The sequence below is a fragment of the Lissotriton helveticus genome, chromosome 9 (genome assembly GCF_964261635.1).
Source record: "Lissotriton helveticus chromosome 9, aLisHel1.1, whole genome shotgun sequence".
In the NCBI taxonomy this organism is placed as follows: domain Eukaryota; kingdom Metazoa; phylum Chordata; class Amphibia; order Caudata; family Salamandridae; genus Lissotriton; species Lissotriton helveticus.
In genome coordinates, this window is record NC_136070.1 from 810,375,163 (window position 1) to 811,528,595 (window position 1,153,433).

The 1,153,433-nt window shown below is 46.1% G+C and overlaps 1 protein-coding gene and 2 long non-coding RNA genes across 22 annotated transcripts; 2 read left to right on the forward strand and 1 right to left on the reverse strand.

Annotated features, from left to right (window-relative positions):
• Positions 1–154,241: 154,241 nt before the first annotated feature.
• On the reverse strand, positions 154,242–893,696 carry CLASRP (CLK4 associating serine/arginine rich protein). 20 transcript variants are annotated; one of them, XM_078660958.1, is made up of 26 exons: positions 893,580–893,679; positions 886,313–886,341; positions 829,425–829,526; positions 814,951–815,031; positions 775,024–775,155; positions 759,576–759,673; positions 747,579–747,680; positions 741,851–741,930; positions 729,328–729,412; positions 720,434–720,576; positions 691,109–691,205; positions 617,884–617,962; positions 603,210–603,283; positions 568,006–568,047; positions 512,263–512,493; positions 469,403–469,651; positions 464,750–464,932; positions 408,241–408,280; positions 405,263–405,323; positions 405,119–405,177; positions 375,197–375,243; positions 375,029–375,111; positions 319,918–320,034; positions 193,728–193,752; positions 163,394–163,477; positions 154,242–156,740 (listed from the first exon to the last, which is right to left on the reverse strand). In XM_078660958.1, the coding sequence occupies exons 5-26, from the start codon at positions 775,120–775,122 to the stop codon at positions 156,704–156,706; spliced, it is 2,115 nt and encodes a 704-aa protein (XP_078517084.1). In that variant the 5' UTR covers positions 775,123–775,155; positions 814,951–815,031; positions 829,425–829,526; positions 886,313–886,341; positions 893,580–893,679; the 3' UTR covers positions 154,242–156,703. The 20 variants fall into 20 exon arrangements, with proteins under 20 accessions (XP_078517084.1, XP_078517078.1, XP_078517076.1 ...); XM_078660952.1 differs by having other exon boundaries at positions 775,024–775,151; positions 829,309–829,526; XM_078660950.1 differs by having other exon boundaries at positions 829,300–829,526.
• On the forward strand, positions 893,641–941,530 carry LOC144781894 (uncharacterized). The gene is made up of 3 exons (XR_013601081.1): positions 893,641–893,663; positions 935,956–936,071; positions 941,413–941,530. It is a non-coding gene; the product is annotated as an uncharacterized LOC144781894 (long non-coding RNA).
• Positions 941,524–947,611, forward strand: LOC144781893 (uncharacterized). The gene is made up of 2 exons (XR_013601080.1): positions 941,524–941,662; positions 947,383–947,611. It is a non-coding gene; the product is annotated as an uncharacterized LOC144781893 (long non-coding RNA).
• Positions 947,612–1,153,433: the final 205,822 nt, after the last annotated feature.

Here is a 1,153,433-nt window from a genome sequence, read left to right on the forward strand (position 1 = left end):
GATGCAGGGGGGCTGAACTTCGGTGCTGGAGCTGCTCAGGGTCGGGGCTTCTCTTACCCCAAAGCACTCGGTCGAGGGTCACTTGGTGGTCGTGCTGGACAAGCGTCGTGCAGTTCTGAAGATGGCCGGTCCCTCGAGGTCTCGTCACACCCACGGATCACAGCTGGGCTGATGATGTAGGTTGAGGTCAGAGGTGCCAGGGAAGCCTGTTCTCGTCGTGCTGGAGCAGTCTTGATCCGAAGGAGAGACTGGCAACAAACCGCGATGCTTGGTTGGTGCCTGCTGCTGCAGGGTGACTACTCCTTAGTCACAAGGGAGAATCTTGGGAAGAAGTCTTGAGTTCCTTTCGTGGAAAGTAGTTTCAGGATTCAAAGATGATCTGATCTGGAAGGGGGCCAGGTCCTACCTTTATCCTGCAAAAAGGGGCTGGCACGCGACTAAGTCCTGCCCTATGGGTGGGACCAGGAGGGGGGTGGTTACACTCCTCTCCTTTGGCGGGCTTTCCCCAGGCCAGGGGCTGGAGTGCCCCTGGAACTGGTTTCAGCCGGCCTATGCACAGTGAGCACCGGGGTGCCACTTGCAGTCACCTTCCTCTAAAGCCCTGCCTACCTAGGATACACAAAATCCTATCTGGGACGGTGCTGGCACCGCCCCTGGCAGGAAACCCTTTGTCCTTGCCTCCTGGGCTGGGAGGACTCCCAGCAGCAGGAGGGCAGACTTGTGTCTCGGTGGCAGCATCCATTTTGTGGAGCTAAGGCTCTGTCTGACTTTAACCGGGGTTACAGGTTACATACATGTCGTGTCCCTCTAGAAGGGTGGAATGCTAACCCCGTCGCCAGAATTGGCGAGGGGTTAGTATTCCAATTCGTATGACACCTTACTCGACATGTTTTGATAAAGCGATACCAGAGTTGGCATATAACCGCGAGGATTATAATGCACTTAAGAGTATATGGTATGCGATATCATGGAAACGGCTAAGGGATGGGTCCCGAAAGCCGCAGACAGGCTCAGCTCATGCCAGAGCACCATCTCACACGATTCCAAGCACTCTGCCTTCAGGATTGTTAAGGCCTGCCATAGGAGTGACTGATAGGAGATCTGTGTGCCCATTTAGGTTTAGATATAGGAATACTATATCTAAAGCAAAGGGTGATTACACCACTTTGCCCCAGCTGTCAAGCAGCCAGTTGTGTCTGATTTAGTTAGTCAGCCCAGGGGTGGCATAATACATGCTGCAGCCCCTGGGAGACTTCTGGGTGCACCTCAGCCCTGAGTACAGGGACTTGAGAGGGCCCAGTGCCAATTCAGTACCTGGGTACAATTTGGAGTAGAGAGAACAGCTAGGCTGTGGGTCTGATTAGCAGGCCCACAGCCAGGGAAAGTCGTAAACCAGTGAAGCAAAAAGCAAAAATCTGGGTGATCATAGGATTGCAGACCCTACTCTCCTACACTCGGTCCCTCTCTATAAGTCCAAAACTAACTTTGTATCCACAAAGCACGCACACCACCAGAGGGTTCTACTTCCCACTAAGGGATCTTCTCCCTGTGTCCGTTAGAGTCTCACAGGTAGACTCCTATCGTTCATCAAAAAGAACCAACTTGTAGATTCCAGTAGTACAACCGCGGCCCTTAACTCAGTCTTTCTTTCTGAACAGAGCTATTTAACACAATGTTGCTAGCTCTCAGCGGGTTCAGTCCAGTGTCTCGCTCAGTACCCCAGTGATTCTATCTGATATTCCGCAACTCAGGTCTCTGTCTAGCTCCTACCATTGGGAGCTGGGGTACCGCGCTGTTTTCGGGGCCGCAGGTCGTAGTTACAACGGCCAGGTTGCTCCTGGTCAGAAAACAATTCTGCTGCAAGGGTATCCGATGCATTCGAAACCTGCGATGCCCTGGGAACAACAGCCTCTGTTGGTTGAGCTGTCGCACTTTCCACAGTGGGCAACACCTCGCTTGGTTGCCCTATTTCTTGAGCATCCGAAAAGGGCACAAAGCTTTTATTTAGCTCTCCTTCCTGACTCGGAATTCCGTCTCGATTCCTGAGGTTAAATGGTAAGGGCAGCGGGAGACGTTTCAAATGACTAACATGGATCCAGTGCTTTCTTCCATGCACTTTAACTGCCGTTCTGGTCACCAAGATGATTTGATACGGCTCGGACCACCTCAGCTCCAGGCTTGATTTCCGTTGAAAATTCCTCACCATCACCCACTGGCCGTGCTCCAAGCGGTGTCCAAGACCCTCTGGTAGCAGCTGCAGTGTGTCCGATACCTGTTGATGAATGGAACGCAGATCTTTAGTCAAAGCGTACAAATAGTCTGTCATCAATGGGTAATCAACATCTCTAAAGGATCGGGGTCTGGGGACTCCCCACACATTAGCAGGCCGACCAAAGATCACCTCATAAGGAGATAATTCAGTTCTAGTATGGGGGGTTGTTCTTAGGGACAGTAAGGCCAATGGGAGAGCATCAGGCCACTTCAATCCAGTACTCTCACAGATCTTGGCCATTTTTTGTTTTAATGTTCCGTTATATTTCTCAACCAATCCAGCCGACTGAGGATGCCTAGCGGCGTGGAATTTTTGCTTGATCTGCAACCCTTCACACACACTCTGAACTAGCAAGGCATTAAAATGAGGCCCGTTGTCGGACCAAACAATGCGAGGCAAACAATATCGGGGCAGATATTCCTTAATCAAAGCTTTTGCAGTAGCAACTGCAGTGGCTTCCTTGGTGGGGTAGGCTTCAACCCATTTACTAAAAGCACATACCACCACCAATACATACTTTAGGTTATTCACTCTTTCCATTTGTATATAATCAATTTGTATTACCTCAAAGGGCAAGGATGGCGGGGCAAAACTTCCACTCAAAACAGATTCTCTACCTCCGGGATTATAGCGCAAACACACCGGACAGTATTTCACTATGTGTGCTGCAGTTTTAGGAATATTTGGGTTGTTCCATACTGGGTCTAACACAGCGCAAATACCTTTCGCGCCTATGTGGGCCGGGCCATGGGCCATTGTCACTACAGCATACACCAGTGCATTGGGCAGTAACCATCGCTGTTTCTCAGAAAGATCTATCCAACAATCATTGTTATCTAATTTTCCTACTTCCTGTTCCCATCTCTGTACTTCATCTAGCGTGGCTTCTTTCTGTAATTCTTTCACACTTTCAATAGTATTATCAAACAAGGATGTTTCTGCCACCCATCGAGCCGATGTACTAGGGAACATAGGATTCGTTCTAGTCTGGGCTGTTTCTTTCGCTATTGAATCAGCCAAGGTTTTCCCTTTCCAGTAGAATCAACAACTTTCTTGTGGGCGCTACACTTAATAATGGCCACTTTCTCTGGTAAAGTTAGGGCAAATAACAATGGATCAATCAAGGGACCATGCTGGATTTTCTGACCATGTGTAGTAAAGAAACCCCTTTCCCTCCACAGCCTCCCAAAGCTATGGGCCACGCCAAAGGCGTTCTGGCTGTCCGTAAAAATGTTCACCCTCAATCCTTCACTCAACTCGCATGCTCTTAACAAGGCTATTAGTTCAGCTGCTTGAGCCGAGTGGTGAGAAATCCTTGCTGTTTCTACCACAGTCATCAGTGTCGTGATTGCATAGGCAGCTGTCGCAGTGCCTTCTGGTAACTTAAAACAAGAACCATCCACATACAACTCCCCTTGGGGTTCAGATAAAGGGGTGTCAGAGAGATCTTCACGCCCCTTTGTTTCTTCTTCTGTTCTAAATATACAATCATGGACGTCCTCCTTCACATCATTCGAAGGAAGGGGCAGCAATGTGGCTGGGTTCAAAGTGGCACATCTTTTGATCGTGATATGGGGTGCAAACAGAGTCAATTCATATCCTGTTAATCTGGCACTCGTAAGGTGCTGGGTCTTAGTTCTATTCAAAAGGATATCCACAGCATGCGGTACCATGACTGTGAGATCCGTATTCAGGACTATTCCCTCTGATTGCCGGATGGCCATCGCAACTGCAGCAGTGGCCCTCAGGCAACTCGGGAGGGCTCGAGCAACAGTATCCAAGACTGATGAAAAGAAAGCGCAGGGTCTCTGCTTTCCGCCAAAACATTGTGTTAATACTGACAGTGAGCAACCGTCCACCTCGTGCACAAAAAGTACAAGCATTGGAAATGCAATAGGTCTCGCAGCATTAGAGTTAGTGCTTTTAGAATTGTTTATGGGTTTTTGTGTAAATCTTTAGCATTTTTGTTTCCTGTAGCCAATGCTAAAGAATTAAAAAAAAAAGCCATAAACATTTCTAAAAGCTCTAACTCAAATGCTCCGAGACCTATTGCACTGTGTGAGGGTGAGGGGTTGAGGGTGAGTGAGGGTGAGTGAGGGTGAGGGTGGGTGAGGGTGAGTGAGGGTGAGTGAGGGGTTGAGGGTGAGTGAGGGTGAGGGGTTGAGGGTGAGTGAGAGCGAGGGTGAGTGAGGGTGAGTGAGGGTGAGTGAGAGTGAGGGTGAGTGAGGGTGAGAGTGAGTGAGGGTGAGGGTGAGTGAGGGTGAGTGAGGGTGAGGGTGAGGGTGGGTGAGGGTGAGTGAGGGTGAGGGTGAGTGAGGGTGGGTGAGGGTGAGTGAGGGTGAGGGTGAGTGAGGGTGGGTGAGGGTGAGTGAGGGTGAGGGTGAGTGAGGGTGAGGGGTTGATGTTGAGGGGTTGAGGGTGAGAGGGTGAGTGAGGGGTTGAGGGTGAGTGAGGGTGAGGGTGAGTTAGGGTGAGGGGTTGAGGGTGAGTGAGGGTGAGGGGTTGAGGGTGACGTGAGAGGATAAACATGAGGGGCCCCTCCGCTCTACAATGTGAGCTCCCTTGGCCGGGGTCTGTGAGGCGAGGGGGAGGGGAGAGGATGAATTTGAGGGGCCCCTCCGCTCTATACTGGGAGCTCCCTTGGCTGGGGTCTGTGGGGCGAGGGGGACGTGAGAGGGTGAACATGCGCAGCGCCTCGATCACCTCTCCTGCATTAACAAAAGCTGCAAGAACGCGTGGAACCGGCTGCTGCAGCCTCCAGTGCTGACAGCACGCTACATAAATAAAGCATTAGCCGGTGAAAGTGAGAAAGGCCATACAAACGACGCGGCTGGAACACAAGCTCCTGAGAAGGCGGGAGATCGGGTTTCACCAGTGGGCCCAACGCGTTCCATGGGAGCTGCAATCAAACGTGGGAAGCATCGAGCCGAAGGGATAATGAACCTGGCAGCACACGAGCTGCGCGGCGACAGCGGCGGCGCTGGGACTCGAGAGGTGGAAAGTACGGGAGCGCCTTCTATTTAATAAACTTGAAATCTAAACTGAGGAATGGTAACGGCTGGTCACCGACGGGACAGCTGGGCCTGCTCAGGATAGGTGTCAGCTGTTTACTCGAAGCCGGGAACACTCCGACATATATAATAAACAAAGGGACAAAATCATTATCCGACAAGAAAGATGTGTCCGTTCTTAAAGTCGCCAAAGCATAACACCATTAATATTCTCACCGGAAGAGGTCGGGGTATCGAGCAATACTGCTGCTTGCTACCGCTAACATTTTGTTTGCTTTCTAGCGGCAGGCAGGCAGGGGAGGAGAGGAGGAGGGGGGAGGAGAGTAGGGGAGGCACGGCCTAGCGGCCGTGCAATCAAGTAGTGAGGGGGCAGAGCTGGGGGAGGCTGTGGAAGAGAGTAGGCAAGGCGACACGGCGGGAGGGGGCGGAGCGGGTAAACAAAGACGGACATGCACGCGCCCGTGACTTTTAAGGTCAATGCGCATGCGCATAAGCTTAATGCGCATGCGCATTGACCTTAAAAGTCACGGGCACTGCAAGGAATCGCCACGATTCCTTGCAGTGTGGATAAAGAGTGGATAACTCGCAATACTCTCGCCTTGCTCGATGCGCATGCGCATCGACAGGCGAGACCTAAAAAAAGGCTTCCGGTAATCTGGAGTACCTAGAACAGGTGCAGAGCAAAGAGCAGACTTTAAAGAATCAAAGGCTTCTTGACATTCATCCGTCCAGGGTAGGGGTTCATGCACATCTTTGGTTGTCAGATACAACAAGGGTTTAGAGAGGAGTGAATAGTTAGGAATCCACTGGCGACAGTAAGAGGTTATGCCAAGAAAAGCACGAACATCACGTTGAGTACAAGGAACAGACATGTTAGTAATTACAGATATTCGCTCGGGGGTCAATCGCCTCCCCGCTTTCGACAGTAAGTGGCCAAGGTAAGTCACTTCCTGTCGACAATACTGACATTTAGAAAGGGATACTTTATTCCCTTTGTGAGCCAAATGATGCAACAATTTAACTGTGGCCTCCTTACAACCTTCTTCCGTATCGGAGGCCACCAGGATATCATCCACATACTGGATGATGGAATTTCCTGGGGGCAAACTTAATTCATCGAGTACAGTCTTTAAGGCTTGGCTATAAATACTGGGACTCTCTGTATAGCCTTGGGGTGCACATGTAAATCTAAAGCTTCGGCCAGCCAATGAGAATCCGAAGACATGTCTGCTATCAGGGTGAATTGGAATGCTAAAGAATGCGTTCTTCAAATCTATGACTGAGAAATACTGAGCCGTAGGGGGAATCATTGTCAAAATTGCAGTAATGTCAGGCACCACTGGACATTGCAGGACTACAATTTTGCTCACCTCTCTAAGGTCAATCACAAAACGATATGTATCTTTATAATCCGGGGCACCATCAATTGGGGTTTTCTTCAAGATCGGCAAAATCGGACTATTACAGACATTGGCAGCTGTTTCTTCTACCACCCCTCTTTTAATGAGGTCACGAATAATGAGCAGCAAGGCCTGTTCACCTTCTGGTGAAATTTTATACTGCGGAATGCGAGGCAGCTGGGCATTAGGTTTCAAAGTTGTTGACACGGGAGCTATTCTTAACAGGCCAACATCAGTGTCCCCGTGGCCCATAATGTAAAAGGGATAGTAGAGAATTCAGGAGGGAGATTCTCATTTTTAGCAAAATACTGGGTTGCATTTAAAGGGGGTTTTTGCATTGTCAAGTAGACACCATCAGGGGAACAATAAATACGCGCATTTAACCTTTTCAAGATGTCTAGTCCTAAAAGATTTTCTCCACAATTGGAGGTCAAAAGAAAAGGTGATTGTATAGAAATGGGACCCACAGTGAAAGGCAGAGGCTTAGATACGGGGCTTACCACAGGTATTCCAGAGAATCCCACCAAGACATTATTTTGGCCAGACAGAGCAGCCCCTGGGACCAAAGTATGGGCAACCAAACTATTCATTGCCCCAGTATCCAATAGAAATTTTCCTGGCGCTCCCAACAGTTCTCCTTTAACATAAGGTCCCTCTTAGTCAACTGGTACTGTAATATGGCCCCCGCTCTGTCCTTGGCTATCTCATGCATAGTCTTGTCCGTCATACTCACCATCCCCGTAAGTCTCATTGTACTACTGTCGATTCTGGGGATTGTCAAAATAATTCTTCCGAGAGTCCTCATGTTGCATTTCTTCTCGTCGCATACTATTCCTGTCTATATTTCCTCGACCTCTTCCTCGTCCTCTAATAGGACCATTTCTGGCTCGCAACAGAGGGCAATCTGCCCTCCAATGCCCTTCCTGTTTACAATATGAGCATTGATTTGTGCCAATGTTCGGGGGTCCTCCTCTACCCCTCCCCGTCATTGCACCCCTCTGGAATGAACCCCGTAGTTCTCGTCCTGTATTCTGTCCTCTACTAACTTGTTGCAACAGAACTCTAGTCTTTAAATCCTTAGTCTTCTTTTCTGACTTTTCTTTGCTCTCATTTTCTCGATGTTCATAATATTGAGCCATACTAAGAATTACTGACGGGGCAGCTGTAGTCCATGTGCTCTCAGCTGCTTGGAGACGGGACATAACTTCAGGGAGCAAGTTTGTAACAAACCTATTCACAAACAACCGTATCCCACCTTCCGTGGATAGGTCCTGCCCACTAAAGTCAATAAAGACTTTCTCAAATCTGGTAAAGAAATCTGACACACTTTCATCCTTCTTCTGTTTACAGGCCGTCAATTTGTCCCAATCAACTTTTCTAGGAGGGAGGAGAGTTTTCATATACGTAATGATTTTATCTGGTACTGCTAGTACCTCGTCCCTAGGTTTCTCTCCAGGCTTCCGCTCCTTGTCCCAAGCTTTTAATTGGTCCCATGTCCCTCCTAATTCGGGAACATTGTCCGTGTCATGTATTTGTCTCCAAATGTCTACCGGGATCAAAAGACCAAAAAATAGCTCTATATCTGGTATTGTCATAATAGCAGAATTGGCGGCCTCGGCTAATTCCTTATAGTAGGCAGTGGGATTCTTACAGGGGTCGGGGAGCTGAGCTTTTAGAGTGAGAACCTCGCTTCATTTCCAAGGAGTATAAACCCATTGTTCCTGAAGCCTGGCATCATCGCGAGCCCTAATTACTACATTATTAACATCTTTTAACTCGGGCACCTCGGGAAAAAAGAGTGGATGTACTTCTCTCATAGGGTGCTGTGCTCCCCAATCAGCACACTTTCGGTGCATGCGTTCACGATAATGTACCAGAGTTTCTACATTCTGATATACCTCATCAGCCTGTAATTGGAATTTATGGGCTCGATCTCTTATATCACGCAGTATCTGAGGAGGAAATCCTTCCTCAAAACACTGTTCCCATAGTGAAATCAATCAAATCGCCATATTCTCCAAAGCCAGTTGCTGTGCAACCGGTTCAAAATCTTTCATGGTACTCCAAATGTCTTCCAAGGTGTAAATAGCATTTCGCATCCACTGGGATGCCTGAATCACTATAGCTTTTCTTTCTTCCACACCCATCAGCGACCTCGTATATACTCGCTGATCGCTTGGATCAGACCTGAGGCGCTTGGGCGTGGTATCCAGGCAAGCCGTATATTGGGTATCTATAGCAGTCTGAATTGGAGGGGAGAGAAATACAGGGTGCGAAGAAGAAGGAACAGCCACATCCAGCTGTAAAGATATCAAGGGTGAGGTAGTCTGTCGGAGAGTGGGAGGGGGATGTAACGCACTCCGTACTAACCCGTCAGCAGGGGCTGTGGCAACCGTTCCTGCCGGCGCTCTAACAGCCGACGCTGCTCCAGGTTGATCCGCCCGTACCAAAGGTATGGCGGGATATAAGCCCGGAGGGGCATAAGGAGAAGGTGGTCTGGCTTCTAATAAATCCTCTAATTCGTCTCCAGTATCAGGTCGGGATACATAACTTTTGACCGTTTCTAAACGGAACTGTCTATCCATTTGCACAATATTTTCCTCCACCTTTGCTTTATCATAAGCTACAGCTTTCTGCGTAACCGTCTGTCCCGACTTAAGTTTTCCTAATTTCTCTTCCCTTATCCGTCGTCGTTTTGCCTCCTTCAACCATAGGTTCAAAGAGTCAAACATCGACTGGCGGCTTTTCTTCATAAATAGCTTATTCTGGATATAATTGATCTTTTTCTCATCAAACGACCCCGTTAGAGGCCATTGCAAATCTGAATTATCTTTTGTATATTTGTGCCAGAGCGAGTTAAATAAAATCGGTTGGAGACCGTGTTTCACATACATATCAAAACTGGGGCTGCCTTCGGGAGGGGCAGGCTGTCTTTCTTCCAACCTTGCGCTTCGCCGACAGCAGCAACCAAAACATATTTTACTAAAACAAGGCATTTTAATAATATTTACTCGATTCTACTCACATACTCCAAAACCCATTCACTATCGGACGCGTCCTTCTCACCACTCACACTCTCATATTTCTTCCACACTAAAGAGCTGTAAAGTATCACAAGGCTGTTACCAGTTCTATGCAAATGACATCTTCAAAATACGAACAGAGCCCGTCGACTCCTGTTCGGAGAACCAACAAAATTCAACAAAAAAGGAACAGTCACCAGATTGTTCTGAGATCACCTGAAAGGCGAACCACGAACCCTCTTACAGGCCATCCCATGGTCCTGTTCTGGTTGGGCCGGGCGTCTGGGCACGTAGCTCCAGAACCCTAGCTTACCCAGTTGCTCCCAGGGCTTTCCCGAAGAGGATTCGGCCGAGCGAGTAACGCCGTACTCCGCTAAGGCACCAGGTGTAGTCTCAAGATTTCACCAAACAAGTCCGTGAGGTATCCGCCCGCGCAGCCCCTTCGCCGCCATGGTGGATCCCCAGATTCCCTTGTGTTCCGGCTTCCCCGGCCACCTTCAAAAGCAGTTAACCGCTATCAAAGAAACACTTCTTCCGAGTATTTCATATCTAATACAATCAAAGTTCACTCACCTGGTGCACTCCCGACTCCTAAACAGACCGGCAGTCTGTTCTTTTCTCTCGGGTTAAGCCCGTAGGACTCCGGCGTAGGTCTTCAGCAGCTGGGAGGGATACTGGGCTCCAGAGTGGAAATACTTGTTTTCGTACCACAAACGGGTGTCTCAAATCAGGATCCTATTTCTGTCCACCCATTCGGCAAGAACTCCTCCCTGTCCCTCTTACTCCTGTTTACAGGAGGGGACGACCCTATCGCAGAGTCCCGGCGGAGTCGCCAACTGAAGGAACCAATAATATTATACTAACGGACTATACTTACCTATAGCCCATATATCTTATCCATAAATAATAGGTCAGTCGGCAATGGAGAAGGTTCAATCGTTTATTCCATAATACAAACCCTGACAGGGGAGCCTCAGTCTACACGACCCTCAGAGGTGCGCAGAGGAGACTGACTTCACACAAGTAATACAAGCATATATACGTTTCACACATAGCACAATGTCACCTTAGAAGGAAAGATACAGTTTGTCAGAGGGCCAACAGGAAGACCGATATAAGTCACAATTGATTGGTGGTTGCTCGGCCTAAGCTATTCCGAGGGCAGGTCAGTAGGGTGCCTCCCTTTCTATCTGAAGCTTGGGGAGGACAAGAACAGGCTCTACTAGAATGTGCGCATCCCACTAAAAGGACAGGTGTGACCTTGAGTTTCCCTGAGCTACAAACTAACGAGTGGAGCAGACAGCTAAGTCTGCCATCATGGTTTCGTACAGAAAGCCTAATCACGTGATTTCAGGGAAACAGTACTAGACACGGAGAAACGAAAGAGCATGGCTCCGGTCACGCCAATAGGCTTGAGCAAACAGAAAATGAATCGTTTCTAACTATATTAATACGATGTGAATAATGCAAAGCTAACATACGATTATAAGGTTATATTGTATATACTAGGCCAACTTACATGTATCTATTGTATTTATATCCCATCACAGGGGGTGGGGTAGTAGGTTATTTTCTCCATGTTGGTCACAGGCCTTTCTGAACATGGCAAAATACACAAGGCTTCTGGTGCTCTGCTGGGGATTTCTGCAGGACTTAAATTGGGGAACTCCTTTCTCAGAAGAACAGCTAATCTGTTCTGGAGAAAACAGCTGAAACAAATAGTGAAGTAAACAATATCACGATTTCTGAGATAGTTTGATTAAAACTAGAGCTCAAAATTTGCATCTGGTATTAGCAACACTGACAAGGCAAACAACATCTCAAAGAGGGCTTATGGTCTATAAAAGTGTGGTGCTCCACAAGCCACTAAATTGAACATATGGAAACTAAAGAGAACACTTTGGTTGAAAGTAGATTTCTGCAGGCCTGTATTATAGGTTTGAAATCAGGAGACTTAGAGAACCTATAATAAACTACATGCAGGAAATGTGCCCTTTCTGCAGGGTCACCCCAGATTTTTCACCTTTTGCTGGACCCTATATTTTTGCTGGCATTAGAACGTTATGCACTTTACCCATTCTAAACAATGATAAAGTGCCTGTGCTCCCCTTTCAATATGGTGAATTTAGCAAAACCCCAATTGGCATAGTTTATTTACCAATAAGCCCCTAGTGTATGGTACAAAGTCTTTCTGGCGCTTGTAAGTCAAATGTCATTAGTGTACTGCAGTACCTATTGTGTATCCCACTACAGTGAGAGCGCAAGCATGACCGCAGGCCTACCATTTTTACCCTGGTGTTGTAGTTTTAAACTTCAAATTCGAACAGTCCAAATAACCCCATTTGTCAGGTCAAACCCTTCCTTTAAATATTTGTAAGTTACCCCTATGTATGCCTTATATCCCATAAAGCAAGGTGCAAGCTATTTAAAAACAGGATCTCTAGGAATTTAATGTGAAAAATTACGAAAAGCTATTTTCATTATAGGAAGGTTGGTTGTTCCATAGGAAAACGGTGGGTTACATTATTACATTTAATAATTCTAATGTTGATTAGGAAACTGCTAGAAAATTAATGAAAGAACTATTTTAATAGTTATTAAAATCTAATTCAATGGTTAAGTTAGACTTTTGATAAATATTAATGAAAAGGTACTTTTAGAGAGTTACCTTTCCCCTGCCTAAAGCCTCTAGAGCCCCATTTGTATTTGCTCTTCCACTTCTGCAAGCCAGTAATTATATTTGAATAGGTATGAATATGTGTTCCCAGGAACAAAAAATAAGCTGGATTGAATGGGTGGAGATGTCACGCTGAACATGACAGAATATGCAAGATGGAGCTGTGAGCATCCCTTTTGACATTTTAGTGTTAAATCCTGCAAGACAAGTCTGCAGTGATTTTATAAATAACTTTTGAGGTGCACTTCAAAGAGTGGAAACAGAATGTCAAGTCAATTCTTGTGTATTGACTGTCTAGTTGATGGAAATTCCTTCTTTTGTTTACAAGACTTCTATCTCTGGGTCTATTGTGGATACAATGACTGCCCCAAACTGGATTTTAGTGTTAGATATCGGAAGACACTAGGATTACCATAGTATACTCTCCCCACACTCACAGCACTCAGAACCCAAGTTTACTGTGGTCAAAGACTTCCTCTATCTTGAAAATGTCCAAAGAGGGTGGTGTATGCCCCAATAACTTTTACCCTATTGGTAAGAGCTTGCCCAGGAATCATTCTCACCCACTAGCTAATGCTAGGCAAAAATGTGGAATCTCCAGGTACTCACTTCAGAACAGTCCTAGACCTGAGGAATATCAGAAGAGGACAGAACACTCCTAGACCTAAGGAAGGTCAGAAGAGGATTAAACATATTTTCTGTGAACTAGGAACAGCCCTGAAAGGACTGGACATGTCATTTAATTTCCTCCAGACAAGGTAGTAGACTCAAAGGCCATAAGCCTAATCCCCTGTTAAAACTACAGGGACACAACAAACTACAAGAGGCCTTTTCTTGTAACTAGCATGCTGACCCGTGGCAATTGGACCTGGACTGGAACCTGCCTGTCACACTGTGAGGCTCTACGTGCCTCCCCTGAGGTCCTCAGGCATTAGATGTTTTACTCCTGTGGTGGATTGAGACTTAAAGGACTATAGTTAGCAGGTAAAATCTTGAACAAGATGAATCCGGTTGTTGATTCTTTCAGCATCAAATTGCACAAACGTCCCGATCAAATGCGACCATTGACTTGTAATGGCACTTCATGCCTTTCCCGCTAGTCCTGCTTAAAGCTTTAAAACTTCTTATATTCAGTTTCCCGTATTGGACTTTTTACTTTTTGTTTATTAAATTTTACTTTTCTAATTCTGCATGGGATTTTTGTTGTGGTGCATTTGACCATGATTACTGTTTAAATATGATGATAATACTTTACACATTGCCCTAAGTTAAGCCAGTCTGCTCTGCGCCATAACTACCGGTGGGTTGAGGTCAGGTTAATTTAGTAAAACACACAAGATGATGGACGGAATGTTGCACAATGGCAAAACATTCACCCCCAGTCACAGATCTGGGTTTAATCCATTGTTATTTTGCTCACCAAGCCACCCCAGTTCAGACAGGGCCATATGCAAATCAGTCTTGACCCTGTGCCTCATGGGAACAGTCCAGCCCGAACTGCCAAGCCAAGTCTTTCCTGGACCAGCATCAAGCATCCTAGGACCGGTCTCTGGCTATCAGCCATCTTCAGCCAGATCTCTGTACTGGGGTGAATGTATGACATTGATCTGCATTCTGTTCATCAATTGTTGTTTTGCATTTGTCACCCCGAGTGGGATGGGTATGCTCAGACGTGAGTCCCATGCTCTCCACACCACTGGGGTCAAGCTATCCTGGCTGAAGACAGCTGATAGCCAGAAACCGGTCCTAGAATGCTTGATTCCGGTCCAGGAAAGACATTGCTTGGCAGTTCGGGCTGGACTGTTCTCATGAGGCACAGGGTCAAGGCTGATTTGTATATGGCCATGTCTGAACTGGGGTGGTGTGGAGTGCAAAAAAACGACGGATTTAGGCCCAGATCTCTGTACTGGGGTGAATGTATGACATTGATCTGCATTCTGTCCATCAATTGTTGTTTTGCATTTGTCACCCCGAGTGGGATGGGTATGCTCAGACGTGAGTCCCATGCTCTCCACACCACTGGGGTCAAGCTATCCTGGCTGAAGACAGCTGATAGCCAGAAACCGGTCCTAGAATGCTTGATTCCGGTCCAGGAAAGACATTGCTTGGCAGTTCGGGCTGGACTGTTCCCATGAGGCACAGGGTCAAGGCTGATTTGCATATGGCCATGTCTGAACTAGGGTGGTGTGGAGTGCAAAAAAACAATGGATTTAGGCCCAGATCTCTGTACTGGGGTGAATGTATGACATTGATCTGCATTCTGTCCATCAATTGTTGTTCTGCATTTGTCACCCCGAGTGGGATGGGTATGCTCAGACATGAGTCCCAAGCTCTCCACACCACTGGAGTCAAGCTATCCTGGCTGAAGACGGCTGATAGCCAGAAACCGGTCCTAGGATGCTTGATTCCGGTCCAGGAAAGACATGGCTTGGCAGTTCGGGCTGGACTGTTCCCATGAGGCACAGGGTCAAGGCTGATTTGCATATGGCCATGTCTGAACTGGGGTGGCGTGGAGTGCAAAAAAATGATGGATTTAGGCCCAGATCTCTGTACTGGGGTGAATGTATGACATTGATCTGCATTCTGTCCATCAATTGTTGTTTTGCAGGTTAATTTAGTATCTTTTAGGGTTCACCATGACAAGGGTTGAGATTATTCCATGAGGTGGGCAGTTATCCACCTGAATTAATAATCCAATTTAGGCGAAACAGAAGAAAATTGTGCCTAAAAAACTGGTGCAGATCAAAATTCTGATGCTCAATTTGAATTATGGACAGAAAATTAGACATTTATCAATCAAACATTTTTGACAAACTTTCAAATAAGATCATAATGTGCATCCTCTTCATCAAAAATGGTAATAAATGGAGTATTGTCCAAAAGTATAACTTCCTTTAAACTTAAAGCACTGAAATGAAATGAATCTTTATTCAGATGCGATCACAGCCAGAAAAGATAAAATCATGATACAAAATACATTCTTTGTAATTTCATAAATAGTTCAAAATAAAAACGTCTGCCCTGCCTAGGGTAGATATGGACTCCTCCACATACAATATCCAAGGAATTTTAAGTGCATGATCTAATGTCAAACAATCTGAAATGATCTAGCGGTTTAGCTCAGAATCCTCCCTGAACCATATCTTCACCCAACACAACAGGGGCCTCACTGCCACCAGATCGGCAATATAGTTTACTCCAAGTTCTTCATGAGGAAGTACTCGGGTGACATTTATAATTCATCTCAAAAACTAATTTTGGGCAAGCTGTAACTTATGCACTAAGGTGTACCCCATACTTCACTTCTGTATAAACCTTAGAAATACATTTGGACTAATATAACTTTAAAAGCATGCTTAGCGATCATGATCCCAATTTATGGGCATAGCTGGCAATGGCCCCTATGGATTTGTTCATATCACCCAACTTTCCCTCAATTAACGGTTTCCAATTCAGGTTTGCATGAAACAAAGGAGTCAATTAGGATAGCGGACGTACAAAGTCCGTCCGCCATCCTGTCAGAGGACGGGACCGCCCGCCACAGGGGCGGAGGTCCCGTGCCTCGAATTAGGATGCACCCGCCACAGTGGCGGGTGCATCCCGCATTTTTAACATTGCGGCGGACGGTGCTGAAAATGCATGTTGTGCGTTTCAAAGAACATGACAGGCACCGCGCGGTGCCTGCCATGTTGTATTTTGAAACGCAGGGGAGTACCATAGGTACCTCCCATGTGTACCTCCACCCCCCTTCACCCTGGGGGCCCGCAACGGGCCCCCAAAGCAAAGACCGTATGCCTTTTTGTGGCGGCATTGCCGCAACGGAAAGGCATTGCCCACAGCACATCCTAATATGGCTGGCGGTGTCTGATAGACACCACCACCATATTAGACCTTTTCTTTCCCGTCCGCCGCGGTCCCATCCGCCATTGTAATATGGCGGGGGGAAATAGGTGGCGGACAGGCACAGATGGCGGCCGGATCGCCACCGCCTGCATGCCGGTGGCGATCCGTCCGCCATCCTAATCGGCCCCTAAGTTCCCAGATAAGAAAAAGCCAGAACCTTAAAGGTTTTTGGACCTAGTCGACCGAGGGCCAACTTCCAAAACATAAGCTTTAGTAAAGTTTACCATCAGGTCCAATCAGTACTGAAATAGACACAAGCTGTGGTTTGGCAAGACGGCAGCTAGAGGCTGGCGTTGTTCAGATGCAGTGGTGCATATTGGATATCAGCAGCTGATTCTTTCAGAGGCCGGGTTGAGTCATTAATATTTTGGTATTAGCCGTTACTGATGGGGCTCCTGTACTTACCAGGTTGGCCAAATTGGCTATACTTACCCTCTACCCAGATTCTAGGGGCATCTTGGGGCACTGTGGCATTTTTACATTCCTTTTCTCTGCCTCTGCTCAGTGGAGTTTCTCTCCCCCACTTTGCGCTCTGTGATGATTTTCATGGCATTCTTTGACTGCTGGGGGTAGGGGTCAGTTGCCTCCTTGTGTGTCTCTCTGGTGGAATGGTGGAGCCCAGGGGGGCTCACCAGACTACTCAAGGGGCTAGTTCAAAGGCTCCACGTTGACCTTCTGGTGCCTGCGCAGCTGCTGTACAGCGGGAACTGCTGTTTGCAGAGGACCATACTCCTGAGGCATGAACCGGGAGCAACGCAAACCGCAGCTTGAATAATCGCGCTGATATTTTTTAATTGTGCACTTTACTGTGTGGGGGCTCAATTGTTTTAAATCTTCCTGTGTTACGTTTTCTTACCTCGCTCTGCATCTTTAGATCCTCGGGACGCATTGATCAGGATAGGGGAGGGAGTGTGGTTGCCATCTTGTGTTAGGAGACGAGGTCGCAGACTAGTGTTTGCTGACTCGCCTGCTTCCGGGGCCACCATAAAAGACGTCAATCAGGTGCCCGCGCATTACCATACTCCTGAGGCGTGAGCCGGGAGCAACGCAACGCAAACCGCAGCTTGAATAATCACGCTGATATTTTTTAATTGTGCACTTTACTGTGTGGGGGCTCAATTGTTTTAAATGTTCCTGTGTTACGTTTTCTTACCTCGCTCTGCATCTTTAGATCCTCGGGGATGCTTTGATTGGGATAGGGGAGGGAGTGTGGTTGCCATCTTGTGTGAGGAGACGAGGTCGCAGACTAGTGTTTGCTGACTCGCCTGCCTCCGGGGCCACCATAAATGATGGTAGGCAAGCCCGTCTGCACCCGTCCGCGCCGGGTCGTCGCCGGTTGCCGGGATCCCTGCCTCTACCGTTTTAAACCGCATTTCTTATGCGCGAGATGAGCTTTTGGCACAGGAGGTCAAGTGTCCTTCTTTTGTCTGGGACCCAAGTGACGAGGCTTTTCAGTGTACACATTGTGCCTGCCACTTCCAGGCCACGGACTCGCACATCCATTTGGGAGAGGGCACAGTCTTAAAGTTCCTGAGCCTGAACTGTATATCCCTTGCCAAACACCATGGTGAGGTTTTTGATCTTTTAATAGAAGAAGCCCCAGATGTTTTATTTTTAACTGAGACATGGCTTACATCGGACTCGGTGGCTGAATCCTCGTTGGCCCTTCCTTCAGGATACAGGCTGTATAGCATTCATAGGGAGTCAGGCAGAGGGGGGGCATTGCAATCATTGCCAGGGAAGTTTACAACTGCTCTCTCAATAAAGAAAGCATTGTAGGCTGCGAAAGCGCCCTAATCAAGATCACATTGAACTATAATTTCATCCTGACTAGCTTCCTCATCTACCGCCCGCCAGGTCTATCTGGTCCCTTTAGAGACGACTTGCTCAATAAAGTGGCGCATTTCGCATGTAAAATGGCTAATTTCACCATTCTTGGGGACCTCAATCTTCATCTTGATAATTGCAAGACGGCTGAGATTGCTAGCTTCTTGGCAGATTTGGAGGCCCATCAGCTGACCCAACTGGTGCAAACTGGCACTCATCTGGCCGGTCACCTATTGGATCCCATCTTTACATATTTAAGCTCTTGCACAGCCTCTTCGCCCATCCCACATTCTTGGACCGACCATGTTTTGGTCCCCTTTACCCTGTGACTCTTAGTCAAAGGGGCTGTAACTTGTCCTGTTCCCATTCTAAAGCGGCCCTGGCACAAGCTCGACTCGGGCCGCTTCTCGTCTTGGCTGTCTAGTCACAGGCCTCAGGTGACACAGGATATGGAGACGGCGAATTCCGGCTTCAATGAGTGGGTATCCTCAGGACTGGATAACTGCATTCCGGCAAGGTTGGGAGGGAAATTTCGCGGACCGTCAAACTCCCTAGTCGCGGCCAGAAAGGTTTGCAAGCAGCTGGAACGCATATGGAGGCGCTCGTATGATCTGACGGCAAAAAGGAAATATCGTGCCACGATTCAGCATTACCATAAGCTTATACAGCAAGCTCGTGCCAAGTTTGTGGCCGATAAAATCCTGACTAGCACCAACCCTGTTAAAACCATCTTTGCTGTTCTAAAGAGCATGAAAAGCGGAGGGGCTATGGTGACCTCTGTGATCTCGTCAAACAAACAGTGTACTGAGCTGGCCTTGCACTTTGTGAACAAGGTTGATAAGATCTACCTGGGGTTACCCACCCCCATCCCGCCACTGGCGGGGGAGGACTTGGGGATTCTGGGATCAATGGGGATGAATACCTTGTCCTTTCGTCCTCCATTGACTCAGTCTGAGTTTGAGGTTCTCTGCTCTAAGATTAAATCCGGTTCGCCAGCGGACCCACTGACGCCTGCTCACTTCCGCCAATTCCATCCGCTTCTTGCTCCGCTGAACTTCAATCTGGTCAACCTTTCCTTGACCTCAGCGTCTGCCCCCAGGGCTTGGAAACATGCCAAGGTTATTCCCTTGCTCAAAAAACCCTCGCTGGACCCCGCTGAGCCAGCTAATTACCGTCCAGTCTCCCAATTGCCTTTCCTGGCTAAGGTGACTGAATCGCATGTGAATGCCACACTTTCCAGGTTTGTGGAGCAGAATGACATCTTCGACTTATCCCAACATGGTTTCAGGGCCCGGCACAGCACTGAGTCTGCGTTATCGGTTGTCACGGAGACATTCCTTGTGAGGCACGTAGGTTACCTACCTTGTTGAAATCGGCGAAACTAGTAAGTTTCCAAGCTGAGTTAACCCTCCCACTGCCCCTCGAAGCCTGAGAGACCCGCAATAGGAGTCTCTTTTTCTTCTCGCCTATTTTAGGTTTGAGTTTGTGCCTATTGCCGATTTTTGCAATTAGGCTTCAGGAATCTATGATTGGGTGCACGTTAGTGTGTGTAGACCGTCCAATTTCCTTTTTCTGGTCCTGATGAAAACCTGGGATTGATCTCGCATAGGTTGAAACATGTAGACCATCCACATAGACACTTACGGTCATAATCACCCACCAGTATCTTCTCACTATTTTTAATATTGTCCAGTTGCTTATGAATAAAGTTTTTTCAATAAAGTTATACCAGGACAATTTTTAACATCACTCTTCCCTTTTTTTGCACCAATCACTCAAACAAAACAGCTCCACTGTAGTTCAGGTGTCGCAGCACACCCTGGTGACACTCAGTCATCAGGGTGGACCCCAATGATGAAGCATGTCACCAACCAGGTTGGTGAGTGAGGGTTTTTTTAACAAAGGGTAATACTCCTTTGGTTCTAAACACATCCCATTCAGAATCTTCCTTAGATTCCTATGGTGATACTCCATTTTTGTTATATTTATACCTTAGTCCAGGGGACTTGGAGTGTATCCCTTTCACATATGTGAAATAAATCCCTTACTCTCTCCCTTGTTTATACAGACCATCTGGGCCAACCTGGACGTTGGAGACTCGGCGGCCTTGGTCCTGTTGGACTTAAGTGCCGCTTTCGACACTGTCTCCCATGCAATACTTTTGCAACGCCTACAGGAAATTGGCATTAGAAACCTGGCCTTGGAGTGGCTTCGGTCTTTCTTGAAAGAGAGGTCCTTCCAAGTCCATGTCTCACCTTTCCAGTCACAGGAGTTTGCTCTGCGCCAGGGTGTACCGCAGGGTTCAGTGTTAAGTCCCCTATTGTTCAACATTTATGTCCAACCTTTGGCTGTGCTGGCGAGGGATAGGGGCTTGGCACTGGTATCTTACGCTGATGAAACCCAGCTGGTGATTGCTTTCTCCAAAAAAAACGTCACAAACCTGTTGAAGTTTAAGGAGGATCTTGCTGTGATTGCGGACTGGATGGCAGCGAACTGCTTGCAGTTGAACGCTGGCAAGTCCGAGATCCTGCTGTTTGGGAAAGATCGGGGGCCGTGGTCCAAGAGTTATTGGCCCGACCAGCTGAAACCTGCCCCCTTGCCCATCGACACAGTGAAAAATCTTGGCATCTGGTTCGACAGTGAACTAACATTTGACGCCCAATCTAAAGCTGTGGCTGGGATGTGTTTTGGTGTCCTGAGGGGCTTGAAACCGCTGTTGGGCTTTTTCCCCCGAAAGTCCGCCAACTCATCCTCCAGGCGACCATTTTGTCAAGATTGGATTATGGGAACTGCCTATATTTAGGCGCAAACAAGGCTTGATGCTTGATTCCGGTCTGGGAAAGATATGGCTGCTGTAGTTCGGACTGGACTGTTCCCATGGGGCAACAGGGTCAGAGCTGATTTGCATAAAGCCATTATCTGACCCAGGGTGGTGTGGAGTGCAAAAAAACGATGGATTTGGGCCCAGATCTTTTGACTGGGGGAGTGTGTGACATTGATCCACATTCAGTCCATCACTTGTTGTTTTTTGCAATTGCCGCCCTAAGTGCGCTGGGGATGCCCAGACGTGGGTCCCAGGCACTCCACACCACTTGGAGTCAAGCTAGCCGGGCTGAAGAGAGGTGTTACCTCGAAACCGGTCCGGTCCTCGGATGCTTGATTCCGGTCTGGGAAAGATATGGCTGCTGTAGTTCGGACTGGACTGTTCCCATGGGGCAACAGGGTCAGAGCTGATTTGCATAAAGCCATTATCTGACCCAGGGTGGTGTGGAGTGCAAAAAAACGATGGATTTGGGCCCAGATCTTTTGACTGGGGGAGTGTGTGACATTGATCCACATTCAGTCCATCACTTGTTGTTTTTTGCAATTGCCGCCCTAAGTGCGCTGGGGATGCCCAGACGTGGGTCCCAGGCACTCCACACCACTTGGAGTCAAGCTAGCCGGGCTGAAGAGAGGTGTTACCTCGAAACCGGTCCGGTCCTCGGATGCTTGATTCCGGTCTGGGAAAGATATGGCTGCTGTAGTTCGGACTGGACTGTTCCCATGGGGCAACAGGGTCAGAGCTGATTTGCATAAAGCCATTATCTGACCCAGGGTGGTGTGGAGTGCAAAAAAACGATGGATTTGGGCCCAGATCTTTTGACTGGGGGAGTGTGTGACATTGATCCACATTCAGTCCATCACTTGTTGTTTTTTGCAATTGCCGCCCTAAGTGCGCTGGGGATGCCCAGACGTGGGTCCCAGGCACTCCACACCACTTGGAGTCAAGCTAGCCGGGCTGAAGAGAGGTGTTACCTCGAAACCGGTCCGGTCCTCGGATGCTTGATTCCGGTCTGGGAAAGATATGGCTGCTGTAGTTCGGACTGGACTGTTCCCATGGGGCAACAGGGTCAGAGCTGATTTGCATAAAGCCATTATCTGACCCAGGGTGGTGTGGAGTGCAAAAAAACGATGGATTTGGGCCCAGATCTTTTGACTGGGGGAGTGTGTGACATTGATCCACATTCAGTCCATCACTTGTTGTTTTTTGCAATTGCCGCCCTAAGTGCGCTGGGGATGCCCAGACGTGGGTCCCAGGCACTCCACACCACTTGGAGTCAAGCTAGCCGGGCTGAAGAGAGGTGTTACCTCGAAACCGGTCCGGTCCTCGGATGCTTGATTCCGGTCTGGGAAAGATATGGCTGCTGTAGTTCGGACTGGACTGTTCCCATGGGGCAACAGGGTCAGAGCTGATTTGCATAAAGCCATTATCTGACCCAGGGTGGTGTGGAGTGCAAAAAAACGATGGATTTGGGCCCAGATCTTTTGACTGGGGGAGTGTGTGACATTGATCCACATTCAGTCCATCACTTGTTGTTTTTTGCAATTGCCGCCCTAAGTGCGCTGGGGATGCCCAGACGTGGGTCCCAGGCACTCCACACCACTTGGAGTCAAGCTAGCCGGGCTGAAGAGAGGTGTTACCTCGAAACCGGTCCGGTCCTCGGATGCTTGATTCCGGTCTGGGAAAGATATGGCTGCTGTAGTTCGGACTGGACTGTTCCCATGGGGCAACAGGGTCAGAGCTGATTTGCATAAAGCCATTATCTGACCCAGGGTGGTGTGGAGTGCAAAAAAACGATGGATTTGGGCCCAGATCTTTTGACTGGGGGAGTGTGTGACATTGATCCACATTCAGTCCATCACTTGTTGTTTTTTGCAATTGCCGCCCTAAGTGCGCTGGGGATGCCCAGACGTGGGTCCCAGGCACTCCACACCACTTGGAGTCAAGCTAGCCGGGCTGAAGAGAGGTGTTACCTCGAAACCGGTCCGGTCCTCGGATGCTTGATTCCGGTCTGGGAAAGATATGGCTGCTGTAGTTCGGACTGGACTGTTCCCATGGGGCAACAGGGTCAGAGCTGATTTGCATAAAGCCATTATCTGACCCAGGGTGGTGTGGAGTGCAAAAAAACGATGGATTTGGGCCCAGATCTTTTGACTGGGGGAGTGTGTGACATTGATCCACATTCAGTCCATCACTTGTTGTTTTTTGCAATTGCCGCCCTAAGTGCGCTGGGGATGCCCAGACGTGGGTCCCAGGCACTCCACACCACTTGGAGTCAAGCTAGCCGGGCTGAAGAGAGGTGTTACCTCGAAACCGGTCCGGTCCTCGGATGCTTGATTCCGGTCTGGGAAAGATATGGCTGCTGTAGTTCGGACTGGACTGTTCCCATGGGGCAACAGGGTCAGAGCTGATTTGCATAAAGCCATTATCTGACCCAGGGTGGTGTGGAGTGCAAAAAAACGATGGATTTGGGCCCAGATCTTTTGACTGGGGGAGTGTGTGACATTGATCCACATTCAGTCCATCACTTGTTGTTTTTTGCAATTGCCGCCCTAAGTGCGCTGGGGATGCCCAGACGTGGGTCCCAGGCACTCCACACCACTTGGAGTCAAGCTAGCCGGGCTGAAGAGAGGTGTTACCTCGAAACCGGTCCGGTCCTCGGATGCTTGATTCCGGTCTGGGAAAGATATGGCTGCTGTAGTTCGGACTGGACTGTTCCCATGGGGCAACAGGGTCAGAGCTGATTTGCATAAAGCCATTATCTGACCCAGGGTGGTGTGGAGTGCAAAAAAACAATGGATTTGGGCCCAGATCTTTTGACTGGGGGAGTGTGTGACATTGATCCACATTCAGTCCATCACTTGTTGTTTTTTGCAATTGCCGCCCTAAGTGCGCTGGGGATGCCCAGACGTGGGTCCCAGGCACTCCACACCACTTGGAGTCAAGCTAGCCGGGCTGAAGAGAGGTGTTACCTCGAAACCGGTCCGGTCCTCGGATGCTTGATTCCGGTCTGGGAAAGATATGGCTGCTGTAGTTCGGACTGGACTGTTCCCATGGGGCAACAGGGTCAGAGCTGATTTGCATAAAGCCATTATCTGACCCAGGGTGGTGTGGAGTGCAAAAAAACGATGGATTTGGGCCCAGATCTTTTGACTGGGGGAGTGTGTGACATTGATCCACATTCAGTCCATCACTTGTTGTTTTTTGCAATTGCCGCCCTAAGTGCGCTGGGGATGCCCAGACGTGGGTCCCAGGCACTCCACACCACTTGGAGTCAAGCTAGCCGGGCTGAAGAGAGGTGTTACCTCGAAACCGGTCCGGTCCTCGGATGCTTGATTCCGGTCTGGGAAAGATATGGCTGCTGTAGTTCGGACTGGACTGTTCCCATGGGGCAACAGGGTCAGAGCTGATTTGCATAAAGCCATTATCTGACCCAGGGTGGTGTGGAGTGCAAAAAAACGATGGATTTGGGCCCAGATCTTTTGACTGGGGGAGTGTGTGACATTGATCCACATTCAGTCCATCACTTGTTGTTTTTTGCAATTGCCGCCCTAAGTGCGCTGGGGATGCCCAGACGTGGGTCCCAGGCACTCCACACCACTTGGAGTCAAGCTAGCCGGGCTGAAGAGAGGTGTTACCTCGAAACCGGTCCGGTCCTCGGATGCTTGATTCCGGTCTGGGAAAGATATGGCTGCTGTAGTTCGGACTGGACTGTTCCCATGGGGCAATAGGGTCAGAGCTGATTTGCATAAAGCCATTATCTGACCCAGGGTGGTGTGGAGTGCAAAAAAACGATGGATTTGGGCCCAGATCTTTTGACTGGGGGAGTGTGTGACATTGATCCACATTCAGTCCATCACTTGTTGTTTTTTGCAATTGCCGCCCTAAGTGCGCTGGGGATGCCCAGACGTGGGTCCCAGGCACTCCACACCACTTGGAGTCAAGCTAGCCGGGCTGAAGAGAGGTGTTACCTCGAAACCGGTCCGGTCCTCGGATGCTTGATTCCGGTCTGGGAAAGATATGGCTGCTGTAGTTCGGACTGGACTGTTCCCATGGGGCAACAGGGTCAGAGCTGATTTGCATAAAGCCATTATCTGACCCAGGGTGGTGTGGAGTGCAAAAAAACGATGGATTTGGGCCCAGATCTTTTGACTGGGGGAGTGTGTGACATTGATCCACATTCAGTCCATCACTTGTTGTTTTTTGCAATTGCCGCCCTAAGTGCGCTGGGGATGCCCAGACGTGGGTCCCAGGCACTCCACACCACTTGGAGTCAAGCTAGCCGGGCTGAAGAGAGGTGTTACCTCGAAACCGGTCCGGTCCTCGGATGCTTGATTCCGGTCTGGGAAAGATATGGCTGCTGTAGTTCGGACTGGACTGTTCCCATGGGGCAACAGGGTCAGAGCTGATTTGCATAAAGCCATTATCTGACCCAGGGTGGTGTGGAGTGCAAAAAAACGATGGATTTGGGCCCAGATCTTTTGACTGGGGGAGTGTGTGACATTGATCCACATTCAGTCCATCACTTGTTGTTTTTTGCAATTGCCGCCCTAAGTGCGCTGGGGATGCCCAGACGTGGGTCCCAGGCACTCCACACCACTTGGAGTCAAGCTAGCCGGGCTGAAGAGAGGTGTTACCTCGAAACCGGTCCGGTCCTCGGATGCTTGATTCCGGTCTGGGAAAGATATGGCTGCTGTAGTTCGGACTGGACTGTTCCCATGGGGCAACAGGGTCAGAGCTGATTTGCATAAAGCCATTATCTGACCCAGGGTGGTGTGGAGTGCAAAAAAACGATGGATTTGGGCCCAGATCTTTTGACTGGGGGAGTGTGTGACATTGATCCACATTCAGTCCATCACTTGTTGTTTTTTGCAATTGCCGCCCTAAGTGCGCTGGGGATGCCCAGACGTGGGTCCCAGGCACTCCACACCACTTGGAGTCAAGCTAGCCGGGCTGAAGAGAGGTGTTACCTCGAAACCGGTCCGGTCCTCGGATGCTTGATTCCGGTCTGGGAAAGATATGGCTGCTGTAGTTCGGACTGGACTGTTCCCATGGGGCAACAGGGTCAGAGCTGATTTGCATAAAGCCATTATCTGACCCAGGGTGGTGTGGAGTGCAAAAAAACGATGGATTTGGGCCCAGATCTTTTGACTGGGGGAGTGTGTGACATTGATCCACATTCAGTCCATCACTTGTTGTTTTTTGCAATTGCCGCCCTAAGTGCGCTGGGGATGCCCAGACGTGGGTCCCAGGCACTCCACACCACTTGGAGTCAAGCTAGCCGGGCTGAAGAGAGGTGTTACCTCGAAACCGGTCCGGTCCTCGGATGCTTGATTCCGGTCTGGGAAAGATATGGCTGCTGTAGTTCGGACTGGACTGTTCCCATGGGGCAACAGGGTCAGAGCTGATTTGCATAAAGCCATTATCTGACCCAGGGTGGTGTGGAGTGCAAAAAAACGATGGATTTGGGCCCAGATCTTTTGACTGGGGGAGTGTGTGACATTGATCCACATTCAGTCCATCACTTGTTGTTTTTTGCAATTGCCGCCCTAAGTGCGCTGGGGATGCCCAGACGTGGGTCCCAGGCACTCCACACCACTTGGAGTCAAGCTAGCCGGGCTGAAGAGAGGTGTTACCTCGAAACCGGTCCGGTCCTCGGATGCTTGATTCCGGTCTGGGAAAGATATGGCTGCTGTAGTTCGGACTGGACTGTTCCCATGGGGCAACAGGGTCAGAGCTGATTTGCATAAAGCCATTATCTGACCCAGGGTGGTGTGGAGTGCAAAAAAACGATGGATTTGGGCCCAGATCTTTTGACTGGGGGAGTGTGTGACATTGATCCACATTCAGTCCATCACTTGTTGTTTTTTGCAATTGCCGCCCTAAGTGCGCTGGGGATGCCCAGACGTGGGTCCCAGGCACTCCACACCACTTGGAGTCAAGCTAGCCGGGCTGAAGAGAGGTGTTACCTCGAAACCGGTCCGGTCCTCGGATGCTTGATTCCGGTCTGGGAAAGATATGGCTGCTGTAGTTCGGACTGGACTGTTCCCATGGGGCAACAGGGTCAGAGCTGATTTGCATAAAGCCATTATCTGACCCAGGGTGGTGTGGAGTGCAAAAAAACGATGGATTTGGGCCCAGATCTTTTGACTGGGGGAGTGTGTGACATTGATCCACATTCAGTCCATCACTTGTTGTTTTTTGCAATTGCCGCCCTAAGTGCGCTGGGGATGCCCAGACGTGGGTCCCAGGCACTCCACACCACTTGGAGTCAAGCTAGCCGGGCTGAAGAGAGGTGTTACCTCGAAACCGGTCCGGTCCTCGGATGCTTGATTCCGGTCTGGGAAAGATATGGCTGCTGTAGTTCGGACTGGACTGTTCCCATGGGGCAACAGGGTCAGAGCTGATTTGCATAAAGCCATTATCTGACCCAGGGTGGTGTGGAGTGCAAAAAAACGATGGATTTGGGCCCAGATCTTTTGACTGGGGGAGTGTGTGACATTGATCCACATTCAGTCCATCACTTGTTGTTTTTTGCAAACAAGGCTAGGGTCAAGCGTCTGCAGAGGGCACAGAACACTGCTGCCCGCATGCTGATGGCCCTCCCGTACACCTGTTCGGTCTCCCATGTTCTGCAGAAGCTTCATTGGCTGCCGATAGAAAAGCGTATCCAATTTAAGACGCTTTGTTTGGCGCATAAGATCTTAACACCGAAGGCACCGGCTGGCTTGAGGGGACTGCTGCAGTTCTATACACCCCGCCGTCCTTTAAGATCTGCCACCTTAGCACTGGCATGCACCCCGCGTGTTTGGAAAGCCAGAGCTGGTGGCCGTTCCTTCCGCTGCCTAGCTGCGCAACTGTGGAACTCGCTCCCTGGGTCCATCAGAGCAACTCGAAATCATTTTGCGTTCCGGAAGGCCATTAAGACCTGGCTTTTTCCGGCCTAATAGCTGTTTGTCTCGGTTTCGTGTCTGGGAGTTGTTGGTCTGCGCTGGGGCAGCCATGCGCAATATAAATCTAACAAATAAAAAAATAAAATAAATACAATAAAATAGACGCTCCTCTGGTGACAGGCTCACAATGAGAGAGGTGGATGCTTCAGAGAGATTGACTCAGGCTGGCAGGAATGGCAAAAGTGAAAGCAACCAAGCACCAGCACAGGTAACATCTGCTGAATTAAAACTCAGTGCAGATATGAGTGACAGTTCTAACCGGTATCCGAGCAGTCTGGCTGAGACATCCTTTCTGTTTCCTCTAAAACTACTGTCTTTGCAGTGTACCAGTATCACGTCCCAGAGAACTGTGAAGGCATTTTTTTCAGTTTAACAAGCGCAATCTAAATCAACCTCTTCAATCACTATCTGTGTCGGGATCTGTCAATTAAGTGCGTTATTTTAATTGGTCACATCCTTCCCGATGACTTTTTAATGGACTCTGCAGTGAATAATCTTGATTTGAGCAATTCTGTTAAAAGGAAAGAAAAATATTTTCAGTTAGTTAAATGTTGTATACCTGTATCAGAGCTTGATTCTACACAGGCCTCACAAGATTCAACTTTAAAAGGGGCTCTAACTTCATAGAACTCTTTATAACTTTTGCAGTTTGCCATTGCGCCATCTTTGTAAGTATTTTTTGCAAAAAGGGAGTGTGGCCCATTCGGACAGGAGTGGGGTACGGGCCCAAATACTTTGTGAAAAGAGCAAAGGAACCCACACTTCATAGTATTTCACACCATTTTGATTCGGGATGAAAAAAGATAAACAAAGCTTAATATGTTTATCTTGGCGATTAGTTACGCCGTTTTATTCATCAATTCTATCAACAGTAGATATCACTCCAGTCAAGAGAAGTGTCAATGTCTTGAACGTACTGACCGTACACGTACAACATGAAGTTCAAATCAAAAATTGCGTGATTGCACAATAATTTGACGTAACATACATATAAATTGTGAAAACATATAACCAATAAACAATATTCAAAAAACATGTGGTTTCATTTCAAATGAAAGGGGAATTTTTCAATGTATCATTTCATGACATTATCATGCGATATTTAGAAATATTTGACCAAAATGAAGCCTTTCAATGAGCTTCCACACAACAAAACGACCTCTCGGTAGAAATGTTAGCAGGCTTAATGTTCCTAACAGTTTTAACTATTTCTCAAAAACTTAGGACTTGATCCTGTCCGCCAGAATCAAGTCCTAAGTTTTTGAGAAATAGTTAAAACTGTTAGGAACATTAAGCCTGCTAACATTTCTACCGAGAGGTCGTTTTGTTGTGTGGAAGCTCATTGAAAGGCTTCATTTTGGTCAAATATTTCTAAATATCGCATGATAATGTCATGAAATGATACATTGAAAAATTCCCCTTTCATTTGAAATGAAACCACATGTTTTTTGAATATTGTTTATTGGTTATATGTTTTCACAATTTATATGTATGTTACGTCAAATTATTGTGCAATCACGCAATTTTTGATTTGAACTTCATGTTGTACGTGTACGGTCAGTACGTTCAAGACATTGACACTTCTCTTGACTGGAGTGATATCTACTGTTGATAGAATTGATGAATAAAACGGCGTAACTAATCGCCAAGATAAACATATTAAGCTTTGTTTATCTTTTTTCATCCCAAATCAAAATGGTGTGAAATACTATGAAGTGTGGGTTCCTTTGCTCTTTTCACAAAATCTTTGTAAGTATGTCACGAGACACAAGTTTCACTAAAGGCTTTTTTTCCACTTTCATATGGCTCTGAGATTGAGAGTGTGAACTCCTCTTCAGGCTCAGAATCGGAGGGCAAGATTGAGCGAGACAAAGAGAGGGACAAAGAGCATAGCAGAGACTTAACTCAGTTGAAAACTAGCAGCTGTCTAACTAAATCAGTTTCAAGGACCAGAGGAGAGGAAGACGGAAGCATTCTAGAAAGATGGTTGGATCTGACCTCTGACGAACAATCTAGATGCTCAGATCTATGCTTCAGGGAAGCTGGATCAAACACGTCTAAGGAATTATCATGAGATCCTTAGGGGTTTTAGCTTACTCCTACCAATACTACAGTTCTCCTCCAGTCCTCTCCAAAATAATCCCCACAGCTGATCATGACCGATGGTGATGTTTCCCCCATACCAATTCAAGCCTCAACAAATGAACATAATGGTAGTGCTTCTTCCAAATTGCCCTTGGCAGTCTGTAATGCACCAATGATGGCTTCTATATATGATCTGATTCAGTTTCACAGGGAAGAATATAAAAAAGATTCAATGGCCTTGAAAATCTCTCACCTTAAAACGCAGGTTGTTCTTCAAAAGATGGCCCAAAATAAGGCTATAATCCAGAGACACCTCAATAAAATGGAATCTTGCTCTGCAAACTTGATGTGCTAGTTCAGGCTACTCAATCACAGCTGGAGGTACATGAAGGCCAACTCAGGATATGACATCTAAAATGGAGGACGTGGAAAATCAAATTTGACAAAATAATCTTCAGGTCCTTGGGATTCCAGAAGAAAATGAGGGCGATTATGCAAAAGCATACGCTGTCAAACTGTTTAAAGAAGCATTTCCACAGTTTGATGATTAGAATATGGTCTGTTTGATCCAGAGAGCACATCGAGTTCCATTTCATATGGGTGGCAAGCGCAGAACAGTGTAATATCCATGAGCAAATATTGTATATGTGGGTAACTTCATATTTTGATCACTTACTTTTCAAACTGCCCATCCCTGTGATAGCATGCTGGGTTGAATTCTTTGTAAGGTATTACTTCCGTCATGAGACTGTCAAATGCATATGGCAGCTTTGTAAATGTGTACCTTCCTTTCAAAAGGCAGGAGCCACAGTCGCACTTTTGGAGCCAGCTAATCTGCGTATTAACCACATGGGTAGAACTTCTTTTTTACAGGCTCCTATTTAGGTGAAGGATTTGTTTAGCCAACTGCATCTAAAAGACGGGCTTCCTAGCTAGTTGTTGTGCCCAAACATTGTAATAATGTTGTGCTTTAGTTGGTGTTTATGAGGAATAGGCTTCTTCTCCTGAGTGATGAATAATGCATCTTAGTTAGATGATACATCTGCCAGTTAATATATTAGGTGCCTCAGAAACATATTTGTAGTAATAGTCAGCATGTCTAGGATTTGTGGATCTTTGGAACTAATGCTTTTTACTGATCGTTGTTACTGTCATTTATGTTTGAATGAGGGTTTCGCTCCAACTCTTGTCAATGCTATATTTTTATAAGCCATTTATTGTTGCTGTATTTAGGTGGGCACTGTTTACGCTGATGGCTGGAAGCTCTAATTACATTTGTGCTTGTGAGTGTTTTTGTAATAGGATTTTTTAGGTCCTTATTATACTGAATTTGGACAGGAATGGATGGAAGTAGATGATGGGTTGTATGGTCGAGGAGTTGTATTTTTTGCGGTTCGCTGGCGTGGGCTGTACAGAGAGGCTGCTTGTGGTGAGTTTTGTGGGTTGTGTCACATGTGCAAAGCAGGAGACAATGAAAAATGTGGAATTATCAAATGCTTGAGACAATTGTGGCATCATACATATCAGTGTCTTATTCCCTATGGCTAAGTCACTTCAAATGGGGTGCCAAGATCTACACATACTTAGCTGGAAAATTCATGGGATCAGATCAATGAAATATATCAGAGAGGAGCGTAGCAAACTCAAACTGCAATTACTCTGTCTTCACAAGCCTCATCTCACTAAGTTAGAAGTGCAAGAAGATTATGTTCATAAAGGCCCCTCATAAAAAAAAAACACATTAGGCTCTGGAACGCACTGGCTACCGAGGGCAACCCAAAGGTAATTCTGGTGAATTGGTACACACCGATGCTTTAGAGTCTGGGTGTAGCTTGATTTGGGAGTAAGCACTTCTCAAGCCCAGTTTGGGAAAGTACTTACCACCAGATGACATCAAAATCATCTCATTGATATCTGCCGCCACCTCACCTCCATCCTCCATCTCCACTCTTCATCTTCCTGTACCGGCCGCCAGCAGAAGGAAGCACCCAGGCACACAGGCTCCCCATAGCCAATTACAATGCTGCAATGCAGTGTTGTGATTGGTCTGAGTGCCTTGGATCGTCTGTCAGACTGGAACAGGAAGTCTGTGCATGTTCCTGACCAGGCTGAGTAATGCAGCCAGGTAGGAACATGCAAAGTGCGAATGAACTGTTTGGTCGCAGGTAGGAACATGCAAAGTGCGAATGAACTGTTTGGTCGGCCCAAGAGGGCCGGCCAAACGGTTCATGCGCATTTAGGGAGTGCACACCACTCCTTCCCTCCTCTGGCCATCCCCACCTCGCCCTGCCCCAGCAATGACTGTAATAGGGAAAATAAAATGATAATAACTATATGTTTTTATCATTTTATTTTTCCTTTTGAGCAGTGGGGCGACGCTCCTCAGCCTTAGTGGAGGAGCCACCACTGGGTTCTATAACCCCATTTTTCACATTTGATACAAGAATTCTTTTACTTCTCCCTTGATAGGCATGAGGATACTTCTCACAGTATCGTCAAGATGAATTTGTTCACATATCCTTTTGTTTCTCCTAACTTTTCAAACTCTTTCAAATTTCTTTAAAACTTCATCTAGGCCTTCACCTTCTGCAGTCGTCAACTGGTCCCTAGACCTTTGGTTAACCACGATGTGCAAGTCATACTATGTATTCAACCTAGTATGGGCGGCCCTGAGTCCGAAACATACACTTTTCTTGTAATTTGATTCTTTTTTAATATGATTTTTCCACCATGAACCCTATGGGGCATATTTACAAAGAGCTCGCGCCACCGCATCATTTTTTTGACTGCCTCACACTGCTCCATATTTTCAAACTGACGCATTGGACCCAATGCTTCAGTTTGTAGAGGCCTGCATTACTTTTACCTGCGCCAGGTATAATGTATACAGGGTAGTAGTTCCCACGTTAAAAGACACGTAGAACTGACGCCGTGAAATGTACAACTTTTCACTGTGTCACTCTACTACTTGACTGTGTCAAAATCCCAATGTCTTCTCAAACCAGGCGAAAGGACTGATGCACGGCTTTTAACATGGGACTTGCCTCTGTGTTCTGATGCATTGCTGGAGTTGCGTCAGTCTTACGACCTACTCCAGCAATGCTTCACTTTAGTACCAAAATATGTGTCAGAATTTCGGACACATCCCTGAATCCTTGCGCCATGGAGCACTGTATTGTATATACAGCGCATCCATAGCGTTGTTAGAGCATTTGAGGCAGGCGCAAGAAATATTATGCGCAGATGCATCAGTTCTTGTAAATATGCCCCTATGACTTCAATACCAGCTCCTTGGTAACCTTTCAAATTTATATATTTTGGTTCTAATTTGTCATTCGACTACGTGATGACAAAGAAGTCTTTCTGTATTACTGTTTCTAGTGACCATGAATCCACCATCAGTGTTACTTCCTTGTCTATGATCTCAACTCTAGGTTTTGGTTGATTCTTTGATCTTAGAGGACTCACACTGTTATCATCATTATCAGTGCTGTGATTCACATTGAGTACCTTGAGAGTATCATAATTGTTTCCTCCACAGCCACAACTCGCCCTCTACGCAACTCTCTTCATCCTCTCGCAAAATACCCCTTTTTTCTAGAATTCCAGAATTCCTTGCCCACCACATAGCAATTCTTGAAATCACATGAATGCATGTTGCTTCTATATTTGTGACAAGGTCTTATTACCGTTCTCATAACACCCCCATTTGCTACCGTTGACTTAAAGTGGTAGTTCTTACTGACACTGGGAAAAGTGCCCTTTCCCACGGTGTTTATGTCCTCTAGCTATTCAACTATTGCTGCCAAATCCACTGATTTTTTAAAATGTCTAATCATTGCATCTCCTTCATCCACTTCAGAGAATTTTAAATCACTTTAGGAATGTTGATGGCTTTCTTTAGAGACATATATCAAGAATATTGTATGTAATTTGTAAGCAGAAGGGATACCCATGACAAAATATGGCTCTAACAATGGAAGTATTTTTGACATATGGAAGCACCCATAGGAGTTTTTTTTTAATGGGATCAACACATGGGACAGTCAGATTTCAGTGGATTTGCAAACCAAGAAAGGACTTGAATATTTAATGACTGTCTTGTCAGAGCGTATGGTTTTTAGCACCTTATGTGAAAATTGTTATTTAAAATCCAGTAATAAAGCACATTTTTCAAAATGTTCTCACGGCGAGAAATCCACCTCCCCAATCACCCTGTCCCCACCAGAAGATGTCAGACTAACTAATTCATTTTGCTCACTTACCACAACTAAGGCAAATGTTTCCTTGACATATCATGTGGGCACCGTAATATAGAGGATGGATCTAAAATAGACAGTTATCTGTATTGTGATCTTAATCATGGAGTTGTCATGGAAATTCAGCGTTCAGTTAATTATTGTGATGTCATCAGGGTTAAAGTCATGTGGCAACACTTCCTGGGAAGATTCAGGGCAAACAGATCATATGATGTCACTTCCTGCGACAACTTTTATGTCAAAGGGTGTATGATGTCAATTCTGTTACCCCAGGCATTTTGGTTAATCGATGCCCCAAGAAGCAGTGAGGCTTGAATTGCAATTTGGACGCAAGTGAGAGCATGAGGCGTGTGTCCGCTCCAACAGCATGCTCAAGGCGAAGCAACACGGCTTGAATTGTAGTAGGGAAAACAAATTAGCAGACTTCACTACTGCATGGTGTTAGGCGTAAGTAAGTTTAAGCATATTTTAAATACTTCCTTTCCTATGCTTTGGCGAAAAGCAATAAAGGAGTAGATGGCGACAAGCTAATAATGTGTAGTTTTTCTAATTTTATAAAATACTAGCTTTCAGAAACAGGTTTTGGGGTAAAGGAACAGCATTCATTTTCTTAAGGATTTGAAAGTAAAAGTCTTTGGTTGAGGAAATATTGACAGCATACTTTTTATGCTTAGATTGAAAGCGCAGTCATCAGGGTTGTCCCATTGGTGGTGTCCTTGTCCAGCTGGTCGCCATAAAATTGATTGTAGTAAAAACTCCTTGGCAAGTTCCTCGAGAACAGGATGAGGTTTACTTGTAACAACCCAGTTTCATCTGTTGAGGTCAGGCAGCACAGCTTAACTGTTCACAGATATTCCAATATAAATCCACATATGAGCTGGTTGACAACATTCCCTGGAATGCTAAAGGGTGTAAGCATTCCTTAAAGATAAAGTTGCTGCAATATATCTGGCTCATGAGGCTGGGCCCAGTCTCAAGTGCCTCAGATGTCTTCCTGTTCTACCATCAACAGCATGAAATGGGATACAGGTGATGGAGCAAGGTTGAGCACGTAAAGCGACTTGCTTGTACTCAACCCTCTCGAAATAATTTGTAACATACTAATTAACATGTTTCGTCTTACTAATATTGCACCACACGACATTTCTAGTATCTAAGGGAAGCTCGCCTATGTGCTTATACTAACGAGTAACTTCAGTGACTTAATATGGCCGCCGCAACGCGGGATCTGTAATGCGCATGCGTCTGCACACTCATGTGACATGGCGTATTCTCTCTGCTTGGTGGGAAATTCTTGCTTCTGCGCACTAGAACTAAGATGGCTACTCTGTGTGTTAACGTGCTAACACTTGCACTATTGCTTTTACTAAGATGTTCTTTCTGTTTAATAACTAATGCCATAGTTAAAATAAAATAATGGGAATAGAGTAGAGATAAATGGTATACAGTGCATTCATTTAGTTCTTGTTCTAAAACTGTTTCTCTTCTACTTTGCATGTATCATACTTTGGGCCTGACATGTACTTCTGAACTCCATCTTTGGAGGAACTGCGCCTGTGCAGAGAAGCTCAAATCCCTGAATCACTGACATTGAAACCCGGCCAAGTCTTGACTGTCTAGAAGATGCGCCTGGGAGAATGACCTCTCAACCCCACAAGAGGAAGCTGGACTGTACAAATTAAAATACAATGTTATTGATATTGATACATTCACTGCCGGGTGGAATAAAAGTGCATGGGAAAATAAAATTATGGGCGGGAATGCCAATTTCCATATTGAAGTAGATGATCTCATAACTGGTATGGTGTGATGACCTCTCCTCGTCTTTTGACCAATCAAATTGCGGGAATACACGAATTTGCAACACCGGGGGTGGTACACTGCCCTGGAAAATGGTATATCTAAGGTAGGCTTAGCTAGTTAGATTGTCCGACTTGTCCGAATAGGTGACCTGTCACTGACCCAACGCACTCAATAGGCGATCGAGAGCAGAGGTGCTGGCGGAGCACTCTGTCAGAAGATTCGATAACCCAATCGGGGTTCTGGGAAGGAGTTCGATAACCCAATCGGGGTCCGACTGGTTAGCTGTAGAGAGGGGTTTGACGCTGGCATTGCACTTTAGCTGTGGGTGCCTGTCCTGACCTGCGGTGGTCTTATTCTGATCCAATTTGGTCCGTACCTGTCCTGATTATGGTCTGCACCTGTTCTGTCCGGATATATGACGGTACCACGCGTACTTTTACAACGCGTACCGTTACAACGCTACTTTTACCACGCAAGTCGTTACAACGACTTGCGTGGAGGGGCGCTGGATAGTAAATTTTTTAATTTACTATTCCAACTCCAGTCCCCGTGGACTCTAGGTAAAGGAGTTGGATAGTAAATTAATCTATTTACTATCCTGGAGCGCCCCCCAGCGCAAGTCGTTGTATCGACTTGCGTGGTAAAAGTAGCGTGGTAACGGTACCGCGTTGTAAAAAATGCGTGGTTACCGTTGTATACCGTTCTGTCCTGTTGGCACCTGAACTATCGGGGGTCCTGTCCTTTATCCCAGCCTGTGGCCAGGGTTGGTCTTCACACCATTCTATGTAACTATAAATTAATGTGGGTATGTCATTGTACTGTTTCCCGTTTCTTACCCTTCCCATGTTTCAATGCTTAAAGAAAGTCTCGTAATATTTTCACATCATCTTGCTTTAATCATATTCTTTCTAATTGAACAAGCTTTGATTAAGTTGGTATGGACTCTGACATTTAAGAATTTACATAAATAAAGTGTTTAAACCTTTCCAGAGTCTGTGGTTATTTTATAAATGAAATGTTGTTTTATTGCCTATTATTCTAACACCTTTGATCCCTTAGGACTCTAGGTATCGGTGACTAGGATTGGTAAGTCAAATGGTAAAGGTCCTAAATGGTTAATTAAATCCTGGTTGAGCGTAGGTTTACCTGTTCAAAGTGTGTATGTTTTATGGGCCTAGGTGAGTATGGTAAAATCCCGAGCAGGTGAGCCCGCGCTCTATCACAGGGATCATGTTAGTCAGGGTTCCAAACTATGTGGATGTCAGTGTGGTGCAGGAAACAGAAACTGGGGCCTCTATTCTTGTTTCTCAGCTTTCCTTCCTGCATTCCTCTCTCCGCATCAGGCCCTTTCCATCCTTACTTGTTACAGCCCTATAGGTAGGTATGTATTGCAGTATATTAAATTGGCTGCTATACATCTCACTGCTGCACTAGACTTATCTTTTGACCGTGCTCGGCAACAATATGCTGGTCAATATTCAAATGTAAACTGCAGTGACCAGGTAAATACAAAAATGCAGGTGTAAAATGTCCCTGTATTCTCTGTGGACCTATGTGAACAAATACTAATTAAACATTCATGTGCGATGTACCACTCCCAGTGCGCGAGGCCAGTGGCATGGAAAATACACTTTGCAGGTCACTAATAAGATTCGGTTTCAAGTTTCTCTGATGTTGTCTGTCTGAGAGAAAGACAGACTTCCCCTTTCGGCCTCCTGCTGCCTTTCTTATCTGCCCTCACCCTCACCCTCTCCCGCCCTCCCAGCTAATGTCCATTCCGCCTCCTCCCCGCCTCTTGTAATGAGATCCCCGCTCCCTCGTGATATTGATTAAGCAGAAGCTGAGAGGTGAAGGGATCATCTCCCCACAAGATACAGCGCTGCCACCCTTTCCTGGGAATGTCCCTGGGTCTGCTCTCTGCGTGCCCCGGCCTCGCAGTCAGCCTGTTTGTCTCGGACCTGCTGCCCAGGGGCAGCTCTCTCCCCAGGGGTCAGGGCATACCAGTACGATCGTATTTCCCACGATCCTTAGAGGGTTTAAGGTTCATGCCTGACAGGGCAAACAGGGCTGGATATGAGGTCAATAGAGGGGGTGGTGTTCAGAGTTCACCGTCACAGCCACAGACGGGAGGCAGGATATGACGCAGAACGAGGCATCTTTACATACAGCTCACAAGGCTTTTCAGCTGGGCCTCAAGCGACGCAACGTAAGTTACGTAACTCTTCTACCTTCATCGAACGTGAAGGCGTTCGAGGCCGTCTCTGCTGTGTTTGGAACCTCCAACCTGCTGTGTACACACAGGTCTGCACTCTGCATACCACAGAGGCGTTCGTACCACAGAGCCATCACCAAGTTCAGTACTCGTGCTCAGTCATATATTTTACTACAATGCAAATCTGTTGAACACTGATCTCTTGTGCAGCAAGGGTAACTAGCCCCACCCAACTATAGTACTGGGATAGTAAACTCTGCACATGCGTTCTGTTTTACAAAGGGTCACAAGACATCTGAAGATACTAAGTCCTCAATCACCCTTATTAGTGGAGTCGTTTTAGCACTTTTCTAAATGTCACTACTGCCCGTCGACAGAGGGAGCAGCTCGGGTGTGCTGGGCAAAGCTGAAAGTCTGATGAATTAGTCCATCGGACATAAGGCATGAAATACTGTTCAGACAGGGTTCATGGAGTCACATAGTAGGATTGTGTGTCAAACCTGGAGGCAAGGCTCATTTGGGTTTCTTGATCATAATATACATAATATTCACCAGCAGAGTATTGTAGTTAGTAATTAGTTCATTTTTCCATGCCATGACATCCATGCATCACATTACCCTCCTCTTTATGCCCATATGTCTGCCCACACTTCTATGTCCAAACACCCGTCTATTCTCACTCATCTATCCATGCACTCGTCTGTTTATTCCGACCCTCCCATCATAACACATTCATCCACCCTCCACAGACACGTGCCCATATCTACACATCTATTAGCCCATCCCCAAGCAGTCATCCTCCAAGCAGAAACCTACTCATACTCACACCAATACCTTCATCCATCAATACTCAAAAAATAATTAACAAATGTACCCACACTCACCCCGGCCCCCCGTTACTCCCACTAGCTGTGGGGACCGTGTTTTACTGGTAATCACAGTGACGTGAGTTAAGCGCAGGTGTAGTCATTAAATTCCCACAGATACCATACCCGTTTTCAGGTAGGTGATATACCTCATGTCCCTCAGGTGCGGTTACCTACCCTGCGGCCTTCGGCGAGATCCAGGGGAGTCAGCCAGGACTTGGGAGAAGATTGATTACTGTTCTTTTAAACTGGGGCAGGAAAGAGTGTGGGGGGGCAACAAGTGGCATTTCAAGGCAGGAGCATCAATTCTAATATCAGGTGGGAGGGCACTATACAAAAGTTCCTGGAGTATGAGTAGCACCAGGTCGGCGAAGACTGCCTTGGCGGAAGTGCGGCCCCCGGCCAAGCAATAGATAGGGGGGTTAGTGAGAGTACTGAACATTTTCGGTGGTGTCCATGCAGGACGTTGTGGCGCCAGTGTCGGAAATGTGGGCCGTGACAATTGTGGACGTACACGGCAGTGATGCGAGAAACATTTTCGACATTGGAATATATACATTTGAATGTATTTTTTTTTTTTAAATGTATGTATTAAGCACTGGAACTTGAATGCTAGATACCCCGAGGCTCCTCTCATTTCGAGGACTCTATGTCCCTGAAATTACCTACTCTATAGTACTCGGCCTGACACCCTCACAGAACAGAGTGACATGCATAGACAGGTCTGTCATGTAACAGACTCTGCTTTAGACCTACTCGCTTTTCAAACATACTTATATTTTATTTTATTTTTAAAGTTTTATAAAGCGCTAGCTTGACCCGTAGGTATCAGAGCGCTTTACATACACACAGTAAACAGCAGAAGGACATTACATTACATAGTAGGCCGGCAGTAAGGAAGCAAACCACAGAAAAAATACAGCATGAGAAATAAATATGCAGTGCAGCGGAGGGGGAGAGAGCAATAAAAGAATAGGTGATAATGACATAGTCCGGTCACCTACTATCCTTGAATGTCCAGAGAGAGAGGAGACAACTCGGATAAAGAAGACTAGGTTAGTTGACGTTGGTCATGAAAGTATTTGTTTAGGAGATGAAGTTTCAGGTCCCTTTTAAAACAGGAGAAGGAGGGGTTGCAACTGAGGACTCCAGGGAGAGCGTTCCATATCCTGGGAGCGTTGCCAGAAAACGATAGGTTTTGGGTGGATTTCTTTTTCAATTTCGGAGGAATAAGGAGTGAGTTGGAGCTTCTTAGCGTTCTGGATTGACCTGCTCTTATCAGTTTGTTATTTAAGTAGTTGGGGGCAGGAGAGTGAAGGGTTTTGTGTGTGATGCTGGCCAATTTATAGATACATCTCCCTTCCATGGGAAGCCAATTGAGGCAGTTGAGAGCTGGAGTGATGTTTTCAAATCTTTTAACTCCAGATACGAGTCGAGCGGACATGTTCAGCACTGCCCTTGTGACTGACTGTCCAGCCCTAGACAACTTTCAGAAAGTGCCCGAAAGTCTCAATGTGACTTGCTGCTCCTCACGCTCATAGGCCCCAGACAATCCGCAGCTATTCAGTGGAAGAGCTTAACATACAAAAGGGTTACTCGGACTCCATCTGGGGACGGAAGTGACGATAAAACATAAATACTTTTGCTGTCCAATCGAAATTTACCGAACTGCGCATTGCTTTGCCGAGTGGACTGGAGAGGTAAACATCTGCCGTTCAGTGCAACCTTAAACCACGTCACACCGAACAGTTTGTTTTATGAATCAAGGCGTGTTGTCGTTTTTGCATTGCCGTGTACTATTTTTCTGATGATAAATGTTACCGATTGAGGGCATTTTATAACCGTTATTTATGTATACCTTTCTACGCCAGTTCTTTTGTACACCGACCTAGCCCCCACTTTTAACTACGTTTACTCCACAAATGAAAATGTTATAAATAAATAATCTGTTTTTAAAAGAAGAGCCGGACTCTCGCCTTCTTCAGCAGTACAAAGCGGAACAGGATAGGTCATTAAGGGAGGCACCTGTCAGCTCCCTATGGATTATTTAGGAAATCTATTGTTTTCACTTCAAACCCGCTGACTGCCGCTCGCTATTCACCGTCTTCTGGAGCCCTCATCCCTTGGCAGGTCCCGCAGCAAAGTCCTCGGTGACTTCCTCTGACTCCCGCCCCGCCCCTTCCCTGGACTGGCCGCCTCTCCCACAGGTGTCTAATCCTTTGAAAGCCAAACTCTTTTATCTGCAGGGCAGGGCTGGGCCTGTTCAACCACAGCCCCGGCGGCTAATCTCCTGTCTGGCTCTCTGAGAGCAAAGCGACCTGTGCGACCCGTGTCTGGTCACCTGCAGCCCGGGGGCTGACTGGGCAGGAGCTGAGCTGACCCAGGCGAGGAGCGGCCCTCGGGCGCCACTTGGAGGAAATCCCCCCAATTAGGAAAATAATTCAGTGCCAGAATCGGGAACAAAATAGTCCGTTTTAGGGCATACAATTTTCAATTTTGTAAGTTTAGAAGGTGCCATTTTCATTAGTTGTCCCTCTCTTTAGTGGACTGTACCTTAAGTATTAATATCGTCGTTTATTTTCCTCACAGGCGTTGCAGAGTACTATTTTATCACTTTTGGGATACTTTTTTCATTCTGTGCGGAATAATCCCGAAAGAGGCAACAGAAAACCTGTATCATGACGGATTGTTTGCATACAACAAAAAACGGTGTTTTGAATGTAAAAAAACACACAAGTGGAAGTTAGGCAGTGGGCGGGCGGACCAGGGTGTGTGGCTTGGGGGTGGAGCTAGATGGCAAACATGTAATAGGATCCAGATTTTCTTGGTACGTATAATAGAGACATTTCAGTTATCTTTCGCGTATTCTTGTATGCATGCACAAAAGCATACCTTTAATATTTAACATATGTGCAGATTGCCTGTGCACAAATAACGGTACGAACAAAATGTAGAATTATGGTACTGTATACAATTATGACTAATGTGGTCAGTTTGATTTTCTATTTTTTTTTTTACAATTAATTAAAATTGAAAATATTTCGGTTCTGAAAATGTCAGGCTGAATTAGACATTAACAAGGTCTAGAAGGGGTGGTGGTCTTGGGAGTGTTAGTCAACCTCGTTCTGCCATTTTTACGGGTAGACATTTGCACCCTTTTTAGGGCTCGGGCCTACGTCACCACGAAGTGGGGCGGAGCTTCCGAGCTCTTATGCATTAGAAAAAAAAAAGAGTCTTTAGGGCCTCGGGAAAGACACATTCCTTAGTTTTTTCTTATCTGAATGTTGATTGGTCGTCGCGGTGCTGTTTTTGTAGTAGTCTTGATGCCATAGGGCATTAGGCGTCCATGTTGGCATATTCTCGGCGGTTTCGCGCTCGGCCGTCCATAAATATCAATTAGGAGCTGTCAGGGTGGCCGTGTAATGCATTCCAGATGGTGTGCGCGCGTTCACCATCGAGCACTGCGTTTGTCGGGCACGCGTCCTCCTCACGTGCACACAGGCATAGCGAGTGTCCTCAGGCGATGTCTGCATTTCGATTATAGAAGAATCTAACCTATGTCTTAGTGACATGTCTCTAGATCTCAAATGTATTTAATTTTCTGCACTTGGTGAATGGCCTGGTGTGGGGACGGGAGAGGGTGGCAATGCTTTCGGTAGATAAGGAAATGGTGGCCGTTTTTTCTATTTAAGATCTCTTTCGTTATTACTGGTCACGCCTGCTACTGTACGCTACAGCAGCGGCCTTTCCCTGTGTACATCTGCGCTTTCGTGAGACAGACAGGGCGAGGGGCGTCTGGCTCACTGCAGGCCTGTGGCTTTCCAGGCTCAGTGGCGGGCTGAAGGAAGATTCTCGGCCAGCCCTCAGGCTCTGCACGTGAAGGTTCAGACGAGAACCCTTTAAAGTCAAAAACCACAAGCAAGAGGGAAGGCCAATAAACTTGTGAATAAAGTTCGCCCTTTAAAAATCAGAATTACCTCCGGGAATTTGTAATAGAGGGGACGGAGGGGCGGCGGGTGGCATCGTCTCCGGCAGAGATGGGCTGCCCGCGCCTCCGCAGTCTGCCGAGGGTTGAAGATGGGGCCGGATTTCAGTCAGAGACCGTGGCTGGTCAACGAGAGCGGGAGAAGCGAGGCGCCGCGAGACGCACAGGAGCCTGGAGCAAGGTATTTACATGAGCGTAAGAGCAGACCGACAAACTACCAGAGATCTCGCTCCATCTGTCCCGTTTCATCTCCGCCAGAGCTCCACGTCAGTCAGTCAGTTCATCTGCCTGCCTGCTTGGGTTATATGCACCTCCCCCAACCCTCGTTGTACCTGAGCTAATATCCGTCTCCGCCAGAGCTCCACGTCAGCTGTCCGTCTGCTTGTTTTATGTCAACATCCCTGTCATTGTATGCGTGTTTTTTAAATCCGTCCACCGTGCACGTCAGTCAGTCCGTCTGTCTACATGCGTTGTATATACCTCCCTGCCCCCACCTCCAAGTGTATCGGTGCTAGTATGTATCCCCGCAGACCTGCAGGTCAGTCAGTACCTCCGTTTGCCTGTTTGTTATCTGCCTCCCTCCCTGCCACCCACCCCATTGGGTACCCGTGCTATTTCCCCCTGTCAGAGCTCCATGTCAGCCGTTCTGTCTGCCTGCTGTTTTTAAGGCAGCCGAGAGTGTACCTGTGCTACAATGCAAACACTCAGACGTCGGTGTGTTCGTGCACACGTCTCTGACGTGACCTGGCTGCATGGTGCGCATCTGTCTGCACCATTGGCGCACACAATCCCACTAGTTGTCAGGGCTGTATGTCTGTTTAATAGCAGCCATGCTACATCTGCATGTCTAGGGCGTGTTTAGCTATAGTTTATTTCTATACTGCGTATCTCTCTATAGTGTAAGCCCGTCTACACTGCAGGCATGCCTTTATTGGATGCTTAACCGCGCTTTATCCCGTTATCATATATCTGGCTACAGTTAATTGTATATATTTACTATACCATTAGCTTTGATGTAGGTCTTTACTGCATGTAGAGCTATATGTGCTTGCATCTTTACTATAATATCTGACTGCATTCCACGTATGTGTATAACAAACTACGCAGTATATCTGGCTATAGAGTATATATAGCTGTAACATCTATACATTTACTACATGTATGGCTATAATGTTGCTAAAATCCATGTAATTAAGGCATTGCTCCAGTAACGTGGGGATTCAGTGGAAGCGTAAAGGCAGTCCTGCAACATAGGGGATTGTCAAATAACTTAATATCCAAATAATTAACTAATAGGTAGCCACTGTCAGAGACGTCCATAGCCTAAAAGGAACACATGGGTTAAACAGTGGGCACACAGCAATGCTACATGAGAAAGAACTTTTGAGTTTGGAGGACCAACACTACAATGTTGGTTATGCCTTTCATGTAGTGAGTAGAGTAGTGAGTAGAGTAGTGAGTAGTGAGTAGAGTAGTGAGTAGTGAATAGAGTAGTGAGTAGTAAGTGCAGAGTAGTGAGTAGTAAGTGCAGAGTAGTGAGTAGAGTAGTGAGTAGAGTAGTGAGGTGAGTAGAGTAGAGTAGTGAGTAAAGTAGTGAGTGCAGAGTAGTGAGTAGAGAAGTGAGTAGTGAGTAGAGTAGTGAGTAGTGAGTTGAGTAGTGAGTAGAGTAGTGAGTAGAGTAGTGAGTAGTGAGTAGAGTAGTGAGTGGAGAGTAGTGAATAGTGAGTTGAGTAGTCAGTGCAGAGTAGTGAGTAGAGTAGTGAGTAGAGTAGTGAGTAGAGTAGTGAGTAGTGAGTAGTGAGTGCAGAGTAGTAAGTAGTGAGTGCAGAGTAGTGAGTAGAGTAGTGAGTAGAGTAGTGAGTAGTGAGTGCAAAGTAGTGAGTAGAGTAATGAGTAGAGTAGTGAGTAGGACATCACAGGCAGCAGCTGTGCAAGCTTCTTACACTCACAAGGAGACCACAGGCAGCTGAGGTGCAATCTTCTCCCACTCACAAGAACGACATCACAGTCAGCAGCAGTGCAAGCTTCTTACACTCCCAAGGAGACCACAGGCAGCAGAGGTGCAAGCTTCTCACACTCACAAGAAGGACATCACAGGCAGTAACGGTGCAATATTCTCACACTCACAAGGAGATCACTGGCAGTACACACCACATGAACACGCTCCATAACACATAGCAACAATACATTGGCATTACAATGCCATTAGCTCAAACTCAAATAAATCCGAGCCCGATTGCATTTCTAATGCTTGTTTCTTTCTGAAATCTTCTCAGTATCTCTGTCTTCTCAAATGTCTTTAACCTGTCCTTTCGCATCCTTTCTTCGCCCCCCTTCACTGTTCTCTTTCACATCCATAAATGTACTCATTCACTCTCTCCTCATCTGTAAACACACAATTTTCTTTCGTCAAATTTTCAGCACACGCCTACCCCCTATATAGTTATAATAAAAATTGTCAAATATAAAACCATGGGCTAGATGTAGGTAAACAATATTTACCGACTCTTAAATATCGAATTTTACCGATTCGGTATTTAAGAGTCGGTAAATATGAAGGGGGGGAGATGTAGGACAATCCAGATGTTTTTTTACCGAATCGGTAAAATTCGGTATTTACCGATTCGGTAAATACCGACCGGTAATGCCCATTCATTCCTATGGGCTTTGAAGCCCATAGGAATGAATGGGCATTACCGATTCGGTATTTACCGAATTTCACAAGGGTGCAGGGGGTGTCACTTTGACACCCTCTGGCCCCCCCAAAACAGGCTCGGGTGCCATGTGGCAGGCATACATGCCCCATGGGCAGGTCTGCCTGTCACATGGCAGAGGTGTGCATGCACACATGTGCATGCACACCGGAATCGGTATTTTACCATCAAATTGGATTTGATGGTAAAATACTGATTCGGTAAGGCTTGTGGGACTCAGAAGAGTTCCACCTACATCTCAAATTTACCGAATCGGTAAAAATACCGATTCGGTAATTTACAGAATCGGTAAATTTACCGATCGGTAAATTTACCGATTCTGTATGAAATTGCCCCCTACATCTCAAAATCCATTTACCGGTCGGTAACGGCCGAAATCGGCCGTTACCGACCGGTAAAAGCCTACCTACATCTGGCCCCATATGCGCTGTGCACTCTGCTGAGAGGCCAGGGATTGGATGTGCATGTTTGTGTCCCAATGGCAAGCACAATGAGAATCTCACACTGCTGTCTTACGAAAGTCCAAAGCTAATAAATCTTACCCCACCATCCACGCCATCAACCCACCCATATCACATAGCCTCGTTTGTAAGACCATAGATATGACACCGCCTACTGATGCAGATGTACCCTGGGCCAAGAAGTAATTAGAGGGAACTCAGACATAGCTCAAGAGACCCAAATACGGAAGTGGAGGAAATGGGCAGGGGCCTTCCCATAGGGAATTAGCATAAATGTAGTGTTTACAGCTTAGAAACAATGCTTCACAAAGTGTGCATGTTACAGAGGGAGTATTTGGCAAAGACAGAACTTAACTGGCTACTTTTTGTTACAAGGCCTAAAGGCACAATCAATGGACACCATGTAGGAGGTGTAGCAGACATTGCCACGTTGTGGGGTTAAATGGGTTATTGGGGATGGGCACTTTATTATGTGTGCCACTTCTTGGCATCCCTCAGACACGTTTGGCCTGCTGTGCTAAAGAGAGGGGTGCCAAAGAATACCTAAACCTTACCCAAAGTATCACAACTTCTCCACTGCACCACATGGCAGACTTGCACAAGAATCAACTGACAAGGAAGTTGGTAAGACTGACCGTTCTCAATTCAGAGCCCACAAGCGTATTTTAATTCACACTAATAAAGGATTTAAACATTTTAAGAAGTCTGAAATCGGCTCGGAAAGAAGATAAAACAAAAAGAAACCCTACACAAACGTCTACAGAGCAGGGCCAGCTTTAGGCATGGGCAAATTGGAGCCAGGCCCAGAGAGGCTTACTTCAGATGGGTGCACTGAGCTTACTTACTAAATTGCTTTAAAAAAAAAAAATCATTTTTTAGGAAAAGCCCAAGTACTGTGCCCCACATGGTTTTCACAAACACACAGAACATACTCACCACATGAGATTGCAAAACTGGGGTCAGAGTCCCCAGTACCTTTTCACTTCTCCTGACTAGTTTCGAGCCAAGATACCCACACTAAGGGGCCGATTAGGATGGCGGACGGAAGTGCCTCCGCAGCACCGGAGTATGCGGAACATGCCTATTCTCCGTCCACCCGTCGCGGACACTCCGTCCGCCAGATCAGGATAGCAAATAGAGGTCAAAATCCGTCCGCTGCGGTAGATGACGGTCCGCCGCGCAACCTCACCCAACCACGCAGCGGACGTAAGCAATCCAGATACGCCGCCGTACGGACTGACGTCTACGCCCGTCCACCAAATCAAGATAGCGGAAAATACACATAAAAGCGCCGCGGAAAAACAACCTGCCTGAACACAGCGGATTCACCACAGCGACCATACCCACCACGAGCCGCTCGCCGACATGGACCCTGCACTACACGCATACCCGATACTCTACGCGATCCACCACATCCTAGTCTTGGCCTACCATCGAGGACGACGCAGGTAGGCTACAAACATTTCGCTGCCTGGTGAGGAGTACCTGCAAGGGACGTGACGTAGAGAGGGGGGAGTGACATGTAGCGGAAACGACAGATACGTGTGGAGGGCACCACCTGCAAGGCTCGTCACCCAGGTAGGGGGGGAGTGGCATGTAGCGGAAACGACTGATTCATGTGGAGGGCACCACCTGCAAGGGTCGTCACCCAGGTAGGGGGGAGTCACATGTACCGGAAATCACTCAGTCGCGTGGACGGCAGCACCTGCAAGAGTCGTGACCTAGGTAGGGGGGAGAGACATATATCCGAACACACTGCCTTGAAGGAAAAACAAATACACACCAGCATCACACACGCAAGAATGACTCCGACAACCCACGACACATGAATGACAACTTTATTTACACATAATCGGGGTAACATCACAGTGTAGGCTCGAGCATGGGCAGTGTGGACACCAGAGCAGGTACATCAGAGGCAGTATATCACAGGGCATACAGCAGCATGAGAAAAGCAACAGGGCAGTGTGGACACCAGAGCAGGTCCATCAGAGGCAGCACATGAGAGGGGCTAAGTGCACCAACAGTCCTTGGCAAGGCACAGGTCCATCAGAGGCAGCACATGAGAGGGGCTAAGTACACCAACAGTCCTTGGCAAGGCACAGGTCCATCAGAGGCAGCACATCAGAGGGGCTAAGTGCACCAACAGTCCTTGGCAAGGCACAGGTCCATCAGAGGCAGCACATGAGAGGGGCTAAGTGCACCAACAGTCCTTGGCAAGGCACAGGTCCATCAGAGGCAGCACATGAGAGGGGCTAAGTGCACCAACAGTCCTTGGCAAGGCACAGGTCCATCAGAGGCAGCACATGAGAGGGGCTAAGTGCACCAACAGTCCTTGGCAAGGCACAGGTCCATCAGAGGCAGCACATGAGAGGGGCTAAGTGCACCAACAGTCCTTGGCAAGGCACAGGTCCATCAGAGGCAGCACATGAGAGGGGCTAAGTGCACCAACAGTCCTTGGCAAGGCACAGGTCCATCAGAGGCAGCACATGAGAGGGGCTAAGTGCACCAACAGTCCTTGGCAAGGCACAGGTCCATCAGAGGCAGCACATGAGAGGGGCTAAGTGCACCTACAGTCCTTGGCAAGGCACAGGTCCATCAGAGGCAGTACATCAGAGGGCATAGAGCAGTATGAGAACAGCAACAGGGCAGTGTGGACACCAGAGCAGGTACATCACAGGGCATAGAGCAGTATGAGAACAGCAACAGGGCAGTGTGGACACCAGAGCAGGTACATCACAGGGCATACAGCAGTATGAGAACAGCAACAGGGCAGTGTGGACACCAGAGCAGGTACATCACAGGGCATACAGCAGTATGAGAACAGCAACAGGGCAGTGTGGACACCAGAGCAGGTACATCACAGGGCATACAGCAGTATGAGAACAGCAACAGGGCAGTGTGGACACCAGAGCAGGTACATCAGAGGCAGTACATCACAGGGCATAGAGCAGCATGAGAACAGCAACAGGGCAGTGTGGACACCAGAGCAGGTACATCACAGGCAGTACATCACAGGGCATAGAGCAGCATGAGAACAGCAACAGGGCAGTGTGGACACCAGAGCAGGTCCATCAGAGGCAGCACATGAGAGGGGCTAAGTGCACCAACAGTCCTTGGCAAGGCACAGGTCCATCAGAGGCAGTACATCAGAGGGCATAGAGCAGTATGAGAACAGCAACAGGGCAGTGTGGACACCAGAGCAGGTACATCACAGGGCATAGAGCAGTATGAGAACAGCAACAGGGCAGTGTGGACACCAGAGCAGGTACATCACAGGGCATACAGCAGTATGAGAACAGCAACAGGGCAGTGTGGACACCAGAACAGGTACATCACAGGGCATACAGCAGTATGAGAACAGCAACAGGGCAGTGTGGACACCAGAGCAGGTACATCACAGGGTATACAGCAGTATGAGAACAGCAACAGGGCAGTGTGGACACCAGAGCAGGTACATCACAGGGCATACAGCAGTATGAGAACAGCAACAGGGCAGTGTGGACACCAGAGCAGGTACATCACAGGGCATACAGCAGTATGAGAACAGCAACAGGGCAGTGTGGGCACCAGAGCAGGTACATCACAGGGCATACAGCAGTATGAGAACAGCAACAGGGCAGTGTGGACACCAGAGCAGGTACATCACAGGGCATACAGCAGTATGAGAACAGCAACAGGGCAGTGTGGACACCAGAGCAGGTACATCACAGGGCATACAGCAGCATGAGAACAGCAACAGGGCAGTGTGGACACCAGAGCAGGTACATCACAGGCAGTACATCACAGGGCATACAGCAGTATGAGAACAGCAACAGGGCAGTGTGGACACCAGAGCAGGTACATCACAGGGCATACAGCAGTATGAGAACAGCAACAGGGCAGTGTGGACACCAGAGCAGGTACATCAGAGGCAGTACATCACAGGGCATAGAGCAGTATCTGAGGCACCACAAGTACGAATCACCAACAACCCGTAACAAGGTCCACAGCAGTGGAAGACTGTGTACAATGGACAATTCACACACCATGTCCAATTACATGTGAGTGAAGACAACAGCACCTTACATCACACTATCAGGTGGATTGCGTGAAGTTCCTGCATCGGACAGACTGGCAGCACCAGAAACCGTAGTGTGACACACAGCCACAGATGTAGTGACTGACACGTGAGCCACAGACCCAGACAGACTGCCAGCACCTGAAACAGGAGTGTGAGACACAGCCACAGCCCGAGTGACCGACACATGGGCCACAGACCCAGACAGACTGCCAGCACCTGAAACAGGAGTGTGAGACACAGCCACAGCCCGAGTGACCGACACATGCGCCACAGACCCAGACACACTGCCAGCACCTGATACAGGATGAGGCACAACTGATACAGTGCCACTACATGATGCATGACAGCAAACAACAGACACAGTGCCACTACCTGACACATGCGAGTCAACTGCAGCGGCGCCACTGGGACCACTGAAATGATGAGCCACAGGGCTGTATGGGCCAGGAGGCAGGGTGGCTCTGGGAGCGGGGGATAGTTGCAATTGGCCGACATCGGGTTGGCCATGTGTCAATGGTGTGTGTTTCCGTTTCTTGGTGACATGTGACTGCACCCTGGACAGGACAGGACTGGCAAGTAGGCCTGACTGGGTAGAAATATCACCCACCATGGGAGGCGAATCTGCTGGCGGGGGAATGCTCTCTGGGGACGTGCTTGAGCCAGCTTGTCGTTTGCTGTGTGGCTGCCTTCTGGCCTCTGCAACATGTGGCATGGGGGATGCTACTACAGGGTCAACCTCCATGCGCTCCTGACGGGCCCTGATGGGAGTGGAGGTAAGGGGTGACTCCACTGCGGAGACATCTGTATTCCGTTTCCCAGAAAACAGCAACCGCAGTGCATCAAGGGGTGATGTATGCCTGTCCTTGACAGCACCACTGTCCATGGGAGATGCCTTTGCCCTTGGATGTCCTATTTCCGTAGGAGGAATTATGTCTGTGGGTCTTCCCTGTTCCCTGGATGGTGCCCTGTCCCAGGCAGCAGACTTGTCTTTGGTGTACACATCCCCAGGACACACCTTCTCCCTGTGTGTGTCCCTGCCCCTGGGAGTGTCCGTGCTCTTCTTAGGTGCGTATGTCTTTTGACTGTCCTTGTCTCTGCCCTTGGGAGTGTCGCCTTCCTTCCTAGTCTCCCTGCCCTTGGGAGTGGCTCCTTCCTTCCTAGTCTCCCTGCCCTTGGGAGTGGCTCCTTCCTTCCTAGTCTCCCTGCCCTTGGGAGTGGCTCCTTCCTTCCCAGTCTCCCTGCCCTTGGGAGTGGCTCCTTCCTTCCTAGTCTCCCTGCCCTTGGGAGTGGCTCCTTCCTTCCCAGTCTCCCTGCCCTTGGGAGTGGCTCCTTCCTTCCCAGTCTCCCTGCCCTTGGGAGTGGCTCCTTCCTTCCTAGTCTCCCTGCCCTTGGGAGTGGCTCCTTCCTTCCTAGTCTCCCTGCCCTTGGGAGTGGCTCCTTCCTTCCCAGTCTCCCTGCCCTTGGGAGGGGCTCCTTCCTTCCTAGTCTCCCTGCCCTTGGGAGTGGCTCCTTCCTTCCCAGTCTCCCTGCCCTTGGGAGTGGCTCCTTCCTTCCCAGTCTCCCTGCCCTTGGGAGTGGCTCCTTCCTTCCTAGTCTCCCTGCCCTTGGGAGTGGCTCCTTCCTTCCTAGTCTCCCTGCCCTTGGGAGTGGCTCCTTCCTTCCTAGTCTCCCTGCCCCTGGGAGTGTCCCTGCTCTCATGAGGTGCCTTCCTCTTCTCACTGTCCATGTCCAAGGTAGTGTCAATGGAACTGGGAGTAAGGTTTGCCTTGGGAGTACCTTGTGTGTGGGATGCCTGTGCAGCATGTGTTGCCATTGAACCCAAACCCTCTATTGGATCACGTGTCTCTACTCCACTGTCTCTGACGGTGTCTCTGTGAACAGATTTAGCTGACCTAGGGGATGGTGTCTGAGCCCTCCGAGACTTGACGTGCTGGCTGACGCTGCTTCTAGTGCAATGACCTGTGTTCGAGTCCTGGTCAGACAATTGACTCCCCCCTGAGACATCCAGTGTTGTAGATGGTGGAACAGAAGTTGCACCCAGTCCCTGCGACTGTACAATGGCAGACGACACACTGTTCCCCAATGACTGCACTGTCCTGTGTAGAGCAGCCAGATCGCCATGCATACCTTCCATGAAAGCTACCACCTGCCCCAACTTCCTATCGTGGTCTTGGAAAGCATTAATCATATTGGTCTGCCCCACACACAGCTGTCGCAGCAGATCAACAGCCTCAGCACAAAGAGCATTTTGGCTCACGGAGGCCGGGGCAGCGGTTCCGGCACCGAACGCTACTCTGCTCCCCCTACTCCTGCGTGCACGAACAGTACATGGTGCAGTTGGCGGCAGGGTGGGCCCTGTGTGCTGTGTCCCGACCAAAGGTGTTGATTGCCCACTCCCAGTCTGTGACAACAGTGCTGACTCACCAACACTGTCGGAAGATGTTGACGATGTTGTCTCCACATGCGAGTCCTCCGGGACGGTCCTGTCCCCCTCTCCGGCGCTGCCCCCTTCTGTGTCAGTCTGCGTGTGCCCGACGTCTGATCCGGATGCATTGGCTTCAAACATCTCCTCGGTCTGTGGCTGAGTGTCCTCTGCCAAAGCTGAAATTCACAGAAAAGAGGTGTATGTCACGGCCACACTCACGTACAGTACTGGTACGGAATCCCTATTGCCATTGCTGACGATGTACTTCGATCCCCCAACCTGCACACGGGCCACCCCTACCAGTCATCCTCACACGAAATAAGTGGCGTTGTCCGTGCGACATGTACAGCATGCGGACAGGGCATGAGCAACTACATCTGCACACCAGTCTTGCCATGGGGTGACGGAGCACTACAGCATGTGCATCAACACTCAACTGCTTAGCGAGTGCCGTCTCAACATGCCGCACCGGAAAGTGACTTTTAACTGCGCCAATGTCACCAACATGGCATTGCAACGAGACGCACGATTCACGGAAGTCACTAATGTGTCTGGCCAACATAACATGCATTGCACTCACAAGCAACATTCACTGACAGTATGCTCACCGCCACGTTGCTGGTCATCCACACGCAACCGCTCGGACAGGGCAGGATGCGTCACAGCTATGATACGGTGCATGAGAGGGGTCATTGAGCGTCGGGCCAGTCGTGCCGTTCTTGGAATCATCCCTAGTGTCACTTCCGCTACGTTCCTGCTCAGCCTGGAAATGTCGTCCCAGCGTTTGTGGCAGTGTGTATGTCGTCTATTGGACACCCCCACTGCTCGTACATCACGTGCAATGCTCCTCCACACGTTCTTGCGAAGGTGCAGCTTGACCTACCATGATGGGAGACAAAAGGGTGCAAGTTAGTGGACAGTTGGCCAGTCACACAGATTGGGGCAACACGTTACTCTCAGCAGCCATGCACATTGCGAATCATGTGTTGGTCCCACATCACACCGCCAAGATCCCAGAGCCCAGGTGTCATGGTACACCTCATGCACACCAACTTGTCCCCCACTGCACTTACCACCTGTCCGGGTGCGCCGTACAGGCGTCCGTAGTTGCGGAGCACACCGTCCACGAGGACATCCAGCTCCGCGGCGGTGAAGGGACGAGACCGGATCTCTTTGCCTCTCGACATGGCAAGGTCACGGAGTAGGGCACTAGAGCGGCAGTCGGTGGTCAGCTCCGCAGCAGCAGTTGGAGGTGATGGTCACAGGCAGCAGTCGGTGGTCAGCTCCGCAGCAGCAGATGGAGGTGATGGTCACAGGCAGCAGTCGGTGGTCAGCTCCGCAGCAGCAGATGGAGGTGATGGTCACAGGCAGCAGTCGGTGGTCAGCTCCGCAGCAGCAGTTGGAGGTGATGGTCACAGGCAGCAGTCGGTGGTCATCGTGGAATGTGTGGTATTGCACATGACACATTTATAGGGCCCTGTGGCCATGTCAGTGGCATACGGCGACAGCCATTGGTCAGCCCTAGAAGCGTGTTTGGAAATGGGCCAATGACTGGCCCTGGTGTTGCGCTGCCCAGCATACGGTACATTCTATTGGGCACACGCCGCCCTTGTTCTCACCTCCCATTTCTGCACGTGCACAGACCGTCACGCTCACACACCGGCAAGTGCATGTGCAAGGTTCCGGGACGGATGGTCGATTTGCAACAATGTTGTATCACTGGCGCCAACATGGCGGGGCACGTGTTCGGCGGGGGACGTGCAGGCCAACACATCCATTAGCTGATGTCAATGCACATGGCAGGTCATGCCCCCCCTTACAGTGACATTGCATCATCCAGCCTTCACCGGCCGGCCCTGCCCTGCCCAGGACCGCCGTGCCGCCCATGCCAACCACCGCCGTTGCACGGCCCTTCCACTACCAGCGTTCCCTGGCGGTCCGTGCAACGGCGGTGGTTGGCATGGCCGGCACGGCGGTCCTGGGCAGGGCCTGGCACGGCGGTAGTGGAAGGGCCGTGCAACGGCGGTGGTTGGCATGGCCGGCACGGCGGTCCTGGGCAGGGCCTGGCACGGCGGTAGTGGAAGGGCCGTGCAACGGCGGTGGTTGGCATGGCCGGCACGGCGGTCCTGGGCAGGGCCTGGCACGGCGGTAGTGGAAGGGCCGTGCAACGGCGGTGGTTGGCATGGCCGGCACGGCTGTCCTGGGCAGGGCCTGGCACGGCGGTAGTGGAAGGGCCGTGCATCGGCGGTGGTTGGCATGGCCGGCACTGCGGTCCTGGGCAGGGCCTGGCACGGCGGTAGTGGAAGGGCCGTGCAACGGCGGTGGTTGGCATGGCCGGCACGGCGGTCCTGGGCAGGGCCTGGCACGGTGGTAGTGGAAGGGCCGTGCAACGGCGGTGGTTGGCATGACCGGCACGGCGGTCCTGGGCAGGGCAGGGCCGGCCGGCCGGCCGGTGAAGGCTGGATGATGCAATGTCACTGTAAGGGGGGGCATGACCTGCCATGTGCATTGACATCAGCTAATGGATGTGTTGGCCTGCACGTCCCCCGCCGAACACATGCCCCGCCATGTTGGCGCCAGTGATACAACATTGTTGCAAATCGACCATCCGTCCCGGAACCTTGCACATGCACTTGCCGGTGTGTGAGCGTGACGGTCTGTGCACGTGCAGACAATGTGAATGTCGAAGGCGGGCCGCGTATACCCAGACGTAAACAGCGGAAGCAGTGCACCGCCATGGCGGGGTCAATGTTTGAATCTTCGCTGATGATGCACCTTGTACCATTGTCTGCAGCTGCCTGCTCACGGTTGTGTGCGTGATTGCGTGGCTACACATGTCATGCTCTATCCCATGTGTGTCCATACCATGGCCATCGGTGAGCCACAAGTGTCCATCACGTCTGCATGTCCACATCGGGTAGTACCCTACACAAGTTTGTCGTACCTCACATCTACACAGTAGATCCCGTATGTATGGGCACCTGTGAATCAGTTGTCAGTGAGTGGTATGTGTCAGATGATGACTATGGTGGGGGTTCTGTTGTGTACTGTACATGTGTGTTGCCTATTGTGTCCCCATGCATGTGATGTCCGTATGGCCACCATTATTGGTGCTGCCATTGGTGCATCATGAAATGGGCGGGTGGGGGGTGTTTATTTTAGTATGTGTGCATGTACTTGCATGTGTGCATGTGATGTTGGGCCTACACATGTGGGTCATGTCACATGTCTGGTTGGCAGTAATGTTGAGGTGAGACACTGTGCATTGCACATGTTGCTAAACATCATGTTGCTAGTGGATGCACATTGTTGCTACGTCAATCCATGTTGTCCTGACAATCAGAGAAGTCACACATATGACAATCATACACTGGATACTACATGTTGGTAGAGGGCGTTGACATGTGAGTGAGTTGCACACACATGCGTTGTATGTGAATTGACTTCCATTCCATCTACTCCCACACAGGAGGGCTCCAAATGTCCATCGCCCATACACTGTGCTGGAGGATATGGTGGACGAGGAGGTGATCCGGAAATTCAGGCTGGATCGGCGTCGATTGTTGGACCTTGTGACCCTATTGTCTCCTCACCTGCAGCCGCGAAGAACCTATCCAGGTTCCATGACACCCACGCAAAAGGTGATGGCGGCACTCCATTTCTTTGCAACAGGCACATTCCAGTACACAGTTGGACATGCCGGGGGAATGTCACAGGCCATGTTCAGCACGGTACTCCAGGATGTACTGACAGCCATGATGCTGTACAAGCATGACTATATACATTTCCCTCAGGCGGCGGAGTTGGCAGCGGTCAAAGCTGACTTCTATGCCCTGGGTCGCATACCACACGTTGTGGGTTCCATTGATGGCACGCATATCGCTATCATTGCACCACGGGCACGTGAGCAGGTGTATAGGAATCGGAAACACTTCCATTCCCTCAACGTGCAGGTGGTGTGCCAGGCCGACAACATCATCTCACATGTGTGTGCAAGATTCCCTGGCTCTGCACATGACGCCCACATCATGCGGAGCAGCATGGTCCCCCAACTGATGGCTAATCTGCGTCCGGCACAAGCGTGGCTTGTTGGTGAGTATGCTGTGGTGACAGGAGTGATATCTGTGTGGCATGGTGTGCCCCACAATGCAGGTTGTGATGTTTCTCTCTCTCTCTCTTCCACCAACACAGGCGACTCGGCTTACCCAAACAGGCCTTGGCTGCTCAGTCCCATACGCAATCCCACTACAGCTGGAGAAATGAGATACAATGATGCCCATGGTAGGACACGTCGAGTGGTAGAACGAACATTTGGGCTGCTCAAGTCTAGGTTTCAGTGCCTGGATAAGACTGGAGGGGCCCTGCCTTACTCACCAGGCAAAGTATGCAAGATCGTGATAGAGTGCTGCATGCTCCACAACCTGGCTGTGCGCTATAACATTGAACTGCTGTTGGACCCTGATGAACTGCAAGTTCCTCGCCCTCCCGACCCACCCATGTCAACTGATGAGGATAGTGGTGAGGAGGAAGGTGTGGACCAGAGGCGCCAGATCATTGATCGCTACTTCCCTTGATTGTGAGTGTGCTCCTCTTGTGCTGCTTGGGTATGCCCTGTGAATGTGTGCTGGTGTTGTGGCATTGTGGTGTGCTTCATCTCTGTGTTCTGCTATGTGATGCATGCATGTGTGTGTGTGTTAATTTTTGGTCAATGCACGTCTCCATGATGTGTGTCGTCTCATCCATTACTGTTGTGAAGCGTGTGGGTTGTTCAATGTTGCACTGCAGTGTGTTCTGATGAGTGTGATCATGTTTCCTGACGTGTCTTTGCGGTTTCTATTTTCCCTAGGTCACTCCCGCAGCGCCATGATTCTGTACCAGTTGGATACCTGTACCTAGTAACATCTATTTCTGATGCATTCATGTGAATAAACATGGAGGCAACACATGATTGAGTGAGTAAGTGGCATTTATTTACAAATTGTGCATGGGTGTAGGTGCATATTTACAAATGAGTGAAGGGGTGGGGGAGTGAGAGTAGAAGGTTATGGCAGATGAAATGTCCGTGCTGACACCACATAGGGTGGTGTCTGCCTAGTGCAGTAGGCCTGTGGCAGGTGGGACCGGATAGTTGGCAGGGTGAATGGCATGCTCAGGTACTGTTATAGTCATTTTCGGTTCCTCTTGGAGCGTGTGCCAGCTGCTTCCTCACTGCTCTCGCCCACTTCCAGCCTCGGACGGCCCCTCCGTCTTTGTGACGGTACGGAGTCAGCTGGGTGCGCTGGCGCATCAGGTACCACATCCGCCGCAGGTGGCGGTGGCGGTGGCGTTGTTTGTGGGGTTGTGGGGAGGGTGGTGTTGGCGGATGTACATGGCATCCGCATGTTGGTTGTCATGGTAAAAATGTCCACTAGTTGGCCAAGCCGCCTCTCAATGGCCCCCAACATAGCAGTGTTGTCAACAAAGTCCTGGTGGGCCCGGTCTGCCTGTGCCTGACCACGTTGATAGCTTACCTCCACCCTGCCCAGTGCTTCCAATGACTGTTGCACAGCAGTGTGTGTGTTGGCATCCTCATGTCGTCTTTGGCGTATGCTCCTGCCTGCCGGATCTGGCCTTGCATCTCTGCCTTGCCTCACACTCTCCCTGCGTGGCTGGGATGGCGCTGGCACGGCGTTGGCCGGTGGGTTGGGCAGGGTGGCAGGGGCAGAAGTGGTGGTAGTAGTGGTGGTGGTGGTGGAGGTGGTGCTGGTGGTGGCTGTGCAGGTCACAGTGGCCGGTGTTGTGACAATGGCAGAGGCCGTAGTCGTTGGTGCAGGTGTGACCTGGGAGCCAGATGGCCCTGGCTGCCTGCTTGTGCCGGGATCATCCTCTGCCCCGGAGGTGGCTGCCCAATCGTCCCCTGAGACTTCTGTGTGTGGCGAGTCTGGAGGGCGGGTGTTGGTTCCAGCTGTCAGATTAGGATGACCTGCAAAACGAAAATGTGAGGATGAGTAATGTGGACTTGACAGGTTGTTTTCATTTTGTTGCCGATTCTGTCTGCACTGGTACTCACCCCACCCACCACCACCACCACCGCCATCCCTATGGACATGGGGGCCTGTTGGGAGTTGTAGTTCCGTCCCCTCACACCCACCACCCACCACCACCACCGCCATCCCTATGGACATGGGGGCCTGTTGGGAGTTGTAGTTCCGTCCCCTCACACCCACCACCCACCACCACCACCGCCATCCCTATGGACATGGGGGCCTGTTGGGAGTTGTAGTTCCGTCCCCTCACACCCACCACCCACCACCACCACCGCCATCCCTATGGACATGGGGGCCTGTTGGGAGTTGTAGTTCCGTCCCCTCACACCCACCACCCACCACCACCACCGCCATCCCTATGGACATGGGGGCCTGTTGGGAGTTGTAGTTCCGTCCCCTCACACCCACCACCCACCACCACCACCACCGCCATCCCTATGGACATGGGGGCCTGTTGGAGTGATTTCGACGTTGGTGAGTATGTGGACTGCATGCATGGGTTGGGGTCTGGGAGATGTGTCTTCACAGTTGTGTGAGGCACACCATGTAGTTGTGCTCGTGGTGCTTGGTTTGTACTTACCAGCCTCTTCTCCCTCAGCAAGTCCATCAAGGGTCTCAGGGTGGATGATGGTCATCACCTTGTCCTCCCACTCGGTGTAGGGTAAGGGCTCCGGGGGGGTTCCACCGCCTGTGTGATTTGCCCGGAGATAGTTCTTGGCTCGAATGGATTTCACTCGGGTCTTGAGATCATGCCACCGCCTCTGTATATCCTGCTTCGTCCTCGGGACGCTCCCGGAGGCATTCACCCTGGTGACTATCCGGTCCCACATGCTGTTTTTCCTGGCTATGCTGGTCTGCTGCACTAGGGCCCCGAATAAGTGGGGTTCGACACGGATTATCTCATCTACCATAACCTTTAACTCGGTGTCAGTGAATTTTGGTTTTTTTTTTGGTGCCATGGTGTGTGGTGCTCGGGGTGTGGGTTTGCGTGAATGGGGAGGTGCAGGTGTGTAGGAATGGTGTGGTGGGTCTTTGTGTGGTGGGTGTGTTTGGGTGTGGGTTATGTGAATGATATATGTCTTTGCTGTCAGTTAAGTCGTGTATCCTGCTAGCAGCTATGCAGTGATGCAGAGGATTTGTGGAGAGGGTGGGAGTTATTTTATGGTGTGTGTCTTGGCCGTGTCTGAATGGTTATTGGCAGTCAGGTGCTAGGTGGGAGTGTTGCCAGGTGTGCATTGTGTGGTGCTTGGCGGTGGATCATTGTGTGTTGTGATTGGTTTGGATGTTTTCGGTGGGTGGTCGTTCATTTTCGTGTGTTTGGTGATAACTTCCGTCGCAATGTATGGCATTGGTTTGACAGTAGGGATGTTGTTTGTGTTGGCGTTCCGCTGTGGAGCACGGATTCTCGGTGCATTGGTACCGCTGCGGACGTGGATGGCGGTGACTACCGGGGTACTTGCGGAGTTATCCTAATTGCGGACACGGACACTGCGCAGGTATCGCGGGGGAAGTGGATGTATTCGCGGTCATGTGCGTACGCGGCGGTCGGTGTTCTTTCTGTTCCGTCCGCCTGCCGCGGACTCAGGTGTACTCCGACCACCGCGGACGAGGATTGGTGTGCTCCGTACGCCGCGATCGGCGTTTTTAGCATATTTTATCCTAATTGCTGTTGCGGATTTTCCGCGGACAGGTCCGGAGTATCTTGCCACCTTCCGCGGCGGACGGTACACGTTTCCGTCCGCCATCCTAATCGACCCCTAGGTCTGGGCTTTCAATAGCACAGCTTAGCCACAAGCTACCGATAAACAACAGAGAATGCTGGTGCTAGTCACTTCAACACAACAATTTAAATCCAAAAACATTGGACTAAAACCAAATGTTTTTGATTTGTATTTTCTTTTTAATTAATTCGATTTAATCAATATTTCTTTTGACACATCTTATTATTTTACATTTCACCTATTTTTTACAAACATATTTGACCTTATGTACAAAACCTAAACATTAATTTTCAAAAAACAGAACACTTTCTAAAAAAGTCATTCAAGCTCTGAATCATACTCCACTCATACTATTACAGATAAAATACAGCTGGAAATACAATGTTCACAGTAAAGCCATATGACAAATATAGAAATTCAAATTTATTATATAGTCTTTTGGTCTGTTCAATTTTCTTAATGGCTGTCAACAGTCTACGCGTTTCGAACCCAATTTTTTTTTATAGATTTCTCATCAGGACGGTAGTCTCATATCAGTCAGAGCCTAGGGAGGTTGATCATTTCCCGACGTAAAATCACCTGTAAAGCAACTTGTGCTCAAATGATGGGGGTTTACGTCTTATTACTCTGTGCAGCCTGAAACTGGGTTTTAGCTGCTTGCTTCCAAAGCAGGGCTCTTTACTATTCTTAATGTATATGTTTAAGTTTTACACCCACCTGGATGAGATACCTTTACATCTCTTTTTTAAACGTGGAGGTCCAGCGAGTATTGCAGATTTTGAGCAGATTCTAGCTATGTGCGTGCTTTGCCATGTTAAGCAGAAAACTTAGGGGTTAGCCTAAACCTGCGCAGAGCCCACACTCCCTGAATTGTTCACGGGATTCAGCATGTTTTTGGGCCTGTGGCAAAGAAAGGACCTTTCCATACACTAAAACAAAAAACTTTTATTTTATACCACTTTCACTAAACTCTTTACATAAAACAGTATAACATTATTTTCATTAATTCGAAATTGGTATCTAGTCTAACGACCTTGGCAGAATTGACTGTCTAAAGATCGTCACCAGTATTCAAATGTGAGACCTGCACATCCCACACTGATCTCGGCAGAAAATGTTGATCTTGCTAAGGTGAGCAAACTATTGCCCCAGCCAGAATAGAATAGGAGCCAGTCTTCTAATTTTACTACACTGGGAAGGTGCCACTGCATGGGGGGTTGGGGTGAATGGGAGCCTGTCCTTTGATTTCAATGCACTGGAGCCATTTCCCTAAATACTACATACACAGCAAAACACATTCAGAGGGAGATTGAGTGTGAAAACTGTTAGCATGGCATGCTAGACTGCAAAGCACACACATGCTCGTACTGCCCATTAGAAACCAAAGAGAGGTTGTTGTCCAAACACAAGAAGCAATAAAGAAATCCTTCATGGACCACCATGATAGCCTATACTCTAGCCCCATAAACTCAACACTTATATCCATTGATCAATTCCTAAAAAGAGTGGCCATTCCTCAGATACCTCGTGCTGCTGTAGAGGGTCTGGTGGCCGCCGTCTCTAAACAGGAGACATAACAACCAATTTTTAGCTTTCCAAGGACAAAACAACGGGCTCTGATGGCTCGCCCATCGAATTCTATGACATATATGAGTCTCCACTGGTGCGTTGACTATTAAAGTTATATGAGGGAGGCTTTGATAGAGCTTGGCTGTCATCCACTGCTTAGGAGGCGGTGTCACTTTTACACTAAAGCCCGGACGAGACCCACTAAATTTAGCGTCCTATAGGCCACTCTCCATCATAAATACAGCATATAAAATAGTAAGTACATTTATAGCAGAGAGGCTCCTCTCTTTGCTATCACATCTTATATACATGAAGAGCAAAATGCTTCATCCCCCAGAGGAACACCTCCCTTAACATCACAAGGTTCTACCAAGTCCTGGAACAGGCACCCACGGTGTAGCCCAACCCAGCATGTCTAGCATTGGACCTCAACTAGGCCTTTGATACTGTTGATGGGACATGTCTACTTAGGGTGCTAGGAAGATATAGCATTAATAATCAACTGATTGAGTTGATTAGACTTCTCTGTGCCAAAACAAAAGCCATGACAAAAATGGGTGTCATATCTCTAGCACCTATGTGATAGCCAGAGGTACACAACAGTGATGACGGCTATCTTCCCTGCTATTTGCCCTGGCAATAGAGTCCCTGGCAGTGAAATAGCGAGATCAGCAACAGATAATTAGGGCATTCCGCTGGCAGACAAAATACATATCATTTCCTGATATGTTGACAACATATTGCTATATATACACAAGACATGTAACCAGACCTTATCTCAATCTCCAATATTAATCAGGACTGCCACAAAGTCTCCGGTGTGTGAGTCAATTATCCTAAATCATATGTATTTCCACACCAGCAGACCCTGACACAAGATAGAACTGGGAGAACGAACCCAACAGTGTGCACCCAACACCTTTCAATGTTTGGGGATCAACATCTATCTCTCACAGGCACATTTTTTGAGGATAATCTAGATAGAGTGATTCAATCTTTGCCATCCCAGATAGCCTTCTGGACTGGTTTACCCATCAAGGCATCAGGCTGCATTGCAATGGCTAACATGATTGTTAGATCTGGCATAATTGGCGTGGGTCTCCCTTCCTCTCTTCTCCCCCTATCTTTTATATTGCCTGGATTTAGATGTTTTGGGCACCGTGCCACTGCTACTCAGTGCCACAGCGCGAGTGCTCCCTGTATATAAATGACTGTATGAGTAAGGATAACTATAATACCTACATCGGTGTAGTCTGTTTCAATAGTGAGTTATCCTCCATTTCACTGTCGCTACTGCAAAACGATCCATTCTCATAGGCAAGGATGGGCCGGTTAAAGATTGCTTTCTATCATTCTATCGAGCCCTAGGAACCCGATAGGAACCTAAAGTTTGATATGTATATGCTCAGGACATTGAGGGGCACCTTCTAGTAAGGACCATTTATATATTACATGTTTTGAAATACCTTTCCTGAAAACGTGGTAGTTTCTTGCCTAAGCTTTACAGTACGCTGTTGCGAGTATGTGTATTGGCTGTCTGGTTTTAGAGCAGCAGGGCCATCTGGGTCAGACCTGGCTGGAGAGAGAGAGAGATCGGTTTTCCAAGCATGGGTAGGGGTGTCTCTTTGATCCGAGCAGGGCCGTGCCTGACAATGTGAATGATGGCTCCACCTCCCAATGAATGTCTCATTCTGAAAGGGCAGGATGTTGCCTCGTAAACCAAGTGCTCCCCGACCCCACCAAACTGGTTCTGACTGGACCGAGTGATTTGTGACTTTAGCGCTGCACTGGAACCTTGTCCAAGTGTGTTCCTTCTGGATGTCAAGACGAAACTCTGCCCGAGTGAACAGAGGAAAGGACTTTGCAACTTTCATCAAGCTTGCTGAAGAAACTACCCGAGGGCCTAAATCGAGAGCACCTACTGCAGAAGTCTCAGGGACATTAGACTTCACCCCGTCAGCCGTCGAAATTCCTGTTCGAGGAGTTCTGCTTGCAGGTGAGGTCTCAGTCGAGTAATCCGGAACCTCTAGTTCTACGGTGAGGACCGCAGACTGGGCACTTTTGAACTTTTGCTAAACCTGTGTGGGCTGCTGCAGCTAAGAGAGCTGCCGCCACTGAGAGCCCGCCTGAATCGGAATTGAGACTTTCTAAACTTTTGCTGAACCTGTGCAGGCCGCTGCAGCTACGAGAGAGCTGCAGCCGCTGAGTGCCCGCCTGACTCTGAACCTTTGAACCTTTTTGCTAAACCTGTGTGGGCCGTTGCCGCTAAGAAGAGAGCTGTCGCCACTGAGAGCCCGCCTAAATCTGTATCTTCAAACCTTTTGCTGGATCCGTGTGGGCAGCTACAGCTAAGAGAGAGCTGCTGCCGCCGCTGAGCGCCCGCCTGAATCTGCACCTTCGTATCTTCAGCGGAATCTGTGTGGACTGCTGCAGTTGAGAGAGAGTTGTGGCCGCTGAGCATCCACCGTGGTGCCCACCTGGTCGAGATCATCCTGGGTCGTGCAGACCGCCACAGCTGAGAGGGAGCTGCTGCTGGTCAGTGCCCGCACCCTTTGCCACTTTGCCTCATAGGGATTTGTCCCATGGGCCTCCGCAGCCAATAGAGAGCTGTAGCCGCTGAGTGCCCACACCCTTTGCTACTGTGCATCATCAAGATTTATCCTGTGGGCCGCTGCAGCCAAGAGAGAGCTGTAGCCGCGGAGTACCCACACCCGTTGCTACTGTGCATCGTCGTGATTTGTCCCGTTGCCCGCCGCAGCCAAGAGGTGGCTGTAGCCGCTGAGTGCCCACACCATTTGCTACAGTGCATCATCGTGATTTGTCCCGTTGCCTGCTGCAGCCAAGAGAGAGTTGTAGCCGCTGAGTACCCACACCCTTTGCAACTGTGCTGCATCCTGATTTGCCCCGTGGGCCGCCACAGTCAAGAGAGCTGTAGCCGCTGAGTGCCCACACCCTGTGCTATTTTTGCATCCTCGTAATTTTCCCCGTGGGCCGCCACAGCTAAGAGAGAGCTGTGGCCGCTGAGCGCCCGCACCATTGACAACTATGCATCCTCGTAATTTGCCCCGCGGGCCGTCGCAGCTAAGAGGGAGCTGTGGCTGCTGAACGCCCGCACCATTGACAACTTTGCATCCTTGGGATTTGTCCTGTGGTCCGCCGCAGCTAAGAGAGAGCTGCTGCCGCTGTGAGCCCACCACGGAGCTGCACGACAAGAGTCATCGCCACCACCAGCCCAGGCCGCCGCTGCTGCCACTGCGCGCCCACCTGTCCATGAGTGACCGAACCACTGTGAGTGCACGCTGCGGATCTCAGCCACCAAGACTTGTGGTCACTGGGAGTCCGCCTGTCACCATCTCCGCTTCTTCCAGAAGCTACGTGCTGTATCCCCTTCCAACGACAGGTATCTGGTGCGCAACGCTTCACGTAGGCCCCGGCCCTGACCTCAGTCGGTGTCGCGCTTTGGGTAAATACGTTGTCTTTTTGAGTCACTACAGGTTGACGTGAATTGTAGTTGTTGAAACGCTTTGAGAGTTTTGAGTTAAACTGTTAGATAAGGATATTATTTTTCTATATCTACCAGAGTTGCCTCCTTTTGTGGTGTCATTACTGCCTTTTTATACGTGGCCACAAACGCTTCACACAGTGCCTCTGAGATAGGTCTAACTGCTCGTGCTACGTTACCACAGGGTTGAGCAAGGGTTATCAAAGGGGGTGACGCACTTGCCCTGACTTAGGAAGAAGGGTCCCTATTTGGACAGTGGTGCCAGCCAGTGCTAACTTGAGACCTCCATTTCTAACAATGATCATGTTTTTCTGCCCCCAAATGTTTTTTGTGTGCAAATTTGCCTTTGCAAATACCTCCATCACACTTTAAACAATTAGATTCTCTCCTAATATAATTCATATGGGGAACCGGCCAGCACAGAGTGAGCCTGTCTAAATTGAAACTATGTACTAGCAAAGGAGGTAGGGATGCCACAGACTTTAAGGCATATTATTTTGCTGCTCAACTCCAAAGTTTTTATTCTATCAAGGGGTCTTGTCCTTACGTGACCGAGTCGGACAAATATAAGTGTAATCAAGTAAGGATGACTCGGTCTCGGCTTTATTTCGGGCCACTCTATTTTATTTCTGAGAGCCCTACAGCATCTAAATAAGTTTCTTCTTAGATGCCTGCATTGATTCACAACAATTTCATCATAAAGCTTGAATACATTTATACAGTTTCAATGTCCAAGTCTTGACACGCCATGATACATATAATAATCATATATAATTGAAAAAATTCAAATCTAAACAATAATGCATAAACAAATTAATTTCAACATGCTTCATACTATTCAAAATTCACATTTGCAGTGAGTACACCAGTACTTTTTTGAAAAAACTGTCCGTCCTATAAAGTGAATCTTTCTGTTTTAGGACAGAAATCGCGGGGAACAATATTTTGCAAATTGCAATGTCTTTGTAGAACCCTCCGTGAGTAAGGATGAGTTTTAAAAGAAATAGCCAACGCGTTTCCAAACCCGATACAAAATTGTTCGGTTTTTCCTCAGGGCTTTACTGGGTACCAATTGGAAAATAAAAGGGGGAATGTTTAAGTGTTTTGGCCGTCACCTATCATGTTATTACATACTTTCAGTGTGGAAATAAAACAAAGGTTACCTCTGTCTTTTACAATTACTTAGTTGCGGTGTCTTTATGGTTGTAGTGTTTTGTTGGGGGAAACACCTTTCGGTTCTGTAATTAAAAAAGATGAATGTCTTCTGTTATCTACAGTTGAAATGAGCTACACTTCCTCATCCTTTATTTTAGTGGCACGTATATTCAAGAACTCACTGTTTATGTCGTAGTCTCCATGCATGTGACCAACTGTCTGCTTCCAATCGCTTGAAGACAGTGGAGGCTAAGGTAACGTTTATCTGTTAAAAATTGGAATAGGACCATTATAGTGTAAGCTTTATATATGCTGTATTATTCCAAAAGATTCTCTCGTGGCGCAAGACTTACTTAATTACCGCACTCTGCTGTGCTGGCGTTCTTCTTAATGGCGGCGGCAGCACTGTGTGATACCTTTTGTTCGTCTCGGTGATCTAAAAACATATCGTCATTTTGTCAGCGTGATCATGACCGTTTATAATGTTAGTCTCAACGTGTTGTGAGATTACTAGCTATGTGCCTCACCTTTTTGCAAGCTTCCAACCGTATTAATCGGGCGTCTGTCCTTGCGTTACCAATATAATTAGTTTGATGATTGCGTGCCGCGTTTGTGTCCTGAATTAAGTAAAGTGCAATGCGCTATGGGAAGCAGAGAGCTTTGTTGGAAATGTAGTCAATCTTTTTAGGAGACTGCGAGCGCTTATGTAAACATTGTCTGTGATTTGATCAGAATGCAAAACATTCCTATTTAATGTATTTTAAGTGCTGGTCTTCCAGAGGTCATTATTAAGGGGGCTCAGCGTATGGCTTGTTGTAGTTCAGACATCTCGTTCAGCCCTTCAATCACACAGTTGAATTTTAAAATCAAGTACGCTTCTTTTTTTAAAAGGATTATCTCGACATCACCTCCACGAGGTGGATTTTTAATGCCAGCTAGTACCGTCCATTTGAAGTCTTTTTCAGTATGATTTTGTTCTACAAAGTGTTGAACCATTGGAGCAGTCAACACTTTCTGCTTGATTCGTGATCTATGTTGGGTCAGTCTTTGATTAATTTGTTAATTGGTCTTCCCAATATAGATCTTGGGACATGGGCAGGTTATAGCATACACTACGTTTTTGCAGTTAGTGAATACTTTGTGTGTCCATTTGATGGCGTTAAACTCGAACACTGTTCCCTCTACTATGGTTGCGCATGTTAGGCATGTTCCACATTTGTGGTGGCCTTCAACAGGCTTGAGATTCCATATTGCATGCAAATCAGACTTCGCTTTCGTTGTGCCCAAGTCTGCTTTGATAATTTGTTGGCCTATGCTCTTGTTTCTATTTAGAGCAAAAAGTGGTTTTTCCATTGGCATTTCTAGGTTAGAGACCAAATGCCACTTTTTTAATATGATGGATTTGAATTTGTTGGTGTGAGGGCCATACGTTGACACACAGACCAATCTATCCAGAGGTTTTTTTTCTTTGTTAATCAATAGTTCCTCACTAGGGGTGAACCAAGCACGTTTAGTAGCATGCTTGAGCAACTTTTTTGGATAGCCCCTAGCGCTGAGCTGATTGCATAAGATTTCTGCATGTACTTGGAAATCATCTTTTCGAGAACAATTTCTTCTAATACGAAGTAATTGGCTGTATGGCAAATTAGCTTTTAAACTCTGAGGGTGAAAATCCCATAATGGAGTATAGTGTTCTTGTCAGTTCTCTTACGGTACAAGGATGTCACTAATTTATGGTCTTGTGAAAAGACCTCAACGTCTAAAAAAAGTTAGACGTGTACGGCTGTATGCAATGCTAAATTTTATATCTGGATGCCTCGTGTTGAGCCAATCATGGAACTGGATGAGGAGTTCTTCAGTCCCTGACCACTGGCACCAGATATCATCAATGTAGCAATACCATTTTAATATGTGGTCATGATAAGGGTTATTCTGATAGACGAAACGTTCCTCATACAGTGCCATGAAGAGAACCGCCATTTCTGGGGCATAAGGACACCCCATGGCGGTCCCCTTCACCTGCATGTAGAATGAGTCGATAAATCTGAAATAATTGCGTTTGAGTGCTATGCTGGCCAAGTCGATTATGAACCCTGTGGGCACCCTTTGTGGTTTGGGTCTCTTTTCTAAAAAGAATTCCATGGCCTCTAGTCCTTCCTCTTGAGGGATCTGGGTGTAAAGGGAAGTAACATCGAAGGATACCATAAGATCTTGTTCTCTATGTTGGGTCAGTCTTTGATTAATTTGTTGATTGGTCTCCCCAATATAGATCTTGGGACACAGGCAGGTTATAGCATACACTGCGTTTTTACTTTTGCAGTTAGTGAATACTTTGTGTGTCCATTTGATGGCGTTAAACTCGAACACTGTTCCCTCATCCTATGGTTGCGCATGATAGGCATGTTCCACATTTGTGGTGGCCTTCAACAGGCTTGAGATTCCATATTGCATGCAAATCAGACTTCGCTTTCGTGGTGCCCAAGTCTGCTCTGATAATTTGTTGGCCTATGCTCTTGTTTCTCTTTAGAGCAAAAAGTGTTTTTTCCATTGGAATTTCTGGGTTAGAGACCAAATGCCAGTTTTTTAATATGATGGATTTGAATTTGTTGATGTGAGGGCCATACGTTGATACACAGACCAATCGATCCGGAGGTTTTTTTTCTTTGTTAATCAATAGTTCCTCCCTAGGGGTGAACCAAGCACGTTTAGTAGCATGCTTGAGCAACTTTTTTGGATAGCCCCTAGCGCCGAGATGATTGCATAAGATTTCTGCATGTACTTGGAAATCATCTTTTCGAGAATTTTTTTTCTAAAACGAAGTAATTGGCTATATGGCAAATTAGCTTTTAAGCTCTGAGGGTTAAAACTCCCATAATCGTCTCCGGGTGTGACTCAGTTCTTGAACCGATTGCCAAATACGTGGACGTCTTCCTAAAACCTTTCATGAAAGATGTCAAATCTTACTTGAAAGATACAGCTGATTTTATTAACAAGACAGAAGGCTTACCATACCATAATGAACAAGATCTTATGGTATCGTTCGATGTTACTTCCCTTTACACCCAGATCCCTCAAGAGGAAGGACTAGAGGCCATGGAATTCTTTTTAGAAAAGAGACCCAAACCACAAAGGGTGCCCACAGGGTTCATAATCGACTTGGCCAGCATAGCACTCAAACGCAGTTATTTCAGATTTATCGACTCGTTCTACATGCAGGGGAAGAGGACCGCCATGGGGTGTCCTTATGCCCCAGAAATGGCGGTTCTCTTCATGGCACTGTATGAGGAACGTTTCGTCTATCAGAATAACCCTTATCATGACCACATATTAAAATGGTATTGCTACATTGATGATATCTGGTGCCAGTGGTCAGGGACTGAAGAACTCCTCATCCAGTTCCATGATTGGCTCAACACGAGGCATCCAGATATAAAATTTAGCATTGCATACAGCCGTACACGTCTAACTTTTTTAGACGTTGAGGTCTTTTCACAAGACCATAAATTAGTGACCACCTTGTACCGTAAGAAAACTGACAAGAACAATCCATTATGGGAGTTTTAACCCTCAGAGCTTAAAAGCTAATTTGCCATACAGCCAATTACTTCGTATTAGAAGAAATTGTTCTCGAAAAGATGATTTCCAAGTACATGCAGAAATCTTATGCAATCAGCTCAGCGCTAGGGGTTATCCAAAAAAGTTGCTCAAGCATGCTTCTAAACGTGCTTGGTTCACCCTTAGGGAGAACCTATTGATTAACAAAGAAAAAACTCTGGATCGATTGGTCTGTGTATCAACAAATGGCCCTCACACCAACAAATTCAAATCCATCATATTAAAAAACTGCCATTTGGTCTTTAACCTAGAAATGCCAATGGAAAAAAACACTTTTTGCTCTAAAGAGAAACAAGAGAATAGGCCAACAAATTATCAGAGCAGACTTGGGCACCACGAAAGCGAAGTCTGATTTGCATGCAATATGGAATCTCAAGCCTGTTGAAGGCCACCACAAATGTGGAACATGCGTATCATGCGCAACCATAGGATGAGGGAACAGTGTTCGAGTTTAACGCCATCAAATGGACACACAAAGAATTCACTAACTGCAAAAACGTAGTGTATGCTATAACCTGCCCGTGTCCCAAGATCTATATTGGGAAGACCAATCAACAAATTAATCAAAGGCTGACCCAACATAGATCATGAATCAAGCAGAAAGTGTTGACTGCTCCAATGGTTCAACACTTCGTAGAACAAAATCATACAGAAAAAGACTTCAAATGGACGGTACTAGCTGGCATTAAAAATCCACCTCGTGGAGGTGATATCGAGAAAATCTTTAAAAAAAAAGAAAGGTACTTGATTTTAAAATTCAACTGTGTGATTGAAGGGCTGAACGAGATGTCTGAAGTACAACAAGCCATACGCTGAGCCCCCTTAATAATGACCACTGGAAGACCAGCACTTAAAATACATTAAATAGGAATGTTTTGCATTCTGATCAAATCACAGACAATGTTTACATAAGCACTCGCAGTCTCCTAAAAAGATTGACTACATTTCCCACAAAGCCCTCTGCTTCCCATAGCGCATTGCACTTTACTTAATTCAGGACACAAACGCGGCACGCATTCGTCAAACTAATTATGTTGGTAACGCAAGCACAGACGCCCGATTAATACGGTTGGAAGCTTGCAAAAAGGTGAGGCACATAGCTAGTAATCTCACACCAGCGTTAAGTCTAACATTATAAACGGGCATGATCACGCTGACAAAATGACGATATGTTCTTAGATTACCGAGACGAACAAAAGATATCACACAGTGCTGCCGCCGCCATTTAGAAGAACGCCAGCACAGCAGATTGCGGTAATTAAGTAAGTCTTGCGCCACAAGAGAATCTTTTGGAATAATACAGCATATATAAAGCTTAGACTATAATGGTCCTATTCCAATTTTTAACAGATAATCGTTACCTTAGCCTCCACTGGCTTCAAGCGATTGGAAGCAGACAGTTGGTCCCATGCATGGAGACTTTGACATAAACAGTGAGTTCTTGAATATACGTGCCACTAAAATAAAGGATGAGGAAGTGTAGCTCATTTCAACTGTAGATAACAGAAGACATTCATCCTTTTTTAATTACAGAACCGAAAGATGTTTCCCCCCAAAAAACGCTACAACCATAAAGACACCGCAACAAAGTAATTGTAAAAGACAAAGGTAACCTTTGTTTCATTTCCACACTGAAAGTATGTAATAACATGATAGGTGACGCCAAAACACTTAAACATTCCCCCTTTTATTTTCCAATAGGTACCCAGTAAAGCCCGGAGGAAAAACCCGACAATGTTGTATCGGGTTTGGAAACGCGTCGGCTGTTTCTTTTAAAACTCATCCTTACTCGTGGAGGGCTCTACAAAGACATTGCAATTTGCAAAATATTGTTCCCCGCGATTTCTGTCCTAAAACAGAAAGATTCACTTTATAGGACGGACAGTTTTTTCAAAAAAGTACCGGTGTACTCACTGCAAATGTGAATTTTGAACAGTATGAAGCACGTTGAAGTGAACTTGTTTATGCATTATTGTTTAGATTTGATTTTTTCAGTTATATATGATTATTATATGTATCATGGCGTGTCAAGACTTGGACATTGAAACTGTATAAATATATTCAAGCTTTATGATGAAATTGTTGTGAATCAATGCAGGCATCTAAGAAGAAACTTATTTAGATGCTGTAGGGCTCTCAGAAATAAAATAGAGTGGCCCGAAATTAAACCGAGACCAAGGCATCCTTATTTGATTACAACTCCAAAGTTTGGCAGGCCATTACCTGATGGAAACTGGAATTAATGAGGAACAATACAGGAAAGGCGCACTTCATAGACTATAGTTTTCAGGCATTATCTCTATGAGAAGAGGTCAACATACGTTCAGGTTAGGGGCATCTTTGAAGAGGGAAGGGTCCACGAATTCCAGGCATTAGTTGATACCTATGGCCTACTGTGAGAAACTGGCCTGGTATATGATGTCCACTAATGTAAGTGGGCACCTTGCACCAGTCCAGACAACCATTATGGTGATTTAAGAGGTCTCAGACAACATTACAAAGCTATCCAAGTGGTAGCTGTGGAGAGCAGCCTTCAGGCTTAGTCTTGAAGGAGCTGAAAACAGCTTGTTTTACCAGAAAGCAATCTTATAGTATAGATTAAATGAAAGATAACCACACCAAGTATTTATGAAAATATGTATTTATTATATAACACTCCCTAGTATGTTACAGTATCTCCTACACAGAGATAGACACAAAGCACACAATACCTTAGCCAAGAAATCACAGTAAATAGCACTAATACACAGTGGGCCCGGGGGGGACCAAACCATAAACCAAGAAAGTGGTATAAGAAGCATGACTCGAGTCAGGACAATGTTGAGAGTATTTAGAATTGTTGGGGACCCACAGAACCACGCAAGGTAAGTAGATAGGGACCCCACGGAGTGTGTGCAGTGTGTGAACACGACTGCGTGCTCTGTACAAGTCTATGTGCAAGTTGTGATTGGAATTTTAAAGATTAAGGACCCTTCCCAGTGGACCCTGAAGAAACCCTGTGGAAGACAGAAGGTTGGAGAGCCACCCCACCCATAGATGCAGAGCTACCCAAGTTGCCTATTCCAGGGAAGCATGGTGCATAGGAGTGAAGTGGTGTCGGAAACCGCAGTCGAACCTAATGGAGGACTTCAGGAAAGTGCCACTGCTGTAGAAGGAGATATTGTCTGGAGGAATACAAACGTGGATTTGTGAAGAGGAGTACCGGAAAGCAGAGGGGACAGAGTCTATGTCACTCAGAAGTGACCAGGAGACTTGGAAGACAAATGCCCTCCGATGTCGGGTACTTCAGGATAGATGACGGTGACCTTGACTCTGCAGCTGCAAGGACCAGGCGATGGGGAGGGCAACCAGGACCCGGATACGAGCTGTCCCACAAACGATGTCGAGTGCTGAGTGGTCAGTGTCCAGCGGGAGCACCAACAAGCCATGGCAAATGCAACTCCGGCAGGAAGTCAGGAAGGTGCACGGTTGGGACCAGCAAGATCCAGGAGACTCACCGCAAGCAGGGGAATCAGGGCAGGCCCCAAGCAATCAGTGGAACCCAAGGAAAGCAAAGATGACCCTCAAGTGGACCCACAGGTCGGAGGCACAGGGATCGCAAAAGGACCTCAAGCAGCTCACTAAAAGGAGCAGGCCACGGGGCCCACGAGATGATGTGGCTGAAGAAGTTTCCGGAGGTTGGGGCAACGTGGAGCCCAAAGTACTTGACGCAAAGTTGCCAGCAAGCATATGCATTTGCAAAAATACGCAGTGCACAGGGGTTCAGACCTCAGACTTGGTGAGAGGGTAGCTCTGGCCTCAGGAGATGTAGATAACCACCACCTGTGTTGTTTAACCCTTCGGAGTCTGCAGGAGCTTGGGATCAGCAGACTTGTCAACTGTGTTGAGGTGCCGACAAATAAAGGGGAGTGACCCCTTCACTCCAAGGGAGATTACTTCGGTTGTCCTTGATGCTTCATAGGCATTGGAAGGTTCCTGTATGATGCACAGACGATGCAGCAGACTGTAAGGGAGACGAAGTCAGGCCCAAACGAAGTCAAGTGAGGTCCAGAGTACCCCTATAGTAGAAGTGCAGTGGTTTCAGTTCTTAATCTTATCCCACGACAAATCTAGGGACCTACACCCAGGCAAGCCCTTAAGTGTCCTAGGGAAAGGGTTGGGAAGGTTCAGGGGACCCTCCCAGGCGAAGGTCTGGACAGGGGGGACATTACTCCCATGTCTTTTGTCCAGTTACGCACCAGAGCGGGAGCCAACAGCTCCCAGGACTGGTTTGAACTGGACTATGCACAGGGACACCAAATGTGCCCCTCCTGCACACTTTCAGACGCTGGCAAGCGCACCCAGCCAGCCCTAATACACTAAATCCTGTCTGGGAGGTGGTCACACCTCCCTGTGACAGGATGCCTATTGTTCTGCTCGAGCTTGGCTCGGCAGCAGTAGGGCAGAAATGTGTCTCTGGTCGGCAGCAACCATTTTGTGCTGTCCGGGACTAGACGGCTGGCAATGCAAAAAAAAAAATTTCCAACATGTTTGATACCAAACATGATTGGATTCATTGCAGCCGTTTTCAATATGGTCATCCTGCGGTCACATGAAGCCTGAAGCTTTTGAATTTGGTTCTTGGAGATCCCAAGATAAAGAGAACTGCAATAATCCAGTCTTGTGTATATTATGGCCGAGATTGCAATATGTCTGCCTTCTTCAGAAAGAAAGTCGAGAATAGGCCGTACCTCATGAAAATAAAGGGCAGGACCAAAACTACAGCGGAAATATGAGAATCAAGTTTAAGATGTTGATCCTATTTCACTCCTAATGATTTAACCACAGTCTTATTAGTCGGAAAAGAACAGAGGGAATTAGACCAAATGGATGGATATCAAACCAACAGATTTCTGTCCACTATCACAAATTCTTATCCAAGTTGATCATTAGCAAATTCTGATCCATCCATTTTTTGACATTAGAAAGACAGCTCATCAAGATGTCAATTTGTGAGCCAGACTTGCTGAGCTGAATGATTAGCTGTGCTTCACCTGTGTAAGTTTAAACAGAGCACACACATTTCCAAATTAAAAGTACAAAAGGAGTGCATACATATTTAAAAGAAGGGAAGAGAATGCAGCCCTAAGGTGCTCCCCCATTGGTGACAACAATAGGTGAAAAAAAAATCCTTTTAGTGGGATCTTGCAGGAAGGAGAGAGACAAACCACTCTAGAGCAATGCCTTTGACACCGTAGTGTTTCAATCTCACAATTAGGATGTTATGATCAACGGTGTCAAAGGCAGCCGAGAGATTCATCGGATTTAGAGCAGAGGTGGAATTGTTATTGGTTGTCATTTTAAGGTGATCAAGCACCACCAGCAAAGTGGTTTCAGTGTCGCAATTGGGCCTAATACTACTTGACAATCATGGCGCTATAATCTTAAAAATTGAATAATGGTTAGCAATAAAATTGCCCAAAGTTTTGGCCAAGGCAGAGAGAAGGGTTATGGGATGCTAACTGTCAGCCTCTGCAGGATCCAGGTTGGCTTTCTTTATCAATGGCTTAACAATACCCAGCTTTAATTTGGAAGGTAGAATACCAGCATTCAGGGACAAAGAAAATATTTCAAAGATGAGCCTGTTTAGATGTGGTATATTCTTCGGTAGATTTTTTTATGGGCATGGGATAACAGGGTGAGACAGAGCCACATTTCAGAATGAATATCTGAAGTTGGTTCAATGGCACTTGGAATTTCTCTAATGATTCAGGAGGATCAGAATTGGGAACATGGTTTGACAAAAAATCAAATGAAGTACCTTCATGCATCAAGAATGCTTACTATAGCCATCTTTGTGAAGTTGTTGACATACCATCTAAGGGCGTACGTAAAATTGGCAGAATGCAGGTCAGGAATGCACAAAGAGAGAACATGCCAGTCCAGGCACTCACAGAGGAGCAGTGGGAACGAGTTAGAATTTAGCTTTGTGGCTCAAGCCTTAAATACCAAGCTTTCTGGAAAAGGATGCATTCATTGGAATTCATGAGTGAAAGGCACAGGACTCTGACATTGTGCATATGGTCTTCAAACTTCCGTACTCAAAAAGAGTTTTTCCTATGCGTTACTAGTTCGAGCAACACCGCCGTAAATAGCAAGAGCAGTTCTGGGGCTGCCAAAAATTACGGACTGCATGATTTCCATTCGGATGCTGGACCTCAGTGGCCTTGCGGACTAAAATGTTAAGAAGCAGACTTTGTCAGGTGGTGTAGAAGGATAAAGGTGTGTGATCTCACCTTCTGGGGGCTTATCAAAACCACTAGCATTTTTAAGGCAGAGGAAGAGTTCAGCGTCGCTTTGATAAGCAAGAAGGAGGTTATCAGCCTTCAAATAACCTCCATTCATCAGCCCATAATCCTGGTTATTGCAAAAACCACAGTTGATGGACAGAATGTAGAACAATGTCATACATTCACCCCAGTACAAGGATCTGGGCCTAAATCCATCGTTTTTTTGCACTCCACACCACCCTGGGTTAGACACTGGCAATATGCAAATCAGCTCTGACCCTGTGCCTCATGGGAACAGTCCAGTCCGAACTACCAAGCCATGTATTTCCCAGACCGGAATCAAGCATCCAAGGACCGGTTTCTGGCTATCAGCCTTCATCAGCCTGGATAGCTTGACTTCAGTGGTGTGGAGAGCCTGGGACTCACGTCTGAGCATACCCAGCCCACTCGGGCTGTATGACATTGTTCTGCATTCTTTCCATCACCTGTTGTTTTTGCCATAATCCTGGTTAGGCATGTAAAGAGATTTAGAGTCGAAGTCAATCAGCTCCTATATTTGAGTAGAAATTTGGAGCTACAGTGAGAGGATCTGCTAGTTGAATAATTTCTGCTGAATTCACAGAGAACAACTCTGATGACAGATCACAGAGTAGTTTTTGTTGTAGTTTTTGTTTAACCCTGAAGAAGAGCTCTGGACCAGGTCGGTATAGCATGGAGAAACGGAAACCAATGCCACCATACCAGATAGGGACTTATGGAGGCCTGGGTTTTCACATCTACATGGATGTAGCCAGCATTTTCATCTATATAAGTTTTGATGTGAGATAGGAGGGTCTCTTTCATCAAGCGATTTGTAGCTAGATGTGTTGTTGTATTGACACATTTGATGGTGGGTTTGACAGGGTCCAGGTGACACTGTACTACAGAACAAAGTTATTTTCCTTCAGTAATGATCATTCTGTTGGATGCATTATTTAGCTGGTGATTTCTCACCTTGTGAATATTTCTCAGGTGTCATACTGGATCCCACATTTTTTACAGAACTGTTCCAGTGTGTTTGGTAGGTGGCATCATGCAGCTTCTCACCATTGTGCCGCTCTGGAAGTGACAATCAGAGCTGCATATATGCGCCATTCATGTGTGCTGCCGCCAGTTGCTTTTTTAGGCTGATGGCACCGTGTCCAGAGAGCCCGTCTGAAGATTAGCATGAACGGTGCAGAAATCTTTTGATTGGGACCTTTTTGGATGGAAAAAAGTCCAGATAACCGAACAGGGATGTACGAGAGTTGATGAAGAATCTGTGGTTGGATAGACTATCCACCAAAAAGATTGTTATCAAAGGTAAGTAACTTATTCCCCTGATGGATACTCCCAACTGCATATTCCTTACCTTATCAATAGATACCATAGTAGTACCTACCCACGTGGTGAACCTGACCTGGCTCTGAATAAATAGGTCCTGCTGGTCCAAGTGGGAAAAATGCCTCTCTCAATGGACCAGACTATCATGGCAGCAGTGCTTCGTGAAAGTATGTACTAACACCCACGTAGCCATCTGGAAAATGTCCAGCACAGGCACTCTGTGTGATAACCCAGTGGTAGCAGATTTGGCTCTGGTGGAATGAGCTCATAAACCTTCTGGAGGTAGCTTTTTAACCAGCGTGTAGCAGATCTTTAGGCAGAGAACAATCCATTGAGAGATGGTCAGTTCTTGCACTGGCTTGCCTTTCCTTGCTCCAGAAAAAACCCACAAAGAGCTGATCGTCCACCTGATAGTCCTTGGTGCGATCAGTATAAAAGCTTTGTGCCCTCTAAGAGTCCAAATAATGAAGTCTATCTTCCTCCATAGAGTGATGAGGTGGAGCAGAGAATGCTAGAAGGGGGACAGCCTGCATAACATGAAAAGGAGTGACTACATTTTATAAAAAGGAAGCGGAGTTCCTAAGCACCAATCTCTCGTGAAAGAATGTTGTATGAGATGGATTGACAAAAAGAGCTTGCAGCTCATGCACAAGTCTAGCCGATGTCATGGAGATAAGAAAGACAATTTTCAAAGATATTTTTGACCAGAGAATTTTCAGTGTCAAATGTCTCAATGGAACACTGTGCAGCAGCTTAAAAGGAGTGCATATCACACCCCAATGACGCATCACAAAGGACTTTGGCAGAAAGAATTGTTATGAATCTTTCAAAAATCTCATAAAACAGGTGATTTAAATAAAGAAGCCTATTCCAGGACTCACAAAAAGGCTGAAAGGACCAATTAGTGGCCAGTAACAGTGCCCAAAGCAAGTCCTTCCTGGCCAGGGATAGCACAAACAAAGCTTCAGACAACGTGATTTGCAATGGGTGCCGCAGCACCAAGCCACAAATTTGTCTCAGTAACTGGTATACATGGATTTTGTGGAGGAAGGCCTCGCTGACGAGTTAACTATTGACCTCAGAGGGAAGGTTGAAGGAGTTCAACTGCTGTCAGTGAATATCCAATCATGGAGATCTACATTGTGCAGGCCTGGCTGCAAGTCCCTACACTGCTGCTGCAACAGAAGATCCTCCCGAAGTGAGTTTGACCGGAGGACTGATGCTCTCACCCAGGAACTCTGGATACCACACTCTCCTGGCCCAATCTCGTGCCATTAGGATGACTTGCAACTGGTCATTACTGATCTTCTTTAGAACTCAGGGTAGGAGAGGTAGTGATGGTAAGACATACAGGAGTCCAAAGCTCATTTCTAGATGGAAGGCATCTCTGAGAAAAGCAACTTTGGAAGCTCCAATGAGCAGCACTGCTGACATTGCACAATCTCGGTTGTGGTGGACAGATCTAGTCAGGGTTATCCCCAATGATGGAAGATGCCCTGTGCCTCCTTTGGTGAAACTGCCACTGGTGATCCGCTAAGGGTCTGTAGCTGAGTTTGCCCACCTTGCCATATGGAGATCCTAATTCAACAAAAGGATTCTACAACTTACAATTTATCCTTCATAGTTTAGAAAAATTATAATGATGGTGGTGGGAAAAGTGTTGAACCCAAGAATTGTCCTGGGAAACACTATATGTTTTTTTGATACCCCTCACACACCAAAAGTTTATTCCGTGTCATGCTTCATCATAGGGTCTTCCCGTCCCTCTACGGGGCGGGCATGCTGTGACCTGTGGAGACACTGGAGCACTTATTTAAGTGAAAAACTATGTGTTGTTCAGAGGTGGGAGTGGTAGGGTCAAGGGAGATAGTGGTGCAAAATTAAAAGTTACCTGGCTAGTGGAAAAAATAAATGTTATTGCCTTCCCTATCTGGCAGCGTTAAAAATGGGGAGATGGCGGGGGTATACTGTTATGAGTTAACTCCTACTTGGTCTACATGTTTCAAAAGCTATCCCCTTGGCTTTCTCTTAAGGACCTTGCGTGTTCCCTACTCCACTCACACATTAACCCCTTCAGCGCTAATGACAAGGGTAACTCGTCATGGACTTTCCATTGATTTCAATGGAAAGTCAATGGACCTCGCACACACCCCTTAGCAGCCAAGTGGTTAATTATGTGATATTTGTGTGCCTAATAATATTCAGCCACCGTTCATGCTAATTAAATGAGTATGCAAAAACCTTTCCTAATCAGTATCTATTACAATCTGTAATGAGAGAACAAAATAATAAGGAGAGGCAGTATTGCACTGTATAAAACATATCCCCATCGTGTGGAAAAGGAAGTTGGTGGTAAATATCACTGTGATATATTTTTCTCAAATTTATCGAGGTGCATCATACTCATTCTTTGAAGTGGGGTGCTGTGCTGCCCAAGGCTGATTGTCAAGTCCTTTCAAAAAACATTTAAAAACACACACACATATATGTCTCACACACGAGACCCAGCATTCTGGAGAGCATTCTTGGGATGTATTCTACATACATTCTGTTTGGTTCTGTTATACATGCGCAGTTGCCATTGCGGTCACACAATATACATACATTATTTTGAGGAAGTTATAGCCTCATGAGCTGTCATGGAAGGGTAGGGCGCCTGTAGTCAAACACTGCAGGGAAAATCACAATAGAGAGTTCAACTTTAAGTTTGTTACGATATTCGTTATTCAGCTAAAAAACAAAGGAGAGGAGGCTATTTTAAAGACCCGCCAAAGTCTTACTCATGTTTTCAGTCCGGGGAAATGCTGTGTGGTTCATTCTCCTGGAAAATCCTGTGATTACCCAGATCCATGTTCAAATAGTGTGAGAACACTAGAATGTTACCTTTCCAAAAATGTCCGCCTCCTTTGTGCCATGCAAGTCAATTGAGGTAATTCACTTCCTGTATTACTCCTCCTCATTGATGTGCCTGACTTCAAGGGTTTTCGCATTGATACGATCTGTGTGTGAGGATGCTTGTATGTTAACCCCTCAAAGTGGCTACTCACACTGTGTTTTCGCATTCAATTCAGTAATTTCGTTACATCCCATGTGTTGATCCTGTTGAAGAGATCGAATTCCTCATAACTGTTTGTAGAAAAATGCAGTCTGAAAGAACGTTTATAATTGGCCCCAGGGAATTTAATCATTGAGGCCTGTGTCCTGAGTATTTAAGCGGAACACCCACCGCTGTTCTTTTTCAAAAAGATATTTAGTTGGGGACCTGTTCAATCACTGTCCAGGAGATTTCATCATGTGTGTGACCTCTCTCTAGGAAGTGCGAAGCCATTTTTGTAGTGCTCTTCTTGCCCTTGATATTGTTCTTATGTTCCCCAATTCTGATCTTTACTGGACGTGTGGTCATACCTGCGTACTCTTGGTGTTACATGTTGTGAATTTTCTCTGCTCCCACCTTGTGCCGTTACAGAAGACAATTTCTCTGCTCTTTTTAATTAGTCTGCAAACATTGCACAGTCCGCAAGGATGATGTTCCTTGATTTGTGGTAATAATGTACTTTGTCTCATAGGTTCACACTCACGTGGTCTGGTGTGCACCACCATATCTCTGATGCTCCTTCCTCTCCTGTGGGAGAAGATTGGTTTTGGGAGGCTCATTACCCCACTGTTCAGGATACGCTAGTGTTTATTAACAATCTTTGTTATCTGGTTGGAGTTGGTATTGAATGTGGTTATGCAAATTGGATATTTCTCATCTTGTTTTAATGGGAAAAGGTTCCAACAGGCTTTCCCTGCAGTTGTTCTGTGCTCTTTTGCAAGCCTGGTCAATCACCTTTCTGGGGTATAGCCGTTTCTCCATTTTCTTTTTCAAATCCTCCGACTGTTGTTTGAAGTCAGTAATTTCCGTACAATTTCTCCTTAGGCGTAATAATTGGAAATAAGGGAGATTATCGTGAAGGTGTCTGGGGTGGAAGCTTTGATATAATAACTGCCAGTTCTTAAAGTAGATTTGAAATGTGTTGTAGTCACAAGTTTTCCTTGACTCTGGCTCTGAACTCCTCATCTCCCAGATGGCTCCCTTAATTCAGTTGCCCTGCATCTGTGACCACTGTCAGCTCTTTGTGGGGCAAGAAGTGGGTTCTTGCACTGACCTAATTGCAGTCCAGTAGCCACTACCGCAGGTCTTTTGCAGTACTTTCAGAAATCTGGATAAAAGCCAACATTCTCCCTTGCTGAAGCCCATTGAGATTTGAGATCTCAATTTAGGGCCAGAATGTGCCACCTGGTACCTTTGGACAGCAGGATGCAGGAGGCCAACAATCCCAGGAGCCTCATAGTAATCTGCACCAAGATCCAGGACTGAGGCTGAAACATCGGGATCATAGCCTAAATGTCCTGGACCCTCCGTTCCAGGAGAAAGGTAAAAAACCGTATTGTATTCAGAATAACTCAGAGGATGATGATGGTAGAGCATGGTGGCAATAAGCCCATCCACTCTAAGGCAGAGTCCACAGGGGTGCTCCTTGAAACAATTAATCCATCTTTGGGATGTCTTATTGAGGTGGAGTTAAGGGTTCATGAATGTTGTTGTGTGCATGTGAAATTTTATGCCTAAGGGGATCTGTGATTGGTCCCCCCTGGGAGAGAAAGATGTTTTGTTTATTTCTTTTTCTCTAGCATTGTTCTGTTGTCTCTTTACGCTTCCTTTTCCCACCAATAAGCTTTGATAAGCCACAGTGCTATTTACATGGAGATTTACCAAGTCAGGAAATGTCTTGTTAAAAAGGATTGTTTCTTTGATTGGCGACTGCTGGACCACAGGCCTTTGGATGCAGGTGGGTCTCTGTGTTCTCTTTCATATCCAATAAATATAGTTAGACCTATCAGCATGCTTCAGATTAAAAGAAGATGCATACAAAAATAGATACGGTGAAAGAACATGGTATTATCAGTATGGGTAGAAACTCTAGCTCATCATCATGAGGTTCTGGATTCATGCTAATGTTGGCCCTATTACAATCTTATCTTACGAAGTTTGGTTCAGCCAGTCCAGGGAACTTAGAAACACTCATGTCTTGAGTTTTTTTTTTTAATTGTTTTATTCGATTTTGAGCAAAATCATTAAAGCACAGATACAATACATTTAATACGACATTAATAGCAAAAACGATCATAAAGCATATCACAACCTAAAAACGATCATAATAAACAATCCATCATATTAGATAAAATCAATCCAAATTTAGGGAACGGCAAATCGAAGGTGCACTTGTAAACAGCAAATTTTGAGGATAAAAAAGTTAAGACAGCTTGCAATCAGTGCGGGATAAATCCCACAACTCACTTGGTCTTCCTCAAGGCAATTAGTATTCTCAAATATGATGCCACTGCTTTTACCACAAAAGCGGTTTCCAGCATCTTCAACTTACAATAAGCAGCTCTGCATCCACTAATGCCCCATTTAGTAAAAATAGGCTTTAAAAACAGTTTCCTTGGTGCCAAATAAAATTTACAGAAGAGAATGGAATGAATATTTGATTGGTCGGATGACCCATCACATGGGCACTTCACCAAATGTTTGGACCAATCATTGCAGTTTGGGAACGTTACCAGGCGATAATAGATGTCTGCCCGAGACCTAGTCAGTAGCATTCTCGAAAAAGGGCTAGAATCTATCATTAGATAAGGTTTTATACCTTTATGAAGAACAAAGGCCTGGCTTGCCTTAGCCGTGTGTTTATCTTTTTCGACAAGCCATCTTTTGTGGTCTAAAAATTCCAAAATCAGTTTAAGCGTACGCCTAGGGACAGATTCTAAGCATGCTGGGTTTTCAAAATATTCTTTATGGCCAATGTCTGTTGCCATATTTTTAATATAATGCAACCATTTAATGTTTCGTGCTCCATCCAACTGTAGGCAATCCAAAATAACCTCCCTATTAAGGGATGTCTCTGGAGTAATCCAGATCTTGTGCCACAAAAGAAGGAGGGAGCATTTAATTATATCCTCGATGTATGGAATCCCCAGTTCGCTATGGCTGAAGTAAATAGACGTTGATTTAGGTGTTGCCAGTAAATAACGGATGAAATCGTTTTCAGTAAGTTGTATCTGGTCAGTTCTGGTAAAACCCCAAATACCAGCGCCATAAATGCCGGTGGAGATGCATTTGGCTTTATATATTTGTATAAGCTCTTTAACTGGGCGACCACCTAATTTCCTCGCGAAGTTTTTCAAGGCACCGTTAGCTCTACTAAAAGCCAGATTTCTGGCATACACTGCCTTAGTCCAACTCCCCCTGCTGTCAAAGTTTACTCCTAAGTAAGAAAAACTGGTGGTGTTTTCTATTTTTTTCTTGTTCAAAAAGATTGCTTTATTAGTTTTTTGAGAGGCACTACATCTCATAGAGTATGTCTTGGAAACATTAATTAATAGCCCGCGTGCGTTCATGTAATCTGAGAATTCAGCCACCGCCCTTTGCAGGCCGATAACGGTGCAGGATATAATTGCAGCGTCATCCGCATACAAAAGGATGGGAAAGGAATTTCGACCCACAGCTGGATAATCGTACTGAAAGGTCTTAAGGTGCTCTGCCACGCTGTTTATATATAGGATAAAGAGAAAAGGCGCCAGAATGCACCCTTGTCTCACTCTTCTATTAATGCTAAATTTATCAGAGCATGCCCCGTCCCTCCCGTACCTTACCCTCGCCCCTGCATCCCTATACAGTTCTTTAATGAATAGTATAATCTGCTGATCTATGCCCATGCCTTCTAACGTCTCCCATAGCATAGAATGGTCTACACAGACAAACGCGGAACTTAAGTCTACAAACGTTATAAAAAGACTTTCGTTCTTTGCTTGAGTGTATTTTGCAGTCAGCAGTGCTAAATTGAGGCCCTGTTCTATCGCGCCCTTGCCTGTACGAAAACCATATTGTAGGGTGGATATAACCTGGTTTTCCTCTGCCCAATCCTGCAGCCTATTAAGAATGATTCTGCCTGCTACCTTCATTAGGGCATCTAAAAGAGATATTGGACGATAGCAGGCAGGATCATTCCTGTCCCCTTTTTAAAAAATTGGCACTACCATTGCCTCTGGCCATGTAGAAATAAAGCCTAAAACATTAACGCTATTTAAAACATTTGTTAATAGAGGTGACCACAATGCTGGCTCGCTTTTATATATGTCATTTGGAACGCCATCTGGTCCCGGTGCCTTCCCTGAAGCGCTGTCCTTGATAGCCCTCAATACCTCCTTATGCTCAAAGACAATCCCCAGTGGAAACCGCTCAGAGGACTCCTGGTTATCAATAGCATTATTAGTCACCCGTGGATTAAAGTTCTTATACAAGGTGGAAAAATGCTCAACCCAGACATCTCCTGGGACTGCTATATCAATTATGTCTATATCTTTGTCTAGGAAAAAAGGAGCATTAACAGCCCTCCAGAAGGCAATATTATCATTTTTTTTAAACAAGCTTCGTGGAGGCTCTGCCAAGTTTCATGTTTTAGTTCTTGTCTCCTTCTGACGAGGGCAGTCCAGTAGAGTTTTCGCGCCTGTCTTACCCGTTCTAATGATCTTGGTGATTCGTGTAATACCAATATTAGATTTTTATGTGCCTTTGAGCAATCTTTGTCGAACCAGCCCTTCCCTTTATGAGAGTGTTTTTTGTATGGTCTTAACAGCAATTTATTTATCTCGGTCGTAATTTCCCCAAAAGAGTCAAGAACTTGTTCAGGACTTTCGGATTCAGACAAACAAATCATTAAATGGTCAAAAACTCTGGTAACCAATTTATATAAAAAGATATCAGGCTCTACCCTCTCCCACTTAGTGGAATAACCATTTGTGCTGCCTAAAGTTATTGGCATATGATAGGTCGCCTCATTAGTTTGTACCTGTCCCGTTGTTAACAAGGAGAAGGAAATAGGGTAATGTCACTGAAAGCAAGATCTAAAGTCTCCCAAGACAGGACTAAACGCCGATACCTAAGGGATAGAAGGGCAAAGTCGATTATAGAGTTTACCCCTCTTCCATTGAAGGTTGGTTTAAAATCCTTCGCTGGAGAGCAACTTTCATTTACAAAGCCCAAGTCAAACTCATAGATCAATGCGTTTAACAGGTCTCCTATCCCTAAATGAACAAATTAACAAAGTGGGTCGGTGCTTCTGCCCTGTTCTCCTTCAAGGGGCAGATACCAGTATCACTGCCAGTACAGATTGAACAATTAAAATCACCTGCCCATATAAGTGCCAAGTCTCCAGCACCTATTTTCTCCAGTGTCTTTAGCTGCTTTCTTAAATTAGAGATAATACCATCCCATAAGGAAGCATGGGCGTTATTGTAAAAATGTAGGATAGCCAGCTTTTTTACTCCCGGCCAGCTGACTAATAGGACCTGGTAAAAGTCTGCTGAGATAAATTTGGTGGCTGTAATGTCAGATGCATTTGAAATATAAATACATAAGCCACCTTTGTTTCTGCCATGATTACTTGATGTACCTGGGGTGTTAAAAGTTTGATATCCCTTTAAATGTATCTCATGGGCCAGCCATGTTTCTTGGAAACACAGAATACTATATTTATTTATTATATTTAGCCAATCAGGGTCGTCCACTTTATTCTTCATGCCCGCTAAATTCCAGGACATGATCAGTTGGCCTTTATGTATCCTCGTGTCAATAATGTCAGCCCCTCCTGTCCTACCATTTGTATCGTTTTGGCCTTTTTCCTTACTTAATTCCTCATCATCTATGATCGTGGGGATATCATCATGCGCTCTCAAAATTCCATCACTCCTGTGTGAGAGTCAATCAACCCCCTCCATTCCCATGAGTGAAGAGAAACGATTTGAGGTGGTGATGTTGAACATAGGAGGCACCACAGACCTACTATTTAAATTTCCTCTTCTTAGGGGGTTGCCTACTAAGGCTTTTGGATAGAAGTAGCTTAAATCTCTAGTGGATATACCTCCTTCGTAGCCTTCCGGGTACCAGTCTCTGATGTAGGTTACTGCTCTGTGATCCCTGAAATTTATAATAATGGCATCCCCAGGTACCTCTTTTGGTCTTCTTCCCCCCACCCAACCTAGCCTTCTGACGTGTAAAATTTCGCCATCTAAGTTTGGGGAAAATGGCCTGTTCACTCTTAGCCAGTGCATAACCTTGTTCTTGAGAGTCTGATGGCTTTCAAACTTCCCCCCTGACAGTTCTGGCACCCCTGTTAATACAATGACATAGGGTTCGGCCTCCGGCAGGAGATCTATATGCTGAGCAGGGCCTATGATCTCTTTGTCCAAATGGGGAGTCCTCTGCTTATTGCCGTGTTCCTGTTGGCCTTTCTTAGTTGGTTGTCCAACCCTGCTTTTATCTAGTACTTCCCTAGGCTTAGATGGTTCAGGGACTATGTTTGTGGACTGTATGTCCGTGATGTCATCGTGATCTATAAGCTGCCGATTACCACTGATTACATGGTTAGTTGTTTTAAAACTATTTCTGGGGCAATCGGGGGGTCGATCTTGGTCGATAGCTCTTTAAGTAAGTGGGTATTAGCACTTCCAATAGCTGTGATGGAGCCAAGTTGTTCAGCCATTCGCTTTACCCTCTCAACTAAAGGTAGTATCAGAGATTTAATCAATTGCTCAATGTTATTCATTAAAGCTTGCTGGGAATCTATAGTCGGATGGTCCTGATCAGCTTTGCTTACAACTAGGCCTTTAGATTTCTTAGGGCTCATGGTGATCTTATGGATTTTTGCTCGATTTCCCTTTTGCCTGTTAACCCCCCTTTTTCTTTTTGTAGAAGTGCTTCGACCTATTGTTTTGATGTTAACATCCCTCTCATTGATACGATTACTGGCTGTTACTGATGAAGACTCTGCCCGGGTTTGTTCGATTTGCGAATCAGTACTGATATCAATGAAATTGGATTCCCCGGGTCTCCCTGGGCGATCGGGTAGATCTTGTAGCTGGGGGGAATGCCTATATCATTTGTTTGTCCTGTTCTGAAACCATCTTGTGTGGGGGTCTTAACTGACTGAATGGCCCCCAAGGATGAACGTTTATTCTGCCATTCAGAGGATATACACCGCTCAGTTAATAACATTTCCTTTTCTAAGACAGAGGTGGCCCTGGTAATAAAGGCATCTAAGGTCCCTCTAATAGAGCCTCCCACCAGTGATTTCCGTCCTAAGCTAGGGTTGCTAGTCATTTTCTGTACAGGAATTACAGAACAGTAAGCATAACAGGCATGTAAACCTTACTGAATATAACGTGTATTGACAGTAAAAGGTAGAGTCTTACTTCAATGTCCCGAGTAATATTGACCAAGGGTGGTGGCCCAGCCCAGCCTTGGCCAGCCCCGGACGGCCACAGAGGGCCCACCCTTAGCCCGGCGCCGCCCGCGCGCGACGCGGATGGCACGCCGTTGTTTTGTGCGCCTCCGGGCACGTGAATGTGTGTGGGTGGGCGGGGAGGTCACGCTAGGCACTCTGGGGGCTGTAGTTCCCCCGCTCAGCGGCCGCGTAAAGATGTGGAAGGCGGCAGCAGGGGGGACCAGCAAACCAAGATGTCCGTGCGCTGAGGCGCGATTAGGGAGGAAGTCTGAGCAGCAAAAAAGTTCAGCAGAGGTGTGGCATTCAAGCGATAAGTGTCACCCGCTCTGCCGAGGGCACGCCGTTGTTTTGTGCGCCTCCGGGTGCGTGAATGTGCGTGGGTGGGCGGGGAGGTCCCGCTAGGCACTCTGGGGGCTCTAGTCCCCCCGCTCAGCAGCCGCGTAAAGACGTGGAAGGCGGCAGCGGGGGGGACCAGCAAACCAAGATGTCTGTGCGCTGAGGCGCGATTAGGGAGGCAGTCTGGGCAGCAAAAAAGTTCAGCAGGAGATGTGGCGTTCAAGCGATAAGTGTCACCCGCTCGGCCGAGGGCACGCCGTTGTTTTGTGCGCCTCCGGGCGCGTGGTTGGGCTGGGAGGTCCCGCTAGGCACTCTGGGGGCTGTAGTCCCCCCTACTCAGCGGCCGCGTCAAGATGTGGAAGGCGGCGGTGGGGGGGACCAGCAAACCAAGATGTCCGTGCGCTGAGGCGCGATTAGGGAGGCAGTCTGGGCAGCAAAAAAGTTCAACAGGAGATGTGGCGTTCAAGCGATAAGTGTCTCCCGCGCTGCCGAGGGCACGCCGTTGTTTTGTGCGCCTCCGGGCGCGTGAATGTGCGTGGGTAGGCGGGGAGGTCCCGCTAGGCACTCTGGGGGCTGTAGTCCCCCCGCTCAGCGGCCGCGTAAAGATGTGGAAGGCGGCGGCGGGGGGGGGACCAACAAACCAAGATGTCCGTGCACTGAGGCGCGATTAGAGAGGCAGTTTGGGCAGCAAAAAAGTTCAGCAGGAGATGTGGCGTTCAAGCGATAAGTGTCACCCGCTCTGCCGAGGGCACGCCGTTGTTTTGTGCGCCTCCTGGCGCGTGAATGTGCGTGGGTGGGCGGGGAGGTCCCGCTAGGCACTCTGGGGGCTGTAGTCCCCCCGCTCAGCGGCCGCGTAAAGATGTGGAAGGCGGTGGCGGATGGGAACAACAAACCAAGATGTCCGTGCGCTGAGGCACGATTAGGGAGGCAGTCTGGGCAGCAAAAAAGTTCAGCAGGAGATGTGGCGTTCAAGCGATAAGTGTCACCCGCTCTGCCGAGGGCACGCCGTTGTTAGGTGCGCCTCCGGGCACGTGAATGTGCGTGGGTGGGTGGGGAGGTCCCGCTAGGCACTCTGGGGGCTGTAGTCCCCCCGCTCAGCGGCCGCGTAAAGATGTGGAAGGCGTCGGCGGGGGGGACCAGAAAACCAAGATGTCCATGCGCTGAGGCGCGATTAGGGAGGCAGTCTGGGCAGCAAAAAAGTTCAGCAGGAGATGTGGCGTTCAAGAGATAAGTGTCTTGAGTTATTAGCAGGAGCTAAACTGTTGTGAGCAGGGGTTGCAGAGAACTCTGCACCCACTTTCGAACTTTGAGTACAACTCTGGCTCCAAACAGTGGAGTAAAAGAGGTCAGTCCTCGAAATAAGTGAAGACAGAATAAAAGTGGTCACCCCAAAAAAAGTTAAACCCAAAAACCCACCACCTGTCTGACGGAACTACGAATGTCATTACCATGTATTCCTTGACAAAGCTGTCATTACAACGCATGCGTCTTTACCATGCATATGCCTTCACCCAAAAAGGCATTTGTGGTAAAAATTGTACAGGTAAGTATAAACCCTTTATATATACGTCTAAAGGGTTTATACTTACATGTAAAATACTTAAATTTTCTTGATAAAGGCATATGCGCGTGTGTGTGTATGTGTATATATATATATATATATATATATATATATATATATAACCTACTGGCGGTCGCCAGTAGGTATATATAGTTAGGATTTTTTCTCTATGGGTTTTTTGAAAATTCTATGTCTAATAACTTTGGCGTTTGTGGACGGAATTGGCTGAAATTTTCAGGAAAATGGCACATTTTGTTTCTGAGCAGCCCTTGAAAATTTGGGGGGGGTTCGTCCAGTGGGGGCCGAGAAAAAAGGGGGGTCCCAAAACGTGTTTTTAACATTGAGTTTTCCATAGGGCGGTTGGCCTCACTTTTAGCCCGAACGGCTGAATGGATTTGCACGAAACTTGGCAAAATTGTAGGGACTGGTAGCCCGATGTGCCTTTTGTAGGTCTCAATATATGTGCTCCAGTGGATTTTGAGAAATTAACGTTTAAAAAAAGATATATATCTGTAACAGCGGACCGGGCAGCGCTCTGGTTCGCGGACTTTTCGCGCAACGGAGCTTTGTGAAGCGAAGCTGATTGGTTCTCCGGCGTCTGTCAACATTCCAAACAGTCCGTAGCGGCCGCCATCTTGTCTCTCGGTAGGATCGAGAGACAAGAGGAGGTCAAAACAAAGGGGGAAATAACTATAAGGGGGCATAGTAGATCCTCGCTGACCCCCTAGGTTTGATGTGGAGGTTTTAAAAGGGCCCCGCGGGGCAAAAAAAAATAATAATAATAATAATCGAACGGCTGAATGGATTTGCACGAAACTTGGCAAAATTGTAGGGACTGGTAGCCCGATGTGCCTTTGCTAGGTCTCAATATATGTGCTTCAGTGGATTTTGAGAAATTAACGTTCAAAAAAAGATATATATCTGTAACAGCGCACCGCTTCGCGTACTTTTCGCGTTACGGAGCTTTGCGAAGCGAAGCTGATTGGCTCTCCGGTGTCTGTAAACATTCCAAACAGTACGTAGCGGCCGCCATCTTGTCTCTCGGTAGGATCGAGAGACAAGAGGAGGCCAAAGCGAAGGGGCAAATGACCATAAGGGGGCATAGTAGATCCTCGCTGACCCCCTAGGTTTGATGTGGAGGTTTTACAAGGGCCCCGCGGGGCAAAAAAAAAAAATAATAATAATAATCGAACGGCTGAATGGATTTGCACGAAACTTGGTAAAATATTAGGGACTGGTAGCCCGATGTGCCTTTGCTATGTCTCAATATATGTGCTTCAGTGCATTTTGAGAAATTAACGTTCAAAAACAAGATATATATCTGTAACAGCGCTCCGCTTCGCGGAGATAAAATTATATCTGTATTACCTAGCTGTTGCTAACACCAGTTAGCGACGGCTAGTAGGAGATAGCGACCATCTTGGGTCCCACTTTGCATGTGAGTGATATTTATCACTAATGACATGCAAAGTGGGCATGCCAAGATGTTAGCGACTGGAAACAGTCGCTAACATCGCTATCTCCTATTATCAACTTTTGGAAATATTCGAGATAAGCGCGAATATCTCCAAAAAGTAACAGATGCCCTGAGCAGTTCTTAGCCATGTTATCCAATGGGAGGTGGATAACATGGCTAAGAGCATTAGCTCGGTAATGCATGAATATCGCGGAGTTTTCAGCGATATTAATGCATTGCGCTCGTTTTTTATCGTATTTGCGATAAACCTTGGTAATAGCAAGGTTTATCTGCGATAATTTCTGACGGTAAAAAAATCTTTGCAATGCATCGTTAGGGATAAATATCGCTTAACTTTGGTAATATGCCCCAACGTCTGTTAACGTTCGATTCGAAGGAAATCAGGAATTGTTGAAAAACATTGTGTGCGCCATCTTGTCTTTTTTCAAATGCCACACTTTTGTCGTGCACGGCAGCCATTTTAGATGCCTTGACCAGACCCACTCTGTGCACGCTGTCGATCCTTAGCATGGCTCCCCACCCTCGCAAGCATCTCACCCAGGCAGTGGTCACCCCCGCTCTCTGTCTTATGCATGGGTAATAAACCTCCCCCCATCTGCGCTGCTCTTCCCTGAGAATCACACCCTGTGCCCGCCCGACACCTCCCTTTCGCCCTATTCACTACCGCACCCTCTGACACTCCTTTTCCTCTGTGTCCGATTGTCCAGGCCGGTCCTAGGCTATCAGCTAGCCCTGCAGATGTAGTTTATGGCCACAGCTGTAAAGAATCACCCCTCTTCAAAGGAGTTATAGTAGATCAAGGCCCACACTCGATGAGATCCGTCACAGCAGAAGCGTTGCTATTATCTGAAAACCATCCTGTATTGTGATTGGGGAGGGGACCGAGCGTGAAGCGGAAGATTCCAGGGATGACTCTTTGTACATCAAAGTTTTTACAATTATGTGTCACATTAAAAATATATAGCACTCCGACAAAGTAGTAAGATTATAAAACTTTAATAATTTATAAATATATACAAGAAAACAAAAATAGTAATAACATATAAACATTTTTAGGGAAAAACAACGAAGTAGCGGTCGGCTGTGCGAATAGTCCCAACGCAGCACAAAGTCCAGATTTCCGGCGTGGGGCGTCGCGGGGGGTGGGTCATCAGTAGCAAACTGTTGTGCGAATAGTTCCAAGGCAGCAGAACGCGCCGAAATCTAGATGACACGAAAGTGATGTCTAGTAAGTTGCCACCCAGCAAATAACGGCGTGGGGCGTCGCGGGGGGTGGGTCATCAGTAGCAAACTGTTGTGCGAATAGTTCCAAGGCAGCAGAACGATGGCACCAAGGTGATGTCCAGTAAGTTGCCGCACTGGTTTTGGTATCCTACAATGCTGCTCCGAATAACGGCGTGGAGCGCCCCGGGGGAGGCGGCGTGAACGGGCCTCTCCAGGTGGAGTCTCATCTGTTTTAGTGGGGCGCCCCTTTACCGTTTCAGTTGCCATTCCGTCCGCTTTTGGTCCACTGTGTCAAAATCCGCCATTCAGCTGAGTTGCGCCCACTCTTGCGGTGCAGCGATAGGCGGCTGCCACAGGACTCTCAAAATGGCGGCAGGCTCTTTCCTTTTTGGGCGTGGTCCACTGAAATGGCCCTGGGACACCTTGGAAATCGGACGCTTGTCTGCTAGGTCTTGGACCCCATTCTCGAAAGCGTCCCCTCCGCCTTGAGAATTCATCAAAAGTTTTGGGGGCCCAGACTCCTGCAGGCTTCTGGTGGGGAGCGGCTGCCATGATTGCTCGCGGAATGACCACGACGGAGCTACGAGATGGTGGTGCTCTCATGCTGACGCCAGTTTAGTCTGAAACATCCAGAAACAAGGTGGGGCTTTCATCGTTGGGGGAAAAAAAAAAGTTTTCATCCAATGAAAAGTGTTGTTTTTAGGTCATATGATCAAGCCTTCCATCATTCGGAAACCAAAAGTAAAATGAACCAATGAAAAGTTTTATAAACAAGTCACATGACCTGTTATGCGGCATAGGGTATAAAATGCGGAGAAAATACGTTGGCACGTGAGGCGGCGTCAGTAGCGGACCGATGTGCGAATAGGCCGAAGGCAATACAACGCGCCAAGATCCGGATGGCACCGAGGTGGTGTCCAGCAAGTTGCAGCACTGGTGTGGCCATCCTACAATGCTGAAAGTCGGCGTGGGGCGCCCCGTTGGCCTGTGAGTTTGCGTCAGTAGCGGACCGATGTGCGAATAGGCCGAAGGCAGCACAACGCGCCAAGATCCGGATGGCACCGAGGTGGTGTCTAGTAAGTTGTCGCACTTCTGTGGCCATCCTACAATGTTGAAAGTCGGCGTGGGGCGCCCCGTTGGCCTGTGAGATGGCGTCAGTAGCGGACCGATGTGCGAATGGGGCCAAAGGCAGCGCAACAATATTTTCTGACTGACACCACAAGGCGCTGAGATGCCAAGATCCGGATGGCACCGAGGTGATGTCTAAGTTGCGGATTGATGTGCGAATGGGGCCAAAGGCAGCGTAACAATATTTTTTGTATGGAAGATACCACTAGGCGTTGAGATGCCAAGATTCGGATGGCACTGAGGTGATGTCTAGCAAGTTGGTGTGGTCATTCTACAATGCTGAAACTCGGCGTGGGTCGCCCCATTAGCCTGTGAGATGGCGTCAGTAGCGGACCGATGTGCGAATAGGCCGAAGGCAGCACAACGCGCCAAGATCCGGATGTCACCGTGGTGGTTTCATAGTTGAGAGGCACTTCATCTGCAGTGGGGCGCCGAGATCCGGATGGCACCGAGGTGATGTCTAGCAAGTTGCTGTACTGGTGTGGTCATCCTACAATGCTGAAACTCGGCGTGGGTCGCCCCATTAGCCTGTGAGATGGCGTCAGTAGCGGACCGATGTGCGAATAGGCCGAAGGCAGCACAACGCGCCAAGATCCGGATGTCACCGTGGTGGTTTCATAGTTGAGAGGCACTTCATCTGCAGTGGGGCGCCGAGATCCGGATGGCACCGAGGTGATGTCTAGCAAGTTGCTGTACTTGTGTGGTCATCCTACAATGCTGAAACTCGGCGTGGGTCGCCCCATTAGCCTGTGAGATGGCTGTTCTTTGGATTTGGGCCTGGTCCACCAAAATGGCCCTGGGACACCTTAGAACTCGGACGCTCGATTTTTTTTTCCTTTCCTGTACATGCAAAAAAAGGTAAATGCCCGGTACGTTACACGCTTCATCTGCCACGATGAACTCTCCAGAGGAACCGAAAAAAAATATAGTTGTGGTAACTATACCATGCATCGTCATATGGAGAGGTGGCACCAATTAATTATAGTGCTGCATAAAAGAGAGATTTGGAGGAGAACCCCTGACCTGCTAGTACATTCATCAAAGAAGTGGCACTGAGAGCTTCAGAGGCAAGGGAAACGGTCCCAAATATTTAGAAGAACTTTGGAAAGATTAAAATGACATGTTTAGATTGTGGCAAATTAATTTCATGTGGACAGATGAGTGTTACTCTAATAAATACAGCATATGAACATCATCATAGTCGATGGTTGGTAGAGACATTTTGACTATATCCTGGACCTGCCCGTCCTCGCCCAAAATGGCGCCGGAATAAATGGGACTCGTAACTCCTTGTTGTGTACTGGTTGCAGAACCTTGAAATCACGAGATACGTATGCAGTTTTGAAGCACATGGCGGGCGGGGACGAGAATTGATTGAATATTTCGACATCCCTATTGATATTAAGTTCTGATGTGTTATTGATTACTGTACTGTTGAAAGTTCGAATTAACGTCACCCATGGTACTTGCCCGCAAATGTATATCTAGATAATTTTATTGTAACTGGCCCTGTCGTATTTTAATTATAAAATGTACGTCCACCGATTCCGTAACTGTTAGACACCTTAGTTCTTGCAACCTAATGGCCCGCCCGTTACGTTCCTCTACAGTGTAAATGTCTATTCATCATATACGATTACAGTTTGCTCTGTGGCAGGCCCACGTGGTTATAGGCTCGTATTTGTATAATGAAATTTTCACAATAAAGGTTTTTAAAAGAAAACATGGTAGTAGTATATACATTGGTAAAGTTTTTAATAATAGTGACTGTTTTAGAATCATTAAAAGGCAAGTGAAATAAAGCAGACCAATTACATGAAGGGTAAAAGGTATAATACGAAGGAACGCAGTAAAGATAAATGGTCAAGGGCTGTTATGTTTTCTATTCCTGCAACATAAAGTGATCGATAAGAATCTCATATTCAGGCGTATCGGCGACTAAGACAGCAGGTCGACCCTCTTTTGCTCAACGGCTCCGTCATGGGACGAAGAAACGCTATTTTTCTCGAAAAAAGAATATATTTTACTTGCAGGACAGTTGTAAAATTTCCGGGAAAGTACATTAGCCTGGAACATTATAACATATATTTAAGAAAAAATAATGTTCGGAAGTAATGAAAAGCGTAATTTTTAGGTCATATGACCAAGCCTTTCATCATTACAATAAGAAAAGTAAAATGAACCAATGAAAAGTTTTATTAACAAGTCACATGACTTGTTATGCTTACGTTACGCGCTGCGCGCCCCGGATGACTTCCGGATGCGCTAACGCGGCGCGTCATATGACGCATTACGCGACAACGCAGGTACAGAATATAGTCAAAATGTCTCCACCAACCAGCGGTCGGAACACAACCCCTTTCAGCAGGCTAAATAGTTCTGTTAAATGACAACAGAAGGGACAGGCAACAAGAACCATCAGTCAAAGAGGGGAGAGCTAGTTCTTCTCTACCGGGTTACATTGGGGCGCTACCGGAACTGATCGAATTGGTAGTCTACAGTGTTTCTGGATGTTTCAGACTGAAGCTGGGGTTAGCATGAGAGCAGCACCATTTCGTAGCTCCGTCGTGGTCATTCCGCAACCAATCATGGCAGCCGTTCTTTATCGTTATTTTGGGCGGGGTGGGTGGCGGAGCCGAGCTGTTTTGCAGCCATCATTGTGTGGAGTTCAGTTCATCTCACTAGTTTTGTATTTGTCATGAGGGGTTGTTCCTAATGTTTCTATTTTAGCGAGGTCAAAAAGAGATCCCATTAGTGGCCTACTGATTTTGCTCGATTCCTTTTCTTTTTTTTTTACACGATTTTTCGTTATCTGCAAAGACTAAACAGAGTATTGCGACTCTGTGTTTGTTTGTAAATAGAGAATGAACCAAAGAGAACTAATTCTAAAACAGTAAATACTTGGATAACAATCAATCAAATGGAGAGAGAAGCAGGCACGACGGATTACAATGGGGGCAAAGACCTGCGTTAACTACCTTTCACTATCTGCAAAGAGAGAGTACTCCTAATAGAAATGAGGGGGGGGGGGCACCATTCAAAGCAGATCAGTGTGCATAAACACGAAAATGTTTTCACTTACCACGTACTTGACATTCGGCAGCTTATGATATTTGCTATTAAAAAACCATTGAAATTCACTGAAAAAACCATAGGTTATAGACCATATATAGTTAGGAATTAGCATTTACAAAACCTTGAAAATTCACTGAAAAAACCATAGGTTATAGACCATATATAGTTAGGAATTAGCATTTAAAAAACCTTATTTTACTCGCACAAAACCATTGAAATTCCATATATAGTTAGTTGCACTAACTATATATCGCGCACCTGCAATCCACTGCTGATCATGTCACATATTACATCATTCATGACATGGTCAGTGACATCACTGATGACATCACTGATGACATCTCAAATGACATCACTGATGACATCACTGATGACATCTCATTTGACATCATTCTTGTGCTAATACGATAAACCTCTTCAGACTCTAATATAACCTTAGATACACTCAGTGTATACAGACACTCACACACTGCCACTCATCCATGGAGTTACTCACACACCCAGTCAGTCATGCAAAGAAACAATCTCATCTCCATTTCTTCAACTATACAGTTAAACACACCTTACTTATTAAAACATATACTAACACGTATTTACTCTCTTATACAATCCCTGATACAAGTTCACAATGATCGATACAACCACTCACTCATTCGGTGGCTCTCATGCACAGTTATTTATATATGCCAACTCTCACATGTACTGTGTTTTACATATGTACTTACTATGACATGTAGCATTGAGATATCCATTCACTCATCAATACACTCATGCACACAGTCAACTGCCCATGTAGCTGTTTCCACATGCACTCTTGAACTCATACACCTAGTGAATAAACTGTTCACACATCTATGCATAGAGTCACACACCTTCCAGCCACCCCCACACAAACTCAATCTCCCATAGAAATACTTGGGCAACCAATTAATAACACATATAGCCTCTCGTATAGCTAATGATCAACACATGCAGCAGTTTACAGAACAACAGACATAATGATGCACAAATTAAGACAGTTTAGTCACTAACCCATGCATTCAGTGAGACACATTTAATCACTCACTCATACAGTCAGTCACGCACCTACTAAATCCTTCATCCAGACACTTATACATCCACTCATTCTTCAATATGTAAGACATATTTTAACTTTACAGAAACATACAGTCACTGGATGTTGTCATCAGTGATGTCATCAGTGATGTCATTTGAGATGTCATCAGTGATGTCATCAGTGATGTCACTGACCATGTCATGAATGATGTAATATGTGACATGATCAGCAGTGGATTGCAGGTGCGCGATATATAGTTAGTGCAACTAACTATATATGGAATTTCAATGGTTTTGTGTGAGTAAAATAAGGTTTTTTAAATGCTAATTCCTAACTATATATGGTCTATAACCTATGGTTTTTTCAGTGAATTTTCAAGGTTTTGTAAATGCTAATTCCTACTATATATGGTCTATAACCTATGGTTTTTTCAGTGATATATATATATATATATATATATATATATATATATATATATATATATATATATATATATATATATATAACAGCTCCAATTCCTCCAGAAATACCCAGCCGGGTCGATCAGAAGAATACAGCACTCACGGGATTTGGTAGCTTTACAGCACGGATTTATTTCTCAAAACAAACGCGTTTCGGGAAAGGTTCCCTTCGTCAGTGTTTACATCAGAACGTTTTTCGCGGCAACATTTTATAATTGCATTCTGGGTAGTTGCAATAGACATAGGACCAGAGTGGCCTTCGTTCTTACGCGCCATATTTAAACGTGCAATATATACACATAAAAGGAGTTATTTATGAAAACCTCTTCCATATAACAAATCAAGCCATGTATTGGCAGAGCATGCACATATCGTCGTGAATCGGCAAAGCATGCATATGATTTGTTATATGGAAGAGGTTTTCATAAATAACTCCTTTTATGTGTATATATTGCACGTTTAAATATGGCGCGTAAGAACGAAGGCCACTCTGGTCCTATGTCTATTGCAACTACCCAGAATGCAATTATAAAATGTTGCCGCGAAAAACGTTCTGATGTAAACACTGACGAAGGGAACCTTTCCCGAAACGCGTTTGTTTTGAGAAATAAATCTGTGCTGTAAAGCTACCAAATCCCGTGAGTGCTGTATTCTTCTGATCGACCCGGCTGGGTATTTCTGGAGGAATTGGAGCTGTTATTTGTATTGCGGGACACCGCCGCATTTACAGCACCCGCTACTGGAGTGACTCGGGTTGTTGGTGTAAAGGAGCGTCATATATATATATATATATATATATATATATATATATATATTTATATATATATATATATTTATCATGCTCCGGCCTGGGACCGTTCATTTGAAAGGCACTCGAAAAACACCAAAGTGCTCCAAGCATTGCAAATTTATTAATGCGGAAAGGAAAAAGTCTGCCTGCTGCCTTTCAAATGAACAATCCCAAGCCGGAGCATGATTTATTGGCGGCGGTCGTGCCGTTGAAAGGCACCACCCCTAGAACCTGGGGGCTTCAGGGGTTGACATTTCCCAGCCTCTATTTTGGGATCAACATCAAGGAATTGAGGAAGACGTCTTACTGCCGGGGCTCATCTGGGGGTTTGTTCAGGAGGACATTTGCATACTTATTCAAAGCAGTCACTACATTGCCCAGGGGACAGCCATAATGGTCAGGTAACAGATGTAGCCCCCAATTGTAAGATTATTAGTTGGAACATAGCGGGCCTTAGAAGCAAAAAAGATGACCCCAGGTGGCTGGGTTTTCTAAAAACTATGACATAATTAGTTTACAGGAGACCTGGGACAAGGCAGATAACTTCTGGGTGGATGGGTTTAAATCATACTGTTCCCCAGCACGTCCCGCTCCGGCAGGTAGAGCAAAGGGGGGCCTCTTAAAGCTATTTTTGTTAAAATTGAAAGGGACCCAAAGGAGGATGGATGTGGGGTCTCATAATTGCCTTGCAATAGAATTTATAACCCCTAACCTCCCTAAAATGTTATTTGTTAATTCTTAGAACTCTGGTGAGAGCTGGTTTTTAAACCAACATTTATGTCACTCGAAATGTTTCTTAGAAGAATATAGGATAAAGCAAACCACTTTCTATTCTATTGTACTTATGGGCGATTTTAACATTCATGTGTGCGACCTGAACTGTCAGGTTGATGATCATTTCGGCCCAGTCTATTCCTCGACTCCCCAATTTGAGCATACACAACAGGGGGAAGCCTTGGAGGAGCTTTTGGCTGGGGTAGATCTTTTTGAACCTAGTTTTAGTGATCCCACGGACCCGATCCCCACTTTCAAAGCGCAGGAGTGGGAGACTGTTATAGATTATATATTTATCTCCCCCACCATGCTATCTTAGGTACTGTTTTATAATGCCAGGTGCTCGCCTTTTAGTGATCACAATCTGGTGATACTTGTGCTAGATAAAGAATGTGGTCTTTTGGGGAATCCTGTAAAGATAGGGGGAGCTAATAGTGTGATAACAAGTGATCAGGGGCGGAGGATTGAATGGGCCAAGGTAATTCCGGACCACTTTTTCACAGACCTTTGTGAGAAGGCTAAAGATAATATAGCAATATGTCTTGATAATATCATCCAAGGGGAAAAGGTTCTTAGAGCCTTTGAAGGCATTTGTGGTCAGGTAGCAGCTGATCTGACAATGATAACTAAACCCAGATTAATTATGGGTGAAAGGTGGTTTGATAGTAATTGCTCACGGGCCCACCATAACCTGGTTCAAGCTTTGAAAAACATACCACGAGATAAGGGCCAGATAGCTATGCTCAGGAAACAGTATAAGATTGCTGTTGAGATTAAAGAGGATGCTTGGAATGCCCTTTTACAGTTAAGGTTCTTAAGGACAGCTCTAGATTTTGGCCATTGTTAATAAACCTTTTTTCTCTGGTACAGAGAATGGCTCTCTAGAATGTATTATTACAGAAGCCCAGTGGCTTTCCCATTTTGAAGCAATTTACGGGTCTAATGTTACTGCGGACTCACCCGCTAGTTTAGAGGTCAATAGGGTCTCCCTTCCTGTGGTTCTTAATGAAGATGATGTAGAAAGGGCGATAATACAGATGTCTAGTAATAAAGCTCCCGGCCCAGATGCCGTTACGGCTGATCTGTATAAACTTAATCCAAAATTTTGGGCCAAAATACTGACTAATGTATTTAATGTGTCACGTTCCCTGGGATTCCCGACATCATGGTCTTTATCCACGATCATTCCTGTTTTTAAAAAGGGCCAGAGAGGGGGATCCATGGTGTTATAGACCGATATCTCTAACTGATTCCGCTGTGAAAATCCTAGGGAGAGTGATCCTATCTAAGGTCACGGAATGGGTGAACAAAAATTAGGTTTTATCGAACCTTCAATATGGCTTTATACAAGGTAGGAGTACCATGGATCAGTGCCTTAATTTACATTTAATAGTAGGTAAATATACCATAGTTAAAGCGGGTATTTTACAGTTGGCCTTTATGGACGTCTCCTCGGCCTTCGATCTGGTTAACAGATCGAAGCTGTGGTCTATCCTGCTAGATATGGGCATTGTCTAGTTCATTTCCTGGCGGATTTACACAGGGATATCTCAGCAACAGTTAGGGTCACCCAGGAAGGAAAATGCACAAGGCACTTTAAATCTGGCAGAGGGGTTTGCCAGGAATATATTATGGCGCCATTACCTTTTACCCGTTATATTAATAATTTAGATACTTTTTTAGACTTGGCTAGTTTGGACATCCTGCGAGTAGGGGAAAGGGGTATCCCTGTTTTCCTATACGCGGATGATGTGTAAATAAATAATTAATTACCGGTTCTATTTTTGACTGGATACAATATAACAGATAGCTCAATAAATAAGAGTCAAGATTCGAGGTAGCTGGAGTTGACAGGCTTTAATTAAGCATAAAGGACTGGAACAGGACAGCCTGTACGGGGATGGGATGGCAGGGCCCGACAGCTGCCGGGGCAGGATCTGGGAATGGCTAGCAAACTTTAATAACAGTGCACAATATTTATAGTTAAACAAATACATTACATTCAATACAGGGGGCGTAGCAGTAGGCGTGGTTTGTAGCAGTCGCGAAAGATAAGGCAGAAAGTGGGTGTAACAAGAGGCGTGTACATAGACATGTGATGCAAACGTAACAGAATATGTCATAAACGGGGCGGAAACATGGAGGGGGCTACCTGAGCAGCTGGGACCTTTAACCTAGTGGTGCGCGCAAACGGGCAATGATGTGTTACTAGGGAGAACTGGGGGCTATGACTTCTGCACTAGAAGAGGAGACGAAAGTCTGGAGGGTCAGAGCGACATGTACCTAGGCATATCTAGTATCTGTTGTTTAGAGTACATGTTGATAGAATCCAAAAGTTATCAGGGCAAAGGCTAACAGACACTAAGACTGGTGCATGCATAATTCTTCATGTAGTGTGTGTGCGAGGAATATTCTATGAATATTAATACAGTATTTCTCTTACATGGAGACATAAAGGCTAGACCATGACGGAAACTATTGATGCGATTCAGTAGCTTAGGAATGCAGAGAAGGAGGGCTGGACTGATAACTAGAATCATAACATACTCTTGGCAGACTGGGAGGCAGAGCCAGGCCGGGCCGGGCACTGCGTAGCATGAAAGTAAGTGAAGGGTCAGGGATGCAGGTGGGGGCTGTATCGCTCCTCGGAGAGTTCAGGAGACAGGAGCTGAATCTGAGTCCGGGCCCTTTTGAGGCCTAGAAACGGGGACAATTCAATGAATTAACGTGCACACTGTGAAATGTGGCAACGTAGTTTACATAGGCCTGATATTCGTTGTATTCACGAGGACTGGAAACTGGCATACTAGAGATGGACACAACTGTAATTGCGTCTTTAATCGATCAGAGGGGAATACATGCATATCGATCATGCACATATAGCATAACATGGGGAACACGTAGGCACATACAACATGGCAAAATTTACTTTTCCACATTCCCTCCTTGTGCCCTACGTTTCCATCAGGAAACATCAATATTCATGATACCATCTATCATTTCATATAGCATCATTTGCTCGTCTCGAATTGTCTTGGAACGGGATTTAGGACTAGGAATACAAGAGGTAGCACAAATGCCGCAAATCGCAGGGCCACATTGTATACAGAGGCAGCAACTGAATATGATCATTACTGCAATACCTAGGAATGAAAATACTTTCCATCCCCAGGCAGATATAATACTCCAGAGCCAACTGGACCATGTCCAGGTGCCTGGATTCTGGTGTAACTGATGGGCAATTTTATGAAGTCTGTTTATAGCTGAATAAACAGACGGCGCGTTATTAGGAATGAAAATGCAGCAACTAGATCCGATGACTCTACATGCTCCTCCTCTATCGGCCAGTATGACGTCAAGAACGAGACGATTTTGGAGCACGACAAATCTCATAGCAGATTGCTCTTCGGTTAAGTTACCTAGAGCAGAAGTAGTCTCATTCACTACTGCTTCGAGGGTTCTGGTTAGTCTACGTATTAACTTACTATTCTGGATAGGTCCTATAAAAAAGAAGAAACCTTTATTGAAATCTTGATACTGTTCTAGAGTAGTTTCAGTTTGATCGACAATTGGGGACTCGATCTCCCTTCTATGTCTGACGTGTACTAGATGTGTGTTTCTATGATAATCAGATGGGGCTAGAAAAACTGGTGGCAGTAGGAAGGCAACGTAACATGTTCCATCCCAATCGAGGGGCAGACGAACATATGCGGTCTGACCACAAACAAAATAAGAATGACGTGAGGCTTTGAAAATAGATTTCCCACTGTCACTATACTTGACAGTAGTAGTACAATCACTATGTCCTACATGTGCGGAACCATTCTTTCTGACACATAATTCGCCTTTGACTGGTAGTACTGAAATAGCAGGTAAATTTGTAGTAGTATCAGACTGAACATTCAGGACCATAAAATTCGAAGAATAATTACCTAAATTATAAACTTCATTTTCTAGATCTAACCCTGTTCTATGGGGGAGACCTTGCTTGTCTGGAAAACATGTTCTATTCAGAAGGGACATGTCATTGGAAGATGATGTTAACATGGACCATGCTCCACATGAACCATTATGTGAAAACGGATAAGGAAAGAGTGGCAGAACTCCCTTCGGTGTCTGGAAAGGGGGGAGTCGACCACACACCCAACAATTAGTGGCATTGCTGGTCTGGTGTGAATAGTGTAACATTCTGATGAATGTGTTATTTCTCATAGCAAGACGATAGGATAGCTCGTGAGGAGGCAGATCACTAAATGTGTGCTCTACTGTAGCATTAGCAAACTTATTTACATGAGAAATTGGAAAACATAAATGTAATGCATAACTTGTGCAGGTAACCATCAAACTTAGAAACAATAGAAAACTTAGAAAAACGATACATCTGATAGAGTTTCGACTAACTCTCTCACTATGGGGGTCTATCTCATACATGTCAGAAACCTGTCTAACCGTTTCACCCGAGAGGGACTTAGACAATTAAACTGGCTGACTTATTTTGCTAGACCGGAGTTTTAATTTATACTCCTGCTGTGGAGTTTTCTCTAACAGAGGAACTGTCAATTCTGGATTTGAATCAGTGTCTGGTTTAGAGTCTGGTTTCAGGCAGTCTTTAGAAAAGGAACAATCCTTGGAAATGTTCTTGGCAAAAGTTTTATTACGGAGTCCATGAAACTTCTTGACGTGAGACAGGTGGACCCAACCCTTACGGCCTTCCAACTTCACGGCCGTACGGGTGGTCAGAAGGACTAGTTGAGGTTGCTTCCAGCGGGGCTCCAGCGGACTTGAACGATCAAAATTCCGGACCAAAACGAGATCCCCGGGGATGACCTCATGCGGTTTCACTTCAGTATTGTCTGGAAATGCGGCGGCAACCTGTGAACGACAAGAGTGTAGGGCAGACATCAAGGAAGCTAGGTAATCTGTCAGCATATTACTTGAAACATCTGTAATACTGCGGGGTCTAGGTGTTCCCCACATGTTTGGGGGGCGGCCGAATACGACCTCATAAGGGGACAGACCTGATCTGGAATGTGCGACCATGCGCATAAAGAATAGAGCAACTGGCAGGGCAACTAGCCAGTCTACACCTTTCTCTTTACATGTCTTGGCAATACGGATTTTCAGGGTTTGATTATGTCTCTCTACGAGACCGGCTGCTTCAGGATGGCGTACACAATGGAACTTCCACTGGTACCCTAACAAAAGGGAAACATGCTTCATGAGCTCAGATGAGAATGGCTGGCCGTTATCAGAATATACGACCCTAGGGAGTCCATAACGGGGGAAAAATTCACGAACCAACTGCTTGGCAGTGGTCGCTGCTGTGTAATCTGGAACTGGATATGCTTCTGTCCACCTGGACAAAGCGCATACAACTACAAGAACATACTTGAAACCTCGACATCGCTCCATCTGAATATAATCCATCTGGAGGACTTCAAAAGGGTGGTCAGGAGGTTGGAATCCACCTTGTTCCACCGGGATACTTTTACCTGGATTGAACTGACAACATATCATACAGGTACGGACTTTCTGCTTGGCTGCAGCTCGTAAGTGCTTGTTGAACCAAAGGTTCTGTATACTGTCTAACATAGCTTTTTCTCCTAGATGTGCTGGACTATGTGCGGTATTGATAATGACTTGAACCATAGAGTCGGGGAGAAACCATGTGGCTTTTCCCTTCGTCACCCATCCCTGATCTGTCTGGACCCCTCCTTGTTCAGACCATTTCTTGATTTCTTCAGGAGTAGCATGTAACTGTATGTCTATGACATCTTGTGTAGGGTCCTTAACTGTCATACATGTAGTCGGATCTGGAGTGGATGTCTGTGTCTTGTTAACTGGAATGTCTGGTGTCTGAGCTGTAAGCTTGGCTGTTCGGTCTGCTAGATCATTTCCTTGGGAAATGATGTCAGTAACTTTCGTGTGTGCCTTGCACTTCATGATAGCGATAGCTGTCGGTAAATGTATTGCATCTAACAGAGCTTGAATGAGGAGACCATGCTGAATCTTGGTTCCATGAGAAGTCATGAAACCTCTCTCCTGCCAGAGCACTCCAAAGTCATGTACGACTCCGAATGCATAACGTGAATCTGTATATATATTTACTTTCAGGTTCTTGGCACGTATGCAGGCTTGGGTCAGAGCAACTAGCTCTGCTGCTTGAGCAGACAGGGTGTCAATACGGTGTGTTTCAATAACGTCGGTGTCAGTAGTCACTGCATACGCGGCTACTAGTTCTCCTGTACTAGTTCTCATACATGAACCATCCACATAAAGTGTCAGGTCAGGATTAGGTAGTGCAATGTCTGTCAGGTCTTGTCTTGGCTTAGTCATAGTATTAATGACTTCCACGCAGTCATGTGTGGCAGGATTTGAAGTAACTGACGGTAACAGTGTAGCAGGATTTAAAACGTTGCAGCGTCTGATTTCTATGTGTGGCTGGAATAGTGTCAGTTCATAACCTGTTAAACGTGCAATGGTCAAATGCTGTGTCTGTGTTCGGTTTAAAAGAACTTCCACGGAGTGTGGAACTTGTACTGTCAGGGAGTGTCCTAATACTATGGAATCACTTTGTCTGATTGCTAGAGCTGTGGCTGCAACTGACTTGAGGCACACAGGCAGAGCCTGGGCTACTGGATCTAATGTGCTAGAAAAATAAGCACAAGGCTTGTATTGTCCTGCTTGATCTTGTGTGAGAACAGATAATGCAGTACCATTACGTTCTGTGACAAAAAGTGTAAAAGGCTTACTGTAGTTCGGTGTAGCTAGAACAGGTGCTTGGCATAAGGCTTTCTTTAACTCATTAAAACTAAGTGTATGTTCAGATGTCCAAGGGAGGACAGTCGATACGGCTGCCTCCTGTGTTGTTAACTGTATCAGTGGCTTTGCTAGAAATGCATACTGAGGAATCCATTGTCTGCAATAAGAAGTGAGGCCAATAAAAGCACGTACCTCCTTCTGTGTCTTGGGCTGAGGAAGACTCGCTATTAACTGGATACGGTCTGGTGTCAACTGCCTACCCCACTTGGACATTGAGTGGCCTAAGTAGATCACTTGCTGGACACAGAACTGAAGCTTCGAAGGGGACACCTTGTGCCCCATCTCGGCTAGGAAATACAGAACGGTAAGTGACGCTCGCTCGCAGTCACGTTCAGAACGGGCTGTGATCAGTAGATCATCGACATACTGGAGCAGGGCAGTGTCAGCTGGCATGTGAATATTGTCTAGTTGTCTTTTAAGTGCTTGACTGTAAATACTAGGACTTTCTGTGAAACCTTGAGGAGCTCGTGTGAACTTATAGCTCCTTCCATTTAAACAAAAACCGAAAAGGTACTGGCTGTCTGGATGAATCGGGACACTGAAAAATGCATTCTTGAGGTCTATTACAGTAAAAAATGTAGCTTCGGGATCAATGGCTGTCAATAGGGATGAAATATCTGGGACTACTGGATACTGAGGTATGATACATTTATTAAGTTCTCGAAGGTCAATCACTAATCGATATACTGGAGGTGCATTTGGATCAGTACGTTTCATGACTGGAATGATAGGAGAATTACATACATTGGAGTCAGTTTCTACAACCACTCCTTGAGCAATGAGCTCGTCAATAATTTTGGATAAGGCTGCTACAGCCTCAGGTGGCAATCTGTACTGTCTGATTCGTGGCAAGACTATACCTTGCTTGAGAGTCACACGATGGGGTGTGATTTGCATACAACCAACATCAGTTGGACCTTGCGCCCATAGATGCTGGGGGACGTTTAGTAATCTTGGATCAAAATCGCGTAATACACAGTGACCTTTAAAATCCCTTAAAAACAATCGGACTCCTTCTGGAGAACAGCAAATAACTGCACCTAATTCTTTCAATGTTTTAATGCCTAACAAATTTTCTGGACATGACTTCGTAAGTAACAAATCAGTAGTTCGGGACAATGGACCTACTTCTAGAGAAACTGGTTTTGAAATCTCGTTTACAATAGGCTTTCCTGAAAATCCAAGGGAAACATTTCTAGAGCCTGAGAGCGGAGCCCCTGGAACCTCGTCATGACTGATAGTAGTCCTACTTGCCCCTGTATCATTCAGAAACTTTCTGTCTTTCCCTAATACTTGACTGTGTACATAGGGACCCTCTTGATCTACAGGTATCTCGATGAGAGGCAAGCCTACCTCCCTCTCTAGGCTGTTTCATGAATACTGTTGATACTCTGGATACTCTGTCTGAGCATACTGGTACATTTGCTGTGTAACATGCTGTGTTGCAGCGATGGGCTGCGATGCTGGAACTGTCTGTTGTGCATTCTGTGGTGACTGAGAAGTCTGGGTAACTTGTTCTTGTCTGGGCGGACGTGGTCTTTCTTTAGTCTTACCAGTGGCTATGTTGTGTTTCAGAACTGCACACTCGTTTATAAAATGACCTGGCTGTTTACAATAATTGCAAGTCCCTTTAACGGGAGCTGCTGGATGACTGGCTTGATTCGGACCCCTCTTCTGACTGTCTTGTGGAACAGATTGGGCAACTAATACTTTCATTTTTGTATCTTTCATACGTTTCCTTTCGTGTTCTTGCTCTTCCCTGATTCTATTCTGGTGATATTGGAGCATCTGAAGCATTTGTGACGGGGTATTAGCTTGCCAGGTACTTTCGACTTTCAAAACTCGATTTTTAACTTGTGGACTTGAATTCTCGACTAGTTTAGTAACAAAAAGATGAGGGTATGACTCGCTACCTGTCTTCAAACCACTGTTAATGATAAAACATTTCTCGAATCTAGAATAAAAATCACTAGTGTCTTCATCCTGTTTCTGTTTACAGGCTGAGATGGCATCCCAATCTTCCTTTTTCGTGGCTAGTAACCTTGGCAAAACTTGAATCAATAACTCGGGCAATTCTTTACATTTGTCCCCAAGACCGGTACCTGGTACACGTGAATTGTCTTCAGCTTCTAGAGCTGTCCAATCTATCTTTTTCTCTCCCACCTCCCATTCTTTTTCCTTGAGTTTTTCATATACCCCTGCGGGCAACAGGACCTTTAACATTTTAATGATATCTGGATACGTGTATTCTCCCATACGGAGCATGTCTTTTAATTCTCGATGGAACCCTGCTGGATCTTTGTCGTGACAGGGAATTAATTTCTTCATCTCTAAGAGTTCCATCTTTGTGATCGGGGTGTAAACAAATACTCGTTCTAGATCGCCACCCGTTCCTCTAACTGGGTGTACTTCTCGTAACGGATGCTGTCTATCTATATAGAATGGTTTACTGTCTGGAGGTGAGACATGAACAAAATGCGGATTCAGAAACGTTCTATATTTGTGGCGCTGTTCTAGAATGACACTAATTAAATCGGTACCTAAACCTTTCCATCTATACTGGAGTAACTCATTCAGAACATCGTGTAACGGACCTGGGTCAGAATGTTGTCCCTCATACAGTGTAATGAGGTGCTGGATCATATACATACCCACCAGTCGCTGCTCGGCTGGGGGCAGTTTCAGAAACATTTGTGCCACTATTTCATCTGGAAAAGTGGTAGAATCAGTAATCCATCGGACTGCTGATCGGGCTAGTTCTTGTTCATGCATGGTACTAAGTTCACTATAACCGATACGTGATTTCAGAATGTGATCGGTAGCTTGAAATACTTGTTCCAGAGAACCTTGTTCTGGTGCTGGAAGATGAAAAACTTTCTTGTGTTCTAGGCGTAAATGTCGGTCTGGGAATCTAGATTTACCTACATACGCTATTCTGGTAGGATTCTCGTCGTCTACCTCTTCAGTAGAAGAGTTGTCTTCTTTCTCACTTACTTGTGCTTCTTTACGTTTCTCGTGCAACTTTATTATTTCCTTACGAATTTTCTTGTACATACTCTCTATACTACTGAGGGTCTTGTGTCTACCCTCGGCTATATTATCACTCCACCTTGTCAGGACTTTCATTTCGGTCGGATTTTTAGTCGGACAATCTTGTTCCCTTACTAAACAATTAATTAGAAACTTTAATAGCATGAGCTGGGTCTCAGCTTTCCTTAGAGACATGATTTCGCCAATACTTTCTGGATCGTCTCCTGTACGGATGAAACGATATATTCTGTCTAGATCTTCTTTCATATTCGGTAGGGTGTCCAAATACTCGGTCACCCGTCTTACACGCAATGAATATATAACCATATTATCATCGCCTGGGACTGGATCATAACGGCATTCTGTAAGAGCTCGTTTGATATCTGCAACGGACTGATATTTGGGCGTACGCTGTAACGCACGTTCATGTAACTCGACTAACGTTACACGTTTGTGTGGCGGCGGGGTACCAGGAGGACCTCCCCCCGCGACCCCTAAACTGGAATCGTCGACTGATACTCTTCGTGCAGGCAGAGTGACCGATGTAGCGGGTACTTGTACTGCGGGCTGGACCGGGGGCACCGTAACAGGTGCTGTAACAGGTGCCCCGGTGGCTGGAGGAACAGGAATTACATTATTTACAGGAGCTGGCGGAACAGGATTTGCATATTCTGGGACTGTGTCGTCCAAATAGGACGAGAGAAAAATATCAGCTGCGGTCGGTTTGTGACGTAGCTTAATCGGAACTAATGGCGGCGGAAAATTACATGGTACTTCCGGGGTTGCTTTCGGCAAGCCCTCGGCAAGAAGAGGATACATACCCTTAATAAGGGCATTTCTCTGTCTGTCTGACTGTTCGGCTTTAACTCGTTCACCTATTTCGATCAATTCCCTTTCTTGGGCTCTTTCTGAGGATTCTCTACTTAATTCTGACTTTCTGATTTCTTTTTCGATTCTTCTATGAGATTCTTTGCGCCATAACTCGATGGCATCTTTCTGGGACTGTCTGGATTTCTTTTTCCATAATGCTTCTTCTACTCGCATGATGCACTCGGCATACCATGTACCTGATACAGGCCATCTATATTTCTCTTCGAGATGTTTAGTATACTCGACCCATAAGTCTAGATATAATATGGCACTTATGCCATGTTTATGATACATAAAATGACATGGACTGTCCCTAGACGGGACAGGAACTGCTTCCTCGAGCAGACCTTTTCTAGTTTTTAACTGACGTAACTTGGAGAACAGAGGCATGACTGGACTGGAGTCTAGACACAATACAATACACAATAAACACAATAATAACTGTAATACGAATCATTCATACCACGACATTGAAAACACATGAAATAACATTTAAAATAACAGTTTGGACAGAATACTACCTGGAATACTGAAAACAGAAACACATGAATTTCTCGAGAACAGAACTTACTAGAACAGACTAGATGCACTGCTAAAACAGTACGAAACTTACCGGTCTCATAAAGAGACACGTCAGGACCCGCATCCACCTAGGTGGACACTTCGTGTTGGATCTGTGTACCCAAACCCACGGACCAGAGACAAATTACTTTGACCCTGTCTAGATACTACCCCAGCAACGGTACTCACCGGGCAGCAGGAACGGAAGGCCTCGGACTGGACTGGACTGGACTGCTACGACGACGGACGACGAACTTCGGACTTCAGTTACAGGTGGGCCTCCGGATACCTCGGACCTTGGACTCTCGGCTTGGGCTCTGGTCGGGACTCGCCGCGTTCCTCCACCGCCTCGTCTGGATGCTGGACCGCAACCTCCGTCTCCTCCGTGGGCCTGAGGGATATTTGAAGCAGAAATATCTGCACGTGCACGGTATGGTTCCGTCACGGCTGCAGAGGATCAGGGGGCCTGCGTGGCTTCTCCGGTGCGTGGGGAAAGGGCAAGTCCCTGTTCGGGCGCCATTATGTGGTAAATAAATAATTAATTACCGGTTCTATTTTTGACTGGATACAATATAACAGATAGCTCAATAAATAAGAGTCAAGATTCGAGGTAGCTGGAGTTGACAGGCTTTAATTAAGCATAAAGGACTGGAACAGGACAGCCTGTACGGGGATGGGATGGCAGGGCCCGACAGCTGCCGGGGCAGGATCTGGGAATGGCTAGCAAACTTTAATAACAGTGCACAATATTTATAGTTAAACAAATACATTACATTCAATACAGGGGGCGTAGCAGTAGGCGTGGTTTGTAGCAGTCGCGAAAGATAAGGCAGAAAGTGGGTGTAACAAGAGGCGTGTACATAGACATGTGATGCAAACGTAACAGAATATGTCATAAACGGGGCGGAAACATGGAGGGGGCTACCTGAGCAGCTGGGACCTTTAACCTAGTGGTGCGCGCAAACTGGCAATGATGTGTTACTAGGGAGAACTGGGGGCTATGACTTCTGCACTAGAAGAGGAGACGAAAGTCTGGAGGGTCAGAGCGACATGTACCTAGGCATATCTAGTATCTGTTGTTTAGAGTAAATGTTGATAGAATCCAAAAGTTATCAGGGCAAAGGCTAACAGACACTAAGACTGGTGCATGCATAATTCTTCATGTAGTGTGTGTGCGAGGAATATTCTATGAATATTAATACAGTATTTCTCTTACATGGAGACATAAAGGCTAGACCATGACGGAAACTATTGATGCGATTCAGTAGCTTAGGAATGCAGAGAAGGAGGGCTGGACTGATAACTAGAATCATAACATACTCTTGGCAGACTGGGAGGCAGAGCCAGGCCGGGCCGGGCACTGCGTAGCATGAAAGTAAGTGAAGGGTCAGGGATGCAGGTGGGGGCTGTATCGCTCCTCGGAGAGTTCAGGAGACAGGAGCTGAATCTGAGTCCGGGCCCTTTTGAGGCCTAGAAACGGGGACAATTCAATGAATTAACGTGCACACTGTGAAATGTGGCAACGTAGTTTACATAGGCCTGATATTCGTTGTATTCACGAGGACTGGAAACTGGCATACTAGAGATGGACACAACTGTAATTGCGTCTTTAATCGATCAGAGGGGAATACATGCATATCGATCATGCACATATAGCATAACATGGGGAACACGTAGGCACATACAACATGGCAAAATTTACTTTTCCACACTGTGTTATTACCACGTACAACCATAGGTCTTCAGAGGCTATTGGATGCCTTTTGGGCCTATATGAAGTCCTTGGACTTAGTTGTGAATATATCGAAATCTCATGTTATGTCTACGGGCCAAAGAAACAAAAAAGTAAAATCCTTTTATTGTAACGGAGCTGAGGTGTCTAGGGTGTCCACTTTTACTTTTTTGGGGGTTTTATTCGACGAGAGAGTTTCCTTGGTCCCACAACAGAAAATCAAAAGAAGTGCAACGGTAAGATCAACGGCTGCTGTACAAGGGTTTGCACAGCTTCTGGGGGCTAGGCCAATCGAAGTCATGCTTAATATTTATAGATCTAAATGCTTGGCTATTGCTCTGCCATCTGGGGCTACAAGCACTTGGAAGGGGTCCAGATAGCCAAAAATAAATTTCTGCGTACCCTTTTGTCGGTACCTCAATCAACTCCAACTTTTGCTATTCATCAAGAATTGAGGCTTGGATATGTGTCAGACAGGATGAGGTTGGCCCCGGTGGTTTGCTGGCTTAAGACCTGGCTTAAACCAGATTTAATACTGAATCATCAGATTATTCGGGACTGTGTTCCCGTGGCGAAAGCTAGTAGTATCCTGTGGTTGCATTATGTTAAGCAAAAAAAGAGGAAGTTAAATGGGTTAAATCCCAATTTTCGAATTTATTGTTGGCAGATCGTGAGGAGCGGGAGCTATTGAAACCCTCAGTTTGGGCTCATTTTTTTTTTTTAAAACCTCCCCTTTGATCGAGCCCTACCTAAGAATTGTTACACCAAGCCCTTTCATCGCTGGCTTTTAACTAGGTTTAGTTTTAATTTAATCCACTTTTCTTTAGGTAATCTGCAAGGTTGGTGCAGACCAGAGGAATTAGGTCCATGTCCTTGTGACAATTTTTCGTCACAGGACACAATGCATTTTATAATGTTTTGTGACCATTACAATGAGATTCATAGGAGGTTTTTAGTCCCTCTGCTAAGGTAAAAGGGGTTTTTACAGGTTGGACCTGCCTTTTTTTTTATCTTTAACTGCTCAACGATCCATGGGAGATTTTTAATATTGCCAGCTTTTTAGTTGCAGCGGCTCATCTCAGAAAAAGAAGGTACCCTATGTTAAAATCTGAATGAATTCAGATCGTGTAGAAAACCTGTTTTACTCCTTTTTGAAATTACCCTTAATTGTGTTTTTATGCATTTGAAAATTTAAATTGATTTTCTATATTAATTCTTTTTTAAGTCGCTCATATTTTTTATTGGGCTACATGATTTTATTACATTGTGTATTGTGTACTGTACTTTTATGGTTTTAAATTAACTGAATAAAGTGGTTAGACAGACTGACTGATACAGAGGATGATCCACCTGGACAGCATTCTTTTGTGGACAGCCTTGCTCTTCATCTTGTCCATGTATCCGATGAAAATATTGTCTTACATGCTAAAAATCTCAAGGGACAACTATGCAAGGGTTCAAAAGGAAAATCCATCAAGAAAGTGAGAACCAAATTTAAATCCCACTGAGGCATGATAAAGGGAGTGGGAGGAAACCTATTGGTGAGACGCTTAATGAACGTCATACCTATGGGAGATATAAATAAAGAGGGTTGGTTTGGTAACAGAGAAGCCGACAAGGCAGATTATTAGTCTTTAACAGTAGCTACTGCACAACCCTGTTGAGCCAGGGAAAGAGAGACACTCAGTATATCAGACAAATGGGATTGCAAAGGCCATATCAATCGCTCTACACACCACTTAACAAACTTGGCCACCTACCAGAATAGATTTGGTGGAGTATCTTCTGGCTGATAAAATAACATCCACCACATTCGGCGGGAGACAGAAAGAGTTCAGGTTGCCCTGTTCAATCTCCAGGAATGAAGGTGCAGGCTCTGGAGGTGGGAGTGTAGAACCTGCCCCTGCGACTGCGAGAGGTTTGCCCTGAGAGGGAGACAGAGCGGAGGGTGCGATGAGAGGTAAATAAGGTCTGTGTACCACACTCTTCTTGCGCAATCCAGGCGAACAATATGACTTGAGCCCGATCTTGGCAAATCTTTCTCAGAGTAATCAAGGATATGGGAGGAAATGCGTAAAGAAACTGTGAGCCCCAATCTAACTGAAACGCGTCCCCTAACTCTCTCCACATCAGATACTGGAGACAATAGAACGACGGGCAGGGCATATTCTCATGAGTGGTAAACAGGTCCAAACGAGGAAACCACCACATCCTGAAAATGTGATGGACCACCTCCGGATGGAGACGCCATTCATGATCAGCAGAGTACTGCCAACTGAGACGGTCCGCACGCAAATTCAGCACTCTGGCCAGATGATTCGCAATCATGTATATCTGACGGTCCTAAGCCCAGGACCAGAATCGCAGAGCGTCTCTGCAGAGACGATACAACCCTACTCCTCCATGTTTGTCGAGGAACCACATTGTGGTAGTGTTGTCTGTCAGGACCTGAATGGACAGACGTCCCCAACAGGCCCCAGCACGCCGGACCCACCTCACCCCACCGACCACGACCCCCTGACAATCTGGCCCAATGTGAGCATCAAAGACACAATCAAGACCATGGGCACAATCCACTCCGGCTCGCCGTCTGACCCTTTTCCAAACCACATCTTCAACAAAGCCGGCAGCTCCATCGCACCCCACCTACGCAACATCAACCACCTCTCTTTCGAGAACGCGACCTTCCCGGAGCGCTGGAAGCACGCCGAGATCAACGCCCTACTGAAGAAACCCAAGGCGGAACCGAGCAAACTCAAAAACCTCTGGCCCATCTCCCTGCTTCCGTTCCCAGCTAAGGTCATCGAGAAGATAGTCAACATCCAGCTCACCCGCTACCTCGAAGACAACAGCATCTTAGACCCCTCCCAGTCAGGATTCCGCAGCAACCACAGCACCGAGACCGCCCTCATCGCCGCCACAGACGACATTTATTTATTTATTATTAAGATTTGTAGAGCGCATACGTATGCCCGTAGGCGTCTTGGCGCTAAATTACAACATAGGATCTCTGAGTGGTAGCAGCATACAGGCAAAGGGGTCCTTACTGCTTAAACAACCATGTCTTCACCTGTTTCCTAAACTGGAGAAGAGATTGGACCGATCTAATTGTCAGCGGAAGAGAGTTCCAGAGTCTGGCTGCAGACACCGTGAAACGCCGGTCGCCCCAGGTAACCGTTCTGGTACGAGGTACTGCCAATTGATGTAGTTGCATTGATCTCAATTGTCTTGAAGGACAATAGATTGAGAGCTGCTCTTGCAGAAACTTTGGGCCTTGATTGTGAATCGCTTTAAAAGTTAAACACAGTGCCTTAAATTTAATGCGGTTTTTAATTGTTAGCCAGTGATAGCTCTTAATTGTGTGACTGACTGATTTAAATTTAGGGGTCTTGGATAGGGGTCTTGGACATCAGGATCCTACTGGACAACGGCGAGTTCGCGGCCCTCATCCTTCTGGACCCCTCCTCCGCCTTCGACACCGTCTGCCACCGCCCACTACGCACTCGACTCCACGACGCTGGGATCAGAGACAAGGCCCTGGACTGAACCTCCTCCTTCCTCTCCGGCAGAACCCAGAGAGTCCGCCTCCCCCCGTTCCGATCCGAAGCCTCCGAGATCATCTGCGGCGTCCGGAGGGCTCCTCCCTCAGCCCGACGCTGTTCAACATCTACATGGCACCCCTCGCACGCATCATCGGACATCACGACCTCAACATAATCTCCTACGCCGCCACAACCTGGAACACCCTCCCCCTCTTCCTACAACAAACCGAAGACCTTCTAACCTTCAGGAGACAACTCAAGACCTGGCTGTTCGACCAGTAGCAACAGCCCCCCCACCTCCCCCCTCAGAGCATTGGAACACTTGCAGGTACGTAGTGCGCTCTACAAATTGTATTGTATTGGATTGTATTAATGGACTGACACCGAAGGGAGGGAAGAAAGGACTTGAGATGCAAACGTATCGCCCGCAAAGGCCTTTGACCTCCAGATTCCTCAAATGAGCTCCCTACCCTTAAGTGAAGGCATCTGTTATTACTGTGGCCACCGGTGGAGGAGGTTGAAACGGCTTCCCTTGAGACAGGTACCACTGGAGGGCCCTCATGTGCCAGCGTGCATGGTTGACCAACAGTATGCAGGAAACGTACAGACCGAGATGGCACAAGACCTTCAGGACTGGAACAACCGCTTCATTGTGAAAAAGCAGCATTATTGCCTGGATGTCTTGAATCCTCTGCAGAGGTGGAAAGGCACGACCCACAGTAGTGTCCAGTATTGCCCTTATAAACAGTTTGTGCTGAGAGGGCACCAGCTGAGATTTGGCTATGTTTATTGAAAAACCCAAGTCAAATATCAGACACGTTGTCACTTGCAAATGATAAAGCACCATCTCTGGCGGATTTGCTTTGAGCAGCCAGTCGTCCAGATAAGGGAAAACTGGAATCCCCGACCTTCTGAGATGTGCTGCTACCACCGACAATCACCTTTGTGAAGACACAAGGTGCTTTTTGGTAATCAGGAAGTACTGGGAGTAGCATCGCTGGCCCCATTCCTGCTCAGGAACCACCTCTACCGCATCTTTCTGCAGCAAAGATAGAACCTCCTGTTGTAGTAGCAACAGGTTCTACTCTGAGCACCAACCCTGGCACGGGGGAAAGGAGGAGGAAACTCCTGGAAGGGTAGGGCATACCCATTCTCCATGAGATCCAACACCCAGAGATTTGAAGTAACAGAACTCCAATTTCGTAGAAAGTAGGACACCCACCCTCCCACGGGACCAACATGATCTCGAATGGAGGAGCTAGATCTGCTTCCCTGTGGTACCTGTTGGAGGGGCGGAGGAGGAGACTTTCTGCAGCGCTGTGCCTTGCAGCCGACCTCTACTTTTTCCTCTGTATGATCTATACAGAGGGTTCACCTGTTGCTACTGTTGTGACTGCTGCAGCTGCTTGGCTCGAAAGGATGAAGTCCTGCCAACACCGTGAAACTTGCGGTACCCAAAACCCTAGGGCTGAGACTGGAGATCCAACGATTTTGCTGTTTCTCTGCTATCTTTAAAGTGATGTAGCGCTGAATCCACTTTGGTGCCGAAAAGACGAGAACTGTCAAAAGGCAAGTCCTGTACATCCGGTGTAATCCCGGACCCCCTTAGTCAAACGTGCCTCTTAATTGCAACAGTCTTTCCGAATCAGTTCCTACCGGCTCTCAGAGAATTCCTGTCGGTCGGAACCGCATCATACAGCTCTACAGACACCATTTCTGACCGAGCGATTACAATGCCATTTCCAACAGCCTTTACAAGTTGGCCTGTCCGACATGAAAAGGCTTTCAGAAACTGACTTAAGAGGCCCATGGCAGAGCCCCCTTCATCCTGCAGCCTCCGGTTGGGGGCCTAGGGGGGTACCTAAAGGACCCCCCTGTAAAACCCAGCACTGTGTGGCAGGCACAATGGGTGCTTGCAACAAGGTGGAGGGTTTTCCGCACACACTCCATTTCCCCATAGGAGCCTGTGTTGTCGGGCGGAACACGGGATCCCATAGGAATCAATGGGACTCCAACCGAACAGTGTGCGGTTGCATCATAATCGGTCGGGCGGAACCACAGACCGCAAGTTAGTCGGCCCAGATTCCAAGGCTGTGTCGGGCAGAAAGTTTCCGCGCGACATCGTAGTAAGGCCCATAGTTTAAAATATAGTTTTTTTAAATGTATTATATTATATATTTTAAATGTATATTAATAAATATTTGTTTAATTGTTCATACATTTTGTTAATTGTGCAATTAAATTTTGTTTTAGATTTTGGTTGTGGGTTTTGTAGAGTTATGGGGTAAGAAGTAAATTCATTTTAAGTAATTGATAATTATTGTTTAAATTAATATTAATAATGAATTTGATACTGTGTACATACTTTTTTGTTCAATTCTATGAGTGGGTTTTGTAAGGGAATATTGTGGGAAGTATATTAATTATAATTAATTAATTAATTAGTTTGTTGATAAATATTAATAGTGTAAATATATACATATATATTTAAGTTAAGTGTAAGGTGCAGGCTTTTAGTTTTGTGGGGTTATAGGGTGGGAAGTTAGAAAATTAAATGTATGTAATACATATTTTTTATAATAAATCATTTCTAAATGAAAATATGTATATGATAAATATTTTAGTATTATATTTATAATATTTGTAGGTATATGTCATAGGTATCTAACATTGGAATATGTTTTCATTTTTAATATTAAATATATTTGATTTTTTTTTTACATTTATATTTTTCTTTAATTACCTTGTTTTTGAAATAATTTAATTTTGTTTAAAATAATTTGTTTGTTTTTAATGTTGCCCTGACTGAAGTGGGAATAGTATATTTTACCCTTCCTCTATCCAACACTTTCCCATCTGTTGTATTGACTAGAGTGGGATTAGTACATTTTACCGCTCCGCTTTCCAACACTTTCCCTACTGTTGTACTGACTGGAGTGGGAATAGTAAATGATACCCCTCCACGCTCCAACAGTTTCCTTACTGTTGTACTGGCTGGAATGGTTATAATAAATATGATCTATCCACAATCAAACACTTTCACTACTGTTGCATTTACTGGAGGGAGATTTGTAAATTTTACCCAATTGTATTATTTTTGCGCTGTGTAAAGTGGGAGTAGTATTTCTTTTCAAATATATTTACTATAACTAGTTTGCACAGTTTTGCATACATTGTTGAGGGAATAGTATATGTATACATTTTATATTTTATTTTCTATTGTTATAATTTATATTATGTTTTTGTTTATTTAAAATATGTTTAATTATTGTTTTTAATGTCAAAGAATTTATACTGAATTTTAAGTTGGTTACTTTTTAAATTTAATTACGGTTTGTTTTCTAAATAGGTTATGTTTTTGGTATACATATATGTACATATATTATAATATTTAATTTTTTTTTATTATATCAATTACAATTAATGGTTTCATAATCGTTTTTAAGTAGATATATGTAAATATATATTTTCTATACGTGTTTAGCTTTTTTTAAATTAAGTATATTTGTGAAATGTATAGTAAATCTATTTAATTTTTTTTAATTAATAATATTATTTAATATATGCAACAATATGGATTTGCTGCATAAGCCATCTGCTGCATAATGTGCCGCTTTTACTGAAAACATAATTTTCTTTTTAGCTCAAATGTTCCTAAAATTGCAGCAACACTTGTTCCTGCACAGCGGATATTCTTTCACGACGGTTAACTGGTCAGCTTTCTGTTGCTTATTGATGTATGTGAGTGAAAGTTAATACAATAACAAAATGTGCTACTTTATGCCACATAATTTGCCTTTTCTTGCTGCATAAATGAGTAAACCCTGTAATTTGGTCCTTTCTTGCCACATAATTCCAGTAGCTCTGCTTTTAGTTCACTAATACCATGATCATCAGGGCAGGGGCAGCAGGGTTTCTCAGTTCATGTTTTAAAACTCTCACTTTTACTAAATACATCTCAATCAAGGGATATAATTCCACGTACTAAGGAAAAACACTTCTGTTTGTTAAAGAAATTTGCGATTTTGTATTTTGATGACACCGGTCTCCCTTTCCTTCATTCTAGGTGATGGGACGTGATACTTTCTTTTGTTGTGAGCCCTGCAGGACACACTGCTTTAGTTATCAGCAGGTGTGGGGCCCCGGGTAGCTGCCCACACTGCCCATGCATAGCACCGGCCCTGATGCAGGCAGAAGGCTGGTGTCCCACATACAGGACAGGTGTTCTTGGCTTTCAGGGTGACTGCCCCTCACCAAGATGGAAGACTGCCAGGACTTGATCCCCAGCCCTGGTTGCAGCAGCTTGAAATCTTAATGATTTTTCTCTTGATGACCAGTGCTCTTAAAGTATGGGACTCATGCTCCCACCTTTATAGTTCAAATCCAGACACAAATGTGAATTAGGGTCTGGTCCTTTGACATTTGGGTTGCTGGTGCCAGCTTCTTTGAAGTGCTCCCTCATCTGCCCTGTCTTTTATCAAAGTTACAACATATCACAGTAGGAGAAGATTCAATTCTAAATGACTCAAATCACAGTCCATGGGAGAATCAGAAATCACACCTGGTTGTCAGTGTCCACTAAACTATGCTTCACAAAGTTTGTCAGGTCTAATTCTTCCCCTCTATCACAATGCCCTGGTACACAGCGCCAACATTATCAGTTCCATCATCTAACTGACAATGAGACCAAGCCTCAATTATCAGTAACACTTCCTAGAATCATATTAATCTCTGATATGCACAGAGGAGGCTCTGTTCCCCTTACTCCAGTGTGTTCCAACCCCAGCCATCAGGAATATCAGCAATCTACACATCCTGTTGGGGTTGCAGTCCTCATCTCCACTATACTTTCCAGGCACTGGGCTTCCAAAACACAAGCCTCCATGTTATGTACCATACACAGGCACACAAACATCCCAGCATGCACACACATGTATCTCATATAGTCCAGCCCTACACACAATCCATCCAGACCAAGGGTGAGTTAAGTACACAGCAACAGAACTTCACGAGTTGGCCAGTAAGTGCCACTCCAGTGACACAGTTATAAAGGTCTGTTCACACTAGTGATTGCTATCAAACACAGAGCGGGTATGCACTGCCACTTAACTCCAGGTAAGCACAGTAGCCCTCTACCACACTGGTAATAATATTTGGTTTACCCCTCCACGTCTAACAAAAAGCCTTAACGTGGTGCACATGTGTGATCTGTGTTTGCCCATAACCAAAAATGTACAAGGGTCAAGATATCCATGCAGCAGGGGCACTCAGGGAAGGGGTGCACGTCGGTCACCATGTAGGGGCTTTTTTTGTCCCAGCAAATGTACCTACCAATTCAGACTACCCCAAACCAACTTTTGAAGAGGTTGGGTCTTCAGATCAGCAACAGAGAAGGCAAAGTCTATCTGCATTCCCATGGCTCAATCAGGCAGTGCACCACTACAAATTCAAACGCTTGGAGTGAAATAGACATCTCAAAAACTTAGGGTTTAACTTCCTTGATAGCAACCAATCACTTTAATGGCTTATAATCTGTTTGCATTACAAATTTAGTGCCAAACCAGTAAAAGCGAAACTTCTGCAAGGTCCACACTATTTTAAAGCACTCTTTTTCAATGGCTGCCTAGTTAGTTTCCCTTGGTAGTCATCAACTATTAATAAAAGTTACAGGTCACACTCTACCTTGTCAATTTAAAAATGCTTGCATAGTGCCTTATTCAGTTTCTCAAATGGCATATGACACTTTACAGTCCAAATTACTTTCCTAAGCTGCATCACAGTTAATAGGGCAACTATACTCTCATAGTTAACCACAATTGTCCTTTAATACCAAGTGGGTCTTTAAAATGCCCTCACTTTAGCCTCGTTAATGGGCATCTCCCACTCCATCACAGACTGTATACTGGCAACCAGTGGGAAAATGTCCTTGTTACCCATCTTATGCCCAAGGAAGACTACAGAGAACTGCCCCACCTGACACTTGGTCACCTTCCTCCTGTATCCTAGCTAACACATGCCCTAGCAGCCTCGGGTTGTCCTGCTATGAATTGCAGAATATCTCAATATCATCTAGGTAGGCCAAATAGAACTCCTTCAGCCCTGCAAGAAAATGTTTCACTAGGCACTGAAACATGGCAGTTAAATTCCTACATCCACGAGTCCCTTGAGAATTATTCTGGCCTATCCCATCCAGTTTGGAACCAGTCTGGGGAGAATTTCTATCCCCTCTTGGTCCCGCTCAGTCAGATAGGACAAGCTATGCCCGAGTGGGGTAGGGCACTTCTTCCAGAGTCACAGTTTCACCCTCAACTGGTTAAGAGAAAAAAATCCTTGCCCTCCATCCCACTCATGCAACACACTGAATAAAAGTCTCAATCAGAACAGCATTCACTCTCGTACAGCCACTAAACCTCTAAAGGTACAGAGCTGGCTTTAACCCACATTGTCTAATAAGCTTCCTTCATGCTCTCATAGGCCATCTTGTCTGCCACAGGCTGTTCCGTCCAAGGCATAAGACTCCTTAGACAACTGTCTTTATCTTCTCATTCAATGTTTGTGTCTTACTAGCGACCTTAAAGCTCACAAACCATTCCAATATTTCCTGCCCCTCCAGATATATGTGTACAAGCTCTCCTGGACTCTTGACCACTGCCTAGCTGGAACTAGAGTTGCTTCTTCCAGTGGAGCTGTCTTGGTGCCATCCCAAGCTCTGCCTTCTCAGGGGCAATAATCTTCCTCTCTAGCTCTATTTCCCCTCTCAAATTCTTTTCCAACTCTTAATTTGTTTTCCAGGCCCATTCCCTGTGTCGCTTCCTCTGGCTCTCCTCTTGTTCATGGTGAACTAGCCTCGGCTTCTCCCTCTCAAATTCCATGGCCAACTCCTCCTGCTCTGATTTCAATTTCTGGAGAGCCAACTGCAACTTCAGGGTGTCTACTAGACTCAAGGGATTTACTTCTGGAATTGGTGACAGTGGTACTCTAGGAATTAGAGGTGGTGTGCATGTTGCGGAAACTCAGGAATGTGCATTAGCAGACACACTTAGTGTGTCTCCACCCTCTGTCCATGCATACATCCTTCCACTTATCTGTAGTCATTGTGCTATGGTCTACTCCAACCCGATGTTCTCTATTATTTACGTGTGTAGACTATGGAGGAAAAAGGACATATTTTGACACTTGTGTAAATGGCCTCAGTAGTACTTGTATGCTGGACTCCTAAACGCACAAGTTACTACTTGTGTAACGATATATCTGTAAGAGACATTAGTTAGTGATAGATTCCTTACCTTAGAATAATCCCCATGCGTCAGACTGGATCCGGAAAGGTTTTCCATAGCAGTACCCCTGCACGTCGGTAGGTGGCATCCTGCGGCTTTGCATCAGTCACTGGCATCGTGCGCGCCGAGATGACGTCACGGAGACTACTTAGACCCCACCCATGCGCGCTGACGTCAGTTCTGTACACTACTTTCCGCGCCGAAATGCAGAGCCATGCAGGATACTGACCATTGGTGCATAAAACTAGGGCCCTAAAAGGGGATGACCTTAACCCTAGTAATCAGTTCGCAGAACGGGGAGAATGGAAGGGGTGGTAAGGAATCTATCACTAACTAATGTCTCTTACAGATATATCGATACACAAGTAGTAACTTGTGCATCTGAAAGAGACATGTTAGTGATAGATTCCTTACCTTCGATTAGATACCCCAGCAATACCAACCCCAGTGGTGGGTCTGCGAACAATATTACACCAGAAAGTCACGGAGGACAGAACGGCCAAAGAAGCTGTCTCTCCGGACTTGACTGTGAAGGCAGTAGTGCTTTGTAAACGTGTGCAGTGAGGCCCACGTAGCTGCCTGACAAATGTCCCGCAAGGGAACGCCGCGTCCCAAGGCAGTAGTGGCTGCAAATGCCCTGGTTAAATGGGCATGCAACCCCACAGGAGGCTCCTTCTTGGCCAACGAGTAACATGCTTTGATGCACAGAACGACCCATCGGGATATGGCCAGTTTGTGCACAGCCCGACCTTTTTTGGCACCCTCGTAGCCAACAAAGAGCTCATCATCCACCCGGAACTGTTGTGTATGCTGCAGATAGAAAGCAAGCGCACCTTTTGGGTCCAGACGGCGGACTCTCTCCTCTTCCCTGGAAGGATGCGGAGGCAGAAAGAAGGTGGGTAAAGTGATGGCCTGCCCGATGTGGAAGAGCGTTACAACCTTTGGCAAGAAAGAAGGATAGGTCCTTAAAACCACCATGTCCAGATGAACAGAAGGGAAAGGAGGTTTAGAAGAAAGAGCCTGGAGCTCAAGCACTCTTCTGGCAGGGGTGATAGCTACCAGGAAAGCGGTCTTGAGAGTGAGAAGACATAAAGGACAGTTACGAAGGGGCTCAAAGGGAGCGCACTTCAGAAAAGACAAGACAAGACAAGATTTAAGTCCCATTGAGGCCTTATGAAAGGCACGGGAGGGAACGTGTGTGTAATGCCTTTGAGGAAACTGTTAACAACTGGGGACTTAATACGAGAAGGCTGCTCAGGAAGCCTCAGGAAGCCAGAAATGGCATAAAGATAACCGTTGGTAGTGCCCAGAGCAGAGCCCTGCTGGGCCAAAGAGAGAAGAAACAGAAGAACCTGAGAAAGAGGGGCCGAAAGGGGATCCACAGCCTTTGCTGTGCACCACGCCACAAATTTGTTCCATCGGCAGGCATATACCATTTTAGCTGAGGGACACCTGGCTGCCAGATTAACATTACAGACCTCAAGAGGAAGGTCGAAAGCAGTCAACTGTCGCCGCTCAATATCCACGCATGGAGGTGAAGGCTGGACAGGTTCGGGTGGAGGACCATCCCCTGCTGCTGCGACAGAAGATCCTCCTGAAGATGCAGACGGATCGGGGATCGATGCTCATACTGAATAGCTCGGGATACCATACTCTTCGAGCCCAGTCCGGGGCCACCAGAATAACTAAGGCCCGGTCGCGTCTGATCTTCTTCAGCACTCTGGGCAGAAGTGGTATAGGCGGAAAGGCGTACAACAGACCGCAAATCCACTTGCGACGAAAAGCGTCTCCGAGCGAGTGCCGCCTTGGAAATTCCAAAGCGCAGAACTGATGACATTGCGCATTTTCTTCGGTGGCAAATAGATCTAACCAAGGCTCTCCCCACTGCAGAAAGAGACCTTGGGCCACGCCCGGGTTCAGATGCATTTCGTGATCCATCAAGTACCGGCGGCTGAGTTAATCCGCCCTGGCGTTCAGAGGACCTGCCAGGTGTTGAACCACCAAGGTAATGCCTTGATGTTCCAGCCATGTTCAGAGGCACAGAGCCTCCTGACATAGGGTCCAGGACCCCACCCCGCCCTGTTTGTTGCAATACCACATGGCAGTGGTGTTGTCCGTGAGCACCTGAACTACACTTTCCCGGACAGAGGGAAGGAATGCCTTCAATACAAGTCGGATTGCCCGCAGCTCCAGAAGGTTGATATGGAGCCTGGACTCCGCTGGAGACCAGCGACCTCTGATCTCAGCCTCTCCCAAGTGGCCTCCCCATCCCAGGAGGGATGCATCCGTCCCTACTGTGTGCTCCGGTTGGGGAAGGGAGAGGGATCTGCCATTGACCCAATCGCGATTCGTGAGTGACCACTGCAAGTGTCGTGCAGTGCCCTCGGAGATCTGGACATGATCGGACAGGTTGCCCTGATGCTGTGCCCAATGGAACTTCAGGTCCCACTGCAAAGCCCGCATGTGCCATCTGGCATGTTGCACTAGCAGGATGCAGGAGGCCATCAAGTCCAGGAGCCAGAAGGTCATCCTGATTGAAACCCAGGATAGAGGATGAAAGATCGGAATCATAGCCTGGATATCCCGGACTCGCTGCTCGGGAGGATAAACCGGAAACCGCGTTGAATCCAGAACCACTCCAATGAAGGGGAGCTTCTGAGAGGGACTCGATGCAACTTCGGCACATTGATGGAGAACCCCAGCAAATGCAGGAAGTCGGCCGTAGTCTAAAGGTGGTCGGCGACTGTCTGGGGCGAGCCCGCCTTCCACAACCAGTTGTCGAGGTAGGGGAAGACTGATACCCCTGACTTGCGCAGATGAGCTGCGACCACCGCCACTTTCGTGAACACTAGAGGGACGCTGGAAAGGCCGAAGGGGAGCACAGTAAACTGAAAATGCTCCTCGTCTACCGTGAAGCGCAGGTAACGCCGTTGGGCCGGCAGGACTGGGGTGTGAAAATATGCGTCCTGCAAGTCCAACGCCACGATCCAGTCTTCAGGGTCGAGGGCAGCCAAGACCTGAGCCAGAGTCAGCATCTTGAACTTCTCCTCTGGAGGAAGCGATTGACGTCCCGGAGGTCCAAGATAGGACGCAGACCTCCTTTGTCCTTCTTGGGAGCCAGAAAGTAGTGGGAATAACAACCACACCCTACTTCTGGCCCAGGAACGCACTCGATGGCCCCCTTGGCCAAGAGGGTCGCGACTCTTCCTGCTGGAGATGTGCCAAGTGTTCCACCGACATGCAGTGGTATTGAGGTGGCATGGCTGGCGGGGTGGACTGAATGGGAAGGGAGTAACCGTGGCAGAATATCTGCCGCACCCACTTGTCCGATGTAATTTTGCGCCAGTGGTGGAGGTGGTGGCGGATCCTGCCAATCACCGGCATGGGGTGCTCCCTACTAATGCTCGGATTAGGAAGGCTTAGAGGCGGAAGCAACGGGGGTGAAAGTGGACTGACCCACGCGCTGGTTACCAGACCTGCCCCTGCTGAATCCACGGCCGCGCTGAGGCTGGTTCTGCACAAGCTTGCTGGAAGAGGGTGCCTGGGTACCCCTGCCTACGAAAGGAACGAAACCTAGGCATGGCAGGGTTCTTTGCGGAAAGAACCAAAGACTTGGTCTTTGGGTAGCCGGAGAGTCTTTAAAACGCTCCAGGGCATTGTCGGCCTTATCGCCAAAGAGGCGTGAGCCATCAAAGGGCATGTCCATGAACGAGCTCTGGACATCGGGTGAGAACCCAGTGCAACGCAACCAGGCATGGCGCCGTACTGCAACAGTCGTGGAAATTGCGCTGCCCAACGAATCAGCGATGTCCAAACTACACCTGATGGCAAACTTCGCCTCATCCTCGCTTGGGAAAGGACAGCCTGGACCTCTTCAGAACACTGAGGTAAGACCGTAGCTACCGAATCCCACACTGCGTGGGAGTAACGGGCCAATAAACAGGGGATGTTAACCGACCGCAACCCCAAGCTGGCTGAGAACAACCTCTTGCCAAATTGGTCTAGCCTTTTAGAGTCCTTATCCGGCGGAGACGTGGGAAGGCACTCTGCGACATCGAGGCCTGAATGACCAGGCTCTCAGGCATGGGGTGAGTGGTCAAGAAGGCAGGGTCACCAGACGCTGGCTGATGACACCTGGCGATGTTTTTATCCACCGGCGTCCCCTCGGCCGGGCGCAACCAAGTGCCCAGGAGGACTTCGGTGAGAGCCTCATTGAAAGGGAGCATTGGCTCCGACGACGTAGATGCTGTCTAGAGCACCTCCGTAAAGAAATTTGTCTTAAGGGCCACCGTAGGGAGGCGGCGAGGGGGCATGCGGCGTCGGGAACGGCGCCGAAAACGATGCCAGTCGGGGCCGAGCCGGAGCCATATCCCAATGCGGATCCCAGGCCGGAACGAAATGGTCCGAAAACCGGGGCAGGGGGTGGGATAAACGGCACCCAGTGCGGCACCTGTGGCGGAGCCGGGGCCTTCCCTTAATTGACGGGTGGGGAAAGGATTGGGTTCTGCCCTTGAACCAATCGAGGTCTGTTGGCCACCACTGCAGGTCTCTTGCAGTGCGCTCTGAAATCTGAAACAGGTTGGTGAGATTTCCTCGATGCTGTGGCCATTGGAAAGTCAGGTCCCGCTGCAGAGTTTGCATGTGCAACGTGCATGGGTCACAAGCAGGATGCAGGAGGCCATGAAGCCCAACAGTCTCAGAGTCATTGTTACCGAAATCCAGGTCAGAGACTGAAATATCAGTATCATAGCCTGAATATCTTGGACTCGCTGCTCGGGAAGATAGACCCAAAACTGGACTAATGAAACGGAGCGCCTGAAAGGGGGTCAGGTGTGCGTTGGCACGTTGATAGTGAACCCCAGCGAATGCAGGCAGTTCGCTGTAATATGGAGGTGGGAAACATCTGTTTGGGGAGAGCCCACCATCAACAATCAGACGTCGAGATAGGGGAAGACTGGAACCCCTGCTCTCCGCAGATGGGCTACGACCACCGCCATCATCTTTGTGAACCCCCGAGGGGTGCTGGTGAGGCCGAAAGGGAGCACTGCAAATTGAAAGTGCTTGTGGCCCACTGTAAACCGCAGGTAGCACTGATGGGCAGGCAGGACGGGGATGTGGAAATCGGTTTCCTGCAAGTCCAACGCTACCATTGAGTCTCCTGGGTCCAAGGCAGACAGTGCCTGAGCTAGCGTGAGCATCTTGAACAACTTTTTGAGGAAGTAGTTGAGGGCTCTGAGGTTTAAGATAGAACGAAGGACTCCATCCTTCCCTGGGACCAGAAAGTAGCGGGAATAACAACCACATACTTCTGGCCCAGGAACCCTCTCTTTAGCCCCCTTGGGCAAGAGTCTTGACTTCCTCGCAGAGTAGGGCAAGATGATCCTCCATCAGCCGATCGTATACTGGAGGAATGTATAGAGGGGTAGTCTCGAAGGGAAGGGAGTAGCCCCTTTGGACTATTTGCAACACCCACCTGTCCAACATGATGTCATAATCTGCCACCAACTGGCTATAAATGATCCTGGATGAGTGGACTAGGAAGGTTTTGAAGTGGAGGAGGTGGTTGTGGCCTGGCTCAACTTCTGGCCTCCCGACCCACGGGGTCGGGGTGAACGACATCCACATCCCCACAGAGGCCCCTGAGCTTGCGGGCCCCTCTGGCTGGAATAGGGTTGGCGTGGTTGGTAGTCTCTTCAGTAGTCACGAAAGGAGCGAAAAGTGGATGCCGTCCGGGATGTGGTAGTGAGGCCCAAGGACTTGGCCATGGTCGTGAGTACTTGAAATGCTCAGGGGTGGCATCTGCCTTGTCTCTGAAGAGACAGGAGCCATTGAAGGGCATATCCATGAGGTTGGCTTGGACACCCCCCGAAAAGCCTGACGTTCTCAATCAGGCGTGGACGACAGATGGGCACTGTTGTGGAAATTGCTCTGACCAGCCAGTCTGTCGTGTCCAAGCCACATCTGATGGCGAACTTTGCTGCATCTCCTCCATCGGAAATAGCTTGGGAGAGTAGAGCTCGGTCCTCCTCCGACTCTCTGGGCAGCACTTGCGCAACCGCGTGCCATATAGATTGGGAATAATGGCCCAAAATGCATGCAGCGTTCACCGACCGCAATGCAAGACTGACGGAAGCAAAAATCTTCTTCCCAAAATGTTCCTGTCTTTTGAATTCCCTGTCCGGATGTGCGGAAGGGAACGCGCCATGGGAAGTGGAAGCTTGGACCACCAAGCTTTGTGGGGTGGAGTGGGTGGTGAGGAAATGTGGGTCGCCCGGTGCATGGTGGTGGCAGCGGCCAGTCGCCCATTCACAGGAGCCCGTGCTGGGTTTGGACCATGTAGCCAGAAGGACGTCCTTTAAGGCCACATTAAAAGGCAGCAAGGGTCCCGAGCTGGAGACCGCACGCTGCAGGACCTCGGTCAAGAAGTTAGTCTTGACTGCCACTGTAGGGAGCTGCAGGTCCAGGACCTCCGCAGCCCTATGCACCAGCATAGCAAAGTATGTCCCCTCCTCCGTAGCCAGGGTAGGTGGAGACAGCATGCCAGAATCTGGAGAGGTGTCCAGATCATTGGCATCATCCAGGGCCTCGTAACAGTCCATCTCCTGTGGTTGCTGGATTTTTAAGGGATCCTACTCCCCCTCGCAATACTCTTCATCCATCCCCAACCCTTCAGAATAGGGCAGGTTGAACGACATGGCACTGTACGGCCCCGTGCCATCGGGTATGAGGATAGGGGAGGTACCGCTGGTGGATGCAGGCAACACCGAGGGCCTAGGCACTGGATGCGGCACCGGGGAAGGTCATTGTGGAGGTTCCTCCACCATATTGCCAGACGGGTAGGGTGAAGTCGAAGGGTGCTTTGACTTCTTGTGTTCTTTGTGGCGCCTCTTACCTGACTTCGACGAAGAAGATTTTGATTAGCGGGAACGATGCTCGGACCTTCTTCTCGACCGAGACCTGGACCGGGATTGAGAGCGAAGAGGCAACCTTTGCTTTGCTGGACGCCGGGCTGCGAGCTGCTTTAGGGACCGCTCCCTCAAAGCTTTTGGTGCCATGGCCCGGCAGTTGGAGCACGACTTCGAGTCATGGTCGAGCTCCAGACACCACAGACACACCAAGTGGGGATTCTTAACCGACATGGTGCGGTGAGAGGTGCCACACAGCTTGAACCCTTACGTCTTCTTGGATGACATCCTACACACCAAAGAATTTGACAAAAGTTGAAAAAAAGTCTGTCAAAAAATGACAGGAGGTAGCTCTCTTCAACGGATCGGCGCTGGCTGGGACGGAAAGAAAAAAAACGGACGTCAGCGGAGTGGCGGTTATATTGACTACTCTGACGTCACGACTATGACGTCACGCAAAGTCAACCGATGCCACCTACCGGCGAACAGGAGTACTGCTATGAAGATTCTTCTGGATCCAGCCTGACGCCTGGAAGTTCACAGGTAAGGAATCTGCGGTTAGATGTCTCTATAAGATATCTGAAAGTGCTCTTAGCTTACTGAAACCACAGATAGCACCATGCAGTCTCCTGAATTCAGGGCAGACAGAACTTGGGCCTGGGTGAGCTTTTTGCACTTCAGCCCGGATGTCCTGTGCCACCTCCCTCTCTCTTGCTCCCTTTGCTAAGAGAGCCTGAACTGTTCTACCAAGTATGGCCATATGGTCCTCAGGAAGGTATTGTGGTGTTGGAGGTCTATTCAGGGTACAGGAGAAGAAAGATAGAGAGTAGACCTGTTGCATGATTTGGAGCACTCATTGGTTGGAGATGCTGCTCCTCCATCCATGGCTGTGAAAGGTTATTTGACCTCTGACCGGTCGATCATGAGCTGCCGAGGGTAAATTAAAGTGGTTTTGCAGCAACTGAAAAGTGGGTGGCTGGGGTCTGGATAGCATGTCGCCCCTGGGGGCCTGGACGCTGTTAATCTGCTTGAAAGGCACAAAGTTGCTGCTTGAACTACCAAGCAGGCTGGGCTAGGCTGAAAGAGCAAGCAGTGGTCTTGCTCTCTTTAAACCTTTCTTCGGCCAAGTCAGCCTTCACTCTAAACAGCATAGAGCTGTAGAAGGGTATGTCTGTAAAGGACTGTTGGATGCTGGAGGAAGAGACCATGGAGTGAATCCAGGTGTGGAGCTGAAGCCTGCGGTAGTTCCGAATGCCCTACCCAGATAGCCGGTGGTATACAGACTTGAGGAAAAAGTGTACTTCGCTGCATCCTGACAATCTAAAATCAAATGTCATAACGTTGGTCGGATTTCCTCCTTGACAGCAGGCAAGACGTCCTCCACTCTGTCCCACAATGTGTGCGAGTACCTGCCTAGGAGGCAAGAGGTGCTTACGTATCAAAGGTCGAAGCTAGAGGAGAACATTCATTTGATGAAAGTTCACATCCGTTTAGTCTCTGGCGGGGGAGGGGTTGTGGAATGAACAAGGGTTCAGGGTACTGGTGGACTTTTGTACCACCCAGAACTCTGGCGTAGGATGCTTGAGGAGAACATACAGATCTACAAGAGCGGGTTTGTGTCACCTTGTCACTTTTTTATTCACTGGGGGGGGGGGCAACCTCCTAGTTTCAACCAGGTTACCACCAGGACATCAGTTTAGGGCCCCCTTAAAGGGTAATGGAGGTTCCTGGCTGGTTTGTCAAGGGTTAAGGTCCGCAGTAAGTATGTTTGTTTTCACCTCAATGAAAAGTAAAGAACAAACCCCCTACTGTCCATCTGATTATCATAGCGAAGGAGGTGGATTCTTCTACTGCCATAACATCAGTCAGGGATGACAGGCCAATATCAGGTTATGTATCCAGACTACTTGTATCCTGAAGGTTATCAAATATATTGCTTTCATCTATTGGTCTTGATCATCATCACCATCAATATATTGAGGCACGTATGTGTTAGGTTCTGCTTGGGCGTTCTGTTGAGGTTTGGGTGGAAGGGCATGGGTCTGAGAGTCTGATAAGGCAATCTGCTCCATTCCCGATATTGGTACAGGCATCGATGTCGAACCAGTGGCATCAGGCGTGTCGCCCTGAGTGGTGGAACGCATGACTTTGGGCTGGAGTTGGCAGAGAAAAAGCCAAGGAAGGGGCTATCATCCAATCGGGGTTCACAGTCTGAGACGGAGATAGGTCAGCCGCAGTAACCTAACTAGTGGCCCTATCGGATCTTTGGGGCACAAAGGCATGCCAGGTGTTTCAGCTCGTACAACTGTGGTGGCATTGAAGGCTCTGGAAATTTTTGGCACATTGGACCAGCAATGGAATTGGTTCCAATGTAGAGGACTGATTCGGTATAGAGGTGCCAGGTGAGTCACACAAATTCAAGTGCAGTGAGTGGTGGGACAATGGAGACCCATGACTGGACTTATGTTTCTTGGCCTTTTTTGACCTACCTAATCACTTTGATTATGCTCACGACCGGTCACAGGAGTGGTCTTGGCAGCCATACGTGCCCTCGACTTTGACCTACGAAGTTAAGCGACAGCGAGTTTCGCTTTGCAAATAGCTTTACGGTTCATGTTGGTGCAGCAGTTGTAAGAAGCCAAGTCATATTTGGAGGGTGGAATCAAAGCACCCAAGACACACATCTTGGGTGTCAGTTACTGAGATTGAAGAGAACATCCATGACAGCTCAAAACCTGTTGTTTTCGGGGGACACACACTGACGAAGTTTAGAGGGAAATAAGTCAGCTAGAATTACAGGACTCGAAGCTACAGATCTGCGTTGGAAGGCGTGGGAAGAAAAGAACAGACATTAACACACAGTGGCAGTGCAAACATCTGGGGCGGGGTCAGCTCCAATGCAGAGCCACACAATATCACTTAACAACGTGTGGGGGAATTGCTACCAAAATTTCCGGATCCAGCCTGGTATTTGGGAAAATTTACAAGGTGAGGAATTCGCAGTTAGAAGTCTCAATCCAAACACTGATTATGGACCAGTTAATGAATTGGTCTCATGCAATCATGAACAGGGTAACAGTGGGATGCAGGAGGCCATCAAGCCTGACATTTTCTCCAACATCCTCACTGTTATACTACCCCCTCTGGGTATCACAAGCTTCTTCTGCTAGTACCAGGATCCTTTAGCAGTGCGGAAGGCCATTGACTTCACTGTGTTAAGCCTTGCGCCCAGGAAAGTCTTGTCCCCTCTCCGGTTTTTGTAATGATTTTTCAGGGTTTGTTGTAAACGCTAGCTTGTGAAGTGTGCCCATGACCATGTGGATGCTCCTCGTGCTCCGGGAGAATGAGTCTGCTTATACCAGTCAGTCTAGGTAGGGGTATAAGAGTATCCCCCTTTCTTCTCAAGGGAACAGCTACAGCATTTTATAAACACCCTTGGTGCTGATTTGACGCCAAGGGGAGCACCCTGAACTGGTAGTGCACTGGTGTCCTGTGGTGGGTATATTTGTGTGAACTCACTTGCTTCAGGAGAGTGCTTCTCTAGAGGGCTGTCCCCTGCCCCTTGTACTCCCCCAAAACGGTGGGACTGGGCTGCCAGAAGCAGTCACTGCTGTGGTGTTGCTTGTTGTGGGGCTGCGTGCTGGTGAGAATATTAGGGTGTTGAGCTCCCCCATCCTATTGGCCTTCTCATGGGAGTTTCCCTTTGTGGGAGTCCTTGAAATTGCAAAGCTCCCATGGCCTTTGCCATGTCATTTTGCTTTATTTCTTGCAGTGCGTCGAGCACTGCCGACCCAAACAAGTGTTCTCCAGTAAAGGGTAAGTTAATGATGTTGGCTTGTCCCTCATTTTTTAAGTCCGACACCCACAGCCAGGCATGTCTCCTCAGGGTTTTCCCTGTGATCACCTGCCTGCTTTGTCGTATCTGTGGCGTCCAGGTCAGATTTTAGGCAGGTGTTGACAATGGTTTTCTCTCTTCTATGAGGGAGGCCACCTTTTCCATTACTGCTCTGGGAAGTACTTTATCAGTTCTCCTACTTCCACCCACATTTAGTGAGCTTACTAATTGATCAACAGAGCATTGGAGTTGTAGATCCTCCACTGAGTTGCTGCTCCTCTTTCCACTTTCCGTCCTACTAACTCTAACATCTTACTCTTCTTCTCAGAAGTGGCCCAATGGATGTTGGGACGTTGGCTTTTTTCTTCGCTGTGGCCACTATGATGGAATCTGTCACTACATTACCCTGCACGTAATGGGAGTCCTTGGATGAATGCGTATATTTTTCCTGCACACTTGGAAGTGAGTTTTTCAGCCAGTTGGCTCCCTGAATTTCTTCTTTCCCGATCTAGAAGGCTAGGTAGCATAGGGCGGTACTGACACCTCCTCTGTGAGGGTAGGAGACTCTATAGAAGAGAACAAGCCTGTGCCTTTCTCTTTCTCAGATTGGACCCCTACTTATCTGCAGGTTCTCTATCACCGAAATGTACAGGGCATCGGATGGTCTTTATGAGTCGACTCCCTCTGGAGAGTCGGGGTCGCGTACCTGCCACTGGTCATCAATGCTTTTGGCACCCTGGAAAATTCCCTGTTCCTCCAGGTCTTCCTCATGGATGATCATCTGGTGTTCTTTTTCCGGCTCAGGCTTAGTGGGAGGTTCAAGTTCACCCTGCTCTTCCTCCAACAGACTCCTCTTCCTGGATGGCTTTGAAAAAATCCAAAATTCTGGTGGGGACAGATTGAAATCTATCTTGTTCTGGGAGGACCGTTGCCAATTTTGCTTTGAGGTGTCTTTTCTTACACTCTATTTCAATTGCTTTTTTCAGCGTTAAATGCTGTTGACTGCTTTTTCTTCTGAGTTGGGCATCAATGCCTTGGTCTTCGTTTGTTTATCTTTCCACGTCAGGTGTTCAATGGAGGAATGTCCTCCACTCGTGTCCATGTGTCGGGACCTATGGGGCTATTTGTTTCGACTTCCCTTCGGTTAACAAAGTTTGAGTGCCAAGGTAGTTTTGGCGCGGCTGCACTGGGTATTTTAGGTGCTATCTGAGGATGTTTTTGGTGGTCTCCCTGCTTGGGTTTTTTTTGGCGGCTGCTCCAGCTCAATCTGGTTGATGCCCGCTTCTTCATCAGAGCCTTAACCGGTGGACATCTGAGATAACAGAACAAAAGGACAAAGGCAGCAGACCAGGTCAAGCACTACGGATCATTTAGTTCCTAAGTAATGACGGTGCAAACTCTTCCTGCATCCGCTGCCATGGGATGCGTAAATGATTAGGATACCAAAACAGAATGGACGGTGCACTCGAATAAAAGTCAGTTTCAATAAAGCTTTTTGTGTAAATTCTTCTTTATTCAAAAAGTTTTTTCAGCAGCATAGGCACAACCAACGCGTTTCGTTCCTCTTTTTTTGTTGCCTTTGGGAACTTCGTCAGGGCAGATAAATGCAAAGTTAAGGGGCTGAGTTGAAAAAGTTGAATTGAAAGCGGCTCAGCATAATAAACTGTACCAATATATATTAGTAACCTTAATAGTTGGGTAGAATAAGCCAGGAGGTTATCGTCTCACGTAGTTCCAATTTATACGATAAAATCCAATACCAAGTAATCTTGATAGAATCAGATCAGGTAGTTGACGAAAAATAATAAGAAAATAATATGGTGTCGGCTTCAAAACCCTCGGCTGAACGCCGCGTACGCCGAGGGTTTTGAAGCAGACACCATATTACAGGGTTGGTTCTCCGCAATATCTACTCCGAACTGGGTTAAAGCCTACTTTTTGCTCGCAAAACCTGGGGGGCCCTCGACGTGGGACTAAGAATATATACGGCACCGGACTCATTATTGAGTTTATTGGAACTCCCTACGATGTGGCGATACACAGTGTCAACCTAACTTTGGGGCTGCCATTAGGCACTTTTTTCTTATTATTTTTCGTCAACTACCTGATCTGATTCTATCAAGATTACTTGGTATGGAGTTCAGCGCGCCATCTACCTCAGAGGCTAAAGGTGAAACAACGAAAATGAGTTGAGTGCCCAAGTAAATAGACAATGATATGTTATACGAACAATGTTAATTCAGCTGTCATCTATTTCAAAAGATGGCAATGACAGTCTGCGTCAAAGAAGAATGATTCAAGCTGTGACGCTATCAAATATCCAAAGCTAGATAAGACATTGGATAAAGGTTGGTTTAACTTAAAACACCATTGTTATGAGGGTCAGTACCTGAGAACTGCTTGTTGTATCTAATGTACCGCAGAGAGCCCCTTGTAAGAGGAATGGGCAGCAGAGCGATGGAAACAGTTTTTTGGACGACTATTATTGAATAAGCAAATAAATATATCATTTTCTGAAGGGAACATCACAAAAGAACTCAAGTCCAAAAAGAGAGACACCACAACGAAAAAGATTCTGAGGGTTCCGGAGGCATCGATTTTTCAAGGAGAGTTTATATGCACTTTTTACTCAATCTCAAACAATATTGGCAAATTCAACAAATTTGACATTTAGAAACTTTTTGAGGAAAATCTTTTAGCTATTTATATTGCTATCAGTTAGAGTTACTTTGGGTGACCCACTACAATAGGGGGACCAATTAAATCCTACGAAACAGTTACCTCAGCAGGTGAAGCAGACTTCAGTCGGTACCAGGCACTTTTATCCTTTGATATAGGTTTTCATGGAAGAGGTCCTGATGCATAGGATACAGGATGCTGAAGATGCTGTGAATTTAATGTGGTCGACATGAGCCTTCCTGCAGCTACTCTACCGCCCATGGAGCGAGTCAGGCTGTCCTGGCCATGGGGTCAATCTCTCCAAGTTCCCTCGGGTATAGCAGAAGTCCAGTCGCCACTGGACTACCCAGTTGCCAGGTATGGCAGTCACAGCTAAATCCTTGCCTGGGCAGTAACTTGTCTTCTGCGTGGACAAGTTGCACTCCAATGACACTCCCAGATATAGCAGAATCAGGTTTAACTTTTGAGCGTCTGGAACTGGCCTCTGGTGCCTCCTAACGGCGGTCTGAAGATTCTGATCTACCAACTTGCCCCAGCAGCCTTTTTCAGGTGTTCTGGCCCTGTGCTGTGAGATCAACCACCTGAACCTTGGAGTCTCTTGCCTCAGCCGGGTTCTGGAGACAACTCCTCCATGAGCAGGACACAGCAGGAAGAGTCCTTTCTTCTTTGCTAGCAACCAGGTTAAATAGGTGCAGTCCACGGTGGTGCAGTGTTGCTTAGCTGGTTCCACTGTGCAGCAGGGCAGTCCTTCCAATCCAGTAGAGATCGGGGTACTAGGTGCCAGGGGTGCCTTATTTATGCTGAGAAAATGCCCTCACGGTAAGATGTGGCAGATAGCCAATGGGGTACCAGGTTCTCTCCCTCCTGATGAACACTTTCTGTGAAGTGTGGCATCTTGTTATCTAAAGATGCACCATTCTGCCAGCATCTAACATGGAAGAACCCCTTTATGCATCCAAAGCTCCCTAGCCAAACTCAGAGATGTGGCTACACGTCCCTGGAAAACAAATATGGCAACTGATTTCCCCTTCCCTGTCCCTAGTGCCAGCCTGTCTAAGTAGACAATGGTGCCGCCCCTCTCCCAAGAGTTACCAATTTCCTCTTCAAAGGTGACTTCTACATTGAAGCTCGCCTTTTGGGTCACCACCAATGTGGCTTCCTACAGGAGGCAGGCAACACCTCTCTCTAGTGCAGGCTTCTATTGCCTCCTTTACTGGGAGTTGTTAGCAGGGCTCCCCAGGAGGGCTGAAAACGGTGTTAAGACAGGTGTCTTGTCTAACCGTTAAGGGCACAAGAGATTAAAGTCAACAAAGTGGAAAGTTTGCAATAGTTGCACACTGTCAAGTTACATTAATTTCAACTTGAAAACCAAGACGGGTTAATGTAATGAGTGATGCGATACCTTGGAATATCAACTTTGGTCACACCATTCATGAGTTTGCACAGCTTAGGGGGTCAGTATGTAACTCTGTACGCGCCAACGGGGTGACCAGATCTTTCCAAAGTAAAAAACAGCTGTTTTGCATTTTTATTGCCAGAACATGAAAAATCCACGTTTTATCTCTGAAATATGCAATATGCTGCACCTGCCTTGCTTGAAGTTGTGGTGGCAGCACTTCGGAAGGTCCGCTGACCGCTGGGAGCAGACTGCGAGCTTGGGAAACAGCGTGGAACTCTTCTTTCACACGTTCCCTATTCCTCCCTGCTACATTTTAATTAGCGTTTTTCGCTCGATATTTTTATCAAATTCATTCCCCTCACTCCCCTCATTGCTCTTACTTGATTTTATTTGGGCCAGTCAGCGGGTGATCTAATACTCGCTCCCTCAGTAGGGTGAGCCTCCATGCCCCGGTCCATCGCGGCTGACGTGCCGCTTGTTGTGGAGGGCAGGCGCCATCTTAGGTGAGGACCTGGTTCCCGGCGGTGCCGCTCGCTGCGGTCTAGTTGGGGGTGGGGTTTAGTTTCAAATTGCAATGGCTCCCCGGAAGCGCAGCGGACATGCCCAGCAGGCGCGCCGAAGGTGTGCAAAGGTAAGCCCGTCTGCGCCCGTCCGGGGCTTGGGGCATGTCCCCCTGCTCGTTTTTTAAGTTATTCGTCCTCCGATTTATTCCATCTACATGCCCATTGGCCTCTTACCCCTACCACTCGACCAAAACTTGAGTTATTGGGGTTATTTTGTGCGCGGGAAAATTTCCCCGAGATAGACCTTCCCCTGGCCTCAGCCCCAAACTTTTCTCCTGCCACACCATCCCCCCCAGATACTGATCTCCCTTTAACTAAAGGGCCCTTATGCGCTCCTTTGAACACTCGTTGTGGGGGGTAGAAGACTCGTTTTGGGGGGAGAATCACTCCTACCTGCTCACTGCTGCCCACAGGACATTTGGGAATCCTTGATGCTTCTCCCCCGCCGCCGCAGAACTACAGGATAGTGGCTGCCGTGGGGTGGGGAAACTACATCCCCCAGACTCCTCTGCTGCTACTTCCGCCCCCGGAGGGGATAGAAAAAGAAGGACAGCCCTGGTGGAGTGGGCGCTCCTTTGAACACTCGTTGTGGGGGGTAGAAGACTCGTTTTGGGGGGAGAATCACCCCTACCTGCTCACTGCTGCCCACAGGACATTTGGGAATCCTTGATGCTTCTCCCCCGCCGCCGCAGAACTACAGGATAGTGGCTGCCGTGGGGTGGGGAAACTACATCCCCCAGACTCCTCTGCTGCTACTTCCGCCCCCGGAGGGGATAGAAAAAGAAGGACAGCCCTGGTGGAGTGGGCGCTCCTTTGAACACTCGTTGTGGGGGGTAGAAGACTCGTTTTGGGGGGAGAATCACCCCTACCTGCTCACTGCTGCCCACAGGACATTTGGGAATCCTTGATGCTTCTCCCCCGCCGCCGCAGAACTACAGGATAGTGGCTGCCGTGGGGTGGGGAAACTACATCCCCCAGACTCCTCTGCCGCTACTTCCGCCCCCGGAGGGGATAGAAAAAGAAGGACAGCCCTGGTGGAATGGGCGCTCCTTTGAACACTCGTTGTGGGGGGTAGAAGACTCGTTTTGGGGGGAGAATCACCCCTACCTGCTCACTGCTGCCCACAGGACATTTGGGAATCCTTGATGCTTCTCCCCCGCCGCCGCAGAACTACAGGATAGTGGCTGCCGTGGGGTGGGGAAACTACATCCCCCAGACTACTCTGCTGCTACTTCCGCCCCCGGAGGGGATAGAAAAAGAAGGACAGCCCTCGCGTAGCTGGCTCGCGCGCGGGCTAAGCCCGGGCAAAGGGCGGGCCCTCAGAGGCACGAGGAGGACGGGACGGGCTCCGCCACTTGGTTTTCCCGGAGGAGGTAAAGCCCATTTTACATACTGTTCCGGTCATTAGTATTACCCCAACAAACTCTATATTACCTTGTCCACATCCAAGCTATATCATGAACCAGAAAGGGGTTGCCACAAAACTAGCGCCTCGGCCGACTACCTGTCTGAGGTCGCAAGATAAGTACATAAATAACATAATGCTACCCTTACCTATAGAGGCGGATAAAAACAACTGCCACCAGCCTGTAGCCAGTCTATCTTGTAATCACTCTCCTCCTCAACCAAACAATACAATGTGTAGTCTCTCACTGTTGGAGGAATTAAACTGTTTGTGTAAGACCAGCTATGTCCCTGCAGGATCACCAGCCCCTCCAAATAATATTAATTTATTAACTACAAATGAGAGAATGCTGGAACCTTTCCCTATATTATCCAAAACAAATATGCAATGTCGAGTATTCGCCCGGGCCACACCTAACAAAAGTAAGGAGGACGGGGATAAATACAACGAGATCCAATCGAAAGTACAATTAATACAATTTGAATCCCCAACCTCGAGTCCAACCCCCATCATTCTTCCCCAAATCGGAGAGGTGGCAGATAAATTAGACGACCTTGCTCCCTCCTCCCAGAGTGCCCTATTGTCAATGATCGAACAACTGATCAAATCCACCATAGACCCCATAATCGATAAAATAAACATCCTGGGGGATAGATTTGCAGGGATTGAGGAAAAAATAAACTCTAATCTGTTAACCTCTAGCCATGCTTCTATACCCCCCCATCCTTTGACAACTGTTACCTTAAATAAGCCCATACCTGCCATTCAAAATAAAGCTACCCAAAATAAAGTTGCCCAAATTCGAGTATCAGTTCCCACTAATCTTCCCCTAAACATTTCTAAAGCCTCTCTTAATTCCACTACACCGAAAAATTCTGTCCCCAGGGTAGAGCGAAACAGGGTTCTCAGAATGCATCTACCACCAGAGGCAGCTCCGTTTGTATGCATCCTCTCGGGAGTTCCGCACCTAAAAAAGGGTAAAATAGAGAGACAGGATGACCTGTTAAATAAGGTCCAGTTTTGGTTATCAAAAAATAGACCCCTGCCCCGTGACGGTGGGATTGTGAGCGTAAGGAGAGTAGGTTGGCTGGGCCCCCTTCCGAAAAACATTATTGGTGACCTGATACTAATAAGATTCAGAAGCAGAAACATTGCCCCACTTCTTCGAACTTGGCAACCTAAAGAAGGGGATGGTCCCATATCCATCTGGGACCTACATGACTTCTATCCCAGCACATTGTATACTCGCGCTGCTAGGCCAACGACTGGGGATTGTACCAGCCTGGGTAGAGGATCTTGTTTACCGCTTGTTTGTAGTATTTCCGCCCCAAATAGATCTGAAATACCGTTTAGTATTTTTTAACTCATTGTTACCCCTTGCACATTCCCTTTTGATGAAAAGGAAGAACTGATATCATGAACATTGTACAGTATGCTATTGGTAGGAAGTTATATTCATAGGATGAGCAAATGTTTGTTTATTCTTTTATCTTGGAGATATCTGTGTTTCATATGTATGTACCTTATTTTTAATTATGAATGTATTTTAAAATTGTATGCTTTTATGATTTTATACAAAAAATCGAATAAAGCTTTTTGAAATGATCTCCCTTTAACTAAAGGGCCCTTATGTTCTAAACTCAATGTGAGTTATCTTAATACTCGTTCACTGGTTAAACACCAGCTGGAAATCTTTACCTATTTAGATACTGTTAATCCTGATATACTGCTGCTCACCGAGACTTGGCTGAACGAGGAATCCTCTCCAGACATTCTTGCCGCAATTCCTTCCGGCTATTACATTCTTCAAGTGAATAGAGCCCCGGGTAGGCCAGGAGGTGGGGTAGCAGCTATTATCAAACATTCTATTAGATTTTCTGCTCTGACTACTGTCAGTATTCCCTCGGTCGATTATCTCGTGCTAAGACTGGAATCTCCAGTGACACCTTTTATCTGTGTATTAGTATATCGCCCTCCTCAGCCCATGCCCAACTTTCCGATGATGTTTGGGGATATGCTTTCTCAATTAGTCATTAACAATTCTAAAATCTTAGTTATAGGAGAATTTAATTACTGGCCCCTTCATGAAAAGGAGAGTGCCTGTTCTGTTATGTTTTCTGATTTATTATCTGGGATGAATTGTAGTCAACACATAAACGTAGCGACCCACTTTAAAGGCCATGTTTTGGACCAGGTTTGGACCTCAAACCTGGACATCTCTGTTCCTTTTATCTCTCCTTGCCTATGGTCGGACCACTCCATAATCTCCTTCTCCCTTATGGCCACTCCTTTCCCTAATAGGGCCCTGGAGGGTAACCTCCTGGCCCGGAATTGGAAGAGGGCCAACCTTAGTGAATTTGTTAATCTACTTAGTACTTCTGTCCCTCCCCCCTCTGATTCCATTGATACTCAAGCTTCTGCCTTGACGTGCTGGCTCGAATCAGCCAGTAACGTTGTAGCCCCTTTTAGGCAGCTTAAGCTTGAGCGCCCTCATGATGCACAAAAGTGGTTCACCGAGGATCTCAAAGCTCGGACTCAGGCAGGCTGAGCGCCGTGGGCGACGAGGCTATGCCGCCGATACGAAGCTGCGGTTTGTACTTCTGCTTAGAGAGTATAAAACAGCAGTCTTACATGCAAAGACTTCTTACTTCTCTAAAAAGATCATTGACTCGTCCTCCAAAACTAAAGATATTTTTTCCATTGTGGAGGAGCTGTCACACCCAGACAGGGTCACTATTAAACCTCTCCCCTCCCGTGCGCTCTGCGACTCAACCAGTTTTTCGTGGACAAAATTGTCAATATTAAAAATAGCATCTTATTAGTGGGCCCTCCCTTGTCCCCCAGGTTTAGTTCCCCCATGCCGGCTCCTAACCCTCAGCAACTGACTAAGATCCCTCCGATTTTGGTGGAGGAATTCTTGGTTCTCTTAAATAAAGTCACTTCCGGGTCTCCCTCCGATTGTTGTCCCCCTTTAGTTCTTCGTGAGGCTTTTACAGCCTGCCCACTTCCCCCTTTGGGGCTTTTGAATAAGTCTCTTTTTTCCGGCCTGGTTCCCAACTCATTTAAAGTTGCTGAGGTTGTGCCTATTTTAAAAAAAAAACACGGCGGACCCTTTGGTTATGAGCAACTTTCGGCCCATTTCCCTCCTCCCCTACCTCAGTAAGATTCTTGAGTCTCATGTTACCAACATTTTGAGCTCATTTATCAAACATTCCCAATTTCTTGATCCTCAACAAGCCGGTTTCAGACCCGCCCACTCAACGGAGTCAGTTATTCTTTCAGTTATGGAGGAACTGCGGAGAGGGGCAGACTCTAATATCAGTCAGGTTTTGGTGCTCCTGGACTTGTCGGCAGCCTTTGACACGGTCCACCATGATATCCTGGTCGGCCGTGTCGAGGAGGCAGGCATTCGGGGTACCGCCCTTGACTGGGTCTGCTCCTTTCTGAACAACGGCCGCCAGTCGGTCCGGCTCTCTCAGTTTACTGCCGACGGGGTTGGACTGACGTGCGGCGTCCCGCAGGGTTCCTCCTTATCCCCCCTTCTTTTTAATTTATATCTGACTCCCCTTACCCGCTCCCTGCGAGGTAGTCACGCCATCGCGTTTAATTACGCGGATGACATCCAGCTAGTTTTTAATATTGACTCCTCGGACCAGTCTATTGCCAATTTTCAGTCCACCCTCTGCTACATTAGTGACTGGATGGGGGTAAACCACCTCGAGCTTAACCCCGACAAGACAGAGTTGGTCCTTGTCGGGGGAGCTGCCAACCCGTGGAAATCCACCTTTTGGCCTGTGAGGTTCGGCCCCCCCCCCAACCCAGTTAATTCAGCAAAAAGTCTGCGGGTTATCATTAGTAACGATCTTACAATGAAGCCCCAGATCAACGCTGTAGTCTCTTCCAGTTTTTTCCAGTTGCGGAAAATCCGAAAGATTGCCCGTTTCCTGACAATTGAGGCCCTCACTGTAGTTCTATTGGCCTTAGTTATCTCGAGGATAGACTACGCCAACTCTCTTTATGCTGGTATTCCGGCCTACCTGCTGAAAAGGTTGCAACTTGTTCAAAACCAGGCTGCCCGTCTTATTTACCGTCAACCAAGGCACCAACACGTCCGTCCTTTGTTGAAATCCCTTCACTGGCTTCTTATGTTTCAGCGCTGTAAATTCAAACTTGGTTGCACCATTTTTAAGTCCCTCGCCGGAACTGGTCCATCTTACGCTCCATTTTGGCTCGATAATACATGAGCCCCTCCATGTGCCTCATCAGATACGTTTCTTTCCACAAAGCTAGTGACGCCACGCCGTAGCGATAATCATCACTTTCAGCTCCCTACAGATATCCGACCTGTGTCTTTAGGCTTTCATCATTTTAACTTCTAATCAATATACGAGTCATCATAGTCTTCACATCAGAACCTGAAGACTTTCAAAGTCCGTGCCTAGTGGATTAATAGCGATTTCCTGATCCCATCCACCTGCACAGTGTAGTGCCTGCCGTTTGGGAACACACAACCACTTAAATTGAGCTATTGAGTTTCCGCTAGCTTTTAACTTTATCCGCCGTCACCCATTCTGCCATGAATAATTGATCTACGAAGTGATATCAGCGTTTTCACAGATATACAGACCTGGTGCAGAGACCGTGAGAGGACCTGTCTCTACATGGTTTTTCTTTGAACACCTTAAAGCACCTTTATGCTACAAGATGGTAGCGTCCTGAGTAAGACACTTTTCATGTGTTGAAACGCGTAGACGAAAACCATCTCCCCTTCAGATCATTGGGAACATTTGTACAAACAATAATCTATATATATCAAATTTCCAATGAAAGAATTTTTATTGTTACTTTTTATTTGTTTCTATGTCATTGATTATCCTCATGACTCCTTTTTATAAATTTTATTAAACTAAATCCTCGAATGCTAATTTTGTGCCTGATTATCTTTTATTAATTTGTTGTCACTTGAACTTCACCAGTATAGTTGTTTTTGCCTGGGTATGTTATTTTCTCATAAAAGGCAACTTGTTCAAAACCAGGCTGCCCGTCTTATTTACCGTCAACCAAGGCACCAACACGTCCGTCCTTTGTTGAAATCCCTTCACTGGCTTCCTATGTTTCAGCGCTGTAAATTCAAACTTGGTTGCACCATTTTTAAGTCCCTCGCCGGAACTGGTCCATCTTTCATCTCCTCATTACTGCACCCTTTATGTTTCTTCCCGCAATCTTCGTTCCGCTCACCTGGCTTTGCTTAAGGTTCCGGTCTTTAAACGGAAGAAACATGGTGGATTGAGATTTTCTTTTCTTGCTCCCTCATTTTGGAATTCCCTTCCCCTGAACATAAGACTTGCTTCCTCCTATACCCGTTTTAGGTCCCTTTTAAAGACTTATCTGTTCTGTAATGTTTATGACTAACGCCTTTTGCCTTGTTTACTGTCTACCCCCTTCTGCTCGAGCGCCAACAAACCGCTAGGTGTTAGTTGCGCTTTAAAAATATTTTTTACATTACATCAGTAGGCCTGCCACATAGGTGACTTGCACATATTTCAGACGGAGATTTGGCTTTGCCATTACTTTAAATGGCAAAGTTGGGCTAGCTTTTTAAAACTGCTTTTCCAGACGCTTTAGGGAGCCTTCCTGCCGTTTTTTGCTGCCAGAGCCTTTATCCCCTGTGCACCAGAACTTGGGCTGCCTTACATGTCTTTGTGGCTCCAAGTATACGTCCAGCACAGCCTGGTGGGACTCGCTGTCCCAGGCTGCACCGGCTCCACAAACAACATCATTGTTCCCAGCTGCCACAGGGGGAGGCGTGGTGATCGCGCTATAAAGCGCTGCCTCAACCCCCGCGGCGCGGGACGCTTTAGGGAGCCTTCCTGCCGTTTTTTGCTGCCAGAGCCTGTATCCCCTGTGCATCAGTCTGACTGATTTGCATATGGCCATGTCTGAACTGGGGTGGCAGAGTGGGTTTAAGAACGGTGATGGATTAAACCCAGATCTGTTGACTGGGTGTGAGTGTTTGATTGGTTCAGAGGCTCCGTCCATCACCACCCCCTTTTGTACCACTTTGTTCGCCATAAATTGGCAGGGTATGCTCAGACGTGAGTCCCTTGCTCACTTTGCCACTGGATTCAAGCAAGCTGGGCTGAAGACGGCTGAAATGCCAGAAACCGGTCCTCGGAAGCTTGTTTCCGGCCCAGGGAAGGCATGGATTGGCAGTTCGGGCTGGACTGTTCCCATGAGGCACAGGGTCAGACTGATTTGCATATGGCCATGTCTGAACTGGGGTGGCAGAGTGGGCTAAAGAACGGTGATGGATTAAACCCAGAACTGTTGACTGGGTGTGAGTGTTTGATTGGTTCAGATGCTCCGTCCATCACCACCCCCTTTTGTACCAGTATACGTCAAGCACAGCCTGGTGGGACTCGCTGTCCCAGGCTGCACCGGCTCCACAAACTCCATAATTGTTCCCAGCTGCCGCAGTGGGAGGCGTGGTGATCGCACTATAAAGCGCTGCCTCATCCCCCGCGGCACAGGACGCTTTAGGGAACCTTCCTGCCGTTTTTTGCTGCCAGAGCCTGTATCCCCTGTGCACCAGAACTCGGGCTGCCTTACATGTCTTTGTGGCTCCAAGTAAACGTCCAGCACAGCCTGGTGGGACTCTCTGTACCAGGCTGCACCGGCTCCACAAACTCATCATTGTTCCCAGCTGCCGCAAGGGGAGGCGTGGTGAACGTGCTTCAAAGCGCTGCCTCAAACCCCGCGGCGCGGGACACGCGGGTGCGTCGGGCGAAGCCCGGGCCAAGGGCGGGCCCGTACGAGACTGGACTGGGCCACCCTGCTGATAAGTCAGCAAAAGTGAGTGACCTTGTGGTTATTTGAGACTTGTCTAACCGATAATGCTCCATAGAGTATTATGAGGGGTTTAGTATGTTCAAAGTCTGCTGCTATTGACTAATTGTAGGGAGCGTGTATATTTTGCTTGACCTTTCAACATTCTTTGTTTTTTACTAGTAATCCTAGTATTTGTAGAAGTATGAGGGAGAGCCCTCCCCCGCAAACAAACACCCGATACAAAGCCTTTGTACGTACACCTACCACCAAACCAACAGCTATCGATAAAATGCTGCGTCAGGTGCTGTCTGACATGAGATAGAACGCACAGAGCGCCGACTCTCCCCGACACTAATAATTTCAATACTAAGCCTCTCCATGGTTGTGGAATCAGGAGCCTCTGACCTTTCCCAGACAGTAAACCTATTGAATACTCCTGACTTAATGCTAGCTATGGAAAGGGTACCCTCTGGAACTGTTGATAAATCCGATATGGGGGGCAGAACAAGAAAGGTGGCCAAAAGAAACAGTAAACACACAAAGGGGGAAGCAAGGGAATCTTTCCACAAGACTGGCCCCAAAGACTCAGACAGAGAATAGCACACCCTGTGTAAGTATCCCCATAGCATTGGAGTCCCCGACCTCGGCTATAAATATGTCAAGTGAAATCAAAACCCATTTGGAAACTTATATCCATAGCGAGAAAGAACCCCTCAAAAGACATCTAGAGAAGCTCACTTTGACGATTGACCTATGGGGGACCAAAATTGACAACCTCTGTAATACCTTGGTCAGATCCAAGGCTTTAGAACAGGCACCTATATTACAGAGCAATAGCGTGGCAACAACCCCTCATATCGTCTCTAGAGGAGTTAATGCTGTAATGGGGCTTCCCCCCTCCATCTAACCACTCTGTAGTTTTGGGTGGCTTACAACTTGGGGCTCTAGACAGACCCTCCAGTTTATCGCGATTCACGAAAAAATCGCGTAATCAGCAGATTACCGCGATGGCCGCGATAATAACCACATTGGCCGCGATATTTACAAAAAAGTACAAACAATGCCTTTTATTGGCTGTGAGCCCCCCCCCCCCCCCACTCGTGTGTGTCAGCAGCTTCCCGGGAGACACACAGTCAGTTTTCGAACTGCCAGCCGCACCCGAGTACTTCACAGGTCATTAAAAGACCTTTCACTTGTTAATGAGGCTTTGTTTTTCAACCCTTCTTTGACCCCTCTGCCTAGGGCTGGAATAATTAGCCACTCCGCATACTGGAAAGCACATGGCACACACACATTCTGTAGACGAGATCAGCTTTTATCTCGGGTTTCTTTTTTCAACAGCGATCTGTGAGCTATTATATCACGCATTTAATTTATACCAGCCTAAGAAACCTGCACGATTCAGATGAAGAATCTACCAACAGTCACTCAAGTGAGAGGGTTTAAATGCAGCAGAAAAAAATCCTGGAGGGCACTACATACATGAACTCAAGTACGATACTGGACTTAAGAGTATGAGGATTTTTTAAAAGATCATTACTCCCGACCGGCAGTCCCCCGGATGGAAATATCTAATAACAACACTGTTCTGTACTCCCACATCCTACAGAGAACTTTTATTAGTTAGTGGAGTTGTACCATAACCCTTTTACGGTCCAATTTCTATGCATAACACCTCTCCTGTACATGTTTGTGAAGAATACTGTACCTGAAAATATACGTGATTAAATCTAGACATTTTTAATTTATGCTGCACACTTCATTAAACAGATGTGTCGGAGGCACGTGTAAATCGTGTTTTTTAAGGAACTGGTACGTGTTTGAAAAGTTTGTTAATGGCGCAGAGTGCATCTTTCGACATCTGCGTTCAAATAATGATAACTCTGCCGCCGGAAAGTTTATAGTCTCATTTTAGTAGGCGCTCATATATGTAAACATTAATATTCATTTTTTTAATGCCCTTCTGCTATTTTCACTCATTTGCTGATCGTCATTTGTTTTTAACATATGATAAATTCTCCAGGAACCGGAAGGAGACAGCATAGGTTAATCCCAGGCACTGACGCCAGGTTCCAAGAGAAATGTCAAAGTCTCCAAGTCTTGCGTCGTCTGTGTGAAAAGTCACATCCCGGACTACGGAAAGGTGGGCCTTTTCGAGTTGATGAGTTGCTCCTTTAGTTTCACATTGCCTTTGCTCCTTATCAGCCTGAATTCGGGAGTGCTTAAAAACGAGCAAAAGGCTTTTAAAAGGGAACATATGTATTGCATAGAAAAAATGCCACAGGTGAGATGCACACAAATATAATACACTCTCTAAATACTGTTATAAATCTATGGTCTACATCTCGTGTGTGTTATCAAATATAAGTCTTGAAAGGGGGCTGGACAGGCAAATTGGCAGATTATATGGTTTACGCTAGGCACTCCAGGTGCACTGCTGGCATATTGTAACCATAAATGAGTTGACACTATCACTGGATTAGGTTAGCCAGGATGGACAGAAACATTCGGTATATTATAACAGCAAAATTTACAAAAAATTAGCGTAGGGGAGCGACGCTGCATTACGCCGCCAGCCCATGAAGACGTGTCAGGCCGGGCTGACACACACGACGGGGGGCTAAAGCCCCATGCGCCCAATGGGTGTTGCGCGCCTGACCATCCATCACGACGATGCATAAGTAGGGCCGTGAGCCAAAGGGTGTGCATCACGGTGGACTCGGGTGAACTCTGCATTTGACATCTCGCTCGGTCACGCCATCACCTACTCCAGGTCTGGTTCGACAACAAGCAGAGAACGCACTTCAAGAGACCAATGGTGCGGACTGTCCAATGACGTCACGCCCCTGGAATACTTCACCACTTCATTTCCCCACGACCAGCACCAGGATTTGACACATGTTGAGAATTCCCAAACCATATCCAGAGATACACTCGAATATCTGTACATGCTTTTCGAGGGAAACAAAGTGTCTACATTGTAAATAAACCAAATATACATAGCTTCATGTTGTTAAATAACTAAAAAAACTAAGATATCTGTGTTTGTTGTAGGAAAAATGGCCAAATAAAATGCCGCAAAATTGCCGCTAAATTTCCATATTTGTGCCGCTAAATTTCCATATTTGTGCCGCTAAATTCGCTAATCCATGCCGCTATATCCTGGGGGGTCTGTCTAGAGAGGAGGGTGGATGGCCAAGGTCCTCCCACACTGGTAACAACCCCATGCCCCGAAGTGGAATCTAATAATCCCAGCAAAAGTAGAGGAGACTCTGAGAACAATGGCCGTTATAATAGAGCCATACCAAAACCCACTCAACAATGCATAGATTTACCTCCGGTTTCGACTCCCTATACTGTTATCCTAACTGGAGTCCCTGAGCTGGGAAGTGACAGAGGGGAGTCATACCCTGAATTAAAAAATAAAGTGATTTTCTGGCTACATAAATATAGACCACTGCCCACTTTTCTCCAGAGTGAAATTCTCTTTACCTGGCGGCTTAACTGGCTGGGCCAGAGAAAGAAAGACATCCAGGGGGACTGTGTTTTGATCAACTTCAGGGACCCCAGGGTGGTCGACTACATTCTAAACTGGGATCGGGGAAGGGAGGTTAGTGGCATTAGGACGCTCCCTCTTGGTTATTTCTATCCTTCCACTCCCCTGATAGAAAGAATGGGAGGTGTATATAAAAAAAATGGGAACAAAGAGCTCAGACTGACCACCTGTTAAACTACAAGCAGGATTTAGGTCCAAAACTTCAACTATAGACCACATCTTTAGATGGCAGCTAATCTATTGGAATACAATAGTCTTGGGAGGGGGTAGCCTTTACTTGACATTTGTGGACCTTGAGTCCGCTTTTGACATGGTCCACCGTGAGCAGCTATGGGGACTCCTATACGATCTGGGGGTGCCGGTCTACCTTTGCCAGCTTTTAAAACGCCTTCATGAAGGCACCTATGCAAGGGTAAGATTCGGCAAGAATGGAGCACTGACTGCCCCTTTCCCTGTGGAGACAGGGGTGAGGCAGGGATGGGTGTTAGCCCCTACCCTTTTCTCTCTTTTCCTGAACAGCTTAATTGGCACTATTTTGGCTGTGAAGGATATAGACTCACCAAGGTTAGCAAATAGGAAAATTCAGCTTTAATGTTTGCTGACGACATGCTGCTCCTGTCTAAATCATCTATGGGGATGCAGCGTGTTTTGGATGAGTTTAGTGCATTTTGTAGGAAAAGGAATTTGGTGATTAACGTAAAAAAACCAAATATATGGTCTTCCACGCTAAAACTACTAATTGCTCACACCCCTGAATGGATGGTAGGCCGCTTGAGAGAGTACCCATTTTTGACTATTTGGGCATTACATTGAATGACAAAATGGACTGGAGGGCCCAAATAACGAAGGCCAATTTGAAATTAACCCAATCAATGGGAGGTATTCTTAAGGCTCAAAAAAATTGTTCCCAAAAAGTGATTGGTCCCCCTGCTGAAATCTATAAAACCCGAGTAAGGGGTGCATCCCTTTACGGTGCCGAACTTTGGGGTCATTGTTCATCTCACTCCTTATTGGCGACTGAGAATACATTTATTAGGCAACTATTGGGTCTCTCAAAAAGTGCACCTCTGACCCCGCTTAGGATGGACTTGGGGATTGTCCCCATCTCAGAGCTAATCGCCTCCCGCCCTCTCCTATTCTGGCGTCGCATCTGGAGCACGCCAGAGTTCATTAACTACAGGGAGGAACTGAGTGATGTGATGTGTAAATTGGGGGCTACCAACTTACCTTGGCTGTCCTATGTCAAGAGTCTTTGTTTGCACTGGGGTGCGGCAACATGTTGTCAAAGCCGGAAGAGAACTATTCAAGCATCTAAAAAAAAAACTCTAGCTTTAGCCTTTAAGGATTTTAAGATGGCAAAACTAGTCCAAAGCTCGATCTCATGCTCCTTGACATCGAGGTTTCTCGATGTGAAGCAGCAATATAAACTTGAAACGACTTTGGACAGTATCCAGCCATTTTTGGCAAAAAAACAATTTTTACAGATCAGGCATGGCACACTCCCCCTGCGGGCATTTACAAACAATTGGAAGGGTGCAGTAATATTAGATTACCCTGGCTGCTCTGTTCGGTAGAAACAGAATGTCATGTACTGCTTTTCTGTCCTGCATATCATAGTTTGAGATCAAAGTGGGTTCTTCAAATATGTAGAAACTTAGGGTTTAGAAACCACACCGAGAATTTTAGGCTACTTAAAGTTGAAACAACACCATTATTTGTAGTTGCCACCTCAAAATTCCTCTTGGAATGTGGCGCACGCGTAGACGAATTTTGAAGGGGGAAGAACTGGGCAATAGATGATGTTCCCCCCTATACTTTACTCCTACCGCCACTTGTTGCTATGGTATTGTCTAGAAAATTTGATGATAGTAATTGTGTTTACTTTGGTTATGTAGGAATGTAAATTTTAATGTTTATTATTCTAAATAATTTACCCAATTCTGAAAATGTTTTGATATTTTTCCAACCTGTCTTACAAATCCCAAATAAGTGACTCTGGTCTTACTGACAACCTGCACGCTACCATCTAGGGTACCAGGTACTCATTCCATGTCTGTCAAAGCTGAGCTAAATACTTAATATATTTTGTTGACAAAGGAATGGCCGCTTCGAATTTCCACACTAAATTGTTCTTTTTATGCTAATATGTTAACTTATTTTATTGGATGTAAAATGTATATTGCTCTTATGGCTGTAAAGCCGAAATATAGTATTTTTGACTGACTGACTGGCTTTTCCAGTCTGCAATTCCAGACTGGGAGGCTCGTTTTACTTGAGTCACACCCAGGGTTGCAAAATCAGTGATACAATCCCTGGGATGACCTTCCAACTTACATGCCCTCGGTAACATAAACGAGGGACTTGAAGGTAACTTTCCTGTGCCAATTGTGTATTGCAAAAGTAACATACACGTTTTGGGGGTCAGGGCACTGGCATGGAGGTCTGATTAACAGGTTTCAATCCACAACGAGATTCGAAAAACCAGCAGCATCAGTCCAAAAACTTGTGGGTTACCCTACGAAAAGAGGCCTTTCCTACAGATACTAGCATAGCAAAAGCTCCAAAATGTCTAAAGGGATTGCATTAAGGATTGTTTTAGTAATTATTATAGCAGGAGAAATCCATACTGTTTTGTGTGAGCAAGCGCATTTAAGTGTAATCACAAAATACGTGTTTCTACAGAAATGATTCGAAATCTAAATAAAATACCAGTTCCTTTGTGGGAGGAGGCTTATATTTTCTGATGACTATTGAACAGTAATTTCCTGTAGTCGTACAATACAGACACTCGTGCACAGGCTTTTTAAAAACTGTAAAACCATGTGTGTTTCTAATTTTGCTTTCAAGTGCTCCATTGATTTCATAATTGTATTTGGTTTCACACAAAGCAAAAACATTTATAGTTAAACTATTTAGCAGTGCAGATGGCCTGCAGAAAAGTGTGCACTGCGCTACTGAGCATCTGGGTATGATGATTATTACTGTTTCCTAGTAAGCCAATTTCTTACATTTTGTCGTTTTAATAAAATCACACAAAAAAGCTCAGCAAAGTTAACCACTCAAACTGTATTTACATCCCGGCGGAGGTTCAAGGTTAAAACAGAGCGAAATCCTGGTCAAAAAGATACAAGCCAGAGTTATTTTCTGCAATTAAAACAGAAACTGTAACTACAAACAGTTTGCTGCGATTACGACTGCTGCACACATGAATTACAATCAAAAATTCCAAATACGCCACTCTCTAAGTGGGTCTTCTCCACGTCACAGTTCAATTTGCTCCAGCGGAGTTCTTCCTGCACACTCTACATAGATAAACAATTGAGTTATGTATGATAATGAAACAGATGTATGAAGTCTAAATTGCGCTGTTTTATGCTCCAATAAGGTTTGGTTATGTTCAATTTAAAAGCACAATGGAAGTTAAATTAATTACTTATCTGTCCTAATTTCTTGCATGCCCGGACCTAGGCGGTTTTACGTCAGTGTTGAGCTGTTCTGAACAAAGGTTCGGTTTATGTCCCACTCCTCCCCTCAGAAGCATCATACTTGTCTTTGAATCAATCAAGCAACAACTGTAGATAATGGCTTCTCTCTGAGTAACAACACATCCATATTGAACAAAGGTTTAGAACATGACCGAATCGGTCAATTTAAGTTGGGATTATACAACGAAAATAAGTTTTAAACTATTGAAAGGGGGACACTTAATGAAACATGGGAGAGTCCCTTATCTTGATAATTAACTGAATGAGAATACTTTGAAGAGTGTTTTAGCAAAAGTCAGTCCAGATTTAGGGAGACTAAAATCGCCACAATCAACAATACATTGTATTTTTCACTTTCATTAGTTTAACATGTTGATTTCTAGAAGTAGCACTCCGAAAAGTTCCTCTCACCTTTTGTCCTAATTCCAATCTTGTACCCAGTTTGCTCTTCAGCAAACAAATACTCATACAAGTTGCTGCTTTCATCAAAGAAAATATCATTTTACAAGCTAACCTTTCACCAACTCCAATACATTAGATGGGAAGTAATCACCACAGTTGGCTTGGTGGAAGAAACCTGGACAATGGTCAGTCACTGCAAACCACAAAGGGAAACATGAAATATATAGTATTTGCCAGCAACCTGTATCAATGGCACAGGGTACAGTACTGGACTTAAGCGAGAGCCAGCAGGCGCCTCGGAGAACAGAGGTGCAGGAGCACCAGTAAGCTGCATTAACAGCGCAGGATTCAAAACAGCGGCTTATGGTGGGGTTCAGTGACATGGGATTTTAAAGAGCACTGCACCAAGTCACGACCCAGGAAGAATACGTGCAAGTCAAGACTGGAAAGAGTCAGGGAGTGTAAGAGTAAGTTCACAAATGGGCTGAGTTTAGCATCAAGTAGGTCAGTAACTAGAAAAAGTCATTGAGAATGAAGGAGTGGAAAGTTAATGCAAGCATTAGAGACTGAATAGAGCCAGCCAAAGTACACATGCAGCAAAAGGCTGCGCGATTCAAAGATTGGCAAAACAACTGGCACGGGTACCAGAGCAGGAAAAGCATTGGTAAATAATGGTGTCAAAAGAAGGATGGAGAAATGTAGGGAAGATTAATTTTAATGGTGAGAATTAGTGGATAGGAAGCGCATTACTGAGACCGAGGGTCCTAGATACTGTATTGTATATGCAAAAGTGCTGGGAAAAAAATGAAGAAAATCAAATCACAAGAAGCGGGAAGAGCAGCAGTGCACATGAGTGGCCACAGAGGGGAGCAGCATGAAAGAGGACATGCACCAATAGGTGAAACAAGAACCACAAAGTATCAAAAGGATAACAGGCCATGATAGAAGATTAACATACAGCAACATATCAAAGAAATGATGCTGTTCTGACCTTCTGAGATTGAAAAAAATTGACGGTGGTCTAAAAGAATATAATCTCAAGAGGCTAACATTTTCAGGTTATGGACATTGTTGGACCCATTTTGGCATTCACAACCCCTCGTATGTGCTTTATTTGAGACACTTAAAATCAGTTGATTTTTCTGCACCAGGCGCAAAAAAATCAGAAAGTGGCAGAAAAATGTCGAAACCATTTTCATTACAATTTAGATACAAACTAAAGCACAGTATTTGGAAATAAAAATAAAGGCGCAAAAAGTTAAGGAGAACAACAAATGAAATACACCACGTGCCTTTTCCCTCTACGAAGGAAGACACACGTTGTATTAACTGTTTTAACACACTTTAAGCAGGTACAACGTTAGTACTGGTTCTAAGCCTCAAATGTGTCTGCGGACAAAAAAGTAAACTTTTCTTTGTTGGTGTAACTGAACTGTCATAAGCTCATAAGATTGTCCATAGAGTGTTAGCGTGTGCTGTAGCCTGAGCAGGATTCGACTGTGCTGTTTTAAACACAATGCAGGCTAAAGCGCTGGCTCTGCATCGCCACATCCTACGCCATGGAATTTTCATGGAAGATTCGGTTGAGCTATTTTCACTTTGCTCATCATCTGGCTGTAGGGCTAGTGGCGGTAGTGAGGGCTCCGTGAGCGGGATCGCCTGTTAAGAGACAGAAAAATATAAAACAGACTTGAGATGAACAATAGTTATATCGGACGCACTAAGTCAAGTTATTGTAGGCACACAGATACATAGCTGCCAAAGTGTCATATTGCTTATGTGTGACATTCTCATAATTTCAGTGTAATTATGAGTGGCATTTAACAGCTATGAGTGAGACTTTTTGCAAGAAAAAACAAGCAATAAAGACAAGATAACTAATATTAGAAAGGACACCCATTTGAGCAATGAGAAACTAAGAAGACCTTAAAACTGCTGCTAAGCACCAGAAATGGAAGGTACTAACCAACATGACACACAGAGTCCATAGTTGCCAAGTTTTCAGATTGCTTATGTGAGACATTTTTATGGTTTCAGTGCACCTCTTTGCACAATAATACAGCGGTTCCCCCTTGTGTCCATCAGGTTTCCACGGTTCAGGCTGAGTGATTCTTCAGGTGAATTGGGAACTAATGCTCTGTTCTAGTGAGCACAGTCTTTTTTATTTGAAACAAAAACCTGGAAGTTTTGGCTTTGAAAATGTTTATATCTGGTGCAGTAACGACGGCCACAGTGAAAAGAACCAAGATAAGTGATTACCATGCACCCGACAGCTCCATGCCCCAGCAATGATTTCAAGGAACAATACTTACTTACCTGTAATCTGTGGTTCTCCAGTATTGGCGTCTTTCATAGATTCACATGCATGAATCATTCCCCGTCGTCGGAGTGGGAGTCCCACGATACATAAAAAAGCAATAAATATGCCCATAATAACCAAAAAACCTTGGTAACATAAAACCTGGAAGTAAAGTAGCCCAAAGCTACATAAGAAAAAAGTTCCACATCTATGACTATCACAGTCATTATACATAGTCCAAACTGCAGCCAATCAGGCGACAGCACCCACCAGAATGTTCTCCCCAGAGGCTCAGGCTCTCAGATTTTCTCGCACAAGAGTGCAACCAAGAGATAAGAGCATAAACCAGCCTCTGAGGGGAGGTCGGCGTATTGCATGTGAATCTATGAAAGACACCAATACTGGAGGGAGAACCAGAGATTACAGGTAAGTAACTATTGTTCTTCTCCAGTATTGGGATGTCTTTCATAGATTCACATGCCTGAATCAGAGTAGATAGCAGTATGCAAATAATGCTAGGAAGACGCTATTTGTAACATAAACCTGCACATAGAAAGCATATGCAATCACTTACCAAGAAATGCTATAATATGCATAAATACATGTAAGCTTCCAACCACGAGAATGCTACTATATATTAGGCATGATAATAAGCGTCTGAGAAGCAGTACAGAGGAGAAGGAAAAACAAAGGCTCCCCTTATTTGAAAAGATTGCAGAGAACCGCATGTCCCACTGACGTATCAGCATTGCTGGCAGCCTCCAAACAGTAGTGCTTGGTAAAAGTGTGTCTGCTGGACCAAGTCGCTGCTCTGCAGATTTGCTGAAGAGGAACACCAGCAAAGAGAGCAGTCGAGGAAGAAACCGCCCTCGTAGAGTGCGCTCTTGGAGTTGTCTGCAAAGGTCTTCCAGCTTGCTGATGGCAAAAGTCAATAGCGGCAGAAATCCAGCGAGCTATGGTCTGTTTAGACACTGCATGTACTTGCCGTATTCTTCTGTAGGCAACAAACAATTGATCTGTTTTACGAAGGGTAGAGGTCCTTATTTAATATAATTTAAGACATCTTCTGATGTCAAGGGTATGCAACGCCCTTTCCGCAGGGGATTGTGGATTAGGAAAAAATGTCTTTACGATGACTGGTTCGTTAAGGTGAAAGTCCGAAGGCACCTTCGGCATAAAACTGGGATTTGTGCGTAGCACCACAGAATTGGAAGTGAACTGCAGAAAAGTTGAATTTATGGTGAAAGCTTGAATGTCGCTGACTCTTCTAGTTGAAGTCAAGGCCAGTAGTAGAGATACCTTCCAGGATAGAAATTTGAAATCCACTCTATGAATAGGTTCAAAGGGGTGCCGCATGAGCTGCGCTAGTACCACATTGAGATGCCAGGATGGAGGAGGACGACGGACAGGAGGAAACATTCGAAATAGCCCTTTAAAAAATTGTTGTATTATCCCTGACTAATAGAGAGAATTGGAACCATCTTGTCGGAACCTTGAGATGGCCGCCAAAAAGACCTTTAAGGTTGAATGGGAAAGGCCTGATCTTGCTAAATGTAAGAAAAAAGGTAAAATCTGCTCAGGTGTTGCATGAATCGGGTGAACATTGGCAGATTGACACCATATGCAGAATATTTTCCATTTAAGTCTGTATGTCTTTATCGTGACAGGCGCTCAAGCGTGAGCCAAAACTTCCTTGCAATCCACAGGGATATTTAGATGAGCGAATTCAAGATGCTCAGGCGGCAGGCAGCTAATTTCAGAGATGCAGGGTCCGGATGGCAAATTTGACCGTTCAAGAATGGACAGGAGATTCGGTATTGGTCGAAACTGAATGGGATCGTATTCTGATAGGAGGAGAAGTTCGGTGAATCAGAACTGGCGAGGCCACCTGGGAGCAATGAGAATTAGGCTTTGCAAGCTTGCAAAGAATAGGCATTTGCTGTTCCGATTGGTCGCAAAGAGGTCTAGATCGGGATGACCCCACTCTTGGAAAACTCGATCTACCGTCAGTTGATGCAGTTCCCATTCGTGAGTGAATACCGAGGACATGCTGAAGGAATCCACCAGAACATTGGAAACTCCCGGCACATGAACTGCCGAAAGATTGATCCTGTGCTGAATCGCCCAATCACAGATTTCTTGGGCTTCTTAAGAAAGAAGAGCCGACCTTGTTCATCCCTGCTTGTTTAAGTAATGCATAATTGTAGTATTGTCTGACCGAATCAGTACTGTGGCTCCTAGAATGACTGTTCTAAATGATTTCAGGGATAAGGAGATGGCTCGTAGTTCCAGCAGGTTGATGTACCACTTCCGTTGTTGAGGGCACCATTTTCCGCTGACCGTTAGCCCTTGAAGATGTGCTCTGCAACCCTCGAGGGACGCATCTGTGATGATTCTAAAATCTGGCGTTTACTGAAGGAATGCACATCCCTTCTCTACATTCTTCTTCTGAGCCCACCAGAGGAAGGCTTCTCGCATCCGAGGAGTGACCTGAATGAGATCGTCGAACGATCCTGAGATCTGTAACCATTGTTGGTTGAGTTCTTCTTGTAGGGGCCTCATCCTGAGGAGGCAGTTTGGTATTAAGGGGAAGCAAGAAGAGCTCATTCCTAGAAAGGACTTGAACTGTCGGACTGAAACTGACTTTATTGATCTTAACTTTGTGAGCTAGCTTGCGGATCTTTTGCTGCCTTTCGTTTGCAACAAAAGCCTGGATCAGCTGCATGTCCAACGTTGCCCCTTAAAACATTTGCCTTTGTGAAGGAACAAGATAAGATTTGTCGAGGTTGATAGAGAGATCCAGCAACTGAAATAGAGACAGACATCTCTGGACATGGGTGTCTGTGTCTGAGAATGAACTCGCCTTGATAAGGCAGTCGTCCAAATAAGGAAATATTTGAATCCCTTCCAGACGGAGGTGCGCCGCAACTGGTGCTAGAACCTTCGTAAACACTCTGGGAGCCGACCTTAGTCAGAAGGGAAGGACCTTGAAGTGAAAGTCCCTGCCACCCACTCTGAACCGCAAGAACTTTCTGTGCCTGGGGAGAATGGTAACATGGAAGTACGCATCTTGAAGGTCGAGGGTGGCCATGTGATCCCCTGCCGACAGAAGTTGTAGGATTTCTTGAAGCGTTAACATCCGAAAGGACAATTTCTTTAGGTATTTGTTGAGGGAGCGAAGATCGAGAATGGGACGCCATTCTCCCGATTTTTTCTTTATTAGGAAAACCCTTGAATAAAATCCTGTTCCTCTCTGCAATTGAGGGACTTTTTCGATCGCTCCTTTTTGTATCATCAAATTTATCTGGGAAAACAACTCATTGTGATGAGCTGAAGGGAGGCCTCTTGGGGGAAAATTTGGAGGAAACTTTTCGAATTCTAGAGCATGGCCTTTGGATACGATGTCTAGGACCCACTTGTCCGATGTCATTGACGACCAATTTGAGTAAAATTGTGAGATTCTTCCTCCAACCTTTACACAGGACTGCGGTAGAAGCTGTGGCAGGTGGCGGTTCTCATTGCTTCTTATTTGAAACTTTTCCACGGTAGGACGGCTTCCTTTTATTTTGCGAATAGGAAGTGTTGCGTTGACCATATGACTGCTGTCTTTGTGACTGGTATCGCTGATTACCTTGATACGACTGGTAGGATATCTGCTGGCTGTAGCTCCCTCGATTGGAGAACGATCCACGTCCTTTCCCACCTCGAACGTGCGGCTTACGAAATTGCAAAGTACCGAGAGATCTGGCCGTTTTGGTGTCTTTCTTGATACTTTGTAGGGCTTCTTCTACATGTTAGCCGAACAAAGCCTCTCCATCAAACGGCATGTCGATTACCTTTGCCTGTACCTCCTGGCGAAAAGATGTAGCCTTCAACCAGCCTTGCCTCGCAGAACAGCTGCACCCGATAGCTGTCTGAAACCTGTGGATAATACATCTACGGCCGAATCAATAATCTCCGCAGAGATACGTTCCTCTTCCTGTAAAATCTTCAGAGCTTCAGCCTTTGAAGGTTCTGGTAACATGTCCATATACGATGAAATGTCTGACCACATTTGTCTGTCGTAGCGACCCAGGATGGCTACTGAATTGGCCGCACGGACTGTTGTCGCTGCCATTGTGGAGACTCTTTTCCCAATTGAGTCCAACCGTCTGTCGTCCCTGTCAGGTGGGGTTGTGATATGAGAAGATGGATTCCTAACCTGTTTTTGAGCAGCTTGCACGATTACGGAGTTAGCCTTTGGGTGCCCTATGAGGCATGCCGGAGAATGTTCGGTCACTTTATACTTCTTGTCCAGCCGGGGCAAGACTGGAGGGATAGACGCAGAAGTTGACATTACTTTCGATCAGTCCTTCCATATAAAATTTATAATGGGGATCGTCCGTATCTGCCTCCTTGGCTGATCTTTAAAATCATACAGGAAGCATTCTTCCTTCTTCAGCTCCATGGAATAAGGAATCTTTGAGTTGCTCTCTCCATGAGGAGGTGGAAGCCTCCAATATCCACCTTTTCATTTTACCCCAAACCATCATGTTAATAAAAATGTTGTGAAAGAACAGTTGCTTTTGACACTGTCTTTTAACTGGACTCATCCACCTTCGACCTTTCATCTACCCATCCAAAGTTGGCTGTGGTATCAAATTGGGCTGTGACCACTGGGAGAATTTAGAGAACCCAGGGTCATAGGGCTAGATAAGCAAGTACATGCTTCAACAGAAACAGAATTGCAAGAAGTGGTTGGCAGGGCCAGTGCCGGACTGAAAGGTCTATCTGCAGGCTAAGGATATCAAATCTGCCTTCATGGCATCAAACTTCATGATTCTGGACAAAAAGCCCACATTACCCGTAATTATTAGAGTAAGTTGGGAATGGGTGTCTCCACAATGCTTGTCCATCTGCAACAAAGGAAGGCCCTAGAATGGATCGTGATCACCTGCTATACTAACGCCTCAGTTGTAAGAAATTAAGTGGCACCAAAGGTCCAAGAGAAGCAGGTACCTCACCAAAGGTGGCTGGAATAACCCAGGATATACATCTCTGATCTAGTCTACTGCCGATTCCTTATGTGATATATACCATTCAATAATATAGAAAGATTCTGATATTCACTTATGTCTATAGGAACTATTTCTACTTAATAATAGAAGAAAGGGCATGCCATACTGTGTGTGGGCAACCTGGGCTGCAAAATTAGTTGCCTCTGCCAAAGAATACTCTTTTTGGATTTATTTTGCTTCTCTAAATTATAGGATGTTGCTTGGAATGTTATGATGCTACTGATATGGCTATGGAATTACCATTCTCATCAGGAACGTTTTTCCTAATTCCTCAGTTTGGTTGTACCTTTAAATGAAGAAGAGAGCACATCACATTAGTTACTGTCCTACCAGCACCAAATTGGAACTGGTAGTAGGAGTATAAAGAACAAATTGGATATTGTGGCTAGGGTTTAGATTTGAGGCTTGGTAAAATATATATTCTTTAAGCACTTCGGAGGAAACTTGAATAAGATTATCTGATGACAGTGAGCTCCCCTCGGCCCCGTGAGAGAAGCTACTGAAAACGGTGGTAAATTAGAAAAAACAGGGCTCCCAAAGAAGTTTGTTCTTCAAAGACCAAACGGAAATAATTGCAAAGGTACAATGAAGGCAGATCATACATTCAGATCTGTGGGGTCTCAGCATTGAACATGTACCCTAGCTTCCTAATAAAAACTCTTTGCTGTGCAAAAGATAGTTAATTCCACTCTACTCTGACCAGGGCATACCAAGAAAGTAGTAAAAGATACTGAACATAGACGTGCATTGTCATATGTTTGGGAAACAAGGATGCTGGCTAAATAGGATACAGAGACAGCTACATCTGGAAAAATTGCCATCCAGAGGTGGGCATGTTTTCAAATGTTATGGATAAATTAAGCGGTCTACTCTTCTCAGAAAGTTGAACTGACTCATGGACATCAAACTATCAAGTAAAATGTTGCTGGGGAAAGGATGCCCACCTAAATACCTACCTGTAATTATGGACACCCGGACCCTGTGGTCTATGCAGATTTCCACTCTTTGAATCTTCCCACTTCTCAAGGTGCGATTCTCTCCTAAAAGGCAAAACATGTTTATCTCATTCAACGTAGGTATAGCAGCATGTCATTATTAAATATTATGTATTTCTATGCTTCAAATATTAACCCCTTGCCTGCGGCCGGAATTCCGCTCCTGTGCTGGACATTCAGATCGCGGGCGTGGGCATGACGGCTCCCGGCCGTCATCAGCACAGGAGCACTTGAATGCATGACGGACGGGCGCCGTCATCAGCACGCAAGGGGTTAAATACACTACCCCATGTGCAGTTTTCAGATAGAATAGTGGAAAATGGCTCAGGGATCACCATTTAAAAGGTAACAGCATTCCCCCCTCAGCAAATGTTAAATGCTGGTAGTGATACTGAAAACAATGCCAGTGGTGTGAGGTAACCAGCTGCATATATCATTTGCAGAAAAAGACACTGCAAGTCTGATTTAAAAACCTATTGGCTCTAGCATTGATATATACACTGTAGCACACTGTGAATTTAATTCACTTTCCTACTCGCACTCAGGCAACTTAAATGTGCTTTCAGTGTGGATTATGGTTACAGGAAGACGGGTAATGACCATATAAATGTAAGTGGAGAACATTCTAACTAAAGATATGGTTTTGAGTTGTTTTCTGTACTTCCAGTTGTTGGGTGTCAGTCACGGTACCGTGGCATAGTGGGTAAAAAACAATGGTCTTGTATGCGTCATGATTAAACACATGTAGCCGAGATTAACCCCTTTGCTGCGGGGATTATTCACCTGCTGTGCTGGGGGGCAGGGGGGCGCGCACAGCGACCGCATGCTCTTGACGAGTTCAGCTCGTCATGAGGCACGGCGCTCCTGTGCTCATGACGAGCTGAGCTCGTCACAGGTGCAATGGCTCCCATGGAACGTTCAGCACAGGAGGGGAATTCTCGCCGCACCCGAGCGTTCCACGGGCCATGACGAGCTGAGCTCGTCATGAGCACCGGAGCGCCGTGGCTCATGACGAGGTCAGCTGGTCATGAGCATGGGAGGGGTTAACATCTTCATTCCTTTCAGCACCTTGATGTTTGTTGTGGAAAGTGCTTACGTTTGGCAGGCATGCCCAAACATAGGTCCCTGCTCACTATGCCACAGGACTGACACTGTGCCACAGAACCAACCCTGACAAGATCTAACCAGGACAAAACTGGTCTGGGACTGCTTGTGTTTCCCATCTGGGGGGAACTGGGCCTGGGAATTTGGGACAGGCAGTTCAGACAGGAGTATCATCAAAACTGGTTTACATACGGCAGGCCTATGTCTCGAGTTGCATAGAGAGGCGGGGAAAAACAATTGTGTCTGGAACGCGGCTCAATTGACCACCATTGGCTGAGATGAACAAGTAACCTACCTTTTGTAAGGTACTTTTGCTAGAGACTTCAGCTACACATTCCTTACATTAGGATAATCCCCAGGTATTAGACTGGATCTGGAAACCTTTAGTGAGCAGTACTACTGCATGCCGGTAGGTGGCATTGCTTAGTTTTGCGTAGCGTCACCCGAGCCGCAAAGTGACACACAGTACCTATATAGGCACCACCCCCGTGCGCTGATGCCATTTTCTTTTTGTGACTTTTCATGCCAGAAGGGTGGAGCCACTGAGAGCACTGAACACTGGTGTGTTAAGCTAGGGCCCCTTAGAAGGGCAAACAAATCTTAACTCTAAAATCATATCACAGAGCGGAGAGGACACGTTAGAATAGATATCCAAGCATTACCTCCGTGGAGGAAGGACTGCAATACGAATTAAACTAAAAAGTCCCGTAGGACCTAGGGGGCTAGGTGACCTTCACATTGGGCCGGACTGTCTAGGCAGTAGTGCTTCGCAAACGTGTGCATGGAAGCCCACATTGCGGCCTTACGGACAGCCAGGACATGAACTCTGTAAGCTAAAGCAGTGGTTGCAGCCTTGGCTCTGGTAGAGCGAGTGCGCAATAGTTCAGGAGGTTGCTTTTTGGCCAAAGCGTAGCAGTTCCTGATGCAGACCCATCGTGAGATGGTCCTTTACTGCACCGCCTTCCCTTTTGTGGCTCCAAGGTACCCCTAGGAAGAGTTGATCATACAATTGGAAATGTTTCGTGCAGCCAAGGGAGAACAACAATGCTCTGAGTCCAGCCTGAGTCTCTCCTCTTCTTTAGAGGGGTGAGGCGGGGATATAGGAAAGGGCCCCTTTTTGAAATAGTGGCCCTACTTTTTGCCTTAGTACTGATGCTTTTTGACAAAGTTCACTGGGTCCCTGCAGACCAGCACCCAGTTCAATTTCCCTTAACACAAGGTAAATATCTAATTGTAACCGAGTTAGCAAGGATTTTAGCAGTCCTACAAGTCCCCCGCAAATGGTACCTCTGACACCCAGGGCATGGGTAGTAAAGAAGGTCTGTATGGGCTGCAGTATCTATCATGGCATACAAAGGGACCCACACAAACTGCATGCTGCCTGCCATTGCAGAATGCGTGAACAATTTTGCAAATTGTTTTGAAAACAGAACATGGAACACTACGTGTACCATGCCCATGTACACGGAATATACTGCATGTGCGTCGCCCCTATAGCAGGCCTTAGAGCCCTGAGGCAGGGTGCATTATATAATGTGTATGGCAATATCTGCACGAGCAGATATGTCCCTGTGATGCCCAGTTCCATTGCTGGTCATTGCAAGCGTTCAGGCAGCCATTTCAAAACCATGTTCTGGTCACTGGTCATCACGAGTGACCCAGCTACTTGACACCTGCACTGAAAGTTATGGTGTTTGACATCAAACACCTTGTCTTAATAAATCCACATTGATGCCTGTATTGGATTGTTGGACTTTGCCCTTTTTGCAGTGTCAAAACTGAACTTTTTGCCTTATTTCTAGCCTTTTTTGTGACATGGTGTTGGTGGTTTTAGGACTCTGGGAACTTTAGCACTGCTGTCCAGTGTAAAGTGTGTGTGCTCTCTGTGGTAAACATGGTAAGATTGGTCTACACCGGTTTAATTTACCTGTCATTCTCTTGTAAAGTGGTATCTCAGACACCCAGGGCCAGTAAATGAACTGCCACTGGTGGGCTTGCAGCGCTGATTGCGCCACCCACAAAGTAGCCTTTCAAACCTGTCTCAGGCCTCTGCCATTGCGGGGCCTGTGCGCGCAGTGCTACTACCGCTGTGACGTGACACCTAAAGTGTGTGCATGTCTGTGATCCCCCTTTTACTGCATGTCAGTCGCCGTAAAAGGTAGGCCCTAGCTAGAACTATTGTCAGGGTGCATTGTAGGTAATAGGTAGGGCATGTACCATAAGTGTGTGACATGTCCTGGTAGTGACAAACAGCCATTTTGGTTTCCCACTGCTGTGAGGCTGCCCTCTCATAGGAATGCATTGGGGATTCCCTGATAAGTGTTTCAGTGGTAATTCCTGATATGAGAGGAGCAGCGTGGTCAAGTTTGCTATGTTTGGGAAAGTAATAATAAATGCTGCACACTTGTGTGGAGTTTCTTTTGTGGTAAGCCTAGTGTGTTGCGCAAACGCTTAACACATTGCCTCTGGGATAAGCCTGACTGCTCGTGCCAAGCTACCAAGGGGGTAAGCAGGGGCTATCTTCAGCGTGTAACTCTCCTGACCGGACTAGAGTGGTGGTTTCTGCCTGACTTAAGCGCAAGCCCTGGCCAACCAGAAATCCCATTTCTAATATGGATTTATTATGACATGCACCAAAGGGCACCTTATAGGTACCCCCTGAATCCTAAAAGTCTTTTAGTGTGCTGGCTGACTGGACACCCTGTCACAACACATACATTTCTTACCCCCTGCTCAGGACGGCCAATGCTCTCAGAAGTCAGGAACAATACAAGCTACGGCAGAAGGTGATCACACCTCCTCCAGCAGGATGGCTAGCAAATTGGCATACCAAGGGCAGAAATGTCACAGCCGCTGCCGCCTTTGAAATGCCCTACTGGCTTCCTCCAGACCTGGAGAATGCCACCCTCTGCCCTGGGGCCCATTTGGCACCAGAGCAGGCAGGAAAACTAATCAGTAGGCGTGCCTAACTATCAGACTAGGCACATCCCTAAGGTTGGCTACTTGAAGTGGAGACTTGAAGAAGGGTTTCACCATCTTGTTTTTTGGGGAAACTAAGAACTCTGGGTCAGGTTTATGCCCTCTCTCCCTGAAGAGTGGTCATATAGGGTCTGTAGTCACCCCAGGGGTAGGTAGCCCTTAAATTCAGCATTTAAGTATTTAGGTGGTTCCCAGCACCAGTAACTTTGATTTGACTACCTAGGAATAGAAAAAGGACAAAGAAGAGTCAACGATGCAAGAACTGTGGACCACCACCGAAATTGGCACCAAAACCTACCGGGCTGCTTCTCTCCTGAGAATTGCAAGAAACTACTCGTCTTGCCGCTGAACAGCCTCCCCAAACCCTTGGAGGACTGCCCAGTACTTCGCCAACCAAGAATCTCCCTTGAGGTGGAGGAGCCATTTCCCTGCACCTGCAGGCACAGACTGCATTTGCCAGGTTCACAGTTTTGCTGTCCATCGCGTCCACAGAGGGAGCAACACGGCAGGAGGAGGTCATTGACAATCCAGGAGGTCAGCACCATTGTTTCACCAAGTCTCCAGGCGCTGAGCCTTCCTGGAGCCACCCTGCACCAATTCCCAGGGTACCGGAGCCCCTGCAAGCACAAAGGCTTATTGCGTGCCCAGCCCGTACACCACCAATGCAAACACCAACCTGCCAATAAGGGACGTCAGGATCTCTGAGGTCATCACTGAGAGTGCCATGCAGTCTTGTTTTCTCCCACTCTCCAGGTCACCAAAACCAAGTGAGAGCCTCTGACTCAAGCATCCTATTGCATAAAACTCTGCTGCCGAGCCCGCCCCAGGCTGGTCCACGTAAACCAACCTGCTCTAAAGACCCTCAGGAGCCGAGCCCCTCTTTGGGTTCTGCCAGACTGCAGCCTTTGCAAGTTCTTCTCCATTGACTTTACTGTGTAGCGCTCAAGGCTACCAATGTGAACAGCACCTCGGCACCCAGTCACCCCAGGGCAGGTAAAACCAAACTGCAGGTGGTTTCTTGGACATTGGCCCCTAAACTGTATGCAAGTATTTCTTTGCAGTGAATGTTAACTACATAGCATAACATTACAGCTCATGCCTCCAAAAACGTTATTTGAGCATTTTACTGTTTTACTGTAAAAATCCTATGTCTAAAAGCCAGCGGCGGCTTCTCCGTTAAAGCGGCGGAGCGTTGCCCCACTGCTCTGCGAGCAGTAGGTAAAGGAAAACTAAAATGATAACCAACGTTATCATTTTAGCTTTCTGTTTCCTGGGGCAGGGCTGCTGTGCTGACAGAGCAGGGCCCAGGGGGAGGAGTGGTTTGCCCACTCAAGGTGCACATGAACGGTTGGCCGGCCGTCTAAGGCAGGCCAAACATTCAGACAGAAGATCCTACCAAAGAAGCAGCCTGATCGCAGGACCAATGGTCATGCTCATGCTCGACAGCTCGGGATACCAGACTCTCCGTGCCCAAGCCAGAGCCACAAAAATGACAGGGGCCTAGTCGTTCCTGATCTTTCTGAGAACTCTTGGCAGGAGTGGTATTGGCAGAAAGGCATAAAGGAGGCCAGTACTCCACTCGCACCAAAAAGTGTATCCGCAAAACTGCTGACATTGTGCGTTCTCTACGGCGGCAAACAGACCTACGCAAGTTTCTACCCATTCTTGGAAGAAATCTTGCACCACCTCTGGATGGAGATGCCATTCGTGCTCGTCTTGGCATCGATGGCTGAGTTTGTCTGCTCTTGCGATCCCGGAGCCCACCAGGTGTTTTCAGCCATGCCCAGAGGCATGCTGACTCTTGCCGAAAGGTCCACAATGCCCCCACCCCACCACCCCCACCCAGTTTGTTGCAAACCCACAGAGCAGTAATGATGTCTGTGAAGCACAAGTTACTTACCTTCGCTAACGATATATCTGTAAGAAACAGTAGTTAGTATTAGATTCCTTACCTTAGAATATCCCCAGGCGTCAGACTGGACCCGGAAAATTTTGCGTAGCAGTACCCTTGCGCGTCGGTAGGCGTCGTCTGCGGCTCCGCGGCCGTCGTCGGCGTCGTTGGCGCCTGGATGACGTTGTCGGAGTACTTAGATGCCGCCCTCGCGCGCTGACGTCAGTTCTTATACACAGCTTTTCAGCGCCAGAAAACGCAGAGCCATGATAAAAACCAACACTGGTGCCATAAAACTAGGGCCCTGAAAGGGGATGACCTTAACCCTAGATATCGGTTCGCAGAACGGGGAGGATGGGTGGGACGGTAAGGAATCTAATACCAACTACTGTTTCTTACAGATATATCATTACCAAAGGTAAGTAACGTGTGCATCTGAAAGAAACAGGTTAGTATTAGATTCCTTACCTCAGAATAGATACCCCAGCAATACCAACCCCGGTGGTGGGTCTGCGAACCAATGATCACACCAGAAAGTCCTGGAGAACGGAACGGCCGAAAAAGCCATCTCGCCGGACTTGGCTGTCCAGGCAGTAGTGTCTTGCGAACGTGTGCAGCGAGGCCCACGTAGCTGCCTAACAGATGTCCAGCAAGGGGACTCCACGACCCAGGGCAGTGGAGCCGCCATGGACCGAGTAGAATGGGCCCTCAGCCCAACAGGAGGCTCCTTCCTCGCCAAAGAGTAGCAAATCTTGATGCACAAGACGACCCACCGAGAGATGGTTCGTTTGTGCACCGCCCGACCCTTCTTAGCGCCCACGTAACCAACAAAGAGTTGGTCATCCATCCGGAAATGGAATGTGCGATCCAGATAGAATGAGAGCGCACGTTTTGGGTCCAGACGGTGGAGCCTCTCTTCCTCTTTCGAGGGATGCGGAAGCGGAAAGAAGGTGGGCAAGGTGATGGACTGCCCGATGTGGAAGGCTGTGACTACCTTGGTCAGGAAAGAGGGTCGCGTCCGCAACACAACTTTGTCCGGATGGAGGTTTAGAAGAAAGAGCCTGGAGCTCACTCACTCTCCTGGCAGAGGTGATGGCAACGAGGAATGCAGTCTTAAAGGTAAGAAGACGAACAAAGAGGACAGTTATGAAGTGGCTCGAAGGGAGCGCACATCAGATAAGTTAGAACAAGGTTCAAGTCCCACTGAGGCATCACGAAAGGAACAGGAGGGAACAGATGAGTGATGCCCTTCAAGAACCTATTTACAACTGGGGACTTGAACAAAGATGGCTGATCAGGCAGCCTTAAGAAGGCGGAAATGGCAGAGAGGTAGCCCTTGATAGTGCCCAGAGCAGAGCCCAGCTGGGCAAGAGAAAGAAGAAAGAGGAGAACCTCAGAAAGAGGTGCAGAGAGTGGATCCACAGCCTTTGCAGTGCACCATGCCACAAATTTGTTCCACCTGCAGGCGCATACTGATTTTGTGGAGGGACGCCTGGCTGCCAGAATAACATCAGAGACTTCAGGCGGCAAGTAAAATCGCCTCAACTGTCGCCGCTTAATCTCCATGCTTAGAGGTGGAGGCTGGACAGGTTCGGGTGGAGGACCGTCCCCTGCTGCTGCGACAGAATTTCCTCCTGAAGAGGCAGACGAATCAGGGGATCGACTGACATGCTGAGTAGCTCGGGATACCAGTATCTTGGTGCCTAGTCGGGAGCCACAAGGATGACTTGGGCCCAGTCGCGCCTGATCTTCTTCAGCACTCTGGGCAGAAGTGGTATAGGCGGAAAGGCGTACAACAGACTGCAACTCTACTCGCGTCGAAAAGCGTCGCCGAGCGAGTGCCGCCTTGGAAATTCCACAGCGCAGAACTGATGACATTGTGCGTTCTCTTCTGTGGTGAATACATCTAACCAAAGCTCTCCCCACTGCTGAAAGAGACCTTGCGCCACGTCCAAGTTCAGACACCATTCGTGATCCATCATGCACCGACAGATGAGTTCGTCTGCCCTGGCGTTCAGGGAACCTGCGAGGTGTTGAACCACCAGGGTCACACCCTGATGTTCCAGCCACTGTCAGAGGTGCAGAGCCTCCTGGCATAGGGTCCACGACCCCACCCCGCCCTGTTTGTTGGAGTACCACATGGTGGTGGTGTTGTCCGTGAACACCTGCACTACACTCCCCCTGACAGAGGGGAGGAATGCCTTCAGTGCAAGCCGGATCGCCCGCAGCTCCAGAAGGTTGATATGGAGCCGGGACTCCGCCGGAGACCAGAGACCTCTGATCTCCGCCTCTCCCATGTGGCCCCCCAAGCCCTGGAGGGACGCGTCCGTCACAACTACATGCTCCGGTTGGGGTAGGGAGAGGGATCTGCCGCTGACCCAATCGCGGTGCGTGAGCCACCACTGCAACTGTCTTGCAGTGCCCTCCGAGATCAAGACGTGGTCGGACAAGTTGCCCTGATGCTGGGCCCACTGAAACTTCAGGTCCCACTGCAGAGCCACCAGAAGGATGCAGGAGGCCATCAGCCCCAGAAGCCGCAGCGTCAACCTGACGAGACTCGGGATAACGGCTGAAAGATCGGAATCAGAGCCTGAATATCCCGAACCGGCTGTTCGGGAGGATAAACCCGAAACTGCGCCGAGTCTAGAACCGCTCCGATGAAGAGGAGCTTCTGGGAGGGACACAGGTGCGTCTTCGGCACATTGATTGAGAACCCCAGCATGTGCAGGAGGTCGGCCGTAGTCTGGAGGTGGTTGACGACTGTCTGGGGCGAGCCCGCCTTCAACAACCCCTAACCTGCGCAGATGAGCTGCGATCACCGCCATCACTTTCGTGAACACCCGTGGGGCGCTGGTAAGGCGGAAGGGGAGCACAGTAAACTGAAAGTGCTCGTGGCCTACCGTGAACCGCAGGTAACGCCGGTGGGCCGGCAGGACGGAGATGTGGAAATACGCGTCCTGCAAGTCCAACGCTACCATCCAGTCTCCGGGGTCCAGGGCAGCCAAGACCTGAGCCAGAGTCAGCATCTTGAACTTCTCCTTCCGGAGGAAGCCATTGACGTTCCTTAGGCCCCCTTTGCCCTTCTTCGGTACCAGAAAGTAGTGACAATAGTAACCACACCCTACTTCTGGCCCAGGAACGTGCTTGATGGCCCCCATGGCCAAGAGGGCCGACAAGTCCTCTTGCAGAAGTTGCAAGTGATCCCCCGACACGCGATTTGCAGCACCCACCTGTCCGAAGTGATGGTACGCCAGTGAAAGAGGTGATGGCGGACCCTGCCCCCCACTGGCGTTAAATGGGCCTGAAAGCTCGGACTAGGAGGGCTTTGAGGCGGATGCTGCGGGAGTAGATGTGGACTGGCTGCGCCGTTGTCCCCTGGCACCGCCACGGCGGTTACCACGCCCACCGCCGCGCTGGATGTTAGACTGCGGCCCGTGGCTGGTAGGACGTGAAGGGGCGCCCCTTCCTTGGCCACGAAAGGAGCGAAAAGCAGACTGCTGCTGACGCTGCCCCGAGAGGCCCAAGGACTTGGCCGTAGCCCTGGAGTTCTTGAAACGTTCAAGCGCATGATCTGCCTTGCCACCAAAGAGGTGGCTGCCATCAAACGGCATGTCCATGAGAGTGTTCTGTAAATCGGCCGAGAAGTTGGCGGACCTCAGCCAGGAGTGGCGGCGAACCGCCACCGCCGTTGACATCGCCCTGCCCAGCGATTCCGTGGTATCCAGTCCACATTGTATAGAGTACCGAGCTGCGTCTCGTCCCTCCGCGAGGGCTTGTGCGAGTTTTGCCCGGGCCCCCTCCGAACACTCTGGCAGCACGGCCGCAACCGTATCCCACAGTGGGTATAACGGCCCAAGAGGCACGCGGTGTTGACTGACCGCAGTCCGCACCTAAGGGACGAGAACAGCTTCTTATCAAACTGTTCATACCTCTTGGATTCCCGATCAGGGGGAGCAGTCGGGAATGCGGATTGGGAAGTAAAGGCCTGGATAACCAGACTCTCAGGGGTAGGGTGGGTGGACAGGAAGCTAGGGTCGCCCGGAGCTGGGCGGTGGCGCCTAGAGACGTTCCTATCTACAGAGGGGCCTGTAGCGGGCCTGGACCACGTGCTCAACAGGACGTCCATGAGAGCCTCATTAAACAGCAGTAAAGGCTCCGGAGCGCCAGTCTGCGGTTTAAGGACCTCAGTGAGGATGTTAGACCTCACAGTAGCGACGGGGAGCGTAAGCGCCAAGGCCTTGGCTGCCCGCGTCAGCACCACACTATAAGCAGCCCCCTCCTCCGTAGCCACGGAAGGAGGGGAGACAAAGCCAGTGTCAGGGGAGGTATCAAGACCACTGGCCTCCCCTAGCTCCTCTGTCCAGTCCTGGGAGGACTGACACTCCTGTGTCAGAGGGTCTTCAGACCCCTCACAATCCCCTTCGTCCTCCATCTCCTGAAACTCAGGGTCAAAGAATGGAGCCGGATCAAAGAAGAAAGGTTCTTCAGCCGGCGTCGAATGCGGCGTCGGTCGACGCCGGTCCGACGCCGGATCCGGACCGAGAGAGGAATCAGGGACGGCGTTGTGCGGAGACGGCGCCGGGGGCGACACCGGCAGGGTCATGAGGTCGAGCAGCGGCGACCCGGATCTGGAACCGGATCCAGCGGGAGCCTGCGGCGTCGGGGCCGAAGCCCCCGACGCTGCCGGAACACGCGACCCGCTTGGACTCCCAGTCGGGGCTGCGGGGCCCGGAGGCACCGCGGGACCCGACGGAGGAGAGAGGGTCCTCATGGCCATGAGGAAGGCCTCGATCTCCTCCGGTGTCACGTTCAGCCCAGGGACCGGCGGGTATGGAGCTGGCCGCGGCGCCTGCGGCTCCGGCGGAGCCGCAGAGGCGGTGTCGTCCGAACCCCCGGCCTCATCGCTCGAGCGTCGGGGGGAGTCAGAAGAGCGATGGCGTCTCTTCGACTTCTTGTGCCTCTCACCTGAGGACTTGGAGCCCGACGAATGGTGTTGACTCGTCGAGCTTTGATGACTGTGGCCCCGCTACCGGTCCCTCGACCCCCTCCTGGACCGGGACCTCGAGCGGCGCGGGGCCGACTGCCGGAGCTCGAGGCGCTTCGACGTCAAGGCCCGGCAGTCGGGGCACGACCGGTTGTCGTGGTCGGCCCCAAGGCAATACAGGCACCGGCGGTGGGGATCGGTAACCGACTTCAGTCGGTTGCAGTCGGTACAGGGCTTGAACCCGGGCAATCCCTACCGGCACAGAGAGTCGTGAAGACTCGAGAAGAGATCAAAAAGATCAAAAAAGTTTTAGTCAAAAAATGACTAAGGTACTGCTTTCTCCGGACCTGCGCTAGCTGGCGCGGAAAAAAGAAGAACCAACGTCAGCGCGCGAGGGCAGCGCCCAAGTACTCCGACGACATCATCACAGTGCCAACGACGGACGAGGAGCCGCAGACGACGCGCAAGGGTACTGCTACGCAAAATTTTCCAGATCCAGTCTGACGCCTGGGGATATTCTAAGGTAACCTCTCCCAGATGGCCGCCCCAGCCCAGAAGTGATGCATCTGTCACTATAGTTAGCACTGGTTGGGGAAGAAAGAGAAGTCTGACACGAACCCATTCGCGGTCCAAAAGCTCCCCCTGCAGATCTTTTACAGTTCCTTTTCAGATCTGGACCATGTCGGAGTGACTCCCCTGATGTTGCGTCCACTGTAACTTCAGCTCCCACTGAAGAGCCCTCATATGCCAATGGACATGTGTTACTAAGAGGATGCAGGACCCACAAGGTTCAACAGCCTCAGAGTCAGTCTCACCAAAATCCAGGATAAAAGCTTAAACATCTGTATCATAGTCTGAATATCCTGGACTCGCCGCTCGGGAGGATAAGCCTGAAACTGCAGTATCCAGAATGTCTCTGATGACAGGGAGCACCTGAGAGGGAGTCAGAAGTGATTTCATCACACTGATTGTGAACCCCACAGAGAGCAGAAGATTTGGCGTAGTGTGGAGGTAGGAGACGACTGCCAAGGGTGAGCCCCCCTTCAACAGCCAATCGTTGAGGTACGGCAAGACTGGAATCTCTCACCTCTGCAGATTAGCTGCGACCATTGACATCGCTTTCATGAACACCCGAGGGGCACTGGCAAGGCCAGAGGGCAGCGCAGCAAACAAAGTGCTCTTGGATGACCATGAACCGCGGGTAAAGCCTATGGGCAGGCTGGACAGGGGTGTGAAAATGAGTGTCCTGAAAGTCCAGCGTTACCATCAAGTATCCTGAGCAGACAGGACTTGAGCAAGCATTTTTAATTTCTCCTTTTTTTCAGAAAGCGATTGGAAGGCACAGGCCTAGAACGAAGGCCTCTGTCCTTCCTAGGTACCAGACCATGGCGGGAATAGCAACCACAACCTACTTCTGATGCCAGCTACCTTCCAATACTCTTTTGGCCTAGAGAGCCAACACTTCCTGACTGAGCAAAGAGAGGTGGTCCTCTGTCAGCTTGTCGTAAGTAAGTGGCATGGGGCAGTAGTAGTGGTGGTCACAAAGGGAAGGGAGTCACATCTTTGGACGATCTGCAAAACCCAATGGTCAGATGTTGTTGACCTCCAGAGGAGTAGGTGAGGGTGTATCGTGCCCCCCCACTGGAAGCCCACGAGGGTTGGAGGGCAGGCTAAAGGGTTCGGAGGCTGCGGCTACTGGGGGTGGTTGACTAGCTCAAGTTCTGGCTGCCTATCTCAGGTGGTCAGTCACTGTGTTTTTGGCCACAAAACGTTTGTGCAGGTTGTTGGCCATGGTGGCTGGGTGTGTAAAGATGCAGTAGAAAGCCCTCACATGGCCACGAAAGGGATGACGAACTGGGGTTGGTGAGGGGTCATGGAATGGCCCAAGGACTTGGCAGTAGCTCTGCTGTCCTTTAAGTACTCTAGTGCTGAGTCCGCTTTCCCTCCAAATAACCGGAAGAGATCAAAGGGCATGTCCATATGTGAAGATTGGACTTCCCCCAAAAAACACGTGGGTTCTCAACCAGGCAAGGCATCACAGGGCAATCAACAAGCAAATTGCTCGGCCCAGTGAATGTCAAAGAAAGCCATAATATGTATAGTGAACTTGGCTGCATCCCTCCCGTCAGCAATTGCTTGGGAGAGTATGGCTCGGGCCTCCTCCGAGACCATGGGCAGCACTTGTGCAATGGAGTCCCAGATCGTATGGGAGTATTGGCCCAATAGGCATGCAGTGCTAGGCTGGCGGAAGAGAACAGTCTCTTTCCAAAGGTATCCAGCATCTTGAATTCAGTGGAGTGAAGGGAACGTGTTGATTCTGGAAGTAGAGGCCTAGACCACCAAGTTCCCTGGAGTAGGGTGCAGGGTGAGGAAACTGTGGTCCCTAGGAGCAGATGGTGGCAACGGGCAATCGTCCTGTGCACAGGAAACCCTGTGCAGGGCTTGGACCTGGCAGCAAGGAGGAAGTCAGTGAGGGCTTCATTAAAGGGGAGCAAGGATTCAGAAGGGGCAGTCCCTAGCAGAAGCACAATTGAGGGCAAATGAATGTCAGCCGCCCCACGCACCACCATGGCAAAAGAGGCCCCTCACCGCAATAACTACAGTAGCAGGGAAGACCAGGCCAGTGTCATGTGAGGTGTCTAACCAACTGGCATTCACCGGATCCTCACACAAGGTGTCTTCTTTGTCATCCAATGGTAGGCACTTTTCATCAGGGTCGCCATATCCCTCCCAAATGTCCCCTGTACCACCCCTGTCGAAGCCAAAAGGCCCTGGCTTTGACTCAAAAGGCATAGGTGTAGACGCAACGGGACAGGCATCATGTAATGCCTGTCCCACTCTGTGTCGGAGTCGAAGAAGGCAGGGGTGCCAGTAGAGAAGCAGGCACCGGAGAAGTTCATAGTGGCGATGGTGCACCGGATCCAAAGGGTCCAACTGGTCAGATGGCGTACCCGCTGGTGGGAATCTGGTGAGGGACCCCATGGCACCCGAAGGAGTTCTAGAGGGGCCGGGCCGCTCAAAAATGAGGTGCATGGTCTCATACAAGTCAGTGCCCACGGGGATGGGTCTAGTGATTCACTAGAAACACAATTATCGATCAAGTTTCGACGTCCAGGGATGACAGACGTTACCCGAGGAGCACCCACAAAATAACAAAAAAATTTTGAAGAAATTTATGAACAACAGTGTCGTGCACCAATCTCTCACCAATAGTACTCATACAAGTCAGGCAGGTGTTGTTCCGTCTCCAGGAAAGTCAGGAACGTGTAGAGCCGACCCTGATTGCGGCTCCCCAGAGGCGAGGGGTCTAGAGTGCCGATGCTCTCTCACCTCAACCAAGGATTTGGGCGGATGCAGAGAAGTCGAAGACCTCTTAGATTTTTTCTTCTTATGAGACTTACCCAACAACGTCTTTGACCAGGACAACGACGGTCACTCAATCTTAAACCAGAACTCACAACATTGAACTGTCTATAGAGTACAGTAAAGAAACTATTGATTTTCTAGACTGCACGATATATGTATAAGATCGGAAACTTACTAGTAAAATAGAGAGGAAGCCTACTTCAGTGAATAGTATTTTACATTCAACTTCTGTACATCCTTCTCATTAGACATACAATATTCCTTAAGGAGAATTATTTAGAGCTAGATAGATATGCAGTAAAGATTCTGATTTTATGAATGAGGTTACAAACATTAGAGCACATTTTATCCAAAGGGGTCACCATCCACAGGTTATCCAGGAGGCTTTGAACCAAATTAAACGTGTAAAGAGGAAATACTTATTATATAAAAATATCAGTAAACCCACCAGAGCTCCATTGAAGACTATACCCACCAGCAGTACAATCGGATTCAATATAATATATCAAGATATAATCAAGAAAGTTCTGAGATACACAATATCCTTGGCATCCTTTGAGATTAGATAATGAACTATGTAACCATTTGAACAGAAGACTCTAGATTACCTAACAAAGAGGGAAATCTCTGAAGGGCACTTTGGCCCAAATTCAGTGTCTGGCGGTCTACTGACCACAACAGCGCAGCTGTCTCCCAATGCCCTATTATGAGTTGGGCAGTGGGACCACCACGGCCCGCCACAGCCGCCAGTGAATCGATGTTCCCTGACAGTGTTGAGGCAGCGTAGGGCATCAATATGCTTGGTGAGACCGCTGCGGTTCCTATTAGGAGTGTCCTCTCCGGCAGGGTTTTAATGGTGGCTCCCTGGCGGAGTGGAAACAAAGGGGGCCACATAGGGCCATCTTTGCCTCTGCAACCAGGAGGGCACACAACATATGCCCCCCTGTGTGCATGCACACCAGTTCCTGCACAGCATGGACTTTTCAGTCCATACCGTGCAGGAACTGTTTTTGGCGTTCCCTTTGAAGGTGCCCGCTTTCAGAGTCAGCGCCATGGAAATGCTAAAACAAAAATAAAACCCTCCAGACAGGAGGAAACTCCTATTCTGGCGGGCAGCCGGACCACAGTTTTTGCGGTGAGGTGGCAGGGCGGACCCGGTCCTGCACCGCCAAAGTCATAATGGGGACCTTTGTGTCCTAGTGCTTGTGAGAGTTACTCAAAATGTCAGTGACATACGTTGAGTTTGAATGGATTTTTTTTTTATATATACGAGTGCATTGGGTGTTTGAAGAAACACGTTTGTTTTTTCAATGAGTTCTAGTAACCTGCGGACATCATAGCGGACTGGGGATATAATTAGACAATTGTATTGTCATTAGATATCTCTGCAACTTTGCTGATTTATAATAAATTTGACGAGTGAATCCTATCTGTAAAAATGTATGTCACTATTTCTTATGATCTTCCAAGTGATACTTCCTGATATCTGCTTAATAATATACTTGCTGAGTTTCTGCCAAGCTCTCAGAGGCCAGTAAGTGTAAAATGGATGCCTATGACTCTGACTATCTATTTTAGAGTTTTATGCTCGTTAAATGTGTTACAGCAGCCTGTTACACATATTTGTTGACAGACGTCTCATGCCGCATTAATAGGAGAATCTTTTTATTTTAAGTTTGGAATAGTTTAAGTCTTTTTCCTCTCTTGGGATGCCATTTGTAAACATGGTATCCCCACCCTTTTTTTCTTTTACGGTTTTCAGAAAATTTGGAGGCAATTATCATCCTACAGTCACAGATTTATTTGCTTAAAAAGTAAGTATTGCACTTTGTTGCCATCACTTGTAATTGGTGTTAGTTCACAAAGTCGTCACTTCTTTCGTTAGACTGTAATCATAAAATGAAATGTGCGACCCGCTTCTAATGTAATTATTGTTTTTTCACGAGAGTATATTATGGTCAAGATTACTACTGTTCGTTTCCTTACCCTGAAAAGCGTCAAAGACTGCTGCATTGGTATGATTTCACATACAACTATTCTTGTATGTTCCTTCACAAATACCCCTTTGTGTTCACTAAGTATCTCGAAGTTCAGTCTAGATATTTAGTCACAACCGTGTGTAATACATCCAACACACTCTCCCTTTTTTAATTTAATTTTTATTTTGTTACATCTTTTTGGGACCAAAAAGATGTGTTAACAGACTTTCTGTTGTTGTCCTCCCTTGCACTCTTTTTCTTCACCCTTTCGGGTACTTTGGTCTTCTTTAATCACGTTGTATTGTTGGGTATTACTCCTGCCACTTGGGTAACAGTATCTCCCTACCCTATCTCTCCCCCTCCACTTTTAGCAGTGTTTAGTATCTCATTACAAAGACATTGTTTGTTAAATAATGATTATGCTAATCAACATTTTGTTGCTTTTTTATATTTCTGTGCACTCTTTCTGTGATCCCTTTGTTCTCTATGGATATGTAATTTGTTGCTACAATACTTGGTTCAATAACAATTGAAGAGTATATATTTTTTTGGCCCTGCTGAAGGGACAGGTTGTTGTGAAACATGTGTTGGCCTATGAAAACTCTTGAACTATTAATAAGAAAATCTCATTATCCAACCATCATTCAACCACAGAGTATTCATCTAACTGTGACAGGCACCACATGGTTTGAAACCAGCTGGTTTCTTATGAGACATCCTGTTATACCAGGAGAAAAGTATTTCTCAAAAAGTGGTCAACAAAAAGTGGAAAAAAGCCCTTCAAAAAGTGAATAAAGGGTAGCTCTTCACAGATCTGCATTATCTGGTGTGGAAAGAAAAAACTTCTGTCAGTTTATCGAGGTGGCAACTATATAGGTATCGCGTACATTATTTCTGGAGTTGATGCTGCCGATGCAAAGCCAAATGATGCCACTTACCGGCGCGCAGGGGTATTGCTTGAAAATTCCCAGATTCAGTCGGACTCCTGGGATTCTAAGGTAAAGAATATGTGGCTAGAAGTTTCTATCATATAAGCTAACCAAAGATAACTCAGTGGGCTCTTCCTCAATCGCTTAAAGTCAATTGCTTAAGGGTTTCTGAAGCCTGCAGGTCATAACCAGAATCTTAATAGGCCTGACTACAATTGCTAAGAGGCTGAAAAAAATCCCAAAAATGTATGTTTTTCAAGAAAACCACAAGGGATCGAAACGGTCTCCAACATAACGATCATGCATCAGTGACCAAGAGCTGTTCACTTTTAAAAAGACAAGCTTTACCCTTAGAGAACAGAAGGAAGGAAGAAGGATCAAGATGATGTTCATACGACATTAACTGCGTACTGGGTGAGCTGGTTTAGATTAGGAAGAACATTGACTGATAAACTTAAGAGCCACAGAGGCCAGCTTCGGACACATCTGCTCTTTCACTGAGAGTAAGGTCCACGCCTTACATGTTCAAGGAAGAGATTCTTCCATCTCTTTGTTCAACAGACTATGTGAATTTCCGCACTGTGTACTATTCGCGGGCAACTATTAGCAGTCCATTCTAGGATAGCAGATTGCCGTTAATAAAGACTCCCCTCCCCAAATAACTATAAATCTTACAAAAACTGCAAAGGGATGAGCTTGAAAATCTGCTATGTGAAACACTTTTTGGGAGTACTGACAGTCATGCTATTTAGGTAATCTCGGAGCCCATCAAGATTGAAAAGTGAATGCAAAATAATCTCTAGAATCTATGGTGAGTAGGGTTCACCAATGGGAATCTATTACTTGAATACACCGTTAGGTATCTATGGTATGGGTGTTCCTTTTTGAACAAGAGCTTGAGCTGGTTAGTGAAGGAGTAGTTTCTTACCTGTAACTTCAGTTCTGTAATAGGGGTATCTCTGTTATAGTCATAATCTAGTGAATAGTCCCGCCCATGTGCGTGAACCCCGGAGCAATCAAAAATAATCTCTTAAACTGTCTTCATTGCAGTCCTGCATAGACACTTAAGAGAAAATTAAAGAGAATAATGCAGCCTGTACCTACAAGGCTACACGGTCCAGAACCTGAACTAGAAATGCCAAGGATATAACATCAATAACACATTTAACACAATCTGTCAAGTTTCACCCACAGAGAAACTTTCCTCCCCTCACCAAATCCTTGGAATGATAGAGAGGAAGGTAAGGACAGACAAGCCTCCATAGGCTGCCATTATGTGTCTGGAAAAGGGATACCGTGCCTTTGAGGAACTCTGTGGAGACCCTCGGTATCCCAGCATGCTCAGCCCCTTCCTTTTACTTTCAGTTCTTTTTGAAGGTGCATAAAGCAAGGCCTGTAGCATACATCACAGTACCATTTTCTCCACCCGGGAGGAGGGCGGGCGCTTATGACTAACAGAGATACACCTACTACAGAACTGGAGTTACAGGTAAGAAACTACTCCTTCTGTAGTAGGGGATCTCTGTGTATAGTCATAATCTAGTGAATAGAATGGCAAGCCCATCCAAAAACAATCCAGCGGTGGAGAAATAAGAATAACACCACTATTGTGCGAACAGATTCCACAGCGAAGCCTGCCCAACCTGAGCATCTGCTCTGGCATCAGAGTCCAGACAGTAATGCTTAGCAAAGGTGTGGACCGACTTCCAAGGGGCCGCCCTGCAGATCTCTGCAATGGGAACATTTCGAAGCAAAGCTGGTGTAGCTGCTTTGCCCCTGGCAGAATGAGCCTTAGGCTTACCCCCTAAGGTCTTATTCACTTTCTGATAACAGAGCTGGATACATGACACAATCCACATAGAGATGGACTGTTTCGAAGTAGCCAGACCAGTCCTAACCGACCCATAGTTGACAAACAGCTGGTCGGATCTACGAATATCCTTGGTCTTTTCCAGATAGAATTTCAACACCCTTCCGACATCCAGGGAATGAAGAGACCGTTCCGCTGGAGTGGAAGGATTCTGGAAAAATGTTGGTAAAGTTATAGTCTGATTAACATGAAAATCAGAAATCATCTTGTGAAGGAACTTAGGGTGAGTAGGCATAACACCCTTAGCAGCATGAAATACAATGCCTGAAGTTCACTCACCCTGCGGCCGATGTAATGGCCACAAGGAACGCCGCCTTCCAAAACAGGTGCTGCAGTGAAGCCTTATGAATAGGCTCGAAGGGTTCCTTCATCAGCCTGAACAGCACCACATTCAGTTCCCATGAAGGCGAAGGAAGCCGAACAGGAGGGAACACCTTCTTCAACCCTTCCAAAAAATCCTTAATCACAGGAATCTGGACAAAGGATGTCTGTGAAGGGCATTTTCTGTAAGCAGTCAATGCAGCTAGATGACCTTAATGGAATGAAAATTGAGGCCAGACTGAGCTAGATGCAGAAGGTATGGAAGGATAACATCCTCTTTGCATGTCGTCGGATCATAGTTCTTAGACATGCACCAGATGAGGAATCTCTTCCATTTCTAAGCATAAGAGGTCCTAGTAGATGGCCTCTTAGCCTCCTTCAATATGTTCATGCAATCCTCAGGAAGATTCAAGTGGCCATATTGCACTCTCAGGAGCCATGCCGCCAAACTCAACGATGAGAGGTTGGGGTGCACCATCTGCCCCCCGAACTTCGTGAGAAGGTCCGGCCGACACGGCAGCCGCCGATGAGGTAGGATCGACCGGTGATGCAGGTCCGTGAACCACCACTGTCTGGGCCATTCCGGCACAATGAGGATCATCCATGCCCGGGATCGGGCCAGCTTGATGAGCACCGCTGGAATCAGGGGAATGGGTGGAAAAGCGTACAGAAAGCTGTTCGACCAGCTGATACATAACGTGTTCCCCAGAGTCCCCGGCTGGTAATACCTCGAGGCGAAGTCGCGGCATTTGCTGTTTTCTGCGGTGGCGAATAGATCCACTTCTGGAGTGCCCCACATGGCGAAGATGTCGTCGAGCACCTCGTCGTTTATGACCCACCCGTGGTTTTCGTGAAGCAATCGGCTGAGGGCGTCCGCCTGAACATTCTGCACACCTAGCAGATGAGTTGCCGTTATCGTCAGTCCTCTGGCTATCAGCCAGTGCTAGATCGCCTGCGATCCCTGTGACAGTGTGTGCGATCTCGAGCCCCCCTGCTTGTTGAGGTAATACATCGTGGTCGTATTGTCCGTCTGCACAAACAAGGAGTTGGTCTGGAAGGACGGATGAAAGGCCTTCAGTGCCAAGTGAACAGCTCTGAGTTCCAGGAAATAGATGTGATACGTGGACTCTGTCGGAGACCACGTTCCCTGGATCTGTAGATGGTCTGAATGCGCTCCCCAGCCCAGGAGAGACTCATCCGTCACGATAGTCTGAGTTGGGATGTCCTTGTGGAAAGGAACCCCTCTGAGGAGATTCTCCGCTGAGCACCACCATCTCAGGGATTGTTGGGCGTGAAGAGACAACTGAATCCGGTCGTCCCAACACCCTTTCCTCTGGTCCCACTGGTCCTCCAAATATTCCTGTAGGGGCTTCATGTGTAGGCGCGCGTGCGGAGTGAGGAAGATACAAGAGGCCATCGATCCCAGTAGAGAAGACACCGTCCTCACTGTTGTAGATGGAGGAGCTATGAGAGCCCGAGCCTTCCGAAGGATGGATAAACGTCTCTCCTCCGAAGGAGACACGCTTGCCGACAGCGTATTGATGGAGGCTCCCAAGTACTGCAGGCACTGTACAGGAATGGGGACAGACTTGGACAGATTTATGTGCAACACCAGACGGTTCAACAGGACAGCCGTCCTGTTGAAGTGCAATTGCGCTTCCTGGAAGGTGGAGGCTTTGAGCAACCAACAATCCAGGTACGGGTAGACAAATACCTTGTTCTTTCTCAGGTGCGCTGCTACCACAGCCATGCATTTCGAAAAAGTCCTGGGTGCAGACTTCAGTCCAAACGGTTGTACGGTGTACTGATAGGGATTGGCGCCGACGAGGAAGCGCAGGAACTTCTGATGTTTCCGTGCAATGGGCACATGGAAGTACGCATCTTGCAGATCTATTGCGCACAGCCAGTCTCCCCTCTGCAGCTGAGGATAAATCTGGTGCAAAGACAGCATGCAAAACTTTTCCCTGCAAATCCACTTGTTTGCTTGTCGCAAATCCAGAAGGGGTCTGAACTCGTTCTTGTTCTTCTTCTGTACTAGGAAGAAGCGTGAGTAAAGACCCTTTCCCCTTTGAGACAGAGGGACGTCTTCTATCGCCCTTTTTCTTAACAGGGTATCGGCTTCCGCCTGGAGCTCACGTAGTTGGAATTGCGAGCTGACCGGTGGAATTGCTGGAGGCGGGCTGGTGAAACGAAGACTGTATCCATTGAAAACAATATTCAGCACCCACTTGTCCTGAGTAATGTTTCTCCACTCTGCCAGGTAATGTTGAATGCTGCCCCCCACCGGAGCGGTTAACGGATGAGGGGGAAGAAGCACCTCAAGGCCTAGACCCAGCCGGGCCTTTGGTCGCGGAGGAAGACTGTTGACCCCCTCGGCCCCTCTGGCGCTTTTGGAACGGTTTCCGCTGGAACTGCTGCTGCTGTCCAGCCTGCCGACCTTTCCCTCTGCCCTGCGCCCCGTACCGCCTCTGGAACGGGCGGAAGGTCTTTTTCTGTTCCTTAGGCTTTTCCAACCCGACAGCCGTCAGGGTTTCCGCCTCCGCCTTCATGCGGGCCATCTCGACGTCCGCATGTTTTCGAAAGAGGGTCTCTCTCGAAAAGGGTAGGTTAGCAACTCTCTGCTGCGCCTCGTGCTTCAAGGATGTAAGACGCAGCCAGGCGTGGCGCCTCAGGTTGACCCCATGGCAGTACCCCAGGGCTGCCAAGAGGGAAGAATCCGCAGCTGAACTTATCACCTGGTTGGAAACCAGCAGACCTTCAGCGAGGATCTCTTGGAAATCTTCCCTCTTCTCCCGGGGAAGGTGTTCCGCAAACTGTTGGAGGGACTCTCACAGAGCCCGATCGTAACATCCCAACAGGGCTGAGGCACTCGCGGCCTTCATCGATGTGGAGGCCGTCCCCCAAACCTTCCTGCCTGCCTAATCCATCCAGCGGCTCTCCTTGTCAGGAGGTACTGTTGATGATGGGGTGGTGGCGTGCTGTTTTCTTGCCGCCGTCACAATCACTGAGTCAGGCGTGGGATCCACCCGAAGAAATGCTGGGTCCGAGTCAGGAGCCTTATATTTCTTCTGCAGCCTTGAAGGTGCCGATCTCGTAGACGCAGGCATGAGGAATAGTTCCATGGCGGGTTCTACCAGCCCAGGCACCAAGGGCAGCAAAGGGCGAGACAACTGCTTCTTGTGCAGCGTTTCGAAGATGACGGACGTCTGTGGCGCGGGCACAGTGAGCGTGATGCCCAGCTTAGCCGACCCTCGTAGCAACACGTCCTGGAAGGACACTATGTAGTCTACCGGAGACACCCTCGTCTGAGGGGAATCCGTCAGGGTAGGTGAATAGTCCCTGGCACTAGAGGAATCCGTGTAGCGGGACTTCGATCGGTCCTTTCTGTGGCGCCGTCTGGATTTTGTAGACTAGTTACAGCGACTCCTGGATCTATCCCTCCGCGTTGGAGCGAGATCTCGACCTCCGCGGCCTCGGACGTTCCACGGGCCGCAGCGGAGGGCGCTGTGGAGGCCTAAACGGGAGCCTAGGTTGCGGTGGCCCTGTAGACGGCATCGGGAGATGTGGTAACGAGGGAGACCTCGGCGGAGGTGGAGGACGATGAGGAGGACCAGGTGGCGGAGGTGGCGTCCGGTTACGTGGAGGAGGGTCCTTCGGTAACGGAGGAGGTGTAGGTGACCTTTGCTTGGCGGGGGAATAAACTTGTGAGTGCTCCGAGCCTGGAGCCTCTTCCCCTCTCTTCCTTTTCTCCGCCTGACCTGAAGGGGGGACCTACAGGCCGTACCCCTGGCAGCCGAGCGATGGCGCCGCCGCGACCGTGGACTTGTGGTGACCAAAGACACAGTCCTGGCTTTGGACCGCCTCCTGGAGGGCGATGCTCTCCTCCTCGACGCTGAGCGCCTTTTCGATGTCGATGAACGCCAGTCTCGACGTCGATGAACGCCAGTCTCGACGTCGATGAACGCCAGTCTCGACGTCGATGAACGCCAGTCTCGACGTCGAGGAACGCCAGTCTCGACGTCGAGGAACGCCAGTCTCGACGTCGAGGAACGCCAGTCTCGACGTCGAGGAACGCCAGTCTCGACGTCGAGGAACGCCAGTCTCGACGTCGATGAACGCCGAACTTCGAGTCGACGTCGATGGTGAACGACGGTGACGCCTCGACGTCGACCGTTTGAGTCTTCTCTGACCCTCTCGACGTTGATGATGACTCGACGACGAAGCAGTTCTCGACGTCGACCTCGTCGGAGGTCTCGACGTCAATCCCCTCTATGTCGACGTCGCTTCGACCCAGAGCCCTGGGGAGACGGGGAGCAGACCGTGGTCATTCCACTCGACGCCGACGTCGAGGCTATCGACGCTGACGGAGACCGGTGGTGTTTTCTGGCCGCCTTCTTACTGAGGCAAAAATACGTCGAGTGAACACACTAACACTTTAAAAGTGCCAAAAAGTTAACAAAACACCCAAAAAGGTAGAGCTCAAATGCTGTAGGGTCCTGCTAGCAGGAGCCGGAAAAAAGAACTGAAAGTAAAAGGAAGGGGCTGAGCATGCTGGGATACCGAGGGTCTCCAGAGAGTTCCTTAAAGGCACGGTATCCCTTTTCCAGATACATAATGGCAGCCTATGGAGGCCTGTCTGTCCTTACCTTCCTCTCTATCATTCCAAGGATTTGGTGAGGGGAGGAAAGTTTCTCTGTGGGTGAAACTTGACAGATTGTGTTAAATGTGTTATTGGTGTTATATCCTTGACATTTCTAGTTGAGGTTCTGGACCGTGTAGCCTTGTAGGTACAGGCTGTATTATTCTCTTTAATTTTCTCTTAAGTGTCTATGCAGGACTGAAATGAAGACAGCTTAAGAGATTATTTTTGATTGCTCCGGGGTCCACGCACATGGGCGGTACTATTCACTAGATTATGACTATACACAGAGATCCCCTACTACAGAACCCAGATGTCTTTAGCTGTGCCTGCATCGGGCCAAACAGGCCTCCTGGCAGGTGCAGTCCAAATCTTCAGAAGAGAAGCCTTCGGTCCCACCCAAGTTCACAGCAACAACAGGATTCTGCAAGCTTCTCAGATGTAGGTCTAGTCGGGGAAAGGGGGGGGAAAGGGGGGGTGTCGGGGGAGGGAGGGTGTCAAACAGATTCCACTTTTAGCCAAGTGGCGTATCTTTCCTGCATGGGTGCATGTCTCTTCTGTGTTCAACAAATGATGTTTGGGCTGCCCATTCCTTATGCATCTCCAGTACTCAAAGGGGGATGACAGAGGATCTGCACAATTTTTAATTTTACAGGCCTCACTCAAACCTGGAGAAGCATCCTGTCTCTAATGATCACAACACTTCACAGGCTTCGAGCCCTGCTCCCGCTCCTAAAGCAGACTGAGTCAATATTAGAAATGGTGGAAAAAGTGTCGCCCAAGGGAGGGGAAACTTTTTCTGGACCTCCACCTTCGAATAACACATTACACATGTACTGTTTAAGAGTGCCCCACACTGAATGATGGCAAGGATTTCTAATTTTGGAGTCTGGTAGGATCTTACGGAGGACAGCTTGATGGTGATTGCCACTGAACAATACTGCCAGTAACAGCATAGTATGCATTGAAAGGCAATAGTCACATTCACATAGAAAGAGTGCTGATAAGGGCAAAACCTGACATAGAGCAGCTCAAAATGGGGTTGACAAAATTGAGGCGTCCACTTTTTTCAGCTAGGAAAGAGCTCCAGATGGCACAACTTTATGACCCCATGCACAGTACTTTTATCCCATCTTGGAGGATTAACTGTTTCTTCTTCCTGGGAATGAAGCTTATTGCTATTTCACATCCCGAGGTGTCTACGATAGATGGCTCCGTGTCCTAAGAGCTTATGAAATGTGACACCAGTGCTTTAGGTTCATGTGTTCTTGAGTATTTCTCTTCACCCAGCCATAAATGCTGGAGAGGGAGCAGGCGTGCAGCGGGTGCACCGCTGGCGCGGGAGGGCTAGCGATTATCTAGCGATTAATTATCGCAATTCGCTTGAGGCCAGTTTCACACTGGTGCATCATTTAGATTGTGAGGCACTTAGGTTTAGTATTTGTCTGAACAGATCCTATACATTTCAAGGATTGATAATCTTCCGACCCCCTGGCCCAAGGAGGGGCTCTGTTGACAAAATCCAATCCTTTATGGAATCCGGCATAACGTACGCACATTTTACACTGGTAAGGGACCTCAATTTTCATTTAGAGTTGTCCTCGGATGCAGATACAGGCTATCTGATGGACACTCTTAATAGTTGTAATTTATTCCAACAAATTGAAGTACCTACTCACATAGCCAACCATACATTGGATGGTACCTTTACAAATAATGCCGAATTAGGCAAAGACAAGATCCTTCCACTTCCATGGTCGGACCACATGGCCATTTTCTTTTCAACCACGACCCAGTGTATTAGAGCTGAATCAAATAGCACAGCTAGAGTTAAGTACCGGCCATGGAAGGATACCCAGGTGGATGCTCTATAGGAGGGTCTCTCCAACCTTGTTCCTGTTTCTGTCAAGGATATTGACGATGCAGCAACTAGCTATACGAGCTGCCTGGAGACAGCATGCATCAAAGTAGTGCCTGTGAAAACAATGAAGAGCCATAGGAAAAATCCATCGGCTCCTTGGTTTTCTCCGGCTTTGAAAGCAGCACGGCTGAGGTGCAGGCAGGGAGGGTAGATTATTCCCCCGGGAAAAAAGCCACATACAAAAAAAAAACCTTACGGAGTATAAAAAGCTCATTAAAGCCGAAAAGTCAAACATTTTCGCAGGGAAAATCAGACTAGCAGCAAATTCCTCTAGGGAACTTTTTAAAACGGTTAAAGATTTGTCGAATTGGAGCACCAGCAACTCCTTTGTTCTGGACGAATCTTTCTGCAACACGCCGGCAGATTTCTTCCAATGTAAGGTCAACTATCTTTCAGGTATTCTCTCAGCAGTCTCCTAGCACTAACCTCATCTTTAATTTGGAAGAGGCCTCGAATTAGGGTACATTCATGGGTCGCGAGGTATCGCCCACCTTGGAGAAGGTTTCTTTTCTCACGCAGGATAAAACAATCAGCCTCATGAGTTCTATCAAGTCTGGGGCCCCCACTCTGACCCTTACCCTCCGGGGATCATCAACAAGCTGACTAGTCAGGTGGTTGAGCCACTTAAAGATCTACTGAACCAAGTACTGAGTTCGGGGCACTACCCTGACATCTGGAAAAAGGTCTCTATTCTTCCTTTGGTGAAGAAACCCTCCCTGGACCCCAAGTTGGTGGATAGTTATAGACCAATTTCTCGACTCCCGTTCCCGGCTCAGGGGTTAGAGAAGGCCATGAATGTGGAAATTCTATCTTTTCTGGACACCAATCAACTGCTAGATCCCGCTCATTAGGGTTTAGAGAGAACCACTGCACGGAGTCCGCACTGGCGGAAGCATCGGAAGAAATTAGAGTGAGGGTGCACAAGGGTGGCAGAACTGCATTAATTCTTTCTGCCACCTTTGATACAGTCCACCACGTGCTTCTTAGGAAATGCCTTAACTCCTTCGGCTTTAGGAGCACTGCACTATCTTTGTTGGGCTAATTTCTCGAAGATAGGCAACAGTGGGTCGAGCCCCTTTTCCCTCCCTTGTGGAGTGCTGCAGGGTTCAGTGCTTAGCCCCACTCTGTTCAACGTGTACGTCACCCCCTGGTGAAGCTTATTCTGAGCTTCGGCCTGATCGTACCATCTTATGCAGATGACACATAGATAGTGGTGTCCGTCTCATCTTAGTTCGAAAATGATGCCAACAATTTCAGCAGTTGCATGGCTGCAGTGACAAGTTGGATGAAGGGGAACTGTCTTAAATTGAATTTGGATAAAATGAAGGTATTGCACTTTGGGAATGAGACTTCCTTCTGGAATGCATCCTGGTGGCCCCAGGAGCTGGGTGATCTGCCCAAGCCTTTGCAGAAGGTAAAAAATTTAGGAGTAATTTTTGACACCAAACAACACTTTGCTGCTTAGATCAATGCAGTGACCTCTGGGGATGCTTTATGTTACGGTTCCTCAATAAAATCCTCCCTTTCATTCCAACGGACCTTTAGAAGACCGAAATGCTGGCGCTCATAGGCTCTAAACTGGACTACTGCAATGCCCTTTATCGTGGCACCTCGAAATGACTGGTAAAAAAAAGTGCAGTCCCTAAAGAATCTGGTAGCCAGAACTCTTCCGAAAATCCCAAAGTTTAAATCAGTATCTCATCTGTTACATGGCCTTCATTGGCTACCGGTGGAGAAGAGACTCTCAATTAAAACTCTGTGCCTAATGCACAAGGTTCTTCACGATGCTGGTACCCTCTATTTCCAGGAGAGATTTACCTGGTATGCGCCCAGAAGAACACTCAGATCTAGTTTGGCGTATATGGTACTGATTCCTAGAATTAAACTAGTAAACTGGGGCGGTAGAACACTCTCCCTCTTGTGGGGGGGGGGGGTGCAGGGGGGTGTCACTCAGACCTGACTCGGTTTGATACTCCTTCCTCAGTCCTTGATTCGCCTAGCGCTAAGACACCTTCGGGTAATGGGCGCTGTACAAAACTTCTTCAGTCATTCATATGCCTTCTTCTATTAATATAAAAAGGAGATCTTTTCCACTTTAATTTATTAAACCAAGCAGAGATGAGCATTTCACAGATGATAAAGGTGCAATGTGACTGCATACTAGAATGTAAGTTGCACATAACAAAAGTGCTCTAATGATCAAGACAATTAGATGGTAGCATCACAATTAACTCCATGTAGAAACAAAGACAGCGAAACCTCTAACAACCATGCATGTTGCAGAAATAGGGGCAATTCAACCTCCTCACGAGTGGCTGTTCATTTTCCATCAACTGCAACAACATTTTATATTTGTCTCCCTGATAAAGGATAGTGTAAGCAATGCTTACAAAATGAAGTTTCATGTGAGCAGCAAACTTTTAATTAGCAGCAGCATAATGGATTACATGTGCAGTTGAAGTATTTAAATTTGCAAGTCTTTTCTCTCCAGTGTCATCTAGAAATAAAGCAGCTTACTCCTTATTCCTCCTGTAAGCTGCATTTGGGAATTTTCAGATCATCACCACATGTCTTATTCCAGGAGTCTTGAGTGTCCCAAATATTTAAAAGCAAAGCCCCCAAAATACAACTTTGGTGGCACAGTAAGTATTATGCCTTCTACTAGAGTCTGTGTTTATGGAGAGGAGATGTAACTTTTCATGCAAGTGACTACGTTTTGATCCTTTTGCCCTCGAAAACCATCAGGTGCAGGGATTTTCTCTTTAAACTTGTGCAGTTTAATACACTCCATATGACTTACCTTATCAACATTATTTATGGGAAAGATCAGAAATGCCTTAGATGGGTAGAATGAGATGCCAGTTTTGCACACATGATTGGGACTTGTACAGTAGTACAGACATACTGGCTACAGATTATAGAGACCCTAAACGGAGTCTTGGTATGCACTATGAAATGTTGCTCAGAAGTCTGCCTGTTAAGACTATTTCCGAGGCCTAAAGCCAGAAAAATTGGGCACAGGTTTGTCGACCTGGCCTTGCTTTTGGCAAACGGTGAATTGCCCTCAGATAGCGTGTGAACGTGGTCCCCAGTCCCTGGATTACCAAGTACTTATTGCAGTGTATCACAATTTTCAAGGAGGAGTGCTACAGTAACCAGTTCTCCTTCCGATGACAAAATACATTTTTCAGGAGGCTAAAATTTTACAAGAATGTCTTGCCCAAAAACTGAAAGGGAGACTTCTCTTTACAGGACATACTGCTTAAATCCATTATTCACAATTACAGCATGAGTGGAGAGTGTACAAATTTTGGGTTCAACGTCAATCATAGAACTTAGAGAATTATTAAGCACGATCAGGACTGCAATAAGTCAAGCTCACAACAATGGTAAGATCTCTGCTTGTTAACAGATTTAGGCACAAATAAAAATAAATACAATAAATAAAACAAAACGTGATTGAAGAGGAGTAGCAGTAAATAAAACGTTGGGTGAAAGATCGAATACTGGCACAGATTTTTTTTTATCACTAACAAAAAACTGAAAAATAATCAAATCAGTGTTCACTTGATTGCAACTATGACAGGGTTAAAAAAAAGGAATAGATAAAGACTGTCGTAGAAAACTGCTGGGAGGCGAGTCAGGCAGAAGATGGTCATTGAAAACATGCTGAATGCTAGCACATTGGACTTAAGTGTTCTTTATATAAAATCCTAACACTGGCAAACAATTGAAAATCAGGAGGCCAAGTAGAAAAGTGATTGACATGATTAAAGGTTTTGTGTCAGTTTCAATAAATCCTTGCTTATTATACCAATGTAACAGAGAACCAGTTAAAAGGGCCATCTCAATCACTACATAGTAATATTAGGTTAGGCAATTTTAACACTCATCTCAATATCCCAATTTTAGATCCTATCATAAAAGACAGCTTATTAAAATGGACAGAATGGCCCTGCAAAAATACTACCTCCATACTGCACCAAGCCGATGAGCACACTGCAGTGGCGTTTGGTGGGAGTAAGTAGTTGTACTCCCACCCAAAGAATGGGACACTAGACTACATTATATCTTCAGGGTCTGGTGTAGGAATCTAGAGCATTACTCTCCTGCAGCAGAAAAAATGTCCCACACTATTGAAGTCCGCAAGCAAATTTCCATCCTCTCTTGTAGTGAAGTCTGGACCGGATGGATTGGGCTTTTAATATGATGCTTGAAATTGCATTTTAAACCCAAGAGTCAAACTATAGCCAACATATTCAAATCTTAGTTTAACAGTAGAATATTTAAGAAAATGCAGAAGAAAACTTACCTTCGAGACGAGCTGTACTCACGACCTGCAAATCCAAGAGAAGTGGTTAGAACACAAACATAAGTCATTCTAGTACAGGCTACACCATCACACTTCGAAAAAAGCAACACAATAGGTAAATTGTGCTAATTTATATTAATCTTCTGATATCATGCCATCAAATAAAGTGAGAGTGTAAGTTGCCAGGGTCAGGGGTGCGACCCCCTAACCCTGCTTGCAGGCCAGGTTGCTCCCCTCCTGCCGCACAGCTCCACCTGTGTGCCAGTGCCTCTCCCCCCTAGCTGCCGCTCTGAGAGTGAGTTCTTGCCTGCTGTGCCCCTGATCGCCGCTGTCTGGAGTGAGTGAACTGTTACCACTATTCTGTACTGTGCTTAATCTTACTTTGTGCTCTGTTCCTGTTGTGTCAATTGTACTTTGTGCCCTGTTTATTTTTACGTTTTCGCTCTGTTGCCGTCTCTGCCCTCGCGTCGCGCCCCCCTTTCTCTTGTGTATCCCTGCCTGATCCCGCCACTGCGTCCCCACCCGCTCGCCTTCCATTCGCCGCCACCCCACCCAGCTGATTCCCCCCTTCCTCCCTCCCTGCCTTCCATGGAGGCCGCGCCGAAGGCACGCCTAAGGCTAGCCCGCCTGTGCCTGGACCGCGCCCAGTGCCAGAACGCCTGGACCCCACGAACGCCACAACACCAGACTCCACTACGATGCCAGCAGCCTCCATGCACTCAACGCCGGCCAAACCACACCTGCTTCTAGGCCACCCAGAAACGGACCCACGGACCCTTCTCCTGCCGCACCTGCAGCTTCACCTGCGACAGAACCACCAAATCTCCAAGGACTGGACCCAACCACCTCCGCTGCATACTCCTCAACATCCGCTTCACTAGCAAACACGCAGTCGAGCTCTGGGATCAGCTCGACACCTCCGCCCCAGACGTGGTCTTCCTGACAGAGACCTGGTGGAACGACTCCTCGGCACCCGACATCGCCATTGCCATCCAGGGCGGCTACAAGATCTCCCGCAGGGATCGCACCAACGGAACTGGAGGAGGAATAGCCACGTCCACAAGTCCACCCTCAAGGTCGCCACCCACGCAGACGACACCCTCCACACCGCCGAACACCTGCACTTCCGGATCCACACCGACCCCAACACCACCCTCAGAGGAACACTCATCTACAGACCGCCCTGGGCTCAGTTCAGCGACTCCATCGCCTACCTCGCCAGCACCCACGCACTCGCTTCCACAGACTACATCCTGCTCGGGGACCTGAACTTCCACTTCTAGAACAACAACAACGCCAACTCCGCCACCCTGATCGACAACCTCTCCAACCTTGGCCTCAAACAACTCGTCACCGCACCCACCCACACCGCTAGCCACACGCTGGACCCCGTCTTCTCCACATGTCACCTTCGACCACACCACCGAACTCCACTGGACCTGCCACCGCTGCATTAATTTCACCTTCAAGAAACCAACTACGCACCACCGCACCCAACATCTACCTCGCCGCTGCTGGAGCAAAGTCACTGAAGACCGGCAGATCACCACACTCGTCCAGAACCCACCCACCAACGCAGACGCCGCAGCCCCCAACCTCAGACAGTGGATTGACGACCCCGCTCAAGAAACCCTCCAACAGCCACTACAGCAAGAGAGCCACCTGGGTCACCGACGAACTCCAGACCTCCAAACGCGCATGCTGGAAACTGGAGAAAATATGGCTCCACGAACGCACACTGGACAACCACGCAGGCCACAAGGACGCCACCCGCAGACATCACCACCTCATCAGGTGGTGGTGGCCAAGAGATCATCCTTCAAAAACCGGTTGGACAACAACGCACAGCAAAGAGCTCTTCAGCGTCGTAAAAGAACTCTCCAACCCCAGCGCCAACGACATCCAGCCCTTACAAGAACTGTGCGACTCACTAGCCATCTTCTTCCACCGCAAGATCGCTGACATCCACGACAGCTTCAACACCACAACCGCCCCGACTACGCCAGACTCTACCACCCCTGCGAACACCACCAGCGCCATCCACCTGACCTCCTGGTCCAACATCAACTACGCCGAGACACGCAACATCATGAACTCCATCCACTCAGGATCTCAGTCAGACCCGTGCCCCCACCACGTATTCAACAAAGCAGACGCAGCCATCGCACCCCAACTACGGAAGGTCGTCAACATCTCCTTCGAAACAGCGACATTCCCGGAAAGCTGGAAGCACGCTGAAATCAACGCCCTCCTCAAGAAGCCCAAGGCAGACCCTAAGGACGTCAAGAACTTCACGCCCATCTCCCTGCTCCCGGCAAAGGTAATTGAGAAAATCGTCAACAGGCAATTGGCCCGCCACCTGGAAGACAACATCTTGGACCCGTCCCAGTCCGGATTCAGACAAAACCACAGCACCTTCATCGCCGCCACAGACGACATCAGGCGCCAACTAGACAACAGCGAAACATCAGCCCTCATCCTCCTGGACCTGTCTGCTGCCTTTGACACAGTCTGCTATCGCACTCTAAAGACACGCCTCTTAGAAGCCGGGATCCAAGAGAAGGCCCTTGACTGGACCACGTCCGTTCTCTCCGGCAGAACCCAGAGCGCCCGCCTCCCACCCTTCCGATCCAAATCCACAGACATCATCTGCGGCGTCCCCCTGGGCTCTTCCCTCAGTCCGACGCTGTTCAACATCTACATGGCCCCCCTCGCACAAGTGGCCCGCCAGCACGACCTCAACATCAGCTCCTATGCCGACGACACCCAGCTCATCCTCTCCCTCACCAAGGACCGACACACCGCCAAAACCAACCTCCACGAGGGAATGAAGGCCGTCACCGACTGGATGAGGGGCAACCGTCTGAAGCTGAACTTGGACAAGACGAAGGTACTTATCCTCGGACCCACCCCCACGGCCTGGGACGACTCTTGGTGGCCGACCACACTGGGAACAGCACCAACATCCACCGACCATGCAAGCAACCTAGGATTCATCCTCGACTCTGCCCTCCTCATGGCTAAGCAGGTCAACGCCGTCTCCGCCTCCTGCTACAACACCCTCCGCATGCTCCGCAGGATCTACAAGTGGATCCCTGACGAAATAAGAAGAACGGTGACACAGGCCCTCGTCAGCAGCAGACTGGACTACGGCAACGCACTCTATGCAGGAATCCCAGCCAAACACCTACGACGACTACAACGTATCCAAAACGCCTCCGCCCGACTGATCGTCAACGTCCCCCGCCGCAGCCACATCACACTCCACCTGAGAGACCTACACTGGCTCCCCGTCGTCAAGAGGGTCACCTTCAAGCTCCTCACCCACGCACACAAAGCACTCCACAAGGCCGAACCAGCCTACCTTAACAGCAGACTCAACTTCTACACCCCCACCCACCAGCTCCGCCAGCCTCGCCCTCGCCGCTGTCCCCCACATCCAACGAACGACCTCCGGTGGCAGATCCTTCTCCTACCTTGCCGCCAAGACCTGGAACACCATCCCTACCCACATACGGCAGACCCAAGACCTACTCGCCTTCAGAAGACTCCTCAAGACCTGGCTCTTGGAGCAGTAGCAGCACCCCCCATCAGCGCCTTGAGACCCTCACAGGTAAGTAGGGCGCTCTACAAGTACTCTGATTGACTCCAATTGATTGCAATTAACGTTGTCCCAAAAAATAAAGCAGCAACATAATGGTTGGAGGCTCACACACAGGTCCCTAGATTAGTGGCTAAAAATAAAATTATAGTGAAAGTGTTCTGCACAAATGTTCACCCAAATTTAAACAAAAACTCTTCATATAACCCCAGGTCTTGTCCAGTCAAATTTAGAACTTCCTTGGTCATGCCAGTGAATTTCAGTCTTCTCTAAAAATAAATCTATTTCCCAACCCTTGTATTCATTGGTCTACTATTTGAGACATAAAAACAAGGAGTCCGCCAATCGCAATCATTTAGTTTTCTTGTATTTTAATTGTGGAGGACGCCTACTGAATTGGTAATGTATCCCTGTGCAGCATACATCTACAGTTTCAAATGCACAAGTTACTACTTGTGTAAAGATATCTGTAAGAGACAGATAGTGATAGATTCCTTACCTTAGAATAATCCCCAGGCGTCAGACTGGATCGGGTAAGTTTTTGCTTAGCAGGACCCCTGCGCGTCGGTTAGGTGGGGTCTTGCGGCTCCGCGTCCGTCACTGGCGCCGTGAGTGCCGAGATGACATCACAGAGACTACTTAGGCGCCACCCACGCGCGCTGACGTCAGTTCTGTACAGGACTTTCCGCACCGAAACGCAGAGCCATGCAAGAAACCTGCCCCTTGCTGTATAAAACTAGGGCCCTAAAAGGTGATGACCTTTACCCTGGTAATCAGTTAGCAAAACGGGGAGGATGGGCGGGCGGTAAGGAATCTATCACTAACTAATGTCGCTTACATATATATCGTTACACAAGTAGTAACTTGTGCATCTGAAAGAGACACGTTAGTGATAGATCCCTTACCTTAGAGTAAGGAGTAACAGGTGTGGCGCCGCGGCCAGGGCGACTGACGCTGGAATCTGGGGACCACGGTTCGATCCCCGGCTCCGACGGCAGGTTAGCCCAGCACCATGTGACTCTGGGCAATAGCTCGCTTAATCTTCCCGACGGCCCCCAGCGCCTAGAGACCCTTACGGGTGATTGTGCGCTTTACAAATGTGGACTTTACTTTGCTTTGCTGCACCAAACGACCCACCGGGAAATGGTCTGTTCGTGCACAGCCCGACCTTTTTTGGCGCCCACGTAGCCAACAAAGAGCTGATCATCCACCCGGAACTATTGTGTACGCTGCAGATAGAAAGCAGTACCTGCAAACACAACAATGATGGACAGAATGTGGATCAATGTCACACATTCACCCCAGTCCAAAGATCTGGGCCCAAATCCATTGTTTTTCCACTCCACACCACCCTGGGTTAGAAAATGGCGATATGCAAATCAGCGCTGACCCTGTGCCCCATGAGAACAGTCCAGTCCGAACTACAAAAGCCATGTCCTTCCCAGAACGGAAACAAGCATCCGAGGACCGGCCCGGTTTCGAGGTAACACCTCTCATCAGCCCGGCTGGCTTGATTCCAGTGGTGTGGAGTGCCTGGGACTCACGTCTGAGCATCCCCAGTACACTTAGAGCGGTACCTGCAAACACAACAATGATGGACAGAATGTGGATCAATGTCACACATTCACCCCAGTCCAAAGATCTGGGCCCAAATCCATCGTTTTTCCACTCCACACCACCCTGGGTTAGACAATGGCGATATGCAAATCAGCGCTGACCCTGTGCCCCATGGGAACAGTCCAGTCCGAACTACAAAAGCCATGTCCTTCCCAGAACGGAAACAAGCATCCGAGGACCGGCCCGGTTTCGAGGTAACACGCTTTTGTAGTTCGGACTGGACTGTTCCCATGGGGCAACAGGGTCAGCGCTGATTTGCATATCGCCATTGTCTAACCCAGGGTGGTGTGGAGTGGAAAAACGATGGATTTGGGCCCAGATCTTTTGACTGGGGTGAATGTGTGACATTGATCCACATTCTGTCCATCATTGTTGTGTTTGCAGTTACCGCTCTAAGTGTACTGGGGATGCTCAGACGTGAGTCCCAGACACTCCACACCACTGGAATCAAGCTAGCCGGGCTGATGAGAGGTGTTACCTCGAAACCGGGCCGGTCCTCGGATGCTTGTTTCCGTTCTGGGAAGGACATGGCTTTTGTAGTTCGGACTGGACTGTTCCCATGGGGCAACAGGGTCAGCGCTGATTTGCATATCACCATTGTCTAACCCAGGGTGGTGTGGAGTGGAAAAACGATGGATTTGGGCCCAGATCTTTTGACTGGGGTGAATATGTGACATTGATCCACATTCTGTCCATCATTGTTGTGTTTGCAGTTACCGCTCTAAGTGTACTGGGAATGCTCAGACGTGAGTCCCAGACACTCCACACCACTGGAATCAAGCTAGCCGGGCTGATGAGAGGTGTTACCTCGAAACCGGGCCGGTCCTCGGATGCTTGTTTCCGTTCTGGGAAGGACATGGCTTTTGTAGTTCGGACTGGACTGTTCCCATGGGGCAACAGGGTCAGCGCTGATTTGCATATCGCCATTGTCTAACCCAGGGTGGTGTGGAGTGGAAAAACGATGGATTTGGGCCCAGATCTTTTGACTGGGGTGAATGTGTGACATTGATCCACATTCTGTCCATCATTGTTGTGTTTGCAGTTACCGCTCTAAGGGCCAGATGTAGGTAGGGTTTTACCGGTCGGTAACGGCCGAATTCGGCCGTTACCGACCGGTATTTGGCATTTGATATGTAGGGGCAGGTAAACAGGGAAAATCGGTAATTTTACCGATTCGGTAAATATACCGGTCGGTAAATTTACCGACCGGTATATTTACCGAATCGGTAAAATTGATATGTAGGTGGGACTCTTCTGAGTCCCACAAGGCCTACAAAATCGGTATTTTACCATCAAATTGTATTTGATGTTAAAATACCGATTCAGGTGTGCATGCACATGTGTGCATGCACACCTGTGCCATATGACAGGCAGACCTGCCCTTAGTGCAGGTATGCCTGCCATATGGCCTCCGAACCTTTTGTGGGGGTGCTAGAGGGTGTCAAAGTGACACCCCCTGCACCCTTGTCAAAATCGGTATTTACCGAATCGGTAAATACCGACCGGTAATGCCCCATTCATTCCTATGGGCTTCAAAGCCCATAGGAATGAATGGAGCATTACCGGTCGGTATTTACCGATTCGGTAAATACCGATTCTTAAGGATTCGGTAAATGGAACATCTGGATGTTCCTACATACCCCCACTTCTTATTTACCGATTCTTAATTACCGAATCGGTAAAATTCGGTAATTAAGAATCGGTAAATAAGTTTTACCTACATCTGGGCCTAAGTGTACTGGGGATGCTCAGACGTGAGTCCCAGACACTCCACACCACTGGAATCAAGCTAGCCGGGCTGATGAGGTGTTACCTCGAAACCGGGCCGGTCCTCGGATGCTTGTTTCCGTTCTGGGAAGGACATGGCTTTTGTAGTTCGGACTGGACTGTTCCCATGGGGCAACAGGGTCAGCGCTGATTTGCATATCGCCATTGTCTAACCCAGGGTGGTGTGGAGTGGAAAAACGATGGATTTGGGCCCAGATCTTTTGACTGGGGTGAATGTGTGACATTGATCCACATTCTGTCCATCATTGTTGTGTTTGCAGTTACCGCTCTAAGTGTACTGGGGATGCTCAGACATGAGTCCCAGACACTCCACACCACTGGAATCAAGCTAGCCGGGCTGATGAGAGGTGTTACCTCGAAACCGGGCCGGTCCTCGGATGCTTGTTTCCGTTCTGGGAAGGACATGGCTTTTGTAGTTCGGACTGGACTGTTCCCATGGGGCAACAGGGTCAGCGCTGAATTGCATATCGCCATTGTCTAACCCAGGGTGGTGTGGAGTGGAAAAACAATGGATTTGGGCCCAGATCTTTTGACTGGGGTGAATGTGTGACATTGATCCACATTCTGTCCATCATTGTTGTGTTTGCAGTTACCGCTCTAAGTGTACTGGGGATGCTCAGACGTGAGTCCCAGACACTCCACACCACTGGAATCAAGCTAGCCGGGCTGATGAGAGGTGTTACCTCGAAACCGGGCCGGTCCTCGGATGCTTGTTTCCGTTCTGGGAAGGACATGGCTTTTGTAGTTCGGACTGGACTGTTCCCATGGGGCAACAGGGTCAGCGCTGATTTGCATATCGCCATGGTCTAACCCAGGGTGGTGTGGAGTGGAAAAACGATGGATTTGGGCCCAGATCTTTTGACTGGGGTGAATGTGTGACATTGATCCACATTCTGTCCATCATTGTTGTGTTTGCAGTTACCGCTCTAAGTGTACTGGGGATGCTCAGACGTGAGTCCCAGACACTCCACACCACTGGAATCAAGCTAGCCGGGCTGATGAGAGGTGTTACCTCGAAACCGGGCCGGTCCTCGGATGCTTGTTTCCGTTCTGGGAAGGACATGGCTTTTGTAGTTCGGACTGGACTGTTCCCATGGGGCAACAGGGTCAGCGCTGATTTGCATATCGCCATGGTCTAACCCAGGGTGGTGTGGAGTGGAAAAACGATGGATTCGGGCCCAGATCTTTTGACTGGGGTGAATGTGTGACATTGATCCACATTCTGTCCATCATTGTTGTGTTTGCAGTTACCGCTCTAAGTGTACTGGGGATGCTCAGACGTGAGTCCCAGACACTCCACACCACTGGAATCAAGCTAGCCGGGCTGATGAGAGGTGTTACCTCGAAACCGGGCCGGTCCTCGGATGCTTGTTTCCGTTCTGGGAAGGACATGGCTTTTGTAGTTCGGACTGGACTGTTCCCATGGGGCAACAGGGTCAGCGCTGATTTGCATATCGCCATTGTCTAACCCAGGGTGGTGTGGAGTGGAAAAACGATGGATTCGGGCCCAGATCTTTTGACTGGGGTGAATGTGTGACATTGATCCACATTCTGTCCATCATTGTTGTGTTTGCAGTTACCGCTCTAAGTGTACTGGGGATGCTCAGACGTGAGTCCCAGACACTCCACACCACTGGAATCAAGCTAGCCGGGCTGATGAGAGGTGTTACCTCGAAACCGGGCCGGTCCTCGGATGCTTGTTTCCGTTCTGGGAAGGACATGGCTTTTGTAGTTCGGACTGGACTGTTCCCATGGGGCAACAGGGTCAGCGCTGATTTGCATATCGCCATTGTCTAACCCAGGGTGGTGTGGAGTGGAAAAACGATGGATTTGGGCCCAGATCTTTTGACTGGGGTGAATGTGTGACATTGATCCACATTCTGTCCATCATTGTTGTGTTTGCAGTTACCGCTCTAAGTGTACTGGGGATGCTCAGACGTGAGTCCCAGACACTCCACACCACTGGAATCAAGCTAGCCGGGCTGATGAGAGGTGTTACCTCGAAACCGGGCCGGTCCTCGGATGCTTGTTTCCGTTCTGGGAAGGACATGGCTTTTGTAGTTCGGACTGGACTGTTCCCATGGGGCAACAGGGTCAGCGCTGATTTGCATATCGCCATTGTCTAACCCAGGGTGGTGTGGAGTGGAGTGGAAAAACGATGGATTTGGGCCCAGATCTTTTGACTGGGGTGAATGTGTGACATTGATCCACATTCTGTCCATCATTGTTGTGTTTGCAGTTACCGCTCTAAGTGTACTGGGGATGCTCAGACGTGAGTCCCAGACACTCCACACCACTGGAATCAAGCTAGCCGGGCTGATGAGAGGTGTTACCTCGAAACCGGGCCGGTCCTCGGATGCTTGTTTCCGTTCTGGGAAGGACATGGCTTTTGTAGTTCGGACTGGACTGTTCCCATGGGGCAACAGGGTCAGCGCTGATTTGCATATCGCCATTGTCTAACCCAGGGTGGTGTGGAGTGGAAAAACGATGGATTTGGGCCCAGATCTTTTGACTGGGGTGAATGTGTGACATTGATCCACATTCTGTCCATCATTGTTGTGTTTGCAGTTACCGCAGATAGAAAGCAAGCGCACGGTTTGGGTCCAGACGATGGAGCCTCTCCTCTTCCCTGGAAAGATGCGAAGGCGGAAAGAAGGTGGGCAAAGTGATGCTCTGCCCGATGTGGAAGGGCGTGACAACCTTTGGCAAGAAAGACGGATGGGTCCTCAAAACCACCTGTCCGGATGAACAGAAAGGAAAGGAGGTTTAGAATAAAGGGCCTGGAGCTCACTCACTCTTCAGGCAGAGGTGATAGCCACCATTGCAATCAGACGTAAAGGACAGTTATGAAGGGGCTTAAAAGGAGCGCACAACAGAAAAGTCAGGACAAGATTTAAGTCCCATTGAGGCATTATGAAAGGCACGGGAGGAAACGTGTGTGTAATGCCTTTGAGAAAGAAGTTAACAACCGGGGACTTGAAAAGAGAAGGCTGATCAGGAAGCCTCAGGAAGGCGGAAATGGCAGAAAGATAGCCTTTGATAGTGCCCAGAGCAGAGCCCTGCTGGGCCAAAGATAGGAGAAACAGAAGAACCTCAGAAAGAGGGGCCGAAAGGGGATCCACAGCCTTTGCTGTGCACCATGCCACACATTTGTTCCATCAGCAGTCGTATACCGTTTTATTGGAGGAACGCCTGGCTGCCAGAATGACATTACAAACTTCGGGAGGAAGGTCGAAAGCCGTCAATTGTCGCCGCTCAATCTCCACGTATGGAGGTGGAGGCTGGACAGGTTCGGGTGGAGGACCGTCCTCTGCTGCTGCGACAGTAGATCCTCCCGAAGAGGCAGATGGATCGGGGGATCGATGCTCATACTAAGTAGCTTGGGATAGCATACTCTTCGAGCCCAGTCCGGAGCCACAAGAATAACTTGAGCCCGGTCCCGCCTGATATTCTTCAGCACTCTGGGCAGAAGTGGTATAGGCGGAAAGGCGTACTAGACCGCAGCTCCACTCGAGACGAAAAGCGTCTGAGCGAGTGCCGCCTTGGAAATTCCAACGTGCAGAACTAATGACATTGCGCGTTCTCTACAGTGGCAAATAGATCTAACCAAGGCTCTCCCCACTGCAGAAAGAGATTGCAACACGTCCGAGTTCAGACGCCATTCGTGATCCATCAAGCACCGGCGGCAGAGTTCCTCCGCCCTGGCGTTCAGAAACCCTGCCTGGTGTTGAACCACCAAGGTAATGCCTTGATGTTCCAGCCATGTCCAGAGGCGCAGAGCCTCCTGACATAGGGTCCAGGACCCCACCCAGTCCTGTTTGTTGCAATACCACATGGCGGTTGTGTTGTTAGTGAACAACTGCACTACAATTCCCCGGACTGAGGGAAGGAATGCCTTCAGTGCAAGTTGGATCGCCCGCAGCTCCAGAAGGTTGATATGGAGCCGGGACTCCACCGGAGAGAAGAGGCCTCTGATCTCCGCCTCTGCCAAGTGGCCTCCCCATCCCAGGTGGGACGCATCCGTCAACATTGTGTTCTCCGGTTGGGGAAGGGAGAGGGATCTGCCACTGACCCAATCGCGATTCATGAGCCACCACTGCAGATGCACTGCAGATGTCGTGCAGTACCCTCCAAGATCTGGACATGATCGGACAGGTTACCCTGATGCTGTGCCCAGTGGAACTTCAGGTCCCAACGCAGAGTCCGCATATGCCATCTGGCATGTCGTACTAGCAGGATGCAGGAGACCGTCAGGCCCAGGACCAAAAGGGTCAACCTGACGGAAACCCGGGATAGAGGCTGAAAGATCGGAATCATAGCCTGAATATCCCGGACTCTGTTTGGGAGGATAAACCCAAAACTGCATCGAGTCCAGAACCGCTCCGATGAAGGGGAGCTTCTGAGAGGTACTCAGGTGCGACTTTGGGACGTTGAGGGAGTACCCCAGCAAGTGCAGGAGGTCGGCCGTAGTATGAAGGTGGTTGACGACAGCCTGGGGCGAGCCCCCCTTCAACAACCAGTCATCGAGGTAGGGGAAGACTGACACCCCTAACCTGCGCAGATGAGCTGCGACCACTGCCATCACTTTCATGAACACCCGAGGGGCGCTGGTAAGGCCGAAGGGGAGCACGGTAAACTGAAAGTGCTCGTGGCCTACCGTCAACCGCAGGTAGAGCCGGTGGGCCGGCAGGACGGGGATGTGAAAATATGCGTCCTGCAAGTCCAATGTTACCATCCAGTCTCCAGGGTTAGGGCAGCTAGGACCTGAGCTTAAGTCAGCATCTTGAACTTCTCCTTCGGAGGAAGCCGTTGACGCTCTGGAGGTCCAAGATAGGGCGTAGGCCTCCTTTGCCCTTCTTGGGTACCAGAAAGTAGTGGGAGTAGCAACCACGTCCTACTTCTGGCCCAGGAACGCGCTCGATGGCCCCCTTAGCCAAGAGGGCCATAACTTCCTCCGTCAGAAGTTGCAAGTGATCCCCTGACATGCGGTGGCATTGCAGTGGCATGGCTGGAGGGGTCGCCTCGAAGGGGAGGGAGTAGCCCCTTCGGACGATTTGCAGCACCCACCTGTCTGACGTGATGGAGCGCCAGTGGAGAAGGTGATGGCGGACCCTGCCCCCCCACTGGCGCCGAATGGGCCTGAAAGGTCCGACTAGGAAGGCTATGAGGCAGATGCTGCGGGAGCGGATGTGGACTGACCTTGCCCTTGTCCCCCGGCACCGCACGGCGGTTACCACGTCCGCAGCCGCGTTGAGGCTGGTTCTGCAGCTGGCAGGACGTGTGGGAGTGCCCCTTCCCTGGCCACGAAAGGGGCAAAAAGCAGAAGTTTGCTGGTGCTGGCCCGACGGGCCCAAGGGCTTGGCCGTAGCCCTGGAGTCCTTGAAACGCTCAAGCGCACTGTCTTGCTTTGTCGCCAAAGAGGCGACGGCCATCGAAAGGCATGTCCATGAGCGTAGCCTGGACAACGCCCGAGACATTGGCGGACCTCAGCCAGGCATGGCGGCGAACCGCCACAGTAGTGGAAATCGCCCTTACCAGTGAGTCCGTGGTATCCAGTCCACACCTGATGGAATAATGTGGCGCAACCCGCCCCTCCGCAAGGGCTTGGGCGAGCCGGGCCCGGGCCTCCTCCGGGCACTGGGGCAGCACGTCCAGAACCATGTCTCACAAAGAGTGAGTATAACGGCCCAAACGGCTCGCGGTGTTGATAGACCGCAACCCCAAACTCAATGAGGAGAACAGTTTCTTCCCAAACTGATCAAACCTTTTGGATTCCCGATCCGGGGGAGCGGTCGGGAATGCGGTCTGGGGCGTAGTAGCCTGGATCACCAGGCTCTCGGGGGTGGGGTGCATGGACAGAAAGCTAGAGTCGCCCAGAGCCGGGCATTGGGCCACTGTGGAGGGCTTGGACCAAGTGTCCAACAGAACGTCCGTGAGGGCCTCATTGAATGGCAATAGAGGCTCTGAGGAGCTTACTGGCGGCTGAAGCACCTCAGTGAGGAGGTTAGTCCTCACAGCCACAGCAGGGAGCTCATGAGCCAAGGCCTTGGCTGCCCTGCGCAACACCACACCATAAGTGGCACCCTCCTCTGTAGCCACGGAGGGAGGAGAGATGAATCCAGTGCTGCGCAATGTGTCCAGACCACTGGCCTCCCCTAGCTCGTCTGCCCAGTCCTGGCTCAACTGGCACTGCTGTGCCAGAGGGTCCTCAGACCCCTCCATGTCCTCCCCGTCATCAGTGTCCTGGTAAACAGGCTGGAGTGACGGAGCCGGGTCGTAGGTGAAGGCCTTACCCATCGATGCCGGAGACGGCGCCGTTCCGACGCTGGACCCGGACTGAAACTGGGGCCGACGTTGTCCGAGGACGGCGCCGGGAGCGACACCATGGAGGTCAGTGCCAGCGGAGGGGTCGTAAGGTCAACTGGCATCGACCGGGATCCAGGCACGATCCCACGGGTGGCGGCGGCGGCGTCGGGACCTAAGTTGACGACGGCGCCAGAGCCACCAGCCCGCCTAGGCCCCAAGTTGAGAATGCTGGGCCCGAAGGCGCGCCGGCAGGCCTCAACGGAGGAAAGTCAGTCCATATGGCAATGAGGAAATCACGAATCTCCTCCGGCATGGCTCGCAGGCCAGGGACCAGAGGGTATGGGCCTGGAGGCGGCGCCTGCGGCTCTAACGGAGTCGCGCGGGCGGTGTCACCCGAACCCTCAGCAGCGTCGTGCGAAGGGAGTCAGAAGAGCGATGTCGCCTCTTCCAAGACTTCTTGGAGTGCCTCGACTTACCGGAGGACTTGGACCCCGACGAGTGCTGGTGATGACTCGACGAGCGACGACTGCGGCTCCGCGACCGGTCCCTCGACTGGGACCTCGAGTGGCGCGGCGCCGACTGCTGGATCTCGAGTAGCTTCGGGAATGCTCCCGCCTAGCTTTCGAAGTCTAGGGTCGGCAGTCGGGGCACGACTTGTCGTTGTGGTTGGCCTAGTGGCAGTAGAGACACGGACGGTGGGGGTCGGTCACTGACATCAGGCGGTGACAGGCGTCGCACGGCTTGAAGCCAGGCATCCCTACTGCACCAGGAGTCGAAGTCGACGGGAAAAAGAGATCCAAAATAGATGCAAAAGCTAGTCAAAAAATGACTAAGAGTACTGCTCTTCCCGGATCTGCGCTAGCTGGCGCGGAAAAAAGAAGAACTGACGTCCGCACGCGAGGGCGGCGTCTAAGTACTTCGACGACTTCATCCCGGCGATCACGACGCCGACGACGGACGCGGAGCTGCAGACGACGCCTACCAACGCGTAGGGGTACTGCTGACGAAAACTTTACGGATCCAGCTTGACGCCTGGGGATATTCTAAGGTAAGGAATCTAACACTAACCTGTTTCTTTCAGATGTGAACTTTGCGTGAGGACACAAAACATGCCTGCCGTACGTTAGATTGGCTTCTATCAGGCACCAATGAAGACGCTGGGCTGCTACATCTGTGACGAAAAGGGGGAAGGGTCTTTGGGACTGCAGGAGGGGTACATAAAAGTATGCGTCCAGCAAGTCCATGCATACCATCCTGTCATCTCAATCCACGGGACAAAGGACCTGGGCCAGAGTCAACATTTTGAACTAGTCACTTTGAAGGAAAGCATTCAAGACCTGAAGATCTAACTCTGATCCAAGGCTTTTAGGCACCAAAAAGTAGCAGGAGTAGCAAGCTGTACCATTATCCTCTTTGAAAACTCTCTTGATGACCCCTTTGAACAATTTATCAGACTTCCTAGGCGAGGCTGGAGATATGTAGGGATAAGAGGTACAGGACTGGGGTAAGCCAAGAAGGTGAGACCAAATCATGTTGAACCACCTGCAGAACCCACCAGTATGCGGTAACTGCAAGCCAACAGAGTAGGAAAAAATTCCTGTCCACTACCGGACACAAATAACTGAAGATTGGGGAAATAGAGTGATGTGGCTACATTTGCAGCCAGGGAAGAGGAAGAAGATTAATGCAGTCCCTGCTGCAGACTATGGCCTATGCCGCTATCTTCCTAGGAAGCCAAGTACCGAATGTATGGAGCGTTTAAAAGGTTGCCTTTGTCAGTAAGCAAGGCCTTGTGAGTACCCTTTGAATTTCCAATATTACTGGTGGAATTGACAAGCTGACAACAAGCTGAGTGAATGGGTTGTAATTAGACCTTCCTTGAAGTGCTCCAGGACAGAACCTGTCTTTCCCAAAAGTCTGGAGCTATCAAAAGGCATATCTATAGGGATAAGTGCGTGTCCTCAGACACACTATGTGGCACAGATGCATGTGGGACGTCCGATCACTACACTAGTGCATATGGTGTGACCATGCTATGCATCATTTACAGTTCGTTCTACTAACATATTTAGCCCTAACCTGAACATCAGGTTGTCTGTAAATGCATTTCTGAAACTTTCAGGAACAGCTGGCATGATTTCGCTGGACATATCCCAGAGCACGTGTTCACCTATAGACACCTTCATGACCCCAATGCCAAACCAGCAAATGAGAAAGGAAAATGCTACTTACCAGTATGCATCTGTTCTTGGCATGTAGAGCTGCAGATTTCTACACTTTGCATTAGATTGTCACCTGGTGTTGGGCTCGGATGATTGCATGTTGTTGTTGTCTTGGAAGAAGTCTTTGTAGTCACGAGATAGGCGACTCCTCCCATGGGCGATAGATAGTGCGCATGGGCATCGGCTCCATCCTTAGATTGTTTTTTTCAGCCACTGAGTTCGGATCAAACTTTTCCGCTACGGTTCGAAATCTACTTTTCAAGTACTTCGACGTGTAAAAATTTCTTCAAACTTCATCAAACAACTTTCGATACCAATAAACATCAACTAGACTTCGTCAGCTTGATTCCAGTCGTCGACTCGGGACGTTGGGCCTACCCACGCCGTGAGGCCTACACCTCAATGGAAGGACGCCATTCAAAAGATGCCCAGAGTGTGACCAAAATTTCCACACAGTGACCATCACGAGGTCTGTAACCTGTGCTTATCGCCAGACCACGAAGAATCCGACTGCACAGCCTGTGCATCTTTTCGATTGAAAAAGACCATTCGGGATCGGAGGGCCTGTCAACACGACATGCAGAGATCAGCGCCGGAACCAGTGGACATCTTCGCGAAGGTCCATGTGTCCCGGAGGAAGATTCCGATAATCTCCAGATCGTATCCGAGGCAGATGAATCCGATGACTCCATACCTTCGGGTCAACGTGTGAGTACCACTGCCCCTACCCCAGCCCAAACACCAAAATCGAAGGCAAAGGTCAACACTCCGCCTGCGGGGCCCAGTCGAGACCGAAAAAAACTTTCAAAAGCCCCGCCATCGAGCTCAGCTCCGAAGAAAATAATGAAGCCTTCTGGTAGCTCCATACCCAGCAAACCGCATGTGCAGATACCACCTGCTCCCTCTGCACCGAAACAAAAAGAAGTCCCGGTTCCGAAAGACACTCCGAAACCGTTGACTCTGAGAGACAAAGCGGTTCCGAAAACAACGAAGCCGGTTTCCAAAGCCCAGAAAATGCATAGTGGTAGCTGCAGCAAGTGGGAGTTGGCACCTAGATTGTTTGGGTCAGACCTGAGGAAGACAACTAAAGAAATGGTTAATTACCAGGTGAAGTAGTTTTGCAGCTTGAACATTTTTCTAGATTCAGAGGAGGTGCATTAGTCTGCCGTCTAGTAATTGGGTCTGGAATTGTCTTTTCTTTCTCTTTTTTTCCCCATGGGCATCGTTGACCACCATTATATGTCTGCCCCATGCATGACTTCAGACGGCACCCCAGATGTCCATACGAGTAGTCGCCATCTTTGGATTCTTTTTTCTGGTTTTGGATTTTTCCTCTTGTTTAAATCTCTCTTTTCCCACACGATTGCATTGTTTCCAATTTCTCAGGAGGCGGGTGGGTTGTATGTAAATCCAGAAAACTTGTCAAGCTACAAAACTACTCCTACTGGTACGTAACCATTTAGTTTTGGCTCAGGAATCCATTTCTGGATTCACATGCTGTGATTTAGATTATGTAGTGGTGTCCCTTCCTTTGGATTAGTCGGGATAAAATTAGCATGAATTTGCAAACAGGCACTGAAGTACTTTTTGTCCCACCTGTGCTTTCTTGTTCATTTGAATGTCCACAATGCAATGTTTCGCAAACGTGCGTGGTAAAAACACATGTTGTTGCTGCGCAGAGGGTGTCTATGGGTATATTTGCTAGAAAGTGTAAAGTTGTGCCTTTCTTTCTTGTTGAGTATGCTCTTGGGCATGCAGATAGTGCCTCCCCTGCGCCTGATTAGAAAGTCTATTTCCACAATCCATCGCAAGATTGTTCCCTTTGTTACTGGAGAACTCTTGCTTGCTTTTGTGTAGGAGACAAACAATTGATTTCCATTGCGAAACTCTTGTTTTTTTTAGCAGATAGTATATTAAAGCTCACCTTACATCTAAGGTGTTTAGGTTCTTTCTATATGTTTTTGAAGTTCGTTGAAGAATACTGGTAGTTGAATGCTTTGACCTACGTGAAATTTGCTCAATATTTTTGGTAAGAACTGTGGGTTGGTTCTGAGAACCTGTATGTCCTTGTGTACTTGCAGGTATGTTTCATGCATTGTTAGAACTGGTAGTTCCCTCACTCTTTGCAGTGAGGTGAATGCAATTAGGAATGCTGTTTTAAGTGTGAGTGATCAGAGATCTGCTTTGTGCATAGGCTGAAATGGTTTTGCCATCAATTGCATTAGCACAGTTTGGGTTCCACTCGTATCTTCTGTATTGCCTTTTGTTGTAAGAGTTCTTCGACCTCTTTCCTGAGCTGTATGACCGCTACACTGCTTGAAGCTTTTTGTTTTGGGGGGGAATTGGTGGTTGTTTTTTAAGCAGTTCTATGCAACATCACGTTAAAATCGAATTATCCTTGGTGATTTCTTCCCAATGCTGTGAGTAATCACCTATTCTGCCTCCCACTGGTATTTTGTGGAGGCTTGTTTTGTTTGTCAAGTCACTTGCTTGTGGCCCCTCCATCTCGGGGAGTCTGTCCTCTTCCACGAAAGGGCTGCATTGCTGGGTTCTGCCGCTGTTAATATGTGGTCTGCTGTGTGGCTTGGTGGGAGCTAGTTTGTGTTTGTATTTGTTGCTGCTGCTGCTGCCTAGATTGGAAGGGAGCTCTGCCTGTGGGTCTTCGTGTTGTGCTTCCACCCCTTCTGAATAAGCTTCTGTATTGTAAGGCTCCCATTGCCTTAGATGTTTCATTGTCCTTTTATTTGCTTCGAGGACTCATGGACCGCCTGGCTGAATAGTGCATCCCCAGCAATGGGTATGTTGATGATCTCTGCTTGCACCTCCTGTTTAAACAGGCAGGCATTTCTCCTCAGCATTGTTCCTGTGCACATCTGTCTGCTGGCAGTGCCTGCTGTATCCAAGGCATGTGACCATTTCTGTACAGCAGCACATTTGAATTTGCAATTCACCACCGTGTTGCAGCCTCCCTTTCTAACTTTCTTCCTACCATGTTGAGCCACCTGATCTTTACTGGTGGAGGCCATGCCGAGGTGTGTGTGTTGTGGCCCTTTCTGGCAGTAGTAACAATAATGGAGTCTGCTGGTGCGTTCCCCTGAATATACTTAGGGTCTTTTGTTGGGGGTTTATATTTATTTTTCACTTGTGGTGTCACTGCTTTGACTGTCTCCCGAAAAGCTTCCTTGCCTGATCTAATATGCTGGGCAGCACTGGTAGATAGAAGTTTCCTTTGTTGGCAGGCAGTAATGTCTCGAGGAGAACACAGGAGTCTCCCTTATCCTCCTCTAATGGCACTTCAGAAGTGTCTGCAGCCATTCTGATCAGACGGTTATACACAGTGAGGTCCGTCAAGCAGTGATGGCCTCAAAAGTTAATTGTCAACCTCTTCTTCTAGAGATTGTTTCGAGGTTGTTCCATTACTCCTCATTGAACCCGTCTGCTCCTTCCTCCCCCTTGGGTTCGTAGAACTCCTCTTCGACTTACTCTCCACGAGGTTCCGATGTTGCTGGAGCTTCAAAAGCAGATTCCTCCACTTCAGGGTCGAGGCCCTTCAAAGGTTTACTTGGATTTCGAAATTCCATTAAGGAGTTGTCAAACTCCTTTAACTCAAGAAGCACTGGCACACTGCCTCTAATCTTCGGTTTTTACTTTTGACCACTTGCGTCTTCTTTGCTTCGAGCGTCGGCAATGGTCTCTTCTTCGGCATAGAATGTTCCCTCACGATCTCTTGACCTGATGGGGTTTTAAAGGGTTTCACCCTTGACTGCTCCTGGTAAGATAAAGCAGGCGCTTAAGGACACCTCTACACCAGTTGCCCCTAGTCCGTGGAGAAGAGGACCAAAGGCCTCACGAAACTCAAGGACCGAGCACTGAGAGGCTTGAGGCCCTCTGCTGGTTCAGCTCGACTGCCGCCACCCGCCCCCCAGTCAAAGCCTGCAGCCTCTTTTCGCAAAGACTGATCCCCATAGAATAACATTGGGCACCCGACGCGGTGATGCACCTCTGGATCCTGCCGACGCAGTGTCGTTTGTGGTGTTCTGCTGGTGCTGCCTTGGACCTTGCCCACCACTCACTTTAAATCCTGGAGATTGGTTCCGTTAACATTTCTCTTGAAAAACTTACTTATCTGAACAAATTGATTCTAGTGCCTAAACATATATAAAGATACTGGTTATTTTTTATACATTGATGTGGTTCTCATTATTAAGTCGTGTGTATCACTTATTGACTATTGTTTACATTTGCTGATGTCTTGCACTCCTCTCTGATAAGGCTAAGGCTGCTCGACCATACAGCCCCTAGAAGAGCACCTTGGGATTGCTAGAGCAAGCCCCTGTCCACTCATAAGAGAAACCCTGGACTCTTTGCACGATATATCTCATTTTGTGATATATAAAGAGACAGCTTTCTACACTGTACTAAAATACTCCCAGTTTTGAAGGAAACAATCTGCACAAAATGATGTAGACACCTTCTGGTGCACTGTTCACACCAGTCGAGCTAACCCATCTTAAAATCAACGGACTACACTATTGATTTTCAGAAAGGATTTAACTGAAAAAAGAAAGGTTTGTGAAATAGATACAAATATACCCAGTCAGGTCAGTGAATATACGTACAACCTTTCATAAAATATATATATTTTTTTCACTAACTGCAGCAACTGCTAGGTGTAAGAACGTGACCTTCTGCAAAAGTTTGATAACAACTGAACTGAAGCATTCCTTTATAAGCCTGAAAATGCGGAACCTTATGTTGCAAATAAATACAAAATAATCTTATAAAGCACAATGCTGCGAGGCCACGAGCTTGGTGCATGAAGACAGAATTTTTTTTTAAATTGCTTCATATAGATCGTGCTTAATTTAAACAAACATACAAACAAAAAAAACATTTATTTCATCGATGGGATCAATGTTGTACATGTAGCACTTATTCACATCACCATTTTATGAAATACCAAATTAGAAAAAGGACAAAGAGCGTCGAGTTTTATGGAAATTTGCCTCCTTGCTCTTCAAGAGTACAAATGTAAGACGTTATCTAGATTGATTGCAACGCACACCGGAGATCAGGAAACACGTGTTGGGCAAGGAAAGCAGAGGTACTACCCGACAAAACATGGAGTTCATTGAAGTGGACCGACGCAACATTTTAACAGCGGACACTTATCTATTAACGAAGGACACACATCTATTTGTGTCGAGCTCCCTCACACAACTACTTTCAATATTTAAAAAGAGTGTCCAAAACAATCGAAGATGAACATCCTCAAACGACTAAACCAGCAGAAGGGATCAATGCTGCCATGCCTGGACTTGCCAAAAAATGCTATTTCGAGGCATGAAGTCTGGGCCTAATCCCAGACGATGTCATTGCAGGTTTACAAAAGAGCATAAACGTGTGTTATGCGCGAGTTTGTCAGCACTCTATACCTTAGGGCTGAGAAGCTATTCAAACAAAAACATTGCTCTCCTTCACAAAGTTCTGACTGTCTAGACACACTAAGTCCTTCATTTATCAGCTGCCTATAATATATACGGATTGAATCTGTGAAAATTAGCTGTAGTAGTATTTGCTTTTCATAGTATATTAACTTACTCACACCGAGTAAATAAAGAGTGGATTTGCAGTTTATATCCGAATGTCCGTCTAAGATTACCCTAATGCTCTCTCTAGGTGCTGTTAAATTAAAGTGATTTGACTGCAAGTACACATAAGATGAACACCAAAATCGTGGGCTCTGAAAGCAATGCTTATACTACGGCTGGTAGTCCAAATACCAATTGCGCGGTTCACGTATACAAGGAACGAATACAATAAAGTTGAAGAAAAAGCACGCCCGGACCACAAAGTGGGCGCGGCTAAGTAAAGCAGAAGTCAGTGCTGGCTGAAGGACAGGTCGATAATTAATTGGTTGCAACACACCCCTTAAAAAAATACAAAGGAAAGGAAGGTTCTTTATTAAATGGACAAGTTACATACCTTCGGTAACACCTTATTTGATAGAGACATAATGCAGCCGCAGATTCCTTAACTTAAAATATCCCAGGCTTCAGGGTGGATCCAGAAAACTTTTGCTTGAGCAATAAATACCTTTGCGTGCTAGTAGGTGGCATCCGTCAGCTCCTCACTGAGTCGTCAACGTTGTCCACGCAGGAAGTGACGTCTGTCTCACCTATATAAGCCAAACACTCGGCACGCTCACGTCAGTTACTTTTCAAGACTTTCCACGCCGGGTGCGCGGAGCAATGAAGTGCACTGACATTGGTGTGCTTAGAACAACTAGAGCCCTGAAAGGGATCAGTCCTGACCCTAAGAACCTCTCTGCAGCACTGGGAGGACGGGTGGGTCGGTAAGGAATGTGCGGCTACATTATGTCTCTACCAGATAAGGTGTTACCGATGGTAAGTACCTGTCCATCTAGGCGCAGATTCCTTACATTAGAATAGATACCGAAGCAATACCAACCCCGGAGGAGGGACTGTGGACAAGTTTAGGCCAGGTAGTCCTGCAGGACAGAGCAGGCAAAAATGCCATCCCCGTGGACTTGAATGTCCAGGCAGTAGTGCTTAGTGAACATGTGCAGTGACGCCCACATTGCCGTCTGACAAATGTCAAGGACTGGAATACCATCTTGCAACCCTATGGTCGCAGACTTAGCTCATGTGAAATACGCTCTTAAACCTTCAGGAACCTGTTTCTTAGTCAGTGCATAGCACATTTTGATGCAGAGGATGACCCATCGAGAGATAGTCCTCTACTGCACCACACGACATTTCTTTGATCCAATGCACCCACAAAGAGTTGGTCATCCACCCAGAACTCACGGAGCCGCTCCTTCTATTCTGAGGTGTGCGGAGGAGCACAGAAAGTGGGCAAGGTGACTGACTGCCCACGTTGAATGGTGTTACCACTTTTGATGCGAAGCACCACCTAATCAGGGAAGATGGTCAGTTAAAGGGGGCTAGTGTGACAGTGCCTGCAATTCACTCACCCTCTTGGCAGAAGTGGCACTAAAGAGGGTGTTTCGGAGAGGGCAGCTGTGCAGAGGTCCGAACTGAACGTACATGTGGAAGGTGAGTACCAAATTAAGGTCCCACTGAGGCATGATGAATGGGGTAGGTGGGAACATAAGTAAAAGCCCATTAGAATCTGTTCACAATAGGGATTCTTTAATAAATAGGGCTGGTCTGGCAGCATCAAGAAGGCAGACAAGACCGGAAGGTAGCCTTTAAGAGTGCTCAGAGCAGAGCCCTGCTGGGCAAGGGTCAAAATAAAACGCTCCGTCCATCATCCCCTTTTGTATCGCTTTGTTCGCCCTAAGTGTGGCAGGGTATGCTCAGACGTGAGTCCCTTGCTCACTTGGCCACTGGATTCAAGATAGCCTGGCTGATGAGGATTATGAATCCGAAACCGGTCCCAGGATGCTTGTTTCCGGTCCAGGGAAGACATGGCTTGGCAGTTCGGGCTGGACTGTTCCCATGAGGCACAGGGTCAGACTGATTTGCATATGGCCATGTCTGAATTGGGGTGGCTGAGTGAGCTAAAGAATGGTGATGGACTAAACCCAGATCAGTTGACTGGGGGTGAGTGTTTGATTTGCTCAAACGCTCCGTCCATCATCCCCTTTTGTATCGCTTTGCATATGTCATCTGGCATGCGTCACTAGCAGGATGCAGGAAGCCACGAGACCCAGCAGCCTCAGAGTCATTCTCACCGAAATCTAGGATAGACTGAAACATCAGTATCATAGTCTGAATACCCTGGACTCACTGCTTGGGGGGATAGGCCCAAACCCGCACGGTGTCCCGAACAGCTCAGATGAAGGGGAGCGTCTGAGAAGGAGCCAGGTGGGACTATGGCACGTTGATCGTAAACCCCAGCGAAAGCGGGAGGTACGTCATAGTCTGCAGGTGGGAGAGGACAGTCTAGGGCGAGCACGCCGTCAACAGCCAGTCGTCGAGATAAGGGAAGACCGGCACCTCTGATCTGCACAGATGAGCTGCGACTACCGCCATCACATGGGTGATGGTTAGGCCAAATGGGAGCACTGTGAACTGAAAATGCTTCCTCCCTCGTTGTCTGTTCGAAAAAGGTGGCCCCGGGGGGTCCGTTGTTTCCCTCGTCAGTTGCCACGCACTGGATGCGTTCACTCACTTCCTCAACTCTCCGGCTCCCACTGGCTCGCCTCATTGAGTGAGGCGAGCCAGTGGGAGCAACTGACGAGGGAAACAACGGAGCCCCCGGGGCCACCTTTTTCGAACAGACAACGAGGGAGGAAGCAAAATTGTTTTTTGAAACACAGGTCTTGCACATAACTACCAGCCTTTGAGGGACTGACAATCGAAACGTCAATGTGAACTGGGACACAGAAATAAGGATTGCTGATACAGCCATCACGACCTCCTCCCTCCAAGAGGCGCCGGACGGTGCACATGGAGAAATTTGAAACTCAGAACAACGTCTGCCACTAGACATTAATGAAAACGCCGCCAGCCTGACAGAGAAAGAGAAATAACAAAGCCGCGATGAGGGTTCGAGAACTTGTCACTCGAACCTGAAACGCGTCGGCACTTCAACAAGAGTCACTATCATTTATTGATACATTGAAAAATATATATATATATATTGTTACTCTTGTAATCCAACTTCGCTTTGTTTCTGTTTATTTTCAAAAAAAGGATTTGATTCGTAATCATTGAGGAAATGAACTGTTAATATTCAATGTTTCATGTTAATTGGATGTAATTTTTCATGTATGTTTTTCGTGAAAATTGTTTAAGTTTTGTGATGTAATGTTATAAATGTATATCTTCTTTTGCCTTAAAAATATGACTTTCTAAAAAGTAAAATATACGAGTGATGGGTATAAATAAAAGTACCTGACCAGGTCTAATGAATTTACATTTGGTCTTGTTTAAATAGTTGTATTATCAAGATACGAGGAGTTGGGGCATCTCATTTGTCTATATAGTATAAACGGTCCAGCCCACCCTCAGTCCCACTAAGGACCTAACTCCCTCTTTTGTTTCTTCTCACCACCATAGCATATGAAGGTCCCTCGTCCGTAGCCACGGTAGGGAGCTAAAGCAAGCCAGAATCTGGGGAGGTGTCAAGGCCACTGGCCTCACCCAAGCGTTCATACTAGTGCATTTTGTGCTCAGGCTGGTCTTGTAAAGGTTCCTGCGGCCCCTCCCAATCATCCTTCATTCTTAGCCCCTCAAAACATGGCTGAATAATCGACCTAGGGCCCAAGGGTTTTGCCACCAGCACCGGAGTCAGTCAATAGGCACCGATCTGTCTCTTGGTTGTTGGGGATGAGAATGGGGCAGGCATCACCGGGAGTCTCGTCGCTGGGGCCGGTGACAGGGAACACTGCAGGGGAACGATCGGCACAGTAGGGATCCGCCACCAGATCCTTTGAGGGGGGGGGGGGGCATCGGCACCGACGCTGCAGGTGCGGAACCCGATAGAGCTTCTCCTGAGCCTCCGTGCCCAAAGGCACTCCAGGAAAGTCAGGTCACCCAAATATGAGACACATGGCAACAGAGAAGTCTTAACTGGGTGTGGGTTGCTCCAGTCCCTGGGAAGGCAAGGTAACGCGGAGCTGACCCAGGCACAGGTTCTGCAACATGAATCCTGGAGTGTCAAAGCCCCTCCGTCACAACGGCCGACAGACAGGGAAACGTTTAAGCATGCTTAGACTTTTTGGGCTTCTTATGCCTCTTATCTGACCGACTTAACAACTTAGAGTGGGAGGATAAGGACTTAGGACTCAGAGCGGTGCCGGGACCTGCCCTTCGACCGGGAACAAGACCTCCGGGACGAACGGTGTTGAGCCGAATGCCAGGCTGCAAGCAGCTTTAGGGACTGCTCCCACAAAGCCTTCGGAGTCATGCCCCGGGATTTACAGCACTACTTCGAGTCGTGGTTGCTCTCCAGGTTTCATAGACAAACTAAGCGTGGATCGGTCACCGACACAGTGTGATGGAAGGCGCCACATGGTTTTAAACTAGAAGTCTTTTTCGATATTGAGGAAAAAACCTACACATCCAAGATCTACAACGAAATGTCAGTGGGTAGCTCTCTTCATGGATCTGCGCTAGCTGGTGTGGAAAGAAAAGAACCGGCGTCGGCGAGGTGGCTAGTATACAGGCGACAAAACGTTACATCTGGCGAGGACAACGCCATGAGGAGCTGACCGTTGCAACCTACCAGAATGCAAGGATATTGCTCGAGCAAAAGTCTTAAGGATCCAGCAGGACGCCTTGGATAGTCTAAAGAAAGGAATCTGCCACTAGATGTCTCTATTAGATAAATCAGACACATTTACAGTAGTCATCAATGAGGAAGAATGGCTGCAATTTGCTAAATTATTCTACTTGGTCAGAAGTGTCAAATTTTCTAAAAAGGAAGCATGACCTCCCTCATCTTACGATTTGGTTCACCAAATCAAGCAACTCTGGGGGTCCACATTAGTCGATTAGGTTTTTTATTATCCGGTCCTAATGAATTGCCACTGATCTGTTCAAGGCACACTGCTACTAACATGTCGACCACTGAACAGATGATGAAGCATGCCAGCACAGTTGGTGATGGTCTGTGTATTCTATAAAGGATGCCTCTGTTGACCAGAAACGGGTCCTATTACCAGCATCTGGCCACCAGGACCTAGATTTCAGAACTGTACACTAACTTGTGAACAAGGCTTGGAGTGGAGCACCTTGTACACCATCTTTATAGAGCGTGACTGCAGATAACTCACTGAGCAGCAGGAGTTTTAGCAACACCTTTTATAGTGGCAAAGGAGGCCTTTCTACTAGGCCATGTCGGGGAGAGTTACCCACTAGCCTCTCAGTTTTCACAGTCAGACAGTCCCCTCCAACTGGATCCGTCGCCAAACCCGGTGGGACATATTGCTGTGATAACTAAGATAGAGGTTTGAGAGGGCCCTTTCCAAGCCCACTTTTGTCTGAAAGAGCAAATCCTCCCCTAATAGGTTAAAAGGTACTTATGGGTTTAAGTATCCCTTGCTTTGGGGCCCTTGTTTTGTGGCTCTTCTGTCTGAAGACTCCCAGCTTTCCTACTCACACTGTGACAAAGACCTTGCTGGGACAGCAAGAATGTACTAATTATAAGGGGCAGTACTGCCCAAAACCAGTTTCAGAGCTTACTGTTACACAATTATAATCTGCAACTTTAGTATAAATGATTGCTCTACCAGAACCCATGGTAAGTCTACACAGCAGTGGCGACTAGAAACTCTGAGCTCTAGATCTGGCTAACTCCCCGTGCCAGGTTCAGGATCATAATCTAGATTATCAAGTAAAACTGCCAGGAGAGGCTGCAGGACTCCGCTTTGCGGGAGAGAGCACACCAAGTGTTCAAGTAGTACATTGGAGGTGTTCTTGCATAAGAGACGCTGCTTAGAATACGGATGAACTGTAGGCGTAAAATGTGCACCAGGGAACAATCAGCCCTCCTCTCAAGAGCTTGACCCTGGAGTCCCCAAAGTGTCACTACAGAGTACCCAGTCTGTGTACCCCCTTGGATGGAGAGTAACCGGGTACTCAAGTCTGTTTCAGTTCCGACATTTAAGTGCTTCAAAGTGTTAAAATAAATCTGATCGCAGTCCACGGTCTATGCAAGAGACAAGCCGAAGTGCCAGAGGAGAGCCACCTGACCAGAGAAGCCTACATATAGATCTAGGACCTATAAAAAGCAACCCAAGACTCCCTCAGGAGACTGGGTAAGGAGTGTTACTAATACACATGCTCTTGAAGGAACTATTCACAAATAGAGATTTGGAAAAATGTATGCATTAGTTAGATAGTGGGTGCATAACCATACCACAGAACCATAATTTCATTAAGTATAATCCTTTCAAAATTAAATAAATTGAAGACTCAAGCGGTCTACATAGTGTTATTGTTAAACAATAGCTAAATCATCTAATCATCTATGTAGAGTAGAAAAACAAGTAGAAAAGACTATACAAAATCTAGTATATCACTTCAATTAAATATCATAATTTTTCAACACCATATTGACTTCTTGACTTGACACATATGAGAGACAAAATCTGCAATTTTATAAGTGCCCTTTAAAAAAACTTTACTTGAAGGCCTCGATTTACAAGCCAACTGCAGACAGACATCAACATTTTGTCTCACAGAGTCATTACTACACAAGATAATCATCAGGACCAATTAATATTTTACATGACAATGCAACTCAACATTAGTTTTCAAAGCAAGCATTTCCCAGTTGTATGAAATATCACAAGTTTCATAATCACCGGTAACACCTTCAATACCCGATTCAATTAAAGAATCAAGTCAAGTTTTTAAAGAAGACTTATCAAATGTCAGCATTTCACCTACATCTGTCATGTCCAGAAGATAGTGAAAAATTATGATATCTGAATACAATTGTTCATGGATATCTGATAGCTTTTGTACTGCACATAGATGAATACATGATATAACAATTATTTCAACAATAAGACTGCGCAGACAGCATGATTCTTAATTTTCCTTATACTTGGGAAAGTTATATTTAATGAAATAATGGTTCTGTTGGATGATTTTGCAACCACGATCTGACTAACGTATAAATTATTCTAAATCTCTATTGGTGAATAATTCCTATAGAAGTGTGTGAAGTGGTTAAACAACATCTTTTAGGCATTCACCACGGTGGGCACCAATCGTCTTGGGTGGTGAGTTTTGTGACTGGGCACAAGAAAGATCTCCAAACCGCAAACTCCTCTGAAGTGCAACATCGCCTCTTTATCTAGTGCTGGCACTGCATCATTAACCTAAAGCCTGCGCTGTACCTTCCAACTAAATACCAGCTACTTGTGCTAGCACTTCGCTCACTGTGTCCAGGGGTCGTGTGGCCAACACCCTATGAGCAGCATGGTCCATCTAAAATGCCAGAACACCACAAGTGCAGCCAGTGCTATGAACAAACTAACAACAGAACTGAAAAGGAAGGCAGTGAGTGAAGCCCATATTACCCAAGTGGGAAGGACAACTGAAACAGACCACTGATCCAGCTGGCTGAACTCTATGATATTCTTAAACCTTCAATGTACTACCACTGGGAACCTCAGAAGACTGGGAGAATGGTGGCACAAGTTGTATCTTACGAGGCTGCAACAGAGTACTGGAGTACTGTAGGCTACCTGCCGCAATCATCAATGAACAGTAATATTCCCCCTTCACTTTGTTGTTTTTGAAGCAATTATGTACAGTTTTACATTGTGTACGATTTATGTAAAGTACATTTTCTTTTTTAAAGACTAAGCACTGGCTGATTATTTAGTTACTGACTTGCATTAATTGGTTTGTTGTGTTCCGAATCTCTAACCCTACACCATGCCACAGACAAAGTCTTTGACTGCTCAATTTTGCTACTGTGAAGGTCAAGTGCTAAAGGGGTGTACTTGGTGTTCAGTTTTGGGTTTAACAATAGGGTTAAGCCACAGGACACCAGTGGTAAACCGCTCTGACGGAGACAATCTTAGCCCTTTCCTCAATTAGCCCAGCCAACTTTCATCATATTAAAGCCTAAATCTCTGAACACCCAACCTCATGCTGCTTCAAGACTTAAGTTTCCAGGACAGTGGCGGCTGGTGACATTTGAAAGTGGTGCGGCGTAAAACAGTTGTCGTACTTCACTGCGGCGAGCGAGCGAGCCTGAACCACCAACGTAGGGTTCGGGGGGTCTACCCACTGAGATAATTTTGAAAAAAGAGTGGGCAAATGGGCCATTCTCAAGCAAACCAGAAGGTGCTAGTGGAGGGAAGAAGGCCACTAGCTGAGGCAGAAGCAGGTAAAGTTGGGGGCCAGCAGTGGTGAAATGCAGGACAGGTATACTTGTGATGAATGGTTCTGCATCAAACATCATTTAAAATCCAAAATGCTGCCCCAACAACGGAACTTCCCAGCGATGGACCCAGTCAATGGAGTTGAGTTTCACAGCACCAATCCATCACAGTGACTCAAATGAACACTCAGATTTCTGCAGAAAAGAATGCCTATTTTGAGGAAGACGCCTACACTTTAAACCATTTACAATGTTTAGATTGTCTTTTCATCTCCAGCGAGTGGCGCCACAAATCAGGTACACTATGAACAGTGCTTGTTACATGGCGAAAAAATGACATCCTGAAAATTCAGTCGCCAGCTGTCAAGAACACTTAGGTCTTCAGTTTATTTGCTGCACTACTGGAAAGAGCGGGATTCTTTCTGGGAGTAAACACTCAAGCTTTGGTAAAGCCACCAAGTCTGGCTTTTCCACGAAAATGGTTATAATAGCGTTACTACAGCAACTAGTACACCACTAGTATGGCTACTAACTCTGCTAATGATAATGAAAATGCTACTTACCAGTATGCATCTGTTCTTGGCATGTAGGGCTGCTAACATTCATTACTTAGCATTAGATCGCCGCCTAGTGTTGGGTCCGGATGATCGCACATTGTTGTCCTGGAAGAGTCTTCGAAGTATCCTGAGATAGGTGGCTCCTCCCCTGGACTACAGTGCGCATGGGCATCGGCTCCATCCCCAGATTGTTTTTCGCCATTGTGGCAGAAGATGGAGTGAAAAGTGTAAAGGATGTCCATGCTAATGATTGAATACAATAGTATATCTGCAGCTGCGACAGGCACCGGGGAGGAGGGTGGGCGATATGAATGTTAGCAGCCCTACATGCCAAGAACAGATGCATACTGGTAAGTAGCATATTCAGTTCGAGGCATGTGGGCTGCTAAATTCATATCTTAGCATAGAATACATAGCAGTCCCTCCATCAGCGGCGGTTGCCCGTGCCAGCTGCAGAAACCTGAAAAAGTGTCTTGAGAACAGCCTGTCCTACAGCAGCTTGCTGCTTGGAATGCACATCAACACAGTAGTGTTTTGTAAAGGTATGTGGGGTAACCCACGTGGCTGCTCTGCAAATGTCTTCTAAAGGAATGTTCCCCAGGAAAGCCATGGATGCCCCCAATTTGCGTGTGGAGTGCGCCCTTGGGGGTATCGTTAAAGTGCGCTTGGCCTTTTGATAACAGATTTGGATGCACTTAACAATCCACCTGGCTATTCCTGCTTTGGAAATAGGGTTGCCTTTGTGCTGTGGTGAGAAGGCAACAAAAAGTTGTTTTGTTTTCCTAAAGTGTTGTGTTCTGTCTATGTAGTACATCAACGCCCTCCGTACGTCTAACGTATGGAGCATTCTTTCCGCTACCGTTTGTGGGTTTTGGAAGAATGCCGGCAAGTCAATAGTTTGGTTGAGATGAAACTGTGACACCACCTTCGGAAGGAATTTGGGGTTAGTACGTAGCACTACCCTATTTGGATGAATCTGAATGAATGGCTCTTGGATTGTGAGCGCTTGTAGCTCACTAACACGCCTCAGTGACGTAATAGCAATGAGGAAAGCTACTTTCCACGTTAGGAACTGGAGTTCACACGAGTGCAGTGGCTCAAAGGGTGGTCCCATCAGTCTGGTGAGGACCACATTGAGGTTCCACACCGGAGCTGGCGGTGTTCTTGGGGGAATGACTCGTTTCAGACCTTCAAGGAAAGCTTTAATGGCAGGCACCCTGAAGACAGAGAGATGCTGCCTATTCTGAAGATAAGCTGCGATGGCGGATAGATGTATCCGAATAGAAGTGAACGCTAGATTGCACTTGTAAAGATGTAGCAGATAGCAAATGATGTTAGGGATAGATGCATCTAGCGGGTTGATGTCATTGGCTGTACAGTAAATGACAAAACGCTTCCATTTTGCAGCATAGCATGCTCTGGTAGTAGGCTTCCTTGCCTCCTTGATGATGTCCATGCATTCTGGAGGTAGGTGGAGGTATCCAAACTCTAGGACTTCAGGAGCCAGATCGCCAGGTTGAGCTGTTGCGGATCTGGATGCTGAATGTCTCCATGGTTCTGCGTCAAAAGTCTGGGCGTGAGGCGCAGTCTTTGATGCGGCACCACTGAGAGTTCGAGGAACGTGGTGTACCATGCTTGGCGCGCCCACGTTGGAGCAACCAGGATGAGAGTCATCGAGTGCTGCCTTAGCTTTCTTGCCACCAGCGGTATCAGAGGGGCTGGCGGAAAAGCGTACGCAAATTTGCCTGACCAGTTCATCCATATCGCATTCCCCTGCGACAGTGGGTGAGGGAACCTGGCGGCAAAGTGTTGGCATTTTGCGTTTTCTTTTGTTGCAAACAGGTCTATCTCCGGATGACCCCACTGCTGGAAGTACGGGTGGAGTACAGATGGGTGTAACTCCCACTCGTGCATTTGATGGCTGTATCTGCTGAGCAGATCCGCCATCTGATTGTCCTTGCCCGGGAGGTGTTCTGCCATGAGGAAGATGTTCCTCTGAATGGCCCACCGCCACATGCCCTGAGCCAGATGAGACAGCTGTGGCGAGTGGGTGCCCCCCTGCTTTTGAATGTAGTACATCGCGGTCATGTTGTCCGTCCGGACTAACACTACCTTGTTGCACAGATGTACAATGAAGGACTTGAGCGCCATGAAGATTGCCATCAGTTCCAGATAGTTGATGTGCATCTTCTGTTGCTGCGTCGTCCATAGTCCCTGCACTGTGTAAGTGAGCAGATGAGCTCCCCATCCCTGGAGAGATGCGTCCGTTGTCAGGGTAATCTGTGGCACTGGCTCCTGGAACAGTCGGCCCTTGCAAAGGTTGTGTGGAGTCCACCAATGCAGAGAGTCGTATGCCCGACTGGTAACCAACACTAGGTCTGTTAATTGGCCTTGAGCCTGTGTCCACTGATTTGCTAAGCACTCCTGGAGCGGGCGCATATGCAACCGTGCGTGAGGGACTATGAAGATGCAGGAGGCCATCATGCCTATCAACTGCATGAACACTCTCGCTGGAAGTGAGTGTTGTGGTCTGAACTTCTGGATCAGAGACTGCATGCTGTCTATCCTGACTTGGTTTGGTTGAGCCATGGCCGTTAGGGTATTGATCGTCGCACCTAGAAACTGCCGGACATGTGCCGGCTGAAGATGCGACTTTGGGTAGTTCAACGAGAAACCTAGATCGTGAAGGAGGTGAATGGTAGTTGACATGTCCGCGGCGCACTGTTGTTCCGACTTGGCTTGAACGAGCCAGTCGTCCAGGTAGGGGTAGACATGTATGTTCTGCCTCCTGAGGTGCGCTGCTACTGTCGCCAGACACTTGGTAAACACTCTTGGGGCTGTGGTCACTCCGAAGGGTAGGACCTTGAACTGATAATGCCTGCCTTGGATAGTGAACCTGAGGTATCTTCTGTGGGACGGGTGTAGTGGTATGTGGAAATAAGCATCCTTGAGGTCTAAGGTTGCTAAGAAGTCCCCTTGGTTTAACAAGGGAAGAATCTGTTGCAGTGTGAGCATATGGAAATGTTCTGACAGTATATACAGGTTGAGGGGACGTAGATCTAGAATGGGTCTGAGAGATCCGTCCTTCTTCGGAATAAGGAAGTACAGGGAATATACCCCTGTGCCTTCCTCCTCTACTGGCACGAGCTCGATTGCGCCTTTTTGCAGCATCACCACTACTTCCTGCTGCAATAAGTGCAAGTGCTCTGCGGACATAGGCCGTTGCCTTGGTGGGATGTTGGGTGGAGTGGATTTTAACTCTAGACAATAACCGTACTGGACAAGTTGTCGCACCCACCTGTCTGTGGTGATGTTTCTCCAGACGGGCAGGAACTGCTGTAGTCTCCCCCCGACAGGTGTTAAGTGGTCGGGGGGCAGTGACAGAGAGTCACTGTTTGCTTGGGGCAGAGGAGCGGGAGTTGTTGTTCCCTCTGCCACGTCCTCTGGTGCTGTTTCCTCGGTAACCCCCCTTGTTCTGTTTGGGGTACGAGGATTGTGCTCCACCTCTAGAGAATTGTGATTGTTGACCCATCTGTCCTCTGGTGACTCCACGTGCACCTGAGCGACGAAAATTGTTGCCACGAAACTGTTGTGATTGTAGGGCCCCCATAGACTTAGCAGTTTCGGTGTCCTTCTTAATTTTTTCTAGGGTGGTGTCCACATCTGGACCAAACAGTCTATCAGAATTGACTGGCTGATTAAGTATGGTTGTCTGAATGTCAGGTTTAAACCCCGATATGCGGAGCCACGTCTGTCGTCTCAGCATGACGCTAGTGTTAATGGCCCTAGCTGCTGTGTCTGCGGCATCAAGTGCACACTTTATGGCTGCGTTGGAGATTAGTTTTCCCTCTTCTATAAGCAGTTTGGTGCCCTCTTGAAACTGCGAAGGCAGGTGTTCTAAAACCCGCTCTAGGGTGTCGTAATGCGCCCTATCATAACGTGCCAAGAGTGCCTGTGTATTTGCAATACGCCAAAAATTGGCAGCCTGTGCAGCTACCCTTTTGCCTCCTGCCTCTAGCACCTTGGACTCCTTATCCGGGGGAGGAGCTTCACCCGTTGTTTGGGAGTTAGCCCTTTTGCGGGCATTTGCGACCACCAGGGAGTCAAGCGGCAACTGTCCCCGAATGTATGCAGGGTCTGCAGGTGCTGGTCTGTACTTCTTTTCGATACGTGGATTGACCACTCTCGCCCTGGTAGGTTCCTTAAAGATGTCCGCAGCATGTTTGAGGACCCCTTTGAGCATAGGCAGTGTCTTTACTGTCCTTTCAGAGACTGAAAAAGTGTCAAATAGAAAGTCTTCTTCTACTGGGTCAGCATGCATGTCCACATCATGATTAGCAGCTGCCCTTTCAATGAGTGCATGAAAACCTGCAGAATCTTCTGTTGGGGATGCACGTGCAGTGAAAGGCTGTGGGTCTTGCCCCACATCTTGGGTGCCTTGGTCACCAATGTCATCATATGAATCCGGCTGTGCATCTGGATCATTGATGGGGAAAGTGTATTGGTCATCTTCAACATATCCCTCACCCTCAGAGTGTCCTGGGGAAGGAGTTGGGCTCCTTCTTGGAGGAGGCTGGATAGGTTCCATGAGGCCTGAAGCGTCTTGAGGAAGCCTTTTTTTCTTCAGGGGGATGACATAGGAGTCCACTGGCTGTGAAGTGATCCTCCTCTTGTAAAGGGTCAATTTGCCCGTGTCTGCGTCGATAAAACGCTTAGAATCCTCTTCAGAGTCGAGAACCCGACTTGAAAGTGCCCCTGCCGTTGAAGAATCCGACTTCTTTGGCGTCGATTTTGTTGAAAAGGCCTTCGGCGTCTCTTTTGGCGGCAGAAGGAAGAGAAGTTTACCCGCAGGCTTCACCGGAATGTCCATCGGCTTCTGTGGCGATGGCATCGGAGCCGGCGTAGCAGAGGCCTTCTCCCTGATTCTCTGTAGTGAAGAGGCGATGGGGGGACGCGTCACTTACAGTGGCCTTTGGCGCCGACGAGGAGGTCTTGACCTTGCCCTCGGATCCGACGTCCTGTTGGCCCTTCTGAGTTTTGGACGATGATGCCGCAGCCGCCGACCCAGAGTCCTTGGACCGGTGCGCAGATGTGCCAGTCTTCGATCCGTGTGATTTTGTCGGCTCCGTCTCCACCACGCGTCCGACTAACGAAGTCCCAGTCGGAACCGGAGCCGTGTCGCTGGCTTTGGCGGGCTTTGACGGCGTCGCAGCGGTTGACCCGTGCCGACCACCCTTCTTAGAGGATCCCTCCTCTGGCGCCGATTTCGACCCTGTGGAATCGACAGATTTCTTCGACTTTTGTGGACCGGAGGTCGACGGAGTCGATGAAGCAGCGGGTGTAGTCGTTTTTGGTGGTACGGCCGCCATCTTAGGGTCGCTCGAAACGATAAGTTTCGGTTTCGTTTTCGGGTCGGCCATTTTAGGTGTAGTCGATACCGTAGGTTTCAGTTTCGATACGGGCTGCGCAGCAAGTATGTCCGTGGCCGGGCCTGAAGGCGGGGCCGTGGCTTGCGGTACGGGGTCTTGGGTAAGGCCGACAGGCGATCCCGTGACCCGATCTGGATCTTCGTAACCTTCGGGGCATAGCTCGTCCCCTGAGCTATCTTCCGCGGCCCCATAAATCTCTTCGACGTCCCCTACCTCGTCGACGTATTCAAGGCCTTGACCCACGACTCCGTCGTCGTCTTCCGGATCTGCCTCGACCTCCGTCTCGGGCGGGGAGATTTGAAGATGATGGCTCTGGTCCTCCTCTTCTTGGTCGCCGAAGATGTTTTCTGGATCCGGGGCCGCTTGTCTGGCCTCAAGGCGCACCGCACGCCGAAGCTTGAGTGTCTTCTTTGACCTGAATCTTGCGCAGGCCCTGCAGTTGTCTTCGTTATGGTCTGGTGAAAGGCATTTGTTACAGACCGGGTGCACGTCGATATGTGGGTATTTGGACCCACAGAGCGGACAGTACTTAAACGGACTCCGCTCCATGCTGGAAAGTTGCGTCGTGTCGCGATGAGAAGGCCTCGATGTCCGAAGAGTGCAAGCACTCCGTTGATTCCGACTCCAAGAGACGGAAGGACTCAAGACCGTGCGCAAACAATACCGACGCAAAGAATACAAGGCCTTTTGGCCGTAACAAGTTAGTTTTTCTCGGTTCCGACAGAGAGACATCGAGACCGCATCCGAACCCAATGGCGGAAAAAAACAATCTGGGGATGGAGCCGATGCCCATGCGCACTGTAGTCCAGGGGAGGAGCCACCTATCTCAGGATACTTCGTAGACTCTTCCAGGACAACAATGTGCGATCATCCGGACCCAACACTAGGCGGCGATCTAATGCTAAGATATGAATTTAGCAGCCCACATGCCTCGAACCACTTAATATTATAATGTAAACGTATATTTATATAGAATGTTCTTGCACTTATGATGTTACCTGCCATGAATAAAATGAACTATTTCTATATAGCCAAAAGGTTCCTACTGATGAACTTCTGCTTTACAGCACACTGATACCCTGAATACACGCCCTGTTGAGGATTTTCGAGGTTCCTGCTTGTGGGCTGTACTACCGGGGAGATTGTGGGGGTGTATGGAGAGATTTCAACTACAAGAAACAGCTGTATTAAACATTCAGGTAGTTGGAAGTTGTTTTCCAATCGACAATAAATTAAGTACATCCTTTTAATTTCATTCTTACTAAATAAGCCATGGTGCAGAGCAGATAATTACGCTGTCGATAGTAGTCACCAAAGTAAGAAATATGGGCTAACAACCTTGTTCTTTGGAAGAAAAGCGCTATAAAGATGGCATCAATGGGTTTTCAAGGTTTTTCTCACTTTAATGGGCACCCTATTTGAAAACAATCCTTGCCTGATTAACCGCACACCACGTAGCATAGAAACAGTAATTAAATACAATCTGAGATGCTTCGATGCACTTTCCAGTGCCTACAATGCCAATACCCATAAATGATAATCCGTCGGAAGCATTTACCGTCGTCCGGAGTGAGGCCGTTCATCCCCGCAGGCACGGTGGAACAGGAGCAGCAATGTGAGGGCACAGTACACATATATTCATTCTAGGTTTACACACACACACACAAAAGTTGCGGCTTGCAATACTCGAGGAGGGGGGGGCCAGGGAAGTTTAAAATTAAAATATAATGAAAGAAAACTTACCGGTCCACGCCTCCTCTGCTCGACTGCTCCTGAGCCGTGACGTCACTGCCAACCCCTCTACTGACGCTGCTCCAGCAGCGCCAGGATTGGCTTCAGGGGAGTGATACTCCATTCCCATAGGAGACCGGGGGCTGCGGCATGAAGCAACCCTCGGTCTCTTAAGGGGAAGGCTAGTGCGCATGTTCGGGCTGATCATAGAAATGACCAGCCCAAAAACGAACATACGCACTATTGCTGTGACTGTCTAGTGTGCTGCTGCCACTCAACTCCCTGGGTGCTGCCGCAGCCCCGTCCCACCCCCTTCAGCTTCCCTTGTTCTATTTCTCCGACGCTAATTCCAATCAGGAGTCCTGATTGGAATTAGCGTCGGAGAAGTAGAATGAAGAATTTGAATGGGGCCGTAGCATTAGTGGGGCAACACCCCAGTGCCTCCAATGGACGCACCGCCACTGTTCCAGGACTGGGAGGGGGCTAAGTCCAGGAAGGCTAGAGAACAGCGAACAGCAGACTATGGGAGGGACATTTGAATAATATAGTGAGTGCAACTAAAGGGGAGGCCAGAGTAAGGTTGGGAAGTAATGCACTGGATAGGAGAGTTCAGGAATACAGATTTGCAGTATATGCAGTGCTTTAAATGGGCCGGTACTCACCGGTACTGAGTACCGGCACTTCTTTTTTTTACCCCCGAGAGTACCGGCACTTTTTCCTTACAAAAGGAGAGTACCGGTACTCATAAAATCAGGTCGGCTTTTCACGTTAAAGTGAGCATGCGTCACATCTTTCACTGTGACACATGCTCACATAATGGCTGGAATGTGTGCCGTGGCGCGGTACTGATGTAGCATAGCCAAGCAACGTCTGACGTCACCCGCCAGGTAGATGTTTGGCGCGAAGGATCAAAGGCCTTTAATAAAGTTTTTTTTAACATAAAAAAAAAAAAAAAAAAAAAAAAAGGCCAGTTTAGGCGGGTTTTCCCTGTTGCGGTTTCCAGCGCAGGACAGAAAGCAGAGCCACAGGATCAGCACCGAGGGAGAGCTATCGTGAAGGATTTCGCAAGCCAGACCCAGCGAGGAACCCTCCACAAACTCCTCGGTACATACAGGTTAGTACAATGCACGCCTTTTGTTGTGGAAAGCGGGATTGATGGGCCCCTTCGAGAGATGTAATGCAGGGAAGTGTAGCTGCCCCTGCATTACACAAGCACACTAGTGTGTTTCAGGCACGGTAGTCTGAAAAACATTAGTGTGCTTGTGTAATGCAGGGGCGGCTGCTGCACTGCATTACACAAGCACACTAATGTTCGCGGCCAGGGCGACTGACGCTGGAATCTGGGGACCACGGTTCGATCCCCGGCTCCGGCGGCAGGTTAGCCCAGCACCATGTGACTCTGGGCAATAGCTCGCTTAATCTTCCCGACGGCCCCCAGCGCCTAGAGACCCTTACGGGTGATTGTGCGCTATACAAATGTGGACTTTACTTTTTACTTTACTTCACCCCGGTGCCCTGATTACATCTCTCCAAGGGGCCCATCAATCCTGCTGTTTCTGCCTCTGCTGCTGTATTTCATTCCGGTCCTCGCTGCTGGCCCGGCTCCTCTCTCCAAGGGCAGATCTTCAGGAGGGTTTGTATGGAGCTACCACCCCCGCCCCCCCTCACCCCCAGCCCAATTATACTTTTTTTGTTTATTTTCATTTTATTCGTTTTTGTATAGCGCAGCTTTTACCCGAAGTTGTCAGAGCGCTTCACAATAGGAATAGTAGTGAAACACGAGGAAAAATTACAAGTCAGCATTTAAAGAAAAATTATCTGTGTAATGCGCTCCTTGTCATTTTTTTTCCAATATTTTCTGGGAGGAGGAGGGAGACCGGGTAGTTGATCTTTATGGTTTTGCTCCCTGTGAGATTCAGAACACCGAGAGAGCACGCTCCCTCCCATCCACCCCTGGCCACAAAGAAGCTCTTTCAAACAGGTGAGATCAGGCAGAGTTATATTTAAAGTAGCACCTTATCAAAATATGCATGGGACCCCATCATTAGGATTCATATGTATGGCAATTCAACATATTGAATTCTATACTTGCTTTAAAGAGCTTGGGCAGGCATGCAAATTCCACAAACAGAAATGTCAGCTCACATAAAGGCACAGGTGCAAAGAAGCACACGGACATGTACAAACACATAAGCTAAACATGGCAGCTTCTCAGCCAGCCAAGAGCCAGCAGACAGTGACACAAAAAAGGGCATCGTCCTGCTCTGCTTCCTTTCCCTCAACTACTATTGCATTCTGCTACAGATTTTTCAGTTCTGCAGAGGCTCCATGTAGAATGTGTGACAACACCGGTCGCAAAAGCCAAGAGACCTGTGAACATCCCAGGAGGAGGCGTGGCCTTGCCTATGCCAGCAAAAATATTAGGGTGTCTTCTTAGGCAGCTAAGTTTCATTTTCCACCATCAAGAGTCTCTGCCACCATGGCGTTAGTGACATCCAGATAGAATGTGCCTAACAACTATATTTAGATCTTCCACAAATAAATCTGCTGGGACTCAGGCTGCGGGGGCACACATCCTACTACTCTGCTCACCCATCACATGTGTTCTTTGCACACTGCATGCCTTCCATTTCCTTTTCCTCGAGGGATTCACTTGAGGTCACTGTGTACAGACAATCAGAAATGTTACAGTTTAGGTCCTTTATTTCGCAATCAAAAATTCCAGTCCTACTGCTACAGGCTGAACTTACTCTGCTCTTCCACCTCCCAATAGTGACAATTGTGCATGTATCAAGAGCAAACCAATCTGTATTTGGTCCGGTTTTATGGCGTTTATTCAGCCCAGGTGTTTGTGCAATTAAAACGTTCGGGCAGCAGCGTCTGGTATCTGGGCGAGCAGGCCTTTAAAAAGTCACAGACATGTAATTTTCCTTTTTGATGGCCCCTGGAGTGCAATACACTGTTTTGGTATTCAGTATTTTGCCATTTTTATAGTTGTTGTCCTTTATACAACTCTCCAGTTTACACCAGAATTGGGGTTTTGATTTGTACCTAACAAGCGGATTAGTAAATATCATGGGTTCTCACTTACATTTTTGTTTGCCTAGGATCACACAATTTGGTGAAGTGGGGAAGCCAGGACTAATCCCAGGTTTTCTGGTTTCACATTGTGCAGTTGACCAGAAATCAGAAAATCTGGGATTAATCCTGGCTTCCCCACTTTACCAAATTGTGTGATCCTACGCAATTGTTTATACTTTCCCTCCCTTTACTTCATTATCAAATATAGGAGAAGCGCGCAATATTACTTCAGGATATGCACTTTACAAAATCCTCCCCTGTGTTTGATTGATAAATTATAGTGATCATGTATAATGGGAAACCAGGCCGCTCAAGAGGATGAACATAAGTTCCATATTTACATTGTTGTCAGGGTGAAGGGAAGAATTCATGTTTTTAAATTCATGTTTGAAAACCATCACTTTAAAACGGAAAATGCTTATCAACGCACTGGTATATTCTGATGTATTAAGGATAAGCGGTTCTGCATGTTAAGAAAATAACACTTTTAATTGGGAAGAGATTTTATATATTGTGTACACTCTTGCAGCAAAATGTGTTTAAAAATGAGTGTTGGTAAAGTTAAGAGGTGCAGGACACCCTAGTTACTTTCTTCTTTTCTTTTACGTCACTTCACCTTTAAATACATGCTTGCATGTTTATTTAAAATCTTTTTGATGTCAGTTCTTGGTTGAGTAGGCTGCAGCCGAGTGCTGCTGTTGATCAGGTGCCGCACGTCCAGGTCAGTGCTGTATAGCATTCTGTTAGTCCATAACCAGAAAGATAAAGCATACTAAAGAATGGTATGGCTTTAACTAAACTGTGTCCGGTTAGATTAATAAACTTTTTTTTTTTGCAATTGATCTTGGTGGACTGAATTCCAGACTGTACTTCATTAGACCAATGCCTCTGATAAAAAGGAAAACCTGATGGCTACCTATTCAATAATCTGTCAACTAGTATTGGTTGGTTGTCTACTTTTCTTTCATAAGCTGGCCATGGTCGCTGAATCTGTGCATAATAATTGTGATTCATGTACCATTTGTGCACCAGCAATTTCATATGCAGCATTTGAAGGAGAAAGTTAAGAGTATCTTTAATACATGCAAGGGTATCAATATATTACAGATTTGAAGCAATGTGTCGGTATCGCACCCCAAAAAATTCTTGCGCCTTTTAAATTGACATTAGCCCCGCCCCTTGTCCCGCCTCCTAGCCCCGCCTTCTTGCCACGCCCCCAGGTCACAGCTCAATTTGATGAGTACCTGCACTTTTTTTTCCCCATTTAAAGCACTGAGTATATGTATCGAGGAGTGCGGGGATGGACAAGTGCCAATGTAGATGTAGAGAAAAGGCCAGGATTTGTGGGTAGATGGGGGTGACGTTCAGGGAATAAATGAGAATGGTGGGTAGAGGAGAGCATTAAAGTACACCTAATATGCAACTTTGAACATCGTACAACAGTCAGAAAACCACCCAAGAGGGCTGTCATGAAGAATTGCTACTGTCCTTTATCATCTGAATAAATACCACATGTATCATGAATACACATACCGTGGTGGAGAAGGGCATTGGTAGTCCTGATGAAGCACAAAGGTGGGGATTTGAATGTACTGTGGGGATCTGAGATGCTATATGTGAATCAGGAGGTGGAATAGGTGGGAGAGAGCCAGACTATGGCTGTCCCAATTAAAAGTTAGAAACAGCATGGAAGTGCAGAGGTAGCTGATGAAGGTTAGAAGGATGTGCTCTGTTATGGTCCCAGATGGAAGAACATTTAAGTGGGCTGAATCACAATAGTCCCACCAAGGCATGGCGATGGACTGGGCCAGAAGTATCTAGGCTGGTGAAATTTTGGACCATAAAGATCAGGCTGCAGAAGCAATTGGGAAACCAGCTGTGTGGGTAGGGAGCAACAGAACACGGGCTGAGGACAAGACTAGTATGGAGAGAAGGAAGCAAGCCCACACCCTTGCGAAGGGCACAGAGAGACTATGGATTAGGCCATTAGTGGCCTCTCCGAGAGGACCAAAAGGTGCTTCAATTCTCTCTCTCAGACACACATTTCACAGAGGCTATATGCTGTTGCAGCCTGTGTACTGCTTCCTCAAAGATCAAACAAAAAGAAATGAGTGGCGACATGCTACTTTGCAACTTATCAACTATGATGTAAATAACCATTGTAAATGTAAGCAAGGAAAATGTAAAATTGATGCAAAAGCGGTGGCTGATCGAAAAGTAAAGGGCACGGAAAACATGCCATGGTGACCCAAAGCCTCTCAATATCTATTTTTTGTTTTATTCTTGTTTTGTTAACTTTCAATCTGACACACAGCTAAATCCTTCTGCAGGCCACTCAAATTAGTGCTACTGGTCAGTACCCACTACCATAAAGCTGACCACTCTGCTGATGGGAACAGAATCTACCACATTCAAGTCCGAGGACAAGGTGGACTATCAATGACCAGTTCCATGAAATGATCACTCATGTGATGAGTCTAAGTGACCCATCAGTTCTACTATCTCTCACGAGAGACAGGAATAATTGGAGTATAAGTACAAAAATCACAGATGTTAAAGAGGCCAAGGCACAAGCCTAATGGAAAAGACAATCCAACTTCTTGGGCTCCATTTCCAGGGACATGTAGGAAAAATAATTAGGACACGTCTTGACTGAAGATGCTTGAAGCACCAAAAATTTACGGTAGTGGGCGGAAGGCCAAGAAGGTCTGATGGACAATGCTTTTTATTTTAGTAGTTTTTAAGACTGGATAATCGATTAGGATGCAGACTATGAATTCTCCTAAACATACAAAAAGAAAATGTTCACATGAAGCTCAATGAATGGGAGCCACAGATGTACATGCATATGTTTAAAACCGTGGCAGCTTTGCAAGGAAATCCTATGAAAAGGAAAATGCTACTTACCCAGTATGCATCTGTTCTTGGCATGTAGAACTGTAGAATCTCATGCTTTGCATAAAGTCGCCATCTAGCATTGGGTCCGGATGTTTGCACTTTGTTTTTCTGGAAGAAGTTTTCCCTAGTCACAAGGTAGGGGACTCTTCCCTTAAGTGATAATGCGCATGGTCATCGGCTCCATATTCAGATTGTTTTCCGCAGAGGGTAAGAGAATGGAGTAGTAGTAAAGAATAGAGATGTCCATGCGTAAGTATGTGTAGTAAGACAGAGAACTACAGCAGTTACATGTACCCGGGTAGGTGGGTGGGAGCATGAGATTCTACAGCTCTACATGCTTTGCATAGACTATACAGCAGCCTCCCCGAAGCGGTGGCTATCCTGTAACTGTTGGAGTTGTGTGAAATAACGTTTTAAGTACTGCTTGGCCCACATTAGCTTGTTGTCTGCTAACACATCTACACAATAGTGTTTGGTGAATGTGTGTGGTGTGGACCATGTTGCAGCTTTGCAGATATCAGCAATAGGGATATTTCCTAAAAAAGCCATAGTAGCCCCTAACATGCGAGAGGAATGTGCTCTAGGGGGTACTGTAAGAGTCCTTTTGGCTTTTTTGGTAACAAATCTAAATACACTTGACAATCCACCTAGCAATTCTGGTTTTGGAAAGGTGGTGCAGAAGCTACAAAGAGTTGCTAGGTTTTCCGAAATGATTTTGTTCAGTGTAATACAAAAGAGCTCTTCTGACAAATAAGGTATGTAAGCTCGTTCTGCAACAGAGTCAGGTTGAGGGAAGAATACAGCTATTTAAACCGACTGATTGATGTGAAATGCAGATACAACCTTAGGTAGGAATTTAGAGTTGGTACGAAGAACTACTTTATCTTTATATAAATGGAAAAAGAGTTCTTCTATGGTTAGTGCATGTAATTCAACCACTCTCCTCAATGAAGTGATTGCAATGAGGAAAGCGGTTTTCCAAGTATGGAACTGTAGTTCACATTTGTGCATGGGTTCAAATGGCGGAACCATTAGCCTTGTGAGTACTATGTTGATTCCATACTGGGGCAGGTGGAAGCTTTGGTGGTATTACCCTTTTTAGCCCTTCCATGAATGCTTTGATGACGGGCACTCTAAATAGCGCTAAGTGCTGCCTATTTTGAAGGTAAGCTGCTATGGCAGCAAGTTGCAGTTCGATGGATGTATAGGCCAATGCGGACTGCTGCAAATGTAATAGGTAGCACAGTATGTTCTGTATGGAAGCATCAAGAGGGTTGATGTGATTGTTATTGCAACAAATAACAACATGCTTCCATTCGGCTGCGTAGCAGGCCCTAATGGTAGGCTTTCTAGCCTCTCTAATAATATTCACACAGTCTGGTGGAAGGTTGAAGTAACCAAACTCTATAACTTCAGGAGCCAGATCGCAAGGTTCAGCTGTTTGGGATCTGGGTGTTTGATTTCTCCAGGGCTCTGTGTGAGGAGACTGGGAGTTAAATGTAATTTTTGGTGTGGTACCAGAGGGTGTTCCAACAGGGTTGTGAACCAGGGTTGACATGCCCATGTTGGAGCTAGTAGTATTAGCGTGAGTGATGTTTGCCTGAGTTTCCGAACCACTCTTGGAATGAGAGGGAGAGGCAGAAAAGCGTAGGCAAATATTCCTGACCAGTTCATCCATAGAACATTGCCTTTGGACATTGGGTGTGGATACCTGCAGGCGAAGCGTTGGCATTTTGTGTTTTCGGGGATTGCGAACAGGTCTATGTGAGGGACTCCCCAAGCTTGAGAATATGGGTGGAGAACTTGAGGGTGAAGTTCCCACTTGTGTATTTGATACCTGCTGAGGAGGTCTGCAATCTGAGTGTTGACTCCTGGGAAGTGTTCCGCTAGGAGATAAATGTTGTGGTGAATAGCCCACTTCCAGATGCTAAGTGGGACAGTTGGAGAGAGTGTGTCCCCCGCTGCTTTTGTATGCAATACATAGCTGTCATGTTGTTGGTTCGGACTAAGACAGCTTTGCCAGACAGGTGATCTTGTAAGGCTTTGAAAGCTAAAAAGATTGCCATGAGCTCTAAGTGGTTGATGTGGATCATCTTTTGCTGGCGACTCCACAGTCCTTGCATTGTGTGTTGTTGAAGATGAGCTGCCCAGCCAGAAAGGGATGCGTCCACTGTAAACACTGTCTGTGGAATCAGGTCTATGACCGGCTACCCTTTTGATTTTGTGCGGTCCACCACTGCAGAGCGCGACAAGTACAGCCGCTTACCAACACTAGATCGGTTAATGGACCTTGAGACTGGTTCCACTGACTGGCTAAACACTCTTGAAGTGGCCACATGTGTAGCCTGGCGTGGGAAACTATCATGATGCAAGATGCCATCATTCACAAGAGTTGCATAAAGACTCGAGCCGGAAGAGACTGAGTGGGTTGAAATTTGAGAAGGAGCGCCTGAATGCCTTGAATTCCGGCTGCATTGGGATATGCTAGGGCCTTGTGAGTATCTAGAGTGGCTCCTAGGTAATCTGAGAAATTTGCGGTGAGCCTGATGGGTTGGAATATGAAAGTAGGCGTCCTTTAAATCTAGAGTAGAAAGAAAATGGCCTTTTTGCAAAAGAGGCAGTACTTGTTGCAGTGTTACTATGAGGAAGTGGTCTGACTGTATGTAAAGGTTGAGGTCTCTGAGATCCAGTATGGGTCTGAGAGAGCCGTCCTTTTTTGGAATTAGAAAATAAAAGGAGTACACGCCCACCCCCTGGTGTTGAGGTGGTATGGGCTCTATGGCTTGTTTTAGTAGCAGTGATTGTACTTCTGGTTTGAGAAGGTCTAGGTGATCGGGTGGAAGTCTGTGCGACTTTGGGGTAATATTTGGAGGAGTGTTGATGAACTCCAGGCAGTAACCATAATGGATAATATGGAGAACCCATTTGTCTGTTGTTATTGACTGCCACTTTGATAGAAATTGTGACAGTCTTCCCCCTACAGCTGTTAAGTGGTCGGGGGGAATTATGGGCAAGTCACTGTTTTGTATTGGATGGCGAGGTACATGTGTTGGAACCTCTACCTCTGCCCTTGCCGCTGTTTCCTCTGTAATTGCCTCGGTAGAAACGCTTGGAACCTGAGGGCTGGTTATTGCCCTTACAGGTGGACGCGGTGTCCGAGGAAGTAGTTTTAGATCCTGCTCTATAAAAGCAGCGACGAAAGGAACCACAACCTTGTGGAGACTGAAGTGCTCCCATGGATTTAGCCACTTCAGTATCCTTCTTAATTTTATCCAATGAAGTGTCAACGAACTGCCCAAAAAGGAGTTCCTTGTCAAAAGGTTTGTTTAATATGTAAGTTTGAACCTCCTGTTTAAACCAGGATATGCGCAGCCAGGCGTGTCTTCTTAAAAGAACACTAGTGTTTACAGCTCTGGCAGATGTATCAGCAGCATTTAGGGAGCATCTAATTTAGTTGTTAGAAATTAACTGTCCCTCACAAACCAGGTCTTGCGCTTTTAATTTGTGTTCTTGAGGTAGAAACTGGATGAGTTGCTCCAATTCATCCCAGTGGGCGTGGTCATACAGTGCTAGTAATGCTTGTGTATTGGAATTACGCCAAAAGTTAGCAGCCTGGGTAGCTATCCCTTTCCTTGTAGCATTAAGGAGTTTAGACTCTTTATCTGGTGGTGGTGTGTCTCCAGTAGTCTGGGAGTTTGCCCTTTTCCGTGCATTAGAAACTGCTAGTGAATCTAATGGTAGTTGACCGTTTATGTATACTGGATCTGATGGGGAAGGCTTGTATTTTTTTTTATTATATACCCTCGGTGTAAGGATAGGTGCCTAACAGGATCCTTAACAATGTTGTTTACTTTTCTGGTCATGCTTTTCAACATGGGCAACATGTGTGTAGATTTTTGTGTGTTTTGTAGAGTTTCAAAAAGAAAGTCCTCGTCAAGGGATTCTTTGTGTAGTGGGAGTCCATAGTAAGTAGCAGCTCTACTTAATAACTCGACAAATCCTGCACTGTCATCTGGTGGAGAGGGTTTTGGTAGGATATATGTGCTGGTCGTTATCAGTGGGAGAATCAATATTATAGTCACCCCACACGTCTCCAGGCTGATTGTCATCATTATTATCCCCATCCCTCTGATTGTCAGGTGTGTGTGGTGGTGAGTGCTCAGGTAAAGTTGGCACAGGTATAGTCTGGGGTACAGAAGGTGAAGGAAGAGGAAGAAGAGGAGGAGGGAAAGGATGTGTCCCAATAGTTCTCTTCTTCAAAGGTGTGTGGTATTCCACTTCAGTAGTAGCACCTCTCTTCAAAGTCACTTTAGTGGTGATATGTCCAGTCTTTGGGTGTATAACCAGGATTTTTTGTTTCATATCCAATTTGTCGATTGGATCACCGAAAACATGTTTCTTTGGTGACTTTAGCGTCTCCATGTGTTTCGGTTCAGAATGTTTTGGCGCCGGTGGTTTCTTTGCCGGGGTCTTCGGATCCGAAGTCTGTTTCGGTGCCGACGGAGGATGTTCGTTCGGTGCCAGACTTTTTCTTTGGCTCCGAAGTCTTTGGCTCGATGCCCGATTTGGTATGGGGCTTTTTGGAGCCAGAAGGCTTTTTAGTATGCTTTGGTGCCAAGCACGAAGGCGGGGCTTCGGAAGCTTATTCTCGGCGCCCACTGGGGCCGGAGGGCACAGGTTGGTTTGGAACCTTTTTCTTGCATGGGAGTCGAAGGTGGGGCGAGGTAAGGGCTGTACTCATGGTACATTGTCTTCATCCTTATCGGAGCTATCTTCAGAAACAAAGATGTCTTCCTGTTCTTCATCGGTTGCGATGGGCTAGTCACCTTCCTCCTCTTCTGATTGAGGTCCGAAGAGGTCCCGAATGGAACCTGCTTGTTTTCTCTGCATGTTGCATCGTCGGGCCAGGCGATCGCGAAGAGTATTTTAGGAGCGGAAAGCTCGGCAAGCGTTGCAGTGGTCTTCTCTGTGGTCGGGTGACAAACAAAAATTGCACACCTGATGTGAGTTGGTGTGCAGGTATTTCACATGGCACCGAGGACAGGACTTGAAAGGAGTTTGTTCCATCGACTGCGAGTCGAACCAGGGACTAGGCTCGACGGCCTACCAAAAGCTCTCCGATCTAAATTTTTGTTAGGCATAACGATCCGCGATGAAAGGGGAACACGAACGGAAACAATACTGTTGAGTGTGAATGTGATACGCGCCGGGAAGGATCGAAGTCAAACTGGAGCGCAGCGAGGTACATCCGAACCCGATGGTGGAAAAACGTATCTGAAGATGGAGCCGATGACCATGCGCTCTATCACCTAAGGTAGGAGACCCCTACCTCATGACTAGGGAAAACTTCTTCCAGAAAAACAAAGTGCAAACATTTGGACCCATCACTTGATGGCGATCTTATGCAAAGCATGTGATCTACAGCTCACATGCCTGGAACATAAGTTACCTTCTGTGAAGTTATTTCTGGTGGATACTTTAACCATAGACTTTCCAACCTTGTAAATCTCTATAGGTATCAAAATAGATTTTTAAGCTCTCACTAAAGATTCTGCATGCTGGCAGGTGGCACCATCAGTCTCTCTACAACTTCATCCCATGCCTGAACATGACAAGATGAAGCTGTATTTAGACTCCACTGGGTGCAGATCTAACTTGGGAACTTATTCAATCCTAAACGTCTACTACACTGAATGGGAAGGTAGGCTGGTGGCGAGGAATCCGCTGTCAGAATGTTCACCACAAAGATTGTTACCTAAGGTAAGTAACTTATTCTTTTGATGGATAATCTTTATCCCAGATTCCTCACCTAGTGAATTAACACCAAAGCTATGTCCCATCCACGGAGGTAGGCCAGATGAGCTGGCACTAGAAAAAGCAGTCCTACAGAAAGGAGCAGGCAAAATGACCAGCTTGTAGATATGAAAACCGATAGAGAGGTGCCTAGTGAAAGTATGGATGTGGCTGCCTGGCAAATGTCCAACACAGTAACACCAGAGCATGGGCTGTTGTCATTGCTTTTACCGTAGTGGAATAAACCCTAATCCCCTCAGTATGTTCCTTTTTGGCAAAGGCATAACACACCCTAATGTAAAGTATATTCACTTGATAGAGTGAGACTACTTTAAAAAGTACCAGCTTGTCTAGAAATAAAGGTAGTGTCCAGATACTGGAATAACACCTAGAGCTAATGATACACAGAAGTAGTTGCAATGTGAAACCGTCTTCAAAGTCAACAGAGCACAGATGTGAAAAGGTCCAAAGGGAGCACATATGTAGGATGTTAAGATCAAATTATGATCCCACAGCTAAATTAACATGGGGAGCAGGAAGAAGCATATGTATAAGCCCTTTAATAAATGCATCACCACAGGTGATATGAATACAAATGACAGAACAACAGATTGTTCGGCCTGTAGATGGTCAACTTGCTTCTTTCTCACATTATTACACATATTTTGCCCAACTGCCGCAATAAATGGCATAGCGGCAGGGGCACCTGGGCAGACAGAATGATATCCATTTATTAGGTAAGTAGGTCAATACCACTCAGATGATTAGGCTTAGTCTACATGCATAGAGATGTAGACTGAAAAGGTTCCATGTAATACTCTTGCCCTGCTGTAGATTCTTCTGAAGAGCAAGATGAAGTGGAGGGAGATGCTCATAGCCAGTAGCTTGGACTATCAGCCTCCCTGAGTCCAAGACAGTAGCACTATGTCTCACCTGATTTTCTTAAAAACCTGGGTAAAAAAATCCCAGAAAATGAGCTTCATCTCTGCTGTCTTCAAAATGCTTATGGGTCGCTTCGGCTTTGTTTGCCAGACAGCCTAGATCAATCCTAGGGCATGTTAGCAGGAGAGGGATTGACGTCCGCAGAACACCCAATCGACATGTTCTAGAAAACAAACAGCATTAGCATAGCACTAGGCTGGATGACAAAGACTTTCTCACACGTAACGTTTGTTTGGGGCTGTTGAAAACTAGTTTGAGTTACCTTTGCTTGTGGAAGCAGAAACTATTAGGCTCTGAGAAGCAGAGTATTCTGTCAGGAATTTAAGGCCAACTGGTGCAGGTCTGTATCGCCCCGCAATACGACATCTCAATTACGGGGCTCAGCAAGGCATCGGCTAGACCGCCATAACAGGCTCAGAAAGAGTTTCATTGAAGAGTCTCAATATCTTAGTCTCCTCTCTGTGGAGTTGCCATTCGTTAATCAGACGTCCAACAGATCACTACAAAAGAAGCAGTCTTGCTCTCTGTAGAGGACCCTAAAGGTGAGATAAATTCACTCTCTAGCAAGACATCTCGGTCACTAGATTTTTGGAAGTCAAGCAAAGAGCCGGCATCAGTAAAAAAAGAAAGAAGAAAATTATCCACTGCCTAATCATCATCATGTGAAACTTATTCAAGGTCTTGTACAACATCAAAACCTGAGCCGAAGAGTATAGATTCTCCAGTAGTATTGTTGCTGAGGCAGAGGAGCTGGAGGACCATCATCTTCACTCCGAGGTTCAGCTTTGTAAACAGAGAAACATGACATAGGGGGCACCCTTGATGAAACCGGTTCCAGATCAAAACTGGAGTTGATTCACTGCCTTACCAAGGGATATAATTTACTGGGCCTGAAGTGCTTGAGTGGAGTCACTGCCCTGCAACAAAAGTGGAGCGGGATGACTGGAGCCAGAAGTTCAACTGGGGTACCCGATGGATCCATAGTGGATGAGGGTGTGTCAGAAGGATCTAGTACCAGCTTGAAGAGCTGAAACACGATCATTTTGAAGGCTCCAATTTGCTGCTTGGGCCTCAATAGCCAGAGTAACTCCAGTGCACTGAATTGCGATTCAGCATTGGTTCAGAGTTGAGCGTTCAAAAACAGAATTGGTTTCCTCAAAAGCAGATGTGGACACCATTCCCTGAAGTGGGGGCATTTGGACATCAAGTAACTTTGTTTACTACTTTTCTTTTGTTATTTTCTTTGACTTGACCTTCAACTTCAATTTGGGCTAGTCTAAAGGGGGTAAACAGGAGCAACCTCGTGACTTGCAGTGGGACCGGTCCCTGTTTCTTGTGCTCAGCCACAGCGTCTGGCCTATTATGCTGTAATGGCCTGTGAATACATCAGAGAGAATGTGTTGCAGGTCATGGAGTGCCAAGGCGCCAAGTAATACATTGTGTGGCTCTGTGAACAGCTTCCATTTCCAAACCTTTCATGGCTTGAAACCAATCATTTTAAGGGGCAACATTCCTGCACACTGTCAAAAAAAAATGTACAAACAAAGTTGGCTAAAATACCTGAAGTCATTTTGAGTGGAGCTATTGATCAGCATTTTCAGGCACAGAACAAGAGGAACTGGTGTCAGCATGCAGGGATGGCACTTGTATGCTGTTCTGTGTCATCATGTCAGGAAGCAGGGTAAAGTTTCAACACAAACTGATGGAGCCACCTACTATCATGCAGGTGTTATTGCAAGAGTTTTGAAATCCAGGCGGGCGCCTGGGTAGATTTACAAAGTGAGGAATTTTTTCAAGTCTTGTCTTATGCCCTTCTTAGCACCAACTTTTTATCAACATCGCTCTCTGCTGCCCTACTACATGTAGCACTGGGATCAAATCAGCTAGAGGAGGCAAAATGTGTAGAGCTAACTTCAGCAAAATGGGTGTTGACAACGCCCTCCAGAATTCACAAGCAGGCAACCTTCTGACTGACTTGTGTTACAGGGTCACCAAAATGACAGATTTCCTGTTCCTTATATGGTGTCCATTGCAATTACATGTCCATGTTACAGAACTTCACCACCTGCAAGCTGGAATTAGGACAGGGATTTTATGTATGTTGCGAGTTGTAATGACGACAACTCGTGTATGAATGGTGCTGTGCAGAAAAGGACAGACCAGGAATTCAATTCTCTTGCTTCCAAGGAAGACTGAAGTCAGTCTGCCTTCACAATTTCAGATTAGTGTCCGGTTCTGTTGGTGTGGCACGGAATTACCTATTCGAGCCATGTTTGAGGGGTCAGAGGGCACAGAGGGGGTTCTGAGCCCGAACAGTGGTGGTAGGGGACGTTTGTCACTGGGGTCAGTCCTATTACAGCTTTGCAAACTGAGGAAAGTACAACACTTTCCTCCCCTGACTCTCAGGGTAGAATGAGTGAGCAGTCGGACTTCTCAGGGAGGCAGCGTGGGGACACAAGCTCAGAACTCAACAATCAATGGACACAAGAAAATCAATCTTCAGCCTTGCGCTTAACTTTTTAGAAAAGGAAGTCCTTTTTAGCCTCACCCCAGTACTAAATACAACATGATTCAATAAAGTATATTGAGTAGTGATCTTGGTCATGAATGTCCCTTGTAACGCTAGACCCACTGATTCCCTCTTGTGCCATCTCCCACCTGGTGCCCTTGATAAGCTTGTCCCCACAGCGGTCATTATGAAAGAAGCATAAATTAGTCTAAGGTGCAGAGTCTGGCGCCCCAAAAAGTCAAATGTCAAACCAGTAAATGTGTACTGTGTGTTCTTATCCCTGATGATGAAGCAGCCAGAGTCCTTTACACTAGACCAACACAGTTCTGACAGCCTAACCTTCCTCTCACAGATGGAAGCCCGCGGTAGTTTGAGGCAGTCATCGGAAGCTAAGAAGGTAAGGGCTCCAGCCAGTCCAACACAATCACCAGGACAGTTGTAGCCCTAATAGGGCTGCTACGTTCACAAAGGCAGCTGCAGCCAGGCAGACAATCCCCATGGATGTGGCAAGCCCGATTGGGCTAACAGCCACCACAGCAATTGTAGCCCAGACTGGGTCCTTTTTTTTTGTTTATAAGGATTATGTTACCTCCCCAGTAAGCATCTGTTCTTGGCATGTGGAGGTGTAGATTCACATGCTTTGCATACTCCTGCCATCTAGTGTTGGGTCCGGATGTTTGCAAGTTTTTCTCCGAAGACGTTTTTCCAGTCACAAGGTAAGGTGACTCCTCCTTTCGGTGATAGTGCACATGGGCATTGACTCCATTGTTAGATTGTTTTCCCACAAGAGGGTGAGAATGGAGTGAGTGAGTGTATTAAAGAGATGTCCATGCGTAGATACTGTAAATAATGAAAACTGCAACAACTACAGGTGCCCAGGGAGGTGAGTGGGCACATGTGAATCTATAGCTCTACATGCCACGAACAGATGTTTACTGGGTAAGTAACAATCTGTTCGAGGCATGTGTACTGTAGATACACAGGCTTTGCATAGACTATATAACCGCGTTCTCCCAATTCGGTGGCTAACCAGGAGATGTTGCAGTTGTGTGGAAAAGGGTCTTTAGCACTGCCTGCCCTACATTGGCTTGTTGGCGTGCTAGCACATACAAACTATATTGTTTGGTAAATGTGTGTGGTGTAGACCATGTTGCTGCTTCACAAATGTCAGCAGTAGGAATGTCATCTAAAAAGCCATCGATGCCCCTATTTTGCGAGTGAAATGCACTCTAGGGGGTATAAAGTTCTTTTAGCTTTTACATAGCAAGTTTGAATGCACTTAACAATCCATCTTGAAATGGAAGATTTAGAGATAGGATTGCCTTTGTGAGGTGGTGCAAATGAAACTAACAGTTGCTTTGATTTACAAAATATTTTGTCCTTTCAATATAGTACAATAAAGCTCTTCTGACATCAAGTGTATGAAGAAACCGTTCTGCTACTGAGTCAGGTTGAGGAAAGAACACAGGTAACTCAACTGACGCCCGTACCCGCTGTTCTTGCCTCGCTGAGGGACCACAAGACCTGGCCTGCAACATGGCTTCCTGCCGCCACCGACCCAGTCATTGTTGCGCGCCAGGAGGTGTGAGAAAAGGGGCAGAGGGCTCCTGCAGCGCAGGACGCCCATCCCTGCTGTTCTTGCCTTGCTGGGGGACCACAAGAACCGGCCTGCAAGGCGGCTTCCTTCCGCCACCAACCCCGTCATTGTTGCGCGGCAGGAGGCGCTAGAGGAGTGGAGGAGGGCTCCCGCCGCGCTGGAAGCACGCAGGCATGCCCGGGCTGTACCCAGGAAAAGGGCAGGCCAGTCTGAGGCCGCACGAGGCTGGGCCCAGTCTCTTGGTTTGATGATACAGCTTCATCCCCTATTGGGTTATCCGTTACCACAGGCAACGGATGGGGAATGGGGAAACGTAAACTAACTATGCCTCCTCGTAAGGACCGTCCACTAACTTCAACCATTACCAGCTTCCTTATTACCACCATGGGGGCCATTAATAGTGAGATCGAATGTGTGGAGACTGGGGGGCCACAAAGCGGGCACTACACACAAGCTCACTGGTAGAATCAGTAAGCCCATCACAGAGTCACCGACATAGGGGTTCCAACTCACCCACGGGTGTTATAACACCCAATGATCCGGAAGCTTCTAATACCAATACTATTCAGCAAGGTTGCTCCCTTGACATCTTATGCCCCCCCCCCCCCCATAAAAGGTACAGGCATGCAGCAAATCAAAGAGAGAACCATTGCCACTTGCAACACGGAAAAAAATATTTGGCGCCCACCGCGAGGAAGAGCGCAAGGGCTCCTGATTTGGAAGCTGATGTAAGTTCCAAGGATAATGGAGATTCACTGTTGCATGCACAGTTCGCCAGTTCTCTTGCAACAGTAGCGACATCCCTTCTTGACTCTTTAAGTATTCTCAATAGCATTGATATGTAATTGAAAACTCTGATCGGCTCCAGGCTTTCCAGTTTAACCACTGGGTCCAACTGTCAGGAAGCAGGTCACCGCGCCTGAATAAGACTACATTTCCCAGCATCTCCGGGCTTTGAACTACATTACCCAGAATCCCCGGTAGAACAGGATATCACGGGGCAGAGACAGGTATCGGTGCTCGTAATTCTGGATGCGGAGGTAGCGGCAGCTCCTTTGCTGGGTCCTGTCCTGGTCTTCGGAGGTCTGGTCTTTGTCCCTTTCCATCGGGAGAAAAAGAAACGTTCATTGCCGGTATTTGTTCAACTCGCGCTGGCTAGCGCGTTTGCATTTAGACATACTGTTCATGTGTTCTGTTTTGCCCCGCGGAGGCGAGGTACTGTTCCTGTGTTTAGGGCCCCAAGGCGTGTGGGGCTTGCGCTGTGATCTAAACAGCGGTATTTTTACGTACTTTTCGTTTCCTGTGTGTTCGTCAGTGGCGGAGTGCAGGGGGGGATTTGGTGGACCTCCGCACTACCGTCACGAACAGTGACTACGTGGTGCTTCTGATTGTTGTGGATGTACAAATGCCAAAGCGGATGACTGTAGTGAGTTAACTACGTCATACCGTGTTTGGTTTTGGCTTTCAAGCGTCTGACTCTTTAGGGAGAATTCCTCGCCAATATATTACAGGGGAGGATTATTTGGAACTTTCATTGAGGAGCCAGTTCTTACTTACAGCCCTGTTGTTTACTGTTCTTTTGGTGCTGGCTCTTACTGGATATGGATATCACTTTAGAGCCTGCTGTTAGAAGGCAAAGGGGTATGTTACTACATCCATCTACCAGTGTTTAGACAGATGGTGGCTCGGCTTCCTGTTCATACCTGTTATTTGTGTTTACGCAGGATAAAAGGAAAGAGTGAAAGGATCAGCAGTTGGTGTATGTACACATACATTACAGGTGAATTTACAGGTTGTGCTTTAGTGAGACATTAATGAGTGTAGGGATTAAGAACTGTATTAACACTTGTATACTTTGTCTTCCAGTTTCTTTTTCCCTGCTGCCCCTCCCTTTCTCCTCTTTATTCTTTCGGGTTTTTTCCCCTTTTGGGGTTTTTCCCTCACCGTATCGTCTGAACACCCTGTGTAATTACTTCAGGGTGTTTGGAGGGTCCGGAGGTGGAGCAATGTTGCTGCATGCGGATCCTGCGGAGTGCAAACCTGACACCAACAATGCGACAGACTCTGGCTCTTTGTCTCTGCGTCGCACTACTTTGCTGCCCCCCCCCCCCGAGGTTGGCTCCCCCTGATTTATGGTGAGACACACAATGTAGAGGCAATCTTAGCTCGAAAAGAAGCAGATCAGGAGGGACTCAATGAGTGCATTGAATGGAAAAAAGTGAGCAGATGCTAATAGGAGTAGGGATTGAGGGACCTCTTACTCTGAATATACTCCCTGGTTAGACCGCACGACGCCCAGTTATTTTTCCTCTGTTATTTTTTCCTCCTTTACCTTATTGTCTGAAAGGATGTTCCCACACCATTAATTTACAACTGAGGTGTGCATTCCTTGTCGTGGGCATTTATCATTCGATGGAGCTTCACACTTATAATAAGTTTTGGTTTGGTCAATTTTCTTGTTCCTCCCTTCCCTCCTGATTTCAGTGGCCAGTTCTTCTCGTATTTTACCAGGGGCACTATTCTTTTATAGACGGCTATATGTGTGCTTTTATTAGTAAAGATAGTGTGATATATGGGAAATTTCCATACATCACACATTCTAAAGCTGGGCAGTACCGGTGGCATGAGGTTGGTTAATGATGATATCCATATTCAGCATGCTAACGTTGTGAAATTGGTTGTGCTCTTTGTGTTAGACCGGGTCCTCTTTTTAACAAAACGGGCCGGTGAGGGGTGACAGCGTTTTACATATTGTGTGCATGCACTTTATAATATACAATATAAAAACATTTTCTTTCACCTCCATAATGGGCCCCGCAGTAATTGTGGACATAAATAACATAACCCCCCTGGGTGTTGGTAGCAGTACCCTTCAAACACTAGATGTTGGTGATCGAATCAACTTTATTTAGATCTGGCCGTGTCGGGATTACCCGATCCAAAATGGCCGCCGCGCGCCAGGAGGCGCGATACGGTATGCGTCATCCTGGGGGTGTGGCTCCAGCCTGAGTTTAACCGCGAGGCAGTTGCAGGAAGGAGTGGGAGAGCAGCTTTTTGTGGTGGAGGGACTCGGCGTTGGTAAGGAGGGGCTGGAGTGAGAAGGGAGGTTGCGCGCCATGCCCAGGCCAGTTGGGAGAGAACGCAGCTTGTTTGAAGAACTGTTTGATGCTGTCGAGTCGAGTTTGTGGGCCTGGCGTAGGACAGTTAGAACCGGGCTTGTTTAAAGAGCGGGTTTGATGGCTCTTAGCCAAGGCAAGAAACTCTGAAAGAAGTTTGGTTTCTGCAGTTTGCATCGATGCATGATGCTGTAGTTACACTTGCGATAGAGTTGAGTATAATTTAAGTGTACAGTCCTAACGGTGGGGTTGACCCCATGCTGTGTGCTTGATTCATTCTGCAGGGGGCCAGAAATTGATTGAGCCACCAGAAGACACGTGATCTATAGACACGGGGTCTAGTGTTTCTGATGGTTGCGGGTATGCAGTAACTGGCAACCATCAGGTAATAGTGGAAACAGTCATTGTAGAGTCTGTGTGTCTCCTATATTTCTTTTTTTTATTGATGGTTCATTGCAATATACATCTTAAACAATTGAGTAAACACAAATAGAGCATTGGGACCATATATGTACATAAGACGACATAAATAGATAAATAGATACATAATTCCAAATAGATAAAAGTACAATTCCTAATGATAATGATAATGATAGGTGGCTGGAATACAATTAGGGCAATTAAATACAGATACAATATTAAAATTTAGTCAAGCTCTTTTCATACAATAGTTCTATCTTCCCTCCAATTCAGAATAGGTGCCCATATACGTCTTCCCATCTCGCGTTTTTTAACTCCTTTAAATTCATACAGACAGGACTCAATATAATGAATGCCAAGAAGTCTCGATAGCCACATCTGAAAGGAGGGGGCGTTTTCATCTTTCCAATTTGCAGTGATCAGTATTCGCATAACCGCTACTGACAAAAAGACAAGGGCTTCCACATCTTTTTCGAGACCCAATTTTGAGTCCGTGCCTATTAATACCAATGTTGGGGATAGGTCGATCTTATGACCTAGCAGCCCCTCGCAAAATTTGGAAATCTCCTCCTTGAGAGGGCCCAATCTAACACATGTGACAAACATATGAATTATGTCCGCTTGATGTGAGCCACATCTAGGGCAGCAATCGTCCTGTCTAACACCCCACTCAAATAATTTTGTCGGGGTATGATACAGCTTAAATATTGTCTTAAAGTGCTGAGCCCGTAAATTTGAGGTCCGAAAGAGTTTTTTATTCAGTTCTATAGAGAGATCCAGATCGACATTGGGGTTGTTCAATTTCCTGGCCCAGCCGCTTTCCTTTTTCTCAATGTCATCTTGAATCTTATCTATTAGTAAATTATATATTGTTTTAATCTTTCTACAGCCTCTGTCCAATACCTCCAGTACAGTAATATCTATTTTGGGCTTTAATTTAGGTCTTAGGCCTCGTAAGGTGCAGGCTATTTGTTCATATAGAAGCCAATGAGTGCGTGGAATGTTATATAGCTTTTGCAGATCCTCAAACCCTCCGATCTTATCTCCCTCCATTACATCTTCGATACTCTTAACCCCCATTCGCTTCCATTCCTGGAGATTCCTATCTGACCTCAATTGTGGAAAAAGACATGAATTTACCAGGAGGAGATATGAGTTTACTTTAGGGGCTTTATAATGTTTCAGGATGGTTTTCCACACTGACCAGGCCCCTAATAAGGTCTTAAAGCGTGCCTTTTTATAAAACCTGCGCTCAACTTCGCGGAGCAAAAGTCCTGTAGCATTTTTTTTTTCCTAACAACATTTCATAAAATGGGGGTGGACCTTGAGTCCCAAGATTGAGGTTCCCCTCGACAGGGTTGGTATTAATTTGGAGTAATATAGGCATTTGAATTAAAAGGCAAGACCAATGGTATAGTCTAAGATTTGGAAGTGTCATACCACCCCTCTCCCTTGGCAATGACATAAGATTGGTAGAGCGTCTAATCTTGCCATAGTGCCATATGAATTTTATAAAAACTGATTTCAATTTGTTCAATATTTTATCCTCTATCAAAAGGGGAATCGCCCTGAATAAGTACAGAACTTTTGGAAACATTGCCATCTTTATAGCGTTTACCCTACCAACCAGAGAGAGATGCAATACATCAATTCTTCTCAGTTCTGTCTCTATGTTTTTAATTAATGGGAGATAATTTTCTTCTACTATTTTTTCCACGGATGCATTAATTTTTACCCCCAGATAGACCGCAGAATCCACAAAACGGGTATCAGACTTAACAATATTTTTTTAACAGATTATTTGAGTCTTGGATTCGTTTAGAAGGTACCCAGAGCTCAGTCCAAAAGTCTTTGCCATTTCTACCAAAATGGGTAAAGTCTGTTGGGGATCCGTTGTAATTACGGCTAGGTCATCGGCATATGCTAATAATTTATTTGTAAATCTGTTAAATATCACCAGGGGAATATTTGGATTCTCTAGTATTTTCTGGATAAGGGGATCGATATATAAAGAGAACAAAATAGGGGAGCAGGGACAGCCCTGACGTGTCCCTCTCTTTATAGAAAATGTATTTGACTTTTCCCCCATAGCCACGACTCTCGCGATCGGGTCCATATACATGGCTCTAAGTGCCCTGATGATTTTCTCTCCAAAACCTCTACCTGCCAATATCCCCCAGAGAAAGCCCCAATCAACGCGGTCAAAAGCTTTCTCTGCATCCAGCAGGATCATGGCAACTTTCCCCCTCGTGGCAGTCTGGGCGTCAAACAGACGTATAGCTCTACAGGTATGGTCGGTTGTCCCCCGACCAGGGACAAACCCGTGCTGCCACGGGGAGACAAGGTCGCCAATGATCCTGCCCAGCCGCTTAGCCCAGATCTTTGAGTAGAGCTTAGTGTCGGCATTGATCAGGTATATCGGCCGATATGAGCCCGGCTTCTCCGCCGGCTTGCCCTTCTTATGAAAAATTATAATGTTCGTTTCCCTCCATGAATCGGGCACAACACCAGAGTACAGGATACCATTAAAGAGATCAACTAACATTGGTACAATCTCACGCTCTAGGGCCTTGTACATTTCCAGGGGTATCCCATCTGGGCCAGCAGCTTTACCTGAAGCTAATTCCCGCAGGTCAGTCAACACTTCTCCATAGGATATATCTTTATCGAGGTCCGTTCTAGTTAACTCCTTCAAAGAGGGGCCCTTATCTGGGTAATTTTGACCTTGCTTGTTCCCATCTTGGGCAAGGCCAAAAAAAGTGAGAACCGACTGCAATGGTAGATGGGCAATTGTTGAAATGGAGCTAGGTTTCTCAATTTGTGTAATCTATGGGTCAAATGATGATGATCCTGAAATATTTGACTATCTGGAAACAGAGCTGGCCGGCTGGCCCACTCCCGTGGTGGTTACAGGAGACCTCAATATTTCTATAGACTGGGGTAATAATACATCATATGAAGGACGGAAACCCAGAGTTTTCAGATCTGTTGAGGCTCTCATTAGATCACACGGGTTGGTAGATGTATGGCAAACAAAAGAACCCCAGAACCCAGGATATACATATTTCTCAAATCCGGCTCAGAAATATTCAAAGCTAGACTATGTCCTGATATCTAACCCAGAAATAGAGAAGGTTGGGATCATCAAACTCACAAGAGTGTTTTCTGACCACAACCCTCTGCTGCTTAATTATGACTTGGGAAGAGGGGAGAGAACTAAAACCTCTTGGTCTTTTGAAAGACGATTGTTAGCAGATGATAGGTTTCTTGATCATATGAATAAGTGGGCGGAAGAATACTTTGCAGTAAACAGGTACAGTGCATCACGGAATGGAGTCTGGGAGGCTTTTAAAGCTGCGCTGAGAGGTGAGACGATTAGCTGCTCTTCAAGACTCAGAAGGGAAGATAGGATGGAGGTAGAGAAACTTATGGGTAAACTCTCCATTGCGGAAGCACAACATATCGCAGTTATCGCCATTGGAGGAGATGGTGACGAAAGCCATAATGTCTTGTTGACCATTAAAGCGAATATACAGAGGGAAGTAACACAAAGGGCAGTAAGGGACTTTCAAATATCTAGAGTAAAGAGGTATGAAACAGGAGAGCAAGCGGGTAGAGCCCTTGCACTTCGGTTAAGACAAGAAAAGTCAAAAAACCACATTGCACGTATTGACGAAAATGGTAACACATACACAGAAACTAAGGATGTTTTAAAAGTATTTCATAATTTTTATAAAGAACTATATGATGTGTGTCTCCTATATTTCTATGTTGCTGTTTTGTACATCTGTGTACCTACAAAGTCCCTCGCAGAGGGCTCACATCCTTTCACCGCTGTGTTTGTGTTTTTAAATGTCACTACAGGTCCTGTGAACCAACAAAAGTAAAGATTGGAAAGACAGAACACCATTTTTGCCCTGAAGAAGTTGCTGGAGTATGTAGCAACGAAACATGTTGGCATTCGGCATTCAGAAAAAGAATTATGGTATATTGGTAACCATTTTTAACTGGGAAGTCTTGCAGCATCAGAATAAAGTTGATAAGCCAGCAAGCCATACCACATTTTAGCAGTGAGAACCGAGTGTTTTGGTTATCCCAGGGGCTCTAGGTGTACATATTCTCACAGTTTGTTATTAATGGACATATAGGTTTAGTTCACTACTCTTTCACTACACCATTATTAGTTTGGGAAACTGCCACTTTGTTTTTTTCTGTTTTTTAACTTCTTTACACACAACAAAGAGAGTGGCCGATGATGAGAAGTGGGTAAACTGGCAATTGCCTGCCAGGAACCCCCTCGGGTGTTGCTACCGTGCAGTACTCTCTCTTTGTTCACTTTATTAGACACCTTTTAGAGTGGGATTAGACCTGGTTGCGACATTTTATTGTAAAAAAACCACACCATGACCCAATAGAATAGTATTAATAAACACATCTAGGGGGTTAGTATAGTTTGTTATCTAACCCTTTCAGTGGGTTTATGATCATAGGTGTGAGGTAGGTGAGGCCCTTATTGTTGATTATTGGTTGAGTGGGGGCCGGCCTCTCCCTTTGTTTCCCCTAGTGCTCCTATTGATTGTACGTCCCCCTGATTTAGACCGGCTCCTGGTCGCTGCCCCGCAATCAACACTAATACTTTACCTCACCCTTCTCAATCTCAAACATATGTAGCATCTGCTGCGGCTGGAGGCCACTCAACTTTGAATGGGGTAAATGATGCCGGAGCCTTTAGACCAGTTGTCAATCACCATGTTAAATCAAGGAAAGTCCAAATAGAATTCTCCACCTTCCACCAGAAGCAACTCCACTGGTAATAGTTCTCAAGAATGTACCACCTTTGTCACCCAACAAGGAGGAAAACTTGCCGCAGTTAAGGAATAAAACGATACACTGGCTAGTAAAAGCCACGGATCGGCCGAAAAGTGAAGACTTATTTCGGAACATGAATAATGTTGATAATGTTGAAGGAGTTTCATGGGTGGGCATCCAACCTAAAACGGACTTAGGCGATTGTGTTGTTGTCAATTTTCAAAATAGGTAATTGGTTCATTCCCTTGTGGACAGGCTCTTCTGGAGCAGTAACTCCAGTGGCCTTATTGTGGCGGTACTCCTTGGATATTTTTACAAACCAAATTCAGTCATAGAGCAGAGGTCACATCATATAACTTGTAGTGCTCTGCATAATTTTGCTATTCCAACTTTTAATCATTTTTCCCCTCTTGATCACATGGAATGACTGTACTATAGGGCGCAGGGATCTGCTTTGACTATTGACTGTGACCAGGACAAGATAAATGCCAAGGGTAGTACCGGCGTGTTTGTTAAACCGTTGTTTAATATCTGGCCCATGTAGGCAGTCCTGTCCTCTCTGATTCAGCAAGGATATCATTGGTGGAATCTGATAATATTCCACCAGTTGAGCAGGCCCAATAGTCAAAGACCCTTTACACAGCCCAGAAATCCCAGGGCGACTGTGAGATAATTGCTCATACAAGTAATGAGGGAGCACCTCTCAGTCATAATAGAACAATTGTTCATGGTAGCCTATTTTGGAATATTGCTGGCTTGTCGAACAAGCTGAAATCTGACCCATGGCTTGATTTCATAAAAGATTATAGTATCAAATGCCTCCAAGAAACCTGGATGAGAGAGACAGTTTATATTAACGATTTTGCCTCCATACATACTCCGGCCAATGCAGCTCAGGGTGGCCATCTTTTGGGTGGCTTTTTAACTTTGGAAGCGACCACACTATCAGACAGAGTAGGTAAAACCCAGCTCCATTCCCCATATCTTCAAATTATTGATATTCTCTTCAAAAAGAATGTTACGCTGGTCGTTGTTAATTTTCATCATAATAATTTTATTTCAAAACAATACTGCCAATGCGTGGGGAGTCTGTTAGAAGCTTGACTCGATCACCTGCTGCCTGACAGAACGGCGGAGGGGGGAATATTTACATACCTATTCTAGCCTGTTTTTAACTGCCTGTCCTCACTATTTTTAAAACCCAATTTTTAACTGTGTTTGTCTATGCTGCATTTCGAGCACTGTCCACTTTGTTCTAAATTGCTTACTTGCACAAACGAACCGTTGAAGTGCCCAGCTACATAGAGGCTTGTCTTCCGCCCCGGTCAAACCGCAGCGACGTGCTGTTTGAGTGGAGGGCGGAGCTGACAACACCTGAATTCAACGCATAGCATTTCTGGCCAAAAAGGGGGCGGAGCTGCACTTCTGCTTGCCCTCTTAAACCGCAGTGCCAGCGCGCGCGCAGTGGAGCGTGGTGAATCTGTGAGAAGCTTGACTCGATCACCTGCTGCTTGACAGAACAGCAGAGGGGGGAATATTTACGTGGCTGTCCTAGCCTGTTCTTAACTGTCTGTCCTCACTATTTTTAAAACCCACTTTTTAACTGTGTATGTCTTTGCTGCATTACGGGCACTGTTAACTTTGTTCTAAATTACTTACTTGCACAAATGAAGCGTTGAAGCGCCCAGCTACATAGAGGCTTGTTTTCTGCCCCGGTCCAGTGCTTTTTGAGTGGAGGGCTGGGCTGACAACACTTGAATTCGCGGCATAGCATTTCCGGCTGAAAAGGGGGCGGAGCTGCACTTCAGCTTGTCCTCTTAGAATGATGTGCCAGCGTGCGCACAGCAGGGGCGTGCTGCTGGCGCGCCAAATGCGCATCTAAGGCAAGCCCGTCTGCGCCCGTCCGAGACCAGGGGCCAGAACACCTGTTCCACATGGGAAAGAATAAAAAAGCCTGTTGCGCTACTCAAGAGAAATACTTCTTGGGTTAGCCACCCATACCTCATTTAAACCAATCTCAGGTTGTATTGAAGGATCCTTCTCTTGTACACGGTGCAAATGGATCAGTCTAACCCCGCACAAGCAGCCACAAGGAGAAATGGATAATCACAGTGAGCTTAACTGTATCTATTTCAATGCCAGGTCAGTGCTGAAACACGCACTGGAGATCTGGGACACTATTAAAGAGACAGACCCAGACTTGGTCTTTATCACCGAGACCTGGCTTAGTGAGAGCAACTGCCCAGACATCGCCAACACCCTGCCCCCCCCCCCCCCCCCCCGAGTACAAAATACTCAGACAAGATAGACTTGGACGGAAGGGCTGGGGTCTAGCAATCCTATTTAAAGATCATATCACCTGCTCCCCCACCACAATAGGTCAAGCGGGAGAGTATGAATTACTGTCATTCTAATTATCTATCGGGAACCACACACTATTAGGAGTAGCTGTGATCTATAATCCCCCAGGCTATCAGGCTGACTTCAGCACCAAATTGCTCACTGAACTATTGCCCGCATGTATAAAATACATAAATTATTTGGTCATTGGAGACTTTAATGTTCATTATGAAAAAACTGGTAACACAGCAACAAGTCACCTTGAAAATGACATGACCATCCTTCAACTAAAACAATGGATTAAGGGACCTACACACATTGCAGGGCACACACTAGATCTTCTGTTCTTTAACATAGAAGATATTATAGTTAGAGATTAAAGCAGTCACATGGACTGATCGTACATTAATTAGGTTTACTCTCTCCACACATGTGAAATCAGCAAGAGCCACCAAATGCATGCACGAAACATACAGAGCATGGAAATTGGTATCACCGGACTCATTCCACCACCACTTTTCTCCCAATAACCTAGCAAGTCTGGAGAAACTATCCCCCCACCAGAGGCGCACTTCTCCTTGAAACCAAAATGCTAGACCAATTTGCACCGAAAACCAAATCCAAACCCAAGAAAACAGTATCTGAAAAGTGGTATACGGTAGAACTTATGACGCTGAAAAAAGATTGTAAAACATTGGAACACAAGTGGCGGATGTCCAGACTGGACTCTGACACATGAGCGTACAAAACATAACTCAGGGGCTATACACACGCAATCAAGAAGACAAAAAAGGCATATTTTACACAACGGATTCATGAGAACACAAATTCGTCAAACGAGCTCTATAAAATAGTACGCGAACTATGCAAACCAACCTGCATGTCTCAAACTCTGCCGCCCTCAGTAGACCGCTCTGAAAAATTAGTAATTTCTTCACAGATAAAATAGATATGATCTATTCGTCGTTTAACAACATCCCCCCACAAAATACCATCAACTGGGAAAATACTGACCCTCACGTAGACAGTCCTGCGCATTTAGATAGCTTTGCCCCTTTTACAGAAAACAAAATTGCCACAGCAATGGAGGAAGTCAGATCTGGATCCCTGCTCGACCCATGTCCGCACTTTATTTTCTCACAACTTACACCTATTCTGTGCCCTTACATCACTCAGCTGCTTATGCAATCTCTGAAGACAGTGGCCTTTCCAGAGTTCTGGAAACAAGCCTTAGTAACGCCATTACTGAAAAAGGTAGGATCTGATGTTAACAATCCAGCCAACTACAGGCCAATTTCACAGCTTCCCCACCTCTCCAAGGTTCTGGAGAAACTTGTCAATAGACAGCTAGTCAACTATCTAGAATCAAACGAGCTGCTGGCAACAGCACGGGGGCAACCCTCCTGGTGTCCTAGACAATGTAGGATCACTGTTAGATCAGGGAAAGGCTGTAGCCCTGATCCTGTTAGACCTATCGGCGGCTTTTGACGCGGTCTCTCACCAACTTCTACTGGAATAACTGCATGAAAGGGGGATACATGCTAAGGCTCTGAAATGGTTGAGCTCAATCCTATGTAACAGAACCCAAACTGTACAGCTGGGTACCTTTTCGTCCACTCCCCAAAAATTTTAATTGTGGCGTTCCGGAGGGAGCATCCCTAAGCCTCACATAATTTAACGCCTATGTTTCATCCTTGGCAAAGATTGGCACGAAATGGGGTTTTGGAATTTGCTCCTATGCGGACAACACCCAACTGACAATAGGCATTGGAAATCAGCATGATGACACCAGAACCAAACTCAATAATTGTCTTACTGAGATGGCAACCTGGATGTCAGAACATTGCCTAAAGTTCAATGCGGAGAAATCAGAAATTCTGCTTCTTGGCGGAGCCAATCACATCTGGGATTCTTCCTGGTGGCCACCCTCATTGGGCATGGCGCCAGCACCAAAACAGTGTGTCAAAAACCTGGGCATCACCATTGACAACACCCTGTCAATGAAAGGCCACGTGCGAATCCTGTGTGGTAGAAGCTTCGCCACCCTGAAGCTCCTAAAAAGACTATTTCCATGGATCCCTCTGGACAGCAGGAGAACCATCACGCAGGCACTGCTAGTCAGCAGGTTGGATTACGGAAATGCACTTTTTGTCGGCATGCCAGATTATCTTTTTAAACGCCTGCAGGTATTACAGAATGCAGCAGCTAGACTGGTGTGCAATGAGAGTAGATACAGCTCCGCGACAAAATGTCTAAAACACCTCCACTGGCTGCTAATGCGCCAAATATCACGTTTTAAACACCTAGGACACGCCCATCGGGCACTCGACCGCACAGGCCCCAAGATTCTCCAGAATAGAATCAAATTCTATACCCCACCCAGATGCCTACGGTCACGCTCTTTAGCACTAGCTGAGACCAAAAAAATCAGTAGGAGCAGTACAGGTGGACGCTCTTTTCGCACCTTGCAGCACTGCATTGGAATGAGCTTCCGTTGGAGTTACGACTAACCGACGAATCTATTACGATCAGGAAGAAACCTAAAACATATCTATTTCCCTAACCCCGCTGTCTGCCGCTGCCCCATCAATCACATGTTTCACCACTTCTCTGCTACTCCTAGCGCCGTGATATCTCAATGGGATGAATGTCGGGCTTTATAAATAAATAAATAAATTGCAGAAGACTTAGAAAATTCACTGAACAGACACATACAAGAGCTAAACAAAGGTTTTATTGTTCTTTAGGGAGGTAATTTTAATTGTAAATGATGTCCCTTATCAAAGCAATCTGCATGCTGTTTACTAGATGGGGCTAAATATGGCGTTGCCACTTTTTTCATAACCCTTGTGGGAATATTTTTAATTAGTTGCTTTCAATTTTCTTTTTCTATTTCCTCACAATAGATCTTATTCAACTATTAGGCCCGGGTCTTGATTCCTTTACGGGCAGAGGTCAAGGCACTCCAATTGATCTCATTGCCCTTTCTGAATATTTTAAACCCCAATCTGTGGCTTTTAGCATTCTTAAGGTTTGTTTCAGTGACCACTTTCCATTGGCTATTTATTTAGAGACCCAAACTGGCATTACCTCAGGGAGAGATAAACTACGCCCCATAACTTATAACAACAAGCATTGGAAATGCAATAGGTCTCGCAGCATTAGAGTTAGTGCTTTTAGAATTGTTTATGGTTTTTTTTGTAAATCTTAAGCATTTTTGTTTCCTGTAGCCAATGCTAAAGAATAAAAAAAAAAAAAGCCATAAACATTTCTAAAAGCTCTAACTCAAATGCTCCGAGACCTATTGCACTGTGTGAGGGTGAGGGGTTGAGGGTGAGGGGTTGAGGGTGAGTGAGGGTGAGTGAGGGTGAGTGAGGGTGAGTGAGGGTGAGTGAGGGTGAGTGTGAGTGAGGGTGAGTGAGGGTGAGAGTGGGTGAGGGTGAGTGAGGGTGAGTGAGGGTGAGTGAGGGTGAGTGAGGGTGAGTGAGGGTGAGTGAGGGTGAGTGAGTGAGGGTGAGTGAGTGAGGGTGAGTGAGGGTGAGGGTGAGGGGTTGAGGGTGAGGGGTTGAGGGTGGGTGAGGGTGAGTGAGGGTGAGTGAGGGTGAGGGGTTGAGGGTGAGTGAGGTTTTTTTTTTTTTTTTTAAAGGCACAAGCAGGCTCTTTGGAGCAAGTATACTGCATTCCTCTTTCCTATAAACGCTGACACTTTGAAGTTAGCCTAGAGCAAAATAAAAAGCTTCCCATGTAAACACAGCTTGACATTTTATTTGGGTGAGTAGTTTATGTATGTCCTGGAAAATACCTTAAGAAATGGGTCGAAAACAGAGTTGCCTCTTAAGTATCATCAACACATTTATTTCAACAAACCAGTTTTAACAGGCTGGGTTGCGTATTAATATTTTTTGGAGTCAAAGGATGTACAGTCTGTGCCAAGTTTTGCTGTTTACAATACATGGTGAAGTCGGGGAGCTGGTAAACTGTGCACGAGGGGCATGCGTGATTCGTAAATGCTACAGCAGTGAGAGTGAAGACAACCAATGAGAGACGACTAGGTCCGTGCACTGGGAGACGGTGTGAGTATCGCAGCCAATGGGAAGCCAAAAAGGCCCTGCTGGCTCACGAGAAGCAGGCGTGAACTGCTGTGCGATTGGCTGAAAGGCTCATGAAGATCGCCGACAACAGCAACCGATACACGAGGAGTAGGCGTGCAGGGCTTGTGACTGGGGCAGGGGAGGGGCTTGCGGGCGGCTTCCCTAGGAAATTGACGTAGCTGTAGATTCAAAATGGCCGCCGGGTTTACGTGCGGTCATTCACGTCCTTGCAGTATTACAGCTCCACAATGTATCTCATGTTCGCTCTTTATTATTTCTAGCGGCTGAGTCGGGTCGGGTTGGGCCCTTTTTACTCTGCCATTGTAGATTCCTTGCTAGCTCTATGTTTGCGGGAGGGGTTAGGGTTGCAAGGCTACTGCTGGCATTTAGAATGTATTTCGAGTTAAGTTTTCATACTGCTCCAAAAGCACCCGGAGTTAACGTGTTTTCACTGCTCGCTTTTCAGGTAGTTGTACAAGTGCGCCCCCAAAAATCCCAGTGCATGAATTCTTTCTCTTTGCTAAGTAAAAAAACAAGCCTTTCACCGTAACACGGCTGGCAGGGGAGGGGGCGGAGAGGGGAGAGGTGCGACACGGCAGTAGGAGGAGGAGGGGGGAGGAGAGTAGGGGAGGCACGGCCTAGCAGCAGGCAGGCAGGGGAGGAGAGGAGGAGGGGGGAGGAGAGTAGGGGAGGCACGGCCTAGCGGCCGTGCAATCAAGTAGTGAGGGGGCGGAGCTGGGGGAGGCTGTGAGAGAGAGTAGGCAAGGCAGGCGGCTGGGGGCATGTGCACGCGCTTTTAAGCTCAATGCACATGCGCATTGAGCTTAAAAGTCACGGGCACTGCAAGGAATCGCCACGATTCCTTGCAAGTTAGATAAAGTCTGGATGAGCCCCTATAGTCTCGCTTGCTCGATGCGCATGCGCATCGACAGGCGAGACCTAAAAATGAGGGACTATTGCGTAAGTGGGCTACTGTTGATCGAGATTCCGTTCTTCAACGGATTCTGACCACTTATATGAGACAAATTTTAGAGTGCCTGGAAGATAGTGCAAATCCCCCATCCATGTTAACAGCTTTTGCAGTAATAACTGAGACCATTAATGCTGCTTTACGAAGTTACAACAGATCAAGACCCAGGAAGCAATGTAAATGGTTTAACAGTGACTGTTCACAATCTTATAATTTTGTGATGGCACTGAAAAAAAAACCAGGGCCAACTTAGTGGTAAAACATCTTCGAAACAAATATAAACAGGCTGTAGGGAGACGTAAACTGGATATAAGAAAAGAGGCCTGGGAACAACTGCATGTAGCATGTCAAAATAAAGATCCCAGACTATTTTGGAAAACTATCAACTCTGATTTCTCCCAAAGCTCCCACAATAGCAGCATTGATGCCACAATTATGCCTGATGCATGGGTACAGCAGTCTATATAGTGCCAACAATAAGTACATAAGTACTGTCCCACCCTACATTATGGGACCTTAGAGCTGGTTCAAGCAACACTCAATGAAGTTGAAAGGGCATTAAATCAAACCGTAAAGAATAATGCACCTGGCCCTGATGGCGTCCCCGCCGATTTGTTTTTGACCAACCCCGCTATGGCTCCCTTTGCTGACCAATATTCTAAGTTGCATAGCATCCCAGGCCTCCAAAACCATGGGGGGGCTGGGATAATAATAGTACCCATTTAAAAAAAAAAAAAAAAGAGGATAGGTCGGACCCAAAATGTTATCGGCCCATCTCATTAATTGACTGTACTTGTAAATTGATGGGTAGGGTCATATTAGAAGGGTTGGAGGCCAACCGAAAGCTGGAAGTTTTCGGATGTACAATATGGCTTCAGTAGGGGCCTGGGAACCATCAAACAATGTCTTAATCTGCACCTGGTCATAAGCAAGTACACAATAGTTAAGCCCGGATCTCTTTATCTCGGGTTCATGGATCTTACACCAGCTTGTGACTGGGTGCAGAGGGGGAGATTATGAGAAAAATGCTGGATCTGTGCACTGAACCATCTTTAGTCCATTTGTTTTCTAAAATGCATCAAGATGGGACTGAGAGGGTCAGCTACGGAGTGGGTGGGGAACTCTGCTCAAATCAAAATGAAGCGTGGGGTTCGTCAAGGCTGTGTCCTTGCCCCCTTTTTATTTTGCCTGTATATTAATGATTTAGAAAGTTACATTAATCATGGGAATGTGGATGCCCCCAAGATAGGTAACAGAAACCTCCTGCCATTACTTTATGCCGATGACTGTGTCCTAATGTCTAGAACCAGGTTGGGCCTACAGAAGTTAATGACCAGGTGTAATGATTTTATGAAAGAACTGGGTTTAGGGACCAACAAAGCTAAATCTTATACCATGGCGGTGGGTAAATACCCCACCATTTTAAAATCATGTTTTATTAACAATGAAAAGCTGTCCTATGTCCCAACTTTTTCGTACATGGGAATCCCGTTCAATTAGAAAAGCACCTGGCACCATCTAGTTGAAACAAGGGTCAGTAGTTTTAATCAAAACCTGGAGGCCGTATTTAGGTTCACCAAGAAATTAGTCTCAAGACCGATCAATTATAATTGATATTTATAAGGATCGCTAGTGCTCTGTTATCTTGTATGGGGCTGGAGTATGGGGCTCTTGTAATCCGGCGCGGATCCAAATAGCTGGGAACAACTTTATGAGACGTTTGTTGACAGTCCCCAATAGTCTTCCAGCAACTCTTTGTCATGGTAAACTTGGTTTGACCCCTTTGTCTTTTCGCATACAAACTGCACCAATTTTACTGTGGTACTCAATTTCGGGCGAATCAAGAGCCAGCCTTTAATCGCAGAATTATTTTAGACTGTTTTAAACTTGATTACATGTTGAAGATTCCTCAGCTCAGTTACATAAAAAAAAAAAACAGATGGAGATGTTGGCGTATTGTTTTTATAATCCAGCGAATATTACCAGGATCCCAAAACCTAAATTGAAAAAGGATCTCTTGACCTGTCTAAAGTCTTCTTGTGAGCACCTAGAGATGGTAAAAAGAGTGTTTTGGAACACTCACTTTTAGGATGTTCTCCAGGTGTTGAGCCTTGTCTCTCTTTTTATTTTCAGTCATATTACATAGTTTTGTCTTATCAGATACCGGTTTGGCATCTCGCACATTTTGGTCTCTTATTCCCGCCGAAGCCTATTACGATGCTAAACTGGATCTGTGCCCTTGTGATTCCAAGTCTATACAGAGTACGCTTAATTTTGTGATCTTTTGTCAACTCTATATCAAGCCAAGGCATGATTTTATTATCCCTCTTTTAATGATTTTAAACATTTGGAAGTGCCGGGCAGCTTTATATCATCTCCAGCTTGTAAATGATGAATTCACTTGTTTATTGATTTATAGATACATTTCTGCAGCTGTACGTTTACGTAATATTGTTGGGAAATGATCTTCTTTGTCCTGTTTTAATGATTTATCTTTGAATTTTATGGCCCACAGGACGGGGGTTCCTCATGAAGTTTATTATATACTGTTTCTAGTTTATGCTGCTATTTTGTAGAAATACTAATTTATTGAATTACTACTACATCCTGACTATGAATTACTACTATTTTGAAGTATATGATCCATTGTCTGTATTATATGTTCAAGTCAGGTTTTAAAAAACATGTTTTTGAGGATGCATTCTTTAATGGCTGCAAGTCAGCCGAATAAAGATATTTGACTGACTGATATGAAAAGCAGAAACTACTTTGGGAAGGAATCTGGGATTGGTGCGAAGAACTACCCTATCTTTATGTAGTTTAAAGAAGGGTTCTACTAAGGTTAACGCCTGTAGCTCACCAACTCTCCTTAATGAAGTGATTGCAATGAGGAAGGCGACCTTCCATGAAAGAAACTGTAAAGGACAATTGTGTAATGGTTCAAAGGGTGGGCCCATACATCTTGTAAGCACAACGTTTAGATTCCATACTGGTGGCAGAGGGATTCTTGGTGGTATTACTCTTTTTAAGCCCTCCATAAAGGTTTTAATGACAGGAACTTTGAATGAAGATAAATGCTGTCTATTCTGCAAATATGCAGCTACTGCTGCAAGTTGCAAATGAATAGATGTGTAAGCTAGCCCCCATTTCTGTAACTGGAGAAGGTAACAGATAATGTTCTGAACAGAAGCATCTAGGGGAATCATTTTGTTTTTGTTACAATAGATAACAAATCGTTTCTACTTTGCTGCATAGCGAGCTCTGGTGGTAGGTTTTCTTGCTTCTCTCAGAATAGTCATACAGTCTGGTGGCAAATTTAAATATTCAAACTCTGACTTCAGGAACCAAAACGCTAAGTTGAGGTCCTTGGGATTTGGATGCTCGATTTCTCCAGGGTTCTGAGTGAGAAGACTGGAGGTGAGATGTAGCTTTTGATGTGGAACTACTGATAGTTCTAACAGGGTGGTGTACCATGGCTGACAGGCCCATGAGAGAGCTACCAAAATCAGTGTGTGTGATGTTTACCTGAGTTTCCGAACCAGAAACGGAAGTACGGAAGTAGTGGAAGAGGCGGAAAGGTGTAGGCAAATATCCCCGAACAATTCATCCATAGGGCATTTGCTTTGGATAGAGGGTGTGGGAACCTGGAGGCGAATTTTGGGCATTGTGCGTGGTCTACAGTGGCAAACAGATCTATTTGCGGGCATCCCCACTGTTGAAAGTATAGAGGAGAACTTGGGAATGAAGCACCCACTCGTGTATTCACTGCTTCCATCTGCTGAGGAGATCGGCAATTTGATTGTTCACTTCTGCCAGAAGGTGAATTTTGTAATGGGTTGCCCATTTCCAAATTATTGGAGACAGGCGTGAGAGTTGGAGAGTGTGCGAGTGTTTCACTCCCTATTTTTGTACATAGTACATTGCAGTCATGTTGTCTGTGCGGACTAGGACAACTTTGCCTGTGAGAAGAGACTGAAAAGCTTTCAGCGCTAGAAATACTGCTAGATGTTCTAGATAGTTGATGTAGAGACGCTTGTGTTTTGTCATCCCAGAGACCCTGAATTGTGCAATGATGGAGATGTACACCGCAACCTATGAGAGATGTGTCTGCTTTTAGCACGATTAGTAGAACTGGGTCGATGAAAGTCTGCCCTTTTGTGGGTTCCACCACTGCTGAGAGCGATGGGTGCGGCTGTCTACAAACACTAGATCTGTGAATTGACCCTGTGACTGATTCCATTGATGTGCTAAGCATTCTTGTAGTGGGCGCATGTGTAGTCTTGTATGAGACACTATTGCAATGCATGACGCCACAATTCCTAAAAGGCGCACAAAAGTCCAGACTGGCAAGGAATGGTCGATTTGGAACTGCAGCAATAGAGTCTGGACATTGCACATTCTGGTTGCATTGGGAGTGGCTAGAGCTGTGTGAGTGGCTTCTAGATATGATTGTATTTGTGAGGGCTGTAAGTGAGACTTTTGCATGTTGAACCTGAAACCCAATTGGTGGAGTAGGTGTAGCATGGTCCTTGTGTTCTAGAGACTGATGGTGTGTGCAGTCGTCTAGGTACGGGAAGATGTGAATTTGTTGTCTTCTGAGATGAGCTGCCACTACCGCTAAACATTTGGTAAACACTCTGGGAGCTGTAGTTACTCCGAATGGGGGTACCTTGAACTGGTAGTGTTTGCCTGCTATCACAAATCGGAGATATTTGCGATGAGCTGGAGGAATGGTGATGATAAACAGGCATCTAATTCTAGAATAGACGTAAGATTGCCTTGCTGTAGAAGTGGAAGTACTTGTTGAAGTGTTACCATATGGAAGTATACTGACAGTATGTAGTAGTTTAACACTCTGAGATCCAAAATTGGTCTTAAGGAAGCGTCTTTTTAGGGTATTTGAAAATAAAGAGAGTAAACCTATGAACCTTGGTACTGTAATGGAACTGGTTCTATGGCTCCTTTGTCTAAAAGAGATTGCACCTCTTGTTTAAGTAACTGTAAGTGGTCTGACAACAGTTCGTGAATGCAAGGTGGGATTTTTGGAGGATTGGTGGTAAGCTCCAGGCAATAACCATGTTGGATAATGTTAATCACCCATTTTTTTTTTTTTTTTTTAAATTTGTTTTATTGTTGCATCAGAGTATACGGTACAGTGCAAATAAGCCGTTGACGTGGCCTCAACATTCAGCCATGCGTGCAACGCGTTTTTGTTTATACAACTGGTACACATATCCATTTCCTCCAGAAATCAGTACATATCATGCAACCATGTTTGCAGGTCAGAAGACAGTGAGCCTACATAGCCAGGAGGACAGTGAATGATAACAGGAATATAAAGTCCCGTCTCAAATGGCGTTGGATCGGGGCCTGTTCAGTCCATATAATGGTGTTACCAGAAAACAGGGGGGGACAAAACTGTGGGGGGGAAGCATGTGGGCGCTAGCGTGGTCGAAATACCGGTGATGGGCGCCGGGGGGGGGGGGGGGGGGGGGGAAACGGATCCAAGGAGCTATTCAGCCTGCGCTCTAGAAGGGTGGGAATTCTATCAGGATGCAGGGGGTATCCGGAACCTGCCCCAGGGAGGGGGACAACAGACAGATATCAACGGTCTTCTCCGGCCGGGGGGGGGGGGGGGGGAGGAGAAGGTGGGTCGCCCACTCGCGTGGACTGTCGAAAACTGTAGAGGAGCATGGCCCATTCCATGGATATGGGAAATTTACGTGCACCCCTGGCTTCTTCTTCTCTAAGAGCATCCTCTTCCGCCGCCGCCCATTTACTGACCGCCCCCGTCCATGCTGCTATAGGGGGACCTTCCGGGGATCGCCAGCGCATGGCTATGCATCTGTTCGCCAGCAGGAGCGCTAAGGACACGAAGCGTCTATGTACTGGGGCTTGCTTAGGGACATGGAAGATGCCTAATGCGCTAGATTCCCAGGTGGAGAGTGTAGTGAGACCTGTCAGGTCTGACAGTGTGTTGTGTACCGCTTGCCAAAAGGGGTGAAGGTTTGGACAGCTCCAGAACATGTGGCGAAAGTCTGCAGCAGGGGAGCAGCATCTGGGGCATAAGAATGGTGTGGAGGGATAGAACTTCTGTAATCGCGCTGGGGTGAGGTACGCCCTGTGTAGGATATAGTATTGAATGTTCTTGAAGCGGGCGTTCCTAGAGACGCGTTTAGGGGCCTCGAGCGCTTTGGCCCACTCCGAGTCATGTAGTGCGCGACCTATGTCCTCCTCCCATGTAGCCCGCAAGGTCGTCAGAGGTGCGTGTGAGAGTTCCCGGATGGATTTATACAGCCAGGTGACTAAATGGCATCCCACCCCCATACGCAGGACAGCGTGTATTACTGGATGCGTGTCTGGCTCGCCAGTACGGAGGTTAAAATGGGGCCGGTATCCATCAACCAGCTGGCGATATCTGAGGAATTGGCCCGGGGGGAGCCCGTATTCAGCGGTCAGGCGGTCAAGTGATTTCAACTGGCCTTCCTCAAAGAGCGATTCTAGATCCATGATGCCACAGCGCGACCATTCGGTAAAGAGCGGAGCCGTGAAGTAGGAGTCTTGCCTGGGGCTGCCTATCAGTGGTAACAGCGGGGAGTACGGAGGTCTATTAGGGGACATTCGGTGGATCCGCATCATGCACCGGCGCGCTATCGCCACCTGGAGGGGGTACGTGCGCCGTGGCTTGGTGCCCGGGAGAAGAAGACGGGTGAGTTCCGGGGTTGCGATTCTGCCAGTCGTGGTGACAGTCTCCTGAGGGTAACGGTCCGCTGTCCAGTATGACAGCCATTGGAGTTGTGCCGCGAGGAAATATGACTCGAAGGACGGAGCTCCGAGACCTCCCATCGTCGTAGGAAGTTGGAGGGTTTTCAGGGCGACCCTATGGCGGCCCTCGCCCCAGATAAGGGTCCCTAGGAGGGAGTCTACGTCGCGGAAGAAGGATCTGGGTGGTATTACCGGCAAATTCGTGAAGTGGTAAAGGAGTCGAGGGAGCATTATCATTTTGGCCAGCGCTATCCTTCCTATCGGGGCCAGTGGGAGCTTACTCCAAAAAGCGACCGCTGGGCGCAAGCTGGCAAGTGCCCTGCGATGATTCCCCTCGAAAAGGTCAGCTGGGGAATGGTACAAGCGGACACCAAGGTATCGGGGGGCTTCCGCGGACCATAAGAGGGTATGCGCTCCGAGCCCGACTTCCCGGGGGGGCAGGTTCGGGTGTAAGGGGTAAACTGTGGACTTGTCCCAGTTCACCTGTAGTCCCGAGGCCTCTGCGAAGTCCGCCAGCGTCGTCCCTATAGGGGTCATGTCCGTTTCGATGTCTCGGACGTATATGAGGAGATCATCCGCATACATGGATACGCAATGCGTGCTGTCTGCAATTGGGATGCCCCATTCCACACCTTCCTGACGGAGCCGAACCGCCAGCGGTTCGACTGCTAGCGCGAATAAGAGAGGCGACAGGGGGCACCCTTGTCTTGTGCCTCGCCGAACTGCGAACGCTGGCGATATACGTTTCCCGATACGTATCCGCGTGGTCAAGTCGGTATACAAGAGGCGTGTGTACGCTATGAGCGTCGGGCCGATGTTTAGGCGCTGCAAGACTGAGAAGAGATAGGGCCAGGTGAGGGTGTCAAACGCCTTCTCCAGGTCCATAATGAGGCAGGCGGCGCGAGGAAATCTGTCACGTATCTGGTCTTGAACGTGGAAGATTCGGCGGAGGTTCTGGGAGGTGTTCCTCCCCGGAACAAAGCCGCATTGATCGGGGTGGACCAGCGGGCGTATGACCTGCGCATAACGATCAGCCAGAATTTTCCCCAGGATTTTACAGTCGGCCGATAGGAGCGTGATGGGGCGATACGATCCCATGTGGAGTGGGTCTCTGTGGGGTTTGGGAAAGGTGACAATCACAGATTCCCGCAGTGACTGGGGTAACCTCCCTTGATGAAGAGACGCCTCGAACACCCGTGATAAATGGAGGACCACTAGGGGCGAAAATGTCGAGTAGTACTCCAGCGGGAAGCCGTCCAGTCCCGGCGCTTTATTCCGGGACATGGCACGGATTGCCTGAGTGATGTCAGGGGGTTTTATCTTGACGTCAAGGGTGCGCTTGTCTACATCCGAGATTGCGGGCAGCGTCAGTGGGTCCAAAAAACGATCCACAGAGAATGGGGAGTATTGGGCCGGGGTCCCGTACACTTGCGTATAGTGTCGCTGGAACGCTAGGAGGATCTCGGCCTGCGAGTGCACCAGTACACCGTCTGGATCGACGATATCCGTGATCGGCTTGATTTCGGTATCCTGCCTCGCCATCCAGGCTAGTAGCGCTCCAGTTTTGTCTCTGTCCTTATGTACCCTAGAGGCGTAAGCCCTAAAATTGTATCTTCGGAGGTCAGCGCAGGCAGTCTGATACTCCGTTTTAGCTTTGGCCGTGAGCACGGCATGCTCCTCCGAGTCGTCTGGCCGTTTAGTGAGTGCGGCCAGAGATTGTTCTGAGGCTTGGAGCGTCCGTTCCAAGGTGCGGCGGACTCCCACCACCTGCTTGATGCATTCTCCCCGTGCCACCACCTTAAACGCGTCCCATTCCACCAGTACCGACGATGCTGTGTTTGTGTTGTGCGTAAAGTAGTCGCGGATACTGGTTTCGTGTGTGTCTCTGAATACCGGATCTGAAAGGCAGTCCCTAGGGAGGCGCCAGGTGGGGACAGGTGGGTGCGGGGGGCGCCAGGTTAGGCGAATGATGTGAGCGTCATGATCCGAGAGGATCCGACCCAGGTAATCTGTGGAAGTGATCTTAGGGAGGATTGGTGCAGAGCAGAGGAAACGGTCCAGGCGGACCCTGAGGTTATGTGGAATCGAGTGGAAGGAGTAAATGCGAGCCAGTGGGTGTAGGTGTCGCCATGCGTCAGTGAGTGCCCAGTGCGTGGTCCATGCACTGAAGAGTTCTGCCTGTCGGGGAGTGTGTGGGGGGGGGATGGGAGCGGTCCAGGGTGGGGTCCAGCGTGCAATTGAAGTCACCTCCCAATATCCACGGAACTGTAGTGAACTGGGCTAAAACGCCCGTGAGGTGGTCCCAAAATTTATCCTGATCCGTATTGGGGGCGTAAATACTACCAAGGAGTATACCCTGACCATCAAGCATTCCCTCTAGAAGCGCATATCTGCCCTCTCTATCTATCACCCGTCGGAGCTCTCGGAAGGGAGTACCTGGCCTGACCCAAATTAACGCGCCGCGCGCAAACGCTGAGTAGTGAGTGGCACAGAAGGTCCCTCGCCATTTGACCTGCAAGCGAGAGAGTTCGGTGGTGTTCATGTGCGTCTCTTGCAGGAACGCAATACTGGCTGACATACGCCTAATGTATGAGTAAACAGAGTAGCGTTTGCTGGGCGTGTGTAGGCCTCGCACGTTCAGTGTAAGGGCATTAATGTCTGAGCGTGAGTCTGCCATTCGTACGGTGTCGTGAGTGGGAAAGGGACCCCCCTGTAGCCCCCGCCGGCCGCCGGTGTGTATGTGTCACGTGTACTCCTAGTGCGCCAAGCTTCCACAGTCATGGGGGAGGGACTTAGGGAATTAACAACAAATAGAACTTTGGGCGGGAAACAGTCCCAATACTGAGGATATCTCACCGGAGGTGGCATATCCAAACTAGTGTCCCACTAGGGGAGAAATACAACGGGTATCTGCGGGGGTGGCAGCGTGTGTCGTTGCTGGGCCGGTGCGCGGATCGGGCTCTGGCAGGATAAGCGTCTGTCGCTCGCAAGCGCTCACAATTATTTGACAAAGCAGTCTAGGCTCCTAGACGTCGCGCAACACAATAGGCCACCATGAAAAGGATATAACAGTGAAAAGTTCTTTCATCATGAAGAGGTGCCAGGTCGGTTGGCCAGGGTAGCGTCCAAGGCATGCATCGTAACAAGGGGGGAGGAGATTGGTCCAATCCCCGACATTGTTCCGTCACTGTCCCGGTCCTTCTCAGGGGTGAACAGGTGCGGTCGACCTTCCAAATCAGACGCTATGGGTGACGTGTGCAGTCCGGTCACCGCTCGTAAGGCTTCTCGTCGCTCTTGCATGATTTGCGTGGGGTCGGGTGAGCCCGTGGGGGATGAGGATTGGCCTTTGGGGCGGCCTGATCGAGCACGGCTCGCACCTCGACGTCTGGGGCGTCTGAAGTCGTTGTTGCGCGTTCTCTGGGGTCCAGGATTAGGGATTATTGGGCAGTGAAACTCAGTCCAATCCTGTGCTTCCTCCGCCGTGTTGAAAAAGAGGGCTTTCCCCTTGTGCAGTACTTTCAGGCGGGCCGGGAACAGCAGGGAATATTGAAGATCATTTGCGCGGAGGCGCCTCTTGACGTCTAGGTAGGTGGAACGCTGGTGTTGGATCTCTCGGGCATAGTCCGGGAACACCATAACGTGCTGGTCTTCCACTTGTAGGGGGCCCGCCGTCCGGGCCGCACGAAGCACCGCATCGCGGTCTCGGAAGTGCAAGAATTTAGCCAACATGGGTCGCGGAGGGAGGCCCGGCTTGGGCGCCCGGGCCGGGACCCTATGAGCTCTTTCAATGGAAAAATATGCCGACCTGTCCGCCTCCGATGTGAAAGATTTAGTCCAGAGCTCCATGTATGTTAGAGGGTCCGAGTTCTCAATTCCTTCCGGCAGGCCCAGGACGCGGATGTTACAGCGCCTCGAGCGCCCTTCCAGGTCCACTGTGCGTTCCTCGAGGGCCGCCACGCGGTGCAGGACCTCCTTCAGTTCCGCCTCCTGTGCTTTCACCGCAGGTTGCAGCTCGGACACAATCCGTTCTCCGTCTTTCACTCTGTCCGCCAACTTGCGGTGGTCGTCGCGAATCAAACTGATGTCCGTGGTCAGGACGCCCAATCTCTCTTCCATTGAGAGGCGGGACAATTCGATTGCCGCCAACACCTGATCCAATTTTGCCGACAGTGTGGGGTCGGTTTGCGACGCGTTGGCTTGCGTCCATGTCCTTGTTTGTGGCATCCTCTCGGGGGCCGTCTCGGGGACAGTCGTCGTCTGCGTGGGCCTCGTTTTCCCCATGAGTGCAGTCAGAGATGGGGAGGGCCCGGCCCTCCATGCGCCCCGCAATCAGTAAGCCACCGCTCCTCCATGTATCCGGGCGGACAGCAGCTCGGTGCAGATCGGGCTCCTAGTCTCTCTTGGCCACGGGGCGTTCACTGTCCTCCTACCTTCTGGGGGACCTCCGCCAGAGTAACTTGCGGCATCAAGGGGGCGACAGCCCAGGCGTCAGGAGATGCACAGCAGAAGGGCACTGTTCCTGCAGTCCAGGCTTCTCCGGAGGGGTGCTTGTCAGTGAGGTCGGTCCCCGCCCCCTCAGGCGACCCCGGGGGCCGAGGAGCCGGCGACCAGGGTCCGGGGAGGGGGGGGGGGGGTTGATGAGTTGCCCCGGTGTGGTGTGCTGTCGCCTCGGGGTCAGTGGAGCACCGTCCCTGCAGAGTGGAGCCCACGTCGATCACGGCGCCTCGGTCCCCGCGGGCGCCATCTTAAGGTCAGGCACCCGGGTCCACCGGGCCACACAGTGTGAAAGGAGCGTTCTGGCTCCCCCCCCCTTTTTGAGCAAGGGCCGACGCCCTCCGCGGCCCCCCGACCGGCCCCAGAGGGGATAGGAGGCCGGCGGGTCACCGGCACCGAGATCCACGGGAGGAAGAGGGGGGGGGGGGGGGAAGGGGTCAGCACTCACCGCCTCCAGATGGGATCGAGGCCGTCCGAAGGACCCCACGTCACACAGGTGGTACCCTCACTGGCGTCCCGCAGTCCGTGGCAGTGGGCTGATCAGTTCTGGGATTAGGCTCCCGGTCGCGCAGGAGCGCCGATGTTGTGGATCGCCGGGATGGCGGCCGCCATCTTGTGTACCGGGCTGTCACCGCAATGGATAGCCCGTCTTGGCGCGAGAGCCCGCGGGTCGGTTACCCCGCTCCTCGCTGGGGTGCTGGGGCCGCTAGTCGTCTTCTCCGCCAAGGGCCGTCGCCTCGGGGACAGGCACTCAAAGGCGCCCACCGCAGGCAGAAGGAGCCGCGCCCGCCATCTTGAATATTCGGCGCTCGGCTCCGGTGTTGATGCGGGACGGTGTCAAACGCTCGTCCGCAGCTCCCGCAGTTTGATCAGAGGACGCCCACCACAGGTAAGCCTCCGTGGAATAGTTTCTGTAGGCTGAGGCTCCCAGCGATCTCAGGAAGTGGGCAAGATGCTAGCCCGATCGCGGAGCCTCAGCAGGACACAGCCGCCATCGTGGCTTGCCAAGCCACGCCCCATGTTAATCACCCATTTGTCGGTTTTTATAGATTGCCAAATGGGGAGAAATTGTTGAAGTCTTCCCTGACAGGTGTTAAGTGATCGGGGAAAGTGTGGGCAAGTCACTGTTTGTTAGGGAAAGGGGTGATACGCGGTGTGTTGCCTTTACCCCTACCCTTGGAATTGTTTCCTCTATACCCTCCTCAATAGAAACATCTAGAGGGAAAGAATTGGGTATTGCTTTTATAAGGAAGCATTTGGGTCTGAGGATGTTGTTTTACACCCTGCTCTGTGAAAAGAATGATGAAAGGAGCCTCTATTTGATGTGGACTGGAGCGCTCCCATGGACTTTGCCACTTTGGTATCTTTTTTCATTTTCTGCTAGGGATTGGTCGACTACAGGACCAAACAGGTGTTCTTTGTCAAAGGGGTTGTGCTGAATCTCAGGCTTCAAACCTGAAGTCCTAAGCCATGCATGCCTTCTAAGGAGAATGCTGGTATAAATCTCCCTAGCTGCAGTGTCCGCTGCATCTAGAGCACATCTGATTGAGGAGTTAGAGATTAGTTTTCCCTCTTCAACTAACTGCTGTGCTTTAGCTTTGTGTTCTTCTGGAAGGTATTGGCGCAGCTGCTCCATTTCATCCCAGTGTGCCCTGTGTACCTGGCTAGTAGGCCCTGTGTGTTCGCGATGAGCCAGTGGATAGCGGCTTGAACAGCCACTCGTTTTCCTGTTGCATCAATGAGCTTAGATTCTTTGTCTGGTGGAGGTGCATCACCAAAAGTTTGTGAATTGGCTCTTTTGCGAGCATTGGACACTACTAAGGAGTCGAGAGGTAGTTGTCCCTTGATAAACACAGGATCTGATGGTGAGGGTTTGTAGCTTTTATCTACTCTTGGGAGTTAAAATACGTGCCTGTACAGGGTCTTTAAGGATATCCTCTGCATAACTCATCATGCCTTTAAGCTAGGCCTGGGCAGTAAAGTCCGTTCCGCTCGCGGAATTTGGGTAATTTCGCGTTCCGCGGAGAATGCAAAATTGCCCATAGTTCTGCGTTCCGCGACTTCGCAAGATTTTTTGCTTGTTCGCGAGCTCAAAATGCGTGTTCGCAAGATATTTCCCCCAAGCACGCAAACAGCAATTGCGAACAGGGAAACAGCATTGCGAACAAGCAATTCCGCGCGTTCGCGGAATTCCTGCGTGTTCGCGAAGATTTTTTACCGTTTCGCGGAGATTTGAGATTACGCAAATTCCGCCCACCCCTACTTTAAGCATGGGGAGTGATTGACTGGACCCGAGTGTGGACTCATGTGTCTCAAATAAAAAGTCTCCTTTTAAGGACTCTATGTAAGGCCACCCCATGTAACTTTTCTGCTCTAGCAGAGTTGTTGATAAGCCATGTTGTCTGGAGGTGATGGCTTTGCAGGATAAAGGTCCGGGTAATTATCTACTGGAGGGTCAATGGTGTAGTCCTTCCATGGATCTACGCGCAAAAGTGTCTCCTCATCAATATGATCCCCATCTGGATCTGTATGTAGCGATCCCGGAGGTGTTATATGTAAGGGATCCTCAATTATTAAGTTTGGAGAAGATGGAGAGGGTTGTGGGGCAGGATAAACAGGGCTAGTAGCCATGTCCTCCTCCTTCTTCAAAGGAATCTTGTAGGCAGTGTGAGAAGTTGGCCTGGTATATGATGGTCACTATTCTAGTGAGCACCTTGCACCAGTCCAAACAACCCTTATGGTGATGGTTGTAAGTCAACCTTATAGACCATCTATCCTAGTAGTAGCGTGGACAGAACAGTCTTAGGCTAGAAGACTCTTGAGGGCGTGTAAAGCCAGCTGTTTTACCATATGTAACCCTTTGAATATCACATGAAAGGCCACCACACAGGATATATATAAAATATATAAGTATTTATTTACTAAGACTCCTCTGAACTCTTTATGAGAACAGAGGCCAAAGCACATAAGTTCTACTCAGAAATACTTTAAATAGCACAATTTACAGTTAGGCCCTAGGGGCGCGTAAAACCATATACTAAGGAAGTGGTATAAGAACCACAACTTTGGAAAGGAGAAGGCCTAGGGCATCGCTGGGGCTACACTATCTGACCCTTAGGTTAGGAGTAGGAGGCCCACAGGTGGCGCGTGCAGAGTCAGTACTCTCACGCGAGAGTCAATAGAAAGTCAATAGGAACGTAAAAAGGTAAGTAATTAAGTTTTAGGACACGTCCGGTCTAACTAGGATTACACAACTAGCAAAACTGGACACTAGGATAGTTAATCCCTACAGCAACACCGAAGTACTCGCGTTACCTCACCCACGGCCCGCGGGTGTATAGGTGTCAAAGTGTGTTGGGTTTTCTCGTCGTTTCCTATGGAGCCTTGGAAGAAGATGCTGCAGGAGACCAGGAGGAAGATGTCCGGGTGTATCCAAGGGTGGATCGGAGTTGAAGAAGACCTGAAAGCAGAGGGGACAGAGTCTAGGTCACTAGCCAGTGACCGGGTGGAACCAGGAAAGAACCAGATGTCGTAGAGGAGCAATCAGGTGCTGTCGTGAAGCTTGTCGTTGAAGCCACACGGACCAGGAGGCATCAAGGACGACCAGGTGCTGGAGAGGAGCTGTCCCACGAAAGTTCTTGCAGATGGAGGGGTCGACTTCAGGATTGGAGCCAACAAGCCTAAGCAAAGGCAACCCATGCAGGATACACAAAAGGCGCCTGGTGCAGACGAGGAGGGTCTGAGGTACTTCACCTCTTCAGGGAAGCGAGGGCCAGTCTGGAGCAACTAGACCAGCGATGGATTTTCACAACAATCGTCGTCAGAGGGCTACTAGCCAACGGGTCAGCAACCGGACAACGCGTCGAGCAGAACACAAGCAGAAGGGCCCCACGCAGATCTCGTGGAGTGTGGAGGGCTGGTCTTCGGTGCAGGTGGAGCTCGGTATCGGGGTGTCTCAGTCCCCAGTGCACAGCTTCGAGGATGCCTCAGGAGCTGCGCTGTTAGCAAGTTGAAGACTTTCCAAGTTGCCTGCTTCCACGAATTCCGACGCCTTCCACGGAGCTCAGCTGTGCTGGAGTCGTGCAGTGGGGTCAGAGGAGTCCGGGAGTCGAAGGTCTTGTCAGGCTCTGTGCTCGGGTTCTGGCAGGACCGGGGAAAAAGCAAGCCGTCGAGTTGCTGGATGGTGCCTGGTTGCCCAGGGTGGTCACTCCTTGGCCACAAGGGGGATTCTTCAGTCTTCAGCTTCAGTTGAATGTCGAAGGGTCCGGAGTTTCGTCTTCAATTCGATTCCAGGATTAATCTAAAGTCTCCTGGGTCAGCTCCTACCTTTATACAAATAAAGGGGGCTGGTTTACTCACTAGGTCCCTCCTATGGGTGGGACCAGGAAGGGGGGTGGTTACACCCCCTTTCCTTTGTGCAGCTTCACGCCAGAGCTGTGGCTGGAGTGCCCCAGCAACCGGTTTGAACTGGGGTATGCATGGAGCACCTAGTGTGCCCCAGGCATGTCTCATTCTATTCAGCCCTCCCTTTCCCAATACACAAAATCCTGTCTGGGGTGGTGCTCGCAACTCTTCAGGCAGGAAACCTATTGTCCAGGCCTCCCTCGCTGGAAGGACTCCCAGCAGCAGGAGGTCAGACTTGTGTCTGTGGCAGCAGCATCCATTTTGTGACGCTGGGGCTCTGGTTAACTTTAACCAAGATAGTCAGACCTAACATGTCTTCTCCCTCTAGAAGGGTGGAATGCTACCCCCGTCGCCAGAATTGGCGAGGGGGCAGTATTCCAAAGCGTATGACACCTTATACGACATGTTTAGATAAAGCCAAACCAAAGTTACCATTCAACCGCGAGGATTATAATGCACTTAAGAGTATATGGTATGGCAATATCATAGAACAGCTATAAGGACATGGTTCCGAAAGCTGCAGACAGGCTCAGCTCATGCTAGAGCACCATCTCACACATAACCAAGCACTCTGCCTCCAGGATTGTTAAGGCCTGCCATAGGAGTGACTTATAGGTTACTGTGTATCTATATATAAGGGTAGATATAGGAATACTATACCTAAGCAAGGGGTGATTACACGACCTTGCCCCAGCTGAGTGATCAGCCAGTTGTGTCAGTTTGAGTGGCCAGCCAGGGGTGGCATAATACATGCTGCAGCCCCTGGTAGTGAATATGCTACTTACCAGTATGCATCTGTTCTTGGCATGTAGGGCTGCTAACATTCATATCTATTGCATAGATCGCCGCCTAGTGTTGGGTCCGGATGATTGCACATTGTTGTCCTGGAAGAGTCTTCGAAGTATCACGAGATAGGTGGCTCCTCCCCTGGACTACAGTGCGCATGGGCATCGACTCCATCCCCAGATTGTTTTTAGCCATTGTGGCAAAGATGGAGTGCGATAGTAGAAAAGATGTCCATGCTAGTGATGAAATGCAAGAAGTAATCTGCAGCTGCTACAGGCGCCGGGGAGGAGGGTGGGCGATATGAATGTTAGCAGCCCTACATGCCAAGAACAGATGCATACTGGTAAGCAGCATATTCAGTTCGAGGCATGTGGGCTGCTAAATTCATATCTATTGCATAGAATACATAGCAGTCCCCTCATTAGCGGCGGCCGCCCGTGCCAGCTGCAGAAGTCTGAAAAAGAGTTTTGAGAACAGCCTGTCCTACAGCTGCCTGCTGTTTGGAGTGCACATCTACACAGTAATGTTTGGTAAATGTATGTGGTGTAGCCCACGTGGCTGCTCTACAAATGTCTTCCAAAGGAATGTTACCTAGGAATGCCATGGAGGCCCCCAACTTGCGTGTGGAGTGCGCCCTGGGGGGGGACCGTTAAAGTGCGTTTAGCCTTCTGATAACAAATCTGAATACATTTAACGATCCACCTGGCTATTCCAGCTTTGGAAATAGGGTTGCCTTTGTGCGTTGCTGAGAAGGCAACGAAAAGTTGCTGTGTCTTTCTAAAGTGTTGTGTTCTGTCAATGTAGTACATTAATGCCCTTTTAACGTCCAGCGTGTGGAGCATTCTTTCTGCTACTGTTTCTGGGTTTTGAAAGAATGCGGGCAGTTCAATTGTCTGATTGACATGAAACTGTGACACCACCTTTGGAAGGAACTTGGGGTTAGTGCGGAGCACTACCCTGTTTGAATGCACTTGAATGAATGGCTCTTGTATTGTGAGCGCTTGTAGCTCACTAACACGTCTTAGAGACGTGATAGCAATGAGGAAAGCCACTTTCCATGTCAGGAACTGAACCTCACACGAATGTAGAGGCTCAAAAGGTGGGCCCATCAACCTAGTGAGGACCACGTTGAGATTCCATACTGGAGCGGGTGGGGTCCTGGGAGGAATGACCCGCTTCAGCCCTTCTAGAAAAGCTTTAATGGCAGGCACCCTGAAAACAGAGATGCTGCCTGTTTTGAAGATAAGCCGTTATGGCGGATAAGTGTATCCTAATGGAAGCGTACGCTAGATTGCATTTGTAAAGATGCAACAAATGGCAGATGTTTGGAATGGATGCATCTAGCGGGTTTATGTTATGCGCTGTACAATAAATGACAAACCGCTTCCATTTTGCTGCATAGCAAGCTCTTGTAGTGGGCTTCCGTGCCTCCCTGATGATGTCCATGCATTCTGGAGGCAGGTTAAGGTAGCCAAACTCTAAGACCTCAGGAGCCAGATCGCCAGATTGAGCTGTTGCGGATCTGGTTGCTGAATGTCGCCATGGTTCTGCGTCAAGAGCCTGGGTGTGAGGCGCAGCCTTTGATGCGGTACCACGGAGAGTTCTAGAAACGTGGTGTACCATGGTTGGCGTGCCCACGTTGGAGCAACCAGGATGAGTGTCATCGAGTGTTGCTTTAGCTTTCTTGCCACCAGCGGTTTTAGAGGTGCTGGGGGAAAAGCGTACGCAAATCTGCCTGACCAGTTCATCCATATCGCATTGCCCTGCGATTGTGGGTGAGGGAACCTGGCGGCAAAGCTTTGGCATTTTGCGTTTTCCCTTTTGGCAAACAGGTCTATCTCTGGATGACCCCACTGCTGGAAGTACGGGCGGAGTACTGATGGATGTATCTCCCACTCGTGCATTTGATGGCTGTACCTGCTGAGCAGATCCGCCATTTGATTGTCCTTGCCCGGGAGGTGTTCCGCCATGAGGAAAATGTTCCTCTGAATGGCCCACTTCCACATGCTCTGAGCCAGATGAGAAAGCTGTGGAGAGTGCGTACCTCCCTGCTTCTGGATGTAGTACATGGCAGTCATGTTGTCCGTCCGGATCAACACGACTTTGTTGCACAAATGTACTTTGAAGGACTTGAGTGCCATGAAGATTGCCATTAACTCTAGATAGTTGATGTGCATCTTCTTTTGCTGTGTCGTCCATAGTCCCTGCACCGTCTAGTGGAGCACATGAGCTCCCCATCCCTGGAGAGAAGCGTCCGTCGTCATGATGATCTGCGGCACAGGCTCCTGGAACGGTCGGCCCTTGCAAAGGTTGTGTGGATTCCACCAATGCAGAGAGCGGTATGCCCGACCGGTCACCAACACTAGGTCTTTCAACTGTCCTTGAGCCTGTGTCCACTGATGCGCCAAGCATTCTTGGAGCGGACGCATATGCAACCTTGCGTGCGGGACTATGAAGATGCAGGAGGCCATCATGCCTATCAACTGCATAAACACTCTCGCTGGGAGTGAGTGTTGCGGTCTGAACCTTTGGATGAGCGACTGGATGTTGTCGATCCTCACTTGGTTCGGCTGAGCCGTAGCAGTCAGAGTATTTATTGTCGCGCCCAGATACTGCCGCACATGGGCTGGCTGAAGGTGCGACTTTGGATAGTTCAGGGAGAACCCCAGACTGTGAAGGAGGTGAATTGTGTGGGACATGTCTGCGGCGCACTGCTGTTCCGACTTTGCTTGAACGAGCCAGTCGTCTAGGTAAGGGTAGACATGTATGTTCTGTCTCCTGAGGTGCGCCGCCACGGTCGCCAGACACTTTGTGAACACTCTGGGGGCAGTGGTCACTCCGAAGGGTAGGACCTTGAACTGGTAATGCCTGTTCTGTATGGTGAACCTGAGGTACTTTCTGTGGGATGGGTGGAGTGGTATGTGAAAATAAGCATCCTTGAGGTCCAAGGTTGCAAGGAAGTCTCCCTGGTTTAACAATGGAAGAACCTGCTGCAGTGTTAACATATGAAAATGTTCTGAGAGGATGTACAGGTTGAGGGGGCGTAGGTCCAGAATTGGTCTGAGCGAACCGTCCTTTTTCGGGATTAAGAAGTACAGGGAATAAACCCCTGTGCCTTCTTCCTCCACCGGCACGAGCTCTAGTGCGCCTTTTTGCAGCATCACAAGAACCTCTTGCTGCAATAAGTGTAAGTGCTCTGCTGACATAGGTCGTTGTCTTGGGGGTATGTTGGGTGGAGTGGACGTCAACTCCAAACAATAACGGAACTGGATAAGTTTCCTTACCCACCTGTCTGTGGTGATGGACGTCCAGACCGGCAGGAACTGCTGGAGTCTCCCCCCGACAGGTGTTGGATGGTCGGGGGGGCAGTGACAGAGAGTCACTGTTTGTTGGCAGCAGAGGAACGGGAACTATTGTTGCCTCTGCCTCTGCCCTTGGCGCTGTTGCCTCTGTAACCACCTCTATTCTGTTTTGGGTACGAGGCCTGGGCGCCTCCTCTGCTGAAATGTGACTGCTGTGCCAAGTGTCCTCTGGTAACACCCCGTGTACTTGAGCGACGAAAAGTGTTTCCTCTGTATTGCTGACACTGAAGTGCCCCCATGGACTTAGCCGTCTCAGTATCTTTTTTGATCTTCTCGAGGGTGGTGTCAACCTCAGGCCCAAACAGTCTGTCTGGATTGACGGGCTGGTTGAGGATAGTCGTCTGTATTTCTGGCTTGAACCCTGAGACGCGGAGCCATGCCTGACGCCTCAACATAACACTAGTGTTGACCGCTCTTGCCGCTGTATCTGCCACGTCTAGCGCACATTTAATTGCAGCGTTAGAAATGAGCTTGCCCTCTTGTATCAGCATCTCAGCTCCTTCTTTAAACTTGTCTGGAAGGTGTTGTAAGAGCTGCTCTAAGGTCTCATAGTGCGCCCTATCATACCTGGCTAATAGGGCTTGTGTGTTAGATATGCGCCATATGTTGGCTGCCTGCGCAGCCACCCTTTTGCCCGCTGCCTCCAGCACTTTTGACTCTTTGTCCGGGGGAGGAGCTTCACCCGTTGTCTGCGAATTCGCCCTTTTGCGGGCATTTGAGACCACCAAAGAGTCTAGAGGCAACTGGCCTCGTATATAAGTAGGGTCCCCAGGTGCCGGCCTGTACTTTTTTTTAATTCGTGGGTTCACCACTCTGGCTCTGGTGGGTTCCTTGAAAATGTCTGTGGCATGCTTGAGAACCCCTTTAAGCATTGGAAGTGTCTTCACAGTTTTTTCTGAGGCAGAGAAAGTATCAAACAAAAAGTCAACTTCTACCGGGTCGGCATGCATCTCCACCTTATGGTTTGTAGCCGCCCTTTCAATTAAAGCATTAAATGCCGCAGAGTCTTCAGTTGGAGAAGTTTTAACCCCATACATATGTGGGTCACTGACCACCTGTTAGTCCCCCTGATCACCAGAGTGTATCCATGAGTCCTGCTGCTCATCAGGGTCAGTATTGTCTGGGAAGTTATACCCCTCATCTTGTTCATCCCCCATCTCCATTTGAGCAAGTGGGTGAAGGTGTAGGACTCCGCCTAGGCTGTTGAGGAACGGGTTCAACAAGTTCTGGCGTGTCTGACGCAGGCTTTTTCTTCTTTAGAGGTATTACATAGGATTCCACAGGCTGGGATGTAATTTTCCTCTTGTAGAGCGTTAATCTACCCGTGTCGGCGTCGATAAAATGCTCCGCTTGGTCGTCAGGTAAAGGTGGCCGACCAAAGCCTCCACTTAGCTGAGTCTGCCGCAATGGCTCCGAGTCCTCGGGCACCGTACGAGGTGCAAAAGCCTTTGGCGCCACCTTCGGTGGTAGAGTATAGAGGATTGGCATCGAAGTCTTCTTATGTGGAACACTTGGCTTCGGTACCGAAGGTGTTTTCGGCTCCGATGCCTTGTCTCTTATCCGTTTCAGGGAGTCCAAGATTTGCTTCGTAAAAGAAGCGGACGGCTTCGTCGATCCGACCGACGACCTCTGTCCACCCACAGGGGAAGATCCGAGCGTCGACGATTTTTCTTTGGGTGGCGTGCCGCGGACGCACCTTCGACAGCTGCGCTCTGCTCCCCTGTCCCGGCCTTAGTAGTCGACGTCGCAGACTTTGGATCAGCAGATTGTTCTTTCTGCGTCGGGGCTCCAGACTTCGGCTCGGTGCCCCTCGCCGACTTCGCTTCGACTGTCCGTTTGCCTGTCGGTGCCGCAGCCTTGGTTGAAGGTGTCTCGACAGTCTTCTTCGACTTCGACTCGACCACCTTACTCGACACTGGCTCGACGACCTTCTTCGAGCTGGTCTCCTTGGCCCCTTTCGGTACCTTAGCCTGTTCGACAGCCTTCTGCGGCTTCGAGGGCTCCGAAGACGACGGTTTCGATGTAGTCTCAGACGTCTTCGGTGTCGATGGTTTGTCGGCCATCTTTGTTGTTTTCGATTCCGATGGTTTCGGTTTCGATTTGTGTAATGGAGGCTCCGCTGGTATGTCCGTAGCCGGGCCAGGAGGCGGGGCCGAGGACTGAGGAGTAGGGTCGTGGGTAAGGCCGTGTGGCGATCCCGTGACCTGAGCCTTAGTAAATGTACGCACGGGGCATAGCTCTTCCTCCGAGCTATCTTCTGCGGCCCCATAAACTTCCTCGTCGTCCCCTACCTCCTCGACGTTTTCGTCTAGGTCCAGGTCCTCAACGGGTTCTCCGCAGTCGGCCTCGACCTCCGCCGATGTAGGTGAGATCTGCAGGTGAAGCTCTTGCTCGTCTGCTTCGGGGTCGCCAAAGATGTCTGCCGGCGCTGGTGTGGATCGCTGGGCCTCGAGGCGCGCCACGCGCCGAATCTTGAGCGTCTTCTTCGACCTGAATTTCGAACAGGCCATACAGTTGGCCTCGTTGTGGTCCGGCGACAGGCACTTGTTGCATACAGGATGCACGTCGATGTGTGGGTATTTCGAACCGCACACGGGGCAGTACTTGAACGGGCTTCGTTCCATCGTAGCGTCGTCCGGGTCTTGCTGCGTCGACAGGGCCTCGATGACCGAAGTGTCACCCGACTCCACAGTTATCCGACTCGAAGAGTTGGAGTACACACGAGACCGAACGCTAACAATACCGACGAAGTAAAGAAAGCCTTGTGGCCTTCAAAAGTTGTTTTATCGATTCCGAACAGGAGACGTCGAAATCACATCCGAACCCAATGGCGGAAAAAAACAATCTGGGGATGGAGTCGATGCCCATGCGCACTGTAGTCCAGGGGAGGAGCCACCTATCTCGTGATACTTCGAAGACTCTTCCAGGACAACAATGTGCAATCATCCGGACCCAACACTAGGCGGCGATCTATGCAATAGATATGAATTTAGCAGCCCACATGCCTTGAACGCCTTGGTTACACCTATGCCCTGAGTACCTAGGGTACACTTCTACAGGGGCTGACAAGTTGAACCAATTCCCAATTGGATGTACCTAGAGTACATGGCGTGAATTTAGAGAGAGTGCATCTGGGCTGTGGGTCTGATTAGCAGGCCCACAGCCACATCTAAGTCGAAAACCAGTAAAGCAAAAAGTGGGGGTGACCATAGGAAGCAGACCCTACTCTCCTACAGGCAGGGTCCTCTGAAGGAAGTTTGCATTATGATGGAATTTTAGCAGAAATATCTCCAGTATCAGGATTAATATAAAGCATCTTCTGCTTAGGATCTAATTTGGCCATAAGAATGTCTAAAATTGGTTCTGGAGACTCAGGGAGGCTGTCCTTGGATTTTGGGGCTGTAATCTACTTGTCCTTGGGAGTGGCAGGTTTCAGTTCTGAAGCATGTATTTGTTTCAGAGCAGAGGATTTCGGTTTTGAAGCATTTTTTTGTTTCTGAGTGGAAGTGGAGGTTTTCGGCTCCAAACTAAATTTGTCCTTTGATCCTGATGGTTTCGGCCCTAAAGAAGATTTTGTTCGACCCGGTCCCGAGCCAGAAGTTTTGATAGTCTGTTTTGGTGCAGAGCCGGTAGGCAGGAGGTTGGAAACAATGTCTCGGTGTGGACCTTGGACAAAAGGCAGAGGGGGTGCCGAAGCCTTATGCATTTTGTAAGAGGCTTTAGGGGGCAAGCGGTCTTCGGTAGTCTTGGCACCTTGTCACGGAGGCACATCTGAAGTCTGCATTTTCTCATGGAGGAGCTGAGTTTGTGCAGAGCGTCTAGAAGTCTGCCTAACTATTGAGAGTGGCAAGAATCTGCCTCGCCCATCTAGAGAAAAGACTCCGGGAGGAGAAGCCCAGTCTGCCCCTTGATGGGGGACACCCATAGAAAGAGAGAATTTCTTGTTCTCTCTGAAGGCTCCGGTAGAGTATTATAAAAAGGCTACATGAACGCAAAGACCCAGTCTGGGAATCTCTACAAGGAAGCTGTTCACAAAGGCTCCTTCCCTAAGGATATCGATCAAGACACTATTGTGGTCATACCTAAGACACAGCTGGCATCCACCTCATGTGCCAATTATCTATTAATCTCTCTAATTAATGAGGAGATTAAAATGTTTGCACCCATCCTGAACACACAGTTGCGACGGGTTTTGTGGCCACTTATTCATCCAGACCAATGTGGCTTTATTCCCGGTAGAAGTACTAAACACGGATTGAATCGCATGCATGTGGCCTTGTATCACCGTCACCTACTCACAGCTCCGTTAGCCTTGCTCCTATTAGATTTTGCGAAAGCATTTGACACGGTGAACTGTGGCTATTCAGCTCGAGAGCTGGAAGTGGCTGGACTTGGTCCCCACTTTCACAATCTGGTGAGCATTTTTTATTCTAATCCAACAGCTGGGGCACAGGTGAATGCAGTGGTCTCTGACCACTTTCCCATCCGACGGGACTAGACAGGGGCCCCCCTATACATTTTGCATTAACTATAGAGTATTTTGCGAGAGTCAAATGATGCAATGCTCAGATTTCGGAGTGGGACTCTGGCCATGAAGACCGCATTGCCCTCCATGCAGATGATGTAGTGCTGTACGTTTCACACCCAGCGTACAGTGGCCCTCGCTGCCTTTGTCTCTTGCAATTTTTTTGCAGATGATTTCGGCTTGCTGGTTAACTCGCCAAGTTGAATTTAGTGCTGTTGCCCGCGCACACAGGATTGATTTGATTGGCAAACGACCATACCAGTACGTCGCCTCAGTTTTTGCTACCTGAGCATAAAGATGGCAATCCTTCTCGAACTGACATGGTCCCTACATATTACCCCTCTTACCCACAAGATCACAGCTGATCTTAAGAAGTGGCAGACACTGCTGCTGAATGTCATGGTGCGGATGGCTCTGTACTAAATGATTGTTTTACCAAGATTTTTTATACCTTCTCCAGAACTTTATCCAATGTATCCCGCATCAGAGGCTTAGAAAGATGGACTTATTAGCCATCTCCACTCTATGATGCACCACCGGGGCCCGCTTGGCCTTTTCCACCTGCCAGTGTGCGTCCTATGAAGGGGGTCCTGGAATGGTTAACTTATATTTATACTACCTGCTACGCATCTCTTTGTCATTAACTATTGGCTTACCCGGAGTTGGTCACATTCAGCATACAGGCAAGAGCTCAACATGCTGGGGTTCCCACGCATCATGGCATAACTCTATGAGACTACCATCCCTAATGTGATACCGGAAGTGACCTGCCTGGTTTTTAGTGGTTGAGGGCAGCTTCGGAACAAACTGGGTGGTGGAAGAAACTCACTCAACATACCCCATTATGGCATGGCACATGGTTGGGGAAAGAGGCGACACTCAAGGGGTTTGCTCGTTTGGACACCATAGTTATCACACCACTGGGCAACGTCTGGGCAGACTCCGATATGGTCTCCAGCAAACCTATACCCTCTCTACAATTTCATAAATCTCTACAGCTCCACCATGAGCTACACGACCACAATCCCTCGAACTCGACGATCCCAGAGTTCAGCCCCCTGGGAGTCAGGGTACTGATGGGTGCCCTAGGCAGAGGGGAGGTCTCCCATATTTATCGTACCTTGATCCTTAATGCCCCTGGATCTTTAGACTACCTCAGATCTCTTGGGGAGGAATGCATAGGACCCTTAGAAGATGACTGATGTGATGCGCTGATGACCCCTAGATTAATGGCAGTTTCAGCACTGATTTGGTCGGTGCAAACTTATTACCTACACAATGCCTACCTTACTCCTGTCAGGCTGTTTTGTGCTGGCCTAATCAACGGCCCGTCTGCTATCGCTGCTCTTATATGTCTGCATATTTCTTTCACTTGGAGTGGTCCTACCCTATCATAGCCTGTTACTCAGAGGCGATGATGGCTGAACTGTCAGATGAATTGGGCCTGGTGTTGGAACCCTCCCCTTTGCTGCTCATTGTGGGGGTCGATGATGTGGGAGGGCTCTTGGGGAGACAAAGCTTTCTTGGGAACCGCTCATGTAGTAGCTAAAAGAGATATTGCAGCCCAGAGGAAGGCCCCCAGGGCACCTTTGCAAACATTATGGAGGCACAGGGTGGACTGGTGTACATAACAAGAAAAACCTGTGTATGAGGCCAGAGGATGTCCTGCTAAAAATGCAAATGTTTGGGGTAAATGGCTTGGGGCTTCGGGTATGGACGCTGTAGTAGAATGAGAACGCACCAGTTACATGTCTCTTATTGTTATATATGTTGGCTTGAATAAGCTGATGGGCTTGCTGCCAAATGTAATGGTCACAGGATGATGTTTTTTATAGACTGATTATGCAACTATGTTGTTCCCTTGCATTTTCCTGGCATCTAGTGTTGGGTCCCGATGTTTGCAAGTTGTGTTTCTTCGAAGAAGTCTTTCTAGTCACGAGGTAAGGTGACTCTTCCTTTCTTCAATAGTGTGTATGCGCATCGGCTTCATTGTTAGATTGTTTTTTTTCTGCCATTGGGGTCGGATGTGTATTGCTGAGCTCCGGTTCGCAATTGTTCTCCGGGTTCCCCTCGGTGAGAAATCCACTGTACTCTCAGCGGAATTGATTTCGTACGCGTTTCTTGGTTCTAAGCATATGGAATCGGTTAACAATGTTTCCATCTTTGATCAAAAACCTGGTTGGTGGCTATCGGGCCTAGCCGCGTCGGGCCAGCCTTCTGCCGATGGAACAGACTCAATTCAAATGTAGTCCTCGGTGCCACATCAAGTACCCTCGCACAGACCAACATCAAGTTTGTAACTTGTGCCTCCCTATGGAGCAGAAAGAGTACTGCTGCGATGCTTGTGAATCGGTTCGGTCCAAGAAGACTACGCGATTGTCTGACTCGACGATGGGAAACGCAATGTCAAAGCATTCAACACACTCAGGATATCTTCAGGGAAGAATCCGAGCAGGAGGCGATCAAAGCGTCGGCCCTTCTCCGTTTGAAAGTCCGATCCTGAGCTGGAGATGGATCTGGAGCCTCTGGTAGATTTGTGGTCATGTAGACACCAGCACAGGTCACAAAATCCTTCCAGTGCTCTGTAGAACACTCCCTTAATTGGTCCTTGACGGATATGAAACTTGAACAAGGTGGGGTGGGGTGAGGTTTAGGTCGGACATTTATGCATTTTCTAGACAGTGATGTGAACCACCTTTCAGAACTAGTTAGGGGGTGGTTCTCTTGTTAAGTGCTGGCCTACTGCTGCTATCCAGACACAGACTTTATGTATAATAATACTCTACAGGTAAGCACTGGGGCTGTAGCCAGCCGGGGGGCACAATCAACTGTAAGGTGTTGGTACCTGGCTGTCATCAGTCTCTCGGAAGCAGTAAATAGGGACAGACTAAAAGGGCAGGCCTGACCCTCAAACTCCCTCACTTTGCACAACAGAAACTGCAGTTCCATGCCGCACACCTGCCATCTAGCAAATGGCAGTGCTCAGAAAAAAACGAATCAGCAGCAAGTGCTAACAAAAGTCTTCATGGAATTTCTCAAGGTAGCTGTAAGAAAGGGCTCCTTTTTGACATGGTCACCCCCATGTTTTGCATGGTATTTGATGTGATTTAGACTGGAAGTACACTGCGTTCCTGATATCCAAGTCCCCAGAACCAGATCTCTTTCCCAAAACTGTACAACTGTTTCCTCTAATTGGCAACATCTTTAGCACTCTCTACATTCCTAGTAAATTGTACCCCTAGTACCTAGGGCCTGAGACATTAAAAAGGATGCCAAAGGGCTGAAGCACAAATTGTGCCACCCTTAGAAACCCCTCACCAAACTCATGCATGACTGCCATTGCAGATTGCGTGTTTTGGCGCAGGCAAAAGTGAAAACACAGTATGACACTTCCCTGTGTGCCATGCCCCCTATCACTGCATGTAATATTTGTAAGTCACCCCTACAACTGGCCTTACAGCCTTAAGGCAGGGTGCCTATTATTACATGTGAGGTCATATCCACATGAGTAGATATGCTCCTGTGCTGGTCAGTTTAATTACTGCAAGTGAACAGGGAAGCCATATCAGGACGTGCTGGGCACTGGTGAAAACGAGTTCCCAGCTACATAATGGCTTCACTGAAAATAGGGAAGTTTGGTATCAAAGATCTCGTATTAATGAACCCACACTGATTCCAGTGTTGGGTTTATTAATACATGCACCCAGAGGGCACCTTAGCAACTGGTGTGTTGACTGACTGGGTTTTGCCAGCCTGCCACCAGAGACAAGTTCCTAACCCGAAACTTGGGGGCCTATGCTCTCAGGAGGTCAGAAACAAAGCCTGCTCTGTAAGAGGGAGTGCCCACCTCCTTCCACAGGATGACCTTCTGATTAACATTCCAAGGTAGGGGAGCTTCTCAAAGCCACCATCTTTGAAATGAGTGTCAGGCTCCCCTCACCTGAGAGGAAGCGGACCCCTTTGTCCAGCACCCGTTGACACCTGGATAAGTGGGTAAATTAGCTACTCTGGTAAGGGGGTGGGCACCACCTCTAAGGTGGCCTAACCTGAAATGGACAGTACTATTCAGTGTTGCCCATCTTGGTGATTAGGAACTCTGGGACCGGTTTATGCCCATTTCCCACAGGAAGTGGTCATATAGGGGGGTAGTGATCTCAGGGGTAGGTAACCAATTACATATTACCTTACACTCCACTAATGCCCCTATATTCAGTATTTAGGGGAGTCCCTGGCACCAGAAAATCAGATCTGCCAACCTGAAAAAAGACAACGGATGTGAAGAGTTAAAAATATCAAGACTAGAAGACGCAGAAACTGACTGTCTCCAAACCCTTGGAGACCTGCCAGCACTTCACCCAGGAACCAGGAACTCCTGTGAAGCAGCGGAGCACCGTCCGTGCATTCGGCAGGCACTTAGAGACCTGAGAAGACTCCAAAACCACAAAAACCTGACGCTCAAGAACACCACTGAACCAGTCACTCCAAGCCACCGTGGACCCCCTCCCCAGCCCTCCAGAGACAGAGTCCACTGTGGTTTCACTACTCGTGAACTCCCAGACGTTGCCTGCAGCCTCTGTTCACAGGCCTCCCCTCTACTGCGACTACTTCCGGTAAGGAAAACCCGGCACCCTAATACACCTCTGCACCGGTCACCCATGGCCTGCAGGAAAGAGGACTTATGGTGTCCCCACGAACTGAGCATCATGAGGCCTGAGCCTTCCTGTTGGTTCAAGCCGACTGGCCTCCCAGTCCAAGCCTGCAGCTTCTTTACGCGAAGACCTATCCCCACAGACTAACATTGGGGACCAGATGCTGAATTGCACCTCTGCATCCGACCGTCCTAGTGCCGCAAAGTGTGAAGGATTGGTGCTGCCTTGGATCCTTGCCCAATTCCAACGTCCTTTTTAGGTCGAGTCTAGAGCAGCGCATGCGTTACTTGCTCGACTTTTAGTAAGTGGGTTTTCAAAGTGCTACTAGAGGCTTCTGCTGGCCTCAAGCTTGCGTGCAAGTGCGCATATGCGCAGTCGCCATGTGGGTTTCTGTCAAGGCTCATTAAGCCTTGCATGCGCCAGCCCATCTGCAGCCACACAATCTGTTTCTTACTTCTGTTTCCCTTATCTCTTCTCCTCCCTGATCGTTATCTTGGCTTTCCCCGGCCACATTTGTTTATTACACTTTGCTTTTCTCCTCCCACTTTGAGCTTCTGCCATTTGAAAAGGTCCAAACACTAAAACGTTTAATGTTAGTAGAAAAAAGTGTTTGAAGTTGTGCAACAATTCCATTTGGACATCGGCTGTTTCCTGCAATTCTTAACTTGCTGTAACGAGTGCTGCTCCTAAACCACCATGTTTTTCGGTAACAATAATGCACAACACAAACTTTGGCAGAATGCAGATTGCCAAACTAAATTCAAACGGGACATCACCTGTTTCCTGTAATGATTTACTTGCCGTAACGAGAGCTGCGCCTAAACCACCATGTCTTTCAGAAACATTCATTTGAATTTGTGGAGAATGCGCCCTCTAGAACACTCTTTTGGCCCTAAACCTTCATTATTTACCATCTGTGTCCCCGCCCCCACCTCACAAACTAAGAGGGTCTTGCTGACTCAGTTGTTGGGAGTGACTCCTTTTATATTGCTGTACTGGCCCCGACATAATGCTTCCTCGCTCTTACATCCGAGTTTCGTTTGTTCCAGACACCGTTTTTGCTCCTTAGGTTTTTAGGTCTGGCTGGGCAACTGTCTGTTATGTTAAGTTATGTTATGTTAAATGGCACTTTTTGAGCGCACTGACACCCGGAGGTTTCCTGGCGCTTGCTGACAGAGCATGTGTAGAGTGACAAAGAGAGATTACCCAGAGAGAGTGAACAGGAAAGTTTTGAGAAGTTTCCTGAACTGAAAGAGGGAACCACTGGATTTAATGGCCTGGGGAAGGGGGTTCCAGAATTTAGGGGCGAGGAGAGAAAAACGGCGGCCCCCGAATTTATTGGTTTTGAATTTGGGAGTGACAAGTAGGTGATGGTGAACTGAACGGAGGGAACGTGCAGGTCGATACAGAGTGATCAGGGAGTTAAGAAAAGCGGGGCAGGGGCAGTGAAGAGATTTGAAAACCATGCAGCCCGTCTTAAAGGCAGCCCTCTGCTCAACTGGAAGCCAATGGAGCTTGCGAAGCAAGGGCTTCGCAGATTGCCACCTAGGGATCTTAAAAATAAGACGGGCCGCCATATTCTGCATGACCTGGAGACGACAAAGAAGAAATCGGGGGAGTGCGTGATAAAGAGAGTTAGAAAAGTCGAGGCGAGAGAGAACAAGGGACATGACGACCTGACACAGAGCCGCATGTGGGAGTAGGTGCCTGATCTTCCGGATCTTTCGGAGTTGGAACATGTCTGCTGATTAAGGTTTCACAGAGTGCTTTGGCTTAGCGCTGAGGGGTGTTCTCTCCCCTCCTGTTCCTTACTGGTTGCTCAGTGTTCTGTGTGCCTCATGTGATGTGCTTGCACGGCAGTGCACAAAGGGCTATTTAACATCTCTCAGGTATAATGCATCATCACAAGTGACCTTGATCTCAGACAAATTGCATCAAGCTCGCAGGACGGGTCTCACTCATGTTGGGGACACTATGTGGACACGAGCTTGGGGTTCACCTCTGCAGTAACCTGCGCATTACCTCATGCTACTTTTCTTTATGACTTTCCACAAAGGTTATTCCAGCTGCAGACACCACAGGGCTGTGCAGGGGAGCTTTGACTTGCAAATGGAGCTGAGCTCGAAGTTCTCTAACCAGCTTCTGAAACCTGACCTCGCCTAAGGCTCCCTCCTCTAACCCCCACCTTCAGAGAATTCCTGAGCGTGAAATGAGTTAGATATTCCAATGATGTACGTGTGTGTCTCGGGACCTACCACTTTTTCTCAGCTCCCTTTGTCCTGAAGAAAGACATTGTGTTCGGTTTACTTTGAAAAGCCAAACAGGGGAGGCTGGTCCTAGTGAGAAGGGGCTGCAGGGGGGGCCTGGGGGCAGCACCCCTTCCGATTCTATCACTGCCTGAAAGGCTATTTTACATAATTGCAGGGTGAACCTTTAAAGGGCCATCTCCATTTGGAATCACATGGTGTCTGTTTGAGAGCCTTTCAGTCAGTGCTAGTAAAGGGCATGAATAAAATGGATGGAAAAAAGACGGAGTTTCTGTGTTTTTTCCCTTCTTGCAAATTGGTGTGTCTGATGGGGTGAATTTGCGTTTTTGTGCTCACAAGAGGCGCTTTGAGAGCTTATCCGTGGCCCTATTTTGGATGAGAGGGGGTCAAGACACACTGCCCAGTCCCCCAAATAAAAACACCACAGTGCCACCCCAGCCTATTCCCATAATCACTGCCAGCAACATCGATCAATCAATGAGCGTCCGTGAAACTAAAGAGGCTCCTGTCACGCGAGAAGTGCAATCAGTGTGCCACTGGAGGAGCCCAGCAGAAGCCACTCTTTCTCCACAAATGCTGTGTAATTTCGAAAATTGTTATCCATCCTAAAAGAAATATTTCTCCCTCCATTGAGCCATCCATGTTCATCCATAATATATATATATATATATATATATATATATACACACACACACATACACTTGTATAAAGTCAACCACCAACTTCTCTCGCCCGCCATCCATACATCCACCCAATTTCCATCCATCCATCCTCATTGTCTCCCTCTCCATTTTTGCGTTAATCACACCACTCACACTCCATCCAGTCCATATGTTATCCATCTATCTGTCCATTCATTCAGTCATCCAGCCACAATGCACAAGTTACTACTTGTGTAACGATATATATGTAAGAGACATTAGTTAGTGATAGATTCCTTACCTTAGAATATTCCCAGACGTCAGACTGGATCCGGAAACATTTGCGTAGCAGTACCCTTGCGCGTCTGAAGGCGTCATCTGCGGCTCCGCGTCCGTCGTCAGCGTCGGGATGACGGCGCCGGAGTACTTAGACGCCGTCCTCGCGCGCTGACGTCAGTTCTTATACATAGCTTTTCCGCGCCAAAAACGCAGAGCCATGATAAAAACCAACACTGGTGCCATGAAAGTAGGGCCCTGAAAGGGGATGACCTTAACCCTAGATATCAGTTCGCAGAACGGGGAGGATGGGTGGGGTGGTAAGGAATCTATCACTAACTAAAGTCTCTTACAGATATATCGTTACACAATTAGTAACTTGTGCATCTGAAAGAGACACGTTAGTGATAGAATCCTTACCTTAGAATAGATACCCCAGCAATACCAACCCCAGTGGTGGGTCTGCGAACCAATAATCACACCAGAAAGTCCTGGAGGACGGAACGGCCAAAAAAGCCATCCCTCCGGACTTGGCTATCCAGGCAGTAGTGTCTTGCAAACGTGTGCAGCGAGGTCCACGTAGCTGCCTGACATATGTCCCCGGCCCAGGGCAGTAGTAGCCGCCGTGGCCAGAGTGGAATGGGCCCTCAGCCCAACAGGAGGTTCCTTCTTGGCCAAAGAGTAGCACGTCTTGATGCACAACACGACCCACCGAGAGATGGTCCGTTTGTGCACCGCCCGTCCCCTTTTAGCGTCCACGTAACCAACAAAGAGTTGGTCATCCACCCGGAACTGGCGTGTGCGATCCAGATAGTATGAGAGCGCACGTTTTGGGTCCAGACGGTGGAGCCTCTCTTCCTCTTTCGAGGGATGCAGAGGCGGAAAAAAGGTGGGCAAGGTGATGGACTGCCTAATGTGGAAGGCTGTGACTACCTTGGGCAGGAAAGAGGGTCTTGTCCGCAACACAACCTTGTCCAGATGGACAGAAAGGAAAGGAGGTTTAGAGGAAAGAGCCTGGAGCTCACTCACTCTCCTGGCAGAGGTGATGGCAACCAGGAAAGCAGTCTTCAAAGTAAGAAGGCAGAGAGGACAGTTATGAAGTGGCTCAAAAGGAGCACACATCAGGTAAGTTAGAACCAGGTTCAAGTCCCACTAGGGCATCACGAAAGGAACAGGGGGGAACATATGAGTGATGCCCTTCAAGAATCTGTTAACAATCGGGGGCTTGAACAAAGAAGGCTGATCATGTAGCCTCAAGAAGGCGGAAAGGGCAGAAAGGTAGCCCTTGATAGTGCCCAGGCAGAGCCCTGCTGGGCAAGAGAAGGAAGGAAGAGGAGAACCTCAGAAAGGGGGGCAGAGAGTGGATCCACAGCCTTTGCTGTGCACCATGCCACAAATCTGTTCCACCTGCAGGCGTATACCGACTTTGTGGAGGGACGCCTGGCTGCCAGAATAACATTACAGACTTCAGGAGGCAAGGCAAATGGCCTCTACTGTCGCCGCTCAATCTCCAAACTTGTAGGTGGAGACTGGACAGGTTCGGGTGGAGGACCGTCCCCTGCTGCTGCGACAGAAGGTCCTCCTGCAGAGGCAGACGAATCGGGGGATCGACAGACATGCTGAGTAGCTCTGGACACCAATATCTTCGTGCCCAGTCCGGAGCCACAAGGATAACCTGGGCCCGGTCGCGCCTGATCTTCTTCAGCACTCTGGGCAGAAGTGGTATAGGCGGAAAGACGTACAATAGACCGCAACTCCTCTCGCGACGAAAAGCATCTCCGAGCGAGTGCCGCCTTGGAAATTCCAACGCGCAGAACTGATGACATTGCGCATTCTCTTCTGTCGGGAATAGATCTAACCAAGGCTCTCCCCACTGCTGAAAGAGACCTTGCGCCACGTCCGAGTTCAGACGCCATTCGTGATCCATCATCCACCGACAGCTGAGTTCGTCCGCCCTGGCGTTCAGAGAACCTGACAGGTGTTGAACCACCAGGGTCACGCCCTGATGTTCCAGCCACTGCCAGAGGCGCAGAGCCTCCTGGCATAGGGTCCACGACCCCACCCCGCCCTGTTTGTTGCAGTACCACATGGCGGTGGTGTTGTCCGTGAACACCTGCACTACTCTCCCCCGGACAGAGGGGGAGGAATGCCTTCAGTGCAAGTTGGATCGCCCGCAGCTCCAGAAGGTTGATGTGGAGCTGGGACTCCGCCGGAGACCAGAGGCCTCTGATCTCCGCCTCTCCCATGTGGCCCCCTCAGCCCTGGAGGGACGCGTCCGTCACAACTACGTGCTCCGGTAGGGAGAGGGATTTGCCGCTGACCCAATCGCGGTCCGTGAGCCACCACTGCAACTGCCTTGCAGTGCCCTCCGAGATCAAGATATGGTCGGACAAGTTGCCCTGATGCTGGGCCCACTGAAACTTCAGGTCCCACTGCAGAGCCCGCATCCGCCACCGGGAGTGATGCACCAGAAGGATGTAGGAGGCCATCAGCCCCAGAAGCCGCAGCGTCAACCTGACCGAGACTCTGGATAAAGGCTGAAAGATCGGAATCAGAGCCTGAATATCCCGAACCCGCTGTTCGGGAGGATAAACCCGAAACTGCGCCGAGTCTAGAACCGCTCCGATGAAGAGGAGCTTCTGAGAGGGACACAGGTGTGACTTCGGCACATTGATGGAGAACCCCAGCAGTTGCAGGAGTCGGCCGTAGTCTGGAGGTGGCTGACGACTGTCTGGGACGAGCCCGCCTTCAACAACCAGTCGTCGAGGTAGGGGAAGACTGAAACCCCTAGCCTGCGCAGATGAGCTGCGACCACCACCATCACTTTCGTGAACACCCGTGGGGCGCTGGTAAGGCCGAAGGGGAGCACGGTAAACTGAAAGTGCTCGTGGCCTACCGTGAACCGCAGGTAACGCCAGTGGGTCGGCAGGACGGGGATGTGAAAATAAGCGTCCTGCAAGTCCAACGCTACCATCCGGTCTCCAGGGTCTAGGGCGGCTAAGACCTGAGCCAATGTCAGCATCTTGAACTTCTCCTTCCGGAGGAAGCCGTTGACGTTCCGTAGGTCCAAGATAGGGCGTGGGCCCCTTTGCCCCTCTTGGGTACCAGAAAGTGGTGGGAGTAACAACCACACCCTACTTCTGGCCCAGGAACGCGCTCAATGGCTCTCTTGGCCAAGAGGGCCGTAACTTCCTCTTTTGTAAGTGTCATGTGATCCCCCGACACGCGGTGGTACTGCGGTGGCATGGCTGGAGGGGACGCCTCGAAGGGGAGGGAGTAGCCCCTTCGGACAATTTGCAGCACCCACCTGTCCGAAGTGACAGTGCGCCAGTGGTGGTGGTGATGGCGAACCCTGCCCCCCACTGGCGTCACATGAGCCTGAAAGCACGGACTAGGAGGGTTTTGAGGCGGATGCTGCAGGGGTAGGTGTGGACTGGCCTCGCCGTTGTCCCCGACCGCCGCCGCGGCGGATTCCACGGCCACCACCGCGCTGGCTGGCAGCACGTGTGGGGGCGCCCCTTCCTTGGCCACGAAAGGAGCGAAAGGCACCAGTTTGCTGGCGCAGGGCCGAGAGGCCCAAGGACTTGGCCGTAGCCCTGGAGTCCTTAAAGCTCTCAAGCGCATGGTCTGCCTTGTCGCCAAAGAGGCGACGGCCATCGAACGGCATGTCCATAAGTGTGTTTTGGACATCGGCCGAGAAATTGGCGGACCTCAACCAGGCGTGACGACGAATCGCCACCGTCGTTGCCATCGCTCTGCCTAGAGAGTCGGTAGTGTCCAGCTGACACCAGATGGAATACCGTGCCGCGTCTCAGGCCTCCACAAGGGCCTGGCCGAGTTTAGCCGGTACCTCCAACGGGCATTCTGGCAGCGCGACCGTGTCCCACAGAGAGTGGGTGTAGCGGCCCAAGAGGCACACGATAATGACTGACCGCAATCCCAAACTCAGGGAGCAGAATACCTTTTTCCTGTAATTCTCGTACCTCTTGGATTCCCGGTCGGGGGGAGCCGACGGGAATGCGGTCTGGGAATTGGAGGCCTGGATAACCAGGCTCTCAGGGGTGGGATGGGTAGACAAAAAGCAAGTTTCACCCGGAGCCGGGCGGTGGCGTCTGGCCACGATCCTATCCACAGGCTGCCCTGTGGCGGGCCTGGACCAAGTGCCCAAAAGAACGTCTGACAAGGCCTTATTAAACGGCAGCAGAGGCTCGGCCGAGCTTGACTGCAGTTTAAGGACCTCAGTGAGGAGGTTAGTCCTCACGGCCGCGACGGGGAGCTCAAGGTCCAAGGCCTTGGCCGCCCTCATCAGCACCACGCTATAAGCAGCCCCCTCCTCCGTAGCCACGCTAGGAGGGGAGACAAAACCAGTGTCGGGCGAAGTGTCCAGACCACTGACCTCCCCAAGCTCTCCTGTCCCGTCCGCAGAAGACTGACACTCCCGTGCCAGAGGGTCCTCAGACCCCTCCCAGTCGTCCTCATCACCCACCGCCTGGTACTGAGGCTCAAAAGTTGGGGTCGGGTCATAGAAATAAAATTCTCCCATCGGCGTCGAGAGCGGCGCCGGACCCGAATCGAGGGCAGGACCAGGGACAACATCGTCCTGGGACGGCGCCGGGGGCGACACCCTCAGGGCAGACGCCGGGGAGGTCGTGAGGTCGACCGGCGGCGACCCGGAACCGGACCCAGAGGGGCCCTGCAGCGTCGGGACCGAAGTCGCCGCCGGCGCCGGGGCCGAATGGCCCGGCCCGCGTGGGGACCAAGTCGGGGCCGCTTGGCCCGAAGGCGCCGCGGAACCCGACGGAGGAGCGAGCGACCTCATGGCCATGGGGAAGTCTGCAATCTCCCCCGCATCGCGTCCTGCCCAGGGACCGGCGGGTGTGAAGCAGGCCGTGACACCTGTGGCTCCAGCGGAGACGCGTGGGCGGTGTCGCCCGAACCCCCGGCCGCGTCGCCCGAGCGTCGGGGGGAGTCATAAGAGTGATGATGCCTCTTCTACTTCTTGTACCTCTTACCTGAGGACTTCGAGCCCAAAGACCGATGACGACTCCCGGAACTATGGTGGCTCCAGCCCCGCGATCGGTCCCTCGACCTCCTTGCGGACCGGGACCTCGAGCGGCGCAGGGCGGACTGCCGAAGCTCGAGACGCTTACGGGACCGCTCCCGTCTAGCCTTAGACGTCAGGGCCCGGCAGTCGGAGCAGGACTTGTCGTCTTGGTCCAGGCCTAAACAGTGCAGGCACCGGCGATGGGGGTCGGTAAACGACATCAGTCGGTTGCAGTTGGCGCAGGGCTTAAACCCAGGCATCCCTACCGGCACCGTCGGAGTCGAATAGACTTCGAAAAAGTATCAAAAAGGATCTCAAAAGGTTAGCCAAAAAGTGACTAGGGTACAACCTTTTCCAGATCTGCGTTAGCTGGCGCGGAAAAAAGAAGAACGGACGTCAGCACGCGGAGGCGGCGTCTAAGTACTCCGACGACGTCATCAGGGCGCCCACGACGCGGACGACGGACGCAGAGTCGCGGACGACGCCTACCGACGCACATGGGTACTGCTACGCAAAAAAAGTCCGGATCCAGTCTGACTCCTGGGGATATTCTAAGGTAAGGAATCTATCACTAACGTGTCTCTTTCAGATATTTCTTTCATTATACAGACCTCTGTCACTATAAAGAGTAACATTACTGACCTCCTTTGTAAAAAACCTTGATATGTTAACTGGATTAGGAGTCTGTTTTGTCACCAAGTGATACTGATTGTTCCTTTATCGATTTAAAATTTTCATCTTAGAACATCCTACTTAGTCATTCTTTTGGTTTATCATATAAAGTGCCAGCTTCCTACAGTAGCCCTGTCTCCAGTATTCTCATTTCAGCGCATGGCAGTTCACCCTGCACCCTGAAGCCACAGGAATAAAGGCAAACCACTTCTACTGACTGGTGATGCTTCCCTCATCCTCCATCGTGTGCCATGCCAAACCAGGGTCATCCAAAATGGATCCAGCTGGCTTCAGTATTCAGATATAGAGTCCTACTACTGCTCCACGTACACCATACACACCCATGACATACACATAGATTGGTAATGTAAGGTTCTGAGCGCTCACATAATAGCAACATTTTACACACTAGGGACCAGTAGGCCACAAACTTAATACAGATAAAATATTTGGCCACATTATCAATCTCAAAACATTGTAAGCCGCCACCCCTGCTTTACGTCCACATTCAGGCCACAGAAGATGTACAGGACCTTGTATAGTCAGGGACAGTCCTATGCCTCAGTGCTCAAGCTTAGATTAGTGTGCCACTAGGGCCAAAATAAAAGTCAGGATACCAGATACAAAGGCAAGTCGGGCACTCGGAGAAGGGAAACACGCCCATGTATCATGCAGGGGAAAATCCTGTCCCAACATCCCAGTTCTGTAGGGCCTTGAGCCACTGTTTTAGCACAATCAGGATTTGAGGTCTGGGATGAGCCACTCTTCCCAAGTCCAGTTCCAAGTGGGGACTGGTATAGATAATGGTGGGATTCCAAAATAAAATTTCTTTAGGTAAACATCCTCCTCTACCCCAGTTCTGAATTGTTTCCTAGACTCTGGTTGTTAAAACAGTCTAACCAGACACTGGTGACAGGCCCCCATCACCAGAACTGCGCTGTGGTGTTTCATTAGGATGGCATCTTAGGTTGTTATAATGGCGGGTTTTGGGATTTCTGAGACACTTTATTTCAGGTTCTGAAAAGTCAGCATCTGAGGCTTCCAACCTGTTGCGTGGACCAGTATGGTACTGAAAGATGCACAAGTACAGGGAGCATAAAACAAAACTACTTAAGGGGAAAAGGTCATTTTAACAAAAAATAAAAACATAGTTCCAATGAGTTTCACAGAATCTGTCGTCGTCCTAAGCACAACCAGATAGGATAACACTAGTCTTATGCCAGTATCATAGAATATAGAGTCCCTAGCATGTGCAGCCAAAGACATTCTGAAGCAGCTTAGAAATGAATGCAGGTAGCCTTCACTAATGAGCTATACAAGCTTGTGGGGCTATATCTCATCCACAGAAGGCTCTAGTCACATCTTTCCAGATCCTAAATGAAATTCATTTGATTTAATTGTATTTACCCTTAGTAAGTGAATGCCCTTTGTCTATGAGGTTATAGAAATAACTGTGTACAGAGGTAATTGAGAGTTATTTTCTGTGACATAACATCTCTGTATTTCTTACCCCTATAACCACCCAGGTAAGCCTTGGCAATTCAAGCCAACTACCTGCAAAGAAATTCAAGTAAGGAAAGGATACTTGGATATTCAATTGGAGTGCACCAGTATAGTGCCCCTGTAACCCCAATGGTAAATATCAGAACCCATACTGGATACCACAAAGTAGCCAGTGACTGCACCAGGAACCCCAAGAAAGATCTCACACCAAACACTATGGGCACCTAGTCCAAATACTGTCTATTATTCAATAATGGAATAGTTAAAATGATTCCCAATGACAAACAATCGATAACAATATTCTTTGATTTAATCCTTAGAAAAGATTTAGATATGTTAATATTGTTTGAAAGCTGGGTCAGTGACTAATCTTGACTGGCAATTGCAAAGGCAGATCTAACTAGTTATAACTGAAACCTTGAAGTAGAATTACTTGTACACTAAATGACTACAATGCTGCAACCTTGTCCTCTAACCACTTTCGTTTAAAATTGAGTTTTTAGTCATAAAAGTTATCTTACTTCGTAATACATTACAAGTTTCGTAAATGCTTACCGGCCTCAGGCTATGATGATAGCTTCCAACATCCTTTTTTAGAGTTGCTCTACAATAGCTTTGCATTATAATCAGATTCATGTTTCTGGTGATTTAAATCTTTGTGCTGGTTGTTCTGACGCCAATCTTAGATCTTATTCATTTACGTGCATGAGACATACACCAATTGCTCATCAGCCTGACACACTGAGGGTCATAAACTTGATGTTTTTGCACAAAACGTTATTTCTTTCCAGAGTGTGGTTTCTTTAGCTTGGCCTGGTGTAGTCATTTATTTTATTATACACGCTGTAAAGAGTAACATTACTCACCTCCTCTGTAAAAAAAAAAACCTTGATATATTCACTGGAGTAGGTGTATGTTTTTTCGCCAAGTGATACTGATTGTTGCTTTACCTATTTCAAATCTTGGTCTTAGAACATCCTGCTCAGTCATTAAAAGTAAATCAAGACCCAAAATATCCAGTGCAAAACCACTGGTATATGTAGACTTGGCTGTTAACAAATTTAAGGAGGCAGATGGCATGCCTATCGTAGGCACTTGGGAAAATAAATATAAATCTTAGCACTAAAATTCTATATTACCATCTGCAAATTGAGACAAGGGTTTGTAAATTATGAAAAGTCATTTTCAAGCTGTCAATTATAGTTAACTGATCACATCCCAATGAACAGTTTAAGAACATTTCTGAAGTTCAATATTCACAATATTCGATATCTCATACATAAGTGCTATTTATCTATTTTAGGAGTTTTCTATATCGCAAACATGACCCATCTGGGTCAGAACACTGTAAAAAATAGGTTGGACATATAAAAAATTGGTAATAAACAGATAAAAATACAGTTAGAGTTAGAACTTCTTACAGAACGACTCTCACTTGATAGTTCAAGTTTTTTTTGTTGGGTAGACGAGTGTTGTGATGAAGAGCCTTATGGGTCATGCAGGCTACCTTAAACAGAATTCAGGCTTCAAACAGAAGCAATTTTAGATATTTCGGATCAGATGTAATGTTGTCACATTTACAGGATCCAGTTATGAGCCTAGTAGCTGAGTTTAGAGTGGCCCTTAATAGGGCCAACCGAGCTTTGAGTAGACCAGCAAGAGTGCCACTCGCGTAATCTAGGCATGATAGAACTGCTAGCTGAAAGTCATCTGGAGGTAAGAAGGGTTTAATTTTCCTTGGAGTGCTCAAATGGTAATTAACTCCTCTGGTAGTTGAATTGATGTGATCTTGCATACTGAGGTAGGGGTCCAGTGTAACAGAAAGATCTAGTAGAATCAGCAACATGACGGGCGCAGTAGAGTGCTGTAAGTTGTTGAGCCATTCATTTATGGGAGTGGAGAGATGGGGGGGGGGGCTGATCAGGCGAAATCTAGTCTTTAGAGGATTTAGCATAAGGTGATTGTGGGTTTTCAATAGGGCAAGGCTAAGAGTTTTGATATCTTCAGATGAGGAGATTTTCCTATATAATTGTGTCATCCGCACACTTGGGGTACTGTGTATTTGAGTGTGCAATAATTTCAGTAAGCAGTTCCATGAGCAAGTTGAATAGCCGTAGAGCGAGTGCGGATCCTTGAGATACCCCAATCAAGACTGGAGTAATGTCTGATAGTTTCAGGTTCTTGGTGGGAGGGTGGGGTAGTTTTTCAGGTTCTGGTTGGGCGGGTGGGGCAGTTTTTCAGGTTCAGGGTGGGGTCGTTTTTCAGGTTCGGGGTGGGGTCGTTTCTCAGGTTCTGGGTGGGAGGGTGGGGTCGTTTCTCAGGTTCTGGGTGGGATAGTTTCTCAGGTTCTGGGTGGGAGGGTGGGATAGTTTCTCAGGTTCTGGGTGGGAGGGTGGGATAGTTTCTCAGGTTCTGGGTGGGAGGGTGGGATAGTTTCTCAGGTTCTGGGCGGGAGGGTGGGATAGTTTCTCAGGTTCTGGGCGGGAGGGTGGGCTAGTTTCTCAGGTTCTGGGCGGGAGGGTGGGCTAGTTTCTCAGGTTCTGGGTGGGAGGGTGGGCTAGTTTCTCAGGTTCTGGGTGGGAGGGTGGGCTAGTTTCTCAGGTTCTGGGTGGGAGGGTGGGCTAGTTTCTCAGGTTCTGGGTGGGAGGGTGGGATAGTTTCTCAGGTTCTGGGTGGGATAGTTTCTCAGGTTCTGGGTGGGAGGGTGGGATAGTTTCTCAGGTTCTGGGTGGGAGGGTGGGATAGTTTCTCAGGTTCTGGGAGGGAGGGTGGGGTAGTTTCTCAGGTTCTGGGAGGGAGGGTGGGGTAGTTTCTCAGGTTCTGAGCGGGGTAGTTTCTCAGGTTCTGAGCGGGGTAGTTTCTCAGGTTCTGAGCGGGGTAGTTTCTCAGGTTCTGGGTGGGAGGGGTAGTTTTTCAGGTTCTGGGTGGGAGGGGGTAGTTTTTCAGGTTCTGGGTGGGAGGGGGGTAGTTTCTCAGGTTCTGGGTGGGAGGGAGGTAGTTTCTCAGGTTCTGGGTGGGGGGGTAGTTTCTCAGGTTCTGGGTGGGAGGGGGGTAGTTTCTCAGGTTCTGGGTGGCAGGGGGGGTAGTTTCTCAGGTTCTGGGTGGGAAGTTTCTCAGGTTCTGGGTGGGAGGGTGGGTAGTGTCTCAGGTTCTGGGTGGGAGGGTGGGTAGTGTCTCAGGTTCTGGGTGGGTAGTGTCTCAGGTTCTGGGTGGGTGGGTAGTTTCTCAGGTTCTGGGTGGGAGGGTAGTTTCTCAGGTTCTGGGTGGGGTAGTTTTTTAGGTTCTAGGTGGGAGGGTGGGGTCGTTTTTCAGGTTCTGGGTGGGAGGGTGGGGTAGTTTTTCAGGTTCTGGGTGGGAGGGTGGGAGGGTGGGGTAGTTTTTCAGGTTCTGGGTGGGAGGGTGGGGTAGTTTTTCAGGTTCTGGGTGGGAGGGTGGGGTAGTTTCTCAAGTTCTGGGTGGGAGGGTGGGGTAGTTTTTCAGGTTCTGGGTGGGAGGGTGGGGTCGTTTTTCAGGTTCTGGGTGGGAGGGTGGGGTCGTTTTTCAGGTTCTGGGTGGGAGGGTGGGGTAGTTTTTCAGGTTCTGGGTGGGAGGGTGGGGTAGTTTTTCAGGTTCTGGGTGGGAGGGTGGGGTAGTTTTTCAGGTTCTGGGTGGGAGGGTGGGGTAGTTTTTCAGGTTCTGGGTGGGAGGGTGGGGTAGTTTTTCAGGTTCTGGGTGGGAGGGTGGGGTAGTTTTTCAGGTTCTGGGTGGGAGGGTGGGGTAGTTTCTCAAGTTCTGGGTGGGAGGGTGGGGTAGTTTCTCAAGTTCTGGGTGGGAGGGTGGGGTAGTTTCTCAAGTTCTGGGTGGGAGGGTGGGGTGGTTTCTCAAATTCTGGGTGGGAGGGTTTCTGGTAGTTTCATTCATCATTTCAATCTTTATTTCATTCTTTCGATCATAAAAGATATACAAGCAATTTAAAATCAAACTAACAAGTAGTACAAAACAGTAAAACAAGGATAAAAAACTTTGCAGTTGACATTATAAAAGTATTGCAAGACATTCAAGTTAAAAAAGAATCAGGAGACTTGAATTATTACAGTTCTATATCTGCCTTCAGAATACGGGTGCGAGTGTGCCACATTGCTGTTAGAAATTTTGCCACCGCAAACACAATTGGAGGTGATACATTCGTTTTTAATATTCTGTAAGCTGGATGGTAGTGCCTGCAACCCAGATTTTTAAAAAGTGGGACAAGCCAAAGCTTTTTAGCTCTTTGGTATGCATTACAGAAAAATATCACGTGCAAATCATTTTCCTGGTGATGTGAGCATGCCGGGCATTGCTCTGTGGACGGGGGCTGAGACCAACAGCTAGTAAAAGACCTAAGAGGGAGTGTATTGTATCTCCACTGCAGGAATAATTTTCTAGTCAAAACCGGACTAATGCCATCAAGGACATGTTCCAAGTTATAAATCTTTGAATAGGGTGAATAGATTTGTCAGGGAGCCCTCCCGTGTACTCCTTAGAGAGGTGATTCAATTTAGCTCATAATAATCCTTTGAAAGGAGTTTACGTGGGATCCTACTGCATGCGTTCGCCGGATCTAGCCATAGTTCTGGCTTTCCTAGGCTCTCGCATGTCCTTTTTATATAACTTAACCATGGGATTTTTGTTACATTAGGTAGGCGTAGAATCTCTTGGAGCTCAGTCCTGTAGCTCGTAAGTTCTGCAGCGCTCCAGATTCGACGCCAGAATGTTAATGGTTTTAGTCCCAGCTCTTCTACTATTGGTCTAATACCCAGGTCTAGTCTCAACGGGAGGAGCGGAGTACCTGGAGGTAGAGCTGCCAGCTGCCTGATGAATTTGTTTTCAGTGATCAACAGGTTTTGGGCAGATATGTGTCCCCACATCTCCTCCCCGTATGTGACAGCACCCTGTGCCTGAATCCTATAGATTTGTAGCACTGGACCAAGGGGTTTGTAGGACGATCGATTTGACATCCTACAAATACCGCCTGTTAGCTGCACCAGTTTAATGTTGGCCTTAGTCCTATGTGCGTCCCAGGTCATATTTTGGTTGATGGTTACACCCAAGTACTCGAATGTAAAACCCCTCTCTAATCTCAATGAGCCTATGGATGGGTTGGGGCGTGTTGAAGGTGGGGGATTGAGAATCATGTATTTTGTTTTCAGGGCATTGACTTCGAGCCCCCTCTCCACACAAAGTCGAAAACCCATCCACGACCCGTTGTATTCCCATTGGGGACTTCGACAGCAGCAGGGTGTCATCCGCAAACATTATAGCGGGCACCCTGCTGCCGTTGAGCTTTGGAGCGTCTATATCAGCAATCCTGGTCAAGTGGGCGATTACCCCGTTGACAAAGAGGCAGAACAGGGTCGGTGCAAGCACACAACCCTGTCTCACCCCCCTGTCAACTGGGAATTTACCTGAAAGTGCCCCATTCCTGCCGCACCTAACTTGTGCGAAGTTTTTCTGATGTAATTTTATCAAGATGGTCAGGATATCTGCAGGAATACCCAAGTCCGCCAGCACAGTCCAAAGTCTGAATCTTGGCACCAAATCGAAGGCGGCACGCAAGTCCACAAATACTGTGTACAAGCTGCCACCCTCGATTACGGCGGTCTTCCAGAACAAAAGATTCAGACGAAAAATCTGGTCCGTTGTCGAGACCCCCTTCTGAATCCTGCCTGGTAGGGACTTAAAATAGAAAATTCTTCCATCCAATTTTGGAGGCGATCTAATATCAACCTGCCAAATAACTTTTGTGAGACGTCTATGAGGCTGATGGACCTGTAGTTGGCTGGAAGCAGAGGTGATCCCTTCTTGAATATGGGAACGATCTCTGCGCCCAGCCAAGTACAGGGCACATCCATACCCCCCAAAACAGCGTTAAATAACGTCAACAAGTAGGGGGCCCATACGTCTGGTTCCTGCTTAAATAAATCACCAGGGAGGCCATCCAGTCCAGGGGCTTTACCTGATGACAACCCTGAAATAGCGGCCCGTACCTCAGCATCTGTGAAGGGGTCCCCCTCTGACTGCAAACTAGTAGTAAAAAATGAATGGGTCGAGGCCCCGTCATCATCCCTATATAGGGACGGAAAATGATCTTGCCATGCCTTGGCTGAGATGTTAGGTTTGATGGCCGAGGCTAGCTCCTCGGATCCAGTGTTGACTATACGCCAAAATTTGCGGGGATCGCTATCGGCTAGTGAGGTGGTGAGGTTTTCCCATTTCTCTTGATCCCACTCAATTTTGGCATGGGTAAGCAGGCTCTTGTAGTCCATTCTCCTGGCCTGGATCACCGATCTGTTTTTACCCTCCTTGATGGAGGACAACAGATCTGATTTAGCCTTTCAGCATGCAGCATTGTACCAGGTGGGGCGGTTAAAAGAACAGCCTGCTCTCCTTCCTCTTTTGGAAAAGAGGACCTCAGCCGCGGACTTGATAAGATCCTCATGCACCAACCATAATTGCGTGTGGATATCCTGGTTTCTGGGATACTCCAATAATACACGCACCTTTTCCAGTGTGGGGATAACCCGGGCATAAAGCCCGGAAAGCTTCTCTGTGTCGCTAACTAGCTTTTCCCACCTCACTCGCCGTCTATTGTTCGCCAGGACCAGCCCCGGGGCGGGCGCTTCTACAGCGGCCCCCAATTCATCCATGCCAGGGAGGGCATATTCCAATTCAAGGGCATTATGGTCACTGTCCTCCCTATCTATCACCCTAAAGTCGTTAATGTGCGGCCAAGAGAACAGTTGGACTAAAATATAATCCAATCTTGACTCCCTACCCACTTTGATGAAAGTACATTTGGGAGGAATATCAGATTTTGTACGTCCATTGCAAGCCGCCACACCGTGTTTAAGGGTTAGGGCAGTGATCTGTACCGCAAGGGGCGTCCAGGCCCTGGGTGGTGGGGCCGCCATAGGGGGTACTGACCACACTGCGTCCTCCTCTAGGGATGACCCGTCGAGTAGACCTGAGAGTGGCTCGAAGTGACAATTTAAGTCCCCTCCCACCAGGAAGGGTATACCCTGGGGGATGTCACTAAGAAAAACGGAAAGTTCCTCAATGGTACGCGAATCTTGAGATGCGTTTACCGGTCGGGAGTAGACATTTACAACGGCCAGTCTGCTAGAGTTTGACCACTCCAACAGGATACCTAAAATATCCCCAGAAATTATAGGGAGTGGCGTGGCCTTGCAACCCAGATGAGTTGCCACCCAGATCGCGAGTCCTCCAGAAGGACGCCCCCGACCCCCCCACCTAGCAGGAATGGAGAATACTGAAAAACCTGGACGAGAGTGTTCCTCTCTCGCCCAGGTTTCTTGGAACAGGCAGATGTCTTTGCACTCAATAAATGAACTCCAGTCCTGACAATTTAATTTACTTCCCAGGCCTGCCACATTCCAGGATATTATCTTTAAAAAAGGCTGTCTGGGGTTCAAGGTGGGAGTTGGAAAAGTACCCATGTCGTTTGGACTAGCCAGTGATCTAACATTTAGATCCTCCTCCACTTGTTCGTCTATGGTTTCCCTTCTGCTAGGTAAGGGCCCTGGTGTGGACAATTGCAACTCCCTCGTGCGAGATAGCTCCCCAGTAGTTTCTCAAGTTCAGGGTGGGAGGGTGGGGTAGTTTCTCAGGTTCTTGCAGTTTCCCAGGTTCTGGGTGGGAGGGTGGGGTAGTTTTTCAGGTTCGGTTCAGTTTTTCAGGTTCTTCGGGGGTGGGAGGGTGGGGTAGTTTTTCAGGTTCTTCGGGGGTGGGAGGGTGGGGTAGTTTTTCAGGTTCTTCGGGGGTGGGAGGGTGGGGTAGTTTTTCAGGTTCTTCGGGGGTGGGAGGGTGGGGTAGTTTTTCAGATTCGGGGGTGGGAGGGTGGGGTAGTTTTTCAGGTTCGGGGGTGGGAGGGTGGGGTAGTTTTTCAGGTTCGGGGGTGGGATCGTTTTTCAGGTTCGGGGTGGGATCGTTTTTAGTGTCTGTGTTGTTCTTAGGGTCCGGGGGGGCAGTTTTTAGAGTTCAGGGAAGGGTGGGCTCGTTTTTGGGGTGTTCGGAGAGCGGGGTCGTTTTAGAGTCTAGGGGGAGGGTGGGGTCGTTTTTAGGGATCAGAGGGAGGGTGGGTCGCTTTTATGGTTCAGGGGGGAGGTGGGGTCGTTTTTAGGGTTCAGGGGAGGGTGGGGAGTTTCTAGGGTTCATGGGGGTGGGGTAGTTTCTAGGGTTCAGGGGGTAGTTTTTAAGGCCCAGGGGGAATATGGGGTAGTTTTTAAGGCTCGGGGGAGGGTGGGGTTGTTTTTAGGGCTCAGGGGTGGAGTAGTTTTAGGGCTCAGGGGTGGAGTCGTTTATAGGGCTCGGGGGTGGAGTCGTTTATAGGGCTCGGGGGGAGGGTGGGTCGTTTTTGGGGGGAGGGTGGGGTAGTTTTTAGGGCTCGTGTGGGACGTGGAGTAGTTTTTATGGCCCAGTGGGAAGGGGTAGTTTTTAAAGCTCGGGTGGGAGGGGGGTAGTTTTTAGGGCTCGGGTGGGAGGGGGTAGTTTTTAGGGCTCGGTTGGGAGGGGGTAGTTTTTAGGGCTCGGGTGGGTAGTTTTTAGGGCTCGGGTGGGTAGTTTTTAGGGCTCGGGTGGGAGGGTGGGTAGTTTTTAGGGCTCGGGTGGGAGGGTGGGTAGTTTTTAGGGCTCGGGTGGGAGGGTGGGTAGTTTTTAGGGCTCGGGTGGGAGGGTGGGTAGTTTTTAGGGCTCGGGTGGGAGGGTGGGTAGTTTTTAGGGCTCGGGTGGGAGGGGGTAGTTTTTAGGGCTCGGTGGGAGGGGGGTAGTTTTTAGGGCTCGGGTGGGGGGGGGGGGGGGAGTTTTTAGGGCTCGGGTGGGGGGGTAGTTTTTAGGGCTCGGGTGGGAGGGGGGTAGTTTTTAGGGCTCGGGTGGGAGTCGATTTTAGGGCTCGGGTGGGAGGGGGGTAGTTTTCAGGGCTCGGGTGGGAGGGGGGTAGTTTTTAGGGCTCGGGTGGGAGGGGGGTAGTTTTTAGGGCTCGGGTGGGAGGGGGGTAGTTTTTAGGGCTTGGGTGGGAGGGGGTAGTTTTTAGGGCTTGGGTGGGGGGTAGTTTTTAGGGCTTGGGTGGGAGGGGGGTAGTTTTTAGGGCTTGGGTGGGAGGGGGGTAGTTTTTAGAGCTTGGGTGGGAGGGGGGGTAGTTTTTAGGGCTTGGGTGGGAGGGGAGTAGTTTTTAGGGCTTGGGTGGGAGGGGAGTAGTTTTTAGGGCTCGGGGGAGGATGGGTTAGTTTTTAGGGCTTGGGGGAGTGGGTGTGTTAGTTTTTAGGGCTTGGGGGAGTGGGTGGGGTAGTTTATAGGGCTTGGGGGAGTGGGTGGGGTAGTTTTTAGGGATCAGGGATGGTTATCAGGAGGAAAGGGAGTAGTTTTAGGTCTCAGGACAGGGGCTTGGGGGCCGTTTTAGGGCTCAGGGTATGGGGCTGGGGTAGAATTCTGGTCTGAGGGTATTTTAGAGCTGGGGGGTGGGTTTACACTTAACTGGTAAGTCTTAACCACACACGTCTTTGCCACACATGCCTTAACAACGCGTATTTCGCTGTAAAGGCATGCGTGGTAATGAATATGCTACTTACCAGTATGCATCTGTTCTTGGCATGTAGGGCTGCTAACATTCATATCTTTGCATTAGATCGCCGCCTAGTGTTGGGTCCGGATGATCGCACATTGTTGTCCTGGAAGAGTCTTCGAAGTATCCTGAGATAGGTGGCTCCTCCCCTGGACTACAGTGCGCATGGGCATCGGCTCCATCCCCAGATTGTTTTTAGCCATTGTGGCAGAGATGGAGTGAAATAGTGTAAAGGATGTCCATGCTAATGATTGAATGCAAGAATATGTCTGCAGCTGCGACAGGCACCGAGGAGGAGGGTGGGCGATATGAATGTTAGCAGCCCTACATGCCAAGAACAGATGCATACTGGTAAGTAGCATATTCAGTTCGAGGCATGTGGGCTGCTAAATTCACATCTTTGCATAGAATATATAGCAGTCCCTCCATTAGCGGCGGTTGCCCGTGCCAGCTGCAGAAACTTGAAAAAGTGTTTTGAGAACAGCCTGTCCTACAGCCGCTTGCTGTTTGGAATGCACATCAACACAGTAGTGTTTTGTAAAGGTATGTGGTGTAACCCACGTGGCTGCTCTGCAAATGTCTTCTAAAGGAATGTTCCCCAGGAAAGCCATAGATGCCCCCAATTTGCGTGTGGAGTGCGCCCTTGGGGGTATCGTTAAGGTACGTTTAGCCTTTTGATAACAGATTTGGATGCACTTAACAATCCACCTGGCTATTCCTGCTTTGGAAATTGGGTTGCCCTTGTGCTGTGGCGAGAAGGCAACAAATAGCTGTTTTGTTTTCCTAAAGTGTTGTGTCCTGTCAATATAGTACATCAACGCCCTCCTGACATCCAAAGTATGAAGCATTCTTTCCGCCACCGTTTGTGGGTTTTGGAAGAATGCAGGCAAGTCAATAGTTTGGTTGAGATGAAACTGTGACACCACCTTCGGAAGGAATTTGGGGTTAGTACGCAGTACCACCCTATTTGGATGAATCTGAATGAATGGCTCTTGGGTTGTGAGCGCTTGCAGCTCACTAACACGCCTCAGTGACGTAATAGCTATTAGGAAAGCTACTTTCCACGTTAGGAATTGGAGTTCACATGAGTGTAATGGCTCAAAAGGTGGTCCCATCAGCCTGGTGAGGACCACATTGAGGTTCCACACCGGAGCTGGCGGTATTCTTGGGGGAATGACTCGTTTCAGGCCTTCAAGAAAAGCTTTAATGGCAGGCACTCTGAAGACTGAGAGATGCTGCCTGTTCTGAAGATAAGCTGCTATGGCGGATAGATGTATCCGAATGGACGTGTACGCCAGATTGCACTTGTAAAGATGCAACAGATAGCAAATGATGTTAGGGATAGATGCATCTAGCGGGTTGATGTTATTGGCTGTACAGTAAATGACAAAACGCTTCCATTTTGCAGCATAGCACGCTCTGGTAGTCGGCTTTCTCGCCTCCTTGATGATGTCCATGCATTCTGGAGGCAGGTGAAGGTATCCAAACTCTAGGACTTCAGGAGCCAGATCGCCAGGTTGAGCTGTTGCGGATCTGGATGCTGAATGTCTCCATGGTTCTGCGTCAAAAGTCTGGGCGTGAGGCGCAGCCTTTGATGCTGCACCACCGAGAGTTCGAGAAACGTGGTGTACCATGCTTGGCGCGCCCACGTTGGAGCAACCAGGATGAGAGTCATCGAGTGCTGCCTTAGTTTTCTTGCCACCAGCGGGATCAGAGGGGCTGGCGGAAAAGCGTACGCAAATCTGCCTGACCAGTTCATCCATATCGCATTCCCCTGCGACTGCGGGTGAGGGAACCTGACGGCAAAGTGTTGGCATTTTGCGTTTTCGTTTGTGGCAAACAGGTCTATCTCCGGATGACCCCACTGCTGGAAGTACGGTCGGAGAACAGAGGGGTGTAACTCCCACTCGTGCATTTGATGGCTGTATCTGCTGAGCAGATCCGCCATCTGATTGTCCTTGCCGGGGAGGTGTTCTGCCATGAGGAAAATGTTCCTCTGAATGGCCCACTTCCACATGCTCTGAGCCAGATGAGACAGCTGTGGCGAGTGTGTGCCCCCCTGCTTTTGAATGTAGTACATCGCGGTCATGTTGTCCGTCCGGACTAACACTACCTTGTTGCACAGATGTACATTGAAGGACTTGAGCGCCATGAAGATTGCCATCAGTTCCAGATAGTTGATGTGCATCTTCTGTTGCTGCGTCGTCCATAGTCCCTGCACCGTGTAAGTGAGCAGATGAGCTCCCCATCCCTGGAGAGATGCGTCCGTTGTCAGGATAATCTGTGGCACTGGGTCCTGGAACAGTCGGCCCTTGCAAAGGTTGTGTGGAGTCCACCAATGTAGAGAGTCGTATGCCCGACTGGTAACCAACACTAGGTCTGTCAATTGTCCCTGAGCCTGTGTCCACTGATTTGCTAAGCACTCCTGGAGCGGACGCATATGTAAACGTGCGTGAGGGACTATGAAGATGCAGGAGGCCATCATGCCAATTAACTGCATGAACACTCTCGCTGGAAGCGAGTGTTGTGGTTTGAACTTTTGGATTAGAGACCGCATGCTGTCTATCCTGACTTGGTTTGGCTGAGCTATGGCCGTCAGGGTATTGATCGTCGCACCTAGAAACTGCCGGACATGTGCCGGCTGAAGATGCGACTTTGGGTAGTTCAACGAGAAGCCCAGATCGTGAAGGAGGTGAATGGTAGTTGACATGTCCGCGGCGCACTGTTGTTCCGACTTGGCTTGAACGAGCCAGTCGTCCAGGTAGGGGTAGACATGGATGTTCTGCCTCCTGAGGTGCGCCGCTACCGTCGCCAGACACTTGGTAAACACTCTTGGGGCTGTGGTCACCCCGAAGGGTAGGACCTTGAACTGGTAATGCTTGCCGTGTATAGTGAACCTGAGGTATTTTCTGTGGGACGGGTGTAGTGGAATGTGGAAATATGCATCCTTGAGGTCTAAGGTTGCTAAGAAGTCCCCTTGGTTTAACAAGGGAAGGATCTGTTGCAGTATAAGCATATGGAAATGTTCTGACAGTATATACAGGTTGAGGGGACGCAGATCCAGAATGGGTCTGAGAGATCCGTCCTTCTTTGGAATAAGGAAGTACAGGGAATATACCCCCGTGCCTTCCTCCTCCACTGGCACGAGCTCGATTGCGCCTTTTTGCAGCATCACCACCACTTCCTGCTGCAATAAGTGCAAATGCTCTGCGGACATAGGCCGTTGCCTTGGTGGAATGTTGGGTGGAGTGGACTTTAACTCTAGACAATAACCGTACTGGACAAGTTGTCGCACCCACCTGTCTGTGGTGATGTTCGTCCAGACTGGCAGGAACTGCTGGAGTCTCCCCCCGACAGGTGTTAAATGGTCGGGGGGCAGTGACAGAGAGTCACTGTTTGTTTGGGGCAGAGGAGCGGGAATTGTTGTTTCCTCTGCCACGCCCTCTGGTGCTGTTTCCTCGATAACCCCCTTTGTTCTGCTTGGGGTACGAGGACTGTGCTCCACCTCTGGAGAACTGTGACTGTTGACCCATCTGTCCTCTGGTGACTCCACGTGCACCTGAGCGACGAAAAGTGTTGCCCCGGAACTGTTATGATTGTAGGGCCCCCATAGACTTAGCAGTTTCGTTGTCTTTCTTAATCTTTTCGAGGGTGGTGTCAACATCAGGACCAAACAGTCTATCAGGATTGACGGGCTGATTGAGTATGGTTGTTTGAATGTCCGGTTTAAACCCCGATATGCGGAGCCATGCCTGCCGTCTCAGCATGACGCTAGTGTTAATAGCCCTAGCTGCTGTGTCTGCGGCATCAAGTGCACACTTTATGGCTGCGTTAGAGATTAGTTTTCCCTCCTCTATAAGCAGTCTGGTAGCCTCTTGAAACTGCGGAGGCAGGTGTTGTAAAACTTGCTCTAGGGTGTCGTAATGCGCCCTATCATAACGTGCTAATAGTGCCTGTGTATTGGCAATACGCCAGAAATTGGCAGCCTGCGCAGCTACCCTTTTGCCCCCTGCCTCCAGCACTTTGGACTCCTTGTCCGGGGGAGGAGCTTCACCCGTCGTTTGGGAGTTCGCCCGTTTGCGGGCATTTGCGACCACAAGGGAGTCAAGAGGCAACTGTCCCCGAATGTATGCAGGGTCTGCAGGGGCTGGTCTGTACTTCTTCTCGATGCGTGGATTGACCACCCTCGCCCTGGTGGGTTCTTTAAAGATGTCCGCAGCATGCTTAAGGACCCCCTTGAGCATAGGCAGTGTCTTTACTGTCCTTTCAGAGACTGAAAAAGTGTCAAATAGAAAGTCTTCTTCTACTGGGTCAGCATGCATGTCCACATCATGATTAGCAGCTGCCCGTTCAATGAGTGCATGAAAACCTGCAGAATCTTCTGTTGGGGATGCACGTGCACTGAAAGGCTGTTGGTCCTGCCCCACATCCTGTGTGCCTTGGTCACCTATGTCGTCATAGGAATCTTGCTGCGCATCGGGTTCATTGACGGGGAAAGTGTATTGGTCATCTTCACCATATCCCTCACCCTCAGAGTGGTCTGGGGAAGGTGTTGGGCTCCTTCTAGGGGGAGGCTGGATAGGTTCTATCAGGGCTGAAGCGTCCTGAGCAAGCTTTTTCTTCTTCAGTGGGATAACATAGGAGTCCACTGGTTGCGAAGTGATCTTTCTTTTGTAAAGGGTCAATTTGCCCGTATCTGCGTCGATAAAACGCTCAGAATCTTCTCCTGAGTCGAGTAGTCGACCTGTCAGTGCTCCAGACGTTGACGATTCCGATGTCTTTGGCGCCGTTTTTGGCGTAAAGGCCTTCGGAGCCTCCTTGGGCGGCAGAATGAAGAGAAGCTTACCAGCAGGCTTCGCCGGCAAGTCCATCGGCTTCTGGTGCGATGGCATCGGAGCCGACGTCGCAGATGCCTTCTCCCGAATTCTCTGTAGTGAAGCGGCGATGGGGGACGCGTCACTCAAAGCGGCACTCGGCGCCGACGAGGAGGCCTTCACCTTGCCCTCGGATCCGACGTCTTGTTGGCCCTTCTGAGTCCTAGACGTTGACGCTGCAGCCGTAGACACAGAGTCCTTGGACCGATGTGTTGAGCTTCCAGCTTTCGATCCGTGTGATTTTGCCGTCTCCGTCTCCACCACGCGCCCGACTGACGACGTCCCAGTCGGAACCGGAGTCTTGTCGCCGGCTTTGGCGGGCTTTGAAGGCGTCGCACCGGTCGACCCGTGCCGAACTCCCTTCTTAGAGGAAACCTCTTCTGTCGACGATGTCGACACTGTCGAATCGACAGTTTTCTTCGACTTCTGTGGACCGGAGGCCGACGGAGTCGATGAGGCAGCAGGTTTCGGTTTCTTTGGTGGAACGGCCGCCATCTTAGGGACGCTCGAATCCGTAAGTTTCGGTTTCGGTTTCGGGTCGGCCATTTTAGGTGTAGTCGATACCGCTGGTTTCAGTTTCGCTACGGGCAGCACAGCAAGTATGTCCGTGGCCGGGCCTGAAGGCGGGGCCGTGGCTTGCGGTACGGGGTCTTGGGTAAGGCCGACTGGCGATCCCGTGACCCGAGCCTGATCCGCATAACCTTCGGGGCATAGCTCATCACCCGAGCTATCTTCCGCGGCCCCATAAACTTCTTCGACGTCCCCTACCTCGTCGGCGTATTGAAGGCCTTGACCCACGACTCCATCGTCGTCTTCCGGATCTGCCTCGACGTCCGTCGCGAGCGGTGAAATTTGAAGATGATGGCTTTGGCCCTCCTCTTCTTGGTCGCCGAAGATGTTTTCTGGATCCGGGGCCGCTTGTCTGGCCTCAAGGCGCACCGTGCGCCGAAGCTTGAGAGTCTTCTTTGACCTGAATCTGGAGCAGGCCATGCAGTTGTCCTCGTTGTGGTCCGGCGAGAGGCACTTGTTACAGACCGGGTGCACATCGATATGTGGGTATTTCGACCCACAGACGGGACAGTATTTAAACGGGCTCCACTCCATGCTGAAAAGTTGCGGTCGTGTTGCGATGAGAAGGCCTCGATCTCCGAAGAGTGATACGACTCCGTAGAATCCGACTCAAAGAGACGGAAGAACTCGAGACCGTGCGCAAACAATACCGACGCGATGAAAGTAAGGCCTTTTGGCCGTAAAAAGCTAGTTTTTCTCGGTTCCGACAGAGAGACGTGGAGACCGCATCCGAACCCAATGGCGGAAAAAAACAATCTGGGGATGGAGCAGATGCCCATACGCACTGTAGTCCAGGGGAGGAGCCACCTATCTCAGGATACTTCGAAGACTCTTCCAGGACAACAATGTGCGATCATCCGGACCCAACACTAGGCGGCGATCTAATGCAAAGATGTGAATTTAGCAGCCCACATGCCTCGAACCGGTATATGTGTAGTTGAGGCATGCATGGTTAAGATCGCATTGAACCGGTATGCATGGTAATCGTATACATGGTTCCATCACACAACCTCTCCCAGTTAATTCAATGTATATGTTGAGTTACTGCCTTATCCATCTAATGACATCCAGATGGAAACTTTACACCTACAGATGAGCATTCAATACATACAGTTAATACTTTTCTTTAGATTTATCAGAGGCTTATGACCACTAATGAAGATTACCTAGTGGAGATGGAAAAGAAACTTATGTGAAATCTTCATTAAAGTACTAAGTCACCCAGCCTCTGACATTGGTTATATTGGAAGAGTTTTCTTGGGTTAGTTGGGGGTTTAATTGTTTATTAAAAGTCTATATTATACGTTATAAATGTATAAGTATATTTCAAAAGTGCTTTGGGAATCTACATGTGGGTTACTATTAAAGATGCTCTAGAAGACATTATTTGAAATCATTCTTTTAACTGGAGCATATAGAAATAACATTATGCTAACTGTAGGTCAACATAATAAAAATGAATACCAATATGAAAACAAATGGTTTGAATCAAAAATAATTTTAAAATAGAAAAATAATAGGAAACGCGCAGGAGAGGAAAAAATGTGAGTTAGTGATAAAAACCGAGTTCATCCAGTAGACGTCCCCAAGTCTAATCACCTGATCATTGCCCAACTCCGAAAGTTATTGGTAGCCAGTTAAGCAGCTCCCGACTCCATGGATCATGTTATGAATTCAGAATAATCTGGGAGTCAAAGCCACAAGCATTTGCAACTGCATGGATGGAGTGATGGGATAGGATGAAAGGATACCCACTGGCTCAAACTCAACATTCTTAAGAGTGAGGTGAGGGCGAGAGCATGATTGAAGAACAGTGGAATCAGACTTTTTGGCTTGAGAATTTAGAAATTTGTGCCAAGCTGGTTCAATTTGATTTCCGCTTTTATCAACACAGACTACTGCAAAGAATTTTCCTGTGTCTCACTCCCTGTCGATGGAATACTGCAGTCCTAACACTGACGCAATCATGACTGAGCTACCTTTAGATTGCTTAAGCGTCCCATAAACAGCTATAAAATAATAAAAAACACTTCTGCAAGACTTCTGAATGCGATTCAAAAGCAGGAAACTGTAAAAGTAGTGCAAGAGAAGGCAGCAAATATGGACTGACCTGTGCAATGCATCAATGACTGGCTAACTCCCGCAGAATGGCTCTGCCTTTTGCTTCGGTACGTGTTTGATCTTTCTCTTGGAGTTGCATTGAGAGAAACTTGACCTGATCTCCTCACTGGGAAATGGAAAACAAAAATACATGTACAAATTGGACAGCCTGCTAGGTTCAGAGAAAAATGTATTTTCAAACCCATGTAATGAAAGAAAAGTAACTTCCCTGTAGTAAAAATGGTTCACTAGTGATGATGCCCTATGTGTCTCTCTGCTGTTACAGAAGCTACCTTTACTATGTTAGGGTTTATGATCCTTCCCTTTTAGGCCTCGCCTAAAAAAGAACTATAATCTCATACATTAAAAAAAATACATATGCCTGACTTTGGATGGACTCATTGCTTAAGTGTGGATGGCTTTCTTGTTGAACTCATTTCCCAGCTTCTTATTTGATGGCATTCCTCCCAATTCTTCGTTTGCCCAGCCTCTGAAGTGTATCTTTCATATTATGTGTCCTTCCACTGTCTCTATTAAGAATTTTTTTTCTTTTAGTACTCATGGTAGTGAAAATATTTTGTTGTTCTCTCCTAAAAAATGTCCCCCAGTTACCCATTAATACCTCACCCAGTTCTCTGCGTTGCTTCCACCTCTTCGCTCAACGTTATTCCATTGCTGCCCCACTCACCTTCCTTATGATTATGTTTGTTGAATTTTTATATTTTTAAAACCCCTACTCGCTCCTCTGTGGCGTCTCTGCACCTACTTTTACTGTTGCTGCTTGGAAGCACTAGCTTCCTTCAATCTTCCCCGCTCCTTCGTTGCTCCCCTGTAATGTTCCTTTACATATTAAAAAATAATAATAATTATAATATTCTTTCTAGGAGGTTTCTGCAGCAGCAACTGGCTACCCTCCCTCCCTCCCCCCTCCGGGGATGCTGCTTTATTTTTTCAAGTGCTGTCATGCACAATTTTTAAACTTACTGATACAAGTTTGCCATTTGCAAACTGAAACATTAAACTGAATTTTTTTTAAAATTAACCATTGCATCACGATGAATGTGTGCAATAATGTGCATGTCCAAATCATCATGCAATAGCAGGTACCGTCAAGACACATACATGCAAGAGTCACCAAGCATGCAGGCCTACAACATAATCGCACTGCTTCCCCCTTTTTTCCCTGCTGATATTGAATAGCATCAGCCAAAAAGACTGGCAAAGATAAAACATCTGCGTAAGGATACCCAAAACGCAAGACTGATTTTCTTTGCCAATGATTTTTAAGAAAATCAGCAGAGATATTCGATTCTGTTCAAGGGCAGAAACATGAAGTGTAGGTTCTACAATCAAAAGAACAGAGGCTCCCTTGAAACACAAGGATAGTCTTACCAGAGCTACATCTACATGCAAGTAACCTTTAACACTTTTGCATGAGATTCTGATTAAAGTCATGTTTTTTAAATTGAGTATAATGTGGGGTGTTCTCATCTTGATGCTGGAGAAGGCCACTGACCTTAACTACCCCCAAATTTTTCTTAATCTTCTCCAGCATTTTATGTACCTGGGGGTGAGAAAAGGTATTTTTCATCAAAAGGTAGCCTTATAAGGCGTTACAAAAACTTCAAGCAAAAGCGGGATACCCTAAGTCAAGCATGGTGTTGTAATAGGATTCTTGGATTGTCATGCCTGGAGGAGGTCTTGCCATAATATCCACGGTACATCTGATGTAGACTGGAGTTGACATTTCCCTCCTCCACATTCTCTTTACTCTCTTTATCTTCACATCAAAACGAGGTTGCATTATCTCCTCCATTTCTCCCACTGTTGCCCACATCTTGCTAGTAAGACCACAACAATTTCAATAAGCCACTACAATGAGGTTTCCGTTTCTGTACGCCAACGCACCCTGCAGCATCAATCTTGCTCTTTTTATGAGGGGCAGAGTGTCCCCCTTTACATGAGTGCCTTCATCCACACCACTAGTGAGTCCGAAGAGACATGCGCATGGATGAACAAGGAGTGAGGAGGGAATTTAAGGATTAGGTTACTTACCATGTAAGCATCTGTTCGTTGCATGTAGATTCACAAGCTCTGCATACTCTTGCCATCTAGTATTGGGCGTGGTCGGCAGCAACTTGTTTATCTTCAAGAAAGTGTTTTGAGTCACAAGGTCTCGGTGACTCCTGCTCTCGCCTAGGATGTGCATGAGCACTGACACCCTGTTAAGGATGTTTTTCACTTTTCGGGAGAGAGTAGAAATGGAGTAGTGAGTAGAAAAAAATGGTGTCAACACGTATAGAGACAAATGTATTAAGTGAAAAGAGTCTGTAACAAACACTAGCTTCCATGTCAGAGGGTGGGTGCATTGAATAAACAGCACTACATGCAATGAACAGATGTAGATACACGTTTTGCATACACCATGAAGCAGTACTCCCCTATGCAGTGGCAAGCCAGTGGATGGTGCAGAGGTCTGAAACAGAGTCCTAAGGACAGTCTGACCAAATTTATCTTGCTGCCTTGCAAGAATATCCACATAATAATGTTTTGTAAAAGTGTGTGCATTAGACGGAGTAGCAGTTTTACAAATATCTGCTATGAGTATGTTCCCTGGAAATGCCAAAGAAGCACACTATTTGAGGGTTGAGTGAGGACTGGAATGGCAAGGTAGGGTTTTTTAGATTTTGCATAACAGGTTTGGAAGTGGCAATCTTTGCCTTAAAAATGGCATGACCATTATGAGGTTGTGAAAAGGTCACAAACAATGTTTTGAGAAAGGATGTGGTACTGTCAATGAAGGACATAAGAGCACGCTTGAGATCAAGTGTTTGTAGTGCCCGTTCAGCTACCAAGTCTGGGTGTGGAAATAAGACAGGGAGCTCAATGGTCTGGTTAAGGTGGAACGGAGAGACCATCTTGGGCAAGATTTTTGTATTGGTGCCAAGAACCAATCTGTCCTGATTTTTCTGGGAGAAAGGTTTCTATAATGTGAGTGCTTGCAGCTCACTAATTTTTCTGAAAGATGTTATGAATACTAAAAAAAAGCAACCTTCCAAGAGGGAAACTGCAAGAATGCATGAATGCAGTGGATCACAGGGGAGCCCCATAAGTCTGGTGAGGACAGTATTAAGATACCTTAAAGCTTTTATACAGGAATTTTGAAAAGAGAAGATTGTTATATGCAGCAATAGCAGCTAAATGTAGCCGAATTGGCATGATGGCAGTGGCAGATATTATTTTGCACTATAGGAATAAGAGGAGTTATGTGGTTTGGAGAACAATAGTGCTCAAAATACTTCCATTTAGCAGCATAGCAGAAGCATGTTGTAGGCAACAGGGTTTCCAGAGTATGCCTATGAACTCTTCGGGTAATTTGAGATAACCACACTCTAAAACCGCAGGGGCCAAATCGCTAGGTTCAGTCGTCTGGTGGCCGACTTGGCTGTGGTTTGGGCGAGAAGGTCAGGCCAGTAGGGGAGCTTCTCGTGGGAGGAAACGGACATTTCCAGAACCATAATTGGCTTGCCCAAGTTGGAGCGACTAGGATAAGAGTGAATGATGTTTGCTTTAGCTTCCTGACGACAAACAATTCGTGGGAGAGGAGAAACCACGTGCAACTATTGCAGGCCTGTGAGAAGAGCATCCTCCTCTTCTTCCACATAGAGGGGAAGTGTATGGTGTACTACCACTATCACTATGACAAAATGGTACACCAAAGTTTAGTCAGGAAATGAAGCATTCACCAAGGACAGCTCTAGAGAGGACCCGTCTTGAGCATCTACACTGTAATAATGCCAATCCATCCAGTAATCAAACCAGGTGTCACCCTACTGTTTTGTTGGCCCTGGCTCTTGATATGGAGGGGATCTAGAGAGGAGTCCTCTTCTGAAACAAGAGTGCAATGTAGGCAAGTGGTGGTCATACAGGAGTTTCACTGTTTCCTACATTTATGTTTTTCAGGACAGAAAAAGGCAAAGTGTCTTCAGAAATTGCCTCATCATGAAGTACCTGTGTGGTTGGGGAAAAGGACAATATGACCAGTGTTAGGGTTGATTTAAGTCGTCTTCTGCCTAGCATTAGGCTGTGGTATCTAGGGTAGCCTCACTGCCCTCCTGCTAAGGCTTGTAGATATGAAGGACTTCCTAGGCTTCAAAGCCTCCTTTTGCCCCAAGGCCGACTGGAATCCGCTCGGTTTAATTAGTACTAGCTCTGGGCTTTTGAGATTCCTCAGGCGCTGAGCACACAATGGTCTCAACCACTGTAGGCAGAGCAGACTGTCGAGACTTGCAGCTGAGGTCCTTCAGTCAAGGCATTGTGCTTTCAGGGCGATTCCCTGCCACTGAAGCAAGGGTCTTTTCAAGATTGATTCCTTGGGGTGGAAACCCTCGACCTGTAAAGGGAACATAAGTGACTGAAGCTGGTGGTGTTACAACTAGTCCTTGTGTTGGGGATTGAAACCTAAGGTGTGGGCTTGGGTTGTTCAGGCAACATCACTCCTGCTGAGCTTCCAGAGTATCCGAAGGTTTAGCCACTTTGTAGTCGGACTAACTGTTTACCTTCCTCATTGGTGACCTGGGATTCTGTAGAGTTCTGGTCCTGCATATCGGTCTAGTGTGCCCAACTTCTGTCCTTACGGTGACCAATAGTTTTCATAAAATGGCATATCACTACATGATCAACAGGCATGTTTGAGGGGGGTCCATCGGTGGGTAGAGGCTCCAGACACAAAATCTAAACACAATACTTTCCATATCCTCCTTACAAAGTGAGCCAGTCTCATATGACATGGTCCAAAGGCTCTTCAAATCAAACAAACTGAAAGTGGTTGATGTTCTTCAAATACTACTTAATGCCATTGTGGATGTCTTCAAGTTTTCCAGTCTTTAGTAGTTGTAGGTTTTCTTTAAAGCACAGCAACAATGGAGAAGTCAAAAACATGTCCAAAGAAGAAAATGGAAAAAACACAATCTGAAGTGGAATCGGTGTCCTGGTGCGCAGTAGGCATCACAAGTCACCTCGAAATGGTAATGCCTTTTTTGAACAGCAACTTGCTATGTTCTGAACACAACACTAGATGACAGGAGAGTGCACAGCAAGTGAACTATAGCAGCACATGTTCCAAACCAGACTTTTTGATAGATTATTACTGTAACACAGCAGATTTAAGCGGTTTCATTTTCCAATCCCCAACATACACAGATGCAGTTGAGTGGGCCTCATATTTAGATGCATCACCAGGGCACAAGATACTATGAGGGACAAAACCAATTGCAACTACCACACTCAAATAACAAAGCTGCCTTTCAGTGAACAAGTATGTTCTGAAGAAAACGATTATGTTACTTACCCTGTAAGTATCTGTTCTTGGCATGTAGAGCTGTAGATTCACATGCTTTGCATACTCCTGCCATCTAGTGTTGGGTCTAGATGGTTGCAAGTTGTTTTTCTTCAAAGAAGTATTTTCCAGTTACAAGGTAAGGCGACTGATCCTTTAGGTGATAATGCACATGGGCATTGACTCCATTGTTAGATTGTTTGTCCGCAAGAAGTTGAGAATGGAGTAAGTGCAGTATTGAGATGTCCATGCGTAGGTAACATGAATAATAAGAACTGCAACAACAATTGGTGTCCGTGGAGGAGGGAGGGCGCATGTGAATCTACAGCTCTGCATGCCAAGAGTTACATAATCAGTTAAAGCATGTGTGCTGTAGGTACTCATGCTTTGCATTGACTATATAGCAGTATTCTCCCAAAGCGGTACTATCCCGTGGGTGTTGCAGTTGTTTGAAAAAGTGTTGACATGCTAATATACAGCCACAGATTAATGTTTGGTAAATGTGTGTGGTGTAGACCATGTAGCTTCCTTACATGTGTCAGCTATGGGAATGTTGCCTAAAAAGGCCATAGATGCTCCTATTTTGTGACAAAAATGTGCTCTAGGAGGTATAGTTAAAGTTATTTTAGCTTTAGCATAGCAAGTTTGAATACATTTAAGGATCCATCTAGAAATACCGGATTTAGATATAGGATTCACTTTATGAGGTGAAACAAAGGCAACAAAAAGTTGTTTTGCAAAAAAAGTGTGTGTCTTATCAATGAACAAGTTACTTACCTTCGGTAACGATATATCTGTAAGAAAACATAGGTTAGTTATAGATTCCTTACCTTAGAATTACCCCCAAGGAGTCAGACTGGATCCAGAACGTTTTTCGTCAGCAGTACCCTTGCGTGTAGGAAGGTGGCATCGGTCGACTCCGCGTTCATCGTCGTGGTCGCAGGGATGACGTCACGGTAGCTACATAGACGCTGCCCTTGCGCGCTGACATCAGTTCTGTACACGATTTTCTGCGCCAGAAGCGCAGAGCCATGCAAGACACTGATCACTGGTGCATAAAACTAGGGAACTAAAAGGATGTTCTTAACCCATGAAGTCAGTTCGCAGAACGGGAAGGATGGGTAGGCCAGTAAGGAATCTATAACTAACCTATGTTTCTTACAGATATATTGTTACCGAAGCGAAGTAAATTGTTCATCTGAAATAAACAGTTAGTTATAGATTCCTTACCTTAGGATAGATACCCCATTAATACCAACCCGGAGGTGGGTCTGCGAACCAAGTTCACACCAGAAAGTCCTGGAGAACACAACGGCCAAAGAAGCAGTCTCTCCGAACTTGGCTGTCCAGGCAGTAGTGCTTGGTGAACGTGTGCAGAGATGCCCACGTAGCTGCCTGACAGATGTCATTAAAGGGGACACCCCGTCCGAAAGCAGTGGTAGATGACGTTGCCCTGGTGGAATGGGCGTGCAGCCCCACTGAAGGCTCCTTCTTAGCCAAAGAAAAGCAGGCTTGAAAGAAAGGAGGAACAAGAGAACCTCAGAAAGAGGGGTGGAAAGGGGATCCACAGCCTTTGCTGTGCACCATGCCACAAATGTGTTTCATCTGCAGGCGTATACGTCTTGGTGGAGGGACACCTGGCTGCCAAGATAACATTGCAGACTTCCGGAGGCAGGTCAAACGAAGTCAACAGGCGCCGCTAAATCTCCACACAAGGAGGTGGAGGCTGCACAGATTCGGGTGGAGGACCGTCCCCTGCTGCTGTGACAGAAGATCCTCCCGCAGAGGCAGTTGTATCGGAGGATTGATGGCCATGTTGAGCAGCTCAGGATACCAGAATCTTCATGCCCAATCCAGAACCACAAGAATGACTTGGACGAGGTAGTGCTTGATCTTCTTCAGCAATATGGGCAGAAGTGGTATAGGTGGAAAGGCATATAGAAGATCGCAACTCCATTCGCGATGAAAAGCGCCCCCTAGTGAGAATTGCTGACATTGCGCGTTCTCTTCAGTGGGAAATAGACCTAACCAAGGCTCTCCCCAGTGCTGAAAGAGACCTTGCACCACCTCTTAGTGAAGACGCCATTCAAGATTCATCATGCACCTGCGGCGGAGTTCGTCCGCCCTGGCGCTCGGAGAACCTGCCAGGCGTTGAGCCACCAGGGATATGCCCTGATGTTCCAGCCATGTCCAGAGGCCTCTTGACATAGGGTCCACGACCCCACCCCGCCTTGTTTGTTGCAGTACCACATGGCTGTAGTGTTGTCCGTGAACACCTGCACTGCTCTTCCCCGGACAGAGTGAAGGAATGCTCTGAGTGCAAGATGGATCACCCGAAGCTCCAGAAGGTTGATGTGGAGCCCAGACTTCGCCAGAGACCAGAGGCCTCTGTTCTCCGCCTCTCTCATGTGGTCACCCCATCCCAGAAGGGACGAGTGTGTCACCACTGTGTGTTCTAGTTGGTGAAGGGAGAGGGATCTGTTGTTGACCCAATCCGGGTTCGAGAGACACCACTGCAATGGTCGTGCAGTGCCCTCCGAGATCCGTACTCAATCGGGCAGATTCCCCTGATGCTGCGCCCACTGGAATTTCAGATCCCACTGCAGAGCCCGCATATGCCACCTGGCATGAGCGACCAGCAGGATGCAGGAGGCCGTGAGGCCCAGCAGCCTCAGGGTCATCCTGACCGAAACCCGGGATAGGGGCTGAAAGATCGGAATCATAGCCCGAATATCTCGCTGTTTGGGAGGATAAACCCGAAACTGTATTGTGTCCAGAACCGCTCAGATGAAGAGGAGCTTCTGAGAGGGTGTCAGGTGCGACTTCGGCATGTTGATGGAGAACCCCAGCGAGGTCGGCAGTAGACCGTAGGTGGGAGACAACAGCCTGTGGCGAGCCCGCCATCAACAGCCAGTCGTCGAGATAGGGGAAGACTGGAACCCATGATGTGCGCAGATGAGCTGCGACCACGGCAATCACTTTTGTGAACACCCAAGGGGCGCTGGTAAGGCCAAAGGGGAGCACGGTAAACTGAAAGTGCTCGTGGTCTATCATGAACTGCAGGGAACGCTGGTGGGCCAGCAGGACGAGGATGTGAAAGTAAGCGTCCTGCAAGTGCAACGCTACCATCCAGTCTCCAGGGTCGAGGACAGACAAGACCTGAGAGAGCGTCAACATCTTGAACTTCTCCTTCCGGAGGAAGCGGTGGACGTTCCTGAGATCCAAGATAGGACGCAGACCTTTCTCCTTCTTGGGTACCAGAAAGTAGTGGGAATAGCAACCACAACCTACTTCTGGGGCAGGAACGCGCTCAATGGCACCCTTGACCAAGAGTGCAGAAACTTCCTGTTGGTGAAGGGCCAGGTGATCCTCCGACATGCAATGGTACTGAGGTGGAATGGAGGGAGGGGTAGTCTCGAAGGGGAGGGAGTAGCCCCTTCGGACTATTTGCAAAACCCACGTGTCTGCCGTGATGGTCCACCAGTGGGGGAGGTGATGTCCGATCCTGGCCCCCACTGGGTATTGGTGCCCTGAAAGGTCGGACTAGGAGGGTTTGGAGGGTGCTGCAGAAGGGGCTGTGGTGGACTGGCCCGCCCGTTGGCCCCCAAACCACACTGGTGGTTCACACGTCCCCAGCCACGCTGGGGCTGAACAGCTTGCGCCGGCCTGTGGCTCTGGGCGGGACGTAGTGGGAAACCCCTTACATAGCCACGAAATGGGCGAAAGGCAGACTGCACAGGGCAGGTGGTGGAAAGGCCCAAGGACCTGGCCGCTGCCCGAGAGTCCTTAAAGAGCTCTAGCGCGTTGTCTGCCTTGTTGCTGAAAAGGGTACGGCCATCAAAGGGCATGTCCATAAGAGTGGATTGGACATCCACGGTAAAACTATTTGAACGCAACTAGGCATAACGCCGAAGGGCTACTGACGTAGAAATCGTCCTGCCAAGTGTGTCGGCGGTATCCAGCCCACAGCTGATGGTAAACTTCGCTTCGGCTCTCCACTTGGCAACTGCACGCGAAAGTACGGCCCAGGCCTCCTCCGGGTACTGAGGCAGCACCTGCGCCACCATATCCCACACAGAGGGGGTGTAACGGCTCAACAGACATGCAGTGTTTACCGACCGCAGTCCCAAGCTGGCGGAAGAAAACATTTTCTTCCCAAGGTGGTCCAGCTTTTTGGGTTCCCTTTCCGGTGGTGCGGTAGGGAAGGCACCTTTAAAAGTGGAGGCTTGAACCACCAATCTCCCAGAGGTGGGGTGTTGGGAGAGGAAAGAGGGGCAGTGGCGTTGGGCAATCATCCTGTCCACAGGAGCCCCAGTGTTGGGCCTGGACCATGTGTCCAAAAGGATGTCCGTGAGGGCTTCATTAAACGGCAGCAGGGGCTCTGAAGAGCTCGCAGCAGGCTGAAGGACCTCTGTCAGGAGATTAGTCCTGACTGCCAACGTAGGTAGCTCAAGGTGGAGAGCTTCGGCCGCCCTGTGCAAGACCACTGCGTATGACGCTCCCTCCTCTGTAGCCACAGTAAGAGGAGACAAAATGCCAAGGTCTGGTGAGGTATCCAGTCCACTGCCTTCCCCCTGTTCCTCTCGCCAGTCTAGATCGTACACCTACTGGTCCGTTAGAGGGTCCCCAGACCCCTCCCAGTCCTCCTCATCCTCCCATGGCTAACAATCTGATCTCAAAGAGCCAGGGTAGAAATGGAGCACAAAAGTACCTGCTGGTCCGGCTCTTTGTCTACCTCGAGGTGGAGGCAGGGGACACAGCTGACGCCGGTGGCGGACGTGGTGCCGGTGGAAACGGTGCCGGGGGAGGCATAACAAGGTTAACAGGCACTGATCCGGATCCAGGCCTGGATCCACAGAGACACTGCGGCGCCGAGGCCGGAGAGGCCGAAGGCCCAGGGCCCCCAGCAGAGTCCGCAGGCCCGAAGGCGCGCCGGCAGAGTCGGACTGCCCACAGATGGCGTGCATCACTTTGTAGAACTGACAAAGCTAGGCAGGGGTTGCTCCTGGTCCCGGGAAGGAAACCCGGAGCCAACCCTATGGGCTAAGCATGCAGAGCCGGGGTAGGGGCACCACTTGCATCCCTTGTCGCTTTGGCCGACGGACGGGGACTAGTTAAAGAGCGACGATTCTTCTTCAACTTCTTTTCGTGCTTCGACTTACCTGACCCAGAGTGCGAAGACTTAGAGGATGAATGGTGGTAGCTCCGCGACTGGTCCTTCGACCTCCTCAGCGATTGGGTACCTCGAACGGCGTGGAGCCGACTGCCGGGCCTCGAGTGGCTTTCTGGACCGCTCACGCAAAGACTTTGGGGCCATGGTCTGGCAATCGGTGCACGACTTGGGGTCGTTGTCGAGCCTCAGACAGTAGAGGCACATGCGGTGCGGATCCGTCACCTACTTCAGTTGGTTACAGGAACCGCAAGCCTTAAAGCAGGGCATCCCTCATGCACCAGGAGTCGTGAGGACTCAAAAAGCAATGAAGTCGACAAAAGTCGAGAAAAAAAGCTCAGTCAAAAAATGAATGGGAGTCCCGCTCTCTCCGGATCAGCGCTTGCTGGCGCAGAAAAAGAAAGAACTGACTTCGGCGCACAGAGGCGGTGTCTATGTAGAGACTGCGATGCCATCCTGGCGACCACGATGCTGAACGCGGAGTCAGCAGACGCCACTTTCCGACGCGCAGGGGTACTGCCGACGAAAAACTTTCCGGATCCAGTCTGACGCCTGGGCTTAATTCTAAGGAAAGGAATCTATAACTGTTTCTTTCAGATATAGTATAACAGTGCTCTTTAAACATCAAGTGTGCGTAGAGCTTTTTCTGCTACCAAATCAGGTTTAGGGAAAACACAGGTAACTCAACTGATTGGTTGATATGAAAAGCAGAGAACAATTTTGGAAGGAATTTTGTGTTTGTATGAAGAACCATTATCTTTATGAAATTGAAAGAACGGTTCTTCCAAGGAAAATAAAGTGATAGCAATGAGGAAGGCAACCTTCCAAGAAAGAAATTGTAATGAACAATTGTATAATGGTTCAATAGGTGGCCCCATAAGTCTAGTGAGAACAATGTTAAGGTTTCAGACAGTTGCAGGTGGTACTCTGGGTGGTATTAATCTTTTAAGGCCTTCCATAAAGACTTTAATTAAAGCAACTTTGAATAAGATTAGATGTTACTGCTGCACGATGTAAACAAATAGATGTGTAGGCTAAGCCAGCTTGTTGTAGATGTAAGAGGTAACAAATAGTCTGTTGTATAGATGCATCTAGTGGATCAATTGTATTTTCTTTACAATATATAGCAAACTTTTTCCACTTTGCTGCATAACATGCTCTACTGGTAGGGTTCCTTGCCTCTAAGAATTTTCATACAATCTGGTGTTAGATTTAGGTATCCAAACTCTAAGACTTCAGGGGCCAAATCGCTGGGTTGAGCTCCTTGGGGTTTGGATGTCTGATTTCTCCATGGTTCTGTTTGAGAAGGTTTGAAGTGAGGTGCAGCTTTTGGTTTGGAACCACTGATAGTTCTAGTGTTGTGGTCAACCATGGTTGAGAAGCCCATGTGGGAGCCACTAGAATCAGTGTGAGTGATGTCTGCCTGAGTTTGCAAACCAGAAATGAAAGGAGAGGGGGAGGCGGAAAACCCATAGGTCATTGCCTTTGGATAGATGGTGTGGGAATGTGAAGTTGAAGTTTGAGCATTTCGAGTTCTCTATTGTGGCAAAGAGGTCTAACTCTAGAAACACCCATTTCTGGAAGTATGGAAGCAGAACCTGGGGATGAAGTTCCCATTTGTGTACTTGCCGCATCCTGCTGAGGGCAAATTGGTTGTGCATCCCTGGTAGGTGTTCTGCGAGACGAATTTTTGATGTATTGCACAATGCCAAATGGTCTGAGAGAGGCGTGACAACTGTAGAGTGTGCCCCCCACCCCCCTGTTTTTGTACATAGCATATAGCTGTAATATAGTCTGTCCAGACTAGGGCAATGTTCCCTATGGGGTGAGGCCAAAAATACTTTAGTGCTAGAAACTCTTTTGTTTGGTTTTGTTTGTTCCATCAGTGTAGAGAGCGATGAGTGTGCCTGTGTACCAACACTTGATCTGTTAACTGACCCTGTGATTGATTCCACTGAAGTGCTAAGCCTTCCTGTAGAGGATGCATGTGTAATCTTGCGTGAGGCACTACTGCAATGCATGATGCCATCATCCCTAATAGTTGCATGGACATTTTGACTGTTAGGTATTGTTGTTTTGAAACTGTAGTGATAGTGTCTAAATGTTTTTAATTCTCGCTGCATCAGGAGAGGCAAGAGCTGTAGGAGTGTTTAGCGTTGCTCCCAGATAGAGTTGCAGTTATGAGGGTTGAAGATGGGACTTTTGCACATTGACTGTAAATCCCAATTGATGGAGAAGTTCTTTGGTACTTTTAATGTGTTGTAAAGGCATATGCTATGTCTTAGCTTTGATGAACCAATCGTTTAGATAAGGGAAGACATGAATTTGTTGTTGTCTTAGAAGAGCTGCTACTACTGCTAGACATTTTGTGAACACTCTGGTTACAGTAGTAACCCTGATTGGGAGCACTTTGAATAGATAGTGATTTCCTGCTATCACAAATCTGAGATATTTGCAATGTGCTAGGTGAATAGGAATGTGGAAGTATGCGTCCTTTAGGTCTAGTATTGACATAAAGTCGACTTGTTGTAGAAGTGGAAGCATTCTCCGATGTTATTGATTGCAAAATGGGATAAAATTGTTATAGTCTTCCCCCCACTGGTGTAAGATGTTCGAGGGAATTATAGGGAAGTCACGGTTTGTTGGGAGATGGAGAGGTATGGGTTGGTGTATCTTTACCTCCGCTTTTAAAATTGTTCCCTCTATATCCGCTTTTATAGAAGCCTCTAGATGGAGAGGGTTGTTTGTTCGATTTATATGAGGACACATTAGGATGTGAGGAATTACTTTTGGATCCTCCTCTATAAAATGAGTGGCAAATTGACCCTCTATTGGATGGTGACTGCAGTGCTCTCATTGAATTTGCCACTTCTGTATCCTTTTTCATCTTCGAGGGATTCATCCACTTGAGGTCCAAAAAGATGCTGTTTATCAAAAGAAGCATTGAGAATAGTTTGTTGTACTCCTGGTTTAAGACCAGAAATTCTCAACCATGAATGTCTCCTAAGAAAATGCTGTTATTAACACCCCTAGATGCAGTATCAGCAGCATCTAGTGCACATCTAATAGATGAATTAGAGATACCTTTTCGCTCCTGCACTATTTCTTGTCATTTTTTCTAATGTTCTAATGGAAAGTATTGGAGTAAGTCCTCATTTTCGCCCCAGTGGACCCTATCATGCCTAGCTAATAGGCTTTGTGTGTTGGCTATATGCCAATGGTTGGTGGTTTGTGCTGCTACTCTTTTACCTGATGCAACTATTAATTTAGACTTTGTCTGGAGATGGTACATCTGCTGTAGTTGGTGAGTTTTCGTTTTTTCGAGCATTGGATAAAACTTAGGAATCTAAAGGTAACTGTCCCCTAATAAAAAGTGGGTCAGATGGTAGAGGTTTGTATTTTTTGTCAACCCTGGGTGTTTCTACACATGCACGTATAGGGTCCTTAGAAATGTCACCAGCATGGCAAATCATACCTTTTAACATGGGTAAAGATTGATTTTGTGTGTAGTTCCTAAAGTTTCAAATAAAACGCATCCTCCTCTAAAGATTTCTTGTTTAGTGCAACTCCATGGTATGAAGCTGCCCTGGAAATTAACTCCTGATATGATGTGTTGTCATCAGGAGGCAATGGTTTTGCAGGGTATAAGTCTGGATAATTAACGATTGGTGGATCAATATTGTAATCATTCCATGCATCTATTGGGGGGTGGACTATTGTCATCCCCTATATTAGGACGTGTAAGCAGAGAACCCTGTGGTGTAATGTCTAAAGGGTTTGATCAGGGTAATGGCGTAGTTGGTGGAGGGGACTGAGGGAATGGGTGGAAAGGGCTTATAGCCTTGTCCTTTTTTAGAGGGATTGTGTAGGTCATGTCGTCTGGAGGAATTTTCCTTTCGAAAGACGTTACAGATTTTGCCAATATATGTCCAGTGTCTGGATTAATGGAAATTTTCTTTAGCGTAGGATCCAGCTTTTCCTTCATAGTTTCCAGGATTGATTGTGGAGGCTTTTGAACAGCGTCCTTTGGTTTTGGTGCTGAAACGTTCGGTGCCGAGCTGGACCTGTCTTTTTTATCCTTTGGATCAGAAGGTTTCGGTGCCGAAGGAGTTTGGTCTTGGCTCGAGCCTGAGCTGTAAGGCTTGGTGTGCCTTTTGGTGCAGAGACTAATAGCGGGGCGTTGGAAGCAGTGTCTTGGTGTAGACCATGGTTAGAAGGCAGTGGGGCCCAGAGCCTTTTGTTTGGTGGAAGCAAGTTTGGTGGGCAAATGGGCTTTGTTACTCACTGCACCCTGTCCAGCTGGAGTGTCTTCAGGCTCTAGCTAGAGCTCTAATTTTGAATCTGAATCTTGGATGCCTCCTCTTCCGCAGCATTTACATTTAAACAAGGGAACCCAAAAAAGTACCTATGGACCATGGGTAATTAATTTTAAAGACAACAAGGGTCCTAAGGAGAACAAGGTAAACAAAAAGATGAATTTACAGACCACAATCGGTACTATAATCAAGCTTCCAGACCCAGCCGGGTAAGGAATTGTTTAATTTTAGAAATAAAAGGAATAGGGTGACCTAGAGGTGGTCAGTTATACACACTTTAGATAGGGTACAGTCCTGTACCTATCCTTCAGGGAAGAAAGTGTAATAGAAGTAAAACAAGAGTGAGAGAAGTTTTTCAGGCAAAGAGGTTTGGAGCCAAAATGTCGCTTGTAGATTAGTGATCAATACACACAAGTTTCGACATACAGTATTTACAGAATGGCATACAATTGAATTTTCCGCAATACTGTTCAACCGTCAACGTTTCGATCCCCTGGCTCCTAATGAACCGGGATCATCATCAGGACTATTTCAATCATTTGCCTGTGTTCTAAGAACGCCTGTAAAAATAATGGAGACAAGAGAGAAAGGAATAGAAAGCATAAGGCATCCGTATGCAGTTAAAGAATTTGTACACACGTATATATACAGTTTGCGTGGCGAGGATTACTTACACTTTGCATGCTTACATTGTTGGTCAAAGGGGTGGTGCTGGAATTCAAATTAAAAGGAGCCGTACCGTGATGTGAGGGCAACTGAGTGGTTGATCAGAACGCAAAAAATATATAAAATATAAAATATATATAAGAACGTCAAGAGGTGCGAGCCAGTGAGTGGGACAGGTGCTGAACAGGTCGTGATATTGTACCCGAGTGTGGACGCCTATCATGCACGTAGAGTGCTTGTCATTGAGAGCCATGACTGTTATAAGTACCGCTATATTCCGACTACGCAGTGAGACTGGTGTTACGTGAGCTAGGTGGTGCTAGGTATCGGCAAAAACCGTGTACACGCGAGTGGAAAAGTTCCATGCACGACGGAGTATCTGGTGTGGAGCAGACGGATAAAGCTCCATGTTCAAGCGTATCTAGCGAACTATGTATACAGAGCACTGACCTGCCAGGTTATTGAAATTCTTTATTCAGGTCAGGTATTTATTAGGGGTAGTCAGGATACCGAGAGGTGCCGGTACCTAAGAGAGGAAAAGGTGCAACATTATCTATGCGGATCGCGGCCATTGTGAGCCTGTGCCTCGAAGGTGCTTGGCGTGCCGTTTACCTGGTCTCAGGGCGAGGATGATGAACCTTAATATTGCGCGTGCCAGGAAGTTTTACTCGTCCGAGTAAACATGCGTCCTTAGGTAAGGGCCGAAGGTAGATACAACGCCCGTATGGCTGAAAAGAAAGGAAGGTGGGGGAGGAGGTATTGAAAGCGGGCCGAGGGAAGAGCAAAACCTTCCGAGCGTGCATGCCTGCATCGTCATAGGGAGAGTGCTTACCTATTGAGTCCGCGAGGGATGATGCGGGATAACGGCGAGACTCAGTGGTCTCTCTCCGTGTCATTAGCAGCGTGGATACGCCGACCGGGTGTTGTGGGTCCACCAGGACTTAAGCCATGCAATGGAGTTAAGAAACAAAAAAGGGACTCTTCTCGCGCGTTCCCTTTGGTCGCCATTTTGGGTTGGGCAAGGGCCCCGAAATGGTAAAGGGACTCGAGTGCACGCTAGTCTCGGGGGTGGTAGAGGAATTGGTGCATCCGTGAAAGTGATTGTGCATTGTGAGTCGGCCATATTAAAAGAACTGTGGCAGTGACAGGTCGAGGGTGCATTAGAGGAAGAATTCCTCGTGGTAGTGCTACATGCTCCTTAAGTACCCCTTGACCAAGATTTAAAAGCCCAATACACATGGCGAACAGTGAACACTGTGCATTTCATTTACATTACAATAGTACAGAAGTATTGTAATAGCATCTGGAGTGCCTATAAGAGATCAGTCTTTACACATTCAATAGATGAGCAGTATTAGTAATAGACCGTGGGGGAGATTCAATAGCAGACAGAACCTAGTGGGTTTCTCGGATACCTCTGCCGAATCATCTGACACATCAGACGCAGGTGAAGGATCCAGTACCTCTAGAAGAGGAGGAGGAGCACAACACGGTTCCACTCCTTTTTTACAAAGGGGCCAACAAGAACCGCCACAACGTGGCCGTGTCAAGAAACCCCAAAGATGGGTCAATCCCCCTGGCGAGCGGAGAACCAGGAACAACTATTACCAATGGTAACACATGACCCCCAGAACGCCGAGTTGATTCCCATCTTCAACTTGGCGGGCTACCCTTTGGGTGAGGATGAACTTTCTGTCCTCAAAAAGGGCCTGTCTTTTGTCCCAACCATAGCACCCAACTTTATGGAGGTCCAGACTGAACTCCTACGCTTCTTCAGACGCATCAGACTGAAGGCGTTCTTTCAGATTCACCCCCCCGTCTGAAAGTAAAGCTTTCACCCCCTTCCGCCCACCCTCGACCTTTTTACCATCTGCAGGTATGTTACCATCAGAGGTGACAACGTTTGAGAAATTGGTCCTTAAAGACCTCTCAAACTTACAACATCAAAGAAGATTTATACCATACAATATTACACTAAAGGAGAAACAAGCAATCAGTTCGCTTAAAACCAACACCTCAATTGTAATCAAAAGTGCTGACAAGGGGGGTGGTATTGTTATACAAGACCAGGACTCCTATACAGCAGAGATTCAGAGACAGCTGGACAATAAAGATCACTACCTCAGGCTAGCATCCAACCCCACAAAAGAAATTCAGGAACTAATACGGAAGGTCACACTGGATGCAGTGGAAGAAGGTTTTTTGACCAAAAAGGAATTTAATTACCTAAATGTAAAAAGTCCCAGGACCCCCGTGATATACACGCTGCCCAAAGTCCATAAGAATATCACTACACCACCAGGGCGTCCAATTGTATCTGCATGCGGATCAATTTTAGAACCACTAGGTGCCTTTGTTGACCACTTCATCAAAGTCTTTGTCCCCTTAACAGCCTGTTATGTGCGAGACTCCATGTCCATGATTAACTTGATTGAGCATCACCCATTTAATCCAGTTACTGACACTTTATGCACCATGGACGTGGAGGCTTTATACACTAATATACCACAGGTTGCCGCACTCCAGGTCATACAAAGAATTCTGGACACACGCCCACGTCCACATGCCATACCAACGATATTCATCTGTCAATTGCTAGAAATCTGTCTTACCAGAAATTTCTTTTCATTCAAGGGCCTCTTCTACCAACAAATCAAGGGGACCGCCATGGGCGCAATTTTTGCTCCGAATCTGGCCATATTGTTCATGGACGAAATAGAGAGACAGGTTATTCTGGCACCATCCAACCCATTCTTCACCGGTATAATCATGTGGCGTAGATACATTGATGACATTTTCATGCTATGGAAGTTTGACGTCAATGTTCTACGCCACTTCATGCACTGGATGAACAATAACTGTTCGGGTCTGAACTTCACGTCCTCATTTGATAAATCTTCCATTGATTTTTTGGATTTAACGATTTTTCATCAGGAGGGAGAACTGCTTACCCGGTTGTTCAGAAAACCCACTGAGAGAAATACACTGTTGGAATATACGAGCAACCATCCGAGGGCTTTAAGAGACTCGCTACCCTTCTCGCAGTTCCTCCGAATCAGGAGAAACTGTTCTAACAGGGAAGACTACTTCAAAGAGAGTGCCATCCTGGCCAACAAACTGAAAGATAGAGGCTACCCTAAAAAAACTGTAAAAAGTGCTCTGAAAAGAGCCTGGTATCGTCCCCGAGAAACACTGCTTGTCCCAAACCCCAAGAAAGATCAGGAGAGGATAGCATGCGTAACAACTTTCTCCCCTCTATCTAACAGACTAAGAAAAATGATCCTACAACATTGGCCTGTTATCAATGCGGGCGTCTTAAAGATCGAACGCCCGCTTTTTGCTTTCAAAAAAAGCAAGAATTTGAGAGACCATTTGGTGAGAGCAGCCCTCCCCTGTCCTGTCCAACTTCCTACTCTTGAATCTAGATGGGGACTGTCCCCCATTGTTGGACATGTGAAATGTGTTGTATGCAATCTGACCATTGAAGGTAAAACGTTTGAGTTTAACAACATCAAGTTTCAATGTAACACCTTAACAAATTGTAATACCAGTAATGTTGTGTATCTCATTCAATGTCCATGCCAAAAAGTATATGTGGGCCAAACCTCACAAAAAATCAAGACACGCATTTGCCAGCACAGAAGCCGTATTAGATGTAAGACAGCAAATGCCCCACTGGTGGAGCACTTTATTGATGCCAACCATGACGAGGATGACATTCGCTGGACAATACTAAAGGCAATAAAACTACCCCCAAGAGGAGGAAGCATGACAAGTCTCCTTAACAAAGAAGAATTGAAATGCATAATACTTTTGGACTCAATCCACAACGGTTTGAATCGGATGGTGGACTGGACATCCCTCCTCTGATTTGAGTACTGCTCAGTCTCTCTGATACAGGTCCCTAACTCCTGTTTTTTGACATTGAGAAATGGAGGGCTCTCCATGAATATGTACCCCAGACCTTATTGGAGTAAATATGAAATATTGCAGTGCAAATGCAAAGTGATTTTTGAATGTGTAAAGACTGATCTCTTATAGGCACTCCAGATGCTATTACAATACTTCTGTACTATTGTAATGTAAATGAAATGCACAGTGTTCACTGTTCGCCATGTGTATTGGGCTTTTAAATCTTGGTCAAGGGGTACTTAAGGAGCATGTAGCACTACCACGAGGAATTCTTCCTCTAATGCACCCTCGACCTGTCACTGCCACAGTTCTTTTAATATGGCCGACTCACAATGCACAATCACTTTCACGGATGCACCAATTCCTCTACCACCCCCGAGACTAGCGTGCACTCGAGTCCCTTTACCATTTCGGGGCCCTTGCCCAACCCAAAATGGCGACCAAAGGGAACTCGCGAGTAGAGTCCCTTTTTTGTTTCTTAACTCCATTGCATGGCTTAAGTCCTGGTGGACCCACAACACCCGGTCGGCGTATCCACGCTGCTAATGACACGGAGAGAGACCACTGAGTCTCGCCGTTATCCCGCATCATCCCTCGCGGACTCAATAGGTAAGCACTCTCCCTATGACGATGCAGGCATGCGCGCTCGGAAGGTTTTGCTCTTCCCTCGGCCCGCTTTCAATACCTCCTCCCCCACCTTCCTTTCTTTTCAGCCATACGGGCGTTGTATCTACCTTCGGCCCTTACCTAAGGACGCATGTTTACTCGGACGAGTAAAACTTCCTGGCACGCGCAATATTAAGGTTCATCATCCTCGCCCTGAGACCAGGTAAACGGCACGCCAAGCACCTTCGAGGCACAGGCTCACAATGGCCGCGATCCGCATAGATAATGTTGTACCTTTTCCTCTCTTAGGTACCGGCACCTCTCGGTATCCTGACTACCCCTAATAAATACCTGACCTGAATAAAGAATTTCAATAACCTGGCAGGTCAGTGCTCTGTATACATAGTTCGCTAGATACGCTTGAACATGGAGCTTTATCCGTCTGCTCCACACCAGATACTCCGTCGTGCATGGAACTTTTCCACTCGCGTGTACACGGTTTTTGCCGATACCTAGCACCACCTAGCTCACGTAACACCAGTCTCACTGCGTAGTCGGAATATAGCGGTACTTATAACAGTCATGGCTCTCAATGACAAGCACTCTACGTGCATGATAGGCGTCCACACTCGGGTACAATATCACGACCTGTCCAGCACCTGTCCCACTCACTGGCTCGCACCTCTTGACGTTCTTATATATATTTTATATTTTATATATTTTTTGCGTTATGATCAACCACTCAGTTGCCCTCACATCACGGTACGGCTCCTTTTAATTTGAATTCCAGCACCACCCCTTTGACCAACAATGTAAGCATGCAAAGTGTAAGTAATCCTCGCCACGCAAACTGTATATATACGTGTGTACAAATTCTTTAACTGCATACGGATGCCTTATGCTTTCTATTCCTTTCTCTCTTGTCTCCATTATTTTTACAGGCGTTCTTAGAACACAGGCAAATGATTGAAATAGTCCTGATGATGATCCCGGTTCATTAGGAGCCAGGGGATCGAAACGTTGACGGTTGAACAGTATTGCGGAAAATTCAATTGTATGCATTCTGTAAATACTGTATGTCGAAACTTGTGTGTATTGATCACTAATCTACAAGCGACATTTTGGCTCCAAACTTCTTTGCCTGAAAAACTTCTCTCACTCTTGTTTTACTTCTATTACACTTTCTTCCCTGAAGGATAGGTACAGGACTGTACCCTATCTAAAGTGTGTATAACTGACCACCTCTAGGTCACCCTATTCCTTTTATTTCTAAAATTAAACAATTCCTTACCCGGCTGGGTCTGGAAGCTTGATTATAGTACCGATTGTGGTCTGTAAATTCATCTTTTTGTTTACCTTGTTCTCCTTAGGACCCTTGTTGTCTTTAAAATCCTCTTCCGCAGCAGACACTTCCATCTCCTCCAGCTTGCATCTCTTCTCCGAAGATATCCGCGGTGTGTTCGATGTTCTGCAGCTGCATGTTCCTTCGTCGAGCCCAAAGGTCCCGCAAAGTCTTTTTTGATCGGAATGACTGCCAAGTGTCGCAATTATCTTCTTTGTGATCCGGTTGCAGACTATATGCAGGTCGGTGCGCGGATATTTAGAGTGGCACCAAGGACAGAATTGGAGCAAAGTCTGTTCCATCAGCAGAAGACTCGATGATATGTGATAAGTGGAAGTAACTGATGCGGATAGGCCCAAAGGCTGCCACTGATGTCTTTTTGATTGAAGATGGAGAGATTTCTGATTTTTTTCGACACGCAGAAGATGATGAAAGCGTACGAAAGAATACTGACGAGGGTACAGTGGATTGTGCACTGAGGGGATCCCGTAGAATGTTTTTGAACCAAAGTCCTGGAAACCACGTCCGAACCCAATGGCGGAAAGAAAACAATCTAACAATGGAGTCGATGCCCATGGGCATTATCACCGAAAGGAGGAGTTACCTTTCCTTGTGACTAGAAAAGACTTCTTCAAAGAAAAACAACATGCAACATCCGGACCCAACACTAGATGGCAGAGTATGCAAAGTATGTGTATCTAGAGCACACATGCCTCGAACATATACTTATCCTTGGTAACAGTCATTCTGGTGGATGCCCTATCTGCAGGTACATCAATCCAGATGCCAGACTGGATCTGGTAACTCTGGCAACAGCTCCTGTGTTCCAGCAACTATTGCCATGGGCCACCGTTAAGGATCTGCTCCACATATGATAGGGACCTACATAAAGGCCTGTGCATTAACAATAGTTTACCTATTTTTTCCGGTCATTAGGCACAGCGCATGACCGATAACATAGAATTTTCGTGCTGGCATTGTGCAAAAAATAACTTGGAGACTCCCATATGGGAGATGGATCATGGTGAAGACTGTGTGGTATATTTTAGTTTCACCAAGAGGGTTAAGGGAATTCATATTATTTAGATGCATACTTCTAACCAATGATTCCTTAACTTATGAATCATCACTAAATCTATGTGGCTCCCCCGTCCCCACCAAAACCCTCAAGGGTGAGAGTTTTTCAACATAGCAAAGCATACCAAACAGTTCAACATTAATGAGGTACTCCTTAGTTCTGTTAATGTATAAACTGAGCCCATGCCATTTGTCCAACTAGTGCAGCCTCTCCTGCCGTTTTAAGTGTGGAACAGAATGAAAGGAGCATGACGGACTTCCCTACGTATGAAAAGGTGAAACCACTTTGGGAGAAAGGATGCCCTGAAAGGAAGACCTTAACCCTAGAAGTCAGTTCACAGAACAGGGAGAATGGGTGGGGTGGTAAGGAATCTATAACTACCCTATGTTTCTTACAAATATAACGTTACCGAAAGTAAGTAACTTGTTCATGTGAAAGAAATAACTAGTTATAGATTTCTTACCTTAGAATAGATACCCCAGCAATACCAACCCCGGAGGTGGGTCTGCGAACCAAGTTCACACCAGAAAGACCTGGAGAACAGAACAGCCTTGGCTGTCCAGGCACTAGTGTTTGGTGAATGTGTGCAGCAATGCCCCCGTAGCTGCCTGACAGATGACATTTAGGAGAACTCCTCGTCCCAAAGTGGAGGTTGCTGCCCTCGCCCTTCTGGAATAGGCATACAGTCCCAATGGAGGCTCCTTCTTTGCCAAAGAATAGCAGGCTTTGATGCACAGAACGGCTCATCTAGAGATGGTCCGTTTGAGCACGGCCTGACCTTTCTTAGCACCCACGTAACCAACAAAGAGCCGGTCATCCACCCGGAATGGTTTGGTGCGATCCAAGTAGAAGTAAAGCACACGTTTTGGATCCAAACGGTGGAGCTTCTCTTCCTCTTTCGAAGGATGCAGAGTGGGGACGAAGGTGGGCAAATTGATGGTTTGGCGAATGTGGAAAGAAGTAATCACCTAGGGACGAAAGGAATGTCTAGTTCTAAGGACGACCTTGTCCGGATGGACAGCCACAAAGGCTTGAAAGAAAGAGCATGTACTTCACTCACCCTGCGTGCAGAGGTGATGGCCACCTGAAAGGCAGTCTTTAAAGTGAGAAGTCTCAGTGGACAGTTATGTAACGGCTCAAAGGAAGCGCACATAAGATATGTTAGAAACAAGTTCAAGTCCTCCTCGGGGATTACGAAGAGAACAGGAGGAAAAAGATGAGGAAAGCCCTTAAGGAATTTATTTACAACAGGGGACTTGAAAAGAGAAGGCTGGTCAGGAAGCCTAAGGAAGGCTGAAATGGGCGAGAGGTAGCCCTTTAGAGTGCCCAGAGCAGAGCCCTGCTGGGCCAAAGAAAGGAGGAACAAGAGAACGTCAGAAAGAGGGACAGAAAAGGGATCCACAGCCTTTGTTGTGCATCATACCACCATTTTTTTCATCTGCAGGTGTATACCGTCTTAGTGGAGTGACGCCTAGCTGCCAAGATAACATCGCAGACTTCGGGAGGCATGTCAAACGAAGTCAACAGCCGTCGCTAAATCTCCACGCAAGGAGGTGGAGGCTGCACAGATTCGGGTGGAGGGCCGTCCCCTGCTGCTGCGACAAAAGATCCTCCCAAATAGGCAGTCGGATCGGAGGATCGATGATGGCCATGTTGAGCAGCTCAGGATACCAGACTCTTTGAGCCCAATCCGGAGCCACAAGAATGACTTGGACCTGGTAGAGCCTGATCTTCTTCAGCACTCTGGGCAGAAGTGGTATAGGTGGAAAGGCGTATAGAAGACCGCAACTTCATTTGGGACGAAAAGCATTGGCTAGCGAGTGCCGCCTTGGAAATTCCAACATGCAGAACTGCTGACATTGCGTGTTCTCTTTGGTGGCGAATAAATCTAACCAAGGCTCTCCGCATTGCTGAGAGACACCTCTAAGAGAAGATGCCATTCATGATCCATCATGCAACTGCGGCGTAGTTTGTCCGCCCTGGCGTTCAGGGAACCTGCCAGGTGTTGAACCACCAGGGATATGCCCTGATGTTCAAGCCATGTCCGGAGGCTGAGGGCCTCCTGACATACGGTCCACGACCCCACCCCGCCCTCAGGGGTGGGGAATTCCTATCTCCCGACGCCCGAGACATCTAGATTTATTAGGAGGGCAAGAGGTTTTAATTTGCATTTTGTCCAAAGGACAAGTAGACAGTTTTATGGTAATAAGATACACAGCTGTTCAACCCTGTAGGTCACAGGCAGTAAATAGGTTGCTCTGAGCCGTTTATTGGCAGTGAAAGGGTCAATGCAAAAGCTGGGGCCTGCACTTTAATTTCCCCAGAGCAGAACAACAAAATGATAAAGGAGAGCTCAAAGATAGAGCCAGCTCCATAAGCTCATGTGACTTCCAGGCCCTCCCCTGGTCTTTTTATTTTCTTCAAGCACGAGACACACATCGAGCTTCTGCAGCTCCAGTACACTGGCAGCAATGGCATGTAAGAGGCTGCTTTTTCTGCCTCTTGGCCCCTTGCTCCGACTTGAACTGTATGACCCCTGCCTTGTATTCTCTCCTCCACTCCTGGGCCTCATAGGGCTCCAATATCCCTGCTCATCTTCAACACACTTTGATTTCCCTTCTCGTGCACCCCCTCCTTGGCACTTTGCGTTTCCTGTACACCTTATGTTACACCCGGTGCCTGAACCTGCTAACACCACCCCACCCTCCGCCGCCCTCTCTGACATCCCTGTCCTGCTCCCCTTGACCTTTCATATCATCGAGGGCTTACATTAAAGCTCATTAGTTTCCCCATGGGCTTTCATGCAGGCCTAAGGACACCCCCAATTCTGTCCTTGCACTAGGCCTCTCATCTCTCTTTGTGCCTGCACCAGGGGCATTGTGAACACACTGCTGTAGCAACTACAGCAGCTGTAGAGTTTTTGATGGGCCTCTTCAGTCTGCAAGTCTGCAGACAAAGGCCCATAATGGACTTGAAAGGGTGGGTGGGAGAGTGAGTGAAAGGGTGGATGAATAGATGCATGGATGAATAGTGAAAGGGTGGATGGATAGATGCATGTATGAATAAGTGAAAGGGAGGATATACAGATGCATGGATGAATACGTGCAAGAGTGAATGATAGATGCATAAATTAATGAGTGAAAGGGTGAATGGATAGATGCATGGATGAATGAGTGAAAGGCTGGATGGATATTTGGTTGAATGAGTGGAGTGAAAGGGTGGATGTTTAGATGCATAAATGAATGAATGAATGAAAGGGTGGATGGATGGGTGCATGGATGAATAAGTGAAAGGGTGGATGTATAGATGCATGGATGAATATGTGCAAGTGTGGATAGATGCATACATTAATGGGTGAATGGATAGATGCATGGATGAATGAGTGAAAGGCTGGATGATAGATGGATGAATGAGTGGAGTGAAACGGTAGATGCATGGATGAATGAGTGGATGGATGTATGAAAGAATGGTAGGATAAGTGCAAGGGTGAATGAAGGGATGGGTGAGTGGATGGATAGGTTGGAAGTGGATTGATGAGTGAAAGGATGGACGGCTTATTGAAAGGGTGGATTAATGGGTGAGAGAGTAGATGAATAGATGGCTGAGTGGGTGGGGATGGATGGGTGGGTGGGTTGGAAGGGTGGACAGTTGAGTGTGAAAATGGATGGAGGGATTAGTGAAAGGGTGGATGGATATATTAGCGAAACGGAAGATGGACGGGTGAAAGGGTGGATGTACGAGCGAAAGCTTGAATGGAGGAAGTGAAAGGGTCGGTGGATAGATGAGTAAAGGAGGATGGATGGGGTGGATGGATGAGTGAAAGGATGGATGAAGGGATGAGTGAAACGGTGGATGAATAGGAGTGAAAAGGAGGATGTGTGGGGTGAAAGGATGGATGGATGAGCAAAAGGATGGATGAGTGCAAGGAAGGCAGGATGGATTAGTTGGATTAATAGGTTTGGAGATGGCAGGATAGGTTTGAACAGGGGCTTCGTGAACGCCCCCCTTTAGTAGCTACAGTAGAGGTGGAGCTCTAGATGGGCCTCTTCTGTCTGCAGCTCGCAGACAAAGATTCGTAGTTAATGTGAAAGGATGAATGGATGTGTGGGTGAAAGGATGAGTGAGTGGAAGTATGGCTGGCTAGATGGATGAATGAATGAATGAATGAATGAATGACCGGATGGCTGAGTGACAGGGCTGGTGGATGGACAAAGGATGTTATAATTAAGGAAAGGGTGAATGATTGGATAGGTTACAGGGTGTAAGGATTAGAGAGCGAAAGGATAGAGGAGTGTAAAGGATAAATGGATGGATGAGTGGAAGGATGGATTGATGGATGGGTCGAAGGGAGGGTGGAAGGATGAGTGAAAGGGAGGGTGGATAGATGAGTGAAAGGGAGGGTGTATGGATAAGCGAAAGAATGGATGGATGGTTGAAATGGATAGGTTTGGAGATGGATGGGTAGGTTTGGATATGGATGAGCGGATGGACTGACGGATGAACAGATGGATGAACAGATTGGTGACAGGCTAATGGATAAAAGAATGAATGGGTGCCAATGTAAAGGTGAAATGCTAGGTATCAGTAAGTGAAAGGATGAATGGATAGATGCTTAGATGGAAGAGACAGAGCTATTCTGTCGACGATTCCAATGACTTTTTTTTTGCTTGCTTGGTGTCATAAGAACTTTGGATCAACGTGGGGGGTATTTTAATTTTCTGGTTACTAACTTGGCCTATGCTCCTTTCTCTACCTTGAGGTTATCAGGTAGGCGTGGTGCTGTATGCCAGCGCGTTCTTACTAGACCGCTAGTATTTGGTCTCATAAAGGCCACATTGCCATAGAAATTCCTGGCACTGAACAAAACTACTTTGTAAAAGAGTAGAATGCTGTGACACAATGAATCCAGCTCACAGATAGGAAGAGATAGCATTTTATTAAAAACAAAATGTCTTGGTTAACTCAGATGTAATTAGGGGCTCAAATGTTAAAGTCACCAAAGTGCACCCATGATATATGTCCTTGTATTAATGCAGATTTACGTTTTGAATTCACATGAATTTCCTTAAGTAGGCCAGGAAACCAAAGTCCTAGAAAATATTTGTGTATTGCTTCTTAGCATGAGCAAATATGAATATGCCCCAGCGGAAATCTGTTGAGTGTTTACAAGTTCACTTTTTCTCCAACCACATTTTTCCCAGCCCTGGAAGAAACTTCTTCTGCCATTGTCAGGGGTAAATTGCCCACATTTCCCAGTATGGGAAAAGATTAGAGAAGAGCTGGTGAAAAACTCCAAAATTCAAATCCTTCTATGGTATTAGCCTGACATAACCTGAGAGGCTATTATCAGAGCTCTTCTATAAAGAGATTGCAGCCATTATTTGACGGCGCTCTACATGGCACTAAAGGGACAAGTGGATTTTGTTACAGGACATGTAGATTTATGAAGCTACTTGTCCCATGGACAAGTACATATTTCATTAAATTCCACACCCCTGCGCCCTGTTTGTTGGAAGACCACACGGTGGTGGTGTTGTCTGTGAACACCTGCACTACTCTTCCCCGGACAGAGGGTAGGAATGCTTTGAGTTCAAGATGAATCGCCCGAAGCTCCAGAAGGTAGATATGGAGCCCAACTCCCCCGGAGGCCAGAGGCCTCGGCCTCGCCGATATTGCCGCCCCATCCTATTCAACCCCCCTGGCAAAGCTGATCTCCAAAACTGGGATCAAAGTAACATCTTACGAGAATGATACCCAGCTACTGTTCACCTTTAGTGGCGCATGTCCAAACGGTCTTGGCAGCCTGTTTTGGTCAAATTAAAATTATTAAGAAATTCATCAATTATCAGCCTAATGCAACCCGCAAAACCGTGGTCCATGCTTTGATAACCTCTCACCTTGACTATGCGAATGTTCTATACATGGGTCTTCCGCTTGGCCTGATCCGTAGACTCCAGATCATTCAAAACGCAGCAGCCCGTTTGGTCTCCGGTGTCCCGCTTCGACCCTGCATCTCCCCTTACCTTCGACAACTTCACTGGCTGCCAATAGCCAAACGGATCGAATTTAAGGCTCTGACATTCGCATACCAGGCAGACAAAGGGAGAGGCCTGGCCTATCTAAGGAGGAGACTCCGACCCTATCAACAATCCAGATCTTTAAGGTCTAACAATAAACGCTTTCTGGTCACCCCGCGGTTTGCAAAAGCTAGAATGGGAGGCAGATCATTTGAGGTGAGCACCACCAAATGTTGGAACAACCTACCGCCCCTTTTACACATAATATAGTCTGAACAGGAATTCCGCAACTCTCTGACAACCTGGCTCTTTAGTAGGAACGACTAAAGTAGGACTCCTCTCCTTGCCCTCTAACTGCTATAGCGCCGGGACACCCCGTCGGGGGTACTGCGCGCTTAACAAAGGCCTATATTATTATTACCAATTTTCTCACCGACCTTGCTGCCTGAAGCAGGCTGGGCGGGGGGGCTTCTCCACTATCTGGAGAGGCCCTGGATAGCCTTTGAGGCTCACCGCTCTGAATGCAATTCCTGCTTGGGGCCAGGTATGACGACCTCTCCACCCTGAGCAGGCTTTGTTTCTGACCCACGAGACCACAAGGTTCAGGAAATCAGAAACATGCCTGGAAGCGGCTGTCTGCTGCAGACCAGTTAGCTGCACACCATAGAGTTGGTCGTTTATCAAGGGGCATCTCTGAGTACATTTTAGAATAAATCCAACACGGGCATCAGTGTGGGTTTATTATGCTGAGAAGTTTGATATCAGACTTCCTAGCATTCAGTAAAGCCATCATGGTGCTGTGGACTTTGTAATGACACACTTCAAGCCCATGTACTCAATATGGCTTTACTGCAATTACAATGTCTAAAAATGGACTTAGACACTGTAGAGGCATATTCCTCATGCAGCTATGCCCTCACCTGTGGTATAGTGCTCCCTGTCTTAGGGCTGTGAGGCATGCTAGAGGGGTGACACACATGCCACAGGCAGTGGCTTGTAGGCTTGGCACACAGGAATGTGTGCCATGTTGACTCTTCAGTTTTAGCTACACCTAAACACATAGTCTGCAATGGTAGTGTGTATGTGCTAGATGAGGGGTATCTCAGGGTGGCATAATACAATCTGAAGCCCTTAGAGACCCTCTCTGGTCACAATGCTCTTGGTACCACTGGTACGCTTTACAGGGGACTTATCTGTGAGCCAGAGGTGTGGCAATTGTGAAAACAATGCTACGGTTTAGGGAATAGAGCAGAGGTACTGGGGCCTGGTAAGGATGGACCCAGTACATGGTCAGTCAAAGTTGCATCAGATAACCGGTAAAAAGTGTGTGTGGTGGGGGAGGGGGTACTACAACAGAACCCCATGTTTGGACAACCACTCACCATGTGTCATGAATCATTAAGCGAGAAGGGGGGCGGAGTTGCAAGGAATACACAGACTCAACAGTTGCCTACCCAATTCAAAGAAGGATGTATTACTTGAACTGACTGCATCTGTGTAAGAACAAAAAAGGTTGCATCTGCTCTAGATTCATACGTTTACCAGATTCTTATATAAAAAAAAGTTGGCAGGCAGCAAAAAGAGACCTTCTCAGGAGGGGCTAGTAACAAGGATAAGGTGGGTGTAAAGCCAAGAAGACGAACTGTACCCGGGGACATTAATTTGCATACGTAACTGGATTGTGGTGTCTTGGGTTTTTCATCATGATGCTTATTACATACAAGCCAGGGATGAGTGGATTGCAACATGAAAGCACAACATTCTTTAGTGTGTGTGTGTTTGACAGGTGCATCTATTCATAGCATGCTGTGCTGCAGAATCACATGATCTGCATACTACTGCCATCTAGTGTTGGGTTTGGAAGTTTGCAACTTGTTTCTCTTCAAATTAGTCTTTTGAGTGACAAGGTACAGTGAGTGGCTCCTCTGTTAGTTGGTAATGCACATGGTCCATTGTTGAGATTGTTTTTCGCACAACAGTAGACCAAAGAGATGGAGCAGTAGACAGAACAGATGGGGACTATGCAAGAAGTTACATACAAAGTAAAAGTATGTGCATGAAGAAGTGTACATCTGCAGAAATCATTGGCTCCCAGACAGGCAGGTGGGCACATGTGAATCTGCAGCATAATACACTAAGAACAGATGCTTACAGGGTAACATTCGGTTTGTAGCACGTGTGACTGTAGAAACACATGCTTGGCATAAACTACGAAACAGTACTGCCTTAAACGGTGATTAACCGGTGTATGGTGCAGATTTCTGAAACAAGGTTCTCAAAACTGTCTGACCAATTCTAGTTTGCTGATGAGCTAAAACATCCATAAAGTAATGCTTGCCAAAGTGTGGAGTGAAGCATGTCTTACAGATGTCATCACATTGCGTCACCAGGCTGCCTGGACCCATCAAAGTCCCGTTTTGGACCAATGCACAGCACTGAATTAACTCTCATAGCTGTTAGGGACTACAACGGACACTTGACAAAAATCAAGCAGTTGTTCTGGTGTTGTTGAATCTGTCGGCAGCCTTTGATACGGTGTCTTATTTCAAATTACTCCAAAGACTGAGGGAGATAGTGATTAGTGCACTTGCTTTAAAATCTCTAAAATAGTTCTCTAGTTTTTTTAATCAGCACACACAAACCATTAACCTGGGTCCCTTCTGCTCTTGTACCATTGAGCTTATGAAGGAAGTACCACAGGGCTCCTGTCTTAGCCCTACTATGTTGAATGTTTATATGGCTTCTATTGTGAGGATTATTAGAAATGTTGGGGTTACCCCCTTTTCATATGCTTCACAAATTCTGGTTGTTGCTGTACCCTCGCAGGGCCGCCCTGCGCAGCCCCCTGGAGTCCTCAGGAGTCCCCCCCCCCCTCTGGTGTCAGTGCTGGGCCATCCTATGCTGCATCACGGTTTCGCTGGCCAATGCCTATCTCACCTTCCACTCATCAGGGCTTGTTGCTCTGATCACCCCAATCCCTGAATGGGTGTTGCTGTGGATCAAATCGGCCCCTGCTGCTAGCTCTCCCAGCCTCCAGCCTACTTGAGCGTCTGTCTGCCACGGGTCTCCGTTTCAGGCCGCTCTCAGTAAGCGGGCCCGAGACGGTGCTCTCTCCTCCCTAAGCGCAGAGCTGCTGGCAAGCCGGCACTCCGCACTATAGAGTTCTTTGTTTTTTCGGCCGCTGTCTGCACCGCCCTCGCTCCCTTTCACCAGCACAGGGGACAGTCGCTGTGCTGCCATGCTCCCAGGGATCCCTATCAGGCCGCAATTTTACAGCCTTTTCGGTTTCGATATCTCCGGGCTCCCCTATTGCAGCTCCGTTCCTTTGGTTTTGCAGGCCTGTCAAGCTCCGGCTTCAGCTCATGCGGCGTCGGAGGCTAGCCCACCCGTCCAGCACCCAAATACAGGTCAGCAGGGACCCATTATTTACTTTTACATTTCCTTCCATAATTCCCTCCATCTTTCATTCTTTTTTGTTCTTTCATTAAATTCTTTCCTTTCACCCTCTCTTTTCCTTTCACCCTGTTTTCGCTTTTAAAACTTTACCCTTAAACCTTCCTCTTTACAGTTTGTCTTCCCTCCAACCTAATTTGAGCCGAGCCACCGAAAAAATAACTTTAAAAACCAACACTTAGAGAGTGGTTCAGAACTTTTTCCCTTGAGTACAGATTTGTATTTGCCTTATGTTATGTGCTTTCATTGAAGAATATTGCGTGCATTGCACTTTTGACTTTAGGGGGCAGCTTATGCTCAACACAGAAGGAATGATTTAGTTAGGGCGACAAGCCATTAATCAAGGCTATAGGACTGATATGCTTATTTTGAAAAGTCATGATTAGTCAGTCGCCCCAACTTATTTATTCTGAAAATCACATTCTAAAGCCAAGTGGTGTTTTGATGAATTGTGATTACGTTTTCTTAAAGCTGGTAGGCAGATATTTTGTTATTGGGAACCTTAGACTACAATAGTAGTAGGCAAGTACTTGGTTGCAAAATTACCGCCCAAATAAACATCATTTACAATGCCAATAGCTTTAACTTTAACAAATGCAAGACCTATTGCATTGCAAATGCTTGTTATGATACGGGCACCGCAAATTTATTTTGATAGTTGGGATCATCGTGTGCACTAGAACTAGTTGAGGTGGCATATTAGTGGGCATTGGGGCATTTTGGTGTAGTATTGGTGCATTTTGGTGTAGTATTGGTGCACTTTGGTGGTAGTATGCAGGCATGGTGGAGGAAAACGCTGCGCAATTCCATAGTCTGCCTAAATTCTATTTAATTAAGGCCCATTATAATTTTACCGGGTGAGTAACCGTATTGTAGCGTCTAGTTATATCGTAAGGTTAAAGACACCTTTTACTAAGCTTTAAATTGAGCCATTTTTATGAATATAAGTTGTGCCACTGGTGAGCTACGCCATAAATAATGATCATTTAGGAGCAGAATCTGTGTCTGCTTAAGTCTTTTACATGGTTCTGGGCAGCTGATATTTTAAAAATCGTAATATGTCTTATTCAGCTGTATTTATTCCCAGATGTATACAGAATTGTAACTACAACTTTATTGAAGACGTGAAGAGATTAACTTTTGTTGTTTCAAAGCTAAGCCTCGATATAAAGACCTACTAATATATGGATGGAAAATACTACTTAACCAGTATGCATCTGTTCTTGGCATATAAAGCTGTAGATTGTGTTAGCATTGATCGCCATCTGGTGTTGGACCCTGATGTGTGCACTTTGTTTTTCATCGGAGAAGTCTTTGTCGTCACAAGGTAGATGACTCCTCCCTTTGGTGAAAGTGTGCATGGGCATCAACTCCATCCCCAGATTGTTTTGTCGTGATGGTCATGATGGAGTTAGTAAGAGTAGAAAGAGATGTCCATGTATAGTGTAGCTAAGTAAGATAATACTGCAACAGATAAAGGTACCCGGGGAGGCGGGTGGGTGCATATGAATCTACAGCTTTATATGCCAAGAACAGATGCATACTGGGTAAGTAGCATTTTCTGTTCGAGGCATATGAGCTGTAGATCATATGCATTCGCATAGACTATACAGCAGTTATCTTCCCAGCGGTGGCTAACCTGTACCTGTTGCAGTGGTTTGAAATAGTGTTTTTAAAACGGCCTGGCCCACACTAGCTTGTTGTTTCACTAACACATCTACACAATAGTGCTTTGTGAATGTGTGCGGTGTAGACTATGTTGCAGCCTTGCAGATGTCATCTAAGGGTATGTTCCCTAAGAATGCCATAGAAGCCTGTAGTTTGCCTGTAGAGTGAGCTCTAGGGGGAATTGTGAAGGTGTGTTTAGCCTTGAGGTAGCATATTTGGATGCACTTAACTATCCACCGTGCAATACCTGCTTTTGAAATGGGATTGCCTTTATGTGGTGGGGAAAAAGCAACAAAGAGTTGTTTAGTTTTCCTAAAAGATTTAGTTCTTTCAATGTAATAAAGTATTGCTATTTTCACATCTGCTACTGGGTCTAGTTGAGAAAAAACAACACGGGTAACTCAACTGACTGGTTGAGGTGAAAGGCAGAAACGACTTTGGGTAAAAAATTGGGTTAGCCCTAAGAACCACAATATTGTGGTGAATTTATAAAAATGGCTCTTGTATGTTTAGAGACCGGAGCTCACCAACTCTTCTAAGAGATGTGATGGCTATAAGAAAGGCTACCTTCCATGTCAGAAACAGTAGATCGCATTTGTGCAAAGGCTCAAATGGCGGGCCTATGAGTCTTGTAAAGACTATGTTAAGATTCCACACGGGAGACGGTGGAAGTCTAGGAGGAATGATTCTTTTGAGTCCTTCCATAAAGGCTTTGATAGCAGGTACATGAAACAAAGACAAGTATTGTCTGTTTTGTAGGTTAGCCGCTATTGCGGCAAGATGTAATCGTATAGTTGTATATGCTAAGTTAACACGTTGTAAGTGTAACAGATAGCAAATTATGTTTTGAGTAGAAGCCCCTAACGGATTGATTTTATTGTTAGTACAATAAATTACAAATTGTTTCCATTTTGCTGCACAGTATGCTCTTGTGGTAGGGTGTCAAGCCTCTTTAATGACGTCCATGCAGTCTGACGGGAGATTAAGGTAGCCAAACTCTAGGATTTCTGGTGCCAGATCTCAAGGTTGAGTTGCCTGGGATCTGGATGTCTTATCTCTCTATGGTTCTAAATGAGAAGCTTGGGGGAAGAGGTTTAACTTTGATGAGGAACTACTGATAGTTCCAACAGGGTTGTGTACCATAGTTGTCGAGCCCATGTGGGAGCAACTAGGATCATTGTGAGGGAATGTTGTTTGAGCTTCCGAACCATTATTGAATTAGCGGGAGACGTGGAAAAGCGTAAGCAAATTTCCCTGACCAATTCATCTATAACGCATTGCCTTTGGACAATGGGTATGGGGACCTGGACGCGAAGTTTGGGCATTTTGCGTTGAGGTGTGTGGTGAACAGATCTATTTCTGGGTAGCCCCAGGTCTGGAAGAATGGAAGGAGTACTTGAGGATGTAGTTCCCATTCGTGCATTTGTTGTGTTTGATGACTGAGCAGATCTGCAATCTGATTGTTTACTCCTGGTAGATGTTCTCTAAGGAGATATATATTCTGAGGTATGGCCCATATGCTTTGAGCTAGGTGTGAAAGCTGTGGAGTGTGTGTTCCCCCTTGTTTTTGTATGTAGTATATTTCAGTCATATTGTCCGTACTGACTAGGACAACTTTGCCTACTATGTGTTGCTGAAAAGCTTTCGATGCCAGAAAAACTGATAGCAGGTCCAGATGGTTTATGTGGAGTTTTTTTTTGTGTCCAGATGCCCTGAATGGTATGTTGTTGAATATGAGCTCCCCAACCAGTAAGGGATGCATCTGTGGAACCTGGTCAAGGAATGGCCGCCCTTTGGAAAGGTTTTGTGTATTCCACCACTGCAGAGAGCGGTGAGTGAGGCCGTCCACCAACACCAGATCGGTTAACTGGCCTTGAGCCTAGTTCCACCGACGTGCTAAGCATTCTCGTAGGGGACGCATTTGGAGTCTTGCGTGAGTAACAATTAGAATGCAAGACGCCATCATTCCGATCAACTGCATAAACACTTGTGATGGTAGTGAGTGCTGCGGTTGAAACTGTGATATTAGTGTTTGCATGTTGCGTATTCTGACTGGGTTGGGGTGCGCTAGAGCTTTTCAAGTGTCTATTGTGGCTCATAGGTACATTTGTGTATTGGAGTGTTGAAGATGAGACTTGGTGATGTTGACAGTGAATCTCAAGTCGTGAAGCAGCTGAACTGTCTTGTGAGAGTGATGTATGCAGCTGTGTTGTGACTTGGCTTTATTAGCCAGTCGTCTAAGTAAGGGTAGACGTGAATGTGTTGTCTTCTTTAATGAGCTGCGACTACTGCTAAGCACTTGGTGAAAACACTTGGTGCTGTAGTAACCCCGAATGGGAGGACTTTGAATTGATAATGTTGTCCGTCCACTACGAACCTGAGCTATTTCCTGTGAGATGGGTGAATGGCAATATGGAAGTAGGCGTCCTTTACAACTAGGGTGGAAAGAAAGTCGCCTTGCTGAAGTATTGGGAGCACCTGCTGAAGGGTGCTCAAGTGGAAGTGGTCCAACTGAATGTAGAGGTTTAGTTGTCTTAGGTCCAATATGGGCCTGAAGGAGCAGTCCTTTTTTGGATAAGTATAGGGAGTACACTCCAGTTCCTTGATGACGTAATGAGACCGGTTGCATTGATGTTTGTGTAACAGAGAGAGAACCTCTTGTTTAAACAGGGTGAGATGTCTCAGAAGGATTGTTGGTGGAGTGCTGGTAAGTTCCAGGCAATAACCCTGTTGGATAATTTGTATTACCCACTTGTCTATGGTGATTGATTTCCAGAAAGGTAGGAACTGTGAGAGACATCCCCCGACAGGTGTTAAATAATCGGGGCGAGTGGAGGGAAATCACTGTTAATTGGCAGAGGAAGTGCGGGTGGAATTACCTCTGCCTAGTTCCCTGTTATTATTTCCCCTGTAGCCTCCTCGAAAATAACCTCTGGAGGTGGTGGACTGGTGGTTTTTATAAGAGGCGGAGGGAGTCTCTGACGACACGGTTTTTGAGCCACCTCTATAAAAGGAGCGGCGAAAGGCAACCCTGCTGGAAGGTAACTGCAAGGCCCCCATGGACTTAGCAGTTTCTGTGTCCCTTTTCATCTTTTCAAGTGAAGTGTCCACTGTTGGCCCAAATAGATGCTCTTTATCAAAGGGATGATTGAGTATGGAGGATTGGACCTCCTGCTTGAATCCAGAGATTCAAAGCCAAGTGTGCTTGCGTAATAGTATGCTGGTGTTGATGGCACAAGATGCTGGGTCTGCTACATCCAGTGCACATATTATGGAAGTATTGGTGATAAGCTTCCCTTTTTAGGTCTCCTGGCGTTTAACAGCGCGTCAGCGCTGTGTCCGCCAGGAGATCTTTTGTCACTGACTGTGCTCCCCAGGAGACAGTACCGGCCGCGCGCATTTTGTCTCCGAGGAGGCGATTAGAGCTGGCCACGCGCACGCGAACGAGCGCTGTGGCCAGCTGCTGTCTCCTGGGAAGCTCCCACACGCATGCGCATTCACACAGACACAGACACACACACGAGCACCCATGCACGCACGCACGCACATACATACATACATACATACAGAGACACACACTCTCCCATGCATACACACACACACACGAGTGCGCCGAGGCCCCCCCGCCGTCGCATACACACACACACACACACACACACACACACACACGTGCACCGATACCCCCTCCTACCTCCTACAACTAAGTTGTCCGGTCCTGTTCTCTTCCGTGCAGTCCTTGGATTCCGCCGGTTTCTCCTCTCGTTGCCCGCTGCCCGTCTCTGCCGGTCTGTGATCCCACTTCTGGCCGTTTAGCGCGCATGCGTGTGATTGCACGCATGCGCTTTCCAGATCCAGCGGCGAACACTACTCCTGCTTGAGCAGCGTTAACCCCATCGCTGTGGAGGACCAAAGTGATATGGCCAGAACATCCTCCCCTTCAAATGGGGCAAGAGAGCGGAGGCATGCAGTGAGACTTTGAGAGGTGCCAGGTGATTTTTAGGAATATCAGATATTATGCGCTTCATAGTTCAATCTAGATTGAAACAGCTATAATTATTTCCTAGAAGACGTGTTCTGATAAGTAGGGTTTCCCTACCACCAAAAATGGCGCTAGTATGCCACTTACAATAATGACCTGTGCTGGAACCTTTACTCTCAAATCCTATAAGCTGCCTCCAACTAACGCACCTTAAATAGAGCAAAATAAGTCTGTGACTGTTGAGATCTTTGAGAGCTTCCGCATTTCTCTGACAAATCCCGTTTAAAGAGGCAGTGCTTCCAGAGTGTAGCATTATTATGGTCTTTTGCTTGAAATCCTCTCAATGCCCGCCTCTGCAGTTGTGCAGTTTCGACTCGCGTCTCCTTGGTTCTTGGGTAATATTCCTTGATAAAAAGGCAGCAGCTGAGATATGGGGGCACGGGTGATTATGGAGGTAGACTTGTATCCCTTACTTGGAAAAAAGAAGTCAAATAAATGGCGAAGCTCACTAAATCATGTGGTGAATGCCGCCTGATCTCCATGAAATGCGCTCGACCTGCTGCACTTTGAAGTTTTGAGGTACAACTGCTTGAGAAAGGACGAGATAGAATGGCAGATGTTTCTGGCTGGTAGCCCCAGGCCTCGCTGTTATAACGACATCAGCATAGCCTGCCTGAGTACAGACACTGGGGCATGGGAAGTGTCCTGGGGTCAGCCCTTTGATATTCTAGCAGCCATTTGATGTGTTAACTCCCCAGGTCGCCATAGACTCACCAAAAGGCTTTCTGGCCTCCTTTTGGTATTCCTCCGGCAGGGGGGCTACGGGTCGACTTTTTTTGCCATCCTTTCTTTATCTTTCAGATTAGCGTGTGTTGAAAACCTCCTCCCCCCACAGCTGGGGACAGCCTGACCTGGCTGCCCCTCGCTGAACCCTTCTCCAGGGTTGGGTTTCCAGTGTGTTTACATATCATTTTGTTGCAGCGGCGCTGGAAGGCTCTGCCACCCCCAGGAATGGCGCGCGGTGTGGCCCAGCACGCCTCAAGAGCGCGCGCTGCCAGGGCTCAGCGTCAGTCCGTCAGCGCGGGACAAGCACGTGGATTTATGACGTTACTGATAGCCCTGTCAGGGGCCTTCACGCTGAGGGAAATTCGCTACACTCTGCTGAAAGGTTTAGGGGGCTGCGTCTATGGGAAGTCCCTCCCAATCATTGATGAAGGTCTGCTTATCCGGCGAACCCGTTTTTTAGGTCTCCTGGCGTTTAACAGCGCGTCAGTGCTGTGTCCGCCAGGAGATCTTTTGTCACTGACTGTGCTTCCCAGGAGACAGTACCGGCCGCGCGCATTTTCTCTCCGAGGAGGCGATTAGAGCTGGCCACGCGCACGCGAACGAGCGCTGTGGCCAGCTGCTGTCTCCTGGGAAGCTCCCACACGCATGCGCATTCACACAGACACAGACACACACACGAGCACCCATGCACGCACGCACGCACATACATACATACATACAGAGACACACACTCTCCCATGCATACACACACACACGAGTGCGCCGAGGCCCCCCCGCCGTCGCATACACACACACACACACACACACACACGCACACACACACACACACACACACACACACACACACACACGTACACGTGCACCGATACCCCCTCCTACCTCCTACAACTAAGTTGTCCGGTCCTGTTCTCTTCCGTGCAGTCCTTGGATTCCGCCGGTTTCTCCTCTCGTTGCCCGCTGCCCGTCTCTGCCGGTCTGTGATCCCACTTCTGGCCGTTTAGCGCGCATGCGTGTGATTGCACGCATGCGCTTTCCAGATCCAGCGGCGAACACTACTCCTGCTTGAGCAGCGTTAACCCCATCGCTGCCAGCCAAGGCTGAAAACAGAGCAGAAGGAGCCAGGCAGCGGCTGCACAGCTCACTAAAGGCAGAGGGCACAGGCAGCTCAGAACGATGAAGCATCAATTGTATTTATTAATAGCAGCCACAGCAGGTCAGCTGCACTCCTATATACCGGCGCGTGCCGCGGGTTCAGGGAGGTACACTGGCAGGGAGAGCTATATCAATATAATACTATACTGCTGACTTTCAAAGGGGCTGCTTCCATTAGGACCGGAGTATCACGGGGTCAACTGGTGGCAATGGAATATTTATATACCTTATATAGCTGCCACCGAGCACTCAGGATGGTTTGCAGTGACTGCTAGGAGTCAGTGAGCTTACAGAGAGCCCCCTTTTCGGCCACAGGCTGCTCTGAAGACAGGCAGTAGCAGTAAAACACACTACTGTGTGTGTCACTACACTGTCCGAACACCGTTATCTTACTGGGATATGTGGTATGGTAACAGTTATGTATTACCCTGGTGGCCCAAGGAGCTAATGTGCCTACTCCAAGGATCTGTGTTTGCTCTCCTATACTGACATGTTCACTTGTTTGATTTCACATGAGTTTACATGGCTTTTCATCCTAAGGTCGATAAAATGAGTACCATTGAACAAAGGATCTTTGACCATTCAATAGCACAACTAAACTTTTCAGTGAGCTTACAGAGAGCCCCCTTTTCGGCCACAGGCTGCTCTGAAGACAGGCAGTAGCAGTAAAACACACTACTGTGTGTGTCACTACACTGTCCGAACACCGTTATCTTACTGGGTCATGTGGTATGGTAACAGTTATGTATTACACTGGTGGCCAAAGGAGCTAATGTGCCTACTCCAAGGATCTGTGTTTGCTCTCCTATACTCACATGTTCACTTGTTTGATTCCACGTGAGTTTACATAGCTTTTCATCCTTCTAAGGTCGATAAAATGAGTACCATTGAACAAAGGATCTTTGACCATTCAATAGCACAACTAAACTTTCAGTGAGCTTACAGAGAGCCCCCTTTTCGGTCACAGGCTGCTCTGAAGACAGGCAGTAGCAGTAAAACACACTACTGTGTGTGTCACTACACTGTCCGAACACCGTTATCTTACTGGGACATGTGGTATGGTAACAGTTATGTATTACACTGGTGGCCAAAGGAGCTAATGTGCCTACTCCAAGGATCTGTGTTTGCTCTCCTATACTCACATGTTCACTTGTTTGATTCCACACGAGTTTACATGGCTTTTCATCCTTCTAAGGTCGATAAAATGAGTACCATTGAACAGAGGATCTTTGACCATTCAATAGCACAACTAAACTTTTCAGTGAGCTTACAGAGAGCGCAGAGTAGTGAATGCAGAGTAGTGAATGGAGAGTAGTGAGTAGTGAGTGCCGAGTAGTGAGTAGTGAGTGCAGAGTAGTGAGTAGTGAGTGCAGAGTAGTGAGTAGTGAGTGCAAAGTAGTGAGTGCAGAGTAGTGAGTAGTGAGTGCAGAGTAGTGAGTGCAGAGTAGTGAGTAGTGAGTGCAGAGTAGTGAGTGCAGAGTAGTGAGTAGTGAGTGCAGAGTAGTGAGCAGTGAGTGCAGAGTAGTGAGTAGTGAGTGCAGAGTAGTGAGTAGTGAGTGCAGAGTAGTGAGTGCAGAGTAGTGAGTGCAGAGTAGTGAGTAGTGAGTGCAGAGTAGTGAGTAGTGAGTGCAGAGTAGTGAGTAGTGAGTGCAGAGTAGTGAGCAGTGAGTGCAGAGTAGTGAGTGCAGAGTAGTGAGTGCAGAGTAGTGAGTTGCCTCAAGTGAAGTACTCTGGTACCCAAGGATGACTAGCAAACAATATTATTCACAACGTTGCTTACTATTCAGCAACATTTGACAGTTTGCAAATCATCTTTATACAACAATTCAGAGTTTGATAACAAGTTAATGTAACACATTGTAATATACAATGCCAATAGCTCAAACTTTAAAGCTGGGAGACCTATTGCATTGTAAATGCTTGTTGAATAAAGTTGTTAGCGTTTGTCTTGTACTCATCAGGCAAGTGTTGGATGAGGCCACTCGTGTGCCTGATGCATCTATTAATTTAGACTCCTTATCAGGAGGAGGGGCGTCGCCTGTAGTTTGGGAATTAGCTATTTTGCAGGCGTTTGCTACGACAAGAGAGTCTAAGGGCAACTATCCCCTAATATACGCAGGGTCTGTAGGAGCGGGCTTGTACATTTTATCCACTCTAGGGGTCAGCATTCTGTCTCTGACTGGGTCTTTAAAGACCTTGTGTAAGTGTTCTGTCATGCCCTTGAGCATGGGGTAAAGTATTAGTGGACTTCTGTGAATATGTGAATGTCTCCACAAAAAAATCCTCTTCTAGAGGGTCTGAGTGTAGCTCCACCCCAGGGTATTAAGCAGCCCTGTTAATAAGCTGTACAAAGCCTATACTGTCATCAGGTGGGGAGGGTCTGGAGGGATACAGGTCAGGGTCATTATTGTAATCTTCCCATGGATCAGTGTCATGTGGAATGTCTTGTGGTATGTCCTGATCCTCGTCCCCATCCTCATAATCATCATCCTGTGGTTCAGATGAAAACGGGGGTGGTGGTGAATTTGATGGTGTGATTAGTAGATGTGGGTTAGGTTGAGGAGAAGGAGGTATGTAAGGAGGGGAAGGGTTAGTACCCATATCCTTCTTTTTCATAGGAATAGGACAGTCCTCTGAGAGCAGCAGCATCCGTTTCTTTGGAAGAGTGGCTGTAAGGTGTCCAGTATCGAGATCGATACTGAGTCTTTTTTGTTTTGGTCCAAAACTGTGTCTTTGGATGGAAGTTCCTTGGAAGGAGTGTCTTTGTCGTCAGGAATAGGTTTCGGCGTGGAAGATTTATGAGGGTCTTTGTGCGCCAAATGTTCCGAATGCGAATGCTTATTTTTGTGGTAGGAACCTGAATCCTTTGGAGCGGGATGTTTCGGCTCCGAGTGTTTTGGTGCGGAGATAGACGGTTCCGAGCTTTTAGGTGCCAAGGATTTTGGTGTGAACGATTTTAGCTCTGAAGCTTTTTTCGGCTCCGAGGCCTTCGCTGCCGAAGAGGTCTTCGATGCCGGAGATGGTGGGAGTGGCATGAGGCGACTTATGTTTTGGTGCCGAAGGTGGTATATTGGTACCGGAATGGGGCAGGCTCGAGTCGGAGATGGAAGGCTTGCCCTTATGTTTTGTAGCCAGGTCGGAGGGCGGGGCATTAGAAACTTTTTGTCGCCGTGAACCCAAGCCCGACAGTGGGGGTGATAACGGAGCCTTAGGTTTATTGGAGTGCGTGGTCACATGGGGATTTGTACTCCCGGTACGTTGACCCGGGGTGATGCTGAGGTCTTCCTACATGTCGGAGTCAGCTTCGGAGACGGAGACCAGTTCTTCTTCGGCCTCACGTCAGTACATGGAACCTTTGAATCTTCACCAAAGATGTCCGGTATGGAGCCGCTGTCTCGCTGCATTTCGTGGCGCCGAGTCCGACGGTAACTAAGAATCTTTTTCGATCAGAACGATCGACATGCTTCACAGTCCTTCTCGTCGTGTTCTGGGGATAAGCAGAGGTTGCAGACTTCATGCAGGTCGATGCGTGGGAACTTAGCACAACACCAGGGACGTAGTTTAAATGGAGTCCGTTCCATCTACTGCTGGCGTGGTCGACACGGGTAGGCCCGACGGCCCGCCTCGAAGTTACCAATCGAAGGTTTTACAAACTCTACGATGCGCGTGGAATGGGAAACCGCGATCGAAAGACAATACCGTTGAGGCTTGAGGATTGCACGTTGAAGGGGTTAGAAAACTATAACAAACTGGAGCGCAACAACACACATCCGAACCTTATGGCGGAAAAAAAATGGAGTCGATGCCCATGCGCACTATCATCAAAGGGAGGAGTCACGTACTTCGTGACTACAAAGACTTCTCCGAAGAAAAACAAAGTGCAAACATCCAGGCCCAACACCAGCTGGCGATCTATGCTAACGCATATGATCTACAGCTCATATGCCTCGAACAAAAAGTTCTCATGTTTGTCACTAACACAATTCATTAAAGTAAACAGATTGTTCACTGACCGGACATCTAACACACTATCGGTAACTAATCTATTTAAGTATGAAACTAGCTTAACCTTTCACAGGAGCCCTGCTCCTACAATGCCAAACCTAAAAGCACAGCACAATTATTCTAGAGAAAGGATTTTAAAATTGTCTAAATCACAGCAACCTCATGAACTCTGTGTTAATCATCCCCTAGAGATCTGGAAGGTGTATTCTCATGCTGCCATTGTAAATGGGGGAGCCTAATAACTCATGTACAATACATGATGAAAGCTACCCATTCAGACACCTTCCATATGACTTGCATTTATTTCAACTTCAGATCCATGCCTAAACACTGACTTGGGATCTGGGATGTCCTAGCAGATTTAAAACCAGACCTAGCATTCATTCCTGAAACATGGCTAGATGACAATACCCCCGATATTGTCATTGCTCTACTGGTGGGATACAAGTTATTAAAACAGGACAGAAAGGGGAGGAAGGGCGGGGGCATAGCTGTCCTATTTAAAGAGTGCTTTACTTGCATCCCCGAGGCAGTGGCCCAGCTGGGCGAACATGAGATTTTAGATTTATCGTTGCCTAATGGTGAACACAAACTACTCAGGGAAGCAGTAATTTACAACCCTCCGGGCTACCAGCCAGATTTTAGCGTGAAATTGCTGTCTCAACTTTTCCCTCTCTGCCTAAAACAAAAACCCTTTCTAGTCATTGGTGATTTCAATATCCAATTTGAAAACACAAGGAACCCAGGGGCCAAACACTTGAAAAATGACATGCTGATACTGAAGCTAAATTAGTGGATCATAGGGCCAACTCACACGTCCGGACACACATTAGATCTACTGTTTTCCAACTTTGAGACCACCAATGTTTCCAAGATTATACCTCTGTCCTGGACCAACCACTCTTTAATTTCCTTCTCTTTTAAACTGCCAATCAAACCATCCCATGCTACCACATGACCAACAATAGGAAAAAGTCCTTGGAAACGGCATTACCTCTAACTTGTTGCTTCCCATTTTTCATCTTATGAGACCAGCGCCACTAAATCCCTTACTGCCCAGGCATAGGTAGAACACCTGCATAAAGAGATTGCGAATGCGCTGGATCAGTGCGCCCCTACACTAGATTGCAAAACTAGCAGGGCAGCACAATCAGAGAAGTGGTACTCACTAGAACTGAAAAAAATGTAACTCTCTGGAACACAAGTGGTGACTATCCAAAGATAGTAATGATAGACAGATTTACAAATCCGAGCTGAAAAGCTATCATAAAGTCTTAAAAAATGCCAAAAAAAGACTACTACGCAAAACGAATAGAAGACAACGGCCAATCATCTAAAGAATTATATAAAATAGTAAGAGAACTCTGTAAACCAACTAGTATGTCCCAGACCATGGTTCCTACAACTGATAATTGTGAGGTAACCAACAACTTCTTCACTGATCAAGTGGCCAAAATTTACGCCTCATTCAACAACCAGTCTGTGGTTGACAATACGGATTGGGAAACACTAGCACCACATCCTCTAGCACATGCCTATCTAGGCAACCTGGCCCGTCTCTCAGAAGAACAGGTTACAAAAGCCATGATAGAGGTAAAAGCAAGATCCCCACTCGACCCCTGCCCTCACTTTCTTCCCACGACTTGTAAGTTCTATGCCCACATGTCACCCAAATCTTCAACAAATCTCAGGAGTCAGCGTCATTTCCTGTCATATGGAAGGAAACCGTGGTTTTACCACTGCTAAAAAAAAAATAGGATTGAAAATCTATGATCCAGCAAATTACCAACCAATCGCCCAACTATCATACTTATGTACAGTATTGGAGAGATTGGTCAATAGACAACTGGTCAACTTTTTAGAAGCCAATTACCTCTTAGATCCTTCTCAGACAGGATTTAGAGCCGCCAACGATACAGAAGCCACATTACTTGCCGTATTCGACAACATTAGATCCCTGGTGGACCATGGTAGGGTTGTGGCACTGATCCTTCAAGATCGGACGGCGGCTTTTGATACAGTATCACATGATAACCATGAAAAAGGAATACATTTGAAAGCTCTTCAGTGGTTCTCGTCCTTCCTACAAAATAGAACACAAAAGTTCAAATGGGCCCGTACTCATTAAGTCCAAAAACAAGGAGTCCCACAGGGACCCTCTTTGAGCCCCACTCTTTTCAAAGCCTATGTCTCCTCAGCAGCATTAGCAGGAAATTGGGCTTCGATATCTGCTGATGACACAACTACCAATCTCCCAAAATTACAAGCATGTGGACACCAAAAGTAGCATAACTAACTGTCTGACTGAAATAGCAATTTGGATGACTGAACACTGTCTAAAGTTAAATGCCCGAAAATTAGAGCTTCTACTTTTTGGTGGAGCACATCTAATCTGGTACCTGGTGGTCCTGGGTGCTGGAAGCCGCTTCCGAACCCAAATGAGTTGCAAAAATTCTGGACATCCTTTTTGATAATGCACTGTCCATGCAAGATCAAGTTCGAAAGCTGTGTGGAAAAAGTTTCGCTGCAATGAAACTACTTTGTAGACTCTTTTCCTGGATCCCCTTAAACTGTAGGAAATCTATTAACCAGGCCCTATTTTCAAGCAGACTGGATTATGGGAATGCGATCTATGTGGGCATGCCTGAGTATCTCTTCTCTTGTCTGCAGGTGGTTCAAAATGCAGCTGCTAGGGGCTGGTTTGCAATAAAAGCAAGCATAGCTCGGCATCTGATAGTCTGAGGGAGCTGCATTGGCTACCAGTACGTCAAAGGGCCGCGTTCAAGCTCCCCATATCTTGCAAGACAAGACAGAATTCTACGCTCCCCCATCAAACTTGAGGTCTCGCCATCAGGCCCTGGCGAAGATCAAACCGACCAAAAGAGTTATAGCAGGAAAACGATCCTTTTCAAAACTTGCAGCCGTCCAATGGAATGAACTTCCAATAGACTTACGGATAACAGAGGAATATCCGCTTTTCATGAAGAAATTAAAAACCTCCCCGTTTCCTAGACTATAACTAAAGCAACCGATTATCCACTGATGCCTCACCCTGAAACTGACATTCGTCTTCCCCACTTCAGGATTATGCTCTCCTTGCGACACGATATCTCTTGGGATGAATGTTGCGTTCTACAAATATAATACAATACATCTACCAGGTCAGTCTAAACTCTACTCCCACATCTAGGTCTAATAAATGATGCACACTGAGTCCTGCCAGTACCCTGGATTTTGGATATATACCATGACTCTTCTACTTTTACTCCACTTGTCTCTTAAGGTTTCCACTGCTCTTCTCTCATGGGATTCATTTTAAATAACTTAAAGCGCCTACCTCTGCTCCAGAGTCATAAACCAAAATCTCAACTCCTTTTCTTAGCAAAATGAGAATGACTGCCCTTACTCTCACTCATGGTGATGGTTTCTTTGGCACATAGGATTCAAAATCAATGTTTCCATTTATTATGTTGGATTCTTACAGCCTTGAGAAAGCCCCAGGCACATTAGCCGGAGAGGATGAAACACCTATTGGCTGCTCCTAAATCCAGTTACACATCAAACACACATCAAATCATCTACCTGCAAACAAAAAAGGAAATTTACAAACGGATACAACTATGACTCATTACTACATAGGTAGACACTCCTAACTTATCTTGAATCCATTGTGATGGTCAACTCCGGAACGGAATCTGTGAATGCCGGGCCCTGTAACAAATTGCTGATGTACCACCACTACAGAGAGCGATGGGTGATGGCCAGTAGCAACACTAGATCTTCCAACTGACCCTCTGCCTGTGACCATTGCCTTGACAGGCATTGCTGGAGCAGATGCATGTGTAGTCTGGCATGGGAGACAATGGCTATGCATAAGGCCATCATCCCTAGGAGGAACATTACTGTTTTGACTGAGTTAACGATCTGGATGAAAAAGAGGCAGCAGCTGCTGTACCATAGGTTGGCTGGGGTAGGCTTTGACAGTGAGGGCACTGAGAATGGCCCCTAAGAAGGGCTGAATCTGAAGTGGCTGGAGGGGAGATTTGCCAGCATTATGGTGAACCCTAACCCACTCACTTTCCTGTACTCTTGATCAGCCAATCACCAAGCTTCTGAGATGGGCGGCTCCCAAAGCGAAGGATTTGGTGATTATCCTGGGGGATGTGGTGACACTGAATGGCAATAACTTCAATTGATAATGATGGCTTCTTACCACAAAACGAAGGTAGCGGCGAAGAGTGGAATGGATGGGTAAGTAGAAGTAGGAACCCTTCAGACAGAGTGTGGTCATGAAGTTGCTTAGCAGCAGCAGGATGACGTCCAGCAGTGTGATCATACAACTGTGCTGCAGCTTTTTACTAACCTTCCAATTCTGACGCATTGCCAAGGACAGGCTTATACCCTCCATACTTTGTTTGGTACTGACATGGATAAGACGAATAGGACACATGGAATGGGTTTGCCCAGCTATTTAATGAGGACAACTGATATGAAGCCTTCCAGGATGCGAGTGGAATGACACCAGTTTCTTACCTTCGGAAACGATATATCTGTAAGAAACATTAGTAGTGATAGATTCCTTACCTTAGAATTACCCCCAGGCATCAGACTGGATCCGTAAAGTTTTTCGTCAGCAGTACCTCTGCGCATCGGTAGGCGTCGTCGTGTAGCTCCGCGTGCGTCGTTGGCACCGTGATGACGACGTCGGAGCTACTTAGACGCGCCCACACGTGCTGATGTCAGTTCTGTACACGTCTTTCCGCGCCAGAAACGCAGAGTCATGCAAGATACTGACCACTGGTGCCATGATACTAGGGCCCTGAAAGGGATGACCTTAACCCTAGAAATCAGTTTGAAGAACGGGGAGGATGGGTGGGGCGGTAAGGAATCTATCACTACTAATGTTTCTTACAGATATATCGTTACCGAAGGTAAGTAACTTGTGCATCTGAAAGAAACACGTAGTGATAGATTCCTTACCTTAGAATAGATACCCCAGCAATACCCACCCCGGTGGTAGGTCTGCAAACCAAGATCACACCAGAAAGTCCTGGAGAAACGAACGGCCAAAGAAGCCGTTGTCCAGGCAGTAGTGCTTGGTAAACGTGTGCAGCGAGGCCCACGTAGCTGCCTGACAAATATCCTGCAAGGGAACGCCGCGTCCCAGAGCAGTAGGGCCCGCTGTCGTCCTAATAGAATGGGTGCGCAACCCCACCGGAGGCTCCTTTTTAGCCAAGGAGTAGCAAGCCTTTATGCACAGAACGACCCAACGAGAGATGACCCGTTTGTGCACAGCCCGACCTTTCTTGGCACCCACGTAGCCAACAAAGAGCTGGTCATCCACCAGGAACTGTTGTGTGTGACTCACAGAAGGAGAGCGCACGTTTTGGGTCCAGCCAGTGGAGCCTCTCTTCCTCTTTAGAGGGATGCGGAGGCGGAAAGAAGGTGGGCAAAGTGATGGTCTGCCCGCGGTGACAACCTTAGGAAGAAAGGCAGGACGAGTCCTCAGAACAACTTTATCCAGATGGACAGAGAGAAAAGGTGGTTTAGAAGAAAGAGCCTGGAGCTCACTCACTCTTCTGGCAGAGGTGATGGCAACCAGGAAAGCAGTCTTTAGAGTCCGAAGACGAAGAGGACAATTATGAAGGGGCTCAAAGGGAGCGCACATCAGAAAGGTAAGAACTAGATTCAAGTCCCAGTGAGGCATCACGAAAGGAACAGGAGGAAACATGTGCCTTTCAAGAATCTATTTACAACAGGGGACTTGAAAAGGGAAGGCTGTTTTGGAAGCCTTAGAAAGGCGGAAACGGCCGAGAGATAGCCCTTGATAGTTCCCAGAGCAGAGCCCTGCTGGGCCAAAGAAAGAACAAAAAGCAGAAGCTCTGAAAGAGGGGCAGAAAGGGGATCCAGAGCCTTTGCTGTGCACCATGCCACAAACTTATTCCACCTACACGCGTTTATCATTTTTGTGGAGGGACGCCTGGCTATCAGAATAACATTACAGACTTCAGGAGGCAGGTCGAAAGATGTAAAACTGCCGCCGCTCAATCTCCACGCCGCTCAATCTCCACGCAAGGAGGAGGAGACTGGACAGGTTTGGGTGGATGACCGTCCCCTGCTGCTGCGACAGAAGATCCCCCCCGAAGAGGCAGACGGATCAGGGGATCAATGCTCATACTGAGTAGCTCGGGATACCATACTCTTCGAGCCCAGTCCGGAGACACAAGGATGACTTGGGCCCGGTCGCGCCTGATCTTCTTCAGCACTCTGGGCAGAAGTGGTATAGGCGGAAAGGTGTACAACAGACGGCAACTCCACTCGCAACGAAAAGCATCGCCGAGCTAGTGCCTCCTTGGAAATTCCAACGCGCAGAACTGATAACATTGCGCATTCTCTTCGGTGGCGAACAGATCTAACCAAGGCTCTCCCCACTGCTGAAAGAGACCTTCCACCACATCCGAGTACAGACGCCATTCGTGATAAAACATGCACCGGCGGCGGAGTTCGTCCACCCTGGCGTTTAGAGAACCTGCAAGGTGTTGAACCATCAGGAACATGCCCTGATGGTCCAGCCAAGCCCAGAGACGCAGAGCCTCTTGGCATAAGGTCCACGTTCCCCACCCTGCCCTGTTTGTTGCAGTACCGCATGGCGGTGGTGTTGTCTGTGAACACCTGCACTACACTTCCCCGGACTGAGGGAAGGAATGCCTTCAGTGCCAGTCGGATCGCACGAAGCTCCAACAGGTTGATGTGGACCTGGGACTCCGCCGGAGACCAGAGGCCTTTGATCTCCGCCACTCCCATGTGGCCGTCCCATCCCAGAAGGGACGCATTCGTCACAACTGTACGCTCCGGTTGAGGAAGGGAGAGGGATCTGCCATTGACCCAATTGCGATTCGTGAGCCATCACTGCAATTGCCGTGCAGTGCCCTCCGAGATCTGGACGTGATAGGACAGGTTGCCCTGATGTTGTGCCCACAGGAACTTCAGGTCCCACAGCATTTTCCATCTTTCATGATCCACAACCAGGAGGCCATCAAGCCCAGCAGCCGAAGGGACATCCTGACCGAAACCCGGGACAGAGGCCGCAAGATCGGAATCATAGCCTGAATGTCCCAGACTCGCTGTTCGGGAGGATAAACCCGAAACCGAGCAGAGTCCAAAAGCCCTCTGATGAAAAGGAGCGTCTGCGATGGAATCAGATGCGACTTCGGAACGTTGATGGAGAACCCCAGCAAATGCAGGAGGTCGGCCGCCGTCTGGAGGTAGGAGACAACGGACTGGGGCGAGCCTGCCTTCAATAACCAGTCGACGAGATAGGGGAAGACTGAAACCCCTGATCTGGGCAGATGAACTGCGACCGCCGCCATCACTTTCGTAAGCACCCGAGGGGCGCTGGTGAGGCCAAAGGGGAGCACGGTGAACTGAAAATGCTCGTAGCCTACCGTGAATTGCAGGGAGCGTCTTTGGGCAGGCAGGACGGGGACATGGAAATAGGCGTCCCACAAGTCCAACGCCACCATCCAGTCTTGCGGGTCTAGGGCAGACAAGACCTGAGCCAGCGTGAGCATCTTTAACTTGTCCTTCCAAAGGAAGCGATTGACGTTCCAAAGGTCTAAGATAGGACGCAAGCCCCCTTTGTCCTTCTTTGGGGCCAGAAAGTAGTGAGAATAACAACCACGACCTACTTCTGGCATCGGAACGCGCTCTATGGCCCCCCCTTGGTCAAGAGGGCCGCAACTTCCTGCTGGAGAAGCGCCAAGTGAACCCCGACATGTGGTGGTACTGAGGTGGCATGGCTGGAGGGGTTGCCTCGAAGGGGAGGGAGTAGCCCCTTCGGACAATTTGCAGCACCCACTTGCCCGAAGTGATATAGCGCCAGTGGTGGAGATGATGGCGTATTCGTCCACCCACTGGCGTCTGATGGGCCTGAAAGGTCGGACTAGGAAGGCTTTGAAGTGGATGCTGCAGAGGTCCACTAAGCTGCCTCGGCGGTTCCCACGTCCGCGGCCACGCTGAGGTTGTTGCTGCTGTGGCCTGTGGCTTTGCGAATGCTGTGGGGCACCCCTTCCGTGGCCACAAAAGGAGCGAAAAGCAGAAGGTGGAGGAGGCAGAGTGGCCGACAGGCCCAAAGACTTGGCCGTAGCTCGGGAGTCCTTGAAGCGCATTGCTGGCTCTCCTGCTGAGAATACAAGGATCAGCTGTACTAATCAGGACAGACAACACAACAGCAATGCATTAGGTCAACCAACAGGGAGGTACAAGATCACTCCCCCTGTCCCAGGAAGCCCAAAAAGCATGGGAATGGGCTGTTCAAAATGTAAAATCCCTAAAAGCGGAACTTCTTACAGAGATCATAATGTCAAGGTGGAGACTCTGAGCAGGCTAAAATCAACCTGCCCCGAAAAGGAGATCAATCAAGATATCCTAGAAGACATCTTCCTAAGATGGGGAGAACCAACAGTGGACCTCTTTGCAACACCTCCAATAAAAAAATGCCGGTTCTTCGCAAGCTGGCTTCACCAACGGGGATCTTGGGGGAATGAGTTTCTGATGGCATGGTCAGGCGTCTTTGCCTATGCCTTTCCTCCAATTCCCCTCCTGCCACTAATTCTTACAATGATCAAAAAGGAACCGTGCAGAATGATCCTGATAGCCCCTTGGTGGCCCAGACAACACTGGTTCCCGGAGCTTCTTCTACTGTTCGAGGTTCACCAGATTCACCTTCAATCGATACCTTCGCTCTTGACGATGTCCCAGGGACAAGTACTTCATCCAGATCCAAAATCACTACGTTCAGCGGCTTAGCTCCTGAACACTGTGTATTTCAACATTTAAATATTTAATCGGAATGCAGAGATATAGTGTCAAAGGCCAGTGCAGAGAGTACAAACAAAACATACAAGATAAAATGGAAGAGGTTTTGTGGATGGTGCCAGGAAGCTAATATTCATCCTCTGAGGTCCGCAGCTCATGAGATTATCCCATATATTTTGCTCTTAGCAAAATCTGGTTTAGCTCATGCTTCTATTAAAGTGCATATGGCCGCTATATCACGTTACAGAAGAACTTCCTCGGGACCATCGTTGTGGTCTGCTAGAATCATCAAACTATTCATGAAGGGGTTACTTTGAACCTTCCCTCCAGTAAAGCCTGCACCACCTCTCTGGCAGCTGAACATTGTATTATCTCAATTAATGAAGCAGTCCTTCAAACCAATTCACAGGGCGGATCTCAAATTCCTATCGTGGAGGGTAGCTCTTCTCATAGCACTCACTTCGGCCAGCAGAGTTGGGGAGTTAAGGCTCTTACTATGCAGGAACCTTTCTTGCAGTTTAAGGAGGACCGGATTGTACTCCGAAATTCATACCCAAGGTGCCTTCAGACTTTCATTTGAATAAGCCACTAATTCTAAAAGATTTTTTTCTCAACCGACTACAGCAGCGGAAAGAGCTCTTCACTCACTAGATGTCCAGCGCTGTCTCAAGTTTTATTTACAAAAAACAAAGCCTTTCTGAAAGTCTTCACAACTTTTTGTATCTTTTAGCACGCCCAGGAAGGGTTTTCCTCTCTCCAATGGATTTCCAGTGCAATACAATATTGTCATCAGAGGGCGGGGAAGCCGTGAATGCACAAGTTCATGCTCATTCTACAACAGCAGTGTCCACTTCCACTGCTTTGTTTGCTGGGGTGCCGGTCCAGGATATCTGCAGGGCGGCTACCTGGAAGAGTACGCACACCTTCACCAGACATTACTGCCTGGATGCAGCCGCTGAGAAGGATGTGGCAGTGGGACAAGGGGTGGTGAGAAACCTTTTCCAGTGAATGTGAGCCCTCTTTTCACCCATCCTTGCTTTATTAGTTACATATTCACATTTTATTGTTATGCTTTATGATGTCACATGTTAAGAGTGTTCTATTGTATTATCTTAATATTGAAAGTGATCTCATTGTAGTATGATATCGACAAGTATATATGTATATAGAGTGCAGTTTTCAATCCCTATGCTGCCTGAGGTCAGATTTCTGCACAATAAAATGTGCTAGTTTACTGCTTGCTATTCTGATTCAGGCATGTGAATCTATGAAAGCTCAAATACTTGAGTAAGACAAGAAGTTACTTACCTGTAACTGTAGTTCTCTAGTATTGAAAGCTTTCATAGATTCACATGCAACCCACCCTCCGCCCCTGAAAGGCTCACCTTTGGATTTTTGGCACAAATATTATCTGAGGCACAAGTGCTCGAAAATCTGAGGGGCAAAAGGTTCTCTCAGGATTGTTCTGGGGGATGAGAGGTTCTGATTGATTCAGGGACAATTTTGGTCTCTTTTACATAACTAGAGTTATGGGTTGCAAAATGGAAATGGGCCTAGGCCTCTTTTCAGTTTTGTGCTTATGCATTGCTTTTTTTTTTTATATACCGGGGACTCCCATCTCGACGAAGGGGAATGATTTAGGCATGTGAATCTATGAAAGCTTCCAATACTGAAGAACTACAGTTACAGGTAAGTAACTTGTTTTGCTACATGCACCCAGAGAGTGCCCCCTGAAACGCTACTAGTCTGCTACCCGAGACGCTGTTCTCACCTCCTAGGGTGAGTGCCTTTTGCTCTAAGGAGACCCAGAACAAAAGCCTGTCTGGGAAGAGAGTAAACCCAAACACAACCAGGATGACCTGCTGATTACTATGCTTGGGCTGGCGAGCTTCAAGTAAGCGGACACCTTTGAAATGCGAATCTGGCTCCCATCACAGGAGAGGACTCTTTTTGTATCTAAAGGAGAGCTGCACACTGGTCCAAGTCAACCTGCGATTATGCTCAGAGTCTGAGGGAGCAGACAGCTCAGAAAGCAACTGACATCAGCGTGCAGTGTGGAGCGTATATAAGAGTCGGCACATCACTTACAGAGCAATATGATGTTGCTGCAGAGCAGCAAAATGCCATCTACCGGCATGCAGAGGTACATCTGATGATTATCCTAATCCATTCTTATGTATGGAGGTTGAGGAATCTGAAGTTAGAAGTCTCTATCAGAATTCTCAAAGTCCCTAAAAAGTGGTTATGACAGAAGAAAATCAGAGGTAAACTTTTTTCCTCACTGACCAGACTAACACCGACGAAAGCACTAAGGTGACTTTGGAATCCAGAGTTCCACCACTCTGAAGTAAAAGGCCAGGGAAATACGCTGCTCAATAAAACTTTATATTAAATAAGTAATTTAAGTGATGTGTAATAGGGCATGGTCTGTGATGAGAAATCCAATATAGTTTTAAGTTCATTTTGGGGCAACACATTTTGATAAAAGACTATCTTTGGAGGTATGTCTTTTCGTAACAATTTTCCCTTATTTTCTACACTTGCAAAATACGGAATTTATATACTTAAAGAGATCAGAATCTAAGCCAAAGAGACCAAGTATGGTTTCTAGTACACACATCTTGTGTGATTTTACCCATTTCTGCACCACATTTTTAGCTTGGCAACAATCAGGATAACAAGGAAAATACTATGTAGAATGTTTGGTTACGAGAAATAGAGATATGATAGATAACCAAGGCATGGGAAAGAGTCCAATCTACACATGCACAGTTGCTGAGGAAAACAAGCAGCTTGCTGCCAACAGGAACACTTACTGTGTTTTGGTGAAGGTGAGCGACTCTGCCGACTGTATTGTCTCTCCCATTCTTCCCTCTCTTTCTCTCGCCTCTCTCGTTCCCTAATTTAATACATAAGCAAAGATATAAACCTGGATATCAAAAGTAAAATGTGCAATTAGAGTATTGCTATCTTGCAGTTCTTACTTCATCCTGATTTTTCTGGCCATTGCTCGGAGTTCATCTTCACGTTCCTAGAAGAAAAATGCAAAATCAAACAATTCAGATACCATGCACAGAATAAAGTGAACTTCTGGCTCATAATTTACTAGTTTTGAAATAAACAAAACAAATGAATGTATGTTGCTTAAAGTAAAAGGTAGAGAGGGAAATCATGTTTGCTTGCAAAACATGGCCATTCATATTTGCGTTAAACTCATTATCATCTCTTAGCTGCCAGAACTAGTTGTATGTTAACTGTATTTCACAAACTTTATGTTCTGGCATCCAATACCTGGATTCTAAATATTTTAAAAACTTCTAAAATAATTTGAAAGACGGAGATTTAGCGTTAACCAGAACCCTAAAATCATCAGTAAATATAATCAATCTTAATATTCTCTTAATGAGGAGTCACATCTGTGATCACTGTTACCTTTTAACCGCATAGCAAGGTTGGATAGTGTGACAATCTATATATAAACGTCAAGTGTTAAAGGTAAGGAAAATGTTAGTTTCCCTGCAAGCATCTGTTTGTGGCAAGTCATGCTGTGGATTCAAATAAGGTGCATAATACTGCCATCTAGTGTTGGGCTTGCATGTGTGCAAATTGTTTTCCTTCGAGGAAGTCTTTCGAGTCACGAGGCAGAGTGACTCCTCCTTTTGTTGGTAATGCACGTGGTCATCAACTCCGTGGTTAGATTGTTTTCCCACACCACAGGTGAGGATGCAAAGTGAAGCGAAGCGATGTATAGAGAGATGTCCATGCGAAAGAGGGAAAGGAGATAGAGAGGACACTACAATGCCACAGGCGTTCGGAGAGGTGTGTGGCTGGCTGCATGTCAATCTACAGCACTACAGGCCACAAACAGATGCTTACAGAGTAAGTAACATTTACCGTCCGGGGCATGTGTGGCTGTAGGTACACATACTGTGCATCAACTGTAAAGCAGTCCTCCCAAAGCGGTTGCTAGCCAATGGGTGTTGCAGTAGATTGAAAAAGTGTATGTAGTACTGCTTGGCCAACATTGGCTTGTAAAAGTGTGGGGTGTGAACAAGGTGGCTGCTTTGCCTCTGTCAGCTATTGGAATGTTCCCCAGGAAAGCTATAAAGGCTGCTTTTGTTTTTTTAATGGAGCGGGCTCTAGGAATAATGGGAACATTCCTTTTAACTTTAGCACTGAATGTCTGGATGCATCTCATTATCCATCTGGCAATGCTTGATTTGGACAGGGCCTTACCTTAATGGGGTTTGGAGAAAGCAACAAACAGTTTTTGTGTGTTCCTAAATGGTTTAGTTCTATCAATGTAGTACACGAGGGCCCATTTCACATCCAAAGTATGGAGAGCCTGTTCTGCAACTGAGTCAGGTTGTGGAAAGAAGACAGGGAGTTCAATGGATTGATTAAGGTGGGAGACCACCTTAGGGAGGAATTTAGAGTTAGTGCAAAGGACAACTGTATTCCTATGTACTTAGAAGAAAGGTTCTTTTAAGGTTAGTGCGTATTGCTCACTTACACGCTTGAGTGACGTGAGTGACCAAAAATGCCCACTTCCAGGAAGGGAACTGAAGGGGGCAGGAGTGGAGGGGTTTGAACAGTAGACCCATGAGTCTGGTGAGAACAAAACTGAGGGCCCATGCTGGGGCTGTGGGAACCGAGAAAGGGGGGGTGACTCTCTTTAGAACCTCCACCAAAGCCTTTATGACTGGATTTTTGAAGAGAGATATGTATTGTCTGTTCTGAAGACATGCAGCCACTGAGCCAGGTGTAGCCATATGGAGGTGAAGGTCAATCTGCAAATATGCAAATGAAGCAGGTAGCAGACAGGCCTTCAGAAGCTCTCCCTGGTCGAGGGTAACTGGGGCTGCGAGCTGCATGTTTTGATAACGTGAAGTCTATTGTGTGAGGTGCTTTTATCTGGTGCTTTGTTTTTAGAGCGCTTTTAACCCTGATCGTTTTTTACATATTGTTCTGTTTCACTGGGGGATTTCTCCAAGAAATAAGGGGAATTAATTAATTGAGGCACACTGACATACTGACACTCCTGTGATCCTCCTCACCCGGTCCAGCCGCTTAGTAGTCGATCTCGGCGGCGGTGGGCGCCATCTTTAGTGAGGCGGGGAGAGCGCTCTAGTCGCACCTCCCTCCCGCCCTCATTCTCTTCCTATAATATGTGTAGGCTGGCCAGACGGCGCAGCGGACTGGCGCAGCGGACGCGCCGGATGCGCGCCGAAGCCGCGCCTAAGCCAAGCCCGTCTGCGCCCGTCCGCGCCAGGACCGCGCCAGGCGCTGGGCATGCTGCCCAGGGACCTTTAGCCATCAGGTACGATAGGAACCAACTTCTTGCACTACGTCGTAAATCCTACAACTACAGTAAGGACTGCCTCCCTATTGATCTCCTTTCAAGCCCTGTCTTATGTACATACTGCAAATGGACGCCTCCTGCGATAATCCTTGAAGCTCTCGACTCACCTCCCCCATTAAAATTTAATTCCACTTACTTTAAGGGTGGTCTTATTAACGCTAGGTCTCTATCCTGTCATAGCCAAGACATACATGATTTAATTTTAGGACATGACTTGGATGTTCTCTTTGTCACTGAAACCTGGCTTAATGATTCATCCAATCCTGATCTGGCTACGGCCCTTCCTTCAGATTTCAGTTTCTTCAGGCGGGACAGACCTCTAGGGCGAGGCGGCGGGGTTGCATTCGCTATTAAGAATACCTTCCCTTGCCATACATTTGATCTTGGCCATCTTAAAGACTGCGAGGGCATAGGCTTTTCGATTCAAATTAATGCCTCTACCTCCTTCTCGGGAGGACTTATATATCGTCCACCGGGCAATGCTACTTCCTTTTTGGACTCCTTAGACGATGTCCTCGGAGCATTTATGCTACATTATCATAACTTCACTCTATTAGGAGACTTTAATATACATTTGGAATCCTGTGTTGACCCCCACACTATTTCTTTCCAACATTCACTAAATACCTTTGGTCTATCCCAACTAGTCACTGCTTCTACGCACCTCGCGGGCCACACTCTGGATGGCATCTGCTCTAATCTCATGACTCTGACCACGTCTTCTTCTATCCCTCAAATCTGGACGGATCACTGCTTTATTCCATTCGATATTGAGATATTAGCCTCCGCCCTTCCTAGAATGAATCGCCCCCATCCATCCTTTTCAGTTAACTGGAAGAAGATGACTGAACGTATCAAACTGGACCCTCAAATTTTGGCTAAGGCCCCAAAACCAACCGGCGATGTTGAAATTGACTCTCGCAATTTCCACGCCTGGATGGATCAAATTGTTTTAGACCATTCTGATCCCAAAGTCCATCAGGCAAAATGTCATAATAGAAAGCCCAACGCACCTTGGTTTACCCAGATTTTAACCGATAGCCATCTTCTATGCCGTAAATTAGAAAGAAGCTGGAGAAAATCTTATGATGAGACTGCAAGAGCACTTTACGTCCAACAGAGGAAGCTATATCACTCCAACATAAAAGCAGCAAAAAAGGAATACTTTACTAAGGCTATAAATGAAGCCCACCAAAAACAAAAAACTGTTTTTACAATTGTCAAATCTTTTACCCACCCCAAAGCTCTCACGCCTGAAATTCCACCGTCTGAAACCCTGTGCAATCAAATAGCAGACTTCTTTGTGGATAAAATCGTCATCATCCAGAAAGACTTTCCTTCTCCCCCGACCAACTCTTATGAGGTAATGGATAACTACCCCCCGCTTTGCAGTTTCAAACCTGTTTCCCTCCAACAAACAAGCAAGGCAATTTTGGCATGTAAATCAGGAGCCCCCACTGATTCTTGCCCTCCTGGCATTCTTCATCACCTTATCGAGGCAGTAAATCCTTGTATTAATTTAATCATCAATGAATCCCTCGAGCAAGGGATAGTGCCCAACGATTGGAAGAAGGCTATTGTGAAGCCCCTGATGAAGAAGCTGAACAAATCTCCCACTGACCTCACGAATATGCGCCCCATTTCATTACTGCCTGTCCTTGGGAAGATCACGGAACAGTTAGTATATGAACAGCTAAAAATATTTGTAGAGACTCATAACATCCTGCACCCTCAACAGTCAGGGTTTCGCCCCGGTCATTCCACAGAAACAGCCTTGATAGAACTATCTGATTCCATCAAGTTCTTGCAGGATGAAGGAAGGCAAGCCGTCCTCATCCTGCTCGATTTAACAGCAGCTTTCGACACTATCTCTCATACTATTCTGATTAATAGAATGCGAGAGATCGGCGTGACAGACACAGTCCTGTCATGGGTTAAATCTTTCCTGTCCAACAGGTCCCAGACTGTGTTTCTGGGTCCCTATCTATCCAGCGAAAAACCCACTACATCAGGAGTTCCCCAAGGGTCCATATTAAGCCCCCTTTTCTTTAACATCTATATGGCCCCCCTCCTCGCTGTGATAGAATCCCATGGGATCCTCGTCACGTCATATGCTGACGACACACAACTTGTCGTCACCATTGATAAAAAGTGCTCGGACGCAGTTTTGCGTTTCCGGACCTGTCTTTCTGATGTATTTCAATGGTTGAATACAAACCACTTGAGGTGTAACAGTGCAAAGACTGAAATCATACCGCTAGGAAAAAATCTATCCTTCTGCCCGAAGGACTGGTGGCCCATAGGATCAGAGGCCCCACCTAGTGCAGCATCCTCCGCGCGGAACCTGGGCGTGCAATTTGATTCTTCCCTTTCCTTTGACGATCACGTCAGGATCACTGCTGGTCGATGCTTTGGACTTATCAAATCTTTAAAGAAATTCTTTGACTTCCTCCCCATTGCAGCTAGAAAATCAGTTGCGGTAGCCTTAATCCTCTCCCGACTTGATTACTGCAACGGGCTAATGGTGGGAGTGAAAAAGTCCACCCTGAGGAAGCTTCAGAGTATACAACATGCAGCCGCCAGATTGGTCCTGAAACTCCCTAGAAGGTCATCTGCCTCAGCTGCATTAAATTCCCTACACTGGTTACCACTCCATAAAAGAATTCTTTTTAAACTTTTACTTACCGTTTTTAAAGCTTTGAAAGGCACAGGGCCTCATTACCTTGCAAAACGCTTCACCTTTTACAACCCCTCACGATGTCTGAGATCCTCTGGAACAAATCTCATAGTGATTCCCAGGTTCAAGTACAAGACTAGGGGTGGGAAAACCTTTACCTTTCTGGCAGCAAGGGCATGGAACAACTTACCCGTCAACTTTAGACTAATTGAAAAAGAGAGTAAATTCAGAAAACTCCTCAAGACTTGGGTGTATCAACAACCTGACACCTCTGTACTAGCAGCCATTTAGTTCCAGTCCCTCACCGCCTATCATCTATCACTTATCTACTTCAGGCTTGCATAGCGCCAAGATGCTCCTCCTGGAGCGATAGTCCGCGCTTTATAAAAAACCATAAATATCAAATAAATATCAAATGTCCTGTATTGTAGCCATTAAAGAGTCAATATGTTTTGAGTGACTTCCTATAGAATGCTCAAACATTCAGGTGGAAGATTAAGATATTGACTTAGGGGGGAGAATCTCGAAAAATAAAACTTTACTAGAATTAAAATTAACAACCCTTCGCTCTAAAATTAAAACTTTTTTAAGAGAAAAAATAAGCTTGAAACTACATAAATACAAACAGTCTCAATACGAAAGTGGCGACAGAGTTGGCAAAATTCTTGCTTATAAGGTTGCTGAAGACCGGGCCAACTCTACAATAAAAAGCATTACTGGGGCGGATGGGATTAGCTACAATCAACCAGAACAAATACTACAACAGTTCGTATTATACTATAGTAAACTCTACACACCTGAAACCACCCCTATAGCAGAGACCACGCAAAGATACTTAACTAAGAACTGGCCACGAGATAAGGAACTTGACTTAATAGAACCACTCGAAAGACATTTTTCTTTATCCGAAATACAAATGGCTATTTCTTCACTCCCACTGGGGAAATCCGCTGGGGACGATACACTTCCAATGGAAATTTACAAATGTTGCAGTGAGGAACTTTTACCTATACTTGGCTCAGTGATTAACCAAATTGGAAACACAGGCAAAATCCCGAATTCTTGGAAAACTACTAAAATAATCTTTTTTTTAAAAAAGGATAAACCACCTGCGGAGTGTGGGTCTTACCGGCCCATCTCATTGATAAATGCTGACGCCAAGGTCTACTCTAAATTACTAGCTATGAGACTAGCCCCGCTAATGCCTAAACTAGTTAGTCAACATCAACACGGCTTTGTGATGGGCAGAGACACGACTGCACATGTCAATACTGCCATTACGGCATTTGATGTTGCTAACACCAATTCCACCCCACTCGGTATGGTGTTATTAGATGCAGAAAAAGCTTTCGACCGAGTGGGGTGGGACTACCTCTGGGCTTTATTAAGGAGGATGGGCTTTGGGAAACTGTTCCTCACTAGGATTCAAGCCTTGTATGACTCACCTAATGCAAAAATAGGCTATGCTAACTTAACCTCCAATAGCTTTACGGTTCTAAGAGGCACACGTCAAGGGTGCCCCCTGTCGCCTCTCTTATTTGCTCTTGCAATGGAGCCTTTTATTAATTCAATACAGACCCAAGAATGTATCATACCATTTACGCATTGTAACAACTCCCTCAAAATTACTGCTTACGCAGACGACCTTGCTATTTATACAACCGAAGTACCTAAAGCCATAGCTGGGATCATTAAAGAAGCCGACGAATTCGGCTTGGTTTCGGGGTACAAATTAAACTTAAATAAAACACAGATCGTTGTTAATTATAAGCTCCCGGCTCCAGTTCTAGGGGTATGCCACACTGCGAACTACTTGGGTATTAAAATAACATCTAACTTAAAAGAAATTATGACTCTAAACTACGATATACTTATGAAAGAGACAATAGGGACTCTTAAAAAATGGCACAAGGTTCCTTTAAATTTGATAGGACGAATCAACCTTATAAAAATGAACATTCTGCCAAAATTTTTGTATTTGTTTAGGTCCATCCCGTTATACGTTAACAACTTATTTTTTAAAAAACTGGATGGCATTCTAGGCAGCTACATTTGGGGTTATAAAAAAAATCGCAGAGCCCTGTCTTCTCTCAAATTAACAGCTATTAAAGGCGGCCTCGACTTCCCCAACTTTAAATTTTATTTTTACGCTTCTTTTTTGGGTCGGATACGCAGCCTTTTCTCTCTTCACCATCCATATTTCTACCACCAATTTATGTTAGGCGCAAAGTCTGTTCAATTTCTAGCGAGAAGTAACGACCCGAACTACTTCAAGCGAGTAAAGTTTAAGACCGCGAAAGATGTAGTACATATATGGCATACGATCATGGCTATTAATAAAACCACGTTTTATCACGCAAAGCTAAGAATATGGTATAATCCGGGTTTACCTGAGATTTTTAGTGACCCGATAGTTAGAAATTGGGCTAACCACGGTATAAACTACCTCTCTGATCTATACGGTTCTTCAGGCTTTTTAACATTCGATACCTTAAGAACACTTTACAACTTACCTGCAAATGCTCTTTTCAAATATACACAGATACGAGATTTCTTCATGAATAGATTGAAACTAAGAGAAATTTTAGACTCAGAAATATGGACTTGCATTTATGGTGAAACAATAAACAAACTAATTAGCATGAGGTACAAATGTTTTATTCAATCTAAACCTGATGACTGCGATAAAATAGCACAGAAGTGGACTACTACTCTAGGATTGCCCATTTCCTCAAATAATATTAAAACTTTTTTACATAACAGCAATTCTCTAACTAACTCTTCTAGCTTAAAACTTCAATCTTATAAGACCATATGCCAGTTATATTATACGCCGCTTCACTTCTTTAAATGGTCAGGGAACAATGTATTACCTGAACGCACAAAATGCCCTAAATGTGATCTATTAGCAACAGATATTGTACATATAATTTTTTCATGCCCTGCTTTACAAACATTATGGGACGAAATAGAGAAAGTGCTGAAACAGCATAAATTGTATTTCGGTAAAATTACCGCTGAGATGATACTTTTGGGAAAACAACCTAACTCTGTTACTTATAAGGATTTAATGTTTATTTTAATCTCTTGTGCAAGATTGATAATTGCCAGGGCTTGGATCTCTGATAAACCACCAGTGGTAAGCGAATGGTGGCTACTGGTAAATGAGATATATGACATGGAACTTTCAACTGCCAAAATTCGAGGGATTCGCTCTCTGAAGAAAGTTGATCAAATTTGGGGTAACTTGTTCCCTACTTAGGATCTTTGAATAGTTTTTGATTTCTTTTTTATTTGATCTATTTTTCAAGGAGTCTATGTACCATAATTCTCCTCTCTACTTTTGTATTGTTGTAAAAATGCTTTATCTTTGAAATGTGATTTTGCTTGTGATGCCAATAAAAATTTGAAAAAAAAAAAAAAAGGAAGATTAAGATATTGAAAAGACACAAGTTACAGACTGATTTAGATCAGTCAAGCGTGCTTCGCGTGACAGCAAGTAAAAAAACAGAATGGCATCTCTTCCAGCACCTTTGAGGCACGGTGGAGATAGGACCCAACACAATATAGTAGGCCCGCAGGGTGAGGCCACACGAGGGGCAGAGGCCGACCTAAAAGTCGCTCGAGCGAAGCTGTCCTCATCGACCCTAGACGAAGGAAGAAAGGAGCAGTGAGCGAGAACAATACAGATGGAGGGAAGGAACCTGTGTAGACAGAGAAAAATCAGTACTATGTTGTCGAACTGGAGCACACATCCGAACCAGATGGTGGAAAGAATATCTAACAATGGAGTCGAAGACCATGTGGATTACCAACAAGAGGAAGAGTCCCTGTAATCGTGACTCTAAACACTTCTTTGAAGAAAAACAACTTCCACACATCTGGGTCAACACTAGATGGCAGGAGTATGCAAAGCACATGCATCTACAGCCACACATGCCTCAAACATACATTTCCCCTTCCAGCATAAGACGGTTTGATTCAACATGCTTTGCATGGAGTATCAAGTAAATTCTGTTTATGGTGCTGAGTTTTAGGAATACACCCTGAAACAGTTTCCATTTATCACATCTCAATAAGGCTAAAGGTGAACCCAAGCTAAACCACACCCACAACAGAAGGAGCAGGGAGGTTAGTACCTCTACAAGCCAGGCTTGAGGGAGAGACTTACTGTTCCAAGCAGCTGATTCCACTCAAAAGGCCTCTGGCCTTTTTATATTTGTTATTTGGAGGGAGGCATCTTTATTTATTTATTTAGTGTTTTATAGAGCGCGAACAAGACCCGTGAGAGTATCAGAGCGCTTTACAGTAGTATCAGGTGGGGCACAAAAAAAGGGGGGAGGAGACTCCAGGGACAAGGGAACAAAATGAAAGAGTATATGGTAAAACAAAACAATCATAATATTAGACTACTATAAGGGATAGGAGCAAAAACGATGCAATAAACTAGAAAAGCAGTCTCATCACCCAGAAGGATTGTTCAAAGTGTAGGGTGGGTAACATAGGGGAAGGCAGCCAAGGATTAGTGCAATGATGATAGGTAAAGTCAGGTTGAGGGGGTGCTTGTAGCGTGAGCTTTAGGAGAGGAATTTGTCCATTAGGAAAGATTTGGTCTCCTTTTTTAAGTGGGCTAGAGACGGTATCCTTCTAATCATTCCACTCTCCATTTTCAACAAAGTAAATTCAGAGGGGGACCCGATAGGAAGGCCCTTACTTTCCCACACGAGGCAACTGGTGAACAATAGCATGACCTTAGCAGTAGGATTAATTAAGTGTTCTCACAGCTAGGGGACTCTAACTGCTCCCTGGCAAATCCATTCTGGCTTGCATTGTACATATGTTCAGCATTCCTCTCTTCTGCTGGGCTTAGCCCGGCTACCAGAGAACCTTGCTGGAGGATGTCTAGATGTAAATCACTTTTGCAATTGAACACCTGAGCCAAGTCATTCTCTGCCTTATAAAAACAAGATGGATGAGGCCAAAAAATGTACTTCATTCTGATTGGAGGAGTGTGAACTTTTAAGAAAAGCAGGCAATTTGTTTGTCCAAGTCCTCCCCAAGAGGTTTAACTTCGATAGGGAGCAGTACCCTACGAAAGGCCATGTCTCCCACATTACTAGCTTTAAATAAATAAGTAAGTAGAATTATCTGGACCTAGTTACCTGTTGGTGAACGATAGTCATCCTGGATAAAACCACTGCAGTGACCTCTTTAGGCATTAGTGTCCAAGACATCTACGTTTGAAGGTGCTGTTCGCCATTAATATTACATCATACCTGCAAGTTCTCAACGTTTGAGCCTGTGGGTGACCATAGTCCCACCCATCGTAGGAACTAAATATCATGCATGATAACAGGGACCCATTTAATCTTTTGATTAAGTTTTACTCCTTAGAGTTCTTGACGCTGTCAAGATGTCCTCCGAGAGCCCCAAATGCTGACTGCGTATACATTCAATAACCCAGTGTCCCAATGAAGGGGAGCATGCGTGAAGAAAATATTAACCTAGCTGTCCCAAGCATTAGTATTCGTAGAGTCACGTTTGAACTACTCCCGACATTAGACTGGGGAAAGTTTTGAAATTATTGTTACACAGGAGTGTACATGAACATTCAAAATAGCCACAGACTACCTGTAATCTATAATTTTATGACCCAAACTTCAGCCAACCTGTAGGAAAGAGGCAGAGACTCTCTTCCAGAGGCTCTACTGTAAGTGGCACACCAGCCAAGACCACCGCTTTTGTCATCATGAAAAGACAAAAAGGAAGGTGCACTAAACAAATCAAGAGAATGTAGGATCTTAGGAAATTCTTCTTTATTATCCAGTTTCTTTTGGAAACAACAACGACACACAGCCAACGCGTTTCGTTCCCCCGTGCCTTGGAAACTTCGCAGGGCTTAAGGTATAATAATAATCTGGGCTCTCGTATTCGACCCGAGCACAGTGTGTATCCGTATTAAAGTACCAGAAAAGACTGTCACACCCGAAGAGCAATCACAATCCTTGAAAAGTCTTGCGAAAATATGTAGTCTGGCAATTGAAGATTCAATATAATGGTAAAATCAAAGCTAATTAAAGCCACTCTTCTGGAACACAATAATTGGAACGCGGTATTGAAAAAATAAGAGTGCGAATGGTGCCGCAGATATGCAGTGTCCTTCCCAGTCGGTTCCCTCAGAGTAACCGTAACAGAGGTGAATGAATGAAGAGAAAAATCCTCTTTTGTCATCATGCCTCTACTCAAGAGAGGTGCAACTGTGTGTTGTAGCAGCATGCTTGCTTTGGAAAGGCAAAAGGTTATGCACGAAGAAATCCAGTGACAGATAACACGTTTAGAAATAAAGCCTTCCTTATTTTTGTTCTAAAGCATTCAAATAGTTAGTTCAACTTGTAAAAATTACATGTTTCATCACTATACAATTTTAAGCATTGTTTAATGTCCACTACACCTGCAATGCCCATTACATTACAGTGGAAAGTTGGGCAAAAAATGTCCACAAATGGATTCTCTCATTTAGGTAGGTGACAATGGGACTTTTAGAATAAATCCTAAATTTGGGGTTAATGTGAAATTGTCCTTGGAAAATGTTATAAAAGGGGACTATACTGAAAATTGAGTAGTCCAAGTAAGGAAAACTCATACTCTCGTCAATATAGACAGGCTGCTACTGGGGCAAGGCATTTTGAAATGAAAATGTTGCTTGTTGACCAAGATCCAAATATCCTTTGAGCATCCATTACAGATTGGTAAGTGGAAGTATACGTCTTAAGCCTATCAACACCGGCAATCGCACCTGCTGATGGACTGATGCATATCGAGCAACATCAACATTCTGAAGCCTTTTTTCTTGATAACCTTGAGAGCACTTAGGTCACAAATAGGGCACCGTTATCCTGCTTTTTTATGTTGAGGTAGAACTAACTAAAACCCATGAATTCTTTGGGTCTGCAGTACAAGCTCTACCACATTCTTGAGTAGGTGCTGGAGGATCCTTTATTGCAAAGCTTCCAGATGGAACTGACTCTTTTTGGCAGGTTTTAGTTTTTAGTTTAGGTTTTTAGTTTTGAAATGTTTTGGATTGTCAATACCACCCCTGTCCACCCCTACTCACAGAGCAGGACACACCCGCGACCCCATCTTCGCAGGAGGGAACAACATCTGCTTCAGCCCCACCACGAAGCCCCTCTGGACAGACCACCACTGCGTACACTTCTCTTTCAACACTGCCACCGCTCACAAACCCACTCCACAGGAACTGGAGCAAGGTCACAGAGGAGCACCTCAACTCCATTCTCATCCATGACTCCATCCGCGCCTCGAGCGACGCCAACTCTGCAGCCAAGGAACTACACTGGTGGATCACCAACAGCGCAGACAAGCTCGCAACCCTCCGCAACCTTGACAGACAACGCCCCTTGAAGGCCACCTGGTTCACCACTGACTTCCAAGAATGAGGAACAGCAAAACCTCTGAAGACCAGACCACCTACAAGAAAGCCATGACAGAATACCACCAGCTCATAAGATCCACCAAAAGGACCTTCATCCGGAACAAAACCTTCACAAACTCCAGCAGCTCGAAGGAACTCTTCAGCATCATCTAGCAATTCACCAAACCCCCCAGCGAAGCCTTGGACGTCACACACTCCCAGGACCTCACCAACAAGCTTGGCTCCTACTTCCACCTGAAAATCAAGACCCTCTACGACAACTTCGGAGAACAGCCTCCAGAAACCACCTTTTCCTCCGGCAATGACAGCCAACTCACCATCATCGCCTGGACCCCGGTCACCACCAAAGATACCTCCACGACCATGAAGAGTACTCACTCAGGAGCCCCTCAGACCCCTGCTCGCTGCACATGTTCCACAGAGCCGCCACCACCATAGCGCCCGAGCTAAGATGCACCATCAACAGTACCTTAGAATCTAGAGCTTTCCCTGACGACTGGAAACAAGCAGAAGTCAAGCCCCTACTCAGGACCCGACGGACCTCAAAAACTACCGACCCATCTCTTTCCTTCCCTTCGCAGCCAAAGTCACCAAGAATATCGTCAACGCCCAGTGGACAAACTTAATCGCAGAGAACGCCATCCTTGACTCTTCCCAAACCGGATTCCAAGGTTACCACAGCACCAAGACCGCCCTCCTCATTGCCACAGACTACATCACACGATCCTCGACCAAGGCCAAACCGCTTCCCTCATCCTACCAGACCTCTCCGCAGCCTTCAACACCGTCTCCCACAGCACTCTTGCAGCCAGACTCCATAATGCTGGCATACAGGTACCGCCCTTTAATGGCTCTGCTCCTTCCTCGCCGGCAGAACCCAAAGGATCAGACTCCCGCCTTTCCTCTCCGAACCCACAAGATCAACTGCAGAGTACCCCAAGGATCATCGCTCAGTTCAACATCTACATGGCCCCCCCTTGCCGCCATCTTCAGACAGCATGGACTCAGCATAGTATCCTACACCAACGACACCCAGCTCATCCTGGCCCATACGAAGGACCCTGAAGCCACCAGACTCAGCTTTCAGGACGGAATGAAAGACGTCACAGCTCGGATGAGCAGTAGCTGTCTGAAGCTCAACTCGGCAAAGTCAGAAGTCCTCGTCCTTGAACCCACCCCTTCTACGCTGGCATCAACAAATCCCTGCTACGCAAACTCAAGACCCTCCAGAACACAGCAGCCAGACTCGTCCTCTGCATCCCACGACATGCATCTCACGACACAAGCACTGTCTGAAGCTCAACTCGGCAAAGTCAGAAGTCCTCGTCCTTGAACCCACCCCTTCTACGCTGGCATCAACAAATCCCTGCTACGCAAACTCAAGACCCTCCAGAACACAGCAGCCAGACTCGTCCTCTGCATCCCACGACATGCATCTCACGACACAAGCACATCACCCAAGCTTGAAGCAAAACCTTCAAGCTACTCATCCACGCCTACAAATCTCTCCACAACGCCTACAAATCTCTCCACAACACTGGACCCAAATACTTCAACAAAAGAGTCTCCTTCCACGTACCCAAAAGAAACCTCTGCTCCGCCGACCTCACCCTAGCAGGAACACTGCACATCCGCAGAACTAGAGCGAGTGAAAAAGCCCTCTACGTTGCGGCTGAAGCCTGGAAATTGGTCCTGGTCAACATCAGACGCTCCCCTGTAGTGTACTTCCTATATTCCCAATAGGCTCCGCGCATTGGAATAATATATCCTATAGATGTGACGTAGGACTTAGTCAACTAGGTCTCTATCGAATATATTAGACTTAATTGTGAGTGCCAGTTAGCTCACAGGTCACAAGAAACTTTCTCAAATACACAAGAAGGATTAGTTTCTGACAACCGCATAAACATGACAACTTTGTTTCCCCAAGAATAAAACTGATCTTTAGAGTCGTGGAAACAATAGATAGATATTTTACTCAGTCAATCGTGCACGATTCGTTTCATCAGAGGTGCAGAGAAAATAGAGAGATGGGCGTTTTCAATAAAAGTATTTATTGAACAGTCTTCTTTCTCATGCAGAAGAAATGAACTGCTACAATCGTAATACTGGCTGTAAAGTATAATGCGTACAGCAAGAAGAGTATTATGAAATAATACTGTAAAAGCATGGTATGGTTTCTAAGCCATAAAATACATAAATAAATAAAAAAAGACTAAAAGTACTCAACTGGTGCTTCTAAAATACACCTACCCCGATATACCTAACCTAGGTCTAGTACGAGGGAAGAAGTAAGTGTGGTATAGCATAAGTTTAGTATTCTTTTGCCAAGAATCTATCCAAGATTTCTCTTAGGGTCTAATCAGATCTGTACCTTGGTTTAGAATGAAGCAGGTCTGGTATCTCTCAGTCTCGGGACTCGATTTCCTAACACCTCGCAATGGGAGCTTGGAAACACTGCAGCTGGATTTCTCAGCAAGAGAAAAGACAGCGTCTCTCTCAGTGGTCAGCTGGAGGGTCGGCTTCCTTCTGCACTTGCTGTAGCGAGCTGTGTCGGGCTGCAAGTAGATAGTCGAACTGCTCCAAACCACCGTCTGTTTGCTATAGCAAGTGTGGGCATATTTATACCTTGAAGGTGCAGAGTTTGACGTAAAGTAGGACATAATAACGTCATCAAAGAATTGCAGTTCTTTGAAAACTCCATGAGTTCTTGGACAAATCAATATTCAAGCAAGGGGAAGTCCCTAACTGCTGGAGCCGTGTTTTCCAAGAAATCGTTGTGGCTTTTCGGAACTAGTATCCATGCCTCTATTTGGACTGCATGGGCTATGTCTAAATATGGTTATAATTTCTATGCCTATATAAGGCCAAGGTGATTTATACCTATATAAGGGCATGAATCGGGAAAATTACACTAGGGCCGTAAAAAGCTATACAACACCCCTACTTTGCACACCTTCAGGAAGAGCCTCAAGGCCTGGCTCTTCGGCTGACCCAGAGCTGCACCACCAGCGCTTTGAAACCCTCATGAGTGAGTAGTGCGCTTCACAATTCCCTGAATGAGTGACTGAAACCATACAATATACAGACCTCAGCGACCTTGGCTGATGTTGAGGCAGGCCGGAAGAAAAGCTCTAAACTTTTCCCCTCTAGTATAGATGTCAAAGAAGATTGGTAGCTGAAGGTTCAATTTTAGTATGTCTGATCTTGGTCTTTCGGTAGAATAGGCGCCTCTTTTTTTCTTTCCTTTATGATGACTGACAGTGTTTTCCATCACAGGAGTTCCTTTTGGCAGTACGCTAGTTGGTCTTGACAAAAATAATAGAGTTGTCATAGGATTCATGAGTTGTACGGGTAAGCTTGTTACATCTGAACTGTGTCCAAAGAACGAGAACATCTGCCGAGGTATTAATCGCTTGTAAAGCCTCATGCACTTTAGCTGTTCATCTTCAAAGGACATTACCAGAACCTAAGTAGTAAACTATGTGCGGGGGAGCCATTAAATAGAGCCTCCAAAAGCCTAAGTTGGTTTCTGGCAAAAGACACTGCTGAGTGCACCAAACATGGAGTCGATCAGGTTGGTGGATGCAAGCTCTTCCTACTTCAAAACAGTTCTTGTCTAGGCACTGCAATCACCCAGTGATCTATCCAGTAGTGGCAACATTTTGTGCCACATATGTTCATTATGGCACAGTGCTGGTAACCTTTCCTGAGATAGCTGCAAAAATACTAAATGCCAGACCTTCCCATCATGGAGTTCAGTACAAAGAGCTGAAGTGTTGCATGAGAAACAAGGTGATGCCGCAGAGAGATGAAAGATTTTTTTTTGAAGCAGACATTCAGAATCTACATTTTTTTCTCGATATGAGCCAATGATATAGATGGTGGTAGGGTTTTTCATTCAGGAGAGGCCATTCTCTCGAAGGAGGTCCAAATTTGACATGGATCTGATGAACCTCCTAGCTTCCAGTTTATTGGACTGTGAAAGTTTGTGATGTCACCAAGTAGAGAATCTTGTGAAATATGATCCTGGTCCACAACCTCAAAATAAACATAAGCATCCCAACTCTGACATCTGATCATGCGGCAGGCAATATTTCTTTGTTATCAGTGTCCTCCCCTTGACCATGACTTCTGTCACCATCAGAATCTGAGGAATGATTGCCCATATCATTTAGATGCTCAAACAATGGCCAGCCCTAGAACGCCAGGCTGAGGATCAAGCACAACAGGTTCAGAAGCATTATAGGAATCAGTTTGTGTAGAAGAAGGTGACGGGGTAGGAGGAGGGGCCACTCGGTGTGACAATCACAAGAGCGGAAAAGCAAGGCTAGCTATTAGGTAGATCTGGTAATGGTGGGGGGCAGTGCCATAAAAATCTTGAAACATATGCTTCATTGGGTCCAGAAAGAATGGAGGCACATGCACCACTCGAGGCACAGGAAACGTTGACTCATCTTCCAAGCATCACCTATGATAATGTTTGTGTCAAGAATAATAGGCTACCTTCTCATCCATAAAATGTATATCCAGATCCTAATGAGTGTGCATTAGAACACTATCGTTTTGACTCCCATTGTCATCAGAGTAGACCTGGATCTGGTCGTTTTCCCTTGTCAATGAGGCGAAGAATCGTCATAGTAATCGATAATGGCGTTGTCGCCAGAGCAGATGCCATCAGCTCAGTCAGTTGGGTCTGTATCGTTTAGAGTCTTTGGCCGGATCTTTGAAGACCAAGACGTTCATCAAGATCTTTGTAGTCACCAATGGAGGTGCTGATAAAAGAATCTGCTTTATCCAGCTCATCAACTGGGCAGCTGCAGATGTCGGCATCAAACACAGTTTTTGTGACTTTTTAGGAGTAGCCATGGAGGATATACATTGCCAGTGTTGTAGATCTTGGCCGTGACAGAAAGCTTCTCAACTACACGAAATGAGTTAAAGGCTGAGCACGAAGCCTTGACAGGAGCTATAAGAAACTGATTCATTAATTGGGGGTGCAGGACAGACCACCACAAGTAATGAAGTCTCTAACCTCTGGTCCAGGAAAAGGCTTCAGTAATTTAAGTCTGAGCTCAATCCAACAGCTATAGCACAGAGCAGAGAGGCTTAACTAAGAGAAATCCATAAAGAATTTAGAAGTACAAAAATCAAAAAAGGAAACAACAAATAAACCCCACTCCAATTAAAAAAAGTAGCGAAAAATTTAATAAATAAAATATCAAAACAGAAATCCTTGGTGCGATTTCAAGCCAACCGCAAAGGAGCAAGGGGGCTAGATACTTTAGACAGGTTTGTACTAGTCAATGATTTTATCTTTAAACTTACTCTCTGAACTAGAAGTCGAAATCTTTCAGTGGGGCAAGGTTGCGGATTGTATCCAAGTAGGTCCTCTCAAAGCCAGATAGCCATTGGATGAAGTCCAGCTGAAATCGTTGGTTTTGGCAAGAAAAACTTGGAACTGGTAAAATTTTAAATTCATACCCAGGAAAGTTCTCTCATCAGTCTGATAGTTTTGGTGCCTTCGTTTGCCAAGATTTCTACGTTTGGGCGATTTCTCTTTTTAGGAGCTGAGAATCCTACAGCAAGGCTGCAGGCTGCATCTAGGAAGGCCTTGCAGAACGAAGTTGGTCCACTGAACAGGTTTTTCGAAGGGTAAAAAGCTTTGAGCGGGACCAACTTTATTTTGTTTTCCAGAGAGGTTGCAGATGGATATTGTGGTGGTCCTGGTCTTCTGGAGGTATGAAACTGCATTCTGCAATATTTTCAAGTCTAGACTTTTCGGAGATTTCAGAACAAGTCTTTCGGGGATTAACTAAGGCTATCAAGACCTCAGGAATAGCACTTAGGGGTCAAGACTCACTCCAACCTAGGCAACCAGCAGGTTCCAGTCCTCTTCCAGCTGTAACTGGTTACTCCAGGAAAAAGGCTTTTTGCTCCATGAGATGACCTTGTAGCCACACAAGTCAGCCAACTGACCCTTGGAGTTCACCCCTTTGTCCTGGTAGATGTGGGAGCAGGCCCATACCCAGACCTTCAGGTCTCCTCACATGTCTCAAACAGCAGATGCAGTCCTTCATATCTTCCCCAGATCCAGAAACTGTTCTGTGAAACTGGTGGTGGGATCGTTTGTACAGTTGATTGACCAGAATGTGGGGGTGATTCCTGGACAATCTGTAACCAATGAGAAAAAAAGGCTTCCTGGGGCAACCATACCGTTATGTGAAGAACATCCTCTTTGCTTTAAAATCAACTGGACCAGAATGCAGTATTTCAGGGAGAATCCAGGATGTCACAGGTCTTCTGCCGTTCGACGGAGCTTGGATGCCAGGCATGAGGTGTACTTAGGAAAATGAGCAGTCCCTCCCTCTGGGCTGATGCCCAATTGGCTACCCAGCCGTTAAAGATTAATGGCTTTTCCTGCCTTAGATCCCCCTTACACTAAACAATTTATTAGCAGCCTACACCAGTTTCCCTTTTAAGTTAACCCCTCCCATGCTGGTGACGAACCCCAGCCGTCACGCCCCGCGGTGGGCGTGTGCTGATGACGGCTGGGGTTCGTCACGGCCCCGCCCTGTTCGTTTGTTTACCGAACAGTGGAAAAATCGCGGCCGCAGCGAAGGGGTTAATGGAGTTCCTGACACCTACACAGAATCACCTGCCCCACACCAAGCCTAGGCTGTCAACAAGTCCAGGCCATTGTCCTGCTTTGGGAGCAGTTTTGACACCTCATAAATGGTCACAAACTGACAGTGCAGCTGCTGGCAGGCTAATCCAACCTAGACTCCAGGAGCAGTTGCGGGGGGGGGGCTGGAGAGGGGGTTCGCTTTCAACTGCACTATTGAACTGAATTTTTAAGAAACATTACGAATAGTGGTTGAACTATTTATTTTAGCGTGTCCTAAACCAGAGCGAGCTACATTAACAAGTGTACTCTAGTTTTCCTCTAACGACAGCCAGAGCCTTCCACAGTGAAAAAAGCTTTTGGGGTGCTGTCACTGCAGGCACACTGTAGCATACAATTTCCAGGTCTCAATGTAAATGCCATGCACCCTACCTTGTGGGCTACAAAGCCTATTGTTAGAAATGGGATTTTTGGCAGGCTAGGGCATGTGCCAACCCCAGGCAGAAACCCTCACTCAAGTCAAGATAAGGGAGTTACACTCCTAAAATAACCCCTGCCCACCCCCTTGGTAGAGTGGCACGAGCAGTCAGGCTTATCTTAGAGGCAGTGTGTAAAGCATTTGCATATAACAAACAGTAATAACGTGTAAGCACTACAAAAGGACACCACACCAGTTTAGAAAAATATCCAATATTCTTATATACTTAAGACAAGACCAAAAACGATAAAAATCCACAATACAGTACTTAACTCTCTCCATGCCGTCATGAGCCACGGGCGGCGTGTGCTCATGACGGCGTGGAGCCGTCATCAACTGCCGCTCAGCCCACGCTCCACCGGTTTGACACTAATTCCCTGCCGAATTAGTGAGTGGGCGGGGTCATGATGGCTCCGCAGGGTCATGACGGCTCCGCAGGGTCATGACGGCTCCGCAGGGTCATGACGGCTCCACGCCGTCATGAGCACAAGCCGCCCGTGACTCATGGCGCCGTAGAGCAGTCATGAGTAAGGGAGCGCCACGCCCACCCCCTAGCCCCGTCCGCGCCGTGGCCAAATTCGCGAAGGCAAAGGGGCTAAAAATCTTCAATTATCAAAACATGCTTGAAAAATAGTTCCTTGATGTCGATAGCTTTGTCCGGGGATATTAAGGTGTCGTAAGTAAACAAATCCGAACAGTTCTGGCTGACCCCGGCGTCGCGGGCCTGCTACCGTGTTGGGAAGATCCACAAACAGTACCTTTTAGAAATGCAGGGCATCGGAGACCTCTCGTTGAGCTTCCGAAAGCACGGCGTCCGCAGGCGTCGGTTACGGAGGTCAGTGAGGAGTCGTCGGGACCCTTGAAGTCACAGGTGTTGCAGGTCAATCTCCTCTCTGTTGGAGTCAGGAGCGCTGACGTCGGCAGGCGTCGGGTGCTGCAGTGCGAAGTGCAGCGGTGCGGTGCCCTCAGGTCGCGGTGCGAGCAGCGGCTCTGTGGTGGCGTCAGATGCCGTCGTCGGTTAGACCAGGGTCGAGGTGCAAGATGAAGGTGGTGCTCGTTACAGTGCTGGCAGGTCATGGTGCAAGCAGCGTCGTCGTTGCTGAAGCCTTGTTGTCAGCTGATGAACTGGAGTCTATGGCACCTGCGTTGGTAGGCCAAGGCTGCAGTGTGGGATGAGGGCGGTACGTCGTGTAACGATACGAGCGGTGCCCTCGAACCACGGTGCAAGCAGCAGCGTTCATTCCAGCGGGGAGCGTCGTCGTCGGGAGGCTAAGGCGTCGTGAATCGAGCGGAGTGCGGTGCCCACAGGTGGGGGTGCGAGAAGCGGCTTGGGGTCGGCGTCAGTAGGCGTCGTCGGTGAGAACAGGGTTGCGGCGGCGCCCTCTGCGGTGCCAAGGCGTTGTCGTGAAGCGAAGCGGCGTGGGGTGCGTTGCCCACAGGTCGAAGTGCGAGCAGCGGCTCAGTGGCAGCGGGCAGTGTCGGTGAGACCGGGGTCGCGGTGCGATGTTGCCCTCTGCGGTGCCTTCAGGACACGGAGTCGGCAGCGGCGTCGTAGACGTCATAGAGTTGCTTTTCTTCTGTTGCAGCATAAAAACACACAGTCCCCAGTGCTGAGGGCAGAAGAGTTTGAAGTCTTTGCGGTTTCTGACACTTCTTGAACAGGGGGCAGGCTCTACCTCCAGCCCTTGGAGAGACTCACAAAGTAGATCGCAGAAAGTCAAGTCCAGTCCTTTCACTGCCCAAGACAGAAGCAGCCACTCCAGGCCAACACAGCAAAGTGGTAGTCCCTCCTCACAGCTAAAAGTGGTATTTTCAAACACAGAATGTAAAAATCACCTTCACTAAAAGATGCATCTTTAGATTCTGAGTTCAGGCATGCTAAACTTTATTTTCCTAACAAATTCCCCGGGCCAGTTTGGTCTATAAGATGTTATAAACAAACTTCCCATTCTGTCCTATGGGGAACAGGTAGCCTTGCAATAGTGAAAAAAGAAATGGTCTGTAATTCACTATCAGGACATGCCACACACACCAGGGCATGTCCTACCTTTCACATATGCTGCACCCAGCCCAGAGGTACCTTGGGCCTACCTTAGGGGTGACTGACATGTAGAAAAGGGAAGGTTTAGCGCCTGGCAAGTGGGTGCACGCGCCAAGTCGACATGGCAGTTACAAACTGCGTGCAGACTCTGCAATGGCAGGTCTGAGTTTCCTTTTTAGGGATACTCACGTGGTTGGCACAATCAGTGCTGCAGACCCACTAGTAGCATTTGATTTACAGGCCCTGGCACACTCAGTTCACTTTACTAGGGAAGTTAATCAAATACTCAATCATGGAAACACCAATCCATAACACGATTTATACAGAGAGCATATGCACTTTAGCAATGATTACTATACCAAAGCAAGGTATAGTGTGTACAGAGTCCAGTGGATCCCCAGTGGTTTTTAAGAGGTTAAAGTAGGCAATACTCATGCTCTCTTTTGTGGTAGTGTGAGCAGGCAGTTAGGCTTAGCAGAGGACTGTGTTAAGCATTTGTTGTATGCACTCAGACAAGAAATGATTACACACACTCATGACTAAATCCAAGACCAATTGTTTGTAAAAAAAGACTACGTTTTGTATGTTTATTACTTAGAAACAAAGATACTTTGTTGCAGTAAAATAAGTTTTGCAATATCAATGTTTCAATATAAAAAGTGTAGAAAGTGCATCTTTCAAGCAGTTCAATGTTACAGGAGAGAAACAATAACACACTTTTGCAGGTAAGTACACGACTTACAATTCCAGTCTTTTGGTTTTAGTATCAACACTGGGCAAGGGTCAGATAAAGGTAAAGACTGCACTACCAGCGGAACTGGGGCGGCCACGCCTAGTTCAAATTTGGTCACTGGGGCTCAATGTTAATCAATGGAAACTGGGGACACTCAAAGAGGTGCCTGTTGAAAGTAAGTAAAATTAGACTTGGGGGTCAATCTCTGGGGATTTAGACCAGCATTCGGGGGTGGGGGCAAGAGGCAGAACCAAACACAACCTCAGCGGCACGCAGGCGGCTGGGTGCAGAGTGCCAAGACAGGGTCGGATGCCCAATGCCAATCCATGGAGAATGAAGATTTCAAACAAAGGCTGCAGGCAACGACCAGGAAGGTGGACGAAGGGAACCCGTGGTTCTGGAGGCAAATGGGGATTCTTAAGAACCCAGGGACACAATCAGAGGAGCTCTCCAAGGCCTGGGGGCTGCAGGGGTGTCTTTGGACATCGGAAAAGTCTTACCAGAGCCGAGGCAGTTGGGGTACCCTAAAGGCTGAGGCTGCAGGGAATGTTGTGGAGTCACACTGAAGTGGGCTCAAACTCAGGACAACTGGGGAACCTTCTAGGGACAGGTAGCCACTTTGACTCGGGCCGGAGGCGTCCGATGTAGAGGTAGGTCCGGAGGTCTGATTGTGCAGTTCAGCAGGGCACTGGAGATCTTGGTGTTGGTTTCTTTGTGGATATGGCTGCTGTCCTCAAGAGTTCTTGTTCTTTGGGGAAAGCAGGCAGTCCTCCCAGGGTTTTGGAGGTCGCTGGGCCGGCAGGACGAGTTGATTTTTGGAGCAGGTTTCTTAGAGGGCTGCAGGCAGGCCGGTAGGGCTGGGGCCAAGTCAGTTGTGATCTGGATCTTCACTACTGGGATGGCTTTTCGGTCCTCCTTTAGGTTGACAGGAATCTAAGAATCATGGTTCAGGGATGCACCTAAATACTCAATTTAGGGGCGTTGCAGGTGCTGAAGGTAGGAGCCAATGGGTTGCTTACCTTTAGGCTGACTACACCCTCTGTATGTCCACTTCCTTTGGGGAGGGGGCACACCCCGAATAATATTGGCTGAACACCTCACAAACAATATGGAAGATTTCCAAAGAAGGGAGTCACTTCAGCTCAGGACACCTTTGGGTTGTTCCTGGCTGAGGGGACACACATCTCCTGTGTACTAATTTTCCTGCTGGCCTTGCCTCCAAAAGTGGGGCTTGGTCAGGAGGGCAGACATCTTCACTAGCGGGAGAGGGCATGGCAGTCATAACAAAGGTCAGGAAGCCTTTAAGGTTTAGCGCCCTCGAATCCTGTTCCTGCTTAGGGGTAGGAGTGAAGCTCCTCCACCAGGTCTCTTAGGGTGGCATAATACATGCTACAGCCCTTAGAGACCCTCTCTGGTCACAATGCCATTGGTAGCACTGGTACCTTTTACAAAGGGCTTATATGTGGGCCAGGGGTGTGCCCATTGTGGAAACAAAGGTACAGTTTTGGGAAAGAACACAGGTACTGGGAGTCTGATTAGCAGAAACCCAGTGCACATTCAGTCAAAGCTACATTCAGAGTCAGCCACAAAGTGGGGGTAATCATGCTGAAAGGAGTACGTTCCTTCAGTGATTTTATCCCAAAAGGTAAAACCTTGAATTGGAAGTGTATCTTGTCCACTAGAAACCTTAGGAATTGTATGGTTCATTGGCTTGGGAAAGTAAGCAGACTTGCAGTTTATGGCTACCATGTTGTCCCCTTTCCATAGAAGAGGAATGACTTCTTGAAGTGATGTCATCATGAATTTGTGTGTTTTTATTGACTTGTTTAGTGTTCTTTGATCTAGTTTTGGTCTTCGTTTTTAGTCTGGTTTTCCTACTAGGAAATTAGCTTTTCCATTAGATGTACTAATTCTAAACCTTACTTGCTTAACAGATCTTTTAGTTTGTCGTAGTCAATGTTCCTCTCTTTTGAGACTGTACTTTTCAGTGGTACTGTCGAAGGTGGCATTGTCCACTACATGCAATAACCATGTCTTATGATATTAATAACTTTCTCCATTCATCTGGAAATCCTCTGATTCTTTCTCTCAACAGTTACTTGTGTAGGAGGGTACTCTGTGCAGTAACTTTTTTGCCCGAGTCCCCCTCTTGGAATACCTCATCTTCTAAGTCTACGAAAGGGATACCTTCTGCTATACTGCTATTGTGATAGTGTTGTGTGACTGCTTCCTTTGCTGAAGGCCATATATGTAGTATGCGGCTGTTAGGCTCCTTATGTGGGTTCTCTTTTTCTATGTGCCTTGCCTTATCTGAAAGTTCCCTTGTATTTTATGGCTCGTACAACCTAGCAGTCTAGTTATTTTTCTTCATGCGCTGCATATCTGCATCAATTGTCGCTCCAAAAAGGTTGTCCTCTGTGAAGGGCATATTTATTATTGCTGACTAAACCTCTTGCTTAAACCCCAAGATCTTCATCTAGGCATGTCTGTGAATTGTGGTAGCAGTATATAGCTGCCTACGGGCTTTATCTGCTGAGTCCAATTCTGATTTGAGGCATGTGTTGGTGATTGTCTTGCCTTCTTGCAGCACATTATTCACCCTTTTGTTGTCCTCCTCCGACAAGGTGTTGAATGAGTTCTTCCATCCCATCCCAGTGATGATAAACATATTTTTTGAGCAGGACATTCAAATTGGCAATACGCCATTGACTTGCAGCAGACCCCTTCATCTTTCTGACCTTCATTTCTACCCTCTTGCTTTCCTTGAAGAAAAGGGGGACCATCAATGTTGGGAGTGTTAATTATCCTGCTTGCTGTAGCCATGAGGAAGTGAGCTGGCAAGTTTCCTCCGATGTAGGGTGAATCCTTTGAGCAAAAGGAAAACGCTACTTACCAGTATGCATCTGTTCTCGGCATGAGGAGCTGTAGAATCATATGCTTTTGCATAGATCGCCATCTAGTGTTGGTTCCGGATGTTTGCACTTTGTTTTTCTACGGAGAAGTCTTTTTAGTCACGAAGTAGGTGACTCCTCCCTTAGGTGATAGTGCGCATGGACATCGACTCCATTGTTAGATTGTTTTCAAGCAGAAGGTGATAATAGAGCCAGTAAGAGTAGTTAGAAGTAGATGTCCATGAATGTATGCATCTAATTAAGATATAACTGCAACAGGTATAGGTACCCGGGGAGGCGGGTGGGAGCAAATGATTCTACAGCTCTACATGCCGAGAACAGATGCATACTGGTAAGTAGCTTTTTCCGTTCGAGGCATATGAACTGTAGATCACATGCTTTTGTATAGACTATATAGCAGGTATCTCCCAAAGCGATGGTTAACCTGTAGCTGTTGCAGTAGTCTGAAATAGTGCCCGTAAAACTGCCTAGCCCACTCTAGCTTGTTGTGTTGCCAACACATCCAATGAGTAATGTTTTGTGAATGTGTGAAGAGTACACCACGCTACAGTTACTTTATGTCGTGTATTGGTATATTCCCTGGGAATGCCATAGAAGCCCCCAGTTTACGTGTAGTGTGCCCTTTAGGGGGAACTGGCAATGTTCTTTTAGACTTTGCATAGCATATTTGAATACACTGAACAATTCACCTTGCAATACCTGATTTTGATATGGCATTGCCCTTGTGTGGTGGAGCAAAGGCTACAAAAAGTTGATTGGTGTTACGGAAAGGTTTTGTCCTTTCAATGTGATACAGCAGTGCTCGTTTGACATCTAGTATGTGTAGAGCACGTTCTGCCACTGAATCTGGTTGAGGAAAGAAAACCGGTAACTCAACCGATTGATTAATGTGAAAGGCAGAAATTACTTTAGGAAGGAATTTAGGGTTGGTTCGCAGAACCACTTTGTTTTGATGCATTTGCAAAAAGGGTTTTTCTATGGTAAATGCCTGGATCTCACAGACTCGTCTGAGTGATGTGATAGCAACTAGAAAAGCCACTTCCCTTGTAAGAAATTGCAGTTCACATGTGTGCATGGTTCAAAAGGTAGACCCATGAGTCTGGTGAGAATAATATTGAGATTCCACACTGGGGCAGGTGGACGTCTCGGTGGAATAACTCTTTTGAGTCCCTCCATAAATGCCTTAATGACAGGTAATTGAAAAAGAGACAGATGCTGCCTATTTGCTAAGTGTTGCAACCGGCTACATCCCCTGTAAATCAAACAAAGTACACGTTTTTTACATTTTCAAACTGTTCTATATTCAGCAACTTATTACTGAAAAGTATTTTAAGCTTACCTGTGCCAGTCTGGCTTGGTTCTAAAAATAAACAGAATATTTTTTTATGCAAAAACAATTGGCCTAGAGTTCAGTTCATGAGTGTGTGAATTAATTTGCTGACTGAGTGTGTACATCAAATGCTTAACACTGTCCTCTGATACTGCCTTACTGCTCGACCACTCTACCACAAATAGAGAGTAAGGTTCTATCTAACTCACCTCTGCCTACCTCTGGGATCATCTGGATTCTATACACACTATACCTCATTTTGGTGTAGTATATATAGAGCCAGTTTCCTACATAGTGGCAAGTAGGTTCTGTTGCACCTCAGGCTTAAACCCAGAAACTTTAAGCATTGCATGGCGTCTGATGAGCAACCTAGTATTAATTCCTCTGGCAGTTGTCTCAGTTGCTTAAAGACCACATCTAATAGAGGTGCTGGCAATTGGTTTCTCTGCTGAGGCAATCTCAAAAGCCTTCTTCCTATATTGCTCTGGGAGATGTTGGAGAAGCCCCTCCATTTCATCCCCGTGTGCCTGTCATAGTTGGACAGGAGACCAACGAAGTTCTCCATTGGTTTGCTGTTTGTGCTGCTCTCTTTCTTGCTGCATCAGTTTTATGCTTTATCTTGATAGGGGGGTGTTATCAACCCTTGGTGTTATAAGCCTTGACTTAACTGCGTCTTTGAAAATGCCCGGGGTGTGGCTCAGCATACCCTTTAGCACGGGTAGATATTGGATCGACCTTTGTGATAAGGTAAGTGTCTCAAACAGGAAGTCATCTTTCAAAGGTTTAGTGTGGAGCTGAGCCTTGTGGTAGCTAGAGGGCCTCTGTATGATGATATGTTATTTTGTGGTATCATCTGGAGGAGAGGGCTTTGCTGGGTACAGGTCAGGATCTGTATCAGTATGTGGGTCTGTATTGTAAGTTTCCCATAGGCCGACCTGGGGTGTATGAAGTACTGATGTCAGTCATCCCCTTTATCATTATCCCCCTGCTGGTGGAAGGCATGCATAGACTCCTGCGGAGAGTATAGTGTGTGGTGTGTGTGTGTGTGTGCGCATGTGTGTGTGTGCGCATGTGTGTGTGTGCGTGCGCGTCCAGGCGGTGAAGGTTGTGGTGAAACTGCCCGTGGAGCCATAGCTGGTGGCAATGATGGGTTGATGTGTGGTGGGCTTTATCATCTCTTTTAGCGTGCTTTAGAAGGCATTGTGGGTGTACAGTTTCTTCAAAACTTAAATGACTTTTGGCCTCTTTTTCTTTGACCTAAGAAGTGTAGTCAGGATGCGACCAGTAACTGGATATATCACCATATTTTCTGGACTAGAGTCAAGATGTTCTTGCAAACGCTGAAGCACAGGTTCGACAGTTCCAGTGTCATCTTTGCGTTTCAAATTGCTGTATGATTTTGGTTCTGAAACAGTTTTCGAGTTAGAGGGTTTTGGTGCTGTAGCTTTAGATGCCGATTCGCTTAGTTTAGTGCCTAAGATGTGTGATGTTTTGGGGCCAAAGTTTTCTACTCAGTATCTCGGATCGAGGGCAAGGATTGGTGCCTATGAGTCTTTCGACGCGGGCTGGGCGTGTTCTCTACAGCGGTTTGGTGCCGACCAGGGCATGAGGGCTTTGGTGGCTCATGTAAAGACTTTGGTCAATATACATGTACACACACACACACACACACACCCACCCACCCACAACTGCTGGCAGGGGACTTGGCAGGGTAGTGGGGGCACTGGTGTTCCTTGTGCGACACCCAACAAAAATAAAAAGCGGTGGGTGTTCCAACACCCATTATAATAAAAAAATATAGGGGATAAATAAATAAATGTTTGGAAAGAGGCACTTCTTTATTATTCACTGCTCCTAGCAAGGAATGTCCAATAATGCCCTGGGGCTTTTTTTAAACGCACATTGTCTTGCTTGCTGGTGCTGAGCAGGACCCCCCCCCCCTAGCAACATTAAAAAAAACAGTACGTCTCCTGAGCCATTTAAAACATGACCCCAGGCTAGCTTATCATATTTTCTTTAAAGTGCTCTGATCTGGAGCAGTATTCTCTACAGCTGGAGTGTGGGAACCTATAGTGTTTCTATGATTGCGATATGTGCCTTGAAAGATGTTAAAAAGACTCTAAGACAGGTTTGTGTTTTTTTAAAGTCTTAATACAAAATATTTTATGACAATCACTGTTAATAAAAATTGCAATGGGTGAATTTGTGAAACATACATGTGATTATTGTTAATGGTAACTTTTTTCGACAAACCCAATATGTCTCCTTTACATAAAAGCACACCCTTTATATTGTTACACAGTCAGCCATGCATGGGCCCTTAGCAAGGCCCTGATCCCCAACTCTCCCCTGCGGCCAGTTTCCAGCTGTGCCCGATTCCCTAGGCCCATCTCCCCGCAGCGCCCAACTCCCCGCAGCGCCCAATTGCCCGCAGCGGCAAGGCCTTGTGTCCAACCACAACCGAAGCACGGCAATGAACATCTTACTTTACATTACCAAAATGTAAAAATTCCCTGAAAAAAACAAGGTTAAAGTGATGTTATAGTTAGGTATAGTAATAATATATAACTTTGTATGAAAAATAAAACAACCTTAGCGAATAACTGAAAAAAACCATACATTTAAAGGGACGTTTAATTAGGTGAAAAAGTCAGTTAAAATGTACCATTTTAAACTAACAAAACCACTGAAATTCATCAGTTATAGTGATCTGAAGTAACTACAACTTGTGCCCTAAAGTAATTATAACTTGCGCCCTAGGCATGCACTGTCAATTGCCTCCTGTATTACATCACTCATGACCTGCTGGATTACATCATTCATAACCTCACAGCAACATCTGAAAGGAGATCATTGATGACAACACTGTGCATGGTGTAGCTACTTGTGATAACTAACTGATAAATGTCAGGGGTTTTGTTAATTTAAAACGGTATTTTTTAACTCATACTTTCAAATAACTATAAAGTCCCTTTAATCCTGGTTTTTTTCAGTGTGTGTGTGCGTGTGTGTGTATATATATATATATATATATATATATATATATATATATATATATATATATATATATATATATATATATATACACCATTTGTGGGAAGAAGTACGTTCAATTTTGAAATATCCAGACCTGTGTAAAATCAATCAAAATCCATACAGTAGAAAACCAATCACAACATGTACAATAGAAACAAATTTACATGCTGAACCTGGTCAGTTACATAGGATGTCCACATCCTACTGCAAATTCTCATGATACAGAGGTCTTTGAGATTAAAGACACAGCAAGTCTCACCTGTCGTTCGTGTTCCTGCTGCATCATCTTCTCCTGAGCTGCTCTTTTATCTGCCTTAACTGTAAAGACAGCCAGAAAAGTAGATTACGAATGCTGCTGTATTATAACAAAGACTAGCAGATTCAAAATAGTATGTGGGCTTACACTGCTTGTTTAGGGCTTTCTGCATGCGCAGCTTTAACTTTTCATGAGGTCTCAGCTTCAACTGGGGAAGAAAAAAAAATCAGAAGACTAATGTGAAACAGTCTGCTACCTCAATAATGTTTGGTTGGGAGGAGGAGGCAACAGTTGTGCAGGATATCTGCTGGAACTTTTCAGCTAAAAGAAAGATAGTTTTCAGACAAAATCAAGCAACACTGTTGACAATCATCACAGACCACACCCTTTTCTGACTATGAAAAAGCTTTCATTCAATACAAGCACACGATGCTCACCATTGCAACAGGAAAGTTTAGCCATTGTCATAGTTCTCTTTACAGTGCGTACCCCTTCCATTAGAGGTACATATGAAAATACATTATATAAAAGGGTTTGAACACGTGAACAAAGCTATACCAGTGCTTCACGAAAACCCTTAAAATATGCTTTTATGATGAATAATGCAGCCACATGCACAGCCAGCCTGAATTCTGATGGTTGGTTACTTTGAATGAAATTCTACATAATAATGGCTTGCCACATCAACTAGTCATTTGACATTGTTCGGTGTGTAGGCCTATGGCCCTTAAACACTAGTACTCTAGCATTCTTTCAAGATTCCGAATTACACTAATGAGTGAAATTTTTGCCTGGAAGTTACTTTCGGGACATTTAATTTTATCAACTTTGCAACAGCTATACGTAGTTTTGATATTCGAATATCAACAAGTTGTCAGGAACAGGGCCATGGACACTTCAGTTCTAGCCTCATACCTGCTGTCTGCCCTCAAAAACTAATCGTTGGAGCAAAACATGTGAAAAGGCAGTTTTCATAAAGATTATGTTTGGATGAGGATTCCTCCTTAAAACGTCAAATTATTCTTCTAGCTTACTATTGGTTTTAATTGTTAAAGCTATCTTTGTGGGCCTGAACTTTTAAAGCCAGGCTCACACCTCCTACGGTGAATTAAAGCTTGTGATCTGTGCTCAGATGTCTCAATTGTGAGCTGTTTTCCTTGGTGGTACAGTATACTTTTAATGTTACTACCTATTAATTCTTAGAAACGTATGGCATAGCTGATTAGACTTCAAAATCAAATCATTTGATTATAGATTGTAAACTAGTCATGTAGCATCTATTTACAATCAAAGCTTTAAATTCACTAGTCACTATGCACACTCGGTGTGTATTAAGCAATATGGAATCACTCGCACACTCCAAAACAACACTAGGTTTGTGCATGCCTGCTGTAAGAATGCAAGACTTCAATCAGCATATCTGGGACAGCTTGCTCATCCTGGAAGGCTTTGTGGATCAGCAAAGGAAGAACTGACATGGGCAGATTGGACGACTAGGAGTAATTCCTCAGCAGTAAACCCCCCCCCCCCCCCACCCCCCACCCCCAGACTTTGGTCCACAATTTGCCTGTAGATGAACTTGAATGCCAAAAGAAGCAGATCCAGTAGCATTGGGAAATCTCGATTTTGTCACCACAACCGGGCATCAATGTGGAAGCATCTTTGTAATTTTCCTCCTACCTTGCCAGTGTATTTTACTCATCACCCCTGTGCTTATTCGGCTTGGAGAGCAATTGACTGCCACTGAATAAGCTTAGGCTCTGTCCTTGGCTCCTTCCTGTTCATTATACACGTTATTTCTACGACATCTATGTTGGTTTAAATCCAGACCCCCAAATAATGGCCCATTCCTTGCAGACACACTTCAAACATATACTTTAGGTGGCGCCACTGCTAGCAGACACTGGATAACAGTGCAAGTTAAGTTGAAACCTCAGCAAGACCTTTTCTAAGGATTATTATCCAATGCAAGCAAAAACGATTCTATTGTTTCCTTCTAAAATATGACTTCCCTCTCCCTTTCTTTGTCCAACATCTGTGGGATCTTTTTTACATTATCTTGCATGCCACCTTCACCAGTCATAGTTTATATTTGTGCTTATATAGTTAGGGCTTTTTGAAGTTTATTACGCAAGCACAAACTTATTGGAGTTTCACAATTATTGGCCTATCTGTAGGTTGTGGAGTTTATTTATTTTCCTTAGCTAAACAATCAGCTTTTATGTTGGTTGAGATAGTTGGAGTTGAAAACGTGGAAGCATTTGGATGCCAGTGCATTTTTTGTTTAGCAGTACCTAAATGATGCCATGTTACTAAGTTACAAGCCTTTGGTATGTGTACACATACCGTAAAATTTTCTCACGAGACCCAACTCAAATAAAGTTCATGTAAACAAACTTCTTTTTTGGGCTGAATGTTCTATCGTGCAGAACCACAGGCACTCTGCCCCCGTTTTAGTACAGTTTCACACCCCTACTTTTATTTGAAAGTTCACTCTGCAGGAATGCTGCAGTGACCAGTGTATGGCGAAATGTCACATCAGTTCCATGTCAGTTTAAACATCTGTCTTAAATATTAAACAAACTATGGCCAAAATCTCATGCTAGATGGAATAACAAGAATAGAAAGTTTAACACTGTACACTCTGACCCACCCCACTCAATACCACCATCGGACAGCAGGCTCTCTGGATTTACACATAAAGTAATTGGCTTTGACTTGGAAGTATTTCAAGGTTTCAATACATTTCCTAAGTTCTGACCCATCCCCAAAGACCGAGACAAATAACAGAGCAATTCTAGAACCTAGGGTGATATGCCATCAGGCAAGATTGGTCTTAACACAAGCAAACGATGAACTCTAATTGGTCAAGATGTTGAGGCAATAAGGGTGTCGGAAAACTGGACCTTTTGTTTCGAGTGTGTGCTATCCAAGTATTCCACCTGCCAGCATTTCTTGAAAAAACAAACATCACATGGATATGTTTTCATGCAAGAGGTCTGTCCTCAAAATCAGCTGGGTGCTAAAGCATGTTTAAACTCATCATAGGCTGAAAGTCCGCAATCCAGTGTAACTGATTCTGTGAAGATGTGAATTAAATAGATGAGGTCTAAATTCTTACTGACTTTGGAAGCTCCAGTCTCCTTACAAGCAGCAGGTTCAGGCCTGTAGAAAGACAAGACAATGCATCACCGGTCTATGCCAATTACATTCAAAATTAAAACTTTAAGCTGATGACACATAGATAAATGTTAAATAGATACATGTTACAATCTTCAAAACACAGTCTGGAAAGAAAATTAAACACTCTACAGAAAGCATGGGATTAAGTGTCCCACATGTTCAGCTTCTGTTCAGTTTCTAGGGAAATAGCAACTAGACCCTGAATTCTAAACGGAACCAAGACAGACAGACCAGCTGCATTTTTTTTGTGCGTGAAAACTAACAGCAATACTGTCCAAACATTGACTGTATAGTAACGGATTAATTCTGAAGCTAAGAAAAGTCAAAACTTACAACAGATAAGGTTTCCAGAATTGTTTACGTTGAGATCACAATAAACATCACACGTGAAGAATGTTGATTTTTGGGAGCACCTAAAGGGCATCCAAAATGAACTGCATGCATTTCCTATACTCAGACCAAATTAATGAAGGAGTTGGAAAAGGAACGCCAAGAAATGCAATTTACTTCTCATCATACTCGTTGCTAGGGAGGAACATTTCATTTGTAAGAACATTTCTTAGATTAAACACTTACCCTTTGTCCTCCTTAGCCCTATATCTGCTATGTAGATTCAATCTGGGTGACAAACGGTTAATAAGCATACATTGGTTGTGGAACTTTTATCGGATTATAGGGTTTCTATCTCTAGAAATTAATTGGAAAAATTTGACAGAGATCACAGGTTCAGTGAAAATAATCACACTTCAAAGGTAAGCTTTGCCGTATAAACACCCCTAGCTTGAAAAAAAACCCTTGTAATATACAACTACAGCAAAACACTCTGCAGGCAATTTGTTCTTAATCTACTAGTACATCCTGTTTTTGATAGACTTCTAGCTGCAGTGTCCTCACTGTTTTAAAAACTTCCATCGTCGCTGGTGGTGCCCCTTGAGTGTCAACCTGAACTTTGGGGAACCTTGGGTCTAATCCCCCAAAACTCCATTCCTAAAACGATGAACTTGACACTTTTTTCCCCTCCATATGACTGTATGGTGGGTTTCCTCTGAAAAATCTGATGCGCAGTATCACTTACCTGATACTAAGTATACCTTGGTTCTAGAAATAAAATAACAATATAACAACTTTCTATACAAATAACTGGTCTGTATTCAGTCTGAGTGTGACATCATTTCTTGCCTGAGTGTGTACAGCAAATGCTTAACACTACCCTCTGATAAGCCTGACTGCTCAACCACACTACCACAAAAGAGAGTATGGTATTATCTACTTTAGTCTCTGCTGTATCTCTGGGGATCCACTGGACTTTGTGCACACTATACCTTACTTTGGTATAGTATATACAAAGCCAGCTTCCTATATGGTGGGTCTCAAGTAATAATAATAATAATAATGGGCACATTTGTAAAGCGCATGGTTACACTCGGCCAGTGTGTCCCCACGCTGCGGTGCAACTGCCCAGATTTCCGCTTCCGTCGCCTCCCACCCTAACTATCCCGAGGGAAAAGATACGTTTTTAGATTTTTCCTAAAACAACTCTCCTGGTCCTCCATCCGAAGACCGACGGGGAGTGCGTTCCAGTGGTGAGCAGCTTGCCGGCGAAAAGAGCGTCCGCCCATCCTAGCTCTCTTGACAGCAGGTACACACACCAGGCCCACCCCGCCTGATCTCAGCTGGCGTGTGGGGACATAGGGGGTAAGTAGCTCAGACAGGTACGATGGAGCAGTCCCCTGCATGATTCTATGACATACACACAATGCCTTGAATAGGACTCTTTCCCTTATTGGCAGCCAGTGCTGCCTTCGCAGAAGTCCTCCTCGGGTGCATCAGAACTAAGCGTGCTCCAGAGTTCTGCACCCCCTTGAGTCTAAGCTTACACTTAGTCGTCGCACCCAGATAAAGAATGCTACCATAATCCAGGCGCGACGTCACCAGGGCATGGACCATGGTCTTCCTGGCCGCTGTAGGCAGCATGTCCAAGGTTTTCCGAAGGACCTTCAAGACTCCAAAACAGGCACCTGCCACCCGCCTGTTTGGTAATCATAGGAAAGTTTGGGGTCCAACCACACCCCCAGATTCTTTGCCTAGGCACAGGGAGTGGGTGTAGTCCCCAAATTCTGGGGCCACCAAGCAGAAGACCATATCGACGGGGCTCTCCCCACCACAAGCACCTCCGTCTTATTGCCATTTTACTTCAGGCAGTTCATCGCCATCCACGCAGCCAGTTCTTGCAGGCATGCTATGAAGTTGGAGGCAGCTGTCTCCGGTGCCTGTGTTAGGGAGACTAACAGGTGCATATCATCGGCTTAGGACACAACCCCGATCCCAAACCCATCTGCAATTTCCGCTAAGGGAGCCACGTAGAGATTGAACAGGGTCGGGCTCAGGGTCGATCCCTGCGGTACCCCCTTTGTCTAAGCTTGATGACCTTTGAGTAATGGTCGCCCTGCTTCACCTGGAAACTGCGCCCAGACAAAAAAGATTTCAACCAGCTCAGGGCACTGCCCGAAACCCCTCCATTCCTCAAACACCTCACCAAAGTATGATGGGCTACAGTGTCAAAGGCGGCACTTAAATCAAACAGGATCAAGGCCGCCGTCTGACCTGCATCCACATATTGCCTGATGGTTTCAGTGGCAAAGAGAAAGGCTGATTCCGTCGAGTATCGCGCTGGGAATCCGGACTGGGTGGGTTGTAGGAGATTGGCTTTCTCAATATGTGCAGTCAGCTGCCCATTTACCACTTTTTCCGCCACCTTGGCCAAGTACGGCAAAAGGGAAATTGGGCGGAGATTTCCAGTTGCTCTGGGCCAATTTGAGGTTTCTTGGGGAGCAGTAGGACCACAGCTTCCTTCCAGTATCCTGGTACTGTACAGGTCCAGAAAGCGGTCTCCACCAGGTGTCTGATGTATGGCTCCAGAGTCTCCAAGCTCCCTCTCAACCTTTTCGGGGGTGCTGGGTCTCTGGGAGAGCCTGACTTCATACCACTACAGATTTTAATTAGCTGTTCCGGGGGGGACTCTTCAGCCCTTCTTCCTCCTCAGCCTGTTCTGTCTCCTCCGCCCCTCCTCTTCTACACAGGCGGAGTCAGGAAAGGTGGAGTATATTTTCTCCACTTTGTCGGAGAAAAAATCTGTCACCCAATTACATAGCTCTTCTGAGCCCACGACCGGCGCAGCTAATGTTGTTAAGGAGGATATCTCTTTATAAACCCTAAACAGTTGCCGAGTAGAGTTACTAGCCGATCCGATTCTCTCCAGATAGTATGCTGCCTTTGCTCTTCTGATAAGCCCATGATTGCTCTTCAGTGCCTCTCTATACTCCCCTCTGGTCCGGAAAATCTTTCCTCCAGCGCCTTTCCAGGCGTTTGCACACTGCTTTCGTCGTTCCCAAGGCACTCTAGTACCAAGGGGAAGATTTCTGAACTCTACCCGGTATTTTTAGTGACCAGGGGGCCGTGCTATCCAGGGCCTCTGTGATCCGTCTATCCATTTCCTGCACGCTTCTTCAGCATCTGTACCACCAGGCGGGCCCCCCAATAAAAGGGCATTACTGAACTGTCCCTGCGAAAAGTTCATCCAACTCCGGCACACTATGCCTCTTTTTACCATCTTCCGTTATTTAGGCAGTGTCATAGGGAAGGGGACCAGGAAGTGGTCTGTCCATGTAACAGGGAGAGGGGGTTAGACTACTATGTCCTCCCAGTTTGTAAACAGGGGATCCAGCAGATGTCCCTTAAGATGGGTAGGGGAGTTCGATCTTAGCCTAAGTTGTAGTGTGGCCATTTCCGGACAAAGCTCGCATGCCACAGTGCAGCCGGCGTCCTCAAAAAGCAGATTGAGGTCACCCAGCACCAAGAATTTCTCATACCGTAACACCGGTTGAATGAGGTAGTCCATCAAACTCGACGAGAAGTAGTTAGAGTGGCCAGGCGGTCTATAGATCAGGAGCCCCTTTACAATATAGTTCAGGCCCATCTTAATTCTAAAGGTCCCCACCTCACTATCGGCAATAACAATAGACTGCAGAGTGCATTGGATGTAATGGTTGTAAATAATAGCTACTCCGCCCCCTTTGCCGGACACTGTCTAATCTGGTGATCGCATAGCCCCTGGGTAGTGCCTCTAAGATCTCAGGCGCCGACTCCTCGTCCAGCCAAGTCTCAGTAAGAAACAGAATACCCACGTGACCATCTAAAAGTTGGCCATAGACCTCCAGTCAATATTTCCTGAGTGACCAGCAGTTTAACAAACAGCAGCTCAGCTTCGAGATTCCCTCCTCCACCTCCCTCTTCACACTAAATTTAAAAGGGCAGTGTCTACAGCCCCTGTTCTTGCTATTGACCGCTAAACTGTGTTTACACAGGTCCACAATAGGGGGACGCAAAGCGTAGAGATCCAGGGAACAATACTGACGCTTTGCTCCACCATAACCAGGGTTCTGGACGGGCGCAGACGGGCTTGCCTTTGGTGCACCTTCGGTGCACCAGCAGTGCACCCGCTGCGCATGTCTGCTGCGCGGTCGCTGGGACATCTCAATAAATAGCGGCCTGTTCCCCGCAACTAGACCGCTAACCGGAAGTGCCTGACTCAGGACACTGCAGTGCCAGAGGTAAGATTGCCCCCAACACTCGCCATACGCAAATGCCTAAAAATGCCACAGAGTTAAAATTGACTTCCGTTAACCAAGATTCCTATGCAGTTTAAAATACAGTTTTAAAATAAGTAGGCAGCCGGTATAGTCATCCAGCGGTAACAGGGCTCTGCCACCGCCCTACTCACCGCACCGTGACCTATGCGCCACACACCTTTATGCCTACCTGCTCCCCGCAACTAGACCGCTAACCGGTCAACCGGAAGTGCCTGGCTCTCCCTACCCCGCCCTCCCCGCAATGGTACTGGTTACCCCGTCGGTCCAGGGCGGGTAGGAGTGATGATTGAGCCCAGGACACTGCAGCCCCAGAGGTAAGATTGCCCCCAACACTCGCCACACGCACGTTTTAAAATAAGCAGGCAGCCACTATCGTCATCCAGTGGTAACAGGGCTCTGCCACCGCCCTACTCACCGATGATGTAATGATCAAACGAGAAAAGGTTGGACATCAAGCGTGCAAAACAGCCATCGTTTCTCAACAAGGTTTGTGGAAGGTGTGAAGGGAAGCCTGTGTTGCAGCCCAACAGATCTCAGTCGCAGGAACGTCCCTAGTTAGTACGAATGGTTAGATTTTGCCCTAGTGGAATTGGCCTTGATCCCACAGTGGTGGTTTCAATCGTGGCAATGGCATAGCACAGCTTCATGGACAGACTTGTATATCGGGATAAAGTACTTTTGCTCTTGCTGCCTATATACCCCACACACAGCTGGTTATCAGACTGGATCTCCCTGATGCAGTCAATATAAAAACCCTCATGGGGTTCAGCCAGTTTAGGCCCTACTTCCACTTTGTGGGATGCGTTGAGGGTAAAAGATGGGAAGGGTAAAGGGTTTCCCCCAGGTGTAAAGTGGTCACCAGCTTGGGAAAGAAAGCAGCTTAATCTTAAGTAACAACTTGTTAAGGACGAAGCATGTGTCAACTCCAACTGTGGAGAGGCTCAAAAGGAGAACCCATCAAATAAAATCAACACCAGAATCCCATTGGGCCATGACAAATGAGGTGGGTGAAAACATGTGTCAGACCCTTCAAAATTTCATGATCAGGGATGTGAGCAGGCATGGTTTGTGTGGAAGGCAGAGAAATGTTGACAAGACTTTAATGTATTCCTTGTCTGTGCCCAAAGCTACTTGGGTGACATACAAGCGCCCGTTGCCACGGAACAGTGTCCTCTTTGATATAGTCATTTATAGTGGAGCACGGACACTGGACCTTAACTTGCTCCCGGTCCCCCCCCTCTTGTTGATTGAGTGTGCCCAAAGCACAACACTTTACCAGTGATAACGCCAAGTGAAGTACCTCGAACTGGAGAGCCGTCAAAAGATCCACTACATTCTTTACTCATAGCCAACAAATCCATTCCATCTTACAGAGAAAACAGTCTTGGTGAAGGGACGACAAGCTCAAAGGATCACATGAACCACATTCAGTGGTTGGTGGAGGGAGCTCAGGTGCCTCGTCTCAATGTTCAGGCATACCTTGGAAACTCTAGAGACTGGGGTGCAGTAGTTGCCCTTCTGACTGGTAGATGGGCTCCACCCTGAGAAGACGACAGCGGGTGCCACAAAGAGAGGTCAAGAAGGCCCTTGCACCAGACACTTATCGCCAGTCCGGGCAATGAAAATGACTTGGGCGCAGTCCTGATGAACCTTCCACTGAACCAGAGGAATGTGTAATGAAGTGGAAAGTTCTACTTAAATGGAAACCCGTCCCCTAGGGCTCCGAATACTGGAGGGCGCCGAAATGTGGACAACAGGCCTTGCTGTAGGAAGCAAAGAGATCCACCTCCACCAAAGGCGTACCATACAAGGCAAATATGTTCTGAATCACCTGCAGATAAAGATAACATTTTTAGTCTGCAAGATGACACACACTGCTGGCCCTGGTACTCAGAGTGCAAAACTAGAAAGTTAGCAATCCACCAGATCCCATGCTGAGGTGCCCAAGCACACAACTCTGAACTACACAACAGATCCCACTTCTCCCTACATCGAAACACCGGTACCTCAGGTGTAATTGAATGCAGGATCAGTATATGGAAGTAAGTGCCTAGCAGAGGGATGCCATTCAGCCTTCTGCTTCCAGCACCGAAAGAAACTGACCCACAGGACAGCATCCTGAACTTCTCCTTGCAGCAGTAACTGTTCAAGATCTTGAGACCAAGGATGAGATGAAGACCCCTATTCCTTCTTTGGAACCGGTTACGAAGAATAACACTGTTCATGCACAGGAAGCAATTCCACCTCTATTCTGTAGCAGTGCTGACACCCCTGCTGCAGTATATGACAACGGTCTTCCGACTGAAAGGACTAGTGGGGAGAATCTGAGGAGGTAGGGCATCAGTTGGAAGGTTAAGGCATATCTACTTTTCAATAACCAGTAGGATCCATGGGCCAGATGTTATGACCTTCCAGGTCTGTAAAAAAGGAGGATACCCATCCTCCAACTGGTGGCACATGCTCCTTCAAGGGGAAGCTAAAGCAGCTTTGCAGGTGGGGTAAAGGCAGAAGAGGAGCAGGGCTGCTGAGCCTGCCTGTCGCTACTCTTGCCACTGTCTCTGTACTTTCAGAGCAGTGGTTGGTGCCGCTGGGGAGGCTAATAGGATTAGCGTTTTCAAAAGTGGATTCCCTTTGCGAAGCTTCAAAGCTTTTGACACTGCCTATAATACCTCGTCGGTGACTGTATGCTCAAAGATTGGGCTATACCCTCCCCATTTTGAAATTTCCCAAGGCTGCGCCTGATTTATCTCCAAAAAGATAGGCTTCATCGAAAGGCATGTCCAGCAAGATGATGTAGACATCCCATAGGCCCATCAACCTAAGACAATCATGTCTCCAAAAAGCTACCAGGTAGCCATAGCCTTAGCAGCACAATATGCACTATCTAGCAGAGCCCTAATGATGTTTTTGATCATCGTGGATAACCTACATGATGTGGTTTCCATGGTGTCCGGCAAATTTGGGACAATCATCGTAACCATGTCCCAAAGAGCATGGGTATATCGTCCCATGAGACAAGTTATATTACAAGAGCAAAGAAACAGGCCATCTGCCAAGAAAATCTTTTTCCCATGACCTCTAACTTTTTACATTTCCTAACACCAGGGGAACAGGGAAAGCTCCTAGATTCTGTGTAGTACATGATAATGCCTGCACAACTAGACTGAGAAGGATTGCACTATTTAAGAACAAAGGATCACATAGAGCCAGCCTGCATTTCCTGCCTACAATATAGTTTACTGAAGGGACTGATGTGTGCTTTTTCCCTAAAGCACAAGTTACTACTTGTGTAAGGATATATCTGTAAAAGACATTAGTTAATGCTAGATTCCTTACCTTAGACTATTCCCCAGGCGTCAGATTGGATCCGGAAAGTTTTCTGCTTAGCAGTACCCCTGAGCGCCGGTAGGTGGCATCATGCGGCTCCGTGTCCGTCACTGGCTTCGTACGCGCCGAGATGACGTCACGGAGACTACTTAGGCGCCACCCATGCGTGCTGACGTCAGTTCTGTACATGACTTTCCGCGCCGAAACGCAGAGCCATGTACGAAATTGACCATTGGAGCATAAAACTGGGGCCCTAAAAGGGGATGACCTTAACCCTAGTAATCGGCTCGCAGAACGGGGAGGATGGGTGGGGCGATAAGGAATCTATCACTAACTAATGCCTCTTACAGATATATTGTTACACAAGTAGTAACTTGTGCATCTGAAAGAGACACGTTAGTGATAGAATCCTTACCGTAGAATAGATACCACAGCAATGCCAACCCGAGCGGTGAGTGTGCGAACAAGATTACACCAAAAAGTCACAGAACGGTCAAAGAAGCAGGCTCTCCGAACCAGACTGTCAAGGCAGTAGTGCTTGGTAAACATGTGCAGCGAGGCCCACGTAGCTGCCTGACAAATATCCTGCAAGGGAGCACCGCGTCCCGAGGCAGTAGTGGCCGCAGTCGCCCTGGTCGAATGGGCACGCAGCCCCACAGGAGGCTCCTTCTTGGCCAAGGAGTAACATGCCTTGATGCACAAAAGAACCCACCGGGAAGAACAAGTTACTTACCTTCGGTAACGATATATCTGTAAGAAACAGTAGTTAGTATTAGATTCCTTACCTTAGAATATCCCCAGGCGTCAGTCTGGATCCGGAAACTTTTGCGTAGCAGTACCCCTGCGCGTCGGTAGGCGTCCCCTGCAGGCGTCCCCTGCGGCTCCGCGTCGTCGGCGTCGTGCGCCGTGATGACGTCGCTGGAGTATATAGACGCCGCCTCCGCGCGCTGACGTCAGTTCTTTGCACACAGCTTTTCCGCGCCAGAACACGCAGAGCCATGTGAGAACTAACACTGGTGCCATTTGAAACTAGGGCCCTGAAAGGGATGTCCTTAACCCTAGGTATCAGTTCGCAGAACGGGGAGGATGGGCGGGGCGGTAAGGAATCTAATACTAACTACTGTTTCTTACAGATATATCGTTACCGAAGGTAAGTAACTTGTTCATCTGAAAGAAACAGGTTAGTATTAGATTCCTTACCTTAGAATAGATACCCCAGCAATACCAACCCCGGTGGTGGGTCTGCGAACCAATACAATCCTACACCAGAAAGTCCTGGAGAACCGAACAGCCAAAGAAGCCGTCCCTCCGGACTTGACTGTCCAGGCAGTAATGCCTCGCAAAGGTGTGCAGCGAGGCCCACGTAGCCGCCTGGCAAATGTCCTGCAAAGGGACTCCCCGGCCCAGGGCAGTAGTAGCCGCCGTGGCCCGAGTGGAATGGGCCCTCAGCCCAACAGGAGGCTCCTTCCGAGCCAAAGAGTAGCATGCTTTGATGCACAGGACGACCCACCGAGAGATGGTTCGTTTCTGTACCGCCCTTCCCTTCTTCTCACCCACGTAGCCAACAAACAGTTGGTCATCCACCCGGAACTGGCGTGTGCGATCCATATAATATGAAAGCGCACGTTTTGGGTCCAGACGATGGAGCCGCTCTTCATCTTTTGAAGGATGCGGAGGCGGGAAGAAGGAGGGTAAGGTGATGGACTGCCCGATGTGAAAAGCAGAAACTACTTTGGGCAGGAAAGAAGGCCTAGTCCTAAGAACCACCTTGTCAGGATGGACGGACAAGAAAGGAGGTTTAACAGAAAGAGCCTGGAGCTCACTCACTCTCCTGGCAGAGGTCATGGCAACCAGGAAGGCCGTCTTTAAAGTGAGAAGACAGAGAGGACAGGAATGAAGCGGCTCAAAGGGAGCACACATCAAGAATGTCAGAACCAGGTTCAAGTCCCACTGAGGCATCACGAACGGAACAGGAGGATACATGTGCGTGATGCCTTTCAAGAATCTCAGTACAATAGGGGACTTGAATAAAGATGGCTGATCAGGTAGCCTTAAGAAGGCGGAAAGGGCAGAAAGGTAGCCCTTGATAGTGCCCAGAGCAGAGCCCTGCTGGGCAAGAGAAAGAAGGAAGAGGAGAACCTCGGAAAGAGGGGCAGAAAGGGGATCCACAGCCTTTGCTGTGCACCATGCCACAAATCTGTTCCACCGGCAGGCGTATACCGACTTTGTGGAGGGACGCCTGGCTGCCAGAATCACATCACAGACTTCAGGAGGCAAGTCAAATGGCCTCAACTGTCGCCGCTCAATCTCCACGCATGGAGGTGGAGGCTGGACAGGTTCGGGTGGAGGACCGTCCCCTGCTGCTGCGACAGAAGGTCCTCCTGAAGGGGCAGGCGGATCGAGGGACCGACTGACATGCTGAGTAGCTCGGGATACCAGTATCTTTGAGCCCAGTCCGGAGCCACAAGGATAACTTGGGCCCGGTCGCGCCTGATCTTCTTCAGCACTCTGGGCAGAAGTGGTATAGGCGGAAAGGCGTACAACAGACCGCAACTCCACTCGCGCCGAAAGGCGTCGCCGAGCGAGTGCCGTCTTGGAAACTCCAACGCGCAGAACTGATGACATTGCGCGTTCTCTTCTGTGGCGAATAGATCTAACCAAGGCTCTCCCCATTGCTGAAAGAGGCCGTTCGCCACATCCGAGTTCAGACGCCATTCGTGATCCACCGAGCACCGACGGCTGAGTTCGTCCGCCCTGGCGTTCAGAGAACCTGCCAGGTGTTGAACCGTCAGAGTCACGCCCTGACGTTCCAGCCATTGCCAGAGGCGCAGAGCCTCCTGGCAAAGGGTCCACAACCCCACACCGCCCTGTTTGTTGCAGTACCACATGGCGGTGGTGTTGTCCGTGAACACCTGCACTACACTCCCGTTGACAAAGGGGAGGAATGCCTTCAGTGCTAGGCGAATCGCCCGCAGCTCCAACATGTTGATATGGAGCCGGGACTCCGCCGGAGACCAGATGCTTCTGATCTCCGCCTCTCCCAAGTGGCCTCCCCAGCCCTGGAGGGACGCATCCGTCACAACTACGTGCTCCGGTTGGGGAAGGGAGAGGGATCTGCCTCTGACCCAATCGCGGTCCGTAAGCCACCACTGCAACTGTCTCGCAGTGCCCTCCGAGATCAGGACATGGTCGGACAGGTTGCCCTGATGCTGGGCCCACTGAAACTTCAGGTCCCACTGCAGAGCCCGCATCCGCCATCTGGCGTGATGCACCAGAAGGATGCAGGAGGCCATCAGCCCCAGAAGCCGCAGCGTCAACCTGACCGAAACCCTGGACAACGGCTGAAAGATGGGAATCAGAGCCTGAATATCCCGGACCCGCCGTTCCGGAGGATAAACCCGAAACTGCGCCGAGTCGAGAACCGCTCCGATGAAAAGGAGCTTTTGAGAGGGGCACAGGTGTGATTTCGGCACATTGATGGAAAACCCCAGCTCGTGCAGGAGGTCTGCCGTCATCTGAAGGTGGTGGACGACTGTCTGGGGCGAGCCTGCCTTCAACAACCAGTCGTCGAGGTAGGGGAAGACTGAAACCCCTAACCGGCTCAGATGAGCTGCGACCACCGCCATCACTTACGTGAACACCCGTGGGGCGCTGGTAAGGCCGAATGGGAGCACGATAAACTGAAAGTGCTCGTGGCCTACCGTGAACCGCAGGTAACGCCGGTGGGCCGGCAGGACGGGGATGTGAAAATACGCATCCTGCAAGTCCAACGCTACCATCCAGTCTTGTGGGTCTAGAGCAGCCAAGACCTGAGCCAAAGTCAACATCTTGAACTTCTCCTTCCGGAGGAAGCCGTTGACGTTCCGTAGGTCCAAGATAGGACGTAGGCCCCCTTTGTCCTTCTTGGGTACCAGAAAGTAGTGGGAGTAGCAACCACACCCTACTTCTGGCCCAGGAACGCGCTCGATGGCCCCCTTGGCCAAGAGGGCCATAACTTCCTCCTGCAGAAGTGTCAAGTGGTCCCCCGACACACGGTGGTTCTGCGGTGGCATGGCTGGAGGAGTGGACTCGAAGGGGAGGGAGTAGCCCCTTCGGACGAGCTGCAGCACCCACCTGTCCGACGTAATCGTGCGCCAGCGGGAGTGGTGATGGCGAACCCTGCCACCCACTGGCGTCACGTGGGCCCGAAAGCTCGGACTAGGAAGATTTGGAGGCTGCTGCGGGGGGAGGGGTGGACTGACCTCGCCGCTGCCCTCTACCGCCACCACGGCGGAATCCACGGCCGCCACCGCGCTGGGGAGCGTTCTGCGGCGCGTGGCTGGCAGCACGTGTGGGACCGCCCCTTCCTTGGCCACGAAAGGGGCAAAACGAACCCGTTTGCTGGCGCTGGGTCGAAAGACCCAAGGACTTGGCCGTGACCCTGGAGTCCTTGAAGCGCTCAAGCGCGTTGTCCGCCTTGTCACCGAACAGGCGACTGCCATCGAAAGGCATGTCCATGAGGGCAGTCTGGACATCCGGCGAGAAGTTGGCGGATCTCAGCCAAGCATGGCGACGAATCGCCACCGTCGTGGACATAGCCCGTCCCAGCGAGTCGGTCGTGTCAAGACCACACCGTATGGAATACCTCGCCGTGTCCCGGCCTTCAACCAAGGCCTGGTTGAGCTTGTCCCGCACCTCCTGCGGGCATTGCGGCAGACACTCCGCGACCGTATCCCACAGAGAGTGGGTGTAGCGGCCCAAGAGGCATGCGGTATTGCAAGACCGCAGTCCAGCACTCAAAGACGAAAAGACCTTCTTGCCAAATTGGTCATATCGCTTCGATTCCCGATCGGGCGGGGCCGACGGGAATGCGGACTGGGAAGTGGAGGCTTGGATCACCAGACTCTCCAGGGAGGGATGGGTGGAGAGGAAGGCAGGGTCGCCCGAACACGGACGGTGACGCCTGGCAACGTTTCGGTCAACCGGTGAACCGGAAGCGGGCCTGGACCAGGTGCCCAAAAGGACATCCGTCAGGGCCTCATTAAACGGCAGCAGAGGCTCCTGTGGGCATGACTGCGGTTTAAATACCTCGGTGAGGATGTTAGGCTTCACCTTAGCGACGGGGAGCTCAAGGCTCAAGGCCTTGGCAGCCCTCATCAGTACCACCGAATAGGCAGCCCCAGCCTCCGACGCCACAGGGGAAGGGGAGACAAACCCAGGGTTGGGCGACTCGTCCAGACCACTGGCATCACCTAAGTCACCTACCCAGTTCACGTCATACTGGCAGGCGCGTGACAAAGGGTCCTCAGACCCCTCCCATCCCTCTCCATAATCGTCCTCATCGCCATAGTTCGAGTCGGCGATATAGACCGGCTCCTCGGAGCCAAGGGGCCCCAACGGCGCCGGACTCGGCGTCGGACGATGCCGGTCCGACTCCGCGTCAGGAGTCAGAGAGGGAACGGGGGTGGCGCCGCGCGGCGCCGGCGCCCCGACGCCGGCCGGAACCGACGGCGGAGTCACGGCGCCGCGCGGAGGCGGCACCACGGGTTGCCCCAATGGAATCGGCGCCGGAGAGGCCGGTGGACCAGCCGGCGTCGACCCTGAAGGGCCCAGCGGCGCCGGGGCCAGAGCCGCCGGCGGCGTCGGGGCCGGAGCACCCGGCGGCGTCGGGGCAGGTGCACCCGAACCGCTCGGGCTCCCAGACGGGACCGACGGGCCCGCAGGCGCCGTAGGCCCCGCCGGAGGAGACATCGCCCTCATAGCCATGAGGAACTCCTCAATCTCCTCGCGCGACGCGCCTTCCCCAGGGACCGACGGGTATGGGGCAGACGGCGTCGGCGACCCACGCGGGGCCGCGGCCACCCGAACCCCCGGCCGCATCACGCGGGCGTCGGGGGTACGATGACGACGCCCCGACTTCTTGTGTCGCTTACCTGAGGAACCGGAGGAATGGTGGCGACTCCCGGAGCGCTCATGGCGGCTCCGCGATCGTTCTCTCGACCGCTCCCTCGACCTCCTACCGGACCGGGACCGCTCTCGACGCGGGGCCGACACTCGGAGCTCGAGCAGCTTGCGGGACCGCTCCCGCCTAGCTTTACTTGTCAAGGCCCGGCAGTCGACGCAGGACTCCACGTCGTGGTCCGCGCCCAGACACCGGAGGCAGAGTCGATGGTGGTCGGTGACCGACATCAGGCGGTCGCACCCGTCGCAACTCTTAAAACCGGGCATCCTACCGGCACCTGAAGAAAGAGTTAGAGTTAACAAAAACTTGGTCAAAAGACCGGAGTACTGCTCTTCGGATCTGCGCTAACTGGCGCGGAAAAAAGAAGAACTGACGTCAGCGCGCGGAGGCGGCGTCTATATACTCCAGCGACGTCATCACGGCGCACGACGATGCGGAGCCGCAGGGGACGCCTGCAGACGACGCCTACCGACGCGCAGGGGTACTGCTACGCAAAAGTTTCCAGATCCAGACTGACGCCTGGGGATATTCTAAGGTAAGGAATCTAATACTAACCTGTTTCTTTCAGATATGGTTAATTTTTGCACTATCCTACCTTTCTTGGCGCTCACGTAACAAACAAAGAGTTGATCATACACCCGGAACTGTTGTGTAAGCTGCAGATTGAAAGTAAGCACATGTTTTGGGTCCAGGCGGTGGGGCCTCTCCTCCTCCCTGGAAGGATGCGGAGGCAGAAAGAAGGTGGGAAAAGTGATGGTCTGCCCGATGTGAAAGGGTGTAACAACCTTTGGCAAGAAAGGACGGGTCCTTAAAACCACCTTGTCCGGATGAACAGAAAGGAAAGGAGGTTTGGAAGAAAGAGCCTGGAGCTCACTCACTCTTCAGGCAGAGGTGATAGCAACCAGGAAAACAGTCTTGAGAGTAAGAAGACGCAAAGGACAGTTATGAAGAGGCTCAAAGAGAGCACACATCAGAAAAGTCAAGACAAGATTCAAGTCCCACTGAGGCATTATGAAAGGAACAGGAGTAAGCGTGTGTGTAATGCCTTTGAGGAAACGGTTAACAACCGGGGACTTAAAAAGAGAAGGCTGATCAGGAAGCCTCAGGAAGGTGGAAACAGCAGAAAGATAACCTATGATAGTGCCAGAGCAGAGCCCTGCTGAGCGAAAGACAGAAGAACCTCAGAAAGTGGAGCCAAAAGGGTGTTTCCAGCTTTCCATCGGCAGGCGTATACCGCTTTAGTGGAGGGATGCCTGGCTGCCAGAATGACATCACAGACTTCGGAAGGAAGATCGAAAAGTGTCGACTATCGCCGCTCAATCTCCATGCATGGAGGTGGAGGCTGAACAGGCTCGGGTGGAGGACCTTCCCCTGCTGCTGCGACAGAAGATCCTCCCGAAGAGGCAGACGGATCGGGGGATCTAAGCTCATACTGAGTAGCTCGGGATACCATACTCTTCGAGCAGAGTCCGGAGCCACAAGAATGACTTGGGCCCGGTTGCGCCTGATCTTTTTCAGCACTCTGGGCAGAAGTGTCATAGGCGGAAAGGCGTACAACAGACCTCAACTTCACTTGCGACGAAAAGAGTCTCAGAGCGAGTGCCGCCTTGGAAATTCCAACGGGCAGAACTGATGACATTGCGCGTTCTCTTCGGTGGCGAATAGATCAAACCAAGGCTCGCCCCACTGCTGAAAGATGGCTTGCGCCACGTCCGAGTTCAGACGCCATTCGTGATCCATCATGCACCGGCGGCTGAGTACGTCTGGCTTGGCGCTCAGGGAACCTGCCAGGTGTTGAACCACCAGGGTGACGCCCTGGTGTTCCGGCAATGTCCAGAGGAACAGAGCCTCCTGACATAGGATTCACGACCCCACCCCGCCTTGTTTGTTGCAGTACCACATGGTGGTGGTGTTGTCCGTGAACACCTGCACTACACATCCCCGGACAGAGGGAAGGAATGCCTTCAGTGCAAGCCGGACTGCCCCCAGTTCCAGAAGGTTGATGTGGAGCCGGGACTCCACAGGAGACCAAAGGCCTCTGGTCTCCCTCTCTCCATGTGGCCCCCCCCATCCCAGGAGGGACGCATCCGTCACCACTACGGACTCCGGTTGGGGTAGGGAGAGAGATCTGCTGCTGACCCAATCGCGGTTCGTGAGCCACCACTGCAACTGTCTTGCAGTGCCCTCCGAGATCCGGACGTGGTCGGACAGATTGCCCTGATGCTGTGCCCACTGAAACTTCAGGTCCCACTGCAGAGCCCGCATCCGCCACCTGGCGTGATGCACCAGAAGGATGCAGGAGGCACATCAGCCCAAGGAGCCGCAGCGTCAATCTGACCGAGACTCGGAGAGGCTGAAAGATCGGAATCGGAGACTGAATATCCCAAACTCTCTGTTCGGGGGGATAAACCCAGAACCGCTCTGATGAAAAGGAGCTTTTGAGTGGGGCACAGGTGTGACTTCAGAACGTTGATGGAAAACCCCAGCGAGTGCAGGAGGTCGGCCGTAGTCTGGAGGTGGGAGACTACTTTCTGGGGCAAGCCAGCCTTCAACAACCAATCGTCGAGATAGGGGAAGACTGAAACCCCAAATCTGCGCAGATGAACGGCTACCACCGCCATCACTTTCGTGAACACCCGTGGGGTGCTGGTAAGGCCAAAGGGGAAGCACGGTAAACTGAAAGTGCTCATGGCCTACTGTGAACCGCAGGTAACGCCGGTGGGCCGGCAGGACGGGGATGTGGAAATATGCATCCTGCAAGTTCAACGCTACCATCCAGTCTTTTGGGTCCAGGGCAGCTAGGACCTGAGCCAAAGTCAGCATCTTGAACTTCTCCTTCCGGAGGAAGCCATTGACGCTCCTTAGGTCCAAGATGGGGCGTAGGTCTCCTTTGCCCTTCTTGCGTACCAGAAAGTAGTGGGAATAGCAACCACATCCTACTTCTGGCCCAGAAACGCGCTTGACGGCCCCCTTGGCCAAGAGGGCCGTAACTTCCTCCTGGAGAAGTCGCAAGTGATCCCCCGACATGCGGTGGTACTGCGGTGGCATGGCTGGAGGGGTCGCCTCGAAGGGGAGGGAGTAGCCCCTTCGGACGATTTGCAACACACCTGTCCGATGTGGTGGAGTGCCAGCGAAGGAGGTGATGGCGAACCCTGCCCTCCACTGGCGTCGAATGGGCCTGAAAATTCGTACTAGGAGGATTTTGAGGCACATGCCGCGGGGACGGGTGTGGACTGACCTTGCCGGTGTCCCCCGGCACCGCCAAGGCGGTTACCATATCCGCATTGAGGTTGATTCTGCGGCCTGGGGCTAGCTAGACGTGAGGGGGCGCCCCTTCCTTGGCCACGAAAGGGACGAAAGGCGGAAGTTTGCTGGCGTTGGCCGAGGCCCAAGGGCTTGGCCGTAGCCCTGGAGTCCTTGAAACGCTCCAGCGCACTGTCCGCCTTGTTGCCAAAGAGGCGACGGCCATCAAAGGGCATGTCCATAAGGGAAGCTTGGACATCGCCCGAAAAGTCGGCGGACCTCAGCGAGGCGTGGCGGCACCGTCGTTGCAATCGCCCTGCCTAGCGAGTCCGTGGTATCCAGTCCACACTGAATAGAATAGCGTGCTACATCCCTTCCCTCTGCAAGGGCTTGGGTAAGCTTTGCCTGGATCTCCGCCGGGCACTGCAGCAGCACTTCCGCAACCGTATCCTACATAGAGTGGGAGTAATGGCCCAAAAGGCAGGCGGGGTTGACAGACCGCAACCCCTAACTCAGTGAGGAGAACAGTTTCTTGCCGAACTGATCGTACCTTTTGGATTCCCGATCCAGAGGGGCGGTCGGGAATGCGGTCAGGGAGGTTGAGGCCTGGATCACCAGGCTCTCAGGTGTAGGGAGAACAGACAGGAAACTGGGGTCACCCAGAGCCGGGCGGTGGCGTCGGGCCACGTTCCGATCTACAGGGAGGCCTGTAGAGGGCTTGGACCAGGTGCCCAACAGAACGTCAGTGAGGGCTTCGTTGAACGGCAGGAGAGGCTCCGAGGAGCTTGCCTGCTGTTTGAGCACCTCAGTGAGGAGGTTAGTTCTCACGGCCGCGACTGGGAGCTCAAGAGCCAAGGCCTTGGCTGCCCTAGTCAACACCACGCTGTAAGCAGCCCCCTCCTCCGTAGCCACCGTAGGATGGGAGACAAATCCAGTGTTGGGCGAAGTGTCCGACCACTGGCCCATCCCAGTTCGTCTGCCCAGTCCTGGCTCAACAGGCACTGCAGTGCCAGAGGGTCCTCAGACTCCTCCCAATCCCCCTCGTCATCCATCTCCTGAAGGTCAGGAATAAATGATGGAGCCGGGTCGTCGGTGTAGGAGAGTGGGGTCTGCAATCCTATGGTCACCCCAGATTTTTGCTTCACTGGTTTACGACTTTCCCTGGCTGTGGGCCTGCTAATCAGACCCACAGCCTAGCTGTTCTCTCTCTAAATTAACAACCATGTACTTTAGGTGCATTTACCAATTGGTACTGGGCCACCTTATCAGTCCCTGTACAGTATACCTTAGGTATCCAGGGCATAGGTGTACCCAGGGCCTACCAGGGGCTGAAGCATGTATTATGCCACCCCTGGCTGGCCATCTAAAACTGACAAAACTGGCTGCACGACAGCTGGGGCAAGGTGGTGTAATCACCCTTTGCTGTAGATATAGTATACCTATATCTAACCCTAAAATGGACACATATCCTCCTATCAGTCACTCCTATGGCAGGCCTTAACAATCCTGAAGGCAGAGTGCTTGGAATTATGTGAGATGGTGCTCTGGCATGAGCTGAGCCCGTCTGCAGCTTGCGGAACCAAGTCCTAATAGCTGTTCCATGATAACGCTATACCATATACTCTTAAGTGCATTATCGACCTAGCGGTTGAGTGCTAACTCTGGTATAACATTATCAAAACATGTCGAGTAAGGTGTCATACGAATTGGAATACTACCCCCTCGCCAATTCTGGCGACGGGGGTAGCATTCCACCCTTCTAGAGGGACACGACATGTATGTAACTGTGAACCCCGGTTAAAGTTAACTCGAGCCTTGGCATCACAAAATGGATGCTGCCACCACAGACACAAGTCTGACCTCCTGCTGCTGGGAGTCCTTCCAGCGAGGGAGGCTTGGACAAAGAGTTTCCTGCCTTGGGAGGTGCTAGCACCACCCCAGACAGGATTTTGTCTATTGGGTAGGATAGGCCTGAAAGGAATGAGACATGCCTGGGGCACACAAGGTGCCCTGTGCATACACCGGTTCAAACCAGTTGCTGGGGCATCCCTGCCCCAGCTCTGGCGCGAAACCGGGCAAAGGATTTGGAATGGGACCAGCTCCTACCTTTATCCTGCTAAAGGGGGCTGCACTACTGACTAGGTCCCTCCCCTGGGTGGGACCCCCTTCCTGGTCCCACCCAGGGGAGGGACCTAGTCAGTAGTGCAGCCCCCTTTAGCAGGATAAAGGTAGGAGCTGGTCCCATTCCAAATTAGATTAATCCTGAACTACTCTACAAGAAGAAACTCTGGACTTCGACGTTCTGCTCCACAGAAGACTGAAGAAATCTCCCTTGTGGGCAAGGAGTGTCCACCCTGCAACTGCAGGCACCATCAAGCGTCCAGCGGCTTCACTTTGTCGTCTTCCCTTGAGGATCCAGACTTCAGAGCCCGACGAGACCCGGATTCCAAGACCTCTCCGACCTCAACCTACATCTGCAGCACAGCTGATATCTGTGGGTGCGACGAGACACGTGGGACAGGCCATCTTGAACGAACCTGCACTTCGCTTCCAGCACGACTCCCGAGGTAAACTCGACCAAGTGCTTTGGGGACTGAGAAGCCCGAGTCCCGAGCAGCCCCTGCACCGAAGATCAGCCCTCCAGCATCCACGAGATCTGCGTGGGGCCCTTCTGCTTGTTTGCTGCTCGACGCGTTGTCTGGTCACTTGCCGGCTGGCTAGTGGCCTCCTAGACGACGAATCTTAAAATCTTCACGGCTGGTCTGGTTGCTCCAGACTGGCCCTTGCTCCCTTCCAAAAGAGGGGCACCCCGGACTCTCCTAGTCCGCACCAGATGCTTTCTCCACTCATCGCGTGGGTTGCCTTTGCCAAGGCCTGTTGACGCCGATTCCGGATCCAACACCGCTGACAGCGAGAGCCTGCGTGGGACAGCTCGTGCCTCCATCCTGGTCGTCGAAGACACCTCCTGGTCCACGTGGCTGCAGAGTCAAGCGTCCACTCTACACCTGACTGCGACGACGACATCTGGTTCCTTCCTGGTTCCACTCCAGTCACTGGCTAGTGACTGAACATTGTCCCCTCTGCTTTCAGGTCTTCTTCTTCACCGATCCACCCTTGGATCACACCGGACATCTTCCTCCTGGTCGCCTGCAGCATCTTTTCTTTCAGGCTCCATTGACTTCAACGCGAGAACCCGACACGACTTCGCACCCGCAGCCCGTGGGTGAGGTAACGAGAGCATTTCGGTGCTCAAGGGTAGCTTGACTCTCCTAGTGTCAAGTTCCACAGTCGTTTCAGTCCTACCTAGTCAGGATTGTCCGTACTTACCTTTTCTTTGAACTGTACTGTCCATAGACGTTGTTACGCATCCCGCGTGTGAGTTCACACTCTGCACCCGCGTCCCGTGGGTCTCCTATTACTTACCTAAGGTTAGGATAGCGTAGTCCCAGCGGTCCTGCAGCCTCTGGACAGCTCCATTTCTTCTATCGACTCTCACATTCCATTTACTTAGTATATGGTTTGTCGTGCCCCTAAGGCACCATTGTAATTTTGTGCAACTTGCCGTATTTTTCCAAGAGATTGTCATGTGCTTAGCCCTCTGACCTCATAAAGAGTTCAGAGGTGTTTGTTATTATTAAATATACTGTTTATTTTCATAACAACCTGTGTGGTGTCCTTTCATCTGGTATTCAAGGGGTTATATTGTGGTAAAACAGCTGGCTTCACATGCCAAAAGAGTTTAGCCTAAGACTGCTTTGTCCATGCTACCATTAGGATAGCTGGTCTATAAGGTTGACTTACAACCAATCACCATAAGGGTTGTTTGGACTGATACAAGGTGGTCACTAGAACTAGTGAACATCATATATCAGGCCAACTTCTCACATTGGTGTGCAGCGGTTGGGATTTGAGCTTGCTGTTGTTTTTACCACGTATAATCTTGAAATATCATTTGAAAGAACACATAAGGTGCTATAGGTACATATAACAAGCTTAGAAATACTCTGGAGTTCTACTGAACCAGCTGTTGTAGTAGAAAGGGCCTAGCACACCCTGACTACAACTCTTAGCAAGGGATCAGTAGGAAACCCCATAGTGTAGGTAGGTGCATCACTTACACCTCACTAGAAAGCATATCTACCCATGGAGAGTCTTCAGAGACTCCCCTAGTGGTTAGTGACCCTCCACAGGTCCTTTCCAGATATGCAGCTCTCAGTTTCCAGGAGATGAGACTATTGTGTACCTCCAGGAAATTGAAACAGGGTTCTAACCCTACCACTCCTTTTCTGTTAGGTCTCTTAGAGACATATGATGCCAGAAGGGCTGCTACTGCAGGCCCCTCTAATCCAGATGGGAGCATGCCCCCCTTAGAAGGTACACCTGGTGATCCAGACTCCAACCTCCCTGAAGCAGAGAATGAAGAAAGGGAAGAAGGGGATTTATCTGAGGATGAGGCAGACAATGGGCAACCTTTAGTCAGCAGACTTACAAGGGCCAACTTAGACCTACATAGGGAAGGAACGGGGGGACCCCCAGTGCTAACCCTTAGCAGGCCTAACTTTGGGGTTAGGAGAGATAGATCTCCTTCTAGGGACTCCAATAGATCTGTGCACTCTCATGCATCTGCTCAGAGGAGAATGACTTCCCCTAAGAGGAGAGAGCATGAAGCAAAGATGAAGGAAGCTAATCTGAGGATCCAAAGGGAAGAACTTGCCCTTGCCAAAGAGAAGCTTGCCTTTGCAACAGTTGAGTGGGGTAGTCCCCACTGGTGGCAGCAATATCCCTAGGGATAAAGAAAGGGGTTTTGATACTAGAAACCTGAGTAAAATAGTGCCCTCCTATAAGACAGGCGATGATATCCACAAGTGGATAACTGCTTTGGAGAGAGCCTGCAAAGTACAGCAGGTACCCCAGAGTCAGTGGGCAGCTATATTGTGGCTCTCCTTTGAATGTAAAGGAAGAGACAAGCTCCTCACTGTTAGAGATCAGGATGCTAATGATTACCAAGTCTTGAAAACTGCTCCGATTGATGGGTTTGGCTTAACCACTGAACAGTACAGGTTGATGTTCAGAGACACCCAGAAAACTCAGGCTCAAGATTGGACTGACTTTGTTGATTGTGCCACTAAGGCTTTGGAAGGCTGGTTACTGGGTAGTAAAGTTACTGATTACACAGGATTGTATAATCTAATTATGAGAGAGCAAATCTTAAATAATTGTCAGAACCAGTTGTTGCATCAGCACTTGATTGACTCAGATCTGACCTCTCCCCAAGAATTGGGAAATAAGGCAGGCAGATGGGTCAGGACAAGGGTCAAGCAGCAGAACCAGACCAGGGTGGCGGCCAGAAGAAAGCAGACCAGAAGGGTAATGAGAATAAGCAAAATGACCAGAAGTCTTCAACAAGGCCCCAACAACCTAAGGAGGGTGGGTCCCAAAATTCCTAAACGAAGAAGAATGATGGTCCTAAGAAACCATGGTGCCAATACTGTAAAAGTAAAACTCACTGGTTTAGTGAGTGCACCAAGAAAGGCCAAACTCCTACCACTACTGTCCCTAAGACACCTGCACCCCCTAGTACAGTTAGTAGTGGTAGTGTACCTCCCAAGGCTATAGTTGGGTTAACCCTGGGAACTGAGGTGGGTTCTGACTTAGTCAGAATTCCTACTCAGGCAGTTCTTGTTTGCACTGGGGACATGGATATGACCCCTACTGTAAGTCATAGTACTCTGGGCAAATACAGACAAACGCCTTTAATTAATGGAAAAATGGCTCAGGCCTTCAGGGACACATGTGCCAGTGTCACTATGGTGACACCAACATTTGTGGACCCTGACCAGATCATGCTAGGTTCAGATTACCTAGTGACCAATGCTAGCAATGTCACTACCAATCACAGTATTGCAGTTGTTAATTTCTCCTGGGGAGGGGTAACTGGCCTCAAAAGGGTAGTAGTTAGTTCAGACCTCCCAGTAGATTGTCGTTTGGGCAATGATTTGGAATCCTCACTGTGGTCAGATGTGGAGTACAGGACTCATGTAGAAATGCTAGGTCTCTCCTCACATGTCCTTGCTGTGACTAGGTCACAGGCCAAGAAATGCCCAGCTGAAGAAGTGCTGGATCCTGGAAGAATGGACCAGACACTACCCAAGAGAAGGAATGGTAGGGTTAAGGCAGAGCCTTCCCCCCTGCCTCAGGTTGAGGATCAGCCCTCTCAGGAGGCTGACCCAGAGACCCCAGAAGGAACTGTCCTAGAAGAGCTTGAACCTGAACAGGTTGAGTTTCTTGGGACAGGGGGACCTTCCAGGGCAGACTTGAGGCAGGCCCAATTAGACTGTTTCTCTCTTGAACCCCTCAGACAGCAGGCTGCTGCTGAGGCTGCAGGGAATGCTACAGGTGCCCATAAGGTATATTGGGAAGATGGACTCCTATACTCTGAGGCAAGAGACCCCAAGCCTGGTGCTACCAGGAGGCTGGTCATCCCCTTGTCTCTTAGAGGTTTCCTTCTCACCTTAGCCCATGATATTCCCCTCACAGGTCACTTAGGCCAGAACAAGACTTGGGACAGGCTTGCCCCACACTTTCACTGGCCTCATATGTCTGAAGACACTAAAGAGTTTTGTCGCTCATGTGTCACCTGTCAAGTCAGTGGCAAATCAGGTGGCACAACAAAGGCCCCCCTCATACCACTACCTGTGGTGGGGGTACCCTTTGAAAGAGCGGGGATTGACATTGTTGGACCAATGGACCCCCAAACAGCATCTGGGCACAGATTTATACTGGTGGTAGTGGATCATGCCACCAGGTATCCAGAAGCTATTCCCCTTAGGACCACTACAGCTCCTGTTGTGGCCAGGGCCCTACTTGCAGTTTTTACTAGAGTAGGGTTTCCTAAGGAGGTTGTCTCTGACAGAGGTGCAAACTTCATGTCAGGTCAGGATACTTGACTGCAATGTGGAAGGAGTGTGGTGTAAACTACAAGTTTACCATACCCTATCACCCACAGTGCAATGGGCTTGTTGAGAGATTCAACAAGACCCTCAAAGGGATGATAAAAGGGTTACCTGAAAAGCTTAGGCGAAGATGGGACATCCTTTTACCCTGCCTCCTGTTTGCTTACAGAGAGGTCCCACAGAAGGGGGTTGGCTACAGCCCTTTTGAGCTTCTGTTTGGGCATCCTGTAAGAGGACCCCTATGTCTGGTGAAGGAAGGATGGGAGTTACCTCTCAAAAAGCCCAAACTTGACATAGTGGACTATGTACTTGGTCTCCGCTCCAGAATGGCAGAGTACATGGAGAAGGCATCCAAAAACCTTGAGGCCAGCCAAGAACTTCAAAAAGCTTGGCATGACCAAAAGGCTGTCCTAACTGTGTATCATGCAGGACAGAAGGTGTGGGTGTTGGAGCCAGTGGCCCCAGCAGCTCTCCAAGACAAATGGTCTGGACCCAATACCATCATTGAGCAAAAGGGAGAGGTCACCTACTTGGTAGACATGGGAACTCCCAGGAGCCCCCACAGGGTGCTTCATGTAAACAGGCTCAAAGCATTTGTCTACAGGGAGGACATGGGCTTGCTCATGGCCACAGATGAGGGGCAGGAGGACGAGAGGGACCCTCTCCCAGACCTGCTCTCTCAGAACCCTGATGATGGGTCAGTAGATGATGTAGTCTTTTCTGACAGCCTCTCTGAACATCAACAGGAGGATTGTAAACAGGTTCTTCAATCCTTCAGGCAAATGTTTTCACTGACCCCCAGTCAGACAAACTGGCGCACCCATGAGGTGGACACTGGTGACAGTCTGCCTGTCAAGAGTAAAATCTACAGGCAACCTGACCACGTCAGGGACTGCATTAAGAAGGAAGTTCAAAAGATGTTGGAATTGGGAGTCATTGAACCCTCAGAGAGCCCTTGGGCTAGTCCTGTAGTTCTAGTGCCTAAACCTCACACCCAGGATGGTAAGAGAGAGATGAGGTTTTGTGTAGGCTACAGGGGTCTCAATGCTGTCACTAAGACAGATGCCCATCCAATACCTAGGGCAGATGAACTGATAGACAAGTTGGCTTCTGCAACTTTCTTAAGTACATTTGACCTCACAGCTGGTTATTGGCAGATCAGGTTAGCTGAGGATGCCAAGGCCAAAACAGCATTTTCTACCCCAGGAGGTCATTACCAATTTGTGGTGATGCCCTTTGGTTTGAAAAATGCACCTGCCACTTTTCAAAGGTTGGTGAACCAAGTTTTCACTGGGTTGGATGACTTTTGTGCAGCATATCTAGATGATATTGCTGTCTTTAGCTCCACCTGGGAGGATCACCTGATCCCCCTGAGGAAAGTTTTGGAGGCCCTGCAAAAGGCAGGCCTCACTATCAAGGCTACTAAGTGCCAGATAGGGCAGAGTCAGGTTGTGTACCTGGGCCACCTTGTAGGTGTAGGCCACGTTCAACCATTGGAGAGCAAGATACAGGCCATAAAGGACTGGGCTCCTCCAACCACCCAGACACAGGTCAGAGCTTTCTTGGGCCTGTCTGGTTACTATAGGAAGTTTGTCAAAAATTATGGGTCCATTGGGACACCACTTAATGACTTGACAAGCAAGAAAATGCCAAAGAAAGTTCAGTGGACAGTTAGCTGTCAGAAGGCATTCTTAGACCTAAAGCAGGCCATGTGTACTGCACCTATTCTCAAGAGTCCTGACTACTCCAAAACCTTCATTGTCCAAACAGATGCATCTGAGTTGGGTGTGGGAGCTGTTCTATCTCAACTGAATATTGATGGTCATGACCAGCCCATTGCTTTTATAAGCAGAAGGCTGACCCCTAGAGAGAAACGTTGGTCAGCTATTGAGAGGGAGGCCTTTGCTGTGGTTTGGGCCCTGAAGAAGTTGAGGCCATACTTGTTTGGAACTCACTTCAAGATTCAGACCGACCATAAGCCCCTCTTATGGCTAAATCAGATGAAAGGTGAAAACCCCAAACTTCTTAGGTGGTTCATTTCCCTACAGGGGATGGACTTTACAGTGGAGCACAGACCAGGGACTGACCATGGCAATGCAGATGGTCTCTCCAGGTATTTCCACTTAGAACAGGAAGACTCACCTGGTCAAGGTTAGTTTAATGTCCCTAAGTTTGGGGGGGGGGGGGGGTTATGTAGGAGAGTGGGGTCTGCAATCCTATGGTCACCCCAGATTTTTGCTTTTTGCTTCACTGGTTTACGACTTTCCCTGGCTGTGGGCCTGCTAATCAGACCCACAGCCTAGCTGTTCTCTCTCTAAATTAACAACCATGTACTTTAGGTGCATTTACCAATTGGTACTGGGCCACCTTATCAGTCCCTGTACAGTATACCTTAGGTATCCAGGGCATAGGTGTACCCAGGGCCTACCAGGGGCTGAAGCATGTATTATGCCACCCTTGGCTGGCCATCTAAAACTGACACAACTGGCTGCACGACAGCTGGGGCAAGGTGGTGTAATCACCCTTTGCTGTAGATATAGTATACCTATATCTAACCCTAAAATGGACACATATCCTCCTATCAGTCACTCCTATGGCAGGCCTTAACAATCCTGAAGGCAGAGTGCTTGGAATTATGTGAGATGGTGCTCTGGCATGAGCTGAGCCCGTCTGCAGCTTGCGGAACCAAGTCCTAATAGCTGTTCCATGATAACGCTATACCATATACTCTTAAGTGCATTATCGACCTCGCGGTTGAGTGCTAACTCTGGTATAACATTATCAAAACATGTCGAGTAAGGTGTCATACGAATTGGAATACTACCCCCTCGCCAATTCTGGCGACGGGGGTAGCATTCCACCCTTCTAGAGGGACACGACATGTATGTAACTGTGTACCCCGGTTAAAGTTAACTCGAGCCTTGGCATCACAAAATGGATGCTGCCACCACAGACACAAGTCTGACCTCCTGCTGCTGGGAGTCCTTCCAGCGAGGGAGGCTTGGACAAAGAGTTTCCTGCCTTGGGAGGTGCTAGCACCACCCCAGACAGGATTTTGTCTATTGGGTAGGATAGGCCTGAAAGGAATGAGACATGCCTGGGGCACACAAGGTGCCCTGTGCATACACCGGTTCAAACCAGTTGCTGGGGCATCCCTGCCCCAGCTCTGGCGCGAAACTGGACAAAGAATAGGGGGTGTAACCACCGCCTTCCTGGTCCCACCCAGGGGAGGGACCTAGTCAGTAGTGCAGCCCCCTTTAGCAGGATAAAGGTAGGAGCTGGTCCCATTCCAAATTAGATTAATCCTGAACTACTCTACAAGAAGAAACTCTGGACTTCGACGTTCTGCTCCACAGAAGCCTGACGAAATCTCCCTTGTGGGCAAGGAGTGTCCACCCTGCAACTGCAGGCACCATCAAGCGTCCAGCGGCTTCACTTTGTCGTCTTCCCTTGAGGATCCAGACTTCAGAGCCCGACGAGACCCAGATTCCCAGACCTCAACCTACATCTGCAGCACAGCTGAGATCCGTGGGTGCGACGAGACACGTGGGACCGGCCATCTTGAACGAACCTGCACTTCGCTTCCAGCACGACTCCCGAGGTAAACTCGACCAAGTGCTTTGGGGACTGAGAAGCCCCAGCCCCGATTAGCCCCTGCACCGAAGATCAGCCCTCCAGCATCCACGAGATCTGCGTGGGGCCCTTCTGCTTGTTTGCTGCTCGACGCGTTGTCTGGTCACTTGCCGGCTGGCTAGTGGCCTCCTAGACGACAAATCTTGAAATCTTCACTGCTGGTCTGGTTGCTCCAGACTGGCCCTTGCTCCCTTCCAAAAGAGGGGCACCCCGGACTTTCCTAGTCCGCAGCAGACGCTTTCTCCACTCACCGCGTGGGTTGCCTTTGCCAAGGCCTTTTGACTCCGATTCCGGATCCAACACCGCCGACAGCGAGAGCCTGCGTGGGACAGCTCGTGCCTCCATCCTGGTCGTCGAAGACACCTCCTGGTCCCCGTGGCTGCAGAGTCAAGCGTCCACTCTTCACCTGACGTCGATGACGACATCTGGTTCCTTCCTGGTTCCACTCCAGTCCAGTCACTGGCTAGTGACTGTGAACATTGTCCCCTCTGCTTTCAGGTCTTCTTCTTCACCGATCCACCCTTGGATCACACCGGACATCTTCCTCCTGGTCTCCTGCAGCATCTTTTCTTTCAGGCTCCATTGACTTCAACGCGAGAACCCGACACGACTTCGCACCTATGCACCCGCAGCCCGTGGGTGAGGTAACGAGAGCATTTCGGTGCTCAAGGATAGCTTGACTCTCCTAGTGTCCAGTTCCACAGTCGTTTTAGTCCTACCTAGTCAGGATTGTCCGTACTTACCTTTTCTTTGAACTGTACTGTCCATAGACGTTGTTACGCATCCCGCGTGTGAGTTCACACTCTGCACCCGCGTCCCGTTGGCCTCCTATTACTTACCTAAGGTTAGGATAGCGTAGTCCCAGCGGTCCTGCAGCCTCTGGACAGCTCCATTTCTTCTATCGACTCTCACATTCCATTTACTTAGTATATGGTTTGTCGTGCCCCTAAGGCACCATTGTAATTTTGTGCAACTTGTCGTATTTTTCCAAGAGATTGTCATGTGCTTAGCCCTCCGACCTCAAAGAGTTCAGAGGTGTTTGTTATTAATAAATATACTGTTTATTTTCATAACAACCTGTGTGGTGTCCTTTCATCTGGTATTCAAGGGGTTATATTGTGGTAAAACAGCTGGCTTCACATGCCAAAAGAGTTTAGCCTAAGACTGCTTTGTCCATGCTACCATTAGGATAGCTGGTCTATAAGGTTGACTTACAACCAATCACCATAAGGGTTGTTTGGACTGATAGAAGGTGGTCACTAGAACTAGTGAACATCATATACCAGGCCAACTTCTCACAGTCGGTAAAGGGCTCCCCGATCGGCGGCGAAGACGCGCCGGTCCAACTCTGGATCCGGACCGGGAATCAGGGAACGACGCCGTCCATGGACGGTGACACCCTTGGTGACTGCGCCGGCAGAGGGGTTGTAAGGTCGACCGGTGTCGTCACGGATCCAGGCCTGGATCCTGAGGAACCCTGCGGCGTCGGGACCGGAGTCGTCGACAGCGGCGAAGCACCCGACAGACCCGCGGGCCCAAAGGCGCCTCGGCGGGACCCAACGGAGGGAAGCACGACCTTATGGCCGTGAGGAAGGCGCTGATCTCCTCCGGCGTTGCGTGCAGCCCAGGGACCGGGCGGTGTGGAGCTGGACGCGGCGTTTGCGGCTCGGGCAGAGCAGCGTGGGCGGTGTCGCCCCAACCCCCAGCCGCGTCGCGTGAGCATCGGGGAGAGTCAGAAGAGCGATGTCGCTTCTTCGACTTCTTGTGCCTCGACTTATCTGAGGACTTGGAGCCCGGCGAGTGGTGTCGACTCGCCGAGCTGTGATGACTGTGGCCCCGCGACCGGTCCCTCGACCTCCTCCTGACCCGGGACCTTGAGTGGCACGGGTCCGACTGCCGGATCTCGAGGCGCTTTTGGGACCGCTCCCGCCTAGCCTTCGACGTCAAGGCCCGGCAGCCGGGGCACCGGAGTAGAGTATCGGCTCGAAAATATCCAAAAGAGATCGAAAAAGTTAGTCAAAAATTGACTAGGAGTACAGCGCTTCCCGGATCTGCGCTTGCTAGCCCGGAAAAAAGAAGAACTGATGTTAGGGCGCTAGTGTGGCGTCTAAGTACTCCGACGACGTCATCCCGGCAACCACGACGCCGACGACGGACGCGGAGCCGCAGACGACGCCTACCAACGCGCAGGGGTACTGCTACACAAAACTTTCCGGATCCAGTCTGATGCCTGGGAATAGTCTAAGGTAAGTAATCTAACACTAACCTGTTTCTTTCAGATGCAGTTTTTGATGCCTATAGTGTCTCAAAATTTAGATCAAATGAACAAGTGTTTATCCACGGACATATCCTCTAGCTTGATAATAGTTAGTTTTGCCAAGATATTCCATACCACACAATATCTTCAGCATTGTAAGCGAAAAGTAAGCCCCCTCCTGTTCAAAGCTGGTTTAACTGAGCTTGTTCTGAATCCCACAAGGTGTTGAAGATAGCCTTAAAGTCTCACCTTAAAATCCAGGAGAATATTAAATATGCAAGATTGTTCTATAGAGTCGAACTTAGGGATAGGAGGCTTGAAATTACAGAACCATCTTGGTATGACCTCATTAAAGCAGAAGAGTCAAAGGACCCCACACTTCTCTGGGAGGTAGCTAATCGACTGATGTCTAAGATTGACTGTTTAATTCCATAATTCCATCTGAATCCTGGATCACTAACTTCTCTCAATTATGTAATTCTAATGAAGAGGCCTGTACAGAACAAGGTCTTGCGGAATTGACACAAAGTGATAGGGAGAGGGCACTTGAGTTTAGACTCACTATCAGGGGTGAGGACTTTGCGCTTACCATTAGGAAAAGCAAAAGTGGAAAAGCTCCTGGCCTGGATGGTGTTTCAGAAGATATTTTTAAAGAAAATCTGTGGTCTTCTTGCTCACAAATGTTTCTCATGCTGCTATGACTGCAACGCTTATATCCATTTGGAAAGAAGCAGTCATTGTTCCCATTTTAAAAAAAGGGAACAACTAAAGCCGTTTGTTATCGTCCAATATCTTTGTTAGCTTCAACCATGAAGATTTTAGGCAGGGTTCTTTTGGCAAGATTGGAAGACTGGGCTGAGCCAAATATAATTTCAGATTTACAAAACTGATTTAGATAGGGGACTGGGACCACACAGGAATAATGAAATCTTTTCCTTTTAATTGGCCTTTATGGTCATATTAAGTGCTTTGCACACTATAAATCATTCAAAATTATGGCACATCTTGGAGAGTTTGGGAGTGGAAAAAACCTCTAGGTACGCTTTTACACTATTTAGACTGTGATATCTCAATAAGGACTCATTATTCTCCCCATGGACACTGCACACCCCTTTCAATTTTAGTCAGGGAGTCCAACAAGGTTGTATTTTAGCTCAGTTTCTCTTTTTTTAAAAATGTATTTGAATGGGCTCAAGGGGGACCTTCTTGAAAAGAGGCTAAATAAAGCGAAGGTGGGGAAACATTTTATCCCTACACTACTTTATGCCGTTGACACAGTCCTCATAGCTAGGAATGTGAACGGTTTGTAGCGACTGTCAGAGGGCTTTACAGAGTTTATAACCTCCTTGGACTTAACAGTTAATCAGTCAAATTCCTTTGTTTTAACTTAAGGTCATAAAAGTACCAAAACAAAACATGACCAAATTGAAGGATCATTAATGTCACATGTGGAAAGTTTTAACTACTTAGATATCCCATTTGACTCCAAGCTTAAATGAAGCCCATTGTTGTCGTTAAGAGTACTTCACTTTGCAAGAGAAATCAAAGGAATTTTCCGATTCACATCAAAATTGGGGCCTAGGCCGATAAAGGAGGTGATTTACATGTACCAATCATAATGTATCTCCATCGCCTCCTATGGGGCAGGAGTGTGGTGGTATTGAACAGCAACAATTCGCCGAAACTACAAAATAGATTTTTGTTCAGATTACTTTCCATTCCCATAGGCACCCCCCCCCCACCCCCCAATTTGTTCTGGCCATTCTGAGGTTGGCATGAGTTATTTAGAAGATTTATTAGGGTTGTGCCCCCTTCTGTTAGCGGTTAAATTATGGCAATCACTGGAGAAGGGTCTTACTAAAACTAGAATTTTAGATTGAATGACCATTAATAAGGTGGCCAGCATTCCATAGCTTATGTTAAGAATATCTTTCTGAATCTGGTGGTTCCAGAGTTTTGCACTAACCCGGAATTATTATGCTCTGTGTCGAAAGCTTGGATAAAGACTAATTGTTATGGCCAATGTCAGAACTCACGCAGAGTTAATGCTTTTTGGTTTACCACGCAAGAAGCATATCATTCTTTAAATATATGAGTTAGAGCTCAATTTAACATTTGTGGAGGGCTCATAATTTAGATTATACCCAACCAGATTGAGGTTGGGCTCTTTACATTTATTTTTCTTGCCTTTCCACAACAAGATAGCTGGTTTGATAATCTCGCCAAGGATCCTTGCGAGAATCGCTTAGATCAATTTACTGTTCATGTTATGCCTTTTTGCTCTTTATAAAACGGTGCATGACTGGTTCTTAGTTACAGTTGTACGGCCTACGAATTTTAAATCATATAGGCTGGGCTTCCAGTAACAATTTAAGGTTAGATTAGGTTAGAATTGTGTTGTGAAGTCCTTAATTTTATTAGAACTGCAGTCAGTATCAGGAAAAGATACACATGAAGATATTTTTAATGCTTTACAAGTATTCAAATGTACGAACAGCTTTTGTGGTGCTTTAACATTTTACAATGTTTTGTTTTTAATCTTAAAACTTATGTATTATGTATTATAAAAAACTTGTTGGAATTTATTATTAAGCTGTATATATGAATATATTTTTATTGATGTACTTTTATGGCATTTTTTGCTGAATCAAGTTTACAATTGAATTGTACATCAATATATGTCTGTCACAGGTTAGTACCATTGTCCAGCTGCTGAAAATTGAAATAAAGTATAAAAAAAACATTTCTTCAACCTGCAAATTATTTTTCAGGTAAGTAACTTTTTCCTTCTGCATCACAAATCTGTTCTGTATTCACATGCTATGCATAGATTATGTACCAGCATTAAACTTTTGCGGGAGGATAGGGTGAATAGTATGTGTGGTTGCAAAAAAAGTGTTTAAGAATCTACTGACCACCTGCGCCACCCACTTTACATGAATAACCACACAATGATTTGTGGAAGTGTGGACTGATGATAATGTAGGGCCATGTACATGTCATTGATAGAGATATTCACAAGAAAAGCTGGTCCTTTTTTATGTCCGGTGTTAACCAAGACTCTTTGATTTTACTTAAATCACATGTATAATCTACTTCAAGAGGTTTTCAGCCACCCCTCTTCACCCATGGGGCTGGTATAGGGTCATTCACCTTTTGTCTTGCAAGCACTACAGCATACAGTAGGTAAGTGTATTTAGCCAATGACTGAAGTGTGCGGAGTGACAGCATGCTTCTATTTCACAAGGAGCACGTCGTCCCAAGAGCAAGTAGTTCCCTTCAGTGATAGCAACTACTATGGCAATGTGTGCAGGTCTTGTAGCCCTAAGGCAGGTTGCATTACATTATATGTGAGGGGATATCTGCATGAATAAGTACGCCCCTGTGCTGTCAAATTCAATTATTAGATGGTATAAGTAAACATGGAAGCCATGTTAAGTATATGTACTGGGCACTGGTCCATACGAGTTCCCCAGCTACATGAAGTGTTTACTGAAACATATTGTTTGTTTGTTAGTTCTATGCATCAGCCATGGTGTACCACATTTTTAATCCAACTATCCTTGGTGATGTTTTCCCACTGAAATAGGAAGTGCGCTATTCTGCCTCCCAATGGTTTTGTGTGGGGATCTTCTGTTGTGGGCAAGTCACTGAGTTAGCTCCTCCCCCTCTCAAGGGTTGTCCCCTAGCTCTTTCTCTGCCCCGAAAGGGCTGCCTTGATCGCTGTTGCCCGGCTTGGTATCCAGACTGCTAGTTTGATTGCTGTCAGCTGCCCTTTGTTTGCTGTTGTTATTCACCTGTTGTGAAGACTCCCCTTCCTTTGGGTCTTCTGAGGTTAAAACCTCCTCTCTTCAGGGAGGAGCTACGCTAGCAAACAAGATGGCTGCTTAAGCTCCCGGCTCCGCCGACCTTCGTATTCAGCCGGATGATCCTGTCATATATCCTGATTTTACGCCCGACCCCCGTGGATGAATCATTGCAGAGTCTGATGGTGCAATCCCGAGAATTTTACCGGCTTGATTGACGGAGTTATATCGTGTTTTAATTCTCGGCCTAACCCAGCTTGTGAGCCGGGGCCTCGAGTACTGACCCAGCCGGGTTACAGTTGAACAACATCGGCCGTGGGACTCAGGCAGGGTCCGGTCTCTCGCAGTAGAGGTTATCCTTGCCCGATTCTGATGGCGGTCATTTGGTCTAGTGAACATTGAGGGAGTGGTGACAAGGCACGTCTGTGGCCGTGGGTCCCCTTCCCGGAGACCCGGTTCGCCACCGCCGGCCGGGGTTCGATGGGTTGGGGTCCTCGCTCGCCGTAGCGGAGTACGGATCGCTGCAGTGGTCATCGATAAGTCGCCCTCCGTTGCCGTCCGCTCCGCTCCTGCCTGTTCCCCCGGAGAGACCCGGCTCTCTGGGGACAACGACCATGTTTGAAATCGAGCGAGCGGGGATGGCTCGGACCGAGTGTGAGCCGTCTCTAAGGACCGTACTGGCCGCCATCAGGGCACTTCACTCACATGTGGAAGCCATTGTCCACAAAATGATCGCTGGTGCAGTCGAGACTGGGCGTCTGAGACCGGACTCCGATCCATTGCAAGATCTAAAAATAGCTGAGTTTCCCACGATGCACATCTTAACGGAGGATGAGGGCCCCGTGCAGAAAGGAGTATTGAAACCCTTGGTCAGTGTGCGAATACATAATTGCGCACTTGGGGCTTCAGAAAGATCGCTACGACTAACATTGCTGCCGACTGAGGTAGAACCACTCGGTTCTCCATTCCCGGAGACTTCTATTAGTGACTTTCGGATCGCAACAACATCCTTTCCCTCCCTGGCAGTTTTGTTACGTTCACATCAAGACTTAATGTCTGTGAGGGAGAGCTTATGTGCGGCTGGGGTTCTCATAGACTTTACATTTTTGACTTGTCCCAGACTGAACTTTTTTGAACTCCTTTCACACTTCGATTCTCCTGTGGATGCGGTGGTTCTATCGGTAGGAGTTCGCATGAAAGATCAGAAGGGCCAAGGATGAGATTGACTAACTGGGTCTGATATCATGGCTTTAATGGTCTCGGGATTTGCTACCACTATGCTTGCGGGAGGATGGGCGGTGTTTACAACTTCCCCTGTTTAGTTCTGTATCTCCTGATAGCTTTTGATTATACTACAGGGGTTGTTTGTTTCTGGCAGGGGGAGGGGAGACCGGGAGCCTGTATGAAGATTTCCTCCTCCACTTTTCTTCTTTTAGAACTTAGTTAGATGGGGCGACAGGCACACTGCTAGTTGGGGTTAGGCGAAAGCCATATGCAGGGGTGCAGGTTGGGGGGATGGGGTTCTTTGTATGGTCTTTGTTTTTGTTTTTATGTTTAATATTCTGCTACTATCCTATTATTAGGTGCCTTCCTGATGGGTGATTCTGTTCGTTGGGTGGACGGGCCCTGAGGGCGACATTGTTTATTTCGACTTTCACAAAGTGTTGCGTCTATTATTGCTTGTTAGCTGCGGTAATTGATTAGTTCACTACCCTATAATGTTACGCTCTCTTGCCACTCGAAATTGCCCTGTTCCCTACAATTCTGTCCCTAGGGGTGGTGAGGTCCGTGATTGGTGCTGGTTGAACTGAACTTATATCTCCTGTACATTATATGTTTCTATTAATAAAAAGAATTTTAAAAAAAATACCTCCTCTCTTAAAGGTGCCCTCTGTAAAGGACTCCCATAGCCCCGGCCATCTCATTGTCCTTTATTCGTTGAAGGGATTCATCTACCTCACTTACAAACAGGGCGTCTCCTGTGAAGCATTTGTTAATTATTGAGGTTTGGACCTCTTGCTTGAAGCATGAGATTCTGAGCCAGGCGTGCCTTCTTAAGGTTGTGTCTGTGTACATGTGTCTGCTGGCTGTGTCAGCTGAGTCTAGGGCTGATTTCATACAGGTGTTCGCTACGTTTTGTCCCTCCTATATGATAGATTTTGCTCTTTTCCTATCCTCTTCTGGGAGCTTGTTCATCAGTTCTTCGATGTCATCCCACTGTTGGTGGATATTCCTGTAGAGGAGCACACAGGAGTTTGCAATGCGCCATTGTGTTGCTGCCTCCTTCTCCATCTTTCTCTCCACCATATCCATGCTTTTGCTTACCCTCTCTTGAGGTGGGCCAGTGGAGAAATGAGAGTTGCTCCTCCTCCTTGCCATGGTGACAATGATGAAGCCTGGAACTGTGTTTCCCTGAATGTATTTAGGGTCCTTTGTCGAAGGTTTTTATTTTTTCTCTACCCTCGGGGTTACCCCTTTTGCTGAGGCAGGCCCCTTGAAAGCCTCCTTGCCCTAGTCCAGGATGCTTGGTAGCACTGAGAGGTATCGTGTTCCCTTGGTGGATGGTGTTAAAGTCTCCATGTCGAGTGATAGCTACAGACCTCTTCTTCTGGGCTTTCTGTGTCAAGGTTGTTTCATTCTTCCTAGATAGTCTCCGAGGCTTCCTCCTCTTCTGGAGCGTCAAACTCCTCTTAGACGTCCTCTTCCTGAGGTTCAGGGGTTGCCGGAGCTTTGAGGGTATCTCCCTCCTCTTCGTGTTTTCAGCGCCGGCAGGAATTCTGAATTCCTTCAGCGCTTTGTCAAACTCCTTTTTTCATTGAAGGAGAGCCGCCATTTCCGGTTCCAAGTGTCTCTTCTTTTTCTCCACCTAGGGGTGACCACCTGGGCTTTAACAGGTTCCTTGAAAATATCAGGATACAGTTTGAGCATCCTCTAAAGCAATGGGAGGTATTGCATTGCACAGATTGCATCAATGGCATCTTTAAGCATTTCCACCTAGTCAAAAGAGGCCACCCTGCTGAGGAACTTGTGGTAGGGGGTGGTGTCATCTGTTGTGGAGAGATGGGCAGGATAAAGGTTGGGGTCTATGTCTCCAGGAAGATCTACATCATGATCAACTCTGGGTTTATCCTGGAGAAGCAGGTTATAGGGATTTCCCCACCCCCACACCTCCCCCCCACCTCCGATTACTCTGGACCATGCCCCCCAAATGCTGAGTGTGGTGACCCCTGAGGAGAGAGGGGAACGGGATCAGCAAGTGGACGGGGAGGAAAAGGAGGCGGGGAAGGGGGAGGTGGAAAAGGCAATGGTGGAGGCCTGGTTACCCATCATGTCAGCTTTTTTACTGTGTGGCGGTAGGTCGAGGGATTCCTTGAAAGCAGAGTTGTGCTTGGAGCCATCCTTGTTCGGTGGCTGGGCAAGAAGATGTGAAGGGCATGGATGGATCAGGATGCAACATTGACTAGCATAATGTTTTTCCTACAGCCATGGAATAATGGATTTGACAGAGCCAGCGGAGGAGGAAGGTCTTGAGTCGATTGCTTCAGTGCTAGCTTGTGCATTGTCGCTGATGGACAAGGTTTTGATGCCGAAGGCTTTGACTCCGAAGGGGGTGCTTCAAAGAAGCTGTTGGCACGAAGAGAGCAGTTGGCGCACAGTGGCTCGGCTTTAGGATCATCTTCAGTGTCGAGTCAGCTGTGCCTGATGTCCGACATCTGTGCTCATTACGGACTATGGCTGCGAGGCAGTATGCGGGCTGGAAGTCTGTTGGCTGGCTTAGAGGCTGGGCACCTGACCCACTCGGTAGAGGATGCTCAAAGTGCGATTAGTGCTGGGGAGGTGGGTCAGTACTCGCAGCCTGCTAGGCAGGAGGCAAGTCCTCTAATCCCAGGTCAGAACCGAGCTGGATTCTGGTGAGGCAGCCTCTTTATTAGCAGCCGGGGGCTCTGGCTTGCCCGCGAGGTCCTAAGCAACAAAGATGTTTGTCCAATGTATTGTATTCACTCCTCTGCAACATTACAAAACCTCAAGCTAGACGGTAGCAAAAGGTTTTCTTTGTACGGAAGGAGCAGCAGGCTTCCTGGTCATGCTCTGTTGAGAGGCAGAGGTTGCAGACCTGGTGTAGGTCAGTCCAGGGGTATTAATGGCATGACACGAAGGACAATAGAGGTTTGCCTCTGTTCCATCAGAGGCGATAAAAGGTTTGATGTGGACAAATGACAGGAAAGGCCCTGAAGGGCAAGGCCCCTACCATGGCATCCAAATCATCCCTATCTCTGACCCAGATGAGAAGATGCATGCCAAGTCATTGAGGGAAGGAGTAAGACGCTGAACACAATACTGACTGAGGAAGAGGAACCGCCAAGCCCAAAGGAGTTCCCGCAATGGCGTCAATTCAGAGCTTAGTAACACACGTCGGCATCTGACAGTGGAAAGAAAACAATCAAACAATGGAGCCAATGCCAATGCGCATTACCAGCAATAGGTCGAGTCACTGTACCTTGTGACTTAAGATATCGTAGAGGAAAAACAACTTGCACACCTCCAGGCTCAATACCAGATGGCAGGTGTAAATACAGCATGTTTATCTACTACATCCATACATGCCACAAACATTATGTTATGTTTAGGTGTTCCTCTTGCCAAGACCTCCTAAAAAGTAACCCCACCATCAACTGGAGACACTCTAGATGAACAGCCAGAACTTGATGTGGGAATGTAAGATGAACTAGAATTCCGCCCATCTGAGGACCTGTCAGGTAAGGGAGAAGGAGACTGTGCTTCCCAGTTGGATGATCATTAGCAGCCTGAGACGATTGTGAAGGTGGTTGAGGCCCATGTGGAGGAAGGTAGAACGAAACCACAAGTCTATGCTCCCTGAGTGATGGGCCTTTCCTTATGGTTGGTGCCGCTCCAGACAGACATTGAAACCTTTGAACAGGGGTGTTTATGTGGTGTGATTAGATGTACCTCTGCTCCTTTCTGAACCTTTTCTCATTGGCTTTCTCTTGGTAGGAGTCCTTTAGAATCAAAGGCAAGCCTAACAGTATATTCAAATGTGTTCGTGGAGGCCTTGTCCTCCACCAGCATGTACTCCAATTTCCCGAACATCCTTCAAGGGTTCTTTTTGACATTTTGAAGCAAAATCCACATTTTGTTGCGTAGTGAAAGGATACCAAACAGACTTGATAAGTCAGAGGCTGTTCACTTTCTGGCACAAGGAGGTGGCGTTGAACAAAAAGGATACAATCCTGACTAGAAAAATAGATGGATTCACAAGGAGGCAGCACAAGATGGGTCAAAGCAGTGTTTAGCTCCCATGAAACTGGAGGACGCTTCACTGGTGGAAAGAACCAAAAGAGATTTTTATCATTCTCACTGAGAATGAAACTGATTAATAGTCTTCCATGCACTGGAATCTGGAAACTCCAGCCAAGTAAAGTCTATACGATAAGCACAAGTTACTTACCTTCGGTAACGATATCTGTAAGAAACAGTAGTTAGTGTTAGATTCCTTACCTTAGAATATCCCCAGGCGTCAGACTGGATCCGGAAAGTTTTGCGTAGCAGTACCCCTGCGCGTCGGTAGGCGTCGTCTGCGGCTCAGCGTCCGTCGTTGGCGAAGTACTTAGACGCCGCCCTCGCGCGCTGACGTCAGTTCTTGTACATAGCTTTCCGCGCCAGGAACACAGAGCCATGACAGAGACCGACACTGGTGCCATGAAACTAGGGCCCTAAAAGGGATTACCTTAACCCTGGATATCGGTTCCCAGAACGGGTAGGATGGGTGGGCCGGTAAGGAATCTAACACTAACTACTGTTTCTTACAGATATATAGTTACCGAAGGTAAGTAACTTGTGTTTCTGAAAGAAACAGGTTAGTGTTAGATTCCTTACCTTAGAATAGATACCCCAGCAATACCAACCCCGGTGGTGGGTCTGCGAACCAAGTTCACACCAGAAAGTCCTGGAGAACGGAACGGCCGAAAAAGCCATCTCTCCGGACTTGGCTGTCCAGGCAGTAGTGTTTAGCGAACGTGTGCAGCGAGGCCCACGTAGCTGCCTGACAGATGTCCTGCAAGGGGACTCACCAACCCAGGGCAGTAGTAGCCGCTGTGGCCCGAGTGGAATGGGCCCTCAGTCCAACAGGAGGCTCCTTCCTCGCTAAGGAGTAACAGACCTTGATGCACAACACAACCCACCGAGAGATGGTCCGTTTGTGCACCGCCCATCCCTTCTTCGCGCCCACATAACCAACAAAGAGCTGGTCATCCACCCAGAACTGGCGTGTGCGGTCAAGGTAGAATGAGAGCGCACATTTTGGGTCCAGACGGTGGAGCCTCTCTTCCTCTTTCGAGGGATGTGGAGGCAGAAAGAAGGTGGGCAAGTTGATGCGACTACCCGATGTGAAAGACTGTGACTACCTTGGCAGGAAAGAAGGACGCGTTCTTAAAACAACTTTGTCCGGATGGACAGAAAGGAAAGGAGGCTTAGAAGATAGAGCCTGGAGCTCACTCATTCTCCTGGCAGAGGTAATGGCAACCAGGAATGCAGTCTTAAGAGTCAGAAGACGAAGAGAGCAATTGTGAAGTGGCTCGAAAGGAGCACACATCAGATAGGTAAGAACAAGGTTCAAGTCCCACTGAGGCATCACGAAAGGAACAGGAGGCAACATGTGCGTGATGCCTTTCAGGAATCTATTTACAACAGGGGACTTGAAAAGAGAAGGCTGATCAGGAAGCCTCAAGAAGGCAGAAATGGCAGAAAGGTAGCCCTTAAGAGTGCCCAGAGCAGAGCCCTGCTGGGCCAGAGAAAGAAGAAGAGGAGAACCTCTGAAAGGGGGCAGAGAGAGGATTCACAGCCTTTGCTGTGCACCATGCCACAAATGTGTTCCACCTGCAGGTGTATACCGATTTTGTGGAGGGACGCCTGGCTGCCAGAATCACATCACAGACTTCAGGAGGCAAGTCAAATGGCATCAACTGCCGCCGCTCAATCTCCACGCATGGAGGTGGAGGCTGAACAGGTTCGGGTGTAGGACCGTCCCCTGCTGCTGCGACAGAAGGTCCTCCTGAAGAGGCAGATGAATCGGGGGATCAACTGGCAAGCTGAGTAGCTCGGGATACCAGTATCTTCGTGCCCAGTCCGGAGCCACAAGGATGACTTGGGCCCGGTCGCGCTTGATCTTCTTCAGCCCTCTGGGCAGAAGTGATATAGGCGGAAAGGCGTACAATAGACCGCAGCTCCACTCGTGATGAAAAGCGTCTCCGAGCGAGTGCCGCCTTGGAAATTCCAACGCACAGAACTGATGACATTGCGCGTTCTCTTCGGTGGCGAACAGATCTAACCAAGGCTCTCCCCACTGCTGAAAGAGACCTTGCGCCACGTCCGAGTTCAGATGCCATTCGTGATCTATCATGCACCAGCGGCTGAGTTCGTCCACCCTGGCGTTCAGGGAACCTGCCAGGTGTTGAACCACCAGGGTGACGCCCTGGTGTTCCAGCCATGTCCAGAGGCGCAGAGCCTCCTGACAAAGGGTCCACGACCCCACCCCACCTTGTTTGTTGCAGTACCACATGGTGGTGGTGTTGTCCGTGAACACCTGCACTACACTTCCCCGGACAGAGGGAAGGAATGCCTTCAGTGCAAGCTGGATCGCCCGCAACTCCAGAAGGTTGATGTGGAGCCCGGACTCCGCCGGAGACCAGAGGCCATTGATCTCCCTCTCTCCCATGTGGCACCCCCATCCCATGTGGGACGCATCCGTCCCCACTACGTGCTCCGGTTGGGGTAGGGAGAGAGATCTGCTGCTGACCCAATCGTGGTTCGTGAGCCACCACTGCAACTGTCTTGCAGTGCCCTCCGAGATCCGGACGTGGTCGGACAAATTGCCCTGATGCTGTGCCCACTGAAACTTCAGGTCCCACTGCAGAGCCCGCATCCGCCACCTGGCGTGATGCACTAGAAGGATGCAGGAGGCCATCAGCCCCAGGAGCCTCAGCGTCAATCTGACCGAGACTCGGGATAAAGGCTGAAAGATAGGAATCAGAGCCTGAATATCCCGAACCCGCTGTTCGGGGGGATAAACCCGAAACTGAGCTGACTCCAGAACCGCTGCGATAAAAAAGGAGCTTCTGAGAGGGGCACAGGTGTGACTTTGGCACGTTGATGGTAAACCCCAGCGAGTGCAGGAGGTCGGCCGTAGTCTGGGGGTGGGAGACGACTGTCTGGGGCGAGCCCGCCTTCAACAACCAATCGTCGAGATAGGGGAAGACTGAAACCCCTAATCTGCGCAGATGAGCTGCGATCACTGCCATCACTTTCGTGAACACCCGTGGGGCACTTGTGAGAAAGTGGCTCTATATATACTGCACAATAATGAAGTACAGTGTGTATAGAGTTCACAAACCCCAAAGGTATAACAGAGGTTAAAGCCAGGACTGACCTTACTCTCAAAAGTGGAAGCTTGGTCGAGCAGTAAGGCAGTACCAGAGAGCAGTGCAAAGCATTTGTTGTACACACTCAGTTAGCAAAGGATTTCACACACTCAAAGACTGAGCTCCAGGCCAATGGTTTTTATATCCAAATATATGGTTGTTTTATTTTTAGAACCAACAGGCATAAAAATATAGTTAGCTAGATATGAGAACTCTCATGTAATTACTTTGCAAGGAAGCAATAACGTTGGTGCATAATAGGTACAGGAGTTGCTGAAGGCAACTCAAGTCTAGGCACACTTTAGCATTGAGCTCAATGGATTGTTACCTTAAAAGTACAGTTGATTACAGTACAGATTACTTTAGTAGTTCCGGTACTAGATCCTAGATTCAGTCCAGAATAACAAAAACGTTTTAGTTACTGTGGTGAATTTTCATGAATATAAAGCGGTTTTAAAAGTCCACACTTAGAAACTTTTCAATGACATTCAATGGGAGAAAATTCAGGTTGCAGGTAAAGTATGATCGCGCTACTTTTGTGATCCAGTACTGGGCTTCTAGGGCCAGCACTGGGGTCTGAACTTAAAACAGGTAGGTAATTGCATTTCAGTATTTCTTACGATTTTTTAAGAATAGATCAAGTTTTCAAAAGTAGACACTTTTCACAGAAAAGCAGACAATGTGTTCCTATGGAGAAAATACAGATTACTAGTAAACCCGTTAAGGATTACTTTTGCGGTTTAGTACTGGGCTGCAGGGTACAGTACTGGCTTCTCGCCTACTTGCAGGTGAGCATTTTGGAATTCGGACTTAGGCTGATTTTATTTGAATATTTTCAGTTTTCAAAACTTCACACTGAAAATTTTCAAGTCAAAATGAGTCAATGTTATCCAATAGCAGGTAAGTGAGTTACCGGTTTCCAGGTGAGTACTTGGCTGGTGAAGTTAAGGTTCCGGGTATAGACTCAGGGGTCCACCAGGGTCAGGTAAGTACTGAATATGCTACTTACCAGTATGCATCTGTTCTTGGCATGTAGGGCTGCTAACATTCATATCTATTGCATAGATCGCCGCCTAGTGTTGGGTCCGGATGATTGCACATTGTTGGACTGGAAGAGTCTTCTAAGTATCACGAGATAGGTGGTTCCTCCCCTGGACTACAGTGCGCATGGGCATCGACTCCATCCCCAGATTGTTTTTAGCCATTGCGGCAAAGATGGAGTATGACAGTGTTAAAGATGTCCATGCTAATGATTGAATGCAAGAAGCAATCTGCAGCTGCTACAGGCGCCGGGGAGGAGGGTGGGCGATATGAATGTTAGCAGCCCTACATGCCAAGAACAGATGCATACTGGTAAGTAGCATATTCAGTTCGAGGCATGTGGGCTGCTAAATTCATATCTATTGCATAGAATACATAGCAGTCCCTCCATTAACGGCGGCCGCCCGTGCCAGCTGCAGAAGTCTGAAATAGAGTTTTGAGAACAGCTTGTCCTACAGCTGCCTGCTGTTTGGAATGCACGTCTACGCAGTAATGTTTGGTAAACGTGTGTGGTGTGGACCACGTGGCTGCTCTGCAAATGTCTTCTAAAGGAATGTTTCCCAGGAATGCCATGGATGCTCCTAACTTGCGTGTGGAGTGTGCTCTGGGTGGGATCGGTAAAGTGCGTTTAGCTTTCTGATAGCAAATCTGAAAACATTTAACGATCCACCTGGCTATTCCCGCTTTGGAAATGGGGTTGCCCTTGTGCTGAGCTGAAAAGGCAACGAATAGTTGTTGTGTCTTCCTAAATGGTTGCGTTCTGTCAATATAGTACATCAACGCCCTCTTAACGTCCAAGGTATGGAGCATTCTTTCCGCTACCGTTTCCGGATTTGGAAAGAATGCGGGCAGTTCAATTGTCTGATTGACGTGAAATTGTGACACCACCTTCGGAAGGAACTTGGGGTTAGTGCGGAGCACCACCCTGTTAGAATGAACTTGAATAAATGGCTCTTGGATTGTGAGCGCCTGTAGCTCACTAACACGTCTGAGAGACGTGATAGCAATGAGGAAAGCCACTTTCCATGTCAGGAATTGAATCTCACATGAATGTAGAGGCTCAAAGGGTGGACCCATCAACCTAGTGAGGACCACGCTGAGATTCCATACTGGAGCGGGTGGGGTCCTGGGAGGAATGACCCGCTTCAGCCCTTCTAGAAAAGCTTTAATGGCAGGCACCCTGAAAACAGAGAGGTGCTGCCTGTTTTGAAGATAAGCTGCTATGGCTGACAAGTGTATTCGAATGGAAGCGTACGCTAGATTGCATTTGTAAAGATGTAACAAGTAGCAAATGATGTTTGGAATGGATGCATCCAGCGGATTTATGTTATGCTCTGTACAGTAGATGACAAAACGCTTCCATTTCGCTGCATAGCAAGCTCGGGTAGTGGGCTTTCTTGCCTCTCTGATGATGTCCATGCATTCAGGAGGCAAATTAAGGTAGCCAAACTCTAGGACTTCAGGAGCCAGATCGCCAGATTGAGCTGTTGCGGGTCTGGATGCTGAATGTCGCCATGGTTCTGCGTCAAGAGCCTGGGTGTGAGGTGCAGCCTTTGATGCGGTACCACGGAAAGTTCTAGAAACGTGGTGTACCATGGTTGGCGTGCCCACGTTGGAGCAACCAGGATGAGCGTCATCGAGTGTTGCTTTAGCTTTCTTGCCACCAGCGGAATGAGAGGTGCTGGGGGAAAAGCGTACGCAAATCTGCCTGACCAGTTCATCCATATCGCATTGCCTTGCGATTGTGGGTGAGGGAACCTGGCGGCAAAGCTTTGGCATTTTGCGTTTTCCTCTGTGGCAAACAGGTCTATCTCCAGATGACCCCACTGCTGGAAGTACGGGCGGAGTACTGATGGATGTATCTCCCACTCGTGCATTTGATGGCTGTACCTGCTGAGCAGATCCGCCATCTGGTTGTCCTTGCCCGGAAAGTGTTCCGCCATGAGGAAGATGTTCCTCTGAATGGCCCACTTCCACATGCTCTGAGCCAGATGAGACAGCTGTGGAGAGTGCGTACCCCCCTGCTTCTGGATGTAGTACATGGCTGTCATGTCCGTCCGGATCAACACGACCTTGTTGCACAAATGTACTTTGAAGGACTTTAACGCCAGAAAGATCGCCATCAACTCCAGACAGTTGATGTGCATCTTCTTTTGCTGTGTCGTCCATAGTCCCTGCACCGTGTAGTGGAGCACATGAGCCCCCCAACCTTGGAGAGATGCGTCCGTCGTGAGGATGATCTGTGGTACAGGCTCTTGGAACGGTCGGCCTTTGCAAAGGTTGTGTGGATTCCACCAATGCAGAGAGTTGTATGCCCGACCGGTCACCAACACTAGGTCTTTCAACTGTCCATGAGCCTGCGTCCACTGATGCGCTAGACATTCCTGGAGCGGACGCATATACAGTCTCGCGTGCGGGACTATGAAGATGCAGGAGGCCATCATGCCTATCAACTGCATAAACACTCTCGCTGGGAGTGAGTGATGGGGTCTGAACCTCTGGATTAGCGACTGGATGTTGTGGATCCTCGCTGGGTTTGGCTGTGCTTTGGCAGCCAGAGTATTTATGGTCGCGCCCAGATACTGCCGCACGTGGGCTGGCTGGAGGTGCGACTTTGGATAGTTTAAGGAGAACCCCAGACTGTGAAGGAGGTGAATAGTGTGGGACATGTCCGCGGCGCACTGTTGTTCCGATTTGGCCTGAACGAGCCAGTCGTCTAGGTAAGGGTAGACATGTATGTTCTGTCTCCTGAGGTGCGCCGCCACGGTCGCCAGACACTTTGTGAACACTCTGGGGGCAGTGGTCACTCCGAAGGGTAGGACCTTGAACTGGTAATGCCTGTTCTGTATGGTAAACCTGAGGTACTTCCTGTGGGCTGGGTGGAGTGGTATGTGAAAATAAGCATCCTTGAGGTCCAAGGTTGCGAGGAAGTCTCCCTGGTTTAGTAGTGGAAGAACCTGTTGTAGCGTCAACATGTGAAAATGTTCTGAGAGTATGTATAGATTGAGGGGGCGTAGGTCCAGAATGGGTCTGAGTGAGCCGTCCTTCTTTGGTATTAAGAAGTACAGGGAATAAACCCCTGTGCCTTCTTCTTCCACTGGCACGAGCTCTATTGCTCCTTTTTGCAGCATTACGAGAACCTCCTGCTGCAACAAGTGCAAGTGCTCTGCTGACATAGGACGTTGTCTTGGGGGTATGTTGGGGGGAGTGGACGTCAACTCCAAACAATACCCGAACTGGATAAGCTCCCTTACCCACCTGTCTGTGGTGATGTTTCTCCAGACTGGCAGGAACCGCTGGAGTATCCCCCCCGACAGGTGTTGGATGGTCGGGGGGCAGTGACAGGGAGTCACTGTTTGTTGGCAGCAGAGGAACGGGAAGTATTGTTGCCTCTGCCTCTGCCCTTGGCGCTGTTTCCTCTGTAACCACCTCTATTCTGTTTGGGGTAAGAGGCCTGGGCGCCTCCTCTATGGAAACTTGTCTGCTGTGCCAAGTGCCCTCTGGCAACACCTCTTGCACTTGAGCGACGAAAAGTGTTGCCCCTGTATTGCTGAGACTGAAGTGCACCCATGGACTTAGCCGTCTCAGTGTCTTTTTTAATCTTCTCAAGGGTGGTGTCAACTTCCGGGCCAAACAGTCTGTCTGGATTGACGGGTTGGTTGAGGATAGTTGTTTGGATCTCGGGCTTGAACCCTGAGATGCGGAGCCATGCCTGACGTCTCAACATAACACCAGTGTACACCGCCCGTGCAGCTGTATCTGCAACATCAAGCGCACATTTAATCGCAGCATTAGAAATGAGCTTGCCCTCTTGGATCAACATTTCAGCTCCTTCTTTGAACTGGTCTGGAAGGTGTTGCAAAAGTGTTCCAAGGTGTCATAATGCGCCCTATCATATCTAGCCAACAGGGCTTGTGTATTGGATATGCGCCATATGTTTGCTGCCTGCGCTGCCACCCTTTTGCCCCCTGCCTCTAGCACTTTAGGCTCTTTGTCCGGGGGAGGAGCTTCACCCGTCGTCTGTGAATTCGCCCTCTTGCGGGCATTGGAGACGACCAAAGAGTCTAGAGGCAACTGGCCTCGAATATAAGCAGGGTCCCCAGGTGCCGGTCTGTATTTCTTCTCTATACGTGGGTTGACCACCCGTGCCCTGGTGGGTTCCTTGAAAATGTCAGTGGCATGTTTGAGAACCCCTTTAAGCATTGGCAGTGTTTTAACAGTCTTTTCCGATGCAGAGAATGTATCAAACAAAAAGTCAACTTCCACAGGGTCGGCATGCATCTCCACCTTGTGATTGGCAGCCGCCCGTTCAATTAAGGCATTAAATGCCGCTGAGTCTTCAGTAGGAGAAGTTTTTATTCCATAAAGCTGTGGGTCACCAACCACATGTTGGTCACCCTGGTCACCAGTGTCTATCCATGAGTCCTGCTGCTCATCAGGGTCATTATTGGCAGGGAAGTTATACTCTTCATTATGTTCATTACCATCCCCATCTGAGTAAGTGGGTGAAGGTGTTGTACTCCTCCTAGGCTGTTGAGGAATGGGTTCCACAAGCTCTGGAGTATCTGGTGCAGGCCTTTTCTTTTTCAGAGGGATTACATAGGAGTCCACCGGCTGGGATGTAATTTTCCTCTTGTAGAGCATTAATTTGCCTGTGTCGGCGTCGATAAAATGCTCCGATTCTTCGTCCCGCGAAAGTGGTCGAGCAGAGCTACCAGCAGTCTGCCGCAGCCCCTCCGAGTCACCGTGCACCGTACGCGGTGCGAAAGCCTTCGGCGGCAGAGTATAGAGGATTGGCGTTGAAGTTTTCTTCGGCGGAACAGCCGTCGTCGGTACCGAGGGCGTTTTCGGCTCCGACGTCTTGTCCCGTATCCTCTTCAGGGAGTCCGCGACCTGCTTAGTAAAAGAAGCGGACGGCTTTGTCGATCCGACCGAGGGCCTCGATCCTCCACCAGGTGATGATCCGAGCGTCGACGACTTCTGTTTGGGCGCGGACGCACCCTCGACAGCAAGGGCCCGGTCCCCTGTGTCGCTCTTCGGCGTCGACGCCGCTGGCTTCGGATCGGCAGATTTGTCCCTTTGCGTCGTGGTTGCAGACTTCGGCTCGGCGGCCTTTGCCGACGCCACTTCGACTGGCCGTTTGCCTGTAGGCGCGGTAGTATTGGGTGAAGGTTTCTCGACAGTCTTCTTCTACGCCGACTCCACGACCTTACCTGACACATGCTCGACGACCTTCTTCGAGCCGGGCTCTTTGGCCCCTTTGTGTGCCTTTTCGTGTTTGACTGCCTTTTTCGGCTGCGAAGCCTCCGAAGACGACGGTTTCGAAGTTGACTCTGCCGTCTTCGGTTGCGATGGTGTGTCGGCCATTTTAGAAGAAGTCGAAGCCGATGGTTTCGGTTTCGTTTTCTGTAATGGAGGCTCCTCCGAAATGTCTGTAGCCGGGCCAGAAGGCGGGGCCGAGGACTTAGGTTGAGGGTCGTGGGTAAGGCCGAGTGGCGATCCCGTGACCTGAGCCTTAGTTATTGTACGGACGGGGCATAGCTCTTCCTCCGAGCTATCTTCCGCGGCCCCATAAACTTCCTCGTCGTCCCCTACCTCCTCGACGTATTCGTCCAGGTCCAGGCCCTCAACGGCTTCTCCGTAGTCGGCCTCGACCTCCGCCGACGGAGGCGAAATCTGAAGCTGAAGCTCTTGCTCGTCTGCTTCGGGGTCGTTGAAGATGTCCACAGGTGCCGGTGCCGATCGCTGGGCCTCGAGGCGCGCCACGCGCCGAATCTTAAGCGTCTTCTTCGACCTGAACTTCGAACAGGCCATACAGTTGGCCTCGTTGTGGTCCGGCGACAGGCACTTGTTGCATACAGGATGGACGTCGATGTGTGGGTACTTCGAACCGCACACGGGTCACTTTTTGAACGGACTTCGGTCCATTGTAGTTTCGTCGGGGTCTTGCTGCGTCGACAGGGCCTCGATGACCGAAGAGTCAGCCGACTCTCCAGATATCCGACTCGAAGAGTTGGAACTAACACGAGACCGAACGCGAACAATACCGACGAGGTACCGAAGGCCTTTTGGCCTTAAAGAAATTGTTTTATCGATTCCGAACAGGAGACGTCGAAATCACATCCGAACCCAATGGCGGAAAAAAACAATCTGGGGATGGAGTCGATGCCCATGCGCACTGTAGTCCAGGGGAGGAGCCACCTATCTCGTGATACTTCGAAGACTCTTCCAGGACAACAATGTGCAATCATCCGGACCCAACACTAGGCGGCGATCTATGCAATAGATATGAATTTAGCAGCCCACATGCCTCGAACAGTCGGTTCCGCCCCAGCAGCGCAGGGCCGGCCGGGTGCAGAGGTAGGTAGGCCCAATGATATCCAATGGGGGAAACGGGGCCTTCGGTTGGTGGCTGCTGGCTAGCAGGCCACGCGGCTGTGGGAGCTGGGCTCCTGGTCACTTGCTCAGGGCAAGGGGGGGGAAGTAGTGTAGGACAAAGGTGGCACAGCCAGCGGCACTCGGGTGGCTGGGTGCAGGGTGCTCTTGAGCCGTCGGGCACTCAATGTTATTCAGTGAGAAAGGTCAATAAGGAACAAAGGCTGCAGGCTCGGTGACGGAGACTCTCCAGGGGCGACCAGCACTTCGAGAGGTAAGTTGAAATCTTGGAGCACAGGTAGGTACCCCAAAGGGAGGCACAGGGGGCTGTAGGGCGCCGGGTGCAGGGGTGTCTTTGGGTGTCGGAAAAGCTTACCCTTGGCTGGTCGTGGTTGGGGTGGCCCCTGGTTCTAAGTCTGCAGGCGTCCGCTGGTTCGTCGAGGAGGGTCTTTGGGCACTGGACTTCGGGTCCCAGTCGCCGGGGGGACGTCCTCATGGTCTTGGTTTGGTTGGGCCCGGCCCGGGCTCGGCGGGTGCAGAGTGGGCTGGTCCGGAGCTATCTGGTTGGCACCAGGTGGGTTGTTGCAGCAGAACCTCTGCTGATGGGAGTCCCAGTCTTTAAGAGGGTCAAGGCAGGCAGGTCCTCTGGGTGTCCCAAGGTTGCTGTCCGCAGGAGTCGCCGGGATTAGGCAGGAGCAGGTTCCAGGATCGACAGGCCGGTAGGGCGGGGCCCAATTCAGTTGTTGTCGTCCTGTTAGCAGCTGCATGGCGGTGTTCTTCTTTTTGATCTTCTTTCTTCTTTTCGTATCGGGATCTGAGGAAGGAAGGTTCACGGAGCCCCTAAATACTGAATTTAGGGGCGTTACAGGTAGGGCAAGGACAGGGACCAATGGGTCCCTGTCCCGGGGTGAGTACACCCCCTGGCCTGCTCCTCTCTTGTGGGAGGGGGGCAGGAGCCTAGCTGGGATTGGGCAGGGATCCCCATCTACAAGATGGCCAGAGCCTGGGGTCGTGCTTCACCTCGTCTCCCCCACCTGAGGGGTGGGGTTGGCACAGGCTGGCCCCCCCCTTCCTGACTTAGTTTTTCCCGCCAGTCTTCCTGCCAGAGTGGGGGTTAGAACTGGTGGGGGCCAGTTGCTGGGTACAGCAAATGGTCTGGAGAAGCTCACAGAGGCGGCATGCCTTTGAAGCTTCCCCCTGCCCATCCTGGGGGAGGAGACCTAGCACCTCGCCCAGGATGTGCATTGTTGCAGGCCCAGGAGAGCGGGGCTTTCCACCCAGGGGTCCAGCAACATGTCTGCTGTGTGGCAGCCTCTGCAGCCACTCAGCCCAGACGTGGATTGTAGGTTAGGTTTTCAGAGGGTATCTCTAAGATGCCCTATGGTGCATTGTACATTAAACCCCACACTGGCATCAGTGTGGATTTAATGTGCTGAGAAGTTTGGTACCAAACTTGTCAGTCTTCAGTGTAGCCATTATGGTGCTGTGGAGTTCGTAATGACAACCTCCCAGCACCATATACTCTTGCACCATATACTCTTAATGGCATCACTGCACTTACAGTGCCCCGGAATGGCCCGGGGTACTGTAGGGGCACAGGGCTCCTGCACACCTCTGGCATAGGACACCCAGCTAGAGGGGTGACTGAAGTATGCTAGGGCAGTGGGTTCTGTGGGCATGGCACACATGGATGTGTTCCATGTTGATTCTTGGTTTAGTCCCGTACTTAGGTACTCAGCCTGCAAAGGCAGTGTGTGGGTGCCAGAGTACAGGGCCCCTGAGGGTGGCACAATAAGTGCTGCAGCCCTCAGGGGTCTTCTCTGGTCACCATGCAATGGTGGCCAGAGATGCCAATTGGATTTTTAGTTTCAGCACAGTTTTAGGGAAGGAACACAGGCCCTGGTTACCTGGTTGGCAGGAACCCAGGGCACACTCAGTCAAAGCACATCAGCAGTTCAGAAAAAAGTGGGGGCATACCAAGGCAAGAAAGATGGCACTTTCTCACAGCGCTGGTAAGGCCGAAGGAGAGCACGGTAAACTGAAAGTGCTCGAGACCTACCGTAAACCACAGGTAACGCTGGTGGGCCGGCAGGACGGGGATGTGGAAATATGCGTCCTGCAAGTCCAACGCTACCATCCAGTCTTCTGGGTCCAGGGCAGCTAGGACCTGAGCCAAAGTCAGCATCTTGAACTACTCCTTCCGGAGGAAGCCGTTGACGCTCCATAGGTCCAAGATAGGGCGTAGGACTCCTTTGCCCTTCTTGGGTACCAGAAAGTAGTAAGAATAGCAACCACGTCCTACTTCTGGCCCAAGAACGCGCTCGACGGCCCTCTTGGCCAAGAGAGTCGTAACTTCCTCCTGGAGAAGTCGCAAATTATCCCCCAACATGCGGTGGCATGGCTGGAGGGGTCGCCTCGAAGGGGAGGGAGTAGCCCCTTCGGACGATTTGCAGCACCCACCTGTCCGATGTGATGGAGCGCCAGTGAAGGAGGTGATGGCGAACCCTGCCCCCCACTGGCGTCGAATGGGCCGGAAAATTCGGACTAGCAGGATTTTGAGGCAGATGCTGCGGGGGAGGGTGTGGACTGACCTTGCCAGTGTCCCCCGGCACCGCCACGGCAGTTACCACGTCCGCGTTGAGGTTGATTCTGCGGCCTGTGGCTAGCTGGACGTGAGGGGGCGCCCCTTCCTTGGCCACGAAAGGGACGAAAGGCGGAAGTTTGCTGGCGTTAGCCGAGGCCCAAGGACTTGGCCGTAGCCCTGGAGTCCTTGAAACACTCCAGCGCACTGTCCGCCTTGTCGCTAAAGAGGCGACGGCCATCAAAGGGCATGTCCATAAGGGAAGCTTGGACATCGCCCGAAAAGTTGGCGGACCTCAGCCAGGCATGGCGGCGAACCGCCACCGTCGGTGCAATCGCCCTGCCTAGCGAGTCCGTGGTATCAAGTCCACACCGAAGGGAATAGCGTGCTGCATCCCTTCCCTCTGCAAGGGCTTGGGTAAGCTTTGCCTGGACCTCCGCCGGGCACTGCGGCAGCACTTCCGCAACCGTATCTCACAGAGAGTGGGAGTAACGGCCCATATAGCAGGCGGTGTTGACAGACCGCAACCCCAAACTCAGTGAGGAGAACAGTTTCTTGCTGAACTGGTCGTACCTTTTGGATTCCTTGATCGGGAAAGGCGGACAGGAAAACGGCCCGGGAGGTAGAGGCCTGGATCACCAGGCTCTCCGGGGTGGGGTGAACGGACAGGAAACTGGGGTCGCCCGGAGCCGGCGTCAGGCCATGTTCCGATCTACAGGGAGGCCTGTAGAGGGCTTGGACCAGGTGCCCAACAGAACGTCAGTGAGGGATTTGTTGAACGGCAGGAGAGGCTCCGAGGAGCTTGCCTGCGGTTTGAGCACCTCAGTGAGGAGGTTAGTCCTCACGGCCGCGACTGGGAGTTCAAGAGCCAAGGCCTTGGCTGCCCTAGTCAACACCACGCTGTAAGCAGCCCCCTCCTCCATAGCCACGGTAGGAGGGGAGACAAATCCAGTGTCGGGTGAAGTGTCCAAACCACTGGCCTCCCCCAGTTCGTCTGCCCAGTCCTGGCTTAACTGGCACTGCAGTACCAGAGGGTCCTCAGACCCCTCCCAATCCCCCTCGTCATCCATTTCCTGAAAGCCAGGAATAAATGATGGAGCCGGATCATCGGTGAAGGGTTTACCAATCGGCGTCGAAGACGGCGCCGGTCCGACTCCGGATCCTGGGTGGGGATCGGGGACGACGCTGTCCGGGGACGGCGTCAACACCCTTGGTGACGGCGCCGACGGAGGGGTCGTAAGGTCGACCGGCGACGTCACGGAACAAGGCCTGGATTCTGAGGGGCCCTGCAGCGTCAGGACCGGAGTCGTCAACGGCACCAGGGCCAAAGTACACGACGACGACTGAGCCGCCGGCCCGCTTGGGCTCCCATACGGACCCGAAGGCGCCTCGGCGGGACCAGACGGAGGAAAGCGCGACCTCATGGCCTTGAGGAAGGCGCTAATCTCCTCCGGCGTCACGTTTAGCCCAGGGACCGGCGGGTGTGGAGCTGGACGCGGCGCTTGCGGCTCCGTCTCCCGAACCCCCGGCTGCATTGCGCGAGCGTAGTCAGAAGAGTGGTGTCGCTTCTTCGACTTCTTGTACCTCGACTTACCTGAGGACTTGGAGCCCGACGAGTGGTGTCGACTCGCCGAGCTGTGACGACTATGGCCCCACGACCGGTCCCTCGACCTCCTCCTGGTCTGGGACCTCGAGCGGCGCGGGGACGACTGCCGGAGCTTGAGGCGCTTACGGGACCGCTCCCGCCTAACCTTCAACATCCAGGCCCGGAAGTCGGGGCACGACTTGTCATCGTGGTGGGCCCCGAGGCAGTAAAGGCACCGACGGTGGGGTTCGGTAACCGACATCAAGCGGTTACAGTCGTCGCAGGGATAAACCCGGGCATCCCTATCGGCACCAGAGTCTAGGATCGACTCGAGAAGATCCAAAAGAGATCGAAAAAGTTAGTAAAAAATTGACTAGGAGTACTGCTCTTCCCGGATCTGCGTTTGCTGGCGCGGAAAAAAGAAAAACTGACGTCAGCGTGCGAGGGCGGGGTCTAAGTACTTCGTCTACGTCATCCCGGTGACTTCGACGCCGGACGAGGAGCCGCAGACGACGCCTACGGACGCGCAGGGGTACTGCTATGCAAAACTTTCTGGATCCAGTCTGAAGCTTGGGGATATTCTAAGGTAAGGAATCTAACACTAATCTGTTTCTTTCAGATACACAAGAAACTCTTGGCTATCTCTAGCAATTATGGTAGCACTACATGGGGCCAACGGACACAGAGATGAATCCAGTACCAAAGCACAGGGGGGAATGCCTTGTGATGTGATGCAAAGTAGGCCCTACAAGTAACACCACACCATGAGAGAGTAATGCACCGGACCATTCATATTAACTAAACACTAGCAATTAACAACCATCACTGCAACAGAGACTGAAACTGCTTGCATCATTTGTTTACCACACACACAGTGCAAGCAACGTGTACATCTTCATATGGAGAATTGCATATACTTACCATCTAGTACACATTAAAATTGAAATCCAACAGCATGTTTCTACATTAAAAATTATGTGCAGAGAGCTAACATTGCAATAATGAAACATTAACAAAGAAATTATCAGTATGACAGACACCGGATATGACCAAGCCACAGTTCATTTTCAAAACAGACAAAAAACATGAATCTTTACACAACCAGCACTGCTTAAACAGTGCTTACTAACATAGAACTAGTATCAAACAGCCAATTTACAGGTTTCACTATAACATCACATCGTAAATAAATGTGAAATTATAAACCCTTAAAATATAATATGAATTACCACCACTGAAAGCATGATTACACACCATGCACAACACCCAACTGTTATGTAAGTGCAACATCTTTGATAATGATGGGTAGGTAACTCAAACTGGCAGGCTAACGCCATAAACCAAGGTATTGTTTGCTTGCTCTCAAAGCATTCATCGTCCCAATGCAAAGTAAAATGTGTATATGAACTGCTTCTTCACCCTAAATATCTGGAACATCTGATGATATCCATCTCACTCCTTTTCTGGAACTGCAATTCCATAACAGTGGTCTACTCGCTTCAATACAGAGCAGCTCTCCTCAATAGTCCCTCACTTACCACAACGTAGAAATTTATTTTGATCATGCTACAGAATTAAAGAACAACAAACAAGCAATATCCTTTAATAATGATATCAACTAGGCATGGCTGATTGTTCAATTTATAGCTACTCAAGTATAGGGAGCTGGCTCCTGGCACTATAGCGTCAAAATTCTTTGCAAAGGAATGTGACTTAATACATGGAATGGATGTTTTTAAAATTATATGTTGATGCAAATAGCGATTGATACATTAAATCATATGACTGAACATAAATCTGATTGGGCAGCTGTGACAACGCCTATGAGAAAAGGCAAAGAGGGACGTAGGATTTTACACGCTTACAGTAGCCTTGAAAAAGCAAAAAAACATTTGCAAAACACACAAGATATTTGGATATCAAATATAATTCAATAAATATCTCGACTGATCTCTGAAATAATGGGCATAGCCAGATACCAACCATTAATTTGTTGGGCTGCAAGAATTGAGAAAAAATTGACAGTCGAGGCCCTATGAGGCTGAAACACACCCAAAAGGGATGTGATCCAGCAGTTCATTAGACTGTCCCTTTAGGTGCAAGGCAGGAATGAATTCCACATGATTAGCTGTCTAGGAGCACCGAAAAACTAATAATATATGGAAAACATGCATGGTGTATTAAGAAGTTCTGGAGAATCGACTCATTTTTAAATAACGTTTTATTCATAGGGGACATAGCTTCTCCAAGTAAAATACAAAAGACTGTAAGAGCCTTAAAAGTGTGGTCTGGCACAGTGCTACATTTCATCAAAATCTTACCCTTTTTGAAGGCATATCAAGTCATGCAAGCTTTGTTACAAGAACGTCTGCAATAATCTACAATCGGGCAATGATTTCTGGACTATGTTTTTGCTATGGATCAATTGATACTGTTAAAAACTATATAGGGTTAGTTTTTAAATTCATAAACTTGATTTTATAAACCACTTCAAAAACGTTATCCATATTCCTCTTCATGTTTTACTTAGCTGTCCGATTTCTTTTGATAAGGTCTCATCAACTTTTCTCCTACGTTTGTCCTACTAAAAATCAAAACAAAATTCAGTCACAATGCATTACTCACTTTTTCAGTTTCTCCCCCACCCCTGGTGACATCATAGGCCTTCCCAGTTTTTCTCTCAAAGGAGATTCAGATCTGCTACGACTTCTTGAGATGCTTGGACTCTGGCTGCTCCGACTGCTACTTCGATACCTATCTGATGGTTTGTCACTGCGCCTGTGCCATTCTGTCGACCGTGAATGACTCCTAGGGAGAAAGTGATTACATTACCATAGGCTTAACCCTACGGAAAACGCATTTTGTACTCAAGAAGGCGGCAATCGTAATGCAGAATGATACAAATTAATATAATTATGGCATTCAAATGGACATTCACCTTTTTGCAAAATGTAGCTGCTCTATTAAATTTCCATTTAAAGTAGTCATGATCTAGCTGAAGCACCTAGTAACCTACGATCACTCAGGTCTCCAACGAGAAAAAAGGACACTGATGAACTATCTTAATAGCCTCGCGGAAAGCGGAACAGCAAAAACAAGGTGGTGTCAGAATGCGTACCATGCATTTGATTTACAGCGACTAGAAGAGGTCAGGCTATGTTTTGAATATTCATATTTAGAAATTAAAATCTATTCCTCAAATATCCATAGTAATGGCAAAGTGAAAAACGAGCATTAGCAAAGACAATAGATCTTGCCTTTGAAAGTAAACAGTAAAATTCTTGCCAATTTAACTGTCAAAGCAGTTAAGCATTATCAAAAATAAGCAAAACAGTGTGCTGTGATGGTGAAATGCATCAGTAAAAAAAGCCAAAATAAGTACAGTGTCAAGAAGTAAGTGTGAGAAAGTGCCCTCTTTCTGCATGGTTGCCCCCACTTTTTGCTGAACTGCTGATGTACTTTGATGAGTTTGCCCGGGGCTCCTGCCAATCAGGTACCCAGGGCCTATGTTCTTTCCCTAAAACTGCATTGAAGACCAAACCCAACTGGCACTCTCTGGCCACATGTCAGTCTCTGGTAAATAGTACCACAGGTACTGAGGGCACTGTGCCCAGGGAAGGCCTCGAAGGGCTACAGCACTTATTGTGCCACCCTTAGAGGCCCTGTACCTTCACACTTGCACCCTGCCTTGTCAGGCTGCGTGTTCTGGTGCAGAACAAAGTGAAGACTCAACATAGCACACATCCCTGTGTGCCATGCCTACAACCCACTGCCCTGGCATAGATCAGCCACCCCTCTAACTGGGTGCACTATACCAGTGGTAGGGTACAGGTGCATGAGCCCAGTACCCCTACAGTGTCTAAGCCAATTCTTAGACACTGAAAGTGCAGTACTGCCATTAAGAGTATATGGTAATTTGTCATTACGAGCTCCACAGTACAATAATGGCTTTACTGAACACTGAGAAGTTTAGTATGAACTTCTCAGCACATTAAACGCACATTGATGTCAGTGTGGCATTTAATAAAAAATGCACACTGAGGGCATCTTGGAGATGCACCCTGAAAAGCGACCTAACACTAGTGTGCAGGCTGTGTGGCTGCCAGGCACACTTAAGACCTGCTCCTGCTCCACAGAGAAGGGAGGCTATGACCACACCGGCTCCTGTTGCGTGGTGGGTGGTGGCTGCCCGGAAGGCAAGTCCTGGGGACCCCTTGAGGGCCTATTATACTCTCCTTGTTGCTGCAATCCCCTGGCTTCCCAACATCTACTATTCTGGGCCTTCTGGTGCAGGGCACCGGGTGCTGCTTGCCCCCTTAATGGCTGCCTTGAGTTGCTCCCAGGGGGTTCCTGATCTGACCTCACCTCAGTAACTTGGCTCACTGGCCTCACTGCTCCTGGCTATCCTCGGACAAGTGGCAACCAAAGATTCACAGGAACAAATGGTCAGTGTGACCCTAAGCTAGCTTCCAACGCTGGTTTGCTCCATCCTATGGCCGCTATCCTGCTGGTTGGTAACCATCTTAGGCCCGCAGCACATCCGTAATAATAAATGAAGCTTGCCTGGGCGCTGCCATCGCCCCCTCTCATCTGTCCCGCCTGAGTACGGAGCCACCATTCCAGAAGCCTTTTTAGACATGATGCAGTGACCCAAAGCAGCACAAGTTATCATTTGAAAAGTCCAAAGCCAATGAAGCGCCAGAGTCTGTGCCTGATAAGGAGGCGGGTGCGGTTGGGGTTCCAACACCAGACAACTGTCTGGCATCAATGCTATTATGGTGGAGCTGCATGCTGGATTCTGCGCCATCGATGCAAAGTTCAACACCCTCGCAGGCCACCAGGATCGCATTAGGAAAGCCTTTGTATAGACAAAACACTTTGCTTAGATGGTGCGGGACAGCACATTTCTGGCCTAGACAAGTTTCTGACCACCCGAGGAGAGAGCAATTGCTCTCAGAGGTCGGAAACAATGCCTGCTCTAGGTGGAAGGGTTTACACCTCCTCCACACAGGAACTACATTTCAGGGCTGGAAGCTTCAAAGGCCCTACCGCCCTTGTTATGCGACCCAGGCTTTTCCAGATAGTGGATATGCCATCACCCCTGTCCTGACCCTACATTTTGGCTGCAAGATAGGTGGGAAAACTAGTAAGATTAGGAGGTGTGCCTCCCCTAACCACACCTAAGTTGGACTAGCTGATACGCACACCCTCGTTTCAAATTCCTCCATCTTGTTTTGGATGGAATTAGCCTTCTAGGGTCATGGTTATGCCCACTTCCCGCAGGAAGTGGTCATATAGAGGACGCAGACATCCTAAAGGTAGGTAGACCATTGACTACTGCCTGGCACTCCCCTTTAACACCCCTATATTGAGTTTTCAGATGGCACCCCTAAACCTAAGAAATCAGATTCAACGGATCTAGAGAAGGAGGACAAAGAGTCACAGCCTGGCAAGAACTGCAGAAGAGCAGAGAACATTTGGTGCAAAAACCTGCTTGCTACTCTCTCAACAATCGTGACAGAGTGATTATCCTGCTAGCTGGGGAACTACCAAAGCCATGGGTAGCCTGTCAGCACTTCAAAAGTAAAAACAAAAAACAGAGGTAAGGAGAGCAAGAAAGGATCAGGCGGTGGAGGGAGCAAATCAACTCTGCTGAGGGAGCAATTGAGGAGCGTGGAAATGAGGTTTAATTTCTTAAAAACAATAAAAAAGATTCAGGGATGCGAGAAAACCTTCCTTATAATAGCAAGGTGTGTGTGTCTTTTTAGCAGATGCATTATTGTTTTTAAAGAAACAAGGCTAAGCAGTGTTCTTTATCGCAGGTTTCTGTGCATGCCTGGTGTTCACTTCTGAATTGGTTCAGAAGGAATTAAGTGAACCTGTTGGATTTCAGACTTAGACCAAGGCAGGGAGAATTCAGCCTTTCCCTGAAATGAAAATCAGCCCCACCCCCCCAAAAAAAAGCACTATGTGTGATCATTACTGTTACAACAAATTAAAGCCTGTGATGAGATTTTAAAAGAAGCTCGCCTAAGATGTTTTAGCTATTTTTAGCTATTTCATATATCCATTTCTATTATTCCATATTCAGCACTGGTTGTTTTGGGAAATATCTGAAGAATGTTAAACTGCTGTAGAAGCTGTGTGAGCAGATGTAATTCCTGTGCTATAGGGGATATGGAAGTAGAACTGTTACTTCTTTTGTAAGTGCTGTGTAAACAGGAAAACCATTTCTGTTACAGGGGATGTGTGCAAAAATGTACCACGTCTGCAGTGGGGTATGTGTGGACCGGTGTACCACCTCTATTGTATATGTTGTGTGGACCGGTGTGCCATCTCTCCTGTTGAGAATGCTTGAGAAGATGTACCACTTTTGTTGTAGGTGCTGTGTGGACAGATGTACCATCTTTGCCATAGGGGATGTGGGGGTGGGTGTACCACCTATCCTGTATGTATACCACACCTCTGTTGTAGGGGATAAGTGGATTCAAGAATGGGTCGAGCCACACTTACAAATCTCTGCCTTAGGCCAGTTGGTGTCCTATATGTTGGCTACTGTTCTTTTCTGATCCTTCTGCTTTAGCACAGTGTTGCTGTATTGGGGACTAGTTTACTACTTTAGTTAAACCTTTATGACCATCAATGAAGATCCTAGGACCTACAAGAAACAATTAATTACTTGTGTTCTTGGTTCTGAACCAAAGACATCTTCACTGAAGTTATAAATGACGTTGTCAGAGTCATGATGTTGGATAAGGGTCAGCAACGTTAATTACAATTCAATCCAATTCCTCCGGTAAAAAAAATTACGGACTATGACAGGCAACTGTCAATACATGGAATCATGGGAAAGTAATCTAGACGTCTCTTAGAGGCCCAGGGTGCTTTTTTACGCCTACTAATGCAAAGACCTTCTTTTTCCTTCCCTGTCGAAAAGCTAGACGGTATTTTACGCTATGTTGCTACAACATACTTTTGTTAGATGGTTTATTTTTTGAATAAAGATAATTTAAGGAAAAAAACAGTTGCTGACAAGACTTTGGAAGGTGCACTCTAGCACTGGTTATGCCAATTTTCGTACCCATTTTTATAAATGAGTGCATGATTTAAGTGTTCCAGGTCCCCTTATGTAGAGGGGACTCAAATGAAGATTACTATGATGCAGACCTAGGAATAAGAATAAGTAAACATATCTCACGGACTTCAATAACTAAATAAATTACACTGCAATCAGTCGCTCACAACTAGCTTATAAGAATAATAGGGTCTTGTGAATACCTGGATCTGTGGCGAGAGTCATAGCGTCTGCTGCGGTCTGTGGAATCCGATCGGGAATGGCGGCGTCCATCCCTTGACCCCCCACCTGAATAACGCCGACTACTGCTCTGTGAGCGGGAGTACCTCCTAGACCTTGAACCAGAGCGAGAGTGCCTGTTAGATCTATGATGCCCGCTTGTCCTGTGGGATCGGGAACTAGACCGAGAACTTGAAGAGGATGAGGAGGAAGAAGGAGAAGTAGACTGCTTCCTAAAACAGAGAGGAAAGAACAGACAACATATTAAAAGAATGACATGAAAGTGGGATTAATGGGGCTAAAGTGTAAAAGGAGGTTCTTTAGCATTTTACTCTGATTACCTTCCTCAAGTGTCACAGACATACATGAAGCAGAGCAGGGGCCGAATAGTCAGGTTCCTGATAACGAAGTTCTATATTTGTTCCACAATAAATAGGTTTAGAATCTCAAACCATGTATTTCCCAAAGCAGATGAATGAGAATGGGCCTAAATTAAGATGTGCTGCATCTAAGATGATGGCTGAATCCCAGACTAAGTGATTAGAGAAGTTAATAAAATAAATTTGCAGGGCCATAAAACGCTGAATTCAATACAGTTTACATGTTCTCATCGCCCCCACACTTCCACTATTTACTCCTTCCTTAACTCATCTTAAATAGCAAACTATTCGAAGGGCAGATTATTTTAATTATTCGCGCATGTGCTTTCAATGCAAACTTAATTGGAGCATGGATCTAAAAAAAACCATAGTTACATTTCAGACATGCTGCAATGCGGTGTTAAGATTTGCACATAGATTAGGCACACAACCAATAACAGCTATTTTACAAATGTACAGGCAGAAAGCAGCCACTGCCACTTAATGGAGTAGGGATCTGGGGATGGCAAAGCTAAGGAACTCCAGGTAACCGAAAATAACTACCTATGAACTGATCCTATTGTATTTGGAATTGGGTATACAACCAATTTACGACCAAGGTTTCCTCTAATCAACCTTGTACTGGATTCGACCAAATAGGGCCCCACCTTTCCATAGTTTACCTGAAATCAACTCTGGAAAAGCTGACAGTAAAAGGGACAAAAGTCATTATCTGGGGAAGGCATGGAAGCAGACTTAATGAACTGAATCTCAGCCATCCATGGAATGACCCAGGCCAAATTATTGCTGACAGTGTTATACCCTCAAAGGAGACATTGCTGGCTAAAGAACTATCACAGACACCCAAACAACAGGCTCTTTAACTGATAAATATCGTTTGCAGTATACTTGGCGATGCGAGCCTTACACAGACCAGTTATTATGAGAAATTAAACATTCTCCATATACTAAGTTTAAACTAGAGATATTTCCAACCAGAGTTTATCGCTCAAAATGGGATGCACAATTGTCACAATTCTTTAACTGCAAGCTAGGAGGCAGAGATACAATATTGCATTTTACGCCTTTTTAATCTAAGGTGGGGTTCCAAGATGAAACTGGCTCCTTCCCTTATTTAGGAATAGTGTGAGACATTATTTCTATGCTTTAGGGAGAGAGGGAGAGGATGTGGTGTAACAGCCAGATCTGCCAACTTTGGAACTGGGGATCCAGATTAGTGTGTCTGTATCGGCTCATCATCCGGTGATTCTGGCAAAAATCAATTTATCTCCCCCGTGCCTATAAACAGCGCCTGTATACCCTCACGGGTGATTAGCAGCACTCTATAAATCCAAATATTTATTCATCACTTTGCGTCCTGTATATGATCTGCATGGCTTATGCTAAAGAAAGAGTCGCAATTAACTTTTTTTTTTATAACTAGTGTTAAATAATTTTCTTTTTTTTTTTTAAACTGCTGGTTGGAAATCCATATTTTACCATTCTGCAATATACAATCATTATACGTTGTAAGTTATCATGTTTTGGCAAACGCTCAACAATTAAACTTTGATACAAGTTAATATCAGATTCAATTACGTTCATGCAAAAACTGATGATACACAGCCTTGGGATGTCTTTGTATATACCCTGAACAAAGAATTGGGGGTTAAAGGTCACACGTTACAGAAATCTTATGTGAAATCAAACCTGAAGTCTCAATTGACTCTCTCTCTCTCGCTCTATATATATACATATATATATAATTTTTCTTTATTTTATTGAAAATGGTGCGTCAACCTTCACTCGTACGTTAAACAGTCTTGCAGAGAAGTAACAGAGACTGTTTCCGAATAGTGAATATTAATGTTACTTTTAACGTAATGCACCATCCTTCTCAGAACTGAGGTAGGTTGGCTCTCAGACCCAAAGTCAAATAGAAGTCGTATTCAAACACCCCCTCCGACAAACACTTAGTATCTTCATAGCTTGAATAGAAGATTTGTAATCATTCCTGGGGCTTCACAAAGAAAGAAAGAGAACGCAAGCTCTGAACAGGTGGCAGAGTATTTAACACTTTAAAATGCACATACAAACGTAAACCAAAAACATACACCATGCTTGTTCTAAAGAATTAGCCTCTAATAAAACATTAGCATCCACGTCGCTGCTCCAACATCCCTGTCGCCACCATAGCCATTTGTAAATATTTATATTTGGAAAATTACAGCCCAATTACTGTTTCTTATAACACATGATCCTAACAACCAATATTTCACAAGAAATATAGTCTACAGGGAAGTGTACATAAGCCACAGTATCAAAATGATGACCAGTGCACTACAACTAAGCAAAAATGGGCAATTCCTAGATCACAAGGTGTCCAGCAGAGTCGGCTCATTGTCAGACTTTCAGGGCAAACAAGGCCTTGGCAAGAGTTACACTTTGATTAATTATACATAACATTATCATGTGTGACTATTATGAAAATGAGGCAGGTATCTAGCCCTCCTCGAACTATGCTGGGCACATAGGTCAAACAATCTCTGAAGACCATCAGCTACCACGTCAATTTTGCATATAGGTAAAGTGACTATATACAGTCAATGTCTGACTCTCATAGAATAGTACACTCACATTTAATATGTACAATTTTCATTAAATAAGCGGTTTTGTTTAAACTAACTAAATCCATCTGCTTTATTCCGGTGTCTTGGCCACAGATTACTTGACAAATTGCAACAACTGCTTCTTACTGCCACGTTTACATGAAACATTGTTTCACTTTTCTTCTGTTACCGGACTTCTCCTTAACCTTAAAAAATACAAGGAAAATAAAAGCCTGGGCCAAGTGTTTTAAGAACTAGAAATACTGTGTATTAAGACAGACAATAACGAACACAACTGCTCACTTCATTTTTCCTACGTTTCAAAGTACTACGTCCAAGTAAAAACTGAATACAACACCAGTGTCTTGAAAAAACACCAGAGTAGACAAATAGAATCACAAAGCATTTCATTTAACCGTTAACTATAGTGCGGGACATCACTGAGATTTCCAAACTTTTTTCCAACCCGTTTACAAAGAAGAACAAGTCAGTATATTGGCACTGGCGATTGGTAGGATTATGAGAAAACGATTTCAATCAGTATGCACTAAAGGCACAAAATCGTGCAACGGTGTTGGCCCTGCACTTGAGACATCAGCACTCAACAGTTGGAGGTAACTAACAAAACGTTCTTAAAATCGCATAATGGTTAGAGAGAATTGAATTCAAATATGGCTAACACATCAACAAGCGTGCGAGCATGAGCACTTTCAATTTCGTCTTTTGCAGAGTGAAATGGATTACTGATGATTCTGGGCGGCCACAATGTAAGCTTCACTCGTGCACAAGCAGCAACAACATTAACTCTCACCACTTAGAACAGGCACACACAATCGGTGGCAGCAGCAGCGCGCATATTCGTACAGTGAAGAAGAGATATAGTACAAGCAGTAGCAAACCCCACACCCTCATCTAACACACCCAACTGCACAGGTAACACATTGGTCATCTAAAGTTGCTACATTTGGAGGCACTGTAAGACTTTATGACATCAAGGCCTACAATAAATATCAGCAACAGGAAAAAAAAATGAATACATAACTTAATTTGCATACAACACACACGCGTGTTTTTAGCATTAAAAACACATGATACTATCAATCACCCTATTTACTTACTAAAGGAAGAAGAGCGGCTAAATGGGGTCGTCTGGGTTTCATACTAGTTACCTGCGGATTGAAGTGCCCTAACTAGCAATCTCCAACTCATCAAACGGACTTACTATTAATAAACTCTATTGCCACACTGCATATTTAGGTGAAGATGTATAGACCCACGGCCCTGTAAAGAAACTGAACTGCTTCTGTCCTCCCATTCCTACAGATTCGTGAATATATGTCCGACTCATTTTCTTTAATGTCCAAGAGACTCAAAGTTTCCATTTGAGATGTGCCCCATTGGCTTATTTAGATTTTGTATATTGTGTTTTTTACTCTACATTTGTCAAAGTATTGTCTCATCTATCTATCGATAATTTATGAATGATTCAGCTTAAAAAACAACAGAAAAAATACAAATAATGCAATGCACATAAAACAATTAATCAGGAGTGTTAAAATCCAAATGATAACTTAAAGTTAATAAATATTAGTATTAAGAAAGTTAAGAAGCTACGAAAGGCCAAGTCTGGCTGTGTTTCAGTCCGCGGCAATGAAGGAAGCCAACGCCATCAAGATGGCATACTAATCTCTCCAGCGGCACAGTACCAAAACCGACTCCCAAAGCCTAATGTTAGGCTTCTTAAAGAGTGGATCGAGATGCTGCCTCCTTGACAGCCGGGGTTTGGTTCCTAGGAGCTGATACGTCTCTTCAACACTCCTATCATACACGCACAAACAGCTGAGAATTTCTACTTCAGTGACCACTTTTTTGGATATGCCAAGGCAGGAAGCACTTCTTGTTTGCATTTTATGTTGAGGCTCCTCTTTATCTCTGGGTATATGATGTCCATATATGCTTCATAAGTAAAACTCACAAAAAAACAAAGGTTACACCAGTACTTTCAACCCTATGGTCAGCCTAATCCTCAGAGCCAGTGACCCAACTGGCTGATAAATCAATTAATACAAATGGGAGAGTATGAAAGTGCCCCTTTTTGACATGGTCACCCCCATTTTGTGCCTGGTATTTGACACAACTTTGACTGAAGAGCACAGGGTTCCTGCTAACCAGGTCCCCAGTGCCAGTGTTGTTTCACAAAAACAAGGTAATTGTGCAATTGTTTCACAATTGGAATGACCTTTAACACCCTTGTTAGTCCATAGTAAATGGTACCCCTGGTATCTAGTGTAGGGGTACCCAAGTGGGTCCCTAACAGCTGCAGCATGTATTGTGCCAACCTAAGGGACCAACCACTAAACTCATGCAGATTGCTATTGAAGACTGTATGGAATAGTGCAGACAAAAGTGAAAATACAACATGGCACATGCCCCGTGTACCACGTCCACAGACACTGCATGAAATATATGCAAGTCATCTCTACAGCCGACCTTCCAGCCCTAAGGCAGGGTGCATTTTATCACAAGTGAGGACATATCTGCATGAGCTTATATGAACCTGTGCAGTCAAGTCAAATGGCTAGATAGTGCAAGTGAACAGTAAAGGCATCTTTTTTTTTTTTAGTTTTATATAGCACAAACTTGACTCAAAGGTATCAGGTATCAGAGTGCTTTACATGAGCACCAGGTTCATACCAAAAAAACACATTAATTATTGTTAGGCATGGGTGATTAAGCGATTTGCCCAGAATCACATGATGAGTGTTGTTGCCGAAACTCGAAACTGGTTCCGCAGAGTTGAGGTCGACCGCTCTGGCCATTAGGCCACATCCTTTCCACGTTGATCTTGAGTACATGTACTGATCACTGAACATTATGAGTTCCCCAGCTACATGATGGCTTCACTGAAACCTATGGTGTTTGGTATCAAACATTTGGTCTTAATAAATCCAGTTAATAGTTTGCAGGAGTGCATTGACATATAAGATCAATTGGTTGGACACATGTAAAACTGAAGAAAACAGAGGACAAGAGATGCAGATAAGATTTAGTAGGGGAAAAACCAAGAAAAAAAGTAAACATTTTTCTTACCTATAAAAATCAATATCTCGAAAAGAACTTACTTGATTTCTGAGTTCTTGGTGTTTATATTAAAAATGTGTTATTTTTGTAAGTTGGTCTCAGATCTATTCTTGAGTGTGTCTCATTTATTGCATCTGTGAGTGCAAGTGCTTAGCACTACTCGCTGATGAGCCTAAACTGCTCGCCCACACCACCAAAAATGAGAGCATTTGAGTTTAATTGTGCCTTCGCAAACCAATAAGGGTTGCCTGGACTCTCTGCCCAGTGTACCTCATTTTGGTACACTATATAGAGAGCCAGCTTCCTACAGGGGGATACTATTTAATCAAATAGTCTAAAAAAAACACTATTTAAGTACAAAATCTTTATTTTCTCAAAGTTAATACAAACAAGGTTTTTTTCAAAACATGTCAAAAGTAATTTAATTCCAGAATACTTCAAGAACGTTTTTGGTGTATAAGTTCAGTCCATGTTTGCCGAAAGTTGTACAATTTCTTTTTGTTCTATTAGGAACAGTTCACAATCCACGTAGTTTAGCAATACCAGAGTACTCTCACAAATCAAGTCAGCAAGTGTTTTATGGCATCCTGTCGCTTCTTCAGCGCTCTGGATTTACCAACATAAAATCAGAAAGAAAAGATTTAAATTACACATTACACTATTGTAGGAAGCTGGCTTTCAATGTAGTGTACCAAAATGAGGTACACTATGTAGAAAGTCCAGGCGACCCTTTTTGGCTTAAAGGGCTTAAATTAATAATCCTAAATGCTCTCTTTAGTGGAAGAGTGGATATGGCTTATCAGAGGATGTTATTAAGCATTTGTTGTATACACATCGTCAATAAATGAGACACACACAAGCAGAAACTCGAGACCAATTTAGAAAAATAACGTGCTTTTATAACATTTTAGGCACCAAGAACTTGGCAATTGGGTAACAACGTAAGACGTTATCAAATTTTACAGGAGAGAGAGTAGGAAATTACAGCTGGCAGATTTGAGGCATGATCCTCAAACGTGGTAATGTTATCATATGGGAGAAACATTCAATATATAGGGTCGCTTTCAAACGACTTACAGGACTGTTCTTCCGGACTTAAGGCGAGTAGCGGGGCCAAGGTCCATGAAAGCACCACAAGTTCAGTTTTACCTGCCCATGGGTGTCCAGGTGCAGAGGTGCTTTCAGCTGTGGTATCCTCAGACGCTACACGCCATAGTCAATGGGAAAATACCTATAAGAAAGAGGCTGCAAGGGTGGACAGGGAGTAGAGTCAAGCAGAACCCAAAGGAGGGGTCACTACTCTTGAGGGTCTCAGGGCCATAAAGACACCGTCCGTTTCAATGTCACTTATGACAGTGGTGGTCTTCGAACTGAAAATAAACAAGTCTTGATGCATGCAACAGGCTCAGGTACATCGGGTATTGGTGTAGGGCGGCTCCTGGTGTCTCCAAACTTGGTGGGTAATGGAGTTTACCTCCTGGAGCACAGTGTCCCCTTCCTGGGTGGCGGCTGCATCGGTGGACCCACTGGTCAGCAGATCGGCGTACCGGCTGTCGTGGGCGGTGCCTGCAGGCAAGTGGCTCCTCCACTTCAAGTGAGAGGCCGGCTGGTTGATGAAGTGCTGGAAGCCTTCTGTGGCTTTCGGAAGATACACAGCTGCAGGACGAGTTGGGTCTTGGTGATTGTCAGGACAGGAGCAAGCAGGGTTTGCGCCTAAGTCCACAGCTAGTCCTCTGTTCTTGCGTGTTTCAGCTCTTCTTTGTCCTACTTGTTTTGAAGTCAGTTGAATTTGAGTTCCTGAAGTCAGGGAGACACCTAACAACTGAATTTAGGGGCATGAAGGGTAGTAGCCAGTGGGCTACTTACCGTGGGGTCACTACACACTCCCTATATATTCACTTCCTGTGGGGAGTGGGTATGACCCCGTCTCATAGTTCCTAATTCCACCAAAGCCAAGATGGTGGAAGCCTTCATTTGTGGAGCACATCAGGCAACCCTCCTTAGGGGTATGACTAGCCTGGTGGTGCTACATGCCTACTTGTATATGCTAATTACCTGCCTGTCCTGGTGCCAAATGGCCCTCAGGGCAAGGGATGGGGTGGGGGTCATCTTTAGGGTCTGGCGGAAACCAGGGTCCCACATCAAAGGCGACAGAGGCTTTGAAGCCCCTGGCCTTAATATATCACTAGCCAACCAGCTGGTGCAGATGTGCGCAAGTTCCTCTAGAGCAGGCATTGTTACTTGCCTCAGAGCGTGGGCTCTCACCTTCAGAGAGTCAGAAACATGTCTGTGGTGGTAGTCAGCACACTAGATAGTGGTAGGCTTTCAAGGGGCAACTCTAAGGTGCCCTCTGAGAGCATATCTCAATAAATCCAATACTGGCATCAGTATGGATTTATTAAGACAAGGTGTTTGATACCAAACACCATAGGTTTCAGTAAAGCTATCATGTAGCTGGGGAACTCAATGTTCAGCTGGGAAGGAGTAATGACCAGTGCCCAGTACATATACTTAAGGTGGCTTCCCAGTTCACTTATACTATCTAGTAATTGAGCTAGACAGCACAGGGGTATATCTGCTCATGCAGATATCCTCACATGTAACTTAATGCACCCTGCCATAAGGCTATGAGGCCTGCTATAGGGGTGACAAATATCTTGCATGCAGTGTCAGTGAGCACGGCACACAGGGTGTGTCCCATGTCTTGTTTTCACAGTTGTTTGCACCATTTCACGCAGCCTGCAATGGCAGTGTGCATGAATGTGGCAAGAGACCCCTTAGGGTGGCAGAATACATGCAGCAGACCTTGGGGACCCTCTTTAGTTCCAAGCCCTAGGTAGCATTTACTAGGGACATGCATAAGTTGTTCACGGTATTGCCAATTAGGGTACAATTGCACAGCTACTTTCTTTTTGGGAAAGAGCACTGGCACTGGGGATCTGGTTAGCAGGAAACCAGTGCACTTCAATCAAAATTGCATCAAATACCAGGCAAAACGTTGGGGTGACCAGATCAAAAAGGGGTTACTTTTATACAAAGTGTTGGGTTCAGAGACCAGCCTATAGACTAATGGCTCTTGACTAATGTAGTCAAAGAGAAGCCTTGAAGAAAGAAAAGATTTTTTCTTTCTGGAGTCCCCTCACTCACCAGGGTTTCCCCACGGTGACATGCTTCATCATAGGGGCCATCCCAGTCCTCTACGAACTGGGGCGTGCTGCGACTTGCGAAGTTATGTAGGAGCACTTGTAGTTAGACTATGTGTAGTGCAATTTGTGGGGGAGTGGATGAAAAGTGATTAAAATACCTTGCTAGTGGGCCTTAACACATTTTATTCTAGCTCCTAGGTTGCTTTGTTTAAAAAGGGGGTTGCACTGAGGAACCTAACTATAATGAGTTGGACCACAGTGTGAGATCAACATGTTTCGAGCTAGCCCAACCTCTTCCTCAGGACCACACAGGGACCAGCCCTGTGTTAGCCACTCCTAACGTTCCTAAATAGGAAATAAACAATTGCGAAGTGTAGAAAAATTATTAAATAAAGTGAACACTGCTACTAATAAAGCATGCGCTGAAGATACATACGTCCTAATGTCACGTTGTATACTTCACAATTTTGAATCTACGTGTCAGGAGGACGACCTAGATTTTACTCCTCCAACTCCCCCCCCAACTTGTATTCTGTTACTTTTATACAACCATCCATAGTTTGACATCAATAATTATAGTTAACTATCTAATTAGCTTAGATTGCATCTTGACAATTTTTTCACACAACAATTTACACAGCAAGAACGAGACAGTCAATTAGAGCTAACAGAGAGAAACTTTAATTACATCACTGGAGATTACTAATGTATAATTTTCATTTGGCTACAGCTGTATTACCATATTCAAACTAGTCATTCTTACTTAATACGCATGTCATTTAAACTGAATATCCATATAGTACATATTCAATCTACTAAATCTATTTAGATATGCACCTCACCTATGGGCTTTATAATACAAACAAAATATGCATTTAGTACTTCAGCAGTGTGACCCTGCTTTACTTCTTATCACCTCTGTCTGTAATTTAACTTTGCATACATGAACACCTACAAAGACCCACATTAGAACAAAACATTCCAGGGCATATATTGAGTCCATGAAGAGACTGTTGAAAGATGAAAAAAAACAAATGTAGTTAAAAACCATACTAAAAGATATCCGACAGATCCACGTTGGGAGATTAATCATAAATCTGAAGAAAATGACAAGATCACTTTTCTTGAGACTGCAGATTAAATATAGATACATAATTAGACACCACATTTATATAAATTTTTATAGCGGTCTGTGTGGTGCTAACATTTATTATCTTTTTTCGATGTTTACTCATGATATCTTACTACTACAGCTTGGCAAATAGCAAAAATCAGACTCTCCTTAGTACTTGAATGTCAGTCAATTTTTGTTAATGTGAAAACTGCCTCTTTAATGATTATATGAAGTGAACGATTACCTTTTTGCCACGGTGTTTAGATGATTGACTGAGATGGTGGATGTCTTGACAGGACACTTGATATGAGATATGAATAGCTATAGGTAGGATACTCCAATTATTGCATTCACACGTTGGGAAACATCTGTTTATTTTTCTCACATTGTAGAATGAGGACTACTTACATTGTCTTTGCTTATTTAGACTGGTGAGGAAGGCAGTGTGCATACAATACTATTGAATTAGAGGTCAGAAGATTTGGTGTTTGAGTATAACCTCTAATATGCAACATCAAGACCATATTCTAGGTTGATTGGCAGCCATAGTTTATCAGAGAAGTAACAATTTACTTTATTAGAAGGTTTAAGGAATTTCTTTTTCAAGGGTATCAAAATTATTTTTCATTTCTAGATAATATACATATTATTAATGGAAAATTCGAACATTTCAATGGATTAATAATTACACTTCTCACGGATAGTATGTGACTTAACCCGAATGGTATAGGTTGGTGATCAACAGCAGAAGCTGAATGGCACCATAATACTTGAGTAAAACCTACTCATTAGAGGTTCAGAACTGTATAACAAAAATGCTGATTTGTGATACTGAGTGGACAACATGTGAACTTTGTTGCTACACTTTATATTCTGTGAAGAACAATGCACAGAGTTGTGCGTTCTTATTGTGGTTTTGTGAATAACTAGAGAATAGGGGTAAAAACATGAAAACTGCATTGCTTTGCTAATTTATGGCCCACAACATCCAGTATTAGTGAGAATCCAAATGTGCATTTTCAAAAACCAGATGGGATTATTAGCAGCAAAATGAGCTAGTGAGCGGAATTGTGAGTTCATCAGAACACCTTTGCCTCGCGGCGAGGCGAGTGCTGCTGCCACAGAGGGAAGCGGAAAGCCATTGTAGTGAGAGGCAGCGCCACGGATTTTTGACCCTTCCCGGTCTCTTCGCCTCCCCCCCCCCCCCCCCCCCCTCGGTGCGAGCGGCTCACAGGCTGGTGGCTTGGCTGCTCCCTGCCCCTCTCCCCGTGCTGTGCGGAGCAGAGCAGAGCGCAGGAGCGTGACCGTAGGTGGCCGCCAGAACCCACAGCCTTTACAGCAGCAGGCGCAGGCAAAATTCGGGAGCGGCCCGGTCGCGGCGGGAGCCCTCGGCAGGCAGCCGGCCGGGGCCACATGAGCTCTTGGTCAGCGCAGGGCTAGTCTGGAAAGCGGAGGAGGATTGCAGCAAGGTCCCCTACAGCGGCACGAGTATTCCAGAAGCCGCGGGAACACTCAGCAGGAACACTCAGCTGCCCAGGTAACAGTAGCAGCCAGGGCCACCCTTGAGGCAGCGGGAGTCGCCGGGGACACTGAGACCAGCCTGTGCATCTGTGCATCTGACGACGCGGGAGGTAAGAGGTGGAGGTAAGCGCGGCAGCCGTTAGAGGTCACCGCCAAGTAAGACCCAGAGGGCGTGGTCTGAGGGGTTGGTAGACTAGGTCTCCAGCTTGCAGTCCCCCTCGTGTGCACCGCTTGCTGACCCCTCCGTCACCCTCCACACCTCCGTCCCCTCAAAACAAAAAACACAGCGCAACACAGGGGCCCACATCAGTACTAGTTCTGGTATTCCCTCCCCACCAGCACAATCAGGCACAAACAAGCCTAGCCCCAGCAAACGGCGCAAAAAGAGATGACGCTGAGGAAGACTAAATCCTGCACGGAGGATGAGGGGGAAGTGAACCCTGAGAGTCTAGCACAAAGAAGGGTAACCAGAAGCATAAGTACCCAAAAATCCCAGGACCCGGTCACTGGCAACTCCCTCCCCCCCCCCCCCAAGGCCTTATCACTCAATTCTTTCAGGCCTCAAACTGCCTCTCACCTTTGGATGAAACGTCACAAGATCCCGCGACCGATGCCATACCGGGGATCCCAAAGATCCACCTGGCCCCAGGGGACTCTTACTCCTGCGAGTCCGCTAACTTCGAGTCACCTGGGAGCCTTGAAGCTCGTTTTCCGTCTGAGGCCAGGACAAAGAGCCCGATTAGGGTCACTGCCGACATTCACGATAGGCCAACGCTGGGGGCGAACGTGGTTATAGATACTGGGAGGACAAGCGAGGTTGTCACATCCTCCTCCCCAAAGAGCACAGGCACAGGCAAGGGCCCGAATGCAATTGTGACACCTAGGGAAATACAGAGGCCAATCCCCCAGGGTACGGAGGTATCCAACAACTTCGTTCTTACTAAAACTGGAACAGACTATTGAACGAACACTTGAAACTACCCCCATTAATTTAGGAAGAGCTAAGGCCCCGAGAACTGCACAAACGGAGGGTTGGAGTCCGCTGAGTTTAACTCATCACCAAGACTTAACCGACCCAATCGTTGAACCCACTTTTAAAGACCTTAACTTGTCAGCTATGAGAGAAGTCCAGGACATAATGGCTAGGGCACTGTTATGGCAGTCCGCAAAGATGGAACTCCAAATCGATCTTTTGCAGTCGATAGCCCAACATTTGGTGTGCCAAGATGATAAGCTGGAAGTCCAACTTAACGTCCAACAAGCTTATGCCGCCAGCACCAATTCCTGTGACGTCTTAATTGATAAATGGGCAAGTCTACCCGAAGTCTTAAAAGAGATGCTTGCATTAGCAAGGGGTCAGGGCGAGATAACCATGCAAGAACAAGCCGCACAAAAGCTACCACCACAGACGACAGAGCATGCCGAAACAGCAACCCTTAGCACAACGGGCAATAGCGCCACAAAGGCTCCCCTAGTAGGGCCCCGCATTAACTTTATTTCGGCTAATAAAGGGAATGGTGACCCCCGAGGCCTCGGATCTCGAGACCGTTAGTGATGACCTGTCTGTTACTACCTCTGAAGTGGAGAGGGTCGAAGGAGCATTAGCAAGTGCCAAAGCTCCGTTATCAAGGAGAGCCAAAAAAAGACTTAAAAAACAACTTAAGAAGTCCAAAGTTAAAAGCAGAAACACACCCTCGGTGGTATCAACCCTGGGCGACACTGAAACTAAACGTATCCCCAAACCATTCTTCCCCATTTTCATGCCCAAGCAGGTGTCTAAAATGGGCAAGCCATGTGACGCACCTCTTGTTCGCGGTGAGGCCCAAAGTCAACAAATCCCTCTCATGGAGGGTCAAACTAATGTGGCTCTCCAACAAAGGCCTTCACAGGAGGCCGTCGCCACACCATTAAGTGCCCCCAGCCCTTCCGGTTGGGTTCTGAAACATGAGTCTGTAACAAATCCCAAACTACAACAGCGCGCACAGCTAGTACAGTCTAGAGTGGTAGGTCTACCAACTGAGGGGCAAGGGAATCAGCAACCAGGAGCCGCACTCAAAAATTACCTAAATTTAACATCAGACCAGGGGGAGTGGCAAGGATGCCCGAGTGTGGTAGGTCAATCAAGCACGGGGCCCAATGGGTAGCAGCCAGATTCCACTCACATAAACCCTTTAAATTTCAATAACCAGAGGCTTAAGCTCCAGGGAGAAGGGGTGAGTTTGTGCTACATCACACAAAAAACTAACAATCCACCTATGAGCTGCAGTTAACCCCAAGGTACACAGCAAAAGGCCCATTTGACATCTTGAACAGGTCCAACATTGTCCGCCTCTTTGGCCATATTGCCTCGCTGGCCCAAATCACCTCAGAAAATATTGAGTGGGTGATATTCAAGAGATTGGAGATAGACACTCATGACGATTCCACCATAATCGGACTTGCGAGTCAGCAAGTCCAACAGGCTGTCCTCAAGGAAGCAACACTGTTTGCTGAATGGGGCATTGACGTCGCTGCTCCAAGAACACTGAAATATCCACACGTCCTGTTGCCGCAACAGGACGCACACGAACCGTCATCTATTCTTAAAGGCATAAGGCACACCCGCCCAGAAATAGGGGCGAAATCAGGGCGGGCAAAAACCCCGCTAAAAATTAAAATCCAGCAAAACGACGGACAACGGAGCGTGCAGCGGCATTTCTAGACATCAGATCATCTGGAGGCCACATGGAGACAGTGTCCCTAACCTAATAAACAGCCATGTAAAAAACGCCTGCTCAAATCCACTCAGGGGCCTAGTCCGCGAGTTATTCATTATTTCATGGAATATTGCGGGGGTGAGTAACATCTTTAGGGACATAACCACACCTGAATACCTCGCACAAGGGGACATACTGTGTATTCAGGAAACCTGGGCAAGGGCAACGACCGCCATTGGTGGCTTTTACGAACATTTTAAACCAGCGACCAAAAGGACAATCTTTGGACGCCCGTCAGGGGGTCTCTCTATCTACGTAAGTCATGCGTGCAAAATTAACACAACTGAATTAAAGTTGGAGTCTCCTGATCTTCAAGCCATCCTAATCAGTGGGTTGTCATCGGGTCAAAAATCTCGCCCCCTCCTATTAATTAATTGCTATTTCAACCCAATTAAGTATCAATCCTCCCAGGCCATGGAATCACTTATTTCAATTTTGGAAGATCTTTTAATAAATTGGAAGGACCAAGACGTAATAATCGCGGGCGACTTCAATCACAGAGGCCTGGGTTTAATTCCGGAGGCTCCATCAAGCAAGAAGTCAGCCTTACTGACTGAATTTCTCGCAAACTTTAAGCTGCAATCCATCCATGGAATACAAAAAAAGACCCAACCTGAATGGACCACCATCCCGACTTTTAGAAATGTCTCTACTATAGACTACATCTTTATCAACGAAGGGCTTGCCCACAATCTTTGCAACTTCACAGTGGACGACAGAGAGGAAAGCGACCATAGGCCCCTCCGCGCCACATTCAATCTGGCGCGGGTACAAGCAGAATTACAAGTAGTTATTGGAACTACCACGGGGGAGGAACATCACAAAGTGCTTAAAATAATAAAATGGTCAACCAATCTCTGTCATAGCCTGCTTGACTATGTAGCTGGAAGGTAAGAAGAACCTAACCCAGTTCAAACTAAGAACATCATTCACCTCTGGGAAACTCTGACCTCCGACTTATTGGAACGCCTGGGCAATAATCATCATTCAAGAAGTCGCCAATTCCACTCTGATCCTTGCCGTGCAACATCGTGGTGCCTGTCACAGTGTAAGCGTGCTCTAAATAAGGCAATCAGGGCACAAAAGAAAGGCACTCAATTGTCAGGGAGATACTCCATTGCTGCTCTGCGAACAGACTATAAAAAGAAAGTCTGGGCCCACAAAAAACGGCAGACTGAACAGAATTGGTTGACCGTGTTCTCGTTAATTAAAGGAAATGACAATAGCAAGCTTTGGCGTTTCATTAACAATCTGACCCCCAGAGGAGAGCAAAAGGAAAACAGTGTTGCAGGGCAAGCGTGGGAACAGTATGCCAAAGGGTTGTATACCTGCGAGTCAAATCAGGCCACTGCAGGAAGCCGTGCATGGTCCAAGGTGGCGGCGGAAATTATCGAACCCGAAAGAGCTACGTCAGAAGGCGTAAATTCGACCTGCACCAGATTGTTCACAGAAATGGAGGTACTAAAGTGCATCAAGGCCATTAGAACTGATGGCGCTCCAGGCCCAAATGGGATTCCGGCCCAGGTTCTGAAAACTGCCTCAGCCTTTTTTGCATCCAGACTCACCCCTTTATTTAACCATTCTTTTGCCACGGCAATGTTGCCATCCTCTTGGAAAGGTTCTATTCTATTCCCCATCCATAAAAAGGGGGACCACACGAACCCGGCCAATTATAGGCTTATAGCTCTCCTCGACGTAGAAGCAACGATATATGCTCGCCTTCTTCTCAGGGATCTGGAGGACTGGGTAGACAAGAATGGCATTCTTCCGCCCACACAGACTGGCTTTAGGGCTCATAGTTCCACTCTTGACAACAGCTTAGCCCTTTCCTACCTTGCGAAGAAGGCCAATACGAGGAACAAACCGCCCCTGTTCTGCTGTTTCATAGACTACTCCACAGCCTTTGACCGAGTGAACAGGGGTCGGCTCTGGGCAAAACTTGACTCGTGGGGGCTACCACAGGCTCTGCTAAAAGCTATAAAAGCGCTCTATGAGGGCACCTGGGTTAAGGTGAAGCTAAGCCCCACAATAACAACTGCAAGAATTGAAACCAACTCGGGCCTCAAGCTGGGGTGCGTCTTGGCCCCCATGCTTTTCAACCTGTATACTGCGGACATGGGGACAGCTCTGAAAGATGCCAACTTAGCACCTCCAAAACTGGGGGGACTCGTCTTGGGAACACTCCAGTAAGCAGACGACACGGTGATCATGGACCACACTAGGGTGGGGCTCCAAAGAGCCTTAAGCAGTTTGGCATTATACAATAAGTCAAATGACTTAAGGATCAACGTGGGCAAGACCAAAATCGTCATTTTTGGCAAATTCCCCCACAAAAAAGAAGCTTCATGGTCTCTGGGAGAGCACCGTATCGTCACTGCCCCATCCTACAACTATTTGGGCACCTGGGTATCTGAGAGTGCCTCTGCAGCCAAACATCTGAAGGAGCTTAAACCTAAAATTGACAAAACCATTCTGTCGCTAAGACGCTTATGCCACCGCTTGGACAGTCCCTCAGCAGAACCAATGTTGACAGTGCTCCGGGCAAAACTGATCCCTGCCATTGCATATGGGCACATAGCCTACCCTGGTGCATTTGACAAAATGGTCAACGCGGCCCAGGCGAAAGCCTATAAGATGGTGCTACAGGCCCCTAGATACGCAAGGAACACTAGATTAAGGCTAGAAATAGGCCTTAAGCGACCTGAGCTGGTATTACTGGGGGACCTTTTAAAACTCTACATTAGAGTATTGAAAGCACCAGAACATTCGCTAAAGTACTCCCTAAAATCAATCTTTGATGAGGTGGGCTCCCCCTGGTACTCAAAGGTAGGACAAGCTATTGCAGCATTGAAAATCGAAAGAAGGAGTTTGCACCTGCACGAAATTCCTTTCTCAGCTTGGGCCCAAGCAGTTAAGCGACAAGTCCGGATCATCTCCTTTGGTCTTGACCTAGCATCTCTTCGGCAAAATCCACTAACTCAGGCCCTGGACAAATCATATATTCCAGGTAAACCCCAACCTTACCTGCAAGATCCAGTATCCACCTACGCGAGAAAGAAAATGTTGTACTTTCGACTTTTGGCCCTCAGGATCATGGACTTCAACCCCAAATGGGCCCGTACGGATGGCACCTTGGCCTGTCGTCTATGCAATTACCGTAGAGAATCCTGGCTACACTTGCTGTGCTGCTGCACAAAGCTGGCCAATGACCGCCATCGCTTGCTGCTCCCGATTTTACGGAACACGGATTATAGAACTTGCAGAGAGGCTTCGGACTGGTGCATCTCAGTCTCCACGACCTGTTTGATAGCCAGAGTTGGGAAATTTATATACCAGGTAAAAATGGCACTCGACTCCCACTTAACAGCATTGTCGGCAAAGTAACCGGAAGCCTTCCGCCCCAGTTATCCAACCTGGGCTGGTTTAAAGATCTACGAAGAATCCATCTTTCGTTAACAGCCCCTGGTACATGAATTAACTCTACCGAACTTTCATGTGCCTCCCCTTATCGGCTGGGAAACACTTGTACAACCTATACATTACTCCTTTTAAAAAGAACTCTGTTTTGGACAGCTTATCAGGATTAATATGTTAGTTTTTTAACTTAGTGATTTTCATTCTTATGTTTGGATGGAACTTGGGTGAGGGGTGAGTTGGGACGTTCATAAAGCTTTTTATTTTTTATACTGTAAAGATTTTAAGTAATCATGCAGTTTATTAATAAATAAATAAATATAGTTACTGCTTACCTATATACCGTGTTAAGTTAGCATGAGCTTATTAAAATGTTTTAAAAAAGCAGCAAAATGAGGTCAGACGTAGTGGAGACATGGGATGTATACAAGCAGTTTGTTTCTTAGAGGCTAGATTTTAAATCCAGTGTGTCAAGTATGCTTTTAACAGGGTGTCGGAGTTCAGTGCCCTCCAACCCAGTTACCAAAAGCTACTTAACCGCCAGACGCTCATGCCAGTCCAGGCTTTCAGACACGGCACTTCTCTTCAGCGAGGAAGACGAAGACCAAGCCTTGAAGGATGAGGCGAACTACTGTATTTGGCCGATAAGAGCAGAAGGGGCAGCCCAGCAGGTTGTCATCGACCGGAAGCGGAGTTGCTGCCCAGGAGTTCGGGACTGCGAGAGATCAACGGGAGGACGCTGCGCCCCGCCACGGCGGGTCATGGCTACAACAGGTGTGTGCCCGAATCAGCGAGTTTGGGAGTAGGGAGGAGATACGTGGGTTGACCGGCAGGGCTTGTTCTCGGGCTGGGCTAGGCTGACACCTGTTTCTGGTTGGAGCCTTATACCCAGAGTCGACCGCCTTTGTTTGCTTTGGTGTCGGGACCTTTTCCCCCCTCACGTGTATCGGGTGCATTTCCCTCCCCGTTCCTCAAAAACTGAGATATACAGCTCTGCCCTAAAACTGGTTCCTTTTCCCTTCCGTGTACCGAGTCTGGGAGAAGAGAGGAGGGGCCAAGTTCCAAGGAGGAGAATGTGAAAATTGCTGAAACCCTCTGGTTGTACAAGAAATTTCATTTATTTAAAAAAAAATAGCATGATTCTACACTTTAATGCTATCACTAAGAACATAGGTGTGCATATTGTTAATTATGTTGGCAATAACTTGATTTAGGGTATAACGTTTTGTAGAATATGATCTTTTATCCGCTTGAAATTATTATATTTTTTTTAATTGACAGGATATGCAGATTGTGGAACGTGTTTGGCTGTGCTGAACAAGTTATTTACCTTCGGTAAGGCATTATCTGGTAGAGACTATCTAGCGACTGATTCATTACCTTCGACTTATTGCTCAAGCATCAGACTGCATCTGGACATTTTTCGTGAGCAGTAGCCCTGCGCCAATAGGTGGCGTAGTTCAGCTCTGCGTGGCATAGTTGGCGGGGTCTGGGCCGGAAGTTATGTGAGCGGTGCCTATATGGGCACCACCCCAGCACCCTGATGTAAGTTTATTTTCATGACTTCCTACGCCAGGATTGCGTAGCCACGAAGAACACTGATGACTGGTGTAAGAAATTAGGGCCCTGAGAAGAGAACAGCCCTGTACCTAAAAATTGAATCTCAGAGCGGGGAGGAAGGCTGGGTCGATAAGGAATCTGCAGCTTGATAGAGTCCCCACCAAATAAGGAGTTACCAAAGGTAAGTAACTTGTTTATCTGATAAGGATTTCTAGATGCAGATTCCTTACTTTAGAATAGATACTCAAGCAATATCTCCCCAGCGGATGGTCTGCGAACCTGATTTAGACTAGAAAGTCCTGCAGGACCAACTAGGAAAAGTGCACATTCCGATGGACTTGACTGTCCAGACAGTGGTACTTGGTGAACATGTGCCTCGAAGCCCAAGTTGCAACCTGGCAGATGTCCAGGATCTGAAGTCCGTGTGCTAACTCAGTGGTCGCAGTCTTTTCCCTGGTGGAAGAGCACATAAGCCTTCCGGGGATTGATTTTTGGCCAATGCGTAGCGGATTGTAATACAAAGCACAATCCATCGGGAGATAGTTGGTTTCTACACAGCCTTCCCTTTCTTGGTTCCGACATACCGCATGTTAAGTTATCAGGAAGAGCGCCTCGTGTATTCTGGACACTATGTGGGGCACAGAAGGAAAATGTTACTTACCAGTATGCATCTGTTCTTGGCATGTAGAGCTGCAGAATCCTACATTTTGCAATAGATCGCCACCTGGTGTTGGGCTTGGATGATTGCAGTTTGCTGTCTTCTTGGAAGAAGTCTTTTGTAGTCACGAGATAGGTGACTCCTCCCTTGGACAATACTGCGCATGGTCATCGACTCCATCCTCAGATTGTTTTTCGCCATGATGGGAAATGATGGAGTTAGTAGAAGTAAAAGAGAAAGGATGTCCATGCGTGTACATCTAAGTAAGATGAGTACTGGGACGGATACAAGTCCCGGGGAGGCGGGAGGGCATGTAGGATTCTGCAGCTCTACATGCCAAGAACAGATGCATACTGGTAAGTTGCATTTTCCGTTTGAGGCATACGAGCTGCAGATCCTACATTTTGAAACGATTGTGCAGCAGTGTCTCCCTTAGCGGTGGTCGCTTGTATCCGTTGCAGCATACTGAAATAATGTTTTAAGAACAGCTTGGCCTACTGCAGCTTGCTGCTTGGCTTGCACATCAAAACAATAGTGTTTAGTGAAGGTGTGTATTGTAGACCATGTGGCTGCCTTGCATATGTCCTCTAATGGTATGTTTCCTAAGAAAACCATAGGCTCCTAGTTTGCGAGTGGAGTGTGCTCTAGGAGGAACTGTTAGTGTATGTTTAGCCTTGTTATAGCATATTTGAATACACTTTACAATCCATCAAGCAATACCTCCTTTAGAGATGGGATTGCCTTTGTGTGGGGGAGAGAAAGATACAAATAGTTGTTTTGTCTTTCGGAAGGATTTAGTCCTGTCTGTGTAATATAGTAGAGCTCTTCTAACATCTAAGGTGTGTAAAGCTCTTTCTGCAACAGAGTCTGGTTTTTGAAAAAACACTGGTAACTCTACTGACTGGTTTAGGTGAAAAGGAGTAATCACTTTTGGCAGGAATTTTGGATTGGTCTAAGAACCACTTTGTTAGGATGTATTTGAAAAAATGGTTCTTGTATTGTGAATGCTTGGATTTCACCTACTTTTCTGAGAGAGGTAATGGCAACAAGGAAAGCAGTTTTCCATGTTAGGAATTGCAGTTCACATTTATGTAACGGCTCAAAAGGGGGTCCCATGAGTCTTGTCTTGTAAGGACTACATTTAGGTTCCATACTGGAGCAGGGGGTAACCTGGGTGGGATTATTCTTTTTAATCCTTCCATAAATGCTTTTATTGCTGGTACTCTAAATTGAGATAGATGCTGTCTATTTTGTAAATACGCTGCAATAGCTGCCAGATGTAGGCGTATGGAAGAGTAAGCCAAATTGGACCTTTGTAAATGTAGAAGGTAGCAAATAATATTTTGGATGGAAACATCCAAAGGATCAATGTGATTGTTGTTACAATATATTGCAAATAGTTTCCACTTAGCAGCATAGCATGCTCTGGTAGTGGGTCTTCTACCTTCTTTAATTATATTAATACAGTCTGTTGGTAAGTTTAAGTAACCAAACTCTAGGACTTCAGGAGCCAGATCGCCAAATTCAGTTGGCTTGGTTCTGGGTGTCTTATTTCTCCATGGTTCTGTGTTAACAGGGATGGCGTGAGCCGTAATTTCTGATGTGGAACCAATGAGAGATCTAGTAGCGTGGTGAACCACGGCTGACGTGCCCATGTGGGGCCACTAGTATTAGTTTGAGGGACTGTTGTCTGAGCTTGCGTACTACTAGTGGAATGAGTGGGAGAGGCGGAAATGCGTACGCAAATCTGCCTGACCAGTTCATCCATATTGCATTCCCCTCCGACCTTGGGTGTGGAAACCTGGCGGCGAAGGTTGGGCATTTTGAGTTCTCGTGGGTGGCAAACAGGTCTATTTGTGGATACCCCCACATTTGGAAGAATGGTTGAAGTACTTGTGGGTGCAACTCCCATTCGTGAATCTGTTGTGATTGGCGACTTAACAGATCTGCTATCTGGTTGTGGATCCCTCGAAGGTGTTCTACTGTCAGATGTAGGTTTTGAGGGATGGCCCATCTCCAAATGTTCTGTGCAAGTTGGGACAGTTGCAGAGAGTGTCCCCCCCCCCCCTGTTTTTGTATATAATACATGGCTGTCATATTGTCCGTCGGGACTAGTACAGCTTTGTTTTGTATTTGTACTTGAAAGGTTTTGAGTGCTAGGGAAAATTGCTAGCAACTCCAAATGGTTGATGTGGAACTGTTTCTGTTGATTGTTCCATTGACCTTGTGTGGTATAATGCAGGAGATGGGCTCCCCATCCTGTGAGGGATGTATCTGTCGTGAGCACTATCTGTGGAACTGGATCTAGGAGCGGCCGTCCCTTTGTCAAATTTTTGGTGTTCCACTACTGCAGAGAGCGATATGTAAGGCTGTCTACCAACACCAGGTCTGTGAGCTGACCTTGAGCCTGATTCCACTGTTGTGCTAGACATTCTTGAAGTGGGCGCATTTGCAGTCTTGCGTGGGGAACTATGAAGATGCAAGACGCCATCATGCCTATCAGTTTCATGAACACTCTGGCTTGGAGAGAGTGCTGGCATTGAAAAAGGGAGACTAAGTTCTGAATACTTTGAATCCTGGCTTGACTGGGATATGCTAGAGCTACCGATGTGTTTATAGTTGCTCCTAGATATTGATGAACGTGCGAAGGCTCTAGGTGCGACTTGGTGTAGTTTATCGTAAACCCTAAGTTGTGCAGTGTTTGAATTCTTTGTTTTGTGTGTTGTGCACATTGGTTGTACGATCTTGCTTTTATGAGCCAGTCGTCTAAGTAGGGGAAGACACTACTGCTAAGCACTTTGTAAACACTCGTGGTGCTGTTGTAACCCCGAATGGAAGGACTTTGAACTGATAGTGTTGTCCTTGTATGACAAACCTTAAATACTTCCTGTGCGCAGGATGTATTGGAATGTGAAAGTAAGCGTCCTTTAGGTCTAGTGTGGACAGAAAATCTCCCTGTTGTAGTAATGGGAGTACCTGTTGTAAAGTGATCATGCGAAAATGATCTGATTGTATGTAGTGGTTGAGGGGCCTGAGGTCGAGAATTGGTCTTAAGGTCCCGTCCTTCTTTGGAATTAGGAAATACAGGGAGTAGATTCCTGTTCCTTGTTCTTCTAATGGAACTACTTGAATAGCATCTTTTTGTAGAAGTGCTAAAACTTCCCGTTGAAGCAGATTTATGTGTTCTGCAGACATTGGACGCTGCCTGGGTGGTATGTTTTGGGGGGGGGGGGGGGGGGGGGGGGGGTTGCTGTGAGTTCTAGGCAGTAGCCATGCTGGATAATTTGTCTTACCCACCTGTCTGTTGTGATAGAGTTCCAGACAGGTAGGAACTGTGAAAGTCTGCCCCCCACAGGAGTGGAATGCTGTAGGGGAGGCAGAGGGAAGTCACTGTTTAGGAGTGGAAGAGGAGCGGTTGTTGTTACAACCTCTACCTCTTCCCTTGTTGTTATTGCCTCTGTATCCTCCTCTAAAATATCCTCTATTAGAGGAGGTTTGCGTGTGTGTTTTAAAAGATGATGTTGTGTCTGCGCCGGTTTGCTTGGAGCCTCCTCTATAAGAGGAGCGGCGAAAAGAACCTCTAGTTTGGGTGGATTGTAATGCCCCCATAGACTTAGCGGTGTCTGTGTCCTTCATCTTTTCTAATGTATTATCTACCTCCGGCCCGAACAATTTGTTCTAATTAAAGGGCTGGTTTAGGATGGTAGTTTGTACCTCTGGTTTAAAACCCGAAATGCGTAACCATGCGAGACGTCTGAGAATAACACTAGTGTTCACTGCTCTGGATGCTGTGTCAGCTACATCTAGTGCACATTTAATTGAGGCATTTGAAATTAATTTGCCTTCTTGTAAAAGTTCTGCTGCCAGATCCTTGTGTTGATCTGGTAGGTGTTCCATTAACTTTTCTAGTTGATCATAATGAGCCCTGTTGTAGCGTGATAGTAAAGCCTGTGTGTTTGCTATGCGCCATATACTTGTTGCTTGAGCAGCAATTCGTTTCCCTGACGCATCAATAATTTTGGACTCTATCATCCGGGGGGGGGGGGCGTGGGGTGGGGGGCCGGGGGGTGTCTCCAGAAGTCTGAGAATTAGCCCTCGTGCGTGCATTTGACACCACTAAGGAGTCTAATGGCAGATGACCCTTAATGTATACTGGATCACCTGGTGCTGGCCTATACTTTTTCTCTATTCTAGGATTTAACACCCTACACATTACTGGATCTTTAAAAATCTCTGGAGCATGTTTAATGACTCCTTTTATCATTGGTAATATTTGGGTAGATCTTTGTGACTGTCTGAAAGTGTCTAACAAGAAGTCCTCCTCAATGGCATCAGAGTGCATAGGAACCCCATGGTAAAGTGCAGCTCTGTTCAAATAAATGATTAAAACCAATACTGTCCTCTGTAGGTGAAGGTTTTGTTGGGTAGTACTGAGGATCAGGGATGTCTGGTGCGTTATTTGGTGCATAATTATATGCGTCATCATCCTTAGGGTATTCTGTGTTACCATCCTCGTCTAAAGGGTATGTATGTGTCTCTGGAACATAATCCCCCCCCACCCAAATCATACTCCTCATCAGTGTGGTGTGATGATGCAGGTGAGTGAATAGGAGAAGTTATAGGTTCCACATGAGGAGTAATAGGAGAGGAAGAAGGTGAAGGAGAGGAAGGGTGCATTGGAGAAGTTGCACAGTCCTTTTTGGCAGGAAACACAGGTGTATGTGATGTGTCTGCTGGTCTTTTCTTATGAGGGATTGCTTCCACATGTCCAGTTTTTGGATTAATATAGACCTTTTTCTGTCTAGGATCTGGTCTAAACAGTTCTTCCTCTTCTATAATCTTCTTCGGCGTCGATTTTTTCGGAGCCGATAGAGGTTGTTTAGTGATTTTTGCCTTATTAGGAGTAGTTGAGTCTTTTGGCAATGTTTTCGGTGCCGAAGGTTGTTTAGCCTTTTCTGGGGTCTTCGGTACCGATACTAGAGTTTTCGGCGTGGAGACAGGTTTCGCTGTTCCTGTGGCGCGGGAAACTGGCTCCCTCTCTCTGTTTTTTGAACCGGAAGGTTTCGGAGTCGAAGCTTTCGGGTTTGGTACAGGTTTTGGCTTCGGCACCAATGGTACGGGTGCCGGAGTGTCTTTGGGCTTAGAAGGGTGTTTTATCTTCGGTGCCGACGAGTCCTTCGGTGTCGAAGGATTTTTTGGTGCCAATGGAGGAGGTGTAACTGACACATGGTGTTTCTTCGGTGCCGAGGCACCGGAACCCGTATTCTCTTTCCTCCGAGCCGGGCCCGAAGGCGGGGCGTTAGAGGGTAAACGTCGGTCTCGACTGGGCCCCATGGGCGGAGTGCTGACCGTTGCCTTCTGTTTGGGTACTGTCTGTCGTGCAGGGGCAGATGTACTCACGGGTTGTCGAGATGGGATCGAATCGTCCAAATCCTCAGCTCCCGATATTATCTGGAGATCAGGGGAGTCCTCCACTGCGCCGAGTGGAGCTTCGTCCTCGGAGATATCTTCGATTGGATATTCGTCTTTGGAGAAGTCTTCTTCGACGATCTCCTCTTCAAAGATGGCCTCCGGTGCTGATCTCCTCATTTCGTGCCGACGGGCCCTCCGATCTCGAATGGTCTTTTTCGATCGGAAGGAGGCACAGGCTGTGCAGGTCGACTTGTCGTGTTCTGGGGAGAGACAGAGGTTACAAACCTCGTGATGGTCGCTATGAGGGAATTTTGCTCGACATACCGGGCATCTCTTGAATGGAGTTCTTTCCATGAGGCGTAGGCCGCACGGCGTCGATGGGCCCCACGGCCCGCATCGACGCACCGGAATAAGTCTTTTTCTAGCCGAAGCGGAAAACTTTCAGACGAACCCAGTGGCGGAAAAAAACAATCTGAGGATGGAGTCGATGACCATGCGCAGTATTGTCCAAGGGAGGAGTCACCTATCTCGTGACTACAAAAGACTTCTTCCAAGAAGACAACAACCTGCAATCATCCGAGCCCAACACCAGGTGGTGATCTATTGCAAAATGTAGGATCTGCAGCTCATATGCCTCGAACATGAAATACGGAAGAAGACTACATATCCCAGAAGTCTTAGCGACAATCAGGATAATGGGCGGTTCTATATAGGCGTGCACTTCCTGCAGCCTATGTCGGATATTTTGCTTTGCTGCGACCCCTGATGGAGGACTTCTGCTCCTGTCCTGTGTTATTCACGATTCCTGGTTAAAGAAAGCTTCTGGCCTTTTTTTCAGTGAACTTCGGATTATTTAGCGAAGTTCGGCATTTGCGGCCCGTGTTCCGGCGTTTGTCCTCCGTTGGAGAGTCATCCCTTGACTCATGCGGAGGACGGTTTGTTATACCTCGTTGTGTGGTGAGCATTAAAGTGCGCCTGCATTGCCCTCCGTTGGACGAGCCTTTCCTCTACGGCTCATTGCGGAGGACGAACTGTGGTTAATATTGCTGAATTCCCTCGAGACTCTTTCAGCGTTTTGCCCTCCGTTGGAGAGCCTGAATTGCTAAGGCTCATGCGGAGGACGATATCGCACCTACCGGTAGTGGCACCTTACCAGGCTTGGTAAGTCGGTCCTTTGTTGGGGAGCCTGCGTCTTGCGGCTCATGCAGAGGACCTTTATTGGATATTGCGGCAGCAATAATTCTCAAGTCCTTTGATGGACAACTGAGTACACTCACCTGGTGTTGGAACATATTGGAATATTACCTACAGGGACATCAGTTGTTTTGTGGTACAGGTACTATACCTTTATCTTTATACAGCTGGGTGACGTAACCCATTATGGATTATGGTTTGTTAACATACAACTGTTAGATTCTGTTGGGCTACAAGGAAACTGCCAAGGACGTTCCCCATTTCCGTTATAGATAATCCTCTAAGGGGGTATGTACAAACCTTACAAATAATAACCATTTATTAAGAAGCGTATAGGACAGTGGGTAATGGTTGTTGTTCCTTGTGTGTTGCAGTGGGGAGTAGCGCAGTTCACATCCTTCCAGGGCCCATGATGCTTGTGAAGAGCCTTATCTTCTACATTGCAATGACATTCTTGTCCTTTACAGGTAGAGTGTATGAGGGTATTGCTTTTTTGTATATTGTGTATAATTGAGATCAGAATATATAGTGTATTTAAGGAAGAAGTCCAACGTTCTTGGTTTGTCGTTTCATATCTCCTTTCCCGCTGGTCCCTTCCTTCCCTGCCCTCGCTTGATCCTTCCCTAGCCCACGGCTATTACAGCATTCGGGGTTTGGATAGATCAGGAGGTGGCCCCCATTGAGCATCACGCTGATCCCAAGGACTGTGAGGATAACACTGCACAAAAAGTTGGTCGTTCACCCAGACTCAAAGGTTCTTTTTGAGTCCAGCCGGTGGAGTCTCTCCTCTTCCTTAGAGGGATAAGGCTGAGTGTGAAAGTTAGTCAAGATGATGGACTGGGATACGTTGAACGGGGTGACTTCCTTCTGCAAGAAGGATGCTAGAGTCTAAAGGACAAGGTTGTTTGAGCAAAAAGAGATGTACAGAGAATGAGATGACAGCGCCTGCTGTTCACTGGTGCAGGTGATGGCATATCCTGCCCCAAATGGGTTACCATGATGGTCGGAGGGCAAAGTAAAGGGGCTTGGAGGCTGCCGGGAAGTGGTGGACTGGCCCGACCTCTGGCTATCTGACCTATGAGTCCTGTGGGTGCAGGGTCCTATGTCACGGAAGGACCAATGACTACTGGCCGTGGTGCCTGGGCAGTTGCAGATGTGGCTGGAAGCCCTGTGCATGGCCACAAAAGGAGCAAAGGCAGACAGTGGTTAGCAAGGGGCCATGGAAAGGCAAAATTACCTGGCTGTAGCACTATTGTACTTAAAGGGCACCAGCGCCATGTCCACCTTGTCTCCAAAGAGACGGGATCCATCAAAGGGCATATGATAAGTGAGACCTGGACACACCAGAAAAGCTAGTTTTCCTCAGCCAGGTGTGATGGCATAAGGCCAGATGATGGAACAGCTCTGCCTTGTGAGTCAGTTGTTTCCAGCCCACAGCGTGTAGGGAACTAAGCTGCATCTCTCCCGTCAGCAATAGCTTGAGAGTGTACAGCCCGGGCTTCCTCTGAGACCACAGGCAACACCTGCGCAACCAAGTCCCAGAGCGAGTGGGAGTTTCGGCTCAAAAGATAAGCAGTGTTCACCAACTAAAAGGCCAGGCTGGCAGAAGGGAACATGTTCTTTCCCAAGGTATCCAGCTTCTTGGATTCCCTGTCCAGGGAAGTTGTAGGGAACGTGGCAGGAGTTACTTTGGTAGTGGAGGCTTGGACCACCAAGCTCTGCGGGGTGGGGTGTCTTGTGAGGAAACTTTGGTCCCTTGGGGCAGGGCGATGTCGGCGGGCAATCAACCTATTCACAGGAACCCCTGTGCTGGGGTTGGACCAGACCCAGAGTAGGATGTCTGAGGGCTTGGTTAAAAGGGAGAAGCGATTCAGATGTGCTGACTTCACGATGAAGCACTTCAGTAAAGACATTAACTTGTAAAACCACAGGCGGTAGATGAAGGTCTAGTACTTCAGCCACCCCCCCCCCGCATCACTACAGTGAATGAGACTCCTTCCTACACTGCCACAGTAGAAACACACCAAAGCACTGAGAAGTCTAACAGCCTCACTGCGTGCCACAGCTGACCTTTCTATGTTTAGGAAACACCTTAAAACATTGCTTTTTAAGAACTGCTTCTTTACTGGCCTGCTTACTTTCCAGTCTCAGCGCCAGGACACTCTATTCTGAGTAGCTACACGCTATACTAAACTCTCCTCATCCATTCATTCATCCAGACCACTGGCATCCGACAGATCCTCACACCAGGAATCCTCAGTGACATCTAGGGGCTGGTATTCATCAGGGTCCAGAGGCCCGTAATAGTCATCTCCAAGTTGTAGCCTAAAGGAATAGGGCACATGCTCAGACCATGGTAGTTTGCCCACAGTCAATGCCGGAATCTGCAGCGGACGACGCCAATCCTGCTTCGTGTCGGGGGTGAGTATGGGGGCTGCTCAGCTGATGGGCATCGGCGGCATCTGCAGTGGAGCCGGGGAAGGTTCTTGCTCTTCTTCCATTTGTGGGGCTTACCCGAACACCCAGGTGAATTTGGCAATGAGCGGTTCCTCATCCGATGCCGGAATCTTCCTCTCAACCGGGATCGAGACTAAGGTAGCGTCGCACGTTGAGCAACAAGCAGCTTGAGGGACCGCTGCTGCAAGGCCTTGAGGTGCATGGCGCAACAGTCAACGCAGGTCTTGGCGTCATGGTCGCACTTGAGGCACCAAAGGCAGGCAAAGTATGAATATGTCACTGACCAGCGACAGGCGCCAGAGGGCTTGAAACCAGCATTCATTGTGGACATCCCTCCTACACCAGGAGACAAAGTCTCAAAAATCTATAACAAAAGCATTTTTAAAAGGTCAAAAAGTGACTGTGGGTAACGCTTCTCCACATCTGCACTGAAAGGCGCGGAAAGAAAATAACTAATGTTAGTGCGCTGGGGTAGCTCCTATATAGGCACTGTAAACCTCACTTCTGGCTCTGGCGATGCCACATGTTGCCAAACAACGCCACCGACTGGTGAACAGGGATACTGCTCACGGAAAATTTCCAGATCCAGACTGTCGACTGGGGATAATTCTAAGATTAGGAATCTGCGTCTGGTAGTCTCTATCAGATTTTCAAGTTACATTGGTAAAATTATATTTTGGAGCTATTAACACTCCACAGTAAAAGACTAAATGTGTATAGTAATTGAAAAAGATTCCATCTGTATATTATTCAAATGATTATACAAATGTTGTTAACATCCAGAAAGGATTTTGTCATTATGTGGTTTCTTCATGTGAGTTTGTATTTTTACTTTGCATGCAGAGAGAGAGTGACTAAAAGTCAGGCATGAATTTGGCCATTTGAGTGCCTTTGAAGTCACCTGTGCTGCAACACTAACTGGATATTCAGTTTGTACTGCAAAGACTATATATATGAGATGGCCATCTCAATAAAACATAATAGATAATGTACTATCTGGACATTCTGTTGGTACTCTAAAGATCTTATAGGATGTACGTATCTAAATAATAATTAATAGATTGAATATGATAAAAACAAGTGTGGCAAAATGAAAATCATCCTGTAGTACTCTCCAGTGATGCAATTAAATTTGGTCTCTGTTAGCTCTAATTGGTATTCTCGTTCTTGCCTTTTAAATTGTTTGTGTGAAACAATTCTCAAGATGCAATCTAAGCTAATGAGTGAGGCACCTATAATTATTGATTTTAAACAAACTATGTATTATTTAATGTGTAACCTGAATCACTTCTTTCAACTTACATGTAGTTTTATAAATTCAAGATGCCACAAAACACATGTTGGGTTCAATAAACTTCTTAAGTGCTCAGGGGCCAGAATGCTTTAATACAGCATTAGCAAACTATCTGCATTTTTGTGAAATTTTATCTGGATCTGCCTACAGTAACATCTTTGAGTAATTGCAGAGCTTGATTTGTTACTTGATTTTGGACCCTTCAGAAGTCATCTAAGCCTATTTCTTTTAAAGGTTTGTGAGATGTGAACCAGCCTGAGAGATTTTATTCGGTGCTTACTAGTCCTAACATCAAGAAATAATGTATTGAGACTGTCAAAGCCGGATTTGTTCATAGCTGAGAGCAGTACAAGCTGGGTTTTAAGGAGATCACAGCTCGGCACTTAGTGCCCCCATCGATGTATCTAGGTCAAGACGTAACAAAAGACGCAGGAAGCCATTCTCAATGTTTTGCAGTCGTCGTACTTTTCTGAAAGCCCTCAGGTGAGTCCCATATGTATAGGCAATCAACGCTTTTATTCCATGGCTTTTGAGAGCGTTCTATTAACCTTATTGTGCATTGGTTCACGGAATGTAAGACAGCTTCTGAATTCTGGCTCACACCAGCCTCACATTTTGAAACTTGCTCTGCCTTTGACAATTTGCTGTCAAAGATTGTTCCTAGTTAATAAAAGTCCTTTATGCAGTCCAGAGCCGCTCCATTAATTTGGAACCTAGACTTAAGATTTTTTGTTGGGTTCAGTACCATACATTTGGTTTTCTTGGTGTTGATATAAGATTTTTGGAGTTCTAGTAGGATTTGAAACTTTGAACATCATCAGCTCTCCTCTCATTATTATGTCCAAATTCAGCTCCAGTAGAAGTTTACGGATGTCATTTATAAACAGGTGGAACAGAATCGGTGCCAGTACACAACCTTGCCTGACTGCAGTTTGGACCTCAAAGTCAGGTTTACATTCACCTTTCATCATTTACCTAACCCTGAATGTGTTCTTTCAGTGGACTCTATACAGGGCGGCAAGGAGAATTATTTTTTGTTAGTTCATGCTCCTTCAGTTTTGACTAGAGGAGGGTTCTGTCAACTGTAGTAAGTTAAATGCTCTTCTTAGGTCTATAAGGACCATGTACACAGTAGATGTTTTGAACATCACTTTTCATGCATGTGAAGTCAAGTCTTACTGCTTGGTCTACAGTCCCCACTCCTTTTCTAAAGCCAGAATGACAACTAGAGAACATCTACATGTTTTCTGCCTAGGTGAGGTTGAGGAGCAATTTACCATATTTTTCCATGTGCTGTCCGGCAGGGAAATCTGGTGACAGTTTCCAGGATCCGAGCGAGAACTTTTTTATGGACTTGAACAATAATTTTATTTCTCCATGTGGATGGAACTTCTCCATGTTTCTAAATCATGTTAAATGCAATTTTTAGGATAGGAGCCCAAAGTGTTAAAATGGAACTGAAAATGCCAGAGGGGAATATATTGGGAACTGGTGCAGTTAACAGTATTAGGCTGTTTATTGTTTCAGTAATCTCTTCTGTAAATTCAGGTACTGAGATATTGCCTGGTCCTAGTGGGAACGTGCGGTGCGTAATAGAACCGCCTTGTAAGTAGAATCGGAGTTGCTGGCTTTTTTTTTTTTTTTTTTTTTAGAAGGCTGAGAAGTACTAGTTTCATTCTACTGAGCTCTCTCGCCTCCAAGTTTGGCGCAGGACCCTTTAGGAAAATGCACTTTTTTGACACGGTCAACCCCATCTTTTGCCTGGTATTTGATGGGATTTCAACTGGAAGTGTACTGGGTCCCTGTGAACCAAGTCCCCAGTGCCAGATCTCTTTCCCAAAACTGTACAATTGTTTCCCCAAATTGGCAATACCTTTAGCACTCTCTGTAAGTCCCTAGGAAATGGCCCCCAGGGCCTGAGATACAAGGAGGATTGCTCCCATGAGGCTTATGGGATGCGGTCTAGTATTAAAACCACCACAGCGCAATATTATTAGTTATGGTTCTCCTCCTTTCCTCTTCTACACACTACTAGTTTTTGTCTTGTCTTATGTGAGGTTAGTTCTAGTTCTCATTACCTGGAGGGAGGTATAAGTTCAAGATGTTGAATAACAGGTTGTCGATTTTTAGCATTAGATATTGTGTGTTGTTATTAATTGTGAAGATTATCTGCATTTTAACTGTAAGGGATGTTGAGACCAAATAATTAATCCACCCTCTTTTAGCTCTTGCAGGACACAACGGGAAGTACAACCATCCAACTCGATTTTTTTCTGTTGCCAAGGCTTCTTGGAAGAAGCCTATATTGAAGGATTTATAAAGGTAACCTTGTCTTTGTCATCTTTTTTTTTCCTTTCATTTGAGTATGGCGATTTCCGACCAAATACTGAAAATAACAGTAGGTTATGCTCATTTAAAAATGTTTTGGATGGTTGATATTTTGATGGCTTAGATAGTTGTTGGTAGTTAGCACGAGTTCTCGTTGGTAAACTGGGATGAAGGAGGTATGGTGCTGCGTTTAGGGCATAAGGATTATTCATCTATGTTGCTTTGGTGAATGTTAATCTTGGGTTATACCGATCATCTATGTAGTTTGAAGTAGAGCCACATAATGCTGTATAGGCAATTAAAGTACGAGTTACTTACCTTTGGTAACGATGTATCTGGTAGAGACTATTCTAGTCGCAGAGTCCTTAACGTAGAATTATCCCCAGGCATGAGACTGGATCCGGAAAACTTTTTGCCACAGCATCCCTGTGCGGCGGGGAGATGGCACCATGTGACTCCGCCCAAGCGCTGTCTGCGTACGTGACATCAGCGAGGTCACATAAGTCCCACCCCGGCACGCCTATGCCAGTTTTCTTCTGAGAACTTTTCAGCGTCACAACGCGGAGCCAGCAGGCAAAACTGTGAGAGTATAGGAACAGTGTGCGAAAGAGCAGAAAAAGTGTAAAAAGGAAAGGTGAAGAACAACACCATAAAGAACAGTGCCAGGCACGGCAGTACCTAAAAGCAGGGAAAAGAATAAAGAACATAGCCCAGCCGTGAGCAGCAACCCTGACAGTACGGAGATAGCCCCCTTGGAGACAAAGAACGTATGTAAAAAATGTCATGATAACATGTAGCAGGACTATAACCCCAACCACAAACAATGAAGGGGAACCAGTCCGGGACAAACCAGGAATGGCAAAACTCCAAGACAGCCCCATCACAGAGTGTGACAATCCCCATAATGAACAAAGGGCAGAGGCACAGTCAAAAGACCCCAACCTAGAGGATAGCAGAGGGCCCAGAGCCCTAGTAATAAAGAGGAAGGAGTGGGGAGGCGGGTGGAAGGTAGGCCCCAACCTGAAGCTACCAGAGCATAAGTGCACCAAAGTACCAATAAACCTAACCTACAATTGCCGAAAGGAAAGGGAACAAATAAACAGGACGATTATCCTGTCAGAAAGAAGGGAAGAATGTACTCATAGAAGACACAGCTGCCCACGGGGAGGCGAGTGCAGAAGACCAAGCCAACAGTCCTCGCAGAACAGGGAGGAAGGGCAGGCCGTGAAGGAATCTGCGGCTAGAATCGTCTCTACCAGATACATCGTTACCGAAAGTAAGTAACTTGTACATCTGATAGAGACTACTAGTCCCAGATTCCTTAACGTAGAATAGATAGCCATATCCAGAGGGGAGGAGGGTCTGCAAGAGAACCCCACCCGCCTGGACATAACAGAGAGTCCCACAGGTTCAAGCGGACAGGGCGAAGAGCTCCGTCCCTCCAGGCAAGGAGAACCCCTACACTTAAAGGACCACTGACCCCAGAGGGGACGCGAGAAGACAAGAAAGCGGTAGCCCGTCCTCCCTCAGCAGAGGAAAGAGGGCAAGGCGAAAGGAGGCCAAAGCACCCCACGCCCATACGAGGCAACAGAACCTCCACCCAAGGTCAACACAATAAGAGGAGCACCGAGGGTGAAGAATAACCTAGAGACTCCAAGGAAAAGAGGAAGAACAAAGGGAAGCCCCTCCACCGGGAACACACCCAGTGAAGAGGGCAACCAAGCCTATCACAGCCAGAAGGCAATAGACCAGACAGAACGGCGCCGTCCGCAATAAGCAGGTGGAAGCAGACAGGGAAACCCGAAGTCACCCAGGAAGAACCATCCAACGTTCTGCAGGGACAGACTGCGCCCAAAAAGGGCGACAAGAACACAAGATCCACCTCATCCCCAGGGAGGAGAGACAGAACTAAATGCAGGGCCCACTGGAAGAAGCGGACAAGGCAAGGATGACTGTCCCACTAAAGCACCAAAAAGGCCCAATGGTGCAGAATGACAGTAGGTCAGCACCGGCAAGCACAACCAGATGCAGAGAGCACCCTGGAAGGGTGCATTTAGGGCAAACCAGACATCAGCCGAAGACAGAGAGCAAAAGAGCGAAGAACGGTCTGGACACGCTCCATGGAGGAGTCCACACACACAGCCCAAAAAGAAGTGGAACCAGACAGAGCCAAGACGCCAGGCCGCAGACAGTAGGCCAGACCAGGCGAACAGCGCAGTCACCCCGGAGAAGGACACCCGTGGGAGCAACTCAAGCCATTCCAACAAGAGGATTGCATCCGCAACATACCGTAATGCCACGGAGAGCAGGGGCCCGAAGGCGACCACAGCTTCCCAGCGCATGACAGAGCTATATAACAGCTACCACTGCCCCACATAGGGCATGTTACGTCCCAAGACATGGGAACCTCTTAGGAAAAAACTTCCAAAGCAGAGGACAACAGAAATACTCGCGGAAAAACCCGCAGAAGGCTTGTCAAGCAGCCAAAGAGAAAAACACAAAAGGTCTAGTCTCAGGGCCAGCATGGTGTAGAAACCCAAAGCAAAAACACACAGTCAAGAAGGGCCGGCCAGCAGCCAACAGAACCACAGTCCCAACAAGGAGGACTCAAATGCACTTGAAGCACACAGACAACACAACTGGGGCGACACGCCCCAACGGAAGAACACCTCCCAAAACCCAGATCAACTCACAGGTCGGGGGGGGGGGGGTAATAGGAGGAGACGGAGGAGGAGAAGGAGGAGTAAGAGGAGGAAGCCCCGCCAAGAATCTCTGAATGGCAGAGTCCACAGGGGCGTGAAACAAAAGAACGCCATCGAAAGGAAGGTCCACCAGCCGTTCCCGAACGTTCTCTGGGAACACACTGTCCCGAAGCCAGGCATGGCGACGAAGTGCAACCGAAGAAGCCATGGCACGACCCAGCACCTCCGAGATGTCCAGAGCGGAGCGAAGAATAAACACCGCCAGCTCCCAGCCATCCAACACATGGTTCCTCAAATCAACACAGGCACCCTCCTGAGACATAAGGGATTCCGCCGAGTCCCTAAAAGAGAAGAATGGAGCAAACCTTTGAAGGGAAGCAGCAGCTCCCTACCACCAGAGCCCTGATGGAGAACCTCCAGAAGATGATCCGCGGGGAAATGGGCAGATGGATCACCCATGCGCAAAATTCCCACAGCCGTGGAAACAGCGCGAGCGAAGGCCGCACCCGCCTCCGTAGGGCCCCGCGGAGGGGAAAGCAGCTCCTCAATAGGCGACGGCTGCAAGTTAAGGCGGCCATCCCCAGAGCCAACCTGAGGAATGAAGGGCCAGGTCCGGGAAGTAGGAAGAAGGACCGAGGACTGGCGGACCTGCGGCTCCTCTGGCGAAGACCGCAGACACATCGAGGAGCCGTCCTTAGATGACGTCGGGGAAAAAAGCCATGACGCGTCGGCCCGTCTCTGGCGAGCATGACACCAGCAAGTGTCGAACCTTTGGAGAAGAGGCGCCTGAGGACGAGTCAACAGCCCGAGCCCGGCCTGGCGCCGTAGAGTCTGCAATCTGAGGCAGGACATCGTCGTCCGACGCCAGGGGAGATGCCGGAACGACTTCCGCCACTGCGCTCGGCGCAGGAAACCGGGGCAGGGCTGGAGCCGGGGCGGTGAGGGAACAGCATCAACCTGACCCCAGACGTGGCAGCCGCCTGCGTGGAGGGGCAAGAGGGACCCAGGGAAGGACGAGGGGTCCCCGGCCAACCTCGGCCTGTGACCGGACGAGAAGGGCCCTCCACCAGCCCCTGTGGCACCACCAGGGCCAGCAGCGGCCGGCACCGAAGCGGCGTCACCTCGGCCTCGGACGAGGCCACCGCCTGTCCCGAGGACCGAGTGGGACTCAGAGATGTGACCCGAGTCCCGGCAACCTCCCGCGACACCACAGGGTGTCCCACGGGAGTGTGCAGCGAAGCAGAGGCGCCTTGGTCCGAAGGAGGGACACCCGAAGGGCTGCATCCCAACGGCACCACATCCTCCGAACCTGGATCCTAACCGGTCGGCGCATGGGCCAGAGCCACCGGCGATGCCGCGGAGGGCCCCTCACACTGCAAGGGATCCGCTGACGTCCCAGGAGGGGAAGGAGGAGGAGAAGCCAGCGAGGCCTGCAAAGCCGCCGCATATGTCTCCATCTGGGCTCTAGTCGCCCCCACACCGGGAAACGGCATATAGGGGGACGACACGCGGGGCCGCACCACCCGCAGAGATCACATGCCCCCAACAGACCGGCCCTCAGGGACAAACTGCGACACTTACTGATAGGCGAGCGATGCTCTTGCGGCCTGGGAGAAGGACGATGGCAGCGGTTTCGAGAACCTTCTGCAGGGGCCGGGCGAGGTGACGATGCCGACCTGGACATGCGGGCTGAGAGAAGTTTCACCCGGCGGTCCTGCCGGGACTACGGTTTCATCTGCTGGCATGCCTCGCAATCAGTGGAGTCGTGGTGTTCCCCCAAACACCACATGCAGATGGGGTCAGGATCCGTCGCAGACATCAGGTGTCCACAAGATGAGCACGTCTTAAAGCCCAAAGGAATTCGCACACTGTTTCCATACACACGCAATAGCGAAAAGTGAAAGGCCTGAACAGGCCCGGAGCACGATCAGGATCCACGTTGTGGCGCGGAAAAGGAAAAAACTGCCGTAGGCGCGCCGGGTGGGACTTATGTGACCACGCTGACGTCACGTACGCGGACAACGCCTGGGCAGAGTCACGTAGTGCCGTCCCCCCAGCGCTTAGGAATGCTGTGGCAAAAAGTTTTCCGGATCCAGTCTCATGCCTGGGGATAATTCTACGTTAAGGAATCTGCGGCTAGTAGTCGCTATCCGATAGTAGTATATGTTTTACATTGCTATGTTTCACTTTCACGGTTTCTAGAATCCTTGGCTAATGCTATTTTTTTTTGTGCAGTGATTGTGATCACCCAGTTCTCTATGGTTTCATGGTGAGTCAAGATAGTTTCTATAAGGTTCCATTTGGCCCACAGCTTCTCAGTGGGCACACTCTATCTTTGCTCAAGCTCAGTGAGATGGGTTTCAGGTCGGGTAGAGAGTTGGGAGTTTTTAATATGTTCAAGTTGGCCCCTGGATCAGTACCTTGCAGTGAAAAGGATTATGTACCACCTGACATTTCAAAAAGTGCTAGGGGCTTCATGGGCTTCTGAAGCTCTTCCATATGCTTTGCCGATGCAATCATTTCTTCTTTCTTAGAGAATATCCCGGTACAGATCATTCATTTCTCCTTTTCTTCCTACATTGTTAAGGATTGCCACTAATCTATGTGGCTTATTTTTGTTTTGCACCAGAAGTAACCCTTTTTAGGTTTTGCAAGTTCCATATGTTCCATCAATTAAGGAGGTCTGTCTTCTGCACTCCTGAATAGGACGGTGATGGATTAAACCCAGATCAGTTGACTGGGGGTGAGTGTTTGTATTGTCAACGCTCCGTCCATCATCACCTTTGGTTTTTCTTTGTTCGCCCTAAGTTGGCAGGGTATGCTCAGACGTGAGTCCCTTGCTCACTTTGCCACTGGAGTCAAGCAAACCCGGCTGAAGACGGCTATAATGCCAGAAACCGGTCCTGGAAAGCTTGATTCCGGTCCAGGGAAGACATGGCTTGGCAGTTCGGGCTGGACTGTTCCCATGAGGCACAGGGTCAGACTGATTTGCATATGGCCATGTCTGAACTGGGGTGGCGGAGTGAGCTAAAGAACGGTGACGGATTAAACCCAGATCAGTTGACTGGGGGTGAGTGTTTGTATTGTCAACGCTCCGTCCATCATCACCTTTGGTTTTTCTTTGTTTGCCCTAAGTTGGCAGGGTATGCTCAGAAGTGAGTCCCTTGCTCACTTTGCCACTGGAGTCAAGCAAGCCCGGCTGAAGACGGCTGTAATGCCAGAAACCAGTCCTGGAAAGCGTGATTCCGGTCCAGGGAAGACAATGCTTGGCAGTTCAGGCTGGAATGTTCCCATGAGGCACAGGGTCAGACTGATTTGCATATGGCCATGTCTGAACTGGGGTGGCGGAGTGAGCTAAAGAACGGTGATGGATTAAACCCAGGTCAGTTGACTGGGGGTGAGTGTTTGTATTGTCAACGCTCCGTCCATCATCACCTTTGGTTTTTCTTTGTTCGCCCTAAGTTGGCAGGGTATGCTCAGACTTGAGTCCCTTGCTCACTTTGCCATTGGAGTCAAGCAAGGACGGCTGTAATGCCAGAAACCGGTCCTGGAAAGCTTGATTCCGGTCCAGGGAAGACAATGCTTGGCAGTTCGGGCTGGACTGTTCCCATGAGGCACAAGGTCAGACTGATTTGCATATGGCCATGTCTGAACTGGGGTGGCGGAGTGAGCTAAAGAACGGTGATGGATTAAACCCAGATCAGTTGACTGGGGGTGAGTGTTTGTATTGTCAACGCTCCGTCCATCATCACCTTTGGTTTTTCTGCACTCCTCAAGCAGATAGCCAAAATTCATTAACTTTTGTTGCGAGTTAGCTTAAGCATGATAGGCATGGTATGGTTCAGTCGCTGCATTTAAAGATGATGTTTTTGTTGGTGGTGATAATATGTTATCTATTTTGCAGGAAGTCATAGACCGAGAATGATTTCCTGGAGATGGGACAGATATGCGGTCACAGTCTGTTCAGTCTCACAAGGTCCTGTTGATATCCCTTTCATGTAGCCGTTTCTTGCCCCAGCCACGAATGGCCTCTAGTGTGGGCAATTTATTTTGGCTGGATAAATTAGTCTAATTGGTGTGGCAACTGATGCTTCATTCCTTGTAACTCTTACGCCAGTTGGGATTCTCTGTATGTGGGTGTGAATTGTGCAACACATATTGCATAGCAGTGCAGAGATCATGCTCACAAAGGTTTTTTTTATGTGGATCCATATTCGAGGATTCACCTGAACATTCTTAAGGAACTTCAAGCTGGGGCAGGATATGCTCATTCATTTCTCTTGAGGCTTTAGTATACAGTTTCTTCCTGTAATTTTTGATTCTGTTGTCTGACTGCCAGTTTTGATACATTGGAAGCTTTTTTAGCAGATATGGCTTGCACGATGTATCCTTTGTTTACCTCCAGCCAGGTTGCCAGGGCAATCAAGTATAGTCGGCTTTGGCCGATTCCTAGTATATGACTCCAGAACTTCTCCTAAATTAGATAGAATTGCTAAGCAGTTACAGGGTTTACTTAGAGTGGTGTGTTTTTCAGTACACCCACCACTGTTTCTTATATTATCCCCAGTCTTTGGTCAATTCAAGATGCCTTTTCTTGCATATTCACTATTTGCCCTCTAATGTAGTTGACTTGGAGGTCAAAGCACCCACTATTATGTCCAACGTCCTGCCCATGGTCCACATTACGGAGAGGATTAGTTGGGCAGGTGGGGCTTCAGATAACGTATGATTTTGTTTGCTCATGCTTAATTCATCTTATAATAGCCTTGTAGTGTGTTTGTACTGCCAGAACAGTTTAGGATAATGTTCAGAATATCAGTAGTAAAGAAAGTGTTATGGAGGGAAATGCAGGTGTCCATCATAGATAGGTTATTTTGTCCTTATGAAACCAGTTATCTCTACTATCTCTATTATTTACTTATCTAGGTTGATCACCAAGCAAGACTGCACTAATATGTTTTTTTAGCTGGCAGGCCGAGGGGGCCTAACCATGTTATGTTGGTTCTGATTGGGTCAGCCTCAGGTGGCTGTGTGAGATTTACTTAAGTATGGGCTCTACCAAGGCTACCGACTGTTCCTTGAGTTAAGTTTGTACTGATCAGTTCAGTTAAAGAATGTTGCCCATTTTTTTAAATAGTCTGTTATCTTGTTTAGTGATGGTGTTTCAGGTTTATGTGGCAAGGGCAGAATCTGAGAAGTAGGCAGCTGCATTTGATGTGGGACTTCCCTTCTGAGTGGGCCAGGCCCCAACAATGGTTAAACCGTATTAGTATTGGAAACTAGAGAAACCACTTCCCTATTGCCTGGGCCCGGTCTTCCAGGGCTCCACCTATTTCCCACCTCGTGCCTGGTATAAGTCCACAGTGAATACCAGGTAAATATAAGTTGTTGTTTCCCTCTAACCCAACCACCCTTCCCCACGCACTTGACTTCAGGGCTGAAGTTATGGCCTACTGGGCAGGTAGAATCACAGTTGTAGACCTAGACAAAATCAGCATGATTTATCTTTTGCAGTTTCCCAAACTTTACAGACAAACTTACAGAATGTAGCAACAAGGTTAGGTTCACTTTAGCAGACATTGGAGAGTTTGTTAAATAAGACATGGACACTGTGAACATTTTGGTGTCTTACAACAGGATCTATGACTCAGTCAAATAGTGGGGGCTGCCTGGGGGTAGCCTGATGCTAAATTATTAGTAAATGTATTTGGTGGTAGTTCGAATGGGTAAAATGTTCAGGGAAGTCACAAGTTACAATCACAAGCAGTCACAATGAATCTGCTAACAGACCACTGGAGTAATTAAGTAAAACAGCCAGTTACAGAACAAAACACAGGCACAGGAAGTGGAAGTGGAAAAGTACAGCGTTATGCTGTGCACTAATGTATTTTCACTTCTTAGTTCCTTTTCAGACTACAGTCCACTGTCGGATTGACTGTCAGCTTGGTTGATGCTCCAATACTGTTGTAGGGGGTCAGTATGTGCTGGCACCGCCCCTTAGATCATGGGCTTAGGTCATTGTTCATAGTGAGGTAAGGAAGAAGGATCAGACACCGGTGCCCTTTAGTGTCCCGTGTAGTGCAGTAGCAGAGCAATAATAGACACCCCTGCCTCTGCTAAACCACCAGATCTCCCGTCACAATCTGTAGCAGGACTGCCTTCTCACCCACCAACTTAAGTTAAGGCTTCTGCTTCAGTCCTTCTCACCCAGGCGGTCGCCGTGCCCATAATCTGCAGTCCGCTTGGTGGTAGCTGTAAACCAAAGCGGGCATAGAACAGTGGCCGATTGGGTAACTGGCAGGGCATTTGCAGGCTAGGCATATGCAGAATGGAAAAGTTGTTGTGGCGTGCCCGTAAAACAACCCCCCGAGAATGCAGAGAGGACATGAGTACACCTGTCTGTTTCAGCGGTTTGTTTCCACAATGTAGAGTAATGCAGTGTAGCTTTGTCACTCACTCCTAAAAGCAGCAACTCTAATAAAAATGCACCAACGGTCTAATGGGATATTAAGAACAAAAACTTTAGTTGCTGCTTTCTCACCAAACGTCATATCATTTGCACTGCAAACATTTTTTATGTTTGTCTCAATTATTCTACTTTTGGAGTTCTTGGAGACAGGCTGAAAGTTTATATTTAGGATATACAAAATATTTTTACATTGGACAGACTACAAATTGGCAAAATCCTTCAGTTAACAGCAAACAGTTGTACATTGCAAGAACACCTTGAACTGAACTTGCAACAATAGTAGCTGCAGAAGGAGCTGAAAACAAAATTCTGTATGTATACTTTTGTTTTCAGACTGCAGTTATATTTCTTCTCACACTCTCCCTTACATATAAAAAGCAACAAATAGCCTCCAAACACCAGTCCATTCAGTGAATATGGACAGTGTCTCAAATTTACATGCCAAACAATGGGAGATATCTGTAACTGAAAAGCATCAGAAGTGTAAGATAGGAATACAAAGCAGAGGACTGAAGATAGTCACATAGTTCTAGGCACAAAAGGTGTGGGGATGAATTCAATCAACAAAAAGCTTTGCAAAGGATTCAACTTGAACAGTATAAGTTATGAGGGTGCACCAATTCAGACAAGATGTTTCTCAGGGGTACTTAAAAGCATTCTTCCTACTGGTTTCCCACATGAGCTTCTGAACGTTTAAGTCTTAAGAAGTGACCGAGGCTTCTCTGCTTTTTTTATTGTTTGAAAAAGTAACAAATTTGAAAATTACCGACCGGGAGGAGGTGCTATGACCTGCTGCAGCTCCACCCTGCTGCGTTAGTGTAGTGCGTTTGACAGAAGCGGGGGGCTTCACCAGGACTCCTCCGGCAGCTAAGGAAGCAGCTGCTGCTGCGGCTTCTTCGTCACTACCGCCGTAGCTCGTGATGAAGGTGATTTTCTCCTCTTTGCCAGGGGTTGGCGAACGGGAACGTGTTCTGGATTCAGAGCTGGATTCAGACTGGGAGCTAACCAGAAGGAAAACAGAACCAAGTCAAGATTTTTTAAACTCTTACTGATATTTTACCAAAAGAGCATTATGATTAAGTTAACAGACGTCCACAAAAGCATAAGGTACAAAGAAGCCAAATATGACAGGAATGGAAAGTATTTTTAATCACAGCATATTTTCTGCCTCAGGATTTACAAGCATTATGTAGACAGAAAAGACAAAATGTTACAGCGAGAAATACCTGCTTATGACCTATTCTGCAAGATATCACTTTACTATAATCAATAATGTTAGCTTCTTTATTGCCTCCAGCTAAGAACATAGCGTGGATTTGTTTTTCTGTATTTTCTTTGCATAAAACTATTAGCACACAAAAACACAGAACATTTTGAAAATGGAGCATAGAGAACAAGTTACTTACCATCGGTAATGATGTATCTGTAAGAGACATATATTAGTTATAGATTCCTTACCTTCAAATTACCCCTAGGCGTCAGACTGGATCCAAAGAATTTTTCTTCAGCAGTACCCCTGTGCGTCAGTAGGTGGCGTTGGTCGACTACGCGCCTGTTGGCGGTGTCGTGGTTATCGGGATGATGTCGAAGTGCCTACTTAGACGCCGCCCTTGGACGCTGATGTCAGTTCTGACACCACTTTCCACGCCACAAGCGCAGCGCCATGAAAGACACTGACCACTGGTGTGCCACATTAGGGCCCTGCAAAGGAGTCCCTATCCCTAAAAGTCAGTTCACAGAGCGGGGAGGATGGGTGGGGCGGTAAGGAATCTATAACTAATATACAGATACATCGGTACCAAAGGTAAGTAACTTGTTCATCTGAAAGAGACTATTAGTTATAGTTTCTTTACCTTAGAATAGATACCCCAGGAATACTAACCACTGAGGAGGGACCGCAAACAAAGTTCACATCAGAAGAATCTGGAGCACAGAACGGGCAAAGTAGCCATCCCTCCGGACTTGACTAGCCTGGTGAACGTGTGCATAGAATCCTACGTGGCCGCATGGACGATGTCAATGAGTGGGACTCCACGTGACAAAGCAGTAGTTGCTGCGGTAGCTCTGGTGGAATGAGCACTCAGCCCCACTGGAGGTTCCTTTTAAACTAAAGTGTAACAAATATTCATACAAAGGATGACCCATCGAGAGATGGTACGCTTTTGCGCAGCTCAACCTTTCTCGGCACCCACATAGCCAACAAAGAGTTGATTGTCCACCTGGAAACCCTTCCTGCGGAGAAGATAGAAAGGCAGCAGAATCCTGTGAATGGGACGCTTATGATGTAACATCACTGTGACTTGCAAACAACACATGGCTCTCTGGGAGAACGACTCACGTGTGGAGGAAGAGGAGGAGCGAGAGCGAAGGGCACACCCACCGAAAAGCCGTAGCGGAGTGAAGGCAGCGGGTTTTCGGCAGCACCAGTGGCAGCGCGGGGTTTTTTACCCGTATTTCGGGCTGAAGTGACCGGGTCTTCTCTGCACCGGCATCGGGACCGGCATCTACAAAGGAGGTGAGGACGCTTCCGAAGGAGGGACAAGACGAGACGAAAGACGCGAGCGCGGCTGCCGATAGAGGCGGCCGCAAAGTAAGAGGCCGGGGGGTTGACCTAGGCAGGTCCGACTAGGTCCGATTCGCCCGCGGTCTTCCCCCCCCTCCCCGAGTGCTCCGCTCGCGACCAGTTGCTTTCGTGGGCTCCGCTCATAGCCCCCTCACTGCCCTCTCTGTCAGCTGTTGCGGGGCCACAGGCTATAAATTGCCCCCACTACCGAAACCTCACCCAAAATCCCCATCTCGCCTCATAGGAAGCTCACCTACGGAGGTTACAAATCAGCTAACTAGCCCAGCAGTTTGCAGGAACTTTAAAAACCCATTGAAACACATAGTCCCCTGACAAACATGATAAACCCGATATCGACCAAAACTGCCATTTTAGGATACAGGAACCAGGAGCAAGGCCTCAGGGGGCCACACCGCAGGGGTTATAATATAAGGCCTATTAAGGTTCAATAAGACTCATTAAAGCTTAATAAGCTATAATTCATCAAATTTATTGCACTTTTTCTTGCTGTTAATTGACCAGAGCACTTTCTTACAAAAAAAAAAAGGGCGACTCTAACAGAAGCACGACTAGTCCCGTAGCTCTTGAGTTGCATAAAATTCAAACAGCAAGAAAAGTCCCGACTTGAAAGACAGGACAGAGAGAGAGGAAAAACACAAAACCAACAAGCCAACAAGTCAAAGGGATGCTTAAATAAAATAAAACAAGCATTTACAATGCAACGGTTTCGCCTTTGGAAAAGTTAGAGCTATTGGCATTGTAAATGACAACATTTTTATTTATGTGTTGGCTTTGACAACATAAATAAATGGCATCGTCATTTACAAAGCCAATAGCCTAATCTCTCGCTCTGCACTCCCACTGCACACGATTAACTAACATGAGCTTGCTCATGTTAGTTAATGTTGGAAAAATCTTTTCACTAAACAAAGCCAAACTGATTGGCTTTGTCAATAGGTTTTTGAAAGTGAAAGGTACTCGAGTTGGTGACACAATATAGTCTCAATTTAACATCAAAATTAACTCGATCATTTACCGTGCGTGGGTGATTAAAAAGATTTCATGATTTAAACAATCACATGTATAATTCTTGCGTCTAGTGCGAGTATTTCCATAAACCCAATGCCCAGCAATCGCTGCCTAAATTCATTTGTGAGTCGATTAGAACATCTGCAGTCACCCAGCAGTTAAATTGCATATGGTGCAGTGCAAACTTGTAATTTATTGAGGCGTAGGAAGGGCCCATTTCGAAACTGAGCAATGCATCTAGAATGGACGCTTCTAGTGCAGATGGTGGCGTCAGTAAAATGCAGCTAGTTATAATCCAGCCGTAAGTCAAAATCGCTTCTTGGGCCACTACTTTTAAATTATTTACAGTCCATATCTTTTTTTTCTGGCTCTCTGCAACAGTGAAAGAGGCTTTCCCAAATAGCTGGCCCATATGGGCCACACATTCTTCTGGCAGGACCTCCATCTCCTTTTCATGAAACTTGACCTTCCTCTTCCAGCTCCAGGTAATCCTTCAATCACAGGTGGTGATCCAGGTGCATTCCTCCCTTCCAACACCTTGCTAGGCTTCTGAGTTATGGCCACACTCTGTATTTCTTAACTTCCTGGTTTGACATCATCATTTTGCATCCAGAATGCAACTTTTCCTTATTTGCAATTTCTCATTAGGTAATCGCAATTTAGCGATTTCCAAAATTGCCATTTCCTAATGAAATTGCAAATCCTTAGGAATTGCAATTAGTAGAAACAGCGGTTGCATACATCTTGTTTAACAATTCTCTAATAGTGATTTCAACCGATTCGCTATTTAGAAATTGTAAATCCTAATATTTGTACATTTGCCCCCCGGGCTGAGGAAAGTGAAGGATGATGATGAAGCACTTTCCTGTATACTCCTCTGCAACTACAAACTACCTGGGTATTGGTCTATGGGAACAGTTTACAGGGAGGGTAATTATGGAAGATCATGAGTAACATACATTTGTGGAACATGAAGCTATCAATTTCAGGGAGTTTTCCATCTTTTTGTTATGGGTGACTTCAAAAAAAGCACAAGGTTTTGTCTCATTGTCTGTATTGTTCATCAAAACAATCTGTGGAAATCAGCCCCATTATTGCTAGCTTCCCACCTATAATGCTTTAGGCAGTTGTTCAGGATATTTCTTTCTTGGCACATTGTGTTTTAGTTATTAGTGTGAATTTTTATACTTCAAATAGATAATCTTTGGAGTGCTTTAGGGAGATTTCTGAGTTGTGTTGGACATTGTGTCTTTCTTATTCCTGTTGTCCACTGGAATCCGAATGTTGTATTTTCTTCTGAGTAGTAAAATTAAAGAAATATATATATATGGTCCTTTCCTTTATTAAAATCTACATGTCCCTGGGGCAGATTAGAAAATAGCTACCTATATTGATTTCACGGTTGAATCCGAGTATGCAACACATAGCTGTAATTTAGCCGTGTCTTTAGTGTATTCCTTTAACACTCAGACATGGCTTTTCTCTTTCAAGTCCAGAAGAACAAGTTACTTACCTTCGGTAACGATATATCTGTAAGAAACAGTAGTTAGTATTAGATTCCTTACCTTAGAATATCCCCAGGCGTCAGTCTGGATCCGGAAACTTTTGCGTAGCAGTACCCCTGCGCGTCGGTAGGCGTCGTCTGCAGGCGTCGTCTGCGGCTCCGCGTCGTCGGCGACGTGCGCCGTGATGACGTCGCTGGAGTATATAGACGCCGCCTCCGCGCGCTGACGTCAGTTCTTTGCACACAGCTTTTCTGCGCCAGAACACGCAGAGCCATGTGAGAACCAACACTGGTGTCATGTGAAACTAGGGCCCTGAAAGGGATGTCCTTAACCCTAGGTATCAGTTCGCAGAACGGGGAGGATGGGTGGGGCGGTAAGGAATCTAATACTAACTACTGTTTCTTACAGATATATCGTTACCGAAGGTAAGTAACTTGTTCATTTGAAAGAAACAGGTTAGTATTAGATTCCTTACCTTAGAAAAGATACCCCAGCAATACCAACCCCGGTGGTGGGTCTGCGAACCAATACAATCCTACACCAGAAAGTCCTGGAGGACCGAACGGCCAAAGAAGCCATCCCTCCGGACTTGACTGTCCAGGCAGTAGTGCCTCGCAAAGGTGTGCAGCGAGGCCCACGTAGCCGCCTGGCAAATGTCCTGCAAAGGGACTCCCCGGCCCAGAGCAGTAGTAGCCGCCGTGGCCCGAGTGGAATGGGCTCTCAGCCCGACAGGAGGCTCCTTCCGAGCCAAAGAGTAGCACGCTTTGATGCACAGGACGACCCACCGGGAGATGGTTCGTTTCTGTACCGCCCTTCCCTTCTTCTCACCCACGTAGCCAACAAACAGTTGGTCATCCACCCGGAACTGGCGTGTGCGATCCATATAAAATGAAAGCGCACGTTTTGGGTCCAGACGATGGAGCCGCTCCTCATCTTTTGAAGGATGCGGAGGCGGGAAGAAGGAGGGTAAGGTGATGGACTGCCCGATGTGAAAAGCAGAAACTACTTTGGGCAGGAAAGAAGGTCTAGTTCTCAGAACCACCTTGTCTGGATGAATGGACATGAAAGGAGGTTTGACAGAAAGAGCCTGGAGCTCACTCACTCTCCTGGCAGAGGTGATGGCAACCAGGAAGGCGTCTTTAAAGTCAGGAGACGGAGAGGACAGGAATGAAGCGGCTCAAAGGGAGCGCACATCAAGAAAGTCAGAACCAGGTTCAAGTCCCACTGAGGCATCACGAACGGAACAGGTGGATACATGTGCGTGATGCCCTTCAAGAATCTCGTTACAATAGGGGACTTGAACAAAGATGGCTGATCAGGTAGCCTTAAGAAGGCGGAAAGGGCAGAAAGGTAGCCCTTGATAGTGCCCAGAGCAGAGCCCTGCTGGGCAAGTGAGAGAAGAAAGAGGAGAACCTCGGAGAGAGGAGCAGAAAGGGGATCCACAGCCTTTGCTGTGCACCATGCCACAAATCTGTTCCACCGGCAGGCGTATACCGACTTTGTGGAGGGACGCCTGGCAGCCAGAATGACATTACAGACTTCAGGAGGCAAGTCAAATGGCCTCAACTGTCGCCGCTCAATCTCCAAGCATGGAGGTGGAGACTGGACAGGTTCGGGTGGAGGACCGTCCCCTGCTGCTGCGACAGAAGGTCCTCCTGAAGGGGCAGGCGGATCGAGGGACCGACTGACATGCTGAGTAGCTCGGGATACCAGTACCTTCGAGCCCAGTCCGGAGCCACAAGGATAACTTGGGCCCGGTCGCGCCTGATCTTCTTCAGCACTCTGGGCAGAAGTGGTATAGGCGGAAAGGCGTACAACAGACCGCAACTCCACTCGCGCCGAAAGGCGTCGCCGAGCGAGTGCCGTCTTGGAAACTCCAACGCGCAGAACTGATGACATTGCGCGTTCTCTTCTGTGGCGAATAGATCTAACCAAGGCTCTCCCCATTGCAGAAAGAGGCCTTTCGCCACGTCCGAGTTCAGACGCCATTCGTGATCTACCGAGCACCGACGGCCGAGTTCGTCCGCCCTGGCGTTCAGAGAACCTGCCAGGTGTTGAGCCGTCAGAGTCACGCCCTGACGTTCCAGCCATTGCCAGAGGCGCAGAGCCTCCTGGCAAAGGGTCCACGACCCCACTCCACCCTGCTTGTTGCAGTACCACATGGCGGTGGTGTTGTCCGTGAACACCTGCACTACACTCCCGTTGACAAAGGGGAGGAATGCCTTCAGTGCTAGGCGAATCGCCCGCAGCTCCAACATGTTGATATGGAGCCGGGACTCCGCCGGAGACCAGATGCCTCTGATCTCCGCCTCTCCCAAGTGGCCACCCCAGCCCTGGAGGGACGCGTCCGTCACAACTACGTGCTCCGGTTGGGGAAGGGAGAGGGATCTGCCTCTGACCCAATCGCAGTCCGTAAGCCACCACTGCAACTGTCTCGCAGTGCCCTCCGAGATCAGGACATGGACGGATAGGTTGCCCTGATGCTGGGCCCACTGAAACTTCAGGTCCCACTGCAGAGCCCGCATCCGCCACCTGGCGTGATGCACCAGAAGGATGCAGGAGGCCATCAGCCCCAGAAGCCGCAGCGTCAACCTGACCGAGACCCGGGATAACGGCTGAAAGATGGGAATCAAAGCCTGAATATCCCAGACCCGCCGTTCCGGAGGATAAACCCGAAACTGCGCCGAGTCGAGAACCGCTCCGATGAAAAGGAGCTTTTGAGAGGGACACAGGTGTGATTTCGGCACATTGATGGAAAACCCCAGCTCGTGCAGGAGGTCTGCCGTCATCTGAAGGTGGTGGACGACTGTCTGGGGCGAGCCCGCCTTCAACAACCAGTCGTCGAGGTAGGGGAAGACTGAAACCCCTAACCGGCGCAGATGAGCTGCGACCACCGCCATCACTTTCGTGAACACCCGTGGGGCGCTGGTAAGGCCGAATGGGAGCACGATAAACTGAAAGTGCTCGTGGCCTACCGTGAACCGCAGGTAACGCCGGTGGGCCGGCAGGACGGGGATGTGAAAATACGCATCCTGCAAGTCCAACGCTACCATCCAGTCTAGCGGGTCTAGAGCAGCCAAGACCTGAGCCAAAGTCAACATCTTGAACTTCTCCTTCCGGAGGAAGCCGTTGACGTTCCGTAGATCCAAGATAGGACGCAGGCCCCCCTTGTCCTTCTTGGGTACCAGAAAGTAGTGGGAATAGCAACCACACCCTACTTCTGGCCCAGGAACGCGCTCGATGGCCCCCTTGGCCAAGAGGGCCGTAACTTCCTCCTGCAGAAGTGTCAAGTGGTCCCCCGACACACGGTGGTTCTGCGGTGGCATGGCTGGAGGAGTGGTCTCGAAGGGGAGGGAGTAGCCCCTTCGGACGAGCTGCAGCACCCACCTGTCCGATGTGATAGTGCGCCAGCGGGAGTGGTGATGGCGAACCCTGCCACCCACTGGCGTCACATGGGCCTGAAAGCTCGGACTAGGAGGATTTGGAGGCTGCTGCGGGGGGAGGTGTGGCCTGACCTCGCCGCTGTCCCCGACCGCCTCCACGGCGGAATCCACGGCCGCCACCGCGTTGAGAAGTGTTCTGCGGTGCGTGGCTGGCAGCACGTGTGGGACCGCCCCTTCCTTGGCCACGAAAGGAGCTAAACGAACCCGTTTGCTGGCGCTGCGTCGAGAGACCCAAGGACTTGGCCGTGACCCTGGAGTCCTTGAAGCGCTCAAGCGCATTGTCCGCTTTGTCGCCAAACAGGCGACTGCCATCGAACGGCATGTCCATCAAGGCATTTTGGACATCCGTCGAAAAATTGGCGGATCTCAGCCAGGCGTGGTGACGAATCGCCACCGTCGTGGACATCGCTCTGCCCAGTGAGTCGGTCGTATCAAGACCACACCTGATGGAATACCTCGCCGCGTCTCGGCCTTCAACCATAGCCTGGCCGAGCTTGTCCTGTACCTCCTGCGGGCATTGCGGCAGACACTCCGCGACCGTATCCCACAGAGAGTGGGTGTAGCGGCCCAAGAGGCATGCGGTGTTGCAAGACCGCAGTCCCAGACTCAAGGACGAGAAGACCTTTTTGCCATACTGGTCGTACCTCTTAGATTCCCGGTCGGGCGGGGCCGACGGGAACGCGGATTGGGAAGTTGAGGCCTGGATCACCAGACTCTCAGGGGTGGGATGGGTGGACAGGAACTTAGGGTCGTCCGAACACGGACGGTGGCGACTGGCAACGTTCCTATCAACAGGCGAACCTGAAGCGGGCCTGGACCACGTGCCCAAGAGAACGTCCGTCAAGGCTTCATTGAACGGCAGCAGAGGCTCCTGTGGGCATGACTGCGGTTTGAAGACCTCGGTGAGGATGTTAGGCTTCACTTTTGCGACGGGGAGCTCAAGGCCTTGGCAGCCCTCATCAACACCACAGAATAAGCAGCCCCAGCCTCCGACGCCACAGTGGGAGGCGAGACAAAACCAGGGTTAGGAGATTCGTCCAGACCACTAGCATCACCCAAGTCACCTGTCCAGTCCACGTCGTACTGACACTCGCGTGACAGAGGGTCCTCAGACCCTCCCAACCCTCTCCATAATCTTCATCATCACCATATACTGATTCAACGATGTAGACCGGCTCCTCGGGGTCAAGGGGCCCCATCGGCGCCGGACTCGGCGTCGGACGACGCCGGTCCGACTCCGCGTCCGGAATTGGAGAGGGAATGGGGGTGGCGCCGCCCGGAGCCGGAGCCCCGACGCCGGCCGGAACCGGCGTCGGAGTCACGGCGCCGCGCGGAGGCGGCACCACGGGTTGCCCCGATGGAATCGGTGCCGGAGAGGCCGGTTGACCAGCCGGCGTCGACCCTGAAGGGCCCAGCGGCGCCAGGGCCGGAACCGCCGGCGTCGTCGGGGCCGGAGCACCCGACGGCGTCGGGGCAGGAGCACCCGAACCGCTCGGGCCCCCGGACCGGACCACCGGGCCCGCAGGCGCCGTAGGCCCCGCCGGAGGAGACAGCGCCCTCATGGCCATGAGGAACTCCTCTACCTCCTCACGCGACGCGCCTTGCCCAGGGACCGGCGGGTATGGAGCAGGCAGCGTCGGCGACCCACGCGGAGCCGCGGGGGTGGGGCCACCCGAACCCCCGGCCGCATCGCGCGAGCGTCGGGGGGAGTCGGGGGTGCGATGACGACGCCCCGACTTCTTGTGAGATCGCTTACCTGAGGAACCGGAGGAATGGTGACGACTTCCGGAGCGCTCGTGGCGGCTCCGCGACCGTTCTCTCGACCGCTCCCTCGACCTCCGGCCGGACCGGGACCGCTCCTGACGCGGGGCCGACAGCCGGAGCTCGAGTAGCTTGCGGGACCGCTCCCGTCTAGCCTTACTCGTCAAGGCCCGGCAGTCGACGCAGGACTCCACGTCGTGGTCGGCGCCCAGGCACCGGAGGCAGAGTCGATGGTGGTCGGTGACCGACATCAGGCGGTCGCACCCGTCACAATTTTTAAAACCGGGCATCCTACCGGCACCTAAAGAGTTAGAGTAATCAAAAAACTTTGGTCAAAAGACCGGAGTACTGCTCTTCGGATCTGCGCTAACTGGCGCGGAAAAAAGAAGAACTGACGTCAGCGCGCGGAGGCGGCGTCTATATACTCCAGCGACGTCATCACGGCGCACGACGCCGACGACGCGGAGCCGCAGGGGACGCCTGCAGACGACGCCTACCGACGCGCAGGGGTACTGCTACGCAAAAGTTTCCGGATCCAGACTGACGCCTGGGGATATTCTAAGGTAAGGAATCTAATACTAACCTGTTTCTTTCAGATCTGTTGATAATGTGTTCGTGCAGGCAACACTACATTGATCAACAAGAGCGACATGAAATCATCGAAGTACCCTCTCCTCCTTACAGTATAACACTCAAGGTTCCATTTTTGACCAAATGCATACATTTCTAATCAACATCACTCTGGTCAAAGTCACCCCCTTTGCTGCCTTCCCACTTAACTTTGCATAAGATGAAGGTGACGCGCGGTTTTAACGCTAAGCAGTAGATCACATGTTGGGTTATTAGAGGTTTTACTGCAAGTGCATTGTGTGGTTTTCAATCCTTTTAGAGACACCCGGCTTAAGATCATTATTTTGAACTTTTCAGACAAGAATGCCTTTTGGTTGGCCATTACAGACTTTTAAGTCACCTTTGGGAATATCTTTAGCATGAAGCGTGAGGTATGCACACAAAGCCCATTAAGCCACTGGTTAAAGTTGTTTAAGCGGCTGAGGAGGCACTGAGTCACAGACTCATTAGCTTGCGGCTGTCTGAACTATTTCCCACTGTTTTGTATTGTCCTGCTGCGCACGGTCGCCTCAGAAAGCAGTGAAATGGCCTTTCGCGTTGGAGTTGTCGATCCCGCCAATTCTGTGACGCTAAAGGCCGCGGTTGGGTTTAAGGGCGCAGACCGTGGCACAGCACGTGCCGCGCTTCTTTCTTTGCTAACTCATAATTGTACAACCCCACGTCACCTTCCGACATATTGATTCCAACCAGCACAACTCTTGCGGGCATTAGGAAACATTTGTGCAACTTGAAACTACTAATTAAATCCGCTAATTAGTGATTAGTATCTGCTTCTCTAATAATCTGAGAGCAAGATTCATTTAAAAATATAATAACGATTTTATTTTCCGCGACATTCGAAAGTCTTGTTCAGCGAAGAGATGGTGTGGCCTGCGCACCCTGGCACTGTTCATTAATTTTGCTGTGTTTTTGATTTAGTGTTTTCGCTAATGTATGCGGAGAGTCTGAGGATATGAAAGTAACACCTGGCGAGCTCTGTGCGCGCGCTTCCCCGCTTCAGGCGAGGAGCCGGAGGGAGCGTGCAGCAGAACCGGCAGCATCATTATAAACATGCTCAGGAGACTTGATGGCGAGGTTCAGTGGAAAGAGAAGAAAGAGCAAATGACACGCCACGATTGAATGCGTGTGCTTCTCTTTTTATGAAAACAAAAATTGCTTCGAGGATAAATAGATGTGTGAAAGGCTTGGCTGCGTGAAGCTACTTAATGTAGTATTTACGCTCTCGTTGCACTTTGAAACGGTATCCATTCCTTCCCAAAACGATGATCTAATTAGAAACAAGTCAGGTCCCGGGCCGGCAGCCAATCACAGCGCGGCCCGGGGAATGACGTCACGGGGGTGTCCCAGGCCGGCAGCCAATCACAGCGCGGCCCGGGACACACGGCATCAAGGGGCGGGACCTAAAAAAAGAGTCAGAAACGCCCACGATTCGCGTTCTGACCGGGAAAGAGTGATGGACAACCGTGTCTTCCAATGGCTAGCCTCCATTTATGGAGCTAGCCAATGGAAGAAGGGGCGGTTTCAAGTCCCCACTATTGAGATAACATTAGATTTCGCCCTGGGCGGAGCAACTGCTACGCAGTTGCTACGGCCAGGGCGAAACCTAAAAAAGCGAAAGGAACCACGGGAGCCGGTACCAAATACAAATTCAATAATTAAACAACAAGGAGAATGAGATCAGGAACAAACCGGCAAGCGCCATCGAGTAAAGCCTCACGTAGTAAGAATGCAAAAAAATCTAACTCCGATAAGTCCCTCCAAGAAAGTCTCCCTCCAGCTACAGCCGAAAAGGGGGGGTCAGTAGCACGGGGGGCGAAAGCAACGGTAGGACCAGCTCCGACACCAGATAAAATCGGCCTAATTACAGGAAAAGAGCAGAAGATCAACAAGGAGTAGTTTCTGTCCGGTAACTCCAGTTCTGTAGTAGGGGTAACTCTGTTATAGTCATAATCTAGTGAAAAGTCCCGCCCATGAGCGTGGACCCCGGAGCAATCAAAAATAATCTCTTAAGTTGTCAAAACGTGCAGAACTGCACAGACACTTAAGAGAGAATTTAAAGACAGATAATGCAGCCTATATCCACAGGCTACACTGTCCAGTACTTCAACTAGAAATTCCACCAAAAATCCACACACAGCAAAGCCTGTCCAAATTTCTCCAAGAGAAAAACCTTGCTTTTAACAGCAAAAACCCTCTTGAATGATAGAGAGGAAGAAGTGGACAAACAAGCCCCATAGGCTGCCATTATGCGGCTCAGAACAGGATACTGTGCCTTTAAGAGAACTTTAAAGAAGCCTCAGAGTATCCCAGAATGCACTGCAGGTCCCTTTTACTTTCAGTTCTTTTTGAAGGCGTAACACGCCAGACCTGTAGCATTCCTTACATGAATATCTTTCTCCACCGGGGAGGAGGGCGGGCGCTTATGACTGTAACAGAGATACCCCTACTACAGAACTGGAGTTACAGGACAGAAACTACTCCTTCTATAGTAGGGGATCTCTGTGTATAGTCATAATCTAGCGAATAGAATGGCAAGCCCATCCCCACACCAAAGTGGTGGTGGAGAAAAGAGAAACAACACCACTATTGTGCGAACAGATTTCGCAGCGAAGCCTGCCCAACCTGAGCGTCTGCCCTGGCATCAGTGTCCAGACAGTAATGCTTAGCAAAGGTATGGACCGATTTCCAAGTGGCCGCCTTGCAGATTTCTGCAATTGGAACATTACGGAGCAAAGCAGTAGTGGCAGCTTTGCCCCTGGTGGAATGAGCCTTAGGTTTACCCCCTAAGGTCTTATTAGCCTTCTGGTAACACAATTGTATACAGGACACAATCCACCTCGAGATGGACTGTTTTGAGGTAGCAAGACCGGCCCTGACTGATCCATAATTGATAAACAATTGGTCTGACCTACGAATATCTTGGGTTTTATCCAGATAAAATTTCAACACCCTTCTCACATCCAGCGAATGCAGAGACCTTTCCGCTGGAGACGAAGGATTCTGAAAAAACGTAGGTAAAGGTATGGTCTGGTTAACATGGAAATCAGATATAACCTTTGGAAGAAATTTAGGGTGAGTACGCATAACAACCTTAGCAGCATGAAATACAGTATAAGGTTCTTGGCAACACAACGCCTGAATTTCACTCACCCTGCGGGCCGATGTAATGGCCACGAGGAACGCCGCCTTCCAGGATAGGTGCTGCAACGAAGCCTTATGAATGGGTTCAAAAGGCTCCTTCATCAATCTGGACAGCACCACGTTCAATTCTCATGAAGGCGAAGGAAGCCGGACAGGAGGGAACACTTTCTTCAAGCCTTCCAAAAAATCTTTGATCACAGGGATCTGGAAGAAGGAAGTCTGTGAAGGGCATTTCCTGTAGGCAGTCAGCGCAGCGAGATGAACCTTAATGGAATGGACATTAAGGCCAGACTGCGCCAAATGTAGAAGATACGGAAGGATGACATCTTCCTTACACGTCGTCGGGTCATAGTTCTTGGACTTACACGAGATGCAAAATCTCTTCCATTTTGTAAGCATAGGAAGTCCTAGTGGAAGGTCGCTTAGCCTCCTTCAGTATGTCCATGCAATCTTCTGGTAGATTCAAATGGCCATATTGCACTCTCTCAGGAGCCATGCCGCCAAACTCAAAGACGAGAGGTTGGGGTGCACCATCTGCCCCCCGAACTTTGTGAGAAGGTCCGGCCTGCATGGCAGCCGTATGTGAGGAAGGAGAGACCGGTGAAGCAGGTCCGTGAACCACCACTGCCTGGGCCATTCCGGGGCAATCAGGATAATCCGCGCCCTGGACTGGGACAGCTTGATGAGTACCGCCGGAATCAGGGGAATAGGTGGAAAAGCGTATAGAAAGACCAGTTGATCCATAACGCATTCCCCAGCATCCCCTGTTGGTAGTACCTGGAGGCAAAGTCTCGGCATTTGCTGTTTTCGGCGGTGACGAACAGATCTACGTCTGGAGTCCCCCACCTTGCGATGACTTCTCCTAGTACTTCTTCGTTTATGACCCATTCGTGGTTTTCCTGAATCAGTCTGCTCAGTGCGTCGGCCTGAGCATTATGCACAACTGGTAGATGGGTAGCCGTTATCGTCAGCCCTCTCGCTAGAAGCCAACGCCAGATCGCCTGCGCCTCCTGCGACAGAGTGCGCGATCTCAAGCCCCCCTGCTTGTTGAGGTAATACATTGTGGTCGTATTGTCAGTCTGTACAAGCAGAGAGTTGGTCTGGAAGGACGGATGAAAGGCCTTCAGTGCCAAGTGAACAGCTCTGAGTTCCAGGAAATTGATGCGATACGTGGACTCCGTCTGGGACCACGTACCTTGAATCTGTAAGTCTCCGGAGTGCGCCCCCCAGCCGTGGAGAGACGCATCCGTCACGATAGTCTGTGTGGGAATGTCCTTGTGGAAGGAACCCCTCTGAGGAGATTCTCCGCTGAACACCACCACTTCAGAGACTGAAGAGCATGCAAAGACAGTCGAATCTTGTCGTCCCAAGATCCTTTTCTCTGATCCCACTGATCCTCCAAGCACTCCTGCAATGGTCTCATGTGCAGCCGTGCGTGTGGCGTGAGGAAGATACAAGAGGCCATCGACCCCAGTAGAGAAGACACCGTCCTCACTGTTGTAGATGGAGCGGTCATAAGAGCCTGAGCCTTCCGAAGGAGTGATAATCGTCTCTCCTCTGAAGGAGACACGCTTGCTGACAGCGTATTGATGGAGGCTCCCAAGTACTGTATGCACTGGACCGGAGTCGGGACAGACTTGGACATGTTGATGTGCAACCCCAGCTTGTTCAAGAGAACGCACGTCTTCTGGAACTGCGCTTGAGCTTCCGAGAAGGAGGAGGCCTTGATCAACCAATCGTCCAGGTACGGGTAGACAAATACCTTGTTCTTCCTCAGGTGTGCAGCTACCACTGCCATGCACTTCGAGAATGTTCTGGGCGCAGACTTCAGCCCGAATGGTAGTACTGTGTACTGATAATGATTGGCACCGACTTGGAATCGCAGGAACTTCCTGTGTTTGTGTGCAATGGGCACATGGAAGTACGCATCCTGTAGGTCTATAGCACAGAGCCAGTCTCCCTGTTGCAGCTGAGGATAAATCTGATGCAACGACAGCATGCAAAATTTCTCTCTGCGGATCCACTTGTTTGCTTGTCGCAAATCCAGAATGGGCCTGAACACGTTCTTATCCTTCTTGCGAACCAGAAAGAACCGGGAGTACAGACCTCTTCCCCTTTGAGACAGAGGTACGTCTTCTATCGCCCTTTTCCTGAACAGGATATCGGCCTCCGTCTGGAGCTCGCGCAGCTGAAACTGCGAGCTGACCGGAGGAATTGCTGGAGGCGGGTTGATGAACCGAAGACTGTATCCATTGCAAACAATATTTAGCACCCACTTGTCCTGAGTAATTTTTCTCCACTCTGCCAGAAAAAACTTGAACGCTTCCCCCCACCGGAGCGGGTAACGGATGTAGAGGAAGTAACCGCTCAGGGCCAAGACCAGCCGGGCCTTTGTTCGCTGCGGCGGACTGCTGGCCGCCTCTGCCCTTCTGGCGCTTCTGGAAGGGCCTTTGTAACTGCTGCTGCTGTTGTTGCTGCTGTCCAGACGCCTGCCCACGCCCTCTGCCCTGCGCCCCAAACCGTCTCTGGAATGGGCCGTAGGTCTTCTTTTCCTTGGGCTTTTCCAACCCAACAGCCGTCAGGGTCTCGGCCTCCGCCTTCATGCGGGCCATCTCGTCATCCGCATGCTTGCCAAACAGGGTTTCCCCCAAGAAAGGCAGATTGGCCACCCGCTGCTGAGCCTCTGGCTTGAGCGATGTAAGGCGCAGCCAAGCGTGGCGTCTTTGGTTCACACCATGACAGTACCCATGTGCTGCCAGAAGAGACGCATCAGCTGCCGCGCTGATGAGCTGATTAGACACCAGCATCCCCTCCTTCAAAACCTCCTGAAATCCTCTTTCTTATCTCCAGGGAGGAACTTGGCGAATTGCTGGAGGGACTCCCATAGGGCACGATCGTACCGCCCTAGTAAAGCTGTGGCACTAGCCGCTTTCATCGCAGTAGAGGCCAGCTCACAGACCTTTCTACCTGCCGAATCCATCCAGCGGCTCTCCTTATCGGGAGGGACCGTGGAAGACGGGGTGGCGCCATGCTGCTTTCTAGCTGCTGTCACTATGACAGAGTCCGGTGTCGGATCCATCCGGAGGAAAGCCGGGTCAGAATTCGGGGCCCGGTACTGCTTAAGGAGCCCGGAGGGAGCAGCCTTCGTCACCGTGGGAGTGAGAAACAGCTCCTCTGCGGGCTCTACCAATCCTGGTACTAAAGGCAGCAATGACCGAGACAGGTGCTTCTTGTGTAACGTCTCAAAGATCGCAGACGTCGTGGGCGTAGGCACCGTCACCGTGATGCCCAACTTAGCTGCACCCCGCAGCAGAACATCCTGGAACGTGACAATGTCGTCCACGGGAACACCCTCGTCCCAGGGGATTCCGACAAAGTCGGTGAGTAGTCCCTGGTCCCCGAAGAGTCTGTGTGGGACCGTGACCTGCGCCTCCTGTGGCGTCATCTCCATCTCGTTAATGATCTGTGACGATTCCGCGATCTTCCCCTACGGCCGGAGCGAGAGCGCGATCTCCTCGGCTTCGGACGCTCCACAGGCCTCATAGGCGTAGGCAACTCCGGCCTGCCTGGGGGCCTCGGCCGAGGGGTCCCCTTAGGAGGCGTCGGTTATCGTGGCAGGGAAGCTGTCTTCGGAGTAACCGGAGGCGGTCCACCAGCTGGGAGCCGAGGAAGAGGATGAGGCTGCGGCTGAGGTTGAGGATGAGGTACAGGATGAGGCAGGAGCGGCGGCGGGGGTGGAGTCCGCGGCGGAGTCTCCTTGGGTGAAGGAGGTGGAGGCGGAGTAGACCTCGGCTTAGGGGGTGTATACACCTCAGAGTACATTGAGCCCGGTGACTTTCCCTCCTTCCTAGGCGATGGAGAATGCTCTATCGGCACCTGTCGCCGACCAGAATGACTCCTGCCGCTCCTGCGCCTCTTTGGCGTCGAAGAACGTCGACCGACGGCCCCTCGACGGCGAACGCCTCCTCCTAGACGGCGAAGGCCTCCTCTTCGACGTCGAACGCCTTCGCCTCGACGGCGACCTTCGCCTCGACGAGCGCCTTGACGCCGAACGCCTGCGAGACTTCGACATCATCCTCGACGTCGATCTCCTCCTCTTCGCCGACGGCGAACGGCGGTGTCGCCTCGACGGCGAGCGCAGGCGCCGGGTCTCTCTTCGTCGATAACTCGACGACGACTACGACGATGAAATCGTCACCGGTGACCTGGACGGTGGTCTACTCAGTTCCCTCGACGCCGAACGTCGACGCCGCTTCGACCCAGAGCCCTGGGGAGACGGGGAACAGACTGCAGTCATCCCTCTCAACGCCGTTTTCGGTGCAATCGACGACAACGGAGAATGGGGACGTTTGCTGGTCTTCCTGCCCCTGGGGAGCCCCCCAGAGGCCTCAGCATGGGCAGAGGAAGTCTGCCCAGACCCACCTTGTGCCTTCAGTCTTCTGTATTCCAGGCCTTGGAGCCAGATCTTCATTCCATCTCTCAGGGTCCTGCTGGAGAAGCCCTGGCAAATGTCACACTCCTCTGGGACATGAGAGGAGGGAAGGCAGATGATGCACACCTCGTGTGGGTCAGACCTCGCCTTCTTCCTTGAACACTCTGGGCATTTGTCAAACAATGCAGGGATTGTGACTAGAAGGCTGCCCAGAAACACACACACAAGGAAGAAAGCAACAAGTACTTCAAATGAAATACAATTAAACACTTGAAAAAGTGAAAAATCACTAAATAAACCCTTAGAAAGGGAGAGCTCAATGCTCCAGGGTCCTGCTAGCGGAGCCGGAAAAAAGAACTGAAAGTAAAAGGGACCTGCAGTGCATTCTGGGATACTGTGAGGCTTCTGGAAAGTTCTCTTAAAGGCACAGTATCCTGTTCTGAGCCACATAATGGCGGCCTATAGGGCTAGTCTGTCCACTTCTTCCTCTCTATCATTCCAGAGGGTTTTTGCTGTTAAAAGCAAGGTTTTTCTCTTGGAGAAATCTGGACAGGCTTTGCTGTGTGTGGATTTTTGGTGGAATTTCTAGTTGAAGTACTGGACAGTGTAGCCTGTGGATATAGGCTGCATTATTGTGGAGAAGCGTGGCCCAGTGGTTAGAGGCGGCAGACCCGGAAGCTGAGATCGACCGTGGACCAGGGTTCGATTCCCCGCCTCAGCGGGTCTCGGGCTCATAAATTCCACGGTCTCGATAATTCTCGCTCCGGTGCCTACTCGACTCACGGGGTCACACTCTGCGACTCTGGGCAATAGCTTGCTTAATCTCCACTACGGCCCCTCGTGGCGGGATGCCTGGCTTTCACCCTGTGGACACCCTGCCGGGGTTTCTCACAGGGGAATACCAGGACGGGTTCCCTAAGCAAGCGCCAGGATGCCCTTTGGGTGACAGGTTTGCGCTATATAAGTACACCTACATTTACATTTACACATTTACATTATCGGTCTTTAAATTCTCTCTTAAGTGTCTGTGCAGTTCTGCACGTTTTGACAACTTAAGAGATTATTTTTGATTGCTCCGGGGTCCACGCACATGGTCAGGACTATTCACTAGATTATGACTATACACAGAGATACCCTACTACAGAAATTCTTTCTTTAAAAGATCCGGTTTCTGCACTCTTTGCAACAACAAAGGAGGCACTAAACTTACAGAGCCCTATCCAGCCCGATAAGCCAAAATTATCAAACTTGTTGGAAAGCTTAAACCAGGGCAAGCAGACAATGGAACCAATACCCTACGACGCTACCACAGCCTTATCCGCTTCATACTCACGGAAACAACAAAACCCCCAAACAAGAAAAACAGACACGAAGAGTGATCAACAAACCTCACTGATTTCCTCGATATCCCCAGGAAAATAATCTTTGGAGAATATCTTTAACAATTCTGAAAACAAGACCAATACGGGGTACAAAAACTACGATGATCCACGTAAAGAGCCACACCCAGGAGAAACTGAAGAACCGATAAAACAGAGGCCAGAAGGGGAGGACGTCTGGTTATATTCCCTTCCAGTATCAAATGATTTAAACTTGACCAAAACTACAAAAACAATAGCATTAAGAACATCTCCGCAAGGGCCTACCCCAGCACAGGAACCAACCTCTAATGAGCTTAGGCTGGGCACAGTAGCATCTAAGCCACATAATTTAACGGAAAATAGTGGCAACCAAAGAATCTTGATAGAAGACAGCATTAGCTGCGGAGATATAACAAGTAAAAGAAACACGCAGATGCCAATTTCCATCTCATCGGCAAGCAAGATTACACATTCAGACGAGCCAGAAGGGAGTGTAGGCAGCCAAGAGCCCAACGTACATTGGGGGAACACGTTAATAAGCACACTGGACCAAGCCATAAGGGCGCTTAATTATCAGTCCGATAAAATGGAGGTCCAAATTGATCTCAAACATTATTGCAGAGCACATTGCAAACATCAGTTCCAAGACGGACTCAATAATATCCTTATTGGCAAACAGCAAACAGAGGAAGCCTGGACGACCTCCCAAATAAAGCTCCAAAGGAAATACGGACCAACTTCCAATTAAATATAAACAAAGTAATTGTGACTGTGGGAGTATTATCGGGAAACTTGCATCTCTTCCAGAAATCCTAAAAGACATTCTCGGCGTAGTAAAGACAGCGAACAAGCAGAAGGTCAACCAAGACTCACCAGAAAAAAAATCCAGCAAAGAAAAACTAAACGTCCCAATTACTCAAATTAAACAAAAATACAGCAAAGAGGGGGACGGGAAATCCAACCTAGTGGACCACATAGAGGGCCAGATAAAGGAATCCGTAACTCAGGAAACTCAAACAACTATACCTCCGGTCAATCTTGACCCTCAGCCTCAAGACAAATTAACAAAAAGGCAAAGGAAACGTGCAAGGAAGGCAAGGCCCAAATCAAAAGGCAATCAATTAATTGCCACAGACCATCTTTTTTCAATATTTAAGAATTACTCGAGACAAGAACGAGGAACGACAAACAATTCTCTGAAAACTTCCACTCACAGACCGGAAGATCCAGAAACGGAACGGGTAAGCTTCTCGTTCGAGAAATCGACAACATCGGAAACAGTTCCAAGAATCAGACTTATAACACTTGAGGGACCGAATCAGGGTTCGCAACCACCCACAGCTAGAACCAACCTAAAGAGGCCCAATAAACAAGCAACGTTACCGACAACATCGGAGGAAGACCCCCGAAAAAAGTATTTAGCAAAACACTCACCACCCCCAAGAGATATAAATACATATATAGAGGTCAGCCCGCCTCCAAAGAATCGGAGTACAGAGACAAAACAAAAAAGTGTCAGCGGATTACTGGGCAACAACTCTAATCAGAAAAAAAAGGAAACAAAGCCCGTCCAGTTAGAGACAGACCTGACCCCAATTAAGATCATAAAGAACGGAAACGACCGGCAATGTATAGCTCAAAGTAAAATTTGTGAACAGGTGGAAACCAATCAAAACACAAAAGGAGGACAGGTACTTACCAGGGACACGACCCCAATCAAGATAATAAAAAACTGACACGACCGGCAATGTATAGCACAAAGTAAAAACCAAGATCAAGTTAAAAACAATCAAAATACTAAAGGAGGACAGGCACTCATCAGGGACACGAGGGAAGAGGGCCACACAGGACTGGTGACAGCTAAAAATAAAACCAGCTCAGCAAGTGGAAACGAACCTCCCGAATCGGTCTCTCGAGGAAAACAAAAAATCTCTCTGAACGACATCGAACCAATTCTGTCATTTACACCCGAATACGTAACCAAGGGCAGGCAGGACATTCTAAATAGAGGGAACCTAATAAAACTAATCAAGGCAATTCCAGAACTAAGGGGTATAGTCTCTCAAGATATGGTAGCAGTGGAGTTCCGTCAAAACAAAGACATCTTAGACATTGAAGACTCCGTGACTACCTGGGCCTCTAAGGAGTTAGCCGTCAAGATCTTTGCTAACAAAGGATCATTCGAGAGCTGGGGAATAACCTTGAAACAACACATGCGCCCCAGATATCCATATCCCCTTTCGAAAAGTACATACTTCCTAAAGGGGGACGAACCAACAAGTTGCAAGCAAGCACCATGCCTCCATGGAGTCCGAGCAACTTCACAGGAGAAAACCCTTGGAACAACGAATAACCATCTAAATCAGACACACAAAGGAGGGCCCCTCAGCTTCGACCAGGATTGGTCGTGGATTCCTACGATACTAAGCCAAAAGAGTACCTAAAACAGATGCACAAGTTACTACTTGTGTAACGATATATCTGTAAGAGACATTAGTTAGTGATAGATTCCTTACCTTAGAATATCCCCAGGCGTCAGACTGGATCCGGAAATTTTTGCGTAGCAATACCCGTGCGCGTCGGTAGGCGTCGTCTGCGGCTCCGCGTCCGTCGTCGGCGTAGTTAGCGCCGGAATGACGTCGTCGGAGTACTTAGGCGCCGCCCATGCGCGCTGACGTCAGTTCTGATACACAGCTTTTCCGCGCCAGATACGCAGAGCCATGATAGAGCCAACACTGGTGCCAAGAAACTAGGGCCCTGAAAGGGGATGACCTTAACCCTAGATATCGGTTCGCAGAACGGGGAGGATGGGTGGGTCGGTAAGGAATCTATCACTAACTAATGTCTCTTACAGATATATCGTTACACAAGTAGTAACTTGTGCATCTGAAAGAGACACGTTAGTGATAGATTCCTTACCTTAGAATAGATACCCCAGCAATACCAACCCCGGTGGTGGGTCTGCGAACCAATAATCACACCAGAAAGTCCTGGAGGACGGAACGGCCAAAGAAGCCATCCCTACGGACTTGACTGTCCAGGCAGTAGTGTCGTGCGAACGTGTGCAGCGAGGCCCACGTAGCTGCCTGGCAAATGTCCTGTAAGGGCACTCCCCGGCCCAGAGCAGTTGTAGTCACCGTGGCCCGAGTGGAATTAGCCCTCAATCCAACAGGGGGCTCCTTCGTAGCCATGGAGTAACATGCCTGGATACACAAGATGATCCACCGGGAGATGGTCCGCTTGTGTACCGCCTTCCCCTTCTTAGCACCCACGTAGCCAACAAAGAGTTGGTCATCCACCCGGAACTGGCGTGTGCGATCCAAATAGAATGAGAACGCACGTTTTGGGTCCAGACGGTGGAGCCGCTCCTCCTCTTTAGAGGGATGCGGAGGCGGAAAGAAGGTTGGCAAGGTGATGGACTGCCCAATGTGGAAGGCTGAGACAACCTTGGGCAGGAAAGATGGCTTGGTACGCAACACAACCTTGTCCGGATGGACAGAAAGGAAAGGTGGAGTACAAGAAAGGGCCTGGAGCTCACTCACTCTCCTGGCAGAGGTGATGGCAACCAGGAAAGCAGTCTTTAGAGTCAGAAGACGAAGAGGACAGTTGTGAAGTGGCTCAAAGGGAGCGCACATCAGGAAGGTAAGAACAAGGTTCAAGTCCCACTGGGGCATCACGAAGGGAACAGGAGGGAACATGTGCGTGATGCCCTTAAGAAAACGATTTACAATAGGGGACTTGAACAAAGAAGGCTGATCAGGTAGCCTTAGGAAGGCAGAAAGGTAGCCCTTGACAGTGCCCAGAGCAGAGCCCTGCTGGGCAAGAGAAAGAAGAAAGAGGAGAACCTCAGAAAGGGGGGCAGAGAGTGGATCCACAGCCTTTGCTGTGCACCATGCCACAAATCTGTTCCACCTGCAGGCGTATACCGACTTTGTGGAGGGACGCCTGGCTGCCAGAATGACATTACAGACTTCAGGAGGCAAGTCAAATGGCCTCAACTGTCGCCGCTCAATCTCCAAGCTTGTAGGTGGAGACTGGACAGGTTCGGGTGGAGGACCGTCTCCTGCTGCTGCGACAGAAGGTCCTCCCGAAGGGGCAGACGAATCGGGGGATCTACTGACATGCTGAGTAACTCGGGATACCAGTATCTTCGTGCCCAGTCCGGAGCCACAAGGATAACCTGGGCCCGGTCGCGCCTGATCTTCTTCAGCACTCTGGGCAGAAGTGGTATAGGCGGAAAGGCGTACAACAGACCGCAACTCCACTCGCGACGAAAAGCGTCTCCGAGCGAGTGCCGCCTTGGAAATTCCAACGCGCAGAATTGATGACATTGCGCGTTCTCTTCGGTGGCGAATAGATCTAACCAAGGCTCTCCCCATTGCTGAAAGAGGCCTTGCGCCACGTCCGAGCTCAGTCGCCATTCGTGATCCATCATGCACCGACGGCGGAGTTCGTCCGCCCTGGCATTCAGAGAACCTGCCAGGTGTTGAACCACCAGGGTCATGCCCTGATGTTCCAGCCACTGCCAGAGGCGCAGTGCCTCCTGGCATAGGGTCCACGACCCCACCCCGCCCTGTTTGTTGCAGTACCACATGGCGGTGGTGTTGTCCGTGAACACCTGCACTACACTCCCCCGGACAGAGGGGAGGAATGCCTTCAGTGCTAGACGAATCGCCCGTAACTCCAACAGGTTGATGTGGAGCCGGGCCTCCGCCGGAGACCAGAGTCCTCTGATCTCCGCCTCTCCCATGTGGCCACCCCAGCCCTGGAGGGATGCGTCCGTCACAACTACGTGCTCCGGGTGGGGTAGGGAGAGGGACCTGCCACTGACCCAATCGTGGTCCGTGAGCCACCACTGCAACTGTCTTGCAGTGCCCTCCGAGATCAAGACGTGATCGGACAAGTTGCCCTGATGCTGGGCCCACTGAAACTTCAGGTCCCACTGCAGAGCCCGCATCCGCCACCGGGCGAGACGCACCAGAAGGATGCAGAAGGCCATCAGCCCTAGAAGCCGCAGCGTCAACCTGACCGAGACTCGGGATAAAGGCTGAAAGATGGGAATCAGAGCCTGAATATCCCGAACCCGCTGTTCGGGAGGGTAAACCCGATCCTGCGCCGAGTCTAGAACCGCTCCGATGAAGAGGAGCTTCTGAGAGGGACACAGGTGCGACTTCGGCACATTGATGGAGAACCCCAGCAAGTGCAGGAGGTCGGCCGTAGTCTGGAGGTAGCTGACGACTGTCTGGGGCGAGCCCGCCTTCAACAACCAGTCGTCGAGGTAGGGGAAGACTGACACCCCTAACCTGCGCAGATGAGCTGCGACCACCGCCATCACCTTCGTGAACACCCGTGGGGCGCTGGTAAGGCCAAAGGGGAGCACGGTAAACTGAAAGTGCTCGTGGCCTTCCGTGAACCGCAGGTAACACCGGTGGGCCGGCAGGACGGGGATGTGAAAATAAGCGTCCTGCAAGTCCAACGCTACCATCCAGTCTCCTGGGTCCAGGGCAGCTAAGACCTGAGCCAAAGTCAGCATCTTGAACTTCTCTTGACGGAGGAAGCCGTTGACGTTCCGTAGTTCCAAGATCGGGCGCAGGCCCCCCTTGCCCTTCTTGGGCACCAGAAAGTAGTGGGAGTAACATCCACACCCTACTTCTGGCCCAGGAACGCGCTCGATGGCCCCCTTGGCCAAGAGGGCTGCGACTTCCTCTTGCCGAAGTTGCAAGTGATCCCCCGACACGCGGTGGAATTGCGGTGGCATGGCTGGAGGGGTCGCCTCGAAGGGGAGGGAGTAGCCCCTTCGGACGATTTGCAGCACCCACTTGTCTGATGTGACAGTGCGCCAGTGGAAGTGGTGATGGCGAACCCTGCCTCCCACAGGCGTCACATGGGCCTGAAAGCTCGGACTAGGAAGGTTTGGAGGCAGGTGCTGCGGAGGGAGGTGTGGACTGGCCTCGCCGCTGACCCCGTCCGCCGCCGCCACGGCGGTTTCCACGGCCGCCACCGCGCTGCTGTGTATTCTGCGGTGCGTGGCTGGCAGCACGTGTGGGGACGCCCCTTCCATGGCCACGAAAGGAGCGAAAGGCACCCGATTGCTGGCGTGTGGTCGAGAGACCTAAGGACTTGGCCGTAGCCCTGGAGTCCTTAAAGCGCTCCAGCGCATGGTCTGCCTTGTCGCCAAAAAGGTGACGGCCATCGAACGGCATATCCAGGAGGGTGGCCTGGACATCGGCCGAGAAATTGGCGGACCTCAGCCAGGCGTGGCGTCGAACCGCCACCGTCGTTGCCATCGCCCTGCCCAGTGAGTCCGTGGTATCCAGTCCACACCGGATAGAGTATCGTGCCGCATCTCGACCCTCCACAAGGGCTTGGGCGAGTGTAGCCCGGACCTCCTCCGGGCATTGTGGCAGCACGTCCGCGACCGTGTCCCACAGGGTGTGGGTGTAGCGGCCCAAGAGACACGCGGTGTTGACAGACCGCAGTCCCAAACTCAGGGACGAGAACACTTTCTTTCCGAACTGTTCGTATCTCTTGGATTCCCGATCGGGCGGGGCCGTCGGGAATGCGGTCTGGGAAGTGGAGGCCTGGATAACCAGGCTCTCGGGGGTGGGGTGGGTGGACAAAAAGCAAGGGTCGCCCGGGGCCGGGCGGTAGCGTCTGGCCACGTTCCTATCCACAGGCGGACCTGTGGCGGGCTTGGACCAAGTGCCCACAAGAACGTCACATAGGGCTTCATTAAACGGCAGCAGAGGCTCGCTGGAGCTTGCCTGCGGTTTAAGAACCTCAGTGAGGAGGTTAGTCCTCACGGTCGCGACGGGGAGCTCCAGGCCCAAGGCCTTGGCTGCCCTCATCAACACTACGCTGTAAGCAGCCCCCTCCTCCGTAGCCACGGTGGGAGGGGAGACAAATCCAGTGTCTGGCGAGGTGTCAATACCACTGGCCCCCTCAAGCTCATATATCCTGTCCTCTTGTGACTGGCAATCCTGTGCCAGAGGGTCCTCAGACCCCTCCCAATCACCTCAGTCATCAGTCTCCTGTAACCCAGGGTCAACAGACTGGACCTCCTCATGGAAATAGAAATCTCCAAAGGCCGTCGGAAGCGGCGCCCAACGGCGCCGTTCCGGCGACAGAGTCGGACCGAAGGGAAGATTGGGGACGGCGTCCACAATGGGCGCCAGGGGCGACACCCTCGGGGCCGGCGCCGGTGAGGTCGACCGGCGACGACCTGGATCCGGAAGCGGGTCCGGTGAGGTCCCGCGGCGCCGGGACCAAAGTCGCCGGCGGCGCCGGGGCCGAAGCACCCGGCGGCGTCGGGGCCGAAGCGCCCGACCCGCTAGGGCCTCCAGCCGGGACCGCTGGGCCCGGAGGCGCCGTGGGGCCCGGCTGAGGAGGGAGGGACTTCATGGCCATGAGGTACCGCTCGACCTCCTCCGGCGTCGCGCCGTGCCGTGCCCAGGGACCCGCAGGTGTGGGGCAGGCGGCGACGCTTGCGACTCTCGCGGAGCCGTGTGGGCGGTGTCGCCCGAACCCCCGGCCGCATCGTGCGAGCGTCGGGGTGGGTCGGAGGAACGATGACGCCACTCCGACCTCTCATGCCTCTTACCTGAGGACTTGGATCCCGACGACCGATGTCCACTCCCGGAGCTGCGAGGACTCCGACCCCGTGACCGGTCCCTCGACCTCCCGTGGGACCGGGACCTGGAACGGCGCGGAGCCGACTGCCGGAGCTCGAGCCGCTTGCGGGACCGCTCCCGCCTAGCCTTTGACGTCAGGGCCCAGCAGTCGGAGCAGGTGCGGTCGTCGTGGTCGAGGCCTAAGCACTTCAGGCACCGGCGATGGGGGTCCGTAACCGACATCAGTCGGTCCCACTTCGAACAGGGCTTGAACCCGAGCATCCCTATCGGCACCGATAGAGTCGAGGACTCAAGAAAGAAAGGATCGAAAAAGATCAAAAAGTTTAGTCAAAAAATGACTAGGGGTAGAGCTTCTCCGGATCTGGGCTAGCTGGCGCGGAAAAAAGAAGAACTGACGTCAGCGCGCATGGGCGGCGTCTAAGTACTTCGACAACGTCATTCCGGCGCTAACGACGCCGACGACGGACGCGGAGCCGCAGACGACGCCTACCGACGCGCAGGGGTATTGCTACGCAAAAATTTCCGGATCCAGTCTGACGCCTGGGGATATTCTAAGGTAAGGAATCTATCACTAACGTGTCTCTTTCAGATGCAATATTACCATCAAACAACAACATCCAAGATCAACACACGGACACAAATCACCTGGCAAAAATCAATATGTGCTCATGGAACACACACTGATTCAGCGGCATGGATCAGGACCTTAGAGACTCAATCCTTTTTTCAAAAATACAACATCCTTCTTTTACAAGAAACTTGGAACCTGACATACCCTGCAATCCCGGGTTTCTCCGAACACCACATACTAGCAGAGAGATCGTCCAACTATGGACACTCAGGTGGAGGGTTATCAACGTACGTGTCCAAGAAATTTAACTGGCAAACTGAGAAACAGGATGTGGGGTTGAGTTGGGTTCAAGTAACAAAAATCATCAGAAAGCCGCAGCAGCAACTACTAATAATAAACGTTTACATCCACCCTGACCGTTTAACCAAAAAAGAAAAAATGAAAACACTTGTTAAACTTATCAAAGATCTACAGAAATCAAACAACCAATGCCAATTGATAATATCAGGGGACTTCAACTCTAACCTAATGAGCGATGGGACAGTCAGTCATAATCAGAACACAAAACCACGAGAAGGGCACAAACCATTGAACAAACTAGAAACTCTGGGTCTAACAATTTTAAAAAGGAGGGAAAGGGGAACTCCAACGCCAGTACCAACCTACATGAGCGGCAAAGTCATGTCAACCATAGACTTTACAATAATTAATAACAGCTTAATAGACGCCATTGAAGACTACAACATAGTCCAGCGTACAGAAAGTGACAACTTTCACCAAACTATACGAATGAACATCGTGGTTACCTGGTCTGAAAAGATAACTTTCTTGTCTCAACAACCAGAGAAATTTAACTTGCGAAAAATAAGATGGAGAGGTGGAGAAACGAAAGCAATCCAGGAAACAGCAAGTAACTTTATGATATAACACGGACAACAAGAAGACGGAGATCACGTAAAAAATTGGGAAATCCTGATAAAGGCCCTGATCCATAAGCATTACGCCTCTCCAGCTTCACAAAAAGGCACAAAAGTGCTGAGAGAACCTTGGTTTACCCATGACTTAAGACAAGAAAAGAGTAAAATAGCCCGGGAGCTACGGAAGGAACTAAGGAACAAAAAACAGGGAATTAAATCGAATCACAACTTCATTAGGAGCTTGAGAAAAAACAATCACAAAATGCTGTGGACCGCAAAGGCCAAATACAAAGAAACTGTGTGGGCAAAACTCTTATTCGCAAGCAAAAAGCAAAACTCTCCGGACTTCTGGGGCATTATCAACAATTTAAACAACAGAGAAGCAATGTCACATGACCCCGGAATTGGCGTCGGTGGATGGGAAGACCATGTAAGGAATGTTTATTTAAGAAAGGAACCTCACCCAATCGACAAGACCCAAGGTTCAACAAAAGAAATGGAACCACCCAACTTAGTAGGTTCCCAGGATAGCGTAAAAAACCTCAACGACCCGGACAGTGAAAAATGGGCGGATGACCAGCCAACGCCCATTTCCTGTAAATGTGTAAAAAAGTTCATACAAAAGCTGCACCATGACCAAACGGTGTCTCCCTACCGCTGTATTCAAATTCAATGAGGACTTTTGGTCCAAACATCTAACAGCACTGTTTAACCAAGTCCTCACCCGAGGCCATATGCCAACATCGTGGAAAGGAAACATCATCCACCCGATCTATAAAAAGGGTGATAGAAGAAACCCGGTGAACTATAGGTTGATCTCTCTAATAGACATGGAAGCAAAACTTTACGCCTCCTGTCTTTTGGAGCAGATCCAAGAATGGGTGGAAAACAACAACCTAATTCCCAGTTTTCAACTTGGTTTCAGACAGGGGATGGGGACAGCAACAAATCTGACTACCATTGCACTTTTTATGGAGAGAGCCGAAACAAAGAACCAACGACTATACGGGTGCTTTGTAGACATAAGAGCAGCCTTCGATCGAGTGAGCAGGTCGAGACTATGGGGAAAGCTCAAAGAGTGGGGGCTGCCCAGTATTCTATTAAACGCAATAATACTCCTATATAGCGACACATGGGCAAGGGTAAAACAAGGCCAAGGATCCAGTTAAACACCCAAAATTGAAACAGAGGACGGCCTAAAACAAGGCTGTATCTTGGCCCCGTGTCTATTTAACCTGTACCTGGCAGACTTAGGCAGAAACCTAGGCCTAATCGAAAGCCATGCACCTAAACTCGGCAATGTCCCAATTCCATTTCTGCAGTTTGCCGACAACATTGTCTTAATAAGTAAAACGCCAATAGGCCTACAACGTTTAATAAACATGCTACAATCCTATTTAGACCAAGAAACCCAGGAATTAAACAGGGAAAAAACAAAAGTACTGCGATTAGTGGAGCACAAGAATATCAAATTTAAATGGACAATCGATAAGTCAGCGTTAGAAGAACAGAAATCCTACCGGTACCTAGGCGTGACTCTCGGGCAAGGTAATTCAAAAAAAGAACACACTTTGGCAATAAAAGCAAATTCACAAACGTTAATTTACGCATACAGACAACTTCAACTAAAAATGGATGGCCCGAACCATACTCACCTCCTAAAAGTAATGGCCGCTCAGGTCCTACCAACACTGTCATACGGTCTAGTAACATGGCTGGAGGGGAGGCCAAAACACTAAACGAACTACAAAACAAAATATATAAAGCAGTGTTTAAACTACCTAAATCAGCATCTGCGGCTCAAGTCCGTCACGAATTCGGACTACAAAATCAAAATTTTGGTCCATGACAAGGTTCGTAAAACTATGCCACAAACTCCGCTCAACTTGAGTCAATGGACCACATCTGCTGGCAAGAAATAAACACCCAAGACAGTGAGCCTTCTAGAACCTCGTGGGCAACCTACTTGAGTACCTGCCTGTCTGAACTGTAATTACTAGAAGTATGGAACACAGAAACAGACCAAGCATACTTTAGTAAAACAGCTAACAGTGCAGCAAAAAGAAAATCACTACTAGAGGACAAAAAAATATTGACTAACCGACGCCATGCCTGGACAGTAATCTCCTCCTATAACCACCAAAAACCGTAGGTTTATTTAGCCACCCATTTTAGTCAACACCTAAAAAAGATCTACATAGACTATCGAATGGGTCTTCATTATTCCAAGGACCCGAGACCGTCCTGGAAATATCAAAAAGAAAGTTCCCAATGCAGTCTGTGCGGATACTACAATGAAACTCTAACTCACTTGTTTTGCGTGTGCCCAGCACTTATGACACTAAGAAGACAGTATCTATGGGACATCTTGATCCAACTGAACATAAAAACATGCCGGCAAGCAGTAGTAAGCTGGCTGGGAGGTTTGCAATCCTGGCCTGTCGGGGACTTAAATTTATGATTGAAGTAAAAAAAACAGCTCCAGGACAACCAATGAAGAATAATGGCAGTATCGCTGAGAACAAAAGTTCGATCGTGGCCGGACATCTATTAACGCAATCTCAACCCCCACATACGCTTGTCCAAGACTCAGAAATTATAAGAACTGCCTATGGGGGAAACAAAGAAATGGTTTTAAAAACACTTTTTTTATATATGGAAGTTTATTAATGAAAGTATGTCTTTGTAGTATGTAATTTATTCTTTTTTATTCTAAACGAAGATTGTAACAATTTTTATTAATCAAGCAATAAAATTGAACTTGATAGAAAGGCAGCGCACATTTCGGGTCCAGGTGGGTAAGTCTCTCCTCCTCCTTGGAAGGATGCGGAGTCGGGAAAAAGGCGGACAGAGTGATAGTCTGCCCAATGTGAAAAGGAGTAACAACTTTCCGTAAGAACGAAGGTCTCGCTCGAAGCACCACTTTGTCCGGATGCACTGAAAAGAAAGGGGCTTAGAGGAAAGAGCCGGAAGCTCAATCACTCTGCGAGATGAGGTGATGGCAACAAGAAAAGCAGTTTTCATGGTGAGAAGCCTAAGACGACAGGTGTGAAGAGGCTCGCACATAAGGTAAGTCAAAACAAGGTTCAAGTCCCACTGAAGCATTATAAAAGGAGATGAAGGAAAGAGATGAATAAAGCCTTTATATAACCTACTTACAATAGGGACTAGAACAAAGAGGGATGATCTGGTAGCCGAAGAAAAGCAAAAATGGCTGCCAGATAGCCTTTAAGAGTGCCCAAAGCCAAACCCTGCTAGGTCAACGAGAGAAGGAACAAACTAACCTCAGAAAGAGGGCAGAAAGGGGATCCACAGCCTTTACTGTGCACCATGCCACACACTTGTTCGATCGACCGTCTGTCCCGTCTTAGTGGAGGGACGCCTAGCTGCCAAGATCACATTACAGACTTCGGGAGGAAGGTCAAAGCGGTCAACTGTCGCAGCTCAATCTCCACACAAGGAAGTGGAGGCTGGACAGGTTCGGGTGGAGGACCATCCCCTACTGCTGTGACAGAAGATCATCCTGAAGGGGCAGTCTGACCGGTAGATCGATAGCCATGCTCAGGAGCTTGACTTTATGTCCAGTGCCACAAGAATGACTTGGTCCCGGTCGCTCTTGATCTCTTTCAGCCCTCAGGCAGAAGTGGTACAGGCAGAAAATAATACAGGAGGCCGCAACTCCACTCATGACGAAAATCGATGCAGAGCGAGTGTCGCCGTGGAAACTCCAATGCACAAAACTGCTGGCATGGTGCTTCTCTTGGGTGGTGAATAGAGCTAACCAAGGCTCTCCCCACTGCTCAAAGAGACATTGCACCACCTCTGAGTGAAGACGCCATTCGTGATCCACCAGGCACTGATGGCCGAGTTTGTCCGCTCTGGTGTTTAGAGGACCTGCCAGGTGTTGAACCAGGAGGGTCATGCCCTGATGTTCGTGCCAAGTCCAAAGCTAAGAGCCTTTGCACAAAGGGTTCACAACCCCACCCGCTGTTTGTTGCAGTACCACGTGGCAGTAGCCTTATCTGTGAAAATGAAATGGTTACTTACCAGTAGGAATAGTTTTGCAGCTTGAAGAGTTTTTCTGGATTCACATGCTGTGCATTATTCTGCCATCTAGTGGTTGGGTCGGGAATTGTCTCTAATTTTTTTTATTTTGGTCGCGGTCAACCACCATGTGGTGCCAGTTACGTCCCCTGTGTGAGGTCAGACGATATCCTGGAGGTAGACGTTTGTGGTAGCCATCTTCGGATTCTTTTTTCTGTGTTACTTTGTTTTGAAATCCTTCAGATGGTCCTTAATAAACACTGATGTAGCCCTTTTCTTCCCCACCTGCTTGCTGCCTTTGCAGGGGTAGGCTGGGTGAGTCGCATGTGGATCCAGAAAACTCTTCAAGCTGCAAAACTACTCCTACTGGTAAGTAACCATTTCGTTTTGCAGCGTGAATCCTTTTCTGGATTCACATGCTGTGCATTAGATTATGTGGCAGTTTCTCCCGTCTTGGGGAGGGTGTGGTGCAAGGAAGACTTTACAAACAGGTGTTGGAGCACTTTCTGTCCAATTTGAGCTTCCTTATTCATTTGTATGTCCACACAGTAATGTCTTGTGAAGGTGTGTGGTGATGCCCATGTTGCTGCTGCGCAGATGCATCGATGGTACGTTGGCCAAAATGCTAGCGTTGCTCCTTTCTTTCTAGTGGAGTGCGCTGTAGGTTGCATTGTTAGTTCTTTATTGGCCTCTTTGTAACATAGTTGAATAGTTTGTACTATCCATCTTGAAATTGTTGCCTTTTTTCCTTATTCTTTCTGTTTTTTGCAGATAGTATAGTAATGCCCTCCTTACATCCAAGGTATGGAGGTTTTTTTCTACTTTCGTTTTTAAATTTTTAAAGAAAACTGCTAGCAAGATTTTTTTATTTAAGTGAGACTCAGATACCACCTTTGGTAGTAACTGTTGATTGGTCTTTAAGATTACCTTATCCTTGTGTATTTGTACGTAGGGTTCCTGTATTGTTAAAGCTTGTAATTCACTCACTCTGCGCAGTGATGTAATCGCTGTGAGGAAAACTGTCTTTAGGGTGGTATGCTTGATGTCTGCTGTATGCATGGGCTCAAAAGGTCCTTTCATCAGTTGGGAAAGTATGGTATTTAAGCTCCATGTCGGTACTGGTGTGGCTCTTGGTGGAGCTATCCTTTTTGCTCCCTCTAGGAATCTTTTTACGACTGGCCTTGTGAAAAAACTCTTACATGATTCTCCTCTTGTGTATGCCACTATGGGAGCCAGGTGCACCTTTAGGCTTGAGAAATGTATGCCACTGTCCAAGAGTTAAGTTAGATATGTGATAACTGTTTCTTGTGTATTTATGGTACTTGTTTTGCTGTTGGCGATGCACCATGTGGTATATCGATTCCACTTTGCTGTATAGCATTTTCTTGTGGATTGCGCTCTTGCCTCTTTGAGTATCTTCATGGTTCGTGCTGGTAGTTAGAAACGACCAAACTATGTATTCAGGCGCCTGGCTGCTAGTTGTAGCTTTTCTGGCTCCGGGTGACAGATTTTACCCTGTTGCAATATCAGTAGGTCTTTTTCGGGTTTGATCCTGATCATTTGTCCCTTGGATAGTTCCAGGAGGGTTGAGTACCATGTTTGCCTTGGCCAATGAGGGGCGATGAGAATCATGTTTATCCCTGGTTCTTTTGCCCTTGGCAGTACCCTTTGTATTAGGGGTATTTGTGGAAAGGCATATACAAATGCCTGAGACCAGTTTAGTGAAAGAACATTTCCGTTTGACAGGTGGTGTGGAAACCTCGAGGCAAAGTATTGGCATTTCTTGTTCTGTATTGTTGCAAATAGGTCCAACACTGGTGTTCCCCAGATGTTGAACAGGTACTGGATTGTTTGCTTCAGCACCCATTCGTGAGAGCAGTTGTTCTGTCTGCTCAGTTGGTCCGCTGTGATGTTGTCTACTCCTGCTAGATGTATAGTTTACAGATGTATGTCCTGCCGTACTGCCCAATGCCATATTTCCTGTGCTAGTTTGCTCAGAGGAAAAGACTTTGCCCCACCTTGCTTGTTGAGGTAGAACATTGTGGTAGTATTGTCTGTTTGTATAAGAATTGTTTTCTTTTGAATATGTTTCTGGAATGCCTTTATTGCCAGAAGAACAGTTTTCAACACCAGGTAGTTGATGTGTTTCGGGGAGTCCTGTTCGCTCCATTGTACATGTACTTTTAGCTTGTTGAGATGTGCTCCCCAGCCATTGAGGGATGCATCTGTTGTGATTGTCACAGATGGAGTTGGGTCCCTGAAAGGTCTCCCCTGTACTATGTTGTTGGATGTCCACCATTTTGTCTGTGCTTGCACCCCTTGTGTAACCACCACTAGATCCTCCCAACTCCCTGTGGCTTGGGACCAGCTGTTGGTGAGCCATTCCTGGAATGGGCGCAAATGTAGGCGAGGGTGGGGAATGAGTGGGAAGCATGATGCCATCATGCCCATTAGTTTCATCACCTTCCTCACTGTCAGAGACTGTTCCTTGTGGTAAAGGGCTGTTTCGTTGTAGATGGCTTGTATCCTCATGTGTGGGATAAGCCTTTGAGTCTTTTGTACTTAGCCTTCCTCCTAGAAATGTTTTTTTCTTTTTCCAGGGTGATTGACGATTTCTTGTGGTTTATGGAGAAAGCCAGATTTTCCAGTGTTTTAATTGTCTTTTAATCGTGAAGGAGGCATATTTGTTTTGTGCATCCCCTTATTAGCCAACCGTCCAAGTTGGGGTATACGTGGACTTTGTCCTTTCTTAGGTGTGAGGCCACTGCTGCTAAGCACTTTGTGAACACCCGTGGAGCTGATTTTATTACGAACGGGAGTACCTTGAACTGGTAGTGTGTTCCGTTGTGTAGGAAGTGTAGGTACTTCATGTGTCCTTTGTTCACGGGGATGTGCAGATAAGCGTCTTTGAGGTCTATTGTTTCGAAGAAATTCCCTTTTTGGATTTGTAAGATTATTTCTTGAAGGGTACACATTTTGAAGTGTTGAGTCGTATGAATTGTTTATGAAAGGTAAGTCCATGATTGGCCTTAGGGTTAGGTCCTGTTTTAGTACAAGGAAGTATGTGGAGTAGCTTCCTGTGTGCCATTCTTGTTGTGGTACTCTCTCTCAATCGCCTGATTTTGGTACAGTTCTTTGATCTCTGTGTTTAGCAGAGTTTGTTCTGATTGTGATAGTCTTTTAGTTTTTGGAGGACTTGCAGGAGGCATGTTTGTTAGCTCTAAGCAATATTCATGTTGTATCAAATTTAATATCCATTTGTCTGTTGTGATCCTTTTCCACTGATTGTGGTAAAAGGATAATCTCCCCCCCCACAGGTGTCTTGTGGGTCTCTTCTTGTGTTGGAGTCAGTTCGAGCCATTCCCTCTCCCTCTGGAGGTTTGGCCTCTTTCTCTCCCGTTACCTCGCCTTCTAAAGGGCTGCTTCTGCTGCTGCCATCCCTGGTAGCTAGATTGCGGACTCATTTGCTGGTTAGGGTTTTGCCCCTGGCTTTGTTGCGGTGGCTGTTGGCTTTGGCTGAAGCTGCCTCTTCCAGTGGTCTTTCTGTTAGAGAAACCTCCTCTTTTGAAAGTACCTCTTTGTTGCAGGCCCCCCATTGCCCTTGCTGTCTTGTTGTCTTTAATTTGTTGCAGTGATTCATCCACTTCTTTTCCAAATATCTCCTGTCCGTTAAAGGGCCTATTTATTATTGATGTCTGACATGCTTGCTTGAATCGAGAGATCGTGAGCCAAGCATGCCTCCGGAGTATGGTTCCTGTGCACATTTGCCTACTTGTGGTATCTGCTGCGTCTGATGCAGATTTTAGGCATGTGTTGATTGTATTTTTACCCTCTTGGATGAAGGCCTTTGCTCTTTTCCTGTCATCTTCTGGAAGTTTGTTGATAAACTCCTCCATTTCGTCCCACTGTTGGTGACCATATCTATTGAGCAAGGCATTTGAGTTGGCAATGCGCCACTGCCTCCTTTTCCATTCTTCTCCCCACTAGGTCCATCCTTTTGCTCTCCTTCTCTGGGGGAGGTCCTGTGTTAGAGACCGCATTTACTCTCCTGGCTGTTGTTACGATGATTGAATCAGCTGTAATGTTCCCCTGTATATATTTAGGGTCTTTTGTCGAAGGTTTGTATTTTTTCTCAACTCTAGGAGTTATCCCTTTGATGGAAGCTGGTTCTTTGAACGCCTCCTTGCCTTGGTCCAAAATACTTGGGAGTATGGGAAGATATTGTGTGCCATTAGTTGTAGGTGCCAGTGTTTACAGTAGGAAACATGTATCCCCTTTTTCTTCCTCCAGGGGCACCCCAAACTGGTTTGCTGCCCTCTTCACCACTTCGATGTAGAAAGCAATGTCATCTGGAGGGATGCTTTTGAGGGATAGTTGCAGATTTCCTCCTCTGGAATCTCAGTGTAGAGATCGTTCCAGTCATCTTCGAAGTTTCCTTAGATCTCGCCATCCACCGGTAAGTTTCTGTATTCCTCAGGACCTTCGCTTCAAGTTTCCTGTGTTGGTGGGGACTTGATGATAGTCTCTTCCTCCTCTCCGGCGTCTTCTGCCTCTTCGGTGGCGACGTTCTCTGGTTCTGCTTCTGTGCTTTAGGGATTTGGAAATCCGTTAACTCGTCGAATTCCCTCTTCCTTTGTAAGAGAGCAGCCATTTCTTCCTTGATTCTTCTCCTTTTGTTTTGGACTTCGTGGGACCTCTCGGCGTCTGAGGCTGGGGACTCTCTTCTTTTTGGCGTCGACGGTTGTTTTCGGCGTCATGCCTTTTTTCGCTGGTTCGCTGTCAACCCTTGGTTTCGGCGGCTTGTGCAATTTTCCCTCATCGGTGACCTTTGTGTGGGTCCTGTGGGTTTCCTTCGATCGCGGCTGACCTTCGATCACCTTTTTGTTCGGCGTCGAGGCTGCCATTGCAGGCTTTGGATCGTGGCTCTTCGGTTCCGATGGATCTTTGTTTCTTACCTTCACCGTCTTCTTTTTTGACTCCTTCGCCTTATCGGTGTGTCTCTTTTCGGTGTCCTTTTCTATAAGTTAGACGTCTGAACCTTCGTCTGTCGATTCTGCTGGAGCTGCGAGCTCGTCCTTGTCGCCGGAGAACCCCATTTCACTCATGGTAGGTCTCTTCGTGGCCTCCGACATTGTGGTGTAGTGGGACTCTCTCTGGTTCCGGCACGTCCTGAGAGTCTTTGGCAGGAACGCTGAACAGGCCCCACAGTCTTTGTCTTGTGATCTAACGGCAGGCAGAGGTTGCAAACGGTGTGTGGGTCTTGTTGTGAGTACTTGTGGCACTTCGGGCAAATTTTTAAGGGGGTCTTCTCCATGGCCCCTACCTCACCATTTGTGTCCTGAGTGAGCCTCATGTGTTGCCAATTTTTGGTGCTGTGCCTCTGCACACAATCGCGTGTTGTTACTTGACGTTGTTCCGTTGAACTTTCGGGGATGATCTTTTCTTGAAGTTTTTTCGGGAAAAAATGCAAAACTTTCATCCAAGCTTCCCGTCGTGCTTCCAGACCCAACAGCGTAAAAAAAGAATCTGAAGATGGCTACCACGCAGATCGACCTCCAGGATACCATCTGACATCACAGAGGGGACGTACCTGGCACCAAATGGTGGTCGACAGCGACCCAAAAAAAAAAAAAAAGAAAAGAAACAATTCTGGACCCAACCTCTAGGTGGTGGAATAATGCACATCATGTAAATACAGAAAAGGATTCACACTGCAAAACCCGCACTGCCTTCCCCTTTAGGGAGGAAAGGAATGCCATCAGTCCCAAGTGAATTGCCAGAACTCCAATATGTTGATATGGAGCCCGGACTCCACCAGAGAACAGACTCCTCTGATCTTCATCTCTCCCAGGGGGCTACCCCATCCCAGGAGTTATGCATCGGTCACCACCGTGAGGTCTGGTTGGGGAAGGGAGAGGGATCTGCCTCTGACCCAATCCTGGCTTGTTAACCACCACTGCAGTTGTTGCGCAGTTCCCTCTGAGATCTGGATGTAGTAGGAGAGATTCCCCATATGCTGCACCCACTGGAACTTCAGGTTGCACTGCAAAGCCTGCATATGCCCTGTGGCATGATCCACCAGCGGGATGCAGGAGGCCATTAGGCCCAGTAGCCTCAGGGTCATTCTCACTGAAATCTGAGATAGAGGCTGAAACAAAGGTATCATAGCCCAATTATCCCAGACTCGCTGCTCGGGAGGATAGGCCCGAAACCGAACTGTCTCCAGAACAGCTCTGATGAAAGGGAGCGGCTGAGAGGGAGTCATGTGTGACTTCGGCATGTTGATAGTGAACCCCAGTGAATGTAGGAGGTCTGCCGTAGTCTCGAGGTGGGAGACGACAGCCTGGGGCGAGCCCGCCTTCAACAGCCAGTCGTCAGGATAGGGGAAGACTGGAACCCCTGATCTGCGCAGATGAGCTGCGACCACCGCCATCACTTTCGTGCACACAGGTGGGGCCCTGGTAAGGCCAAAGGAGACCACAGTAAACTGAAAATGCTTGTGGCCTACCGAGAACCGTAGTTAAGATCTGTGGGCTGGCAGGACGGGGATGTGAAAATAGGAGTCCTGCAAGTCCAACACCACCATCCAGAGTCCAGGGCAGATAGGACCTGAGCCAAGGTTAGCATTTTGAACTTCTCCTTCCGCAGAAAGCGGTTGAGGTCCCTGAGGTCTAGGATAGGACGTAGGCCTTTGTCCTTCTTGGGCACCAGAAAGTAGCGGGAATAGCAACCATAATGTACTTCTGGCGCAGGGACCCTCCTGATAGCTCCCTTGGCCAAGAGAGCGGAGATTCCCTGGCGGAGAAGTGCCAAATGATCCTCAGACATGTGATAGAAAGACGGTGGCATTGAGGGAAGGGTAGTCTCGAAGTGGCCCCTTAGGACTATCTGCAAATCCCACCTGTCTGACGTGATGGTGAATCCAGCCACCCACTGGTTCCTGTTGGCATGAAAGGTCAGACTAGGAGGGTTTGAAGGCTACTGCAGGTGGGGGTGGGGGGAGGGGGGACTGGCTGGCCCGCCCGCCTGCTGGGTCCCAGACCCGTGTTGCTGGATCTCACGTCCGAAGCCACGCATAGGCTGGGCAGCTTGCGTGGGCCGGTTGCTGGACTGGGTTAGATGTGGTGGGGTGCCACTTCCGTAGCCACGAAAGGAAGACAGCGGGGGACGGGAGGATGCAGAGAGTCCTAAGGATCTGGCCGTAGCCCAAGAATCCTTAAAATGCCCCAGCGCAGAGTCTGCCTTGTCACCAAAAAGGTGACTGCCATCGAAGGGTATGTCCAGCAGAATTGACTGAACATCCCCCGAAAAAACAGACGTCCTCAACCTGCGTGGCAATAGTTCTGCCCAGTGTGTCGTGGTATCCATTCCACAGGGAATTGTGAATTTTGCTGCATCACTCCTATCTGCCACGGCTTGGGAGAGGACGGCTCGGGCATGCTCCAGGCAGTGAGGCAACACCTGCGCAACCGTATCCCAGATGGTATGGGAAGTATCAGCGCATGAGGCACGCAGTTTTCACAGACTGCAGTGCCAAGCTAGAGGAAGAGAACATGCGCTTGTCCTTGTCCGGGGGTGAAGAAGGGCATGTTCCCTTAGAAGAAGAAGCTTAGACCACCAAGCTCCCATGGAAAGGGTGTTAGGTGAGAAAAATGGGATCGCCCGGAGCAGGCCGGTTGCAGCTGACAATCGTCCATTCCACAGGAACCCCTGTGCTGGATTTGAACCAAGTACCCAGAAGGACGTCTGTGAGGGCTTTATTGAAGGGCAAGAGAGGTTCAGAGGAAGTTGCCACCGGTTGAAGCACATCCGTCAGGAGGTTAGTCCCGACTGCCACTTTAGAAAGCTCCAGGCCCAAATCCTCAGCTGCCCTCCGCACCACCACTGCATAGGACGCTCCCTCCTCCGTAGTCACGGTAGGGTGGGAAAGCATGCCAAGATCTGGGGAGGTGTCCAGGCCAGTGGTGTCATCCAATTCCTCTCTCCAGTCCGGTTCTTCCAGCTGGTCTGTCAAAGGGTCCAGCGACCCCTCCCAGTACTCATCACCACCTTCAGGGTGACAGAACAGATGGGAAGAACAAAAGACCAAAAGTACCCTCTGGCATTGGATTTGTCGTTGGTTGACGTCGGTCCATCTCCGGGATGAGGATGGGATGGCATTGGCAGGGAGCACAGCGGGGGCGTTGTTGCTGGGATCCACGCCGGGGGAGGTTGAGTAAGGTCAACCAGCGTCGATCTGGATCGACGCCTTGATCCGCTGGGGCCCGACCTACCAGCATCTAAGGCCTAAGGCCCCCAACCGACTCGTGAGCCCGAAGGCGCATCAGTGGAGTCGGGCTGGGCCTGGAAAAGTACTACGAACGCACGGTTCCAACTTGTGCACTTCTTTATACTGCACAGGGCATACTTAACACCGGGTAAGACCCGGAAATACTTTCAGGCTGAGGACGCAGCATGTCCTAGATGTGCAAGAGGAGGGGTGGAGCTGGAACACATGCTGTGGGAGTGCCCAAAGCTAGGGGATTACTGGGAAGAAGTGGGAGACCTGTTGAATGCAGTCACCGAACGGCACTTAGATTTTGATATAGCTACATGCATACTACACTGGTTCCCCCACACGTCCAAAACGAAGGTGACAAGTAAATTTGTAGATATGGGGTTATTACTAGCGAAGAGAGAAATAACGATGCACTGGAAGTCGAAGGATGGCCCCAACAGTAAGAGATGGAGGGCTGAGCTAAGTAAATGGGCTAGTAGCGAGAGTGTTACTAGATTCCAGCAGGTGCAATGCTCAAATAATGAGAAAGCATTGGACTCGGCGACGGCATGCGAGACGCTGGTGCAATCTTTGTCTGATCAGCAAACAGGAGGAGGGATACATGCAGGGCGTTGTTATTAAAGGAGGCCCTTTACACGGCCATCATGGGTACACTTGGATTGCAGTTGGATCACGAAATGTGTTTTATATTTTGTGCTTAATGTGATACACAGCAGTGGTGAGGGAGGGGGGTGGGAATTAGTTGAGATTAGAAGTAGATTAGAAGTAGATTAGTAAGTAGGTTGAGGTATGTCTAGAGGTATGTGTAAGGGTCACGAATAGATCACTATGCCACTATTGAATTGGAGAACAGATGCAATAATTGATTACTTTTGAACTGATGTAACGAAAAAGTTCTAGAACATGACTCGGAGAATTATGGCTGTGACCTGTACTGTATCTTGCACTTTGTCAACATGCAACCAATAAAATATGTTTAAATAAATAATAAATCAGTGGAGTCGGGCTGCCCAAATACACGGTGGAGGGCTTCGTAGAACATACAAAGCTGGGCAGGGGACGCCCTGGCTCCTGGAAACGGGGGGAGGCGCGGAGTCATCCCTGAGTCAGGTGACTGAGCCTCATAGTGACAACGCTCCGGACCCCGTGTCGCATCAGCCAACAGACAGGGAGAAGGAGAACAGTGACTGAGCTTCTCGCCTTTTTCTTGTGGTTCGACTTACCCGAAGAGTGCGAAGACTTGGAGGAGGTGTGGTGGCGCCGCAACCTTCCCCTCGAGCGAGACAGGAACCGACGCAGAGCTGACTGCACGGCCTCCAAAAGCTTTCGGGACCGCTCTGAAAAGGCCCGACAGTTGGATCACGACTTTGGGTAGTGATCGCACTTCAGGCAGCAGAGGCACACGAAGTGCATGTACAGCACAGACATCAGCTTGTGACAGGAGTCGCCTTGGCTTGAAGCTGGTTCGACAATTGGACATCCCTTGCGCACCGGGAGTCGAAAAAAGTCGACAAAAGTAAAAATAAAAGTTTAGTCAAAAAGTGACTTCGGGGCAAGCTCTCTCCGGATCTGCTGTAGGCTGGCACAGAAAAAGAAGGAACTTACAGCGCGCAGGGGTGGCGTCTAAGTAGGCACCGCAACGTCATCCTGGTGACCACGCTGCCGCCTATGGAAGCAGAGTCGACCAAGGCCACCTACCGACACGCAGGTGTATTGCTGAACAAAAATTCTCCGGATCCAGTCTGACGTCTGGGGTAATTTTAAGGTAAGGAATCTATAATTAATAGTTTCTTTCAGATACCTCTAAAACACAATGCCCAAAATTAACCAAACTTGTAACAATTCATAGTAAAAAGGGGTCTGTCACCTTAAAAAAAGTTTGTGTAAATAATATTTTTATTATCTGGATCGGGCGCTGTATTAAAAAGCAAATAAAGAGTTTTAATGCATCTGTCGATTATCAAAAAGAATGGATTGAGGTAGGTACATGCTTACGACAATGTTATCCAGATATGAAAATGTTATTTACTGTATATGCATCTGTTTGTGGCATGTAGTGCTGTAGATGCACATGCTGTGCATACTCCTGCCATCTAGTGTTGCGTTCGGACACATGCAAGTTGTTTTTCTTCAAAGAAGTCTTTCAAGTCAGGCATTATAGTGACTCTATCCATTATTCATAATATGCGTAGGCATCGGCTCCATTACTAAAATTGTTTTTATGACCAAAGAGCGAGTATGTAGATACAGCAAAGATGACCATGCAAAAGAATAGTAAAGATAAAAAAAAGTGTCTGTAATAGCTAAGGGCTTCAGGGGATGAGATTGGGTGCATGTGTACAGCACTACATACCGCAAACACATACTTACAGGGTAAGTAACATTTTCCATTTGTGGCATTTGTAGCCATAGATACACCTACTCTCCAAAGACTGTAAAGCAGTCTTCCCTTAATGTGGTGGCTAGCCCTGGGATATTGCTGAAGACTGGAATAGTGTACGTAAAACAGCATGGCAAACTCTAGCTTGTTGGTGGGCTAAAACATATACACAGTAATGTTTAGTAACAGTGTGGTAAGAAGAACCATTATCTACTTTACAGATGTCCGCTATGGGAACATTACCTAAGATAGTCATAGCATCTCAATTTTTACAGGGTTGAGTGAGGTGTGGAAGGGATAGGCAAAGGTAGTTTTGCTTTGGCTTTAGAGGTTTGTATAGATCGGACCCACCACAGTGCTATTCCAGCTTTGACCAGAGCACGCCCTTTATGTGGTTTGGAGAAAGAAACAGAGCGGTTGTATCTTTCGGAAGGGCTTAGTCCTGTCAATGTAATACATAAGCTCACTTTTGACATCTAGAGTAGGAAGAGTTTGTTCTGCTACTGACTGTGGATGTTGAAAGAAGACTGGCAGTACTATCGATTAAAATGGAATCTAGAGACCACCTTAGGAAGGTACTTGGGGTTCCGCCCTAAGGAATATTCTATTGTGGTGAAGGGTTCTTCCAGGGTAAGTGCATGAAGTCCACTGATATGCCTAGGGGAAGTGATAATGTAGGAAAGTGCCCCTTTTGACAAGGTTACACCCACTTTTTGCCTGGTATTTGATGCGATATCGACTGGAAGTGCACCGGGTCCCTGCTACTCGGATCCCCAGTGCCAGATCTCTTTCCAAAAACTATACAATTGTTTCCCCCAATTGGCAATACCTATAGCGCTTTTTGTACGTCCCTAGCAAATGGTACCTTTGGTACCTAGGGCCTGAGATACTAAAGAGGGTCCCTAAGGACTGCAACCCAAATTGTGTCATACTAAGGGACCCTGAAAACAGCGTACTGGGATGCACAGCAGTGTTTATACAAGAATTTCGTCGAGTTTATAGGTGCCACATAAGTAACGTCAGGTGTCCCTCGGCGTTGGATAATCACAAGTATAATGTGAGGTCAGTGAACCACTGATCTCATCCTTATGTGCACACAATGTGTTTTCCCAAATACTTAGGAGTTCCAAACTTTTTCATCAGTAATTCATAGTATTTTATTCACTTTTTTGTTTCATAAGTCAGTAATCATTTGCTACTGTTATTTGCACAATTTCGCTCTTATTTTCAGAGCATAACAGTGTTCCTTATTTCAAATACATCCACATCCAATGCATTTCGGGGCCATTTTGTGCCCAAAATGGCCCCGAAATGCATTGGATGTGGATGTATTTGAAATAAAGAACACTGTTATGCTCTGAAAATAAGAGCGAAAATGTGCAAATAACAGTAGCAAATGATTACTGACTTATGAAACAAAAAAGTGAATAAAATACTATGAATTACTGATGAAAAAGTTTGGAACTCCTAAGTATTTGGGAAAACACATTGTGTGCACATAAGGATGAGGTCAGTGGTTCACTGACCTCACATTATACTAAGGGACCCCTCACCAAACACATGCAAGGCTGCCATTGCAGGCTGCGTGTTTTGGTGCAGACAAAAGTCATAACACAACATGACACATCCTTGTATGCCCTGTTCCTGAACACTGCATGCAATATTTGTAAGTCACCACTACAGCAGGCCTTACAGCCCTAAGGCAGGTGCCTAATATTACCTGTGAGGGCATACCTACATGAGCAGATATGGCCCTATGCTGGTCAGTTCCATTACTGCCAGTACAACTGACCAGGAAAGCCATCTTAAAGACTGGACGCTGGTGAAAACGTGTTCCCCAGATACATGATGGCTTCACTGAATTTAGGGATGTTTGGTATCAAACATATCCTATTAATAAACCCACATTGACTTCAGGGTTTGATTTAATAATACATGCACCCAGAGGGCACCTTAGAGATGCCCCCTGAAAACCTACCAGCCCTAGTGTGTTGGCTGACTGTTTCTGCCAGCCTGCCAACAGAGCAAAGTGTATGTCCCCCAAGGGTGAGAGCCTTTGCTCTCAGGAGGTCAGAAACAAAGCATGCTCGGGAAAGGGTTGTTAACCCCCCTCCCATAGGATGAACTGCTGATTAGCATTCCAAAGCAGGGAAGCTTCAAAGCTACCGCCTTTGAAATTCGAGCCTACCCACTTTGTTCAGAGCCCTTTGGCCCCTGTACAAGCGGGAAAAATAGCTAGTCAGGTAGGTGTGCGACCCCAAGCTAGTACCACACCCAACATGGCCTAATCTGAAGTGGACATGACTTTTCAGAAGTAGCCATCTTTGTGGTGGTATATTTAGGAATTCTGGGACAGGGTTGCGCCTCCTCCCCACAGTGGTGTAGTGACCCCAAGGGTCAGTAGCTCATTGGCTACTACTCTACACTCCCATAACACCCCTATATGCACAAGTTACTACTTGTGTAACGATATATCTGTAAGAGACCTTGGTTAGTGTTAGATTCCTTACCTTAGAATATCCCCAGGCATCAGACTGGATCCGGAAAGTTTTCATCAGCAGTACCCCTGCGCGTCGGTAGGTGGCGTCATGCGGCTCTGCGTCCGTCGCTGGCGTCGTAAGCGCAGAGATGACGTCACGGAGACTACTTAGGCGCCACCCATTCGAGCGGACGTCAGTTCTGTACATGACTTTCCACGCCAGGAACGCAGAGCCATGCAAGAAACTGACCACTGGTGCCATAAAACTAGGGCCCTGAAAGCGATGACCTTAACCCTATAAATCAGTTCGCAGAACGGGGAGGATGGGTGGGGTGGTAAGGAGTTTATCACTAGCTAATGTCTCTTACAGATATATTGTTACACAAGTAGTAACTTGTGCATCTGAAAGAGACACGTTAGTGATAGATTCCTTACCTTAGAATAGATATCCCAGCAATACCAACCCCAGAGGTGGGTCTGCGAACACAATTACACCAGAAAGTCACGGAGAACAGAACAGCCAAATAAGCAGTCTCTCCAGACTTGACTGTCAAGGAAATAATGCTTGGTAAAGGTGTGCAGCGAGGCCCATGTAGGTGCCTGACAAATGTCATGCAAGGGAACGCCGCGTCCCAAGGCAGTAGTAGCTGCCGTTGCCCTTGTAGAATGGGCACGCAGCCCCACAGGAGGCTCCTTCTTAGCCAACGAGTAAAATGCTTTGATGCACAGAACAACCCACCGAGAGATAGTTTGTTTGTGCACGGCCCAACCTTTTTTGGCGCCCATGTAGCCAACAAAAGGTTGGTCATCCACCCGGAACTGTTGTGTGCGCTTCAGATAGAACAAGAGCGCCCGTTTTGGGTCCAGACGGTGGAGCCTCTCTTCCTCTTTTGAAGGTTGCGGAGGCTGAAAGAAGGTGGGCAAAGTGATGGTCTGCCCGATGTGGAAGGGCGTGACAAGCTTTGGCATGAAAGGAGGACGGGTCCTTAAAACCACCTTGTCCGGATGAACAGAAAGTAAAGGAGGTTTAGAAGAAAGAGCCTGGAGCTCACTCACTCTTCTGGCAGAGGTGATAGATACCAGGAAAGCCGTCTTTAGGGTGAGAAGACGAAAGACAGTTATGAAGGGGCTCAAAGGTAGCACACATCAGATAAGTCAAGACAAGGTTTAAATCCCATTGAGGCATTATGAAAGGCACAGGAGAAAACGTGTGCGTAATGCCTTTGAGGAAACTATTACCAACCGGGGGCTTAAAAAGAGAAGGCTGAGCTGGAAGTCCTAGAAAGGCGGAGATGGCTGAAAGATAACTTTTGATGGTGCCCAGAGCAGAGCCCTGCTGGGCCAAAGAGAAGGAACAGAAGGACTTCAGAAAGAGGGGCAGCTTTCGCTGTGCACCATGCCACAAACTTGTTCCACCTGCAGGCGTATACCCTCTTAGTGGAGGGATGCCTGGCAGCCAGAATGACATCACAAACTTCGGAAGGAAGATCGAAAGCGGTCAACTGTCGCCACTCAATCTCCACGCATGTAGGTGGAGTGTGGACAGGTTCGGGTGGAGGACTGTCCCCTGCTGCTGCGACAGAAGATCCTCCCGAAGAGGCAGTCGGATCGGGGGATCGATCGCCATGCTGAGTAGCTCGGGATACCAGTATCTTCATGCTCAATACGGAGCCACAAGGATGACTTTGGCCCGGCCGCCCCGAATCTTCTTCAGCACTCTGGTCAGAAGTGGTATAGGCATAAAGGCATACAACACTGCTGCTCCACTCGCGATGAAATGAAAATCTTTGCCGAGCGAGTGCTGCCTAGAAAATTCCACAGCAGAAAACAAAGAAATGCCAGTACTGATCCAATTATTCACCTTTAGAACCAGAACATTGAGAGAAAACAATGTCTTCACAGAAATGTTATTTCTAATTTCTACTTGAGTTAATCAAAATTTATTTTGAACCACAGACAAAAACTAATTTTTTCAAAAACCACAGTATCATCTTCTTAAAACTCTACACATATAATCATCATCCTCATATCATCAGCACACCACTCCTCTTGTTTAAACACACTATCTGATTTGTATTAATATAAAAAACCACTCGCACCAAAGATTTTTTGCACCTTTCAAACCATACTCCAAGTCACATTTCCCATACAAACCACCCACACACTCAGCTCTTTATTACAAAAATTGTTTTTTTCAATCAAACTTTATACATCAAAAGATAGGCCAAAGACACAAACAATTTTGATGATTACAGACTTTTTGATTCTTCACACAATATAAACAAACAATTGGCCACTACAAAAGGTCGACGAATTTCGAACCCCTCCAACTAAGGGGTCCTCCTCAGGACCAGAAAGCTGTGAAAAGAACAAATGACACAGTATTCTTATTTATAGTATCTACCATAAAACGCCCTCCTCTCTTTGTTAAGTTCCTTCTAGAGTGAACATCTTACCTTGATTTATAAGGCCGCTGGATCAGCCGATCCAAGCACAACTCTCTCAGAAGGTTTTATCTGAAAAAGCCAGTACTCTCATAAGCATATGTACCGCTCCTACTCTTCAGCTAAACACGGGGACTGCAAAGGGATGAATCTTACATTTTATTGTGATGACAAGATAAAGAGTATTTTTCTCAGTGTCCAGAAATTTTGGAAGTTCTGGCTCTTCTCTGAAATGTAAACAAAATGGGGGTTCAAGCACCTTGAATCCTTGGAGATTCCAACGTGCAGAATTGAAGACATTGCGCATTGTCTTCGGTGGCGAATAGATCTAACTAAGGCTCTCCCGACTGCCAAAAGAGACCCGTCCGATTTCAGACACCATTTGTGATCCATCAAGCACCGGTGGCTGAGTTTGTCTGCCTTGGTGTTTAGAGAACCTGCCAGGTGTTGAACCACCAAGGTAATGCCTTGATGTTCCAACCATGTCCAGAGGCGCAGCGCCTCCTGACATAGGGTCCATGACCCCACCCTGCCCTGTTTGTTGCAATACCACATGGCGGTGGTGTTGTCCGTCAACACCTGCACTACACTTCCCCGTAAAGTGGAAAGGAATGCCTTCAGTGCAAGTCGGATCGCCCGAAGCTCTAGAAGATTGATATGGAGCCGGGACTTCGTCGGAGACCAGAGGCCTCTGATCTCCGCCTCTCCCAAGTGGCCACCCCATCCCAAGAGGGACGCATCCGTCACCACTGTGTGCTTCGGTTGGGGAAGGGAAAGGGATTTGCCATTGACCCAATCGGGATTTGTGCGCCACCACTGCAATTGTCGTGCAGTGCCCTCGGAGATCTGGACATAATCGGACAGGTTCCCGGATGCTGTGCACATTGAAACTTCAGGACCCACTGCAGAGCCTGCAGATGCCATCTGGCATGTTGCACTAGAAGGAGGCAAGAGGCCATCCAGCCAGGAGCCGGGGGCTAATCCGGACTGAAACCCGAGATAGAGGCTGAAAGATCGGAATCATAGCCTGAATATCCAGGACTCGCTGCTCGGGAGGATAAACCCGAAACCGCGTCAAATCCAGAACCGCTTTGATGAAGGGGAGCTTTTGAGAGGGAACCCTAGCAAATGCAGGAGGTCCGCAGTAGTCTGAAGGAGGGTGGGGACTGCCTGGGGCGAGCCCGCCTTCAACAACCAGGTAGGGGAAGACTGACACCCCTGACCTGCGCAGATGAGCTGCGACCACCACCATCATTTTCGTGAACACCCGAGGGGCGCTGGTAAGGCCGAAGAGGAGCAAGGCAAACTGAAAATGCTCCTGGTCTACCGTGAACCGCAAGTAACGCCGGTGGGCCGGGAATGACGGGGATGTGAAAATATGCGTTCTGCAAGTCCAACGCTACCATCCAGTCTCCGCGGTCGAAGGGCAGCCAAGACCTGAGCCAGAGTTAACATCTTGAACTTCTCCTTCTGGAGGAATTGATTGACGTTCCAGAGGTGCAAGATGGAGCGCAGGCCCCCTTTCTCCATCTTGGGGGCCAGAAAGTATTGTGAATAACAACCACGTTCTACTTCTGGCAAGGAATGCGCTTGATGGCCCCCTTGGCCAAGAGGACCGTGACTTCCTGTTGGAGAAGCGTCAAATGATACTCCGACATGCGGTGGAACGGAGGTGGCATGGCTTGGGCGGCAGACTCGAAGGGGAGGGAGTAGCCCCTTCGGACGATTTGCAGCACCCACCTTTCCGAAGTGACAGAGCGCCAGTGGGGGAGGTGATGTTGAATCCTGCCGCCCAACGGCGTGGGGTGCAATCCAAAGCTTGGACTAGGAAGGCTTTGAGGCGGATGCTGCAGGAACGGAGGTGGACTGACCCGCATGCTGGCCCCCTGTGCCGCCACGGCGGCTACCACGCACGCACTGAGGTTGGTTCTGCGCAGGCTTGTGGCTGAACGTACGTGTAGGGGCGCCCCTTACGTGGCCACGAAAGGAATGAAAGGTAGACGGGACCGTGCATGTGGTAGAGAGACCCAAGGACTTGGCTGTAGCTAGAGAGTCCTTGAAACGCTCCAGCGCACTGTCTGCCTTATCAACAAATAGGCGAGTACCATCCAAAGGCATGTCCATGAGGGAACTCTGGACATCCCCCGAAAACCCCGTGGACCGCAGCCAGGCGTGGCGACAAGGCACCATCGTGGAGAAGGCTCTCCCCAAAGAGTTTGCGGTGGCCAATCCACACCGAATGGTGAACTTCGCGGCATCCATCCCCTCCGCAACAGCTTGGAAAACTACAGCCCAAACCTCCTCCGGGCAATGGGACAGAGTTTGGGCCATAGTGTCCCACGCAGCGTGAGAGTAGCGGCCCAAGAGGCATGCGGTGTTGACTGACCACAGCCCCAAGCTGGCAGAGAAAAACAACTTTTTGCCAAACTGCTCCAGCTTTTTCGTTTCCTTATCCGGCGCAGCGGTAGGGAATGCACTTTGGGAAATGGAGGTCTAAATGACCAGCCTTTCCGGTGTCGGATGATTTGTTAAAAAGGCAGGGTCACCCGGTGCAGGGCGGTGACGCCTGGACACATTTTTATCCACAGGAACCCCTGAGGCTGGCCTAGACAAGGTGCCCATCAAAACATCCGTCAAGGCCTCACTGAACGGAAGCAGAGGCTCCATAGAACTTGCCTCTGGCTGCAGCACGTCAGTAAGGAGGTTTGTCTTGAGGGTAACAGTAGGCAGATCAAGGTCAAGAGCCTCAGCTGCCCTACGGAGCACCACGGTGTATGTGGCGCCTTCCTCCATAAAAGCGGGAGGAAACACAAACCCCCGGCTCAGAGGAGAGGTCAAGGCCACCTGCCTCCTCAGAGTCCTCCGCCCACTCATGTTCGGACTTGCACTGCTGTGCAAGAGGGTCCTCTGACCCCTCCCAGTCATCTCCCTCCTCCACGGGCCGAGGCACAGGCTGCAGCGGTGGGGGAGGCACAGGGGAAAACAAATGCTCCAATGGCGCAGATCCAGCTCCATGTCCCAATTAGGGTCACAAGCCAGAGCAAAATTGCCCAGAAACTCAGGCAAGGGCAGAGGTGGGACGAACGGAACCCATTGCAGCGCCAGGAACGGAGCAAGGGCCCTCAATAGGGACCGCGGGGCCCGAAGGCGCGCCGGCGGGAGCCCTAGTCCTGAAAAGGCGGTCCATGGCGGCAAGAAACTCTTGCACCTGGGCCGGAGTTACCAACGGACCCGGGGTGGGTAGGCCGCGGGACTCACAGGCTCCAACGGAGCCGTGGGTGAAGGACCCCTGGCCCCCTCGTCCGGATTCCGACAGAGGTGGAGGGAGGTCGGAAAGCGTACGCCCTTTTTCGACTTTTTCTTGTGACGTCTCTTACCCGATTCGGAGGGTGAAGACTTGGACCCCGAGGAGCGGTGATGATGGCTCCGTGGTTGGTCCCTTGAGTGACCCCTGTATCTCGAACGGCACGGAGATGAGTGCCTGGCCTCCAGCAGCTTTCGGGACCACTCCCACAAAGCCTTCGGAGCCATGGCCAGGCAGTCGGAACATGACCGGGAGTCATGGTCGCACTACAGACAGTAGAGACAGACGCCATGGGGGTCGGCCACCGACATCGTACGGCAGCAGGCCCTGCAGGGTTTAAACCTTTGCAACCCTACGTGGCACCACGAGTCAAAGTCTCAAAAGAAGTAGAGACAAAAAGTCTCAAAAAAGTTAGTCAAAAAGTGACTAGGGTACGTGCTCTAACTGCATCTGCGCTTGCTGGCCCGGGAAAAAGAAAGAACTGACATCAGTGGTGCATGTGTGGCGCCTAAGTAGTCTCCGTGACGTCATCTCAACGCTTACGACGCCAGGGACGGACGCGGAACTGCGCGACGCCACCTACCGACACGCAGGGGTACTGCTGACGAAAATCTTTCCGGATCCAGTCTGACGCCAGGGCTATTCTAAGGTAAGGAATCTATCACTAACGTGTCTCTTTCACATTCAGTATTTAGAGGAGCACCTGACACCAGAAGAGCAGATGCTGCCGACCTGAAAAACGATGACGGACATGAGTGGCAACAGCAAGACCAGCAGACCCAGCAACTGACTTGGCACCAACCCTGCCAGCTGCCCGCTGACTTCTCCAATTGTGCTAAAAGTCTACCTGTCCTGCAGCTGCTCAGTTCCCCAGCCTGGGAGACTTGCAAGTGCATCAACCAGGAACCAAGATCTCCCGAGAAGAAGCGGATCTGCTTCCCTACATCCTAAAGGCAACCAAAGACCTGTTGAAGTGGGCCAACAGAGTACCCTAGCAACCAGGAGTCCGAGTCCGTTGTGGTTTCACCTCCAGTGAACTCTTCAACAGTGTCTGCAGCCTCCACATGCAGACCCCCTCTACCGCAACTGCTCCCGGTAAGAAAAACCCAACGCCTAAATACACCGCTCGACCTGTTGCCCCTGGGTCGTGGAGAAGAGGACGAACGGTGTTACTGCGTCCCAGACCATTGTGAGGTCTGAGCCCGCCCTGTGCTAATCAACCCGACTGGCCCCCAGTCAAAGCCTGCAGCCTCTTTACACTGCGGCTGATCCCCACAGAGTAACATTGGGCATCCGACGCTGTTTTGCACCCCTTCACCCGGCCGCATTAGTGCCGCTGGCGGTGCCTTGGACCTTGCCCACCACTCATCATAACTCCTGGAGATTGGTCCCATACGTCACGGTACTGTACCTGAATGTCGCAATTGCTTTTCCTCCCATAGGAGAACACTGCAACTTCTGAAACTTGCACGGTCGACTTTTTGAACTCGAAGTATTTTTTATTGAAAAACGTACTTACCTGAACAAATTTCTTCTGGTACCTAAACAGATTTATGGATACTTGCTATTTTTAGGTCTCTCCTAGGTGTCTTCGAGATATGCTGTGTTCAGGTATGGACTTGAAGCCCCGTCCATCTTTTCAATTGGTTCCTCTTACTGTCATTTGTAAATGGTGACTTTTGATTGGTGAATAGGCTTAGTAGTCCTTCCTTAGTACCACCTTTTCTTCTTTTGTAACCTCCCATGAGGACTGCCCCTTTAACATGTGATGTTACTCAGTATATTTTATTTACAATATGTGGGCAATATTTTTTTGAAATTACTCAGATGTTCTCATGCGATTGCTTGTTTTTTAAGCACTGCAGCACACCCTGCTTTATCTTATCTATTGTTTTTACTGTAACAATGGTGGCCGCACCATTAATTCTGCACAAGCACTACTATATTTTTTTTAAATCAGTGGGACGCCGCTTTTGCTTCAACAATGGATGCCGCGGGCTCAATGCTATTCCTCCTCTCAGAGCAAGGCACCAACTTTATTATCAACACTGGTGCGGCACTTTATGCTGCAGCATAGCTCCACGCTATAATTAAGCCTGATACCAGTGTTGATAATATGTAGGTGGGTGCGGTGCTACAGCATTAAGTCTCAAAGTTTATACTTCAGCACGGCACCCACTTTCATATTATCAAAACGGGTGCCACGCTTTTGCGTATTTTTTTTTAGTATTGTGTATGCCGAAAGGAGCCATGGGCAGATGGGGTATGTAAGGCACCCATGACTTTAGCAGTCTCAGTATCCTTTATTTTTTCCAGCATCTGGTCAACATGAGGGCCGAACACTTGCTGGCCATCAAAAGGCAAGCTGATTAGGTGCTTCTGTACCTCTGATTTAAAACCAGAAACACACAGTCAGGCATGTCTTCGAAGGAGGATACTGGTATTTACCCCCTTTGAGCAGTGATGTCTGAAGCATGCAGAGCACATCTAATGTTAGTGATGGAAATAATTTTCCCCTCCGCTTCTAACTTCTGACCCCTCTTTTTGTACTAGGCTCGTCCACTACATGTTTCTCTGCTGCGACAATTTTCTTATCCTCCAGGTCAGGAGAAGGGATTACGCTATTTGCCAGGCCTGTGGACTACTAGGAGTCAGGGGGCAGTTTTGACCTAATGTACCAAGGGTCGAAAACAGAAGCTTTGTACTTCTGGTCGACCCTAGGTATTATGACTTGTGCCTTGACCGGCTCCTTGAAGATGTCAGAGGCTGGTTTGAGCATCCCCTAAAGAATTGGTAACTACTGCATGAATCTTTGGGTGGTAGCCAGTGTCTCCATGAAGAAGTCACCCTCCTCAGGCTGTTTATGCATTTCCACTTTGTAGAAAGCAGCTGCCTTTTGCAACACCTTGTGGTATGCAGTTGTGTTATTCGGTGAAGAGGGTTTAGTTGGCTGGAGATCAGGGTCAGTATCAGCCATGGGCTAAACATCGTAATCGTCACACGGGTCGATATGCTATTGTGGCTCTTAGGGTGTTTCATACGGGTCACAGTGAGAGGGTGCACTTTTGCCCCCCAAATCCTGAAGGAGGGGAACGCTGAGGTGATGCTGTAAAAGGGTGTACTGGTAACAGCGGTGAGGGTCGGCATGGAGGCAAAGGTGGCGGGGTGAAGAGCGAGGCAGAGGCAAGCATGGCAAAGGAGGTGGAGGAGAGGTGCCCTTCTCATGGTGTTGAGATTTTGTGGGCACTGGTTCAGACAGTCGATTCAGAACCTCATCAAAAGTCAGTTTCCTCATTGGAGGATAAATGCCCTTTCTTCAAGGAGAATTCATATTCAGCCTCAGGATAAATATGTTTACTTTGTTTGGCATCGAGCTTCTCCTGAAGGCACTAGAGGATTAGCTGATCCTGGACCTCAGTAGCCGCAGAGGATGATGCCCTGGATGCCAGTTTTCTCTGAGCCAAGAATGTGTGCTGGCACCAGCCGATTTTCAGATCTGAAGGGTTGAACTCCAAGACCGACCTCATGGGTGTCTTCGATGCCAGAGTCAAAGAGCCAGTCGAAGTTGAGTTGTATGTGCATCGGCTCAGACTTGGGAGACCAGTACAACTATGGCCTTGGGGCAGTTGTGGACCGGAGGCCTCATAACTGGCCTGTTTGCCCGATACTCACATCTCCTCGGAGGCGATACTTGCCTTGCAAGTGGTGTCAAGGGGAGGGAGATGGGATGTTGATACTCACGTTGGCCTTCTTCGGAAGTGAACACTGTGCAGGTGGAGGCTGATTAATTTCTACATTGGAACCAGAGTCCTCGACTGGTGGTACACTATGGACACCAAAGTGATGAGACGATCCAAACACTATCAGAGAGTTTTCTTGTTCGTGAAGGCAGGGCACACCAAGGAGGAGGGCTCCTGATGGTCCGGGGACAGATAGAGCTTACACATCTGATCGAGGTCTGTCTGTACTCACATACTTCGCTCAGCACTTCGGACAGTACCTCAATGGAGTCCATAATGTGTACATTCTCTGGTGCTGCGAAATGGATGGAGCCCTGTACGGGTTGTCAAAGTTGTTTGACCATAGAAGTAAAGCAAAGGCACCCATTGCTTGTAATTGATGCTGAGATTTACTGTTTTTTCATCTGACGAGTAAGAAAGGATCCAGACAGGCCTGCGAGAATACAAAGCGGCATGAAACCGGCACTCAAAGGAACATGTCTATACCAGTCGGTGGAGAAAAACAATCTAACAATGGAGCAGATGCTCTAGCACATTACCAGTAATGGATGAAGTCACTACACCTTGTGACTCGAAAGACTTCTTTGAACCCATCCAAAACCAACACTCGATGACAGGAATATGAAAAGCATGTGTATCTACAGCCACACATGCAATGGACAATGGGGTTTTTGTGAAAGGTAGTTTATAAAATAACGTTACGCAGATCTTGCAATGAAAGGACTCACCGTTTGTAGGGATCATATGTTGGGCTAGAAGAGCATGTGTATCTACAGCCACACATGCAATGGACAATGGGGTTTTTGTGAAAGGTAGTTTATAAAATAACGTTACGCAGATCTTGCAATGAAAGGACTCACCGTTTGTAGGGATCATATGTTGGGCTATCTCTTCTGGCATAACTGTTGACAAATAAAAACATATTAGATAAAGAATTTCAACATAATCATTATACTTTCTAGAACTCAGGAATCAGTGGTTGACAAATCCCAGAGAAATTGGAGGTCAAACGTAAGGCTACCACTCCATTCCACACAGTGCAAGGTCAGCCCACTGGCTCCTATTAACAAGGGGCTAGAGAACAATGACACTAAAAAAAGCAATTCAGAAATGAAATCAGACATTTCTCGTTTAAAAAGAAAAAAAGTTGATTCTCTCTTTCCTTTTTCCTGCTATGGTCTGCTTCAGTTCTTAAATACAGTCTGCTTAGGTGGAATTCAATATGGTCATCAACACAAGTGGCAGCAGTATTGTTTCTGCACACAAATTTGCGGAACGCTCGGGGACTAGGACTGAGGCAACCTTGGGCCATTCCCTTTTCTGCTCATTGAACATTGCGCTTTACTTCTTTGCGTGTCAAAATTGAATGTGGCACTTCGCCTGTCATGTGCTGTAACCTTGGGACATTACTCCATTGTTATTTGCACAATGCACTTATCTTTTTAGTGCATCAGAAACTACTGTCATCCCACTTTTGGCATACCTGTTATGCGCTGCTTGCATTAGGACTTTTCATGCTTGCCTGTACACTCAAACATACTTTGTAGAGCACTCTATGACAGCTTCAGAATCATTCTAAAGGCATTTCTTTTATTACTAATGTATAAATGCACTTTGTGGAATGCCATGAGATAACTTCTGAAGCAACTTTGGGACACTCCATTATTGCCTTTTGCATATTGCACTTTTTGCCATTAACATGATTGTCATAACACACTTGTCATTTATCACAAATGTTAGTTTGCACTCAGCATGTTATGCTGTATTTCCTACTTTTATGATGGTGCCCTCGTTTTAATTGCTGCTCTGACTATTTACCAATAAGATGGTTGTTTGTTAAGATTTTAATTAACTGTACAATAAAAAGTGACATGATGCGGCAATAATAGAAGATAGTACGACGTAAACAAAAAGAACTCTAGGGAGCCAGATCATTGAAAAACCTACGAGAAAGTATCAGTGAGAATTTAGTTAAATAAAAAGTATTTGAGGAGATAAAATATGTAAATATGAAATCAATTACCTACCTGTAACTTCAGATCTCCAGTGTTTTTTACCTTTCTAACATACAGATAAATGAATCATTCTCAGTCATCATTCTGGGATTTCCCAGTAAATTTAAAAAGCAGTACACACTACTAAAACGGCCATAGGCCTTAGTGACAATTTTTGTTTAGTAGAACATCTACCTCATTTGAAACAACTCGAATTTCAGCCACTTAGATGAAGTGCTAAGCTCTCCTACTATCCCTACCTACGGGCCACGGTGGTTCAGATTTCATAGCAAAAGTGTGACAAGTGTATATCAGAACTGTGAACCTCTGGTCAGAGAGGATAGTATGAGAATATATTAAAGATAACGCTGGAGAACTGGTGTTACAGGTAAATAACTTTCCGGGCAACTCGATCTTTCCTATAGTGACATGCTTGAACCAGGAGAGCAATTTGTACATAACATTTAAATAGTGCTGGAAGCAGGCTCACCTTATTGAAACAGATTGCATAGCACTGGGTGTCCCATTTTTGAGTTGCGGTTGCCTTCCCATCCAGGCAGTAATGGTTGGTGTAGGTATGCCCCCTTTACGATGTGGTTTCACACTAAATGTCCTTTAAAGATACTCCAGCATACAGTGAAGCTGTTGCTGCCATGCTTCCGGTGGAGTGTGCCCTCGTTCTATCATGAAGTGGATGATGTACCTTGTTGTGACAGAAGATGAAACAGGCACACCGCTAACGTGTGATGCCTTGTTTGGACCACGGGCGGTCTCTTCCTGGATGGTGGAACTAGGTAAATAATTGATCTGAAGTAAGCAAGTCCTTAGCTTTGTCCATGTAGAGCCTGATGCACCTGTGAACATCTAGAAAGCACAAGAATATCTCTGCAGAAGTGGATGGATTAAGAAAGAAAGAGAACAGGTTCATTCAAGTGAAAGTCTGAAGGGACTTTAAGCACAAATCGTGGGTTGGTGTGTAAAACCACCTTGTCTTTGACGAAGCAAAGATAAGGTTCCTTTATGGTAAACGCTTGCAATTCTTCGACTTTCCTTGCTGAGGTGAGAGCTAGTATTAAGCCATAACATGCTGCAGTAATACCAGCATTTCTTGCTCTCCAGGGTGGCAAATATGCCTATGCTTGGTCCTGCTGGAGTTTTCATTTATGGCAATCTGTAAGGTCGCGGCGGACTGCAACTGTCTTGTCATTTTGACATCCTGGAAGATGGCCTACTGCATTTTCCACCTCATTGATGATGGCCCAGACCCACAGCATTTGTACCTCTTCTGATAGAGAAAAGGACCTTGTTCCTACTAGCTTCGAGACATGATAATTTGTGCTGTGGTTAACAGAGCTTGCTTTCTTAACCTATGAGGAACTACTACAAGCCTAGCCTGATGGTTCATAACTCCATGTGGAGTTGCTTCTCCACCTCAGACCAGTTGACACTCAGATAGATCATGCATGTGTGTGCCCAAAACATGCATAGTCACATTAATTGGGGGTTGCAACAGAAGACCTGCTTTAAGGTTTAATGGGAACCTTCAATGAAGTGGAGCTTGTTTAAGTCGTCTGATGACCCTCACTTTGTGGCTCCAGATGCCAGTCACCAACTTCCACTGTTAATCTAGCAGAAAGTATTTTTTGTTATACTATTGACGGACACTTTCTGATTGGAGCCTAATCCTTTGCCAAGGCCTGAAGTTATGTAACTTTGCTCCAAGGGGAAAGCTTTTCCCAATTGAGTGCCTAAGGTTGCCTCTAGAAATTGCAATCTTGTCAAGATGAATAGAGAATTTCTTTGTGTTCAGGGTCAGTCGGAAAAGTTACTTAACTTTGGTCATGCCTTATTTAATAGAGACATGATCTAGCCGCAGATTGCCTACCTGTGAACTTCCAGGCATCACAATGGATCCAGAAGACTTTTCTTAGCAGTACCCCTGTGCGCCGGTACGTGGCGTCGGTCGAATCAGCCAGACGTCCTATGGCGTCAAGTTCATCGTCGTGACGTCCACATATTCTATAAAGGCGGCACTTCAGCACGCTGATGTTAGTACTTTTCACAACTTTCCACACCCAGAAGCCTGAAGCCATAAAGTTAACTGACAGTGGTGAGTTTAAATGAAGGCCCTGAAGGGGAGCAGCCCTGACAATATACACAGATTTGTAGTGCAGGGAGGATGGGTGGGTCAATAATGAATCTGCATCTAGATCATGTCTCTACCAGATAAGGTGTTATTGAAGGTAAGTAACTTGTTCATCTGATAGAGACATCTAGCTGCAGATTCCTTACCTGTGAACAGACATCCAAGCAATACTATCCCCAGAAGAGGGATTGCAGAGTTTAAACCAGAAAGTCCTGCAGGACAGAACTGCCAAAGAGGCCCTCCCTACTTACCAGATTGTCCAGGCAATAATGCTTTGTAGACGTGTGCAAGGATGCCCACATAGCCGCTAGGCAGATGTCCAGAACTGGGAACAGGATGAAGGGCTGTGGGGGCTGCCTTAGCCCTGGTGGAATGAACTCTGATGCCTTTACAAGGCTATTTTTTGACAGAGCATAACAGATCATAATGCAGAGGATAACCCATTGTGAGATGGTCCTTTTTTGTACAGCACGCCCCTTCTTTGCACCAACTTTCCAAACAAAGAGTTGGCCGTCGACCCAGAACTCTTCAGTGCAGTCGAGAACGCTCTTTTTGGCTCCAGACGGTGGAGACATTCCACTTAGAAGGATGTGGAGGAGCATAGAAATTGGGCAAGGGGACAGATTGTCCTAGATGGAAAGGTGTCACAACTTTAGGCAAAAAGGAAGCCCTAGTGCGGAGCACTACCTAGTCTGGAAAGACTGTCGGGTAAGGAGGCTGATGTAAAAGTGCTTGCAGCTCACTCACCCTCATGGCAGAAGTTACTGCCACTAAGAATGCTGTCTTGATGGTGAGCAGCCAGAGGGAGCATTTGTGCAGCAGCTCAAATGGAGCACACAAGTCACTGGAGAAATGTCCAAACCACTAGCATCATGGTGTTCTTTTATCAATTTTCTTCAGCATATTAAGGAACTTAATGGGTCTTACCGCAAGGTAAAGGCAAAGTATCAGAATCAGAGGGACTGCTTGCAGGCTGTTTCCTGGATAGGAACCAGGTGTTGTCTTAGTCTAAATCGTGGTGGATTTTGCTTAGCGTCGGAGAGCAAAATGGGCTGTAAATCTTCCTTCGACTTTGGTGCAAGATAAACCAGTGTAGATGGTGCCACCAGAGCTGTGCTGAACATTATGCCAGTTTGAGGGCACAGACGGTTCCTCACAAGAGGCCCCTGAGGATACTTGGGGTTTGTAAGCTCACTAGACAGAACTGGTAAAGGACCAAAGACAGGCACCATGGCCTCTCTAAAGGCCTTCACTTGCTGAGACGTTGCCAACAGACCTGGGAATTTGGGGTGCATAATGATTAGACTCTGAATTGGCTTCAATGGATAGCATGAGCGAGACCAGGAGACACGCAGACACCTTCGAACCTTCTCTTGAGCCCAAGAGTGGCAAGAAGGAACCATTTCCCACTTAGGCTTCATTTTGGCCTTAACCGAAGACTTTGACTGCAATGATGATCTGCCGAGGGAACAGGACCTTCCTATCGAGTCCGATCAGTCATGGCATGGAGCCTACCAATGTCTAGTGACATACAGGATCCTCTCCCTTGATATTGCCAGCTTTGTTGCTGTCTCTGTTGTGTGTTCTGGTTCCCGGTTTGGTATGTTTGCTGGTAACCTTGGTGCGAGGTAGTAGGTTGTTGCGTACCTCTTCCCACTGGCCTCCTTGATGGTGTGCCTCTACGCATACCTCTGAACTGCAGGGCTCCCATGGATCTGGGTGTTTCGTTGTCCTTTTTTAGTTGGTTTAATTTGACATCAACCACCGTTCCAAACAATTGCTCGCCATTGAATGGAGAATTAATGATGTTGCTCTGCACTTCTGGCTTGAAACCTGAGATTCTGAGCCATGCGTTTCTCCTTTCAGTTATGCCAATCATCATTTGTCTGCTGGATGTTTCAGCAGCATCAAGGGCAGATTTCAAGCATGTGTTTGCAATGTTCTTGCCTTCTTCCACCAGGTGGCTTGCTCTCTTTTGGAATTGTTCTGGTAGGTTTTGCAACAGTTCCCCTACCTCTTCCTGGTGCTGGTACGGATGCCTGTTGAGCAATGCACTGGAATTTGCAATGTGCCGCTGATTTGCTGCGTTTTTTTTCATCTTTCTTCCTACGAGGTCCATACTCTTACTTTCCTTGCCCGGAGGTGGTCCCACTGTAGAATGCACATATGCCCTTTTTCTTGCTGTTGAGGCAATGATACGAGTCAGATGGCACAGATCCCCTGGTGTATAAAGGGTCTTTAGAGGAGTGTTTATATTTTTTCTCTGATCTTGGTGTTATAGCCGTGCAAACAGCAGGCTCCTTGAATGCCTCTTTCCCATGGTCTAATACACTAGGTAGCATTGGTAGTAATTGGTTTCTAGATTGTGAAGGCATCAAAGTCTCCAATAAAAAACAGGATTGCGGTGTTTCTTCTTCTAGCTGAACCCATATGTTTCTGCAGCCTTATTTATGCCAATGTCATCTGGGGGAGATGGCCTCGAAGGATATGATTCTACAGACTCTTCAGGCGATTCTGCGTCGAGGTCTTGCCACTGGAACTCTTGAGTCTCCGAGTTAGACGACTCCGCGTATGCTTGTTTGTCTGGTTAGGCATCTTCCCCCAAGAAGTAAGAACCTTCCTCCTCTTCTTCGATTATTTCTGGGGTTCTTGGTGGTATTGTTTCTTCGACAACCTCCTGGGTTTCGGTGTCTCTTGTTTTCGGCGGTATCTTGAATTGCTTCAAGATTTCGTCAAAGTATTTTTTGCGTTGAAGTTTATTCGCCATTTCGGCTTCAGGCCTTCCCCTATCATCAATCATGCCCTCATGTGTTGCGGCGCCTAGATTGTCCTCTTTCCGTTTTGGACTGGCAACGCCGAAGCGGTCGTCGAAGTTTGCTTTGGTCTCTCCTTTTTCAACGCCGAGGCGTCCATCTCCAGACTGTCCTTTGTAGTCTTGGTTTTTTCGAGAACCGTTGCCGCTCCAGAGTCCTTATCCAAGGATCCTACGGTCTGTTTTTGTTTGGATGCAGCCACGGTCGCCGAATGCTTCTACGCCAAGGATACTTTTTGTGTTTTAGAGTCTGATTTTCGAGACTCTTCTGGAGAGGCCCAGGTCTCGCAGCAATGGCGGTGGTCCTTGGCCCTGCATGTTGCAATTTGCTTGTCGCTGCCTTTCTCTTACCCTCAACGTCTTTGGGGAGAAGATGGAGCAGTTGTTACAGTCGTCGCTTCGATGGTCCAGCAGTAGGCACCAGTTACAGACCGGGTGCTGATTCTTTTGAGCGTATTTGTGGTGGTAGTTCGTACAAAACTTGAATGGCGTTTTGTCCATTACCGCGCATGTGCATTATCCGGTCGTCGACTAAGTTCTGGATTTCTTCTCTTTATCGAGCTGCGGTCATCGTAGATTTAGAGATTTAAAGATTCTTCTCTCCAATCTCAGGAGCTTCTCCGGATCGATCCAGACCCAACGGCAGAAAAAAGAATCTGAAAAAAGAATCTGAAGATGGCTACCAAAGGTGGGGCTTCCGGAGGAACTCCGTCGACGTCACAGAAGGGCACCAAATGGTAATACTTTGCCGATGCCCACCAACATAAAAAAAACGGAAATACAACAATTCTGGACCCAACCACTAGATGGCGGAATAATGCACAGCATAGTGAATCCAGAACAAATTCACACTGCAAAAATTGACATACCTTTACAGCAACAATAAAATAATTTAAACATAAAAGGGGCCATTGTGGAGTCAGGAAGGCAAAGGGAGCAGGGTGCTGCCACCATCCAGATGAAAGAGTATGAAGGTTTAAAAAGCAGTTTTAATGTCACCTTCTGGTAGGAACAGTTTCATCTGCTTTAGGAGAGAAAGCTTGTACCAGGACAACTTTGTTGTCATGCTAATGTGTTTCTTGAGGATGAGGCTGGAGTTATGGGTAAATCCAAGTCGCCTGGCTTTGTGTGAGAATGAATATGCTACTTACCAGTATGCATCTGTTCTTGGCATGTAGGGCTGCTGACATTCATATCTATAGCATATCTATAGAATAGATCGCCGCCTAGTGTTGGGTCCGGATGATTGCACATTGTTGTCCTGGAAGAGTCTTCGAAGTATCACGAGATAGGTGGCTCCTCCCCTGGACTACAGTGCGCATGGGCATCGACTCCATCCCCAGATTGTTTTTAGCCATTGTGGCAAAGATGGTGTGTAATAGTGTAAGCGATGGCCATGCTCAATATTGAATGCAAGAAAAATCTGCAGCCGCTACGGGCGCCGGGGAGGAGGGCGGGCGATATGAATGTCAGCAGCCCTACATGCCAAGAACAGATGCATACTGGTAAGTAGCATATTCAGTTCGAGGCATGTGGGCTGCTGAATTCATATCTATAGCATAGAATACATAGCAGTCCCTCCATTAACGGCGGCCGCCCGTGCCAGCTGCAGAAGTCTGAAAAAGTGTTTTAAGAACAGCCTGTCCTACAGCTGCTTGCTGTTTGGAATGCACATCTACACAGTAATGTTTGGTAAACGTATGCGGTGTAGACCATGTGGCCGCTCTACAAATGTCTTCCAAAGGAATATTACCCAGGAATGCCATGGAGGCCCCCAACTTGCGTGTGGAGTGTGCTCTGGGGGGGACCGTTAGAGTGCGCTTAGCTTTCTGATAGCAAATCTGAAAACACTTAACGATCCACCTGGCAATTCCTGTTTTGGAAATGGGGTTGCCTTTGTGCTGGGCTGAGAAGGCAACAAAGAGTTGTTGCGTCTTTCTAAACTGTTTGGTTCTGTCAATGTAGTACATTAACGCCCTTTTGACATCAAGCGTGTGGAGCATTCTTTCTGCCACAGTTTCAGGGTTTGGAAAGAACGCGGGCAGTTCTATTGTTTGATTGACATGAAACTGCGACACCACCTTAGGAAGAAACTTGGGGTTAGTGCGCAGCACCACCCTGTTTGAATGAATTTGTATAAATGGCTCTTGTATTGTGAGCGCCTGTAGCTCACTAACACGTCTCAGAGACGTGATGGCAATGAGAAAAGCCACTTTCCATGTCAAGAACTGAATCTCACATGAATGTAGAGGCTCAAACGGGGGACCCATCAATCTGGTGAGGACGACATTGAGGTTCCACACAGGAGCCGGTGGGGTCCTGGGAGGGATGACCCGCTTCAGCCCTTCTAGGAATGCTTTAATGGCAGGCACCCTGAAAACAGAGAGATGCTGCCTGTTCTGGAGATAAGCCGCTATGGCGGATAAGTGTATCAGAATAGAAGCGCATGCTAGATTGCATTTGTAAAGATGTAACAAATAGCAGATGATATTAGGAATGGATGCATCTAGCGGGTTGATATTGTGTTCTGTACAGTAAATGACAAACCGCTTCCATTTTGCCGCATAGCAAGCTCTGGTAGTGGGCTTTCTTGCCTCCCGGATGATGTCCATGCATTCAGGAGGCAAATTAAGGTAGCCAAACTCTAAGACCTCAGGAGCCAGATCGCCAGATTGAGCTGTTGCGGATCTGGGTGCTGAATGTCGCCATGGTTCTGCGTCAAGAGCCTTGGTGTGAGGTGCAGCCTTTGATGCGGTACCACGGAGAGTTCTAGAAACGTGGTGTACCATGGTTGGCGTGCCCACGTTGGAGAAACCAGGATGAGCGTCATCGAGTGTTGCTTTAGCTTTTTTGCCACCAGCAGAATGAGAGGTGCTGGGGGAAAAGCGTACGCAAATCTGCCTGACCAGTTCATCCATATCACATTGCCCTGCGACTGTGGATGAGGGAACCTGGCGGCAAAGCTTTGGCATTTTGCGTTTTCCCTTGTGGCAAACAGTTCTATCTCTGGATGACCCCACTGCTGGAAGTACGGGCGGAGTACCGATGGATGTAACTCCCACTCGTGCATCTGGTGGCTGTATCTGCTGAGCAGATCCGCCATCTGATTGTCCTTGCCCGGGAGGTGTTCCGCCATGAGGAAGATGTTCCTCTGAATGGCCCACTTCCACATGCTCTGAGCCAAATGAGACAACTGTGGAGAGTGCGTACCTCCCTGCTTCTGGATGTAGTACATGGCTGTCATGTTGTCCGTCCGGATCAACACGACTTTGTTGCACAGATGTACCTTGAAGGACTTGATTGCCATGAAGATTGCCATCAGTTCAAGGTAGTTGATGTGCATCTTCTTTTGCTGCGTCGTCCATAGTCCCTGCACTGTGTAGTGGAGCACATGAGCTCCCCACCCCTGGAGAGATGCGTCCGTCGTCAGGATAACTTGTGGCACAGGCTCTTGGAACGGTCGGCCCTTGCAAAGGTTGTGTGGATTCCACCAATGCAGAGTGTTGTATGCCCGACGGGTCACCAACACTAGGTCTTTTAACTGTCCTTGAGCCTGAGTCCACTGATGCGCCAAGCATTCTTGGAGCAGACGCATATGCAACCGTGCGTGCGGGACTATGAAGATGCAGGAGGCCATCATGCCTATTAACTGCATGAACACTCTTGCTGGGAGCGAGTGTTGCGGTCTGAACCTCTGGATTAGCGACTGGATGTTGTCGATCCTCGTCGGGTTTGGCTGAGCCGTGGCAGCCAGAGTATTTATTGTCGCGCCCAAATATTGCCGAACATGGGCTGGCTGAAGGTGCGACTTTGGATAGTTTAGTGAAAACCCCAGACTGTGAAGGAGGTGAATGGTGTGGGACATGTCTGCGGCGCACTGCTGGGCCGACTTGGCTTGAACCAGCCAGTCGTCCAGATAAGGGTAGACATGTATGCTCTGTCTCCTGAGGTGCGCCGCTACTGTCGCCAGACATTTCGTGAACACTCTGGGGGCAGTGGTCACTCCGAAAGGGAGGACCTTGAACTGGTAATGCCGGTTTTGGATGGTGAACCGGAGGTATTTCCTGTGGGATGGATGGAGTGGTATGTGAAAATAAGCATCCTTGAGGTCCAAGGTTGCGAGGAAGTCTCCCTGGTTTAACAATGGAAGAACCTGATGCAGTGTTAACATGTGGAAGTGTTCTGAAAGAATGTACTGGTTCAGGGGGCGTAGGTCCAGAATCGGACTGAGTGAGCCGTCCTTCTTTGGGATTAAGAAGTACAGGGAATAAACCGCTGTGCCTTCTTCCTCCACTGGCACGAGCTCGATTGCGCCTTTTTGCAGCATCACAAGAACCTCTTGCTGCAATAAGTGCAAGTGCTCTGCTGACATAGGACGTTGTCTTGGGGGTATGTTTGGTGGAGTGGATGTCAACTCCAAACAATAGCCGAACTGGATAAGTTTCCTGACCCACCTGTCTGTGGTGATGGACTTCCAGACCGGCAGGAACTGTTGGAGTCTCCCCCCCGACAGGTGTTGGATGGTCGGGGGGCAGTGACAGGGAGTCACTGTTTGTTTGTGGCAGAGGAACGGGAACTGTTGTTGCCTCTGCCTCTACCCTTGTTAGAAACAACAAGGGACCCCAATTAAGTCAGCATAGGACCTCGGGGAGCATATTTTTTTTGAACAACAACGGTCCCATGCATACAGAATAGTACGAAAAAATGAATATAGGCAGAATCAATTATATATTAGGAGCGACATGTCCAGCCGGACAGTGGTCTTCAAGTTTACTCAATATGTAATAAATTGCAATCAGAAGGAATACCTTCGACATTCACCAGTGTGGGGCACAAGCCTGTACCCAGACACTCTTAGATCCCATACAGAGAAGAAGAAGGCTTTTTAAGGCAAAATTAACGTTTTCTGTTTCAGAGATTCATATGTACAGAAAAATCAAGATGCACCATTTACAATACATTACATATTAATCAAGTTATGTATAAGGTGCGAGGCAGGTCGACGGTGTTTCGGTCCCACTACTTAGATCATGGGGACCATCATCAGGACATAAAGTAATGCCTTAACGTTTTAAGCCTCTATTTGCCGCGTAATATTTTTCAAAACCGATCGGGCGGCAACGGGATAATACCAAGTGGAGGACAGTGAATCCCTGGAATGGGTTCGGCGATGTAGACCGCGTTACGATGAAGTAATCAAGCGGTGCCAGGAGTTACCGGTTTAGTCGGTGAATGTGGTCTTTTTCCTGGCTCCGTGGTTTGGGAGTTTGCCCTCTTGCGGGCATTAGAGACCACCAAAGAGTCCAGAGGTAACTGGCCCCTAATGTAGGTTGGGTCGCCAGGTGCCGGTCTGTATTTTTTCTCTATCCTAGGGTTGACAACCCTTGATCTCGTGGGTTCCTTGAAAATGTCTGCTGCATGCTTAAGGACCCCTTTGAGCATCGGAAGAGTCTTGACAGTTTTTTCAGCAGTGGAGAAAGTGTCAAAAAGGAAGTCAACCTCCACAGGGTCAGCATGCATCTCAACTTTATGGTTTGTAGCTGCCCTTTCAATTAAGGCATTAAATGCCGCAGAATCTTCAGTGGGAGACGTTTTAACGTTATAAATCTGAGGGTCATGGACTGTTTGCTGGTCCTGATCACCTGTGTCCATCCATGAGTCCTGCTGCTCATCAGGCTCTGTGTGCGCAGGAAAGTTGTACTCTTCATCCTGCTCCCCTTCACCTCCATCAGAGTAAGTGGGTGAAGGTGTTGCACTCCTCCCAGGCTGTGGAAGAATCTGTTCAACCAGTACCGGTGTGTCTGGCGCAGGCTTTTTGCGCTTTAGAGGAATTGTAAATGACTGTAGAGGCTGTGATGTTATTTTCCTCTGGTAAAGCGTGAGCTTCCCGGTGTCGGCATCGATGAAATGCTCCGATCCTTCTTCCAATAAAGGTTGTCGATGACTCAAACTCCCACCTGGGCGAGTTGGCTTCGACCCTTCTGAGTCTTTGGGCACCGAACGTGGTGCGAAGGCCTTCGGTGCCACCTTAGGCGGTAACGTGTAGAGGATCCGCATGGAAGTCTTCTTTGGCGGGTCAGACGGCTTCGGTGCGGAAGGCGTTTTCAGTTCCGATGCTGAAGCCATCTCCCTAATCCGCTTGAGGGAGTCCGAGACCTGCTTCGTAAAGGAAGCGGACGGTTTCGTTGAGCCGGCCGACGACCTTGGGCCGCCCCCAGGGGAAGACCCGAGCGTCGACGACTGTTGTTTGTCTGTGTGAGGCACAGGAGGATCCGTGACCGGTGCGCTTCGATCTCTGGCCACGGCCGCAGACGCCGATGGCTTCGGGACGGCAGCCTTGACGCTTGGCGCCGTGGTCCCAGACTTCGGCTCGGCGCCCTTGGGTGACTGTCTCGACGGGCCCTTTGCTTTTCGGCTCGACAGACTCGCCTGACGTAGGCTCGACAGCCTTCTTGGGCACGCCCGCCTTGCTTGACACCGACTCGACGGCCTTCTTCGAGCTCGGCTCCTTGACCACCTTTGGCACCTTTGCCTGGTCGCCAGCCTTCTTCGGCTTCGAGGCCTCCGACGACGACGGCGTCGATGTTGGAGCAGACGGTTTCGTTTTCGATGGCACCTCGGCCATCTTTGTTTTCGTCGACACCGATGGTGTCAGTTTCGGTTTCAATTTTGGTAATGGCGGCTCCGCTGAGGTGTCCGTAGCCGGGCCGGAAGGCGGGGCCGTGGATTTTGGTGTAAGGTCTTGGGTAAGGCCGTGTGGCGATCCCGCGACCTGAGCCTTTGTAAGAGTACGAATGGGGCAAAGCTCATCCTCCGAGCTATCTTCCATGGCCCCATATGCTTCGTCGTCGTCCCCTACCTCCTCGACGACTTCCTCCAGATCTTGGCATTCGACGTCCGCTTCGTAGTCGGACTCGACGTCCACCGCCGGAGGTGAAATCTGCAGTTGAAGTTCTCGGTCGTCTGCCTCCGCGGCGTCGAAGATGTCCACCGGTGCTGGAGCCGATCGCTGGGCCTCGATGCGCGCCACGCGCCGCATCTTGATCGTTTTCTTCGATCGAAATCTGGAACAGGCCATACAAACGGCCTCGTTGTGGTCCGGCGACAGGCACTTGTTGCACACAGGATGGACGTCAATGTGTGGGTACTTCGAACCACACACGGGACACTTCTTGAACGGGCTCCGTTCCATGTCGTCTCGTCGAGGGTCTTGCTGCGTTGACTGGGCCTCGATCACCTAAGAGTCACTCGACTCCCTGGAAATCCAACTCGACGAGTTGGAGTACAGTCGGGACCGAACGCAAACAATACCGACGGTTCAGAGAAGGCCTTTTGGCCTTAAGAAAAGTCTATAACGATTCCGAACAGGAGTTGCCGAAATCACATCCGAACCCAATGGCGGAAAAAAACAATCTGGGGATGGAGTCGATGCCCATGCGCACTGTAGTCCAGGGGAGGAGCCACCTATCTCGTGATACTTCGAAGACTCTTCCAGGACAACAATGTGCAATCATCCGGACCCAACACTAGGCGGCGATCTATGCTATAGATATGCTATAGAAATGAATTCAGCAGCCCACATGCCTCGAACTTGGGGTATCCAGGTTCATGTTTTTGAACCAGGGTTGGACTAGATGTTGATTGCTCTTGGCAAATAAAATTCAATTTGGTGATTGCTGAATTTCAGGTTAAGCGCCAGACATCCAGGTTTTGTTGAGGTGTACACAGCCTTTGAAGCATAGGATGACTGGAGCAGAGGACAAGTTGGGTGTCAACGCCATACTGGGAAAGTTACATGTGAGCAGAGACCAAAAGGGCTCCATGCAGAACACGAAGATAGCAGGAAAACAGATTGAGTCACAGGAGAACGAACAGGTGATAAGGATCCATGATGTAAAGTTGCACAGATGAATGAACTGCTGCTAGTTGGGTAAGTAGGAGGAAAACCAGTGACCGACACTGTCAGGTACTTCCACTTGACACTTCAGAGTGTGGATGAGAGTGAGATGGTACACTGTATATACGACAGCTGAGAGTTGTAGCAATATTAAGAAGCAGGTGTCATACCAATCTGCAATCAGAAAGATGTCTATGATTTTTAGGATAGCGGTCTCCATGCTGCAGCATGATTTGAAGCCGGCTTACTGTTAATCAGGAAATGGTTGGTGGCGATGAGATCTTCGAGGTGAACATAGTCTGCTTTTTCGCTGAGTTTGTCAAAGAAGGCAAGGTAAGTGACTGGTGTGTAACTGGCGAAGCCATCAGGGGTTCCTCAGGAGGACATGCCCTGTTGTGGGAGCTTCTGGGAAGATACTTTACGCAAAGAAGACACTGACAAAAATGAACTGGGGTATCGGAGCCTCTGCAAAGACAACTTTGAGGAAGAACAAGGATAAGACCTCTTCATACGAGGTGGCTTTGAGGGAGTCGGGCATGTAAAGAGATCTGCAAAAGATAGGGATGGTGATTGAAGAGAGACATTTTTAACTTCCTCCTGAAAGGTATTCGAAAGCCTGTAGTCCAAGTTCAGCTTCAGCCCTTCCCTCCTTTCTTAGGGACCAGGAATTATTGGAAATAGCATCTAATGTTACAGGTACCACCTAATTGCACCCTTTGCAAGCCACATCAGAATCTCTCTGAAGATGACATAGTCATGACTCACCACAGTGTTTCCCCTTTATTTTCTTCGATTCTTCTCTCCAATCTTGGGAGCTTCTCCGTAACGATCCAGACCCAACAGCGGAAAAAAATACTCTAAAGATGGCTACCAAAGGTGGGAGCTTCCAGTAGAAACCCGTTGACGTCATAGAAGTACACCAAATTATACTATGTCGTTGATGCCCACCAACAGCGAAAAAATAAAAGAGAAGAAATACTACAATTCTGGACCCAACCAGTAGATGGCGGAATAATGCACAGCATAGTGAATCCAGAAAAAATTCACACTGGTGAACTATAGTAGCAGAGTTGGAATATTTGGCATTCTGACTGCATTGGGAGAGGCTAAAGCTGTGCAAGTGTTTAGAGTTGATCCCGGAAAGGTTTGCATTTGTGAAGGCTGAGGTTGAGACTTCTGCGCATTGACCCTGAAACCCAATTGGTGGAGTAGGTCTAATGTAGCCTGAGTGTTTTGTAAACACTTTTGGTGTGTGCTGGCTTGGATGAGCCAGTCATCTACGTATAGGAAGACATGAATCTGTTGTCTTCTGAGATGTGCTGCTACTAATGCTAGACTATTTGGAGCAGTAGTAGTTTCCTGCTATCACAAATCTGAGATATTTGCAATGTGCTGGGTGAACTGGAATGTGAAAGTATGCGTCTTTAGTCCAGTGTGGACATAAAATCGATTTGCTGTAGAAGTGGAAGCACTTGTTGAGACATGACCATGTGGAAGTGTTCTGACTGTATGAACAGATGTGACGTCCTTAAGTCTAAAACTGGGATTAAGGAGTCGTCCTATCTGGGGATTAGAAAGTACAGAGGTAAATTCCTGAAGCTAGGTACTGTAACAGAACTGGTTATATGGCTCCTTTTGTTTAAGAACCTGTAGCTCTTGTTTGAGGAGATGCATGTGCTCTGACGAGAGTTTGTGAGTGTGAGAAGAAATATTGGGAGGATTACTGGTGAGCTCCAGGCAATAACCATGTTGGATAATGTCTAGCACCCAATAGTCTGATGTTATGGATTGCCAATTGGGAAGAAATTGTTGAAGTCTTCCCCCGACAGGTGTTAAATGATCGGGGGAATAGTAAGCAAGTCACTGTTTATTGGGAGAGGGGGAGTTGCACGTTGGCAGACTCTTACCTCTGAAGTTGTAGCCTCCTCTATGAAACCTCTAGAGGAAGAGGGTTGTGTGTCTGACTTATATGAGGAAGCGTTAGGGTCTGAGGATATACCTTTGTACCCTCCCCTATAAAATGAGCAGCAAAAGGAGCCTCTATTTGATATTTATTTTTTATTTTATTTAAGAGGTTTTATATAGCGCTGGCTGGACCCAGGAGTATCAGAGCGCTTTACAAGGTGTTTCCATACAGGTACAGTGTGTATAAGCACAGACAACGGAATAATAAAAGAACAAGTCCACATAGGATACATGACATCTAGATAAAAAAGTAAAAACAATTGCTAGACACTATGAGTCATACAAAATAGCGGTCACAGTTTGGCGGGAAGCCTCACTTAGGTATACAAAAACATGCAAGAGAACTGACTGTCATGAGGAGGGGAGGTAAGGTGATCAGATAGAAGGAAAGGGAGTTGGCCAGGCGGATGGTCACAAGTCATATGCAGAGCAGATAGGTGGGGTGATGCAGAGGGGCGAGGCTACCAGGGAGGGATTAGAAACCCCAGTATTTATTAAGGAGAAGAAGTTTGAGTTCTTTTTTTAAGCTGGGGTAGGACTGGTTACAGCGGAGGTCTTTAGGGAGAGCATTCCAAATAAGTGGGGCATTGCCTGAAAAGGAGCGTGACTGAGTGGAATTCTTTTTCTGAAGGGGGGGGATAAGTAGGAGGGTGTTGGAGCTTCTCAGTGATCGCGTGCAGCCTGCTTTGGTCAGTTTATTGGAGAGGTATGCCGGTGTGTTTTGGTGGAGGATTTTGTGCGTAATGCGGGCGGTTTTATATGTGGATCTACCTTCAATGGGGAGCCATTTAAGGGCGGGAGAGATGTGGTCAAATCGTTTGCAGTCCGTGATAAGCCTAGCCGCGAGGTTGAGCACAGATTTAAGAGGTGCCAGGTGGGTTTTAGGAATTCTGGTGAGGATGGCATTGCCGTAATCAATGCGCGATAGAGCAAGCGATTGGACTGCCAGTTTAAAGTCATCAATTGGGATGAAGGGCTTAATTTTCTTAAGGTTACGGAGGGTAAGGAGGGCTCCTTTGGCAGAGTTGTTGATGTGAACGTTGAGAGTTAGTCGGTTGTCAAGGGAGATGCCCAAGGATTTGACTGAGGTGGCTAGGGACAGGGAGCAGTTGAGGGCGTGAAGGTCTGTGATCCACTTTTGAATGGGGAGCTGGTTGTTTTTTGGGGAGAAAAGAATAATTTCAGTTTTTTTGGGTTAAGTTTGAGATGGTTCGAGTGGAACCAGGCTTGAATTTTGATGAGGGTGTTGTTGAGGTGGAGGATGTCAGCATGGGTTTTTATCTTATGGTAGAGTTGTGTATCGTCAGCGTAGAGGTGATAGTTAATCCCTGCTTGTTTGAGAATGAGGGTGAGAGGTTCCATGAAGAGGTTAAAGAGAGAGGGAGATAGTATGGATCCTTGTGGAACTCCTAGAGAGATGGGGGAGGGGTTCGAAAGGCAATTGTGGATTTTAATTTGCTGAGCGCGGTGCTGCAGGTATGAGACAAACCAATTATGAGTCATGCCATTAAGGCCGAATCGTTCTTTAAGGACTTTGAGAAGAACAGAGTGGTTAACGGTATCGAACGCTGCGGAGAGATCAAGGAGGATCAGTAGGCTAGATTCGCCATTGTCAAGGGAGTGGTGAATGTCATCTATAATGTTAAGCATGGCGGTTTCGGTGCTGCAGCCTTTCCTGAAGCCAGATTGAAGAGGGTCAAGTAAGTTAAAAAGTTCAATGTGTCTGTCAAGCTGAAGAAGGACACATTTTTCAAGGACTTTCGAGAGGAGGGGCAAGTTGGAGATAGGACGGAGGTTGTTGAGGTCATTAGGGTCAGCCGTAGGGTTTTTAAGAATGGGGGTGATTTGTCCCAGTTGAAGGGAGGTGGGGACACAGCCGGTGGCTAGGGAGGTGTTAATGATCGAGGTCCAGGCAGGTGTGATGATATGTTTGAGGTTTTGGACAAGTTTAGAAGGGAGGGGGTCTTTAGTGTGGGAGGAGGGTTTAAGTTTTGCAATGAAGTCAAAGACATCTCTTTCAGTGACTGGCTGGAAATTATGCCAAGCGGCGTTATTTTTAGGGTGAGTGTTGGGGGGATTAGAATCTTGGAGGGTGGAGGGAAAGGGGGGGGAGTGAGATCAGTATTATGGAGGGTCGTGGAGGGGGCGGGGGGAGTGGGCAGGAAGCAGGTGCGGTAGGGGGGATGTGTAGTATGGAGGTAGGGGTCAGAGTCGGCAGGAAGGATTGCTCTATTTTTGTAATTTTTTCAGAGAAAAAGAGGGCTATTTCTTCGCATCTGGACGTCGAGGCCATAAGTACAGGCGGAGCGGCTGAGGTTTGATTGCGAACAATGTTGAACAGTTCTCTGGGTCTGTTTTTGGCTTGGTCAAGTTGTGTTCTGAAAAAGGATGCTTTTTGTTTAAGGATGTGTTTTTTGTAAGAGGATCTTGCAAGTCTGAGGCGAGCTAGGTGCAAGGGGGAAGGGTGCAGTCTCGATGTTCTTTCCGTCTGTCTCAGTGAGCGTCTTTCATTGTTAAGCTCCGTATTAAACCATGATTTGGAAGGGACGGTTCTTTGGTTTTTGAGCTTAAGCGGGGCCAGGAGGTCTAGGGTTTCAGTAACTGCTTTGTTGTAATGTTCTGTAAGTTCATTTGCGTTAAGTGAGGGCGGAATGGCGAGAAGTTGGGCATGGAGTTTGGATTCCAGTACATCCGGGGGGATATTATTCAAATTTCTGGTCAGTTTCGAGGGTTTAGTGGTTTTCGTGGGCGGGGGAGTGGCAGAGACCGCTATAGAGAACAGTATGAGATGGTGGTCGGACCAGTCGATGGGAACAATGTTGGATAGGAGGGCTAGATCTTTGCTAGTAATTATTGCATCTAGGATAGCTCCTTTGGAATGGGTCGGGGAGTGACAGAGTTGCTCTAGGTCATTGATCTCGAGAAGGTTGGAAAGGATGGTGATAGAGGGATCGCTGCGCTCATTCCAGTGGAGGTTAAAGTCTCCCAGGAAAATGTTGAGGGAATTCGAAAGTGAGGATTGTGTAAGAATGTTGGATAGTTCATCAACGAAGGGATGAGTATTGCCGGGAGGGTTATATATGTTGTGAAGGCGAATGGGTTGGGAGCCGTGAATTTTGAGTTCAGCTTCAAGGTATTCAAGGGTGGAGTAATTAGTATTATTGACAAGGGAAATTTGTAGTTCCTCTTTGAAGATGATGGCAACACCACCGCCAATTCAGATGGGCCGGTCTTTCCTGAGAATAGAATAGCCCGGAGGAGCTAGGAGGTCCAGGATGCTTGTCGAGTGGCCTTTGAGCCAGGTTTCCGTTAGGAACGCAATGTCGATGGATTCACTAAGGATAGTTTCTGATATTTCAGTGGCATGTCACACAGCGGACCGACAATTAACAAGCATGCAGTGAAGAGGTTTCGGGGGTGTTTTAGGGAGTGGAAGGGAGTGGATGGCTGTGAGTTGGGGAGGAGGCCTAGGTGAGCAAGGTGAGCGGGGAGTTCGGCTAGTCCCCAGTATGACAGGGATGCTGGAGGCCGGGGGAGGCTGGAAATTAGTGGGTGAGCAGTGAGGGTAGTATTTGCAGGGTATACACCCGTTACAACGGATCTTTTACTCCGCACTACCATTACAACGCGACCATTACTCCGCATACCATTACAACGCATTGCGCTGGGGGGCGCTCTAGGATAGGGAATAAGTATAATTTACTATCCAACACCTTCCCTAGGGTCCACGGGGACTGGAGTTAGAATAGTAAATTATACTTACCACTATCCAGCGCCCCAAGGCGCTATGCGTTGTAACGGTATGCGGAGTAAAAGTCGCGTTGTAATGGTCTGCGGAGTAATAGTATGCGTTATAACGTCATACATCCATTTGCAGAGGTCGAGCATCTCCATGGGGGAGAGGGGGCAGGAGGTGCGGAGAGGTCTGTGTGTGCGGCAGTGTAGAGGAGTCGTGCAAAACTGTTTGGGGGTAGCGGCATTCATATGTCTAGTACGAGCGCAGTTTACCCGAAGTGGGAGGGCTCTGTTTTTGAGGGAATAGAAATCAGATCTAAGATGAGCGAGATCTCTGGTGAGAGTGGCAAGAGTGTGTTCAGTGTTGCAAAGAGAGTTAGATATAAGACTAAGGTGGGATATTGGAGAAGGGGGAGGGAGCGGAACGGGATGAGCGATGTTCTTCATAGGGGGTGGTTTGTTGTTGGGAGGGAGGGTGGGGTTCCTAGAAAGGGAGATGGGAGGACTGTGGTAGTAGGGCAAGAGGAGGGGCATGGAGGGGGAAGATGGGTATGTGGTCATCGAGAGTGAAGAAGGAGGAAATGGAGGGGCAGGAGTGTTCGGAGGAACGGTGAGGGACTGGTCGGGAGGGGGGAGCCATGATAATCAAAGGGAGAGAGGATGGGACTAGGGGGGGGGGGGGGGGGGGGTGGAGGGGCGGTTCTGGATTAGAGTGAGAGACGGTTCGGGTTGATGGGTGCATTGAGTTTCGGGGGGACAGAATATGGGTTTGGGTGAGGAGGAATAGGGTGGAGTAAGAGTGGGAGGGGAAGGGGAAGGGCAGGGAGAGTCAGAAAGGGGGTGGGGGATAGCACTTGTGGTGTGGGAAATGAGGGGAGAGTGAGGGCAGGTCGTATGAGTGGGCGATTGGGAGCTTTGGGGAGTAGGGAGGATCAGGGGAAGAGGAGGGTCCATCGAAGAAGGCCGGGCCAGGGGTTATGCGGGGGGGGGGGTCAACAATTGTGTGGCATTGTTGGACGTGTACATGGTCAGCAGTTGTACGGCATTGTTGATCGTGGACATATCTGCAGAGGGGAGTAAAGGATAAGGGAGAGGGGTTAAAGTGGAGGGCAAGGGGAGAGAGGAGGGAATGTTGTTGGGGGAATTATGAAGTTGGATGGTCAGCAATTGTAAGGCATTGTTGACTGTGGGCACATCAGCAGAGGGGAGTATAGGATGAGAGAGAGGGGTAATCGAGGAGGGCAAAGGATGTGTGGGGGAAAGGTCATTAGCGGCATTGTGAAGCTGGATGGTCGCCAATTGTAAGGTATTGCTGGACATGGGCGTATCAGCGGAGGGGAGTATAGGATGAGGGAGAGGGGTTAAGGGGGAGGGCAAAGGATGAGAGGGGGGTAGGTTATTAGCAGAGTTTTAGGGATAGGGACTGAAGCGCTCCTATGGATTTTGCCACGTCTGTGTCTTTCTTCATCTTTTCTAAATCCTCATCTACTGATCGTCCGAAAAGATGTTGCTTGTCAAAAGGGGTATTTAAAATTGACTGCTGGAACTCCGGTTTAAAACCTGAAATTCTAAGCAATGCATGTTGACGTAGGTGAATGCTGGTGGTAAATCCTCTTACTGCCGTGTCAGCTGCATATAAAGCACATCTAATTAAGGAATTAGATAGGAGTTTGCCTTCCTGAACCAACTTTTGTGATTTTTTTTGTGCTCTTCTGTGAGGTGTTGAAGTAGGCCTTCAATCTCGTCCCAGTGTGTCCTGTCATACCTAGCTAGTAGGCCCTGCGTGTTGGCAATGCACCAGTGATTAGCAGCTTGAGGGACCACCCTTTTACAAGATGCATCGATCAATTTAGAATCTTTGTCCGAGGGAGGTGCATCTGCAGAGGTCTGTGAGTTTGCTCTCTTACGAGCATTAGAGACTACTAGTGAGACTAAGGGTAGCTGTCCTTTATCGATTGGAATGATCGATAAGCCTAACAATCTTCTTCCTTGTGCTCAGGTGAGTTGCAGACTTTATGTAGGTCAGTGCAAGGGTACTTAGAGTAACACTGAGGACAGAATTGAAACTGAGTCCATTACATCAGCAGAAGGATGGAGTGACGCAGTTAGGCCCGAAGGCCGTCCACAATGTTTTCGACCAAAGATAGAGAGTTTCCCGATCAAATCGATAATGGAGAATAGGGAAACGCATACAATAACAATACCGTCGAGGGTACAGTGGATTACACACTGAGGGGAAGCCGAATGACTGTTTTGAAAAAGATGGCAGCAACACACATCCGAACCCGATGGAGGAAAGAAAACAATTAACAATGGAGTCAATCGCGGGGAAACATGGCGCCCGCGTGCTGAGCGGTAGTGCGCGTCCTCGCAGGCAGCCCGTCTCTCTCTCTCTCCACGTACGGCGCAAAATGGAGCTTTGATGGTGCTAAAAAAAAGTTGCGGATTAGCGAAGTACCCTTTACTTACCACTTTTGAGGTTGGGAGCTGCAGTGGATGTGTCTCGGTGGTGCCTCGCGGTCTCCGCACCCCTTCCTCCTGCCGCGCTGGTTGGAAGCAGCAGTGGAGTGGAGACGCGGCCGCAGAGCAGCGGCCCGCGGTCTCCTCCGGGGCAGTACGGGTGGCGTCAGAACTAGCAGCAAACCCGGAATCGGCGCCTTCTTTCTGCCAGTGGAGGGGCGGTCCGTGGATTCGGCAGGAGCAGCCACGCAGATACAGGACGGCCCGGGGGGTGCAGTGTAGACGGTAAGAGTGCGGTTTCCCCAGAGTAGAGGACGGGTCGCAAAGTGCTGTTAGAGGAGGCTACTGAGATCTGTCCCATTATGCCAAATAATCCCCCGGGTAAGAAAGCGGGTAGGAAAAAATCTAGACGAGTTAAGGGCACACCGCTCTTACAGGTTTCACAGGAGGTTGATACAGGGGGTGCTGTTAGAACGATGGATCCAGATAGGGCTCCATGTGGTGCTTTAGGCAGTAATATAGGACCACAGCAAGGGGTTAGCTTGAGTCAGGTGCTCCAAGTAAAGGGGGGGGGGGAAGGTGGCCAGAGCTAAAGACCCCGTAAAATCACAGAGAGCAGGGGGGAATAAAAACAGTTCAGTGCGCATTACCCCTTCCTTGCGCTCATTTTTCAGGGTGCTGCCTCAGGTCTTGAATATTCACTCTACTGACTCTACCGACTCTAATGGCCATACGGACCCGGGTGACCTCTTCTCTCCCCTAAACAGGACCCCCTTTTTGTCTAGTGCTTCCTCCGTTGCATCCCCTGATACTCCTATAAATTTGGTCAAGGTAACAGCACAGATGGAAACTCTTCCGGCGACAACCGGGTTAGTCAGCCATCAAATCACCCTAGATGACCCTGGCCACTCCGAGAAGGCTTTGTCGCGGACCGCGGGGGGTCCCCCCTTCCTTGCCTGCGTCTTCTCGGTCGGAGGTTTGCGGCCCAGGTGGGGCGGAGAGCTCAGTTGGGGTCTCGATCGAGGCCCTTCTCACTTCTATAAAGGCAGACATAAAAAATGGCTTTTTGGTGTCAGCAGAGAATCAATCTGAGATAAGGGCAGCCTGTGAGGTCCTTGAGAAAAAAGTGGATCTACTTAATAAAAGGACTGAATCCTTGGAGGGTTCGGTGGAGGTACTTAAGGCAAATCTGGGGTCGGCCGAAGTAAAGATTCAAGCCCTACGAAGAGAGGGAGATGCCATGCGGGAAAGAGTGGAAACCTTAGAAAACTACTCACGGAGGAACAATCTCCAGCGTCTGAAGGTTTCGGAGGGAAAAGAAGGGAGTGACATCAAGTCCTTCGTGGTTGCACTATTAAAAGACTCGTTGAATCTCGAGGAACCGTCTGATATCTTGGAGAAAGACATCCAAAGGGTGCACAGAGACCCCTTCCGTCTAAATCCCGGCAGGGTCAAACCAAGGAAAATATTAGTCAATTTCCTCACGTACACATTAAAAGAAAAGATTTTGAATCTGGCACTGAAAGCTAAATCCTTAAAGGGTCCAGAGTTCCCATTTGAGGTTTGCTCAGATCTATCCAAAACCACACTGGATCGGCAATGGGAATTAGGCCAAAGGATGGAGAGATTTAGATCTCTCGGCGCTACCGTGCAAATGAGATTCCCTGCGTTTTGTGCGGATTATGTTTAACAACAAAATGTATAATATTAGATCCCCCCCCTTGAGGCCGACGAGCTGCTGGAATTCTTAAGTGATGTTTCACGAGGGAGAGGAGGCAGTTCGACATGAATATAATTTGGGCGAGAGAGTATTTTCTACCATAACAGATATCTCATTGCCAAAATAAAGGGTGGATATCAAATGAAAAGGAATCTAATTTGAACACATCGATGGGGAGGTTTTCTCAATCAACACGGGTCCAAAGGACACAAAAAAAAAAGGGGGGGGGCGAAAAAAAGTAAGATAGGGGAATTAAATAGGAATCAAATTTGAAAAAATAAAAAAATAAGGGTATTGAAGGGGAAAATATAAAGACAGCAAAGAAAAGCAAAGGCAAAGAAGAGAGTAAAAAAAAAAAAAGATTATCACTTTCTTAGCATCAGTCACATAGTATTAGTGGGTAGAGTAGAGGGGGCCAGCCAGAGGGCGCAAATACTGGTCATACATCAGGCCAGTGCAAGTAGGGATGGGTTTCGGGGTGGGGGGGGGGTAAGGGCACGGGGGGTGGTCGGGGTGAAAGGTCAGAAATTCCTCATATGCTAGTGCCCTTTCAGTTCTATTTAAGTTTTGACTGCAACCAGGTCTTGTGTTATGGAGTTCAGAAGTTTATTTTGGTCAGGTCAGGGGTACATCAAGGGTTGTGTAATAAGTGGCCTATGGGGATGATGGAGGTGGTGGAGGAAGAGGATAGGATCCCATGATGGTGCTTCAGTATTTATCCTGGAATGTCAATGGCCTGCGCACGAAGGGTAGAAGAGATAGAATACTTCAATATTTGAGAGACTCCCCGGCGCAGGTCCTTGCCATACAGGAAACTCATCTCCTCAAATCCGAGACTACAGATCTATTAAAAAATTAGAAATGGATAAGACACTTTCGTGTGTACAGACCAAACTGCAAATATTAGAGGGATTCTGTTTATTTTTTAAAAACAAGCTAAGGCCCAAATAGTGGAATGCAGGGAAGATAACAGAGGGAGATGGCTTTTACTAAGTCTCTTTAAGCGGTTTGTTGTGTTCTCTGGTAGGCTATTATGGGCCAAATCAGGACGACCCTTCACATCTAGATAGCATCTGTTGCCACCTATTGACCTTCCAGGACCCTGTAATCTGGGTTGGAGATTTTAATATTGTGTTCAACCCCAAACTTGATGAATCACCCAACTCTAGAGCCTGTGTCCCTTCTAAATCCAGGCAATTGCTTTTGATAATAATGGCACGGCCAGGGTTGGCAGATATATGGAGGGAAAGGGCGGGGGATCAATTGGGGGTCTCGTTCAAGAATCTTAAGTATAAGCACAAGTCTAGAATAGACTATGCATTGTTCAGTCATAGTCTTAAAGACTCGGTGGAAGATATAGTATATCTTCAATCCCATCTTTCTGATCATTCGGCTATCTTTTTTAGCCTAATTCCTGTCCAGCAACATCGGCACAGTTCATGGTCCTTTGATCACACCATTTTAATAGAGGAGGATGAAATCAATTTTTTTCAATCTGAGACTAAACACTTCCTTGAAGCAAATGTAGACTCAGCAAATATCTCTATTGTTTGGGACGCTTTGAAAGCCTTCTGGAGAGGTTTTATTACTAGTAGAGCCTCTCATAGAAGAAAGCTATTTAGGAATACCATCAAGGTTCTAGAGGCGGAAATGAATACTATCGAGCTGAAGTTAGGCGCCCATATAGGTTCAAGGGAAGATCAATGAAAACTAGTCTCCTTGAAAAATCAACTTGAAACCATCCTCCAAGATAGGGTCGCCAGAAGGTGGGAAGCAAGTAAAATTTCTCATTTTGAATTCGGAGAGGCAGCAGGTAAGATACTCGCTTGGAAAATAAAAACAGACCAAGCGCGAAATCATATTAGAGAGATTAGGGTGGAGGGCGAGTCAGCTCCCCGTTTATCAAACTAATATTGGGAGCGCATTTCAGGAATTTTTCCAGTCTGTTTACAAGGAAGATATTAGTGATGACTGTGTAGAGAGAGTGCTGTAAAAAACACGGGTTAACCCAAGAAGTCACTGGGACCTGGGCGGAAGGTTGATATAGACAAAATGGTCCCAGCTAAATACACAATTAACTCAACTATAACATCAATAAATTACATACACAAATATTCATAACAACATTGTTTTTAATCACAACGTGTATCGTAAATTAATTCATGAGAAGATACACAAAATATATAAAATATGCAATGCCCCTAAAGGTTGGAATAGGGAAGGGTAGTGTTGGGATGGTGAAAGTAAAGAAAATAACAATGAGTCACAAAGACCTAAATACAACAAAAATAATACTAAATTAACACAATGGAACAAATAATTCGTCAATTAATTGAACGATCATGCCTCAGATAAAATCACAAATGATAAATCAGGGAAGAGGCTGAACACAGGAGGGAGTGTCGACGTTTCGACCCAAGTTGATGCAGGCGTGGTGTGGACCTTGCTAGAGGGTCTTCATCAGGACAGGGGTTGTAGAGAATGGGGCAATGATTCTTAGGATGGTATTATGATGCAGTGATTTGGATTTGATGGTAGAGTCTTGGGAGTGAGGTTGGGTATGTTCGTAAATATCGATGACAACACATATAAATGTATAACGTTGTGATCACTGTCTAATCGTGTTCCCAGAAGATCGTGGTTGGACACAGGATCTGCCAAAAGCAGGAATCCAGCGGAAAAAGGAAATTCAGCTGTGATTGTTGATATTGGCGTAAGTTAGTCACCGTTGGTTATTGTATCGAGGCATTCGTGGTCCAATAGCAATACCGAATCTGGTGAGGGCAGGATTACCACGAAGCGTGGAAGCTAGAATATAACTGTGGTAGAAAGACCGATGTATTATTCTGCGGCTCGTAACGTGTTCTGGTCAAAGACCGAAATCGTGTGCCAAAGGCAATCGTGAACCACTCGTGGGATCCTCAATGCCGCTAGACATCAAAATGTGCTTTTGGCAGATCCTGTGTGCTTTTGGCAGATCCTGTGTCCAACCACGATCTTCTGGGAACACGATTAGACAGTGATCACAACGTTATACATTTATATGTGTTGTCATCGATATTTACGAACATACCCAACCTCACTCCCAAGACTCTACCATCAAATCCAAATCACTGCATCATAATACCATCCTAAGAATCATTGCCCCATTCTCTACAACCCCTGTCCTGATGAAGACCCTCTAGCAAGGTCCACACCACGCCTGCATCAACTTGGGTCGAAACGTCGCCACTCCCTCCTGTGTTCAGCCTCTTCCCTGATTTATCATTTGTGATTTTATCTGAGGCATGATCGTTCAATTAATTGACTAATTATTTGTTCCATTGTGTTAATTTAGTATTATTTTTGTTGTATTTAGGTCTTTGTGACTCATTGTTATTTTCTTTACTTTCACCATCCCAACACTACCCTTCCCTATTCCAACCTTTAGGGGCATTGCATATTTTATATATTTTGTGCATCTTCTCATGAATTAATTTACGATACACGTTGTGATTAAAAACAATGTTGTTATGAATATTTGTGTATGTAATTTATTGATGTTATAGTTGAGTTAATTGTGTATTTAGCTGGGACCATTTTGTCTATATCGACTGTGTAGAGAGAAGCACCTGGCTTGACAGGGTCTCCATGCCTAGACTTTCAGACAATCAATGAAAAGGTTTGGAGGTAGAAATTTCTGAGGAGGAAGCGAGTAAGGTTATTGCTCAGTCTAAGCGAGGGAAGGCGGCCGGCCCAGATGGATTACCAGGGGAGTTGTACCGTGCTCTTAGATAGGCCATTATTCCAACTTTGGCGAAAGTCTTTAACAGCATCCTCCTGAAGGATGAGGATCCCCCAAACTCATGGAGTGAGGCGACGGTAGTTTTGATACCTAAACAAGGGAAAGACCGACAGAGTGTGGGTCTTACCGCCCAATTTCACTTCTCAACAATGACTACAACATTTTTGCTGCCATCATGTCCAAAAGGTTGGGGGGTGTAGTAGATACCATCATTCATCAAGATCAAAAGGGCTTTATAAAAGGGAGTCAATTAGCAGACCTCACGTACGATCTAGTCTGGGTTATTGACATTGCTACTGCCTTTTCTCTTCCCTTGGCCGCTCTCACCCTGGACGCAACCAAAGCCTTTGATAGGGTGAACTGGGCTTATCTGGCTGCGGTTATGAAAAAATTCAATTCAGGAGACAGATTTTGTCGAGTGATAGCACTCCTATATAAGGCCCCAACAGCTAGACTGCTTGTTAATAGCTCATTGACGGAGGCTTTTAAGATTACAAGGTGTACAAGGCAGGGCTTCCCACTTTCCCCCCTCCTTTTTAACCTCTATATTGAGCCCTTTGCTGAGGTTCTGAGAGAGGATCCTAATATTCCTTCCTTTAAATTTGGAGGATGGGAAAGGCGGGTGGCCCTATATGCAGATGACATTCTTATTTTGACAGCTGACCCCCGACCTTGCGTTTCACACAGTTATCAAGAAGGCGAGGAGTTCGGCAAGGTTTTGGGTTATGAAATAAACACAAACAAAACCGAAATCATGGCCCGGAACATTAGTAATACACAACTTAATGTCGCTTCCTCCATGCGCTATTTGTGGATCAGAATCATACAGGAGGTAGGGAAAATCCCAAATACAATCTAGATCGGGTGTTTAAAGAATGTCAGAAGCAGTTAAAGTCTTGGGCCTACCTCCCCTTATCCATCTTGGGGAGGGCAAATTTAGTGAAGATGTCCATCATGCCCAAACTTGCATTCCTTTTTAACTCCATTCCTTTGGCATTTGACACCAAACAATTAGATAAACGTCAAAGTGAGATTAATTCTTTCGTTTGGAAATATAGAGCCACCAGATTGGCGTGGAAAAAGCTCAGGCGGAGGAGGGAAAAAGGACGGTTGGCTTTACCTGACCTCCAATACTATGCATGGGCTTTTCAGCTCTCGCATTCGAGAATGCTGTTAAAAAGCACCCTCTACTACACCGGGAGGAGAAATGTTTCGGGACATGTTAAAAGGTGCTGATCTACCAGCCGATGAATTCTTGTTCAAGTTTGGGGACCAAAATATTTTCAAAAAAGTCAAATTAAAAATTCTCCAATCTTTGGCTAAATGTTGGGCAACAAATAGAAAGAAAATAGTACTCAGCTACTTTTCCAATTTTGCACCACTGTGGGATTCGCCAGGTACCCCATCTTGCTTACAGGATAGTTTGGCTATTCCCGTGAAGGATTCTGGTATTCTGAAGTAGGGAGACTTGTTGTTAGGGGGTTCAATGCTGTCTTGGGAAGAGCTATGGGGGAGAGTAGGCCCCGGCTTATCCAGGTTCAAATACATGCAGCTGAATAGTTGGGCTCAGGCACAGCTCAGAAAGGGTGCCCCCCTTGTCAAAAGGGGTATTTAAAATAGACTGCTGGAACTCCGGTTTAAAACCTGAAATTCTAAGCAATGCATGTTGACGTAGGTGAATGCTGGTGGTAACTCCTCTTACTGCCGTGTCAGCTGCATATAAAGCACATCTAATGAAGGAATTAGATAGGAGTTTGCCTTCCTGAACCAACTTTTGTGCTTTTTTTGTGCTCTTCTGGGAGGTGTTGAAGTAGGCCTTCGATTTCGTCCCAGTGTGTCCTGTCATACCTAGCTAGTAGGCCCTGCGTGTTGGCAATGCACCAGTGATTAGCAGCTTGAGGGACCACCCTTTTACAAGATGCATCGATCAATTTAGATTCTTTGTCCGAGGGAGGTGCATCTGCAGAGGTCTGTGAGTTTGCTCTCTTACGAGCATTAGAGACTACTAGTGAGACTAAGGGTAGCTGTCCTTTATCGATTGGAATGATCGATAAGCCTCACAATCTTCTTCCTTGTGCTCAGGTGAGTGGCACAAGTTGCAGACTTTATGTAGGTCAGTGCAAGGGTACTTAGAGTAACACTGAGGACAGAATTGAAACTGAGTCCATTACATCAGCAGAAGGATGGAGTGACGCAGTTAGGCCCGAAGGCCGCCCACAATGTTTTCGACCAAAGATAGAGAGTTTCCCGATCAAATCGATAATGGAGAATAGGGAAACGCATATAATAACAATACCGTTGCGGGTACAGTGGATTACACACTGAGGGGAAGCCGAATGACTGTTTTGAAAAAGATGGCAGCAACACACGTCCAAACCCGATGGAGGAAAGAAAACAATTAACAATGGAGTCAATTGCGGGGAAACATGGCGCCCGCGTGCTGAGCGGTAGTGCGCGTCCTCGCAGGCAGCCCGTCTCTCTCTCCACGTACGGCGCAAAATGGAGCTTTGATGGTGCTAAAAAGAAAAAAAAAGTAGCGGATTAGCGAAGTACCCTTTACTTACCACTTTTGAGGTTCGGAGCTGCAGTGGATGTGTCTCGGTGGTGCCTCGCGGTCTCCGCACCCCTTCCTCCTGCCGCGCTGGTTGGAAGCAGCGGTGGACTGGAGACGCGGCCGCAGAGCAGCGGCCCGCGGTCTCCTCCGGGGCAGTACGGGTGGCGTCAGAACTAGCAGCAAACCCGGAATCGGCGCCTTCTTTCTGCCAGTGGAGGGGCGGTCCGTGGATTCGGCAGGAGCAGCCATGCAGATACAGGACGGCCCCGGGGGGTGCAGTGTAGACGGTAAGAGTGCGGTTTCCCCAAAGTAGACGACGGGTCGCAAAGTGCTGTTAGAGGAGGCTACGGAGATCGGTCCCATTATGCCAAATAATCCCGCGGGTAGGAAAAAATCTAGACGAGGTAAGGGCACACCGGTCTTAGAGGTTTCACAGGAGGTTGATACAGGGGGTGCTGTTAGAACGATGGATCCAGATAGGGCTCTATGTGGTGCTTTAGGCAGTAATATAGGACCACAGCAAGGGGTTAGCTTGAGCCAGGTGCTCCAAGTAAAGGGGGGGGGGGAAGGTGGCCAGAGCTAAAGACCCCATAAAATCACAGAGCAGGGGGGAATAAAAACAGTTCAGTGCGCATTACCCCTTCCTTGCGCTCATTTTTCAGGGTGCTGCCTCAGGTCTTGAATATTCACTCTACTGACTCTACCGACTCTAAAGGCCATACGGACCCGGGTGACCTCTTCTCTCCCCTAAACAGGACCCCCTTTTTGTCTAGTGTTCCCTCTGTTGCATCCCCTGATACTCCTATAAATTTGGTCGAGTTAACAGCACAGATGGAAACTTCTCCGGCGACAAACGGGTTAGTCAGCCATCAGATCACCCTAGATGACCCTGGCCACTCCGAGGAGGCTTTGTCGTGGACCGCGGGGGTCCCTCTTCCTTGCCTGCGTCTTCTCGGTCGGAGGTTTGCGGCCCAGGTGGGGCGAAGAGCTCAGTTGGGGTCTCGATCGAGGGCCTTCTCACTTCTATAAAGGCAGACATAAAAAATGGCTTTTTGGTGTCAGCAGAGAATCAATCTGAGATAAGGGCAGCCTGTGAGGTCCATGAGAAAAAAGTGGATCTACTTAATAAAAGGACTGAATCCTTGGAGGGTTCGGTGGAGGTACTGAAGGCAAATCTGGGCTCGGCCGAAGTAAAAATTCAAGCCCCACGAAGAGAGGGAGATGCCATGCGGGAAAGAGTGGAAACCTTAGAAAACTACTCACGGAGGAACAATCTACAGCTTCTGAAGGTTTCGGAGAAAAAAGAAGGGAGTGACATCAAGTCCTTCATGGTTGCACTATTAAAAGACTTGTTGAATCTCGAGGAACCGTCTGATATCTTGGAGAAAGACATCCAAAGGGTGCAGAGAGACCCCTTCCGTCTAAATCCCGGCAGGGTCAAACCAAGGAAAATATTAGTCAATTTCCTTACGTACACATTAAAAGAAAAGATTTTGAATCTGGCACTGAAAGCTAAATCCTTAAAGGGTCCAGAGTTCCCATTTGAGGTTTGCTCAGATCTATCCAAAACCACACTGGATCGGCAATGGGAATTAGGCCAAAGGATGGAGAGATTTAGATCTCTCAGCGCTACCGTGCAAATGAGATTCCCTGTGTTTCTGCGGATTATGTTTAACAACAACATGTATAATATTAGATCCCCCCTTGAGGCCGACGAGCTGCTGGAATTCTTAAGTGATGTTTCACGAGGGAGAGGAGGCAGTTCGACATAAATATAATTTGGGCGAGAGAGTATTTTCTACCATCACAGATATCTCATTGCCAAAATAAAGGGTGGATATCAAATGAAAAGGAATCTAATTTGAACACATCGATGGGGAGGTTTTCTCAATCAACACGGGTCCAAAGGACACAAAAAAAAAAAAAAAAGGAGGGGGGGCGAGAAAAAGTAAGATAGGGGAATTAAATAGGAATCAAATTTGAAAAAATAAAAAAATAAGGGTAATGAAGGGGAAAATATAAAGACAGCAAAGAAAAGCAAAGGCAAAGAAGAGAGTAAAAAGAAAAATAAAAATAAAAAGAAGAGTAAAAAAACAAAAAGATTATCACTTTCTTAGCATCAGTCACATAGTATTAGTGGGTAGAGTAGAGGGGGCCAGCCAGAGGGCACAAATACTGGTATACATCAGGCCAGTGCAAGTAGGGATGGGTTTCGGGGTGGGGGGGGGGGGGGGGGGGTAAGGGCACGGGGGGTGGTCAGGGTGAAAGGTCAGAAATTCCTCATATGCTAGTGCCCTTTCAGTTCTATTTAAGTTTTGACTGCAACCAGGTCATGTGTTATGGAGTTCAGAAGTTTCTTTTGGTCAGGTCAGGGGTACATCAAGGGTTGTGTAATAAGTGGCCTATGGGGATGATGGAGGTGGTGGTAGAAGAGGATAGGATCCCATGATGGTGCTTCAGTATTTATCCTGGAATGTCAATGGCCTGCGTACGAAGGGTAGAAGAGATAGAATACTTCAATATTTGAGAGACTACCCAGCGCAGGTCATTGCCATACAGGAAACTCATCTCCTCAAATCCGAGACTACAGATCTATTAAAAAATTAGAAATGGATAGACACTTTCGTGTGTACGGACCAAACTGCAAATATTAGAGGGATATTGTTTATTTTTAAAAAACAAGCTAAGGCCCAAATAGTGGAATGCAGGGAAGATCACAGAGGGAGATGGCTTTTACTAAGAGTCTCTTTAGGCGGTTTGTTGTGTTCTCTGGTAGGCTATTATGGGCCAAATCAGGACGACCCTTCATCTCTAGATACCATCTGTTGCCACCTATTGAACTTCCAGGACCCTGTAATCTGGGTTGGAGATTTTAATATTGTGTTCACCCCCAAACTTGATGAATCACCCAACTCTAGAGCCTGTGTCCCTTCTAAATCCAGGCAATTGCTTTTGATAATAATGGCACAGCTTGGGTTGGCAGATATATGGAGGGAAAGGGCGGGGGATCAATTGAGGGTCTCGTTCAAGAATCTTAAGTATAAGCGCAAGTCTAGAATAGACTATGCATTGTTCAGTCATAGTCTTAAAGACTCGGTGGAAGATATAGTATATCTTCAATCCCATCTTTCTGATCATTCGGCTATCTTTTTTAGCCTAATTCCTGTCCAGCAACATCGGCACAGTTCATGGTCCTTTGATCACACCATTTTATTAGAGGAGGATGAAATCAATTTTTTTCAATCTGAGACTAAACACTTCCTTGAGGCAAATGTAGACTCAGCAAATATCTCTATTGTTTGGGACGCTTTGAAAGCCTTCTGGAGAGGTTGTATTACTAGTAGAGCCTCTCATAGAAGAAAGCTATTTAGGAATACCATCAAGGGTCTAGAGGCGGAAATGAATACTATCGAGCTTAAGTTAGGCGCCCATATAGGTTCAAGGGAAGATCAATGAAAACTAGTCTCCTTGAAAAATCAACTTGAAACCATCCTCCAAGATAGGGTCGACAGAAGGTGGGAAGCAAGTAAAATTTCTCATTTTGAATTCGGAGAGGCAGCAGGTAAGATACTCGCTTGGGAAATAAAAACAGACCAAGCGCGAAATCATATTAGAGAGATATGGGGGAGAGTAGACCCCGGCTTATCCAGGTTCAAATACATGCAGCTGAATAGTTGGGCTCAGGCACAGCTCAGAAAGGGTGCCCCCCTGGGGAAAGACAGCAACTTGGAAGAACTGCTGGTGGCAAGGCCAGGGGGAGTAAAGAGGTTTCACTTTGGTATTGGGCAATCTTGGAGGAGGTCGACTGGGATTTTAAACTTGCCGATGATTTGTGGGGAGGCGAGTTGGACATTCAGTGTGAGCAGGTGTGGACGGACTCATTCACTCTTCTGCACAAACTAGTTATGCCTGCATGGCTGAAGCGCAATCACCTCTTCACAGATCATCGTGCGTATCTTTCTCCCTTAAAATTATCAAAATTCCAGCCAGGGAAAACATGTAATAAATGTGGTCTGTCAGAAGCATCTGATGTGCACATGTTTAATGATTGCCCCCCCATTCGACTCTTTTGGGAGCAAGTGAAGACCTCGCTAGACTCTATCCTCAAGTCCTCAGAGTATCAGTCTCCCACTAATCATTTCTGGTATTGATGGCAAAATCTCCGGCCATGCAAGATCTTTTCTCTTTTACGCAATCCTTCTGGCAAGAAGACAAATTTGTAAGTTCTGGGTAGATGCTCCCGCACCAACACATTCGGGTTGGTTGAGGTCCCTGTATGAAACATCGAGAGTGGACTTGGCTAGATCCTGCAGCAGGAAAAAGCTTGCATTTTGGGACTTATTGGTACAGTGGAGATAGGATTTCCATTTTTTTTCCCCCGGGTCCTATGATTATGCCTTCTCTGCTCCATGGATCAATATTACGGGTCCCCCAGGAAAACAATGTGGTCCAACAGGTTGAAAGATACCTCGGTGGAGTAAACCAGTTAGCCCTCCAACTCTGGATGCTTCTTCCACCAATAAGCTAACTCGTGTCCTGGTGTGAGTTACAAAATAGATCTCTGAGCTCACCCAGATAGACACGCAAGGTGGTTGGTGTTTCTTATAAGAGGGTCAAGGCAAATGAGGACAAAAAAAGAAACAATGGAGTCAATGCCAATGTGCACTATCACAAAAAGGAGGAGTCACCTTACCTCTGTGACTGGGAAAGACTTCTTTGAAGAAAAACAACTTGCAAGCGTCCAGACCCAACACCAGATAGCAGGAGTACAGCATGTGTACCTACAGCACACATGCCTCAAACTAGTAGTTTCTCCTGAAGAACTTACCCTAAGGTGTGTTACGAATAAACAAAGCAAACTTCTCTGCAAACCCACAACAAATTTCAAAAGGGCATTGTTTTTGAAATCCTTAACACATCTAGATTTAGACCTGCATGCTCTTTTTAGCACTAAAATGCTGTTTAGTATTCAGAAGGCACTAACAAGAATCACTGACCTTGGAGGACTTATTTTTCTTCCTTTCAAACGTTTCTCTCTAAATTCTCGTCTTTGGCGACGAGACCGCCGACCCTGAAAATATATTAAAATTGAACAGATTAAAACTGCAAATAATGTAATGTCATTTAGAAATCACAAACCTGGAAACATTTGCTGAAATCAGGTATTACAGTTTACCTATATGCAAGAGATTACTGCAGGATAAGAAAACAAGTTACTTACCTGTAACTTCAGTTATCCAGTATTGGTATCTTTCATAGATTCACATGCCTGAATCATTCCCCGTCGTCGAGGCGGGAGTCCCACGGTAAATAAAAAAGCAGTGCCAAAAGCACTTTGCAGTAGTAGGCCCTAGAAAAAAGGCCTGAGGCCTATATTATAGTAGCCTATCTACCTCCTTATGCTAAAAGACCCAAAGTCTTTGCTCCAACCAATCAGCTCACAGCACCCTCTAGAACCTTCCCTGCAGAGCCAGCTCTCCTCAGATTTTCGTAGCACAAGTGGGAACAAGTATCCCAAACTTAGAGAACTGACTCTCCGGGGAGGAGGGTGGGTTGCATGTGAATCTATGAAAGATACCAATACTGGAAAACTGAAGTTACAGGTAAGTAACTTGTTTTCTTATCCAGTATTGGGGTATCTTTCATAGATTCACATGCCTGAATCAGAATAGCAAGCAGTAAGCCAGGCAAAGTCGGTTGCGGATGGTGGGAGACTTATTGCAGTGCACCCCCATGAGTGTATCGTCAACAACCAACAAACGCTTAGAGATTGAACCATTACTACATCACGTTCAAGTTCAACATTGACATTACGCATTTTCTTTCTGGAAAGAAATCTTAGGCATCATACAACAAAAACACAACATGTTAAATGCTTTCATATATATATATAAATACAATCTAATAAAAGCATATACTTTAAATGAAATAAGTGAACATCAGTACCTGAACATTCTCCTTATGGAAACAGGTGACGTAAAACAGCTTGACCTACTGCCGCATCATCCTGATTTGCTGATTGTAGGCAGTAGTGTCTTGTAAACGTGTGGACATTCTTCCATGTCGCAGCACGGCAAATGTTCTCAAGCGTCACTCCTGCAAATAAAGCCGCAGACGCTGCTACAGCTCTTGTGGAGTGAGATCGAACAGACCTTGTCAATGGTCGATTAGCCTTGACGTGGCAGAATTGAATCGCGGATGCGATCCATCTTGAAATTGTGGCTTTAGTGACCGCTTTCCCCAAAGTATTTTGACCATAAGCCACAAACAATTGATGTGATCTTCTCAAAGTTTTGGTTCTCTGAAGATAGAATTTTAAGCATCTCTTGATGTCTAAAGAATGCAATGTCTTTTCAGCCGGGGTTGACGGGTTTGGAAAGAAAACTTTCAGCTTGACAGGTTCATTTAAATGAAACTGGGAAGGCACTTTCGGTATGAATGTTGGATTTGTTCGTAAAGTGACATAGTCCTGGGAGAAATGCAAAAAAGGCTCCTTTATAGTGAAAGCTTGAATTTCTCCCACTCTTCTTGCGGAAGTTAGCGCCAATAATAAAGCAACCTTCCATGTTAAGAACTTTAGGTCGGCTCTATGGATAGGCTCGAACGGATGTTTCATCAGTTGTGATAGAACCGTGTTGAGCTCCCATTCCGGTGGTGAGGGCTTGACTGGTGGATAAGCCCGGAACAGACCTCTCATAAATTGCTTGATTAGCGATGAAGAGCAGAGTGACTGAGCATTGGTCCTCTTTCTGTACCTGGATAAAGCCGCTAAGTGGACCTTTATTGATGAAAAAGAAAGGCCAGATTGCGCTAAGTGTAACAAATAGGGCAATATCTTTTCTGCCGATGCCTCTATAGGGTGCAAAGCACTAGAGATGCACCATGCGCAAAAACGCTTCCACTTGAGACGATAAGTCTTTAATGTACTCTGGGCTCTTGCCTTCTCTAGAATGTCCCGGCATTCCTGAGGAATTTGAAGATGCTCAAATTCTAAGAAGTTAGGAGCCATGCGTGCAATTTCAGTGATTGAGGATCTGGGTGAAGTACCTGACCCTCGTTGCGTGATAGTAGCTTCGGAACTACCCGCAGCTTGATCGGTGGCTCCTGAGAAAGTAGCATGAGTTCCTGAAACCAATACTGGCGAGGCCACTTGGGAGCAATGAGGAGAAGGCGACAACTCTCCACTTTCATTTTGCGCACCACTCGTGGAATCAGAGGGATCGGAGGGAAAGCGTATGCATATGTCCCTGACCATCGCATCGAAAGGGCATTCCCCCTTGACCCCTGTTGAGGATACCTGCTGGCGTAGAACCGGCATTTCTTGTTCTGTTGGGTCGCAAATAGGTCCAACCTGGGTTTGCCCCATCTCTGAAACACATAGTTCAACTGGCCGTTGTCCAGTTCCCACTCGTGGCACTCTGACAAAGTTCTGCTCAGTTTGTCTGCCAAGGTGTTGTAGAGGCCTCTGACATGCTCCACTTTGAGGGTTATGTTGTGAACTGTTAACCACCTCCATAGCTCTTGGGCTTGTTTGGATAGTGTTGCCGATCTCGTTCCTCCCTGCTTGTTGATATAAAACATGCTTGTGGTGTTGTCCGTTCTGACTAAGACCGAGGATCCCACTATCCTGGGGAGGAACGCTTGAAGAGACAGACAAATGGCTTTCAGCTCTAGGCTGTTGATGTGGCATCTCTTGTCTTGCTGAGACCATCGTCCCTGCAATTGCAGTTCCTGGAGGTGACCACCCCAACCCTCCATGGACGCATCCGTTGTAAGAACGAAATCCGGAGGATTCTGCAAGAATGGAAGCCCCTGCTCCAGATTGCTGATCTGAGACCACCATTGGAGTGCGTGTACCATCCTGTTGGTGACTGTGATGGTGTCCTCGAATGAACCTGTCGCTTGATGCCATTGACAGTTTAGCTCCTCTTGCAGCGGTCGCATCTTTAGACGCACCAATGGAATGAGGTTGATGGCTGAAGAACACATCCCCAGAAGTGATGCATATAGGCGAACTGAAAGTGACTTTCTTCTTGCCAGCTTTCTGGCTAACACCTGCAGACGGAGTTGTCTCTCTCGAGACAAGGATGCCTTGCATTCCACCGTGTCTAGGCAAGCTCCTAGGAACAACAGGCTTTGTTCCGGATGCATCTGAGACTTGGTTTTGTTGATTGTGAGGCCTAGCGATGCGAAGAGATTGCAGCATGCCGTAATGTCGGCTCTCACTTTGGCTTCTGATGGACCTTTGACTAGCCAGTCGTCCAAATACGGGAAGACCTGCACTTTTGCTGCCCGAAGAGCTGCTGCCACCGGGGCCAGGCACTTCGTGAAAATCCTTGGGGCCGACTTGAGGCCGAATGGGAGAACTTTGAATTGATAATGGGCGCCTGCCACAGTGAAACGGAGGTACTTCCGATGGTTTGGGTGGATTGGGATGTGGAAGTATGCGTCTTCCATGTCCAAGGAGGCCATGTAATCTCCCTCGTTGAGGCAACTGAGAATGTCCGAGAGGGTGACCATTCGAAATCCCTGCTTCTTGAGATATTTGTTCAGATTGCGCAGGTCTAGGATCGGTCGCCATTCCCCGGTTTTCTTTTTTATGAGGAAAAAACGGGAATAGAAACCCGTCCCTCTCTGATGGATTGGAACCTTTTCTACTGCGTTCTTGAGTAGCATAGCTTGAACCTCCTTGAACAATAAGTGAAGACGAGGGGGAGGGGGGCCCCTGGGCGGAGTTGGTGGAGGTTTGGTGATGAACTCTAGGGTGTGACCATGTTGGATCAAGTCTAACACCCACCGATCCGATGTTATATTCTGCCATTGTTGTTGAAAAGCAGATATTTTCGCGCCCACGGGAAGGTAAGGGGTTGGAGGCGGCGCCCAATTGCTCTCACTGTTTCTTGTGACTGTCTCGTCCTTGGTTGTTTGCGCGCCTTCTTCCTCCTTGACGAGAGAAACCAGCCGATCCAGATTGTCTGTAAGAAGACTGGTAGTTTTGACGGTATTGTGGTTGATACTGTCTGCCTTGTTGGTAATAACTTCCCCTGGAAGAATAACCTCGTCCTCTAGCTCCTCTGAACGAACCTCTTTTATATTGTAAGGATCCTAGCGACTTTGCGGTATCCGTGTCAGTTTTAATCGTCTGGAGAGCCTCATCGACATGTTTACCAAAGAGAGACTTTCCGTCATAAGCCATGTCCAGAATTTTCAACTGAACCTCCGGACGAAACGTAGTGGCTTTTAACCACCCTTGACGTCTCAGGACGGCTGCTCCAGCCAACTGCCTGAAGTTCGTATTTGCCATATCTAGAGCGCAGTCGATGGATTCTTCCGCTGCCCGCTCTCCTTCCATTAAAACTTTCCTGGCTTCTTGCCTTGAGTCCTCTGGCAATAGCTCTATGAATCTAGCCATCTCCGACCACATTTGGCGATCGTAGCGTCCAATAATCGCCATTGAATTTGCTATCCTGATGGATGCTGCAGCCATAGTGGAGAACTTCTTCCCAATAAGGTCTAATCTTCGTCCCTCTTTATCTGGTGGAGTAGAAATAGGGGTAGCTGGGTTCTTTGACCTTTGCTGCGCCGCTTGAGAAATTACTGAATCCGGGCGTGGATGGCCAATAAGACACGCCGGACTAGAAAGCGGGGCACGATATTTCTTTTCTATTCTGGGTAACACAGCAGGCACAGATGCGGGGTTTTCCATTATCTTTATGCCTTCCTTCCAAATAAACTCAACTATGGGAATGGCTCTAGATATCTTCCTTGTTTCCTCTTTAAAGTCATGGAGAAAACACTCCGTTTGCTCCACTGTAACAGGGAGCTTAAACCTGGTTGATGCCCTCTGCATCAGGTTGTGAAAACCACCTACATCATCAGGCGGTGAATCTGAAGGTTGTGGAGTCGGAGGGGACGGCATGGGAATAACATATTCATCCCATGGGTCCGATGAAGGAATGTTAGGCAACTCTCCATCTTCTACCTCCTCTTCTGATGATGAATCCGGAGTTTGTGGAGGCAAGACCGGTTGTGGAGTGTCCACAATTGGAGAAGCCGGTGGCTGTTGCCGAGGAGGAGCTACCGTGTCAAATTGAGGTACTTGCGGAGGAAATCGCTGTTTGTAATCCGCCAGCATAGCCTGTAAATCCTGTATCAAATTAGGCGGCAACTGAGTGACTTCCGGGACTCTAGGCCTTCTCTGATGATCCAATGAGTGAGGCACTATGATATCCCCTTGGTAATAGTGCTCAGCGTATGAATCCTCCTCATCATCATCTTGGCACTTGATGACAAGCTCGGATGGATGACGTGCCACACCAAAAGCACCCTCATCATCATCATCCTCATAGTCATCATCTTCATCGTCCGCATAGGTTTCCAGAAGATGAGAAGGCAGAAGTGGAGATATGTATGAACCTTGTTGCCTCTTAAAAGACACCAGTTGAAAGTTTTTTGTCGCTATTGGCGTACAAAAGGCCTGATTCCCAGTGGCAGGTCTTAATAAAGCTGGTTCCATCGACCTTGATGACCCCGGAGACCAAGGCGCATCCATTTGTTGAAAAGATGTCGTCGTCGACGGATTTATCGTCGACGAGATCGACGACGAGGGCATCGTCGACGATAGGCTTGCCGTCGACGGGACTGTCGTCGACGGGCTGGACGTCGACGGGACAATCGTCGATGGACTCGTCGTCGATGGAGCCACCATCGACGGGACGGTCGTCGACGAGGCAACCAATGACGGGCTCGTCGTCGACGGGATAGACGTTGATGCTTTCTTCGTCGACGAGGCAGTCGTCGACGGCGGCGTCGCCGACTTCGTCGACGGGCTCTTCTTAGATGACGAGTTTTTTGATGATGACGGCGTCTTCGTCGACGAGTCGTCTACGAGAGTTCTTTTTGTCACGATACTGATTTTAGTAGACACAATAGGTGTAGTGATAGACGTAGTGGATATCATATCCATAGAAGAAGAGGTTGAAGTGGAGACAGTGGTAACTGGAGAGGAGACAGTAGAAGTCTTACTCACTGTTTTCTTTGCCGGATCGTTGGTGGCTGAGGCTCCAGAGACAGAATGTTTGGATCTCTGTGAAGAGCCTGAAGTAGAGTGGGAGGCCTTAACATGCTTTCTCCCCTCACTTATCTTATCCTCTTGAGACCTCGCCCTCTTGCTAGAGGTAGAGGCTCTGTCATCATCATCCTTGGAAGAGGATTTAAGCCACAAAAGGACTCTGGCCTCCCTATCCCTTAAGGTCTTGGCAGGGAAGGTAACACAGATCTTACAGGTCTTTGCCTCATGCTTGGGATATAGGCAATAAATGCAGTCCTTGTGTAAGTCATCCACATGGACCCTCTTCTTCTCACATGTTCTACAGGGTCTGAACAAGGCCTTCTTGTCAGACATCTTGAAGCTCTGAAGAAAAAACTGAGTCAAGACTCAGGGAGACTCCCTTCCACACGACGTGCGGTGAAAATCTGAGGAGAGCTGGCTCTGCAGGGAAGGTTCTAGAGGGTGCTGTGAGCTGATTGGTTGGAGCAAAGACTTTGGGTCTTTTAGCATAAGGAGGTAGATAGGCTACTATAATATAGGCCTCAGGCCTTTTTTCTAGGGCCTACTACTGCAAAGTGCTTTTGGCACTGCTTTTTTATTTACCGTGGGACTCCCTCCTCGACGACGGGGAATGATTCAGGCATGTGAATCTATGAAAGATACCCCAATACTGGATAATTATTAAAAATGTAGGCCTTCAAAATGAAATAACTGATTATCTGAGCAACAATATAAAGTCCTTGAACTGTGAATATTTCATTGAAATTTATTTTTAATGTCACAGATAAATGGCCAACTTGACATGATTCTTCACACAAATTACATGATAATCATGATTCTTAATACGAGTAATTGATAATAGCTTACCCGTTTCGGGAATAATCGTTTCTCCAGCACTCAAATATCAAATTCTAAAACAACAAGTCAAATTTGATATAAAGTTCTTTAAGACTTACACTAAGGCACATGGCTCTTAAGGTAAGCAGACATGAAGTTGCTACCTCTGTCTGAAACCACCCCCGAGAAACCAACTTTTGTAAAAAATGCTTAAGAGATTCCTAGCAAGAGCAGTGACGGTCCTGAGGGAATTGCCTTATAATACCTGGTAAGCAAAAGTCACAGGATACCTGGTGGCATGATCCACGACCACCAGGATTAAACATGTCCCCTGAAGCTGTTTGAGGGTCAGGGGGACCAACAATGTCAATCCCCACCCTTTCAAAGGGAACCCCAACAACTGGAAGTTGAATTAAGAGGGCCTTTGGTTTGCTACCTTTCTTGCCATTGGCTTGACAGTTAAGACATGAGTTGCAGAAGCCATTCAATTTCAGGGACATGTTTGGTCAGTAGAAGTGGGCAACCACCCTACTCCATGTTTTAGTCTGGCCAGAATGCCCAGCTAGTAAGAACTCTCTTCTCTGGCCTTACTACACAGAAGTCCTTTGTCCCAATAGGTTCGTGTTTTGGTTTTGGTTTTTTTGTGTTTCTTTTTTTCTTTCTCTCTCCCCCCTTCCCTTCCCCCTCCCCCAGGGGTAGGATTCCCTTAGCTATGTCAATGAATTGTTCGGATTCCCGTAGGTATATCATTGAATTGTTTAGAAAAACGCTGCCAGAACTCACTGACTGGAATTGGTCATTGGAGGTTCAGCAGGCACGTAGGGTGCCCTTTGTACAAAAGCAGCCAGTAAGGGCAGGGGCATTGCCACGAGACATTCTGGTATACTTCGGTAGCTTTCTATTACGCCAAGCTATCTTTGAAAAGGCAAGACCTGAGGCAAGGCGATCCAGGAACGGTGTCTATTTTGTTCGCCCAGACTTCCGCAATACCACCGTCGAAAGACGATTGAGGCAGATGATTAAACTCTTTCAAGATAAAACTGCTCAGGCCTTCCTAACCAATCCTGCCAGATTCAAAGTTGTCTGGAGTGGACAAACACGTTTTTTTTTACATCGGAGGTGAAAACTAAGGAATATTTGGATAGTCTGACAGGGTGAGAAGATATAAATAGGGTATAAGAAAGGGAAAAACTAAAAATAGTTTTTTTTTCTTGTTTATTTTTTTCTGTAGGGTAGTATAACTAAAACACTAGAAGAAGGATAAGATATAGTAATTACACAGCATGCACTCACTAAAGGTAGTAGTGTTTATGGGCTCTCAGCTTTGTGCGATGCATTCATCACGTGCAGACACTTGTCTGAGTGTCTCTCGGAGGGGATGGTGGGGGGTGGTGGGGGTTCTAGGAGGGGAAGGGGGGAGGGAGGGACAGGGGGGGATAAAATGTGGAAAAGACATACCCAGAGGAGATGAGGAAATATGTAGACTCTTAAAAGAAATTTATGTAATTCAGAGTATGAACTGTATTGTGGCCTGCTGTGAACCACAGGTAGCGCCGGTGGGCAGGGAAGACGGGGATGTGAAAATAATCGTCCTGCAAGTCCAATGCTACCATCCAGTCTCCAGGGTCGCGGGCAGACAGGACCTAGCCAATGTCAACATTTTGAACATCTTCCGGCGGAAGCGGTTGACGTTCCTGAGATCCAAGATAGGACGCAGGCCTTTGTCCTTCTTGGGTACCAGGAAGTAGTGGAAATAGCAACCATGACCTACTTCTGGCACCGGGACTCGCTTGATAGCTCCCTTGGCCAACAGTGTCGTTACTTCCTGACGGAGAAGGGTCAAGTGATCCTCAGACATGCAATGGAGTGTTGCTGGCATAGAGGAAGGGGTAGTCTTGAAGGGGAGAAGGTAGCTCTTTCAGACTATCTGCAAAACCCACCAGTCTGACGTGCTGTTGTGGCAGTGGGGGAGGTGATGGCGGATCCTTCTGCCCACTGGCAACTGGTGGCCCTGAAAAGTCAGACTAAGAAGGTTTGGAGGCAGCTACAGGGGGGCATTGTTGGACTGGCCTGCCCTCTGGCCCCCAGACCAATGACGCTCGGCTCCACGGCCACGCAGAGGCTGGGTGGTTTGCGCATGGGAACTCTGCACCTGCGTGCCTCTGTATTGGTACTATACCTGGTGATATGCGGCAGCCATCGGCAACCCCAGAAGCTATGACCTGCTCCCTGCTGACGAGTGGCAAATACCACGAAACACGTGTCCAGGGATGGCGAAAAATATGATATTTAAATTTAAAAGAAGATACGACGTTCTGAACAACAACTACAATTACCATGATCCTGTGGGGCGATCCCGCTGATGAGTGAGCGGTGTGCGAGCCCAACTTTTGATATTTTGGTTCTTGGCTGACGAGCATGGGAACTCTGCACCTGCGTGCCTCTGTATTGGTACTATGCCTGGTGATATGCGGCAGCCATCGGCAACCCCAGAAGCTATGACCTGCTCCCTGCTGACGAGTGGCAAATACCACGAAACACGTGTCCAGGGATGGAGAAAAATATGATATTTAAATTTAAAAGCAGATACGACGTTCTGAACAACAACTACAATTACCATGATCCCGTGGGGCGATCCTGCTGATGAGTGAGCGGTGTGCGAGCCCAACTTTTGATATTTTGGTTCTTGGCTGACGAGCATGGGAACTCTGCACCTGCATGCCTCTGTATTGGTACTATACCTGGTGATATGCGGCAGCCATCGGCAACCCCAGAAGCTATGACATGCTCCCTGCTGACGAGTGGCAAATACCACGAAACACGTGTCCAGGGATGGCGAAAAATATGATATTTAAATTTAAAAGAAGATACGACGTTCTGAACAACAACTACAATTACCATGATCCTGTGGGGCGATCCCGCTGATGAGTGAGCGGTGTGCGAGCCCAACTTTTGATGCCCTGTGCTTCTAGGCGGAACGTGGTGGGGCACCCCTTCCGTGGTCACGAAAGGGGCAAAAGGCAGACTGCATGGGGCGATAAGTTGCTGCAAGGCCCAAGGACCTCCAGCCCCTATTGAGGAAATTGTGACACTTTCATCCTCATGTATGAGTGATGCGCGTCTCCTAGTTGCGAAGCTATTTAATCCAAATTTGGTGCATTGATACACATTTTGATACTGCTTTAGTTGCATTTTGGATGCTACACCCTCATGTCCAGAGAGGTGCCCACCCTTTTCCTTTTTTGAATTACATTGCAATAGCTGTACATCAATACAATTTTTATGCTTTATCGTTACTATCAGGGTTCAATTAGTGTTAACATTGTGCCAACTTATGTTTAGTATTTTTGAGCACTGTTCCACTATTTTCCTTGTTCTCGGCATGCCTTTTGAAGTCTTTCTACCATTATCACACGCATCCTGCATTAGTCGACGTGCACGCGCGCAGCGTTGGCTTTCATAACTGACGCGGTCGAGTTCCAAGACGTTTGCTGACTCGTGTGGCATATGCCGGACCCCTTGATTTACTCTTCTTTACAATCAGGCATGATTTTCGACAATTATGCCTGTGAGTGTATCCTTACGCTCCAGCCACGATCTTTTGAGATCTATTATCTTACTGCTCCATATTCCCCTTTTTTAGAGACATCCCCGACCGCGGCTGCGGCAACCTTTGATGTCCTTTTCCCATTTCCTGTATTCAGATCGGCTACGCTACCCAAAGTGAGTGACTATTAGTGCGGACCCCTTCCGTAACTTCTCATTCATTCACTGTATCTCTACCGTTGATTTCCTAACAATGTTGCTCCCTCCGTGTTTTTAATGTTTCATATGCAGCTACGACTGATGAAAGCTGCAGCATTTATTTTGAATTATATATCGATGATCTGCCATCGAAACTACTATTCGTGAGTGCACCCTTATATTGAATTATTTTTTAACAAGATTCACTCTCCTGTGTATATGACATAAATGCACGCAATCTTGAATATGTTCACAGATCGTTACTCCCCGTCAACTGGAGCCGGATGGCCCACTCCCAGTGATGATTCCTCTTTACGGTAAATGTCCACAGACACTTCACTCTTTAATTCACTTCCCACTCGCTCATTCCTCTACTCACGGCTTTTCATTATTTTAGGATGACTGAAGCCCCCCCCCCTCCCATCACCGTCCTGATGAAGACTCCGCTCTAAGGCTCCATCGTTACCTAGCATCAGTTTTGGGGTCGAAACGTCGACTTTCTTCCTTTTCCCCCCACCAGCTGACGCCATCTCAAACAGAGAATATATGTTAATGCGCAATAAGCATGGTTTTGTCTGAAATTGATGAGGCCATTTATTTTGCTCTGACTGTTGGCTCTTTGTTATCACCAACAGGAAAAAACCACCGTGAAGCTAAAGATTAGTCCCTTATTGTTCACGCAGGTCATCTTTTCACTACTTGTTTCTTCACATGCACTTGTATACTCTTTCACAACTTGGGGCACGAATGTCACTATATATAAATATGTTGAAGATATATGTTTTATTTCTCGCTACACATTGTGATTAAATAACACTGTGTCCTACTCAATACAACCTCTATGTCTACTTTTACTTATATGATTATCTAAATTGTTTGCCGTGTCATACAGACTGTGTACTGGGACCCCTCTTTTATATGTACCTCGTTGAAAGGCCGCAAGGCCTCCAAAGAGGCTACTGTCGGCTGAAGCACCTCAGTCAGGAGGTTAGTCCTAACTGCCAACGTAGGAAGCTCAAGGTCAAAGGCCTCAGCCGCACTACACCACAAGACAGCGTAGGAAGTTCCATCCTCCATAGCCATGGTAGGGGGAGAAAGCATAACAAGGTCTGGGGAGGTATCCAGGCCACTGTCATCACCCAACACTTCCTCTCTTCAAGCTGGTCTGTCAGAGGGTCATTAGACCCCTCCCAGTCCTCCTCAGTCTCCTCTGGCTGCCACTCAGGGCCATAGGGAATGCCACGGAAGAACAGCGGTACAAAAGTACCCTCCGGCGCCAGTACCGCCATCGGTCCGGCTCCGTGTCCAGGTATAGAGGGAGGTTGGGGTCGACGCAGGCTGGGGGCGCAACCCACGTTACCTTCCCTGGAATCGGAACCGGGGAAGATAACGTGAGGTTGAACGGCGCAGAATCGGATCCAGGCCTAAATCCTCGAGGGCCCTGCGGAGCGAAGGCCAGAGCCGCCAGCATCAAAGGCCTAGAGCCCCCAGCACACTGGAAGAGTCGGGCTGCCAAAAGATAGAGTGGAGGGCTTCGTAAAATGCACGGATCTGAGCAGGGGACACTCCGGCTCCCAGAAAGGGAGGGAAGCACAGAGCCGTTCCAGCAGGCTCCGAGGGCGCCGCCGAACGACGACCCTCCGTGTCTCGTCGGCCGACTGACAAGGAGAAGGCAGAGCGCTTCGCTGCTTCGCCTTCTTCTTGTGCTTCGACTTACCCAATGACAAAGACTTTGATGACGAAAGGTGATGGTGGCTTCGCGACCGGGCCCACGGCATTTCCCTCTTCCGGGACCTTGAACAGCGTGGAGCCGACTGCCGGGCCTCCAAAACCTTTCGGGACCACTCCTGCAAAGACTTAGGGTTCAGGGCCTGGCAGTCGGAGCACGACTTCGGGTCGTGGTCGTGCTACAGACATCAAAGGCACACGAGGTGCGGATCAGTGACTAACATCAGCTAGTGACAGGAGTCACAAGGCTTGAAACTGGGTCAACGCCTTGACATCCCTCCAGCACCGGGAGTCGTAAGACTTCAAAAAAGATGTCGACAAAAAGTCAAAAAAGTTTTGTCAAAAAATGACTAAGGGTACTGCTCTCTCCGGATCTGCACTGGCTGGCGCGGAAAAAGAAAGAACTGACATCAGCGCGCAGGGACGGCGTCTAAGTAGATACTGTGACGTCATCCTGGCGATCACGAAGCTGATGACAAATGCGGAGTTGACTGACACCCCCTACCGATGTGCAGGGGTACTGCTGAGAAAAAACTTCTCCGGATCCAGTCTGACGCCTGGGGGTAATTCTAAGGTAAGGAATCTATAACTAATAGTCTCATTCAGATATAGGTATCCAGTTAGGGTTCCTGACTGACGTATATGGGTCTTGTTCCAATGGTCTACATTCTAGGCTCGGCTGACTGTACAATGGCATGTGCTGGACATTTTTCTGCAGCTAATTGTACAAAGCCTGGGACAAAGGGAAGAGTAGGTCTTGGTAAGGCCCTGCGTTGCAATGTCTCCATGATAACGGAAACAGCCATTGGTGGAGCTTTCATTTGTATGTTGAGGTTTGTAACCCCTATTATTATGTCACACTGAAAGGTTAATATATCAGCCAACTGAGATGTTCTGACTAGTGATGCAGCGGGAGAAGTCGGTGTGTAAGAGATAAAGGAGTCTGTATAATGAAACCTTGTAGTTGTGGTAGAGAAAGATGAAGATTGTCTCCACTTGCATTTGCCTGCCAGGAGTATGATTAGGTCATTCTTGTAAAGCTGGTATTTTTACACAAGATCTAGAAGGTTCAGGTGACGTGGATGTAGCTACGGGGATCATAAGAGAGACTTATGTTACAGGACACTGACATCAGAGGAGCTAGAGACACAGTAGACCTTGAAGATGCTCTAGCGGATCCTGAACTGAACCCTCAGCTTGAATTATTTATCTTGCAGCCGGCAAAGCGTCAGTTTTCTCCAAAGTAATAGCTGGAGAGAGAGAATAAACAGAGACCAATGGCATTCTCAATGGCTATCTCCTCAATGATGATTTTCTTGACAGTGATTTCTGCGTTAGTTTGAATCCGAATTTCATCGACGTAGAGAGACAAGACGTCATAGGTCGGGACTTTGAGGCTGGAGTCAAAGTCATAGGGGTCAGCAGCAAGCATGATGATGCCTATGGTCTGCCATTCAGAGAGTCTTTATTGGTGGATATGATGTTTTTCTTCACCTCCTTTCTGTAGATCTCCCCTAGGGGACTCTTTTCTGTTCACTCTTTTCTATGAGTGAACAGTTTCAGAAGAGGTAGCCCCCTTCTCTGTTTTCTGTTTCTTGCTCTATTCTTCCCCTTAAAGAACTTCGGGCTTCCCTCTAACTCTTACTCTCTCCGAGGGCATGTTTTGTCATTTTCTGATAAAATTCACAGTCTTTTACTGTGTGTGAGGGTGGAAGACACCAGACAGACTGCACGAGGATCTTATGGAGACTTTTTTCTACCACAAGGACATTTCATGAAAAGAGATGCCATTTTCAGTTAAACTATTCCTCAGAGATGGCAAGCATTGGTGAAAAAAAGGCAGCTCAAGTTAGAAGGTGCCAAAAACTTAATGTCGGTAGATGTGTGCTGTTAACATATTGGAGGTGGTGCCACCAGACTATTTCACAATGAGGCGTCTACCTCACGCTTAAGATTGACCGTCATATATAAAAGACGCGTACTTGAGTCCTGGCAGAAGTATTCTATGTCTATGACTATCAGTGAGGATCTTACGATGCAGAACAAAGAGTTATGGGTATGGTCCATTAATAAAACCTTCAACATATAATGCCCAATGGGTGTACAGTAAAGGCATAATAAACTATAGGTCTACTGTTATTGAGAATTTGTGGAATTCCTGACAAAAGCTAGCAAATAAAGCTTTACATTTCACATAGTGAGTGTTTATATACAAATCAGCGCGTCTAAAATAACTGTTGTGTAATACTCAGAAACAAATGACAATTAATTAAATAAAGTAAATCTTTCTTGCCGCAGAACATTCCACTTACAGAGTACATGGCTTTCTCCTCCTCAAGAGCTTTTGCATGTTTAATAGCTTCTGCCTCCTCTTTGTCTTTCCTAAGCATCCTGACAAACAAAATTAAAACATACAAGGTTAATAGATGAAAATGTAAACAAGAGTGTAATAGTTTGATAGGCCATGGATTAAACTTCTATACATAAATTTAATTGGACACACTCAGATTCTAAACACCACTACAGTGTGTAGAAAAGTAAAACAAATCAAAACAGTTAAGTAATGTTGCACCCAGCAAGAAGCAATTTTTAAGTCTTGCTCAGCAACTAAATATGGAGACACTACAAGCCTCTAACAATTAAGCATCCTGGGGTCTCCTGTATTTCATGTAATGCTATACCCTCAGCCTCACTTACTCTGTCCTTGCTTTTTGCAAAGTACGAAGTACCGTTAAATGATTTTGCAATTTGTCTGAGCTTTTCTGTTTCGTCCAGGCAGTGTCTTAGAGCTCTTTTTACATCGAGTGTGTAAAGAGATCTTTCTGCCGGAAAAGAGAGATCATGAACAAAGGTTGAAAGTATAATACATTGATGTGTAAAGAGTACATTTACAATACTTTGGCATGAAAAAGATGTGCGAGTTCTAAAGGGCATCCTTTTTGCAGTCCACCATGGAAAACCACATAAGGCTCTTTCATACACAGATCTTGAAGCTAACTCGCCCTTGGGGCACTAGTATTAGCTGCACTGACGGTATGATCCAAAGAAAAAATTCAAACAAGCATTGGTAAAGCTAATAGGTCTTGCCTATTTGAGAGCTATTGGCTTTGCCAATATCTTTTAGCCAAGTTGTACAGCAGAGTGGCTGCTGTTCAGCTTGACTAAGTTAGTGGTGTGGAGTAGAGTGGTGTGGAGTCGAGTGGCGTGGATTCGAGTGGCGTGGATTCGAGTGGCGTGGATTCGAGTGGCGTGGATTCGAGTGGCACGGAGTCGAGTGGCACGGAGTCGAGTGGTGCGGCACAAAGTGGCGCAGAATAGAGCGGCGTGGTGCAGAATAGAGTGGCCTAGAGTAGAGAGGAGGGGCCTAGAGTAGAGGGGCACAGAGGGGAGAGGAGGAGCATAGCTTATAGAGTAGACTGGCATGGAGTGTTGTAGACTGGAACGGCAAAACGTGGAGTATTGTAAAATGGCATAGAGTAGTAAAGTTGTGGGTATAAGTACTAAAGCGTCACTAGAAACGCCAGATAGGGTGAAAGCAACACATAAGAAACCGTGTGGCAGTGTTAAAAGTAGAGAGTGCTGGGACGAGGCAGAGACGCGGCTCGAGTAAACACGAGAACATATCCAGTTCCCCTAAGGAGAGTACGAACGTTATGCCCGTCCAATGAGAGTTTTTAAACGTGTATAAGACACTTAGCAAACCTGTCTAATACAGCATAAGCATATAAAAAGCGAGTTTGACAGAAGTATCCCTGCTCAGATAATAGAGACAAGTCTCCGAGGGGTTCCTGAGACGTAACAGTGAAGACGTCTAGAATAACCTCACGGATGCCTATAATTGGACCTCCCTCAACATAGAAGGGAGAAGGTGCTTGCCACCACTTTGTCCAGTAAGAAACCCCGATGAAAGAAGTCCTGAAGAAGGTGCTACTATATCAATTGTGCTGCACCGAAACGCGTCGACGCAAATTTTTTTTAAATACTGAGAATCCAACTAGGGCCCAGTGAACAACTGATGTACAGGACTTACTGTTACTGTTGGTCCCATTGATGATATAGTCTGGAAAGCCTTTGGATCCAACGATAAACAGTGGCAAATAGATTCGGTAGCCACAACTAAACTAGGGGGTACACATTATTAGGTCTAATTCTATACGAGTTGTATATATATGTTCTTATGTGTTTTGCATTATATTTTTTAATTTTTGAATTTTTGAAAAATCTTTTGACTGTGATGATAATATTGTGATCTAATGTCTGTTCATCGGTGTTTTTTACAACAGAAATGTGCTGAAATTTTTGAAATTTTTAAATGTGATATCGATGTATTGATATATTTTTGTACATGTTTTTTTTAAAATATAGATTGTAAACGATCCAATCTGGTTGTGGAAATTGAAATAATTTTTTAAGCACGGCCCTTCGGCCACACAGACTCTAATTATGTATGCATGAAGTGGTGTGAAAGCAGAAACGAGCATCCCCCAGGGATTTCCTTTTGACTTTCAGTGTTAAAAGTAGGACAGTACAATTCATGTACGGGAATAATACCGAAACTTAAAAAGATGAGGAAGAACACGTGCTTGCACCTGGGAGGATACACAAAAAAGGAAGGGATGCCTATAGAAACTATAAACAACAGAAGGTACCAGAGGGTCTCAAAGGGTGTGCCCACAAAGAATAGAGAGCCAACCAATCCCTACAAGCCAAAGTGATGCGTCACAGAAAATTCTCACCAAGGTGAGGAAAATACCCATCAGTCACCATACGGATCCGCCCTTCATCATTTGGGATTTTATCCGTACCACCCGTCTGAGAAGCTCGGTGTCACACTAAGAGGTCAACCCGGTGGTAAGGGGGTTCCTCAAAAGCTAAAGGCAGTGACAGTGTGGTAGACCACTAGGTGTTTTATAAGTTGCCCCAGATATGGGACTGGGGTGTGCAGTGCTAGAAAGAGTGAGAGGGTGAAAAAAACCAATAAGAAGTGAATTTAAAATTGGTTTGAAAAGGCACTTAACAAAGAGTTTATTCGGTGTGTGCCTAACATACCAAAAGTATAAAAACAATACAACCTAAGGCTGTCTCATAATGTAGACTGCTCCAGGTAAGGAAAGGTCAACTAGTTTCTGCAATACTGGGACTGTTATTCCCTTGCATTCATCAGGACCAATAAACAATTAAAAACTACTGCACCATGTGAATTTAAATAAAGTGAAGGGTGACACCGGGATAACAAAACAAGTGCATAAAGTCACCTGAATGCTCCAGATGCCCTTACAGTCTGTGCATATCACTGAGGAAAAAGAGAAGGGTTAGGTATAGCTATCATCATCAAATGGGCTGACCAAAAAGTCCATTTAATATGGATCAAACATTACATCACACGCACAGTGTTGACATGTATGCACTTAATACTACTATGGCCTGATTTATAAGTTATTTGGAAAGACAATTTCGTAAGCCAAATATCTCCCAGTCCTTACCTCGATCTGTAAGGTAGACTGGCCTCACCCCACCTGGCAGCGGCTCAGGGGACAATGAAGCACCGCTCTAGAAAACATGTCAAAAACACGTAAACAACACAAGCACACAACAAGGGACTGAGCACTTCCTCTTATCAGTAGCCGACGAAATATGGTGTCGGTATCTTTCAAAATAAATGTTTTGGTACCCGGCAATCACAGAGCCAGGACTCAATTTAAAGCCAGCTGCCGTTTGTTAGAAAAGCGCAGCATGGCACGAGTAAGAGCAGTCAGCACAGAGCCTGGACTCTGTTTAAAATTAGATACCGTTTGTTTGAAAGAGCGTAGCATGGCACGAAGAACAGCAAAAGGCTTCTCCTACCTCTCCGTCGGTACTCCGGGCCGGCGTCCTGGCCGACTGGGGAGGTAACGAGAGACGAAGTAGCGGTTGTTTATAAGCCGCGCTGCTATTGGTAGCCAGGTCACGTGGGGCGACTAACAGACCTGTAGGATTGGTGTAAAGTTAGGCGAGGCTGTGTTCTCATAGGCTGTTGCACTATAGACCATCAGAGGTCATTGGCCGGTATGGCGTTAGGTGGTCATGGAACGCGGGTCTAGTGGCAAATGTAAACACAACACGAGTAAAATACAGGGGGGAGAGAACAACCGGGTAATTACACGGGTGTAATCTTGTATATATTAAAAACGGAAAAAATAGTAATAACTGGCTTTCAGTTGCTGTCGCCCGATCAAGCGTTCAAAAGAAAGCTTGACTCTCGGGTCACTGGGGCTGAAAAATAGCCGCGCAGTGCAGCTAACGGTGCATGCCTATTACCTAACGCTGTAATGCAGAGAGAGATAACCCATGCACGACTTACCAAAAAACTCGCTGGGATAAATATAGTGTGTTCATATTTATCGGGACAAAGTCCTGGGTAGGGTCACAATGTGATAGGATGGACAAACTCAGCTGGGCGCTGTTACTCCGCCCTACTAGCGACCGTCAAAGATGCCTCCCACAGGTGGAATACCCTGACAGGAGGCCTGATATGGTATATGATAAATATAGTGTGTTCATATTTACCGGGACAAAGTCCTGGGTATGGTCATAATGTGATCAGGATGGACAAACTCAGCTGGGCGCTGTTACTCCGCCCTACTAGCGACCTTCAAAGATGCCTCCCTCAGGTGGAATACCCTGACAGGAGGCCTGATATGGTGGGGCCCTACACTGTTGTTGTAGGCGGAATCACAAAACAGACCAGGGAATATCATCGTTCAGGCCCCCTCTGTGTGTCTTCAATTTAAGCACCCATCTTTGTTCTTTTTTCAGCAGGTACCTAGTCACATCGGCTGTGTGTTTCGGGATAAATGGTTGCTCCAAAACAGTCCAGTGGAAATCAGTGGCTAGGTGTTTGGCTTCAAGGAAGTGAGCAGTTAACTTGGTGGCTTGTCTGGCACACCTGATGGTGCTCTTGTGCTCAGATATCCGTATGCGGATCTTCCGGGTAGTCATGCCCACATATTTATAGCCACAGGGGCAGGTAATCAGATAGATCACGTGATCACTGTTACAATTAGTGAATTTTATTTGTTTCCACGGTCTAGCCGTGCCGATGTCTATCTCCAGTGATTTCTTTGTTTGTGCACAGGCCTGACAATTGCCACAGGGATGGTGTCCCTGGACAGGAGGAAGGTTCCATAGTGAACCTATCGCCCTAGGCGGTTCTTCACGTGGCCTAGTGTGCACCAGTCTATCTCTTAGATTCGGGCCCCTCTTAAATGACACCAAAGGACGAGAGAGTGTTAGGCGTCCAGAATTTAATATAGACCAGTGTTTCTTGACCATTCTTTGAATGCTGTTTGAAAGACTCCCAAAAGTCTGGACAAAAGTGAGGCGTTCTAAATCAGGCTTAGGAGGTCTGGGTTCTAACAAAGCCTCACGATTGTTATTCATTGCCCTCTTCATGGACCTTTGGACAAGTTTAGGGGGGTATTTACGTGCCACCAGTTGCATACTTAGATCCTTCGAATGTTTTTTGAAGGCTGTTGTCGTAGAACAGTTCCTCTGAACCCGTAAAAATTGACTAAAGGGTAAGCTCTCTTTCAATGCTCTTGGATGGTTGCTATCAAATAGCAGCAGAGAGTTCCTTGCAGTGGGCTTCCTGTAGAGCTCTGATCGTAAGCCTGCCGGGCCAGCAGTAATCAATAGATCTAGGAAAGCTAATTGGTGGTAACCAATTTCAATGGTGAACTTGAGATGGTTATTTCTCCTGTTCAGCCACCCCAAAAATTCAAGGCAACTTGCGCTTGACCCTCTCCACACCACAAAAATGTCATCGATATACCTTTTCCAGGTCATAAGGTTATCGACGAAAGGGTTCTCATTATTCAATACATAATTCTGTTCAAACGAATGAACGTATAGGTTAGCCAAGCTGGGGGCGTAAACGCTCCCCATGCTGGTCCCCGATGTTTGTAGGTAAACCTGTTCTTCGAATTGAAAGAAGTTTTGTTTCATGGCCATGGTGGCACAAGCCATTATAAATCGGACGGGAGTGATGCTGTCTAGTTCCCTGGACTCCAAAAGTTGGTACACTACGTCCAATGTCTCATCCTGGGGGATGGAGGTGTAGAGTGCCTCTACATCAAAAGACACTAAGAGGTCCCTCTCTGTATCGAATTCGATGTTGGGTAGCAATCTCAACAAATCAGTGGTGTCCTTGAGATAAGTGGGCATTTCTTGCACCATTGGTCTCAGGAAATGATCCACAAAGGTGGAGAGGGGTTCCAAGGCTGACCCTATCCCCGAAATAATCAGGCGCCCGGGGGGCGGTCGTTGCTCTTTATGAACCTTGGGTAGGGTGTAAAAGTAGGGCATCTTCGGGTGTTCCGTGCACAGGTAAAGGGCTTCGGCTGGTGTAATCCATCCCTCCGACGATGCTTCCTCAACCATGGTTTTGATATCCCGTTTCAAGTCATCCGTCGGATCATGATTCAAAGGAGTGTAAGCATGTCGAGTGTTGAGTTGCCTAAGGCACTCGGCTCGGTAGACTTCAGTGTCCAGGAGGACAATCGAGCTGCCTTTATCCGCTGGCTTTATTGTTAAGTCCAAAACATTTATTTTGAAAGATACCGACACCATATTTCGTCGGCTACTGATAAGAGGAAGTGCTCAGTCCCTTGTTGTGTGCTTGTGTTGTTTACGTGTTTTTGACATGTTTTCTAGAGCGGTGCTTCATTGTCCCCTGAGCCGCTGCCAGGTGGGGTGAGGCCAGTCTACCTTACAGATCGAGGTAAGGACTGGGAGATATTTGGCTTACGAAATTGTCTTTCCAAATAACTTATAAATCAGGCCATAGTAGTATTAAGTGCCTACATGTCAACACTGTGCGTGTGATGTAATGTTTGATCCATATTAAATGGACTTTTTGGTCAGCCCATTTGATGATGATAGCTATACCTAACCCTTCTCTTTTTCCTCAGTGATATGCACAGACTGTAAGGGCATCTGGAGCATTCAGGTGACTTTATGCACTTGTTTTGTTATCCCGGTGTCACCCTTCACTTTATTTAAATTCACATGGTGCAGTAGTTTTTAATTGTTTATTGGTCCTGATGAATGCAAGGGAATAACAGTCCCAGTATTGCAGAAACTAGTTGACCTTTCCTTACCTGGAGCAGTCTACATTATGAGACAGCCTTAGGTTGTATTGTTTTTATACTTTTGGTATGTTAGGCACACACCGAATAAACTCTTTGTTAAGTGCCTTTTCAAACCAATTTTAAATTCACTTCTTATTGGTTTTTTTCACCCTCTCACTCTTTCTAGCACTGCACACCCCAGTCCCATATCTGGGGCCACTTATAAAACACCTAGTGGTCTACCACACGGTCACTGCCTTTAGCTTTTGAGGAACCCCCTTACCACCGGGTTGACCTCTTAGTGTGACACCGAGCTTCTCAGACGGGTGGTACGGATAAAATCCCAAATGATGAAGGGCGGATCCGTATGGTGACTGATGGGTATTTTCCTCACCTTGGTGAGAATTTTCTGTGACGCATCACTTTGGCTTGTAGGGATTGGTTGGCTCTCTATTCTTTGTGGGCACACCCTTTGAGACCCTCTGGTACCTTCTGTTGTTTATATGCCTTTTGGGGACTGTATCCAGAGCGTGGTCTGTAAACTTCCCCCAGGTCCCCTCCTACCGTAGTGTTTTTGTTGCCTATAGAAACTATACATTCAAAAGATTACAAATGAGAGTGGCAATGTAAACAACTAATGGGATGCTGTGGGCAAGCTGTAAACCCACTGAACTGTAAACAATACACCTCGCAGCACAGTACATGTGCATGCACTCTTTAGGCGAGACCTAAAAAGAGACTTAGGGCAGCTAACAGCTGTGTGCTCCTCTGAGGCCTGCAGAACAGTGTAGGGTTGGTCTGAATCAATATTTAGCTCACTGGATAGAGTATACATGGCAACCACAGTAAATCTCATGACCTGGAATAATAGAGGTGCTGAATAATCTCAAAAACGTAGGCTGCTCCAGGGATATTTGAACAGGCATGATGTTTTCATAGCCCTCTTGCAAGACACAGACCTGTTATACTAATCCTGGTAGAATCAAGAGAAAATGGGGAGATCATTGCTGTTATACATCTATTAGCTCCTTTTCCTGTGTGCTGGCATTCTTGATCACTAGAACCGTTGATTATGAATATAAATAGGAGCATAGTGATCCGGAAGGTAGATGATTCATAGTAGATGGGACATGGATGGGCCATTCTATCGTTACCATACATGTGTATGGCCCTAATACGGACAACCTGGACAGTTTTATTGCAATTACTGCAGTTTGCTGTCAGAATGAAGACGGTAGGAATTTCAATGGTGTTACTGATGAGCTGCAGGATAGATCTAATGCAAAAACAACAGTTCATGGAAAGAATGCAGAACAATGTCATACATTCACCCCAGTACAGAGATCTAGGCCTAAATCCATCGTTTTTTGCTCACCATGCCATTCTAGTGTCCATGTCCATCAACTGTTGTTTTTGTATTTGTCACTCCGAGTGGGACGGGTATGCTCAGACGCAAGTCCTGTGCTCTAAATGTAAAATACATACATACATACTGGAATCCAGCTATCCTGGCTGAAAGCCCGAAACCGGTCCTAGGATGCTTGTTTCCAGCCCAGGTAGGATTTGGCTAGGCAGTTCGGGCTGGACTGTTCCCATGGGGCACAGGGTCAAGACTGATTTGCATATGGCTGGGTTCAAACTGGAATGGCATGGTGAGCAAAAAAACTATGGATTTAGGCCCAGATCTCTGTACTGGGTTGAACGTATGACATTGTTCTGCATTCTGTCCATCAACTGTTATTTTTGCATTTGTCACCCCGAGTGGGACGGGTATGCTCAGACGTGAGACCCGTGTTCTCCATGCCACTGGAATCAAGCTATCCTGGCTGAAGAGGGCTGAAAGTCCGAAACCGGTCCTAGGATGCTTGTTTCCAGTCAAGGGAGGTCCTGGCTTGGCAGATTGGGCTAGACTGTCCCCATGGGGCACAGGGTCAAGACTGATTTGCATATGACAGGGTTCAAACTGAAATGGCATGGTGAGCAAAAAAACGAAGGATTTAGGCCCAGATCTCTGTACTGGGGTGAATGTATGACATTGATCTGCATTCTGTCCATCAACTGTTGTTTTTGCAAGATAGATCTAAGCATGTGCAATCCCCTCCTAGGTTATGACAGAGCTTTATGGTATGGAATGGAGCTCCCTGATTTACACAACACATGGAGAACTAAATATGGGACTAAGCAGGCTTATTCCTATTATTCCACTGTAGGTGACTCGCACTCCAGGACTGACTTATGATGAAGCTCCTTAGAGGTACTACAGTGGGTTAACTGAGCAGAAATATCTCCCCAGAACCTTGTCGGATCACTCACTAGTATCATTGCACTGCAATATGAAGGGCATTTCATGGGCAAGGCAATCTAGGGTACTGTGAGCGACAGCTTTTAAGCAGAACTATCCATTGCAATCCTTGAGTATTTCTAATTGAACACAGGTCTGTGGGCTCAGACACTATGCTATAGAAAGCTGTGGTGCATGGTCTATGTATCTCCAAACAGTCAGGCACCCTAAAGCGATCAGATCACAACTCCACACGTTCGAAGTTAAGCTAAAAAACTTAGAGGATGCTACTGCAGGGCTTACTGTATATCACTTTGCTGACATCTAGTGCAACAGTAGACAGAGAGGTCAATATTCTAGTTGGAGTATGGCTCACCAGTATGGCTGAAAGGATTGACCCAGGAGAACTCTGGCATGGCTTCTGAGGGCCAGCATGAAATATAACACTACAACCAGTATCAGATGCAAATGTAGAGCTCAGATTGACAACAGTTGAAATTGCTTTGGTTTTTACTTAATACTGTTCTAACCTATATACCCTCCAAAGAATAGTTCACAGAATCACAGATCTCTGAATATTTCCATGACATAGCACTGGCATAGCTCGAACCACAAGACAGGCTGCCTTTAAATGAATCTATATCATTGGAAGCGACCTCTAGGGCTAATAAGGGTTTAGCCACTAGCAAGCCTCTGGGTCAGATGGGCTCAAGGCAAAATTGTATAAGGCTTTCAGTCAGACTCTCTCACCCACACCTGTTTGAGATATATAATGAGGCGCCAATAAATAATTGCTTACCGCCTTCTCAGAGGGAAACTATAATTATTCTCTTAACCTGACAAAAATCCTTAGTCTAATAAGTCTTACACCCTCCATCCCTCTAACATTTACAGTAAAATAAAGGCTAACGTTATTGCTTATCAAATCACATGAGTAATCAAAGCCCTGGTCTTGCCAAATCAGACTGGTTTTATACCGACCAGATGTACTGCACATAATGTCCATCTAATATTTGCTCTGAAGCATCAAGTTCAACTAGACCCACCTGTAGGAGGCACATTTTTGGATGCAGAGAAGGCATTGGGCTTGGCTCAGTGGCCTTTTTCACATGCTGTGCCACAAACACTGTAGTTGGGGGCTAATATACTATGCATGATCTCCGTATTATATACATCACCAAAAACTTGAATTCTGATTAATAAAACACTTTTAGCACCACCAACGTTCAAAAAGGTTTTTTTTTTTTTTTTTTAACTTTTTCCAAAACATTTTGGAAGTTCCTAATTACTAAGGCCCATTCACGCCTGTGGCACATTATGTGTGACAAAAAGCTTGATAGATTGTTAGGTATGATTGAGAGCCAAGTGACTGGTGTGAGAGGCAGATGATTACTGCTTTAATCACTGACTCACTCAGCTTTTTGATCAAATCATGCCAATAAACGGTAAGGTAACAAGAGGCGACAACCCTCAACTGTCTGGTCCTCACTTCTCTTTCAAAGTGAAAAATAAGCCTGCAAAAAACTGGAGATGAAATCGAGGAAACACTATCTTCCTTAAGATAAGCTGATGTATATATAGCGCTGCTTTGAAAGATTTTGGAAGGAGATTAAAAAAAACTGAAGCTGAAAAACTTCACTTGATTAAGAACTCAATCAGAAAACGCAGCCAAGGAAACTAGTCAGCAAAATATTCCTACTTTAAATGCCTTAGTTGACAAGCTAACGATACATTTTCAAAAGAAGGTTGAGACTAACCATGCCACTTTTTCTAAGGGGGATGTCACCCCGCAGATTCCTTAGCCCCACCGTTAATCACTCAGGAGGGAGAGGTGCTAAGTGCCTTCAGCCGCTATTCGTTCGCATAATCAGAACCTGCCATTTTGAATGCCCGCTATGGGGCTCCTTTAGACTCTTGCCCTCCATGGATACTACAAAAAAGGCTGCTCCACGCAAATATATAAACTAATTATTTAATCAATCGCTACAACTAGCTGCTGTTCCTTGCTGCTAGAAAAAAAGCATAATTGCTCCCACTGGTAAAAAAAAAAAAGAAATCAAATCCTCTTTTTAGAATGGTCGGTGCCATTTAGCACTGCATCCCATAGCATTTTATTAGAACGTATTAATGCTATTGGGTTTAGGGACAGAGCTAACTTATGGATAATTTATTTTCTCTCAGATAAAGGACAAGCTGTACGCCTAAACCCTTTTACCTCCAGTTTCAATGATTAAGAAACGCTATCCCACAGGGCTCGATGGCAAGCCCCACATTATTTAATATTAACATGGCTTTACTGGCTCAGGTGGTTGAGTCATGGGGCTTTAACCCCTTCACTGCGGCGGCTATTCCGCCGCAGTGCTAAGGGGGCGGGGCGGCCGCGAGGCGGCCGCATGCTGGTGACGGAACCGCTCAGTCACCAGCCGCGGTTGAGCTGTGCTGATGACGGAGCGGTTCCGTCATGGCCCCGCCCGCTCAATAGAACGCCCAGTGCAGGCGCGGCGGCAGGGCCATGACGGAACCGCTCCGTCATCAGCACAGCGCCACCGCAGCTGATGACGGAGCGGTTCCGTCATCAGCATGTAAAGGGTTAGGAGAATATCTTATGTCGATGACACCCGATTATTACTATCTTTCCAGCATGCAGATAGTGTATTGGAGGAATGCTTTCAGGGGTGAATTAACATTGCAGCAATGTGGATGCGGCTGAGCTGCGTAAAACTCAAGCCTGTATAAGCTAATGGGGTAACCTAGTTACGTGCAGAACCTGGGGATTAGTACATTAAGGGAACAGCGGTTCTGCCACCTAATCGCTTCAAAAAGCACGAAATCTTTTATACAATTTGGTCCCTCCAGTAAGATGAGACAAACATTCAATGCAAACTGTATAACCAAACGATGTCCAAACACAGAAAAGAAAAGGAAAGCTCATGTACTTCTGAGTAAATACATGATTGTATAATCAATTGATGTAAATTGTGCAATCAAAAAGTTTTAAGTAAAACAAATATATACGCACACAGATGTGCAATTATACCTAAATTGGTGACGTGAAGTGAACAAAAACAAATATATTTACATATCACATTATATACATGACAAAATCAACAAATTCAAGACACATTTAAACAGCGTGAAATAATTTTGAAATAGGATTCAACCCAACTAGCAATTCATCTATTTATTCACAATTGTTTTGGGTGATCATTAACACGCCATAATAAGCATTGACGTTTCGACCCCTGGAAGCTATTGCGATTATGTAATCGTCTATAGGGGGTCTTCGTCAGGACTGAATAATGAATCTGTGTGTGGCCTTCAAAAATGTCCCACCATGGTACCAGATAATAGCACGGCAGCTTGTGTAGGTTGACCTGATTCAAACGTAGCTTATCATTGCAGTCAGTTCGATTAGTCGGTGGCACAGCGTACCTGGTACTCTCTGGCGTCTAACGCTCGGGGTTTCCAGTGATAAATCACTTGTACCCTCAGGGAAAGCTGGTCGGGCCTTCCAGCTTCCAAGAAAACTTCGTAATGACACTCGAGGCTAATTAATTGCCTTTGAGTAATCTCTGGCCTTGCATACATCAAACTGGAAACCAGGAAAGCTCAAGCCTGGCAAATCTAAAGCTTTGGTCATCCCACTCCATTTGACCTTGGCTGTATCTGCAGCAAATTCTCAGCAACCCTGCCTTGCCGGCTTATCGGCCAGAAATCTTAAAGTAAAATTTGGTACTAAACTCTGCTTTAAAACCGGATATTTCCACATCCTTCTACTAAAGTCGTTGCTAAAGACTTAAAATGTCTACCAATGAACACCAGAAAGCTTATTGGGAAGGCATAGGTGACTTCCTGACTTGACTATTCCAATACCCTCTTTTTGGGACTCCCTGCAAAACTAAACAAACCAGATAGTACAAAATGCTAATATTCAGATTAACCTGAGTACCGCAAAGAGACACCTTTTTAGATGTGGAATTAAACAACTTCACTGTTTGCTGGTGAATAAGAGGGTCATCTTTACAGCCCTGTTGATCATGTCCAGAGTCAGACGTAAAGAGGGACCGTTTTTAATTCAACAAAGATTTTGAAAGTATGTTCCAAATAGAGATCTGCGCTCAATCAGGGTCTTCTGGCCATTCCAAGAATAAAGCTGGTCAGGAGTGGGGTGTGCTTTTTCAAATCTGGATGCCAAACTTTGGAAAATTTACCCCTGGAGCTTAGGAAGTATAATTCTGAGCTCCAGTTTAAAAAAGATTGGAAGGCAGGACAAGGTGATGGTTTAGATGATTCCTACAGACGAGCACCAGGGCGCTTCGTGGAAGCAGCTGTTCGCCTGATGGGAGAAGTGTGAACTCAACTTCCAAGGAAACCTAGAGTATAAAAACCAATGGATTGATTTTACTAAAAAGAATACATTTATTTTGATTATTCAACATTTGGAATCTCAGGAGGACAATTTACATTCAAAATTAGAGCGGTGGTCCCAAATGACGCAATAGCACAGCAAAAGTGAAGTAGTGAGTAAGACGTGCGATAGGGCTATACAATACATACATAAATCGTGACTGTGGAGGAAGCACAGTTGTTTGATCTAAAGTCTAACAGAGTTGCAGGCTCCTGAATTTCATAAATAGTACAGCACACTATTATTGTGTCAACGTTTCTACCCCTTGAGGTTATTTGTGCAGGGTAATCATCAGGACGAAGAATGGGAAACACCCATTACAAGTACTAATGCAGAAAATGACAAACAGTACATTCAGAAGTGGATCCACCAATCGTCTGTCTTGAAATCTAGAATAAATTAGAGCCTCCTATGGTTATGGGAGTATTTAGTAGGAAAGGGGTCCAAACAACGTCCATGGACTGCAACGTGATTGTTAGTCTCGCAGGACACTTCCTGAGGGTATGCATAAAAAATTCAATCGCAAGCTGCCGGGAGGGGAGGTGTTTGCAGACATTTCCGTCTGTATTCTCCAGGGATAACCCAATTACAGTGAATTACAGTTGAATGCAGGGTCAAATGCATTTGGTTGCGTTACAGGTAAGTTAACAGTTTAAAATTACTTTTCAGTTTCAGCGGGTCTTGAGAAGCAGTTTCCCTGCTTGCAGGGGTCCCCCTGTGCTTCCAGCATTACCCTGGTGGGAACTCCGTCCCACGGCGCAGAATTTCGACCGTCACCTCCCCCCAGAGATGCAACCTTCATCTTCGCAGAGCCGTGTTAGACCCTGGTGGGACTGCAAGTCCCAGGGTGCCCTGCGACCTCTTCCAGCTGCCTCAGGTGTGGGGGAGGAGCTAACACTCGCTCAAAAGCACTGCTGCCTTTCCCACGGCGCGGGCCGGGCCTAGGGCGTGCCCGTCCTGCCCGTCATTGACAGGAAGAGGCAGGGCCGGGCCACCCCCTTTGATTCCAACTACCCTGCAGCGGACCTTAAAAATCAGGAGAATGTGGCAGAGCGGTACCCAATATTCTATCGCAGGATCAATGTGACAATCTTCCCGCCATGGCAAGTAGACTGGTATCTTCTTGGCACCCTCCTCATCATTAAAAAAATTCCAAATGCTGCATGCCAACGGTTGATTGTCTATATTTATTAGTGGCTCAAGGGGCATAGATTAATGGTTACCTCTACCTAGGAGTTTAACAAATTTTTCTGGGTCCCTTCCTCATTATATTACTAATAGGTTTGTGTGTTTATTTACTGCTTGCTGGACTGTTTGATTTGTACAGAGGGCGGTTATAGTGAGGATTGTCCCTTAAAACTGAACTATGGGGAGACGTACCTGTACTACTAAAAAGACCCTGGTTCAAGTCACTCCTTCCCCGCCCCTACCAACTCCAATTGACAAAATGCTGCAAAGGGCCAGAGGTGCCGTCACAACAGAAATTGAACGCACTGAAAGGCTTTTGTCAATAACTCCTGATCTCTCTTTTCTAATAGTAGATTTGCCCACTCCGAATACTATTACCACAGTACCTTCATCTACTGGAAATGCTTCCCCGCCCCCTTCACAACAAGCAAATGACTCGAGAACTGAAACTAGGAAGGGGGAAGCCCTCTCAAAATGGAAAACGTAAGCAAGCAGCTGGGAGGACACCTAATAGTAAGAAAGCGAAAGGTGGGAACGAGACAAACGTAGAATACACACCCACATTAAATTCAACTTCAGACTCCATTGATACCACTAATATAGATCCTAAGTATCGACCTTGGGCTCAGACTCTATTGGTAGACCTGATGATTCAATTTAGAGCTATTCTGAAGGAAGAAGTTGCCCCTCTAGTTCTTCAACTAAACAATTTGACATCCTTGGGGGATTCAACGCAAACACAAGCCAGTGCCAATCCAATACAATCTACAGCGAGGGGTGGGGGTGGGGGACGGGGGGCGGGGATCCAGTTGCCAGATAGATCCTCCCGGCCGGGCTCCTCTAGACAGAGAGGTGACACTTAGGACTCTTGTCCCCATTTCTCAGCCGACCACCAGCCAAGACACCAGTTGTACCCCTCAGCACCCTGGTGTACAGCGAGCACAAGAACGGGCATTGAACACTACGATGAGGAAACCACATCGCGAGGTTGGGAGTAACGCTATTATTTATACCATGCGGACTACCCACCAAATTACCATTAGTGTATTAGGGCCAAGCACAAGTAGAGAAGAGTCGAGGAGGGAAGAGCTACCCGGCCAACCATTAATCTTCCACCAGCATCATCACCCTATGTAATTATTTTGACAGGGGTACCACCACCCAATAATACCCAGAGGGAGTCACAACTAGAGCTGAGGAACAAGAGTTTGTTTTGGCTAGCAAAGCATAGGCAGTTCCCCTATGAAAGGGCTGGGGAAATTCTAATTGTGCGGAGAGTTGATTGGGTGGGACCTAGCAAAAAAACAATCCAATGGGATTGTGTGGTCATTCACTTTAAAAATCCCTTGATTGTACGCAGGCTTCTAACTCATACATCCAGACTCACAGAGCCTCACACAGAGGTGAGAGCTCTCTCGCTTGACCATTTCTATTCTCACTGCTATAACCGTGGTAGGGCAGATCTAATCTCAGGTTACGACAGGCAGCCTATTGACCATCAGAACACTGACTATAGGTTCCCTCCTATTAGACCTATTCTTTTTAATTTGCCTGTATCCAACCGATTTTGGGCTCTGGAAGATGTGGACTGACTATCAGGGGAAGTGAGACAGGGCCATGTTAAGAGTACTCCAACGCCCCCGAGAGGACGATTGGTGCCAGGACATGGGGTTTTAAGCCTGCCCTCCCACACAGAGATAGGCCCACAAATGCGGGCTCGGGATGTAGCTACCTCCCAGGGGATCAAGGGCCCTGTGGGCAAATGCAATTTTCCCGCATCAGCCACGGCCCTTGGAGGGAGTTAAGGTGGGGTTGCCTAGAGGTTGTTGCCTGTAGGGCTCGCATGGACTTAGCGGTTTCTGAGTCCTTCATTTTTTCCAAAGATGTGTCTACAGTGGGTCCAAATAAGTGTTCTTGATCAAAGAGTTGAATAAGAATTGTGGATTGGACATCCTATTTAAACCCAGAAATGCATAGCAATGCGTGGCTGCATAGTAAAACGCTTGTGTTAACTGCACGAGATGCTGTGTCGGCTGCATCAAGAGCATACTTTATAGAAGTGTTTGTAATTAATTTTCCCTCTTGTATGAGGTCATTAGCCTTAGCCTTATACTGATCGGGAAGATGTATGAGCTTTTCAAGCTCATCGTAATGAGCCCGATCATACCTGGCCAGTAACGATTGGGTATTGGCAATGCACCAGTGATTTGCTGCTTGCGAGGCAATGAGTTGCCAGATGCATCTAGTAATTTAGATTCCTTATCTGGAGGTGGGGCATCCCCTGATGGTTGGGAATTTGCTCGTTGCATCTGGTGGATTATCATAATCCTCCCAAGGATCAGGTGGTGGGAAGAGTAGTGTCATCATCATTATCCTCTTGTGGGTTTTCATCCCCACCCCCAAGGTGATCATCATGATCATCATCATCATCATCTTGTGGTGTAGGTGAACATGGAAGGTTTGGAGAGTAAGCTGAAGAAAGTGGTGTTGTGGGGATATTTGGAGGAGAGAAGGGTCTGAGTGGGTTCTTCTGGGGAGTCCAAAGGTCTCTTTTTAGGTCAGATTGTCTTGATATGACCAGTTTTCGGGTCAATGTGAAGGGTTTTTTGTTTCGGATCCAAGGGTTTATCTTGATAGTGTTTTGGTGCCGAATGTTTAGGTTTCAGTACCAGGGATGCTAGTTTGGTGCCAATGCATGGTGGGCTCGGTCCCGTGTCGCCTGGAGGCTTGTCTTTGGACTTCGGAGCCGAGCCCGAAGGCAGGGGCGTGAGAAGTTTTGTCACAGTGCCAACCTGAGCCGGAAGGCGAAGGTGTTACCGGAGCCTCATGTTTTTGAGAAGAGGTAGGGGTGTCGATGTCAGTACTCACAGTTCGTTGACCTGGAGTAACTGTCTGATCTTCAGCCTCTGATTCGTCGGCTTCGGAGACGCAGATATCTTGTTCAGTTCAGTTCAGTTCTTGTTCCTCAGGAGCATCGGGGCCTTCATCGAAGATAATGTCTGGCACCGAGGTAGTGGATCGAGACATTACATGACGTCGAGCCCGGCAATCACGTATGGTTTTGTTCAATCGGAACGAAGAGCAGGCCGGCAATCTTTGTCCTCGTGCTCTGGAGACAGGCAAAGGTTACAGACCTCGTGGGATCAGTGTGTGGGAATTTGGCACCACAAGGGGAGCATTTTTTTTAATGGAGTGCTTTCCATTAGCTGTAGGGCCGATGGCGCGGATAGGCCCAACGGCCTGCGTCGACGACCGGAATCGACGGTGTTGAGATTTATGTAGGATCCGCGCCGAGGAGCGCAATCAAATCAATACCGTCGAGCGGTGAAGGGTTGCGCATCGAAGGGGAATCGAATAAGACACCGACCCGGAGCGCAGCCGTTTACATCCAAACCCGATGGCGGAAAAAACAATCTGAAGATGGAGTCGATGCCCATGCGCACTATCATCATAAGGAGGAGTCACCTATCTCGTGACTACAAAGACTTCTTCCAGAAAAACAAGTACAAACATCCAAGCCCGACACCAGATGGTGATCTATGCTAAAGTATACAATCTACAGCTCATATGCCTCGAACACAGTGTTATTGTTTTATCAGTAAGTACTTCAGTTTGGGGGTTTGTTTTCTGGGGTTCGAACCAGGGTTCCCCAAGGATAGAGGATGCACTCTCAAAACACCCTCAGCGGCACTAGGGCGGCAGGGTGCAGAGTGCTGAGGCCCAATGTTATCCAATAGGAGATAAGGGGCCTCCAGTTGGAGGCTGCTCACAAGCAGGCCACAAGGATGTGGGAGCAAAGTTCCTGGTGTTAGGCTCAGGGTAAAGGGGTATCAGAGTTAGCACACAAAATGCACCCGCCGCAGCGCAGGGGCTGCTGGGTGAAGGGTGCTGTTTTGGTGTCCGGTGCCCTGTTGACTTCAGTGGGGGTTCTTGCAACAAACACTGCAGGCTCAGGGACAAAGATCTTCTGGAGGCGACAACCAGTTTGCGTGGTAAATAAGGATGCCTTGGGATTCTGGGACACAGTCGGTTGGGCCACCCAAAGCAGTGGAACGTCGGGTGCAGGGGTGTCTTTAGGCATCAGATTTTTCCTACCCGCTCCGGTTAGGGGGATCCTCCAGAAAGGGGCTGCAGGCGTCAATTGGAAATTCAAGGCTCAGCTCAGGATTGCCGGGGAGACCACCTTGTGGTGCTGAGCCACTCGAATTCGGGCCGTGGGTGTCCAGTGGTGCAGACTCATGGACTTTGCCAGAACTGGAGTCTGTTGGTGAACAAATCTGGTGTTTACGGGAGACAGAGTCTTTTCTTTTGAAGACAGGGCAGGTCCTCTGAGACCTCTGGGTTCTTGAGGCTGGTTGATGCAGGACACACTGGAGTTTCACTTCTGCAGGTAAGAGGTGGGGACTGTAGGAGAGTAGGGTCTGCTTCCTATGGTCACCCCACTTTTTGCTGTGATATTCTGGTTTTTCGACTTTAGTGTGGATGTGGGCCTGCTAATCAGACCCACAGCCCAGCTGTTCTCTCTCTAAATTGATACCATGCACTTTAGGTACATACCTGATTGGGTATTGGGTCACCTTTGTGAGCCCCTGTATAGTGTGCCATAGGTACCCAGGGCAAAGGTGCATCCAAGGCCTACCAGGGGCTCCAGCATGTATTATGCCACCCCTGGCTGGCCATCCAAACTGACACCACAGGTTGATTACTCAGCTTGGGAAAGGTGGTGTAATCACCCCTTACTTAGATATAGTATATCTGTATTTACCTTATATGTAGACCCATAGTAACCTATAGGTCACTCCTATGGCAGGCCTTAACAATCCTGGAGGCAGAGTGCTTGGTTTTATGTGAGAGGGTGCCCTAGCATGAGCTGAGCCCCTCTGCAGCTTTCTGAACCATCTCCTTATAGCTGTTCCATGATATAGCCATACCATATACTATTAAGGGCATTATAATCCTCGCTGTTAATGCTGATAATGGTGTCAAACATTTTGGAATACTACCCCCCCCGCCAATTCTGGCGGCGGGGGTAGCATTCCACCCTTCTAGAGGGGAAAGACATGTAAGTTACTGCTTTACCCGGTTAAAGTTAAACAGAGCCTCAGCATCACAAAATGGATGCTGCTGGCACAGACACGAGTCTGACCTCCTGCAGTTGGGGGAAACTCCAGCAAGGGAGGACTGGACGATAGGTTTCCTGTCGAGGGAGGTGCTAGCACCTCCCCAGACAGCCTGTAGTGTATTGGGGCAGGGTGGGTTGAATGGAAAGATGCTTTTCCAGACACTGCCTGGGGCACACAAGGTGTTCCATGCATAGCCCGGTTCAAACCAGTTGCTGGGGCACTCCAGCCCCACTCTGGCGCAAAACTCGACAAAGGGAAAGGGGTGAAACCACACCCTTCCCAGGTCCACCCATAGGAGGGACCTAGTAGGTAATCCAGCCCATTTTCTTAGTATAAAGATAAGTGCTGTGTCCCCAGGACTTTAGATTATCCTGGAACGAAACTCTGATACGAAACTCTTGGACCTTCGACGTTCTATTTTGACTAGAAGACTGAAGACATCTCCCTTGTAGTCAAGGAGTGACCACCCTGTGCAAACAGGCTCCACCAGTAACTTGCCGGTTTGCTTTGTCGACGCCCCTAGCCGGAACCCGAAGACTCAGCGACACAGGAACTGGACTTCCAGACTTCTCTGACTCCGATCCACATCCACAGCAAAGCTGAGACCCGTGGCGGACACGAGAGACGTGGGACCAGACACCCTGGACTTCCTGCATTTTGCTAACTGCATCGACTCCTGAGGTAACTCGCAGTTGTGCATTGGGGTACGAGAAGCCCCAGACCCGAGCGCCATTTGCACCCAAACTCAGTCCTCCACGTTCTACGAGTGCCGCATGGGGCCTGCTCTTGCATTTCAGCTCAACGCATCTTCCCGGTTGCTAGCCCGTTGGCCAGTTGACCCTCTGAAGACTTATTTCTGAATTTACACCGCTGGCTTGGTTGCTCCAGGCTTGCTCCAGCTTCCCTGCAACCGAGAAGCTCCCCGGACCTTGCTGATCTGACTCAAAGCCAATCTTCACTTCCTGCGTGGGTTGCGGTTGGCAAGGCTTGTTGGGTCGAAGGTACAGTACTGGCTTCTCTCCTGATCACAAGTGAGTAATTCGAAATTCGTTATTCGGCTGATTTTAGATGAATATTTTAAAGTTTCAAAACTTCACACTTAGAAGATTTTTTGAGTCAAACCAGTCAATTTTATCCTATGGCAGGAAAGTGAGTCATCGGTTTCCAGGTGAGTACTCGACTGGTGAAGTTAAGGTTCTGGGCATAGGCTCAGGGATCCCCCAGGGTCAGGTAGGTACAGTTGGTACACTCTCAGCGGCACAGGGGTGGCCGGGTGCAGAGGTAGTCAGGCCCAATGTTATCCAATAAGAGGCAGGGGGCCTTCGGTTGGTGGCTGCTGGCTAGCAGGCCACGCGGCTGTGGGAGCTGGGCTCCTGGTCACTTGCTCAGGGCAAATGAGGAAGTAGAATAGGGTACAGGTTGCACTGCCAGGAGCACTCGGGCGGGTGGGTGCAGGGTGCTTTTGAGCCATCGGGCGGATGGGTGCAGGGTGCTTTTGAGCCATCGGGCGCTCAATGTTCTGCAATGAGGATCTTGGAAAGGGAACAAAGGCTGCAGGCTCGGGGACGGTGGATCTTCAGGAGAGACCAACACTTCGAGGGGTAAGGTGGGATCTTGGAGGATAAGTAGGCACCCAGGAGTTGGGCACAGGGGGCTGTGGGGCGCCGGGTGCAGGGGTGTCTTTTGAGGTCGGAAAATCTTACCCCCTGCTGGTCGCGGTCGGAGGGGTCCTTTGTCCTGATGCTGCAGGCGTTGTCAGGGTCGTCGAGGAGGGTCCTTGGGCGCTAGATTCCGAGTCAGAATCGCCGGAGGGATGTCCTCAGGGTCTTGGTTCACTCCAGCACAGACCAGGCTTGGCGGGTGCAGAGGGTGCAGGGTTCGCAGGTTCCAGGCTGATGCCAGGGCTTGTTACTTGCTTTGAGCAGTACCACTGCTCGTGGGAGACCCAGGTAGTCAGAGTCACAAGGCAGTCAGGTCCTCCGGGGTTTTTGAGGTTGCTGACCACTGGAGACGCCGGGGTTTAGCAGGAGCAGGTTTGAGGGTCGACAGGCCGGTAGGGCTGGGGTCAAATCAGTTGGTGTCTTCCTCTTCTTAGCAGCTGCACGGCAGGTCTTCTTGTTTCTTGTTCTTCTTTCTTGTGTCGGTATGTGGATCTGAGGAAGGAAGGCTCAGGGAGCCCCTAAATACTAAATTTAGGGAAGTTACAGGTAGGGCAAGGACAGGGACCAATAGGTCCCTATCCTGGGTTGAGTACACCCCGTAGCCTGCTCCTCTCCTGTGGGAGAGGGGCAGGAGCCTAGCTGGGATTGGGCAGGGCTCCCCATCTACAAGATAGCCGGAGCCCGGGGTCGTGCTTCACCTCGCCTCCTCCACCTGAGGGGTGGAGTTGGCAAAGGTTGGCACACCCCCCTTTCTGACATAGTTTTTCCCGCCAGTCTTCCCGCCAGAGTGGGGGTAGAACGGGTGGGGCCAGTTGCTGGGTACAGTAAATGGTCTGGAGAAGCTCTCAGAGGCTGCATGCCTTTGAAGCTTCCCCCTGTTCATCCTGGGGGAGTAGACATAGCACCTCGCCTAGGATGTGCATTGTTGCAGGCCCAGGAAAGCGGGGGGCTCTCCATCCAGGGGTCCAGCAACATGTCTGCTGTGTGGCAGCCTCTGCAGCCACTCAGCCCACATGTGGATCGTAGTTTAGGTTTCAGGGGGCATCTCTAAGATGCCCTCTGTAGTGCAATTTACATTAAATCCCACACTAGCATCAGTGTGGGTTTAATGTGCTGAGAAGTTTGATATCAAACTTGTCAGTGTTCAGTGTAGCCATTATGGTGCTGTGGAGTTCGTAATGACTACCTCCCAGCAACATATACTCTTAATTGCATCACTGTACTTACAATGCCCAGGAATGACCCTGGGTACTGTGGGGGCAACAGGATCATGCACCCGGCCCACACCACTGGCATAGGGCAACCAGCTAGCGGGATGACTGATGTTTGCCAGGGAAGTGGGGTTGTGGGCATGGCACATAGGGATGTGTGGCATGTCGACTCTGTTTAGTTCTGCACCTAGCCACTCAGCCTGCAAAGGCAGTGTGTGGGTGTCAAGGTACGGGTCCCCTAAGGGTGGCACAATAAGTGCTGCAACCCTTAGGGGTCTTCTCTGGTCACAATGCCCTGGGTACCTACGGTACCATTTACTAGGGGCTGATATGTGGCCAGCGATGCCAATTGGGTTTAGGCTTTAGTATAATTTTTAGGGAAGAAACACAGGCCCTGGGTACCCGATTGGCAGGGACCCAGGGCACACCTAGGAAAAGTGCATCAGGTATCAGGCAAAAAGTGTGTGGGGGGGGGGGGGACTGCAACAGGAACTCACTTTCTCACAATATATATTTGATATATACCTTGTGTGGTGTCCTTTCATTTGGTATTCAAGAGATTATAATTGGTAAAACAAACAGCTTCACATGCTCTTTGGAGTTTAGCCTAAGACTGCTGGTCCATGCTACCACTAGGATAGCTTGTCTATAAGGTTGACTTTACAACCACCATCAATAAGGGTCGTTTAGATAGGTGCAAGGTACCCACTAGAATAGTGGACATCATATGCCAGGCTAACTTCTCACATTGGTGTGCAGCGGATGGGATAAGAGCTTGAATTTGTTTTACCATATAATCTTGTAATATCATTTGAAAGATCACATTAAGGTACCAAGAGGTACATATAAATCAAGTCTTATAATACTTAGGTTCTACTGAACTTAGTTGTTGTAGAGCAAAGGGCTTAGCACACCCCGACTACAACTCGAGAGGGTCTAGTAGATACCATTTAGTGTAGGTAGGTGCACACACCACACCTCACTAGAAAATGTCCTAAGGTGCAGGGCTTAGTGGGCCTCTGCCAGAAGCTGACCCTCCCAGGGTACCTTCTAAATATGACACATTCACTTTTCATGAGTTGAGAAGTTTGTGTTCAGTCAGAAGACCGAGACAAGGACAAAGTCCCACCTCTAAGCACCTGATAGATATATTAGTGGAGTATGATGTAGACAAAGCATCCAACCCATGTCCATCAGGTAGTACAGAGGAGGACCATCCCCCAACAGATGATCCCACTGGTGAAAACCAAGGGGATGCTGATACTGAGGTGGATGCTAACCAGGTGCAAGTCAGGGAACTGAACCAGGTTAACCTAGGACTACTTGGGACTGAGCATGGAAGAATCCAAGCCAGACCCCGAGGGAGGCCTAACAATGGGCACAGAAGGAGAAGATCACTTTCCAGTGATTCCAACCACTCTGCTGACTCAATAGGGTCCCATGCCTCAGCTCTAGGGAGAATGACTTCCCCTGAGAGAAGAGGGCATACAGCTAGGATGAGGGAATCCAAGCTTAGAATCAAGAAGCAAGAAATTGCCCTTGCAAAAGAGACCCTGGCTCTTGAGAGAGAACATTGTGTGGACTAGAGTCCACTGGTGGCAGCATAATTCCTATAGATAAGGAAAGGTCTCATGACCATAGAAACCTGAATAAAATGGTGCCCCCTTATCAGGTAGGGGGTGACATCCTCAAGTGGATCACTGCTTTGGAGAGGGCCTGCAAAGTACAGCAGGTACCCCAGAATCAGTGGGCAGCAATTTTATGGCTCTCCTTTGCAGGCAAAAGGTAGAGATAAGCTCCTAACAGTCAATGAACAGGATGCTGACAAATACACTGTCCTGAAGAGTGCTCCGATAGATGGGTTTGGCTTAACCACTGAGCAGAACAGGTTGCTGTTCAGAGATACCCAGAAGACACAGACTCAGGACTGGACTGACTTTGTAGATTGTGCCACCAAGGCTCTGGAAGGCTGGTTACTGGGCAGTAAAGTAAGTGACTATACAGGATTGTATAACCTTATTATGAGAGAATAGATTCTTAATAATTGTCAGAACCAGTTATTGCATCAACACTTGATGGACTCTGATTTGACCTCTCCCCAAGAATTGGGTAAGAAGGCAGACAAATGGGTCAGAACAAGGGTGAAGCATAAGGTACATAACCAACCAAGGTGGTGATCAGAAGAAGCAAGACCAGAAGGGTGAGGAGAAAGCAAAAGACCAGAAGTCTTCGCAAAGCCCCCAAAAAGCTTCTAATGGTGGGGGTCCCCAACAATCTAAAAAGAAAGAAGGTCCAAAGAAACCATGGTGCAACTTTTGTAAGGTTAACACTCACTGGACCAGTGAATGCACCAAAATGGAGGCAGCTCCAACTACCATTGCCCCTAAGGCAACTGTCCCCCCTAGTGCAGCTCATAGTGGTGGCTCTCAACAGAAGGGTGTAGTAGGGTTGACCCTGGGAACTGAGGTGGATTCTGGCCTAGTCAGAATACCAACTCAAGCTGTTCTTGTCTGATGTGGACATGGCTATGTCCTCTACTGTGAGCCCAGTAACTTGGGCAAGTACAGACAGACTCCTTTAATAAATAACAAAGTGGCTCAGGCCTACAAGGACACATGCTAGTGTCACAATGTTGACACCAAGCTTTGTGGACCCCGGACAGATAATACTAGGTGACAATTACCTAGTGACCAATGCAAGCAATGTCACTACCACCCATAGTATGGCAATTGTTAATTTCTCCTGGGGAGGGGTAACTGGCCTCAAAAGAGTTGGTGTTAGTTCAGACCTCCCTGTAGAATGTTTGTTTGGCAATTACCTAGAATATTCAGTCTGGTCTGAAGTGGAGTATAGGACTCATGCAGAAATGTTAGGGATATTAGCACGTGTCCTTGCTGTGACCAGGTCACAGGTCAAAAATTGCAACACTGAGCAGGCTCTGGATCCTGAAATAATGGACCAGTTGCCTACCAGGAGGAGAAGCAGTAGGGTTAAGGCAGTGCCTTCCCCCTTGCCTCAGAGTGAGGATCAGCCTTCCAAGGAAGCTGATTGTGAGACCCAAAAAGGAACTGTCCTAGAAGAGCTTGAACCTGATCAGGTTGAGTTTCTTGGGACAGGGGGACCTTCAAGGGCAGATCTGAGGCAGGCGCAGTTGGACTGCCCTTCTTCTTGAACCCCTTAGACAGCAAGCTGCTGCTGAGGCTGCTGGGATTGCTAATGGAACCCATACAGTGTATTGGGATGAAGGGCTCCTGTACTCAGAGGCTAGAGACCCCAAGCCTGGTGCTTCCAGGAGGTTGGTCATACCTTAGGCATTCAGGGGCTTCCTTCTTACATTAGCCCATGATATTCCCCTTGCAGGACATCTTGGCCAGAACAAGACTTGGGACAGGCTTGTCCCTCACTTTCACTGGCCCCACATGTCAGAAGATACCAAGGAGTTTTGTTGCTCCTGTGTCACCTGCCAAGCCAGTGACAAATCAGGTGGCACCACAAAGGCCCCTCTAATACCACTACCTGTGGTGGGGGTTCTCTTTGAAAGAGTTGGGATTGACATTGTTGGTCCAATGGATCCCCCAACAGCATCTGGGCACAGGTTTATTCTGGTGGTAGTTGATCATGCCATCAGATACCCATAAGCTATTCCCTTAAGGACCACAACAACAGCTGTTGTGGCAAGAGTCCTCCTGGGAGTTTTCTCAAGAGTGGGCTTTCCGAAAGAGGTTGTCTCAGACAGAGGTGCAAACTTTATGTCTGGATATTTGACTGCTATGTGGAAGGAGTGTGGAGTGCACTACAAGTTCACCACACCCTATCATCCACAATGCAATGGTCTGGTGGAGAGATTCAACAAGACCTTAAAGGGCATGATTAAGGGTTTACCTGAAAAGCTTAGGCGAAGATGGGACATCCTTCTGCCCTGCCTTTTGTTTGCTTACAGAGAGGTCCCACAGAATGGGGTTGGCTACAGCCCTTTTGAACTTCTGTTTGGGCACCCTGTAAGAGGACCCCTGTGTCTGGTGAAGGAGGGATGGGAGTTACCTCTCAAAGCTCCAAAACAAGACATTGTGGATTATGTACTTGGTCTCCGCTCCAGGATTGCTTAGTATATTAAAAAGGCATCCAAAAACCTTGAGGCCAGCCAGGAACTACAAAAAGCCTGGCATGACCAAAAGGCTGTGCTGACTGTTTACCAGCAAGGGTAGAAAGTGTGGGTGTTGGAGCCAGTGGCCCCAGCAGCTCTCCAAGACAAATGGTCTGGACCCCACACTATTGTTGAACAGAAGAGGGAGATGTCACCTACTTGGTTGATCTTGGAACTCCCAGGAGCCCCCACAGGGTGCTTCATGTCAACAGACTGAAACCATATGTTGACAGGGCAGACATGGGCTTGCTCATGGCTACAGATGAGGGGCAGGAGGAGGAGTGTGACCCTCTCCCAGACCTGCTTTCTCAGAACCCTGATGATGGATCAGTTGATGGTGTAGCCTTGGCAGGCAGCCTCACTGATCAACAGCTGAGGGACTGCAGACAAGTTCTGCAGACCTACAGACATATGTTTTCAGTGACTCCAAGTCAGACTAGCTGGTGCACCCATGAGGTGGACACTGGTGACAGTCTGCCTGTAAAGAGTAAAATCTAAAGGCAACCTGCTCATGTCAGGGACTGTATCAGGACAGAGGTCCAAAGGATGTTGGAGTTGGGAGTCATTGAGCCCTCAGAGAGCCCTTGGGCCAGGCCTGTAGTCCTTGTGCCTAAACCTCACACCCAAGATGGTAAGAGAGAGATTAGGTTTTTCGTGGACTACAGAGGCCTCAATACTGTCACTAGGACAGATGCCCACCCAATACCAAGAGCAGATGAGCTCATTGACAGATTGGCTTCTGCCAAGTTTTTGAGTACATTTGACTTGACAGCTGGCTACTGGCAGATCAGACTAGCTGATGATGCAAAAGCCAAAACAGCATTTTCAACACCAGGAGGTCATTATCAATTTGTGGTAATGCCCTTTGGTCTGAAGAACGCACCTGCCACATTCCAAAGGTTGGTGAACCAAGTCCTCTCAGGTCTGGATGCATACTGTGCAGCTTATCTTGATGATATTGCTGTCTTTAGCTCCACTTGGGAAGATCACCTGATCCACCTAAAGAATGTTGTTGAGGCCCTGCAAAAGGCAGGCCTAACTATCAAGGCTACCAAGTGCCAGATCGGGCAGAGCAAGGTTGTATACCTGGGCCACCTGGTAGGTGGAGGTCAGGTTCAACCATTGAAGAGCAAGATCCAGACCATAAAGGACTGGACTCCTCCCACCACCCAGACACAGGTCAGAGCTTTCTTGGGCCTGCCTGGGTACTACAGGAAGTTTGTTAAGAACTATGGATCCATTATGACTCCTCTTAATGACTTAACTTCAAAGAAAATGCCAAAGAAAGTTCAGTGGACAGTAAGCTGTCAAAAGGCATTTGATGACCTGAAGCAGGCCATGTGCACTGCACCTATTCTGCAAAGTCCAGACTACTCCAAGGAATTCATTGTTCAAACAGATGCTTCTGAGTTGGGTGTAGGAGCTGTTCTTTCACAACTGAATAAAGATGGTCAAGAACAGCCAATAGCTTTTCTTAGCAGAAGGCTGAACCCTAGAGAGAAACGTTGGTCAGCTATTGAGAGGGAGGCCTTTGCTGTGGTTTGGGCCCTGAAGAAGCTGAGGCCATACTTGTTTGGTACTCACTTCAAGATTCAGACAGACCATACGCCCCTCTTGTGGCTAAATCAGATGAAGGGTGAAAATCCCAAACTGCTTAGGTGGTCCATTTCCCTACAGGGGATGGACTTTACAGTGGAACATATGATGGAGCAAGGATTCGCACGTTACGCGACTTGCTTGTACTCATGAACCTCGAATAACTATAATAGAATAATCCAACATGTTTGTCTTACTAATGTCTCCGTTATTTTGACATTTTGGGTGTCCCAGAGACGCTTGCATATGTGTTTATTAACCCCTTCGATGCTAATGACAAAGCCAGCTCGTCATGGGCGTTACCTGCGCTACGCGGATGACGAGCTGGCTTTGTCATAAACAGCGCGATTTTTAGAAATCAGCGCACAGCGGGAAAATGCGGTAGCGGTTAACATTAACAACGCTTGTCATTAAAATGGCCGCTGCTTGGCGGGGTTTCTTCTGCGCATGCGTTGGTCACACTCACGTGACGTGACGTACTCGCAGTTCTGGTGGGAAATGTTTGCTCATGCGCAGTACAGCTAAAATGGCCGCTTTGTCTTCTCATATGCTCCGTGCTTGCAAAGCTGCTTTCGCAAAGTTGTTTGTTCCGCATTTATCCTAACGCTATAGTTATTATAAAGTAAGGGGTATAGAGTAGCTATTCGTGGTATACAGTGTATTCATTTATTTCTGTGTTTTAATTTGTTCTCGCTTACTTTTCATGTATCGTAACCCTTAGGCCTGGGAGGGAGTCCAAACCCCATCTTAGAAGTCCCTACTGCGCATGTCATCCTGGCAGAGGGAAGAAAACCTGGTAACAGTGGAACTCAGCCAGCTGGCCGCCACAGTCAAGATGCTCATGAGAAAATGACCTGCGACCCAGCAGAACGAAGCTGAACTGTCCTGCAAATGAAACCATTGTATTAAATTCATTGTATTCTGTAGAACATGTCATGGGAATCCCAAATTCAATAGGCGGTCCCAGAGTATGTAAATTAGGTCTTGTAGAAATGAAATGTGGTTAGTGTGTTGACCTGGCCTACTTGGGGACCAATCGAAATTGGGGATTCTTACACTTGCAACATTTGGGGGGTGGTACACTGACCCGAAAATAGTATAACTAGCCTAGGTTTAGCTAGAGAATTTGTCCGACTAGCTGACCTGTCACTGACCCAACACACTCAATAGGTGATCGATACAGAGGGCTGCGGAGCACTCTGTCCGTAATTTCCATAGACTCAAGCGGGGTTTTGGAAACCTTAAAGTGCTGGCGGAGCACTTTGCTGGGGAATTCGATAACCCAATCGGGTTTCTGACTGATAGCAGCAGAGAGGGTGGAGCGCAGGCGTTGCTTCCAAACTGCGGGTACTGGTCTTACCTTGGTGGTCCTGTCCTGATCCTAATCTGGTTTTCCTGTCCTGTCCTGGGGTGTCCATTCTGCACCTGCTGGCCTACCGGCGACTGTCCTTCCTTGGGGTTCCTCCTGTCCTTAACTGACCCGTGGTCAGGGTTGGTCTTCACACCGTTCTAGGTAAATATAAGTCTGAGGGAACCCATCTATTTTGCATTCTCCATTTCTTGCTTTGAATAAAATCGTACTTGCATATTGTTCCTTTTTCTTACCTTCCCTTTGCTGACAAATGTTAAAGTCCTACATTGTAGTTGTTATACTAGCATGTTCCAATCTTTCCCCATCCTATAAGCACTGTTCTAAATACTACTCATACAATATATAGATGTTCCTTTTCTTTACCCATCCTTTAGTCGATTCGAGTAATTGCACCGTTTTATTAGTACGGTCCATTCTTACGTTACCTATAGTTCCTCTTCATGGGGAAATATTTCACTGTGAAATTCTAGTATGTTCCTTATTTTTCCCGACCTTTAGACAACATACTGAGTATAAACTTTGAAACCTATATTAGTTTGTTCCCTGTTTTTACCTTCCTTTAGAGTCATAAATGATTGGCTTGATTCATTTCCTCTGTGGATATGTGCTCTTTGTAATTTTGGTAATTGATAGTTTACTTGCTGTAAACCTCATGCTTTCTGATCTTGATGAAAACTAGATAAAGGTTTTAAACTTCCAGAGTCTGTGATTATTTTATGAGTGCAAATATAGAAAAGGTATTTTTGGTGTCTGCCTTTCTTTTATAGCTAGCTCCCTGATCCATTGTGGTCATAGGTACCCGTACCGGTGGATTGGTAAGTCGGGCACAGTAGGAATAAATAGGAAGGAACAAGGGATACTGGTAGTTAGAGTGTACGGTCACCTGATTAATAAATATGGTAAATTGAAATATATGGGCCCGATTCGTATATGGTAAAATTGTTGGTTAGGTGACCTGCGCGCTCTATCAGTATTTTTCTGGTAGCAGAGCTATGGTTAGGGACTAGTTAAATTAGGTAGGACTAGTTAAGATAGGTAGGTAGGTTATATGCTGCTAAAATTCATTTTGCTGCTAAAAGATTGATCAATCGTACTGCTTTGAAATTGTTTTGAAATTGCTATGAAATGTTTTAAATTGTTTTTCTTGCTGCTATATTGATATATGTTCTAACAAAACTCGTTAGTAATTGTTATATGTTTGTCTGGAATCCCCGGGGAATTGAATAGCGGGTGGTGAGGAGAATCCACGCCGTTGTGAGGTCATTGGCATGAGGCAAATTGGTGCGGGTTAGGCAGAACCGGAAGCACTAATTAGGGTTTTTCTGAACGTATGTTTGAATAAATGATAGCAACGAGTTCGGTAATGAAACTTCAGTTGTGATATAACCTAGTAAGGGTCACACGATAAAGGAGTAGTAGGTTCATCGGAGCTTGAGTGATAGCAAAAGAGTTCTCTAGTGAAACTTTAGACTTAGTATATATCCCGGAAAGTGTGGATGAGTCGAAGAAGTAGCAGGTTCTCTAATGCTTGAGTGAAGGGTAGGCAGAAGAGATCTATCCATTGTGTATGAAAAGTAGACAGAAGAGGTTTACTTGCAGTAAAACAAATCTTTCCTTTCTAGACACTCGAGTACAGTGGCAAATGTTTTACGTTGTAAATTAAATACAGCACTTGCACTTTAAGAAAGAAATCAAGTTTCCGTTCCCTTGTGAAGGAGGGAGTCAGTTGCGGAGCTGCTCTGACGTCACTCTGTGCCGCGCTGGTATTGGTAGAGACAGCGGGTGTGTTGCGGAGCTGATATTGTAAAGGAGGGGTGAGCGCAGAAGCGTGAGAACTCGTCTCGCGAAAAAGGCTGCGCACCCATTGGTCGAATTTATTTGAAATCGCGCATTTAATTGGTGGCACGAAAATATAAGACGCATTTGGATTGAGAGTGATTTTGTAAACAAAGTTGCTTGCAGGAAATTGTATGTGGCACACGTATATGCCAGAGACTAGACCTGATCCAAGATATCTAGGGTTTGGAAAGGATCATTGGAAAGGTCATAACACCAGCATTATGTACGGAAATAAGAGAAAAATTACTTTAGTAAACAAAGTGAAGAATTATTTCAAAAAGGATAAACCTATCAAAACTAGAGAAGGTGTCATTCCGCCACCTAATACTCCCGCATCTTTCATGATGTTTGATATAGGGTACCACTCGTGTATATGGTTGGAAAATTGGGTAGAATACACGAAGGATGACGGAATTTTGGCCTTTCCGTTAGAAGGTACATTTAATGGCAGGATTCTATTCAATTTGAGAACCCGAATGAATGATTTACATCCCAGACCCAGATTGACACAGTACGAAGCCTTAGAGGAATGGGAGATAGAGGGTTTTGAGAGGGACAAACCCCGAATGGATAAAGGGTTAACTAAATGGTATCCTAAAGTGAAACAAGAAACCCGAGAGAAAAAAATGAAACAATGGAGACAGAACATGATAGTAGAGGGACTGTACCCTATGATGGCACTAGGAGAACCAGTGGGAGGGAAAAAGACAGAGAAGACCAAACATTGGGTAACCAGTGGGGATTCAGATGACGATTATTTGGAGGACTTGTTCATGAACAATCCACCTCCTTATAATGAAGGACCCAGATCCTCAAGTGTAGGGGATGCTTGCCCAAGACCTCCTTATCAGGAAGGGCCAAAACCAGTAAATGTAAGAGACGGTTGTCAAATACCTCCTTACCAAGAGATGCCGAGACCTTTAAGTACAGGAAACCCGTTCACGAAACCAAATTATTAACAGAATTAATTCAGAAAATTTCCCAACTAAATACAAGTCCTGAGGCCTTGACAATTCCAGTAACCATTGGACCAGTGGTTCCATTGTACGGAGACAAACAGGGGTGTTCAAAGACTCCAATTATTACTCCAGCCATAGTACAGCCAAGAAAAGAGCCCTTAATTGTAGATGACCAAGAAAGTGAGTGTGAGTCTGTAATTTCCCTAATGGATTTACCGATAAGAGAATCAGAGAGGGGTTCCAGAAAGAAGAACACTCCTTTCAGTTCAGGAGAAGTACAGATAGAGTCAGCTTCCGGTACTAGAAGTGCTACCGTAGTGACTCCTGATGAAATTGAGAGATGGAGTCGAGAATTAGAGAAACAAAAGATATTTACAAATTGAGAACAGAATTGGAAGAACTGATGGCTGGAAATGTGGGGTTAGACAGACTAAATACCTTTTCTGAGGAAGAGTTGCTGTTTATCTGCAAGAGTATCACCCGTAATATCAGGGTGTTCCATGAGAAATTAATGGACACCGCGGCTAGTATGGGAATTGGGTAGAATACACGAAGGATGACGGAATTTTGGCCTTTCCGTTAGAAGGTACATTTAATGGCAGGATTCTATTCAATTTGAGAACCCGAATGAATGATTTACATCCCAGACCCAGATTGACACAGTACGAAGCCTTAGAGGAATGGGAGATAGAGGGTTTTGAGAGGGACAAACCCCGAATGGATAAAGGGTTAACTAAATGGTATCCTAAAGTGAAACAAGAAACCCAAGAGAAAAAAATGAAACAATGGAGACAGAACATGATAGTAGAGGGACTGTACCCTATGATGGCACTAGGAGAACCAGTGGGAGGGAAAAAGACAGAGAAGACCAAACATTGGGTAACCAGTGGGGATTCAGATGACGATTATTTGGAGGACTTGTTCATGAACAATCCACCTCCTTATAATGAAGGACCCAGATCCTCAAGTGTAGGGGATGCTTGCCCAAGACCTCCTTATCAGGAAGGGCCAAAACCAGTAAATGTAAGAGACGGTTGTCAAATACCTCCTTACCAAGAGATGCCGAGACCTTTAAGTACAGGAAACCCGTTCACGAAACCAAATTATTAACAGAATTAATTCAGAAAATTTCCCAACTAAATACAAGTCCTGAGGCCTTGACAATTCCAGTAACCATTGGACCAGTGGTTCCATTGTACGGAGACAAACAGGGGTGTTCAAAGACTCCAATTATTACTCCAGCCATAGTACAGCCAAGAAAAGAGCCCTTAATTGTAGATGACCAAGAAAGTGAGTGTGAGTCTGTAATTTCCCTAATGGATTTACCGATAAGAGAATCAGAGAGGGGTTCCAGAAAGAAGAACACTCCTTTCAGTTCAGGAGAAGTACAGATAGAGTCAGCTTCCGGTACTAGAAGTGCTACCGTAGTGACTCCTGATGAAATTGAGAGATGGAGTCGAGAATTAGAGAAACAAAAGATATTTACAAATTGAGAACAGAATTGGAAGAACTGATGGCTGGAAATGTGGGGTTAGACAGACTAAATACCTTTTCTGAGGAAGAGTTGCTGTTTATCTGCAAGAGTATCACCCGTAATATCAGGGTGTTCCATGAGAAATTAATGGACACCGCGGCTAGTATGGGAATAGATATTGGAAAATCGAAAGCATTGCGAAAACCCTACAGAGCAGAATTTTCAGACAAAGATTTAGAAAATATGAATGTGTCAAGAAAAAAGGTACAGATCAAAGAATTGTTGAACTTGTTGCAAAAATGGGGAGAACTAGAAAAATGGAAAGCCAGATGGGCAAAGAAAAAGGAGGAGATTAGATCAAAACAGATAACTTCTGAGTATGTTTTAAAAGAAGCTGACAAGCCAGAGCAATTATATCCTATGCGAGAAGTGCCAGGTGGAATGTATGTGCACGTTCCATGGTCCCGACAGGATATTGTGTCCTTTACCAATGACTTTCCGAAATTACGAGAAAAACCTGTAGAGTGGTACAGCAGGTAGAAAGGTTTGTAAAAGTACAAAAATGCCTGTGGAAAGATTTGGATGGGTTTTTCGATATTGTAGTTCCTGTAGATTTGTGGACAGAATGTAAAATTGCTATTGATTGGCCTAGTAAGGAATACCCGAGGGACCCTCTCACAGGGGCTCCTTTTGATAATGTAATGACAAAATACAATCAGGTAATGTTGCATCTGAAGGGGAAAGTGCCTGCAAAAGAAACTGATTGGACCCGAATAGATAGAACTTACCCAGGATAGAGATGAAACTGTGCATTCCTATTATGAACGACTGTTACAGGTGTTCAAAACATACAGCGGCATAGACAACATTGAGATGAAGGACATGACCCACTTCATTTACAGGTTTGTAACAGGTTTAAGACCTGAAATTTGCCAATGGATCAAAGACAACAAAATCTGTTGGCAGTCTAAGAAAATTGACGAGGTGTTAAGGTATGCCAAATATTGCGAGGATGAGATGGCTGACAAACGAAAGGCTTTAAAGGAAAAGGTCATGTGGGCACAAGTAAAACTAGCTGAACAGCAGGAAAAGCAGTTGAGTAAAATGAATAATAATACCCTAAATCAAGGTTCTGGGGGTGGAGGAAAGCCCAAAGTAAAAATGAGCCGAGAGGAGGCCAAAAAGAAGTTCCCCTGTCACGGGTGCGGACAGATAGGGCACTGGAGAGACGAGTGTCCACACGCACAAAATGGTAACCCCCAAATTAATGATTTAAATCCACAGACTCAGAATGAAAAACCAAGAAAGACCCAGCAACAGGTAAAACAGTCAGTTGCCCCGTGCACCTAGACCGAATTTTAAGGGAAAAGCACAGCAGGGTTAAGACATCGAGGTATGGGGAGGAAAGGAGGATAGAAATGCAGCAACTTCACAATTTTTGTTGAATGATACTTTCCTCTGTGATGAACCCTACTGACGGTGCCTGAGGGGGGAGGACGAGGAGTGCGTACTTGGCGCCTCCTTGCCGGTAGACCAGTCAGGGCCATATATTGAAGGAAAGGTTGAAGGAAATGATGTCACCTTTCTGTTGGACACTGGGGCTACCCGTTCTACTGTAAGAACAGCAGACGTTCCAAACCTACCCCTCTCGGGAGAAGCGATCCAAGTAGTGGGCGTGTCTAATCAATTGATTAGTACCCCAGTTACTGAGCCCATGGAGATTACAATAGGGAATTTCAAAGAAATGCATAGATTTGTTGTCTGTGATTCCAGTCCTGTAAACCTATTGGGACGTGATTTGTTGTGTAAAATGAACTGTACTACCATCTTTTGCACACCAAAGGGCGTCGAGATACAAACCCCAGACGAAGATGGAATATACAAATTAATGCTAATAAGGCCTGACTCAGAAATTAAAAGACTGACAATACAAGACTTACCTGAAGAACTTCAACAGACAGTGAAACCAGAAGTATGGGATTTTACTGGAAAAGGTGTAGGATTAATGGCAAATGTAGACCCAATTAAAATAGCCATAAAAGAAGATGCAGTTTACCCAAATACTAAACAATACAAAATGAGTGCAGAAGTGAAAGCAGGAGTTGCCATTGAAATAAAAAGATTGCTAGAAGCAAACATCATACAAGAAGTGTTGAGTAGTCCTTGTAACTCGCCCATAATCGGAATCAAGAAACCTAGTGGAAAGTACAGGGTAGTGCAGGACCTAAGAAAGGTAAATAAAATCGTTGTTCCTTGCTGTCCAATTGTTCCGAACCCAGCAGTGATCTTGTATCAAATTCCATGGAATGCTGAGTAGTTCACCGTAATTAATTTATGTCACGCATTCTTTTCAATCCCATTGCATCCAGACAGCAAATTTCTATTCTCATTTGAATTCGACAGTCACGTGTTCGTCTGGAATCGCGCCCCTCAGGGGTATACAGAAAGCCCCTCAATCTTTTTTTTTTTTTGTGTCATAAGTTTTTATTGGAGTGCCCCTAAATCTTTAATCAGATTCTGAAAAAGTGCCTTGAATCCTTGGTTTTACCTGGAGAATCAGTTTTGGTGCAATATATAGACGACCTCTTGGTGGCGTCTAAAAGTCAGAAAGACTGTTGTTGACACCATTGCCTTACTGAACCACTTAGGTGAAGGAGGACAAAGTATCACCTGACGAACTACAGTTCTGTACCTCTTCAGTAAAATATCTGGGGCACCAGATAGAGAAAGGTATCAGGAGAGTTACTTCAGAAAGAATTAGGATAATTCGAAACATGCAGTTACCCAACACTCAGAAAGAGATCAGAATGTTCCTTGGTGTTGTAGGATACTGCAGACAATGGATTGTGGGATTTGCAGTCCCTAGCAAAACCATTGATAACAAGCATTTACAATGCAATGGTTTCGCCTTTGGAAAAGTTAGAGCTATTGGCATTGTAAATGACAACATTTGTATTTATGTGTTGGTTTTGAAAACAGATAAATACATGGCATTGTCATTTACATTGCCATTAGCTTAATCTCGGCAGTCACTCTGCACTCCCTAGTATTCTGCAGTCACTCTGCACTCCCTAGCAGTCACTCTGCAGTCACTCTGCACTCCCTAGCACTCCCTACTACAACACACATTGAAGGTACAAAGCTTGGCCGGATCAAAAGTATTTCTGCTTTACTGGAGGACAGACCATCAGACGTTGTGCAGTGCAGAGGGGCATCATTTGCTCCCTCCGTGACTGCACTGTCCGCATGAAGATGCTGGTGGACTCACAGCCTAGTGCCACCTGGCTCAGAGTCCCTGTTCCTCACGGAGCAGGGACTAAAGTTCAGTTAACAAAAACAGCACCCTCCATATCCACAGTCCAAAAGGGTGAAACACCCGGCCACAGCACCACGCACCACTTGCAGCAGGCTTGTTTACACCACTAGTCTTCCTGCTTCTGGTGCTGAGAAACGCTGTTTGCTCCAAGGTTGGGCCACGACCTGCGCAGGCCAAAGAAGAGGGCTCTCCATGATCAGGCCACAGTCGCGGAGAGCGCGAAGGAGCCTAAAAGGGATAATAAATTCTGAGTTGTTCCGAGCAGGAAGGCCGCAAAATATGTGTGGCATATGGCCCTCAAAATCCTCAAGATGTCCCTGGCTCTGCGTGCTGCATCTAATTCCTTATGCTGAAAAACTCCTTTTTTACCTCTAGGACATCCAACTGATGAGCCAAAATCCTTGCACTGCTGCACTGTCACAGCCACTGCATCAAAACCTTTTCCAATGCTACAGCCTTTAAACCACCATTTCAAACTCCATTGGTCTACTGCAGCATCAAGATATTATGTGTAAATCCACTGTTCTACCTCTGCACCAAACTCCATTCTACCGGTGCTTCAAGTCAAAGCATCAAACTCCACTGTTCAACTGGTGTTTCAAGTCACTGCATCAAACTCCGTGTAACTACTGTAGCATTAATCTGCTGCATCAAACTCCAGTGTTCTACTGGCGCATCAAGTTGCCCTTTCAAACTCCTATGTGCTACTACAACATCAAAATGCTGAGTCAAACTCTTATATAGCACTGGAACAAACCACTGCTTATATGTATTACAACTGCTGTGGCATCAAGCAACGGTGTCAAACTTCTTTGTACTACTACTTCAAGTTGGTTTGATATTTTAGCAGAACGTTTGTCACAGCAGTGTCAAAGGGGGGCGTGGCTTGGACGGCAGCGCAATGGCTGCCTGAACGCGTCGCTCTGGCTCACAGAAGAGCGATCAAGGGTGAGATCGGGAGATAAACCGTCATTTCTCGAGACGGAAACCAGTGTCAAAGTCCTTTGTTATGTTATGTTATTATATGTTATTATAGGTCTTCTACAGCGCGCAGCTACTCCAAAGGAGTGTCCCGGCGCTTTGTGCTCCAGACCTAAAAGGAGGGACATATTGAACATAACAATGAAAGGATAAAAAGACAGGACCAAAGATGAAACTAATAGACTCTAGCAAGTAAAGAGCCATGTCTTTAAACTCTTCCTGAAGGCGAGTAAGTTTGATGTAGAACGCAAAGACAAAGGTAGTGAGTTCCACAACTGAGGGGCCAACAACCTAAAAGACCGTCCTCCAATGCGACCTTTCTTTATACGGGGGACTACTGCAAGTGCAAGCGACTCCGATCTTAGAGATCGTGTCGGGAGGTAGAAAGCAAGCCTTTTTTGTAGGTATTGGGCTCCCTTGGCGTGCAAAGCTTTGTGAGCCAGTGTCATGGCCTTGGCCTTCCACCACTAAATCATCAAACTGCTACATACTCCTTAGGACTGCTTTCTTTGAAATGCTGTATCAAACTCCGTGGTAGCTCTGTGAAATCAAGTGACTGCATTAAGCTCCTTTGCCCTGTCAGGTGAGTTTGCATCCCAATGATATGAAGCCCCTGCAACAAACTACATTGAAAGTGCAGCTTGGCGTTGCAACTTGAGAATGAATCTGGCACACTGGTTTCGTGTCACTGAAGTGTGTGCACGAGTTTGGCGCAAGCACATGACACTAACAGCAGGTTAGTAATTTGGGTCATCATGTTGCGATTACAGCGGAGCAAGGGAATCTGATGCTTCAGCTTGAGGTTTTAAAGTGCAGAGAACTTTATCCGATGAGTTTAAAGCAGGAGTGTTGGGAAGGAGTTTGATGCATCTGCTTGATGTTGCAGGAGAGCAACATTCTTTTCATCTGTGCTATAAAGCAGCTGCACAGTACTTTACAATACTTACCCCATTAGGCCATAGAGCGAAAGTTGTTGGCAGGCTGCAATGCTGCTGAAACCTCAAGGCATCCAAACAAATTACTTCAAACCACTAAGCTGTCCATCACCGGCATCAAGCCTGCACATACTGCTGTGATGTGAAACTACTGTGCCAAAACACATTGCTGCATTTATCCCCTCCGAAAAACTGATAACTAGAACCAGAGGGGCGCACTGGACGTCTGAAACAACCTACCCAAAGCAATCCAGACATCGGCTCTAACCCCGCTAAAGCATCCGGCATGTATACTGGCAATCGGTAATGTAAATAAGTATGCCACGCAACTGCCAGACCCCAGACAGCAAGGCCCCGGCCACCGCACGCACAATCCTACCTAAACGCATGTATGCTGTACTGTACACACAGCACAACCGTCTGGCACTATTCACAAGTAACCCCTCTTGCAGGAGTATAGATTTCCACATTCAAGCACCTGAAAGCAAGGGAGCTCTGCAATGTACACAATAAAGAAAAAAAAAGTTTACGGAACTACGTCAAACTCCTGCACACCATCCCAAAAAAATGAAGCTGCTAAACATTGCTGCAAACTGCTCGCTGTCAAAGCACCTGTGGAAAACGGACACACGGCTGTGAACTGAGCCAGCAGGGGCAACTCTAAATTCCACCGTCACTCTTCTGGGGATAACTGCAACTGCTGACACCTCAAACTCACCCTCTTCATTGCAACATCGGGTCGTTGCATCAGCCTTCTTTGATGAAGATGTAAGAGAGGGTTGGCACAAGAGGCTGATGTCACAGCCGCGTGCATGACTATTACACAACTGTAGGGCTCGGAGGGCAGCCACGGACTGATGCAGCCAGGTATTCCAACTCTAACAAGTTTAAAGTAGGTTTGGACACTTTAAAGGGACAGTCTGCCTGTGAACGGATTCTGTGGGTGGCAGCTGGTCAGAGGGACAGGGCGCCGGGGATCACCGGGTTAAAGGGACAGGAAGTAAAACAAGGAAAGGCACGGACAGCGGGAGGGGGGGCTGGTAAGGCTCGGACAGCGGGAGGGGGGCGGGAAAGACTCGGACAGCGGGAAAGACACGGACAGCGGGAGGGGGGGTGGGAAAGGCTCGGACAGCGGGAGGGGGGCGGAAACGGCAAGAAAGGCACTCACCTGGACTTCCTCTGGCGGCGGTCGGCCGCAAAATGACCCAAACAAACGTTGACGAGCAAAAAAAAATAAACCCCGCCCACCGCCGCACTGACGTGACAAAAGGGGCAGGATGAGTAAAAATGGCCGGATCGCCCCCGAATCTGCTCCGCAATTGACGGACAGATCTCTGTTCCAATGGCTAGCCTCCATTTATGGAGCTAGCCAATGGAACAGAGGGGCGGTACTACACACACTACTCTAGAACTAAAGATTTCGCCTTGCGCAGAAAGTCTGCTCCGCAGCCTCTCGGCGAGGCGAAACCTAAAAATGACAAGGAAAGGAGCAAAGGATCCAGTAGAATGGGATGAAGAAAGCATGACAGCATTTACTAAATTACGAGAATGTCTATGTACAGCCCCCGCATTAGGAATGCCTGATTATTCGAAAGAATTTGCACTATTTTGTGATACACAAGACAATTGTGCACTGTCAGTCCTAAATCAAGAGCATGGTTTGACTAGACGTCCAGTAGCATACTTCTCTGCTACTTTGGATCCAGTGGCTGCTGGATTGCCTGGATGTCTGAAAGCGGTAGCTGCAACTTGCATGAGTCTTGAACAGAGCAAATCCATCATTATGGGACATCCTGTAACTGTGTATGTTCCACATGCAGTTGTAATCTTACTGACCAGAACTAAAACCCAGTATCTCACACCTAGTCGGCTGACTAAATACGAGAGGATTCTTGTGGGTGCGGCAAATATAACCATTACTCGGTGTAACATATTGAATCCAGCTACCCTATTACCAGATTCACTAATTGCAGAAGCAAAGGGAGAGGTCGAGCATGACTGCATTGACCTGACTGAGTTTAGTACCAAACCACGTCCAGATATCAAGGAAATGCCCCTGCCTGTAGAAGATTACGAGCTGTTTGTAGATGGCTCATGTCTGAGACATGAGAATGGAGGCTTAAGTGCTGCCTATGCTGTAGTCACAGTATCACGTGCTGTAGAAGCATCCTATCTATTTGGAGTAAAGTCTGCACAAGTAGCCGAATTGATTGCATTGGCAAGAGCCTGTAAAGTAGGGAAAAATAAAAGAGTAACCATATATACTGACAGTCAGTATGGTTACGGGGTTGTGCATGACTTCGGCCAATTATGGCTACAAAGGGAGTTCCTGACTTCTTCAGGTACTCCTATCAGAAATGGAAAAGTGGTACAGGAATTACTGGAAGCAATCCAGTTACCAAAGGAATTGGCGGTGGTCAAGTGTGCTGCTCACAAATCTGGCGATGACAATGTGACAGCAGGTAACCGATATGCTGACCAACTGGCCCAACATTGTGCAAGACATCAAATGTCAGTCAATATCAAATTGGGGGGAAATGGAAACAGCTGCCAACTTATGGTGTTTGAGAATGTGCCAACATGGGAGGAACTGAGAGATTTACAGAATGCAGCAGGACCAAAGGAAAAGAGAAGATGGAGAAAGTTTGGTTGTCAACAGAGGAACGAGGATGGTGTCATTGTTTGCTCTGATGGTATGCCTGTGTTGCCTGACAGCTTGCTTGCTCCTATGACCCGGTTAATACATGGAGATGCACACATTGGTAGAGATGCCATGGTTCGTGTTTTCAAACAGACATGGTTCAACTCGAAATTCAGGAAAGTAGCAGAGGCACTCTGCCAGAGGTGCTTGACATGTCAGCAATACAATGCTGGGAAGAAAACAGTAGTTTCACTGGGGAAAATTGGGAAAGCAGAAGGTCCTTTTATAAGATTACAAATTGATTTTATTCAGTTGCCCCCTTGTAGAGGAATGAGATACGTCCTTGTCATTGTTTGCCTGTTTTCAAAATGGGTAGAGGCTTACCCGGCCAAGAAGAATGATGCCATTACTGTAGCTAAGTTGTTATTACGAGAGCTAATACCTAGGTACGGGGTTCCAGTCACAATTGAATCAGACAGAGGTGGGCATTTTCAGAATGAAATAATTGGTCAGATCTGTGAAGCATTCAAAATTACTCAAAAACTGCACTGTGCATATCGTCCAGAGGCTTCTGGAGTGGTGGAACAACTGAATGGCACTATCAAGTCGAGACTAGGAAAGATGTGTGAATCTACTGGCATGAACTGGATAGAGGCTTTACCTCTTGTCCTAATGGGAATCAGAAGCATTCCAGACCGAAAAACAGGCCTGAGTCCCCATGAGATCCTGATGGGAAGAGTAATGCCGCAAGATTGGGTACCAGGACACAAACTGATGAGCATTTCAGATGATTTGGTACTAGAGTACTGCAAGCAACTGGGTGACCAAGTGCGTTCCATCTCTCACCAGATTGGAGAAGACGCCGTCACCAGGCCAGCAACTCCAGTCCATAATCTGAACCCAGGTGACTGGGTGGTACTAAAGAAACACACCAGTTCAAGTTGCCTTGCACCGAAGTGGGGAAAACCAAGACAAGTGATTCTGGTGACCACAACAGCGGTGAAGTGTGCCGGTGTGCCAAAGTGGATCCATGCCAGCCATACGAAAAAGGTAACTGAAGACGAAGAAACTGACGCTGAAGGTTGTCCAGCTGAGGGGTCTCCAGACGTTGGTCCTGAGGTAGCTGATGACAAACAACCGAGCACCAGTCAAGATGAATGAATACCTGTAATCGACCTGACATTTGATCCCATAAGAACCAGAAGCCAAACATACTCAGACAGAGAGTGGGATAGTGAGGAAGAGACAGGAATAGGAGGAGACAATCAGATTATCGAAATCCATGTCAAATCTGATGAGGAAGAAGATCATATAGGGACAGAACAGGTGATCGACACACCTCCAAGAACTCCTGAGATTGAAAAGGGGCAGATAGAAATTAAGGCGAAAGTTCAAGCGGAAGAAAATCAAAGGTTCGAAGTGCTTGAACAGGATCAGATAGAAATAGACGAATGTGTTCAGGACACAGAAATTGAAACGTCCAAAAGTAAAATCCAACATACACCTGAACAAGGCCAGCTTAGCAACCAGGCAGAAGAAACTGAAATAAGACCTGGGACTAGTCAGATAGAAAGGGAGGAAGCAGAAGTGCCACAACAAAACGAAAATAAAAGAGCATTAGAAGAAAGCCAAACCACAGTGCCAGTTAAAAGATTCAAGAAAAAGAATAGCGAACCAAGGTACATCAAAAGACTGAGACTAAGACTAATACGGTAGAAGAAAAGCTTGAGCAAAGAAAACAAGGCTCCAGTAAAACAGAACAAACTGGAGAGAACTCCAAGCGAAGAAGTGACCGAATAAAAAGGCTGAACGAAAAGTATCGGGATCCTGAATGGACTTACCTGGTGTTGGAGGAATTTGAGGATCTCGATATAAGAGACGAAAGTGATGAAGAATTGACTGCTGACCAGTCTGCCGAAGAAGAAGAACCAACCTGAAGTTGCCCAGTGTAAGCTACCTGTGCAAAGTTACAGAGAGGGGTTGGAAAGCTTCTTTTGAGCGAAAATGTCTGATTCCAATGTGAATGGAAGACCGAGACGAAGTTGTTGTAAAACATGCTGCCAAGTATGTTTATGTAGTGTAGCAATAGTACTGATCCTTTGGATAGGACTAACAGTAACCCTTCCTTCTATGATAAGTAAGAACCCAAGTTTGTACCCAAATAATAATTTACCTGACGACACTGTAGAATCACACACTAGAATTACACCACGAAGAGTAGACACTTTGGACAAACCACTCAGCCTGAAACGGAGACAGTTAGATTTAGAAGCACCAGATGAGGAAGTATTACACTTTAACAAGATTAAGAACAAGACTCATTTAAACGTTTTCGTAAACCTGTTATTGCATTATGTAGAAACTATGGAAATAGACGACTGTTATGTCTGCATGAAGCTACCTACTTCTGTAGCTGAAGGCGTGACTTATCATCACCTGCCCTTAACCTATGGAATTTCCTGTAGTATACTAACTAGCTTATTTTACAAAAGAGGACCTTTACAGTATTACTATTCAAACTATGACGTAACTTTTTCTGAACTTCCTGTTCGAAGAAACCTTAACCCTGTACATACAACTAGAGATGTAGCTAAGTTGATGAGTGATTATTTTCTAACTGTAGGAAAAATTAATATAGATGATGCACATAAAAATAACCTGACCTGTTCTTTACATGAAAAGGAAAAAGAATTTCTGGACATGGTAGAGAAAAGAAGAGAGAGTTTCCAAAAGAAAGCCAAAGACAAGAACCAGAAGGTTCCTAAATGGGCAAAGAGTATAGGGAGCACCCCCAACGGTGGAACTAGTGCTGCTATGCTCTTGGATTTCGAAAAGAAGGGGAAGCTCTGTCTTAAAAGGGAAAAGACTAGTTATTATAACAATGTTTTCATTGGTTCCAGTGAATGTGAACATAATTACAAGGTAATTGGAGGTTGGGGTTTCAAAGATGGGGCAGAGCCTGTGTTTCCTGGAATTTATTTTATTTGTGGGAACAAGGCTTACTTCAAATTGCCCGACCATTGGTACGGGAGTTGCTATTTTGGTATTGTCTTCCCAAAGATATACCATGTGGGGAAAATCACTGGAAGCGCTGAAGAAACTAACCAATTAGTACGCAATAAAAGAGAAACTGCTGGTGAGATTGTAGGAGATATTTTTAGCGCAATAATACCTGCAGTGGGAGTGGTTCTGAACACACACAACAGTAGTAGATCGGTTATCTACCGACACTGCTGGAGGTTTCCTAATGGTCAATACCGAAATGGTTGCGGTCAGATCAATGGTTTTACAGAACAGACTTGCCCTTGATACTCTATTAGCAAAAGAGGGCGAAGTCTGCAGAATGTTGAAAGCGCAACACTGTTGCACTTACATACCTGATAAAAGTGTAGAAATTCAGAGGTATGTAAGGAACATTACTAATTTGGCAAAAGAACTCAAACCACTGGAGGTTGACAGTGCCTGGAAGAGACTTACTGATGGTCTCTCCGCTGTAGGTCATTGGTTTGCTAATTTAGGTAGAAGTTTTTGTTTAAGGTACTGATGCCAATTGCAGGAATAGGTTTTATCATATTCCTCATACTTGTCTGTTGCAAATGTCGCAAACATCAAAAGAAATATACTGTGAACAAGAGAGGAGTGAAATGGAATGTGGATGAACTTGAATTAGAGGAACTGAATAATCAGATTTATAAAAGGGTGAAAAATTCTCACCCTAACAAAGAGACCAAAGAGAAGTTGAATCGAATGTTGGAAGAAATTGAATTGGCCAAAATGTGAAAAGTTGGCATCTGATTCTATTGTTTTGTGATGATAGTAAATATCATCAAAGAGGGGATTGATGGAGCAAGGATTCGCACATTACGCGACTTGCTTGTACTCATGAGCCTCGAATAACTATAATAGATTAATCCAACATGTTTGTCTTACTAATTTCCCCGTTATTTTGACATTTTGGGTGTCCCAGAGACGCTTGCATATGTGTTTATTAACATTAACAACGCTTGTCATTAAAATGGCCGCTACTTGGCTGGGTTTCTTCTGTGCATGCGTTGGTCACACTCTCGTGACGTGACGTACTCGCAGTTCTGGTGGGAAATGTTTGCTCATGCGCAGTACAGCTAAAATGGCCGCTTTGTCTTCTCATATGCTCCGTGCTTGCAAAGCTGCTTTCGCAAAGTTGTTTGTTCCGCATTTATCCTAACGCTATAGTTATTATAAAGTAAGGGGTATAGAGTAGCTATTCATGGTATACAGTGTATTCATGTATTTCTGTGTTTTAATTTGTTCTCGCTTACTTTTCATGTATCGTAACCCTTGGGCCTGGAGGGAGTCCAAACCCCATCTTAGAAATCCCTACTGCGCATGTCATCCTGGCAGAGGGAAGAAAACCTTGTACCAGTGGAACTCAGCCAGCTGGCAGCCACAGTCAAGATGCTCATGAGAAAATAACCTGCGACCCAGCAGAACGAAGCTGAACTGTCCTGCAAATGAAACAATTGTATTTAATTCATTGTATTCTGTAGAACATGTCATGGGAACCCCAAATTCAATAGGCGGTCCCAGAGTATGTAAATTAGGTCTTGTAGAAATGAAATGTGGTTGGTGTGTTGACCTGGCCTACTTGGGGACCAATCGAAATTGGGGATTCTTACACTTGCAACATTTGGGGGGTGGTACACTGACCCGAAAATAGTATAACTAGCCTAGGTTTAGCTAGAGAATTTGTCCGACTTGTCCGAATAGCTGACCTGTCACTGACCCAACGCACTCAATAGGTGATCGATACAGAGTGCTGCGGAGCACTCTGTCCGTAATTTCCATAGACTCAAGCGGGGTTTTGGAAACCTTAAAGTGCTGGCGGAGCACTTTGCTGGGGAATTCGATAAGCCAATCCGAGTTCTGACTGATAGCAGCAGAGAGGGTGGAGCGCAGGCGTTGCTTCCGAACTGCGGGTACTGGTCTTACCTTGGTGGTCCTGTCCTGATCCTAACCTGGTTTTCCTGTCCTGTCCTGGGGTGTCCATTCTGCACCTGCTGGCCTACTGGAGACTGTCCTTCCTTGGGGTTCCTCCTGTCCTTAACTGACCCGTGGCCAGGGTTGGTCTTCACACCGTTCTAGGTAAATATAAGTCTGAGGGAACCCATCTATTTTGCATTCTCCATTTCTTGCTTTGAATAAAATCGTACTTGCATATTGTTCCTTTTTCTTACCTTCCCTTTGCTGACAAATGTTAAAGTCCTACATTGTAGTTGTTATACTAGCATGTTCCAATCTTTCCCCATCCTATAAGCACTGTTCTAAATACTACTCATACAATATATAGATGTTCCTTTTCTTTACCCATCCTTTAGTCGATTCGAGTAATTGCACCGTTTTATTAGTATGGTCCATTCTTACGTTACCTATAGTTCCTCTTCATGGGGAAATATTTCACTGTGAAATTCTAGTATGTTCCTTATTTTTCCCGTCCTTTAGACAACATACCGAGTCTAAACTTTGAAACCTATATTAGTTTGTTCCCTGTTTTTACCTTCCTTTAGAGTCATAAATGGTTGGCTTGATTTATTTCCTCTATGGATATGTGCTCTTTGTAATTTTGGTAATTGATAGTTTACTGGCTGTAAACCTCATGCTTTCTGATCTTGATGAAAACTAGATAAAGGTTTTAAACTTCCCGAGTCTGTGATTATTTTATGAGTGCAAATATAGAAAAGGTATTTTTGGTGTCTGCCTTTCTTTTACAGCTAGCTCCCTGATCCATTGTGGTCATAGGTACCCGTAACGGTGGATTGGTAAGTCGGGTACAGTAGGAATAAATAGGAAGGAACAAGGGATACTGGTAGTTAGAGTGTACGGTCACCTGATTAATAAATATGGTAAATTGAAATATATGGGCCCGATACGTATATGGTAAAATTGTTGGTTAGGTGACCTGCGCGCTCTATCCCATAGACCTGGGACTGACCATGCCAATGCAGATGGACTCTCCAGATATTACCACTTACAACATGAAGACTCAACTGGTCAAGGTTAGTAGGGAGGTGGGGGGGGGGTTGTGTAGGAGAGTAGGGTCTGCTTCCTATGGTCGCCCCCACTTTTTGCTGTGATATTCTGGTTTTTCGACTTTAGTGTGGCTGTGGGCCTGCTAATCAGACCCACAGCCCAGCTGTTCTCTCTCTAAACTGATACCATGTACTTTAGGTACATACCTGATTGGGTATTGGGTCACCTCTGTGAGCCCCTGTATAGTGTACCATAGGTACCCAGGGCATAGGTGCATCCAAGGCCCACCAGGGGCTGCAGCATGTATTATGCCACCCCTGGCTGGCCATCCAAACTGACACCACAGGCTGATCACCTTACTTAGATATAGTATATCTGTATCTACCTTAAATATAGACCCATAGTAACCTATAAGTCACTCCTATGGCAGGCCTTAAGAATCCTGGAGGCAAAGTGCTTGGTTTTATGCGAGAGGGTGCCCTAGCATGAGCTGACCCCATCTGCAGCTTTCGGAACCATCTCCTTATAGCTGTTCTATGATATAGCCATACCATATACTCTTAAGTGCATTATAATCCTTGCGGTTAATGCTATGATACGAAACTCTTGGACCTTCGACCGTTCTATTTTGACTAGAAGACTGAAGGCATCTCCCTTGTGGTCAAGGAGTGAACACCCTGTGCAAACAGGCACCACCAGTAACTTGCCGGTTTGCTTGGTCGACGCCCCTAGCCGGAACCCGAAGACTCAGCGACACAGGAACTGTACTTCCAGACTTCTCTGACTCCGATCCACATCCACAGCAAAGCTGAGACCCGTGGCGGACACGAGAGACGTGGGACCGGACACCCTGGACTTCCTGCATTTTATTAACTGCATCGACTCCTGAAGTAACTCACAGTTGTGCATTGGGGTACGAGAAGCCCCAGACCTGAGCGCCATTTGCACCCCAGCTCAGCCCTCCACGCTTCTCGAGTGCCGCGTGGGGACGGCTCCTGCATTTCAGCTCGACGCGTCTTCCCAGTGTCTAGCCCGCTGGCTAGATGACCCTCTGAAGACTTCTTTTTGAATTTACACAGCTGGCCTGGTTGCTCCAGGCTTGCTCCAGCTTCCCTGCAACGGAGAAGCTCCCCAGGCCTTGCTGGTCTGGCTCGAAGCCAATCTTCACTTCCTGCGTGGGTTGCGGTTGCCAAGGCTTGTTGGGTCCAATCCGGATACCGACGCCGCAGTCAGCTAGATCCTTTGTGGGACAGCTCTAATCCAGCTCCTGGTCATCATCGACGCCTCCTGGTCCTCGTGGCTGCAGAGACATGCTTCACCTCTTCACCTGAAATCACCTCGACATCGCCTGGTTCCTTCCTGGTCACTGGCTAGTGACCCAGGCTCTGCTCCCTCTGCTTTCAGGTTCTTCACTACTTCGATCCACCCTTGGATCCACCCGGACACTTTTCATCTAGTCGCCTGCAGCACTTCTTTGTAGATCTCTATTGAAACGATCGACGAAACCCGACATCAAAAGGCACCTATGCACCCGGCTTCCCTGGGTGAGGTAACACGAGTACTCCGGTGCTCCCGTGGGTCTTGACTCTCGAAGTGTCCTATTCTAAAGTGGTTTTGTTGTAGTCCATCCGGAAGTGCCCGAAATCTTTAACTTTATAACTTTTACGTTCCCATTATAAGTCAATGGCAACTCGCTACTGTGTTTAGACACTCCACGTGTCTCCCGTGGGTCTCCTACTTCCTAACCTTTGGTCGTCTAGTGTAGCCCCAGGGATTCTCTAGGCCCTAGGCCGACTCACTGTTTCTGAAGTGGTTCTTATACCACTTACTTAGTAAATGGTTTGTGAGGCCCCTAGGGCATAACTGTATTTGTGCAACTTATAGTATGCTAATTGAGTAACTTGTGCCTGACTTCGATCTCTGACCTCAAAGAGTGCAGAGGGGTTGTGTTAGAAATAAATACATATATATTTGATATATACCTTGTGTAGTGTGCTTTCATTTAGTATTCAAAAGATTATAATTGGTAAAACAAACAGCTTCACATGCTCTTTGGAGTTTAGCCTAAGACTGCTGGTCCATGCTACCACTAGGATAGCTTGTCTATAAGGTTGACTTTACAACCACCATCAATAAGGGTCGTTTAGACTGATGCAAGGTGCCCACTAGAATAGTGGACATCATATGCCAGGCTAACTTCTCACAGGGACAGGCCCGTAGGGCTGGGGCCAAGTCAGTGGGTGTCCTTCTCTGGTTAGCTTCGGCACGGCTGTTCGGTCCTTCTTTTCTTCTTCTGATTTCTTTTCTGAGGAAGCAAGGTTCAGGGGTGCCCCTAAATGCTAGATTTAGGGGCGCTACAGGTAGGTAAAAAGTTGGGACCAATGGGTCCCTTCCCTGGTTGGCTGGGTCCCCTCATCTGCAAGATAGCGGGGACTGAGAGTTGTGTTTCACCTCGCCTCCCCCACCGGAGGGGTGGAGTTGGCAGAGGTGGGCACACCTCCTTCCTCACTTAGTTTTCCTGCCGGTTCTCTTGCCTGAAGTGGGGTCAGAACTGGTGGGGACCAATTGCTGAAGGCAGCAAAAGGCATGGGGAAGCTCACAAAGGCGGCAAGCCTTTAAGCTTCCCCTTCGTGGACCCTGCTCATCTTGGGAGAGGCTTGGCACCTCGTCCCAGGATGTGCACTGTTTCAGGTCCCTGAGAGAAGGAAGTTTCTCAAACCAGGGGTCCAGAAACATGTCTGTAATGTAATGTAATGTAAGCGGATTTGTAGAGCGCGTGGTTACCCAGAGGCGTCCCAGCGCTGAAAGAGCCAAGGTTTCTGAAGGGAAAATACTAGGTTAAGGGCCCTGAGGGAAGAGGAAGGTTTTGAGAAGCTTCCGGAACCGCAAATGACACGCTTCCGCTCGCAGCTTCAGCGGGAGTGAGTTCCACAAGCTCGCTGCATTAACGGAGAATCGACGACCTCCTGTTCGTACCCTCTTCACTCTCGGAATTCTGGCCAGACATTCATGATCAGAGCGAAGGGACCTGTTGGCCTTATAAGGCGAGACTAAGCTCTTCAAAATAGAAGGTCCCTTGCCTTGTAGAGATTTGTGAGCAATGGACAAAGATTTAAACTTTATCCTCTTACTGATAGGCAGCCAATGAAGCAATCTAAGGGCCGGTTTCGCTGAGGACCTTGCCGAAGTACCTGTGCGCAGCCTAGCTGCGGAGTTTGTAATCTGTTGTAATTTATTGATTGTAGCTTCTGGGGCGCCTAAATAAAGGGTGTTGCTGTAGTCCAGCCTTGACAGGATCAACCCTTGAATTAGCAGCTTCCTTGAGAGAGGAGGGAGAAGGGGGAGAACCTTCCGAGCTGAACGAAGTTAGCCAAAACAGATGTCTGGGATGGCAGCTGAAAGCAGCCACTGAGCCTGGACACTAGTGGTAGGTCGTTTTTCAGGGGGCATGTCTAAGATGCCTTCTGTGTGCCTTTTCAATTAAATCCCACACTGGCATCAGTGTGGGTTTAATGTGCTGAGAAGTTTGATACCAAACTTCCCAGTTTTCAGTGCAGCTATTGTGGTGCTGTGGAATTCGTAACGTAAACTCCCAGCACCATATACTCTTAATGGCAGAACTGCACTTACAATGTCTTAAGAATGTACTTAGACACTGTAGGGGTACAGGGCTCATGCACCACTAGTATAGTGCACCCAGCTAGAGGGGTGGCTGATCTATGCGAGGGCAGTGGGTCGTAGGAATGGCACACAGGGATATATGCTATGTCAACTTCACTTTGTTCTGAACCAAAACAAGCAGCCTGCAGGCAGTGTGTGTGTGTGTGGATAAAGGTACAGGGCCTCTAAGGGTGGCACAATAGGTGCTGCAGCCCTTAGGTGCCTTCCCTGGGCACAGTGCTTTGGGTACCTGTGGTGCCAATTACCAGGGACTGACCTGTGGCCATAGAGTGCCAATAGGGTTTAGTTTTTAATACAGTTTTTGGGAAGAACATAGGCCCTGGGTACCTGATTGGCAGGAGCCCTGGACACACTCAGTCAAAGCACATCAGCAATTCAGCAACCAGTGGGGGCAACCATGCAGAAAGAGTGCCCTTTCTCACACCAGCCACCTAGTGTTTTTACTGAAAAGTCTACAAAATCTACCCCAGGACTGACTTTGTTTTTCGAGTCTCCCTGAACCATATCCTGTATCCTTCAATGGTGAGTCAAAAGCCCTCAATTAAGGTGGCCTTTATGAGATCATAATAATTACCATTTACCTCATTCAGTGTCAGGAGCCTATCCCTACACGTTCCTGAGATCAGCTCCCAAAGAGGAGAACAGCAGTGCTTTTTGTTCAGCAGTCTCAGTTTACTGGCCCTCTCAGAGGCTGTAAATCATTTGGTGAGGGCATCACCCCGAGTATTTTGGGACAATCCCTTTAAGGTCGAAACCATCATCCCTATTTAAAATTTTGCTGCCATCAGAGATGGGTCCTAGGCACAACTCAGGTATTTGTTTTTCTATAGCTAAGAGTTTAGCCTCTAATGCTATCTTCTGGGCTAGATTCTGAAGAGCTGCATCTTCAGTGTCCATCTCTTCTGAGACACTACAAGGAGTGCTCCCAGTGGTATTGTGTTCTAAAAGGGTAGCAGTGGAACCAGTATGAACCTCATCCATATCTTGGTCTTCGTCATCTTCTTCCCTTGGGGGACTACTTTAATTTACCAAGGCTTTGTCATTTTTTGCCAGCAACTGCTGCAGATGAGCTTTTGTGGGTTTAGGTCCATTGGCAATTTTCAACGCCTTACAGAGCTCCTTAAGTTGGGGTACTCTAAGGTGCTCATAGGGTGCCATGTTGAGTGCCTGGGAGCCTGGAGCAAACCACTCTTCCTCAGACTCCCTTTGAATTTATTAGAGGGGTGTGGTTTTTGGAACAAGCCAGTCTTCCTCGGACTCCCACAGATTCCCTTTGAATTTATTAGAGGTCGTGACAGCACAAGCAGCAGCGATTGGGGAGCAAGTAAGTCGGCAGTAGTGAGTGTGAGTGTGTTTAACAGAGGCTGGTGGCCGTGCACGACTTTGTACTGAAAACTCATTCAAAGTTACTCAAGGTTACTACAGGATCCAAGGAACAGTGGTTAAAAAGCTGTGAGTTACAGATGTATTAGCTAAACGGAATTACAGCGCTGCTTGTTTGTTTCACCGGAATATCTGCTGATCTTGCCCCAGTTAATATAGGATACAAATTATTGGGGATTGGAGAAAGTAATCAAGGATTATGAGATAAGGAAAAATGCGACAAACACCTCAGAGGAAACCTAAAAAGAGACTGTTAAAAGTAGATCAAAATTCTACTACAGACACAAAGAGAAGTAAAGAAAACTCTTCATCTCAAAAGGAAAAGTTGGTTTCAGCTTTAACATCAATAAGCGATTTTTTTAATTTGGAGGAAAGAACGAGAACCAGAGATTTCAATTTCTCAAGGATCCAATGGCCGCAATCTATACCATAGATGGGGCTCAGGGATTGCCGAGCCCAATAACACCAAAAACACAAGTCAATAAAAGCCAACAGTGGTCAGGATGCCCAAATACAAACACTAAAATAACACAACCCAGCCCTGTAACGGAAATATCTGAACATATAAGAATGCGGGATCATGAAATAAATAAATGTAAATATGACTTAACCAAGGTAAATAAAGATGTTAAAAGTGAGACGGCCAGAATGGATGTTCCACCAAATAAAGCTGTGATAACAACTATAGCGCAGGTGCACCCGTCCAAGGCCCAACTCAAAGATCAGCTCGAACAGCCTGTTCAAAATAAAGATGGGAAATTTGAAGAGTATCTAAAGGATAAAGGAGACCTCGGAGTAGCAAAAAATAAAGAATATAATAAAATTCAATCCGATGAATGGTTTGGTTCCTTCTCCATATCAGATGATATGGACCTCATTAAATCATTGAATTTCAACATAAAATTAAATGAGGATGTATTTACTCAAGAAGGGGTTAAGAGTTCAGCTATAAGTACACCTCAGGTTCAACAAATTGGGGAGGAGGGAGCGGCTGCCTCCACCCCAATTAAATAATTAGTATGTAACGACAAACAGGAGGATAAAAACATCACGCTAAACTCTAGTCCTATGAGTAGTAAACCATTCCGGTCACCCCCAATTACAATCTCTTCAGTGAGTGGAATCGATCTAATTTCAGAACTCCCGTCGCAATCGACTAACTCAGTAAAATGGAGTGACAATCTACTGAGATCTTTACAGCGAGTCATAGATGTATTAAATTTCCAATCGGACAAACTTGATGTTCAAATTGAGTTAATGAATTTGATAGCAACTTATATTGCAGGAATTAACACCAAACTGGATTCATTAACCGGATTGTTCAGTAAGGACAATCAGAGTAAAGCTCCAGGTAGTGGATACCTAGTTAAATCAAATTGTGGATGCAGCCAGATAATCGATAAATTGGCATCTCTTCCTGAAATACTAACGGAAATTCTACATGTCGTCAAGCCAACTGAAAAAATGGCTGATAAGGAACACTCAGATATGATTGATAGAAAAGACGTGAAGAATGACAAGATAATTGTAGAAGTAAAGTCTCAACGCCCCGAATATGATGGAAGTTGTAAAAAAGAAAAAATCAAGGAATCTACTCATCCAGGGGAATTGCAAATTGTCCAGGAATCAATCTCTACACATAACATATCAAATTGTGGATTAACAAAAAGACAACGAAAAAGAGCTCGTAAGGCCCGGCGAAATGTGAGTAAGCAAATTAGTCAAGAATCAAAGCAAAATTATCCAATATTTTCACAATTGTATTGTCAAAAAAGCAATCATCTGTGTAACAAAAACCCCTCCGGGGTCATGGAAGGAGCAATGTCTCTTTCGCAAGATCCAATTGCAAGTTTGAATAAATCCCTCCAAAGTAATATATCTTCATACACACAATCAAGTAATATACACTTACATGAAGACGCCAAACCAATAAAAAGTGATAAAGAGTGCCTTACTGTTGCAAATAAGCAAGACTTCCCAGTAAATTTAAAATCTTCTGTGAGAGACAACATCACGGAACAAAAACAAGAAAAAATTAAGGGTCCCCCAAAAGGATACAAACAAATAATTGTTAATGGGGATAGAACGAATTTGAATTTACGGACTGATGTTAAAACCGTCCCTAATAGACAAGATGGTAAAAATAGAACCGTACATACTTTAACAACTACGTCAACAAAGTGCGTGGAAATTTTCAAGGACCAAAACATGGTTAAAACTCAAGATAAAGTACAAGCAGATCAAAATAAACAAAAATCAGATAGGTGTTTAAAAAACTATTCGGAAAAATACACCGGCCTTTTGAGTGAATATATGGAAAACTCAGATTGGAATGACTTGAAAATTTACATGGATAAAAAGGGACGAGTCTGCGAGTTTTCTAAAAACAAATCTATCCCACAAGACCTTACAAACACGGAAGTAGGTCAAAAAATAGACAAAACTGTAAGTACAATAATGAGTGATGGACAAGAAAATATATTAAAGCAGGAAAGGGAGACCACGGATAACATTGTACAAATTAGAAACAGAGTTGGTAATACTCAGATAGAACAGAATAGTTCCATCCAAACGGGTATTCAACAAAGTAAACCAGGAGTATCAACAAATAAATTGATCTTCGAGCCAGAATATCAAACAAAGGGAAGTTTGGACTCTTTAAATAGGGGAAACCTAATGAGATTATTTAAGGAGATACCAAAACTGTGTAATATTACAACAGCAGATCTCCTGTCGGTGGAATTTTTGCAAAAGGAAAAAGGATCAGAAAAAGAAATTACTCTGACAACTTGGTCCTCAAAGGAATTAACAGCTCTGATTTTCTCTGAAAGGGAAAACTTTGATGCATGGGGTATTGATCTATCATATCCAAAATCTTTAAAATACCCGTTCCCACTTTTACCTGATACAATGATTGCGATTTTACCTGGTAAGGAGATTCGCCCTAAAACTTGTCTAAGGGGAGCTCGAAGTACTACTCCTAAAAACACCGAGCAGGTAAATACCATATTAGAGACAACAAATCAGAACCGAGTTTGTGTAAACCAACCGTCAGAAGGAGTTTATGATTGGTCATGGGTGCCCTATTTCTTAAGCCAAAAACAATCCTGATGAATTTGACAAATCACATGGGTTAAATCCCTCAGTGACACACCCGGATACGCCAAAGGAATACAAAATAAAAATCTGCTCATGGAATATCCACGGGTTTAAAGAAACGGGCCAAGATCTGGATACTCGGTTGTTTTTACAAAGTTTTGACATCATCCTTTTACAGGAAACTTGGAACCTGAATCCTAAACCTATCATTGGATATGTGGAATTCCATGTTCTGGCAGAACAAATTTATAAATATGGGCATCCAAGAGGTGGGTTGTCCATCTTTGTACCAGGAAAATTAGATTGGCAAATGGAAGAACTCGATACGGGTGAAAGCTGGATACAGGTTGTGAAAATGGAAAGCAAGAACTCTGGAAATAAAATGCCCTGGCAGCTGTTGATGTTAAACATATATGTTCATCCAGTTAAAAAGCTGAAAAAAGAAAAGTTTGTATGCCTGAAAAGTTTGTATGCCTGATCAACTTAATCAAGGTTTTACAGAAAAGTTATCAAAATTGTGAGTTGATAATCACAGGTGATTTTAATTCCAACTTAATATGGAACAAGTCAAATAAGAGTTTGCGTCAAAAGGAAACAGAGGCTAATGAATTTAAAAGCGATTTGGACACTTTAGGATTACATATTCTTACTGGGACAAGAAAGGAAGATCAACCGGCAAGGATCACTTTTTTAAGTGGGAAGAACCAATCAATTATTGACTATACTATGGTCAGTAAAGAACTTTTCACCTCAGTGGACGCATTTTTCATACAATCCCGCCCGGAAAGTGACCATTTGCCGCAAATATTGACCATCAATGCAAAGCTGCTTGCAAAAGACAATATATCTGTGTTAACAGCAATCCCGGTAACAAACAATCTGAAGAAATTAAAATGGCGTGGTACAAATGTTGCACAAATAATGGATGCTGCTCAACAATTTATAACCAATGGTGGGGAGCAGTGTACAAAGTCACCAGAAGATTTTTGGGAACAATTAGGAAAGTTTCTTCTAAATAAATTTCCCGTCATACCGGGACGTCGAGGCCAACAAAATGAAATATATGAACCGTGGTTTGATATCAAGCTGCAAAACCTGAAGAGGGAAATTACACGAGAATCGAGAAAAGTATTTATGGCAGTAAGATCTGGAAAATCCGTTATAAACAACAATATTAAAGAAATGAAGGAAAACTTTAAAGAGAAATGTAGAGTGGCAAAAAATAAACGTAAGGAAAAGATCTGGGAAAAATTACTCTGGGCCTGTAAATTACCTAACAGTTGTGACTTCTGGGGCCTAATAAATAAGCTAACCAAAGGAATAGGAATGTCACAAAAAGCGGGAATAAGTGAGAAAAGTTGGGAATTACATATACACAATGTATATAATAATAATATTCATGAGGTGTTGAAGAAATCGGAACCTGGGCCAGACACTCCGCAGGAGGATAAAAATACAAAAATTGGCTTTGACCCCTTTTCAGGGAAAATATCACAACATGAAGAAACTTTAGTTCAGCTCAATAAGGTTCTATATGAAAATAGGTTACATGATTCAATTTATAACAACTCAAACATTTTAATTGACAATAACCGGCTAAAAGAAATAATTAAAAAATTGAAAACAGAAGGAGCAGCAGGGCCTAATGGACTTCCGAATGCAATCTTTAAACACGATGTAGAATTTTGGGCAAATCTTTTCACTCCACTTTTTAATTACTTGCACATACAAAATAAGATCATTAATTCGTGGAAAGGGAGCATTTTTCATCCTATATATAAAAACGGTAATCGCAATGAGCCTAGTAATTATAGGCTCATTGCTTTAATGGATGTTGACGCAAAACTCTATGCCTCCTGCTTATTATTACATCTACAGGACTGGATGGAGGGGAAAGGTTTAATTCCCAAATATCAAACTGGTTTTAGGCAAGGAATGGGCACAAGCACAAACCTGTCAGCGATTGCACTCCCTACAGAGAAAGCAATTTTAAGGAAATCTGGTTTATTTGTATGTTATATTGATTTAAAATCGGCTTTTGACAGGGTTTCACGAGAACGACTATGGTCAAAATTAAAAGGATGGGGGATACCGCAACAACTGATAAACTCTATAATATCCCTCCATAGTGAAACCTGGGCCCGGGTGAAGCTGGGAGATGGTAGTATAGCATCAGCCAAGATAAATATAACAAATGGGCTGAAACAGGGGTGTGTCCTGGCCCCGAGCCTTTTTAATTTGTTCCTTGCAGACCTAGATAACCACTTGTCAAAAGTTAATGGCCTGTAACCTGGGCCCGCCGTCACACCCCGAAGAGGGGCCCCAATTAATCTTATGCAACCCCCCCTCTTTTCTCCACAGCCCCAGCAGCCCCCCGGATGGTCGGGACTGGAAAGATACTGCGATGACGAGGAAGAAGAGGACTGGGGGCCCTTTAAATGGACTGGAAGTCTGATGGAGGAGGAGGAGCCACGCACTCTGATTAAAGGCAGCGTCGACAGTCCACAGGTGTGTTACTACACCGGAGGAGCGGACAGCGTGAAGGAGAGCGGAGAGGCGGGAAGCAGCGAGGAGGAGCGGAGAAGAGAAGCGAGGTGGATAAGCGAGGAGAACGTAGCTGAAGCAGAGAGACCAGAGAGCAGAGGACAGAGTACGGCACCGTCGTCTCAAGACCCCGCGGGACCCGAGGAGACCTCTGGAAGTGCGGAGAGCCGATCAGCAGGACCAGCGAAGCCCGGAGGCCAACCCCACGAGCCGCCCAGCCGTACGCCAGGAGGGATACGGCTAGCCGAGGTACGTGAGCGATTCCTGGGGTGGTGGAAGAAGAAAGGCAGACGCCTTACGTAGAGAAAGTAGTTTCCCTGAAACGTCTGGGTTCCCCTCACCAGCAAACACCCGTTTGATTTTCCCTGTCACGTTTCTATTAAAAAGTGCACCGGGTGCCTCCCTCACATCCCTCTCTATCCCCAACCCCCCTCTGCACCTCGAAGCTGATACACCTGAATACTTACTTGTCCTCTCTTCTGTTTGCTCCCTCGGTGTTCGGCGAGAGCGGACATAACAGAGCCTCCGGAGCCTAGCAGAAGGAGGAGCCCCGTCCGGAGAAGGGAGGAGGGAGTACTCCGGAAGACCAGACAGGAGAGAAGCCGATCTCCACGTAGAGGCTCGACAAGAAAGTCCTGTACCGATACACTGTTGGCAAAAATAAACCAGAATATAACAAAAACTCGCCTCCTACCAATTCCTAGCCCCGAGGTAACATGGCCATCCTCCGAAATTGGCAGAGAATCACATACAGTATCTGCAATATGCAGATGATATAGTGGTCTTAAGCCAAACCCCTATTGGTTTGCAAAGAGTCATCGACCATCTGATTATCTACTTAGACCAACAGGGGCTGGAGCTAAACAGGAAAAAAACTAAGGTGGTGCATTTAGTCGGCCCAAGACCTACAAGAAAATTCAAGTGGTTCGCCAATTGTAAAGAAATAGAGGAAGTGGCAGCTATAAGTATCTGGGTATCAATTTAGGGCGCTGCATGTCCTTTAAAGATCAAAAAAGTGCAATAAGAGCAAAAGCCCAAACTTTAATTTTTGCCTATAAACAGCTCCAATTAAAATTGAGTTGACCATCTTATAGTCATCTTTTAAAAACAATGGCAGCGCAATTACTCCCTGCATTGGCTTACGGACTTGAAATATGGCATGGTCAGGAATCTGGAATTTTAAACGATTTACAAACAAAAGTGTACAAAGCAGTCTTTCATCTTCCAAGAGCAGCGTCACCAGCACAGATTCGCCTGGAATTTGGACTCCAAAATCAGAAATTCCCGAGGCAATCTAATCTGTCTTTGTGAAATTATGTGGGAAATTTCGCTCTTCAGAACACGGCACCCTGAATAATCTATGCTGGTCAGTAATAAAGGCCCAGTTTGATGAAAAAATCCCGTGTTCATGGGGTGAATACCTAAGAATAGCTATCGAAGAACTGGGCATTCAAGAGGCATGGGATAGCAAGATGGAGAGGGTGGCGTTCAACAAAGTGTGCAACGGCTCCGCAAAACAATTATCTTTTTTAGAAGACAACAACACGATGGTAAAAAGGCGACATTCCTTGACAGTGATAAATTCATATGTAAATTTAAAACCTCAAGCCTATCTAGCAGCTCATTTTAATTTATTCCTGAAAAAGAAGTTTATGCTGTATCGGTTTGGGGGATACGAAACAAAGGATTTGCAACCAAGTTGGAAAGGGAAATACGATAATGCAACTTGCAGATTATGTGGATATCACAAGGAGTCCCTTTGTCACATGATGTGTGTCTGTCCAGCAGTTGGTGAAGCAAGAAAATTGATCTTAAAAACCATCCTAACAGAACTTAATATACGTACCTGCAGGCAGACCGTTACCTGTTGGGCAGGGGGGTCATCAAACATCTTAATCTGTAGAGGGGTAAAGCTTTTAAACATGATTGACTCACTTTAAAAAAAGTGGATATTTGAATCAGAAAATACGGTTACTAATGAATTGTAAAATCTCGTATTTATCCAGACGCCATGATGCACTTTATCGTGAATACGGATACTAGATGAGTGGAATAATTTTCCTTTTCTATTTATTAAGATTTAATGATATATATTTTATTTCGAAATTGTTTTTTAACATACTTTGTAGTCAATTTTAAAGTGTTACATGTTATGTTTGTAAAAAACCAAATAAAGATTTTCTTCTTCACAGACATGGTTTTAAAGTAGTTGGGAGATTTCTAAGAACGTACAAACAAGGCCCGATCAGCTATTTTAAAACAATGTACAAAAATCAAAAACTGGAAACAAATGTTTTTAACTAGAGACAATTTTGGATTCTTCTGTGGAGTCACTTCTCAACCAAGTGGTCCAGCAAATGACCGGTCTTCTTTCCGCCAATGCACCCCTAATGTAGGAAGTTGGCTCTTTATGCGATATATCAATAAGTTGATATACTGTGTAAAGAAGCCAGGAGTTCACTTATGAGTTGACCGGGTCTTGCTATGCAAACCTAAAGTGCTCTATTAGGCGGTAGTGTGGGTGAGCAGCCTTATGGTTAACACAGACAAGTGCAAGACATTTGCAAAATATACACAATGATTAATAAATGACAAAACAACTCAAGAAGGAGATCCACACAAATTTATAAAAATAGAAAGTATCTATATATATGTTTAGGCATCAGAGAAAAATCGTTCAGGTAAGTATATTTTTACATACAAATTCTTTTCGCTTTAAAAAGTGGAAACGTAATGTAATTCCGGAGTTCTGCAATGTTATCCTATGTAAGGATGAACAGATTCTGAAAACCAGTACAGTAAATCTACTTATAGTACCATTCTATGGGAGTAAAAGTCAGTGGGGGGCAAGGTCCAAGGCAGTATTAACAGTATACCACAAGCAGCATGAGGGTGGTGGTGTGCAGGCTGCAAATCAGCATTGGGAGCCTATGGTGTTTCAAAGGGGATCGGCCACTATAAAAAGAGGCTGCATGTTTTGGTTGGAAGGCCAGTCAGGTGAACCAAGAGGGGGGGATTCAAGGCTTGCGATGCTCAGGGGCATAGGGACGCCTGGAGTCTTCTTCTCCAATGCCCAGGGTCGACGGATGCAGAGATGTCTTTAGGCATCTGGTTTCCTTACCAGGAGCAGTCACGGTCAAGGGTGCCTGCATGCAGAGGCTGCATGTGACTCCCTCTCCCAGAAAACTGTGCATAGGTAAAAAATGAAAATTGGAATATAGGGCACACGACCCGTGCAAAATAACCGCTCCATATGAGGCTCAAGGAAAATGAGAGATAGGGCTTAGGTGACGGGTTATCACGTAATTGACTGGTACCCAAACTGTCCGACTGATGGGCCATAGTATATAAAACTGTAGCTGCTCTTCCCTTTTAAACATCTTACACCGGAGATAATACAATCTTTCTCCGATGGAATGAAGGCAGTTGCAAGGTGGATGTCCTCCAATTTCCTCCAATGTAACGTTGGAAAAACGGAGGTTATGCTTTTCGGTGATGTAAAGGTCCAATGGTCTCCTGACTGGTGGCCCCCCGATCTGGGACCAGTCCCTGAGCCCAAGGCAGTGATCAAGAATCTGGGGGTCAGATTTGAGCCGGAGCTGACCATGAAACATCATGTCTCCATTACTGTGGGAACATGTTTCCACGTAATAGGTCTCCTCCGGAGGGTTTTTCCTTTCCTCCCTGACCTTCATAGGAGAACTCTGGTTCAGGCTCTGATTATCAGTCGTCTTGATTACTGCAATGGTCTTATGGCAGGAGCTAATGAAGAGGATCTTAACCGCCTACAGGTGGTTCAAAATACAGCTGCAAGGCTGGTGCTTAATGCACCTCCCAGGTCTCCTTCAAGACCTTTACTGCAGACACTACACTGGTTGCCAGTTCGGCAACGAGTGAAGTTTAAGATCGGCTGTATAATCCATAAAGGCCTAAATGACTTGGGACCAGAATATTTGGCAAAAAAATTTGTTCCATACGCTCCTATCCGTACCCTTAGGTCCAGTGAACAGCTTCTGCTAAATATTCCTAAAATTACCAAAGCAAGACAAGGAGGTAGGGCCCTGTCTGTGGTGGGTCCAAGTTTTTGGAACTCCCTCCCGCTTCCTCTAAAACTATGCAGGAACCATCTTGAATTCAGGAAAAGGCTGAAAACCTTTCTGTTCAGCTTATGCTGAACATCTATCCTCGGTTTTCAGATTAGTTCCCTGGTCATAAAGCATATTTTCTGTGGATTTCTGTTTTAGCTCCTCTATTCTTGGTGTCAAAGCGCGGAGATACCCCTTCGGGGGTCTATTCATAGCGCTATACAAACCTATAAATAAATAAATAAATAAATAAATAAATAGTGGGCTGGCCCCAAGTGTTCAGGAGACATAGTAGACGTAGCTGAGATGAAATTCATGTCATTTATTAAGTCCTTAAGAAGTATTTACAGCAAACCCCACCAGGAGCAGCCTGCTAGCTGCTCAGTCCATCTGACAACACTCACACCCGGCACCCAAGCATTCCACTTGTGTCTATCACGCCAACAGTCTACACAGAACACTCACACTTGCTGAGCAGCTAGGGACAAGGTGAAAGGGAACATTACAGCATAACATGAGAATACTACAGAAACTGAAAGTGATTAATAAGAACACAGTGAAAAGTGGCTTAAAGGTCACAAGTGAGTGGCATGCAAAGCTGAGTATGGGAGTTTGCCGCAGAGTCGACCTTGAAATACTTAGAACACATTTATACAAATCAAGCCGTGAGCTCCTAACTTATGGCCAACTGCAGAGATTGGAGAGAGCACCGTAACCGTCGGATACAAGAAATTTTCTCTACAACAGGAACCCCTGTTCAACCCACAAATTTAGGGCCATATGCATCAAAATAGAGTTTTGTGATTCTCAAACTGCGATTTTCAGCGAATCGCAATTTGAGAATCGCAAAATGCAATGTATGTGGGACTCGCTAATAATTTTGCGAATCCCACATATTCCTTATTTGCTAATGGCAAATTGAGATTCGCAAATAAGGAATACCTTCCCATTCATTCCTATGGGCTAGGAGGCCCATAAGAATGAGTGGGAAGGTATTCTCAATGTGTGATTAGCAATTAGAGAATCGCAAATTGAGAATCAATTTCAAGGGTGTCAGAAGGACACCCTGTTGTTCCCCTGAAATGTGCATGTGTGCACTACACGATTCAGAAAAGGGGGTGGTGATGAACAGAGTGTCTGAATTAAGCAGACCACTCTTACCCAGTCCAAAGATCAGGGCTTGATCCATCACCGTTATTTAGCTCACTGCCCCATCCCAGCTTAGAACCTGGCTATATGCAAATTAGTCTGTCCCGGGCCCAGTGCATCATGGGAACAGGGCAGACCAAACTACCAAGCCAATTCTTCACCAGAAAGGAGACAAGCTTCCGGGGACCGGTTTCTGCCATTTCAGGCGTCGTCGGCCCGGCTTGCTTGAATCCTGATGGAGCAGTGAGCAAGGGACTCATGTCTGAGTATACCCTGCCACACCTATAGTGGCCAAAAACGATTCAGAAAAGGGGGTGGTGATGAACATATAGCCAAGTTCTGAGCTGGGATGGTGCAGTGAGCTAAAAAACGGTGATGGATCAAGCCCTGATCTTTGGACTGGGTAAGAGTGGTCTGCTTAATTCAGGCACTCTGTTCATCACCACCCCCTTTTCTGAATCATTTTGTCCACCATAAGCGTGGAAGGGTATACTCAGATGTGAGTCCCTTGCTCATTGCACCATCAGGATTCAAGCAAGCCGGGCCGACGACGCCTGAAATGGCAGAAACCGGTCCCTGGAAGCTTGTTTCCTTCCCAGTATAAGAATTGGCTTGGTAGTTTGGTTTGCCCTGTTCCCATCATGCACTGGGACAGGAACAGACTAATTTGCATATAGCCAAGCTCTGAGCTGGGATGGTGCAGTGAGCTAAAAAACGGTGATGGATCAAGCCCTGATCTTTGGACTGGGTAAGAGTGGCCTGCTTAATTCAGGCACTCTGTTCATCACCACCCCCTTTTCTGAATCCTTCTGTGTGCACTACACGGCACTTAAAAAAATGCAAAATAGTGCATTTTTAAGTGAAATCGCAATTTACCACCAACTTGAAGTTGGTGGTAATTCGCGATTCTTTAAGGCCAACTCGCGCTTTCTTTTGTGCTTCTTACATTGCATTTAAGGAATCGCAATTTGCGATTCTAAATGCAATCGCAAAATCGGGACTCGCTAAATTTGCGATTCCTTATTTTGCATGGGGGTTTTTGTGTGATACATTGCACACTGCTAATTTGCGATCGCAAACGCTGATATTCTGCGAATTTCGGCATTTGCGTTCCCAAATTGGCTTCATAAATATGTCCCCTAATCCTCAATCTGCAAAATATGTCTTTCTGGCCCTAGAAAAAGCACTTAAAAAGGAAACTAACAAATGGTGGTAAGCAGCCAGCCTTAAGAAATATTTAGAAGCAGACTGTTGGACCCGGCCTCGTGGCGTGGTCCTACCCCTCCCGCATGGCGGGCCGGGGACGGCATCGGCCCTCAATCGACCCGCTGTCGCCCCCTTGGCGCTACCCTACCCGAACTCTCGACAAGAGCAGTCACCCTGGCAACCCCCGGCTCTCCCCCCTGGTACACGGCGAACCCTGCGCGCCCCAACTCTGCGGGTCCGGCTACCACTCCGGACTACCCTTTCAGGCCCGACTCCATCTTGGGCCCATCACGTCCCGAGCACATGGCCTCGCCCACGACCCCAGCGAAGCCCCGACATCGAGGCACCAAGATCCCCCCAGGTGGTAGAGTTGCCACTCGACAGATCCCAGAGGAGGGGAGTTTCGATGGCCCTCCAGCCGTCCCCGGACGCCTGGTATCGATCGCCCTCCGGCCTCCCTGGGCGCTGGCTCCACCCCCCTGCTGGGTGTCTGGACACCACCATCCCGGCCCCTCTGACCCCCAGGCGTGAGGGTCCGGACATCAAAGGACTCCAGTCCTATATCTGGGCTAGCCCTGGATTAGGACGGCAGTTGTATCCTGGAGTCGAGAGCCCTGCTGACGCTGTCGCGGCTGACCCCGAGAAGAACTCACTACCCCGAACCTCGAACCCCTGGTTGGAGTCCTGCTGGCGCTGCCGCGGCCCACCTTCGCTGAAACCATCTTGGGGTCCTGCTGGCGCTGCCGCGGCCCACCTTCGCTGAAACCATCTTGGAGTCCTGCTGGCACTGCCACGGCCCACCTTCGCTGAAACCATCTTGGGAGCCTGCTGGCGCTGCCGTGGCCCATCCTCGCCGAATCTGCCTCGAAGCCTGCTGGCACTGCCGCGGCCCCACTTCGTCAAAACCATCTTTGGAGTCCTGCTGGCGCTGCCGCGGCTCGACCTTTCGGAACCCCCCAGCTCGAGGATTGAGAGCTGTGCGCAGGGTATCCCTACGCCCCACAAGTACTGAGACTGTACCGCTACCCTGTTCCCTGTTACGAGACTTTACGGATCCCTCGATCCGCTTGTACATATTGCCGAAGATAACCGACCTTGATTACTGAGAAAGCCTAAGAACTTATCCTCTTGTGTGGTGTCCATTTGTAGTGGTGTGATTGCTCTCCTGTTACAATTCTAGGAGAGGACCCTCACCCAGGAGGCCTCTCGACAACGCTCGGCCACTTCCAGAAGGAGGGGTGGACCTAGGGGTGGTCAGTCAGACATCTTCTGCCTCCCCCGGGATCGCCTTTCTAACACAGACAAGATCCCAAGAGGGCTTCGGATTCTAATATTTCCCCCTGTCGAGACGACTAAACCAGATCAAATCACAAAATGGGAAGAAAACTTGAGGGAAGCTTCCAACAATTTGATCCGCCAAATAATAGATATTGCGGAAGAAGAGCATAGCAAACAAAAAACCGAAGTGGATGGCCTTACGAAGAAAATCAAAGACTCCAATTGGGGGGACATCACTACCAAAAACTATGAGATACTTATTAGAATCATTGATGAATACGAGGAGGATCTGATTCAATTGAAAAATAGGACATTTTGGCTGACCAAATAGACTAACAACTTGGAAGGATCTATACATTTACGAAACGCAATGACAACGTCACTAAAGGAAAACCAACCTCCCTATTACAACAAACACAGGATACAGTCAACAGCTCGTAGGCAGAATCTCCTGGAGCCGAGATTATAGCCATAACAAGTAAAGTGGGCGTGACTATTTTAGAGGAGGTCCTAAGACACCGGTTAGGTTTCCGGAATTCATCAACCCTAGATATCAGAACCCCATTGGAAAACGCACCAAATACATTCTTACGAAATCAACTGGAGGAGTGACAACCAGAGCAAGAAAAAGACAGGAACCTAAACCAAAGAACCCTATAACCTAATGGTCAATATCTTGGGTCAACCCAATACCATCTTACAGGAAGAGATTTTGAATAAGGGACTCTCCTTATGTCCTACTGCCTTTTGGGACCTTACAAAAACCATGATAGACCTTTTCAAATTCATACGGAAGCTCAAATTGACTGCTTTTTTTCACAACAAACCACCCATTTCCAAAGACAGAAGAGCGCCAATCACGAGCCCTCTGACAGTCCATGATTTAGAGAACATACATCTAATAACCACACTCGCGGATGGTTTGGAGGACCAATCCCTGTCCCCACTCGCTTTGGCACAAGAGTTAGGCATTGACACCACCTTGTCTGCCGATAACAATATCTACTCCAAATCCACTTTTTGTCCTCAGCTGCTCAGTGGGAATACCATTGACCTATTTTACATGGCAGTGTCAAAGAACTTAACCATAGAACATAAGAAATATCAGAAAAAGAAATGCTACTTACCCAAAAATCTGAAATACCGCAAAATGACTTCCCTAAAAGAACTTAAGAATCATCCTGCAATCGTGATTAAGGAACCCGACAAAGGGGGCAAGGTGGTACTATTGCATGCAGATGACTACATTGCAGAGGCACAGAGGCAGCTTAGTGACACATCCTGCTACATGGAACTCACCCCTAATTCTAATAAATGAATACTCCAAGATATTTAAAAAGAGTACGAAATCACCAAGGAGACCCGTTATTGCAGGTGTGAACTCCATTTGCTCAAAGATAGGAGAATATATTGATCAGCAACTTCAGCCCTTTATGAAGGACCTCCCCTCATACGCACAGGACACAAAAGACTTCCTACTCAATTTGAACAACATCCCATGGGATAAGGATTGCATACTAACTACCATTGGTGTAGTAAGCCTCTATACCTCAATTTGTCATGAAGATGGAATGGAAGCAGTATGGAGAACACTAGCCACAAAACCTGTGCACTACATGGAATCCAATCAGATGATCTTGGAGATGCTAGACTTCTGTCTTACAAACAATGTATTCTCATTTAATTCAAAGTACTACTTGGGCATGTTCCCCTGCACACTTCTCTGCAAACAAATGATAGGCTTTTAATCTGGCCCTGGCTTTAGCTAACCTAGCATGTGAACCAAGATCTATGCCTGTACTGGGCAGAACAAGTTACAGGGTCTGCCCTGTGATCTGGAGAGGCGCACCAAGTGGCTCCTCAGACTAGGAAGAGTACTATCCCTGTCCCGAGTGGAGCACATAAAGCAGCGATAGGAGCATACCACATTATGTGATTTATAGTAGTTGAGACCATTTTATCTGTATCTGTCAGAGTTTGGCCTACTGTCCCTTTGGGGTAATGTTCAGCTGTTATGTGAAACCCTGAACTTTTGTCTGCCATCCATGTGTATGTCAAGTGCATGTATGGTGTATCTGTGATAAATAGAAGAGTGTGTGAGAGGGAGGGAGTGTGTGCGTGTGTGTGTGTTTATAGGAGTGTGTGTGTGAATGTGTGTACGGAAGTCAGCAAGATCCATTTTAGGTGTCCCTGGTATAGCGAGGCAGATGGAGGATGGCAACAGCTTCCCCAGACAATGGAAATGTACTGCCTGTATTCATGGGGCTGGAGAGTGTAATATGGAGATAAGGCTACCTTTAGAAATTCCAAGATGTCATTAGCAGGAATCTTTTGTTTAGTTTTTATTTTGAGAGTTTTATATAGCGCGAACAAGATCTTTGCAGATAACAGAGCGCTTTACAAAGGCAGGTGGAGGGTAGGGGAACAAGGGGGCATAGTAGGGAGGTAGATCATCAAGTTCATGTACATAGCAAAAATATTACGTATAGTACAGGTATGAGGTAGCAGGCATAGTTGGAGCGTAGGCCATCAAAACGCTGTAAAAAATACAGAAATAGAGAAACAACTGATATGAGGGAGCAAGGATCTAAGCACTTTAGACTAATATACGTCAAAACACACGTGCATAGGAATATATAGGCAATATCATAACAAAATACTGGTAATACTTGTTCGCAATGTAAATCAAACGAATTGTTCAAGTGTATTTAGCCATAAGGATACTTTTGACTTCTTTCTTAAAAAGAAGGGAGGAAGAGATGAGCCTCGTTTCAGGAGGAAGTGCGTTCCAGATCCTGGGTGCCATTCCAGAGAAGGAGTGTTTGTAAGTTTTTTCCTTCCGGAATCTTCGCGGTTTCAGCAGAAGATTGTTTGTGCTCCTGGTAGTTCTGGACCCACCAGAAATTGTCAACTTATGAGTGAGGTAGCTGGGTGATTTCAGGTGTATAGCCTTGTGCGTCATGCAGGCAATTTTCAGCTGTATTCTGGCTTCAAGAGGCAGCCAGTTCAAGGATTTGAAGTCAGGGGAGATATGCGAATGCTTTTTTGATCCAGTGATGAGTCTTGCAGCCGCATTTAGTGACGCTCTGAGGGGTGCAGTTGTCGTTAGGGGGAGGCCGCAGAGGGCCACGCTGCCGTAGTCTATGCGAGGGATGACTAGAGCTTGTACTGCTGTTTGGAAGTCTTTTGCAGGGAGGAAGGGTTTCAGTTTCCTCAAGGTATTTATTTGGAAGTTCGCCCCCTTAGTAGCCTTGCTGATCTGCTGCTGCATGTTGAGGTTGGTGTCGGGTGTTATGCCTAGGGATTTTGCTGAGTCCACGATGGTCGGTTGGACATTGATTGCTGTTAGGTGCTTAAGCCATGTTTGTGCGGAATATATTTTCGTGGGAGGTGAGATTAGGAGGAACTCAGTCTTCATAGCATTGAGTTTGAGGTGGTTATCGGCCAGCCAAGATTGGGTGCTTCTGATCGTTGAATTCAGACTCAGGATGTCTTTGGGGGATTGTAACTTGAGATATATTTGAGTGTCATCGGCGTACATGTGAAAGTGTGCATTGGATGCTTGTAGCAGGGCGGTGAGAGGTTCCATAACTAGGTTGAACAAAGTAGGGGATAGGCAGGATCCTTGAGGGACACCTAACGATACCGGTACTGGGGAAGACATCAGGTTTTTGCTCTTGAATTTTTGAGACCTGTTGTGTAGAAAGGAAGTGAACCAACGAAGCACAGTCCCAGAGAAGCCCATTCTTGTCTTTAGGAGTTCGAGTAAGTTCTCATGTTTCACTGTGTCGAATGCTGAAGAGAGATCAAGAAGGATGAGGAGGCAGGTATTATTTTGATCTAAGATTTGGATGGCGTCATCAATTATGTGTGTCATAGCGGTTTCAGTACTGTGCCCTGCTCGGAAGCCTGATTGGTGTGGGTTGAGGAGATCAAACTGTTCTATGTGCTTTGTCATTTGTAGTTGGACGCATTTTTCTAAAAGTTTGGCGAGAGTGGGAATGTTGGTAATCGGACGGTAGTTGTTTAGATCAGTGGGGTCGGCTGTTGGTTTCTTCAGTAAAGGTGTAACTTGTCCAACTTTGAGGGAGTTCTTCCTAAACACTTTTTTTATTTTGCAGATGCTAGGTGTTTAAGGTAGAACTACAGTTTTGGTTATTAAGGGTGAGGTATTTTCTACAACAGGCCCACCCTGTCGGTCTGTCTGTCCCAGATAAGTACTTCAGAAAGGTTGATGACAGCTGGGTGCAGAAAACGTTAATTGAGTTCATAATATACGATTGCTTCTACTTGAAAACAGCCCTCCTGTGAGAGTCACCAATTTACACAAAGGCAGAGTCTGAGAAGGATATCTGAAAAAAGAACCAACACAAACCAGTTCAAAAATTTGAGGAAGTAGATTCACATCCCGTCTGGAAGATTAGCATAACCGTAGGGTCTAAACCACCCACTGTATTCCAAACCCAAGTCCCTCTCTACTCCACAGAGTGCCTGAACAGCTGCTGTGTAAACTGGGATGGTGTCTGTCAGTCTCCCACAGATGTAGGGACACAGCCTTAAGTCTGTACTTTCTGCTGAAGAAGCGGAGCTTCTTCCTAGTTCCTATAAGCCTGCCAGCTGAAAGAGGCAAAACAGAGTGGAGACAGACAGCCCAAGAGGCAGCAATAGCTGGAGAAGACAAGCTGTGACACCCGGATCTGCTGCACTGTAACCATCCATCAATTCAGATGACGAGTGGAGGCTGCAACAAAAACGGAAGTCGAGAAACACAGCCATCACATCACCCATCCTGCGAGATCACAGAGCTTCAACCCTGACTAAAGCTAAGCACTGCGCTGCGCTGCGAAGAAGATGAGCACCAAGGATTTTTGACTGCCCAATGTAAACACAGGTAAAAACTAGTGACTGAGTAGAGCACTGAGTAGAGCATCTAAACCCAGTGGGTGAGACCTAATCTGTACATGTGCCAAAGGCATGCCTCCACCACAGAAATAGAGGGACTTTTATGGCTGGGAGGGGAAGCCCTGGCCGAGAATTTAGAGTCATATCAGGAAGGACTCAAGACACCAGTAGCAAACAACCTGAAACTACCAAGGTTATGGCCCAGTATCCCCTGTCTGCCTTGTGGCTCCCTCTTTCCTTCCCCAACAGGGTCCGACAGTCTGGGTCCCCCCTGTGTGGGCTTGTCTATCTGTGTTAGTGCAAGCTTGTGCCTCAACACTGAACTGCATCGGCACAAGTGTCAGAGTGTGGTGTGTGTGTGTAGGAAAGAGACCCTTTTTGACATGGTCACCCCCGCTTCTTGCAACACAAAAAGATGATGGACGGAATGTTGAACATTGTCAAACATTGACCCCCAGTCAAAGATCTGGGTTTAATCCATCGTTATTTTGCTCACCACGCCACCCCAGTTCAGACATAGCCATATGCAAATCAGTCTTGACCCTGTGCCTCATGGGAACAGGCCAGTCCGAACTGCCAGGCCATGTCTTCCCTGGACCGGAATCAAGCATCCTAGGACCAGTTTCTGGGGGTGAATGTTGTTCCAATGTGCAACATTCCGTCCATCATCTTGTGTGTTTCACCCCCGCTTCTTGCCTGGTATTTGAAGCAATTTTGACTGAAGTACAGTGGGTTCCAGCAAACAGGTTCTTTCACTAAAACAAGGTAACTGTTCAATTGCTCATCAATTGGCAAGAAATTTACAACCTCTAAGTCCCTAGCAAATGACACCCCTGCTATCTAGGGTATGGGTACTAAAGAGAGTCCCTAAGGCCTGAAGGATGGATTATGTCACCCTAAAGGACCCACCAGCAAATTCAGACAGCCACATTTTTTGCCCACCCCATTGCCCCCTCAAATGAGGACACTTATGATTGTGCCACATACTCTCCAGATTGTTCAGGTGCAGCAGAAGAGAACCCCCTTGCCACATAGCACCGTGTATTTTGTGGACAGATCCTCCACCATTGATCAAGAAACAGGGGTCAGGTACACAGGAGCCGCAGTAGTTAGGGCCCAAAAGCATGAGTCCTCTGATTCCCTTGACATTGTACAGCAGATTGCATTACCTCCAAATTAATCAGCCAAGTTAGTGGCCCAATGGCCTACGTTGAGGATCGAGGAGTTTGTTTTTTAACGATGCGCGTCGAAAGGGAAACGCGATTGAGACAATACCGTCGAATGGAGAGGGATTGCGCATCGAACCCGATGGCGGAAACAAACAATCTGGAGATGGAGTCAATGCCCATGCACACTATCGTCCTAAGGAGGGGTCACCCACCTCGTGACTACAACAGACTTCCTACAAGACAAAAACAAAGTGCAAACATCCGAACCCAACACCAGATGGCAATCTATGAACAAGTATAAGATCTACATCTCATATGCCTCGAACATAAACATACCACTAAGTGTTGCTTAACAGGAAATGTAGAATGAAAACATGATTCTGATAAAAAAAATTAAGTTGCAGGTCTCGGACGGGCGCATAGATGCACTACTTTTTAGGATTTGCAAAAACCCCTTTTTAAAGTACTAATTGTGAACCGAAAGCGCCTTTAGGGAGAGCTATTTATCAACTAGGTCTGTGGTGCAGTTTCTCAAAAGCAACTGGGTAGGAGGTATAGCAGGACACAAGACTCAAAAACAGTCCAGACGGAATGAAAAGTCAGCCCAAGATATTTGCGATTACAAGTTACAAAGACTTGGTTGTGTACTGCATTGAAAGATTCCAATATCCAAGTAAAAGAAAATGAGAGCCCACACATTTTAGTCAACAGTTAAACATTCTTTGAATTTTAGGGTTAAAATACCATTTCTTCACATCAAGTCTAAAGACAATATGTAGATTAAAGGCTTAGCACTCACCTGACAAAATCTCCTTCAGCCATTCCATATGTAGTTGCCTGTTTATTTAAATCGGACACCTGCTCCTGAGTTATATCATCCACATCCACTTCTACATCTAAAAAAGAAAACAGTTCAATAATAAATACAGAACTAAAGCTAATAGCACAACAGCGGTTAGCAATGCAACAGTGATAATTAGTAGGAAAACTTTGTACTTTATTTTGTGATTTTGCAAAGTGCACACATACCTGTTTGGTGTGCTGGCCCTAGGAAATAACAATGCACTGATGGATGACATAACGGAGGGAAACCCCAGGCCCGAGTGCTAGTGCTATTTCTCTAAAAATAAGGTACAACGGTCAGTTTGTATTACTCACTGTCTGTCTGGCTGTCGCCCTCTGTCTGTCTGGCTGTCGCCCTCTGTCTGTCTGGCTGTCGCCCTCTGTCTGTCTGTCTGTCGCCCTCTGGCTGCCGCCCTCTGGCTGTCGCCCTCTGTCTGTCTGGCTGTCGCCCTCTGTCTGTCTGGCTGTCGCCCTCTGTCTGTCTGGCTGGCTGTCGCCCTCTGTCTGTCTGGCTGGCTGTCGCCCTCTGTCTGTCTGGCTGGCTGTCGCCCTCTGTCTGTCTGGCTGGCTGTCGCCCTCTGTCTGTCTGTCTGGCTGTCGCCCTCTGTCTGGCTGTCTGGCTGTCGCCCTCTGTCTGGCTGTCTGGCTGTCGCCCTCTGTCTGTCTGTCTGGCTGTCGCCCTCGGTCTGTCTGTCTGGCTGTCGCCCTCGGTCTGTCTGTCTGGCTGTCGCCCTTGGTCTGTCTGTCTGGCTGTCTCCCTCGGTCTGTCTGTCTGGCTGTCTCCCTCGGTCTGTCTGGCTGGCTGTCTCCCTCGGTCTGTCTGTCTGGCTGTCTCCCTCGGTCTGTCTGTCTGGCTGTCTCCCTCGGTCTGTCTGTCTGGCTGTCTCCCTCGGTCTGTCTGTCTGACTGTCTCCCTCGGTCTGTCTGTCTGTCTGGCTGTCTCCCTCGGTCTGTCTGTCTGTCTGGCTGTCTCCCTCGGTCTGTCTGTCTGTCTGGCTGTCTCCCTCGGTCTGTCTGTCTGGCTGTCTCCCTCGGTCTGTCTGTCTGGCTGTCTCCCTCGGTCTGTCTGTCTGGCTGTCTCCCTCGGTCTGTCTGGCTGGCTGTCTCCCTCGGTCTGTCTGGCTGTCTGGCTGGCGGTCTCTCTCCCTCGGTCTCTCTCCCTCGGTCTCTCTCCCTCGGTCTCTCTCCCTCGGTCTCTCTCCCTCGGTCTCTCTCCCTCGGTCTCTCTCCCTCGGTCTCTCTCCCTCGGTCTGTCTCACTCTGTCTGTCTCACTCTGTCTGTCTCACTCTGTCTGTCTCACTCTGTCTGTCTCACTCTGTCTGTCTCACTCTGTCTGTCTCACTCTGTCTGTCTCACTCTGTCTGTCTCACTCTGTCAGTCTGTTGCCCTCTGTCCGTCTCTGTCCCTCTGCCTCCCTCCCTCCGCCTCCCCCTCTGTCTCCCCCTCTCTCGGTCTCCCCCTCTCTCGGTCTCCCTCTCTCTCGGTCTCCCTCTCTCTCGGTCTCCCTCTCTCTCGGTCTCCCTCTCTCTCGGTCTCTGTCTCTCTCGGTCTCTGTCTCTCTCGGTCTCCCTCTGTCTCTGTCTCCCTCTCTCTCTGTCTCCCTCTCTCTCTGTCTCCCTCTCTCTCTGTCTCCCTCTCTCTCTGTCTCCCTCTCTCTCTGTCTCCCTCTCTCTCTGTCTCCCTCTCTCTCTGTCTCCCTCTCTCTCTGTCTCCCTCTGTCTCTGTCTCTCTCTGTCTCTGTCTCTCTCTGTCTCCCTATCTCTCTGTCTCCCTCTCTCTCTGTGTCTCCCTCTCTCTCTGTGTCTCCCTCTCTCTCTGTGTCTCCCTATCTCTCTGTGTCTCCCTATCTCTCTGTGTCTCCCTCTCTCTCTGTGTCTCCCTCTCTCTCTGTGTCTCCCTCTCTCTCTGTGTCTCCCTCTCTCTCTGTGTCTCCCTCTCTCTCTGTGTCTCCCTCTCTCTCTGTCTCCCTCTCTCTCTGTCTCCCTCTCTCTCTGTCTCCCTCTCTCTCTGTCTCCCTCTCTCTCTGTCTCCCTCTCTCTCTGTCTCCCTCTCTCTCTGTCTCCCTCTCTCTCTGTCTCCCTCTCTCTCTGTCTCCCTCTCTCTCTGTCTCCCTCTCTCTCTGTCTCCCTCTCTCTCTGTCTCCCTCTCTCTCTGTCTCCCTCTGTCTCTGTCTCTCTCTGTCTCTGTCTCTCTCTGTCTCCCTATCTCTCTGTCTCCCTCTCTCTCTGTGTCTCCCTCTCTCTCTGTGTCTCCCTCTCTCTCTGTCTCCCTCTCTCTCTGTCTCCCTCTCTCTCTGTCTCCCTCTCTCTCTGTCTCCCTCTCTCTCTGTCTCCCTCTCTCTCTGTCTCCCTCTCTCTCTGTCTCCCTCTCTGTCTCCCTCTCTCTCTGTCTCCCTCTCTCTCTGTCTCCCTCTCTCTCTGTCTCCCTCTCTCTCTGTCTCCCTCTCTCTCTGTCTCCCTCTCTCTCTCTGTATCTCCCTCTCTTTCCCCCTCTCTCTGTCTCCCTCCCTCCCTCTGTCTGTCCCTGTCAGCTTCCCTCTGTCTTCCTCTATCTGTTTCGCTGTCTGACTGTCTCCCTCCCTCCGTCGCCCCCTCCCTGTGTCTGTTGCCCCCTGTCTCCCTCCCTCTCGCTCTTTCCCTCCATCTCGCTCTCTCCCTCTCTCTACCGCCCTATCTATCTCCCTCCCCCTGTCTCCCTCCCCCTGTCTCCCTCTCTCCCTCCCTCTCCCGCCCTATCTGTCTCCCTCCCTCTCCCTGTCTCCCTCTGCCTCCCTCCTCCTGTCTCCTTCTCTCTTGGTCTCCCTCTCTCTGTCTCCCACTCTTTCCCTCTCTCTCGGTCTCCCTCCCTCTGTCGCCCCCTTCCTTCTGTCTGTATACCTCGGTTTGTCTCCCTCCTTCTCTCTCCCTCTGTCTCCCTCCTTCTCTCTCCCTCTGTCTCCCTCCCTCCCTCTCTCTCTCCCCTCCCTCCCTCTCTCTCCCCCCCTCCCTCCCTCTTTCCCCCTCCCTCCCTCTCTCCCCCTCCCTCTTTCCCCCTCCCTCTTTCCCCCTCCCTCTTTCCCCCTCCCTCTTTCCCCCTCCGTCGCCCGCCCTGTCTCTCTGTCTCCCGCCCTGTCTCTCTGTCTCCCTCCCTGTCTCTCTGTCTCCCTCCCTGTCTCTCTGTCTCCCTCCCTGTCTCTCTGTCTCCCTCCCTGTCTCTCTGTCTCCCTCCCTGTCTCTCTGTCTCCCTCCCTGTCTCTCTGTCTCCCTCCCTGTCTCTCTGTCTCCCTCCCTGTCTCTCTCCCTGTCTCTCTGTCTCCCTCCCTGTCTCTGTCTGTCTGTCTCCCTGTCTCTCTGTCTCCCTCCCTGTCTCTGTCTGTCTGTCTCCCTGTCTCTGTCTGTCTGTCTCCCTGTCTCTGTCTGTCTGTCTCCCTGTCTCTGTCTGTCTCCGTCCCTCTGTATCCCCTCTGTCTGCCACCCTCTGTCTGCCACCCTCTGTCTGCCACCCTCTGTCTGCCACCCTCTGTCTGCCACCCTCTGTCTGCCACCCTCTGTCTGCCACCCTCTGTCTGCCACCCTCTGTCTGCCACCCTCTGTCTGCCACCCTCTGTCTGCCACCCTCTGTCAAGCGCACCCCCTTGCCCTCCCTGCGAGCCCGTCCAAGTGGGCCATCTGACAAAGAGAAACGTGTACGTCACACTAACCTCTTTCCCAATGGCTGGCCACCGTTTAGCATAAACGATGACGCCGGCCAATGGGAAAGAGGGGCGGGGCTTAAAGCCTGTTACTGAAACCTCCTGAAAACACTAAATCTCGCCAGAGAGACTGCGCATGTGCGTAGCTCTAGGCTTCAACCTAAAACAATATTGTGTGTCTGTATACGCGGAGTGAGAAGTATGTGAAATCTCGAAAAAATTAAGTTTTACATAGCATATGCGGACTTTAGCAGTGCCTTCTGATATAATTTACGTAAATAATGGTTTAAAACAGGGTTGTATACTGGGCCCTTTGTTATTTTCCTTATACTGGTCAGACTTACGCCCTTACTAAGTAAAGCTGTTACCAATAACCCAAAATTAGAATTGAATGAAGTTTGTAGTCTACTGTATGTGGATAACCTGGTTTTAATGTCTCTTACCCAGATTGGTTTGCAGAAACAAATTGATATTTTAGCAACCTTTGCATTTATTCATAAACTCTCAGTTAATAAGAGAAAACCTACAATTATGATAGCAGGTGCAAGAGGTCGTCATTCATCACGTCTTGATTTTTAAAGATGTGCAAGAGCTTGGGATACCAGAGTCTTCGTGCCCAGTCCGGACCCACAAGAATGACTTGAGCCCGGTTGCGCTTGATCTTCAGCACTCTGGGCAGAAGTAGTATACACGAAAAGGAATTTGGAAGACCGCAATTCCACTCGCAACGAAAAGCATTGCCGAGCAAGTGCGACCTTGGAAATTCTAACGGTCAGAACTGCCGACATTGCACGTTCTCTTCAGTGGCGAACAGATCTAACCAAGGCTCTCCCCACTGCTGAAAGAGACCTTTCACCACCTCCAAGTGAAGACGCCATTTGCGATCCATCATGCACCGGCAGCTGAGTTTGTCCGCCCTGGCGTTCAGGGTACCCGCCAGCTGTTGAACCACCAGGGACATGCCCTGCTGTTCCAGCCACTTACAGAGGCAAAGGGCCTCCTGACAGAGGGTCCACAACCCCAGCCCGCCTTGTTTGTTGCAATACTACATGGAAGTAGTGTTGCCCGTGAACACCTGCACTACTCTTCCCTAGACACATGGAAGGAATGCCTTCAGTGAAAGACGAATCGTCCGGAGTTCCAGAAGGTGGAGCCCGGACTCTGCTGGAGACCAGAGGTCTCTGATCTCTGCCTCCGCCATGTGGCTGTCCCACACCAGAAGTGATGCATTTCTCACCATTGTGAACTCTGGGTGGGGAAGGGAGAGGGATCTGCTGTTGACCCAATCCTGGTCCATCAGTCACCTGCAGTTGGTGCGCAGTGCCCTCCGAGATCTGAACGCAATCAGAAAGATTCCCCTGATGTTGTGCCCACTGGAACTTCAAGTCCCACTGCAGAGCCCGCATGTGTCACCTGGCATGATCCAAAAACAGGATGCACGATGCCATTAGGCCAAACTGCCTCAGAGTAATTCTGAAAGAAACCCAGGATAGAGGCTGAAAGACCAGAATCGCTGCTCAGGAGGGTAGACCCGAAACTGCGCTGTGTCCAGAACTACCCAGATGAAAAGGAGCTTCTGAGAGGGAATCGGGTGTGGTTTTGGCATGTTGACAGTGAACCCCAGCGAACAGGAGGTTCGCCGTATTCTGGAGGTGGGAGACGACAGCCTGGGGCAAATTCACCTTCGACCGCCAGTTGTCAAGAAAGGGGAAGACGGGAACCCCTGATCTGCTCAGATGAGCTGCGACCACCGGCATCACTTTCGTGAACACCCAAGGGGCGCTGGTAAGGCCAAAGCGGAGCATGGTGAACTGAAAATGCTTGTGAGATACTGTGAACTGTAGGTAACGCTGGTAGGCATACTGTGAACTGTAGGTAACGCTGGTAGGCAGACAGGACGGGGATGTGAAAATAGGCGTCCTGCAAGTCCAGCGCTACCCTCCAGTCTACAGTGTCGGGAACAGACAGGACCTGAGCCAATGTCCATTTTGAACTTCACCTTCCCGAGGAAGCGGTTGACATTCCTGAGATCCAAGATAGGAAGCAGGCCTTTGTCCTTCTTGGGCACCAGAATGTAGTGGGAATAGCAGCCACGACCTACTTGTGGGGCAGGAACTCACTCGATAGCTCCCTTGGCCAAGAGAGCTGTAAATTCCTGGTGGAGAGGGGCCAAGTGATCCTCCGACATGCAATGGAGTTGGGGTGGCATGGATGGAGAGTAGTCTCGAAGGGGAGGGAGTAGCACCTTCGGACTATCAGCAAAACCCACCTATCCAACGTGATGGTTTGCCAGTAGGGGGAGGTGATGGCGGATTCTGTCGCCCACCAGCAACTGGTGGCCTTGAAAGGTCGGAATATGAGGGCTTGGAGGGTGTTACAAGGCGGGCACTGGTGGACTGGGCCACTCGCTGGCCCCCAGACCCACAACGCTGGGTTCTACATCCCCGGCGGTGCAGAGGCTGAGCAGCTTGCACTGGCCTGTGGCTCTGGGAGGAACGTAGTAGTGCACCCCTTCCGTAGCCACAAAAAGGGCGAAAGGCAGACTACATGGGGTGAGATGTAGTTGCGAGGCCCAAGGACCTGGTCGTAGCCCGAGAATCCTTGAAACGCTCAAGCGCATTGTCTGCCTTGTTGCCAAACAAGCAACGATGAAAAAGGGAATGTCCAAAAGTGTAGATTGGACATCACCCGATAAGCAAGTGGACCTCAGCCAGGCGTAGTGACTCAGAGCTACCGGTGTTTAAACAGTCCTGCCTAGCGCGTCGGCGGTGTCCAGTCTGCAGCAAATGGTGAACTTTGCTGCAGCTCTCCCCGCGTCAACTGCACAGGAGAGTGGGGCCCGGGCCTCCTCCGGGACTGCGACAGCACCTGCTCAACTGTATCCCACACTGTATCACACACAAAGTGAGTGTAACAGCCCAATAGACATGCGGTGTTCACCGACCGCAGTCCCAAGCTGGCAGAAGAAAATCTCTCTTCCCAAGGTGTTCCAGCTTCTTGGATTCCCTATCTGGGGGAGCAGTAGGGAGTGAGCCTTTAGAGGTAGAGGCTTGGACAATCAAGCTCTCAAGGGGAGGGTGTTGGGAGAGGGAAATGGGGTTGCCCGGAGCCAGGCGGTGGGGTCGGGCAATCAGCCTTTCCACAGGAGCACCTGTGCTGGGCTTGGACAAAGTGTCCAGAAGGATATCCGTAAGGGCCTCATTGAATGGCAGCAGGGGCTCTAAAGAGGCCGCCGCTAGTTGAAGCACCTCTGTCAGGTTAGTCTTGACAGCCACTGTAGGAAGCTCAAGGCCCAAGGCCTCAGCAACCCTAAGCAACACCACAGCGTAGGAGGCTCCCTCCTCCATGGCCACGATAGGGGGAGAAAGAATGCCAAGATCAGGAGAAGTGTCAAGACCACTGGCCTCACCCAACTTCTCTCTCCAGTCCGGATATTCAAGTTGGTCTGCAAGCGGGTCAACAGGCCCCTCCCAGTTCTCCTCACCCTCTCCTGACTGCCACTCAGGGCGATAGTGAACACAAGGATAGAAAATTGGCACAAAATTGCTGGCCAGTGTCGGTCCGGCTCCGTACCTAAGTCGAGGTGGAGTACGGGGTCGACGCCGGCCAGGGATCCAACCGGTTTCGGAGGCGGTGTCGTCAATGGATTTGACGCCTGAGGAAGTGTTGTGAGATCGACCAGCACCAATTCGGATTCAGGCTTGTATCCTGGGGGGGCCCCGGGGCCAGAGCCAGCAAAGGCCTGGGACCCCCCCAGCCGAGTCCGCATGGGCCCAAAGGTGCGCCGGCGGAGTCGGGCTGCCCAAAGATGGTGTAGAGCTTTGTAAAATGTACGAAGTTGGGAAGAGTTCGCTCCTGCTGCCAGAAATGGGGGGAAACTCGGACCCCATCCAGCAGGCTCCGTGGGGGGTGCCGAAGGACGACGACTGTCCGCATCCCTTGTCTCAACGGCCGACGGACGGGGAAAAAGCGAAAATTGACGGTGCTTGTTTGCCTTCTTCTTGTGCTTCGACTTACACGAAGACTTCAACGAAGAGTGATGGTGGTGGCTCCGTGACCGGACCCGCGACCTCCCACTCGACCGGGACCTAGAGCGTCGCAGAGTCGACTGTCGTGCCTCCAGAAGCTTTCAGGACCGCTACCGCAAAGACATCGTGACCATGGCCTAGCAGTCGGAGCACTACTTCGGGTCGTGGTCGTGCTCCGGACACCAGAGGCACACAAAATGTGGGTCTGTCCCCGACATCAGCTTGTGGCAGGAGCCATAAGGCATGAAGCCGGTCCGTCGATTTGACATCACTATGCACCATGAGTCAAAGACTCAAAAAGAAGTCGCCAAAAAGTTGAAAAAAATTATCAGTCAAAAAGTGACTAGGGTACCACTCTCTCCTGATCTGCCCTGTCTGGCACGGAATAAGAAAGAATTGACGTCAGCGCGCAAGAGCGGCGTCTAAGTAGATACCGCAACGTCATTCTGGTAATCACAGCGCCAACGATGAACGCAGTCAACCGACGCACCTCTCGACGTGCAGGGGTACTGCTAGAGAAAAAATTCTCCAGATCCAGTCTGACGCATGGGGTTAATTCTAAGGTAAGGAATCCATACAAAATAGTCTGTTTCAGCTACATAAATACATGGATTGAAAAGGACAGGATATGGTTCATGTTTTCTTTTTTCTGTCGGTGTCTTCTACATTTATAAAGAAAATGTATCCGCCCACGTTATTATTTCTAAATACTTAATAGCAAAGCATAAGGAAGCACTTTATAGCTAATTCCACTTACGATAAATATCTCCTATTGTCTGATGAAATTATTTGGATCATTTCTTGTACTATAATTGAGTTGCTAATTGTAGATAGCACCTCACACTCTATTTGTGGTAGTGTGGTCGAGCAGTAAGGCTGTATCAGAGGTTGGTGTTAAGCATTTGTTGTACTCAATCAGCAAATGATATCACACACTCAAAGACTGAACTTCAGACCAATTGGTTTTGTATAAAAATATTCTTTTAGTTATTTTATTTCCTAGGACCAACCAAGACTGGCACAGGTAAGGGATTAGTACTTTGCAGTACTAATACAGTTGGTAAACAGTTTGTATTGCAGTTGTATGTATACTTTTGGTTTGATTACAGTAGAACTACTAGTAATGCAATGCTTTGAAAGATTGTACATATACTTTGTAGTTTAGAAGCATGTAAAGTAGATTACTTTACAGATTACTTTTCTTACACAGTGCAGTATACCTGGATACTGCATTGGGACATTTCCTGTAAACGGGTAAGTAAAAGCATTTTTGTTATTTAGTTACAGTTTTAAAGGGTTTCTTAGATTTTCCAACTCCACACTGAGAAAAGTTTTTGCTTTCTTTGTGTGTGGGGGTCCAGATGTTGTAGCAATATTAGACTCTTTCCTTGCCATGGGTGCATGATGGAATCAGTTGGTACTGTATCTCGTATATAGTGGGTCTTTAGATGAGTGTTTATATTTCTTCCCTGCCCTCAGTGTCACAGCCCGGCACGCTCCTTGAATGCCGCTCTTTCTTGATCCAGGATAATGGGCAGCATTGGGCAAAACTAATTATTTTTTTGCAAAGGCAGCAAGGTTTCTAGGAGGAAGGATGACTGTTTTTCCTCCTCCAGTTGTACTCCACAGTTTTTTTGATGATCTGACCATACATGGCATATCGGTAAAGGCTTCCCTGCATAGCGCTTCGCACTCCGCGCTTTTACATCGCGCTGCATTTTTAAAAACTTACCTTTTGGATATTTGCTTTCTTGTTAGTTGTTTATCCCCTGATTTTATAGCGGGGCTATCCTTCCCTCATACCTGCACTCTAATCGTGGTGACCACCGCTGTTGTAGCGGGTCCGGGTCCCGGGGTGGAGAAAACATCGGCCGCCATCTCTGAGTGGTGTTTTGCCGGGAGGGGGGCGGTGACTACGAGCGGACTAGCGCTCTGTGGGTGTGGATGCTCGCCTACATAAAGCTCCCTTGTGAGCGCAGCGGGAGCGCCTACACAGCGCCGGAGTCACGCCTGAGTCCAGCCCGTCTGCGCCCGTCAGCGTCCCGGAGGCGCTCGGGGCGGCGGGGGGGGGCTCTGACACCAGGTATGTGTTCTACAGGGTCTTCTGTGCTGTGTTATACTTCTGGGGAGCTTCGCGCTCTCTGTAATCCAACCAGTGGCTGTTGCACTGTTTTCCCTGGTCGCCACCGCGGTAAGTCCATCTGCCCGGTTTGTGGCTGGCGCCCCTCCCGCGCTTCGCTATCGCCTCCGCATAATGACATCGCTAGTGCTGGATATCTGTGCATGCTACTAAACACGCGATCGGCGGGTAGACATGCACAGGATATTTACGAGCTTCTGGATACGTTAAGGCCACTCTGACTCATGCTCACCGAGACGTGGTGGGGCGAATTCTCCAATCCAGATGTTGCCATGGCAATTCCGCCTGACTATAACATCTTCAGGAAGGATAGAGCCAAGGGAAGGGGTGGGGGAGTTGCTCTTGTGGTGAGGAAGGGCACGCCTTGTGCTATCTTGCCAGCAGATGACATCCGTGGCTCAGAGAGCCTCGCCTTTTCTATCACCCTGGCACCGCACCAATCAGCTAAGGGGCTATTGGTCTATAGACCGCCTGGTCCATCGGGCACGTTCTTTGAAGATCTTGATTCCGTGCTGCTGGGACTGGCCCTGAAAGCGGAACACTGCATTGTGGCTGGGGATTTCAACTTCCGGTTGGATGATCCGTCGGACCCTGCCGCTATTAAGCTTTCAGAGGCTATGACCCCACTGGGTCTGATCCCTTATTTGCAGGGGCCTACGCACGACAGGGGGCATACCCTGGACCAGGTGTTCTCGTCATCCCCTCTTGAGGGGATAGAGATCACCCCGGTACTGTGGTCAGACCATCTGCTTGCAAAATTTACCATCAAAGGCACAGTTAAAATGGCTGTTGCCTTTTCACAGCAGCAGGGTCGAGTCCATAGGGCTTACCACCTAGTGACCCCTGCGATGCTTGCCCAGGCAGCCTTGGCCCACCCCTGCCCTCTCACAAGCGACTTAGAGAGGGATCTGGATTCCCTGCTTGCGTGGCTGGCAGACAGGATAAATGATCTTGCCCCGGAATGGTCTCCCCGCTCGATACCGAAACGGGTCTCCGCTCCTTGGTTCACCGCAGCACTGTCTGCTACGCGGCAGCAGTGTAAGGTGGCCGAAAGAGCCTGGAGGGCACAAAATGACACAGGGGCTAAGCTGATCTATAAGTCGGCGGTTAAGGCCTATCACCGCGACATCCGCCTGGGGAAAAAAGCCTATTTGGCAGGGAGGATAGAGGCCGCGACCAACTCCTGTAAGGAGATTTTCTCCATTGTGAGAGAATTTACATCCCCACGGTCTAATATCTTGGATGAGAGGCCAGTTGACTCCTGGGCTTTGGATCTGGCTAATTTTTTTACTAGTAAGATCCAACTTATACAGGACTCCTTCCCTGCGGCTGCTCCAGTAGGATTGATTAACTGTGAGGCTAACCTGCCTCCTTTGACCTCGTCAGCTTCGACGTTGGGCGTGTTTCCACCTATTTCTGCCCCTGCCTCTCTAATACTTATGGGCAAGCTTAAATCGGGCTCGCCGCTGGACCCGTGCCCCGCTAAATTTCTGGCAAAAATGGCGGAGGTAATCAACCCACTGGCGAACCCGTTACTGAATCTCTCGCTGAGCCAGGGAGTGGTTCCGCAGGCCTAGAAGCAGGCAATGGTCATCCCGCTGCTAAAGAAGCCTGGTCTGGACCCAAAGGCCCCAGTCAACTATAGGCCTATCTCTCTGTTGCCGGCTCTCACGAAAGTTGTGGAAAAGCACGTTCAATCGGTGCTTTCCAATTTTCTAGAGACAAACGAGATTCTGCATGCCACCCAGTCCAAATCTCAGCACCGAGACCGCGCTCCTTGAGGTTTCAGAAACCATTAAAGGGATTCTGGACACGGGAGGCAGAGCCATGCTGGTGCTGTTGGATTTGTCGGCGGCTTTCGACACCGTCCCCCATGACGGCCTTCTCGCAAGACTCTATGAGATAGGACTGCGGGGGACGGTGCTCGGCTGGTTTTCTTCCTTTCTAGCGGGCCGCCGGCAAACGGTCTGGGCCTCGCCAGATTCCGCCGTGATGCCGCCATTGGGAGTCGGGGTCCCTCAGGGCTCTATTTTGAGCCCGACCCTTTTCAACATCTTTATGGCCCCCTTGGCGGCGCTGGTGGAGTCGTTTGGGGCCCAGATCGTATCCTACGCGGACGACACCCAGCTCCTCTTCTCGTGTAAGAGAGATGGGGACTTTGATGGGGAGAGTATCCGGGATTGCCTTGGGGCTGTTTTTCAATGGTTCCAACTAAACAGCCTCAAGTGCAATTCCGATAAGTCAGAGGTACTCTTCTTTGGGTGTACAACGGAGCCAGATTGGCAGGCTTGGTGGCCCATTAGTATGTTCCCTCCGTCTTGTTCATCCCAAATGGCGAAGAACTTGGGGGTCAAGATGGATAAGGGGCTAACGTTGAAGTCCCAGATCCTTGGGGTCTCGGGTATGTGTTTTGGCCTCCTCAAGATGCTGCGGAGGTTTCTCCCCCTTTTATCTGAGGAGCATAGGAAGCTGACTGTGCAGGCTCTGATCGGCTCTAGGCTAGATTATTCCAACGTTCTTTACCTGGGCCTGCCAGAGTATCTGCTACAGCGGCTTCAAGTGGTGCAGAATGCGGCTGCTAGAGCTGTCTTTGGCTTAAACAGACGTGCCAGTGCAGCTGGTCTGTTGCAGACGCTGCACTGGCTTCCAATCCGCAAACGGATTGCCTTCAAGGCCTTGACTTTGGCCTACAAGGCTCTCCATGCGGTTGGAGCCAAGTACCTCCAAAAGAGACTCGCATTCTACCACCCAGTCCGCTCTTTGAGGTCGGAATCCCTGCTCTTGGCGGTGGTCCCGCGAGTGAAAAAAGCTCGATTGGGAGGTCGATCCTTTGCATTTCTGGCACCACAGTTGTGGAACTCTTTGCCTCTCACACTTCGGGGAGCCACCAGCCTACTTGTTTTTAGAAAAGGTCTTAAAACCTGGTTGTTTAGCCAGTAGGCTATATAAATTCTGTCTGCCCTATTTTATTCCTGCTTTCTTTTAACTGTGTTGTGTTATTGTATGGCAGTCCTCTTTACTCAAAGCGCCGGGACACTCTTTTTGAGTAGCCGCGCGCTATACAAAAATAAATATAACATAACATAACATAACATCTGGAGGTGTAGGCCTCAATGTATAAGAGTCAATCCCCTCCTTAAGTCACACCATGAAAAACCACAGCCCTATTAATAAGTTGGCCAAAACCAATATTGTCATCAGGGGAGATGATTTTAATGGGTATGGCTGTGAGTGTGGAAGGCTTATGGGGCCTACTGGGTCATCGAAGTCCCAGTCATCTTGTGGTACAGGCTGTGGGTCTGTCAACGGATCCATAGGGTCGCACCCTCCCTGTAAATCATCATCATCATTATTTTGTGGTGGTGTATGTGGTGGAGATGGTACAGGCTGTGGTGTAGCTGGGAGAGGAAGTGGATTAGAAGGATGTACAGGAGAAGAAGGATGTATAGGTGAGGTGGCACATTCCTTCTTCACAGGAGTATGTGGTTTCTTGCTGTTGGATGGCACAGCTATAACATGTCCTGTTTTGGGATCAATGAGGATTTTCTTCTGTTTAGGATCGATATAATCCGGATGAAACAGTTCCTCTTCGTCGATAACCGCTTTCGGCGCCGGTTTCTTCGGGTCAGAGCGTGGTTTAATTCTGTGGTCTTTGTCCTTAGGAGTCGTGGAAGAATCATTTGGCGCTGTTTTCGGTTCCGAAGACTTGGGTTTCGAAGCCGAAACATGTTGTTTAGGCTTGGAAGTGTTCAGAGCCGGGTTATCACTAGGCTTGGGCAGGCCGGTTTGTCTTTTGGCGTTGACCGAATCGAAACCGGTTTCGGAGTTGAGTGCCCTTTCGGCTTTGGTATCGAAGGCGCCGGTGGTAAGATCACATGTGGTTTACTCGGTACCGAGCTACCGGAAGGCATATATTTTTTCTTTGGAGCCGAGCTCAAAGGCGGAGCTTCTGAAACATGTTTTCGGTCGCGACTGGGGCCCGCAGGCGAAGTCTTGACCAGTGCATTTTGTCAGGTTGGGGTTGGGGCAGTAGCACTCACTTGTTGACCAGGAGAAATGGGGTCATCTGAGTCCTCCGCATCTGCCTCCGACAAGATTTTGAGATCTTCGGAATCTTCTTCAGGGACATCTGGGCCTTCCTCAAAGATGTCCACTGGTTCCGGAGCTGATCTCTGCGCCATGATGTGTTGTCGAGCCCGACGATCACGAATAGTCTTTTACGATCAAAAGGAGGCGCAGGCTTGGCAGCTGGCCTCGTGGTGTTCTGGCGAGAGACACAGGTTACAGACCGTATGATGGTCAATGTGTGGGATATTTGCTCCACATTGGGGGCATTTTTTGAAGGGCGTCCTTTCCATGAGCCGTAGGCCCAGTGGCGTCGAAAACCGCCAGGGCCAGGGTCAACAACCAGAATCGAATAGATGAAGGTCGCGTCGAAGTTTAGATTTGAAGATTTATAGATGTTTTGCGCGTCGAAAAAGTTATGAAAGGAATATGCTACTTACCAGTATGCATCTGTTCTTGGCATGTAGGGCTGCTGACATTTATATCTGTGCATAGATCGCCGCCTAGTGTTGGGTCCGGATGATTGCACATTGTTGTCCTGGAAGAGTCTTCGAAGTATCACGAGATAGCTGGCTCCTCCCCTGGACTACAGTGCGCATGGGCATTCTCTCCATCCTCAGATTGTTTTTCGCCATTGTGGCAGAGATGGAGTATGATACAGTAAGTGATGACCATGCCTGAGAATAATTCTGAGTGCTACAGCTGCGACAGGCACCGGGGAGGAGGGCGGGCGATATAAATGTCAGCAGCCCTACATGCCAAGAACAGATGCATACTGGTAAGTAGCATATTCCGTTCGAGGCATGTGGGCTGTTGAATTTATATCTGTGCATAGAATAAATAGCAGTATCCTCCTTAGCGGCGGTTGCCCGTGCCAGCTGCAGCAGTCTGGAAAAGAGTTCTGAGAACAGCCTGACCTACAGCTGCTTGCTGTTTGGAGTGTACATCCACGCAGTAGTGTTTGGTGAATGTGTGTATGGTGGTCCATGTGGCTGCTCTACATATATCCTCTAGAGGAATGTTACCTAGGAAAGCCATGGATGCCCCTAACTTAAGTGTGGAATGGGAACTGTTAATGTGCGTTTAGCCTTTCGATAGCAGATCTGTATGCACTTAACAATCCATCTGGCTATACCTGAAATCTTTAGTCCTGTCTATGTAATACAGGAGAGCTCTTTTAACATCTAGTGTGTGCAGTGCTCTGTCTGCCACTGAATCAGGATTTGGGAAGAATACTGGCAGTTCAATTGTTTGGTTAATGTGGAACTGTGACACCACCTTAGGCATAAATTTAGGGTTGGTACGCAGCACTACCCTATTAGCATGAATCTGAATGAAAGGCTCCTGAATAGTATTTGTATTTGTATTTGTACTGGGTTTTATATCGCGCCAACTCACCGACAGGTCTCAAAGCGCTACTAACCAAGTGCAGCAACAAGAAGCAAGATGACTATAGAGAGATTCTAGAATACCAGATACTAGGAAGTAAATGCGTCTTTGAAGAGTAGAGTCTTCAAAGACTTCCTGAAGTGGAGGAGGTTGGGCTCTCTACGAAGCACCTCCGGTAGCTTATTCCAGATGATCGGAGCCTGAACTGAAAAAGATCTGCCTCCTTTAGTTGCCAGCTTGAAGCGTGGACAGGACAGCAGGAAGGAACCGGAGGATCGTAGGGCGCGCTTGGGTTTGTATAATTCAAGTCTCTCTTTTATATAGGCTGGCGCCTGTCCATGGATTGCTTTGTGACAGATGCACATGCTCTTAAACTCAACTCTTTGCACCACAGGCAACCAATGAAGCCTGTAGAGCAAGGGGGAAGCATGAGTCCGCCTTGGCACACCAAATATCAGGCGTGCTGCGTCATTCAGAGTAACCTGAAGACGGTTGGATAGATTTTTTGGGAGGCCAAGATATAGCGCATTGCCATAATCGATTCTCGACACTATTGTAGCTGAGACAATGGTTCGCAGCATATTCCATGAGAGTAAAGGAACGAGCTTCCGCAGTTTCCTGATTAGGTGAGGGCTTGCAGCTCACTAACCCGTCTTAGGGATGTGATCGCGACCAGAAAAGCCACTTTCCATGTTAGAAATTGTATTTCACAAGAGTGCAGAGGTTCAAAGGGTGGACCCATTAGTCTGGTGAGAACTATGTTTAGATTCCAGACAGGCGAAGGCGGGTGTCTCGGAGGAATTACCCTTTTGAGTCCTTCCATAAAAGCTTTAATGGCAGGCACTTTGAAAAGGGAAAGGTGTTGTCTGTTCTGCAGATAAGCTGCCATTGCAGCCAAATGTATCCTGATGGAACTATAGGCCAGATTGCATCTGTATAGGTGCAATAAATAACCTATGATGTTTTGTGTTGATGCATCTAGCCAATTTATGTTATTATTGGAACAATAAATGACAGAACGTTTCCATTTTGCCGCATAGCACGCCCAGGTTGTAAGCCGCCTGGCCTCCTTGATGATGTCCATACATTCAGGGGACAGATTCAGGTACCCAAACTCTATGACCTCAGGAGCCATATTGCAAGGCTCAACTGTTGCGGATCTGGGTGCTGAATGTCTCCATGGCTCTGAGTGAGTAGACTGGGAGTGAGTCGCAGTCGCTGGTGGGGCACCACTGAAAGTTCTAGGAACGTGGTGTACCATGCTTGTCTTGCCCACGTTGGAGCAACTAGGATGAGTGTCATGGAGTGCCGCCGCAGTTTGCGCGCTACCAGCGGTATGAGCGGTGCTGGAGGAAAAGCGTACGCAAATCTGTTTGACCAGTTCATCCATATCGCATTGCCCCGAGACTGCGGGTGTGGGAACCTGGCGGCGAAGGTGCGGCATTTTGCGTTTTCTTGTGTGGCAAATAGGTCTATCTCTGGATTACCCCACTGCTGGAAATACGGTTGTAGCACTGAGGGATGTATCTCCCACTCGTGCATTTGATGGCTGTGCCTGCTGAGCAGGTCCGCCATCTGGTTGTCCTTGCCTGGGAGGTGTTCTGCCATGAGGAACATGTTCCTTTGAATGGCCCACTTCCACATGCTCTGTGCTAGTTGTGACAATTGTGGAGAGTGTGTCCCTCCCTGCTTCTGGATGTAATACATAGCAGTCATGTTGTCCGTCCGGATCTGCACGACTTTGTTGCACAAATGCAATTTGAACGCCTTCATTGCCATGAAGATTGCCATCAATTCCAGCAGGTTGATGTGCATCTTTTGCTGCTGCGTCGTCCATAGGCCCTGCACTGTGTAATGGAGGACATGCGCTCCCCAGCCCTGGAGAGATGCGTCCGCCGTCAGCACTATCTGTGGCACAGGCTCTTGGAACGGTCGTCCCCTGCAAAGATTTTGTGTGTTCCACCAATGCAGAGAGTTGTATGCACGACCGGTCACCAACACTAAGGCCTTTAGTTGTCCCTGAGCCTGGTTTCACTGTCGTGCCAAGCACTCCTGAAGCGGACGCATGTGCAGCCTCGCGTGTGGGACTATAAAGATGCAGGAGGCCATCATGCCTATCAGCTGCATAAACACTTGCGCTGGGAGTGAGTGTTGGGGCCTGAATTTTTGAATCAGCACTTGCATGCTGTTGACTCTTGCTGAGTTTGGCTGTGCTGTTGCTGTCAGAGTGTTTATATCTGCGCCTAAGTACTGTTGAAGATGCGCGGGTTGAAGATGAGATTTCTGGTCATTTAGTGAAAAACCTAGACTGTGTAGGAGGTGACTTGTGCGGGACATGTGGCTGGCACATTGCTGGGCCGACTTCGCTTGGATAAGCCAGTCGTCCAGATAAGGATAGACATGGATGTGTTGTCTCCGAAGGTGCGCAGCTACTGTTGCTAAGCACTTGGTAAACACTCTGGGGGCTGTAGTGATTCCGAAAGGCAGGACCTTGAACTGGTAATGCAGGTTGTTTATGGTGAACCTGAGATATTTCCTGTGACTGGTGTGAATGTGAATGTGGAAATATGCATCCTTTAGGTCTAGGGTTGCTAGGAAGTCCCCCTGACTGAGCAATGGTAGAGCTTGCTGCAAAGTGAGCATGTGAAAACGTTCTGACAGGATGTATTGGTTCAGGGGTCTGAGGTCTAGAATGGGCCTGAGAGACCCGTCCTTTTTTGGTATTAAGAAGTACAGAGAGTACACCCCTGTACCCTGTTGTTCTAAAGGCACGAGTTCCATGGCCCCTTTTTGCAGCATGGAGATGACTTCTTGCTGCAATAAGTGCATGTGCTCTGCGGACATAGGACGGTGCCTTGGGGGTATGTTGGGTGGAGTGGAGGGTAGTTCTAGACAATATCCGTATTGTATAAGCTGTCTCACCCACCTGTCTGTGGTAATGCCTTCCCAGACTGGCAGGAACTGCTGAAGTCTTCCCCCGACCGGTGTTATATGGTCTGGGGGCAGTGACAAGACGTCACTGTTTATTGGTGGCGGAGGATCTGGCATTATTATTTCCCCGTCCTCTGCCTTTGGTGCTGTTCCCACGGTATCCACCCCTATTGTTCTTGTTATAGGTGGTTTGTGTGCCTCCTTTATTGTATTGTGCTTGCTGCGATGTTTGTCCCCTAGAAGCTCCCCTGTTACCGGAGCGACGAAAGGAACCGCCCCTGAACTGTTGTGACTGTAGAGCTCCCATGGACTTGGCAGTTTCCGTGTCTTTTTTAATTTTTTCTTGGGTCGTGTCTACATCAGGACCAAATAGAAAGTCAGGGTTAACTGGCTGATGAAGCAGAGTTGTTTGGATTTCTGACTTGAAACCAGATATGCGGAGCCAGGCATGCCTTCTGAGCATCACACTAGTGTTGATGGCCCTAGCTGCTGTGTCAGCTGCATCCAACGCACATTTAATGGATGCGTTTGAGATTAGCTTCCCCTCCTGTATCAGCATTTCTGCTCCCTCCTTGTAAGCATCAGGCAGGTGTTGCAGTAGCTGCTCTAACGTGTCGTAATGAGCCCTATCATATCTGGCTAATAGGGCCTGTGTATTTGAGATTCTCCAAATATTAGCCGCTTGAGCTGCTACACGTTTGCCAGAAGCTTCCAAGATCTTGGATTCTTTGTCCGGAGGAGGAGCATCACCACTGGTCTGAGAGTTCGCTCTCTTACGAGCATTAGCCACCACCAAGGAGTCCAACGGGAGCTGGCCTTTGATATACGTAGGGTCCACAGGCGCAGGCCGGTACTTCTTTTCAATCCTGGGGTTCACAACCCTTGCCTTTGTTGGTTCTTTAAAGATGTCACTAGCGTGTTTGAGCACACCTTTAAGCATAGGCAACGTCTTCGCTGATCTTTCTGAAGTCGAGAAGGTATCAAACAGAAAGTCTTCCTCTACTGGGTCAGCGTGCATATCCACATCATGGTTAAGGGCTGCCCTCTCAATCAATGCGTTAAACGCAGCAGTATCCTCATTAGGTGATGTTTTGACCACATAGGACTGAATGTCAGGCGCGGTGTGTGGCTCATCAGGGTTAACAGGGTCAGTCCATGGTTGGGACTCCTCTTGATCCGTGTCAATAGGATAATTAAACTGTTCTTCATTGTACCCTTCCTCTACATCTTCAGTGGCATGTGTGGGAGAATAGGTACAGTCTTGTCCAAAGGGCTGTATAGGTTCAAAAAGAGTAGGGTAGGTGGCAAAGTCCCTCTTCTTTTTGAGTGGAATTTTGTATGACTCCATAGGATGTTCTGGAATGATTTTCCTTTTGTAAATTGTCAGTCTTCCAGACTCGGAGTCGATGAATAGTTTGGACTGATTATCATAGGATGGCGCCTGGAACTGAACGTCCTCCTCCATGGGCTGAGCTTGTGAGGCCTCCGACAACGATTTCGATGCGTCAGTGCCCTTTTGGAGCCGGACCGCCTTAGGTTGTGCGGTTGGGGGCAGTCCGTACTTTATCGACGCCGTAAGCATTGAAGACGGACTGACCTGCTTCGAGGGAGGCGTTGATTTCGATCCGACCGACTTCGACTGATCAGCATGTTGTTTATGGCCATGCGTCGACTTGAGCTGTTGGTGCGCAGCAGGTACGCTCCTTTGCTTCGACTTGATATGTTCTTTCGGGTCGATTTTGGTTTTCGACTCGAAGGCCTTGACCATTAGTGGCTTCCAAAGCTTCGGATCGAGGGTCTTTTGAGTCTTGAATCCTCTGGTAGCGTCGCCATCTTTGGACCCTGACGTCGACGACGTGAGCGTGACGTGCTTGACTGTAGAGACGGGCTTAGTCGCTCCGAACTTCAGGTCGACACCCCCTTTCGACCCCGAGGGGTCGATGACACTTTTGACTTGGTCGGTTCCGAAGTCGTCGATCCGATGACTGTTTTCACCAGTTTCGGTTTCGATTTAGTCTCCTTCGGTTTCGATTTTTCCACTGATTGTGGTTGATCGACCGATGGCTCTTTCGAAATGTTCTTAGCCGGGCCTGGAAGCGGGGCTATAGAACGTGGATGAAGATCTTGGCTAATGCCTTCCGGCGATGCCTCGACCTGAGCCGTGGAAGGTACAGAGTCTTTATTGGGCCCCGCTACTGCGGTTGGGCCTTGCTCATCGCTTGAGTCGTCGCCGACGGCTCCGATGGCTTGTGCGTCGTCTCCTACCTCGACGATGTCTTCATCATGGACGTAGATTTCTCCTTCGTCCTCATCATAGTTCGAGTTTTGATCCGACGCGGGATCCGACTGTTGATCAGGATCCTCTTCTTCAACACCCTCATCGTCGCCAGCCTCGAAGATGTCCTCCGGGTCGGGCGCTGACTCCCGTGCCGCACGTCGAAGCCGAAGAGTTTTCTTCGACCTGAATCGAGAACAGGCCATGCAGCTGGCCTCGTCGTGGTCCGGTGATAGACATTTATTGCACACCGGGTGCACATCGATGTGAGGGTATTTGAAGTTGCAAACGGGACATCGTTTGAATGGACTCCGTTACATCGTCGATCGTGGATGGGGCCTTTGGTGTCGAAAGGCAAGCGGCCTTCGACGTCCGGCTCGAAGAACTGGAACAAGTACGAGGCACCGAACGAAAGACAATACCGACGCCCCGAAGGCCTTTAGGCCTCGTCAAAAAGTTTTTATATTGAATATGCTACTTACTAGTATGCATCTGTTCTTGGCATGTAGGGCTGCTAACATTCATATCTTAGCATTAGATCGCCGCCTAGTGTTGGGTCCGGATGATCGCACATTGTTGTCCTGGAAGAGTCTTCGAAGTATCCTGAGATAGGTGGCTCCTCCCCTGGACTACAGTGCGCATGGGCATCGGCTCCATCCCCAGATTGTTTTTAGCCATTGTGGCAGAGATGGAGTGTAAAGTGTAAGGATGTCCATGCTAATGATTGAATGCAAGAGTATGTCTGCAGCTGCGACAGGCACCGGGGAGGAGGGTGGGCGATATGAATGTTAGCAGCCCTACATGCCAAGAACAGATGCATACTGGTAAGTAGCATATTCAGTTCGAGGCATGTGGGCTGCTAAATTCATATCTTAGCATAGAATATATAGCAGTCCCTCCATTAGCGGCGGTTGCCCGTGCCAGCTGCAGAAACCTGAAAAAGTGTCTTGAGAACAGCCTGCCCAACAGCTGCTTGCTGTTTGGAATGCACATCAACACAGTAGTGTTCTGTAAAGGTATGTGGTGTAACCCATGTGGCTGCTCTGCAAATATCTTCTAAAGGAATGTTTCCAAGGAAAGCCATGGATGCCCCCAATTTGCAAGTGGAGTGCGCCCTTGGGGGTATTGTTAAGGTGCGTTTGGCCTTTTGATAGCAGATCTGGATGCACTTAACAATCCATCTGGCTATTCCTGCTTTGGAAATAGGGTTGCCCTTGTGCTGTGGCGAAAAGGCAACAAAAAGTTGTTTTGATTTCCTAAAGTGTTGTGTCCTGTCAATGTAGTACATCAACGCCCTCCTAACGTCCAAGGTGTGGAGCATTCTTTCCGCCACCGTTTGTGGGTTTTGGAAGAATGCAGGCAAGTCAATAGTTTGGTTGAGATGAAACTGTGACACCACCTTCGGAAGGAATTTGGGGTTAGTACGTAGTACCACCCTATTTGGATGAATTTGTATGAGTGGCTCTTGGATTGTGAGCGCTTGCAGCTCACTGACGCGTCTCAGTGACGTGATAGCGATAAGGAAAGCCACTTTCCATGTTAGGAACTGGAGCTCACACGAGTGTAGTGGCTCAAAAGGTGGGCCCATCAGCCTGGTGAGGACCACGTTGAGGTTCCACACCGGAGCTGGTGGTGTTCGGGGGGGGAATGACTCGTTTCAGACCCTCAAGGAAGGCCTTAATGGCAGGCACTCTGAAGACAGAGAGATGCTGCCTGTTCTGAAGATAAGCTGCTATGGCGGATAGATGTATCCGAATAGAAGTGTACGCTAGATTGCACTTGTAAAGGTGTAACAGATAGCAAATGATGTTAGGGATAGATGCATCTAGCGGGTTTATGTTATTGGCTGTACAGTGAATGACGAAACGCTTCCATTTTGCAGCATAGCACGTTCTGGTAGTCGGCTTCCTTGCCTCCTTGATAATGTCCATGCATTCCGGAGGTAGGTGGAGGTAGCCAAACTCTAGGACTTCAGGAGCCAGATCGCCAGGTTGAGCTGTTGCGGATCTGGATGCTGAATGTCTCCATGGTTCTGCGTCAAAAGCTTGGGCGTTAGGCGCAGCCTTTGATGCGGCACCACTGAGAGCTCCAGAAACGTGGTGTACCATGCTTGGCGCGCCCACGTTGGAGCAACTAGGATGAGTGTCATCGAGTGCTGCCGTAGTTTTCTTGCCACCAGCGGTATCAGAGGTGTTGGTGGAAAAGCGTACGCAAATTTGCCTGACCAGTTCATCCATATCGCATTGCCCTGCGACTGTGGGTGAGGGAACCTGGCGGCAAAGTGTTGGCATTTTGCGTTTTCGTTTGTGGCAAACAGGTCTATCTCCGGATGACCCCACTGCTGGAAGTAAGGGTGGAGTACTGATGGGTGTAACTCCCACTCGTGCATTTGATGGCTGTATCTGCTGAGCAGATCCGCCATCTGATTGTCCTTGCCCGGGAGGTGTTCTGCCATGAGGAAAATGTTCCTTTGAATGGCCCACTTCCACATGCTCTGAGCCAGAAGAGACAGCTGTGGCGAGTGGGTGCCTCCCTGCTTTTGAATGTAGTACATCGCTGTCATGTTGTCCGTCCGGACTAACACTACCTTGTTGCACAGATGTACATTGAAGGACTTGTGCGCCATGAAGATTGCCATCAGTTCTAGATAGTTGATGTGCATCTTCTGTTGCTGCGTCGTCCATAGTCCCTGCACTGTGTAAGTGAGCAGATGAGCTCCCCATCCCTGGAGAGATGCGTCCGTTGTCAGGATAATCTGTGGCACTGGCTCTTGGAACAGTCGGCCCTTGCAAACGTTGTGTGGATTCCACCAATGCAGAGAGTTGTACGCCCGACTGGTAACCAACACTAGGTCTGTCAATTGTCCCTGAGCCTGTGTCCACTGATTTGCTAAGCACTCCTGGAGCGGGCGCATATGCAAACGTGCGTGAGGGACTATGAAGATGCAGGAGGCCATCATGCCAATCAACTGCATGAACACTCTCGCTGGAAGCGAGTGCTGTGGTTTGAACTTTTTGATTAGAGACTGCATGCTGTCTATCCTGACCTGGTTTGGCTGAGCCATGGCCGTTAGGGTATTGATTGTTGCGCCCAGAAACTGCCGGACGTGTGCCGGCTGAAGGTGCGACTTTGGGTAGTTCAGCGAGAAGCCCAGATTGTGAAGGAGGTGAATGGTAGTCGACATGTCCGCGGCGCACTGTTGTTCCGACTTGGCTTGAACGAGCCAGTCGTCTAGGTAGGGGTAGACATGGATGTTCTGCCTCCTGAGGTGCGCCGCCACCGTCGCCAGACACTTGGTAAACACTCTTGGGGCGGTGGTCACTCCGAAGGGTAGGACTTTGAACTGATAATGCCTGCCTTGGATGGTGAACCTGAGATATTTCCTGTGGGACGGGTGTAGTGGTATGTGGAAATAAGCATCCTTGAGGTCTAAGGTTGCCAAGAAGTCCCCTTGGTTTAACAAGGGAAGAATCTGTTGCAGTGTAAGCATATGGAAATGTTCTGACAATATATACAGGTTGAGGGGACGCAGATCTAGAATGGGTCTGAGAGATCCGTCCTTCTTTGGAATAAGGAAGTACAGGGAATATACCCCTGTGCCTTCCTCCTCCACTGGCACGAGCTCGATTGCGCCTTTTTGCAGCATCACCACTACTTCCTGCTGCAATAAGTGCAAGTGCTCTGCGGACATAGGCCGTTGCCTTGGTGGAATGTTGGGTGGAGTGGACTTTAACTCTAGACAATAACCGTACTGGACAAGTTTTCGCACCCACCTGTCTGTGGTGATGTTTGTCCAGACTGGCAGGAACTGCTGGAGTCTCCCCCCGACAGGTGTTAAATGGTCAGGGGGCAGTGACAGAGAGTCACTGTTTGTTTGGGGCAGAGGAACGGGTGTTGTTGTTTCCTCTGGTGCTGTTTCCGCGATAACCCCCTTTATTCTGCTTGGGGTACGAGGACTGTGCTCCACCTCTATTGAACTGAGATTGTTGACCCATCTGTCCTCGGGTGACTCCACGTGCACCTGAGCGATGAAAATTGTTGCCCCGGAATTGTTGTGACTGAAGGGCCCCCATAGATTTAGCTTGTCTTTTTTAATCTTTTCGAGGGTGGTGTCAACATCAGGAACAAACAGTCTATCAGGATTGACGGGCTGGTTTAGTATTGTAGTTTGAATGTCCGGTTTAAACCCTGATATGCGTAGCCACGCTTGTCGTCTCAGCATGACGCTAGTGTTAATGGCCCGTGCTGCTGTGTCTGCGGCATCAAGTGCACACGTTATGGCTGCGTTGGAGATGAGTTTTCCCTCCTCTATAAGCAGTTTGGTACCCTCTTGAAACTGCGGAGGCAAGTGTTGTAAAACTTGTTCTAGGGTGTCATAATGCGCCCTATCATAACGTGCCAATAGCGCCTGTGTGTTTGCAATACGCCAGAAATTGGCCGCTTGCGCAGCTACTCTTTTGCCCCCTGCCTCAAGCACTTTAGACTCCTTGTCTGGGGGAGGAGCTTCACCCGTTGTCTGGGAGTTTGCCCTCTTGCGGGCATTTGCGACCACAAGAGTCTAGTGGCAACTGTCCCCGAATGTATGCAGGGTCCGCAGGTGCTGGTCTGTATTTTTTCTCGATGCGTGGATTGACCACCCTCGCCCTAGTGGGCTCTTTAAAGATGTCTGCAGCATGTTTAAGGACACCTTTGAGCATAGGCAGTGTCTTTACTGTTCGTTCAGAGACTGAAAAAGTATCAAACAGGAAATCTTCCTCCACTGGGTCAGCATGCATGTCCACATCATGATTAGCAGCTGCCCGTTCAATGAGTGCATGAAAACCTGCAGAGTCTTCTGTTGGGGATGCACGTGCACTGAAAGGCTCTGGGTCCTGCCCCACATTCTGTATCCCTTGGTCACCTATATCATCATAGGAATCCTGCTGTGCATCTGGTTCATTGTTGGGAAAAGTGTACTGGTCATCTTCTCCATATCCCTCCCCCTCAGAGTGGTCAGGGGAAGGTGTTGGGCTCCTTCTAGGAGGAGGCTGGATAGGTTCAATGAGGGCTGGAGCGTCCTGTGCAAGCCTCTTCTTCTTTAGAGGGATAACATAGGAGTCTACTGGTTGGGAAGTGATTTTCCTCTTGTAAAGGGTCAACTTGCCAGTGTCTGCGTCGATAAAACGCTCAGAATCGTCTCCTGCGCCGATTTGTCGACCTGATATTCCCCCAGACGTGGACGACTCCGATGCCTTTGGCGCCGTCTTTGGCGCAAAGGCCTTTGGTGCTTCCTTCGGTGGGAGAAGGAAGAGAAGTTTGCCAGCAGACTTTGCCGGTATGTCCATGGGCGTCTGATGAGACTGCGCCGGCGTCGCAGAGGACTTGTCTCGAATTCTCTGGAGCGAAGTGGCGATGAGGGATGCGTCAGTCACAGCGGCACTTGGCGCCGACGAGGAGGCCTTCACCTTGCCTTCGGATCCGACGTCTTGTGGGCCCTTTGGAGTTTTAGACGTAGATGCTGCAGCTGTAGACGCAGAGTCTTTGGACCGATGTGTAGAGCTTCCACTTTTCGATCCGTGTGATTTTGCAGGCTCCGTCTCAACCCCGCGTCCGACTAACGACGTTCCAGTCGGTACCGGAGTCTTGTCGCTTGCTTTGGCGGACTTTGACGGCGTCGGACCGGTGGACCCGTGCCGGACGACCTTCTTAGAGGATGCCTCCTCTGCCGATGACTTCGGCACTGTCGAATCGACAGTCTTCTTCGACTTCTGTGGACCGGATGCCGACGGAGTCGATGAGGTAGCAGGCTTTGGTGTTTTAGGTTGGACGACCGCCATCTTAGGTACACTCGAATCCGTTAGTTTCGGTTTTGTTTTCGGGTCGGCCATTTTAGGTGTAGTCGATACCGTTGGTTTTAGTTTCGGTTTCGATACGGGCTGCGTAGCAAGTATGTCCGTGGCCGGGCCTGAAGGCGGGGCCGTGGCTTGCGGTACGGGGTCTTGGGTAAGGCCGAGTGGCGATCCCGTGACCCGACCCTGATCCGTGTAACCTTCGGGGCATAGCTCATCCTCCGAGCTATCTTCCGCGGCCCCATAAACTTCCTCGACGTCCCCTACCTCGTCGACGTATTCAAGGCCTTGACCCACGACTCCATCGTCGTCTTCTGGATCCGCCTCGACCTCCGTCTCGGGCGGGGAGATTTGAAGATGATGGCTTAGGGCCTCTTCTTCCTGGTCGCCGAAGATGTTTTCTGGATCCGGGGCCGCTTGTCTCGCCTCAAGGCGCACCGAAGCTTGAGCGTCTTCTTTGACCTGAATCTGGAGCAGGCCATGCAGGTCTCCTCGTTATGGTCTGGCGAAAGGCATTTGTTACAGACCGGGTGCACGTCGATATGCGGGTATTTTGACCCGCATAGTGGACAGTATTTAAACGGGCTCCGCTCCTTGCTGAAAAGTTTTGGTCGTGTTGCGATGAGAAGGCCTCGATGTCCGAAGAGTAATACGACTCCGCAGATTCCGACTCAAAGAGACGGAAGAACTCGAGACCGTACGCAAACAATACCGACCTTGTGAAACGAAGGCCTTTTGGCCTTAAAAAAGCTAAGTTTCTCGGTTCCGACAGAGAGACGTCGAGACCGCATCCGAACCCAATGGCGGAAAAAAACAATCTGGGGATGGAGCCGATGCCCATGCGCACTGTAGTCCAGGGGAGGAGCCACCTATCTCAGGATACTTCGAAGACTCTTCCAGGACAACAATGTGCGATCATCCGGACCCAACACTAGGCGGCGATCTAATGCGAAGATATGAATTTAGCAGCCCACATGCCTCGAACATATATATTCCGAACGAGAGTTAAGAAGTACATCCGAACCCAATGGCGGAAAAAAACAATCGGAGGATGGAGAGGATGCCCATGTGCACTGTAGTCCAGGGGAGGAGCCACCTATCTCGTGACACTTCGAAGACTCTTCCAGGACAACAATGTGCAATCATCCAGATCCAACACTAGGCGGCGATCTATGCACAGATATAAATTCAGCAGCCCACATGCCTCGAACACGCTGTTTCCAGATCCTGCCACTGTTTCTGCATTCTCAGAGTCTTCAGACTCCTGAAATACCCCCATGGCTTCTGGGTTTTCCTGTTCCAAGTAGAATTCCTGGTTTTCCTCTTCTTCTTGTGTCTCTGGTGTTAAGGGAGGGTCCAAATCTTCTACCTCCTTTTTCATCCAGTCCTTTTGGCGTTGAGGCTTTTTGTGGGGTTCGGAATTCCAGAAGGAAAGCATCAAAATTCCCTTTCTTTTTAAATAAAGCTGCCATTTCTGCCTTGAGACGCGTTTTCTTTCTTAAAATTTCATCTGTTCTTTGTGGTTAAGCATCAATTTTCTCTGACATTGAGGAGTCTGTCGCGGATGTGTCGATCAATTATTTCTTTTACACCTCCTGCAGTCTTTCACTGTCGAAACGTCTCTACTTTCAGCATTTTTAGACGTAGTCTTTTCGAGAGGTTACCTCATGTGGTGTCCCAGCCGAAGGATCCGAGGGGTTCTTTAGGTTTTGAATTGCCTTTTCAGCGATTTTTTCAATGTCAAGACCCCCTTTTGCGTTTTTGAGTCTGTTGTTTAAGACTCTGCCCCTGAATGTTTTTTCGGCGTTACCCAAGATCTTTTTTCTTTATGCTTGTGCAATTCCCTCTCAGCATCCGACTCTTTTCCTTCAGCCCCTTCGGCGATGAAATACTTGTAGTCACTCAACAAACCCAGGTCCTTTAATAATAGCTCCTGCTTCTGACCCTGCATGGCAGGGTATGGCTGTCTCCGTTTTTGTTGTGGCCTCAGCATTTTCAAATTGAACCCTGTACAGGCATCACAGTCGTCGCTCTTATGGTCAAGTGATAGACAAAGGTTACACACCTGAAGTTAACTTTTATTGGCAAATTCATGGTGGCACTTTGAGCAGAATTGGAACAGAGTCTTCTCCGTCACATGTTCAGGGAGCCCCCTGTACGGGCATTCTCTGAAATAGTCACAGCATCTTTGATTGTTGATAGAAAGCCCCACAGTATTGCTATTCACTCTTCTTCTGGTTTTCTTCGACAAACTTAGTCTAAATTTCTAATTTTTTCGCAGACTGGAAAGCCTTTAACTATGCTTTCAGACCCAACAACAGAAAAATCGATTCTGGAGATGGCGACCAAGCCTAGGAGCTTCCGGGGAGGTCGTAAGACGCCAGAGGAGGATGTGTAGGACACGAAAAGGTTCAATCGTCGATGCCCAAAATAAAAAAAGGACTACTACAGATAAAGAAGAATTCTGAGCCCACCCATTAGATGGCGAAATAATGCATAACATGTGAATCCAGAAAAGATTCACATTGCAAAACAAGTTCTATCAGTTTTAGAACACTGCACCAGTTGCATTTGCTTGAAAAAGTTTGTCACCTGCAGCTAGGTTATGTGAGCATGAAAAGAGGTTTGGATACTAATTAGAAGAGTCTAGAGACCTTTAGAGAGGCCAGAACAATTCTGGGGTGAAAGTTAGCACAAGAGAGCAGGTGACAAACAAGTAGCAAGTATCTTTAAAGGTAACCCTAATTAAGAAGAAGCAATTTAAAACTCATCTGTCCATCTCCTTTGGAGTGCAGGTAATCATTCTTTAAATCCACATTGTCTGTAACGATTAAACAACGTTAAGAGAAAGAAGAACAGAAAGCAGTACAAAGAACACAAGGGCTTGGGAGGGGAAGAAAAAGTAAAAATGAAGTCTTCTGGAACATTAGACACTGTTCCAGGCCAGGACTTACCAATATCTGGAATAACTTCATCTTCATCAGAATTGCTGTCTTCCTCAGAATCGTCCTCTTCATCTTTCTCGGGCAGGTTTTCGATCTCAGTTACTGTGCTGTCTTCATAGGTGTAGCCAATAGAAGCCTTCTTTTCAGACAGCCTGTAAAAACACAAATTGAATCCTATTGATAAAAAAATAACTGACCAAATCATAAACATGAAGTGAGTTGTAAAGTTATGCAATGAAGTGTGTGGACATTTTGCCATTGGAATTCAAACTAGGTGGAAAGGTGTGCGGGTGGATATCTTTGACCTAAATAGATGAAATTACACAAACAGCGCTGCAACTAAACTGATGTTTGTAAAAACTTATTGAAGAAACTGAGTCAGATACCATAGGTTAGTGGAAATGGAAAGGTTATACACTTGTAATCCTGGTTCTCATCCATGTGAAACCTCAAAGTCATAGGCACTGAACATTCTCTCACTGGCATCCCGGGGCACATTTTTTTCTCTCTTTGTAAAACAAAAACAAAAAAAACCTATATTTATATGTATATATAACTTTATACAATAGTACACTGCATATATGTTGGCAGCAGAAAGAAAAAGCTAAAATGGTTACATTTAATAACATTTTCATTTTTGAAAAGGAGTTAAATTACTAAACAATTATCACTAATAAAGTAGTAACTATAGATAATTCTTCACACAAACTATTTTTTAAAAGAGAAGGGAAGGGAATGTGTGACATTGTTATTCAATATGATGCACTGCAAGTCAAAAGAGAGACACCTGGCACTGTGTCTTTAAGATCCCCACAAAACGCCCAGCAATCCCATCATGGCCTACAAGTGACAGTTCGGTCAGATAATTTGTGCAGAAACATAGGATCCTTGGTGGTAATTGTTGAAGACGAAGGACTAGTTGTCCGGGGAGGTGGGAGGGTTGTTTATGACTTTGATGAGGATTACCACCAAAAAGATTTAAAATCAAAGGAGAATAAAATTTCCTTCGCTTTCGGGGGTCCTCGTCAAGTCATAAACACTGATTAGAACAGCAAGCCCATCCCATCAATAAGAGGACACAAAATAGAAAACATCTCCAACAATCACCTGAAAAGCTTCCTCAAAGAAGCCTGTCCTACTTGAGTATCCACTCTGGAGTCAAGTCAATCAAGCTTTATTCGGTGCATAATATACAATCATAAAAGCACTCTAATAAAAAAAAAGGTTACATCCCTAGTAATCATTAAAGTGATACTAATAAGATTTTTCTTAAGTACAGGCATTCCAGCTACAATCTCTATACAAGCTACTACTCCAATATCAATCACAGTTACTATCTTATAACAAAGAAAAAATTTATGAAACCAGACATAACATTTTTTTCGTTACAGAATTAAGTTAAAAGCATTCATAGAATACACATATAAAAACATTTTAATCCATACAGATATTAAAAACATCATTAAAAAAATTACATTTATAAAAACTTAAGACTCAAGGACTGGGGACCGTGCATATTGCATTTTTTGTGTTCATTTAGCTTATATAAACAATGGTGCTTACGTGATAAAGTGCAAAAAGTGTAAGGCAATGACTAATATCAGGATGAGAATTATAGCCCTTCAAGTGTTCATACATTATGGTGTTCATACGTTAAGGCTTCTAACTGAGAATTATCCTTTCTTCTCCAGATTGCCATTTGTATAAAACCAATAACTGCATTTCTAATTTTATCGTTTTCCAAACTACATATATAATTAAAGGCATGTTTATAATAATATAAATTATCTAAAAAAAGTGATTTTAAAACAGATTTCCAAACATCACGATAAAAACTACAAAAAAGAATAAAATGCAGCGTGGACTGAGGGGACTTTCCGTCACAAGGACAATTTGGAAGGTTATGACTCCACCTTCCCGAATCTAGGGAAAGCTATTAGATAGTGTATGGAGCCCAACCTTAGCCTGGTTAAAAAGTACTTATACTGGATGTTTCTTACCGAAGTATGGTATGGTGAATGCCCGTCAGTAGTGGTCGCTTCATTAACTCTTGCATGTTCCTTAGAAGTGACTAGCCTTGTCTTTAAGTCTCTTTTGCTATAAACCTGGATGGACAATGGCCCATGAAGATCAGGGTCCACCTTACAATCTTTTAAAAGATTACGAATATACTCTAGCCAGGGTATATTCCTGCTATGATCAAGGGCAAGGCAATCCATAATTATATACTTAGTCTCATCTTTCGCCCAGATTCCATGCCATAAAGTACTGCTGTGCTAATAAAATCGCTAATGTAAGGTGTGCACAGCTCTTTGTGAACTATATACGTGGTAGTGGAACTTGGAACTGCCAACACCCTTTTTTAAAAATTTGTTTTACGAGGGGGCGTGGCCAACTGCCGAGGGAAATGGCCGCACAGTAGCGAAGCTCCGTCGCACCACTCCCGTAAAATCCGCTATTGGAAGATTTGCCCTGAAAGAAAAGTGCTGTCACAAAGACTGGCTATTTCCTGCGGAGTGGTGTGCAGCTCCACCGATCCCGGTGCAGATCCAGCGAGTGCCTGCGGTGATCTCTATCCGGACCTGGGCCGCAGTCACTGAGGACATGCGGCGCACCCCGCGGCCTCTAACTGCCTGGATACGCTGGTGCCGTGGCACGTCCCCGGTTACCATCTCACGGAGGAGTCGCACATCCCCATATGTGTGAGACGACCTTGAACACCCACCAGAGGACCTGATTTTCTTGTTGTGGGGCAGGTGAGAGCACAGTAGCCCTGTTCTAAGGGTCGAAGGATAAGGACATGTTGTGGACACCAGAAGTATAGACTGCTAGCAATTGGGAGAGGCAGCACCCATCCAGAGTCAGTGTACTTGTCCACTGCTTTCAATAGGGCCACAACTTGCCAGTAGGAGCCATTCGTAGTGGTTGCGAGAGTAAGATACGCCTTTTCTGTGCCCCCCCATTTCACAGATCAAGCGCAGCCTGAAGTGCATCTTCCTTACTGCAGGTTCGACTGGTGAAACCCGACAGGCCGGATTGGGCTCTGTCCCTCACGCAGGCAGCAGCGAGTAGCCAGCTGGGCCCAACCTCTCCTTCGGTACGCCTGGCACACGGACTTCATTATGGTGAGCAACCGTAACGATCGTAACATGCTCCAGGCGAAGCTGAAAAAATATGCCTGACAAAAAGTTCAGGAGGAGGCACAGACTAATCCAAAATCGACGGGGCCCAGCCACTTTACAGGACATCTTAGTGGCCATAACAAGAGTACGCACTTCCTTGGAGGTCCGGATTGACACAGTCGCATTCGAGGTCTCCCTGAACAGGGCGGATATGTGAAAAATGGCTGAGAGCATCACAGAGGTGGAATCCACGACTAAGGGTTTTACGACTGATTCCGACCTCCTAAAACGCCAAGTCACAGATCTCCAAGTCAACCAGGACATGTTAGAACACCAACTTGATGATTATGAAGGCTGTAAGCGCCGCAATAATGTCCGTATACTAAGAGTGCCGGAACGTGCTGAGGGGCAAGCGGCGGACCGGTCCATAGAGAACTTAGTGCTGCAACATCTCCGACCTAAGGGCCTGTCCACATACTTCTCCATTGAGAGGGATCACAGTGGCAGATCCAAGTCCAGAGCACCACCCCAGGCCCATCCTGGCAAGGGTGTTCAACTTCAAAGTCCGGGACATAATACTCCACAAGGCGAAAGCAGCCCCGCCTGTCACCATTGACAACAGTAAAATTACCTTTTCCCCAGACTTCACGCTGAGAGTGAAAACAACACCATCGCTTCCTGGATGAGAAACACGCCCTGCGTGATCAAGAAATCAAATATGCTATGCTCTTTCCAGCAAAACTGCGCGTTGAATCCGAAGGGAAAACCTGGTTCTTCTCCAGCCCGAAGATGCATGGGACTGGCTTGAGGGCTGGCGCACGGTTGGGAAGTGGAATAATAAAGCAAGTCGTGGAACAGGGAATAAAGATCGGCTGAGCCGTCAGCATAGGTCCCCACCGGGTGGTGATGGTGCTACTGACAGTACCACGGAACAGCGACAGGCGGACTAAAGAAATTACCCCGTGTTCCGACCAGTAAGGTCAACAGCATAGAGTCTTCACAGACACAGGTCTGCTTGCTATGGGACAGCTCTGTAGCGGAACTTTATGGTTGCCTGACACCACTGCCAGTGGACTCAAAGACGTAACTATTAACTGTTGCAGGGTATTGCTGTCCCCTTGTAATCACAATTTGTCTGGGCCCAGTTTCATGTTCAGGGTAACATGTCAGTGCAAATGTTATAATACGAATCGATGCCCCAGGGAGTGGGGTTGGATCACGTTCCTGATTATGTTAAGGGTGGGCGATTATGTTAAAGGTGGGCGATAGTGTGAGAAAGTGGCTCTATATATACTGGACCAAAGTAAGGTGCAGTGTGTGTGTATAGAGGCCACCAACCACAGAAGTATAACGGAGGTTAAAGTCAGGGCTGACCTTACTCTCAAAAGTGGTAGCTTGGTCGAGCAGTAAGGCAGTACCAGAGGACAGTGTAAAGCATTTGTTCTACACACTCAGTCAGCAAAAGGTTTCACACACTCAAGGACTGAACTTCAGGCTAATTGTTTTTATATCAAAAGATATAGTTGTTTTATTTTTAGAACCAACAGGTATCAAAATATATACTTTTCTCAGTGATGAGTAATCTCAGGTTATTGCTTTGCAGAAAGGCAATGACTTTGTAAACGCAATAGGTACAGGGGTAGCAATGAGCTCAATGGGTTTTTCTACACAATTACAGTTGATTACTTTGCAGATTACTTTTGTAAATCCAAAACTGGATCCTAGATCAGTCCTGGGGTCTAAGCTGGAAACAGTTTAGTAAAAAACTTTTTGGTTATTGCAATGATTTTTAAGGAATAAAAAGGTAATTCAAAAGTTCCCACTAAGAAACTTTTCAGTGAAAATCTGGTAATGTTATCCAATAGGAGAAAATTCAGGTTACAGGTAAAGTATGTTCTCGTTACTTTTGTAATCCAGTACTGGGCTCCTAGGTCCAGCACTGGGATCTCTGCTTAAGACAGGTGAGTAATTACGTTTCAGTAGTATGTGCGAATTTGAAAGAATATTTCAAGTTTTCAAAAGTAGACAGAAGAAATTTCATAGAAAAGCAGACAATGGATTCCTATGGAGAAAATACAGGTTAATGGTAAACCCGGTTCGGATTACTTTTGTAGTTCAATACTGGGCTACACGGTACAGTACTGGCTTTTCTCCTGATCATAGGTGAGTACTTCAGAATTCGTTACTCGGCTGATTTTATAGGAATATTTTAAGTTTTCAAAACTTCACACTTAGAAGAATTTTCAAGTCAAACCAGTCAATGTTATCCAATGGCAGATAAGTGAGTTACCGGTTTCCAGGTGAGTACTCGGCTGGTGAAGTTAAGGTTCTGGGCATAGACTCAGGGGTCCCCCAGGGTCAGGTAGGTACAGTTGGTTCACCCTCAGCGGCACAGGGGCAGCCTGGTGAAGTGGTAGTTAGGCCCAATGTTAGCCAATGAGGGGCAGGGGGCCTTCGGTTGGTGGCTCCTGGCTAGCAGGCCACGGCGGCTGTGGGAGCTGGGCTCCTGGTGACTTGCTCAGGGCAAATGGGGAAGAAGGATAGGGCAAAGGTTGCACTGCCAGAGGCACTCAGGCGGCTGGGCGCAGGGTGCTTTTGAACTGTCGGGCACACAATGTTATTCAACGGGAAAGGTAAAAAGGAAACAATGGCTGCAGACTCGGGGACGCTGATTCTTCAGGTTCGACCACCACTTCGAGAGGTAAGTTGGGATCCTGGAGAACAGGTAGGTACCCCAAAGGGAGGCGCAGGGAACCGCAGGGCGCAGGGGTGTCTTTGGGTGTCGGGAAATCTTACCCTCGGTTGGTCGCGGTTGGAGGGGTCCCTGGTTCTGAGGCTGCAGGCTTCGTCTGGTTCGTCGAGGAGGGTCTTTGGGCACTGGACTTTGGGTCCCAGTCGCCGGGGGGACGTCCTCGTGGTCTTGGATCACTCGGGCACAGGCCGGGCTCGGCGGGTGCAGAGTGGGCAGGTCTTGAGCTTCCTGGCTGGCACCAGGTGTTGGATGTTGAAGCAGAGCCTCTGCTTATGGGAGTCCCAGTCTTTAAGAGGGTCAAGGCAGGCAGGTCCTCCGGGTGTCCCAAGGTTGCTGTCTGCAGGATTCGCCGGGATTAAGCAGGAGCAGGTTCCAGGATCGACAGGCCGGTAGAGTTGGGTCCAAGTCAGTGGGTGTCGTCCTGTTGTGAGCAGCTGCATGGCGGGTCTTCTTCTTGATCTTCTTTTCTTATCGGGATCTGAGGAAGGAAGGTTCAGGAACCCCTAAATACTGAATTTTGGGGTATTACAGGTAAGGCAAGGGCAGGGACCAATAGGTCCCTGTCCTGGGGTGGGTACACCCCCAGCCTGCTCCTCTCCGGTGGGAGGGGGCAGGAACCTAGCTGTGATTGGGCAGGGCTCCCCATCTTCAAGACGGCCGGAGCTCGGGGTCGTGCTTCACCTAGCCTCCCCCACCTGAAGGGTGGGGTTGACACAGGCTGGCACACCCCCCTTCCTGACGTAGGGTTTCCCGCCAGTCTTCCCGCCAGAGTGGGGGTCAGAACTGGTCGGGGGCAGTTGCTGGGTACAGCAAATGATCTGGTGAAGCTCACAGAGGTGGCATGCCTTTGAAGCTTCCCCCTGCCCATCCTGGGGGAGGAGACCTAGCACCTCGCCCAGGATGTGCATTTTTGCAGGCCCAGGAGAGCAAAGGGCTCTCCACCTATGGGTCCAGCAACATGCCTGCTGTGTGGCAGCCTGGGCAGCCAATCAGTCCAGACGTGGATTGTAGGTTAGGTTTCAGGGGGCATCTCTAAGATGCCCTCTGGTGCATTTTACATTAAACCTCACACTGTCATCAGTGCAGGTTTAATGTGCTGAGCAGTTTGATACCAAACTTCACAGTCTTCAGTGAAGCCATCATGGTGCTGTGGAGTTCGTAATGACAACCTCCCTGCACCATATACTCTTAAATGGCAGCACTGCTCTTACAGTGCCCAGGAATGGCCCTGGGTACTGTAGGGGCACGGGGCTCATGCACCTGTGCCCACACCACTGGCATAGGGCCCCCAGCTAGAGGGGTGACTGATGTATGCCAGGGCAATGGGGTTTGTGGGCATGGCACACAGGGATGTGTGCCATGTCGACTCTCTGTTTAGTTCTGTACTTAGACACTCAGCCTGCAAAGGCAGGGTGTGGGTGTCAAGGTACAGGGCCCGTAAGGGTGGCACAATAGGAGCTGCAGCCCTTAGGGGTCTTCTCTGGTCACCATGCCCTTGAGTACCTAGGGTACCATTTACTAGGGGCTGATAGGTGGCCAGAGATGCCAATTAGGTTTTGTTTCAACACAGCTTTAGGGAAGGAACACAGGCCCTAGGTACCTGTTTGGCAGGAGGCCAGGGCACACTCAGTCAAAGCTCATCAGCAGTTCAGCAAAAAATGCAGGCATACCAATGCAAGAAACATGGCACTTTCTCACAAATAGGCACTCTTCAAGTTTGGGGTGGCGGGAGTTTCAATGCCCATCATGCAGGGAGGTAGGGTGGGCAGGGTGTATTATAGGGGTTGGGAGACCTGTTTATTTAGTTTACATTGCTGTTTAATTGAGATATAGGTGGGACAGAAACATCACCCGTGTACTTACATTCAGGGGTGGGGGAGTTCTTGTACCAATATTTGCTCTATTCAATCAGGATATGGGAGTAGCGCCCCAACTCACATAGGTACATCATGTCGAATCGTGCTGTGAGGAGATCACTTCGCATTATCACATAGAAAGTAAATGGGTTGGGGAACAAACTGAAGTGAAGGGTAGTCCTCCAATATCTTAAGAGGCAAGCCCCAGACATCGCTCCGTTGCAGGAAACGCATCTAAATCGCCAACTCGTGTAAGGAACTCAATCGTTGGGGTTACAACTAGTGGTGCACGTGGGCTTCACCTCTAGTTCAAGAGGGACCGGCATTCTTATCCATAAACAATGCCCATTCATAATACACGGCAAACAGATTGACAACCAGGGTAGATTCACCGTGATCGCTGGGATGTGGGAGGGGAAACCCCCTAACGTGCTCTAGGGTAGAGGGGCTGTGGGGGGTTGGGGAGGAATGGGGATAGAGACGCTTTGAGGTTGGGGAGGAATGTCCACAAAGCACTCACACACTGGTAGAAATGGGTTTACTTGTGTCGAAGAGGGACACAGCAAGATACTGGAGAGCCTACGAGATACCGCCACTAATCAAGAAGACCACAGGAATTGATGTTTGTGCTAGACCGGAATAATTCATCTATAAGGCCAGAATCTGTCGATAAAAGTAGTTGAGGATATGGGATCAGTGGATTAAAAAAAGGTCTTTGGTTCAGACTGATCTGACTTCTGCTAAACAACTTTAGCTACTACTACGCATTCAACTGTATTTGCAAATTCTCACTCACAACTGATGTGGTTCAATATGCAAGTGTATGTTTTAGGTATGCACCTGTTGTAAATCAGTAAAACGTTATGATAAAAATAATAAAGACTGCTACATTGCCAAGCATTTAAATTAATAATGTTTACTACTATTTGTAATGTTACAAGGGACACATAACCAGAAGAAGAGCATTTATTAAAGAAAGCGTAACCATGAACGATCCAAATCTGAATGAATTGCATTTATCTGTGCCCTGTGTCTACAAAGACTTTACTAAACCTGAGACGCAGTTACATTAAATGACACTAAAACCAAAGAAAAGCAAGTTTATGCCTTTATTCAGGAAATTCACACAAAGGGTATTTCTTCAGTCAGGTGGAAGTATAAAGAGGTACTCACTTCTTTTTCTCATCTTCTGTGGGTTTCTGCAAACCACCATAAAGCTCATCAATGTATATCTGATAAAGGCACTGCTCTTCTGAGACTGTTAACAAAAAAGAGAATGTAAATTAATAGACTATTTCTGTGCGTCAAAAGCCAAAATGTTGTACAAAAACATTACTTAAAAGCATTATAAGTGGTCAAATATTTTTAAACGTGCCAGCAACAATACAGGAAAGTACCACCTGTCATTAAATCCAATAGGGGTTGTTAACATGGGCTGATTCCAACAAGAAAATATTTAATTTTCCGTCACAAAAAAGAGGAATATTCTTTGCCCTAAAATAATTCGAGTGAATATAAAAAGAAAAGGGTTTGGAACTATTTTCCAACAATTTAGAGTCAATAAAGCAACCCTCAGTGACTCCACAATCCTGTTTCCAGGAGCCGCAATAATTAAGTGACCTAACTGCCATCTGTAATGAATGTTAGGATGCAGGATATTTTATGAGATTCTTGAAGGCACACTATCAGTTTTCTCTCCTATGCTTTACAGTCCAGCCTGTTAGCTAAGAATGTCACATAGTCTCTTTCCTTTCTTTTAAAAAAAATGTTTCTAAAAGATTCTCTATAGTAATTACTTTTTCAGTGACGCATTGTTAGAAGATTGGATTCTTTAAAAAAAAAATGGATATTAAATAAAATGTGGCCATTTTGTTAGCCTTTTTTTAGGCTGCAAAGACATATGTAGTATACTGCTGTAAAAGGTTATATATAGATATATGTGTAGTTTATGTATATTGTTTTAGGAAGCCATGGAAGTATACAAGTTTTCCACTGGCCTAATTCTTGCCTTTATGGCTTTGAAAGAGAAACCTATGCAATTGACTAGGGCAATCAACATAACATAACATGAGCAATCTCTATCGGTCTGATTCAATACTGTGGCAACCATTAGAGAAGGTAGCTGGCACATTCATCAACTGCATGGTTTCGTGGTTAGCTCAAGTGCTAACAGATTAGCTAAAGTAAGAACTGTTGAAAGTATATTCATCCTATATTTCTTTTTTAGTTCTAAAAATGCAATCACAGCTTTACCGCACTGTGAATACAAAAATCCATAAAGAGCTGTAATAAAATTATCTTAATGAACTTCCATAGGAAATACAGTTAGGCGAATGGAGAGAAAAAGTTAACAGCAAGAAACAGATTAACTAACTAACAAAAACAAGATAAGAACAATCTATTGCTACTAAATATATCAAGGTAAGTTAAAGTAGCATACTTTTACACTTATTAAACTTGAAAGACAAATTTGAAATCCTACCCTTTGTGGTAAGGCTGAAGTTGGTCACTATGGAGTTAACTGGCAGGTTACTACTGATTTTGGGAGTAAATATCAATCGGCAAAACAGAATACTTTACTAACATTGATGAGAAGTATATTTGAGAACTCATTGAGCTCTCTAATACAGTAGCCATAATTTCTAGGTGTAGGGAAGTTTCCCTTTTTGACATGGTCACTCCCACCTTTTGCCCGCAAATTGATGCAATTTTGACAGAAGTGCACTGCATTCCTGCTATCTAGGTTCCCAGTGCCAGATTGATTTCTTTCCCTAAAACTGTACAAGTGTTGCCCCAGTTGACAATACTTTCAGCACCCCTGTAAATCCTTAGTAAATGGCACCCCAGGTACCTAGGGCAGGGAGCCTAAAGAGGGTCCCTAAGGGCGGCAGCATGTATTGTGCCACACTAAGAGACCCCTTACCACAATCATGCAAACTGCCATTGCAGGCTGTGTGACATGGTGCACAGAAAAGTGAAGACTGCATGGAACACATCCTGTGTGCCATGCCAACAGACACTGCATTTAATATAAATAAGTCACCTCTACAGCAGGCCTTACAGCCCAGAGGCAGGGTGCATTGCATTACACGTGAAAACATATCTGCATGAGCAGATATGTCTCTGTGATGTCCATGTCGATTCCTGGACACTGCCAGTGAACAGAGAAGCCATCTTGAGTATATGTACTGGCACTGGTGATTAAGAGATCCCCAGCAATATGATGGCTTCACTGAAACTACAGATGTCTGGTATCAAACATCTCATGTTAATAAGTCCATAATGATTCCAGTGATGGATTTATTAAAACATGCACCCAGAGGGCACCTTGAGTTGCCCCCTGAAAACGTACTGATCCCTAGTGTACTTGCTGACGGATGTAGACCAGCCTACTACAACAGACAGCTTCTGACTCTCTGCAGGTGAGAGCCCACGCTCTTCGAGGGCAGAAACAATACCTGTTCTGGCTGGAGGTGTTGTAGCCCTCTCCAAGCAGGATGGATAAGTAATCAGCATATCAAGGCTGGAGGTTTCAAAGGCCTCTTTCGTCTTTGATATGCGACCCAGGCTTCCCCCAGACAAGAGAAATACCACCCCCTGCCCAGGATCCATTTGGCAACCGAAAAGGTAGGAAAATTATCTAGTAGAGAGGAGTATTCCTGATCAGGCTAGCTCCACCCCGAGGGTGGGCTACCTGATTGTAGGAATCGCGTTCTTTATGTGATATATCAAAAAGCTGATATACTGTGTAAAGAGTCCAGAACTTTCCTTATGAGCAGACAGAGGCTTGCTCTAGCAATCCCAAGGTGCTCTATTAGGGGTTAGTGTGTTTTAGCAGCCTTAAGCTTAACCGAGAGGAGTGCAAGACATCTGCAAACACACACACACAGCAGTTAAATTCCACACCCGACTCAAGTAGGAGATCCAAACCAATTTAAAATATAGCAAGTATCTTTTAATAGGTTTAGGCATCAGAAGAAAATCGTTCAGGTAAGTATGTTATCAAATATGAATTCTTCTCAGATCAAAAAGTTGACAGTTTAATTTCTGTAAGCTGCAATGTTACCCTATGGGAGGAAAAGTCAATGCAACATTCGGCGTCACAGTGTGCTCATTCTGCTCCCGTCTACATTTGTTTTCTTTCATTTTCAAGAGATAGGGTCTACGTCCTCCCAGCGAATCAGGATTGACTAGTCTCTTATAATGCAGCTATTTAGGTGTATCTGGGCTGTTGCTTTCCAGATGTGCTCTCATTTAACACCTTCATACCCAATCCAAGCCTCTCTTTAAACGTAAATTAGGTGAAAAAGGTTTAATGGATTTACACCAAACTGTAAACAGAATAATTAGAGCAAAGTTTTAACTTTTTCCAATTTTGGTTTAATTCCATTCACACATTTTTTTTTGCACGGCAACTGAAGTTTTCTATGAAAATGAATATGGTAAATCAATATTTTGTGACCCCCTTTTTTCTTGGCCCCTGTTTGGCAGATTGGCTTGATACTTTGCAGGGAGGAGCGAAGGTGGATGAATTTTTGTTTGCCAAACAGCAGCTAAGTAATTAGTGAAACTAAAATGTTCTTCCTATGGAAACTCTGACCATACTAGAACTACACAGTGGCAACCTGCATTGCGTAATCTTTATATTATATATCCTTTCATTAGAAAATCTAAATTAAAAGCTTTTTCAGCCTGAAAGAACACTATGAGGTCCAAATTTTCATTTTCTTTCAAATAGGAAATAAAACGTACTTTTAAACAATAATCTAATCAACATAAAGACAGGGCCCAAGATATTCTTTCACAAATCTTTTTTTAAATGAAATCAAGAAATAAGTAGGACAACGTAGACAGAAATGCTGCAGAACCTATAGAATTAAAAAAAAATAGCACTGCTCCTTTAAAGGATTACCGTTTTCAAGAACCCCATTATCCTCTGGCAGTATCAGTAGGCAAGTTTGCTTTTATAGAGAACGTTAGATTCTGGGTATAATGAGAGAGATTCCTTGTTGATTCAACCAGTGAGATGGGAGGGTTGCTTATAACTTTAACGAGGAAACCCTGTAGGAGAACTAGATTACCTAAGTAACTTTTACTCTCCTCCATGGGATACTCAAATAGTTATAAGAACACAATAGCAATGACAATCCCAAACAAGAAGTGGATGAATGAAGAAGTGATAATGTTGTCTATCGAAACAGGTCATAAGCAACCCTGGCCTACCTGGATCTGAGCCATAAAGTCTGATTCAAGACTGTGTCTTGCAAAGGTATGGACAGACCTCCAGTTGGCAGCTTTGCATACATCTTAGATGGGGACACATCTCAGAAAAGCCTTTATAGCGCTTTTGTCCCTTGTAAAATGATCTTTGGGACTGTTCTAAAGAGTTTTACTTTGTTACCAAAGGGCACATAGAACACAAGACACTATTCTCCTAGAAATCGATTTACTGGTGTAGGGAAGTGCCCCTTTGTCATGGTCACCTTCATTTTTTGCCACTAGTAATGATGTTTTTCAACTGATGTGCACTGGGACCCTACTAACAAGGCCAGAGTGGCAGTGTTCTTTCCCTAAAACAAGGTAAAATGTTCAAATTGTCACACAATTGACACACACGTTGGCACCACTATAAGTCCCTAGTAAGTGGTACCCCTGGTACCTAGGTCATGGGTACCACAGGGAGTCCCTAAGGGCTGCAGCATGCATTATGCCCCCCATACAAACTACATGCAGCCTGCGTGTCATGGTACAAACCGTGAGCATGAATGAAAACACGACATGGCACACTCATGTCCCATGCCAAAGTCACTGCATGTAATATATATGTTAGCCCTACAGCAGGCTTTGTAGCCCTAAGGCAGGGTGCATTATATTACATGGAGAGCGTATCTGCAGGAGCAGATATGCCCCTGTGCTGTCTAGTCCAATTGCTAGACAGTGCAAGTGAACAGGGAAGCCATCTTGATTGCATGTACTTTGCACTGATCGTTTCGAGTTTGCTATCTACACGAAAGCTGCATTGAAAAATATGGTGTTTGGTATCAAAAAAGACATGCCTGCATTAAACATGTACTGTTATCAGTACAAGATTTATTATGACATTCATACAGAGGGCACATTAGCAGTGCCCCTGAGAAACCTACCACTATTTGGTGTTCTGGCTCACTGGTTTCATCCAGTCTGCCACCACAGATGTGTTTCTGATCCCCTGCAGGTGAGAGCCACTATCTGAGGCCAGAAACAAGGCCTGCTCCAGAGGAAGTTTTTCACACCTCCTTCAGCAGGTTGGCTAAAGATTTAGCATATCAAGGCCAGGTGGCATCAAAGCCCCTTATGTCTTTGATATGCAACCCTGGCTTCCCCTAGACCTAGGAGCTACAACCCTCTGCCCGGAGGTACATTTGGCACCGGGACAGGTGGGAAGTTAGCTATGCAAGGAGGCGTGTTACACCACCAGGTTAGTCACACCCCTAAGGTGGTCTGCCAGATGAGCTTCACGAAAGAAGGATTACACTATCTTGCTTTTGCTGGAATTAGGAACTCTGGGACAAGGTTATGCCCACTCCCCACAGGAAATGGTCATATAGGGAGGTGTAGTGACCCCAAGGGTAAGTAGCACATTGGCTACTGCACCAGACTCCCATAGTGCTCCTAAATTCAGTATTTAGGTGACCCTGACACACGGAACACAGATTCACCTGACTAAAGAAGGACAAAGAATAGTCGAATAACTTAAGATGCATGGACTGAGGATTTGGCAAACCTTGCCGGCCTGCTCCTGTCTCTAAAAATGCACAGACATGACTCGTCCTCCAGCTATGCATCCTCCAAAAACCTCGGAGGGCTGCCAGCACTTCGCCAACCCGCCAGCATCTCCCTTGAAGTTGAGGACCTACTTCCCTAGAGCCACCGACCACAATGCCAAGTTCACTGATCTGCTGCTGACCACCTGGTCCACCTACACAGCAGATGCACAGGAGGAGGTCACTGTGCTCCAGGAGGTCAGATCCGTCTCCTCACCAAGTTTGGAGATGCCAGGACCCCCAGGAGCCACCCTGCACCAATAACCGGGGTGATGGACCCCATGCAGCAGCCAGGACTTGCTCAGTGTCCTGTCTAGACACCAACACCGCCTGGACTGACATGGGACATCAGCAACCGGGGAGGCCATCAGCGAGAGTGGTCCCACTGTCCTGTTGTGTCCCCATCTCCAGGTCGACCCCAAAAGTGAGAGCCTCCAATGCAAGCAACGCGTCGGACAAAACACCTCATCACCCGAGCCCCACAGCCCGAGTCTTAGCCTACAACCAGTGCACCCTTGTCTCAGAGACTTTTCAAGCATCAAGCCACCCTTTGGGTTCCAACACATTAGTTCCCCAAGTCCCCATTTGCAGCATTTTTCTGTTACAGGATTTCTCCATAGGCTACAGTGGCAGCGCTCAAGGCTACACTTGCAACCAGCACCTCTGCACAAGGATAGACCAGGACAGGTAAACCAAAACTGCTGGTGGATCTAAGGACTGTGACCCCTACTTGCCTTAATTCCAGACGAACAACCCTGTAACTCGGCTGCAAGTACCCCTATGTAGTGTAAGTTTCTCACATAGGATAACATTAAGGCACATGCCTAAAATCTGATAGCGATTTTCAGAAACAGAGAAAATACAGCTAACTCGAAAAGTACTTACCTAAACTCAGATATTTCTGTCGAAACTAATATAAAAATCAATTTAATTTTTCTAAATTTGTGTCGGATTTTCTTATTGAGTGTGTGTCTCATTCATTGGCTTTGAGTGTGTGTCTCATTCATTGACTTTGTGTATGTAACAAATGCCTAACACTCCCCTATGATAGGCCTACGGTTGCTCGACCACACTACCACTAACAGAGTACCTTGGGATGGCTAGAGCAAGCCCCTATACACTAATAAGGGATACCTGGACTCTCTGCACAGTGCACCTCATTTTGGTACGCTATATAGAAAGCCAGCTTCCTACAATTGGAAACAGCTAATTTCATTGTAATGGTCCCATTGTCCAAAAATAAATGATCATACTGCCGAAGATATTTAGTTTTTTCGAAACAGAATTACAACACCTTTTTTATATCCAAAGTCTAAAGGGCTCACTCTGCTGATGAAGATGTATTTTGAAAAAATATGGCAATGAAATAGACTGACTTTATTTCTATGAAACACAGAACAGGGTCCCTGGATGCACAAGGCACGAATCTCACCAACTCCGTATACAGACGTCATAACTATCAGAAGCACAGCCAACCAAGTTAGATGTTGCAACAATAACTTAAGTATTGTATCAAAAGAGTCTCCTTTATTTTACAGAGTACTATGTAAAGTTCCCAAGTTGGTTTCAGGATATCTAACAAGGTAAAAAACATTTTATGTTATGTTATGAGGTTTTATAGTGCACACAGCTGCCCCAGCAAAGGGGCGTCCTGGCGCGGATAGCAAATGGAAGGGAGGCAGGTGACAGAAAGGAGGCCTAAATTGAAGAAAAAAGGTGGGTCTTAACAGCCTTGCGGAAAGCTAAGTAGTTATCAATTCTACGGATGTGGATAGGATGTGGGTTCCAGAGTTTAGCTGCCAGTAAGCGGAAAGATCGACCACCAGCTCGTGCCCTCCTTACCCGGGGAACAACCGCCAGGTGATGAGCTATCGAGCTGAGTTGGCGAGTAGGGGTGTATGATGAGAGCATATTGGCCAGGACGACTGGAGAGGAGAAATTCAAGATCTTAAATGCAGTGCAGAGAGACTGGAACTCCACTCATCTGGCCACCAACAGCCAATGAAGCCGACGGATAGCGCCAGAGGTGGGGCAGGTTCTAGGCAGACCAAGGAGAGTTCTGGCAGCTGTGTTTTGTACCCTCTGCAGTCTCACAATCTCAGACTGGTTAGCCCCCAGGTAGAGGGAGCTAGCGTAATCCAGTCTTTACAGGACTGAGGCCTGGATAATCACCTGCCTGATGGATGGGTCAAAAAAAGCCAAATATAGGTTTGAGCCCGTAGTATGCTGAAACACATCCCTGCCACCTTCTTAGTTTGGACCTGAAAGCTGAGTCAACCCAAAATCCTAGATTTCTTGCCACCTGTTTGGGGGCGGGTGCACAACCCAGAGTAGCAGCCGGCCACCAGTGTTCGCTCCACAGCTCAGGATCTTTCCCTACCAGCAAGACCTCAGACTTGCTGGCAATGAGCTGCAGGCAGTTGGCAGTCATCCACCCCGCAACAGCAGTAAGATCGCTCCGAAACGTATGAGCCTCCCGCTCAAAGTCATCGGAGAGTGCAACAACCAACTGCGTATCATCTGCATATGATACTATTGTGAGCCCTCTACTCCTGGCCACCGCTGCTAGTGGTTGGACATACAAGTTGAAAAGTGTTGGGCTCAGAGCAGACCCCTTTGGCACACCCTGTTTGATGGTATGGACCGTGGCGGTAAAAAGGGGGGGGGGGGGCACTACCTGGAAGGTCCTCTCAGAAAGAAAAGAGGCAAACCAGGCCAATGAAGGGCCCACAATGCCTACCTCCTCCAGCCTTTGCAGTAAGAGCTGGTGAGAGGCTGTGTCGAACGCGGCACTGAGATTGAACAAAATCAGTGCCGACAAACGACTCTCATCCAGTGCAGCCCTCAGATGTTCAGTCACCGCTCGAAGAGCCGATTTCGTGCTGTGGCCCGGGCTAAAGCCGTTCAGCGAGGGATCAATTATGTCATTCTCTTCCAAGAAGCCTATCAGGATGGAGACCTATGTAGGCCTCAGAGATCTTAGAAGCCCCTGGCAGGAGAGAAATAGGAAGAAAGTTTTCTGGTTTGGCTGAGTCGAGGGAAGGTTTGTTCAGCAAGGGGACAACCCTCGCCTGCTTCGAAGTCCTGGGAACAACTGCCATAGACAGGGACATGTTGATCACCTGGCCCAGGGGTGTAAGAAGCACAGGTAGCAGTTTTAAAAATTGGTCAGGCTTCATAGGATTAGCAGGAGAGCCGGATTTGATCTTGCTGCTTAGTGAGTGCAGCACATCCTCGGAAATCGACAGGAAGGTGGCAAACGTGTGAGTGGGGTGGGGTCTCCCAACGGGCTGGGGCCCTTATCCATTGGAGGAAAGGTTTTATAGATGTTTTCCACCTTGTTGACAAAGAAGGTGGCAAGAGCCTCACACTGCTCGTTTGACGAGATAGAGGGCGCTGTAGATGCCCCAGCTGATTTAAGATCTTTGAGTATGGACAAAATACTCTTAGTGGGGTTACTGCTGCTCCTAATCTCGCCTGCATAATAGGCTGCACGCCCTTTCTGGATAGCCCGATGGTATTTCTTAGTGGCCTCCTGGTAGCACCCTTTCAGAGTAGGGTAATAATCTTGTCTCCACGTGCGCTCCAACTTCTTACAGGCTTTACGCAAGGTAGAGAGCCTGTCATAATACCAAAGACTAGATTTGGTGTTACTACACTTGGACCGTTTAACAGGAATAAGTGTGTCCAGAGGGTGGAGGATCCAGTCCACCATCGCTCTGTCAACAGCATCTGGATCATCCGGCAGGCTGGGTGTATTCATAGAGAGAAGAGCTTGGAACTGGTCAAAGTTTAACTTATGCCAGGGGTGTTTAAGAGCGAATTTCTGGGGCACTCTTTGAGGGGGCTCGACCCCCGAGAGTGTCATGGGGATCAGGTAATGATCAGACCAGCACATTGGGATGGGGGTAGTGACTGCGAGAGAAGGGAGGTTAGAAAAGACTGAATCTAGCAGATGACCAGCCTAGTGTATAGGGCCTTGAACCAGCTGAAACAACTCACAAGCCGCTAAGCCAGCAGAGAAATTGCCCACTTCTGAGTCAAGGGGGTTGTCAAGATGCAGATTCAAGTCACCAATGACACTGAAATTGGCAGATCTCATAGCCAGGGAACTAACTGCGTCAATAAGCACAGTCCTGAACTCATTCGAATGTCCGGCTGGACGATAAATCAGTAGGTACAACTGGCGTTAAAAGAGATCCCGAAGCGTGCGCACTAGCAGCCTATCAGGGGAACTTTAACAAAAGTGCAGGCAAAGCAAGATTTCAAAATAACAGCGCTACATCTCCCTCTAGCTTCTCTATTGAGAGTCACAATGCTAAAACCCAGGGAGGAGTGCCAGGCCTGGCTCAGCCACCATGTCTTCTGACAGCCATGTCTCATTCAGAAAAAGGACATTAGAAAATTCCTCATATAGCAAGTCGTAGACATGTAGTCTAGGAAATCTTTCATCATGGGCATGCTTAAGAAACGTTTGTGACGAACATTTTTGTATAGGCAGTAAAAGTTGCAAGATTAACCTTAAGTGAAAAAAAGTGCAATCCAGATCTTGTCAAGTGGAAACAGTAGGGAAGTACTACCTCTTGTCATCTGAATGGATCAAAGCTGTTTTGAATACACCAGAGGAAGAGATCTCTTCATTTTATAAGAGTATGATATGTGATTTGAATGACGTTTAGTGTCCTTCAAAATGCACAGTCTCTTGGGACAGATTTAGATAACCATATCATAGTTCAACAGCCAGGCCGCTAAGTTCAACAGTAGAAGGTTGAGAGGCAGGATTGGCCTCTCAAATTGGTGAAGGAAATCAGGTCTGTTTGGCAGCCCTCTTTGAGGCTTTTCCCACGGGTGCAGAAGGTCAGTAAACCACCACTGACGTGCTCACTCCAAAGCAATGAAGACAATCCTGGCTCTGCTGTAGGTCTAAATGATTATGGCTGATGTTCTCAGGTGTACCAGGAAAAAAGCTTAAAGAAACATCCATGACCAAGTTATCAATAGGAGATTCTCTATCATTGGGGGATAGTATCTGGCGGTGAAGTTTGCTATTTTTTTGATTTTCTACATCTGCTAAGAGGTCTCATTGAGGAAAACCCCATCATGAGATATATATGGCAGAACTACGTCGTGAAGAATCAACTCATGATTTTCTTGAATGATATTCTGAATAAGATGGCTTCTGCATACTGCACAGCTGGAGGATGCACTGCAATGATCTAGAGGTTTCTCCCTATGAGCCTGTTCCAGATTGCTTGACTTTCAAATGATAGAAGTCTGGAACTGGTCTTTCTACGTTTGATTAAATATTAGACTGTTGCTATATTATCCGTTAAATAAGGAGAGAGTTTGTTCAGAATACTAGGAGGAATTACTTTAGGTCCAGATAGAATGCCCACTTCTCTAAATGAATAATGTTGTACAGTACCTATTTTTTTGGACCAAATCCCTGGAACCTAGGGGTGATCCATGTGTAAGCTCCAGCTAAAGGGAGAGACTTATCTCACAAACGTCTGTGATGGGATATCTAGGTGAAATAGAACTAACAGAATATGTGATCAGTACATTCATAGGAATGGTTGGATAGAAGCCCCAGATAGAATGATTCAGTGATCACAGTTGCCCAAAATTCAGTGATCACAGTTGCCCACGAACCCGCACCACTAATCCTCCGAAACATTTCGAAAGAGTCCTCCTGTGAAGTCTGGCATTAAGAAACTAAGAAAACGCAGGAAGCAACTGACTCCAGTAGTGAGGTGATATTTTTCACTATGTTGCATCAAGTAGAATCTTTTTTTGTTTTGTTTTGTATTCTTATGCTAAACTTTATTTTATTTTTTATTTATTTAGCTTTGTTAGCTTTAAGCTTTTTTGAAAACTATTTTTCTGAACTGTTTTTATTGCACTCTTCAATTCTTCAAATTTGTTAAGAGGCTTGGTGGTATTATTTAAGTGATGACTCAATGCATGAGACAAGATCAATTCGTTCATTTCTCCAGAACATTTTCTTTTTCTTTACATTTGTTGCATATGTGCAGAACATCTGCAATCTCTGCTTTTCTTCTTCATCCACAGCTTCCAGTTGAACTCCAGAGTACTCATGTGGGTGCATAGTTGATAGGTGTTTAATCACTCCACTTGGAAGTACGACAAGAGATAACCGGCCTTGACTGGAGAACCTAGCGCTAGATATGTGCAATTTGCTGTCCCGACATTTTGGATGCACCAGAAACTTGCCTCTCTCAGTGTCTGGGTAAAAAGTGGAATGGTGCACTCCAAAGTGTGAGCTCGTGTTCTGTAGGCTACTAACTAATTTTTCAAAAATGTAGAGTGTGCACCCATCAGATGGCTCTTAATTTGTTATTTGATGTTTGAGGATTCGCAGATCAACCAATGGACACAGTATTATGAAAGGGCATCTCTTCACAGGTTCACAAACCATCCACGAACACATAGATGGGACTTTCTGCAAACCATGTATTTATTTTTTAAATCTTCGATTTGTATGAAATAATTTGAAATAGAGTTCATCCAAGTTGATCTAAAGAGCCACAGATGCAGTGTTACATTTCAATATTTCCATATTTTACGCTTTCTGGAATTCTTAGTACCTGAAAATGAATGAGTCAATCTGGGTGAGCCAGATACACCAATACCTATTTCCAAGGATCCAGGGAAGATTCATGAATCCTTTTGAACCATTGTAGAGGTTGTATTGGTAACTGAGAATTTATTGTTCCACATTCATAAAGCTCTTGACCCTCTTACAGAGATCTTTGTACTCTTTACCATTTGAAAGCTCTGCAGCAAAAGAAACTATATAAATACAATAGGACACATTAACTGTATCATTTTCTTCTCTTTAACACTGCATACAAGAATTAAGGGCAACTTACTGCCAGCAAAGTCATTCTGCACCAAGCCCCTATATCGTTCATAGTTGCACTTTCTTTCATCAGACTCCTGTTCTGAAGATCTGCAAGAAAAGAAAGCAATGACCATCAATACATGGAGGAATGCTTTCATTACGGAAACATGAAATATACCATATGATTAACCCACTGACAATTAAACGTTTGTCTTTTCTCAAACCCTGAGACCCAGTTCAAATGGTTCCACGGCAAACTAAGGTAACCATACTCTCACTGTGACAGTTGGAGCCATATACCAGTAGAGCCTTGGGGCATCTACACTACTGAACTCCATGTTGCATTACCAATAGTCTTCTTTAACCCCAGTCTTGGGTGGTAATGTTGACAGGAAATTCAGAACATAAAACACAATTCTCAATATCGCATATTAATGGCCACTCAGTCCCTTACTTAGCATTTAAAAAAAAAAAGACATAGATTTACACAATAAAATGAAGAGCAGCAAACAAAATCAAAACTCTCTAGCCACTTCCCAGCGTGCACAAGTGCTCACATTTCTATAACGTTAAGTCTATATGTTATTTTAGTTGTGCTCACGAATACTGGGTCTGTGATGGCAAACAGTTTCTGGGCCCAACACTGAAAAACACAAGGAGCAAGCTCAGCTCTCATCAAATACAGTTCAGAAGCCATCTGGGACAGTTCCCACTTGCTGAAGCGAAAGGTACCAGCGGATCTGGAGACTGCAATACAATGTGCAGAAGTCACAAAATAGTTGGTCTGTGAAGGTATCCTGTGCTGGGAACAGGCACAGATGATGGGAGTCCTTCATCTTGGGGTAAAAAGGCTAATGGAGGTGCCCTGCCACTGGAATCCCTGCACTTTTGTAAACATTACTTAAAAAGCTCACAGTGCAGGGCACAGGTAGATATTTTCCACACCAGGTGAGCCCACAGACCCAGGGACACAAACTTGAGGGAAGGGGACAAATGCAGTATTTTAGACGGGTTTCAAATGTGGATTTCTGTGCAGCCACTCATGTGGGACATGGCGATTTAAAAAAAGAAAACGGCTCATCTTGATATCTTTCAGACTTCTTACAATCAGGAGATGAGACAGAGGAAGTCTGAGTTCTAATGGAGGTAACTAGTAACACACAGGTTTCTCTAGTGCAATGGCAGGGCCAGGGATAAGGAGACTCATTACACAGTGCTGCAGGCAACAGCCCTTCCCCGAGCCCTGGGAAATGCGGACAGCTGATGGTGATTTTTTCCCCCCTGCACCGACGCTGGGCAACAGTTTCCTTAGAACGGCTTCGAAAGGTTCTGTATTTTCTGGAGGTTCAAATTTCAGTCTTTTAAACTGGGATACAGACAGGAGGCCAGACAAATCTAAGTAATAGATGTTATGTTTTCCTATGACCACAACCTCCATTTTGGATAGGTTTAGGCATAAGAAACTTTCATCCAGATGAATATGTGCAAGAGACCACCTGATATCGTAGAACGGTGTTCCAAGTTCTTTCTAAGTCACATGTGGATCTGAGTGTTATCTGCGCATGTTTGAAAATGTAGGGATCCGAAACTGTCTCAGTATTGAAGGAGTAGAGAAAGGGAAAACCCGTAGAAGAGGTTTGATTGTTTTAGTGGTGATGCCAATTCCAACATGCAGTCTAAGATCAATTAAAAGGATCACCTCGAAAGAACAGCAGACCATAAGTTCTGGTCAGGTTTCCTTCTTGGCTGGAAACTTAAATGACTGTTGCAGAGGATATTTTGTGCTTTCATGCACTGGCTGAGTTGGTGTATAATGTATGCTTCCAATATTTGGCTAGGCAAAAGAAAGATAGAATGGGAAGGTAGTGACGTTTTACCTTTTTTTCTTTAGTAGTTGGTGTTCTGACCGACTCTTGATGAATCGGTGTCAAGGATGCCTATCCACTTTCAGCATCTTGCTACAAGCAACTTTAGCGATTTGTTGCCAGTGCTAATGAGATTGATAGCAACATAGTTCCAGTCTTAAGTTATCTATATCCCAATGCTACTCCTGCTACCTCTCTCCCAATGTTACTCCTGCTAATTTGTAGCATGTCTACACTGCAAGCGCATCAGTTTGCGCTTACAATTCAATGGTAGCCTTGGATCTGGGTGAGACCATGGTAGCTGGTGCTAAGGACACTATGAACTGTGTCCCCTTTCTGATTGGTTGTATTTCCTGTAAGTAGTACATGATTTCCCTCCTTATATCCAGGGTGTGTAAGGCCCTCTCAGCTTCCTTCTTCCAATGCTGCAAATACCCTGGTACCTGGATGGACTAGTTAATGTGAAAAAAATGTTAAGACGACTTTAAAGAGGAAATGTGGGTTATTTCTCATAACCACCCTGTCCTTGCATATATGTAGGTATGGTTCCCCTGTACTAAGGGCCTGTACCTCACTGATTCTGCATAGTGAGGTATTTAAAATGTTTTAGAGTCTTGTATTTAATGTTAGGAAATTGCTCTTTTGTATAGTCACCCCCATGTTTTGTGACTGATGCTATTGGTTTTTCAACTCCGAGTGAGCTGTGGCCTGCTGATCTGCCCTCCGTGCCAGTGTCCTGACCCTTAAGTGTATCTCGAATCGGCTGTACCCAATTGAAAATGGCTAACTTATCTGTAAGCTTCTGGTATATGGTACCCTGGTACCCAGGGCAGGTAAGCTGGAGGGGTACCCCAGGGCTTGCATCAGTGGCGTGCCACCCTGGAGGTCCCAAAAGTAAAACAAATCCCCCAGTCTGCCACTGCAGAATGACAGAACAGTCCTGCACTTATAGTCCAACTTTGCCATTAAAAGCATCTGTGTAAGTCACCCCACTAGCAGGCCTACAAAGTCCTAGGGCAGCGTGCAACATAGGACGCAGGCAGGACATATACTTTAATATCTCCTGACAGTAAACTTGCAAAAACAATGTTTTTACTGTGAAAAGACTTGATCGCCCAATAGGCGAGTACAGGATTACACGCTGACCCATCAGCTGTGCTAACTCCTGAGCTTTGCGACCAAAGTGGGCACTCCAAGATAGTAAACAATTTGTTACATTAAGCCGGAGTTGTATCTCAAGTCGACATCAATGAAACTTGTTGCAATGTGCAGCTTTTCAGACTGGGGTTTCCAATGTGGATTTCTGTGCAGCCACTCATGTGGGACATGGTGACTTAAAAAAAAAAAAAAACCTCACCTTGAGATCTTTCAGACTTCTTCCAATCAGGAGATGAGACGGAGGAAGTCTGAGTTTTCATGGAGGTAACTAGGGCCAGCAGGCAAACCAGTTTCCCCAGAGGCGTGTAGCCGAGAGTTGGCCACATCCAGGGGAGGCTAGGGAGGTCTGAACACAGAGGGGTTTCGCCTTCTTGGGAGTGGGCAGAATGGTGCATCCAGGGATAGCCAGATGCCACACTCCCCAGGAAGTGGTCACAAAGTGGCTAGGACCAGATCCGCTTTGCACGCGTAAAAGGAAAAAAAGGACCTCGTTGATGTCACATGCGCGGACGACGTCTGGGCAGAGTCGCGTGTTGTCGCCCCCCCCCGGCACGCAGGGATGCTGTGGCACAAAAGTTTCCAGATCCAGTCTCACGCCAGGGGATAATTCTACGTGAAGGAATCTGCGGCTAGTAGTCTCGATCAGATTTACGTGTTTGATTTTCTCCAACTTCTGAAGGCCATAGTGATTGAAAAGTGTGCTCAAGTTTTCAACCTTCCACTGGGTCGCAACTCCTCTCTCCATCTTCCTGCTGGACATCTCAAACCTTATACTCTCTCAGTTTGGAGGGTTTGCCAGTAGACGTGGGATTTTCCCCTCTCTTCCGGTTTGTGAAACAATAACGGTCAGCTCTTGTGTTGTGTGTTGATCCTAATAAACCGAGGTTCTTGCGTCAAGTGCTTATACTTCTGCTGGATCAGGAGATGACCATCTTTGAGGAAGCAGGCTATCGCAAAGCCTACTTCTTCTGGTCAAAGATTCTAGGGGACATAGGGAGGTAAAGGCTCCATTTATGGCTCGGCATGATCATCTGCAGGAGCTTGACTCCATAGGTGTCGCAGCTCGCTTTACCAGTGAGTTGTACGTTGTTAGGACATCAGGCGGCAAAGGTCTCGAGGGATAGGAGTCAACAGCTTCTTCAGGAGAGTTGGCATTGAGCTCCTGCCATGTCTCTTCTTATGTACTATTCCCATCATCTAAGGCAATTTCCACATTGCCTCCTTCCTACATGTAAAAGAATTCCTCTTGCTCCTTGGCGCGTGGCTCCAACATCGAAGCTCTTCCTCCACTACCCCTCAGGGCTCCTGTGGTTTCAAATTGATTCTGAACTTCTTTAAGGACTTGTCAAAGTCCTCCTTCTTTTGCAAGATAGCCAACATTTCTGGCGTCTTTTGCTTTTGACTTCTCTGGCCCGCTGTTGTGCATCGAGGGTCGTCTACTTATTCATTGAATTCAAAGGTTCCTTGCCCTTTGATTCTTTCTCGCTCGACTTCTCTCTATCACTTCTTGATGTCTAAGTGGTCTCAGAGGGTATTTCCTCCCCTGGTGTTATCAGGCCTTTAACCGTGGGGCTCTTATTTTTGCATTTACCACCTTCATATGGCAAATGTTTTAGTGCTGTTTTTTTTCCAGAGATTTCACATCTATCTTTGAAGGCTCGGTTCCCAGGTGTGCACGGTGTTAACTGCTGGCATCTTTTCGCATCTGCCTCTTTTGCCGCATTCAGCCTTTCAAGGTCGATTACCCCTTCCTGCGTGTTGGAGCCTACTCTTTGTGCAAGCGCTGTCTGCTCTAAGTTGTCGTCCTCTTCATCGCCGGATACCCCGATGTCTGAGTGAGATGTGCTTTTGCTGCAACTGCATTGTCGCATATTGTGCCCACCATTGTTTGTCTCTAGCCTTAATGGTTTTCGGCTAAAATTTGGCAGAGACCTTGCAGCCTCTGGAAGGTGCAATCTTTAAGTAGGTACAAAAGGCACACTTTGTGACTGTCCAGTGCAAATTTGTGGTGACACCAGAGAAATAACCCAAAAGGAGTCCCCGAAGGTACCCGAGTGAACATCCTCCGACCGTGTGGTGAAATCCGATACCTCAAAGAAAAGTCTGTACCGATGAAGGTTCACACAATTTTTTGCCTTTTCCTTTGCTGCCTCCATCTCTCCATAGCCCTTTCCTGGATGAACCATTGATGCAATCATTGGAGCGCCTCTATTCTGCTTCCACACCAAACGGCAGAAAAAAGGAATCCGAAGAGGGTGACCACACCATAGAACTTTAGGATTGCATGTCTGACGTCACAATGGGACGGACACACCACAAATGGTTGTCATCAACAATGCCCACAATAAAAGAAAAAAGAAAGAGACATTGCCAGACCAAACCACTATAGAGGAAAAATGCATAGCATGTCAAATCAGAAAAAATGCATGCCCCAAAACCAGGATACATGGTGACTTGTACAAGTTTGTCAGCTGGTATATATGGTAGGAATACCACCTCCGGTTCTACAAACTTACATATCCCAGAGACCTATCTTGAATAATATAAAGTAATAGCAAATAGGCCTGTCTGTAGCAGAGGATGAGCAATGCATTCCGCATTAAAGAAATGCCACCTTAAAGAATAAACTAAGTTGTTGAACTTTAGATAGTGGCTGGCACAACACACTGACTAGACAAAGCAACAGTGTTAAGAAATACAGAAGCCACAAATGTGTAAAAATATATAACTTACATAGTGGTGAGAAGGGGAGGCCTGTACTCTGGGATATAGTCAAGATGAGCTCGCACATCAAACCGGTCTATCATGTTGTTCGTGTCTCCTTGCCATGGCATCCTAAGCAGAACATGATAGGGGTGAGGTCAGATCCAGGTCTACTGCCAGTTATACCAAGAATCAAATAAAGGCAACATTGACTTCAGTGATGTACAACATGGTTTCCTCCAAGTGGGGCTAAGCACCACATTAATGGTGGTAGCTTGAACGATTCATTTATTTTGAGAAAAGACAATCAAAATATTCATCTCATTAAAACAGCAAATGACCACAAAATAAAACTTGTATACATACTATACAGAAACATGTGACAATCAAGTGTAAATAAACTGAAAATTTGTCTTAAGAAAAGCTTTAACAGTCTAAAAGGTAACATGAAAATGCATACTCGTATCAAAAGCAGGATTGCACAAGCCTTAGTTATAGATGTAAATTAGTTTTGATGCCTATAATACTAGAAAAAATCTTGTGGCAACAATGTTTCTCATTGCTATCATTTAATGAGAAGTCATAAATAAAAGGGCCTAATAGCATATCATATGATTCACACAGCAACACTTCATTTGAGAATAAAATTATTTATGTCTGCAGACATTAAACACAAGGGTTCAATCACAACATTCCACACAATGTAATCTGACCACAAGTGCCAAAGCCAAACAATTACAGTAATCCAAACCTAGACAGATGGCTAATGTATGAGTAACAAACAACTCAAAATAATCTATAGATATTCCATATTACAGTAGAAAAACGTCCTTGTTTGGTGGTTACTAGGACATGTTGACGACATTTAGACCCTCTACCTAAGATACAAGGGACTCATCAGTACTAAGGAATGAGGGGACTTCCTAGAAAAGCAAATGTAAAAAAAAGGTAAGTAAGGTGTCTGAAATAATGCGGCTAACAATGATATATGTAAGACAAGGTTTTACATGACAGTCCCTGAAAAATAGGGCTAAAAGTGCCAAGGCATGGGTAGTAGCTAACATGCACACCCAGCTGTGTAAATGAAAAAAGTAATTACTCCCTCAGGCATGGGCCTGTATTGATAAAGATTTATGATACGCGGAATTGAACTGAATTGTAATTGAACCCTTGTGTTTGTTTTCTGCAAAGATAATTTCATTCTCAAGTAAGGTGTTGCAGTGTAAATCATTTGGTATGCTATTATGCTTATGGACTATTTAGTCCCTCTTATTCATGAATTATCTCTTTAAATGATACCAATGAGAATCATTGTTGCCTCAAGATTGTTACTTACGCGAGTTCCCATGGGTCTAAGGGCTGCTCTTGTAGCCTGATTAGAGTGTTTAGAGCAGTAGTTGCACTGCAACAGCTTCTTAAATTGAAGTCTTTACCCTATCCTTATGGTAAGGTTTGTAACGGGCGCTGAGGTGTCCCACTAATATTTGCCAATGATCGAATTTTTCACCACTATGCTGAACTCATATTCAAGGGGGAAAGCCTTTACATAGGGATCAACTATGCTGTGGTCGAGGCAGAAGATGTCAATTCTTTAATGATTATTCATACGAGCTTTAAGAAGAAAACAAGTTATTTACCTGTAACTTTGGTTCTCCAGTATTGGAAACTTTCATAGATTCCCATGCTTGTATCATTCCCCGTCGTCGAAATGGGAGTCCCCGGTATACATAAAATAGCAATAGAAACCATTACCAGAACAGAACCTAGGCCTAGGCCCATTCTTGTTTTGAAACCAATCCACCTCTTTTTGTAAAAGAGACCAAAAAAAAAAAAATGAACACCCAATCAGATTAGCCTCACCCCTTAGAACCCTCCTCAGAGAAGCCCAGAACCTCAGATTTTCGTAGCCGTTGTGTTATGTTACGTTATGTCAATAACCTTTTATAAAGCGCACGTACGCCCAGGGGCTTCATGGCGCTGACTGAGCAGAAAGACCCAGATAACGGAGAGTTGAGCCTAGGCTGAGGGGAAAAGCCAGGTCTTAAGCTGTTTTCTAAATACTGAGAGAACCGTGCAAGAGCGAATCCCCAAATCGAGAGCATTCCAAAGCTTGGAGGCGAGCACAGCGAACCTGCGTCCGCCCTGGCGATGTAACTTAAAAAACTGGTGTGGACAGGAGGTGAAGACTGGCAGAACGGGGGATTGCGGGAGGGGGTGTACCTAGACAGAAGGGTGTTAATAAATTGAGGGCTGCAGGTGTGAAGTGACTTAAAAACCATGCAGGCAGTTTTGAATTGCACTCGCTGAGAGAAAGAAAGCCAATAAAGTTGTCAAAGAATGGGCCTGGCAGACTGCCAACGGGGCTGGTGGTCGATCAGTCTGGCAGCTTGGTTTTGCACCAGTTGGAGACGTCTGCCGAGGTACAAGGGGAGACCCAGATAGATGGAATTGGTGTAGTCCAGGCGGGACAGCACAAGCGCTATCACCACCTGGATCAAGGCCGACTGGGTCAACATCAGACTGATTTTCTTTATCCTGCGCAGCTGGTAGAAGCAGGAGGATACCACCATGCCCACCTGAGTTTTCAGTGAGAGATTTCTGTCAATAACTACTCCCAGACTTTTGCCCGATGCCGCAGGGAGAGGTGCAGGACCCAATTCCGGGGGCCAATATTGAGGGCCCCAGAGTGATTGGCTATTGCCATTGAGGATTATTTCCGTTTTTCCGGGGTTCAGTTTTAAATGATTAGTATCTATCCAATGGGGGATGTGTAACATGGTATCCTGAAGATCCCTGATTGAGTTAGAGGAACCGTCGATAGAAAAATAAGCTGTAATTCATCCGCATAAATGAATGTGGTGACTGGAAATTTTCCTAAGGACTGGATCAAGGGGGCAAGGTACAAATTAAACAAAAGGGGGGACAGCGATGACCCCTGGGGCACACCGCAGATTGTCTAAATTGTAGGGGCAATAAAAGGAGCCAGGCGGACTGCTTGAGTACGGTCGCTGAGGAAAGATCTAACCCAATTATAGGCAGAGCTCCGGATGCCTGCCTGTTCGACACGGTCCAAAAGGATGGCGTGGTCGACCGTGTCGAACGCGGCAGAAAAATCTAATAGGACCAGGGCCTGAGGAATTCCCTTATCCGCGTTGTCATGACAGCGGCAATGACTGTCTCGGTCGAGTGGGCCGGCCGAAACCCGGCCTGATAGGGATCCAAGGTAGTTGAAATCTTCAATAAAGGTAGAAAGGTGGGTGGTAACATAAGCTTCGAGGAGTTTGGCCATGTAGGGGAGCAGTGAAATCGGCCTGTAGTTGGAGGGAACTGAGGAATCTGCACCAGATTTTGTTAGCAAGGGTACGATTACCGCATCTTTAAAGGCTTTAGGGACCACACCCTGAGAGAGGGAGGCGTTAAGGAGTGTCAAGATAGGCGCAGAGTGGGCCGATATGATTTCCTTTAGGATGTACGGCGGACAACAATCCCTAGGAGAACCAGATTTCACCCTTGTGGTGAGGGTACGTAAGGAATCTTCATTAAGAGGAGGAAAGTGCTCAAAAACGATCAGTGAGGGTCCAAGGGTCAGTGTTCAAAGTGAGGGCAGTGACTGGAATGCTGGCTTTGATTATAGAAATGTTATCCCGAAAATATAGATTGAGGGAGTTACACAAATCCTGTGTTGCCGTTGGTTGAAGAGTAACTCTCTCCATATTAGTCAATTTATTGACAATGGCGAAAATGTCTTTAGATTTATTTTCCGAATTGGTGATTATATTTGAAAAATAGAGTGACTTGGTCAGGACAATAGCTTACTTATAAACGGTACGGGCAGCTATATAAATGAATTTTGCCTGGGGGGTCGTAGTTTCTCCTCCACTTTCGTTCTTTTTGACGGGTGTCTAATTTTTTCGCCTTCAAGTCCTCAGTGAACCACTTCTGAGAGTCCGGAAGGCGGCCTATTCTAAACTTCTTCAGGGGAGCATGTAAATTGCTTGCGGCAAGCAGCCAACAAGAGATGTTCATTTCAGCCTGCTCAAGATCCAGATTTTCGGCCGGGATGGTACTAGCTAAATTATCTAGAAAAGCTTGTTTGTTAAAGATGCTCCATTTCCTAACAAACCCTCCAGCAATTGCCGGAGATTTACTGTCGCTTGCCATAGAGATTGTACATTGTATCAAGCAGTGGTCTGACCAAATACAAGGGCAGATGATGGGGGCGGAGATGGTGAGATTATTACTCCACACTTGATCGAGGGTATGACCTTTAACATGCGTGGCAAAGGTGATATGATGGCAAAAATTAAGGCCCGAGAGCAGTTCCATGAGTTCAGAGGCCTGCGGGCCACCCAACTCATCATTGCACCAGTAATTAAAATTGCCACGCAAAAGAACTTTGGAATAATCTGTGACTACAGTAGCTAACTGTTCGCACAAGGAAAGGGGGAAGGACGCCATATGTTGAGGAGGTCTATAAATAAGGACGCATATTAATGGACCAGTCTTGGAATCTAGTTTGATAATTAAGTTGTCTACTCCAGGAAGGATGAAAGCGGACATAGAAGTGAGCGTATGCTCTTTTTTGATGATTGCCGCTACTCCCCCTCCCGTCTTTCCTTGAGCCCGGTTAGCATGCAAGATGTAGTATGGCTCTGGAAGAGCTGCTAGGATGTCCGGGGAGGAGTCGCTATTAAGCCATGTTTCAGTGATGAAAAAAATATCAGGCTTATCGCCGAGGAGTGAAAATATATCCAATTGGTGCTTAACCAAGGAGCGTGTATTGAGAAATGAGATATGGAGGGTTACGTTCGTTGCCAAAGGTGTAGTAGGCCTATGACTGTAATTTTGATGAGGAATGGTGGGCAGAGGGTCGAATGCCCTATGAGGGTCGCCAAGAATATCAAGATGAGCCAGTTGCTCAAGAGCGGCAGAACCAAGCGCAGACTTGGCTTGATACAATGCACGTACATTTTCCGATGAGTATCTAATCATTTGAGCAGGGGTGCTGGCCCCTGGGCGCGACCGGGCTCGGACGGGCGCAGACGGGCTTGCCTTTGGCGCGCTCGCCTGCTGCGCGCTCTAGGGGATGCAGTCATTTTATAGTGAGGAGGGCGGGAGGGCCGGACAACTGGTGCGCCAACCGGAAAACCTTCCCCAAGATGGCGGCAGAAAACCCGCGAGCAGCACCTAATCGGCTGCGGCGCGAATGCGACAAGGTAACAGGTCAGAGCAAACAGAAGTAAAACCTACAATTTCCAATTTCCAATTGTAACCAAACCACTGAAGATGGAAGAAGCCGACCTTTCCCGGGGGAGGCGGGTGGGTCGCATGGGAATCTATGAAAGTTTCCAATACTGGAGAACCAAAGTTACAGGTAAGTAACTTGTTTTCTTACTCCAGTATTGGAACTTTCATCGATTCCCATGCTTGTATCAAAGTAGCTAGCAGTTATCAGCACATTTTTTGGAACCATGAACAATATTAAACCAAGAAGAAAGCCATAGCATATTCATCATAATGACATTTTCCATGGTCAATAACATACTTAGAAACTTCAGAAAACAAACACATGAGGTTCAAAAACGTGCAAGAGCGGATAAAACAGTAACGTGGAAGGAGGGATGAAAGGGAAAGCTCACCACTACTGAAAGAGGTTCCTTGGGACTGCTTGGCCAACTGCTGTGTCACTCTGCGTTGCAGAATCCAGGCAGTAATGCCTTGTAAGCGTATGGGTACTTCACCAGGTCGCTGCACTGCAGATTTCCCGGCTAGGAACTCCAGCAAAGAGGGATGTAGAAGAAGAAATCGCCCTAGTGGTATGAGCCCGGACTCTACCTTCTAGGGGCTTGCCCGCTGCCTTGTGACAATACTGGATAGCATTGGTAACCCAACAAGCGATTCCTTGCTTGGAAAGGGGAAAACCCTTACGAGGGTGACTAAAAGACAAACATTTGAGAAGACTTTTTGAAGTCTTTAGTTCGTTGAAGATAGAACTTCAAGCACCTCTGAATGTCCAGAAAATGAAGTGCTTTCTCTTCCGGAGTAGCCGGCTGAGAGAAAAAAGTATTAAGAATTACCTGCTTATTCAAATGAAAGTCCGAAGGAACTTTAGGTATGAATTTTGGGTTAGTACATAGACTCACTGTTCCTCTTTTGAACTGGTGAAAGGGTTCCTGAATGGCGAGAGCCTGCAATTCTCTCACACGACTAGCTGAAGTCAAAGCTAAAAGAAGTGCTACCTTCCAGGAGAGGAATTTCAACTCTGCCCTGTGAATAGGCTCAAAAGGAGGCTTCATAAGCTGGGCGAGAAGCAAGTTTATATGCCAGAGAGGAGGAGGAGGAGGAGGAGGCTTGACTGGAGGGAAAACTCTGAAAAGTCCTTTGAGAAACAGTTTAATGATTCTTGCCAACCAGAGGGAAGGGCCTAAAGACGTGCGTCTGAAGTGAGAGCTTGCCGCCAGATGCACCTTGATAGAAGAGCGAGCCAGTCCCGCTTTCGCTAATGATCGAATATATGGAAGAACTTCATGCGGCTCAGACTTAAAAGCTTAAAAGGATGGAGGCCTTCTGCTGGTACCAAATAGAGAAACGTTTCCACTTCAACCTGTAAGTTTTGTTTGTACTTGGGGCTCTTGCCTGAGAGAGCACCTCTTTACATTCTGCTGAGAGATTCAAACCAAGAAATTCTCGCTGCTCAGGAGCCATGCCCAGAGCTGTAGAGACTGAGTGTCCGGATCCCAGACTTGGCCCTGAGCAAAACCAAAGGGGATGATGGACAGAATGTTGAACATTGCAAGCACTCACCCCCAGTCAACTGATCTGGGTTTAATCCATCATCATTCTTTAGCTCACTTCCTCACCCCAGTTCAGACATGGCCATATGCAAATTAGTCTGACCCTGTGCCTCATGGGAACAGTCCAGCCATGTCTTCCCTGAACCGGAAACAAGCATCCTGGGACCGGTTTCTGGCTAATCAGCCGTCATCAGCCAGGCTAGCTTGAACCCAGTGGCAAAGTGAGCAAGGGACCCACGTCTGGGCATACCCTGCCAACTTAGGGCGAACAAAGCAAAACCAAAGGGGATGATGGACGTAGTGTTGAACATTGCAAGCACTCTCCCCCAGTCGGCTGCAAAGGAAGAGGAAGGGGTCCAGGGAGAGAAGGTGAAGTTCTGTGAACCTAAACTGTCTGGGACACGCAGGAGCTATCAGAATCATCCTGCACAGATCTGCTTTGAGTTTCCTGAGAAGCCTGGGGATCAGAGGAATGGGGGGGAAAGCGTAAACAAATGCGCCTGACCAGGCCATCAAAGGCACATTCCCCAACGATCCCGGATGGTGAAGCCTGCTTGCATAGAACCGACATTTCTTGTTCTCCGGAGTGGCAAAGAGATCTATGGAAGGTGTGCCCCATCTGTGAAAAACCTTCTGTAGAGTGGAGTTGTCCAGTTCCCACTTGTGGCTGACTGATTTAAGTCTGCTGAGCGTGTCCACTGTTTTGTTGAGGACACCTGGAAGATGTTCCGCTCAGAGAGATATCTCCTGCTGAATTGCCCTCTCCCAGATTGCTTGGGCTTCTTGTGACAACAGTTGAGATCTGGTGCCTCCTTTGTTTATATAATGCATGGCTGTCGTGTTATCTGTACGTATAAGGACGGCCGACTGCTGTATTCGTGGAAGAAAGGCCGTCAAGGCTAGGCGAATCGCACTGAGCCCCAGCACATTGATATGCAACAGACGAAGCTGGGGTCGCCACCGGCCGCTTATATGAAGGTCTTGTAACACTGCTCCTCAGCCTTCGAGAGAGGTTTCGTAGTGATTATGTGTGGAGCAGGGGAAAGCCTGAAAGAAAGACCCTGACAAATGTTTTCTTTGGTCATCCACCATGATGCAGCGTCTCTCATGGCCTCGGTAACTGAGATCTTGTCGTCGTAGGATCCGTCGATTTGGCGCCACTGCAAGTCTAACTCTTCCTGGAGTGGACATATCTGTAACCTGCAGTGAGGAATCAGGGGTATGTAGGAGGAAATGGACCCTATCAGGGACTTGTAGAAGCGAACTTAAAGTGACTGTCTTTTTAACAATCGGGAGGCTATGGACATCAGCTTCTCTTGCCTCTCCAAGGTCGGGAAACTTTGCTTATTGACGTGTTTAGAATGGCTCCAGAAATCTGGCTGTTCTGGAAGGACGGAGAGAATTCTGTACGTTGAGCGTTAGCCAGAGATTGGCAAACAGGCATGTACATGCTATGACTGATTCTTGTGCTGCCTGCCTTGTAGGCGCTTTCAGTAACCAGTCGTCGAGGTAGGGGAAGACTTGAAGCTTTTGTTTTCGAAGAAAGGCTGCAACCGGAGATAATATCTTTGTAAAGATCCATAGAGCAGATAGAAGTCCAAAGGTAAGGACCCTGAACTGAAACTGGCTCTAGGCTACTGTGAAGCGAAGAAACCTCCTGTGAGCTGGGTGTATGGGTATGTGAAAATAAGCGTCTTCTAGATCCAGAGTGGCTATGAAATCCCCTGAGTTGAGGAGTCGAAGAGTCGAAGGATGCCTTGCAGAAAAACCATCCAAAAGGATTGTTTGATAATAGGTGTGGAGCTCCCTCAGATCTAGGATAGGGCGTCACTTTTTTAACGTCTTCAGGATCAGGAAGAACCAGGATTAAAAACCCTTTCTCCTGTGAGAGATAGGGACCGGTTCTATAGCTCCTTTGAGGAGCATTTGATGGCCCTCTAACCGTAGAAGACGGAGATGTTTCGATACAGTGGCACGAAAGGGTTTGGATGGCGGTGGTTGAACAAACTCCAAGGTATGGCCGTAATGAATGATGTTCAATACTCAACGGTCCAATGTTATTTGCTGTCAGTTGCGGAGGAAATATGAAATTCTGCCTCCCACTGTCACAGGAGGAGAAGGGGCAATAGTCAGAGCCAGCATATCCGCTATTGGCGCTTAGAGTTGTCTCTGCCCTGGCGTCCTTGTCTTCCTCTGTTAATCGAGCGACAGAAAGAAGAAGATTGATTCTGCCGCTGATTGTAGTTCGGCTTGTAGGATTGTGACTGAGAACCGTACGAGGAGTAACGTTGCTGTTGATAACCTCCCCTGTATGTAGAGTCAACTCTTCCCATCGCTCCTTGGAATGGGAACTTGCTGTATCTGAGTCCCTAAAGATTTTGCGTTTTCCGTATCTTTTTTAATATCCTGGAGCGCATCATCTATATGCTTTCCAAAATGCGCTTCCCCCATCAAAAGGCTGATCCAAGATTTTATTTTGGACTTCCGGGCGGAACCAAGTAGCACGCAACCAGCCCTGTCGACGAAGGACAGCCGCTCCAGCCAAGGAGCAGAAAGCAGTTGTTGCAATATCCATTGCACAATCAATGATTTCTGCCAATGTTATTTCGCCCTCCTGGAGAATCCTTTTAGCTTCTTTCTTTCCTTCTTCCGGCAACTGATAGAGATAAGGGGAGAGGTTGCACCACATTTGGCGATCGTATTGTCCAAATATAGCCAAAGAATTAGCTGCTCTGACTAGCAGGCTGGACATAGATGAAAACCGTTTGCCTACATTATCAAGACGCCTGCCCTCTTTATCTGGAGGTGTGGTAAGGGGAGCTGAAGGATTTCTAGATTTCCTCTGGGTGGCTTGCGAGATGACGGAGTCCGGCTTACGCTGGCTGGTCAAACAGGCTGGGCTATCCTCCGGAGCCTTATATTTTTTTATCCAGGCGAGGTAGAACTGGAATGACTATGGCTGGATTTTGCATTACCTTTAGGCTTTCATCCCAGACATGGCCCACAATTGGAACTGAACGGACCGAACTCTTATACGGTTCCTTAAAGTCATAAAGGAAGCACTCAGATTCCACCTTGGTCATGGGCAGGTCAAATCGTTTAGCGGCTCTCTCCATTAAGTTATGGAAATCCCCTATATCTGCCGGGGGGAATCAACAGGTGCCAGAGCAGGAGAAGCTGGATCGGGAATAACCTAGACATCCCACTTCGCATCTGAATCCGGAATTGTGACATTGTCTTGGTCATCGTCAGAGGTATCGTCCTGGATGGGGAGCGCAACCGGTGGAACATCCTGCGCTTCCAGTATTGGCTGAAGCTGTGGTAATTGCGGGGCAACGGGAAGAGCAGGAGGAACAGTAGTAACCAGCACCCCCACTTTAACAGGCGGCTGTGTTGCAAACCTTTTTCTGTAATCCAACAGCATAGCTTGCAAGTCTGTCAGTAATGAGGAGGGGCATTTGGACAATCTCCTGTTGGTAGTCTTGTTGATACTGTGAGGGAGGACCATACTGTTCAAAATCCTCATATTCCCCTTCAGAGTCTGTGTCCTGGCATTTAACATGTAGCTGAGAAGGGCTATCAGCATATCCAAAAGGTCCATCATCCTCTTCAGATTCCTCTTCTTCTAGGAGCAGTGCAGGAGAAAAAGGAGTCACCCTCCTGGGTGAAGTCATTTCCGGTGTAATTCAACGTTCTCTGAGCAAAATAGAATTTTTTTCCACCATCGACAAAGTCGTCGACGACGAAGAAAGCATCGTCGACCAAGAAATAGACTTAGTCAACGCAGCAGTCGTTGCCATCGTCGACATCTCCGCAGTTGTCGTTGTCAATGTAGTAGGCGGCATCACACTTGTCGACATCCTAGTCGATGATACCATCGACGACGATACAAATACCACGGGCGTCAAAGTCGTCGACAGGGTCATAGATGAAGGAGACTGTACCTTTGGTGCTTTCGTCAACGGAGTTGATGACGGCGTTGTCGACGCATGAGCCTTTTTGATGATTTTACCTCAGAAGTCAACGATGATGGCTTTTTGAAGGTCTTTTGAGCCGCAGGAGGAGAAGTTGGAGGAACAGAACTGGATTTCCTATCAAGATGTAATCCTTTTGACAGTCCTTCCCTCTTCTTTTCACCTTGGTGAGGAGATTCGACAGGACTAAGCCCTCTAGACCTATCAGAGGTCTTTTTCAGGGCGTTTCTCAGAAGGAGAAGCTCTACCCCTTTTTACAGACCTTTTGGATGAAGTCTCAGAAGATGCTCCGTCGCTGTCACTGGACACTGGCTCCTTTCTTGATTTTAGCTTCTGGAGCCAGGTCTCGTAGAGTCTTGGTAGAGAATGCGCGGCATATCTTACAGTCTGTAGCCTTATGGTCTGGGTACAGACAGTAAATACAATCTTTGTGCTTGTCCTCAATATATAACCTCTTTGTAGCACAGGCTTTAAAGAGGACCTTCTTCTCCTTATCCTACATCCTGAAGATGTTGTTGAAGAAAAAAAACTGGTGAAAAGGTTGTAGAATTAAAGTTGTAGGAAAAAACTGAGCAGAACTCAGTGGAGACTCCCTTGCACAAAGTGCGGTAGAAAATCTGAGGTTCTGAGCTTCTCTCAGGAGAGTTCTAAGGGATGAGGCTAATCTGATTGGTTGTTCATTTTTTTTGGGTCTCTTTTAAAAAAAGAGGTGGATAGGTTGCAAAAGAAAAATGGGCATAGGCCTAGGTTCTGTTTTGGTAATGGTTCTATTGCTATTTTATGTATACCGGGGACTCCCATTTCGACAACGGGGAATGATACAAGCATAGGAATCTATGAAAGTTCCAATACTGGAGTAGGCCACAATTCAGCACATAACGAGCCTTCAATCTATTACAGCATTTTATCCTAGGGTCCTTTTACGTAGAATCCAGTTATATCTCCTCCAGATTCTACCAGCCCCTCGCAAACTCTCCGGCACCTGTTCCGACGAGTAAAATATTGCTGCCACCTCTTGCACCCATGCGTGCATGCGAAATCACAAAAAAATCAAAATGGCAAAGTAATATGCTACATATAAAAAAATAATTAAAGGGTGGTCTGGATCTGTTGGAGTAACTGCAAGGTAAACCATATTTCAGGCAAGTTGGACCTATTTCCTCCATAATTGGAAAGTTGGCAGTATGTTATGATGCAAAAACTGGAAATCTATGAAGCACGACACGGATGTCCATATTTAAAAAAAGAAAGGTACTTACATATTAACGGGGCTTTCTGCTGCCAAAGCTACAGCAGAATCCAAGTGTATCTTGCAGGACCGACCATGAACCTGCAAAAACTGAGCTGGATCCTTTTTCTGTAATGTAATAGAAGTTTGTGAGCCACAAAGCAAACAAATACTGAATACCGTTTTTCTAGTTGAAATAATTCACACTAAAATAAAAACAAATAGTAAAAGTCTTGTAATTGATGTGAAAATGAATTAAGCAGGACAGTCTTGCATGCAAGATATTTGAAAGTAAGATATACCCTAAGAAGTTAAATGCATTGTTTATGTTCCTTTTAATATTGGTCCTCTATAATTTTAGTTCAAAATGTCCACCAGGTAACTCATCTGGAAAGTCTTACAGATAGATCTGAACTTCTGAAAGGTTTTAGTGGTGACAATCATATACGTGAACTAAAAATATCTTTATTCTCACCAAGCAATCACTCTATCAGCACAAGGTTTGGGAAATATCTTCACAAGGCACACAATGGAATCACCATCAAATGTGGGACTGGTGACTACTACAACTGGCTGAAGATAGGAGATAGGAAACTGCAAACAAGAGGAGCAGCTGATACGCTTATATAAACCACAGAACATACGGTAACTTTCAGCAAGTCTACACTCACCTCCCTCTGCCATTTAACTAAGAGTTAACTCAAGATAACTCAAGATATAAAAACCAATTACCATTTCAGGACAAACAATGATTCGCCAATAACTGTCTGCCAAGGTAAACATCTGAAGGATTGCCAATGCAGTAGTCAAATGATACCTCGACAAAACTGAGCGTGATGGTAATGACAAGAAAAAAAGTTTAATATGTGCCAATATTTTCTAATCTTCCCCAAAACGAAAATAAGCTGAACCAAGGGTATAAGAAAGCCAAAGTCAAGTGATTTTGTCACCCAACAGCAATTCTTAGCTCAACTGCATTACAAAAAAAAAAACAGAACTGTTGTCGGTCTACAAACAACCCAAATATGATAGAAAGCGAGTGAATATTAACATTTATTACATTTCATTTTAATTTAAAACCTATATATGTAATTTCAAATGAGAAGAAAGTTAACTTTCGAGAAAACATTATACAGTATGAATATGTTATTTCATCAAATTAAATATACCATCTAATTGTCTAAACCTAAGATGAAAAACGGAGAAGCCAAGATTCATTCCATGCGTAATAACCCTTCAAGGGGGGTAATTTTTGAGCCTGCAAGATAACTGTAGAGGCAAGTCATTTATTTCAACAAATGGAAACCAGGAAAACCAAGGCTCGGACAATAGAGCAATTGGTAGCAAGCAATATATATATTTTTTTAAGTTGCAATCCACTCTGAACTTACAAGCAAAAACGCACTTCCAAAGACAATACATGAGCTCTCTAAGAGTAGTTTAATTTGCATGGATCATGGGCCGAGCCCAGGAATCGGTGTGTTTGAGCAGATATCTGACAAACATAATTCAAACCTTATTGGCGCCAAGATACCCCGTCTGGGGTGATTCGAGCCTGTTACCAAATTAGTCATTCAATCCACACATTGGAACCCCTAACAGGTCGCTTAGACAAAGATGACTGTGAGGCAGTCAATCGATTAGTGTGGACAAAAATAGTTTACCTGTGAACCTAGTTCTCTCTCAAGGGAATATCCATTAAAATCTTAAGGATGAAATAGTCCCGCTCATTTGTGGGTCCTCTGGATGAGAGCTTCCAAAGTCATATTTGTTTTACAGAAAGTCATATATTTTTTTTTTTACAGTATCTTCGCCTTACTTCACAAAGGCCAGGGGTGCATGTGACAAAATGTAAAATTTGCTGCTTTAAGACAGGCTATATTGACAAAGTCCACTAATTTGCTTTAAAAGTTGAAAGAAAAAAAGCATAGTCTTCAAAAGGTATCTAAAACTAAATAAGAGTAACATTTTAAAATGTCCATCGCAATTTCTTTTTTACTTTCTTTTAAAATGAATAGTAGGAAGAAAAGCCAATGTAAATGCAGAGGCTTTAGAGTTGAAACAGAGAAAAGAAGGCTGCGCCTTCAAGGACACTTTGACCTCCAATATCCCATTATGCCTTGTAGGTGACAGTATAGTCTGTTCTTTTTTTATGCAGCAAGTAGGTGGATAGAGTTAATCATACGTTTTCTCTTCACTTGCGGAAGAGGGAGGGTGGCCTATGATTTCATTGGAGATTCCCCCGAGAGAAAACTAGGGTTACAGGAAAGAAATGACTTCATTTCTCTCAGGGGATGTCCATTGATAATCATAAGCGCTAAATAGAGTAGTTAGCTCAACTCCTAAACAAATGGAAGAGACAAACTATTATATTAAGTGAAAAGATTTCTTAGGGAGGCTTGCCCAACTTGAGCATCTGCTCTCGAATCTGAATCAAGGCAATAGTGTCTTGTAAAGGTGAGACCGGATCTCCAAGTTGCCGCTTACAGACCGTAGAAATTGGAATGTTTTCAAATAATGCAGTAGTAGCTGCTTTACCTCTGGTGGAACGGGCTCACCATTTCCCAGGTAAGACCTTGTTGGCTTTCTTGTAACAAAGGATTATGCAGGAGACAATCTACCTAGACAAGGAGTGTTTTGCAGTAACCAATCCTGTGTGTAAGGGAACATAGTTTACAAATAGTTGTTTTGACTTCCTCAAAGGTTTGGTCTTATCCAGATAAAACTTTGATTCTCTAACGTTGAGAGTATGAAGAGGTCTCTCTGCAGAAGATGAAGGGCACTGAAAAAAGTAGGTAGGAGAAGTCTGATTAACATGAAATTGTGATACTACTTTAGGGAGGAATTTAGGATGGGTCCTCATTACTACCCAGTTACCATGAAATACTGCATAAGGCATGTGGGAACATTGAGACCCTAGCTCACTAACTTTTCAAGCAGATGTTACAGTGCCCAAGAAACCAGTCCTCGAGCATAGGTGTTAGATGCCTCCTTAATAGGTTCGAAGGAAGGACCCAAAAGGCGAGAAAGGAAAATATTTAACTCTGATGGAGAAAGTGATCTCCTGAGAGGAGGATAGATGGTCTTGGTGCCCTCCAGGAAATCCTTGACCACAGGTATTTTGAAAAATGACATTTGTGAATGTCATTGTCAGTAGGCAGTAATTGCTGCAAGGTCTACTTTAATGGAAGAAAATTGCAGTTTAACATTAGCCAAATAAAAGAGAAATGCAAGAACCACTTTTTTTTTTTATTTATTGAAAATCAGACATGATACATTGGGGTATACAAAAGGAGAAAAAATTAACAGGAAAAAAAAAAAGAGGTTAGATATAATACACAATGAAAAGAGAAAAAAAGCATATATAGCGAAAAGAGAATAACATATTTCCTTACAGATATCCATTGTTATGTTAACGTATAACCAAAAACGTTAGATCTATTTCTTTACCCTACTCCTTGCCTATTTCGTTCCTCCATCCAAACAATACGTGGTTTCCAGATATTCATACCTTTTTTCTATTTTTTTTAAACCTTTACATTTGTATAAAGCAATTTCTTGTTTCCCAATATATATTAGTCGATTTAGCCACTGATGAAAAGTTGGTGGTTCGGAATCCTTCCACACTGTGGCGATCAAAAGACGTGCTATTGCTAAGCTTAGAAACATAAAATCTCTTTGTGGCGTTTCAATTTGCAGTGTTACATCAAAACCTAGTATCAATAGTGTGGCAGTGATCTTTAGGTTCCTCCCCAATGTCTGTTGCATAAACGATTCAATTCCCATTTTTTATTCGTCTAATTTAACACAGGAATAGAACATATGTATCATATCGGCTGGCCCGTTTTGACATCTTGGGCATCTATCCGAATCTCTCTTCCCCCATTTAAAGAGTTTCGCTGGTGTGTAATATAAGCTGTATACAGTCTTATATTGTTGAGCCTTCAGGTTAGATGCCATAAATACATTTTTACCTATTTCCAGCACTTTATTTATATCGACATCCCCATCGTTTAATTTAGCTGACCAATTCACTTCTGTTTTCTCTACATCATTGGGTATACATTTTTGCAATTCCTGATAGAATTCTCTTCTTCTGCATTTAGGATTACCTATAAGTTGAAGTATTGGTATAGGATCAAGACTAATATTCTCTTTTGGAATATCTCTAATAGAATTCTTAATTTGCAGATATTTAAAACATGAATCACTTTGTAGATCATATTCTTGTGCAATTCCTATTAAACTACGCATTTCTAAATTTTCATAAACATCAATCAGCATTACAATCCCCTTTTGTCCCCCAATTTTTTTGCCATATCGTCATATATATTCGTATGCAGGAGATCAGAGTGCCACAATAATGTATATTTAGTAAATCTATTAATCTCACATGTTTTCACAATCTTTCTCCAGTTTCTAATTGCACATTCAATACATTTATATCCTTTCCTTTGATATTTCCGCATATCGCTTTGGCGTTGCAGTAGCCCAGCTGCGGCTTCCCCAATTGCTAATTCATAAATAGTAGGTATATCTGTCTGTTCGTTTTGTATTTTCTTATGAAAATATAAGATACCTAAATTTTGCAGGGCCGTCGCCCAGTAATATAGCTGTATATTTGGGGCATTCCAGCCACCTTGATCAATCAGCTGATTCAGGTATTTATAAGCCTGACGAGTTCTTTGGTAGCTTCAAATAAAGTTAGTAAAGATCCCTTCAATTTTCCGTATTTTTTTAGTTGTTAATTCTATGGGAATAGCCCGCATTAGATATAAGATTTTTGCAAAGACTTTCATTTTGATTAAATTTATCCTGCCAATTATTATAAGATGTAGATAATCTAATCATTTCATTTCCCTACTGATGGAGGTCATAACTGGGTCTATATTTATTGTCCAAATATCCCCCATTTTTGCTGTTAATCTAACACCTAAGTATACTGCAGATTCCTTTACCCGGGAATCATCCAGTACACAGTGAGATGAGCATATGATTTGAGTCTTTGTGCTATTTAACAGATAGCCAGATCTTTTCCCGAATCTTTCTGCCAACCTCTCTACTTCTGCGATTGCTTCCCGTGGTGCTGGTGTTATTAAGGCAATATCATCAGCGTACGCTAATATTTTTGACTCATAATTATTCGATATTACCGGTTTGATTATGGGGTTATTTAAGATCAAGGAGATAAAAGGATCTAAATAAAGTGCAAAGAGGGTTGGGGAGCAGGGGCAGCCCTGGCGAGTTACTCTCTCTATCTTTATTCTTTTGGGTGTGTGGCCCATTATCTGGATTTTGGCATGTGGGTTATAATACATAGCCTGCATGGCCCGTATAAATCCTGGTCCAAAATTTCTCTCCGCTAGTTTATCCCACAGATACCTCCAGGTCACCCGATCGAAGGCTTTCTCAGTGTCTAGGAGGACCACAGCCTTATCTCTCTCCGCAACCTCCGCTATGTCTAATATTGATATTGCCCGTTGAGTGTGATCTGTGGTCCCCCTGCCTGGGATAAAGCCGTGCTGCCATGGTGAAATAATTGCAGTAATACTTTTCTGTAATCAGGTGGCCATGATTTTCGAGTAGATCTTTGCATCTGTATTCATGAGAGATATAGGGCGATATGACGAGGGTGTTTCTGGAGGTTTATCTTTCTTTAAAAAAAACACAACATCTGTATCTTGCCATGAGCTAGGGGGTATTCCACGATATTGTACGCCCAAGAATAAATCTTGCATATAAGGTATTATTTGTGTTGATATCATTTTATATAGCTCGATTGGGATTTTATCTGGCCCGGGAACTTTGCCCAAAGAGAGGGAAGATAGTGCCTGCTGTACTTCCTCTAGTGTGATTTCTTGCTCTAATTCCAGGGTTATTTCACTACTTCGCTTAGGAAGGAATATACCACAATTATCTATATCTTGTAAATCATCTTGCTCCGCTTGATCTTCTATCAGAAGTTCTGCTTGATATAGTCTGCTATAGAAATCCTCAAATATTTTAACGATCTTTGCAGAATCAGATGTCACTGTCCCATCTAAATCTTTCATTTTTGATATATTATTTCTAACATCTTTCTGCCTCGTCCTCATCGCGAGTAGTTTCCCGGTTAGCTCTCCATATTCATATAGCTCCTTCCTATATATCTGAAACTTTTGAGCAGCTTTTTCATAAAAATATTGATAGATATCCGCTTTATGCAATATAATTTTAGACAAATGTTCTTTTAATACATCTTCAGATGCCCCGTTATGGATTATTTGTATATGTTCTTCCAATTTTCCCAATTTATGGATTAGATAATCTGTTCGTTTTTTCTGTTCTCTACGATTATGAGCAGCGAATCCTATAATTTCCCCCCTCAATGCTGCCTTATATGAATCCCACACTGATGCCCGGGAAGCACTAAATCTATTACAGTCAAAAAAAGACTGTGTCCACTGTGATATATATACAGAATTTATCATCTAGTAATAGTTTCCTATCAAAAGGTCCATGGAGATCGCCTACTCAGACCCTGAACTTCCTTAATTTCCAAGATTAATGGATTATGATCGGAGTATAATTGTGGGAGTTTTACTATGTCTATATTGTCTAACCATTGTACAGGTGCCAGAAAGTAGTCCAAGCGAACAAACTTTTTATGGGGATATGAGTAGTATGTAAAGCCTGGTTCATTCTGATATTTTTCTGCCCATACATCCATAAGCCCGTGAATGCCTTTGAGTGTGGAAACTGCTTTAAACACATTAGGTTTTCTCCCTGTATATCTTTTATTAGTAATATCCTCTTCCATGTGAATATTAAAATCGCCACATATAATCAGATAGCGTGACCATTGTGCTAATTCTACCACTAGTTCCTCCCATATTATTAGGGTTGTCTAAATTTGAGCCATATATGTTGACTACAGAGAATCCCACTGATAACTCCATTATGGCTCAACGACCCCACTTATCTGCTTTTGTTCGATGTACTGCTCCCCTTTGATGTTTAATGTATATGGCCACACCTCTAGTTGTTGTCGTTTGAGTAGAACATACTACTAAGTTATACCCTCTCATTTCAAGAAATTTTTTGTTCCCCCGCTGAATAGGTGTCTCTTGTAGACATAAAACATCAGGATTCAATGTATTAATAATTTCAAACACCTTTGCACATTTTGCCTTATCGTTTAGACCCCCCACATTTGATGAACATATTCTATATCTAGCCATATTCTTTGTTTAAGATGTTTAGGATGTTCTGTCTTTCCTTCGTCATTATTATGTATGCCGTCTTTATAAGATATACCAAACCCACTTCTACCTCCATCTGTATCTGTCTGACCTTCAGCTTTTCTTTGTTTTTCTCTAACCCACTCCCCCCGCCCTATCTACCCCCATTACCCACCCCAACTCCCCCCTGCCATGACCCCAGCTCTCCAATCTCCCCCCTTCCCACAGCCCCCACCTGTGCTCACCCTTCACTCCCCCCACCCACCCTTCACCCCATAACTAAGGAAAAAAGGGGCTATGGCCCTTGTCGATGGAAAGAGACACTTTGCTCCAGTCCCCTCTCTCTCCCCCCCTTTTTTTTTTGCCTGGTCTTTTTAGATATTGCATATTATATATATATATATATATATATATATATATATATATATATATACCAGTAACATTTTTTTTCATGTTCGCATGTATATCAATTTTCTATGCATTTCAAATTTCAAATTGCAATAACCCCTATTAAATACATAGACGGTTGAATGATTTGATATTCGGTTATCAGGCACACATTAGTTCTTATATCACACAGTATCACATAGTGTCTCAGAGTGTATCCAAATAGTCTTGGGCTTGTATCTCTGATATAAAGAAGCGGGTATGACCTTTAAAGATTGTTTTTAAAGTTGCCGGATTTAACAGAAAAGCCTGTGCACCCTTATTCTGGAAAGGAGAGATCAGTCGTCTTAAGTGCCACCTCCTCTGGACTGTATGGTGGCAGAAATCATGTCTCACAAAGAACTGATACCCTTTCCCTTGTTGTTTTTTATTGGGTCGTGCAAGATCGTATAGAGCGTCTTGTGCTAAAAAGTTATTCAGGTTAATCAAAATGACTCTGGGAAACTTTTCTGTTGCTGAAGAACCTTTTTTCATCTCAGAGATCTTAAAAGGGAATCTATGAACTCTCTGAAGCTCTTTAGTCCAGTCCCACATTGTTAACTCAGGGAATGCTTCCTGAAAGAGATCCAGAACAAATTTGCGAATATCCGATCCTTCTTCCCCCTCCGGTATCCCTAGTATTCGAAGATTGTTTCTCCGGAGTCGATTTTCCAAATCTGCAATCTTTATCTGCTTATCCTCATGATCCGCTGAAATCATATCTATATCTTTTTTCTGTGTCATTAGTTGGTCCTCTAGTGTTGAAATTCTTTCTTCTGCCACATTTATCCTCTCTGAGAATTCACTGAAGGTCTTAGCGATCCTTCTGACTGCATTCTGAAGTTTGCGGCAGGCAGCTTGTGTTTTCTGACTTTCGACGGGGGTCTCTGCTCTATGTTCTACTATAAGTTGGTAGATTGCATTTAGTGATATCTCATTAGAGTTACTAGGGACTGCTGATATGTCTGGCGTAGTCTCTTTTATTACTCCCTCTCCACCTTCTGCAATTTCATGGCTAATTTCAGAGTCATTGTAAGCTTCTGGAGAGAGGGATATTTCCCAAGTTAGACTTTTACCTCCCCCAGCTTGTGCGATGTCTACATTCTGGGTCTCTGTAGCCATAATTTCCTTGTATACCATGGTAGCATTAGGAGATCTTTCTTCTGATGTCTAGTCCATAACCGAATCATTTTGGTCACTTACTAAGCTATTTACTGATCCATCCAGTGACCACACCTTATTCGATTCCTCAAATTCCTCCTCTGAGGTATCTGTGTGGTCCGAGAATGATAGGAAGGGCTCACCTGAATCACTCTCATAAATTCGTATATCTTTTCCTCCTACTTGTTCAGTATTAACTTCCTTCGTTTTATCGGGATCCCGGGTCATTGTAGGTTGCGTTATCACAGAATCCGTGCTTACTGGTACACTCCCAGTATGTTGCTTTTCTGTCGTCTCATATTCTTTAACTGTGTTGGATCTCCTGGTATACGTCGTTGTTGGGGCTCTGGATCTTGTAATGTTTTATTTTTATCCTTCTTATCTTGCCTCACCGAGAACATTTGCGGTACTTTCTTGTTTTTGTCCTCTTTCACCTCCGATTTAGGATTCGCAGGATTTAACTCTCCAACATCCCCTTCCAAAGCTCTTTTTCTAGTGCTACCACCTATTTGTGGATTTTAAAGACGATTGCCCAGAGGAGTATCCATCCCTCCTCTGCTCTTTCCACCTCGTGCAGTTTTCAGCGGCATCACAGATATCTTAATAGGTATATATTATGTGTTCTACTGCTGCCCAATATCTTTCAATAGTCAGCAGCCTATCCATCCCCCCTTTTTTTTTTTTTTTTTTAGATGCCAGAAGTACTTTTGCTACGAAAGAAAAAGCTGCAATGTCTTCTTTTTAAATTTTTAAAACTTTTCAAGTGCAATATTAAGAATATTGTATGCCTTTATATTCTTAATGTCTTACCCCGATTATCTGCAGTCCAAATTTTTTTCCAGCAGTTGACACCATTTTCAATGATAAACTTCACAACTTCAACCCTTAAAAAGTTAGCAATTAAACTGAATAATTCTTTGTCAAAATGTGACATCCACATGAAAGCTAAACAAGAACAAGCCGTAAGCGTGCACATCCCGAAACCGGAAGTTCAGGAGCGTCACACCTGTCGTGGGGCGGGACTTCCGTCTTCTGCGAGAAGCCTGTGCCCACGGAGTGGATGGCCCAGGAGCAGTAGTGACGCGGGGCTCCCATGCCTGAGGGAGAGCCCCGCGGTGGCAGCAGAAGTCAGGAGTGGCGGCTGAGGCCGCTGATCAGGTAAGTAGGGCTTAATTGTGTGTGGGGGGGGGGGCGGCGGCGGTGTGTGTGCGCGCGTCTGTGTGTGTGTGCATGGGGGGGGCGGCGGCGGTGTGTGTGTGTGTATGTGTGTCTGTGTGTGTGCGTGTGTGCGTCTGTCTGTGTGTGTGTGTATGCGCGTGTGTGCCTTCGGCCGGCCTCAGTAACGCTGTGTGTGTGTGTGTGTGTGTGTGTATGTGTGTGTGTGTGTGTGTGTGTGAGTCTGTCTGTGTGTGTATGCGCGTGTGTATGCGCGTGTGTGCGTGCCTTCGGCCGGCCTCAGTAACGCTGTGTGTGTGTGTGTGTGTGTGTGTGTGTGTGTGTGTGTGTGCGCGCGCGTCTGTCTGTGTGTGTATGCGCGTGTGTGAGTGCCTTCGGCCGGCCTCAGTAACGCTGTGTGTGTGTGTTTGTGTGCGCGAAGCGCGTTTACAGACCCTAAGCGGCTCGTGCACCGGCCTCTCTCCCATGGGAAGCAAAACAACAACAATAGGTCTCGCTGGCGATAGCGCTTTCGCGCTGCAACGCGGAGAAGTGTGGCTCACTGGTTAGAAGCAGCAGACCCTGAAGCAGAGGTCGGCCAGGGACCAGGGTTCAATTCCCGCCTCGGCGGGTCTTGGGTCAATGTCCGCGGAATCGATAATTCTCGCCTAGGTGCCTAAGCTAACCATGGGTCCCACTCTGCAACTCTGGGCAATAGCTTGCTTAATCTCCACAACGGCCCCATCAGCGCCGGGGATGCCTGGCTTCACCTTGGGGGTGCCCAGGAGGGACCATCTCACAGGGAAAGCCAGGATGGGTTCCCCAGCGGTATACAGCGCCAGGACACTCCGAGATGGAGTAACAGTGCGCTTTACAAGTATACATTTTACATTTTAACGCCAGGCGAGACCTAAAGAGAAGGCTGATCAGGAAGCCGTAGAAAGGCGGAGATGGCAGAAAGATAACCTTTGGCAGTGCCCAGAGCAGAGCCCTGCTGGGCCAAAGAGAGAAGGAACAGAAGTACCTCAGAAAGAGGGGCAGAAAGGGGATCCACAAGCTCTGATGCGCACAATGCCACAAATCTGTTCCACCTGCTGGCGCACACCGTTTTGGTGGAGGGACGCCTGGCTGCCAGAATGACAGCAGACTTCGGGAGGAAGATCGAAAGGTGTCATCTGTCGCTGCTCAATCACCACGTTTGGAGGTGGAGGCTGGACAGGTTCGGGTGGAGGACGGCCCCCTTTGCTGCAACAGAAGATCCTCCTGAAGAGGCAGACGGATTGGGGGATCGATGCTCATACTGAGTAGCTCAGGATACCATACTCCTCAAGCCCAGTCCGGAGCCACAAGAATGACTTGGGCCCGGTCGCACCTGATCTTCTTTAGCACTCTGGGCAGAAGTGGTACATACGGAAAGGAGTACAACAGACCGCAACTCCATTCGCGACGAAAAGCAACTCCAAGCAAGTGCCGCCTTGGAAATTCCAACGCGCAGAACTGAGGACATTGCGCGTTCTCTTCGGCGGCGAATAGATCTAACCAAGGCTCTCCCCACTGCTGAAAGAGACCTTGCGCCACGTCAGAGTTCAGACGCCATTCGTGATCCATCATGCACCGGCAGCTGAGTTCGCCCGCCCTGGCTTTCAGAGAACCTGCCAGGTGTTGAACCACCAAGGTAATGCAGTGATTTTTCAGCCATGTCCTGAGGCGCAGAGCCTCCTGACATAGGATCCAGGTCCCCACCGGGCCTTGCTTGTTGAAATACCACATGGCGGTGGTGTTGTCCGTGAACACCTGCACTACACTTCCCCGGACAAAGGGAATGAATGCCTTCAGTGCAAGCCAGATCGCCCGCAGCTACAGAAGGTTGATATGGAGCCGGGATTCCGCCTCTGATCTCCGCCTCTCCCATGTGGCCTCCCCATCCCAGGAGGGAGGCCTCCGTCACCACTGTGTGCTCTGGTTGGGGAAGGGAGAGAGATCTGCCACCGACCCAACTGTTCGTGAGCCACCACTGCAACTGTCGCGCAGCGCACTCCGAGATCTGGACGTGATCGGACAGGTTGCCCTGATGCTGTGCCCACTGGAACTTTAGGTCCCACTGTAGAGCCCGACGATGCCATCTGGCATGAGTCACCAGCAGAATGCAGGAGGCCATCAGGCCCAGAAGCCGGAGGGTCATCCTGACTGAAAACCGGGATAGAGGCTGAAAGAGCGGAATCATAGCCTGAATATCCTGGACTCGCTGTTCGGGAGGATAAACCCTAAACAGCATTGAATCCAGAACCGCTCCAATGAAGGGAAGCTTCTGAGAGGGACTCCAGTGTGAGTTCGGCACATTGATGGAAGTCGGCTGTAGACTGGAGGTGGGAGACGACTGCCTGGGGCGAGCCCGCCTTCAACAGCCAGTTGTTCTCGGGATAGGGGAAGACTGACACCCCTGACCTGTGCAGACAAGCTTCGACCTCCGCCATCACTTTTGTGAACACCCGAAGGGGCACTGGTAAGGCCGAGGGGAGCACGGCAAAATGGAAATGCTCCTTGCCTACTATGAACCTCAGATAACGCCGGTGGGCCGGCAGGACAGGGATGTGAAAATAAGTGTCCTGCAAGTCCAACGCTACCATCAAGTCTCCAGGGTCCAGAGCAGTCAGAACCTGAGCCAGAGTCCGCATCATGAAATCCTCCTTCCCGAGGAAGCGATTGACGTCCCGGAGGTCCAAGATGGGGTGCAAGCCCCCCTCTTTTCCTTCTTGGGGACCAGAAAGTAGTGGTAATAACAACCACTCCCTACTTCCTGACTGGAAACACACTTGGTGGACCCCTTGGCCAGGAGGGGCCCGACTTCCTGACGGAGAAGAGTCAAATGATCCCCCGACATGCAGTGGTACAGAGGTGGCATGACCGGAGGGGAGGACAGAAAGGGGAGCGAGTAACCTTGGCAGATTATCTGCAGCACCCACTTGTCCGATGTGAATTCGCGCCAGCGGTGGAGGTGGTGAGGACCTGCCTCCTACCGGCATGGGGTGCTCCCTGAAGCTCGGATTAGGAAGGCAAACCCCGGGTCAGAAGACACAAGTTCACCAGTTTCTTGAAGGTCATCCACCCAATCCTGCTCGGAGTCACACTGCAGCGCAAGGGGTCCTCGGAGCCATCCTCAGTCCTCAACCGGCTCCGGAGTAGAACGAGCCAGCCGCGGCGGCAGGGGGCCAGCGGTACCGTGAGTGGAACCGGAGCCGCATACCAATACAGATCCCAGGTCGGAACGCAATGGTCCGACAACCGGGGCAGGGCGGGATAAACGGCACCCAGAGCGGCGCCTGTGGTGGAGCCAGGAGCGGCACTCGGGCTGGAGCCAAGGGCAGTGCCGGGGCCAGAGCAAACGGTCCTGCACCTTGTGGCGCCGGAGCCGAGGGCACTGGATCCAGTGGCTCCGGGGGCGGCGCAAGAAGCGGTGCCACCAGGATCTGGACACGGGACCGCAAGCATGCTGGCGGGAGCCCGAAGGCCTAAACAGGCGGTCCATGGCAGCAAGAAACTCTTGCATCTGTTCGGAAATCGCCGACGGACCCGGGTATAGTGGGTAGGCCGCTGGACTCCCAGGCTCCGGAGGAGCCGCAGGGGCAGAGCCCCTGTCCCCCTTGTCCGTCCAAGGAGCGACAGTGGAACGTCGGAGAACAAACACGTTTCTTTGACTTCTTCTTATGCCGCGAAAGGCCCCTGGAGCCAGAGAGACGGTGAGAGGAGTGCCAGACCTCCAGCAACTTCCGGCGCCGCTCCCGCAAGGCCTTCGGGCCATGGCACGGCAGTCCCGACAGTCCCGGGAGTCATGGTCGGTCTCCAGGCAGTAGAGGCAGACATCATGGGGGTCCGCCACCAACATATTACAGCGGCACAACCCACAAGACTTAAAGCTAGGCATCCCTACATGCACCAGGAGAAAAGATAAGGAGACAGAAGTCTAAAAAAATTGGTCAAAAAATGACCGAGGTACGTGCTCAATCCGGATCTGCATTTTCGGCGCAGAAAAAGAAAGAACGGACGTCAGCGCACATGGGTGGCGCCTAAGTAGTCTCTTTGACGTCATTCCAGCGCTTACAACGCCAGGGACGGGCGCGGAGCAACACAACGCCACCTACCGACGTGCAGGGGTACTGCTAAGCAGAAAAACTTTCCGGATCCAGTCTGACGCCTGGGGAATATTCTAAGGTAAGGAATCTATCACTAACATGTTTCTTTCAGATATGACTGAAAACATACTATAAATTCAAACCCAGCAGATTATGAGCAGGTAATGATTACTAGTCTACAAGTTCATATTAGATAAAAAGATGATCTGTTGTCACACTAAAGATTTCTAATTACAGCTAGTACATACTACAAACAATGTCATATATGCATTTTTAGACTGTATTTTCAATTGTTTCTACCATGTAAATTTGTATGTATACCTACATGAGTCCTTTAAAATGTCATTCTGAAATGCATGTGTAGTAAGAATAAGCCGTTTTAGGTATATAGAAGATTGTCATTCAGTCATTACACTTTTGCCTATTTATATGTTCAGATCACAATGTATCGTCCATTAGTATGTATAGATGCATTTACACAACCTCAGTGTTGACGGGCAATACTACCCTTGTTGAACTCATCAATGCACTGGAATGTTCAGAAACTGTACCCCGAGAAGCCAGCTCTTTCTGGAGTAGACCACAGTTATGGAATATTTTGCAAGTGTGAGATGTAAGATGAGTGCCTAAAGGATCAAAAACACCTCTAGGCCATGTCCTATCTGGGGTTAAGGAGCTGTAAAGCAATCTTTATCAAATGTGTCAAGCCTCAACACTGTGCTTAGGGACCATCTGATGTGTAGGAGGTTTAATCAGTTAGTGCAACAAAACCTGTCTTCATAATTAACCCCTTGAATGCTCGTGACGGCCGGGAGCAGTCACGCGTCATGGTGGGCCTGTGCGTAGGACGGCCCTCGGCTGTCCGAATCGCGCCCACTTAGTAAAACCCCCCCGCGGCGCGAAAATTTGCGCCGCATGAAAGGGGTTAAAATAACAGCTCAAGTCATTTGCTAGAGATTTTACGAACTAACTGACTGAATATCTGTCCAACATTAAAGACATACCAACTGTTAAACTTGAATATGCACTGAAGAGAGGAGACACTGCAGAGATTAAATATGCACTCCTTGAATTGAGACGAAAAGGCTATTTTCCAATCTTGGTCTGTATGCATGAGACATTGCAAGGACCATATTTTGAGCTTTATCCCAGCAACATAAGTGAAATTAGTTAGAAAGATTCAAAGAAGTGGGATATGAAAACTTTTTAGAGTGGTAGAGGTAAAGTATTTCTATTTTACAGATTTCACTTGCTCTGTAATCGCGGACGATCAAGAGTTATTTTCTCAGCAGCAACAATGGAATTAAAGTTGTTCATTTTAATCACTGCAAGTTAATCAGTCTTTGAGGTAAAACATTATTAAGAGTTGGCCAGCATGCAAACTCACAATTTTTTCATAGTATTCTCTGCGACGCTCTGCTCTTTTCTTGTAATCCACCATCATCCCTCGGAGCTTTCGCTCATGCTTTCGGGCTTCGTGCCACATCCTGTTTGTCTTGGCTTTTTTTCACCAACCTGTCTTGGTAACAAGGAGGACATTTTCTGAGTGAATGGGGGACTTAAACAGCAGTCTTTACCTGATAAAAAAAAATCTTGCAGCAACGGTAAAGACCGGAAAAAGAGCAAACAAACTTGAAAGAAATCAAAAGCTTTTATACTCAAACAGTATTGAAGAAAAAATAAAAACGACCTTTAGTCAACATAACCAAAACAATACCAGCGATGATTAAATGTATAGTGTTTATTATTCTCCACTTCTGTGATGGGACATCATGCAAGTTCTACACTTGGTCTGCACAGTCTATTCGCAATTAGCACACTGTCCTCAGGAAAAAAATCAGGAATTTCACCAGAGAAATCAAATTAATTATAATGACAGTTACACCAAACTCACTTTCTTTTTCAAAAGAAAAAGGTCGTGGCTTCATTACCTTCAGGCTCTGCGGGCTAGTGCCACCTATGTTTTATGGTAAAATATATTTTTTTTACTGCCGTTGGCCTCTATATAAGATGTCATATCATTTTGGGACACCCAACATGAAGTCTGATGGGGTCATTGAGAACACCAAACCATGGTTCCTGTATTCAGCTTAGAGTTGGGTGAGCACTGGAAGGAGTTACCCCGAAACCTGTCCCAGGATGCTTGTTTCTGGTCCAGGAAAGGCCTGGCATGGCAGTTCGGGCTGGACTGTTTCCATGAGGCAGAAGGTAAAGTCTGATTTGCATATAGCTGGGTCTGAACTAGGGTGGCACAGTGAGATAAAGAACGATGATGGCTTCAACCCAGATCTGTGACTGGGAAGGGGGGGGGGGGGGGGAGTCTGAAAGGTTTCAGCACTCCATCCATCATCTCTTCGTCTTTGCTTCGAGGGCTGGCACAGCCTCTGCTGGCATCGCAGACTTAAACCCATGAGCTGATTGACCTACCACCAGTGGGCAACAGGGTCTCAGTAGCGTTCACTTCGCACTATCTAAGGCAGAGTCATCTTTCTTTTTTGCCTTACCCAAGAGCACATTTCCCCACACACATCGAGAAAACGTCCTGTGCATCAGGGCCATTGCTTTTTTGTTTTTATTGAACACAAGCTCAGGGTTTGCAAGCTTGTTATTACAACAACAACAAAAAACAACTTGGCAGTGCGGCGCATCAAATACTTGGCCCTTCAGGCAAAGTTCAGTACCTTCACTGGAACTACTGCAGGCCTGGTCTAAAAGAGCAGAGTGTGTCTTAAGAATGACCACTGTAAGCATTTCTCAAATCCCCATGTTAATTCTTTTAAATAGCGCTACTGAAAAGATATCAACTCTGTAACCAAACCATAAAAGTTGTCCAATAGTATAGTTTTATCCCTCCAACGTTTTTACAGGCTATCAAATTTGCCCCTCACAACTGGACAGAACAGAGGGGAAACCCTTTTTTGGATCACAACACACAGCTGCACTATTCATTCTCACTAACTTCAGTATTTAGATTGTACGTCTATGTTGCTTCTTAATTGGTAGAGAAATCAAGGTTAATATCATCTCAAACATTCTTTGGACACTGCCAGCTCTTAAATGTGGAGAACGTAAAACAACAAAAATGGTATGCAACTTAAAAAATCATCCGCACAGAAATGATGCACCGTGATTTAACAGTGGGCAATATTTCTTAACTCCCCAATTCAGTATTTCTCATTGAAACTCGAATTTCAAGATATCAAACATCAACCATGTCTGTCTACAGACAACCCAGTCTCAACATAAGAAAATAAGTTACATACCTGTACATGTAGTTCTCCAGTATTGGCATCTTTGATAGATTCAAATTCTTAAATCTTTCCACGTCGTCGAGGTGGGAGTCCCATGGTATGATAAAAAAAGCATTTGCAATGCAAAAGGTCTCGCATTCATGCGAGTTTGAGCTATTTGTATAGTAAATGACAATGCCTCTTATCTATGTTTTGGGTTTTAAAACATAAAAGGAAACTTAATTTACAATACTAATAGCTTAAACTCTTACAAATGTGAGACCTTTTGCACTGCAATAAAGGCCCTTCATGACCGCTTGTTAGATTGTAAATGCCAGGGGAAGAGACCGGCCTGCGATGTCTTCAAACTAGTAATAAATAGTGGAGTGAAGATGTGCAAGTGTTGTGAATTACACCGACACAAAGCGTGAAGTGAGAGTTACATATCATCCGAGCTATAAACCTTTCACTCTGTGATTGCACTGTTGTGGTTCAGGAGGAAGAGCGGGAGGGGCTATTTCCTGCCCTCTCCATGATTTAAGTGTGCAGTGTGGCACTGCGTAATGGCATTGTTATATTTGGCCAAATAAAAACCCTCCAGCTGTAGTAGGCCCTGGCTTCACCTCCTGGTGCAGGGCTGGCTGTGCTTTATGGCAGGCATGGAGAGAGAAAGGGATGGTCTCGGCTGCAGCTCCAGCCTCGTACAGTTCTCCTGCTATTACTTGTAAGAGAGAGGCGCTGGGGTTGTGGCATTGGTATTGGTGATGGTGGTAGGATTGGTGGTGGTGGGTACTGGTTTTGTTGATGGTACTGGTATTGGTGGAGGTGGTATTGGTGGTTGTGGTGTTGGTTGAATTGGTGGTGGTATTGGTTGTGGTGGTGGGATTGGTGGTGGTGGTGGTATTGGTGGTGGTGGTGGTATTGGTAGTGGTGGTGGGATTGGTGGTGGTAATATTGGTGGTGGTGGTGGTGGTGGTGGTAGTAATGGTGGTGGTTGTATTGGTGGTGGTTGTATTGGTGGTGGTTGTATTGGTGGTGGTTGTATTGGTGGTGGTTGTATTGGTGGTGGTTGTATTGGTGGTGGTTGTATTGGTGGTGGTTGTATTGGTGGTGGTTGTATTGGTGGTGGTTGTATTGGTGGTGGTTGTATTGGTGGGGGTATTGATGGTGGTGGTGTTGGTGATGGTGGTATTCGTGGTGGTAATAGTGGTGGTGGTGATTTGAGGCATGTGAGCTAAAGATCACATGCTTTGCGCAGACTAAACAGCAGTACATTCCCAAAGCAGTGGCTAACCTGTAGCTGTTGCAGTTGTCTGAAGCTGTGTTTTAAGTACTGCCTGGCTAGATTCGCTTGTTGCCTTGCTAAGACATCTACACAGGAGTGTTTAGTAAATGTGTGCGGTGTAGACCATGTACCTGCTTTACATACGTCCGCTAAAGGAATGTTGACTGAAAAGGCCATAGTAGCCCATATCTTGCGTGTAGAATGCGCTCTAGGTGGTTTGATTAAAGTTCTTTTGGCTTTAGCATAGCATCATTGAATGCATTTAATAATCCATCTTGAAATGCTCGATTTAGAGAAGGGGTTGAAAATAGATAAATGTTGACTTTCGCAAATAGGCAGCGACTGCTGCTAGGTGTAGACAAATAGTGCAACAGGTAACAGACAATATTTTGTATAGACACGTCTAGGGAATTGGTTTTGTTGTTATTACAATAAATACCAAATCTTGCTCTCGTAGTAGGCTTTCTTGCTTCTTTTAGAATAGTCATACATTGTGGAGGCAGATTTAAATAACCCAACTCTATGACTTCAGGAACCTAATCGCTTGGTTGAGCTCCTTGGGATTTGGATGTGTGCTTTCACCATGGCAACGAGTGAGGAGACTGGAGGTGAGATGTAATGTTTGATGTGGTACCACTGACAGTTCTAGCAGGGCGGTGTTCCAAGGTTGACAAGCCCATGTGGGGACTACTAGGATCAGTGTAAGGGATATTTGTCTGAGCTGCCAAACTAGTAATGGATGTAGTGGGAGAGGTGTAAAAGCATAGGGAAATATCCCTGGCCAACTCATCCATAGGGCATTCCCCCTGGATAGAGGGTGTGGGAACCTGGATGCAAAGTTTGGGCATTTTGTGTTGTCTACTGTGGCGAACAGATCTATTTATGGTGATGGAGCGAGATTTAGAAATATATTTATTTCAGCTCGCAAAGTCACACTTCCATAATGAATAATAAATTAATAATGTGTGCAGTGTGAAATATTAACCAACCTAGAGTAAAAGTTGCATTATCATGAACACGTGGGAAACTAATATATGTGCTCATAAATGTGCATTATGTTGCAAGTGCATGTGTGTGAAAATAATAAATTAATCCTGTCTATTGTGATTGTCAGAATTAAATGCGGCTGTTTTAAATAATGGCATGTGCTTATTTTCTGTGTGCTCATGTTTTGTCTTTTGTCTTAAATGTTGCATGAATCTGTTTGTTGCTTTGTTTGCTTCTGCTAGGCAACATAGATTAATGGGTAATTATTAGCAAAGGTGGGTGGGTAACAGAATAAATGTCAATTCCTTAATTAATTTATGTTTTTTGTTTGTTTAAATAATAGTTCTTCAAATGGAGCTTTGAGTTGGCTGCAGAGAAAAATATTACACATTAAAAAGTGACGCAAGAAAAAGGTGGCGCAGAAAATTGACGCTTTCTGAAAAACAGGCCTGTTGATAAAGTCACAAGAGAAAACGTATTTTTTGAAAATGATGAGAAACCATGAACTTTTATTTTGAAAAGTTTTGAAAAGAACTGCTAAAGGCACTCTGTGGAGAGGTTTGCTATTGTGCCACGAGAAGTTCAGAACGGACAAGCTCAAGGTTGAAAGGAAGAGCCGTGACATTTTTGTATTAAATTAACATCTTTGCTACAAAATGTAGCAGCCTAAGGAAGTGTCGCCAGGACTCTGTGCGTGAACAATGGGTTAGTGAAAAGGCCTGGACATGAAGTGGGAGATGTCACAATTTGCTGTGGCATGAGGTGGCTCAGCCAATGGAGAGCCAGAATTCAGCTGTTGGAATGTGAAAATAGTTAGTTGAGCTTAGTTTTAGGGTATAAGAATTAGCTCAAAGAGCAGACTTTTGGCTTACGCTTTTTGATTCCAGAGGGTCGTGTTCTGCTGATGGACGAATGCACGTAAGGAAAGGAGTCTTTGATAAAAACTTTGTTTTCAGGCGATGAGGGTAGAGACAGAGAAATAGTTAGGATTTGGAAATGCTTATTTTCACTTATTTCTGCTAATGAATAATATTTCTTGAATTAAGCTCTTTTTATTAATGCTGAATAAACTTTTCTTTATGACATTTTCTAATGCTTGTTTAATAATGTTCCAAAACCTAAGTTTTCATGAATATGTTTAAATAAACTCACTAAATGACAAGCTGGTCTTGTTTATTGTGGATAGTTTAAACAACATATTTAGATCTAATCGCCTCATGATTCAGTCGCTCTGTTGTTGATATGGGCCTAGTATTGTATGGTAAGTTTGATGGTAGTAGGTAGAGTCATTTATGCAAACTTTTGGTAAGAGCGATGGATCCGTTTTTGGTAGCATTCAGACGGTTGATATGTTGTTTTTAACATACATGTTACATACATGACACATATATGTTGGTATATTCATAGGATCAATGTTTAACATATGTTAAGTTTTTGATTTTGTCAGATTGTTATATGTAGTTGAAAGGCTTTTTTCCAGCAGTGTGAAAAATCCCAGGTTAGCCATGGCAAAGAGTATTGTAATGCTGTGATCAGGACGCTGTTATCAGGTTACACAGTTCATTTGTTCTGCTTCAAAAGGTGATATCGCCGCATATCATCGTGTTGTGGACGTACAACACAAGTTTAGGGTTCTAGGTGTGTTGAGTAAATTGTATGTATGATAGTGAGGATTGTCTATGAAATTGTAGCATTGAGTATAGGGACTTGGAGCCTGTTTTAGAACTCTCTGTGAAAAGAGTAATAGGATTTATCGAAGCTTGTGTGAAGAATAAGCGTTGTTTTCTCTTCCAAGGTTAGAGTCCTAAGGAAGAAAAATAAGCGTCGTTTTCTTACTAGCAAAAGAGGTTTTCTTTTAAGGTTAGAGTCCTAAGAAAGAAAATAAGTGTGCATGAGTAGGGATTTCTTCAGTATATATGTATGTGTAAAAGTGATAGAAATAGCGTCGTCTATTCCAAATGAATGCAATTCTGCATGTCTGAAACTACTGTCCTTTTTAGGGAAACAGGCAAATGGTTGTTTTGTGTAGTTACTAATTGTGTCAAAAAGTAATTGTAAAGCGTTTTTGAGCCTTCAGGGTAAAGTCCGCGCTATTTAAAAGCATTATAAAGTGTTCTGCGCTATTTAAATGCATTAAAAGTATCGCGCGCTAATAAAAATCCATTGAAAAGTGTTCCGATCAAAATTGTGAAGGAGGGGCTATTTTTAGGAGCGAAAGCGCAAGGGGAGAGCTTGGAGCCGCAGCGGCTGTGTACGTCATAGCCGCCGCGCTCTGATTGGCTGAGGTGTCTGAAATGTCACAGCAAAGCTGCGCTGTGATTCGTTGAAAGTGTTTCAGGGTTTAGAAGTGGTCGCGCAATAATTGGTTGATGCAAACTACCACTGCATATCAAGTAATTAATAATAAATAAGTGTTCCCGCTTTGGTTTCCTTCTTCAATATAACCGCGCGTGTAACAGTTGATGCGTGTGATAGTGGTAGACGAGCGTTGTGCATTGTAAGCTCTCTTTACAAAGGAAGGGCTAATTTCGTGCGAAAGGAGATAAAAAGAGGAAGGGTTATTTTGGAGCGTGAGAGTGCAAGGGGAGAGAGAGAGACTGCAGTGGCAGTGTACGTCACTGCAGCCGCGTCGTAATTGGCCTAAGTGTCGTAGCTGCTATGCTGTGATTTGCTGTAGCGTCGTAGCTGCCACGCTGAGATTAGCTGGAGTGTCACAGCAACTGTGCTATAATTGGTCAAGGCATTTGTCGCGCTGTAATTGGCTGATACCCATCTGTTGTTTATTATTGTCAAGAATGTTTTGACTTTGGTTTTTCTTTAGCGCTAGTGTCCAGAACTTCGTTTATATTAAAACGAATCACAAAGTGTATAAAGTTTTTTGTTTTTTTACCAAGCTGATAGGGTTCCAGCTTTTAATAACAATTTCAATGTATTTTGGGAAAATAGGTCTTGTTGTAATATAGTGAATAGCAGTTACCACAGTAACCACCCTGATCAGGAAAACGGCAACAGAAGTAACAAGTACAGAGACAACAGTAAAATCAGCTGTCACAATATTAGGTAGTAGTGCAGTATTAGAAACTGCCACCAGAGTTGCAGCAGTAACTTCTACTAAAATAGGAAACATATCAAAAGCCATAGTTATGAATTCAGCCACCTCCACAGTAGTATAAGTAGTTGTAACAATAGTTGTGATTTGTGGTTATTAAGTCAGGCTGGTTTAAAGCAACATTACTGAGTCTTCCCCACAGCTAATATGTGATTATAGTGTCTTACAAAATTGCCTATGATTTATTAACAGCAGTGTAGTAGCAATCTAGTAGTATAATTAAATTAAGATATACTGAGTCTTTGTTCTGTTTTCAAATAGTTCTGTCCCTATTTTTGATTTATTAGTTAGATTACTTCCATTGCTGCTTTTAATTAGTTTACTTCTCTACTGACCAAATTAAAGTGAGAACATAGGAAAAAGAGAAAGTAGAGTCTGACAAACGCTTGGCTTTGTGGACTAATTAGTGATTTTTGCGTGTTAGTCAATAAAGTAAACAATTTTAATTGTTGTGGTCAATCTTAATAAAGGTAAATATTTGATAAAACTTGGATAATTATTATCTAAAGAAAAAAAATGTTTTCCTGGTACCAGAAAATGAAAAAGGTTGTTGTTACATGTGAGAGCAAATTAATGAATACACCACCTCTCTCAAAGGAAATACATTTTAATGAAAATTCGGTTTGCAAATTTATAAATGAAAATTATAAAGATGAGAGAGTAGAATTTATTGATCAGTGTAAAAATAATGTTGTAAATACAGAACAGGACAGAAATTTAAGCAGACCCCCAGAACAGATTAATGTAACGCCAAGAGTCCCAGTTCAGATTAATAGAGTCCCAGTCCAGATTCCTTCTCCAGGTGTCACAACAGAAAGGTATGATGAGATGCCTAGTACTTCTGGAATGAATATTCCTGGTTATGTAAATTCTACAAATGATTTAATTGAGCAGTTAACAAGAAATATGGAAGCAGTGACAGTCCCAGTGCTTAGAAAAGATGAAACTAGTTCCACAGCTTTAATGGTCCCTTTAAATTCTAGAATTCAAAATGTTGCTGAAAAACTTTATTCTAATGTATCTGAAAGTCAGCAAGTAATAATTCCAACTGAGCAAGAGAGAGTGATGACTTTAGCCTCAGCTAGTGAGGACTCTGATATTGACTTGATTGATCTAACACAGCCTGATGAGTCAAAATTAAAGGTTGATTTAGAAGAATAAATGGTACAATCAGTACCGACAGATTAAAAACATATCAGGATGATGAATTGATGTTTCTTTGCAAAAGCATAACTTGGAAAACAAAAAATAAGTATGATGCTGTTGAAGAAATGGCATTTAATTTAGAAATTGATTTGAGTAAACAAAACTTCACTGAAAGGGACATTGAAAGCTTGAACAATTCAGGTAGAATTGCCCATATAAAAGATTTAATTTGGACTTTGAGAAAATTGGGTAATCTGAATAAATGGAAAACAAAATGGACGAAGAAAAAGGAGAAGGAAAAAGCTAAATTAGCTTTTATAAGAGAGTGTAAAAATTCGTCCAGAAATATCATTAAGAATGAATCATGGTCTGATACAATTACACTCTTGAATCATTTGGCAAATGAGGGACATAAAGTGTCACCTGCAAAATTACAGTTTTGCAAGCAAGAAGTAAAATACCTTGGTCACAGAATTACAAAAGGAATCAGACAAGTGACAATTGAGAGAATCAAAATGATTCAGGGAATGCAACCACCAAAAACACAGAGACCGGTCAGAATGTTTTTAGGAATGGTTGGCTATTGTTGTCAATGGATTAGTGGATTTTCAGTAATTGCGAAACAACTGCAGAGACTGACAAAATCAGATATAAAAGATCTAATTGTCCTTACAGAAATTGAGATGGAAGCTTTTGAAAAGCTAAAAAGGAGCTTGTGTGAGGCATCAGCCTTAGGCATGCCAGACTATGAAAAGGATTTTGAGCTATACTGCAGTGAAAGGGAAGGATGTGCATTGTCAATTTTAATTAAGAGATATGGAAAACTGAGAAAACCAATTGCATACTTTTCAGCAGTACTTGATCCAGTTGCAAAAGCATTACCAGGCTGCTTAAAAGCAGTAGCTGCAACAAGTGTGAGCCTTGAGCAAAGTGAGGGAATAATCATGGGATTTCCTGTGAAAATCTATGTACAGAATTCAGTTGAAATTCTTCTCACTAGAAGTAAAACGCAGCACCTGACAAGTAACAGACTTACCAAGTACGGAAAAGTTATTCTGGGATCAGATAATATTTCAATAGCAAAATGTGTGACTTTAAATCCTTCCACATTGTTGCCTGATGGTGCTGTAACAGAAATCAGAAATGAAAATGATGTTGATCATGAGTGCTTGGACGTTTTGGAACATTGCACCAAGCCAAGGCAGGACATTAAAGATGTTCCTCTGCCAGAGTCAGATTATGTTTACTTCATTGATGGCTCTTATCTGAGAACAGAAGAAGGCTATTTGAGAGCGGCATATTCTGTCTGCACAGTTGCTGATGTGGTTGAAGCATCATGTCTTGAAGGAATTCGTTCAGCTCAAATAGCAGAATTAATTGCTTTAATTCGTGCATGTGAGAGAGGAATAAATTTGAAAATCATAATAATAACTGACAGCGAGTACGGTTATGGATTTGTGCATGATTATGAACAGCTCTGGTCCCAAAGAGGTCATTTGACCTCTGCAAGTTCAACAATAAGAAATGCAAAATTAAATAAAAGACTGATCGATGGCATTCAATTATCAGAAAAGATTGTTGTCGTGAAATATTCAGCTTACAAAAGAGGTGAGGATTTCATTACCAAAGGAAATGCATATGCAGATGAAATTGTAAATTATTGTGCTAGAAACAATTTTGCAATTAATCTGGAAAAGAATGATGAACACACTTTGAGTTTACTAATACTAACATCTGTAGTTGAAACATGGCAGGGAGTCAAAGATTTACAAGATGAAGTAACTGATAAGGAGAAAAACACATGGTTGAAAGCAGAATGTAGACAGCGAGATGAGGATGGAATTTGGACACACAAAGATGGCAGAACAGTCTTACCAGATAGCATGATTGCTGACATGGCTAGGATGTATCATGCTCAACATAAGGTCTCTGTTACCAGATACCCGAGAGCCTAGCCGGTCACTATAAATCCATTCACAACGCTCAATGGGGTTGGTCTGGATGGTATAGTAGATAGAAAAGGAGAAATTGCTCTTTTTCTAGGTGTCCCCTCACTCACCAGGGTTGCCCCATGGTGACATGCTTCATCATTGGGGCCATCCCAGTCCTCTACGGGCTGGGGCGTGCTGCGACTTGCGAATTACGTAGGAGCACTTATAATTGACTATGTGTGGTGCGGGTGTGATAGTGGAGTGGACTAGGTGATGTGTTTAAAAATACCTGCCCAGTAGGTATTCAATAGACTTTATTCCTGCCTCTAGATGGTAGTATTAAAAATGGGGTGGAAAAATAGGGTCCCTAAACGTAATGTGTTAAGGTGTACCTATCAACTCCTGTCAACATGTTTCGTGCATACCCCAAGCACTTCTTCGGGACTACACAGGGACCAGCCCTGTGTTCGCCACTCCTTAGCTCTGCAATGAGTTATTTTTAGTAAAAAATGCTGCAATCTATAATTAGTGCATGCAAGAATACCTACGTATTTATTCCAAACACGTGGTTCCTGTAAAACAAAAGACAACTTGAAAAGTCAAGGGGTGTTACCCCCAAACATAACACACATAGCACATATTTCGGATTGCACGTGGAAAACGTGATTACATTTCCCGTGGTCCTCAAAGGACGTTTTTATATGTAAAAACGTGTTTGTTTTCATGCACAAAAAGTGGTAGTTCTCATGCATCAAAACGTGATAAACACCTTACTGTGACAACCAAACATTCATCTTGCACACACATTCATACATATTTACATGCATGTAGTGGGACCTAACTGTGCCCCATGGACTCGGAGGGGTTCAGTATCCCAGCAAATCTAAGAGAGGTAGGAGAAATGGCACATCATAAATTTCATCCACTGTTTTGTTTTATCCGACCTGTTAGGCTATGCGATGGTTCATCAACCCGCAAGATCGATAAATAAAGGCTCTTCATTTGCCCGATTTTGTTCGCACACACTTACTTGCTCACAGAATACCTCCCTCTTGCAGACACCTACTAGTGTCCCTCCGGTCCGCATGTTATTTGACCGGGGGCGCAGGGTTTGTTTTTAAAGACCTGCAATCGCCCGGTTACTTCCGCATTGCACGCCACGCTCAGTGGAGAGCTGGTGCGTGTCGGATGTTTGGAGCGTTCGCGACTGGCGGCCATCTTAGGTATATGGCGTACCTTTCACTCATTCGAAAGGTCAATATTTTTGGATCAGGTTGGCCGCTATTCTTAAAAATTAATTTAAGGCATACTCCCGTCAGCCATTGTTATTATCAGCTAATTTGCCGCAATTTTTACCAAAAAGGGATTGGGTATACATATGCCGGTGATTAGGATATTATAAATCACGACGGCCCAAAAATGTCTCCATCAGTTATTTTTCTCCATTTGTTTAGTCATTTTATGAGCAGACATGCTTTTTGTATCACTAAGTTGAATACTTCTTGTCATGTAAATTGTCCCCAGGGAATGTCATCATTCAGACCCACAATATGAGAGCGGAGCTTAAAAACCCAGCGTTGTTCCTTCTCCAGTAGTTTTTTCTCCATGTCTGTGTGTGGTTGTTGTATTTCCAGAACCACCCAACGCATATCATTAGGGGTATGTCCCTTTTCCAAAAAATTAGTGGTCATTTTCGTATTTGAATGCTTGCATCTGAAATTGCTGCGGTGTTCCACCATCCTTGTGTTGACCTTCCTGGTGGTCATGCCGATGTAGTGTAAATCACAACTACATGTAATCATATACACTACCCCTGTTGTGTTGCAGTTTGAAAAGGACTTCAAATCCCAAATCAGGCCGTTGTTACATGTGATTTGTTTAGTCGCACTCGTTAGATGACACACACTACAATTGGAACACGGATAGTGTCCCATCGGTAGTGGATGTAGGCGACGTACTGGGCCTTCTACAGTCTTTGGGCGTGTATGGACTATTAAATCCTTCAGGTTTTTTCCTTTGCGGTGGCTGAACATTGGTTGAGTGAGGTTAAGGCCACCACTATTCAGTGTCTTCCAATGTTTTTTGACAATTTTCGTCACTTTCTGTGAGGCCACGGTGTAGGTTGTAACACAGATGGGCCTTCTATCAGTGTCATTTGTGGGTTTCGTTCTGAGTTTTGTTTCTAAGAGTGCATCTCTGTTATTATTTGATGCTCTCTTTTTAGCCTTTGATACAATTTTGTGTGGGTATTGTCTCTGGAGTAATTTCGTACTCAGTTCTTCCGCCTGGGCTTCATAGTCTCGTTTTTCTGAGCAGTTTCGCCGTAGGCGTAAAAACTGTCCAAAAGGCAGATTCTCCCGTAGCTGTCGGGGTGGAAACTCTCAAAGTTTAGTAAACAATTTCTCGACGTAGGTTTGAAATGTGTCGTAGTGGTTAGTTTGCCACCGTCTGCTCTGATGTTTAGGTCTAAAAATACCAATTGTTCTCTGCTCATTGTGGAGGTAAAATTCAGAAAGGGGTCTTGTGAATTCAACCAGGTTAGAAAAAGGTTCACTTCCATCTCATTTCCATTCCAGATGAGGATGACGTCGTCAATATAACGTCTCCACATCTGGATATTTGCAGAGAAAGGGTTATTGGGAGTCAGAATTCTTTTATTCTCTAGCTGGTGGACATATAATCCGGCCACACTCGGCGCGAATGTGCTTCCCATGCTAGTTCCATGGGTTTGTCTGTACATGGTCTGCTGGAATAGGAAAAAGTTCTCGGTCAATGCAAGGCGGCAGCATTCCAAAACAACATGTCTCGGAGTCTTATATTGCCACTCATTTTCGAATAGAATCTCCTCCAAAATTTGCAATGTTTCTCTATGGGGCAAACTCGTATAAAGACTCTCCACATTGAGTCCGCCCAGTATTTGTGTGGTAGGGTCAAAAGTGAGGTCCTTGATTAGGCATATTACTGATTTTGTATCTTGCAGATATGTATCAGTTTGTTGTACTTGTGGTCGTAAAAAGGCATCTGCAAACTTAGACAGGGGCTCCAAAATCGACCCAATCCCAGAGACGATTGGTCTCCCAGGTGGGTTTTCTAGTCTTTTATGGATTTTTGGGATCGTATAGAAATACCCAATCCCTTTTTGGTAAAAATTGCGGCAAATTAGCTGATAATAACAATGGCTGACGGGAGTATGCCTTAAATTAATTTTTAAGAATAGCGGCCAACCTGATCCAAAAATATTGACCTTTCGAATGAGTGAAAGGTACGCCATATACCCAAGATGGCCGCCAGTCGCGAACGCTCCAAACATCCGACACGCACCAGCTCTCCACTGAGCGTGGCGTGCAATGCGGAAGTAACCGGGCGATTGCAGGTCTTTAAAAACAAACCCGGCGCCCCCGGTCAAATAACATCCGGACCGGAGGGACGCTAGTAGGTGTCTGCAAGAGGGAGGTATTCTGTGAGCAAGCAAGTGTGTGCGAACAAAATCGGGCAAATGAAGAGCCTTTATTTAGCGATCTTGCAGGTTGATGAACCATCGCATAGCCTAACAGGTCGGATAAAACAAAACAGTGGATGAAATTTATGATGTGCCATTTCTCCTACCTCTCTTCGATTTGCTGGGATACTGAACCCCTCCGAGTCCATGGGGCACAGTTAGGTCCCACTACATGTATGTAAATATGTATGAATGTGTGTGCAAGATGAATGTTTGGTTGTGTCACAGTAAAGTGTTTATCACGTTTTGATGCATGAGAACTACCACTTTTTGTGCATGAAAACAAACACGTTTTTACATATAAAAAAGTCCTTTGAGGACCACGGGAAATGTAATCACGTTTTCCACGTGCAATCCGAAATATGCGCTATGTGTGTTATGTTTGGGGGTAACACCCCTTGACTTTTCAAGTTGTCTTTTGTTTTACAGGAACCACATGTTTGGAATAAATACGTAGGTATTCTTGCATGCACTAATTATAGATTGCAGCATTTTTTACTAAAAATAACTCATTGCAGAGCTAAGGAGTGGCGAACACAGGGCTGGTCCCTGTGTAGTCCCGAAGAAGTGCTTGGGGTATGCACGAAACATGTTGACAGGAGTTGATAGGTACACCTTAACACATTACGTTTAGGGACCCTATTTTTCCACCCCATTTTTAATACTACCACCTAGAGGCAGGAATAAAGTCTATTGAATACCTACTGGGCAGGTATTTTTAAACACATCACCTACTCCACTCCACTATCACACCCGCACCACACATAGTCAATTATAAGTGCTCCTACGTAATTCGCAAGTCGCAGCACGCCCCAGCCCGTAGAGGACTGGGATGGCCCCAATGATGAAGCATGTCACCATGGGGCAACCCTGGTGAGTGAGGGGACACCTAGAAAAAGAGCAATTTCTCCTTTTCTATCTACTATACCATCCATAACAACCCCATTGAGCGTTGTGAATGGATTTATAGTGACCGGCTAGGCTCTCAGGTATCTGGTAACAGAGACCTTATGTTGAATATAGTATTTGGAGGGGGAGCCTTAGCTTTTTCTTCCCTCTAACTCCCTTCTCTTTAGTATAGGATGTATCATGGTCAGGTACATATTGGAAGAGATTCCATGATCAGGTTTTTTAGAGAGACATGGTTCAATCCAAAGTTCAGAATTATTGCAGAGTCTCTCTGTCAACGGTGCTTAGTTTGCCAACAATTGAACACCAACAGAAAAACAGTTGTGAGTTTGGGAACAATAGGCCGGGAGGATGGTCCTTTTAACAGGCTACAAATGGATTTCATTGAAATGTCATCACATAACAAGTTGCATTATGTTCTGGTAATAGTCTGTTTGTTTTCAAGATGGGTTGAAGCATTTCCTATGCGACATAATGATGCAATTACGTTTGCAAAGCTACCTGATGGTGGAAGACATTTTGAAAACAGATTGTTACAATTGATTTGTGAGGCTATACACATTGAGCAGAAGATACATTGTGCATACAGACCAGAAGCATCAGGGGTCATTGAGCAAATAAATGGGACAATTAAGAACAGGATTGTAAAAATGTGTCTAGCTACAGGCATAAAGTGGACAGATGCTCTTCCACTTGTTTTGATGACTCTGAGAAGTACTCCTGATAAAAAGACAGGTCTAAGCCCACATGATATTATTATGGGCAGAGTCATGAGGCAGGCATTCATACCAGTAGGGAAGGTGATGGCAATTAATGATAGTGTCATTTTGGAGTACTGTAGGAACTTATCTGAAGTTGTGACTTCTGTGTCTAATCAGGTGGGTACTGAGGTGCAAACAAGAGAAAAAGAGCAAGCACATAATCTGTTATCAGGTGACTGGGTCAGGACAAAAGTTCATCGAAGAAGAAACTGTTTGGTACCCAGGTGGCAGAAAGCAAGACAAGTCATTCTTGTTACAACAAATGTAGTGAAGTGCAAGGGTCTGAAGAGGTGGATCAATGCAAGCCATACTATTTGTGTACCTACACCTGAAAACTCTGATGAAGAAAGTGATACAACTGCTGATTCAGATTCTGAAGAAGAGCCTAAAGAAATCCAGATCTTGAAGATCGACAGGTTGGTCGACATCTGGAGAGTTTGAATAGAAAACAAGCCTTGAATGAAAAAGACTTGGAAGTTGTGACATTAGACTCAGAAAATGATGAAGATCTGCTAGAAAAAGAAGCAGAAGAAGAGTCTGATCAAATTGTGATTGAAGACCAGGAGAGTATTGAAAAGCAGAAAAGAAACTCTGGAAGCAGGAACAGGAATTCTGAAACTGGGAAGTTGAAGGTAATTGAAGAAGACGACGAATTACCAAGTACCAGCTATAAAGATGATGTTTCTAACGGAATGAAGCTGCTGAGTAAAGAAGTACCTGAGTCCAGAATCCAAATTTCGGACAGTGAAACTGATGAGAGTGATGAAGATTCTCAAATAAGAAAATTCAGAAAAAGAGCTTGGAGAACAGAATGTAATATGACCGAGCAAAAGAAGAAATTTCCAAGAAAAGGTGATATCTGGCCAGAAGAAAATGAAGGCCTGAAATTCAAATTGCTACACAGATCAAAGGAACAGATTAATGAAATATCAAGTCAAAAAGATCCTGAAAAGAAAAGTGAGTCAAAAAATTAAATAAAAGTTTCACCTGTAGCAGAGATGAATAGTAGCAGTCAGGAAGAAATAGATGACAATAGTGACAACGATTGAAGTATTTACAGTTAAATTCTAGGGTTTTTGGCATTAGGCTGAAGAAATTGTGTTAGGTGACACAAGGTCGAAGAAATTGTGTTAGCTGGAAAACAAATTGCGACGTAAGGTCGAAGAAAAGCTGTTCGAGGGTTGAGGGTTTTAAAAAAAAAATGAAAAGGGGGGTGTTAGAAATTTTTAATTTAGAGAATTTAGACATTTAATTTTTTTTTTTTTTTTTTACAAACTTAGTGAAAATGCCTTATGTTTTTGTAAATAACAGTTCAAGATGTTCCATCTTAAAGAGATGTTGTAAGATGTTTCTGATATGTGTGCTCCTAATAATTCTGCTTTGGTTAGTTTTAGTTGTCATTTTCTCTTTTGGAATGGACAAGGGGAAGTTTAAGGTCAATATGACAAGCAAAGCAAGACAAACATGGTGTAATCACTGAGCTGCAATGAGAAATTGTTCCCTTAGAAGAGGATGATTTTTCTGAACATCTGTCTAAAAGATTTCAGGCAATCAAAACCTGGTTTCAAGAGATTGGTGGTTCAATTCTTGGCAAATTACTGACACCTTTATTAGTTATAGTTTTTGTGATACTTTTGTTGAAGATTAGTTGCATGTTACACAAGAGAAAGAAATACCTGAGGGAAAAGAAGAGAATTTACAAGATCAGGAAGGAACAGGAAAGGGAGATTGAACTGAAAGAGTTTCGTAAAACTCAATTGAGAATTACAGACAAACTGATGAGACAAGTCTTTAGAAATACTAACACAAGTGAAATCGAATCATGTTCATCTATAAGATAAAATTTTGCTAAATTTTTGGGTGTGGTTTGGTGATTTTGAAATCACCAGATGAGGGAGTTGATGGAGCGAGATTTAGAAATATATTTATTTCAGCTCGCAAAGTCACACTTCCATAATGAATAATAAATTAATAATGTGTGCAGTGTGAAATATTAACCAACCTAGAGTAAAAGTTGCATTATCATGAACACGCGGGAAACTAATATATGTGCTCATAAATGTGCATTATGTTGCATGTGCATGTGTGTGAAAATAATAAATTAATCCTGTCTATTGTGATTGTCAGAATTAAATGCGGCTGTTTTAAATAATGGCATGTGCTTATTTTCTGTGTGCTCATGTTTTGTCTTTTGTATTTTATTATTTTATTTTATTTTCGCATTTGTAGAGCGCTCTGTTACCCGGAGGTGTCCTGGCGCTAGCTGCTGGTGCTAAGATGAGTGGGTGCGCTTAGTGGGTGAAAAGCCAGGTTTTGAGCTCTCTCCTGAATAGCATCAGGTCCTGGGATTGTCTAAGCCTAAGCGGAAGTTTATTCCAGGCCTCGGCAGCCCCAAGGGAGAAGCTTCTGCCTCCCCAGCGAGCTCTTTTAATTCTGGGGACCGTGACCAGGGCCTGTTCCCCTGATCTCAGTGTTCTTGCCGGTATATGCCATCGAAAGAGCAGTTTCATATATCTGGGGCCCATTTCATGTAGGGCTTTAAAAACTATGCATAGTGCCTTAAAAACAATTCGCTTACGGATGGGTAGCCAGTGTAGAGTCACCAAGTCTTGACTGATAGATGCGAATTTGGGGGTGTCAGTGATCAGGCGGTCAGCTGCGTTCTGTAGTAGTTGTAATTTATTAAGGACGCTCTGCTGGGCATTTAGCATCAGGCTGTTACAGTAGTCTAAGCGGGAGAGAGCTAGACCTGTAACAATGGTTTTCCTATGGTCCCTCTCCACATAAGGAAGAATTTTTCTGATAGTTTTAAGCACATAATGCAAAGAGGAGGAAAGTGCGTTAACCTGGGGTTTAAAGGACAAGGAATTGTCCACCAAAATGCCCAGGTTTTTTACTTTGTCCACCGGGGTGGGGAGAGGGCCCATTTCATCTGGCCACCAGCTCGGGGACCAGAAGTTATCCGTGGCTCCGAAGAGCAGTACTTCTGTTTTCGAGGAATTAAGTTTAAGGCAGTTTTGTGCCATCCAGCATTCCACCTCACGCATGCAGCTTTTAAATCTGTCTGCTGTATCTTCAACATTTCCTGGTAAGAGAGACACCACAATCTGAGTGTCGTCCGCATATGCTGTGAGGTGAAAGCCAAATGAACGTATCACCGGGGCCAGGGATGCAACATAGACATTAAAAAGGGTAGGGCTAAGCGAAGACCCCTGAGGGACTCCACAAGGCAGCACAAACAGGTGGGATTCGTAATCTCCTAGGGCCACCATCTGGGTTCTGCCTTCTAGAAAGGCCTGTAGGATGTTGAGTGCCTTTCCCTGGATTCCACAGGCCCTCAACCGGTCCACCAACCTTTTGTGGTGGACCGTATCGAAGGCCGCGGAAAGATCCAGCAGGATCAGGGCCGCTCTGCCTCCTGCGTCCATCACCTGCCTGATATCCTCCACTGATTTAATCAGGGCAGATTCCGTGCTGTGCTCTGCCCGAAAACCGTGTTGTGAAGGGTCTTAAATGTTGCATGAATCTGTTTGTTGCTTTGTTTGCTACTGCTAGGTAACATAGATTAATGGGTAATTATTAACAAAGGTGGGTGGGTAACAGAACAAATGTCAATTCATTAATTAATTGATGTTTTTTGTTTGTTTAAATAATAGTTCTTCAAATGGAGCTTAGAGTTGGCTGCAGAGAAAAATATTACACGTTAAAAAGTGACGCAAGAAAAAGGTGGCGCAGAAAATGGACGCTTTCTGAAAAAGAGGCCTGTTGATAAAGTCACAAGAGAAAACGTATTTTTTGAAAATGATGAGAAACCATGAACTTTTATTTTGAAAAGTTTTGAAAAGAACTGCTAAAGGCACTCTGTGGAGAGGTTTGCTATTGTGCCACGAGAAGTTCAGAACGGACAAGCTCAAGGTTGAAAGGAAGAGCCGTGACATTTTTGTATTAAATTAACATCTTTGATACAAAATGTAGCAGCCTAAGGAAGTGTCGCCAGGACTCTGTGCATGAACAATGGGTTAGTGAAAAGGCCTGGACATGAAGTGGGAGATGTCACAATTTGCTGTGGCATGAGGTGGCTCAGCCAATGGAGAGCCAGAATTCAGCTGTTGGAATGTGAAAATAGTTAGTTTAGCTTATTTTTTGGGTATAAGAATTAGCCCAAAGAGCAGACTTTTGGCTTACGCTTTTTGATTCCAGAGGGTCGTGTTCTGCTGATGGACGAATGCACGCAAGGAAAGGAGTCTTTGATAAAAACTTTGTTTTCAGGCGATGAGGGTAGAGACAGAGAAATAGTTAGGATTTGGAAAAGCTTATTTTCACTTATTTCTGCTAATGAATAATATTTCTTGAATTAAGCTCTTTTTTTTAATGCTGAATAAACTTTTCTTTATGACATTTTCTAATGCTTGTTTAATAAAGTTCCAAAACCTAAGTTTTCATGAATATGTTTAAATAAACTTACTAAATGACAAGCTGGTCTTGTTTATTGTGGATAGTTTAAACAACATATTTAGATCTAATCGCCTCATGATTCAGTCGCTCTGTTGTTGATATGGGCCTAGTATTGTATGGTAAGTTTGATGGTAGTAGGTAGAGTCATTTATGCAAAATTTTGGTAAGAGCGCTGGATCAATGGAAATCCCCATTGTTGGAAGCAAGGAAGAAGGACTTGGGGATGAAGTTCCCACTAATGAACTTGCTACCTCTGTCTGTTGAGGAAGTCGGCAATCCATTTGTTTACTCCTGCAAGGTGTTCTGGTAGGAGATAGATGTTATGATAATCTGCCCAGTTCCAAATGTTCTGTGAGAGGCGTGACAGTTGGGAGAGTGTGTCCCCCCCCCCCCTGTTTTTGTACATAGTACATTGCTGTCGTGTCTGTGTGGACTAAGACAGCTTTGCCTATGAGGTGAGCCTGAAAAGCTTTGAGTGCTAGGAACACTGCCCGAAGTTCTAGGTAGTTGATGTGAAGACTTTTGTGACTGTCACTCCACAGACCCTGGATTATGTAATGTTGGAGATGGGCACCCTGACCGGTGAGAGATGAGTCTGTTAGCACAATCTGTGGAATAGGGTCTATGAAGGGCCGCCCTTTTAATACGTTTTGTGGGTTCCACCACTGCAGAGAGCAAGGAGTGCGGCCGTTTACCAACACTAGATTGGTTAATTGACCCTGTGATTGATTCCACTGACTCGCTAGACATTCTTGTAGAGGACGCATGTGAAGCCTTGCATGAGGCACAATCGTGATGCGGGAAGCCATCATTCCTAGCAATTGCAGGACTTGAAAACTCTGGCTGGAAATTTTGATTGGGCTGAAACTCTAGTATCAAAGAATGAATCTTGTTAATTCTGGCTGCATTGGGAGAGGTTAGAGCTTTTAGAGTGTTGATAGTAGCTCCTAGATAAAACTGCATCTGTGCAGGACACAGGCAAGACTTTTGTGCATTGAGGGTGAAGCCTAATTGATGAAGTAAGTATATTGTTGTCTGAGTGTGTTGCAGACAGGTTTGGTAAGTGCTGGCTTTGATGAGTAAGTCGTCTAGTTAGGGGAAGACATGAATACATTGTCCTCTGAGATGAGCAGCTACTACTGCTAGACATTTGGTGAATACTCTGGGTGCAGTGAGTTTGAGTAGAGATTTGTAGAGCGCATAGCTACCCTCGGGCATCCCAGCGCTAACAAGACCAAGTATTCCAAGGGGAGGGGGGTGGATTTAAGGGAAGAGCCAGGATTTTAATTGTTTACGAAAGGAGAGGAGGTTGTGTTCTCTCCTCATGGCTACTGGGAGGGTGTTCCATAGTTTTGGTGCGTTGTATGCAAACAAGCGGCCGCCGGATCTGGACTTTTTTATTCTAGGGATACTTGCAAGGGCGAGAGAGTCAGATCTCAGGTTTTTGATGGACTGGTGGGGTTTCATAAGGGATCGGAGGATTGGGGGGCCTTTATCGTGCATTATCTTGTGGGAGATGCACAGCGTTTTAAAGGTGATTCGCTCTTTCACTGGAAGCCAGTGAAGGCTTTTGAGAGCTGGTTTCGCCGAGCATCTAGCTTTGGTTCCAGTTAGGATTCTAGCTGCCGCGTTCTGAGCCACCTGCAGTCTTTGAACGACTGATGCCGGGGCTCCCAGGTACAAGGCGTTACCGTAGTCTAACCTGGAGTTAACCAGGCCCTGCATCAGTAGCTTCCTAGACTGGAAGGGGATCAGGTGGAGGATCTTTCGGGACATGCGAATAAGGCCAAGGCAGGTCCCTGAAGTTTTTCTGGCCTGAGTTTTAAAGTTAAGGTCCTGGTCAATCCAAATGCCTAGACTTTTGACCTCGGTTTTTGGGGTTGGGTGAGTTCCCATGCAGGGTGGCCACGAGAGGTTAGTTGGGAGTTTGTTAGGATTACCTAGGAGAAGGATCTCCGATTTGTCTCCATTCAGTTTAAGTCGGGAGTCACACATCCATTGGGAGACTCTTTCTAGACACCTGGAGAGATTTCCTAGGCTGGTGTTTGATTGGTTGATGGAAACCACCAGCTGAGTGTCGTCAGCGTACATTACTGTTTTGACACCGAAGGGAGTGATAATGTCCTCAAGGGGGGACATATAAACGTCGAGCAGTGGTGACTCCAAACCCAAGTACTTTGAACTGCTAATGCCTGCCATCACAAATCTGAGGTATTTGCAATGAGCTGGGTGAATTGGAATGTGAAAATGAGTCTTTTAAGTCTAGAGTAAACATAAAATCGTCTTGCTGTAGAAGAAGTACCTGTTGAAGGGTCACCATGTGAAAGTGCTCTGACAGACAGTATGCATCAGTTCAACTCTCTCGGATCTAGAACAGCACTAAGTGACCCGTCCTTTTTGGGGATCAGAAAATAGAGAGGATAGACTCCTGACCCTTGGTACTATAGTGGAACTGGCTCTAGAGCTGCTTTCAGTAAGAGAGATGGCACCTCTTCTTCAAGCAATAGGAGATGGTCTGGTAACTCTTTGTTAAAACGAGGTGGAAAATTTGGAGGATTGGTGGTAAGTTCCAGGCAATAACTATGTTGGATAATTCCAAGCACCCGTTTGTCGGTTGTTATAGATTCCCAAAAATGTTGCAGTATTCTTCCGACGATAGCACAGGCACCGGGCGAATGGAGGAGTACATTGAAAAATTGCTTACGGTTGTGGTCGGGGCGGATAAGCCTACCTTTCAATTTGTGGTAGAGAGGGAGAACCGGTAGTTTAGTAGCGAGACCCCCCCCCAACCCCCCCCCCTCCCCGGGTTGCCCGCCCAGGCCTGTCATCGCACGTCTTCTGAACTACCGTGATAGAGATCTTGCTCTGCAAGTTGCTCGGGAGACTAAGCAACTGACATATGATGGCATCAATTCCACAATGTTTCCGGATTTTACAATTCATGTTCAGGAGGAACGTCGACATTTTTTGGGAGTAAAGCAAAAGCTTCATCAAGCTCAGATAGACTATGGTCTGCTGTACCCTGCTCGCCTGCGTATCACTCATCAAGGGACACAAATTCTTTACGACTCCGCAGCAGGTAGAGGATTACTTCAAGCACCTCAAGAAGCGGCAAAGGCAGTCACGAGACCTGGAGGACTCTCCTGAATCACAGCCTCCGGACGAGGAATGAGTTTTTTTTTTCTCTTTTTAATCTAGCTCTTTTACTGTATGCATAGACTCATTGTGTATTGCTATGTTGACTAGTAGTCTCGAAGGTGATGGACTGGTAGAGGGTGATCGTTTCCATGTCCGCTACGTGGTCATTGGATTGCAGAGAGTGTAAAAGGCGTGAGAGTCACCTGTAATGCAGATCACCCTCGGGTCGGACCTTGTAAGTCATGTCATTCGACGTGGCTTCTGGGATGGCAAGAGGTGTTTGTGAACCACCTAGATGCATTCCCCACCTGGGAATACCCCCTTGTTGGTTGCTATGGTTTCTGACACCTCTCAGTGGTCTCCCTTCACAGTTTGGGATGATGACTTGGGCCCGGTTGGCCTCTCTGAGCAACAGTTCTGGGGATGGGTGGGGGGTGGAGTATGTACTTCTGGCATGATAGGGATGTTTCAGTGGGAGGGGGTGGGATAGAAGGGGGAGTTCATTGAAATGAAATGAAATGAAATGAAATGAAAAGGTTCTTAATAAAGCGCACTGTGACCAAGCGGCTTCCTGGCGCTAGAGGTGAAAAACTGAGGGAGATAGGGGAAGCCAGAACTGTTTAGCAGGAGTAAGCAATAGAAAACAAATGGGTTTTTAGGGCCTTACGGAATTGGGAATAAACAGTGATGGATCCGATTGGTAGAGGGAGACTGTTCCAAAAAGAGGGACCCAAAACAGAGAATCTGGTGCCTCCGGTTTTGGATCTACGGAACCGAGGTACATTGGAGAGGAACTGATTAGAGGAACGGAGGGAACGGTTGGGGGTATAGGGAGTGATGAGAGAGTTAATAAAGGCTGGGCCGATGCGGGCTCGAGCCATGAAAACCAGACAGCCCATCTTAAAGAGGGATCTCTGAGAGATGGGGAGCCAATGAAGTGTTTTCAGAACGGGGGTAATGTGGGAAGATTTTGGGAGGTGAAGGATAAGGCGGGCGGCCTGATTCTGAACAGCCTGTAGGCGGCAAAGTTCATACACTTGAATGCCCACGTACAGGCTGTTCCCGTAATCGAGACGGGAAAGAATCATGGCCAGGATAATGAGCTTAAGGGCGTCAGAAGAAAAGAAACAAGACACCTTTCGGATGATTCGGAGAGAAAGAAAACAGGAGGAGACAACCGAGCTGATCTGGGCATGCATAGAGAGGTCCCGACTGACTCTAATGCCCAAAGTCTTTGCCGAGGCCGCTGGTAAAGGTGGGGGGGCCAGGGATGGAAGACCAAAAGGCAGTCGACCAAGGGGAGGGGGAAGAGCCAGTCAGGACCAACTCCGTCTTGTCCAGATTAAGCTTCAGTTGGTTCCGATTCATCCAATCTGAAATAAAGACCAGGGTGGAGTGGAATTTGGGTGGGGAGTGCAAGGGAGAGGAAAGATCAAAAACAAGCTGGAGGTCATCCGCGTAGTTGTACACGGAGACCCCCATATCAAGAAGGGAAAGAATAAGAGGACGGATATAAAGGTTGAAAAGAAGAGGGGACAAAGAGGAGCCTTGGGGAACTCCACAGGGGACCAAGCGGGAGGGGGCAGAGTAGCAGGAGAGATGAACCACCTGAGTTCGATCTTTAAGAAAGGAGGCGAGCCAAGAGAGGGCAGTGCCCCGAACGCCCGCTGCGCCGACACGGTCGAGAAGGATGGCATGGTCGACCATGTCAAACGCAGCGGACAGATCGAGGAGCACCAGGGCTTGGGGCAAGTTAGAATCATTGTCATGATGTTGTCACAATGCTAGTCGCTGGAGATATCTATGCTTGGTCATGTACGCAGGTCAGGAAATGTTTACATGTACTGCAGAATGCTTGGAGATTGACTTTTCTGTTTAATGGCTCAGACAGGGTTTGATACACTTAGAAACATTTCATGGAACGTTAGGGGCCTTGGGGATCCCAGAAAGAGAAGGCAGGTGCGAGCTAACCTCGATAAGCACCAGATTCAAATTGCTTTCCTACAGGACACTCACATTGCGCCGGGTGTGGGGAACACATTCGCTAGCCGTTGGGCGAGCTGTCGGGCGTTCGTCTCCTACTCTTCCTATGCCCCAGGCACAGCAATACTCTGCAGTAAACTAGTGAGCTTTGAGAGGATGGGGGAGGTGGAGGATCCCCAGGGCAGGTACACCATCCTTTGGGGGAGATTGGGACGGGATACCGTTACACTCGCGAACTGCTATGGACCAAATGTGGATTTCCCGGAATTTTTTGCTGAATTGTTATTTGGGGGGTGATTTCAATGTGGCGTTGAATCCGCAGTTGGATAGGTCCAACGGTGGGCCACAACATTACACTAGGGCACGGGAGGTTCTGTAGGATATACCTCTGGAGGGTGGGTTGATAGACAGCTGGAGACATCTGCATGCTGCACAACGAGTGGATGCATTATACGTCCTATAAGGGGACATGGGTGTGCATTGATTACTGTCTGGTTACACGGGAGCTAGGGTTGGCCATTGGGAGCATGACACATTTAGCTCAGACTTTCTCAGACTATTGTCCAGTTAAGATCTCACTGACTGTTCCGGGGTATGATAGACCTCACCCACGCTGGCAGCTTCAGCCTACGGCTCTCCTGGATACGGTTTTTCGGGCTGAACTGGGTAAGGAAATTAAAGATTTTTTCGTTCGAAATAAAGGGTCGGTGGACAGTGTTGAGGTGGTATGGGAGGCGTTTAAAGTAACGATGCGAGGGCACTGCATCTCAAAGAGCTTTGGGCTGCTGCGGCGCATACAGGATACAGTGCGTAAGCTGGAACGGGATTTGAAGGGGTTGGAGAGGAGGATGGGGAGGGGGGGGGGAAGTAGGTCAGGTGCACACAGCTTTTCGCACACTCTTGACTGAATATGAAGAGGCTGCGCACAGGGAGGTGAAGTTTAGGGGGAAATAGTGGACAGCGGCAAGTATGGAGAGGGGACCGGCCGGGGAAGGTACTGGCTGCACTAGCTAGAAGTTCTTGCTCTAATACCCACGTGTTGGAAATACAGGGACCCAGTGGAGAGACATATAGGGAATCATTACAAATACTAGAGACATTTGTCACGCACTACACGACCCTGTACACCACTCAGAGGAAGGATGTTATGGATTTGGAGGCTTTTACGGAAGATGGTGCGCTCGGCTGGCTGGGGAACACACAGCAGAAGCTTCTTAGCCTTCGTTTTGAATTGGATGAAATTAAGGACGCCATAATGCAACTCCAGAATGGGAAGGCGCCGGGTTCTGACGGCCTCCCGGCAGAATTTTACAAGGCCTATGTCGATATTATGGCGCCGGTGTTGAAGGAGGTTTATGAAGAGTCCCTTGAGCTAGTCACTCTTCCTGCTTCCATGAGGGAGGCGATAGTTACCTCCTTATTGAAACCGGGTAAACCCCCAGAGTCCTGTGACTAATAGGCCGTTGTCGCTGATGAATTGTGACACTAAAATAATGGCTACGGTATTGGCAAATAGATTATAGCTTTTACTTGATAAATTGGTGCTTCCCGACCAGTCGGGGTTCGTGCCAGGTAGAGCGACCTCCCATAACCTTAGGACCCTATTTGCATTGCTCCAGAATGTAGCGCCGGAGCTCCCACTCGCTGCTGTTTTTCTTGATGCAACAAAAGCATTTGACTCGGTGGAGTGGGATTATCTCTTCGGAGTGCTGCGCAATATGGGTTTTCCAGAGGTATACCTCTCCTGGATCGAGTTATTATATCATAACCCCACGGCTCGAGTGCTGGTTTTTGGTCATCTGTCCCGCCCTATTACCGTTTCTAGGGGCACCCGGCAGGGGTGTCCGTTATCACCGCTCCTATTTGCTCTAGCGGTGGAGCCCTTGGCTTGCAGGCTGCGGCAGATACATCGGGACAAGGCATTACGGTGTTGCCTGCAACAAATATTAGTTTCGCTGTATGCGGACGACATTACCCTGTATGCCAGAGACCCACAACAAAATATTAACCCCATCTTGCGTGAGTTTATAAAATTTGGTCGGTTATCTGGTGTTAGCATCAATTGGGGGAAGTCGCAGGTTTTTCCTCTCACCCCGGCGGTGCGGCAGTTCTCATTAGACTTCCCGATAGAGTGGTGTGGCTCAGAGCTGCGCTATCTTGGTATACAGGTCACTCAGGATAAGGACGAAACTATACGTGCTAATTACGGCACGGCCATCACATAGCTTAACGCCAATGTCACTCGATGGATATCATTACCTTTGTCTCTTGCAGGGAGAGCGTCTCTTATCAAGATGGTTATCTTGCCCCAATTTCTTTACTTATTTCTTAATATTCCTTACGATCCAGGGCGGTTTTTCTTTAAAACACTGCGCACTGAACTGCTTCGGTTGTTAGGGGGGGGCAAACAGGCAAGACTCGGATGGTCACCATTGACCCGGCCTTATGAATAGGGAGGGTTTGATATTACCGACTTCAAACTCTATTTTTTAAGTGCACGCGCGCATTATGCCTATTACTGGGTACACCCTCCTCGCTACATGCCGCAAGTCGCAGCTGAGGACTTGCTTGCTGCCCCTACACCCTTGAGTGGTGCAATAGTTGGGCCTGCTAGCAGACGGGCGACGCCACCTACCACTGTTACGAGCACTGTGGATGCTTGGCATAGCATTGCGGCTTTGCTTGATGTGTCTCTTATTTATTCTCCCCAGTTTCCATTGTCTTATCATCCGGATCTTTCGTTGTTGCAGTAGAAAGGTTTTCAGAATCTTTGTACACGTGTTCACGTCGCTACCTGGGGGGATCTTTTTCATGAAGGGGTGTTTCGTACTTTGGACCATTTATTGTCGGGTATACAACCCACGCCCTTGGACACGTTCCTATACATTTGGCTTCGACAGGGGTAGCGGGCTATTCTCCCCGACTTCCCACGAGAGCCGGCATGCCTTATTCCCCTACACCTCATGTTAAGCTCCCCGGATGGGAAGCATTTGGTATCCAGGTTATATGCCAGCATACGCACACGGAGTAGGGATAGAGACTAGGTCCCGACTGCACTGGGGGGAGGAGATGGACTGTGAGATCACTGATGAGCAATGGCGCTATTGTTGTATGCAGACGGCACAGATTTCATCCAGTTGCAGGTTACGCGTTATACACTATAAGTATCTGCATAGAATGTACTACACGCCTGCAAGGAAGGTGCGGTTTAAAATAACGGATGATGACAGGTGCTTACGTATTAAACACACGGGGCAGGATTTCTTCACTTAGCGTGGGAGTGTCCACTCATACAGGAGTACTGGGAGCAGGTTCTGGCAGCTCTGGGCACAATGATTGATCAGGTCCTGGAGCGACATCCGATCTTAGCGCTACTGGGATATACAGCGCAGGTTCCTCTTAAGTACAGAAAAGGTGTTTCTTTTTCTCTATTACTAGCCAAATGCAGGGTAGCATGCAGGTGGGGTAGAGGACGTGCTCCGAAATTCAAGGAATGGTTGGCGGATATGATATACTGTCAAGAGCAAAGCGTCCCCTATGCTGAGTTGTTGCCGCTGGCATCCAAGCCCAAGGATAGCTGGGGGCCACTGCTGGAATACCTCCGTGTAGGGGGGGCTAATGGTGAACTGTGTGATGCTTAGTGGGTTTTGACACTAGATGTGCATGAGGTATGACCCTGATCCGGAGCCCAAGGTAATTTATGTATTATTTATTGTCTGACGTCGTATTATTTCATGTGAACTTCGCAGAGACCTGTTACTACATTTTGTGTACTTATCAATTGCTGGGATGACCGAGCGGTATTATTAGTGGTATAATGTGGAAGCGACAGAGTGGTGTAACATCAAGTCATTGTTCTTATGTAATGTGTTCTACAATTTGTCAGAAAACTTGAAAATAAAGTTTAAAAAATAAATAAAAGTATTCTTCCGACGATTGTGGAATAATCGGAGGGAAGGGAGGGGAAGTCACTGCTTAGAAGGGAGAAGGGAGTTACTGGGTGTGGTGTTTTCACCCCTACCTTTGGAACCGTTTCCCCTATAACCTCCTCTGAAAAATCCTTTTGGAGAAGAGGATTGGTTGTTTTCCTTGTAGGGGGAAGTGTTTTGATTTGCGGTTGTTGACTTAGACCCTCCTTGGGAAAAGATGTGCCGAAAGAAACCTCTGTTTGAAGGAGACTGAAGTGCTCCCATAGAGTTGGAAACTTCAGTTTCCTTTTTTCTAGCGCTTGATCAACTTCAGGGCCAAAAAGATTATGTTTGTCAAAAGGTGTATTTCGAATTGATGGATTTCAGGCTTAAACGAAGAAATCCGTAACCAGGCATGCCTCCTGAGTAAAATGCTAGTATTTACCTCCCTAGCTATGGTGTCAGCAGCTCTAAAGCACACCTTATGAAGAGTTGGAAATTAATTTTCCTTCTTGGACTAAATCTTGAGATTTGGCTTTATGCTCCTCTGGGAGAAATTGTAGTAGTTGTTCCATTTTGTACCAGTACACCGCATCGTATCTGGCAAGAAGGCCCTGTATGTTAGCAATGAGACAATGATTTGGCCGCTTGTGCAACTATACGTTTGCCAGAAGCATCAATGAGTTTCCACCCTTTATCTGGAGGAGGGGCATCTCCCGAAGTTTTGAGAATTAGCTCGCTTACAAGCGTTAGATACAACTAAAGAATCCAGCGGTAACGGTCCTTTAATAAATACTGGGTCTGTTGCGGAAGGTTTAAATTTCTTATCGAATCTAGGAGTGAGGACTCGTGCACGTACAGGGTCTTGAAAAATCTCGTCTGTGCCTCATCATACCTTTAAGGTTAGGGAGTGTGTGGCTCGACCTGTGTGTGGATCCTCAAGTCTCAAATAGAAAGTCCTCTTCTAAGGAGTCTTCATGGAGCTCCACCCCATGGTATTGTGCAGACCTGGCAATGAGTTCTTGATAAGAGAAATTATCATCAGGTGGAGATGGCTTGGCAGGGTAAAGGTCAGGATCATTATCCTTTGGAGGATCAATTGTATAATCAGTTCATGGATCCACTGGAACATGTGTGTCTCCCTCATCAGTATTGTCTCCCCATGGTGAGATAATGGAGAGTGATGTAAGTTGGGGAGGGAGGAGGTGATGGTAGTGGAAGAAAAGGGCTAGTACCAACAGGAAGCTTGTGCTTAAATGGTGTCTTGGCATGAATATGTCCTATGTCAGTATTAATATTTTCTTTCTTTTGCTAGGGATCCGGTTTAACCAGTACAATGTTTATTTCCGGATCGAAAGGTGTCAAAGGGGTTTCTTTGGTTTTCTGTACCAAAGTTTTCAGAGCTGAGATGGAGAGACTTTTAGGAGCAGACTATTTCGGCTCCGAAAGTTGGTTGCTGGTTTTCAGTGTCAAAGGTTTCAGCACTGAAACGCCTTTGTGCTTCGAACCGGAAGGTTTCAGCTCCGAAGTGGCTTTGGGCCGACTCGGTCCCGCGCCATAAGGCTGGACAGTTTGTTTCAGTGCCGAACCGTGAGGCGGAGTGTCAGAAACATGGTCTCGGTGCAGACTTTGGCCAGAAGGTGGAGGTGGTGCTGAAGCCTCAGATTTGTGAGGGATGGGTGGACGGGGCAAGATGTCTACATTACTTCAGTACTCATGTCACCCTGTCTCTGAGGCACACCATTGACGTCTATCTCCCACTCTGAATCGGAGTTTGACACTTCGAAGGCCTGTTGTTCTTCGGCCGCTGTGGGCTCAGGGTCATCTTGCTCGAAGTCTTCGCCGAAGATATCTGGTTTGCCGTCGATATGCTGACGCTGCATCTCCCGATGTCGAGCCTGACTAGCTCGGAGAGAGTTCTTGGATCGAAAATAATTGCATCTGTTGCAGTATTGTTCCCTGTGCTCTGGAGACCAGCACAAGTTACAAACCTGGTGCAAGTTGGTACAGGGGTACTTGGCATGGCACCGAGGGCAGAATTTAAAATAAGTCTGGTCCATTGACAAAGAGCCGGAACAACGCGGTTAGGCTCAAAGACCGCCTATGAAACTTTCCGTTCGGAAATGGAGATTTCCTTGACCGAATCGAAACGCGAAGTAGGAAACGTGTTTGAAACAAAACCGTTGAGGAAAGACTGGATTGAGCACCGAGGGGAACCCGAGAAATAATTCTGAACAGGAGCGTAGCAATACAAATCCGGACCCGATGGTGGAAAAAAAAAAAAAAAATCTAACAATGGAGTCAATGGCCATGTGTACTTTCACTGAAAGGAGGAGTCACCGTACTTGGTGAATGGAAAGACTTCTTCAAAGACAAAAACAACTTGCAAACATCTGGATGCAACACTAGATGGCATGAGTAAGCAAAACATGTGATCTACAGCTCACATACCTCAAACAAAGTTTTGCTAACTATAACAAAGGTTCAAACGTAGTTTTTTTCATTGACTTTCAATGGCTTTTTATTTTTAAAAGAAATGTGTTTGAAATTGTTGAGTTTACGGTCGTTAAATTGAGTGTCATTGAGTGAAGTGTGGTACAATATAGTGTAGGAGAGCGTCCTACAGTGTACTGTTGTATAGTGTCAGGGAGTAGAGTGGAATTACTTACAGTGGAGTAGAAAGGTGGAGGAGGTGGAGTAGAGTGGAGGAGGTGGAGTAGAGTGGAGGGGGTGGAGTAGAGTAGAGTGGAGGGGGTGGAGTAGAGTGAAGGGGGTGGGGTGGAGTAGAGTGAAGGGGGTGGGGTGGAGTAGAGTGAAGGGGGTGGGGTGGAGTAGAGTGAAGGGGTGGGTGAGTGGAGGGGGTGGGGCTGGGGAAGGTAAATTGTTATATAGTGTAGTGGCATGTTGTATAGTACAGTGGCGTGGAGTGATTTGAGTTTATAGGCATGGTGTAGAGTTGAGCAAATTGTTTAAATCAGAGTGTTTTTTTGTACAGTACAGTGGAATGGTGGGTCATTGAGTGGGACGTTGGGCATAGAGTGAAGTAGAGGGTTGTACGGTGTAGGGCCATAGAGTGAAGTATAGTGTTGTATAGTGGCACAGATTGGAGTAAAGTGGGGTCTTGCAGGGTGGAGTAGCACAAAGTGGAGTAAAGTGTGGTCAAGTGGGACAGAGTGGAGTGGTGCCATAGAGTGGGGTAAAGTGCCGAGCAGTGGAGTACAATGCAGTGTAGGGGAGCCCAGTGGAGTGACGCAGCATGAGTGGAGTGGAGTGTTTTAGAGTACTGTGGCGTAGTATATAGTGAAGTAAAGTTTTGTAGAGTGGTGAGCTGTTGAAAATCAAAGTGGGGTGAAGCATTGCAGAGTGGATTAAAGTGTTGAACAGTGTAGTGGTGTAAGAGTGAGGTACAGTTTGGTGAAGTGGGATAGACTTTAATAGAGGTGAGTAACGTGGAGTGGTGTAGAGCGCAGTAGTGGAGTACAATGGAGTGGTGTGTTATAGAATAAAGTATATTAACTGCGGTGGAGCAGCATACAGGGAGTGTAGTAGTGTGGAGTAGAGTGACCTGCCCTAAAGTGTTACAGAGTATAGTAGTGTGCCGTACAGAGGCATTGTGGGGAGTATATTGTTGTACAGTGTAGTGCTATTCAATGGAGTAGTTTTGTTGAGTGAAATGGCGTATAATGGAGTAGCACTAACTGCAGTGGTGTGTAGCGAGTGGAGTACAGTGGAATAGGGTAAAGTGGGAGTGTCTTACATGGAAACAGTGGAGTGGCATGACTGAAGTGCCATAAATTGGCGTGGCATATAGGGGCACAAAGTGACCTGTTGCAAAGTGAACTATCGTAGAGAGTAGTGGGTTTGAGTGTAGTGGTGTATAGTGGAATAGCTTAGAGTGGCAGAGTGGAGAAGCATACACTGAAGTGGCTTACAGTGGAATAGGGTACACTGGATTGGGTAGAGTGGAGTGGCGAAGAGTAAAGTGAGCTACACTGTAGTGGGGTACAGCAGAATAGATTAGGCTGGAGTGGCATAGTGTGTTGTAGAGTGGAATACCGTAGAATGGAGTTGTGAGAAGCAACAAGAACAATGGTATATATCCATCTTCAATTCAGTTAGGAAGGGGTTGAACTCGAGAGAGGATTGGGAGCGATTAATAAATTAAATGAATGTAGTGTTTTTAGTGCAGAGGTATTTTGGTAAATCACTGTAGCAGTTTGTGATTACACTTCAGTTTTTGATTAACAGCTATATGTATGGTTTGGAGTATCTTTCCCCTAATGAAAACCGTCCGGCCGGTTGGACTTTGTGGTGAGTCGACTCTGCCATGCACTATCTTCTACAGGAATTAATACGTGGGCTTGTACCACATAGGTCAATGTTTTTCATGATCATGTAGGTGTTATTCGAGGCGTAATAAATTGGATTCCGGGTCACCAGGGGCTGAGACAGCACATGCTGCAAGAAGGGTGTTTGAAGGCTAAAGTGAAGCCTCCCCCCTACCTGCCACGGTCCCCGAAGAGGCAATGCTTTTGTAACGTAGAGGTACAATGTGACCTACTACTGTAAAACGAATCAGGTTATAAGTTTACCTTTTTCTTCACCTTCACCTAATCACTTTATGGTCCTGAAGAAAGCCTACTGACCATTTGGCAACCAAGGCTGAAACATGTCGACCACTTTTAACCTCACCTAACCAGTGCGCTAGAATTCCTAAATAATTCCATAGCTGCACAACTACAACTTCTTACCCGAATCCAGATATATTAAAGTTAAATCCCTGGCTGTCCGGGTAATTTTAACGCCCTACCTCACTCTTCACTATTCACTATCACTACTGTTTTAACCAAAGGTAAAACCTCCTGGCGGAGGGTGCAAACAAAAAACTGACCCAAGGATTACGCACGAACACGTGTTAAAAAAAAGAGCGGGGACACATCATATACCGCTACGCAACTCTGTAAAAACACGTGTATGAGGGTCTTTTATTTGGGAGACACCTACTTACCTACCTGCAGAACTTGGTTATGCAGGACCAGTGATCCTTTTTATATTGATTTAGAATTACTGAAAGGAGATTGAAAGGATCTCTACTCTTCCTCCCTCCACCACTTGATGATACGTAATAAATTCTAGCATGCATACGAGCCTTTATTTATATGTACACCTCGATTATTAACGTGGCCTATATAAGTACAGTGTGGAACCATTTCCAGTCAATATTAATAGTCAACAGGAATGAAAATTGGGCACAGCAGGGACACTTAGTGTCATTTTAGAAATACACAGTCTGACCACAATATTGAATTATTATAAATATTGAAAGTAGATGTCAGCTTTAATATTCTAGCTTATTGCGAATTATTTTCTCGCTTTTCGTCTTGCTAGTCAGATATGGTTAGCTATTGAATCTTAGAATATTATTTAAGACTGGCCCATACCTCGTTCAGATTATTTTACGATTCTTTTATTCGTGTAATATTTCACACGTATTTCGGGCAAGTTAATAATTATAATATATTTATCTGAATAAAGTAGACAATTGCTTGAATTGTTTTACTTTAGTCCGTTGTTTAAATAAATCTTAGCTCTTCCCGAGTGCATTGGCAAGATTGATGTCACATTGACATGAGCCTTTGCATAAGATGTTACGGTCCTTTATTCCGCGGCTCTATTTTGATATGAGCCTTTACAAAAGGCTTTACGGTATTTTATCTAGCGGCTCCAGTCGCTTCGGTCATTCTGAAGCGACCGTTGGTCGACAGAATAGAATCCTTTGCTGCCAAGTGAATGTCATTAGTTTCCCCACCGTGACTATTTAAAGTCGGATTCCATGGGCGCTTTTGATTTTATGACGCCCCGGGACTGCATTAGACTCCATTTCTCACCTACACGAAGGTACGTGATGTGCCCTAAACAACGTAGCATAAAAATAGGGTGGCTTCTGTAACAAGCAGGCGCTTTGTATGTCAGCACTATGTTTGCGCATACAATGTTGTTTAAGTTTATGGACATACGTTGTGATGTCTTCATTGAAACATATTCTTTTATTTTTTATCTCACTTAAAAGGTTTGCCGTACATGGAAACCAGATCGGGGAGGTATCTTCTCTGAAAAAGAGTTATAAGGGGCCCAAGCTCACAGGTCTATTATTACTACACTATCCAAGAGTGATACATCCGGGCACCTCTTGCATTTATACAGGTAATTCGAAATAGTCGTACTATGGTATTTGTACTTGATAAATTTTCAAGCGGTTTTATAGTGAATCCCTATGTTTCCCCAGATCATTGCAGTATCCTGTGACCACTAGGCTATTATAGTGGCGAGGGAAAGGGAAGCCTACAGGTGGGGGATATCTCCGCTTTTGTTGAAACTTACTACGCCTTGAAGCAAAACTAAGAAATGAACCTAGCTAAGATCTAATCAAAGCCTCTTCTGAGGGAAGATTCCTCACCTCATTATTTAAATACTATTGTATCTATATTCCAGAGAGAGAGGGCTTAACCAGAAGGTAGGATTACATAATAAGTCTGACCCCAACGTTGACTACTTAGGAGGTATGGGGAGACCAATCTCCTATATAAAACGCTATGACTGATCAGTTGATTCGAATCGGAGGGGTTACAATTGGGGTTCAGTCTTATCTCAAGGCTGACCGGTGGAGTTTCTGCTGAATGTAGTTTGAGAGTTGATTTAACTTTTTGAAAGATATGTGTGGCGGTGGATGCCCAATGGGACCTCTTTTGATACAGTTATGGATATAAACATGGTGGAACAATGTTGTTGACACGGTGAGACTATTGTGATACTGTGTCGGTCGCAATGTACCTAATATGCATAGTAGGGAATTCTATCTATTTTTTATGAAGTTAATTGTAATGTTTTTTTTAATATATGTTGTGTTGATAATTTAATGTATTTTTACTGCTATGCTTATTAGGATGTTGCACGTAGACAACATACTTGCATGTATGTGTATTTTTACTGCTATGCTTATTAGGATGTTGCACGTAGACAACATACTTACATGTATGTGTATTTTTACTGCTATGCTTATTAGGATGTTGCACGTAGACAACATACTTACATGTATTATGTATTTTTCTCATTTTCCTTAGACAATTCTGGTCTTTATAATGTTGCGACAGACACTAAGAGACAGCCAAACGTCTTTTGTCTTGAAAAAGGTGGTGCATATCAGGTAGCACACCGAAACGCGTTGATGCCAGTGTTTTTAATTACATTTGAGGGACTATTGTGCTGAGTACCTTTGATATTTGCCTGAATTTATAAATAGATCCCAACGAATTAGTAACTTGGATGTATTCAATATGATTCACCTGATTTTGTCTCTTTGTTTGTAACTTGTTTTTTTATAAAGATCACAGATTAAGAATGTCATTCTCATGATCATGTTTTTAACTTTTTCTTATTAACGAGTAAACTTGCATACCTTTTTAGAAAATTTTAAAGTTCCTATTGTTAGTGTGTTTATCGTCATAACTGTGGGGATCCTTGACTGTGATACCAGTGTGGATGAGATACTGAATGAACTTTACGATAGGTGACTGTGAGTTAGATTGACCCAAGGGAATTCTTTATTTTGGCTGTGAGAAGGTGCCTGGTATAGGATGTCCACTAATGTAAGTGGGCGCCTTGCACCAGTCCAGACAACCCTTATAGTGATTTAGGAGGTCTCAGACAACCTTAGAAAGCTATTCAAAAGGTAGCGTTGGAGAGCAGCCTTCAGGCTTAGTCTTGAATAAGTGTAAAGCAGCTTGTTTTACCAGAATGCAATCTTACAGTATAGATTAAAAGAAAAAGAACCACACAATGTATTTATAAAAATATGTATTTATTATATAACACTATCTAGTACGTTACAGTATCTCCTACAAGGATATAGACATAGTACGTTACAGTATCTCCTAGTAAATAGCAGTAATACAAAGTGGGCTCTGGGGGGGATCAAACCATATACTAAGAAAGTGGTATAAGAACCACGATCGAGGCAGGACAATGTCAAGAGAAAGTAGAATGGATGGGGAAGATATCCCTTTAGCCAGAGCCTGCGAGCAAGGAGGTGAAGGCCTAAGTGGAAAGAAACCAAAGTCCAGATTTTATCCACAGTTAGTGTCAGGAAATAAAATAGATCTATTTCAAGAAGCCGTCATTGAGGATTTATATAAACTAAAAGGTCAGGATTTCAAAGACAACCTGACAAAACAAGAGAGAGACGCCCTGACAAATCTAGCAAATGACACCCAGATTGAAATCAAAATGGCAGACAAGGGCATGAATATCGTCATATTGGAAAAAGGAGCATACGTTCTGGAAGCACATCGCCAACTGTGGAATAATATCTACAACGAAAAATTGAAGAAGAACCAGACTATGGAAATAAAAGATATGGTGGATATGAAATTTCAAGGATGGATAAAAAAATGGTCTAATAAATGAATATGAACGTAAATATCTGACAGTAACCCACCCTATAACTGCAACAATATAAGGATCAAAAAAAGACCACCAGGCAGACCAATTTTGTCTGCAAAAGGATCGCTCATAGAACCCATGGCAAACTTTATCGACTATTTCCTGAGGCCTTACGTGACCCAACTTAGCTCCTACATACAGGGCACTACTGAGTTACTGAGGCTAATACAAAACACTCCATGGCAAGAGACATACCTATGAATAACGATGGATGTCATATACCCCTCTATACCACCATAGGGAATGATTTTGTACTGGAGGCATGTAACATCTTTCTACAGGAGCAGAACATCGAATATAAAGAACACAATACAATGCTCCTACAAATGATAGAGATCTGTCTCAACAAAAACATCATTTTCTTTGGGGAGGAAGTGTATCGTCAAAAAAATGGCACCGCAATGGGGTTTTCTTTTAGCCCCAGCTATGCCTGTTCAGCCATGGGATGCTGGGAGAAAGAAGTAGCGTGGTGTGCAGGGAATGATAGAACACTGAACAAAATCATCAGTTGGAAACTATTTATTGATGATCTGCTGATCATATGGGACGGAACAGCAGAAGAATTCCAGGAATACTTTGAAGTGCTAAACAACATCGTAACTCGATTGAAATTTACTTACGAAATAAGTAATAAACTAGTGGTATTCTTGGACACAGAAATCTATATCAAGAATAATCAGATCCACACCACCCTGCACAGAAAAAGTACAGCTACTAATGCAGCTTTGGAACCTACAAGCTTCCACCAGGAACCTGTCATCTCAATTATCCCATATGAGGAATTTCTTAGGATCAGGCAGCTATGCAGCGAAGACACAGAATGGAGGAAACATGGGACACACGCGGCCGAACGATTCAAAAAAAGAAAATACAACATCAAAACGGTACAGAAATGCTGGGAAAGAACTAACAGTAAATCCAGAGAAGAATGTTTGACCATGAAACAAACGGATTGAATGGCAGAAAAAGATCCAATTCGGCTGATAACGGACTACTCACTGGAAAGTAAACAAATAGTGAGGATCTTAACCCCTTCCGTGCTCCCGTCGGCCGACGGGAGCACTACCTTGCTGGTGCTGCCGTCGGCCAACGGCCGAGAGAGCCCCGGCCACTCATCAGAACGCCCCTCACCGCGGCGGTTTGGCGTTAAGGAAAAATTGGAAAATCTTACAGTTGGATAATACTGTAAAATAAGTCGTAGGGAAACACCCAACAGTAACGTACAGAAGAGCCAAGAACGTCTGATTCATAGCCATTTCAAATCCAAGAAGGAGGAAGGCTCATGGCTCAACACGAAGGGCTTTGTGAAATGCCACATGTGCAAAGTCTGTCAAATTGCCAAACAAACAAAAGAAATCAAGATGACTGACAACAGAGTTTGGGAAATCCGTCAGCTAATAACATGCAAGACCCAGTATATGGTATACATAGTGGAGTGCCCATGTCTGTTAAAATATGTAGGGAGCACCATCTTTGAATTTAAAAAACGGATTTTAGAACACGTAAGAGCGACAAAACACAAGGACCTAGCAAATGCTGTAGCAAAATATATATATGTACACACACACACACACACACACACAACAATAACACACAAAATAATTAGCGAACACAGCCCAAAAACATTGGAGCCGTTTACATGAGCACCAGATTACATTACAAAAGTTCGGATCAATTTGATTAGAAGCACTGTAGATTCAGTGGTCTAAGCACAATCAAAGGACGTTGAGCCAACGCCAGGACTCAAACCTGGTTCCAAAGATCCAAACTTAGCAGCTCAAGTCGTTAGGCCACATTCTTATTTCTCAATTTATGAGTGAAAGTCATGCACTTGTGGTATAGTTGTTTATGGTCATTTATAGTGAGAACATTCAGTATTGAAATGGCTTCGTAAATTAAAAAACAGCAACAAACACTCGAAGTTTCATCCGGAGTCTTGCTTGGGAATAATTGCAAGGGTTAGTTTTAAAACTGGACTTGGGGACATCGGTCAGCTCCTTTGCACTGGTGCACAAACAGGGCTAAACATAAAAAAATAGTTACATATAGACCCGGAATTTCATGACGCACCAAAAACTGGCTTACGACCCTCTAGTTGACCCAGAGCAGCAGTTGGGGAAATTATGCTTTAATGTATTTTTGGGAGGACTAGAGTTCGCGGACGATTCCGGTGTGTTTACAGTTTCCATATCTTTTATTGCTAACAGGTTGAATAAGAATAAAAATAGGTTGTATTTTGGACGCAACTTCCTTAGTGGAGATCTAAAGCTGGGAGCGCTTATTGCCTGCTTTTAGAATTACTGCCTGCTTTTATAAAGAAGAGTTGTTTTTTAGGCTGTCTGCTTTTATGACGAAGTGGTCTGCGGGAGAGTAGATTTACTGAGCTGCTTTAGAAGTCACTTTATGAGCTTAACAACAATACACCTGAAACTCGACTCCAACCATCAGTGACAACAAGCAATAGCGAGACTTACCTTAAAAGTGAATGTGTGTGCCTTGTTGCATGGTTCTGTGGCCTTTCAGGAAGGTTTTGATAAGACGTCTTTGTTGGTAGCCTAGATGGAAAATATACTGTTAGCAGATTAACATATAATTAAAAAGGATTAATTCGTTTATACTATGCTGTTGACAATGGGTTGAAAGGTAGAAATTTAGAAAGTTACACACCTAAATGTTCCTTCTACAAGAATAGGCATGATTTTCCTATAATAATAAAGTGGTATGCGGCTGGGCAGGAGTAGCCGGGTTCTGAAACAAACTGATGAATGGATAGATTTGTAAAGCGTGGAGTTCACTCCAAGGAGCATCTTGGCGCTAGCGGAAAAAGACCTCAGAGATCTGTGGTAGGGAAAGGTTAGGCTAACACATGAAATAAGGATCAGATGAAGGATAGCACAGTGTGGTCTGGGGCAGCAAAGATCCAGGTTTTTACCAGTTTTTTTAACATAGGTTCAGAATGTGCAAGTCTCAACTGGAAGGGCAAAGTATTCTAAGCTTTCATTCCCAGGGCAGCTATTGCCTTCCTACCTCTAGATTTCAGACGGGAGTTAGGGGGTGCTAAAAAGTTTCCCGAGGATGACAGCAAGAGGCTTTGGGTGGTATAGGGACTGATCAGCTCTTAACTCCAGTGTGGCTCCTAACATGTGCCTTTACAGCAGTACAGGGCATGAGTACAAAAGGGTTAAGTCAGAGAGGGTGAAGGACAAAGCTGTAATATTGTTGTTCATGGCAAAAGAATCTTACATTGCCCTCTGCCTTCTGGGACAAAGTGGTGAGTAGCCCCCTGGAACTGGCAGTATTTCGAGATGGTGGCAGCCGTACCATTATGCTAGTTCTCTGATAGTTGGTTTGGAACAGACTACCTGGTCACAGGATCAGTAGATCCAGACAGTTAACTGGGACCGTTCAGGAACACCTTCACTGATAACAAAGAAGGCTATGGCATGGGAGTGGACAGAGGGTGGTCATGGAGCTTGAGGTGGTTCAGACACTGGAGTGTAGTGAGGGAGCTGCTGCAGGACTACTGGTTCTGTACAGCCCTGGGAGTCAGTGGCTTCACTCTTGCAATGTAATGTCCTTGCTACCATTTTGACATATGCACCCCAAAGACTCACCTTTAACATGCTCCCATAAAAAGAGACAGAACCAAGAAAGAGAGAGAAAAAAAAAAAAAAGACTTGAAGGAACCACATTGTAGTATACCAAAAGGAGGTCCTCTACGTAAAAAGCCCAGCTCCCCCTCATTAACTTACAGGGTTTAAATAATCTCATTTGCTCTCTTTGTGGTATTGTGGGCGAGCAGTTTAAGTTTATCAGACAGTAGTGTTAAGCATCTGTTATACACACAGAGTCAATAAATAAGAGACACACTTAGAAACAAGACTAATTTAGAAAAATAACTTTTTTAATAGAAGTTTAGCCACCAAGATCTTTGTATTCGGGTAAGTACTTTAGACATTATCACATTTTACAGAAGCAACAGTAGAACATTACAGCTGTCAGATTTGAGGCATGAGCTTCGAACGTGTTATTGTTATGCTATGGAAGAAACATTCACTGCATAGTTTCACTAGCACATGTCTTACAGGAGTGATCTTCTGGACTTATGGTGAGTGAGGGCCAAGGTCCAAGAAAGCACCTGGAGTTCAGATTTACCTGCCTTGGGGTGTCCGAGTGCAGAAGTGCTTTCAGCGGTGGTAACCCCAAATGTCAATGGCAGAAAGTACCTGCAAGAAAGAGACTGCAAGAGGAAACTTGGGGACCAGTATGGCAGAACTCAAAGGAGCACTGTGACCTCTTACTGAAGGACTGCTGCATCGATGGACCCGGTGGTCACGCATCAAGCCTTGGTTGCAGCAACTGCTCTGCTACCCCAGGTATTGGTGCAGGGCGGCTCCTGGGGGTAATAACATCTCCAAACTCGGTGAGGAGACAGATCTGACCTCCTGGAGCACAAAGATCTTTTCCTGGGGTGCTGCTCCATCGGTAGGCCCTGGGGTCAACCGAAGGCTGGACCTGAATGCTGCAGTTGGTTCCTGATGGTGCAGGGAAGTAGCTTCTCTACTCCAAGGAAGATTTTTCCAGGCTGTTGGAGTGCTGGATGGGCCTCAAAGGGTTTGGGGAGGGTGTCCAGCTTTTTGTGAAATCGGCATTGATGAATGGCAAAGAACAAGCAGCTTAGCAGGGTTGGGTGAAGGTCTTTGGTTCTCACTCTGTCGGTCTTTCTTAGTCTGACTTGGTTCCCAGTAGTCGAAGTCTTGACTTGATCTGTTTTCCATGTGTTAGAAGACCATCTAAACATAGACTTTAGGGATGTTAAGGCGAGAGAAGGATAGTAGCCAATGCACTACTTACCCCTGGGGTCACTACACCTCCTATATGATCAATTCCTGTGGGGAGTTGACAGAACTCTGTGCAAGAGTTTCTAAATCCACCAAAAAACAAGATGATGGAACCCTTCATTTTGTGTTCACTTCAGGCAGCTCACCTTAGGGGAATAACCAGCCTGAATGTGACCATGGCCTCTTGATCAGCTAATTTTCCCGCATGTCCTGTTGCCAAATGGGCCTCAGGTGGCACCTGCCCGGTCTGGTGAAAGCCGGGCTTGAATATCAAAGGCAGCAGATGCTTTGAAGCCCGTGGCTTTCATATGCTAAATTACTAACCATGCAGCTGGATGAGGTGTAAACACCTCCTGCCAGAGAAGGCATTGTTTCTGACCTCCGAGTGGGTCGGCTCTCACCTCCAGGGGGTCAGAAACGTATCTATGGTGGCAGTCGCACCTCAAAGGTGCCTTCTGGGTACATGTCATAAGAAATAGAGTACTGGCAATAGTACAGATGTATTAAGACAAGTTGGTTGATACCAAACACCATAGGTCTCAGTAAAGCCATCGCGTAAGTGGGGTACTCGTAATGACCAGTGCCCAGTACATATATTTAAGATGGTCTCCCTGCTCAACTTGTACTATCTACACAGCACAGGGGCATATCTGCATACGTAGATATGTCCTCACAGGTTATATAATACACACTGACTTTAGGGTTAATAAAGCCTTCTGGAAGGGTGATTTGCATAAAATTCGCGCCTGAGTGGTACTATACCTGGCAGATATTGGCAGCCATCGGCAACCCCAGTACACGGCCTATCCCTGCTGATGAGGGGTAATACCCCGAAACACGTGTCCAGGGATGGCGAAGACAGCGAAGATAGCAGAAGATCGAAAGATGATGCATCGCGAACACTCTACTACATTGACCAGAGTCCTTAGGGGCGACACCGCCGGTGTGAGAGTAGTGTGCGACCCCACCCCCATTTGCATAAAATACATGCAGTATACTTGGGCACGGCACACAGGGAGTGTGCCATGACGTGTTTTCACGAGGATTTCCATCCTTACACGCATCCTGCAATGGCAGGCTGCATGCCCTTAGGGAGTCCTAAGGGACTCTCTTTAGTACCCTTACCCTGGGTACCATTTATTAGGGACTTACAGGGGTACTAAATTGGTGAACAATTGAGCAGGCCTTTGTTTTAAGGAAAGAGCATTGGCGCCTCAGTTAAGAACTAGCATATAGTAGTTCTAAATGGGGCAAAAAGTGTTGGCACAACTGCAACAAAATTCCAGGTTTCCTACACACAGCACAACTGAAGTAGAGTCCATGACCACAATAAGCTTATATGGCCTACAATGCGCGGATCATGAAGAGAAAGCAACTATGGCACCTTTTAAAAATCAAGTGTGTGAGACAAAGGGTTTGGCACAGGAGACTGTTAAGCAGAATTGTGTACATGTCAATGGTGTGCACCAAGAGTACTCACTGGCCTCGGATATGTCCAATTTATGCACTACACCTCTAACTGACCAAAAGCCTTCTTACATTCACAGTGTTTTGCTCACTCTTTTAGCCATGTGGGGAGGGAGGGAGGGGGAGAGGGAGGGAGGGGGAGAGGGAGGGGGGGGGGGGGGGAAGAGAGAGAGAGAGAGAGAGAGAGAGAGAGAGAGAGAGAGAGAGAGAGAGAGAGAGAGAGAGAGAGAGAGAGAGAGAGAGAGAGAGAGAGAGAGAGAGATTTTTCTGTTTCCTTTGTGAATACACTTCTATTTGTGAAAATGGGTGAGTCGCATGTGATTAAAGAAACTTTTAAAGCTGCAAGCCATTCCTACCAATAAGAACCATTTCATTTTGCAGCCTGAATCTTTTCTGGATTCACATGCTGTGCATCGATTATATAGCGGTATTTTGCCCTGTGGGGAGTCTAAGTTCTTTAGAGTGTGTTTACAAATAGTTTAACATGATTTGTCCCATTTCTGTCTCGTTGTTGAATAGGCTGTCCACACAATAATGATTTGGTTAAGTGGGTACTGATGACCATGTGGCTGTGGTACACAACATCCAGTGCCACGCTTCCTAGGAAGGCAAGTATTGTTCCCTTCTTGCTTGTTGAGAGCACCTGTGGTCTTTCTCGGAGTGTTTTTCTTCCCGTCTTGTGACAGTATTGTAGTGTGTGTACAGACTACCTCGTGTGAGTTCCTTTGGTGACAGGAGAGCCTTTCCTTGAATATGCAAAGGATACGTAGGGTTGTTCTCCTCTTCTGATGGGCTATTGTCTTTTCTAGATAGTACATTACTATTCTTCGTACATCCAGTGAGTGACGGGCCATCTCCATCTGTGTTTTTGGATGCTGGAAGAAAAGCTGATAAGTGGATGGCCTGATTAACTTTGAATTTTGTTACCACCTTTGGTGATGAACTTTGGATTTGTTCTAATCACTTTGTCCTTGTGTATCAGATGATAGAGTTCTTGTGTAGTGAGCTTGTAGTAGTAGTAGTTCTTTATTCGGTTTTTAAAAGAACACCATGAAAGTCCATTAAAATACAACATACATAAATTCTGAGCTACATAAAAATAGTTTTAAAACAAAAAAGTGAGAATCAGAGCAGCCTGGTCAATTAATCTAGATCAAACAACATTATGCAAAGACATCATAACAATAACTTTGGAACCAAAAAAGGCATACCATTTAGTTGTAATGGTGATCAACATTGACAGAACTTCTACTCATATTACAAAATTCCAAAAATGTAAATTTCCTTTGGCTGAACTCAGATTAATACCCCTCTATACTAAACAGATCGTAAAGCAGCCATTTGTTCTCTAAATGTGCCTTTCTGCCAGTAAGCAACAATAAATATTTGTACAGAGTGAACACTAGCTATTCAGTACTGCCGCTCTTAAGGATTCTAGGAATATCCTTCAAGTGTTCGGTTGCTAATGTGCGGCAGACCGGTAATAGCCAGGTCTTCCCGATAACAGTATACTCTGAGCAGAAAAACTAAAAACTGGTCCAATGTTTCACAATAAGACAAATAAGCGAGACAATTTGAAGAAAGATTACAGTTCGATCATTTGCTGCGCAGCGCATTTAGAGGTAGGGTACTACACCAAAATTTTAAGTACAGAGTTTAGCCAAGGAAGGGGGTCAATTTGACTTAGGAAGTCTTACCCTTTTGGTGTGCCCTTACAATCCAAGAATCTACCAGTTAGCTCCTCTACAGTGGTACAACCTAGCCACTGAGCCTTTATATGGTCCCAATATCACTTCTTTGCATGGTTAAAAGTGTTTTCCTGTATGTGCTCAGGTTGAACTATGAATCAGTCATCCCTAATGTCCTAAACAATAGTTTGTAATCTGTAAGCAAGGCATGGTTCCTTTGGAATTTAGCACAATAATCTCACAAGAGGACTCTCGCAGCATAGAAGATGAAACGTTTGTCCATATTCTGAGCCAAGGGCCAGAATGCAACCACAAGTGCTATGATGTTTAAGCCTAGGTCTAATCGCATAGGGGTTAAAGGCATGTTTCGGGTGAGAGCTAACACTGATCTCATGAATGTATTCTCTAATCTTTCCATGCTGTCAAGATTGTGTAGACCCCAAAATTCATCACTGTACAGTGCGGCACCAATGACCGTTGCCGGATAAATTTCTACTGCGCAAAACTGGCCTGAATCTTGAAGATCTCAACCTTTTGGATATGGCAACATTTGTGTGTTGAAGTTTTGGCTCTTGGTTATTTGTGGTGACCAAGATAAAGTGTTTGTAAATCTAAAGCCCAAATAGTTCAATTGCACTCGACCCAGGTGGGGGTTACCCAGTTTCACCCTCCCTCTGAATGATCTATGTGGATTTTATGTTAATGCACGGAGGCCAATATTATGCATAACTTATTTTTTGCTCCCATACACAGCAGCAACAAACACTTATAATAGAATAGAACATTAAAACATTCCAGAACCCTTTAGAACATGCATATATCCAAATTCCTTCTTTTGTTGCTGCGCATACACAGATAAGTACATCCTACTACTAATATGACTATTACTAGAAACTAACCAGGTGGCATCAGCAAATAGTAGTGATACTATTTTATGCCTTGCAAGAACGGGCAAATCACCATTACAATCAGCCAAGGACTCAATCAACCTGTTAATATATAGGATGAACAGGGTCAGGGCTAGTATAAAGACATGTCGCAGTCCCCTGTCCACCTTAATTTGTTCGGTCAAGTCAGCCCTATGTCTCCATCTTACTTGAGCATAGTTTCCAGTGTGGAACCTAATAATAATATGTAATCAATTCTGACGGACACCTATATGCTCAAGGACTGCCCATAAATTCCCTCTGCGGATGAGATCAAACGCAGCATGAAGATCCGCAAATACCGTGTAGATGTGCTCTTTTTAATTGATTGCACTTTCAGAAAATAAGTAAAAATTCGGTCAATGGTAACTGTACTCTCTCTAAATCCCACTTGCAGGGGTGATAAAATCTGTGCATCATCCATCCACATGAGCTTGCATCTTGCTAACCCTTCTTAGTGAGGTGATGACACTTAAAAGGGGAGTTTTTAAGGTTAAGAAAGTGAGTTGGGGGTTAAGCATTGGTTCAAAAGGTGATTTTATTAGCTGAGTAGGCACCACATTCAGGTTCCAGGTGGGCATGGGTGCACTTCTTGGGGGCAATACCTTTTTTGCTCCCTTTAGAAAACGTTTCATCATTGGTGTGGTGAAGAAAATTCTGCCTAGTACCCCTCTTGAGAGGATATCTGGTATAGGATTATGGTGGTATTGGGTGCCAAATTCCTGTGGCCTTCTTTCTTGTTGCACCAGTTAAAGATGGTCTTCCACTTGTTACTGTACCTTCTTGTTAGATTCCTTATTTCTTTCGGAACTTCCATTTCTCATTTCGGTAGGTTAAGGAGACCAAACTCTAAAGCCTAAGGAGCCATGCTGTCAAAACGGAGGGTGTCTGGTTCCGGATGCCATAGCTGACCTTCCTGTATTGTCAACAAATCCTGATGCATTGGGAGTTTTATTAACTGTTCCTGAGATATCTCTATTAGATATGAGAACTAGATCTGTCCAACACATTGTGAGGCTTTCAGGATCAAGGTGAAGTTTTCTTGCCTGCAGTTGTGTATAACTTGCGGTATAAATAGGGATTAGTGGTAAAATGTAGGCAAATCTCGCAGACCATTTTATCAACAGTCAAGGAAATCAAAAATGAGGGAGGTAGACGCGTGGAGAGAGTTAACAGCACTGTTTTTTCTGGTGCCTGGGTTATCTCGAGTGTTTACCCGAAACCCTCAACCAGTAATTGCCACTGGTGGTGTAAGTAATGACCACTATGGTGTTTTATTGGGTGGCAGCATCATTGGGTTTTGCACCTAGCAACTTGCTTCCCTAGGTGAGTACCCCCTCCTTCAGAGGGAAGGTACTGGTGGGATCCATACAGAGGTTTATAAACTTACCTCCTATATCTTAAAAATGTGACGTTTAATGTAAATGAAGAGTATAGGGGTAAGGTGTTCGGATGAGCTAAATGTCCATAGCCTTCCAAAAAATAGATATCCTAGTTGGACACACAAAAGATCTAACAGTCCTAGTATGCCTCGCACAAACCAATTTTGAATGCACGAGCATTAAAAAAAAAAAAAAATCACATTGTGTATGTCAGATATGCTCACAGGGAGAAATGTAATCAAGAAAGCCACATGGTGTCCGATGCAATCACTGGTCTCTGACTCCCTTTCAATTTGTCTTTTCCTGCAGTTATAGGCTCAACACAAGCCTATACAACACCCAAGTATACAAACCAAAAGAAGACGCACAAGAAAATCACTTAGGGATGCATAATAATACGACTGCAGAAGGAATCTGTCAACTACTACAAATAGAAAAGTCCTGATAGAGGCCTAAACCCGTTAGGGCAACTGAGGCGGAAACACATTGACCATTCAAGTGTAATGCTAAGGACAAATAGCACGTCCCAACACTGTCACCACTTCCCCTTTTAATCTTACCCCTATACTCCTCACGTATTAAACTTCGCATTTTTATGGTATACGAGGTAATTTTACAAATCACTGTACGGATCCAACCAGTACCTTCCATCGGATGGAGGTGGTTTTCACCCCGGTAAGAGAGTACCTAGGTGTCAAACCCAATGATAAGAGCATACAATAAAACACAGTGGTGATTCTTGACACCACCAGTGGCAATTACAGTTTGAGGGTTTCGGGTTGACACTCAAGGTAAACCAGGTACCAGAAAACCAATTCAGTCCACTCTCCCTTTGATTAATAACATTTTATCAACAAGGCATTCTTAGGAATTATGGATTATAAAAGCTGAATGTAAAGCGTTGACATTTTTGGGTTCTTGCGAGTTGAGAATAGGTCACCAAAACTGAAAGATCTTTACCAGTATTTATTGCTTTCGTTCATTTGTGTGTTGTTTTCTTGACTGCCTGGCCTATCCGCTTTTGTGTTTACTTCTCCTAGAAGGTATGTTGCTACTTGCTCAAGTAGAATATCGTTGTGGTATTTTACGTTTGAACAAGTATTGTCCTTACAATAAAATGTTTTTGAAAAGATTTCAGGGCTGGGTAGACAGCCTTCAACTTCAACACGTTTATATGCTGTACTGCTTCTTCAGAATTCCATAGACTTCTGATGTTTAGCTTGTGCATGTGAGATCCCCAACCTGTGTGGAAGGAGTCAATTGTGATGGTCATTGAGGGAGTTGGCGGTTAAATGATTTTCCTACTGTGATGTTCTGCAGGTTCCACTATTGCATTTCCCTCTAAACCTTGTCAGAAACAACCAGTAGATTGTCCCAACTCCCAATGCTTGTGACCACTGATGTTGTGGCCATTCTTGTATTGGTCTTGTGTAGCCTTGCATGTAGCACTAGGGTATTACAAGAGGCCATCATGTTCTCCACTACCCTCACTGTTAGACATTGACCCTTGCTGTAGAGGAGACTCTGCCCTATCATCGCCTTGACCCTCTTGTCCACTGGTAAGGCACTGGTAATGCTCTTGTCTCTAAATTTAGGACTGCCCCTGGAAGGATGATCTTCCTTTCTGGTCTTGGTGATGACTTTTCGTAGTTGAAGGAGAATTCCAGTTTGTGTAATGTCCTTGTTGATGTTGTCCTTGCATTGGCTGAACATACTTACCTTTAGTAGCCAGTCGCCCACGTATGGGTAGATGTGTATGCCCTTCAATCTGAGTTGCGCTGCCAACATGGCTAGGCATTTTGTAAATAACCATAGTGCTAACTTTATCCTGAAAGGTAAACCTTGAAATGGTAGTGTATCTTAGTTACTATGAACCTTAGGAACTGTCTGTGCCGATTGTTTATTGGTATGTAGAGGTAAGCACCCTTGTGGTTTATAGTTGCCATGCAGTCCCCTTTCCCGACAAAAGGAATGACTTCTTGAAGAGATGTCATCTTGAATTTGTGTTTTAATGGACTGGTTTAGTGTTTAGATCTAGTATTGATTTTAGTGCCTTGCCTGGTTTTGGTACTAGAAAATAATTTGAGTTGACCCCTGTGAGTCTTTCCCTTAGTGCAAGTGTTAAAATCTGACTTGCCATATTGGGTGGGCAAGTAGATATTTCATCAGTGTGAGCTATTTTAGGACCTACAGCTCTGTTCCAGAGAGCTGGCAAATAACTAGTGTTTTGTTCATTAGAAAGCGAATGAACAATAAAGATGCCGTTAAATCTTGTTTTAATCTTGTCATATTGGCGGTCTGTTCAAAAGCGGAGGTCAAATGTCATCTTAGGTCTTTTCACGACTTGCTGCTTACTTTATCACGCAGATGTGTGTATACTTTTCTTTCTCCGATGGCAAAGTTAAACAAATCCATAAAGTGAACAGCTTTACAATTATGCATTGGTACAGGGAGTGTAAAATGCAATGCCTGATGTCAGTTTTTGTTCCTAACACACATTTCACTAGCTTGCAAATGAACTGTAGAAATATTTCTAAATATATCGGCATTAGGAAAGCATATTTTTTGTAATTCTGTAGTGTGATGGAAATAAAGTTTTAAAAGGATTAAAACAAATTAGAAAACTTAAAGACAGTGATCCTTAACTTTTTTACTTCTGTGCACCCAAACTTAATCATTACTGGAACACGGGGACCCCATTTGTATCATTTTTGGAAACAGAGGACAGACAACAAATTATTACTGGAAGCGGAGGACCCCGGACTCAGTATTGTGACGATTTGAACTGCAAATGTAAAACACAGAAACAAGCATTCATCAAACAAATACACAAATGATGAAATATTTTATTTAAATTCACAACAAAATAATAAATAATTCATTAATATGGGGATGTGGGAGACTTTCCAAATTCAATTGAGGCCACTCATTGTCCATAATACATTCAGTTCAATGCAGAAATCCATCTGAGGATACCAACTTAATTTTTAGCCCCGAATTTTCAAATTCCTTCATATTAACACAAAGTTAAAAAAAAATTCCAACTTTACATTTTGCTTTTTTTTTTAGTTCTATACACTTTAAAAATGTTCTAGGGTGTTGCGGACCCAAACTAGGCTTTACAAACCCCCTTGGGTCCCCGAACCACTGCTTTAAGGCGATGTGAAAAATATTTTTAAACCATATTTCCACAGATCATTGTTACTATGTTATATAGTTTTAGCATCTAACTCCATGTTAGTGGGAAAGTCCGTAGCCATTTCATTGGGAAATGTGCTATCTGTAAATGACGGTGCACTACCACATCATGCTTAATTAATCCATTGAATAAAAGCGAGCATTTTCAAATATGAACTGAGTAACATACCTTTTCATCCTCATGAAAATGCTATTTGAGAACTAAGAGTCGAATCAGGGGTCATATGTACCCTATATGTGGGCTACATTCTTATTAGACATGGAGCAAAGTTTTTTAGTCTATTACTTCAAACTAAATAGTAGTTTTACAGCAGACCTGCTAAACCAACATATTTGAAGGTGCTCTTGTATGTGGTAATGCAGAAAACAGCAACTCAATGAAATAAAATATTTGCCTAGAATCACACAATTTGAGACCAGTTTATGGGTCAAGGGCAAGGGCATTACAGTTAGGTTGAGCAGATTATTCAAGTCACTAGACCCGCAGGTCTGGTAACATTTTTAGAATTTTTTGAGACATGTAGTGATACTACTTCTAAAGCTTGTTTGCTTAACAGCTCATTTACTTCCCGTCGTAGTCGATATTGCGTCTCTCTTTTTCAGTGATATTGTTTGAGGTGGCTTTAACTTTGCCATAGCCACATCTTGGATATTTTGTATATATTTGTCAGAGACCTTATTCCATTCATCTAGGAATTCTCAGATTCTTCCACCCACCGGTGACTTGTGTAGGAGGATACTCTGTGAGCAGTTACTTGTTTGAATGGATTCCTCCCCTGGTGCCCCCTCCTCTTCCACTTCCATGTTCACAGAAGGGTTGGCTTCTGCTTACATTGCTTCAGTGGTGCCAGTGGAAATCTTCCAGGGCAGGGCCCGCGGGTGCCCACCTTGCAAGTTTCAACAGGTGTGCCGCCGCATTGTGCACTTTCTGTAGTTTTTTTAATCTGCCCTGTGTGGCTCCAATGCAAAGTATGTTACAGTAGTCCAATTTGACACCACAAGGAGAACCGCCACACTGCCTGCCAGACTATGAATAAGTCGTAGTCTGTCTGGCTGGCGGACAGCGCAAGCTTTGGCGGAGCGGTTGTGCGGCGGTTTGCACCACTATGCCAAAATCTCGTAATTTGGCCTTAAGTAGAGACTATTCCAGTTGCAAAGGAGATGTTGAGAAGATTGCTCAACCTTGGAACGATAGTCTCCATTCCCTGGACCAGACTTCTCGGAAGAGATGGATCAGAAGGGGATCCAGATTTTAAATATAATGAGGAGAGTGTGAAATTCATCTAGGGAGGGCAGAGTGATAGTGGAGAGACCATCGTTATGGGCTGGAGCATCAAACTAGGCCTTTTGTCACTGGAATTCTTATTGTTTGTAGGAAGTAGTCAAATGTTTGCGACTGTCTTAAAAGAAGAAGGCAATCAGGTGGCAGCTTTCTAGGGAAGGAACTATGTGGGCGGATGCACGTTCCAGAGATGATAGGGATTTAACAATTTGGAAGAGTTTTCAGGTGGAACTGGATGTGGACTATAAGCTTGCGATATTCCTTCAGGGCCAAAGAGTAGGTGGCTTTACTATTGACACTGAAATCTTTACGCAATATACGTTCTAGACATTTGCAGGATTTTGTTCCAAACAGGAGCTACTCGTTAAACCGTTCTGCAGATGGTTTGGAGCAGGAAGTGAGATGTTCCTTCAATGGTGCAATCCTATCAAGTGCCCCCATGATCCAGTCTTCGAGATGTTGGTTGGCCAACTCAATGTCGTTTATAGGCCAAGTGCCCCCATTCGAGAGGGCAGTGTTAAGGGTTCTTCGGGGCGACCATCACCCATTTTCTGGTTTTACATTTAACACCCTCCTTATGGGTTACCATGGGACTGGCCAGAGTTACATTGAACAAGAAAATACAGTGATCAGAGCAAATGACCGGGATCGGGTCTCCTATTACCAGTTAGGTGGAGTTAGAGACGATTGGATCCAACAAATGTCCATTAATATGTGGATGGGGAAATCACATGTTGGAACATCTGGTGGATCTCCCGAGGAAAAACTGTATCTCTTTTCCACCCTTCGAGTTATAGATTTTGTTGCAGTGGGTTCCTTGAAAACCTCTCTGGACAAGTCTAGAACACTGGGAAACAGTGGGAGGAAATGGTTACTCTTCTGGTCCGGCAGCAGTATCTCTAGAAAGAAGAGCACTTACATCTGTTCCTCATCTAGTTGTACTTCATGCGTAACAATTTGCCAGCTGGTGCGCATACTGGTTGAATAACAATGTTAGGTTTCTAGAGCAACCATGTCTCTATGCAACCTTGTGTTTTCAAAGAGTGGAATGTACATTTTAGGTGAATAGATTTTAACTTATCAAAAGGACTGCCTTAAAAAGGGGGTTGTAACCCAGCGGACCTGTGCATCTACTGCACAGATGGTACGTTTGGCCGCATGGTCACAGGTTCAAACCCCAGTAGGACCTAAAAGCCTTTTATTTGTTTGAGGTTGATAAAATGAGTACTATTTAGTTTGTTAACAAAAATCAATTGTGTTTCAATTGCGCCATGAGACCCTCAGGTGAATGTGCACTCTACACATACACCTTTTATGTCTTAATTCTCATGTGATACAGTAGTGCTATGGAGAAGCCACAAATACAAAGGTATATGTATATGTGATGTTACTGTGCCCCAACTGTGATGCAAGACAGACCACTAATTCCTCTTCCAGCCTTTCCGATGTGATCCAGACATGTGATTGAACTTGCCCAGATCTACTCTTTCAGTAAAGCAACACTGAACCAGTCTTTCAGAAGCCAATTCGTCATGTGACTGACCATTATCGAACGATACTGGTCTTTGACAGGTGATGCTGGCATGTGATCGGTTAGTCCTTAGCCCTTGAAGCAAGTCAATGGCAAAGGTGACGTGATAGACTCTGCTCCAACTTTACTCGTGATACATGCACATGATAATACACTACGCTAGTAGTAAGACAAGTAAGAAAAGTTTTGTCTATGTGAATGCAAATATTACTAAAAATGAGTTGACTTGCTTGCTACTTGGGTCGAGTAAAGAGGTCAAATCCTATGACCTCAATAAATCTTTGTTGCAAAGGCAAGCGGATGAAGAGATGTTTCGGGGCCTGACAACGCGCAACTCTTCCAATGTTTTAAATCATTTAAATAGTCATGCAAAAAGACATCTAAATTTTACTGACAAAAGCCTTAAATAAACAATTAAAATGAATGCAAAAATAGATTCCATAAGACAACATGTACATCATGCAATAAACCAGACTTTCGGCAATGTAATTAACTGTATTATAATTACCTAACTCACAGTAGTTATGTTAACACCATCATAACAGTCCAAACCAGACATGCAGAGAACGATTGGGTGAGCTGTGGAGTTTCAGTTTAGCGTGGCTACAATTCAAAAGTACTGTAATTTATTGCCTTTGTTGGTCAGCGATGATGCAGCCGGTCTGTTGGGCAGGGAGCTTTGACTGGAGACAACAGTGCAAGGGTTCTCTATCACCTGGGTCAGACAGCCTACACCTGCAAGAAAATAAAAATATATTTCTCCTGGTTAGAATAAAACATTAGCAATTCATTGGTGTAGGAAGCTGGATCTCTATATAAAGGAAAGGTACACTGTATAGATTCCAGGCAACCCATATTGGTTTACAGAGGAAAAAATTAGAACACTATATGCTCTTTTGTGGTACAATGGGCAAGCAGTTTAGGTTTATCAGAGGGTAGTGCTAAGCATTTGCTGTACTCACAGAGGGAATAAGTAAGACACACAAAGAACAAATCCAATTTAGAGAAAGCACTCGTATTTTTATATACATGTTGATACCTTGAACTTAGTAAGCAGGTAAGTACTTTTTTAAATAAGTAAAATGTTCACTTAAATGAGTTTTTATGTGTAAGGCTCTCCCATGGGAGAAAAAGACACATACAGGTACTTGCCGTAGGTTTCTTGGTATCAGGTGGTAATTTGGGAAGGGCTAAAGTATTCCCAGCAGCTAGAGTTTACTTATTTATTTATTTATTTCGTGTGTTTTGGTATCGCGCACAGATACCCCAACGGGGTGTCCCGGCGCTCCTGTGTGATCGCATGCTGCATCAGGTGTTATGAAGGGGAAAAAATTGATCAAGAGAACAGATAAGTTTTTAAGGCTCTCCGGAAAGGTCTTTCATCCTGAATCAACCGAATGGCATTAGGTAGTTTGTTCCAGAGAGTCGCGGTCAATACTTGGAAAGTTTTCCCGCCTGAGCGGGTTTTCCTGAATCTGGGAACCACGAGGAGGTTTTTGGAGGAGGAACGGAGGGTCCGGATATTGTTATAGGGGGTCAGACAGGTGGAGAGATAAACAGAGCCCTTGCCTCTCGTGGCAAGTTGGGCCAAAACCAAAGCCTTGAATTCAGCCCTTTTCTGTATCGGCAGCCAATGAAGACTGCGACGATAGGGCGAGATATGCTCGCGTAAGGGGATACCAATAACCAGTCTGACTGCAGCATTCTGGACTGTCTGGAGGCGATGACAGAGCCCCACAGACAGGCCAGTATACAGGCCGTTAGCGTAATCCAGGTGTGAAGTAATCAATGCCTGGACTACTGTCTTCCTCGTGTTGGTAGGTAGGAAGTGGATAAACTTTTTTACCATTCTGATCTTAGTGAAGCAAGCAGCGGAGACTGTGTGGACTTGATGGTGGAATGTGAGATTAGAATCCCATCTAACCCCTAGATTTTTCACTGAGTCTTTGGGCAGGGGAGGGTCACTCAGATCAAGGGGCCACCAGATGTTAGAATCAATGGGAGAGGGCTGATGGAAAAAGAGTACCTCCGTTTTTCCTGCGTTTAGCCTTAAAAAATTGTTATCCATCCAGTGGGCAATTGTACGGAGTCAGTTTTTTAAGGGATCAAAGGTTGTGGGGGTAATACTATTATAAGAAAACAAAAGTTGGAAATCATCGGCATAAGAGGTGGCCTTCATTCCTGTTTGGCCGATGATATCAAAAAGAGGTGAAAAATAAACATTAAATAAAAGTGGACTCAGTGAGGAGCCTTGAGGGACTCCCCACCGAAACGGACGACTATCTGAGGTGAATGGGGGGGTGAACACAGCCTGCGTACGGTGGGACAGAAAAGATGGGATCCATTTTAAGGCCATGCCCTGGATACCTTTAGATTGAAGGCGGTCTAGGAGGAGGGGGTGGGAGACGGTGTCGAATACTGCTGACAAATCCAGCAGCACCAACACCGCTCTTGAACCCTCATCCATCCGCCATCGTACTGCATCAGCCATCTCTATTAGTGCAGACTCAGTGCTGTATCCTGGCCTAAAGCCGTGCTGAGAATCATGGTAAGCACCTGATGTTTCTAAGAAACCCGCTAGTTGTTGTTGCGCAAGTCTTTCGAGCACTTTTGCGGGGGCTTGTAAAAGAGAAATCGGTCTGTAATTGGAGGGTTCGCTGGGGTCGGCGTTAGCTTTCTTAATTATGGGGACTAAACGCGCGTGTTTCCAGGAATCAGGGAATATTCCCATCTGGAGCGAGTCATTCCAAATTCCATTCAAGGTGTAATTCAGAATGGAAGCTAGAGACTTGTATTGCTTAGCAGGCCAGGGGTCAAGGGGAGAGCCAGATTTACTTTTTAAAAGTTCCATCAGTGATTGATCCAGAGTAATCTCTGAGAAATCAGAGAAACGTACACCTGGGACCTGGAATGGGAGGGGGGGTGGGACAAATGTTTACGTGAGTATTATTAGGAAAGGAATCATAAATGGTAGCTATTTTATTTTCAAAGAAATCAGAAAGGCTATCGCAGAGACACTGCGACACCATTGGGGGGCGTTTTAAAGCCAAGGGATCCGTAAAAGACCTGACTATGTCAAATATTTCCCTGGTTGAGCCCTGTGAACGATTAATTTTTTCTTCAAGAAAAATTATTTTGTGTTCAATAATCTTTTTCCTATAATTTTTTAAGGCAGACTTATAAATAGATTTACGATTGGGTGAATAGGTTATTCTCCAACGTCTTTCAAGTCGTTTGCATTCTGATTTGAGGATACGGAGGTCATTGGAGTATCATGGGGCCGATGGAGTAGAGCGATAGGTTTTGATAGGCCTAATAGGGGCCAGCATGTCGATTGCAGTGGATATCCGATCATTGAAGATGGACAATCGAGTATCCAGATCAGTACTCGTTCCCAACAGATCAGTAGGTTGGAGAAGCGGGGCAAGGCTATCAGGAGAAATCTTGCTCCAGTTTCTGCCCTGAAGTTTGGCCGGACAGATGGAGCGGTCTTTAAGAAGGCCGGAGAATAAAAACGGGACCAGGAAGTGATCCGACCATGTTACTGGCACAGGGTCACAAGTGGTCAAACCATCCAGGTTAGTGCAGATCAGATCGAGGGTGTGACCAGCTTTGTGTGTAGGGCAACTGATAAGTTGATTTAGTCCTCCATCTACTAGAGTGGACACAAAATTAAGGGCGGTGGAATCCTCAGTTGTGTCGACATGGAGATTAAAGTCGCCAAGAAGGGTAAAATTGGCGTATCGCAGTGTGGCTTGTAGAACATAGTCTAGGAAAGCAGGGACGGTAAACCAAAAGACCGGAAAAGGTGAAATTGGGCATGATTTTGATACAAAAAGGGAGTGCTTCAATGCATTCCAATTGATGATAGGGGAAAGAGGAGACAGTCCAGTGGGATCTGTATATAATAGCAACACCACCTCCAGGATGTGGGCTTTGTCTATTAGCGCACACTATGCTGTAACTGGAGGGGACAGCTAAGTGTAATGCTGGATTAGTATCCTCTCCTAACCAGGTCTCGGTAAGAAACAACAAATCCCATTTGTCCTCTTACAGAGTGTGGAAAATATCAAGGGAATGTTTTACTAGGGAGCTGCAGTTTAGCAGACCGGCTTTTAATCTTGCCATGTTCGGGGTTGTCTGCATAAAAAGGCAGTTGTGCTTTAGATCGTCAGGAGGCTCAGCGGGACATTTTATAAAAGGATAATTAACATCTGTGGATAAAATCGGGGGTAAGATACAATGTCGGGGCTTCAGGGACTTCAGCATGTCACTATCATAGGAGATGTATCAAATATTGGGGTTGTGTCCTATAAAGTGGCTGGGTAGGACAACATATAATGCTTAAGAATAAGAAGGACCCGGTCACTGTTTTGGTCTGCCTATATTTTATTTTACGCAGAATCACACCCTAAGGTACTTAACCCTTGGATGTTTAACTTTCAAGTAGTTACAAATTACAGCACATTTTTTCTGAAAGTTTGAAACAAAAGTCTGAGGTTACGTTGTCGTGCACAGAACATATATTTACATAAACTATACCATTATTCACAATGAACACATTAGAAAATTATAAATAAGTGCTTTTTTTTCAATATATACAAAACATTTATCACAAACAATTATTGCTAACTTCAAGATTGTACCCTACTAAATGGTTCCACCAGGTTTTGAAAGGAAGAACTTTTTGGATTTAGTATAAACCTGGTAACACAAAGGCTTTAAGCTAAATGCACGTTTTTTATGACATTGAGCTCATGGAAGTAAAGCCTTTTGCGAAAAAAGCATTAGTTTTTTGTGAATGTCTCAAAGCCGACGCGTTTCCAAGTCCGTCATTCATTTATCGGACTTTTCTTCAGGGCTTAATAGCTGGGTACCTGTGGTGAAGTAAGGGGAGGACATACTTTAATGTGGGACCTTCACATGTATTGTCACCTATAAAATAGTTGTTTAGCCTGTGCCAATTACCTTCTTATACTGTATGGTCGAGTCTGTTGTATTTGTCTGAGACTCTTGACTGGCGTTTAAATTTTACACTGCAAAATGAAAAACAAGGGATGTGTCTCTTTAGTGTTGGGGACACTATGTTACTGCTTCTGTTTGATTGCCCAAAGTGATCAGGATAACTTACGGTTTTCAATGACTCTTGTTTCTGCCACGTGTCCTTTAAACTGGTCAATTGTTGCGAAGCTCATCGAGTGCTGTAATGTTACAACAGCGCGGTTTCAATTAGAGGGCTCACAATGTTTAGCGTCTACACTCTTTTAAGGTATCTATAACTCTACTTACTGCTGGCTTTGCTTTACTTAACAAGACGTCTTCACTTTTATCAGGGACGCTGCCTCTATAGTTCGGTTCTTGTTTTCCACAGCCGCCGGTTGCTGCAACATTTAAACAGGGCGGTTTCAGACAAGCGCTCTGCACGTTTTTACCTAGACATTATGTGAGGTTTGTTGTTACTTACTTCGCGCTTTTGCGGATTATCCGGACTTCATCTTATTATCGAGGGGGTCACTGCCTCTTTTGTTTATTCGAATGTTGCTTCCCTGCGGGCGCTGCGGAATTTAAAAGGTGGTGCAATTATTTAGAACAGTTGTTTATCTCGCGCTGCTTTCGTTATTTTCTAATCGATGACTCATTTACCTGCAATGTTTACGTGTCGCTCTTGACGTCTAGTCTGGTATCCATCCACCGGAGTGTTTGTTGGAGGTCACATGACCTGGTTTTTATATTGGGACACGTGTGCTGGTGATTGTGGGACTTGTAGTCCAACCAATTTATTCCAAAAGTGCAAGGTATTTACGACTCGCCTAACCAATCATTGGGGGCATTTTTTCACAGTGGTCATATTACAAAGGACCCTTTTAACCAGTTCTAGCATTCTCCATATTCGTTTAAACCTACACCCACGCAGTCATACTTTGCGATCAGATATGCTTCTCTTTTTAACAGTAATGTCTCCACATTCCCTCCACGTGGGGGTGCCTTTATCCCTGACAGGACGGACCATTTTCGGTCTTTTTCAGTGTGCTCAAGGTCAATGAAATGCTGAACCATGGGTGCGGTCAGCACTTTTTGCTTGATTCTTGAGCGGTGTTGGGCCAGTCTTTGACTAACTTGCTGGTTAGTTTTTCCAATGTAAAGTTTGTCGCAAGGACAAACTATTACATAAACAACGTTCTTGCTTTTACAATTTGTGAACTCATTATGGGTCCACTTGATGGTATTATATTCGAAAGTAGTGCCTTCAATGGTGCTAGCGCACGAGATGCAGGTACCACATTTGTGGTGGCCATTCACCGGATCTAAATTCCATAAGGTGCGTAAGTCACTTTTGGCTTTTGAGGTACCCAAGTCTGCTCTAATTATTTGTTGACCTATGTTCTTGTTCTTTTTCAAGGCGAACATAGGTTTAGCAAACGGAATTTCAAGGTTAGATAGCAGATGCCAGTTTTTTAACACCACTGATTTAAACTTATTTGTGAGTGGTCCATAAGTAGACACACACACCAGTTGTTCCAGTGGTTTCTTGTCTTTCTTAATTAGTAGTTCTTCTCTGGGTGTGACCCACGCAAGCTTAGTGGCGTGTTTTAACATTTTCTTAGGGTACCCTCTTTCTTTCAGTTGCTCGCACAACGTTTCAGCATGTATCAAAAAGTCCTCTTTTCTGGAGCAGTTGCGTCTGATCCACAACAGCTGACTATAGGGTAAGTTTTCTTTAAGGCTTTGTGGGTGAAAACTCCGATAGTGGAGAATGGTATTTTTGTCTGTTTTCGGTGTAAGGTAGTTATCAATTCATTATTCCGATGGAAGACCTCAACATCAAGGAATGTTAGTCGTGAATCACTACACGCCATACTAAACTTTATGTCTGGATGCCTGTTGTTTAACCATTGATGGAATTCAGTCAGTTGTAACTTTGTACCTTTCCACTGGCACCAGACGCCATCAATATAGCGATACCATCTTACGATGTGTTCGCTATATGGGTTGTTTTGGTAGATAAATCGTTCATCATACAGGGCCATGTAGAGGACCGCCATCTCCGGGGCTTAAGGACACCCCATGGCGGTCCCCTTCACCTGCATGTAGAAGGTATCCATGAATCTGAAAAAGTTCCGTTTGAGTGCTAGGATGGCCAACTCGATTATAAAATTAGTTGGAACTCTTTGGGGTTTGGGCCTTGTGTCTAGAAAAAACTCAATGGCTTCCAGTCCCTGATCTTGGGGGATTTGGGTGTATAACGAATTAACGTCAAATGCCACCATCAGCTCATTGTTGTCATTGAATGGTAGGTTTTCAATTTTGTTGATGAAGTCCACCGTATCTTTTATATACGACTTGACTTCACTCATGAAAGGTTTTAGGAATATATCCACGTATTTGGCCAGAGGCTCTAGGATGGACTCGCACCCGGAGACTATGGGTCTTCCGGGTGGGTTCTGTAGGTCTTTATGCACCTTTGGTAGGAAATAGTTTACTGGAACTCTTGGATTCTTTTTGTTCAAGTAATCGAATTCCTTGGGGCCTAATATGCCTTCATCCAATCCTTCCTTTAATTTGATTTGTATTTCATTTTGTATCTTGCTGGTGGGATCTTCTGTTAGCAAAGGGCACCCCCTTTGTCGGCGGTGAAGCCGGCCGACAAAGGGGGTGCCCTGGTGGTTTGGCAGAAAGAGAAATATGTAGAGGAAGCCAATAGACAAATTGGCAATACTGAATGGTATAGGAAATTAACAGAAGATCCCACCAGCAAGATACAAAATGAAATACAAATCAAATTAAAGGAAGGATTGGATGAAGGCATATTAGGCCCCAAGGAATTCGATTACTTGAACAAAAAGAACCCAAGAGTTCCAGTAATCTATATCCTACCAAAGGTGCATAAAGACCTACAGAACCCGCCCGGAAGACCCATACTCTCGGGGTGCGAGTCCATCCTAGAGCCTCTGGCCAAATACGTGGATATATTCCTAAAACCTTTCATGAGTGAAGTCAAGTCGTATATAAAAGATACGGCGGACTTCATCAACAAAATTGAAAACCTACCTTTCAATGACAACAATGAGCTGATGGTGGCATTTGACGTTAATTCGTTATACACCCAAACCCCCCAAGATGAGGGACTGGAAGCCATTGAGTTTTTTCTAGACACAAGGCCCAAACCCCAAAGAGTTCCAACTAATTTTATAATCGAGTTGGCCACCCTAGCACTCAAACGGAACTTTTTTAGATTCATGGATACCTTCTACATGCAGGTGAAGGGGACCGCCATGGGGTGTCCTTATGCCCCAGAGATGGCGGTCCTCTACATGGCCCTGTATGAGGAACGATTTATCTACCAAAACAACCCATATAGCGAACACATCGTAAGATGGTATCGCTATATTGATGACGTCTGGTGCCAGTGGAAAGGTACAAAGTTACAACTGACTGAATTCCATCAATGGTTAAACAACAGGCATCCAGACAAAGTTTAGTATGACGTGTAGTGATCAACGACTAACATTCCTTGATGTTGAGGTCTTCCATCGGAATAATGAATTGATAACTACCTTACACCGAAAACAAACAGACAAAAATACCATTCTCCACTATCGGAGTTTTCACCCACAAAGCCTTAAAGAAACTTACCCTATAGTCAGCTGTTGCGGATCAGACGCAACTGCTCCAGAAAAGAGGACTTTTTGATACATGCTGAAACGTTGTGCGAGCAACTGAAAGAAAGAGGGTACCCTAAGAAAATGTTAAAACATGCCACTAAGCGTGCGTGGTTCACACCCAGAGAAGAACTACTAATTAAGAAAGACAAGAAACCACTGGAACAACTGGTGTGTGTGTCTACTTATGGACCACTCACAAATAAGTTTAAATCAGTGGTGTTAAAAAACTGGCATCTGCTATCTAACCTTGAAATTCCGTTTGCTAAACCTATGTTCGCCTTGAAAAAGAACAAGAACATAGGTCAACAAATAATTAGAGCAGACTTGGGTACCTCAAAAGCCAAAAGTGACTTACGCACCTTATGGAATTTAGATCCGGTGAAAGGCCACCACAAATGTGGTACCTGCATCTCGTGCGCTAGCACCATTGAAGGCACTACTTTCGAATATAATACCATCAAGTGGACCCATAATGAGTTCACAAATTGTAAAAGCAAGAACGTTGTTTATGTAATAGTTTGACCTTGCGACAAACTTTACATTGGAAAAACTAACCAGCAAGTTAGTCAAAGACTGGCCCAACACCGCTCAAGAATCAAGCAAAAAGTGCTGACCGCACCCATGGTTCAGCATTTCATTGACCTTGAGCACACTGAAAAAGACCTAAAATGGTCCGTCCTGTCAGGGATAAAGGCACCCCCACGTGGAGGGAATGTGGAGACATTACTGTTAAAAAGAGAAGCATATCTGATCGCAAAGTATGACTGCGTGGGTGTAGGTTTGAACGAATATGGAGAATGCTAGAACTGGTTAAAAGGGTCCTTTGTAATATGACCACTGTGAAAAAATGCCCCCAATGATTGGTTAGGCGAGTCGTAAATACCTTGCACTTTTGGAATAAATTGGTTGGACTACAAGTCCCACAATCACCAGCACACGTGTCCCAATATAAAAACCAGGTCATGTGACCACCAACAAACACTCCGGCGGATGGATACCAGACTAGACGTCAAGAGCGACAGGAAAACATTGCAGGTAAATGAGTCATCGATTAGAAAATAACGAGAGCAGCGCGAGATAAACAACTGTTCTAAATAATTGCACCACCTTTTAAATTCCGCAGTGCCCGCAGGGAAGCAACATTCGAATAAACAAAAGAGGCAGTGACCCCCTCGATAATAAGATGAAGTCCGGATAATCCGCAAAAGCGCGAAGTAAATAACAACAAACCTCACATAATGTCTAGGTAAAAACGTGCAGAGCGCTTGTCTGAAACCGCCCTGTTTAAATGTTGCAGCAACCGGCGGCTGTGGAAAACAAGAACCGAACTATAGAGGCAGCGTCCCTGATAAAAGTGAAGACGTCTTGTTAAGTAAAGCAAAGCCAGCAGTAAGTAGAGTTATAGATTCCTTAAAAGAGTGTAGACGCTAAACATTGTGAGCCCTCTAATTGAAACCGCGCTGTTGTAACATTACAGCACTCGATGAGCTTCGCAACAATTGACCAGTTTAAAGGACACGTGGCAGAAACAAGAGTCATTGAAAACCGTAAGTTATCCTGATCACTTTGGGCAATCAAACAGAAGCAGTAACATAGTGTCCCCAACACTAAAGAGACACATCCCTTGTTTTTCATTTTGCAGTGTAAAATTTAAACGCCAGTCAAGAGTCTCAGACAAATACAACAGACTCGACCATACAGTATAAGAAGGTAATTGGCACAGGCTAAACAACTATTTTATAGGTGACAATACATGTGAAGGTCCCACATTAAAGTATGTCCTCCCCTTACTTCACCACAGGTACCCAGCTATTAAGCCCTGAAGAAAAGTCCGATAAATGAATGACGGACTTGGAAACGCGTCGGCTTTGAGACATTCACAAAAAACGAATGCTTTTTTCGCAAAAGGCTTTGTCAAATACTTCCATGAGCTCAATGTCATAAAAAACGTGCATTTAGCTTAAAGCCTTTGTGTTACCAGGTTTATACTAAATCCAAAAAGTTCTTCCTTTCAAAACCTGGTGGAACCATTTAGTAGGGTACAATCTTGAAGTTAGCAATAATTGTTTGTGATAAATGTTTTGTATATATTGAAAAAAAAGCACTTATTTATAATTTTCTAATGTGTTCATTGTGAATAATGGTATAGTTTATGTAAATATATGTTCTGTGCACGACAACGTAACCTCAGACTTTTGTTTCAAACTTTCAGAAAAAATGTGCTGTAATTTGTAACTACTTGAAAGTTAAACATCCAAGGATTAAGTACCTTAGGGTGTGATTCTGCGTAAAATAAAATATAGGCAGACCAAAACAGTGACCGGGTCCTTCTTATTCTTAAGCACTATCATAGGAGATAGCAGAAGGGTTACTATGCGTGATGGTACCTGCGTCTATGGTCGCAGTCTGGTCGCGGACAGGCGCAGACGAGCAGGACTCTGGCACGACTCCGGCACAGGTCCGGCGCGTCCGCTGATCGCGTCCGCTGCGCGGAGGCATACCATCCGTTTTTATAGTGGCCAAACGGGTGCCTTCAAAGGCTGCCCCAATCGAAGATGGCCGCTGCAATAATTCCGAGCAGCCAAGACAGCGCTACCTCAGCGTTTATATCGGCTGATGTAGTTGACAGTCTTGGGGATGAGGGGAACAGTTTCCAGACTAGCGGGCAGCAAGGGGCAAGGGAAGGATATAATCACCGCTTTTCGATCGAGCGGGGCAATCACTTCAATGCCAATTAAATGCAGTGGCTGAGCTTTGTTTATCAAGCTGAACTATGCGAGATTAAAAGGCTGAGAGAACAGCTAGTAAAAGCGTGCAAGGTAAGACTGAACGAAACCCAAAATACAACAACCTCCCGGCTCACGCCTCAGGAGGGGATAACAAACACAGCAGGATTAGAGAACCTATCCGCCTGTTTCCTTTTATAGTGGCCAATCGGGTGCCTTCAAAGGCTGCCCCAATCGAAGATGGCCGCTGCAATAATTCCGAGCAGCCAAGACAGCGCTACCTCAGCGTTTATATCGGCTGATGTAGTTGACAGTCTTGGGGATGAGGGGAACAGTTTCCAGACTAGCGGGCAGCAAGGGGCAAGGGAAGGATATAATCACCGCTTTTCGATCGAGCGGGGCAATCACTTCAATGCCAATTAAATGCAGTGGCTGAGCTTTGTTTATCAAGCTGAACTATGCGAGATTAAAAGGCTGAGAGAACAGCTAGTAAAAGCGTGCAAGGTAAGACTGAACGAAACCCAAAATACAACAACCTCCCGGCTCACGCCTCAGGAGGGGATAACAAACACAGCAGGATTAGAGAACCTATCCGCCTGTTTCCTTTTATAGTGGCCAATCGGGTGCCTTCAAAGGCTGCCCCAATCGAAGATGGCCGCTGCAATAATTCCGAGCAGCCAAGACAGAGCTACCTCAGCGTTTATATCGGCTGATGTAGTTGACAGTCTTGGGGATGAGGGGAACAGTTTCCAGACTAGCGGGCAGCAAGGGGCTAGGGAAGGATATAACCACCGCTTTTCGATCGAGCGGGGCAATCACTTCAATGCCAATTAAATGCAGTGGCTGAGCTTCGTTTATCAAGCTGAACTATGTGAGATTAAAAAGCTGAGAGAACAGCTAGTAAAAGCGTGCAAGGTAAGACTGAACGAAACCCAAAATACAACAACCTCCCGGCTCACGCCTCAGGAGGGGATAACAAACACAGCAGGATACTTGCCCTGGGGAATCTGTGTGCAAAGGTGCTGGTCGCGTTGGCAGCCTTATGCGCTACACTAAAGGAGAGACAGGGCCACCTACAAATAAGCTGCAGAGAAAGAGATGAGGACAAGTCCGGGAGTTCCCAACAGGGGTGCTCAAATTCACAAGGGTGTTGCGAGGAAGGCAGCACAGTGTTATCGAGAACCCGGGCCGGGGTGCTCAGGTGCAGAATGGTTAGATCAGCTAGGCTGGTCAGTAGTAGATCCTTGCTGCTGTTGGTCTCGCCAGTTGAGTGTGCAAAAAACCAGAACAGCTGGGCCACTCTGGAAGTGGGTTTCTGAGGTGCGGGCGTCCCTTGATGGCTGCTCGGTTGCGGCGGAGTCTGAATTGGCCTAAACCAGGCTTTTGTTGCTGCAAGGGGTCTGGTATCCCAGGCATTGGTGCTGCGCGGCGCTGGTTCATCTTTGGCGGAGAGAGAAATCGGACCTTCTAGAAAATGTGGACTTCTTCTTGGGCAGCTGGTGTGTTAGTATGACCCGGGGGGGCGACAGCACTGTACAAGGACTCTGTTGTTTTGGTGATCGCAGACTGCAAGGGAGTAAGTAGCTCCTCTACTCCAAGGGAGATTGCTGGCAGTTTGCAAAGAGCAGTCTACAGAGGTTCTTGGTAGAGTTTCAGCTGTAGGACGAGTCGGTTTCTTCACTATTGTCAAGATTGGCGCAGCCAGGGTTTGGCATCTAAAAGTCCAAGGCCAGTTTTCGGGTCTTGTTTCAGCGGCTCATCTTTGTCCTCTTTTTCTTTTCAGTCGAATCAGAGTTTCTGGCACCAGGGATGTCATTAAAATACTCTAGGAGTGTTATGGGGAGCGACAGGCCGTAGCCAATGGGCTACCCACCTTTAGGGTGACTACACCCCCTATATGACCACTTACTTTGGGAAGTGGGCATAACCCTGACCCGGTGAACCTAATTACACCAAAATCCAAGAAAGTGGAATTCTAGATTTAGTGATCACATCAGGAAGCCCACCTTAGAAGCGGAACTGGCCTGATAGTAAACATGCCTTGGGAGTAGCTAATTTTCCTGCCTGTGCTAGTTCCAAATGGGCCCCGGGCAGGGGGTGGCATTTCCCCTGTCTGGGGAAAGCCTGGGTTGCATATCAAAGGGTGAGAAAGCAAAAGACACAACATTGATGGACGGAATGCAGAACAAATCAAAACATTCACCTCCAGTCAAGAGATCTGGGTTAAATCCAGCATTCTTTTGCTCACCATGCCACCCGCACATCAAAGGCGGCAGAGGCCTTTGAAGCCTCCTACCTGGTTATGCTGATCACTTAGCCTTCCTGCTTGGAGGTGACAACAGATCCAGCTGGAGCAGGCATTGTTTCTGCCCTCAGAGCGTGGGCTCTCACCTGCAGGAGTTCCAAGACCCGTCTGTGGGGGCAGGCTGGTCTATACCAGTCAGCCAGCACACTAGTGGCTGGCCGGTTTTCAGGGGATACCTCTAAGGTACCCTCTAGGTGCATGTATTATTAAATCCATCTCTGGAATCAGTGTGGGCTTATTAATACACCATTTTTTATACCAAACATCTTTGGTTCAGTGAAGCCATCATGTAGCTGAGGAACTCTAAATTACCAGTGCCCAGTACATATACTCAAGATGGCTTTCCTGTTCTCTTACAATGTCCAAGAACCGAATTGGACATCACAGGGGCATAGCTGCTCATGCAGATATGTCCTCATGTGTAATATAAAGGGGTGACTTACATATATCAATCAAACAATGCCAGCGTTATTCGATATTTGTAGATAAAATCATAAAAGCAAACAATTTAAAACAACAGTATTATTATATACACCCTTTGTAATAAAAAATACATTACTCAGGGATACGATTAGTTCCTCCAGTTTAATTTGCAGATACGTTTTATCTTCTCCAGTAAATTTCATACGGCAATATTATTCCTGAAGTTAAGAATGCTTTTAAAAAAAGATGCAATCGACTTTGCGAAACAATTATTATCTAAAAGTTGCCATGTTAAAAACGCTGGCCTGCATTGTCTCAACCCCAACAATCATAAAACAGGTAAGATCCATCTTTTTCTTTGCATTACACAAAATTGACAAAATAAAACCACATGCATAGTTGTTTGTTGAGATTGTTTATCACAAGGGCAACTACTTAGTGTAGGAGACCAGTCATTTGGTTCGGGAAAAGTTATCAACCGATGATAGAGACCAAGTCTGAAACGGGTTAAAACAAATTGATCGAACCCGCTTAATGTGTAATTTAAGTACATCTGTATACCATAAGAAATAAGTATGAGTTGATTCGACTGAACAGATGGCTTAACTGCCTCGGTACTAAGTCTACTTGCCTCCATGTGTGTCAAACAACATTTTTAAGATGTTTTTTGGTAACAGAATGTAAAATCCCAGGGTTGTTAAAATATTCAGAGTGGCCAATGTCATTCATAAACATTTTTATGTTATTCAGCCATGGAATCTCCATGGCCCAATCTAATGTAAGACTATCTTTCAGTATATCACAATTGTTGGACTTGGCCTTTTCCCCCCAAAATTTTTCGCTTTTGACCCCCTTATCTGGATTGTCTCCCCCATGGGATTAAACCTGTATAGGCCATGAGTGGTGTGAGACACCTTGTGAAAATGTAATTACCTGACATAATGTGAGCACTTGTAAAATCCCCCATTTTAAAACTGCACCCCCATTTTAAAACTGCACCTGACTGAAATGTATTGCTTTTAAAATGGATGCCATGGCCATGGGTTTTGCCACTGGACTGACATAGGTCAGCGGTCTAGATAATATTACCCAGCAACCCCTAGCTTTTGGAGGGAAAGCCTGGCACCCAGGGTGCTCACCCCCTCCCCTAGAACCAGTTTAGGCTAGATGTGCCAACATTCTAGAAGGTCCTGGCACTGCCTGGGAGGAGGGTATAAATAGGGTGAAGTGTCACCAGAGAGTCAGTCAGCGCTGGGACAAGGAAGGGAGGGGGACCTGCTGTGAGGTGCTACCGCCACATGGGCCTGTGAGCTGGGCCCTGTACCCCTAAAACCCCCCTCTGCTGTCCCCTGGGCCCCTGACAAGGGAGGGTCCCAACCCAGGTCACTGACGCTGTTTGGACCGGGTACCACGCCAGCATTGCGTGAGGAAGCGCCCAGGAGGTGAGGAGTGTGCCCCTGAGGCGGACTGCGGGACTGTTTACCCCCCTGTGAGGAGTGCTGCCAAGTGCTGTAAACTGCAGTATCGTCCCCTAAGCGCTGGGTGTCCAAAGACTGTTGCTGCCTGTGGAGCTGCCCGGGGAGGATTGTGCCCCCAAGGGACTGTGCCCTGTGATTGGTGTGGCCCTCGAAGTGCTGACCCAAGAGTGGAGGAGTGAGGCAGTGGTGAGAGGAGGTGGACGCACTGAGAGCAGCTAGTTTGTCTTGAAGGCAGACAGTCACTTCAGAGAGACGTTCCCCCTTCAACCTCTGACCAATCCCTCCCCATACATCAATTGCTGAAAAGAAAAGCTACCAGCGTGTGAAGGAAGACCCTTTCAAGTCTGCACCCCTGTGAAAGCTGACAGGACACTCTTACTGAAGATCTCCCTAACTTCCCATGCCCAGCGCTGCACCTACCAGCGTGAAAGAACAGCTGTGAACCCCGTGACGTGGCTGGAGTTCCTTGTCGTGCCCGGGGGAAGTCGTGGGACTGTGGAGCCTTAGGTGTCCTGAGGAGCGAAGGCGCTGCTTGCGCACATCCTTCCTGTGAAGCCGGTGAGGGAAGTGACTGACTGTGGGACCCCGGGGCACCGGCCGCGTTGATTGAAGTAAGAAAGCGCTTCCGCGCATGTCCCCAGCGAGATCACTACTTGAGGCAGGAGGGGCCTAGGTTTGGGCAGGCCCAGAAGAGCAGCGTCCTTCCTGTGAGCGGCCGCTAGAGGAGGCGGGAGAAGAGCGAGCGCTTCCGCGCATGCCCGGTGGGGAAGTGTATCGCCGGAGAAGAGCCGGCCGCGTCACCGGAGGAGCGCCGCGACGGAGCTTCAGTCAGCAGACCCCTCGAAGGAGGCAGAAGCGCCGCAACGGTCGTTTTGGTGGGGAGCCTTGGGCTGGGATAGCCTTTCCTGTCTTCCCCCGCCCGCCCCGACTGCTACAAGACTCCATCAACACCGCGCGAAGAGGGAAAACACCCGCTAACTCACCTTCTATCTAAAAAGTAAGCCGGGTAGAGAGGGAGCGGGAGGCGGCAGCACCGGTTGTCTAGAAACACCGGAACAGCGGGACTAAGACCCAAATGATTAACTGACAAGTCCCAGAAAGCATAACACGTGGAATTGGGCTAGTGATCCGCCCAGCCCACGTGAAACTAACTGCTAATTGACTCAGAGGAGAGAGGAGAAAGGTGTGCAGGGGACAACAGGGTTCCTGAATAAAAACTCCTACAGCTTATTATTAATTGAGAAAGTAGATCCTCCACCAGAAAGGTGTAGCCTGTAAGTTAACCAGGGGGAGAGCCTTGCTAATTCTACTGTGTCTTCCCTTTTAGCCACATAACTGGTGGGTTATGCTGAGAAGATCTACATCAGGTAGAGGTCTGTTGAGTTGAGCAGATACCCAAGAGCTGTGGGGTAATGTACTTGCCTATGAGTTGTTTAATGACATATTGAAATTAATGTCTTTGGTGATGGGGGTCCAATGATAATGTGCTGTGATGACATGCCCAGTGTTACGCCTAAGCTAGGGGATTGATGCCCAAGTGCAGTGGGATCCAAGCCTGGTTCAAATGTTATTGATGCCAATGCACTACCTGATGTTTGTGTTGCAGGTTGGGGGCTAAGAAGTCATGTTCCCCAGGTCTTTTCCCTAAGGGAATAGCACTGGGGTTCTGTATGCCCTGTAGAGCTTGCGAAGGTGGCTTAATAGTCCTATGGTTATACCCGCCTGCTAGTGGATGCTGGTAGGCCATGATGTCTTTTCTTACAGGGGTTATGCAGGATGCCGTCTGCTGTAATTACAGCCGCTACCAAGGATGAAGGCCTGAGTTGGCCCTGCCTGACGCATAGTTCCCTAGAGGGAGGGGGGAAGAAACCTGATGTTTTATTACAGGTGTTCCTATCTAATGTTAATGCCAGGTGATTCCTATTCTTTTTGCAGGAGTCGCCAATGCCAGCTAATTTTGGGTTCTTATCCCTAATGTTTGATTGCATGTTTAATGGGCGAATACGCCAAGTGCATTTTTCCCTTATATAGGTGTCACTGATGTTTCGTGCCAAATGCTAACCTGTTTATATTTCAGCTAGACACTATGGACTATGGACTAAATCCTTTTTATCCCATGTAAATAATCCCCCTCTGAAGTACTTGGCTCTGGTGCCAGTTGGCGCCGTGTTATGATGACACTGTTGATGCATTTTTGCCTTGCAGGTTGGAGATACTAAACTACTTAATTTTCCAACTCAAATTGGTGTCCTGCCTCTTCTGTGGTGTGCCTGGTGTGTTGACTGAGGGTACTGCGTGAGTGCTTCACATGTCCTCCAAGTTTGGCCTGCCCGCTTGATGCCATGCTACCCCCTTTGAGACTTGGGCAACCCCCAGTTCCAACAACAATTAAAAAAAAATTGGGGGGGGGGGTAGTCCAGATCCTGTGCCACAACAGGACCGGTTGAATTATTATTAGGTCAGAAATATAGGGCAATCCTAGTTCTGAGCGGCATACATAGGTGGTAGTACTATCCGGAACCGCCAAAAGTTATTTTAAAAAGGCATTCTCTACTTGTTGAATAGATTTAGTATCCCGGTAACCCCACACACCTGCACCATACATTGCTATGCTGGTACATTTTGCCCTATATATTTGTAGAAGTTCCACAGGGGGTTTTCTACCCAGCTTTCTTGCAAAATTGGCCAGGGCTGCAGTAGCTTTCATAAAAAGCTCCTATTATTTACTGCCTGGTGCCATGTCCCCTTGTTGTCAAAGAAAATACCTAAATAGGGAAATATTATAGTGGGTTTCACCTTTGCATTGCCAATAAAAATGCCTCTGCACCCAGAACTATTTCTGCCGCACTTCATTACATAGGTGTTTAAAAATGTTAACGCGAAGATCCAGCCTCTCCATGTACCTCGTGTAACTAGTAAGTAATCTTTGGAGGCCTAGTTGAGTGTGGGCCATCAGCACTGCATCGTCTGCGTACAAGAGGGCAGGTATAGGACTATTGTTTATTTTTGGCAAGTCCTGGCACTCCTCTATCAGCATTTGTTCCAAGCCATTAGTGTAAAGTGTAAATAAAAAAAGGTGCCAGGGGTGGCTTCGCGAGCGGCAATGGCGGTCGCAGCTTGTTAGAGCTCCCGCCGGCCCGCACTTGATCCGGCTAATTATCCTGGCCCCCGGACCCAATACTCACAACCCTTGTGGGGCGGACATTGCTGGTGGTGCCAGGGATCCTCCGGTGCCGTCGGCAGAGATCCTGGGTGATCGGACGCGCCAGACCAGAGAAACGAGGAGTGAGGCCTTGCATGCCGGAGTGACGCCAGGACCTCGATTTTGGAGATTCCCGGCCGGACGGCCTCTGTATGGGTCGGCTGGCCCACCGCTTGCCATTGACCTTCGCTACCCTGAGGGCCGAGGGACAACCGACGATTCTCTTCCTGGGGCCCCGCTGGGGGGGTGTGCTTTCCTGGCGCTGTGACCCTGCCTGCTCGGCTGCGGCAGCCCTGTGATCCGGGTGCAGCCGCGGCCTCGAGTTTTGCGACCCCCGCCGCGGGAGCTTTCACCTGCGCCTGCTGGGGCACTGCTGTACTCGGAGCGAACCTCCCCTGCTGCCTACACACAACAGAAGTCCCGAAGGTGGCTGGACAATAGCGGGCAGCCCGGAGCGCCTTGGCTGGCTACGTGCCTAGGGGCGAACTGTGAGTACCCCCCCCTGGGTCCCTGGGCACTGCAGGAGTTTGGGCCAACGCTGTAGCGCCCGCAAATTGTGGCGGAGGGACACTGCCCAGCCCGCAGGGTGTAGGGGGCGCAGACCGTTGGCGAGTGGGGAGCTGGTATCGGGGCCTGCCTTGACCTGGCCCGGACGCAGGATTCCACCAGGGATACGACCATCCGGCCCCCACAGTGGAAAGGAAGCTGCTGCGTGGTCCTCCCCTGATAGACTTAGCGGAGGTGCTTGGGGCCCCTGCGCTGCCACCTCTGCATACATAGTTGGCGGCTCACGAGGAACTCGCAGCCATGACCAGGGGAGGTGGCGGCCTCACCAAGCAGGCGACAATTGACAAGTTCACCGGGCCCAGTGGGGGCCCTGGACCATCAGGAGGTGGGCAACCGGGAGGGGGGCCGGACAACACAGCACTTATGGCGGCCATCACCCAGTCAAGGGACATGCTAGATGCAAAAATAGGTGCAGTGGGCGCTGATGTCACCCTATTGCGCCAAGACTTGCGGAATGCCATAGCACGAATCACGGAGGCCGAGTCCAGGGTGTTGGTAGTGGAGGACGACGTAGGCACCCTCAAGAAGAAAATGGCGGCAATGGAAACTGCGCAACGGGGCCTGGCGCTCCGAGTGGAGGATGTTGAAGGGCGCGCACGCCGCAACAACCTCCGTTTCATTGGTTTTCCGGAACGATGCGAGAAGGGTAACATGGAACAATTCCTCACGCAGTGGCTGGGGTCCTGGCTACCCCCGGGGGCTTTATCCAACTGCTTCGTTATTGAACGCGCACACCGCGCCTTGACACAGATGCCACCGGAAGGCGAACGGCCCAGGGCAGTAATTGCTAGACTTCTGAACTACCATGACCGAGATGTCATCCTGAGGGAAGCAAGAACCAGAGAGGCTCTTCTTTACGAAAATCGAAAGATAATGATCTTCCCTGACTATACGAAGCTAGTGCAACAGCAGCGCCAATCATTTATGGCCGCAAAAGCGAAACTGCGAGGTCTCAAACTCCAATACTCCCTGCTGTACCCAGCGCGCCTGAGGGTGATTTTCCAATCGCAAACACTATTTTTCGACACTCCGGAGGACCTGTTCAAATGGACCGACGAAACAGTGAGGATCAGGCCGAATTCTCAACCGAGTCTGAACCCGGGCTCTTCGAGGGGGTCATCGCCGGAACGGGGGGGGGGGGGTGAGACGACCAAACACAGGAGGAACCGGCGCTCTAAGTCACGAAAGCGGTCGGCCTCCGTCAGTGGCACCCAGGACAGTGGAAGAATCGAGGACTCGGATCACTCTGGAACAGATCATGGCCAGCTATGAAGACTCGGCACCCCTCTGTACACTTGGCATGACAGGTTCTGGCTAACGGCGAAAGGGCTCTTGAGGCTCGATAGACTGGTAGCATCTTGGCTGCCTCAAGATTGATTTGCGGCTGATCATTGTTCATGGGTGGGGTTGTGGGATGGGGTTCGGGGACTACATATGAGGGGCTACTGCTCTCCTACTGATGTGGGAGGTAATGGGGGAGGAGGGATGAGGTTACTGGTTTCTGGGGAGTTGGGATCCATTGGCATGACTGGTTCTGGGCCCTCTGTTTTGGACTCGGGGTTACTCATGCCGCGACAGGTACTTCATGGTTTCTTGAGGTATGGGGGGGGGGGGGGGTGCGGGTGGCCGGGAACGAGGCCGCTGAGTTGGGACCGAGACATGTTCAGGAATGTGAAGACAATAAATTGATGGTTGGTTTTGGGGTGGGGCGAGAGCTGCTCGCCGTGTTCACTTGGGGTTCTGGGGCGGGAGGGTGGGACTGCACGTGTGTTTTGCAATGGTGTTCATTACAGTGCGCAATGAGTGGCAATGGCGTGGACGGCCTGCTTGGTGGGTCCCACTTGCCTATGGCTGAAACGACTCATAGACTCCCCGAGGCGTCTCTGCGGGTGATCACGTGGAATGTCAGGGGGATGCTGGACAAGATTAAGCGTGGGGCGGTGTTGCGCTGGGGGAAAAGAGAGAGTGCTGATGTATTCTTGCTCCAGGAAACCCACATGATGGGCTCGAGGGTGCTGGGTCTACAGAGGTTCGGCTATCATCAAGTATTTCATGCCGGGTTTTCCCGGGGATCCAGAGGAGTGGCCATTTTGATACATCGCAGGGTGGCCTATGTCCATGAGAAGCAGTGGATGGACCCACAGGGTCGCTATATCTTTGTCAAGGGCATGATAGGCACTGAGTCTGTGGTCTTTGGGAGTGTCTATGCCCCCCCCCCTGCAGTGGGCCCTGGCTGAGAAGCTGTTCACAGTGTGGGAGGACATCCCCGAATCCCTGGCGGTGGTTGGGGGTGATTGGAATGATGTGATGGACGTGTGTGTGGATCGCAGGCGGCGCCAGGAAGTAGGTGAGACCACCCCTCCCCCCCACACACCAGATTGCATGCTATGACTGAGGGATTGGGCTGGACGGATACCTGGAGACATATGCACCCTACAGCACGCGAGTATACATATGTATCTGCTGTGCATGGCTCTTACTCAAGATTGGACTATGTGTTTGTGCCTGGTGACTGCTTGTGTAGAGTGAAGAGTGCTGACATCTTGCCGAGGGGCCTGTCCGATCACTCCCCGGTATCGATTAGGGTGGAACTCCGTAGACAACGCCAGCCGTTTAGGTGGAGGATGTCCTCGTGGCATCTCCAGCAGCCTGCCTATGTGAAGCACTTGCGTGAAGCGATAGACCTATATTGGCGAGAAAACCTAGTCGGAGACATCGACGCAGGGGTGGTATGGGAGGCCATGAAGCCCACTATACGAGGGGTGGACATCGCGTGGTGTACCGCGGCCCGTCGGAAGCGTCGGGAAATGATCCGGAAGCGGCCACACTGGTGGAAACTTTGGAACAGCGAAACCGGGTGGGGGGCGATGAAGCCGGGCTACGGCTGCTTCTCCAGGCTCAACAAGCCTATGCATCTATCCTCCTCGATGAGGCAAAACAGGCGTGGCTAGCCACACGCAGTAGAATATACCAATGGGGGGATAAGTCATGTACAATGCTTCATAGACTCTGCCAACATAACCTCCAGCCGCTTACACTGCCGGGCCTCACGTCCGACGACGGGGAGGTCCTTACTGACCCAGCCGAGCTAGCAGCGAGCTTTGCCACATACTTCGCAACTCAGTACGCCCCGTGCGACCATTTATCGGCTGACGAAGTGGCTAACTTTATCGATGAGATGCCCCCTAAGGCGGTGTCGGACGAGACCAGAGGGGCCCTCGATGCACCTCTTACTGTTGAGGAATTGGGCGATGCCCTGGGACAACTTAATACCGGGAAGGTCCCTGGCCCCAGTGGCTACCGAGTGAGTTTTACAAGAAGTTTCATATACAACTGGTGTCCCATTACCACTGTGCACTCGAGACGGCGCGTGAGCAGGGCACACTGCCCCGAGACTGGCGACATGCCGAAATCGTAGTATTTCAGAAACCAGGTAGGCCCCCAGAGAGACACGACTCGTATCACCCCATTTCATTACTCAATATTGAGGCTAAGGTCCTGGCTAAGGCCCTGGCGAATCGATTATCCCCGCATATAACAGACCTAGTGCATCCAGACCAGGCCGGGTTCATGCCTCATAGAGCGACGCGGCATAACATCCGACGCGTACAGGCAGCAATTGACGCCATGGGAGTCACAGGAGAACAAGCGGCTCTGTTGCTAGCTGATATCAACAAAGCCTTTGACTCAGTCAGTTGGACATACCTTTTTGCACTTTTGCCCAGTCTCAACCTAGGCCCGGTATTCTTGTCCTATATCAGGCTACTATACACGGACATTACGGCCTCTGTGCGTGTTGCAGGAGCGGTGTCGGAGACGTTTCGCATTGGACGAGGGACCCGACAGGGGTGCCCGCTCTCCCCCTACTTATTCGCTCTGGTCATGGAGCCACTGGCTGCCTGGGTGCGTATAGATGCACAAATGCGGGGCTTTGTATGAAACGACAACTTATCGGATAGAATTGCGCTTTACGCGGCCGATGTCCTTTTCTTTCTTACCGATTTGCAGCGCTCGGGACCGCGCGTACTGGAAATCATGCGAATCTTTGGGGAAGTCTCGGGCCTTTATCTGAACCTGCGTAAATCTACGCTATGGGTGCCGAGTGGGGACACCATCACGGGTCCCTGGACATAGGCACTGCAGGTGGCTACGAACGGTCTGAAATATCTGGGGGTGTTCCTATCGGAGTCAGCGAACATTGCCTGGAAACGCAATATAGTGCCAGTTTGGGACCGAGTTCAGACTGATGTCAAAACTTGGTCTCGGATGCCCCTGTCTATATTTGGCAGATCTGCGATTTTTAAGATGGTCGCGCTCCCGCGTCTCCTCTACCAATTGCAGAATCATCCCTATCCAATTGCACCCCGGTGGTTCCGACAGATCAACTCGGTCTTGGGCCGCTTTCTATGAGCTGGAGGGGCGGCCAGAGTAGCACTGCGTACATGCTTCTTGTCCACTTACTGCGGAGGCCTGGCCGTCTCGGATCTACTGTACTATTACCAAGCCGCTCATCTGCTAATCCTGAACGAATGGTGGTATGGCGACGGCGGGGATCCGGCCTATGCCCTGGAACGCACAATGATGGGCGACAATACGCTCCACACAATCCTCTACTCAGCCCGTTTGCGCCGGAAGCTGCAGAGGGTCACGAGACTCGTCTTTGCTATATGGCGACAGGCCTTGCGCCGCATGGGCTGGTGGGGTCGACTGACCGCTGAGACACCGCTGTGGCATAACGGCCTGCTACCCGAATTGTCGGCCTTATCAGGATTCGACGGCTGGGACGCGATCGGGATCTCACAGCTGGGACATATGATGTCCGGGACAACGCTCAAGTCCTTTCAGGCGCTTAGCACCGAATTTAATATGCCCCAGTCCCAATTTTTTAGGTACCTACAATTCAGACACGCACTAATGCCCAGTATTGCCAACATTGACTCGCTTCCTGAATTTAGTCCAATTGAGGCGAAAGTCTTTATGGGTGACCTGGGGGATAAGAAAGTCTCTCGTATATATCAGACGATGGTCACTCATTGTTCCTCCACCCTTCTTCCATTAAAGACGACTTGGGAAGCCGATATTGGCCCCCTTGATGAAGATGATTGGAGAGAAGCCCTGGAATCCCCTAGGGGGGCAGCCATCGCCATACGGTTTAGACTAATCCAATTCAAATTTCCTCATAGAGTCTACTACACCCGTGAGCGTCTGTGGAAAGCAGGCTTGATTGGATCCCCGGAATGTTTGCGCTGTGGTGTTGCGGTGGGCACTTTGCTCCACACGGTATGGTGGTGCCCTTGGCTTCTGGAGGGGTGTGTGGGGCTGCCTATCTGAGGTGCTGGGTTGGACTCTTCCTCGCACTCCTCGCCTGGGCCTACTCCACATCCTAGAGGGGGTTGGTGGAAACATACACAAACGTCATTTGTTGCTCCTGGGGCTGGTAGTGGCCAAAAGGGACTTGGCTCGGAAGGATGTGAGGGCCCCCCCCCCCCCCGAGTACATGGAGAGCCGGAATGGACTTTTGTATGGGTCTAGAGCGACCAATCTTTGAAGCACGAGGGTGCCCCCGCAAACACTTGAAGGTGTGGAAAAGGTGGGCTGATTACAGGGGGTTGACACTGGACCCTCCGGCGGAACTAGAGGAAGATCTTTAGTCCCCTGATGTATGCAAGTCCCTGCAATATGCCACGAGTATCATGTCACGATTAAACACCGAAGCCGATTGTACACACGTGCACGGGGTTAGGGTGGGGCACAGGGGAGGGTGTGGGAGGGTTGGGTAGTTGGGGTTGGTAGGGGTGGGGGGAGGGTATAGCTGTGTTCTTTTATAAATGCTTTCTCTTGACTCCTTGATTGGACGCTTGGTCCTATGCTGAAACTGTACCAAAATGCTTGGTGGTGTTCTCCTGATTGTGGGGAGCCACGCGTATTACTTGCCCGATCCTACAAATAAAATTTGTTGTGAAGAAAAAAAAAGGTGCCAGGACACATCCCAGTCTAACCCCCCCTATGTACGCTGAAATGTGCAGTGACATCTCCCTCAAGTCCGTAACGGACACTTGCTTTAGCGGTACAGTACAATTGTCTTAAAAATTGGATCAATGTTGTCTCTACCCCTATACTGGCTAAAATCTCCCACAGTTTGTCATGTATCATGCAGTCGAAAACTGCCGATAGATCTACAAAGGCAAGGAATAATCTACCTTTTTTCGACCACGTGTACTTCTCTATCATGATATTGAGGTTCAGTCCTTGTTCAAGTATACCCAAACCCTTACGGAACCCAAATTGCATGTCTGACAGCACATGATTATGTTCCGCCCAGTCTTAGAGCCGGTTAAGGACTATACGATCTTTACTAATGAATCCAGCAGGGATATCGGTCTATAGCATGCAGGATTCTGCCGGTCCCCTTTTTAGGTTTCACCTGGCGTCCACTGCGCAGCAGTGTTCGCGCAGGCAAAATCTTTTGAGACTCAGTATGGGGCTTTAACCCGCCTGTCTGTTCCATTGGCTAGCTCCATAAATGGAGGCTAGCCATTGGAACAGAGATGCGTCAGTCATTGTCCGAGCACATTCGTGGGCGTTCTGGCGATTTTTTCGCTCTCCGCCCCTTTTTTGCCGTCACGACGAGGTGGGCCCATTGTGGGCGTTTACTTTTTAGGTCTCGTCCTTTACCATTGCGAAGCAATGGGAAATGGGGGAGAATTCAAGTGCTCAAACGGATTGTCAAACCACCGCTTTTTTCCGTGGCGTTTTCTTCGAGTGCACGTACAGGTACGCGCATTTGGCCCATACACTTTCATGGCCATCTGTTCCTGTTCCTCAATGTCCCTCCCACCCTTCGTTTGATCTTGCCGAGAGTTCAGGCTAATGGCCCTCCCCCCTCCCCCAGCACAGAGCGCGCATCGCGGCCGCACAGCACATCAAAGGGCTTCTCCCAGCGTGTGCTGTGCAGCTTCTCCTCCCCTAATTATGTGGCCGGCCGTACTTGTGTTTCCCGGCCGCTCTTGTATTTAATTAGCAGCAGCAGCATTTCTCCTGCGCCAGGCCACATCAAAGGCTCTGTGCCACTTTCACCCACACAGCAACACTTACAGACACGCAACGCCACTCACACCCACGCAAGCCCACTATCATCCACGCAACACCACACTCACCCACGCAACGCCACTCACCCAAGCAACACCACTCACCCACGCAACCCCACTCATCCACGCATCCCCACTCACCCACGCAACGCCACTCAGCCACGCAACGCCACTCAGCCACGCAACGCCACTCAGCCACGCAACGCCACTCACACACGCAGCGCAACGCCACTCACACACGCAGCGCAACGCCACTCAGCCACGCAACGCCACTCAGCCGCGCAACGCCACTCAGCCGCGCAACGCCACTCAGCCGCGCAACGCCACTCAGCCGCGCAACGCCACTCAGCCGCGCAACGCCACTCAGCCGCGCAACGCCACTCAGCCGCGCAACGCCACTCAGCCGCGCCCGACGCCACTCAGCCGCGCCCGACGCCACTCAGCCGCGCCCGACGCCACTCAGCCGCGCCCAACGCCACTCACACGCCCAACGCCACTCACACGCCCAACGCCACTCACACGCCCAACGCCACTCACACGCCCAACGCCACTCACACGCCCAACGCCACTCACACGCCCAACGCCACTCACACGCCCAACGCCACTCACACGCCCAACGCCACTCACACGCCCAACGCCACTCACACGCCCAACGCCACTCACACGCCCAACGCCACTCACACGCGCAACGCCACTCACACGCGCAACGCCACACAGCCACGCAACGCCACTCAGCCACGCAACGCCACTCAGCCACGCAACGCCACTCAGCCACGCAACGCCACTCAGCCACGCAACGCCACTCAGCCACGCAACGCCACTCAGCCACGCAACGCCACTCACACACGCAACGCCACTCACACACGCAACGCCACTCACACACGCAACGCCACTCACACACGCAACGCCACTCACACATTGTGGGTGCAGATTGTGGGTGCAGATTGTGGGTGCAGATTGTGAGTGCAGATTCAGGGTGCAGATTGTGGGTGCAGATTGTGGGTGCAGATTGTGGGTGCAGATTGTGGGTGCAGATTGTGGGTGCAGATTGTGGGTGCAGATTGTGGGTGCAGATTCAGAAAAAACTCAGCAGCACCACCACCATTGCAATGCAATAGGTCTCGTTTTAACGCAAATTTAAGCTATAGGCCTTGTAAATGACAAAGCCTTTTATTTATGTTCCAAAAACCAGAACGCAAAAATAAAGGGCATTATCATTTACAATGCTAATAGTTCAGACTCGCGTTATTGCGAGACCTATTGCATTTCCAATGCTTGGTTTTTTTTTCTTGACGATGTTTGCGGCCGCCATTTTTTCATGGAGCTGGGGCGGGCCGCGAGTTCGATCGGAAGCCTGGCCCTCCACATCATTGACTCGGAAAGAGAGCAGGCAGGAGATTGATGGCTGCTATGTCCTCCCTGGCCCAGCTGCTACCTCGGTGATTGCTTCATGTCGCTCCGGTACGTAGATGTGCTGAGGTCAGGGCCTCGCTGCCTGCTACACGCCTGCTCTCATGAACTCTGCCGACGGAAGTGACACCGGGTGCAGCCACCGAGCAGAATGTAAATGGGCCAGGCTGCACCCGGTGCAATGACAACGTTGTTTCTTGGATTGTGTGTGGACAATTGAGTGCCTGTTTTGGTGTGAAAGTATTGCTGGTGTGTTTGTGTGCGAGTCAGTGAGTGACCGTGTGTTTGAGCGTGTGCAGATGTATGCAACATCATGTGCGATGAAGTAACCTGCGGAGACTACCCGTTGAGATCCCCTTTGGAGAGTGCTGCCCAGTCTGCCCCAATGGCGACAGTAATGCCCGACTTATGGTTCCACAGGTGGTGAAAGGAGTGGGGGAGGGTCGATGAATTATAGAGCATGCACCTGGGTGTGCAACGACAATGTTGTTTCTTGGATTGTGTGTGGACAATTGAGTGCCTGTTTCGGTGTGAAAGTATTGCTGGTGTGGGAGTCTGTGAGTGACCGTGTGTTTGAGCGTGTGCAGATGTATGCAACATCATGTGCGATGACGTAACCTGCGGAGACGACCCCGTGGACTGCCCCAACACTGAGATCCCGTTTCGGAGAGTGCTGCCCAGTCTGCCCCAATGGCGACGATAATGCCCGACTTATGGTTCCACAGGTGGTGAAAGGAGTGGGGGAGGGTGGGGGGAGCCGAGGGCGGCTTCCGGTCCAGTTTGGCGTCCGACCGACGAAATGTAGAGCATGCACCTGGGTGTGCAATGACAACGTTGTTTCTTGGATTGTGTGTGGACAATAGAGTGCCTGTTTGGGTGTGAAAGTATTGCTGGTGTGTTTGTGTGCGAGTCTGTGAGTGAGCGTGTGTGTTTGTGCGTGTGCAGATGTATGGGGTTTGTGAGGCTTGGGGTATGTATGTGTTTGGTGAGTCTTTGGGAACCCGCGCCATCCGCTAGATGGGGACACGATCCCCAGTCCCTGTGAACTTGGGGCCCTGCCCGCCCCCAGCCTCCAGACAGCCTCCTCCCAGGCCCCGTCCCGCTGGCACAGCTGTAACTGCCGGACACTTCCAGGGCCTCCGGGAGCCGCAGATGGGCCGCCTGGGCCCGAGACGCTCAGACGTTATCCGGCGAGGAGTCCTGCTTGCTGCTCCGTTCCCAGGCTCCGAGCCTGCGGGGCAGATGACTCCGGCCTAATGCCTCCCCGCCTCGCAGCCCCGGGCCCGTATTAAATATGGTTTACTTCACACTCGGAGAAGGACACAGATCTGAACGGGCGTGTGTCAATCACAAAAACCAATGTTTGAAAAGTGTATTACAGAGTCGGAGCTGAAAACACCACTTTCCCTTCATTACACGAACTTTAACACTTTTATAACATTGCATGTTTAAAGTTGCATGCCTTACGTGTAATCCGGAGTATGTAAATACGTATGTCAAGTGCATGTCCCACTATACACTGTCACACACACATGGCTACTACGCCTTGTATATAATGCTGCAACATTATTCCCGTATTTAAATTTCATTACTTGTGTATATACCTTTAGTCACGTTTGTAAAAACACACACTAAGAGTGGTTACTACACACAAACTCGCACACAAATATAGGCAGCTGTGGGTTACTCTAGGTATAACATGCAGCATGTCTTTACAAAAGTATCTGTTTGCGATATTTAATGAAAGTGCACATTATATATCTGATATATGTATGTGATATCAAGGTACTACCTGCACAAACTCATATAGCTATATAAAATATATTGCAAGTACGAGTAAGCACATGAACACGTGCATGTTTCAAATGCATGTGTGTTGAGAGGTGGCGGTAGTAGGATAGATAGTGTTTCTGTGGCTGTGTGTGTGTATGTGACTATGTGTGTGTGCGTGGCTCTGTAGGTATGTATGTGTGTGGGATTCTGTGTGGGTTTGTGTGTGGCATTTGCGAGAGATTAAGCTATTGGGATTGTAAATGACAATGGCATTTATTTATCTGTTTTCAAAACCAACACATAAATAAAAATGTTGTCATTTACAATGCCAATAGCTCTAACTTTTTCAAAGGCGAGACCGTTGCATTGTAAATGCTTGTTTAAAAATAGGCACAAGGATAGATTCCGACCATGTCTCAATAAATCCAGTGGAGCAGCAGGCCACCAAAACCTGCGTTAGAAGTGGACCCCATAATAGGATTTGAAGAGATCAACCGTATCACTATTCGGGCCCGGTGCCTTGCCTCCCTTACTTTCAATTATCGCACTTGTTACTTCTTTAAGAGAAAAGGAGAGATCAATGGGATAATTAGCTATAGTTGTTGGCCCTTGTGATTTCAGTATGTTATCAGGAATGCTAATATCTTTTTCCATTTTATATACTTGAGAAAAGAAGTCCACCTATTGGTGTTCACTAATGGCAATCTCTACGGTCGGCATATCTTTAGTTTTAAAGAATGGGGCATTTACTGCTTGCCAAATGCTGTGCTGTCCTTCTTTTGTGATGCTTTGTGCAACCTTACCCATGCCTCATACTTTAGGGCGTTTTTCCCGGACTTTCTGGGCCTGACTATATTCCCTTCTGCACAGCCTTTTCTCATTGATGTTCCTATCTGATTTGTGCAAAGCACATTTTAATTTTGTATAAGCTTTACTGCAGTGTGAGTCAAACCGCCCTGAATTACTAACTGGGTTTTTCCGGTTCACAACCCACAGGGTCTCTTTATTTTATTTGTAACCTCTGCATTGGATTCTAGAATGTCGGCATGAGAGCTTGTTTCATCCAAACAGTTTAAGAGGGAATAATAACTTTTTAAAACAATTTTACTAGTACACTCGGTTGAGTCTAACTTCGCCCACTGTAGTAATTTGCTATTTGTTTTGCCCACAGCTATGTTTTTAACCGCATATACTCTATCATTTCTAACATTATGCATTTTGTTAGGGCAAGTTAAAATTATGCTCAAAGGGAAATGATCGCCAACGCTAATCTTATGGGTACTAAAGTGTTTAAGTCTCGTGGAACATCTATTAGGTAACATTATGTAGTCTATGATTGAGTTTGTGCCTCTTCCATTAAACGTCTGAGTAAAAGGAACTGGAGGGGAGCATAGGTTGTTCGCAAAACCTAGGTCAAAATAGTATAAAATCTCATTAAACATTCCCCATACATTGAGTGGGGAAAGTGAGTACATTTATCACTGCTCTCTAGCTTAAGTCCACAATTTTTCCCTCCGCACAATGGACATAGGCCAACATTAAATTCACCCCCAGACAACAACTACTTCTCTTAAATTCCCTTGCTGTAACTTATTCGGATCCCGACTTAATCTTTGTAAGACATTTGCAATTTGATCCCTTTTAGCATTATTATAATAATTTATCAATGCATAACAACAATTGTCTATATACATGGTCACAATTTGATAGTAAGTATCAAAAGTTACCAAGGCTACCTTATTAACATTAAGTAAGTTAGACATGTAAATACATAGTTCCCCCTTACATTTATTTAATTTTATTTTGAAAGTTTTATATAGCGCGAACAAGATCTTTGCAGATAACAGAGCGCTTTACAAAGGCAAGTGGAAGGGTAGGGAAACGAGGGAGCATAGTAGGAAGGTAGGTCATCAAGTCAATGTAAATAGTACAAATATTACAAATAGTACAAATATGAGGTAGCATTGCATAGTAGGAAGGTAGGTCATCAAATCAATGTAAATAGTACAAATATAACAAATAGTACAGATATGAGGGAGCATGGACAATCAGGTAGTTCAATAATACAAGTAAAACACATGTGTATAGGGATCAGGCAGGTAATACTAATACTGGTAATACATCTTCCATGTGTGGCTGGAACAGCTGATGTATGAAACGTCCTGTATCCATTAATATTTATTTTGTCTACGATCCAGGTTTCCTGGAGATATAGAATGTTACATTTTTCAATAAAGTCTAACCATTGTGAATTTGTGAACTTTGAGCGAAGGCCAGCGATGTCCCAAAATAGTATTGAGATATTCCCCCATCTTGTCTTTGTGGGCCTCCAGCCTTTCAGGTCATTCTCTATTGGGGTATATTAAGCCTGGTCTTTCACCCGACTCAGCTAATGAGTCGTCCACTCGAGTTTCTAGTAGAATAACTTCTGCTGTTCCCCGTACACTTTGATGTTGCACCCCCCCTATTGCTCACTCCACTAAATGGCCCTTTAATGATATTTCCAAATGGCTTACCAGGTGAATACTCAGAGGTGCATTTTCTGTCATCAAAGCAGCTTCCATATTGTTGTCTGTTATCTCTAATGGAGGGTACGTATCCTCATACCTTTGCGGCAGCTTGTCATTTGTCCTACTGTTGAGTCAATCTATATGCTATAAAGTAGATAGGGGTTCGAACCTGCTATTTACCGCCACGTTAATAATGTTATAATCATTGCCAGGTCTATCACTTCTAATCATTCTAGAACCGATATAATGGGGCGGCTGGTAAAAGTATCCCACAGACTTACATATATTAAATGCAGCGTTTGAAGTCAAGAGATCTAGGTTAAATCCATCATTCTTTTGCTCACCATGCCACCCCAGTTTAGACCTGGCCAGTTGGGTTGGACTGTTCCCGCAAGGAACAGGGTCAAGACTGATTTGCATATGGCTTTGTCCAAAGTGAGCAAAAGAAGGGTGGATTTAACCCAGATCCTTGTAACTGGGGTTGAATGTTTGCATTGTCCAGCATTCCGTCCATCAATTGTTTCTTTTGCATATGTCGCACTATGTGGAAAGGATATGCCCAGACGTGGGTACCATGCTCACTACACCACTGGATTCAAGCTAGCCTGGCTGAGGAAGAGTGACGCCCTGAAGCCGGTCCCAGGATGCTTGTTTCCGGTCCGGGGAGGATCTGGCTTGGCAGTTCGGGCTGGACTGTTCCAACAAGGAACAGGGTCAAGATGGATTTGCATATGGCTGGGTCCAAACTTGGGTGGTGTGGTAAGCAAAAGAATGATGGATTTAACCTAGATCCTTGTGACTGGGGGTGAATGTTTGCATTGTCCAGCATTCCGTCCATCAATTGTTTCTTTTGCATATTACACAGAAAATGGCAGCACAGGTTGCCCATTTGACACACACACCTGGCTCTTCAGCATCTAGGTATTGGGCTGCCCAGTGTCTAGATGGAGGGAAAAATGTCTAAACTAAATAAAATAACTAAACAGGGATTTTAAGAGTGCTTTTAGTTTTTGATCCTGCCAGTACAATCTCGACCCCAAGACAATGGGTAGAAAGGGTAGTTCTACGGATATCAAATGGTAATCAACGGGCTGTAACTGCTATACCTGGTAAACCCTAATGGCATTTCAAGTGTGATGTGAGGTTAGCATGGATAATCCTTCTTGCATGCTATTTTAGCAGGATCTTTAGAAACACGGGTTATGTTCCACGCAGCATACCTACCAAGCATTTCAAAACCAAGAATATTTATTGGAGTTACATCAGTACTAATGAATATTTTTTGAAACTCCTGTGTATCAGAGACTGGTCAAGAGGCATTTCCTACCTGACAGCAATAAAGAGTTTATTCTACTACAACCTACTCAGCAAATAACATAAAATTATGTGCGGAGGTAAATACAGCATAGATATGACAATAACTAAAGAAATGTTCTTAAACTGCACTTTTTACTACTAATTTTCCAAATCTTCATTTAGGGAAAAATGATCAAATATCTGCTTAAAGGTGTGTTTTAGGTCCTATTAGGTTGGTGTAACCTGTCGAGTGTGTTTGAAATGTGTCACGCCATTAATTCACACAAAGCAGAACATAACATTCAAAATTGCTCTAGGTCTACCAGCCAAACTTGTAATAAAAGAAAACATTTGCCATTAACAATGCTATAATTCAGAGCGAACACTAAAACGTATATTAAATACGGGAATGCTGAAAATAATGTTCCATAGCCAGTGTGCTGTAAAAGCAACTTTTCAACAAATGGCTCAAATAAATGACTGCCGCGTACAAGTAATTTGTACACGGCTATAATGCTGCCTCAACCTCCACTGTTTGCCATGCAAGCCCTCCAAAGTTTAAGTCTAGTTGCGCCCCCAATGTGTTCTACATTCGGTAAGCTTAGTAAAGAAGAATTTATAATGAACTAGTCAATCTTCTTAACAGAGAACTGTTAACAATTGACTGCATCCCTAAGGTATCAGTCCCAGTTTCCCACTGGTTTCAAGCCCAGAATGTCTAACCTGCTTCCTCAAAGAAGCCTGTCACATTCAATATACGAGATTCGCATCAGAAGAGATGCTCCATTCTTTAGGCACTACAAAGATAATCACGGCAAATGGATTCAGCATGCGTCTCTCTCTTCCCAAAACAACAGATGGGCCCAATTGCTTCAGAAATGGCTCCACGACCACGCACCAGACAGCCACGCAGCCCACAAGGACGCCATCCGCAGACATCAGAACAGCCAAGAGAGCATCCTTCAAAACACGACTGGACAACATCGCACACGACAGCAGAGACCTCTTCGACATAGTTAAGAAACTCTCCAACCCCAATACCAACGACATCCCGCCCTCGCAAGATCTGTGCGACTCACTGGCCACCTTCTTCCATCGCAAGATCGCCGACATTCACGACAGCTTCAGTTCCCCATCCGCCTCGACCGCACAGACCCCACCCCGAACACCGTATGCACCAACCCGCTGACCTCCTGGTCCCACGTCAACGACGAAGAAACACGCGAGATCATGAACTCCATCCATTCAAGATCTCCGTCAGACCCCTGCCCACACCACATTTTCAACAAAGCAGACGCAATCATCGCACCCCAACTACGAAAGGTCATCAACATCTCCTTCGACACAGCAACATTGCCGGAGAGCTGGAAGCACGCCAAAATCAACGCCCTCCTCAAGAAGCCCAGGGCGGACCCCAAAGAGTTCAAGAACTTCCGGCCCATCTCCCTGCTCCCCTTCCCGGCGAAGGTCATCGGGAAAATCCCCAACATACAGCTGACCCACCACCTTGAGGACAACAACATCCTAGATCCATCCCAGTCCGGATGCAGACGAAACCACAGCACCGAGACAGCCCTCATCGCCGCCACAGACGACATCCAGCGCCAGCTAGACAACGGCGATACTTCAGCCCTCATCCTCCTGGACCTGTCAGCCGCTTTCGACATGGTCTGCCACCACACACTAAGAACACGCCTCCAAGAAGCCGGAATCCAGAAGAAGGCCCTGACTGGACCACGTCCTTCCTCTCCGGTAGAACCCAGTGAGTCCGCCTCCCACCCTTCCGATCCGGAGCCACCAACATCATCTGCGACGTACCACAGGGCTCATCCCTCAGCCCGACCCTGTTCAACGTCTACATGGCCCCCCTCGCACAAGTGGCCCGCCAGCACGACCTGAACATCATCTCCTACACCAACGACACCCAGCTCATCCTCTCCCTCACCAGAGACCCGTGCACCGCCAAAACCAACCTCCACGAGGGCATGAAGGCCGTCGACGAGTGGATGAGGAGCAGCCGTCTGAAACTGAACTCGGACAAGACGGAGGTCCTCATCCTAGGCCCCACCCGCTCTGCGTGGAACGACTCCTGGTGGCCAACCACACTGGGAACAGCCCCAACACTCACGGACCATGCACGCAACCTAGGATTCATCCTCGACTCTTCCCTCTCCATGTCGAAACAGGTCAACGCTGTCTCCTCCTCATGCTACAATACCCTCCGTATGCTTCGCAGGATCTACAAGTGGATCCCGACCGAAACAAGAAGAACTGTGACCAAGCCCTCGTCAGCAGCAGGCTAGACTACAGCAACGTGCTCTACGCAGGAATCCCAGCCAAACACCTACAACGCATCCAAAACGCCTCCGCCCGACTGATCCTCAACGTCCCTGCCGCAGCCACATCTCCGCCCACCTAAGAGACCTGCACTGGCTCCCCGTCAACAAGAGGATCACCTTCAAGCTCCTCACCCACGCACACAAAGCACTCCACAAACACCGGACCAGCCTACCTCAACAACAGACTCAACTTTTACACCCCCACCCGCCAGCTCCGCTCCACCAGCCTCGACCTTGCCGCCGTCCCGCGCATTCAACTAACCACTTCCGGCAGCAGATCCTTCTCCTTCCTCGCAGCCAAGACCTGGAACACCCTCCCCACCCATCTGCGGCAGACCCAAGACCTGCTCACCTTCAGAAGGCTCCTCAAGACCTGGCTCTTCGAGCAGTAACAGCACCCCCCCCCCCCCCTCAGCACCTGGAGACCCTCACGGGTAAGGTAAGTAGCGCGCTTTACAAATTCTCCAATTGATTGATTGATTGCATACTACAAACAACTGATGTTGAGACCTTTAAACTGGGGTTGGCCTGGCATGCTGCATATTGCCTTTGAAACAGTCTCTGTTTAGAACTGAACTGAAATTCCATGTGGCGTATACAACAGCACTCCTGGATAGGTCTCTCGTCCATGGCTGCAGCACAAATGTGCACTTGCCATTACCAGGGGTAAGGCAGCAATATCACACAAGCTCTTACAGCAGTAGTCGGACAGCTTGTGATGCATTAGTCTCTTGAAACTTCTTGCCCTTCACGAGAGCTTGCGCAGCACGAGTGGCATATAAGCTTGTGCATCAACTAACTAACAAAACCTATTACGGGAGCAGTGTAACAAACACTCATCCGTCAATCTCCTCAAAACGTGTAAAGCAGCATTTCCATGGTGTTACTCATAAACATCCTCACAGGAGCTCAGCAGCGCTGTGTGTGCAGCCTCACCATAGCTCCCTTAAATGAGTTCTTAGTTTGGAGTGTCACCAATCAGTGCAGCAAAACGTTATACCTTTGCAAATGCAGTTGCCATTTCAATAGAAAAGATGTTATCTGAAAATGACTGTGGTACCACACAATGTTTTCGTTAGTAAAAAAAAAAGAAATAAAACGCCCTAACTGACGTCAATTGAACGTAGGTGGATCGTGACACTGGTTCTAAAAAGTACGTTGAAATGATCTTGAGTGATATGCATGATTAATGGAAAAATGAAAACCTCGAATGCGAGACCACATGGGAGAAAACAATGTAGGAAAAAACAATTTTAAGGAAATATAAATAAATTGAACAATAAAGGAAACACTTTATAAGAACTATCATTTTAAGGAAAGATCTAAAATTACATTAAACGTGCGTGGAGTTTAGGATAAGTAACTGGTTTTTGGGTTCAAGAATAGGTAGTGTTTAGGGGTACTGAGGGGATTTTTGTTAGGACTGGGTGGAGTTCAGACATCGAAAGGGGATTTAGGGTTCAAGAATGGTTAGAGTTTAGGGGGGTGAAGACTTTAACATTCAGGATTGGGTGAAGTTTAGGGTGTTTAGGGGTTTTAAGGATTCAGGGATGGGTGGAATTAAGATGTAGAAAGGGGTTTTAGGGTTCTGGGATGGGTAGAGTGTGGGAGAGGTAAGGGTTTTTAGGGGTCATGGATGGGTGCTTTTTAAGGGCAATCTCATGTCAAATCAACTTGGAATTGCCGTGCACACCTTGCTTCAACAGCTGCTTCATTAATGTCATAAGTATTTTAAACTATCCGCTTTATGTGTGCTCCCTGGGTTAAGTGAACTGCCCTGGTTCCACGTGCTTGTAAATACCATCAAAGAATGGAGTGAAGTTTCACTCCTTAACCAGGCGCAGTGCATTTATCGCGATTTACACTTATTTTTATCGTTTTTCATCATCAAAATTTTAGGTGATAATTAATCCATGTACTCCAAAATTATTGTATAGATTCATTTATTTTCTTAAGTCTTTTTCACACGTGAGATACGTATATCTTTAACTGCTTCTCATGCCACGGATATGCAAATCTATGCCTTTTTCCGGAAACGCCAAAAGACAAACCATTCCCAGTTGCAAATCTTATGTGGCCCAATGCATTTCGGGCTATTTAAAAGCCCTTCCTCAGGGGTATTCTACAAATAAAAAAAACATTGCTATTAGAATATGGTTTCAAACCGCTATCGTGCAATATATACATTGCTGCTCAAAAAGATTCATGCCACATTTAATACAGCGCTTTCCCCCTAAATACGGAGCATAAATTGCTACCGCTACCTTGCCTGACAAACCCACAGTCCTGCTAACTTAACCTCATGTTATTAACCTTCTCATTCATGCGGAATAACATGCAAGTATTCACCCCTTCTTAGATTCCTACTGCTCCTTCCCATCACCCATTCCTTATATTAATAATAATTTCCACTTGCTCCCATACCTTCACAACTTCATGCTGTGTTGTTCCTTGTCACTAACGGTTCTCTTCGTAAATCGGTGTTCAAAAACACACTGCGACTTCCCCATTAATTAAGCTCATGTGACATCGCCCCTCCTCTCCAGCTTAACCAATCCCTGTCTCCCTGTAGTCTCCCTGTAGGATGCCCAGATAAAACTAGATATTTTCCCTTGTAATTAGTTAATTTCATCCTTAGGGAAGCTGAGTGGTATGCAGTTAAAAAGGTATGTTAACTTTGGGAGAACAGACATTTTTATCAAATTGGCCCTCCCATATATGGACACAGGTAAGTTCTTCCACCTAGCTATTTGTCTATCTACCTCCGTCATCACTCTCTTCAGATTACAAGAGGGAATCTCACCAATCTTATGCGCAATTATTGTCCCCAGATATTTCATCTCTGAACAGACTCTGCCACCCCACCCTACCATGTTCCAACACATTACTTCTGTTTTTGATATATTAACTAAATACCCTCAAAGTGCCCCAAAAACAGTTGTCAGTTGTTCTATCATAATTCATGTTTGAGCTGGGTCAGAAGTATAAATTACCAAATCATCTGCATATAGTGCAATTTTACTGTACGTTGGAAGCTGGTGGATAGGGATAATCTGCTCATCTGTTCTTAACATGTGCGCCTGAGGTTTGATGTATTTATCGAAGAGAAAAGGGAAAAAGCGGCAACCCTGTCTCGTCCCTCTATAGATTTTCAAGCTACCTGTCAGGGAACCATTTAAGAGAATTTCGACAATGGGGGGCTCATATAGTTTTTGTATTGCCTGAATAAAATCAGCATTGAAGCCCATTGTACCTAAAACAGCCCAAAGAAATGCCCAGGTGACGCAATCGAAAGCCTTGGTAGCGTCAATAGTGATCGCCGCCAACGGAATCGATCTTGCAACTGCTAGATCTATAGTCCCTATTAATGACAGCGTGAGTTCTTGTATTTGTCTCTAGGGGACAAAGCCTTTCTGGTCTGTATGTATCAACTGGGGGGCCACCATGGCCAGTCTCCCGGACAATATACCTGTGTAGATTTTATGATCCACATTTAATAAGGAGATTGGTGGATATGAATCAGCTTTACTCAGAGACTTAGCCGGTTTTAGGATCAAAGTGATTATGGTCTCATTCCACGAGTGCGGAATCCATTGTTCCTCCTCATAAACAGAATTAAAGAGAGCCACCATTTCCGGTACTATCTCCTCCACTATCAACTTGTAGACCTCGACCGGTAAAGAATAAGGGCCTGCCGCCTTACCATTCTTCATGTGTTTAAGTTGTTATCGTATTTACTCTTCCGTAATTGGGGCATCAACCATGTTCCTCCCTTCTGTTGCTAAGGCCGGGAGACCTGCGTTATTTAACCAGCACTTTAAGACCTCTTCATCCGGGCTCTCTGATTCTGCATATAGTTCTGAGAAAGGTTTTACCAAGCTTTCCCAAATTTCCTCCTCTTTGTTTGTAATATCCCCCTCAAGATTGATGACCAGCTTTCCTATATGGTTTCTCGCCCTATCTGCCCTCGCCTTTCAGACCAATACTGCTCCAGCTTTTTCGCCATACTCAAAATGTTGCATACGCCCCGCAGCCCACCTTTTACTACACTTTGTTTCTAATCTGATCTTATAATTCAATCTAGCTACATCCAGCTTCTTTAACGTTTCCTCACTGTACTGTATATCCTGCTGCATCCTTCCTTCTAATAACCCGATCTCCTCCAGCTTCCTTAACTCGGCTCGCTCCACTTTATTATTATACGAGACCTGGATTTGTAAAAAACCCCGAACATAGGCTTTGAAAGTGTCCCAAATGACACCAATTGGTGCCGAGTGAGCTTTGATCTGAAAAAACTCTAATGTTGTTTTTTTTAAAAGAGCAGCAATGTATAAATCAGATAGTATAGCTCTCTTCAACGTCCATCTAGCATTATTCCTCATGTTAACTTCATTAAATGTGATACTAACCATATTATGATCAGAGATATGTCCTGGAAGTATATGGACCTCTTTTATTTTCCCGGTGCAATCTCTATCAACTAGCAGGTAATCCAAACATGAGAAGTGATGGTACTGCTTACTATGGAAAGTGGAGCCTCTTTTTCCTTTCATTAGGTGCCTCCAGGAATCGACCATGCACAGCTCGTTTAGCATATGTTTAAGGGCCTGACTTGTCTTTGGTGCTTAAGCCTGGACACCTCTCCTGCTCATGGATCTATCTAATATTGGGTCTGGAAGGGTATTAAAATCACCCCTATTATTATGGGTGCCGTTGCCCCAGCTAATCTTAATTGCATATCTACTATGTACTAGGAGTCGTCTGCATTCGGTTTCAGGTATAACCCCCTGCTCTCACTCGCCGATAAGTGGGTTTCTTGTATGATACATACCTGGACTTTAGATTCTTCTAGATACCTCATTACCAGCCTCTGTTTTTTTACCTTAAAACCTTTCCGTTCCAAATTGCAATTAAAACCTTATTGCCCCTCCCTGCCATTTATCTCGCACATTGCCACAGTTTCTTGGATCGGAGGATCTCTGGTTCTTTATGTTGAAAGTAAACCCTGGTGACGTGTCCGATATATCTAATGAGGACTTATTTTTTATTTTCTCACGCTGCTCCCCACCCTGTCCACTCTTAACAACCCCCACCCACCCCCCCATAGGAACCCTCCGCAGACTATTAGGCATAAAACCTATTGAACGGCCGAAGGAAGGAGACTTATCTGTAGTTATAGCTGAGCCTCCCACTCGCCCCCTAGTATTAATAACTGTGTGTCCATATTATATGTGTTACATTTATTTGTTTTTTTCTCCTTTTTTTTAAAAAAAACTTTTATTTTCACTCTTATTAGCTCACCCATAGATTAAATTGACGGACTTGTTTCCTCAGGAGCACCCCCCTTTCCTAATGAAATCAATCAGACTATCTGCCTCTTTTATAGACCGTATATTGCGCATTTGGTTATTCCACATAACGTCAAGCATAGCTGGAAATTTTAATTGAGCCTTAGCCCCCAGATTATTAAGCTCCCCTATTCTTTTGCCCAGTTCCCATTGTTTCTGGTCCGTTGTGTGGCATAGTTCTGATCGTGAACATAAGGTTCTGGATTGTATAGGGACCATTCCTCAGTGTAGCCAACAAAATAACTTCCTTAACAGAATATGAGAGTACATTTATCAAGATTTTCCTTGGCTTCTGGATTTCTCTTGAATGGGTCTCTGTGAACACGCTGTATCTCTTGATCCAGGTCAATATCTGGTCTGTCCTTCAGGGCCGTCTCCATTAATATTTTGATCACCAACGCTTTAAGATTGGTCCCCTCCTCCGCCTATGAAATATTTAAAATCCGCAGATTATTTCTCCGAGAGTGGTTTTCTATTCTTTCCAGATCCTCCCTGACGCTAGCATTTTCTTTAACTAACATCTCAACTCCTTTTGTATTATTTGCGATGTCCTACTGCATCGAGCTTACTTCCTCCTCGAGCTTCCCTGTTCGGGTGGCGACATGTTACAATTTTTGTGAAAGAACCGCGCAAGAGGCTTGGATATCTGCTTGATTCGCCTCGGATGTCTTAAACCGGTTTCTGAGCTCTCTCTAAAGGTCAAGAGGATTGAAGCCAGTCGGACATCTGAGTTTTCTAAGGGGGGCTGGGATTCCACTGAGGATTATGACTGAACCAATGTGCTTTAAGGAGCTAACTAGTTTTTAGTTTGTACCCTGGGGTCTCTTACCCACTCACCTGCTGCGTCTCCAAAGTCTGTTCATCTTAGAGCCGTGGTTCCCAAACTGTGCGCCGCTGCACCCCGGTGCGCCGTTATGCGTTGCCAAGGGCGCCGCGGCACGATGTGGGAAATTACAGAGGCAGCGCTAGACATTTAGAAATGACAACTGCATAATTTTTATAACTCCGCCACTTTAAGGAAACAGGAATATAAAGCAAGGGTAGTTTGATCTGTAAGCCAAATGAAGAGAGACGCTGCAGGGGCTCTTGGAAGGGGTGACACAACAGCAAGGCCTCATTAACATGCAAATGGTCTTTAAAAGACCTGTGAAGTGCTCGGGTGCGGCTGCTTGTGTGCCCAGGAGGTCTTATCCACAGGCTGCCACACACAACTGGGGGAGAGGACGGGGGGGCGGGGGGCTGAAGCCCTTTGAGTTCAGTGGGTGTTGCGCACCTGAGTCTGAGGGCACAAAGAGAACAGGCATGGAGATAATGGATAGAGGGCACGAAGGGAGCAGACATTGAGGAAAGGGGCAGTCTAAGGGCACGAAGGGAGCAGGCATGGAGGAAAGGGGCAGTCTCAGGGCACGAAGGGCGCAGGCATGGAGGAAAGGGGCAGTCTCAGGGCACGAAGGGAGCAGGCATGGAGGAAAGGTGCTGTCTCAGGGCACGTAGGGAGCAGACATGGAGGAAAGGGGCAGTCTCAGGGCACGAAGGGAGCAGGCATGGAGGAAAGGGGCAGTCTCAGGGCACGAAAGGCGCAGGTATGGAGGAAAGGGGCAATCTCAGGGCACGAAGGCAGAAGGCATGGAGGGAAGGGGCAGTCTCAGGGCACGAAGGGAGGAGGCATAGCGGAAAGGGGCAATCTCAGGTCACGAAGGGAGCAGGCATGGAGGAAAGGGGCAATCTCAGGGCACGAAGGGAGAAGGCATGGAGGGAAGGGGCAGTCTCACGGCACGAAGGGAGAAGGCATGGAGGAAAGGGGCAATCTCAGGGCACGAAGGGAGCAGGCATGGAGGAAAGGGGCAGTCTCAGGGCTCGAAGGGAGAAGGCATGGAGGAAAGGGGCAGTCTCGGGGCACGAAGGAAGCAGGCATGGAGGGAAGGGGCAGTCTCAGGGCATGAAGGGAGAAGGTATGGAGGGAAGGGGCAGTCTCAGGGCACGAAGGGAGAAGGCATGGAGGAAAGGGGCAGTCTCAGGGCATGATGGGAGAAGGCATGGAGGGAAGGGGCAGTCTCGGGGCACGAAGGGAGAAAGCATGGAGGGAAGGGGCAGTCTCAGGGCACGAATGGAGAAGGCAATGAGGAAAGGGTCAGTCTCAGGGCACAAAGGGAGCAGGCATGAAGGAAAGGGGCAGTCTCAGGGCATGAAGGGAGAAGGCATGGAGGAAAGGGGCAGTCTCAGGGCATGAAGGGAGAAGGCGTGGAGGGGAGGGAGAAGGCATGGAGGGAAGGGGCAGTCTCAGGGCACGAAGGCAGCAGGCATGGATAGAAGGGGGAGTCAAAAGGCACGTATGGAGATGGCATGGACAGAAGGGGTAGTCGGAGGTCACGAAGAAAGGAGGCATGCACAGAAGGGGCAGTCTGAGGGCGCAGGGGCAGGCATGGACAGAGGGGGCACCCACCCGTCCACCGGTAAAAAAAATGGGGGGAGCCATGGCCAACTGCCAATTAGGTCAAGGGAGCCACGGGTCAAAAAAGTTTGGGAACCACTGTCTTAGAGGATACTAAACTTATTCTTCGTTGCTACTTGAAAATGAGTCCCGATATCTCCATTATATTCTTGTAATTCTTGGCCCCCTTGTATCTCCTCTCCTAAGTTAATTACCGACTTAGTGGGCATAATGGGGCTGACATCAGGCTCTGTCAGTTTATTCTGAAGCGCCCCCCCGTCGTGCTACCTCCAGTGTCTCCTGATGCCATTACGTGTGTTAGCACTTTAGAATATGCTTTTAATGATGGAGGCCTCACCTCGCTTCTCTGCAGGCAAACTCTCCTTCTCCATAGGGGGTAAAGGTCGTTTAACAGAGTCTTCTTTCAAACGTTTCCTGTTCTTGCCATCTTGCTGGGGGCCCCCCTAGGTGGTGGATCCAGATTGAATTCCCTCTCTGGTGACTCAGACGCTGTATGCACCGCAAGGAGGCTTGTGCTGACTCTTCCCCTGCGCGTGCTGCTCGAAGACACTGCAGCAGTCCCGCTGCCCTTAGCCACGTCAACGTTCTCCCCCACTTCTCTGATGCTGGGGCCGCCCTCACAAGTCAGCTGAGTCGATAACATTCAAATTTCGGTGAATGGAAATAAAAAAGAAGATTTTTTATTTACGTGTCGTCTTTCTGCCGCTCAAAGCGTCATGCCACAAATGGAGAGGCGGGCGGAAGGCCCTCAGACCCTCATAGCTCTTATCTTCTTCCCCGGCGGTCCGTGCCCGTTTACCTCACGGCCGCCATGTTCTCTAGCGCCACCCGTGTGGGAGTTAGAACACTTCCGGCAGAGATTATTTCCTCAGAGATTGTTAAATTATGATGAATGAGTAACAACTATCATTTACAATCTTGAAAACAAAGTTTTGTATATGTAAAAAAGTTATTGCCTACTCCCCAATCACCACCATTAGTCTTCAGTCACTTTCACCTGACTAACTCTGTCCCCACCCACAGTAATCAAATATTACTACTTTATGGAACATTAAAATGTTTTCTGGGGGCTCATTTGCAATACTTTAACGATTGCAAAACCCTCAGATTCTGTAAAGTTGAGGGTTTGCATTTGCTAAAACACTTTTTGTAATTTACTAAAACCAAGTAACGATCCAACAAGGTTTCCCAAATATGTAAATGGGTAAAGCAAACATTAAGGAATCGCTATTTGGAATGGACATCTTTTAATTTCAAATAATTTTTATTGGCATTATAGGATATACAACACAAAAAAGTGAAGTAAAAGAAGAAAAAGACAGGTAATGATGATACACTGTGAACTCACTTAATAGGAGTGCTGTCTGGTATAATCATTAGCATATACATTGTCAGATAAAACATATCCAATACCAGATAGTATTACGTTCCTCAACCATACCATTGGTAAAAGGGGTGACATGAAGGGGGAAAATATACATTGGTACGACTTCTAGTATCAATTTGTGTTGTAGAATTACACATTGTATATTGACATATGCATGTTATATCTAAAATTTAAGACGTCCAAAGTGAGAGGTAAACCCCTGTTTTAACAAAAAATCAAACAGATTCTAAGGGATCACTACACCGGTCGCAGGGTGTGTGTAGGCTGGGTCTATGTGATCTATGCGAGTAGTGTCTGGTGTACTGAGTTTGGATGTGTATAGTTAGGTGTCTTAGAGAAAATTCATGGTGGCTTGAAGGTATAGAAAGATGCGTCCAAAGTGCCCTACATCTTCCTATAAAGGAGGGCGCCAAGGAGAGAGTGTTAAAGCTATGTTGTCGGCACCTCCCAGGAAGATTAGCCCTTCTTGCCATGATTTGTCAGCAATCCGTTTGAAGTTGTTCAAAATTATTTTGCACGCTAATGTGAGCATTAAATCCAGGAGGTCACAGTCGTTGTCATTTTTTATCTGGGGGTCTAGGGAAGCTAGGATAATATATGAGAATTCTGTGGCTGGGCTAATATGTAAATTGGTTGGAATGTATTCATGGATCTAATCCCAGTAGGATTGCATGAGGGGGCAATAAAATTGCCTATGTGGCAAGTCCCCAACTTGAGAATTACAGTTCCAGCACAGGGGAGATTGGGTGAGGTTAAGTTTGTGGAGCTTGGCTGGTGTCCATTAGGATCTGTTAATAATCATATTCCGTCTATAAAAGTGATGGCAAGATTTTATTCTTAAATGGCATCATATGTATGCATTTCCAATCACACGATACATTTAGTGTTAGTTTCACTTTCCCATTTCCTTTCGCTAGCCGTGTGTCGTTTACCTGGATTAGACAGGAGTATTTTATATATTCTCGACACCATATGACCCGCTATGGTTAGTTGATTCAATTTGAGGGCGAGAGACAGGTCTATGGGTTTTATGGGTTGCTTCGAGATCTGAGCTTTAAGCTTCAAAAATGTATACAAATCTGTTAATGAGGTTCTGTTCTAGCCGCAGGATAGTGAAAAATTTAGAGAGGGTATCGTTATACAAGTTGATACCTTTCTGTGACCTGTCCTCCCAGAAAGTAAGGATACTACCTAATCTCAGTTTATGGTTATTCCAGAGTGCAGCCATGTTGGATTTACCTATTATGACACCTGAGGGAACTTCTACGTGTGTGAGGGCCTGTTTAGTGTTTTGGATAACATATTGGAAGGATCTATGTATGCAAAGTCATAATGGGGAGTAGCGGGATGCCATTAATTAGGTTTAATTCAACTTCCACCCACGGAGGCTGATACAGTGGGTTTTCTACAAACTAGGCTGCCCCTTGTCTGCAGAGAAAAGCAGTTTGGTAGTGTCTAAAGTTGGGCAATCGAACTTCTCTGGTTTTGCAGAGTTTGAGTTTTACCAACGATATTTTAGGCTTCCTCTTCCTCCCTTGCCAAAAAAAATAGAGGGTTTTGTCATTTCTCTTTATAAAGTTTTCTGATAGTATCATAGGAAGCATACTGATAAGGTAGTTAATGACAGGTGTAATCATCATCTTGATCGTCTTCATCCTACCCCACGATAAAAAAATTTGGAGAGCATCCGTTCAGTAGTACGGAGAATTCCTTGAATGTAATATTTTCATTCACTTCTAGTGTGGTGGGAAGGTCATTGGTAAATAGTAGCCCTAGGTATTTAATTGGTTCTGGTTGCCAGGCCTGTGCCTCCCAAAATGTATTTGCCCACTAGTGAGTTAAGGAGTTTTACCTCAGTCTTCTCTTTATTAAGTGTGTTGCCGGAGACTTCTGCAAATTCCTTTATCTCTTTCATCAGAGCAGGAATAGCCGTCTGAGAATCTCTCTACACTACTAGGACGTTATACGCGTAGGCGGCTACTTTGAAGATTGTACTACCAAACTCTATACCGGGTATGTCAGTATTTTCTCTCAGACGTTAGAGAAACGGCTTTATGCCTAATAAGAAAAGTGATGGGGAAAGAGGGCATCCTTGTCTGGTTCCTTGTCGTGGTGGGAGTGTTGAGGAAATGGAACCCCCGCTCTAACCTTTGCTTTGGGTTCATGGTAAAGTGCCATAATCATATGTATTAGTGAGTCTCCGAGGGTGAATCTTTCTAAGACAGGGCTCGAAAAATCAACTCGACCGCTTGCCTATGCAAGCTAAATTTAACGAGGTTGAGCTGCTTTTAGGACCTACTCGCCCTTTCTGGAGAGTAGGAAGACAAACTAACTTTTGCCCTCCGTTAGTGAAAACGGAGCAAATGTGACAAGATAACAAGATTTAAAGGCATTGTTATTGCTCACAAAGGTAACTAGTAATAAAGATGCCTTTAAATCTTGTTATCTTGTCACATTTATTCCGCTTTGAGAGACGGGGGGCAAATAGGTTGGAGTTACATCAATGAGTTTTTCAAGGTACTAGTCCCTCAGGACTAGTACCATTTTTTGAATTTTTAGAGCCCTGTAAGATCATACGGAGATATGCCCAGTCAACTTTGTCGAATGCCTTTTCTGCATGCAAAGTGATGGCGACAGTGGGGGGATTGATCAGTTTGGCTTTCTCAATAGCATATATGAAAAACAACAAGGGGAGCCAATCAAGTCAGCCAGGGACCTTGGGAGCAATTACTATTAGACAACAGTGGTCCCTTGGAAGGAAGGGAGTAGAGAACAATAAAAATATAGACTCAATCGTAACTATATTTGTTTTGACATATCCAGCCGGACAGAGGTCTGATATTTACTTATAAACCAATTGCAGTGGTATTATACAATAATACACATGGTGGGGCACAAGCCTGTGCCCTACTAATCACATAGATACATACAAAGAGAAACAGGGGGCTTTTAGGCAAAAGCTTAAGCAGACCCTCCAGGATATCGCGATTTCGCAGTTTGCCGCGAAATCGGCACTTTTGTAGAAATGCCGCGATTTTTACAAAAGTGCCCGCGAAATCGGCACTTTTGTAGAAATCGCGCAGCATTTTTACAAAAGCCGCTATATCCTGGGGGGTCTGATTAGAGCTTCACACGTGCGTGTAATGAGTTGTGAAAGGAAAAGCGGCGGCCGTGGGGGACTCCAATCTGAGAGTCGAGTCCGCCGTGAGTACTCCTGGTGTGCATAAATTAAAGCGTTGGGCCCGGCCGGCGGCAGGAGCCTGGCCAGCATCGACAAACAGTGAGTGACACTCACTCTCAGAAGCTCTGATGGCCGTGCTGCAGTTGTGCGGCCGCGGGACCCGTGCAGCTCACCACCGCGGCCGCCGGACCGGGGACGCACTCTTAGATAGGGAGACACCTGCGCAGTCACTGGAAAGTAAGTACATTGGCCCCACGCTGACACCAGGCAGCTTGCGGCCACTGCTTAATTTTAAGTGTACACTGTAAACTTCAGTCACACAGCGCCTGCACCACGGAGCGCACCACCACTGTAGATCTGCATCGATAATTTCAGACACCCTAACTAGTTAAAATCTGCATGTAGGTCTGCTCCGTCACTTTATTATCGAGGTATCTGAAAGTTCTGATTCATCATGATTTCAAATTCATAAATCTGCACTGTCAGCAAGCCGCAGCAGGGCTGCTCTGCCTCGGCCGCGTGACCCTTGCTTTTTCTCACAGTTAGGGAGAGTAGCGAGGCCTTCCAGAATATATTGAACACAGTCCTTAAATTCAGAGTAAATGCCAAGGTGGGCCTTGCTGCACCCGTCACGTGCCGAAATATCTGCACAGGAGTAAGGACAGACATTGGTAATCCTGAGGCTTGCCTGGTGATGCAGCCACGCTACGAGTCGGTGAGTATGTCAGCTGCCCTGACTAGTACTATTATCGTAATTTATTAACAGGCTGAGGCAGCTGAGATCCAGACTGGCATTACAGAAAATGGGGTTGGTCAGAGTTGAAAAATTCCAATTGGGCTTATAGAAAGCCAATTATTCAAATAATCAATGTTCACACAATCAATAGCTTCGTTGTGAATTTAACTGAAGAATATTTGATTGACAATTCAATTCAAAATATTTTGGCATTTATTTTAGCAAAGTTTCAATCCAATTGCTGCCAAAAATTCATTATAACGACATAGTAAACATGTAATTGTAAATTCATTACATTCGAAAGTTCAAAACAGTGCTCTCAGTGAGAGTGGAAGGGGTGAGTGAAGTGAGTGGGACACGGTAAAGGTGTGGTGACATTTTAGTGGCATCATTTCGCAATTAAGAAGCCTTTACACTCAAATCAATTAGCAAAGGTTCCAAATAATCATCACACATAGAGGGCGAGGCACCATCTCATCAGGATAGGGGGGGGGGAGAGCATCAATAAACGGTCGACGTCTGTGCCGTCTAAAAAGGGGCCATGGTACAGCTCCCACAGTTTATTTAAACGTTGTACTCGGAAAACGCTGTGGGCACATCCCTCATTCACGGGGATCACAAGTGCTCCTTAGCTTAGGACGGGACCGCAATGGCTAGATTCCCGTTCCAGCTGCGCACTGTATCCGAGTGAAGTCTTTATTGATGCTCTCCCCCCCCCCTATCCTGATGAAGACCCCAACATGAGGCTGAAAGCAACCCTTTAGCGTATTCCAGGGGTCGAAACGTAGAACTACGCTTTGCTTACTTCACACCATAGGACTGAAATAAGAGATGGTGCCTCGCCCTCTATGTGTGATGATTATTTGGAACCTTTGCTAATTGATTTGAGTGTAAAGGCTTCTTAATTGCGAAATGATGCCACTAAAATGTCACCACACCTTTACCGTGTCCCACTCACTTCACTCACCCCTTCCCCTCTCACTGAGAGCACTGTTTTGAACTTTCGAATGTAATGAATTTACAATTACATGTTTACTATGTCGTTATAATGAATTTTTGGCAGCAATTGGATTGAAACTTTGCTAAAATAAATGCCAAAATATTTTGAATTGAATTGTCTGAATCAAATATTCTTCAGTTAAATTCACAACGAAGCTATTGATTGTGTGAACATTGATTATTTGAATAATTGGCTTTCTATAAGCCCAATTGGAATTTTTCAACTCTGACCAACCCCATTTTCTGTAATGCTTCACTGACCCAGGTCTGGAGTTCGTAAGGGCTAACCCCTTTTTGTACTCACGAGATCCAGACTGGGGCCTCTCAGGACAGGAAAGAAATATTCCTTCCTAGTTGTAGATTTGCTGTGAAACTGCAGCAGCCCATAATTGTGAAGCACACGCTCGAGGGAAACAAAGTGTCTACATTGTAAATAAACCAAATATACATAGCTTCATGTTGTTAAATAACTAAAAAAAACTAAGATATCTGTGTTTGTTGTAGGAAAAATGGCCACATAAAATGCCGCAAAATGGCGGCTAAATTTCCATATTTGTGCCGCTAAATTTCCATTTTTGTGCCGCTAAATTTGCTAATCCATGCCGCTATATCCTGGGGGGTCTGCTTAAGGTTAGTTGCACTTAGAATTAGGACGATGTCAAAGTACAACAAGAGTTAACCACAACACCTTTACACATTTGGTACACATAAAATTAACTTGTATAAGGTTTTTCAAGAGTGTCGACTGCGTTTCGATCTGCTTCAACAGATATGCGGATCATCATCAGGACATAATTACAATGCCTAAAGGTAGCAAGCCTCAATTGCCAGGGGAAGCAAGGGAGGGAAAATAAAAACATTTCAGGAGTTAGGATTTTCTTACAGTAAGTACAATTAAGCATAGAAGGTGAGAAAAAGCTGCATGCATAGGCATAAGGTCAAGAGAGTCATTGATCAACAATTGGATGTCCGAAGAACCGTCAAGCACTAAGAGCCAGTGTCATGGAGTGAATAGTACATCCAAGAGACCAGGGGTAATGATTATTACTAGAAAGGTACAAGGACTTCTAGCGACCAGGGTGCCTGGAAAAACAATGCTGGTGGTATGTAAGGGTTAAGAAGGAGCGATATCATCACAGCAAGTCTACTAAAGGATTGGCAAAAGCAACGAGAGGTATGGTCTATAATTAAAATTAGGAAAATCTGGAGAAGTTCGAGGGAGTAATAAAACACGTCCAAGGTACATACGTGTGACAGTAAGGGTGACATGTAAAGGTATCAGAGAGAACGACGTTGAAAGAGGTGCACTAGAGAGCGGCTCGGAATTGAATTAATTCCAGCGCGTGTCGGACAAGAACACTCGCCCTTCAATTTTACCCCCCACGAAGGACCACTTGCAAATCTCTTACACACCGAGTGGGTTGTCCGCATCTATCCGGACTGTATACATTCCTTGGAACTACCCGGGACTGCCGCCACATTGAATTGGTAAGCCAGTATGACTTTCACCTTCTATACCTTCTGAGTCGCTCTCTAATGCAACTCTTTCTGATACCTATTGGCTTTGCCATTGCTCTTGTCGTAATCACACCCAATCAGGAACAAAGAATTTACTCAAAACAGGCACACATATGGAGACCAAAATTAGGGTAGTACTAGAAACACCATCAGCAAGTCACCGAGTTAATGCTGAGCCAGGCAGCAATGGCAGATCTCCCCCATGGATTTTGGCAAATTTCGAGAAATTGTGCCAGTTCAAGAACCACGTTAGATTCTGCCCAGACAGTCACTTTGTGGCTCAGCTGTGACCATTACAAAGCAGTGGCATCATCGTGAGTGTGCGATTCAGAGCTTTGTAACCTGCAGTTTAGTCACCTAGTGGCCGCAAGGAAGAGGGCTGGGGGGCGGGGGGAAGAGAGGTGTATTCAGTTCCTGTGTGCACTGTCTGCAGAAGACTGCACGCTACGGTTTGCCAGGAGCCTAAGCGAAATTTGGGCAGGGCAGTTGAGTCCAGGATACACAGTTATGGGGAAGGGCGATAGCAGTACTGCCCAAAATTGTAAAAACGTTCTCACAGTGCATAAATCAGTGCCGCTCGCTTGCCTTACACGGGGATACTTTGCTGCTGTTTGTTTTACCAGGATTTTAAGACTTTTTATGACCTTGGGTGTTCCTGCCTCCTGATCCACGAGGACCGCCGGGACTCACCGCTGCTACTGCCGGGCCGGGACTGCGAGACCCAGGGTGCCTAGCGCGTTAACACCTTAGCGCACCTGGTGTCTCTTCCCGTCCCAGCTTCTCAGGCTCACGGATATTTAAGTCTCGCGACCCCCGCTCCGCGGGAGCCGCTCGCTTGCCTTACACGGGGATACTTTGCTGCTGTTTGTTTTACCAGGATTTTAAGACTTTTTATGACCTTGGGTGTTCCTGCCTCCTGATCCACGAGGACCGCCGGGACTCACCGCTGCTACTGCCGGGCCGGGACTGCGAGACCCAGGGTGCCTAGCGCGTTAACACCTTAGCGCACCTGGTGTCTCTTCCCGTCCCAGCTTCTCAGGCTCACGGATATTTAAGTCTCGCGGCCCCCGCTCCGCGGGAGCCGCTCGCTTGCCTTACACGGGGATACTTTGCTGCTGTTTGTTTTACCAGGATTTTAAGACTTTTTATGACCTTGGGTGTTCCTGCCTCCTGATCCACGAGGACCGCCGGGACTCACCGCTGCTACTGCCGGGCCGGGACTGCGAGACCCAGGGTGCCTAGCGCATTAACACCTTAGCGCACCTGGTGTCTCTTCCCGCCCCCAGCTTCCCTATTTAAACATTTGGGTGACCGCGCACGCGGGACGCGCGCGGGACCGAGCCCGGGCAAAGGGCGGGCCCTCTGAGGCCCTCCGAGGACCGAAAGGACTGGACTGGGTACAACCCCTTGCAAGTTTTATTAATTGATTATCGTTGTTGTTATTGACGTGTTATATTCTCGTATGGGATGTTATTGATTAGTTTTTAGCACCACTAAGTGTACCAGTTTTTAATTTAGTTATACATAACACTTTAGGGGTTGTTAACTAAGCATTTGTTCGTCTACTTTTTGATTACAGTACCCCTTGATAGTTACTTGTTGGCGTAATACTATGTCTTCACGAAAAACCCGAAGCCAGGCGGTGGCGGGGATAAAGAATGTAAAAACCAAAAAACTTACCAATACTTTGGATAGCTTTATCCTTCGCACCAACACCCTAATTGATGAGGGCATTATATTGATGGAACGGAGGGTTTCTCAAGATTTGCTCCAGGCCAAAAGATCGTCATTGGGTAATATAGCCTTGGCTTGTACTCCGATTAAACATTTGAGCTTATCTGATATGCCCCAATTGTCAACCACTCATGTGACCCCTATATCAGTTGTGGCCCAGTCTCAATGTACAAATATACTCCCGGTACCCACACTTCCAGTACCCTCAACTGAGTCCGTCACCCTCACTACTCCAGTGGTTACCTCTGCTATTATACACACAGACCCTTCACAGTTGGAAGGGCTCCCTGTAGAAGGTATAACATCCTCCCCAAAACCATCTGTTATAGAGGTGTCTAGTGAAATTGTAGTAAATCAGAATACTTTGCCTTGTACGGGGAATTCAGTTTGTGTGGGTAATGGTTTACAGGAGGGAGGGATAAGTGTGGATGCCCCAGTTGACACTGTCAGGCCACATCGTGTATCCCACCCCCTGCCTCTAGAGTTACCTGACGTAACTGCATCCGATACAAGCTTGGCTAGCATTCTTGATAATGGCAGTCCTGATGAATCTGTAGAGAGTGAAGAGGATGCGGATGCGCCCTTCTTTGATTCTCTAGCGGCCCTTATTAGGTCCTTGCTTTTGCCCTTGGAAACTAGACTCCAGGGTATAGAACATCAACTCGGAATTATATCCAAGGACCTGAATTGTAAGGGGGAAAAAGCAACTCAAATAATGCAGAAGACTACCCCCGGTACATCAGGAACCCCACTGCCATTGGTCAAGAACCCTTTATTAGCACCCAATCAGCTAACCAAGACCTGTCCCACCGTTCCAACTGTGCAGAAGGTTGGTAAAGTGGTTACTAAACAAGTTTCTGCAGACGTTAGTAAACCTGTGGAAAAATCTAGTTCTACCGCTTTAAGCGCTGTCCCTCCTCCTCCCCCGGTGAAGACACCAAGGGTACGGCGGAATATTAGTTTACCATCAGACGCCTGCCCATTTGTGATAGTGCTAACGGGTGTCCCTGAGCTTACACCAGACATCACCGAAACATTTTGGGGCCTTAAAAACAAAGTTTGCCACTGGTTGGATAGGAATTTCCCACCCCCTCCCAATCTCAATAAAAATATTCTTATGGTAGAGAGAGCACCATGGGTAGGAGAGAAAAAGAAACATCTCAAAGGAGACTGTGTGGTGATTACATTTGAAGACCCTTGCATAGTAGAGTTTATTTGCTCTGGGCATTGCCGTAACAATGACTCGGAGATCCTTGTTAAACCCCTGTCATACTTCTATATGCCCGTGGGGAACCACGATAACAGATGGAGTTGGCTAAGGGTTACCACGCACGAAAATGGTCGGAGGAGACCTGAAACCCAAGGGAACCAACGCTCCAATAATTGGGGAGGGGCTGCAAATGGAGACTGGCAAGAAGTCCGAAGAGGGAGAGGTAGACCATACAATGGTGGAAATAGGTTTAAGGAGGGATGGTTGGGCCCACAGCTGGATTACCCTATCCAATGTTACAATCGTTTCAATGGCCTGGAGGAAGTCGATTGACTTACTAACAGGCCTATTGAGCGATTGGGTAGTCGGGTGGTGCAGGTTCTACCTGGAGATCAAGTAAAACCGCCTGTAGACAGAGTGGCTATTGCAGGTTCTACCAGTAAAGGTATAGATATTATTGAACCCTCGTTTGCAGTTGGTAACTGTGTGCTAGATATAGCTACTATAGGACAAATGGAATCAGAGGCACCGGGTCCTTTTATTAATATTTTATCATGGAACATTGCAGGTTTAAAGAAAAATTTAGCAAACCCCGATTGGAACGTTTTTATTAACAACTTTGATATATGTATGTTTCAAGAGATGTGGTGCCCATCCCCCGAATACATAAATGGTTATTCTACCTTTTATGTTCCAGCTGTTTCATTGGGGAGAGGGCGCCCCTCCGGTGGGTTACATATCTGGGTGAAAATATCCCTGAACTGTAGTGTTATCTCGAACAAGTATGTTTCTAATGACATCTTACACATTACTTTAAAGAATTGTGCAGGGGGCTATAGTTATGAAATCTTCTGTATTTATGCTAGAGGCCTCCAGGGAGGGATTGCTTCACCGATATTGGAATTGTTGGATGTGAAGCTGTCAAACCTCCCGTCCAGATCTAAAATAATGGTCGGGGGGGATTTTAACTGCACATTCGAACCTTTAGATGTAGAAGAAGCATTGGGGCCCAATGTAGCGGTAGGTAGACAGTTCATACCACCATTAAATCTTAGCCCAATTAAGAAATGGTCATCGAGAGTTATTCAGTTGAATGCCTTGGTGTTAGATCATAATTTATGGGCTCTTAATGGCCGTACAAAGTCAGATCGCGAAGGAGCGATGACCTTTAATAGGTTGGGGTGCCCCTCTCGTATCGACTACATCCTCTTAGATGAACATTCCTGGCCCGATGTAATTGACATGGAGGTCAGGGAGTCTTCCTATAGCGACCACAACCCCTTATGTTTGCAATTTCGGTGGGTAAGTGGCCGCGATCTTAGTCAGAAAACAGAGTTGATAACTAAAGAAGTTTTCCCTGTAAATAATAACCGGAAGCTTAAATGGAATGTGGTCAAATGTGATGAGGGGAAGCTCCAAAATATTAGGGATTTGGTATCCAAAGAAACTAGTAGATTGACTGCTTTAGTCTCCTCGTCAGTTAATCTAGCCGATCCCAGCTTGTCGGTCTCCTATAACAATTTAATAAGTAAATTGGGAGCCCACTTTTGTAAGAAGCCATTGGCAAAATCCCGCTCTAATGGTATTAAACCCAAAAGTAATCCGTGGTACACGATTAATTGTAGAACTAAAAGGAAAGCAATTACTAAAGCAATATGAAGTAAGGATTCTGTGGCCGTCCGGTCGGCCAGGAAAGATTATTTAAGTAGTATAAAATCTGCAAAAAGAGATTGGGAGGAAGAGCACTGGCAGCAGCTGAAGGAAGCAGCATGTGGGAAAAATACTGTTATATTCTGGAAACTAATTAATGTTCTAGATAGAAAGGGAGCAGGACCCATTTTAAATCATATTACTGAACAGGAATGGTATTCCCATTTTTTAAAATTGTACTGTGAGGATAGCTTGATACCTCTATCAGCTACTATCCCCGAAAGCACGCCATGTGAAAATTTGATCCCCAACATAGACTTATTTTCCCAGAGTGAAGTATTAGATGCCATCTCTAAATTACTGCCTGGGAAGGCCCCAGGCCAAGATGGTCTTCCAGGGGATATGTTAAAGTACGAACCAAATGTGTGGGCTAAGTATATATCAAGTCTGATGAATTTGATTCAGTCTGGTCACTCTGTTCCTGATACCTGGAAAGGTGCTGAGGTGATAACCATTTACAACAAGCATTTACAATGCAATGGTTTTGCCTTTGTTAAAGTTAGAGCTATTGGCATTGCTCTTGACATTATTTTTATTTATGTTTTTTAACATAAATAAATGGCATGGTCATTTACAATGCCACTAGCTTTATCTCTCGCAAATGACACACAAACACCCACATCAGAATTTGCAAGCAAGTAAAAAACCATGCACCCGTAAATAGCAGAGGGAAGAGTCTTCTACTGGGACACCCAAAGATCAAAGACACGGAAGCGGGAGGGGGGGGGGCGGGAAAGACACGAAAGCGGGAGGGGGGGGCGGAAAAGACACGAAAGCGGGATTGGGGCAAGTTTTACAGAACTTTGCCAGCAATAACAATAGCAACTATTATGAACAATGACAAACTGGGCATACAGATATCAGTTTTACAGACATCAGGATGTTTAATACCAGGAAATCTGAGGTGTCGGAAAGCTCTCCAACGTACCCCCTTTTTAGACTCGTTGAAAACTCTTAAAACTGACGATTGCTGCCCGGATCCAAGGAAGATACCTACCTAACAGACAAACACGCGACGCAGATAATAGCAAGGCTGAACCAGTCTCACACCCTTTAAAACAAAGACCTCAAAGTATTACACCACTGGAGCTCGCGAAAATGCAGGGCCCATTACATCACATCAGAATTTGCAAGCAAGTAAAAAACCATGCACCCGTAAATAGCAGAGGGAAGAGTCTTCTACTGGGACACCCAAAGATCAAAGACACGGAAGCGGGAGGGGGGGGGCGGAAAGACACGAAAGCGGGAGGGGGGGGGGAAGACACGAAAGCGGGAGGGGGGGCGGGAAAGGAACGGAAGCGGGAGGGGGGCGCGGGAAAGGAACGGAAGCGGGAGGGGGGCGCGGGAAAGGAACGGAAGCGGGAGGGGGCGGGAAAGGAACGGAAGCGGGAGGGGGGGGCGGGAAAGGAACGGCCAGCGGGGGGGGGGGGGGGGAGGAGGGAGTTTAAAAGTCTTGGTTTACTTACGAATGTTTCCTCTGTTATATTTGGCGGCTCTGAAACACAGAAGTAAAAAAAAAAGTTTCAGCACTCACTGGTAAGAGAGACAGCTTGTGGAAAGAGTTCTGTGAGCCAAAGCAATATATCATTAATGTCCACCAGGGCACACGTGTGGCATGATAGATACCCTGAGCGTCAGAAAAGTGGACTCATTTTTTTCTTTTTTTAAAAGTGTTGAGCATGTTTCCATATAAGAGGGCATGCTTCTTACCGGTGGTCAGCCTTTTCCCCCTCATTGTCAGGTGGTAGCGGGGGCGGTGTTGTGCGCCCCTTCCTAATTTTCCGAGTGCCTGGAGGAGCTGTTCAGATTCCATTTCTTGGCACTACGCCACTTCGCACATCATGTAGGAAGCCCCCTGCGACAGCCCGTCCGAGGTGGTCTCCCAGCCGTCTCATTTACGCGGAAGCGTGGACTCGCGGTCGTGGGGCGCTGGGGGCGCTCAGCAGCACACCCTTCATTTGTGCAAGAGCGGGGAGTTAGACTGCCGTAACTTGCAGTCTGAGCGCGTCCTGCCTGCTGCCCCTGCCTTCCTGCCTGCGTGCTGCGCTACCAGGCAGGCCTCCGGGTTGCTATGGTGCTGCATACAATGCCATGAGAGAGCAGGGTTTCCCTCTCCCTGCACTAAGCAAACACGGCTACTCCTCCGGCCTGCCCGCGGCCCGCTCGTGTGAAAGCAGAGCCTCCTCGCGGTAACTGCGCATTCATTGTGAATCATGTTCAGCCGCCAGGGTTGTGTGGTGATGCGTGAAGGAACGGAAGCGGGAGGGGGGGCGGGAAAGGAACGGCCAGCGGGAGGGGGGTTGGGAAAGGAACGCCCAGCGGGAGGAGCGGGAAAGGAACGGCGGGTGCCATCGGGGCAGGAGGTGTATTGGTAGTCGCTGTTGGACAGGGGCATAGATGAGACAGTTGGTCCACAGGTTTGCAGGCCTTCACTTAAAGTTAGGATGTTTAATATAAACTAATCCATCAGAAAGGCGGTGGTCTTAGAGAACCCACCCGGAAGTCCTGGAGTTAAAATGTTACATCATAGGAACGCCAAGTTGAGCACAAGTTACTTAGTTCACTGCTAGGCAGAAGGGGAAGTTTAAAATGTGCCAATACGAAGTAGACAATGGGTTTGGAGGTTAAAGTAGTAGGGTTTGTATACAAGGGTGGGGGTTAGATGAGAGGGGTATGGAGAGCAGATTAGATGAGGGGGTATGGAAAGCAGATTATTGACGTATAGTGAGAGCTTAGTTCTGAAAGGCTGAGGCTGATTGTGTGATATGCACTTACTTAATAAGGCAGCCTTTGCCACACATATAGTGAGCCAGTGGTCTGATTCCATTTCCCCCAAAATCTGCGATGTCCTGCTTAGAATGCAAGAAATTAATTACATTCTGCAGAAAAGTCAAATGGTGCATATTCTTCTAAGAAATTGTGTTTTTGTAGTATCCTTTTTCCGAACTTAATTAATTTCGGTTTAGAATTCAAAAGAGCCGTGCAAGTAACGAGAGTGAATTATTTCAATGGCGCTGCTTGGAATCCCGCCTCGCAGTGACGGACGGTCAAGCGCCTAAACTGGGCCGGCCGCCATTCTTCGTTGGGAGCCCCGCACCTGAACGACCAACCTCCTACCCCTTCGAAATACTTTTACCAGCTTTGGCAAGCCGTTCTGCCTTGCGTGCTCATTTTTTCGAGATTATCCGTGCGGCTGAGTCGGTCAGCAGAAACCTTTGCAACCCCCGGCCCCTAATCCACTCTGTGGGATTAGGATCTGCGGGTAAAAGCCGCAACAAGCGGGCCAGCTGAACCACTTGACGTTCTCTTCTGCGAAGTTTGGCCTAAAAAATGAGGCCCTTGCAAAGCCGCGAGTCTTTAGACGCCTGGCCACCCTCTTTCCGAGCTGTGGCCTGTGGGAGAGAAAGAAAATGAATTAAAAACTCGACAGGGCGCCCCAAATCCCTTAAAAGACAGATTTACCAGGAACCCCTGGTTGTGCGCATGTGCCAGCCTACGCGTTCCTTTTCACTTTGTTAACCACCGTTTCTGAAACTCGCCGGGGGTTTGGGGTCTATTCCCGGCCATAGTAATCCGGGAATTAAACTAGAAATGAATGTGACCGTCTGCAACACAACCGGTGCTCATGTAAAGCGCCAGGATAGCTTCGGGGCGAGTTCGCGCTATAGGGGTAGGGGGGCGGAACGGCACAGACGACATGAGACGCGGGAGGTGGGCTCACGGACAGCGGGAGGGGGGAGGGAACGGCAGCACTCACCTCGACTTCCTCCTGCGGCGGTCGGCCGCGTAATGGGAAAAAGAAACAAATAAAAAAAAAAACGAAACTCCGCCCACCGCCGCGATGACGACATCGCAGAGGCGGAGAGGGAAAAAATAGCGGGAACGCCCCCGAATCTGGTCCGGCCTTTGACGGACAGATCCGGCTCCCAATGGCTAGCCTCCATTTATGGAGCTAGCCAATGGGAGGAGGGCGTGAGGAGGGGGCGGATACCCGACTCTACAGAGGAAAACATTAGATTTTGCTGGCGCATGCGTACTTCGTACGCATTGCCGAGGCAAAACCTAAAAAGGGTGAAAGGGATGACCCCGCCAATTACAGACCGATAAGTCTGATAGACATTATTCAGAAGGTGGTTGGAAGGGTGATCATAAATCGCACAGAGTCTTGGCTTGTGGATAAAGGCATTTTGTCCCATCTTCAGGCCGGGTTTAGATGTAACATAGGTGCTATAGATCAGGTCTTCAGATTTTGTGCAGTCTGTTGGAAGTCAGTGTTAATTACTAAGGGCAGTCTATACCTGGCTTTCATAGACTTGAAGACAGCATTTGATGTCATCCCACGGGCCAAGCTCTGGTCGGTCTTATCCGATATGGGTTTCCCTAGTTACCTCCTACAATTCATTATTAAACTCCATGAAGGGAATTATGCTAGGATTCGCTGGGGAACCCAGGGCCAACTGACTGAGAAGATTCCGGTAAATAGGGGAGTGAGACAAGGGTGTGTGATGGCTCCAACCTTGTTCTCCCTCTTTATCAATGGGGTGGTAGACCATTTGAGGGAGGACCCTGCTGATGCCCCCGTCCTTGTAGGAGAGAAAACACCTACTCTCCTCTTTGCCGATGACACCCTTCTCATGTCAAAATCCCCCATGGGTTTACAAAAACTGCTTGATCGTTTTTGCAATTTTTGTAAAGATAGGGGGTTGTCAATAAATACTTCGAAAACAAAGTTGATGGTGCTGCCTGCCAAAAAGAAACACAGGAGGGTAAACATCTTGTTGAATGGCACTTCGCTGGAGGTGGTAGAAGAATTTGATTACCTCGGAGTGAGACTTTGTAATAATTTGAGTTGGTCTGCACATATCGCTAAAATGGTTTTAAACCTCAAAAGGGTATCAGGAGTGATTTCTAAGAACCAGCGACGATCCATTAGTAGACCCATAGCTCCTACCCTGGCAGTCTATGAAGGGAAAGCATTGGCAGCGGCAGTTTATGGTTCAGAACTTTGGGGGGCGGAAAATACAAAAGCTTTAGTAGTGGCGGAAAATACATTTATTAGAGATATGGTTTCGCTACCCTTATCGTCCCCCTTGAAACCTTTATTTTTAGACTTGGGTAAAAAAATCGATTTCTGATCTGGTGCAAATTCGCCCCTTGTTATTTTGGGTTCGTCTTAGAAGGACCCCTGAACTTTTTAACTATGCCCAGGTTTTGGATGAGTTGATTAGTTTGAATGTAGCCAATAAAATTAAATGGCTCAACAATTTAAAGAGGCTGGTGAAATCTATTGGTCTAGAAGAGTGTTGGATTTCACAAATGCCACCTTCAAAAACAATTGTTAAAAAACTTTACTGGGATTGGGTTGTTGCAAAAGAACTCAGGAATCCAAACTGGGGTCATTTAACTAGTACCTTCCTTGACCACAAGCCTCTTAGAAAGTTAGAGCCTTTTATGGATTTCATCCAGGTCCCTCGCGATAGAAAACTGTTTCTGAAATTCAGATATGGTGTTTTACCCCTTAACTCATTCAAAGAAGGATGGAAGGGATATAGAGGAACAGAGCTTAAATGTCCAGGTTGTTCCTGCCCGAAAGAATCACTGGGCCACTTCCTATTTGCATGTGCAGCTTACAAACAACCAAGAGAAAGGTGGTTAAAACCTGTTTGTAGGAATTTGGGGGTGAAGGACCACAGAATAGCCATGCGTATTATTCAAACTAATGTCATTCCAATGCATATGGTTTGCGGGGTGGCCAAATATGTGGCGAATGCTTGGTTCATCAGGTCAAAACTTTTACCCGATGTTTGAATTGTTTTCATGTATAGCTTATTTGTGTTCAATATATACGGGTTGGAATATGTTAAATGTATTTTGGATACTGTATATTGTACTTTTATGAAATTTGTTTCGAATAAAGTATTTCAAAGTTAAAAAAGCATAAATCATCATCGTACAATTGTATCAGGCATGGATTACAATGTGCAGACACTCAACTCGAGCAGTAGGGAAGAACAGTGGAGAGAAATTAGGAAGCAGACAATAGTGTAAACCATGAAAAGATGGGCGTGAGAACAAAAAACAGATAAAGGGAGAGTGTGGACAGACGGGTGTGGAAACCATATAAATTGGGTAAACAAGGAATGAGATGAGTGAAGAGAACTGGGAAAAGCAGATTTTGGAGTGCAAGAAAGGAAAATGATGCGAGTGGAAGGGGGGGGGGAGAAAAGCTGACCTAGAGGCTAAAGTAAAAGGGGAAAGAGAAGAAATTGGAAGGGAAAGAGAAAAGCAATTGGTGAGGGGAGAGTAAAGAGTAGGCAGAAACAGGCAGTGCATGAAAAGAGAATGGAGAAGAGGAAAGGAGGGAGGTGAGAAGTAGATGAGGAAAAGCAACTAGTGAGGAAGAGCGAGAAAGTGTACACCTCTGCCTCCTAATGTATACAGTGATACAATATCTAAATATGAGGAATGACAACTATCTTTCCTGGGCCAGTCTGATCTCATGTAAAGCTCTGCTGACCAAGAAACACAATAGTGATTCTTTCATTGTGCCATTAAATACTGTTTTTGTCATCACAATAGTTATTCCGGATTAGGAAAAATAAAGCGTCAGTCATACCATCAAGATTAAGTTTTACTGGAGAACCACATTCTGACATTTCATGACACATAACATGACCAGGCTGTGAGACAAAAACTCCCACTGCCACCTCTTTCGAAATTAAGTGCCACATTCAACCACTTTCAGATAGGGTCCCACAAACACACTTTTAAATTAATAAAGCATGAAATTCAACTGAGCTTGCCCCCCTGGTGTTGAGCGGTGAGCTCTCACACATCGCTCAATAGAGGTGGGCGAGCCACTAACAGCTCAGGGTGAAGTCCTCTTGGAACCCCGAACCTCAATGGCCTGAGCTTTCACAGGACATGTGGTATAGTGGCTAGAGATGCACATGGGGAACTCGCAGCGGCGTAGCCAATGAGTCATGAGGCAAGTGCCCCCCGCCCCCCCCCCAGCTGCTGTTTAAATTGTACTATAAAGAAATAATCACTCAAAATAAACAAGTTCGAATTTTCACAGCATCAGAATAATCAAACAGGAGACGCATACAAGACGAGTCATTCACAATACTTGTTGCATCAGAACACTTCCCAACTTCAAACCTCCAGGGCGTCAGAATACTGAAAAACAACTCACTGCACCACAGGGGTCACAACCAATGGAGAGCTACTACATCTGGACACTAGCAACACAGCACTCAAAAGGTGGAAACGAACATCAAAACTCCGGAGGTAAAACACGTCCACCCTTAACCTCTATGCAGTCGTTCCAGTGCCTTTTTACAGGCTCCAAAGTCAAACATCAAAGTGCCCGTAGTAGCGCCTAAATGCACACTAATTTGAAACGTAAGCCATTTACAAGAAAATATACTCCGAAACAAACAAATGCACTCTGATGGTTATACACACACAGTTCGCACACTCGAAACAAGTATTTCTTTTTAAGTGTGCAACAAGTCGCACAAACTGTAACAAAAGCATGTGCGCAAATGTGTACATACTTTTTTAGTAAACATAAATCCTCGCGCACAAAAACACGGTCTCCATACTGTAGGAGCTTCCCAGAATCACACTAGCATGCACACACAACTTTATACTTCTGTATTGTACAGAAAACTCCACCGTTGTTACTAGTGTGCATTTTTTGTTGTGCCGTGTACTAGCATGCATGTAAAACGGTTGTACGCAAAGTCCAGAATGAAGATATGTTCTTTGGTCTGATCAGAACCCCCTACATATATTCAACTTCACCTACACGCATGTGCCCAAACATGTATAGCATATGCACTTGTACTAACAGTTAGCCAGTTTTGTACTTAGACATACCTTAGTAACGGACTCATAGCGCTGCAGATAATTACCAGGAAAATGCAGTGAGGGGACTAGTCAGATCCCGACGCAGTGACACGTACAAATAAACCAAGCCATGGCCACTTAAAAATAAAAAAAGCCTATATGAACCCGAGCCCAGGTGAGTTTTCCACACCTACCACACTACCTTTTGTACAACCCTAAATTCATTGTGGTCTGCTATGTTGGGAGGTGTAGTCACATCTCAGTGCTCACAAAGAATGAAATAGTGTTAAGTAAAAGAACGCATTGATGTGGTAAGCAGAGTCTGCACAGAACTAGTTTGCTTCGCTTTGCTCTTTCAAGCAGGTTAACTGTCCAAAACATCAACAGAACTAGCTCCCTTTTACAAACTCGATTTCCCTATCCAGCGTGAAAGGAAAGGTTATTTTACCTGTCTAAAACGGACCTGCACTTAGAAAAGCACCCATTTGACCAGAATCACTAAATTAATTAACGAAAAAATAAATGTTAAGAAAATGTCATCTGCAACGGATTTTACCCTTCAAAAGTTACTGCTACACTATACACCAGCAACTTCAACTGTCCCTGCGAGAATTTAGACCTGTACACATGACTACATTTTTACACATTTACAGTTTGAGCCGTTTGTTTGTGTCCCGTTGAGGATTTCAAAAACAACTCCTTTAATCCAACAGCAGAAGCCAAAAATCTCCATCCAAAACAGAAATCAATAATTAACCGGATCGTCCTCCTAGAGATGATAATCTGATCTCCGCGTGCTTAGCTTATAAAATATTTTCTCAACCACGCACTCAAGGTCTGTCTGCGTGCAGAAAACGAAAAGCAGGAGAAACGCCATACCCACACTTTAAAAGACCACAATGTCTCTCCACCATCTCCCTCTCTCGCAGTTTGCAGCGTAGCCCAAACGGGGAGGCTTTGCAGGTAAGGTAACTTCCGGTGCAACCAGAAGTGCGTAAGAGTCATGCTTGTCAACCAGCTCTTAGTTCCGGCGCCACCGGAAGTGCGTAGAGACCAGCTTTTTTTTCTTTCTTCAATTTTAATAGCGCGAACTCGACCCGAAGCGAAGGTATCGGAGAGCTTTTCAAGAGCACCAAGTGGATACGGATGTTTTTTTTAGGCACGGGGAGCTTAAATAATATGCCCAGAATCAGAGAATGTTTGAGCCGACGCCGAGACTCGAACTCGGTTCCCCCGCTTCAAAGTCGGCCTCTCTAGCCGTTAACAACCAGCTCTCGTTTTGTGGTCGAATTGATGCAGGAAAATCGAAAACAGAGGCATCAAAGGCAAATGAACTACTAATGGGGAAAAGTTAAATGTTTGATTGGTGCAGAAAATCAGAAGTTTGCCTGGAAGCACCTTCAACAGGCTTATTTTCGTGCCGTGCATTGCATTCTGGTACATGCAGTTGTATAGATTCATCCTAGGACCTGAACATAAACACCCACTGAAAAAAACAAGAACAGCGCAGAGTGAAATAACTTCTGACTTGCCGTAAATAAATTATACAAACGGTCCGTCATTTCAGCCTGACGTCCATTGTCCGTTATTGATCTGATAGCGGACATCATTTGTCCGTAAGTTGGGCACTTTCTTTTTACGGCCTTCTGGTTCCTTATGCAGCTGGCAACTAATGTTGCGAGTATCCCAACTGGCTTTCAGTGCAGCGTCAAAGATTTTAAGCACTGAATGCATTTAATAGATATTTTAACAGTACACATTAACATTGTAAGACATTTGAAAAGCTCTAGCTTGTTCCATTTGCTCCTTTTTTTGTTTGTCTGGCTTTTATTACAGGTTTACATTTTTTACTATTCCCGTCTCAATAGGACACTTCGATTTTTACTTACATAGCAGATTAATGTTCATTTAAATTGAGCAGTTCATGTTTCAATCATTACTGTTTTAGGTAGATGTATGTTGAATGATAGACGAACAGAGGGACATCTAGATGGGTAGGTAGATGGACTGATGAACGGAGATTGTAAATGGGAGGATGGGTGAATAGTTAGTTTCATTGGTCGAGAGGAGAAAAAATGGCTCTGGATGGATCTTGATGGGTTGATAAATAAATGGATGGAGAGACGGACGGATAGATGGATGGGACAAGTGATGTGAATGAATATGTGTAAGTGGAAGAATGTTTGTGGGTGGACCGATGGACGAATGGGTGGCTTTTAGGTGCTTAGATGGATGAATGGATTGATGGGTGCTTGGATCTTGGTGAGAGAGTGGATGGTGGATCCTGCTTGCTTCATTGATGGATAGACAATGGGTGCCTGTATGGATAAATGTGTAAATGGATGTTGGTGGGTTAATAACATAGCTGCAAAGTTTTCAATTTGGCCCAGTGTTACATTTTCTGTTTTTAGATTACCTATGTGTGACATTTACTGCATTTTGTGTGACACTTTGAGTGACATTTTACTGGAGCAGAGGGGAAAACAGAATGGTGGGGATAGAGAAAGAGCAGGTGGCACAAGTAGAGGGGGGATAAAGATTTAGTAAAAGAGACCAGAGACACACAGGGGCTGAAAGTGAAATTGGGAAAGAGCTGGGTGGGCATGAAGGCAAGGGTCAGAAGGAGGATCACTGTTGTTAAAGTCTAGGCCCATTTACACCATTTTCTCCAAAGGGGACTGTTGCAATGTAGTAAATGTATTTTGTAAGGTAAGAAAGTCCAGTAGACGTTGGTATTCTTAAGTTGGTATTTATTAGTTAAAATTAGGTAAATATAAGGTAATAAGGAATAAGGAAGGAGGCCCCACCGGGAGCAGCATCCAGCTGCTCAGCCCACTCAATCAAACTGACCACACATTCAAATCATGCACACAGTAACATTCCAATGACATCACACATACACAGGCTGAGCAGCAGGGAAGGAGATGATCAGGATATAACATATCTCCCTCTTTTAAAACAATGAAAAACAAAAGAGATAAAGTGAAACTAATTATAGTTTGTCCTGATGGTGACAAAATCAGGATTACGAATAAGTAGTACATAGAAAATGATTAACTGTAAATAATATCATGAAATGAGCAGTCAACATAGAAAATGAGTAACTGTATCATGAAATGAGCAGTCAACATAGAAAATGAATAACTGTAAGTAATATTATGAAATGGCAATATATCATCATGAAAGATGAAAAGAGGAATAATATCTTCTCGCACAAAATCAGAGAGTAATCACATAGAACCATCCCCCATCTCAAATAAAAACCCAAAATATCACCATTCATGGCAGTTGGCCAGACTGTTACGAAAAGTAATAAAAGGGAAATAAACTAAACAAGATGGCGTCCCAATAGAATAACCAATTTAGGATGTAGGAGTTACTACGCTATTTGAAACATACTTAAATAAAGTAAAAAGAACAAAGCGCATAACACCTAATGTATGGGTACATGGCTACCTAACGACTCTCTGTAACTGAACACTTCTTATTGAAAAGAGCACTTGCGTGGTTCAGCAAAATAAAACATGAATAAACTTAACTGAGGACTCTGCAGCCTCATATAATTTGATCACAAAGAAATGGAGCACCTCAAACCATGAGCATGTATGTGGCTCCGCAACATATGCATCATAAAATTCCAAACTGGAGAACTAAACTTCAGAAAATACAGGAGCGCCTCAAACAATGAGCACCTATGTGGCTCCGCAATAAATCTAAAATACGCACTAGCATTGAACTCCTCAAAGTACATCAAAATACACACTAGCATTGAACTCCTCAAAGTTCTAGAATATACACACTAACATTGAACTCTTCAAAGTTCAGCAATAAATGTAGACTTTGCACAACTAATCGTAGTAAAGTGTGAACTCCTCTATTTAAAATAGAGCACTATTAATTAAGTGGTTCATCAAAATTAGTATATATGAATATCAACAACTAAATGAACACCTCAAATTAATTGAGCATAATTGTGGTTCATTTCCATAAATAAATTCAAACATTGCCACAACTCTGTATTTTAAAACTTGACCATTAAAATCGACCTTTAAAGTAAAGTGTACATAAATTAATTCATCAATTTCAGTAGATAACAGTTCCATAAATATTTCAGAACATAACATGTACATCAAAACATATATTATGTAGTAACTTGTAGAAAATAAGAAACTAAAATAATAAAGGTAGTCACCGTTGTCATGCTGGACGTTGTGAATTGTGAGACTTAAATAAATAAATAGTACCTTGTCTCTTGAAATATAAACGAAAACATTCCAGAAACTAGTAGGGTTTAAAACAAGTTAGCGTGTCAGTCGCTATGACACGATGATGTAAACGATGGCAGACACCCATAAAGAAAATCTTCATGTCAGAATTGCTGTTGGAATGAAAAGGCTCGTTCAGTACTACATCAGCGGATTAAATGTCTTTTATATCGGAAAATGCCTGAAAATTGACGATGGCATGCAGTAACTTTCACGCTGTTATGTCTTCGCCCGATGGTTCACAGTAAAGATGCGTTTGATTAAAGACGATGATTCATAGGCTGAGAAGATGTGCTTTAACAAAGGCGGTGAGTCATAGGCTGACATCACGGAAATAGAACACGAGGAGAGCTCCCTTTCGCCAACTCCTCAGAGCCTTCTGAAACGTCATCACACAGTGTGAAGTAGGGGAAGGGCAAGGATCGCTGTAAATCAACTGACAACTCAACCGTCATCTCCAAACAGGACGGTGAGTGTCAGAATTTTTAGTGAAAGGAATTGTTACAGTTCCGTAAAGTTGGGCGCGCTGGCAGCTGTTAAGTTGATCACGCTGGCACCCAATTACCTCTTAAACACTGCTCCGAATAACTATAATTGTTAATGAAAACGGAAGTCACAGAGTGAAAACAACATCGTAGTGTGTACACTTGCTTGTAGATGGTGAATTGAAAAGGTAGTTATTTTCCCATGAACGTAGCGCTCATTTGTTTCACAGCTGCAATTTACTTTTAAATAGTCCAGATATCTGTCACAATTATCTTCACAGGTTATGGATCAATTGAAAGCAGCCGCGCCGCCTCAATTAAAATGCTTAAAAGTTCATATCTTTGCCTTGAATTATAAATAGTTAGTTCACATCTTTGCCCTTATAGCAATAGATAGTCAATTAAAGTTGGGCTCTGAACATCTTGACGAAATATATTTAAGTTTTCCACTGTTTCTCTCTGACAACAGTCATAACTCGAAATTTTGATGCTCTTGCCAATAAATCTCCTAGTTTAAAATTTAATAATTTGCACAAAGACCAACGTTTGAAACATACCTTTATTGATGTTTCCTGTAGGCTGTCAGATGTGACATGACACCGGTGGGGCATCAAAAAGCGTTGCTTGTCTTCATTTAAAAACTTTTCTTCATATCTTGTAGTTCCATATTGTAAATTTAGTTCCTGCACACGTAGTTCATTCTCCCTCGTCGCCATTGTTGCAATGTAGTAAATGTATTTTGTAAGGTAAGAAAGTCCAGTAGACGTTGGTATTCTTAAGTTGGTATTTATTAGTTAAAATTAGGTAAATATAAGGTAATAAGGAATAAGGAAGGAGGCCCCACCGGGAGCAGCATCCAGCTGCTCAGCCCACTCAATCAAACTGACCACACATTCAAATCATGCACACAGTAACATTCCAATGACATCACACATACACAGGCTGAGCAGCAGGGAAGGAGATGATCAGGATATAACAGGGACAGTTCTCGAGGAGAGTGAGAAGTGAAAGGAAACAAATCACTAATTATTGTTCACAACCCAGTGCAACCAATGTGGCTACACCTTAATCCACTTGACTCTTTGATTTGAGTTTAATAATAAATTCAGAAACAGATCAATGTAGATTAATATCAGCAAAGTCGTATAAAAGTACAAAAAGATTAAAGTAAGTCCAAATCTCCTTAAGAGATGTACCCTGTATAGTACAAAGCAACCCTCATTGACCACTTTGAAAATTTGGGTATCACTGATAAAGTTCTTGACCTACTTCAGTCATTTTTAACAGATAGGTAGCACTCAGTTCGGTAGGGAAACTTTACGTCGAAGCCCTTTTCCCTCTCGTGTGGGGTCCCTCAGGGATCCTCCCCGAGTTCCCTTCTCTTCAATATTCATGTTATCAAACTCTCCTGTCTGATTAGATAATTCGGGTTTTAACCCACTTCGTATACAGACGATACACAGATTGTCGTTTCGGCATCAAACAAAGTAGAATTTAATACCTCTCAATTTCATGACTGTATGAGAGCAGTCAGTAACTGGATGAGTAAGCTCTGCCTTAAATTGAATTTGGAGAAAACCGAGGTCATTCTATTTGGCAACAAACCCCAATTCCGGAGCCGAGCATGCTGGTATACGGAGTTGGGAACTCTCCTCATCCCGGTCCAAAAAGTAAAAAATATGGGCATAGTCATTTACGAGAAATTGAATCTCAACAAACACATCCCTTCAGTCATCTCTTCTAGTTATAATACTTCGATAATAATTAAGAAGATTCTTCATGTTCATTCCCCTTACCTCTAGGAAAACAGTGATTTCACTTTTAATCCTTTCAAACCGGATTACTGTAATGGTCTATACGTTAAGGCCCTAAAACAGTACACCAGGAAACTGCAAAGTGTTCAAAATGCAGCAGCCAGACTTATTCTTGACTTGTACAAATTTCATTCTGTCTCAGCTTATATCAAAAAGCTGCATTGGCTCACAGGGACTAACCAAATCAAATGTAGGCGCTGTGTCTCACTTATAAAGCCTTACACGATTCCGGGACCCAGGTACCTTAGACAATCCCTCTCCTGGTACATTCCCAATCGAGATTTAAGATCTAAAATACATTAATGATCTTGCGCCCTAGATTTAAGAGGCTTAAATTGGGGGGGCAGCTGTTTCTCCTCTGAAGCTGCAGTGCTTTGGAACAGCTTGCCCATAAATATCAAAGCAGCTCCCACGTTACTGAATTTGAGGAAACTGGTTAAAACTTGGCTTTTTAATGCTTAGCCTCCTCTGCTCCTTTCACACCGTAACATCCCAACTCAGCGCCAAGACACCCTTGGGTAATCGTGCGCTTTAAAAGTTTACATAACATAACATATAGCTCTGAGTGCAGGTGTGTCTTTAAAACCATATCACATGGGGGACCATGTCTAGCTTTGTGTGCAAATAAATGGTTGTCTGACAATCATATGTGCTATATTGGAAATGCAACATATGTTTTTGAACTTTCCAGTAAATCAGAAAACTGGGTGGCATGGTAAGCCAGGCAGCCTCTGTGCTACCCTAATTTTGTGTTGCATCCGTAACACATCTCATGGCAGGATTCCAGACAGATTGAATGAATAAAGTTTATTGTGCAGGATAGGAAATAAAATAACGTGGCAGTTAGGAGCATTCTTCACATGTACATATGACTGTGAAGGATATTTAGGTGTGTAACCTGGTAATGGCGCTGATAACTTAAGTGTTAACAGAATGCTCCTGATTTCAGCCTTGCTATGCTGACATGTTGCCTGCTGTTCTCCAGGCTAGGTGAAGAGGAACCCCTTGAACCCAGACTTATGCCACGGGCAATGTGCCGGCCCAACGGTCATGAAATGACAGCACCATGAACTCATTACACCCAGCCAAATTCACCACCCGTACACCGCTCTCTATCACACAGACCTGTCAAGTGGTGCTAACCCAGTCCATAACAGTTGTGCCAAGCAACATGCAACACTGGATATAGTAATGCATACATGATACAACTGCAGCATCAGCACCAAGCCAATTTCAAACCACAAGATGTAACACTCAAGGCAGTATCATGCCACACATAATCACACTGTGACCAATGAAATGTCACACATAACCAAACTTATAGCTTGTCTTCTATAATTCTAGGACCGATGGAAGTGAGTCCGAGCTGTGATTTCCCAATTTTCTCAGACGTCTACATTAGATCCCACACCTCAAGCCAGTAGCATGGGTCAGGAATAATGCAAGCTCCCCTTTTGCTGCACATTGCACCAGTTGCTCCGGTTGTAAGCCACGCATTGAGGCCTATGAGTGTATATTACTGCATAAGTGCCAATGCGCTGTGCGTTCATCACACAGTGACAATTTTAGTACTGATGCATCCTAAACAACGACGCATTTGTTGAAAACGGGTAAAACACACTCAGGAAATTATGCAATGGGTGTGGCAGGCTGCATACTTGGAAGTGTGAAGTTACTTTCACTTTCACTTACTCTCTGTTAGTCTGTGCTGGGTGCTGGAGTCGAAGCGTGCCTGGGGGATAGAGAAATCATTAGCAGGTTAATCATTTCAATTTCAATTCACTATGACTCTTAAGAATCACAGACTAACAAACAAGATTAGTTGATTTATTACGAAGCCAAAAAAACTGGGCGTACAGGCACTTCAAGATGAGGATGTAGAAATACATCAGAAATAATACGAAGCCAAACCTGCATGTTAGAAACGGGATCCCCGGCTGGCCATAAATAAAACACATTAGATAAAACACACACTTTTACAATGTGCCAACAGGCACGGGCAGGATTTACAAGGGATTATGTACAGGACAGGGCCACCTGGACCACTGTCAGGGGTATGCACTTTTAGAACTAGCACTTGTAGAAATAATACTTTGTAGGAATAATATTCAGCACATAAAGCATATAATGACGGTAGCACCAAAATAGTACGTGTAGCACACAACCAGGAATTCCAGGTAAAGGGTAAATACCTCCTACGCAACCCTAACCACTTTAGAAAAATCACGCAGGGAACTAGGACCTTATTCCCAGGACCTATAGAAGGAAAACACCATCACCTAAGCATGTCACATTTAGCAAAGGGACCGAAGCATAAAACACATTGCACATGAGGCATCAAAACACATTCACCTAAGCAGGTCACTTTTAGCAAAGGGAAGGAAGCATAAATCAATCACCTAAGCAGGTCACTTTTAGCAAAGGGATCACATAAGCAAGTAAATCACAAATGCGCAGGGTGCACATAGGCACAACACTAGAACTGTCCCTCAGGCCAACTGGCCTCGCAAGGGCTGAAATGCTCTTAGTCCAAATGTCAGGCAAGCTGCGCAGGTAGCCAAGAACACAAGCCTAAACGTGGCAGTTGCCCACAAAGTGCTGGGCAACTGGTGCAAACAATGATGGGGCCAACGTTGGAGCCTCGTGGGCTCAAGAACACAGGATGGCCATCAAGAGCCTCTCTGGGGCTCTAAAACAAATAGGGGCGATGAGCCTCTCAGGGCTCGTGACACAAAGAACTGGCCCTCGAGCCTCTCTGGGCTCGTAAGAGCAAAATGGCACCCTGAGCCTCTCTGGGCTCGAAACACAATTGTGGGCGTGGGGAGCCTCGTGGGCTCGAAAACAGAAATGCCCCTGAGCCTCTCGGGCTCTCAAAGTAACTTGCCTCCACGAGCCTCTCTGGGCTCGTAAATCAAACTAGGCCGCCTGAGCCTCTCGTGGGCTCGCAAAACAGATGTGTCGCCTTGAGCCTCTGCGGCTCGTCAACCAATGGCGGCACTGGCGGTGGAGTCCCTCCTCGGGGGACTCTGCAACAAATGGGGCCCCACGGGCCTCTCAGCCCGAAGGCACTCTCACTGGAGGCGAGGGGCGGGCCCCGGCAATGTGCCCCGACGCCCCCCTCTCCTTCTCGTCACTCACCAGTTGTCTCGCTGGGGACTCCACTTCGGTCTCCCGGCTCCTCTGCTGGGCTCTCCCGGTACTCGGGGAGCCAGGCGGACGGCGGCACTTCTCTCTGGGACGGCGGGGCTCTCCTCCTGACCATGGAGCCCCGCCTGTACCCTCCGTCGCCTTCCTGCTCGCTGCGGGGCAGGACCTCCGGTCGGGCCACGCTTGGATTGGCCGGCCTGTCAACCACTTCCGGGTCGGCGCAGGCTGCGCGGCGGCCCGGCGGGGGAGACAACAAAGCAAATGCTGGGTGGGCACCGGCTCGGCTTGTAAATAAGTAGATCGAGGCAGGCACAAACACAACCAAAGAGGGGCAATGAGCGGCGCGGGCAGCCGCACCGAAAATCGGCAAAACGGGTCCAATGCCGGGTGGGCACCGGCTTTGACAAATAAAGCGCTACAAGCGAAACAGCGCGCTCTTAAGCGCCTGCAGCAGAACAAGGCACCAGCGCTAGGATGCCTGCGGGTAACTATCGCGCTCTATAAAAACCACTCCAATCCAATCCAAGGCGCTCCCAGGCGCTAGGGGCAAGAATAAAGCGCTCACAGCGCTATGGGCCAAAAGCAAAGCTCCAGCAAGGTTCTGGAGGCAGGCAGGGGGGCAAGGCTGGGCCCAGAGCCAGCTCACTGGGCCTCCAGGCAGGGAGGCACTCCAAGTGGCGGTCCTCCTGGCCCCAGCAACAGCAGCAGCCCCCTCTGGTAGGATCCTGGAAGAGAACAACTTATAAGGGGACACAGCCCCTTCTTATACTGAACAATCCTTTGTCTCAGGGTGCAGGGTGGGGGAGAAACCAGTCGCAGCTGGTTTTGGAGCACCCTTGATGGCTCAACCACCCCTTTCATTCACTAGGGAGGCTAGGGTCGTTAGACGCACCACAGGGGGCGAAGCCAGCATTGTGTGGGGGAAGTCCAGCCCCATTCAGGAACCAGGTGCAGCCCTCCCTCACATCACTCAGGGTGATCTCTCCACTCACTCCTGGGCAGACCCATCCAGACTTCCTGGAGCCAGGCTGGCCAGCCAGCTCCAGCCAATCACGCTCTAGCACCCTCACTGTACCCACACATCAATGTCTAGAAGTGGCACTTCCCCACTAGACACATACAAGCCGCACATACCATTGCGCAGCATTCACTCTCACGAGTTCGCACATACCAAATTCGAGCCTGCACTCCCCACACATCAGGAACTAACATGGACACACACATTCCCCATGCATTCCTATGGGAGGGCAGGCCAGCCACACTACACGCACGCACTTTACCCTGGGACATAGGGAAAAAGTGCGCAGAGACCCAAAAATCACTAACACAGATCACATACTAAAAGCAAAAAGATTAGGGGTGAACCTGCCAGAAGGGCCAAGTCCAACACTGCAGATGAAATTAAGGCGGTGCAACATGCACAGAATGATTAGTTCGAGAATCAGGATAGAAAAGATTACAGAGCGAACATCCAAGTTCCTCTGCATCAAAAGTTTGTGGCAATAAAGCATTAATCTGTCCTTACACTGGCACTAACGTAGGTCAAGCATCTTTCTAAGATGCTCTCTCCCTCACGCAGCAAGACAAAATCCCCGGCTACTTTCCCTAGTTACGATACATCAATAGCACAGGTGGTATCCTAGGATCCTTCGCGAGTCAAGCCATCCAGTCAGGCCACCTCCTCATAGGTACTTTTCCAGTGGGCAACAATGCTCCTGAGCTTAGTGAGATGACCTTTATTCCTAGGCTCTCTCCAATGAGAAAGTACAACAGTTCTCCACTATTAGTATAAACGCTCAATGTATCCCCTTCTCTCCTTGCCTAACTCCTAAAACAAACACATCATTCTAGCTAACAAAGATGATTGTTACACCTGCAACAGAAAAGTAAGAGCAGAATCCAGTGTTACGTGAAATTCCACTAATAAATCTACTGTGAGAATTTTCATGGAAAATGCATTTCAGGCCTACAGAATTCGACTAACATAAGAAAGATGTCACATAGATATTACAAAATTGCATATAAAATAAACACTCTTTACTGAGTACTTCTAAGTTAAGACGTTGCATAAGCACATTGAATACATGAATAATTGCCAGCTGTATACACTAATTCTGCACTTTAATGATTTCAGCTAGTTTCATCTAGTTTCTACATTGATTTCTTCACATTTACATTGAAATGTCCCACATACACCTCTATTCACATTATTATAATTCATGTTAGATCAGGTTAATACAACAAAAGGATATGTGTGGGTGCCGACTACTCGTGATTATGAGGCACCCCTACAAATGAAAAATGAATTCTGCGCTACATCAGTCCACCCCCTCTGATGACCTGTTTCATCTGCTCTCCTTTGGGGGGATGAGGGCTCTCTTGGGGCTGCCTTGAGAATGGAAATCTTTGATAAGCTAAAGGATCAATCAGCATTCTTTAGATCATTTGCTTACGCAAATGACATATTTGGGCTCAGTTCAAATATTAATTCACCTAAGCCAAAGTCTGCACTGAAGTTATTCTTAAAAAAAGTCTGCAAGCTCGATTAGTATGGCAAGAGATTGGCGGCCACATGCATCAACGTTGCCGTTTGCAATTCCTAAATTGCGAAAATTAAGGAATCACAATTTAGAAATCGCAAAAAGGCAATGCATGAAAAAATCGCAACTTTTTTTGCGATTCCTTATTTTTCCTTAATTGCGATTCACAATTTGCGAATCGCAATTAAGGAAAACCTTCCCATTGATTCCTATGGGCCAAAAGGCCCATAGGAATAAATGGGAAGGCATTCACATTTTGCGATTTTCAATTTGCGAATTCGCAAAATGTGAATGCAATTTCAAGGGCGCAGGGGGGGGTCCAAAGAACCCCTCCCTGCACCCCTGAAATGTACTTTTAAATGCAATTTACACACACACATGCCCCAAGGACATGTGTGTGTGTAAATTAAAACTTTCAAATATGTTACTTGTGCATGTTTGAAAGTTTTCGGTAAATTAGCATGAAGTTCAACTTCATGCTAATTTACCCCTTCCAATTTGCGAATTCGCAATTTAAAAATTATCATGCATTGCATTTAAGAAATCTCATATTGCGATTTCTTAAATGCAAACGCAATTTTAGAAATCTCAACTTGGTTGCGATTCCTAAAATTGCGAAAAGCATGATGCATCCAAAATTTGAGAATTGCATTCGCAAACGGCCGAAAATTGCGATTCGCACCGTTTGCGAATGCAATTCTCAATGATGCATGTGGGCAATAGTTTTAAGTAAATTTAAGCCCCACAATGAGTTGGTTTGTGGGAGTGCCTTTGGGAAAAGGCCACAACCTTATTTAACTTGGAATCATCCACATGGGATTGGAAGATGTACTGCTTTGCCCACTTGCGTAATCTGAATTTACGCACACCACTTACTCACACAGAAACTCCAACACTCCTCTGGAGGTGAAAAATGAGCTTTTTTAATATTGTAGGCAAAGGCAATAAGTCACTGAAGCTAATAAATTCTTAGGCACCGAGTGAAAGGCAATAAACAATGAATACACCACACTATATACATAAATATGAAACTGTGAATACAGGTATATAAACAGTTAATGTACAAAGCACCTCACCAGATTCATTTGCAGCACCGGAGACTTCAACATCCCTGGGCCAAGCACTGAACACCAAGTCGGGAACCCGTAGACCGGGGCTCAGGGAGTAATCTCTTCGGGCACCAAAGTTGTCCCGCGAGTGCGTCCACTCCAAGACTGAGTTCCTGAGCTCCACCCCACAGACACCGCTTTTTATAGGTTAAATCAACCTGTTTGAGAAGCCTCTAGCAGGCGCTCTCGCCCATCTATTCACAGGTGCTGGCCCCCATCTCTGCATCAGACCCGCCCAGACAGACCTGGCCAGATTCTGCTTGGGCTGTGCTGAGGCCAGAGACATTCCTTTCCCTATTCTACGGCCTTGGAGCTCTGTACGGCTATCCTCCCTATGTCCTAGAGATAATTATGGAATGAAAAACACTCTGAAGGTACACGATAACCTCACAAGGCATCCTCACGAGATGCCTCGCACCCATCTGTACTGGTTTACGTGAAAAACATGTTTATGTTACTGCTTAAGTGTAACTGCAGGGCAAAGCAGCACAAAATGGAAGTGCGATGAAATAAAATGGAAGATCAGAGAATTACATGGAATCGAGGTCAACATGTAATTTAGCACGTGTAAAATGGCAAATGCAGTACAGAAGACTGATGCTTCTTTTGAGAATTAACCTTTTGCCCTTAAGAGAAGTTACTGATATTTGGGATAAAATCCCAAAAGAGGAGATAATTTGTGAATTGTGTCATATACAAATCCAGGATCTCAATCATGTGTTATTTGTGTGTCCGGAATTACAAAGGGCAAGGCGTATGTTTTTAAAATCATCGTTTATTAAATTTAATATTAATTTTGCTCAGGATCGAACCTTTGTTTTATCCCCGCCAAATGAAATGGTCTGTCATCGGATATTCCAATTTTTAAAAACTTAAAAAAACTTTTTTTGCTATTTCTTAGGAAATGTTTAAAATCTAGCTATTAGGTTGTAACGTCTAATGGTTGGATATTGAAGAACTTTGCACTGTATAAAAGGTATGTTTATCCTTCTTCCCACTTTTTAATATACTGTTGTATTTTAGGAAGAAAAGGGAAACACTTTTTGTAGTGTATTTAAAATATATTTTTTTATTGTATTGGTGTATTTTTGTGGACCTACAAAATGAAATTGAATTGACCTGTTTCATCACAAACATCACAACTCCCTGTAGAGTGGACCAATGTAAACAGATGCCATAGCTAGTCTCCCCTGTCTAAACTCCTCCAAACGCTTAAGATTCTCATAGTGACTCTCCTGCAGTCTGTCCATTCTCCTTTCTCTCTCTAATTGAATTCTCTACTTGCTTAGACTGGTGCCACTTGTAAGCCCTTAGTATGCCCAACAAAACAATGACACAGACCACAACTATCACTCTTGGTTTCAAGATATAACCAAAGATTTACAAACCAACTTCCAACCTTTCCAAAGCCCTTCCCAAATGTATCTCAAATTCCGTCAGTTGCCAAATCATCTATCTCATGGCTACTCTCAGTAATGTTACCAATGTACTTCCTTGGATCCTTACTGAAGTCTGGTCGATGCAACACTGTTAGACCTTCAACATTTTACAGACTCCGCCCTCTTTTGCTAGCAACACATCTAGAACAAGACAGTTTTACCTCACCATAGCTCTTATCAAAACCATCTCTCCATCTACGAGCAACAACGACTGAGCTGTATTTATTGACAACTTATCAACTATAGTTGACAAACTTCTAATCTTGACATCATTTAAGACCACTCTCAAACTAGGTATCATTACTCTAAATACGTCTCCCACAATTTCCCCTGCACTAGTTCCACGTTTCTCTCTATGTGATGACATCCTTTCCAAATTCTTCAAATCTTCTACATGGTATATCTTTGGAAATACAACAGCCACATAACAGGTACCATATCATTTGTTCGGCACTTGAACATATGCGTTTCTCCCACATACAAAATATACATTTGGCACCACTTGAACTGCCTCTTGCAAGAACTTCTTTGAAGAAGCATCAATCAGAAATGAGTGTTCACACACTTTGTCCCACAAAAATGGTGTCATAACGCGTCTGAACCTGTCGGATGCAAAGCTTGCCTCATTGTTCCTAATCTAGAACTATGGGCCCTTAACTTCCCTTAGCCTTGTGAGCTAATTCTTCCTTGGTCCATTGAAAAACTTCCTCCCCACTGTCAAGTTTAACTGTTAGTCCTCCATTTCTATCTTCTACTTGATCTACACACGTTTTCTCTATATCTGTTAATGTACAAGTCAAGTTGTGTCTATGTGCATAAGCCATTTCTAATGTAATTGTAGGTACAAAACACTTTCCCATTTCTCTTCCTACTTATAGTAATCGTATTTGTTCAGATGTTTGTAAACTGGGACTTCTGAAATGACCAAATCATAATTTGAGAAATAGTACTTGTAATGACCATTTCCATAAAACATACTAAGAAGCAAACTTCAACTGATCCCATACATCAAAGGCAGGCGATTGTACCTAATACCCTCTTCAACCGAGGCAAGCAATTGCATGCACACATAACGGTGCCTCACATCCATAGTATCCACGTACTCTTACAACAATTTTGCATAGGCATTCATCATATAATCACCTATAGACAGGTCAACGAATAGCAAGCAACTAGTTTGCTCTATTAAACTACTATCGGATCCTAATGTACCCTCTTTTGTGCTAGAGGTGATAGGTGTGGATGTCCCATGTACCCCCACTCCCTTAACTTCTGCTACGTGTGAACCTATAGTGGACATAACAATAATTGCAGCTATCACTATGATTACTCCTACAATAAGTGTACCTATTATACATTTGTGCCTATGCTTCAGATTCCAATTTCAAATTAGTTTGTATTGTAACTGCAAAAGGACATCACAATTTCTTTCTCTCGCCTCTTACTGTTGTGCAACAAAGTTCTTGAACAGTTTCTTGAAATCTTGGAAAACAGTTATCAGTCTCTGGCACAATATAAACAAAGCAAACAGAGGTGCACCGCTTAAAAAATTGTAATTCTAATTCCAAACATATCCACAATGATCCGTAAATAGTTAAAAATCTTCTCTTTTTTATTTTATCATCAATGTGTATCAAAAGAGTCAGCCAACGCATTCCGTCCACATATATGTGGACTTCTTCAGGGCTGTAATGTGATAAAAGTATACATATATATAACTACTAACAAGACAAGACACTGAACAACAATAACAATATGGGACAAACCAATACATATAAACATAGCTACTGTAACAACAAAAATACACAACAACCTATATAATGCTGAAAAAACCCACAAATGGGTTAAATGCCATTGTGTAGGTACAGGAGAATGATAACACTTCTGGAGATGTTAAAATGCAATGTGAATGCTCAAGCAACATATCCTCAACTGTCATGGTTATATATGACATATTCTATACATTTTGGATAAACGAAACCAAACAACATAAATGGGTAGTTTCGTCAAAGGTTAACACACAGCAATTGATATGTGTAATGTCGGAGAAACTTAAACACGCCAACAATTAAAGGAATTTTTAATTTGAACAATTTGAATTATCACCTAGCAAGGGTAGCCCGTTCTTTCAGTGTTACTGCTTCAGTGTCTACATCCCAAAAAATGCCAATTAGTGGAGATGAACAAAAAGTAAGAAGCCCAGTCCAGCAAAAGGAACTAGAAAAGGCCAAGAGTAAAGGAGAATATACAATTACCCTATAGAGTGGAAGGAGACAAAGCACTTATATGGATAAGTATCACAAGGAAAATAAGAAATATCTGTCCTCATTTGAGAGAAGGAGTTTTTTAGGTCAGTTTTCTATGATCGTTGAGAATATAGTGTAAATTCTCAAAAACGATCCATCTGATAGAGATAAGTCCAGAAGACACGTACATTTCATAGAGGGGTATGTACTCGATGATAGGATGTAAATGGTCCGAAAAAACGAATAGTACATACCCAATAGGCCCAAAGCTTGAATGGACAATCGTGAAAAATCCTAAGTCCCCTGCTTATTAAGAGTTTATTATATTCTGTAAGTCAGAGACTACAATAAATCTTAACTCATCGGTTTAGAATATAAACAACCTACCCAGGAGCTCAGCTCTTTGATTCTGATAAAACCTATAGGATTCATAGTTCTTTTTGAGAAACACCTTAAATGTAGACTCTCAGTAGTCTGTTTGAGGAGTCCCATTTTATATTTCCCACTTCTCTGAATAAATACGTTACTAATGACCTTTAATCTTTCGTTTCACAGAGTGTGACTACAGACCCCCTCCTTCCAGGAGTGTTCATGACGCACTAGCACGGTGTCTAGAACGTATGTTTTTTCATCTATGTGTGTTTTCTTGTTGTTATTAATCACAACTACAGTGTTTAAAAAACAGTCTATTATCCATAATTTAGTCACTTTCAGCTGAAGGTTTATTATGCAATTTCAACCAGTAGGACCACTGGATTCTTGTGTTTGAAGCACCTATGCATAAATGGTGCTTTGCACTTTCTTAGCTTTGGACGTAAGTTGTGTCAGCCTTTGGCTGACAGTTCTAAATTCTCCCTTCTTCTTTGCTTTACAGAAACGCAGTGACGTTTTTCCTTAGATTAAGTTTGTATGTAGGTTGTGTGCTTCTGCATGCTTGTAATTCAATGTGTTCCTAACAGACACTTTTGGAGTAGTGCTAAAAGGAACTAGGGGGCAGATGCATCAAAGGTAGGAATTGTAAGACCTTAATAGCGATTATTAAGAAATTGCTATTCAGGAGTCGCAATTACCTATGCATGTAGGTTTCGCAATTTTTTTTAGATTCCTACATATTCCTTAAAAGCAAAACGCAATTTGCGATTTGTTATTAAGGAATCGCTTCCTATTCTTTCCAATGGGCCTACGAATGAATGGGATTGCATTCGCAATTTGCGAGTGCCAAATAGGTACTCGCAAATTGCGCATGCAATTTCAAGGATGCAAGGGGGCCAAAAGGCCACCCTGATGCACCCCCAAAAAGTAAGTATGCACCACAATGCACTTTGAAAAATGAATTTTTTTGCATTTTTCAAAGGAATTTCAAATTACCATCAACTTTAGGTTGATGGCAATTTGCTATTCCAAATAGCGAAAGCGCAGTTTGTGAATGCGTAATGCGTTGCATTTAGGGAATTACAATTTGCGATTTCCTAACTGCTCACAAAATAGGTAATCTCAAAATTTGCGATTACCTATTTTGTATATTGTTTTTAGGTTGATACATCCCAAATGGCAAAATACTGGTGGCAAAGTGGCAGATTCTGCGAATCGGCCCGTTTGCGACCCATATTTTGTTTGATGCATGTGACCCTAGGTTCCTTAGGTCCTGACAAAGAGCCAAATGGGGCATGGTTCGAAACATGTTGACCAGAAAGGAAGAGATTCATTGATACTCTTTCCTTTCTCCCCCTGATTTCAATCATACTTACTAGAGGCAGGAATACATTAGGGCGACCTACTAGACAGGTATTTTTAAATGTGTATGGCACCTTCACTCCACTCCTCTCCCACACCACTGTCTTCATCATAGACAATATTAAAAAGTGCTCCTGCGTATTTCGTCTGGTCGCAGCATCCCTCGATCCCCAGCGGATCAGGAAAAACCCCAATGATGAACCATGCCACCAAGGGGCAACCCTGGTGGGTGAGGGATTTCTAAGAAAAACAGAGTTTTTCTCTCATTGTGGAGGGTTTGTACATCGCTAGTTCTTCATTTTACTAGGTTCTCTTTTTGTGTTTATGATGTACTATTGGGGAGGGTGAACCCAGTTATTCCTCCTCCTCCCCCGTTAATAAGTCTCTCCTATGAAGGCCAATAACCTCAGGTCACTGTCTTCTGATGAACAAGTCTCTGAGCCCCTATCCTCTGCATGTACATCTTTCTGAACATCAAGAAGATGTAGCAATAAAAGGATAACGTCAAAACTGTTTGTACTCACCTCGATGCACGAGCAACCTTGGCCGATGCCCGGTGGAGCTGTCACATGCAGCTAAAGAGGAGTCTGGCCCTGGTTTCACCCCCTCGGCCGTCACCTACCCAGTCGGACATCTGACATTGTTTTCCTCGTTTCTCCCGTTGTGGTTCTGTTGTAGAAATAACGGAAAGCACATCAGAACCATTTGTATAGAAATACTGTTACAGATTGTAAAAATTTTCTTTGCTGAAACCAATAAGAAAGTCATGTACAGGAGTATTATATATAGTAATGTTGCTATTCGCTATGTATCACAATTGTTTTCAAAATTGTTTTTCAAAATGTAAATGTGAAGCGCTCTGATACCCAAGGGTCAATTCCGCGCTATATAAAACTCTATAAATAAATAAATAAAGTGCTTTGATAGCTCCGAGTCTAGCATGCGCTGTATAAAACTTTTCAAATAAAATGAAATAAATAAATGAATAAATAAAGGTTTAGTTTTACAAAGATTGAAACCCCACCGATCGGTCTTCCAAAGATGTTTTTCTTGTTGGCCAATGTGTGGATTGCCTGAAAGCCTTTAATGGAATTTGGTGTTACCGTCCATGTTTCCTGCAAGCATAAACTATCTCTGGTTTGAGAAAATCCATGGCTTCTTCATTGGCTGAGGTCGATTTGAGCCCTGATTCGTTCCAACTTAATAGTTTGATCTTGGTTCTTGTTATCGCCTCTTGTGTGCCTCCGAGATTGTTGGTTTGAGCCTTCCCTAGTATCCTGTGTTGTAGGAGTCCTGGCAAGATTGAAAGATTTCTTCTGCTAGGGATTTGCCCTCCCCTTGGTATGCAGTGCGTTAAGATCCAGGCCCAGTACTCTGATGTAACGACACAGCAACCAATGTTATGAATGGCCTAACAGATTCATTCAATGTATTACTACCACACCTAGCCAATAATCCTAAGCTGGCAAACTTTTCAGTTCGTCATTTTTACTTATTTCCATATTTTTACTAAAACATTTCAATATAACCAAAAATCAAAAAAACTCTTGTAGCGACATTCACATTTGACACCATTAATACAAAAACATATTACAAACAATATAAATGAAATACATCATATTAACACCATATACAAACAGAGGGAAGGAAAAGATGCCTCTAATTATTTCATTCATGGGGCACCAGTCCTAATAACATATAAACAGACAAGCGGCCGTTCACTCCTTTCTGTAGGCCTGCTTGTTTGCTGCGCTGGAATAATTAGAGGCATCTTTTCCTTCCCTCATCCTAATACCCCCCACGGGACCCCCACCCTTATGGCGGGCGGTCCCGAAATCCGATAGGATGGCGGGAGGACTAAGTCCCCCCGTCATCCTAATGACCCCCTCATTTTGATGGCAATGTGGTGCAGGGGGTGGTCATTGCCTATCAGTGGAATTACTTTCCATTTACCACTTTTTGTACACTTATATTTTTTTAAATTTTTCAACATTTAAATTTTTTACAATACTTTTCATAATAAAATTATATGCTTTTATTTTGTTTTGTTTCTAAGGCGTTTGAGTATTTTTTCATTTTAATTTAACAGGCATTTATTTTTATTGCAGCTTTATTTATTTTTTTGTCTATTTTCATTATTCATTATTTTGTGCTGTTCATGGTTACTTTCAGCCGTTGTTACGGTTCTTCGGGTTGGTAAGAAGTTTTTTAATACATTTTTGGGTTTTAGTTTTGTGGGTGGTAATTGGATTAGTTTAGTTAGTGTATTGCTTTTTAGAGTCATGTATTGATTCTAATATCTATATAATATATTATATATATATATATAATATATATATATATATATTCTTTACCATACCAAACTTCTGATGAAAGAAGGCGCTGACTCCGTGAGTTTCAATTCAAACGTATTTATTCCTTAATTCAGTTTCTGCTCAGACGCGTTTCGACGGACTCCTGCCGCCTTGTTCACTAACAATAGCATACTGACATTCATGCTTATATATACAGAAAAGCACATTATCACTGATTGGGTAGTCTCAGTTGATGCTAATAGCAGTTGCTATAGTTACATGGTTACACCCTAGGTGATGACGCTGCTTGACATATGACTTGCACATTTTGAGCCAACATGGAAAGTCTTTCTACTGTTACTGTTAATTCACATGTAACAGAAAATAGCAGCATATCTAAACAACATACTTCGTGCTTGAATCATAAAATGTGGATCATTGTGCATAACATTACTGTGAAAACGAACATTACAAAACCCCACTTTACACCAATTGTGGTTTATGTATGTCAGGCCCATGTATCAGCGAATCCCATGTATTCCTGCATACAGGGTGGACATGTCTGCTCATATAAGCCTGCTGATTGGGCTGGCGCTGTAATCTCAAAAATGCCAGATCCTTTGGCGCGCTCTGAGGGGTTGACAACACCTTTTATTATCCTGACTCGGTGAGTACTAGAGTTTAGCGGCGTGCGTGCCCTGTTTGGCCCTTAACCCCAGTGCAGTTAAACTAATGTTTGTGGATCAACGCTCCTGCTGATTTAGGGATTGCGAGCGGGGACCTGTCACTGTTATTTTACATTGCAAGCGCTGTTCACTGACGGCCGGGGGTTGCCTGTTGTGTGGCGTGGTGTGAGATGTTCGCTGCACTGTTGTATGTCTATTCCCTATAGTGATATTTCTGTGCACAGTGTATTTACAGTGAATTTTAAAATATGCAGTTGTTCACGGGTACTCAGGAAAATGGAAGCAGACGGGACGCTGTGATGTGTTTGTTCAAATGTGGACACTAAGGGCCTCATCCGCATTCAAACCTGAAGGGATCTTGGAGTTCAATAGAATTATGTATCTAGACTCCAGGCGGCGTAACGCAAGTTTTCGATTTCCACCTCTTGGGTTCTTGGGGATGCTGTCTATAACAAAGTATGTTAGACCATCCGCCTTGCCCTCATGGGACTCATGAATGTGTCGCGCAACTGGGTATGCCTGGTCCAGGTTTGTAACCGCCCTCAGGTGTTGCAGAATTCTCACATGGACGGGATGAATAGTAGATCCCACATACCTTTTGCCACACTGGCACGTCAGTACGTACACAGCAAACTCGGTTTTGCATGTGAAGTGTTCCCTTAAGGAGTATTTCTTCCTCCTGAATGGTAATTCGACCTCAGTGGTATTGATGCCATGCATACAGGCCTTGCATTTCATGCACTTTTTAAACCCCTTTTGGGACTGTAGCCAATTTTTCTTTTTCTTCAGAACCGGTGCATTAACCACCAGGGCATTGCGCATAGATTTGGCTTTTCTGAAGGATATCAGTGGACTCTCGCCTACTTCACTCCCTATAGTAGGGTCATTGTGTATCAGTGGCCAGTGCCTTTTTAAGATTTTACGGAGGTTCGAGTGGTACCGGTTATAGCCTGTTATGAGTCTAGGGGGTTGTCTTGCCTGGCTTTGTGTAACTGCTTCATTCGCCACTGGAAATATTAGATCTTTTCTATTCTTGGTATTACACTTTACTTCTGCTTTCCTGCATGTTTCTGGGGAGTACCCTCTTTTTTGGAGTCGCGTGAATAGATCAGTTTTGGCTTTGGCAAGACCCTCAGTTGTACTACAATTGCGTGTCATCCTGAGGCATTCTGCATAAGGTATCGATTGCTTGAGAGAGGTGGGGTGGAAACTGTGGGCATGCAGAATCCCATTACCTGCAGTTGGTTTCCGGTATGTACGTGTTTGGATTCTTTCCTGTTCCACAAACAACTCTATATCTAGAAATTGTATAGTTTCTGTGCTCGTGTTACAGGTAAACTTTAAATTTAGAACATTCTCATTCAGTTCTTCTGTGAATTTCACAGCACTTTCCACATTACCCTCCCACAAAATGAATATGTCGTCAATGAATCTGTTGTACACAACCACATTGTTTTCCATAGTTTCTCTGTGCTGTACCCATAGTATCTGCTCCTCCCACCAGCCCATGTGTAGATTCGCATAGCTGGGGGAGAAGCAAGTGCCCATGGCCGAACCTTGTACCTGTTTGTAGAGCAACCTATCAAACATGAATGTGTTGTTCGTAAGACACCATTCTGTCATTGCCAAAAGCATTTGAGTGTGTTCAAACAGACTTATAGGTCTTTTCCCCAAAAAATGTTTGATGGCGTTGAGGCCATCCTTATGTCTGATGCTTGTATATAAAGCTTGGACATCCAATGTCATGAACACATATTCCTTCTTCCATTCAACGTCATATACTTTGGATAGGAAATCTCCTGTGTCTTTTATATAGGCAGGTAGTTTTTTGACTTCCGGTTGCAAAAACTGGTCAATAAATATGCTTGTATTTTCAAACAGGCTCCCTATCGCTGAGATTATTATTATTATATATATATATATATATTTATTCACTGAAAAAAACAAAGGTTACAGGGACATTATAGTTAGGGTCAATTTTCACTCGTATAAAACCATTGAAATTCAGAAGTTATAGTTCCCTGAGCTACCTATAACCTATGCCCCCGCAATGCACTGCTTATGACCTCACATATTACATCACTCATGACATGGTCAGTGACATCGCTGATGACATCTCAAATTACATCACTAATGACACCACCCAGGGACTGAAAGTATTTTGTAAGAGTTTATGATTGTTAAACATAGATACTAAGGTACTACAAAAGTTAAAGTAGTATACTAGGTGTACTACTAATAAGTGATACTACTTTTAATATATATAATGTGAGTGGCTGTGTGACTGCATGTGACCTTGTGTGCATGGGTTTCTGAGTGGCTATATGGGTGTATAAGTGGTTGTGTGAGTAACTGTATTGGTGAGTGAGTTGGTATGTCAGTGGCTGTATGGGTGGGTGAGTGATGGTGTAAGTGGCTCTATCAGTGCGTAAGTGGTTGTGTAGTGACTGTGTGGGTGAGTAAGTGGGTGTCTGAATGGCTGTATGTGTGAGTGTCTGGGTGTGGAGTTAGAAGTCCCCAGGGCTGCGGGGACTCGTGGGGCACCCCTGCATTTCTCTTGTGTCAAGCCCTGGGGAGGTGGTGACCCCCGGAGATGTTGGAGGCCAGTGCGGGCCACCTGTATCAATATATATACATGCCCCCGGGACCTGGCCCACCCGGGGGCCTATATTAAACAAAGCACAGGAGCCCGTGCATCCTTTTTGTTTGATTTCCGGCAGGAGTCGCAGATCCAGCACGACTCCTGCTGAATTTGTTAAAAGACCAAATGCTTTTTTGGCCCTGGGGACATCTTTAGTATGATTAAGAACACCTATCATAGCGCCAGAAAGATGAGATGACGGGGTTGTTTTTCACTCAGTGCAGAGAAGTATGTAAAAGTTGGATAATTGGCAAGTATCAGTGCCACGATGCGATGTCAGGAGCCTTCAAAAGCTGCTGAATTACTGCTTCTGCTAGGTTAAGTGAAAAACACCCCCTTCAAGTCATCTTTCTGACGCTATGATAGGTGTTCCTAATCATGCTAAAGATGTCAGTTAAGACATGTATTCTTTGCACACTAATAAATGTAATCAGACGCATATTTTTTAAGTCCTGATGATGATCCTGCCTTAATCATGGATCGAAACGTAATCAACCTTAAACCTTCTGGCTCTCTAAATATGTGTGTATGATTTCTATGTGCAGTAGTGTTTTTCCTTGATGTAAATAAGTAACCCTCATTGTGGATATAACTGATGGTCATTTAATGTCTCATGCCTGTTTGTTTTTGTGTTTTAGCACCTGTTGAGGATTACCCCAGTGGGGTTGATCTTCCACACACATATTTGTTTGATCAAAAAGATACTACATATCCATTTTGATTACTACTGGACATTATTATTGTCTCCGGGGCATTATTTTCTATTTATTGCCTTGTGGACGGTTGCTCCTGAAAATACCTATCGATCCCTGTCAGTTCTGGTGCTTTTAGGATGTTTATAAAATACATAAATGGAAAAAATACTGATGCAATTCTGGAGCAAAATAGTTGTGACAACAGTAGTATGAATACAAGTCCAAGTGCCAACAAACACTGGTATTGCAAATATTGCTGGTATTGCTGATATTGCTGTTGGCTGTATTACCCCAGGTATTACTGCTTGTTTACTGTGTTTAATGTGCTTCTGCTTTATTGTTGCATTATTGTTGCTCATTTACCTGCCCTTGATCATTAAACACATTGAGTTGCAGCTCACAAGTTGCGCCAAGCCACCAGCTAAATATCCTCAGTGAGCCCAACCCCTCACCACCATGCACTGTTTGTCTGCCCAAGCCCCACACAGCAATTACCCCCCCTTCTCTCCCCTGCACGAGAGAAGAAATGCTGCGGTCTAGTGTCTGGAAATCAGTCCAGGTGGGGAGAGTGTGTCCCGGCACAGCGCTGACTCAGAGGTAATTGGTGAGAGGGGTGTGGGAGTATAGAGGTGATTCAAGCACCCACACCAGGGCAGCTCCATGAGCCCTCTGCGGCACTGAGCACCTGCTGTCTATCTGCCAACTGCTGCTGGCTCCTCTATCAGCTTTGTCGGATTGCGGCTTTGCAGGCTTGCGGTTCTCTAACAGCTCTTCCCCAGCATCTTGTGCAAACCAAACTGCACCAGGTAGGCAGGCAGTGAAGTGATGCTTCTACTCGCTTCCTTCTTTTGTGGCGTCTTTATGGTTTCTGCATCTGCTACTGCACATATGCTTTGGTAAGCCCTGTAATCAGTACATGATCTATGTTCCCTGTAATTTTTTGGAACAAAGAACAGGGGAGATGAGACCTGAGTCAAGGAGTGTTGGATAATCTTGATATTTAGACGTTCTTCTAGATATTTTTATGATGTTGAGTTTCAGATGTGGAAAGGGCATGTACTCTACTTCAGAGCAACACATCATTCGGAATTAAATCAATCTTACAATCAGAGCTCCTATGTGGAGGTATGGTTGTAACCTTGACCTCATTGAAAAAATCAGTGAATTCAACATATTGCTCTGGGTGTTTGGGGGGGTCTGAATCACTAATTTCCCAACTAAAAAAGCAGTGGGGTGCAGGGTGCAGGAGTGAGATGACTAAGGTTTATGATGAACTGATTTAATAAGGAACAGGGTCAGAACTTCATTAGCTGATCCTCTATCTAGAGTGGCTCATAGGACTCAAATTATGGGTTGGAAAGCTACCCCAGGCAATTGCCACTGGTTAGACTATTTGCAAGCTTTCATCCCATCAACGTTTGGGGGTTTGATTGCCAGTAGGATGCCTGGAAAATGAGACTGTTGTGGTTTTCCAAGTCTACTACTGCCAATGTTGGTGAATTCCAAAAAGATGTAAATATGCACCCATTCAAGGAGTACACCTATGGCTTCAGATTTACTACTTTTTGGTAAACCCAATCTAAAAAATAAACAAGTTAAAACCTCTTAGTAAAATGGGAACAATGCGAAAAACCAAAGCAGACACAGCGGACCCGACTCAAGGCTCCCAGACCCAACTACCGAATCAAGAATGCTTTGGAGAGGTCTCAGACCCCAAACACCCCTGCTGAAGCTATGCACCTGTCTGTCTCAACTGGGCCAGGTCGTTCTCCCTGGGAACTTATCAATGTGCTCCTCATCCAGAGCAGTAATGATCTGAGGTCTGGGTGCCAAAGTTCTGTGCAGAAAGGGAGCTCAGGTGATGTGGGTGTTACTGACAAATTGACAACCTATCCCAGAGTACAATATTATGTCAACTCCTAAGATGGCAGGACCACTCTCTTGCTGTGTGGAACTTGTTAGCTCACTCTAGCAGTGTGGCTACCTAAGAGTTACACGCCCACAGGAAAACAGGTTTGGCAACTACTTTCCCCATTCTGACCCCATCGCTGTCGCGATTACCTGCCTCCAGTCTAATAAGGGAGTGAGGGTGACAGAGCAAGACAGAACACCTTTCCCTGTTGTGCATGTTGAACCAATAGGGCACGTTTCATTCATGGGCACTACATCTCCCAGAAAGCCATGGTGGGGAAGGAGCAAGCACATGACACTAAATCGATATAAGCCCCGCCTCTTCCTGAGGGGAGGTGCTTGACAATCGACCTCGACCGCGTCCGCATATCCGACGGTGCTTCCCCGCTGGATTCCGTCGGTATATGTGAGCCAGAGACGTGGTGTCTCTAAGGATATCTTTGTTTCTAAAACCCTTCCGGATTCTCCACCTTCGAAGGACTTGAGTTTTCCATCAGACACAAGCACTTTTTTTTAGCGCGTCATTTTGTCTCGTTTCCCAGAGCCTGCAGAGACGCTGCCCCCTCGCACGCTGAGAACCAGCTCTGAAGCGAATTTCAGCGTGACTGACAGGTATTTCTACATTCCCTTGAGAGTGGAAGACTGCGCCTGGAGGCGCTCTCCTCTCGGGGAAGTTCCTTGCTTTTCCGTTTGTTTTCTTCTTTTTAACTCGAGCTGAGACGTTATTTGTTTTCAGAGGAATGGAGCAGGGGATAAGAGACTGCATCTTGTTCTCGTGTCTCTGGAATATTCCCGCAATCGAGGTTTAGTAAACTTTTGTATACCTGCTATGGTAAAAAAACTTATAACTATCCTGCTTATCTAGTTAAAGACAATTATTTAGAGTAGTTGGAGGATTGTTGTTCTGATATTGTGAACTTTTCCTGAAGCCAGGATTCCTGACATTCTGCCTAGTGCTCGTGGTACAAGGTATTTATCATGGAGTCTCCACGCCTATAATGAATGTATATTGAATGAATGGTTGTGGTGTATCTTACTGTATTTCTGCCTTTTCTTTGCATTAGAAAGTACCCAGGCTCGACAGGAAAGCAAGTCTAGACCAGACCTTGGCAGTTTATCTACGTTTATAATTTTGTCCCCTTCCCTTTTCCCTTGGGTACTTCTTTTGTATGCACTTGATGAATTCAAGACAAAGTGCGTGGGAGAAGTGTTCAGGGTAATAGGGAAAAGTCTCTTCACGGCATCGCTCCTGCTGGCTGTTGCAGATGAGGTTAGGGGCTATTTATCTCTTGTGCTGCTGACATCCACGACAGATTGTCATGCCCAAGTATATACGCCCAGCCTGAGCGATGGATACTAATGTGGTATTAACCTCCATGCTGGAGAGCCTACATGCCTTGCAGCAGGAGGCACAGACCTCACACTTGGAAAACCAAGAACTCCGAAAAGATATGAATTCATTAAGAAGGGAAGTAGCGGGTATATCAAGACAAGGCAAAGGGACTTACATTAGAGAAGCCACTCAACTACGCCCTCACAGGACCTTTGACTGCCAGATCGATTTAGTACCTGGAGCTGAGATACCGTGTAGTAGGGTGTACACTCTAACTGAAACCGAGACGCTTTATCTTCGTAAATACCTAGATGAGAACCTAGCTTCTGGGTTCATCAGGCATTCCAATTCTCCTGCTTCCTCGCCTCTATTTTTCATCACTAAGAAAGATTGTGACGAGTTGCGAACGTGCATAGACTTACGAGCATTAAATAGGGGCACAGTAAAAAATCGTTACCCTTTACCTTTGATTCCTGTCTTATTGGACCAGATTAAGGGGGCTACATACTTCACCAAACTGGATTTACGCGGAGCCTACCATTTTGTCAGAGTAAAGAACGGCGACGAATGGAAGACCGCTTTCAGGACGAAATTTGGACTTTTCGAGTACAGAGTCATACCCTTTGGCCTCTGTAATGCCCCAGCGGCATATCAATATTTCATGGATGAGGTACTCGGAGGATTACTGGACATCATGTGCATAGTGTACATCGATGATATCTTGATTCATTCTTCCGATCTTCAAGAACATGTGAGACATGTGAAAATCGTCTTGGAAAGACTGCAACAACATGCGCTCTACGCCAAACTGGAAAAAATGCTTCTTCCATGAGCAGGAAATAGCGTTTCTAGGAAACGTCATTAATGCCCAGGGTTTCAGGATGGAAAGTGGCAAGGTGGAGGCAATTACCCACTGGAAAACCCCTCAAAATGTGAAAGCGGTACAGACTTTCTTAGGGTTCGCCAATTATTACCGGAGGTTTCTCAAGGACTTCTCCAAAATCATCCATCCCATCTCCAGTCTGTTGAGGAAGAACGCACCGTTTGTCTGGGGTGATGAGGCAGAAGAATCCTTCAATCTTCTAAAGGAACGGTTTACTCAGGCTCCTATATTATGACATCCAAATCCACGAATCCCTTTCATCATGGAAACAGACCCCTCCCACAATGCCATAGGAGGAGTGTTATCACAACGTCATCCTACCACGGGACAGATCCATCCAGTTGCTTACTATTCCAAGAAACTCTTCCCAAGCGAAATCAATTACACGATTATGGATAAGGAATAACTTGCCATCAAAAGGGGCTGCGAAGAATGGAGGCATTACCTAATGGGAGCTAATCACGTCATAGAAATATACACTGATCACAGGAATCTATTATTCCTAAAAACGGCAAAAGCCTTAACACCACGGCAACTGAGATGGACCCTTTTCTTTTCGGACTATGATTTTATTATCCAATATAGGCCGGGACCACAGAATAGGAAGGCCGACGCATTGTCTCGTATTAATGAGTCTGGTATGGAATTACACCCAGAGACAACTGATCTCCCGGCGATCCTGCCGGAAACATGCTTCCCCATGGAGACAATAGCCTTGGTCGATTCACAAGACTTTTTGGAAGACCTGAAGATATCTCTAGCAGACATCGAGGTGACGACCTGGATCCAAGAGCTCCCTGAGTTCCGCACGGAAAAAGAGGACTTACTGTATCATTATCATGCCCTGTTTATTCCAACAACGTCTTTGCAGAAACAGGTATTCACGTGGGCCCATGACTCCAGATTAGGAGGGCATATGGATAGATATAAAACTATTTCCAACATTGATAGATCCTTTTGGTGGCCTACCTTGAGAAAAGACGCCAGGAAATACATGGATAATTGCTCAGTGTGTGTTCAAGGAAAGGCCGTCCACAAGAAGCCAACGGGCCTTCTCCAACCATTACCCATACCTCCAAGGCCCTGGCACACGGTGTCCATGGATTTTATCGTTGAAATGCCACCCTGTGAGGGATTTACCACCATATTGGTGTTGGTCGACCACTTAACAAAGATGGGACATTTTATACCCCTCAAACGGTTACCCACGTCCGCAGAGCTAGCCCTCGTATTCCTACAGAATGTGATTAAATTACATGGCATCCCAAGTGTTCTCATCACAGATCGGGGAACTCAGTTCACTTCCCGCTTTTGGAGGGCTCTCTGCAAGTCCATACAGATGGAAGCAAAACTATTCAGTAGCTATCACCCTCAGACCGATGGTAAAACCGAACAACTAAACCAGACCTTGGAGCAGTACCTTCATTGCTTCACCCTCCAAAACACCACCAATTGGTGTGATCTCTTATGGACAGCGGAGTTCACGTACAACAACGCAGAACACTCGACCTTAGGGTGCTCACCTTTCTTTTGTCTGCATGGATATCATCCTAATATTCTTCCTTTTGAATGGCCAGTTAAATCCCAATTCCCGAGCATTATGGAGCATCATGCTCATCTCAAGGCGGTGTTAACAGATGCCAAGAAGAATCTACTCGCAGCACAACGAGCACAAAAACGCTTCGCAGACATAAAAAGAACTCCAGAACCAGGTTATCAGGTGGGGCACAAAGTATGGCTGCCCACCAAAAATTTGCATTTAAAAGGGGTGAACAAACTGAAACCTAAATACATAGGCCACTATGGAATTGAGGAAATAATAAATCCCGTGGCGATGAGATTGTCATTACCAGAAATTTGGCACATACACCCTGTTTTTCACGTTTCCTTACTCCAACCCTGCCCCAGTAGCATGAGAACACCTCAACGACCACTTCCTATAGAGATCGAGGACATGAAGAATACAAGGTTCAGGCACTCCTAGATTCCAGGCTAGTGAGGGGCCGAGTGCAGTACCTTGTGGACTGGAAAGGGTATGGGGTAGAGGATAGGACATGGGAACCTGTACAGAACCTTCATTGTCCAGACCTATTAGAACAGTGTCATACATCTCATCCTGGAAAGCCAGGCCGATCGCCGAGTCGGCGATCCTTGCGAGGGGATTCTGTCGCGATTACCTGCCTCCAGTCTAATAAGGGAGTGAGGGTGACAGAGCAAGACAGAACACCTTTCCCTGTTGTGCATGTTGAACCAATGGGGCACATTTCATTCATGAGCACTACATCTCCCAGAAAGCCATGGTGGGGAAGGAGCAAGCACATGACACTAAGTCGATATAAGCCCCGCCTCTTCCTGAGGAGGGTGCTTGACAATCGACCTCGACCGCGTCCGTGTAGCGGACGGTGCTTCCCCGCTGGATTCCGTCGGTATATGTGAGCCAGAGACATGGTGTCTCTAAGGATATCTTTGTTTCTGAAAGCCTTCCGAATTCTCCACCTTCGAAGGACTTGAGTTTTCCATCAGACGCGAGCACTTTTTTTAGCGCGTCATTTCGTCTCGTTTCCCAGAGCCTGCAGAGACGCTGCCCCCTCGCACGCTGAGAACCAGCTCTGAAGCGAATTTCAGCGCGACTGACCGGTATTTCTACATTCCCTTGAGAGTGGAAGACTGCGCCTGGAGGCGCTCTCCTCTCGGGGAAGTTCCTTGCTTTTCCGTTTGTTTTCTTCTTTTTAACTCGAGCTGAGACGTCATTTGTTTTCAGAGGAATGGAGCAGGGGATAAGAGACTGCATCTTGTTCTCGTGTCTCTGGAATATTCCTGCAATCGAGGTTTAGTAAACTTTTGTATACCTGCTATGGTAAAAAAACTTATAACTATCCTGCTTATCTAGTTAAAGACAATTATTTAGAGTAGTTGGAGGATTGTTGTTCTGATATTGTGAACATTTCCTGAAGCCAGGATTCCAGACATTCTGCCTAGTGCTCGCGGTACAAGGTACTTATCATGGAGTCTCCACGCCTATAATGAATGTATATTGAATGAATGGTTGTGGTGTATCTTATTGTATTTCTGCCTTTTCTTTGCATTAGAAAGTACTCAGGCTCGACAGGAAAGCAAGTCTAGACCAGACCTTGGCAGTTTACCTACATTTATTATTTTGTCCCCTTCCCTTTTCCCTTGGGTACTTCTTTGTATGCACTTGATGAATTCAAGACAAAGTGCGTGGAAGAAGTGTTCGGGGTAATAGGGAAAAGTGTCTTCACGGCATCGCTCCTGCTGGCTGTTGCAGATGAGGTTAGTGGCTATTTGTCTCTTGTGCTGCTGACATCCACGACAATCGCTAACCTGTCTACCAGAACAAAAAAGCAGTTTTCTAGTGTGTGTCCACCATTTGCCCTTCAAATGTGGCTTCCCCTTTGAAGTTCACCTTTTGAGCTCACAACCTTTGTGGCTTACTGACAGGGATAGTTGACACCTCTTCCAACCTCAGACCTCTATATTTTCCATTCCTAGGAGTCGTTCACAATCCTTCCCAGGAGGTCAGAAGGCTGTCCTGTGGACAGTATCTGCAAAAAGCTAATGGAAAACTTGGGCAACAGAGTGGCAACTTTCCAAAGTCACTTTTTACTTAAAAGTGACGTTAAATTTGACATAGGCATCAAGTTAGGTTTAATGTAACTATTGTTGTTATACCTTGAAGCAACACCTTTATAAGCCTCATTCAGGATTTTCCACAACTGCGGAGCTTTGGAATTGTTTTTTAAATAATGTACTTGTTTAAGGGACAAAATGTTACGGAAATCTACTTGTCCTTAGGTAAGTCCACTTGCCCCCTCCCCCTTTCAATCATTTGACAAGGCACTGTAACATTAGTACACAATTATTTACTTTAAATGAAACAAACAGCATTTTGTAACACTACTAAAGTAAAATGTTTTTTACTGAGAAAAGTGATGTTATTATTTTCTTGAAAGTACTCACAGAAACGTCTTGAATAAGTAACTTCAGGTACTGCAGGTTGGTCATCTCACAAAGCAAGCTACTGTCAATTTGCATGGCCAGGATCTGCTTTAAAACTCAATATACTGACAGTAACTATCACTCAACAACAACAACTTTATTCAGCTTTTGCAAAAAAACATAAAAAGTCAGGTGTTTAAAGAAGAGATATAGAAAATCAAATATGTAGAAGACAACTGCCACCGCAAATGCTGCTTACATAAATGTTGTAACTTTACTTATGTAATTGGTATGACTGAGTGTCCCTTTTAAGCCCACTTCTGTGCTGTTGCAGTGCTAAAATGTACAAAAACTATTCATAAAGCTTTAGAAGTTAAACATCCATCTGAACATCAAAAAATCAATTTAGCTACAGGATAAGTCCGGCATTCAACTCCCAGATATCCAGTTACCCACCGTCCATGTGGAAACATTATCTTGATGGTCTAGGATACATAATCAATGTTCCAACACAATCAATCCATTTATCATCATGTATGCAGCTTATTTTATACTGTGCTTTGCCACCATCAATGCTCTTATATTTTATCTTGTTGAATTTTAAACAGGTTAAGACTTCCCCGTTAATCTCAAACTGGGTTCATGGGTCACTCCATGCCAGGCTCACTGCTCTCTGACATGCCCTGTAATTTGTTTGGTGTTTTTGGACCTTGTGAAAATCTGCTGGCCAATTCCTGCCTCTCTCAAGCTCTGTATGGTGGTGCCACCTTTAATAAAAAGGTCTTCCCCTATCTGAGCCTTCTCATTTTGAACCAATTTCACTGCAGCAGTTAGCAATATGAAAGTCTAAGTTCAGCCAATTTTTATCTCACTGAGCAGCTGGAAGACTTTAACTATTTATTCCCTTTATCACAGCACTTGAGCTGGCTAATGGCAGCTGTGTCTGTGTCCTGTTTTTTCTAGGCCTCGAAGGGACTTTTAACTCTAAGCATGCCATTGTCTCCAAATGATTGGAATTGATGGCACCAGTCTGCAGTGGGTGTGTTTTTTCTTAATTCAAAGAGGGCAATGATATCTAGTCACCCTTTTATCTCCTAAACTTGTCTATTTAGTTGTTGTTGCTCCATTTCATCCTCCTTCATAAGATGAAGATCTCATAACAGATGCAGCTGCAGTTAGAAAATGTATAGTTTTTAAAGGGCTGTTGATTGTGCATAAGGTCATTGAAAAACAAAGTTAGAAGTTTTACCACCAGTCACACTTTGCACTCAGCTGGCAAAGGTTCACTCTTAGTGCTACATTTTCAGAGACAAAGGATAGAGTAGGTGACACTTTAATGTTTTGGTCACATTCTGTATAAATGTCTACTCGGCTTCGCCTTGACTAATTTCCACTTCAGATAGCAATTGGAAATGTGGCTGCTTGTCTCTTGATAAAAGTAGTAAGGAATTCCATCTTTGCTAGGTCAATTCAATTCAAAATGCTTTTATTCGGTTTGTCAAAACACAACCATATAAGCAGAACAGTGAAATGTGCATTCATAAAAAACATTAATATAGAGTTATAAACATCAGAGTTACAAATTCTTAATTGCAACTCATGATTGAAAACAACACTAAGTACCAAGAAATAATTATCATTAATATGCTATACATCCCTCCTTGATGCTATGTGTGCAAATTTTGCTTCAGTGCAAAGGTACATCAGTAAAAGTGCAGTGTGCTTCATTGGCCGTAAGAAGATTTGGGTAACACAGTATTTAAAACAAATCACTTGCGACAGCAAAATTTCTAGATGGTTACATCAAAAAATGATAGATTTCCTTGCGGCTATACATTTCATTATGTACGTTGCAACGAAGAAGCAAATGTCTGGACTTTCTAAGGACGACATTAATTTCATAGCTGATTTTGTAGAATGAACATTATGTTTTAAAAAGATAGGTTTTAGATAAAATTTCCTTAAAAAATGATAAAATTTACAAAACAGTAAAAAGTGACAGCAGCTTTGTCTTGAGGTGTGATCACAAGGGCATGCAGAGTTTGTACTAACTTTCATGTTCGGAAATGCCACCAAATGATGCACAATTCCTAGCCTAGGACGAGTTAAAACAAACCGATGAAAATTGCGTGTGACTATGGATAGGTAAGCCTGGAAGCCTTTGTTTAAATTTAGTCCCAAATAAAAAGCAACATTGGGTAGCTTCCTAGACTGCCTTTCTCTAACCTCCTTCTTATATGATAAAAACCTTTCTTTTAATTTCTTCTTAGTAATTGAAGCTGCAAACTCTGGTGCAGAAAGGATATTACAATCGAATAGGAGGTTGTACCAGTAATGAATATATTTAAGCCACAAGATATGGGAAAAGTGATCGAGTCTCAAGCAGTCTCTGATAATTTTTTGTTCAAATAGCGTTTCAGTTTTCGACCATATAGATCGCCAGAGTGTCAAAGGGCGTAATGCTGCTAAATCCGAGAGGTAATTTATACCTACTTCCTTATGCACAAGTTCAGTTGATGCTGAGCGGGGGGACGCTCAAAAATTTCTTAAGGAACTTGTTTTTATCATGTTGTAGCGATTTCCCACATTGTTGGCCCCATATTCCTGCCCCATATAATGCAGATGACACACATCTAGCGTTGTAAATGGTTATCATGTCTTTAATTCTTCTAGCCCCCAATTTGGTAGAAAAGCTGAATATGCTATTAGTATTCCTGCTCATTTTCAGGCTTATATTATCATGCTCATTTATCCATTTCCCATCACCGGCAAATGTTATCCCAAGATAACAGAAAGTTTTAACTGATTGCATCTTGTCCTTTTCTATAAAAAATGAGCTAACTGGCTTGGCTTTCGTCCCGCATGTCATGACGACGGTCTTAGTTTTGTTAATTTTAAGTTTCCTGCTCTTTAAGAATGTTGTGAAGTTATCTATGAGACGCTGTAGTCCAATTTGGGTACACGATATTAAAACAGCGTCGTCCGCATATAATAAGATTGGGACCGCTTCCCCATCTAGAAGCGGGGCATCTACTGAGATATGACCTAGGGTTGAGTCTATTTGGTTAATAAATAATGAAAATAAAAGCGGTGCCAAGTCACAACCCTGGCGTATGCCTCTTGTAACCTTGAAAAATGGGGTACACTCACCAGATGAGCCATAGCGTACTTTACAAGATAGCCTCGCTAAAAATGTACTATTTCCTTGGGAGCACCTAGGTCAAGTAAAATTTGCCATAATATGGCATGATCTACGAGATCGAGGCGCTGCTCAAGTCCGCGAAGAAGAGGAACAAATTTCCCTCCTTAGCGACATTGTATTTATTAATCAGAAGGTCGAGATTAACACACTGTTCTAAGGTTCCTTTTCTAAAACCATATTGTGCTTTAGATAAAATATCGTTCTCTTCTGCCCATGTTTCCAGCCTCTTTAATATAATTCTGCTCATTATTTTGATAGAGGCGTCTAGCAGAGAAATGGGGCGATAATTACACGCCTCAGATTTAGACCCTTTTTAAAGAGGGGGATAATTAGCGATTGACCCCACAATATCGGTAATTGGCCCTCCGCTGCCACATTAAAAAACCTTACTAAAATGGGGGCCCAGAGGTCCATTTCTGTTTTATATAGATCTACAGGGACCCCATCCGGGTCCAGAGCTTTGCCTCCTTTACTATTGATTAAGCCCTCATATACCTCATCTAAACTTATTGATAGTGGTAATGGATGCCAGATGGGAGCGTTACAAATAGTTGAATCTAAATTAGACCTATCTGGGTTAAAAATCTCTGTGAAATGTTCAATCCATGCGTTACATTCTACATAAGAAGTTATTTCAGGCACGTTATCATTCTTTAGGAAAGGACTGTTTATAGTCTCCCAATAAAGTTTACTATTATTTGTGTCTGCCGCTAGGTTAAGATTAGTCCAAGCCTCATCTTGTAAATCTCTTTTCCTATTAAAAATGGCTACTTTATAATCAATGTGTAACATTTTAATAGTTGCATTATTACAGGGTTTGGTACTCGGCGCTTGTTTTAATTCTTGTAAAGCCCGGGTACAATTTTTATCGAACCAACCTGAGTTCGCTGCCCTTTTCCCGCTAGTTCTTTTAGTGAAAAGGCCTTCTATGATTTCATTTATCTTTACAAAGCTGTCAAACAGAATGGTAAAATTGACTTTGTCCCTAAGGCAATACTCTTTCTCTATGCGAAATTTCTTCACTACCTCCATATGCTTTTTTTGAGGGTCAATGCCGGCCCATTTGATCCTCATGCCATTTGGTCTGGAGGCTACAACATTGTTAATACAGTTGTTATCATTAGGTTGTTTATTTCCCCAGCACAATAATGATATGGATATGCTATTATGGTTGCTTAGAGTCTGCTCCATAACCCAAAGGTTGGAGTATTCAGTGTTGCTAGAGAGCAAGATATGATCGATGTTAGTGTTTGCATTCCTGCCTGTAAAGGTAGGGCAATTAATATTGTCCTTATTCTTAGTGTAGCTCAACATGTCCAGGTTGAATTTAGCGAATAATTTATTTAAAGCCGTGCCATAATGAGTGGAAAATGAAAGTCGTCACCGACCTCCTCATTACCAGTCTCCTTCCTAAGGCCACACGAATTATTCATGACCAGTGGGCAGGGTTTGATGTTAAAGTCACCTGCCCAGAGGATAATGGCCTGTTTTCGAGACACTGCAAGAGCCTTATTAATTTCATTCTCTAGTGGGTACAGAATTTTCCCTCTATTGATATCAACAATATTATTATAATAGTTAATCAATATTAAATCTTTACCTTTACTGAATTTTAGTCGTGGCACCTGGCTATTTGTGTCTACTGAGGTATAGCTTCTAATTTTACAGGTAACTAGTTTGTTAGATATTAGCAAAAGGAGATCGCCTTTTGCTCTTCCAGCTGCAGAATTAACCGCATTTAACCAGTGTGAGGTATAACCCTCTATATAAATGGGCTCCTTACACCATGTCTCCTGGAGACAAATGATGTCATAACCTGCAGTAATAAAGTCCCTCCAGAATGGTGTATCCAGCTTTCTTTGGAGGCATGCTATATTCCAGGTTACTAGGCTATATCCCGGTTCTGGACCTGAGTTAGCAATTACTAGATCGCCTTGAGGTAGGGCAGATTTTCCTACCAAAGGTTGTTTGTGTTAGGATGGTTAGTGATTTCTTTGGTTTGATGGATAGCTCGTCCTTATTCTTAGTGTGGTCAGTGGATCTGCACAATTCAGGTACTACTGTGTCTAGCTGTAGGTGGTTAACAGATGGCTCGTTGCCTCATTCATCTAGATCTTTCTGTTGTAACCAGATGGGGGATTTTGCTTGTATTATGCCTTTGGACAGTGTATGTCAATCATTGTCCTCTACAGAATCGAATGCCGGGAATCTATTACATGTTGGAATTGCATAGCAGGAACGAGACATAGATAGTGCTGTTGTTCTACTGATAGTAGCATTATTGCTGGTATAATGTTTAGGGTCCAGTAAATGTCTATAAAAGTATCCTAAAGGGAGGAGTGTCATGTTAAACTCCCAGGCTGATGGAGGCAGGGCATTAGCAAGGGTGCTCTTTGCCCAATGTGGGGATCGGAAATGTATAATTATACAGTCCCCCTCAAACTTTTTCCTGAGGTGACCCACCCAACCCACCCTTTGTGTTAGTATAATCTGGTTAGCTCCCACCTCTGGAAAATTACAGTTGTTAGATAGCCAGTAGAGAGTTTTATTCTTGAGTGTGTCATAAGTTTCCGTTTGCCCCTTCCTTAATTTAGGGACATTTACGAGTACCGTAACATAAGCACCACATTCTGGTGGAAGATTGATAAAGGCTGGAATTTGTTTATCAGTATCTTTAATTGGATCTTTGTTATCTCTGCTGGTTTGTTCTGCAGGTAATGATTTTTCTTTTCCTCGGATACCCTGATCAACAATTAGGGGGTTGTTTTTTAACTGGTATCCTGCATTCTGGTTATTCACTGGAACTTTACTCATGTTTGGCACCATAATAGGACTATTGTTGGTCGCTACTGCGGCTCCATTAATTTTATTATTTTTATCTTTATTTCCATTGTTCACCTCTATAGTAAGTCCTCCTTCTTGATGGGGCCTCATGATTACTTTCTCCACTTTATTACTTAATTTGTGGACCTCCCTGGCCAAGTTGTCCACTTTCTCGTGTAAGGGCCTAATCAGTTCAATCATTTTATCAAAGATTGCTTCTAAACTATAATTACCAGGTAGTGTGTCTGGTTTTAGCTTAGCTCATGTGCGTGTAGTAACCATGTTCCCTGCTACGTTAATTCTTTTGTCCCTTTTCCCCTTTGAATTACCCTGTCCTGATGTTTTCTTATTCCTACACTTTTGTTTAACCTGGGGGGGGGGGGATGAGGGGCAGGGGCTAATATCCGCAGCAGACAATCTGGGTGAGTTGGAAATACAGGAATTATTGGTGCCATTATTATTCGTATCCTCTAGCATAACTATGTCTGCACCAACTTCACTAATAGGGCTGGGTATTCTGCTTGTGTTAACCTGGTCAGCTATCAGGATACTCGATCCCATAGAAAGTCGCCTTTCAGTGCGATCGATTTCTTCGTTAAGAGCAGTTACGGCCTTTACTAAATAGGTGTCAATGGTATTGCATGCATTTTCAACTTGTGGTTTAGCGCAACGCCTTGCCATTGCCGTATATGTATCTACCAAAACTCGCCCTCAAATTACTCTGTATCACCAGCCAGCTATACTACGATTGACATTGTTAACATAAAATTAAATCAAGTAGAATAAGATAAAATATAGTACATATCGGAGGGATCAGATCATCAATATCAGTATAGCAATGTTCCAGACCTTGTTAGAGGGGGGGCCCAGCCCGGCCTTCTCCGGCCTCTGACGGCCTTAGACGGTCCTGCCCTTGTCCCGGGCTTAGCCCGGCGCCGCCCGCGCGCGTCCCACGATACGGGAACACAGCCCTGCTTTTAAGCGTCTCTGGGCGCGGCTGTGGGCGTGATGAGCGTCAGGTGCAGGGAGTGCTGGGGCCTGTAGTCTCCCCCTGCGGCCGTGCAGCTGAAGGGGACACCGGCGGCGGGAGAGAGCAGCGTCCAAAATGCCCAGGTGAGGTCCGCAGGTTCAGAGAATGCAGCGGAGCTCTGTGTGCCCCGGTATGAAGCCGCCGCTCCCCTGTAGCACAACCCAGCTTTTAAGCGCCTCCGGGCGCGGCTGTAAGCGTGATGAGCGTCAGGCGCAGGGAGTGCTGGGGCCTGTAGTCTCCCCCTGTGGCCGTGCAGCTGAAGTGGACACCGGCGGCGGGAGAGAGCAGCGTCCGAAATGCCCAGGTGAGGTCCGCTGGTTCAGGGAATGTAGCTAGGTCTTTGTTCTTCAGCACTTTTAGGGCACAGTACCTTTTGTGGCGTATGGGCATAGGGTAATGGCTGACCATAAAATTACATGATTAAGTCAAACAAAAGTTACCAAACTCACATAAGTAAATCACTTCAATAAATGGTTGACCCTTCACCCCACATAAAAGACTTTTGCAGAATCAAATACCCATATTTGATTGATCAAGTACATTTGGTCACTGCACTTTTACTTTTATATCAAGATTGTTGATATTACAATTTTATTCTTTTTTTAAATCACAGTCCAGCCTAAACCGAGTATTAGTAGTATCTAAGACTGAACCTGCTTCTCGTACTAAAATGTAGCACAGCATGTTTTAGCCCTTACTGGTGCTCCCAGTGTGTATATATAACTACACCTGTCTCCAACACAGTGCTTTTTTTTTGTCTCAGATTATATGTTTTTATTAACTTTTGATTGCTTTATACCCGTTGTTTTTCTTCTTCATAAATGTAGTAAACTGTGATGTTTCATATATTTGATTTTGTTTCTCAGTTGCTTCCTTTCCAGAGGCAATGCTTTGTTATCTCCAAACCAGCTCTAAAGTATGCTGGTTATTGTTTTAGCTTTGGCTTCTTGTTCAACATCCCTACTGCTCAGTTTTTTTAAGGTGTCAACGCAAATGCTAATAAACTGTATATAGTATAACATCTTGACATGATATAAGGTCCAACACCCTCTTCCTGTTGATTGAAATTCCCAAATGTATATAGTATAACATCTTGACATGATATAAGGTCCAACACCCTCTTCCTGTTGATTGAAATTCCCAAATGTTAGTTGCGTGTGAACACTCCAATGGGCCTTGTACCTTGCATACCCCAAGATAAAGTAATTGAAAAAAAAAAGATTTGGGGTGTTCTCCTTTTTATAGAAATTGGGATGACATAAATTCAATTTTCTTCATTTGTTCTTTTATTGCACAGGTTCATCCATTTCTGATATGGATAACAATATTTCAATTGGTTTGTTAATAAATAAAAACTAGGCAGCTGACACATGTTTTGCCCCTTAGGGCTTTGAGCCTGGGGCTTTCTTAAGGTTGCGAGAAACAAATAAGAAAGAACAGTGGTGATCAAAATTGAGGTTCCTATATTCAGAACATATGCAGCTCCAGTTAGAAAATGTATAGTTTTTAAAGGGCTGTTGATTGTGCATAAGGTCATTGAAAAACAAAGTTAGAAGTTTTACCACCAGTCACACTTTGCATTCAGCTGACAAAGGTTCACTCTTGGTGCTGCATTTTCAGAGACAAAGGATAGAGTGGGTGACACTTTAATGTTTTGGTCACATTCTGTATAAATGTCTACTCAGCTTCGCCTTGACTAATTTCCAGGACCTTCACAGCAGAGTGAGGTAAAAGGGGGCACCCTTCTCTCCATGTGCGGAGACTAAAATTTACTTTTAAGAGACAGTCTCATTAGTGTGTAATGATATTCGTTTTCACATTGTGATCATTAGTATTTCCCAGATAAGTGAAAAGATAGAGGGACTAACCCCAAAGAAGATTTTGCAAAATAGTTGGTGCAGGCAAGGCAAGGTGTATATAGAATATATAGAACAATAGATACTGTGAGATTAATAATAACAAAATGCATTGGCAGAAGGAGGGAAAAACAGAAGGGAGGAAAAACAGAGGGGGACAAATAGATGGGAACAAAAGAAAGGGGAACAAGTGAAACAAGAGAAGAGAAGGGTATGAGAAGAGAGCGGGAAGGTTACAGGAAACCGGGCGAGCAGGAGCTGTGGAAGGAAAGACAAGGAAAGAGAGAAGAGAAAAGGGGGAAGTGGAAGAGAGAGGGCGAGGGAGGACAAGGAAGGTAATGTGAACGTGATCAGATATTTTCACAGTTCTGTTTAGTAATCTGGGTGCATTTAATGAAGAAGGAATGTTATAAGCACATATGAGCTTAACATTGATGTGGTAGGTTCAAAGGGTCATATCTCAGCAGGAAACACATTTAGATTAGGCCTTCTTTGGTCTGTGCCACTAGCAGTATCAAGACAAAGATTAATTTACATACATCAGGAGACTTGCGTTGTCACAAGCCCACATTGAAATTGCTCAACAGATTAAAAAACTGGGGAGTAGTAAGTGTTACATCAGTTTACCGCCATGGTGGGCTCTATAACTTTTACTTTGCCATGTATCTGGACTACCTTTAATAAGCGAACACATGTTGTTAACTATGCATCCCTTTCTTCTATTCTAGTTGCGTTATTATTCAAATCAAGCCTACTTGAAGTGCCGGTACTTATGATGTGCAAAAATATTTCTTCATACGATGCCTATGTCGTTATTTGTATATGTTTATATTTATCATTTAATAAAAAAAAAGGTAATACATTTGCCGCTTGAATGAACACAGCTCCTATTCCCTTGCACTTATTGTGTTTAGCTGATAATCACATTCTTCGATGTGGTGGCTGATTCTGTCAAACACTCTTGCTGGGTAATGCAGCATTTTTACTATAAGGGAAGAACATCTTGACACAATATTTTATAGGGTACAAAGACCTGTACTCTGAAATCTAGGTCCTCTCTGGATATATTATAACAAATGCTATTTCAGCTTTGTGCCACTGCCTAGCCAGCTGCACTTCCAAAAATGTTCAACTTTATAGAATACATGCATATTTTCTCTAGACAGAGTAGAACCAATCGAGTTTTGGAGGACAAGGTATCTGAACTCGGCTCCGTTGTGGGAATTGGAATGGAATACACTTTTGCTCGAGGCTCCTATAACAGGAAGATGAACACTAGTAAGTTCAGTTTTCCAATTCAATTTAGTGATCACAAGTAGATATACAGCATGAAATGAACCTACTATATTTTGGTTGTCTTATATTCAGAACTTCTTTTTTAAGTAATGCAGACCAATACCCAGAGAACTGGTCTGGAATAAAACCTGTAAATTCTATAGGTTGTTTACAAATACAGACAAACCGACCATCTGCAGACAGACACACACTAAACCACTGGCATGTTTCTCCACAGGCACGGGATCGGAGCGGACACACGCACCGATGTACCCACGGCAGGCACACACTCAGCCTGCAGAGAGAGAGAGAGACACTCTGGAGACACACTCATGCAACCACCTTAGCACTTCAGCCTCACGCACCCTGCAAAGACACTCCACAACACAAATACCAGACACTCCACAGAAACACACACATGCCTGCAGAAACACTTACCCCACAGAGACTCCCTATAGAGACACATGCAAAACACTCACACAGACTGAAGACACATACACTGCTGAGATGCAGACTGCAGACATTCAAGGACACACCCACACTGCTTAGATACTCATGCAAAAATGCATAAACACTCTTGCACACCCTACAGAGAGAGCAACAAACAGATATACATGGCATAAGGACCCTGCAGACACTGAATCGCCATTGTTCTCTGCACATCTCTGCTGGAATGGCCTAACTTCAGCAGGCTTACCTTCCAGCAAACAGAACTTTACTAATGAGGAAATATGGGATCACTGTCATAATATAGAATGACAAAATATAGACTTACCAAAATATAGTCACCAAAATATAGAATGCCAAAATATCGAATTCCTATCTACAAACAGGTAAGTACAAAAATATCGAATCCAAAATATAGTCTGTAAAAAATATAGTCAGTCAAAATATAGAATTTTTTAAAATGTCTTAAAAGTAATTTAAAATTAATGAAATAATAAATATAATTAACTAAAACATACTTAAAAATACTCAAATAACCTTAAAATTAAGATATAATTAATTTAAGTTATTAATAAAAAATTTACAATATTTTACCGTAGGATAGCAGGAGGGTAACATTTAATATTACCACTCCAGTGAGTGCAACAGTAGGGAAAGCGTTGAATAGCGTAGGGGTAAAAAATACTATTCCCACTCCAGTGAGTGCAACAGTAGGGAAAGCGTTGGATAGCGTAGGGGTAAAAAATACTATTCCCACTCCAGAGAGTGCAACAGTAGGGAAAGCTTTGGATAGCGTAGGGGTAAAAATTACTATTCCCACTCCAGAGAGTGCAACAGTAGGGAAAGCGTTGGATAGCGTAGGGGTAAAAAATACTATTCCCACTCCAGTGAGTGCAACAGTAGGGAAAGCGTTGGATAGCATAAGGGTAAAAATTACTATTCCCACTCCAGAGAGTGCAACAGTAGGGAAAGCGTTGGATAGCGGGAGGGTAAAAAATACTATTCCCACTCCAGTGAGCGCAGCAGTAGGGAAAGCGTTGGATAGCGTAGGGGTAAAAAATACTATTCCCACTCCAGAGAGTGCAACAGTAGGGAAAGCGTGGGTTGGCATACGGGTAAAAGTTACTATTCCCACTCCAGAGAGTGCAACAGTAGGGAAAGCGTTGAATAGCGGGAGGGTAAAAATTACTATTCCAACTCCAGAGCGTGCAACAGTAGGGAAAGCGTTGGATAGCGTAGGGGTAAAAATTACTATTCCCACTCCAGAGAGTGCAACAGTAGGGAAAGCGTTGGATATTGGAAGGGTAAAAATTACTATTTCCACTCCAGAGAGTACAACAGTAGGGAAAGCATTGGATAGCGTAGGGGTAAAAATTACTATTCCCACTCCAGAGAGTGCAACAGTAGGGAAAGCGTTGGATAGCGTAGGGGTTAAAAAATACTATTCCCACTCCAAAGAGTGCAACAGTAGGGAAAGCGTTGGATAGCGGGAGTGTGAAAATTACTATTCCCACTCCAGATAGTGCAACAGTAGGGAAATCTTTGGATAGCGTAGGGGTAAAAATTACTATTCCCACTCCAGAGAGTGCAACAGTAGGGAAAGCGCTGGATAGCGTAGGGGTAAAAAATACTATTCCCACTCCAGAGAGTGCAACAGTAGGGAAAGCGTTGGATAGCGGGAGGGTGAAAATTACTATTCCCACTCCAGTGAGTTTAACAGTAGGGAAAGTAATGATTTAATATATTATTAAAAATAAATTAAATATCAATACCAATAAAACATTAATTGAAATTACTAACCAATTTAATATTATGTAATAATTAATTAGAAATACAACTACATATTAGTTATTAAAAATTAATAACCTATTCATAATTATTTAACAACGAATTAATTTTCAATAACAAAAACTAATTAATAATAAAAATGAATACCAATTAAAAATTAACAGTAAATTAATTATCAATACACAAAAAGTATTTTTAATATGTAATTAATTACAATTACATTACTTCCCACCCTATTCTCCTATAAACCCACATCCCACTACAGAAAATACATTAATACAATTATCATAATTATCAAATATTTAATTAATACAAAATAATTACCAATTAATAAAAATTAATTGCCAAATAGAAATTAATTACCAATTAAAAATTAATTAACAATAAATTTAAAATCAATACCAATAAATGAAAAAAATTATTTACTTAATTACAATTAAATTACTTCCCACCCTATTCCCCTATAAACCCACAACCCGCTACAGAAAATAAATTTAGAAAATTAACATAATTAACAATTAATCAATTAATACAAATTAATTGGCAATTAATAAAAAAAATTACCAATTAAAAAATAACAATAAATTCAAAATGAATACCAATAAATAAATAAAAATATTTAATTAATTACAATTAAATTACTTCCCACCCTATTCCCATATAAACCCACAACCCGCTACAGAATTAAATTACGCAAAAATTAAATAACATAAAATTAATTACTTAAAATACATTAAACATACATTACAAAAATTAATATACACTTTTCACACATATACTAACATACAAAACACTTTAAAAAAATTGATATTATTAAAAAATCGATATATTTAATGCCTATATTGTATACTTCGATATTTTGACTTCTATATTTTGAAAATCGATTTTACTTACCTTAAATTCGATATTTTTAACCACTATATTGTGTCCATTCGATATTTTGTCCATTCTATATTTTTACTTCGATATTATGCCCATTCTATATTTTGGAATCGATATTATGACTGTTTACCGTAAAAATGCTCTCTGTATCGGGGAATGACACTAGGCAGCCTCTGACTGACAGTAAGTCTGCGGGTGAACTGGCTTGCCAGAAAGTGGATAATTTCTATAGCGCTTAACTATAATAACATAGAACTGTGACGGAGAAAGGGGTAACATTCCCGCAGGCTCTTTACTCTCCCAGAAACTGCCTCAGCATTAGTTTAATGTGGCTACTTCCGGAGCACTCAGCTATTTGCATAGAATTCTTTGTAACATCCTACTGTTCTGCGGTATCCCCCTGCTGTTGTCAATGCAGCTTTTCACAAGATGGATCATCCTTAGTTAGCCTTTGTAAATAAGGTAAAAATACACTTTGAAAGAGTTTTCCTACAACTGACAATTTGTGCTGTGTTTCTCTGCCAATAACCTTGTAAACAAACATAGGGTCATACCAGATGCCAGAAAACTGAGCCGAATGATCACATTTCCCTGCTATACACCTTTTTCAATGCCTGAGAAATAAATAATAAAGAGATCAAAGTTCAATTTACAGTGTAGCCCATTTGGCTACACAGTGAGGACCCGAAAGTTGATAAATGGGATTAAATGTAGGCAGTGGTGGTTAGCAACTATAGTGTTGGAGGGGTGGGTGCATAAAATAAAGAGTTTGAAAACAGAAAAATAAATAAAAAAGTCACTTACCTGCTTGCACAGACACGTCCTTCTCGCTCTGATCCTCTTCTCTTCCTGACATTATGTCCAGGGCCCCAGCTAACCTTCCTAAACCAATCCTGGTGCTGCTCACATGCTGTTAATCAGCATGAGAGAAGCAACAGGATCGGAGGGAGTGGCCTCTCTCTGTGCTGCTGAGGACACTGTAGGCTTCTCCAGGCTCTCACCTCAGCTGTCTAAGACACCTGGGTTAAGAGGTTTATCGTGCGCATGTCTGGCTGGCCGCTGCAAGACGTCCAGCCACAGTGACATGCGCACTATAAACTAGTGCACAGGGAGCCCACCACTGCTGCCACACAGCAGGCCCTGTCCCTTCCTGACATTTGGTTCGGGATGGGTTGATTAAAAATAAAATGGTGATGAATTAACTTCATTACAATTTTATTTGTCATCTCTGAGGCATTTCTTGGGGCCTTTTAGTGGGGCGCCGCTCCTCAGCTCAAATGGAGAAGAAACCACTTAATGTAGGTTTATTACAAATTCGAAGCCAAACTAATGTACACAAATCTCAAGAATATGTAGTAAAAATACAGAATCACTACTAGCAGTCCAAATCATCTTACAAAGTTTAGTCACAACAGCATAAAACATACAAGGATTTCAGTAATAGCAATGCAGAAAATAAGGAACAAAATCGGGTGATCAGTACATGATTTTCGGTCCTCTTCCCTATACATGAATAATCTAAATTACCTAAACAAAGCCTGAACTAAGTAGCATTAATTGGTGAAACCCTAATTAGATCCAGTAAAGTAGGAAAGTGTCAGCATTGTAGAGACTTCGGTAGAAGTTCTCCAAAATCAGGAGTATTATATAGCCGAAAGCCATACAACAGAATTATGGCAAAGTGGTCTGTACCCCTCAGAGTCTAAAAGGAATCTGTCTAAAGCTAAAGTGTGACCACCAATTAAACTTTCACAGAACATTCAAGAATCCCGCCTCATGTGTCGCAGTACTTTTTCCCCTTCTCACAGTCAAACGTGGTAATATTATTCAATTCTCCCATCCCATGGTCTGAACATCAGGAAGTGCTTTGATTCTATGTCAAGACTGTAGGTGAGGTTTAGACTTAAACTTTCTCCACTTTATTATACAAGCAGCTATCAAACTTTATGTAGATCAACCTGAACCTACATTTCCCTTCAGTCTTTGGGAAAACAAACAAAAACAGTCCATCCAATCCAATTACTGCAGACATTCTCTGGACATGGCCTGTTTTCTTTCTTCACTTCTCCAGCAGCCTCCGATAAGTGTTTTTTAACCTTAGTATTTCTAATGATGTTTACTACGTTATTAATGGCTTAAAACATGGTTCAATGCTGGTAATCGCACTGTGAAGGTTATTGCTGTCCTGTATATTGCTTGTTTTGAACCAATTGCCTTTCTTTTACAGCATGGCCGTGGCAGTGTTCTCGCTCCTTCATGGCCACTTCAATTCACGCAGTCTCTGTCCAGCTTCTAGGGGGCCAGCGCTTTCAAAACCATTGTGATGTGCACGTCCTACCTCACGGGTGGCCGGTGTGCCACTTTTACCTGCTCCGTTCAAAGGAAGAAACGAGTGTATGTGGGTTGATTTTGTGACAGTTTCACTCAGTGAGACATCAGAGCTGCCACCTGAATCTGAACACTCACACAGACAGCAGGTAAGAACTATCTTGAGCCAGATATCGATTTGGAACATGTCCCAGGCTTAAAACACAGTTCTCTATATACTAAAGGGAGTGCTGGTCCCCAGGCCTTTTTGTGCCTATTGCTCAATCCCTCATGAGATTACCTGTGATTTCATGGGTTTTCCAAACACTCTATTCCCCTCTTTCATTGTAAGAGCTATTATCACCCTTCGTAATAAATATGGAAGACTCTGAGGAATATATGAAGGAGGAAGACATTACTTAACCTTCCTATTGACAACAATTTCTATCAGGTTAAGGATGCCTCTATTTTTAAGGCAGAAGCCCAGGTTGTGGCACCTTTGGAGAAGAAAATACTCCAGCTACAGGCTCAATGCCAAAAAACCCTTGACCTGAGGCAAGATCTTTCTGGGCCACTGCCCCCATACCTCCAGGGTAGCCCTCAGCATCAGTTCCAGACAGTAATGGCAAGGACACAGACAACCCAGGCATTGATCTAGATGCCTTTGTGCACCTTAAGAAGCCTTTATGGACTTCCAACCACCCCCTACAGAGTCCCAAATCCCCAGTACTTCGGGAGGCCCCTCTTTTCCACCCCCTTCTCCAGATCTGGGAGATGGCGATGCCTCAACCAATGTCTCAGATGGGGATGGAGATTCCGGCAGACCCTTGTGTCTGTCTGGTGATCCTTTACCCTCAGAGAATGGTGTTAATGCAGATGCGGCACCCCCAAGACCCAAACTCAGAAATGTTGGACCTCAGTGATCTTTTACATCCAAGCGCTGCGGAATGGTCCCCAGCACATAAAATGGCCTCTTTTCTATATAGCAGGTCAGTTACGGATACCACTGGACAAGGAGGTCAGGAGTTCTTTCCAAGTTGAATATCCTCGGCCTTCCTTGGAGGGCAAGGAAGCCTTCACCCCCGAAATAGATGGCAAGAATGCCACTTTCTTGGTGAAGTTTGTACGGGATCTCAAAAGGGGAAAGATCACTTTTGGCACTCATACCAAGACAAATTACTACATGCAGCAGGAATCCTGTCCAAGATCCTGGACATGGCCGAAGATGTCAAGGTATCTGGTTCCCTGGTCTCTCCCAAAGCTCTATCAAGCTGGGCTTAAAGACCCATTATATTACGGGGAAACGCCAACTGTGTGATATCTACAGAATGGCACAGATACCTCTAGATTGAAGTAGACCCGAACCTGGAGGGGCTATCAAAATCAGAGGCGTTGACAATAGCACAGGGAAGTCTTTTGGGTGATCTATATATGTGAGAGTTAGGCAAATTTGTAAATACTTCCAATCCTCTGGACAGAGCCTAGACATAGATACATTTTTTTTACACCTTTTGTTTTTGCCGGCCGTGGTAGTGGACGCCCGGCTGACCGTTCTTTTCACCAAGCCTCTACTAGGGGTGCAGATACACACAGAGGACAATGGCAGGATCCATCCAAGTTTGGCAATTTCTACCCAACCAGGAGCTATCCCCGACGCCGGGGTGTGAGAGGAATTTTAAGAGGCAATGACACCTATAATACCCCTCAAAGTAAGTTTAAAAAAATCTGAAGGGATCAAACTTGGGGGCAAGTTGGTGGGCTTCTTGCGCAATTAGGAGGCTCTTACCTCAGATGCTTGGGTCCTTCAAATAGTCAGGGAGTTCCAGATAGAGTTGTACTGCTCTCCAACCCAACTCTTCCTTCCAAAACCCTTGTCTTTTTCTCCCATCCAAACAGAGTTAGTAGAGTTTGAGATTGCTCAGCTCTTGGAGAAGGGCGCATTGCCCTAACAGCCTACATCTCCATGGTTTCAATCTTTGTCTGGTGGAAAAGAGGGATGGGGGCCAATGCCCCATCATCAATCTGAGAGAATTCAATGAGTGGCTGGTTTACTGACAGTTCAAGATGGAGGGTATTCATCTTCTCGGGGACTTGTTGCAGTCAAACAACTGGATAGTCCAATTGGACCTAAAGAACATCTATCTCACAATTTCTATCTTTCCTCCTCACAGGAGTTTCTCACAGTTTCAATAGAGGAGAGGTCACAGATTTTCAAATTCACCTCCCTTCCTTTTGCTCTATCCTCCACTCTGTGGTAGTGCTGTATTTGGTCATGTGACCACTAAAGTGCATAGCATTAAAATGCATATAATACATAAAAATATAGTATCCTTAATAAAAATGTCATTACTGTGCAAAGCAATAAATACATAAAGTACATGGAAATATATCGACCAGAATAAGTGCAGAATACCAAATTCAATAGAATAATAAGATGGTCATATACAATGACCTCTTATCACTTGGTGAGCTCATGGCGACTTCTACCTTCAAATTTCGGGCCCACATAATCAATGTGTATCAGAAGATGACTGTTTCAACATTATTAAAATTCTGTCACCTACTTTACAACATATACACTAGATAAACAATGACGATCAACATTAGTAAAAATAGCCCCTATTATACAACCATGACAGCAATATAAAAACTCCTATAAATAAAAACATACCAATGATATACTGTCATGTCCAATAAAATACTGGTTGCCCTGAATAATCTGCAAATCCAGCTAAAATTCTTACAATAACAATCAATTAACCTGACTATAATTACCGCTCATAACCATAAAGTACTAGATATCTCGGATGGTCGGGCAAACCTAGGTAAGGATTACTGGGATGGCAATCGTTTTATCCTGGCTACACTTGCAACTTAGCTAAGGCTGGAACCTCTCAAGCAACCTAGGACATGAACTTCTGATGCCTGAACCAGACACTCATAAGAAACCTACGTACAGCATAAACAAAAAATGCTGTAGTGTCAGATTTTATTATCCTCAGCTCCACCCTATAATGTCTAGTTACCAATTTGCTACAAATTGGCCAAATCCATTTTTTATGAAGAAGATGATGTTCTGTAGAAAAAAATTAAATATGTTCAACTGACTCCAGTGCATAACCACAAGCTGAGCATGAAGTTATATCTGTATCTGTTGCCCATGCATTGAATTACCTTAAAGGTAAGCAACCTAATCCGAATCTTACAAAGAGAATTTTCGCCATAGGTGGTGAGATCAGGTCATAAAAATGGTCAAACTCAGGACAAGATTTAAAGCTTAAAAACTCAGTGGTATTTTACCATGGTGCTGGAACCTTAGAACAAACACTTGAGACCCCAAGACATCAGACTAATAGTCTACCTAGATGATAAACTAATTATGAATCAATGCCCGAGACGCTTGTCATATCATTAGCAGATGACTATCGATCTGTTGGAGTCTCTCGGATTTGTGGTCAACAAGAAGAAGTTGTCTCTGATTCCATCCCAAACCTTACAATTTCTGGGGTTTGTGATGGACTCAGTCAAAGCCACCCTGAATCTTCCATCTTGCAAACTTACCCGGATAAAGCACAAGCTCAGAAAGACTCTGGCCAGACCTTTGACCTCCATGTGTTATCTGGCCTGCATTGTAGGCCTTTTATCTTCCAGACAACCCATTTTTCAAGGTCCCCTACACTAGCGGGCATTGCAACGCCTAAAGATCTTTCATCTTCAGTGGGGTCTCACTTATTCAAAATCCATTCCCCTCTGGGAAGAGGTGAAGAAGGAACTACAGTGGTGGGTTTCCCATATGGACACATGGAATGGCTGTGCCGTTTTTGGCTCTCAACCCAACCTCATGATAGAATCAGATGCCAGTGACTTGGGTTGGGGGGCACGTTGCGGAACTTCTCCATGGGAGGAAATCGGTCATTCATAGAACAGGCCCTTGATATAAATTGCATGGAGTAATTAACAGGCCCCCTTGCGGTGAAGTGATGGACCAAAGACAAGGCCCAATGTTGTATCCTTCTCAAGATGGACAATGTAGCAACAGTCAGGTATGTAAACCATATAGGTGGAAAGAGATTGAAGACCCTTTCGGATTTTGACCCGCACCTTGTGGAATTACTGCCTGGCCAACCAGCTTTCGATCTCGGCAGAACACCCTCCGGGGAAATCCAATCAGGTGGCAGATTGGCATTTCCGTCATTGGCAGGATGTCAGTCTTTGGAAAATTCATCTGAGGGGTTACCAGAAACTTTAAGCCCGGGCGGGCCCCTTCACAATCGATCTGTTTAACTCTCAACTGGACCATCAATTGGAAAGGTACTGCAGTTGGCATCCAACACCAATGCAGTATTGACCAATGTATTTCTCCAGGATTGGAGCAAGGAGAGGGGCTATGCCTTCCCACGATTCGTGATGATCATGAGATTGTCCACCCAGGTTTGGAGACAATTGGCAGATTTAGTGGTGGTTACCCCAATTTCAAGATCTCAAGTCCTGATGGAACTTTCTTGGGATTTTCCTATTCATCCACCCCTTTTTCAGGGTGTTCTACGGGATCCCCAAGGAAACCCTCCTCACCTGGTTCTAGCAGACTCTCTCTGCCTCATGGTGTGGTAGATTGCAGGGAACTTTGGAAAGTCCCAGGAATTTTTAAAGAGGCTACCACTTTGCTCGCTAGAGCCTGGGCAGATAGCAAAAATAAGAGATACCGCTCCTCATGGTCCAGATGGCTGCGTTGATGTCACCAACGGCAAGTGGATTCCTTGGAGGCAGATGTAGTCTGCATTCTGAATTTTCAGGCAGCCTTAGTTGCAGAGGGTCTGGCTTATAGGCCATTAATACTTTTAGATCTGCCATTTCAACTGGCCATTTGCCCTCAAATGAGCACCCGGTTGGGGAGCACACTCTGGTCTGTAACGTCTGAGGGGTATTAGATTGTCCATCCCACCAGCACCCCAGAGTTAAAAATTATGGGACTTTAATAAGGTTATTTGTTTGTTTTAATCATGGACTTCTGATAAGTACCTTTCCAGCAAACAGATGTTGATGGCAGTAACCACCCAGTTGTGTTTGATCTCCTGTCAAAGAGTTTCGGATGTGAGAGCCCTGGATGTAAGAAGTAGGGTATTCACTCCGGAGGGAGTAACTTTACATATTTCCAAACAAACAAAATGTACCTCAAGAACTGTGTCATACCCAGCATTTCCAGATATTCCAAAGTTATGTGTTGTTGGAGTAGTGAAGGCTTATGAGTCTATGACAAAGGATCTGCACCCTCACGGTGAAAGACAGTCATTGCTCTCCCTAAACCTCACAAAGTGCTTTCTCCACCCACCATTGCTAGATGGGACCGATGGGCCATGCAGGAGGCGGGGATTGACATTTCACAGTTTGGAGTTCACTCCGTAATGGGGGATATGATCTCCAAAGCTTTTTTATTGGAAGCTCAATTTGAGGACATTCTCAATTGAGCAGACTGGTCCTTAGATTCTACCTTCAAAAGGTTTTACTTAAAGTCAGTTTCAAATCTGGCATCTCTGGTGGCGGAGAAGCTTTAAACTAGTCTAATCCTTGCCTCTTGTCCTGAAATAGAATAAAAAATGTCCTAGCTATTGTAACGGGAAAGTTTCAGTTCTATTAAGAACTCGAAGTGGAGAATTAGCTTACACTTTTTTCTGACTAGATTAGTATGCCCGCCCGATATGATGTGAGGTTATAATATGAAGTTGTTCAGTTAATGGGTCTGTACTGTCATGCAAATGATGAAGAATTGTTCATGATTTCTTGTCTTGATAAACTGCCAGTATATTGTGTTCTTTTCCAGCAATGTTTGATGACCTTTGTGTTAACCTAGTTGTGGAAACAAAAACCTTACATAATTCATTTGTCTTCTCAGGGACAGATTCGAATAAACCGAAGTGATCCTCGGAGAAGTCACCTGTGTTCACAGGAAGAAAAAGGAGGATAAAGCGTCTCCAGTAATGCTGAGAGAGTGTGCGGTGTTCGTATTGAATGGACTTTCTTTGTTTCTTTTAACAAGGACTTATGGGAAATGTAGTTTAATGTTGATGTACATAATGTTTGATGGCTGCTAGTATAATAAAGTGGAGATAGTTTAAGCCTAATCATCGCCTCCGAGTCTTTAATAGAATTGAAACTTTCAACACAACAAGGAAACTTTTCATTCCTCCCATCTCTAGATATAACATGATAGATTTCCTCCCTTTGTTCCATAGCGCCACTTGTCCTTGCCAAGAGTTATTCCCCCCACGCCATACACAATGTGCCTTTAACAAACTATGAGATCATATGAGCGCACCTGCACAGAAGAAGAAAGCATTGCAACCCAAGCAGACTTTCGCGTTTAAGGTTAAACATTAACGTTCAAATGCTTAAGGCCTTTGGTCAAGCTAACATAGCAAAACATTTCAATGCATATTTAAATGCATGGTTATCGATACATGTACAGTTAAAAAATAAATAAAGGGTGCAATTCAAATGAATACATGAGTACATAGTGTTAGCAAAATTACTCAAACATCACACAATATATATATATATATATATATATATATATATATATATATATATATATATATATATATATATATATATATATATTACCTACTGGCGATAGCCAGTAGGTATATATAGTTAGGATTTTTTCTCTATGGGATTTCTGAAAATTCTATGTCTAATAACTTTGGCGTTTGTGCACGGAATTGGCTGAAATTTTCAGGAAAATGGCACGTTTTGTTTCTGAGCAGCCCCTGAAAATTTGGGGGGGTTTCGTCAAGCGGGGGCTGAGAAAAAAGGGGGGTCCCAAAACGTGTTTTTAACATTGAGTTTTCCATAGGGCGGTTGGACTCACTTTTAGCTCGAACGGCTGAATGGATTTCCACAAAACTTGGCAAAATTGTAGGGACTGGTAGCCCGATGTGCCTTTGCTATGTCTCAAGATATATGCTCCAGTGGTTTTTACAAAAATTAACTTTGAAAAATATATATTGGGCTACATTGGGCTATATATATGTTGGAGCCCAAATGTAGCCCAATGTAGCCCAATGTAGCCCAAAGATGGCCACCAGAGACAAAAGAGCCCAAATGTAGCCCAAATATCAGCCAGATGTAGCCCAACTATAGCCCAGTGACAGAATGTCCCAGAGTGTTCTAAAGAACAACTAGAGCGCTAACAGTCTTACTTATGACAAAAGTATGGCACACCTGAAGTCATCTTGATTGGAATAAAGTGTTAACACTTAAAACATTTAATTTGCAAAGGAACAAAATGAGGGGTTTCATTTTGCCATAGAAATGTTATATATATATATATATATATTCACTGAAAAAACCATAGGTTATAGACCATATATAGTTAGGAATTAGCATTTACAAAACCTTGAAAATTCACTGAAAAAACCATAGGTTATAGACCATATATAGTTAGGAATTAGCATTTAGAAAACCTTATTTTACTCACACAAAACCATTGAAATTCCATATATAGTTAGTTGCACTAACTATATATCGCGCACCCGCAATCCACTGCTGATGATGTCACATATTACATCATTCATGACATGGTCAGTGACATCACTGATGACATTACTGATGACATCTCAAATGACATCACTGATGACATCACTGATGACATCTCAAATGACATCACTGATAACATCTCAAATGACATCACTGATGACATCACTGATGACATCTCAAATGACATCACTGATGACATCACTGATGACATCATCCAGTGACTGTGTGTTTCTGTAAAGTTTAAATATGTTTGATATATTGAAGAATGAGTGGATGTATAAGTGTCTGGATGAAGGATTTAGTAGGTGCGTGACTGACTGTATGAGTGAGTGAATAAATGTGTCGTACTAAATGCATGGGTTAGTGACTAAACTGTCTGAATGTGTGCATCAGTATGTCTGTTGTGATGTAAACTGCTGCATGTGTTGATCATTAGCTATACGAGAGGTTATATGTGTTATTGATTGGTTGCCCAAGTATTTGTATGGGAGATTGAGTTTGTGTGGGGGTGGCTGGGAGGTGTGTGACTCTGTGCATAGATGTGTGAGCAGTTGATTCACTAGGTGTATGAGTTCAAGAGTGCATGTGGAAACAGCTACATGGGCGGTTGACTGTGTGCATGAGTGTATTGATGAGTGAATGGATATCTCAATGCTACATGTCATAGTAAGTACATATGTAAAACACAGTACATGCGAGAGTTGGCATATATAAATAACTGTGCATGAGAGCCACTGAATGTGTGAGTGGCTGTATGGATCATTGTGAACTTGTATCAGGGATTGTATAAGAGAGTAAATATGTGTTAGTATATGTTTGAATAAGTAAGGTGTATAACTGTATAGTTGAGGAAATGGAGGTGAGATTGTTTCTTTGCATGACTGACTAGGTGTGTGAGTAACTCCATGGATGAGTGACAGTGTGTGAGTGTCTGTATACACTGAGTGTATCTAGGGTTATATTAGAGTCTGAAGAGGTTTATCGTATTAGCACAAGAATGATGTCAAATGAGATGTCATCAGTGATGTCATCAGTGATGTCATTTGAGATGTCATCAGTGATGTCATCAGTGATGTCACTGACCATGTCATGAATGATGTAATATGTGACATCATCAGCAGTGGATTGCGGGTGCGCGATATATAGTTAGTGCAACTAACTATATATGGAATTTCAATGGTTTTGTGTGAGTAAAATAAGGTTTTCTAAATGCTAATTCCTAACTATATATGGTCTATAACCTATGGTTTTTTCAGTGAATTTTCAAGGTTTTGTAAATGCTAATTCCTAACTATATATGGTCTATAACCTATGGTTTTTTCAGTGAATTTCATTGGTTTTTTAACAGCTAATATCTGTAGCTGTAAAATGTATTCTTCTTTAAATCCAAAAATATATTTTATATGTTTATTAATAACTTTTTTTTTAAATATTTTTTTTTCTTCGTTCCCGCTTCGCGAATCGGGAAGCTTCCCATTAGCTGACCTTGATGCCGCGAAATAGACCGCGAGCCGGTAAACGTTTCTTTACCGCAACTGCCGCGTTAGAAAACAACATCGTCACGCCTCCCGTCCGCATGACGTTTCGCGTTGTCGCGTGATACGTCATATGACGTGCTACGTTAGCGAACTGGTACGCTTACTGAGTCGCAAAGCACAGGTTTCTGGAAGCAAACCGGGAGGCCCTGCAAAACGCATAACGTAAACACAGCAGGTCATGTGACTTGGTAATAACACTTTTCATTGGTTCATTTCACTTTTGGTTTCCTAATGATGTAAGACTAGGTCATATAATATAAAATGAGCACTTTTCATTGGTTGAGAACTATTGTTTTTCCCAAATGACAAAAATCCCTCCTTCTTTCCTCACTCTGACTTTCATCATTGTGAGAGAAAGACCCTTTGTTACCAGTGAGCAATGGCTTCTTTAGTAGCTTCAGCTGGTGCTTCCCCACCACCTCCACCACATCCAAGGAAGAGTGGACCACCTGCTGAAGTTATAATTCAGCAAGAAGAGGAAGAAGAGGAACAGGACGACGAGCACGAAGAGAGGCACTTTTTGCCCGAGGAGCCCAGGACGTCTCACCGGAAAGAGAACTTCATTTGGCAATTTTTTTTAATTCCCAAAGGTCAGAAAAAAGTAAATGCAAGATACGTAACTTGCCTTATATGTCAAGATAGACTGTCCAGAGGGACCGACAAAAAATACAGTTTCGGAAACTACACAATGCATCGCCATATGACTAGGTGGCATCCTAACAACTACAGTGCTGCACAGTTTCGTAACGACCTAGATAATCTCCCTATTATGGCCAGAAGATCTGTTGTACCGGAAGTTACGGGACCAGAGGGCAGGGAGATGGTGCCAAATATACAAACGAGATTTCGTGAAGTAAAACAAGTCTGCGTACATTGCAGTGGATTCATTTGCTACGGAGAAAGTAGCATCACTCTGATCAACAGAGCTATTGACTATCATATGCAAGTTTGTACGAAACGCCCCAAATAATAAATTCTTTTTTTTTGTTTTGTTGCTCCTGTTGAGCCCTTTACAATGAATCGTTTTCGTTGCCCCCTCCGAAAAAAAACAAAAAAAATATAAAACTGTTCAGAAAAATTCAAAAAAAGTAAAAAAACTGTTCAGAAAAATAATAAAAAAAATATAAAACAACAAAAACAATAAACTACCTCCCCGTTATTAAAAAATTGGTACAATATTTGGAACTGTGCCAACCTCTATTTCTCTTAGTTCGCTTCCCAGTTCGCTCCCCGGTACGCGAACCGGAAGCGAACCAAAAAAAATGTTTTTAAAAAAAGAACAGTAAGTATAAGGGAAGGAAACAGACAGTTATGTTAAAAGAAAGACAGCTATAGGGGAGTAAACTAGAGATACTATTACCCGTAATCCACTGCTGATGATGTCACATATTACATCATTCATGACATGCTCAGTGACATCATCAGCAGAGGATTGCGGGTAACAGTATCCCTAGTTTATTCCCTATAGCTGTGTTTATTTTAACATAACTGTCTGTTTCCTTCCCTTATACTTACTGTTCTTTTTAAAAAAAAATTTTTAGATCAGTCAGAAACAGTTAAAGTAATGAAATATAAAAGACTACGTAGAATATGAGCACTGTATGCAAGAACTTTGACACTTACAGAAGCCTCTCCTTCTCCATGCCTCCTACACAGTTCTAAATGTACATCATAAATGGAAACAGTAGAGAATTAATTATACATGTTAAATGGTTTATTTTTGCTGTTCTCAGAATGTATCAAATTTCACTAAAAACAGTGACTTGAAGGTATTCATCATATAACAGCGGGGAAAAAAAAACACAATCAAAATGATTGTGTTTAAAAAAACCCATCCAACATAACAAATCAGAATTCAGAACTCCTTAAAGTTAACTTACTTTCCATGACGTCAAAGGATGTCCTATGAACAGCTTACACTCTGTTGTGCTGTTATTACTTTCAGCCCGCCACTTTCTGAAAGAAAACCTCCATCATTTTGAAAAACATGTTACATACAATAAATGACTTCTTGCTCTCTACCACAAGTTTCCACAAGGCCAAATCTTGTCAGAGCCATTTATAACTCTTGGATTTCTTGTAAGCCAATCCCGTCATTTGGCATTTCCGCAACTTTCAGAATTAAAATGTTGAAGATCATTTTCACAATCCTGGACTAGTAATATCTTCCCCTTCTTCCTCAGTCATGTTCTACATTTCCTATGACACTGATACTGCTTACTATGAAGCAGACTTACACTACCTCTATGACTACTACAATTATTTAATTCTCTACATCACTTTTAATCACAAAGCAATGTAAAACAGTAGACAGCATTGCAGACTTACATTCCCTCTACTCTATGTTTTGATTGGCTGCTTCAATTAGCCTATAAAAAGAAATAGTTTTTCTGAACTCATTCAAAGTGCACTTATTTCTCCATGATGTCCAGTCTTATGGTTAGAAGTTATGTCTCTGAACTACACTTATCCTCAAGGCCAAATCGTGTAGGAGCCATTAGAACTTCTTGAAATTCCTCAGAGCACATCCCGAGATTCTTTCCCTAAAATTTTGGTTTTAAAAACACCAGGTAAGAGTTTTTAAGGTCATACGGCAATTTTTTTGTGAAAATTAAAACAGAATCATTGCAGAATGACCAGCCATTTCTACACTTTAAATAAGCTGTATAATGTCCTGATGTTATTGAAGGACCATCATGATATATAATTGCTACAGTTACAAAAGTCCTTCCTGATATTGACAACTGTGAAGCCACAAAATTTTTAATTAAAGTTGTCAATTTTGTTCCATCAGGCCTACATCGTTGGAACATTAAAATGACATACTGGCCATATGTTCGTATAAATAATGTGGACATCATTTCAGATTTACATTGGCTACACTCCATGTTGTGATCAGCTGCTTTTACTAGCTTATTAAAAGAGACTGATTTACTGTCTGGCAAAGTTAAATATATAAATCTTTCTGAGTCTACACTAGTAGTACTTGATACCCTACAGTTCTCGCAGTCATGCTGCCATTGATAAGAAAGCCCAAACAGGTGATCTACATCTACACCTTCATCATGCAATACATCAAGCATATACATTAAAAACTCCTGACAATCTTGCTGACTATTTTGAGAGAATTGTGTTTGGCCTGAACATCTGTCTAACAGATTTCGAATTTCAGACACACTTTCTATGTTTGTTCTATCAGTGCTACATTTCTCTAACACAGAATTTAACAAACTGCAAAATCTTTGATCAGAATTGACCACAATCTCTTCTTTTACATTTTCTAGAGAAAACAAAACATTAACCACTACATTAGCATAGCAGTTGACACCAGAACTGTTTTCAAATTGAAAACCAACAACATCTTCAACAGAATCCTTTTTGTTTCTGCTTATAATTTCAGGTTCATCAACTTTTCGTCTTTTTGCTACAACTTCTCCAGTATTGGGCACATTTCTTCGTTTCCGGCCTACCACACGTTTCTCAAACAAAGGATACTGAGGCAAATGTGGCGCATACTCTCTTCTTAACCTATTGTATTCCTTAACACAATCTAGATCCGCACAAATGTTTGTGACATCACACTCAATCAAGTACAATCCCGATAAAGTTCTAACTCGTGACAATGCCACATATGCCATACCCTCCTTGAACACAGAACTGCCAATATTCACCAATGCACAGTCTACACTTAAACCTTGCGATTTATGGATTGTCACCGCATATGCCAAGCAAACAGGAAACTGCTTACGACGAACATATAAGTCTTTCACAAGCAAAAATCTAGCAGAACAACGAGCAATTAGCTGTACTTCCTCAATGCCATCAAATTTAATTTTTAAAAATTCAATTCCATCTCTATTTCTGTATTTCACAAAATCAACAACATTACCCATTGATCCATTTACCAGACCTCTTTCAACATGTAAATTCCTTCTTAAAATTATACGGCAGTTCAAGCACACATTCAGAGTCTTTTCAAAACCCGCAGTTTTAGATATACTCTTCTCTAATGAATCCAATTTTGTTTTCAGATTCTCAGACAAAATAATTGTTGATCCCATATGCTCTACTCTGTCAATAGCTTCCAGTTTCACAATCTCTTGCTTTTCTAAATGCAACATTTTGTTGTTGAATTTGGCACATTCTGCAAGAGTTGGCATCAAACATATTCCAGATTTTTTCTCAGTAACTTTCTGAAAAATATTCTCAGGCACAACATCTTCGTCTGGATATAAATTTGTCAGTAATCATGCATGTAAAGCTTCTTTCCCATGCTCGGTCACTTTTCCAATTCTAACATCTTGTAGAATAGTCTTGTAAACTTCATCCTTTGCCTGACGCATATTTTCATGCAGTTCAGCATAATTGAAGTTTAACCATATATTGACGTTGCCAATGCTCCCTAAGCACTTCCTGGTATCTTCATGCGTGAGCATTTTGAACACAGGTTGCCCTTTCACTGGTGTCAGCTGCAGAAGATCTCCGAAAACAATGATGTGTTTGCCACCAAATAACACATCATACTCTGTTTTGAGAACTTCTTGCATTCTCAAATGCACAAAGGCAAGCATGACATTGGAAACCATGCTTACTTCGTCAATGATAAGAAGTTTCATTTTCCTCAAGACTCTTGAAACTTCAAAACAAGCATCTCCAGACAGCTTGTGATATTCTAATTTGTTGTCATGCTCCACTGGCAGCATCAGTAAACGATGTAAAGTAATCCCTTTAATGTTATGTGCTGCCAGTCCAGTTGGAGCGGTGACAACACAAGACAGCGATGACTCTGTCCTTTCCTGCAAATAACATGAAATTGCTTTAATAAGGAAACTTTTTCCAGTTCCCGCTTCTCCACTCACGTACAGTCGGACAGGCTTCAACGACGTACATGAGCACTCTTTCTTGTCATGACTTAATCCATGATCAATTTGCATGGTAATCTCGTCATATATTTTCCTCTGCTCAACGTTGAGTTGTCTTTCCAACTCTTCTAAGTTAACCGCATCCTCCTGAGCATGTGCCATGGCTCTTTCCACTTCATTCATAGCAGTGGCAGCTTCATTTTCGATAAGAGGTCCTCCTAGTGGATCCTGACTCAATGAAGCAGAACTCTGACTGTCCTGAGAACTGTCTCTGGCAATCTCGGCTGCAATCGTTGCTTCCTGCTCAATTTCCACATTCAACATTTCTACATATTTGGGAAAAGCAGGACATTCTATGGTCTCCTTGGCAGCATTGAATGAGTCTTCGTAACAAAGGAAATCTCCAAGCAGTTCCTCTTCTGCACGCCAAGGCTTAAAAAGTTGCAAAAGTGCTAAATAGAAAAACTCCTTTTTTTCAGGAGATTCGCCACTCAATTTTCGATGGTTTATCAAGTGGCTTTTTCTTTGCTTGACCAGACATCCCTCACTTCCTATTACAGCATACACTCCTTTCTCAGTATCTTCTTTGATGTTCCTCTTGAATATGTAATTTTGCAGAACCTCATACAGACAAACATTCTCGAGGTGACTGCTTCGATTTGGATAATATGTATCCAACATGTTGCTCTTCAAAATGTCGGTACTGTTTGGCTCCTTTTCCGCCAAATACTCAATTTCCCGCACAGGTTTCAGAACTCGATTACGCGTTGCAGCAAGACCAACACTCGCCCAAACGATACTCCTGGACTTGGCATAGAGACTTGCTGAAGACAACCGGTCAGAACATTCGTAAGCTCCGATTTCTCGATGCGACAACATCTTCAGACTGAAACTGTACAACTTCTTGCTGAGGCTCTTTTCATGGGAAATGTCCTCCCACATATCCTTCAATTCTGTCTTCTCTTTTTTGGTGATGTAAGATGTCACATACCGAGCCACAGCCATACAGTTATCAGCCACAAACTGTATATCCATGTTAGCATTCCACATGGACAAAATCACCGGGTTGTAGTCGTTGATGTACTTAGACTCTTCGTTCCTCTTCAAATTGTATGTGTTTTTAGGTGATTTCTTCATCACATTATGTCGCAGCGAAGACATCAAACTGTTCACTCTTCCTTTAGAAATCACCGGTCGTGGAAAGCCGAAACGACATTTGGTGTAGAACTTTTCTTTGTTCCGGAATTTACGACGACAGTACTTTCCACATCGATGGCTTTGGAAACGTAGAACTTTTTCTCTTAGGCTTTTTTTCTCCTTTGCGTTTGGAACAGCACACGTAGAATACTGTTCTATGAAACTCATCACTGAGTCTTCTGCATCCGTTCCAAATTTAGGTGCATCCTTGATCCACAGCAACATATGTATATGAGGAGCACCTCTTGCTTGGTACTCCTTCCTCCAGAAGAAATCCAATACCTCTCCAAGAGGTGGATTCTTCTTATTCATGATGAAAGACATCATACCTTCAAATCTATGATTGAAGTACCTACATACATTGACTGGATCCAAAGAGCCCAGTTCTCCGGGTGTCTTGAATTCGATGTTTTCTACGTTAGCATTTGCCTCTCGTAGAAATTCAAGTAAGTCTTCCCAGCCATACTCAGCACAGCTCAAAGTGAGGAACCATGTGGGAGTTCCTAAGTTCCTCAGCATACATTTTAAATCACCATGACGACGGTACCAGTACTCATTAGTACCACGCTGACACGCCATGAGATTAATCAGGTGAGAATCCAAAATACTGTCTTGGACATTGACTTTATCCATAAAGTCACTTGCCGAGATGTTTTGCATGTGTATACCACTTTTCAAGATGTGGTTCACTGCATATGACAGTCCAGACAGATCGCTTTCAAACAGGAGATGAAACAAATAAGGAATGCATTGTCGAAACCTAGGATCTCCTGCATACAATCGCAAAGTCCGGTATTCAGAAGCAGGAATTTGATGAGGTCGCTCATCATATCTTCCTCCCTGACCTGTTGGAAAAAGCTGTGGGAAACACCGAGCTTCCAAACTTTCCTCCCAAACACTAATGGGACTCCCTTTCGCTTGTTTCATTTGAAACAACTCAATAGCATTCCCCATGACTTCCTTGGAATGCAAAGGATGAACACTATAATGTTCATATATTTCTTCACTAGTACAGGGTTCTACTTTCTCAATTTGACCAGCACACAAATCGCTATCCTCTTCCTCACTTACTTCCTCTTCTGCAACATATACATTTTTATAGTATTTATTATATTTTTTCAAATACAATGTTGCCCTTTTGACTTTCCTAACATCTACTAAATCTTGCCATATTTGCTTATTCTTTGTCGGAACCCCATTAACTAAGATAACAAGAGGTTCCTCTTCCACTTTTTCTACTCCAATTGTGTTAATGTTTTTCTTCAAATCTAGAGGCAAATAAACAACTCTTCCCTTTAATCCTCTCTGTAAATCTGATGGAGGCAATTTCCCTGTCTTTGGCTCCATTCTTACAATAGCCTGAAAGGGATGGATACTTTGAATCAAAATAGATTCATAAGTATTTAAATCCTTCAATTCAGAAGGAATCTCAACCAATTCCAGATTATTATGAACTGCTCTAGCAGGCATCTGGTTTTGATTTAATTTGTTACAACAATAAGTACACACACGTTGATCCAATCCCAAATCAAAACAATTTTCTACCATCAAGTATGTTGTAAAATCCTTCCATTCACTATTATTTTCCCTTTCACTTTTTGCATATAAATCCACTAACTTAGTCTGATTCTTATAATAAGTGCGTCGACAACACACACAAGTGAAATTTGGCCTCTCACTTGATTTCACCTCAAACGTCGCAATTTCCCTCTGGAAATTATCTGTACTGGAAACCTGTACACTATCTTCCACATTACTCTCTTCTTCTTGGTCAATTTCAACATTCTCCTCTTTACTTCCAAAGTAACAAAACTCAATTTCTTCACATATATTCTTCACATCTATTTCAGAACCATGCAAAAGAGCAGCGCATAATTGTTTAAGCATAATTGCTGGACTCTTAGCATAATACAACATTCTAACTAATTTCCTCACTTTATTATGATGCACTGCTAGCATCCTGAAATGATGAAAAACACTCTGGCATACTCTCCTGGAAAGACAAGCCAGTGAATGACCATGCAAACCTATCACTTCTCTCACTCTGCAAGGATCTAATTCTTGCAACAACTTCATTTTCTGCTTCAAACTTTTCTTATTAAATGACCGTATAAAATCACAAAGCAAATTGATGGAATCCTGTCGTACACTGCAAATACTACTACACTTCCAGGTGTACACAGGACCCTTAGGACGTCTCCCTAAAACCTCATTACCTAACACCTCTTCTATCTCTGTTGTCACAAGTTTTTCTTTTTCAACTGGACAACCATCTTTCACTTCATAAGCTCGACCACTGGTGTCAACTGCATGCACCAAATCATTATCCTGGAAATAACTCTCCTCATTAAAAAATGCCTCAGAGCTTGAACTATGCATCCATTCTCCAGAAAAAACTTCACAAAAATTACTACGATTAACTATTCTCTTCCATCTACTATTTCTTTTGAAATCATAAATTGCCTTGTTTAGCTTCCTAATTCTATTGATTGTCAAAATAAATAACTTACGTTTAATTTCAAATGCCTGATCAATAACTTTCTCAACTATTTTTTTTCTCTTATAAAAAACCACTTTCTGTTGACCTTTCTTAATATTTTTTAACAAATTGCCAATTATCCTGTTGCGGAACATTCGTTTACGAATGTCCCTAAACTGTTGTTTCCTTCTACTTTCATGCATAGAGTTATCTCTTACTCTAGCAGTAACATTTCTCATTGGCCTTTCCTTACCGTTTGAATTGCTTCTCCTTTTCTGGACTGAAACATTTTCTGTAGTAATATTTTTTTTACTAGAAATATTTCTTATGAATGTTTTTGTACTCTTACCCGGTGCTTTCTTGTTGACTTGACAAATCTTTTTGTTAGAGGACTGCTGCTTTTTTTCAATCACCTGCTGTCTTTGACGTTTTGCAGCCTTTCTCACTCTTTCTTTGCTTGGCATCCTAAAATCTTGAAATAATCTGCAGTTGAATCTGTGGTAAAATATAATAAAAAATGTTATTAACCACTATTACCCAACAGTAAATTAATAACAGTCATCAAAAACTTAACACACTACTTAACATTTTTACATAAAAGAATTTTTTGTACATGGCAAATTTAGAATACAGAAATAGCAGAAAAGAAATGGAATTTATATTCATTTTACCTGTCCTGTTTTATATATGAATCTGATCTAATTTTATGACCATATTTTAATATTTTATTGAAGACACTACACATAACCTGTTTTTGAAGGTGTCTTTATTTTTAAATTAAACGGTTTACATATTTACTTTTTATTTATTATAAATTTATAAAATAAATGTTTATAGTTCCATAGGCTCAAGCAAGTCAGCTTCCCATCCTATGTCATACAATTCTGACAAATCTGCATCCTCATCACGTTCTTCTTCATCCTCAGGATTGAAATCATCCAAGGGATCAACATCCACTGATGTTTCTATTACAAGTTCAATGATGAGGTCGAAATCAACTGATTGCTGATTGTCGCTCATGTTGATGTTGTCTTTATCTTTAAAGAAAGATAACAACAATGAGATGTTGCACAGTAAGAGACAAATCTCAGAGATTATAATAGTAAAATTGTTTAACAAGAGTAACATTTTGCAGCTATTATTTAACCATGTCCAACGATGCTGAGGAGCAGAGGAGGTGAAGCCTATCTCCAATTTTTCACTGAACAGGACTCATCTCTTCTTAACCTTGGATAAACCTCACCGACTCTGTGTCCCCTGCACATAATTAAATTTAAAGGGGCAGATTTATATTAACTAGCACATCCCCAGGGATGCACCAGTTAACGTGCACCGCTGCTCTGCCACCCACGGTGTGCCGCATTTACAATCAGATAGGACAAAGCTACATCAAAACCCTGCGCCTGCTTGAAGCAGGCATAGATCTTGACGCAGGTAGGCTGAAAGCTAAAGCAACAACTAAGTGTCGTGTGCAGAAGTTGCAAAAAAGGAAAAATGGCGTTTAAACCAGTAATGAGCCCATGCTAACTTAACACAGAGTAAAGATATCCAGGATCTACATCAGTTTGGGGTTCACGAACCTGGCAGGTACAAGGCACTGAGGCTTTGCACCGTGCATGTCTCATCCCAAATCATATTTTGTTTGTGAATGAAACAATTTCCCAGACCAAATGCTTTGGATTGGCTACTTCTAAAAAATTAAACACCCCTACTATCCCGGAGTTACAGGAATATGATGGTTGGAGTAATTTTACTCGTTGTCCATTAAAGATTTACAGGCCCTACTCCGTAATTCTTCCTTTAACATTTCCATCATAAATCCAAAAGGTTGACTGCTTTGGCAACGTGCCTTATCCACGGTTTAATAACGCTGCCTTTTGCTTTATATAAGTTTTCAAATTGTATGAAATATATACAAATAGGTCGTTATTAACCTTTAGGTAGTGGTTTTCTTCATGAGGTCTGGTCGCTTCCATACACATACAGATTTTCAAAGATGATCAAGAAGTTTATCTGAATGGAGAGGAATGCACTGAGACGCCAGATCATTCACTAATGTGTAGGCACATACAGTTACACGGTTCATGCAACAAACACCGACCAAATATGGCTTGCGTGTTGCAAAGCACGCCAGTTCCTGCTATCATCCCCACGTTCAAGTTGTTGGAAAATGGTAGTTATTTGATGCTCAATAATGAAGATTGTTCTGGGTTAATTAAAAGTATTCCTTTTATCGTAACAGTAAGTGAACGGGTTATTTGCTGCAGAAATGTTCTATTTCCTCCCACACATGAACATAGGGAGTTTTCAATCTGGCCACAAATACCAACCTTGGGAGCACATTTCAACGGCATGGCAAGAATAAGAGCTCTTTTGTCTCAGAGAGAGGTGGCCTTGACTTCGGCCCGTGAAACTTTCGTGCTTCACATAGCGAACACCCGTACAGAGGTGCAGACCCTTTTAAATACAGATTCGCCTTTCCATTTCAGCAAGATGGTTCGGACTATCTCTAACGCGTCCTCCACAAAGGGCCTGGCGCACTTTTTTAAAGTTGTTACCAGTGGTCTTGTGACTTCATTTGAGAAAATCTTTGGAATCATCCCTGCTTTCTTTCATTCTATTTTTTCCACTGTGCTTGGTGGATTCCCATTTTTACTTGCATTACCACCGGACGCTCTTGTGCTTTTTTACATTTTTAAATATGGATGTCCCTCCTGTGCAAGCTCCCGCCCTGCAGCTGCTGACGCTGTTCCGCAATCGCATGCTTGAATATTATGGCACAATGCCGTTGGCGATATTAAGCACGGCATATGGATTATCTTTTCGATTCTCCTACTTCACCTGTGTCCAGCCTGTATTTCACTGCCTGACCTGTGATTTCGATTGGGCCATTGATTTGTGTCTCTGCGGACCGGTTTCTCCTGACGTCGACTTTAATCAGCTGATGAGTCCTATCATTACTCACGAGTTGGTTTGTCCTGGCGAAAGGATTATGGCTGTGGCATTGATCCATGGACTAATTGGTCCCTGGAATTTACTGGCGGCAACACAGTCTTTCTTGGAACAGAGCTTTCTTGAAAACCCACCGAGCTGTCCTCTGATGGTGATAGAGGATCCGGTGCTGGGAGAGCACGTATGTTCTTTTCCGCTTTTAAATTGGATGGCTGAACTCTTTTCAGATGAAGACGGTGACTTCCTATTAGAGGCTGTTGCAGCTTATTTTGCATACACAGTTATGTCATAGACCTTTTTCATGTCTGATATGCTGAGTACTAGCATTTCATTGACAATTCATTGACTTATTTGTCAAGTTTTTATTATTTAGCTTGCCTATTGGCTTAAGCCTCGATAAAGTAGTTGGCTGTTTTATTTTTCTTTAGCATTAAATTTTCCTAGTTTTTAATGTTTTACCTTGCGGACCGTCCACATATAAAGTTGCAATCTGCTCTCATGAGATGGCACTTCTATTATCTTATTCAGTTCGTTTCCGGATCATGGGGAGGTGTCATGTAGATCCTGGATATCTTTACACCGTGTTAAGTTAGCATGGACTCATTACCGGTTTAAACGCCATTTTTCCTTTTTTGCAACTTCTGCACACGACACTTAGTTGTTGCTTTAGCTTTCAACCTAATAGTTCATCGTGATTTACATGAGAATAATATGTTATTGCTCTACTATCTGCTTTACTTGTTAAACTATATCTGTACAGCGAGTGCTGAAGTTTCAAGAACAACACGATACAGAATTGTTATGAGGTCTGATCTCCACGACTTCATACTCATAACATAAGTGCAGCTTCTGCCAATTCTGGGCATGAGGCGGGTTTTATATTGCTTTGCCGAACACACATACACAACACTTGATGCGGTTCACATGAAGAGAGAGCTGGTGTATGCTGATGTGATTCCTTCAAATCTAAGACACTAAAGTATCGGCACGCCCTAAACCAACACAAAGAGACCTTCTTAGCAAATAATATAATATGTGTATTAGGGAGGGTGAGATATAAGCAGCCGCGGGCCGTGGAGGGAGTTACGGTGGGGCAGGGAGGCGGAGAGGGGGAGGGGCAGGGTGGAGCCCTCTCCACCCTGCCCCTCCCCCTCCTCGCCTCCCTGCCCCACCGTAACTCCCTCCACGGCCCGCGGCTGCTTATAAGTGTTGCTAACTCTTATTCATTTACAGCATGTTAACATACTGTCACCATTCGCTTTTTATGTACTAGTAACTATGCTGGTAATTTTGCTACTGATAATATGTGTACTTGTATTATCTAAGATACTACGCCTGAGAAGACGGCATTAGTAAATAAACATTTCAAATACACATGTGTTCTTCTTAACTCCATGTTCTGGTTTCTAAGAAATATATAACGACCGACTGTTCATGAGTTCCACGTATCCTGAGGTACTATAAGTTCATATTCTGGATTGTCTAAACATTGAGAGTTTGTTATATCCAATGTGACACTGTACCTAGCTTGCTAAGGGATTTTGATTACTAAGGTGAGTTTTGGGGCACCCTAATTCGCCGAGGTTCCAATCCTCTGTCCACAGTTCTGTGTGAGAACAGAAACCCTGCGACAGCGGCACCCCTGAGCCTTGCTGGAGCTCCATCACACTTGCGATACAACTCCAGCAATGCGCCACCTTTACGGCACAGATACGTCACGCATCTGTGCTGTTTTTGCCCCATGATGCGCCGCATTGTAAATGCAGCACACCATAGGTGACGGAACAGCGGCACAGAATGACTAACACATCCCTGGTGATGCGCCAGTCATCATAAATCTATCCCTATGCTTCTTATCTTGTTAGACATGAACCGCCATATGTATCATCAAAGTTTTTTGCATTTCCTAAATAGCGAACTTTAAGGAATAAATAGCGATTCTTTACCATTCCTAGTTTGCGATGAGCTATTTGCTAATTACAAATTACCCATTCATTTCCATGCAGCAGGAGGCCCATAGGAATGAAGGTGCAATTTGCGATTAGCAATTACCTCATCGCAAATTACGAATTTTTCCGAGGGTGCAGGAGTGTCTCAAGAACACCCTGCTGCACCCCTGAAAAAGAAATTTGGGGGCATATGGCGCACATAAATTTTGAAAACATTCCTTTACCTCAAAAACGATTTTCAACTCATAATTTGAAAACACTGCACATGGGGAAATGACTTAAAATGTCCTTAAGACACATAAAAGCGTTTTTTGATTGCCTTTGCAGCATGTTTCAGTCACCTTTAACATGCCTATATAACGCAAACATTCAAAATCTAAATTTGCCATGCACAGGTGGGAGCATATTTACAAGCAATTTGCTCCACAGACAAACTTCTTACATTGAAATGGGAAAAATAACATCAGAGACTCTCAATTACCTTATAAAGAAGCAGACACCATTATGTCCTTCTCATCAATATTAAAACCATTGCTTTTTCTCAAAAACGATTTACAAGTCATAATTTGAAAACACTCCACAGCTCCTATGCACATAAAAACCCTGTCAGTACTAATACTTCACATTTTCTCCAATTACAATTTCTCAAACAAACAAAATCTATTTGTAAAACACTTGAGACAAAGCAACATTTGAAAAACACAACTTTCTTCATAATTTTCTCCTTAAAGCACACTATTTTCTATCTAAATTAAAGAAATCTTTTCTCACCTTAGCAAATACTTTGAGTTTCAAAACAGTCTCAGAAACACACCAATTTGTCTTCAGCAGAGCAAAAGGTATGCACTCCAGAGTCTACAGCTATCAAAAGCACAGAAATGCTGTAATTCCTCACACATATCTCTCATGTCACCCAATCAAAACTCTTCCCTCACTTTTTTTCAAAGCAAAACCCTTCCCCCCTCTGCCCCCTCTCTGCTTTTTCTGCATAGCAACCACCTCTTGCAAGACCTCTGGTGTTTCCAAGTTCACACAACAATGTTGCAATTGAACTCTGAACTCTCAGTGCACCTGCATATCCAGTGCAATCTTTCATTTAATGATTTTTTCTTCGCCACTCAAAATACATCTTTCAACGAACTCATCCATGCACCCTAACTTTCTGTTTTCAGCAATCAAAATCCACCAATCACTCTTACTGCTTCATTAACACAGAAACTCCTCAGTTTTTTTCATTTTACACTCTCATTTTTTCAACTGCCATTTCATTGCCACACTTCATCTGACTGCAGGAGAACCTTCTCTCGCCATGTTTTCTGTCTGGATTGTTGGACATAGTTACATCTATTGGGCTCAGACGTACGCTGAAAACAGGAATTTACCTAACCTCAATTTACAAGATGTGGAAATTAAGTGGTTTGGCGACAGAGGATTAAAATGTCACCAATTGATACCATTGGTGAAAACCTTTATGCATTTGCCAAAACCTGACCTGTTAATTGTGCACTGTGGAGGTAATGATTCGGGCACTTTGACTGGGGTAGGTCTGGAAATGCTTTTAAAGGACACCTTTGAGCAATTGATGGCACTTTTTCCTCAGACTGCCTTGGTATATTCAAATATATGCCAAAGACAAAAATGGAGGTGGTCGAACCAATTTTGTCCACAAATTGAGAAATCGAGGAAGCATGTAAACAAATCTGTTTCAGCTTACATGAGAGACCATGGAATGGGCTCCCTGTACAACAATAACTTGCGTTACTACATGCAAGATATCTACAGAGGAGATGGAGTTCACTTCTCAGATGAGGGCAACAGAATTTTCACTCTGAATTTAAGACTGTGCATTGGTACCTACTTATAAGTACCTAAATGTACCATAAACCCAAAAGCTCTTCTCAGAGCTACCCTACATCTGATCACTCACAATTATTATTTTACTCTAACTTTTTTCACTAATTTTCAAGAAAGTACGCTCCCCAGAACGCTTCCCGGTTCGCGAACCGGGCGCACTCCACGCAAAAAAACTAAAAAAACTGTATTTCTTTTTTTTTTGCCCTGCGAGACCCTTTTAAAGCCTCCACATCAAACCTAGGGGGTCAGGGACGATCTACTATGCCCCCTTATGGTCATTTGCCACTTCGCTTTGGCCTCCTCTTGTCTCTCGATCCTACCGAGAGACAAGATGGCGGCCGCTACGGACTGTTTGGAATGTTTACAGACGCCGAAGAACCAATCAGCTTCGCAAACCTCCGTAACGCGAAAAGTACGCGAAGCGGAGCGCTGTTACAGATATATATCTTTTTTTGAACGTTAATTTCTCAAAATCCACTGGAGCACATATATTGAGACCTAGCAAAGGCACATCGGGCTACCAGTCCCTACAATTTTGCCAAGTTTCGTGCAAATCCATTCAGCCGTTCGATTATTATTATTTTTATTTTTTTTTGCCCCGCGGGGCCCTTTTAAAACCTCCACATCAAACCTAAGGGGTCAGCGAGAATCTACTATGCCCCCTTATGGTCATTTGCCCCTTCGCTTTGGCCTCCTCTTGTCTCTCGATCCTACCGAGAGACAAGATGGCGGCCGCTACGGACTGTTTGGAATGTTTACAGACGCCGGAGAACCAATCAGCTTCGCTTCACAAAGCTCCGTTGCGCGAAAAGTACGCGAACTGGAGCGCTGCCCGGTCCGCTGTTACAGATATATATCTTTTTTTAAACGTTAATTTCTCAAAATCCACTGGAGCACATATATTGAGACCTACAAAAGGCACATCGGGCTACCAGTCCCTACAATTTTGCCAAGTTTCGTGCAAATCCATTCAGCCGTTCGGGCTAAAAGTGAGGCCAACCGCCCTATGGAAAACTCAATGTTAAAAACACGTTTTGGGACCCCCCTTTTTTCTCGACCCCCCCCTGGACGAACCCCCCCCCCAATTTTCAGGGGCTGCTCAGAAACAAAATGTGCCATTTTCCTGAAAATTTCAGCCAATTCCTTCCACAAACGCCAAAGTTATTAGACATAGAATTTTCAAAAATCCCATAGAGAAAAAATCCTAACTATATATACCTACTGGCGACCGCCAGTAGGTAATATATATATATATATATATATATATATATATTACCTACTGGCGATAGCCAGTAGGTATATATAGTTAGGATTTTTTCTCTATGGGATTTCTGAAAATTCTATGTCTAATAACTTTGGCGTTTGTGCACGGAATTGGCTGACATTTTCAGGAAAATGGCACGTTTTGTTTCTGAGCAGCCCCTGAAAATTTGGGGGGGTTTCGTCAAGCGGGGGCCGAGAAAAAAGGGGGGTCCCAAAACGTGTTTTTAACATTGAGTTTTCCATAGGGCGGTTGGACTCACTTTTAGCTCGAACGGCTGAATGGATTTCCACAAAACTTGGCAAAATTGTAGGGATTGGTAGCCCGATGTGCCTTTGCTATGTCTCAAGATATATGCTCCAGTGGTTTTTACAAAAATTAACTTTGAAAAATATATATTGGGCTACATTGGGCTATATATATGTTGGAGCCCAAATGTAGCCCAATGTAGCCCAATGTAGCCCAATGTAGCCCAAAGATGGCCACCAGAGACAAAAGAGCCCAAATGTAGCCCAAATATCAGCCAGATGTAGCCCAACTATAGCCCAGTGACAGAATGTCCCAGAGTGTTCTAAAGAACAACTAGAGCGCTAACAGTCTTACTTATGACAAAAGTATGGCACACCTGAAGTCATCTTGATTGGAATAAAGTGTTAACACTTAAAACATTTAATTTGCAAAGGAACAAAATGAGGGGTTTCATTTTACCATAGAAATGTTATATATATATATATATATTACCTACTGGCGGTCGCCAGTAGGTATATATAGTTAGGATTTTTTCCCTATGGGATTTTTGAAAATTCTATGTCTAATAACTTTGGCGTTTGTGGATGGAATTGGCTGAAATTTTCTGGAAAATTGAACATTTTGTTTCTGAGGAGCCCCTGAAAATTTGGGGGGGGTTCGTCCAGGGGGGGCCGAGAAAAAAGGGGGGTCCCAAAACGTGTTTTTAACATTGAGTTTTCCATAGGGCGGTTAGCCTCACTTTTAGCCCGAACGGCTGAATGGATTTGCACGAAACTTGGCAAAATTGTAGGGACTGGTAGCCCGATGTGCCTTTTGTAGGTCTCAATATATGTGCTGCAGTGGATTTTGAGAAATTAACGTTCAAAAAAAGATATATATCTGTAAGAGCGGACCGGGCAGCGCCCCGGTTCGCGGACCTTAAGCGTACCGGAACTTCGCGTAGCGAAGCTGATTGGCTCTCTGGTGTCTGTCAACATTCTAAACAGTCCGAAGCGGCCGCCATCTTGTCTCTCGGTAGGATCGAGAGACAAGAGGAGGCCAAAACAAAGGGGGAAATAACTATAAGGGGGCATAGTAGATCCTCGCTGACCCCCTAGGTTTAATGTGGAGGTTTTAAAGGGGCCCCGCGGGGCAAAAAAAAATAAAAAATTTTTTGTTTTTTTTCGTGGTTAGCGCCCGGTCCGCGAACCGGGAAGCGTTCTGGGGAGCGTACTACAATGAAAAAAGAATGATAGTCTTTTCAAATGCTGTATGTTAATTGATTGTTGGATTTTTTGATTATTTTTTATTTCCTTTATCTTCCCAGGGAGCGACCCGGTACGCGAACCGTTGAGCGCCTCGGTTCGCGGACCTTAAGCGTTCCGGGAGTCCACCATTTTGTGTTTCGGTCGAATTAAGATACAAGATGGAGGGCAAATAATGTTCGGAATGGGTAGAAGGGGGCACGGTAGAGTTATCTTGACCCCCTAGGTTTTCTGAGGGTGGCTGAGGAGGTTTATATGTGCGAAAAAAAAACATTTTTTTAAAAAAAATTCGCGAGGTTAGCTCCCGGTACGCGTACCGGGTAGCGCCCCAGGGAGCGTACTTTGTTGAAAATTAGTGAAAAAAGTTAGAGTAAAATAATAATTGTGAGTGATTAGATGTAGGGTAGCTCTGAGAAGAGCTTTTGGGTTTATGGTACATTTAGGTACTTATAAGTAGGTACCAATGCACATTCTTAAATTCAGAGTGAAAACTCTGTTGCCCTCATCTGAGAAGTGAACTCCATCTCCTCTGTAGATATCTTGCATGTAGTAACGCAAGTTATTGTTGTACAGGGAGCCCATTCCATGGTCTCTCATGTAAGCTGAAACAGATTTGTTTACATGCTTCCTCGACTTCTCAATTTGTGGACAAAATTGGTTTGACCACCTCCATTTCTGTCTTTGGCATATATTTGAATATACCAAGGCAGTCTGAGGAAAAAGTGCCATTAATTGCTCAAAGGTGTCCTTTAAAAGCATTTCCAGACCTACACCAGTCAAAGTGCCCAAGTCATTACCTCCACAGTGCACAATTAACAGGTCAGGTTTTGGCAAATGCATAAAGGTTTTCACCAATGGTATCAATTGGTGACATTTTAATCCTCTGTGGCCAAACCACTTAATTTCCACATCTTGTAAATTGAGGTTAGGTAAATTCCTGCTTTCAACGTACCTTTGAGCCCAGTGAATATAACTATGACCAACAATCCAGACAGAAAACATGGTGAGAGAAGGTTCTCCTGCAGTCAGATGAAGTGTGGCAATGAAATGGCAGTTGAAAAAATGAGAGTGTAAAATGAAAAAAAAACTGTGGAGTTTCTGTGTTCATGAAGCAGTAACAGTGATTGGTGGATTTTGATTGATGAAAACAGAAAGTTAGGGTGCACAGATGTGTTCTTTGAAAGATGTATTTTGAGTGGTCAATAAAAAATCATTAAATGAAAGAATGCACTGGATATGCAGGTGCACTGAGAGTTCAGAGTTCAATTGCAACATTGTTGTGTGAACTTGCAAACACCAGAGTTTTTCCAAGAGGTGGTTGCTATGGAAAATAGGCAGAAAGGGCAGAGGGGGAAGGGTTTTCATTTGAAAAAAAGTGAGGGAAGAGTTTTGATTGGGTGACATGAGAAATATGTGTGAAGAATTACAGCATTTCTGTGCTTTTGATAGCTGCAGACTCTGGAGTGCATACCTTTTGCTCTGCTGAAGACAAATTGGTGTGTTTCTTAGACTGTTTTCAAACTCAAAGTATTTGCTAAGGTGAGAAAATATTTCTTTAATTTAGATAGAGAATAGTGTGCTTTAAGGAGAAAATTATGATTTATGTGGCGCAAATTGCTTGTAAATATGCTCTCACATGTGTATGGAAAATTTTGATTTTGAATGTTTGTGTTACATAGCCATGTTAAAAGTGACCCAACCATGCTGGAAAGCCAATCAAAAAATGCTTTCATGTGTTTTAATGACATTTTAAGTCATTTTCCCATGTGCAGTGTTTAGAAATTATGATTTGAAAATCGTTTTTGGGGAAAAGGAATTGTTTTTAAATTCATGACAAGGACATAATGGTGTATGCTTCTTTATAAGGCAATTGACTGTCCCTGATGTTATTTTTCTCATTTTAGTGTAAGACCTTTCTCTGTGGCGCAAATTGCTTGCAAATATGCTCTCACATGTGCATGGAAAATTTAGATTTTGAATGTTTGTGTTACATAGCCATGTTAAAAGTGACCCAACCATGCTCGAAAGGCAATCAAAAAACGCTTTCATGTGTTTTAATGACATTTTAAGTCATTTTCTCATGTGCAGTGTTTTGAAATTATGATTTGAAAATCGTTTTTGGGGAAAAGGAATTGTTTTTAAATTCATGACAAGGACATAATGGTGTATGGTTCTTTATAAGGCAATTGACTGTCCCTGATGTTATTTTTCTCATTTTAGTGTAAGACCTCCCTCGCCTCTGGTCCCGACACCTCTGGAACAACCGATCTTCTTGCCATTGGGAGGGGATTTTGTTGCTCATCACGTAGCTGGGCAGCACTATAATTATTTGGGTGCCACCTACTCATATGCCGATGCATAGTGTGATTGCCGTAACTGTATTTTTTTTCAGTTCCCCTTGACAATCTATCACCGCATATACGGCAAAACACGTAGCGTGCATTCACTTTTTTTTGCCCCTCAGGAAATCTATAGAATTGCCAAATGTAATTCTCTTTTCGATTGTACCTCCTGGGCTCCTCTGGCAAAAACCTTGGCTCTTCCTCCTCTTCCTCCTCTTCCTGTTCTTCCTCTTCTTGCAAAATTACTTCAGCAGGTGGTCCTCTCTTCTTTGGATTTGGTGGAGGTGGTGGGTTAGAACCAGCTGAAGCTACTAATGAAGCCATGTCAAAGTGTAAATAAAGGGTCTTTCTCTCACCAAGATGAAAGTCAGAGTGAGGAAAGAAGGAGGGGTTTTCATCATTTGGGAAAAGCAAAAGTTCTAAACCAATGAAAAGTGTTCATTTTAGATCACATGACCTAGTATTACATCATTAGGAAACCAAAAGTGAAATGAACCAATGAAAAGTGTTATTACCGAGTCACATGACCTGCTGTGTTTACGTTACGCGGTCGGCGCCGCGCCGCGGATCGCTTCCGGTTCGCGTACCGCTGCGCTTCCGGGTACGCGAACGTAGCACGTCATATGACGTATCACGCGAGAACGCGAAACGTCATGCTGACGCGACGCGTCACGATGTTGTTTTCTAACGCGAGAGGTGCGCAAACGGAACGTTTACCGGTTCGCGGACCGGGTCGCGGCTCCGAATTGAGCTAACGGGAAGCTAACCGGTTCGCGTACCGGGAGCGAAACAATAAAAATAATAAAAAAAAATTGTATTAAAAACATGTAAAAAATATTTTTCGATTTAAAGAAGAATACATTGTAAAGGTTTTGATATTTGCTATTAAAAAACCATTGAAATTCACTGAAAAAACCATAGGTTATAGACCATATATAGTTAGGAATTAGCATTTACAAAACCTTGAAAATTCACTGAAAAAACCATAGGTTATAGACCATATATAGTTAGGGATTAGCATTTACAAAACCTTATTTTACTCACACAAAACCATTGAAATTCCATATATAGTTAGTTGTACTAACTATATATCGCGCACCCGCAATCCACTGCTGATCATGTCACATATTACATCATTCATGACATGGTCAGTGACATCACTGATGACATCACTGATGACATCTCAAATGACATCACTGATGACATCACTGATGACATCTCAATGACATGACTGATGACATCACTGATGACATCTCAAATGACATCACTGATGACATCTCAAATGTCTTACATATTGAAGAATGAGTGGATGTATAAGTGTCTGGATGAAGGATTTAGTAGGTGTGTGACTGACTGTATGAGTGAGTGATTAAATGTGTGTCACTGAGTGCATGGGTTAGTCAGTAAACTGTCTTAATTTGTGCATCATTATGTCTGTTGTTCTGTAAACTGCTGCATGTGTTGATCAGTAGCTATATGAGTAAGTATATGGGTTATTGATTGGTTGCCCAAGTATTTGTATGGGAGACTGAGTGTGTGTGTGGGTGGCTGGGAGGTGTATGACTCTGTGCATAGATGTGTAAGCAGTTGATTCACTAGATATATGGATTCAAAAGTGCATGTGGAAACAGGTGTATGGGCGGTTGACTGAGTGCATTGGTGAGTGAATGGATATCTGAGTGCTACATGTCAAAGTAAGAACATATGTAAAACACAGTACATGTGAGAGTTGACATATATAAATAACTGTGCATAAGAGTCCGTGAATGTGTGAGTGGCTGTATTGATCATTGTGAACTTGTATCAGGGATTGTAAAAGAGAGTAAATATGTGTTAGTATATGTTTGAATAAGTAAGGTATGTATAACTGTATAGTTGAGGAAATGGAGGTGTAATTGATTCTTTGCATGACTGAGTAGGTGTGTGAGTAACTCCATGGATGAGTGACAGTCTGTGAGTGTCTGTTTACACTGAGTGTATCTAAGGTTATTTTAGAGTCTGAAGAAGTTCATCGTATTATCACATGAATGATGTCATCAGTGATGTCATCAGTAATGTCAAATGAGATGTCATCAGTGATGTCATCAGTGATGTCATTTGAGATGTCATCAGTGATGTCATCAGTCATGTCATTGAGATGTCATCAGTGATGTCATCAGTGATGTCATTTGAGATGTCATCAGTGATGTCATCAGTGATGTCACTGACCATGTCATGAATGATGTAATATGTGACATGATCAGCAGTGGATTGCGGGTGCGCGATATATAGTTAGTACAACTAACTATATATGGAATTTCAATGGTTTTGTGTGAGTAAAATAAGGTTTTGTAAATGCTAATCCCTAACTATATATGGTCTATAACCTATGGTTTTTTCAGTGAATTTTCAAGGTTTTGTAAATGCTAATTCCTAACTATATATGGTCTATAACCTATGGTTTTTTCAGTGAATATATATATATATATATATATATATATATTCACTGAAAAAACCATAGGTTTTAGGAATTAGCATTTACAAAACCTTGAAAATTCACTGAAAAAACCATAGGTTATAGACCATATATAGTTAGGGATTAGCATTTACAAAACCTTATTTTACTCACACAAAACCATTGAAATTCGCATATATAGTTAGTTGCACTAACTATATATCGCGCACCCGCAATCCACTGCTGATCATGTCACATATTACATCATTCATGACATGGTCAGTGACATCACTGATGACATCACTGATGACATCTCAAATGACATCACTGATGACATCACTGATGACATCTCAAATGACATCACTGATGACATCACTGATGACATCTCAAATGACATCACTGATGACATCACTGATGACATCTCATTTGACATTACTGATCACATGACTGATGACATCATTCATGTGATAATACGATGAACCTCTTCAGACTCTAATATAACCTTAGATACACTCAGTGTAAACAGACACTCACAGACTGTCACTCATCCATGGAGTTACTCACACACCTAGTCAGTCATGCAAAGAATCAATCACACCTCCATTTCCTCGACTATACAGTTATACACACCTTACTTATTCAAACATATACTAACACATATTTACTCTCTTATACAATCCCTGATACAAGTTCACAATGATCCATACAGCCACTCACACATTCACTGGCTCTTATGCACAGTTATTTATATATGTCAACTCTCACATGTACTGTGTTTTACATATGTACTTACTTTGACATGTAGCACTGAGATATCCATTCACTCACCAATACACTCATGCACACAGTCAACCGCCCATACAGCTGTTTCCACATGCACTTTTGAACCCATACATCTAGTGAATCAACTGCTCACACATCTATGCACAGAGTCATACACCTCCCAGCCACCCACACACACACTCAGTCTCCCATACAAATACTTGGGCAACCAATCAATAACCCATATAGTTACTCATATAGCTACTGATCAACACATGCAGCAATTTACAGAACAACAGACATAATGATGCACACATTAAGACAGTTTAGTCACTAACCCATGCACTCAGTGAGACACATTTAATCACTCACTCATACAGTCAGTCATGCACCTACTAAATCCTTCATCCAGACACTTATACATCCACTCATTCCTCAATATGTAAGACATATTTTAACTTTACAGAAACATACAGTCACTGGATGTTGTCATCAGTGATGTCATCAGTGATGTCATTTGAGATGTCATCAGTGATGTCATCAGTGATGTCACTGACCATGTCATGAATGATGTAATATGTGACATGATCAGCAGTGGATTGCGGGTGCGCGATATATAGTTAGTGCAACTAACTATATATGCGAATTTCAATGGTTTTGTGTGAGTAAAATAAGGTTTTGTAAATGCTAATTCCTAACTATATATGGTCTATAACCTATGGTTTTTTCAGTGAATATATATATATATATTTCCGCTCGATTCCCACCTCAATACAGAGCACTCTTCGGCGGGTGCGGCAAGCGGCAGTGGGAGTCCGCTAGTATACAAAGCTCCAATTTTCACCCCAGTCCAGTGGCAAAGAATAAACCGCACTCACACGGGGGGAACGTTTGGATATCGTTTCTTTAATGGAACGTAAACAGACACGTTTCGGCTGGAAGCCTTCGTCGGTGTTTACTACACCAGGAAGTTACATCATCGATATAGTTTCAGTGTGGTCATGGACACTAAGAAGGGACTAATAACCCCTATGTTAGTGCGAAAGCCATATTGGAATTCGCATCCACGCTAAACATTTCTGCAAATGCAAACATTAGCATACATGAGGTTAAACACCATCCAGCCGTGTATCGGCACATATCCCAGTTGTTATTATACTGGGAATACCCCGCAACAGACAGCAAACCCATTATGCATATATTAGTGCAATAATAAAACGACCATTAAATGTCGAACTTTTACGCTGAACCTGATCTGTAGGAATTCTTAATTAAGCCGTGTATCGGCAATAGTCCCTTCTACAAGTAATTCGTCACACACTGTTCTAAATTCTAAATTAAAAGAAACATGAGCACATCCTGTTACACATCCAATTCATTGATAATACCTACATATCTAATTACTTATCAATTACATACAAGTTAATTCCTGATGCTATACCCTTTAATAAGCAGCTCTTGAACAACATTCTACCTAAGTACTATCATGGGGGAGCCCCCCCATTTCAATTATCTACAAACAGAGACAAAAACTACCCCAATTTCATGATTACATGATTAAATTAGTAGATTATATATATATATATATATATATATATATATATATTACCTACTGGCGGTCGCCAGTAGGTAGTTATAGTTAGGACCTAGTTTCCACAGGAAATCTGCAACATTCTATTGGGAATAACTTTGGCGCCGGCTGATGAATCTTCGGGAATTTCTCAAAGAAGATGGCCCGCTCCGCTCCTTTCTTGAAAGTTTTGGGGGGATTTGTCAAGTGGGGGCTGACAAAAAAGGGGGGTGCCAAAACGTGTTTTCCCCATGTTATTTTCCATAGGACGATTAGACACGGCTACAGCCCGAACGGCTGAACAGAATTGCACCAAACTTGGCAAAATGGTAGGGTAGGGACTGGTACGTAGTACGGTCTTTTCTTTAAATGGTGTAAATTCTTCCAGTAGTTTTTGAGAAAATTGTATTTGAAAAAATGTATATATCTATAGGCGCGCACCGTGCGCACACCGGTGCTCGCACCTTCCCGTGCGCGAGCGGAATTTTGATTTGCTGTTGGATGTCTGTCAATATTCGAATCGGTAGAAATCAGGAAGTGTTGGCCGCCATCTTGTTTTCGAGACAGAAGGGAGCCTAAACAAAAGTGAGAAACATGAAAAGGGGCCAGGGTGGAGTCTCCCTGACCCCCTAGGCCTTCTCAGGGGGTCCCTAAAGGACCCCGAAGTGCCCAAATTTTTTTTTTATTTTTCAAAAAAATCGCGGGGTGCGCGCATGGTGCGCGCACCCCATAGCCACCATTTTGTGTAGTTTTAAAACAGAGTGAGAAATTAAAGTGGAGAACGTAAAAAGGGGGGAGGGTAGAGTCTCCCTGACCCCCTAGGCCTACTGAGGGGGTCCCTGAAGGACCCCGAAGGACAAAAAGATTTTTTTTTTTTTAAATCGCGAGGTGAGCGCACCGTGCGCGCACCTCAGAAAGAAAACTGTAAAAAAATACAATTAAATAATAAGTTAGAGTATTTAGATGTTGGTTGGCTCTAAAAAGAGCCGTTGTGTTCATTGGGTGTTTTTTGTACCTACAGGTAAGTACCGATGCAGAGTCTAAAGTTTAAAAGGAAGACTCTATTCCCCTCATCTGTAAAATGTATACCATCTCTCTTATAGATGCCTTGCATGTTGTAACACAAGTTGTTGTGGTATATAGAACCCATACCATAGTCTCTGAGGAAAGCAGAAACAGACTTATTCACATGTTTCCTTGCTTTCTCAATCTGTGGACAAAATTGGTTGGACCAGTTCCATTTTTGCCTTTGGCATATATTAGAATATACCAATGCAGTTTTTGGAAAAAGTGACATCAATTGCCCAAAGGTGTCCTTTAAAAGCATTTCCAGACCTACCCCAGTCAAAGTGCCCAGGTCATTGCCACCACAGTGCACAATTATGAGGTCAGGGTGTGGTAGATGCCTAACGGATTTTACCAATGGCATCAATTGGTGATATCTCAATCCTCTCTGGCCAATCCACATAATATCCACATTTGGTAAATCAAGGTTGTGAAAGCATCTATTTGCTACATACCTTTCACTCCAGAAAATATAGCTATGTCCTACTATCCAGACTTTCAGCATCTTGAAGGCAGATGTGGTTGTACTCAGATGGGTTGCGGAAATGAAATGGCAGTTTGAAAGTAGGAGTTTAGAAAAAAAAGTGGTTGAGATTCAGTGCACTTGAAAAAGAAGAAATGATTAGTGGTTTCTGATAATTTAAGATTGAAACTAGGGTGCATCCTACTGTTTTTTTTAAGTAATAATACTATTGGTTTAGAAAAAGTCATTGAAAAGAACATTGCACAGGATAATCTGGAATCTTGAGAAGTCAAACACACTTGCTGGTTTGGTTTGCAACATTGAGAGATGAACTTTTATCCTTTTGATTTCTGATAGGTGTTCTATGGAGAGTTGCCATGGTAACAGGCAGAGAGAGCAGTGGGGGAAGGTTGAACATTATGTGAGTTTGAAAGTGTTGAAATGTACAACCAATTAAAATGTTAGTTTGGTTTTGAATTTGTGTGGGAAGAAATTTCATTGGGTATGTACAGAGATATGTGTGTTTAATGAGAGGGAATCAGGGCCATTTGTGGTTGCAGTGTCTGAGGTACATTACAGAGATTCTACTGAAGAAAATCTGGTGTGTTTTTGGCAATGTTCTCAATCTTCAAAAGCATTTTTAAAGGTGAGGTATTAATTTGTGAGGGAATATATGTTGTGTATTTTAAGTTAATAATAAAAATGAGTTGCAATGTGGAAGTTACTCACTCTCCCGCTCTTTCACTGTCTCTCACTGTCTTCCTTTCTGTCCAACAGTGTTCTTTTCCCTTTTCTTGTTTGTCTATAAATCCTTCTGTTTTACTTACACCTTTTGCCTTTTTCTTAATATGTTTTTTTCTCTCACTCTCCTTTCATTATCCTTTTTTCTTCACTGTCATTATCCCTTTCCTTTACTCCTGTTTTTGTAATTCTGTCTGACCATCTGATTTAATTTCTTTTGTTTATTTTCTCTTTTTGTCTTCCTCACATTTGCTCTCTTTATAGAACACTGCTAGGAAGATCCTTTCCCCCCTTTCACTGTAGTAATTATTTGACTGAATTGCAAGGATTTCTGCTATGTGTCTAAGGTCACAGTGTGAGTCTCATGTTTGGATGTAATGCTGGTAAAAAAGTAAAGCTGCAAATTGGAAATGTATTTTGAAAATGACTCAGGTTTCTGCACTGTATTGTAGCGCTGAAATAGATAGGATGTGTTCTGTCTCTTAATTGTTTTAGTGTGGTAAATGTGTTTTGGTAAAAAGTTTGGTTTTAAACTTTTTGTCCAGGATCACACTGAGTGTCTGTGTAAATTAAAGAATTATATTTGTACCTTTTATTATAATCTCTCCTGTCTCTTCTCACAGTCTACCTCCCTCTGGTTATACTGTTTTCTTTCATGAAAATATTGTGTCTTATGTTTGGATGTAAGGCTGGAAAAAAGTAATGCTGCAAATTGGAAATGTATTTTGAAAATGACACAGGTTTCTGCATTGTATTGTAGTGGTAAAATAGATAGGCTGTATTTTGTCTCCTAAACTTTTTCGTGTGGTAAATGTGTTTTGGTAAAAAGTTTGGTTTTAAACTTTTTGTTCAGGATCACACAGAGTGTCTGTGTAAATTAAAGAATTATATTTGCACCTTTTACTATAATCTCCCCTGTCTCTTCTCACAGTCTACCTCTTTCTGGTTATACTGTTTTATTTAATGAAAATATTTTGTCTTTTGTTTGGATGTAATGCTGGCAAAAAGTAATGCTGCAAATTGGAATTGTATTTTGAAAATGACTCCAGTTTCTGCACTGTATTGTGCTGCTGAAATAGTTAGGTTGTGTTCTGTGTCTTAAACTTTTTCGTGTGGTAAATGTGTTTTGGAAAATAGTTTGGTTTTAAACTTTTGGTCCTGGATCACACTGAGTGTCTGTGTAAAGCAGACACAGAGATGGTACACACAGAAGAGAGATGGTGCAGGCAGAGACACAGATAGTGGAAGTAGACACAGAGATGGTACACACAGAGGATAGATGGTGCAGGCATAGACTCAGATAGTGCAAGCACACACAGACATGGTACACACTGAGGATAGAAGATGGAGGGCTGTAGGCATAGGGACAGATAGTGCAAGCAGATACAGACATGGTACACACAGAGGGTAGATGGTGTAGGGCTGCAGGCAGAGGGACAGATGGTGCAGTCACAGAAAAGATGGTGCAGGGAGAGGGTGAGATGGTTCAAGCAGAGAGTCAGATAGTGCAAACAGACACAGACATGGTACACACAGAGGATAGATGGTGGAGTGCTGTAGGCAGAGGGTCAGATAGTGCAAGCAGACACAGACATGGTACACACAGAGCGTTGATTGTGTGGGGCTGCAGGCAGAGGGACAGATGGTGCAGTAACAGAAAAATTGGTGCAGAGAGAGGGTGAGATGGTTCAAGCAGAGACTCAGATAGGGCAAGCAGACAGAAACATGGTATACACAGAGGATAGATGGTGGAGTGCTGTAGGCAGAGGGACAGATAGTGCAAGCAGATGCAGACATGGTACACACAGTGGATAGGTGGTGTAGGGCTGCAGGCAGAGGGAGAGATGGTGCAAAAAAAGCCTGAAAGAATATTCCCAGCAAGACTCCCTTTGATTGTAGTAATCATTTTACTAAATTGGAAGGGATAGTGTTATGTGTGTAAGATCACAGTGTGAGTCTGTTTTCATTTAAGAGGAAGGTGGCAGATTAATTTGCGTAGTTAGTGTGTTTAAAAATATGGGAATATATGTACTTATAAAATTGATTAAGGTAGTTTTATTGTATTATCTATTAGTGAAAACGGTATAATTAAGTGTTTATATTTTTTTGCAAGGACCAGCAACATTATTATATTGGTGCAATGGAAGAGCATCAAGAGAACGTTGCTTTGAATTTTGAGATCTCAGGCGAATTAATAGAGGATGTCAAAGATGGACCTTTTCCAGAGGAAATTGATACTGAAAATGAAGATTTCTTTGATGAGAGTTTGGACAGTGTTTTTGTGGAAGTGGTAGAAGATTTTGAAGATGGAAATATTGTATTTGATGAAAATGAAATACCGGACAAAGTCATGTTGGAAGTTTTATTGGAATATGAAATGTTCAATTTATAATTAAAAATTATTCGAGTGAGTCTTTTTGTAGTATTGTAATAATTTGGATCGTTGATGTGTTTAAAAAAAATGAGAATAGATGTTCTGATGAAGTGTGTTAGGGTTTAGGGTATGTAGTATTAGAAACTGCTATGCAGTATGTCTGTCAGGCCTGTTAATTTGGAAATAGTCTCCATGCTGTGTACTGAAGATCGTGGCTGATGCTGTTGAAATGCCATAGACAAAGAGATGGTACACACGGAAGAGAGATGGTGCAGGCAGAGACACAGATAATGGAAGCAGACACAGAGATGGTACACAGAGAGGATAGATGGTGCAGGCAGAGACACAGATAGTGGAAGCAGACACAGAGATGGTACACAGAGAGGATAGATGGTGCAGGCAGAGACACAGATAGTGGAAGCAGACACAGAGATGGTATACACAGAGGATAGATGGTGCAGGGACCAGCAACATTATTATATTGGTGCAATGGAAGAGCATCAAGAGAACGTTGCTTTGAATTTTGAGATCTCAGGCGAATTAATAGAGGATGTCAAAGATGGACCTTTTCCAGAGGAAATTGATACTGAAAATGAAGATTTCTTTGATGAGAGTTTGGACAGTGTTTTTGTGGAAGTGGTAGAAGATTTTGAAGATGGAAATATTGTATTTGATGAAAATGAAATACCGGACAAAGTCATGTTGGAAGTTTTATTGGAATATGAAATGTTCAATTTATAATTAAAAATTATTCGAGTGAGTCTTTTTGCAGTATTGTAATAATTTGGATCGTTGATGTGTTTAAAAAAAATGAGAATAGATGTTCTGATGAAGTGTGTTAGGGTTTAGGGTATGTAGTATTAGAAACTGCTATGCAGTATGTCTGTCAGGCCTGTTAATTTGGAAATAGTCTCCATGCTGTGTACTGAAGATCGTGGCTGATGCTGTAGAAATGCCATAGACAAAGAGATGGTACACACGGAAGAGAGATGGTGCAGGCAGAGACACAGATAGTGGAAGCAGACACAGAGATGGTATATACAGAGGATAGATGGTGCAGGCAGAGACACAGATAGTGGAAGCAGACACAGAGATGGTATACACAGAGGATAGATGGTGCAGGCAGAGACACAGGTAGTAGGAGCAGACACAGAGATGGTACACACGGAAGAGAGATGGTGCAGGCAGAGACACAGATAGTGGAAGCAGACACAGAGATGGTACACACAGATAATAGATGGTATAGGACTGTAGGCAGAGGGACTGATAGTGGAAGGAGACACAGAGATGGTACCAACAGAGAATAGATGGTGTAGGGCTGCAGGCAGAGGGAGAGATAGTGGAAGCAGACACAGACATGGTACACACATAGAATAGATGGTATAGGGTTTCAGGCAGAGGGACAGATAGTGGAAGCAGACACAGAGATGGTACACATAGAGGATAGATGGTGCAGGCAGAGACACAGATAGTGGAAGCAGACACACAGATGGTACACACAGAGAATAGATGGTATAGGACTGTAGGCAGAGGGACAGATAGTGGAAGCAGACACAGAGTTGGTACACACTGACGATAGAAGATAGAGGGCTGTAGGCATAGGGACAGATAGTGCAAGCAGATACAGACATGGTACACACAGAGGGTAGATGGTGTAGGGCTGCAGGCAGAGGGACAGATGGTGCAGTCACAGAAAAGATGGTGCAGGGAGAGGGTGAGATGGTTCAAGCAGAGAGTCAGATAGTGCAAGCAGTCACAGACATGGTACACACTGAGGATAGAAGATAGAGGGCTGTAGGCATAGGGACAGATAGTGCAAGCAGATACAGACATGGTACACACAGAGGGCAGATGGTGTAGGGCTGCAGGCAGAGGGACAGATGGTGCAGTCACAGAAAAGATGGTACCGAGAGAGGGTGAGATGTTTCAAGCAGAGAGTCAGATAGTGCAAACAGACACATACATGGCACACACAGAGGATAGATGGTGGAGTGCTGTAGGCAGAGGGTCAGATAGTGCAAGCAGACACAGACATGGTACACACAGAGCGTTGATGGTATAGGGCTGCAGGCAGAGGGACAGATGGTGCAGTCACAGAAAAGTTGGTGCAGAGAGAGGGTGAGATGGTTCAAGCAGAGACTCAGATAGTGTAAGTAGACACAGACAGGGTACACACTGAGGATAGAAGATGGAGGGCCTTAGGCAAAGGGACAGATAGTGCAAGCAGATACAGACATGGTACACACAGAGGATAGGTTGTGTAGGGCTGCAGGCAGAGGGACAGATGGTGCAGTCACAGGAATGATGGTGCAGAGAGAGGGTGAGATGGTTCAAGCAGAGACTCAGATAGGGCAAGCAGACAGAAACATGGTATACACAGAGGATAGATGGTGGAGTGCTGTAGGCAGAGGGACAGATAGTGCAAGCAGATACAGACATGGTACACACAGTGGATAGGTGGTGTAGGGCTGCAGGCAGAGGCAGAGATGGTGCAAAAAAAGCCTGAAAGAATATTCCCAGCAAGACTCCCTTTGATTGTAGTAATCATTTTTCTAAATTGGAAGGTATGGTGTTATGTGTGTAAGATCACAGTGTGAGTCTGTTTTCATTTAAGAGGAAGGTGGCAGATTAATTTGCGTAGTTAGTGTGTTTAAAAATATGGGAATATATGTACTTATAAAATTCATTAAGGTCGTTTTTTATTATCTATTAGTGAAAACGATATAATTAAGTGTTTATATTTTTTTGCAAGGACCAGCAACATTATTATATTGGTGCAATGGAAGAGCATCAAGAGAACGTTGCTTTGAATTTTGAGATCTCAGGCGAATTAATAGAGGATGTCAAAGATGGACCTTTTCCAGAGGAAATTGATACTGAAAATGAAGATTTCTTTGATGAGGGTATGGACAGTGTTTTTGTGGAAGTGGTAGAAGATTTTGAAGATGGAAATTTTGTATTTGATGAAAATGAAATACCGGACAAAGTCATGTTGGAAGTTTTATTGAAATATGAAATGTTTAATTTATAATTAAAAATTATTCGAGTGAGTCTTTTTGTAGTATTGTAACAATTTGGATCGTTGATGTGTTTAAAAAAAATGAGAATAGATGTTCTGATGAAGTGTGTTAGGGTTTAGGGTATGTAGTATTAGAAACTGCTATGCAGTATGTCTGTCAGGCCTGTTAATTTGGAAATAGTCTCCATGTTGTGTACTGAAGATCGTGGCTGTGCTGTAGAAATGCCATAGACAAAGAGATGGTACACACGGAAGAGAGATGGTCAAGGCAGAGACACAGATAGTGGAAGCAGACACAGAGATGGTATATACAGAGAATAGATGGTGCAGGCACAGACACAGATAGTGGAAGCAGACACAGAGATGGTACACAGAGAGGATAGATGGTGCAGGCAGAGACACAGATAGTGGAAGCAGACACAGAGATGGTATACACAGAGGATAGATGGTGCAGGCAGAGACACAGGTAGTAGGAGCAGACACAGAGATGGTACACACGGAAGAGAGATGGTGCAGGCAGAGACACAGATAGTGGAAGCAGACACAGAGATGGTACACACAGATAATAGATGGTATAGGACTGTAGGCAGAGGGACTGATAGTGGAAGCAGACACAGCGATGGTACCAACAGAGAATAGATGGTGTAGGGCTGCAGGCAGAGGGAGAGATAGGTGAAGCAGACACAGACATGGTACACACAGAGAATAGATGGTATAGGACTGTAGGCAGAGAGACAGATAGTGGAAGCAGACACAGAGATGGTACACACAGAGAATAGATGGTATAGGTCTGCACACAGAAGAGAGATGGTGCAGGCAGAGACACAGATAGTGGAAGCAGACACAGAGATGGTATATACAGAGAATAGATGGTGCAGGCAGAGGCACAGATAGTGGAAGCAGACACGGAGATGGTGCACACAGAGAATAGATGGTGCAGGCAGAGACACAGATAGTGGAAGCAGACACAGAGATGGTATATACAGAGAATACATGGTGCAGGCAGAGGCACAGATAGTGGAAGCAGACACAGAGATGGTACACACAGAGAATAGATGGTGCAGGCGAGACACAGATAGTGGTAGCAGACACAGAGATCGTACACACAGAGGATAGATGGTGCAGGCAGAGATACAGATAGTAGGAGCAAACACAGAGATGGTACACACAGAAGAGAGATGGTGCAGGCAGAGACACAGATAGTGGAAGTAGACACAGACATGGTACACACAGAGGATAGATGGTGCAGGCAGAGACACAGAAAGTGGAACCAGACACAGAGATGGTACACACAGAGTATAGATGGTACAGGCAGAGACACAGATAGTAGGAGCAGACACAGAGATGGTACACACAGAAGAGAGATGGTGCAGGCAGAGACACAGATAGTGGAAGCAGACACAGAGATGGTACACACAGAGGATAGATGGTGCAGGCAGAGGGAGAGATAGTGGAAGCAGACGTAGAGATGGTACACACAGAGAATAGATGGTGCAGGCAGAGACACAGATAGTGGAAGCAGACACAGAGATGGTACTCACAGAGGATAGATGGTGCAGGCAGAGACACAGAGAGTGGAAGCAGACACAGAGATGGTATATACAGAGAATAGATGGTGCAGGCACAAACCCAGATAGTGGAAGCAGACACAGAGATGGTACACAGAGAGGATAGATGGTGCAGGCAGAGACACAGATAGTGGAAGCAGACATAGAGATGGTATACACAGAGGACAGATGGTGCGGGCAGAGACACAGATAGTAGGAGCAGACACAGAGATGGTACACACGGAATAGAGATGGTGCAGGCAGAGACACAGATAGTGGAAGCAGACACAGAGATGGTACACACAGAGCATAGATGGTATACAACTGCAGGCAGAGGGACAGATAGTGGAAGCAGACACAGAGATGGTACACACAGAGAATAGATGGTATAGGGCTGCAGGCAGAGGGAGAGATAGTGGAAGCAGACACAGACATGGTACACACAGAGAATAGATGGTATAGGGTTTCAGGCAGAGACACAGATAGTGGAAGCAGACACAGAGATGGTACAGATAGAGGATAGATGGTGCAGGCAGAGACACAGATAGTGGGAGCAGACACAGAGATGGTACACCCGGAATGAGATGGTGCAGGCAGAGACACAGATAGTGGAAGCAGACACAGAGATGGTACACAGAGTATAGTTGGTGCAGGCAGAGGGAGAGATAGTGGAAGCAGACATAGAGATGGTACACACAGAAGAGAGATGGTGCAGGCAGAGACACAGATAGTGGAACCAGACACAGAGATGTTACACACAGAGGATAGATGGTGCAGGCAGAGACACAGATAGTGAGAGCAGACACAGAAATGGTACACACAGAAGAGAGTTGGTGCAGGCAGAGACACTGATAGTGGAAGCAGACACAGAGATGGTACACACAGAGGATAGATGGTGCAGGCAGAGGGAGAGATAGTGGAAGCAGACATAGAGATGGTACATACAGAGAATAGATGGTGCAGGCAGAGACACAGATAGTGGAAGCAGACATAGAGATGGTACACACAGAGAATAGATGGTGCAGGCAGAGATACAGATAGTAGGAGCAGACACAGAGATGGTACACACAGAAGAGAGATGGTGCAGGCAGAGACACAGATAGTGGAAGCAGACACAGAGATGGTACACACAGAGGATAGATGGTACGGGCAGAGACACAGATTGTGGAAGCAGACACAGAGATGGTACACACAGAGGATAGATGGTGCAGGGCTGCAGGTAGAGGAACAGATGTTGTAGTCACAGAAAAGATGTTGCAGAGAGAGGGTGAGAAGGTTCATGCAGAGACACAGATAGTGCAAGCACACATAGACGTGGTACACACACAGGATAGATGGTGCAGGGATGCAGGCAGAGACTGCTACTGTGCTCAGATACTGTTGCTGTACCTTCAACTTTATTATGAAGTGAATCATTGTTTACATCATGTAGTTGATGTAATTGCTATGTAGTATGTTAGTAGTGGTCTATAACATGTTTTTTTACTTCACAATAGATTTAAAGAAAAGACTAAAGAAAATCAAGATACCTAGTAAAGAGGTGAAGAGAAGAAAGTATAAAAAGGCTTACTTTTCCAAGACCACACAATTACAAGATGCATCAAAACAATATTGTACAGAGAAAAAGAAGAATGCTCCTGGTAAGAGAACCAAGGATTTTCTAAGGAAATTAACTGTAAGGACAAAAAATGCAGATAATGTAGCAAAGATGAATAAATCTTCAAAAACAACGAAAAGAAAAGTATTAGAGAGAAAAGAAGGTGGAAAAGTGTGTGGCAATGAGAACATCTTTAGTAATAGACGAAGGAGTCAATTTGCTGAAATAAGGAAGAGAATAATTTATTACAGAATTATCTTAAATGTATTGAAAAGTGGAAAGATTTGTAAAAGGAAAACTGCTTTTTATAAGCAAAAAAAATTAATCGAAGGTATTGTGGATGAAGCGTTAGAATTAAAAAAGAAATTATATATTTTAGTAATCAATAGACTTCATACACTAGACAAGGCAATTAATGTTTTGAAAGGGAAAAGTAAGTGGAACAGACTAATTAATAGAACTAATTTTTGTAATGTTTTTTCTGGAGAATGGAAGCATAGTTCAAGTTCTGAGCCATTTTTTAACGAAGAGAGTTACTTTCAGATTAATGATTTGTTGCATGCAGTTGACACCAGTGGTCGAGCATATGAGGTGAAGGACGGTTGTCCGATTCAAAAAGAGAAAATTTTACCAAGAAATGCAGAAGAGGTGTCAGCTGATGAAGTTTTAGGGAGACGTCCTAAGGCTCCAGTGTACACTTGGAATTGTAGTAGTATTTGTAGTGTACGGCAGGATTCAATTGATTTTTTCCGCAATTTCTTACGTAAGTATAGTAAGAAAAGTATTAAACAGAAGTTTAAGATGTTGCAAGCATTAGACTCCTGCCTAGTGAGAGAGAAAACAGGTTTGCAAGGTCATTCACTGGCTTGTCTTTCTAAGAAAGTATGTCAGAGTGTTTTTCACCATTTTAGGATGTTAGCAGTGCATCATACTGAAGTAAGGAAATTAGTGAGAAGGTTGTATTATGCAAAAAGTTCAGCACTTAAGCTGAAACAGTTAAACAGTGCTCTTTTACATGGATCTGTATTAGATGTAAAGAACATTTGTGAAGAAATTGAGGTTAGTTATTTTTTGTGAAAAAGAGGGCAGTGCAGAAACTGATACAGTAATAGAAGGAAATGTGGATGAAAATGTTCAAAATATTGGTACAGAGAATTTTGACCAAGAAATAACAAGGTTTAAGGTCACTTCAGGAGAAAGGTCCAATTTTTCTTGTATTTGTTGTAGAAGAATTCATTATAAAAATCATACCAGGTTAGCTGATCTATATTTAAGAAGTGAAAAGGAGAATAATAATGAGTGGAAGGTATTTGCAACTTATTTGTTGGTAGAGAATTGTTTTGATTTGGGTTCTGATCAACGTATTTGTAAATATTGTTATAAAAAATTAAATGAAAACAAAATGCCAGCTAGAGCTGTACATAATAATCTTGAGTTGGTAAATATTCCTTGTGAACTGATGGATTTAAATACTTATGAGTCTATTCTGATTCAATGTGTGCATCCATTTCAGGCTATTGTTCGTATGGAGCCTAAGACAGGGAAATTGCCTTCTTCAGATTTATTGAGAGGTTTAAAGGGAAGAGTTGTATATTTAGCTCTAAATATAAAGAAAAATACTGAAACAATTGGTGTAGAAAATGTGGAAGAGGAACCTCTAGTTATTCTAGTTAATGGCGTTCCTACAAAGATTTAGAAAATCTAGCAAGAATTAGTGGATGTTAGGAAAGTCAAAAGGCAACGTTGTATTTGGTAAAAAACAATCAATACTACAAAAATGTATATGTAGAAGAAGAGGAAACAACTGTAGAGGAGGACAGTGTTTTCTCAACTGGACAAATTGAAAAAGTGGATGTGTCCATAAGTGAACAAATCTACGAACATTACAGTGTTCATCCACTGCATTCCAAAGAAGTAATGGGGAATGCTATTGAGTTATTCCAAATGAAAGAAGCAAAAGGAAGTCCCATTAGTGTATGGGAAGAAAGCTTGGAAGCTCGTTGTTTTCCTCAGTTATTTCCAACAGGACAAGGTGGACGATATGATGACCGACCTGTGCAGATACCAGCATCTGAATACCGGACATCAAGATTATATGCAGACGATCCAAGGTTTCGTCAATGTATTCCATATTTGTTTCACCTTCTGTTTGAGAGTGACTTGTCTGGACTTTCTTATGCAGTGAACCACATACTAAAAAGTGGAGTACATCTGCAGAATGTTTCGGCAAGGGACTTTATGAATAAAGTCCAACAGAATGACACTGTTTTGGAATCTCAGCTAAATATTCTGATGGCATGTCAGCGTGGTACTAACGAGTATTGGTACCGTCGTCATGGGGAATTGAAATGTATGTTAAGAAACTTAGGAACTCCTACATGGTTCCTTACTCTAAGCTGTGCTGAGTATGCTTGGGAACATTTACTTCAATTTCTTCGAGAGGCAAATGCAAACATAGAAAATACAGAATTCAAAACACCTGGAGAATTGTGCTCTTTGGATCCAGTTAATGTATGCAGGTATTTCAATCATAGATTTGAAGCTATGATGTCTTTTATCACAAACAAAAAAATCCTCCTTTGGGAGAGGTTCTGGATTTCTTTTGGAGAAAGGAGTATCAAGCAAGAGGTGCTCCTCACATACATATGCTGCTATGGATCAAAGATGCCCCCAAATTCGGAACAGATTCAGATGAGACAGTGATGAGTTTTATTGAACAATATGCTACATGCGCTGTACCAAAAAGTACAGAAGAAAAGAATTTAAGACAAAAAGTGTTACGATTTCAAACCCATCATTGTGGAAAATACTGTCGTCGAAAATACAAATCTAAGGATAAGTTCTACACAAAATGTTGTTTTGCATTTCCACGTCCAGTAACATCTAAAGGAAGAGTGAACAATTGTATGTCATCTTTACGACATACTGTGACAAGAAAATCACCAAAAAATATCTACAACTTAAGGAGAAATGAAGAGTCAAAATACATAAATGACTATAACCCAGTCATATTGTCAATATGGAATGCTAACATGGATATTCAGTATGTTGCAGACAACTCTTTTGCTGTGGCTCGATATGTTACATCTTACATTACAAAATCTGAAAAGACAGAACTAAAGGAAATGTGGGATGAAATTTCTCATGAAAAGAGCCTAAGTAAGAAATTGTACAGCTACAGTTTGAAGATATTGTCTCATCGAGAAATTGGAGCATATGAATGTTCAGATCGCTTATGATCTGCAAGTCTATATGCCAAATCTAGAACAATTATTTGGGTGAGTTTAGGACTTGCAAGAACAAGAAACCGAGTTTTGAAATCTGTACAAGAAATTGAGTATTTAGCAGAGAAAGAACCAAAAAGTACAGATATTTTGAAAACAAATATGTTGGATACATACTATCAAAATAGAAGTAATCATCTTGAGAACGTTTGTCTCTATGAAGTACTGCAAAGCTATATATTTAAGAGGAATATTTTAGAAGATATTAATAAAGGAGTATATGCTGTAATTGGATCTGAAGGATGTCTGGTGAAACAAAGAAAAGGACATTTGATTAATCATCGAAAACTGAGTTGCGAAACTCCTGACAAAAGGGAATTTTACTATTTAGCTCTTTTGCAACTCTTTAAACCATGGCGTACAGAAGAGGAACTACTTGGAGATTTTCTCAGTTTTGAAGATTCATTCAACGCAACCAAAAATACTATAGAATGTCCTGTTTTCACTAATTATCTAGAAATAATGTTAGGGTCACATAAACACAGCGATAAGCCTACAACCTCTTATTGAGGCCGGCCGCGTATAAAATAGCAGTTAGATCATATATTCTGCATATAAAAACAAGTTAATACAGCGCCATGCCTACAACCCCAGCGGGGCCGGACGCGTGGCGTAGGATCAGCTGTTAGACCTACTCGGTGCGCATGGAGCCCCAGCACCGGGTCAATGAGAATAGGTGAACGGGCAACAAGTCCAATACTTATGGACGACCCAACGGGGGCCAACAAACATGTATGAGATCTAGAGATAGAGAGAGGAAGGAGAGAAGTATAGAAAAAGGAATAGGAAGGAAGAGGCAGGGAGGGTGTCGTGCAAGCAGGGCGTGTGTACTGCTCGATGGGGGAGGGGGGAGCATCAGCTAGTTAGGGTTAGCCTCGAGAGCTCACGCGTCCTGCAGGGTGTCTAAGGGAGCAGTCTGTTGGGGTCTGCGGGAATGACAGCGTCGTCAAAAAGGTATAGAGTTCGGAGTCTAGTGGGCATGTGTCGTGCATGTTCTATTGAGCAGAGGTAACGCACCAAGGGCTTCCAGATTGTCCCAAAGCGAGTATCGCGCATTTGTATTCGCCCTGTGAGGAGCTCCATAGCTAAAACGTGCCAAAGCCGCACAAACCAGGAGGCTATGGGGGGTGCTTCGGTCTTTTTCCAGTACAAGGCTATAAGCTGCTTGGCCGCTCCCAGCATTTGGAGCCTCAAAATCCAGTCACTGCGTGTAAGTGCCTTGAGGTCGAGGGGCCGAATGCCAAGTAGGATTGTGCTTATGGCTTCAGGCAAGGGGAACCCCAACACCCCCCTAATGTGGCTGAGGACCTCCTTCCAAAAAACAGTTAAGAGTGGGCACGCCCACCATAAGTGTACAAAATCCCCTGTTGCAGTCTGACATCTCCAGCACAATGGGGAAACATTGGGGAACATCTTATGCAGCCGCAGAGGAGTGTAGTACCACTGAGTTAAAAGCTCTGCGGGATACTCCGATAAACCTTGGGGATATCTCTCCACACTCTGTCCCATTGCGAAGGCTCCATGTCCGCGGCTACCGCTAGTTGCCATTGGCACTTGTATGGGTGGGTGAGTACAAGTGGCGGATGTTGCAAGATGTGATAAATCTGGGTGACCAATCTTTTTAAACCCCCAAGGGAGCGCGCCAGCTTTTCGAAGTGGGTGAAGGTTCGCGTGGCTGCTTGATGCATTTCCCCATTAGAGAGCCAGTGTTGCAGTTGAGCATATTGCAGCCGTGCCGTTGGCTGTAGGTGGAACTCCTCGCGGCATTGGTCAAACAATTTGAGCGTGCCCCCCTCAAAGAGATTGCAGACCACCCTGCAGTCTCCTTGCGTCCATTTCTCAAACGCCCGAGATTGATGAGCCGGCGAGAAATGCGGGTTCGCTGCTATGGGAGTATGTGGGGATGGAAACGTAGTGAGCCCTTTGGACACGGCAATGGCGTCCCAAATGTCCAGCACCGTTTTCGTAGGTACCGCCATGTACGCACTCTTAGAGCGTGCTGTCCGATGGAGCCACGGCAGATCCCAGATGGAGCGTCCCGTTATCGCCCTGTCCATATGCAGCCATCCTTTTTCACTCTCTCGCACCCCCACTCTATCACAAAACGGAGATGTGCAGCCCAATAATAGTGCACTAGATTGGGACAGGCTAGACCTCCCCTGTCCCGTGGAGCCATAAGGATCTTTTGTGAGAAGCGTGATCGCTTACCGCCCCACACAAAAGACTTGAGCGCGCGTTGCAGACTCCTTATGCAGTGGAGCGGGATTGGGGTGGGGAGGTATTGGAACACGTATAGAATTTTCGGGAGGATCGACATTTTAACAGCGTTAAGCCGGGTTAACCACGACAACATCAGTGGCTTCCACCGCCGTAGATCCTCCAAGACCTCTTTTCGGCAGTCCCGCCAGTTCACAGAGGACCAGGCATCCAGGGAGGAGGTCAAGGTGAGGCCTAAGTATCGATACTGATAGGGTGCGGCCCCCTTCAAAGAAGGAATCTCCTCCGCCGCGATGGTAAGATTGAGAGCCCATGACTTATCATGGTTGATCTTGAGGCCGGAGGCACTCTCATAGAGGCAAAGCACCCTATGGATGGCCGGTAGAGATTCCCACGTGCGCGTAAGGGTAAGAATCAGATCGTCCACGAACAACGCCACCTTGTTGTCCTGACCACCATGGGCTATTTTGGATGTCCGGCTCGCGCCGTATCATCTCCGCGAGGGGTTCCACTGCGAGGGCAAACAATAGGGGCAAGAGGGGGCACCCCTGCCTAGTGCCCCTGTGTATCGCCAGCGGAGGTGTTAAGCCTCCATTGACCCGGATTCTAGCCTGGGGTCCTATGTATGGGGCCATAACCCTTGTGATCATCTTATCTAGAAATGTTGAACGAGGAAATACAGCAAGAAGCTACAATTGCAGCAGAGATTGATAGAGACAGTTCTCAAGGCAGTCAAAGTTCTGCTTCGTTGAGTCAGGATCCACTAGGAGGACCAATTATCCAAAATTAAGCAGCCACTGCTATGGATGAGGTGGAAACAGCAATGCAACAAGCTCAGGAGGATGTAATAAACTTAGATGAATTGGAAAAACAACTAAATGTTCAACAGAAACAAATATATGATGAAGTGACTGAGCAGATTGAGCATGGTGTACTTCATGAGAAAAAATAGTGCTCATGTACGTCATTTCAACCTGTCTGACTGTATGTGAGTGGACAAGCAGGAACTGGAAAAAGTTTTCTAATGAAAGGAATTGCATCTTATCTTCAAAAAATAACAGACTCATCACTCTCTTGTGTTGTTACCGCTCCAACTGGGTTGGCAGCGTATAACATTAAAGGGATTACTTTACATCGTTTGTTGATGCTGCCAGTAGAGCATGAAAATAAATTAGAATACCACAAGCTATCTGGAGAAGCTCGTTGTGAAGTTTCCAGAGTTCTAAAAAAATGAAACTTCTTATTATTGATGAGGTAAGCATGGTATCAAATTTAATGCTTGGCTTTGTGCATTTGAGAATGCAACAAATTCTTAAAACAGAGTATGATGTGGTATTTGGAGGCAAACACATCATCGTTTTTGGAGATCTACTACAGCTAACACCTGTGAAAGGACAACCAGTGTTTAAAACTGTTACACATGAAGATACCAGAAAGTGCCTGGGAAGCATTGGAAATGTTAATATATGGTTATATTTCAAATACACAGAACTGACTCAAAATATGCGACAGGCAAAGGATGCTGATTATAAAAGTATTCTTGAGGATATAAGGATTGGAAAAGTAAGTCAACATGGCAAAGAAGCTCTACAGACACGATTACTTTCTAATTTGTTTCCAAAGGAAAATGTTGGTGCAGAGAATACATATAGAAAAATTTCTGAAAAACAATCAGTAATATGCTTGATGCCAACTCTGCAAGAATGTGGAATCTTCAATGAAAAAATATTGAAGTTAGAAAATCAAGAAATTATAAAATTGGAAGCTATTGATAAAATAGAGCATGAAGGATCTACTATTATTTTGTCAGAAAAGTTAAAGTCAAAATTAGATTCTTTAGACAAGTCAATATCTAAAACAGCTGGTTTAGAAAAGAATCGATATGTATGTTTAAATTGTCGGATAATTTTACGACGTAATTTAGATGTGGAAAGAGGTTAGTAAATGGAGCAATGGGTCATGTTGTTGATTTTGTGAATTACCCAAATAGAGATCAGATTGAAATTATGAAAATCAAATTTGATGAAATTGAAGGAGTTCAACAATTGTGTCGTTGTTCTACTCGATTTTTGCTTGTAAATGATTTATATGTGCACTGAAAATAGTTTCCTGTTTGTTTGGCATATGCAGTGACTATTCACAAATCTCAAGGTTTAAGTGTAGATAGTGCTTTGGTGAATATTGGAAGTACTGTGTTCAAGGAAGGTATGGCATATGTTGCTTTATCTCGAGTTAGAAATGTATCTGGATTATATTTGATTGATTTTGATGAAACAAAGATTAGTGCATATCTAAATTGTGTGAAAGAGTATAATAGGTTAAGAAGGGAATATCCTCAATATCCTTTATTTGAAAAGGTTGTGGTAGGTCAAAAAAGAAGATTGGAGAAAAATTGTTGTCAGGTTGTACAGAAAAGAAAAAAAGTAGATGAACCAGTAATTGCAAAGAAAAAGGATAGTATTGAAGAGGTTGTTGGTTTTCAGTTTGAAAACAGTTCTGGTGTCAACTGCTATGCTAATGTAGTGGTTAATGTTGTTTTTTTTCTTCAAACTTTACGGCAACAGATTGTTGATAATCGGGATCAAAGATTTTGTTGTTTGTTGAATTCTGTCTTTGAGAAATATAGGAGTGATAAAACAAAAATAGAAAGTGTTTCTGATATTCGAAATGTTTTAGACATATGTTCTGGAGTAAATCAATTTTCGCAGAATATTCAGCAAGATTGTCAGGAATTTCTTATGTATATGCTTGTTTTATTGCAAGATGAAGGTTTAGATATTGAAAATATATTCGGTGTATCTTATAAATGGCAACATGATTGAGATAATTGTTCATTTTCAAGTAGTACTCAAATAGACACAGAAAGATTTATATATTTGACATTACCAGACTGCAAATCAGTGACTTTTAATAATTTGGTTAGAGAAGCAAATCAAAACATGGTCGGTACCCAATGCAACTCAGAAATGTTATCAACATTATTTATACAAAGATATGGACAGTATGTAATTTTAATGCTCCAGCGATGCAGACCTGATGGAACAAAATTGACAACTTTAATTAAAAAGTTTGTGGCTTCTCAAATTTCAATTTCAGGAAGAACTTTTGTAACTGTAGCTATTATTTTCCATGATGGTTCTTCTACAACATCTGGACATTATACAGCTTACTTAAATTGTGCAAAAGGCTGGACTCATTGTAATGACACTCAATTGACTTTTAAACAATGTTTGCCTTTTGACTTACCAAATTCTTACCTAGTGTTTTTGGAACCCAAATTTTAGGGGAAACTATTGGCCTAGGAAGATTAGTGCTGGAAAAAAGGTTAATCTACTGCTGAGAATTACTTTGTAAGTCAGGGTGATTTCTTTTAAAGGTATACAGCTCCTTGGTGAAATAAAGGATGCGCAGAGTGTGATCAGCATACCAGATGATGTTGAGGTTTTGATAGCATGCTATTTGTTTAAGGTTCTATGTTTATGATAAATACTATCGGGTGGAGGTATAACCATTGTTAGATGGACCAAAAGATGTGGGTGCTTTTGTTTCAGAAGGTTGGGAGATGGATGCTTAAGAGTACTATTAAATAAGTACCAAACTAAGGATTTCGCAGATACTATTTGGCCATGAGGCATAGTATCACAAACAAATGACTATTTTGGTTAAATTTTGTTAGCATATATTTGGATATTAGTTTATTTAGAGTGCATAAGAAAGAAGTAGTAATGTTTTGTTACTTTGTGATTGTTGTTGAGATTGTTTACTTAGGTAAGAAATTGTAGTTTGAAAAAGACACTTAAGATATGTTTTTTTCTAATTGTTATATTGTGAATGAAAATGTTGAATGGGTTTTTTAAACACAATCTTTTTGATTGTGTTTTTTTTTGCCCACTGTCATATGATGAGTTGTATTGTACTCACTGTTTTTAGTGAAATTCAATATATTCTGAGAACAGCAAAATAAAACATATAACATATTGTACAAATTATTTTGTATTTTGTATTGTGGACAATATATTATAACTCAATTGTTTCTTCTCTTCCACAGATATTATATTTAGGTAAGTACAACAAACAAAAAATACCTTTTCATTACTTTCTTACTTCTATTTCTCTCTATCCTTTCTTCACTACCTTTCTTACTTCTTTACCTTTCCTCATGTTACTTCTGTTCCCTCATTCTACTTACTCCCCTTCATTCACGTTTACTGTGCTTGTCTCACCATCACTACTCTTCCTTCACCCTCACTCATTTTGTCCATCTCCCTCTTTCCTCTGTCTGTTCCTCACTTCTCTTTCCTATTTTTCTCTATCACTACCCTTGTCTTGCTGTATCGATCAGTCTTTTGTCACGGCCCCCTTACTCTCTTTCCTTCATATGATCACTGAGTGACCTTCACTCACTCCACTTCTTTCACTTCCTCACTCCTTTTCGCTCACTGCCCTTTTCTCCATTCGTGTCTAAGTCTGTTCCTCTGTGTCAGTCAGTATAACTGATTTACTACTTCACAGTCCGTCACTCTCCCTCGTTTTCTCTCTTTTACTGTCTCCCTCTTTGTCCTCTAGTCTTCCTTTTGTTTTCTCTCTCTTTCCATACATTCTTCTCTCTCACTTACTTCTTTTTCCTTTCTCTTAATATGCTTCTTTTTCCATCACTCCCCTTCCCTCACTGTTATATCCCTTCCCTCACTATCCTTGCCCTTCATTCAATCTGAGTCTTGTTCCTCCACTTCATGTTCTCTTCTCTCTGCATCACTCTCATTCCATTTCTCCAGCACCTATTCCCTTACTCTTCCTCACACTCTTTCACTTAGTCCATCCATCATTTCCCTTCCCTTAACCTTGTTTCCTCAATCCCTTTTGGTAACTCTCATTCCTTTAGTTTTTCACTCCTTTTAGTACATTACTTAGTTCCTTTCTTCCTCTGTGTTTGTCCCTCACCCTTCCTTTCTTTCCCTTTCTGTTTTTTTGACTTGTACTTTGTTTTGTCTTATGATTAATATATTGTAACTTATTTTTTTCTTGTCTTCCACAGATACTATATTTATGGAAAATAATTTTATTAAGTTGTCATTATTTATAAGGAAAGTATGACAAACAGAAAATAGTTTTTCTTCACTCTCTTACTTGTGTTTCTGTCTTTCCTATTCATTAATCTCTCTGTTACTCTTCTTTCTCTAGTCATCTTACTCTCCTTTTCTTATTCTAATTATTGCCCTTCATTCACTTGTATAGTCTTTCTGTGACTATCAGTACTCTCTCTTTTCTGTTACTCACCTTGTGCAACTCCCTGTTTACCCTGTCTGTCTCTATCACTACCCTTGTGTTGCTGTATTGCTTAGTGTCTTCTCACTCACCCCTTAGTCTCTATCAATAACATCATCCCTCATTCACCTTCACTTACTCACCTTCTGTCACCCCCTCACTCCCTTTTGCTCACTCCCCTTCCGTTATACCCTCCCTCACTCCCCTTTCCTCCATCTGTCTCTAAGTCTCTTCCTGTGTCTCAGTCACTATAACTGCCTCACTCCCTCACAGTGCCTCACAGTGTCTCATTCTCTCTCTCTTTCTCTCCCTCCTTGTGTGTCTCTCTCTCTTCACAAATGTACCTCTGGTCAATGACACAATTGTTAGTGATAGCCTTACATGCCTTTTTAGCTTTTTTCTTGATGTTTCGCTTTGGCCCTCCCTCAGTTCCCTCCCCACTCTCATCTTGAGCCTTCCTCTTCTGCATAACCTTGTATGAATCTCAGTGCAACAAGTGCTAAGTTATATGTGCTGCAATGAGAAAACCCAGAATTCAGTCTTTACCCAAAAATATTGTTCACAACAGTACCTTTTTAAAAAGCTCCAACAAAAGTCTGGGCACTTCCACCAGAACCAAGAGGGGGGGGCCATCTCAGCCTCTTCCTGGCTAAGACAGGCACAGATGGGCCCGCCCTTGGCCCGGGCTTCACCCGCGCGCGTCCCGCGCTGCGGGAGTCCTGATGTAAATGTAAGTGCCTCCTGGCGCACACAGATGGCGGCAAACTCTGGCGCTCTCCCTCTCTTTCTCTCTCTCTCTCTCTCTCTCTCTCTCTCTCTATCCCTCATTCTTCCTCTCTTTCCCTTTCTGTTTCCTTCACTCCTACTATATCCCGTAGTTCCCTTTCCTGACGCTTAATCTTTTTCCTTCTCTCTTGTATTGTGAAATATATATTGTATATATTATAATTCATTTTTTTCATGTCTTTCACAGATATTATATTTATAAAAAATATTTTATTAACTTTTCATTTCTTAGAAGGTAAGTATGACAAATAAAAAAATATTTTCTCATCACTGTCTAACTTTTCATTACTTATAAGGTAAGTATGAGAAACAAAAAATACTTTCTCATCAGTCTCTTATTGTGACAGAATAACTGTCTCACTCTTTCTCAGTCCCTTGCTCTCCCTCTCTCTCTCTCTCTCTCTCTCCCTCTCTCTCCCTTACACTTAATCTCCTTTCCTCTCTCTTTCTACCACTCCTCCTCTCTCCCTCACTCACTTTCACTCTGTGTTAATTTTAATTCAAGTTCCCCTTTCCTCACCCTCTTATCCATTTCTTAACTGTCACTGCCCTTCACTCACCGTCACTCCCCTTACCCCACTCCACTTCCTCCTGTCTGTTTCTCACACCCCTTCCCTTTTGCGCTCACTTTCGCTTACTCCCCTTTGCTTTCTGTTTCAAACAGGTGCAGGATTTTGACGTAGTATAAGCCCAAAAGTGACTGAATGAAATATTATAAATTTCACTTATTCACTTTTAGGAGGTGTTCCTGCACCAGAACATTCTCCATGTATGCAGGAAAGCCTCCTTTTGGTGCATGGTTTTACAATATGATGCACCTTCCAAGTACATCAGATTTTACAAACCATACTTAATAGCGCATCTTTTGTACCTCCGCTGCATTACAAATGTGATACAATGGTTGTGTAAAAGACACACAAGGGGATTATAAAACTGCCCTTAATACATATAAATTCATCCATGCCCTTTCACTAATAGTGCAAATTGAAGCATAGAGTTGTAACATATTTATCTACATATGTTACATTTTAGTGCTTTGGAAGTACTACAGTATACTATAGGTAAACACCCTATAGATTCATGCTGTACCACATCCTTATAGCTTTGCACTAGACATTCACTATGACAAACTTTTACATAAAAACATAGAAATATAGTTCTTTTTTGACCAGTAGAGGTAGTTCTAAAAAGAACTGTTTTTTCTTTTTGGTTTTTGGTTTGCTTGAAAAACGAAGAAAAAATGAACTTTTTAAACAAAACAATTGTTCAACAGGAACAAAAAACTATAAAAAAAAGAAAAAAAAAATATTTGGAGCAGTTGTGCCTCCGGTTCTTTTCTAGAATGACTTCTATGGACTCTTGTCCGTAAGAAATTAGTTGGTTGCAATGCATGCAACGAACCACTAAATTCTTAAATTCTGGCTGTATATTAGGAATCATGTTTGATGGTATTGGTGGTGGTGGTGGTGCCCTTGAAGTGCTTGGAGCAGATTCCTGGTTTTCCTCGGATCTTCGCACCACTGCTCTTGCCCAATTGTTGGGGTGCATGTTCTTAACATGGCGTTCCATGCTAAATGTGCCAAACGAATATTTTTTGTTGGCATTTCCCCTCGATAAAACAGTGTCACATATTTTGCATGTGACTAGTGGGGTGTTAACTTTTTTTAGACCTTCAGGGAAGGAATTTTTTTTTCCAAACAATGGATTCTTTTTTTTTGGTTGGCCGTGGGTCTTCTTCTACAAATTCTTCAAAGGAAGAATGATCAGATTGTTCTGGAAGTTCAGCCATTTCAAATTCTTTATCTAAAGCCCAGGAGCTGAAGAAAAAAGATGGTTCTTCTGTGAAACTCAAAGAAGAATGATTAACATGGGAGGGGTCTTTCAATAATTGGAGTAGGAAGTATTATAAACCAATAGAATGTCTTGTTTTAAAGTCACATGGTTTGACGTAATCTTACGGTGCGCTTACGTAGCGCTTACGTGCGCTTACCGTGCGCTTACGTAGCGCTTACGATGCATTTACAGTGCGTTTACGTAGTACGTACCCTCGCGAGATTTGTAATTGTTTTAAAAAAGTAATATATGGTCCTTAAAATTAAAAAAAAAAGATTTTTCTACATTATCCCAGATAATGTGTAACTTTACATTGTACAATTAATACGTAGATATAAAGTTTTTAAGTGTATAAAACTTTCGGGGGGAAACGCACGTAGGTCTTACGGTGCGCGCACGGGGCTCTCACTGTGCGTTCAAGTGCGACGTACCATCGCGAGATTTGTAATTACTTTAAAAAGTAATATACTGTTCTTAAAAGTTTAAAAAACCCATTTTCTTCATTATCCCAGATATTGTCTACCTTTAAAATTTACATTAAATATGTAGATATTACGTTTTTGAACTTCAAAAAACTTTCGACGGAGCTCTAATGGTGCGATTACGGTGCGCGGACCTTGTGATGATACCCCCCCAAAAAAAAAAAAAAGCTTGCAAATAAAAAAAATTTAAGAAATTTAATAATTAGTACATTTAAAAATTATCTTTTACAAAATGTTTGAAATTCACAAAAAAAACATAGATTTTAAATATGTTATAGTGAGGTATTAGCATTTAAAAAAACGTACAAATTCACTGAAAAAAACATAAGTTTCACACATGTTATAGTTAGGAATTAGCATTTAAAAAACCTTGCAAATTCACTGAAAAAACCATAGGTTTCACACACGTTATAGTTAGGAATTAGCATTTAAAAAACCTTGCAAATTCACTGAAAAAACCATAGGATTCATACATGTTATAGTTAGCTGGACATTTCTCTCATACAAAACCATTGAAATTCCCCAGTTATAGTTAGTTCAGCTAACTATAACCCGCGTGCCCGCAATGTACTGCTGATGACTTCACATATTACATCACTCATGACATGGTCAGTGACATCACTCATGACTTCCCTGATGACATCTCAAATGAAATCACTGATGACATCAGTGATGACATCATCCAGTGAATGTGTGTCTTTCTGAAAAATACATATTTTTTATATATGTATATCTAAAGGATGATGGAAGAATAAATGGGTAAATAAGTGTCTAAATGTTTTTTTTGTAAAATTGATTGTATAAATGACTTATTAAGTATATCTCAGTGAATACATGTATTAGCAACTAATGTTTAAATATGTAAATATCTGTATCAGTGTCTCAATTTGCGTATAAGTAGCTGCATGGGTTAGTGAGTACCTACATGAGTGTCTATATGGGTTATTAGTTGTTTTTTGAGTATCAGAATGAGTGTCTGTATGGTTTGATGAGGGTATTACTTAGCGCACAGATGCATGAATGTCCGACACACTGTTTGTATGTGTTTTGAAGACAGCATGTGTGCAGGACTGTATGGGTGGATGAATGTGTGTATGGGTGTGTTAGTGAGTGAATGACTGCCTCAATAGTGTCTTTATGAGTAAGTACATATGTTTTAAACTAGTATATGTGACTATTGATGTATATAAGTAAGGATATATGACAGTGACATATTGGAAGAGTTCCTGTATAAATAAGTATGTGTTTATATAACTAATTGTTTAAGAGAATAAGTATGTGTACGTTTCTGTAGAAATAAATGTAGTGGTGTGTGTAGAGCTGTATATGCAAGTAAATGGATGTTTGATAGTTTATTTGCATGTGAATAACTCTATATATAAGTGTAGGTGTGTAACAGGATGTATAGGTGTATGAGTGCATATGATGATTGAGTACATGTATGAGTGACTATATAGAACTATTTGTGAATGAGTAGATGTGTATGTAGATTTTGGAATTACTGAATAGGTTGTTCTAACTGGTATTGGTATCTCCAGTTTTTTTGAAAATGTTATTTTCTATTTTGAATGTGTGTATCAAAGGTTATATTAGGGTGAGAGGAGGTCTGCCACTCTTTCACAAGGATGATGTCATCAGTGATGTCATCAGTGATGTCATGAGTGATGTCACTGACCATGTCATGAGTGATGTAATATGTGACGTCATCAGCAGTGCATTGCGGGCACGCGAGTTATAGTTAGCTGAACTAACTATAACCGGGGAATTTCAATGGTTTTGTATGAGAGAAATGTCCAGCTAACTATAACATGTGTGAAACCTATAGTTTTTTCAGTGAATTTGCAAGGTTTTTTAAATGCTAACTCCTAACTATAACTTGTGTGAAACCTTTGTTTTTTTTCAGTGAGTATTTATATATATATATATATATATATATATATATATATATATATATATATATATATTACCTACTGGCAGTCGCCAGTAGGTATATATAGTTAGGATCGATTTCCATAGGGAAATCGCAACATTCTATTGGGAATAACTTTGGCGCCGGTTGAGGAATCTGCCTGAATTTTTCAGCAACTTTGCCTCGCGGTGCTCGGCTCCTTCCCTGAAAGTTTGGGGGGCATTCGTCAAGCGGGGGCCGAGATAAAAGTGGGGTCCCAAAACGTGTTTTCCCCATGTTAATTTCCATAGGGCGGTCTGTCGCACTTTTAGCTCGAACGGCTGAATGGATTTTCACCAAACTTGGCAAAATTGTAGGGGCTGGTAGCCCGATGTGCCTTTGCTATGTCTCAAGATATGTGCTCCAGTGGATTTTGAGTAATTTAGGTTTAAAAAAATTTATATATCTGTAAGCGCGCCCCGGTACGCGTACCGGGGAGGCACCGGGCGCGCCACGGGACTTGCGCACGGCAAGCTGATTGGTTCTCGGGTGTCTGTAAACATTCGAAACAGTCAGCAGCGGCCGCCATCTTGTGTCTCGGTAGGATTGGATACAAGAGGTGGCAAAAATCAAAGGGGGAAATGAGCAAAAGGGGGCAGGGTACACCCCCCCTGACCCCCTAGGTTTGATGTGGGGGCCATAAAAGGGTCCCGTGGGACAAAACATTTTTATTTTTTTTTCGATTTTCGTGGGGGGAGTGCCCGGTACGCGCACCGGGGAGCGTACCAGGGAGCGTACTTAGGTGAAAAATAGTGAAAATAATAGTGTAAAATAATCATTTTGAGTGATTACATGTAGGGTAGCTCTGAAAAGAGCTTTTGGGTTCTGTGGCTGTTTTAGGTACCTACAAGTGTGTCCCACACACACCCACATGCACACAACCCCACACTCACACACCCACACACTCCCCACACACACTTCACACATGCACACTTCCACCCACAGTCAAACACCACACACCCCCACATCGACACCTTACACATCCACAGCTACACCCACATCCCACACACCCACACTCAAACACACACCTCACCCCTCTTCCACCACACACACACACACACACATGCACATACACACAAATATCTCACAGACACACCACACACATCCCACACACATCTCCCCCCCAACACACACAGAGAGAACTCACAGAAACATCCACACATCTCATACATACATACAAATCCTAAACACATACCTCCCACACCCTCACACACCCCACACACCTCACACACCCACACTCCCACCTACACTCAAACACCCCACACACCCACACCCACACACACACCTTACATACCAATATCCCCACCCACATCCATATACCCCACACACCTATACACCTCATCCCCCTAGACACACAGACACACACATACACACCTCACAGACACCCCCCGCACATCCCCTACACACACCTCCCCCACCCCCACACATGGGGAAAACTCAGTGAAACACTAAAATAATAATTTAAAGTGCTTAGAGGTAGGGTATCTCTGAATAGAGTTGTTGTGTTGTGTGGGTGATTTAAGTACCAACATGTAGGTACCAATGCAGAGTCTTAAATTCAATGTACACCGTTTCCTCTGTAGATAATTTGCATGTTGTTATAGAAGTTAGTGTGGTATGTATATGGAATCTATACCATAGTCTGTCAGGGAAGCAGAAACAACATGGAGGCAGGAGATGAAAAAGAGATGTCAAATACACATTGGAGATAATATAGTGGGAGAAAGGAAGTAACTATGAGCAAAATTACTATGTAACACAAATACGTTGCCCAGTATACTATAAGTCTGACTTTATATTATAATCAATTTGGTAATAGTTTATGAATTACATATAATAATGAATAATGTCTCGAACAATTTTTGATTATTAAATATAAATTTATTTTTCTGATTCTTTTTCAAAATTTAATAAAACTTCTTACAATATATTGTCTGGAATGTCCTCATTTTCATTCTGTGATTCTATTGCTTCCACAAACTGAACTAATTCATGGTCCAGTGACTCATCCATAAAATCAAAGTCATCATTCTCATCAATAATTTCTTCAGGGTTGTTCTCCAGAACAATTTCGAAAGAAATATTCTATTGTCCTTCCATTTTCTTGCTGTAAATTGCATAAAAAATAAATATATCAGTAGAGATAGGGCACTGTTGGGTTTAAGTTCAGACAGGTAGTTTTGATTTTTTAACAGTGAAGTTATGTTTGGGCAGTGTATGGTATCAGGCTGGAAGTAGAAATATAAAAAAGTGTATGTGATAAAGCCTAAGTAAATTCATAATTATACAAGACAAGCCTAACTCCATCCATAACTATAACAGAGAAGCCTATCTCAATCTATAACTATTACAGAGGGATAGTATATAACTATCAGAAAATGTTTTCCAAATTACCTTAAAGTGCACAACATACTTCACTTTCCAAAATAACAACTTACCTTTGAGAAAGCAGTTGAAGTTCCCAGTGAAAATCCTTTTCAAATGCACTTCAGGAAGTAGTAGTCAAAATGGCTGTGTTTCCCTCTCATTTTTCATTCATATTCATGTACATAACCAATCAAATGTCAGGAAAAAAAAATAGAAAATGAAAGTAACATTTTAATTGGTTGTCAATTCTAACACTTCAGATGTTTTTTTGTTATATAATTTAACTCAGGATATTTAGACAGGGCTACAGGTCAAATGGCTGAATGGAATTCCACCAAATTTGGGAAAATGGTAGGGACTGGTATGTAGTATTGCCTATTCTATATTTGGTGAAAGTGTCTCCAGTGGTTTTTATGTAAATTAACTTTTATTGTTTTTTTTGGAATGCTTCCCGGTGCGCGCCCCGGTACGTGTACCGGCAGTAGTACGGGAGTCCTCCATTTTGTGTTTCGGTAGATTTGAGTCAGAAAATGGCGGACAAACAACGTTGGGAATGGGTATAAGGGGGCACAGTTGGCACTCCCTGACCCTCTAGGTTTCCTGAGGGGGTCTTAGGAGGCCCATATAGGACAAAAAAAAATTATATTTTTTAATTTTCGCGGAGGGAGCGCCCGGTACGCGCACCGGGAAGTGTACCGGGGAGCGTACTATGGTGAAAAATAGTGAAAAAAGTTAGAAAAAGATAATCATTTGGAGTGATCAGAGATAGGGTAGCCCTGAAAAGGGCTTTTGGGTTCTGTGGCTGATTTAGGTACCTACAAGTAGGTACCAATGCACAGTCTTAAATTCAGGAGGAATATTCTATTCCCTTCATCTGAGAAGTGCACACCATCTTCTCTGTAAATATCTTGCATGTTGTAACGCAAGTTGTTGTTGTATATTGAACCCATTCCATAGTCTCTCATGTAAGCAGAAACAGATTTATTCACATGTTTCCGTGCTTTTTCAAATTGTGGACAAAATTGGTTGGACCACTTCCATTTCTGCCTTTGGCATATATTGGAATATACCAAGGCAGTTTGTGGAAAAAGTGCCATCAATTGCTCAAAGGTGTCCTTTAAAAGCATTTCCAGACCTACACCAGTCAAAGTGCCCAAGTCATTTCCTCCACAGTGCAGAATTAACAGGTCAGGGTGTGGCAAATGCAAAAAGGTTTTCACCGATGGAATCAATTGGTGACATTTTAATCCTCTGTGGCTAATCCATTTTATGTTCACGTTTGATAAATCAAGGTTGTGTAAATTTCTGTTACTAGCATACCTTTGAGCCCAGTGGATATAACTATGTCCAATAATCCAGACAGAATACATGGTCAAAGGAGATTCTGGTGCAGTTAGATGAAGTGTGGAAAAGAAATGGCAGTTGGAATAATAGGAGTTTGCAAAAAAAACCTGTGGAGTTTCAGTGCAATGATTGGTAGAATGAGATAGGTGAAAACTGAAAGTTAGGGTGCATGGTTGTGTTCTGTGTAAGAAGTAATTTGAATGGTTAAAAAAAGTTATTTAAAGAGACCTTACACCAGATAAGCTGGTGTATTTGCAGGTCAAACATCCTTGCAGAGGTGATTTGCAACATTGTAGAATAAACTTTTAACCCTGGCAGCTCAGTGAGGAGGAAGTTGCTATGGTAACAGGTAGAAAGAGCTGATGGGGGGAAGGGTGTTGGTTTGAATATAGAGAGGGAAGAGTTTTAATTGGTTAACAAAAAGGGATATCTGTGTAGAATTAGAGGTTTTCTGTGCCTTTATGGTTTGCAGTGGTTGGAGAACATACCTTTTGCTCTGCTAAAGAAATATTGGTGTGTGTATCTGACACTGTTGTGAATGTCCTAAAGCATTTGTAAAGGTGAGTTATGATTCATTTAATATACATAGAGACTTGTATACTCTATGGAGAAGATTTGGAAGAAAATTGTGGTCTTTACATGTTGCTTTGTGTCATGCTTTTTGATAATGCTTGGTAACAAGTTTTTACTGCATAGAGTAATTGTATTTTGTAAAATTGTGAATTTTTAGTCGTGACAAGGAAAGCTTCTACGTAGGACTTGTGCTGTGTTTTGTAAATGTGATGTAAAAAACGATTTTGGGGGGAAAAAATAGTTTTTACATTTTTTAAAAGAAATAAAAAATGTGTGCGTTTAATAGAAATACATTTGACTCTTTACAATGATGTTATCTGTGTTAACTCAGTGTAGGAAGCATATTGAGTTTGTTTGCAAGGAGGAATTGTAATTTGTAAAATTGTGAAGCTTCATGTGAAAGCTTTTGCCTTAGTCTTATCATTGCTGTGAGGCAGATGGTTGTACATAGGATCTGTGCTGTGTTTCCTAAATGTGATGTTAAAAACGATTTTGGGGAAATGAATGTTTTTTTTACATATTTGAGTATATTGTGGCACAGAGGTTTAAAAAGTGACGCATCTAATTACATGTGTCTCTTTTTAAATATGGTGCAAAAAGGTACATGTTTGGGCTTTCTTGGGGAGCGTAGGTGGTGAGGCTTGCGTCTAAGAGTGCAGTGAACTAGGCTTCATGAAGCCTATCCCTGACTGCACTGTTAGATACAGGTGTGAATTTGACTCTTTACAATGATGTTACATGTGTTAACTCGGTGTAGGAAGCATATTCAGTTTGTTTGCATAGAGGAATTGTATTTTGTAAAATTGTGAAGCTTCATGTGAAAGCTTTTGCCTTAGTCTTATCCCTGCTGTGAGGCAGATGGTTGTACATAGGATCTGTGCTGTGTTCCCTAAATGTGATTTCAAAATCGATTTTGAGGAAATGAATGTTTTTTACATATTTCAGTATATTGTGACGCAGAGGTTTAAAACGTGACGCATCTAATTACATGTGTCTTTTTTAAATATGGTGCAAAAAAGTACATGTTTGGGCTTTCCTGGGGAGCGTAGGTGGTGACGCTTGTGTCTAAGAGTGCAGTGGACTAGACTTCATGAAGCCTATCCCTGACTGCACTGTTAGACACAGTTGTGAATTTGACTCTTTACAATGATGTTACATGTGTTAACTCAGTGTATGAAGCATATAGAGTTTGTTTGCATAGAGGAATTGTAATTTGTAAAATTGTGAAGCTTCATGTGAAAGCTTTTGCCTTAGTCTTATCCCTGCTGTGAGGCAGATGGTTGTACATAGGATCTGTGCTGTGTTTCCTAAATGTGATGTCAAAAACGATTTTGGGGAAATGATTTTTTTTTACATATTTGAGTATATTGTGGCGCAGAGGTTTAAGACGTGACGCATCTAATTACATGTCTCACTTTTTAAATATGGTGCAAAAAGGTACATGTTTGGGCTTTCTTGGGGAGCATAGGTGGTGAGGCTTGTGTCTAAGAGTGCAGTGAACTAGGCTTCATGAAGCCTATCCCTGACTGCACTGTTAGATACAGGTGTGAATTTGACTCTTTACAATGATGTTAGCTGTGTTTTAAAACAGTGTAGGAAGCTTATTGAGTTTGTTTGCATAGAGGAATTGTATTTTGTAAAATTGTGAAGCTCCATGAGAAACTGTTTGCCTCTTATTCCTGTTGTGAGGCAGGTGCAAGATTTTGCCTCAGTCTTATCCCTGCTGTGAGGCAGATGATTGTAAATAGGATCTGTGCTGTGTTTCCTAAATGTAATGTCAAAAACGATTTTGGGGAAAATAAATGGTTTTTACATTTTTAAATATAATGTGGCACAGAGGTTTAAAAAGTGACGCATCTACCTACATGTGTCATTTTTTAAATATGGGGCAAAAAAAGGTACTTGTTTGGGCTTTCCTGGGGAGCATAGGTGTTGAGGCTTGTGTCTAAGAGTGCAGTGGATTAGGCTTTATGAAGCCTATCTCTACTGCATTCTTAGACACAGGTGTTTTGAGGCAAAATCTTGCACTTGTCTCACAACAGGAATAAGAGTGAGGCAAATGCTTTCTCATGGAGCTTCACAATTTTGCAAAATACAATTCCTCTATGTAAACAAACTCAATATGCTTCCTACACTGATTTAAAACACAGGTAACATCATTGTAAAGAGTCAAATTGACACCTGTCTCTAAGAATGCAGACAGGGATATGCTTCATGAAGCCTAGTCCACTGCACACTTAGATACAATCCTCACCACCTAGCCTCACCAGGAAAACCCAAACATGTACCTTTTTTCCCCATATTTAAAAAGTGACGCATGTATGCGTCATTTTTTAAACCTTTGTGCCACATTATACTAAAAAATGTAAAATACATTTATTTTCCCCAAAATCGTTTTTGATATCAAATTTAGGAAACACAGCACAGATCATATTTACAATCATCTGCCTCACAACAGGGATAAGACTGAGGCAAAATCTTGCACCTGCCTCACAACAGGAATAAGACTGAGGCAAACGGTTTCACATGGAGCTTCACAATTTTACAAAATACAATTCCTCTATGCAAACAAACTCAATATGATTCCTACACTGATTTAAAACACAGCTAACATCACTGTAAAGAGTCAAATTGACACCTGCGTCTAAGAATGCAGACAGGTATATGCTTCATGAAGCCTAGTCCACTGCACTCTTAGACACAAGCTTCACCAACTACGCTCCCAGGAAAACCCAAACAAGTACCTTTTTGCTGCATATTTAAAAATTGATGCATGTAGGTAGATGCGTCACTTTTTAAACCTCTGCGCCACATTATAATCAAAAATGTAAAAACCAATCATTATCTCCAAAATTGTTTTTGACATCACATTTAGGAAACACAGCACAGATCCTATTTACAATCATCTGCCTCACAGCAGGGATAAGACTGAGGCAAAATCTTGCACCTGCCTCACAACAGGAATAAGACTGAGGCAAACGCTTTCTCATGGAGCTTCACAATTTTATAAAATACAATTTTATATAACTATATAACTCAATATTTTCTTGGGAAGCATAGGTGGTGAAGCCTGTGTATAAGAGTGCAGTGGATTAGGCTTTATGAAGCCTATCTCTGCTGCATTCTTAGACACAGGAGTTTTGAGGCAAAATCTTGCACTTGTCTCACAACAGGAATAAGAGTGAGGCAAACGCTTTCTCATGGAGCTTCACAATTTTACATAATACAATTCCTCTATGTAAACAAACTCAATATGCTTCCTACACTGATTTAAAACACAGGTAACATCATTGTAAAGCGTCAAATTGACACCTGTCTCTAAGAATGCAGACAGGGATATGCTTCATGAAGCCTAGTCCACTGCACACTTAGATACAATCCTCACCACCTAGGCTCACCAGGAAAACCCAAACATGTACCTTTTCCCCCCATATTTAAAAAGTGACGCATGTATGCGTCATTTTTTAAACCTTTGTGCCACATTATACTCAAAAATGTAAAATACATTTATTTTTCCCAAAATCGTTTTTGATATCAAATTTAGGAAACACACGACAGATCATATTTACAATCATCTGCCTCACAACAGGGATAGGATTGAGGCAAAATCTTGCACCTGCCTCACAACAGGAATAAGACTGAGGCAAACGCTTTCACATGGAGCTTCACAATTTTACAAAATACAATTCCTCTATGCAAACAAACTCAATATGATTCCTACACTGATTTAAAACACAGCTAACATCACTGTAAAGATACAAATTGACACCTGCGTCTAAGAATGCAGACAGGTATATGCTTCATGAAGCCTAGTCCACTGCACTCTTAGACACAAGCTTCACCAACTATGCTCCCCAGGAAAACCCAAACAAGTACCTTTTTGGTGCATATTTAAAAATTGATGCATGTAGGTAGATGCCTCACTTTTTAAACCTCTGCGCCACATTATAATCAAATATGTAAAAACCAATCATTTTCTCCAAAATCGTTTTTGACATCACATTTAGGAAACACAGCACAGATCCTATTTACAATCATCTGCCTCACAGCAAGGATAAGACTGAGGCAAAATGTTGCACCTGCCTCACAACAGGAATAAGACTGAGGCAAACGCTTTCTCATGTAGCTTCACAATTTTATAAAATACAATTTTATATAACTATATAACTCAATATTTTCTTGGGAAGCATAGGTGGCGAAGCCTGTGTATAAGAGTGCAGTGGAGTTAGACATAGGTCTGATCTTCTTTGTAGTTGTGGGCAGAGCTGTCTTCCACTATATTTTTCAATACACTCCTCACCTTTTGTGCACCACTGGAGAATCCTCACCTGATCTGAAACCCTGTATTGATCGTTTGCTTTTTGTCATTGCTTTGTTGTTTGGTAATAGTGGTCTATAATGTGGTACTGTTTTTCTTTAACACAGATTGAAATCGTTATTTGAAGAAAAAGCTAAGATGCCCACAAAAGAAAGGACAAAGAAAGAACGCAACCGGGAAAAATCAAAAATAGCAACGGAATTACAGCATTCTTCCACAACAGATACTTCAAAAAACAGGAACAAAGCTCCTGGTAAGACAACTAAGTCTTTTTTACGCAACATATGTACATCCAGAAAAAATAATGGACAACATGTACAAAAAGAAAATAAGAGAGTAAAATTGAAAAGGAAGGAGAGAAATTCAAAGAATCCTAAAACTGGAGCAGGAGAGAATAATATGTATAGGAATAGAAGGCAGAATCAGTTTAGAGACATTCGTAGACGAATGTTTCGCAATAGGGTGGTTTTAAATTTTTAAAAAAACATTAGGTCCACTGCAGCAGGACACATTAGTGGACCAACAGCCAGGTGTGCCGGGGCGGGAGTGAGAGTGAACACATGCTTCTGTACTGCTCATGTTCTCTTAGTTACTGGTGACCATCGTGAACGGGACAGGGGTGGGAACCGGGTGGGGGGTTGTTGGGGTGTTGGAGAGAGGGACCCGGGAGGTTAAAAGCCATTCATCCTATGTAGGTTAACTGCAGATTGCTGCCATTGTGATTCTTGGTTCTTTGCTTACGGCCTCTCCAGTGTCTGGAGCGCTGTGAATGTTTTCGCAATCCATATTTGAAAATGTCAATAAAATCTGGTTTTGAAAAAAAAAAACATTAGGAAAGGTAAACAGAGAGCTGCTTTTTATAAGAAAAAGAAAAGTGTAGAGAAGATTGTTGATCAGGCTTTTGAAGTTAAGAAAAAATTATTTATTTTAATAATCAATAGAATTAGGACACTTAACAAGACAATTGATGTTTTCAAATCAAACAGTAGATGGAAAAGAGTAATTAATCGGACTAATTTTTGTAAAGTTTTTTCTGGAGAATGGATGCACAGTTCAAGTTGTGAGCCATTTTTTAATGAGGAGAGTTACTTCCAGGAGAATGATTTAGTGCATGCAGTTGACACCAGTGGTCGAGCGTATGAAGTGAAAGACGGTTGTCCGATTGAAAAAGAGAAACTTGTGCCTAGAGAACCAGAAGAGGTGTTATCTGATGGAGTTTTAGGGAGACGTACTAAGGGTCCAGTGTACACTTGGAAGTGTAGTAGTATTTGTAGTGTGCGACAGGAATCAATTGATTTGTTTTGTAATTTCTTACGTACATATAGTAAGAAAAGTCTAAAGCAGAAAATGAAGTTGTTGCAAGACTTAGATCCTTGCAGAGTGAGAGGAATCACAGGTTTGCAAGGCCATTCACTGGCTTGTCTTTCTAGAAAAGTCTGTCAGAGTGTTTTTCATCATTTTAGGATGTTAGCAGTGCATCATACCAAAATGAGGAAATTAGTGAGAATGTTGTATTATGCAAAAAGTCCAGCACTTAAGCTTAAACAATTAAACAGTGCTCTTTTGCATGGAACAGAATTAGATGTGAAGAAGATTTGTGAAGAAATTGAGATTTGTTATTTTTGTGAGCAAGAGGACAGTGTAGAAATTGAGACAGCAATTCAAGGTAATGTGGAAGACAATGTACAGATTTTAAATACAGAAAAGTTTGAGAAGGAAATTAACAGGTTTAAGGTGAAATCAAGTGAAAGGCCGAATTTTACTTGTGTGTGTTGTCGACGGACTCATTATAAGATTCAGACTAGGTTAGTTGATTTATATGCAAAAAGTGAAAAGATGGATAATAATGAGTGGAAAGATTTAGCAACTTATTTGTGGGTGGAGAATTCTTTTGATTTGAGTTCTGATCAGCGTATTTGTAAATATTGTTATGACAAATTAAATCAAAATAGAATGCCTGCTAGAGCTGTTCATAATAATCTGGAGTTGATAGACATTCCCCGTGAATTGATAGATTTAAATACATATGAGTCTATTTTGATTCAATGTGTCCATCCTTTTCAGGCAATTGTTCGCATGGAGCCTAAGATAGGGAAATTGCCTCCTACAGATTTGCAGAGAGGATTAAAGGGAAGAGTTGTTTATTTGCTCCTAGATTTGAAAGAAAATATTGATACAATTGGTATAGAAAAAGTAGAAGAGGAACCTTTAGTTATTCTAGTTAATGGGGTTCCAACAAAGAGTAAAAATATCTGGCAAGATTTAGTGGATGTTAGGAAAGTCAAAAAGGCAACGTTGTATTTAGTCAAAAACAATGAGTACTACAAAGATGTATGAGTTGCAGCAGAGGAAACAGCTGCAGATGAAGACAGTGATTGTTCAGCTGGCCAAATTGAAAAGTTGATGTGTCTAGAAGTGAAGAGATATATGAACATTATACTGTTCATCCTTTGCATTCCAAAGAAGTAATGGGGAATGCAATTGAATTGTTTCAAATGAAAACAGCAAAAGGAAGTCCCATTAGTGTATGGGAAGAAAGTTTGGAAGCTCGTTGTTTTCCACAGCTATTTCCAACAGGTCGAGGTGGACAATATGACGATCGACCACTTCAAATTCCTGCATCTGAATATCGAACTGTAAGATTATATGTTGAAGATGCAAGGTTTCGTCAATGCATTCCCTATTTGTTTCATCTACTGTATGAAAGTGACTTGTCTGGGCTTTCTTATGCAGTAAACCATATTCTGAAAAGTGGAGCACATCTACAAAATGTTTCGGCAAGGGACTTTATGCAGAAAGTGAATCTTCAAGATAATATTTTAGAATCTCATCTAATCAATCTCATGGCATGTCAGCGTGGTACAAATGAGTATTGGTACCGTCGCCATGGGGAATTGAAATGTATGCTAAGAAACTTAGGAACTCCTACATGGTTCCTCACTCTTAGCTGTGCCGAGTATGCATGGGAGGACTTACTTCAATTTCTACGAGAGGCCAATGCTAATATACAAAATATAGAATTCAAAACACCTGGAGAACTGTGCTCTTTGGATCCAGTGAATGTATGCAGATATTTTAATCATAGATTTGAAGCTATGATGTCTTTTATTACCAACAAAAAAAATCCTCCCCTTGGAGAGGTTTTGGATTTCTTTTGGAGAAAGGAGTACCAAGCGAGAGGTGCTCCTCACATACATATGTTGTTGTGGATTAAAGATGCACCCAAATTTGGAACAGATTCGAATGACACAGTGATGAGTTTCATTGAAGAGTATTCAACATGTGCTGTTCTGAAAACTACAGAAGAAAACAGTTTAAGGCAACAAGTTTTACGCTTTCAATCCCATCGTTGTGGAAAGTACTGTCGTCGAAAATTCAGAAACAAGGACAAGTTCTACACAAAATGTCGTTTCAGCTTTCCACGACCAGTGATTTCTAAAGGAAGAGTAAATAATTTGATGTCTTCTCTGCGACATACTGTGACGAGGAAATCACCAAAAAATACATACAATTTAAAAAGAGACGAAGAGTCCAAGTACATCAACGACTACAACCCAGTGATTTTGTCCATGTGGAATGCTAACATGGATATTCAATTCGTTGGTGACAACTCTATTGCTGTGGCTCGATATGTGACGTCTTACATCACAAAAAAAGAAAAGACAGAACTAAAGGAAATGTGGGAGGACATTTCACATGAAAAGAGTCTAAGCAAGAAATTATACAGTTACAGTCTGAAGATGTTGTCGCATCGAGAAATTGGAGCGTATGAATGTTCTGATCGATTGTCGTCAGCAAGTCTCTATGCCAAATCTAGAACCATCATTTGGGTGAGTCTAGGTCTTGCTGCAACACGAAATCGAGTTTTGAAATCTGTACAAGAGATAGAGTATTTGGCGGAGAAAGAACCAGAAAGTACAGATATTTTGAAGACAAACATGTTGGATACATACTATCCAAATAGAAGTCATCACCTTGAGAACGCTTGTCTCTATGAAGTTCTGCAGAGATATATTTATAAGAGGAACATCAGAGAAGATATCAATAATGGAATATATGGAGTCATTGGATGTGAAGGATGTCTAGTGAACAGAAAAAAGGTCATTTGATTAATCATCGCAAATTGAGTTGTGATAATCCAGATAAAAGAGAATTTTATTATTTGGCTCTTTTGCAACTGTTTAAACCATGGCGTGAAGAAGAGGAACTTCTTGGAGATTTTCTCTGTTATGAAGACTCCTTTAATGCAACGAAGGATACCATAGAATGTCCTGTTTTTCCAAATTATCTGCAAATGTTGAATGAAGAATAGAGAAACAATTGCTGCAGAGATTTCGAGAGACAGTTCTCAAGGCAGTCAGAGTTCTGCTCCATTGAGTCAGGATCCACTAGGAGGACCAATTATCCAAAATGAAGCTGCTACTGCCATGGATGAGGTGGAAAGAGTTATGGAACAAGGTCAAGATTGTCAGACTCCTTCGTGGTTCGCGCCTGCCTAGGCTAGGAACTACAGTTCCCATGATCCTTTCTTCCCCCTCCCAGGAAATACTTTAATGGATGAGACACGCATCCGGGTGCGTGTTATTCCTGTTACCGTTTCCCGGCGTGAGAGCGGTGTTCTTCGCACCAGTTCCTGTTTTCTTTCCCTGCATTCACTCGTACGAGGTACCGGTGAGTCGAGTCTGGATCTCCCGGCCGGGAGATCCGTTCGTCCTTCTCGCAGATCTGATATCTGCCATCTGGGGTAAGACTATTTGCGCATTTGGTGACGGCAATTCATTTAGCCGTATGTACTTACTATCCGCGGCTGCGGTGGTTTGGTCCAGTATTACTTACTGACATTAAAGACTGATACGGGGTTAGTATCAGTGCTCTGACGATTCCTTCAATCTTCATAGTTGTGGATTTATTCTGTTGTTTGCGGAGCGCGGTGGCGGTCGAAACCACGCGTTACCGTAATCTTGTGCCAATTGGTTTCTCTTTCATAAAAAACCCTGAACTAATTGCGGAGCGCTGTCGTGAAGTAACTTCGCGCTACCGTGGTCCTAGAGGGACTTTGTTCTGAATGTTCTCAGAACGCTGTGGTGGACGCAACTACGCGTTACTGGTTCAACATTAATGTTTGTGGTCTTTGTAAACTCAAAAGGGGATTATAGAGGGGCGGAGTGTTGTGGTTCTTGCCTCCTACACATTGCCGTGCCCTAAGCTCATTGTTCTGAGTTTTCATTTGTTTGCTTTGAACTCCATGGACCCCTGCTACCTACATGTCCTCGGTGTTGTCCTGTGGTATGTAGGAGATGGATTGTACAGAGTCCAAGTATTGATTGAAGCGACAAGGTGTGAGAGAGTCAATTACATCTTGTTTATGTTTTCCATAGGGAATCCTAAAGGCAGTGCTGGAGTGACTATATTGATTCAGTTTCAAGGGTCTTTTCTTCCTAATTACGCAGGTACTGTTTGTGCATGTTTAGCGGGACTTTATGAGTGTAGCTGTATGTTTACTTCTAGCATTTACTGAATGTGTCTTGCTTTCTTTTACAGGTGTCCTTTCCTTGCAGACCCTTTCCTTATCCTTCCTTTGTTTATTATTTTAGTTTATTATTTTTTCCCTCGCCTAATGGCTCGAACACCCTGTATATTCATTTCGGGGTGTTGGTGACATTTGGAGGTGGAACCATTATTGCATCAGCCGGATCCCGTGGAGGTAAACCTGACAGAATAACACGCCCACGAAAGTTACTCTGCCCGGTCCGGTTGTTGCATAATGGCTACCATGGATGAGGTCATGCAAGCTTTGCTTTTGGTGCAACAGGAGCTTGCCTCCTCCAAAACCGAAGCCACTGCATTACGGGAAAAAGTAGACCGGTTGTCTAGGAATCCCTTTGATGCTTCTTCGCCTCAGTTACAAGTTACGGTACCCCCCCCCCATCCCTCTGGCCAGCCCGAAGAGATATTCAGGGGATCCAGCTAAAACTCAGGTGTTTTTAACGCAGATCCTGCTTCATTTTTCTTGTAAACCGGCCTCATTTCCAAACAATCATTCGAGAGTGGTGTTTGCTATCTCTTACCTAATAGGAGATGCAGCTAACTGGGCTGTACCCTTAGTCAGAAATGATGACCCTATTCTATCCGATTGGTCGGCTTTCCGCACAGAGTTCGAGAAGGTGTTTGACAGAAGGGCTACCACCTTTAGTGCGGATAGGGAACTCTTGGAGTTAAGACAAGGACGATCTGATTTGATAACCTATTTAACCAGGTTTAACAGGTTGGTGGCTGAGACCTCGTGGCCTGAAGAAAAATGAATCCCTATTTTACCAAGGGTTAAGGGATGGTCTCAAAGATGTCATTGCCCAAATCGATCCCCAACCTACCACGTGTGTGGGCATGGTCAATTTGACTCTGAGACTGGATGGTAGAATGACAGACAGAGGAGGAGATAGGAGAAGGTGGGATAGGGCCCCCCCTAGACTCGAATTGACTCCACGCAGGGCAGTGCCTTCTCCCGAAGCTACCAGTGAACCAATGGAAATTGGGGCGGTCCGGGCTCCTTTAACCAGAGAAGAAAAAGAAAGTCGTAGAATTGCCGGCCTGTGTATGTATTGTGGCAAAAAAGGCCATTATGTCAGGGAATGTCCCTCCAAGCCTAAATCCTCAGGGGGATGGAACAAAAACAAGAGAGTAGCCGTCACAGTTGTGAGTGCTCAGGATGAGGCAAGTGGGATAGCTGAAGGAAACCATAGGGAGGCCCAACCCTGGAAAGTTCCATCACTAACGGCACTAGCCCTGCTTGAATCCGAATCCCACATCTTGTTGCCCATGAGGTTGGAGTGTCAGTTACAGGTACACCATGTAATGGTTATGATTGACTCAGGGGCCACTGGGAATTTTATTAATAGCGGGTTAGTGGCGTCTCTTTCATTAGACAGAATACCCAGAGACATACCAGAAGAAGTTCTAGCTGTAGACGGTAAACCACTGATTTCTGGTCTCATAACGGAACAAACAGAAATGGTAGCCTTGACCGTGGAAGTCAAGGAAGGCAGACACCGGGAAGAGCTGTCTCTTAATATCATTGAAGCACCCCAGTATGAGGTGATTTTGGGAATGCCTTGGCTCAGTCATCACAATCCCTCAATCAACTGGAAGGAAAAAACCGTGCAGTTTACGTCCACAAAATGCAAGACGCATATGGAGGGACATAGAATAGCTTTGTTTGCACCCCCGCTCATACCCCTGTTAGTAGCTACGGCTGCGTAGAAAGCAGTAAGTTTGCCCATTGAGTATCAGAGCTATAAGGACGTTTTCAGCGAAAGTAAGGCCGAGCAGCTTCCCCCGCATAGGCTGTATGATTGTAGAATAGATCTGGTAGAAGGGGCTACTATCCCATCATGTAGGGTTTATGCTTTATCTAATCCAGAAACGATACACTTGAAGGAGTACATAGACCATTATGTCGATATAGGGTTTATCAGGCCATCCAGGTCTCCAGCAGCGTCTCCCCTGTTTTTTATCAAAAAAGCTAATGGGGATCTGAGAGCCTGTGTGGACTATAGGATGTTAAATAAGAACACCATAGGAAATAGATATCCACTACCCCTCATTTCGGTATTGCTGGACCAGGTGAGAAACGCCAAGGTGTTTACCAGATTGGATCTTAGAGGGGCTTATCACTTGGTTCGCATCCGAGAGGGGGACGAGTGGAAAACCGCTTTCAAAACAGGATACGGCCTTTATGAGTACACTGTTATGCCGTTTGGCCTATGCAACGCCCCAGCGGCATTTCAGTTCTTTTCTGAATGACGTTCTGAAAGAATTTGTAGACATTAGCGTGGTGGTGTACATAGATGACATCCTTATTTACTCGGAGGACACCGCTGTGCATACTCAACACGTCGTAGAAGTACTACAGAAACTACGAGAACATAGGCTGTATTGCAAACTCAGCAAATGTGAATTTGGTGTAGACACAGTGGAGTTCTTAGGAGTCATGCTGAGCCAAGAGGGACTACGGATGTCCGAAAGAAAGATACAAGCAGTGCAGGAATGGTCTACTCCCACATGTGTAAAGGAAGTGCAAAGCTTTTTAGGTTTTGCGAACTATTACCGCCGGTTTATCCAGCAGTTCTCTCAGGTGGCTGTTCCTTTGACAACACTGCTTAGGAAAGGAGTCAAGTTTATATGGACCACTGAAGCAGCAGAGGCATTTGCTTTCTTAAAGAAGGCATTCACCACCGCCCGATTCTGGCACATCCAAAACCTGAATACCCCTATATAGTAGAAGCCGATGCTTCTGATGAGGCCAGAGGGGCTGTTCTGTCTCAGAGAGATAAGGATACTGGGCAACTTCAACCTGTAGCATATCTGTCTAAGAAATTGAGCCTACCCGAAAAGAACTACACCATCGCCGAGAAAGAATTGCTAGCGATTAAAAGAGCCTTTCAGGAATGGCGACAGTACCTCTGGGGGGCCAAATTCCCTGTCACTGTTTTCACCGATCACCGAAACCTTCAGTACATGAAGACAGCCAAACATCTCACGCAAAGGCAGATGCGATGGATGCTGTTTTTTTCAGAGTACGAGTTTACCATCACTTTCAGACCGGGGGCAGAGAACCTGAAAGCTGACTCCCTCTCCCGTCATGACCAGGTTGAGGAAACAGGGAGTAAAGACATGATGAGGGCGATTGTGAATCCAGAGAAAGTGATTTGTGCAATCCAGGCAAATACTTTTTTGGATGTTGTCCGAAAAACCAAGGATTTAAATGCTTGGATTCTCTGGGCCACAAAGGGTGCCAATCGCACCATAAAACAAGGCCTGCCCTTTCAAAACAATAGATTGTACCTTCCCACTCCTGAATTACAAAAGAAGGCTTTTGCTTGGTGTCATGATTCTCCACTGGCTGGACATCAGGGAGTGCTTAAGACAGTACAGCTCATGAAGCAGCACTTTTGGTGGGAGACTGAAAAAACCGACGTACCTGTCTGGATAGGACGGTGTGAGACCTGTGCACGTGCTAAAACTGTGACTGGGAAAAAGAAAGGCCTGTTGATGCCTTTACCTTCACCCCGAAAACCGTGGCAGAACATCAGTTTAGATTTCGTCACAGGACTACCTCCTGATCAGGGTAAAACGGCTATATTAGTGGTCATAGACAGTCTCACAAAATTGGGTCACTTTATCCCCTGTGTTAATCTTCCCACTGCGGGCCAAACGGCTCAACTCCTGTTAACCAATGTCATCCGTTTGCACGGTGTGCCTGAGGCTATTGTGTCAGACAGGGGCCCTCAATTTATAGCCCGTTTCTGGAAGGCATGGTGTCGGGCATTGCATATTCAATCCTCGCTCTCCACTAGCTTCCATCCACAGACCGATGGACAAACGGAGCGCTTGAACCAAACGCTTAAGAAATATCTCCGTTGTTACGCAGAAGATGCCCAGGAGTCATGGGTTTCCATGTTATGGATGGCGGAGGTAGCGTACAACAACGCTTGGCATAGTTCAGTGGGGGTCTCTCCATTTCTTGCTACATACGGTTTTGACGCAAGAATCCTTCCGGTACGCATTCCTGAAGAGGTGTCTCAGCAGCCTTCGGTTATGGGACAGTTGTGTAAGATCCGTTCCATACACAAGCGGATACGAGTGCATTTGATGAAGGCTAAGGCGGATTACAAGAAATGGGAGGACCGTCATCGGATGGAGGGTCCCAATTATCAAGTGGGGGATCGGGTATGGTTGTCCACTCGAAACATCACGTTCAAACTTCGCAGTGTGTTCCATCCCCGTTTCATAGGGCCCTACACTATTGTAAAGCGGATTAATCCTGTGGCGTTCAAACTGAAACTGCCTGGTTCGCTACGTATCCATCCTGTGTTTCACTGTAGCCTTCTGAAACCGGCTCTCTCTGCTAGGAGACGGGCTCCTCCAACTGTGGTAGGGGATGGGAGCTCTGAGTATGAGGTTCGGTGCATCAAGGATTCAAAGAGGAGGAGGGGAGTTTTGTGGTACTTGGTGTCTTGGAAGGGGTATTCGGCGGAGGATGATTCGTGGGAGCCTGTGGGGAATGTGCACACTCCTGCTGCGGTCCGGTCGTTCCATCATAGATACCCCTTGCGGCCTGGGCCTAGGAGGCGCTAGGGGGGAGGACGTACTGTCAGACTCCTCCGTGGTTCGCGCCTGCCTAGGCTAGGAACTACAGTTCCCATGATCCTTTCTTCCCCCTCCCAGGAAGTACTTTAATGGATGAGACACGCATCCGGGTGCGTGTTATTCCTGTTACCGTTTCCCGGCGTGAGAGCGGTGTTCTTCGCGCCAGTTCCTGTTTTCTTTCCCTGCATTCACTCGTACGAGGTACCGGTGATTCGAGTCTGGATCTCCCGGCCGGGAGATCCGTTCGTCCTTCTCGCAGATCTGATATCTGCCATCTGCGGTAAGACTATTTGCGCATTTGGTGACGGCAATTCATTTAGCCGTATGTACTTACTATCCGCGGCTGCGGTGGTTTGGTCCAGTATTACTTACTGACATTAAAGACTGATACGGGGTTAGTATCAGTGCTCTGACGATTGCTTCAATCTTCATAGTTGTGGATTTATTCTGTTGTTTGCGGAGCGCGGTGGCGGTCGAAACCACGCGTTACCGTAATCTTGTGCCAATTCGTTTCTCTTTCATAAAAAACCCTGAACTAATTGCGGAGCGCTGTCGTGAAGTAACTACACGCTACCGTGGTACTAGAGGGACTTTGTTCTGAACGTTCTCAGAACGCTGTGGTGGACGCAACTACGCGTTACTGGTTCAACATTAATGTTTGTGGTCTTTGTAAACTCAAAAGGGGATTATAGAGGGGCGGAGTGTTGTGGTTCTTGCCTCCTACACATTGCCGTGCCCTAAGCTCATTGTTCTGAGTTTTCATTTGTTTGCTTTGAACTCCATGGACCCCTGCTACCTACATGTCCTCGGGGTTGTCCTGTGGTATGTAGGAGATGGATTGTACAGAGTCCCAGTATTGATTGAAGCGACAAGGTGTGAGAGAGTCAATTACATCTTGTTTATGTTTTCCATAGGGAATCCTAAAGGCAGTGCTGGAGTGACTATATTGATTCAGTTTCAAGGGTCTTTTCTTCCTAATTACGCAGGTACTGTTTGTGCATGTTTAGCGAGACTTTATGAGTGTAGCTGTATGTTTACTTCTAGCATTTACTGAATGTGTCTTGCTTTCTTTTACAGGTGTCCTTTCCTTGCAGACCCTTTCCTTATCCTTCCTTTGTTTATTATTTTAGTTTATTATTTTTTCCCTCGCCTAATGGCTCGAACACCCTGTATATTCATTTCGGGGTGTTGGTGACATTTGGAGGTGGAACCATTATTGCATCAGCCGGATCCCGTGGAGGTAAACCTGACAAAGATGATGAAGTTAACTTAGAAGATTTGGTGAAACAACTAAACCTTGAGCAGAAACAGATATATGACGAAGTCACAGAACAGATTGAACATGGATTCAGTCATGAGAAAAAAGAATGCTCATGTACATCATTTAAGCCTGTCCAACTGTACGTGAGTGGAGAAGCGGGAACTGGAAAAAGTTTTCTGATTAAAGCCATTGCAACTTATCAGCAGAAAAGGACTGAATCACCGCTGTCTTGTGTTGTTACTGCTCCAACTGGGCTGGCAGCACATAACATTAAAGGGATTACTTTACATCGTTTACTGATGCTGCCAGTGGAGCATGATAACAAATTGGAGTATCACAAGCTATCAGGAGATGCGTGTTCCGAAGTTTCGAGAGTCCTGAAGAAAATGAAACTTCTTATCATTGATGAAGTAAGCATGGTGTCAAATATCATGCTTGCTTTTGTGCATTTGAGAATGCAAAATTGTTTTTGGAGATCTTCTGCAGTTGACTCCAGTGAAAGGACAACCTGTGTTCAAAATGCTCACACTTGAAGATACCAGGAAGTGCTTAGGGAGCATCGGAAACGTTAATATATGGTTAAACTTTAAATATGCAGAACTGCTTCAAAATATGCGGCAGGCAAATGATGAAGATTATAAAAATATTCTACAAGATGTAAGGATCGGAAAAGTAAGTCAGCAAGGGAAAGAAGCTTTACATGCACGATTCATTTCAAATTTGTACCCAAATGAAAACATTCTTCCAGAGAACATATTTAAGACAATTAACGAGAAGAAATCTGGCATATGTTTGTTGCCAACTCTGAAAGAATGTTCCATGTTCAACAACAAAATTTTACAGTTAAAAAATGAAGAGATAGTGAATCTGGAAGCTATTGATAAAATAGAGCATATGGGAGCAACAATTATTTTGTCTGAAAATTTGAAATCAAAATTGGATTCATTAGAGAAGACTATATCTAAAACTGCTGGTTTTGAAAAGACTCTGAATGTGTGTTTGAATTGTCGTGTCATTTTAAGAAGGAATTTAAATGTTGAAAGAGGTCTAGTAAATGGAGCAATGGGTTATGTTGTTGGTTTTCTGAATTACAAAAATAGAGATGGAATTGAAATTTTAAAAATTAAATTTGATGACATTGATGAAATAGAACAAATTTGTCGTTGTTCAGCTAGATTTTTGCTCGTGAAAGACTTATATGTTCGCCGAAAACAGTTTCCTATTTGTTTGGCATATGCGGTGACAATTCATAAGTCTCAAGGTTTAAGTGTAGATAGCGCTTTGGTGAACATTGGAAGTTCTGTGTTTAAAGAGGGTATGGCATATGTGGCATTATCACGAGTCAGAACTTTAGCAGGATTGTACTTGATTGAGTGTGATGAAACAAAGATTTGTGCAGATTTAGATTGTGTAAAAGAATACAATAGGTTAAGAAGAGAGTATGCTCCACATTTGCCTCAATATCCTCTGATTGAAAAACGTGTGGTAGGCCGAAAAAGAAGAAATGAGAGTAATTGCAGTGAGGTATCAGCAAAAAGACATAAAGTAGATAAAAGTGTAATTGTAAAGAGAAACAAAAAGGATTCTGTTGAAGATGTTGTTGGATTTCAGTTTGAAAACAGTTCTGGTGTCAACTGCTATGCTAATGTAGTAGTTAATGTTGTTTTTTTTCTTCAAAATTTACAAAGACAGATTGTTGAAAATCGGGAACAAACATTGTGCTGGTTATTGAATTCTGTGTTAGAGAAATGTAGTAGTGATAGAGCTAAAATAGAAAGTGTTTCAGAAATTAGAAATCTTCTAGATATATGTTCAGGTCAAAATCAATTGTCACAGAATATTCAGCAGGATTGTCAGGAATTTTTAATGTATATGTTTGATGTATTACAAGATGAAGGAGTAGATATAAAAAATCTATTTGGCCTTTCTTATCAATGGTAACATGACTGTGATAACTGTGCTTCATCAAGTACTACTAGAATAGACTCTGAAAGATTTATATATTTAACTTTACCAGACTGCAAATCAGTGTCTTTCAATAATCTAGTTAAAGCAGCGGATCACAATATGGTGTGTACTCAATGTAAGTCTGCAATGCTGTCCACATTATTTCTACAAAATTATGGTCACTATGTTATTTTAATGTTCCAACGATGTAGACCTGATGGAACTAAATTGACAACTTCTATTAAAAATTTTGTGGCTTCTCAGTTATCGATATCAGGAAGAACCTTTGCAACTGTAGCTATTATTTTTCATGACGGTTCTTCTACAACATCAGGGCATTACACATGCTATTTAAAAACTTCTAAAGGTTGGACCCAATGTAACGACAATAATTTGACTTTCAAACAACGTTTGCCTTTTGGCTTTATAAATTCATACCTAGTGTTTTTACAGCCAAAGTTTAGGTAAAGGTAATTGGCCTATGAAGACGGGAGGGGTACTCATATATACTCATACATGTGACACTATTTGGCCAAATGGAAAGGTGCAAGAATGAGTAAAGAGTCATGACTGAAAAAAAGGAGTATATTAAAATTTTGAAAATATTTCAGATGTTCTTGGAGCTTTTCTTGTAGAAAGTCGATTAAATGGATTTCTAAGTGAACAGCAAAATACTATGTAACGAGAAAAGGACCTCCATGATATACTATTTGGCCTCAAGGAAAAGTAAGTCAATCAAAGATTAGCGTACATTTGTCGTTTGTCAGTATGTAGGGTTTTTTTAAAACACAATCTTTTAGATTGTGGTTTTTTTTTCCCGCTGTCATATGATGAGTAATTTGAACTCACTGCTTTAAGTGAAATTCACTATATTCTGAGAACAGCAAAAATAAACTATGTAACATGTAGAAATTATTCTATATTTTGGATTGTGTAAATTAAATTGTATTCCCATTCTCTGACATCCACTCTCCCTCGCTTATCTTTGTTTGCTTCTTACTTTTGACCTCTTCTCTCTATTTTTCGTTCACTACTTCTCTGTGCTCAGTGCCTCACTCTACTTGTGTTATTTTCACTTGTGTTTATCTACCTTCTATCATTTCTTTTACAACAACTTCACTGCTCCTCTCTCATCGTTCTTCATCCGATTTCTTTTACTCTGGTTCCGTTACTATCCATTATTTCCTTCCTTTCAATGTCCTTCTCTTTACTTTCATCACCAAATTATTTTATCTCAGTACCACTGTTTTAGTCGTCTTCTCCTCTCTTTCCTTTTTTTTGCAGACCTACTTTTTTTCTTTTCTCACTCATTGTACTCCACCTCACTCAGTTTTTCTCTTAGTGTGTCTACGTTATAACTTCCTCAGTCCATTTCCTTCAATTGTTGTATATTATTCTGTCTCCCTTCATCCTTTAACTCTATGACTGTTCTTCTCTTACTCTCAGTTATCTTCTATTCCTCATTCTTCTAAATGCATCCTTAATTAGACTGTTTTCTGTCTCAGTCATTATCTTTTTACTTACTTCTGTTTCCTGATTTAGTTTTGCTAACTCACATTGTTTTAGTATCTCTCTTACCTTCAGTTCATTTCTCTGTACTTATCTCTCTTTTTCTTAGTGAATCTATATGCCTTACTCTTTGTAATTTGCTCTCCTTCTATTTCTTTTTCCCTCTTTTTGTCCTTCTACCTTAGTTTATTTCCCTTTCTGTGTTCTTCACTCTCACTTTATTTCTAAATAGAGTGTTCTGATGTTTTTAGCTCTTCATTTGTATCTTTTAATTTAAAATACATATTTTACTAATTATAACTTATTTTTTCTTCTCTCTTTCACAGATACCAACTGTAGTAAAAAAAATTAAAGTTACATTTATTATATGGTAAGTATGACTAAAAAAATGTAGTTTGTTATCACCCTTTGCTTTAAGGTCACTAACATTTTCTCAATCTACCTCACTCCTGTGTTTTTACTCTGCTTCTTTCACTTATTCTTATTCTCCATGTTTACTCCCCTTTCCCTATTTACCCTCTCATATTCAACTTCTTTTGATCCCTATTCTTTACTTCACTTACCCTCTGTTCCCTTCCTTTGCTTCTTCACTCATTCTCTTTTTTTAATTATTTACTTTACTCCTACACATATAGCTCATCCCCCTCCCAACACATGCACACACCTGTAACATACACCCACACACACACCACACACACACCTCATGCACACAAAAAAACCTCCCACACACACTCTTCAAAAACACACACACATTCCATACACACACATACATCGAACACATATACACCCCACACTCATACACTTTTCATACATATTTCACACACCCTCATTTCTACCCACACCAAAACAGTCCACACAACCACACCCACAGACACACCTTACACACCCAAACTCCTACCTACACCCACTGACTCCCTGTAAGTCACACACATTGCATTACTTAACTTTTTTTGCTGTTTTACTCAAGCCCATTCAGGTACTGTTTCCTTTACTCTCTATGTCCACTCTCTATGTCACTCACCATGTGTTATCCTAATTCAATATTTCTCCCTCTTTCACCCCTCTTTACTTATACTATGGGTAGCGCATTTCTGTGTCAATCCACATGTTTTAACTTTATTCGATGTTATCCATCTTATTTCATCCCTCTTTATTTATGCACACTATTTTTTTCCCTCTCTCCTTTACCAGTGTTATTTAAATCTGGTTCCGTTATTACCTTTATTTGTACATAAGTTTTTTCTCTTTCCTTTTAGCCTTTACAGACACTCACATTCTTCATGTGCCTCTGCTTTAGTATTCTTCTTCTCTCTTTCTTTGTTTCACAGCCTTATATTTTTTATATTTTCTCACTTACACTTTGTTATATCTTTTACACTGTTTTACTATGTATTACACAGTACATCTGTGTTGCTCTCTCTTGCTGTCTGTCTCTTAACATTACTCTCTCTTTCTCTTTCTCTTATGCTCTCCTTCTCTTGTTTTTTTTTTCTTTTTTTTTGTGTTGCGCTAACGGGGCGCTCACCGGTGCGCGTACCGGGAACCAATGAGAAAAATGAAGTGAAGAGTGCTAAACATTGTAGCAATTTTTTATAAATGGGAGGTAGTTCTAAAAAGAACTTTTTTTAAAATTGTTTTTGTTGTTTTATATTTTTTTTATTATTTTTCTGAACATTTTTTTTTTTGTATTTTTTGAACAATTTAATTTTTTTTTGTTTTTTTTGAGGGGGAACAACGAAAAACAGGCATTAGAAACGGCTCAACAGGAGCAAAAAAAAAATCACTTTCTGGGGCGTTTTGAGCACTTGTGATTTTCAAATGCTCTGTTCATTAAAATGACACTCATCTCCCCGTGGCAAAGTAGTCTCCCACAATAAATACACACCAGCTTGATGTGCTGAAAATTGCTCTGAATATTGAGGACCGTCTCCCTCGCCTCTGGTCCCGAAAAACTTTCCTGTGTTGAGGTGGTGGCCACAGGAGTTCGTGGGTTTTCTCGCAAGTCACGCACCTCAGCCACGCTGTAATTTATTGGATGCCACCTTTGCATGTGGCGATGCATGGTATGGTTCCCAAAGCTATATTTTTTATTTGTGCCTCGGGACAGAACTTCTTTACAGATCAGGCAGGTGACATGACGGGCATTGACTTTCTTTTGGCCTTCTGGAAATGAAAAAAATTGCCAAATGAAATTATTCTTATGGTGGGATTTCCGGGGCTGTTCAGGCAAGAATACTCTTTCCTGTATCTCCTCTTCCTCTTCTTCCTCCTCTTCCACAGGGTTGGGAAGGAACTGGGTAGGTGGTCCTTCCTTCCTAGGAGGTGGTGGTGGTGGTGGGGGTGAACCAGCTGCAGCTACTAATGAAGCCATCTCTTATTAATCAAAATAGGTCTTCCTCTCACAAAGTTGAAAGTCAGAGTGAGAAAAAAGGTGGGGGCTTTCATCATTTGGGAAAAAAAATGTTCTAAACCAATGAAAAGTGTTATTTTTAGGTCACATGACCTAGCCTTACATCATTAGGAAACCAAAAGTGAAATGAACCAATGAAAAGTTTTATTAACAAGTCACATGATCTGTTACGCTTACGTTACGCGCTCCGCGCCGTGCCCCGGATCGCTTCCGGTGCGCTGCGCTTCGCGCCTCGGTTCGCGCTCCGGAGCACTTCCGGGTGCGCTAACGCACCGCGTCATAAGACGCATTACGCGATACGTCGCGCTTACGCGATGCGTCACGATGTTGTTTTCTAACGCGGCAGTTGCGCTAACGGAACGTTTACCGGTTCGCGGACCGGGTCACGGCACCAAATTGAGCTAAAGGGAAGCTACCCGGTGCGCGGACCGGTAGCGAAACAAAAAAAAAATAAAAAATATATACATAAAAAAATTATATTAAAAACATATAAAATATATTTTTTGATTTAAAGAAGAATACATTTTAAAGCTTTTGATATTTGCTATTAAAAAACCATTGAAATTCACTGAAAAAAACATAGGTTATAGACCATATATAGTTAGGAATTAGCATTTACAAAACCTTGAAAATTCACTGAAAAAACCATAGGTTATACACCATATATAGTTAGGAATTAGCATTTACAAAACCTTATTTTACTCACACAAAACCATTGAAATTCGCATATATAGTTAGTTGCACTAACTATATATTTCGCGCACCCGCAATCCACTACTGATGATGTCACATATTACATCATTCATGACATGGTCAATGACATCACTGATGACATCACTGATGACATCTCAAATGACATCACTGATGACATCACTGATGACATCTCATTTGACATGACTGATCACATCACTGATGACATCGTTCATGTGATAATACGATGAACTTCTTCAAACTCTAATATAACCTTATATACACTCAGTGTAAACAGACACTCACAGAGTGTCACTCATCCAAGGAGTTACTCACACACCTAGTCAGTCATGCAAAGAATCAATCACACCTCCATTTCCTCAACTATACAGTTATACACACCTTACTTATTCAAACAGATACTAACACATATTTACTCTCTTATACAATCACTGATACAATTTCAGAATGATCTATACAGCCAGTCACACATTCACTGGCTCTTATGCACAGTTATTTATATATGTCAACTCTCACATATACTGTGTTTTACATATGTTCTTACTTTGACATGTAGCACTGAGATATCCATTCACTCACCAATACACTCATGCACACAGTCAACCGCCCATACATCTGTTTCCACATGCACTTTTGAACCCATACATCTAGTGAATCAACTGGTCACACATCTATGCACAGAGTCATACACCTCCCAACCACCCACACACACACTCAGTCTCCCATACAAATACTTGGGCAACCAATCAATAACCCATATAGTTACTCATATAGCTACTGATCAACACATGCAGCAGTTTACAAAACAACAGACATAATGATGCACAAATTAAGACAGTTTAGTCACTAACCCATGCACTCAGTGAGACACATTTAATCACTCACTCATACAGTCAGTCATGCACCTACTAAATCCTTCATCCAGACACTTATACATCCACTCATTCTTCAATATGTAAGACATATTTAAACTTTACAGAAACATACAGACACTGGATGTTGATATCAGTGATGTCATCAGTGATGTCATTTGAGATGTCATCAGTGATGTCATCAGTGATGTCACTGACCATGTCATGAATTATGTAATATGTGACATCATCAGCAGTGGATTGCGGGTGCGCGAAATATATAGTTAGTGCAACTAACTATATATGCGAATTTCAATGGTTTTGTGTGAGTAAAATAAGGTTTTGTAAATGCTAATTCCTAACTATATATGGTGTATAACCTATGGTTTTTTCAGTGAATATATATATGTATATATATATATATTTTTTTTTTAACTTTTTAAACCTCCGTGCATAAACGCCCTGTGATTCAGCACACATTTACAAGGGCCAACAGAAGAATGGCACAACAAATCCTTTGCGACAAAGTATTTTATTTTATTTTTCAATTGAGTAAGCCACCATTCATCATGGGGCCATAACAGCAAAGTGCAGAGGTGCATACAAACAAAGCTGACCTATATACTGCAATTTGGGATTACTATAAGGAAAACATTAATATGCACACTCAGATAAATGTCTGGATTATACATCAAATGCACCTTGAGTATTTCGATCAAGTGCATCACTTTACGTTAATCATACTAAAGCACACAAATATATGGTACTACATGCATGCATATATGGCATAGTCAAGACGTGAAAGGATGGAGACAAAATTGGGCTGTTCCACAGGAAATAAAGCACAGTGTTGATCCTGGTTGCTGAGGGCTTCCCAGTCTGTTACGGTTGGTCTGATAGAATCAAATACATCAGAGATGCAGCAGAGGCAAAGAACTAAGGTCAAGACAAAAAGGTATATTCAAGAGTGAAGTGACATGGATAGCAAAATGCTATGGGAGAGGTCTTCGAATAGGCAACAGACCACTAGAGAAAGCAAACATCAGGGTGGGGGCACAAGGTGTATTTCCTAGAGAACCCACTGGAACAGAAGCAAAACATAGTGCACAAGTAACGGTCATGTAGGGCCCAGGGAAGGAAAAGCGCTAGGGCTGAGAGTCCAAGCATTTCTAGTCCCTGCCTACCAGCCTCTTACCAGATACTTTTGAAATGTTGGCTTGTAGAGCTTTTGCCCACCCCTCTCTTGTTTACAGCTCTCTCAATCCATAGTGTGTGGGCCTCAGAGGAAATTGTGATGGTGGACCAGTGTCATGAGCTCACCTCGGGCTGCCTTCCCCAACAGGGGGCGATGTTTTATACTGGAGGTGAGCTCAAGATTTTCCCTAGCAAATCCCAGGCTGCAGTCTAGTCATGGACTTCTAGCCAATTACAACACTCCACACATTCCCCACCCCTGCAGATGAGTTGTCAGCATGCAGCCATGTACCTGCCAATGGGGCTACTAGCCTTTCCACAGCCAATACAACAATTAGTTTTTTTTACTTTAACGATATATAAAAATAGATGTCCTACTTTTTAAAATAGCAAGCGCAAGGAGATGATGGATGGAGCACTGAAACTTTTCAGACACTCAACCCAGTCACAGATCTGGGTTGAATCCACCATCATTCTTTAGCTCACTTTGTCACTTTACTTCAGACCCAGCTATATGCAAATCAGTCTTGACCCTATGCCTCATGGGAATAGTCCAAACCGAACTTCCAAGCCAGGTCTTCCCTGATCCAGAAACATGCATCCTGGGATTGGTTTCTGGGTAACGCCCTTCATCAGCCAGGCTAGCTTGGATCCAGTGGCAAAGTGAGCAAGGGACCTATGTCTGAGCATACCCTGCCAACTTAGGGCGAACAAAGCAAACACAAGGAGAGGAAGGACAGAGCGCTGAAACTTTTCAGACACTCACCCCCAGTCACAGATCTGGGCTGAATCCATACCATTCTTTAGCTCACTTCGCCACCTCAGTTCAGACCCAGCTATATGCAAATTAGTCTTGACCCTGTGCCTCATGGGAACAGTCGTGCCCGAACTGCCAAGCCAGCTCTTCCCTGAACCAGAAACCAGCATCCTGGGGCCCGTTTCTGGGCAACACCCTTCATATAGCAGCACTGTGCCTTAGGACTCCAGAGGCCCATTGTAAGGGTGATATATAATGAAAAAAAGGGAGGTCTGCACTTTGTCATTAGTGTGAATGGCAAAGTCTAGTTAGCAGTTTAAAACTGCTCTACCTGTCTGCAGTGGCAGGATGGGAGACATGATTTACTCTGTCACACACATAGTGGCACAATAAGTTCTGCAGCCATGAGAGACAGTTTAACTTACAGGCTCTGGGTACCCCTTGTACCATATACTAGGGACATATAAGTACGTTGGCTTATGCCAAATGGGTGTAGCCAATGAAACATACACTTTTAAAATGGTCCGATCACATGCACAGAGTCCTGATTAGCAGGGCTCCGGGCATTTCAGAGTCATCACACCAGTGCCTAGTAGTCAAGGCACAAAGTGGGAGTGAACTTGCAAAAAACCTGTTTCCTTACTCTCCTGGGTTCAGTAGGGTAGGCCGCACTCTTCTTTTCTGACCGAACAAAATGAATGTCGCTCTGATAGTAAAATGCTTTTGAACAATGGTGCTAGCTAAACAGCAGGAATGGATTTACTCAATGAATAGGTTTTCCTCTTTGCCAAACTCTCTATATAGGCTCAGGCTATCCTTGTGTTTGCTTTGTTCTCCCTGTACAGGCACAGATTTATTCAGTGTCTTTTTTCTTCCTCTTCTGAGGTAATAGGGCCTCAGACTCCCCAATCTGCATGGGCTCCTCTTAATCTAGACCTTTTGACTTGGTTCCCTCCTTCTTTTCCCGCTGAATAACGACCGCTCGTGGCTCTCCTTTGGACTGTTCTCCTCTTCTCTCTGTCATGTGATGATCCAACCTCACTAATAGATCAATGAAATCTGCACAGCTGTCTGGGGGGGTTCAACTATCTTGGATAAAGTACCTTTAAATTCATCCCTCAATCCTTCATAAAGAAGGGATGTTTGTTTTTCTTTCAGCCAGTTGGTTTCCACCACAAGCCGGTTAAAGTTTGTGATGTATGTAAGTAGGTACTTGTTACCTTGTTTAAAATTTAGGAGTTCACTATCATCGGCCTGCATGAAGGGGTGCTTAGTGAATGACTACCTCATTGCCTCCTTAAATTCCTGAATGTTGTATAACAAAGGATCATTATTCTCCACCTAGGGTATGGATCAGGAGGCCGCATTTCCACATAAAAAGAACAGAACATATGCCACTTTAGAAGCTTCGTCAGGGAATGTGGAGCATCTGCAAATAAACTGCTGTTGTCACTGATTCATGATGATTGCATATTTTGCACTATACCCATTAAACTGTTCTGGGGTGCCAAGGGAACTTGGGTAGGTGTGTTCAGGTATACTTTGTATAAATCTGTTTTATTTTGAACAGCGGGGTTCATAGTGAATGCAGATGAAACACAGCGTTAAGCCTACAATCCTGAGTAGGGCCGGCCGCATAAATATATTTCAACAACAGGGCTGAAATGCCCGCATCAGAAGGCCGATTGAACACAGCGGTTTGCCTACAACCCCCTCGGGGCCGGCCGCGAATAATGAAATAGACAGTAACAGTTGTCAGTTTCAAACTAGTTCTTGCAATAAGTTCAGTCGGAACATAGAACCCGGTAACCAGCCCAACATGTATATGGTAGCCCAACGGGGTCCCCGGGTACCTACAGAAAGGAGTGCCTTAAGAAGAAGGTGAGAAAAGGAGCGAAAAAATGAGAAGTATGAGAGGAAAGAATGAGCAGAGGGGACAGCGGAGGAGAATGTAGCGTGCACTAGGGGGGGGGCCTAGAGGTATAGTGTTGCAGTGCGCCGGCAGAGCCATCAGGGGAGTCTAGCGCAGCAATCTATCAGGGTCAGCGGGGGCCACCGCGTCATCAAAGAGGTGCAGGGTTCTTAGCCTGGTGGGCATGTGTCGCGCGTGTTCAATGTTTCAGACTCTGTTAAAACCTTATAACCCAGTGTCCACCACCAGGGGGCTGAACTGTGGGACACTCCAGTGTTCTAATATGCTTCCTGACACTCCCCTGCATGCATATCTTGACTTCCAGCCATTTGGACACTATTTGGGAATTGACATCCATTCCCAATCCATGCCGGGTTTTGTGAAAGCCAGCCTGCTTAGACTTAAAGCCAGCCTACTCATGCCTGAAACTCCATTACCCATAATTCCCTGCTCACTGCTTTGTCTCCACCCCTGCAGGCCAAGGATGGGTGGAGGAATTCAGCTCACCTGTGGCTGGCTGCTGCTAGCCTGCTCACACCAGCTGCATGTGATTACTGTGAGCTCTTTTAAGCCCCAGCTCCCTTCAGGCAAAGGTTGGTCATTGTAGCTGTTTACTGGTGAGACCGATCCTTGTTTCCAGTGCTCCCTGAGCTTTTGCTGTTCTTGTTTCCTGAGGTTTAGTTATACCTTGTTCCTGACCTGCTGCTGTTTTCCTTGTTCCTGAATTAGCACTGCCTGCAGTGCTACCCTGACCCCTGAGCCTTAGTATTCCTTGTTCCTGAACTGCAGCAGTTTCCCTTGACCTGAATTAGCACTGTTTGCAGTGCTACCTTGTTTCCTGAGTTCCTGAGCTATAGCTATTCCTTGTGCCTGAATTAGCACTGCCTGCAGTGCTCTTGTTTCCTGATGTCCTGAGCTATAGTTATTCTTTGTTCCTGGGCTTCAGCTATTTCTTGTTCCTGATTTGCACTGCTTGCAGTGCTCTCTTGACTCCTGAGCTGTAGCTATGTCCTGTTTCTTGAACTAGCACTCCTGCAGTGCTACCTTGACTCCTGAGCTTTAGTAATTTTCCTGTTCCTGAACTAGCACTGTCAGCAGTGCTACCTTGACTCCTCGAAGTGTCAGGGGCCCCATCTCCCCCCCACCCCTCAATCCGGAGCCAGGGAGAAGTCAACAGTAGAGTGCGGGGTACCTCCCGCCTGTGGTGGAGTGCGCGCGCATGGGGAGCGCGCCATGTGCAGACTAACCAACATCCCCCTTCCGGATCACGGCGTCAAGGGGTGTGAAGTGGGCTCCTCTCGTTCCCCCTCCAGAGACTTGATATGTGCAATAATGTCTTGCCTTGCCTGGGAGGTCGACTGCTCGGCAAGGGGGGGGAGTGTGGCTGCGGCGCTTTACCGTGGTCCAAGACGGCTTGGCTGGTACTCCTTCCTGCCTTCGCGGCCGGGACGGACTCGCTGGAGGTGATGTTGGCAGGTGTAGGAGCTGTGCCGCTTCAGCGTAGGAACGCAGTGCTCTCCACTTAGACTCCCACTGGAAGATTAGGGCGAACGGGTGGCCCCATTGGTAGGGTATGTTTAAAGATCTCAATTTCTCCGTTACTGGCCTGTTAGGGGCCAGGTCTTGGAAAATTTGTATTTTATAGCCCTTGTAGCGAAGGTCTGGTTTATCGCTCGCCGCTTTCCAAATGGCCTCCTTCTCAGTGAAGCAGTGGACCCGTGTCAGAATGTCTCGGAGAAGGCCCGGCCTCCCCCCGGGCCCGGGGACACGGTGAACTTGATCAAAATCCGGCGGGGAGGAGTTCTCATCGCCCCAGACCTCGTGTAGGAGCTGCGCCACAAACTCCAAGATGTCCTTCCCCTCTTCACCGATAGGAACACCCGGGATACGCAGGTTGTTCCGTCGGCTTCTGTTTTCCAGGTCCTCCTGCTTCACCTGGAGCTCGATGTTTTGTTCCTCCAGGATGGCCAGGCGCTCCCACAGCTGCTCCTGATCCTCGGTGCGAGCCTCCATCGTCCTCTCCAGGCCATCCACCCGGTCCCCCAGGTCCGTCACCTCCCACCGCAGTTCCTTGACACAAGTATGGACTTCGGACCTCAGAGAGCCGATCTCGGTCTTAAGCTCCGCCATGAAGAAGGACATGAACGCTTGTGTGACCGGCGGAGAGTCCCCGGCCGTCTGGGAGGAGCCCTCGGTGTTGGGTGGTGCGCCCACTTTCCCCCACATTGCCATGACAGTGTTGCCCTTGGGGGCCGTAGCCAGCCCGGCCCTGCCTCCCTAAGACCTCGTCGTCGCCAGCTTTGCTAGGGTCAGCGTGTCGTCACAATTCACCACCTCTACACAGCCGGGTCAGGGATCCCACTAGCCCCTCCGCGCGCACCCCCACTCAATGATCAGTCAAGGCGCGGGGACCCAAGGTTCCAGGGCAGAGCACCGCCCCAAGTGGAGGCCCACTCCCGCCCACAGCACACTAACCCCACAGGAGGCAACCCCCAAGGCGGCGGTGTGGAGGCAGGGCACCAACAGCACTCATATAGCATATAGCACTCACAAATCGCTCTATGCCAACTCACAATCCGGGTCGTTGGCGTCAGCAGTGGGTCACCTTAAGCCCCCAGGTCGCAGCACACAGAAGAGCAGGATCCCAATCCCAGGATGTGCCTCAATGAGCTCAGCTTCCCAGGCCCTAGACGCCAGGGGGAACTCACAGCAAGGAGCAGACCACACCACGAGGCCCCCGCACCAATTCCAGTTTCAAGGGGAGGAGGTCTGCCTTACATCCAAGGCCCGGCAGATCACCACTCAATGCCAGGCCAAACCCGCCGTCACTCCCCAGGGTGGCTACAGGCCCATAGTCGCAGGGCGCACTCAGACCCCAAGCCGCAAATGTCCAGTTCAGTCGCACAGGCTGACCCCTTGCAAGCAGGCCACAATATCGCCACCAGGGACGTGCAACACACTGCGTCTGTACACTCGCCGCCGTCTCAGCCCCGCACCTCACCTCTGCTCTCTCGTGTCTCCTCTCAAGTGGGTCCGCCGCAGGGGGAGCAGCATAGGTCCTGGTGCAAAAGGGCGCCCACCAGCCGCAAAGGTCACACAACCCCTCGGGGGCCGCAGCAGCCCCACCAGCGTCTGATTATCAAAGGGCATCCGCCCGCCGCTGGTAGAGCCCCTCTCCCTGCCGTCAGACCCCGGCGGCCTCTCACCTTCTCAAGGGCGGCGGGGCAGCAGAGCGGGGATCGCGAAATGGCGACTCCAGTCGCAGGCACCGCACCTGTCTCTGTCCAGTCCAGTCTCGCAGGGCCGCAGCTCAGGTGCATAGATCAGTACCGCTCTCAGCCCAGGGAAGGGCGCACAGCCTCCCGCCGCAGCAGGGCGGCCGCTCCGGAGCAGTCAGGGCCCCCGCATGGAGAGCCACGCATAGTCGGGCACGGATGGCACAAGATGGCGGGAAGGCCCTGGCACCACCTTGCGGGCCTCGGGAGCAACGCTAGCGCCACAGTGCTTGGGGGCTCAATTCACGCACGTCTGGGCCTCCGCCGATGTCGCCAAGGCTCCTCGCCTCTCCAGGGGCTGCTGGCAGCACTCTCACCCGGGGCAGCGCTCCACGGGGCTTCAGAGTGGGTCCCGGAGCACGGGCTCCAAATGGCGGCTCCAGTCGCGGGGTCGTCGCCTGTACCCGGTCACCTCCGCCGTCGGGCACTTTAGGGGCAAGTCTGCAGCTCCGCTCACAGCCCAGACCAGGGCGGGCAACTTCCACCCCCGGCAGGGCAAAGGAAAACACCCCGGCTCCGCTTTAAATGCACATAAAGGGTGGCAGGTGACGGAAGCCCCTCTGCTGCACGTCCTACTGCATCGCCGGTTAAGCCACGCCCCTACCATGGCCTTTTTAAGGCTGTTTTAACTATTATTTTGGGATAGCCTCTCGATATCAAATTTTCTTTCAATTTTTCAGCGTGGTGAAAGTAGTCCTCTTTAGAGCTGCAGTTCCTCCTCACTCGGAGAAACTGACCTTAGGGAAGATTTTCCTTTAGTGACCGGGGATGGCTGCTAATAAAATGTAATAGTGTGTTTTTATCAGTAGGTTTAGTATATAAACTAACAGCTAGAAGACCCTCATCATTTTGGACATATACGTCCAAAAAGTTGATTTTTTCTTTGTCACTGGACACAGTAAAGTTGAATTCTAAGGTACGTGAATTCAACCAGTTATGGAAATTAGTCAATTGAGTTTGGTCTCCCTTCCAAATTAAAAAGATGTCATCTATATAGCGACACTAAAACTCCACATGATGTTTAAATGGATTGGTGTCGCTATATATCCACTTGTTTTCAAATTGAGACATCACTAGATTGGCTATTTCCGGTGAAAAACAACAGCCCATGGCCACTCCAGAGATTTGTAAATACACATTTTCTTTAAAACTGAAAAAGTTGTTCTTTAAACACAATTTAGCAAGTGCAGTTATGAATTCAGTAGGTACTTGGTGCGGACGATCTCTCAAGTCCAAGACCAACCTCATAACCTCCAAGGCTTCATCCTGCGGAATATTCGTGTAAAGAGATTCGATATCGAAGGTGGCTAACAGTTGTTCATCGCGTTTAAACTCTCGTCCCTCCACCTTCGATATCAAATCCATAGTGTCGCTAACATAAGCAGGGGTATTCTTAACCAATGGCAGTAGAAATACATCAACGTATTTCGCTAAAGATTCCAATAATGACCCGCATGCCGCCACAATAGGTCTCCCGGGTGGGTCAATCAGTGATTTATGTACTTTTGGGAGTACATAGATGTTCTGGATCTTATTATTTTGATCGTTATTCAGGAAATCAAATTCATTTCGACACAACCACCCCCCTTCTAGACCTTCTTGGGTAATTTCCAAAATCTGCTGTTTAAGTCTAGGGGATGGATTGTCCACCAATGGTCTATAGTAGGATCGATTGGACAATTGATTCATTATTTCTTGGTCATACTTAGAGGTTTCCCATAAAACGATCCCCCCGCCTTTATCGGCAGGTTTCACAGTTACTGCCAAATTGTTTGAAAGATTTTTTAACGCTACACACTCAATGTTGCAATTGTTGTTATAGTAGATTTTTTTGGTCTGCAAATCATCAAATTTCCGTAATACTAGATTTTCGAACAATAAAACCTCAGGTGGAATTAAAATACTATCAGGTAGCAATTTAGATTTATTTATTAGCCCACTAATATTTCTCTGTTCGATGCTTTCACATTCTAAAAAGTAGGCTTTAAGTCTGACTTTTCGGAGGAATCCTAATACCTCTGTTTTAGTGTCAACAGGATTCTGTAACTTGGAAGGTACAAAAGTAAGTCCCTTGGCTAATATAGCTAATTCATTGTTGGTGGGGATATAGCTTGACAGATTGTAAATTGGAATCAGTTCTTTTTCTCCTTGACTCAACGTCTGCACGTCTTCTTCCGTGTCCGGAAGGTCTCTGTTTCTGGGTTCGGATAAAGTTCTGTTTGTTCGTACACTCCTTGTGGAGGGTACATCCCCCCTTGTTGTTGGTTGTACCCTCTCCATCTCGGACCCCCTCCCCATGGTTTCAACCTCCCTCTGCCTAAAAAAGGTTGTCTTGGTCTACCAAACTGGGGATGGGGGTAATATCCACTATTAGACCCCTGGTCTGAGTCAGAGGAAGTATCGGAAAAAATAATAAACTTATTCCTGGATCTTCCTCTGTATAGTAGGTTAAGTGAGCTGGGGTTGTTATTGATGTAAAAATCTTCTTTTAGGAAGGGATAAACTTCCTCCAATTTGAAGTTTTTTATATCTTTTCCCACTTTGGTGTTTTTTAAGTAAATATTGTGAATAGTGAAATCGGCAATAGTCTTTTCAGCAGCTTCTAGCAATTTTTTACAATCCTTGATTGTGGTATCTCCTAGAATCTCTTGTTCCAAGGCTTCTATTTCCTTTAGTTCCTCCTCATGCAGTCTTAATGCCGTCTCAACAGAGAGGGCCATCCAATCCACTGAACATTTCGTACCAACTCCTCGAATCTATTCAAATATGTTTTATCAGTCGTAAAAATCACAGGAATGTTTTTTACCTGCAAACCCACCGGAATCGTATTATTCTTAAGGTGTTCGGATAATACCTGTGCGTGCAATTGTGTTCTGATATTCTTTTGTTTCAAGTTTTTTAATCTCTCTATTTTGTCGACATGCGTTATCTGTGATACCGTTTTATCACCACTTAAGAGTGATGGAGTTATAGACACCAAGGCATTGATTTCCTCTTCACTATAACTGACCACAATCGGTTCTGACATTCCTCAAGATATATGTTCTATAGGTTGGACTTAAGTGCACAGAAAGATGCTTCCCCCAACATTGAGGGAAACAGAGCAAGAGGAGATATTCCTAGCAGTAAGGAACTGCACTGATCAACAACTGAGGTGTGCTATAGTAGGAAACCTCCACATGACTTGGGATTCCATGGCTCAGACAAGCTCCACTATGTCCATCAGTTAGATTAAGGGAACTAAGCCTAATGAACCACTGGCAGCTAGTCATATGGGTTAATCTGGTCACACCCTACTCCAAATGATGAGAAAAAGCTCCCAAGGCAACAACAGCACAGAAGACATAGGAAAGGCCATAGCAAGCAAGCAACTTTCTTTTGCTACCACATACAGGCCAAGTCCTCTGAGTGATTTATGATATCAGGTGTTGACCTTACCTAATCAAGGGTTGGATCGTGAACACCAGAAACTAACTGTGTGTCAGTCATAGCACCTTGGAATCCCTACCAAGGGGCTTTGGCCATCAAGATAAATCAAAACCACCTATTTGGAGGATGATCGTTTATTTGATTCAGTAATTACTAGCTCTAGGTGACATTACCCATGTCATTATCCTCAGTTTGATTACTGACCTACTTTTTCAAGACTAGGGGGTACATCTTGGGCCCACAGGGCTTAAGCTAAAAGACAGTTTATTGAAACTTAATTGGAATTTTTAATGTGCTATCCAGAAGAGTGCAATTACATTCCAGTTTGATTCAGAATTCCTTTTTCGAGGGGGCATTAGATGCTCGCTTAAAGATGACACGTGTGAATAAACTAAACTGATCAATGTGTGTTTCATAATAAAAAGACAAGCCCTGCTTTAGTGCAATGCAAATATTTATGGCTGGTCTGCGACACAAGTCAACAATGTTTCGATCCTATTCACAAATGTGGGATCATCATCGGGCCCAGCTGATAAGGAGCCCAAGGCTGAGAAGAAAATAGAGTCAGAGGGCACTGGATCAGTGGAAAAGGGTGGGTTTGAGAGCCTGCAGAGTATAAACCAGGAGCAAGGTATGTGGGTGGTCGTAAGTGGGATGATCCTTTTTTTTTTTACAGAGACAGGGCCAACTGAGCAATCCTCAAGTTCAATAGGCCGGCAGCTGCAGGAGCCATAATCTGTACCCCGAGATGCCAGGTACATTTAGAAGCCAGTTCTGGAAACTCATAATTCCTGGATTAAGTAGAAAACTAGGCATGTCAGCTCTGAAGTTCCAGAGATCACTCTCTGTATTCTGGCCTCACACAGACTTTGGCCTTTTGGCTTTACTGTTTCACCATTGAATTATGTTTTTGTTTTAACTATTAAGTTATTTTTACATTAGCAGGCCATTATTCCTTTTCTTTATCTATTTGTAGCATTGAGAGGGGGCAAGCATCAAGAAGCTAAGACGTTCATCTCCAGCCTTATCATGATATATCAAACAAGGTTCCCCCAAGGAGGAGTTGAGTGCAGTGCAAGCTATGAAGCCAAATATAGCAGCATGCCCCCGCTCTAGTAGGATAACTGTAACAGGACTCCTTTGATGCTCACAGTTCAAGTACTGTGTTTTTGACTTGGCCCTTTTTGGCAGGTTCACCCCTAAACTTTTTGCCTTAAGTTCTGACATGGTGTTGGTGGTTTTTAGGCCTCTGGGCACTTTAGCACTGTGGTCCAGTGTAAAGTGCGTGCACTCTCTGTGCACACTAGTGAGATTGGCCTTCCCTCCCATAGGAATGCATTGGGGATTCCCTGCTAAGTGTATGTCAGTGGTAACTCTGGTATGAGAGGAGCAGTGTGGTCAAGTCTAGTATGTATGAATTTGTGAGAATACATTCTGTGCAATGATATGCACAGATTTATTATAACTGTTGGAGAAATGCCACTTTTAGAAGTTGGCATTTCTGTGTGCTATGTGTCTACCTGCCTGATGTGAATTTCATGTCTGGCTTGTGAGTGACAGGAGCTGGGAGGTGTGTGTGGGTCCAGGAGGGGCAGGATGAGTCAGCGCTGGGATGAATAGGACATCTGGGCTGAAAATAGTGGGAGGGGTAATCCCCTGACTCTGAATAGGATGATGCCTGCCATAGTGAATGCTGGCTCTGCCCCCTGAGGTGTGTCTGATCACCTAGCCCCCACCTGACAAAGGGAAAGAGGAGCTTGAAAAACAAAGTGCTCCAAATCCCCCCTGAACCACTTGCATCTGGTTCTCCAAGCCCTGTGCTGAATACAAAGAGATTGTGTGATATAAATGTAGGGGCTGTGACCCCATGATGTTGTTCAGTACCTGTTCCAAAACCTGCGGGGCATGCAGCTGCTGGGGCCCAGGAGGACCTGCCAGGAGGGCTGCCTCCCTGGGCCCAGCATGGCCCCCTTGATTCCTAAAGCCCTCCAGGACTTTGCTGTGTCGAGCGCCTCGTGAGTGCTACTCTTTATTCTAATGTTCCTCCAGAGAAGAGCGTGTGGGTCTCGCAGTGCTGAGCTGCCCTTCAGCAAGAGGTAATCCCCGGTGTAGTGATTCCCCCGTGCTTCGTGATCAAGGGGGAGACCACCCCGCTGATTTAGGCTTAATAGCCGGGGCCTACCCCCTGTCATGATGCACCAAGCCAGTGCCCACCCCGCATTTTTATTGTCTCTTAAGAGGGAGCCTACCCCTCATTGCCACCGCGAGAAGGGAGGAAAGACCTCTGCCGCAATCCGCAATCTGCCTGGTTGTGGGCGGGGCCTAATGGACGGAAGCAGAAGAGCAAAGGAAATGGCTGAGTCGACTCAAGCAGGGCACCCGTATTCCGGGGGGAGCCCTGCCTGTGCCCAGAGAAGTCCCTGGTCCCAGAAGGGGGCCCGGATGAAGTGAGAGGCGTCCCCAGAGGTCTGCGTATTCCTGCGTGGGGCTCCCTTGAGTAAGGGAGAGCCCCGTGGGTGCCAGCAAGAGGGAAGCGGAGAAGAAGAGCCGAGAGCCGGTCCCAGCCGCGAGCGAAGACCGGAGGAGTCCTCCCCCCAGCCGGTGAGTGGGGTTCCGTGGTGGTTCTTTGTGTCCTGTTCAAGGCACAGAGTCTGAGCAGCCCCATCTGGCAGCAGGCCGCTTCAACGAGGGGGCAGGTTTCAGTTAATTATAGGCCTGAGGGCCCCAGTGACTTGGGGGCAGATCGAGGCACATTGTCGGTGCCTGGGCGGTCCCGCAAGAGAGCGAGCCACAACAATGATTGAGGCATGTGTTTAAAGCCACGTGGGGTCCAGAGGGCGCAGAGGTGCCGGGCCCTCTTTATGACAAATTGCACCGCTGCGCTGCACCAGCGCGGGCAGCCGCCGCGAGTTGGGCATAATTGATTCAGAAGTCCCTGAGTGGGACAGGAGAGGAAGGCACAGTGGTGCCAGGCCTTATTCTTCACAGCTGTGCAGCACTTAGTGCCAGCTGCTACGTTTAGTTATTTCAGAAAACAAAGGTCCTCGGCTTAAAGGTTTAGAAAGAAGAAAATTATTTATAGACTTGAATCAGTACTATAAGTATACATCCACTGCCCAGCCGGACATTGGGATTTATTGTTAGATAAATGCAAAGGTTTGAACAAAAATGGAAGCAACGACAATTATAACAAGAGCACAGTCCTGTACCCAGCGTCTAGAAAGGAACATAAAGGACAAAGGGATACAGAAAGGAAAAAAAAGTATCAGGCAATAACTTAGGAGCAAATGGTGACTTGCATTAAATTCAAAACGTTAGCAAGCACAAACCAACAAGAACCACAATACAGATACTCAGTGGTTAGATTGCGGCACTGTTTACAAAGTCGACGTTTCGATCCCTAGCTCCTGATCAACTTGGATCATCTTCAGGACTAACATTGAATTGCCTGTTTGTAACTAAGCCTGTTGAATCAAGGAGGAGACAAAAGAAAACAGAATAAGGTGACCCAGCAGAATCACTTCAATTGAAACATTTACATATGTCAGCGAACGTTGTTGTTAATGTGGTTATTCGTACCCAACAGGGACTTTCCAACTAATAAACAGGTTCAGGCAAAAATGACAATGGCGAGGTAAGTAGATTACATGCACCTTAGTTATCAAGTTGAATGTGCAGAAGACGTTTGATATGTGCTTCGGGGCGGCGAGGTGAGCGGACAGCAAGGCCGTAGGTGTAACAGGGCGACGCTTTGAGTGTATTGCGTGACTAGAGGCTTGGCTAACAGTGGATGTGAGTGAGTGTAGCAAGGCTTGGTGTTCGATCCGTGCTAGGAGGCGGCAAAGAGAAGATGGACGACGGTTTTGGTGTCGTACGTGGTAATCCGCTTGGCTAACAGTAGTTGTGAGGGAGTAAGGCAAGGCGGGGCTAACATTTACATGGGTTACAACGGGTTGCAGTGACCGTGACAACTAACGTAAATGCGAACAGTGGACACAGTGATGAGAACATTTCGTGAAGAAGGTAAAAAAAACGGCGCAGTGCTGGTGTGCATAATTACTGACGTGCACGGAGCCTCAGTTGTGGCATGAAAGATAAAATGCGACGAGTGCAGGTGGATGAGCTAACCTTGAATGGGCTTGGCGGAGGTCAGGGATGGTTCCGACAGTAAGGAGAAGGGGGGCTGGAGTGCCTCCTGGGGTGAGGGAAAAAAAGGGAAATTGTAGCAACCTGCACATACGAGATACGGCAATTACCTTGGTGGGCGGGCGGTATAAAGGGGATTTACCGATGGTGTGCAATGGAGGTGTAAGGTTCTGGTGCCCACGTGGGCCCGATGTCCGGGTTCTTGGTTCGATGACCGAGGGGAACGCTGCAATGGCGGTTCAGTTCCAAGGAGCTGAGAATAGTGGGAAAGATGATTCAGTTAGGGGGGTACTCAGCGGTCTTGGCATTCGTTTGCTGAGTCGTAGGCTGAGTCTGATGGGCAGAGATGGGAAGGGGCTGCAAATGACTTTCATAACGCTTGGCTTACCTCAAGGAGTCTCATGTGGGGAGGTGTGGATGTCCTACGTCCATTCAGGCATAATAGCTGGAACCCAGTGTGGTCGGGTGGTGATGGTTTTATATGTGATAAGGTGGCGGCCATTTTGGGAACTAAGGATGTGAAGTGGAGCCGGCACTAGTGTGGGGGCCATCTTGGAAAGGTGTCGGGTCCGTGTGAAACAATGGGGGAATTTTCGGCCATCTTTGAGTGATGTTATTAGAGAAGTACTAAGCCGTCGTGTTAGCTAAGAAGCCCGCAATTGTGTGATTGTGACTTAGTGACAATTACAAATTAAGTAATATATACATATTTACATTCTGACAGTTAAAATGGCGTAGTTACGATCAATGTGAATAAAACGACCAGCTTGTATTACATTTAGCTCAGGTTGTAGCAGGTCGGGCGTTCACATAAACATGAAACTAGAACACAGTTGATTGTGAGCAGTTCATTTGCATCTGATTCAGAGTAAAGTTGTCCAGTCTTCTGTTCTATTGAGTCCAGTTCTTATTGAATCGAAAAGGATGATAGATTTCAGCTCCTCTCTGTTGAGTAATTGGGCCATATTTCCACCCCTTTGTGGTAGTTTTAAGACTTTTAGGACTGTCCAAAGCAAGTCGTCTTCGTTGTGATTGGCATCCGAAAAAAGGTCTACAAGGGGGGCATTCTGTGTCCTGCATCTGATGCGGCTTCTGTGTTGACATATCCTTGTCTTGATTTTTTGTGTAGTTTGTCCAATATAAACTTTCAAGCAGGGGCAATGAATGAGATAAATCACATTTGAAGTGTTGCAGTTGGAAAAAGATTGACACTTAACTGTGGTGTTATTAAACGTGAAACTTTTTCCTTCAATCGTGTATATACATACATTACACCCTCCACATTTGGAATGCCCAGCAATGGGGGACAGACCCCAAGCTGATTCAAGAGTAGTAGAGTTAGCAGCGATTGGCAAAGCTGCTCTGACCAGGTGGTCTTTTAAGTTTCTACTCTTTCTGAATGCAAATAAGGGTTTATCGACATTCAAGCTGCTTGCATTTATGATGGGCCAATGGTGCAATATCATTTTTCGTAATCGATTGGACACTGGTGAAAAAACCCTTATTGAAGGAAAAAGTTTCACGTTTAATAACACCACAGTTAAGTGTCTATCTTTTTCCAACTGCAACACTTCAAATGTGATTTATCTCATTCATTGCCCCTGCTTGAAAGTTTATATCGGACAAACTACACAAAAAATCAAGACAAGGATATGTCAACACAGAAGCCGCATTCGATGCAGGACACAGAATGCCCCCCTTGTAGACCATTTTTCGGATGCCAATCACAACGAAGACGACATGCGTTGGACAGTCCTAAAAGTCTTAAAACTACCACAAAGGGGTGGAAATATGGCCCAATTACTCAACAGAGAGGAGCTGAAATCCATAATCCTTTTTGATTCAATAAGAACTGGACTCAATAGAACAGAAGACAGGACAACTTTACTCTGAATCAGATGCAAATGAACTGCTCACAATCAACTGTGTTCTAGTTTCATGGTTATGTGAACGCCCTATCTGCTACAACCTGAACTAAATGTAATACAAGCTGGTTGTTTTATTCACATTGATCGTAACTACGCCATTTTAACTGTCAGAATGTAAATATGTATATATGACTTAATTTGTAATTGTCACTAAGTCACAATCGCACAATTGTGGGCTTCTTATCTAACACAACGGCTTAGTACTTCTCTAATAACATCACTCAAAGATGGCCGAAAATTACCCCATTGTTTTACACGGAAACAACACCTTTCCAAGATGGACCCCACACTAGTGCCGGCTCCACTTCACATCCTTAGTTCCCAAAATGGCCGCCACCTTATCACACATAAAACCATCACCACCCGTCCACACTGGGTTCCAGCTATTATGCCTGAATGGACGTAGGACATCCACACCTCCCCACATGAGACTCCTTGAGGTAAGCCAAGCGTTATGAAAGTCACTCACAGCCCCTTCCCACCTCTGCCCATAAGACTCAGCCTACGACTCAGCAAATGAATGCCATGACCGCTGAGTACCCCCCAACCGAATATTCTTTCCCACTATTCTCAGCTCCTTGGAACCGAACCGCCATCGCAGCGTTCCCCTCGGTCATCGAACCAAGAACCCGGAAATCGGGCCAACGTGGGCACCAGGACCTTACACCTCCATTGCACACCATAGGTAAATCCCCTTTATACCGCCCGCTCACCAAGGTAATTGCTGTATCTCGTATGTGCAGGCTGCTACAATTTCCCTTTTTCCCCTCACCCCAGGAGGCACTCCGGCCCTCCTTCTCCCTACTGTCGGAACCATCCCTGACCTCCGCCAAGCCCATTGAAGGTTAGCTCATCCACCTGCACTGCGTCGCATTTTATCTTTCATGCCACAACTGAGGCTCCGTGCACGTCAGTAATTATGCACACCAGCACTGCGACGTTTTTTTGACCTTCTTCACAAAATGTTCTCATCACTGCGTCCACTGTTCGCATTTACATTAGTTGTCACGGTCACTGCAACCCGTTGTAACCCATGTAAATGTCAGCCCCGCCTTGCCTTACTCCCTCACAACAACTGTTAGCCAAGCGGTTTACCACGTACGACACCAAAACCGTCATCCATCTTCTCTTTGCCGCCTCCTAGCACGGATCGAACACCGAGCCTTGCTACACTCACTCACATCCACTGTTAGCTAAGCCTATAGTCACGCAATACACTCACAGCTTCGCCCTGTTACACCTACGGCCTTGCTGTCCGCTCACCTCGCCGCCCCGAAGCACATATCAAACGTCTTCTGCACATTGCCGGTTCGGGCATCGAGGCCTTTGAAGGTTGCTTGGCGGCCTTCTCTTCCACCCCTAACTATTTTCTCTACTGATGAGGGAAGTTATCCAGAAACCCGTGCCATGTCTTGGGCGACATCCAAAAACCCGGGACATGTATCGGGTCTAGAGATCATCAGTCCAACAAGTACCTACTTGCACCCACTGGGGTGAACCACTCGAGAACTCCATGTACCAGATTCCCTGGGGGCGATCCGGAGGAGGGGCTAGCGGTGTGCGGTCCATCGCGATTGTATCTACAAATTAGCTCCCTTGAGCTTTGAGCCTACGGGCTCCTGGACGACGCACCTGCGTGCCGGTTCGGGCACCGAGGCCTTTGAGGGTTGCTTGGCGGCCTTCTCTTCCACTCCTAACTATTTTCTCTACTGATGAGGGAAGTTATCCCGAATCCCGAGCCATGTCTCGGGCGATATCCAAAAACCCGGGACATGTATCGGGTCTAGAGATCATCAGTCCAACAAGTACCTACTTGCACCCACTGGGGTGAACCACTCGAGAACTCCATGTACCAGATTCCCTAGGGGCGATCCGGAGGAGGGGCTAGCGGTGTGCGGTCCATCGCGATTGTATCTACAAATTAGCTCCCTTGAGCTTTGAGCCCACGGGCTCCTGGACGACGCACCTGCGTGCCGGTTCGGGCATCGAGGCCTTTGACGGTTGCTTGGCGGCCTTCTCTTCCACCCCTAACTATTTTCTCTACTGATGAGGGAAGTTATCCCGAAACCCGAGCCATGTCTTGGGCGATATCCAAAACCCGGGACATGTATCGGGTCTAGAGATCATCAGTCCAACAAGTACCTACTTGCACCCACTGGGGTGAACCACTCGAGAACTCCATGTACCAGATTCCCTAGGGGCGATCCGGAGGAGGGGCTAGCGGTGTGCGGTCCATCGCGATTGTATCTACAAATTAGCTCCCTTGAGCTTTGAGCCGACGGGCTCCTGGACGACGTACCTGCGTGCCGGTTCGGGCATCGAGGCCTTTGACGGTTGCTTGGCGGCCTTCTCTTCCACCCCTAACTATTTTCTCTACTGATGAGGGAAGTTATCCCGAAACCCGAGCCATGTCTCGGGCGATATCCAAAAACCCGGGACATGTATCGGGTCTAGAGATCATCAGTCCAACAAGTACCTACTTGCACCCACTGGGGTGAGCCACTCGAGAACTCCATGTACCAGATTCCCTAGGGGCGATCCGGAGGAGGGGCTAGCGGTGTACGGTCCATCGCGATTGTATCTACAAATTAGCTCCCTTGAGCTTTGAGCCGACGGGCTCCTGGACGACGCACCTGCGTGCCGGTTCGGGCATCGAGGCCTTTGACGGTTGCTTGGCGGCCTTCTCTTCCACCCCTAACTATTTACTCTACTGATGAGGGAAGTTATCCAGAAACCCGAGCCATGTCTCGGGCGATATCCAAAAACCCGGGACATGTATCGGGTCTAGAGATCATCAGTCCAACAAGTACCTACTTGCACCCACTGGGGTGAACCACTCAAGAACTCCATGTACCAGATTCCCTAGGGGCGATCCGGAGGAGGGGCTAGCGGTGTGCGGTCCTTCTCGATTGTGTCTTCTGCACATTCAACTTGATAACTAAGGTGCATGTAATCGACTTACCTCGCCACTGTCATTTTTGCCTGAACCTGTTTATTAGTTGGAAAGTCCCTGTTGGGTACGAATAACCACATTAACAACAACGTTCGCTGACATATGTAAATGTTTCAATTGAAGTGATTCTGCTGGGTCACCTTATTCTGTTTTCTTTTGTCTCCTCCTTGATTCAACAGGCTTAGTTACAAACAGGCAATTCAATGTTAGTCCTGAAGATGATCCCAGTTTATCAGGAGCTAGGGATCGAAACGTCGACTTTGTAAACAGTGCCGTAATCTAACCACTGAGTATCTGTATTGTGGTTCTTGTTGGTTTGTGCTTGCTAACGTTTTGAATTTAATGCAAGCCACCATTTGCTCCTAAGTTATTGCCTGATACTTTGTTTTCCTTTCTGTATCCCTTTGTCCTTTATGTTCCTTTCTTGACGCTGGGTACAGGACTGTGCCCTTGTTATAATTGTCGTTGCTTCCATTTTTTTTCAAACCTTTGCATTTATCTAACAATGAATCCCAATGTCCGACTGGGCAGTGGATGAATACTTATAGTACTGATTCAAGTCTATAAATAATTTTCTTCCTTCTAAACCTTTAAGCAGAGGACCTTTGTTTTCTGAAATAACTAACTTACCCGTGGTCCAAAGCTACCTTATCGGGTCTCCTTGTTTGTTAAACTGTGACATTAGCGCAATCGCTGGATTGCAAGGGGTTTCTTACCCTTTTCACACCCATCTACGGGTCTGGCCACGATAGTACTTTCTGTCCCTACTACTTTTGTCCTTTCTGTCCTCTCCTCTCCATTACCTTCGTTAGCACCACGGCATGTCAGCATTTGCACCCTTATACACGGATGATTACATTAAACAGCTTTGTTCAGGTCCCTCACTACTATCCGACACTCCAGATGTTCCTAATCCCGCAAGTACTTCTATACCAGACCAGCTAGAGAAACTCAGGAAAAAGCAGGTTCGCTTATAGCTCATGATCCTTATGCTCACAGACTACCTCAAAGCAGAGGTTATCCCCTTTGGCCTACAGGTGCGTAATATCCCTGGCATTTTTACCAGTAACCCTAAATACATAGCGAATTTTAGCTACATCGGCACAACCTGTTCGCGGCACTGGCTAGTACTCGGAATCGACATTGCCACTGAAACACTTAAAGCTTTAGAAATAGAGATCTCTGCTATTCTCAAACAAATCCAAGATTCAAACCCAACAACTGAAAGTAAAAAACTACTTGAACAAGTTGAGAAAACCGTTGCCGATTTCCAGAGACTGGAGCAGAACAAAAAAGCCAATAAAATTAAAAAGGACATTAAATCCTACAGTATGGAGACCACTTATCCCTACTTACAAAAAGATTTTTATACTAATAGATCCTACTCCAGCCACCAGACTAACAGACCGTGGGGGAGTTTTAACAGTCGCCAGAATCTGGTCGGGTTTTCCGATACATCGGCTGACTCATCTGACAGTTCAGACCCCGGGGAAGGCAGCAGTGCTGCAAGTCTAACCACTTACTGGCCAGAGATGAACTCTCTCTACTTAAAAAAGGACTATCTTTTGTTCCGACAGTTCCACCCAACTTCATGGAACTTCAGACGGAAGTCCTTAGGTTTTTCCGGCGTATTCGCCTACAAGCCTTTTTTCAGATATATCCCGCGCCTGAATACAGTGCCAACACTCCCTTTTGCCCCCCTTCGACGTTCTCACCGTCTGCAGGAATGATACCCACAGAGATTCTCACATTTGAGAAAAGGGTTCTCAAGGACCTATCCAACCTAGAGAATAGCAAAAGGTTCATTCCTTATAATATCACACTCAAAGAAAAACAAGCGATCAACCAACTCAAAACAAATGAAACGCTCATAATCAAAATTGTAGACAAAGGGGGCGGTATAGTGCTCCAGGAGAAAATGCCATATACAGCAGAAATCCAAAGGCAACTTGATAATAAAGACCACTACCTTAGACTTGCTACAAATCCCACCAAAGAAATACGTGGTTTAATCTTAAAAACTACCACAGAGGGACTGAAAGCTGGCTTCCTCTCAAAAAAGGAATTCAACTTTCTGTATGTAAAATCCCCGCGAACTCCTGTGATATACACCCTCCCCAAAATCCACAAAAACATCACAAATCCCCCAGGCCGCCCAATTGTTTAAGCTTGCGGCTCCATCTTGGAACCACTTGGCTCGTATGTGGATTTCTTCATCAAAGAATTTGTTCCCATTACCAAATGCTATGTAAGAGATTCAATGGCAATGATAAACTTGATTGAACACCATCCTTATAACCCTGCATTAGAGATTCTATGTACCATGGTTGTAGAATCTCTTTACACCAATATTCCCCAGACAGCTGCCCTTCTGGTTATACAAAATATATTGGACACACGCCCACGCCCTCATGCTGTTCCAACCACATTCATTCTACAATTGCTAGAAGTTTGCCTGACTCGAAACTTCTTCACATTTAACAATCTGTTCTACCAACAAATGCAAGGTACCTCAATGGGCGCGATTGTTGCTCCAAACCTAGCAGTACTCTTTATGGACCAACTCGAAACCAATGTCATTTTGGCACCGACCAACCCTTTCTTTCTCTGCATTATTTTTTGGCGTAGATACATTGATGATATCTTAATGATTTGGACACAGGACTTCAATGGTCTACGCCAATTCCTACATTGGATGAACAATAATTGCTCAGGTCTGTCGTTCACGGTTTCCTCTGACAATTCCTCTATTGCCTTCTTGGATCTAACAATTTTTCACTCTGATGGCGAGCTATTCACACGCCTCTATAGGACACCCACAGAGCGGAATACCCTCTTAAATTACACAAGCAATCACCCTAGGGCGTTAAGGGATTCCCTTCTGTACTCTCAATTTTTGAGAATCAGAAGAAATTGTTCCTGCAAAGAGGATTACTTCAGGGAGGCGGCTGTCCTTACCTCTAAATTAAAAGATCGGGGTTACCCAAAATGAATTGTGAAGAATGCCTCTAAACGAGCATGGTACTGCCCCAGGGAAACCTTGTTGACCCCCAAACCCAAAAAAGAATTGGAGAGAATAGCATGTGTGACCACATTTTCACCAGGGTCCAATCAATTATGAAAAATTATATTGCACCATTGGCCCATCATAAATGCAGGCAGCTTGAATATCGATAAACCCTTATTTGTATTCAGAAAGAGTAGAAACTTAAAAGACCACCTGGTCAGAGCAGCTTTGCCAATCTCTGCTAACTCTGCTACTCTTGAATCAGCTTGGGGTCTGTCCCCCATTGTTGGGCATTCCAAATGTGGAGGGTGTAATGTATGTATATACACGATTGAAGGAAAAAGTTTCACGTTTAACCCCTTCGCTGCAGGGGTTATTTTCCCGCTGTGCTGGGGGGGAGGGGGCGCGCACAGCGCCCGCATGCTCATGATGAGGCACGGAGCTCCTGTGCTCATGACGAGCTCAGCTCGTCACAGGTGCATTACCTGCCGTGGAACGCTCAGCACAGCAGGGGAATTATCCCCGCATGCGAGCGTTCCACGGCTCATGACGAGCTGAGCTCGTCATGAGCACCGGAGCGCCGTGGCTCATGACGAGCTCAGCTCGTCATAAGCATGGAAGAGGTTAATAACACCACAGTTAAGTGTCAATCTTTTTCCAACTGCAACACTTCAAATGTGATTTATCTCATTCATTGCCCCTGCTTGAAAGTTTATATAGGAAAAACTAAACAAAAATTCAAGACAAGGATATGTCAACACAGAAGCCGCATCAAATGCAGGACACAGAATGCCCCCCTTGTAGACCATTTTTCGGATGCCAATCACAATGAAGACGACATGTGTTGGACAGTCCTAAAAGTCTTAAAACTACCACAAAGGGGTGGAAATATGGCCCAATTACTCAACAGAGAGGAGCTGAAATCTATAATCCTTTTTGATTCAATAAGAACTGGACTCAATAGAACAGAAGACTGGACAACTTTACTCTGAATCAGATGCAAATGAACTGCTCACAATCAACTGTGTTCTAGTTTCATGTTTATGTGAACGCCCGACCTGCTACAACCTGAGCTAAATGTAATACAAGCTGGTCGTTTTATTCACATTGATCGTAACTAGGCAATTTTAACTGTCAGAATGTAAATATGTATATATTACTTAATTTGTAATTGTCACTAAGTCACAATCACACAATTGCGGGCTTCTTAGCTAACACGACGGCTTAGTACTTCTCTAATAACATCACTCAAAGATGGCCGAAAATTCCCCTATTGTTTCACACGGAACCAACACCTTTCCAAGATGGCCCCCACACTAGTGCCAGCTCCACTTCACATCCTTAGTTCCCAAAATGTCCGCCACCTTATCAGACATAAAACCATCACCACCCGTCCACACTGGGTTCCAGCTATTATGCCTGAATGGGCGTAGGACATCCACACCTCCCCACATGAGACTCCTTGAGGTAATCCAAGCGTTTTGAAAGTCACTTGCAGCCCCTTCCCACCTCTGCCCATCAGACTCAGCCTACGACTCAGCAAACGAATGCCATGACCGCTGAGTACCCCCTTAACCAAATCATCTTTCCCACTATTCTCAGCTCCTTGGAACCGAACCGCCATCGCAGTGTTCCCCTCGGTTATCGAACCAAGAACTCGGACATCGGGCCCGCGTGGGGACTAGGACCTTACACCTCCATTGCACACCATAGGTAAATCCCCTTTATACCGCCCGCCCACCAAGGTAATTGCCGTATCTCGTATGTGCAGGCTGCTACAATTTCCCTTTTTCACCTCACCCCAGGAGGCACTCCAGCCCCCCTTCTCCTTACTGTCGGAACCATCCCTGACCTCCGCCAAGCCCATTGAAGGTTAGCTCATCCATCTGCACTGCGTTGCATTTTATCTTTCATGCCACAACTGAGGCTCCGTGCACGTCAGTAATTATACACACCAGCACTGCGCCATTTTTTTGACCTTCTTCACAAAATGTTCTCATCACTGCGTCCACTGTTCGCATTTACGTTAGCTGTCACGGTCACTGCAACCCGTTGTAACCCATGTAAATGTCAGCCCCGCCTTGCCTTACTCCCTCACAACAACTGTTAGCCAAGCGGGTTACCACGTACGACACCAAAACCGTCGTCCATCTTCTTTTTGCCGCCTCCTGGCACGGATCGAACACCAAGCCTTGCTACACTCACTCACATCCACTGTTAGCCAAGCCTCTAGTCACGCAATACACTCAAAGCGTCGCCCTGTTACACCTATGGCCTTGCTGTCCGCTCACCTCGCCGCCCCGAAGCACACGTCAAACGTCTTCTGCACATTCAACTTGATAACTAAGGTGCATGTAATCAACTTACCTCGCCACTGTCATTTTTGCCTGAACCTGTTTATTAGTTGGAAAGTGCCTGTTGGGTACGAATAACCACATTAACAACAACGTTCGCTGACATATGTAAATGTTTCAATTGAAGTGATTCTGCTGGGTCACCTTATTCTGCTTTCTTTTGTCTCCTCCTTGATTCAACAGGCTTAGTTACAAACAGGCAATTCAATGTTAGTCCTGAAGATGATCCCAGTTTATCAGGAGCTAGGGATCGAAACGTCGACTTTGTAAACAGTGCCGTAATCTAACCACTGAGTATCTGTATTGTGGTTCTTGTTGGTTTGTGCTTGCTAACGTTTTGAATTTAATGCAAGCCACCATTTGCTCCTAAGTTATTGCCTGATACTTTGTTTTCCTTTCTGTATCCCTTTGTCCTTTATGTTCCTTTCTTGACGCTGGGTACAGGACTGTGCCCTTGTTATAATTGTCGTTGCTTCCATTTTTTTTCAAACCTATGCATTTATCTTACAATAAATCCCAATGTCCGGCTGGGCAGTGGATGAATAATTATAGTACTGACAAACCAATACAAAAGGGGCCCCCTGAAGGAGATACGGGTAGACGTCAGGGGAAAATTAACTACTAAACAAGAAAAGGTCCACCCAAAAGGATCAGGTACTGGCCCATATAGAGTCCAAAACTTTCAATACACAACATGGAACTCACCAGGGGGCGACAATCAGGTCACACGGTACACTAAATTTTCAAATATAAATGTACAAAATCTTTATTTTCTTTTTATCATATTTTGTTTAGCACACTTTTTGTCCAGGATATTTAGTAACATACTAACTTAATTGATCAATTCATAAAATATATACTGGTACATATACATCAATAAATGCACAATACGAACACCCCACAGCACCTCAATACATACACACACATACTACTCTTTCGATCACACACACACAGATATACTAATAACCAAAACACTATATACACATTTATCACAATAGTCCTCAACGTAATCCCTAGAGTGACAACAAGAAACCGGATCCTGCGAGGTCCTCCTAGCAAACTGCTATAGTGTCCAAGTTGATATAACAGGATCCAGGAAACACGTAGTGCCAACGCGCGTTTCGGTGCAAGGCCTAGATCTGAGGGCGCACCTTCATCAGGGCTCTCACGCTGAAGGAGTGGGGCGAACACAACACATAGAAATAACCCGTGACCAATCTGTTATGAACAAAAAAAATAATTTTAGCATCAACAAACTAATACTTTTTTCAATAATTATCCAAGCTTCTACTTCCTATCTATAAGAAACGGCATTGTACATCAAAGTTTTCCAATGGTCCGCAAGTTTAGGTAACATTAGCATGGATTTCATTCAATATACTATGCATCTATAGTTCTACATTATATGAACTACAATATGTAAACATTAGTTCTGAGGTTTCGCCCCATAGCCGGTGAGCTCCAATGTTGCAAACACAGATAATTCGATAGTAAGCTAAAAAAAGTGCAAACAGGGCACTCATGGGAATCCCTGGAAACAAGAGCAGCCAAACATATCAAACATCACACATCTAGTACCTTACTCATCACAAATGTTCAAACGGTCCGAAGGCAGCATTCTAATAGAAGGGGAAGTATTAACTCAAATATTCACAATAAACATTTTACCTCTGTCACTAGTTTCTGAGTCAGGATATCGCCGCTGTATTATCGACAGTAGGTATCACAAGCCCAACGTGGAAAACGTACCAGTCCAGTAGAAACCTAATAAGAAATTAGCAGGAATAGAAACGTTTCCACATAACTCGATAGTTTTACCGAAGGACCACCCGAGACAGACTTTCTCCCAAAACTTACCCGGGAGGGGATTTCTTTCGACATGCCCATTTTATAGATCTCATACGCGAATCAACTTCATGTTTCAGACAGCATCAGGTATAGTTGCCTAAACAAAATGTACACCCGTTAGTCATATTTGAAGGTACATAGTTCGCCAAATTAAAGCCCATAAGGCGTGAAAAAGGCTCAGCGTACTGTTTTTCAACCCCCCTCTGGCAGTTAATAAACCACATCGAGTTGCACTAAAACGAGTAACAGGTTCGCCTTGATCTCGTTTTTTAGACTAGTCGAAAGAGTGTGACTATGAAGTTTGCTGAGTATCTTCTTAAAAGAACGATAGAAAAATTCAAAAAGGATGTACGCCTATTCTCCCAAGAAAAGGCCTACCCCTCCCTACACCCCGAATTCTACTCTAACTCTGATAATGGAAACAGATATCAGATCAACCCCCGAGGTAACAATAGGAGAGTTCAGACCTTCTCTGACACCACAGACTCAGATGGCGAAAGTGGTCCTAACCAAGATCCCCATTTTAATGGTGGTTTCCAACAACGGCAAGATCATTTTGAGAGACCTAATGGCCAGGACCATTTTTCATCGAATCGAGGAGGCAACCACAGACCCAGGAATCGGCCACAGTTCAATCAGGGCCAGGGCCGTCCTCAAAGATACATTCAGACCAGGACTACCCAATATTGGAGAAGGTGACCAATATCCCAGTCTTTAACCTATCAGGAACTGATATGTCCGCTGAATCGATGGCCCTTCTCTCTCATGGCCTCTCCTTTGTTCCGACTACGAAACTGGACAAATTTGAATTACTGAAGGATATTCACACCTTCTTTAGAAAAATCTGTTTAAAGAAGTTTTTCCTTTCTCGACCTGCTCTCGAGGATGCTGATAATGCCTCTGGCTTAAAACCCCCCTCTAATTTCACCCCGAGTCTTGATGTCATTGGACCTGAAGTTGGGGTATTCGAAAAGGCTGTTACCAATAAATTGAACAAACTGTTGAAATCTGTCCCTTATTCCACCAACATCCTTCCGGGCGATGAAAATCTGGCCCTAAAAGAGCTCGGCGATTGTTCTGAACTTACCATCAAGCCATGCGACAAGGGCGGGGGGATTGTGGTGTTTAAGACCGCCACTTACATTGATAAAATGAATACCCTACTTTCATCAGATGCCCATTACCGTCAAATACTTAAGAACCCTGAAGAAGCGTTGAAACAACGGATCCTCCGTCTAGTAACAGAGGCCGTTGATTTGGGACATATTTGTTCTAAAGAAGCCGAATATCTTACTCCATCCTATACGAGAATGCCCATTGTCTATGGACTGCCTAAAGTTCACAAAAACAGGGATGATCATCCTATGCGCCCTATTGTCTCCACAATTGGGGCTGCCACAGAACCTTTATCAAAATACATTGATAAATTTCTAAAGCCCCTAGTTAGTGAACTTCAGTCATTCGTTAGGGATACAGGCCATTTTATTTCAAAAGTGGAAAACCTTCCGTTCAACTCTAAAACTGAGCTGCTGGTAACTATGGACCTTGAGTCCCTATATTCTAACATACCTCAGGAAGGAGCGTTGGCCGTTGTGGGAGAGATTGTTACGGGTACGGCCAATCTTTCCAATGCAGATACCATTATAAACCTCCTCAGAATTGTCCTTGGAGAGAATTATTTCGAATTCAATGGAGAGTATTTTCACCAGGTCAAGGGAGTTAGCATGGAGGCCACTTGTGCCCCCAGTGTGGCTTGCTTGTATATGGGCCATTTCGAAGCAATTAATATCTACAACGCGATGGCACCATTCTTCGAAAATATCCGAGCCTGGTCGCGCTTCATAGATGATATTTTTTTCATCTGGAGTGGCGACCAGGCTTCCTTGGACGAATTCGTGGCATGGATCAATGCTGCCGACCCTAATCTGCACTTTACCGCCAATGTGAGCTGTGCCCAAGTAGAGTTCCTTGACGTTTGGGTGAGACGTGCGGAGGGATCTCTCTATGTCTCGCTTTACACAAAGCCTACGGCGAAGAACACGCTCCTGGAGTATGGAAGTTTCCATCCGCGCAGTCAGCGTGACTCCATACCGTTTAGTCAATTTCTCAGACTAAGGAGAAATTGCTCTCGCTTGAGTGATTTTCTCCTTCAGTCTGATATCCTAAAAGAGAAGTTATCCCGAAGGGGATATCCTCGCCGCTTGATTAGAGAATCCTTCAAGAGGGCAAGATATTTCAATAGGGACAGCATGTTCCTGGAGCGAGTCCACACACAAAATGACTGCATTGTATGTATTACGAAACATTCAGCGATGAACAACAAGATTCGACAAGTTGTTAACTCGCTTTGGCACAACCTAAATGCGAATGACTCTGAAAAACAGATTCCCAAACCCATCTTTGCATTTCGATGCAATAAAAATCTGCATAACCATTTGGTCAGAGGACAAGTTAAAACTATGAAAGTTTCCAAGCAAGGCGGATTACTTGGTCTCCCCCCGGTGATTGGGAACCACCGTTGTAGGAATTGCCAAGCCTGCCCGCAAGCGTTGACGGGCAGCACATTACAAATTGGCAATCGGACCATTAACCTCAATGGTATGAGCAACTGTCAGACCTCAAATGTTATCTATGTCATCGTTTGCCCCTGTGGGCTCCCCTATGTGGGCGAAACGGGACGCGAGTGCAGAACCAGAATTGGTGAGCACAAATCCTGTATTCGAAATCTCAAAGGTGGGGCCCCACTCGTAGCACATTGGGGCACTGCTAACCACAGTGTGTCTGACCTCAGATGGTCAATACTTGAGAAGGTCAGCGTCATCCCTGGCAAAGATGTGACCGCAGTAAGGAGGAAAAGAAAAAGTTTTCTGGATTTTCCTCCTTGACTCTGTAAGGACGGGCCTAAATGACTGGTGCCCTTGGGAATATGGTATACTTTGAGTTGCTCTCTCTTTTTTTGACTGTCGATATGTCCAAAACCTCGAAGTTTATGATTATATCTTCCATGGTTCCATTCAAGTTCCTGGATGGCCTAAACTCGAAAAGCCGATTATATCTTCTGTGGTTCTTTTCAAGTTCCTGTATGGCCTAAACTCGAAAAACCGTTTTTTACCCGATCTATGACCTACTGTTAACTGGTTTAGATTTTCTTACCTTAAAAGATTGAGGCAGAAGATCTGGATCGGTTTTGATCCCATGGAATCTAGCCTCTATCTATGAATCGACCCTTGCCTTTGGTCGATGGCCCGATGCTTCGAATGTTAGTGTCAGTGTCGGGTCTTGCCGCTGCCCTTGCGGAATCTGAGAGAGGGCGGACCAGGTGTGTTAAAACCCAACGTGAGGGGCGGGGCCCCTACCTTTATAAACGGCTGCTAGACGCGAGCCATGATCGCTTGAAACCCGTGAGGACCCGATCCCGATTAGAGGTTGACTTCGCTACTTTTGGACGATAGGTAAGAAAGGGGCGCTGATTGTTTTCTTAGCACTCAGCATTTCTGTAACTTTAGCTTAAACGGACGCTCTCTGGAAGTTTGTGTTTAGGAGGGCTCCACCAGCAAGGATTGAGAATGTATATATCTGACCGTTAGGCTACCTAGTGGCGGTTGTTTCTCTCTATGACCTGTTCCTGCTATCTATTGGTGGAGAAATTCATCGAGTTCCACCTTTCTAACCTTTTTTTCGTGGTCTTTTTCTATTTCGCAGAGCACGTGGAACCGATACCAATTGCCGAAAACTCAGCTCACCTCTCCTAATCGATCGCCGGATAGTGCAAGCACTTTCTGTGCCGGTAATCGTTTAATATGCTCTATCTTGTAGTTCGGTAGCGTTATATAAAAAACTTCATAGTCACACTCTTTCAACAAGTCTAAAAAACGAGATCTAGGCGAACCTGTTACTCGTTTTAGCGCAACTCGATGTGGTTTATTAACTGCCAGAGGGGGGTTGAAAAACAGTACGCTGAGCCTTTTTCACGCCTTATGGGCTTTAATTTGGCAAACTATGTACCTTGAAATATGACTAACGGGTGTACATTTTGTTTAGGCAACTATACCTGATGCTGCCTGAAACATGAAGTTGATTCCCGTATGAGATCTATTAAATCGGCATGTCGAAAGAAATCCCCTCCACGGGTAAGTTTTGGGAGAAAGTCTGTCTCGGGTGGTCCTTCGGTAAAACTATCGAGTTATGTGGAAACGTTTCCATTCCTGCTAATTTCTTATTAGGTTTCTACTGGACTGGTACGTTTTCCACGTTGGGCTTGTGATACCTACTGTCGATAATACAGCGGCGATATCCTGACTCAGAAACTAGTGACAGAGGTAAAATGTGTATTGTGAATATTTGAGTTAATACTTCCCCTTCTATTAGAATGCTGCCTTCGGACCGTTTGAACATTTGCGATGAGTAAGGTACTAGATGTCTGATGTTTGATATGTTTGGCTGCTCTTGTTTCCAGGGATTCCCATGAGTGCCCTGTTTGCACTTTTTTAAGCTTACTATCGAATTATCTGTGTTTGCAACATTGGAGCTCACCGGCTATGGGGCGAAACCTCAGAACTAATGTTTACATATTGTAGTTCATATAATGTAGAACTATAGATGAATAGTATATTGAATGAAATCCATGCTAATGTTACCTAAACTTGCGGACCATTGGAAAACTTTGATGTACAATGCCGTTTCTTATAGATAGGAAGTAGAAGCTTGGATGATTATTGAAAAAAGTATTAGTTTGTTGATGCTAAAATTAATTTTTTTTGTTTATAACAGATTGGTCACGGGTTATTTCTATGTGTTGTGTTCGCCCCACTCCCTCAGCGTGAGAGCCCTGATGAAGGTGCGCCCTCAGATCTAGGCCTTGCACCCAAACGCGCGTTGGCACTACGTGTTTCCTGGATCCCGTTGTATCAACTTGGACACTCTAGCAGTTTGCTAGGAGGACCTCGCAGGATCCGGTTTCTTGTTGTCACTCTAGGGATTACGTTGAGGACTATTGTGATAAATGTGTATATAGTGTTTTGGTTATTAGTATATCTGTTTGTGTGTGATCGAAAGAGTAGTATGTGTGTGTATGTATTGAGGTGCTGTGTGGTGTTCGTATTGTGCATTTATTGATGTATATGTAAGAGTATATATTTTATGAATTGATCAATTAAGTTATTATGTTACTAAATATCCTGGACAAAAAGTGTGCTAAACAAAATATGATAAAAAGAAAATAAAGATTTTGTACATTTATATTTGCAAATTTAGTGTACCGTGTGACCTGATTGTCACCCCCTGGTGAGTTCCATGTTGTGTATTAAAAGTTTTGGACTCTATATGGGCCAGTACCTGATCCTTTTGGGTGGACCTTTTCTTGTTTAGTAGTTAATTATAGTACTGATTCAAGTCTATAAATAACTTTCTTCCTTCTAAACCTTAAGCCGAGGACCTTTGTTTTCTGAAATAACTAACTTACCCGTGGTCCAAAGCTACCTTATCGAGTCCCCTTGTTTGTTAAACTGTGACATTAGCGCAATCGCTGGATTGCAAGGGGTTTCTTACCCTTTTCCCACCCATCTACGGGTCGGGCTGCCCTTGTACTTTCTGACCCTATTACTTTTGTCCTCCCTATCCTCTCCTCTCCATTACCTTTGTTAGCACCACAGCATGTCAGCATTTGCACCCTTATACACGGATGATTACTTTAAACAGCTTTGTTCAGGTCCCTCACTACTATCCGACACTCCAGATGTTCCTAATCCCGCAAGTACTTCTATACCAGACCAGCTAGAGAAACTCAGGAAAAAGCAGGTTCGCTTACAGCTCATGATCCTTATGCTCACCGACTACCTCAAAGCAGAGGTTATCCCCCTTGGCCTACAATTGCGTAATATCCCTGGCATTTTTACCAATAACCCTAAATACATACCGAATATTAGCTACATCGGGACAACCTGTTCGCGCCACTGGCTAGTACTCGGAATCGACATTGCCACTGAAACACTTAAAGCTTTAGAAATAGAGATCTCTGATATTCTCAAACAAATCCAAGATTCAAACCCAAAAACTGAAAGTAAAAAACTACTTGAACAAGTTGAGAAAACCGTTGCCGATTTCCAGAGACTGGAGCAGAACAAAAAAGCCAATAAAATTAAAAAGGACATTAAATCCTACAGTATAGAGACCACTTATCCCTACTTACAAAAAGATTTTTATACTAATAGGTCCTACTCCAGCCACCAGACTAACAGACCATGGGGGAGTTTTAACAGACGCCAGAATCTGTTTGGGTTTTCCGATACATCGGCTACCTCATCAGACAGTTCAGACCCCGGGTAAGTCAGCAGTGCTACAAGACGGGGGGGAGCTCACCAAAACACTTTTTTATCCTGAGGCCAGCAAGACACACCCCAACGGGGTCGAGTGAAGAAAGTCCAGGAGAGCGGAAGACCCGCAACAACTTCTACCAATGGTAAGGTCAGACGATTTACCAATGCAGCACATTGGTGCCATCCCCATTTTCAATCTCTCTAACCACTTACTGGCCAGAGATGAACTCTCTCTACTTAAAAAAGGACTATCTTTTGTTCCGACAGTTCCACCCAACTCCATGGAACTTCAGACGGAACTCCTTAGGTTTTTCCGGCGTATTCGCCTACAAGCCTTTTTTCAGATACATCCCATGCCTGAATACACTGCCAACACTCCCTTTCGGCCCCCATCGACATTCTCACCGTCTGCAGGAATGATACCCATAGAGATTCTCAGATTTGAGAAAATGGTTCTCAAGGACCTATCCAACCTAGAGAATAGCAAAAGGTTCATCCCTTATAATATCACACTCAAAGAAAAACAAGCGATCAACCAACTCAAAACAAATAAAACGCTCGTAATCAAAAGTGCAGACAAAGGGGGCGGTACAGTGCTCCAGGAGAAAATGGCATATACAGCAGAAATCCAAAGGCAACTTGATAATAAAGACCACTACCTTAGACTTGCAACAAATCCCACCAAAGAAATGCAAGGTTTAATCTTAAAAACTACCACAGAGGGACTGAAAGCTGGCTTCCTCTCAAAAAAGGAATTCAACTTTCTGAATGTAAAATCCCCGTGAACTCCTGTGATATACACCCTCCCCAAAATCCACAAAAACATCACAAATCCCCCAGGCCGCCCAATTGTTTCAGCTTGCGGCTCCATCTTGGAACCACTTGGCTCATATGTGAATTTCTTTATCAAAGAATTTGTTCCCATTACCAAATGCTATGTAAGAGATTCAATGGCAATGATAAACTTGATTGAACACCATCCTTATAACCCTGCATCAGAGATTCTATGTACCATGGACGTAGAATTTCTTTACACCAATATTCCCCAGACAGCTGCCCTTCTGGTTATACAAAATATATTGGACACACGCCCACGCCCTCATGCTGTTCCAACCGCATTCATTCTACAATTGCTAGAAGTTTGCCTGACTCGAAACTTCTTCACATTTAACAACCTGTTCTACCAACAAATCAAAGGTACCTCAATGGGCGTGATTTTTGCTCCAAACCAAGCAGTACTCTTTATGGACCAACTCGAAACCAATGTCATTTTGGCACCGACCAACCCTTTCTTTCTCTGCATTGTTTTTTGGTGTAGATACATTGATGATATCTTCATGATTTGGAGACAGGACATCAATGGTCTACGCCAATTCCAACATTGGATTAACAATAATTGCTCAGGTCTGTCGTTCACGGTTTCCTCTGACAATTCCTCTATTGCCTTCTTGGATCTAACAATTTTTCACTCTGATGGCGAGCTATTCACACGCCTATATAGGAAACCCACAGAGCGGAATACCCTCTTAAATTACACAAGCAATCACCCTAGGGCGTTAAGGGATTCCCTTCTGTACTCTCAATTTTTGAGAATCATAAGAAATTGTTCCTGCAAAGAGGATTACTTCAGGGAGGCGGCTGTCCTTACCTCTAAATTAAAAGATCGGGGTTACCCAAAAAGAATTGTGAAGAATGCCTCCAAACGAGCATGGTACTGCCCCAGGGAAACCTTGTTGACCCCCAAACTCAAAAAAGAATTGGAGAGAATAGCATGTGTGACCACATTTTCACAAGGGTCCAATCAATTATGAAAAATGATATTGCACCATTGGCCCATCATAAATGCAGGCAGGTTGAATATCGATAAACCCTTATTTGTCCAAATTGGGAGTAGCAGGTATGGCTCTGTTGTAGCTTACATTTTTCCTGAAGAATAGAACTTTTCAGGTCTAGGAAGGCAACGCACGCTCCAATTTAACCCCCCTCCAATGTGGGGTCCCGCAGGGCTCGTCGTTAAGCCCTACTCTGTTTAACGCATACATGGCCCCACTTGAGGATGTGGTCACTCCCTTTGGGATTAAAGTAATCACCTACGCAGACGACACGCAACTTGTCGTCTCGCTTTCCCAAGAGAAGCATTGTACAGAAAAAATGTATTCCTGCCTCTCGAAAATCTACTCATGGATGAGCAGATCTCGACTCAAATTGAATGGAGCAAAGACAGAGCTCATGCTCTTAGGCCAGCAGATAACATCGCTCCCTAATTCCATCTGGCCCTCGTGCCTGGGGGCTTTTCCTACCCCAAAGAACGAACTTAAAAGTTTGGGAGTATGGCTTGAGCAGGACCTTTCATTTAGGACTCAAGCAAAAAAGACAGCTGGTATTTGCGTAGCCCTACTTCGGTCAGCCCGTAAAATCCTTCCTTTACTACCAGCGCAGTCCAGGAAGCTGCTCATCCAGGGGTTAATCTTGTCCAGACTATGGCAATGCCCTTTTCTTGGCTGCCCCAGAAGCGACCATTAATACCCTTCAACACGTCCAGAATTCAGCGGCTAGGCTGCTTACTGGTACATCTGCTAGATCCTCTGCCAAACCTGCACTCAGGGCCCTTCACTGGCTGCCAATACGGGAGAGGATTAAATTCAAGTCCTTTTGTATCGCCCATAAATCTTTTCAGGGAAAGGAGCCCCCTTTTTTAGGGAGTCTTGTTAGTCCTTACAAAGCTGCCAGGTCCCTGCGCTCGGACTACGGAAATCAGGCCGTATTCCAGAGAGTCAAGAAGGCCCGGACAGGGGGGCGCCGATTCTCAGTCAACACGGCAACCTTATGGAATGCCCTCCCTGTCAGGATTCAAACTGAACAAAGATACCTGAGGTTTCAAAAGCTCCTCAAAACGTGTCTGTTTCCCCAGGGCTCCTAAAAAAAATGAATAAAAAAAAAAACAACTAGGGCCCTTCTCAGATGTCTTGTGGTCTATAGCGCTGGGACGCATCCGGGCAGCCAGGCGCTTTATAAATCTAATTTCATTTAATTCATTTCATTTATTCATTCACGTCATTCATTTCATTCATTCATTTGCATTCATAAAGAGTAGAAACTTAAAAGACCACCTGGTCAGAGCAGCTTTGCCAATCTCTGTTAACTCTACTACTCTTGAATCAGCTTGGGGTCTGTCCCCCATTGTTGGGCATTCTAAATGTGGAGGGTGTAATGTATGTATATACACAATTGAAGGAAAAAGTTTCACGTTTAATAACACCGCAGTTAAGTGTCAATCTTTTTCCAACTGCAACACTTCAAATGTGATTTATCTCATTCATTGCCCCTGCTTGAAAGTTTATATCGGACAAACTACACAAAAAATCAAGACAAGGATATGTCAACACAGAAGCCGAGGACAGATGCAGGACACAGAATGCCCCCCTTGTAGACCATTTTTCGGATGCCAATCACAACAAAGACGACATGTGTTGGACAGTCCTAAAAGTCTTAAAACTACCACAAAGGGGTGGAAATATGGCCCAATTACTCAACAGAGAGGAGCTGAAATCTATAATCCTTTTTGATTCAATAAGAACTGGACTCAATAGAACAGAAGACTGGACAACTTTACTCTGAATCAGATGCAAATGAACTGCTCACAATCAACTGTGTTCTAGTTTCATGGTTATGTGAACGCCCGACCTGGTACAACCTGAGCTAAATGTAATACAAGCTGGTTGTTTTATTCACATTGGTCGTAACTACGCAATTTTAACTGTCAGAATGTAAATATGTTTATATTACTTAATTTGTAATTGTCACTAAGTCACAATCACACAATTGCGGGCTTCTTAGCTAACACGACGGCTTAGTACTTCTCTAATAACATCACTCAAAGGTGGCCGAAAATTCCCCCATTGTTTCACACGGAACCAACACCTTTCCAAGATGGCCCCCACACTAGTGCCAGCTCCACTTCACATCCTTAGTTCCCAAAATGACCCCACCTTCTCACACATAAAACCTTCACCACCCGTCCACACTGGGTTCCAGCTATTATGCCTGAATGGACGTAGGACATCCACACCTCCCCACATGAGACTCCTTGAGGTAAGCCAAGCATTATGAAAGTCACTTGCAGCCCCTTCCCACCTCTGCCCATCAGACTCAGCCTACGACTCAGCAAACGAATGCCATGACCGCTGAGTACCCCTAACCGAATCATCTTTCCCACTATTCTCAGCTCCTTGGAACCGAATTGCCATCGCAGCGTTCCCCTCAGTCATCGAACCAGGAACCCGGACATCGGGCCCGCGTGCGCACCAGGACCTTACACCTCCATTGCACACCATAGGTAAATCCCCTTTATACCGCCCGCCCACCAAGGTAATTGCCGTATCTTGTATGTGCAGGCTGCTACAGTTTCCTTTTTTCCCCTCACCCCAGGAGGCATTCCAGCCTTACTGTCGGAACCATCCCTGACCTCCGCCAAGCCCATTGAAGGTTAGCTCATCCACTTGCCCTGCATCGCATTTTATCTTTCATGTCACAACTGAGGCTCCGTGCACGTCAGTAATTATGCACACCAGCACTGCGCCGTTTTTTTGACCTTCTTCACGAAATGTTCTCATCACTGCGTCCACTGTTCGCATTTACGTTAGTTGTCACGGTCACTGCAACCCGTTGTAACCCATGTAAATGTCATCCCCGCCTTGCCTTACTTCCTCACAACAACTGTTAGCCAAGCGGTTTACCACGTACGACACCAAAACCGTTGTCCATCTTCTCTTTACCGCCTCCTAGCACGGATCAAACACCAAGCCTTGCTACACTCACTCACATCCACTGTTAGCCGAGCTTCTAGTCACGCAATACACTCAAAGCGTCGCCATGTTACACCTACGGCCTTGCTGTCCGCTCACCTCGCCGCCCCGAAGCACATATCAAACGTCCTCTGCACATTCAACTTGATAACTAAGGTGCATGTAATCACCTTACCTCGCCACTGTCATTTTTGCCTGAACCTGTTTATTAGTTATCAAGTCCCTGTTGGGTACGAATAACCACATTAACAACAACGTTTGCTGATATATGTAAATGTTTCAATTGAAGTGATTCTGCTGGATCACCTTATTCTTTTTTCTTTTGTCTCCTCCTTGATTCAACAGGCTTAGTTACAAACAGGCAATTCAATGTTAGTCCTGAAGATGATCCCAGTTTATCAGGAGCTAGGGATCGAAATGTCGACTTTGTAAACAGTGCCGCAATCTAACCACTGAGTATCTGTATTGTGGTTCTTGTTGGTTTGTGCTTGCTAACGTTTTGAATTTAATGCAAGCCACCATTTGCTCCTAAGTTATTGCCTGATACTTTGTTTTCCTTTCTGTATCCCTTTGTCCTTTATGTTCCTTTCTTGACGCTGGGTACAGGACTGTGCCCTTCTTATAATTGTCGTTGCTTCCATTTTTGTTCAAACCTTTGCATTTATCTAACAATAAATCCCAATGTCCGGCTGGGCAGTGGATGAGTACTTATAGTACTGATTCAAGTCTATAAATACTTTTCTTCCTTCTAAACCTTTAAGCCGAGGACCTTTGTTTTCTGAAATAACTAACTTACCCGTGGTCCAAAGCTACCTTATTGGGTCCCCTTGTTTGTTAAACTGTGAGCTGCTGCATTTAGGCCACAGTTCTTTGGGGTCAGGTTTTGAGAGATAGGAGTGAGATGCACTCCTTTGCCCCAGCGTGATGGCGCACCTTGGATTCTGCTCCATTGGCAGTGCGCCCTGACACTTTGGACATAGGGCATTTGAGCCCTTAAGGAGGCCAGTTGGCCAGGGGGGTCAGTGATCTATGTGGTGCTAGGAAATGTGATTCATGTCCTAAGAGTTATGCACCGTGTTTGGTGCCTCTAAATGTGGTTTATGTTTTGAGGTTATTGTATAAATGCTTTTAGACTTATGAGATGATTGCATAATTTGTTTATGCTGGTGAGGTTGGCGCAGAATGTATCTCACGCCTAATGTGATACTGTGCATAATATGGTTTATTTTACAGGATGATGCTGAATACAGTAATGGCCAGTGAGTACTGGTAGTTTTCTACGTATTATATGTTCTACATGTGCTGTGTTGTAAGTGGTGGTTCTGACAGTAGTCCAAGTGGCCCTGCCAGGTGTATATAATCTCTTGTAGATATTACCTAGTGCCAGAGGGCACAATGCAAATTATCTGATTACTATTCTAATGTGTTATGAGAATACAAAGGCTATTTTTGATGTAACCTTGTGTGGAGTTCCTTTTGTGGTGTGCCTGGGATGTTGTTGCTGTGTGTGTGCGCAAACGCTTTACACATTGCTTCCGGGATAAGCCTGACTGCTCGTGCCAAGCTACCAAGGGGGTGAGCAGGGGTTATCTTTGGCATGTAACTCCCTCTCCCTGACTAGAGTAGTGAACTCTGCCTGGCTTTGGCGCAAGCCTTAGCCAACCAGAGATCCCATTTCTAACTTTGGTTGTCAGCGGTGAACATAAGGCTTGCGTTTGCGCAGTAACACAGCGACAACTGGTTACACTATAAGCTCTGCATTTTAGATAGTCACATGGATAGGGATTATTGTTTCTGATTTAGTTTTCTCCTCAAGAGTGTTATTTATAAATGGTGTTTTCTGTTCTTTTATGTGGGTGGCAGAAGAGAGAAAATGACAGGGCGGTGACGCCAGTAGGTGGGGAGGTTCCCGTAGATAGGAAATCCCTTGCTGTGTCCTGTGCCCCATCCCTTTTCCTGCCCCCAGAGGTCAAGTCAAGTCAAGTCATAAAATTTATATAGCGCACTACATACCCAGAGGGTTTCAAGGCGCTTAGGAAGGGGGGGGTGATTATTTGTCAAATATCCACGTTTTAAGCTGCTTTCTGAACGCTAGGTGATTCTGGGTGAGGCGAAGGTAAGCGGGGAGTGAGTTCCAGGTTTTGGCAGCCAGGTAAGAGAAGGATCTGCCTCCCATGGTGGTCTTGTTGATGCGAGGTACAGTGGCGAAGGCTTGGCTGGAAGAGCGGAGTTGGCGGGAGGGGGTGTAGAAGGACAGTCGAGAGTTGAGGCAGTCTGGTCCGATGTCGTAGAGTGATTTGTGTGCGTGGGTGAGCAGTCGGAAAGTAATCCTCTTATTGACGGGTAGCCAGTGGAGATCTTTAAGGTGACCAGAGATGTGTTCGTTGCGTGGGATGTCTAATATGAGCCTGGCTGAGGCGTTTTGGATTCGTTGTAGTTTATTCTGGAGTTTAGCGGTGGTACCTGCGTAGAGGGTGTTTCCGTAGTCCAGTCGGCTCGTGACCAGAGCATGGGTGACTGTTTTCCTTGTTTCGGTGGGGATCCAGCGAAATGTTTTTCTGAGCATGCGAAGAATGTTAAAGCAGGAAGACGATACGGCGCTGACTTGTCTGCTCATTGAGAGTGAAGAATCCAGGATGACGCCAAGGTTCCGTGCGTGGTCTGTCGGGGTGGGAGCATTTCCGAGGGCTTCTGGCCACCAGGAGTTGTCCCATGCAGAGGGGGAATTACCTAAGATGAGGACCTCTGTTTTGTCTGAGTTCAGTTTCAGTCGGCTTTGTTTCATCCATTCGGCGACTTCTTTCATTCCTTCGTGAAGGTTAGTTTTGGCGGTGCTGGGGTCCTTGGTGAGAGATAGGATCAGTTGAGTGTCATCTGCGTAAGAGATGATGTTGAGGTTGTGTTGGCGGGCGATGGCCGCGAGGGGGCTCATGTATACGTTGAAGAGGGTGGGACTGAGTGAGGATCCTTGTGGTACGCCGCAGATGATTTCAGAGGCCTTGGACTTGAATGGTGGGAGGCGGACTCTCTGGGTTCTTCCGGTGAGGAACGAGGTGATCCATTCCAGTGCCTTTCCTTGGATTCCGATGTTTCTGAGGCGTTGTAAAAGGGTTCTGTGGCAGACAGTGTCGAAGGCTGCAGAAAGGTCGAGGAGGATGAGGGCGACTGTGTCTCCATTGTCCAGTAGAGTTCGAATGTCGTCTGTTGCTGCGATGAGGGCGGTCTCAGTGCTGTGTTTGGCTCGGAAGCCAGATTGTGAGGGGTCGAGTGATTTGTTGGCTTCGAGGAAGGCGGCGAGCTGGTTGTTGACAGCTTTCTCGATGACTTTGGCCGGGAATGGAAGAAGCGAGATGGGGCGGTAGTTTTTGAGTTCGGTGGGATCTGCTGTTGGTTTTTTCAGAAGGGCGGTGAGTTCAGCGTGTTTCCAATGTTCTGGGAAGGTAGCGGAGTTGAAGGAGCAGTTGATGACGTCTCGGAGGTGCGGAGCTATGACGGAGTCTGCTTTGTTGAAGATGTGGTGAGGGCAAGGGTCTGTGGGGGATCCAGAGTGGATGGAATTCATCAGGCGGATGGTGTCCTCAGTGGAGATAGGGTTCCAGGCGTTAAGGGTGTTAATGGGGGGAAGATGGACAGCTGATGGTAGGGTGGGTTGGCTTCCGGGTTGGTTGTCAAAGCTGTTGTGGATGTCAGCAATCTTGTTGTGGAAAAAAGAGGCTAGGGAATCGCAGAGGGTTTGAGAGGGGGTGATGTCGTTGGAGTTGGCCGAGGGGTTGGAAAATTCCTTGACGATGTTGAAAAGTTCCTTACTGTTGTGGGCGTTGTTGTCAAGTCGATCCTTGAATGCTGTTTTCTTGGCTTTACGGATCAGTTGGTGGTGAGTACGGATGGCGCTTTTGAAGGCGTCTTTGTTGCTGGTGGATGGGTCTTTTTTCCAGGCTTTTTCAAGGGAGCGGCACATTTTCTTGGATTTCTTAAGATCATCGTTGAACCATGAAGCCTTTTTGCTGCCAGGTTTGCTTTGACGTTTCTTCAGTGGTGCTAAGGTGTCGGCGGTGTTGGATAGCCAAAGGGTGAGGTTGGAGGCGGCTTCGTTGGCGTTGGAAGAGAGGGCTGGGGAGGTTTGAAGGAGCGATGTGGAGATCTGCTCCGTGGTGATTTTGTTCCAGTTTCTTTGTAGGGTTGGTTGGAGGTGGTTGGTGGGTTTCGGCTTGTTGTAGGTGAAGTGAACGCAGCTGTGGTCAGTCCAGAGGAGATCCGTAGTGTGGCTGAAGGAGACATGGTTGCTGGAGGTGAAGATGGGGTCGAGTGTGTGACCTGCGATGTGGGTGGGGGAAGTGACCAGTTGTTTAAGTCCGAGGTTGGCGAGGTTGTCTAAGAGGGTGGTGGTGTTGCGGTCGTTGATCTTTTCAAGGTGGAAGTTGAGGTCTCCCAGAAGGATGTAGTCTTTGGAGGGGAGCGCGTGTGGGGTGATGAAGTCCGTGATGTCTTCACTGAATTTTGCGCGGGGTCCTGGTGGTCTGTAGAGGAGGGTGCCTCTGAGTGTGGTCTTGGGGTCGATGTGGATCTGGAAGTGAAGGTGTTCGGAGTTCACGAGGTTGGCGTCAGAGCTGGTTGAGATGCGGATTGATTTCTTATGGACGATAGCGATTCCTCCTCCTGTATGGTCGGTGCGGTCCTTGCGTGTGATCTTATAGTCTTCTGTGGGTGGATAGGAGGGAAGAGAGGGAGTGTGGAGGAGAAAAAACTAGCTTGGGAGGGTAGGTTATCCCCTGAGTGTAGTTTGAGTTATATAGGTTCATCAGTAAGGGTGTGATCCAGTGGTGGCAGCAATATGTAGTCCACTGCAGGAAGTCCCCGTCCCAGTTCCCAGAGCATGGTACCTGGTTCCCGGTTAAGGCGGAGACAGGTTGAGATTCAGGGGCAGTGAAGGAGCTGTCTCACCAGTCTGGGGACGTATGTGGATGAGTGGTGTGTTGCACTGGACAATTGAGTGCGAGTTCTTTTGGTTTTAAGGAGCTTGCATTGGGGAGTGACCCTAGAGGAATGGTACAGGTATCTCCCTACCCGCGTGGCAGAGATGGTTCAGAGTAACCCCGCTAGGTACCCTTAGAGTGAGAGGTTGTAAGGCCTCATACCCTGTCCCGCAGGGGAAGGTGTGAGACTGGGCCATGATTCGTGGCTCAACCTCAGTCTCCAGTACTGGATGGTTCTTAGTAACCCTGGGTGTAGTTGCGCTACGCGTAGCTACGCGAAGTGCACGTCGCACTACGCGAGATACGCGTAGTGCTAGGCGAACTGAGTAGTGTGCTGTTCGCGATGATTGCACAGTGCTGGATACTTGTCCGCAATGTGCAATCATTGAAAATGGCATCTCGCACAGTATGAGCTGTCATTTTCTGCCGCTCTAGTAGATTTTTACTCGAGTGTCAGCTGTCTAAACGCGGTCTGGCAGTTTCTCATCACAAGCATATGCGACCACTCGCAATGAGAAACCTGACCTCCCTGCGTTGAGAATCTCGCCGGGAGGTTTATTTTCCTCATTCGCGATAGCCAACTTGATGTTGCTGATCGCGAACAAGGAAAAAGTCTCGCCGGGATGTCATTTTGCTCGCTCGCGGTCGTCAACTTGACGTTGAGCACCACGAGCAAGCATAAAATGCCAACTATGCTACGCAATTTTGCACTGTGCTACATGCAATTCTCGTAGCGCAAAGTAGCATCAACTACGCAAACTTCGTGAGCGTAACTTAGTTGGCCGCCCAGGGTTAGTTCTTAGAGGGAACACCAGGTAAAGAGCCTAGTCTGTCAGGTTGGACTGTTCTTGGTGGGGGATCGCCCCGTGTTAGGTGAGCTGGGAGTGATTCCAACAGTAGTGGCTTGGGTATCTTCCAGTCTTGTGGGATGGAAGAGGTTCAGTGTAGCCCAGCTAGGCCCCAGTGTAGTAGGAGGTGTGTAGGGCCTCACATCCTGTCTCCGCAGAGAAGGAGTGAGAATGGGATGCGCCCGAGGTGCCCGAAACCCAGTCTCAGGGCTTGGATGGTTCCTTAGGGGGACACCAGGTGGGGATCCTAGGCTGTGCTAATAGGCCTTTTGTGGGGGATCTCCCAGTGTCTAGAGGATGTGGAGTGTTTGTAACCAGAGCTCCAGCGGTCTTGGTGTCTGGCAGTACCGCTCCAGTTGGGAGAGTGCAGAAGGCCAGAGTGAGGGGTGAGAGGGGGAAAGAGTCCCCAGTGGAAGAACCAGTGGGTCAGGGGCCAGCCAGAAGGGCTGAGTCGCCAATGATTGACCATGGTGATGCCACTTCTGTCCTGGGGGATCTCTGCGCACTGTCAGGTGAACAGGAGGTCACAAGAGCAGCACCAGGCAGGCTGTCACATGACACATTAGTTATGTGTCACCCTCGGCGGGGCATGCATGCTCCCCTTGAAGTCCTGGTTCGCCGGGCATCTGAACAAAAGGTACCGTCCCTGGGTTGGGGAGCCACGTTCAGGTGTTTCGTGTCCTGGACGGAAGGGCGACTGTAATCAGTGTCCTGACTGGTTTGCCTTCTAGGGAGAATCACTCCAGTTGGGAGGGTATGGGACTCTGGAAGGGGGTAAAGAGGGAGGGAGCCTTCGCTTCTGATCCCGGTGCAGCCTGTGAATGTGGATCCCAGGTGGTAGGCCAGTTAATGGCGAAAGGTCCTGAACTGGTGGGAGAGTTGTGTTCTGGTGGGTGCTTCTCCTGGGAGAGCGCGGAACCCCAAAAGGGAGGTAGGGTGAGGAGACGCTTTGCCCGTGACCTCTGGTCAGCCTGAGGGTGCGGACCCTAGGTTGGAAGATCAGTGGTAGAATGGCTATTGTGTGCCAGGGGTTACTGCCCCCACACTGTGGATTGGCAAGGACCAGTGATGTCTGGGTGGCATAGAGCCTGGTCTTGGCCGTGGACAACCAGGGAGTACCAGTGGGGTAGCCTAGTTGGGCCTGAGAAGCTTTTTTTCAGAGGGAACCACATGGGTTCAGAGTGGCGTAGAACCAGAGAGTGTCCCTGCAGTGCGGGCCCGCGTCCGCGTTCTATCACCCAAAGCAGGGAGGCCCATCAAGGTAGTGATTGATCTACCCTGCATTTTGTCTTAAAGGGGGTTGTGTTGAACTTGCCCCTTTTTGGCAGGTTCACCCCTAAACCTTTTGCCTTAAGTTCTGACATGGTGTTGGTGGTTTTTAGGCCTCTGGGCACTTTAGGACTATGGTCCAGTGTAAAGTGCGTGCGCTCTCTGTGCACATTAGTGAGATTGGCCTGCCCTCCCATAGGAATGCATTGGGGATTCCACGCTAAGTGTGTGTCAGTGGTAACTCCTGGTATGAGAGGAGCAGTGTGGTCAAGTCTAGTATGTATGAATATGTGAGAAGAAATTCTGCGCAATGGTGTGCACAGATTTATTATAACTGTTGTAGAAATGCCACTTTTAGAAGTTGGCATTTCTGTGTGCTATGTGTCTGCCTGCCTAATGTGAATTGCATGTCTGGCTTGTGAGTGACAGGAGCTGGGAGGAGTGTGTGGCTCCAGGAGGGGCAGGATGAGCCAGCACTGGGCTGAATAGGACATCTGTGATGAGAGTAGTGGGAGGGGTAATCCCCTGACTCTGAATAGGATGGTGCCTGCCCTAGTGAATGCTGGCTCCGTCCCCTGTGGTGTGTCTGATTACCTAGCCCCCACCTGACAAAGGGGAAGAGGAGTTTGAAAAACAAAGTGCTCCAAATCTCCCCTGTACCAGTTGCATCTGGTTCTCCAAGCCCTGCCCTGAAGACTAAGAGATTGTGTGATATAAATGTAGGGGCTGGGACCCCATTATGTTGTTAAGTATCTGTTCTAAAACCTGTGGGGCGTGCTGCTGCTGGGGCCCAGGAGGACCTGCCAGGAGGGCTGCCTCCCTGGGCCCAGCATGGCCCCCTTGATTTCTAAAGCCCTCCAGGACTTTGGTGCATCGAGTGCCTCGTGAGCGCTACGCTTCATTCTAATTTTCCCCCACAGAGGAGCGTGTGGGTCTCGCAGCGCTGAGCTGCCCTTCAGCGAGAGGGAATCCCCGGCATAGGGATTCCCCCGTGCTTCGTGATTGAGCGGCAGCCCACCCCGCTGATTTATGCTTAATAGCAGGTGCCCACCCGCTTCATGATGCACCAGGTGGGTGCCCTCCCCGCATTTTTATTGTCTCTTAAAAGGGAGCCTACCCCTCATTGCAGCCGAGAGAAGGGAGGAAAGACCTCTGCCGCGATGCACGGCCCGCCTGGTTGTGGGCGAGAACTAACAAACAGAAGCGGTAGAGCAAAACAAATGGCAGCGTTGACTTGAGAAGGACTCCTGTGTGCCGGGGGGAGCCCGGCCTGTGCCCAGAGAAGTCCCGGGTCCCAGGAGGGGGCCCGGGTGAAATAAGATGCATCCCCAGAGGTCAGTGAGTGCATGCCTGCGCGGGGCTCCCGTGAGAGAGGTAGAGCCCCGCGGGCACCAGCAAGAGGGAAGCGGAGAAGAAGCGCCGAGTGCCGGTCCCAGCCAGGAGAGAAGACCGGAGGAGTCCTGCCCCCAGGCGGTGATTGGTGTTCCGTGGTGGTTCTTTGTGTTGGTGCCTGTTCAAGGCACAGAGTCTTAGTGGACCCTTCTGGCAGCGGGCCGCTCCAATGAGGGGGCAGTTTTCAGTTCAGTTAATTATAGGCCCCGAGGGCCCCAGTGACATGGGGGCATAGTGAGGCACATTGTCGGTGCCTGGGCGGTCTTGCAAGAGAGCTGGCCGCCCCAACGATGAAGGCATGTGTTTAAAGCAACTTGGGGGTCAAGGGGCACAGAGGTGCCGGCACTGCCGGGCCCCCTTTATGAAAAGTGGCACAGCTGCACCACACCAGCGCGGGCAGCTGTCACGAGTTGGGCATAATTGATTCAGAGTCCCTGAGTGGGACAGGAGAGGAAGGCACAGTAGTGCCAGGCTTTATTCTTCACAGCTGCGTAGCACTTAGTGCCAGCTGCTACGTTTAGGCCACAGTTCTTTGGGGGCATGTTTTGAGAGATAGAAGTGAGATGCACTCCTTTGCCCTAGCGCGATGGCACACCTTAGATTCTGCTGCATTGGTAGCGCGCCCTGACACTTTGGACATAGCGCATTTGAGCCCTAGAGGAGGCCAGTTGGCCAGGGGGGTCAGTGATCTATGTGGTGCTAGGAAATGTGATTCATGTCCTGAGAGTTATGCACTGTATTTGATGCCTCTAAATGTGGTTTATGTTACGAGGTTATTGTCTAAATGCATATAGACCTATGAGATGATTGCATAATTGTTTGTGCTGGTGAGGTTGCTGCAGAATGTATCTCGCGCCTAATGTGATACTGTGCATAATGTGGTTTAAGTTACAGGATGATGTTGAGTACTGTAATGGCCAGCGAGTACTGGTGGTTTTCTACATAGTGTATGTTCTACATGTGCTGTGTTCTAAGTGATGGTTCTGACAGTGGTCCAAGTGGCCCTGCCAGGTGTAAATAATCCCTTGTAAATATTACCTAGTGCCAGAGGGCACAATGTATATTATTTGATTACTATTCTAATGTGTTATGAGAATACAAAGGCTGTGTGCGTGCGCAAACGCTTTACACATTGCCTCCGGGAGAAGCCTGACTGCTCGTGCCAAGCTACCGAGGGGGTGAGCAGGGGTTATCTTTGGCGTGTAATTCCCTCGCCCTGACTAAGTGGTGGTCTTTGCCTGGCTTTGGCGCAAGCCTTAGCCTACCAGAGATCCCATCTCTAACACTGTGTAATTAAAAAATATATCTTTGTACATCTTGGAGGGCTTGATGTGGTTGTGTATATGAAGGTGGGTTTAGTCCCTCTGTAACATGGTACGTTGGTGCTGGCAGGTGCCTCTGAGTCCTGATGCGTAAAGTTGTGGGAATGTGAATGAAAAGATGAGCTTTAACAGGATAAATATGAAAGGGGTTTGAAGAGAGGCCAACTTTTTATTTGCAACCTGTGGCAGAGTAACTCGCCTAATATGATTACATCATTTTAAAACATGTAGTATGCATTTCTTAAAATTTTAGACTCACTGATGCACCAAAGTCAACAAAGGGGACACCGACTGCAAAATGTATTTCTTATTCAAACCATTTACTTATTAAAAAGTATTTTATCAATTTTTAAAAAAAAATAGTGAGTAATAACACATTGAAAAATACTGCAATCAATCAGTTCACCATACGAGGTTATAACATAGGTGAACAAAATATGAAATAAAACTTTAGACTTGGTGAAAAAGTTACCGTAGTGAAGGATAACCTGCCATTGTTAGGGCAACAACAATAGAGAAACCATCTTCAGGTAACAACATCACTTTATAATAGACCAATTTAAATCATAGCTCAAATTAATTACATCCAACAGTGTTTTTTTGGTCCAAGACCCTGTGGGTTTTTGTATATCTTTTTTGAATGAATTATGTTGGTCCTGGATAGTGAGAGTCGACACGTTTTGGCATTCCAGTTATGGCCTCCTCAAGACAGTGTTAGACCAGAATCACCCAGACTTACAAAAGAAATCAAATAAATCAATTTTAATAGAACTCACATTTTAGATATTACTGCAAGTAGGACTGAATTATAAATCTTGTGTTCATTAGCCTGAAATGTGTAGTGTATGCTGTTATGGGCAGTGGTTCTTTTGCAAGTCCTAAGCCCAACAATTTAAAAGAGTCAATAAGTTAATTGAAATAATAATATCCAAATGTGAAAGAGCCCACAAGAGAATCATCGTGCCACAATCAATTAAGGGACCAAGAGAAAATAACAGCACCAGACATAGTAGAAGAAGTATACAAAAAAGAGTAACCACCCTGTGCAGAAATGGTGAAATTTGTGCTGAGTCTCAATGAACCCTTCTCTGCATCTATTCTCATTTAAAACAGAGCGGAAAGTGAATCTCTGTGTGTAGAGCCCAACAAGCAAAAATTACTCTTCCAAGTAACCAAAACCATGCTTACCTAAAACTGATTCTAACAAAGATCTAAATTAAATATTAAAGAAAAAAAGTAAAAAATGTCAATGACTGTTTATATTGTTTCACCTGCATGTTTGGCGGGTGTCGTTAGCTGACAGAAATGTGGTTATTGGAGCTAACAACATCCTTTCTCTCTTACAGGTAGAGCTATTGCCCATCCTAGTGCAAAAATAACCTAATAAAAGGTGTTGTTAAAAATAAATGTCAATGACTGATCAGGTAAAAACTGTGCAAAAGGACTTTGTATAAGCCAGATGTAACTTACTGATGTACCGAAAAATATTTACAACCCACTAGAGCTATACTTACAAATAGCCCTAATACCAATTACCAATAATCAGTCAGTTGGCAGTGTAGAAGGTTCAATCATTTATTAAACAAACAACTCTGCCAGAGGAGCCTCTCGCGACCTAACCCCTCGAGGTCCGCCGAGAAGACTGCTGGCACATTATCAACAGATCACATATATACTGTTGCAGTTCGAAACCGTTACCTAAGAAGGAAAAATACAAGTTGGTACAGGTTGGTGCAAAGGAAAGACCATATGTGGTACACAAAGCATCCTTAGTTTAGCTCAGCTCGTTATAGCAAGGTCGAGGAGGGTGACTCCCTTCTGCCAGCGCTAGGAGAGTCCGCACAGCACCTCCCGGAATGTTCTTATCCATCCTATCCCCACCTACAACCATGACAGGCCTAACGGGCAGAAGCAGCAGTTGGCTACATTTGTCGGACTGTTTCTCAAGAGAACGACTCCTGCTAAACATAATGGTAGGTTTCCACTAATGTCGTAAGCAGACTAGGCCACAAAATGGCGCTGGTCAGGGTAATCTATATTGCTCGAAAAGAGGGCAAATGATTAGCATAAGACGTGTATTGATCCTGTAACTACTACGTGTGTGGTTAGTAACACTTGAACATCTTTAACAGACTAACAGATACATCACGCTAATTAATAACTGTTACTATATGTTTTACTAAGCCTGATTCAGATTTCAGTTCCTCATTAAGCAGAGGCTTCTGTGAGAAAACTCCAAATGAATGTTCAACAAGCATTTACAATGCAATGGTCTCGGCATTATTAAAGGTAGAGCTATTGGCATTGCTTTTGACATTTTTTTTTTAAATCATAAATAAATGGCATTGTCATTTACATTGCCACTAACTTAATCGTTAAATAAATGGCATTGTCATTTACAATGCCAATAGCTTAATAGCTCGTAAATGCTTGACCTATTGCATTTACACCCACACAGAGCCACACATACAGAGCCACCCACACATACAGAGCCACCCACTCAGAGCCACAGACACACACACATAGCCACACACATTTGGGTGATTAGCCGCGCTTTTTGAACCTTGATTGATTGAATAATGATTGTTTATATTTCAGTAAACAAACTGTTCTGTCTAACCTGAATAAAAGAACAAAAATACAAACTAATCCCTTTTATGAGAAATAAAGCTTTTGAATCTTAATCAAACCACTCATCATTGACAAAACATTAAATGTTGTTAGCTATCAATGTATTCAGATTGTGCTCCATTCTAACACAGTGGCAAAGATTTGTCGACCAAAAAAGAAATATTCGGAGAAATTGTAGTTCCACTTAGTAAATCTTTAAGTGGAGCTGGTTATAAAATGTTCAAGAGATTTGCACGCTCGCATAACTGTAACTCGCTGTAACTCAGGTACCCTGCTACTGTTGTAAAGCGCTCTGAAGCCTTCGGATCATGTCCACGCTATATAAAAATTGCAAAATTACAAATAAATATCCGGTAGAGCGCCCTGCTTATTCCAACTTGGGCCACATAAACCTGTGGCACTTGACACAAACCGTTTCTCGAATGCTGCTCCCTTCCCTACCTGTACCTGGAACAATCTACATTCACCCTTGCTGCACCTGAAAGTCCACATTCTGTGATCACCGCTTCCCCACACCTGGCACACTTTTGTTTACTATCTCACCGCCACATTCATGTAGTACTGGCCTCCGACCCTCGCTCATGCTAATGTACCTGGCAGCGCCTCTGTTTTAAGCTGTCTTCCTAGCCTGTGGCGTTGAAGAACAAACGTTTCTGCAGATCTAAAAGCCTGGCCACTGTACCTGAAGAATTCCCCTACTGCATGGGACCGCTAAATATTAGCACTGATATCTCCCAGGACATTAGACCCCCACATTACCTGATAAAACCCCTCCCCATATTGTTGCGACCCTCTCCTCCCGCAACTGTAGCCATGACATGGCCCTTCCCTACTGTACCTTATGTCCTACTTTTCTTTTTCAACCCGACACTTTCCTACCTGAAAGACCCCCCATGGCCGCCGTCCAGGGCTGTCCAAAAGCCACGTTTCATGCCAGGAAGGCAGAAACTCCGATCAGTGTCCCCATCGACGCATAGGCAATGCGCACCCAGAGGCGCCGGCTGAGCGCCATAGGGAAGAACAGAGGAAACAGGCAGACCTTCCGAAGCACTTGCTGGCGCTGACAGCTAGGGCACAAAAGGGGGCGGGGTAGTCAGGGACACCGAAGAGGGACTAGGGCGGGCACACAGGGGAAGGGTATGGGCAAAGACACTAAGGACGGACTATAAATATATTGTAAGGGGGAAGAGTTGATGCTAGATACAGAAGAAGGACAAGAGAGGAGACAAAAACTGAAGATGCCCGTTTGTTTTAAAGTGAAGACTGACTATCGCTGTTGGATTGACCCCGAATGGATTTCAGTCCAACTTTAAGTTTCACAAGTGCAGCGCCCCATCTACAGTTCGTTTGAAAAATAAAGCAACGTTTGCGGTTCAGAGGTCCCCTCACACCCCTGGGGCAGTGTAAATACTGCACAAGTGATTGCTAGCCCTTATCCAAAGTATGTTTTGGGCACCGTCACAGAGGACACGGACAGACACGAACAGCGGGAGGCGGCGGGAACAGTGGGTGGGGGATTTTTTGGTTAGTTAACACTTTCCTACACGTTCTTAATAGGAGCAATATTTAATTAAATTATAATTTTTGTTCTCTCAAAAATCCGGGCGACATGGGTTTTTCGAGAGGAGTTAAAGCTTAACGGAATGGCCGACCACTTTTTTATTTCCATGATTGAGACAGTGACACCATTACAAATGGGGCGGAGCTGGAAAATGGACGCAATTCCCGGAACAGAACGGCCACGGCTTGTGCAAGGCTGGTGCAAGAGCTTGTATAGGGCGTGTTCTACGAATGTAAACAGTATTGCGCAGACACTGTAAACATTGACGGGTCAAACCTCCCACAAGTTTACTATATCCATTTAATTAATTTATGTATCCTACCAGCGGACAGACACGAACAGCGGGAGGGGGCGGGAACAGCGGGAGGGAGGACAGCGGGAGCCACAACAGAACGGCCACGGCTTGTGCAAGGCTGGTGCAAGAGCTAGCAAAACTTACCAGCGGGTTGCCTCATGTCCTCTCACGGCCAGACGAGACAAACAATGGCGGACACAAGCTTCCGTTTTTTTTCGGATTTGAGGGCGTGTTCGGTGTTCAAAAGTAGGCGTGGCTAAAAAGTGGAAATAAGAACGTCGAACACACCTCCAAATCCGAAAAGGACGGAGCCTATTTGGAGTGACGGCTCTCTCCTGCAATGGCTGGCCTCCATTTAGGAAGCCAGCCAATGGGAGTGAGCCAAAATTAGAGGCGGGATTAAGAGCCCCTCTAAGAAACATAAGATCTCGCTACTTCCGGTTCTGACGAACCGGATAGTACCTCGACCTAAAAAACGGACCTGACTGTCAGCAAGTATGTCTGGGCAAAACCCAGATGCGGCGTAGTAAATGAACATCCTTCAAATTTTGCACCACAGATGCTGGTTTCAAAATCTCGCTCCTAAATAAAGCAGATGGAAATGTTCAGGCTTAACAATAAAGCGTGTGCCCCCAATTGTGTTGAGGGACAAACATAAATAATACTAATATGGGTGAGTCTGCAAGGCATGGAAAATCTATGATGGCAAGTTTGGGTTGAGTCCACAAACTGTTGTAGTCAGTTAATCCGGAATGTAAGCAGGACCGTACGATCTCTGTTCCTCATATTGCGTCAGGCACCATTGGAACAGGTGGAACTGATGTCCGAGGCATGGGAAAGTTGGGAGCTGGAACACATCTCAATGGTAAAAACTCCTTGGAACAGCCTCCATCTTGCAGTCTTACAGCTGAAAATTTTATAATGCCTGATGGTTCCTAAAACATGCGTTATGCTGGAACCAAGACAAAGCTTTAACATATCAGGTTCAGTAAGATATAATGATCATATCTCAAAAATATGTATGATGTAAATATGCCAGGGTGCTTGACTGCAAACAATTGACATTAAAGAATTGAATTATCAAAAAATGATGTACACCAGAAAAGTGCTTGCATGCAACAGAACAGTGTTTAATCAGAAACGGGTTATGTTAGAAAATCAGTTGTTGTGAAGTCAATTCAAAAATAATAACATTCAAAGGAGGGTAGAGCACATCATATTATTTACAGTGAGCTACATTAGAAAGAACAAGACAAGAATCAAAACATTACAAAAACACTGAATATTTTTAACAGAAATGTATAGTAGTAAGAAAAAGTACGTATCGAAGTTTCAAAAATGTACAAATACATACAAATGATCCCAGGTCTAAAAGGTTAATTTGAAATCACAAGTAAAAAATAAGAGATTAAAATGAGAATGAATGTCCCTTCTTTTTTTGTAATGCCAAAAACAACATACTAAATGAATCTACCAACAAAATCGTAGCTAGACTGAAATGTACAAGATGAAATACATTATATGATGTGTGCTTCACAAATTCAGAGAAGTTTAGAAGGAACAAAAACATTCTAATTTCTAATCAGAGCCCATAGTTCTTCCCAATTCATTGAGTTCCTGTTCATAGGTGTGATCCTTGGTCATTAATTTGGCCTCAGTTTGAAGCAGCAATGATTCCATTGTTCTGCCGTGTTTGTCGCGTCCGGCTACGAAAAGCATTGACCATTTCAAGTCATTTTCAGAATATTGTCTCTCGGAAAAATTTTCCACTAAGGATGCCCCTGCGGTGCACCAGAACCTTAATCTGTGTTGCAGGATGCGTTTTATTATAGGCTGGGTGGATTGGCCTATATAACACTTGTCACATGGGCACCAAATGCAATACACCACATTCTTGGTGTTGCAATTGGAGAATCTCTGATGTTGATTTATGACTCCATAAACTGCAACTTCTTTCACATATGACATTAAATTGCATGCAACACATTTACTGCATCTGTAATTTCTAGTAACACGTTGTAACTTCAAGAGTCCAGTAAGATCTTTTGGCTCCATTTTCCTGACTGTCCTTACAAGATGTTCCCTCAGGTTTCTAGCCCTTTTTAAATGAAAACAGTGGTTTACGGATCTTAAAAGGGGTTATCATCTTCATATTGGTTGAAATTACTTTTTGTTAGCTTATAAATCAGATTGGAAAAAGTCAGCACACAGGTAAAGGAAATACTTGTATCTTTAGCCCTAGGAGCAAGAGAGACTCTCTTGGTGTAAACCACACTCTCTTTAGGCTCTTTAGGAAATGTTTAACAAGTTTCCTTGGATATCCTTGTTCAATCAATTTTAACAAAGGATCATGCCATTTTGAAAATAGTCTTACTTGCAGCTGCAATTTCTGCGAATATGCAGAATTTGCCAATAAGGTAAATTGTCTTTTAAAGACTTTGGGTGACTGCTGGTATAGTGGAGCAAAGTATTAGTATCTGTTGGCTTAGTGTAGAAACTAATTTAAATGCAGCCTTCACATATGGCAACCCAGAAATCAAGGAAGTCCGATCTTTCCTTACTATATGTCATTGTGAAGTGTAAATCTGGATTCGATGATTAAGCCACTCAGAAAACTCCATCAGGCAGCTAGAAGGTCCTTGCCAGACACAAAAAGAGATAATCAATATACCAATGCCAGCCTTTATCCATTTTCTTTGAAGTAGGCCATACAAATATTTGCTATTTCTCGGGCAAAAGGACTCCCCATGGCCACTGCTTTGACCTGTAGATATAGCTGTCCTTATGTGCAAAGACTTTCTTTTTTAAAGTTGTGGAACAGAGACATTACCAAGACCCCAATACAATGGGGCGGGTGATGGTCGAGAATGACTCATTGATTCATTTATGACATAGTCCAAGAGTGCAGTACTAGGGTATATTTGAACAGATCCTATGTTGCCTTGAATAACTGCATATTGAGGGCTATTCTAAATTAATTGAGAGAAATGTTCTTGAAGTTTCTGGGTATTAAGTTACAGGAGGAAGACCCATGATGAGATAAGGACCTACTACCTTTGCATTTTAACTTAACCCCAGGTTTGGTGAGAAGGAGCATCTCTGGTCCTAAGCACCTTATTTAGAGTTTGGTGGCTGCCGATGGGCTGTTTGTTTACCTGTAAACCATACTGGAGGTACAGCCATCCTATTTATGTACAGGGGTATGGCATATGAAAGTCCACCATCCATTTGCAACATTTTCTTTACTGTTGACACCAGTATACCCTAAATACGATGTAAAGATAGACAGAAAGTCACTAAGTAAGTATTTATTATGCATGATTAATTAAAACCGTTGCATTCATACCATTAGAGGCTGATTTAAAAAAGAATAGCATTAGATAAAACTGTTAAAAAATAGATACAAGATAAAAAACCTTTGTTTTAGAATATAAAGACGTACAATTAGTCCAATTGTGCTAGCACTGCTGGCTCAGGTTTACAGGCCTGTTTGAAGTTAATAATTAAGCTGGATAATTTGAAACCGATGGAGTGGTCCAGTTCAGTGTCTACTGTAGTTTTTAGTGTGTCTCTACTGTGAAGAGCAAGAGTTTTTCAGTCTCAGTGCTATCAGAATCACAACATTTCGTTAGGCAACAGTTTAGCTGCAATATGTAGGTATTAAAACAGCATCACTGCCTGCCTGCAGGACCTTACTCCATGCAACTTAAATAGTGGTTTTAACAGACTTTTCCGTATGTCATCTAGCTTCTTACATATGGATATAATATGAATCAAAGTCTCAGTGTCATTCGCACACAAACGGCAAGAGTGAACGGACCCTCTTCTTTCCCATTGTGGCATAAACGAGTTGATCGGGCAGACACCCAGCCGTAGCCTTAAAAATGTTTCTTTGGTCACCAGCTTGGTTCCAACCTTGAGGTAGGGCTGAGGTTTAAGAACTTCATAGTTGTTAAGCACGATCCAGTTATGAGCTCTCTTGGATACCGATTTCTTGTCCTCGATAGCCAATATGATCTTAGTTGATTTTGTTACTATTTGTTTGAAGACCGGATGGCTTATTGAAGCATTCCAAGCGTCTGCCAGACCGAGGGCCTGCAGTGAGTTCTGAAGGTAGCTGGCAATTTTCCTGTGCAGGACAGCTGTAGCCAAAGTTGACTGTTCAAGGACCCTGTCTCCCCAGCTCTAATTTTGTGCCAACTCTTTAAGAAAGCTCCCTGCCTTTCTATTTCCTATTTCTGGCTTCCAAATTCCAGCCTTATTTGAGCTGGTGAGACGTACTTTTGGAGCTGGAATATTGCCCGATAGGAGGTAGCGATTATGCTGTCAAGAGTGGCAGCATCTCTTCCTGTCATGGATTCGCTCCCGTAGGTGATGACTGGCTGTAGTTTTGCTCGTAGGACTTTTAAAAGGGGGTCTAAAGTTAAATCTGGCAGCAGTTTCTTCAGGGGCTTTAATGCCAAGCAGGACTCCCTTCCTTCGTAAGGCTTCAAGCTGTTGTTTAAAATAATTGTTTTTATCTAAAAGTACGCCCAAATATTTGTAGGAAGTTACTTGGTCCATGCGTTTGCCTTCCATGTACCAACTGGGATTTGGCTTCCTTTGGCGGTTTACACTCATAACTTTTGATTTTTTTAAATGTATTTTTAATGCATTCCGATGAGAGAAATTATGGGTGGCATCTAAAAGGTGCTGAAGTCCTATTGGTGTTCTGCTAATCAGCACTCGTCGTCAGCGTGAAGTACGTTTGTCAGTACCATGGTGCCTAGCTTCGGGGAGTGTGAGGAGCAGGCATCCAGTTCTGCCGGCAAGCCCGCCAGTAAGAGGCCAAAGAGTATAGGAGCTAGGACACATCCTTGCTTAAAGCCCTTTCTTGTGGTAATTCTTTTTTAGAGATGTCTTCCAGCGCCTAGTTTGATTCTGACCCATGTGTCGGTGTGCAGCTATATAAGTAGGTCTAGGAGGGTTAACGGTATTCCCCATTCTTTCGGCTTTGACCAGAGTTTGGATCGATCTACGTGGTCAAAGGTTGCTGAATAGTCAATGAAGCAAAGATACAAGGGGTGTTTGGCTTGCTTCGCTGCATCCATGAGCATGGTTAAGGCCATAATGTTAGTTATAGTTACTTGCCCTTTACGAAAACCTGTTTGAGTCGTTGGTATATTGCTATTTCTTGTGGACCAGGCGACCGGATCATTAAGTAAAATACCTGCGTAGTATTTGGCCTCAGGGTCAATCAAGGCTATCAGGTGATAGTTGTTTAGATCGGATCTCGCCCTTTGCTTGAATATAGGACTGATAATAGATCCTCGCCATGACTCTGGGACTTCTGTTCTCATGGTGTGCCCTATTACTGGGACTAGTGTATAGCTCCAGAAGTTATGGTCCTGGTTGTATAGCAACGGTGGTATGCCATTCGGTCCCGGTGCACCTGCTTGTTTGCCTCTAAAAATTTGTTTGCGTATATCTTCGTTCAGCGTTGTTTTTTGAACATCTTCTAGATGTATTGGGCAGTCATGGCTTGATGGAGAAGCTACCTCAGGCTGTGATCGGTTTGATGGTTCTGTGCCCACGTCATATTGGAGCTTTTGGTTTCTTCCCTTCCTAAAGGCGTTTTTGTGACAGCATGGCTCAGGAGGCCTTTGGGGATGGCTGTTTCTGGTACTTGATCATTGAAATGTTTAGATAAGTAGTCTACCCAGGGGACTTCAGTGATGTTGGAAGTAATGCCTTGGTGATTGGGATGCTGCAATCTGTTGACTGTTTGCCAGAATTTAGCACAGTTTTTCAGGTGTGCATCAAACTTAAGTTTCGCCCAAAGTTCGTAATCTTTTACTCTTTTCTTCTCCCATCTCCTTCGTTTTAGTAAGGCCCTTAGCTCACGGAGTGTACATTGCAATTTCCGATTGTTTGGGGATTTGCGTAGTTGCTTAAAAGTTTGATTTATAGTTTGTTTTAGTTTTTCAGAGACAGGACTATTTTGTGCGTAATTTGAAGCGGTTGCCACTTTCCCTTGTTTCTGGCCGTTGCGCTGTGAGGTTTTGTTTCCTAGAGTTTTGACAAATATTTCCCAGCTTTCTATTGGATGGGTTGGGTTGACTTGCCCTTGGTTGTATAGAGTTTGGGCGTCAGCTGCTATTGTGTCTATATTATTGGAGTTGCACCTTATTCTTCTTAGGTCGGACAATTCCTCCAGCAAGATGGAGTTGCTGGTTTTCGGGATTTGACAGGCTCCTGTTAGAAGATTCAACTCTTGTGGAGAGTGGTCACTAAAATCGCTGTTACCGATCTTGAAGGTATCTACTTTGTTAAACAGGTTCAGTGTCATAAAGGTGAAGTCTATATATGATGATGTTGGAGTGGAGTGGTATGTAGCTGCTGGTGGGGTATCGTCTCTAAACCGTCCATTCAGGACATCTCAAATTTAGATGTTCTAGGCCCCTAAGTAAGGACATTGCTACGCTTGGCAGTTTTGTGTACTGTGTTTGACATTGTGTTGGAATTCCCCATGCTCTTGAGAGGTCCTGCGTTAAATCTTCTTCCTTGGTAGACCCTAGAAGGTGCATGTTAAAATCACCATTAGTCTCTGTAGCTCCTGTAACAGTTCTTTCGCTGCTTTTGATTTTTGTTTCGGATTAACATAAACGTTTATTATTATGATTTCCTGCTTAAGGTGATTTTGTGTGAGAGTTATCTTTGTTCCTTGGATGCTACTTGGTGGAGTTAGGTGTATGGTTACTGGGAGAAGCTCTCCTATTTTTGTTATTGAGGCAGAAAACTGCAAGCCCCCCGAGCGGCGACCCAAAGCTGACATTTTTGCTGCCAGCACCGAATAAGTGGCGTAGCCTTGCAGGTCTAGGGGTTTATCTTCCCAGGTTTCTTGAAGCAGGATGATATCAAAAGTAGTCAGATAGTTTATGAACTCTTGATCGTGCATCTTTGAGGCTAGGCCATTAACGTTCCAGACACATACGGCTATTCTGTCGCATTCTGTATGTGTAGACTGTACTGAGTCTGTCGCCTGTCATTGTGGGCATACCGGTACTATTTGCTGATGTGTGTTAGTCGAGTTGTTAAACGTTGAAATGAACAGTGAGTCTGGGGGAGCTTGAGTCGTTTGCAGAGCTATTTCCAAGTTTGCATTGATTGTACTACCTAGTGTACTACTTCTTGCTCCTCTCAAGACTGAAAAAGTTGTCTGTCTTGAGTTGGTTGTATCTGCTTTAAAGCCTTAACCGCAGCGGTTTTTCCACCGCGTTGCGGGCGTTCTATTGAGTGGGTGGGGCTGCGTCGGCCGTTGGCCGACGGCAGCATCCGCGAGCTAGTGCTCCCGTCGGCCAACGGCCGATGGGAGCACAGAACGGGTTAAGGAAGGGAGCTGGGTATAAGGGTTTAGGGATAGATTCCAGGCCTATCCCCCAGTTTGTAAAACTTGCCCTTTCCCGTAGGATTCTGACTGCAACCTCTGCGGTTCGTCATGTTGTTCTTGTTGCTTCTGTACTCTCTGTGTTGTTAGAAGGTAGGAATTCCACTGACAGTAAGTCGAAGGTTTGAATATAGATAGTCACTACTCCATCCACCATATTTAAAGTATACTTTTCATTGACTGAAACATTGTGCTTCATCCTCCAATCCTATGTTGGTGGAAAAGGGCTTTAATAGCAAAACCCTACTTTAGCAATATATCTGAGCTACTTCAAACCCTGAGACCCTATTTAACACTGATGGATGAACAGCAATACAATGCACAACAACATAGAAGGTAAGTACAACTTTTAAAACTATTTTAAATGCACCATGGTAATTAGCAATGTCACTAACATTTATGTTTATGTACTCCAAAGCATATCCAACATTAGGTTTTCCATGCCTACCTGTTTGACCACATGCCTCACACTAAAAAAAGCATAGTACATTATATATGAAGCAAGACTAGGATAAAACAAGCAGATCATAATAATTTGTGCAATAAAAAACCCGGAGGTAAAAAAGGGAAGTAAAGCAGCACATAGCAATTAAAAATCATAGATAATTTCAAAGTTACAGTAATTCATTAATGTATAAATATGTTGATATACACAAAAATGCTGCAGCTCATGGATCTTGAGCAACATAACAAGGACCTCTATGCAAAACATCTAGTTATATCTTAACAGGCCAGACCTGTGGCCAAAACCTAAAGTGCACAGTACAGCATTTTATCTAATCCCATTCTGTAGCTAAGAATGCTTATTTCATATTTGGGGATAGATATTTGGCTCAGCTACAGGAATTTAGGTATTCATCTGATCTAACATACTGCCCCATACTCTTTCTCCTAATTTACATCTCCTAGGATTCTTAAGGATATAGAGGGTGGAATCAAGATGTCAGATTGGAGAAGTCTTGCACTCCACATTTCAAAGGGCGGGGGCTCTCTCTTCAGCCAGGTTGATGCAATGCATAACCGGGTCACTGCGATTGCCACAAAGATCACATACATTGCTTTTCTCACAGTCCAGCTGGTCAGTGACTCATCCAACAGACCTAGCAGCATCATTAAGGGTGTAAGGGTGACAGATGAACCTATAATATCTTTCAGGAATTGTTCCATGCCCCCTATTAACTGCTTTCATTTTGGACACATGAAAAACACATGAAGCATTTCCGCCTGTTCAGCCCCACACCGAGTGCATTTACCATAAGCTGCCCCTCCCCATTTCGATATTTTTGCTGGGATGCAATATAAATTAAAGATTGTTTTATAATGTTGTGCCTTCAGATTAGATGAGATTAAAATCTTCTCCCTCATCCCAATGGATTCCTGTAGTATTTCTCTGTTGTGATTCAATCTTAAATTCCATTTACGATTCTGGATCTCCAAATCATCCGTCAGAGATTCTAAAGCCAATGATGTAGAACACCAATTCTAACTCTCCGCCTGATGTCCTCAATTAAGGTATTCTTAGACATTGTAGCGATACTATTTTTCTTTCTACACAGCAAGTCTCGGATGTGTAAAAACTCAGAAAACAAACTAATCTCATTGTCAGTGTAAAGGTCTCCTAATGTGCTTATCCTCTTTTGTCTCCATCTTTCCATAACTGTATCACAGAAAATGGGGGGTAGCAATAGTGAAACAGATGTATGTGTAATGTAGCATATTTTACGAAGTTGTAGGCATCTCCTAACCTGCTTCCACACTTTATAAGCAGCTACCAGTACCTTGAATCGAGTCTCTTTATAAAAACTAGGTTGCAGGTTCTTCAACAAATACCTATGTGCCAATTAGCATTTGGTATATAGACAGAGGTTCTGCAGCATCAATATTGCCCTACCCTGTTAATAAAATTAGCATGTCCTGTAGAAGACAGGCCACGTAATAAAATCTAAAATTAGGTATTGCCCACCCCCGATTTCTGGGTAAAGTCATGAATTACATAGTTTTTCTAGGTTTCTTCCGACTCCAAATAAAGCTAGCACAGAGCGATTGTGATTTTTGCAGTTGGCTTTTATTGAGAAGTACTTTAGGCAGGACACTCATATTTAAAACATTGCACCTTCCAGTTAGTAAAAGATGAGCATTCAATTCTATTGAGCTCGCTTTTAATTTTACAGAGGTGAGGGGACCAATTTGCTACTACCAATTGATCCAAAGAAGGTATGATTTTAATCCCTAAATATACTGCTTCCTCAGCATTCCTTATATCATCAAAAATGGCCTGATTAGTACAGATAATCTGGATTTTGGCAGCATTTAATTTATAGCCCGAAAGTAGCCCAAACTGTTGAGCCACCTGCTCAATTTCCAGCATTGCCACTGCCGGTAATGAAGTAACGATGGCAACATCGTCTGCTTATGCAAACACCCAATATTCTTCCTATCCCTGGAGAGCAGATTTCATATATACATTGGGTTCAAGAATAGTTAGAAATTGGTCTATATGCAGAGCAACCAATTTATAGGAGTGATAGGGGGAAATTGGGTAAGGCCGCCCCTCACTCAACCAAGTCTCAACAAAAAAAGGGCCTCACCCTACTGACACCTACATAGAAGGACCCATTATGAGGATTTGATAACACATTTTTCTAAATCCCCTAGATGTGTTGTATAACACTAAACTCTTAGGTCACGTGTGCATTTTTTATTTACTTTAAAAAAGTCAAACAGGGTCTAATATCACTATTACAATTTAAGTGATCACAGAGAGAGTACCTCACTGTAGCAGCACCCCAGGGGGTTCCTGGCTAGCAAATGCCAGTTTACCCACTTCTCAACATCGGCCACTCTCCCTTTGTTGTGTGTAAAGAAAAAGAAAAACCATGTACCCTTTCTCTCAAATAATAATCGTGTGGTGAGAAAATAGTGAACAGAACCAATGTGTCCACTATTCACAGACTGTGTATGCGTACCCAGAACCCATGTGAAAACCAGTGCAATTGGTTCTCACTGTTAAAATGTGGTAAGGCTTGCTGGCTGTCCAACTTTATTCCAATGCTGCAAGACCTCCCAATTAAAAATGGTTACCAATATACCATGATTATTTTCTTGTCGCCAACATGTTTCATTGCTACTTATTCCAGCAACTTCATCAGGGCAGTGTGGGGTTCCGTATTCTCAATCTTCACTCTCATGAATTTACAAGACCTGCATTGACGTTAAAAACAAGAACCAGTAGTGAATATACATAAGCCCTCTCCAAAGGGCTTGATTGCAACCGTGATATAGACTATTCAACCAGCACATTCAATATTACCTGATGGTTGCCAGTTACTGCATACCTACAACCATCAAAACGCTGGACCTCGTGTCACTATATCACTTGTCCTCCAGTGGCTCATTCAGTGTCTGGCCCCCTGTGGAATAGATCAAAATACAATCCGTAAAGCAGACCACAACCTGGAGGATGCGCACTCGCACATGTGTACAATTCCCACGTAACATGATTCCCCTTCACCAATAACAATGCGCTTCCTTACTCATGTCTATCAGCGTCTCACACCAACCGTTGTTGCAGATACCCGTGCTTCTATCACACTGTCAGGCGTTTGTTAAAAAAGGCCAGCTCAACATACAGTCTGAGTATCCAGTATACATGTCCCAGGGCCGGCCCTAGGCATGTGCAAAGTGTGCACCTGCACAGGGCCGCCAAACCCCAGGGGCCGCCACGACGAGGATCGGATCGGAAGGATCACTGTGGTGATTAGTGCGCTTTACAGATACTGTTTGACTGAGGCACCGTTTTTGACAGCTGGCAGGGTTTTGTCCTGACTGCTTGTGCAGAAGCCCCCAGAGGGCCTGCGTGCCACCCCCGGCGCGGCCCCTGACTCCAGGTGCTGCTCCATGACGCAGAGGATTCCTTGAACCCCGGACTTGCTGTTTGGCCCCAAACACCCTCCAGGCGCTGCCCCGGGCCCGACCTGGCTTCTTGGCACTCAGGCAGGTGGCGTGTCTCCTCTCGTGCCAGGGACAGCCCCGCGTTGTACACAAACACCCAGACGGATACTTTTGCGCACGGCACGCAGCGCGTGTTGACCACAGCGCAGGCTGCCCGGAGGTCGGCGGGTTTGTTGTGCGCCCAGAGGCCGCGTCACAGCGGGCCTCGGCCGATGGTTACACCTGCCACCGGGGGAGGTTTACACCCAACAAGCAGAACTTCGAGGAGTCAACAGGCCCATGACCCTCGAAATATGAAACAAACAGAAAGTTTGTCCGAACTTGTGATGCCGGAGGGCTCGCCGCCTCCCGGGCAGAGAGTGCCTCGAAGCATGCGTTCTTGCGCCCAGGCGCTGCGAGGGAAGGGTTTGGCCTGGTCCTCTTCCCACATGCACACCTGCTCAGATTGTCCTACAAACACTGTGCACAATGGCAAATATTTAATTTAGGATAACAAGGAACCAACCGGCAACCGTCCCTGAGGAGAGGGCGGGCAGGACACCAGACCTCCACAGAAAGACAGAAAGGACACACTGACAGTCAGGCCCGGCTCTAAAGGGCGGGCAGGACACCAGACCTCCACAGAAAGATGGACAGGATACACTGACAGGCAGGCCCGTCTGGCGGCCCACAGGCAGGATTTGGCGGCCTCCGGGGGTTCTGGACTTTGAGTCTGTTCTTGACCTCTTTATCCAGGGGTTGTCTCTACTTAGTTTGGACGTAGGCACCTGTAATGGGAGACAGAGTCCGTTCTGACGATCTGGAGTGGACAATCTCACCTGAGAATAACATTCCCTATAGAGTCGTTTTCTTGTGGTAAGAGTGATTTGCAAACAGGCTTGAGGTTGTTCAGCGTCAAGCACACTTTTATTTTTTGTGGATAGAGGAAGCCATGATATTTGGTAATCAACTTTAGAATCTTTGGACCCTAAGTCCTCTTCCTGAGAGTCCTCTGACTCAATTTATCTTCATTAGAAACGGTAGAACAGGAGTTCCTTTGCTTTTGTTTTGATCTCCTAAGACCTAGCCAGAAAATAATGCTTTTAAATTCTCCAGGGGATCCTCAGACCCTCTATTTGTCTTTCCCTTAGCATTGGTAAAGGGTACGACTTCATTTTAAAACTGGATTCTATCTATCAATACATACACTATCCTCATAACCATTGGCAAATTCTGTCATTTCTCTGAGGAGGTTTAACCCCTTCAGTGCTAATGACAAGGGTAACTCGTCATGGAGTTTCCATTGATTTCAATGGAAAGTCAATGGACCCACTCCCACACCCCTTAGCAGCCAAGTGGTTAAAGGGATTAAGCACCACATATAGAGCTTGTTGCACTTGATTGTGGACGGTGGCATTAACCATCTGGTGCATACTATCACCCAAGATAAAGGTAGCCAGGTAGCCATCGAACCCTTTGAATCTGGTTCTCGTATTGAACAGGGTACAGTGGTTATAAGTGAAGGAAGGCTTTATGGAATGCCTGTTTCACCCTGCTCAATAAATGACCTAACAGCCTAATTAATAACCCAATAGTGATAGAGGGGGGCAGTTTTGAAAGAAGTGCTCACTAATTGGGGCGCTTGTGAAGTGGCCCAGGGCACAGTCCGCAGTGCGTCATTCACATAAATTGGAAAGGGTAGGGCTGGCACACAGTGCAGTGGGTGGGAATATTCTCAGTACTCCTTTTGCCTCAGCGAATTTGGCTTCCTAATTATATAGTGCAAGCTGGGGTAGTGGGCTTTGGATGAGATTGGCAGCTCCTATTTCCAGGATTATCAGCACGCAGCAGGTGTGTTGTAGTCGACGTGTTGCCTCTTTATGGCGCAGGAGGGACACCATTGAGCTGCTCCTAAAGGGACACTACAGGCACCAGTCATTGTAAAAATGAAAGGCGCCTTCAGCCACGATAACAAACAAGTGCACAGCAGGCTTGTTTTATAAAGTTATCGAGAGATGAATTTCGGGTAGGAGCTACCATTAATTATAACAAACGTACTGAGTCTTACTGCCTGACATATTCTATTTGTACTTAGAAACCAACTGAAGCCAAATCAGGCGACAGATCGCTATTCAGCCACACAAAATGTACCTTGGGATGATACCTGGCTCAGTTTACATATTTAAGGCAAATAACATATTACAGCAGCGCACAGGGTGTTATTGTCGTCCCGCCATGGTTAAAACATAGGTAGTTTGAATGCGTGTGTGTCACAGTCCCTCATGTCGTGTGTCACACTCACAATGCCCTCCTCCTCCTAAATTGTATCGTTCTGAGACGAATTCGGAAGGGTAGGAGCAGCCGCAGGTACTGGTCAATCATCTAACGACTTTTCTGGACGTATTATTAAAACACCTTCCTGAGCTCCGCCCCGTCCGGACCCCCTCTTTCGGGGCCCCCACTTACACTCCCTGCACAGGGCCACCATGAGCCTAGAGCCGGCCCTGCATGTCCTGTGCCTGCCCCGCATGCTAACGACCCTCAATACACACAATCCTACCGGTGAGAGTTCCTCCGGCGCATATGGAGCTCCCTCGCTATACCCGTACCGCCGCAGGATTATACTGATACTCAAGCCACGCCCACCGGGCAACGCGGAGCGTGCAGTGTCAACACGGCAAGTAGGGACCATTTTGGATCGGGTTGCTGTTCATAGTCGATCCAAACTCGATAAAGTTTATTTAAAACACATCTCCTGTATAACAACGGCACCGGCGCCTAGGAACATATTTTTTCTTTTATTGTTATCAATATCACCTACTGTGGGTCAAGTATAAAACCAAAAAGCTTTGACAAATAATTTTGCATATTTTGCTGCCAACTCGTCCCCAAGGTAAAATTTTTCTCAAAAAGACATCTTATTATAAAAAATCCTAATATAAAAAATCCAGCCATATGAAATACTAAGGGGCGTTTTTTTTTTTTTGAGGGGCTGGAGGAAAAGATAAGTTGAAATTCCCTCAACTCGGCCTTATTGCTACCTCGAATAGTGCCCATGAATGAAAATCGGACCTGCTTCCAAATCTCTACTGTGCCGATAGCACACGACACAAGATGCAAAGGCACCATATATTCGATTCAGAACACTCGAGTACAAACTTACACCGCGCCCAGCAACATTTAAACCCTCAAGTGGGGGGGTACATGTATAACTGGAAAGGAGGATGATCATTCCCCAATCATGTACCAGGCATATTTCATGTTCAAGGTTATATAGCAACACGGAAGGAACAGGACAAATTACCAACCACATTTCTCGTCAAAGTGGACCCACACAGGGCAAACATCACCCATATCAAGTATGGTAGAAAAGTCAGTTGTTGTAATGATGGTGCACCAACAGCCCTTATGACTCCAAAGGTCAAGCGAGAATTAAAAATAAACTAAAACCAAGGGGGGTGCATATGAAAAAGTCAACCATCACTTTTTATATCCTTGTACTGGGTCCCAGTCCTCTTAACGTTTGCTCACTTTATTCCATTCAATACATTCATTGAGTCCCTCCTGATCCGCTTTTTCTGAAAAGATCCATTTGGCCTCTTTTTGTGCTAGAATTGCTTCTGCGTTGTATGTGTCACCCACCACTTTCTCTAGGACAGTCCATTTCAGATCTCTGTGGTCATGTCCCTTCTCAGTGAAGTGTTGCACTAGGCGAGTAGTGAGTTTTTTTGCCTTAATTGTGCTGAGGTGTTCTTGTATGCGGATTTTGATCTTGTGAGAGGTAAGTCCAATATAGTACAGACCGCAACTGCACATCAACATGTAAATCACATGTGATGTATTGCAGTTACTAAAGTGATTAAAAACCACGTTCTTCCATCATGTAGTACAACACTTTTGGTGGCTGCTGTCAAACCACAGACCGAGCAACTTCCGCAACGGATAGTGTCCTGTTGGCAGAGTGCTTGTTTGTGTCATTGCTGGAGTACGAGTATGAACCAGTTTGTCTCTTAGATTCGGTGCCCTTTTAAATGCAAAGCGTGGAACTGGCATCTTACTCGTTGCTGTGTCCAAAATGGCCCAATGTTTCCTTAAGACCTGTCTCATTTTGGTAGATAAGGGGTCAAAGGTGGTCACAATTGGGAAACAAGCTTGTCTGTCCCTTATATTTCTCTACAATAGAGCTTCCCGTGGGGTGTTCAGCGCTCGTTTGCGGACTTGTTTGGTGACCTTCATGGGGTAGTCACTTTCTCTTAGTTTCGTCACCAACCCCTCAGACTGTTCCAAAAAAACATTCGTAGTGGAACACTTCCGCCTGTACCGAAAAAATTGGCCCACCGGGAGGTTATCCCTTAGTGCCCTGGGATGGAATGAGTGGTAATGGAGGAGCGAATTTCTATCGGTATTTTTATGATGGACATTGGTGGCCAGTTTATGGTCCACAACGAGATATCAACATCAAGGTATACTGTTGAAGTATTACTAATGGTCCAAGTGAACCTCAAACTATAGTCCACCTGGTTCAACCACTGCAAGAATGTCATCTGCAGGTCCCCTGTACCTGTCCAGATACAGAGGACATCATCTGTATACCTCTTCCATAAAGATATATTTCTCAGATACGGGTTGGTGGGGTGATGGATCACATTCTCCTCAAACTGGGCTACATAAATGCAGGCCAGACTTGGGGCAAATGTGGCCCCTATTGATGTCCCCGACTCAAACAAATTTTTTGTGAGTGCCAACTCGATGCATTGCATCACAAAGGTCTGGGGCGTGTCATAAAACCATTCAAGATCCTCCAGGGCAGGCGCTGCTGCCACCAGCGTGGCATCCTGGGGGAAACTGGTATATAGTGACTCAATTCAATTTCAAAACTTTATTCGGAACATGTAAATCATGTCCATAAAAGTACATACAACAATACAAATAAAAGAAAATACACTTGGTCAATCGCAATCAGCTACTAATACGGTAAGATACATATAACAAGCAAATAACACATTTAAAAATTTTCCAATAAATATGATAGAGTAAAAATATTGATAAATATATTTAAAAAATCATGCTTTTCCTATAGCTGATGGCCCTGAGTAAAAAGCTAGCCGTGTAAAAACAGATGTCAGGGTGATGCAAGTTAAAAAGTAATTTCATTGCCGCTTTAACAGTTCTTGCTCCAAATTTAATAAGTAGAGGTTTTAAAAAGAATTTACGACATTCGCTATACAGGTTGCATATAAACAAAAAGTGCTCTGTGCTTTGTTCTGAAAAATTGTCGCACCGACATGGACCAGTAGGGCGCTTCTTAATCTCAGGGAATGCAACCAATAGGTGGACCGTACCCATCCTCATCCTGGTGAGAACAAACCGATGTTGCCCTTTAGTCACCTGGGCGAGGTAAGGGTGTAGGCCCACAGATTCATTCAAATGGTTATAACGTATACAAGTAGAAAGTTTAAGATCATCCGTAGCTCGTCTTTCTGCACAATGATTTAAAAAAGTTAATTTCAGACTCTCCTTGGAGAGATCCGAGGCAGAACAGTGATCTAATGTAACGTTAAGCCCAAATACACTAGAGAAAGAATCAATTGTGTACTTAATCCATGGGATTCTAAGAAAATAGTCTAGGCGTAAACAATCCTCAATAATGGCCCTGTTAAATGAGGTTTCGTCTTTCATCCAGACTGAACGCCACAACATCAAAGGTCTCAACAATAATAGATCATTTATATGATGTAGTCCTAGTTCTTTGTGGACCAAACTATTAGCAGTAGAAGTCGGGAGACACAACAACTTTTTCAGAAACATATTCTCTTCAACCTGGAGGGATTCGACCCTGGATACCCCCCATACCCCTGCTCCGTAGAGGGCAGCCGAAAGACACCTGGCTTCAAAAATCTTGAGCATTTCTTTAGGCCTTCTACTACCTAACTTACTTGCGAATGCAAATATTCCATTGGCGCTCCTAATCATTTTGTCGCGCACCACCTTGTGCTCGACGTCCCAGCGACCATTTTTGGAAAAATTAACTCCCAGGTAGCAGAAGTTTTCCACAGACTGCACCACTTGGCCGTCAATGAGGTACCTATAGGGTTTTTTAATTTTTACCTTGCTAGCTCCGCACTCCATCACAAATGTTTTGCTTTTATTAATGACCAACTTTCTTTTCTCAATAAAGGCCACAAATTTATCAATCAAAAGCTGTAGACCCCGGGGAGTCCTAGAGAGCAGCACAGCGTCGTCCGCATAGAGTAACACAGGGATGGTACTTGTGTTTACTCTAGGTGCGTCGGCTGGCGCCCTCTGTAAAACCGAGTCTATTTCGTTAATGAACAGAGTGAAGAGCAGGGGTGCCAATACACACCCTTGTCTGATACCTCTCCTGACCTTGAATTTGTCTGTGCATTCGCCCGAGGGCCCATACCGGACACACGAGCTAAGCCTCTCATATAAACGGGCCAGAAAATATATGATTTCCCTCGGTGCTCCCATTTCTAACAAGGTGGTCCATAATATGGCGTGATCCACTAGATCAAAAGCACTGCTCAAATCAGCGAAACAGAGGTAAAGTGAACCCTTTTTCGCACGGGTATATTTCCCAATCAGTAGCTCCAGATTTAAGCATTGTTCAATGCAACCCCTCCCTTTCCTGAACCCATATTGGCAGTCTGTCATTATTTTATTAGACTCAGCCCATTCTTCCAATCGAACGAGGAGTACACGACTCATAATCTTAACCGACGAATCCAACAGCGAGATTGGCCGGTAGTTTTTGGCGTTTCCTCGGTCCCCTTTTTTATGAATTGGAACTATTATGGATTCGGACCAGGTACACGGAATAGTATAGCGAACAGCGGCATTAAAAACTTTGGCTAGTACTGGCCCCCAAGTCTCGGGCGCAAATTTATATACATCAACTGGGACACCGTCGGGTCCCTGGGCCTTACCGCCCTTGCTAGCCCTGATACTACTTAGGACCTCCTGTAAGGTGATATCTAAATTAAGTACTGGCCAAGAGCAACTTTCTGGCAACGTTACCATGTCAGGATTAAAAATGGCAGAAAAATGCTGTACCCATGACTCCTTACCCACGTTTGAGGTTAGCGTGGGAAGTTTATCATCTCTAAGAAAAGGGCTATTTACTGCTGCCCAAAAAAGCGTACAGTTATTCGATACAGCCGCCAGATCAAATCGCTCCCAAGCTTCCTCACGTAATTCTGCTTTCCGTTGCCTAAGAGCTAAATTATAATCAGATCTAAGCTTAACTACAACTGTTTTATCTCTAGGTTTTGTGGATAATGCTTTTTTTAATGTTTTCAGTGCCACAGTGCATGCGTTATCAAACCATCCCCTGGCCTTGTAGCTAGAATTTCCAGCAGACCTAGTAAACTTACTGCTAATAAAAACATTGATTTTTGTAAAATGGGAGATACAGGCCATCATATTTGAATTCTCATCAGTAATAGAAATAATATCATTTAAACAACAGGAGATAATGCAATTTGAGGTTACTTCAGCCTTATCCCCTGCCCACCTTATTCTGAATCCATTCGGCCTATGTACTTCAATGTTTGTAATAGCACTACTATCTGGAATTATACAAGCTTTCCAAAACCTTGTTTCAATAACAAGACAGTTGTGGTCACTAACCATATGATCTACAACCTTGACATCGGAACTAAAATCAGCTAATTCGGAAGACATGCAAATAAAATCGATCACAGTGTTCGCCCCTCGCCCTACAAAGGTTGGCAAACTAACGCCCTTCCCATCCTGTTCAATCTCTAAAATCTCTAAGTCATAAGCGAATAGGAAAGAGTTCAGAGTTTCACCATATGTATTATGTTTGAAGTGCATAACTGGCTCTCCAACACGATTCAAATTACCACACAACCTTTGATTAGAGAGAGGGCAAACAGAAGTATTAAAATCACCAACATATATGTATTCAAAATCCGTATTGGAGGTTTTCATCAGTTGTTTGATTGCGACATCAAGTTCTACAATAACCGTATATCTACTGGCATCAAAAACGTTATTATACATATTAATCAACAAAATGTTTTTACCTGCCTCATCCGCTAACCATAGTAATTGAGAATTATTGCCCACTATAATATATTCCTTCACCCTGATACGCATTTTCACAGAAATCAGAGTTAGCAACCCTCCTTTGGCCCTCCCTGAAGTAGTTGCCACTGCTGGTAACTCATAGGCTACAAACCCGTCAAGCCCCTGGAAATTTAAACACCAGGTCTCCTGTAAGCATAAGATATCAAATGTTCTAATTAGTTCTAACCACCCTGGTACATTTAATTTGGAAACCAGTCCTGCTATATTCCAACTGGCAATAAAGCAAGTTGTTGATGATGCCCCCACTAGGGTATTGCGGGATATACCCACAGGCTTAGGCAGTATACTACCGATTGTAATTGGGGGCTGATGTAAATCTACTCCTGCAACAACTGCGACAGACTCATGTCTGACCTCTTGTCAATCGCAGTTGTTAAGACCAGACAGGGCATCAAATCTATTATGCAATAGCAGACTAGGTACTAAGGGGGATGCCCAGCGATTATGCAGATTCAGATTGTTAATCAAATTGTTATCCCATCCCAATGCAGGCGTTTTCGGTAGGGTTACATTTTGCTGTTCCCCGTGGAAAAATTTTAATGTTAGGGGAACCACCGTACCTCTTCTACGCTGAGGTGGAAAAATATGTGTTAAGACATTGGGAAGTATATTGGGATGAGCAAATGTTATCGCCACGCAATCCCCTTTAAATCTTTTAGGGCGGTTCCCTATCCAGGGAATACGTTTAACTGTTTTGATATCTTGCGCTAATTGCTGTAAACCACCAGGCGCTAACCTCATATTACCAGAGAGCCAGTGAAGGGCCTTACTACTCAGAGAGCTGGCTGACTCGATGGTGCCATCATCCAACTGTGGTACATTAGCTAACACTAATACAACAGGTGAAGCTTCCTCAATAAATTGGAGAGGGTCTGTACCGTGGGCTTGTGCTTGTGGAACATTAACTGACAACGGGCACCCTTCTACTGTTGTAATATTATGATTAACTTTGGGGGCCAACGTATGGGCTAGATCAGTCAACCCGCCAGATATCCCTTCTACGGCATGATCAACACCCTCTATAGTGTTTTTTGCAGATATTAAAGTATTAAGACTACCTATTTCCTCCGTCAGCTTAGTTTGCAGACCTCCAAGCCATTTAACTTCCGCCTGAAGCTTATCTATTTTTGAGATCAGAGGTTTTACAATTTCGATAAGTTTGCCCTCTACAACCTCAAGCAGTTTAGCAAACAATTCATCCTCTCCTTTATTTCTTACAGTCCCGTCCCCTACTGCCTTTGGGGGAGCTCTCGCGGAACCTGGAGATAATGTTCTTTTCCTTTTCGCTCTTGGTCTTTGACCTCCCTGTTTCCGTTGGTTCTTCACACAGGCACGCACAGGTCGAGGTGTGTGCTCAATTAGAGGTGAATCATCCTCTACAGGACCAGTAACAGTGTCTGGGTCAGAATCAATAATGCTATCAAAGTCTACATTCAAAATAACAGGAGATACTAGCGTGATCAGTGGCTGACTGTCAGACTCAATCATGGGTGAATCATTAGTTGATACCCTTGTGTCCACCATCACAAAAGGACTATCTTCAGCTGACATAGGCAAGGTAGGACTTAATCTGCGCAAATCTGGTGACTGGCTTAGCCCTAATGATTCTCTCCTTTGTTCGTTAATTTTCTTTACAGTTTGCACAACATAATTATCCATGGTATTAGCGGGAACAACAGCAGGTTTCTTTTTGGTTGCCATATATATAACACGGTATACAACTGGGGGACTGTGTCTTACTTGTAAATATGTCTCTGTTGAAACAGGGGTCAGGCCCTGCCCCTGCCTCTTCCTGCCGATGAGGGCCGTAGAGGGCCCGCCCTTTGCCCGGGCTTAGCCCCGGGCGTCCCGCTCGCGTCCCGCGAAGCGGGTAGCTGCGGCGCTTATGAGCGCCTCCTGGCGCCTTCGCGTCGTCAGAAACGCGCGCCGCCGCGTAGGCTGCCGGGAGTTGTGGTCCCGGAGCGGCGGCGCGTGGAGTCAGCTGGTGTTTGACTCTTGGCGGTGGCGGCGTGCTGCAGGGCTTCCTCGCTGCCTCAAATGACTCCTGGCGGTGGCGGCAACCCTTAGGTAAGGCTCTCTTTGTCTCCCCCCGCTCCGCCGGTAGCTGCGGCGCTTATGAGCGCCTCCTAGCGCCTTCGCGTCGTCAGAAACGCGCGCCGCCGCGTAGGCTGCCGGGAGTTGTGGTCCCGGAGCGGCGGCGCGTGGAGTCAGCTGGTGTTTGACTCTTGGCGGTGGCGGCGTGCTGCAGGGCTTCCTCGCTGCCTCAAATGACTCCTGGCGGTGGCGGCAACCCTTAGGTAAGGCTCTCTTTGTCTCCCCCCGCTCCGCCGGTAGCTGCGGCGCTTATGAGCGCCTCCTAGCGCCTTCGCGTCGTCAGAAACGCGCGCCGCCGCGTAGGCTGCCGGGAGTTGTGGTCCCGGAGCGGCGGCGCGTGGAGTCAGCTGGTGTTTGACTCTTGGCGGTGGCGGCGTGCTGCAGGGCTTCCTCGCTGCCTCAAATGACTCCTGGCGGTGGCGGCAACCCTTAGGTAAGGCTCTCTTTGTCTCCCAGCACGAGTCTGCAACCTCCGTGCGTTAAGAACATTTACATGGGGGCTCTGTCCATGTACCGGCGTTCGGTTTGCAGGCAGCAGCAGAACACCATGCGTACGGAAGCTGGGAGCACTGTGTACCTTGAGAGCCACTCGGTCTGTACGCTATACGTATATAGTGACTCAATGTCAATAGTCACCAGTAATTGGTTCTCAGAGTCAACGTCAATGTCCTTCAAAACGTTAAGTATATCAGTCGTATCCTGTACATACGAACTTTGAGAAATCCCTGCCTCCCTCAAAAAGAAATCTGCGAACTGCGAGAGCGGTTCCAGAACAGATTGGATGCACCAGACTCTCGGGTGTCCCTGGGAGGACGCTGTGGCTTATGAATTTTCCGCAAGATGTAAAAAGCCGGGACGCGTGGTTTTGTATTAATGATGAAATCCGCCTCTTTAGATGTTATCCATTTTTTAGCCACAGCGTCAGCCACCATTCTTTTGATGATCTCCAGGAGTTCAGGTGTGGGGTCATGCATCAGTGGGTGGTAATTAGTGCGGACCTCCAACAATCTCATTATCTCTTTTTCATAGTCACAAGTATTAAGCACGACAACTGCACCACCTTTGTCGGCTTGTTTTATAGTAATGGCAGTATTCTCTTGTAGCGATCTAACGGCAAGCCACTCCGCCTTACTCATATTGTGTGCAGAGCGTTGCTCATAGGTTTGTTCAAGAATCTCAATCTCATGTAGGACCCGCTGTTCAAACACTGCCACTTCGGGGCCAAGTGAGGATGCCGGGGGACAAAAGCTGGAGGGGCGATGCAAATTGGTGTAAAAATGGGCGGGGACGTCTTCTCTGTGCCACAAAAATTTTTTGTAACTTGATCTTCCTCATGATTTCTGACAACTCAATTCTACACAAAAAGGAGTCGTGTTTCAGGGTGGGAACGAAACCAAGTCCCTTATTAAGAACCCTCTGTTCAGTTGATGTTAGTTCATAAGAGGAAAGGTTAACCACAATGTCACTGCTATTGATAGGTTGTCGTGTGGTCCCGTTACTTAGCTCTGAAAGGTTCTGCCTCTGCTCCGTGTGATGCGAGGAGAATACGTCTGCCATGTTGTTTGGGCCCTGCCTCTGCCTCGCCCCTCTGGGCTTGGCCCCCTCCCCCTCGGGCCCCTCTCTGGGTTTGCCCTAAAAAAGCCCTGAGTAGAACCCCCAAGTCTTTGTCAGATCTGTTCACAGGTGCGAAGTTGACCCTGCTCTGATTAGATACTGATAGACGGTCAGAAACCTCCTCCTCTTCGCTGCTTGTATAATCAAGCTGGCAAGTGTTGGGTGTCCACCTATTTCCTCTTTGACCACCTCTACAGAGCAAACAATAGAGGTGAACAGAGACACCACAGTCTTGTGCTCCTTGAAATAGATACTGTAACTGATTTTAGGCCCATTGCACACCTTTTAGAAGAAGGTGTTCTATACATGGCCCTTATTGCTGTTATAAAGCCTGTTTCAAATCCTTGACAGTGCATTATTGTCTAAAGAAACTCCAAAGAGGAACGGTCAAATGCTTTTTCGGGGTCAAGTAAGATCAAGTGGGTCTTTTTGTGTGTTAGCGAGTTCGAATATAGTGACAACCCAAATTATGTAGTTGACCCTGTCTCTTCCAGGGATAAAACCATGTTGCTTATGTGATACAAGAGGAGCAATGACCCTAGCAAAGTGGCTATCTAAAAATGACCATATTAGTCGATTACCAGGAAGATGGAATCTGGCCCTGCTGTGCCCCTTGGAAAGTTGTCAACATATCCTAACAAAGATCAGAAAAAAAGCCTCTCCAAGGTAATAGGGGCATTAAGGAGGACTTGATCTTCTCTGCTAAGCCTACTTCTATACAAATCTTGTAGCAATGACTCATATCCGATATTATCAGTTGTTGGTCCATCTGTATATTTCTTGATAACATGCCTTGAACACTGAAAGGATCTCAGGCGGTGTCTCAACTAATCTGCCCGAAGGATCCTTGATAGCAGCTATCCGACTTTCAACCTCTTTCTGCCTAATCCGTCTTGTTAAAAGTTTACCTGTAGCCTCACCATATTCGTAGCATTTCTTTTTATACAAAATATATTTCCGGGCGACCTCCTTAGTCCAATACAAATTAATCTGAGCTTTACAGACAGTGACATATGTTTGTAGAGCAGTTATATCCTGATTTATTTGCAGACATTGCTTGAGTTTCTCCTCTGCCTTCCTAAGTTCATCATATAGTCCTTGAATTGCAATCTTTGTCTGCTTCTGCAAAAAGAATCCAAAGCTAAGAGCCTCCCCCTTGATTCTTGCTTTTAAAGCATCCCATACTATCTCATTAGCAACTATGTTCTGATTGATCTGCAGAAATTGTTCTATCCATTGTCTAACAAATGTTGAATCTAACAGGAGTTTTCTATCAAAAGTAAAAGAACCACGAGATCTGGTATGTCCCGCTAGTGGAGTTTCTATCATGAATGGGTTATGGTCAGAGGAGACTCTGGGGAAAGTCTCTATTCTAACCTCAGCTGCATGAGTCATAGATATAATGAAATAATCTCTCCTAACCCGCTTATTATATGGAAAAGAACAGAAAGTGAAACCAGTGTCTGGGCGCCTATGTCGTGTAGTTCCTATAAACCTATAAAGGATCTGGACGTTTAGACAACATACACTGTAGGATTGGTGGCCAGACTGATTCTAGACACCCCTACTGGGTATGTTAGCCTATATACCAGCTAGCTCACAGTGCCACTAGAAGCTCCTCTTACCAAGGAGAGAATAGTTCTTGGCAATTATTGAACATGACAGCCCTGATCCCTCAGGATTGTGGAAACAGTGCGATACTTTTTGCTTAGTCACTCATGCTCACTTTGTCTCAGTGAGTTACACAGAATAAACGGTGGGGACGTTTTTCAATAAGCAGTTATTGAACCATCATCATTCTAGTGTAAAATAGGTGTGCTCAAACAACCATGAGGCAGAAACAGATATAAATGATCGTAAGAACCAACAGAGTAAAAGGATGGTGCATTTCCACCATAGTGCTAAAACAATGAATACAGGCAAGTATATAAAATACATGACAGTAATAAAAGCGTACTCCTACGATGTGACCCTAACTAGATGTACCTAAATGTATGTAGGTGTAGAAGCAAAGAATAACCTCTAGGAGAACGTCAACCCCATTACCTGAAGTGAGAGACTGTAGGACCCCATCTTGGTCTTGAGATGGACACCCCGCTAGGGATGTCGGAGCACTGCGAGCTGGAGTGTCTGTGTGCAGAAACCCCAGTGTCTCGCATCAGTGTGTCGGCATGGAAGTCCTTTTTCTTCTCTAACTACCTCAGCAAGATATGGTGTTTATATACCCAATGTGAAACCCCCAAGGGATATACCATTGCTGTGTCATGTCAGACTACGATTACGGAAGGAGTGACCCTTGTACATAATTATTATACAGGAGATGGTGTCCTGCTGTGTCCTGCTGTGATTCCAAGAATCCTCATGCATAATGATTGAGGCTAGTTTTCAGAGAAAAGCCCATGTCATTTAGGCATTACAATAAGTATGTAAAAGGTCAGTCCCAAGAACCGTTATGTAGTGTTTTGGCAGGGGAAATATAGGTGAGAGGTCGAGTTGCTCCCTGAGCCTATATTGGGCATCTGTATGAAACATAACACCTACATTTCGCCCAAACATCTGTCAACCCATGAGTCAGTATCAATCGCCGCAAAGCTCTAAATACCTTGTGTACCTGCCCCTCTCCATATGTGTGTGTGGCACATCTAAATAAATATTACATTTCCCACAAAGGACCAGGGTGTCGGCCAGGGAGCAAGTTCAACATTTAGGAAATCCTAGATCTGTGCTTCATCAATGTTGGAACAGTATACCGAACGTAGGGGCATATTCTCAAGGAAATTCCCGAGTTATCAGCACTTTAGCACAGCCAAAGTTGCGATAAAAATACCGCCAATTCACAAGCTGGTGCAAACAGCCTATATCATCAGTTTTCCGGTGATAGCATCCTCAAAAAACATCACCACAGATGACCCCGGCAACTATCACTAATGCGATGGAGAGTAGGCGTTTCCGAGGAAAAATCAGCGACAACACCACACCTCAACATTCTCAATGACGAGCCTGATCTGTGATAAGATCACAAAACATGCAATAAGGCATGTTAGCAGCAGGAATCTAACACCTGCTCTGACCTGGTGCAAAGTCGGACTACAACCGGCACCAGAAAAGGGAGCCCAGACCACAGCCACATCTGAAAAACAACAGATGCTATGGATCCACTGATCATGCAGCTCGGAGCCCCACAGGGCCACAACACCCTCCGCCACCACCCCCAGGACCCCCCCGGACCGCTCCAGGCCCCCTCCCGGACCAACACTGAGGCAGCGGAGACAAAGACAGCGACCTCCTGAAAAGGCACCAACCTCACAGACCCAACACCAGTGAATTTCATTGGCCACCTCAGGAGCAAAAGGACAACCATCCTACACATCCTGACCACCATTGCCCACAGGCTGATGGTACCAACACAGCGGACAACCCCCATCCGTCCGCAGACAAAGCTGCTGGCTGTGCTGCACCTGTTGGCCTCTGGGACCTTCCAACCAACTAATGCCAGAGTCGTAGGAGGCTCACAGCCAGCACAATCCAAGTCCATGACAACTGTCTCGGATGCCATCATCAGCTTGGTACCCCAGTACCCATACTCCCCCACACTGCGCATGAACAGCTGGAGACCAAGCAAGTAGTCCACGCCATAGCTGCCTTCCCACACATGTCAGGGGGCAATTGACTGCACACATGTCCTTCTTGTGCCCCCTGGTAACACAATTACCTCAACAGAAAGCACACACATTCCATCAGTGGGTATACAACCGTTACAACGCAACTATTACAACGGACTACTTTTACAACGCAATTTTTACAACGCAGGATCCATTACAACGAAATACCATTACAACGCATTTTTTTACAACGCAATACCTTTACAACGCATACTATTACAACGTAAGTATTGGTAAGTATATAATTATAGTAAAAATGTTTTATTTTGGGGTTTTTGGGTAAAGGGGTATTTTTAGGGTTCAGGGCAAGGTTTGGGTTTTTGGGTAAAGGGGTATTTTTAGGGTTCAGGGCTAGGTTTGGGTTTTTCGGTAAAGGGGTATTTTTAGGGTTCAGGGCCAGGTTTGGGTTTTTGGGTAAAGGGGTATTTTTAGGGTTCAGGGCCAGGTTTGGGTTTTTGGGTAAAGGGGTATTTTTAGGGTTCAGGGCTAGGTTTGGGTTTTTGGGTAAAGGGGTATTTTTAGGGTTCAGGGCTAGGTTTGGGTTTTTGGGTAAAGGGGTATTTTTAGGGTTCAGGGCCAGGTTTGGGTTTTTGGGTAAAGGGGTATTTTTAGGGTTCAGGGCTAGGTTTGGGTTTTTGGGTAAAGGGGTATTTTTAGGGTTCAGGGCCAGGTTTGGGTTTTTGGGTAAAGGGGTATTTTTAGGGTTCAGGGCTAGGTTTGGGTTTTTGGGTAAAGGGGTATTTTTAGGGTTCAGGGCCAGGTTTGGGTTTTTGGGTAAAGGGGTATTTTTAGGGTTCAGGGCAAGGTTTGGGTTTTTGGGTAAAGGGGTATTTTTAAGGTTCAGGGCCAGGTTTGGGTTTTTGGGTAAAGGGGTATTTTTAGGGTTCAGGGCTAGGTTTGGGTTTTGTGGTAAAGGGGTATTTTTAGGGTTCAGGGCTAGGTTTGGGTTTTTGGGTAAAGGGGTATTTTTAGGGTTCAGGGCCAGGTTTGGGTTTTTGGGTAAAGGGGTATTTTTAGGGTTCAGGGCCAGGTTTGGGTTTTTGGGTAAAGGGGTATTTTTAGGGTTCAGGGCTAGGTTTGGGTTTTTGGGTAAAGGGGTATTTTTGGGGTTCAGGGCCAGGTTTGGGTTTTTGGGTAAAGGGGTATTTTTAGGGTTCAGGGCCAGGTTTGGGTTTTTGGGTAAAGGGGTATTTTTAGGGTTCAGGGCTAGGTTTGGGTTTTGGGGTACAGGGTAAAAATAAATTAAAAATAATATTACATTAAAATAAATTAAATTAATTTTAATTAATTAAATTAAAAAAAATATTATATACTTACCATTTTGGGGTACAGGGGTACAGGGTAAAAATAAATTAAAAATAATATTAAATTAAAATAAATTAAATTAATTTTAATTAATTACATTTAAAAAAAATACTATATACTTACCAATACTTACGTTGTAATGGTATGCGTTGTAAAAGTATTGCGTTGTAAAAAAATGCGTTGTAATGGTAGTTCGTTGTAATGGTTCCTGCGTTGTAATAATTGCGTTGTAAAGGTAGGCGTTGTAAATGTATGCGTTATAACGTCATACATCCCCATCAATGTGCAGGCAACAGTGGACAACCTGGGAATCGCCACCAACGTCGTCGCCAACTACCCAGGCAGTGTGCATGATTTCTACCCCTACCCACAGTCCACCCTAAACCAGCACTAACAGGATGGCACCCAAGGAAGTGCATTGCTCGTTGCAAGTACCAAATTAACACACCACACCCCCCAACACCACAATCATGCAAATTACAATTCTGGGTGCACACTTCACAGACTCACATCCAACATGCCACACAACATGGCCACCCATCAGACACGACAGCACAACTTACTGTGGGAACCTGGGCTAGCCATGTACATGAGCCATCAACTGCATGGCACCTCAGCCACACAATAGCCTTATGTGGGGAGACGTGGGAACCAGGTATGTGCGATGGAGGCAAGTGACCCATAAATGACAAGGTGCACAATGCCAATTGCAGTGGAAATGTGCTGGACAAACTTCAGTATGCAGACCACAGACATATCCATGTCTACATGCACTGCTGGTGTATGGAGAGTAGTAGACAGTGGACACAACCATGTCACCCCAGGCAGTGAGGAAAATTGCAAGAATGTAGCTTGTTACGTCCCCCCCCTGTACGCGTGTGCGGAGTGGCTGGCCCGGCGTAGGCCAGGCCAGTGTAGGGGTGTGAATACAAAGCACATAGCTCTGGGTGTGGTTTTCTTCTGGAATGCCCAACGTCTCTGCTAGGGCAGCGCCTCCCAGCCCGCCATGAGGCCGTCGTCGTCGCAGTGAGCGGTGTTGCCTGCGATCCAGTGCACCTGCTGCACCACAGCCCGCTTGTCCCCGACACGTCATGCCCACCTCCACGCAGCCAGGCCTCACTGCATACCTGCAGACACCGGCGTGTGTCAAGAAGGGCCCACCTCATGCCGGCGCAAGCCCAAAGCCCAAGGCCCACGAGCTTAGCAGCCTCCTCAGACCATCACGGCCTAAACGACACAAGCCCGCTGTACTCACTTCTCATTTAAATACTCCACCGGCCTACACAGCTGCCAGGTCAGTCACACAGTCTTGATTGCGCAAAGGCAGAGTACACACCTTATGGCTGATTTCATGTCACTATACTCCCTTCAATGTGGGCCAACAACTCTGTGCATAGCATCCTGCACAACACCTGTCTGTGGTCCCTTTCTGACTACTGCCTTCGGCTAACATTGTGATCGAGAATCCCCATATTGAGTTCCACTTTGAATATATTGTGGTCACTAGAGTTAGATGGTATAAACTTATATACTCTCATGTGGGAAACTAGATTAGTAGAAACTAATATATGATCAATCACACTCGAAGCACCCCTTCCATAAAAGTTGGGTAATTCACCTGAGTATTATAAGCAGTCACAAACAAATCTAAAATTAAAAGAAGAAAGGGTCAGTCCCTGCGCATAAACTTCATTCAATCCACAAACTGCCTTAGGATCATGACTACACTTCTGAATGTTAAAATCTCAAACCAAGAAAATAACTATCACGCTTTTCATTAAAAGTGCCAAATTTGCACAGAGCAGATTTCAATGTCACTACTACATCTGCATAACATTTATCAGAATCAAAGCAATTGTCATAATAATTGATTATTATCAGATCAATTATTGTTGAAAAAACTAAGCAAATTATGTGAAACTAAAGGAATCATTGACAAACCAACAGAGGTTTAAAGGTAAAATGTTAGAAATCAATGTAGCTAGATGCCCTTTTGCTCTACCTGCTCTAAAGGGTTGGGCTGAGGTAACAGATGGAGAGTACCCAATCACATGAAAGTACCAAATGCCCAGGTAAGCTGTAGACAAACGACTCCAAACACTTCTATTTTGGCTACCGGGTTTCCTAATTTATTCATTATTATGGCTATGTTCCATATTCCAACATTAATGTTGTCCTTATGCAGAGAATTATCTTCCCTTATAGATGGAATTGCCATGCCATCGACATAAGTATCTCCTTCCAGCCCTGTATTATTAAGAAGAGCTTCCAGAACTTTGGGGAAAGAAGTAGAAGAGAGTGCATTTAGTTCACCAAGTCCATCTAATCTATTGATGCATGGATTCTGGTGGAAAATCAAAACTGTGTATTAGGACAGCAAGATGTTAGAATGTAGGGACTGAGTACCTCTACAACGTTAGTACCTGTTGGCTCAATCCTGGTTAGCTCACAGTGCCTCACCTAAACTCCTAAACTTTCCAGAATAACAGGGGTTTTCAGCAACCTCCAACTTGACCCTCTAGTCCCCAAGGAAACCGTGGAAACATATCCTTCCCTGTTGTTACTCACGCACTCATGCATGCCCGAAATAAACAGAAGAAAGAAATGAAGAAAGTTTACAATAAAAGTATTGAAACCATCCTAGTCTATTATGAAGCAAATGTGCTGCGATCATTAGGCAGATGCAACTTAACAAAGTAATTAGCATTACTAACAGACTGTATAGGACAAACATCCCAATCATGGCAAATTATATATCTGTCTAGGTCTACCCTTAGTATGTGTGCACTGGCATATATTTGCAATTTCTGGGATTGGCCTAAGATCCCATACCTGGTGTGTGTAGTTGGGTGGTCTGCATCATGACTGTAAACTTAGTCTACGCAGGGCTGCATGTCAGGCTCTGCTGTCTTTCTAGAACAGTCCTCACTGTCGGAATTTTTCTCTCTGCTCTCAAGGGGATGGAGCACAGTTTATATGATAAAACTATTGTGCTGAAGAAGCATCTGTGAGATCCTGTTACGTCTAAACTTTACGAACTGTTGCTGAATGAGCAAAGAAAACAGTACTCTATGTTGTTATTTATTCCCCAGTGATCGAGTGGGAATCTCATCTCATTTGTAGGGGGGCATCACAATCATGTGTAGAGCAAACAGGCATATAATCATCCACTGTATTAACATGAAGTGTTACGATTGTGAAATGTATTAACATGAATTGGTGACATATTTTAGAATTCGACAAGTATTGTGGAGAATTAACAAAGAAAATAAATGTAACTAGCAGAAAAGTTAATATGAAGAACTTGTCTTGTGCAACTGACAATTACTCATGAACTAAATGTGTTTATTAATTGTGATGTTTCAACGTAGGCAAATGCTTTATTTCAAAATGTATTAATGATTATGTGAATTTGTAATGCTTACATGATACATTCTTATGTTAGCTGAAGTCATAGGCCTGAAATGTTAGTCCCCGAAAAACTCTCGCTTTAATTTGCAGTTTGAATTTCATGGGTGCTGTGGAATCTGTTCTTTCCAACGTTTTTGTATTGCAGGTGAAGAAGCGCTCTTTTAGGCAGAATAATGTCTTTGCTTTACTAGCTAGGCAAGGAGAGAAAAAGTTACAATCGTGCAACTTGAGTCGATAAAGGACGAACGTTACGATTCACACAGGAGAAGATCTAGCAACCAAGGACAATTTGTTGCAAGACAGGTAGAGGTACACCATCGTGGAATAGTATGTTTAAGAGTGTACCCAGGGTGGATGGCATGATCAAAGAGCATTATGGGATTTTTACCTGTGGATAACTGATTGTTGGAACTAGGGAAAGTGCCCACTTCTTTCTTGACTTCAGATAGAGAGCATCCTAGAACAAGCTCTTTCGTTGTGAAAGTGGCTTCATGCTACTTGACCCATTGATGGTAGAGGGGATTCTTAGGAAGACTGTGTGCACTGACACCTTTATCGGTTTCCTTGGAAATGGTTATGTAGGGATGTCATCTTAGTGTTAGAGTAGGGATAGAATTCATGCTTTTCACTATTCAACCCTCGATGAAGGTAAATTAGGACTCATGGTTCCTGATCTTCTGAATTCTGCTTCTTGAATTATTAGTTTTGTTCATGCTGCACCGTCTAAATTGGATGCACAGATTTGGCGTTATGTCTTTGTATTTCTATACTCTAATGTTGAGGTGTCTTTATGTCCAGGTATTTTTGGGTGTGTAATAAACAATCTAATCTCATGTACTTTTTTGTGAGTTATTACGTATCAAATAGAATTGTTGCCAAAATGATTGGTTTATTAACAATTCTTCTCCCCTTTACACTTTCATGCTGCAAAAAAGAACCATCGGAGTGTGTCTTTAGAACAGGTCAAAGCAAACTTGAACAAAATGTGTAGATGAAATCCAAGAAGAGTTCCTGAATAACAAACAACATGTACAGCGTATTCTCAAAATACTATCACAAAACCAAATGTTTTTACGTGGCTATGCAGAGTGAGCAGAGGCTGCCTGAAACATCTAAAATTTAAAACTAAGGGAGAACCAAAGTGGGCCTAGAAGGGAAATTACTACACCCCTTCCTTGATCATTAAAGAAACTTGGCTACTAAAATGATAGTAAAAATCACAAGCCAAGCAAATGCAAGTCAATCTTAATAAGGAATTGGCCCAATACCAAAAAAATGTAAATTTAGAAATGGGGCGAGTTAATTTGAAATGGAGGCACCCAAGATATCTTCCATACAGTCATTGTTTAATGAATCCAGAATGGATTCAACTTCTTCAGATGATGATTCCATAATAGCCTCATTCAAAAGCTCCAAAGCACCAATCGTTATCAGCCGATGCTGGGAGCAATTCTTCTTGAGCTGTATCTGTGTTACCAGAATCAGAATTTGAAAGTCTAGGAGTCAAAACAACCATTTCCCAAGAAGGAAGGGGCTCATAGCAGGCATCTTGAATCAACTGCAAGTTCATGGGACAGCACCGAAAATGGTCATTATCAGACTCATCAATCAGTTCATGAAAATAGACCAAATTAGCTACTAAAGTGTTACATGCTCCATGGAGTGTAATGTTTACAAACAAGAGAGTGGCCGACAGAAGACTTGCATTAATTTCCAGTAAGAAATACTTCTTTGCTCGCTCTTTCACATTGGTAATCAAAGGAAAGTGACCACAATTCATGAATAAAGTTCCTTATCAGGGGTTCATATCTTCCTACTGGAAAATGTTTTATGCAAGATACGAACTAGAATGTTGAAATTGGCAAGGATATTATGCTAGGAATTAGCCAGACTGCAGTAGGTGTTTCAGACACTGTGAAAGGAAGTTGTTCTAACTTCCTAATGTGTAACATTGTGTAAATGGCATCTTTTTTGCCATGAGTTGCAGTTTATGTGCCAGCTTAAAAGGCAAGAATAGGTGCGTAGAGTTTAAATAACGCTGTGACACTCAGCCAGATTTTATTATCCGAAGGGTCAACTAAATTGTATAATAGATCTAAGTTTACTTTGCCCATGGTGTAATGAAGACATGTCATAATATCAATAACAGATGAGACAACGTTATTCAAGCTGTAAGTGCGAGAAGACAACATATTAATGCTATTATCCACAGCTGCAAATATTTATCCAGAATCATCTTGATCAATTTGTCTTAAACGTGCAGCAGCTTCTATATGTGACAATTTCTAAATGTCATTGTAAGTCGCATAAATCGATTTTTTAGAATGTGGAGACTGGGGGCCCAACAAAAAATCTGATAGATCCATGTCATCCGACAGGAGAGAGAGATGTTGTTTAACTACAGACAGTGTGGAATGTTCCAACCGGTGTTGGCACAATTTCCCTATATAATAGGTGGTGATTATCCCTGAGTACTGAAATTGGGACTAACGAGAGTCCAGTCTGCTTGCCTTAAAACCCAATGTGGAATTAAAAAATACGAGAACAACAACTATTTGTATCCACTAGCCACAGTAACCACCCATTTGGGCCAGAAAGTGTGGAGTTAAATGTACCATTCTGCACCATACTATTGAGCTGTTCTTCACTGTAATTTGTTAAATGTTGCTAATTCTCATATCAGACAATGGAAGGGATAGTGTATGAAATAATGTCTTTAATTTTAGTAAGTCCTAGACATAAAGCCTGTGTAACTATATCATTTAGAAAAATGATTTGTGTTGAAATCAAGCATGTTCTATATAAGGTGTCCATTCCCAGAATTTGCCAATGTTTATGACACAAAATTGATTTCAATTCAATGGTATCTTTCCAATACTGATAGCCTTTTAATGCTAATTGTGTGATAAAAAAAAGCTGTATATATGAGCTGGTTTTGCATCAACTTTGTTGGTGTGGGGACAAGTTTTAAGTAAAAAGATGTTGGGTCTGATAAATCATAGCCATAAAATATGTGAATATAACCCCAACATGTTTTTGAACATTCTTCTGGAGGATCTCTGTCTCGCTGTCGAGAAGAGTCACTACCCACCTTCTGTTCAGGAGGAGGGATCTCAGTGTTACTGGCATATTTTGTGGTTAGACCCACAACTTTCTTTTTTTTTAATTGGGGTTTAAACTGAGGAATTTTTCTCTTCCTTCTTCATCTTCACATCAGATGAGCATTTTGAGTCTTTCTTCTATTTCACATATTCCTCCTGTCTGCGCCCAGAGTATACTCCTCTCTTATATTGTTTATCCATTGAGTCCTGAAAGGGACGAGAAGGACGAGTATCAGAATATTGATTCCTATCAGGTGGCTTCAATTGTATGCACTTATCCAAATTATAGCATCTGTTAGAGGGAACCTGTTCAGGAGAACTTTCTCAAGACCTAGTTTTTTCTTTAGGTATGGATTTGTCCCATGGTCTTTTATTATACTCCAGGTTCTGTTTTGCAGTATCCATGTTTGAACCAGGTTTGCCAACGTGGGTTATTTGGTCTGGCCCCCAAATTATTGCGACTTATAGAGGTGTACACCTCAACAATAATTAGAGGTAGCTCACGTTCCTGGTCGACTGTTATGACCATCGCAAGCCATTGGGGTTTAGCGAAAGATTCAGCTTCCCCTTTAATGTTGGCTAGAATCTTTGAAGAGACCACGAAAAATGTTCCTAATAATTTCCTCTCCAAATCCAGGGCAGAAACTGCACCATGTTAATTTGGTATTTGTTTCAACACTTCCGGCAAGACTTACATAGATGGGAGTACCATACATAATGGTATAGACTGCAGCTAAGAGTGTGCCCCTAGTTGCACAGTCACCTATTTGGGGGAACCATTCCAAAGGGTAATCACAGAGTGAATATTCTATGTTTATCTTGTGGTTCTGTAAGGGGAAACACAATTTCAATTTGTTTTATTCATTGAGCTATCCAAACTGGAAATTCATCACGTTTTGTGGGAACTTTACCTATAATTGCACTAATATTTACATTGCTAATCTGTGGTACAATTGCATCTGTGGTCCTCCTGTTAGAGCTGCCCATGCTGGGACAGCCTTCAAGGTCCATGAAACATAGCAGTTAATCGTCTATATAGTCTTACTAGACCATTATGTAATGGCAGTATGTTGTTAACATTGAGATTTCGTACATTAGGGTATGGTGTGTAGCCTGCTAATGCTGTCAATGTGGCCCCACCTCATTACTAAGGGGTCCTGTGCAGACATGGTCCCGCACATGTACTACGACACCTCAGAACCTGTTTTGATGTTCCCAAACAGATAGTGGTATTTCTAACTTCTAATATGCTCTGTATTGAGCGGGGGTGCAACGTCAGTGTATGTATGAAATGTCTGTATGTTAGCATCCACAGGTGGAAAATTGACCCCCCAAAAAAGGTTCCAATCAACCAGGAAGATTACGTCACCACTCAAATTGCCCAGTACATGTAAAACATGGCATGGACTGCAAGTCAGGAATTATCAAACATAGGTATAGGCTGTACTGCTGCCATTACTAATAAAGTAATGGAAACAGAGCAGGAACACTAATATTGATATCCTGTTAAAGGTTCAGGCTTGAACAGCCAACTGATAAAATGTAGGTACTTTCTAAAAATACTGTGGAGCATTAATCCCTACAACCACACACATCTCCGGCAGAGGTGTGGAGGGTACTAAGGCCACACACAAGTACTACCCAGGAGACCTGTTAAATAAGTACCTGACTAAAGTTTGTAGCGCTATGTTGCATGAATTCTGCTGGAAAAGCAGAACTGTGTATTAGGATGACAGGACATTAGAATGTAGGGACTGTGCCCCTCTATAACGTTAGTACTCGGCCCAATCATAGCCAGCTCACAGCGCCTCACCTGAACTCCTAACCTTCGCAGATTAGGAGGTGATTTCGGAAACCTCAAAAGTGATTCTGGAGTTCCCAAGGAAACTGCAGAAACAGATCCTCCACTTTAATCACTCACTCACTTACTCCCTCATGCATTCCTGTAGTAAACAGAAGAAAGACATAAAGAAAGTATACAATGAATGTATTGAATCTATTGTAGTCCATTATGAAGCAAATGTTCTGCAATCATTAGGCAAGATGCAAATAAATAAATTAATTAGCATTACTGACAGTCTGTGTAGCCCAAACATTCCAACCATAGCAAAGTATATATCTGTCTAGGTCTACCCATTAATATGTAGGCACAGGGATATATTTGCAGTCTTTGGGACTGGCCTAAGATCCCGTACCTGGTGTATGTAGTTAGGTGGTCCTCATAATGAGTGTAAATGTAGTCTACGCAGGCCTACATGTCAGGCACTGTTGTCGTTCTATAATAGTCTTACCTGCTGGAATTCTCCACTCTGCCCCAGGGGTACAGAATAGAGTGTATATGATAAAGCTATTGTGCTGGAGATGCAGCTGTGCAACCGTGTTATGCGTAAATGTTAGGAACTGTTACAAAACGAGCAATGAAACAGTACACTATGGGCCTGATTACGATGTTGGCTGTTCCATCAATTTTTCAATGGCAGCTTGTACGGCGCGTGGCAAAGGCCCCCAGCAGAAGATACCATTGAAAAATGCAGTGCCTGACACATGGTGCAGGGATGGTTAAGGGGCCACCATAGCTGAGGGCAGTGAGGAAAGGAGCTAGGGCCCCCAAAGTCACTTTCCAACATCTTTCCATGGCGGAAAGGCTGACATGGAAAGGCTCTGCAAAGTAACATCATATTCTTGAGGGCTGAGCCGAGGCTGGCTCCGCCGTCATAATGGGATTGCGATTCCTTCCAATGCTCCGACGGGCTCCATGAGCCCATTGGAACAGCAGCGGACGGTCCCTCTGCCCCATACCTCCGCCTGCTGCATCGTAAAGCGGTGGTCGGACTGCTGGTTGCGGTCCACCTGACATCCTAATCGGGCCCATGTTGCTATATCTGCCCTGCAGCCATAAACAAAATGTATAGACGAAATCCCAATAAGAGTCCCTGAATAACAAACAACATGTACAACATATTCGCAAATACGTTCTATGTGGCTATGCAGAGCGAGAAGAGGCAGCCTAAAACGTCTAAAACACAAAACTAAGGAAGAACCAAAGAGGGCCCAGAAGGGAAATCACTATACTATTAGTTGATTTTAACTATTCAAAGTGATCATAAGTTGTAACACTGTATGCCAATCCTCATTCTTTACGGGCATATTCTGCCTTACAGGAAACCCCCCCACCAGTTATAATATTTAGGCTGATAAACGTAGCCGAGAGGGACAACCTTGAAATCACTAGGCTTGGAGACAGAAAGATTAGATCCCATAAGACATTGCTTACAAACTCAGGATCTTTACAACAACACAATCCCCTTCACATGATTTCTTTAAGTTGTCCACCCAGTTTACTTTGCAAACTGTCAGAATCTGTTTGGACAGCTAGGTAATAGCACCCATCCTACTAGAGAACCAGTGTACAATTGTATTCTTTGATGGTGACCAAGACTCAATATGGTTATGAGGAAGAGGTTTCACATTTATCAGTATCAAAACATAGACTGTTAACTGGTAGGGCAGATGTGAGGACTATTTCAGCACCATTAATCCCTGTTGACTTGTAATGCCTTAGCTATCACCGCTGTTTAACAGCTGCCCTGGATGGACTTTAGTTGGTTTTGCCAAGGTAACACTAGTACTGCCAGGAGCTGTCACATTTATGCCAGTCACCTGATATTAGCGGATGAGCAGAAAATGTTAAATATTCTGATTCAGTGTGGGGCAAGCGCTGGATAATATTGGAAGAAGGAGTACCCTTGGTAGGAATAGTTCCACAGAATGTACGGGATTGCCTCCCATGCGTTTTAAAGCTCTCAAGCAAAGAGGCCGAGCCATCTTCAATATTTCTTATTTTCTCCATAGCTATGTCAAAATGTGTTTATATATAATGTTCAAGATTAGATAGATGGTCATTTGTACTAGAGTGCTGGGATTTACTATGCAAAATATCATCCTTCCCTCCTGAAACAGTCTGTAGGATGATAATAAGTTTAAGGGCAAGGGCACGTACATCCTTAGTCTTCAGGCATGTAGTGCCAGATAAATCCTTATTCTCAGTGGGGGAGTGCTTGAGATTATGGCAGATGAAGAGCTTAGTTCGCTAATGTTGCAAAAGTACTTCGGTAGAGCACAAGTATTGTTCTTTGAAGGTAAAAAGTTACTAAGAGGACCATAGAACAGGGGTGTTAGACTCCATCACTGCTACTAACCATGCATGGCACTCGCTTCTGCAGCGACAGGGTGGTGCGCTATTATATTCGCCGGAGATGCCGTTGGAGTGGATGCTCTGACTCTCGCCTATGGGCGAGAAGGGAGTCATTAGTGAGTTGACGAAACTAGGCCTTCTCTGGGTGGGCAACCTCTTTCAGGATGGTGTGGCCAAAACCTGGGAACAGGTGCGAGGCGACGGCAGAGTGGTCCCTATGCAGAGCCCCCTGAATTCCTTGAATTGACATATGTCATCAAAGCTAAGGAGCCCCGGAAGCTCATTACGAATCTGTATAGGGTAGCCAGGTCGCAGGGCGAGCACCAGCTTATGAAAGCGAGACTGGCATGGCAGGGGGACCTGGAGATCACGCTAGATGACGCGATATGGCGGTACTGCTGTGAAAGTACGAAGCGGATATCGCTGAATGGACGGCACAGGCACATCCACTTTAAATTCCTGCAGAGGGTGTACTACACTCCGGAGAGACTCCATAGATATGGTCTGAGGCAGTCGGCTGCCTGCGAACGCTGCCACACTGACAATGCTGACTACATACATCTGGCGTGGCAGTGCCCGGGCATACAGTCCTTCTGGTGTGATGTCTTTTCTGAAATGAGCAAAATCCTAGAGGTAGATATGACCCCGGAACCGGGCTTGGCGCTCATTGGTAATTCCAAGGGACTCCCAGTCGCAATTCGCAGACTAACAAATAAGGGGATGCTAATGGCTAAGACAGTATTGGCACAATGTTGGATGCGAGGACCGCTCCCAACCAAAGTCAGATGGGCGCGAGACATGCTGTATTGTAGTACTCAAGCGGAAAATTATAGTGCATTGTTGCCCCCCAAGAGCCGCCCTAAAAATTTCTGGGCATTATACCAAACTTACCACACCGGGAGGGAGCGAGAGGAATCTGACTGCCCGGAGACGGGTCCCCGAGTCAGCAAGCTGACATTATCTCGGAACCCAGACCACGGTTAGTGAGCGAGGAGGGTGATACATATGATCCAGAGACGGCCCGGTAAAGAGAGACATAGGCGTGGAGTGATGCTGGTAATGGTTAGTCGTGCGGAGCGGAAACGTGGATACACGGTTCATCCCAAGGTAGGCTGGAACATTGGGCACGGGACACGCTTTCCAGATAAGATAGCTCGGATGGGGCGCAGACATTGTTCAAGGGTTATTCTGGGGATAGGTGTGACGGTGAACAAGACCTAGGCAACTCTGACAATTACACTCATAATACACATGGTGAACGTATGGAGAGTGGGGTGGGGGGGACAGGGCTACTGATTGAGTTGGGTGTTAGTCTTAGTTAGGTTATGGCACGAACGTACTTGTCACTAGCTCAAGCCGTGGAGTAGGTGGGGGAAGGAGGGGACGAGAAATTGGAGAAAACGATGGAAACAAGTATGATTACTGTACACTGCTCTTTTGGGTGGTGATTACTGTGATTTTGTCTGCTCCTACGAGGAACACGCCGCCGGACCCCCGGGTTGTCGGCTGACGGGCTGTGTATGCATGCGACTATTGTTTACTTGGAATACATACAACGCGGCCGGCCCTTCAGGTTGTAGGCCTGGAGCTGTGTATCTGAAGTTCGTGGCAACAATTAAAAATAAAAATAAAAATAAAAAAGTTACTAAGAGGGCCCCCACTGTGGGTTGCTTATTTTTATTGTAATCGGTCTCAGATGTCAACGTTGTAGCTGCTGCCTGCTTAGTGTTAATGTTGCAGCTGCCGCATGTCTGAATGTAAAATGCTTTTCTTCTAATGTTTCAATCTCTTAAATAATATTAATACCCATAGAATTTGTTAAGTAACTTGTAATTAAAGAACCCAAACGGTTTCTTTTAATAGAAGAAGAGGAGGGTTGCTTCTTCTTACCAATAGTTGCAAGTGTTAATATGGCACACAAAGAGGATGGACCTTAATCGCATTTACTGTATTAGAGAGGTGGCCCAGCCTCCTCTGAGCTTGGATGGGTGCAGACAGGAGCATGCATCCCATCGGCTTGACTAGGAGCTTTATTGACCCACACAGCACCAAAGATGTGAGCCCCACCTCCTGAGCCTGAAGCACTGTGCTGCTGTTTAGTGGGTGATGTACGCAATGCCCATGAAACAGCAGCAATTAGGGTCCCATGCAAAGGGCTTGACTAGGAGCGTTATGGTCCCACATGACACCAAAGATGTAAGCCCCACCTCCTGGACCTGAACCGCTGTGGGAGGTGTAGTCTGTGGCCACAAAACAACAGCAATTTTGAGATGTATGATCCTAATTGGAGCGGGTCGCAGTGCTTGGAATGGCCTTCTGACTAAACAAGGGTGCTCTAATCCCACTAGAGAGCTTACTGCAGTCAGCACGCTGGCTCCAAGGAATTTCCAACCTAGCACACTCGAATGCAGAATCTCAATGCCCCGCCAAGTGTCTGTATTATCAACAAGTCACTCAAATGGGATCTAGAATATTAATGAATTAATAAATTATATGAGCACAACGACTAGAGCACTTTACCTAACAGAATTGAACCCCTTGGGCCCACCGGGCCGCCAAAAAGTATACTGGTATCCCAGTACAATAAATTGCCCTGAACATGCAAGGCTCAAATGCATCATATATGGAGGAGGAATACGTATCCTACCTCCCCTGGGATGATGCTTTTTGCAAGGCAGAGATGCCTCTTTTTGCAATGCTGCCTCATCAGCTGTGACACCACTTGAGAATAAGTTAATGCAGCTTACCAAGAGCTGCAGCTAACTGCTCTTCGTGAGGGAAGCCACCAGTGACACTCCACCTCAAGGGCTGCCAGGCAATGTACCCTCCAAGTCAAATGGTAAGAAGAAGCCAAAATTAGATGTTGACTCCAACATGTGTGAAAAATTGAAGAGAGCACACACCTCTTCCTCCGCGTAGCTACAACCTAGCCCCCCTAGCCTCAGGGTCTCATTGTTGATGGACCATGACCTAAATCCTTCAGCTCTCATACCCCTGATCCCCTGGAGGGAGACATTTTTAATTGGAGATTCAGGTGACAGACTAGTGCATGATAGACATTCAAAAAAGAGGGGGGAGGTAGAGGAAAGAGCAGCTAGGTTCGCCCTCCACAGCCAAGTATACGTAAAAAACAATCCGAAATATCAGATCAAAAGAACCTAGCTTACAAAAATGAGTCACTTTCAGCATTGGATGTGGCTCGAAAGAAAAGGGGGGGAAAAATATCCTTTTTCTTTAGTCCCCTCACTCACCGGAGTTTCCTTACGATGACATGCTTCATCATAGGGGCTTCCCAACCCGCTGCGGGTTGAGGCATGCTACAACTAACGTCACTATGTAGGAGCACTTTTTAATTGTAGACTATGTGTGGTGTCATGTGAAAAAAGGGAAGTGAGTGGAGTGGTGTGAATTAAAAGTATCCTACTAGTGGACGGGAAAAAACTTTATTTGTGCTCCTAGCGGATATATTAAAAGTGGGGTAGTTCTCTAGGTGAGCTGATTCTATTATGAGAACAGGACCCTAGTAGAAAGCCAACTAGTTTCGAGCTGTACCCCTCAGCTCTTCTTCAGGACATCACAGGGTCCAGCCCTGTGAGTACCACTCCAAAAAAGTGAAATATATGCCTATCAATGAGCATGAATCAATATATACATACAACTCTTCTGCAATTCAGTGGCGTATATTTTTTGAGGCTCTAATGGGCCTCTGGGTCATTCAAGGGAAAGAAAAGGAAGTCCACGAAACCATTTGTTACGGAGCTCTACCTCTCTGTAAAACCTAATCGGCATCCCTCGAGACCGTCGTCACCGTGAGGAAACTCCGGTGAGTGAGGGGACTAAAGAAAAAGGATATTTTTCCCCCCCTTTTCTTTCGAGCCACTTCCAACGCTGAAAGTGACTCATTTTTGTAAGCTAGGTTCTTTTGATCTGATATTTCGGATTGTTTTTTACGTAGTGCATGATAGACTCTGGTCACCCTCGCTCCTCGGAGTGATCCCAGGTGAAAATGTAGCCACTTATGTGGTGGGCTGACTCCGAAAAACACTTGATTATGAAATATGCTACCACCTAAGAGCTGAGTGCACCCTTCCATCAAAGGGTGGCCAAGTGGCAATCATGTTGTAGATAGACACCAAGATGGCCAGTTTCCTGACCATATATCTTTTAACCCAAATAAGGCATTGACCGTTCATGGCACTTGTGCAAAGGAAAGCTTCTAGAAATTATCAGCCACCTCACAAAAATCCTTGGCTTGGTCGAAGAGACTAAGCAATCTGGCTCTCCTATCCTTCCGGACATTCAATCTGATTGGATGCAATAGGCTGTAATATTACAGGGAGGCAAGGTCCCCCCTCATTAAGATTGACCCCTAAGCAGGGTGACCTTACCCCCCTCGGAAGCCAGGGCTGTGGCTCAAGGAGATCTCTTGGAAGATCACTTCATCAAGGAATTAGGGAAGTTTGTCACTACATTTATTCCTCTGGACAAGGCACAGGCCTTAATCAAAGAATACTTTCCCAAATGTTTTTGCAGGGGCTGGTTGAGGCATGGAGTGCTTAGTGGCAGCTTCCCACATCAAGTTCCCTTCAGCGGTCAAGGCTCCAGGTGGAACTAGTTCAGATTTGGGGGCTCTTTCTCCTCTAGAGGTTACCATGATAAAGTGATTCCAGGGGCCATTTCTAAGGAAAAAACAATGAAAGGACCATCAACTTTAAGTATTCTCCCTTCTTCCCACATAAGAGTAGTGGCAGGTTGTCAGGCTTTGTCCATAACTGGTGCCCCTTGATTACAGAAACTTGGGTTCTCCAGAAGATACAGGGCTTCCACATCGAGTTATATGGCTCCACTTTACAAATCTCAAGGCCACGGTCCCCTACATTTCAATGTGGCAGCAGCTATAGTAGCAAAAGGGACAATAAATCCACCCAGGGAATTTCAAATCAGTTTATTCGTGGTGTCATAATCCTCTGAGAGTTCAACGAGTGGCTAATCTTTCAACATTTCAAGATGGATAGTATTCACATCCTCAGGTGTACTAGATTGGCCGCCTGGACCTAAAGGACGCCTATAGAGCAATTCTAATTTGTCCTCCACACCACAGATTCCTGCAGCTCAATTGGTGACCTCAAACCTTTGATTTCAAACCTTCTATTCAGTCTATTATTAGCACTGTGGTGCTTCACCAAGGTGCTCAATCGAGTGATGGAACACCTCCATTCATAGGGCATGCTCCTAAGTTTCTACCTAGGAGGCATCCTTCTGATGGACCAATGTCCACTGTAGATAACAGAAAAACTTCAATGGGAGATGAGCTTCCTGAGAAATATCAGATTCATCAACAAAATGAAAAAATCAATCCCTTTTCCGACCCAGAGAATTACCTTTCTAGGGTTCATAATAGAATCTTTTGTGGCGATGCGCAGCCTCCCATCTCGATAGGTGGAAAAGATCAGGCAAGAACTGTGCAATTTCTGGCCAAATCAAACACATTGCTGCATCAGACAGCTCTGTAAATGGATCTCCTTTCTTCATCCATACAAGCTATCATTCCAGCCTTCCTTCATTTCAGAACCCTACAATGCCTTAAAATGCATTGTCTCTGTAAGGGCCTCTGATATTCACAGAAAGTAACCTTCTCGGATTGGCAAAGAATGAAATCAAATGTTTGCTTTCCAACATGGAGGCATGACATGGGAGAGCAGTTTTCAGCTCAAACCCATACCTCATTATCAAATCAAAGAGAAGAAGTATCTGGCTAACCAGGTATGGGGATCCGCAAGCAGAAAATAGTCTACTCAAGAAGAACTATTACATATCAACTGCCCTAACATATTGCAGGCTCTTTTGCTGAAAAATGCTGGACTAAGCACAAGAGCCAATGCTGTGTCCTACTGAAGATGGACAACGTAGTTGTAGTGCCCCACATAACCAATCCAAGAGGGATGATATCCCCTACTGATCTGGACTAAAACATTGAGGAATTTTGACAGCAGCATTAAATCTCTGATGGGGGAATCTCTTCCAGATGCATCCAACAATATGGCAGACGGGCACTCCTGCCATCTACAAGATATGAGGCTTTGTAAACTGAACCTAACGGTTTTCCCACTGAACTTAACACATTGTGTTTCCTCATCTCAATGATAAGAGATCTGTTGACACAGGTGAGAAGAGAGTAAGAAGACCTAGTGGCTGTGACCCCAATCTGGAGATCTCAAGTTTAGTATCCAGTTCCTGGGATCCTCCAATCCGGTTACTCTTTCTCCCAGGTCTGCTCCTGGATCCATCAGCGAATCCTCATTGTTTGATAACAGAGGGCACTCATTGTCTTGGTTGGGAAGATTACAGGGAATAATGGAAAGTCCTTGGGCACTCACAACAGCCCCAGTCACTCCTATCCAAAGCATGATCAAAAGGGACTGTCAAATGCTACAGCCCAGCATAGTTGCAGTGGCTGAGTTGGTGACTGTTTGCAGAGGTGTGTGGATTCTAAGGGGTCAGATTTTATCCATATCTTGAATTTTCTAGATAGCATCTCCTCTAAAGGGATGACATGCAGATCAGTAAACACCTTTAGGTCAATAATTTTGGCTGGAATTCTATCAAAAGTCTTTTGATGGGGAAAAACCCATTGGTCTAAATATTACCGAGAAGCATCTGCCTGTCTCTTCCTCCAGAACCAAGATACTCTTCTGTTTGGGATGTGAACAGGGTTCTTATTCGACCTGGCTTCCTTGGTGTGGTTTCCCTTATTTTTTGCCTTCTGACCTCCTATTTTAAACTGTTGTGCTGACTTAGTTTTTGCTGGCTTTAGGAATCTGGGCACGTTATCACTGCTAACCAGTGCTAAAGTGCATGTGCTCTTTACTTAAATCATGGTAACATTGGTTTATCCATGATTGGCATATTTGATGTACTTATAAGTCCCTAGTAAAGTGCACTATATATACACACCCAGGAACTGCAACTCAAGTGCCACTAGTGGTTCTGCAGCGCTGATTGTGCAACCCACTTAAGTAGCCCCTTAAACATGTCTCAGGCCTGCCACTGCAGAGACTGTATGTGCATTAATAAACTGCTGTTTTGACCCAGCAAGTTAACCTACTTGCCAGGGCCAAACCTTCATTTTCTATTACCTATAGGTCACCCCCAAGGTAGGTCTTGGACAGCCCATAGGCAGGGTGTAGTGTATTTAAAAAAGTCATTTTTACTTTTAAGTTTTACATGTCCTAGCAGTGAAATATTCTTAAACTTGTTTTTTACTTCTACAAGGCCTATCTCACCTGTATGAGTACATCGGGATTGCTTATTTCATTTTATCAGTATAATTTCCAATTGGGAAGAGATGGGACTCCCAAATTTGGTGTCTCTGGACTCACAATTTAAAAACATAACTGATGGTGAAGTTGGTTTTTAAATTGCAATTCTGAAAATGCCACAGTTGGAAAGTTAAGATACAAAGGGAGTTAGGCCCCAGGGATGAAGTGCAGGCTGGGCCGTATATTATAGTCAAACAATGGGGATGGGACTGTACCTCGAATTCTTTCAAAGCATTAATAATGTAGCTTTAGATACAAACACATTACTTATTGTTTGTACCAGTATTTCATTTATACCTTTTTATTTTATCACTTATTTGTATTCTTCATTAATTATTTCAACATGAAAAAGACAAGTGTCAAAACACATACATTTTCTGTACACAGTTGGGTTAATAGTTAATCGTGCTAGCAAATATATTGCAGAAAACGCAAGTGAGTGTTTGTGAACGCCAAATAAAGAAGAGTAGTCATTTACGCGAACCCTCCAACCAGAGGTATGTCTCGCAATAGATAAAACTGTTACGAAATATAAACACAATGTTATCGAAAATACTTAGCGAAAAAATGATCCCCTTACAGAAAACGGACCACACAGTCCAACGCCACGAGCGACGCTAGAAACGCAGGTACATAATGATCAATACATATTGAAGTTTAGTACGAGCACGCCATGTATGCTCCATTTGGAAACATGAGATTGAGATGCCCGCATTTCTTGTAGGATGTCCTAGACGTAACCTACCGTGAAAGCCAGTGGGAGACAATCAAGTCTTCCAAAAAGAGAGGCAACTCCCGCTGCGGTTGTTCATAAACCTGATGAGAAGATCATTACCACTCCTCAGGTATAAATAGAAACACACCAAGATAATGAGAATTAGAATAATAAGTGAGAGAAGGCAAGGAATCATAAATAACCGAAATTGTTTTATGCTGTTCATTCACTACAGAAATCACCAATGCTGCTATAATTAACATGCCCTGATGATAACCCTGGTTCTTTATGCCCAGGATTTGAAATGCGTCGGCATACGACAAAACACAGAGGAATGATGAATTAAAATCTAGCCTGTGAACTGAGGAAATAAATTCCCTCTCCAGTACAATTCAAATGTTCACTGTGTATTAATGGATATCTGATTTAGACACAGTAAAGAAGTCTAGGATCATTGTTTTAGTCTATCCAATAATTTTGGTAGTTAAAACTCATGTATTAGATGTCTTCTTTTTTTGTTACTTTTTCTCCTTACTTAAATGTGGATTGTCATGTACTGTGTTAAATTTGTTTTATTATTTATGTGTATTGGATGTATGATGTTACAACGCAGGCTGTTACAACGCCTGCCTTTACAACGCGGTTTTTACATCGCAGTCCATTACAACGCATAGTGCTTAGTGAATATTTTAATTTACTATTCCAACTCCAGTCCCCGTGGATACTAGGGAAGGTTATTGGATAGTAAATTAACCTATTCCCTATCCTAGAGCGCCCCCCAGCGCAATGCGTTGTAATAGTTTGCGTTGTAATGACCGCGTTGTAATGGTAGTGCGTTGTAAACGTTTCGTTGTAAAGGTTGTTTACCATGTGTATCTAATATGGTTTGAAAAGCAACTGTGTACAGAAAATGTATGTGTTTTGACATTTGTCTTTTTCATGTTGAAATAATTAATGAAGAATACAAATAATTGATAAAATAAAAAGGTATAAATAAAATACCGGTACAAACAATAAGTAATGTGTTTGTATATAAAGCTAAATTAATAATGCTTTGAAAGAATTCGAGGTACAGGCCCATCCCCATTGTTTGACTACAGTTAGACAATTGGCATTTTCTTAGTTAAACCATTTGGTGCCTTTTGTTTGTTTCTGGAATACATATCTGAGGTGGGTGACAGCTGCATTCCTGCATTCCCTCTAGACATCCATACACAAAGGAAGGATAGTTGTGACTGAGTAGCCATCTGCATGTTGATGGGTCATCCTGAGCAGGATGAGAGGGAGGAGCTGCCACTTTAACCTTTTAACACCTGAAAGGGCTGTGTCATGTCCCCACACAAAGGATTGCATACTCTCCAGGAGTGAGTCTCAAGACAGGGCAGGAAAGGTAGGGTCTTGTGCATTTCAAAGACCCAGCTCAACTGGGTCTAAGTACTGGACCTCTGACACCACCAAATCAGAACACTTCTGGAACTGAGGACATTCTACCAGGAAGAAAGACTTCTGTCCTACCATGAGGGACTGCCACTTTGCTGAACTGTTTTGCTGTGTTGGCCTGTTCTTTGCTGCTTCTTGTCTGGGTTTGAGAAGGACTGGATCTGCATATCTGCATCCCAGAACCTAAGCCCTCGCCGAGGGCTTGTTGGCTTGCCTCCTGTTTCTGAAGTCTCAGGGATATCAAAGACTTTCATCATCTTCAACTCAACACCTGGATTTTACTTGCAGTACGTCTTACTCTGCCAAGTGGTGCCAATCCAGTCCAGGGCCCTCGGAAGCGAGTTTAAAGTGCTGCATCTGACAGAACCTATGCATCTGTACCGTTGGGCTGATCGGTACTGATGCATTGCCTGCTGTGAGATTGGGTTCGATGCATCATCGCTGTTGCCGGGACCGGAGCATCACACTCAGAACCACTGCATCACCTCTGAAACCACCGCTTCATAAGTATGCATCGCCGTCACCGCGTGAAGAAGATCGACACATTGCTCCTCCAATGTGAAATAACCTGATGCATTGCACTTGGAGCCACCACACTCAGAACTGTGGCTTTGCTCAACAGAACTGGTGCAACACCCCAACTGCGTGGGAATGATCAACGCATCTTGTGCTGCGACAAGGATTAAAGTAGTTTTGCTCAGTAGGCCCTGTATGGGTTATTTAGCCAGCCTGTGCTTTTGACTTTGGTCTGTTCCAGCACAACCAATTAACTTTTTTAGCGCTATTTGCTTCTAAGCACTATTATTGCAGTTAATCTTTAAAAATTAATATCTCTACTTCTACTGATAGATAGTTGAGTGAGTCATTCCCATTAACAATAACGTGTAAACCTAGACAATCAATAAAGGGAAGACTCCGGCTGTCAGAAAGCACAACTTGTTATTTTGAATCCAGTGGGAGAGATTCACTTCCTCTGCCCCAGACCACAACCACTAATGACCACTCATAGTAAAACAGAAGCGAAACGTAGTAGAAATGGGTAAAAGGGAGTCATGATAGGGGAAACAGATTCACCGAATATTATTTCTCTCCCTTGTCACTCTGCAAGGGGAAAAAAGCATAATCCTCGCTTCTGTGTCCTTAACAGAATTGAAACTTTCCATCCAAATACATAGGAAAAGTTACATTCAGGTTAAATTACAATAGGGCTTTAGATGCTCCAATGGACAATACAATTTATATGTTCATACTTTTCAATATGGTTGTACTATTACCCTCATATAATGTGCATTTTGTATTGGGTGCCATTTGGTTTACCTTTTAAATAGGCTAGTAAAAAGGGCAACTTCTGTTGATCAACTTCGAATACACCTACATTTTGAAGGGCTAAGTTTAGTTTATACAAACATACCCTTATTGTGAATAAATAGGGTGACAAATGTTTTTTTCTTTAACATAGGGATATTTTGTCTTTCCTTGTGGTGTTTCCATTACTATAGTGTGCTGATATATATTGCTAGGTGAATAATAAGGCGATATTTTGGAGATGCCAATGTAAGTTTTTCCTAGGTTGAATACCAATATGTGAGTAGATTTAAACAATATCAAGTCTCTTTATATTATTTTTATACATTATATCTCTTTACATACAGCAAACTATATGGGGACTGTGCTGACTATTTGCACCTAAATAATTTGTACTTAATATCTGTATTGCATCTTGCTGATATAAATAATTATGTTATAAGTTGCCACATTATGTAGCCGGTTTTATTTTTATCATTAGAACGTGTAGAAAAATGGCTCTCATATAGCCAACTTCGTTAATGAAGTTTAGTTTATGTCACAATTTGGAAGGCTCCTTAAAGATATGAGAAGGCTTTAGCTGCGCCATCCATAACATTAAAGCTCAACGTCTTCTTGTAAGTCCAAAGGTTTTCTATGCATTGGAACGGTTTACCTAACTTATATATAATAATGATCATTGTTACTCCTGCGATGTTAATTTATGAAAGGTGTTCCTCTTTGTATATTCAATCTTTATTTCGGCCGTTGGCCATCAAAGATATACAGTAAAACATGTATAGTCACTATAAAATCAACATACATAATCAATAACAGTATAAAACCTTAAAATTACATGCTAATAAAACTACTTTAAAAACTGTGAACCTTAAGATTAAGAGGGAGCCTGCATCTTCAAAATGCGAGTGCGAGTGTGCCAAACATTAGTGAGGAACTTTGCTAGTGCAAATACAGTTAAACTGGAAACATCGGTTTTTAGGATTCTATACATTGGGAGGAACTCCCTACCACCCAGATTTCTGATCAATGGTAAGAGCCAGTATTTCCTCGCTGCCTTATAAGCTGGGCAAAACAGAACCACGTGTAAATCACTTTCCTCTGCCGCAGTGCAAGCCGGGCACTGCTTGGTGGAGGGAGGCGATGACCAGGAACTAGTAAAGGATCGTAAAGGCAGTGTGCCGTATCTCCATTGGAGAAACAGCTTCCTGGCCAACACGGGAGAGACGGCATCTAAAACTCTCTCCTGCCTGTACAAATCCTTGCTTTGCACAAAGACAGAAGTTAGTGACCCTTCAGACTGACTGTCTAAGGCCGTGGCTAATTTATGTTCATGATAAGCGCTAGCCAGGCCTTTCCTTGAGATATTTAATGAGGCATTGGCAGGGTTAGACCAAAGGTCGGGGAACCCCAGTACCGTACAAGAATTTTGAATGTATTTTATCCAGGGGATCAATAGCGCTTTCGGGTGGGTCAATAGCTCCATTAGTTCCGCCCTATAGGCGAGAAGTTCGTTGCTACTCCACAGCCTTCGCCAGAAGGCTATAGGTCTCAAGCCTAGTTCGTCGGCTATGGGGTGCAAGCCCAGATCTAGCCTCAGAGGGAGGAGCGGGGTGCTGGGTGGAAGTGCGACTATCTGTCTGATGAATTTGTTCTCTGTCAAAGACAGACTACGACATGATGTGTGTCCCCACAATTCCGCCCCATACATGGTAGCACCCCTGGCTTGCGCTTTGTAGATCTGGATAAGCGACCCCAGTGGTCGGTATGTGGAACCATTTAACATCCGCGTGATACCCCCTGTGGTCTGTATCAATTTTAAATTGGCCCTGCTCTGGTGTGATCCCCAAGACATAGTTTCATTGAGAGTTACACCAAGATAGTCAAAAGTGGAAACTCTCTCGAGCCGTGAGGCTCCCAATAGCGGATTTGGGCGCAATTTATGACTTGGGTTCAAAACCATAAACTTAGTTTTGGCCGCATTAATTTCTAAGCCTCTGTCAGTGCAAAAGGCCACAAATGAATCTAGGATCCTCTGTATCCCCATTGGAGTTTTGGACAGCAGCAGGGTGTTCCTCTTTTTCTCTTGTCCAACTTGACCACTGGCTGCATTGGTTTAATAGATAACGTGTTTTCTTTTACTAAACTGAGCTTCGTAGTTTTCTCAGGTCAATAAATTCTCTGCTATAAGCCCATTAGTAGGTGCCTTTTAACATCTTTTGTGTGGGTAATTAAGTGTATATCATTTATTTCCATAGGTGTCAGCTACACCTGTGATTTATTTCAGTGACATTTTCCTACGAATACGATTGTTTGCTGTATAAAAATAAGGCTTAATGGCTCGACGGATGGCTTAATCTATCGCTATATGTTTATATAACAGAATAGTAGGCATGGACTACATACTACTTATTTATAATAAAAAACATGTGTATTTGTTCCTGATGAACTTATTTTGGCCAAACCGGAATGAGTTGTCTGTTACACAAAATTATATGTACATGTAGTACAATTATAGATTTTCTTATATAACATTGTCAATTGATTGGTATACCTTTTTTATTATGAAAGTCTAAGAATTTTCTTACCCAAACTTGCCAAATAATCATATGCATAGCAGTGGCGTTTTGATATACATCTGCGAATATTATGTGATCGTCATTGGTATTTTTTTTATATTGATTTTACATCTATACATATTTAAGAGTTCCTTATCAAAATGTGATTACTACATATGTTTTGGATTCAGCCCTGAAGAAATTGCTCTTGTGGAAAAGGAATGAAATGTAATGGTCGTGTTTTGTTTCGAAATAAGGATTAAGACGTTTGGAACCTTTTTGAGACAAACGTGTTTCACTCTTGAAACTCCATGTAGTTCAGGAGGAGTTACGAAAATCAATCTATTTTTTTTGTTTTAGCTTTATATAAGGATGTATTGTTCCGACATATAATAGTTATGCAGATTGCTCTAATTGTACAGTGTTTCCTTTTTGGTAAAATCATGTTAGCTTAGGTTAATTCAAATAGAAGGTGCAATTTAAATGTTTTGGTTCATTTATGTTTGGGTTTACAACACAGGATACACATTTGATTATATGTATATGTATGAACTAACAACTGAACCGATGATTCCTAATTCATTAATATGATTCTTTTTTACATATTTTTAAGATGAGGGTAGCTTCATTGAATTGTTTTATTGTTTAATATACAGCTTCTGAGGGTAAACCATTTGGATTCTTATCAATTTTATTAATCTACATATCTGCCCCATACATGTAACCACAGAGTAGCTGTGATCAGTCCTATATGGTGTAAGAGGTGAGGCAAAGCCATTTTTTTTTAATAACAACCAAACATTCTGTTGCTGAAGGCATTCGCTGTTACTTTGTTATATTTTTCACCTGCTTGGCCTACGTTCCTTGGTGACTAGGCCTTTGGGATCTGCTGATCCAACGGTATAATGAGCAGAGGAATCATTATGTAAATATCTGGTGGTTACTTTCCGAACAGATTCCCCAGTGTTTAATTGGGTGCTCAAGACCTAATTATTAAACTTACTTTTTCTCAACCTTATGAAGGTGTTAGATATTTCAGGAAGCAGGCCCATCACTGACAGCAAGTACCAACCAAATTATCAAATATTGAATCGTATGCCAATTTAAAAACTTTTTTCTGCCTTAGCCTAGATGTTAGGTGCATAGAGTTTGCCATGGAAAAATCTTGAAATTGACAGCTGCTAATAAAATCTATGCTTCCGTAGGAATAAGCGCACCTTTGCCACGGATTTTAGGATTTACAGAATCCCCCATCATACTGCAGAGAAAGTAAAGACTATCAATTCCTATACTATTTTGAGGTTGTTCGTAAAACTATTCGGGATGTGGCCTGGCACTCTGGGCTGAACAGTTCCTATTGGAACAGACCATGGGCCTAACTTAGATTGCGCAGTACGTTATTTATTCCTTCAGCGGGACATAGTGTAATACTCCATCACCCTGAAGGGTGGAGGGGGGGCATATTCTGGATTTAGAGATGTTCACCACCACACTTTTACATTGGCAGAACAAGCAGTCATGCCGGTTCCTGTCAATGCATTGAAAGTGTACAGTGCAGTTCAGTCAACATGACGGTGTCATAAATATACTTCCAATACATTTTTATTTACAAAAACAAAATGACAAAGTTTGATTTTCTTTTTGTAAAGAAAAAAAACGATGACCCCACGCCATGGGAGTTGTCTCCCATGGAGTGGGAGTGTAATTAAAATGTTTTTACTTTCACCTACTGCCAAGTTTTGCATGGTGATGAGTCAAAGTAAAAACTGTCACTTTGTCCACCCACTCTAAACAGGTTTAGCAGACAAATGGCCAAAACTCCAATTGTCCTTACTCCTTTCAGGCCGTTGTAGGAGTATATCAGTAGTGGTGATGGAGCTGTCTCCATCACTGACATATTTAAGTTTCATCCGACTCAAAATTAGGTGGGCAGAGCTTCAGTTTGTTGAAGAGTATACTCTGTCACAACTAAATACCCTCTCCCCAAACTTTAAATGAAGCCCTAAGTTTGATTTGCATACGGTTGCTATCCCATTTAGTGTGAGATAGTTGACAAAAAATGTATTGGGCAGAAATGTGAACTGTGTGACTGTCAGTGGAGTAAAATCTTCATGCGTTTCATCCATCAATTTTTGTGTTTCTGACTGACCAGGAAGCCCATGGTCATGCTTACCTGGCTGATGGGTGGATGGCAGAGTAAATGGGAATCTGAGAGGATGTATGGCTGGATGGATGGAGGATGGCAGAGTAATGGAAATCTAAGAGGATGGCTGGCTGGATGGACATATGGATGGATGGGTGGTTGGATGGGTTAGGGAAATTATGTCAGAGTAAATGGAACTCTGGGAAGATGGATAGATTGCTGGTAGGTGAAAGGGTAGCAGAGTAAATAGAAATCTTAGAGTAGGGTGGATGGGTGGGTTTAAGGGATAGCAGAGTGAATGGAAATATGAGGGAATGGATGGATGGAAAACGAAGTGGAAATCTGAGAGAATGGATGGTTGGACAAAAGGATCAATAGATGGATTACAGGCTTTATTGTTGGACAGTTAAGTCAAATGATAGATGTGTAGGTGGATGGATGTATAGATGGGTGCATACATATATGATGGATATGTGAATGGATGGATGAAATGGATACTTGATGGATGGAATGGTAAAAGATTGAATGAAAGATGAGAAAATGAACGAATGACAGAATGTAAAGATGAAATGGTGGATTTCAGCAGATGGATAGAAGGGTGAAAAGATAAATGGTAGATGCTTGGAAGAAAGAGACAAGGGTGCTTTTCTAGAGCGCTTCATGCTCACCTGCTTTGCTTGTTTTGTGCAATCATAGATTAGGTTCATATGGGGGGTACCTTATTTTTCTGGTTATTTCCTTTACCATATTACTGTAAGTCACCACTCAAGTGACATCCATTCCAGTTCCAATATCTTCACACTTTCACACTCCCTGTCCCACAATAATACACTTTCTCATCCACTCTACTCCATCCCTTACAACCTACGCAAATACACATCTTCACCTCTCTAATCACAATTCAATAAGAGAATATAAACTCACAAATATTTAGTCAAATACATTTCACATTATACAATCTTTGAAGTAAACAGGTACCATTTTCTCACTTCAATTCTCACAATTCCTTTCCTCAACTGAATTTCCTCTAACACCTCATCAGGCAGAATCAAACATCAGACACTTGCCTTCCTTGGAAACCTACTTCAGATTCCACCACAAATATGCCAACAATTAGAAATTGTATTAATATAAAAACTAGTGTTTCAAAACAAACAAAACTGAAATTTACCAGATATAGTTTACCTCAAGAACTATAACTTGCACTGCCACTGTGCATGACTTATGATCTAATATGTTACATCACTCATGACATGTTCATTGACATCATTGATAACAGCATCAATGACACCTCAAATTACAACATTGATGACATCACCCAACCTACTTCTGTTTAGATTACTCTATAAACCAATAAACCTCCAGATGCTTTAAAAGCCTCCTAGGTGAACCAAGCTCCTTCCAAGTACCGACTTCAGCCTGTGCTGAACAAAATGTAGATAGTCAACCTCAAGTGTAAAAAACAAGCAGACACAGTTGGGCAAGCCCGTGTGGCACTTGATCTTTGCCCGGTGAAAAGGACATCATCTATCCCACTGTTGTTTAATTAACAATATCAAGACTGCCTTTAAAATATATAAAAAGTACTAAATGGTGCACAATCATGTAAATCATAAATTAATCAACATATTAGTTATACAACATTTCTACACTGTAGCCAACTCCCTCTATTCTCATTCAAGCTGAATTAGGTGGTGAAACTTTAATAAACGCAGACTTCACTCTCTATGCAGCTCTTCATAGAGAAAATACTCAACAATGTCATTGAATATGTCATGAGTGATGTAATATATGAGGTCATAAGGAATGCATAACAGGGGTGCACGTTATAGTTAGCTCAGTGAACTAAAACTTTTTAAAGTCAGTGAATTTTCGGGTTTAAAAACATAAAGCTCCTTCTGACACTTTCACCTAACTACAAGGTCACTTTACACTTTGTTTTTTCCAACGAATACGTAAATAGAGAGCTAGATAGGTGTAGCTCTATCTATCTACCTATCTATCTATCTATCTATCTATGTATCTATCTATCTATCTATCTATCTATCTATCTATCTATCTATCTATCTATCTATCTATCTATCTATCTATCTATCGATCTATCGATCTATCAATCTATCAATCTATCTATCTCAATGTAAAACCCAAAGGTTGAAGTTACGTTATAGTTAGGTGAAATGTTAAGTAACAACGGAACATTTTAAACTCTAAAAAAAACACAGAAATTTGCCAGCTATAGTTAGTTATCTCAAGTAACTATAACTAGTGCCCTAAGGTAACTGTAGTTCACTCACCCATCATGCACAGTTTTCTCATCAATAATCTCCCTGCAAATGTTGCAGTGATATTATCAATTATGTGAAAAAGATGTCATGAGTGTTGTAATATGTGAGGAAATTTGCAGTGCATAGTGACAGCAAAGCTATAGTTACCTTAGTGCATGAGTCATAATTACTTGAAATAACTCTAACTATAACTGCCGAATTTCAATGGTTTTTAGAGTTTAAAAACATTACTTTGTTGCTGAACATTTCACCTAATTGTAACTTTACTTTAACCCTTGATTTTTCGGTGAATTTTAAAGTTTTTTTAAGGTTACGTAATATTCAATTACAATACGTAAATCCAACCTACGGCCGTGCGTGGTGGGGAGTTGGCTCCAGGGCCGGGCCTGCAGCCAGGTCCTGTGGCTAACCCCTAACATGCAGCCAACTCAATGCTGCACACAGGGGGGTGGCCACAAGGTCTGGTCGCAGCTCCCGTAAATCCAGCCAACCCCATACTGTGCAGGGCCTGCGGTCATGCATGGTAGGGTTGGCCACACCACCGCATGTAGGCTACTGCGCAGTGAAGGGTTGGCCACAAGACCTAGCCTGTGCCAGGCCTCATGTCATCACCCCCAAAGGCAGCCAAAACCATACTGAACATGGTCTTAAGCTGTGCGCTGTGACTGGTCGGTCCCAGAAGAGGGGATTTTAACCCATCATACCCTCCACCACAAATGTACCCATGGTCAGGACCATACGGTCGACAACAGTTTCAAGTACCCCCCTCAATACCAGAACATACCATACTTCCATTCTAATAAGAACAATATTTTTTAGGCCAGGGCGGGAGAAGAGGCAGACGGGGTAAGAGAGGCAACAGAAGAGTCCAGTGGGAAGACGACATGAGAGGAATAAACACGAGGAGCCAGACGAGGGACCAACAATCAGGCTCAAGCTCAATGTAGACCTAGTTGTCAACCTTACAGATGAGGATCTTCCCACGGAGGAACTGGGGATCCTCAATAAGGGCCTTGTATTGTCCCCACCATTCAAATGGACAAGTTTAAAACCCGATGTGAATTGAGTGAATTTTTGAGAAAGATCCAAGTCAAGACATTTTTTTAGGAACACCTCGACAAGAGAAGGACACGGGCTACACACCCCTATGACAAAAGTCTACATTCTGTCCACCCCCATCTATGATGCCCTCAGAGGTCATCGCATTTGAGGAAGTGGTCACCAAGGAGATAGAATCACTACAACCTGGAAGGAACGTCTGCAACAACCTGAGCAGAAAGGAAAGAGAAGCGCTTGAACCATTAGGCAACTGAAGTAACCTTGTAATAAAACCAGCTGTTAACGGTGGATCAATTGTGATACAGGATGTGAACTCTTACAGGAATGCAATGTTTAACCCTCCTCTCTGATGCGAGACACTACAAGAAACTGCAGAAGGACCCCACGGCCATCCACAAAAAAACATCTCCAGAATAACTGATGAAGCATTGGAGAGAAATTGGAAAATAAGGAATGAGAGGGACTTTCTTAACACAGATGAACCTATAATACCTCTATTCTGTAACCCCCTAAAATACATAAGGGCAGAACCCCACCACCAGACAGACCCATCTTGTCTGGCATTTGATCTATTTTGAAACCTCTCTCTAAGTACACAGACTGGTTCCTGCGACCCCTCGTCACTCGAATCATATCATATGTAAGGGATATTAAACACCTGCTCAATATCCTAGCGGAATTTGATTACAGTCCCCTACAAGAAACCTTGATATGTTTGGATGTGGAGGCCCTATACACCAGTATTCAGCAAGAGGAAATTTTACGTGGAATTGAAAATACACTAGTGCACAAGATTGGCCCTAGGAGGCTCCAGTGAAGTGGATCATGACACTAATGCATATGGCCCTTACAGGGACTTTTTTCAAGAATGAAGACCAACTCTACCTATAAGTCTATGGAACTTCCATGGGCAGTACTTTTGCCCCGAGCATTGCTTGCTTATACATGAGCCAGCTGGAGGAGGAACACATTTGGGGGCATATTCTCAAGGATCTTTCGCCGAGATATCTGCACTTTATCGCCCCATTCACAAGCTGGTGCTAACAGCCCATATCACCAGTTTACCCGCGATAGTAGCTGCAAAAAACATCACCATAGATGACCCCAGCTACTAACGCTAATGAGATGCAGAGTAGGCGTTTGCATGCAAAAAGCTGTGACAACACCACGTCACAACATTCTCAATGACCAGCCAGATCTGCGATAAGATCACTGTGATACGACGGCCTCCCCTACCTCTCCGAGACAGCGTCATACAGGACGATCCCCTTTCCCGGAACCTGATCCTGAAGCGTCCTTGACAACCTGGACTCCACCCCTCTGTCCTTCGTTGCAGGAGCCTATCGAAATTGGAGTGGGGCCGGAAGTACATTCTCGTGACCCCAGAAGTTCCGCCCTAATCCCGGAGTCTGAAACCGGAAAAGACGGCACCGAAGATAGAGAGGTGTGCAATACGGCAAACTCGTGGCAGGAGGCTCGGACGAACACAGCACAAGAGACGGAGGTCCAGGACGAAGAAGAAGATGTGTGGAGTGAGGACTGGTGGAGTCCACAGGAGGTGGCTGGGGAGCGGCCGCAACTTGCGGAAGTGTTGCGGCGGGGCATGTGAGTACCAGAACTTTGATAACATCCTCTTTAGCACCTTACGTGCAGTGTATATAGCATTTTCTCACTGGGAAAGTAAGGGCACTGTATATAGAGTCTGTATAGCATCGCTGGAACTTCCACTTGATCACTATTGTACATACCCGTGCACGGACCCTCACCTATACATCCTCCCGTCTTTAAGCTCTCAACCTCCCTATAGTACCCAAACCCCTCCCTTCCTCACGTTCTCTTCAATTTCCACACAACCCCTGGTGTCGGTTTCGGTACTCGATTATTGTAGTCCAGCCGGACTAATATCCCCCTTATTCTGTTTCTCTACTCCCTATAACCTCCGAGGACGACATCCGGAGCGGCTCTCCCGAGACCAGACATCCCGGTGTACCATCAGGAGAAGATCCGAACACCCGTTCCTCCCACTTTTCCCGGAGAAGAACCGAACACCCATTCCTTCCACCTTGCCCGGAGAAACTGTTGTGCCATATATTAAAGAGACATCGCCCACTATATACGGCCTCCACGCCTGTTATTCCGGTCCGCCACACCCCCACGATCACAATCACAAAACAGGTGAAACGGTGCATTAGCAGCAGGAATTTAACACCTGCTCTCACCTTGTGTAAAGTCGGACTACACCCTGCACTAGAAAAGAGACCCCAGCCCAGAGCCACACCTGAAGAACAACAGATGCCATGGAGCCAACGATCATGCAGCTTGGCCCCCAAGAGGGCCACAACACCCACCGCCACCCGGGGCCCTAGCCCAAGCACGCCCCCACCTCCCCCGGACCAAGAGATTGCACATCAACGTCATGAAATCATGAACAAAATCATTTGCCTGACATTGCAGAATTACAACAAATAACAGTCATGTGAGTACAGAAAAAGCATAATCAATCATTCACCATTGAAAGTCCAAACAAAATATTACAATAACATTTGTCTCCAAACAACTATTTGGAAGAGTCATGGCGGGTCATCCCTTGACAATCTGTAAGTGATAGCCTGCAAGATAATATCCAAGATAAAAAGGTGTGTCAGGCCCTCATCAAAGGACAGAGAGAGAGAGAAAGAGAGAGAGAGAGAGAGAGAGAGAGAGAGAGAGAGAAAGAAAGAGAGAAAGAAAGAAAGAGAGAGAAAAAGAGGTACTGAACAAGGAGCGCAAGGCCAATCGGGCCGTTGGCTCATACAGGCCAACTGTTGCGTGTGTTTCGCAATTGGTGCACCCTAAATCTAAGGCCTGGCATCAATTTCAGCGCAAAGGCCACATAACATTTCAGAAAGGCAAGCAGTAGTCAGACTAAAATTAGGCATGAAAGCTCCTTTGTTTCAATACACAAGGCGGAAGGACATCAAAACCTCCGACCTTGGTCTTCAATGCGGCTGGCACCCCCTGAGTGGGATACCATACTCTGACGACTCCCACACCACAAACTGCGCTAATGGAAGACCAACGTGTCCACACCCCACACACGCTTGTCCCTGCTCGAGGTACACCTGCATGGGGTGCTGCTGACACATTAGTAAAAAACTAACCCATACGTCCAAACATTGAACACCCATACGACTCATTGCTCTGAGCTGTGACATATCGTCCACAGAACTGCCACCGGTCTGCGGAGTGCCGGTGGTACAAGACCAACAAACGCAATGGCAGGCAATCCCAGACACATACACAAACCCTGTCACGTGGAACTGTACCGTGCATGAATGCTTCATCTGTTGGGATCACTGCCACTGGCAATTTTGAGAAATTAGTTACAGTCTGAGTTTCCGTCTTGCGTACGTCACCTGTATCCAGCCCTGGTTCCACTGTCGATCATGCACATTCGAGCGGCCCATGGATGTCTGACTATCCAACACAACTGTAGCTGAACTGGATTATGAATTATGTGTGCACCCCCTGTTGGTCCACGAACAGGAGTGCAACAGGGATACCCGTGCATGGGATGCCTTGATCTGTGGCGTATGTGCTGGCAGTAGTGGATGGGAGATTGCACAAGTCATCGTGTGCAGTGACCACATTGAGGCGCTCCCCTATGTGTTGCTGATTGGTGAAACTGCGTGGACTGAGCACATCTGTCAGGACCAGTTAATGGATTGGATCTCCCTCGTGTTCCTTGAACTCGAGAACAACGTACTTCTGGAACTGATTGCCTATGAAGCTGCGCTCGCATTCATGGACGAGTAACTACCTTCCTGCAACCACAACTGATTGACACCCAGAGCACAGGTACCAACACCGTGTTGCATCGTGGAGGAATGGTCACATATCCCAAAACAACAGTGGACATGCCTGCATTCTCCTGGACTCAGAATGCATGTGCGTGCACCTAGGCATGTTGTTACACACCCGTGCAAGGTGATGCAGCCCCATGGGCAGAGCTGCACAGCGTCGTTTGGCAACGTTCCTAAATCTGACATACTGCTGGAGGGAGACTATACACATGGCAATGTAGCAGGACATGTGACCTTGTTGGTCCTTTTCACCTGCTCACTGTCAGCAGAGCACACAGTTGGCGCAGTCCGGTGGTACAGCTCCATGCAGATCCCATGGGCTGTGAGTCATGTCCCCTGACACTGGGCAATGAGCAGACGCCAAACATCACATGACTCGTCCAGCAAGGCAAGGTGGGCTGAGAACTTTGCCATCCGTAATGATTTTTGTTCATTTCTACCTCTCCATTTCTTGCACCTCAACACGTTCCCATGCTGCCTGTAAGTGTCTTAAACATTTGTCTGCATATTGTGGCCCATTCCTTGCCTGTACTGACACACACATGCTAATAAAGTCTATGCAACTTCACCAGTGTGCAACTGTGAAGAGTGTTGATTAGTATGACAAATCGTGTGCCTCAATGAGCATTGTCCGTACACAGGGAGAGACAGACTGCCGCATGTACATTGGCTCCACCTCTGTGAGCCACACATTGTGTTTGGGATATTTGCTGGTAGACCTGTGCTCTTATGTGTCTTCAGCAATGTGAGTATGGTGTCCAACTTATTACCATGTGGATCAATGTGATCCATCAAAACAGGCTGCTTCCACACTGATGTGCGTGAGTAGGTCATGCAAAGAGATGTTCTGTAGCCACATGCGATGGGGGACACTACTTCAGGCATGCTACCGATTTTGACATTTCTACACACAGCCCTAATTAATACATGGACGTGGGGCTCCGTTGCGAGATTGTTGTTCATGTGCAATGAGGCCACAGCTAGTTCACACCTTCACAGTCATCTAATTGGCCATGTGGGTCAGTGTCAAACATACGCATTGATGGCATTTATCAGGGTGTACCTTTTTGTGCAATCAATGTCCCTATATTCATCCATACTTTTATACGTGAGTGAACATAGACATGACCATCTGTGTGATTTGGAATGTTTTATTCACATTCTGGGGAGTGTTGGAGCTGGAGCAGTACATGGCCAGTTCAAGCCCACATAACATGGTTGCCCAGTGGTGGGCCAACCAGAGTCCTTGGGGGAATGCAAAGTTAATCTGAAGAGGGAGAGTTCAGTCCGCAGCCGGATTGCTGTGTCATTAGTAGCAGAGCAGATATGGCAGGCCATGTTGGGGTCCAGGTGAATGTCGCAGAGTGTTTCGGGGGACAGTGGGAGGTGTTTTTGTGTGTCTTTTGCGTTCCAGGACATGATGCATAGGGCTGAACCAGGCAGGGACAGGCCATGTGGTGGGGATGGATGCTACTACCTCCTTTCTCACACAGTCATTACCCTACACATCTTAGTCCTCTGAGACATCTTCTGTGTCTGGTGTGTCAGGTGTGTGTGGTGGTGTTATGGCTGCATCACTGTGTGCCACTGCCACATCAAAGTGCGAAGGCGATAGGGCTGCATCACTGTGTGCCAATGACACGTCAGGGGGAGGAGATGTGTGTGTTGAGGTGCCTGTAGCACTCATCCGGTACAGGCTCAGCGACAGCAATGGCAAGATGAGGATCTGCAAGGCACTGAAGATCCCAGCTAAATCTTGCTGGTGTTCAGCCCTGGCAGCCTTACTTCCAGGCTGCATCGGCTCCATGGTCTCCATTGTCCTCCGCATCTGTACCAACTCTGTGCTGTCATCGCTGGAGCCTGTCTGACTAGACAGTTTTTGTATCCGCGTAATGGCCCCAGCGAGGTCAGCCAAGAATTGTTGGTGAGCATGGTGTGGACAGTGGGTGTCGGATAGGGACTCTAAATGGTCCCTGATGGGACTCAAACACCCACGTATGCCATCAAATTTGGCTGCCATGAGGTCGAACCCAACCCGCAGCTGATCAGTCATCTTCTCCTGTCACCCTAACACACGGCGTTGAAATTCCATGTATTGGTCGTGGGGGTCCTGTGAGCCAGCCGTGGTGGTGTGTGCTTCCTGCTGTGTGGTCTGTGGGTGTGGGGTCACCACGATGCAGCTGGGCTGCCCTGCTCCTGGGGGTGGGGTGCAGAGGCTGTCCATTAGCCGTTGGAGGGTGTCTAGGCAAATGTGCAGGGTGTCCTCTACATCATCACTGTAGAGATGTGTGGTCTGCGCTGCAGGAGGTGTTGATTATGCCTCTGCAATGTAACGGGGAGATGCAGGTTAAGAGTGTGTTCCATGTATGTTGAAGCATTGTGGATGTTTACATTCAGACTGCATGACAATGTACATTGTGGCTGTTTTGGTGAAGCTGCCTATCTGATGGGGACAGTGGACATTTCGAGTACATGATGGATGTGTGGTTGTACTCATACATTATCCTCTCACAGTGTCATGCAATGCCAGATGTGATTGGCTAGTTTCTACGCATGAGTGGCACCAGTTGTGTCCTCTGTCCTGTGGTGTAAAGGTTGCACGTTGTACCACATTGTCGTCAATGTTGATGTACTGTGATTGCTATGTGTGTGTGCTGCGTTGTTGGCCAGTCGCCCCTGCATCTCTGATTTGACGGCCCCTTATCCCTTTGAGTTGGTGTACCTTTGACTTGTGTGCTTTTTGGGTGCTGGGATGTTTGCGACTTGGGTCATTTGGGCTCTTGAACAAATGTTGTACTCTTGTGCATTTTTTTGTCTGCAGATGTGTTTTTGACATCATGGGTTGTAGGTGGACATGGATGTGTCAGAGTGTGACCTGCTCCTTTACGGATGTGGTCCACACTCAGCCACCTCAATGTCGTCTCGTGCACCATGTCATGTATTGTGACTGCAGCCATGCTATCTGTTATGCAGTGTCACCTGCATTGTCAGTGTGGCTCACAGAGCCGCTGCTTTTCTGGATTCAGCACAGGTGCATGGGTAGGTTGTGGTATTGGTGATATGTAGGGGATATTGTAGACGGGGCCTACTTGGAGTTTCTATGTGTGCTGTGTGCCAAGGGTATCAATGACATGTTTCACACTCATTGTGGGTGTGCAGTGTGCTGCATATGATTGTGCATGTGTGCCATTGTGCCCATCTCCTTCCGTCCTCACAGTCCCTGGTCGTTACTCACCCTATTGCTGTTGGGTCGGGTCATATCGAGCTGTGTCCAGACCCCCAACTCCTTGCACCATCTCCACACTGATGACTGTGGCCACCATTTCCTCCAGCTCATCCAGCTCCTCCTGTGGCACAGGACTCCCACCTCTAGTCGCCTTTGATGCCTTCCTGTTGGCAGCGAGTTTCTCCTTGGTTTGGCTGTGCACTTCATGCCAGCGCCTCTTGACCTCCTTCATTGACCTCCTCGACACTCCAACTGCATTCACGTTGGTGACAATGGACTGCCATCTTTTCGTTTGTGTTGCCAATGTCGCAGTGGAGGTGACGAACAGTTGTTGGTAGTGTTCTATCACCTCCGTGACGATGATCCGGTCTTCCTGCGGACTAAACCCGTCTTCCTCTTGTCTTCCCCCCCCCCCCCGAACACGGGGTTCCTGGCTGGGCCTCCGTGGGGCTTGTGGGGTTTGAGTTGTCCTCTGCACTCTGTCCGGGTGCATCCATGGTGCTACGCAGTTTAATTTGGTTTTAGTTTTTTTGTTTTTGCTTTTATAGTGCATTTTCCCGCATGACGTGTGGGAATTGCAGACCTGTCACTGGTTGTCGCTGATTTTTGTATTTGGGGCATCAAAACTTTTTCCGCGTTGGTGTTTCGCAATTTTGCGATGTCACGTTGATTTTAGCACGGTCATTTGATACGTTATCGTTGGACTATCGCATGGTGCCGCAGGGTTGTGAATACAATGTTAACACAGTGTTATGTTCCCGCGATAGATTGGAATATCCAAAGTTGTGTTAAGCTAATTTTGCGATGATTATCACACGTTCTTGAGAATATCCCCCATGGTCTAACAACCCATACACTGGCAATATCCACAGCTGGTTGAGATACATAGACCATATCCTCATCATCTGGCATGGGGATGAAGAAAGCACAAAAACAATTGAAAATTGGGTAAACATTCTAAATCCATTTTTTACGCCTCACTATGTCATCTAACAATACAAAGGTGTCATTCCTGGATATCAATGTCATAGCCAAAAATGGGAAATTGCAAATTTATATACTAAATCGACTAAATCGATTTGTCAACTCCACTTCAATAGTGCATACCCATGATCACTGAGAGACAATATCTCTAACGAACAGTACCTAAGAATCCGCAGGAACTGCTCAGACCTTGAAATCTACACCAGACAAGCTGACAAACGCACCAAAAAAATGACAGCTCACACCATAGCACAGAGATGTACATAATACAAGCAAACTCACCAGCTCAAGCCACAACTTTCTGTCCCTTCGCGTCCCCCCCTGGTGTCACCTGCTGTACCTTTCTCCTCATAGATGTTGTAGACATAGCTGTCCAGATCCAGCAGCTGTAGAGGGTAGAGACAGCATTCTCAATGAATTGCATCAACAATTGACAGACAGGCACATGTGACACTCCTGATTTGTATTTCACTTCATGAACAACAACTGCTGATTCCATGCAGAAGGATATCTTGATCTCTGTCATGGCTTAGTAATCTAAGCTAGGGACACACCTCATGCCAGAATTACCTGAAGGACAGGTGCGCGAGGGTTTCTCTGCTGCAGCCAGGATGTCATGCATTCCCCGGATTTGTGTCCGCTGCAGTGGTATCATCCTGTCAGCAGCTGTGATGAGACGTACATGTCCATATTTTAGTACACCAGATGGTAGCTATGAGCAAACATGTCTTTCTCAATAACCATTTGCGGATAATCCATGACAATGTGCAGCATGTTTACCTCATGGACTTTACATGTGGGCACCTGCTCACATGCAGCATTTGCCAGCTGTTACCTCCACACAGCACTGACATCAATAAGAGGACACATCAACAGACAAACCTGTATGAGAAGGTTACTGATATTTCAAGGAAGGGGATAAATGACCCGGACTCCTCCACATTACACTGATTTCACCTTTACCATTAAGACTAACATTTTTCATGAATGTAATGTTGTCTGTTGACAAGTCAGAAAGGAGTTCATGTGTGAGATGTGCAGTAGTCAGGGACATAATGTTGCTCATTTGTGCTTCCCTACCCATGAAGTCAAACAGTTAATTTTTTAATGAGGGAATACAGATTTCTTATGTCCATCCTTTGAGTGTCCTCTGTTCCCATACTCTATTTCCAACATCATGGTACTACTTAGCTGACAACGGATGGTGTCTTGTACAGCAGACATCCAAACCTCATATGTCAAACACTCACCTATACATGTAAATACGGTAGAAGAGGAGGCAAGCAGAAAATAACATTTGGTTATGATCATACATTGCGGATAAGCTGAGAAGCTTTGATGCTTTCTGCCTGCACTGGATTATCGTGTTGCTCTTCAGCCAAGTTATTTTGCAGGTGTAACTACATGAAGATTCACATTAGCAGCCCCTACACCCATCTCAAAGGTACACAACTGGCATCAGTGTGGGCCTCAGCCATACCAATTTCATTATGATTTAACCGTATATATTTTGCTAGGGATTTATCCTGTCATTGAATTGGAAGCCTGTTGTGTTTTGGTCACTTCATATGACACATTGTACTATTGTATGTCCATTCTGCACTCACTTGGCATACATTTTGTGTCATCCTTTCATTATCCACCAGGTTCTGATCTGGCATGTGTTCAAATGCCATATGTGAGCATATTGTGATGCAGGACAATAGTGTTGTACAACACATACAACATACTGTGGAGGTGAAAGGCAAATGTAATGAGCATTCTGCCACAATTATTCTTGGGTTTACTTACCTTGGCCCAGCACCGGCCCAGTGTGTGGTCCCTGACCAGATGTCACAGCCAACCTTGTAGCAGAAGTCAGTGTGTGTCTTTGATTCTGGGAGGACTTCATTGTACCTACAATGATAAGTGTGTTTTGCAACTTTACATTTCTGCAGCCACATGTGATGCACTCAATTTCTGGCACAAAGGACGAGCACAAGCAGTTGTGGGCACCACCGTTGCAGAAGTGTGTTATACATAATATCATTAGTGATCCCACATATAACTTAGAATGGGCCCACTCCCTAGATGCAACCTATATCACAATGACATGATTACGAAACCTGAGGTAAGGTCCACTATTGTGTTTAGTTGACTGCCAACAAAAAATCCAGCCAATGTAAGAAGTACATGACCAGCAGTGTGGACTGGGCAATTTAATGTATATTGGAAAGATTCGAAGTTGGACAGTGGATGCATTGTCAAGACTACTGAGACTGGTATCTCACTTCTTGTTCATCATTACCATATTTGTGCAAATTGGATTTCTTGATTAGGTCTACAGACACTATTACAATATAGTGGTGACACCCTTTTGACTAGATGTGGCACTCAATTACAGGATTGGTTTCCCAGGTCTGGGACTATTGGTGAAATACATGATATGTTCCACAATTACAAAGGTATGATGAGCCAAGACATGTTATATTTTGTCTTTCACTGTTCACAAATGTCATTTTCTGAAGGTGAATGTCCATTGACAACTCCAATTGTAATGAAGCTATTTTTTCATCTCTGGTTGACTTTCATATGTGGGCACTATATGTCCCTCGGTCGTCTCCTGACAATGTATGCATTTTGACCATCTCCTGGCCAGTTTGACTTACCAGTTAGTGAGGGTGTTGTAATGCCTTTCTCTGTACATTGTCGATTCCTCCCAGTAGATGCAGGGACCTCTGCTACTGCAGATGTCTGTGCTCAGGCTGAATGTGTCAATGGGTGAGAAGAAAGAAAAGTAACCAAATGTGAAATGTGCCTGTGGACCTTCTCAGGGATTTCCCCATATCTTCTGCATGCTAAGAGTGTTGTTAAGTACTGCCGCAGATGGGGTCAGGTAGGAGCAGTGGTGAGTTGGGGATGTAATGGCGTGGCAGGGTGGGAAATGAACAACAGAATATGTGTATGACATATTTTGATCTGATGATTCTCTCATCTTCTGCTTTGTGATTTAGGTTGGCACAGGGTGATTTACTTCTTGGATAATTTGTGGCAGGTTTACAAGCCTCTTGAAAAAGATTTACACTGCTGTTGCGTCACAGCGGTGGTGTACAACAGGCGACACATTTCGACTTCTTCATAACGTGACACGTCTATGGTGATGCATCACGTTGTGAAGCCCTGTGCAACATTGAACCTGCGTCAGCTTTGATGTAGGCAGGGTGGGCGTTCCTTTGGGATATGCCTCGTAAAAGTGAAGCAGTGAAATCTACAAGATTTCACAGAGTCACTTTTCAGAGGCCGCTGTGACGCAACCTTACGCCTGCTTGAAGCAGACGTAAGGAGTGGCGCAGCATGTTAGGTATGGGCGGTCCATGGACTTTGTTGGAGTTGCATCGCACTTGCAACACAACTCCAGGCAAGCACCCCCATGCCATCGATGCATCCGTGGTGGCGCAAGGGTTGAATTGCGTGTCGCATTGGTACTGGCGCATCCCTGCTAATATTTGTCAATTGCTACTTAGCAGGGTTGTGTATGTACGGCAGCAGTACTGTGCTCATGTTTTCAAAAGGGGGGGAGGGGTTTGCCATTTCTAATGCAAAGGATTCTGGGACTTGTGGTGCTACATTCAGAGGGTGACACATGAGTCTCTGAGTGACTATATTTTTAAATACACTTTGGACAACTTTCTTACTCACAATGACAGTGCAACACAGACAACCTTTTCATGTACTTTTTCTTTTCATCCCATTTACCTGGTACCACGTAGCGGACGTCACTGACACACAGCCCATGGACCAAGTGGGGGTGTATTGTTGTAAGGATATCCTCCTCCAGTGGGGTGAGACGGATGCGGGGTCCAGGGTATGCAGCAGAGAGGATCCTGTTTAATTCGATTCTGGAGTACTTCTCCTTCACCCTCTGCCTTTCATCCTGCCATTTCTTCTTGATGTCCTGGACTGTGCGCCTCTCCTCCCCCAATGTTGTGACAGCAGTGGCTAATTGCTGCCATAGGGCTGCCTTCTGTGTGCCACTGGTGCAGTATGGTGGGAGTCCATATAGGCGTTTGTGGTGCCTCACTTTATACTCCACAAACATGGTGGTCTCCTCTGCAGTGAAGTTCTTCTTTCTCCTTATTAGTTCAATTTTTCTCTGGCGATGTCAGTGTTGTGAACACGAACTCTCTGAGGCCAAACCTGTTCCTTCAATGTGTGCTGCTTTTATGTGTTTTGTGGTGCTGGTCAATTACTGTTAATTGGCTTCAGCTGGAGCGTGTGGGGGATGGTAGGCACTTGCAACGTTCATCATGGCAAAATAGAGCTATTGGCTGGGATTGGCTGCAGTGTGTCAGCTGATTCATGGTGGGGGATGGTAGGCACTTGGACAGGTGTTTACCCGTGGCTAAAATGATCAACGGCCACATTTTTAATCTTCTGGCTCAGAATCGGAGATTCCGGCTCGGAATCGGAGATTCCGGCCCGTAAGTGGATATTCCGGCACGGGGGCGAAATTCCCACCTTGAGGGTGGAATTCCCGCTCCGGAAGTGGAAATTCCAGCCCGAGTGCGGACGTAAAGTTAGTAGTCGTAAGTCCATTTTTGTGAATACCAAAAGTAGTAAGTTCATTCTGTGAATGCCAAAAGTAGTAAGTGCATTCTGTGAATACCAGAAGTAGTAAGTAGATTCTGTGAATACCAAAATAGTAGTAAGTTTAGGATTTGGTCTTAAGTTAGGTTTTGTGATTCGGGCCAAGTGACATTAATTTATCAAAAGCATCCTTCAGTAGGATGTTCAGTCGTACCTCAGTAATTGTGCCTAGGTCATTGCCACCACAGTACAGAATCATGAAGTCTTGATGTTGCCAATCCGCAATCCTTTCAACTAAAGGCAGCAATTGATGCCACTATAACGTGCTCAAGTCAACTTAAGTAATGTGTACATTAGGTAAACCCTAGGCCCTGTTAATGCCACTCTTTCTAGCACTTTCTTTGGCTCAAAACACAAATCTATGACCCAGAATCTAGACTCTGACCATTTTGGAGACAAACAGGAGTAGCACACATGAAAGGCTACAGCAGAATGAGGCAGTTTGGTAATCTAAGGCAGTTACAATGGAGGACAGCAAGTAAAATATAAAATAACTTATTTGATTGGATGGTGGTGATGTGCAGGGATCTAGAAGTAGGTAGTGGGGGCATGACTTGCCAACCTCGACAGCTCCACCAAGCCGATCCTGTGATTCCTCCTATAAATCTTTGCAACATCCGATATGGGTTGTGGTGGGTACGTACTGGGCCCGGAGAGCATCCGACGCCCAGGGATCTTGAAGAGAGACCTCGAGCGGCGCAAATGGCTGCCATAGAATGGGGCGAGGTGTGCAGACCCGAGGCCGTGGGCTAAAGTAGCGAGACGGAGCCAAAATTATTGGAGCCGCAAAAAAACGCAGCATCCAACAGTCCTTGCTGGGCCTAAGCAGTAAGACCGGGCTCTGTTCGGCACCACTCCCACAGAGAGTGCTGTGGGCTATGGGCCTGGACGTCCCCATACCAGAGTGTTGGCTTTGTGAGGAGGTGGGGAGTGGCTGAGGGAAAGCCGCAACGTGAACCGGAGCGTGTCTGGCCCGCTGGGAGCACCCGCTGCTGACTCCATATATTGAGGGCTACACCCTAACGTATGGCGGTCCAGGGTTATGTTATGTTATAGTATTTATAGAGCGCATGG

What these genes read in the sequence shown, in the direction of transcription:
- CLASRP (XM_078660953.1), bottom strand. Translation starts at nt 775,122, where the DNA reads ATGTGGCACGAAGCCCGAAAGCATGAGCGAAAGCTCCGAGGGATGATG. An exon ending in AGGAGAAAGCCATGTACTCT is followed by an intron (nt 603,284 to 617,883) that starts GTAAGTGGAATG and finishes ATATATTTTCAG; the next exon opens with GGTCGGCGGTCTCGTCGCCA. An exon ending in CTCACCTTCACCAAAACACA is followed by an intron (nt 320,035 to 375,028) that starts GTAAGTGTTCCT and finishes TCCATTTCCCAG; the next exon opens with TGAGGAGATCAGGTCAAGTT.